The 1,146,534-nt window shown below is 49.2% G+C and overlaps 11 protein-coding genes and 5 long non-coding RNA genes across 42 annotated transcripts; 8 read left to right on the top strand and 8 right to left on the bottom strand.

Annotated features, from left to right (window-relative positions):
* Window positions 1-1,999: 1,999 nt before the first annotated feature.
* MRFAP1 (Morf4 family associated protein 1) lies at window positions 2,000-4,278 on the bottom strand. Of its 2 annotated transcripts, XM_008969525.4 has the most exons (3): window positions 4,023-4,278; window positions 3,473-3,903; window positions 2,000-3,001 (listed from the first exon to the last, which is right to left on the bottom strand). In XM_008969525.4, exon 2 carries the CDS (start codon window positions 3,866-3,868, stop codon window positions 3,485-3,487), a length of 384 nt encoding a protein of 127 aa, XP_008967773.1. In that variant the 5' UTR covers window positions 3,869-3,903; window positions 4,023-4,278; the 3' UTR covers window positions 2,000-3,001; window positions 3,473-3,484. The 2 variants fall into 2 exon arrangements, with proteins under 2 accessions (XP_008967773.1, XP_003816511.1); XM_003816463.5 differs by having other exon boundaries at window positions 3,473-4,256.
* LOC103785717 (uncharacterized) lies at window positions 4,078-26,079 on the top strand. Its single transcript, XR_004669461.3, has 3 exons — window positions 4,078-4,211; window positions 5,697-5,750; window positions 25,596-26,079. It is a non-coding gene; the product is annotated as an uncharacterized LOC103785717 (long non-coding RNA).
* On the bottom strand, window positions 20,529-68,113 carry MAN2B2 (mannosidase alpha class 2B member 2). 3 transcript variants are annotated; one of them, XR_008625056.2, is made up of 21 exons: window positions 67,680-68,113; window positions 66,304-66,450; window positions 64,520-64,625; window positions 55,875-56,047; window positions 53,892-54,007; window positions 52,126-52,206; window positions 49,695-49,872; window positions 48,318-48,516; window positions 45,670-45,860; window positions 44,618-44,774; window positions 42,218-42,351; window positions 37,662-37,936; window positions 33,722-33,913; window positions 32,970-33,222; window positions 32,030-32,140; window positions 31,742-31,934; window positions 28,679-28,816; window positions 25,539-25,651; window positions 23,894-24,001; window positions 22,987-23,104; window positions 21,718-21,740 (listed from the first exon to the last, which is right to left on the bottom strand). XR_008625056.2 is itself a non-coding variant. In XM_055111175.2 (20 exons), exons 1-20 carry the CDS (start codon window positions 67,899-67,901, stop codon window positions 21,643-21,645), a joined length of 3,195 nt encoding a protein of 1,064 aa, XP_054967150.1. In that variant the 5' UTR covers window positions 67,902-68,102; the 3' UTR covers window positions 20,529-21,642. The 3 variants fall into 3 exon arrangements, 2 of the variants coding, with proteins under 2 accessions (XP_054967150.1, XP_003816513.2); XM_055111175.2 differs by lacking the exon at window positions 23,894-24,001 and having other exon boundaries at window positions 20,529-21,740; window positions 67,680-68,102; XM_003816465.5 differs by lacking the exons at window positions 23,894-24,001; window positions 52,126-52,206 and having other exon boundaries at window positions 20,529-21,740; window positions 67,680-68,096.
* Window positions 68,114-69,683: 1,570 nt separating this feature from the next.
* LOC129397563 (uncharacterized) lies at window positions 69,684-80,228 on the bottom strand. Its single transcript, XR_008625057.2, has 2 exons — window positions 79,166-80,228; window positions 69,684-73,903 (listed from the first exon to the last, which is right to left on the bottom strand). It is a non-coding gene; the product is annotated as an uncharacterized LOC129397563 (long non-coding RNA).
* Window positions 78,793-321,884, top strand: PPP2R2C (protein phosphatase 2 regulatory subunit Bgamma). 6 transcript variants are annotated; one of them, XM_055111177.3, is made up of 11 exons: window positions 93,092-93,187; window positions 94,243-94,359; window positions 107,384-107,490; window positions 262,224-262,321; window positions 264,742-264,907; window positions 267,382-267,494; window positions 270,601-270,778; window positions 294,691-294,855; window positions 308,748-308,917; window positions 313,126-313,217; window positions 318,872-321,884. In XM_055111177.3, the coding sequence occupies exons 3-11, from the start codon at window positions 107,442-107,444 to the stop codon at window positions 319,161-319,163; spliced, it is 1,323 nt and encodes a 440-aa protein (XP_054967152.1). In that variant the 5' UTR covers window positions 93,092-93,187; window positions 94,243-94,359; window positions 107,384-107,441; the 3' UTR covers window positions 319,164-321,884. The 6 variants fall into 6 exon arrangements, with proteins under 6 accessions (XP_034807798.1, XP_034807799.1, XP_054967152.1 ...); XM_034951907.4 differs by lacking the exons at window positions 93,092-93,187; window positions 94,243-94,359; window positions 107,384-107,490 and adding exons at window positions 78,793-78,901; window positions 78,978-79,076; XM_034951908.4 differs by lacking the exons at window positions 93,092-93,187; window positions 94,243-94,359 and adding an exon at window positions 78,966-79,076.
* Window positions 321,885-339,102: 17,218 nt separating this feature from the next.
* Window positions 339,103-372,635, bottom strand: WFS1 (wolframin ER transmembrane glycoprotein). 7 transcript variants are annotated; one of them, XM_034951981.3, is made up of 9 exons: window positions 372,448-372,619; window positions 364,693-364,929; window positions 355,249-355,331; window positions 353,294-353,438; window positions 351,044-351,214; window positions 350,414-350,494; window positions 347,300-347,448; window positions 342,060-342,173; window positions 339,103-341,705 (listed from the first exon to the last, which is right to left on the bottom strand). In XM_034951981.3, the coding sequence occupies exons 2-9, from the start codon at window positions 364,922-364,924 to the stop codon at window positions 339,894-339,896; spliced, it is 2,787 nt and encodes a 928-aa protein (XP_034807872.1). In that variant the 5' UTR covers window positions 364,925-364,929; window positions 372,448-372,619; the 3' UTR covers window positions 339,103-339,893. The 7 variants fall into 7 exon arrangements, with proteins under 7 accessions (XP_034807872.1, XP_034807873.1, XP_003816515.2 ...); XM_034951982.3 differs by having other exon boundaries at window positions 364,693-364,925; XM_003816467.5 differs by lacking the exon at window positions 342,060-342,173 and having other exon boundaries at window positions 364,693-364,925; window positions 372,448-372,635.
* Window positions 372,636-379,004: 6,369 nt separating this feature from the next.
* LOC117978782 (uncharacterized) lies at window positions 379,005-394,530 on the bottom strand. The gene is made up of 5 exons (XR_008625055.2): window positions 394,457-394,530; window positions 387,235-387,368; window positions 384,099-385,806; window positions 381,064-381,169; window positions 379,005-379,952 (listed from the first exon to the last, which is right to left on the bottom strand). It is a non-coding gene; the product is annotated as an uncharacterized LOC117978782 (long non-coding RNA).
* Window positions 394,531-402,753: 8,223 nt separating this feature from the next.
* Window positions 402,754-426,064, bottom strand: LOC117978774 (uncharacterized). The gene is made up of 7 exons (XM_055112125.2): window positions 426,004-426,064; window positions 420,188-420,240; window positions 419,142-419,602; window positions 414,608-414,685; window positions 413,473-413,595; window positions 408,655-408,761; window positions 402,754-404,365 (listed from the first exon to the last, which is right to left on the bottom strand). The coding sequence occupies exons 1-7, from the start codon at window positions 426,062-426,064 to the stop codon at window positions 404,172-404,174; spliced, it is 1,077 nt and encodes a 358-aa protein (XP_054968100.1). The 3' UTR covers window positions 402,754-404,171.
* Window positions 426,065-440,926: 14,862 nt separating this feature from the next.
* Window positions 440,927-618,017, top strand: JAKMIP1 (janus kinase and microtubule interacting protein 1). Of its 4 annotated transcripts, XM_034951926.3 has the most exons (21): window positions 440,927-441,239; window positions 528,887-529,162; window positions 535,895-536,389; window positions 556,048-556,257; window positions 556,709-556,828; window positions 559,913-560,059; window positions 561,360-561,500; window positions 562,670-562,729; window positions 577,958-578,086; window positions 580,525-580,653; window positions 582,458-582,541; window positions 586,187-586,249; window positions 588,999-589,097; window positions 592,463-592,564; window positions 593,270-593,323; window positions 594,229-594,294; window positions 600,929-600,997; window positions 602,440-602,517; window positions 606,156-606,359; window positions 614,456-614,521; window positions 617,952-618,017. In XM_034951926.3, exons 2-21 carry the CDS (start codon window positions 529,034-529,036, stop codon window positions 618,000-618,002), a joined length of 2,496 nt encoding a protein of 831 aa, XP_034807817.1. In that variant the 5' UTR covers window positions 440,927-441,239; window positions 528,887-529,033; the 3' UTR covers window positions 618,003-618,017. The 4 variants fall into 4 exon arrangements, with proteins under 4 accessions (XP_034807817.1, XP_034807816.1, XP_034807815.1 ...); XM_034951924.3 differs by lacking the exons at window positions 440,927-441,239; window positions 592,463-592,564; window positions 593,270-593,323; ... (4 more) ...; window positions 614,456-614,521; window positions 617,952-618,017 and adding an exon at window positions 446,884-447,014 and having other exon boundaries at window positions 588,999-589,394; XM_034951925.2 differs by lacking the exons at window positions 535,895-536,389; window positions 592,463-592,564; window positions 593,270-593,323; ... (4 more) ...; window positions 614,456-614,521; window positions 617,952-618,017 and having other exon boundaries at window positions 440,930-441,239; window positions 588,999-589,394.
* LOC129397562 (uncharacterized) lies at window positions 570,901-577,932 on the top strand. The gene has a single exon (XM_055111174.2). The coding sequence runs from the start codon at window positions 572,794-572,796 to the stop codon at window positions 572,929-572,931; it is 138 nt and encodes a 45-aa protein (XP_054967149.2). The 5' UTR covers window positions 570,901-572,793; the 3' UTR covers window positions 572,932-577,932.
* Window positions 618,018-619,216: 1,199 nt separating the features above from the next.
* C3H4orf50 (chromosome 3 C4orf50 homolog) lies at window positions 619,217-747,378 on the top strand. The gene is made up of 14 exons (XM_034951923.3): window positions 619,217-621,521; window positions 625,680-626,081; window positions 632,257-632,395; window positions 635,711-636,250; window positions 650,588-650,717; window positions 652,111-652,238; window positions 654,216-656,693; window positions 664,693-664,857; window positions 669,074-669,130; window positions 671,184-671,366; window positions 677,551-677,599; window positions 679,867-679,988; window positions 685,379-688,310; window positions 739,584-747,378. The coding sequence occupies exons 2-13, from the start codon at window positions 625,795-625,797 to the stop codon at window positions 685,628-685,630; spliced, it is 4,530 nt and encodes a 1,509-aa protein (XP_034807814.2). The 5' UTR covers window positions 619,217-621,521; window positions 625,680-625,794; the 3' UTR covers window positions 685,631-688,310; window positions 739,584-747,378.
* A 4,502-nt stretch (window positions 747,379-751,880) lies between these two features.
* On the top strand, window positions 751,881-823,436 carry CRMP1 (collapsin response mediator protein 1). Of its 3 annotated transcripts, none has more exons than XM_034951978.3 (14): window positions 751,881-752,378; window positions 778,178-778,266; window positions 783,835-784,019; window positions 788,665-788,829; window positions 793,280-793,341; window positions 795,282-795,362; window positions 801,603-801,671; window positions 803,249-803,369; window positions 805,006-805,162; window positions 807,853-807,994; window positions 808,675-808,845; window positions 815,531-815,710; window positions 818,528-818,693; window positions 822,368-823,436. In XM_034951978.3, exons 1-14 carry the CDS (start codon window positions 751,998-752,000, stop codon window positions 822,457-822,459), a joined length of 2,061 nt encoding a protein of 686 aa, XP_034807869.1. In that variant the 5' UTR covers window positions 751,881-751,997; the 3' UTR covers window positions 822,460-823,436. The 3 variants fall into 3 exon arrangements, with proteins under 3 accessions (XP_034807869.1, XP_034807870.1, XP_034807871.1); XM_034951979.2 differs by lacking the exon at window positions 751,881-752,378 and adding an exon at window positions 756,368-756,759; XM_034951980.3 differs by lacking the exon at window positions 751,881-752,378 and adding an exon at window positions 757,105-757,598.
* On the top strand, window positions 754,708-756,331 carry LOC117978792 (uncharacterized). Its single transcript, XR_008625054.2, has 3 exons — window positions 754,708-754,798; window positions 755,142-755,362; window positions 755,616-756,331. It is a non-coding gene; the product is annotated as an uncharacterized LOC117978792 (long non-coding RNA).
* Window positions 815,165-938,660, bottom strand: EVC (EvC ciliary complex subunit 1). 4 transcript variants are annotated; one of them, XM_034951910.3, is made up of 24 exons: window positions 938,321-938,660; window positions 930,500-930,625; window positions 920,479-920,562; window positions 918,221-918,453; window positions 916,443-916,527; window positions 908,074-908,172; window positions 904,544-904,681; window positions 901,580-901,738; window positions 896,741-896,957; window positions 895,871-896,019; window positions 893,441-893,539; window positions 866,174-866,386; window positions 856,229-856,338; window positions 848,241-848,451; window positions 846,691-846,897; window positions 843,395-843,539; window positions 840,648-840,759; window positions 837,123-837,249; window positions 835,816-835,909; window positions 834,974-835,085; window positions 830,062-834,471; window positions 825,996-826,042; window positions 823,438-823,820; window positions 815,165-820,534 (listed from the first exon to the last, which is right to left on the bottom strand). In XM_034951910.3, the coding sequence occupies exons 1-21, from the start codon at window positions 938,492-938,494 to the stop codon at window positions 834,387-834,389; spliced, it is 2,979 nt and encodes a 992-aa protein (XP_034807801.2). In that variant the 5' UTR covers window positions 938,495-938,660; the 3' UTR covers window positions 815,165-820,534; window positions 823,438-823,820; window positions 825,996-826,042; window positions 830,062-834,386. The 4 variants fall into 4 exon arrangements, with proteins under 4 accessions (XP_034807801.2, XP_063459758.1, XP_034807802.2 ...); XM_063603688.1 differs by lacking the exon at window positions 823,438-823,820; XM_034951911.3 differs by having other exon boundaries at window positions 815,165-823,820; window positions 830,062-834,468.
* Window positions 938,661-940,858: 2,198 nt separating this feature from the next.
* EVC2 (EvC ciliary complex subunit 2) lies at window positions 940,859-1,088,123 on the top strand. 5 transcript variants are annotated; one of them, XM_014344566.4, is made up of 22 exons: window positions 940,859-941,043; window positions 952,085-952,139; window positions 955,228-955,394; window positions 958,069-958,137; window positions 960,057-960,243; window positions 963,910-964,019; window positions 968,606-968,659; window positions 984,252-984,386; window positions 986,637-986,776; window positions 1,009,004-1,009,328; window positions 1,017,790-1,018,029; window positions 1,021,087-1,021,262; window positions 1,023,958-1,024,117; window positions 1,026,888-1,027,342; window positions 1,031,194-1,031,398; window positions 1,034,336-1,034,458; window positions 1,065,199-1,065,426; window positions 1,073,591-1,073,805; window positions 1,075,267-1,075,354; window positions 1,081,432-1,081,628; window positions 1,085,187-1,085,288; window positions 1,087,431-1,088,123. In XM_014344566.4, exons 2-22 carry the CDS (start codon window positions 952,097-952,099, stop codon window positions 1,087,696-1,087,698), a joined length of 3,687 nt encoding a protein of 1,228 aa, XP_014200052.4. In that variant the 5' UTR covers window positions 940,859-941,043; window positions 952,085-952,096; the 3' UTR covers window positions 1,087,699-1,088,123. The 5 variants fall into 5 exon arrangements, with proteins under 5 accessions (XP_014200052.4, XP_063459757.1, XP_063459756.1 ...); XM_034951914.3 differs by lacking the exon at window positions 940,859-941,043 and adding an exon at window positions 941,181-941,586; XM_055111173.2 differs by lacking the exons at window positions 940,859-941,043; window positions 1,085,187-1,085,288 and adding an exon at window positions 941,179-941,586.
* A 34,585-nt stretch (window positions 1,088,124-1,122,708) lies between these two features.
* Window positions 1,122,709-1,124,543, bottom strand: LOC134730244 (uncharacterized). The gene is made up of 2 exons (XR_010111902.1): window positions 1,124,175-1,124,543; window positions 1,122,709-1,123,119 (listed from the first exon to the last, which is right to left on the bottom strand). It is a non-coding gene; the product is annotated as an uncharacterized LOC134730244 (long non-coding RNA).
* Window positions 1,124,544-1,146,534: the final 21,991 nt, after the last annotated feature.

The raw sequence follows: 1,146,534 nt of genomic DNA, 5'->3' as shown, positions 1-1,146,534 counted from the left end.
GGAATTCGTGGCTGCATTGCAGTTGTGACCAGAATCATAAAAAAGAGGAACTAAGGAGTTACTGGAAAGATTTTAGGACAATAGTTTTCAAACTCTGGCATAAGAATGAACACTATGCAGCCTTAAAAAAAAAAAGAATGCAGATTTAGATGTTAGATAGGAAAAGACTTCCAAGTAAACAACTGAAGGACATGAACAGATTATACAGTGTGCTACCATTAATGTAAAAAACAAAACAAAACAAAAGAAACAGGTGGACTGGGCGCAGTGGCTCATGCCTGTATTGCCAGCACTTTGGGAGGCCAAGGTGGGTGGATGGCTTGAGCTCAGGAATTTGAGACCAAAATGGCCAAGATGGCAAAAACCTGTCTCTACAAAAAATACAAAAATTAACCGCGGTGGTGTTCCAGTTACTCAGGAGGCTAAGGTGATCACTTGAGCCCAAGAGTTCAAGACCAGCCTGGACAAATAGCGAAACCCCACCTCCACACACACACACACACAAAAAAAACCCCAAAAAAACAAAAATTAGCCAGATATGGTGGTGTATTGCCTGGTCCCAGCTACCAGGGAGGCTGAGGTGGGAGGATCACCTGACACCAGGAAGTCAAGGCTGCAGTGAGTGGTCACAACACTGCATTCCAGCCTGTGAGACACAGAGACCCTGTCTCACCAAAAACAAAAAAAAGTGGAAGCCGTTCAAACACATTAGTATTTGTAAGGATGTATAAGAAACTTCTAGTTTCCTGGGAGGGGAACTGGGAAGCTGGGGAGAGATGAAGGATCACTTTCGTGTCATTTATAAATATTACTCATCGAAAACAATCGACTTCCCGATGCAATGTAGTATCCCAGAACAGAAAAAGGGCCTTAGTGGGGAAACTGGTGAAAGCAGAGAAAAGTCTAGTTGGTAGTGTTCTACCAATGTTACATTTCTTGTTTTGGCAAATGTACGAAATGTAGTTTTCGTGGTTGTTTCCCAGTTCATAATTCTGTCCTATACCTTTCTTCTCCCTCCTCTGTGTGTGGAACTCACACAGAAAACCTTGAACATCTTCCATTGTTTCCTGTGCCTAGCATGCCTCTCCTGCTCTTCCTGACCTCAGAAGCTGTGCTCCTCTTTCAAGGCCAAGCTCTGAAAGAGTTACTTGCTCTGGAAAGCTTTCCTAGACCTCCCCCTCAGTGTTCTCCTGGGACATGCTATCTTTATTAGTGCTAGGGACACATGGCTTTGTTTGATTTCTACCAACTAGGTTGCCCAGAAAGTGGACTCCAAGATGAAAACTAGATGCACGTTTTTTAGGGATTAACACTTGTGGAAGAGAAGGAATGCAAGGCTGGGACGGGGGAGGAGGTGGGCTGCGTGATGCAATCCTCACAAAAGCCTCAGCAGACCCCACAAGCTCAGAAGCCACCATGTCCCTCAAAATTGTCCCAAATTGGGGTAAGAGAAATAGCGACCTGAGATTTCCAGCCCATGACTCACTAGATGTAGGCTACCCAGGAAAAAGAGCATGACTTTGGCTAACGCAGCTTCCTCTGAAAAGGCACTGCCCAGAGGGCTAACCAGCTGAAGGGTGTTTGTCAGCAACACTTCTAGCAGCTGAGGGAGAAAGGCTTCAATCTGGAAGGAGGGTGGGGTATCACATCTCCTCTGTGTCATCCCTCACCCTGCAACTGTAATCGCTATATTCCCAGTGCAAGGCCTAGAAAACAATGTTCCAATTGGAAAGACTGAAGGTGCTTTGGCTCTCTGAAGGCAGAGGCCTGGACCACAGGATTACATGTGGTTTCTTCCCACACTAAGAACCAAGTGTGTTTCTTCCTCACCCGGTTCCCAACAGCAGACAGAGAGAAAGCTTCCCTTTGATTAGAGGCTAAGAGCCTCAGAAACCGTTAAGATGTTCACCCTCCATTTGACAGTGAGAACAATCTGGGATACAGCAGATTCCATTCTTAAAGGACTAACATTTCTCAATAACCTTTTAGGTCTTTCGTCTTTTCAAGCAAATGAATACTTTTATTAACATGGTAAGTTTTTTTTTGTTTTAACACGGTAGGGTTTTGACCTCAAATATTTGTTAGGTCTGCTACTCAAATGAACTTACAGCTGGACAACGTATGAACCTTGAAGATGCCTCTTCCAGTCCACTTTAGGGTCCAATGCAGACAGTTCCATACTCTCATCCCCGAGCCCCTCAAGGGCCTTTGCCAATCTTTCATTTTATACCAAGTCCTCTAAAACGCATCAGGGTATTACATCAACTTGTACAGAATATCAAGATCTTATCTTCTATTTTAGGTTCCATGTCAAATAAAGCTGAGTTAGGTTGTCCAAACAAACTCACCAGACAGGTTACATAAGATAGTGTACCACAACAAATTTAAATTTTGAACAAAATACATCTCTCCTCCTTTGGTCTCACACAGAAATTAAAGTCTCCAAATACAGACAATACTATCCATTCTCCAGCTCTTCTCCAGATTCACGAGTCCCAGCCAGGTCGGCCCATCCACACTCCCCGTTGAAGTCTGGTCCTTTCTTCAGTAGTTGCTGCATGGAGTCGTCTTCCAGAATTAATGCAGCTCCTTCAGCACCTCCAGGGCTGGAGAACTCCAACTGTGAGTCTCATGTGTCACACACAGACCCAAAGTTCCAGGGAGCTATCAGGTCACACAAGAAATAGCAAAGCACCTCAAAAATTTAGAAGTAACAACCAAAGCCCGGGAACAAATGTGACTGCTGCAAGAGCTTACAATCTAGGCCTTAATTCCTGTATGTGAGAGCATTTTCAAACAAAATTACTTCCCAAACAAAAACACGTTAACAATCGAAACTCATATTGAGGTCATCAACCACAGACCATAGCAGAAAACGTAGTGTTAAGTGAGACAGAGCATAGACAGAGGAAAAAAGAGAAAACAAAAGGCTCTCTGGTTTCGGCTTCTCCAGAATGTCAGCCAATCTCCACCAGTTGACCAGAATCCATTGGCTGTAAACCTAAAGCACAATGGGAAGAAATTCATCATCGAGAGGTTAATCCCAGGCACAACGACCCCCAAACCCTCACGAACGCCACTGTGCAGGACGCCACCTCTTCTGGCCACCACCTGACTCACTCCAGTCTCTAGCAACGTTGACTTGCCCAACGTCTTCCCCGAAAATCCTCTATTTCCACCCCCGCTGGCTGGACGGCCCGGGACCTTGTCCGTTTCTGTTTCCTTGGCGACTCTGAGATTTATGACCCTTCCACTGAACACGCATCACGCCCAAACCCGGCCACTCTGATTATCCCACGCCGCCACCGTCAAAAACCAAAACACGAAGACGGGGCCCAGATCCGCCCTGACCGCAGCACGCCTTTATTCTCCCGCCCCACCCCCGATTCCGGTGCATCTCGATGAAATCATCGCTCTCGAAGAGCGGCCAAGCTGGGGCCGCTCCTCGGCCTGGCGCGGGTGCCCGACTTACCGCCGACCGCGCTCACGACGACTCGCTCTTCTCTATCCGCCGGACCAGCTCCACCAGCATCTCTGCCATCTTCGCAATCTCCTTGGCCTTCTCCTCGGCCTTCTCGCACCTCTTGGCCGCCCGGCCCTCGGCCGCGTCGCCCGGGTTCTGGAGGTGGTTGAGGGCGCTCTCCTCCGAGGCCTCCACCTGCGTTTTGATCTGGATGAGCATATTGTCCATCTCCCACAGCTTGCTCCGGTTCCGCAGGTACGCCCGCCCGTGCTCGCGCGTCAGCGACGCGATGTCCTCGCGCATCTCGTTGATGACCGGGAGCAGAAACTGCTCGAAATCCTCCTCGGGCTCCAGCACCTCCACTTCCTCCGGTTCCGCCAGCTCGACGATGTCCAGGGGCCGCATCTCTTCCCACTGCCTCGGAACCGCAATAGCGATGTCTGTTGGAGAGAGAAAACCGACACTCGCTATGCTTAGCAATAGAGAGCTCGAATATTCCTGAAAACTTTTACCCTTTTTCAACTTTTCTTCTCAGAGAAGCCACGAACAAGCGACTTACGCGCAGAGTAACGGCGAACAAAATGGAGTCCCGGCCGTCAACCAGCGCTCTGCGCGTTGCGGCCCCTTTCACGACACAGCCGGGCCTCTTTACGGTCAGTGGGGCGAGCTGCGGGCGCGCGCACGTCTAGAAAGAGAGGCACCGGCGGCGGCGACGGGGCCGCACGGACGCGCACGCAGGCACGCGCAGGTACGGGACCGCACGCTCTCGCTCGTTCCTGCTTTCCCGTTACCTCTGTGCGTCACCCCTGTTTTACCCTGTGTTTGGTGGGTGGCCTCTTCTGGGTGTTTCCTTCCGATAGGGCTTCTTGAGCACGCGAGTTTACATTTTTTAAAAAGGCCTCCCACACTTCCGAGGCGCGGTGGCTCACGCCTGTAATCTCAGCACGTTGGGAGGCGAGGTGGGTGGATGGCTTGAGGTCAGGAATTCGAGACCAGCCTGGCCGACATGGCGAGACCCCGTCTCTACCAAAAATACAAAAATTAGCCGGGCGTCGTGTTGCACGCGTGTAATCCCAGTTGCTTGGGAGGCTGAGACAATCGTTTGAAAACGGGAGGCGGAGGTTGCAGTGAGCCCATATCGCGCCACTGCTCTCCAGCCTGTGCATTAGAGTGAGACTCCGTCGCAAAATAAAGAAATAAAATATAAATGAAAATTAAAAAGGGCCTTCCACACTAGAAGAGGAGGATCCTACGTGATAATGCAGCTACCCCAGGTGGACGCTTAAAGCCCCTTCCTTTCACGCAGGGGGACCTGAGTCCCCTCAGCCGTTTTATTTACTTTTTTTTTTTTTTTTTTGGAGACAGAGTCTCGCTGTATCGCCCAGGCTGGAGTGCAGTGGCACGATCTCGGCTCACTGCAAACTCCGCCTCCGGGGTTCACACCATTCTCCTGCCTCAGCCTCGCGAGTAGCTGGGACTACAGGCGCCTGCCACCGCACCCGGCTAATTTTTTGTATTTTTAGTAGAGACGGGGTTTCACCGTGTTAGCCAGGATGGTCTCGATCTCCTGACCTCGTGATCCATCCACCTCGGCCTCCCAAAGTGCTGGGATTACAGGCGTAAGCCACCGTGCCGGGCCTTATTTACTTATTATTATTTAAAAAGTTTTTTTTTATTGAGGCAGGGTCTCGCTCTGTCGCCCAGGCTGGAGTCCAGTGGTGGGATCATGGCACACTGCAGCCTTGATCTTCTGGCCTCAAGTGATCCTTCCACTTCGGGCCTCCCAAAGTGCAGAGATTACAGGCATGAGCCGCGCGCCTGGCCCTTTCTGCCTTTTTAAAGAGTAGTTTTCCTTCTGCCTTGGATGACAGTCAGAAGGGTCTGGGTGTCTTTTCACCAAACCGGCCTCCCCACACCCCAAGGTGGAGCCTGGCTGCTCCGTCCTGAGGCCCCAGCAGACCCATGTTCAGTGTGTGGTGCAAGGCGCTGTCCAGAGCCTCTGAGCCCTTCCACTGGATCCTAGGCTCTTTGGGGTCTTAGCTCTGTGGCCCTAATGCCCTAACGCCCTGGGCAGAGCTTGGCGCATATTGGTAAATTTGCCTTAACATCCACTCAAGACAGAATGAGGAGAGACACGTTAATTTCCTAGCTTGTTGTCCCATTCCCAAACATCAATAAACTTTTCAGAAATCCAGCTTACATAAATCCCATGGATTTGGCTTCCATTTTCCAGGTAAAGGGACACATCACAGTTTTGACTACAGCAGAATTAAGGATTCAGAGAAACGTAAGTATATGTTTTGTTTTGACTTTTCTCAGGTTCTTAATATTTTGGTTGCTCTTGTAAAAACCCAACTTTTGGGCTTACTTGTGTGAAAGGAAAATAAATCTTGGGACCCCATAATCACTAAACCAAAGGGGACAGTCAAGCTGGGAACTGCATCAGTCAAACCTGCCTCCCATTCTATTCCTAAAAAAGATAGCTACTAAGATTAAAAAGCTACCTACCTCCCTCACAAGGAAATTCCTTGTGGACAAATGACAGAACTCAGAGCCACCCGTCTGCTCACTGAGATAGATGCATCTCTGACTGCCTCCTTTGGAAAGGCCAATCAGAAACTCAAAAGAATGCAACTGTTTGTCTCTTATCTACCTATTAACTGAAAGCCCCTGCCCTGCTTCAAGTTGTCTGGCCTGTCTGGACCAAACCAATGTACATCTTACATATAGTGATTGATGTCCCATGTCTCCCTAAAATGTATAAAACCAAGCTGTACCCCAACCACCTTGGGCACATGTCATCAGGACCTCCTGAGGCCATGTCATGGGTGTGTGTCCTTAACCTTGGCAAAATAAACTTTCTTTTTTTTTTTCACATTTCTCTCATTTTTTTAATTATTATTATACTTTAAGTTTTAGGGTACATGTGCACAATGTGCTGGTTAGTTACATATGTATACATGTGCCATGCTGGTGTGCTACACCCATTAACTCGTCATTTAGCATTAGGTATATCTCCTAATGCTATGCCTCCCCCCTCCCCCCACCCCACAACAGTCCCCAGAGTGTGATGTTCCCCTTCCTGTGTCCATGTGTTCTCATTGTTCAATTCCCATCTATGAGTGAGAACATGCGGTGTTTGGTTTTTTGTCCTTGCGATAGTTTACTGAGAATGATGATTTCCAATTTCATCCATGTCCCTACAAAGGACATGAACTCATCATTTTTTATGGCTGCATAGTATTCCATGGTGTATATGTGCCACATTTTCTTAATCCAGTCTATCATTGTTGGACATTTGGGTTGGTTCCAAGTCTGCTATTGTGAATAGTGCCGCAATAAACATACGTGTGCATGTGTCTTTATAGCAGCATGATTTATAGTCCTTTGGGTATATACCCAGTAATGGGATGGCTGGGTCAAATGGTATTTCTAGTTCTAGATCCCTGAGGAATCGCCACACTGACTTTCACAATGGTTGAACTAGTTTACAGTCCCACCAACAGTGTAAAAGTGTTCCTATTTCTCCACATCCTCTCCAGCACCTGTTGTTTCCTGACTTTTTAATGATTGCCATTCTAACTGGTGTGAGATGGTATCTCATTGTGGTTTTGATTTGCATTTCTCTGATGGCCAGTGATGGTGAGCATTTTTTCATGTGTCTGTTGGCTGCATAAATGTCTTCTTTTGAGAAGTGTCTGTTCATATCCTCCTCCCAGTTTTTGATGGGGTTGTTTGTTTTTTTCTTGTAAATTTGTTTGAGTTCATTGTAGATTCTGGATATTAGCCCTTTGTCAGATGAGTAGGTTGCGAAAATTTTCTCCCATTTTGTAGGTTGCCTGTTCACTCTGATGGTAGTTTCTTTTGCTGTGCAGAAGCTCTTTAGTTTAATTAGATCCCATTTGTCAATTTTGCCTTCTGTTGCCATTGCTTTTGGTGTTTTAGGCATGAAGTCTTTGCCCATGCCTATGTCCTGAATGGTAATGCCTAGGTTTTCTTCTAGGGTTTTTATGGTTTTCGGTCTAACGTTTAAGTCTTTAATACATCTTGAATTAATTTTTGTGTAAGGTGTAAGGAAGGGATCCAGTTTCAGCTTTCTCCATATGGCTAGCCAGTTTTCCCAGCACCATTTATTAAATAGGGAATCCTTTCCCCATTGCTTATTTTTCTCAGGTTTGTCAAAGATCAGATAGTTGTAGATATGCGGCGTTATTTCTGAGGGCTCTGTTCTGTTCCATTGATCTATATCTCTGTTTTGGTACCAGTACCATGCTGTTTTGGTTACTGTAGCCTTGTAGTATAGTTTGAAGTCAGGTAGCATGATGCCTCCAGCTTTGTTCTTTTGGCTTAGGATTGACTTGGCGATGCGGGCTCTTTTTTGGTTCCATATGAACTTTAAAGTAGTTTTTTCCAATTCTGTGAAGAAAGTGATTGGTAGCTTGATGGGGATGGCATTGAATCTATAAATTACCTTGGGCAGTATGGCCATTTTCACGATATTGATTCTTCCTACCCATGAGCATGGAATGTTTTTCCATTTGTTTGTATCCTCTTTTATTTCATTGAGCAGTGGTTTGTAGTTCTCCTTGAAGAGGTCCTTCACGTCCCTTGTAAGTTGGATTCCTAAGTGTTTTATTCTCTTTGAAGCAATTGTGAATGGGAGTTCACTCATCATTTGGCTCTCTGTTTGTCTGTTGTTGGTGTATAAGAATGCTTGTGATTTGTGTACATTGATTTTGTATCCTGAGACTTTGCTGAAGTTTCTTATCAGCTTAAGGAGATTTTGGGCTGAGACGATGGGGTTTTCTAGATATACAATCATGTCATCTGCAAACAGGGACAATTTGACTTCCTCTTTTCCTAATTGAATACCCTTTATTTCCTTCTCCTGCCTAATTGCCCTGGCCAGAACTTCCAACACTATGTTGAATAGGAGTGGTGAGAGAGGGCATCCCTGTCTTGTGCCAGTTTTCAAAGGGAATGCTTCCAGTTTTTGCCCATTCAGTATGATATTGGCTGTGGGTTTGTCATAGATAGCTCTTATTATTTTGAGATACGTCCCATCAGTACCGAATTTATTGCGAGTTTTTAGCATGAAGGGTTGTTGAACTTTGTCAAAGGCCTTTTCTGCATCTATTGAGATAATCAAGTGGTTTTTGTCTTTGGTTCTGTTTATATGCTGGATTACATTTATTGATTTGCGTATAATAAACTTCCTTAATTGACTGATGCATGTCTTAGATATTTGGGGTTCACACTTGACATATCAGAGACAGGTAGCTCATACATTTTTTATATGAATAAAAATAAGTGACTCAAACAAAAATGAGATACTACTAAGCACCTATTAGAATAGTCAAAATCCAGAACACCTACAACACCAAATGCTGTTGAGGACTTGGATCAACAGGAACTTTTATTCCTTGCTCGTGAGAATGCAAAATTATACTGCCATTTTGGAAGACAGTTTGGTAGTTTCTTACAAAACTAAGCCATATTCTTACAATAGGATCCAGCAATCACATTCCTTGGTATTTATCCAAATGAGTTGGAAACTTAGGCTCGCACAGAAATCTGCAGGTGGACGTGTCTACCAGCTTTAACTGTAGTTGGCAAAACTTGGAAGCAATCTAGATGTCCTTCCATAGGTGAATGGATACAAAAACTGTGGTACATCCAGACAGTGGAATATTAATCAGCATTAAAAAGAAATGTGTCATCAAGCCATGAAAAGACATGGAGGAAACTAAAATGCATATTATTTAAGTGAAGTCAATCTGAAAAGACTCCATATTGTATAATTCCAACTGTATGACATTCTAGGAAAGGTAAAACTTTGGAGATGGTAAAAAGATCTGAGTGGATTGGGAGGGATGAATGGGGGGAGCCACAGGATTTTTAGGGCAGTGGTGAAACTACTCTGTATGATACCATAATGATAGACACATGTCGTTATCCATTCATCCAAACCCATGGAATGTACAGCACCAAGAGTGAGCACTTATGTAAACTAAGGACTTCAGGTGATTATGATGCATTAATGTGGATGCATCAGTTGCAACAAACTTACCGCTGTGCGGGAGATGTTGATGGGAAGGGGAGGGTATGCAGTTGGGGGGACAGATGTTGTATGGGAGGTCCCTATACTTTCTGCTGTGAACCCAAAACTGCTTTAAACTGCTATTTAAACGGGAGGAAATAAACCCATCAAAAAACCAAATGGCTCCCGAAAGGTGGATGAGTTCAAAAACAGCACCTCTTCCCTGGGATGAGGTTAGATTGGGCCCCACTCCTCCAGGTGTTCTTGTGCAGGGCAGAAATGCCAGGTGCACAACATGCACCCAGGGACTGATGAGCTAGCGTTTCTTTGTTTTCTCTTTTATTTATTTCTTTCGCATTTCTTTTTCTTTTTTTTTTTTGAAACAGAGTTTCACTCTGTCGCCCAGGTTGGAGTGTGGTGGTGCGATCTCGGCTTAGTGCAACCTCTGCCTCCTAGGTTGAAGCAGTTCTTCTGCTTCAGCCTCCTGTAGCTGGGATTACAGGCACCCACCACCACACCCAGCTAATTTTTGTATTTTTAGTAGAGATGGGGTTTTGCCATGTTGGCCTGGCTGGTCTTGAACTCCTGACCTCAAGCAATCCACCCGCCTTGGCCTCCCAGAGTGTTGGGATTACAGGAGTGAGCCACCATGCCCAGCCTCTTTCATTAATTTCTGTTCTTATCTTTATTATCTCCTTTCTACTTTCTTTGATTTATTCTGTGCTTTTTAAAAATTTTCTTAGGTGAAACTCAACTCATTAATGGTTTCTTTTTTTCTAACGTAGCATTTAAGATCTTTAAATTCCCATCAAGCATGACTTTACTTGCATCACACAGCTTTTGATATTGGCATTTTCATTATTTAGTTCTAAGTGTACTTTTATTCCAATTATGATTTCTTGATCCATAAATTATTAGAACTGTGCTTTGGCCAGGCGCAGTGGCTCATGCCCGTCATCTCAGCACTTTGGGAGGCCGAGGCAGGCAGATCACAGGAGTTTGAGGCCAGCTTGGCCAACATGGCGAAACTCTGTCTCTACTAAAAATACAAAAATTAGCCAGGCGTGGTGATGGGCACCTGTCATCCCAGCTACTTGGGAGGCTGAGGCAGGAGAATCGCTTGAACCCAGGAGGTGGAGGTTGCAATGAGCCGAGATCGTGCCACTGCGCTCCAGCCTGGGCAACAAGAGCGAAACTCTGTCTCAAACAAACAAAAAACCAAAAACCAGAAAAAAAACCCAAAACTGTGTTTTAAAAATTTCAACCACATTAGAGCTGTTTATGCTCTTCTATTACTGATGTCTAACTTAATTGTATTCTTCTTAGAGATGGAGTTCGGTTTGATAGTGATTCTCTGAAATTTGTAAAAATTTCGGCCTGGGCATTTGCAGCACACTCTGTGTGTGTGCTTGAGAAGAGTGAGCATTCTGTAAGGCTGGGACCAGGACTTTATGCACATCCTCCAACTCCCACCTCCCCCAATGTTGCAATAGCTTCCTGTTTTTGCCTCATTCATCTATAGTGCAATCTCGATGTAGATTCCATTTCTTTGGTGCATTGCAGAGTTTGTCTGGATTCATTTTTCTTTCTCTTGAGTGAATTATTTATAAATTTAGAGATTCTTTAGAAATTGTTGAAGTCAAAGATGCAATTTTGCAAACCAGTTTGACTGTGTGCAGCCCCAGGGCATCATTAGCTGTAGCCTGAGAACAAACACAGGTGCAAACAAAACCAGGGCGTTTCAGCTGATAAATGCTGCTGGTAAATGCTGCCGTGAGGCACAACTTGCTTTTCCCCAGGCTGGAAATTGGAGAACAGTTTGTCCTGGACCAAGTGATGAAAGGCAGGGCGACATGGGGGAAGAATTGGAACTCCCAGTCCTATGGCTCAGCTGTAAATTCTGCAGAGTAGAGCAGAGAAGGGATTGTTTTGTTCCCTCTTGGGAGGGGACGTGATGCTGAGGGCCCAGTGTGAGAGGCTTGGGGCACAGAGCGGCCTTTAATGATTCCCAGAGGCAGCACAGCCCCTGGACACCTGGGCGGCCTCCAGGGAAGGATTAGAGCTGCCTGCACACGTGTAGTCCTAGTGAGATGGCAGGAGGCGGGACTCTGGAGACAGGGCTCAGACATCAGACCAGTCTGAGGACTAGCTAAACAGGGGAGGAGGTAAAAGCACCTCTACAGAATACATGCCCACTGACAACACCCGGACATTACTGCCACCTTCCATGACAACAGCCTTATGACCCAGAAGTTACCACCCTATTTCTAGAAATTTCTGTATAATCTCCCCCCTTAATTTGCACATAATTAAAAGTGGGTATAGGCCGGGCATGGTGGCTCATACTTGTAATTCCAGCACTTTGGGAGGCCGAGGCGGGCGGATCACCTGAGGTCAGGAGTTTGAGACCAGCCTGGCCAGCATGGCGAAAACCCATCTCTACTAAAAATAACAAAAATTAGCTGGGTGTGGTGGCACGTGCCTGTAATTCCAGCTACTGGGGAGGCTGAGGCAGGAGAATAGCTTGAACCCAGGAGGTGGAGGTTGCACTGAGCTGAGATTGTGCCACTGCATTCCAGCCTGGGTGACAGAATGAAAGTCTGCCTGGAAAAAAAAAAAGCGGGTATAAATATGACTGTGGAACTGCCTCTGAGTTGCTACTCTGGGCACATTGGCTATGGGCAGCCCTGCTCTGCCAATGAGTGATACCTCTGCTGCTGCTGTACTCTGCTGCTTCAATAAAAGTTGCTAACACCACCGGCTTGCCCTGAAATTCTTTTCTGGGTAAAGCCAAGAACCCTCCTGGGCTCAGCCCCAATTTTGGGACTCACCTGTCCCTACTAGGGGCACCTGTTCAACATTGCTGGTCCTGGGAGCAGATGCAGAGGCTGAGCTGTGCCACCGCCTGAGATGGGGAGAAGCCTGGTGCTATGGACTGAATGTTTGTGTCCCCTGCAAGTTCTTATGTTGAAATCCTAACCACTAATGAGATAGCATTTAGAGATGAGGCCTTTGGGTGGTGATTAGGGTTAGATTTGGTCATGAGGGTGGGGTACCTATCACAGCATTAGTGCCTTGTAAGAAAAGATGCAAGAGGTCTTACTCTCTACTTTCTGCCATGTGAGGCTACGACAAGAAGACTGTTACTGGCCAGGTCCAGGTCTGTTCTGCCCATGTGCAGTAAATCAATCACTATGACATGGGTTCTGCAAAAGAAAAGATACTTATTCTCAAGGGCACCGGGTGAAGATGTGGGAAAACAGCTCTCAAATCCACTTCTCTGAAAATAAGGCTTAGGGATATTTATGGGTTAGAGAAGTGGGGTGGTTTAAGTCTTGGGGAAAGGTGATTGGCAGTGGGGAAAAATGAAGTAACAGATTCATTTTGCGCAAGTGTATTCAGGGTTCATGACATTTCATAGTACCTATGTACAGAAAATGGTGGTGTTAGCATGATCTGAGGGTGGAGTATTTGGCCCTCTGATGTCCAAAGGCCACCTCTCAGGCACTTGCGCAGGCGCAGTTGAAGAGTTGGTGGTCTCAGCTGGTTTGAACATGACAGGAGCTGGCCCAAGTTCCTGAAAAATAACTGAAGTAACCATTACCATGGTGACCTACAAATGTTATCTATAAAGTAGCCAGTGAAGGTCAGGTGCAGTGGCTCATGCCTGTAACCCCAGCACTTTGGGGGACCAAGGTGGGAGGTTTGCTTGAGCTCAGGAGTTTGAGGCTTCAGTGAGCTATGAACATACCACTGCACTCCAGCCTAGGCAACAGAGTAAGATCCTGTTTCTTAAAAAGTAAAATAAAAAAATACAGTAGTCAGTAAAGGTTTAAGTTTTAGCATTCAGTGATGCATACTTCAGCTACCGTGGCCTTCAGCTTCATGGAAAAAGGGAGAAAAAATAACGAAAAACAAGTGACCCAAAGCAAGCAGGGTAAGCAGATCTCGTCAAATTAACCACTTAGTTTAAAGATGGCCATTTGCAAACCAGGAAGACAGTCCTCACCAGCCTCCAGATCTGGTGGCATCTTACCTTTGGACTTTCTGGGCTCAAGAACTATGAGAAATAAATGTTTGTTGTCTAAGCCATCCAGTCTGGCATAATTTGTTATATCAGCCTGAAGAGCCTAATAGCTGGTGTCCGTCCCTAGGGAAGTCATAAGCAGACCGGCTTCCTCTCCTTTGCCCTTTGCTTGCTGTTGGCCCGAAGTGTGTAAACTGCCATGCTTCCTCCACTTTCTGTTTGCTGCTTCTCCAGAGACTTGAACAGCTTGACAAAACCAAAGCCTGAAGTTATAAATGGATGGGAAGAATGGGAATGTACACATGGTCCAAAGATTTTATCTTGCTATGGGAGAAAGAGGAAGGAGAGTGGGCAACAAAGCCATCTTTGTGGTGGTGAAGGATGATGATTATTTTATTTTGTTATTCCAGAAAGGAAATAGAGGCTTATTTGTAATTATTATGCCAAAAACAATCCAGAACAAAACTACTAGAAAAATTGAAAAGACTAGTAGAACTTTCAAAGTAATGAGGAGAAAAAAGAGAATAAAATGGGACTCTGGAAAATTGAAAAGAAAAGGGAAAATGAGGAGAGAAAACAATGAAGTAAAATGCACTATAAATAGAAAAGGGAACAAATATTTAATAAAATCCAATCATGGCTGGGCAGGGTGGCTCACGCCTGTAATCCTAGCACTTTGGGAGGCCGAGGCGGGCAGATCACGAGGTCAGGAGATCGAGACCATCCTGGCTAACATGGTGAAACCCCATCTCTACTAAAAATACCAAAAATTAGCCTGGTGTGGTGGCAGGTGCCTCTAGTCCCAGCTACTTGGGAGACTGAGGCAGGAGAATGGCATGAACCCTGGAGGTGGAGCTTGCCATGAGCCAAGATGGTGCCACTGCACTCCAGCCTGGACAACAGAGCGAGACTCCGTCTCAAAAAAAAAGAATAAAAAAACAAACAAACGAAAAAAACAAACAAAAAGAACCTAAAATCAAGGTATGTGCTATGTATAAGAAACACACCTATAATGAAGTGACAAGGAATGTATAAAAATTAAGGAATAAAGCACAATTTAAGGTTAAAATATGAAACAAGAGGAGCGTTGTGTAATGATAAATATGACTTACAAAGAAGTTATATATTTCAGTTATCTAGTGCTGTGTTCATGACACCCTAAATTTTTTTCTTGAGACAGGTCTAAGTCTGTTGCCCAGGCTGGAGTGGAATGGCATGATCATGGCTCACTGCAGCCTTGACCTCCCAGGCTCAAGTGATCCTCCCACCTCAGCATCCTGAGCATCTGGGACTACAGGTGTGCACCACCATGTCTGCCTAATTTTTTTTTTTTTTTTTTAAGAGACAAGGTCCCACCATGTTGCCCAGGCTAGTCTTGAACTCCCGGGCTCAAGTGATCCTCCCACATTAGCCTCCCAAAGTGTTGGGATTACAGGTGTGAGCCACCACACCTGGCCCAAATCTTATGGTACTTAGCACCATAACAATCATTTGTCACAATTCTGTGGGTTAGGAGTTTGGGCAGGGCTCAGCTGGTTGGTTCTTCTGCTTCATGTATAGTTTATCACCTAGAGTCACTCACTCTGCTGGGTTGAGCTGCTACCTGGAATGGTTGAAAAACCCAAAAAGGTCTCACTCACATGTCTGGGGTCTTAGCTGGGGTGTTGGAATGGTCAGAGGCATTCTCTTTCATTACCTTAGTGAGAAGGATTCTTATATTCCCTTTGGATGTAAGGAAAGCTGGGGAATGTGGACCCTGTCTGGGAAGCCACTTCTCAGCTAAAACTGTCATTTATATCATGGTGGGGAAGAATGGATGCCAGCAGAAAGCTAACTAGCCCTGCCACAACCAAAAACATCCTTGTATTGTTTAAGCCAGTTTGAGCTAAGTACAGTCTGGATTATATAAAAAGAGCTGTTAGATACAAGATGTGAATTTGGACTTGTTTTATCTTTTTCCATTTATATATTTCACATTTTTGCATTTTTCTTTTAAATTTTTTAAATATTTTTTGGTGACAATAGCATATATATAACATTGTTTATATTCTCATATATACATGTGCATTTACCATGTATATCATATATAAGAGAATTGAGTAGAAACATTTTATATATATATGCGTATACAATATAGTTTCATCTATGAATAATTTTAAAGAAACTCACTGTTAACAATCAACTAAGTCTGGAAATAAAACCATGCCACACCTAGAAATCCAGGTGTGTTCCTTCTTAACTCAGATCTCCCTCGCCCCACTGGAGGTAACCCCTCTTGTGACTTCTAGTTTCCCTTCCCTTCCCTTCCCTTCACTTCCCTTCCCTTCCCTTCCCTCCCCTCCCTTCCCCTCCCCTCCCTTCCCCTCCCTTCTCAGCCCCTCCCTGCTCCTTCCCTCCCTTTGCTTCTCTTCTTTCTTTCTTTCTTTTTTTTTTTGAAACAGGGTCTTTCTCTGTCACCCAGACTGGAGTGCAGTGGCATGATCTCAGCTCACTGCAGCCTCAACCTCCCAGGCTCAAGCTATCCTCCTGCCTCAACGTCCTGAGTAGCTGGGACTACAGACATGTGCCGCCACCACCTGTTGTTTATTTTATTTTTTTGTAGAGATGGGGTTTTGCCATGTTGCTTAGGCTGGTCTTGAACTCCTGGGCTCAAGTGATCTGCCACCTTAGCCTCCCAAAGTGCTAAAATTACAGGACAGAGTCACTGTACACAGCCTTGGCCAGTCATTTCTTCACTTTCTTTGTTGTTTTATCCACTAGGAATGCAATCATAAAGAATACGGTATAGTCTTTCCCACTTTTGAACTTTATGTAAATGGAATCATAGTTATTCATTTGTATATTGCTGCTTCTGCTCAATATAATCTATCTATCATCTATCTAACATCTATCTATCATCTATCTGTCTATCATCTATCTATCACCTCTGTCTCTCTGAGATTCACCTGTATTGATGCAGGTAAGGATAGTTCACTCATTTTGATTGCTCTATGGCAGTGAGTGTTAAAATTGAGTGTGCATCAGAAAAACCCAGGAAATTTGTTAAAACACATGTTCCAGGGCCCATCCCTACAGTTTCTGATTTATTTGATCTGGGATAAGGCCTGAGACTTTGTGTTTCTAACAACTCCTCAGGTGATGCTGGCACTACTGGTGTGGGGACCACACTTTGAGACCTGCTGCTCTGTAGTATTCTCTTGTATAAATAAACCAGCCTCTATCCAAGCACTGGTAAGGGGCCTATGAATGGTTTTAATTTACAGCTATCATGAACAATGCCACTGAACAGTCTTACGTATTCTTGTGCACACGAACATGATTCTTTTCTTTTTTTTTTTTTGAGATGGAGTCTCACTCTGTCACCCAAGCTGGAGTGCCATGGTGCATTCTCTCGGCTCACTGCAACCTCTGCCTCCCAGGTTCAAGCAATTCTCTTGCCTCAGTTTCCCGAGTAACTGGGGCTACAGGCATGCACCATTACACCCGACTAATTTTTTATTTTATTTTATTATTTATTTATTTTTTTTTTGAGACAGAGTCTTGCTCTTTCGCCCAGGCTGGAGTGCAGTGGCGCGATCTCGGCTTACTGCAAGTTCTGCCTCCCGGGTTCACACCATTCTCCTGCCTCAGCCTCCCGAGTAGCTGGGACTACAGGTGCCTGCCACCACACCCGGCTAATTTTGTGTATTTTTAGTAGAGACGGGGTTTCACCATGTTAGCCAGGATGGTCTCGATCTCCTGACCTCGTGATCTGCCCACCTTGGCCTCCCAAAGTGCTGGAATTACAGGCATGAGCCACGGCGCCTGGCCTTTTTTTTTTTTTTTTTTTTTTTAGTAGAGATGGGGTTTCACCATGTTGGCCCAGGCTGGTCTTAAACTCCTGACCTCCCTCAAGTGATCTGCCCACCTTGGCCTCCCAAAGTGCTAGGATTACAGGCGTGAGCCACCACACCTGGCCAAACATCATGTTCTAGCTTACATACCTAGAACAGAATTGCTGGGTCTAGAGCATGAGTATCTTTAACTTTAGAAGATAACATGGAACTATTTTCTTAAGTTTGCTCCTTCTGTTTACTCTCACATTAGAAGTCTGAGAGAGTTTCCATGATTGTCCACTAAAAAATTGCCCATATTTTTAATCTTTTAAATAGAAAACACGGCAGATGTGAAACAGTGTCTTATTGTGGTTTTCATTTGCACAGACCTGATTGCTAAGGAGGCTGACCATCTTTTCACGCCTGTATTGACCGCTGGGGTTTCAGCTGGGGGCTGTCTGTGTACGATGCGAGGGAGGGTCAAGTTTCTTTTTGTTCCAAGTGAGGGGGAGTTGTCACAGCACCTCTGCCATGCAACATTCTTCCTCACCATGAGGCACCCCATCTCGCTTTTTTTTTTTTTGAGACCGAGTTTCGCTCTTGTTGCCCAAGCTAGAGTGCAGTGGTGCGATCTTGGCTCATTGCAACTTCCGCCTCCTGGGTTCAAGCGATTCTCCTGCCTCAGCCTTCCTGAGTAGCTAGGATTACAGGCATGCACCACCACACCTGGCTAATTTTGTATTTTTGGTAGAGACGGGGTTTCTCCATGTTGGTCAGGCTAGTCCCGAACTCCCGACCTCAGATGATCCACCCGCTTCGACCTCCCAAAGTGCTGGGATTACAGGTGTGAGCCACCGCGCCCGGCCCCATCTCTCTTCTATCAGCCTCCGTGTGCGGAGTCCAGCTTCTGAGCTCTTTGTTTGCTCTGGTCTGAATGTTTTTGTCCGCCTAAATTCATATGCTGAACCCTAATCCCCCAGTTGATGGTATTAGGAGGTGGGGATGTTGGGAGGTGATTAGGTTATGGGGATTAGTGTAACTGAACTCGGGTTCAGGCCACTCACTCGCCGACATTCGAGAGACAAGTTTTGGTAAAAGGAAAGGTAGCTTTATTCGAGAAGCCAGCAGCTTAGGAGGTGGGGACGGGGGCAGTGAACTCTTGTGTTCAAAGATCACCTCTCCAAGTTGTGTCTCCAGATGCACGTTTTTAAGGGAAATCTGGGGAAGTGCGAATGATGATCAAAGCATTCTTGTGGAACAGCAGCTATGTGCGCAGTCTCAGGCAGGTAGTTACGATTGCTGTCTTGCGGGGATGTCATGTGACCTTTTGCAAGTGCAGCTATTTTTTCTTTTTTTCTTTTTTTTTTTTTTTTTGAGACAGGGTTTCGTTCTGTTGCCCAGGCTGGAGTGCAGTAGCATGATCACGGCTTATTGTAGCCTTGACCTCCCCAGGTTCAGGTGATCTTCCCACCTCACCCTCTACAGTAGCTGGGACTAAAGGCACGCACCATCATACCTGGCTAATTTTTAAATTTTTTTTAGAGATTGGGTTTTACCAAGTTGCCCAGGCTGGTCTCCAACTCCTGGGCTCAAATGATCTGTCCCCCTCAGCCTCCCAAAGTGCTGGCTGCACCAGGCCAGCCAGACTAGTCTTAGTTTTGTTTTTTTTTTTGGACAGTCTCACTCTGTTGCCCAGGCATGGCTCATTGCAGCCTTGACTTCACTGGCTCAGGGGATCCTTCCACCTCAGCCTCCTGAGTAGCTGGGACTACAGGCGAGTGCCACACCTACTTAAATTTTGTTACTATTTGTAGAGACGGGGTCTCCCTATTTTGCCCAGGCTGGTCTCAAACTTTTGGACTTACGTGATCCTCCTGCCTCGACCTCAGCCCAACTATTCTCATCTGGTGGGTGGAAACCTGCGGCTAGCCGCTTCCAGGATTGCTGGTCAGTGCACTTCTCTCTTGCTGAAGGTCCTCTTTCCCTGAGGCTGTTTTTAATGAATAGTGTGTAAGCGTAAGCTAAGCTGTAATTATACTCAAGCAAACAAAATTTTTCTTTAAGGTAGACTCAGTACTGTTATATTAGCACCCTCCTAGAAACCGAGCCCAGAGAGCTGCCTTGCCCCTTCTGCCATGTGAGGACGGAGCAAGACGGCACCATCTATAGACCAGGAAACAGCCCCTCCCCAGACACCGAATCTGCTGGCACCTTGGACTCCCAGCATCCAGAATTGGGACAAATAAATTCCTGTTGTTGATAAGCCACTCAGTGTATGGTATTCTTTTTTTTTGGAGACGGAGTCTCGCTCTGTCACCCAGGCTGGAGTGCAGTGGCACAATCTCGGTTCACTGCAAGCTCCGCCTCTGGGGTTCCGGCCATTCTTCTGCCTCAGCCTCCTGAGTAGCTGGGACTACAGGCCGCCCGCCACCACGCCCGGCTAATTTTTTGTATTTTTAGTAGAGACAGGGTTTCACTGTGGTCTCGATCTCCTGACCTCGTGATCCGCCCGCCTTGGCCTCCCAAAGTGTACGGTATTCTATGACAGCAGCCCAAACGGACGAAGATGTGCACTTGTGTGTGTGTGTTTTTTTTTTTTTTTTTTTTTTTTGAGACAGAGTTTTGCTCTTGTCGCCCAGGCTGGAGTGCAGTGGCACGATCTCGGCTCACCGCAATCTCCGCCTCCTGGGTTCAAGAGATTGTCCTGCCTCAGCCTCCCAGGTAGCTGGGATTACAGGTGCCCACCACCGTGCCCGGCTAATTTTGTATGTTTAGTAGAGACGGGGTTTCTCCATGTTGGTCAGGCTGGTCTCGAACTCCTGACCTTAGGTGATCAGCCCGCCTCGGCCTCCCAAAGTGCTGGGATTACAGTCGTTTGCCACCAAGCCCGGCTAATTTTTGTATTTTTTTAGAGAGGGGGTTTCACTATGTTGGCCAGCCTGGTCTCGAACTCCTGGCCTCTAGTGATCCACCCACCTCGGCCTCCCAAAGTGCTGGGATTACAGGCACGAACCACTGTACCTAGCCCCAGTGCACTTCAGAATCATCCTGTCAAGTTCCACAATAAACCTGTTGGGGTTTTTATTGGGATTGTCAGTGAGCAACGTAGTTTATTGGGAGTTTGGTGGTGGTTGTTTGTAAAAAAAAAAAAAAAACAACAACAAATAAAAACAGACCATAAAATTCATCTTCCAAAGTTGCTAATTCATTGGTTTCTAGTATATTCACAAAGTTGTGCAACCAGCATTCCACAATTTCATCATCTTTCAAAGAAACCCCGTCCCTGTTAGCTGTCATGCCTCTTCTCTCTTCCTCCAGTCCCTGGCAACCACCAATGTGCTTTGTCTCTTATACACAGATTTGCCTATTCTGGACATTTCACATAAACTCGTGATTGGCTTCTTTCACTTAGCGTAATATTTGTAGGATTCACTCAGGCTGTGGCATGTGTCAGAATTTCCTTCCTTTTTATGGCCAAATAATATTCCATTGTATGGACAGAACACACTTCATGTCTTAATTCATCTGTGGATGGACATTGGGGTTGTTGCTACCGTTTGACTTTTGAGTAATGCTGCTATGAACGCGGGAGCACAGGTGTTGTGTGGATGGATGTTTTCAATTCTCTTGGGCATAGACCTGGGAAGGTTATACTTTTATTGATATTAATAGTTCTGATATTGGACATCCCTGCTGTGTGGTTTCACCTCTCATGGACTCTGACGGCTGCTGTGCCTTCTCTGCTCGGCAGGCGGTGCCCTGAGGCACAGGTGGGCGTCTGGGGCTGGAACTCTGGCTAGGCGCTACAACTTCCTCTCCTGCCCTGTGGCAGAGCCAAGCCCCTTGCAGGGCTGTTGCCAGCATGGGATGAGTCTATGAAAACACGCGGCACGCAGTAGGTCCACAGTTACCACTGGCAGCCTGGCAAGCCTGGCAGGGCCCGGACGGCAGATGCGCTTCGGTGCTGCTGTGGGTCTTGTGCTCTGCCTTAGGCAGAACGTCCTGGGTTTGTGTTTTGTGAATGAATGACGCATGAGTGTGCCAAATATCCTTTACGTGACAGGAGAGGAGAGGGCTGGCTTGATTGAGTGTGGGGGGGAAGAACCTGGATCTTGTAATTTTTATTAAAAAAAAATGAGGGAAAAACCCCAAATATGACCATTTTCTGCCATTAGCCTGCAGATGAGCAGCTGACTCCCCAGTCCCGTCCCTCTGTGCTGCTTTTCCCTGTCCTGGGTCTGTTCTGTTGCATGGAGTTCCTGGGGGAAGCCCTGGGGCCGGGGCATCTGCCCAGGGCTCACTGCTGTTGAAAGTGAATGAAGAACGTCCGGATTTCCTTTGGGTGGACGGTGATGATGGGGCCTCCTGGTGGCCTCGAGGGAGAGGTGGTGTCACCTAGGGGAACAGAGGTGATCTGTCCAGTGTGGCCCGGGATGCCTCCTCCCAGCCTCCCTCTCACCCCCTGCACCTGTCTACAGTCTGCTGTGGCTCCCAGCCTCCCTCTCACCCCCCTGCACCTGTCTACAGTCTGCTGTGGCTCCCAGCCTCCCTCTCACTCCCTGCACCTGTCTACAGTCTGCTGTGGCTCCCAGCCTCCCTCTCACCCCCTGCACCTGTCTACAGTCTGCTGTGGCTCCCAGCCTCCCTCTCACTCCCCTGCACCTGTCTACAATCTGCTGTGGCTCCCAGCCTCCTCCTCACCACACTGCACCTGGCTACAGTCTGCTGTGGCTCCCACTGTGGCAATGGCCTATGGCACCCCCTTCTGCCAGGACTCCTGTGGGCCTCTTGCGTTTCTGCCCACCCCGAGGGCAATTCATAGGTTGGTCCTGGCCCTAGTGGCCTCAGTTCCTCATGGGTGTTGCCCTCAAAGCCCAAGAGCTTTCTGAGACCATCTGGTGAGTCTGCCCTTGCCTCACCAGGCTCCCCTGAAGGCATGCCCTGGGGTTGGGCTTCGATCTTGGGAGGGAGCCGTCCACTTATCTATCACTCATCCATCTTCCTTCCTTCTTTCCAACCAACATCATCTTCCCTCCCTCCCTCCCTCCGTCCCTTCCTTCTCCCCACCACCAACTGAGCGTGCACCATGCACCCGCCACCATGCTGTGTGTAGTGGACAACGAGCTGCACAGGACAGAAGAAACCCCTGGGGCCAGGAGAGTGGAGGAGGCACTTGGCCTGGTTGGTGACTCTGGGGAGGCATCCTGGGGAGCTTGAGCAGGTGCTGGCCAGAGTGAATGGGACCTGTGCATCCCAGGCAGAGGGCATGGTGCGGAGAGGGACTGGAGCCTGGAAGCTGCCTGTAGTGCAGGAGCTCACGGTGGCACATGTCGTATGAGGCAGGGACCGGCTGATGGGCTGAGGTCAGCAGGGCCAAGGTGGGCAGAAGCCCCTGGGCCCCTAGCTGTCACCCAGGGCACAGGCAGGGCGTGTGTGGAGCCCTGGCAGGCAGAGAGTAACCCAAAGCCTTTCTTAACCGACTGTGGTAGATTTGGGAGGGCTGCGGGTTCAGAGTAGGAAAGCAGCCTCGCAAGGTCGCACAGGCCGGGACAGGCAGATGGTTGGATGTGCACCGGGTCTGACCAGCTGCTGAGCCTGGCTGGGAGTCCTGGGTAGGGAGCTGAAGCGGGGGTCCCCAAACCTCTGTGGTGGCCAGGCCCCGTCCTCCAGCTCCAGCGGTGCAGCATGCTCAAATCCCAGGTCCCTGTGAGCGAGCGCTCCTCCACTGCCACCACGGACCCCAGCGCCTGCAGCACAGCCTGCAGGGAGAGGAGCAGAGGGAGAGTGAGCTGCACCAAGTTCCAGAGCTGAGCAGAGAACCAAGACAGCAGCAGGGCAGACACACCACGAACTCGGTGTCCTCAGGAGCCCAGGTCCTGCCCTGGTGCCTGACACAGCTCCCTCATCTGCTTCTCACAGCACATCTGCGAGGACAGGACTGGCCGTGTACTTTACAGATGAGGACACTGAAGTGGGAGGTGCATGCTTCACCAGGTGGCCGAGCCGGAGGAGCAGCCCGGGAGGTGTGGCATTTTGAGCTGCCCACCCCACCGCAGAGTTCTCCTCTCCCCACATTGCTCAGGTGGCCCCGTGCCCAGTCCAGGGAGGAAGCCAGCCACAGTTACCCCATCCCCCTTTCCCAGTAGGCCTTGTCCCAGCCTCCCTTACACCTAGGGGAGGCAGGAGGCCCTTAGGGGTCTGGAAAAGTCTGTGGAGCAGGAGGGGTGGGGGTGGTTCTTGGAGAAGCTTCTGTGTGCTGACGGAGGGAGAGAGCCACGCTAGGGCAAGGCCTTTCTGGCCACTACTGCCGAGCCCCACCCTGCCTTGAAATTTGCTCATGAGGGAGGCCTGTGCCATCTTGTGACCGCAAACAAGCAGACGGCAAAAGACAAAAGCCAGTCTGCCGGCGATGGCAGGAAGACGACAGTGATCGGGCCCACGGTGACAGCGCTTGGGGTCCATCGGACATGCCTGTTCGGTGAGAAAACACTCTGTCCTCTGTTCTAAGCACATCTGTTAGGTGTTTTGTGACTTGCAGCCAAACTCACTGCGTTCCTAACTCAATGGTCTTTCCACCCCACCACCGTCCACGTCGGGCAGGGAGTCATGGTGTCCATCCCAACCGTCTCCTTGTCTCAGGGCCTTGGTGCTTCCATCTGTGAAACGGGGGAGCATCAGATGACCAACTTCCAGGTCCCACGCCGGCCTCCTTGCTTCCCAGGGCAGGCTGGCCCTGTGCTGGGCACTGGTACCCGCCATGGCCTAGACCTGCTCTCAGGCAGGCCAGGGACCGTGAGGAAAGGATCCTCCGTGGCGAGGATCATGAAAGAGGAGGTGGGTGGCCCAGTAAGACATCATGGCGAAAAGGTACTGGGGCTTCTCTGGATTCCCCTGAAGACTCAGATGTCGAAGGAGGCCCAAGGCAGAAACACAGAGATTCACAGAAATTCTCCATGAGCAGGAAATGAAATAGAAAGAATGCAAACTGGGAAAGAAATGAGGCAGCTCAGGTCGTGCCTTCTGGGGAGGGAGCGTGGGCAGGCCAGGTGGCGGAAGCCTCGCCTGATAGTAGAGTTGAGAGGGCAACATCAGCCAAGAGGGGAACCTGGAAGGGGACGAGGCCTGGGGGCCCTGACACTGCACGAGGCCCCTTAGTGCCAGGGCCTCTCAGCAACCTTCTGGGCAAAGAACTCTCACCTCTCCCCATTTTACATGGGGGGAAACTGAGGCCCAGAGGCATGGGGTGCCGGAGATGCCCCCGTAGAGGGGCCTGGGTGTGGACCCTGGATTGTCTGACTCTAAGTCACCTTTCAAAGCAACTCTATGGGGAATCTGTTTTGTTTTTGGATTACACAGATGTTGTCTGTGTTTTAAAAGTTTTACCACAGAATAAATAAGAAAGAAAATACAGGCCACTCACGCCTGTAATCCCAGCACTTCAGGAGGCTAAGACAGGCAGATTGCTTGAGGCCAGACGTTCGAGACCAGCCTGAGCAACACAGCAAGACCCTGTCTCTACTAAAAATAAAAAAACTAGGCCAGGCTTGGTGGCTCACACCTGTAATCCCAGCACTTTGTGAGGCCGAGGCAGGTGGATCACCTGAGGTCAGGAGTTCGTGACCAGCCTGACCAACATGGAGAAACCCTGTCTCTACTAAAAGTACAAAAAAATTAGCCGGGTGTGGTGGCACATGCCTGTAATCCCAGCTACTCGGGAGGCTGAGGCAGGAGAATCGCTTGAACCTGGGAGATGGAGGTTGCAGCCAGCTGAGAGCGCACCATTGCACTCCAGCCTGGGGGACGAGAGCGAAACTCTGTCTCAAAAAAAAAAAAAAAAAATTAGCCAGCGTGGTGGTGCGCCCCTGTGATCCCGGTTACTTGGGAGGTTGAGGTGGGAGGATCACTTGAGCCAGGGAGGCAGAGGTTGCAGTGAGCTGAGATTGTGCCACTGCACCACAGACTGGGCAACAGAGTGAGATCCTGTCTCACATATACACAAAAAACCCTAAAAAACCAGGCCAGTTGTAATACCTGACAAACCCAGAAGACCATGAAGAAGGGCGGGGTGGGGCCCATACCAGCGTCCATTTGGGAGGACGCCCTCGTGCATCTCTTTGCTAAGGCAGTTTCTTGGGGCTTCATCTAGGGTTTGCTTCCCTGGCTTATGGCCTGGATGGGGGTGGGGAAGTTCACCTCCAGATTCACTGTCACTGGCTGAGACAGGACTGGGTCCTCGCCCACTTCATACAGGTGGTGGAGCCGCAGCAGGACACGGCAGAGGTCAGCCTGGGCTTCCCCTCGATGGCCTTTGGGGACAGAAGGAAGGTGGCAGTGAAGACCCTCATCAACCAACCCCAATGCCCCGGTCTATACCCGCTGCTTTACACACTCAGCTCCATTTCCTATCCGTAACCTCCTCGATATGGTTTGGCTGTGTCCCCAACCAAATCTCATCATGAATTGTAGCTCCCATAATGTCCACATGTTGTGGGAGGGACCTGGTGGGAGGTAATTGAATCATGGGGGTGGGTCTTTCCTGTGCTGTTCTTGTGATAGTGAATAAGTCTCACGAGACCTGATGATTTTGTAAAGGGCAGTTCCCCTGCACACGCTCTCTTGCCTGCCACCATGTAAGAACGTGACTTTGCTCCTCATTTGCCTTCTGCCATGATTGTGAGGCCTCCCTATCCAGGTGGAACTGTGAGTCCATTAAACCTTTTTTCTTCATAAACTACCCAGTCTTGGGTATGTCTTTATGAGCAGCATGAGAACAGACTAATAGACTCCCTGTGAGACAGCTGACATGGCCCCCACTCGACAAGGAAACCAAGGCTCAGAGAGGGGCAGTCACGTGCCCAAGGCATACAGCTGGTGCGCGGCAGAGGGAGGATTCCCACCCAGGTCTGGCCGACTGTAAGGCTGCCCACCATGACACCAGCTGCAATGTTTCCATCCTCGTCCACTGTTGTGGGCATATTGGGGCATGTCCTCAAATACTCCAGTCTCTCCTACCCTGCCCCCTTTGAAGTCAGGGTAAGCTGTGTGGCCTCTGTGGCCAATGCAAAGTGAGCTGAAGTGACGCAGTACTTCCCGGCAGAAGCTTTTTCTTGCCATGGTGAGTGAGGAAGCACGTGCTGCAATACAAACTCCATCAGCGGGGGGCGTGGTGGCCACAGCAAGAAAAACCTTCCTGCTAACCCCACTGGATGCACAGCATGGGGGAGAAATGAATATATACTGTTAAGACCGTGGGCATTCGGGGCTCTTTGTTACTGCAGCATACGCCAGCCGCCCTGACTGATATAATGCTGTCATTTGCCACGTGATGTATGTGATCTCCTGTCCCATCCCTGATCTTCCCAATCAGAAAGGCTCATTGCCATTGCTCCCGTTTTACAGATGGGAAGACCAAGGCTCAGAGGAAAGCACTGAGTTCAAGGTCCTGGAGAGAGGACCTGGTTAACACGGGTGCTTCCTAAACCCTGGCTGGTAGAACCTCAGCTCTGCAGCTATGCCTCAAAGCTGACTAAATCAATCTGTCTGGGATTAGAATTGAGGCATCAGTATTGAAAAAAAAAAATTTTGGCAGGGTGTGGTGGCTCACACCTGTAATCGCAGCACTTTGGGAGGCCAAGGAGGGCGGATTGCCTGCTGTCAGGAGTTTGAGACCAGCCTGGTCAGCACAGTGAAACCCTGTCTCTATTAAAAATACAAAAATTAGCTGGGCATGGTGGTGGGCACCTGTAATCCCAGCTACTCGGGAGGCTGAGGTAGGAGAATTGCTTGAACCTGGGTGGTGGAGGTTGCAGTGAGCCAAGATCACACCACTGCACTCCAGCCTGGGCAACAGATTGAGACTCTGTCTCAAAGAAAAAAAAATTTTTTTTAGAGACAGGGTCTTGCTCTGTTGCCCAGGCTGGAGTGCTGTAGCATGATTACAGCTCACTGCAGCCTTGAACTCCTGGCCTCAAGTGATCCTTTCACCTCAGCCTCCTGAGTAGCTGGGACCACAGGCAAGCATCACCACACCCGGCTAATTTTTAAATTTTTTTTTGTAGAGACAGAGTCTAGCTATGTTGCCCAGGCTGGTCTCGAACTCCTGGCCTGAAGTGATCCTGCTACCTCGGCCTCCCAAAGTGCTGGCATTACAGATGTGAGCCACCTTGCCTGGCCCATTTTTAAGAAGCTATCATGGGGCTATGGGGTAGCTGGTTTTCAGAATGGCACAGGGGAATGACTGCCCAAGATCACAAAAGCCAAGAGGTTTGTGAAAGTGCTTCCACATCTCCTGGTCTGGTGGTGAGGAGTTCCAGCTCCAAAGTCAGGGAAGGCCTCCTGTGTCCCGCACAGCAGGAATGGTGAGGGATCCCATTTCACAAGGCGGCTGCAGATGCCTGGGAAAGCAGGCTCAGGCACACGCCACCATGACCAGAGAACTTTTCTATTTTTATTTTTATAGACACAGGGTCTTCCTATGCTGCCCAGGCTGGTCTTGAACTCCTGGGCTCAAGCAATCCACCTGCCTTGGATTCCCTAAGTGCTGGGATTCCAGGTGTGAGCCACTGCGCCCCACCCTTTTCCTCGTATTCTTAATTCTGCAGGTGTGCCAGGCCTTGGGGACCTGAGGATGGCCGAGGCACAGTCTGACCCTGCCTTTCCTCTGCTCACGGTGTAGAGGGGGCAGAGGAGGTGCAGCTGGGGCTCTGGCAACAGGACAAGTCAGTTCCCAGCAGGTGTCACCTCCTCGGGGAGCCCCCCATCATGCTGTGCAGGGGGATTCCTCTTGTCCTTGTCATTACTGCCTGGGGACTTGATTGCTTCTGCTCTAGACCAAGCGCTCAGAAAGCCAGGACCTTGCCCACCTTGGTCACTGCTCATTCCCCGGAGCCTGGCACGAGACGTGCTGTTGAATGAGTGAGTGGAAACTCCCAAGAGTTAGGCTGCCTGAGCTTGGAGGATGAGTGGGAATTTGGGTGTTTGGGGGCTCCAGGAGGTTTCCCTGGAAGAAGTAGGACTGGCAGGCAACCCTGGGGGTCAGGGGGACTTTAACTAGTTCCTTAGTCTCAGCTGGGGGTGGCAGGCTGAGAGGGATCCATTCAGAATGGGCTGGGGTCACAGGGCTGGGGGCCAGGCCCACCTCGCCTCCAGCTTGCCAAGTGACTGATCACTGACTCTCCCTGGGCCTCACTCTCCCCATGTGCCAGATAAGAAACCACGTGACCTTGCAGAGCCATGATAGCTCTAAGGTGAGCCCCTGTCTGGTGGTGGGCCCGGTGGCCTGTTTGACTCAGGGAGGGAGGAGCAGGTCTGAGACCCCAGGGCACCTGCCTCACCTTTCCGGAGATTCTGAGAGTGCTCCGTGTGGTTGGAGCTGTAGCGCCAGCCAGGGATGCTCAGGATCTGCAGGTGAAGATTCGGGGGCAGCGTCACGGCCTCTTGCTGCTGGGGTCCTGGGAGCTTCGGCGCAGTCCCTGCAAGGCAGATGGACAGAGTGAGGAGAGGGTTTGGGGCTCAACTCCTCCTCCTGGCACTCAGAGCTCTGCACATTACATGCCCCTGCCCCTGCCAGCCACTTCCCATGCATCCTTGCGGGCAGCCTACACCGCACCAGCCCAAAGTGTGCTCCCAATGCCCCAGGCCTCCACTTCCCTGCCTTTGCTCAGACCATAGAGCTAAGAGCTGGGAGGACCCTGACTCTCCTCAGCCTAACCATCTCAAACTAGAGACGAGGAAAGAGCTCAGAGGGCACAAAGCTTATTCAAGATAACAAGGCAAGTCCATGCACAGCCCTCTTCTCTCTCTCTCCTTTCTTCCTTCCTTTTTTTCCTTCCTTCCTCCTCCCTCCCTCTTTTTTCCTTTCCTTCCTTCCTCCTCCCTCTTCCTTCTTTCCTTCCTTCCCCCCTCTCTTCTTTTCTTTTCCCTCCCCTCCCTTCCGTTCCCTTCCCTTCCCTTCCCCTCCCTCCCTCACTTCCTTCCTTCCTTCCCTCCTTCCTTCCTCCCTTCTTTCCTTCCTTCCATCCCTCTCTTCTTTTCTTTTCCCTCCCCTCCCCTCCCCTCCATTCCCTTCCCCTCCCTCCCTCCCTCTCTCCCTCCCTTCCTTCTAGATAGGGACTTGCTGTGTCACTCAGGCCAGAGTGCAGTGGTGCAATCACAGCTCACTGCAGTCTCAAACTCCTGAGCTCAAACTGTCCTCCCACCTCAGCCTCCCAAGTAGCTGGGACTATGGGCCACCACCCTGGCCAATTTTTAAAAATTTTTTTGTAGAGACAGGGTCTCACAGGCTAGTCTTAAACTCCTGGGCTTAAGTGATCCTCCCGCCTTGCCCTCCCAAAGTGCTGGGATTACAAGTGTGAGCCACCATGTCCGGCCAGAACCCTGTTTTCTACTCAAGATCTGGGATGCCAGTTCCACCCGTTTTGTCATCTACTGGTCTCTCTGCTCAAAAGGCACCTCAGCCCCTACTCCTTTCAGGTCTAGATGTTCAGCTGGAGCTACCATCTTCTTACAATACCCCAGGCCATGCTGATTGGTCCAGGCATGGGCCACCTGACCCCAGTAGGACTAATCAGAATCTTTCCCTAGGACTTTTGCACTTGGAACTGGAAAGTCCAAGTCTTAGGTCCTTTTGAGTGGGGAAGACAGAGCTGCTCTTTGAGAGCAGCCCCAGAGCTGTTCAGAGTCACATCCCAGGTGGGAGGTGAAGGAAAGTCTGCAGACGGAGAGAAGTGCAGGTGAGAGACGAACAAGGACAGCCTCACGAGGGCTCCAGGCCCTGAGGCCCAATTACACCCTGCCCTTCCCTTGGTTATGTGGGCCTCACCATACACTCTCCTTGGGGGCTCAGCTAGTTCAAATTGGGTTTCCATTACTTGCAACCAACAGAGACCAGAGTGAGGCCAGGTGGGATGGAGCTGACAACAGCCATGGGGCTTTCTCAGACACGGCCTCATCTCCCTTTGCAGGAAAAGCCCCAGCTACACAGAAGGAACCACTGACTGGTCTGGGAGCAGAACCTGACCCTGCTAGGCCAATCAGATTTCCTCTTCTGGGAATCTGAAGCATGGGAACCAGAGGTGGCTCAATGGCCGTCCTGGGAGACATGGCTGTGAGCCTCTGCTCCTGAGATGCCTAGAGCTGCCCTGCCTCATGCCTGTCTGGACCTTGTATCCAGCTCCTCCTTAGATTCCATGAGCTTCTCCAGGCTCTGCCCAAATAGCTGCCCCTTCAGGCTCCGTTACTTCCAAAGAACCTTAATTGACACCCCCCGGACCTGATCCCTGACCTCCTCCCAGCAGTGGTCTCACACTCCTCTATACCCACGAAACACCAGGCCCTCTATGGCATGGCTCCTTCTCCACCCTGAATCCTGGCTCTATACGAGCATGCCTCCCCTGTCCAACAGCCCAGGAAAACTCTCCTGGGTGCCGGCTGCTCTTCTGCATCTCCAGTGTATGGCACAGGCACACTGCAAGTGTTCAGTATATGCTTGTTACATGGGTGAGTGACAGCCTGCCTGCTGGCTACTGCCCTGGGTTCTGGCTCTAAAACCAAAGCAGGGAGAACCTTAAAAGCACATGCTAATCAAAACCTCCATAGGTGAGTAGAAAAAGAAAAGAGTTTAAGGATTAGTGAGAATGGCAGCAAATTGTATCTAGGTCTTGCAGCTCCAAAAGACCATCTTTAAATGTAATCATTGTTTAATGTTTCTCATGTTCTGCTACTTTATAGAGACACAGAACTACATGGTTGTTGATCTGATCTACAGAAGCCTCAGTGGAGGTACAGAATAAGTCCTTCAGGTTAGACTATAGATTAGAAAGACCCCCACCTGGTGACAGCACACCTAGATTCAGACCCAACTTGTCTTTTATTTTTACTTTTGAGACAGAGTCTCGCTTTGCCACCCAGGCTGGGGTGCAACGGTGCAATCTCAGCTCCCTGCAACCTCTGCCTCCCGGGTTCAAGCAATTCTCCTGCCTCAGTCTCCCTTGTAGCTGGCATTACAGGATTACAGGCATGCGCCACCATGCCCAGCTAACAAACCAGTCTTTTAAATGCTAAGCCTCCAGACCTAAAGTGACATGGTGACATAATATCATATTAAGAAAGGAAAAGATACATCAGAGAAGAAAATGGAGAAGATACAGGGAAGAGGCATATGGTGAAATGGGTGAGTCCCAGCTCTGTACCTACTAGTTGTATGACCTTAAGTGAGCCACTGTTTGCCCTCAGTTTGCCCATCTGTTAAATGAGGGGCTTGGGCTAGAGGTCCCTGAGGTTGCTTCCTGCCCAAAAGCTGCCCAGATTCATGAGGGCACAGGCCCCTCCCAAGGCCCGCCCTGGCCTGGCTGGTGCTGGGGCAGTGATGATGTTACTCTGAAAGGGTGCCCCTTTACCGGCGAGGTCTCCGAACAGCACCACAGGCCTGTGCTGCAGCGCCAGTGCGCTCCTCTGGCGCAGGGCAGTGGTGAGCGACCAGGATCCCAGCAGAAGCCAGAGCACTGGGTGGACGACTGAGGTGTCATTCAGCGTGAGGTTGTAGCCCAGGTCCCAGTCGAAGTTGTTCCACAGCCGCCGGTGGAGCATGACCTGCGGGAAGGCATTGTCCGAGAGGCCCGGCTTGCACCTGGGCATGCCTGTGGGGGGCCGCGAGGGGCTGCTGCAGGACAGACCATGCCTCCTACCTCCACCTGCCCATTCCCTTGGCTGGAGATGCCATGTGCCCGCTCCGACAGCAACACAAGCCTGCTTTTGCCATCCTCCATGAAGGCCGACTGAACCATGGGGTAGTAATTCTGCAGACAGAAACATCGCCAGGTGGGCGATTGGGGCAAAGGGCAAGGTAGGTCAGGCATCACCCTCTGGCCACCCCAGCTAGTGCTCCCCATAGGCACAGCAGCAGCATGGGGCTGGGACCTTGACTTTGGAGACCAACAGACGGGGGTTCAGACACCAGCTCTGTGGCTTCCTACCATACAGCCCAGCTGACATGGGTGCAGGCCCTGGCCAAGCCCTGGCCACGCATCATCTCATGGATCCTCAGAATGACCCTTTGATGAAGGAGCCATTTTACAGGAGAGGAAACCGAGGCACAAGCCAAGGCACATACTATTCTTGTCTGTGGTAGCACTAGAATTCAGACACCAGTCTGACTCACAGCCTGCACGCTCAAGCCCTGAATGGGCAGATACACAGGCTTTAAAAGAATTCTCTCTAGAGGCCGGGCACAGTGGCTCATGCTTGTAATCCCAGCACTTTGGGAGGCTGAGGCAGGTGGATCATCTGAGGTCAGGAGTTCAAGACCAGCCTGGCCATCATTGTGAAACCCCATCTCTACTAAAAATATAAAAATTAGCTGGGCATGGTGGCAGGTGGCTGTAATCCCAGCTACTCGGGAGGCTGAGGCAGGAGAATCGCTTGAACCTGGGAGGCAGAGGTTGCAGTGAGCCAAGATTGCTCCATTGCACCCCAGCCTGGGTGACAGAGTGAGACTCAATCTTAAAAAAAAGGAAAAAAACATTCTCACTGGAGGCCTCTACTGGCCTCTACTGCTGCAATTTGATGCTTAATGGGTCCAGGAAAGGCGCCATTGGGAGTGTGCCTTGTGGGCATTGCAGGGCATACCCGGGCGATGCTGTTGTTCACATAGGAAACATAGGGCCTCCGCTGCATCTGGTAGCCGTTGTTGTCTGAGTAGATGACCTGCTGGCTGTTTAGGTTGGTGCTGGTCCTCAGGACAGCCTCACGGTTCAGCTCCAGGGGGCCGGCTTGGTACTCCTGCTCTATCCGGTGGCAGAGCAGCTCCCCGTCATGGCCCTGCGGCACATGGGTGAGCCGGGAGCGGATTGCATACGTGTAATTCTGTGCTGTCATGTTCCTGGAGGAGAAGGGAGCATCAGTAAGTGAAGCTCCAGGAACCTTCTAGATGCTTCCTTTTTGCACCCCTTCCTTCATGTGGGCAGGGTGGCAGGGCAGGGTAGGCCGAAAGGCAGGGAGCCTTCTTGGGCCATGTGGACAATAGCACCACCCAGGACCCCGAGCGGCTGGGAGCAGCCTGGTTCCCCAACACCACAGGGCTGCCATGCCGGGCCTGCCTTACGTCTGCTCTGATCATGGAAGAACAGGTGCTCTGTGAGCCCCAGGGTCTGTGGGTCTCTCTCCCAGCTCTGAACTTAGCTCCCAACCAACGTGACACAGCACACGCAAACGCAGCCAGCATGCAGACACCAGAGCAATTCATTTCTTCATCAAACCACGTGTCAACCACGGCCCAGGAGCTGGGGTTCAGAGCAAAGACAGACCCTCATTCACTGAGCTGCCTGCATGCGTGCGCTGACTGTGTGCCGGGCTGTGGGGGTCACCCCGGGGGGAAGCACCTGTAGAAGTACTGCCGGATCTCAGTCACAAGCTGTCCCGCCACAATCTCCATTTCCACAGCTTCCCACGCAGGCACCGCGGCCTTGCCCGGTGTGAACAGGTAGTTATCGGAAATGGGGCCCTGTTTCACATCCCCGTTGACGTGGTACTCCAGGAATTCCTGGGTCACGCGCACCGTTCGGTTACTCTGTCTGCAGAGGCAGGAGAGAGAAGATGTCATTCTCATCCTGCACAAGGTCTTACAGACACCGGCTGGCAAGCCTCTCTCTCCAGATGCCATCTGAGTGGCCTGCGTAGCACTCACGAGGCCATGTGACTCAGCTCATCTAGAAGCCCTGAGACCCCACCCACAGCCAGTGTGGCCTTAGACTCCATCCTGTCCCAGAATGGGTCACAAACGAGGAGAGGGACAGAGCCTGCAGACAGGAACCATGAGCCATCAGCAGAGGGCACCCCCAAGAGGTGGAACTGGCTCACCCAGGCTGTGGTCTGAAAGCGAAACCAGTGCAGGAACGGGCTTTTGTCATGCTGACTCTGAGCTGTCCAGCAGGACACCCATGTGTACAGACCCCATGTCATGGGCCAGAGCCTTCACTGACTTCACCTGGTTAAATTCTCCCAACCCCCAAGGGCAGGGACTGTTAACCCATCCCACTCCCGAGGCATCCGAGGCTGGAAGTTGTGACATCATGTACCCAAGATCACACATCTTGGAAGTGTGCAAGCCAGAACTCAAATTCAGCCCCGACTTTAAATTCTGTGCTCCCTCCTTTCTATTAGGATGTTTGTGTTAGGACAGAGGATGGGAGAAGAGCAGGAGGGGGTCAAGTATTTTAATTGTAAAATGCAATCTTTGGCCTAACCAAGTGCACAAGTGATGTATTTGTATCTGAGTCTGGCCTGGCTGTGGGCGGACAATGAGGTGGATGGCCTCTGCACCCACTTCTCTGTGGGATTGTGGTGAGGGTAGGGAAGGAAAGGGAGGCAGGCTGTGGAGGGTTCTACTGAGTGCTGGTGGAGGAGGAGAAAGAAAAGAATTGAGGCCTCTGGCCCTGGACCCCTTCCCCACACCATCCTTTTAAAAAGCTCCCCCAGGGGCCATCAAAAGAGTAAAAAGACAAGCCACGGAATGGGAGGAGGGATTTGCAAATCATAAATCTGACAAGGGACTTGTAGCTAGAATATATAAAGAACTCTTACAACTCAATAATAAAAGACAAGCCAATTTAAAAATAGGTAAAGGATCTAAAGACACATCTCACCACAGAAGATATGCTAGTGACCAGTAAGTACATGAAGAGATGCTCAACACCATTAGTTAGCAGGGAAATGCAAATCAAAACCATCATGAGATGCCACTTCTCGCCCACGAGAATGGCTATAATTGAAAAGACAGAAAATAACAAGTGTGGGTGAGGATGTGAAGAAATCGGAACCCTCATCCGCTGCTGGGAGGAACAGAAAATGGTGCAGCCGCTTTGGAAAACGGTCTGGCAGTTCCTCAAAGAGTTAAACATAGAGTTAGCTTATGACTGAGTAATTCTACTCCTAGCTATGTACCCAGGAGAAACGAAAATGTATGTCCACACAAAAACTTGTACATGAATGTTCAGAGCAGCATTATTGATAGTGGCTAAAACGTGGAAACAACCCAAATGTCCATCAACTAAAGAATGGATAAACAAAATATGGTACATACATGCGATGGAATAGTATTCTGCCATGAAAAGGAACGAAGTACTGATACGTGCTACGATACTGATGAACCTTGAAAACATGCTAAGTGGGTTGTGGGTTGGGCATGGTGGCTCACGCCTGTAATCCCAGCACTTTGGGAAGCTGAGGCAGGCGGATCACTTGAGCTCAGGAGTTTGAGACCAGCCTGGGCAACCTGGTGAAACACCATCTCTACAAAACACAAAAATTAGCTGGGTGTGGTGGTATGCACATGTAATCCCAGCTACTCAAGAGGCTGAGGTGGGAGGATCACTTGAGCCCCCGAGGAGGTTGAGGCTGCAGTGAGCCATGATTGTGCCACTGCACTCCAGCCTAGACTACAGAGTGAGACTCTCTCAATCAATCAATCAATAAAAAGGGGGAAAAAAAATATGTGAAGTGAAAGAAGTGAGTTGCAAAAGGACCACATATTGTATGAACAGGTAAGTCCGTATAGACAGAAATAGACTAGGATTGCCAGGGCCCGTGGGGGAGGGGAAGATGGGGAGTGATTGCTCAACAGCATGAAGTTTCTTTCCGGAGTAATGAAAACGTTCTAAAATTGATTGCGGTGATGGCTGCACAACTCTGTGAATGCACCAGAAACCACTGAATTGCCCACTTTAAATGGGTGAATTGTGTGGTATGTGAAGTGCGTCTCCGTCAAGCTGTTACATAAGGAACAGAAGCGCTCCCTTCAACCCACCCTGGGGTTGGTGTCTGCACCCTTGGCTTCCCACCCCAGGCCTCTGCACAGGCCGTCTCCTTCCTATGGAACAACCTCCCCTATGCCCTTCGAGGCCTGGGGCCTGGCCCCAGGTGTCATCTCCAGATGGCCCCTACTCTGAATACCAACAGCTCCTCCTTTCTGCTCAGGTGACAGGCACTGGTTTTGCAAGGCTTACCCCGGTGGGGTTTTGGGAGCCTAATAAGAACTCCTTTGTCCTCACTGGAGTTCAAAACGAGAGACAGACAGGGCCACGAACGGGACAGGACAGCCTGAGCTCCAGTGCTGGAAATGCCGGGTGGGACCCTGGCTTAGGCATGTGGGGTCCGTGGGCTGCCGTAAGGGGCATGTACAGAGGGGGCGTGGGGCCTGAGTGAGGAAGGGACAGGGCACATTCTGCCTCTCCTGGCCTAACCTGGCAGGCTTGGACCATGCTGGGGTTTCTCCCATTTCTGCAGCTCCTCTGCCCAACTCCCCCCTTGCCAGCCACCCATGCTGGCTGCTGTCACCCCTGCACCTGCCCCGCTTTCCCTCAGGAGCCACTGGGGAAAGATGAGGACAGACCTGACTGGGGCCCCATTCCCAGAGAAGTCCTGGAGCTCTGTGGGCAGGGAGCTGCTGACAGTGACCTTGAGCTGAGCTCCCCTGATACCCACCTCAGTACAAATGCCCCTCTCCCTTCTTCTCTCCCTCCTCTTTTTCTGTCTCCCCTCTCCCCTTTTCTGTCCCCTCACTTTCTGCCATGTACCCCTCTCGGTTAGGAGGTCACATCAGGAGACAAGGTGAGTATTCTGGCAGAGGCAGCTGGGCCTGATGAAGACTGCACCGGACGTGGCCTAGGAAGGATAAACCAGCTACGAGGTCTTTCTTGGGAGGTCAACTGCCCACTCCGATGTCCACAAATAGCTGCTGAATGAATACATGAATGAATGAATGAATGAATGGGTGGTTGGGTGAGTGGATGGATGGATGAATGGGTAGGTACATGGGTGGGTAGGTAGATGTATGGATGGATGGGTAAGTGGGTGAGTGGATGGATGAGTGGGTGGATAATTGGGTGGATAGATGGATAACTGGGTGGGTAGATAAGTGGGTGGGTGAATAGATGGGTAAGTAGACAGGTGGGTGGGTGGGATTAGATGATTTTGAAAGTCCCGTCCTGCTTTAAAGACAGTAACACTATTTACTGAATAGAGATTTTATGTTTCTCTAAATTAAATAAAAAAGTGGTAATTTTTTTTACCCAGAGTGAGTCCCTCAATGCTCATTTTTTTCTATGGATCAATAGCCCTGGAATGAAAAAGTATAAGAAAGCCTTTCCTGCACTGGCCCAGGCTCACACTTCTAAAATTAAAGATCACAATAGCAGGAAGGGGTTTCACCACCATCTGTCCATCCCCCAAGCAAGTGAGCAAATGGAGAATCCAGGTAGGGGCCTGACATGCCCAGGCTCCAGGCATGCCTGTGCCTCAGAGACAGCAATGGCTGCACCTTACCTCTCCCAGATGCTGTGCATCAGGTTGGTATCCTGGTCGAGCAGCACAATGTAGCAGTCGTTTGCCACAGGCACCAAGTACCTGCCCACATGGCTGGTGCGTCTCCTCAGCCTGCGGCCAAATTGAAGGGTGCTGGCCACAGTGGCAGCCGGCTCCTGGGTGCCCTCTTGGGCCCCTGCAGTGGGTCTGATGCTGTAGTGCCGGTAACTGAGGCCTGGGATTGTGGTCAGAATAAGCAGGTCATACGCAGATGGGGTCTCTGTTGAGTTCTGGATCTGCAAGGCCAGCAGGATGAGACCTGTTAACTGTCAGCTCACACACTTTCTGGAATGGGGTGCTCACTACCTGCTGAGGCAGCAGTGTCTTTCCATCTCTCAGATCCTGCCGATTTCTCCTCCCTGCCCCCAGTTCTGGCTTTCTCCCCTTGGACCCCCACAAACCACATCAGTCCTGGGAGAACACTTCAGCGACCTGAAGATAGCTGGTTCTTGGGGTCCCCAAAGCTTCTCTTACTCCCAGCTCCTGAACTGGGAGCTCCTGAACACCCCCAGCTCCTTTAATCATCCATCATCAACCAAAGTGATGACTCCCAAAAGCAAACCCAAATCCACCGACCTCTTCTGGAACCTGAGATCCACGAATACAGCTTCTTGCTTGACACCTCCACGTGGATGTCCACAGCTGACCTCACCAGCTACCCCATCCCACCCACATCTGCTCCCTGCAGCATCCCCATCCAATGATGGCCCTTCCAGCACCTACCCTGCACCTTCTGCTCCCCGCTGTCCAGCTTTCTCCACCCCTACCCCCTAGTCATCCCATCCCTCAGTCACTCCCCTTCCCCATCCCCCAGGAATCCCCATCCCCCACCCTCCAGCCACTCCCACCCACCACCAAGGCCCCCCACCGCCTTCTTGAGGCCTTTCATCTCCCTTCCCTGTGGCCTCTGCCTGGTCACAGCTGCTGTGGCCCCTCCCTAGGTAACTGCCCAGCATCTGCACTGCTGTCCCCACATCCACTCCTGTGCCTACCAACCCATCCACTGCAGCAACCAAAGCAAGCTTTTCGAGACTCTTGTCTGCTGCAATCGGGGAAGGAAGCCTCCTCTGGGACCCAGCCTCCTCCCTGCGGTGACCTTGCTCTGTCCTCTGGCCCTTGGGGCTCCAGCATCACCAACCCTTCCTTCCTGACACTCCTGCCGTTTCCTGCCTCTGAGCCTGTGCCACACTGTGCCCTCCACCTGGACTACCTTCTCCTGGGAGGGGCCATCCCCCAATCTTCTCATCCCCACGTGGAGGGACTTTTCCAGGTTAACCCTCCTGGCCTCTGCTCACCTCCGAGGTGTCTGATTTGGGGAGGGAGGCTGGAGGAGGGCACTGTGCCCCCTCAGTTCCTGTGCCCCGGTGGGGAGGCCTTTTGGGGGCCCTATTAGCAAGCCCAATAATGGTGTACACGCCTCCCAACCCAGCCTTTATCCCAAATACAGCAGACACCTGTTCCCTGTCTGCCTGATCCCACATTGATGCGGCCTGGCCCACCTATTTAAAATGTGTCCCCAGCCCCTGCAACTTGCTGTAGTGACTGTCCCGCTCACGGTGGGCATCGCCTATCATAGTCCATATTTTTCTTATTTTACTTATCACCTGTCTCCCCTACTGGAATAGATGCCCCAGGCAGTGGGATTTTGTCTGTTTGGTTAGTACACCATCCCCAGCGCCTAGAACAGGGGCTGACAGACAGTAGGAGCTCCAGAAATGTATGCTGAGGGAATCTACTCCTAACGGATACTGCATCTGAGTGGGGAAGGGGTGTGTGTGGGGGTCTCCTCAGACCCATACCCTCCCCTCGCCTCTCCCTGTGCTGGACAAACTCCTCCTCGGTCTCAGTTCCGGCCGAGGGCCCCTCCCCTGGCTCCCGAGTCACCACTCCACACCGTCACCATCCACGTCTGTGTCCTGGGATGGGGCCTGGCCTCGCTCAGGTCCAGGGGCCCAGCACCCAGCCCAGGGCTGGGCCCAGGATGGGCGTTCGGGAGCTTTGCTGAGTGAATGAGTGATGTCAGCCCCTCCTCCACCTCCCCAAGAAGGGTCAGCTGGGTGGCGTGTCTGGCGCCCTCTGGAACCGGAGTTGGCCTGACCCATGTGGGGTGTCTGGGTGGTGTGGAGAAAAGCAGTCCAGCCCCATACCTAACATCGGCACCTCCATTAAAGCACCCCTTTAAGATTCCTGAAGGCTTTCCCACATGCCAGGGTGGAAATTCATATTAGATCACAAATATTCCCAAAGGCAGGGGAGTGACGGAAAGCTTCCCACATGTGAGGCCTTTCTAGGGATCAGCCCATACAAGGGGGCCCAGCGAACAGGAGGGTGAACAGGCCTGGTGTGGTGGCTCACGCCTGTAATTCCAGCTCTTTGGGAGGCCAAGGTGGGAGGATTGCTTGAGGCCAGGAGTCTGAGACCAGCCTGGGCAACATAGTAAGACCCTGCCTCTACCAAAAAACAAACAAAAAAATTAGCCATGTATGGTGGTGTGCACCTGTGGTCCCAGCTACTCAGGAGGCTGAGGTGGGAGAATCAACTTGAGCCTGGGAGGTTGAGGCTGCAGTGAGCTGTGATTGTGCCACTGCACTCCAGTCTGCATGACAGGGTGAGACTTTGTCTCAAAAAAAAAAAAAAAAAAAGGAAAACTGACACTAAAAATTGTTTTCAAAAGTGTAAGCAGGGCACAATGGTTGAAAGGCTAATGCCACCTCCTAACTCCCACTTGGCATGAGTGATGCCATGGACTGAATGTCTGTGTCCCCTCAAATGGCTGACGTCCGGATTCCAAGTCATCACTTAGGAGTGGGGCCTTGGGGAGGTGATTAGGTCAGGAGGGTGCGGCCCTCAAGAATGGGATTAGTGCCCTCGTAAAAAAGACCTCAGAGAGTTCCCTTGGCCTCTTGTGCCATGTGAGGACACACAGGAAGATGGCAAGCAGGAAGAGGCCCTCACCAGAACCCGGCCATGCTGGCACCTTGATCTTGGACTTCCTGCCTCCAGAACTGTGAGAAATAAATGTATGTCATTTAAGCCATGTAGCCTATGAGACTTTGTCATAGCAGCCCAAGCAGGCTGCGACAGATGAGGCCCTTATCTCCCATAGCGTGACCCCATTAGTGCTGGGCACAGTGCAAGGCCTGGGTGCAGGGGAAGGCTCAGCTCACAGCTGGTGGTGCTTGAATGTGGAGACTGCTCCACCTCTCCCTCACTGGGGGACGTTGACCAGTCCCTTAGTCTCAGCAGGCCTCCGAGTACACGAGGGGATGACAGGGATGATGACACAGATGGCCCTCGGCTTCTGGCCACATTGGATGCCCCAAGCCCAGTATCAGTCCCTGGGTGATGTCTTCCTACAAGGGCAGACTGTCTCACTTTCACTCGAACCACGGCTTTGATTGACCAAGGAAGGTTTGGAGGTTGGGAGTTTGCCACCTCGCAGCTGTGTGACCTCAGGGACTCTGTGTGGTACAGTAAACATAGATAGATTTGGTCTTTGTCTGCAGCTCTTGCCACAGAGCTCCTAAAACCATTGGAACTTCCTGAGTGATAGGAGTGTCTTCTAAAGTTCATAACAAGCCCCTTCCAACCTTATCTGAGCTTATGCTGTTGAGGTGCCTTCTGGCAAGGCCCATAGGTGGCTTCAGGATGGGGCTGCTCCCAAGGAAGCGAGCCCGGGTTAGAGGGCTGGGATGCTAGGCCCTCCCTGCTTCCACCTCACCAGTGCTCCCTGCAGCTGTCCCTGAGTTGTACCCTTTCTTTCTTTTTTTTTTTGAGATGGAGTCTCACTCTTATTGCCCAGGCTGGAGTGCAGTGGCGCAATCTCAGCTCACTGCAACCTCTGCCTTCCAGGTTAAAGCGATTCTCCCGCCTCTGCCTCCCAATTATTATACCAGTGCGTGCTACCACGCCTGGCTAATTTTTGTACTTTTAGTTAGAGACGAGGTTTCACCATGTTGGCCAGGATGGTCTCGAACTCCTGACCTCGGGTGATCCACCCACTTCAGCCTCCCAAAGTGTTTGGATTACAGGCGTGAGCCACCGCACCCAGCCAGTTGTACCCTTTCTAACAAAACTGTCATGGTAAGTATGGCACTTGCCTGAGTTCTGTGAGCTGTTCTAATGAATTATCAAACTTGTGTGTGTGTGTATCATGGGAACCCCAGAATTCAGTCAGCAGGACACAAGTGTGGTAGCCCAGGAACCCCATTTGTGGCTGGTGTCTGAAATTAGGGGTCTTGTGAGATTTTGGGCCCCTAACTCGTGGGGTCTGTGCTCACTCCAGGTACTTAGTTCAGGAATGAATTGATTTTAGGACACTCAGTTGGTGTCAGAAAAGTGGAGAATTGGGTGGTGGTGGGAAAAAACCCCACTTTGCTTCTCTGAGCCTCAGTTTCCTCTTCTGTAAAACAAAGGCGATAAGGCCTCCCTTGCAGGGTCAGAAGAGACAGTGTGCCTGGCCCAGAGCAGGTTCAGCAAGCAGCCAAGGCCCCTCCAGCAGGATTTTGTGTCCATACCTGCGAGGGTACTGGGTGGCCCGCCTCATCTGTGACGCGGACTCTAGGGAAACCAACAGTCAGGGTGACGATGGTGGTGACCATCCAGGCCAGCGGGTTGTAGACCGAGGCAAAATGTCCTGCAGGTCCTGCATCTGCACACACAGAAGAGGCGTTGCTTGTGCCATGTGACTCACCTTCTGGAATGGGGTGCTCACTGGCTGCACCTCAGTATGAGGGAAACTGAGGCAGGTGAGATGCAGCCCTCCAGAACTCCCAGGGGAGCCAGGAAGGGGGCAGGCCAACAGGTGTTTCCCACAGACACAGCGTGGGCTACATTCTGCAGTCTGGCTTCCAGGGCAGGGCAGGCGGAGGGGCTCGGAACATAAGGTGTCCGTGTCGCCCTGGAGAACTGAGGTTCTATTCGCTCCTCACACATCTCTGTCAGCCCATTTTACTGATGAGGAAACAGGTCCAGAGAAGTACAACCACTTGCCCAAGGTGACCCAGCTTCTAAGGCCTGGCTCCAAAGCTTTGAGTGCCGGGCACTGTGAGCCACCAGAGAATTCTCTGGAGCCCAGAGGGTCAAGTCCATTGCCTAGCCTGGCATTTTAGGTCCCTGTGATGAGGACCTGGCCTCTCTTTCTGTTGCATCCTACCAGCCCATGTGTGTGAGGTCTGGCCACACCTGAGAACTCCTGGATCCCTGAACCCAGCACATACTTCCAGCCTCCCTGCCTCTGCCTGGGCTGTTCCCTCTGCCGGGGACACTTTCCTGGTCTTCTCTACCTATTCACAGCTTGGGGAAGCCTCTCCTGTGTGTTCATTGGAATGACAGCTCCTCAAAAGTCCCCACCTGGCAGTGAAGCCAGACCCCAGCTGAGAGCTCCCGTTCTGCCACTGTCTTTTCCACCTGGCTGGTGTTCCTGAGGCCAGGGGGCCTTCCAGAGCCTGCAGGTTGGATGGGATTACACACAGACAGAGATGGGAGGGGAAGGGCATGTTAGATGCTAGGGCAGTGGGCAGGCCACAGCTGGGACACCAAGAAGTACAAGGCAGCCAGGTATGGTGGCTCTTGCCTGTGATCCCAGCACTTTTTTTTTTTTTTTTTTTTGAGACAGAGTCTCGCTTTCTCGCCCAGGCTGGAGTGCAGTGGTGCGATCTCGGCTCACTGCAAGCTCCGCCTCCCGGGTTCACACCATTCTCCTGCCTCAGCCCCTGAGTAGCTGGGACTACAGGCGCCCGCCACCACGCCCGGCTCATTTTTTTTGTATTTTTAGTAGAGACAGGTTTTCACCATGTTAGCCAGGATGGTCTCGATCTCCTGACCTCGTAATCCACCTGCCTCAGCCTCCCAAAGTGCTGGGATTACAGGTGTGAGCCACCATGCCTGGCCAGATACCAGCATTTTGACAGACCAAGGTGGGAGGACCACTTGAGCCCAGGAGTTAGAGACCATCCTGGCAACATGGTGAGACCCTGTCTCTCCAAAAAAAATAAAAATAAAACAATAAGCAAGGTGTGGTAGTGCATGCCTGTAGTCCCAGCTACTTGGGAGGCTGAGGCAGGAGGATCGCTCAAGCCCAGGAGTCTAAGGCAGCAGTGACCTATGACTGGCACCACTGCACTCCAGCCTAGGTGACACAGCAAGACCCTGTCTCAAAAAACAAAAAACAAGAAGGAAGTGCAAGATGACCAGGTGCAGGCTGTGGGTGGGACCTGGGGGCCTATGCACAGAAAAGTCTCATGCGGGCAGAGGGCCGCCAACCTGTCTTCATTTGTCCAGGATCTTCCCAGTTTGGAAACCCCTCAGTCCCAGGCACACTGGCATGTGATCAGTCACTCTACACGTGGGAAAACTCACAGTCAAAGAGGCTGGTCCCACGGCTGCCCTGCTGTGATGTCAGCCAACTGGAGTTCCGGAGGGAGTGCCAGGAGCCAGGAAGGGACCAGGCCCCTGAGGACACCGGCGTACTCTCTGCCAAGGCTGGGCAGCACCGTGTTCAGGTTCAATCCCTGCTCTGCTCCTTCCTACCTGAGTGGCCCTGAGTTAGCATATAACTTGAGTCCGTTTCCTCGGCTGTAAAATGAGGACAGTAACCATTCCTATTTTGTACAGATTTTGTGAGGCATTAAATTCAATACTGCATGAAGGGTATTTTGAGCTTAGTAAATGCTCAAAACATGTTAGCTGCTATTTCTGGCTCTTCTTGTAACATCACCAACCCTTCCTCATTGCACGGATGAGCAAACAGAGGCTGGGAGGACTGAAGCCACCTGTCCGAGCTCTCACCATGGGGAAGGGCGATATGGGTGATGTGGACTCAGAGTCTGAAGCTGGGGTCGTTGAGCCCCTCCCCTGACCTCCTCAGGCTCTCCCTTCATAAAGGGGCCACAGCCTCCCTGCAGGGCCCTGCTCACCGGAGCTGGCTGCCATGGGTGCCTGGGGCTGGAGCTCATCTAGGACGATGGAGGCCATCAGCTTGCGCACGCCCAGCATCCCCGAGGCCAGGTGCGTTGCGTACATGTCTCTCACCTTGGGGGACTCAGTCCCAGTGATGGCATCATGGTGCTGGACCTGCAGCAACCCCCAGAGGGGAGGAAGAACAGGATCAGGACCTGACTCTGCAAAGCACCTACAAGGCACCTACTAGGCGCTGGCTCTCATTCTGGCTTGCCAGGTGCCAGTGGAGAAGGGGGCAGTCCCCGCCATTTTACAGAAGGAGGAACTGAGGCCAAGAAAAGCTGAGGAGCTCGCCCAACTTTTCCTGCCCTTGTGGGAACTCATTGTCCCCCATCTCTGGACCCCCTGCTCTGATGGACCCTGAAGTCACCTCATTTCTCCCACAACATAATGACATGTTCTGCCAGCAGCTCCTTTTGGGGGAACTGTTACAGTGTCATGGCTGGTGTGACCCTTTTTTGGATAGGTGACTGAGGACAAGTTACAGGCTGTCTTGGGTCTGTTTTCCCATCAGTACAGTAGGGGATGGGTGGAGACGGAAACTCATGAACTGGCTATTCAGCAGCCACTGCACCAAGCAGGCTGTGCATACCAGCACATCCAATTGCCCCACCATCCTCCTGGGCAAGCTCGTTGTTCTCATTGTACAGGAGGGAATTAGGTCTTGGGTGGGTGTGGGAATCATGTGCCTGATGTCACACAGCTGAGCCGAGATATGGATGCAGGCAGGGCTGTCGGACACAAATGCCACTCCACCTTGTCCTTTATCCCTTTTGCTAAACTGCTACAAAGCTTAATGAGGCCACCAGCTGGATGGATCAGGCTGTGGTCTCAGCCTTGGCCTGGGTTCACCATGCACTGGCCTTGTAACCAAAGGGAACCTCAGTTTCCCCTCTGTAAAGTGGGGCCTCTAGTGCCCCAGGGCTGGAAGGATTGGCTAGGACAAGGGAGGGGAGGTGCGCAGCATGGGAGGTTCCAATCCTGCCGCTGTGGCTAAATGTGATGTTACCTCGGAGACGGCCCAGCGAAGCTGCTGGAGCTGCCGCAGGGCCCAGGTGGGGTCCAGATGCCCACGGGGGGCCGGCCACAGGTAGCGTGTGAACATGGACTCCCCGGCATACAACAAGGCGCTGGCTCGCCGGGCCAGCCCCTTCAGTGCGCTGCGGGACGTGTAGAAGCCCGTCCAGGCCTGGAATGGTTCTGGGAGACAAGGGAAGATGGTGAGCTTGAGACGGCATGACCCAGAAGTCTGCTAAGCTCCAGCCCTGGAAGAGCTGAGAAGCTGGGGCTGCAGAGGTAGCCTCTGCCAGGGTCACCCAAGGAGGCAGGCCGGGCAGGCAGCGAGCCCAGGGCTTACAGCTTCCAACTCAGGCCTCCTCCCATAGCCAGACTAGGAACTGCCCAGAAAACCCTGGATGGGCCTTGGGCAGGGTGGGAGAGACAGGCTGCACTGGGGCAGGTGGGGTGGGGTGCTGAAGGATCCTGATCGGAGGCAAGCCCAGGGTGCCTAGGAAACACAGAACAGCTGTGTGAGCAAAGGGCCTGGGAGACCCAGAGGGGAAGAGGAGGAGCCAGGTGGGCAGGACCCCACTGAGAAGGGCCTAGACTGCACAGAGGCCTTCATGTGTGACGTGGGCATGGGGAGGTCAGGACAGGCAGGCGTTTCAGCAGGGATTCTCTGGGCGTCCAGGGAGGATGGATGGTAGGAGGCAGCAAGGGCTCAGATATCCCAGGGAGCCAGTGTCCTGATGCAAGACAGAGAGGATGAGGATGCACAGGGCCCATGCAGGAGGCAGGAGGGTTGAACCCTCCCAGGGAGTGGCTGTCTGTCTCAGAAGGGAGCTTCCTATTGCTTCTGCTTTCCTGCTCCTCGGCGTCTGGGATGTGCCCAGATTTGCCTTGATTCCCTGTTCTTCCCCCACTGGTCCTGAACCAGACTGGGAGGGGTGGTCACATGGCCCAGGGGACAGGCCACAGCCTGTGGGTCAGATGGGGTCCTCCACAGCTTTGCAGCCATGTCGAGAGTGGGTGGTGAGGCCCGATTCCATTCAGTCTGGCAGGGGCTCCACATCCTCAGTGGTCATCACGATACCATGCCCGCCTGGATGCCATGCCCACCTGGACACCACGCCCACCCACACCAGCCTGGATACCACGCCCACCTGGACACCACACCCACCCACACCAGCCTGGACACCACGCCCACCTGGACACCACGCCCACCTGGATACCACGCCCACCTGGATACCACACCCACCTGGACACCACGCCCACCTGGACAGAGCCACACCCAACTTGACTCGGGTATATCCCTACCTGCTAGATGTGGCCACACCCACAGTCACTACCCCCCCACCTCACCATTAGCCATGCCCACGTTAACATACCTCCTCCTGCCTTGACTATAACCACACCCACATCCACGGACATCCCCCAACCCGTGTGTGTAGCCCCACCTGCCTCCAATGTGGTGTCAACAGCAGGAGCCGGGGACTATGCAGCCCCACTGGTCACCATGCAGACCCAGAGGCTGGGTCCCAGAGAGGCAGGACTAAGCCAGGTCATGGGTGAGTCCAGGCAGTGCCCAGGCCAGAACGAGCCCTGCAGCTGGAGTTCATCTGTGGCATCTCTTTGGAAGGGAAATGTTATGGTTTGAATGCCCCTCCAAAACCCATGTTAAAATTTAATTGCCATTGTGACTGTATTAAGAGGTGGGATGCTTAAGAGGAGATTAGGCCATGAAGGCTCTGCCCTCGTGAACAGATTAATGTCATTGTCATGGGACTGGGATTGTTAGAAAAGCAAGTTCAACCCCCTTGTCCGGCTGTTCTTTTGCACTCAGCCTTCAGCCATGGGTGATGCAGCAAGAAGGCCCTCTCTAGACACCAGCCCTCCACCTTGGACTTCCCGGCCTCTACAACTGTGAGCCAAAGAAACTTCGTTTCCTAATCAATGACCCATTCTGTGGTATACTGTTACAGCAGCACCCAGAGGGCTAGGACATCTGCTGAGCCCTGCCTCTGTGCTGGGCAGGAGGCTGAGAGCACTTCTTCTCATTGAATTTTCACAGCAACCCTATCTATGCACGAGGCACCACAAATGTCCCCCTTTGGAGACAGGGTGGTTTCATGACTTGCACACGGCCAGGGAGTAGAGGCTTACTCACAGCCAGCCCTCTTAGCTCTCAGGCTGTGCTGCTGGTGGCCAGCCCAGTTCTGGCCTGAGGACACAGGCATGATGCACAGAAGGTGCCCAGTAATGACTGTGCAGTGAAAGGAAGCCTGAGTCAGCCTCAGCATCAGGAAAGGGCTCGTAGAAGAGGTTTATGTGGAACTCATGCAGGAAGAGAAGGTGATGGAGGCCGCTCCCAGCAGGAGGCACCACCTGTGCAAAGGCCAGAGGCAGGAAACTGCATATGGTGGGCAATGGTGAGAGGCTGAACCCTGTGGGAATCAGGTGGTGCATGTGGCAGCCAGGATGTCCAGGTGTAGTGAGCAGAGGGGGTCAGTCTCTGCCCCTGCGCCCCACACAGAACCTGCCTGGAACCCCTCCAGGGCTTGGAGAGCAGTGCCGAGCAGACACTGAAGTGGGCAGAGGGTACATGGACTATACCCTCCCTGCCACCAAACTACCACCCCAGCCCCTGGAAGCCTGTACCTGTGGAATAGGGCAGGAAGTCGTGGTGGTCGCGGACACGCCAGGTGACATTGAGAGCGTGCAGGGCACGGAAGTAGTCGCCCAGCGTGGCGTACTGTACCGAGACACCAAGCTCGGCAGCATGGCTGTTGATGTGGTCCAGCAGCGGGTCCATGTTGGCAAACTGCACCGAGGCATTGAAGAACTGCTTGTCACATCCCTGCAGGGACATGGGAGCAACATCCTGTGCCGTGGGAGCAGGGCGCTCGCCCAGTGGGGGTGGGCTGATCACCGCCCTCCATCAGCTGCCCTCCCAGTCTCCAAGGCGGCCAACAGGGGCCCCAAACCAGCTCCCATAGCAGTGGCTTGATCTCAGCTCATGCAACCTCCGCCTCCCGGGTTCAGGTGATTCTCCTGCCTCAGCCTCCCTGAGGCTGCAGGCGCTACCACACCTGGCTAATTTTTATATTTTTAGTAGAGACAGGGTTTTACCATGTTGGCCAGGCTGGTCCCGAACTCCTGACCTCAGGTGATCTGCCTGCCTTGGCCTCCCAAAGTGCTGGGATTATAGGTGTGAGCCACAGAGCCCGGCCCTGGGCATCTCTTAAGGCCCATCAGTGTTACTACTTATCCAAATCATTATAATTAATGATTATTATTATAATTAATATAATGATTAGTAACAGCAATAATAACCATGACTGAGTTACTGACCTTAAGCTTGCCTTCACAAGGGCAGTCATGGATGAAGAAGGCAGGCTCTGGGGCCCACCTGACTGGGTCTGAACACAAATTCCACCCTTCCTAGCCACCCTAAGGAACTCTGTGGCCTCAGGAAAATTCCTTAACCTCTCTGGGCCTTGGTTTCCTCAACTGTGAAATGGATACCAGCCTGCTTCCTAGCCCCAGTGGTGCAAATTAGATGGCTGAGACAAATATATCCCACAGGGCAGTGCCCAGCACACAGCAGGTGCTCACTAAAGGTTAGCTGTGACGATGGCCACGACGTGCCGGGCACTGGCTTCCCGGGAACGCTTCACCTCTCACCAAGCCTATGAAGCCTGCTGCCACCGTCCCCATTTTACAGCGGAGGCAACTGAAGCTCAATGGACTCTAAGGCACGCAGTGCCCGAGCCGGGAGCCAGCCCGGCCCAGGCAGGGAAGAGAGCTGAGTGGGAGCTGGAGAGGCCAGCGTGGGTGAAGGTGCTTTTCCAGGTGGGGGAGGGGCTGGTAGAGTGGGAGAGGCCCAGGGGTCTGCAGGGAAGGAGGATGGAGCCACTGGGCTGAGCATGGCTGCCTAGCCGGGTCTGGATAGGGTGGCCCTGGGTGCAGGGGCCAGGGCTTGCACGGTGCTCCTTGGGCTGTGTTGAGGGCACAGCGCCTGGGACTCTGCCTTACCCAGGGCCAGAGGACGTGCGGTGTCCGGAACCAGGCGGCTCTCTGCTTCACGTTGGCCACCAGGGCCTCGGCATAGAGGTTGATGTTGGCTGGGGTGACGGGCTCACTCATGTTGGGGTATACCCCATCTGGGGGAGGCTTGGGGAAGACAGCCACACCATTCCAGTAAAATCCTGACCTGTGCGAGGACAGAAGGTTAGGGGAGAAGACACGAACTCTGTGGACAGCCAGGGCTCACACCCAAGTGCCACGTTCTCCCAGCCTTGGGACCTTGGCACATCATTTCACCCTGAGACTGAATTCTCCCACTCCATGACCGACGATGGGTCACAGATTCGTTTGCTCATTCACGCAGGCCAACTTCTCGCCCATCAGACCCCGGGTCTCAGGACCCCAAAGAGGCCGGGGCCTTGGTGAGGCAAGTGAGGCCCTGGCCTAGGGTACAAAATTTATGGGGGTGCCTCAATTCTTAGTAGTTGAGATAAATGATATTTTAATGCAGTAATTTAAAAAATGAAAATTAATGCAAAAAACCCATGAGGAACAAAATGTCAGAGTTTTAAATAAAGACAGGCTCAGTATTTAACATCTTTCTCTGTTTGCCTTAGGCTGGGGGTGTGGAGAACCCCCAGTTAAGTGCCTTCCTTGCTCACACTGTGCAGCCTCGGGGTAGCAGCCATGGAACCCTTGTCTGGAGCTCTCCAACCTGGGCAGCCCCTTCCAGCATTCCCACCTCTGTTTCTTTTACAGACAGGGTCTTGCTCTGTTGCTCAGGCTGGAGTGCAGTGATATGATCACGGCTCACTGCAGCCTCGAACTCCCGGGCTCAAGCCATCGCCTCAGCCTCCCCAGGAGCTGGGACTACCACCATGCTCGACTTGTTTTTGAATTTTATGTAGAGACGAGGTCTTGCTCTGTGGCCCAGGCTGGTCTCAAATTCCTGGGCTCAAGCAATCCTCCCACCTCGGCCTCCCAAAGCACTGGGATCACAGTCATCAGCCACCAGCACTGCCACCTCTAGCCTCACCAAGCTCCCTGGTAGAATGTGGAGCAGGTTGTTGTGAGGATTAAATGAAAGTCATTTATGGAAAGGAGCTAGAAACAGTGCTGGGCACAGAGGAGGGCTGACAAATGGCAGTGACCGCTAATTAATCCCGGCCAGCGTTCTTCACCCCCTCTGCCTTGCCTGTTGTCTTTCCTCTTCCAAGAGAGGCTAAGCACCTGGCCAGGGCAGAGTGCGGATTTGAACCCAGGGCCGTCTGACTGTACAGAGACCAAGGCTGGCTGCTGCCACCATGTGGAGGCTGCAGAGCTGGTGGCCTGAATCCAATGCTGGCTCCACCACGTCTGCCACCTGTGGGACCTGGGGTGGGCTGCTGTGCCTCAGTTTCTCCTTCTGTAAGATGGGGCACTCACAGCATCTCTGTCAGTGGGCTGCTGCGAGGGTCTGTGAGGTATCACAGGGAGAATGCTTGGAACAGGGCCTGGCTCATGGTGGGTGCTTGGAACAGCGAGCCAGGAATGTGAATGTGGGTTCACTGCCTATCCTCTCTGCTCCCGGGGGGTCCTGGTCCATGGCTCCACACTCCTGGTCCCCACTGAGTCTTCACCCAAAGCCTTCTGGGGAAGAAGGTGTACAGCGAGGCTAAAATCCCATGTGCTTCTTGACATCTGAGCCTTGAAGGCCCCCAGGGGCCTAGGAGTCCCCTGCTGTCACCTGATAGCCCCCACCAGCAGAAAAGTCCTCTTGTCTAGCTCTTCCACTATCAGTCAGACCAGCTGCACCCCACCTGGTCCTCCACCCAACAGTTTCCACCTCCCTGCCAGCTGGTGAAATTATTCAAATGAGCCACTCACGTCCTCTGCAGGAGTCGGAGGGCACCCGCCCCCTTGCTGCTACCCAGCTGCCCCTGCGTGTTCAGTCCGCTCCACAGTGCACTCCCACGGGGCCTTGGCGAGTGAGGTGTGAGCTGTGATTGTATGTGATAAACAGAAACTGCTATGGACGTCACCTGTGCTGGGTAGGGTGGTGTGTATTCAACCATCTACCATTTAGGGTGAGGACCCCTCCCTCACCACGGGGTGAACGGGAGGTGATTGGACAAGAGGCAGCTCCGCAAGACAAGGATGAGGAGCGATTTATTCCCAAGGGTCTCCAGGCCCCTTCCCTCTCCCACTCCTCCAGCCTTCTTTTTTTTTTTTGTTTTGAGATAGAGTCTGATTCTGTCACCCAGGCTGGAGTGCAGTCATGATCTTGGCTTACTGCAACCTCCATCTTGTGGGCTCAAGTGATTCTCCTGCCTCAGCCTCCCAGGTAGCTGAGATTACAGGCAATGCTGCCATGCCTGGCTAATTTTTGTATTTTCACTAGAGACAGAGTTTTACCAGGTTGGCCAGGCTGGTCTCAACCTCCTAACCTCAAGTGACCCACCTGCCTCGGCCTCCCAAAGTGCTGGGATTACAGGTGTGAGCCACTGCGCCTGGCCTCCTCCGGCCTTCTTCATTGTGATCCCTGATAGGGACAAGGATGAGGAGGGGAAAGGGTGGGTGGGGACGAAGCCTTGTGCCAAAGCCCCGACAACAAAGACAGGCCACGTCAGGAACGGGTGGGGAAACACCCATGTCCGGGGGCCTTCCCCCTGCATCCACAGCACCCCTATCCCTGCACCTGCAGCCTGGAACCCAGCTTGCTCTCCAGGCCCAGGCGGGATAGAGGCAGGGAGGTCACTGGGGTTGAGGGCAGGTGAGCTTGGAGGGTGTTAGAGAGACACTGGACAGTGCCCTGGAGGACCGTGGACGGGATGGGGTGCCGATGGATGGCTCCTGGAAGTCAGCACATTCAGCTTCCTCACCTGGCAGGTACGGACAGGCGAGGCGAGAGCAGAAGGGGACCTGTCATGGCCAGGAAGGAGGTTCTTGGGAACACTGATGTAAAGACCTCATCATTGATTGATTGATTGATTGACTGATTGAGACAGAGTCTTGCTCTGTGGCCCAGGCTGGAGTGCAAGTGGTGCAATATCGGCTTACTGCAACCTCTGCCTCCCGGGTTCAAGTGATTCTCCTGCCTCAGCCTCCCAAGTAGTTGGGATTACAGGGATGCGCCACAACACCCAGCTAATTTTTTTTTTCTTTTTTTGTATTTTCAATAGAGACGGGGTTTTGCCATGTTGGCCAGGCTGGTCTCAAATTCCTGACCTGAAGTGATCCACCTGCCTTGGCTTCCCAAAGCGCTGGGATTACAGGCATGAGCTACTGTGCCCGGCCTATTTTTTTTTTTTATTTTAAATAGAGACAGGGTCTCACTCTGTTGCCCAGGCTGGAGTGCAGTGGTACCATCATAGCTCACTGTAACCTCCAAGTCCTGGATTCAGGTGACCCTTCTGCCTCAACCTCCTGAGCATCTAGGACTGCATGCACCCAGCTAATTTTTAAGTTTTTGTAGAGATAGGTTCTCACTAGGAAGCCCAGGCTGATTTTGAACTCCTGGACTCAAGTGATTGTCCTGCCTCAGCCTCCCAAAGTGCTGGGATTACAGGCATGAGGCACCGCACCCAGCCAAGATCTCATCCTTTAAACAATCCTCTTTTGGGACAGGGACTCATAACAAGGAGCAATTCAGAGTCACACAGAACTGGAGTCAAATCCTGCCTCCCCTACTTACCAGCTGGGTGACCCTGATCTGGTCACTTACCCTCTCTGAACGTCAGTTTCCACATCTGTAAAATGGGGTTGATAACTCCACCCACTCTGCTGGGGAGGCTGAAGAATGGGACACCATGTGCTTAAGGAGCTCTTGTCAAAAACTGCAGAATAGGGCTGGGCGCGGCGGTTCATGCCTATAATCCTAGCACTTTGGGAGGCCAAGGCAGGTGGATCATCTCAGGTCAGGAGTTTGAGACCAGCCTAGATAACATGGTGAAACTCCCTCTCTACTAAAAAGACAAAAATTAGCTGGGTGTGGTGGTGGGTGCCTGTAATCCTAGCTACTCAGGAGGCTAAGGCAGAAGAATCGCTTGAACCCAGGAGGCGGAGGTTGCAGTGAGCCAAGATTGTGCTACTGCACTCCAGCCTGGGCAACAGAGCAGAAGCTCTTGTCTTAAAACCAATAAACAAAAACAAAACTGCAGAACAGCTGCAGGGGCTGGGAAGACCCTGCTGTCTGAGATCCCAAAGGCACTGCGGAAGGGCACGTACCTGTTGGAGAAAGGAATGTGGGAGGGGGTGCAGTAGCTGTACTGGTCCATGATGTGCGTGAAGATTTCCTGCTGCTCTGAGAGGGATGGGGACCCTCGCCACACAAACTGCAGACCCTGCAAACCGAGGAGAAGAGTGAGGCTGGAGGGGCCACATGGCTGCCCCAGCTCCACTTCCCTCAGCCCCATCTGGGTGTCTGCCGCCTGCCCTCACCTTGGCCCTCCCTCAGTGGTTCAAGGATGAGCTCTCCCCTGCCGTTTCCGTCTAAGACTGGTTGTGGGATTTGCCCTCCAGAAGGAGTGCTCATTCACCCCACCCACTCCTCAATGCAGGCTTTTCTCTGCCAAACCCTGTAGAATTAGCACCTTCTAACTCTGCTTGAATGCCCCCAGGTGCAGGAAGCTCATTACTTCTCACCAAGTGTGCAGTTTATTTTTTTATTTTTTATTTTTTATTTTTTACAGAGTCTCACTCTGTCACCCAGGAGTGCAGTGTCACGATCTCGGCTCACTGAAACCTTCACCTCCCTGGTTCAAGCGATTGTCCTGCCTCAGCCTCCTGAGTAGCTGGGATTTCAGCCACTTGCTACCACGCCCGGCTAATTTTTGTATTTTTAGTAGAGACGGGGTTTTGCCATGTTGGCCAGGCTGGTTTCGAACTCTTGACTTCATGTGATCCGCCCACCTCCCAAAGGGCTGGGATTACAGGCGTGAGCCACTGTGCCCACTGGAAATGGGGTCTTTACAGAAGTAATCAAGTTAAAATGAGGTCATTAGGGTGGGCCCTAATACAATAGGATGGGTGTCCTCAGAAAAAAGGAAAATTGAGACACAAACATGCACCCAGGGAAGATGATACGGGGGCACTGAAAGAAGCGGGGCATCCACAAGCCAAGGAGAGAGGCCTGGAGCAGCCCCTTCCTTCGCACCTTCAGAGGGAGCGTGGCCCTGCTGACACCTTGACCCTGGACTTCCAGCCTCCAGAACCATGGGACAATATGTTTCTATTGCTTGAGTCACCAGTCTGTGGTCCTTTGTTATGGCAGCCCTAGCAAATGATGACACCATCCCATAAGGTTGCTGTGAGGGTTAAAAGAAATGCAAGATGAAGCTGGGCACCAGTGGCTCCCGCCTGTAATACCAGCACTTTGGGAGGCTGAGGTGGGCAGATCGCTTGAGGACAGGAGTTCGAGACCAGCCTGGCCAACATGGTGAAACCCCGTCTCTACAAAAAACACACAAAAAATTTAGCTGGGCGTGGTGGCACTCACCTGTAATCCCAGCTACTTGAGAGGCTGAGGCACAAGAATCGCTTGAACCCGGGAGGCAGAGTTTACAGTGAGCCAAGATTGTGCTACTGCATTCCAGCCCGGGTGACAGAGCAAGACCCTGTCTCAAAAAAAAAAAAAACCCAAAAAACCCCAAAAAACCCAAAAAACAAAAAACAAAAGAAAAGAAAAAGAAATGAAGGATGAGTAGGGCCTGGTACCAGGCCTGGGACTCCCAAGGGCACAATCGAAGGCAGCGTCTACCATGGTTGTTGTTGCTACTTAAGTCTTGTAATAGTTGCCCTCACACCTGAAGAATCACAGCGTCTCTGGTAACTGTTCTCCCAGCTGAACACACCCTGCCATTACTCTAGTTGTCAACCCTGCTTACTGAGTGCCATTCTGCTCTAGTCCCTGTGGGGGGCCTACAGAAGGAGTCAGCCCCACCTCAGGCCCAGCTGATGGGGATAGGGGTCTGGAAGCGGGAGGCAGCCAAGCTGTGCCTGCAGCTCTGTGAGAAGCTGGGCGTACAGGGAGGGGGGCCCTCCTGGTGGAGGAGGCGACAAGAGCAAAGGTTAGGGGACAGCCCTGTGGTCTATGCAGCTGCCAAGAATTTCCGAACACTTCGGCATAGAGCAGCAGCTTTCTACCATGCTCTGATTCAAGGAAGGAAGGGAGGAGCGGTCGCTGGGCAGCAGACGCGGCACACCACTCACCCGGGCCTCCTGCATGGCTGCCTTCAGGTCGTAGTCGATCCGGGAGCCGAGGTGGGCATTGAAGCCCGCCAGCGCAAATAGGGTGGGGGTCGTGGCAGAGGCGCCAAACGGGTCAACGTGCCAGGAGAACTGTGGCCGGATCCCAAATGTTTCATAGAGAAACCCGTGTCCTTCTGCAAAGACAGCAACACCCAGCTGGTGCCTGGAGGGTGGGCCTGTGCCTCCCGGCCCCATCCTCACCCCAGGGGACCCTGCCCATCCAGTGGGTTGCAGTGCCAGCTACTGGGCCAGGCAGGGTCATGCAGAACTGCAGAGGTGAGGGTGTTAATTATTAACTTTTAATCGCGGTGAAGTACATATGACATACAATTTACCACCTTAATAATTTGTACGTGTATAGTTGAGTAGTGTTACTACATTCACACTGTTATACAACCACCACCACCATCCCTTTCCAGAACGTTCTCCTCTTCCCAAGTTGAAGCTCTTGGCCTCATTAAACACTAACTCCCCATGCCCCTCCCCCAGCCCCTAGCACCCGCATTCTACTCCCTGACTGCATGAATTTGATGCCTGTAGATATCAGCGGAATCACACAGCATCAGTCCTTCTGTGACTGGCGTATTTCACTCTGCGTGATGTCCTTAAGGTTCCTGCATGTTACAGCACGTGCAGGGGTGAGGATTTTTGTGTGAACTTGGATAAAGCACTGATTTTGATGATGCTATGGAGGTCTTGGACATCACCAACAATAAAAGGTTAAAGGTGAACTTCAAACCTAAGTGTGCGGTGGTTCAAAAGACGTCCAAGGCCAGCAATGTGGCTCACGTCTGTCATCCTGGCACTTTGGGAGGCTGAGGTGGGAGGATCGCTTGAGCCCAGGAGTTTGAGACCAGCCTGGGCAATATAGTGAGACCCCATCTCTATACATGCACACAAAATTTAAAAAATTAGCCAGGCGTGGTGGTGGCACATGCCTGTAGTCCCAGGTACTTGGGAGGTGGAGGTGGGAGGATCACTTGAGCTCAGGAGGTTGAGGCTGCAGTGAGCCATGATCCTGCCACTGCACTTCAGCCTGGGTGACAGAGTGAGACTCTGTCTCAAAAAAAAAAAAACAACAAAAAAACACAAGAAAAGATGTCCATAAATTATTGCTGCGTCTTCAACAGGTGAGGCTTAGGGCCTAGAGGGTGGCCAGATTCAGTGACTCACTTCTAACAAACACAGTGAAGCAGAAGTACCTGTGTACCCTTGAGGAGAGAAGGTGAAGGGCACACAGCTTCTACTGTGGCTGCTCTTGCCTGCTCTCCTGGGTCGCTGCTCTGGGGGCCAGCTGCTGTGCCGTGACCAGTCACATGGCGAGGAACTGAGGCTTCCTCTCACAGCCGAGGGAGCCAGCCTGGAGTAGACCCTCCAGCCCCAGTCCAGCCTTCAGATGACACTGCCCCACCTGACTCCCAGATGGCAACTTTTCAAGAGGTCCTGAGCCAGAACCCCCTGGCTAAGTCACTCCTGAGCTCTTCACCCACAGGAGCTGTAGATATGAAATGTTTGTTCTCAGAAGTTTGGGGGCAATTTGCTACACGGAAATAGATCATGAATACAAAGGACTCCATGCCAGCATCACCCAACCATTCATTTATTCATTTATTACTTAAGAGTCACCATAGTGAACCAGATATTGGGTTCAGTGCTGCAGGGAAAAAGAAAACCCCAGACTTGTATAAGGCATTGATTAACATTCCCCAAGTCCTTGCCCCAAATATAATCTTTCTAACACCTTGAGAGATGGGTGTTATAATCTGCACTTTAAGATTGGTGAACAGTGCCTCAGAGAACTCTCGTAACTGATCTAGAGTCAAACTGCCTTTCACTGATGAACTTGCAGTCCTGGGGACCCTGGCTGAGCCTCAGATGAGGCCTGGGATGCTGGGACCGAGCAGCAGTCAGACCTATGAGCAAGGCCAAGCAAGACAGGGCAGGGGATGACTGTGGGAGGTGAGGAGTGGGGCTGGCATCAGGTGCACAGCAGAGGTGAGAGGGGATCGGGGGAGCGTGGACTAGGAGTGTGGGTGGAGGCTGTGCATATGTAAGCAGAGAGGATGGAGAAGGAGCAGCCAGAGGGTGGGGGGAGCACAGGGGGAGTGCCAGCTGCAGGATGAAGGAGGGAGTGGGCAACAGCACCGCACTGAGAGGAGCCAGGAGCTCTGGAGGGTACGGCCTCGCACCAGACAGGGCAGCCGGTGGGGGCAGGCTGAAGGCTGCCAAGTCAGCACCCCTTTTTCACTCGCAGAACCTTCCCTCTGTTCAGGGTGCACCATGCCCAGCCTCAAGGGACGAATCACAGTTGATCTAAGCCAAATGTGGCACGCTTACTCCCTCCTGTCAGATATTGGTTCTCTCTGTCTGGCAGCTGGAGGGGCATTGTTAAGTAATGAACTGGGAGGCCATCAGGCTGAGCCGGCTCCAGGCCTCGAGTTCCTCCGTCAGCAAACCCAAATCTAACTTGGTGGAAACAGGAAAAGAGAACTTAAGCTTGACCCATCGGAAACTGCCAACCAACCTCTAACTAGGGACTGTTCACTGTAGGCAAATGTTTTCTTTGTCTTGCTTTCAGGAGCACCTTATAGACGTTTCCCTCTCATATTCCCTTAGTGGAGCCACGAACTGCTCACAGTCTAGTACTTCCTGATTCAGGAATCACTGTTTGTTCAAATAAATGCTAACATTTTAGTGTGTCTAAGTTTATCCAACAGAATAGACTATGGGTATAGAAAGCCCCCTCTCTTCCTTTTACTGCCTTGAATGTGGTGTCTGGTAACATGATGGCTGGAGCTATGGCAGCCATATCGTGACCACAAGGGTAAGGACATGAGAATCACAGATATCAAGGTACTGCAGAACCAGTCCCAAACTATCCCCATCTTGTTAAGTAAATGTTCTTAAGACTCAAGTCGCTTTGTTACAGGTAGTTAGACAAGCATGAGTGGGGCAGGGGAGGGCTCTTCCCCCACCCACTAGGAATGTTGGGTGATGGTTTGGCAATTTCACATTGCCTCTCTAAAAGTGAGAAATTGGCAGCCGGCACTAGGGAGAGGGCATTTCCTGATGGTCCACACCTGTTGCACTAACATGTTAATTGAATGCAGGTGCCAGGGAGACGTGACTTCCCGAGCAGGTGCATTAAGAGACAAAATGGCGGAGTTTGACCTTCCAGGGGCACTCCACTGGAAAAGGGAAGAAAGCGTCAGATGGGCATGCATGCAACTTCCTAAACACACTGCGTGTGCTCACCTCCCAAGGGTAAGGAGGGCACTGTGAGTGCGGGTAGCCCAGCCTAAGGGAAGAATCATGGGAAAGGGGACCAGCCTATAAAGTCCTAGGATCAAGGATCAATACAGCACTTGACCTTCACGTGCCCACTTGGGACTCTTTCAAGCATATTTTCCTTTCTTTCTCATTTTAAAGCCTTTTTAAAGAAACTTCCACTTCTGCTCTGAAACATGCCTCAATCTCTTTTTCTGCCTTATGCCCCTCAGTCGAATTCTTTCTTCCGAGGAGGCAAGAACTGGGGTTGCTGCAGACCCGTACGGATTAGCTGCTGGTAACTTGGATACCTTCCACCACTAACAGCTTTACTTAGGTTTTCTGGCCGTCCAGCAGAAAGCATTCCTGAGACTTCAGGGTGATTCATGACCAAAACTGTTAATTGGCGTCCGATATACATTCTGTCCTTCTTCCTTTTAGTAACAGAACCACACACTCCTTCTTGGTTTTAGCAGGGCAAATGGACTCCCAGCCAGAGACTACATTCCCCAGCCTCCTTTGCAACTGGTAGAGGTCACATGACACCACTCTGGCCAATGGACTGGGAGCAAAATAGACTCTATTCCCCAGCAGTCCCTGCAGTTGAGGGAGGCCATATGATTACGTTCTGGCCAATGGAAATCTGAGGAGTGATGTGGGCAGGTTCTAGGTCGCCTTTTACAAGGAAGCTGCCTGCCCTGGCTCCACCATTCCCTATCCCCTAGCTGCTGGAAGGACAACTGAGTGGGGTGAGCCAGTCTAGACTGCAACTCAGGCAGGCAACACTGTGGGGGATGGCTGAACATCAAGATGGAAGCAACGTGGATCCCTGCGTCACTCCATGGAGCAGAGCCACCCAATCACCAGAGTGGCCTGCACTGCAGACTTCCACAGGACAGAAACACACCTTCCTTCTTGTTGGAGTCACTTGGTCTGTGTTCAAGCTGCTGAACCAGTATCCTCACCAGTATAATGACCAGGCCACAAGCAAGCTCACTAGCACATGCAGGGCAGAGGCCAGGATGCAGGGGCTGAGGGTGAAGTAGTGGGAGGTGGTGGGGGGTGAGGGGGTGGTGGGAATAAATGCCATTACAGCCTGAGCTGGAGGGTCTTGCTTTACGATGTTGAGGTCAGGAGTTCAAGACCAGCCTGGGCAACACAGTGGACCCCATGTTAAAAAAAATTTGTTTTTGAAGAGAGACAATTTAAGTGTGTTTTTAATACTGCTGGGGGCCGGGCTTGGTGGCTCAGGTCTGTAATCCCAGCATTTTGGGAGGCCAAGGTGGGCGGATCACTTGAGGTCAGGAGTTCAAGACCAGCCTGGCCAACATGGTGAGATCCCTGTCTTTATTAAAAATATGAAAATTAGCTGGGCATGGTGGTGCACGCCTGTACTCCCAGCTCCTCCGGATGCTGAGGCATAAGAATTGCTTGAACCTGCGAGGTAGAGATTGCAGTGAGCCGAGATTGCGCCACTGCACTCCAGCCTGAGTGACAGAGTGAGGCTCTGTCTAACAACAACAACAACAGCAGCAACGGCAACAACAAAAACTAAATACTGCTGGAAGGAGTCAGAGAGACAAGAGAAGGTGGAAGAGAGTCTGTGACACAGGAGAGGGATCGCGGATTGAGTGGGAAGGGAGTGGGGTTGGGGGACAGGGCTGAGAGCTTGGGTTTGAATGGCCAGGACAGCAGTGGTCATCCAGGATGGCCCAAGGTGTCTCCTTGACTCTCACCTGGACCCTTTGCCTCTCAGCACCTCTGAGGCGGGAGCTGGGCTCTCTCCCCTCAGGATAGGGGTGAGGGGTTCTTTCCCTCTGGCACCTGCCACTCTGCTGGGCCTCCGCTAAACATCCCAGCTGGGAAGGTGTCCCCTCAGGGAGGGGCATGAAAGCTCTTACCCCCGGGGGCCGCTGCCCACACCCAGCCTTTCCCTGTCACTGCAGTGCTAGGAACAAATGCTTTTCCCCTCACTAGAAATGTCACATCTAAAATTAAGGTGGTGTTGGCGTGACTGCCGGGAGCAGGAGTTGGGGAGGTAAAGGCTGGAAAGGTGAGCTTACGGGCAGGCCCAGCGCCCCAGGCCCTGGCGGGCAGCCAGGAGTGGGTCTTGGTTGAGGAGATGCTTTGGCACCCCAGATACCCGAAGAAGAAGGTCAGAGGTCTAGAGGCTGCACCAGCCTGCTCCTGTCTTCCTTTGCTGTCCAGGGCCTGCCTCGAGGCAGGGGCTCCACCAAGGTGAGATGGAGGATAAAGGGCCCGGAAGCAGTGAGGGGTGATCCAGCCCCTCTTACCCCAACATATCTGAGAAAACCAGCCCAATGTGGACATAATTCACAGCCAGAATGCCTGGGACATCTGAGATGGGTGGTCGGAAAAGACCACCCAGAGAGTCTGATACACACACTCTTCCCCCGCCCTAGGGACTACAAGTTAAGGAAAGAGCCCAGGCCAGGCACACATGGGCTTGAGCGCCAGTTCTGTTACCTACTGCATATATATAAATCCCGCATCTCTCAGTACCTCAGTTTCCTCATCTGTCAAATGGGGCTGTGAACAGTACCACTTGCTGCCAGGCTGTTCTGAGGCAACTAAGAGATAGCAGATGGGAAAGGGCTTGGCTCAGCCACCAGTGAGAGGGGCTCAGCCACAAGTAACCTTCCTGACTCGGCCGGGCTAGGGTCGGATCTGGGTCCCATCACTTAGCTGGTGGTGGGCACATTTTGATAGCATTTGAGCCTCAAACTTCTCTACAAATAAGCATTTGTAAGATTACCCATCTACCAGATTGCCCTGAGGACTGAAAAAAAATACATGTACATCTTGTACCTAGAACAAGGTGGTTATCATGAAAGAAACCCACATGTCTGTACCCTGAGGGCCCCATGAGCTTGGACAGGTTTGGAAATGGAGCCTCACAACAGCTGCTCTCTCTTGTGTCTCTGGAGGCTCTTTCTGTCCCAGAGCGACACAGCCTCAGCTTCCCTGAGGCTTCCAGTTGCCAGGTCAGACCTGCAGGGTCAGCACTGGGGTATCAGCACTTAGGCACGGTGGGCTGAGGCCAGAGGCGAGGTACCCCAGTGGTGGGTACCCTCAGGGCAGGGCAGTTCAGCGCCCACCCCTTGCCCAGCCTTGCCCAGTGAGCAGTGGTCTGGGCCAGACCCTATGCTGGGTGCTGAGATGAGTCAGATGGGGGTCCCTGCCAGGGGCATCTTGAGGTTCAGCGGTTAAGTGGGGAGGTGACACAGAACTGCAGAGACTCAGAGATTTCCTGTGGGAGGGGCTTCTCAGCTGCATCTTGAGGAGGAGAGTGGAGAATGAGGGGGAGCACTGCGTGAAATGGCACAGGTGAGAAACGGCCCCAGAGCCTCCTCGCTGGCACGGGGCAGGGGGCAGGTGGGGGACATGCCTACAGTGTCACACATTCCCTGGCAGTGGGCTTGTGAATGGGTGTGGGGGAAGTCTGTTGGGATAGATCCCTTGCCCACACTTCACATGGGGGAGTAAAAGAGCAGGGGCTCTGGAGTCAGGGAGCCACAGCAGGCGGCTGAGGGCAAGGTGCTCACTCTGAGCCTCGCTGTCCTCCCCTGTTACCTCTGGGCCTGTGGGGATGCAGGGGGACAAGCAGGGGCTGAGCTCCTGGCCACAGGAGGAGCTCTGTCTGTAGGGCTGTGTCCATCACGCCTCCTTCTCACGGAAGGGCAAGTCTAGGGTTTGAGCAAAGTCCAGACGTAAGGCAGTAAGAAACTGAGACAGGGGAACACTCCAGATTACAGACGAGAAAAGGGAGAGTGCCAAAAACATCCTTTGACAACAATGCACTCTGCCTGGATGTTTTACAAATGGGGAAATCAGGGCCCATGCTGTAGTGGAGTGACTGTGGACTTGGAGCTTCAGTCCCTAGGCCTGGACTCAAGTCCTGGCCATCTACCCTGGAGAGAGTCACTGCATTTCTTTGGATCTCAGTTTCTACATCTGCAAAATGAAACTGGGCATCACCATGCCTCACCATCAGCCCGCCATTAGGATTGGCTGGGGTGTCACTGTGAAAGGCATTTGGTAAACGGTGAGTAGAGTGCTCCACGGCACTGTGGGTGCTGGTGCTGAGGACAGTGGACACGATGGTGAGGGAGATGGTCGTGGTGGTGGTGGTGATGATTGTGGAGGGGATGGTAGTAATGGATGTGGTGATGGTGGTGGCGACAGTGATGGGTGGTGATCATGGTGATAGTGTTTAGGGGGTGGTGGTGATGGTAGTGGTAGTAATGGTCATTGTAGTGGTGAAGATGATGATGGTAGTGGTGATGGTGGTGATGGTAGTGGTAGTAATCGTAGTGGTAGTGGTGGTCATAGCAGTGGTGAAGGGTGGTGGTGATGGTAGTTATGATGGTGGTGGTGATGGTAGTTATGATGGTGGTGGTGATGGTAGTGGTAGTGATGGTCATTGTGGTGGTGAAGGGTGGTGGTGATGGTGGTGAAGGGTGGTGGTGGTGGTGGTGATGGTGATGGTGGTGGTGATGGTGATGGTGGTGGTGGTGGTGGTGGTGGTGATGGTGATGGTGGTGGTGATGGTGGTGATGGTGGTGGTGATGGTGATGGTGGTGGTGATGGTGGTGGTGGTGATGGTGGTGAAGGGTGGTGGTGGTGATGGTGGTGGTGGTGATGGTGGTGGTGGTGGTGATGGTGGTGGTGATGGTGAAGGGTGGTGGTGGTGATGGTGATGGTGGTGGTGATGGTGATGGTGGTGGTGGTGGTGGTGGTGATGGTGGTGGTGGTGGTGGTGGTGATGGTGGTGGTGGTGATGGTGATGGTGGTGGTAGTGGTGATGGTAGTGGTAGTGATGGTCATCGTGGTGGTGGTGGTGGTGGTGGTGATGGTAGTAGTCATGGTCATTATGGTGCTGAAGGTGGTAATTGTGATGGAAGGCAGCAAACACTTACTTAGCATTTACTAGGGAACCCACATCCTACTAAAGTGCTTTATTTGAATTATCCCATTTAATACTCACAATAACCCTTTGAGGTAGGTATTACCATCAAACTCATTTTATCTATGATGAAACTGAAGTTACATTCCTTTCCAGGGTCACAGAGGAGGGAATTGGCAGAGCCAGTATATATTGAGACCATCTGACTCCAGCATCCATGCTCTTAACCCCTACATTCAACTTCCTTGGTGAGGCATGAATATGGCACTAGCAAATCACTGCTTTCACTGGTTAAGGTCCCCCACCCCACTAAGAGGGGCAGACAGAGCTCAGAACCTGGGGGTTCTGATACCACGTCCCAGCCCCACTGGAGGTCCTGAGGGACCCTGGGTGCAGGGTAGGGTGGCCAAACCTGTGAGCTGCAGGATCTGGTCATCAAGGTGCGTCACAGCCTCGTCATGCATGACCTGGCCTCCGATGACAAATTCCAGGCGTCCTTCCTCCAGGAGCTGGCGGACCTTGACATGGGCAGGCAGAGAGAAAAAAGCCAGTTACGGCTCCTGAGCATGGCTGGGTCTGTGGGGAACACACCTACAGCGCCACACACGCCCTGCATAAAACTCCTCACCCTTGCTTACTCTATAAAAGCAGGGCACTGTCTGTCCTGGTCCACACTGTGTTCCCACCACCTAGAAATCATGCAGCCCTCAGGTGGTATTTGAGATATATATTTGTATATATAAGATTTTCTTAAATCTTATTTTATTAACTAATTCTAAACTTTAGAAAAGTTTCAGGAATAGAACAAAGAGCTCCCATATCCTTTCCCAAGGTTCACTCATCACTACCATTTTTAACCTATTTGCTTAACATCCCTGTCTCTACACACATAACACCTTTGTTCCACCTTTGTTGCCCTAGACGCTACACACCTCAGTATGTGTACACACAGCTGTTTATAGGCTGTGCCTTTGGTTTGTTTCTTAAGGTGCACTATATGTAGATCATTCACTCAACAAATGTTAAGTGAGCACCTACTACACAACCAGCATTGTTCAGGCACTGGGGGTTCAGCAGTGAATGAAGCAGGCAACAATTCCTGCCTCCAGGGAGCCCTGCCACAAGTTTCCTGTCCAGGTCTTCACTGGGCCATGCAGGCCATGTTTCTCTTTGAGGGCTAGGAGACAGACCACTGGGTTTGGTGGGGTCCACCTGAAGAAGCATGGGACGCTCACAGGATATCCTGGAAAGGCCTGCCTCGAGTCAGGCATGCCTGGCTCAGAATCCCACCTGCCGCTTACAAGCTGTGTGACTGCAGGCCAGTGGCGTGCCCTCTCTGAACCTGGAATGTCTCTTTAACTTGAGGTAACAACCCCACTATCTGGCAGCATCAACTGGCCATTGGATGTCCGGCTCCTTCCCATGACTCTGGCGGGGACTGGTGGACGCCCTGCTCTCCCTTCTCCGCTTCACTCCCTTGAGCAAGTCACTTGGCGTCCCTGAACTTTATGTTCAGCAACTGTTCTGAAGGCAGGTGGATACCGGGGAGGAAACTAAGAACCCCCGAGTATCGTCCTGGGTGCTCACGCCAGGGCTTCATTCTTGGCATGACTTTTCTGCAATGGGGCGGTCACCCCCGTTTAATAGAAGTGGAATCTGTGGCTCGCAGGGGCTAGTCGTGTCCCCTGGTGCGGGAGCAGGATGGGACCCAGGCTGCCTCACTGTGCAGCGGGGACTCTGACTCTCCATGCTGTATGAAGCAACCTGCTGCCTACCCTCGAACCACAGGGACTATCGCACCCTCATCAAGGGTCACCAGACCCTGGGCCTGGGGGCCAGGCAGATAACACAAATGAGAGAAGAGGGTGAGGGCTTGGGGACACCTGGGATGCCTGGTGTCAGGGGGCACTGCTGACTTAGTGCCAGCTGGCACGGAAGTGCACAGCTGGGTTGCCAGAGCTGGCAGTTTTTCAAGAATAGACAGAAATTCAGGATTAAATTGAAAGCAATCTCTCCCAGGCATGGAACTCACCATCAACCTTGATCTAAACAAGGCTGTGAATAGCCCGGTGGGGTTTTGGCCCTGTGGTTTATGCCAGCCTGGCCCTGGCCCTGGCTAGAACTGCCCCATTGAGTTTTCCACCTGGGTCTTTGCCAGGACACTGGGCCAACTGTGTCACCTGGTGACCTCATTACCTGGTATTTCTGCTGGTCCGAGGCGACGCCATCCCACCACAGCCGGAAAAACTCCTGCTCCACAGCGATGAACCGGCGCTGCTGGCCGCGGGCCAGCTCTTCCACCACTGAGGTGTAGACATTGGCGGCGTACGCCCGCATGCTTTCCTGGGGAGGGGACAGCATCATGCCAGCCCCGGTCCAACAAGACCAAGTGTCCCTGGGGCCCCTGCCATTCGCCGGGTGCATCTGCATGGGGTTGGGGGCTCTGCCCTTCCTTCCCTGCTGCTCACCCCCCACACAGCTATTAGGCACTCGCTCCATACCAGGCTCTCCCCACTGGATGGGATCGTGCTCTCCTGGGGGAGAGGGACGGGGAAACAGACACCCTACATGGGCAGAGACACGTGCCCTCCCAGCCCAGGGGTCAGGGACAGCTTCTCAGAGGGGTGAGCAAGCTGGGCCTTGAGTGTGCAATTTGGGGGGCTGGGCCCTGAGTGTGCCATTGAGGGGCAGCACAGGAAAGTCTTAGGCCTCAGTCGGGGTGTGGTCCAGTGACCCCAAAGGGGCCTGCTGGGGCTGAAATGATGAAAGCTGGTGCTGAGAGGAAGAACTCCCCAGGCTGTCCCTGGCGTCTAGGCGTCTGCCTCCCCAAGGCTGGGAGCTCCAAGGACCACAGCTGTAGTGTGTTCCCATCCGAGTCCTGAGGGCCCTGCATATAGGGTGCCCACAGAGTGCTTACATGAATGGAAGGAGCACCGAGCAGGGAGTCAGGAGGCATGAGGGTTATTCCCGAGCGACCTTGGGCAAGGCAGCAACCCTCTCTGGGCCTCGGTTTTCTCCTCTGGAAACTGGCTGTAGTGGGCATGCTTCCCCTACCCTTTACAGATGGGGAAACTGAGGCTTAGGGACCAAAGCCCCTCGCCCAAGGTCCTGAGCAGAACCAGGAGGTGACCAAAGGTCCACCTTCACCCCTGTCCTGGGGGGCGGAGGACGCTGAGCTGGCCTCCAATATTCAGCCCCGCAGGGGACCAGCCCGGCCCCTTCCCAGCGGGCACCTGACATCCACCTGCTCTGAAGCCAGCCCCACCCTCTCCTGCTCCAGGCTTCCCTGGAAAATGGGTTACCGCTGTCAACCCCCAAGCCCCTCCCCAGCCGGGAATGCAGGGGTCCCTCCAATCTGCACCACCCTCCAGAAGGGGAAATGGGGGTTCAGAGGCAGGAAGTGACTGGCCCGAAGTTAGCGACGCAACCAGTCAATGGCAGCGTGGGGTCCTGAACCCACTGAGCCTCCTTCTGCGCCGGCATCGGGCCCCGGGACGCAAACCCACACTCAGATCCCGCGGGGAGAGGGAAGCTGCAGCCTCAGGGGCGCGCGGGGCGTGGTCGGCACCTACCTGCACAGTGTAGACCCAGCCCACGTCCATGTGGCTGTGGGGCACCACGAAAGCCCGGATGGGGCCGGCGGACTGGACCCCTGGCGGTCGCAGCAACAGGAGCGGTGCCAGCAGCGGCAGCCAGCATAGCTGCCCCATCCCTGCGGCCGGCCGGGAAGGTGCCAGGCCCACTTCCGGGTCCGCGAGGGGCGGGGCGGCCTCGCGGGCGGGGACGCGGCCCATTGGCTGCGGGCGGGGGCGGGGCCCATTGGTTGCCGGCTGGACGCCGACCCCGGGAAGCTCGGGAAGGGGGAGCTGGAGGCGCGGGGCCCGCAGCGGGGCAGGGCGCCTGCTCTTTGCGGTTTAGCTCTCCATCCCCGTCTCCAGCTTTCTGGCCTTCCCTCCCTGTCCATCCTTTCAGCCCCATCTCCCCCAAGCCTGCCAGATCTCCCCCAACCAGAGGAGACCCCTCCTCGCCCAAAGCCCACGCTCTGGTGGTTCCTCTCGGAGCATGTGCCTCTTCGCAATACCTGCATCCCGCCCTCTGGACTCGGCTCCGGGACTCTGAGGCTACCGTGCAAAATTCGGCTCAGCACTGACCCTGTGAGCTCTGCCACCAGGAACCTTCCCTGACAACCCTTTCCCTCCTCTCCCTGGCGTCGAAACCCCATCTGGGCGGCGCCATGGGGGGCTTGTTATGGGACTGTCTCCTTTTTTTTTTTGGACAGGATCTCACTCTGTCTCCCAGGCCGGAGTGCAGTGGCGCGATCAGGGCTCACTGCAGCCTTGACCTCCCGGGCCCAAGTGATCCTCCCACCTCAGCCTCCTGAGTAGCTGGGACCACAGGGGCACACTGCCACACCCAGCTAATTAAAAAAAAAAAATTTGTAGAGATGGGGGCCTCACTATGTTGCCCAGGCTGGTCCCAAACTCCTGAGCTCAAGCGATCCTCCTGCCTCCGCCTCTCAAAGTGCTGGGATTACAGGCATAAACCAGCATGCCTGGCTCAACTGTCTCCATTTCAAGGAGGAGAACTGGCTTTCAGAGACAGTAACTGACTTGTCCAAGATCACGCAGTTAGTGGAGGAGCCAAGAGAAGCTTTCTGGGTTACTGGATGGTGACCTGGGGCGACATAGGTAACCTCGCTGAGCCTCAGTGAAATGGGTCCGATAGAGGAGCTGTGAACAAAGTAAGGATGCACCCAGGCTGAGAGCGTGAGCACAGCCCCCCTTGCCTGCACTCAGGGGAGGTGCGGTCACATTGGTGCAGCCTGTTTGGGACTGTTGCCTGGAGTCAGCCCTGTCCACTACTCCCTGCCCAAGAAAGCAAGGGTCTGTGGCTTGGGGTTTACTGTCTGAGAACCACTTGGCTGTGCCCCTGCCTGGCATTTCCTAGCGGAACCAGAGCTGCAGCTCTGAGCAAAAGTGCTGGTCCTCTTGTCCATTATGTAACAAATGGAAACTGAGAACAGGTTCTCCAAGCAGGTCTCCCTCCTCCTTCTGTCCTGTCCACCCCCTAGGGACCCCTGCATCCCCATAGCCTCAGGTCAGATGCTCTGAGCCTGATGTGGACAGTACTCACTAACACATATCCCCATGACCAGCCAGGCTCACAGCTGGGCTCCACTCTCCAGCCTCTGCAACCAGGTGCGGCCACGTGGCTAAGTGCTAGTCAATGGGATGGGTGGGGGCGGGCACTGTGCTCCTCTTCCAGGCTGGCCCCTAACAACCTCCTGTGGGTGAGCCCTGCTCTCTTACTCACCCGCTGCTCCAGTGGAGGGCACTCCGAGGACCTCAGGGAGGTTAGAGCCACCAATGGAGGCTCTGAAGAACCACATGGAACCATGAGGAACCCAAAGAGCTGTGACAAGAGGGAGAAATAAGCTTTAATTGTGTTAAGCCACTGAGTTTATCAATAAGGCAGTGTCACAATCTTTGGCAGACTGTATCTGCCAAAGATGGGCTCCACAACATTACCCACCCCCCAAGCTCTTTGTAGAATTTGGTTGACGAGAAAAGCCACACTGTAAAATATCTCAGAACGTTTATTCTAAGCCAAATAGGAGTGGCCATGGCCTGTGACACAGCCTCAGGAGGTCCTGAGAACAGGTGTCCAAGGTGGTTGGGCTATAGCTTTATACATTTTATGGGGACAGAAGTTACAGGCAAAGACATGAATCAATATATGTAAAGTGTACATTGGTTTGGCCCAGAAAGGTGGGACATCTTGAAGTGGGTGGGTGGTGCTTCCAGGTCAGAGGAGGATTCAAAGATTTCCTGATTGGCAATTGGTTAAAAGAGTTAAGCTTTACCTGAAGAGTCAGAGTCGGCAGAAAGAAATGCTTGAGTTAAGACAATGGGGATGTGGAAGCTAAGGTTCTTGTTACGTAGATGAAGCCTCCAGTTAGCAGGCTTCAGAGAGAATAGATGTGCATGTCTCTGGGAACCTTAAAAGGTATCAGACTCTCTGGAAAAGAGCTAGTAAGTAAGGAGATTCTCTACAGAATGCAAGTTTCCCCCACAAGAGATGACTTTGCAAGGCCATTTCAAAATATATCAAAGAAAATTTATTTTGGGGTAAAATACTTTGATTTCCTTTAGGGCCTGCTGTCTGTTGTGTGTTGCTATACCGGAGTCATGTTAGAATCGGGTATCTGATTGCTACAAAAGTGTTCTGTCAGTCTTAGGAGGATCTCTATGTTAATGTTAATGCTGGTCAGCTGTGCCGAAACTTAAAGGGAGGAGGCTATAATGAGGCATGTGTGACCTCCCACTTCCCATCATGGCCTGAACTAGTTTTTTGGGTTTCTTTGGGGTCCCCTTGGCCAACAGGGGGTCCATTCTCTCAGCTGGGGCTTATAATTTTATTTTTGATTTACAATATGATCTTGACATTCTTCCTATTAGGAGATAGGGTCTATGTCTCCTCTCATTGAATCTTGTTTATTTATTGTTTTTTATTTTATTAATTTTTGTGTTTTTTAGAGCTAGAGTCTTGCTCTGTTGCCCAGGCCAGAGTGCAGTGGTGGACTCCTAACTTACTTCAGCCTCAAACTCCTAGGCTCAGGTGATCCCCCTGTTTCAGCCTCCTGAGTAGCTGAGACCACAGGTATGTGCCATCATGCCTGGCTAATGAAAACTTTTTTTTTTTTTTTTTTAGATGTAATATCCGGTTATGTTGCCCAGGCTGATCTTGAACTCCTGGGCTCAAGGCATCCTCCCACCACCATCTCAGAAAGTGCTGAAATTATAGGTGTATGCCACCATGCCCAACTAATTTTTCTTTTCTTTTTTGTAGACAAGATCTCTCTGTGTTGCCCAGGCTGATCTCAAACTCCTAGCCTCAAGGGATTCTCCGAAAGTGTTGGGATTACATGCATAAGCCACTGTGCCTGGCCCATGGGCGGGCTTGTGACACTCTTGTTACAAAGAGAATGTAGTGAAAGTGGTACTGTGTGACTTCCATGACATCCATGTTCACTGGAGCACTCATGCATGGAGGCCTGAGTTGCCCTGTCAGCAGTCCAACTACCCTGAGGCCACCATGCTGTGAGGAAGCCCAACCAGCCCACATGGGGCAGACCACACGGAGCAGCTCAAGATCACTATGCTGTTTCAGCTCTAGCCCCCCATATGACTACAACCACATGTGAGACCTCATGTCATTTTCTCTCCCGCCCACTGTATCACAGCTGTGTAGGGTTTCATTTGTACTTTCCTCAAGGCTCTTGCGTGAGCTCTTGCTGCAGCTAGTCTCAGGCTCGAAGGTGATACTCACAACCCCCTCCTGGATTATTCATTCAGATCCCTTTCACCCTCAACTAGACCCATGCTGGACTAGATAGCTTACCTGGTGGGTTGCCCCAGATCCTCACCAACGAGGATGAGTCCCTGGTGACCATTCCCTTCTTGAGCCATAGCTGCTGACTTGCCTGTTTGCTGACTACATCAGGTGAAAGAGTCCTCAGGGACACCCATGTGGGTGGCACACAGTCTTCTCTGCTTCCATTGTGTGACAGCAACCATACCTCCTCTGATGGTTCAGGTCAACTGCCCCTGCTCGATGGGTGACTCTTCCCCTGCCTAGTGGTGTCTTGACATGAGTAACCTGGCGTGACTGGCGTCGCTTGGTGGAAGCATTCCCCTTTGGAAACCAGAACCTCTGAACCTACAGAATCTGCCGTTGTGTGGACAGGAAGCACAAATTCTCCAAGTAGGTCACTGAGAGTGATGCTAAATTAGGCTATTCCTGCTTCCATTCTTTGGTTCTTAGGCCCAGGTATTTTACCCACTGGGGACATCGTGTATTGGTCATTGACTTGGGATGCACATACACCCTGGAGGATGGTGCCCTTGCTTCACAGGTGGCACCTCCAAGCTGGTGCTGTGGCTGAGCCTTCAACTGGCCACTCCATTCCCCCATCAGCCAGCAGCCTCTGGGTTGTACAGCACATAATAGGACCACTAGACACCAGGGGTGTGCCTGCGGTGGCACCTCTTTTGCTGTGAAGTGGAGCCCTTGGCCTGATGTGATGTTACACCCTCGCTTGAGGCTCTAATACTGGAGCAAGCTGGCCACCATGTCATGAGGACTCTCAAGCCATCTGTGGAGAGGCCCATCTACAGAGGAACAGAGGCCTCCCACCAACAGCTGGCACTGTCTTGCCAACCCGGGTGTGAGTGCCTTGGAAGCAGGCCCTCCAGCCCAGGCCCAGCCATTCCAGAGGACATCCTGACTGCAACCTCAGGGAGGCCCACGAGGCACAACACACAGCGAAGCCACCCTGGATTCTTCACCTGCAGACACCAGGATGATCATAAACGTCTATTGCTGCTTTCAGCCACATTTCTTGAAATATTTGGGTATTTTTCCCTAGTGTCTGGTTACCTGAGTCAATGAGCATCAGTCCTGTTGGGGAAGGAGTAGGGGATTCCCATAGGCCTTTGTTACGATGTTGCAGAGTCCTTCTTCCTGGAAACACGCTTTTCCTTTCAGTGGATGGGATCTGGACTTGAAAACGGGCTCAGGTCTGGACACTGGGCAAGGGATCAGGATTTCTCTTTGGGTGGCTACCCTCAACCTCCTAACCCCATCTGCCTTGATTTGTCCAGGGAGGATGGGCCAAGTCTCACCTGTGTCAGCCATCCATCTATCTTGCCTCTTTCTTTCTTTCTTTCCTTCCTTCTTTCTTTCTTTCTCTTTCTTTCTTTCTTTCTTTCTTTCCTCTCTTTCTCTCTTTCTTTCTTTCTTTCTTTCTTTCTTTCTTTCTTTCTTTCTTTCTTTCTTTCTTTCTTTCCTCTCTTTCTCTCTTTCTTCTTTCTTTTTTTTGGAGTTTTACTCTTGTTGCCCAGGCTGGAGTGCAATGGCATGATCATGGCTCACTGCGACCTCCACCTCCCGTGTTCAAGCAATTCTCCTGCCTCAGCGTCCCGAGTAGCTGGGATTACAGGAGCCAGCCACCACGGCCTGGCTAATTTTTTTTTTTTAAGTAGAGATGGGGTTTCACCATGTCGGCCAGGTTGGTCTTGAACTCCTGACCTCAGGTGATCTACCTGCCTCAGCCTTTCATAGTGCTGGGATTACAGGCATGAGCCACCACACCCGGCCAGGTGCCGTTTTCTATCAAGCATCTCCATGGCTCGCCGTGGACCTCACTGTGTTCCAGCCTTGGTGCTTGTTAAAGTGACTGCACTGACCTTGCTTCCAGTGGTTTGGTGCAGGCTCCTAGCCCCTTATTTCTGGATCCTCTTATTCCCAGCTCTCTCAGCAAACCTGGTTCTGTAATGGCACCTCCCACCACCCACCCTGGCCTATGGCGGACAGCCCCATCCCTGAGCTACCTGGTGAAGCCGGTGCTGGGTCAGTGGGACGTCCTCGGTGGTGTCTTGTGGAACGCTGTCACCCAGTGGGTTTTCTGCCTGCTCCGGTCCATGCCCACTTCTCTGTCTTTTGATCCCTTCTTCTGTCATCTGCCATCTTTCTCCAAGTTTCAAGAGCCACTTCAGCAGTGCGTTAGCACTGTCTCCTGCTGTTAAATCCGGCATGACTGGTGTGTTAGTCATCTCGGGCTGCCATAAGAAGAAACCACAGACTGAGCAGCTTAAACAGCAGACATTTATTTTCTCCTGGTTCTGGAGGCTGGAAGTCCAAGATCAAGGTACCAGCAGGATCGGTTTGTGGAGAGGGCTCGCTTCTTGGCTTGTAGATGGCTCTCTTCTCCTTGTGTCCTCATATAGCCTTTCTTCTGTGCATGTAAGGCAGGAGGAAGGGGGAGGGAAGGAAGAGGGAGGGAGGGAGAGAGAGAGAGAGAGAGAGTGAGATCTGGTGTCTTTTCCTTGTTTTCTAAGGATACCAGCCTTATCAGGTTAGGGTCTCACCCTGATGACCTCATTTCACCTTAATCACGTCCTTATAGGCCCTATCTCCAAATACAGTCACATTGGAGGTTAGAGCTTCCATCTATGAATTTTTTGGGGGAATACAACTGAGTCCATAACAACGGGAGAAGTCCCCCATTTCATGAGCTCCTCCTGCCCTTGATCCGGTCCCAAGAGCACTGTCCCACCCCCACTGCTCCGTGCTGGCTGGGTCCATAGCTCCTTTGGGGTGTAGTCTTGTCCTCCCTGGCTGGCCCAGCATGTCCCCAGGTGGGTGTGGTTGTGACTTAACCCCAGTGATGAATCTGGTGGGCGGCACAGGTTATAGGTGGATTCGGAGGGCAGGATGTTTGGTCTTCCACGTTGAAGGCTGCGGTATCATCTTTAGGCAAGGAGAGAGCCTGGTATCCTCTGAGGGAGGACTTGGGCAATTCTGCAGGCCCAGAGGGTCCAGGTAAATCTGGGGAACCACAGTTGGAGACTGTGCATTCACCCAGACATCCCATCGCGCTCTTCTTGGAGTCCCACTCCTTTGTGATCAGGTCTGGAAGCTTGGCATTGCAGACCTGACAAGGTTGGGGACCTGGCCTAGTCTGCAGCACCCCTCTTCATAACTCAGCCCTGGGCTGGTTCTTGCTTTTTTTTTTTTTTTTTTTTTGAGACAGAGTTTTTGCTCTTGTCTCCCAGCCTGGAGTGCAGTGGCGCGATCTCGGCTCACTGCAACCTCCACCTCCCGAGTTCAAGCAATCCTCCTGCCTCAGCCTCCTGAGTAGCTGGGATCACAGGCGCCTGCCACTACACCCAGCTAATTTTTGTATTTTTAGTAGAGATGGAGTTTCACCCTGTTGGCCAAGCTGGTCTTGAACTCCTAACCTCAGGTGATCTGCCTGCCTCGGTCTCCCAAAGTGCTGGAATTACAGGCGTGAACCATGACACCTGACAGGGATCACATTTCAACATGAGATTTGGAGGGGGCAAATATCCAAACTCCATCAGGAGGGTAGGGTAGGGGGTACAGTTTTAAACTGGGTACAATTTAAAGGGGTGCAGTTTTAAATAGCAAAAGCCACATTGAGAAAGTGACATCTGAGCAGGAGGTGCAGAAGAGGGCGGTGTGGATGTCTGGGGACCAACCTTACCAAACTTACTGGGCAGCAGTCACTGCAAGTGCAAAGGCCCTGAGGCAGCACCACACCTGGTAAGCTCAGGAGCCAGCAAGGAGATCCCTGTAGCTGGAATGGAGGGAACCAGGGGAAGAACAACAGGAGGGAAGGTTCTAGAGTGGGGGGCAGTGGGCAGATATGGGGCTTTGGAATTTACTCTGAAGGAGATGGGAGCCATTGCAGGATTTTGAGCAAAGAGTGAGGTGATCTGACTTATGTTGTAAGAGGATCCCTCTGACTGCTGTGTTGCTGGGTGGAGAACACACCAGCCCCGGCCGGGGCAGAAGTGGGGAGACCAAGTAGGAGGTGCGTGCAATAGTCCAGGTGAGACATGATGGTGGCTGGGACCTGGGAATAGCAGTGGGGGTGGTGACATATGGTCGGGCTTGAATGTGTTTTGCAGGAAGAGCTGATGGAAACTGCTGATGAATTTGATGTGCTGTTTGAGCCGTGGGGAGTCAGGGATGATGATGTGGTCTACGTAAAATGTGCACAGGCCCGTGTTGATACAAAGCGTTTATTTCATTTCCCCTTGGTCTCTTCTAATGGCTGGTCTGAGTTGGTTTCTTTTTCCTCCTCAACTGTTTTCTGAGCTGTACCAGCACTGAGAGAGTGTCCATCCTGGCCTTGGGGACACACCCTTTTGTGGCTGGGGTTGGGGGAGGGGATTCCTCATTGCAGTGAAGTTGGGGGAGTCTCCTGGGTTGGGGGAAGTGTCTGGGCAGCTTCTGTGACAATCTCAGATGAAAGTTCAGCTTCACTTCACGGGGGGTGGCATTTCACTGCAGGGACAGACTACAGCCTAGAAACATTTCTTTCTAAGAACAGGCTCTGGCGTGCCCAGCCCGAAGAGGCTATTTTAGGTTTTGGGTTCTGTTACTTTGGTTACTAGTAGCAAATTGTTGTCAGAAAAAAAGCTGATGCCAAATGTGTATCCCCCTGCCAACCCCCACTCTGAAGAGATGTTCTGCAAAATGCTTCTCATTTGAATCAAAGCTCTGTCATGAAAAACGCAGGGTCCAGAGGGGCCTATACAGCAACGTGGACTCTTTCAGATCATGCTAGTGTTCTCTGGCATTGATGCTCCTCGAAACGGCCATCGCTACCCTTGCGAAGTGTAGTGTGTGCCCTCGCCCTTCTTCACCAGACTTGTCCCAGGTGACTCACAAGGAGCAACAGCCTGACCTCTGCAGGTGTGAGAGTTTGCGATAGGGGCCCACCAGCGCCATCTCCCATTTAGTCTGGACCCTGTGACATCAGCACTCTTCGTCCTCCTGAGCAAGTGGGACAGTTCTGGGGGACTTCCTCTTGCTTTAATGGGCGAACTGCTTGGGACTACGTCCAGTGCCAAATGGTCTTCCCGATCAGCAGCATGGACCCTGGCATACTCCTACCCCCAAACCTTCTATGGCTACCCAGTGTCTCTCAGGAAGCCTCATCCTCAGCCTGCATTGCAAACAATTCAGGGTTTAGCCCCAACTTGCTTTTTTGGCCGTACCTCCCACATGCTTGTACCACATTCCTTCCAGCAACTGCAAACAGGCCCCATGGCTCCCCATCCTCACCCCCTTTCCTCCTCTGTGTGTCTCTTCTGCCTAGAATGAGCTCGCTTCCTTTGGCCACCACCCTTGCACGACTGGATCCTTCAAGTCCCTTCCTACCTCAAGCCCTTTGCACGTGCTGACCCTCCTGCCTGGAAGCACTGCCTCCACTCTGTGCAGTGGACTGCTATTCCTCCTTTGTGTCTCTTTGGAAGGCCAAAGAGAGCGTCTGTGAACCTCCCCTCTCTATAGCATTGATGGCTGTATAGAATTCAATAGTAACGTGTGCATTTGGTTAACATCTTCCTCACCCACTACACCATACGCTCCATGAGACTTTGTTTTGTTCACTACCAGATTTGGCACCTGGGAGAAAGGAGGGGCTGTCTACCTTCTGTTGAAAGAACAAATGAATGTATTATTACCTGCATGCCTGTCTCCCTTGCACACTCAAGGAAATGGGCCATGCCCTGGTGTGTGCAGAAAGCTCAGCTGAGGGGCTCATCCCACCTCCACAGCTCACCTGCAGTGTGAGCAAGTCACTTAACCCTGGGGCAGGGACGATGCATCGCATGGCTCCTGGCAGCCTGACCCAGAGCCTCCAGGTTCTAACCTTTAAAATGGGGATATTTATGCCTATTCATAGAATTGTTGTAAATATGAAACTAGGCCATGCCAAGTGACTGCCCGGGACCTGACCCAGGTCCACCCCACCTCAGGCTGTAAGGCTACCCGTGGGACATGTATTTATCAGGAAACCCCGCCATGCCCTGATGCTGTGCCAGGCGGACGGCTGGGAACTGAGAGAACAGGGGCTGATGCTGCTGCAGGATGACCTCGTGTTCGAAGACAGGCACTGCCCGGGGGAGAGGCTGCTTTGGGGCTTTTGGGGCTCCTGGGAGGACCCTGGAGGCCTTCCTGGAGGTGGAGGTGACGAAGTTGGACTTTCAAGGCCAAGAAGGAAGAGGGAGGGGTTCAGAGGCTTAGAAGGCAGATCCCTCCTGCTAGGTGAGGTGTAGAGGGGCTAGGGTGCAGCTCACGGGCCTAGAACTGGGCTAAGGTGGGGTGGGGTGGCCTGATCTTTGGCCTGGGGCCTGCAGCACTCTTTCCTTCCCTCTGCTCTCCTTCTTCTGCTCCCTGGAGAGCCTCTCCTTAGCCATCTCTGCTCCTCTCCCTTCCTGGGAGGGGAGGGGAGGAGAGGGGGGAGTGGGGGGATTAACGTGTGTCCCTGTGGCTGTCTGCTTCCACTTTGTGCACATTGGCATCACGGGGTTCTGTGCTCAGTTAGGGTGAGGCAGCTGGGACTCCAAGAGGGCCAGCGGCCCCTCGTGCCTTAGGATCACCGTGGGAGCACGCTCTCTCCTCCCTCCTTGGATGGGCTTCTCTAGCCCTGGCCCTTCCCGCGGGACGTCCAGCCTCCTCCTCTCGGCGTGGCTGATTGCTCTTCCTCCTTCGTCTGTTGCACGTGGAAGGTCGGAGGGCGTGGCTGTGAAGCTCCCGTTCCTCCTCATGGCATTGATTGCTGTCCCCTTCGCACCCGGTGGGGGGGGGCGGGGGTGGGCAGCGACCCCGGCTCCCAGCAGGGCGGGTCTGGGGAAGGGCAGGACGCAAAGGGGCTCAAACCAGAATCGCAATCTGGAGCTGAGCCCCGCCTTGGCCGCTTACTCCGCCTGAGTCCCTTTCCCTCTCCGTGCCTCAGTTTCTCCTCAGTAAAATGGGCATCGCCATCAGGCAGGCGGCCCTCGCGCGGTGACGGCTGGCAGAGGCGGCTGCCGCGGGACCGGTGGGTGGGGCAGAAAGGGACGCTTCGGTCCGTGGCGACAGCCCCAGCGCCCGCACCCACACCCCGCCCCGCGCCCGCACCCCGCGCCTCTTACCCGGTGCCCGGCCCCGCGCCCCGCGATCCGCGCCCTGCGATCCGCGCCTCGCGATCCTCGCCCCGCGCCCACCCTCGGCGCCCGCAGCCGCACCCCGCGCCCCGCACCCGCGCTCCGGGCGGAGCCTTCTGGGCGCGCCTCCCCGCCCGCCCGCCCGCCCGCGCAGGGAGCCGAGCCCGGAGGAGGCGGAGGAGGAGCGGCCGCCGCGCCCGGCCCCCCGCAGCCGCCCGGAGGACGCCCGTCGCGGTCGCAGCCTGCGGAGCCGCCCATGGCCCAGCAGCCGGGTTAGCCTCGCCGCGCGCCCCCGCCCCCCGCCCCCCGCCCAGGGCCCGCGCTCACGCGCCCTTGCTGTTTTGCCAGCTGACCGCGCCCCCGCCGCGCCCGCCGCGCCCGCAGCCGACCAGGGCTCCTGGTGCCTGTGCCAGCTCAATGGGGCCGCCGACCTCGAAGTTTCCGAAGGTAAGCGCGGGCTGCAGGGCGCCCGGCCCCGCCGCTCCGGAGCCGCCCCGCGCCCACCCCGCCTCACCCCCAGCCCCGCAGGACCTCACCCTGCCCGGGGACGCGGCCCTCGGGTGCGGGACTCCCGCGACTGGAGGAGAGGGCGCGTCTTCGCGGGCCAGAAGCGGGACTCAGAGAGCCCGGGCACCGACCCCAGGGCGGTCCTGGGGCAGGGCTGGCTCTGCTAGGGTCCGAAGTGCCGGGGTCCCTCCGGAGCCCGTGCTCTCGGGGTCTTGAGGGAACCCGACAGAACCGGCTTGGAACCCTGCCTCCAGCGCTTGCTCGCCGGGCGAGCCGGGGCAGATCGCTCCACCGGTGTCAGCCACAGCGTCTCGGCCGAGAACCGGCGCGCTCGAGGCCCCCATCGCTGCCCGGCTGAAGGTGCGGGCGCGGGGTCCGGCTCGGAGTCCGGGGTAAGACCCAATGCGGCGGAGTTCAGTCCCGGCCGCGGGTACCATCCAGCAGCGTCTACGCGCTCCTCCCGCTGCCCGCGCCGGTGGGTGCTGAGTCAGGCCCGGCTGCTGCTCTGGTTTGGAGAAGGCTTTTTTTTTTTTTTTTTTTTGCTGGCAGGGACAGTCCATGACAGTGGCGCGCCCAGAGCCCGAAGAGCGTTGGTGGGATGGACAGCTGCTCTCGCACCCTGGGAAGTGACCCGGGTTGGCTTTTATGCGGAGGGTCCCAGGGACAGGGACCACAAACTCTGTGGCCCGAGACGCTGCCCCGCCTGGATTGAATCCTAGCTTCACCCTGACCGGCCGGGTGGCCTTCAGCAAGTGGCTTACTCTCTCAGGGCCTCAGTTTCTCTTCTGTGAAATGGGGATGACGTTGCTCAGCGGGCAAGGTTGTGGCAGAGATAAAAGAAGAGGCCTATGGGGGGTACTGGTGAGGGCCCAGGAATCTGTTTTTGCTTTCTTCCCTCCTCCCTTCAGGGGCCCAGTGAGGTGGGTGATGGAAGGTACAGAGGGCTGGTGGACCCGGGCAGGGTGCTGGCCTCTGTCACTTTATATAACAAACACACTGTTCCAAGAGCTTTCAAATATCCACCCCCCCAACTCCGTTGAATCCTCCCCACATTATGCCCATTATAGGATAAGGAAACTGAGGTGCAGAGAAGTTAAGTAACTTGCCCGAGGCCACACAGCTGCCAGTGGCAGAGCTCCAGAGGCTGTGCTTCTCCAGGGCGAGTCCTCCTTGGCATGTGCTCACACTGTCACGGGAAGACATCACAGGGACACTGTCAGCAAAATGGAGGGGACGGGCTGTGGCAGGGAGTGGGGCCCGTTGCCCACAGGTGAGCTCCTCTGTCAGCTGTCAGTGCCCCACAATCTGCTGCAGCTGCCTCTTCAGTCTCATTGTCCCCCGCATTCTGACCACGCCCTGGTCGCCTGCTCATGCTCAGCTCCCTCCAGGCCCCTGAATGTGTCTGTTTCCTACCTCCCCGCTGTGGAGCGAGGGTTTCCGCCCACCTGGGATGCCTTCTCTGTCCCAGGTGTCCTCACCCCTGGGAATACCCTCACCTCTTGAGGGCAGGGACTATATCCGGTCATGTCTGCAGGACACTGACTGTGCTCAGCAAATCGCAGCTTCTCAGTGTGGAATTGTTGACTGTCGATTAGTGAGTGCGTGAGTGAGTGAATGCCACATGGCCTTTCTCTGCTTTTCAGAAAAGGGGTAGGCAGGCTCGATGTAGAACCTTCTCCAGCTCTCTTAGGACTCCCTAGAGCCTGCTTGCAGCTGGCAATGGGTCACGGAAGATCTTTGGGCTGGGAGTCAGTCCCTGGGTTCTAAACGTCAGTGTGTGTATCTGTCCATGTATGTATCTGTGGGTGTGTCTGTGTATCTGTGTGTGTATCCAAGTGTGTCTGTATATGTCTATGTAGCTCTATGTCTGTATAGGTGTGTCTGTGTGTGTGTTTGTGTCTCTCTCCGCGTGTGTAGCCATTAAGCTCTTTTTGGAATAAAAAAATTGCAAAATGAATGCATGATCACCAGCATCTTGGAAAAACATGAAACAATATGGAAATAGTTGGAGTAAAAGGTGCAAGTCCTCCCCTCCCCCTCCCCCCACCTCCTTCCGACCCAGGACCAGCTACATAATTTGTGGGGCTCAGTGCAAAATGAAAATGCAGGGCCCTGTGTTCAAAAAGTAGGGGAAAGTGTGGTTAAAAGTACTCACTTTCTCCTGCACTCTCTCTCCGCCTGTCATGGTGGTTTTATTTCCTGTGTAACATCATGTTCCTTTGGGCATGGGGATGCTTGCAGGGTGAGTGCAGACTCTTGCAAGACGCCTGTCTTCTGGCCAGGGACAGGGAAGTTGAGTGTCGAGTCAGGCATTTCCCCTTCCCACAGGTCCACAGGTCGATGCCCCAATCCATGGCAGACAGGTACCCCACAGGGCATTGCAGCCTTGGGGTTGAGACAGTTGGTACCTGATGTTCCTGCTGAACTGCCCACCGAACACACAGTGGCACTGCCAGCCCAGGGAAGGGCGATCACCGCCATGATCCACCCCAGGATGCACTGGGGTGCATACACTCCTAGACCCAGGCCCTTGCCAGGGGAGGAGGGCAGCAGTGACACTGAGACAAGGCACAAAGAGGAGGAAGGGTGGGGTCCAGGGTGCCAGAGGCCAGGGGAGCAGGCAGCTGAGAACCCAGGTTGGGGAGGTGGCAGGAGGCAGGAGCACACGCTCCATGCTCACAGCACAGGCTCTGCTGTTCCATCAGACATCGCTTAGGAAACACACATTCAAAGATCCAGCTGTCAGGAATTTTATGACTCCGCAGAGCCTTAAACCCCAAGCACGAGCCCCTTCCAAGCATGAGGCCTGTGTGGCTGCCTGGGCCACACACTTGTGAAGCGGGTGCAGCTCCAACCCCATGGCTGTGGATAGGCACAGAGCTCCAGTAACAGCAGCCAACACTGAGAGGTGCTTTGTAGGATCCAGGGATGCTTCCGGTGCTTCCTAGGTATGAGCTGCTTTCCTTCTGTCACAACCTGGTGAAATGGGTGCTCTTGTTGGCTCCGTTTTACTGAGGCACAGAGAGATTAAGTGATCTGCCTGAGGTCCCACAGCTGTTGGTGGTGGAGAGCCTTTCAGTCCTCCCCCAAGGCTTGTCCTTGGTCACTCTACCCCACCACCTCTCAGCAAGGGCCTGGAGCTCACTGCTGCTGTCAGAAAAAAAGCAAATCTTATTTTTTTCATTTGCCAGTATGGAAACGCCCCTGGCTTGGAGTTGCTTCCAGAAGAACATAGAAGTTCCAGCCCTTAGTCTGGTAGCCAAGAGCCTGGGTGGGCTGGGCCTGGGGGGCTGTGCACTGTCCTCTGCTTGCCCTCCTCCAGGAGGGTCTTGCATGGGTCTTGCATGGGGCTGCTCCCTGCCCTGGGGCACCCCTGCCCCTGCCTTGCCTGGCTAACGCCTGCATAGCCTTCAAGGGCCCCAGGATGCCTCTTCCTTGGTGGGCTTCCCCTGTGGTTCCCCCAACACCTTAAGGGACATGTCAATTTCGACATGGAATCCCCAGGGTTTGAGTTGCCCCTTGGGGTCACACACCACATGTTTGAGGAGAGAATGGATGAAATGGCCTGAAATCTGATTAGCACATGGAACACAGTTCAGGAAGGGAGCTGTCTTAGTCCATTGGGGCTGCCGTAACAAAACACCATATAGCCTGGGCAGCTTATGAACAACACAGGTTTATTTCTCACCGTTCTGGAGGCTGGAAGTCCAAGATCAAGGCGTGGCAGATTCAGTGCCTGGTGAGGGCCTGCGTTCTGGTTCACGGATGGTGCCTTCTTGCAGTACCCTCTCAGGGTGGAAGGGGCAAATGATCTCCCTTGAGTCTATTTTAGAAGGGCGCTAATTTCCTTCTAATTGTTTCCCCAGGGCCCAGCTTCTCATATCTCACATTGGGGGTTAGGATTTCAACATAGGAATTCAGGGGGACACAAGCATCCAGTCCACAGCAGGGGGGGATTTCGGAGGAAGTTATGCATGGGGCAAGAATTGGGTTAAGGTGTTGGGAGTGTAGTTGGCACAGTGATCACAGATGCTGCGTGTTGCAAATTTGCAGCCCTGGGTGAAGTTTAATCTCTTTGCCTCTGTTCTGTGTGTGTGTGTGTGTGTGCTGTGTATTTTTTCAGAACTGCAATTTATTGGGCACTTCTGTGAGCCTGGCACTGCACGGGCACTATGCACTATACCCTCTATCTCACTTATCCTCAAGTCAACTTGTGAGGGTGTGGACGTGCCCACTGCCCCCGGTTTTACAGAGGAGCACACTGAGGTGCCAGTGATGTGCTCCAGGCTGCTTAGCAGCGAGAGGTGGACCTGAACCTAGTTCTTCCTGCCTTGGCTGGACTGCGAGCTGCTCTCCCAGTGTTTAAATTTAGGTTCTGTTCTGTGATTCCTTCTCAGGAAACTGCTATTGTCAGGGCTGCCTGCTCATCAGAGCCCCTGTCTCAGCGCAGTGTTCCCCTGGCATTGCAGAGCCACAGAGCTGGGAGCCACTGTTGCTGTCTTTCCTGTGCACTCCTGGCTGGAGGCTGGTGTCCCATCAGAGCCGCAGGGCTGGGTGGTGAATTCCCAGGATGGGCACCTGTGAGGGTGCAAGGTCAGAAAAAAAGATGATGCTGGGCTTTAGGGGCTGTGATGGAGACTCACTGGGTGGGGCATCTTTAGATGGGAGGCCAGGCATGGAGACACTGTGGAAATCCTTTCCTGGGTCTGGAGTGGACCGGTTGCCCAGGTCTTCATTCCAAGCTTGGCCCGGTGCAGGGCTCCATGTTGAGTGGGGTGTGGCTTCATGGTGGGGACACCGTTGCACTCTTTGCTGGCACTCCTGGTGAGAGGATGGTGTCCATCAGAGCCTCTTCCATTGTGTAGTTCCTGGCTGCCAAAGAATCTTTCTGCGGCAAGAATCTGAAATCCAACCTAGTTTGACCCAAGCACAGAGTTGAGCAGGCTGAGTATTGGGAAGCTCAGGGGATGCCCTGATATTTTAGGAGGTTGAGCACAGGTGGCCTTCTTCTTGTTAGGAGGCAGCCAGAGGTGGCAGGTAAAGGCTCACACACCTGCAGGTCCCAGGAGGAGAGAAGAGGGCTCTTTGTAAGCCCTGAGAAAGGCTTCTCCTTGACCTTGCATGGGTGGCCTTCCCACTGCAGGTACAATTTCCCTGTCCCCACGGATGGCTCTCCCAAGCAAGGGGATGGGGCCCCTTAAGTGACAGCCCCACCAGCACCCCAGGTCACAGATGGCAGCTGAGAGTAGTGTTAATCTTCTTAGCTGGCACTTATGGAGAACTTGCTGCATGCTTGGCACAGGCAGGGCCTGTTAGGTGTATCAGGCGCTCACTCGGTGATGGGATGCAATCATCACAGCCACTTTGCAGGTGATGCTGTGACATGTGGTGAGGTTGGGAGAAGTCACTGCCCCAAGTCTCACCGCCAGGGGCTGTCCTGCTGGGCTCGGGCACCTTTAAGAGGATGGGTGCTGAGGCTGCTCAGAAGCACCTGGCCGCCTCCTTCCTCCTGCCTTCCTGTCCACAGGGGAGGAGGAGAGGTCTGGGGTGGGGCTGGGGAGGGTTTGCCTGGAGTCACACAGCAGGTGAGAGTAGAACCAGGGCCTGTGGGATGCACCTTACTCCAGGCCAGCGTCCATTGTGCCCGCCCATGTCATCTGGGTCTCCAGTGCCCAGGTGGGGAATATTCTGCAGTAGCTTACCCTCAGATCTGCCTCCTCTCCTTCTTCATCTCTACTACCCCAGGTCAAGCCATTGTCTCCTTTTCTGGACTACTTGAGGGCCTCCCAATCCAGACTCCCCTTTCAACTCCCTAAAATAACCATGCTGACCTCTGCTGTGCCCATCTCCACAGCGCTCACTACACAGCAGCCTTTTTCCTGACCTTGGTACATCCTGGGCTCTCTCCTGTCCCGGGCCCTTTGCCCCTGCTATTCCCTCCGTTCCTGGTGCTAACCCAGCACTCACTCTAACTCATCCTTCAGGTCGCAGCTTCCATGTCCTCTCTCCAGAGACCTTCCTTGCCTCCCAACTACATACGTCCCACCCAGGGAGTCTCCATCACAGTACTCCGGGTCCAACGTCATCAACTTTTCTTTTCTTTCTTTCTTTCTTTTTTTTTTTTTTGCTGACCTTGCACCCAGCATCTCCTGACTATAAGATCTGTAAGAACTCATGTGTGTTCTCGGAGCCTGGCTCATAGTTCCTGTTGTTGTAGATGCTGTTGTCCTAATGCATCAGGTGTGTGTGGATAACACCAATGAGTGGTTCAAATATTCTTCCCAGATTCTAATGTCAGTGCTGCAGGACCACAATAAAGTGAATTTAAAGTGACTATTTCTACTCTTTCTCAGGAAAGGAACCTATTAGCAAGTACAGTGTAGTTAAAAATGACCTCCTTGAAGGCTGGTACCTTGAATCCTCCTCGGTATCTTCTAAGGAGGCTTGTACCCCTTGTTCCTTTCCAGCCCCAGCTTCTCTCTGCCCTGGTCTGTGCCTGGAACCTGATCCTGTCAAATTTACCACCTGGATCTCTGCTGGGGAGTCTTTGGGTGGGTTTTGCTCACAGGAGGCATTGCCAGGAGCTGGGAGGGCAGGTGGAGAGAGAGGTAGGGTTGCTGCCTACTTCCCCCTTCCCTCCTTTGGAGGAGGGTGCAGTGGCTGCATCCTTCTGTGATAATAACCAACTCAGGGGCACCCCGAAAGATGCTTGCAGATTCTCCCAGGAGGCAAAACTTCAGGGGGAGAATCTGGTTGCTCATGTTGCTGGGGAGGAACCACAGCCTGGAGTAGGGATCTACACTAGTGCATGGGTTGGCAAGCTGGGCAGGGCTCTGGAAAGAACAAGGTTGCAGGATGATGACAAGGTGGCCTGGGGAAGAGGTGTGTGGATGGACCTCTCAAATGACTGCAGAGCATGAGGTATTTGTGCCCTGTAGTAGTCAGGGTTCTTCAGAGAAACAGGGCCAATAGGATCACTGCACGTGTGTGCACACACACACACACCGAATTGGCTCAGGCAGTTATGGAGCTGAGAAGTCCCCTGAGCTCCATCCGGAAGCTGGAGAACTAGTTGTTCTAGTTTGAAGGTTTGAGAACCAGGAAGGCTGATGTTGCGATGGTGTGAGTGCCAATCCCAGGGCAGAAGACTGATGTCCCAGCTCCAGCAGACAGGCAGAGAGAGTGAATTCTCTCTTCTCCTGCCTTTTTGTTCCATTCAGGCCCTGAACAAACTGGGGGAGGCCCATCCACAGTGGGGATTACTTAGTCTACTGATTCAAATGCTCATCTCTACTGGAAACACCCTCACAGACACACCTGGAAATGATGTTTAGCATGATATCTGGGCATCCCGTGGCCCCGTCAAGTTGACACATGGAATGAACCCCCACGTGCCCCATGCAGATGCTCCCCAGAGGCATCCTTCATGCAGGAGGCTCTCGGTCACAGGATAGACACGCTAGCCTGCCTGTGGGTGCTGGGCAGACTCTTTCCAGCCACTCCAGGGCTCGCTCTTGGGCTCACACACAAAATAGGGCAGAGATGGGGAAACACACAGGCAGAAAATATGGCCTTCAACTCTCCAGGGCTGAGCTGGCCACTGCCACAGCTGAGGTCCCAGTCTCCAACATCAGAGGACAACAGTGACTTTGGGTGTGGCAGCATTACCCGAGGAGACCAGCAAGCACCCGGGGGCAGGTTGGTTCCCTTGTTCTCAGGGGGGCGGATGCATAAGCCAGATACAGAATCGCCTTCCCACCCGCTTCTGTCAGCAGTGTCATTGTGGAATTCCTAATTCACAGTCACCGTCGCCCACAAGCATCACATCATTCAAAGGATTCCTGCGGTGGTGCAGAGCTGCGGCAAAGGGCCCTCGCCCGTGGGGTTCACTGTCATCACCCAGAAGCAGGGAGAAGGGCTTGCGGCTGCAGGCCTGGCTGCCACACCGGCCTCCAGACAGCACACAGCAGGTGGGGCCTTGTCTTGTATGCCTTAGATCAGCGGCTGACTGTTTTGTGACTGTCACCTGCACAGCCACATACACAGGTTTGAGGACCAGTGGATGGAGTTAGGAGGAGCCCTTCACTGGCTTATAATCACTAGGGTGTCAAATAATTTATCATCCAAAGTGGGGTACCTTAGAGAATGAAAGGGTGTGTTATGAATGATTGCACAGGGCAGCCCCAGACATGGCCACTGTGTTAGTGTGTTGGGGCTGTGTGGTGGTCTGAATGTTCCCATCTCTCCAGTAGTCCTGTGCTGAAATCTACCCACCAACAGAGTATTGAGGGTGGGGCTTTGGGAGGTGATTAGGTCAAGAGGTCAAGAGGGTGGAGCCCTTATAAAAGAGGCCGAGGCAGATATCTACCATGTGAGGACGCAGTGAGAAGGCGCCATCCTTGAAGCACAGAGCCCTTGTCAGACACCGAATCGAATCTGCTGGCATCTTGATCTTGGACTTCTCAGCCTCCAGAATTGTGAGCAATTTCTTTTTCTTTTCTTTTCTCTCCTCTTCTCTTCTCTTCTCTTCTCTTTTCTTTCTTTCTTTCTCTTTCTTTCCTTCCTTCCTTCCTTCCTTCCTTCCTTCCTTCCTTCCTTCCTTCCTTCCTTCCTTCCTTCCTTCCTTCCTTCCCTCCCTCCCTCCCTCCCTCCCTCCCTCCTTCCTTCCTTCCTTCCTTCCTTCCGTTCTTTCTTTTTCTTTTTTTTTTTTTTTGAGATGGAGTCTCACTCTGTCACCCAGGCTGGAGTGCAGTGGCATGATCTTGGCTCACTGCAATCTCTACTTCCTGGGTTCAAGCGATTCTCGTGCCTCAGCTTCCTCAGTAGCTGGGATTACAGGTGTGCACCACCAGGCCTGGCTGATTTTTGTATTTTTAGTAAAGACAGGGTTTCACCATGCTGGCCAGGCTGGTCTTGAACTCCTGACCTCAAGTACTCTGCCTGCCTTGGCCTCCCAAAGTGCTGGGATTGCAGGTGTGAGCCACTGTGCCCGGCCAATGAGCAATCAATTTCTGTTATTCATAAACTACTCAGTCTAAGGTATCTTGTTGTAGCCGTCTACAGACTGAGGCTGCCTTAACAAAGCACTACACACAGAGTGGCTTGAAGAAGGGAAATTGATTGTCTCATGGTTCTGGCAGCCAGCAGTCTGGGACGAAGATGATAGCTGGGTCAGTTTCTATGGAGGAATTAGAGGGGGAATCTGTCCTGTACCCCTCTCCCAGCTTATTGTGATTTGCTGTCCATCTTTGGCATTCTTTGGCTTGTAGATGGTGTCACCGTGGTGTCTGCCTTTCTCCCTGTGCCTGTCTGTCTCTGTGTCCAAATTTCCTCTTTGATGAGGGCACCCGTCATTTTGGATTGGGGGTCAACCCTACTCCAGCATGGCCTCATTTTAACTAATGACATCTGCAGTGACCCTATTTCCAAATAAGGTCACATGCTGAGGTACTGTGGGTTTGGACTTCAATGTGAATTTTTTGGGGGGAGAGCACACAGTTCAACCCATAGCAGTCACCCCCTGATAACCCCTTGAACTAATTTTGCTTCTAGTTCGTTAGGCGTGGTGTGTTTGGGGGTCCTGGTGCCCCAAGAAGGAAGGCTTCCATCAGGGAGCAGGGCCACAGTCTGTGAAAGTGGACACTGGGACCGAGGCCATCTGGACTCCTGCTGCTGCTGGGTGGCCTGGTAGAGAAGGGGGCACTGGGGTGAGGGGTGACTGCTCCTAGTTACCAAGGATAAATGAGGTCACTTCTTGGTGGTATCTGGGGCCCAGAGGATCCACGGGGATGCTTCTTAGCACTTACATCTGATAAAAAAGGTCTGCTGAGCATGGCAGCCCTGAACATAGAGATGGGAGCATGACAGTCCCAGATCATGGGTGAAAACTTGGGTCGTTCCCCCAGGTGAAGAACCAGGTGCTCTGGCACAGGCAAGGTGCCTATCGGTGGGTGGAGGAAGAAGGACTTGCTGCTGATTGGCCCTTTTTCCCCTGCCCTCATCTCTCCTGGCCACCTTGAATGAAGGCTACCTGTGGTGGACAGTGTGGTGCTGTAGGCTCAAGGCAGGCATCTGAAGTGGCGTCTCCCCCAATGATACTGTTGCTGGTGGGACCCCGTGCCTTACTGTGTTGGGCTGAGAGTTTCTTCCCGGAGAGGGGGACGAGGATGTTTGCTGAGTGGCCACAGTGGACTGCGCTGGATTTCTCCACTTGACCCGTAGATCTATTTTTCACCTCTCTGTCCAGTGTGGTGCCCTGGAGGCTGCATCACCTGTGGTCCCTGCCCTAAGGCTCCCGTGGAGTTTGGCCAGTGGGAGGCACCAGTCAGAGCTTGCAGGGCAGGAGGGAGAGGGGGAACACTCCCCGTTCTTCTCCCTGCGGTGGCGCTGCAATCCTAGGGTCGGCTGTGCTCTCCGTGGTCACAGCTTGTGCCAGTGGATCCTGTCTCATGGTCCCAGTTCTCTTCCCCTGCACCTTTCAGCCCAGGGAGTAACAGCCTCCTGTCCTTGCCCTTAGTCCCTATGTGCCCCAAATGCTTCCTTGGTCACTTCCTGTAGGTCACCTCTTTGTTTACTTCTCTTCTGTTGAACTATCTGGGGTGAATTCTGCCTCCGTTGAGACCCCAACATCTATGGAGGCCATTGGAACTGGGGCATGTGTGTGGCCATTCATCCTGAAACTGGCTCTTGCCTCTGCTACTCACATGACATCAGGCAATGGCCCCACCTTCCTGAGCCTTACTGTCAAATTAGGACAATAAAGTCCACTTTTGCAGGATGTTTGTGAGTGTAGTGGAAAGAATAATGCCCCCCAAAGATGTCCACATTCTAATCCCCAGACCTGTGAATTTGTTACCTTACATGGCAAAAGGAAGTTTGCAGATGAGATTAAGTTAAGGCTCTTGAGTTGGGGAGGTTGACCTGGATTATCTGGGTAGGCCCAATGTCATCACAGGGGTCCTTATAAGAGGGAGGTAGGAGGGTCACAATCAGAGAAGGAGATGGGATGACACAAGCAGAGGAGAGAAAGAGGAAGAGAGGGAGAAGAGAAGAGAGGGAGAAAGAAAGAGGAGAGAAAGAGGAAGAGAGGGAGAGAGATTTGAAGATGCTGAGCTGATGGTTTTGAAGATGGAGGGAGGGGTCATGAGCCAAGGAATGCGGGCACCTCCAGAAGCTGGAAGATCAAGGAAACGGATCCTCCCCTGGGGCCTCCAGCAGGAACCAGCCCTGCCCACACCTTGACGTTAGCCCAGTGAGGCTGATTTCAGACTTCTGACCTCCAGAACAGTTAGAGAATAAGCTTCCGTTTTTCTAAGCCACTATGGTTGTGGAAATGTGTTACAGCAGCCATAGGGAACTTACACAATGAGAACAAATGAAAAAATTGCAGGGAGACTGCCTGCATTTCAGAGCAGGTGCCATGGAAATGATTACCGCATTTGGGAACAGTGGGCTCAGGTCTCCCCTTGTGGGAAAAATGGATCTGTAGGCTCAGATGTGTAGCACACACAGCACCTGCTGTCTTTGCTGGTCCTTTGCTGCCACTTGTCTCATCTTCACTCACATCATCTTTTCCTTCCACTTCCAAAGTCTCTCCACTTTCTCTCCAGTTATCTGTGGCTGCCTAACAAATGATCCCATGATATGCCAGCTGAGAATGGCCATTTCATTGTGTTTCATGGTTTTAAGAGCCAGGAGCTGAGGAAGGGCTCAGCTGGGTGATTCTTCTGCTGCATGTTGCCTACACCGAGGTCGCTTGTTGGTGTTCAGCTGGAGGATGGACTGGGCTGGGTGGCCCACAGTGGCTTCCCTGTAATTTATAGTGCCTTGGTGGGGACAGCAGGGGCTGAGCTCAGCTGGGACTGTCACCTGAGCCCTGACATGTGGCTTGTCCAGCATGGCAGCCCAGGGTGGTGGGACTCCTTCCATGGTGCTCAAGTTTCCTGGTGCAATGTCCAGGGAACAAGATGGCGGTTGTGTGGCCTTTGATGCCCAGATTTTGATGTCCCAGAGCTTCATTTCTGCTAGGCTCTTGGTTGAGTGGGTCACAGGCCCACCAGACTCAAGAGGAGGAGGCATAGACCTCATCTCTTGATGGGGGGACTTGTGGCCATACCACAACACTTTACCTCTAGTTTTATTTTCTCCTTTTCCAGCTGGGAGTTTCAGTTACTTTTCTCCCACTGGACTCCTATTGGCTTTGTTCTCCATGCCACGTGTTTGTTCATTCATTCTACAAACATCACCTGAGCACCCACTGCAGGCTGTGGTCTGTGCTGGAAACCCAGAGAGCACATTAGGAGCATGTGACATACATGAGCACTCGTGACATGCCAGGGGCTTTCTAAGTGCCTTCTGAGGCCAAGTAGCCTCCAATACCCCTGGAAGGCAGGTACGTTTCTTATCCCCAGCTTACACATGTGGATACTGCAGCACAAAAGGGGAAGAGGCTCACCTGTGGCTGCTGAGCTAACCTGTGGGAGAGTGGGCTTTGAGCTCGGGCAACCTAACTGGAGAGGCTTGTGCATAACCACCAGGCTCCATGGCCCCGGAGGCGAGGAAGATATGGCAATTGACCTCCAGGAGGACTCTCTTGCTAGAGAGAGACCAAAACAAAAGTGTTGCTCTAGCTGGGCACTGTGGCTCATGCCTGTAATCCCAGTACTTTGGGATGCTGAGGTGGGAGGATCACTTGAGGTGAGTAATTCAAGATCAGCTTGGGCAACAGTGAGCCCTTATCTCTATAAAATATTAAAGAAAATTAGCTGGGCATGGTGGCATGCACCTGTAGTCCCAGCTACTTAGGAGGCTAAGGCAGAAGTATCCATTGAGCTCAGGAATTTGAGGCTGCAGTGAGCTGTGATAGTGCCAGATGTGGAGCTGTACTCCAGCCTGGGGAACAAACAAGCAAGACTCCATCTCTAAATAAAAAAGAATGTCCCCCTAAGATGCTCTGCGAAATATTGTAGACTGGTTGCCCTGGAGCCTCATGCAGGGAGTGAGGAGGGGCCAGGTCTGTCTGTGCTTCCCAGAGTAGAAGATATTAAGCTAGAAGAATGAGGGGAAAGCATTCCCGGCAGAGGAAACAGCACGTGTTTCGGGTTGGCGTTGTAGGAGTGCATGGCTTGTTAGTGAAGGGTGAAGTTCTGTGCAGCTGGGCGTAGCCTTCCCGGGAGGAAGCAGTGAGAGCTGAGGCTGCAGAGGGTAGTGGGGGTGTCTTGGCAAGGGTCTCATGTGCTGGCCTGAGGGCACTGTGGGGAGGGGGTGGACTTGGTAACTGGGCTGGGGGCTGATTGTGTCTGTGCTTTGGGATGTGCCGGCTGGTGGCTGTGAGGAGGGGAGCAGGAAGCTTGGAGGTGGAGAAGGTGGCTTGTCATCCATCTCATTCCACCAGTGGGGGACGGGGAGGCTCAGAGAGGCTGAGTGACTCACTCAAGGTCATGCAGGCAGTGAGCATGGAGGTGAGACTGGGGCCCAGGCCCGTGGGATGAGCCATTGGCTGTCCCCCTACCCCGCTGTGACCTCAGCTGCACCTCGTGCTGCGGTGACAAGGTGACAGGTTAAAAATAAAGCACTGTGGTGCTGCCAGACCTTTATTGGCACAGGGTGAGGGCTGGTTATGTCACTTTAAAGAAATACTTCTCTGCAAGCATCAGTTGAGCATGTTTCTCCCCAGATATTCACCTGGGAACTGAGTCTCGAGAAATAACGCTTGTTACAGCTGCTGTCCCATAAGGACTGTCAGGGCAGGCTCAATAGTGGCCACCACTGAATAAGTGCCTACTGTGTGCCAGGCCCTACGTGGGAAAGTAGCTCATACCTTAAAGCTCATCCGTGGGCTCCAGCTACTGCCCGTGCTGCAGGTGCCTCCCGTTATCCTCCCTAGGGATGAGGAGGGGTTATGTGAGGTCACACAGCCAGCAGGTGTCATCAGAGCCCACTGCTCTCAGGGCTGCAAACCTGTGGCCACTCTACAGGAGCAGGATGGAGCCGGTGTTATCAGTCTGGCTCTGCAGGTGGAGAAGTGGAGGGTCTTGCCCAGGAAGGCACAGGTGAGGGGCATTTCACTCCTGAGGGCCTCACCTTCTGTGATTCTGCCTGGGACTCCCTTCCCTGTATCTTTCTCATTATTCAGGTCCCAGCTGAAAAGTCACCTCCTCTGGAGGCCTCCCCTGACCACCCTCCATCTGGAGTTGTCTGTCACTGGATCCAGGTGCAAAGCTCTGGAATGAAATGAGCCTGGCGTGTTCTGTGGCAGCAAGGAGGCTGGTGTGGCCAAAGCAGAGAGTGGGAAGGGTGGGGGTGGAGGTGGAAAAACAACGTGGTCCAGTTTCCATTTTTACAGCGTCAGTCTGCCTGCTATATGGTGCATGGACTTTGTGGGGGGCAAAGTGAGAACCAGGGGATGACTTTGGAGGCTACTGCAGTGTAGGAGTGAGCAATGATGGTGGCTTAGACCAGTGGCTTAGCTCCAGAGGTCTGGACAGGATTAACCAATTTATTCAACAGATATTTACCAGACACCTTGCACATGGCAGGAACTGAGCCAATGGGGGATCTGTCAGTGAAGGGACAAACACATAAACATACAAGAGCATGTTGGGGTGATAGTACTGCTAAGAGGGAAGGCGGGGAGAGGGCTGCCAAGGGACGGGCACTGTTCATTTAGGGAGGTGGGCAGAAGGAGGTGCGAGGCTCAGATCCCCCTTCAAGAAAGACTTTGCTGTCCAGCCTCAGGGCAGGCAGTCGCTTGACTGCCTCTGAATTTTGGCATCTTCAGGATCTGCCTCTCCCACTGAACCAAGGCTGTTCTTTCTGGCAGCCCTCAGCCAATGACTGCCCCCTGGAGGGATTTCTAGGGCCTGCCCATTTCTGCACACCCCAGGACTCTGGCAGGCAGCCTTTGCCCTGGAGCTTGCTGTCGGTTGGCTGAGAGGGCCAGTCACACTTGCATGGCTGTCGGGAAGCTCTACCTGCCCACACTGGCTCTTCTACCTTTTACCTTTAACAAGTGTGACCTCCCAATAAACCTCTTCACTCCTAACTGACTCAGCATCCAAATACAGGGCTGTTTTCAGGAGTCGCTGTGCTGTCTTTGCATCCGCAGATGTCACGCACAAGGGTTCCAGGCGCTCTGCACCCTCATCAGCCCTTGTGTCTGTGCTTTGGGATGTGCCAGCTGGTGGCTGTGAGGACGGGAGCAGGAAGCTTGGAGGTGGAGAAGGTGGGTTGTCATCCATCTCATTCCACCAGTGGGGGACCGGGAGGCTCAGAGAGGCTGAGTGTTAGCCATCCTAACAGGTGTGGTTGTGCCCCATTATGACTTCTTCTTCTTCTTCTTTTTTTTTTTAAGACAGAGTCTCACTCTGTTGCCCCAGCTGGAGTGCAGTGGCATGATCTTGGCTCACTGCAGCCCCTGCCTCCCGGGTTCAAGCAGTTCTCCTGCCTCAGCCTCTGGAGTAGCTGGGATTACAGGTGCCTACCACCACGCCTGGTTAATTTTTGTATTTTTAATAGAGATGGGGTTTCACCACGTTAGCCAGGCTGGTCTCGAACTCCTGACCTCAAGTGATCTGCCTGCCTTGGCCTCCCAAAATGCTGGGATTACAGGTGTGAGCTACCGTGCCTGGCCCCATTATGATTTTAATTTGTAATTCCCCCATGGTTAAAAATGTTGAGCATCTTTTTATGTGCTTATTTGAGACTTTTAAAAGTCTCATGGTTTTAGGCTTCACATGTAGGTGTGTGATCTGTTTTGAACCAATTTTTCTCTGAGATGAGAGGCCTGTGTCCCGTTGCGTTTTTGCATATGGATGTTCGGTTGTTTCAGCACCACTAGCTGAAAGATCACCCTTTGCACCTGCCCCAGGCCCATTGCAGACGCTGGGTCATTTATCATGTAGGAGGTCCTGCCTTCTGGGTGTATCTATGGCTTCCCTGTGGTGTCCCTGGACACTTCTCTCCTGCCCCTCTATTTTCATAGTCAGAAATCCGCAGAGCTTTTATTAGATTGAGCCTCAGGCCTGTTTTTCTTGGCAGGAATGCTTGGTTATTGGTGAGGTGGGCTTCCCAGTGCATCCCGCCAGAAGGCACCCAGTGTCCAGTGTTCCCACGGGTACTGGAGCACAGGGTGACCAGTGAGGTCGGGGGCGAGAATCTGCTATTTCCTTGGATAGCTTCCTTATCATCCCTTCTTATGGTTTCACCGAGACACTCAGGAAAGTTAGATTAGGGACTCTACTAGATGATTCCAAGAAGCTATTGTTGCTTTGTTAGGTGTGATAATGGCATTTTGGTTATGTAAGGAAGTGCCCATATTTTTAGAGATGCATGCTGAAGTGTAAGGGCGTGATTTTACTTTAAAATCTCCAGTGGAGAAAAAATAGGCAAGAGCAAAAAAAGGGAGAGATGAAGCAAGTGTGGCAAAATCTTGATAATCGCCGAATCTGAGTGACTGCATGTTTTGAAGATGAGTAAATGTTTTCATAGGCCGAGGTCTGGCTTGCACAAGTTTCCCCCAAATGCTCCCCCAACCCCAGGTTATCAGGTGAATGTGAGCCGCTGGGAGCATTTAGAGGCTGTCTGCTACCTGTGCTTGGGGGCCATTAGCTGTTGCTCTTCTTCCCGTCTCTCTTTCCTCCCCTCTTTCCTTTTCTCCCCTCTTCCATCTTTTGTCCCCACCCTTTTCCAAAAATTCCGGGCTGACCCTCGGCAGAGCCCCCGCTTCACGGCCTGCCCTTTCTCATAAGGACCACCAGAGGGCGCCATGATTTAAGTCTGTCGCTGTTCTTGGTGCTGAAATTCTGAAAGCGGGTGGAGCACATGATGGGCCCGGGAGCTCCTGAGGGGCTTCAGCCCTGTTTTCTGTTCCTTTGAAAACAAACACACCTTTGGGTCTAAGAAATATACTGTTTTATATTCCCAATATGTGGTCCCCAACCTTTGCATCCCTGAGGTTGGAAAGAGAAGGGACAGCTGAGATGCTTAGTGAAGGGTGCAGGCCTGAGAAGGCTTTGTCAGAATCTACCACTCACCAGCTGTGTGGCCCTGGGCTAGTCACTGCACGTCCCTGAGCCTTGATTTTTCTCATCTGTTAAATGGGAATGATAACCACGGCTCCTTTCAGAAGTTATTGTGAGGATTAATGAGATGCTGCAGATTTTAGTAATCTCAAGATACTATTATTCCTATTGCTATGACCACTACGAATACTTTTTTTAAAGCACATGCTGTGTGTCAAGGGCCCCTCCAGTGCACCCCCTCCCAGGTGTGAAGTCAGGAGATGTGATGTCCAACTCAACCCTGCCTTGCCCATGATCACCGGTTTGACTCTGGCTGTACTGCAGCCACACTTGAAACCTTCTGCCTTCCTCTTATGGAAGATCCTGACCATAAACCTGACCTTGCAGAGTTCCCATGGATATGTCTCCAAAGCTCTGAATACAGTGGCCAGTGCACCATTGATGCTAAGTCAGTGACAGCTGCTATTATCATTCTCAGGGTCCTTCTTGTTTAGCCACGTGTTGATTCTGTGCTTTGTGGGTCCCAATAACTCCATCTCTTCATGCTTCCCTGGAAACTGCCCCACGCAACCCCCCCACCCCCCACCCAGGGAACTGTGGTGCTGGGGCATTGCCTTCCATAGCTTTCTACCTCTATTCCCACAACCCTTTGTAGATAAATCAACAGTAGATGTTGGTCAGCGAAATACTGATTTTGCTACAATATCTTGCTTGAATCCATGTGATGGCCCTAAGAGAGAAGCAAACGTTGCCTTACTGTGTTTACCTTACAGCTGAAGAAACTGAGGCCCTGAAGAATGAAACTGCCCACCCGAGGTGCCCCAGCTAACAAGAGTCAGGCAGGGAATTGGGGATTCTTAGAAGAAGAGGGTTGCTCAGAGATTCTATAGGAGAAACTGATGTCAGAGAGGTGCAGCCACTGGTTCAGAATGGCTGAGTGCATTCATGTCTGAGCTGGAATGGGAACCAGGCCCTCTGACCTTGGCCCAGAGCCTCTTCCTTGGTGTCTGGTTCTCTGCCTTGAGCCTCATGGGTATCATGGAAAAGAGACTTATGTAAAAGAAACATGCCTGGCTTTATTACACCTGAGACTTAAGACAGTAATATTTGGTGATTAGTCTTCTGGCATGCCTGGTCCCTCATGGCCTGCACCTTTTAGGCATTTGATTTTGTACTCACTTGTGACTCTAAAGCACCTTGTTAGTGGAGGTAAATTAACTTATTGATTTTGAGCTCCACTGCTACTGTGATAAATTATAACACGATTTCAGTCATTTTGTTGTTTACTTAGGCAGTTGTTGAAATACTGGTGCGTTGGTAGAACTTCTGAAATGAATTTTTAACAAATCCCTAAAAACTATGTGAGCTTTTCCAAAATGTCTGGAGGAGGCAATAGGCCTGACTTTTTGATTAATAACGTATCTCCTGGTGCTGGTATGGTGAGGGTGAACCCGGGAGAGCCCCAGGCTGTGGGGACCCCTTTGAGAACGGGCCTGGCATTAGGCAGCAGGCACTGGAAAAAGTCGTCATCCTTCCTGACACTGCATTTACACTCTTGGGGATGTATCCTGAGGAAATTATAAAAAAAAATTTAAGAAATATCCTTCTGCCTGAATTCACTGAAGAATTATTTGACAGTAGGAGCAACACAAAATAAACCTGGAATCAACCTCAATGTGCAGTGACAGGGACATTGTTTTCCAATTGTAGCATTGGTTTGCTTCTGGGAGTTTGTGCTAATTTGCTTCTTTGGGGCATCCACACTTGCAGAGCACAGGGAGAAGGGTGTTAGCTGGCCAGCAGTTTTTATTTCAAGAGGAAGACTCTTGCTTATGCTTCCTCCTTTTCTGCGCGAGCACAGGGGGACACTTTGTGCAAATAATCACATACAATTTAGGAATGCTTTTGGAGCCGGGTGTGCTGGCTTATTCTTGTAATCCCAGCACGTTGGGAGGCTGAGGCAGGAGGATCACTTGAGGCCAGGAGTTAGAGACCAGCCTGGGCAACATAGTGAGATCCCGTCTCTTAAACAAAAATTAGCTGGGCATGGTGGCCCACACCTCTAATCCCAGCTACTCAGGAGGCTGAGTTGGGAGGATCACTTGAGCCCAGGAGTTTGGGGCTGCGGTGAGCCGTGATCATGCCACTGCACTCCAACCTGGGCAACAGAGCAAGACCCTGTCTCTAAAAATAAAAATAATAATGATAATAAACCAGGAAAGCATTCATCTACAAGTAGGAGGAAAATTGACTAGAGGGACTTCTGGTAGCTAGAACTGAAAGAGATAGGGCTGCAAAAACATTTTCACCGTAAAAGGCAAGGGGTCTGCCATCCAGAGCTCATGGCTTGGCTGGGTGAGGCCAACAGGAACCAGGCTCCACTGTCTTTCTGCTCTGCCAAGCTCAGCCTTGGACCAGACCCTCTTTCTTTGAGTCTGGTTCTTGTCCTTCAGTAAACAAATGGGGCCAGGGCGAGGATGGTTGGGGTGGGGGACACTGGGCTTCTTTTTCCCCTCCTTGTGGGCAGTCTACTCTGGGGACTTGAGGGTCTTCCATGGAAGGCAGATCCTTGGGTGAGTGAAGGCTGCTGTGTTGACAGCTCAGCTTGGGGGCCGAAAGTCAGAGATGAGATTCCTCATGGGTGTTACGGAGAGCAGACCCACGTCAAAGAAACATGCTCGGCTTTACCACCCCCAGTACTGCTTGGGGCTGTATCTTAGGTGTGGGTTTCTTGCTCATGGTCATGAGGTGGCAACTGGATGTCCAGGCCTGGGATGTGAGTTCATAGGTAGCAGGACGGGCAGGGCAAGGGAGCCTGTTTCCTGGCACTCCGCGCTCACGCTTTATGTGACAAGCTGGGTGACCCCTAGCTGCTTCTCTGTCTCCATGTCAGCCGCTTGGTTAAGCATGGTTCTCAGGGGTCCCTTGGCCAGCTGTCCTGCTAGCAGCTGACATCAGGGGAGAGGCCAGCTAATTTTTGTATTTTTAGTAGAGACGGGGTTTGGCCAGGTTGGTCAGGCTGGTCTCGAACTCCTGACCTCATGATCTGCCCACCTTGGCCTCCCAAAGTGCTGGGATTACAGGCATGAACCACCATGCCTGGCCTGGTATTTGTTGTTGTTTTTTTAACCATTGCCATTTTTTTTTGGCGACCGTGTTCATTGGCTGCCCTGGTTGGCCCATAGGAGGCAGAGGCTGAGCTGGGTGGAATTCAGTGTGTGGGGTGTCGATTAGGACGTGCTCTTGGGGTCCATGCCTGATTGATGAGGGAAGGCAGCAGGATTGGGCAGAGGGAGAGCTGAGCCGAGTTGTAGTCCAGTGACAGCTGTGGCTGACTGTGAGGAGCTCAGGGGCTGCGGTGGTGCATCCATGCCGTCCTGCCTTGGGCCCAGATGGCTGCTTCTTCACGCTTGCCCAGTCACAGGAGGCGATCCACCCTGCAGGTGTCTCCTGACAGCACCCTGCCTGCTGCGGCAAAGATCCCTCCTTGCGGGGCGTCTGGGTGGCCCCTCTCTGAGTCCACTCTGTTGGCCAAACATGTTTCTGTTCTTTGAAATGCAGGCCTCCCTGCTTTTTTTCCTGTTGGGTTGTCTTCCAAAAATTGATTACGACAATTTTGTCCTTCTAATATATTCTGCACATGAATCCTGAGTTCAAATGGGTTGCAAATATCTAAGGTTGTGGCTTTTTCACTTAAACTTTACAGTGGAAGCACAAAGTCTGGTTTTCTATTTCTTCTCGTGTCAGTGTTAGTGAGCTGTATTTTTCTAGAAATTTATCTGTTTCTTCTAAGTTTTCACAATAATCTAGCATGATCTTTTTTTCTTTTTCTTTTTTTTGAGACAGAGTCTTGCTCTGTCACCCAAGGGGAGTTCAGTGGTGTGATCTTGGCTCACTGCAACCTTTGCCTCCCAGGTTCAAGCAATTCTCCCTGCCTCAGCCTCCCTAGTAGCTGGGATTACAGGTGCCTGCCACCATGCCACCATGCCTGGCTAATTTTTTGTGTTTTTAGTAGAGACAGGGTTTCATCATGTTGGCCAGGCTGGTCTCGAACTCCTGACTTCAGGTGATTCGCCCACTTTGGCCTCCCAAAGTGCTGGGATACAGGCGTGAGCCACCGCGCCCAACCATTCTCGCATTATCTTTTAAATCTCTGTAATGTGTTCTGTCCTGTCAAATTCATTCTTCCTTAGTTAATGTTGTTGGAGGTTTGTTGACTTTATTAATCTTTTTGAAGATGGTCATGAGGTTTGGGGGAGCATCCCCTAGGCATAGGACTGGCTTCTGCCTCCAGTGTGGCCTCTGTCTGCGGCGTGCCTTGTTTAGTGCAGATCTCCAGGGGTTATTGTTGGGCGACCAGGGACAGTCACAGTACCTCTCTGGGCTTCAGTTTGTTCACATGGTGGCTGGAAGTGAGCGCACTGCTCCCTAAGCTCTGTAGAATGTCACTGTCCCTTTTGGAGGGTACTGTGGTCTTTCATTGTGATCACGAGTGCATTTGACTTAGCTCCTGGATAAAGGACAGGAATTTGTCATGAATCCCTTAAAGTACTTGGCAGCTTAGCCCATGCTAGGTCTTCGAGAAATATTTGTTAGATGACGGAACCTATGCAGCGAGGGAATCAGTAGCTCAGTCAGCAATTTCCTGCCTTCTCAGGGATTCCACTTGGTTCCCCTCCTCCCTTTTATTAAAGTTAGAAAATGACTCACATGGCTGGGCACAGTGGCTCACGCCTGTAATCCCAGCCCTTTGGGAGGCCAAGGTGGGTGGATCACTTGAGGCTAGGAGTTTGAGACCAGCCTGGCCAACTCTACTAAAAATACAAAAATTAGCTGAGCGTGATGGCAGGTGTCTGTAATCCCAGCTACTCTGGAGGCTGAGGCAGGAGGATTGCTTGACCTGGGAGGCAGAGGTTGCAGTGAGCTGAGATCGCGCCACTGCACTCCAGCCTGGGTGACAGAGTGGGACTCTGTCTCACCAAACAAACAAACAAACGAAACAACTCATGGTCCCCTGTGAGGGTCTGGTCTGGTCAGGGCAGGGTTTTTGAGGATCTGACCACTCTGTCCACCTCCGCTCCAGCGCTCCTGTGTGACAGGGAACCTATGTGGTGGACAGCAGGCAGAGAGAAACAGATATTAATTAATTGATTAATTAATTAATTAATCTTGACCTGTATTCCAGTAACTCCCAAATGCTGCAACCCTCAGGTGGCAGCTATTTTGGAGAATGGAGGATAGGACAGTGCTGGTTGTCTTCCCAATATCCATTCATCCTGGATTTCTGGCTAACAGCCCTGACTTAAATCAGGGGGCTGTGTGCCCAGCTGAAACTCATATTCCCAGGTCTGTAATTCAGCAGAGGTGGTCATGGGACCCTGTTCTAACCAATGGGACATAAGCGGAGATCACTGGGTGGGGCTTTTGGGAAAGATCCTCCACAGAGAATGACTCAGCTGGCCCCTGCCCTTTCCCTTGTTTTCTCCTTGTCTGGAATGTGATGGCTGGAGCAATGGCAGCCATTTTGTAATCATGAAGTGACTTGAGGACACCATATGCTAAGTATGGAGAAGCAGATAGACAGAAGGGATCTGGAGCCTTAACCACAACACAGAGTTCTGCTCCAGTGCTGGATTGCTGGCCTCTGGCTTTATTTTATAAAAGAGAAAAACCCTACATTTCTTCCTAGCTTTCTAACACAGCTCCTAACTGATACAGGCTGGGAAGCCCATATGGAGATTTTTGCTTTCTTCCCATGTATCCCCATCAGTCTCTCCCTGATGCACAAGGAAAGACCATTCTGAGCACACCCATCTTCATGCAGAAACCACGTGTGTGGAGCCCTTATGCACTGTGGTGGGAATGTGAAATGGTGTAGCCACTTTGGAAAGTAGTTTGGCAGTTCCTCAAAAGGTTAAACGTAGATTTATCTCATGACCCAGCAGTTCTACTCCTAGGCATCTACCAAAGAGAACTGAAGACATCCATCCATACAAAAAGGTGCACATGAATGTTCATAGTGGCACTATTCATAGTAGCCAAAAATGAAAACAACCCAAATGTCCATCAACTGATGAATGGGTAAACAAAATATGGTCTATCCATACAGTGGAGTCTTATACAGCCCTAAAAAGGAAGGAAGCCCTGCCACACGCTACAACATCAATGAACCTGGAACACATCATGTTAAGATCATGTTAAATGAAAGAAGCCAGACACAAAAGACCACATAGTGTATGATTCCATTTATAGGAGATGTTCATAATCAGAAAATTCACAGAGACAAAAAGCAGATTAGTGGTTACCAGGGGCTAGGGGCTTGGGGAATGACCATTAATGAACATGTGGTTTCTTTTTGGGGTGATGAAATGTTTTAAAAGTAAATCATGGTGAGGACTGCACAGCTCTGTGAATATACTAAAACTACTGAATTGTACGCTTTATAAAGGTAAAGTGTATGGTGTATGGCTTATGCCTCAATAAAGTTGTGATTAAAGACTGCATATGCTTTAAAGTGAGAAGCTTGGTGTCATTGGAGCCAGGCGACAGAGCAGGGCAGGGCTAACCGCAGGGTCCCCACGCGCCTGGGGCAGGTGGCCACGTGGCCAGTTTCTGCCTTCTCTAGTGGAGTAGGGTGGTGTGGTGGTTAGGACCCAGACCCCTCTACCCACACAGCTGCATGGCCTTGGGGAGATCTAGTTTCTGTGCCTCAGGGGCCTCACTTGTCAAATGGGGAGACTCCTGTATCGCCCGCAAGGCTGTGGTGAGGCTGAGCGAGGGTAATCAGGAATGCCTAGTGCAGCTTCCACCTGCAGGGACACTCGGCAAACCCCAGATCTGATTCTTCCATTTCCCCACGCACTTGCCACCCTTGACCACTGCCTGGTCGGCAGGCACTTCTGTAGTCTGGGCTTGAGAAGAACTTTCAGAATGGTAGATTTTTTATTCTTTATTTTTTGAAGGGGAGAAGGAAAGCAGTGGCAGGAATCGTCCTCTGTGATGTTACAACATATTATAAAGCTCAGTCATTGAAATAGTCTGGAAGTTACGCTAGACTTGGGAGAGAGACCGGTGAAGCGTGACACAATACATGTGTGAGTGCCCTGTGGCCGCCAGAGCAAAGTCCACAGACTGGCTGGTTTAAGACAACAGAAACGTATTGTCCCCAGTTCTGGAGGCTAGAAGTCCAAGGTCACAGTGTGGGCAGGGCTGGTGCCCTCTGAGGGTTATGGGAGGAATCTGTCCCAGCCTCTTCTCCTGGCTTCTGGTGTTTTGCCCACAACCTGTGCCACTCCCTGGCTTGTGGAAGCCTCATCCCAACCTCCACCTCCATCCTCACACGGCACTCTCCCTATGTGTGTGTGTCTGTGTGTCCAAATTTCCGCCCTCTCTCTCTCTTTTTTTTTTGGAAGGACATCAGGCATATTGGATTAGGGACTCAGCTTAATGACGCCATCTCAATGCATTTCATCTGCAACTACCCTATTTCCAAATAAGATCACATCCTGAGGTTCTAGGGGTGAAGACTGCAGCATGCAGATTTTAGGGGGAAGCAATCTAGCCCTTCCTGGTGGAAAGTCAGAAGCAGGTTTGAGCTGTATAATAAATCACTCACTGTGTAACGGGCTCGATATTTGTGGAGCACCTGCTCTGAGCAGGTACTGGGAAACAGCAGTGATACACCGACAAGGTCCCCACCCATGAGTAGCTCAAGCAGCAGGGCCGGGAGGACATTTCATGACGGCGCGGGGGAGCGGCCAGCTCCACGCGTCTCCTGCCTTTATAACAAGAACAAGTTAGAGGGACAGACTGCATTGGTGGCCGGCTCTTTCGTGAACGTAGCACGTGGTGTGGGTGGTGCAACCGCTCCAAGCCTGAACCCCGAGCCCCTTTGGCCAAGGGAACATCTGCTGCCACGGTGGATGACTTGAGGTTTTATTGTATAATTTCATTTGCCGTGTTATTGGCGTTTGGAAGATGACATGACCTCATCTCATTTTCCTTTGCCTAGTGAAAATAGCAGGGGATTTTGTTCCCTTCCCACCATTGGGTGTGTTCAGCACCATCAACACAGATTGTTAAATCATCCTTGTGTGTTTCCGTTTTGCTCTGAAACGCTTGCGTCGCTGGGGGCGATGAACTTGGCTCAATGCACCTGTGTGTCGGTGGAACTTGGCAGATGGGCGGCGGGCACCTCTCCATGCCGATATCTGTACCCCGAGGAAGCATCCGTGGGGTGGGGTAAAGAGCCAGGAAGAGGGGAATCTGGGTTTGATTCCCAAATCTGACGCCCCAGCTGTGGGACCTGAGACAAGTCATTCAACTTGTAGGGGTGCCCGCCTCAGTGGGCCGTTGGGAAGATTAAATGGAATGATGAATGCAGAACTTTTTTTTTGGATTGTTTTTAATGTGGTAAAATATACATAACATAAAACTAATCATTTTAAGCATTTTCAGTGTCTAATTCAGTAGCATCCGGTACATTCCTATTGTCGTGCAACCATCTCCATGACCCATCGCCGGAGCTTTTTCTTTGTACCCATTAACACCAACTCTCCATAACCCCAGCCCTGGTAACCCCTATTCTGCTTCCTGTCTCTATGAATTTGACTCCTCCAGGACTTCATATAAGTGGAATCACACAGTATTTGTCCTTTTGCGACTGGTTTATTTTATTTAGCATAATATCTTTGGCCGGGTGTGGTGGCTCACACCTGTAATCCCAGCACTTTGGGAGGCCGAGGCAGGTGGATCACAAGGTCAGGAGACCGAGACCATCCTGGCTAACACAGTGAAACCCTGTCTCTTCTAAAAATACAAAAAATTAGCCAGGTGTGGTGGCAGGCACCTGTAGTTCCAGCTACTCGGGAGGCTGAGGCAGGAGAATGGTGTGAACCTGGGAAGCGGAGCTTACAGTGAGCCGAGATGGCACCAGTGCACTCCAGCCTGGGTGAAAGAGCAAGACTCCATCTCCAAAAAAAAAAAACAACTTCAAGTTCGTCTACATTGTAGCGTGTGTCAGAATTTTGTTCTTTTTTTCAGGCTGAATAATATTTATGGAAAGGGTTAATCTGTAAATTGCCATGCCACTAAAAACAAAGTTTTAGAAGGTGTGTAAAAATCAGTGTTTGAACCAAACAGAAGAGGTGAACTGAAAGGTACACTCTCCTTTCCCTTCAACCCCAGAGCCATTCCCCATGTAATCGCCTGTGCATCCTCCAGACATTTCTCTGCACTGATGAGCATTTATGTGTGTGTCCTTTGTTTTTAGACCTCCATGCTATGCACCTTGATTTTTTCCCCTTTGATGTCATTCTTCCTTTTTTTTTTTTGAGATGGAGTCTCGCTCTGTCGCCCAGACTGGAGTGCAGTGCAGCGATCTCGGCTCACTGTGACCTCCGCCTCCTGGGTTCAAGTGATTCTCTTGCCTCAGCCTCCCGAGTAGCTGGGACTACAGGTGCCCACCACCACGCCTGGCTAATTTTTGTATTTTCAGTAGAGACAGGGTTTCACCATGTTGGCCAGGCTGGTCTCGAACTCCTGACTTCAGGTGATCTGCCCACCTCAGCCTCCCAAAGTGCTGGGATTACAGGTGTGAGCCACCTCACCTGTATCTTTCCATATTGGCACACACACATAGAAATGCCTCATCCTGTTCAACAGTTGCTTAGCATCCACTGATAGATGGCCATGTCTTATTTCCCCAGGTCCATGCTGATGTCCATGTATGTCGTTTACCAATACTTGCCATTACAAACAACACTGGAAATGATTGTTCTTGACACAAGAGTGAGATCCATGTATGTCGTTTACCAATACTTGCCATTACAAACAACACTGGAAATGATTGTTCTTGACACAAGAGTGAGATTTACACCTGAATCCCTAGCAGACAAGGGGCCTGTGCATTGAGAAACCTCACATTGTCAAATTGTCCCCTGTGGAGCTGCCCCCTTCTCCACTGCACCCACCCTGCACAGGAGGGGCTTTCCCCACTGATAACACTCCTGCGGGGTATGGGCCACAGGGCCTTTTTTTGGTCACTGTCATATTTGCAAAGTGCTACATTTCTGGTTTAATTCACATTCTTTTAAAATGATGAGTGGACACACCTTTTTTCACTTGCCTTTCTTCTTATGTGGATTAAATAATTATTTCTTTTTCTTTCTTCATGTGTGTTTCTTTTTATGTGAATGACTGGTGAGTCTCCTTTTCTCACTTTTCTACAGAGCTTTTCATCTTTGTCTTCTTGTTGATTTGTAAGAGTTCTTTACATAGTGAGGAAAGTGCACTGTGCATGCTAGTTGTTGAAATCTGTTCAACTCAGGGTCATCTCTAAACGTCTTACCTTCTTTGAAGTTACCCATAAAACTATGTGTGCCCCTGAAACAGCGATGTTTCCTTCCATAATCCCGGGTTTATAGTTCCTATCCTTCACCTTGAGGCTGAGAGGCTCTCCTTCAGTGTCTGTTGATAATTTACCTAACCCTCATCGCTTCCTCAAGCTACACAGAGTGAGGTGGGGAAAAGATGATGGTCAGATGCTATGGAAGGAGCTGGAAAGAAGCTGTCAGGGGTGGGGGTGGTGTGGGACTAACACTGTGATAAAGGCAGCCAAGCAACCTCAAGGTAAGTATTAGTTCAGTGGACTGCAGCGTGGGGTGTTGTCCCTGCCACAGGGCATCAGGGAAGGCTTCCTGGAGGTGGTGACAGTTCAGCTGAGCCACAGTGGGACCTCAGTCGCCATGTGCTCTCATCCGCAGGCTCAGAAGTTGGCCAGGAAAAGCTGTCCCTGTGCCTGAGTGGGCTGTGGGCCTGTACGGGGTGGGGCAGGGCTTCCAGTTCCATGTTTTTAAGCGGGAGTGACCTGGAGTCCCTAGTGAGGGATTTCGTAGGCTGTGGGGAAATAGCTGCTGCGGGGTGAAGTTTGAAGACAAATGACAGACGGGAGATGGGGATGAGTAACCCCATTTGGGGCCAAAATAGCCCGAGGGGAAGGTGGTGTGTTGTCCCCATTTCACAGATTTGGAAGCTGAGGCTCAGGCGGCTCCTGCAGCCGGGAGGAGGGAGGCATTTCCAACCCCGGCCCAGGGCTGGCTGGAGCTGCGCCGGGCGGCAGCCAGGGTGGCCATGGGTGGCGGTGCTCGCGTTGCATGTGGTGTGTGGCGGCGTGCATGCACCAAGGCTCTTTGATTCCTCAACTTTAGTTTTTTTTTCTGATTATAGAAGTAAAATAGAAAGAAGACCTTTTTTGAAATGACCTGTGTTAGTCACCTCTCTCAGGATGCGTGAGGCGGACACGTTGAGGCCACCTCAGCTGATGGAAGTTTCCGGTAAGAAGCCCGTTCTCATAGCCGGGCAGCAGCGCCGGTGAGCTTGGGGACGTGGGCTGTGGGTCACAGGCGCCCGACACAGCGCCAGCCTGACAGCGGGAAGCCGACCCCACTGTGCTGGGATCCGGTCCCTCCCCTGCTTTGGCCCCTGGGCCCCCGACCCTGGCTCCTGCCGCCTGGGCCCTGGCCCCACCCCACCAGCCCCCATTGCCGCCCCTGTCTCCCAGGCCGATGGATGAGGCCCCCTTCATGCGCCACCTCCTTGTGGACTGTGGCAGGGTCACTTTGTCAGGCAGCTGGGGCAGGAGCCAGGAGCATTGTTTACTCACTGGGCCAACAGTGTTGAGTGCCCGCTGTGGCCAGCACTGGGCCGGCCCCTGGGGTCGCAGCAGTGGGCAAGCGGACAGTGACTCTTGAGGCTCACACTGAGCAGCAGACCCAGACAGACAGAGTCAGTCTGTTAACTAGATCCCGACTGGGGGCGAGTGCCGTGAGAAATCCACCAGGGCAGCCATGTGGAGACGGGGTTGTCACTGTGAAGTACAGGGTGCAGGAAGGCGCCCGAGGGAGTGTGCGGGCTGTGCGTGTTGGGGGGTGTGTGTTGGTGTGTATCTCTTTGGGGGTGTGTGTGTTGATATGTGTGTGTTCATGTATGTGTTGATGTGTGTGTTTAGGATGTGTGTGTTGTATGCATTGATGTGTTTGTATGGTGGGGTATGTATGTTGGGGTGTGTGTATTGATGTGTTTATTGATGTATGTGTGCTGTATGTGTTGGTGTGACTGTTGGAGTATGTGTGTTAGGGTGTGTGTGTTGGTGTGTGTTTGTTGATATGTGTATGTGTTAGTGTGTGTGTTGTATGTGTTGTGTGTGTGTTGGTGTGTGTATGTTGGTGTGTGTTAGTGTATGTATTGATGTGTGGTGTTGATGTGTGTTGATGTATGTTTATTGATGTGTGTATGTGTTGGGGTGTGTATGTGTTTGGGGTATGTGTGTTGGGATATGTGTGTGTCTTGCTATGTGGTGTGCTTATTGTGTGTGTATGTGTGTTGGTGTGTGTTTGTTGATATGTGTATGTGTTGGTGTGTGTTGTATGTGTTGGTGTGTGTGTTGATGTGTGTGTGTTGGTGTGTGTATGTTGGTGGGTGTGTTAGTGTATGTGTTGATGTGTATGTTGGTGTGTGTTTTAGTGTATGTGTTGATGTGTATGTTGGTGTGTGTGTGTTGATATGTGTGTTGGTGTGTGCTTGTTGATATGTGTGTGTTGGGGTGTGTGTATATTGGGGTGTGTGTGTGTTTGGGGTATGTGTGTTGGGGTGTGTGTGTGTTGCTGTGTGGTGTGCTCATTGATGTGTATGTGTTTGTGTTGGGATATGTGTATGTTTTGCTGTATGTTGATGTGTGCGTGTATTGGGGGCGTGTTCACACATACCTTTTCACCGAGCAGCCTGCTATGTAACGGCCACCCAGGTCGACGGGCCTGTAGGTAGATCCTCATTTATTGAGCCAATTTCCTGTGTTGGACATTAGAGTGTTTCCTGGTGTGCTCAGTTATAAATAACGTGCTGCCATCTTGGGTTTCTACCCTTACTTAAGGCACAAACAACATCTTCAGAGAGTCTTAAAGTCTGCAATCCTGCATTTGGACGGCAATGTCAACTGCAGACTTACGGTCCCCAGGCAGCCTTAAGCAGCTGTGCGTCTTAGGCATTAACGACATAAAACAGTATGTTTCTTTAGGCCCAGTGCCTGCCATGGGGTGCTGGGCCCTGGATGGCTGGTATCGGGGCTGTGGGTACCAGGCCCTGGCACCCCACAGTTGTTCTGCCTGTGCTGGGGCACCTTTTGTTTGGGGCAGGAGGACAGGTCTTTGTGAGGAATTACAGAAGGGACTGTCTTCTCTGCTGGAGAAAGAGCTTTGCTGTTTCATTTTACAGCCTCGTTTGAGGGAGGCTGGGAGGCTCTGCAGTTTAGAATCCTGTTCAGAGATTATGCTCATGGGCCTAAGAGGATTTGGCTGTGACCAACTTGTATGACATGGGCTGTTTGTTTTTACTCCTGCCATGTTCTCTTCTGGGTCTCGGGCATGTGTTCTTAGGATTACTTTCATTTACAGCCTGGGATGATTGTGAATTCTTCAATAGCATCCACCTTTTAGAAATAGGAAGCTTTCTAAAGTCACGTTTGCAAGCCCAGCCTTTCCGAATTCTGTGTCATTAACTCAAGACCAGAGCGGTCTCTCATCCCCCTGCTTACCCCTGCCTCTATGCACCATGCTGAGGGCACAGCGTGGGCTTCACCGTGCTGTGTAAACTGTGAAGTGCAGTACCCCCTGTGTTGAGCTCGCCTCCCACTCTGTGAATAGAGCAGACAATGCTGGGGACGCGTCTCCCAGCCTCCCTTGCAGCTAGGGCACAGATACCTGGCCCCCCGGTGCTGCTGCCTTGGGACTTGACTCAGAATGTTGGCTGGCAATGTGAGGAACAGGGACCGGGGGCCATGTGGGTGATGGTGGTGGCAGCGGAGGAGGCAGCTGCAGTGATCCAGATGGCGGCTGCTGGGTTAATTTGGGAAGAACAGGCGCCTTCAGACACTGCTTCATCTTCTAAGCCAGGGGCTGGACACTGTGATCCTTGGACATTTCGGTTCCTTGTTTTTAATGCTTCTGGGAAGTGTCTTTATTTTGCCTTTTAAAAACGCAGAGTGGAATGTGCATTTAAGGGAAGGCAAATCCCGCTTTTCTAGTGGAAATGAGCCTGCGCCTCCCCAGACAGCTAGATCTGGAGATGCTGCTGCCCATGAGTTCTGCCCCTTTGTTTCTGTGTTTGGAAGGCCTGGCTCAAAATGGGGATTGGTGGTGCCCCAGTCTGGTCTGGGATGGGCAGGAATTATTTCCCAGCAAGGTCAAGGCTGCTCAACACTGTGAGAACCCTGGCCTGGGCATCAGGAAACATGGCTTCCTCTCCAGCTCTGACTTTGCTGGGCAGCCCTGGACAAAGCCCTCACCCTCTCTGAGCCTTCACGGCCCCTTCTATGGACTGGGGATGATGATCATGACCAAGGCAGTCGTGAGGACCATAGATCGCACTTGCCATGGCCAGGCCATCTGTAAAGTGGAGTGTTCAGGTTAGAGAGGACAAGTTGGTGTTATTGGAGGGAACCTGTGGTGATGGGGGAGAGGGTGACCTGGTGACACAGCCCTTGATGGCTAAACCTTCCTGACAATGTCACAGGGCCAGCCTCCTGCCCTTTGCAAAGCACTGGATCCTCAAAGAATCATTTACACTCCAGAAAATGGAATCCATACTGGGTGGGTCCTATCACGTGCAGCCTTGGGGGATGAGAGCTGGGAAGACCCATGTGAATACATGCAGGACGGGGCATCCGGTGTCTGCCAGCTGCCACCTGCTCCGGACCTGGGCCACCGGCTCTGCTGCCTAAACCTCTTCACTTGCTCCATTTTAACCACAGCTCACTCATCAGCCTTCTTTGGAGAATGCTGGGGACTGAGTGGCAAGGTAGGGAGACTCCGGGCTTTACCTTAAGTGGACGTATGTTGGAACCGTAACTTCGCCCCCTAATAATGATAATAATAACAGCAACTGAGGAAGAGCTGGGGTTCACAGAGCACCTGCTCTGCTAACAGCCTGCAGGATCTTTCGGTGAAAGTTGTGAAACATGGACATTTAGGTGCTCCATAAGTGTTAGCCAAAAAAAAAAGGAAAACGGGAAAGAAACCCAGACATGATTCTGCTCATTCCCGCTTTGCTCCCTCAAGTCCCTTGGAGGGGCGTTATCTGGGCTACCAGGGACTGCTTGTTTCCTGGCGGTTGTAGCCGCCCTCTCCTGGACATGCTTCCTTTTGGTTTGGGCACACTTGGTGGTCTTCCTGCACCTCGGCCTTTTGCTCTGGACAGATGCCCTTTGCTGTCGCGGGTTGGCTCTGACGTCCTTTCCTCTGTGAGGGTGCACAGCACCCCTGGGCCCCTGCAGCCTGCCTCAGCCCCTCCTCACTGCCATCTGCACCCTCAGAACATGAGACTTGGTGGGTGCTTCCTCGAGGGACTGAGAGGCCTCGAAGGACACTGCCCCGGAGAGCGGTGCCGGCTGTCTCAGGGTGGGAAGCCTCCTTGGTGACACTGTGTGAATGGAACCCCACCCGCCCTTGCTGCCTTTGGTGCCACTAGGCACAGCTCCCGGCCCTAGGAGGGGTGATCTTTCTTGGGGATGCCAAGCTGGCTCTGTGGTCCCTGTCACTCAGAGCGGGCTCCTCCCCTCCACACACCCATTTTGAGACCCCAGAGCACAGTGATGCCGCAGCTGCACTTAACAAGCAGGAATGTGTCCCTCCTGTTGGTCAACATTTGGGGCCTCACTGTGACAGGTGCACAGCAGCCTGGTGGAGAACCACCCTATGCAACTGTAGAAAGGGCCAGATGGCAGGAGCCACCTTGCGTTTTGCCTTGAGGTTTAGTTGGGATGGCCATTTACAGTGGTCGCAGCCACTGTTCTGAGAGCTTTGCATGTTCAGTGGGTACAAATCTCATGGTTGCCTAGGAGGTAGGGGATGGGGCAGTGTCCATTTGGAAGAAGAGGAACCTGAGGCTGAGAGAAGTTGTTTCCCAAAAACACAGCCTGTTGTGGGGGGCCAGGGTCCCAGCCCAGCAGTCCGGCTCAGAGTCACACCCTGCTGTCATGTTGTTACCCGCACAGCGGGCAGGTTCAATTGCGTGGTGGGTGACAGTCCAGTGACCACAGCCACGGAGGGCTTAACAAGGGGATTGTAGGACTTGCAGCAAGTAAGGAGGACACCAGGGATGGTCCCCAAAGCAGCGCCTCCCGGGCAGAGGGGATCCCAGGGTTTCACGGGGCTGCTGGGCTGAGCCATCTCATGGGGGGTTAAGGTCAGTGCAGGCGCGGTGGCGGATCACGCTTCTACATACATCGCGTGCATGGAAAATGGCGGATAAGCTCCTCTCCTCCCTGGGTGGGGTTTTTAGGATGGGCTTGGACCTTTCCTGAAACAAGGAGAACTCAAGATGCAGTTACAAGTGGGTGCTTTTTCACGGTGTGTACCTCAAAACCCCAAACCTGGGACCCCGGCTTATGACGTCATATTCCATGGACGGTGCTAAGGGCAGAGCCTGGCCCAGAGTAAACCCTCGAGAATCGTTACTCTTGTTGCTTTCCTGGGGTTCCTGTAAAGCAGGCGTGGTGCCTTGTGGTTTGTGAATCTGTGTCCCTAAGACACACGCTGTGGTGAATGATTCTCTGGGACTCATCCAGCTGCTTCCCCCAGCGCTGAGTGTGGCCTCACAGTGGGAATAGTGGGCTCCGTCACTCGTGCGCTCTAGCCTCTCCTCCCATTCGCTGCTGTCCCCTCCCAGTCTCCTGGCCATTGTCATCCTGGGGGAATCCTTGTCATGGGAGGCCTTCCCAAGCAGAGAAGTGAGTGGTCCTCACCCACTGTTCTTCATTTCACATACATTTATTGAGCATCTGCTGTGTACCCAGCCCTGGGTCAGTGGCTGGGGCCACAGCAGTGGGCAAAGCAGACCTAGGGCTCACGGTCTAGTGGGCAGAGAGATGTGGGCCCTCTCAGCCTCGCCAATTTTCCCTCTGGGAGGACTGTGCCAGGGAAGAGGGATGGGGGATGGGGTAGGGGCTTTGGAGTCAGTGGAGCTGCATGTGAACCCCAACCCAGTGGCTTTCCAGCACTTCCACGGGGGCACAGGGCTGAGCTTCAAGAATCCTCAGTTTTCTCATCTGCAAACTGGAGGTGTTGGCACCCACCTCACTGGGTTGTCTGGAGGCTAATGGTTGATACGTTCCATGGGGCCCACGCAGCTTGGCTCATGGTGTGCACGCATTGACTATGAGCCCCCTGCTGGCTCCCAGCCTGGCCGCTTAGGTGGGCGGCTCAGGTGGTGCCTAGAGGAGAGGCCAGGGCTGCAGGGGAGAGGCCAGTCTGAGGCTCTTTGTCGTGGGTGAAATCCCTGGGTTAATCCCTGGCCCTGCCCAGAGCCTGAAGTGGGAGCTCCTGCGTCGCTTCCTTGACCGTGAGCCTTTGCTGGCTGACTAGTCCTCTGCTTCTGCTGCCGATGAGGCTGCCAGATGTTCAGGCCTATGGCCCAGCAGCCCCTCATCCTCCAGCTGCCCCCTTCCCTGTCCCTGTGAGGTCCCAGCCAAGCCATCTGCCTATGGAGACATGAATAGGCCAGCTCTGGGCTGCTCTGAACCTGGTGATGGCAAGAAATAAAGTAAGTTTCGTGCGCGTCCGTGTGAAGAGACCACCAAACAGGCTTTGTGTGAGCAACAAAGCTTTTAATCACCTGGTTGCAGGCCGGCTGAGTCTGAAAAGACAGTCAGCAAAGGGAGATAGGGGTGGGGCCGTTTTATAAGATTTGGGTAGGTAAAGGAAAATTACAGTCAAAGGCGGTTGTTCTCTGGCGGGCAGGAGTGGGGGTCACAAGGTGCTCAGTAGGGTAGCTTTTGAGCCAGGATGAGCCAGGAGAAGGAATTTCACAAGATAATGTCATCAGTTAAGGCAGGAACAGGCCATTTTCACTTCTTTTGTGGTGGAATGTCATCAGTTAAGGCAGGAACTGGCCATCTGGATGTGTATGTGCAGGTCACAGGGATATGATGACTTAGCTTGGGCTCAGAGGCCTGACAGTAAGGATGGGTGATACGTTGGGCTTTGGTGGCCAGATCTGTTCCTGAGTCTCCCTGGCTGTCAGAACACAGTGGCTCTCAGACGCCAGGGTCAGATCTGGTGACTGGGGCTCCAGGCAGTTTGGGTCGAGTGGAGGAACGCTCTCTGATGATTCATGAGACCTTGCCTAGGTCTGCAGGATCCTGAAGATTCTGAGGCAGGGCGCTCACCAGCTCAGGCAGCCACCCTTCAGCTGTCCCACCTTGCCTGGGCCTGAGCACAGGCCCTGGAAGCCCCTGTTCAGGACATGTTCACAGGCAGGCAGGAAGGGCCCTCCCGGCCCGAGCCAACACCCTTCACTCCAGCTCCCCGCACAAGCTGGCCTTCCGGAGAGCCAGGGCGGGCGTTGCAGGCCGGGAAGAGGAAGAGATGTTTGCCCGGGCAGGGGCCGAGGACTTCCCAGGCCGAGGGTACAGGGCAGGCAGCAGCCTGAAAACACCGGCCAGTTTCACAGCCCGTAACCAGGTGGTCACACAGGGCCCCGAACTCAGAAGGGCCCACTGGGGTGGATGCTCTGCACTCACCGTCCTGAGATTCTTCATCATCTTATCCTGGGCTTGGTGTTCTGTAAGTGGAGTTGCTGGGACCGTGGATCATGTCCTGGGGCTTGGAGTCTGGGCTCATGGGCTGTGCCTCCTTTGTCCCTTCCCCAGCTCCTGGGACAGGTTCTCAGCTGCCCGCTCTCCTCCTGCTGGGGCCCCAGGCCCTGCCTTCTGTCCAGGGTGGCAGCCAGGTCACTTCTCGGGTGGCCATTGCTCAGGGGTGGCCTGTCCTCCATGGGCTGAGGTGGTGGGGCCTGTGGGAAGGGGGCCAACGACTCTGTTCCTGGCTGGGGCCCCATATTTTGGTTTTGCACCGGGCCTGGAAAATTCTGGAGCCAGTCTTGCCTGAAGACAGGTGCATTCTGGAAATGGCCGGAGTTCCATGTGGCCAGGGCATAAGGAAGCTGGGGTGGTGCCTGGAGGTGGGGTGGGGTCGGGCGGGGTTACCCAGGCCTTGGCAAGTCCCTGGCAAGCTGTTGAGGAGTGGGGCTGTGTTCTCATGGTGTTGAGGAGTGGGGCTGTGTTCTCATGGTATTCTCATGGCACATGTTGGTTGGGGCACTTGGCAGGTCCATGCACCTTGGCCACAGAGGCTGCATGGCAGGGAGGTGACTCACCATCTGGGGCACCAGGAGAAAGAGAGAGGGGTGTTCTGTTCCGCCTGGCACTGCTCAGGGGTGCACAGCAGCTCTGTGGGTTTATCTCACACCAGACTTTTCTTAGAGCCAGAAATGGGCAGGGACTGGAGGCAGCTTGTCCGGTGCATTCCTTCTAGCGGGGTAAACCGAGGCCCTGAGAGGGGACAGATCCCCGCTCCCTGGCCAAGGTTGCTCAGCGAGTTGGTAGCAAATAGCTAATATTAAGCCAGTTTGTTTGGAATTCTAGGCAGAAATGGAAATATTTCAATGGCACAGATAAAAAAACTGAGGCTCAGGGTGGCTGAGGCTGCCTGGGATCAAGCGATTTATAATGGAGCTGAGACTCAAACCTGCAGCTCCCGACACCAGCCTGGGCTCCTTCTCCTCCGCATTGAAGCCGTGGCTGGCGTCTCCCACTCTTTGGGATCCTGGAGTAGGCTAGTGAGCAGCTGGGGAACTCGGGGCTGGAGTGCGAGGGTGGATGGGTGGGTGGCAGGGCTGTAACAAAGCCTACCGTGATGGCTGTCCCCCTCCTCAGGGAATCAGGCCTGATTGCACTTAATGAGGCTGGTGGGGAGGTGTTGAGTTTGCATTTTCTGCTCAGTGGGAGGTGGCCATGATGCATATTCATTTATGCAAAACCAGGGTTGGTTCTCTGCACCCTCTCACCCCTCTACCTCTTTCTTCCTCCAATCGGGTTGCTGGAGCCCAAAGACCAGCCCCCGGATTCTCTCCCTCCTTTGCCAGCTTTCAGCCCCAGTAACAGGCCAGGGAGATGGACGGACATTCTCGCTGTCCAGGGCCAGGCAGGCACTGTGCTCAGGGTGCCCTCAACATGGAGCGTTCACGACCACCCCCTCTTTTCTTTTCACCAATTTAACCATTTTAGAGTGCACAGTTCAGTAGCATTTAGTATATTCATGTTATACAACCATCACCACTATCTAGGCCCAGAACATTTTCATCACCCCAAAAAGAAACTGTTAAACTTGTCAGCTGAAGAATTGCCAGGACCACACACTGAGCGCCGAGAGCTTTCTTCCTCATGAAGGGCTGCAGCCTGCAGGCTGGCTAACCTCAGGCTGGGAAGCATAGCCTCTGGCAGGAGCCAGAAGCAGACATTTCCAGGAAGGGAATTTATGATGAACGGGTTAGCTAAGTATATGTATTCAACAGGCTATAGGAAGAGCTATGAATATTCACGGAGACGTGTGTGCATTTGTTATAAGCTAACATGTATGTTACATGCATCCTATGTTGACTTTGGGGTAGAGACTTAATATGTAAGTATTACAGTCAGGGCCCTACATGTCAGAAGGTGAAGCAGAGGACAGGAAGAGCCTCTGTGCAGCCTCTGTAGATGAGCCAGAACCATTTCAAGATCAGGACTCTTATCAAGAAGGAATGCTGGGCTGGGCAACGTGGCTCACGTGCTGTAATCCCAGCACTTTGGGAGGCTGAGGCGGGCAGATCATGAGGTCAGGCGGGCAGATCATGAGGTCAGGAGTTCGAGACCAGCCTGGCCAACATGGTGAAACGCTGTATCTACTAAAAATATAAAAATTAGCTGGGTGTGGTGACGAGTGCCTGTAGTCCCAGCTATTCGGGAGGCTGAGGCGGGAGAATCACTTGAACCCGGGAGGCAGAGGTTGCAGTGAGTGGAGATCGTGCCACTGTACTCCAGTCTGGGAGACAGAGCAAGACCTACCCTCCCCTACCCCCCCAAAAAGGACAGTCTGTGTTGAAACTGAAAAAGAAAGGGGCAGCACTGAGTGGTTGGTTGGAATCAGCAGTAGGGCAAGGCTTTCGAAAGGGCTGGTTTCTGCTTAACCCTTAAGAGGGAAAGCATAATGGCATTCAGCGAAGGAGGGGGTATAATGCAGTGTGTCTGACCTCCGGTCCCATTGTGGCCTGGAACTCAGGTTTTTTTTTAAGGTTTCTCTGGGGTCCGTTTGGCCAAGAGGGGGGTCCATTTAGTCATCTGGGGGTGGTTAGGATTTTATTTATTTATTTATTTACTTATTTTGAGATGGGGTCACACTCTGTCGCCCAGGCTGGAGTGCAGCGGCACAATCTTGCCTCACTGCAACCTGCGCCTCCTGGGTTCAAGAGATTCTCCTGCCGCAGCCTCCCGAGTAGCTGGGATTACAGGCACATGCCACCATGCCCGGCTAATTTTTTTATTTTTAGTAGAGATGGGGTTTCACCATGTTGGCCAGGCTGGCCTCGAACTCCTGACCTCAGATGATCCAACCATCTCGGCCTCCCAAAGTGCTGGGATTACAGGTGTGTGCCACCACGCCCAGCTTTTATTTTTATTGTTTATTTTGTTATTTATTTATTTGAAGAGAGTGTCTCACCCTGTCACCCAGGTTGGAGTGCAGTGGCACCTTCATAGCTCACTGCAGCCTCAACTTCCTGGGCTCAAGTGATCCTTCTGCCTCAGCCTCTCCAAGTAGCTAATTTTAAAATGCTACCATGTGTGGCTAATTTTAAAATGTTTTTGTAGAGATGGGGTCTTGCTATGTTGCCCAGGCTGCTCTCAAACTCTTGGGCTCAAGGGATCCTCCCACCTCAGCCTCCCAAAGTGCTGGGATTGCAGGTGTGAGCCACTGTGCCCGGCCTATTTTTATTTTTCAAACTAAATGAAATTTAGCCTGAAGATGCCTCTGTACATGAATCCTTTCTTAATGAACTGCAACCTAACTTAGTTTGTGATTAACGGAAGCCTGACTTAGGAGGGGCTCTTATAACAAATAGGTGAAGCTCAGCCCAACCACAGCAGCTGAGCATCTGTCAATCCAGTCCCAGGCGGCCAACCATTCAAATAAGGCAAAGGCTGAGCTGTAACCAGTCAAGCTGTCTTGACCCTCTCTTCCGTTTTGTGTCCATAAATGCTGCCTGATCACGGTGCAGACGTGGATTCCTAGACCCTGTTCTGGTTCTGAGAGCAGCTGATTCGTGAATCGTTTTTTGCTTAATTAAACCTTAATTTTAACTTGTCATACTCAGTAAGCAGTCACTCCCATTCCTCCTCCTTCTAGTCCCTGGCAACCTTGAGTCCACTTTCTGTTGCGGTGAATCTGCCTGTTCTGGACAGTGCATGGAAATGGAATCATGCAGTTCACTTACATTCAGCTTCTTTCATTTGGCCAAGTGTTTTCAAGGCTCATCCAGGATGTAGCTCGTATTAGAACTTCATTCCCTCTGACCGGGCACAGTGGCTCACGCCTGTAATTCCGGCACTTTGGGAGGCTGAGGCAGGCTGATCACTTGAGGTCAGGAGTTCGAGACCAGCCAGACCAACATGGTGAAACCCTGTCTCTACTAAAAAAAAAAAAAAAAAAATACAAAATTAGCCAGGCCTGGTGGCAGGCACCTGTAATCCCAGCTACTACGGAGGCTGAGGCAGGAGAATTGCTTCAACCTGGGAGGCGGAGGTTGCAGTGAACCGAGATCACGCCATTGCACTCCAGCCGGGGCAACAAGAGCGAAACTCTGTCTCAAAAAAACAAAAACAAAAACAAAAACAAAAACAAAACTTCATTCCTTCTCCGGGCTGAATATGTTCCACTGTATGAGTGGACCACATTTTGCTTATCCATTCGTCTGTGGATGGATGGATACTTAGGGTGTTTCCATTGTTTGGCCATTATGAATAAGGCTGCTGGGAACATTCGTGTTCCAGTGTTCATGTGGATGTGTGTTTTCAGTGTTCCGTGATAGATACCCAGGAGTGGAATTGGTAGGTCATAGGATAATTCCAGGTTTAATTTGTTGAGGCGGTACCAAGCTTTTTTTGTGGTGGCCCTGCCGCTTCACCTGCCCCCAGCAGTGTGTGCAGGTCCCGCGTCTCTCCCAACAGCCAACACTCGCTTTGCATTTGGATTCCAGACATCCTCGTGGGTGTGTGTTGTCTCATTGTGACTTTGATTTGGATTTCCCTAATGACTCATCACGTTGAGCAACCTTTCCTGTGCATGCTGACCATTCGGTGAAATGTCTGTATCCAAGGCCACTGCCCATTTTGAAATTGGGTTGTTTGTCTTTTTGTTGTTATCATCCATGAGGAAAACAAGGATCAGAGAGGGTGAGTAACTTGCCCCAGGCCACACAGCAAGGAGGAGGGAAGACGGCCTTAGAAACCCAGTGGGCCTGACTCTGAAGTCTTGTGTTCTTTCTTTCAAACACAAGGGAGCTGGTGGTTGGGACTAGGGAAGGCTTTTCTTTCCTCTGGAGCAGCTGCTTGGGATGCATCCTGGATTTCTTGCCCCTCCACAGCACTTGTCCCTCTGAGGGCACAGTCCTTGGACATGGTTCTCAACAGAACACTCCTGGGGACTGTGATCAGGAGGCCCTGGAACCGCACTTGGTTGGGGTTTGCCATAGGACGTATGACTTCTTGACCCAAGGCTTGAGTTCGGAGCCTCCCCGGTCCACCCCTGCCAGGCTGCTGTGCGTCTGCGGCCTGCCCCTCTCCCTGCCTCAGCTTCCTCATCTGTGTAATAGTGAGAGAGGAATGGGATCCCACAGTGCTTAGAAAGCCATTAGGAGTATCAGGGGATGGTCCCTATTGGTGTGTCTGTTTGTCTGTCTCCCTCCTGGGCGGAGTGCCTCCAAAGTGGGAGCTGTGTCTGGCTCAGCAGATATTAGCCAAGAACCAGGGGCCAAGGAGAAGGGCCCCAGGGCAGACCCCTGCTGAGACCTCACCATCCTGTGGTATCAGAAACTGGTGCAGCTGGTCCCTCCGTGCCCTGTGGCCACTTCTGGGTGCTCACGCAGCCGGCCCCTGGGCCCACATTTGAGCAGAACTCCGTGCTCAATGTGGTTCCTGTGGGGGAGTCCACCCATGCCCAGTGACTCCGGGGGCCCCAGCCCTGCCATCCCCGTGTGGGGAACATGGGGCTGGAGGGAACACAGGGTGGGAATTCTTGGAGCTCTGGAAGCAGGTGCTTGGGAAGCATGAGGGTCTTGGAATCTCAGGTCTGGATTCACTTGTGTCCCCAGCTGTGGGGTCTGGGGGGGCACATTGTGGACCTCACCAGCCTCAATTTCCCACCTCTACAGTGAGGATTGGTAATGCCCGGGAGTGCTCCCAGCACGGCTGGGGTTATGTTCATTTGAACAACTACTGAATGACATCAGCCTTCCTGGGTACTTACATTTTGGGGTCTCAGAAAAGGGTTAAAGGCAGCAACTTTCTGCCTCTGTTGGAGTCCCAGATACCCTCTTCCCGGGGTAGGGCAGACTCCAGGCCAAGGGACCAGGAAAGGCAGGGAGAAGGCAGGAGAGTGGGTGGGAGGGAGCTGTGAGTGGCCGGGAGAGTGCAGGCAGGAGCGGTGCATTTCACAGAGACGGGCCCATCGGGTGAGGTTTAGAAACAACACATCTCTGTTCCCAGAGCTCAGTGGCCCTCACTTGTCATGGCCCCCAGAGCCATTGGCTTAGGGGCCCCCTTGCCTCTTGGGGAGAACAGAACCCAGTAAGAGCAAAGTAGTCACCGCCGGAGGCAGGTTTAGTGGGTGGCTCTGGAGGCAGATGGCCTGGTGTGCCTCCCGGCTCTTCCATGAGCTGTGCCTCAGTTTCCTCATTTGTAATATGAGGGTAGCAATAATTCCTCCCTCATAGCTAGCTCTTGGACGGTAGTAGATGCTCACAAATGGGCTGTTCTGCAGATGCAGTGTGTGGCAAGGGAGAGTGGCCCCCTGGAAAGGAGACCGGTGGCCAGTCCAGGGGAAGTGGTACCAGCTCCTGTGTAAGCGACTCCTACGTATGAACTCACATCACCTCGAGGGAGGAGAGGAGGGCCCTGGAGGGGTGGGACGTGGGTTAGGGCTCCTGAGACGACCCCTAAGAAGTGCATACGCAGGGAGATGAAGCCACACTGAATGGGTGGGCTCCTCTCTGGAGCACTGGGAGGAAGCCACTGTGTGGGGTGTCCCTTGTTAGGGCCTTGAGGGGGCTCAATGAATGGCAGAAGCTTCTAACCCACCTGAATGATCACCCTACAATGAAGCCCCCGCTTTCTGGCTAGATCATGGGAGAGGGGAGCCCTGGTGAATGAGAAGATCCTGGAGGCAGTTGGTAAAGAGTGGGTGTCTAATTGATGGTAGCTCATGTGAGCAGTGGTTTACGACCAGCTGAACACAACATACCAGTGGCAGGATAAACCCCCAAAAGCCCTCACCAGCAGGTTTGCCTAGGGCACAGGGCTGGAACTGGGTGCTGCATTTGACCATTGGAGGCATCCTCTTCCTTCAGACAACATGCAGTGGTGGGCACCCGGCTTGGAGTCAGACAGACGCTGTGGCCACTGATGCTGTGTGGCCTCAGGCTGGTTACTTAGCCTTTTTGAACCTTACTTTCCAAGCCTTGTGCATTTGAGACTCAGCTAATTGAGGGAATTGAATTTGCTCCTCATCTGCATTCTGTCCTATCAGGATAAGGAGGTATGTAAGCCCCAGAGGTCATAGTGATAATTAATAAGAACAATGGACAAAGAATACAGAAATCAGTCTCCATTCGGCCACTTCCCAGCCCTGGGCACTTTGCCTCCTGCACTTCAGTTTCTCTGGGTGAAACATGGCTGATAACTCCAGCCTTGAGAGTTGCTGGGAAGAATCTGTGACCTGATGCAGGGAAGACTGCAGGCATACCTGGGCACGTGGTGGGCCTTGCATAAATGACAGCCACACCACAGCTCCCAGGCTCCAAGCTCAGTGCTCTCCTGTCCCTCTCAGCCCCTGAATGGCATCCTGTCTCCAAAGTGGAGGTGAGGAAGGCTGCTGTTGGGGAGTGAGGAGCTGCGAAGCTCATGCCATACACCCCTTGGACTTGAATCACACAGGGCTGCCAGTTTTTATTGGTTTTGGGCTGTGCTTTGTGCCCTGGGGATGGCCCTGTCATGCTCTGTTTCAGGCAGCCCCTCGCCTGTGTGTGACGTGGGTCATTTGTCACCCTGACAGTATTGACAGGGCTGCTGCTGGCCTGGGATGGAATCCACTCTGCTCAGGGCAGTGCCTGAGAGATCTTGTCCAGAAGGATGCGTGGACAGTGAGCTGCTCGGGGACAGAGTTGCCCTTTTTTTGGGTATAGACCATGCTACCCCCTGCGGTAATGTTGGCTGTTGACAGAGGACTGCTGTGAGCCCAGCCCGGGCCGGAGCCCCGCTTGCTGAGTGTCCACTCCATGCCTCCCTCCTCCTCTGCACATCTCCCACCCTGGGGCAGGCACCATTGTCATTCTTGAGGTTCTTAGGACCCCTCTCAACTCCCCAGCGTACCCCTTCATCCACTCACCCCCTGTAGCCAGAGCCATTGGTCTAACCTATGAATCTGATCCTGTCCCTCTCTGCCTGTTAAAGCGCCTTGGGGGCTCCCTGGGGAATAACACCCAGCCCGTCCTGTCACTCTTCTGTCCCCTCTGAGGGTATCATGCCCTCATTTCAAATAACCAGGCAGAATTGCAGGGGCAAAGCAGCTCACCCCAGGTGGTGAGATATATATGAGCAAGCCAGGACTTCCTGGTTACCTGACTGCAAGCCCGCACCCTCATCTCAGGCCACTCTGTCTCCTCCTTCCTTTTCTGCAGTTTTGTGTCTCTGTGGATCACTTTCAGGTCCTTCTTGCTCTCCCACACTGGTGTTTGAGGGACTTGGTTGCTGGCATACAGCATGCATATCAGTATTGCCTGGAAGAGGGCAGGATCTCCCACCCTCTCCCTGTTAGCTCCTCTGTTACCCAACTTGCTTATTTATTCATTCATTTAATGAATATCATTAAGTGCCTGTTTGTGAATAGGTGCGGACAGAATGGGGCTGAATGTACATGCCTCACCACTGAGTAGTGGAGGCACAGAATTATCAAATGGGCAAGGGAACAGCAGATGCAAAGGCCCTGTGGCAGGAGGCAGCATGGCCCAGAGGCCTGTGTGGCTGCAGAGGAGAGGGAGGCTGCATGACGGGAGCTGGGGCTGGGGAGCTAGGCATGGGCCTGTCCCGTGGGGCCTGGGTGGACTTTTAGGGTTTTAGCTTTCTCTGTGGCTCTCAAAAGCATGGGGCCTGGCTCTGTTCTCCCTCCTTATACCACAGGGACTATTTTGGCTTGCACTGTGATTTATCTCTTCCTACCACAGTTCCCTTCTTTCCTAGGTGCCGTGGGGGCTCTCATATGACTCTAGCACTAGGCATGCCCTGTAACCTAAGGCTCCTAGAAACTTGGTCTCCCAACACAGCTGGGGGCCCAAGACAGCTGGTATTCTAGGGGAGTCAGAAGGGTGGATGGTGGCAGAATGCTCCCCTCTCAGGAGTCTGCTCACTATCCTCTCCATTCTGTCTTCTGAAAGAGATGGTGGAGAATTGCTATAATTTCTTCCTTAAATATTTGTTAGAATTCACCAGTGAACCCATCTGGGCCTGGTACTTTCTGTTTGGGAAGGTTATTAAATTGTTGGTTCCATTTCTTTTTCTCTTTTCTTTTCTATTTTTTTTTTTTTTTTTTTTAAGACAGAGTCTTGCTCTGTTGCCCAGGCTGGAGTGCAATGGTGTGATCTTGTCTCACTGCAACCTCCACCTCTTGGGTTCAAACAATTCTCCTGCCTCAGCCTCTTGGGTAGTTGGGACTACAGGCGTGTGCCACTATGCCTGGGTAATTTTTGTATTTTTAGTAGAGATGGGGTTTCACCACATTGGCCAGGCTGGTCTCAAACTCCTGACCTCTGATGAGCCACTTGCCTTGGCCTCCCAAAGTGCTGGGATTACAGGCCTGAGCCACCACACCTGGGCCATTTCTTTAATAGATATAGGCCTATTTAGATAGTCTATTTCTTATTGTGTGAGTTTTGGCAGATTGTATCATTTAAGGAATTGGCATTTCATCTAGGTTATTAAATTTGTGGGCATAGAGTTGTTCACAGTGTTACTTGATTATCCTTTGAATGTCCATGGCATCTGTAGTGATGTATCCTCTTGCATTTCTAGTATTAACAGTTGTGTCCTTCTCCTTTTTCCTTGTTAGCCTGGCTAGAGGCTTATTAATTTTATCGATCTTTTCAAAGAACCAATTTTTGATTTCATTAATTTTCTCTGTTGATTTCTTGTTTTCAATTTTATTTATTTCTGCTCTAATTTTTATTATTTTCTTGTGTTTACTGTGGATTTAATTTGCTCTTCTTTTCCTAGTTTCCTGAAGTGGAAGCTTAGGTGCTTGATTTTAGATCTTTCTTCTTTTCTAATATGTACATTCAATGTTATAAATTTCCCTCTAAGCACAGCTTTTGCTGCCTCTCATAAATTTTGATAAGTTGTGTTTTCATTTTTAATTAGTTCAAAATACTTTTGAATTTCTCTTGAGACTTCTTTGAGTCATGTGTTATATAGAAGTGTGTTGTTTCAGTCCTCTCCATTCTGATACTGTCAGGTGGGGTTTTTGCTTCTTTTTCCGTTTTGCACGACAGACTCCCTTCTGCCTGGAGACAGATTTTCTGACCTCACCTGGGACTGTGCACAAGTCATTAGCTGAGCCTCAGTTTTATCATCTGTAGAGCAGGGGGCAAAGTACCAACTTCCCAGGTAATATGGACCTGGAGAGTTTGTAGGTAGGGGAGCTGGTATTGGAACCCCTGTCTACCTGGCTTCCAGACCCCAGTATTTCCCCTTCTTCCCACACTGGGCTCCAAGGTGGGCCTCCAGGCTCAGCATGATGGACTGTTGAAATGATAAATGAAAGGAAGAGGTGCATCAGGGGAGGGGATGCATTTCTGTAGGAAGACATCCCAAAGAGCCGCAGGGTAATTTCTTCTGTCTTTTTTTTCCTAGTTGTGCAGGCCGGGCCCTCTCACCTCTTAGAACCTCAGTTTCTTCATTTGCAAAATGGGGAAAATATGTATTAGAGATGGATAATAACAGCAGCACCTGACGTGTAGGGAGTACTTTGCACATGCCAATTTCCACTGTCACTGAGATCTTCATGTGGCTTCTGGGAAGTAGTCCCTCTTATCATTGCCACTTCACGGAGAAGAGAGTGAGGCTCAGATAGGCTAGGTAACATGCCTGGGCTCTCCCAGCTACTGAGTTGTCCAGCCAGGTTTTGGACCCAGATAGGCTGACTCCAGGGTGAGCTGTTGGGTTGAGATTCAGTTGTGTGCCCAGCATGGTGTCTTTCACACAGGGCAGGTGCCGGGCAAGGTGTGGTTCTGGGGAGTCAGCATCACAGGGGAAGATCAGTCCTGTCCCTCATTCAGAGACCCCTGTCTACCTTCTGCCAGGCGAGCAACCTGGTGGGCTTGCTGGGAAGGAGGCCACATATTGGCATCAGGGTCTCCCTCCCGCCTGGGGCTGGTGAAGGGGAAAGCCACTCACAGTTATTCCTGGGAGTGTGGGCGTGGGAGGAACCCACTGCAGCAGGGCTTTTTAAAGAAAACTCTGCCTTGTCTATAAATATCCTCCTGACGTGTCCCCAGTTCCTGAGCTTCTGGGACAGTGAGGCAGTGCCCTGCCTACGTGCCACTCGCCAAGACTGCTGAGTGATTTCGCAGTGGGAGGGAGCTTGGGGTCAGCTGGGGCGGGGTTTCATGAACCAGTGACATCTCCCACAGACACTCAAGGGGACTGCATTGCGCCAACTGTTTATATTGCCAGGTGAGGACTAAAAACAGGATCCCTTATGATCACTCTCTTGTCAGATATGAAATGTGTTAACGCCAAAGCATGTAGAAAAGTAAAGTGCAGGCTAGCAAATGGAATATTTTCTTTTAAATGAAAAACTCGCTGCAGGGTCCATGCTGTTCTAATTCCTCCAGAATTTTATAGAAGCCACGACAGGCAGCACACGCTCACAGGGCCTGAGAGGAGGAGTCATGGGCCCGGCAGTACTGCCCACACCTGGGGCAGGGTGGACAGATGGACGGATGGCCTGGTCCAGGAGCTGGGCATCCTATCAGGCCCTGTGGATGGGGAGTTAAAGGCTAGCCAGGCCCTCTCTGAGGTGCAGCTTGCTCAGCTGCACAGAGGAGTGGTGGTCCTCACCTTGCAAAGCAGCACTGCGGGTAAGACGAGGCAACGGGCAGGAATTTGCTGTGCACACAGTCCTTGTCGTCATCCTCTTGGCAGGCTGAAATGCCAAGAAACTCTCCCAGGATGGTCCTGGAGCCCCCAGGGCAGGGTTCTGGGGATGTGTGGAGGACGATGGGCAGCCGGGACCACACTGTGGTGGGTCCTAAGGACGCCTGCCAGAAAAACATCACGCATGTGGATAGGAGTTGAATTGCATCACTCCCCCCACCCACCACCAAATACTTGTTGAAGTCCTAATTCAGTTTCTCAGAATGCGACCATATTTGGAAATAAAGTATTTGCAGATGTAGTTAGTTGAGATCAGGTCATACTGGAGCAGGGTGGGTCCTTAACCCAACATGACTGATGTCCTTATAATAAGAGGAGAGGAGACACAATGACACACACAGGAGAACTCCTTGTGAGGACAGAGGCAGAGATTGGATGCTGCAGCTACAGGCCGAGGAGCACCAACCATTGCTGGCAATGCCGGAAGCTGGGAGAGGCGAGGAAGAATCCTCCCCTGGATCCCTGGTGGCTCTGCTGGACACCTCGATCTCGGACTTCCGGTTTCCAGGACAGCTTTACAGTACTTTATTATGGCAGTGCTAGCAAACAAATACAAGCACCTAACTTAGTGCTGGCATGCAGTTGGAGCTTGATAAATGCTTGCTGAATGAATGATATTTATTGAGTGCTTACTACATACCAGGCAATAGGCAAAGGGATTAGATGATAGTTTAAATTTCTCGTGTGTTTATATGCAAGGCATTCTTGTAAGCACGTTAGAAGTACTCACTCATTTAGTCTGCACGACAGCTCTTTGAGGTGAGTACTCCTGTGGTTCTCTTTTTGTGCGTGTGTGAAAACCAGGACACGAAGAGATGAGTCTGTTGCCCAGGGTCACATAAGCAGCTGAGTTGAGATCCAAACCCCATCAGTGTTAACTTCCAGGCTCTTGCTTGTTAGCCCTGCAATGCTGCCTCCCAGCCTTTGGCCTGGCACCGAGTAGGTGCTTGGGAAATGCTCACCATCCAGTACTTGTTGAATGCTCTTCCCAGCTGTGCCAAGAAGGTTCTGGTTCTATAAGAGTGTTCGGTTGTCAAACAAGAGAAGTATTTTGCTCTCTTCCCCAGCTTGCCAGAGCCTCCAGTTGACTGGTTAAGATTTAACCATTAAGAGCTGATTTGATTCTACCTTTAAAGTGACCAGCCGCCACCTGTATTAGCATCCTGTTGTGGGTGGAATTGTGTCCCCTCAAAAGATATGTTGGAGTCCTCACCCCTGATGCCTGTGAATGTGGCCTCATGTGGAAGTTGGGTCTTTGCAGATGTAATCAGGTGAAGATGAAGCAGGACCTACTAGATTAGGGTGGGCCCTGATCCAGTGACTGGCATCCTTAGAAGAGACACAGTCATACCAGGAGAAGGCCACATGGTGATAGAGACAGAGATTGTAGTGATGCAGCTACAAGCCAAGGAGTGCCCAGGCTTGCAGGCAACACCTGAAGCTGAGCTAGGCGTGGAGCAGACCCTCTTCTGGAGCCTTCAGAGAAGGCATGGCCCTGCTGACACTATGTTTTCAGGTTTCTAGACTCCAGAACTGGGAGAGAATATGATTCCGTTGTTTGGGGCCACCCAGGTTGTGATGTTTTCATGGCAGCCCTAGGAAATGAATATCCACCCCAGGCATTGCAGAGCTGACCTGTGCTTGTCCTGCACTAATTTCTATCCCACATTCTTTGGGCATATTCCAGAACCCGGTGTCTGAACCTCCCCAGCATAATAGTTCAGACCATTGGAACAATCTCTTTTTGAGTTCAGAGCCTGTGGGAGGTGAGTCCTACAAAAACCAAGGGCCCTGGGGCCAGCCACTGGGGGACAAATACTCAGCTCCACTCCTTATCAATGCTGAGACCTTGAGCCAGCCAGGTCACATCTTTGATCACCAATCACCTCTTCTATCAAAGTGGCCATAACAAAATTGCCTTGAGACCTGTGAGGGTTAAAGTGGGATAGATGTACAAATACCTGGGCAGTACCTCGTCTTACCTGGTCCTCAATAAATGCTACTTGAATTGAACCAAAGAGAATACCAACTCCTCCACTTGGTTCATTTAGTAAATGAAATGAAATTTCTGTTAATCTCATAGGTTCACAAAATTGAAAAGATTGGTTGCACAACATTGTCACCTGCTATTTAGATACATAGGAAAAGAATAGCTAAATTATACCAGGTTTTGTACCTTCTGAAAAAAAAAGTCAAAGGACGGTAAATTATTTTTTCCTTACATAAAATGAATTCGGTGCACATGAACATGGTTCTGCTTTTGTATTCTTCAGCTTCCTAAATATATGAGGCCCAATTATACACCCCATCTGTATTTGAACATTTTTAGCATGCCTCAGAATTAGTGTTGATTTAATTTATTTCCACCAGAGATTTGCAAAATATTTCCTTAAGTTATTCTGAACCGGAGGTGATTCATTCAAGGAGAGAGTGGGTGGTGTCTTCAGAGTGGGTGCTCCCCATTGGAGAAAACTGAGCCAAGTGGGGAGGAGATGGGGGCCTCTGGGGGCCCTTCCCTGGCCTGCCCACCACCCCTTCTGGGGTGTGGCCCAGTGCACGCCCTTTTCATGGGTCTGCACTGCTGATGGGGGAGCTCAGCTGAAGCTCCCTGGTTGGGCACAGATGCCCTTAATGAACTGGTCCAGGCTTGTTCACCCTCATACCTGACCTGTCCCTTTCATACTCACCCTACCTACTTGAGACTCCTCCAGCTCATCAGGGAGCTGCACAAATAGGGTCTGTGCATGGCAATTGCTGGCTTCTCAGGCTGGTTGGCATGGCCCCTCCCTCGCAGTGACTGGCAAGCCTCTTGTTTCCTGGGAAGCCTTTCTTTGGCTCACTCTTCACCCCCTGTTCCACCCCTGGGAGGACCCTCCTCTGGGGCTCCCCAGACACACACTGTCTCTCTGCCTCTGCCCAGAGACCATGGCTTCCTCTCCATGCACCAGCACCACTGCTCCTTGAAAGGAAAACAGCATCTCCGTGCCCACTCTTTGGACTGACTCCATCGTATTCCAGGGCCTATTTGTTAAACTGGATGGAAAACCAAAGCCTGTAGGGCTGTAATTTATTCATTAATATCTTAAGTTTTCAAGATTGAACATATTTACTGGGTAGATGCTTATTAAATGCTTGTGAATGAATGGATGAGTGAGTGAGTGAATGTATAAATTAGGTGTTGTCCTTTGGTAAATTTTCTAGCTTTATGATATAATCAAATTATCCTGGCTGCAGCAAGTCTTTAAAAAGCCCATATACTTAGAGCAAAATTAATTGTATTGTTAAATAAAATTCCCCAAGATGCAACAAACTGCAGTGAAGTATTTTTTTTTATCCTGATATGTGGACCAGCTAATGCTGTTAAATCAGCATTTTAAATGTGTGGTTTTATTGGGTCTGATTTCACTGGGTTTTATCATAAGATGAACCATTTGCTTTTGAACTGAATTGAACTGAAACCTACAGCTATTGGGCCCTTATCATAAAAGTGTCAAGTGCCACCTTGGACACTGTTATGTACATTATATCATTGTGCAGACCCTGGCCCAGGTGAGGTCTTATCCTCACTGCCACCATTGGCATCATTGTAATTATCAACACTCTCACCATCATCACCACCACCAGTATCACCACCACCGCCACCACCACCACCACCATCACCATCACCACCATCACCACCACCACCACCGCCACCACCACCACCATCACCACCACCACCACCACCATCACCACCATCACCACCATCACCATCACCACCACTACCACCATAATCACCACGACCACCACTACCACCACCATCACCACCACCCCCACCATCACCACCACTACCACCATAATCACCACCACCACCACCACCGCCACCATCACCACCACCCCCACCATCACCACCATCACCACCATCACCACCACCACCACCATCACCATCACCATCACCACCACTACCACCATCACTATCACCATCACCACCACCACCACCATCACTACCATCACCACCACCACCACCATCACCATCACCACCACTATGACCACCACCACCATCACCACCATCACCATCACCACCACCACCACCATCACCACCATCACCACCATCGCCATCACCACCACCATCACCACCATCACCATCACCATCACCACCACCATCACCACCATCACCATCACCACCACTATTACCACCACCACCATTACCATCGCCATCACCTCCACCGCCATCACCATCACTACCACCACCATCACCATCACCACCATCACCACCATCACCATCACCACCACCATCACCACCATCACCACCACTATTACCATCACCACCATCACCACCACCATTACCATCACCACCATCACCTCCACCGCCATCACCATCACTACCACCACCATCACCACCACCACCACCACCATCACCACCACCACCACCATCACCACCACCACCATCACCACCACCACCACCACCATCACCACCACCAACACCACCATCACCACCATCACCATCACCACCACTATTACCACAATCACCATCACCACCACCATCGCCATCACAACCATCACCTCCACCACCATCACCACCATCACCACCACCACCATCACCACCACCACCATCACCATCACCACCACCACCATCACCACCACCACCATCACCATCACCACCACCACCATCACCACCACCACCACCATCACCACCACCACCACCACCACCACCACCACCACCATCACCACCACCACCACCATCACCACCACCAACACCACCATCACCACCATCACCATCACCACCACTATTACCACCATCACCATCACCACCACCATCGCCATCACCACCATCACCTCCACCACCATCACCACCACCATCACCACCATCACCACCACCACCACCATCACCACCACCACCATCACCACCACCACCACCATCACCACCACCACCATCACCATCACCATCACCACCACCACTCCCATCACCACCACCACCACCACCACCACCGCCACCATCACCACCATCACCACCATCACCACCACCACCACCATCACTGCCATCACCACCAACACTGCCATCATCACCACCACCACCGTCACCGCCACCATCATCACTGTCACCACCACCATCACCACCATCATCATCACCACCATCACCGCCACCACCACCATTACCATCACTGTAGTTATCAATACTGTCACTATCATCACCACCATCAATACCATCACCACCGCCATCAGCATCAGCATCAGCATCACCAGCAGAACAACTAACATGTATTGAGCACTCACGCCATGCCAGGCATCGTTCTAAGCATTTTGCGTGTTTTTCTCATGTAACACTCACTAAACCGCATGCAATGGGCGATTATTATCTCCATTTTACAGATGAAGAAATTAAGAGAAGGACAAATTCAGGGACAGCTAGCGAGTGTTGGAGACAGAAATCAAATAAGGTTCCTCTTATTCATTCATTCAACAAACATTTTCTGGTTTTTTTTTTTTTTTTGAGACGGAGTCTCACTCTGCTGTGGAGGCTGGAGTGCAGTGGTGTGATCTTGGCTCACTGCAACCTTCGCCTCCCGGGTTCCAGCAATTCTCCTACCTCAGCCTCCTGAGTAGCTGGGAATACAGGTGCCTGCCACCACGCCTGGCTAATTTTTTGGATTTTTAGTGGGGACATTGTTTCACTGTGTTAGCCAGGATGGTCTCTATCTCCTGACCTCGGGGTCCGCCCACCTCAGCCTCCCAAAGTGCTGGGATTACAGGCGTGAGACACCGTGCCCGGCCTCCTCCTCCATATCAGGCACATTTCCAGGGGCTGGGCGTTGTTGGGCTGAGAAGACATTCTGGTGTGCGTGTGTGCGTGCGTGTGTATGTGCATGTGTGTGCCTGTGTGTGCATGCACATGCATGTGGGGCGGGACAGGGACACAGATAGTGAAGAATAAATGAACAGGAACAATTTCGCGTACATATAAGCACCATGAAGAAGTTAAAACAGGGTGATGGATAGAAGGTGATGATGGAGAAAGGCCATTTGAGGCTGGATGTCCAGGGAAGATCAGAGTAGGTGTCATTTGAACCGAGACCAGAGAACAAGGGTGAGATCTGGGGATGGAGTTTCAGGGAAAGGGATGGTAAGTGCCCAGCTGGTCAGCCTTGCTCCAGGGACAGAAAGAGGCTAGTGAATCTTCAGGGTCCTGAGCAGGGGTGGGGGTGGTGGGAGGTGGTGAAAGGGGGCCAGGCCATGCAGGTTGGAGTTTGGGCTTACTCCATGTAAGATGGGAGGGATTTGAAGCAGGTGGGTGGCATGATCCTGTGTAGGTTTTGTAAGGCCATTTGTTCTGCTGAGTGGAGAATGGATTGAGTGGGGCAGGAATGGAGATGGGGAGACCAGTCTGAAGTTGCAGGTGAGAGATGTGGCTGGCCTGACTAGGGTGGTGGCTGTGGAATGAGAGGAAGTTAGAAGCACCTGGGACACTTGTGGAAATGACATAGACAAGAATAACACATCAGTTACACGTGGAGGGTGCAGGAAAGGGAGGGCCCAGGACCCTGGTGACAGCCCCCACCAAGTGCACTTACTGCTCATGTGCATTGCGTGGAGTCGGCCTTGTGACAGCCCAGGAAGGTGGGTGCCATTGTGATCACCATGGAAACCTAAGGAGGGAACTAAGGCACGGAGAGTGAAAGCCACCCAGCTAGAAGGTATGGAGCGTGACTCACAGGCATTCCATGAGTGTTTGTTGAACGGATAAGTGAGTTCAGGGTGGCATAGCTCACAGCTTTGTGAATGGGCACAAGGGCAGGGTTGAGCTCTCTGAAAGGGTGGCTTCGTTGGACTAGAGGCAGACACAGCCACTTAAATGAGATTGTGGTAAGGGTAGATTAGTTTGGTTGGATTTCTGGGCAGATTTATTAAACACACCATTTCCCCTGGTGTAAAGGTTTACCTCCTCACTTATTTATTTATTTATTTTTTTGCCAGAGGCTCAATTGATTTTTTTCATTGCAGTTATTGATTTTTGAATAACATTTTGACTTTTTTTCCCCCTGAATATCTCTTGTGTTTTAGCTAATAAATCTTTGACATGTTGCACTGGCTCTGTGGGTGGAGGGTTATGGGAAGTGCTGAGATGCAGACTGAGATGAAGATACCACTTCTCAAGAAGGGCTGCCAGGCAAGGCTTTCAGATTTCCTCCTTTGTTTTCAAGCTGGAGTGTTTCAGCTTTGCTATTGTTCTTTCCCAACCATGGGAAAATCCAGCTTCATGTACAGTTTGCTGTCTGAGAAGTTCAAGCTGTTTTAAACACTGCGGTTCAAACAATGATCTGATTATCCTTAAGAATCAAATACTGTTAGCAGTGGCAAATCCGTGTGGGTCTGCAGCAACTCAGTGCTCACCTCCTAAGAGGAAAGGATTCGTCTGAGGGGCAAAAGGCAGAGTGAGAGACTGAGGCAAGTTTTAGAGCTGGAGTGAAAGTTTATTAAAAAGTTTTAGAGCAGGAAGAGGGCCAAGTGTGCTGTTTGACCTATGACTTGGGGTTTTATACGTTGGCATGCTTCTGGGATTTTGTGCCTCTCTTCCCTTGATTTGTTTTTTGGGGTGGGCTGTCCATATGCGCAGTGGCCTGCCAGCGCTTGGGAGGGGCTGCGTCTTAATGTGTTTACTGAAGTTGTGCGTGTGCTCATTGAGTCGTTTTTCCCTTACCAGTGGAGTTTTCCTAGAAGGTCATACTCCAGTTAAACTCCATCATTTTGCCTCTTAGTGTGCATGTTTGAGCCCACTCGCCCAACTCTTAGATCCTGTCAGGAAGCTGCTGGTCATCACCTTCAGGTGTTTCTTTTTTCTTTTTCTTTTTCTTTTTTTTGAGATGGAGTCTCACTCCGTCGCCAGGGCTGGAGTGCAGTGGCACGATCTCGGCTCACTGCAAGCTCTGTCTCCCGGGTTCAAGCAATTCTCTTGCCTCAGCCTCCCGAGTAGCTGGGATTACAGGCACCCCCCACTATGCCCAGCTAATTTTTTTTGGTATTTTTAGTAGAGACAGGGTTTCACCATGTTGGCCAGTCTGGTCTCAAACTCCTGACCTCGTGATTCGCCCACCTCGGCCTCCCAAAGTGCTGGGATTACAGGCGTGAGCCACCGCGCCTGGCCCCCAGCTTCAGATGTTTCTATTGGGAGACTGCCATTCCCTGATGCCAGCTGTAACCAATTATTATTTTAGAGAGACAGTTTAATAACCGCCTGACCATCACCTGATGGTCACCTGACATTCCTCATTTGGGGCAGGCTCTCCTGCCCTGCTCAGTTCTGTCTAACTACCTACTCTAACAATACTATGTAGTTGTTTATTTTTATTTTTAGAGACTGGGGTCTCACTATGTAGCCTAGGCTGGCCTGAAACTCCTGGGCTCCAGCGATCCTCCTGAGTACCTGAGACCACGGGCATGTGTCACTGTGCTCAGCATCAAATGCTACATCATTGTTTTTTGCTCTACAGCTCATCCTAAATTTGATTTGTCTTCTAAGGATTTTCAGAGCTGAAAGGTATTTCAGCAATCATGTTCAACCCTCCCATTTCATAGATGAGGAAATTAAATTCTAAGGAAGAAACATGATTTACCCAGAGGGTCAGAGCTGATCTTGAAGGAGACTGCTTTAGTGAAGACATGAGGAGTGGGCAATTGAATCTTATGTAGTGTATTAGTCAGCTATTGCTGTATAACAAACCACCCCAAAATTCAGTGGCTTAAAACAACCATTTATTTGCTCAAGAGTTTGTGATCTGGGCCAGGCTTAGCTAGTGGTTCTTCTGCTGGTCTCACCTGAGGCTACTTAGTGACTTTTAGCAGTCATCTGGAAGCTCACCTGGGCCTGGGTCATCCAAGGTGCCTCAGCTGGGCTGGTTAGAACAGCTGGAGGCTGGCTCGGCCTCTCTCTCCACACATAGAGAGTCTAGTAGGGTAGCCCACCTTCTTTACAGGGTAGCCCAGGGCTGCCAGAGGGCAAGAGTGGAAACTGCATGGACTGTTAAGTCACACAGTAACTTCCATCTCTTCCTATTGCTCAAGGCTTTCCTGCGACGTTGCTGCAGCATCAGTACATTTGCCCAAGGCCTTGATGTTCCCAATGTTGCATGTAGTCAGAGGCAGGAAGGTCTTCCGAGATCACCCAGGCCAAACCCTTTAGTTTATAGCTGGGGAAACTGAGGCTCAGGCCTCATCCTTGAGCACCTGTGCTTTTGTTCCCAGCTGCAGCTTGACATTCTGTTAGATGTCTACACCAGGCATTGCAAACTTAACATGACTGAGATGGAACTTTGGAATTTTCTCTTCAGCCCTCTTCCTCACTGGCATTCCCACTGTCCTGGCTGGTCTTTCCTATCTTAGTTCTGCAGGCCCGACACCTAGGAGTCATCCTTGATCCTCCTCCTAGGATGTCTGAGGCTGCATCATAAGAAGCCATGGAGCTTCCATCCGGTGATCTGGTGATCTGGGTCTTTTGAGTTTGCTCTTAAGATGCTCATCCTGGGGGAACCAGCAGTCATGGTGTGAGAATGGCAACCCACATGAGAGGCCATATGTTGACAGCCCCAAGTGAACTCCCAGCTGATGGCCAGCATCGACCACCAGACATGTGAAAGAGCCATCTTGGACATCCAGCCCAGTTGGGCCTTCAGATGAGTGCAGCCCCCACTGCTGTCTGCAACTTCATGAGGAATACCAAGAGGGAACAGCTCAGCTAAGCCCAGTCAGTCTGCCTAACCACTATAGCAGATGGTAATGAATTGTTTTAAGGGGCTGTTTGTTACACAACAGTAGGTAACTGGAACACCTACTCAGAATCTTTGCTTTCCTATCTCCTGTGTCCTGAAAGTTCTTTCCCTAGATATTTTCATGACTGAGCCCTTCTCATTGATTGCTCTTTGAAGTCACTTCTCAGAGAGGCCTCTTGTGACCTCAGAGTTGGTTTATTTTTGTGGCTGTGTCCTGTTTCCATGTGAATAAGATCTGTTGTGGAATGTTGGCATAGCTGTGTTCCACGTGATGTTTGTTTTCTGTCTAAATGCCAAAATCATAATACAGAGACCCACGTAAACTTACATGATTTAATAATTTTTAATTGAGGTAGCTATGTTCCGTAAAGTGTACAGATCTTACGTGTTCAATTTGATGAGTTTTGACAAACATGTAACCATTACACAAAATAGATATTGGAAGTTTTTATCACCTCAGAAAAAAATCCCTTGCTCCCCTTTCAATCAGTTGTCCATTATCTTCCCAGCACCACACCTGAAGAGCCAATTATTTCTGCTTGCTGAAGAGCCAACACATTATTTTAGAATGTCATGTGAGTAGGATCATGTGGTGTGTACTCTTGTGTTTGGCTTCTTTTGCCCAGCATGCCTATGAAATTCATCCACATTGTTGCAGTAAGCAGTATTTCATTCTTGGATTTTTATTTTTATTTTTTTAATTAAAAAAATGTTTTTGAGAGGGAGTCTCACTCTGTCACCCAGGCTGGATTGCAGTAGCATGATCTCAGCTCACTAAAACCTCCACCTCCTGGGTTCAAGCAATTCTCATGCCTCAGCCTCCTGAGTAGCTGGGATTACAAGCGTGTACCACCACGCCCAGCTACTTTTTGTATTTTTAGTAGAGACGAGGTTTCACCATGTTGGCCAGGCTGGTCTCGAACTCCTGACCTCAAGTGATCCACCCACCTTGGCCTCCCAAAGTGGTGGGATTACAGGCGTGAGCCACCACACCTGGCCTTATTCTTGGATTTATAAAAATTGCATTGAGCTTTTAAATCTCTATCTCTGCATTATGTTTTTAATGGTTGCTCTGGGATTATACTATACATCCTTAACTTTTCATTACTATGAAAAGTTTATTAATTTTCCACCACTTTACATAAAGCATAACAATAGGTACCTGTACTTCCTCCTTCATCCTATTGCTATGGCTATCAAATGGATTATATTGATATATACTATAAACCTCACAATACAATGTAATGATTTTTGCTTTAAATAATTATATGTATTGAATGGTCTTTTATGTTTACCCACATGTTTACCATTTCCAGTGTTCTTCATTGCTTCCTGAAAATCTGTGTTTCCGTTCTGAAGAACTTCCTTTGGCATTCTTTGTAGTGCAAGTGTGCTGGCGATGAATCCCTTTAGTTTTTTTTAATCTGAAAATGTCTTTACTTCATCTTCATAATTGAAGGATATTTTCACTGAATATAATATTCTGGATTGACAGGCTTTTTTTTTTTTCAAGCACTTTAAAGATGTCATCCCACTGCCTTCTGGCCTCCATAGTTTCTGATGAGAAGTCAGTAGTGGACCAAGTCATTGTTCTTTTGTTTGTAATGTGTCATTTTTCTCCGGCTTCTTTCCAGAGTTTTTCTTTATACTTGGTTTTTAGTAGTTTAACTATGACGTGCCTTTATGTGGTTTTCTTTGTGTTTTTTTCCCTGCTTGAGATTCGCTGAACTTCTTGGATCTGGAAATGTATGTGTTTCACAAAAATTGGGGTCATTTTCAGCCATTGTTATACTTTTGTGCCTCATTCTTTTGTCACCTTCTTTGACAACAGTCACACTCATGGGAGACTGTTTGGTGTTTGGCCCACAGGTTCCTGAGGCTGAGTTATTATTTTAACTTCCCTCCTCTGTTTTTCAGATAGAGTAAAAATTCTGTCGATCTCCCTTCACTTTCACTGACTCTTCTGGAATTTGTTATCTGCTCTTTAGTATATCCAGTGAATTTTTAAAATTTCAGGTAGTGTATTTTTCAGTTCTAGATTTTCCATTTAATTTATTATTTAGTAGTTTCTATTTCTTTGCGGAGACTACTTATTTTTAAATTCATTATGATTTTATTTTCCTTTACATTCTTGAGCATAGTACAAATAGCTGCTTTAAAATGATGGTCTGCCAATTCCAGCATTTGAGGTCCATCTCAGTTGATTTTTTTTTTCTTTTGGGTTTTATTTATTCTTACATCAATTAATTTTAATTTGTATCCTGAATTTTTGAGCAGTACGTTGTAGACACTCTGGGTTCTATTATGTTACTCCCAAGAGTATTGTTTTTTTCTTATAGGCAGTTAAGTTGGCTGTACTCAGACTGTAAAATGTCCCCCTTGCAGAAGGTAGCAGCTAAATCCTCCATTTAATTCTTTTAGCCTTTGGTGGACTGTTTGACATCTGTCCTGAGAAGACAGAGATCTGGGTTGACTTCATACATGGGACTTGGTGCTCCTCATCTTTCTTCCTCCTCATTCCCTGCCAGATTCCAGTAGCCAAGATTGCCTCACATGCTGTCAGCTACTTCTTAAGGCCACTAAGATGGGAGATTTCTATCACAGTTGTAGCTCTCTGAATGGTGCAGGAGGAGGACTGCTCTCAGGCCAACTGCCACAAAGCATGAAACATTTGGTGCTTTTCCCTTCTTACATGAGTTGGCCCCTCCAGTACCCACCTGCTTTTGATTGCCCTTAGGTGCCTTAGGTGGTTACTTTTCATATTTTGTCCAGAGTTCATGGTTGTTATTTGTGGGAGGGTTGGTCTGATAGGACCTACTTTGCATTTCTTAGCATTGCTAGAAGCAGAATTCTCAGTTTTTGGTTTTTTTTTTTTTTAATTGCCAAGTAGTATTCCACTGTTATGTCTATGCAGTGTACTTGTCCATTCTTTTGCTGATGGATGTTTAGGTTTGCTTACAGGTTTTTGTCTGTTAGGAATGAAGTTGCCATAAACATTATGCATAAGTCTGTATGGACATAAGTTTTTTTCTCTTGGGTCAGTGTCTGGGACTTCACACAAAACTGTCAAATTGGTTTTTTATGGGGTCTCCCATGAGCCTGTAAATAGGGGATACAAGGGCTACCGTTCACAGGGAATACAGTCATGAACAAAACACATACAGTAAATAGAAACAGGTCCCATTGGTGTCACCTATAGTATGCTAGCAGATGCTGAGTGCCAGGGAGAAAAAGAAGGCCAAGAAAAGTGATGGGAGGGGAGGCAGCTGGGCAATGGGCTTCTACTGAAAACTGGCTGGGCAGGGGAGGCTTTGCTAAGAAGGAATATCAAGGGACTCCAGGGTGGTGGCTGAGTGAATGTGTGCATATCTGAGCAACAACATTTTAGGCAGAGGGAACAGTGGCTGCAAAGGCCCTGAGGTGTGGCTGGAGTGGGGTGGGCTGAGGAAGGGAGGAGGTCATGAGGTCCGAGGAGTGCTGGGGCAGGCCATGGGTGGATGACCTGGGGTCCCTGGGCCACTGTGTGGAATCTGGGTTTGCTGCAGTGGACAGGAAGCTGTTAAAGTCTGCAGCAGTGGCATGGGTTGGAAGATTTGGACATTAGTTTAAGGAGAGTTGCTCTGGACAGGTGTTGAGAACAGACAGCAGTGAGGAAGGGCTGAGAAGTGGGAGCCAGTGAAGACGCTTCTGGAATGTGCAGCCCAGGGTGACAGCAGTATAGCAGAGGGGAGGGGTGCAGGTGGCAATAGCGGCCGGGTCTGGGATACTGTTTGAAGGCAGAGCCAGGGCATTAGATGTGGGTGTGAGAGAAAGAGGCATCCAGGACATCTCCAAGGTTTTTCGGCCCCAGTGACTGGAGGCCTGAATATTAGAATAGTGCAAATGTTGGGTATTGCTCGGATAAAATGAAAATAGACCCTCATTGGAAGGAGGGGGTCAGGAAGTATGCAAAGTCCCTCTATCCTATTACCCTGCCTGGTCTTTTCCAGGGTATCTGGAACTGATTGATTGATTGACTAAATTGTCTTTCTAGCCCCCTAGAAGAAATGCCAGGACCTAGCACAGGTTGGGTGTGGCATGTGTGGGAACTCAATAAATGTTATGGAATAAAAGGAAGGAAAAAGGAAGGAAGGAAGGAAGGAAGCAGGGAAGGAGGGAGGGAGAGAGGGAGAGAGGGAAAAAGGGAGGGACAGAGGGAGGGCAGGAAGAAGGGAAGGAGGGCAGGGGAGGGACTCACCCGAGGCTGAGGCCACACCACAGTCACCATCCTTCAGACACCCCGCCTGTGTTTGCTTGTTCAGTCCACACAGCTGCACCGTACAACACAGACCAGAGGGGAGGTTCGCTTGTTTCTTTTAAGGTGAAGTCCCAGATGATTTCCCCGGCATATGGAAAGGCCCTGTGGACTTCAAGTTAGGCTCAGTTGTGGCTTGGCTTGACGGTCCCCAGTGACCGAGAAGCACAGCTCCCGAAGGTGGGACTCATTTACCCCACCTTGAGGGGCTCTGATCACAGAAATGCTTATTCTTACATGGAAAAGAAACACATTGCATCCATTCGTCCTCATCCCCTAGAAACCCACTCCCTATCCTGCTCCAGATCGCATGGAACAGGCTGGTTCCTAGTGCTGTTTGGTGGCCCTTTAGACACCTGAGGACAGAGACATGCCCCTGGGCATCTTTTTTCCAGACCAAATCCTCTTCCATCTCCAATTCCTCATTTATTCGTTCAGCAAATGCTTTCTAAGCACCTGCTATGTGCTGGGCTTTCTGCTGAGCTCTGGGACCAAAAAGACAAAGATACTGGGTCTCTCTCCTTATGGGAGCTGCCATAGGCCATTGTTTGGACCAGGTGCCCCATCTGTCCTCTGGAGGCTGAGGTCCTTGTGGTTGAGAGAGCAGACTGAGGGCCAGCAGGGCCAGGTAGAAAGTGAGTATCTGGAAGGCCAGGCCACCCTAAGCCATGGCTTCTTCGTCTGTAAAATGGGCCAACACGCATGCCTTCCTCATGGGACAAGGACCTCCTTTCCCCCATTGCTTCCTTCTCTAGATGCCAGCCCAGTGTCAACCCACTGAATGAATGAATGAATGAATGAATGAAAGTGTTACAAGGATTAATGGTGCTAATGTGCATCAACCTCTAAGTGCCCATGAGATTCTCCTCCCTGGGGGATTTCAGAAGGGGCATGGTCCCCCAGCTGACCCATCCCAGTCAATCTTGAGAACTGGGCTGGGAAACTCGGAGGGTCTCCGTCAGCATTTTCTGGATTGAGAGGGGGTGTGATTTCAGCCCCCATTCCTGTATTCTTGGTATCTGCTCCATCCCTGATGCAGATGAGGCTTGTCTGTTCACAGGGTGCACCCTGTGCCAGCCCATCAGGTCCCACTATCAGAGTGGTTCCCAGGCCCGATGGGTGATTGCCTCATCTGTTTCCAGTGTCTGCCAATTACATTTTATGGCAGCAGCTGGGTTAGATGTGCAGCAATCGGAAAACAGCATCCTAGGCACGGAGCAAATGCAGAGTTTGGGCTTACATTTGTCACAAAACAGCATCCCAGATCACTGAATAATTTATAGTTAATTATTCCAACTTAAAAAAGCCTTGGATCACAATGATTCTCTCTTCCCCCAGAGTTGCGGGATCTGTTTGGGCAGCTTGCCTGGCTGTGTGGCAGCAGGCAGGCATTCTGCCGTCTTGCCCAGAGAGGCTTCCCGCTCCCTGCCTCTCCTGTGTGGATGTGTGCCGTGTGACGGCTTTGCAGCCCTGTGGTTAATGTGGCCACTCTTCCCGTGTCAGCTTTTATTACCATGAACACCCAGCTCCCTCAGGGCCCTGCAGGGTTTTAGATAATTCCTCAGATTAGAGCAATTTGTCCCCAGCTTCAGGGTGTTTGAACCGTTAATCCTGGGGCACCTACAGGGTATGTACCATGCAAGGCCCTTGGGCTATTTGTCATTTGGGGTCCAGGGCCCCGGATGCACCCCAGGACTTGGCTCAAATGAACCTCCCTCTTTCCTTCCTGGTCACACACAACCATGAAAGCAGGTTCTTTGGCAATGTCCTGGGTCCCTCCTGGGATGACTCTGGCCAAGGTGGGGGTCCCCTGTGACATGGGCCCCTTCCAAATGATGGTAGGTCCAAGGCCGACAGCTTGGAGTGGATGAGATCAAATAGGGTTAGGGTGACTCCTGTCTTCTCATCTTCACCCTTCTAGAATACCTTCTGCTGGCCGGGCGCAATGGCTCACGCCTGTAATCCCAGCACTTTAGGAGGCCAAGGCAGGCAGATCATCTGAGGTCAGGAGTTCGAGACCAGCCTGGCCAACGTGGTGAAACCCCATCTCTACTAAAAATACAAAGATCATCTGGGTATGGTGGTGTGCGCCTATAATCCCAGCTACTCGGAAGGCTGAGACAAGAGAATCGCTTGAACTCGGGAGGTGGAGGTTGCAGTGAGCCGAGATCACGCCATTGCACTCCAGCCTGGGCAACAAGAGTGAGACTCTGTCTCAAAAATAAATAAATAAATAAAATACCTTCTGCCACTGCAATCTTAATTCATTTCATGTTGATTAAGGACCTGGTGTTGTTAGGAACAAACATTTCTAGCCTGGGGACACAGTGGTGAAAAAAGCCAGAAGTTTCCTCCTCCTGAAGCTCACATCTAGTGGGAGCAGGCAGAAATACATGGATCAACAAATAATTCCTGTGTCTAATCACTGGTGGTGTAAGAACTTGGAAGAAGAAAGGGGAAGGAAGCCTGGAAGGAGGAAGGAGAGTGGCTTGGTGGGGAGGGGCATACCCTTGCATTGGGTGGTCAGTGGAGAAAGGGACCTTGGGCGCAGGCAGCTGAATGAAGGAAGGAGGGAGCCCAGCAGGTGTCTGGGGTAGGAGTTGTTGTTGTTGTTGTTTTTTAATGGTTCAATGGTCCATTCTGTTTATTCAGAACAGTAAGATAAATATACCTTAAATATTACAAATTTTTATATACAGAAATGACCACTCCGCAGCAAGTTTGAAAAGACAAAAAAAATCATCTCCTCCTGCTTTATAAAACCCTAGATGACCCATTAGGCAGAACTGAGCCCTTGATGCATTTTCGTCAGCACACTTTGGCCAACATTGGAGGGAAGGACAAGAATGTGGGAGGAAAACATCACGTTGAAAATCCCTTTCCAACGAGGGTGCCAAGCATCTGGTCTTGAAGGAAGTACCCTGCCTGGGCAGGTGTGAAGGCCCAGAGGTAGGACTGTGTGTGGCCTGTCGGAGGCACTGCGAGAGGACTCATGCAGCCGAAGGGAGAGAAGGATGGGGTGGCGTGAGGCTGAAGGGGGCAGGGTTGCGCTCCACAGTGCTCCAGATGTACTTCATGCCTATCTGATTCCCTCAATATTTCCTGAGCCAGACACCTGGGAGGACTGGAGATGGGTGAGTCAGTCCTTCCCCTGGGCTGCTCATAGTTGGGTTTTTTGTTTAGTCACTCAACACACCCAAGCACTGAATGGATGAAGGAGTCCCAGCTCCTGAGGTCCCCAGCCTAGTGGGGGCACCTGAAAGCAGGAGTAGCCGCCTGGTTTGCTTTTCCCCTCCCAATCTGCCTTGGGCACCACGTCCTGGCCACTTTTGCCTGCCAGACTGGCTGTGTGGTCCGCTTTGCCCTGAGCTGTCTAACTTGGGTATGTCTCCCAAGTTAGATGAAGTTCCAGAGGGAGAGGGAGAGGGACAGGGAGAGAGGAGAGAGAGGGGAGAGGGAGAAGAATATGATACTGTCTAGCTGCCTTTTCTGTCACCAAAAAGATCAGAGGTGTAGATTCAGGGACCCGCATTTCAATACCAGCCCCATCAAGAAACATGGCGATGTTCAAGGCTTGAGAAGAGTCCTTTTCCCCATTGATGACTGTTTGAGTCACTCATGTCCCCGTGCAGGCCCTAGCACAGCCCGGGAGCTCACTAGGCTCAGTGGGTGTGTTTGCCGTCTGGGTAAGTGAACTGTTGCTCCCCAACGTCACCATGCATAGACACCAGCTCCTCCACCTTGGAGCTCGCACTGCAGGGTGTCACCTCCCATGGTCCCCTTTCCAAACTGCTGACCCTCATTAGTATTCACGGCACACCCAATGAATTATCTCCACCCCATTGCTGTTTTTTTAATCCTTGATACTTTAAATTTCTATTTTTATGCATTTAAAATTATGAAATATTTGATACATACAACAGACTGTATCATCATTTGTGTAGGTTGTGGAGCATGGTAATAAATTGCAGCATCTGTGGATCCGTGCTTAGCATTGAGCCTACTATTCTCTGAGTTTCTCCCTGCCCATGAAAGTAACCACTGTCCTAATATTAATTCCACCATTGCCTGGTTTTAAGTTGCATCACAAAGATATAGGCTTAAACCATCTAGTGTTGAGCTGCGCAAAGATTTTGGATTTTTATATAATGGAACATGCTGTGTGTGTTCTTCAGGAACCTGGCTTCCTTCATTTCGTGTTCCGTGTCGATGTGTGTAGGGTGATGTGCTAATTTCTATGGCTGTGCCCTGTTCCCTTATTTGCACGATCGTGTCTCCCAAGATTTGGACTCTAAGAGTTTCACTAGGGTGTTTACTGGAGAGAAATTGCTGGGGTTTGGGTGTGCACGTCAGCTTTACTGTATGTACTGGCACCAAAGCCAACAGCGTATGGATGCTGTAAGTCCTCGCCAGCTCTCCACATTCGCAGGCTTTTAGATTTTGCCAATCTGGTGACTGCTAATGGTCTCTCATGTGATTTTAATTTCCATTTCCCTGCAGAGCCTTTCATATGTTTTGAGGCACTTCTCATGACCTCTTCTAGAAAACACTGTTCCCTGATTTGTGCAAACCCTCTTTTTGGGTCCTTTGACTTCTTGTTGCCATCTTGAAGGGCCTTGTGTACTTTCTCTGTTAATCATTGTTCATTTTAGCTGTGGCAAATGCATTCTCCCTGCATGTAGCTTGTCTTTTCGCTTTGTTTATGATGATTTTAATGTAGCAGAAGGCAATGCTCTGTTGATGGTTTGTACTTTGGGCTTGCTGAAGAAGTCTTATCCTAGCCCAGGGTTATAATAACAAGTTTTCTATAATGTCTTGCACAAGTTTTTCAGTTTTGCTTTTCATGGTTAAATCTTTAGTTTACTTAGTATTTATTTTTGTCTAGGGTTTGAGGTAGGGATTTTAATTTTTTTTCTTTTCCAAAAGGAAAACAATCTCCCAGCACCACCGAGTAAATGGTTTACCTGTTCCCACTGGTCTGGAATGTCCTCTCTGTACTCTGCCATTTCCTGATATGCACAGTGTGGATTCCATTTTGTTTTGTGGACCTGTTTGTCTGTCCTTGCACCAATATCACACGGCCTTAAGTATTGTGACAACCTCGCTATCTGGTAGGGCACGTTTTCCCCACTTCCCTGCCACCTCCATCTATTTCTCTTCTGAAAATAAGTAGCTGGCCACTCTTCCTCTTGCACCCATGATCACACCCTGCTGCTGGGTGTCCTGCTGGTGCTCATGGTGCTGTTTCCTCAGTTGGGGTGCCTCCTCCCTCTTTTCCCTGAATGACTGCTGCTCAGGTGTGGACTCAGATCAAGCATTGTCCCCTTAAAGGCCTATGGAACTTCTCCATCCCTCAGGAAGAGAGGGCAGTTGTTGTTTGGCACAGTCTATGGATCACGCTCTTATACCTGCCCTGCTATTTACTATGGCCCTCCCACCCCCGTCCATACGTATGGCATCATCACACTCCCTGTGTCCATCACAGACTTTATTTATTTATTTATTTATTTATTTATTTATTTATTTTGAGATGGAGTTTTGCTCTTGTTGCCCAGGCTGGAGTGCAGTGGTGCAATCTCAGCTCACTGCAACCTCCACCTTCCAGGCTCAAGTGATTCTCCTGCCTCAGCCTCCCAAGTAGCTGGGATTACAGGCATGCACCACCACACCTGGCTAATTTTTTGTATTTAGTAGAGATAGGGTTTCACCATGTTGGTCAGGGTGGTCTTGAACTCCTGACTTCAGGTGATCCACTCGCCTCAGCCTCTCAAAATGTTGGGATTACAGGCGTGAGCCACTGTGTCCAGCCTATCACAGACTTTAACGCACAGAAGGTGCCTAGGGAATATCCATGATTCCAAATGGACTTACACCTAGACTGGGCTCTTCTTCCCCTAACATGGCCCTTCCCTCCTCCCTTCATCACATGTTGATTGTAGGTGGGTGTTCACTGGAAATGCAAGGATGGGTGTCCAAGCAAAGCCTCTGTTGCGTCCATTTCACAGATCAGCTCTCAGTAAATCCCATCCTCAGAGGCCTGGGCTGGTGGGGTCCAGATGGGATGATTCTTTGGTCTGATTATTTTCACACTATGAATGTGTTTCTTTCAAAGTTAGGATTTTCTTTCCATAAATAGAGGGCTGAACTTTGTCCCCCCGCAAAATATGTCCAAGATCTAATTTGCAGTAACTGTGAATGTGACACATTTGGAAATAAGAGTCTTTGCAGAAGTAATTAAATAAGATCTCAAGACGAGATTGTCCTGGTTTTGCTCTCTGGTAACTGGTCCTAAATCCCATGACTGGTGTTCTCATAAGAGAAAAGAGAGGGGGGTTAGGGAGATACAGAGGAGGAGGCAGAGACTGGGGTGATGTGTTCACAAGCCAAGGGGCACCAAGGAGTGCCGCCATGGAGAGCCGGGAGGGGGCCCTGGGACAGAGTCTCCCTGAAGCTTCTGGAAGGCACTGGCCCTGCCAACATTTTGATTTTAGCCCTCTAAGATGCATCCAGAACTGTGAGAGGGCATGTTTCTGTTGTTTTAAGCCACAGACTTTGTGGTAATTTATAATGGCAGCCTGGGAACTCATACACCATGCAAAAGTTATCCAGCAGGAGAAACTCGGAAGGGCCAGCCCAAGAGCCTCCTCTCCCTCCCGGCAGCAGTTCTGTTTCAAAGCGCCTTGGCATCTTTGAGCTGATTTTCACCACATCCCCTGGAGGAAGGCTCAGTGACCTACTATCTCCATTTCCAGGTAGAGAAAGTATCCTCACCTCACTGTCACCCTCGTGCAATGTTGCTTTCTCTTGGAATCACTGCCAGAGCATGGGATGAACCCAGACCTGACCCCGTGCCTGTTCCCTCACCAGGAGGACATAGAGTGTGGGGGCGGGCAGGGACGTGGCTCATCCCAGGTGGGATCCGGCAGCTGTCACACTCATCCCCAGGTTGCGAGCCCCTCTGCATGCCAGGTACTGTGCCAGGCACTGGTGATCTGGGAGTGCCCGGGACACTGTTTTCCTGGGTGCTGGTCTGCATGGGCCCCAGGCCTGCCCCAGCTGCTGTGTTCTGGGGCCAACTGTCCTTCCAGCCTCCTCGATAGCCATATGGCATTCCCTGTGCCGACACTGGCTTGCTGTCACTTGGGTGGACCCAGGTGTGGCAGACATGCGAGTGGCAGAGTGGACCAGGCTGTGTGGCCCCGATACTCACCCCACACTGTGGCTCTCAGCCTGAGGACTTCATGCTGGCTGTGGAGGCCGCGTAGCCCCTTGGCAGGGCAGGCTGGATGGGTAGGAGAGGCAGGGCCCTCAGCTGTGGGATGGGGTGTTGGCAGGCTGTGCCCACCAGCTTGTGGGCCTCCCCAAGTTGCTCTTCCTCCAGCAACCTCGCTGCGTGGACAGCTTCCCCTGTCACAGGGACAGCAGAGTCCTCCCAACAGTATGTTCCTGGGCCAGGCCACCACCATCCTGGACTCAGGGCAGCCTCTGGACAGGGCAGCCAGGAGAGTTCTCTGAATAAAACCCTTTTACTCAGGTTTCTCCTTGCTTCCACCCTGGCAGCAGCAGCTGGGTGCAGTTGCATGAGCGTTGGCCCCAGGCTCTCCAGCCACACTCCAGGAAGGGCCAAGTATGGCTTCCTCCCTTCCCATGCATCCCTGACCTGTGTCCCGGGATGCCTGTCTGCCCTGCTCCCAGCTGATGCCTCCCTGTGCCCGGGGCTCCCACCTGGATGGCGTGCCGCGTGTGCTTGGTGCCCTGGGTGCTTGCTGGCCTCCACCTGGGCTGTGAGTGTCTGAGTTAGGGGCTGGGTTTGTGTCACTCCCTCTTGTATTCTGGGCATCTGGCACCCGTGTGGTCCAGGTGGCCCTCCGTCTTGGAGACCAGTGCTTCGATGTTACATTCAGCTCCTTGCCCCAGTAGGATGCAAGCTCTTGAGGGCAAGGCCTGGCGTGCGGGAGGTGCTGTGTTCCTGTCTGTTGAATAAGTGAATGAATGATTGAATGTGTTAGAGGGTCCAATGTGGGGAGAGTGAGGGAATCCCCTGGACACCCCGGGGAGGGCCTTCACACCCATATTAACCCACCCAGCGGACTAGGTTGACGGCGATTTGGCGACCTATGGTAAGGAACCAGGATCTCCTGCGTCCCCTGTGTTTCTAGATACTGCAGAGCTGGTATGGGCCCCCTGGCTGTAGGGCTGAGACGGAGGCATTCAGGCTAGACCAATGGGTCCTGCCCCAGCCGTGTCAGCAGAGCCTGCCTGATCCTGTCCCTGGGTGTTGGCCAGAGTGCCAAGAAAGCACAAAAGACTCAGGCGGAAAAATCACACAGACCCTAAGGTGGTTTAAAAAATGTGCAAACCCAGGTATGCTGCAGGCTCGAAGCTGGGTGTAGCCGAGGTGTGGGGCAAATGAGCATGTTTGGATTAAAAAAGGCCAACGCATCTAACAGCCAGGAAGGTTTGCTTTAACATTCCAGCATGTTCTGTTGATTTATGGCTGTTGCTAGGTAACAGAGTACACCGAGGCTGCGTGATTTTAAAGCTACGGCTCCCGACTAAAGAGTCGACAGAAAGAGAAAACCATTAATCGGGGTGGGGGCTGGGCGTGGATTTAAATGCAACCCAGAAGACAGGGAACTGTTGGGAGCAATGAGGGCGAAGCCAGGTCCACCCCTCCGTGTCTGCCGTCCTTCAAGGGTGTGTTCCGCTGCGGGTGTGGAGAGCTGGCTACAGACACGGGCTTCTCCTTCAGGAAGGCACTGGCATAAATTTATCTTTCATTTTGCACTAAATCGATCTAGTATGTGTCAGATTTCTAACACAGCACTGTTAGTGTACCAGATGTACGGAGTGTGTCATCTTGATGGGCAGGATGCATTGTGCCATTTTTATGTTGCACACAACTCCCACCTCTCCCCAGCACCATGCCTTTGCTAAGCTGTGCTGCTACCTCCTGTGTGGCCTGCTTGGGATAGGACAGTGAAAAAGACAGAAGCCCCCAGACTCTCCTCCGTGTCCACACGCCCCCCACCCCAGCTCCCTGAAGCTGACATTCTGATTGAGGGAGACAGACAATAGTCCTGATAAACAACAAATTTTAAAGCAAAGCCCAGAAAGGGGGACCAGGAGGGGTGTGTGTATGTGCGCGTGCGTGCGTGTGTGCTTGTGTGTGGGTGGGTGGATGGCAGGCGTGCTGGTTGCAATTGCAGGTAGGGGGAACCTGGTTGGCCTCATTAGGAAGGTGACATTTGAGTCAAGTCTTGTACAAAGTGAGGGGCCGAGGCTTGCAGGTATCTGAGGGAAGAATGGCCCAGGGGAGGAAACAGCAGATGCAAAGTCCCCGAGGCAGGGTATGCATGTTGAGCTGGAGGAACAGCTGGGAGGTTGGTGTGTTGGAATGGAGTGAGGAGGGAGACTGGGGAGGGGAAGCAGATCCTGTAGGGTCTCCAGGCCACTGGGAGGACATCATTGTCTTGGCAGGTCAGAATCCTAACCCTGAAGTTCAGTCCCATACCTGGGGCCCATGCCTTTGACAGGCCTCCCTCCTGCCAAAGGCTGGCTTGCTCCTTTTGGAGCGGTATGCACCTGTGTCATTGCTATGTGTTCTCCAAACCCCAGGTCCCCTCTCTGTGGTTTGCATTCCATGAAAGTAGTGCCTGAGCCTGGCATGTGGGTGCAGGCAGTTTATTTGGGATGAGATCCTAGGGCACATCATTCGAGTCCCTGCTGTAGGGATGGGGGCTCCAGTCTACTGAGAATTATACAGAGGGCTCCAGAACTGATCTCTAAAAAACAGCAGTAGTTCTCCAGGGATTATCAGTTCAGATGGGTGGAGGGTTGGCGTGGGGGCACTGACTTTCACTCACACTTGAGCATGCGCTCCAGGCCCAGTGGTGTGGGCAGAGGCCTTGGAGTGGAATGCAGAAAGACGCCAGAGCACTCGGGGGGAGGCTCTTATAGCATCCCCTACCCCATCAAGTCTTCAGCACCACGACCCTGGACAGGCCGAAGACCAGACCTCCCTGTCTGTGGGGTTGGCCATGGGTAGGCAGGGGCCCCGGCTGACCCTGTTGGAGTCCATCCTGGGTTTTTGGATTGCAGTGGGTGGTGATACCTTCTCTGGCTCTGGCCAAGGCACTGTGGGACATGTCCTTGGAGCTGCTACTGGCTGTGTCCACCCCATGAGAGAAACAGAGAGGAGAGGCAGAGAGGGTCCCATGGAGTTTAAGCCCCAGGGCCCACTGTCAGGGCCTGGAATTGTGTCCCCTTTTTTGCTAAGCTAATTTAGGCTGGCTTTTTGTCACTTGCAATCAGAGGATCCTGATTAAGCCTCCTTATTGTCCCTGGTGTTACCGGTCCCTGGAGGACAGTAGTTTACTCAGGCCCTGCAGCAGAGCCAGTGGATGGAGCCTGGCTGTATTAGTCTGTTCTTGCATTGCTATAAGGAACTACCTGAGACTGGGTAATTTATTAAGAAAATAGGTTTAATTGACTCACAATTCTGCAGGCTGTACAGGAAATATGGGTAGTAAGCTTCCCTCAGGAAGCTTATAATCGTGGCAGAAATCCAAGGGGAAGCAGGCACATATTCACATGGCCAGCAGGAGAGAGAGAGAGAGAAGGGGGAAGTGCCATATGCCTCTAAACAACCAGATCTCATGAGAACTCACTCAGCATCACCAGAACAGCAAGGGAGAAGTCTGCCCGCATGATCCAATCACTTCCCACCAGGCCCCTCCTCCACCACTGAGGATTGCAATTTGACATGAGACTTGGGTGGGGACATAGAGCCAACTTATATCACTGGCCCAGTTCCAGCCTGGCCCCCTCCAGAGACCTGCCCCATGATGGCCTGGCCTTGCCACCCTCCTGTTTGAGCCAATCATCACTTCTTTGGTTCTCAAGGCCTTGTGGGTTCTGATAGCCCCACTGGACTCAACCCTCTGGTTCCCCAAGGGAATACCTGGACTGGTTCCACCACCCTACATGGCCCCCTGGCTTGGCCCACCATGACATACCCCAGTAGCCTGCCCCATCTTCCATGCAGAAGCTCATTGGCCAGCCTGTGCCACCATCATGCAGGAGGCACAGAGATGTTGGGGAGGGGCAGGATGAGGGGCTGACCACCTGAGCCACTTACTGGCCTCCTTGATCATCCATTCATCCACAAATTCACCCAACAATACAAATTCCTGCCACACACCAGGCACTAGGGTACACAACACAGTGAGCAAAACAGGCAAAAATCCCTGTCCACAGAGATGACATTACAGTGGGGGAAATGGGATAAAACAGATCTGTGAGTGACAAAGAGCAGGGCCCTGGAGCATTGGGGCTGTGGCAGAGGGTTTATGTGGGGTGGTGCCCCACGTTCAGGAGAGGTCTGGGGCACAGCTCTGCAGCCAGGTCTCCTGGCGTCAGGTCTTATCCACTGCTCATGTGCGACCTGGCTGAGGTTGCTTAACCTCTTTAAGCCTCAGTTTTCCCATCTGTGAAAGGGAGACACTAAGAGTCCCTACCCACAGGGTGTGTGGAAGTGGAGTGAAATCCTGCGTGAGGAGTGTTTGCCCAGGGTGCGGCATGGGAGCGGGGCTGCAACCTCGGCTTCTCGCCATGGCTGATGTTCCTTTTCAGAGTATCTTGAGAGATGCAGAGCTTCCCTAACACTGTGCCCTGATGCGTCCGCTCTCCCTGGAGTGGTGAGACAGCATGGGTCTTCCTCCCCACCTCACTCTAGGGGATGTGGCTGATGTGGTTTGCAGTCATGTTTCCCCATTCCTCTGTCCCACCTGTCCCATCTGGTTCCCCTGTCCATCTGTTTCTCAGGACTGTGGCTTCCTGGAGCCCTCAAGGCACGATTGGGTGCTGTTCATTGGTTTCTGCTCCAGTATGTCCTGTAGTCCTGATATTTAATTAGTGAGCAATCATTTTTAAAATTAATGAATAGTTAATAACTGTGGTATGGACTTAATGATGACTCGAAGCACAGAAGTAATCAAGGAAGGCTCCATGAAGGAAGTGTCATGAGAGGATGGCTTGGAAATGCCAGTGGGAAAGAAGAATGCCATCTCCCTGCTGAAGGCTGGGTAGAGTTCATTCCCTGCAGTCCCTTTATAGATGGAGGACATAAGTCCCAGATGAGCGCTCCCAGGAACCTGCCCACAAAAGGCTTGGAGTCTTGTTTTCCTGACATGGCCAGGCCCAGGTGGGAGGTGGGGATGAGCATCAGGCCTTTGGGCACCTCTTGAAAGGGCTGAACCAGCTGGTGGGAGGGACGGATGCCTGGGGGCTGCACACATGGCTGGCAAGTGCTGTGAATTATTGATCACTAGAGAGCAATGTGCAGGCGGAGGTCATTTTCCTCCTGGGCCAAACTGCTCAATCATGCTTAATTGCCTGTTTTCTAAATTTCCCCAGGGCTGGCCTAGGGGAGGGATTAGCTCTATGCCCATTTATTTTTCTTGAATCCAGTGTATGGGGTAAAAAGTTACACCATCCATTTCTCTTTGGTATTAAGTTCGAAAATAGTGGATGCAATTAATTCAGGTGGTAACAGGTGGTTTCCTGTCCTACCTGGTGTGGCAAAGAGGTGCTTCTCTGTGAATCTCAATCCCCACAAGACTCGGCTCACTTGTTGAGTAGTGGACTGGCAGAATCTGAAAAAGTTAAGGGCAATAGAGACTCCCTGAGCACCCATGATGTGCCAGGCGCTAGGTATATCAGTGCCTTCAATTCTCACTGAGATAACCAAATAAAATAAATATGACACATTAAAGTGAGGAATTAGTTGAAGAAGTATTTTCAAAGAAAATTGTCAAAAGTTTGTTGCAAGGATGCTCCCACTCTTTACTGACAGGCAGGGTATGAAAGGGTTGAGGGGTGCATAATAAAAGGAGTTTTGTGGAGCATACTGCTTTGGAGAGGGCTATGCTGGGAATCCCATCTCTGCATGAGGAGGAATAGGAGGTACCTGCCACTTACCTGAAGCCCGATGTGGAGGGAGGGTTCAGGGCTTAAAATGGAGCTGCTAGGCTTCTGGCCAAAATGGAATAACAGGGACCAGACTTAGCTTCCCACCTTAAACAAGTAAAAAAAATGGCATGAAACAAATGAAACAGTGATTTCCAAGCAATTGGACATCAGACATGAAAGTGATCATTGAATGATGGGAAATAAACAAGGTGAGGCCAAGGACTGCTCCAGCTTACTGCCTTGAGAGATTCCTGGCCACGTTGCGGGGAGAGGTTGCCCACCGGAGTCTGCTGGAACCCCCGAGTTGAAAGAATGAGCTGAGTCTGGGGAGATCAAAGTGGCTGGATTTCACAGGGCAGACTAATGGAATGGAGAGAGCTGCAAAGAAAGACAGCTCTGGAGTTATGCAGAAGTCCAACTTGAGTGCTCAGTTGAGTAATGATCAGCACATGCATGCAAGGAAATTACACAGTCAGGGAAAGAACCCCCAAAAGGACCTGTGATGCCAGTACTTAGAGCACGCACACAGTCAGGAGTAGTGCCTGCTCTTACCAGCCAGACTGGAAAATCTTGTAATTCACAGGAAATTGGGTAGACAACTCAGGAAAGTCTTGCCTCAGTAGGAGGAAATTATTAGTCCTAGATTGATAATTTCTGCAAGCATGCTCAGCAAATCATCAAAGCAAAACTTTTGAAAGGGTGAAACTGTTTCATTTTTGTTTTTTTAGACAGGGTTTTTCTCTGTCACCCAGGCTAGAGTGCAGTGGTGTAATCATGGCTCACAGCAGCCTTGATCTCCCAAGTTCAAGGCATCCTCCTGCTTCAGCCTCCTGAGTAGCTGGGACTACATGCACATGCCACCATGCCTGGCCAATTTTTCCATTTTTTGTAGAGACAGGTTCTCACTATGGTGCCTAGGTTGGTCTTGAACTCCTGGGCTCAAGTAATCCTCCCACCTTAGCTTCCCAAAGTGGTAGAATTAGAGGCATGAGTCGCCATGCCTGGCCAGGATCAAACTGTTTATAAATGTGTTGACTACATCTCAGAACAAGGCTCAGGAATATTTATAGGAATACAAACAAATCCAGCACCCCAAAAGGCAAAAATCACAAAGTCTGGCATCCAGTAAAAAATTACTAGCTATGCAATGAAGCAGGAAAATGCAAATCATAATGAAGGAAAAGTCAATCAGTTAAGACTGATCCAGAATTGACACAGATGTTAAAATTAGCAGACAAGGTCATCAAAACACTTATTATAATCATGTTCTGTATGTTCTAAAAGCTAGAGGAAAGATTGGACATACAATCAACATGGAGGATATAGAAAAGATATAAACTACTACAGATGAAAATTACAATGTATAATATGAAAAACACACTGGATAGGATTAACAGCAGAGAGGACATTGCAGAACAAAAGATTAGCTAACTTGAAGACAGCAATAGAGACTATCCAAAAAGAAATATAGAGAGTAAAAAGATAAAAAAAGAACAAAAATTTTAAAAAGAAACAGAGACTTTCTCATTGAGTTGTGAGACAACTTTAAGAGGCGTAATATATGTATAACTGGGGTTTCTGAAAGAGAGGAGAGGAAGGGACAGAAAAATATCTGAAGAAATAATGGCTGGCAAATTTCCAAATTCGATGAACATGGTACACCCACAGATACAAGAATTTCATTGCCCCACAAGCACAATAAAAATGGGAAAAAACCACACTAAGCCACATTATAATTAAATTGCCCAAAATAATAAAGAGAAAATCTTAAAGTAGCCAGAGAAAGGCGTGGGGTGGGGAAAACATGTTATATACAAAGCAGCAAAGATACGGATTACAGCAGATTTCTCTAGAAAATAATGCAAGTGAGAATGCAGTGGAACAATATCCTCAAAGCATGAAATTAAAAAAAAGTAGTCAACCTAGAGTTCATACCCAGAAAATAATCTTTCAAGAATAAAAGCAAAATAGACTTCTGAGACATAACGGCTTAAAGAATTCATAACTAGCAGGCCTGTAGTACAAGAAATGTTAAAGGATGTGCTTCAAACAGAATGAAAGTGATACTAGATGGAAATATGGATCTATGCAAAGGATCAAAGAGCAGAGTAGTAATTACATAGGTCGGATATGATATTTTCTCTTATTATTTTAATCCCTTTAAAGTATAATTGGCTCTTGACACAAAATAATAACCATGTAGTGTGAGGTTTATAACATATATAAAAGTAAACTGTATAATAGCAAAAAGGCTGAGAGGGGAGAATAGAAGTATACTATTATAAGTAAGTATAAGTATCTTAATCTATATTTGACATGCTATAATATCACCTGAAGGTAGACTGTGATAAGTTAAAGATGTATACTGTAAACCTTAAAATAACTACTAAAACAATAAGAGTTATAACTAAGCCAGAAAGTAGATAGAATGGAATAATTGAACAATGCTTAATTAATCCCAAAGAAGACAGAAAAGGAGAAAGAAGGGAACAAAGGAAAATGGAATAAATGGAAAATGAATATCAAGATGAGAGATATAAACCTAATCATACCAATAATCATTTTGAGCAGCCATGGTCTAAATATCCCAATAAAAAGACATCAGATCAGATGAAAAGGCAAGACCCAAATATATGCTGCCTACATGCAACCCACTTGAAATATAAAGACAAGAGTTAAAAGTAAAACAATGAAAAAGATATATTGTGTTAACTAACACTAATCAAAGGAAAGCTGCAGTGGCTATATTAATCTCAAAGTAGATCTCACAGTAAAGAATATTACCAGGTTAAATAAAGTAATTTCATAATGATAAAGGGAACAATTAATTAAAAGTTATTGTTTATGCACCTAATCAGAGACATGAAGCAAAAATGATAGAACTGCAAGAAGCAATAGATGAATCTACAATTATAGTTGGAGGTTTCAATAACCTTCTCTTACTAATTGATGAAACATGTAAACAAAAAAAGTGTAAGAAAATAGAAGATATGAACAACACTATCAACAAACTGGACCTGGCTTATATCTGTAGAACATGCTACCCAACAACAGCAGAATAGATGTTCAAGTACACACCACCGAACATTCATCAAAATAGGCCATATTCTGGCCATGAAACAAGTCTCAATAAATGTAAAGGGACTCAAGTCACAAAAAGTGTGTTCTGTCCTAATAGAATTAAATTAGAAATCAGTAACAGAAAGAGCTCTGGAAAATCTCCAAATATTTGGAAACAATGAAACACATTTTATATAACCCATGTGTCCAAGAAAGGGAAATTAGAAAGTATTTTTACGTGAATGAAGATGAAAACACAGTGTATCAAAATCTATGAGATGTCACTAAAACAATACTTAGAGGGAAATTTACAGCACTAAACATGTATATTGGAATAGAAGAAAGTTCCTAATCAATGGCCTTGAGTTCCACCTTAAGAAACTAGGAAAAGGAGAGCAAATTAAACCCAAAGTAAGCAGAAGAGAGGAAATAGTAAGGACCAGAAGAGAAATTGGCTAAATATAAAATAAAAACAATAGAGAAAATAAATTAATCCAAAAGTTGGTTATTTATTGGTTAAAAAGTTATCTAAGATTTTTATGAGTAAAATCGATAAACCTCTTGCCAGGCTGACCAGGACACTAAGAGAGAAGATAAAATTGCCAGTATCAAGAATGAGAAGGTGACATTAGTATATATTCAGCAGTCATTAAAATAACAATAAGGGAAGATAATGAACAACTTTTTGCTAATAAATTCGACAACCTAGAGGGAATGGGTAAATTCCTGGAAAGACACAAATTACCAAAGCTTACTGAAGAAGAAATAGATATCCTGAGTAGTCCTATAACTATTGAGTAAATTGAATTTACAATTTAAAACCTTTCCACAAAGAAAACTCCAGGCCCAGATGATGTTACTGATGACTTTCAGTAAACATTTAAGGAGGAAATAATACTAATTCTACGTAAACTCTTCCAAAAATTTGAGAACACTTTCCAAATCATTCTGTGGGGCAGAGTTACCTTGATCTCAAAACCAGACAGACATTATGAAAAAAATCATGTCTTCATGTACATGAATTAAAAAATTATTAGTAAATTCAATCTAACAATACACAAAAAGGATAATACATCATAGCCAAGTGGGCTTATCCCAGGAATGCATGGTAGGTTTAACTTTCAAAAATTATCAATGTAATTTACCATATTAACAATCTATAAAAACCTATGCTATCATCTCAATAAACACAAAAAGGATTTGACAAAACCAACCTTTATTCTTGATAAAATTGATAAAATCTCTCAGGAAACTAGGAATAGAAGTGAAGTTCCTCTACTTGATAAAGAGCATCTATGAGAAAAACCTACAGGCTAAATGAAAGATTGAATGCTTTCTCCCTAAGATTGGGAGAAGGCAAAAATGTCTACTCTCAGCACACATTCTTCTCGACGTTATAGCTAGTGCAATAAAGCAAGAAAGAGAAAAAAAGATGTTCAGATTAGAAAAGAAGAAGTAAAACTGTCTTTATTCACAGATGACATGATTATTTATGTAGAAAATCCAAAGGTATCTACAAAAAAGCTACCAGAGTTAATAAATGAGTTTAACAAGTTTGCAAGGCACAAGCTCAATCAGAATAGAAGCTTAAAAACTACCAGTTATGATATGAGGTAGGAAGGAATACATCTGATAAAAGACATGAAAGACTTATGCACTGAAAATTATAAAACACTGATGATAGAAATTAAAGAAGACCTAAATGAGTGGAGAGATATACTATGGGAGTGGATTGGAAGACTCAATATTGTTAAGATGGCAGTTCTCCCCAAATTGATCTGAAATTCAACACAGTGTACACAATATCTGAACAGGTTTTTTTTTTTTAAGAAACTGAAAAACTCATTCTAAAATTCATATAGAAATACAAAGGACCTAGGATAGCCAAAACAACTTTGAAATAGAAGAATGAATTTGGAGGACTAACACGATCTGATTTCAAGATTTATTATAAAGCTTCAGTAATTTATACAAGTGATACTGGTGTCAAGATAGATTAACAGATCAAGGGAATGCAATACAGAGTCCAGAAATAGATGCATGCATATATGGCAGCTGACATAGCTGATTTTGAATAGAGACTCAAATGCACTTTAATGGAGAATATTTAGATAATGGGTGCTAAAACAATTGTATATGTGTAGAAAATGAACTTCAATCCATATTTTGTACCATATACAAATATTCAAAATGGATCATAGATCTCAATATAAACCCTAAATCTATAAAACTTCTAGAAGAGGAGGTGAAGAATTTTTTCTTAAAGGACCAGATAGTAAGTATTTTTGGCTTGTAGGCCATATGGACTCTGTTGTAATGATAGAACTCTGCTATGGTAGTATGAAAGAAGCCATAGAAAATACATGAATAGATATGGCTGTATTTTAGTAAAACTTTATATATAAAAATACGCAGCTGGTCTGCAAGCTGTAGTTTACCAATCCCTGTTGTTGAAGAAAACAGAGTAAAAACCTTTGTGACCTTCAGTTAGTCAAAAATATCTTAGATATGACACTGAAAGCAGGTTGCATAAAATTAAAAATTAATAAATTTGGCCTCATCAAAATTAAAAACATCTCCTTTTTGAAAGACACTTAAGAGAATGAAAAGACAAGCCCTAGACTGACAGAAATTCTCTGTAAAGCATGTGTCTGATAAATGGCTTGTATCTAGAATATATAAAGGATTCTCAAAACTCAATAGTAAGAAGGCAAACAACCCAATTAATAAGTGGACAAAATGTCTGAACAGACATTTCACCAAAAATGATATACAGATGGCAAATAAGCACATGAAAAGATGAGCAACATCATTAGTCACGGGGGTAATGCAAACTGAAACTACAATGAGATACTATTACATAACTGTTAGAATGGCTATCATTAAAAAGGCTGACTATACCAAATTTTGGTGAGGATATGGAGAAACTGGAACTCTTATATACTGCTGATGGGAACGTAAAATGATATAACCACTTTGGAAACTGTTTGGAGTATGATCTCTATAATAACACAAACTATTCTATAAAAACATAAAAAGTGGAAGTTCTTCAACTTATTTTGTGATGTTAGTACAAACTTGCTAGAAAATTGCAAGAAAAGAAAATTATTAATCAATATGACTTCTAAACATAGGTGCAAAACTCAAACTAAAAATATTAGCAAAACAAATATGGCTCTATCTATCATCTATCTATCAATCTATCAATCTATCTATCTATCTATCTATCTATCCATTTATCTATCAGTCATCTAATTACCATGTGAAGTTCACCCTAGGAATGTCAGGATAGTTAAAGACAAAAAATGTTAATTTACTTCTTTAATAGATTAAAGACTAAAGTCATATTATCTTATTAATAGATACTATGAAACAAAGCAAGCAGCCAAACAAAAAGCATCCACATTAGACAAATTTTAATACTTATTCTAAGGAAACGCTCTCAGAAAACTAGGAAAGGAATTTACTCAACCCGAGAAAGGGCATCTATCAAAACCTGATAGCAAACATCATTTTTCATGATGAAACTTTGAAATCATTGCTAGAACTAAGACAAAGAAACCTACCACCACTGCTGTTCGATACTGCCTTGCATTGGAACTAACTGGACTAGACAGCAAGTGGGTTAAGGACAGCAAGGAAAAGCCAAAATTGTGTTTAATTGCAGATGACATAATTGTCTACGTAGAAAATCCAAGAGAATCTGCTCTCAAACTATTAGAAGCATGTGACAGTTCAACAAAATTGCTGGACACAAGACAACATAGTGAAATCAATAGGCTTCCTACTGAACAACAGTACCAATTAGAACATATAAGAAGGGGCAAATCCTATTTACAGTAGCAGTAAAATCTATAAGACGCTTAAGAGAAAATCTAACAAAAGATGTACCAGCCCTTTTGGAGGTAGTATAGGAGAGTGGTTCAATGGTTCACAGCAGAGGATCCTAATCCAGATTGTCTGGCTTCAGGTCATGGCCCTACTGCTTCCTGGCTTGGGAAAATTACTTGATCACTTGGTGCCTCAGTTTCCTCATTTGTACAAGGGAGATAATAATAATATTCACCTCACAGGGAAGCTGGGAAGATTAATTGAGTTTAAAATATAAGGTGTTTAGAACAGTAGCTGGCACATATTAACTTCTATATAAATGGTTGTTATTGTTATGAAGAAAATTATAAAATTTAATTGAAGGACATGAAAGAAGAGCTGAATAAATACAGAGATAGACCATATCCATTGATGGGATGATTCAATATCAGAAAGATGTCTATTTTTTCCTGGTTAATTATAAGCTAATTGAAGTTTCAGTGAAAATCCCAACAGGATTTCCTTTTTACTTTTTTTTTTTTTTTTTTTTTTTTGAGACGGAGTCTCACTCTGTCACCCAGGCTGGAGTGCAGTGGTGCGATCTCGGCTCACTGCAGCCTCTGCCTCCCGGCTTCAAGCTATTCTTCTGCCTCAGCCTCCGGAGTAGCTGGGACTACAGGCACGTGCCACCATGCCTGGCTGATTTTTGTATTTTTAGTAGAGACGGGGTCTCATCATGTTGACCAGGCTTGTCTTGAACTCCTGACCTCAGGTGATCCACTTGCCTCAGCCTCCCAAAGTGTTGGGATTACAGGCGTGAGTTACCATGCCGGGCCCCAACAGGATTTTCAATGGGATCTGCAAAACTGAAAATTTGCATAGGAAAAACAAAAGTCCAAGAATAACCAAGACAATTTTGAAGAAAGGCAAAGACTGTGCCATTTGACCTACTTGATATTGACTTGTTATAAAGCTGTCTGTCTACGGCAGCGTAGTACTGCCACATGGGCCAGACAGAAAGACCAATGGAACAGAATAGAGAGTCCAGAAATAAAGGCACATGTATATGGGAACTTCATATAGAAAAGAAGTGGCATTTTAAATCAGTAGGAAAAGGATGGACTATTCAATGAATGATTTGGATATTATTTTCTTCATATGGAAAAATTATATAATTTGATCACTGCCTCACCCCAAACAGAAAAGCATACTGTAAATGAGGTAAATATACGTCCTAAAACAGAAAGGAAGGACATTCTGTTTACTACCTTTATAACTCAGCGGGTAGACAAGTATTGGTAAAACAGAACACAAAAGGCAAAATGCTTAAAAGATAAATATTGATACATTTCCTACATCAAAATGAATGACTTCTGTAGGACAAGAATACCATAAACAAAGTTAAGACAAAAACAGCAAATTAGAAGAGAATGTTTGCAACATAGAAACAGACAGAGGATAGGTTTGGAACACATATAAACAGCAGAGGATACAATTATATCAAAAGCTCTAGGAAGCCAATAAGGAGAAAGTCACACAATCCAATGGAGACATGGGCAATGGGAAAAGACAGGCGATTCATCGAAGAGGAAATTCAAATGGCCAAGTGGAAAGATTCCCAAGCACTAGGAATCAGGAAATGCAAAGTAAGCAATCATCACATACCCGTTCACCCATCAACTTCACATGAATTTAAGTCTATTCCAAGTGTCACTTGAGAATGTGAAACACTGCTGTAGGAGTGTAAATTGCTTCTCTATTTGGCAATGAGTAGGAAGTTAAATATGTATATATTCCAGTATGCATGACCCAGAAGGAATGTCACCAGTATGACTCAGTGGTCTCGCCCTCCACCTGTCCATCCTAGGAAACCTTTACACTGCAGGCTAAGTAAGTAACTAAGTAAAAGGATGTACCTGCAGTGTTGTTTGAAATCCAAAAAGGTTAGAAACAACCTAAATATTATGTGGGTGGGTGGACAGCAGGTAGAAGAAATAATACATTAATGGTATGCTCATAAATATCTAACAACCTGCTATCCAGGAAAAAAAGCCTTAATTTGGAGAATTTGCCAATTTCTGGGATGTAAATACTCTGCCATGGCTGATGTCTAGCTACCATCGTGACATCATCAAACACAGAGTTGGGAAAAGATATGCATGATCAGCTCTTGTGAGAAGGTTCTTGGGGCAAGCTCCGGCACCCCACTGATTGTTTTCTGCCAGCTTGCAAGATCAATGAAGAAACTAGGGTAGAGCTGAAAACATAATGCTTAGGAAAAAAAGCAGTTTGTAGTATGGTGTGATCAATATGATCAGGTTTATATAAATTTCTAAATTACATAAAATGGTACAATGCATGTATGTATGTTAAGGAATAGAACATAAATAGGAAGAAAGCACTACTTTGGGGATAGTGTTTGCCTCTGGAAAGAGAAAGGAAAGATGAGGACTAGGAAGGGATGTAAAGGAACTTCAGCCGTATCTCTGTGGTCTCATTTTTCAAATGAAAAGAACCGAAGCAAAGCTGGGCACTTTGGCTTGTGTGTGTAGTCCCAGCTACTTCAGTGGCTGAGGTGAGAGGATTGCTTGAGTCCAGGAATTAGAGACGGGCCTGGGCAACATAGTGAGACCCTGTGTCTAGAAAACATAAAATAAAAGTAAAAAAGAAAGCTGAAGCGAATATGTCAATGCTAATATTGATTCCTTTTGAATCAATATTCAAAAGGTAGGGGATTGTAATAATACATTTTAGTCCATTTAAAATATGTCACTAAAACAAATAAAATACAAAAAAATAAGGTCTGATCATGATTATGTAAAAACAAAACTCTACGTTGAAAAGGTCCTGGGATAACACACTCTAAAAGGTTTCTGGCAATTACTTTTGGACTCAGGACCATAACTTTTATATTTTCCTTTACTTCCAAATTTTCTGTCACAAGCAAGTGTTACTTGTGCAGGGGCAGAAATTCACTAACCTTGAGGGTGTTGGGCTGGATTATGGCTCTGGGCCCTTCCACACAGACTTTGTCTTCATTTGCTGGGTCTTGGCATATTTCAGAATTCCAAGACATTCTCCCTCCGTCCAGAGGCATGGCGACCTGGGTTGTGGGTGGGGTGGGTGGGCTTTCGTCTTATCATTTCACTGGAGGAAAGATCCATTGCGGCACTATTTGCCCAGCCTCTATGAGGTTGAAAGTGGTCGAACAAGCCAAGAGAGCCACCTGGAAGCTTGGTCCTGGGACCTGGGGGTCATGGAGGGGAATGCTGGCAGAGAAGCAGCTAGGTTAGGACAGCTAGCTGCTGTATTATACCAGCTGGTATATGGGCTGACTATACCAGCCCTGGAATCACAGACCTGGGTACATCTCTGGATTGCCACTTAGGAGCTGAGTAACTTGGGAGAAAGGTGCGGTTTGTTCATTTGTAAAGCGGGTCCTGTGGTTGGCTGTATTATAGTGCAACATATTAGCAGCCCCATCCTGGAGGGAGACTGTACCTGCACGCTCCGCTGAGGTCACGTGGCCATGTGACCCGCAGTGCCCTCCCTGCCCTTACTGAACTTGCATGTGGTGGTTTTGTGAATTGTTTGGGCCAGCGACGCTGTAGAGTGAGCTCACCGCCCCTGTCTCTCTCTGTTACCTCTGCACAAAGCCAGCCATGTGCAGCTCCATCAGCCGGGGTCCCGGGAAGAAGATAACAGGGGTCAGAGCTGTAGCCCACTCGAGATGCACACGCAGCAGGAGTGAGAAATAGCCTTGAAGCCGCTGCGTTTTGGAGGGTCATTCATGGCTGTGGTCTTCTAGTTCATTCCGGCTGAGGCAGAGCTGTCATGTGTTGAGGACAGAATGAAGTCACCTATGTGAAGTGCTCAGCCACCAGCTGGCAAAGGGGGAGGTAGCAGGCAGGTAGGTGAGGATGTGCTGCTGTCACCAACAACCCACAACTCTCAGTGACAAAACATATCACATGGGTGTTTCTCACTCACTCAGCACATCGAACAGGGGCCCTGTTATTTGTACTCAATTAAGGACTCGGGCTGATGGACAATCTATCTTGAGGAGTGCTATTCCAAGATCCTGAGTCAGGGAAAAAAAGAATTTGTCAAACCCTACAGAGGCCACTGAAGCTGCACTCAGAAGAGACGCTAGTCACTCACCTCACCTTGTACTCTGCAAAGCAAGTCTCATGACTACACCTAATATTAAAAGGGATGGGAAAGTGCGAATCTACCCCAGGCACAGAAGGAGGCGAGAAGCAGGATGTGTGTGGTCAGCACTAATGACCTCCCCTGTGGCCATTCAATAAATGCTAGCCGCTGCTAGAGTCACCATTAATCATGGCATTTAGGCTAATTCCAAATGGAGAAAAGGTGAGACGTAGGGATGGCATTGTCGGCGGGAGCATGAGTGTGTGCAGATGTAGAGTTTGGGAAGGGCAGCTGTCCAGGGAAGAAGCAACGGGGCACACAGGGAGCTGGCTGGAGACGCAGCTGGGGCCAGACTGTGAAGACCTTTGAGCTGAGATGTTGTCATATGGAGCTGGGAGCCTGGAAACATCTGAACCAGGAAGGGGAACACGGACCACATGAGGGAGGGGTGAGGCTCTGAATTCTGGCAGAGTGAGGAGGCTGGCTCGAGGAGGGGAAGGGCTGGAGAGCTCTGTGTGAGTGCATGTCGACAGGGCTGGAAGGAGGACAGGCTGTGGGGGGTGAAGGCGTGGGAGTCGGGATGACTCCAGTGCATCCTAAGTGCAGACAAAGAGGAGGTCCGTTTCCAGTTTTTTTTTTTTTTTTTTGAGACGGAGTCTCACTCTGTCGCCCAGGCTGGAGTGCAGTGCAGTGGTGCCATCTTGGCTCACTGCAAGCTCCGCCTCCCGGGTTCACACCCTTCTCCTGCCTCAGCCTCCTGAGTAGTTGGGACAACAGGCGCCCACCACCACGCCTGGCTAATTTTTTGTATTTTTAGTAGAGACGGGGTTTCACCGTGTTAGCCAGGATGGTCTCGATCTCCTGACCTTGTGATCCGCCCGCCTCAGCCTCCCAAAGTGCTGGGATTACAGGCATGAGGCACCGTGCCCAGCCTCCAGTTTTAAGAGAGGATGCTGGGTTTGGCGTTAGAGGTGATGAATGGCTAGAATCAAAATGACAATACCTCATTTAAGAAGGTTGTGGATCAACAGGGACAATCTTCTGTTACCTCTTTGGTAAACTGGTTGACGTGCATGACTAAAGCTAAACAAACAGACCCTATCACTCAGCAATTCCTAGAATTTTTTTTGAAGAGAATCTTGCTGTGTGGCCCAGGCTGGAGTGCAGTGTGGCACCATCCTGGCTCACTGCAACCCCTGTCTCCAAGGCTCAAGTGATCCTCAGCATCCCGAGTAGCTCGGACCACAAGCATGCACCACCATGCCTGGCTAATTTTTGCATTTTTTTAGTAGAGACGGGGTCTCCCATGTTGCCTCGGCTGGTCTTGAACTCCTGGGCTCAAGCAATCTGCCTGCCTCAGCCTCCCAGAGTGCTGGTGATATGAGCCGCTGCACCCAGCCAGTTCCCAGAATCGTGTACATGTGAATGCTGAGGCACAGAATTGTTGTTCATAATTAGCCTCCACACTGAACAAACAACCTATGTGCCCAACAACAGTGGGGTCAGCTGCAGTGTATTTCTACCATAGAATATTATACAACAATGAAAAATGAATAAATTACAGTTACATATATATAAATAACATGAGTGCCTCTCAGAAAAAAAACATTGTGCAAATGAAAGCAGTTATGAAAACATTCCTACCTTACAATTTACTAGTAAACTAGTAAAACTACAGTGTTAAAAGTCAAGATGGGGGTTATCTTTGGGGTGGTGTCTTAGTCAGTTTGGACTGCTAGAACAAAAATACTGTAGCCTGGACGGCATAAACCACAATCTATTTTTCACAGTAATGGAGGCTGGGAAGTCCAAGGTCAAAGTGCCGGCAGATCCTGTGTCTGATGAGGGCTTCCTGATTTGTGGATAGCCAACTTCTTGTTGTGTCCTCATATGACAGAGAGAGAGGGAGAGGGACAGAGAGGGGAAGCAAACTCTCTCACGTCTCTTCTTATAAGGCGGCTAATCCCATTATGAGGGCCCCACCCTTGGGACCTAATCACCTCTCAAAGACCCCACCTCCTAAAACTATCACATTAGGGGACAGGATTTCAATATATGAATTTTGGGAGTCAACAGCTGTTCAGTCCATGGAAGTGGAGAGAGAGGGGAGTGAGGGAGGCCTCGAGAGGTGGCTAGCGCCCTTTCCTGACTTGGTGGTTAGATGAGTGTTTACTTTGTGGTCGTTCTTCAAGCTGAACAGTTAACTTTTGTGCAGTCGGCTTGGGCTGCCATAATAAACAAGATAGGATAGGTGGCGTAAACAACAGAAATGTACTTCCTCCCAGTTCTGGAGGCTGGAAAGTCCAACATCAAGGTTCTGGCCAATCTGGTTCATGGTGAGGCCCCTTCCTGGTTTGCAGGCGGCCACTGTCTCGCCGTGTGCTCCCGTGAGCACCTGGGGAGAGAGTGGGCAAGCTCTTTGGTCTCTTCCTATAGGGGCACTAATCTCTCCATGAAGACCCCACCCTCATGGCCTTGTCTAACCCAAATCTCCCAAAGGCCCCACCTGCAAACATCATCACATTGGGGGTTAGGGCTTCAGCCTGTGCACTTGAGGGGACATGGTGCGGTGCACAGCGCACTTTCCATGCATGTTCTCTCTGTCAGTTACAACAAGTTGGGGGCACAGAAGCACAGGGAGACATAGCCTGGTGGGGCCGTCAGAAGGAGTGGAGCATGTAAACCTGCTGAGAAGTGGCAGCGAAAGGTGGTGCCACTGAAGTAAAGGGAGGCGCGTGGTCCACAGGGTGAGACTCACGAGAACTCAGCATAGAGAGAGGCCAGCATGCGTCCACTGGTTCCAGGAACAGGAAAGTCATTCTCATGCATGCCGTCTGACACAAGTTTCTTTTCTGGGGTGGGATGGATGGCAAGAAGCCAGGTTGGAGGGCACGGCAGTGAGTGAGGAGATGGCGAGTGTAGCTGTACCCTTTTGGCACTGTGGTTGTGAATGGCAGAAATGCAACGTGCTGGTGGCTGAAGGGACATGGAGTGAGGATAGCTTTTGAATGTGGAAGAGACCCAAGCAGGCTTACGCTGTGAGAAGCATCTGGAGAGATGCTGACAAATTTCACCTTATTGAGCTTTCCTCTACATTCACCTTTATAAAATGGCACCTCCTCCTCCCCGTTCCTTTCCATCTCCATCTCCATCCCCGCCTTCATCTCCATCTCCATCCCCATCTCCATCCCCGTTCATCTCCATCTCCATTCCCGCCTTCTCCTCTGCACCAGTCGTGGCCCACACAGTACATGCTCACTTTATGCTGTCCATCTCACCCCACTGGGAGGCCAGCTCCACGAGAGCAGAGCATTTCTCTATTCTGTCTTCCACACTACCCTAGTGCTGGGAACATGCCTGCACATAGTAGATGCTCAATAAACATTCCTCACGAATGAATGAAAGTACAGAGAGGAGTCTGTACAGAGAGGCTGGGGGTGGCAGGATCTGGAGCTCAGGCTCTGTCAGCAGGGGCAGGGCTGTGTGCAGATACAGATGAGGAAGTAGCAGATTGTGTGATTGAGTGGGGGTGGGGGGTGGGCAGGGGGCTGAGGGAGAGTCCTCAGTTGTGCTGGAGGGGGAGGGCTTCCAGGAAATGGAGGAGACAGTGTGGAGGAGCCCAGACACTGCTTGTGGTGGGGGTGGGGCAGGATGGGGTGGTGAGGGGTGAGGAGGGGATGGATGCAAGCCTTGGGGCCCAGTCAGGTTGGAAAGACCACCCACTGCAGGGTCCCCAGCATGGCTCAGAAGCTGATGAAAGGGATGATGTACTGTGTCAGGCCAGAGTGGGGCTGTTTTCATTGTAGTCCAGGACATCCCGGGAGATGAGGCTGATGCCAGCATAGGGTGGGTGTTTTGGCAGGATTGACAGATAGGGAGAGGGGACTTCTCCATGATCAGAGAGGGAGGCTGAGGAACATGCGGGAGGGTGGGCCTCAGCATGATAACAAGAGAGCTCCCAGGAGGCCTGACCCCTGCTGAGCAGGACTGGCCACCCCAACCCAGTGGGGCCACTCCTGCCATCACATCCACTTTACAGATGAGGTTGTGCCTGGGCCCCCTTGTGGTCAGGACTTGAACCCAGCCTGTCTTTCTCCCAGCATAGCCATTTTGCTGGCCCCAGCCAGAGAGGTGAGGGGGTGTGGACAGAGAGTGGGGGGCTGGCCTTAGGATGTGAGGTGGGGGGCATGTGAGCAGACAGGTGAGAGAGAGAGAGGAGAACATGCCAGGTGGGTGGGGGCCAATGTGGGTGTCGGTCACTTTCCTACGGGGTAGAAAGTGACAAAGAACAAGCACATCCTTCTGGCCCTTGCATTTACCTGGTCCTTGAATGGAGTCTGCACAGCTGGGAGATTTTGGCTTGTTCCACAGTGAAAAGGTAGAGGCTGGAACAGGGCAGGGCACTTGCCAAAGCAGGTGCTGGCAGGGCCCCAGGGCCTCTCCCCAGGCCAGCCCTTGCATGACACCCTGCAGAGTGCTGGTGGGGCTGCTGGGGGGGCTTTCATCTCCTCATAGGTCCATTCTGGGGATTTCAAAGGCACGGAAGCTGTAGCTTCAAAAACTCCCTCTCAATCTCCAAGAAATCTGAGATGGCATCACCTTCCCTCGTCTTTCCCACAGCCCCAGTCTCCCTGCCCCCAACACCTTTGGACTCTCCTACCTCCACTGCAGTTTGGGGAGCTGTCTGGAGTTCCCCCAAAACCAGTTGAAACAAGTGGAGGCCATTACAGACCAGCCCCCACCTGGAGCATGGTTCCACTAATGCCTTAGACCCCTGCAGCCCTGGTTACCCCACTGCACTTACCCCTCCCAGGCAAGCCACAGAGTCCCTCCCTTTCCAGGAAGGCTCTGTTGAGCTCCTAGGGAGGGCTGATGGTTCCTCACCCACACCTCTGAATCCCCACTGGGGCTTGTGCCCCGTGCAGGGGACTGTGATTCATTAGGCGGTGGGTCACGGTGGAGGAGGTGGCAGCTTGGCAAAACAGGAGGCAAATATTTTTTGAAGGCCCACTATGTGCCCGGCTGATTACCAGAGGGAGGTTCCTGTTTGGCAGAGCCCTGGGTTTGGAGGGGAGGGAGGGAAGGGAGGAGGGGGACGCATTTTCCAGCCTGGTTTTGGAGGTACCTAGCTCTGTATTTCTTTAACTTTCTCACTCGTCAGGAGAGGTGGGCATGAGGAGAGATCTCAGAGCCCTGCCTGGGGGAGGCCCAATCACCCCTCCAGCCATTTCATCCAGTTTTGCCTTGTCGGCTGCTGGACCCCCTCCACCAGCTTCTTCACATGTACTTAATGCTCCCAACGGGCCCCAGAACTTGAGCGACCCACCCTCTTCTACTAATGAAGGGAGACAGTGTCCTTCCCCTCCCCCGAGTCCCCATTCTCCAGGTGCGCCCTCTTCAACTGCGACCCCACTCCTTCCTTCCTAGTCCTTTCTGCCTTCTGCCTGCGAGGCTGCTCTCCTCCTGCCCCCTTCCCAGCACCCCCGCTCTTGGCCTTCTCTCCCATAACTGGAGCACCTGGGCACCCAAGGTACCCTCCCCCCAAGCTCAGCTGATCACCCTCTCCCCGCAAGCTGGCGGTCTCCTTCCTCCCTCCCCCGTGGCGCACCCAGCACCAAGGTGCCCACCGCGAGGGCCCGAGCACGGCGGTGCAGCCTCGGCTTGGGCGCCGGCTCCACCTGCAGGGCCGCGGGGGCGGAGAGCGGGCGGCGCGAGGGAGGGGCCTGCGACAGCGGCGGCGGCGGCGGCAGCCCCAGCCCGCGTAGCCCGGCTCGGCCCCGGCTTGGTCGGCGCAGCGCAGCGCCGCGCGCGTCCCCTCGCCGCCGTCGCCGCAGCCAGGCGCACCGGCACCAGGCCCCGCCGCCGGGCGCACGGACGCAGCGCGCACGGGCCGGCCGGGATGCGCGCCTGGGCCCCGGCCCGCCCGAACCCGCGGCCGCCGCCCGCCCACCGCGCGCTCGCTTGACCGCGGCGCCCGCCCCCGGCCGCCCCCGCCCGTCCCCCTGCCGCGATGCCCTCCCTTCGGGGCCCCGGCGGCCCGCGCCCCTGCTAGGCTGCGGCGGCATGGCCCGCGCGCCCGGCGCGACCTCTGCGGATTGCATCGGTGTGTGGCGGCGGGGCATGCCCAGAGCACCGGGCACGGCCTTCAATGGGCGAGGACACGGACACGCGGAAAATTAACCACAGCTTCCTGCGGGACCACAGCTATGTGACTGAAGGTAACGTACGTGTTGTCTGAGACCCCTCCGGCCGGCCGCGGCGTGGGGATGCCGTCGCACCGAATGCCCTCCGAAGGTTTGGACCGCGCGATGTGTGTCGTGTCCCCCCGCCCCACTCCACCCCACCCCATCCCACCCCACCCCACCCCATCCCATCCCACCCTGCCCGGGGCCCAGGAGGGAGGGAGCCCGAGGGTACCGGCCTCCGCTGCCCAGCGCCGGCACAGGGCAGCGCCCTCCTCCGCGCCGCCCTCCGGGAGGCAGCTTTCCTCTCCCAAGCCAGGTGGCATCCTGATTCGGCCCTGACCATAATTTTTTAAAAGGCCACGGCTGTGGCTAATCTGGTGAAGAAATCTCGGGGAAATTTAATGGTTTAAATCCTGGATTTGCCATTTCAGCCCTGCCCAAAGCCCGCAGAATTTTCTAGGCTGCCCTCTCCCTGGAGAAGAAGAGGGACCCAGGGGGGGAAAAAACATAATCCATTGCCAGATCCTCCTGGGAGGCCCGCCTGCCCGGGCCCCTCCCTGTCCTCCAGAGGCAGGGTCCCTGAGTGGGAGGGAGAAGGCGGCTGGTTTGGGGCTGGCCTTTTTATTCCTGGTGAGTTATATTGAGACAGGAGCAGCTGGGCTAACTGTCGGGATTTTCCAAAAAAGTGGGACATGCCATCCCAAACACGCCCTGTTTAAAATCCCCTAAGTTGGCCCTACAAGCCCAACCCCCACCCCCACCCTACCCCCGAGGCTGGTGGGTCAGGGCCCCTCTTTTACAGGCCTGGAACTTCCGGGGGCCCCCTGGTCTGCCTCGCTAGGGGAACAGTGGGGACAGCTTCCGTGCGCAGGCAGGGCCCGCGGAGTGACCCCGATGGAGGATGGGGACCGGGAGGTCTGGGCTCGGGGCCGCCTGTGCTGGAGCCCTGCCCGAGTGCGGGGACTGTCAGCCGCTAACCCACGGGCTGGCGGCCCGGCCGCAGAAGTGTGCGCGGATTCCCCGGGTGGGTGCCCCAGTGGGAGGGGCCCTGGGCACGGGTCCCGCGGGGCAGGTGCGCGTGGGTGCCTGTGTCAGGGAGACCGAGTGGGCCAGGCGGCGGAGACCGGGCTCCTGCGGCTGGGTCCGCCTCCTCGAAGCCTGGCTCTGCCGGAAATGAGGCCGAGCGGAGCCGGAGCCCCGCGGAGGCCGGGGGAGCGCAGCGCGAGCGCGGGCGCGGGCGGGCTCGGGGCGCCCTGGCCCGGGAGGCAGAGGCTGGGCGTGGGACCTGGGCGGAGGGAGGCTGCGGGGGCCGCGCCCGCTCCCGGCGGGAGAACCGCTGAGTCACGCACGCTTCGCCGCCGGGTGTGTGCGAGAGAGGGGCAGGGCTGCCCGGGCCTCCGGGCCGGTGGGGCCCTGACCCGGCCGCGGCTTTGGGAGGCCCGAGGAGCTGAGAGCGGCCCTTTGTCGCCTGCTTCGGCGAGGCTGAGTCGGGATCAGCGTGGGTCCGGGATGTGGTTTCTGCTCGCAGCCTGCAGCGACAGAGGGTTGGAGGAAGCCGCCGGGTTGCTGGCCCGTGCCTCGGTGGCCTGGCTCGGGCCGAGAGCGGATCTTGGCAGGTTGCCCCGCTGCTCCCAGGCTCGCTGTGGTCTGGCTTCCTGGAGCAAGCCTCTGTTTGCTCATCTCTACGTTGGGGATGACGGTGGGATGGGGCGCAGGGCTCGTTGTGGGACTAGGCGTAAAAAGCGCCATGGTGGACATTTTCAAACATTAATTCCCTCTGCACCCTGCCCGTCCCCTTTTCTTTCATAAATTCACCAGCCCTCAGCAGGGCACAGGAACGGGGACGGCACAGTTCTGGAGGTCAGAGCAGTGCTATCCAATCCTTCATCCAGACACGAGATATTTACCGAGCACCTGCTGCATGCCGGGCACTGTTTTATCCCTGGGGACTGGACAAAGACTCCCTGCCCTTGTGCGGCCTGAATTCTATCAGGGAGCTATGTGACCTTGAGGTCTGTCTTCTCACCAGGGCTCAGTCTCCCCATCTGTAAAATGGGAGTGAATCCTGCCTACAGGGTCTGGAGGTTTCTGTGAGGAGCAGGTGCAACGGTGTTGAAGGAGCCGTTCAGAGCTGTGCATTGCTAACGTGCAGCCAAAGGATGCTGAGCACCTGCTGTGTGCTGGGACCTCATACGAAGGCTCACCTACGCCTTATCCCCACCTTTAGATGAACAAACCAAGGCCTGGCCTTGTGCCTGGTCCAGACCGAGTGCCAGTGTGTGCAGGGCATAGGGCTCAGGTGCTGCGGATGCAGAGAGCAGGATTGGAACAAGAAACAATAATAATCATTACAATAGGTAGAATTCTGGCCTCCCTAATGAAAAACACACTTTCACACTGTTGCATCCTGACTATATTTCATGCTCAGAGCACAGGGAAGGTCACAGATTTGAATGTCAGAATGTCAGACTTGAATCATGTTAAAGTCCTGCCTCTGACTCCTGACTGCTGTGCAGCCTTGGACAAGTTACTACACCTTCCTGAGCTTCACTTTCCCTTTGTAAAGGGAGAAATAATAACGACCTTTCCTACAGGGTTGCTGGGATGATCAGTGATTTTGCTAATATCAAAAGTGCCCAGCACAGTGCTTGGGTTCTTGGAGGCATTGAACACATGGCATTGTTATTATTTATATGCCTTGCAACTGGAAGAGCCTGTGGGCAAACAGTGGATGCTAAAATTCAGTTTGCGAAAGAACCAGGTGCACAAACTCTTGTTCTACCTGTGGTTGAGTCTCCACTCCCCCACCACACCCCAGCTACTCTGATCTACCTCCTGTTCCTTGAGCAGGCCATTTTCTTTCTTGCTTCAGGGTGTTTGCAATGGCTGTTCCCTGGAATACCCACCTCCTGCCTTTCTCACCACTGACTCTTTCTCATCCTTTGGGCCCCATGTCCAATGTCATCTTTGCCCGTGGGAGCCCTGCTTGGGTTCCTGAGTCTCTTGTAAAATCTCAAACATCTTGGGAAGAGTTTAGGTTTTGTTAGTCATTCACATCTTGGTATGAATTCGTCAGAGCAGGTTGGATTTTTTTTTTTTTTTTTTTTGGTGGCAGGGCTGGGTGGCTTACTCTTGGCTGGGCTCAACTGCATTGAGGGTTATGGTGATGATTAGGTGTACCTGCAGGCCACCTGGGGGCACAGAGAACTTCGCATGAATGGGGTCAGGGTGTGGGGAGAGCAGTGCAGCTGATAGGGCCCTGGGCCCTGGACCCTGGAGGGTGCTAGGAAGTCTCCATCTAGTTAGACATTTCTCAAGAGCTGGATATGGTTCCAGGAAGGACTCTTCCTGGCTCTGTTCTTTCTCTTTTTGAGGCAGGCCCCAGTACTTAGCTTTAGAGTGAGTTGAATAAGCACTTCCAGACTAGACTGAACTTACAAAACCCATCCATCCTTCCTTTGCTTAGCACCATTTGCCAAGCACATCCTGCCCTGGGCAGCAGTGATGACCAAGACACAGGAGCTCAGCCAAGGGGAGGTGGTTGAGGCTGACCAGGTAGATCCTGGCAGTGACTGGGTCTTTCTGGGGAGCAACAGTCACTCTCATGTGCCTGACAGGTAAGGCACTTCCAGAGCACACTTTTCAGCTGAGGCCAGAGGCACAGCTTCCCCTTGTTTGAGCATCTCAGCCATCACACACTGTTGGGCACTCATGCTTTTTGTATCTGCATAAAGGATGTACCCATGTTTTCCTAACTCCCATCCCTGGATGTCCTGTGTGATTTCACAGTAGTCTGTTTATTCCCACAGAGTTGTCCTGATTTTATAGTTGAGGAAGTGAAGGGTGCTTGGGAATTGCTAAGGTCGTCATGGGGTCCTGAGGCTGTCTGAACGCAGCAGGCAGGCAGGTTTTCCTGCATGGAATTGTCTGCAGGTTTTGAACGGGTTGTGCCCTGGATACCATCTACTTTCTGCCCAGGAAACCACACTGAAGAGGGGATGCTGCTTGTGGGAGACTCAGCATTCAGTGAAACCTGCACCCTTATGGTGGACATTGCAGCTGATCTCCACAACAGTTAGTCTCTCTTCTTCCAAGGAGAACACATATGGTTCCTAGTAAGAGATCTCAGGCCATAGCTGGATCTGATCAGTGCAAGGATGATCTCATTCCCCTTGCAGTGACTGGTTCCAGAATGGATGTGGGAGTCAGTTCTGGAGGTTGAGTGGAAAGTAGGGAGAACCACAGGTAGTTGGTCCCTCTCTTGTGATGGGAACAGGGAAACCTTGTGGTGGCTGGCAGCCATCTGACACCATGAGGGGAGCAAGTCTTAGACCACCACCGTTGATGGCAGGGCAGAGAGTGAGTGAGATCCAGGACATTGAGGCCTGATGTCCAGGCCGCCTCTGAACTTCCAGTTACATGAGCTGTTACTTTTCCTTTTCGTTGTGCACTTTCAAGTCTCTGTTACTTGCAGCCCATAGCACCCCAACTCATATAGCCCTGACTGCTTATCAAGAAAACCAGGAGGCTGATCTGTAACCCACAGCTAAGACTCGAGATACATAAAACCCAGAGGGATTTTTGTTTGCTTTCTGTTTTGAGAACCCTCTTTCATTTCGCTCAAGTCAAGGTTGCCAATTTCAGGTTTTCCCTCCTCAGTCCTATTGAGGAGGTATTTTTGGTCAGATAAGAGAGCCTGAGATCTGGCATCGGGAGATCTGGGTTCCTGGTGGGGTCTGACCCTGGGTCTGTAATATTGGGCAGGTCACACGGTCTCTCTGAGCCTCAGTTTATTCTTAATAGATCAGTAAGTGATGATGTCTATTCTTTAGGGGCCAGAGTTAGACTAGCCCTCAGAACTGTCATCAGACTGGCTAGCCTAACTTCCACCCCAACCTATGGGGAAACTGAGGCTAAGAGGGGGGACATTAGTGGTGGCACAGAGGGAGATTAGGGAGAGTCAGCCTTTGACTTTTGAAAATCAAGATGTGGACTGTTCAGATTCTGTGTTCCTTTCGCTTCTGTTTGGAAACGCCACTTACATAAGCTTCCCTTGGGCTTCACAGCGAGTGTGGGCTCCATTTCAGTGCTGGGGTGCCCTCCATCAAATCACATCACTTTCTGAGCCTCAGTTTCCCTGCACTGCCTGGTGCCCTGGGTTGTCATGAGGCTGTAAGGAGCCAAGGGCATGTGGACTCTGAAGTTCTACACGTGTAAAAGGCGACTGCTGTCAATTTCCCCAAATTGTAGTGTAGGCTAGCTCCCACGCCCCTACTGTAAGCAATGGGCTCGTTTCTTTTTAATCAACCCGAACTTAAAGCTTGGCGCAGTCACAGAGCAGGGTTTTTCTCATTTTCTTTCTGGAAGATGAAAATCAAATTCTAATAAAATTTTTCCACTCCATCTCCTGACTGTTGTCATTTGCTACACTTTTTAGTGTTTATCCTTAAAGCTTGCAGAGCTAAGGGATGTTTGGTAAGAAGTGTTTAGGCCTTGAGACTGGAAGAGCCGCTGTATGAAGCGCTAGGCTCCATGGAGAGTGTGGTGGGGAGTAAGAGAAGGAGAGTGAACTCCTGTGAGTTCAGCAAGCAGAGGGACATACTCTCAGCAACTGGGGTATTTCCTTCCAGTCTTTTTTTAATGCCCATGTCTGTTTTTAATGAAAACTGTAATCTGTCTGTATCAACAATTTTGAAGGCTACTTTTCTAGTTTGGCATGAGATTATAGGAATTTTCCAGGGCTTTGCTCCAGGGCTGGCTTCATGGATATGCAACCTGTGTGGTCATCTAGGTCCCCACACTCAGAAGGACCTGTGCTTGGGTTCATGCTCTGCTGTTACTATCTTGAAATTTTTAAGAATTTCACTTTGGATCCTGTGTTTTGTAAGCGAAATCTGGTGGGACGGGGGAGCCTGGGAATGAGCAGAGGGGTATGTGCGGCAGGCGAGTCTGTGGTTACACACAGTGGCTCCCACAGCACGCTACCCTGTGTTCACTTGAGCGTCTGAGCCCCACGCACAGTGGACAGCTCATGCACCTTCTCAGTGCATCTGTAGTTTCACAGGCAGGGGCCATGCTTTCAACTGATGCTCCAAGGCATTGATGTTCTCATGCAGTGACTTCTAAGAAACATGAATGACGCAGGAACCCTATGGTGTCCTTTCTTAACGTGTGTTACGTGCCCATATTTGCCAATCGCTGACACTGAAAATGATTACACAGAAGGGAAGGGAAAAAGAGGGCACCTATAGTTCCTTTTCCTCCTAGTCCTTCCTTGTTTATTATTGAACCAAGGGTAGAGGGTGTTGGAAGAATGTACACATATCCAGAAATGAAATAAGAACAGTTAAGTTAGTTTGCTCTGGTAAGAACAAAATCCATATGCGAAATATAACTTGTGCATTTCGGTGAGTCTACATTCCAGTTACATGCTCTTATGTTTGCATTTAAAATTGGAGGTGCACACTAGAATGGTGAGTGATAAAATGCATGCTAAGAGTTTAAGCTTTTTTTTTTTTAAATTTGAATTGACATTAAATAGCAAATAACACCATGACAAAATATGGAAGGCATGAAAAGGCTTTGTATCTTAGCACCTTTAATGATGCTTTTCCTTTGCTTTTTGAAGAAGAGGCTCTGCATTTTCATTTTTCCCTGTGCCCCAGGAATTATAGGGTTGGCCCTGCTTTGCTGGAACTCTGGGTAGGGTGAACTCCTTGGCCCCGCCTTCTACCTCCTTGGCTTTCATGATTGGTGGAAATGGTGAGAGCCTGCCATCCATTGGGCAGCTCTTCCCTATGGGGAGGGGTTACAATATTAAATGTCCGTGCTCCTCTCTCACCCATTGGGTCCATGGGCCTCTGACTTCCAGGTTGCTCTACAGGGGAGAGGCCAACAGTTCTCTTGTTTTACAAGCTAGAAGTTAGACCTACCTCTCCCCACAGGACCAAGGGGTGGGGAGGTGAAGTAGGGGTCCATAGCTCTTTTTTTTCTACAGGTTTACCATTAATAAAGCAGATTTTTTTATTCCTGTCTTGCGGCCAGTCTTTTCTGTGTAATCCCAAGTCCCAGCAAGGAAGAGGGGTGACTGGTTACCTTGGCCCCACCCCCAAGTCACACAGTACACGTATTGACAACCATCATTTCATTGGCTGCATACTACTCCTGTGATACATGTGTCATCATTCAGTAGTTCAATTAATCATTTCCTTATGGCTGGATATTTAGTTCCCTCCCTTCCTTCCATCCCTCCCTTCCTCCCTTGCTTCCTTTTCTCTCTCTCTCTCTCTCCCCGCCCCTTTCTTATTTTCATAACTAACACTGCAGGAATGAACACCATTTGTGTGTGTGAAGACCCCCTACTCCCATCCTTACCCCTTAACCTTGGAATGATGCTCTTCAGAAGGAATTCCACACGTGCTATTTCATATAAAGATCACTAGCATTTTTAATATTGTTGACACACATTGGCAGATTATTCTCCAGAAAGTTTTTCTCTTTTACCACATGCTGATCAACATTAGGTAGTCTAATTTGTTTGACCTTTGCAAATATCAAAGATGAAAAATATTTGTTGTAATTCACGTCTGCATACCAATGAGGTTGAACATTTTTTCCTTTTGTTCAGCGGGTATTGGCTGATCCCTGTTATGTGCCCGGGTGACATTAGATTCTAGACATACAAAGTTGAAGAGCAAGGCTGTGTCTGCCTTGAAATGTGGACTCTCCTCTCCCAGTGTCTTGGGTGCCACTGAGGGACCTAGCTACTTCTCAGGAGAGAGTCTGGAGCTGCTGGAGGAGTCTGCACATCCCTCAGCACCCTGGGGAGACAGACATCTCACCATTAAGCCCTTGAGCAGAATGATCCAAGTGGACTTTAGGATGAAATAATTACAAAACAAACACAATAGCCATTATTATGATTCACCATTTATTGGCTATGTACTATAATGCTATATGCTGGACATGAGGCTGCGTGCATCTCACTGGAGATGCCCCAGACCTGATGTTGTGTATATTATTTCCCCATTTTACAGAGGAGAAAACTGAGGCTGAGGTGCTTGCTCAATGTTACATGGTTTGTAAGGGACAGAGCTGAGTTTTGAATGCAGCCTGCCAAACCCACACTCCTGACTGCTACATTAATTGGCTGGGACCCACAGGGCAGGGATAGGTGGCCTGTTCAGTTCTGATTATGCACCACACTTAGGAGGTTTTGGGATTTGAACTAGACTACCTGGCTTGGTGCTCTTGCTATCTGTGTTGCGATGAAAGGCAATCCAGAGGGGTCAGCAGGAGGAGAGACCCCCTTCACGGCACAGGTAGATGGCAGTGGCAGAGGCCACAGGTGGACACGTGGTCCAGGGACTGAAGGGCAGGTGGCATTTCCAGGTTGGGGGGGTGATGATGTGCTGGGACATGGCATTCTAGCGCATTCTGGGCAGGAGGAACGGTGTGTGCAAAGTGGCATAACACTTGTCCCCTGACAGTGTCCGGCTCGTCTGCTTGAGACCAGGAGGCAGTTAGTTAGTTGCCAGCCGACCCGGGAGCAGGACACACCTGGGGGCCCCTGTGCTGCCCAGGACAGGCACTGCCCTCCTTGCACAGTGGGGGCCATTGTCCTCCAGAACCCAGGGCTGAATGTCCCATTGAGGCAGAACAAAGGCTGCTCAGAGGTTCCCAGCTGGGGTGTGGGCTGCCCCTAGCAGGGATGGGATCTCCAACTGCAGGCCAAGGACCTCCTCCAGGCCGGCCTGGCCTCCTGCAGCCCCACCCCCACCCCTCCTCAGGACCAGGACTGTTGCTGCTGGAGGCTGGACCTGGGCTTGGGCTCCCAGGCCTGTGCTCTGGGTCTGGCACAGCTGCCGTGCCCTTGGCAGCTTCTTCATCCCCTGGGCAATTTCCCCATCTATGAAGCAGAGAGAGAGCGAGCTCCCAACCAGCAAGGCTTTCAGGCAGAATTGAATGAAACAGTGCACACTCTGTAGGTTAATCTCAATAAAAGGGAGCTCTTTCATGATCATGATTAGCTTCTGAATTTTTTTTACAATTTCAAAAAAGTTTTGATGCAAACTTTCAAATTTGTGCCATTTCTGGGCCAAAGTGTTTAAGAAGGGAGTGCACCTTCCCCACTCCCTCTTTCCCAGAGAAGGGAGAGATGCCACTCCCTGGAGCCCCTCATCACTCTGTGGAAGGGACTGCTGGCCAACTGTTACAAGAGGAGAAACTTCTTTGCATTTGTGAGAAAATAGTCTATTGAACTGCTTCCAATCTATCAAGATCTTGCTGTACTTCCTTCATTTACTCTCCCCTGCTTTTGGCTGAAGAATTGTTAGGCAAATCCAAGACTCCTGTCATTTCCCCGTTCCATCTGCAGGCATCTCTGAGTGTTGAGGGCATTTCTTGTAGCCCAGTGCTGTTATCCCACCTCACAAAACATATCCTGATTCTTTGTTACCTAAATTCTGGTCCATTTTATGAACGTCCCCAGTTGTCTCAGAAATGTCTCTTGTGGTTGGGTGGTTTGGCCCAGGATGCAAAGTCCTGCACCTGCGTTTGGCTGTTCTGTCTCTTGTCTTTTCTGACCTAGACTCAGCCTCCATCCCCTTTTCAGGCCACCAACTTGTTGAAGACATTTGTTATTATTTTATTTTATTTTTTTTTAAGACAGTTTCACTCTGTCGCCCAGGCTGGAGTGCAATGGCATGATCTTGGCTCACTGCAACCCCCGCCTCCCGGGTTCAAGTGATTCTCCTGCCTCAGCATCCTGAGCAGCTGGGACTACATACAGGTGCCCACCACCGACTAATTTTTGTATTTTTAGTAGAGACGGGGTTTCACCATGTTGGTCAGGCTGGTCTTGAACTCCTGACCTCAGGTAATCTGCCTTCATTATTATTTTAGAGATTACAGTGTCACTCCCACTGTCCCTAATTTGTGCCTGGATTCCATTTGCCCTGTGGGTCTGGAAGGCTGAGAGGTGGTTGCTGGGACCTGGGCATCGGCCTTGGGGCTGTCCCTCTCTCCTCTAGGACTCCTCTCCGCAGAGTGGTGCCCTCGCCACTCCCTGGCTGAGTGATCTTGGGCAAGTTGTCCAGCCAGGCCGTGCCTGGGTGACCACATCTGAGCTGGGGGTGAGCGTGGCTGCACCATCCTCTCTGGGATGTGGTGGGTGTTGAATGAGATGGTGCATGCCACGTGCTCCGTGGGCCTGGTGCCTGCGGGTCCCTGTCTTACCCCCATGATGGGGATGTGGCAGGAACTGGGGCAGCCACTGCCTGCCCACACAGTGCTCACTTTCTGTAGGGGACACACCCCTCAGCTGGTCACTACATACAGCAGGACCAGCACTTTCTGAGGGAAGAGGGATGTTCTCTTGGGAAGTCTGGATGCTGAAGACAGTTTGTTACTCTGATTAATACCAGTTACAAAGAATCCCCCACATTCCAGGGGCTTGATGCCATAGAAGTTTATCCCTTTGTAACATTTCATTGTGGATGATCCCGGTTGGCCCAGGAGTCTCTTCCACAGAGTGATGAGGGGCTCCAGACCCTTCTCATCTGTCAGCTCCCATGTCCTCTCCATTCTCCGGGGAAGAGGGTATGGGGAAGGTGCACTCCCTCCTTAAACACTTTGGCCCAGACATGGCACTTGTGACTTCCCTCACATTCCATTGGCCAGAGCTAGTCACATGGCCCCACCTTATGCAAGGGGCTCTAGGAAATGTAGTCCCTGGCTGGGCAGCCCAGTGGCTACTCTGCAGTGGGAAGAATCCTGCATCTTGGTGGATGACTTGCCATCTTTGCCACACGACCCCACAAAACAAACCTTTACATTCTCAGTCCAAAAAACCCTACTAAGAATCCTGTGCTGGAGACGCCCTCGCTCAACCCCTGACCCTCCCCTCTCCCTGCTTCAGTGTCCACACGTGCACGGTGCTGTGAGATGCAGAGTCCAGAGTCATGCGGTGGCTAGGAGGTCAGGGACGCCTTCCTGGGAGAGGCAATGTCTGAGCTGAGTCTGCAAAGCCAAATAGGTGGTGCCCAGGTGGATCAGGTAGGAGAGGGATTGCGGGCTTCAGCTGCAGCAGGGGTAAAGGCTGGTGTCTCGGGAGAGGGCATCCTGTGTAGAGAGGGGTCTGTGGGCCACTGAGATTTAGAGGATGTGTGTGGGGTGGAGTGGGGTGGGAGAGGAGCTGGAGTGGGATGGGAAGTGGGAGGCAGGACTGTTTGTGAAAGGCTTCAAATGCCGAGATAAGGAGTTTGGATTGTATCCTATTGACATTGTGGAACCAGATGGAGATGGGGCATTTCCCTTTGTTTGAAAGTATTTTGATTTCTATTGGCTGTCTTACTACAAAAAACATATGTAGTCATAGCAAAAAGTTCAGAAAATTTAGAAAGAGAAAAGGAGGAAAAGAAAATCCTACCACTGAAAATATTTTGGTATATATGTTTTTGCATATGTGTATACATACTATCTAGGTATATATATATTCCTACATTTTTTTATTCACTGAAAAATGGTTTTTGAGCATCTACTATGTGCGTATCCTATTTTGTAATCTTTAAAATTTTCCCTTAATGATATGGGAGCTTTCTAGCTTAGAAAATACACAGCCCATTTTCTTAGCTTGCTGGGCCTTCTATAACACAGTGCCACATACCGGGCGGTTGAAACAACAGAGACTTACCGCCTCACAGTGCTAGAGCTTGGGAGTCTAAGATCAAGGTGTTGGCAGGGTTGATTCCTTCTGAGGCCCCTCTCCTTGGCTTATAGATGAACATCTCCCTACTGTGTCTTCACATGGTCTTTCCTGTGTGTGTCTGTGTCCTTAGAGGGACACCAGGCATATTGAGTTAGGGCTCATCCATATGACTGCATTTTACCTTCGTCACCTTGTTAAAGGTCCTTTTTGTCAAACACAGTCACATTTTGAGGTTCTGGGGGTGAGGACTTCAACAAAGGAATCTTGGGGAGGGGGCACATTTCAGCCCGAAGCACCCATCATCATTGGTAATATCAGTCACATGCTTCTTCTATGTATTTTAAAGATTTCCATGCCGGTGGGTATGAGAAGTTATGGTTGGTTTAGGATCATGAGCAGTGTTGTGAGGGTCTCTTTGCACCTTTTTGCGTGCATATTTGGTTATTTCCCTAGGGTGTGGAATGGCTGCTTCTGAGAGTTTGGTCTTTCTGAAGTATCTTCATCTAATGTCAACTTTTCCTGATGACCAAACTTGGTACTAACAACTCCCTTTCCCCAGAGCATTGCTAGTGGTGGCTAGATCCAACATATTTAATATTTGCCAATATTATGGTAAAAATTGCTGTTTTTTTTTTTTGAGACAGAGGCTTGCTCTGTTGCTCAGGCTGGAGTGCAGTGTCGTGATCTTGGCTCACTGCAACCTCTGCCTCCCAGGCTCAAGCAATTCTTGTCTCTCAGTCTCCCAAGAAGCTGGCATTATAGGCTGTGTTCTTTTAAAGCATTTTTCGGTGAGATTGAACTTCCTTTATTATATTTATTGACCATGGCATATATTCAATTGTAAGTTTTTTTGTGCACCGTTCTTGGCCTGTTTCTCTACTGTAATTGTCATCTCTCTTGCAAACACTGACCCTTGGTTTGTTGTTTCTGGTAGCATTGATTTTATGTGGTTAGATGTCATGACTCTTGTCCTGCTGAGCATGGATCTCCCGTTCCACAATCATGAGAAGAACCAACAATATGGAGGAGGTGACACCGTGTAGCTTTGGAGGCTCAGTAAAAAATAGGTCGTGTGCTTCTGCCTTGGAGCCAGCCACCATATTGTGAGGAAGCCCAAGCAGTTTGTGGAGAGGCACATGCAGAGAGGAACCAAGGTCCTGGTTGAGCTGCCTGCCTAATATCCAGCACCACCTTGCCAGCAGGTGAGTGAGCCATCTTATAGGTAGAGCCTCCAGCCCTCAGGCAAGCCATCCATATGGAACAGAGATGAGCCATTCCCACAAAGACCTACCCAAACTGCAGATTCATGAACCAAATAAATGGTTTCTGCTTGAAGCCATTAAGTTTTGAAGTGCTTTGTTACACAGCAATGGGTAACTGGAAGAGTCATGGATTCCTGACATTGAATTCCTGGTCCTCCTCCTTCTCAGGCTACTTGTCTAGATGTTCTGTTCTCTCCATGATTCTGTGGATCCCTCAGAGCCTTCCGGTAACTTCCTTCTTTGCTTGTGTTAGCCTGGGTCAATCTCTGTTGCTTATAACTGACAGACATGGGAAACCAGCCCCAGCAATGAGAGGTGACCCAGCTCAGATCATGAGACAGGACAGGAACCCAGGCCTTTCTGAAACATAGCCCAGGGTCCCATCCCACAACGTGTCAGTAGACACCATGCCTGCTGGGTCATGCCTGCTTCCGCTGCACCCTGCACCCAGCTCAGCACCTGCTATCTTCCAAAGGCCATTGCTGATTGCTTGTACACACCTGTTAGTTCATGCACAGACAGCAAAGCACGTAGTTGTGCTGCCTCCTTGCCTTCCTGCTATGATCTGAATGTTTAAGTACCCCCTCCAAATTCACAGGTTGAAATCCAGACCCCCAATGTGAGGGTATTTAAAAGGTGGGGACTTTGGGAGTGATGAGGTTGTGAGGGTGGAGCCCTCATGGGTGGGATTAGTGCCCTTATAAAAGACCTTAGAGAGCTCCCTTGCCCTTCTGTCATGTGAGGACGCAGCGAGAAGGCACAGTTTGTGAGTCAGGAAGTTGGACCTCAGTGGACACCAAATCTGCTGTGCCTTGATCTTGGACTTCCAGCCTCCAGAATTGTGAGGAATAAATGCTTGTTGTTTATAAGCCACCCGGTCTATGATATTTTGTTATAGCAGCCTGAACAGACTAAGCCACTCCCAGTGATGAGCCTGCATGATGTTTTACACAAACAGATCACTGAAAGAAGGAATTGGCCAGCAAAGATGATGCTCAGCAGAGATGTGAAAGATGTTAATGCTGGAAGTGAAATTTAAATTGGAGGTAAATGGAGTCATAGAAGAAATCCATGATCTTGGGAAGCTGAAGCTACCCTTCAAGAAGCTCTTATGTGCAGCCAGAGGAGTTGAGTGAAGGTGAACACACTGATGTAAACCAGGAAAGGAGTTGTGCCGCAAAGCATGGAGTGTCTCAGAGGAAGCGAGGCTGGGAAAAACGTTAAAGGAACTCTTGAAGATATTTCACAGTGTTGAAAGCGCAAAGGATAAAATCCTGGAAGCTGATCTGGAGAAAGATAATTCTGCAAAGCATAGAAAGGGTGCTTTTTTGGTATCGTAAGGTATACGATAACAGTAGCGAGCACTGTGCAAACTCTCTCCATATGTCTTTTACAAAGAAATAAAGCACTTGACATCTCAATGTTTCTAATGCTTTAAATTACAGTGTACTAAATAAATATTAGTTGTACTATTTTAAAAAAAAACTTTCCCAGTTGGGCATTGTGGCTCACACCTGTAATCCAAGCACTTTGGGAGGCTGAGGTGGGAGGATCGCTTGAGCCCAGGAGTTCGAGACCAGCCTGGGCAATATAGTGAGACCCTGTCTCTTCAAAAAATAAAAAAAAATTAGCCAAGGATGGTGGCATGTGCCGGTAGTCCCAGCTACTCAGGAGGCTGAGGCTGGAGGATCACTTGAACCCAGGAGGTTGAGGCTGCAGTGAGCTATGATTGCACCACTGTACTCCAGCCTGGGTGTCAGAGCGAGACCCTGTCTCAAAAAGAAAAAAAAAATTCCCTATGCATTCCCTATGGACATTTGTAACTGTCCATAAAAGACTTTTTAATGTCTTGACAAAAAATTTTAAAGGCCACAGAACAATTGTAATTTCCTATTTGATTATTAGGATGGCTTTAAATGGTTTCAGCTTTCATGCTCTTTTTTTTTTTTTTTTGAGATGGAGTCTCGCTCTGTCGCCCAGGTGGGAGTACAGTGGTGTCATCTCAGCTCACTGCAACTTCTGTCTCCTGGTTCAAGCAATTCTCCTGCCTCAGCCTCCTGAGTAGCTGGGATTACAGGTGCCTGCCACCGCATCTGGCTAATTTTTGTATTTTTAGTAGAGACGGAATTTCACCATGTTGGCCAAGCTGATCTTGAACTCCTGACCTCAGGTGATCTGCCCGCCTTAGCCTCCCAAAGTGCTGGAATTATAGGCGCAAGCCACCGCACCTGGCTCATGCTCATTTTCATGGATCCACACCACCCGTACAGCAAGGACTGCCTGCACTCATTCCAAGTGGTCAGAGTGGTCACCGCATGGCCCCTCCACGTGGCCAGGCCACAGTGATGTTTCAAACCCTGGCTGGGGGATTGCATTCAATATCCCCTTATTAAAGGCGGCAGCTCAAGAATATTAAATCATGGGAATTCTTCACTGTGGAAGTGGGAAGGCAGCCCGTGGTTCACCGTGAGGGGCACCCAGAGCTCCCCCTCCACTGCGTTCAGTGTGCAGCCCTCCAGCCAGCCTGTCTGCTTCGGGAGCAATCCATCATGGAATGAACTGACCGAAGGATCGAGGGGCTGAATGATGTGGTTCCTACGCCGACTTTCAATGTGAAAGGTGATAAAAACAGCCCTGAATATTTTATAGCCCCAAGGAGAGGTAAGGCTCTTTATTGAAGCTGTGAAAATATAATCCATCATGATAATGTGTCCCATATCGTCAGACTCTGCGAGCTAAGTTGTGTGTATGTTAAGGTGCTCTTTTTTGAGAAGATCTTAATTTTATTTCTCTATTTTATTTCATTACAGAAACGTTTGAACATGTAGACAGTAGAATAAAGGGGGGGGAAAATAACATCCTTCATTTCACTACTCCAGAAACACTGCTCACATTTTGTTGCATTTCCTTCTAACTACCCCCTGCAGATTGTACTATATTTTGTGTCTTTTAAAATATTAAATGCACTGTCAACATTTTCCCGTATTATCCTGCACTCTGAGTTAACAATTTTTATTGGCTGCATAATACTTCACGATGTAGGTATTATTATTCATTCAATAACTATTTATGGATTCATTGATCCGGTTAGTGTTGATTGTCTATAACACGTGTGTGGGTGGGGTAGGGGGATTCAGGAAGAAGGAATAGGGCGCAGCTCCCCCTCCCCAGGATTTCTGGAACCAGGGAGACATAACAGATGGCTGTGATCCGGTGTGAGGGGCAGGGATGCAGTGGGCCCGGTTGCAGCCTGGGAGCAGGTGGTCAGAGATGCAAGGCTGTGGGCAGCAGTGGTTGGTGGTCCACAGCAGTAGGCAGCAGGGGGAGGGGGCGACATTCATGGCAGGAGGGACATTATGGGCACAGCACGGCGTGGTGTGTTCAGGGTTGGTGGAGCGTTCACTTACAGTCTTGCAGATCCTAGCAGGTGTGGTGGTGATCTGTCGAGGCAGGGGAGGGAGACGGAACTGAGAGTCATCAAAAGTCTCTGGGAGTTTGGAAAGGAGAGTAGGGGGCTCAGAGGGAGTGTGAGCACTTCCAGCAGAGGTGAGAAAGCCCCCAGTAAGTTGCCCAGGGTGGGCAGTGGAAGGGAAGTGGAGGTGAACGTTGTGGGGTGGAGAGGGTTTTCAGGCAGGCTGGGAGCTGCCCAGTGTGCTGGAGGAAGGCTGGGTCTCCTTGCATGGTGTTTGGTCAATGCAAGACCACAGGAGTGTGACTAGAAGGCTGAGGGTGCAGATGGTGGCAGGTGGAGGACGGAGAGAGCTTCTCCCACTGCTGAACAACGACTGCCCCAACTTTATGGGATGAGCATTCTTATGAATGCCCATTGTCCTGTATTCCAGATTATTCTTGTGTCTGTCCAGGTAGGGATGCAATTTCTTGATGTAAGGCTATAGGTGTTCTTAAGGGCTTGCATAAAGATGTGAATATGATGTTGTCTAGTAGAGTAAAAATCAAATTGGGCGAAACATTTTTGTTTGGGTGATTTTTAGAAGAGTAACTCCACGAATGCAACGCAGCTCTGGAGTCATCTGTAGATTACAGCAAGCCCATCAGTCTCTACGTCTCTTGCTTACAACAAAGGATTGATTTCAGCTCCAGCACTAGGTGACTTGTGCTGTGTTCATTATCTCTTGATAGGTGTCTGACAGGAGATGGGGCTTGGGCTGTGCCAGGGAGGAGCCGTGTGGTGCACCACCTATCTCTGCAGGCGTAACTATTTTGTCTTCATGGCAAAATAATAGCGATGATGGTGATGAGGAGGGAAGCTACCATTTCTTGACTGCTCCTGTGTCATGACATGTTGGTGATCACATTAGGGCTTTATGTCCACTCTGGGAGGTGGTGAGAATGACATCGCGTTTGCACATCAGGACGCTGAGCCTCAGAGAGGTTGAGTCCTAGGATGAAGGCCACACAGTGAGTGCCACAGGTACCGTTACCACCTAACAAATGACTCTGGAGCTCAGTGATGTGATGACAACCATTTTATTCTGTCTCTTGGATTCTGTGAGTCAGGAATTTGGGCAGAGCTTGGCTGGGCAAACCTTCTGCTCTAAATGGCCACCCATGAGTCTTCCAAGCTGGTGGGTGGACTGATCTGGAGGGACTGAGATGGTCTCACTCACACATTTTCTGCGGGGTGGGGAGAGTTGGAAGGCGGGGCTCCCCTCTCCAGCGTGCAGTCTCAGGGCAGTTGGACTCCTTCGATGGCAGCTGGCTTTCCCGAATCAAGTGTCCCCAGATAACCAGGTGGAAGCTGCTTGGCCCTTCCTGACCCCTTGGACATCTCAGTGTCAATTGTGTCACCTTCATTTAGTTCAAGCAAGTCACAGGCCAGCCCAGGTTGAAGGGCAGTTGGACTCAACCTTTGCATGTGGGAAGGGCCAGGTTACATGGTAGAAAAGCAGATGGGATAGGAGACCGTGCTCTGGCCCTCTCTGGGAAACACGGTGTGCCACAGATGCCCTGGGCAGAGCCAAGACCCCCCACTGGGCTCTGTCTGACCTTGGAGCCACTGCCCCGCTCCTGAGCAACACCCTCTTGTCCCCCTGAACAGTCACAGGAAGAACGGGTCCCTCTCTCCATGCCATTTTCCTGTTAAAAAATGCAAAAACATCCCATACTTTTGCTCATTTAAACACAGAGGAAAGGAGGTGAGTGAAAGCTTTCTTTAGGGGTAGATTAGATGTGAGGCAGACCGGTGGCCCTGGGTGTGCACCGGGTAGAAATTATTCTTACAAACAGGGCCGGGTGGGGGTGCAGCCTGCCACCGCCCCTCTGGCCATCTGCCTCCACAGGAGGCTTGCAGGTGCCCACATCAGCCAACGTGGCCCTCGGTGGGGCTGTGCTTGCCTTCTTGCCAGGGCCACTGCAGTAGGGAGGACTGCAGAGCAGAAACAGGTGAGCTGGGCTGAATGTTCTGCTTGGCTAATTCAGTGTGGCTTGACTCCAAGAAGGACACACCGACCTCCCCATCATCTTGTTTGTTCAGCCTTGCAGAAGCAGTTTTATGAGAAACCATTACAGCCCCGGTGGTCTGGGCCCAGACCCGGTGCACACCACGTGCCCGCACTGGTCGGGGGGGGACCATTCTCGGTGAATATGATGGATGCACAGGAAGCCGCCCTGCCATTCAGTGAGAGCTCACCGTGTGTCTGCCCCTGGGGTGGGGTGGGGTGGGCAGTTTCCAGCCTTTACCCATGGGATAGAGCTGCTGGAGGTCTCCCCGAGCTGAGGAGGCAGAGCTGCGGTGGCTGGGGCTGGGGGATGCCATGGATACTTCCTGCAAGTCCTGATGCTGCTCCTTCCTCTTTGGGGATCTGTCTCCCATACTGTCCCTGCTGCCTTTACATCTTCAGGGTGGAGAGGGACTCTGGCCACCCTGGGGCCAACCATCCTGTGTCACTGCTGGTGTTTGTGACCTGCGGTGGGCCCTCCCTCAACTCTGTATCTCCAGCTCTAAGCCAGAGACAAGAATATCCTCTGTGGGGGGGTCCCTTCAAGGGTGGATGGAGATGAGGCATTAGGTGTGTCTGATGCTGAGGAACGGCCCCGCACCTGCTCATCTTTATGATGAGCAGTGGGACTGCGGGCAGAGGGAGCCACACGCATCCATCCTGGCTCTCAGCATCCCAGGGAAAGATGTTCTTCTGTATCCTGATCAGCCTCGCCCTTTAACCAACCACAGGCTGCCTGCAGTGTGGCCATGGGGAGCTGGAGTCAGGCATGGTGGCAGCTCTTCTAGACAGTAGGCAGTAGGTAAGCCTGCTGATCACGGAGCCGAGATTCTCTGTGGGACAGAGCTGGTCCCCAGCATCCCTGTGGCCTTTGGGCCAAGAACTCAGTCGGCTACTTTTCTTCCAGGCTTGGGAACACTCAGGGTAGGCTGGGAGTCCCCTGGTCTCAGCCTGTGAGCCCCACATAAGCCTGTGGATAGCACCAGCTCAGCAGGTGACCCCCTCATCAAAACCCCAAACTGGGATGCTTCTCTGGCTACATAGGCATGGCCACATGGGGACAGTGGGAGGACATGTGATAATTTGGGGCAGCGGCTGAAAGCCTAGGGGTTAGGGCTGCTGTGTCCTTCTAAGGTGGTGCAGGGCACACAGCCCTCTGGGCCTCAGTTTCCTCTTCTGTGAAATGAGGACTCTATCTTGGGGCCGCAAATGCCAGTGTCTTCTCTGGAAGAAAGGGCAACTGCTGAGGGAAGCAGCACACAGGTGTGAGGGCCCAGGCCCCAGACGGGATCCCACAAAGACCTAGGACAGTGAGCCAAGAGCGGAGAGAGGGGACGAGGGTGGACTGGGGTGGGCCCCAGGAGCTGGGAAGTGAGGAAAATCCAGCTGTACCCTGAGGGTTATACTCCACTGCCAGTGTTCACAGGATCTGGAGCTGATGGGGACCTGCGGTGTCACCCTGAAGGGACAGATGGCCCCCAGGCTAGCAGGAGGTGGCAGCGTCCATTTGGCAGCAACATTTGACAAGCAGAAGGCAGCTGGTCCCTCCTGCTTTCTGTCCAGGCTCTTGGGGCTGGGACCCCACTCCCAGCCCTGTCCTCCCCAACCTCCCCACACTTACACAGGCCACTCTGGGGCAGAGGAGGGGTGCTGTGATTTGTGGGTTTGGGAGAAGTTGGAAGCATAATGTGTCAGGCCTGCAGCTCAGTCCACACTGCCTGTGCCAGGTGGAGCAGATGAGGGCATCCCTGGCTCTGGGGTGGTGTCACTGTTCACACTTTGTCCTATAGCCAGGCCCTTCTTGGGGGTGAGGGTTCCGTGGAGCCCTCCATCTGCCTGGCTCTGCCGATCCAACTCTTTTCTCTCTCTTGGGGGTTTCAAACTTAGACAGGAATAGGGGTGTCATTTATTGGGCCCCAGACAACCTGACCAGGCCCTCAGAGCACTGAGGCCGGGAGGAGGAGGGTGGAAGGAGATGGGAAGAGTTTCCTTTGTCCTCTCTCCCTGGCCATCCCCAAACCTCCACACAAACCTGGGGTGGCTGAGCATTCATTATGCTTTGTCTTCGTAAATAGGCAGCTATAAAAACCTATCAGCGTGCAGCACCTTCTCCATAAAACAGGCTGGATGGATTTATAACCCAGGTCCCCTCCCCGAGAGAAGCTGGCAAAGCAGACCCCAGCCCGCGCTGGCTGCCATCACCCTCCCTGCCCCCGTCCCACCTCATGCAAGAAACAGAAGGGGAAGCACATTGAGTTGTAATATGTTTTTGATGGAATTTGTCACAATAAGAAACTGGATTTTGTTGGGGCTCATGGGATGTTTAGGAAAGAGCCAGAGAGTGGTGCAAGCTGTGGGCCGTGCCGAGAAGCCTGGGCTACAGGAGGGCAGGGGCTGGAGTGTTGGCAGGGTCGCACAGTGGCTCATCTGGACAGTCCACAGCGGATCCAGCCCACACTGTGTCAGACACTTTGCTGGGACTGGGGGATGTGGCTGTGGGTACGATTGACAAGGTCTGTGTCCTGAGGAGCCCGCAGAGCAGATGAGATGGACATGTGGTCAGTGATGGTACCGTGTCGGGTGGAAGAGACAATAGGCTGAGCTGCCCAGAGCATCGCCTGACCAGCTTGGGTGGTGGCAGATCCAGGAGGGCTTCCTGGAAGAAGTGAATTTATTCAACACATGTTCACTAGAGCCAGTGATGTTTAGGCACTGAGAGTGTTGCCAGGGATACAGGAGAGAATGGGAGAGTCCCTGAGTCATTCCAGACTGTGGGGCTGAAGTGTCCGCCGATGGAGGTGTGGGAAGGGCACAGCGGCTTCCCACGTGAGCAAGGAGCTATGCAATGTGGCAGGTGGCAGGGCCAGGCGGAGGTGCCTCCACTTGTTTCCAGACCCCACCCCCTACCCAGGTATGGAATTGTTGTCTCCAGTTGGCAGAGAAGGAAACTGAAGTGGGGGTTTCACCTCTTAGGAATGGGTAGGCCAGGATTTTAACCCACGCCTGCAGACACCAAATCTATCCCTCGCTCAGGCCTGCACTGACCTCCGTGCACCTCTGGGGCTCCAGGCAGCTGCCTGGGTGGGTGCTGTGTCTGGGGTCTCTCCTGGCGTTCCTTAGGCCCCTCCCCTATCACCGTCCTTCATTATTCACTTGGATGCCTTGATGGTCGGGGCTGGAACCCCCCGAGCTGACCCACCATGCGGCTCATCTTCCTTCTCCTTCCAGTGCTTGGCGAACTTGAGAGTGAGGCTGAACCGTTGCTTGATTTTTCTGTGACCCAGATGAAGAACTGGGTAACCATTTGCTCAATAAAGTGAGAGACCCCATGTTCTGGTTAAAGTGGAGGCACTGAGGACCAGCGAGGGGAAGGCAGTACTTGTATTTGTCAGCCTGGAGGAGACACCAGATACCAGCCAGACCACCCCAGCCTGTATCTCGACCACCACCTGCAGTTGGTACTGAACCCCCCACTCCACCCCATAGATGAGACAGTTGAAGCCCAGAGAGGCCAGGCTTCTTGCCGAGGGCTGCACAGCCGGCAGGGATGCTGGAATTGGGATTTGGCCCCAGCCTTGTCTGACTCTAAAGCCAATGCTATTTCCACCATACCCAGTGTCTCCCAGAGCTAATTTTGCGGCTGGAACTCCAACCCGCAAAGCTATCTAGGACAGGCAACTCGATGAAAGAGAATTAGGAGGGAATCCTAGAAAAATGGGGCTCGGCAGCTCCCGGGGAAGCCTGGAGAGGAGGTGGCGCCGAAGCCTCTGCCAGCAGATTGGGGTGGGGCTGTTTTCAGTCCTCTCTGGCGAGGTGTTTTGAAGCCTCCTCTGGGAACCGTGTGCCTCTGTCCAGGACTGGCTGTCTCTCTGGAAATCATACCCTGGCAGCATTTGGCTTTGGGTGAAAGGAGAAGAGAAGATTCTGGCCATTCAGAGCAGGCCCTTGTGCGGGATGGAGCCCATTTTCCAGAACTCTTGGGACAGGGACCAGGGTGGCAGGCAGGGGCCCGTGGACTGCCTGGGGGACCTGGTGCTCGGGGACTTAGAGATTTGTTTTCCTGCTGAATATATTGCTTTCTCGTGCCTGCTTTGTGCAACCACGTGAGGATGTGGGGGTGAGGATGGCCGACAGGACACGGGAGTCCCTCCCGACAGGGGCCAGGCGGCGGCGGGGGTCCGCATGTCTCACGTCAGCACGGCTCTGTGTTTTCACTCCTCTCCAGCACATATTTAGTGGAAATGAACTCATTTTATTATTAAAAATTAAAGTCATGCATTCATAGGGTAAACAAGATTGAGAGCATGCGGAGGTGCACTGTGAAAGTGCAGTTCTCTCGGAACGGGCACTTAGAGACGCGCCTGTTCTCTGCAGCTGCCGCAGGGGTCTCATCTTGTTGGGACAGAACACGGTTGATGCATCCAATTGGCTGTTGATCAACATCAGGTTGTGTCTAGTTTCGTTTTTTTTCCCGTTTCGCACGGTGCTGCGAATTCACGGCTGTGCCAGTGTATCTGAGGGTAAATCCCACGAGTGGGCCTTGGAGAGTCAGAGGGTGGGGCCTTCTACGTGGACTTGGTGTGGTTGGGTGTGTGGTGCCTGCATGGGGCTATGTGTTTTTAGCCCTTCCTTCTGACAGGTTCTGGAGGCCTCCTCTGTGCCTGCCAGCCGTGCAGCCGCTGAGCTGAGCATCACCCAAGGCTTGCCTGAACCTGGCCTGGGTCCCAAAGGAACACCGCTCTGGGGCATGGAGGTTGGCTGGTTGAGAACTAAAGCCACATCAGCAGGGGCACTGCCCCCACCTGCTGGGGTCAGCCCCCGCCCGGAGTTCAGCAGGACCTCCGTGAGCCTTCATGCAGGTGGCTCATTGCAGCACGTCCCCTTGGGGTGGTGGCCATTGGCTTGTGGTTCCTTTGCTCATTGGGGGGAGGAGGACAGCCAGGCACAGGTGAAAGGGGCTTGGGGGTGACGATTCTAGTCCTTGGCCCGGGGAGTGTCCCTGGGCTTCTGTGGCCTCACCTCCCTGGGTAGTCAGGAGGGTTACGAGGGTGGGGCCTGGCCCTGGGGACTCCAGGGTGTGGCAGCGGTGGGAGAGAGGAAACAGCCCTGAGATGGAGGGAGAGAAGGGCGATCCAGATGGCGGTGGCCTCCTCACCCCTTGGCCAGTGATGCATGGTAGTGGTTTTGACGGGCTGACCTCGAGGGTCTGCCTGGGAGCCGCTTGGAACTCTCTGGAGGTGGGGCCGGCCCTGGTGGGGGCAGGAAGGTCCCAGAGCAGCTTGTTAAGTGGGCTGAGGACAAGTGTCGGGAGACCAGGGCCTGGATCCCGCTCCAGTACCCCTCTCCGTGTGACCTCCAAGGGATCCACCTGCCTTGGCCTCTCAAAGTGCTGGGATTACAGGTGTGAGCCACTGTGCCCAGGCTGTGCCCAGTGTACCCATCAGTAAAGCAGGGATCAAACAGTTATTAAATCCTGCAGCGGTGGTGAGAGCCACCTGAGGAAACGATGCAAAGAGCTTTGACGGAGTCTGGCACAGAGAACGCACCCAATAAATGACTGCCGTGACGATCTTTCTTCTCGCCCTCAGGTGGTCTCTGGAAGCTCCTTTGTGCGGGGTTTTCTCATTTGCCAGCTGTGCATCCCCCGGTCGTAGTGCGGCTCCCACGGGGGTGTGCGCAGGAGCCTCTGCTCCTCCTATGCTTCCTGAAAAAGGGCCCAGGGAATATTTCCATCAGGAATAACTGAGTGAATCCCAGAAACTTCCTATCACATTTAGGGTGATTAGGCAGATGCATACGATTCTCGCTGTGGGAAAGGAGCTGGCGACCTCGATGGGTTGTGGTTCCCGCAGGGATGTGCTTGCGCTGCTGTTACTCCAGCTGTAGCTGAGGCACAGGAGAAAATGGAGACCCCGAGAAGTTCAGAGGCTTGTGCAGGTCACGCTGTTCCTACGAGGTAGACCCTGACTTTGACCCCAGGCTGTGTCCCTGCCAAGCTTGGAGCCTCTTTCTCAAAAGGGCGACGGAAGGATGTTGTTACAGATGTGGTTGCCAGTTTCCTCCTTTTCATTAAATTACCAGGGAAATGGTCTCTTGCAACCCCCCTAAAGCAGCGGGAAGGAGGAGGACAAAGGTCAGGTCGCCATCTCTGCTGGCATGTGAGTGGGGTGGGGGTGGGGGTGGGGAGCTAGGAGACCCGGCGCTGGGCCCTTGAAATATCCACATTTCCACAACATTCTGGGTGTCAGTGAGCCCCTGCCTTCCTCCCTCACATTTATCCGGAGCTCTTCCTCCGCAGGGAAGAACAACAGCCCGAGATGGGGTTATTTCAAGGGGATTTCCATGGAAACGGGAGGGTGGGAGGTTCCTCCCAGCACTTGTATAATGGGAGTTGGCTGAGGTGGCAGCGTGTCCCCACGGAAGGGTGCGAGGGACCTTCTCTTCACTGCAGGCCTCCTCAGAGTGGGAGGCACTGACCCGAGAGTGGCTGGCTCCCCTTGCATGCTCCCACCCTCTCTATCCAGCTCAAGACCCCGGGGCTCCTTGGTGTGAGTGAGAGCCAGGCCAGCTCCCCAAGGACCCCCCAGGCCTGGTCCTTCCCATGGTCTCTTTTCTCTGGCAGGTCTTTGTCTTGGGCTGCCGCCAGCCACAGCTTCCTGGCAGGACCTCTTGGCAGGACCTCTGTGCTTTGAGCCGCTGTTGCTCTGCCAAGACCTTGCCCTACACCGCGGCCTGAATCAGCCCAGCACCCCTTCGCCTCTGTTGCAGTGCTCACATTTATCCCTCACTCCTCCGCCCAGCACTTTTTTTTTTTTTTTTACAAGCAGAAACTTTGCTTTATAAAAGAATTCTGCTGTGAGCTGCTGTATCCTCTCTGAGCCTCCCTTTTCTCATCTGCTGAATGGGAACAGCAGTGCCTGCCATGCCTGCTTGGTGAGGATTCCATCAAGCAGGGAGACAGTGGGCTGTCGGCGGGGAGTCTGAGCAGGTGTACCAGTATTTCCAGTCAGCTGATCGCTGATAGACACGTTCTTGGAGGCAGGGAACTCGGAGGCCTGCAGACGTGCCCCGGGATGACAAGATTCATCAGTTCCTACAAGCCCTGCCTGGGCCTTGTGCTTTTCAGTGTGTCCTGGGCTTTCCTGTGTGAAATCTTACCTGACTTTTATGCCACCTTGAGAAGAGTGATATTCATCTCCGTTGTACAGATGAGGAAACTGAGGCTCAGGGAGGCAACGTGATCTTTGCAAGGATCCATCTGTTCCCCCCGTGGCCTGGCTGCCCCTCCTGGCAGTGCAGGTGGAGTTAAAACCATACAGGAGTTAAAATGAGCCTCGATGGGGGTGGGAAGCTGCGACTGGAAAACGTCCGATGCTCTCCCAAGTCAAATTGTGCTTGGTGTCTGTGGGTATGTCCGTGTGGGGGAGGGAAGCTCAGCCCTTTTGAAAAGTGGGGGGTGGTTTGACGACGCTGCAGGGGCAGCTCCGAGTTCTAGAGTCTCAGAACGTGGTTCTAGGCATTTCTTGTGGATCAAGTGCTGTTCTGAGCACTTTAATATCCAGCGTGACCATAAGGATAAGTGCCACTGTTACTGGCTTTTTCACAGATGAGGAAACTGAGGCACAGAGGGATTAGGTAAAGTGACTGGAGTCACTCAGCCAGGATGTGAATCACAGCCCACACCCATGAGCACCAGGAAGCCTTGGCTTTCAGGGTCCTTGGAGGGTGTGCCGGGCAGTCGCCTCAGCTGGGAAACCTTGGGCTTGTCTCCAGGCCATGTGGCCATGTGAGACAGGAGTCCTCCTGCGTTAGGTTCTGCGACACTGTGGACAGAGGGCGGAGGACCCCAGCCCTCCCTTGGAACATCATGTTGGTGTGAGACATTTGGAGCCAGGCCTCCCTGCTTAGAAAGCACCTCTTGGGTCACTTGCATTAGTGAAGTTATACATTTGAAACTCCATTTATTTATTTATTTATTTAGAGACAGGGTCTCTCCTTGTCACCCAGACTAGAGTACCGTGGTGCCATCATAGCTCACTGCAGCCTCAAACTCCTAGACTCAAGTGATCCCCCTGCCGGGGCCTCCCAGAGTGCTGGCATTACAGGCGTGGGCCACAGCACCTGGCTGAAACTCCCTTTTCATGAAAAGAAACAGCTTCAACTTTGCAGTCTCATCTGTCTGTCTATGAGGCTGTGCCTTTGTGTGAGATGAGAGCAGTCACTGTCACTTGCTCTTTGAATATTTGATTAACAGGTAAACAGCCTGAAATCCATTTGACATCTTATCCTTTTGCAAACTTGGCTAAATTCTCTTAAATTGGTACCAGTTGGATTAATTAAATGCATGGTTGCTTATACATGTGTGTGGAAATGATTCTGGCAGGTCATGTCTTAGCTAGATAGTGAACATAAGCGTCTAGAATATTCTCAGCTGTTGCAGAGATTGCCAGGAATGACCTTGAAAAAGTTTGGGAGAGGGTTTTTTTTTTTGGTTTTTATTTTGCTTTTTTTGAGACAGGGTCTCACTCTGTCACCTAGGCTGGAGTGCAGTGATGTGATCTCAGCTCACTGTAACCTCTGCCTCCCAGGCTCAAGCGGTCCTCCTGCCTCAGCCTCCCGAGTAGCTGGGACTACAGGCATGCACCAACATACCCGGCTAATTTTTGTATTTTTTTTTTGGTAGAGATGGGGTCTCACCATGTTGCCCAGACTGATCTGGAACCCCTAGGCTGAAGGGATCCACCTGCCTTGGCCTCTCAAAGTGCTGGGATTATAGGCGTGAGCCACTGTGCCCAGGCTGGAGAGGTTTTTGGATGCACTGGGCCATGGATGTGAAGGTGAACACATGGAAACGATCCCTGCCACCTGCTTGTGTGTCCAGTGGACATGTCTCTGATTTATCCAGATTGTTACACTGTGTCAAAGTGAAAACTGCTGAGAGTAGAGCCATCTGCCTGGCCAGGCATCGCTTGGAAGCGTGAAGACGCTTTGCCTTTTTGTCTCATGATTCTCTCTCCATGTGCAGCTTCGTTGGCTTAAAAGAAATTAAGAAACTGGGCCCCCGCTTAGGACCTGCTGAAGTGCAGAGTTACTGTCTTTGAAGTGGTGGGGTAGGAAAAATAGGAAATAAGGGGTCTGATCATTTTGAGAAACCTCAGGGAGATTTACACCTGGGCTGTGCGAGGACCCCGGAGAGTGGCAGAGTGTATTTGGAATTTCCAGTAGTCCTCATTCCCCCCTTAATATCCAGAGGATCTGGGGCCTCAGTCTTCTTATCTGTTAAATGGGACAAGTAACGACTAGGCTTTGGGGTTGTCAGGAAGACTGAATAAGAAAATGGGTATGAAAACAGTGGTCACGGTGCCTGGCCCTCCATCCCTGTCTCCACCAGGCCTACCTGTCTGGCCCAGGCCTCCCTGATCTCCGCGGGAGCAGACCTCCTGTAATGGTGTCAAAGGACCCTTGTTCTATTTATCCATCTGATTTCCATTTTCGGGGCCACTGCCTCTAGCCATGTTAGGCACATGGTGAGTGTCTGTCCCATCAATCCTTGTCGATTCTGTGGTCCTGGGTGGGCCATAGTGTTTCTAACCTGTCCACTCTCTCCTAATCAGGCATTTGGACCTGTTCGGGTTCCCAAACTCTGTCACAGGCAGAGGGCTGCAGGAGGCTACTCACGGGCCAGGGTTGTTTGGACCTGGTTGGGTTTCCAAGCTCTCTCGCAGTCAGGGGGCTGCAGGAGGCTACACATGGGCCAGGGTTGGGCTGCTGGGCTGCTGCTGTGTTGGAGCCGCCTAGCACTTGCTTCGTCGCTGCACCTGAGAGGCTGTGTGGGCTGAGACAGCCAGAAAAGATGCACCGGGAGCCATCTGTTTGCAGCCCTTGGACCAGATGGTCTGCAAGGACTCCAGGGGGGGCGGTGGGGTGGGGAGGGAATACATTTGCCGAGCACCCAGCATCTTTCAGAGCCTCAGCACAGCCCTACAAGCTGGGCATTGCCATCATGTTTATACGGACCAGGAACACGAGGCTCAGAGTGACTGAGTCACTGGTGACAGTCACCCAGCCAGGAAGTGGCATAGGTGGGGCTTGAACCCAGGGCTTCCTGAGTCCCAGGCTAGTGTTCTTTGCCTCAGGCTGCTGAGGTTCCAGCTGAATGTTGCGGCAGAGTGACTTCTGAGAAGTACCACGGAAGGGGGTGACTCACGCCGGGGTGGTCTGGCTTCTCTGCCCAGTGCCTGAGGACACCCAGGTCCCTCTGCGGCCTTGGGGCTTTACCCAGCGTCTGCATGGCATCCCGCAGCACCCTGCCTCTGGAGCGCACCCTGTGTGTATCCTAAAGTACGCTTTGCCTAGAAAACCTTTCTAATGAAACTGGTGGAAGATGGAGAAGCCAAATTCAGTTTTCAGAGATGACACTAATCCTATTAAGGTTGATGGGGCCAGAGCGTGTGTGGAATTAGTCCTGCCAGGCGGCGGCCGGGCACCTGCCAGGAAGGCTGGAGGGGATCCTAACAAGAGTGGTGCCGAGGAGAGAGAGGGAAGGGGCCTCATCTCTCCCAGAGGTTTAAAAAAACTGAGGCCACTGTAGAGCTTGGTTCTCCCGGGTTCCTGGGGTGGAAAACAGGGCTTCCCACAGCAGACGGAAATGGGAGGTGGGCAGTGGTCACCGAGCAGGGAGGCTGTGAAGTAGTCATTTAGGTCGGGAAAGTCACGCAAGATCTCCAAGCTTCAGTCTCCTTAGCTGTGATGGGGGGAATGGGTGCCCCCCTCGGGCGACTTGTGGGACCCAGAACTCATCACGCAGAGTGTCCCACTGCTGTGCAGCCACTAGCTGCTCGGTGCTGGGGCTGTGGTATGAGCATGGACTCTGGAGTCAGAATTCCTGCCTTCAAAGCCCCACTCCTCACCTTGCTAGCTGTGTGGCCTGGGGTGAGTTGCATAACCTCTCCATGCCTCAGTTCCTTCATCTATGAAATGGGGAGACTGAAACTGTACCCCACACCCTAGGGGTGTTGGAACTTAAGTGAGTTAATTCATATAAAACACGGAGTGAGTGCCTGGTACGCAGGAAGTGCTCAGTTCCTCTTGGTGCCTGTGATTATTCCCATAATCATCACTGGTGTCACCTTGTCGCCTCTCCCAGCCCTTGGGGCCATGCTATTTGTGGTAGGAAATGGGGCCTGAAACCACCAAACTAAACTGGACTGAATGATCAGTCCACCGACCGCCACAGTCACGGCTTGGTGGCCCCACGGACTGAAGCACGTGGCCAAGGGCAGTTTTCCCTTCTCTGTGTGGGTTCCATTGGGTCCAAGTACGTTGTTCCTAAGCCCAGGCCTCTGGCCACTCACCCACCTCCTGCTGAGAGCAGGCAGAGCTGATGCCCCTCTCTGGGCAGAATCAGCCCACGGCTGGGAGGGGAGGCCAGGCCTGCTACTGGGGGTGCAGATAGTGGGGAGCTGCAGGCCAGCCACTGGAAACCTGGCCTGTGTGCTGAGACAGCACATTAGACACAGTCTGGTGGCCTTCCCATAGATCAGGCCACAGAGTCCTCATCCTGGGTCCACCCAAGGCACTGGCCATTTCCAGATCAAAGAGCAGGTGGATTCCAGAGTGAGACGGTCCTCTCTGCTGGTTGCCTTCCCCCACCCACGGACACCGTTTGGCTTTGATGGGGCTGTGTCCTAGGCTTGACCCAGGTGGTCAGGAGCCTTCCACTATGCAGTGGGATATGCTGCAGGAGTAGGGCGGAGAAGGAAGGGAATGGCCGGTGGTGAACAGCTGCCATGCCCCAGGCATTTAATTTTGACCGCAGTGCTGGGGGGCCATACCCAGTAATACAGATGAAGGACTGAGACTCAAGGGTCAGTGCTTGCCCAGAGACCCACAGTGAAGAGTGGGGCCATCGTGTTGCATGCGTGTGGCTGGGCCCCATCCCCTCCTTTCTACAGCACCACCCCTCTATTCCTTATCAAGTTCACCTTTAAGGCCCCTTTGCCCCTCACTGGGGCAGTCATGAGGGGAGCAGAGGCCTCGGATTTGGGCATGGATGAGGGTAGAGCCCTGGCTGTGTCCTGCAGGTGACACGTACAGAGCAGAAGGTGATGCTGGAACCATCCGCCAGGGAAGGGCTGTCCAGGAAGAGGTCACAGCCTGGACAGAGGCGAGGTGGAAAGAGAGTGCTTGTGTGTGGGGACTGGAGGCAGCTCAGGAGGGCAAGACTGTGACTTGCAGGCTGGGAACCGGGGAGGCTGCAGGTGATGGAGGCCCCATGGGGCTCATGGGGCGGGCTGAGGAGCATGGCTCCTCCCCTGCAGCTGGAGGGGCCAGGAAGGGCTTTACGCCATGGAGTGAGGGACCAGAGTTGGGTTTAGAAGGGTCGCTGTGGTGTCGGTGTGGAGGGGCTTGAAGGGAGGAGTTTGGAGGGAGGGGCTGTAGCAATGTTGAGATTCCCTAATCACTTTAGTGTTTTCATGCATAAGGGCCCCGAGGTGCTTTTTTCCAGAGCCTGCACTGAGGTTCCCTGTTGGCGGCTTCCCTCAGGCTGCTGGAACCCCCTTTTCCTGTGTACCTGCAGAGCTGGAGGTTACTGGAAACTCATGTCCTCTGCCAGAGTCAGCCCTCACCCAGTCACTGACAGGTGCAGTGGTATAAATACCCCAGCTCCCTCCCTCCTGATCAGGACACTTTGAGATGGGACCTACACTGTCCCCAGAGCTCCCATGGGACTGAGCTCAAGTTGCACTCCTTGAGATTTTTCCTGTTATCACACCCCACTTGGCCTCCTTCATGTCCTGGCCCCACTTCCCTACACCCTTCCTGGCTTTCCCAGCAACACTTCCTAATCACTTCCAGAAAAATGTTGGCCTCAGGGTCTGCTTCTGGAGAACCCAGCCTAGCAGAGGGCAGCAAAGGTGTTGAGGCACTAGGAGAAACATGGTGAGATACAGACTCAGGCAGCGTTCATCAGCTATGCCAGGAGGCTCTGAGACGTGCCAGTCAGGGAGGGAGGTGCTGAGGCCACAGCAAACTGGGGGCCAGAAGTAAGCACCACAGACAGCACCAAGGCTGCCAGGGTCCATCATCTTGGGTCTCCCAATTGGTTGGGTCCAGAGACCAGCCTGCTGGGGTTTACAGAGCCAGCACGTTACATCTATCTGTGTCCCCACTGCTGAAAGCCTCTGGTCAGTGCCATGGTGCTGAGGGAGCTTGGGCCTCCCTTAGGGGTTGCTAAGAGGCCCCCACACCTGCCCTGTGAGTTGTTGGCCCCAGGGGACTCTGAGTTTCCCTGTTTCTGGTTTTCCTGCTCATGGGATTGGGAGTCTGACCTGAGCTTGCTGAGACAGATAACTGATCATTCAGATACAAAACTCTAAAGGTTAGAACTCTTTTCTGATAACTTAAATAGAAAATGAATTCATGCAACATGTACTCATCTGTCCATCTGCGCACGCATCCAACATGTATGTATCTCAGTTGATTGTTGACTCCATGCCAGGCCTTGGGGATCTAGAGATGGCTTGGTCCCTATGGTCATACCCATGTGAAGGGAGATAGAGGTGGACAGAAAGACAACCATAATGTCATTTTGACAAATTCTGGGAAAAGATGGGCCACCCAGCCTGTGAGACCTGTATGTAGTGATGGAGGGATGGGGAACGGTGGAGGTGTCAGGGAAGCTCCCCAGGGGAGCTGTTCCCTGAGGTGGTTTTAAGAGCTTAGCAAGAGTTTTCTACGCAGTGAAGTGAAGACGTAGGGCAGGTGGAGTGGAGGGTTGGCACCTAAAGGTCCTGAAAAGGAACGGTGTTGCAAGAGGCAGCAAATTGCATGGGGTGGGCTAAGCTCCGGCTGGTTGAGTTTGGGTCAGAAGTGTGGACTTGGTTGGTAAGGACTCCTGAGAGTGTCATGTCCAGGCACTTGGACTTGATGCTGAAAATACAGCCATTCAACAGAGAAGTATGTATGTCTGAGTGTGACGTGGTTAGATCTTTAGTTTAGGAAGATCTCTCTGTTCATGGTGGGGAGAGTGGATGAGATGGGGGTGGATTGGAGGCAGAAGAGCAGAGGAGAAGAGCAGACTTTCTAGGAGACGGAGCGGGAGGGGCTGCTCCCAGGGCCTGGCTGTGAGTGGTACTGACCAGAGCCATCCATCAGCCCAGATCATGTCTCCCTGATTTAGAAGAAAATGAGAGGAAAGAGCCTTTTCATCTCTGCCTCTTCTGAGATGGAAATGAGCTATTTTGAATCACGCTAAAGTTAGATTTCTAGTTTTCCTTTTAATCCGTGTCTCATTTAGAGCATTAGAAACTGGAAAAGCATCCCCGTATGAATGTAGTGTCATAAATCAGTGCACGTCACAAACTGCAGAAGGAGTCATTTCTACAAGAGTGTGCAGCCTTGCATTTATAATAAATCTAATTCTTTATCTTTTTGGGCTTCAGACTAGAGTAATTAGTCATTTCTGCTGATACTGGCAAACCATTGCATGTGCAGTGTTAATGGAGAGCAAATGTATTTGAACTGCTTTTGCAATTGCTTGTGAGCATTGCTGTGTATCTCTTCTACCTGTTTCTAGAGGGGAAACATCCTATATATTTCATTCTTGCCTATTCTAGGAATAGGTGTGGTAATAGTATCAGGTAACACTTACTGGGTTTCTTCCACATCTCTGGCACTGTTCAGAGATTCAATAAGAAAGGATCCTTTGTCCAAATGGAAGCTGCCGTGTGTGTGTTGAGGTCCTTGGGTCAATCTGATCATGCTCTGTCTCCTGCTGTGTGCCCGCACTGTGTCAGGGACCACCTGGATACCACTCATGTATTATTCACCTAATAGGTTTCTTTAAATGTTGGCCCTCTACCATAAACGGAAAACCAGCAAATCAGGCCAAAAATAGAAGTAACCAAAGACAAGCGCAAGTGTTTCTGCTCTAATGAAATAGAGACATCCTGAGAAACTTCTCATTCTGCAAAATCCCAAACAAATGACATCAGAGCTGATGGACAGAATGGGGTTGGGACAGATGACTGGAAATCTATGCAATGTGTCACCAGACACCCATAAAACTATTAAGTTTTAGAAAAATCTGGCACAATGAAAGAAAAACATATTAATTCCTGATAAAGAAACATTCCAACCATTATACAATCTTATCTTGAAGGAAAAACTGAAGGTCATTTAATGGAAGGGGCTGAAAGGGAGGGAGCTGAATTATGGCTGGGACATGGCCTGGGTACAGAGGGAGACCCGTCCACCAAACTCTTCCAAACTGAGCTAAGAGGTAGGAGCGCAGGGAATGAGTCTATTCTCTTGGGCCACATTCCTTTGAGGCTTGATGTTCAACCATTAGTGTATTTTGCATTCAGTTGCTTCCTCTGGCTGGCACAAAACATTAACACACTGAGAAAGGCTGTGTTTGAACCAACCTAACTTTTACATTATACTGACATCGTTCCCCTATGTACAAATTGCATACGACCTACTTTGCAAAGGCAATGGTCATAGTAACTGTACGATGGTGAGTGGGGTTGTTAAATGCAGACCAGATACTGCTGTAATAGGGCTGTGACTCAGGACTATCATTCCAGTTGCCTGATATGAAAAAGGACATGAAGGAGAAGGTTTTATGAGAACTCTGGCAAAGACCCATGAAACCACTCTTCTTTGCCCTCCAGAAAACCTGGTAAAACTGAAAGTAAGCCAGCAGCCCCACGGGTTTGGGATTGATCAGAAGACTGAAGGAATAAAAACAAGCTAATATATTTCTATCCCCTCCCTTCTAAGGCCTGTAGTTAGTTCTATTATGATGAGACAGCAGCCGATGCACGTAAAAACAGAGGCCATGCATCTACACAGGGGTGTTGAGGATTGAATGAGATTAGGTCTGAAAGAACACACAGTGGAGACAGTGTTGTCATTGTGGGGACAAAGATTTCCTTTCACAATTTGAGTGACACTTGTCATTTCTATAGGCAGTTAAGAGACAATAACTGCATACTGTTGGCCGCTGTACCTTTCCTGTGCACTGAGTCCCTGAGCATATTCGTGAGTCTTTAAAAGTACATTCTAGTCAATGTAGAAAACAGTAAGGGACATGACTCTACCTAGATTAAGCTCAGTTTTGAAGCAGGGCCTAGAGGATTTAGAAGTGACAGAGTCCTGGATTAGGTGACATTTGATAAGAGCTCTGTCCCTAACTTCCTCTTAATTCTGGACAAGCCACTCCCCGCTCTGGCTGTAGTTCCCCCATCTTTAAAATGAAACAGTTGAATCAGACAACTACAAAAGGACTTGCCAGGCCTTCTGTCTCAGATCCTGTGTTGATGAAGGGATGTCTGAGGCCAGAGATGCAGTTTACTTCTGAGCAATTACAGTTGTATTTCTTGTGTTCAGCCTAGCCCTTTACTAAGCTTTGTTGAAGAAATGGAGCAAGATGCTTGTCCTTTGCTTCTGTGGTTTTTAAAACTTGGATGCCTAAAGAAACCAGGAAGGTCATATCAGTGAGCAAAGTACAAAATGTATAAGCAAGACACAGTGCACCATGACGCTGAGAGTGGCAAAGTAACAGTCCAACCATGCATCAGGGAGTGGTGGGGACTGTGGCGTGCTGGCAAGCATAGCCTTGTGGGATTCTGCATTGGACAGCTCTTACAATTTCTGGAGAGAAATCAGAAATTCAGGTCTACATGTTGAATCTTTTAATATTGAAATGTTCACTTGGCAATGTGTAAACATCATTTGGGTCAAAGCCCATCTGTGAACCAAGTTAGCCAAAGACAACTTGGGCATTTGGACCTCAGCTTTATAGTCTATATAAGGGTTGGTAAACTATGGCCCACATGCTAATCTGACCCACCTCCTGTTTTTGTGAATAAAGTTTAAATGAAGATGCAGTCACACCTATGTGTTTAGGTATTGCCTGTGGCTACTTTCACACTACAACAGCAGGGTTGAGTAGTTGTGATGGTAATTGAGACAGTGTGGCCCTGTATTTATTCTCTGGACCTTTATGGAAAAAGGTTGCTGACCCTTGGTTCATGTCAATGACTCATATGGAGCAGCAGGAAACATTCTGAATTTGGAGCTGAATGACCAGGGTTTGACGCCTGGCTCAGGGAACTCTAGTAACAGAGTAGAGAGTGTTTCTCTTTTCTCCTTTTGGAAATGATCCTGAAGCAACAAATGGAACAAATGGAAATGCAAATGCCATCTTTGATGAAACCATAGCTTCTGGAACCTCATATGTGGGGAAGTGCAGTAAAGGTCAAAAATGGGTGCAGGATGTCTCCAAAGGGAAATAAAATGCCCATGGCTGTAAAGCTCAGACAGAGCAAACAAAGCAGAATTTTCTACACCTTCTGTGGTGGGCTCAGATGGCAAGACCTATAGTTCCTCTCATGGAGCAATAAGAACAAGTGCCTTGGCTGGTGTCTTAGTCTGTTCATGCTGCTATAGCAGAATACCATAGATTGGGTGGCTTGTAAGCAGCATGCTTTTATCTCTCACAGTTCTGGAGGCTGGGAAGTCTGATACCCAGGTGTAACAGATTTGGTGTCTGCTGAGGACCTGTTTTCTTGTTCATAGATGGTGCCTTCTTGCTGTGTGCTCGCGTGGCAGAAGGGGCTAGGGAGCTCTCTGAGATCTCTTTTATAAGGGCACTAATTCCATTCATGAGCACTCCACCCTCTAAGACCTAATCAGTTCTGAAAGACATTACTTCCTAAGACCATCACATTGGGGGCTAAGATTTCTATATATGAATTTCGGGGGGACACACATTCAGACCATAACAACTGGTGTGGGAGCCTTCCCAGATCTAGTTTTGCACAAAGTGAAATCAGGGAAGTCTGGGGTGAACAAGGTCTCACATGGACAAGCTATATTTTCAAAAAGCAGTCTACTAGAGAGGCAAAGTGGAGAAAAGGGGCTGTGTTATGTGCCAGCCTGTGGCATCTGATCTTAACAAGAAAGAAGTAAAGGCCAAAAGAACTGACTTTCACTCACAAGCCTGTTTTCTAAGAACTAGATTACTCTTTTGGACACTCTGGTGCACGAATCTTGTATAAATAGATGGTTCAGGAAGAACTCATCACATTCAGAGATGAGTAATAATTAGTAAGGACCAGTGTAAGCTCTATCTCAAGATCCTCCAAAAATGAAGAAAGTAACAGATGAAAAATATGCACAAGAAAACATTTGCCATAAATCAGATGAAAATGTCAACTGTACATAATGTCTTGGACTAAGGAAAAAAATAATTGAGCAATCACACCTCTAAACAAGAGTATAAAGTTGAGATACAAGAACTCAGGAGAGGTGGTAACATGACAGAAGAGAGTGAAACCTGATATGATGAGCTCCACAAAGTAGATAGATTAACAAATAAACCCATCTAAAAAGTGAAGTATGCAATGGAATGATTATGACAGGGAACACAGAAAACACAGTAAGAGATATGGAAGATGAGATTGGGAAAAGCAAGATAAATTAATGTAAAGAGAGAGAGAGATAAATTAATGTAAAGAGAAAGAACATGATACAGAGGACAGATAAGGGGATCCAACATACACATAATTGGTGTCCCTGGAGATAAGAATGAAAATAATTAAATAAAAAAAATTTAAGGCACAATTCCAGAACTTTCTAAAAATAAGATTTGAATTTATGGACTGAAAGGAAATACAGTGAGCGGCTGAGAAAATATTGATATGGTGAGGTCAACAGAAAGACATATAACAGAGAAGGACTAATTTCCTCATAAATCAAGAACCCCCCAAAAAATTCAATAGAAGAATGGATAAAGGATGTGATGAGGAGATGGTTTACATAAAAGGAAATAGAAATGTCTTTTAAACACATAAAAACTCAACCTCACTCATAATAAGAAAACTCCAAGTTAAGATACTGTTTTTTATCTATCATATAGGCAAGGACTAAAATAGCTGATATTACCATGATGGTGCAGGTATAAGGGAAACAAGAACTCTCAGAAACATGGCTATGGATTTCACTTCTAATCCTTGTCTGATGGAAATACACAAGTAAGGGGCCAGGTGTGGTGGCTCATGCCTGTAATCCCAGCACTTTGGGAGGCCGAGATTGGCAAATCACTTGAGGTGAGGAGTTTGACACCAGACTGGCCAACATCACGAAACCCCATCTCTACTAAAACTACAAAAATTAGCCAGGCGTGGTGGTGCATGCCTGTAATTTTAGCTACTTGGGAGGCTGAGGCACGAGAATCGCTTGAACCCAGGAGGTGGAAGTTGCAGTGAGCCAAGATCACACCACTGCACTCTAGCCTGGGTGACAGTGTGAGACTCTGTCTCAAAAAAAAAAAAAAAAAGAAAGAAAAGAAAAGAAAAAAGAAATACGCAGGTGAGAAATGACATTGATCCACATTTGTCATAGCATTGTTGGTAATGGGAAAGAATGGAAATATCTGTAATGGCCATCACAGGGGACTGTTTACATAAATTATTCCAGAGTGTGATAGTGGATAGCAATGAAAAGAACGTGACAGCTCAGGGTGCGCTGATGTAGAATGATGTTTAAGATTCTTTAGGTGAGATGAGCAAGGTGCAAAATAGTGGATGATCCATGACATGCTTTATGATTAAAACATGGTATCTTATGACTGCTTGTGTGTAGACTCCTTCTGGTAGGCTGATGCACCTGAAACTGCTCATAGTGGTTGCCACTAGACAGGAGAGCTGAGTGAATGGGAGAAGGGCCTAAGGGAGACTTATTTTCACTGTTAGCTTTTTTGTGCCCTTTGCATTTTATACTCATTTCTTAACCAAAGTCTGCACAGCTTAGGTTATGACCATAAGCTCTAGAGTCAGCTGTTCGAGTTCGAACCCTGACTGGGCTGCCTACTCGCTGTGTGACCTTGGACAAGTTACTTCACCTCTGTGGGTCTCAGAGTTGTCAGATGGATGTAACAATGGTGCCTATTTCATAAGTTGTTGAGGATGAACTGAGTCAATTCAAGGGAAAGAATGAGGACAGAACCTGGCACAAAAAAATACAGTCAAATTAGCTATTATAATGACTGCATGTATAGTTGAACCCAGGGTCTGGATTTGGAACCCGTATGCTTATTGGCCCAATGGGGGGGATGACTTGGCCACAGAACAGCCACAGCTAGGCAGTAAAGGGCACAGGGAGGGGGCCTTAGCCTGGGGCTTCAGGGAAGCTGCCCAGGGGAAGTGATGCTGCTGGGTCTTACAGAATGATGGGAAAACTTGGCGGCACCATTTCAGGCGACGCTACTTAGATCTGCAAAACTGTTGATGTCTTACAATACCAAGTGTAGGGCGGGGCTGGAGAAATGGAAACTCATGCCACCACTGGAAATGGATATGAAAGCAAACCATTTGCAAAGTCATTTGCCAATATCCAGATATGTCCAAGCACCCCCTCTGTTTCCCTTCTAGGTAAATAGCAGGGAAGCCTTCAGCTGTGCACAGAGAGCCATTCAGCAACAGAGCGGACCCTCGAACAACACAGGGTTGGGGGAGCCAACCCCCTGCACAGTCAAAAACCCACATACAACTTTTGACTCCCCAAAAACTTAACTAATAGCCTCCTCTTGATTGGACTTCCAAAAACATGAACAGTTGATAAACATACATTTTGTATGTTATATGTATTATATACTGTATTCTAATAAAGTAAGCTAGAGGTAAGAAAACATCATTAAGAAAATCATAAGGAAGAGGAAATATATTTTCTGTTCATTAAGTGGAAGGGGATCACTATAATCTTTATCCTCGTTGTCTTCATGTTGAGTAGGCTGAGGAGAAGGAAGAGGACGGGTTGGTCTTGCAGTCTCAGGGGTAGCAGAGGCAAAAGAAAATCATGTATAAGTGACCCTCACACCTCAGCTCATGTTGTTTGAGGGTCAACTGTATTCTAAAATCCAAGAGGCTCTGAAAGCCTAAAGATTTTTTCCTAACTTATTTGGCAGTGAAACCCAACCTAAATTGATGTGAAACCATTTATAGCCCTTCTCTATCCCTGTAGTGTGAAGTTTCATATGTTATGTACAGAAATAGAAATGCGTATGCGTGCTGTCCCAGAAGCCCTTGGGGGTGACAGATGTCCTAGGTGACCTGTGCACCATATTACTGTACAGTCCAAATCCTCTATCCTGAAATACTGGGCCCAGCCTCTGGGATTTGGGAGATGACAGTGGAGCTGGTGTGTGTTCAGGGAATTCCAGGTTGTTGAAGGTGCTGGAGTAGAGGGGAGAGGGGGGAAACGAGGCAGCAGGCGCTGGGTCCCGACGGTCCTTGGACACCTACTGAGGATGTGAGTACAACACTTGTTTCATCCCTGGGGCTCAGAGATGTCTGCTGAATCAGTCGAGGGGCCTTCAGTCCACTGTGAACCCCAGAAGGCAGAGCTGTGGCCTCCTCCAACTTGTTTCTCAGAAAGGTCACTTGGGCAGCAGGTGAACATGGCTCAGGAGAGGCAAGGGAGGGTGGGGACAGGTAGGAAGCGGAAGCCACTTACTGGGCAAAGACCGTAGCCATGAGGATGGCGGAGGGACTGAGTAGCCAGAGAGGTGCTCATCAAAGCCTACTGCTGTCGTCTGAAGGTCTGGGTTCTCCCAAATTCGTATATTGAAATTAAGTCTTAAGGTGATGTGTTAGGTGGTGGGGCCTTTGGGATGTGGTCAGGTCATGAAGATGGAGCCCTCATATATGGGATCAGTGGCTTTATAAAGGGACCCCACAGTGAGAAGATGGCCATCTATGAACTATGAAGAGGCCCTCCCCAGACACTGAAGCTTCTACACCTCGATCTTGGACTTCCCAGCCTCTAGAACTGTGAGATGTAAATGGCTGTTGTTATAAGCCCCCCGAGTCTGTAGTATTCTGTGGGAGCAGCCCCAAATGACTAAGTCCACGGCCCATCCTCCACCCACTGAAGCCACACCACTGGGAAGGGTATCAGAGGCAGGGTTGGGGTCTTAGAGGTCCAGGGTCTCTTGTCCAGGCTCCCCAGAGGCAGGCCCCGAGGTGCGGACTAGAGTATAAGTGGTTTATCAAGGAAGTGTACCCAGGGGAGGTCCAGGTACAAGTAGGAGGGGCTCAAGCACAGAGGAGCCAGGGAAGGGGGGCTCTGGACCGAAACCATGTCCCCTCCACGGCTTTGGACTTAGCTCCTTGGGGACACAGACGTGGCTGGGGATGGGTCACAAAGTAACCAGGGTGACTGCCAGCCTGAACTCTGGGCTCTCCAGACTTCTGGGGACCGTAGTCTCAGCCTCAGCAGCTTTCTCCAAGGAGGGTCCTGGAAACGTGGGGCCTGCCCCTGATTTTGTCCTGGGAGCAGGGCCCCTCCATGGTGTTCTGGAGCCCCTCATACTAGCTTTTGAGGTTGATTGCTTAATTTTCAGTTTGGAGAGCCAGCAGACATCTTGTTGGTAGTTTGAAATTGGCCAGGGCAGGGGTATTTAACACCACGGAAGCTGGCAGGGGCTGCCTTCCAGAACCTCTCTCCCTCCAGGTGCAGGGAAACACGGACCTGCACACCCTGGTGGCTTTCACACCTTCCCCTCCTCAGGCGGCTGCTCCCCTTGCTCAGTTATACTGATCCTTGGGCTTGCAGCAGAACCATCTCTGTCATCCAGAATCTCCCCAGTAACCCCAACCCCAAAAGTGGGCTGCCGGAAGAGGCAGATGGCAGTGTCCCAGGGCTATGGAAGCCACTGATAAACATCTTCCAACAAACAGGATCAGGGATCTGCAAAGTTTTTTTTTTGTTTTTGTTTTTTGAGACAGAGTCTTGCTCTGTCACCCAGGCTGGAGTGCAGTGGTGCGATCTTGGCTCACTGCAACCTCCGCCTCCTGGGTTCAAGTGATTCTCCTGCCTCAGCCTCACAAGTAGCTGGGATTACAGGTGCCTACCACCACACCTGGCTAATTTTTGTGTTTTTAGTGGAGGCGGTGTTTCACCATGTTGGCCAGGCTGGTCTGGAACTCCTGACCGCATGTGATCCGCCCGCCTTGGCCCCCCAAAGTGCTAGGATTACAGGTGTGAGCCACCGTGCCCGGCTGGATCTGCAAAGCCGTTGAAAGGAGGAGTGGATAGGATTGCAAAGTTGGCCTGATTCTGCTAAATGAACATTTCAACATGTTTCCCCTCGTGCACCAAGGAGGCGTGCACTCTCCTCTGAGGGTCTGAGGCTTTCTTCACGGAGACTCTGTAAACCACTTCTCCCCAGCACTCTGGAGTTGGGGAGTCACGTAGGGAAGTCATTTCTCTCCTCTTGGACCTCTCGGTCCCCTTTGGCTTCTCGCTGATACCAGGCAGTCAGGTGGATCAGAGAAGACATGGACTCTGGAGCTGGATGTCTGGTGCAGGCAGTGTGGCTTCAGGCAACCTGCTTTGCCTCTCTGGGCCTCAGCTTCCTCCTGGAAAATCATGATGCTCATACCTAGGGTTTCCTGGGGGTCAGGCAGGACGGTGCAGGTGCAGGTATGAGCACCATCCCATCAAGGACATAGTCCTGGCTGCTTTCGGTGATCTTGGTGCTGGGGAAAATGGGGCTGATTCTCATGGAAGAGGAAATGGATTCATGTGCCCACTTCTTAAATGGAAATTCAAGGCCTTGATCGTGGCCCACTTATGAGGTGGGGACTAGTGAGGCTTCAGGTGGTGTCCTAAGATTAGAAAACTGGAGCATTCAGTTGGGAGTCAGACCTCTGCTGATGTGCTGTGTGACGTTGGGCAAGGTGTGTGACTTCTCTGGGCCTTGTGTTCGGTAGAAGCAGGTCATCTTCCAATAGACCTCCTTGCCAGACCCTCTCGGATGCTGTGGGCATCCAGCTGGCCCCCATGCCACACCTGCCTTCTCGGGGGCTGGCCTGCACTCTCACACCCTTTCTTTCTGGCAACGATGGGCGTTTGTTTCTCCCCTGCCAGCAAACTCCTTTGGACCAAGAATTGATGCCACGGTGTTAGCATACAATAAAGCTTCAAGGAGCTGGTGAAACACTCTGAGACGGTCATAAATTTGGCTTTTCATCCCTGTCGGAGCTTTCTTATTACAGACAACAAGAAGTGTCAGGGAGCAGCACGGTAGATGCTGCTTAACCCAGCAGCAGGCGAGACTGAGGGGGTCTCGTGCTGTTTGTCACCACCGCCTCTCTGAGATCATCCTCAACCCATACTGTTGACATTCACTGGGATACCTGGCTACCTGTTTTGGGTTTCCTTACAATTTTTTCATTTCTTTAATGGTTTTTATTTTTCAAAGTCTTAAAAAACACAGGTCAGTGAAGGTTTTGGTCTTCGTTACTGTCTTCCTACCAGGTATGAGGGCCTGAAAGTCACTGTTAATTGATTATTGATTATCTGATTAGAACCGTACATTTACTTTTTAAGGAAATGTGAAAAATAAGCCTAGAAATGAAATCAAAAGTGCGGTGTTGAAGTTAGAAATGGCAGTGTCACGGTCAGGAATTAAAGCTGCTTCTTCTCTGTCACATGGTATACCACAGGGGGTGGTAGCTACAGCCCATGGGCAAAACTTGGCCCAGTGCCTGTCTTTGTAAATAAAGTTTGATTGGAACAGAGTCATGCCCATGTATCTACACATTTTCTGTGGATGCCTTTCTGCTATAATGGCAGAGTTGCAGAGTTGCCAAAGAGGACATATGTCCCACGAAGCCTAAAATATTGGCTATCTGGCCCTTTGCAGAAAGAATTTGCTGACCCTTGGTATAGAGGAAAGTTTGTGACACAAGTTTAGATCACCTATAGCGAAAGACTGTGCAGGACCAGGAGTCAGGCAGACCTGGGTTTGAAACCCGCTCTGCCACTTCCTGGTTGTGACTTCAAGCTGCTTGCCTTTTCCTCTCAGGGTTCTGTTTCTGTCTCTGTCAAATGCAGCCAAATACTGCCCAGTTTGCACAGCTGTTTTTGGAGACAGAGACACTCAGCAAGGGGTCCAGCCCCTGGTGGGTGGTATCCCAATGTCACTGTTGGCATTTGCAGTGTCAGTGATGTCTGGCTTATTCATCAGGCCCTCTTGAGTTTGCCCCAAACGAGTCAACCCTCCAGGGCCGTGAAACTTCTGCTGCCTTGATACGATGTGATTTCCGAACCAGAAAAATGGAGGAGGCCCTGGCCCCTGATGCTTAAGTCACAGGTGACTCTGTGCAATTGGTTTCCTCCCTGTCTCCTGCCCCTCTAAAAAGAACCACCTGAGCTCCCGGACTGTGCTATATCCAGGCCTAAAGGCTGGTGGACCAGGACACAGTCACCGGCAATCAGCTTTCATCGACTTGGCTGGACCTTGGAAACTTAAGGCGTGCCCTGCCCTGGCTTCTTGCGGTGAGCAGGTCTTGTGGAGTTGCTCTAACCACTGTCCATCCAGGCCGGGGTTAGAGGATCCAAACACAGCCATGTTGATGGGAACCTGGAGGCAAATAGAGGGCATGAGACCCTCCTCTCCTGAAATCTTTCTGGCCTTATTGGATACCCACCAAACAGTCTTGATCTTAAAACTTTGTGCAAAGCAATAGGATGAACTTGTAGGACATGCATAAAGAGGAAGGTATGGATCGTGACATGCGGCTCTTAGGGATGCTCCTCCTACAGTGCTGAGTGACCCTCCTCAGAGGCACAGGTGTGGGCACAGCTTGTTCTTTCAAATCCTGGCACCCCAGCTGTTCTGCTATCTAGCTCATTCCCTCATTGGCAAAACAGGGATAACAGTGCCCACCTCCTTGGGCTGTTAGGGGATCAACTGAGATGCTAAGTCATCCAGGAGGGGGAGCCTCTTTCCCAGAGTCCTGCCTGTGCCTGGTGGCTGTGCAGACCTGATACCCGCAGCCATCCACCTCTACACCTCATGTGTGTTAGAGAACACCACTCTGATTTCAGCCTCTCAGACTGGGGGTTCAGTCACTGGCTGCTAAAAGCTTCCTAAAGCCAAGGCCTCTCCCTGCCTCCAGGGGCTCCGTGTCTGTTAGATGTGTAAACAGATCCATCACTGAGCATACTGATGAGTCCTGGCCTAGGGGGATGGCCACAAATGAGGTGTCTGGAAAGGGCTCACAGGGGAAGGAGCCACTGAGGAGGGCAAGAAGAAGGCTTGGCCAGGAAGATGGGGTAGGGCTCATTCCGGGCAGGTCCAGCCTATGTGAAGCCCAGAGACCCAGTGAGGGGCTTGCCCATCCTTTGGCCTTGCTGGAGCCAAGGGTGTGAAATGGGAGCTGAGAGTAGGATGTTAGTAGCAGTGGCTTCCTGGGAAGGGCCCCCACGTGGGAGCCTCTGGCCTGGTTGCAAATGGCAGGACCAAGGAGGTGGTTGTTGAGTTAGTTGGAAGGCACTGTCCTGCCAGGATTTCCCACGTCCTCGTTTGAGCACTGAGATGCTGAACGTTAAACTGTCCTTCATTCTCCAGCTCAGTTCTTTTATTCATCCAACAAACACAGAGTACCTACTGTGTACCAGATACTATTCTAGGCACTGGGCATACAGTGGGGCCCCCAGCTCGTCCTGGCCTCCCAGCCCAGTGGGTGTGGAGCAGTGAGCAGGAGGACCTCGAGTGTCACCCTTGCTCCCCTTGGTACACATTGGCACATGGCGTTGCCAGGTCAGATATTCTCTTCTTGGGGTTCACCAGCATCCCCCTTGGATGTGCCCTCCGTGGTATGTGGCAGCTTCCATCTCAGTCTCAGGCCGATGGAAGATATTTTCAAAATTAACTTAGCTTTTGGAATTGGCTCCTCCCCATTTTGGTGCTCAAGGACTCCCCAGTGGGACAGCTGCCTCCTTGAGCTCTGTGTGCAAAACTTGGGGAGCAAGACTTGCTTGAGCCAGTGTTTGGCCTGGCCCAAGCTGTTGGGCCTGCAGAGCCTCACCTGCCCCTGTGGCTCAGGGCTTGGTGTCTGAAGTGGATGGAGGCAGCTGAACTGGTTTCTCCAGGGCCCCATCCAGCCTGCGTTTCCCAGGCTGCTGTCCCAGCTCTGCTCCACCCAAGTCTACTCTGCCGTCCCCTGATACTGACACTGAGTGTGTTTCTGAACACTGCAGGGGGTGAGGAATAAGGTGGGCATATTGTAGCTTCAGGGGGTGATGCTTGTGTCTGAAATACAAGGACCACAATTGCCATGCAGGTGTAAATATCTCCAGTGATTACACATTTCCCTGCACCGACCGAGTGGCTGCACCCAGTCTGGGGCTCTGTCTCTCCTGGTCAGTCTGTTCTTCCTGAAGCCAGGAACACAGGAGGGCAAGTTTCTCTCCATCCCTAGTCCTACCCTGGAGCCAGCACACAGTAGGCTGCAGGAAGTGCTCGTGGAACAAACACAGGCAGCAATGGGAGAATCCCCACCACTGGGATTTTCAGCAGCTGATTGTAGAAGGGAGCTGGACTGCAAGGCCGTCTCCGACCGCCTCCCTCTCACTGCCCAACTGGCTAGGGTGATGAGTATGGACGAGGATGGAGGCAGGCTGTGGCTGCTGTCTCATCCAAGTAGCCTTTTCCTGACACCCCAAGGCTGGGCAGAGGGACTGAGTTGGTCCCAGGGCAGAGCCTGCTGGGAAGGAAGGCTGTTAGCCGCTGCCTTGCAGGTGCCATAGCAATGCCAGGCAGCCCACCTGCTCCTTGGATTAGATGGGGGATCAGAGCCGTGAGGGAAGCAGGCCTGTACCCAGGAACAGGCTCATCCCGCCCCTGCCCTGGCCCGGTACTGATGGACCTGGAGCCATAGAGTGCCTCTCCGCGCAACACACATGCACATGCATGCACACTCATACACCACACACACACCCCACACATACACACACAACACACCACACACACACCACACACACACCCCCCACACATACACACATAACACACACACACACACACACACACACACACACACAGCCAGGCATCGATTCTGGGCCCTGTTCTGTATGCACACCGATTTTCCTGAACAGACTCTCCCTGTCTTCTAGCGCCCGGGAGGATTCAGAAGTGTCCTGGCTGCCCTGTGGTGATGGGGATGGCAGGGACCTGCATTTTTGTGAGTTACTGCACGTGATGAAGGGGAAATTGCAACTGCCCAGGCAGCCTGTGCAAAAAGGCAGTGAGTTTCAAGTGTGGTCATAAACCAAAAGCCTCGGGTTCACACGTCATGGGGGAGGCTGAGGGGAACACGCAGCCTCTGAGCTGTGCTCTTGGGCTGATTCTGAGCTCGTGCTGGTGGGGACACCCCCAGACTTCCAGCAGCACTGGATGTCCCTGGATCCTCACATGACTCATGAGGAGGGGCTGGCATGTTCCTGAACTTCAGGTGTTGACTCTGCAGTGAGGTGATTTGGATCAGAGAGACTGTGCAGGTGCCCAGGACACACAGCAGGTGAGGTGCACAGCCAGGCTTGGCTAGCAGTTGGGCTCTTAATGATGCTCACACTGGACGTGTCAGAGTGCCTGCTCCTGGGCGTGCACAGCCTTGTGGGAGGGGCTGACAGGTGGACAGGGAATTATAGGGTGGGGGGACAGGGAGCTGTGCTGGCTGTTGTGGGGACACCACAGAGAAGGCCCCCTGACTCTCATGTTCCAGCATTGCCACTTCCTGTCATCCTCTCGGCAACCCTATATGAATGGGAATAGGAGTAAGTGCTCTGTAAAGACCCATCTGGCTGCCAGGCACGTGCTAAGCTCTTTGCCCACACCACTCAGGCATTCTTCATGATGGCCCTAAAAGTACAGACTCTTGTGTCCCCATTTTACAGAGTAGGAAAGTGAACTCTAAAGAGGCTGCCTGCTGTTCTGTGGCCACGTAGCTGGGCAGTGGCGGCATCGGGATTTGAACCCAGAAACTCTGGCTGTACGGTCTTAGCCTTGGCTCACTCTCACCTCCAAGAAATAGACTCTGAGCAGTGAGGTGACGTGTCCCAGGTCTCATGGGGGCTGAGGGATCTGGGAAGGGTGATTTGCCCCCACCCCTGCATCTCCCACACTGTCCCATCCCTGAACCCTTGCACACACGGCCCCTCTGCCTCCATGCCCTTCCCCTCACTTTGTCAAACCCCAGCAGCTGTTCAGCAGGCACACCACAGCCGCCTCTGGAGGAGGCATTGGCTGGTCTCCTGTGTCAATGTATCGACACTGCCTGTCGAGGTCTGGCTCTCCGGCCTCCCTGTGTATCCACAGGTCTCCCCAGCTCTGCAATCCCTTTAGGGCAGGCTCAGGTCAGTCATGCTATGGTCACCCCTCAGTGCCCCAACATGGCTCAGCAGTGTCCGGTGGCTTGAATGGAGGACCACAAAGTGTCCTCTCTCTGCAGAGGGGCCCCAGGTCATATCTGCTGACTTAGCACCGCCTATAAGATTTAAAGACCACTCTGTTTTCACCTGGAGGAACCGTCAGCTCACGCAGGATGGCAGGTGGTTTTCCAGGGCTCCACAGTGAGGTCTCCAGTTCATCTTTTGATGAGGGTGATGACGGGACAGTGGCCCTGAAAGCACGTGGCTCTAGAGTGCTTAGAAGCCTGGTGACCTGCTGCTGTGACTTGCTCTCCAGAGCTGGAGTTCCAGGGGCTGAGGTTCCCCTTCCCTGGGCAGCCCCTTCCTCCTAATCCGGCTTTCCCTGTGAGGAAGAGCCTCCTGGCCTTAAGCCACATCCTCAGCAGCTTCTGCCGTGGCCCTTCCTCCAGCCGGGGACCCTGGCAGAATGCATGGGCAGGAGGAGGTGCCTTGGCCCCAGGACAGCCAGGTGGGCAGTGAATGGACGAAATCAGTCTGTGCAGGAGGGAAACACTAACCCTAACCCTAACCCTAACCCTAACCCTAACACACTCTCAAAACATTTGATTCTAACTTAAAACACACAAGGGCACTCCTTTCCATGGCCCTACTACATGATCTGGCCTGACCTGCCTTTCTGGCCTCTGCTCATACCACTACCTCCCTGATCTTTCAGTTCCTCAAACACACCAAGCTGGTTCCTACCCTCTAGCTCCCTCCCACTGACTCCTCCTCACCCTGAGGTCCTCCTCAGCTTATCAAAAAAAGATTCCCCCATTTTCTCATTTCAACCCTTTGTTCATTTCCTCCAAAGTACTGTATTACAGTTAATGATTATTTTTTGGGTCTGTTTACCTGTTTGGGCTTCGCCTCCCCAGTGGTATGTAAGATCTTTAAGGGCAGGGTGCATGTGTGTTTCTTGCTTTCCAAAATATCCCTAGTGGGGGCCGGGTGTGGTGGCTAATGCCTATAATCCCAGCACTTTGGGAGGCTGAGGTGGGTGGATCACTTGAGGTCAGGGGTTCGAGACCAGCCTGGCCAATGTGGTGAAACCTCGTCTCTACTAAAAACACAAAAATTAGCTGGGCGTGGTGGTGTGCACCTGTAGTCCCAGCTACTAGGGAGGCTGAGGCAGGAGAATTGCTTGAATCCGGGAGGCAGAGGTTGTAGTGAGCCGAGATTGCACCACTGCACTCCAGCCTGGGTGACAGAGTGAGACTGTCTTGAAACAAACAAACAAAAAACTAAAACAAGAAAACCCCCAAAATATCTCCAGTGGGTAGCACAGAGCCTGACACACAGTAGGTCTGCATGAATATTTGTTGAAGGAATGAAACAGTGCCTGGATGAGTGTATTGCAGCCCCTTCCAGGTAGGGCACAGCCATCCGGTAGCCAGCGTGACAGATGTGAGTGCTGTGGCCCTGGGATGCGATGACAACCCCTTCTCACTGGGGTGTACCCTGGATTGGGGTGGTGCGTGTAGAGTATATGGCATGCTGCTGGCACTTAGCAGGTGCTCTGTCAAGGTTAGTTGTTGTTACTTAAAAACTCTAGTCAAGTAAGCATGACATATACTGAGGTCCTACTGTGTTACTGTTATGGGCTGAATTATGTCCCCTCCAAAACTCACATGTTGAAGTCCTAACCCCCAGCACCTCAGAATGTGACTGTGTTTTGAGACAGGGTTTTCACAGAGGTACCTAAGGTTAAACTGGATCATTAAGGTGGGTCCTGATCCAATATGACTGTGTCCTTATAAGAAGAGGAGATTAGGACAGAGACACACACAGAAGGACAACTGTGTGAAGACACAGGGAGAAGACAGCCATCTGCAAGCCAGGAGAGAGGCCTCAGAAGAAACCAACCTGCTGACACCTTGATCTTGGACTTCCAGCTCCAGAACTGTGAGGAAATAGATTTCTTTTGTTTAAGTGGCACAGTCTGGGGCACTTTGTTATGGTGGCACTAGAAATGAATACAGTTACCAAATTTAATTCTTCAAGCTCTCTCTAGCAGCAAAGTATTTCCCCCATATAAAAAAATGAGGACGCTGAGGCTCAGAGAGGTGAACTCATTTGCCGGAGTCACAGGGCTTGCTGGCGGGCGTTGGCACTGATAGTTGAACCCTGGTCCACTAGTGTGCCTCCAGAGATGGTGCAGGCCACGCCGTCTGCCTTGGTCTCACGCAAGTGGCGGCTAAGCCCAGAGGCACTTGTCTCCATTTCAGTGCCCTGCTATTGGCTGGTTAGAAAGTCAATATTTTATGGAGCCTCATCAACCTCCCAAGTCTTGGGTCTCAATTCCCCCTTTTGGTGTGAACCTCTGAAGACTGGTTGAGCATTTGTGAGAAACAAAGTTTTGACTACTCAAGACTCTAGTTAAAAAAAAAAAAAAATTGCACCAATATGCCATCCGGCTGCAGCATCTCAGGGGCATGATTCGGTTTTTGCAACAGGGAGTAGCTCTTCTTGAAACATTATGGGATTTCTTTCCTAAGTTGACTTCACTTACATTCTGCTTAGCACATGCAAAGCATTTGGTTATCGGGAGGCAGAGTAAGATGACAACCCTATTATTGAAGGTAAGCAGACCTGGCCTGTTCACAAAGCCCTTTTTACATCTTGTTTCATTCTGTTACCAACAGGGTAACTGTGAAGTGGGTGGGCAGGAACTGTGACTTCTTTTCAAGTCTCAGAAGATGTCAGCCCCCCAGGGAGGCTGGCCTCTGAGTGCCAGTGCAGGTGGCTCCCCCTCGGCAGTCCTATGCCACGTGCCCTCTCCTCGTCATTCTCAGTCCCCTCGCGTCTGGAGTCACCTCGCTGGTTTATCGTCTTGTGGTCCATCTGCCCGTGAGCATTCCAGCCAGGTCTGTGGGCTTCGTTTTCACGGCCGCCGTTTTGGCTGCCAGCAGAGTGCCTGGTGCAAAGCGGATGACACTCAGTATCTAGAGCTGCACTTCTGGGTAATCCACAAACACTTATCAAACACTTAGGTGTCACTTGGGGTGCTTGGAATTGCAAACATGAGGACAAACCCTCACTCCATTTGGGGCTTGCAGATTCAGCAAGAGTGGAAAAACCAGCTTTTTAAAATGGCAGCCTGGGAATCCCAGAAGTAGGAAGCACAAGCTTGTCTTTGGCAGGCCAGGCCAGCTGCTGACCCGCACGGCCTTCAGGGGCCAGCCAGTGCGACCACGATTGAATTCACAGCCATGACCCCTTTGTGGCATTGGCTCCTGGGTCCAGATGGGAGCATCTGATTGGCCCCCACTGGTCATGTACTAACCAGGAAGTGGTGTGTGATGGGCTGAGCCTAGGTCTCATACCTGCATGTGTTTTGGGGGAAACAGAGAGAAAGGTGTGGCCTCTCCACTTCTGTGGAGCACACCTAGAGAGGGGACACCCCAAATAGGAAGAAGGGTGCACACAAAGCACCGCTTCCTCCACGAAGCCCTCCTCAGGCACATCGAGGAGTACCAGCTGCCTAAGCTCTTGGCTGCTGCCCTTCTGAGGCCTGCCTGGTGGGTGGCGTAGGAGGAGGCTTGGTAAGCAGATGATGGGACATCATCTACCACATCCCATCAGTAACATCCAACAAGTATGTGTGCCAGCACAGACCTGGGCCCTGGCATGTCCCAGCCGTCATTCCATGTCAAGTACTTATCTGTGCCGTCATCGTCGAGGTCTGGTTTCCAACTCTATGTCTCCATTGTCTCATGTTTAACCAGTCCCCTTATTGGGCATCAGCTTTTCCATTTTTGCTCTGTGAGAGGTTGTTGAGTTAGTTGGAGGACCAAGCCCATAATTTCCTGGATGACAGTTCGTGTCCCGCAGATAGATCTTAACCGACAGTGGTTCCCTTTCCAGACCTAAGCAGGTGGGAGTCAGAGATGAGCATAGAGAAAGGGTGAAGGGGTGCCTCTGGGTTCCCAAGGCAGGGACATAGCTGGGGGAGCTGCCTCCGGACTCGCAAGGCAGGGGTGTGGCAGACACTTTGCAGAAAAAGTACATCTGTCCTTGGGGCGAGAGGCCGCACATGCAGCCCCAAGTCCCTGGACCTGTGAGATCCTGGCTGCCTGCTGTTGATAGAACGGGACAGGTGGGGGGATGCTTTTGATTCATGTACAGTGAATGATCTTATTCTCACCTTTATCACTGGTGGCACATTCTGATGGAAGGAGACATTGGCAGTGGGACTGGGCAAGAAAAAGGTCATTTGTCATGGCTGTGTGCCAGCCTCCTGTCGTTGCACAGCCTGTCCTTGGGAAGTCTTGCTCACCTGTCATGTGGAGTAGTTGTATGTGTGTGAGTGTGTGTGTGACAGAGAGAGACATACACATATGCACACACCCGCAGAAGTGTCTGTACCTCTGAGAATATAGTTCTCCAGAGGATGCAGAAAAATTGGGGATTGCAGACTGTCGTGCGTTTAAATGTGTCCTTCTCTCAAGAATAATGTCCACTTGGAGCCTCAGAATGTGACCTTATTTGGAAATAGGGTTCTTGTGTATGTCACTAGTTAAGTTGAGGTGGGCCTCAAGTCCAATGGCTGGTGTCCTTCTAAGGAGAGGACACACAGAGACACAGGGAGAGGAAGGCCGTCTGATGACAGAGGCAGAGATTGGGGTGATTTATCTACACACCAGAAGCCAGGAGGGAGTCAGGGAGCGGCTCCTCCCTCAGAGCTTCCAGAGGGAGCCAGGCCTGCCCACGCTGTGATGTCACGCTCCTGGCCTCCAGAACTAGGAGAGGATAAAGTTCGATTGTTTTCCAGCTGTCTGTGTGTAGTAATGTGTTACAGCAGCCACAGGACACTGATACCCAGACACATCCCAGGCCCTAACATCCCAGAAGAGGAGTCCCTGATACTCCTCTTTTGCAAAATGAGGTGTGGGCTCAGAGCAAGTTCGATTTTCTGTGAAGGGCCTGATAGTAGATATTTTAGACTTTGCAGGCCGTGTAAATCTCTGTTGCATATTTTTCTTTTCTTTTTTCTTTTCTTTTCTTTTCTTTCTTTTTTTTTAGACAGAGTCTCACTCTGTCGCCTAGGAGTGCAGTGGCAGTGGCACCATCTCAGCTCACTGCAACCACCGCCTCCCGGGTTCAAGCGATTCTCCTGCCTTAGCCTCCCGAGTAGCTGGGATTACAGGCACATGCCACCACGCTTGCCTAATTTTTGTGTGTGTGTGTTTTTAGTAGAGATGGGGTTTCACCATGTTGGCCAGGCTGGTCTCGAACTCCCTACCTCAGGTGATCCGCCTGCCTCAGCCTCCCAAAGTGCTAGGATCTGTTGCACATTTTTCTTTGTTTGTTTTGTTGTCATTTGTTTGTTGTTTGTTTCACAACCCTTTGAAAATGCAGAAAACATTCTTAGCTCTTGGGCTGGGTGTCACTGAGTTTGCCCTAGGGGAGCCCTCACTGCATGCGAAGCTGAGTGGGCACGGTTTCCTCCGCTGTCAACGGGAATATTGATGGTTTCCCTGAGTGAGGACCCAGGGGAAGCACTGGGCTGGTGCCCGCCTCCTGTCTCTGTGCCCAGGCCTACTGTCTGCTTCACACTTTACTCCCCAGAACCAGGCATGGCACTTAGTACAGGGCAGGCCGAGCTCGGGGGAGATTTGCTTGAAGAATGAGGAACGTTTCTGGAAGCCTCTCTGACCACCCAGCAGGCAGGGGCAGGTCTTCCTCTGAGACCCAAGTCCTCTATGCTTCCCTCCATCCTAGCAGTGACTTCCATGACACACCATTGTCCCTTTGGGAGCACAGGACTCTGGCTGAGTCATCTCTGAAGTGAGGTGAACCCAGCACAGGGACTGATGGCTTGGGAAGAGCAGCTCAGCCTATGTGGGGGGTGTTGAGGGTACCCAGGCCCAGGGGCGATTTGATCCCACCCTACCCTAGCGCAGCCAGAATGCTGGGGCCGAGGTTCACCCGGGAGATGCAGGAGTTTAGAGAAGAGGAGGATGATGTTTAAGCTTGCGAGCTGGTGATAGGAGTGTGGAGTTGGAGCTAGACCCAGACTTGAATTCTGGCTTTGCTGCGTGGCAGCAGCTGTGTGGCCCTTGATGAGTGTCTTAACCTTGCTGGGCTTTAGCTTCCTCTCCAGGAGGGCATAGCAAGTCCTGCCTGTTAGGGCCGTCCTGAGGATGGGGTGACCAGAGCATGAGCAGCCGGGCGCCCAGGGCACCTGGGCAACAGCCCTGTGGGTAGGTGGCTCTGAATGATTGAGCCCCACGTTTTAGTCAAGACCACTCTCCTTCCAGAGCAGTTCATGTCCACTTGCCCACATCCTTCCTGTCCCAGCACCGTCTGTAGGTTGCTGTGATCACCCCATTTTACAGATGAGGAAGCAGATGCCGAAAGAAGCAAGTGACTTCCCAAGGCGGCAAGGCAAGGTGAGGGGCAGAATGAGGACCCCAACCCAGTTCTCTCCACCCCCTCCTTCCCTTCCAGAGCCCCTGCCTGCTGGAGGCATTGTCCCAGCGGCAGAGGGTCAGGCCACATCTGCCAGAGCTAAGGGGAGTCTCCGTCATCTCAAATCATTGGGTCAAATGACAGAAATCTGCTGGGATGCTGCCATTTGAGGCTCGGCGACTTCTCTGAACCTTTCCTGATGGCTGCTCTGGGTGTCTGGAATGAGCTGTGGACGAGGGCCGTCCTCTGAGTGACCATGCCCCCCACGCAGCCGAGGTTCCCCTCTGCCTGGCTCAGTGCGGGTTCTGAGAAAGCCTGCCTGCCCTCACTGGAGGCACCTCTGACTGACTGCTGCAAGGATGTGGCCATGGACTGGGGTCCCCGGGGGCCCCCGAAAGCCTCAGCAGGAGAACATATCCAGAAGCCTGGGCAACACCCAGAGGGTCCTGGCATGGGTGTGCCAGGCAGACTGGGCATGGAAACATGCCCCGTGATGTCTTTGGGATCCTGGGAGCCTGAGGCTTGTTCTCAGTGTGTAGCGCAGGGGCTGGGTGCCACCCAAGGGGGGCAAACTGAGGTCACAGAGAGGGAGGCAGAACCCCCAGAAAAGGTGATTCTTCTCATTGGAAGATTCCCAAGGCCCAAGGCCTGGGTCAGCAGACAGTGGAACAGGGGTAATGGTCATGTCCTTAATTCATGTAACCCCGAGGTGGGTCCCTGTGAAAATCCCGTGGATGGGGCCTGGTGATGGCTACACTTATATTCGCAGAAGCAGCATTACCACCTGGACCCTTCCCTTTTCTCTTACTCCCTCCTCCTCGTGGGGTCTGCAAGGGTGTCTGGTAAATGGCATCCCACTCCCCGCCCAGGGGCTGGACCCGTGGAGCATAAGCCAAAAGGGGCGGCAAAGAGAGACACGGAACCTCACTGCCACTGCCCAGCTGCCGGTGCTGCAGGACCTGGCTTAGGTTCAGGGGCCCGGTGGGCTTCCCCAGTGCTGGACCCCAGCAGGCAGGCGTGGAGGGAGCAGGGGGGAGTGGAGCAGAGTACAGTGGCCCCTGGCTGTTCTCCCCCAGGAAGAGAGGAGAGGCGGGGCTGGACTCTTTCCCATCTCCCTCCCCAATACTCCGGAGTCAGTCAGTCTCCCCCCGACAGGGGGCGGGGAGAGAGGCCAGGAGCCTTCCCCTGGGGCACACACAGGGAGCCCAGCAGGCTTGGAAGAAGTGTCTCCCTCCTCCTCCAGCCCTGCCAGATGGTCCCAGCCCTCCTGCAGGATTCCCGAAGTGGAAGGATCTGGACTCAGAGCCCAGTGCTGCTGCTTGGCATCTGTGGTCCCGGGCTGGAGGGCGTGTTGGCAGCTCATGCCTGGCCAGCGCGTCGGGGTGGCTGCAGCAGAGGATGGGGGAGGGGAGCAGGGACAAGAGGAGCCTGCAGGCTGCTGGGTGCAGTCAGGGATTCTGCTTCACCCCAGGGGTCACAGCTGCTTTCTGTTGGGAAAGCTCCCACTGGAGGTATGGGGTAGGCAGTGCTGGAGACCCTGGTGGCAAGTGCTGAGCTGGGGCACAGGTGAGGATCAGGAGGAGCTGGGAGGGACATCCGCAGGTTGTGCTGATGGACTGCCTCTGAGTATTTTCACGGGATGGTGGAAAGAGGCTTTGAGTCAGACCTGGGTTCGAATCCTGGCTCGTACTCTTGGTAGCAGTGTGACTTTATGTGACCTTTCTGAACCTCAGTTTTCTCTGTTGTAAAATGGGGAAAACCACACGTCGTGGGGGCGGTTGTGTGCACCTAAGGAAGCCACCCCAGGGCTGGGCACACGGGTAGCCGGTTGTCATATCCTTGTTATGGAAGGTGAGGGAGGGAGGAGCGTTGAGCTGACTCCAGCTTTCTGGTTAGGCTGGTGGGCAGGGGTGGTAGAGGAGTAGGTTGTTTTTGGAAAATGGTGGACTTAGTCTTAGACATGTTGTGTTTAAATTGCTCATGAGAAATCCAAATAGAAAGACCCAGGGTGACAGCAGGGACTGCTAGGAACTTGGGATAAAAAATTGGTCCTGGGGTGCTGGTCACTGATCCTGTGGATAAAGGAGTTGGGGTGCTCTGTTTGGGTCCAGCTGGCAGAGTTGGACCAGTTGAGAGAAACTTCTAGGAGGAAGGTTTAGAAGAAGAATGCTTTCACCATCAGAGCTATCTTAATAGCTGTGTAATGTGGTAGTGAGCTCCCCATCGTAGGAGGTATGTGAGTCATGGCTGGAGGACTACTTGGAGGTCTGTTGTAGAAGGATTCAGACACCAGAGAGGGTTGGACTGGATGATCTTCAGTTCCCCTCCTGGGTGACCACAGCTCTTCAAAGCCCCTCACTGCTGCCTGCTTCTGCAGGATTCAGGGTTGAATGTCAGAAGTCTGCTGGAATGCTGTCGACTGAGGCACGGTGACTTGGCCAAGCCTTTCCTGGTGGCTGCTCTGGTATCTGGAATGAGCTATGGGTGAGGGCCGTCCTCTGAGTGACCGTGCCCTCCTCACAGCTGAGGTTCCCCTCGGCCTGGATCAGCGTGGGTTCTGAGAAAGCCTGCTTGCCCTGACTGGAGGCACCTGGAGGTGGTTTTCAAAGTGTCACTGTCACCGTGACCCAGACATGCTTGAGCCCCAGGCTGGGAAAGCTTTTTTTCTTTGCTTTAAAAAAGCAGAAACAGTGAAGCAAGCATAAATTTGCCTTTGAAATAAGAGGCTGAATGTCTGCCAAATGCAAATGGATTGAAACGGCCGGTGGTCTGACCTTGGGATGTTCCATTGGTAGTTTCAGAGGGGCTCTGAGCCCCCAGGCCGGCTGTAACAGTGGACATGCTGGCGCTGGCCAGTTTGATCCCTTTGAAAGCCCCCCGATATTCACCTCCAAGAGAGAAGGCCCTGGCAGGTCCTCGAGCATGCAGACGAGGCGCATGCACTGTGAGGCAGCGGCTCTGTGGGAGGACGGGGCCTTTTGTCCACTGTCCTGGCATTCCATGGCCCTGTGTCCCCAGATATCCGCACCTGTTCCTGACACCATCCCTTCCTGTCGTGTGAGCGAGATGCTCTTCTGTGGACCCTGGGTTCCTATGGTCACTGGGAGGGTGACCCTGAGTTCACAGAGAAAGGGGAGCAGGCTGTTCAGGAAAACTAAGCACATGTGGTGAGCATCCACAGGCGGCTAGGGATGGAAGGCTTTTCATCCGGGCTTTCAGATGAGGCCCCTGAAGCTCAGAGGGGTTAGGCAATTGGCCTGAGGTTGCACAGCCAGGAAGGAGTGATGGCGTAGTGATTCCCATTGGGCTCTCCCACCCCCTGTTCCTCCCTCCATCCAGCCCAGGGCCTTGTGGATACATTAGGAGCCCAACAAGAGTTCCCCTCCCTTCTCCCTTGCTTCTCTGAGCCTCGGTTTCCCCATCCATATACCAGGAGGAACCCCCTGCCCATCTCGTAGGGCTCTTTGACATGGTGAAATGAGATCCAGATACTGGCTGTCTGTGTCAACTGTAAAGTGCTGTCCTGAGTGACCAGTTGTTGTTGGTGCCTGTAGCCATCCTTGAGGCTAAAAGAGACTGCTGCTTGCCTGATGGTCCTCCCGCCAGCCTCCTGCTTTCTGCGCGACTTCCCTCGCCCCAGCAATGAACCCTGGAGCCACCTGCAAATGGGAAAGCTCTTTTGTTAGTTTCCACAGAATGCCCACCGTGCACATGATCAGAGAGTTTGCGAGCCTAGCTCAGGTCAGAGGAACTGGTTCTTTTCGTACATGTAGGAAGTAATGCAGGGTGCTGCCGAATAAATCCACTGCCTGCCTGGCCTCTGATGAACTTACCAGCTCACTCCAGTTCTAGCTCCAGCCAGTTCTAGCTCCAGCCAGGAGGAGGGAAAAGGCATACTAGGCCGTATTTTGTTTCTTTCAATGTTTATTTACCTGTACACACACACACACACACACACACTTGCACAGACACACACACACATACACAGGCAAAACTTATGTTACTGTCCCATTAATAATTCTCTAGATTTGGGCCACATAGATCTGGTTTTGGCCATTGACTGGCAACATGGCAGTAGCCAACTGCAGAGCCACCAGGGAGCAGCCTTATTCTGATTGAGTATAACGAAGACGCTGATGGGAAAGAGAGACATGGGTGAGCAGGGGCTGTGGGGCATCATGAGAGTTGGGAGGGTCCCCGTCGTGCAGCTGGCCAGCCCTGAGTGGGAGCCCCGGCACAGTCCTCTGCTAGCTGTGGCCTCTGGCCAGTCTCCACTTCTCAGAGTCTCAGTGACCCCAGCTGCCACCACCAGGATTGTTGGGGTGTCCAAGAATGAAAATAGGGGTCATCCCTGGCCCTCAGGGGATATGTGGGCTTTCCCCTCATCATGCATGGAACAGGTGCGTGCTGTGGTGCAGGCTGAGAGGCGGCAGGGTGTTCTCTCCCAGCAGGGTCAGGTCTTGCTCTGATAACTGCACCAGGACAAACATCCCCAGCCTCTGGGATGCACACCCACCAGCATCTGCCCAGCAGGTTTAATTACCGGCTGAGATGGGTTGTGTTGGGCTCACTAAGTGTGCTCCATAAGTGATGAAATTGGGCAAGCTCTCACCTCTGGAGGCTCTGACCCCAAGTAGCTTTGACCCTGAGTAGCTGAAGGAACAGGCAGTTCAGCCTCTGCTTATGGGCTGTGTGTGCACACATGCATGAGTGTGAGGGTGTGTCAGTGTGTATCGTGTGAATATGTGTGCAGGTAAGTGTCCATGCCTATGTGTAAGTACATGACAATGTGTGTGCGAGTACATGACTGTGTGTTTGTATGTACAACTGTGTGTGCACATGTATGTCCGAGCACATTGGCGTGTGTGTGAATGTGAGTGTGAGAGTGTGTGATTTCATGACTATACATGTTCACTCTGTTTATTCTCGGGGGAAATAGCAGGCAATCTGTAAGAAAACGACTGTGTAAGTTTCATGGGTGGAGGCTTATGATACTGTTAGAGTCTATCTTAGTCTGTTGGTGCTGCCATATCAAAGATACCATAGACAGGGTGGTTCATAAACAACAGAAACATTTCTAACAGTTCTAGAGCTGGGAAGTCCAAGATGAAGGTGGCAGCAGTTTCGGTGTCTGTTGAAGGCCCTGTGCCTGGTTCACAGGTGGCGACTTCCTGTTGTGTCCTCACATGGGGGAAGGGGCAAGGGAGCTTTTGTAGGCCCTTCTTCTAAGGGCACTAATCCCATTCATGGGGGCTCCACCCTCATGACCTCATGACCTCCCAAAGGCCCCACCTCCTAACACCATTATCTTGGGGTTAGGGTTTCAACATATGAATTTGAGGGGACACAGCCATTCCATCTGTGACCGTCCTCAATCAGCCTTCTCCCTGCAGGGCTGCAAATGAGGGTGCCGCCGGATTCATAAGAGAAGATACATTGTAACATCCACAGCACACAGGCACTAGGTTGGGAGCCTTTTCCAGCAGTCAGATCAGGGTTCAAACCCTAACTGTGCCCTTCAGGAGCTGTGTGACTTGGGCATTCCTTCATTTTTTATTCAAGCACACAGCTGGCATCTACATGCCTGCTGTGTGTCAGGGAGATAGAAATAGAGGGGTGAGCCCCTGTGATATTAGGCAGGCAGCTTTCCCTTCCAGGGTCTCATTTTTCTCACTGGTGAAATGAGGGCAGGGGCTCCTCCCCTGGGGTTACTTTAAGGGGTCAGTAAAGTGAACAGTTACAGTCTCTTGCACAGCCCCTGAACATTGTTTAGAAGTCAATACTCTGTTCCATCCCTTCAGCTTCCTCTTCCCTTGTTTTGACTGGCAAATAGTCATCACCTTCTGAAGTCATTAAGAGAAGGTCGTTTTAAACTATTATGATGCCATCAAAACTGACTTTTGATCCAAAATATCTTTTAAACAAGCTGACCATTCAGTGAGGATTTGCCAGGCTCCTGTGTGATCCATCCTTTTGGGGCCAGGGTCTTTGGGGCCCAGAGCTGGACATCATGGAACTAGCTCTGAGGAGCTCATGTTCAGGTGGGACACAGTCTCCTGGAATCACAGTTCTAAGCACTTTCCAACTATTAACTCATTTAATCGTTAATTACTACCATTTCCCAGATGATGCACCAGGGTTGTTAAGTAACCAAGGAATATGGCAGGGCCACTGGGGATAGTGGGCTGTTAGAAAAGTCAGGGTGGAGGCCGGGCGTGGTGGCTCATGCCTATAATCCCAGCACTTTGGGAGGCCGAGGTGGGCGGATCACGAGGTCAGGAGATTGAGACCATCCTGGCTAACACAGTGAAACCCCGTCTCTACTAAAAATACAAAAAATTAGCCAGGTGTGGTGGCGGGCACCTGTAGTCCCAGCTACTCAGGAGGCTGAGGCAGGAGAATGGCGTGAACCCAGGAGGCGGAGCTTACAGTGAGCTGACATTGCACCACTGCACTCCAGCCTGGGCCATAGAGCAAGACTCCCTCTCAAAAAAAAAAAAAAAGAAAAGAAAAGTCAGGGTGGAGTACAGACACAAATTAGAGAACTTAAGAGCCACCAACAAGAGTATGGGCAGTATAGGGAGAAATGGAATTAGCACGGAGCAGGGGCTTCCTAGGGAGGAATGGTGGGAGGAGACACCTCCTTCCTGCTGCTCCTGTTGTGTGCCAGCCTGGGCTGGGAGCGTCACGCCATCCAGCCCTGTGAGGCTGGCAGCAGGGTCCTCCTAGTGGGGCTGAAAGGTGCAATGGTGAGGAGGAGGGTTGCAGGGGCTGGAGTCCTGGCCCCACCACTTCCTGGCTGTGTGACTGTGGGCACGTTACTCACCCTCTCTGGCCCTCCATTTATTCATCATTAAAATGGGATTAGGGGCCAGGTACTGGTGGCTCACACCTGTAATCCAAGCACTTTGGGAGGCTGAGGTGGGTAGATCACTTGAGCTCAGGAGTTCAACACCAGCCTAGGCAACATGGCGAGACTCCATCTCTACAAAAAATGGAAAAATTAGCCAGGTGTGGTGGCATGCGCCTGTAGTCCCAGCTACTTGGTGGGGCTGAGGTGGGAGGATTGCTTGAACCTGGGAGGGTTGAGGCTGCAGTGAGCAGAGATCGCACCACCGCACTTCATCCTGGGTGACAGAGTGAGACTCTGTCTCAAAAATAAATAAATAAATAAATAAATAAATAAATAAATAAAACAGGGGGAATAGTAGTCCCTACTCCATAGGGCTGTTGTGAGGATCTAGTGAGATCAATGTTCATGAAGGACTTTGGCGCTGCACACATGTTTCTGAGAAAGGGTGACCTGACCAGGCTCACTGGGGTGGTAAGTGGCAGGGATAGGCTTCTTCACGTCTCCCCTGTGATATTAGGCAGGTGTACGCGGTTGCTTCACATCCAACCACACCCCCTCACACACCTGCAGACCAGCCAGCATGGCACACTGGACACATTTCTGCTGCACCTTTCCCCACACAGTACCTACCACCTGGCGTGCCTCTTTGCCCATCCCCATCTTTTTGATATTTTACCTTCCACCTAAATCCGAACTGAAATCCCAGACCTCACTAGCTGGTGGGTGCATGGGGTCTCTGCTCTGCCACTCCTGGGGCTGCTCCTAGTGCATGCCCCAGTTACTCACTCGTGGCCACCACCCCCAAGTCAGGGGTCGAGAGTCCCTTTTGTCCATGATGGGTGACGAGGACATACCCGGAACAGAGGGCTAATTAAATCACACGCTGAGGTTTGTAGAACATGGGACGCTTCATTAGGCTCTGTGTGAACAAGCGCGCCCAGCCTGCTCCCAGTACCCCAGCAGACTCGAGCCTGGTATAATCACAGCTCACATTCTGCTTCATCAGCTCGCTGAGGCTGTGGGGAGGGCTCACACCTTTGGGCTCTAAAGAGAGTGGGCCTGAGGTGTGGGATCCTGCTTCTGAGCAGGGTTGTCTGCCCCGAGCCAGCTTGTCCAGTGGTGTGGAGCTGGAGCCTCCTCTGCTTAAGTAAAGGCCTCTGAGGGACACATGTCATGCAGATGATGACACCAGACTGGCTCCTCACTTTAAACTCTACTTCCTGAGAGCAGAAGGCAGGGAAGGCCTCAGTTGGAGGTGAAAATGGAACTTTCATCCACCAGATGTTAGATAAAAGATAGGAAGGGTGTTCCAGGCAGAGGGGAAAGTCTGGGCAAAGGCTTGGAGGATAAAAGGGCACCGCATGTTTGGGGAGCGGGGCATGTTCCCTGGGGCCAGAGACCTGAGTTCTCCTCTTGGCTCTATCCCCAGCTCCATCCATGACTTGAGGTGAGTCCTGAACCCCGACCAACCTTAGTGTCTCCAGGGCTGGGATATGGGGGGGTGGCAGCCTCTGATCTGTGGTCACAGGGAGTCTCAGCTGTGGTGCTCCTGTGCTTCCCTCTTGCTACTCTCTGGCCAGTGACGATGGCACTTTACTCTCCTGCAGAGACCTGTCCCCAGTGCCTGCCTCCTCCAGTCCTCTTCCTCATGGGCTGGCTGCTCTGGGCACATCTCAGGGCAGCCCCAGAAGGTAGGCTGAGCTGTTATTTGGGGCGTGGGGTTCTCGGTTCCTCCGCTCCATGCTGGTGGGCCTGGTGCCTGGCACCACTGGCCTGTCTTCCAGGAAGCTCGCCGACACCATCCTAGATGGGCCTTGTTTTCTCTCTGGCCTGGGAGTCAGCTGCACTCTCGCAGGTCCTAGGCCAAGGTGACCTGCTTGTTTCATTCTTGTCTTTCTCCTTTGCTTTATGGTATATTTTTAAGCATAAGATATATTTATTTTTAAAATAAAAGTTCATTATAAAATGATGCCTTAATTACCTTCCTGCAATATAACAATTATTTGGTTGTATAGTTCCTGTTCTCCGTATTTTGTGTAATAAAATGGACCCAATGGGTGCTGCACAATGCTGGGTGCCACAGGGAACACACACTGCTGTTTTCTCCTGGATTTTAAAAATTTTAATTCCAGCATGGTCCTTTTATATGCGCTTTCACTCTAGCTGTTTGCCTACATCTCCACAGTTTTGATTGTCCAGGGTGGTGAATAAAATGCAACACTTGGCATCTTTTAATGTTTAAAAAAATCAACAAGTATTTTATTTAAAATAAAATGTGAATATCTGTAATCCTAAAAAAAAAAAAAAAAAGCCACAGGATCCTTGAGAGGCCCTCTGAGACAGTGACACCCCTGACCAACTCCAGCCCCCTGTCCACTCCCCAGGCTCCATTCTCTCTACCCACTGCCTCTGCATCCTCCGCCCTTGGAGTTTCTCAGGGTGCCCCGCAGATCACCTGTGGCCCAAGTGCTCAGGGACTTGTTTAAAATTCAGATTCCCAGGCCCCGCCCAGGCTTGCAGGCAGCCAGGGCCAAGGAATCCAAATACTAATCAAGCCCGCTGTAATTGCCCTGCATCTGAGGTCTGAAATCACTCACCTGCTCTGGATTATCTGTGCTCCAGGGTGGCCTCAGTTTACACCATCCTACCTCCCCATTGAATCCTTACTGCTCACGATGGCCCAGGTTCCCACCCATCCTGGGAGAGAAAGATGATTGGCTCAGTTCTCTGGGAGGCCTGGTGATTGGCTGCCTCTAGGAGGGTGTGGCTACCTCTTGATCCAGTCAGTGGAGGGCAGCATGGGGGTGTGATCATGCAGGGAAGAACCTGTACTGGGGGGAGTTAGGCGCCAGGGAAGGGGAGGAGGAGAAACCAGTTCTACTGTTAGTATCAGCTCATCTAACATTTGGCCCCTGGTGGGGGTTTTTGCATCCTTTTGGGGGTCTAGGTCTCTTCTGCCATTTTGTTGGCACTTTAATTTCTTGTTAACCAACCCAAGAGCACATACAACTTAATTTTTAAATTCCCAATAATTTCCAGCATCTTCTAAGTTAGTGCTGAGCGATAGAAATGTAACGGAAGCTGTATGTGTAGTTTTAAAACTCCTGATAGCCAGGTTATGCACGTAAAAAAGAAACAGGTGAAATTAATTGTAATAATTTGTATATCCAAAATAGTATAAACTGTAATCAATCTAAAGTAATTGAGACATTTTACATTCTGTTTTTCATATTAAATCTTTAAAATTCGGTGTGTATTTTATGCTTACCATACATCCCAGCTCAGACTAGCCACATTTCAAGGGTTCATTAGCCACCCATGGCTGGTGGTCCCTGTAGTGGATGGCGCAGCACTAAATGATGGCTTTACTTTGTATCCTTGGGGAAGTATGTATTTTTGAATCCATTTTCTCCACTTTTGAATAGTTTAAGAACTTCCCAGTCCATTTGTCTAAGGGTATTTGACTTCTAAATGTTGGGTTTCTTGGCCGGGCTCAGTGGCTCACACCTGTAATCCCAGCCTTTGGGAGGCCGAGGTACGCGGATCACTTGAGGTCAGGAGTTTGAGACCAGCCTGGCCAACATGGTGAAACCCCGTCTCTACTAAAAATACAAAAAAATAATTAGCCGGGTGTGGTGGTGGGTGCCTGTTGTCCCAGCTACTTGGGAAGCTGAAGCAGGAGAATCGCTTGAACCCGGCAGGCGAGGTTGCAGTGAGCTGAGATCGTGCCACCGCACTCCAGCCTGGGCAGCAGAGTGAGACTCCATCTGAAAAACAAACAAACAAAAAAACCAGTTGGGTTTCTAGCAATAAATACTCATAATATCTGCTGGAGTTTTGGAGGATTAGTCCATTCATCCTGACTTGTTGTGTCCTGTTTCTGCTGGGTCATTGTTGACTTCCCCCACTCGCCTCACACTTTTAAGGCCATGTAGCACACCATCAACATTCATCTCTGATTAAGGAGCTTGTTTCTTGTAGTGGCTGCCATAACATATTATCACACGTTTGGTTGTTTAAACAGCAGAAACTTACACTCTTTCTGTTCTACAGTCCAGAAGTCCAAAATCATGGTGTCCATAGGCCTACGTTCCCTCTGTAGCCTGCAGGGGTGGATCCTTCCTTCTCTAGAGGCTGCCAGCATCTCTTGGCTTTATGGCCACATTACTCTAAGTTCTGCTTGGGTTTTTACATCACCTCCTCCTCTTTCCCCCATGTCTTCTCCTCTGTGTGTCTCTTATAAAGCCACTTGCCACTGCATTTAGGGCTTACTCAGATAATTCAGAATGATCTTCTCATCTCAGAATCCTTAATTATGTCTTCAAAGACCCTTTTTCCAAATAAGGTCACATTCACAAGTTCCAGGGATTACAGTGTGGACATATCTTTTGTTTTTTATTTTATTTTATTTAATGTATTTATTTATTTTTGAGACAGAGTTTTGCCCTGTTTCCCTGGCTGGAGTGCAGTGGTGCGATCTCGGCTCACTGCAGCCTCCGCCTCCCAGGTTCAATGGATTCTCCTGCCTCAGCCTCCCGAGTAGCTGAGATTACAGGTGCGTGCCACTATACCCAGCTATTTTTTTGTGTGTGTGTGGCTTTTTCTTTAGTAGAGACAGGGTTTTCATCCAACAGATGTTAGATAAAATGTTGCCCAGGCTGGTCTCGAACTCCTGGGCTCAAGCGATCCACCCGCACTGGGCTCCCAAAGTGCTGGGATTACAGGCGTGAGCCCTGCACCCTGCCAAGAGTGTGTACGTATCTTTTGTGGGGCACCATTCAACCCATTGCAGTGAGTTGTCAGTGTTTTGACAGGAAGAAGCAGCAAAGAAGACAAATCAGCACTTTATTTTTCTAAGCTTTGAAATTCTTAAAATGATAGTGGGTTAAGAAAGACCAACTTCCCCATGGAAGGTGCTGGTCCACACTGGCTGGGGTTTAGATCCCTTTGGCTGGGGTTTAGATCCCTTTGGCTGGGGTTTTGATCCCTTTGGAGGGGAGTCAATTTGAAGAAGAAGCACATCAGACACATTCAAGAAGGCAAACCCAAGGACAGCAGAAAGGCAAGAATGTCTCAAATTGTTCAAAAATAAATACATTAGTTCTTGTAACGTGCTCCGAATAGGGTGAGGCTCAACACGAGCACTTAATGAATGCTCAGTTTAATTGTGGTAATTGTAATTCTCATTGGTATATATTTATGTCCCGATCCTATACCTCTGTTATTAATGAGACTGATAATAGGTAAGTGAAGGGAAAAAGAGACCCCCCTGCTGCCAGGAAACAAAACAAAGAATCGAGCCAAATGCCAAATCCATAAGTCACCAAAATGGGTTTTGATGACAAAACCTTTCTTTCTGGACTCCCCCTGCCCCTCCGTGAAGCCGTTCCCCATGGCCACGCTTGTCCGTGGCTGGCTTTATAGGTCCATCCTTCTTTTATACGATCATCAAGATGGCACTAATTTGGGTTTGCAAATGAGGTTTTCATGATATTGTCATGTCAGCATCTGGATTCAAGAGGGGCTGCTTCCCAGACCCTGACCCTCCCCTGTGGCCCAGGAGCAGGCCCAGCCCCTCCCTCCATCTAATCACTCCCCAGTAACCTGGGGGATTTGCTAATGGGCCCAGGAAGCCATAAAGAGTAATGAAAGTGCTGTGTGACTGCTCTGCATGGGGTTGCCCTTGGGGTCCCTTCCTCATAATTAAATTGGGAATCCTCCTTCTGCCTTTGAGCTGGAAGAGAGGGTTTTATCCTCCCTGTGGTCTGTTCATCCCTTCTTCCCCCCATTCATTTGTTCAGCACTTATTATCCAGTTATTTGTTTATCAAGCCACAGTTGAATGCCTGCTGAGAGCCGGTTTAGGGCACTGAGCTTCCTGTTCTCAACAGGCAGAGGTGGGAGCAGCCAGGCTGCTGTGGGAAGAGCAGAGTGGCTATGGAGCCGCCCTGAGCCAGCTCTGCTGTGCGGGAGTTCTGCGACCTGGGGAACCCGCTCGCTTGGCTTCCTCATCTGTAAAACGGGGAGACTAATATAATAGCAGCTACCTTCCAGGGGGGCTGTGAGAATTAAAGGGGATGATGGATATAAACTCCCACACACTGTCGGGCACAGGGCGGTAATAGCAGCCCTCAGTCTCATGTCCCACTTATTTTGTGCCCGACACACTTCTGAGCATCTTATGTCTATCCACTCATTTAATTTGCCCAGTAACTCTAGGAAGGAGGTCACGTCCATGGTTCTTATTTTGCTGATGAGGCAGTTGAGGTAGGCAGAGGTGCGGTGCCTTGCTCAAGATGGCACAGTGGAAGGACACGGGGCCGGGCGGACCTGACCGCAGTTGGCCCTCCCTTGCCTGCCTCTTAGCACACATGCAGCCCCCTCGCCTGCTCTGCCCGTTGTGTCTCAGCATCTCCACTGCCATTTGCGGGCGCCCTGAATCCACCTCGCTTTTCCATGCCTCCCTGCTTTTGTGCTTGGTGCAGACCCCTGCTTCCTCATGGGCACCTGCCTCCTTAGAACCCCCCTTGGAGTCTGTTAACTACAGATTCCTGGGCCCCACGCCAGGGTCCCTCTGCAACTCAGAATTTCCAGGGCCCATAATTTCCTACAGGCCCCTCGGGTGATTGCTTTCTCAGTAGGCAACTTAGGGCCGTCCCTCCAAACCTTTAGAGTGACAAGCGTGCTACCTGGGTGCTTCATAACTGATGTTGCAAATGTTCAACCAAGTGTAGGAAGTGAACACACTTTGTATCTGCAAAGTGCTGTGCATACAAGCGAGGTCAGGAGCAGCTGGCACCCGTCCCCAAGGGTTTCCATGCCTCTGGCAAGATAGGGTAGGAGTATCTGCAAGTAGCTGCCTTCTTGGCCATGGAAGAACAAGTTCAACAGGGCGCCTCTGTGTGCCTGCCCCTTGCTGTGTACAAGGACCTTGCACTTCAGGGACATCAAGGCACCTTCAGCCGGGCTTTGGGGAACTTGTGTATGGGAGGGGGGGACCTCTAAGGACCTTTCCTGCCCCAAAGAGCTCCCCAGAAGCCTGTTGCAGTGCCCAGCACCCCAGCCTCATGGTTAAGGTAGGCAGTCCCCAGGAGTCCCCTTCCTGGGACATCAACTCTCCTGGTGGGAACAAATGCTGAGCACCTCAGCATGAGATGGGTACAGTCAGGGACTCCACAGGCAGGTCATGTCACAGACAAGGTCACACAGCTAGGTGGTGGCAGGTTGGAGAGAGAGGGCAGTCCCCTGACTCCCATCCCAGTGCTCTTTTCTCCCATGACAGTGACGGGTGTAATGGCTCAGTGTATCCCTGTCAGGCAGGAGGGGGTTTGTTGTACTTTTTTTTTTTTTCTGAGGCGGAGTTTCACTCTGTCACCCAGGCTGGAGTGCAGTGGCGCAATCTCTGCACACTGCAACCTCCGCCTCCCGGGTTCAAGCGATTCTGCTGCCTCAGCCTTCTGAGTAGCTGGGATTACAGGCACCCACCACCACGCCCAGCTAACTTTTGTATTTTTAGTAGAGGCGGGGTTTCACCATGTTGGCCAGGCTGGTCTTGAACTCCTGACCTCAAATGGTCCCCCTGCCTTGTCCTCCCAGGTTGTATTTTTAATCCTCCACAACTAAATACTCATGTCAGTGGAAAGGTTCCAAGCTCTTTAAAGACAGCCTCAGCCAGCGTGCTCCCAGGGGAGGCCAGGGAAGGCTTTGGGAAGCCTCCGTGGGGTGGGGACCTCCTGCAGCCCCTGGCGCACAGCCTCACCCCGCTGTAAACAGAGCTGGGATTGAAGTGCGATTTCGGTTTCTTTTTCTTTTTTTCTAATCAAATAAAAACACCTAGGGGGCGGGAAGCGAGAAGGAAGAGGCCAGGGAGTAATTCTTGTTGCCAAACCAGTTTCTAAGGGGCTCCGCTCTGCTCCCAGCATTTCTGTCTCTGAGGCTCCGACCTCTGAGATGATCAATCCTCCCATTTCAGCCAGATGAGAATTGCTGTGGGCCCTGCCTTTTCTTGATATTTTGCATGAGAGCGACAGCCCGGCCAATGGCAGTAATCTCCCACCCACGTGGGGAGGCACCCACTGTCCTGCCGTGTGCATAATTGAAGTCTTCAGACTGCTCAGTGGTTCTAATTAGCCCAAAGTGGCCCCTTCTGGCCTCAGTGGAAATTACGGCCCTCCTGCCGCCTGGTCTTACTAGCTGGTCTTTGAAGGTGTGAGTGAGCCAAGAGACGTGCAGAGCCTAGCACTCCCTCTGCTGCATTGGTCTTTCTTGGCAGGTCTTCATGGCTTTGCAGAGGGCGGGCAGTTGAGGCCTCTGTCTGCCGTTGAGGTGCTGCCTCCCTCCTCTCTGCCACCACTCTCCACGGGACAGGTGCTCCAGCTGGGCACATGCATGCCCCTCTCACCTGAATGCCTCCCACTAGCAGTGTCTCTGCTCTTTCTGACCCCTCAGGTTATGCAGTGCCTCCTCCTCCAGGAAGTCATCCCTGATCCCCAGGCTGGGCCCTCAGAATCCCCATGTCTCCCTCCATCGCAGTCCTGGCCATGCCATGTGGTGCTTGTTTACATCCATGACTGCCCCATGAGACTGGGAGTCCCTAGGGGGCGGAAGCCGCTCCATGTCCCACCTACTCCTGGCCTAGCGCAGTCTCACAGGACATGTCTACGGAAATGGAGGGCGTGAGGGTGGGAGGAAGGAAGGCAGGCAAGAAGGAAAGAAGGAAGGAGAAGGAAAAAGGAGAAGAGAGAAAAGAGGGAGGGTGGGCAGGTAGCACCATGCCCATTTTGCAGGTGAGAACACTGAGGAGACATAACCGGGAAGTGGCAGGGCCAAGCACACCCTTGGCAGCTCATTATACTTTCCCTTCAGCCTAGCAAAGCTGCTGTTCGATTTGGGGAAATGGGGCCGCTTATATGAAGAGCCGCAGGCAAAGTGGAAAGTGCCGAGGGCTGGAAGTCAGATGGATGTGGGTGCACAGCCTACCTGTGTACCTGTGGGCACCACTTACCTGCTCTGTGACCCTGGGCAGGGCACCTTTGCCTTCGAAACTTGAAGATCACAGTCGTCCAGGTGGATTCGAAGCGATGAACAGCAACAGCACATGCTCTTCCCAAACAGTATTCTTCTTATCCTCACTGAAGCCCCAGAAGGTAGTTGATCCTTACCACATCATTATCCTCAATGCGCAGATGAGGATGCCAAAGCACAGAGAGGTTGAGCAACTGGCCCAGAGTCACACAGTGCGTGAGTGACAGAGCCAGGATTTGCGCCTGGGTTCTTGGCTCTGATATTAGTGCCATTGACTCCACTCTGTTGTGTGAGGTATGAAGGCATCCAGTACAGTGTCTGGCATCGGCAGGTAGCTTCCATGGCAGATACCCCCCCTCTCCCACCAGATTCTGCCCTTTGAGCGGCAGGAAGATAAATAGCGCTGTTCTCCAGTGTCACTTGTGACTTTCCTCTGTGAGTTCATTGTCAGGGTGCTCCTGAGCTGAGCTGTGGCCACCACTCATTCGTGTGGTCCCTGGAGACACTTGGATAAAATTGTGATGACAGAGGGCTCTCAGGCTCATGAGATCACACAGAGGAGGGTGGAGCTCAAAGGGCTATCTCAGACCAGGGTGCTCCAGAGGTTAGGTCTTGGTGCTGTGTTTGGCCCCCAGCTGCTCTTTCAGGCCTTGGTCTTGCCCTTGCCCTTGGTCTCTGGAAGGCTGAATAGCTGCATCTTGTTCATCTGGAAACTGTCTGGGATGAGTGACTCTAGCATCTCGGATGTTGCCATCATAGCCCATGTGCATAACAACTTACTGTGCAAGCATGTACAGTCATATTGAAAATAAATGTAGAAGTGAAGGAGGCAGTCCAAAGACGGTTCCTGACGATACTCGGAAACAGCTTCATTAGGTATTGGCCAGAGCTTCTATTTGTGGGTTGCTTTGGCGAAACTGCTTCCTTACCATTAACCATATCCAGGAGATGGAGGGGAAAGTCTTCACCTGGGTTGGTTTTTCTTAGAGGGGCAGGCAAGCTGAATAACGGGAGTACTAACATTTCCAAGAAGATTAATGATTAAAATGTTGAATACAATTTGAGACTTGTTTTCATGTTCATATTTTATAGTCCAGAAGTTCTTTCTATAATGTCCTCATAAATATTTTATTTGGCCTTAGGTTAAATGTCAGTTTCCATGTCCTGCCATGTGCCACTTGACTGACGTGTGTGGGAACGTCTCTACTTTGGACACACTGTCTATATGAATGGAGGCCCTTCTACCCCTTGAAATGTTCCTCAACTCCCAGCTCAGTTTCCCTTCCGCATCCCTTTGACTGCATGAGCGGAAGCGAGGCATTACAGAGAGGTTTGAGGAGCCAGCCAGCAAGCTAGCAACGGCTTCAGTTCATTTCTGAGGTGTTTGCATTCAGGGGTCCCATTGGCCAACCTTAACTTCTCCTTTGAGCTCTAGGCATCTTGTGATGAATGGCATAAGCCTTAGAACATGGGAGAGGCTTGGATGGGCCAGGAGCTCCAAACACTAAGGAATGTTGCTTACATCAATAGACGCCTTAGTTACTTAGGTCAATAGATTCCTTAGTTGCTTAGATCAATAGATGCCTTAGTAGATCAAACACCCAAATCACCCAATGTACTTTTAGGGCAATGGTCGCCAAACTTTGTGGTCTTAGGACCCCTTTTTACACTCTTAAAAATTACTGTGGCTCCCAAAGAGGTTTTGTGTATGTGGGCTATATCCTTCAATATTTGCCAACTTTTAAATTAAAACTCAGACAGTTAAAAAGATTTATATGAATTCATTGAAAAAAAAATAGAGTAAACCCATTACATGTTAACGTAAATAATTTTTTTTTTTTGGAAAATAACTGTGTTTTCTTTTAAAAAGTGAGAAGAGTGGCGTGTGTATCAATCTCTTTAATCTCTAGCTTAATAGATGATGGTTGGATTCTCACATCAGCTCCTGCATTCAGTCTGTTGTGATACATTGTTTGGTTGAGATATTGTCGAACATCTATCCTCAAACAGATATGTAGTTGGAAAAGGGAGAACCCCACAATCCCCTGAAAGCGTCTTGGGGTCCCCTGGAGGTACTTAGACCACAGTCTTAGAACTGCTGATTTAGGTGATGGGTGAAACTCAAGATGAAGACAAAAGAGAAAACATTTCAACCCCAAGAGACTTCAGTGCATTCACATGCATTGACTCAGGATCATTAAAGCTCTAACTGAACCCAACATGGAGACAGAGCAGGAAACGCAGCCATGGCTGGCTTGACTTCAGCCTCCCATCAAAGACCCCCATCTTTGGCTCAACTGCCCCCCAGTGGTTTCAATCAGCCACAGACTTCCCTTGTCCAGCTGGACTGGACATTCTGCATTTGACTGTCTGTCGGCTGCCCACTGATTTTCAGGCTGCTGAATTACCCATTAGCTCACCTGAACCCCTAATGCCACATCTAAACAGTCCTCACTCTGCCTTTCTCAGCATCCGAGAATGTCCTATAAAAGGCTTCTTCCATGGAGGTGGGCAGCCTTGGGCCTCTCCTAGGGTCAGCTCAGGCTGCCCACGCTGGCTATGGCTTCCTGCTGGCCCCTGGAAGCTGTGTGCACTGGGAGAGTGAGGTGAATGTTAATTTATTCAGCATGCAGTTAATGAATTCTACCCTGTGCCTGGCACGACTCATTTCTCATGCCAAAGCTAGTGTGGATCAGACCACCTTAGACAAATCTGGATGGATGAACTTGTGGATTGATCAATGATCTTAGTTGATGAAAAATGCACCAAATGACTGTTTCCTTTAATGCGATTGCTTGGGTGGTGGACTCGATTACGTTTAGGGGATTAAATTAGCAGCTTGCTGGGTTTCAGATGAGAGCAGGTGGCTGCTGGCACTTCCTCTCCCCTCTTTTCTTTCTTTCCCTTTTACTGCAAACGAAGACTTTTCAAAGCTTTACTAAGTACAACAAATGCCATCCCCTTAAAGTGTAGACTTCCATATTCTTAGAATTGGCAAGCTATGTATATGTTTGTGAAATCACCCCCATAGTTAGGATTTGGAGCATGGCCTTCACCCGCAAAACATTTCCTGTTCTCTGTATGGTCCATTCCTGTCTCTGCCCTGCACCCTGGGTAGCCAATGATTTGCCTTTGGTCACTGTAGGATAGTCTGCACTTTCAAGAATTTCATATGAATGGAGTCATAGATGCATGCATTTTTTGGTCTGGCTTCTTTCACTCAATGTGGGTATTTTGAGCTTCCCCCTGGTTGCTGTGTGTGTCAATGATTTGTTCCTTTTTCTTTGAGGAGAATTCCGTTCTGTGAATACGCCATGATTTATTTATTCCTTCCCCTGCTGATGAATATGTGAGTTTTTTCTAATTCTGAGCTACTGTGCAGAAAGCTGCTATGAACACGTACGTATGCACCTTTGTGAGTTTGTGAGCTTTCATGACTCTTGGTTACAAGGATGGTTGGTTCGCATGGTAGACACGTGCTTATTTTCACGCTTTAAGAAACTGCCTTGCTGTTTCCCACAGGGCTCTATCGTTTTTCATTCCCCCAGCAGTGTGTGAGGGGCTGTTTGCTCCACCTCTTCACCAACTCCGTATTATTAGTCTTTTTAATGTTCGCCACTCTGATGGGTGTACACTGGTATCTCGTTGTGATTTGCATTTGCATCTTGTGATGACTGATGATGTTAAGCCCCTTGCCATGTGCTTCCTGACCATTCTTGTATTTTGGTTTGGGAAGTGTCTGCCCAAATCTTTTGCCTATTTTAAATCAGGTTGCTTGTGTTTATATTATTGAGCTGTAAGAGGTCTTTATACATCCGGGCTACAAGAGGTTTACTAGATACATGTACTACGAATATTTTCTCTCATTCCATGCCTTGCCATTTACTTTTCATAACAGTTTCTTTCACATAGCAAAGGTTTAAGCTTTGATAAAGTTCAGTTTGTCCATTTTTTGTTGTTTTTCATGCTTTTTGTGTCTTGAGAAATCAAAGTTGCAAGGAGTTTCTTCTATAATGTCTCCTAGAAGGCTCATGGTTTTAGCTTTTATGTTTAGGTAGATGATGCATTTCAATGTCAGTTTGTCAGATGGTCTAAGAGTTGATATTCATTTTGCCCCTAGTCATTTATTGGAAAGACTGTGCTTTCCTCATGGAATCACCTGAGTGCCTTTGGTGACAATCTAAGTTCACCACAGACTTGTGGGTCTAGTTCTGGATTCTCTGTTTAGTTGTATTGATCCACATGTCTGTCCTTTTACCAGGACCACACTGTCTGTATCACTGTATCTTTATATCAGCCGGGGTAAATCCTCCAACTGTGTTCCTTTATTTATTTATTTATTGCAAAGTCATTTTGGCTATTCTAGGTCTTGTTCTAACAGGAACATATTTTCGCTTATTTAATCCTTAGGACCCTCTGAAGCAGGTGTGAATATTAAGCCCATTTTATGGATAAGGAAACTGAGGTTCGGAGAGGATGAGTAACTTTCCCAGGTAACTGAGGAGGAAGTGAGCCTTGCCCCTGGTAGGTCTGGCAGCTGCACTTGCCCTTAGCCTCTAGGCAGGCTGCACTGCCCTCTCTGTGGGTTCCAACCATTCCTGGTACACACCCCTAGCCAAGAACTTGTGAGGCTGAAATGAGTATATTGGTTTCCTTGTCTGTCTCCCTCTGAGCCGTTGACACCATGAAGGCAGAAACTGGACACTGACCTCCACGGCTCCCCACTGTGGACCTGGTACAGAGTGGACACTGGTGAATGTTGGGGGAATGGCTGAGGTCCCCACTAGCCCAGGATCTCAGTTGGGAGCTGCCATGCTGGTGAGGAAGTGGAGGCAGGACCCTATGGCCTGAGCTGGCGGCGTGGCCACAGAAGGCTGTGGCTGTCCTGGACTGCACGTGCACCACCAGGCATAGGGCCCAGCCTCACCTCCAGACTGGCCCACACGTGCTGATAAGACGGAGACTTCTTACGCTTCTGTGAGGGGAGGGGGGAGCAAAGGAGGGGGAGGAGGACCAGGGCCTGCTCTTCCCCCACAGGCTGGCACAGAGCAGGCTGGGCACGTGGGGTCCTCTGAAGCTGCGGGACCAGATGTCCCTCCCAGAGGGGCAGACTGGAGGGGAGGGGCTCTTGCATGAGGCCTCTTGTCCAACTTCTGTTTATCCTGTCCCAAAGAGGTCAGTGAGGGACCCCCAGGGCCGCCTCTGTTCCCTCACCCTGCACCTTGGCCGGGAGACCCCCGCAGCGCAGGGAGCATCCCTCCGGATGTTTCTTCCCAGGCGACAATATTCTGTTTATCAAGCCAGGCCCCGAGGCCGAGGCCTCCCCCTGGCCTGGGGTGATTTTTGGTTGGTGGTGAGAAGCAGCAGGGGTGCCTGGGGGCCTGGCTGTCATCGGAGCCAGCTCCCTGTCCTGGTCTCTGCTGTGCGGGATGGCATGGGTAGGGGCTTTGTGCAGGATGAGGGTCCTGCCGACTGGGACGTGGGCTTTGGAAGGGCCACGCTTCTCTTACAGGGGTGCCCGTGTGGCTGTATGAGGAGTCCAAGCTCTGAGGTTGAACACTGGGATTGAAGGATTCCTGCCAGTGTGCACTTAGGTGGCTCACTTGGCCCAGAGTGAGCCAGAGCTGGCTCGCATCAGTGCGCGGGAGTCAATAGTTACATTTTTAGGAATTTTTTGAGCCAGTTGTTAAACTGTGGGTAGCATGGAAATCAGCCCTGGCTTGAGTAGGCTCGCATCAGTGCGCGGGAGTCAATAGTTACATTTTTAGGAATTTTTTGAGCCAGTTGTTAAACTGTGGGTAGCATGGAAATCAGCCCTGGCTTGAGTATTCATGCCACGGACTTGGCAAATGCCGCAAATCAGGGCCTCTCTCTACCCTCTCCCAGCCCCAACCCGAAGACCTGATTGTTAACTGCACTGGCAAACCCCTAGCTCTGCCTCCTGGAGCCTCAGGTTCCTTATCTGGAAGGGGGGAGAATAATGTCCACCCCTTAAGGCATCATCAACACCCTTAAATGAGATCATGGGTATGAAATGCTTGTGAATAGTTTTGAGTGTGACACGCAAGTGTGAGGGGGTGCCCACGACCCTGGCCATTGCCATTGTCCTCCTCATGGCAGCAGCTGGACAATGTGCCCAGGCTGGGAGTTGGTGTCTCCAGGAAAAACTGGAGGAAAGGAGCCCGATAACCCACGGGCAGCAGCCGGGTTAGGGAGGGCTCCAGACCTGCCTATCTCCGTCAGCCCTGCTGAATGTGCCTCTGTTTGCTCATCTTTATAATGGGTGCACTGATCCCAGCTGAGAGGGGTGTGGTGGGCTTAGGGGTACAGGCCACAAGGTACAAGGCATGGCCTGACTGCAGCTCCGTCACTCTCATGGCTCAGGTGCATGGCTGTCCCACAGTGGAAGGACCAGGGGCTGGCCTGATCTGCACTTCATGGCATCAAGAGCACAGGCCCTGGAGTCCACCAGGCACAGAGAAGCAGCCTGCTCCTGGGTGGAGTACAAGTTCAACCCTCGGGAGTTGTGGTTTCCCCATGTGGAAGCTGGCAGCATGCCACGCACCTGCCAGGGCTGCCGCGAGGGTTCGCACACACTGTGTGTAATGCTCCTGTGTGAGTTCCCCGGTGACCCAGGTCCCACTGGGGTGGCCGGCGTGTAACCAGGACAGGAACATCTCCAAAGCTACTTCCTTGTTTGCTGCCTGGTGGCTCAAGCAGAACATCTGTGCCTGCAGGGGGCCCATAAGCCTTAATGCCCTGCAGAGAGGGGGCCTGGGGGAGGCTGGGACTCACACCAGCTGGGGAGCAAGGCCTGCAGCCGGGGGGCTACCAGGATGCTCCTTGCCAGTAAAGAGGGTCCTCAGGAGATCAGCCACAGCTCAATCAGGAGGGTCTGCCCATTTCACAGGGGAGGAAAGCGAGCCTCTGGAGGCTGAGCTGCCAGCAGTCACGGGGCCAGCGCACAGCCAGAGCTGACCACTCTGTACGACTGGCGGGTCCGCGCCCTTGGCATACCACAGCAGCTCCCACACCAACAGAGGCTGGACCTGCTGCTCAGCCCCTGCTGTGGGGGGTCCCGCCTCTGCCCACACCCTACCCCACACCTTCACAGGGGTGGACTGTCACCCTCTAGCAGACTGTCCTCCAGAGACTGAGACACGGAGCCTCTCCACAAGGAGGGAGGAAAGGGAGGTGGAAACCAGCCTTACCCTGGACACCGGGTGGTCCTTGCTGCATACCCAACCCTCATTGGTCAGACTGGTCTGGGAGGGCCTGGACATGCCCGCGGGGTCCATTTCTGAATTCCCGTTGCCTGGCATAAGCTCTGGCACTTAGTAGGTCCTCAGTTAATACTTGTCAGATAAATAAATGGCCTCCTTTGGGGAAATGAAGAATGTCCAGGCTGGCCACAGGGAAGGGGCAGTGTTAGGAGTGGAGAGCGAGAGGGTGAGCCAGGCAGATGGGGCCTTTATTCAAAGGGCAGTGGGGAGCCATGGAAGGTTTTAGGGAGGGCCATCGGATGAGGTTTTCATTTTAGAAAAGTCCTTCTGGCTGCTGGGTGGATGGGGTCAAGATGAAGACAGGAAACCCAGAGAGGAGGCAGCTGCAGGCTCGCAGGTGAGAGGTGACCATGGCCAGGCCAAGGCGGAGGCAGGGAGGTGGGCGGAGGGGGGCTGCTGGCTCTGCCAACTGTGACCCCAGCACCCAGCTCAGGGAATTATGGCCAGAGACAAAGCAGCTTAGAGCCTGACCCCTGCTCTGGAGCAGATAGGCCTGGGAAGGGGGCTGATGGACACGCTGATGTGATGGGACCTGAGAGGTGTTCTTGTCACCAGGCCAGTTTGGCCCCCATCGCCCGCCTGCCGGCTGGGGTCTAAAAAGCTGGCTGTAGCCCCAGCAGAGAGGATAGGGCCTGTGGGACCCCAGGTGCTGGGAGCACAGAAGCCAGCCAGACCATCTGGCCCGGCTGAGACTCAAGTGATCGGTCCGCATCAGTGTGTCAGGCCTCCATGCCCCCCATCCTGGGATGGGAACGGCACATCACAGTTTGCAGAGCCCTGCGGCAGGGGTGACTCTTATTGCCATTTTGCAAATGGGAAAACTGAGACTTAGAGTCTCTCTGACTCACATAAGCAGGACAGGAGACAGTCGAACCAGGTCCCCCAGCTGCAATTTACCACATCTCAAACCCTTTCCCTCTCTCTGTCATTGATTAATCTTTCCTTCAATGTCCACATAGTTCTGTGATTTGCTTTGGGTACATAGTAGCAATAATTATAGCAACAATTTCTAGCAGTTTCTTGGTGCCAGACACTTCTGTCTTTGTTGCCTCATTGAATCTTCACCATCAACCTTGAATATGAAACCCATTTTAGAGATTAGGAAACTGAGGCTCAGAGACTGTTTGTAACTTACTGAGAATCAGGCAGCCCCACTGAGGTGCTTTACCAGTCTCCCCTTTACCAGTGGTTCTCAAACCTTGGCACACCACAGGAGAACCTGTCAGAATGCAGATTCTAGGCCCCAGCAATTCTGGTCCTGTCCGTCTGGGCAGAGCCTTGGCAAGCTTCGTCTTTAGGAGAGAAGCCCAGGTGACTGGGGGTGGGGCTTTCCGGAGCCTGTGTTGCAAGAAGGAAGGCAGGGAGCATGTGATCTTCTCTCGGTCTCCCTCACCTTGCCCTGTCCCAAGGCCAGCTGCTGGCCTCAGGCTGCCTGGTTGCCTTTGAAGGTCCATGGGGATCCAATGGAGGGTTGGTCGTGCTGAAGCCAGGCTGGGTGTCATCCCGGCTCTGAGCACAGTCCAGCCTGGCTAGAGTCAAACCCAGCAGCTTGACCGGATCCTGCTGACCACAGACAAATCCACAACTACCCCGTCTACCCTCCCCCAGGCCCATCTGCCTCTGTGCCAGCCAGGCTGGCAGACACTCCATCGGGCGGGCCCCACCTGGCTTGGCCAGGGAGAAACTGGCAGCCACAGCCCCTGGCCTCCCCGATCCCTGTCTCTTGTGCACTGCCCATGGGAGGGGCAGTGGCCTTCCACGCTGGCTCTGGCTCTTGCAGTAGCAGAGCTGGGTGCAGACACGGGTTGGAGGCCGGGGCCATGGGGGCATTCGTAGGCTCATGAGTCCCTTCTCGCTCTCTTCTGGGGACTGGGTTTCTGCTGGAAGAGAAAGGGACCAGTCTTAAAAGACATCGTGATTAAAATGGAATTATTATTTCAGCCTGGAAAAGTAATGATGTACTGATCTGTTTCACAACATGGATGAACCTTGAAAACATTCTGCGAAGTGGAAGAAGCCAGGCAGACCCCAAAGGCCACGTGCTGTATGATTCTATTTATGCAAAATATCCAGAGTAGGCAAAATCCATAGAGACAGGAAGTAGATCAGTGATTTCCGGGGGCTGGGGAGAGGAGGGGATAGGGAATGGCTGCCGACGGATGTGGGGTTTCTTTTTGGGGCGGTGGGAATGTTCTGAGTTTCTTTTTGGGGCGGTGGGAATGTTCTGGCATTAGACTGTGGTGATGGTTCTAGAACTCTGTGAATCTGTTAAAATCCAATCAAGTGTACACTTAAAAGTGGTGAATTTCATGTTATGTATATTGTATCTCAACTTTAGAAATGCTAAAATAGGAACAACAAAATCATCATGATGCAACGCCTTTCCTCATAGACCTGGAGCGAGGCCCAAGAGAGAAGCCACATAAGGCAGATGAGGGGTGGGATGAAGGAGAGGTTCCTTTCATTCGCTGCCTGCCCAGTGAGGGTCTGCTTCCTCTGGCACTTACTTAACAAGCCCCAGAGTCACCCATGTGTGAGGCATGGGCTGGGCACAGAAGGGTCTACGCCCACCCCTGAAAGAGCTCGTCCATGCTAGAAAGACAGAAGGATGGGGTGGTCATTGAACCTAAGTCAGACCGTGGCTTCCCAGCTCATGCAGAATAAAATCCTCAGGCCTCTCCTGGCCTGCTGGGTGCAGGACCCCGGCCCGGCCCACCTCTCTGAGCTCATGTCCTGCCCCATCCCTCTCACACGCACACTGGCCTCCTTGCTGGCCTGCAACAGATCAAACTCACCCTGCCTCAGGGCCTTTGCTCGTGCTGGTCACCTGATATCTGTGAGGCTCCCTCTCTCGCATCCTTCAGGTCTCTGCTCAAATGCGTCTCCTCCAGGAAGTCTTCCCTGGCCTCCCCAGCTAAAACAGCCCCTCCCACCCCTCCCATCCCATTTACCATACTATAGTTTTCATCTTAGCCCTTATATCTCCCTCCAAGAGCTATTTATTGACATGAAAATTTGCTTATTGGCTGTCTCTCCCATTAGAGAGTGGGCTTTCTCTGGGGAGTGTGCACTGCTGAATTTCCAGTGTATGCAACAGTGCTGAGGAGAGGGTAGGTGCTCAGTTAATGCTTTTTAATTAAATTTTCTATTGTGGTAGAATATACATGACACAGAATTTACCATCTGAACCATTTTTAAATGTACAATTCAATGTCATTAAGTATATTCACGTTGCTGTGCACCTGTCACCACCATCCATTTCTGGGACTTTCTCATCATCCCAGACAGAGACTCTGTACCTGTTAAACAAGAACTCGCCATTCATTAATATTCTTTTGAATGACTAATTGAATGACTAAGTGTATTTCCTGTGTGTCGGTCACAAGCTAGGGGATGAGCCAGTAAACCTGGCACCTCGGAGGGTGTGTGTTCCTGTATCTGTCTCAGAGATGGACAGATCGACTCAGAGAGGTGTGAAGGGCTTTGCCCAAGGTCACACAGCTGGTCAGGGTGGGATTCAAACACAGGTCTTTCCCCCTTTCCACACAGTGGCAGTTCCGGGGGATCACTGATGCAAAGGGCATAGCCATGGCACCTCCAGGCCTCCAGCCCCACCCAGGGCTTCCCCTGCTGCCGCTCCCCCAAGGGTCACTGTGTCGGCCACATGTTCCTGGTGTCCTCGGCTCTGGCAGGCTGACCACCAGTCACAGGCACGTCTTGGGACCACACTTGGAGGTTTCAGCTTCCCGTTTCACCTGGTGCTCTTGGGGTGGAGGCCGGGATCATGGAATCCTTTTTCCATGGCCTTTAAGACAAATCAATACTGTGCCCAGTTTAAATGTTTATGTAACTCATCATCTGCCGGCTCTGCTGTTACGGTGTGCTTTTCTTTTTATAAACCAAGCTCAGGGGAGGTGATATTAAGTCCAGGACTTGCCTGGCGAGGCCCAGCGGGTGTGCAGAGGATTCAATGTGGCAATAAGGGCGAGTTCCCTGCACAGTGCCTGCCATGGCTCGTCCCAGCCTCCTCCCTCATCTGCTTGTGTCCTCTACACAGTAGGGAGGAGGGGGAGGTCCAGAGAGGGGAGGTGGCTTGCCCAGGGTCACAGCCACAATGAGGTGGAACAGGGACTGTTTCCAAGGTGTGTGTGGGGGTGGGACCCAGGCTCCTGCCAGAGGCCAGGGCGGCAGAGCCCTGACAGGCAGATCCTGGGTTCCTGGGTGTCCAGGTTACGTGGGTGGGCAGGTGGCAGCTGGCACCCACCCCATACAGACACTCCCTGACACCCCCGAAAAATACTCCCACCAGCCTCTTCACATTTTCCTCCAGCCAAGTGACCAAAGCACAGCTCAGGGCCCATTTGCCCTGGCCACACTGTCCCCACTCTCCCCACCCAAACTCTGACCACAGGCCTGGGAGCTGCCCCATCTCCACCAAGTTCAGGCTGCAGGAGGAAACGTCTCACCAGGCCCGCTGGAAGGCGGGGTGGTGATGAAATGTGGGGGTTCTTCAGCGAGAGTGGAATTCAGTAATAAGGTGATCATCACTGCCGGGCGGTGCCTGGACTCATGATGAGCCAGGACTAGGTGAGTGCAGAGGGCTGGTGAGCAGGCCTGGTCTGTGACCTCGGTGGGCCTGCGGCTCTCAGACCCCTCTCATAAAATCCCATCAGGGATATTCCGTTCCCTGGCCCGGAATGAGGTCTTCGTCTTTCTGATCGCCCTTGGAGAGCCCAACGGCCTTCCGTCACTCACTCAGTACTGACGTCCAGTCCCGGCAGCAGTCTGACTCTGCCCAGACTTGGCGCTTCCCCTCCCATGCGCCCGTCGCCCGGCGTGCTCCCTGCTGGAGGGTGACATGGGGAGGGGCCTGGCTGCAGCCCTTTTCAGGCAGCTCTTGTTGGCTGGGAAGGGAGCCTGGGGATGGGCCGTCTTCTACCTGCCGGTGGCTGTGCCCACTCTGGGTGTGCTTGGTGGGTGATTACAGCTGCTCACAGCTGTCAGGAGTCCTTCACAGGGCATTCTGGAAGTTTCCTGTAGAGCTGTCTCCTGCAGAGTCCTTACCTAGGGAGACCCCGCCATATGTCCTGTGGCCAGTAGCAACCTGTGGCTTTGCTTAATCCCCCAGGCACAGTGTGTGTACCCCCAGCCTCCCTCTGCTGTGTTCTCCACGCCCCTCTGGGCAGCCAGCACTCAGGACCTAAGGTGGTCCTAAGCAGCTCTTCCCTGTCCCCTGGAAGTACGTGGAGGTAAAAGCTGCATCCCTGGCAGAATCAGACCCCAAACTCCAGACCCTTTTGCTGTGAGTCTCAGGCTAGGGTCTCCCACCTGCAGGAATCATTTTGGGCCTTTTGAGGGTCTCTTTCACAGACGTGGGTGGGGCGTCTGCTCAGCACCTGCTTTCTCCTTCACCAACTCCACAGCCTCCCATCTCTGACCCCATAAACGCTGAGAGGAGAACCAGGCCTGGGGGGCAAGTTCAAGGACTCAGGAGGCAGACTGCTGGAATCCAATCTTTCCCCTGCCCTTACTAGCTGAGCGGCTGTTGGCAAGTTGTCTTCTCTGTGCTTCAGTTTCTTCATCTGTGCAATGGGGATGATAACAGCACACAACAACTTCTTGGAGTTGTTAAGAAGATTCAGTAATAGGTGTAAAATGCTAAAGCTGGGGCCTGGCTCCCAGGAAGTGCCCAGAAGGTGTACTGTGATAACCACAGGCGCCACGTCACCCCGCCGGACCTGGACTCTGTGAGGAGGGGGCTCCCCATCTCCTTATCCCAGTGTCAGCCCGCTGCTGGGTAAATTCGCTCGCCAAGCCCATACCAGGTGCTAATGGCTGCAGGAGCCTCTTCCTCTCCCTGACATTTCCCTTCGGCAGCAGGCGGACCCCTCCTTCCTCGCCCACCTCCATCCTTAGCAGCCCTGATACCTCTGACAATGCTAATTAAATGCAACAACCTCATCAGAAGGCTCGAGCTGGGCTTGCCTAAGGCCCCCTCTTTGCCCTGAGCCCTGATGGATCATTAATGGTGTCAGCAGCACTTATGGTGATGGACGAGGGGAGCAAGTCCCCCGACGTGCTGGGGAGGAAGTCCCTGACGAGCATCTTCATCTCCTGTCTGCAGGCCTCGGCCAGAGTTTCCAGGGAACGTCCTAGTCCACAGAATCGTTTGAATTTCACATTTACCCTGGGAGAACCATGGCCAGGCAGGGATGTCAATTCCCATTGTATCCATGAGGCAGTCAGGGCTCAGAGAGGGTGAGAGATTTGGGTGAGGGCACACAGCTGGTAAGTAGTGGGGCTGGGACTGGATTACCACGGCTTTGATGAAAGCTGCAGGGGGCATCTGTAAGATCCAAGGGCGATGTCTCCCCCAGGTGGCACATGGAGAAGAAAGCCAGCAAGTGCCACCGGCTTGGGGGTAGCCCAGTTCTCGGGGGCTGGAGCCTGCACACTCTCATCTCAGCTCTGTGTCAGTTTCCTAGGGAAGCTGTGACAAAGTGCTACAAACTGCGTGGCTTAAAACAACCGAAATTTGTTCTCTCACAGTTCTGGAGGCCAGAAGTCTGCAATCACGATGCTGGCAGGGCTGGGCTCCCTCTGACGGCTCCAGGGAGGACTCTGTTCCAGGCCTCCCCACCAGCTTCTAGTGGTGGCTGGCAATCCTTGGCATTTCCGGGCATTTCCAGGCATTGGGAGGCCCGGCTCGGCCCCCCAAAATGCTGGGATTACAGGTGTGAGCCACCATGCCCGTCCTGCCCTTCATTCTTGATGCCTCCCTTCAGCCTCTGCCTCTGTCTCCCCATGGCCTCCTCCCTGTATCTGTGTGTGCTGTGTCTTCATATGGACTTCTTATCAGGATACCAGTCCTTAGATCTAGGGCCCACCATAATCCAGTATGACCGCACCTTAACTTGATCATCTGCAAAGACTCTATTTCCAAATAAGTTCCCATTCATAGGTACCAGGGGTTAGGATTTTAACATCTTTTTGTGGGACGCAGTTCAACCCACGATACCATCTTTGCCCATCTCTGGCTCTGGCGTGCAGGGACCTGTTACTGGGCGGGTCACTAGGGATACCACCTCTCACCTCTCTGGGCACCCATTGGTAGGCCTGTGCTGTGCCCAGCACCAGGGGGCTGGCTGAGGCCTCCTTGTCCGGTGGCCCCTGTGTGCCTCTCCATTTGGGGGTTGCCCTAGAGCTGCCCAGGAAGGGAGGAGGCACCTCAGGGGGGAAGGACAGCATGAGTTTCCATGGGCTTCTTGTCACCCACACAGAGTGACTTGGAATACTGCACCCAGTGGCTGATCTGGGGCCCTGAGCTCGAGGCTGCAGCCAGTGGCAGCTCCAGGCCCTGCAGTGTGGGGACAGGGATGGCCAAAAAGAGCACATGGCAAAGGCCCTGCCACTTAGGGGACTTTGGGAAAGTTTGACCAAGTTTCCTTGTCTCTAAGTAGAGAATGATAATTGGTCGATGGGATTGTTCTGAGATGAAAGTGCTGGTCCTTGGGAAAGCTTCAGCTGAAATGTCTTCTTATTTTGCCCTTCACTCTTTTTTTTTTTTTTTTCACTGTTGTCGCCCAGGCTGGAGTGCAATGGTGCAATCTTGGCTCATTGCAACCTCCACCACCTCTCAGGTTCAAGCAATTCTCCTGCCTCAGCCTCCCAGGTAGCTGGGATTACAGGCGCCCACCACCATGCCCGGCTAATTTTTTTGTATTTTTAGTAGAGACAGGGTTTCATCATGTTGGCTAGGCTGGTCTCGATCTCCTGAGCTCAGGTGATCCACCTGGCTTGGACTCCCAAAGTGCTGGGATTACAGGTGTGAGCCACTGTGCCTGGCCTGCCCTTCATTCTTGACAAATATTTCGACTGAATTCAGAATTCTGGGTTTCCAGGTTTTAACATTTTCTTTCAGCACATTAAAAGAGTCTTCTGGGTGCCATTATTTATGCTGACAAGTCAGCAGTCTCTGAGTCCTGGTGTCTCTGAATGTAATATGTTGTTTTTATTCTAGCTGCTTTAACATTTTCTCATTATTTCAGTTTCCAGTAGTTTGCAGTTTGACCAGGATGTACCTGGGTGTAATTTTCCTTGTGCTTATCCTGCTTGGAGTTAGCTAAGCTTCTTAAATTTGTAAATTGATGTCTTTTACCAAATTGAGGAATTTTTCGGTCATTATTTTTTTATGTGTACTTTTTAGTATATCTTCTCTCTCCCCTCCCTCTACAACTCCAATCACATGTGTGTTGAACCTTTTGATATGCAACAGGTCTTTGAGGATTTTTCCTTTTTAAAAAAATTTTTTTTCTCTCTGTTCTTCAGACTGGGTAATTTCTATTGAAATCATCTTCAAGTTCACTAACTCTTCTATTTTCTCAGACTTTCTTTTAAGCAATTTCTGTTAAGGTGTGATTTTTTTCTGTCTCAGACATGGTATTTTTAAGTTGTAGAATTTTCATTTAGTTCTTTTTTAAATTGTTTATATTTCTCTGCTGAGATTTATTCTTTCATGAAGTATGAGCCAATTTTCTTTACGTCTTTTAACACAGTTATCATAGCAAGTTTAAAAATCTCTATTTGCTAATTGCAGCGGCCAGCACATTTCAGTTGAGTTTCCACTGACTGTCTTTTATATTAAGTATGGCTGGTTTTCCTATTTCTTTGTATATCTTCATATAATTTTGGATGATATCCTGGGTGTTGTGAATGATAGCATAAGAGCGACTCTAGATTTTTGTTACTTCTCCCCAAAGAGCATTTTTGTTTTGCTTTGTATTTGCAAGCAGTTAACTTGGCTGAAAGCAACTGTAAACCATCTGCAGTCGTGAGTGGTGGGCAGTGGCAGGAGCCTCTGTTCACTTCTTCTAGCCCTGGCTGGGTTGCAGCTGCTGGAAGTCTGTCCTGTGTGTGTGTGGTTTGGGGTCAGCCCAAGACATGGGCAGAGTTTATTTGCCCCCTATGGGGATCTGTCTTGGTGGCTCTCTTCATTCCAGGATTTACTCCCACATTTTTCCAGCTGCTGCGAGTGTCTCAGACTCTGTTTGCTGCTCTATCAAGCCAGTGAGACTCTGGCTTTCCGTCTGAGTTCTGGCAGCCCTATGACACAGGCTGGGACTTGTCCTCAGGCTGTGAAAGCCATGAGACCAGGAAAGCCAACGCCGGCTGTTCCTCCCAATTGCTGACCGCCTGCAGCATCTGCTGCGGCCTCACCCTCCGATGCCTTCAGAGTGTCATTTTGTTGTTGTTTTTTCAAGGGTTTATAGTCTATAGTTAACTGTGAGAGAGTTGCCGCACTAGGAGCTACTAGGCTATTACCGGAAGCATTTAGAGCAGGGCCTGGCGGACAGTAATCACTTAAGAAATGTGAGTTAATGTGGTCAACCACAGTGCGGCGCTGTTTCCTCTGGTCAAGGCTAGAGACAACGTGGACACAGCACCATGCAGGAAGTGTCAGTACCCTGTGAAGGGCACACAATGGCCTTAATTAAGACTGCACTTGTAGGCCGGGCGCGGTGGCTCACACCTGTAATCCCAGCACTTTGGGAGGTCGAGGTGGGCAGATCACTTGAGGTCAGGAGTTTACCAACCTGACCAACATGGTGAAACCCCATCTCTACTAAAAATACAAAAATTAGCCGGGTGTGGTGGCAGGTGCCTGTAATCCCAACTACTCGGGAGGCTGAGGCACGAGAATCACTTGAACCTAGGAGGTACAGGTTGCAGTGGGCCAAGATTGCGCCGCTGCACTCCATCCTGGGTGACAAAGTGAGACTCTGTCTCAAAAAAATAAATAAATAAAATAAAAGCCTGCAGTTGTAGGAGAGACCACTTAACTGGGGGAGGGGGAAAGGGGACTATCCAGGAAGGCTTCCTGGAGGAGGTGGTATTGGAGCTGGAAATGTCAGATAATCCAAGATGAGAAGATGGACTTTCTTCACAGAGGTGGCTGCCAAAACAACCGATTTTATGGCCTTACTGATGAGAATTTCTCGCATTCAAGAGAGGCAACTTTTCCTAAGGCAAATCCTGAAGACATTTACCTATAAAAATGAGTAGACGTTAAACATCCACTAGCTCCTTCATGGGCCAGAGGAAGCAGTGCTCAGGCAAGAGGGGATCTGAGGTCTGGTGGTGGTTCTGTAGATGTTTGCAGGGAGCGACTGGTGGGACTGGTAGGCGGGACCATCCACAGTGAGGTTGGGCGCCCAGATCCATCGCCACATTGCAGAGCTTGTGGCTGTCAATTCTGTGGCAGCCAGGAGCACAGGTGACCGGGAGCTTTAGTTTCTGTCCAGTACATTTTGGTGATTCATTATTCCTGGAGTCCTCGTCTTCTCTTCCTCCCTCCCAGACCCTCTCACCTCCTTGTCTCACTTGAACCTCTAATCCTGGGAAGGCTCCACCATAAGCACACTACAGATAATGAAACCAAGGCTCAGAGAAGTTGTGTGGCTTACCCAAGACCACACAGCTGAAGCACTGGAGCCAAGACTCCAACCAGCACTTCTGTCTGCAAAGAGCTCATGGCGTCATCTCTCATGGAGGGAGCCTCCATCTCCTCTGCTGGCAAATGGAAATCACAGTAGTGTCTCCTGCAGGGGCTGGCGTGAGGTTAAAGGAGGTAGCAGATAGGAAAATGACATATAAATTGTAAATTGCCCACAGACATTAGTGTGTGTTGCCTGGTAACCACCCAGCATTTGTGGACTGCATTTACTTGGGATAGCAATAGTTATATTGGCATTTTAATTTAATAGCATTGTTATGTTCCCATCATAAAAATAATATACACTGTGTGTATGCCCACCCTCATCAAATTATATACATTAAGTATGTGCAGTGTTTTATGTATTGATTGTACCTCAATACAGCTATTAAAAATGATGTAACTTCATTATAGAAAATCTAGAAAATATGGACAAGTTGAAAGAGGAGGAAATATTATTTTGTTCCAGCTACCCTAAAGCTCCCTCCGTTCACATTTTGGAGAATTCTCTTCCAGCTTTTTTCCCCACTGCCCAGTTTCTTTGCTTATTTCACATGGCTATAATCACTGATGTAGATCATTACAAGCATTTTATACCCAATTTTATATCCCGTTCCTTCACCCTCAGGGGGTTTTAATATGAAATAGCAAGAACCAGCGCCCCATCGGGGACCCTAGCACAGCTGGGCTGGGTGGTTCTGGCTTCTGCCCAGATGTGTCTGGGCGTCCCTGGGCCAGGGCAGGCTGCCCCACGGAGGGACAATGTCAGGACAGCTGGGACCTGACCCTGTTCTGACTCCATGCCCGGTGGGCGTTTCCGTGTTCCCACAGAGCTGCTTTTCTTATCTTGTCTTTTTAAGTTCAATGACATGTGCATCTGTCTTGATGGATGGATGCATACGTCCAGCCCGTCATCCCACTTCTAACCACCCTCTCTCATTCTTTTCTGTTGCCTCAAAGCTGGCATTGACTCATGGCTCAGAAGGCCAGGGCAGGCCAGGAGCTGTCCTAAAAGGCCCGGACTGGAAAAAGAAAAGGCATTTCTTGGATAGATATCTCTGGCCTGGCTACTGCCTACAGGCACCATTTGAAGCCGTGAATTAAGCCTGAGACTCCTGCCCTCGTGAAGTTTACGTTCTGGCCAGGAAGAGAGCCAACAGATGATAAAAGCCTTTACAGAAAGAAAAACATCAGATTAGGTTGGGGCAGGGATGGTCAGGGTGTCCTGTATGAGGGTGCTGGGGTGCAGACAGCAGTTTCAGCAAAGTGGTCCAAGCTGTGCTCACGGGAAGGCAGCAGTGGGGCAGAATTGGAAGAATAGGAAGGAGTTGTGCTGGTGCCCAGGGAAAGCCACTGCAGGCCGAGAGAGCAGGTCTTGGGACAGAAGGTGGCCAGGACTTTTGGGAAAGGGCAAGGAGCCTGGTGTTTGGAGGGGAATAAGCAGGTGGAGAGCAGTAGATGAGGCTGGGGAAGGGGAGGAGGTACCTTTTGCTGAGTTAAAAACACGAGACCCCGTGCATACAACAGTAAATGTTTTCATCATCTTGCATCTGCGATTCTGTGGTCTGGGCTTCGCTGGGCTTGCCGTGCTCTGTGGGTCAGTGGGGCCCTGCTGGAGGCTGGGCTTGGCCGGGGGTTGGGGGGGTTCTTCTGCACCCACTCTTCCTCCTCCCCCTCAGGGACCAGTGGGCCAGCCTGCGCGGGTCCTGCTCCTGGTACCGCCAGAGGCGTGGATGGCAACCCCCAGTACCTAAGCCCCTTTGCATCTCTGTTTGCGGCTTGTCGAATTGCCGTTCTGCAGGCCAAAGCAAAACACAGGGACAAGCCCAGAATCAAGGTGGGGGGCAGAGAACAGGTCACCTGGCCCACCATGGGAGGGGTGAAGGTTTGGCTCCAGATGCGGCCCACCTGGGCCTCGGCAGGTGGGGGCTGCTTTTAGAACACTCTGTGCTTTTCTCTGAGTACACAATGGGAGCCGCTGGAGGGTTTTGAGCAGGGGAGTGCCAGGATCAGTCCTGAGTGTTACCAGCCTCTCTGCTGCCAGTCTGTTGAGGCTACGTCATAGCCAGGGAGAAAGAGCTGTGGCAGTCATCCAGTGAGAGGTGGGAGAGTGGCTGGCATCCCGATATGCTGTGAAGGCTGAGCAGGCAGGATTGGATGTGGGGTGTGTGTGTGTGTGTGTGTGTGTGAGAGAGAGAGAGAGAGACAGAGAGAGAGAGAGAGAACGAGAAACTCCAAGGCTTGGGCCCGAGCAAGTGAACAATAGAGCTGTCATCACCTGAGACTGGGGAAGCTGCAGAGGATGAGGTTGAGGAGGGATCAGAATTCAGTTATGGTGACCAATGAAGGGTTTTGAATAGAGGGACACAGGGATGCACTGGCTCAGGAGTTTGGCCATCACGTTGGCCGCCAGAGGGAGAACAGAGGCTGGGACAGGGAACCCGGTGGAGCGTCCTCTCTGTGGCTACAGGGAGCAACGGTCAGATCTGTGGCTGGTTTGAAAGTAGATCCATTTTGCTAAAGGTGGTATCACAGATTTTGGAGCCTACAGAATCCAGGCCAGGAGAGCAAAGAACGACAGAGGTCCCATTCACAGCAGCAGGCCATCCCGGGCTCCTACTAGCTTTTGCTGCTTGGGCCTATGGGGATGGTATTCTAGAACTTTCCATCTTCCAAGACATACTGGAAATGTGGATTTTTGTAGGAAATCTTCTACTTTTCAAATATTAAGAATGACTTCAAATTAAAAGTAATAATCATTTTGGGGCTGCAGTAAAACTTGTTGGTGGAGCAGGCCTCAGGCTTCAGGTTGGTGAGCTGTCCTCCAGCGGGGGTTTCTCTTCCAGGCCAGGGCCTTGTCCTCCCCTGCTCTCCCCCACTCCCAGGGCTGGCCACCCAGAATGTGCAGGCCATTCATCTCTGTGACTCGTAGAACCTGAGAATGTTGGTGATGGAAGGGGTGTTCCCCTAGTTCCCACACGCAAAAAGTGAGGCCTGGAGATGGGGCTGTCTTTTTTCTCCAAACACTTGCCCATCCAGGAAGGCCAGCCCTGGGCATTGAAGACTCCAGATATGGGGGTGACTCCATAAGGAGAGGTTCCTGAGTGACCTGAAGAAACATGGTTGGGATGAAGTGCAGGGAGGGTCAGGGCAGGCAGGGCTGAGCTTCGCTTCTGCGAGCAGAGATTAGAGAGCGATCCCAGAGGCCTGCCTGGAGGTGGGGCCACAGAGCAGGAGTCTGAAGGAGAGGGGGTAATTCACCTCTGTCCTACTGTGTGGGAAGCCCTGAGTGGGCCCCTAGCAGAGGGTTGCCTTGCGCTTATCTATGGAGATATTGGGAAGGGCTTCCCTGACCCAGGTTGCTGGAGCATGGGGGCCTGGGTGGCAGGGCTGGGGGTGGGAGATTCAAGACAGGAGGATGAGGCCACATCCAGGTGGCTTCAGATACCACCGTGAGTCCCATAGAGTGTCCAGTTACTATAAAGTCTGCCAGCCACTGCGGTCGCCCCAGGCCTGTGCCAAGTCCCGAGATCTCTGCCCCGCAGCCAGTGCAGAGGGAAGAGGAGGGCAGGAGGGGACAGGTTGGTGGCCCCTCGCCGATGCTCCTGACCCCTCAGGCTCCCTGCTGCCTCCTGCCCAGGGCTGTGGGGCCTCAGGGAGCGGGGAGCTCGCCATTGCTGTGGCACTGTTGAGCACCCGGGAGAGGCGGGTTCTGACAGCCACCCCTTCCCGTCTTGCTGTTCCCCTCCCAGCTGACATCATCTCTACCGTTGAGTTCAACCACACGGGAGAGCTGCTGGCCACAGGTGACAAGGGCGGCCGGGTCGTCATCTTCCAGCGGGAACCAGAGGTGCGAAGCCCTGGGTCTGGTGGGAGGTGGGAGGGGTGGGGAGCAGAGTCAGGTGGGAGGCGGGCATGGTGGGAGGGGATAAGGATAAGGGGGATAAGGGGTGATGCGGTGAGAGGTGGTAGGGGACTATACTCCAACCCACAAGAGGGCTTTTAACTGACAGGAGGTGTGGGGTGTCTTGCCTGGATCACATCTCCCAGGGGCATGGATTCCAGGGGTGGGAATGAGATGCTTTGGAATGCCGAGGTGGGAGTGGCGGGTGGTGGTAGGGGGAGTGCACTGAGTGGGCTGGCAAAGCCAGGTTCTGAGCCCCCTGCCCTCAGCCGATGTTTGCGGAGAGCTGCCTGCATCCCATGCTCTGTCCTAGACCCTGGATGAATGGTCAGGATGCGGCACAGGCAGCTGCTGCCCCAGCTTGTGCCTTCAGTGAAACCTTCCTCTGCCTGGGTGACCTGCGTTGTCCTGGCCAGACTGGGGAGCGGGAGGACTCCACTCTTGCCCAGCTGTCACAGCCCTCACACTGAGCTAGGTGGTTTTTGCTCAGGCCTGGGCCCTTGTCCTCACCCCTGTCCTCACCCCCACCCCCGGGGGCTTGTTGTCCAGCAGAACTCTGGGTAAGACAGCAGTGGCCTGGACAACCTGCCCAGGACCACGTTTCTGGAACACTGAAAGAGCCTCGGGACAAAAGCCCATTTACTGAGAACACTTGCTAAGTATTCTGGAGTTGCTTCTCGTTTACTCTGCACTGCTCACCTCCGAGGGCCAGATCCACACCCCTGTGACAGATGCGGAAACTCAGAGAAGCCACCCAGCTAGTGAACAGCAGACCCGGCTGCCCGACGCCAGGACAGTGGCCAGCAACGTCACACACCACCCGGCCTCAGAGAGGGGCGTCTCCCCCAGCAAACATGGACTATGCCTGGAATTAAGATGCAGAAGACATCGAGGACACCAAGGAGGAGGGAGGAGGGGATGGAGCAGGAGAGGCAGGGGAGGGGAGGGGAGGAGGAGAAGAGAAGGTGGAGAAGGGGAGGTAGGAGGGAGGGGAGGAAGCGGGGGTGAAAAGAGGACCTGCGGAATCATCTTTCCCCCGATTCACTCCTGAGCATGGCCCACGAACTGAGGATCCTTGAGTCTGACTTTATCTTGGTGGCTCACATAACCCTCCTCACGGTGACCCTGTGGGTGTAGTGCAGTGCGGCTACTCCCCTCATTTTACAGAGGAGGAGCCCGGAGTGCAGAGGGTTAAAATAGTTGACAAGGGGCACATCCTAGCTGCAAATCAGTTCCTCAAACACAGCACTCGGCCAGCACCTGTGGGCTTCACCAGATGCACCAGGTGTCCCACCAGGCACTGCGAAGCTCAGCCTTCTTTTTGCCAAGCTGCAGAAAGAGATTGGATTGGTTGATGCAATTTTCTTCATTTTGAATTTTTCTCCTTTAGTGTTTTCTTCTTTCTAGTCCCACTGACCTTTGTCATAGCGAGTGCTCATGGGAAGTGAAGTGAATTAGAGGCAAAAATATTGGAGAACTTTTAAGCTTTTCAAAAGCAAGACAGGGATAGAAATATAGATACTTAAAAAAATTACCAGGAAATCTTGAAATTGTTCTGGGTTGAATGTCTCCGTTTCTCCCTGGTTAGGGTTTCGTGTTGTCGTATGAGTTAAACTCTCTCCTGGGAACGTGGTCCCTGGCGCACACAGTGGACTCACCACCTGACTATGCTGGGAGCTCCACGGTGAAGGGCCTTTATTAGAAGGAGCTCTGCTGCCTAAACCAGGCCAAGCACTGCTGAGGAAAGCCGGGGACAGATTCCAATCCAGGTCTGACATTGCCAGACATTCTGTCCCAGTGTTAAAGTCTGCTCCCAAATTCATTTATTCCTCAAGTCAGGCCTGAGTTGGACACGTGGAATCCAGGAGCAAGTCAGGGCCCAAGACACGAGGGTGGCCAGAGCCTCAGCCTTGGCGTCAGGCAGGCCTTGGCAGAGGGGTGCTCGCCGGAGAGTGACCTCACGGCTCTGGGAAATCACTTCCCCTCTGAGTCTCTGTTTGCTGGTCTGTGAAATGGGGAGAGTCGTGGTGCTCAAGCAGAGGAGGCCTGGAGGGTAGGATGCGATGGTGCGGGGAGGACTTAGTGGGGTGTCCAGCATGTAGCAGGCGCTGGGGAACATTCGCATTAGCAAGTTAGCCGGCTCGGGTGTGCGTGTTTCATGGGACCGCACAGGAGCGGGGCTTGTCCCTGGCACACTGCAAGTCATGGGCCGGTTAACCTGCAGAGAGTTTCATTTGACCCTCGAATTGGATCCCTGGCACGGCTCGGCACTTGGTCCCACGGCCGGCCCTCCTGGGTCCCCGGAGGTCCTAGCCGTCGCCCTGCAGGTCACGGTGCTCAGGCCCCTTCTCCGGGTTTCCCTGCAGAGTAAAAATGCGCCCCACAGCCAGGGCGAATACGACGTGTACAGCACTTTCCAGAGCCACGAGCCGGAGTTTGACTATCTCAAGAGCCTGGAGATAGAGGAGAAGATCAACAAGATCAAGTGGCTCCCACAGCAGAACGCCGCCCACTCACTCCTGTCCACCAACGGTGAGGTGCTGCCCGGCCTTGCTTGCATGGGCACAGGCGGTAGATGTTTCTACCAAATGCTGGTTTGTATTTCACTTATATTGTGAGCATTTTTCTATGTCTTCAGAACGCCTAGAAAATAATATCCTTTTTGAGCAGCATGTAAATCCCATGAGTGAGTATGCCAGACCCCCTCAGACGCTCCCTGTGGCTGGACACAGGGCTGCCCCCATTTTTGAGCAGCATGTAAATCCCATGAGTGAGTATGCCAGACCCTCTCAGAAGCTCCCCGTGGCCAGACACAGGGCTGCCCCCTGCTGTGAATAGAGCCATCCGAGCCATCTTTGTAGGTCTTTGCTTTGGGGTGAGGGAGTGTGATGGACAAGGATGCAGGTCGCAGACACAGAGGACACTTGACACAAAGTGAACCCCTCCTCCCCACGCCGAATCCAGACCCCTAGACTGGGGCTGTCACCGCGGCCTTGCGGGGCAGTGGGAGGAGCCTTGGTTTAGGACCCTGGCCGGCCTCTTAATCCTCTTGCCTCAGGGAGGAGCATGTACCCCTCAGGCACCGGAGGCTCTCGGCCTGACGCCTGCTTCCCAGGCTCCACTCTGAGGGAGTGGCTGGGGCTGTCCTGCTTGGCTCACCATGGGCCTGGGTCCCCCACGCACGCCCCCTGCCCATCCTCCTTCACCTGGGCCCCCTGCTGACCCAGGCAGCCTGGGGTCCGGTAGGACACACCTGAATTCTTTTTTTTCTTTTTTTGAGAGACAAGAGTCTTGCTCTGTCACCCAGGCTGGGGTAGAGTGGCGCGATCTCTGCTCACAGCAACCTCCGCCTCCCAGGTTCAAGCAATTTTTCTGCCTCAGCCTCCCGAGTAGCTGGAATTACAGGCGTCCACCACCATGCCCAGCTAATTTTTGTATTTTTTAGTAGAGACGGGGTGTCACTACATGTTGGCCAGGTGGATCTCGAACTCCTGACCTCGGGTGATCCGCCTGCCTCAGCCTCCCAAAGTGCTGGGATTACAGGCATGAGCCACTGTGCCCAGCCAGGACACACCTGGATTCTGTCCCTGCCCTGCCTCCCTTGGGCAGTGGCCTTGCTTTCCTGAGCCCCAGCAGGGTGGACACATCTCTCTTCTGGGGTCCGTGAAATGGTGCCCACTCAACCCCCTGAGAACAGTAACTGCTGCACAAGCACCAGCCAGGCTTCGAGGTGCTGTCCCCACGCCTTCCCCGAGGACGTCCACGCTCCTCAGCGGGGCCTCCAAGGCTCTCCCGAACATGGCTACGCTCAGCTCCTGCCAGCCCGCCTGTGCCTGAAGGCTATCCTCGCCCTGTACCTGGCCAACTCCCTCCTCATCCCATAAGCCTTGCTGGGTGCCCGCCTTTTCTGACCTCTCCACTGAGCCAGGCATCCCTCCTGTGACACCCTGGCTCCTCTTAACTCCGGTTCACCCCCTCTCTGGGCACCTGCTGTCCTGATGGTGTTCTCCCGCCATGCACCTCAAAGGCAGGATCTGTGTCCCCTAAGGGGCCCTGCCCAGCAAATCTGTCACCTGGGCCAGCAGAGCATGAGAGATCCTCCCGAAGGGCAGGCCCTGGGGGACAGGAGCCTCGTCCTGTCCCCATGCACCTGCTCCTTTTGAAAATATTTAAGAAGGACGTGTCAGCCACATGCGGTGGCTCATGCCTGTAATCTCAGCACTTTGGGAGGCTGAGATGGATGGATTACTTGAGCCCAGAAGTTTGAGACCAGCCTGGGCAACGTGGTGAGACTCTATCTCTACAAAAAAATAAAATATTAGCCAGGTGTGGTGGTGAGAGCCTGTAGTCCCAGCTACTCAGGAGGCTGAGATTGAAGGATCATCTGAGACTGGTAAAGTCAAGGCTGTAGTGAGCTGAGATGGTGCCACTGCACTCCAGCCTGGGTGATGTGAGTGAGACCCTGTCTCAAAAGAAAAAAAAAAAAGACATGTCACTTTCTTCCTGCCTCTCTGGAGAAAAGGTCATCTTTCAGCACTCCCTACACTCCGCTCCCCTCAAAGCTTCCCACCTGGGTTTGAATCCTGGCTTCACTCTTTCCTAATGGCAGGGCCTTGGGTACCTTTCAGATGCTCCACTGGCCCCAGTTCTCAGTTCTCTTCCCAGTTCCTTCTCATCAACATGGTGCTATTTGTTTTGACTCCTGTAGTAGTCAGGGTTCTCCAGAGAAAAAGAATCAGTAGGGTATGAGAGTGAGAAAGAGAAAGGGGGATTTATTTTAAGGAAGTGGCTCATGTGACTGCGGAGGCTGGCCGGTCCGAAATCTGCAGGGAGGCCGAAGGCTGGAGGCCTCGAGACAGAGCTGCAGTTCTGGTCCAAAGCCGTCTGTTGGCAGAACCCCCTCCTTCCCCAGGAGGTGCCTCATGATTTCACCTTCTAAAGTGGATCTTCTGTTCCATCCGGCTGCTTAATTATGTGACTCGCTTTATTTTGTTCTGTTTTTAAAGATAAAACTATCAAATTATGGAAGATTACCGAACGAGATAAAAGGCCCGAAGGATACAACCTGAAGGATGAAGAGGGGAAACTTAAGGACCTGTCCACGGTGACGTCACTGCAGGTGAGCTCTGGCGAGGGGGAAGCAGGCACACGCCTCTTTATTACACCTGAGAATTTTAGGGCTGGAAAAGCCTTTGAGATTTGAGCCAGAGTCAGGTGCAGACCCTGGTTGGGCTGCTGGCTGCTGGGCGGCCACAGGCGTCTTCCTGCCCCTTGCCTCAGTTTCCTCACCAGCAGCATACAGATGACCACGTTTCTTCTAGGCTTCTTGTGAGTATGCAGGGGTGGTGTATGGCTATAAAGTGCTTTTCACCTATAGCTGAGGGTGGAGAGCAAGGCAGATAATCCCTTGTTATAAGAAGGGGGAAACTGAGGCCCAGAGAGAGACAGCAACTCACCTAAAACTGCTCAGCTGAGTGAGTAGGCAGAGGCAGAAAGAGAATGGGTCAGCAGAGCTTTGTGGCTCCTGAGTCCTTTACTGAGGGCAGAAGGAAGCCTGGACCGTGTGAGGCCTTCAGCATCTACAAAGGCCTGAAACAGACATACCCTGAAACAGACACACACGTGCCCAGCATCCAGTGAGCCGCCATAAATATAAAGCAGTAGTCAGTGCTCTTCCTGAGAAGAAGAAATAAATGTTTAAATACATTGGCCTAAATGACTGGCAAATTGCACAAATAAATTCTGAGGAAGTGGGCAGCCGATTAGCTTCAATGTTGAGTAATGAGGGTGCTGGTGCCCCCTGCCCCACCCCCAGTCCCAAGAAAGTTTATGAGGGTTTCATCTAGAGGGAAGGATACAGCGATCACATCTTGATCACCCTGGTGTTTGGGGCAGAGCCAGTGGCCTTCATAAAAATCCTGTTTATGTCCCTCCCAGCGTTGGAGATTTTTCTCTGTAAGTCACACACATCCCAAGACACTTAACTGTCACTGAGAACCTGGGTGCCCTGGTCTGTCCTCATCCTGCCTCTCACCTTGTTTGCTTCCGATTTCACCCACGCCACGCCAACCCTGCACAGCATTCTACCCACCCTGCGCAGTTCACACTGGAGGCAGCTGTTTACTGAGGAGCTGCTCCAAGCTAGGCCCCGGGCTAGCCCTTGGGGCCCTAGAGGTGAGCAAGGTTCAACTCAGTACCTGTCCCCAAAGTGTCCCCAGCCCCCAAGGAAACAGACATGGAATCGCCATCACACTGGCACTCAGTGCGGTGACAGAGGAACACAGAGAGGCCATGGGCACCCCAGGAGGCCTTTCTCTACTTTATCAATTTGGTGAACTCCCATACATCCCATAAAACCCTACTGGCCTTCACCTCTGTAAAGCCTTTCTGCACAGGCCAGATGACAATTGTGATCTTTCCTGTGTCCCCTCTTGCCTTTTGAATCCGACACTGTCTGTCCTTAGTGTCTGTATCTTCCTTGCCCCTCATCTTGACTAGACTGTGGCTTCTGCGGAGGCAGCATGTTTTACTCATGAAACCCCCAAACCTTCAGGGAAGGTTTCCTTTCTCTCTTCTTCTCTTTACTAAAAAAACTGGCTTTGAGCTCTGGTTTGGTGGATGGCAGCAAATGGCTGGAGCACTGGATGAATTGGGTCCCAAGGCCGCCTGGAGAAAACAGAAAGCAATGTTGCCAGAAGGAAGCAGGAGGCGGACTGAGATGCCAAGACTTTGCTGGGACAGTGATGCTCTGCCCTTCTCCAGAGCAGCTGGACTCCCTCTCTCTCCTGAGAGTCCAGGGATCCCCAGGGTGGGCAGTGGCTGCACCCCGAAGGAAGGGAAGGTTAGCAGCATAGCTAAAATATCTGACACAGGAATACATGCAGGGAGGATGCCTTGGAGGAGTCTAGACACACTAACACCAACTCCCAGGCACACAACCTAGAAGCAAAGACACAGAGGCAACAACGCAAGAACCACCCAGAGCCAGGCTGTCACTCACACCAGTGCTGCGCGCACACACACACACACACATGCACATACACGTATACTCAGTCATGCATGCACACTCACATGCACACTCATATGCACACACTCATACATGAACTCTCAGCCATGCACACTCCCACACACACAGGCTGGGTGCCCTGGTGTGTGGGAAAATTTAACGTGGGCTGCAGAGCTGCCTTTGCTCCAAAGGAGTTCAGTGCTTGTCACTCCGACTGCAGCACCGAGGCTGTCACCTCCCATCTCAGCTGTTCCCTGAGAGCTCAGGGACACAGCCCATTCATTCATTCACTCACACATTCACTCATTCACTGGAGAGTCTCTCTGCTAGGCCTTGGACTGAGCACTAGAGAGATGGAGAGACAAGAGGTGACGCCTCGCTCCCGTAGCTGATCCCTAGTCCACTGGGAAAGCTGGTGGGACCAGTTGACAGCCTCAGGGTTGGTCAGGGCTGTGCAAGGGACCTTCAGGGCTGTGAAAGCTCAATGTCTGATGCCATGGCAAGGACTCCTCGCACCAACCGTCCGAGATGAAAGTTCGTATGAGTCAGGCTAACTCCACCGCTGTAACAAAACAACACCAGCAGTCCAGGGCCGAGCACGGAAATGCATTTCTCACTATGGGAAGGTTCGATGTGGATGTGCTGGTTGGGACACAGCTCTCCTGCAGGATCCTTCCATCCCCATCCCATGAGTCTCAGTCCCTAAGGCTTGGGTCCTCACCTTCCAGGTGGGGAAGGTGCTCCCGCTGCTTAGCTGCATCAGGGCCAGGTATCACTTTGCTCACATCCCATTGGTCAGAACTAGTCATGTGGCCATGTCTGGGCACAAAGGCTGCTGGGAAATGTAGTCCACATGTAGACAGCTGTTTCCCAGTGACAGCACTGCATTGCAGGAGGAGGTGAGGAGGCCTGGCAGACAATTGGCTGGCTCTGCCACAGTATCTTTTCGTTTCATTTTAGAGTTGAGGAAATTGGGGTATAGGAGGGTTCAGCCACTTATTCACAGACCCACAGCAGGTAAGCATCCATGCCTCTCTTGCAGGGCTGGTGGGTGGCGGGCATTTGCCATCTGTCACTGCCTATTTCAGACCACGGAGGATCAGGATGGACGCCCACCCCTGTGTTCCAGCCTCCGGTTGGGATCACGTGCTCACGGCATGCTATGTCCTGATGCCACCACCTGGCCTTCACCTCTTCCCTGCCTTCTCATCCTCTGCAGGTGCCAGTGCTGAAGCCCATGGATCTGATGGTGGAGGTGAGCCCTCGGAGGATCTTTGCCAATGGCCACACCTACCACATCAACTCCATCTCCGTCAACAGTGACTGCGAGACCTACATGTCGGCGGATGACCTGCGCATCAACCTCTGGCACCTGGCCATCACCGACAGGAGCTTCAGTATCCTTCACTGTGGCCTGACCAGTGCCTCCCATGGGCAGAGTAGCTTCCGGTGGGGTGGCGGGTTTGGTTTGATTGGCAACCAGCTGGTTTGGGGGTGGCTGCATTGTTTAACTTCTTCAGTGAGGCACCTCTGGCTCCTAGTATGCGTGTGAGGCCCAGATACAAAATCATATGTCACGTCTGTTTCTGAAAACCGCAAAGTCGTGGTTGCTGAGCATTGCACCCATCGCCTCCTCCATCATGGCCATGATCCCCTCATCCTAGGGCCTCACAAGGGGCCAGGAAGGAGACAGAGTTCAGGGTTCAGCTGCTCTGGACGAGGGACTGCTGGCCTTGCTCAGCGTCCACTGAAGGTGCCTCGGGGCCCTCCCCACTGGGACCCAAGGCAGGCTGTGTTACCATAGGAGGACCAGCACTGGGGCCCCGAGTGATAACCAGGGTGTCAGAAGCCCAGCTGGGTTGGGGTCCTGAGGGCCCCCTGCTTGGTGTTCTCCTGTGTCAGGGCAAGCTAGGGGAAGCAGCAGCATTGACGATTCCCACTGACTGCTGGGAAGAGAGCTGGTGATGACATGAGCACCAGCCTGCAGGCAGGGCGAGGCTTGGCCTGCCAGGGGGCTGGTGGGCGGGCAGGCAGGTTGCTGTGATGTCACTATTCTGCATACAACCAACGATAATAATAATTATAATAACACACAGTGAGACTCTGTGTGCCAGGCTCTGTGACTAACATCAACAAGCATTCATTTTAACTCATTTCATCTTCACAACAACCCTATGAGGTAGGTACTATTATAAGTCTCCTTTACAGATGAGGAAACTGAGTCACACAGCACTCAAGTTAACTTGCTCAAAGCTCACAGCCAGCAAGTGTCAAAGCTGGGCCTGAAACCCAGGCCCTCAAGCCCCAGACTCCCCGCTTCTAACCTCCATACCACACTGCCCTTTGTGGAGGATGCCACCCAGGTGTGTCTTGGAAGGGGTGGGAAGACCCTCCTGAGAGCCTCCATGCAACTGGATGGCCTCCCGACTCCAGGCAGCCTGGGCACCCAGCAGTGGTCAGGAGTGGGCTGTGTCCCTCGGAGCAGTAGAAGCCGGGATAGCTGTGGGGAGCAGGGGAGGCAGGGAGCATTCCAGGAAGGGTGAAAGAGAGTAACAAATGGCTTTTGTGGCCTGAGAGCCAGGCACAGCCAGAGACCCCTGGGCAGGGAGACCCTTGGAAAACAGCAGGAAGGGAACAGAACAAAGCATTGGATGTCCCCTGAGCCAGCCAGAGGGTGCGGGGCACATGCGTGGGCTTCGGAGGCAGAAAGTCTGTTTGGGTCTGACTGCCACCTTCAAGCTTTGTGACCCTGGGTGAGTACACTCACCTCCCTCTCTGAGCCTCCGTCTTTTCAATCATGCCTCCTCATAGACCTGTGGGGTGCCGTCAGTGAGCCCCTATGTGTGATGTGCCGAACCCTAAGTCAGCACTTGGTGGGTATCAGGAAGCATCAGCATCTCTCTCCCTTCTTTTGTCCCAAAGGCATGGAGTGCCCAGAGCTGGGAGGCTGGATTGGGCCAGCCAGGAAGGTTCCAGGAAGGATTGGGACCTGAGCTGCTTTGAAGGCTTGAAGTTCAGATTTCTCTGGACATAGAGGGCCGGGCTGGACATCTGTCTGACCCTCCATTGAAGCTGAAAGGACATCGGGCCCCACCAGTCCACAGTGCTCATAGCAGCAGTTGGTTAGACTCTTTCTGCTGCACGAGCATGTTTGATGTGGATAACTGTAAGAGAGCTGCGGGCCAGGTGGCTTCAGGGGCTGGAGCATCGTGGGTGATGGCTCTCTGGGCTGATTGCCTCTGCTGTCTTCTGTGTTTCAATCTCAGGTGCCAGTAGTTGGGGCCCCACCCTCCCAGAATAAAGTCCAGGAGAAACGAGACCAGTTCTCTCTGAACTGTCCCACTAGGACCGTAAATGGCATCTTGTGGGCTCTAATTGGGGGTGAATGCCTTGTTGTGATTGGCCAGGCCGGACTCCTGTACCTCTCCCTGGTGCTGGAGGGAGTCAGCTCCGCCCCCAACCCCTGGATGTGGGGGAGGGGCGGTCTCCTAGCAGGAGCTCCAGGTCTGCAAATGGGGAGGGTGCGGGGCTCACTGAGCGGCCTGGACCGTACCGTACAGTTTACAAATCAGCCTGCCGTTCGTTGTCTCACTTGGTGCTCAGAGACAGTGGTAATTTGATGATCACCCCATTTCACAGATGAGGAAACGGAGGCTGGGGGAGATGAGGGACTGGCCCAGAGTCCCCAGTTGGCAGGGGCAGAGCCAGAGCTCATGCTTGGGCCTCCATGCCTGGTCCAGGGCTTTTGCCCTGGCCTCGGCCTGCCCCCTGCAGCCCTGGGACAGTGGCAGCCACCCTTCTCGAGCCCCCGCCTCCTTCCTGCCGGACTTGGGTGGGGATGGTAATTGCTGCTCGGTTTTCCTGTCTGGGCTGCCGTGAGGATTCCGTGACACTATGGATGCCGAAGCCCTTTCTAAAGAACCATAAAGCCCTAGAGTATGGAAGGGATGCTGCTTCATTTCATTTATTCAAGCATTCATTCCCCACGCCTTTCTACTCCCAGGCCCACACTGAGCCCTGGGGACATGGGGGTGAATGGGAAAAACTCAACCCTTCCCTGGAGGGCTCAGGGGCTGCTGGGGGACACAGCCCCGCCATGGCAGTGGAAGTAAGGGAGTCATCCTTGCTGTAGCCCAGGGTCTGGACAAGCTGCTGTGGGGGCCGCCAAGGAGGCCAGAGAAGGAATTTGGGTAGGAAGCTCCCTGGGCTCGAGGAGGCTGCCTGAGGGCATGGGTGTGCAGGAGGCGGATGCATGAGGAGGCAGAACGTGCCGGAGCTGTGGCACTGCGGATGGTGCAGGCAGGGGGCTTTCTCCTGGGGTAGGGGCCCCGAATGCCAGTCATTCACAAAACCCCCCACAGCTGTGCCTGCCTCCACATGCCACGTGTGCTTCCCTTTACTTTTCCCATTTAAAAAAAAATTGTTTTCTTTAAGTCAAGTTGCTTTATTTTTGCCGAAGTAATTTTCTTTTGAAAGGGAATTGAATTTCACCATCATAAGTTAAAGTATCACATACCATAAATAGGAGGTAGCCTCAACCATAACGGCTGTGCACACAAAATGGTGGGAATAAAATACAGCCTCAGCCCTGTCTGTTGGAACTTTCTGTGATAATAGACTGCTCCGTCTGCACTCATGGGGCGGCAGCCACCAGCCCCATGTGCCTGCTGAGTGCCTAAAACGTGGCTTGGTGACTGAGGAGCGACATCGTTAATTTGATTTAGTTCCAGTTAATCATACTTCAAACAAAATAGCCACATGTGGCCAGTGGCTACTGAACAAGGACGCTGCAGCCTCTCTCCAGGTTGCCCTTAGACCCTGAAGCTGGTTCTCTCTGAAAAGATGGAGGTAAACATGTGCTTCAATGTTAAGGCGGAGAGTGCAAAACAGAGACATCCCCCTTCATTCATCAGAAGGGTTGAATCCTGTCTCCCTGTCTGCATCTATATTACATTACTGGAGGCTGTGCGGACTTCCCACCTGCCTGCTTCCAGGGAACGGGAAGCTATCAAGCTATTGATGTACTGTAAACAGGGGCGTGTCACTAGCCAGCTTTGGAGGTGTGTGTGTCATGGGTGTGTGTCGTGGGTGGACTGGATTCCAGCAGACAAGGCTGGCGGCTTGGGAACCAGCAAGGAGACCCGGGGAGAGAGAGTGAGAGGCAGGGCCAGAGCGTGGCCACGGGTGGGAGGCGGTGGGGGAATGAGATTGTAAGGATGGAGATGTCATAGATTTGGATTGTATCATAACCAATTTTGGATCGGGGTGGCCACAGGACATTCAAACAAGTTGGCTGTGAATAAGAAAAGGGGGTTGGTTCATCCCAGGACTGCAAAGTCCTCCCTGGCCGTTACCATGAGCCTTGCCTCCTGTCCCGTCCCGAACACACAGATTGCGCCCTGTCTGCATGTTGCAGAGCACACCATTTACCAGCAGGTATTTATTAAGCACCTACTGTGTGCCAGCCCTCTTGGGTGATGCTAGAAGTAGATAAAGATTCTACCTCCAGGAGTGGACACATGATAAACCATTGGTAAAATACCCGGCATTGGAGCAGGTGGTCCGTGGGTGCTACAGGGAGTCGGTGGCCCAGCCAGCACAGCTGTGTACATTTCTCTCCAGCCACGCCTGCTGCTGGCTGCAGGCCTCAGGTCGGTGGAGGGTAAGCCAGGGGTGTGGTTTTTGCCAAGTGAGGATGTAGACATGGAGCTGATGGTGTGTGCAAGAGAGTGAAAATAATGATTATTGACCAAAGAATCTGAGCCAGGTGAGGGACAGTGACAAGGGAGGAGTGTCAGCAGATCGAGGGCCCCTGTGGATCCTGGGAATATCCCTGGCCGCACACCTTGCCGTGTAACTCAGTGTCAGATCTCTGTGTAACTTCCCATTCTGTGAAAATGATTATTAATTCATCAAAATATAAAGCACCCTGGCCTTAGTGATAGAGGAGTGTGTGTCTATAGCATGAACAAGATTCTGAGCTGGGCTTGAGGCAGCCCTGATAGGGCAACTTAGGCATTTGGCAGGAGTTGAGTGGAGTCTCCAGGGGCACATGGTGGCCCTGGAAACCTCCCCGATTGGATCTATTCACTGGGGAACCTCAGTGCACCTGGTGCTCCCCATGGCCTGTTGCCGCTTGGCTCCCCATGGGGTGCTGCTGCAGTGACAAGACACAGATCCAGGGCTCACACCGCAGAGAGAAGCCTTACTTGGCAGAGAAAGTGTGAGGACTGTGGGCTGCAGGTGCCGCGATGGGGACTGATAGCAGCCGAGTAATGAGAGGAGGCGTTTCATTTCTGACATGGGAGGAGGCCAGAAAGGCAGCTGAGACCCCATGCGGAGCTGGGAATTGCTCTGAATGTTTGAGATACCTTCTAAGCAAGTCTCAGTGGGGTGGATTCTGGCTGTCAGAGGGTGACAGTTCTGATGAGTCCTGACAAGAAAAACCCAGGGTCAGGAGGCCTGTGTCCGTGCACAGCCAGGGGAAGGCCTGGGCTGGACTTGGGGTTTGCGTCCTTTTGACCCTTGCTCTCTGGGGTCCTCACTCGGCCCGATGACGCTGTTCAGTCCTCCGTGCCCACTGGAGGTTTTCCACCGTGTCGCATCTCCTAAGTCCAATCACTAACACTTCCCATCTCAGCAAAATTGACTTTTAGTAACCATATCAAGAGAAAGGAAAATGTTTCTTAGTAAAGGAGAAAAAGAGGGCATTGCTTTGACTATTGGACAATGAGAAAGGTGACTCAGAGGACATCTCTGCTGGAATGCCGTCATTGGCTCTCAGATGGAGGGAGGGAGCCTGGTGATACTGAGGCTCTGTGACCTCTCTCGGTGTAGTCACCAAGGCTCAAGCAAGAGGAGCCCTCCCAGCCTCCTCCCTCTCCCTCACCCTCAGAATGGAAAGAGGTGCCCAGCCCTCTCTACTCTCCCCCGACACTTGCCTGAATCCTGCCCTGTCCTACCCAGAGCCTTCTGCACAGCTGTGAAATTGGCTCATCGGAACCTCTGGTCTGACCATGTCAGCCCCCCTTAAAACTCTCACGGGTTCCCCTCTGGCTTCTGGAGAAAGCCTGAGCCCCTCCACAGTGCCCTGTGCCTTTGGTGACCAGCCCCTGCCCACCTCTCGGGTCACACTGGCTCACTCCTTCAGCTGCTGGGTCCCTGGCATGGGGCAGGGTGGGGTGGAGCACTGCCATCCTCCATCCCTTCTCCTGACCATGCCATCTGCCTCTTTGGCCTGGCTGACTCCTGTTTGCCCACTTGCAGCATCTCACAGCCCATTATCTGGGACAGCCTCTGACCTGTCCCTGCCACACCCCTCCCAGGCTGGTCAGAGCCCCTCTAAGCCTGCGGCTCCTTGGCTACCCCTGGTCACACTGAGTGTTTTGTTACTGTGACAGCCTCCTGCATTTTATGGTGGAAGCCCTGAGATTAGGAACCCAGAGTGAGGCCTCTCTGCATCCCCTACTCCACATAGGACCTGGCGATAGGAGGTACTTACGAACGGTTGTAGGTGGAGTGGGCTGGAAGTTCACCATTTCCATGTGGTCTTAGGATACAGACACCTCCTTTTTGATCTGGGCGCCTGGGGAATCAGAGACCCCAGACCCTAAAGTGCAGGAGAAGGAGCCCAGGCTTTAGGCTCTGGTGGGCCTGGGCTGAGACCCATTGCTCAGCCTGCTGGGCCATCAGCTTCCCTGAATGTAAAATGAGAAAATTCCCTTTTATAAGGATATTTGTAAGGAATAAAGAAATCTTTCACATAAAGAGCCTGGTGCCTAATTGGAGCCCAGCAAGAGGATGGTTTATTTTGTCTCTTAAACAACAGCCCTTCAAATATTTAAGGTTGGTTCTCATAAAATCCCTGCATCTCTGATGGTTAAAACTCCGTTTTCCACGGTGCAGTTTCAACATCTGTTTAAGCAACCTCTCGCGTCCTTTAATACCAACATTTTGAGACTGTTAACACAGCACTGGGTGATTTTTCTTGAGTCTGATGCGTCTTAAAGGTAACAAATTGCACAGGAGGTCTCAGCGGATGGACCTCTGCTTTATTTTTAGCACCCAGAGAATTTAAAAGATGGTTCGATTGATTTTTCTCTCCCTTAGTGATTTCTCATGGTGGGAACTGGCATCACACCAAGCCTCGGCCTGGAGAATTTCTAATTCCCATTTACAGAGCAGGTCCGTGCAGCCAGGTGGGCTGGAGGGGGGTGCAGCGATTCACTGCAGGAGGCTCAGAACCTTCATCAGCCCATGCCTGCCTGAAGACTCAGCTTGTCCTCTGTGCAGAGAACAAAGGAGGGAGCAGACACAGTCCCTCTGCATGCAGGCTCTGTGCTGGGCCAAGGCACCCTGAGCCCAGGCTCTACCCCTGCCTCTGGCACTGACCCTGATCAGTCACTCAGTCTTTCTGCACCCCCTTTATCCCATGGGAGTGTGTCTCCTTTACCAGGAGCTGTAAAGGTGGAATGGCCGATGAGTATGCGGCCTGATGCTGTGTAGACAAGCAACCCTCACCAGCCCATGACCCACTGTCGGGTACCTTACAGGCCGCCTCTTCTTCCTGCCCTTGGTGCTAATTTACAGAGAAGGAAACTGGGATGCCCTGCTCAAAAATGCTCTGTTCACAGCATGTCAGATATGTACCACTGATGGCTGGGAGTCTGGACCCCTGGGTTCTTACTCCAGCTCTGCCACTACCTGCCCACGGTTCTGTGCATTCATTGGTTGATTCAGCAGCATTGGCCGAGAGTCTTCTCTGTGTTGAGCATTGGACTTGGTGCTAGGGAAGCAGACAGGGTCTCTGCCAGGGCCTGCAAGTACAGTTGTATGGGTTGTCTGCTGCCCAAAAGAGGTGATGATCCAAGCCAAGCACCTTGGGAAGAAGGGACTTTTTTGTTTTTCAGTTCTGCAAAGAAGAGCTGTCTTTTCATAATTGGCACAAAGGCACTTTTTGAGTGAATGGGGATCCTGATGCTATCCAGGTGAACTTTCTAGGTGAGCAAGAAGATACTCTTCTTCTTGCTCAAGCCTCGATGAGTCCTGTGATCCCATAGTCCAAATGCACCCAGAGCCCACCTGCCTGTCTGCCCCCAGCATGTGTTTAGGCCACTGTCTCACTCTGATCATGATGGTGACCTGACTGGCCTCCCTTCTTAGGTCTAGGAGCCAGACTGCCAGGGCTCAGACCTTGGCCCCAAGACATAGGGACTCTGCGGCCTCGGTCAGCTCACTTGGGTTCTCTGTGCCTCAGCTCCTCACCTGTAAAGCGAGGAAAAGCCCCTGCTGACACCATATGGCTGCTTGAGGACTGGGTGCTACGATGACATCTGGGAAGCCTTTAGGGCAGTGCCTGGCAAATCACCGAGCTGCAGCATCATTGCTTCATTAGCTGTGTTTCCCCAGGTGTCTCCTTACAGTCTGTTCTCCTACAACGTGAGAAAAAAAAAACGACAAGATCATGTCACTCCCTGCTCAGAACCCTTCAGCAATTTCTCCCAACTGGAAGTAACTCCGCCCCTTTCTCTGGCCTCCAAGGCCCTGCAGGAGCTGGCCCTGGCCCCTCCCTGGCCCACTTCCTCCTCTCTCCCTTTGCTCCCTGGGCTCAGCATTCCCGGCCCCCTGCTCTTCACCATATTTCCAGCCATCTCCTGCAGCAGAGCCATTTTGCACTGGCTGTTCCCTCCGCCTGTGAAGTTTCTCCACCCTCATCCACTCAGTGGACACCTTCTTAAAGAGGCCTTCCTTGACCAGTCTGTCAGAACTAGTCCATCCCCTCCATGACTCCCTCGAGCCCCTTCCCTTGAGGCTTGGCCTCTACCTCGTTCCCTGTTCATTTCCCGCCTCTCCCTCCTGGACTGGCAGCTTCATGAGAGCAGGGACCTTGTTTGACCTACCTGGAATAATGCCTGGTCCAGAGTAGATGCTCAAATAATGGAACTAGCGTAATAAAGTGAGATGGGTGTTAGGATAAGGTGGGGAGGACCCCGGCCTGCTTAGAAAGTCCTTGACGGAAAGGCATTGACACTGAGGCTTCTGTCCTGGACCTGCCACGTGGTCCCCTGGCAGTTTGCTTCACCTTCCTGGACACCAGTTTCCCCTTCTCTTGGCTGGACTGGTGTCCTGAAACTGGCTTTCATTTAGACAGTTGGGCTATCCTTGCCGGGTCTCCCTTGATCTGGCTATGTGCGACCTTGTGTCTTGCCAGCTGCTAGCATGACACAAGGTCACACACAGCTTGTAACAGCCAGGTGTGCACATCTCTTCCCAAATCCATGTTCATGGGCATCTCTTTGGCAGCTTGAATTTGGCCATGGTGGTAGTATTTCTTTCTTTTTCTTTTCTTTTTTTTTTGAGATGGAGACTCGCTGTGTCGCCCAGGCTGGAGTGCAGTGGCGCAATCTCGGCTCACTGCAATCTCTGCCTCCCAGGTTCACGCCATTCTCCTGCCTCAGCCTCCTGAGTAGCTGGGGCTACAGGTGCCCGCCACCACGCCCGGCTAATTTTTTGTATTTTTTAGTAGAGACGGGGTTTCACCGTGTTAGCCAGGATGGTCTCGATCTCCTGACCTCGTGATCCACCTGCCTTGACCTCCCAAAGTGCTGGGTTTACAGGCGTTAGCCACCGCACCTGGCCTGGTGGTAGTATTTCTACAGATATCGACAAACACTACAAAATCAATGTCTCCCCTCCCCAGAAGAGAGGGTATTGTTCAAGTTACCAGCACACAACTGCTCTGGGGCCTTCACAAGGCCAGGCAGTTGGTCAGTCAGCCTCCACCATGACTGAGGGCTTCCTGCGTGCCATGGCGCTGTCCATGGTGCTGACCCCGTTATGAGCCATTGCGTCGAGGTCAGCATCTCCACCTCCCACCCCATTGTCACTACTTGCTGTGTCACACGGTGTTCTGAGCACGCTGCCGATGTTAACTGGTTGAATCCTCCCAACAACACTATGTGGTAGGCGTTATTAATATCCCCCTTTTACAGATGAGGAAACAAAGCCACAGTAAGTTTCAGTAATCTACCCAAAGTCAAACGGGGAAAGGGGGTGCAGGGGAAAGGGGGTGCCAGGGCTGGGATTCAGATTTAAGCTGTCTGGATGCAGAACCATGCACTTAACTGTCATGCTACACCGCCTCTCAGTCATGATGGTAACAACCCCAGTTGCAGCCTGCCTGGTGCTGGGGTGAACAAATGCAAGATGCCGCTGTTGCATTTCAGTCTCATGACCACTCGCCAGGTGGGGGCTGTCACTGTCCCAACTCAGCAGAAGTGGAGATGGGCACTGAGAGGTGGGCTCCCTTGCCCAAGGCCCCTCTGAGCCAAGTGTCCTTCTGATGGCCTGCCCAGCTTTGTTGAGACAGCCGTATTTCTTGGTTCTTGCTTTAGGTCCTGTGGAAAGACAGGCCCAATTGCAGGATAGATGGGAGGTTGTTTTGCGATGAGCATGGCTGTCAGTAGCTGTATGGCAGTCCTCACGTTTGCCCTGCAGGTGGCATGGTAGAGGTGTGCGACCCTGGCCTGCCTCCTGTCCCTTCTTGACAGACCTCCCTGACATTTCTAGAACTCGCTCCCTGTTAAAATCCTCTTGACCCCAGGCCTGAGCCCCAGACCCTTGGCCTGCTTCCCTCTTCAGGATGGGTCCTGCCACTCCCAGCCTTATGTCAGGACCCCTCCACCCTCATAGCTCATACTCCATCACCCTGGAGCCTCTCCCTCCCTCTTAGAACTCCTCTCCTTTTGGACAGAGCCTATGCTCCCTCTGAGTTCTGCTGGCGCCGCATCCTCTCCAGCCTGGCTCTCACCCTCTCTGCCTCCCTCCCTCATGTTCAGCCACCCAGCCTCTCACACCTCTGAGCCTTGCACTCCCCCTCTTCAACCCCCTCACCCCCTCCAACACACACACACCCCAAACACTTTCCCGCCCGCTAGCTCTGCCGGGATAACTCCTACTCACCATGGGCTTCGGAGGGCCCTTCCCTGACTCTGCACCATCTCAGGGCCTCGTTATAAATCTCTGACATGAGCACCTGTGTGTCTCTTAGGCCATCGATCGATCGTGGAGCTAAATCTGCTTCCCTGCCAGGCTGGGAGCCCCAGCAGTCAGGGCGGGGTCTGGTCTGCTCCTTCTCAGTGCTGTGGGGGTACAGCTGCCTGGGTGCACATGCCAGCTCTGTCCAACCTTGGATTCCCCCTCTCAGTTCTTGGAAACCAAGGCATGCCATTCACCACAGACCCTCCTAGTCCTCCCAGGGGGTGACAAGCACTGTACCTTTTGCGTCCTGCTTAGCTGTATGCTTTTTTCCCAGAGGGAGAGAAAGACTCTGATTGGGAGTTCTAATTTAAATAAATTCAATTTAACTGTAGCCATGTGCTGGGTCTTTTGATGTATGTCATCTGGTGAAATCCTCATTACAGCCCTGCAAAGCAGAAGTTATCAACCCATTCTACAGATAAGAAAAGCAGAGCACAGAAAGGCTGAGTTTTCAAGAGATCACACAGATGTTAGGCAGTGGGGCTGGACTTTCAAGCTCTGGGTTTTGTGATTCAGAAGTCAGGACTTTCTTCCTTTTTCATAGCTTGGTTGATTCCTTTCTAAGCACTTATGAATCACCTGAGGTGGGCCATGGCAGAGCTGTGAAGATGGACTCACCACACAGAGAGCGTGCAGGGCTCAGTGGCTTGTGCAGTGAGCGGTGAAATAGAACAGCACCTTTCCTACGGTTCCAGCAAGCTGCGTTCTGCTCCCTGAGAGGAATTGCATAATCATTAAGGTGTTCTGAGTGGAGAAGGAAAGGAGGCTGTTACAGGCTAGATTGTGTCTCCCCCATCCCCATTCATACGTTGAAACCCTAACTCCCAGAACCTCAGAATGAGACTATATTTGGAGACAGGGCCTTAAAGGGGTGATTAAGTTAAAATAAGGCTGGCAGGGTGGACCCTAATCCAATCTGACTGGTGTTCTTATAAGAAGAGGTGATTAGAATCCACAGAGAGATGTTAAGATGCAGGAATGAGAATGTGAGGACACAAGGAGAAGGCAGTCACCTTCAAGCCGAGGAGACGGGCCTCAGAAGGAGCCAGCCCTGCTAACACCGTGTTATTGGACTTCGGGCCTCCATAGCTATGAGAAACACATACTGTTTAAGCCACTCGGTCTGTAGCATTTTGCTATGGCAGCCAGGAATCCTCCTGTAGGATCTGACATGCCTTGGTCTGAGTGCTTGCAGCTCATGTTTGTAGTCAGGTCATCTTTTGGAGATTTGCTGAAAAAGCAGTTTTTCAAGATGAACTCCATGTGTGGGAGGCCTTCTAGGGCACCTCCGCATCCGGCGTCCCTGGTGAGCTCATGCGTGAGTCCTTTTGTGGCTCTTGGCAGGGCTGCCTCCATCCCTAACTCCGGTGGCTGCTTGGTTGCCATGGCGACAGCTTCCTCCATCCTGAGAGCAGGCTCCTGCCGAGACATCTGGATGAGCCTCGCTGTGCTCGGTGAAATCGGTGGAGCCCAAGGCTGCAGCCCTCTTTCTCATGGATCCCTGCTCTGCACCCAGCATCCCCCATGCTGAGGACACAAGCCAGTCCAGCCAGCCTGGCATCAGGGTCCTTGGGGTGCCCACCCCATGGGGAAAGCTGCAGATGGTGTGGAAATGCGTTTACTCCAGAACAGTGGGAGGAATGCTGACTGGAAGTTAGGGAGCCAGGATTTCAGTCCTTACTCTGCCAGGGCTCTGCATGTGGCCCTGGGCAAATCACTGCCCACCCTGGGCCTCCCTCTCCTCCTGGGTGGGATTGGCACATGGGCAGTTCCTGCCTGCAGGGGTGGACTATTTGCCTGGTCTGTGCTAGGCACGGCTCTCTGGGGTTATTACCATGTCTCAAAGTTCAATTACTTGCTGTGGTTTTTAGATTAGCTTGTCGTGGGATCTCCACTGGGGCCCATCACGAGGTGAACCAGTATTTGCACACTGCTTTTGGCGTTTGTGGAGTGCTTTGCATACTTGCTTCTCTCTTGAGCTCCTTGCCAGAACCAACCAGTGATGCTTCTTCATTTCACATACCTGGCTATATTTCCAGTCAGCAGAGATTTGCCCTGTAGAGGAGCGAGCAGCCCTTGGTTCCTGTGCCCACCTTACAGGAGAGGACGACCGGGGGGCAGACTGGTGCAGCTTGGCTGCCATGGCTCCTGGAGGTGCAGCCACCTCCTCCAGCCTCACGTGGGGCTGGAGTGGCTGAGCTCACGTGGCTGGGCTCCAGGAGAGCAGGCTGTGCCTCTGGTAGCAGGAGATGAAGGAGTTTCTTTTTTTTTTTTTTTTTACAGGTGAAATAAATTTTAATGATAAAATTATTTTAGTAATAAAAATCTTAATAATAAAATTTATTTAACTAAATATACCCGAAATATTGTCATTTCAACATTGGCACTAGCTACATTTCAAGTGCTTTTTTTGTTATTTAAGTTCTAGGGTACATGTGCAGAATGTGCAGGTTTGTTACATAGGTATACATGTGCCATGTTGGTGTGCTGCACCCATCAACTCGTCATTTACATTAGGTATTTCTCCTAATGCTATCCCTCCTCCATTCCCCCACTCCATGACAGGTCCTGGTGTGTGATGTTCCCCGCCCTGTGTCCGAGTGTTCTCATTGTTCACTTCCCACCTATGAGTGAGAACATGTGGAGTTTGATTTTCTGTCCTTGGAATAGTTTGCTCAGAATTACGGTTTCCAGCTTCATCCATGTCCCTACAAAGGACATGAACTCATCCTTTTTTATGGCTGCATAGTATTCAATGGTGTATATGTGCCACATTTTCTTAATCCAGTCTATCATCGATGGACATTTGGGTTGGTTCCAAGTCTTTGCTATTGTGAATAGTGCCGCAATAAACATACATGTGCATGTGTCTTTATAGTGGCATGATTTATAATCCTTTGGGTATATACCCAGTAATGGGAATGCTGGGTCAAATGGTATTTCTAGTTCTAGATCCTTGAGGAATCGCCACACTGTTTTCCACAATGGTTGAACTAGTTTATAGTCCCACCAACAGTGTAAAAGTGTTCCTATTTCTCCACATCCTGTCCAGCACCTGTTGTTTCCTGACTTTTTAATGATCGCCATTCTAGCTGGTTTGAGATGGTATCTCATTGTGGTTTTGATTTGCATTTCTCTGATGACCAGTGATGATAGCATCTTTTCATGTGTCTGTTGGCTGCATAAATGTCTTCTTTTGAAAAGTATTTCTTCATATCCTTTGCCCACTTTTTGATGGGGTTGTTTGATTTTTTAAAAATTTGTTTAAGTTCTTTGTAGATTCTGGATATTAGCCCTTTCTCAGATGGGTAGATTGCAAAAATTTTCTCCCATTCCGTAGGTTGCCTGTTCACTCTGATGGCAGGTTTTTTTGCTGTGCAGAAGCTCTTTAGTTTAATTAGATCCCATTTGTCTATTTTGACTTTTGTTGTCATTGCTTTGGTGTTTTAGTCATGAAGTCCTTGCCCATGCCTATGTCCTGAATGGTATTGTCTGGATTTTCTTCTACGGTTTTTATGGTTTTAGGTCTAACATTTAAGTCTTTACTCCATCTTGAATTAATTTTTGTATAAGGTGTAAGGAAGGGATCCAGTTTCAGCTGTCTACATATGGCTAGCTGGTTTTCCCAGCACCATTTATTAAATAGGGAATCCTTTCCCCATTTCTTGTTTTTGTCAGGTTTGTCAAAGATCAGATGGTTGTAGATGTGTGGTGTTATTTCTGAGGCCTCTGTTCTGTTCCATTGGTCTATATCTCTGTTTTGGTACCAGTACCATGCTGTTTTGGTTACTGTAGCCTTGTAGTATAGTTTGAAGTCAGGTAGCGTGATGCCTCCAGCTTTGTTCTTTTGCTTAGGATTGTCTTGGGAATGCGGGCTCTTTTTTGGTTCCATATGAACTTTAAAGTAGTTTTTTCCAGTTCTGTGAAGAAAGTCATTAGTAGCTTGATGGGGAGATGAAGGAGTTTCTATAAAAACCTCTGCATACCCAAGGACTATACAGGAGGCCTGTGTGGATCACACCTCCTGTGTCCTTGGAAGGGATGGCTGCAGACTTCACTCTTGGGTGGAAGAAATCCCGCTTTGCTGACTCCCCCAGGTGCAGGCTCTGAGCTCACTGGGGTGGTCTGAACAGCTGGGGACACCCAGCACCCCTACCCCCACCCACCAGGGTGAGGAGCTCCTTGTACTGTGGATGGGGGACCGGGATAGGCCCACCTGTCCCTCCAGGGCTGCACTTGCTCCATCTGACATTGAACCTGGGGCTGTGTGCAGTAAAGAAGGGAGGCTGTGTGACCCAAGCAAGACTGCATCGCCTCCTGTAGGCCTGGGGCTGTGGGCGGCAGGGCAAATCCACTGTGCATGGGGCTTTCTATGCACATAGCCATCCTTTGTTTAGGTAGCACCTCTGGCTGGTTTTCTGTTACAACAGCATAGTTGAGTCCTTGCAGTTTTAATAGAAATCCTACATCTGGCTAGGCCTGAAATATTGACTCTCTGACTCTTTGCAGAGAACACTTGCCAACACCTGTGAATGTTGGCACTGGAAGGAAAAGGGGGTTCATTTCAAGACATGAGGAGCTGAAGCCAGACAACTGCCAGGTCCCCGGGCCCCTCCACGGACCTGACAGCCCCTCCTTGCCCAGCACCTCGCTGTCCCTGTCTCATGCCCATGACTGCAGCTGTGACTTTCTCCTCCTGCTCCCTGAGCCTCAGATGACACAGAGTCCAGAGAGGCTGAGACTGGCCCGAGGTGCCACAGCAGATGAAAGGGAGATTTGAGGCTGGGACCCAGGGTCCCACCTGACAGCCCCTCCCTGCCCAGCACCTCACTGTCCCTGTCTCATGCCCATGACTGCAGCTGTGACTTTCTCCTCCTGCTCCCTGAGCCTCAGATGACACAGAGTCCAGAGAGGCTGAGAGACTAGCCCGAGGCTCCACAGCAGATGAAAGGTGGATTTGAGGCTGGAACCCGCGGTCCCTGGCAGCCAGGCAGAACAGGCCGCAGACCTTCTCAGCAGCTCACCTACAGAGCGCCCACTCTGAGCCTGGTCCTGTTCTCAGCGCTTCACGTGGACTACCTTACCCCATCCTCATCTGGGAGCTGCAGAGTGCAATTGCCCTTCTGAAGTTGGGGAAACCGAGGCACAGAGAGGTTCAGAAACTTGCCCAAAGACACATAGCTAGCAAGCGGCAGAGCTGGAGCCACCCCCAGATGGTCAGGGGGCAGGGATTGCACTCTGGAGCCACGGAGGGCGTATGGAAGACTCTGGAGCCCAACTGAGTCCCAGGCCTGGTCTGACCCTTCTCTCCTTGTCCCTGAGCAATTGGCTTCTCCTCGCCGAGCCTCTGTTTCCAATGTAGAAGGGGCACACCTCACTCACGGAAGGCAGAGGGGATTGGATGAGCCACAGATGCGAAGCTAGTCCCGCGCAGCCAGCCGGCCGCACGTGTTAGCTGCAGCAGGTACCAGGTGCTTAGCTGGGGTTTGGGGGATATAAACAGTAGAACAACTTTGCCTAGTCAGGTGAATGACACAAGCAGGTCAGCCAGTATTTGCAACCTAAAAAGATCTCGCTCATGGGCCTTGGAGCAGGTGCAGTGGAGACCAGAGGAAGCAGTGTAGGAACAAGATCGTCCTGATGGACTTCACTGGACCCGCAGCACGTGTGACGTGCTTCCCAGACCACAGTGCTCTTTTTGTTTTTTTTTCCAGGCAGAGGCTCACTCTGTCGCCCAGGCTGGAATACGTGGCACGATCTCTGCTCACTGCAACCTCTGCCTCCCAGGTTCAAGTGATTCTCCTGCCTCAGCCTCCTGAGTAGCTGGGATTACAGGCGCCCACCACCACGCCCAGCTAATTTTTTTTCTATTAGTAGAGACAGGATTTCATCATGTTGGCTAGGCTGGTCTCAAACTCCTGACCTCAAGTGATCCTCCTGCCTCAGCCTCCCAAAGTGCTGGGATTACAGGCGTGAACCACCATGCCCCGCCAGCACAGCACTCTTGCATTTGTACTGCAGCAGCAATACTTTCAACACGCTGCAGGGGGACGGCCCCTTTGAATGGCCTTTGTCAGTGACGATCAACTCCTAAAAAACCCCTCACACCCTGGGGCCTCCTTGACCATGCCTCTTATCTCAACTTTAAAGCTGCTTCCCCTTGAGATGGTTTGCAACCTCCTGCCCCCTGAGCCCTGATCAGAGGGGACCACAATGGGCTGATTCATTCATTCAGTCAGCAACTACTTACTAAACACCTACTGTGTGCCAGGCATTGAAGGTGCAGCAGCAATCCTGACAGGCAGGTCCCTGCCCTCACTGGGGACAGATAGCAACAAACAGGCCAATAATGTAATAAGCAGTGATTAATGCTTGCAAAAAGAGAAAGCAGAAAATCTATAATTAAACAAGGTAAAATAAATGTTTATTTTGAGGGGCAGAGGAGATTTACAGGAGGTTACTTTGTTAAGGAGCATTGAGGCAGGGATCTGAAGGGCATGAGTGTGAGGGCCCTGCAGTGGGAATGTGACCATCACGACCTGGGTGGATTGGACACCTGCTCTGTGCGCACAACCTGCAGCTTCTTCTAAGGGGCAATGGGGCCTGGCTGTGGGGGGCTGTGGGCGGAGGAACCCAAGCTGGATTCGCAATCATGCACCCGGGCTCAGGTATCAGCTCTGCTGCTCACTGACTGTGGAACCCTCTGAGCCTGTCTCTGGACCTAAGGAAAGCGAAGTGGAGCACCAGCTGCCTTCTGCACCCTGTTAGTGTGTGTTGGGGCGGGGGTGGGGGGCAAATGACTGTGAACAGAGTTTCTAAATTGGAAGAGGTGTTCCCAGGGAAAGGTTCAGAGTCGTCTCCTCATCTAATATTTGTCCACAGATCAGTCATGCAGCGAACATGTCCCAGGCACCAGCTCTGGGCAGGTCGTGTGTGAGGGGTGTGGGGGCACGGAGGTAAATCAGGAGGGGGAGCTGGCCCTGGAGCCGACTGCAGGGCGGGACAGATGGGCACATACACAGCACAATGGTCCTGAGGATGAGCAGACGGGTAAGGCCTTGCCTTGGTGTTCAGGCAGAGACTAGGAATGCTCCGGCAACTTCGAACTGCTGGATATGGCTGGCGGGTATAGAGGGAGAAGCGGCCAAGGTGAGACTGAGGAAGAGCAGGCAGGGGCAGCACGCTGGGCAAGTCCGACCTCCTCGGTGGGGTGGGAGAGGCCAACACGCAGGGTGGTGGGGAGTCCCGCAGCTGTTTGAGGAAGTTCACTCTAGCTGAGCTTGGGCACGGACCCCCATGGGGATAGAGATGCTGATGGCCTGGGCTGAGGGGCAGAGCGCAAGGGGTTCAGATGGAGGAACCCCAGGACCTGAAGGCTGGCTGGACAAGGGAAGGGCTTAGAATGAGGAAGAAGCCCCCTGATGCCTGGCTTGGTGCCCCAGGGCTGGGGATGAGGAAATGGGAGTTCTAGAGAAGGAGCGGTGTGGGGGCTGTTGGTGTGGGGGGCTGTCGGTGTGGGGGGCTGTCGGTGTGGGGGGGCTGTCGGTGTTGGGGGCTGTCGGTGTGGGGGGGCTGTTGGTGTGTGGGGCTGTCGGTGTTGGGGGCTGTCGGTATTGGGGGGCTGTTGGTGTGTGGGGCTGTCGGTGTGGGGGGTTGTCAGTGTGGGGGGGCTGTCGGTGTGGGGGGCTGTCACTGTGGGGGGGCTGTTGTGTGGGGCTGTCGGTGTGGGGGGCTGTCGGTGTGGGGGGGCTGTCAGTGTGGGGGGGCTGTCAGTGTGGGGGGCTGTCGGTGTGGGGGGGCTGTCGGTGTGGGGGGCTGTCGGTGTGGGGGGGCTGTCAGTGTGGGGGGGCTGTTGGTGTGGGGGGGCTGTCGGTGTGGGGGCTGTCACTGTGGGGGGGCTGTTGGTGTGTGGGGCTGTCAGTGTGGGGGGCTGTCGGTGTGGGGGGTTGTTGGTGTGGGGGGGCTGTCAGGTGTTGGGGGCTGTTGGGTGTTGGGGGCTGTTGGTGTGGGGGGGGCTGTCGGTGTGGGGGGACTGTCGGTGTTGGGGGGCTGTCGGTGGTTGCCCATAGCACTGGCATTGCGTCTGCTCTTATTTCCCAACTCCCAGGAAGCACCTTGGGTGGGTTAGTGTCCTGTGGCTGCTGTGGCAAATTGCCATAACCTTCATGGCTTCAAAATACAGATATATTCTCACCGTCCTGGGGGCCACAAGTTCTCAATCCAGGTGTTGGCAGGGCCGTGCTCTCTCTGAAGGTTCTAGGGGAGGAGGCTTCCTCGTCTCCTCCAGCTCCAGGGCTCCAGATGTTCCTGTAGCCATCGCTCCCATCTCTGCCTTTGTCTCCACATGGCCTTCTCCTCTGGTGTCTCCTCTTCTGTCTCTTAGAATGTCACTTGTCATTGCATTTAGGGCCCACCTGGGTAATCCAGGGTGATCTCATCTCAAGATCTTTAACTACATCTGCAAAGACCCTTTTCCCAAATGAGATCACACTCCACAGTCTCTGGGGATTAGGATGTTATGGACATATGCTATGCTAATGTATTTGTGGGGGCCATTATTCAACCCACTGCAGTGGAGAAAAATAGCCTGTGCTCAGTTGAGGCATATGGGATTGAAGAGCGATTTTACCTTCTCTCCTTTTCATCCTCTCTGCGTAACTTGCTCCTCTCTCTGGAATTCCTACCTGTGTCTGACAAACTTTTCTTGCAGGGAAAATGACTCTTAGCTGCTAGAGTGTGATTGGAAGGGAAACAAATCCCACCAGACAGTTGGAGTGGAATTAGATGGGAAAACAGAAGATGAATAATTCAAGCAGCTTTGCCAGGGGAAGGGGGACTCTTAAATGAGCCTAATTATGCTTGTTCCCAAGGGAGGCCAGTCCTGAAATGAACCTTGTGAAGCAGTTTTTCAAGCAGGATTTAGGCGGCTATCATGAAGCTGGGGTGGGGCCACCTGCGGTTAGTGCTGGAAAGGAAAGGGCCCAGGCCCTCATTTTGCAGATGGGGAAAGCAAGGCTTGCAGAATGGAAATGATGTTCCAGTAACAGCCAAGACCAGATGCCCAGCCGGGGGCCCTCAGCTTCCGACCTGGTGCTGGTCCTGCCTAAGTTAAAGCCACCGAGTGTGGTCACTGGGCCAAATGCTTCAAAGTCTACACACGGGGGGCCATGGTGTGGGTCAAAAAGGTGTGTTCACGGTAGCTGAGTTTGGGCATAATTCTCGTGCTCCGGAGGCTTCTCCCACAGCTACTTCCCTTGTCAGGAGTCCACCTTCAGGGCCCTGTGTTATGATGGATTGAGGGAGCACCAACAGGGACCACCCCACTTGGTAATTAATTCCTTTTGTAAAGGGCTGGGCTGCAGGCCCGGGTAGGTCCTATGGCCACCTGAGCCAAGGTCTTGGAGAGGCGGTCCCAGGGACCAGGTGAGCATGGACCCAGCCCGGTGCCCACACCGTGAAGGGTGCTGTGCTGCCCAGAGGTTCTGGGCACGGCTCTGGGCCCTGGAATTCAGAGGCTCGGGACTGCTTGCCTCCCCATGGAGATCTTACCGTGGGGACCCTGTTGTGGGGGCCTGCCGCATTGGCCATGACAGTGATTTTTCTCCTTCTGCAGGGTGATGTGGATGCAGGGCCTCTGTGTCTCACATGGTTGTTTCACAGCAGCCACCCTATCCGAAGACAGAGAGAAAGAGCAGGAGAGATTCCCCTGTGATGGCTCCCCCATGGTCCTGGGCTGTTGGTGGGACCCAGGTTTGGGGGACTTTATCTCCCCAAAGCCAGGCCCTCGATCCCTTTGCCTTTGGGGACTCTGTGTCCCCAGCCTATACATGGGGTGCTCGATTGAGTGTCCATGCCCATCAGCCGGCCCTGGGTTGCTGTGGCTCGGGTGTGTTTGCCACAGGGCTACAGACCTAATGGAGCCCTGCATACTTTTATTAATTAATTAATTTATTTATTTATTTTTGAGATGGAGTCTTGCTCTGTCACCCAGTCTGGAGTGCAGTGGCGCGATCTCAGCTCACTGCAACCTCTGCCTCCCCGGTCAAGCGCTTCTCCTGCCTCAGCCTCCCAAGTAGCTGGGATTTCAGGCATGTGCCACCACGCCTGGCTATTTATTTTTTATTTTTAGTAGAGATGGGGTTTTGGCATGTTGGTCAGGCTGGTCTCGAACTCCTGAGCTCAGGTGACCTGCTCGCCTCGACCTCCCAAAGTGCTGGGATTACAGGTGTGAGCTATGGTGCCTGGCCTCCTACATACTTTGAAAAGTTCTGAAACATCCCCAGGTGGGAAAGGAAAGAGCGTTTGGGTGGACACTGAACCTGTCAGGGGGTTTAGGTTTTGCAGTGGTAGCAAACAACCTGAAGGTCTCCAAGGCTTGAAACACCCACTTCACACCTCCCACTCATGCTGCAAGTGTGGCCGTCACAGGCTGGCTTCGGTGCGATCTCATTGCAGAGGGAACAGTGTCACAGCAGACCACGTGCTGGCTCTCAAAACTTCAGCCTGGAAGTGACATGCCTCACTTGTCTATTCATTGGCAGAAGCAACCAGCCGCTGGCCACTCTGGGTTCTGAAAGGCCGAAGGAGAGGTCTCCCCTGGGAGAGAACCTGGAATGTTCAGAGAACCCCCTGGGTGTCAGCATTTGACTTCATCCCACCGAGTCCTCCTGCACCCACTGCACCCCATGAGTTATAACCCCAGGAAATACAACGAGAATGAGTGTCCTGATGACACAAACAGAACTCCTGTGGGACCCACGTTCCTGGGTGCTTCTGTTGCCACCAAGCCTCCTGTGGCTTTTGTGTGTCTCAGGGTGTGCAGAGAGAATGTAGCCCCTGTCTGCCCTGCCTCTCTACTGCACATTATCCATGGGCCGTCGCACTAATGTGTGTGACATTTCATCAATGGCCGCACTTTTTCTCTGGATCCCACCTTACCGAAGTTCAGTAAGGACCTGAGAGCTGCTCCGAGCGGGCAGTGTGTCCTGGAAAGCCATGGGAGGCATTCGGCCTGGGAGGGCTGGGCTGCCAGGTGGACGCTGGAGAAATCAGCATGGCAGGAGGAGGGCTCTTTTCTTGCTTGGCCTTCAGTATCATTTTTCATTATTTAATTGCTGCTTCTTGTCATACTGGAAAACTGTAGTTTCCTGGGAAACCAGCCAGGCAGTGATGCTTTAACTCATTTTTCCCTCTCTTTCTATTTTTATGTGATTCTCAGTTTCTGGTTAATGATGTGCTTCCGGGAAGCAAGATTTGAGCACGAGCACAGAGACCCTCGTAGGTGCTTTCTGACTGCACAGATCAGCCATTTTTTCCCCTGGCATTTTATAAACCCTCGGGTTTAGAGAGGTCAGAAAATACTGCTTGCTTGCTTTTTTTTTGACAGAGTCTTGCCCTGTCACCAGGCTGGAATATAATGGCGCGATCTCGGCTAACTGCAACATCCACCTCCCAAGTTCACGTGATTCCCCTGCCTCAGCCTCCTGAGTAGCTGGGACTACAGGCATATGCCACTACTAATTTTTTTTAGTAGAGATGGGGTTTTGCAATGTTGGTCAGGCTTGTCTCCAACTAATTTTTTTTGTATTTTAGTAGAGACGGGGTTTTACCATGTTGGCCAGAATGGTCTCGATCTCCTGACCTCGTGATCCGCCCGCCTTGGCCTCCCAAAGTGCTAGGATTACAAATACTGCTTTCTTATTGAGAGAGGCAGCAGCTTGGGTGGAGGAAGAGGGAGGGCAGATGGATTTCAGAGTTTCAGTCAGTATTTTCCAGATAGAAAATAATAAAAATGGAAACTGACATTCATTGAGCTCTGCAACGCATCAGGCAGTGTGTGAAGGGCTTTGCCTCTGATGGTCTTCACAGTGAAGTGATAAGGTTATACTGCTGACTCATTTTACAGATGAGGAAGCTGAGGCATGGATAGCTGGGAACCCACTCAGGGTCACACAGCCAGGAGGTGACAGAGCTGGGATTCAAACCCCAGACCTTCCGACTCCAGGGCTCACATGCACCTGAAGAGTCAGAGGGAACAGACTGTGCAAAGCCCCATGCAGGGCCGGGGAGACCGGAGCCTGAGGTCATTGCTGTGAGAGGGGAGAGGGCCTTTCTGTCAGGGTGATGGGTGGGATCTGAAGCTGGAAAGCCGGAGAGAAGCTCGGGGGCGCCAGTCCTTGCATGCTCCAAGAGATTCTGATCTGCTGCTGGGCAGCAGGGAAGGGATAGGAAAAGAGCAGGTGCTGGGGCCGGGGAGGTTGTGAGGCTGAATCCAGCCTTACGACTCACACCTGGGCCACCCCGGACAAGTTGCTCATCTCTGTGCTCTAGTGTAACAGTCAGGGATACTGCCTTTGCAAGCAGCAAAGTTCTTGACTCTAAACAAAAAATGGACATTTATTGGCTCCCACATTTAGCAGTCTGGGGGGTATGGCTTCAGGTGCAGCTTGATCCAGGATTCCAATGGCATCACCAGATCTTTCTCTGCACTCTTTCCACTGTCTGCCCCACCCTCAAGCTCCAGGGTTTCTCCTTGTCCTGGCAGCAGATAGAAGCTCCTTCTTTCTACACCACCCAGCCCAGCAGGGGTGACCAAGCTGCATCCCAGCCTTTTCAGTATTCCAGGGCCTGGGGGCTGGAGAGCACAGATCAGAGCCGAAGTGGGGCCGACCCAGAAACCCAGAAGAACCTTTGCCCAAAGGAGAATCTCTATACTGTGGACAGAAGAAGGGGAGCGGGTGCCGGGGACAGGAAGGGGAGCTCCCAGATGCCCACACACTCAATTCCAGACACAATTTGAAAAGGGACCGGGAAGACTTGAAATCATTCACCAATAGCATCCACTGCCCAGCATGCAGTAGGCACAATATAAATGCTCTTTTTCTTCTGCTTGGCAACCAACAGGGGAAGGAAGGCAGAGGAGAGGGGCTCCACAGGTCAGTGCTATGTGTGGCTGGAACTGATGCACCCTCACTAGGGTGGGGTGCAGGTGGGGGGGGGCGCCGGTCAGGAGGGAAGTGGTGGGTCCAGCTTCATGGGAACAGGGGACAGACACCTAGAAGGGGTAGCCAGCAGGCAGGCAGTTCACCGTGCAGGTCTGCAGCTCAGGGGGACACTCGGCTGGGATGCATTTTGAGGGTCTCAGGAACAGAGAGGCAGCTCAGACGCGAGGGTGGACGGCTTTGCCTCGGGAGAGGTGTCAGAAACCTCCGGGAAGGCGGAGCATTGAGGGCGCCCTTCACTGCCCCTTCCTTGACCACACTGCCCCCAGACATCGTGGACATCAAGCCGGCCAACATGGAGGACCTTACGGAGGTGATCACAGCATCTGAGTTCCATCCGCACCACTGCAACCTCTTCGTCTACAGCAGCAGCAAGGGCTCCCTGCGGCTCTGCGACATGCGGGCAGCTGCCCTGTGTGACAAGCATTCCAAGCGTAAGTGCTGGTGCCTGGGGGTGGGGGGCTGTGCACTGGGCAGGCGGGCGGGTGGGATGTCCTGTCCTGGTGCAGCTGCTGCAGGGGTGGTGGGTGTGGGATGAGCATGTCCTGGACTGGCCAAGGTGGGTGGGCCCATTGCTGCTTCAGCGCTGGCTGGTCGGGGAGCCTGGTCTTGCCACCTGCTGCCCCCCAGAGTCCCTGCACAGCCAGGAACAGCCCAGTTTTTAGGGTTCAGGGCTCTAGGGCGAGGGTCAGGGCATCCAGAAGGTAAGGAGGCACCAAACTTAAATGTCACCTCCTGTAGGAAAGCTTCCCAGACTCCTACTTTAGATCTGGATCCTCCTCTGTGGCCCTGCAGCCCCCAAAGCTTCCCTCTTCCAGAACTAGCCACACCCAGCAAACTTGCTGTGGGCTGCCCATCTTCTCCGGCTCCTTGGAGCAGGGTCTGTAACATGTCCCCTCATTCTAGAACCCACCACAGGCCTGCTGTGGGGGTCCCACAGGGGTATGCGTGGAGGTCTGGGGCTGAACAAGTTCCAGGGGACATTTTGTGACACAGCAGCCCCCAGCATAACAGCTCACACTGAACACTCACTCTGAGCCCAGCCCTTACCAAGGGCTTTACCTGTGAACTCATCGAATCTTCACACAAGCCCCAGGAGGTGCTGTTCAGAAGAGGAAACAGAAGCTCCAGTTATTGGCCCAAGGTCACCCAAATTCAATCGTGGCAGAGCTGGGCTGCCTGGCACTGGGTTGTGGCCGTGGGCTGCACACTGCCACAGCCATCCCAGAGGCCCCTGAAGGCGAGGGATCAGGCCATGGCATCCTCCTTCCCAGACAGCCCTGCAGGGCTAGCAAGGGGCCAGTCAGGAGGCGGGGTGTCCCCCAGGCAGAGGGCAGGGACTTTGCTTGTCTGGTTCCCCTCACTGTCTGTCCCCAGCACCTACCACAGTGTCTGGAAATAAACACTTGTTGAATAAACCCCAGAGGAGCCTGACTGAAGCCTGGGTGCCGGCGGCAGAGGGCTGGTTGGGAGCGATGGGGCCACACTGTTCCCTTAGGGTGTCTGGTTTTGCTGGGCAGTCAGAGACAGGGTGCACACCAGCCCCAGGACTCAGGCTCAGGGCCCCCCAAAACCTCCAGCTTCTGCCTCCTTCCTTGGCCAAGTTCTGGCCCCCACATCCACCCCCTCATCTCCTCTGGGTTTGTCCACGCTCCGTGTGTCACGCTCAGCTATCCAGGCATTCAGTAGGTGCCTATTCCTGGCATGGGCGTGCAGCAGAGGCCCACCCTCGGGAGCTGGCGTCTGCGGGGGAGACAGACAGTGAACACACACCTGACGCATGTCAGGGCATGGTGAGCAATGGCACCAACACCCACAAAGTCAGGTACAGGGACAGAGGGGGTCAGGGAGGGCCTCCCTGAAGAGACCACAGTGGAACGGACACCCTGAGGGGGTGGGTGGTGCCGATCTCTGGGGAAGAATGTTCGAGAAGGAGGGCACTGCAGTGGCCGTGTCTCCACACATTGCCTGTAGGTCAAGGGAGGGACTGGGTTTTGTTCTGGCTGAGCTGACAATGAGAAGCTGTGGGTTGTCACGAGACTGGGACTTGAGGAGGAAGAGGAGACGCCGCAGAGGGTCCCCGGGGGAGCAGGCATCAGAGGTCCCTGCAGGGTCTGCAGGAAGAAATGGTGACCCCACTGAGGGGGGGTGTTGGGAGGTGGGGCAGGGCTCACCTGGCTGCCCCCTCTGGATGTTGCTTGGAGGTCGAGCTTTGCCTTGTGGGGTGCGACTGTGTGGTTGGTTTGAGCTGTGGGTGAAGGAGGGGCCGTGCCCTGGAACAACAGGGGGTGCCAGGGACCAGCAGGCAGGTTTCAGACCCGCGAGCCTGAGGCCCGTATTGGGTTCCAAGGAAATGGGTCGAGTAGGCAGCCAGATGTCCAGGCAGCAATGCCACCTGGAGATAAGTGTGGAGTTCGTGGCCGTGGACGGATGGGAGGCCGGAGACCAGCTGAGATTCCCGGGGTGCAGGGGGCCCGGGGCTGTGTCCTGTGCGCCACAACAAAGGACCACACACTTGGTGGCTGAAAACAGGGCATATGTATAGTCTCAGTCCGCAGTCCCGCAGCCAGCTCACTGGCCATAATGAAGGTGCCGCGGGCTGGTACCTTCGGGAGGCTCTGGGGAGCACCGGTTTCCCTGCCTCTTCTGGCTTCTAGAGGCGCTGCGTTCCCTGGCACGTGGCCCCTCCCCCATCCTCCCTGCCCACAGCGGCCAAGCCTCTCTCACGTCTCTGACCCTCCTGTCTGTCTTTCGCGTATAAAGACCCTTGTGATCACCTTGCCCCTGCCACCCCCAGTGATCCAGGATGACTTCCTCATCTCAAGGGTGGCTGAGTCGCATCCTTGATTTCATCTTTGGCCTTATTTTGACTTTGCCGTGTAGCATAACATAGTCACAGGTGCTAGGGATCAGGACACAGCCGTCGCTGGGGGCCGATCCACTGCCTACGACAGGGCACTGCCCCCCCACCTACGCCTCCCGCCCATTCACTCAGGCCGCATGTGCCTCCAGCTGTGCCTGTGTACAGCCAGGTCTGGGTCCGAATGGAATGGGAGAATATTGGGGAAGAGAGGGGGTTCTTCCTGCTCCTGGTCCGCTGCTGACCCCGTGTGAGCCCTGTGGGAAGGAGGATGGGGCTTCATTGGCACCCTGTTGTTTATAGGGGTGGAAATCCGGAAACATCCTCAATATCCCAATCTTAAATGCTAAGATTATTCAACTCTTCTGAAATGAGTGAGGCAGCTTTTTGTTTCTTTTTCTGGAACCGTTGGTGTAATATATCTGCTCCTTGAAGTATTAGGAAAACTTTTGTGCAAATCTATTCGGCGTCCTTTTGAGGGAGAGAAGGAAAATTTTAAGCAACCAGTTTAAAATGCCGAGAAAATGATGTCGACAGTGATGACATCCATGTACTAGAATATTGTTCGGTCATGTCAGCTATTGTTTTAGAAGATTTTTTAATGCCACAGGGAAGTGATTATGTTGAAAGATTTAGGGGATAACAAAATAAGGCTATGACCACCAAAAAAATGGAAACAGAGAAAACTCTGGAAAGAAATACACTGAGGTGTCCCTGAGTGGTGAGCTATAGGAAACTGATGGAATATTTTCTTTTTATTTTTCTGTGTATTTTTACCTTCATGATGGATTTGAACTTTGAATCAGAAAACATGTGTGTGCAGGAAGGGTGGAATTTAGAGAGAACAGAGATGGGCATAGGACAGTTTTGTGCACCCCTCAATGTTTGTGTGACATTTTTCAGTGGGCTAGAGGGGGCAGTCAGACCCCCTTTGGCTCCCGAAGCCTGTGCTATCCGGTTCCCCAGGGCAGAAGCAGCGGTCACATATACCTTGCACATTTCGTGAGTCCAAGCACAGACACATCCATTTCAGCCACGTAATTTCATATGCCTGATGATGTATGAGCCTTGTGTGAATCAGCCAATGAACTCAAGAGTGCGAGAAATATGAGTGTTTTCGATGACTCAATTCAATTTCATTCTTCACCCCCAGCTCCCAGGGCTGCAGTGAACGTTAACTTTTAGGGCCTCGGCAGATTCCACTCCTCTCCGGATTGCACTGAGGTTCCGGAAGGCTCTGGCAGGCCGAGGTGCGCAGAGAGGGACATGGTGTCTTCCAGGCCACTGAGGACTTTTGATTGTGCCTGGGCGACCTTGGGGCCAGGTCCTTGCTGACAAATCCCCAAGGGCCTGTTGGCTGTGCTCAGTGACTCACCTGGAAGGTTGGCAACATGCTGACCTCTGGGGGCTCTTGCCCGCACCAGTGATCCCAAGTCTGTAGCCAGGGTGGGGCTGCCTGTGATTTACTAAGGTTTTATGTATGCTTTTTGCACACACAGTCATAGGTGAAGTTGGTTTATAATTTTCTTTTCTTATACTCTCTTTGCCCAATTTTAAGATTATTCAACTCTCCTAAAATGAACTGGGCAGCTTTTTCTTTCTTTTTCTGGAGCAGTTGATGTAATATATGTGCTCCTTGAAATCTTAGGAAAACTTGTGTGCAAATCTATTTGGTGTCCTTTTGAAGGAGAGAAGAATTTTTTTCTTTTTTTTTAGACAGAATTTGGCTCCATCACCCTGACACGATCTTGGCTCACTGCAGCCTCCACCTCCTGGGTTCAAGGGATTCTCTCACCTCAGCCTCTGGAGTAGCTGGGATTACAGGTGTGTGCCACCATGGCTGGCTAATTTTTTTTGTATTTTTAGTAGAGACAGGGTTTTGCTATGTTGGCCAGGCTGGTCTCGAACTCCTGGCCTCCAGTGCTGGGATTATAGGCATGAGCCACCATACCAGGCCAAGAGAAGAAAAATTTTAAACAACCAGCTTAATTTCTTTTTTGATTATTGATTTATGCAAATTTTATTTAAAAATTTTCTAGAATATTTTTCATTATCAAACTCAATATCCTGTACGGAAACTTTCTCTTTCATGCCAGCAAAAAGATTGTGCAGCAGTTTTTAGCATGCTTTTACAGCTTCCAATTCTCCTCATTTAATTTGCCACACATTGGAGCGAGTGGCTGAAGTGTCTGTCCTTCTGCATGCCTTGTCCGGGCCGTGTTTTTGCTCTGTGGCTCTCATGGGAAATCAAGCACGCAGCCGATTTCCAATTAGCAGGTGGCGGCTGTTTTTAATCTGAACACAAATGGCTGTTATTTGAGCTAATTTTTTAAAAGAGATTTGGGGATTAGGATTAGTTCTTCACCTCCCACTTCCATCCATGTATCCAATTACTGCTCAAAACTCAGGGAGCGGCTGATAGTGACACCCCAGAGATGCGCTCACAGCATCATTTTCCTAACAGAATCAGACGGCGAATGAAGAGTGTCCTGGATGCAGGAAGGTGAGCATTTCTGCCATTGGACAGATGAGGAGACCGAGGGTCCGAGAAGCTCTGTGACTTCCCTGGACCCCTCCTCTATCAGGGCAGAGCTGGGGGCACACAGGCCACTCTGTTCCCTCTGCAGCTTCCCACCTTTCTCTGAAGCACTGGAAATCCGCGTCTTGTGTCTGCTTGGCAGGGTGACAGGGTAACCATGGAAACAACCATACATGAGTCCTCAAAATAGACAGTTACTTCTGCTTATGACAGCACAGAGCCTGCGGAAAGAAAGGGCCGTGCCCGGAACACTGGGATTTCTTAGAATTGGGGGTGATGATGGCTGAGACCCTGATTTCTTAGAATCGGGGCTGATGATGGCCAAGACCCTTCATAGGCCCCCAACGACGTGCCTGGCCCGGTGTTGGGTGAAATAATAACCGCAGCTCATTCTTTGCACACTTAGTGCAAACACATGCTGTTTTCAGTTTATATCTCATTAAATACTCAGCACCTATGATGGGTGTGTTATAGTATTCATCCTACAGATGAGGAAGTTGAATACACTTGACCCTGGAATGATGTGGGAGCTAGGGGTTCAGACAGTGCCTGAATGCAGTTGAAAGTACATGCTTAACTTTTGACTCCCCCAAAACTTCACTCCTAATAGTCAGCTGTTGGTGGGGAGACTGATGTCTACGTGGATTCTATGCATTTGTGACATACCTTTTTCTTTTCTCATATATATATGTATGTATATATATGTATATATGTGTGTGTGTGTGTGTGTGTGTGTATTGTGGCAGATCTCCAAAATGTTTTCAGTATATTTACTGGGAAAATCGCACATCAGGGGACCTGCAGGTTCAAGCCTGTGTTGTGTGAGGGTCAAGGGGCAACTGTATATGCACTTCTCATTGCTGCGGGAACAATTGCCATGAGCTTAGTGGCTCAAAACAACACAAAAGACTGTTGTACATTCTGGAACTCAGGGGCTAAAATGAAGGCGTCAGCTGGCCTGTGTTATCTCTGGAGGCTGCAGGGTGGGGCTGTTTTCTGATCTTTTCCAGCTACTAGAGGCTTCTAGAGGCTGCCTGCACTCCTCAGCTCATCATTCCAACCTCTGCTTCCATCATCCCATCTCTTTCTTCCATCTTTGACCTTCCTTCTTCCTCCTATACAGACCCTTGTGATGACATTGGGCCCATCCAGATTATCCGGGGTCACCTCCGTACCTCAAGGTCCTTCACTTAATGACATCTGCAAAGCCCCTTTTGCCATGTGAGATAACAGGTGCACAGATTCTAGGGTGGAGGATGTAGATAGACGCCTTTAGTGGTCATTGTTGTCACTACATTGAAGCACAGAGAGATTAAGACATTTGCCCAAGGTCACACAGCTAAGTAGAGCCAAGATAGAGCCTCAGAGAGTCTCATGCCTTCAGCCTGTACTCTTTTTCCCTTTCTCATCACAGAAGCCTTGAGAACTAAAACTCTTACAGGAATTGTGGGTGAGCTGGGTTTTTTTTTTTTTTTTGAAATGGAGTCTCATTCTGTTGCCCAGGCTGGAGTGCAATGGCATGATCTTGGCTCACTGCAACCTCCACCTCCCGGGTTCAAGCAATTCTCCTGCCTCAGCCTCCTCAGTAGATGGGATTGCAGGTGCCCGCCACCACGCCCGACTTTTTGTATTTTTAGTAGAGACAAGGTTTTGCCATGTTGGCCAGGCTGGTCTCAAACTCCTGACGTCAGGTGATCTGTCCACTTCGGCCTCCCAAAGTGCTAGGATTACAGGCATGAGCCACCGCCCCCCCCCACCTGAGTGGGTTCATTTAAAAGGGCTGTGTGGGCTCAACTCCCAGGGCTCACTCTAGTAATGGATCTGCTGCAGAAAGACCAGCCCCAGCCCAGACCCTGCAGCTCTCCAGGTGCAGGACCAGCGCAAAGCTCCCCAACAGTGGGAACAGCCCATGTGAAGGCCCTGTGGCTGGATACGGAGGCTGGAGAGAGGACGTGAGGTCAGGGAGGTGTGTGGCTGGAGGAGGCCTCACAGGCCAGAGCAAGAGCTTCGGGTTTCCTCTGAAAGGGACAGGAACCACAGGGTCGTCTGAGCAGGGAGTGGGTCAGCCTGGCCATGTGTTCACAGGATCCCTCTGGCTGCCCAGTGGAGAATAAGCTGAGGGGTGAGGTAGAAGTGAGGGCTGGCTGGGGGGCGGCTAGCGTGTTCACGCAGGTGAGAGACGCTGGTGCGCAGAGTGAGTGGCCCGTGCAGGTGGGGAAGGTGGTGGGCCCTGCCCCCCACGGCAGGTGGGGCCTGCTGGATTTGCTGCTGGATTGGATGGAGAGGGAGGGAGGGTCGGGGATGGCTTCAGGCTCTGTACAGAGACCAGGCTCCCATCTGTGTGGAGCTGTGTGGAGGGACCACAGGAAGGGGACTAGTAAATAAGTAGGTGCATTGGAGTGGGAAGGTTTCCATGAAGGGCATCAGGAGCCCTCTGATGCATTGCACCTCAGGGGTCAGGAGAGGTGTCCCTGGATGAGAAAGAGCCTGGGAATGGGGGCGGGGGTGCCCCACCCCACAGTATTGTCTGAGAGGAACCTGGCTGACGTCAGGACCCGTGTGGCTGGAACAGGTGGAGGGGCGGGCTCTTGTGTGCAAAGATGGGTTAAGGGGAGAGCGTGCCGGGCCTGGGGGCCACAGCTAGGCTTGAGTTTTTTGTTTGATGGGGCTCGATCACATGGTGCTGGGCAGGGAGTGACAACTGTCATCTCTTCATCAGTGAGCACTCATTGTGCCCACCTGTGCCATTGTAGGAACTCCCTGCCCCCTCCCCACTGTGTACAGCCTCAGGGATAGGGAAAGAGGCCGCACAGGAGGCCCCTCCCCAAACAGTGGCATCACCTGGAACCCAGGAGCAAGCCAGTGTCCAGGGGTGCTGGGGATCCATAACCCCCATCGTCCTTCTTCTGCTTCTCAGACCCTCCAAGCTCCTCCTGGAGCGCGGCCTGAGGTGAGGCCAGCTGGCCCAGGCCACTCCACCCTCGTGGATGGCCTTGTATCCCATCAGATCACAGGAGGGAGCCGTGGCCAGGGTAGCCCGGGGCGATCACTGCCCAGGACCCCATAGGCCCCTCCCCCTCCAGGCCACCTCCTCCCATGTTTCCCACCTCCACCCACCTGCAGGTCCCTCCCACCCTCATCTGTTTCTCTGGAGGCCTCACTGAACTGCACTTGTCCCTGAATGCATGGCTCAAGCCCATGCATTTCTACTGTGTGAACCCAGTCGGCCTCCACCCCAGCCCCAGAGGAGTGTCGTCCACACACTGACAACGATGGGGGTGGGGCACAGCAGGTGCCACCAAGAGGGCCACAGAGCAAGTGCCACGGGCACACAGGGGCCACCCCCAGGCTGGCTGAGGCTTCTCTGCCAGGCCCAGAAACTGCAGTGGAACCACATCAGGTTGGGGAAGAAAGATGTCAGTGAGGGGCTGGAGCAGAAACGGCAGGCAGCAGCACAAGCTTCTCTCTGCTCAGGGAGCAGGGCAGGGCCATGAGGCAGGGTCCGTGCTAGGCAGGGGCGCCAAGATGATCAGTGACTAATGACCAAGGCAGGACCCCTGGCCCGAGGGAGCTTACAGCCCCATGAGGGGACCCTGCCCCCCTGCCAGTGCCACAGAAGAAGGTACCCAGCGGCTTGGGGGCAGCAGAGGGTAAGCACAGGATTTCTTTAGAGAGCATGTGAACAATATGCACAGAAAGCAGGGTGTGAGCCTGGGGTTCTAGAGGATGTATAGGAGTTGGTAAGAAAGACCAGCTAAAAATGGGAAAGGGACCTTAGGGAGAGAAAATGATGTGAAAAATAACTCCAGGAATCCCTCCGTAGTTTTATTGAGCAGCTACTGCAAGCCCCACACTGGGCCAGCGCCTCCAGGCATGACCTCTGAGGATCCCATCGTGCTCCTTCTCCAGATGAGGGAAGCTGGGCTCAGAGAGGACCAGGCCCTTGCCTGAGGTCACACAGAGCACGATCCATTCTGCTCTCTGCCCAGCACATGGCGGGGCAGGGGCTACGGGAGGCAGGGGGAGATGCCTAGGGCTCAACATTGAGGAGACACCCACCCCCAGAGCCTTTGAGTGGATGCAGTGCCCTAGGGGCCCAGCAGGAAGGGGGCTGGAGTGTGCGGCAGAGGGGAACTTGCGAGTGTGAGGCAGCAGCAGCAGGCTGGTTGGGACCCATTGAGAAGGAGCTGGTCAGCTACAGGTAGGAGCCTAAACCTTGATCCTGTGGGCACTGGGGAGCCAAGGAGGGCTTCAAGCAGAAGGAGGTGCCGTTGGCTCTGTGTGAGGCTGGAAAGGAAGGTGGGCACCCACTCTCAGGCTTCACCTCCTGTTTCCTTTGATTCACAGGTCCGTCAGAGCCGCCCCACACCTTGGTTGGGCTCCCCAGGTCCCCTCCACCTTGGCCTGAGCCAGGGGTGGGGGTAGGGAAGGTTCTTTGTGGCCATAACACCGTGCAACACCCAGGGAGGAGGAGGATGTTGTTGTCAGGGAACCGGCTCGAGCCGTGGGAGCCCTAATTATGCAAAATCATTAAAAAGAAACAGGATGGAGATTTCGGCTGATTGAGAGCTCTCCAACTTTTAAATAATTAGGGCATGGGGGAGTGGGTGGAGATGGGACTGGGCCCATCACAAGTGATGGGGGCTTTGAGACATGTGTCTTTAAACCCATGGCAGGAATAATTACTGTGAAATGTCCTTAGCGATTTAGTCAATTAGAGGGGAGACCCCTTATCTCTTGTTAGCGCTCTGAAGGTGGTGCAGCGGGGTGTGTGTGTGTGTGTGTATGTATGTGTGTGTGTTCGCGTGCATACTCGGGGGCAGCGATTGATATGGAATAGTAGATTCCACTATCTTTTGGAAAAAAATCTATTGTATCAAAAATTTCATAGAAATGTCTAAAAAGAAAAAGAGGAACTTTTAGGAATGGTTTTTCAGGCTTATTAATATCCCTTCCAATCTATCGTTTGCATTCCTGTTCCTTGTGTCCTTAAAAACCCTCAGAAATGCCCGAGTACAGCCAGCAGTGGGGTGACAAGGGCCAGCGCCATTTGGCTTTCTGTTTCCACTATCGATTCAATTGTTCTCTCAGCCTTTGATCTTTGCGGTTTTTCCTGCTGGAGGCTGGTAGGATACTTGGCCACTCGTTCTGCCCTGTGACACCCAGCACCGGTGCACCCTGTGATTCTGGCTGAATCCACCTGCAAGTCCTGCTGGGAACCTAGACCAGCCCTCGAGGTCTGGGGGAGTCTGGTCTGAGAGACCCCTGAGCAGGCGAGGGGGTACTAAGGCCACTCCGGAAGTCAGCCTGCGAGAGGCCGCCCTGGCTCAGTTTTGGACTCACCTCCGCCTCACCTCCAAGTGTCAGAAAGCCTAGTTCAGGCCAGACAGGGTTCCCGCCACTCACCTGGGCAGGTGCTGGGGGCCACCAGGTCCCGCTGAGATTCTCTTCCTTGTTTCCATCCATTTAGCCACCGGGGGTCCCTCTTCTCTCAAGCCCTCTCCCTGCTTCTCCCAAATATGAGTCTCTACCCAATGCTAATGGAAAGGCAGCACAACATCACCCCTTTAGGGAATCAAGCGTTCAAAGTGATTTTCTTTACTGTAGGCATCAGAGAGAAAAGGGAACTGTGGTTGATCCTTTTTTGGCTTAACAAAGAAAAACTACAAGTATATATATATATATATATATATATATATATATATATATATATATATATATATACTCACATACAGAAACAAAGATGCCAATTTAATTATTGGGGCACAAAACATTATCGTGTGAGATGACCAATTAGAACTCAGAGGTTCAGAAGCTCAAGGTGACTCCCAGGGAGATTTTACTACCCCTACCCCACCCATCCTCCTCCACAGGCAGGGAGGGGTTGGAGGGCTCACAGGAGGGAGGGAGGGAAGGAGGGAGGGAGGGAAGGAGGGAGGGAGGGAGGGAGGAAGGGAAGGAGGGAGGGAGTGGGGAGGGATGGAAGCAGGGAGGGAGGGAGGGAAGGAGGGAGGGAGGGAGGGAGGGAAGTCAGTAGGGCTGCAGCACTCATTGTGCACTGGGCTCACTCCATACAGGATCTTTGCTGCCTGCGGCCCTGCCTGTACCCAGGGTGGTGCCAGGCCTGGCTGCAGCCCCCTCCTCCTGCCCCTTCCTGAAAAGCGCCCTTGGCTCCTGTTGTAGGGAGGAGCAAGGCCAGGGCTCAGGGAGGTGAAGGCGTTCAAGGCCACACGAGGGGCTTGGGGATTGAGACCCTGGCAGCCTGTTCTCTCCCAGCTCCCTCTGCGAGCGGCCTCACCCTTCCTTCCCATGGTGCTGGTTTTCTTTCTGGTCCTCCCTTCAATGTGCCCTTGTGGAAAGAGGAAAGCTCGGGCCACTGAGAAGGGTACCCCTGTGAGCGATGGAGGGAGATTGAGGTCAGGAGGCAGGCCTGGGGACTGGGGGCGTGTGGAGGGGTGGGTTGGGCTCCTGGAAAGGGAGGCGCCTACTGTCAGTTTTGAGTTTCGTTAAACACCTGCCAGCCTGATAGCATTCTAATTCCAAAATATGACACCACCTATTAGTGGATAAACTAGGCTCCCTCCCTCCTTCCTGGTCTTGACGCCAGGGCTGGAAGGAGCGACCACCTGCCCTCAGGATACCCGGTGCAGTGCCACGGCTTTGAGGGCAGAGGTGTGGGGTTGAAGGCTGCCACTGCTCACCAGAGGCCGTGGAGAGGCTAAGGACAGAGATATAGATCTCCTGAGCTTCAGGGGTCTGCTTCAGAGACAGGTGTTTGGAGGACTTGCTCTCAAGAGAGGTGGGGGGGACCTTCCTCCTGCTGCCTGCTCTGATTTCGGGGGATACCAGAGGCATGAACATAAACGTGGGAGCCTTTTCCTGCCCTGTAAGCAGCTTCCCTCCCCCTCCTCTCACCTCCCCTCACCTCCCTGCATGCAGTGGCCTGGGATCAGGGTGGTGACACCTGGGCTCTGCAGCCCTGGCCCACCGGGTGCTGGAACTTCCTTCCTCCATCGGGAGGGGACTCCAGCCTCCTGCCTTCCCCTCCCTACCTCCTTGACTCAGATTTCATCCTCCCTGTCTCTGAACCCTCAGTGGCTCCCATTTCCCTAATGGTGACTTCCTCACCCCTCTCCGTGGCCCATGAGATCCTGCGTGGGTGGCCCCTTGCATCCCTGTTCCCTCTGCTCACTCCTTTCTCTGCCTGCACAGCCCTTGGCGTGTCCCTGCCTCAGGGCCCTTGCGTGTGCCGTCCCTTCTGCCCAGCACACCCCTCTCCAGGCATCGCCACCAATCTCTCCCCAACTTCACTCAGACCTTGGTCAAACAGCACCTGCCACAGAGGCCCTGTTCACCTAAACTACCAGCCCCCAGCGCCTATCTGCCTGCTGGCTCTTCCTCCCCAGCACTTGCTGCTCCCTGGCGGTGGAGGGCGCCACTTAGTTTTATTGTCTGTACCTGCAAGGAGAATGTTGGCTGCACAGGAACAGTGGCTTTATGCTGGTCACTGCATCATCCCAGGGCCTGGCACAGAGTAGGTGCTGTTTGCATTGGTTGACTGAGTGAATAAATGAATGAATGAATGAATGAGTCCATCAGGGCATCCAGTGGGCCCTGCAGAGGGGAGCTGGACAGGAGTTGTATTTCTGGAGAGGCAGTGGCCAGGTACAGCGTCCACCATGGACAGGAGGGAGAATGGGGTGCTGCCATTTCCCATGAGGGGATAAGGGGCTGGGACAGACATGGGAGGCAGGACATGAGCCCTGGTGGCTGAGAGGGGCCAGCAGGGAGGGGCCTCTTGGGAGCCTCAGGGTGCTGTGATCAGCTCTGCTTCCCTATTTCTGGGGTAGAGACCAGAGCAGGCCAGCAGGCAAGGCTGCCACTCAGCCGGTTTCCATGGGGACAGCTGGACAGGTTGTCATATATTTAGGTCTTTCCAGATTGGCTGCTGAATGGCTGTCAACTCTACCACCCTGTTCTCTTCCCATCGTTCCCTGGGTCTCTCTGTGGCCCAGGTCCTAGGGAGTTAGTGCCTGGCCCAACGGGGGTCCTAGTCCCCACGCTACTTCAGCCCCAGGGCCACTGCCACCAGTGAGACAGATACCAGCAGAAATGAGCTTAGAGACCTTGTCCCACTTTGGGAACTTCTGCAGCTCAGGAAGGCCAGGTTATGGGGGCAGTGGGGAGGGGACGCTGTCTGGGGAGTCCTCATTGCCCACTCTGTCCCAGTCTATAATTGTCCAGCTGGGCAGCAAACCATTGCTTTTAGGGACCAGATAAGCAACTTTCTGTGCAGAGCAGGTGCTCCAAGAAAAAAGGAGATGGTCAGTGGGTGGCATACAGGAGACTGTACCAACTCTGTGGCAGTCAGATTTGATTTTGTTACAAACCCCATGGCAACGAAACAAAACCCACCTGTGAGTAGGGCTCAGCCATGCCTGCCCAGGACACCATGAACAGAGATAACTACAGGCCCAAGGTCCCAGGGCCAGTTAGTGCCAGAGCCACAAGCAGTGCCCAGTCTGGTAGAGGACATTGTCCAGCACATTTGAGAATGTCAGGACACCTTTGCAAGCTGGCATTCAGCATCACCAGTAGGGGGCAGTAGAGGGCAGCACATCAAGTATAGCTCTGGCTTCAAATCCCGACTCTACCACCTTCTTCCAGCACTGACTCCCCAGGCATGAGTTTTAGCCAGCTGCTCCTCCATTTTCTTGGCTATGAATGGGGATAGTAATGGCTATTTCTGCACAGCACAGAATCTTACCAGGCTTGTTCCCTGGTAAGTGTTTAGTTCTAGGTTTGAGGAATGAATGAATGACTGAATAAACAGAGCATGGGCCCAGGTGCAAAACAGAGCCATCCGTCGTGCCAACCCCATGGGCGGGAGCAGCCCAGTGACGGCCATTGCTTCTCTGTCTCCACAGTCTTTGAAGAGCCTGAGGACCCCAGTAACCGCTCATTCTTCTCGGAAATCATCTCCTCCGTGTCCGACGTGAAGTTCAGCCACAGCGGCCGCTACATGCTCACCCGGGACTACCTTACAGTCAAGGTCTGGGACCTGAACATGGAGGCAAGACCCATAGAGACCTACCAGGTGGGCACCACAGCAGGAGACCCCCAATCCTGGGTCTTTTTTCCCTATGCTGAGATCCCCATGGAGGGGGCCTTCCTAGCCAGGCGTAGCTTTCATATGCCCAGTATGTAGGTGAAGACACGGAGGCTGAAGAAATCCAGCAGCTCATCCCCACACGTAGCTTGGCAGAGGGCAGGAGTGCTCAGTCTTGCCTCACAGGGAGCTTTGGATGTCCCTGAGCAAGGCCTGCAGTCCAGGGCCCAGGGGCCTCAATTCCAGGGAGGAAAGAGATGTGGGAACAGAGATGAGCGTCAGGCTGGGCCCCAGTGGAGCATGTAGACGATGGCTTCCCTCCCCACTCCCTGGGAGCGTGCATCGGAGCTGTACCATTAAAGTAGGTTAAGCGTTGCCCTCCCAGGGTGCATCCGTAAGCAGTGCACGCAGAGGTGAACTGAGCACATGTTTCCTTTCCAGATCCTCAGCACAGGCCTATAAGCCTGGAGTCTAGGTGAAGCCTGGGCCCTTCTTGGACAGTATTATTTATTATCTTCCTATTATCATCCATTCAGATATGTTAGGGGGTAGACAACAAAACTCATGTGATGTTAAAATAAAATGTGGACTTGAAAGAAATGTGGGATGGCTTCAAAGCTGGTTCCAGTTAGGTGGGGAGATCAGGGAGGCTTCTTGGAGGAGGTGGCATTTGTGCTGGGCCTTGAAGGATGAGTAAGATCTGGCCGTGCAAACATGGGTGGGAAAACACCCCACCAGAAACCTCAGCCGGTTCCTCACCGTGTCACTCCTCACACACGGGGTGCCACGTGCTTGACATCTGTCACCTCCATTCTTTACTGTCCGGTGACAAGGAGCCATCATCCTATTTGGTGGAAAGGGAACTCGGGCACTGAGAGGTAGGGAGATGAGGGAGGTGTCTCTCGTCTGGGCGGTGACAGATTCAGAGCCCAGGCTCAGAGCCCGACGCTTTCCTTTCCTCTGTGCTAAGACCTAGTAGGGAAGCGTCCTGGGTGGCACAGGCCTCGCTGGGAACTGGTGCAGAGCTCAGAGGGTGGGCTGCTCTGATCTGACCTGGGCCCCAGAGGAACAGCTCACGCTCCTGGAAGCCACACACTCACAAGGACCGCTATGGGGACCGCCTGTTTGTCAGCCACGTGTGTTTACTTGAGTTCTTGCGACTGCCCCAGCTCCTCCCTCAGGCCCCCTCCTCACACTGCACACCCCAGGCAGGACTCAGCCCTCCTCTGTCCCTGTGGGAATGGCAGAGACCCCAGACTAGGAGAGGGACAGGATAAGCCCGGCTCAAGCCTGCAGGAGCAACTCTCTGGCTCCCTCTGGAGGCAGCTCAGGGAAATGAACATTTCCAACCCCCTCCGGCCCCTTGTCCGATCACTTACCTCCATCCCTGAGGTCAACGAAGGCCCATGAACCCCTGAAACTACGTGGAATGTGTTCTATGAGCATTTTCAGGGGGAGGGGGACACAGCTTTCTGAAATTCTCATGAAGGACCCCACGAAGGAGGGGAATGACTGTTCTGGAGCGTGAGGCCGTAAGCTGGGCACTTGGCATCTGGCCCAGCTGACCTATTGATGCTAAAATAATAGCAATAACTACATAAAAGCAGCACAACAACCAACATTTTTTGATGGCTTTTGATGTGCTAGAAATTGTGTGTAGCAGGACTGCATTTGGCTGGTGTGCAGTGCTTAACAAATCGGGGCTATTTTTCTCCCACAACAGGGAGTCTGGAGAGGGCAGTCCAGGAAGGTGAGGGGGCTCCATGACCCCGGCAGTGCCACAGTGGTTCCTTCTGTGATCCAGTCCACCATCATTTGGGCGTTGGTTTTCCACCTTCACATGTGGTACCTCATGGTGGCAAAGTGGCTGCCACACCTCCAAGCACTTTGCCTACATTCCAGGCAGGAAATAGGAAATGCACTAGATCTCACCCCTGGGGTCTGTTGAGTGTTTCACTGTGATTGTAAAATCTTCCCCAGAATGCTTCTCAGAAGACTTCTTACACCTCATTGTCTAGAATGGGTCCCTGGCAGCCACCATAGTGGCTGGGAAAATTAATGGTTTAACAGCCTCTGTGGTTGAAGAAGGCAAGGGTGAAGGGGCTGGGGATGGTTGTTGAAGGAGCCACACTGAGGTAAGTCCATAGTATACTTTGCCTCATCTAAGCCTCCCAGCTGTCCTGGGAGGTGGGGCCGGTATTCTCCCCATCCCATTTTATTGGAAGACAATTGAGTTAAATGGCAAATCTGTGACAGAGCCAGCAAGCAGCGGACCTTAGATTGACAGTCTTTCTCCAGAGCTCTTCCTCACCCTGCCACTAGAGGGCAGGAGATGCTTAGTGCACGGCAGAGAGAACAGCATGCGCATTTGGACGCGTGCATCACCAAGGCTGCTGGGACTGAGTAAGGAGGACACACAAAAATGCAGAGCCGGGGGTGGGACATGAACACTAAAACCTGCTGCCATTCATCCCCCTTGATTTTAGTTGTTACACATACTGAGCCAGTACCCTGTGCCCAACACAGTGCTAGACCCTGGACCCAGAGAGAAGGAAGAACCTCGGCCTCACCCTCGAGGGTCCCAGACAGACAGGAACACAGTGACCCTCAGCTTGGTGGGGCTGCAGCCCAGGGGCCCAAGGGGAAGGCAAGAGTCACCAGGAGGACACGGGGGCTGGGGAGGGATGAGCAGGGCCCCAGGCGGGAGTCAGGTAGCCTTGTCTAACCATCCTGTCTGCAGTGAATATCAGGCCCTTCCTCCCAATCCTGCTTCCCCTAGTGCCACTCTGTTTTCCTGTGTAGTCCTTACCACCATATTAGTCAGATGGCTCAGAGAAACAGAACCAACAGGATGGGGATAGAGACTGAGAAAGAAGGGAGATTTGAAGGAATTAGCTCACGTGGCATGTTCTAAATCTGCAGAGCAGGCCGGCAGGCTGGTGACCCAGGGGAGAGTGACTATGCGAGCCCACAAGCACCTGTTAGCGGAATCCCCCGGTCCTCAGGGAGGTCTGTCTTTGTTCTATCAGGGCCTTCGACTGATTGGACAAGGCCCCCCACATGATGGAGGGCAGCCTGCTTTACTCAGTATATCAGCTTAAATGTTAACCTCCCCTACAAAATGTCTTCACAGAAACACCAAGTATCTGGGTACCTTGGCCCAGCCAAGCTGACACACGAAATTGACGTTCACACCACCCTTCACATTTTCTGTGTTCGTTGGAGTTGTTAATTTCAACTCCTGGGAGTTGAAACCAGGCTCCATGGCACCCAGTTACCTTCCCTTCCCCACCCAGAGGGCAGAGCCCGTGCCCTGTTGTCCTGGCAGCTCCAGCCTCAGCAGAGGGCTGGCACTCATGCGGCCCTCCGGGTACAGGGCTTGTAGGACCAGCTGCAGTCAGGTGGATGCAGGTCCTGGGGTGTCACCCTCTCTCCTGTGGGGTACGGGAATCCTGGGGAAGGGTCCTGGTCAGCCTCTTAGAGGCCGTGTGACCCTGTGAGCCTCAGTGCCTCGTGCTGTGGATGGATGAGAAACCTCTGTGGGTTCCCTCTTCCCCTTTCTTGATGGCCGCCACCCTGTGTTCTCAGAGATCATTACCCTCAAAAGGCCTGCCCTGCACTTAATGCCAGAACCACTGTGAGGTTCGCCCTCTTATCACTTTAAGTTTGAAGAAACTGAGGCTCAGAGAGATGAAATCACTTGTCCAAGATCACACAGGTGGGAGGGCAGAGCCAGGATCTGGACCCCAGGTGGTCCTGGCCCCTGTGCTGTGAGCGTTCTGTTTGTCACAGTGGACTCTGCTCCCTGGTGCTACTCCCGTCTCTGGCCACAGCTCAGAGGTCAGCCGTGTGCCTGGTCGTGGGCCCCCCGATAAGATGAGCAGGGCTGTATTGGGCTGTGTCACGGTGGAGGTCATCCGTGTGCCTGGTCGTGGGCCCCCCGATAAGATGAGCAGGGCTGTATTGGGCTGTGTCACGGTGGAGGTCAGCCATGTGCCTGGTCATGGGCCTCCCGATGAGATGAGCAGGGCTGTGTCGGGCTGTGTCAGAGCATTCAGACCCTCGCTGAGATGAGCAGGTCTGCGCTGGGTCATGTCAGGGCATGCAGACCCTCGCTGCTCTTTGAGACCCTTCTTGTGGAGGGGCCAGGATGGTCGGGACGCCCCGTCCACTCACCTCATCCCTTATCCCCCCAGGTCCATGACTACCTTCGGAGCAAGCTCTGTTCCCTGTACGAGAACGACTGCATTTTCGACAAGTTTGAATGTGCCTGGAACGGGAGCGACAGGTAAGCCCTGACCTCAGCCTGCACCTCACCTCACCGTAGGGAGGGTTTCTCCCCTGCAGGGGTCTGGGCTGGGATTCCGGTGACCTGTAGCATGGGGCTACTCAGCCTCAATGGGTCCAGGTGTCTGGGTGAAGCCCACGCTTTCCAGAGCAGGTCCAACTCTCAGCGCTCAGATTCAAGGGGCAGGACATGAAATTCTTCATCCTCTGTCACTGAACCTCACAGCCACATTGGCGCCTGCCCTATGGGCAGTAGTGGGAACATGTTTAGTTAATTCAGGGTCCCCAGTGATGTGCTCCCCTCTCCCAGCTTGTCGGGGGCGAGGGGTGTAGCCCAGCACCCGGTCACCATCATCCATCCACACCTGTATGTCCTGAGACAGCCCTGCACCCCTGTGGCTTTGACCATTGGTCTACTCACCCCTCCTCCCATCACCATTACTGTCTCCCTCTCTTCCTGGTGACACCCCACTCAGGCCCGCTGAGGCTCAGGGGCACCTTGGAGCTCCTACACCCTCCAGAGCTTGTCACAATCCACAAGTCCAGCCGTCTCTCAACCCCACCTGCCTGGAAAGTGGCCCCCCAGTGCCAGAAGTGAGTTCCTTCCTGTGTCTCCCTAGCCTGGGCTCAGCCCAGGGCGGGCATGGACAAGGGGGCCGTGGCAGGGGCTCCTGACCTGACCTCTACCCATGGGTCCTTACCTCTTTGTCTCTTCTCTGGGATTCTTCCTCCATTCTGGAGGTGGGAAAATCCCTCTTCTGCCCTCCCAAATCACATCAGCTTTGTGCTCAGGGTCCTGCCAGGCGTAAGATTCTGAAATGGACAAGGCTACTCTCCATCTGTGAGTTTCGATCTCAGAAGCTGAGAGGTGGCCTCTCAGTGTCTCCTACAGCTGCTTCCTCAGGGACAGGATGCCTCCTAGTCCAGCCGCCCAGATTCAGAAGTGGGTCTCCAGATGATAGACAGTGTGGAGATAAAGATCACACTGGCTGCTAGATCAGAATACCACCTGTCAGGAGCCCATGTACTGTCACCTCCTCTCCGCAGTCCTGTCCAGTGTGGTGGGCAAGGAGGGTGGAGTGAGAGCCAGCAGCCCTGACTTGGGCGTCACCTGGTGGGGGGCTGTCCACCCTGTGGATGGCATCAGTCACATGACAGGTCTGGGCTCTCCCAGACCTCTGAGGGTGGCTGGCACTGTGGTGGTCATGTGAGAGCTGCCGCACTATGACTCTCTGTGGCTCTGGGCATAGGGCTGGGACCATCAGGGTTGGTGTGTGGGATAAGGGGAGGGCTGGACATGGCAGGGACAGGACCAGGAGGGAGCCCCCCGGAAGCAGGGCTGGATCCAGGTGGGGGTCCAAGTCATTGTGTCCAGGGAAGGAGATTTCTGAGAGAGTCGCCAACATCCTGGAGCTCCCCCAGCCCGCAGGGGTCTCTCAGCAGAGCCCGAGCTCAGGCAAGGGGCTGGCGTGGTGATCACAGGGGGCCACTAAAGGATGCTTAGAAAACCAGGATGGAGGCCCGAGCTGGGGCTGGGCGGGCACAGCTGGGTCAGCAGGACACAGGACCTTCTCTCTAGGCCCTGCCCCCAGATAGATCCCAGACACCCCCAGCAGACAGGGCTCCTCCCATGCTGCTGAGCTGCAGGCCCTGACACATTTGGGGTTCCCTGGTGCAGTGGGTCCCAAGAGGGTCTATCCAAATCGGACGAGAGGGACCTGCAGCTGTAACAAGCTGATTCCAGCTTTTATGTGCGTTTTGCGGGGTAGGCCCCCGCTGGCTGCGACCCACTGCCCGTCCTTCCTTCAAGCTGCCACCAGGGGGCACCCGCGGCCAGGTGATGCCTGCTCCCAGGACTGGAGAAGCCGCCAAGCATCCCCAGGCTGACAGTGGTGTCCAGGCCTGGGCTCTCCTGTCCTGCCTCCCACCCGCCACTTCCTGCGTGCACTTTACACACCAGCCACGCCCTGTCCTAGGGGTCCCCCACCCGCCTCACTGTCTCTCGCTGCACAGCCGGCTCTGCTCTGCCCGGCTGGAACCTCTGTCCTTGTTTGCCTCCTGCAATGGGTGGGGTGCCCTGGGGGGCTACTATGACTCAACCTGTTCTGAGCCCTTCACTGGGGACCTCAGGTGTGTCCAGTGGCTGTGGATGTTTCTAGAAGGCATAGAGGTGTGCCATCTCCCAGTTCACTTTGAGCACTGTTCTGAGAACAACATGCCCCATGGTCAGGGGTCCCAAGATAAACAGACCCTGGGTCCTGCCTTCCAGGGCCTCAGAGGCTCAGGAGAGAAGCAAGGATTCCCCCCAGGTTCCCACATTCTTGCAGACCAAAGCCAACTCGAATCCTCGCGGGCTCCCAGTTGCTGCCCTCGTATTCCTGGTGACCCTCTCTGACAGTTGGCCCGGCCCGCAGAGCGCCGCTGCTGCCGCGCGGTGGCTGCCCAATGGCCTCTGCCGTGGGGCTTCCTAGCACCGGCAGAACGCAGATGGGCAGTGCGCTATGGAGAGGCAGCAGCTCTCCTGCTGGACTCTCTCAGTTTCTGGTCCACATTCTACCCCTCGCCACCGTGTGCTTGAGGAAGCCCCTAAGTCAGCTCGGCTGGAAAGTGGTTCTAGGAAACTGGCCTTCGTGGCCGCTTTGGGGATGAGACCATGTGTGATGCCTTCAGCAAGATCCCAGTTCGTATGCGCAGGGGTGCCGCAGTGATCCTGCGTGGACTATCCTATTGGCAGGCCTGCCCTTCCCCGGGTTACCCACCCGGAGGAATCCCGCAGGCCCTCCCACAACAGGCTTCAACGCTCCCTCCTCCATGAAGTTCTCCTTGATCTGTCCTGCCTTGGGGGAGGGATTTGTGCCAGCCGAGCGTGCTCGGGTGCGGGAGTCAAACACACCTACACTTGCTCTGAGGAGTCCTGGGCAAGGCTCCCCCAGGGGCCCATGCTGTATCCCTAGGGCTGTTTTTTTCTCTCCGGCCGTTTTCTTCTCTCCATGCTTCCCCATCTCCGCTCCTCCCTGCTTCTTCTTACACACTGGCCTCATCCTCTCCCTCTTCAGAGATGACCCCCAAATCATTCCCCTTTCCATTATCCTCAGCCAGCCAACCCCTCCCAGGGACTGTGTAAAACTCTCATGGAAGGATCTGATTGGCTCTGTGTGGGTCGCTTGCCCACTTTTTGCACCAATCAGCATGGACAGGAATATCACATGCCCCAGTTGGCCAGGCCAGGGGGCGGGGAGAGCACTGTGATTGACCGCTCACAGGGATAGGGAGTGCAGTGGCGCGATCTCGGCTCGCTGCAACCTCCGCCTCCTGGAGTCAAACACTTCTCCTGCCTCAGCCTCCCAAGTAGCTGGGATTACAGGCGCCACGGGTGGCAGGGGCAGGAGCCTTTCTTTCCCCAAAGGAAAGAGGAGAGGAGCACTGGGGCTGAAAGCAGCCGGCATTGTGGTCCCACATGCAGATGAGGCTAGGAGAGGTGAAGCAGCTCACCTGCCCTTTTCCCTGTTAAGGGAACCTTCTGGAATTTAAGAAACCTGCCTGAATGTGAGGAATGGCTCTCATGGTGGTGCGGCCTGGTGCTCTAGGATGAGAGGGGCCCCGCCCTCTCCCCCAGAGCACGTGTCAGCTGAATTCCACACCCGAACAGGGGGAGGATCAGGAACTGTGTGGGTTGCAAATGACTTTAATTATGTCGCTCTCCTTCCACTAAATGGATCAGAAGAACCAGCATTGTGTGAAATCACCCAGGTTCATTCTGTGAACTATTCCCTGAAGAACAAAGGGGGCTGCCTCCCCACTGTGCTGGCGCGGGGAGGGTGTGGCCTCCCCCAGCCAGCCTGTGGCGCCTGGGCAGGGCCCTTCTGTGGGACTCGTTCACCCGGCCCCCCTCGCATGCTGCTTCCCTTGTCCCAGGCTCTGAGTCACATATAAAGCGGGTGCGGCTTTGGTCACATGGACGATTAGGTTCGAGGAGTACCTGGTAAATAGCAAGAGGCAAAGTGCCTCAAGCCCAGCACTGTGCGGGGTGTTCAGGCTATGTCCCCTGATTCACGCTCACCAGGGGCTGCGTTCCCTTGTTGATCCCAGTTTTTATAGAAAACTAAGAGAGTGCGCATGTCAGGGTAGGGCAGAGCTGGGATCCGGACCCAGGCGGACTGGCCAGAGCCCAAGCCCCTGACTGCAGTGCCTGAGCTCACATGTGAGCTTTTGTCCTCTGTGCATAACCCCTGGAGACCCAGGGATCCACCTGGTTCTGTCACAGAGCAGTGTCACCCTCAGGAAGCCCAGCTCAGCTTCCAAAAGGAAACGGGATTTCCTCCCTGAAGAGCCTTCAGCAGGACAACTTCTTTATGGTCGCTTTTCGTAACATCCTCTTCCTCCCCAGTTACCTTGCACCCCGCAGTTGCTCCAGGGCCCTGCAGAGGCCAAACCCCAAAACCCTCCCTCTGGGCGCAGGCCCACAGAACTGTGCTTTCTCTCCTGCCTCTTACTATGTGGATGAACTTACCCTTCCTCCCACCGGCAGGAACCCCTTCTCCTTAGGAGCAGGGAGAGCAGAGAAATGGTGTGGAATTCTCTTTAGCGGGACGGTGAGGGCAGTGAGCCCCTGCACGTCAGCACTGCTCGCCCCGACCCTCATGGCGATGCATGTTTGTTTATTCACCCGAGTCCTCGGGACAGGTGGGCCCCTGGAGGGAAGCAGGGCCTGGTGGTTTTCTGTCCCAGCTGCTTCCATGTCTACCTCCTGCTGTGGTTGCACAGTCTGTTTGGAAGGCCAGAGCTTTCTCTCCTGGACTAACAGAAATTACAGGAGGGTCTTTTCTTTTCTTTTCTTTTTTCGAGACGGAGTTTTGCTCTTATTGCCCAGGCTGGAGTGCAGTGGCGCGATCTTGGCTCACTACAACCTCGCCTCCTGGATTCAAGCAACTCTCCTGCCTCAGCCTCCTGAGTAGCTGGGATTACAGGTGCCCACCACCATGTCCAGCTAATTTTTGTATTTTTAGTAGAGGCAGGGTTTCATCATGTTGGCCAGGCTGGTCTCAAACTCCTGACCTCAGGTGATCTGCCCGCCTTGGCCTCCCAAAGTGCTGAGATTACAGGTGTGAGCCACCACGCCCGGCCAGGAGGGTATTTTCATGATGATTGGGGCAGAGCATAAAAAGGATCTTAGCTCCTGGCCCCAAAGTCTGCGTGTTGGTGGCAGCTGACATGTGAGGGGGTATAAGAGACCCCCAAGAGACAGGGGAATAGAGGCAGGTGTGGGTTCCCTTTCCAGGGAGTGATGGCTCTGTAGGCTCTGGGATTGCTTTTTCATGTGTTTGTTGTTTTGGGACAGAGTTTTACTCTGTCACCCAGGCTAGACTGCAGTGGTAAATCACAGCTCACTGCAGTCTCTGCCTCCCCAGGCTCAGGCGATCCTCCTGCCTCAACCTCCTGAATAGCTGGGACTACGGTCGTTTTTAATTTTTTTTTTGTAGAGGTGGAGTCTCGCTATGTTGTCCAGGCTGGTCTTGAACTCCTAGGCTGAAGCGATCCTCCCACTGGGGCCTCCCAAAGTCCTGGGATTATGGGCGTGAGCCCCCACACCTGGGCTTATTTCTCGAGAAGGGGCTTGTGCTCCTCCTCACCTGACGCCTCTCCTTCTCCCACCAGCGTCATCATGACCGGGGCCTACAACAACTTCTTCCGCATGTTCGATCGGAACACCAAGCGGGACGTGACCCTGGAGGCCTCGAGGGAAAGCAGCAAGCCCCGGGCTGTGCTCAAGCCACGGCGCGTGTGCGTGGGGGGCAAGCGCCGGCGTGATGACATCAGTGTGGACAGCTTGGACTTCACCAAGAAGATCCTGCACACGGCCTGGCACCCGGCTGAGAACATCATTGCCATCGCCGCCACCAACAACCTGTACATCTTCCAGGACAAGGTAAACTCTGACATGCACTAGGTATGTGCAGATCCCGGCCCCTGCCACCCAGCCTCATGCAAGTCATCCCCGACATGACCTTCATGACCGCAATGCAAGGAGGGGAAGAAAGTCACAGCACTGATGAGGACAGCTGCAGAGGTGGCAGTGTGTGGACACAGGAAGTTTGGGCCCCCTCCCTGCCCCAGCTTTCCTAGGCCAGAATTGTGTTTGGCAGTAATTGTCTGTTTAAAAAAATAAAAAGGAAAGGAAGCGTTCACCGCCACAAATCATAAAATGGACATGACTGTGGAGTCCTACAGTTCAGGGTTCTTTCATTCACGTCCCTTCCTGTCTCGGTCTGCGGTCTTTACCACATCAATAGGACTTTTTATGCGTCCGGGTTAATTTTTCACTCCAGTGCGTCCTGTTGCGGGGGCCGGAGCTGATGGGAGCTGCTTCTCCCCCATGCCTCACTGGTCCCAGATCAGGGCTCCAGGGACAGATGATGAGTCTCAAACGAGCCAGCCAGGGGTTCTTTTGGTTATAAATGGGGCAATTCGCCCTGTCTCAGAGCTCATGACCTCACCGTTGTTTTTTGGATGGTGAATTCATGCTGAGAATTTGCAGATGCAAGCTCCTCTCCTAGGTCTTCTGAATGTCTTGAAACATCCCAGGTCCCAGGTCTGGTGCGGTTTCCCGAGAGGAGCGGAGTGGGGTTTGTCTTCTGTGTGCCTGTGTCCTCATCTGATTCACCTGCCATTTGCTGAGCCTCTGCTGTGTGCCGGGCGTGGTGCTCAGCCCTAGAGGCAGTTGACTTACCCCCTGCAGCCCTCCCTGCCGCCTCACCCTTCAGCATTCACTGGGCACCTTCCCGGAGCGGACACTGACTCCCATGCACGATTTTTTGGAATCTTCCTCCTGACTGTGAGGTGGGTGTTCATTCATTTCCTCCATAAACACCAACTTCTCGAAGCGTGCCAGGCTCTGGGCTGGATGCTGGGGATAAGCGGGAACCCTTAGGATCCCCTCTGTCCACGAGAAGAAACTGAGGCTCTGAGCGGATGCACAGGTCACCCATGGCAGGTGCCGTGCAGTGGTGTCAGGAACCCGTCCGGGTCTTCACACAAGGTTCTCTCCAGTCCATCTCGTGGGTGGCCCATGTTCAAGTGACATTCAAATGGAAGGTTTAGAAAGGAATGCCTCTGTCTTGTGAAGTAGGACATGGCAGACTTGGCGACGACAAGGGTCCGGGAGAACTGAGACGCAGGATGGAAGACAGAGAAGACCCCCCCCCGGAGCTCCTCGCTCTGCTTGGTGGCTTCAGGAGTGCGGCCCTCCCCAGGACTCCACTTCATCCTGGGCTTGCACCCTCCTTGAGCCAATGCACTGAACTGCCTTGGAAAGGAAATTGCATGTTCTGACCATTTTAGGATACCTTTACTTCAAGGACCACACAGTCCCAGAGAACACATCCCTCGGGAACTCTGCCCCTCTGACAATGAGGGCCACAGAGAAGGTGGTGTTTCCATGGTAGATGCTCCTGTTCTGGTGATACCAAACCTGCCCACCCCTCTGAGTCGTCTTTGCTCATGGACTTGCAGCAGAACCACGGAGTTTGGCATTTTGATTCAGAAAGTGGGGAGCAGAGACCCAGCCAAATCCAAACTTTTTTTTGGTTTGGTTTTGTTTGGTTTTTTACAAGATATAACATAACCCAGGAAACAGACCCAGCTGAGGTTATTCTCAGTGGATTACAGTATACTTTTGTGTGTGTAAAAGCACAAAGTGCATGTGTACTCACTTCTGGCCATATAACATTTACACAGGGAAATGGATCATTGATTTTTTTTTAATAAACGTGAATGAAGAATGTTTGTTTATATATCACTATAAAATCCAGTTGACCTGGACAGTATTATATGTACATATCTATTCTAATTAAATTTAACAATCAAAGGATTGGATTACCTTTTCCCCCCCTTGTAAAGAGGTTTGAGAATGTGGTCAATTGTATAGATAGCGTGTTAAAGCCAAAACCCAGCTCTGAGGGCCTTACCCATTACTTGGATATTTGCTACGATCCATCTCCCTTTGTGAGTCAAATGTTAAGAGAAGAAACTTGTATTTGCAGCTAGAGGTTACTGTCACATCATAGATTTTACATTTACCATCTTCAAAGTACGAATCTTACATGTTCTTCAAAAGGAGGTCTTAATACAGTTCCTAGTTCCTTACTTCTGTTTTAAACTTTGGGTACCAAACCAAAAAGAAAAAAGAAAGGAAAAGATCTTCTTTGAAGAAAAGTATGTCTCTGGATCCCTGGAAAATAATGATGTCCAAAGCAAATTGTGAAGATAAAATGTGTGTTAAGAAAAGGTGTCGGGGGGAGGGACAAAACCAGAAACGGTGGAAGGACCAGTGTAATAGTCACAGACTTGCATCCTGGCTCTGCTTACATTTCCTGGTACTCTCGAATGTACGGGCGTTCACATAGTCATTGTGAAGTTGTTGGGGTTTTTTTGGTTTTGTTTTTAATTTAGCTCTTCTCTGAGGACGAAGCTGTTGGTGGTGGTGGTGGTGGGGGTGGTGGTGTGGGATACATGGTGGTCAAGTTGTCAGCCCTGATCAGTTTGGACTCTGTAACTCATAGGTGCATTCTTTTTTTCTTTGGTGTCTCACAAATTACCCAATTGTTGAATAAAACTATAAATATGTTAATACCAGCTTTTTCCAATAAAATAACAAATGTTACATCAAAAACGAGGTCCAGAATGCTGTTTGTTTTTAGTGAGTCCAACCTCATGGAGGTGGAGCCCATCAGGAGGCAATACAGTGGGTGGGGATGCCCATGGGCTTTGCACTGGGAAGCTGGGTTCACGTCAAGGGTTTGCTCCCTCTAGCTCCTAATGCAGCTCTTAACTTTCCCTAGCTCTGAATTCATCACTGAGGAAATGGAGCTAATAAGACTACCTATCTTGTAGGTTTGTGGTGGGAGAGGAAGGGCAAGATTAACTTGGATAGTGCAAAACACAGTGCTTGGCACATGACACTCCGTAATGATAGTTGTCTTGTTTTGTCTTGCAGCAGGTGTGCATAGCCCATCATGATCTCCACACACACTCACACTCTCCATGAGAATATGATACAGATGAGGAAACTGATTCAGAGAGGTTAAAGAATTAGCTCGCAATCACACAGGTAGCACATAACTCCTCATCCAGTGCTCCCCCACAGACGTGCCTGAGGGTCCCAGAGAATGGAAGCCTGGAGGGGAGAGAAACCACAGGGTACCTGGATTCTTCAGGAAGCTAGAGAGGCCCCGCCCCACCTGCCACAATGGCTGAGCTAAACAGGAGAGTGTGTGGGTAAGTGTCCCACGCACGCCTGGGTTTCCCTGCACCCTGCTTGGAGCCAGGCCCTGCCTCTGGCTTTCAAGAGGGAATTCTGGGCTTCAGGTTCAGCAGGAGGAAGGCAGGTGCTATTCTGCGGGTCTGCTGGCAGGGGCTTCATTGGCGCTCAGTTCCACAGCTCCAGGACAGAGCACAGGGAGGAGGTGGCCACTTCCTGGATGTGCGTCACTGGCCACTCACTAACCTCTCTGACTGTGTGTGTACATAGTGGGAGGGCATGCTGCTCCTCCTCAGTACTGTGGGGTGACTCGACTGAACCCCACAGTCCTGCTGTGCTGGAGGTCACCCGGCCCCTACAGGGAAGGGATGTCTCGTTGAGGCTGCATGCTATCCTTTCTGCAGAGCATGGGGGTTGCTATTGTTATACCCATTGTACACATGGAGAACAGGAGGCCTAGAGAGATGAGGTAATTTAACTGATACCCAAGTTAGTAGAATTAATAAGTGGAGGGGTCAGGATTCAAACCCCAGGGGTGGAAGTGGCAGGCATGTGCGGAGGCCCAGGGTGGTGATGGATCCTGCAGCCTCAGCCTCCCCAAACCCAACTTCAGCCAACATTGACCAATTGCCAGCTCTGGGATCTTGCAGATGTGATTAAGGTCATGGACCTGAAGATGGAATTTAGCCTGGATTATCCATGTGGGACCCATCTAATCACCCAAGTCCGTGAAAGTGTAGAACCGTTCCTGGTCATATTGGAGACAGCTGTAGCAACAGAAAAAGGCTCAGCAAGGCATGACATGAAGACTCGACCAGCGGTGCTGGATGTGAAGATGGAGGAGGGGGCCACCAGCCTAGGAACACAGGCAGCTTCTAGAAGCTGGAAAAGGCAAGGAAACAGATCCTCCTGGGACCCTCCGGAAGAAACCAGCCCTGCCCACACCTTGGTTTCAGCCCAGTGAGGCCTGTGTCAGACCTCTGACCTCCAGACTGGAAGATAATAAATATGCTCTTTTAAGCCTCTCAGTTTGCAGTCATTTGTCATGGCAGCGCCAGGGACCCCATATCCCTGGGCACCTTCGTCCTGGTGACAAAGCCACCCCTTTAGGTAGGGATTTTCCCTGCTCACAGGCAAGGGCCCTTGGGAGGTCCACAGCACGCAGGGAAGCAGCAAAGCAGGGCCTGTAGCCCTGGTGGCACCTCATTGCCTTTCTTGAGCAGGGCAAGGGTAGGGCTCTTTCCTGGGGAGCTTCTGGTGGTGGTTTATGGGGCTGCAGGGGACAGAGGGGCAGCCAGATGGTGGCAGAGGTAGTGAGCAGGGCTTCTAGAGGGCCAGGCGTGTGAGGGCTGGAGCCTGTGGAGTGGTGGGGAGCTGGCCCCTGGCCAGGGACAGCTTGGCCTGCTCCAGCGGGGTCTGCACACATGGATGGGCCCCCATTCCACACCAGGCCCTGCGCTCAGAGCTGTGGCAGGCAGAGATGGCCTTGAGAGGGCTGGGAGAAATGATGCTCAATGCTCTCCCTCCCTGGATCTCTCCGGAGCTCATCTCTCCCCAGCCCTGCGGGTCCTGACGTTCCTGACACCCACTGGGCTAGGTCCGGGGCTTGGCTTGGCGGGGGGTGGGGGGGAAGCCTGAGTGACCTGGCTTCCTCCCTGACCTGCCCTCCATGTCATTCCTAGTATTCACAGAGGACACACCAGGCTCTATACGGAGGGCTGTGTACACATCATCTCATCCATCCACACAGCCACCTGATCAAGAGGATTCTGTGATTTTTCCACGCATTTTATAAATAAGGAAACTGAAGCGTGAAGAGGTGGGTGAGTCCATCATGGCCACAAACTGTGAGTGTTGGGGCCAGGGTCTGACCCCAGGCAGCGTGTCCGCAGAGCCGCGAGGTCTTAATTACTAAACTGTATCCTGGACCTTCTGGCTACCTGGGGGGGCCTCAGGCCTCGGAAGGTGACATTCTGGTGTGTGTTTTCCCAGCCGCTGCTCACACCTTTCCCCGCCTGAAACCAACTGTGCACCCTTTGCTCCTGAAAAGCCTCCTGAGCTGAGCGCCTCGATTCCTCCTGGCCCCACAGCCCGGGCCCCCTGGCACTGGCACGGACACGGATGTGAGACCAGGGACCATCATTCACTCACCACCGTGTCCCTGGTGCCCTGCACAGTCCTTAGGGACTACTTACTGAGCGAGGTGTATGTGGGCTCAACACTGGGTCCCCTGCAGGAGCCCAGAGAACCCTGCTCAACACTGCGGATCAAACACCCTCGCTCCCACAGGCTCGAGAGTCAAAGAAGGGATCAAAACAAAGAGAACAGGAGCCGGACCGTGGCCTTGAAGATGGGAAGCAAGAAGGCATATGAGGGAGTGGAAACAGCTTAGAGACTGAGAGAGCAGAGCCCAAGCCCGCGGTGGGGGCAACCACAAGGCAACTGGTTTGCATCATAGAACCCCAGAAAGGCTCTGGGCCTGGAGGCACCAGGGACCTCTGAGGGTGGGGAGCAAATTGAGGTTTTCTGAATGTCTTCCTCAGCAAGCATCCCTCTCCCACCCCTGCAGAAGGTGGGAGGTTCATTCCCCAGGGATTGTGCCAGAGGCTGCGGGGACCGGGACCCCAGGAAGACCTGGCGGCAGGCAGCCAACTGAGAACAGGTCACACCCAACCCACCCACACCCCGGGGAAGGTTAAAGGCCCCCTCACTGGGAAACTGGCCAGCTGGAGAGAAAAGACCTAGGTTTGGACACTTGGAGGTCCCTCGAGATACTGCTCCATCGGCCAGACAGGTGGCTTACCCCTGTAATCCCAGCACTTTGGGAGACCAAGGCGGGCGGATTACCAGTGGTCAGGAGTTTGAGACCAGCCTGGCCAACACGGCGAAACCCTGTGGCTGCTAAAAACACAAAAATTATCCAGGCATGATGGCATGCACCTAGAATCGTAGCTACTCGGGAGTCTGAGAGGGAGGAGAATGGCTTGAACATGGGAGGTGGAAGTTGCAGTGAGCCAAGATTACGCCACTGCACTCCAGCCTGGGCGACAGTGAGACTCCATCTCAAAAAAAAAAAAAAAGGTACTGCTCCACCAAAGCATCCAACTGGGAAGCTGGCAGTTTGACACGCATCCCCAGTCTGCAACAGGCACACAGAGATTCCAGGCAGCTGCTGAGATAGAAGCAGACAGGCCAGAATGCCAGACACTGAAGGACAGCCCTCCTGTGGAAAAGACCAAGACGAAAACAAGCAAACAAGCAAAGAGGAAGGAAAAGAAGCTGCAACCTTTAGCTACAGTTCCAAGTGGAATACCGTTTTCAAAACTCGGATAATGGATATCTGCATAGAGATAAGAGAATATGGAAAACATAGCCAAGGAAACACGTGGAGACTCTAAGGAAACCATGGAAATTAGAAGCATGATTGCAAAAATAAAGATCTCTGCAAAGATTGGAAGATAGGGTTGAGGAAATTTCTCAGGAAGTAGAACAAAAAATATCAAAGGGAATCCCAAAGAAAATAGGTGAGAAAAAGAGATAACCTCGGCTGGGCGTGGTGGCTCACACCTGTTAATCCCAGCACTTTGGGAGGCCAAGGCAGGCTGATCACTTGAGGTCAGGAGTTTGAGACCAAGCTGGCCAACATGGTGAAACCCGTCTCTACTAAAAATACAAAAATTAGCCGGGCGTGGTGGCACGTGCCTGTAATCCCAGCTACTCGGGAGGCTGAGGCAGGAGAATAGCTTGAACCCGGAAGGCAGAGCTTGTAGTGAGCAGAGATCATGCCACTGCACTCCAGCCTGGGTGACAGAGTGAGACTCCATCTCAAAATAAATAAATAAATAAATAAACAAACAAACAAAGCTAACCTCCTCAAAGAGGCCTCAGCACACAGATATGAGGAGTTCAACAAAGAAAATGGAGGAAAGAAAATATTCAAAATTTTTCTGACCTGAAGAATCAAACTTTGCAGATGAAAAGAAACTACAGTGCCCGGCGCAATGGTGGAAAGCCTACCCACTTCCAGGGCCATCCCTTTGAGGATCAGAACTCAGGGAGACTGAGAACACTGTAAACGATAGCTTAGGAGAATCAGAATATGTCTTCAGGCTTCCCAGCAGCAATAAGGGAAGGGAGCGCTGCTTTCAAACTCTAAGAAGAAATTCTCGGACCTCGAATGCTGGCTCTGCCCCTTCAAACTATTGATTACACTTGAGAGGGAAATGAAGGCTTTTTACCCACGCAAGGTTTTGTACCAATTAGCTTTTGGTGTGTAATGAAACACCCCAGAATTTAGTGTCTTAAAAAAAAAAGAGTAAAAACATTGACGATTTCTTACAATTCGTATGTGGGCTGGGAGGCAGAGCTGAGGATGAATGTTTTAGAACGGCCTCACTCACAGGTTTGCTGGTTGGCTCAGGACAACACAGATGCCATCAGCAGGCATCTTTCTCACCCAGCAGGCTCTCCCAGGCCAGCCCTGTGATCGCCCCAGTTGTTACCAGAAAGCGGTCTCAATCCAGACTCAAGAGAGGGTTTTTGGTTCTTGCACAAGAAAGAATTCGGGACAAGTCCACAGAGTAAAGTGAAAGCAAGTTTATTAAGACAGTAAAGGCAAGAAGGAATTGCTACTCCATAGGCAGAGTACGGTGTTCCCAAGAGCAAGATGAGGAACGCATGTGCCTTAGGTACAGTGCTTGTTTATATATAAGACAACAAAGCCACAAAATCCTGGGGGAGGTGTGCTCTGCTACTAGGGCTGGTGACTAAGGATTGTTCATCTTTGTGCAACTACTGTCTTCTGCAAGAATCTTTAAAGCAAAACTTTTTTTTTTTGTTTTTTTTGTTTTTTTTAGACGGAGTCTTGCTCTGTCGCCCAGGCTGGAGTGCTGGAGTGCAATGGTGCAATCTCCACTCACTGCAACCTCCGCCTCCCAGGTTCAAGCACTTCTCCTGCCTCAGCCTCCCAAGTAGCTGGGATTACAGGTGCCAGCCACCACACCTTGCTAATTTTTTGTATTTTTAATAGAGATGCATTTCACCATGTTGGCTAGGCTGGTCTTGAACCCCTGACCTCAGGTGATCTGCCCACCTCAGCCTCCCAAAGTGCTGGGATTACAGGTGTGAGCCACCGCGCCCAGCCACCAAACTTATTTTTAAACTAAGAATGCTTTTGTTCTTAAGGTATTGGGACGTCAAGACATCTCCTGAGTCTGTTAAGTCCGGGGTCTGTTCGGTAAACATTGTTCACTTGTTCCCCATCTGTGAATCTCCTGTTGACTAAGAATGCCTAACCTCCTGGGAATGCAGCCCAGCAGGTCTCAGCCTCATTTTACCCAGCCCCTATTCAAGATGGAGTCACTCTGGTTCCAATGTCTCTGACACTGGAGCCCCCAATGTCAGTAAGATAAGCCCCAAGGCACACCTGCCTCTCAAGTCTCTGCTTGTGTCATATTTCCTGTCGTCTCATGGGCCAAAACAAGTCACAGGAGCAAGCCCAGGTCACCGTGAGGGGAGATGACCCAAAGGTATGGACGTATGTTGGGAAGTTTTCAAACTGGCTCCCATTCACATAAAGGCACTTTCTCAGGAAGTTGCTGGAGGGTGTGCGCCACTAACACGAAACCAGGAAAGAAGGAAACACATGAGGCAGGGACTCCTGGTTGTCCCTGACATCTGACCTTCCCTTCGTACATCGCACTGGAGTTGTTATCTGGACACAGGATTGTCCCCCAGAGCCAGGTGGGGCCAACAGCGAGGACATGGAAGTGATCTGCTCCAGGCACTACTGTAAGAGGGGAGAAGCCTGTCTTTCACCTGCCCTCCCATCCTAAAGGCTGGCCAGACTGTAGACACAGTGCTGAAAGTGTAACCACCCAGTGGGTTCACCTTGCCCACTGCCTGGACAGAGCCGATTTATCAAGACAGGGGAATTGCAATGGAGAAAGTAATTTATGCAGAGCTGGCTGTGAGGGAGGCTGGAGTTTCATTATTACTCAAATCAGTCTCCCCAAGCATTCGGGGATCAGAGTGTTAATTTCAATTATAACTTTATTAATTAATTAATTTGGAGACAGAGTCTCGCTCTGTCGCCCAGGCTGGATTGCAGTGGCACAATCTTGGCTCACTGCAACCTCCACCTCCTGGGTTCAGGCGATTCTCCTGCTTCAGCCTCCCGAGTAGCTGGGATTACAGGCACCCACAACCATGACCAGCTAACTTTTGTATTTTTAGTAGAGACTAATGGGTTTCACTGCATTGGCCAGGCTGGTCTTAAACTCCTGACCTCAAGTGATCTGCTCATCTTGGCCTCCCAAAGTGCTGGGATTACAGGCGTGAGTTATTGCGCCCGGCCGGGATCACAGTTTTTGAAGACAATTTGGTGGGTAGGGGCTTGGGAAGTGGAGAGTGCTGATTGGTCAGGTTGGAGATGGAATCATAGTGGGTTGGAGTGAGGTTTTCTTAATGTCTTCTCTTCCTAGGTGCAATGGTAGAACTGGTTGAGCCAGATTACTGGTCTGGGTGGTGTTGGCTAATCCATCGAGCACAGGGTCTGCAAAATATCTCAAGCACTGATCTTAGGTTTTACAATAATGATGTTATCCCCAGGAGCAATATGCGGAGGTTCAGACTCTTAGAGCCAGAGGCTGCATGACCTCTAAACTGTGATTTCTAATCTTGTAGCTAATTTGTTAGTGCTGCAAAGGCAGACTGGACCCTAGGCAAGAAGGGGGGTCTTTTTGGGAAAGGGCTGTTATCGATTTTGTTTCAGTCAAACCATGAACTGAACTCCTTCCCAAAGTTAGTTTGGCCTATGTCCAGGAATGAACAAGGACAGCTTAAAGGTTAGAAGGAAGATGGAGTCGGTTAGGTGTGACTTTTTTCACTGTCATAATTTCCTCAGTTATAATTTTGCAAAGGTGGTTTCAGGACCTGGAGCAACTAGTTTAGATCTCAAGATAGAAAATGTGGGTCAAAAGAGAGAGAGTGACAAGAGAGAAGAAACCTGCCTGGAGCCAGCACACTAGCCTAGGCCACCTACTCAGATGGTGACCTGAGAGAGAAATACAATTCTGTTTTGCATAAACTTCTGTAATGGGGGGTCTCTTTGTTATAGCAGCCTAGCCTGTTTCCCAGCTAATCCATCTGGGATGCCAGAAACAGGGATACCACGGAGGAGAGACACAAAAGGAACACCCGGGTGACAGTGAGGGAGTCCCCAGGGTGACAGCTGGGTGGTGGGCCTAGAGAGTGAACAGTCCAGATTGACACAGGAAGATGGAAAGTTCCAAACAACAAATCTACGGGGCTGGGGAAGCAGAAATTGAGAGCTTATCTGATAGTTCTAACACATTGAGAAAAATTTTCTATTTTTCACAAATGAATTAGTGATCAATGTGGAGAAAACTAGACAAACAAAAAACTAGATAATTATTAGGCACAGCATAAACAAAAAGTAATCATAAGCCGGCCGCAGTGGCTCACGCCTGTAATCCCAGCACTTTGGGAGGCCAAGGCGGGTGGATCACCTGAGGTCAGGAGTTTGTGACCAGACTGGCTAATATGATGAAACCCTGTCTCTGTGGTGGTGTGTGCCTGTAATCCCAGCTACTTGGAAGGCCAAGGTAGGAGAATCGCTTGAACCCGGGAGGCGGAGGTTGCAGTGAGCTGAGATCATGCTACTGCACTCCGCCTGGGTGACAGAGTGAGACTCAGTCTCCAAAAAAAAAAAAAAGAAAGAAACATAATCATAGTGCCTTCCGTGGCCCAGCAGTGAATCCTATTTACACAGCACAGAAATGATGGACACTGATTTAACAGGACCCAGTGAGATGGTGATACTGGGAAGGTGGCTTGTCCATCAAAGTCTCATTGAAGGAGTCCAGAGGGGCCATATGAGAGATGATTTTTCTTTCTTGGTGTCTACACATATTATCTCAAACTGGAAAATCAGAACTAGCATTTGAACATGTTATTCCAAAACATGAAGGTAATTAGCAGAAGAAACAGCTGAAAGGGGTGGAGGCCGTTCCTCTGAGGCATGGCAACTGGGGGTGAGAGCAAAGGGATAGGGGCTTTAAAAACCATGAGCATTTAATTTAATTTAAAGAGAAAGGAAGCAAAGATGTTGCCGGAAAGGGGTCCCAATCCAGACCCCAAGAGAGGGTTCTTGGATCTTGCGGAAGAAAGAATTCAGGGCAAGTCCATGGAGAAAAGTGAAAGCAAGTTTATTGGGAAAGTAAAGGAATAAAAGAATGGCTACTCCATGGACAGAGCAGCCCGAGGGCTGCTGGTTGCCCATTTTTATGGTTATTTCTGATGATATGCTAAACAAGGGGCGGATTATTCATGCCTCCCCTTTCTAGACCATATAGGGTAACTTCCTGACGTTGCCATGGCATTTGTAAACTGTCATGGTGGTGGTGGGAGTGTGGCAGCAAAGACGACCAGAGGTCACTCTCATGGCCATCTTGGTTTTGGTGGATTTTGGCCGGCTTCTTTACTGCAAACTGTTTTATCAGCAAGGTCTGTATGGCTTGTATTTTGTGCCAACCTCCTATCTCACCCTATAACTTAGATGCCTTAACTGTCTGGGAATGCAGCCCAGTAGGTTTCAGCCTCATTTTACCCACCTCCTATTCAAGATGGAGTTGCTCTGGTTCACATGCCTCGACAGCCCTCCCATATGACCCCTGATGGGTGGGGTGGAGAGTGTGAGAAGGACTGGCAGAACCTGAGCTTGGCTGGCAGGAGATGGCGATGCCTCCAAACCAAGGGGTTCCTGGGTGGAACATGCTCTGCTCTGTCTCCACTCTGGAGCAGGGTTTGCTGATGACAGTCCCTGCACTTCCTCAGGCCCCCGCTTACCTAGCTGCCCATTGGAAGGGAGCGTGTCTTGACCATGCCCAGCACAGGAGACTTGAGAACTGGAGAATGAATGGATGATGGACTAAATCCATAAATTCATGAATGATTGAATAAATGACTGAAGGAATGAATGGCTCCATGAATGAATGATTGTGTAAACGATGGTGTGATAGATACTTCATTTCTCAACAAATCATAGCCACCCTGAAAAGCAGATCTTTATAATCCTGATCTCACAGAGGAGCCAACTGAGGCTGGAAAAGTTAGGAGGTGTGCCCAAGGCCCATCCTATAGGATAGTGAAAAGTGTGACCACTGATTGACACCTACTGTGTGCTGGGCCTTGTGTCGCACACTTTGCACTCTATCGTATTCTACATAAACCCGTGAGGCAGGTCCTATTATTGCTCCTGTTCTAGAGGTAAGGAACTTGAGCTTCAGAGAGGTTAGGGAACCTGCCCAGGGCCACACAGTAAAGGCAGAGGCCAGGCTGGAACGCAGGTCTCTCAAACCTATGCGGTCATAGGTTCTGGAGCTGGGGTCTGGCCCCATTCTATCTTGACCCCAGTGCCTCTGTTCTTCGTCCACTGATACCTCGAGGCAAAGGGTGGTGAACTCCACGCAGCCTGCAGAATCGAGGGAAAGTTGTAAGGTTTCTATTGGGAACTATATTAGGGTTCTCCGGAGTGACAGAACTAATAGGATCTATGTGTCTATGAAAGGGGGTTTATCAGGCAGAATTGACTCACATGATCACAAAGCAAAGTTTCATGATAGGCTGTCTGCAAGCTAGGGAAGAAGGAAGCCAGTAGTGGCTCAGCCCGAGTCCAAAAGCCTCAAAAGTAGGGAAGCCAAGAGTGCAGCCTTCAATCTGTGGCAGAAAGCAGAGACTTCGGCAAACCACTGGTGTAAGTCCCAGAGTCCAAAGGCCGAAGAACCTGGAGTCTGATGTCCAAGGGCAGGAGGAGTGGAAGGAAGCATCCAGCATGTGAGGAAGATGAAGGTGGAAGACTCAGCAAGCCAGCTTCTCCCACCTTCTTCTGCCTGCTTAGTTGGAGGCGCGCTGGCAGCAGATTGGATGGTGCCCACCCACATGGAGGAGAGATCTTCCTCTCCAAGTCCACTGACTCAAATTTCAGTCTCCTCTGGCAACACCCCCACAGACACACCCAGAAACAATGCTTCACTAGCTTTCTAGGCATCTCTCAATCCAATCAAGTTGACACCTAACGGTAACCATCACAGTACCTATCGGGATTCATTCTTTATATGCTACAAAAAGTTCCTGCACAATAACTTCTGCTAGTTTTTGCTGAAAGAAATCCAAACAGCCTCGAAAAGGGGACAGCCTCCTTGACGTAAACTAAACACAAAGCCCTCCCTGGTTTGGAAATACCTGGAGAAACTTGCCCCTTGGGTCTGAGTAGCCGTAGAGCAAGCAAGGGCAGTGATGGTGAGAGGTGACAGCGTACTGGCAGCCCCGCTCGCTCTCGGCGCCTCCTCAGCCTCGGCGCCCCCTCTGGCCGCGCTTCAGGGGCCCTTCAGCCCGCCGCTGCACCGTGGGAGCCCCCTCTCTGGGCTGGCCGAGGCCGGAGCCGGATCCCTCAGCTTGTGGGGAGGTGTGGAGGGAGCGGCGCGGGCGGGAACGGGGCTGCGCGCTGCGCTTGCGGGCCAGCGAGAGTTCCGGGTGGGCGGGGGCTCGGCGGGCCTCGCTCTCGGAGCAGCCGGCCGGCGCCGCCCGCCACGGGCAGTGAGGGGCTTAGCACCCAGGCCAGCAGCTGTGGAGGGTGCGCCGGGTCCCCCAGCAGTGCCAGCACTGCGCTCGAATTCTCGCCGGGCCTCAGCTGCTTCCTCGTAGGGCAGGGCTGGGGATCTGCAGCCCACCATGCCCGAGCCTCCCCCTGGCCGTGGGCTCCTGCGCGGCCCAGCCTCCCCGACAAGCGCCGCCCCCTGCTCCGCGGCGCGCCGGGCCCCATCTACCGCCCAAGGGCTGAGGAGTGCGGGCTCACGGCGCGGGACTGGCGGGCAGCTCCACCTGCAGCCCGGGTGGGGGATCCACTAGGTGAAGCCAGCTGGGCTCCTGAGTCTAGTGGGGATTTGGAGAACCTTTGTGTCTAGCTAAGGGACTGTAAATACACCAATCAGCACTCTGTGTCTGGCTCAAGGTTTGTAAATGCACCAATCAGTGCTCTGTGTCTAGCTAATCTAGTGGAGACTTGGAGAACTTGTGTGTCTAGCTCAGGGATTGTAAAGGCACCAATCAGCACCCTGTCAAAACGGACCAATCAGCTCTCTGTAAAACAGACCAATCAGCTCTCTGCAAAATGGACCAATCAGCAAGATGTGGGTGGGGCCAGATAAGGGAATAAAAGCAGGCTGCTGGAGCCAGTAATGATGACACCCTTGGGTTGTCCTCCGTGGTGTGGAGGCTTTGTTCTTTTGCTCTTTGTGATAGATGTAATTGCTGCTCACTCTTCGGGTCTGTACTGCGTTTATGAGCTGTGACACTCGCCGCGAAGGTCTGCAGCTTCACTTCTGAGCCAGCGAGAGGAGGAACCCACCAGAAGGAAGAAAACGCGGAACACATCCGAACATCAGAAGGAACAAACTCCAGACACGCCGCCTTTAAGAACTGTAACAGTCACCGCGAGGGTCCGTGGTTTCATTCTTGAAGTAAGTGAGACCAAGAACCTGCCAATTTCAGACACAATGGAGAGCGCCAGTCCTGCTGCGGGGCCATACATGTATTTAATTTGCTCTCATCTTCCCCCTCTTCCGAGAGGAAGGTGCTTTCACCTGCACTGTTCCCATGAGGAAATGAGGCTTCGGGAATCTGATAAAGCTTCCGAACTCCCGTGGCCGGCAGGAACCAAGGTTTCGATGGCCGGACTTTTCAGCTCCCCAGGCGGAAAAGCAGGAGGCATGACAGATGAGGGTGAGAGTGCATGTCAGGTCAGGCTGAGAAGACGATAATGCCATATGGTTTTTTCCACTTAGCTTAGCTCCAGAATGACTTTGAACAGTGTTACAGCCCCATGGGCAGAAAATTGCACTTGCCTCAAGCTTCATTAAAGCAAATCGAGTCAGAAGGGATTGAAACACCTGGAAGAAATACAATGGATTCAAACAGGGAAAAGGTGTGGGTCCGTTCCTTTTCCTGGTAAATCCAGCAGCCTAGGAGACGTCACAAAAACATTCCAAGGCTCTTGGACTTTTAAAGAGGCTAAGGATGGGGCCTGCCAGGTACAGGATGGCCCATGCAGGTGGAGACGCAGCCACAGGATACCTGAGTTTCATTGCAGCCTCGTCACTTATCAGTGTTGGGACTGTATCAGTTATCCCGAATTTAACAGCCTAAAGCCATATTCGTCATCTTATACTCTGTAGGGGTAGGGAATCCAGGAGTGGATTCACCAGGAGGTTCTGGCTGGGTGTCTCCCCGGAGCCGCAGGCGAGTGTGGGCCGTGGCAGCCATCCCTGTTTCCAAGCGCACCGTGTGGTAGTTGGCTTGAGGCTCCAGGTCCTTGAGGTGCAGGCTTCCCCACGGGGCTGCTCGCGGCATGGCTTCCTCACCCAGAGTGATGGATCCGAGAGAGAGCAGCCGAATTGAAAGCCACAGCCTTTTGTAAGCAAACCTCAGAAGTGACATCTCGTCACATCTGCCATATTCTACTGGTCGCACAGACCTATCCCGCTACATGGAAGGAGCAGCAGGAAGGTGGTGGGGACTGCTGGGACCATCTTGGAGGCTGCCACAGACATCCAAGGTGAGTTACCGCCCTGCTCCGTGCCCAGGTACCCCTGGATAAAGTGGGGACAATAACATCACCCTCACGAGGTTTTCAAAAGCATGTCCACAAAGCAGCCACCAGTGTCAGGCAGGCGGTAGGTGTTCTGCAGGGAGTAGTCGGCTGCCACACCCAGCTCTGGGCCCCAGCTCCCTCTGATGGGGCTGGTGTCCTTGGGGCTCTTCCAGCTCCAGCAGAAATAGGGAGCGGGGTACCGGGTCACCTCACTGCCTGGCTTGCTGGGCCAGGCTCTAGGCTCTCAGCCCAGTTATACACTTCATCTCAGCCGGGGCTTCCCAAAACGCAGCACCCGAGTTCTTCCCATCTTTGGGGGTGGGATTCAGCACAGGACCCCACTGTCCTAAAGAGATAGGTTATTCTGTGACTAAAATAGGAAGAAAAGGGCTTTTCTGGCTAACGGCAGAAAAAAACACATCTAGTTAGAGGAAAGCTTGAAACAGTGAGTTTAGCTGATTTGATCACTTCTGGACGGAAAGAAAAGGGAACCCGAGTCTTTTCTGTTTTGTTTGCTTTGTTTTGTTCCCCAAGCTACTTTCCAAAGTCACTGTAGAAGTTCAGCACTTTAGGAACAACTTTAACAATGGTTTGCCAGCCTCCAAGGTGTGGTTTCCTAGCAACTGGGAAGCTTTTAGAGCTCCAAATAATTGATCAAGTTATGAGTGACTCAAGCAACAGCGAAGTCCTTTTTAGAAAAACAACAAAGCACCTTTATCTTTACCTGGGTGCTGTTAGAATTACGCGTGGGGCCCACGCAGATGACATCATGAGCCTCAGAGAGGGACAGACAAGCTGCAAAAGGCAGCAACATTCAGGGATAACAGGCAGGGAGCAGGAGCCCAAAGGTTTTCCAGGAGACACCTCAGAGAGGGGCTCAGGAGCCATGCAGAGGGGTGGGGGCATGGGAATCTGGGACGCTAGAGCCCCGTCAGTGGCCCAGTGTGACTCTGTCAGCTGTGTCTCTCTGGAGGCTGCAGGCGAGAACCATCTCCTCACCTTTTCCAGCGTGAGAGACACCCACATTCCTTGGCTCATGGCCCCTTCCCCCATCTTGAAGCTTGCAGGGTGGCATCTTCCAATCTCTCACCCTGACCCTCCAGCCTCCCTCTTACAAGGACACTTGAAATTACTTTGGGCCCTTCTGGATAGGAAAGTCCAGAATCATCTCCCCGGTATCAAGATCTTTAACTGAATCCCATCTGCAACATCCCTTCTCCCATGCAAGGGAACACAGAAACAGGATTTGGGGATTAGGACCTGGACATCTTTGGGGGCTGCGATTCTACCGCCCAGTCTTCACAATGGACATGTCTGTTTTGCAACAGCCGCTAGGATGAGAAAATGCATGGTATGTGTCCAGCATATAGTGGGTGCTCCATTAATGTGGTGAAGCTGGGCAGAGCATCATAGCGCTCACGGTAGATGACTGTAGCACTTCTCTACCTGCTATTGTGCTGTATTCACTGACTGGTACCTGGTCCATCTCCCCACAAACACCCCTCCCAGTGGGGCAGGGGCTGTCTGTTCATTCTGCATCCCCTGTGCCAGGAAGAGTGAAGCACACAGCAGGTGCTGAATATTTTGAGTGAATGTGTTTGTTTTCTTTGTCATGAAGAGGAAGGACCATTTATCGGATAGGGTCCTGGCTGTCAAAGTGTGCTTTCCCCGAGCTGCCGGATGAGATGTGTTGGGCCACGTGGCTGTTTGTTTAATAGCCCTGACACCCCATCCTGCTGATTGGGAGCTGGGGTGGTTACAGGATTCTGTCCTCAGGTGGCAGACTTGAGAGACAGGTCCTGGTTCATGGGCATCTGCAGAAATGTGCGTTTTTGTCACCTCACTTGGGAGTGTACTTGCATGATGTAGGATCAAAAAAAAAGGAAGAGAGTACTTGAATAATTGAACTTTGAATGACTGGTCTTTAACAGCATGTCCAAAGGAGGCAGAGAGGTCTTTCTGATGGCTTCACTACCCAAGAATGGACAGTGAAGGCCCCCTGAAAGAATGCCCCTGGGGAGCTGGGCTTCCAGAGGGCTTGGAAACTCTGGCGCCAAACCCTCTCTTGGCACTTGAGATGGCACCACCCAATTCGGTCTTTCCTGACTCATTCTCTCAAATGCTACTACCTCGTAGAAGCAAAGTGAGACCCTACCCCCGGTCCCTCCCTGGGTGTCCTACAGATCCATAGGGTGAAGGGCCAGACCAGAGCAGGTGGCCGGGACGGGGTGTTAAATAATGGCTGTTCCTGCAGACGGCAGGTTCTTTCCTGGGTGGGGTGGTCGGCAGGGCCCGGGGAGCCTCTCTGTAAAACCCAGAACAAATGTGGAGGCTGCAGTGAGCCGAGATAGCACTACACTCCAGCCTGGGTGACAAAGTGAGACCCTATTTCAAACAAACAAACAAAAACAGTGTTGCTAAGAAGTTTTGAAAACCACTAACTTAGCCCAGGCTTTCCGTTTTACAGATTGGGACACTGAAGCCTGGGGACAGGTGTTAAATGGTGCCGGGTGGCACAGGGGTTTGTGGCAGAATGAGTGGAACCCGGGACCATGCCCATTCTGGACTCTGCCCAAAAGACAGCACCACTTCTCCTCCAACCTGCGCCTCTGCTGGTTGGTTAGAAACTAATTGTGGATGCTGAGTGGCAGTGTGGTGGCCCAGGGGAAGGGGACAGGCAGAGCTCTGTCCTTCCTGCTCTGCTATGTGCCATGTGATAACGTGCTAATGTGCTATGGCCTCCACTCTGAACCTCGGTGTCGTCTTCTGTAGATGGGGGATGTTGGAGCATCTTCCTCATCCAGGTGTTGTGAGGGAGATGCTGTGTTGTCATCTTTGTACACTCGGAAAGCATCAGGCGACTTCCCTCCCCTGCAGTCAGTGGGGATCCTGGGGGCAGAGTCACAGGGCGAGGGCCTTCCATGGCTTCACAAATCCACAGAATGGGGAGAGGAAATGAGGCTGAACCCCAGCCTCATCTCATTGCCTGGGAAAGAAACCCAGGGGCGAGCATGTGGCTCGGAGTGATGACACCTCCTGAGCCTCTCATGTGGTTTCACGCAGAGGACAGCGTGGGGGTGCAGCTTCCACCACCCGTGGCTCGGAGTGATGACACCACCTGAGCCTCTGATGTGTGGTTTCATGCAGCCCCTCCAGGCAGGACAAACCAGGATGAGAGGACAGTGTCGGGGTGTAGCTGCCACCACCCAGTGTCGTCCAAGGAAAATGGAGCAACCACATCCTGCACGGCAACACCAGGTGGCCAAGCCAGAGCGTGGGACCACTTGCCGCTTCCCACCCACAGCAAAGAGGTGAGGCCTGGTGCCCAGCAGAGAGCAGCCCAGCCTACGGGGGACAGGAGCAGGTACAGGCCACGTCCTCAACCTCAGGGAAGACACCAAAGACCCAAGGGGCTGGGACAGACAGGCTGCCCAAGAGGGGTGAGGTTTGCTGAGGGGCCTGCAGCTGCTCGGGTGCCCCCAAATGACTAAGTTCTGATTATAATCCCATGGGGTCATCACTGCAGGTTAGGGAACACAGGAGGTGGTTTCACAACACACTCCTGCATGGGCAGCAGCCCCCACGCCATCAATCACCCTGTAGGCTCCACTTCATGGGTAACTGGAATTCAAAGATAATTATGACCGTGCACTTTCCGCTCAGTAAGATCTGAAGATGGCTGGGCTGACACTCCATGGTCACCTTCAGCACAGGTCTCTCTGCACAGGCAGCCCATGCCCAGGCCACCCCACAGTTACGGCAGATGCCCCGGGGGCCCCTCCAGCTGGAGATGAAGCCAGGGTCTGGCTTTGGCAGGAAGCCGTCAACTGTGAAACATCAACCTTGCTCTTTTATAACTCAAATTGCACTTGCATTTCATTCAACAGGAGTGCAGGCTCTGCTGATTCTCACGCACGTACAAGACAGACTTCTTTTCGGTAAAGAAAGGAAGGAAAGCGCTGCAGGTTCCACCAGAGGCTTTTATTTCAGCCACTCAGGACCCTGGCTTTCTGCTCCAAGGCACTGAACACAGTCAGGCTCTTCTAAACACTGGCAGGGACCTCCCCCACAGCCGCCCCCACAGGGTTCTCTGTTTCCCAAGTCCTGATGGATTCAGGCAACACCTTCACACATTCACCCACTACCTGCTGGACAGGAGGGTCATGAGGCAGCCTGTGGTGCCCAGCTCAGTGTGACACACTGCCAGTGTGCCGCCTCCCCCAGCCTCTGATGGGGGGCCAGGCCTTGACCACGTGACAGGCTCAAGCTGCCGTGCACATCCCCCACGAAAGGGGAAGAGCTGCTAAGGTTTAGCAGTGACCAAACAAATAAGAAATGCTACTGTGGAGGTTACACAGATGTTTAGCTTTTAAACAAATCCAACACAAAAGAAAGAGGCAACAGGGTGCTTGAAGGTAGGGGAGGAGAGGGAATCTCATCTGTAAAGTGCTTTTCCAGACACCGGAACCTCCTAGTCTAGCCTGGCACACCCACGTCACTCGGAAAGGTCGGGCTCAGGGTGGAGATGGCATGCAATTCCCAACACACTTGGTATTCAGAGTGGACAGAGCTACACAGCAGCCTCCCCTTTGTCGGGGTCCACGCAATCTACACATGGTCGCAAGGTCTCTGCAGCCACAGTCTGCACACGTGGGCACAGACGGCACTGGTGCATGCCTGTCGGGCTGGGGCCACACTGGGGAAGGGCCTCACGGCAACATGCACTGGAAGCTCCTCGTGGCGGACCATCCTCAGGCCGCCGACAGGAACGGGAAGAAAAAGAAGTCGAAGGCGAACTTCACGGCGCCATGCACGGTGCTGCGCCAGTCGTGCTCGATCTTCACGTGCCGCCTGGTGGGCGAGAGCTGGGCCATGCAGTTGAGGCAGCTGATGGCCTTGAGCTCGAAGACAGGCCATTTGCTGCCCAGGCGGCCCTCCAGGATGGTGCTGAACTCGATGAGGCTGCCCTGGCGCAGGCTGAGCAGCACGCTCTTGAACTCGCTGCTGGCCCGCAGCACGATGTCCTTGGTGACGTCATCCTCCTCGCGGCTGCGCGAGCCGTCGGCGCCGCTGCTGAAGGGCATGCCCACGGTGATCTCAAACTTGTAGCGGTCGAACTTCTTGATGTGGCAGGGGTGCTTGGCCAGCAGCTTAAGGCGACAGAGCTCCTCCTCGGCCGTGGAGGTGTTGCCAGGGCTGCAGGCAGGGTAGGCCTCGCCGTAGAGGCAGCGCATCCAGTCGCCGATGAAGAACGGGAGCATGTTGATGGCAGACTCGGCGCTGTTGTCGATGTCAGTCACGCGGACGTACTTGAAGCGGCCGGTCCACGTGACCCTGTGGCCCTCCAGGTGGCTGCAGAGGATCTGGGTGCGCGCCATGTTGGTCTCCTTCCAGGCGCGTGGCCCGCACAGCGCACCATACTGCTGCCAGGTCAGTGTGGAGTTGTAGACCTTCATGCCCTCTGAGCGGTACACATAGAACCAGCAGAACAGCACGATGGCCGTGAGCCACACCAGGATGAGCTTGACCATGGAGCTCCGCGTCAGGGACTTCACCATCCCCACCACAGAGAAGCTGGCCTTGGTCCACCAGCGCAACAGCAGGGGCACACTACAGACCGCCACGGTGACTGCGATCTTGGTGAGCTCCAGAGACGTGAACCACCGGGCGAACTGCAGCACGCCCACCAGGGCCAGGCCGGCCACCAGGATGGGGAGGGCAAAGAGGAAGAGGAAGTAGCCGATGGAGGCGCGGAGCAGCCCCAGGCCGGTGGACTCCAGCAGGATGACCACGGAGAGCTCACACCACATGAAGCACACCAGGTAGGGCACAAGGTAGCAGTAGGTGCCCTTGAAATTCCTCAGCTGTGCCATGCGGAAGAAGAGATAGAGCAGGTAGACATAGAGCAGGCAGGGAACGCTGACATTGAGGATGACCAGGTGGCCGACAGGCACGGTGATGAAGGTCTGGCCAAGGACCTTCAGGTAGGGCCAATTCAAGGGCATGGAGGGCAGCAGCGATAGCAGGCCAGCGGTGACCTCGGTGGCCAGGGCCCTGCGTGTGTAGGGCTCTGCATGGGTGCTCAGGCTCAGGTAGCTGGTTACGGTAAAGAAGCCGGCAATGACAGCCAGCTCCGAGCAGGGGATGCAGTCCTTGCTGGCGATGGGGAAGGAGAAGATGACGAAGAAGACAGAGAGCAGGAAATGGACATAGGGCTCCAGATGGTTCCAGCCGAAGTTGACCTCGGCCTGCTCCACATCCAGGTTGGGCTCGAAGCGCAGCAGCAGGTCGGTGAGGGTGCGGAAGTTCTCCCAGGCCTTGCTGTCCTGGAACACCTTGAGGGTGCAGATCACCATGGAGATGAAGGACAGGTAGAAGATGACCAGCGGGATGAAGAAGGCGAAGAAGTCGATGGTGAGGTTGCTGATGATGAAGAAGAAGATGAGTGCATTGATGTGGTGCGTGGGGATGATGGTGGACAGCCAGTGCCTGCCCGCCCTGGAGGCCATGTCAATCAGGTACTCCTTGATCTCCATGATGGCGTGCAGGGGGTACTTGACCACCTGGGGGAAAGATGGTACGTGGGAACCAGGCTGGGACAGGACCCCCACTGCTCCCATCTCACACCTCCCTCTGACCACCCTGCCTCTGGGCAAAAGGAACCTGCACCTTGCGTTTTCCCATCACCAGCCCCATCCTAGTGGTCCTCCCTCCCCCCTTCTCCAGATGGCCCTCCCCATGCTCACGGTCCCTGTGAGCCCTCCCCCTTCTGGGCCTGCAGCCCCCCTCTGCCCCGTGCCTGGCTCCCCACCTTCTACCAGCATGACTAGATGCATGCGTGCTTCTCTCCCTGCAAGACCTCCAGCACCTGGAAGGACCCACGGGCTCCCCACTTCCCTCCCCTCAGGGTCACCCACATGAAGAGATGACGGAGCCCTGAGATGCCTGTCTGGGAGCTGGTTTTGTGACCCAGCTCTGCACTGCAGCAAGGATGTCACCTCCCTGAGCCTCCATGAAGGGAAATGGCGATCCTTACGAGGAGGAGAAGCCGCAGGCAGTCCCGGGAGGGGTGGCAGAGCAAGAATTAAGAAAAGGGAGGTCAGTGCAGACACAGGCAGAGGGCCCAGCGCCACTCTCCCAGCAAAGACACCGTTCAGCTGCACGGGGCTGCTGGGTGAGCTGCCCTCCCTGTGGCAGGAGACCCTGAGAAGCAGCTGCCAGGCCACCTTCCGCCCCTATACACACGTGCGCGCGCGCACACACACGCATACATTCACATGCACGCAACCCACCCCTACACACACACACATTCAAACAACCCACACCTATACACTCACTCACACGCAAACAACCCACCCCTATACACATGCAACCCACCCCTACACACACATTCACATGCATGCAACCCACCCCTACACACACGCATACATTCACACAAACAACCCACCCCTATACACACGCAATCCACCCCTATACACACACACACGCAATCCACCCCTATACACACACACACGCAATCCACCCCTATACACATTCACATGCACGCAACCCACCCCTACACACACGCATACATTCACACAAACAACCCACCCCTATACACACACACACGCAATCCACCCCTATACACACACACACGCAAACCACCCCTATACACACACACACGCAAACCACCCCTATACACACACACACGCAATCCACCCCTATACACATTCACACACACGCAACCCACCCCTATACACATTCACACACACGCAACCCACCCCTACACACACATTCACACAACCCACCCCTACACACACATTCACACAACCCACCCCTACACACACATTCACACACGCAACCCACCCCCACACGTGCACACCCACCCCTACACGTGCACACCTACACATACACACCAGCACACCCCCGCCCCCCCCATAGTCAAGGCCAAAGGCTGCCTTCCCCCGACCTGTGGGTCCTGCTCCCCTGCTCTGCATGCAGTGCTAAGGTCAGAAAGAGCTCTTGGCCTTCACCACAGCCAAGAGGAGCAGAGGGCTGAGGGAGGCATGCTGGGAGCATCCTCAGGATGGGGTGAAGCAGCGCTGCCACCCAGGGCCAGCCCTCATGCCTTCCTGGTCTGTGCAGAACTCAGAGGCCCTGAGCCCTGCCACCAGAACACAGGGCAGCCAGGCAGAGGGACTGGAGGGGATGGGGGAGAAAGTGGCCATGGTGCCAGTGCTCACGCAGCATGGCGTGGCATACAAAGCAGGGTCTGTGCATCTTCAGAAGTGCCAGGGGCCTGGACCGACACCAGGAAGTGGACGCCTAGGGGGCGGCCCCACATGGGGGTAGGGAAGCCTGGCTGCATGTCCAGGGCCCACTGAGGGGCTACATGACACAGCCAGGCTGGAGCACCCCATCAGCTCAGGGCCTTGGGGATGCACCAGACCCCACAAATCCCCTGGGGCAGGTTCTCTCCACCCGGCCCACCAGAAGGCCAAGGAGGGATCCCAGGTGAATGGCAACTAGGTGACAACACCACAATGTGGCCCTCACCTGCCAACAGCCTGGCTGTCAGCTCTGGAGGACCAGGACACCTGGAAACAACCAGAAGACTGAGTCTTCCACAGATGAGAGGGACAGGCTCATGGAGGAAACGGAAGTGTTATGAGTGTGTGCATGCCTGCACAGACTGAGCCTTCCACAGATGAGAAGGACAGGCTCATGGAAGAAACGGAAGTGTTTGGGAGTGTGTGCGTGCACATCTACACACCCAGTCTTCTACAGATGAGAGGGGCAGGCTCATGGAGGAAACAGAAGTGTTCAGGAGTGTGTGCATGCACGTCTACACCTGGGGGAACAGCTCTGCTGCTTCATATATATTTGTGACAGACCACTTAATCTCTGTTTTATAACAAGCCAATAAACGATTAAAGCAGCTACCAGCTCCCCCAGCTCTCTCTGGGGTCAACAACCTTCTACATGAGCAGAGAGGCGCTCACACTGCCAGGAGATGGCCAGGGAAGACCAGGCACTACAGGGTTTGAGGGCATTTCCAACGCTTGCCAGAGAGCATTTATGAAAACCAACCTACTCCAGGGTTTGTTTGGGGCAAGCCCCTGTAGTATGACGCCAGGCCAGCTGGCTAAAATCAACAGCTACACATGAGTCAATATGTGCGTCAGCCGGCAGGCTGCTCCGTTAATCCCTGTATGGGGGCCTTGCTAACAGCAGGACAACTAAAGGTGGCCCGGCCTGCCACTGCTCACCACCAGTTTCACGCACGACCGCCACGGTAGCAAGGGGGTGGCCTTGGTAAAAATAAATCTGAAATCCTGTCTTACTCAAAGCCATGCACATTCTTTTGCCTAGAACACACACAACCACCTGGTTGAGAGGGCCTTTAAAAGACAAGGAATATTCTAGAACATTACGTCGGATGGCGTCTAGCCTCTGCTTGGACAGTGTGGAGGGGCTGGTCCCCCACCTGAACTCGATGACCAGGGAACGATCCCCTTTTTAAAGCCCCAATTTCTGCTCCCTGCAATGTACACCCAAGACCTTCCTCTGACATGGGATTAAAAAGTTCAGTCTCCTTTTCTGCAAAGAAGGTCCAAACAAATTCAACTCCTGAGATGGAAAAAGAACGAAATTTAAAAACTATGAGGAGTCTGCCTCTATGAATAGAACACTGCAGAGCTCTCTGGCTGGGCCTGTGGTGATCGGCCCTTCTGCTGCCACGAGAAACCAGGAAGCAGCGTCACCACACCGGTGGCCGAGCGGACCCGTGAAGAAGGCAGGCTGGGAAAGGGAGCCGAGACGAGATTCTGCTCAAACCTGTGGGCAAAAATGTTCCCGTGTCAGATCTTCCAATTATGTAATGTTAAAAATGTTTGTTAGGATTTTAAGATATTAAGTTTGTTTTCAGAGGATTTTATCTACAATGACAGCTTGCACCTCCAGGCTCCAGAAGAGAACTGTGTGGAGTCTGGAACATTCTTTGTGGGAGTAAGGGTGGCTCACAAAGAGGTGTCTGTCATTTTCACTTTGAGTGAAGACCTCTCCTTGTTCTACAAAAGGCTACTAAAAGGTGGGACAGCTCTCAGCCCTGGGAGACGCTTGTGACAATTCATTACCTCCCTCACAAGAGACTTCTAAGAAGACAAACTGCAAAGGAATCAAAGTGCTCTGACAGCATCCAAAACTGAAGGGAAACAGAGTCTTGTTTACTTCTTGTCAAAACAGCTTAAACCTCTCCCTTCTAAAAAGGACTTTCAGGCTGGATACAGTGTCTCACGCCTGAATCCCAGCAGTTTGGGAGGCCAAAGTGGGAGGCTCGCTTGACCCAGGAGTTTGAGACCAGCGTAGATAACAATAGTGAGACCCCCATCGCTACAAAATGTTTTCAAAAAAATCAGCTGGGTGTGGTGGCACATGCCTGTAGTCCAGCTATTTGGGAGGCTGAGGTGGGAGGATCACTTGAGTTTGGCACGTTGAGGCTGCAGTGAGCTGTGACCGTGCCATTGCACTCCAGCCTGGGCAACAGAACGAGACCCTGTCATTACTTTCAGATGCTACACAACACTGGACTCACCATCCATAACTAGGTGACATAATTTTCCGAACAGGACGCATATGCAAGGAGGCATTATTATAATAGTACTTACACCAGATGGCATAAACTGGGACACCTGGGCCATGGCCGCCTGGCCCAAGGGTCTTCTCCAAGTTAACCCTTTCACCTTTGACCCTCACTCTCATTTCGGGAGTGTCTTTGCCAAAACCATGCCAGCACCCCAGCTTCCTCATCTCCCATTAGTAAGGAGATGATGGCACCCAATCTGTGAATATGCTTGCCTAGGGCCAGCTCTGAGCAGACCATCAGTAAAAACCATGTGCTCCCTTGGTTCAAGTTCTTGGCCATCCTGGCCCATGTCTCGGAACCTCTGCAGACCGGTCGGTGTCATACCCTGGACATACAGCCTGTCCCAAGTCGGAGGAGCAGAGCCTTCCACCTGCCACCCTAAAGGACTCGCAGCTCTGGCACTCGGGGGGCTCCCACTCAGACCTGTCTGGCTCCGAGTCCCTGGAGCAGGGCTGCTGTGCCTGCTGCTCTTTGGGCTGAAGCTGCTCCTGCAGCACCTGGGTTCCTGCTCTTCCCCCCACCGGAGGGCGGGCCTACTCTGACCTTCTCCCTGGCTCAAGGACGGTGACCTTTCAGCCTGCTGCCTGCCTGACAGTTGGTGGCCCAACCATCTCCTGGTCCTGGCCCTGACTCACGCGCCCATCTGAATACAATGATGGCAGTTCCTCCAGGTTCTCAGTCAGTTCAGAAGACAGAACCCCAGGGTGCCTGCATGATACTGCCCGCAGCCTCTGTGACAATCATCTGCTGGGGCCCCTTGTGCTGGCCTCAGCTTGGGGATCCTGGGTCAAGCTTCTGGAAATCCTGGTGTTCTCTGCAGAGTGAGACAGGCACACATCTAATTCAACCATGCGAGCTGAACTGTGAGCAACTCTGTGAGAGGCCATAGGGCCACATGGCCAAGAAAACAAGCTGTCAGGCCAGGAGTAGGGCCTGCACTGCTGGGCTTCCCGCTCCCCACTTTCCTCCTGCCGCCAAAGCTGCTCATGTCCTCCAGGTGTGCCCAATGGCACCCTGCACAAGTGTCAGCCACCACGCTCCCACACTGGCCTCGCTCCCTGAGCTCTTGCAGATCCAGGGGCAGTAGGCGCCTCTGCACGTCCTCCCTGGCCTGACGGACACGGCACTTTGTTTTCGGGGAAGGCATCTTCAAGGCACTGGCCTCCACTCTGGACCATACACGGAGAAATCTAATAAGTGATGAAGTCTAGATGAAAGTCTGCGTCCAGCCCGCCCCACTGCCCCCTACACTGCACAGAAAGACCCAAGGGCCCCTTGCTTGCCATCCTAGCACTCCTGCCCAACACCGCCCCTGGTTTCTGAGCCTGACGGCGCAGAAAAGAAAGGCCTCTCTCCCGAGGACACATCCTTATGAGGATAGATGATGCCCCAAATGTACCAGCGGCACTCCTGTAAGACACTCTTTGTTAGGCGAGAACCTCCCCACCTGCAGCTTCCTGGAAGGTGCCCTGCCTGAGGTGCGCGAGTCCTTGGGAGGCAGGCTCCGGCCTGACCGGGGTCTTGGTCACTCACCTTCAGACGTAGTGGCAGGTCCTCAGGGCTCTTCCCCGCCAGCTCGTCGTCATCTTCGTCGTCCTGCAGGAACAGGCTGCTGGGGATGACGCCCTTGGCGTACTTCTTAGTGATCTCCACAAAGTCATCCAGCGCGATGTAGTTCTTGGCTGAAGCATGAGAGAAAACAGCATGGGCGCCCCACACTGCAGCTCCACTACCACCCTCACACAGAGCAATGGGCTGGGGACGGTGGCGTGGGGCCAAGCTAAGAAAGGAGCTGAGTGGGTTCAGGTGGAGGAAACCCTTCCCCGGGCGGCCTGAGGGTTGAGGACCAGGCTGGGTGAGGAGGAAGGGGGCAGGTTTGCCAAGTGCCAGCCTCCACTCCTGGCCCCCCGCCCCTGGGTGTGCTGTCCCCCACCCCAAGTGTCCCTCTCTGCCTAGCTCCTTATGCCTGGGGCCACTCACCCACACCTTTCACCCAGTTCACCTGCCAAGCCTTACAACATGCACCTCCAGTGCATGCTGACACCCTCCTCTTCAGCCAGCATGGGGCTTCTCACAGCATGGGTGACAAGCCGCCCTGTAGGGCAGCACCCTGCCAACCGCCCCATCGAACATGATCGCGCCCCCAACCCCTCCATTCAACGTGATCCACCCAGGGCCTACTGTGCACCTGCTAACCGCTCCATCCAACGTGATCTGCCACACACCTACTATGTGCCTGCTGACACCTCCATCCAACATGTGTCTGCCATGGGCCTACTACATGCCTGCTAACCCGTCCATTCAACACGCGTCCTGCCATGGGCCGACTTACCCCTCCATCCAACATCTTCCACCAAGAGCCTGCTACGTGCCCACTGATCCCTCCATCCAACGTGATCCGCGAGAGCTACGTGCCCACTGACCCCTCTATCCAACATGATCCCCTAGGAGGGAATGAGGCCCCTGAAGGACCCCAGTTGCCGTGGTGAGATGGTGACCAGGAGGGCCTCCATGGGAAGGATGGGAAAGAAAGGACCATGCTGGGGCAGGGCAGAGGGAGACAAGCCAGGGTGCTGCAGAAACCCTAGGGAGGAGGCAGGCTGCATCCAAGATGGCAGCCGTGATAGTGGGCGCTGACAGACCTCCTAATGGATCAGCTATGTGTGCAAGAGAAGAGGAGTCGGGGCAGCACCCAGGTGTAGCAGCAGCAAAGAGAGATGAGGCAGCCTTGGGGGGGCCCACACAGGTGGCAGGTAGCACAGGCCTCAGTAGCTCACTGTAGACTGAGCTGTGAGCTGACCACGGGACAGCCAGGTACAGGAGATGTGGAAGGAGCACGGGCTGGATGCAGCCTGAGTGGGCTGGGTGCTTGCGGGTTGAGGACGGCGTCTGACACACGAGAGTGGTCACCAATGCCACCCACACATCTCCCTAACAGAGCACAGTCCCTACGGGAAGACGCTGGTCCCCACAAGGAAGGCCCCTGTCCTCATAGGGACGAATACCTTGCAGGATGTCCTGTCCTGAGAGACAGGACATCAGTCTAGGGACCCCAAGAAGGAGCAGCCAGTGTGGCAGCAAGGGCCCCGGGCCTGGTGGGGGAGAGGGCTCTAAGGAGAAGAGCAGTCATCTCTGCCCATGCTGCTGACAGATCAAGTCAGACAAGGACAAGAAGTGACTGAGCAAGGGGGTCACTGATGGCCCAGACGAGCCGCTTTGGTGGAATAACGTGGCAGAGGCCTGAGAGCAAAGGACGGAGGACAAGAGAAGGGGATGACAGACACCCCTTTCTGGGGGTTCTGTTGGAAAAGCTGGCAGAGAAACAGATGATGCCTGACGGGAATGTTCTGATAGAGGGGAAACAATGGGGGTGCTGGGGCCGTGTCCCTGAGGGCCTGGCGGAGGGGACCACAGGCTGGCGGCGCTGACTCCTAACTCGCCCCCAGCAACAGCGACAGGGCCCAGCAGCAGGTGTGCCCGGCTCATCACAAACCCCTGTGGGACTGGGAAGTGAGGTTGGGGTCCAGACTCTGCCTGCAGTGCCCCCCAGGATGGAGACCCAGGCCGGGCTGCTCCTGCCTAGAGGCACCTCACTTCAGGACAGCAGGCACCATGCCACCTCGGTGGCAGGACATTGTCACAGCCTCTCTGGTCCTGGGGCTTCCTAGAGTCACAGATTTCTTCCCATTTCCATGTGAGGTGTTTCTTTGTCTCCCCCAAATGGAGCAGGAAAACAGCAGCGCAAGCACCCATGTCCGCCCACGCAGAGGCGAGGGCTCTGACCACACCCTCTGGACAGTGTCCTCACGGGCCCAGCGGGAAGGTGGGATCTGTGCTCCCACCTGTACTCTGCCCTACGTGCCACAGAGGCTTCTAGGATGGGTGAGGTCCTTCAGTCCCCTCGTCTGATCATCTCACTGTTCAGAAGGGGAGACTGACACCCAGAAAGAAAAATGAGACCTGCCCATGTCACAAGAAGAGTCTGTGGCAGACCTGGGTCTTGGCCCATCCCCCCCTTGATACTGAGCCCCCGAGCCTCCCGCCTGTCTATCTTCTCCAGGACAGGAGCTCCCAGTGCCTCAGACTGCAGAGTCTACCCCATGTGGATGGAAGACAGTGAGGCTGGCCAGCTGCATGTGGAGGATGTGACGTCTCTTCTCATTCTTTGACCACAAACATCCCAGAGGCACCCCCAGCTCAGTGTGCCCCAGAGACTCCATCCTGCCGCCTAGGCTCTGCCCACTCTGTTCCCTGCCTACCTACAAAGGGCCTACGCTGGGGCACAGCCCCTTCCACACCCTGCTGGGTCTCCTGGGCCTTTGCTCATGCTGTTCCCTCTGCCCGGAGCGCCCTCCCCTAATGCCCTCCTCATCCTTCCCCACTCAGGACTCCCCTGCCAGTCCCCACCCCCAGTATTTCCTTGTCCAAGAGGGACTGGCACATCATGGTTTCTGTCCTGGGTCTGCCTTCCCTCCAGTGTGTGCGCTCCAGGTGGGCAGGGTCTACTCCCAGCGTCCAGAACACTGACCCCCAAACGGACTGCCTGAGATCCTAGCAGGGCCAGGATGGGGTCGCACAGGAAGGAGAGGTCGCCCTGCAGGCGCAGGCCGGGAGGCATGGGTGAGATGGGGCAGGGGCTGCACTCACACTCACTGCTGACTAGGCGCTCCAGCATCCGCCTCTGCTTCTGCAGGGACTTGGGCACGGGGCCTGGCTGTGCCCCTCCATCTGCAGGGGACAGGGTGGATTAACAGTCAGACAGGTTGACTATCTCTTTGTGCCCTGCAGCCCACCAGAAACTGGCCCACTGTTCCTAGGATACGCCAGTTCCAGGGGCATCCTATGTTCTGGGGATCACAGGGCCCCCAGGGCAGGCAGTGCAGGGGCCACACCTCTGCACCTCCAGTAGCTGGGGTGGACTCAGCGCCATGTAGCGTGCTCCCACTTGGTGATGGACACAGTCCGTCCCGTTGGTAGACGTGGTCACAGAGCACTGGGCAGAATACCCTCTGGTTTGTTCAATGAGTGAGCACTTGAGCCAGGGCAGATGCTGTCAAAATGCCACCCACACACCTCACCACTAGGGCACGGTCTCTACAGGAAGGTTCTGGTCCCCTAGTCCCCACAAGGAAGGCCCCTGTCCTCACAGGGAAGGTCCTGGCTCCTGTGGGAAGACCCAGCCCCTGAGGGAAGGTCCCAGCCCCTATGGGAAGGTCCTGGCCCCTGTGGGAAGGCTGGCGCCCAGGGAAGCCTGGTGCCCAGGGTGAATCCTCGCACCGTGCTCGTTGACCTGGCCGACATTCTCCAGCAGCTCCGCCACGGCCACCTGCTTCTTCTTCTTGGGGTTGAGCTTCCAGTACATGACCAGGGCTGCCTTGCGCACGGCCCTCTCCAGGTCGGTCTCGGAGGAGAGCTGCCTCACCTCCCGTTCGTTCTCGGACGTGATGCCTGAGGGACAGGATGTGGTCAAAGGCCTTGTGTGCCCTGCCTAGGCTTTCAGTGCCGCTCTGACCGTGCCAACTCTGCCTGGAAGGCTTTCGAGCGAGACTCATACAAGGTGTCAGGACTTGGTTACCAGGGAAGGATGGATGGACACCTGACCCAAGAGGACATCACGCCATGCCCCTGCCACGCCCACTCTCCAGCTGGGAGGCCAGACTGGTCTCACACCAGACGCCCCCAAGTGCCCCCTACATGCTGGCGGGAAGAAGGCAGCCTTCTTCCTGTTCCTCCCCTCTCTCAGAGGTGCAGACACGGAGGCACAGGCCTGTGTTCTGGCTCACTCAAGGTCACACAGTCAGAAAGAGGCAGAGCTGTCTTGAACCCAGGGTGGACTCACTGCAGTCACCAGCCTGGGTGCACTGGCAGGGCCACCCCTGTGTCTACAGAGCTTTCCTCTGTCTCACACACGGCCCAGCCCTTTCTAAGGAAGGCTTGGACAGCGGGGAGAGGGAGAATAGGTTTTACCGCTGGTCAGCAGCTGCCTTCCTCCCTTTACCCCCACGGCCTGGGACACTGGCACAACCAAGCAGAGGGCAGGAGGACTGGCATGGAGGTCTGGATGTTTTTCTCCTTTTGAACATTTCCAAAATTTTCCACATGAGCATGTATTTCTTTTCAAATCAGAAAGCACAACTGCACATCAGAAGGTGTGTGCAGCTGGGGGAACACGGGGCCAACCGGCCTCCTCCCTTGCACGCTCTGCCCCAGCAGCCTCTGGGCTATCCCTGGCACCCAACAATGAGCCGTGTGGGCCGCCTGAGCCCCCTCCAGGTCATTCCAACTGCTCTGGAATCAGCAGGCTGGGTTGGTGAGAAATTCTAGCTAACAATGCCACTGTTAGTTTTTCAAAATCATCAGTTTAATTTTCAAAGAGAAGACTCTGTATAATAAATGTAACTATTAAAATATGATACAAGCTGGGCATGGTGGCTCACGCCTGTACTCTCATCACTTTGGGAGGCCAAGGTGGGTGGATCACCTGAGGTCAGGAGTTTGTGACCAGCCTGGCCAACCTGATGAAACTCTGTCTCTGCTAAAAATACAAAAATTAGCTAGGTGTAGTAATGCACGCCTGTAATCTCAGCTACTCAAAAGGCTGAGGCAGGAGAATTGCTTGAACCAGGGAGGTGGAGGTTACAGTGAGTTGAGATCGCACCCCTGCACTCTAGCCTGGGCGACAGAGTGAGACTCCATCTCAAAACAACAACAACAACAAAAACAGAAGGAAATACACCAAAATATGGGGAGTTGCTTCTGGGCTTCAAGGTTATGAGTAATTTGTATCTTTATGTTTTCTACATAGTCCAAGTTTTCTATGATAAGCATAAAATACTTTTACAATCTGAAAAAAAAGGTATCATTAGAAAAAACACCTTTGTGACACCCACTTTCCTCTTTCCCTGAGGCGTGGAACCTTCAGGAAGCACACTGCCCCACGGCACCAGGGACAGCCACTTCCCTTGCACAGGACAACGTCCTAACTCACCACCCCTGGCCTGAGCTGCATCCCTTTCCTCCCCTGCCTCTCTGTTTGAAAGAGATTATCTATGAAGGGTCAGCCTGCCTCCTCCCAAAGTGAACATGCCTGTCCAGGTCTGTGTGGGCCCAAAGCCCCTCAGCTGGTCTGCCCAGACTGGACGGACATCAGCTCAGGGGCATGGGCCACTCTGACTGCAGGCCACATCACAGTCTCCAGCTTTGCCTCAGGGAAGCTGCCTCTCAGCTGAACCCAGGATCGATGTCTCAGTTTGGATCAGAACCCAGCAGGGAAGCAGGATGTATAGTTACCACTTGGAGACACCAACACAAGCCAAAGAGAATGAAAATGGCTTGGTCTGTTAAATATCCCATGTTAAGTCCAGAAACAGTGTCTAAAATGACAAGGCCGCCAGCAAAACAGAAACTGAAATTTCCCAACAGCATCACCAGCATTAGGTTTGGTAAGATTTTAGTTGTTCAGTTAGCAAGCAGCATTACAAGCTGCTCAACCCTCCAGAGGCTGTTCTAAGCCTCACACAGACCCACCTCTTCTGTCCGCCAAGCACCGGCGAAGCAGCTTCACAGCCTCCCGACGGCCCTGCTTCGCGGCAAGGACCAGCCAGTCCACAGCGGTGCAGCTGTTGAGTTCTTCATCCGTGTCGCCGGCCAACTGCAGGTAGTGCTTCCCCACCTGCAAGCCAGACACCAGTCAGCCTCCAGATTCTCCGACCCTCTCCCACCCCATGCTCCCTGCCAGCCCACCTCCTTTCACCCACTTCCCTTTGTCACCCAGGCCAGGAAGGAAGGGGCGGAAATGGGGTCACACCAGGCATGTCCACTAGGCTAGGCCCTACTGAGCCTCCGGCCACTCGCTCCTCAAAACACGGTGAGGAAGGTGTGGCCACCCCATCCACACGGCGAGGGAGTCACGGGCTCCGACTGGTACTGGTACAGGTTCTCTTCCTTGAGTTGCTCCTGCCTGCCAAGGCTCACCATCAGTGCATGGAAATCAGAACCATGACTGAGTCCTTTACACCTCTCAAAACAGTCAGGGGACCACAGAAAGCCAGGGCTGGAGAAAGGCCAGCTAACCAAGGGTTAGCACTGGCCCACTGCCTGTTTTTGCAAATAAAGTTTTATTGAAATACAACCATAACCATTCATTTACATGTTGTCCATGCTGCTTTTATGTGCTCCACGGCAAAGCTGAGCAACACGGCAAAGACTGCGCAGAGTCCAGAATATTCACTATCTGGCCCTTTGCAAAAAGAATCCCTGCTGAAATGGTCCAGTCTTCTCATTCTACAGATGGAAAAAGTGAGGCCCAGGGCACAGAGAGCCCATAAAAGGGCTCACTATGCTCCCCCGGCCTCCAAATGCCTGGGCAAAAGGATGTGGGAGGAACTTTAAAGTACAATATGGCTGTGAGGTCAGGAAAGAAATTTTTTTTTTTTTTTTTGAGACAGAGTCTCGCTCTGTTGCTCAGGTGGGAGCACGGTGGTGCGATCTCAGCTCACTGCAACCTCCACTTCCTGCGTTCAAGAGATTTTCCTATCTCAGCCTCCCAAGTAGCTGGGATTACAGGCATGCACCACCATGTCTGGCTAATTTTTGTATTTGTAGTGGAGACACGGTTTCATCATGTTGGCCAGGCTGGTCACGGACTCCTGACCTCAGGTGATCCACCCGCCTCAGCCTCCCAAAGTGCTGGGATTACAGGCGTGAGCCACCGCTCCCAGCCAGAAATTCTTAATTTATGGTTTCGCGTGGAAGCTTTTCTCCTCTTTAGGGAGAAGAGGGGGCAGGAAACTGCTCAGGATAACTGTGGTCACTTGCTTGAGCCCTGTGCAAGGGGACAGAGTGAGGTGGTGAGAACTTGCCTCCACAGAGGACACAGGACCCCGGGCCACCTCCCGTCTCAGCGTTCTGCTGGCTTCTCCCCTCACCAGAATTCAAAATCACTCTATTTCTGTGTCTTGTCTACTTGGGTTTTTTTGGGTCTGCTTCTTCCACTAACCTGTCACACATGAAGAGAGGGCCACATCATGTCCCCAGCACTGGCACAAAGCCCAGCCATTGGCTGATGCCCAAGTGAATGGTCACCGCTCTGAGGGCCCCGTACACACAGCTAACAGCCAGGTGAAAGGCCAGTCAGGGAGACAAGAGTGGGCAGCATACACAGTGTATGTTGAGGGGTGGCACTGAGCAGGCAGCTGCAGGAAGTCAGGAGGTCATCCTGGAGGAGGTGATGCCCAAGATGAGGTGTGAGCTGGACAAAAGGGGGATGAGCGCTGCTCCCCAGAGGAGTGCCAGGAGGAAAACTGGCACAGTGAACATGGGCACCCTACCAACATGGGGCTCAAGTGGGGTAGGGTGCACCACGCTGGCTCCTGACCCCGATCTCAGGCACCGACACTTCTCTGTGGGCTGTGGAGCTCGTGGCCAGGCCTGTTGTGCTGGGGGCCGCGTCCCGAAGTCCCCGCCGGCACCGCAGTCCTCACCTCAGTCTGTGCCTTGGGGTCCCCGGCCTTGGCCCTCTCCAGGACTTCTTCAAAGGGGATTTCCATGTCTCCCTTTGTAGGCCCTTTAACACAGAAGAAACAAACACACATGTCACAAAGCCAGACTGTGTCACTTGTCAGGATGGAGGGGACAAGGCAGGAGGGTCTTCAGATCTGCTGCTGCTTGTCACTTTCAAATCCAGGCCAGGAGTACAGAGAGACACAGACAGGGAAGATGCCCAGAAAGCCACTGTTTGCCTTCCGATCACAAGCAGCGCCAGAGCAAAATGAGCAAACTCTACGCGGGTGGGGTGGTTCAACAGCAATTCAAAGCTCTCGGGGTGGGAGGCATGGGAAGGAGGGGAGCACAGAGCCAAGTCCCACCATCACACCCCTTGGCTTAGGCCTGCTCTAGCTGGGGCTCTAGAAAGATCCAAGGACTCAAGTTTGACAGCCCATGACCTAAATAATACAAAGAACCTGTACCCAAAGCCCAGAACCCCAACAAATCAAGTTCATGTTTTCCATGATTGTACCAACAAAAACCACATTTTTTGGATATTATAATCAGTGTATATACATCTTGATATTACCTCTTCCTTCTTAAGAGTGAATGCCTTAGTCTGTTCGAGCTGTTATAACAAAAATATTAATACCATAGACCAAGCTGGTGGCTTACAAACATCAGAAATGTATTTCTTTCGATGCTGGAGACCGGGAAGTCCAAGATCATAGTGTTGCAGACTCCGTGTCTACTGAGGGCCTGCTTTTTGTTTCAGGTCTTCTGGCTGTGTCCTCACAGGGTGGAAGGGGCAAGGGAGCTCTCTGAGGTTTCTTTTATAGGGGCACTAATTCCACCGTAAAGCCATCGCTCATGATTCATCACCTCCAAAGGCCCCACCTCCTAACACCATCGGACTGGGGGTGAAGATCTCAGCAAATGAATCTGGGAGAGACACAAACTTTCAGTCCACAGCAGTGGATTGTTCTCTGGCTTCCCACGATGCGCTGCAGTCAGCTCACCATTTTGGTGGCTCCTAGATCCATCAAGGAGACAGAGTCAGGTTACTGACCCTCCCCTCCTCTCCATCAGGTCTGTAGGTTGCTTCCAATAACCTCTTGTTTTCTACAGTGGTGCCATGAACCGTTTCTTTTCTTTTGGGAAGCCGTTTTCCTAGCACAGGTTCTCCAGTTGAATTATTACACCAAGGGTCAAAACATCAACTACAGTTCGTGCTGCATTCTACTTCCTAAGAAGTTACCTGAATTTACACAAGCATCATGCAGTCTTACCCATTTCACCCAAGGCTGGCTGACAACGGGACAGGCTGCATGGTTCCCAGTAACACCACACTGAGGACCAGCCTTTCTGGTCCAACTCACCCAGGGCTTTCCCAGAACCATACCGTGCCAGGCTCTGAACCGGCTCTGCAGCACCAAATGCTGCCTGGCCACTGCCTTCAGATGACCCAGGTGTACAGGAGACAGGACTCCAGTGGGAGACCATGGGATGTGGCCAGGTGCAAAGGCAGAGAGGAAGGGTCACACCCAGTTTGGAGAGGGCAGAGGCAGGCTGGGACAACTCAAAAGTCGCAGGTGGCAGGTGAGGCCCTCACAAGTAAGGCTGTGTGGGTGAGGCATGTGTTTGGAGAAGGGAAGAATCAGATGGATTCTTCATAAGCTCTCGTGGTCAGGCACATGCACTCCAGCCCTGTGGATGGACAACTCGCCAACACAAAGGCCCCTCTCCCTGGATTCCCCCCTCCCTGGATGCCCCCATCCCTGGACAGCCCTCTCCCTTGATGCTGCTTTCCCTGGACACCACCCTCCCTGGCAGCCCACCTCCCTGGATGTACCCCTCCCTAGAGGCTCCTCTCCCTGGACGCCCCTCTCCCTGGATGTCCCCGTCCCTGGAATACTCTTCCCTGAATGTCCCTCTCCCTGAATGCCCCTCTTCCTGGACGCCCCTCTCCCTGGACGTAACTCTCCCTGGACGTAACTCTCCCTGGACGCAACTCTTGCACAGAGTTTCGGGCTCAGCTTCCTTGCCGGGGTCCTCAAGGACGCTGCTCAGAGATGGCATCAGGTCCCGCAGGGCAGCCCTTTTGGACACCCACCCTCCCTAGAGCCCCCAGACCTTGGTGCTCCCTGAATCCATCGAGGACAGTTCTCCTTCCTTGCTGCCGTCACCCTGCCAGCCCCCCAGCGTGCTTTCTGGCTGCGGGCTCAGCAGCAGACTCACTATCCCTAGAGGAACTGCAGACACAGAGCCTGCAGGCACCAAGGCCATGGGCCCACAGAGCAGCATGAGCGATCACAATGACACAGACGCACGTGTGGATCCACGCTCCACAGTAAGGTGCTGTGCGACCTGGTGCAGGCCACATCACTGCTCCGAAGCAGCTTCAATCTGATCGTTAACATCAATCTGATAGGATGGTTTATGATGAAAAGAGATGCTTTGTAGCGAGTGGTCCAAAGTTGCTGTTCACAAGAGGAGGCTTTCTCTTCCCTCCCCCACTTCCCCAGGAGACCCCAGGGCTGTTGCTGTACTTCCCACCACAACGCCAGCACCTCTAGTGAATTCAAGTCTCCTTACTTGACTAAGTTCACAAGTCATATTCTTCTTCCCTTTTTTAAAAAAATCAAAACATGGAAGGTCCAAGTCTATATGGTGGTCTAAAAAGATTCTTCCAGTCCATAATTTATTTTTCACCGAAGTTATTCACAGCCTGACATTTCAAGACATCTCCCCAATATACAGAATCTCTCTCTCTTTTTTTATTATTTTTTTTTTGAGACAGAGTTTCGCTCTCATCGCCCAGGCTGGAATGCAATGACAAAATCTCGGCTTGCCACAACCCCTGCCTCTCGGGTTCAAGCGATTCTTCTGCCTCAGCCTCTTGAGTAGCTGGGAATACAGGCGGCCGCCACCATGCCCGGCTAAGTTTTTTTGTATTTTTAGTAGAGACAGGGTTTCACCATGTTGGCCAGGCTGGTCTCGAACCCCTGACCTCAGGTGATCCGCTGCCTCAGCCTCCCAAAGTGCTGGGATTACAGGTCTGAGCCACTGCGCCCAGCCCAGAATCTCTTTGAGATGGACACACACCCTCTTCATTATTCCAGCTTCCATATGGCAGTGGTGGGCTCGTCCTGCAGACCAGTTAGCTCAGTCCATGAAGCAGGAGCCTTCGTGGGCTCAAAGGCAAATCCCAGCATGCTCACCGCTCAGTGCCAGAAAGATCACCCCCAGCAGCCGGCTGCATCAGTGTGGGCCACCAAGAACCATCAAACACACGTGTTTTCTGTGTGCTCAACCTCCGTTCCTTGCTTTTTCTGATGACTGCACCTTGATGTCCCTTTTGGGGAACCCCGCCACTCTCAGTCCTCATGGTCTGGGTGGCACTGCCCCCTCCCCTGTGCTGCACAGAAGGCCCGCACCCCCACCTGGCCAATCAGAGTTGCCAGGTCATCTCCCTGACTACAGCACCTGGTTCAGGGATGGACGCAGCCCAGCGGGGTTTGTGCTAGAACTGCTGGGAAATGGGCTTTCACCTTCTGCTGATCTTGGCACGTGGATGCCAGCTTGAACTGTGGAAGGTCACCCTGTGGGCAGAGCCCCTGAGACACAGGCAGCACAGGAAAGCAGAGTGGAATGGGGGCGGGGGAGTACTTCCTGATGACATCATCTGAGCCCCTGGATCCAGCCGTGCCTGAAGCAAACTACTCTAGGCTCTACAGATCTATGGACTCATCAATCCCTTGCCCCTCTACTTTTTTGGCTTGTGTCAATTTATATTGAGATTTTGTCACTTACAACTAAAAGGGTCCTGAATCTAACTCAGTCTTTGAAAGTCTGCCTATCAATCACAAAATAGCAGTGTCATCAGAGTTGGCTACCATGGGCAGGTGTCCTTCCCTCTGTGAGGTTCCATGGAGAACACCCTTCATCTTTTTAATTATTTGTCATGCACGGGCCCTATGGATTTGAGAGATTCATGGATGCCACGCGGAATCAGTAAATGACCCTCACTTTCTCAGGCACTACCTAGGGCCTCCTCCAGGATGCGCCCCTTCCCGGCACAGCCCACTGCCATTTTTGCTGGAACCTGGGTCATCGTCCATCGTCTATCAGGCTCCGCCAGCCTTCGTGGATGCCATCTATGTCCGTGGGTCTCACCCGTCTCGCCACCAGCTTCCACTACGACGCCGGACAGTACACAGTGAGCAGACGGGGATTCCTGGAGGGAGCCACTGCAAACAGGGCCCGCAGCTGCCCTCTCTCCTTCTGAAATCCTAGCATAGTCCAGGACACAGCACCTGCCTGGCTGAGCAGCTGAACTGCCAAGCTCAACTCCCTGATTGAGCAGATATTCTGCAGAAATAGAAAAGGATGGAGAGAAGGCTTCTTCCCACACAATGAACATCAAACCCACCGAAGGGGCAGTGGCTGGGGCCTCCCTTCCCAAACAGCTGGCTCAAAACATGCACAAAATTTTCCCAAAGTGGGCTGGGAGCAGGGCAGCTGGCTTCCACTTTCATATTACTGATGCATCCAGACACACTTCCATAGTGTTTAAAAATTTTTGGATGTATGTCAAATGCTCTTAAGAGTGCGATCTTAGGCATGTGGTAAATAAATATGATGTAATCCTCCCGTCTCCAAGGGTGCTGCTGCCCTCTCCCTCCCTCCCTCACTGGTCCTGGGCAAGCCCTTGACCTCCATGATCTCTCTGCACCTCTCATGATGCCCACAACAAGAGGCTGTGCCAAAGGGAAAGGTAGAAAGAAAAGAGGATGTGCTGTGTGCTGTCATTCCCTGTGCCAGAGACAGGGCACAGGGTGGTGGCCTTGCACCACCGAAGCATCCCCCACATGGGGAAGCTGGGGTCACCCTGCACCACAGCATCCCATCAGCCTCTGTGACACTGACAGTGGTTCTCGTGAATGGACAGGCTGAATGGTCCTCAGCCCTCTCTTTCTATGCAGGCTGAACTCTGAGGCGGGAACAGGACAGACAGTGGCTGGAGGCCCTGGCAGGGAGGGCACCCTTCTAACAGGCCCTGCGTAGCCGAGGGCACCAAACTGAGAGGCAGGACCCCTGAGCTCACCATGGCCCGCCCTGGGCCAGGCGAGAACGAGCACGTCCACCCGTGAGGGTTGGGGCTGTGTAGGTGACTGTAGACATCACCCGCGGTGGGAGGGTTCCTGGAGGTGACGTCCGAGGCTTGGAGCGCAAGTAGGACAGGCACACTGCCAAGTTCCCAGAAGACTGAGTGCCACCAGATCCTGTGGCCAATCCTCACAGTGTGGTGTAGGGGGCTCAGCAGGAGCACATCAGCAATCAGATGGGCCAGGTCAGGATAAAGAACAGGCGTGACAGCTGCTTCCTAAATAATCAACGGTGGGTGCCCTGAGCAGCACCTCCTGCTGTGCCTGTCCCCAGGGCAGCAGAGGCTCAGCACACTCCCACATCTGCATCAGAGCCCCAGTCTCTCCTGGGCCCCCTTGTACCCTCTAAGACTAAGCTCGGACCCCGCCGGGAACCACCCCCAGGACCCTACCTCAGGCTGTGCCACCACCGTCCACCCGGCAGCCCCAGCCAGAAACCTGGAGGCCACCCTGGCTTTCTCCCTTCCATGTCTACCTGTCCCTCAGCCTTCTTGTGGCCTGGCTACTCCTCTCTCTGCTCCGCCTCCTGGCTGGCCTTTAATGTAAACAATCCATCTAACAGCTGAGCCCCACTCACCACAACGCCCTCTCCTTTCCCTGACCCTCAGGGCCCTGCTTGGCCTGGCTGACCTCTTGACACCACAGCCAATTCCTCATGGGTCTTGGGTGCCCCCTGCTGGGCTCCCTCTCTGCCCAGGGTGCCCTTAGTGTAGGAGCTGGGGTGCCTGCTTTCCCCACACCCGAAGGCCCTTCTTTGTCCCTCGCCCAGCAGCTCTGACTGGCAGTGCAGCCTCAGTCAGCATTGGTGGGTGCTTCCTGGTGGCGTGCACCTCCTCCCCAGGGCTCCTACTCCTGTCCGCATCTGTGTCCCTGTGGCTGCCAAAGCAATCCCCCTACCCCCAATGGCTGGGAGGCCTGGCAGATTCAGCAGTCGTGTGGGCTGGCCACCCACTGGGGTCAACAGAAAGGGCATATGACTGCCCCAGAGTCTCACAGTGAGCTGGGCCACCTCACAGTAGGGTGATTCCCTGGTCAAGGCGGTGGCAGCACTGCTGTAGAGACTTGTAGAGATGAGAGTGCTGCTACTCGGAGATGGAGTGGCGGGTACGACTTGGAAAGCTCCCGAATCTCACCTCCTTCCCTCCTTCACCAACCCCAGGCCATGTCCTACTGGTAGACCCGTGAATGACCGAGGCAGCAGGAGAGCTCAGGGCCGCATAGTGGGAAGGGGTGGGGCCTTGGCTGGTGCCCAGGAGGCCTGAGTGCCCGCCAGGGCCACATGCTTAGCACACACTTAGCACAGGCTAAGCACATGATAGCCACAGCACGCCCAGCCTGAAGCTGAGACGATGACACAGTCTGCTTTCCTTCCTCCCACCCGCACCAGGCCTGTCCCTCTGTGCATCTGAGCCCGCCCTTTAGCCCCAGGGCTACACAGAACAGGCCCAGAACAGGCTCTCTGCCAGGGCGTGGACTCGCACAGCAGTGTCATGGTGGCTGAGTGGGGCTGGGCGTCAACTCTACCTCTCTGTGCCTGCTGGGTCACCTAGGACCAGGTGTGACGAGCCCAGCTTTATTCTCTTGTTGAGCAGAACAACAGATCCCCCCAGGGCTGGAGACAACACTGAGGTGATCACAGGACTCACCACAGCTACCTGTGAAGAAACGGCCCCCGCCCATCAGCCCTGGGGCAGCCACGGACAGGCAGGTGCCGGCCCTGGCCCACTGGCACATCACTTGGGCTGCTGTCAAAAATCAGAACAGACAACACCTCTCAGCACATGGGCATCCACACTCCACACAGGACACAGTTTCCCCTCTCAGGGCTGCCATGAGGAGTCCCGCCCTGGCACAGGGACGCCCAAGAGCCTCACAACTCTCTGCGGTCTCCTTTCTAGCCTGAGTCACTGTTTTCTTTACCTGTCTGGGCCCAGGAGCCCCTGAGTTTCCAAGCCCCGACCCATCGGTAGTGGTTCCCCAGGTGGCAGGTGACTTGCCAAGGCCACAGAGCCAGGATGGAAAGGAAGTGTGGGGCTCCAGCCCAGTGACGTTTCTGAAGCAGCCCCTCCCCAGCCTTGCTGAATGAAGGGCTGAAAAGGGGGTCAGTTCCTCAGGGAGGCAACCAGAGAAGGGTGACCCCAAGGCTGCTCTTCTCCTGTTTCCCAAGTGTACAGGCCAAGGAGCAGCTCAGATGGGGCTCCGATGATGCCTCCTCCAGGCAGTCCACCTGATGCCCTGAAGAGTGACGAGGCCCTCCTGGGGGGCCCCTAGGGGACTGCAATGTGGGTTGTCCCCCACGCTACATGAGCCCCAGAATGTAGTTCCTTGTTCACTCCTGTCTCCCATATTGCTCAGGGCTCCTGGAGGGCAGGACTGAGCCTTCACTCCTGTCACCAGGGCCTGGCCAAGCATTGATCTAGGGATAGGCCAACCTGCTCTGTGCACTTCTCTGAGCCTGGGACATGGGGATCCCTGGGCGCAGATGACCTGAGGCCCATAGTGAGCACAGGCTCCACGGTATGTTTAAATCTCCCCTCCACCCTTCACCAACCACGGGACGCTGGGTCATCTACTTAAGCCCTCTATCCCTCGGTTTCCCATCTGAAAAACAGGGCAGCAGCAGAGCCTGCCTCCCAGGGCTGTTAAAGAGGCAAGTGGGCTAATGCCCTAAAAAGATGCCTGGCTCGGGGAAGTGTCAGTTAAATAGCTACCCTTGTTGTTACCTATTGGTATTTCAACTGATGCTCACATACCTATGTTGGCTGGACGGGGGAGCTAAATAACAGATTCTTGCAGCAGCTGCTACTGGCAGGGACCCTGGGCCCTGCCCTCCCTGCGGCCACTGGGCATGCAGGGCCAGGCCTGCTTTGGCCACATCAGTGACCAGTGACTGGGAGACGGGATGCCCACTGCCCCCAGCTGCAGGCCCAGTGTTGGGGGCTGGGCTGTCAGGCGGCGCCCAGGGCTGGCTCTTCACCACCCCCACACTGGAGACCGAAGCCAAACAAACCACAGCTGCTTCCTGACTCTTCTTATCTGAAACACACAGTCTTGGACTCTGTCCTCTGCGGGCTGTTCTCATTACCCAGATTGAAACCAAGCTTCCGAGCCCTGATATCTGTTCCCCTGAAGCCGTGAGGCTGGGCCCAAATCCCGGGGTCAGGCCCTCATCTGCCCAGAGGCCTCCAAAACAAAGCAGAGGAGCACAGTGATCTTTTAAGGAGATGCAAAGACAAACAGGGCCCAGGGCTGCGGTGAGTTTCCAAGGGCACGCCCAGCATAAGTGGTACATGGGAGCCTCAGCGCGCTGCGACCACAGCAGGGAGGCCCCACGGCCCTGCCAGTTGGGTGACTGGGACAAGAAGGAAACCTGGGCCACTCGAGCACCTCGTCTCTCACCTGCTGGGTCTCTTGGGCAAGTCACCTAGACTCAGTGTCTCAGTTTCCCCTCTCAGGACTGCCATGAGGAGTCCTGCAGGCACATGGAAAAGGCTGGTGTACACAGCAGTCACTCACCATGGGTCTGGGGCTTCTGCATGGGCAGGAGGGGCAGTGATGAGCTGGGACCGAGCCTCCCTGGCAGCGGCCTCTCTAGCAAAAGTGAAGGCTGACCGAGGCCTGAGTCAGCTGGAGAAGGTGCCCAGGGGCCGGACTCCCCTGGCTCACACCCACCACCCTCACATCACCACCCGGGAACCAACAAGCCTGTCAGCTCTGCCTGTGAACACCAAGGGCCTCAGCTCTGCTTTGAACATCCAGGGCCTCAGTCAGCTCTGCCTGTGAACACCCAGGGCCCCAGCATCCCACCTCAGGATGGAGGTGAAGGACGCCCGTCCCTCACAAGTCTCCCTCAGGGAGAGGGGAAACTCAGCACCAAGGGCTTCGCCCGCATGTGGCCTCACTCCCGAGAGTGTGGCTGTCACCTCTGGTCTGCCACCCTAGTTGGTTACAGAGGGCCCGTGAATTTACTCCACGTTTGGACGCTGTTGCAAACGGAAGCTGTGAAGTGCTGCAGAGGCCCTGGGAAGAGAAGGACTGCAGAGGAGTGGGGGCACCAGCACCACCTCGAGTGGGTGCCACAAAGGTGACAGGTGCAAGGCTCTGAGGAGGTGGGTAGCCCCAATGGATGGACGCCTGTGCACAGCATGGGAGCTGCACAATGCTGAACTGCAGAGGACCTGGCGGGGGGACCCTCCAGGGGTGGCTGAACCCCGTTCCCACCCAGCTATCCCTGAACATCCCCAGCCTGGGCTTCCCAGCCTGCTCCCTTACCGGTGCCGTCTGCTCGTTCCCGGCTCCTGGTATGCTGGGCCTGGGGTTCAGCGGGGGCCGCTGCGTCTCTAACACTAGGGCCAGGGCCAGCCTGGGGTCCGGGTGCTCGGGGCCTTTCGCTCCTCTCCTGCTCCAACGAGGCCGTGGCATTGAGTCGGGAACGCGCCTGGGGCTGCGGTGCTGGCGGGGGCTGTGGGCAGGAGGGGCCCAGCGGAGCAGTGTTGGAGTCCATCCTGCCTGGAAGAAAAGTCAAGGTCAGGCACATCCAGCACCGGCAGAGCCCGCTCTGGCACTTAAGTGTCTGCTGGAGACAGAAAAGCAGAGGGAGGCAGGTGGGAGCTGCCAGACACTCCATACAGGATCTCACTAACACTCAGTACCGTCCCCATGGGCCAGCACCGCTTCCAGGGAGGAAACCATGGGAGGACACTCACCCACGTGACTCTACAGATGGCACGGCACTTACAGTCTCAGACCTGCACATGCCGAGGCCTGGAGTCCCTTCCTCACTGGGCATGAGCCACACAACCCTGGCCTTCCCTCATCCAAGAAACGGGGATGATGATAGCAACACCCAGAGCCCACCCATGTGGAACCTGGCTGCAGGGGGCTGAATTGGGCCCCACATCATGTGCCCACCAATGTCTGTGAATGTGCCCTTATTTGGAAAAACAGGTCTTTGAAGATGTATTTAAGGATCTTGAAATGAGATCAGCCTGGAGTAGGGAAGCCCTGGCTCCAACAGCTGATGGCCTATAGGAAGAGGAGCGTAACAGAGCCATGCGGAGACGGGTGACAGTGGCCAAGGAGCAGGAGGACCACTGGCCACTGCCAGAAGCTGGACAGAGGCGACGAACTGAGCCTCCCTCAGAGCCTCCAGGAGGGACCCACCCTGCCCACACCTTGACTTCAGACTTCTGCCTCCAGAACCATCAGAGAACAAACCTCTGTTGTTTTAAGCCACCAAGTTTCCAGTAGTTTCTTACGGAAGCCCTAGAAAACTAATACGCTGGTACTGAGTAAAGTTAAGTAAATATGAGAGGGGAAGGGAGCTGGGGAGGGGAGAAGAGGGCAGGGGAGAGAAGAGAGGGAGCCAAATGGGTGGAGCTGGGATTTATACCCAGATCTGCCGCTCCACAGCCCCCACCCCAGGCCCAAGCCACAGCACCTAAGTCAGAGGACTGATGCCCCAGAAATCAACACACAGAGTAAAAAGCAAACTAAGGCAAACAGTGCGGTGGGGGCATCAGAAGAGACTAGAGTGCGCAGAGATCCCGTGACCCGTGTCACGCCGGAGCAAGGGCTTTATTTTATTCAACAGAGGCCCTCACATGCTGCTTAGCAACATGGAAAAACACCACCATCCCTGTAATGAAGGACAACCACCGGCCACAGACACAGAGCTGAAAGCGCTGCAGGATCCCGAGCCCCGGACCCGGATGGGCCCTGGATGAGCGGCGTTAGGGGTGGGATGCAAACCCCTGGCACTGCTGGACCTTGAACCTGCTGCTGTGTGAGGCTGTGGAAACTTTTCCTCAGATTCCCAAATGACCCTCCCAAGCTCAGGGCCACAGCCATCCTCTGAGGCACAGAGCAGGGAGAGGCTGGTAACAGAGAGTCTCGCTCCCAGCCCCAAGCTGCTGCAGCGCTGTGCTCCTGGCTCTGTGCCCAACAGCTGTGTGGTCCTGAGCAGCCCACATCCCGCTCTGCACCTCAGCCTCCTCATCTGAAAATGGGGACGGGGGCAACTGTGAGGACCAGTGAGACCAGACACCATGGGCAGCACGAGGGAGTCCCCTGGCCACCTCTGAACACCCAGCGCTTGGCATGGAGCAGCCAGGTCTGAGTAGGTGCCCAGAGGTCACTTTTGGGGGCAGCTGTGACTAGAAGAGTCAGGAGTGGCCCCAGGCTCCACACACAACAATTTCTGCTCCATTCCCAGCTGCGAATGGGTCCTAAAGATCAGATTGGTGCTGCTCAAGAACTCTGCAGATTTCAATCCACACGTTCCTCCCTTAGAGGGACTGAGCCCTTAGTTTAAAACATCCCCCAGGTGCAAACCATGCATGGTCAAGCACACCGCCCCCCTCAACCCCGTGCATCCCCCAGGTGCACAGGTGCAAACCATGCATGGTCAAGCACACCCCTCCCCACCCCCGCCAACCCCCGTGCATCCCCCAGGTGCAAACCATGCATGGTCAAGCACCCCCGGGTGCATCCCCCAGGTGCAAACCATGCATGGTCAAGCTTGGGAGCCTGCTCCATCCTGTTTCCAAGTTCCCAGCTCCCGGGAACTGGCACCTTCCACAAAAGCAGCCATTTAACTGCACGTGCAGACCTAAGTGTCCCCTTAGTCAGCTGTGGCAGAGAAATACAGGATCGCACGTAGAACCCACACGCTGTGGGCAAATAGAACCACGGTCCTGCAGGCCACCGGACCACCTGAGATGGTGAAAAGTCAGGTCTTCCAATGACACGTGGCCTTGTCTACCTTCTCTCCCATGGTTCCCACTGCCCCCAAGTCAGGTGTCACTTTCTCAGACAGAGAGAGAGGGCACCTTTACTGAGGGCTGACCTACGCCAGGGCACCTCTGCCATCAAGACCAACGGCTCTGTTCTCTGTACTTGTCTTTTCTCATGAGTTTCTCGTATGGCCCTGGAAGGTAGGTCCTATTGTCGTGAGTTCCTCGCATGGACCTGGAAGGTAGATCCTATTGTCATCCCAGAGTTATAGATGGGGAAATGTTTTATCCTTCAACCTCACCCCACTTCACAGACAGGAACCCAGGTGCAGGGAGGGGAGGGACCTGCTCAAGGTCAAACAGCTCCAGGTACCAGACCTGAAATTCAAATCCAGACCTGCCCAATTCTAATGCTTCTGCAAGCTCATTTCTGAAAAAGACGACTTTGAAATCCGACCGCCACTGCACCCTCTGTCCCGGGGCCCATTCACTGCAAAACACTGGCTACCCTTCAACATCAGCACACAAATGCTGACCTTCACACTTCTGTTTCTGCAGGGCCCTCTTCCCGGAATGCCTTCCTACCCCCCTCCCCCAGCCTAGACCCTAAGCACCCTTCAAGTCAAGAGCTCCAGCGATACCTCCTTTGTGGGAGCTTCCAAGCTATGTCTCTCCCGAGTCCCTGTCTTCCTCACCTACTCAGGTAAACACACAGCACTCAGGCGATCACCTCTCCATCAGAGCCCTCCCTCTGCTAGAGGTTACAGTTGGAAGCAACATGGCGTGGGGCGTCGGTTACCCTTACTAGTGGCCACATGACCTCACTGTGTCTGTTTCCCCATATGTAAAATGGGGATAGCACCTCCCACATAGGGGTGCTATGGGGATTACGTGTGTGGCAGAAGAGAAAGCAAACTATTGGGCATTAAAAAAAACTAAGCCGGCCAGGCGCGGTGGCTCACGCCTGTAATCCCAGCACTTTGGGAGGCCGAGGCGGGCGGATCACGAGGTCAGGAGATCAAGACCATCCTGGCTAACACAGTGAAACCCCGTCTCTATTAAAAATACAAAAAAAATTAGCCAGGTGTGGTGGTGGGCGCCGATAGTCCCAACTACTGGGGAGGCTGAGGCAGGAGAATGGTGTGAACCCAGGAGATGGAGCTTGCAGTGAGCCGAGATCGCGCCACTGCACTCTAGCCTGGGTGAGAAAGCGAGACTCCATCTCAAAAAGAAAAGAAAAGAAAAGAAAAGAAAAGAAAAGAAAAGAAAAGAAAAGAAAAACCCTAAGCCATTACTCCCAGGTGCTAAACAAAGGCATGTTCAGTTGGAAAACACTTCATAAAAGGAAATTCAGGAAAACAGATTCTAGCTGGCCTATGTACCATGTATGTCACACTGCAGTTAAAAAAAACTGCTTAAAGTAAAACCTCTGGTTAGTAAGAATGGATGAATACAGGAGGATTAATTTTCAGGTTCCCTGAGGGTTGGCCAAGTCTGGTTTGGATCAAAGGGCTTGTTATTTCAAAACAAGCACAACAATTCCTGGTCATGGTTGGTCACAGGGACAATGAAGATCAGAAAAGATCTCCCGGTGGAAGGAGCTGCTGTCTGGTCCTTCCCTCTCTGAGTCTTCCTGCATGTGATAGCCACTGTGAGCCCTGAGGGCAGGGCTGCAGCTTATCCACTCAGAAGACCTGCTGCCTTGCCAGGAATACGTTAAGCACTTAATGCATGTGGGCAGAAGCCTGAGGCAGCCTGGCCTAGGGCAGGAGCACCATCTAGGCAATAATGCTGTGGGACCTTAGCAAATCCCTCCCCCAGACCCCAGCATCCAGGCATCTCCAGCTGCATCCACTCTGCACCCTCAGATCCCCACCTGCACGGTGGGGCACTCAGCCCCAACTCCCTACTGGTGACCACAGCAATGGCTTAGAAGCCGTCACTGTGCAAGATCCACAAAACCAAAGTTGCTAGCATTCTTTCCTCATGAGCAATGAGGCATATTTTTATCCCGTCCAAACACAAACACCGGCACCAAGGAGTTCAGCTGAGAGGCCGCCACCTGGAGAGGGCTGCAGGCACCATGCATCCACTCAGACCCGCAGCAGAATGACCACACGTGGCCTTCTGCCCTAAGGGCTCTGGCCCTCACCCAGGCCACCCCCATTCTGTTCTCTCTGGGGGGGCAACCCCACCTCCCAAGCCAGTGCCTCAGAAACAGCCCCCGTGGGAAGCCAAGATGATGTTCACTCTCTCTGATCAGTGCCTCTGCCTCCAGGATGCCAGTCCAGGGGAGTCACTGGAGATGCCCTCGGGGCTCACACACAATGTCCATCATATGGCACTTTCAGCACTGTCCAGAAAGGGGCTGGCTATAAAGCCTACACCCCTCCATATGGTGCAACGCTGTACAGCTGGTAAACGTGACCTCGTACATGAACGTTTTGAGACAAGGAAAAGGTGGGCCTAACACTGTTAAGGCAGGATTTAAAGCAGCAGAAGATATTAGCCGGAGTCTGTTTAGGATGAAAACAAAATTTATCTGCCAAAAAACGGAAGAAAACGCCCCCTAAAAAAGATACTTGCTGTCTCTGGGGATAAAGCTTATGCGCGGTTTCATTTTATTCTTCTTTTAAACATATTTCCCTAGTTTTCTATAATGAATGTGTAATGTTTTTGAAATTAAAGCAAATGTTATTTTAAAACCCATCTGTGAGCAAGCCCTAAGGGAGCAGGCCCAGGAGGTCCTGGCCCTGGGATGTCTGCTCTGGCCTGGCCTGACCCAGCCCCCTGGCACAGGGCTGCTCCTCAAGACAAGGACACAAAGCCCTTGATGGATCCCAGGTACCTATTTTTGCTCAGAGTATTAAGGGACAAACCAAGGAACATTCCAGCTCTATCCAATGTGGCACATTCACAGGAACAGAGGGGTTTGAATTGGGACTGCCCCAAGCAGCATTCATGACGGCCATAGTGGCCAAGCCCCCACCACACACCTGGCACCTGCTCCAGGCCTGGCCTGGATGGGCAGCAGGTGTGGACTGAGGGTAGGTCCATCTTGTGCCAAGCACTGTGCTGGGCCCCCCTGCCCTAGAGAAGTCTTGTCCAGGGCCAGCATTGGAGCAGCTTCATCTAGATGGGAAGGGTTAACACCTAAACAGACACCCACAAAGACGGCACAGAAGGGGGCCCTCACTCCACTGTGGGAAGAGGCAGGCCAGTAATCCTGCAGGAGGCCTTGACTGAGCCTTCTGGACAAGCAGGCAGGAGCCAGGCAAGCTGGGAGGTGGCTGGGCATTCCAGCAGGGGTTGTGCCCAGAAGAGGAGGCAGCAGAGGGACAGTGAGCCAGCCTTGTGGCCAGGAACACGCAGGTGGCTGGGAGGTGACTGCTGGAGAGAGGACACAGGAGGGAGAGGCTGAGTGAGCAGCGAGGCTGGTCCCTGAGGGCCCGAAAGAATGCCGGCTCCTGGCTCAGGAGGCGGACCTGACCCGATAGCCCAGAGGGAAGTGGCAGCTGAATAACCAGCAGGGCTGTGTGCAGCCAGGCCCGGATCGGGACCAGGGAGGAGCCTGGGGGTCGTCCAGGGAGAAGCGAGGGTCCTGAACCAGGGCAGGCATCCGAGTGAGGCTCAGGAGCCAGGAGAGACCCAACTGGGAGTGAGGAATGAAGGGCACAGGGGGTGGTCTGGTTTGTGGCTGGGGCTGGCTGGCTGTGGTGGTACCACTTCCGGAAGTAGGGAAGTGGGAGGGGAGGGGAGCCGTGTAGGCATAAAGCTCCCGACCTATTATGATTCTTATTGCCACCGTCAAGGATGGGTGTTTCGGGTCTGTCCGGCAGTGCAGACATCTCTGGGGGTTGAGACTGAGCTGGGGTCCCCTCTGTGACCAGCCCCAGAAGCCTGTCCAGCCCTGGTCCGGGATGGGCAGGGGAGGCCTAAGTCAGAGACGCCCTCCATGCTCTTCCATCCTGGGAAAGAAGGTGAGATGGGGTCTCCCAGCCAACTTTTCCTGTGTCTGCGAAGGGAGGACAAACCAGCAGGCAGGGAAAAGAGGCTGAAATGTGGAGAAGCCTCCCTCCAAATCCCTGGTTGGATACAACGGAGACCCCATGGGAATCACAGACCCTTGGAGACAGAAGTAAACAGGTGGGGACAGTGGCAAAGGTGGCCTCTGGGCTTCCCGTGGGCTCCCTCTCCTGCTGCAGAGAACAGGCAGCCAGCACATGGGGTACCCAGGGCACAGCTCCTTGAGTGATGGATGCTGGCAGAAGAGAAAGCCCTTTACAAACTGCAAAGCCCTGGGCCAAATGCCAGGGGTCATTGTCCAAGGTGAGGAGAGGCGGGGCTGCTTCCGGAGAGATGGGGCAGAGGCCTCACACCAGGCTCTGCCCCATCAGCTTCGTGGTCCTGGGCTGGCACCAAACCCTGCTAAGCCTCAGCTTCCTGGGGTGTCAAATGGGGACTATAACTTGTCCGCCTCAGGCTACTGAGAGGGTTAAATCTGGGTGGTGGGGGGTTGCACAAATGCGACTTCCTTGGAATTCATAACATCAACTGCTAAGTGGGTGAGAGGCCAGGGCGCCATCACATCCAAAAGGGCTGGGCAGGATTCTCCAGAAAGTTTTCGTTGATCAAACAAAAAGCTAATGATCCAGAGAGTGGAGTTCATACGAGGCAGGGTCCAGGTGCTGCCACTGAAACCCCTCAACTCTCTACTGAGGGGCCCCGAGAGGGAGAGGAACTGCCACAGCGCTCCTAAGTGGGCTGTGGGGATTCAGAGTGATCCCTAAGCTGCCCCTCGGGCCGGGCGGGCCGGGTCCCCCTGGGGGACTGAACCCCCTTCCCCCAACAAAACCTCCCGGGGGCCCAGGCGCGTTCCAGTGGCCGGGCGGGCACCAAGGGCGGCCGTGGGTCCCGGGACCGCGGGGGAGGGGCATGACGGGGCAACTTGGGGGGGATGGCGCGGGGAGGGGGCCTGCCCGCCGGCCGCTCCGCCTCTCGGGCCTGCTGTCCCGCCCGCGGCGGGGCTCCAGGCGACAGCGCGCGGGGGACCGGGGCGCGCCCCCCGGGTGACCCGTTCGGGCCCGGAACAGGGGTCGCCTTGCGCGTTGCAGAGTGGGCGGGACCCCCGGCCCTCCAACTTCGGGGACCTTGTCGGGACTTTGGGGCCAGCCACCCATCAGCTCGGAAGGGGAAACTGAGGCCCGAGGCGGACAGTGCCTCAGGGCTCTTGCCCGCCTCCTGCGCGCTGCCCACAGCCACCGCGCCACTGCCCCAGCCCCGAAGTACTCACCGGCCCGTGAGTGGGCCGCACGCGGCGCTGCGACGCCCTGGGGCCTCTGGGCCGGCAGTAAAGTTGTTCGGGAGCAGCTGAACGCGGCGCAACCGGGAGACCTGCGGCCGCGGGGGAGCAAACTGCACTCGCTGCTGAAGAGCCGGCTAGCGCGGCCTTCTGCACGAGGGGGCGGGGCAGGGGCGGGGCCTTCGGCCTCCCTCCACTCCAGACGCGGCCCCCCGGATGCGGCGCCAGCTCGGCCTGCTGAGTGGTCGCTGCAGCCGCCAATCACTCCACACCTCCGCCAATCACGGTGCGCCTCGCCTAGCTGCGGCCCGGCACTCCCCCTGCGTGGTTGGGCCCGAGGGGCCAGAGGGCGGGTCCGGCTCGCCCACAGCGAAAGTTTCCGAGCGGACTCGGGCCCCGGCCCCGCCCCGCCCGCGGAATGTCCAGTTGCTTAGCGAGGCCGCTCGCCTTCTCCTGTAACAGGTGGTTTGGACCCGTGGAAAAGGCTCCGGCCACCTTTCATCCATCACTCCGGCCTCAGCGTCCCCAACTGCAGATTCATTATATTTGCTGTTGCAATATCAACACACGTCTTGAGCGCCTATTCCGGCGCTGCAAGAGAGTCTAAGGGCTCCCCTAATAACAGCAGCAGAGATGGAAAAATGGGGCCTGTTTGGAACGAGTGTCTGCAGCCAAGTATTGCTTTCAGTGCCCAGAATCAAATGCAGTGTAGCAAGCTTTTCACACGGTGACTGTGGGATTCCTTTAAACTGTGTGTGTTAGCCCAGGGAGTGAGCAAGGCTCAGGCAGTTTGGAGACTCTGGGAGTTTGGTTCCTGTCTGGGAGGCGTGGTTTGGAGATGAGGGCGAGGGTCTATCCTTGAGAGGCCCTGGGGAACGTGAGACCCTGCCTGCTCTGTCTCTGGTCCCCACAACCAACCTGAGATACAGCAGAAACTGCGGCTCGGAGTGACTGCCAGAGATAATGCTTACCAACATGTTGGGAGCAAATATTCCAGATGGCTTTGGAGATGAGTTCTGAACACACTACTTCGGAGGACTTTTGTCAAAGCGGCGTAGTTCACGTCAGTCACCTCATTTGATTCTCCAGCTGCCCCCACTGCCCACCCCCGATCCCCAATGTTCACGTGTGACCCTGTGAGGCTCACAGAGGAAGGAAGAACACCTGCCGTCAGCCTCGCCTGCTCTGTCCAGGTTGGCTTAGGGGCTTTCACAGCTTTCAAGGGCCCCCCTAGTGACCCAAGGAGGGAGGTGGCACTGAGCCCATTTTTTATTGATGTGAAAATTGAGGCTCAGACATAGTTATTTGCCCAAAGTCTTGAAGATGTCTTTCCACCTTATCACACACTAACTGTAGAAAATTTGGAGAATTACTAAAAGTAGAAAGGAGAAAAAAAATCACTCAAAGATGATCACTGTTCACATTGTGAGATTTATGCACATTTAAGAAAATAATAAATATTAATGTGAACACACAATCACAGAGAGGCTGAAGCACTTCCCAAACCCTTTGCAGGGGCTCATTAGGCAGAGAGAAGAGGACAGATTGAAAAGTTCCTCCTGTGGAGGTCTAAGGGAAGAGAGGAAGTGCAACAAAAAATCTACAAGATGGCTTAAGGAGCCTCTATCAGAACACAGCAACACTGAACATACTCCATGGAGCTAAGAGACTGAAAAAGCAACAGGCAAATTCAGAAAGAGAAGAGTGGAGGTGAGGACAAATGAGCAAACTGGAAGATAATGTGGAGTAAATGCTTCATGATGTAGAGGAAAAGCACATGAAAATCATCAGGACAAAAAGCAGAGACTGGAAAGACAGTTCCAGGAGGTGTATTGCACAAAGGACAGGTACTCCAGGAAGAGCTGGAGGGGAAACAGAGGTGAGCAAAGTGCCAGGAGAACGTGTCCCTGGAAATCCCAGATGCCAAGGATAAAGAGACGGTCTTGCAGAGTTCCAGAAAGAACAGGTCACATCTAAGGGGAGAAAAGTTGAAGTGGTTCCTAGGGGACTTTGGAGCAATGTCCAGGGACTCTGATGATAGGATCAAGGATCCTTACCATGGCTACTACAGGATTCATCTATCTGGACAAAAGAGAGAAAATATCCATTGTGGCAAGACAGAGAAAGGACCTCAGTGATGTCCCCTTTCAGAGGAAGATATTCAGAGTTCCCCCGTCACCGAGACAGTTCAATCACTGTAGAGATTTCAAGATAGAGCAAACGCTCAGAACAGGAAGTGGTGTTAAGCAATGACCCTTGCAAAATATACAGTATGGCTAATCCCCATGTGCCTGGGATTTTGTACTAGCAATGCCACATAAGGATTCTTAAAACATAAGCTACATGCTGCAAGAGAAAGTTGTATTAGCCTGGAACTAAAAAAAAAATAGAATCTTATCACAGAGAAGTCAGAATATTTTAAGATCACATTTGGTTGAGGGGAGAAGGAGGAAGTAAAAGGATCTGATTTGGTGAGTGGGGAAGGAAAGCCTTATTGGTGGTTGGGAGGGGTGCTTCATTACCATTTACTTTTAATACATTAGCAGGGAAAGATTGGTTTAATTATGACTCTCAGCTGGGGAAGGAAAGCCTTATTGGTGGTGGGGAGGGGGCTTCATTACCATTTACTTTTAATACATTATCAGGGAAAGATTGGTTGAATTATGACTCTCAGGAATGGGAAAGTAGCAACTCACGGGAAAGAAGCAGAGTAGAACTCCTGAATTACTAGGTAGAAGTTGGGGGAGGGGTGGAGGGAGAGTAAGGAAGCAAAATTAAGGGGGAAAGTAAATAATAGCAAGAACAATAAGCTTAATAATAGTAAACATAAGATGAGATAAAATAAATAAAGCCATGGCTACCCGCCTTCGTAACACGGTGAATGGGCTGAATTTCCCATCCAAAGTCTGTAAGATTGGGGCAAAAACTAAAGTCCAGTGAAGCACTATTTACAAGAAACACACCAAAAATATTGAGAAGTAGAAGATCACAGCAGACATTTGAAAAATGGCAAATTACTATTGATAAGGAAGAACGCATGATGGAAAGCATTCACGGGAAGAGTGGTATTATGTAAGGGTGCCAGGCACAATCCACAAAGATTTCATTGTCATGAATCTGAATGAGCCAGAAAATCTAGTAGCCACACACTTAAAGCAGTAACTGCTAGAAATACTAGAACTTATTAAAACACAACTCTGGTGGGAGAAAGAGCCAGCTGTTCAATGCTATCTTTTCTAGGACACCTGTCCTCATTCCCCCAAGAGCTGAGCTCTGCATGTTGCTGCTGAGTATTGAATGAATGAATGGATGGATGGATGGATGAGTCACCTATGCAAGGACTTCATATAAGCTCTTTCTTGCCCATAGGACAATGTCCAAACTCTTTAACCTGACATCCAAATATACCCCCCACAATTCAGTCCTTTGATGTCTGCCCATGATTTTCAGACTCTGCATTCAAGTTCTTGGCCCACTTCCTTCCCTACACCTATTTAAAACCTACTTCCATTTACTCAACAAACATTTAGTGACTTTTGGCCAGGTGTGGTGGCTCACGCCTGTAATCCTAGCCCTTTGGGAGGCCTGGAGGCGGGGGTGGATCACCTGAGGTCGGGAGTTCGAGACCAGCCTGACCAACATGGTGAAACCCCGTCTCTACTAAAAATACAAAATTAGCCGGGCTTGATGGCGCATGCCTGTAATCCCAGCTACTCGGGAAGCTGAGGTTGCGGTGAGCCAAGATCACACCATTGCACTCTAGCCTAGGCAACAAGAGCGAAACTCCATCACACACAAAAAACAACAACAAAAAAAAAAAACACGTGCGGCTGGTTGGGCGTGGTAGCTCACACCTGTCATCCCAGCACTTTGGGAGGCCAAGCCAGGGGGATTGCTTGAGCTCAGAAGTTCAAGACCAGCCTAGGCAACATGGCAAAAACCCATCTCCACAAAAAAATTTAAAAATCAGCCAGACGTGGTGGCACGTGCCCGTAGTCCCAGCTACTCAGGAAGCTGAAATGGGAGGATTGCTTGAACTGGGGAGTTTGAGGCTGCAGTGAGCCAAGATTGCACCACTGCACTCCAGCCTGGGCAGCAGAGTGAGACCCTGTCTCAAAAGAAGAGAAGAGAAGAGAAAAGAAAAGAAAAAGTAAAAGAGATAAGAAAAGAAAAAGTAAAAGAGATAAGAAAAGAACAGAACACGTTTGGGCATGTCGGCCACACATTGGACTTCTAGCACAGCAAAACCCTAGGACTAGCCTTGTCAGCATCCCTGGGAGCCAGGCCCAGGAATCTGCATTTTAACAGGTTCCTGGGGGGTTTGTGAGACATAGGAACATTTGAGACCCACGAGTATAAAGCAGGGTGGTTCATAGTGTGATGGGTCCACCAGACCAGCAACATCAGCATCCAGCATTCCTCAGTCACCTGGACGCCTGTTACGAATGCAGAATCCCGCGCCAACCATGGACCTCCTCAGTCAGAATTTGCATTTTAATAAGATGCCCTTGGGATTTGCATGCACATTAAGTTTGGAGCCAGTGGTGGCATATGCCTGTAGTCCCAGGTACTCGGGAGGCTTGGGCAGGAGGATTCCTTGAGCCCAGGAGTTCAAGACCACCCTGGATGACATAGTGAGACCCTGTTTCTAAATAAATAAATAAAGCAAGCTAGAGAAGCCATGCTGCAAGCTGGAGGTGCTTAGCTCAGGCTATGCACATAGAGCCACCTGGAGAGCTTGTCCTGCCCAGGCCAGCTGGACCAGAAGTCTGCATTCTATGGGGAGTCCTGGATAGGGGTGCAGCAGAGGAACCGCATGGGTGCCTTTGCAATTTAGCAAGGTCTGGAGCTCACTCAGGCCATGTGCCCCATCCACTGCCTCTTTCCTGAGGCCATCCCACCAGGCCTTGACCACGTCTAAGGTAGGAAGCTCTCTTTGCTGCTATACCCCGACGGATCTTCCTAACACAGTGTGACACACAGGGCAGCCTCCCTCACTGTCCGAGGGTCTGAGGGTATGGAAGCTTCCCAGGATCACACACCCTGCAGCTGCTGGGCCGTAGAGCCTCTGGGCTCCCACCCCCCTCCTTCCTCCTCTCCCACTTCCCTGCTCATATCCCACCCTGGGCCCACCACTCCTCCCTCCTTCCCAATTTTCCCTTTATAAACCTGAGTTCCCTGCCCACTCTACAGTCTCCTTGGAATCACAGCCCAAGTGGCTGGAGTTGTGGCTGGTGGGGGTGTCGTGGGGGGCTCGGTGCTGGTCACACGGCTCTGTGTCACCAGGGCTGGTGCCACGTCAGAGGCCCACGCCTGCCAGCACCTCCACACGCACCCCCGTGCACACACCCACCTGCCACACACACACACTGCATTGTCGCCGGGTAGTTCTGAGCCCTCCCATGGGTCTGAGTGGTGATGTGCTCATCTCTGAAGGCAGAGAGCGAACGCCACTTCACAGCCCACAGACGAGTCACCAAGTGCACTGGGAAGTTTCATTTGGGGAATTAAAAAAAAAAAAAAAAAGCCAGGATGCAAAAGCAAGTTTGAGGCAGAAGAAGGAAAATGCCCGTGTGGGGAGAGACGCTGTTCCCAGACCTGCCTGTGTCCCAGTCATGCCCCTATGTCACTGAGCAGTGCCAGCTGAGATCCCCCACCTCCCCCAGCCCTCACCTTCGAAATGGGCCCAGCCTGCCCTGGATACAGGGAGACCATGACAGCAGCCAGCATGGGGCCTGGGCACAGGTCTCAGGTCCCAGGGCTGTGTCACCAGGACTGGACACAGGACACGGCAGCAGCAGGGGCCTCATTTGCTAAGTACATCAATGTGCCCACACCGTGCAGCTGTCATTTCATGCTGAGTCTCTCTTACAAATGTCAGTCACTGGCAGGAAGGGGCAATCGTTCAACACCTGCTACCCGCTCCCTCACAGGTCTCGCTGGGTGCCCTGGTGTGAGGTGGAAGGGTCTAAGGCACACAGCCCCGTACCTGCCCTGGAGGGGCTTGTTAGGTCCGGAAGCTGGAAACCCCAGCCACTGTTATTCTGGGGAGGGGCTAACCAGAGGAGAAGTGATGACAGCCTGTGGATTCCTGGCAGGGGGAGAAATTGCAGCAGGTGATGGTGGTCAGGGACGGCTCCCTGGAGGAGGTGCTGGCTTTATTCTGCCCCCTACTCCCCCCAGGTTTTTTTTGAGATAGGGTCTCACTCTGTTGGAATGTAGTGGTGTGATCTTCCCAGGCTCAGGTGATCCTCCTACCTCAGCCTCCAAAGTAGCTGGGACTACAGGCACACACCACCACATCTAGCTACTTTTTGTATTTTCTGTAGAGAAGGGGTTTTGCCATGTTGCCCAAGCTGGTCTTGAACTCCTGAGCTCAAGTGATCCTCCCATCTCTCTGCCCCCCAAAAGTGCCAGGAGTACAGGTGTGAGCCCCCACACCCAGCCGCCCCCTACCCCTTTTTAACAGACCTTATTTCTAAGGGCAGTTTGGGATTCTCAGCAAAGCTCAGTGGAAAGTGCAGACAGTTCCCGTAGATCCCACACCTCCCCATGCAAAGCCTCCCCACACCTGTTCCAATGGATAACCTGCATTGACACATTGCTATCTCCTAGAGCGCAGCATTTACATCGGGGTCCACCCTGGGCATTGTGCATTCTGTGGGTTTGGAAAAATGTAGAATGACGTGGACCACCACTGCAGCATCATACAGAGCAGCGTCACTGTCCTAAGGCTCTTGACACTCCACTGCTTCATCCCTCCCTCCCGCTGCCTCCTGGCAACAACTGATCTTTTCCCAATATCCATGGTTGTGCCCTGTCCGGAATGTCACAGAGTTGGAACGGTGCAGTGCGTAGACTTTTCAGCTTGGCTCCCTTCACTCCGTGATATGCGGCTCAGTTTCCTCCGTGGCTTTCCATGGCTTGATAACTCATTTCTCTTTATTGCTGAGTAATATTCCATTGTCTGGATGGACCACAGCTTACGTATCCACTTATGTATCTACTCACCTCCCGAAGGACACTGTGATTGCTTCCAAGAGGCACTGACTTTAAATCAGGGAACTGAGCATGGGGAGGGGCTATGACACGCTTAGGCAATGTCATTAGACCTGGAGCAACTCATTGGACCTCCCTGGGCGTCAATTCAGTAAATCCTTTGCCCCAAAGCGTTATTGGGAAGACCTGGGAGCTAACCTGCGTGGACGTGGAACTGGTGGACATTGGCTTCCTCCATAACCACACCACAGACCATTACCATCCCTTCCTGAATACTGATTACACCTGGTGGCCCATTAAATCCACATGACAACCTGGGAGGTGGGATCGTCCTTAGGCTATAGACCAGGAACCAGAGGCTCTGAGAGGTTGAGTCCTGTACCCACGGCCACTCTGGGTCACCTCTTTGGTCTGACGGCCTCCAATCCCTGCTGCAATGCCACCCCACACTTACCCATGTCTGAAACCCAGCAAGCTCCCTTCTGCGTTTCAGGCGGCTGTAAAGAAGATAACACACAGGTCACAAAAGATGTTTTCTTAGACAAACGCCCCCGAGGTGTGGTTTGGGGTCGGGGGGCATTTGCAACATCTCCTCACTTCTTTTTTTTTTTTTCTTTCTTTCTTATTTATTTTTTTTTTTTGAGACAGAGTCTTGTTCTGTCACCCAGGCTGGAGTGCAGTGGCATGATCTCGGTTCACCACAACCTCAGCCTCCTGGGAACAAGCAATCCTCCCACTTCAGCATCCCAGCCACCCTGTAGCTGGGACTACAGGCACACTCCACCATTCCCAGCTAATTTTTTTTGTTTGTTTGTTATTTTTTGTAGAGATGAGGTCTTACATGTTGCCCAGGCTGGTCTTGAACTCCTGGGCTCAAGCAATCCAACTGCCTCAGCCACCCAAACTGCTGGGATTACAGGCAAGAGCCACCACGCCTGGCCTCCTCCCTCACTTCTTTCAGCCTTGAGTCCCTCCTGTGATCGTTTCAAAACCCAGAGCTAGGCCAGGCACGGTGGCTCACGCCTGTAATCCCAGCACTTTGGGAGGCTGAGGCAGGCGGATCATGAGGTCAAGAGATCGAGACTGTCCTGGCCAACATGGTGAAACCCCATCTTTACTAAAAATACAAAGATTAGCTTGGAATGGTGGCATGCACCTTTAGTCTCAGCTACTCAGGAGGCTGAGGCAAGAGAATCATTTGAGTCCAGGAGGTGGAGGTTGCAGTGAGCCAAGATCGCGCCAATGCACACCAGCCTGGTGACAGAGCAAGACTCCGTCTCCAAAAAAAAAAAAAACCAGAGCTGGTGGGAGAGGGAACTTCTTGTTCACTTTAGCAGGAAACAATAGAACAAAATTTTAGGCATCACGGCACTTAGGAAATGTCAAGAAGAGCCAAAAATTACCCAACTCAAAATCCTCCCCAAAACTTTCCGGACACCTGCTTGGCTTGGTAGCAGTGATCAGAATAGCACAGCTCCACGTTGCCATAGAGACGGGCAGAGAAAGTGGGGGGCGGGGTGGGGAGCACTTTTGATGTTTGTGGGAGCAATTTGAACAGTTTTAGCAAAGGAGATATTGTTTTTGACAATCTTTAGAAATATAAATTACCCAGAAGCTTGCCGTGATCACAGATCATTGTTTTCCTTAATTGTTCGATACAATGGAAGCTGCCAGACTCTGGTTGCAACTTGCTTTGTGAAATGCCAAAGAGCTTCTGGTAAGAGAAAGAGAAGAAACTTGGGTATAGGAATTCTCTTGGCACTTTCTCTAGGGCTGCTGTTCTGGTGGGATCCAAAATGCTACGTGAACTCGTTTCAAGTTTTTCCTGGGGAAAGTGTAGTCCTGGTGGCGATTCTTGATTCTACTTACCTTTGTCCTGCCCCAGTGCAGGGACTACAGGCTGGCACCTTGAGAGCTCATCTTCTCTTTCCCTGAGCAAAGAGGGACAGTCTGGCCTGACATCTGTGCAGAGACCCTGCTTGGAGAGACACTGGGGGCCCAAGACATGCTGAGCTTTGAGGGCAGCACGGGTAGGTATTTTCAGAATGAGGCTCAGGGTGGCAAGTGCGGAGCATGGACGGTGAGGTCCGGAGATGGACTGCGAGGGGCTGGGGAAAGGGTGACACTGGAGCTCAGTCTTAAAGAAGGAACAGCTATCAGGTGGGTTCTATCACTCCCCCTATTTTATGGTTCAGGAAACCATACTGCCTTGTCCGGGGTCAGGTGGTAGTTGATAGAGGCGAATTCATGCCCAGCCTGACCCACTCTTTTTTTTTTTTTTGAGACAGAGTCGCCCAGGCTGGAGTGCAGTGGTGCAATCTCGGCTTACTGCAAGTTCCGCCTCCCGGGGTCACGCCATTCTCCTGCCTCAGCCTCCCGAGTAGCTGGGACCACAGGCACCCGCCACCACACCTGGCTAATTTTTTTTTGTATTTTTAGTAAAGAAGGGGTTTCACCATGTTAGCCAGGATGGTCTTGATCTCCTGATCTTGTGATCCACCCGCCTCGGCCTCCCAAAGTGCTGGGATTACAGGTGTGAGCCACCGCGCCCAGCCTCTTTTTTTTTTTTTTTTTTGAGATGGAGTCTTGCTCTGTCTCCCAGGCTGGAGTGCAGCCACGTGATCCTTGGCTCACTGCAACCTCCACCTCCCGAGTTCAAGCAATTCTTATGCTTCAGCCTCCCAAGTAGCTGGTGCTGGCCACCACGATCAGCTAATTTTGTATTTTTAGTAGAGATGGAGTTTCACCATGTTGGCCAGGCTGGTCATGAACTCCTGACCTCAGGTGATCTGCCCGCCTCGGCCTCCCAAAGTGCTGGGATTACAAGCGTGAGCCACCGTGCCAGGCCCAGCCTGACCCACTCTTGATGGCTCAGAGCCTCCTGTGAGAATCAAATAGAATCGATCTTTTGCAGCTGAGGCTCAGAAAGGTTAAGACGCTTGTTCAAGGCCACAGAGCCAAGGACCAAATGTTGTCTTCTCCCTCCTGGCGGGGAGCTCTGTGCCTGCAGACACACCCTGACCTGGTACCAGCTTGTTATCAACCTGCCACATTTTAGACTGCGGCCTCTGAGGCCCCTCTGGGAGTTGAATGACGGGTGAACGTTTCACATCAGTGCACCTGGGCATGTGTCTCTATGTTGGCCTTGCTTTGGAACTTGCACAGCGGTTATCTTGTATGACCAGATGGAGTCAGACCTTCCTGAAGGTGAGATAAGATCTGTGTGCACATCTGCCTTCTCCCCACACCTCTGGGCCAGGGAAGGGCTATTGAACTGAATTGCAGAAGGGCTTTGCAAATTATAAAGTGCTTATAAGGCCAGGCTTGATGGCTCACACCTGTAGTCCCAGCACTTTGGGAGGCCAAGGAGGGCAGATCACTTGAGGTCAGGAGTTCGAGACCAGCCTGGCCAACATGGTGAAACCCCTCCCCCCACATCTCTACTAAAAATACAAAAATTAACCAGGCATGGTGATGCGCACCTGTAGTCCCAGCACTTTGGAAGGCCAAGGCGGGAGAATCACTTGAGGTCAGGAGTTCGAGACCAGCCTGGCCAACATGGTGAAACCCATCTCTACTAAAATTACAAAAATCAGCCGGGCATAGTGGCACACGCTTGTAGTCCCAGCTACTCGAGAGGCTGAGGCATGAGAATTGCTTGAACCTGGGAGGAGGAGACTGCAGTGAGCTTTTACCACTGCACTCCAGACTGGGTGAGAAAGCAAGACTCTGTCTCAAAAAATTAAAAAAAAAAAATAAAAAAGTGCTTATAAAACTTCTTGACTATAACGATTAAGATTGGTACCGCCTGAGGAACAATTGAGCTCTTTGTCAGAAAGCTGAGAGCATCATTATCAGGAATTTCTCACAAAATGAGAAAGTCGTGAGAAGTAACTGTGGGAAGCACCGACTCCAGCCTGGAGGAGAGATGGCTTGCAGGGGTGTGAGCCACCAGCTGGCCTTTGTGCTCGCTGCGCACCCTGGAGCACCCTTCCCCAGGCCTCCTATGGCTGTTCCAGGCCCCTGCTCCAGGTCATCTTAGAGGGGAATTCTCTGACAGCCCTGACTCCCCAAGGCTGTGATCTCTCTGCCATTTCTTTCGTCCACAGGCCTGGTCACGGTCCTGAGGTTGTTTGTATTATTACTTGTTGAAATGAATGAATGAATGAATGAATGCTTTCACATCCTCCACACAGCAGTCCAAATGACATCAATCCCATCATGTCACTCTCTTGCTTAAAACCCTCCAAAGACTTCCTGATGCACTTAGAAGAAAATGCCCACTCCTTCCTGTGGCCTCCGAGAGTGACCCTCCCCGCTGAGCTCAGGCCCCTCTCTGCCCCTCCCACCCACTCAGCCACACCGGCCTCCTTCCTGTCCCCTGAACACACCAAGCTCTTTCCCAGCCCAGAGCCTTCGCCCATGCTATTCTCTCTGCCCAGAGTCCCTGCTTCATGAAGGCGCCCACTCTCAGCCCTCCTTCCCCACCCTCACACAGCGTCCTCTCCTGCTGCCCTCCACCGCACCCTCCCACCCCTGCTCAATGCAGGCTCTCTTGGTCTCCCTTGTTTGTGTTTTGTTCGTGTCTTTGCCTGTGAATTGCGTCTTCCTCTTTCTCCGTTCCTGGCCTGCACATAACTCACCCGCTGGTTTCTGCCCCTCGCTGGTGGTGCCCTGGCTGCCGTAACAAAACACCACAATGAGTGACTTCAGCCAACAGAAATGCACTCTCCCAAACAGTCCTAGGGTCAGGAGTCTGCAAGCCAGCTGTGGGCGGGGTTGGCTCCTTCCTGGGTCCTTGCTTCTCTCCTGGCTTCGCTGGTTGCTGGCGGTCTTTGTGGCGGTATCGCTCCCATCGCGTCTCCGTTGTTCCACAGTTTTCCTTGTCTCTGTTTATATGGCATCAGCTTCTCTGTGTCTGTATCCAGTTTCCTCTTCTGTTTTTTTTTTTTTTTTTTCTGAGACAGAATCTCGCTCTGTCTCTCAGGCTGGAGTGCAGTGCCGCAATCTTGGCTCACTGCAACCTCCGCCTCCTGGGTTCAAGCAATTCTCCTGCCTCAGCCTCCTGAGTAGCTGGGATTACAGGCATCTGCCACCACGCCCGGCTAGTTTTTCTATTTTTAGTAGAGATGGGTTTTCGCCATGTTGGCCAGGCTGGTCTTGAACTCCCGACCTCAGCCTGCCTTAGCCTCTGAAAGTGCTGGGATTATAGGCGTGAGCTACTGTGCCCGCCTCCTCTTCTTAAAAGGGCACCAGTCCTCAGAGTAGGGCCCCTCCTAGCTGCTACAGGTGGTGAGACAGACATGAGCAGGGCAGGAGATGGCTTCCCCAACCCACTAGGAATGTCAGGGTATTGCCGCCGGTCACATAATGAACTCATCTTCCCTTGCTTACCTCTTCCAAGACCCTATTTCCAAATGAGGTCATATTCTGAGGTTCTAAGTGGGCATGGATTTAGGGGCCATTCAACTAGTACACCCACTGTCCCTAGCAACCAGTCCAGGGTATCTATTGATTGATCAATGAATGAATCAGATAATCACTGTGACCTGAGGAGGGTGAGAGGTGACTGGGAGGGCCCGCACTCCCACCTTTCCTTGTTTCTCGAACCACTGGGCTTCCTGGTCAGCCCCAGGTCAGCCTGGAGGGCAGAGGTCAGCAGCATCCCAGAAACGCAGGTCCCAGGGCAGCAGACTTACCAGAGGGTGACTCCAGGTCACTGGGCCTGCTGTGGCCTCATGTCTGGCAGGGGCTGGATGATCATCTTGCCAGCTTTGCAGAGCAGCTTCAGGTGCCGGATGGATGAACAGAACCTCAGAGCCTTTCTCGCTCCAAGGCTGTGTGATTTTTCAACATCACAACCCCAGCCAGGTACGGTGGCTCACACCTGTAATCCCAGTGCTTTGGGAAGCCAAGGTGGGAGGATTGCTTGAGCCCAAGAGTTTCAGACTAGCCTGAGCAACACAATGAGACCACGTCTGTATTAGTCCATTTTCGCACTGCTGTAAAGAATTGCCCAAGGCTGGGTAATTTATAAAGGAAAGAGGTTTAACTGACTCACAGTTCAGCATGGCTGGAGAGGCCTGCAATCACGGTGGAAGGTGAAGGGGAAGCACGGCACCTTCTTCACAAGGCAGCAGGAAGGAGAAGTGCCGAGCGAAGGGAGAAGAGCCCCCTATAGAACCATCAGATCTCAAAGAACTCACTCACCGTGACGAGAACAGCATGGGGGAAACAGTCCCCATGATCCAATCGCCGCCCTGGTCTCTTCCTTGACATGTGACAATTATGGAGTTTACAGTTCAAGATGAGATTTGGGTGGGGACACAAAGCCTAACCATATCACCGTCTCTACAAAAAATATAAATACATAAATAATTAATTAGCCAGCATGGTGGCCCGCACCTGTAGTCCCAGCTACTCTAGAGACTGAGGCTGGAGGATCACTGGAGCCCAGGAGTTCAAGGCTACAGTGAGCTTTGATTGCACCACTGCACTCCAGCCTGGGTGACAGCTCCCAGTGCCCTCACCCTGTGTGTGACTATGTGACTGCTTCTCACCAATGGGAAGCCTGGGAAATGATGAGTCCCGCTTCTGCGCTATGGGTTTAAAGAAGACTCTACCGTCTCTACACAGTCATCCTCCAACTGCCATCCAGGAGGGGGCTCTCTGAGGCCCTGGGGAGAGTGATACCACAGGCTGGATGCAGGTTGGATCCCTGAGTCACCATGTGGAGGAAGGTGGCCCACCAACCAGGAGTACCAGCTTGCACTGTTAGGGAACAAAAATGTACTTCTGTTTGCCAAGCTCCTGCAATCTGGGGTTGATTTGTTGCCGCAGCTAGCTTTGCCCCATCTGACACACAGACAAGCCTGCCTTCAATCCCGGTCTCACCCTCTGCTAGCCAGCTTGCCTTGGGCAAGTGCCTTTCCTCCTCCCAACCTTGGTTTCCCCATCTGTAACACAGTAGTAATATCTGCCTCCAAAGGCTGCTGTGAGGAGTACATACGGTAACTAATCCAGGCGCAGTGATCTGCACAAAAGCTGGCACCCAGTAAGCAGCCTTAACCAAAGTTAATTTCCCTCTCTGCAGAACCCACACCTTTCCCGGGCCACCGCACACCCTCTGTCACTCCTCCACTGGGGGCCAGACATGATTGCACACACTCACATAGGGCTTTTGTGGAGCTGACTAGGAATTATCTGAATAACTCAATGTCTAACAATAAACCAAGAGGCACTCACAGTTATTGAAAGGAGACCAGAATGACAAATGTATTCTTGGCCTCTCTCTAGGGCATGCTGAACCCCAAAATAAGCATTCTTCCAAGTCTCTGCACTGGTAATTCTCAAACATTAGTGTGCAAACGCATCTCTCGGAGATAGTGTTACATTGCAGATTCTATGTCAGTAGGGCTTAGGGGCTGCAATCTTGCTGCTGAAAGTGCCATCTGTGGACCAGTGGTGCCAGCATCACCAAGGATGAGCTAGAAATGCAATCTTGGGCCCTGCCCTGGACCTGCCCATGGGAATGTGCATGTTAACCCAACCCCCATCTGATTCCTGAGCACAGTCACACTTGAGTCCTGTGCTCTAAAGTGACAGAGTTCAGACTTTGAGAGTCTGAATGAGGCAAGGTAAGGATTTTCATAGCTCCGAGAGAGGTTTCTCCTGAGAGGGGACAGACATGGCGTTTGCACGGACTCACACGCTGTGGTATGAGACACATGATCACACTCACTCATTTCTCTCATAAATCTTCACTTCCTTAGAACCTACCCTCCCGTTAGACACTAGCTGTGCCTTCTTCAGCCTGACGGTCCTCTCCGGAAGGTGCGCGTCTTTCTCTCAGCCCAATTCAAAGAGGTGGGAGAGGCGGCCACAGCCTCTGTCGGCCTGCTGGGCACCTGGGGCTATAGAAGAGGGACCGAGGCTCAGCGAGATTAAGTGACCACATCCCACAGCTACTATGGCTGCTGCAGGATTTGAATTTAGGACGATCTCGCTGGGCCCTACTCCCAGAGAGACAAATTAACACAAAGCCCCAGGGAGACAAATTAACCCAAACCCCTGGAAGAACTTTAAAAGCAGAAGCTCAACCCCCCCACCCCAACACAGATTTTGGTCTGGGTGAGGCTGCCCAGGAGGCCCTGCTGGGTGGCTTGGGGGCCTGTGCAGAAGGCCAGGTGCACTGCTCCATGGTGGCAAAACCAGCCCAGCCCCCTGCTCTCTTGCAAGGGCTCAGCATCCAGTACCAGAGAAGGAGACGCTCACAAGTGAGAATTTCTGTAGGGGTCTACAAAGCAGGTGCTTTCAAAAACAGTGCTCAAAGAAAGTGGGAATTGAGAGGCAAACGAGGGTGTTTCTACCTGGGGTGCAGGAAGGAGCAGGCACGTGGCATTTGAGCTTAGCTTTCGTGAACATATAAGCGTTCTCCGAACACAGCTTGCAGGGAGGGGCTCAGGTGGATGGAATGGCATCTGCGGGGGTTCAGGTTTGCGGAAACGGGTCACCTCCCATGGTCTCCCCACTTTCTCCCTTGTCTGCCCTCCAGGCTCACCGGAGCAGCCGGTGATGTCTGGGCTCGTCAGTCCTTGGACAAAGCCCTCCAGGAGCTCTGTCTTCTCAATGTAAAAGCCAAAGTCCTTCCAATGCCCCCAAGGCCCTGCATGGCCTGGCGGTGTCACCCGTGGGCCCCATCTCCCACCTCCACCGTTTTTTTGCTCACTGGCCTCAAGCTGGCCTTGCTGGTCCTGGAACATGCGGAGCTGACTCCTGCCTCAGGTCCTTACACTTGCTGTTCCCTCTGCTTGGATGCTACACAGCCACGCCCAGAGTTGATGATCTCAACACATGTGCCACCTTCTCAGACACCCTCCCTGGCCACCCTAGGGGACACTACAGCCCTCTCATCCCATCCCCCTTCCTTCCTCCCTGCTGGGTGCCATAAGCTTAGCTGTTGATTTCTTCGCCTGCCTCCCATTAGAACATGAGTCCAAAGAGGGAGGGCTCTGTTTGCTCACCATTGCCCCCCAGTGCCTAGAGCACTGCCTGGCACCCGGCAGGGGCTCTATAAATAGAGATGGAAAGAGGGAGGTGGGCAGGCAGGCGTGGGCTTAGGTGGGCCCAGCAAGAGATGCCCTTGGGCAGGACAGCTTGGTGTGCATGGCCAAGGAGGGTGGGTCCCAAGCCAAAGGCATTGAACAACAGGCTGAGGAGTGTGGAGGCCACCTGCTGTATCACCCAGGCAATAGGGAGCCTCTAAAGGCTTTTTCTTTCCCCAAAGACGAAGTCTTGCTCTTGTCGCCCAGGCTGGAATGCAGTGGTGCGATCTCAGCTCACTGCAACCTCTGCCTCCCGGGTTCAAGCGATTTTCCTGCCTCCCGAGTAGCTGGGATTACAGGTGGGCACCACCACGCCTGGCTAATTTTTGTATTTTTAGTAGAGATGGGGTTTCACCATATTGGCCAGGCTGGTCTCGAACTCCTGGCCTTGTGATCCGCACGCCTCGGCCTCCCAAAGTGCTGGGATTACAGGCTTGAGCCACTGTGCCCGGCCCCTAGAGGCTTTAAGCAGGGGAGTGGCCTGGTCAGAGCCATGCTCTGGGATGATATGGCCTACCACTGTGGCCCAGCAGGCTTGAGGGTCCCAGTTAGTGCTCCTGGAGCCAAGCAGAGGACTGGATAGGACCCAGCGTGGGGAGGGAGCCCTCCCTGCTCTCGTTACCTTGGTAGAAACCCCGAGAACACTAGGTCCGTGGGCAGCCCCTGCAGGCCTGTCCTGCTCTGCTGGCCAAGGCTTGGAGCTCTGCCCAGGGCAGGAGGTGCCCATGAGAATGCCAGGGAGTGCGAGCTCCCCCAGAGACCCAGGCAACAAGCACCCACTCGACTCCAGGGCTCAGAGCCCTCGCTAGGATGCCGTCAGCATTTGGGCTGCCGCCTTTTGCACTCCAATACTTGAGTTCAAGTCCTGGCTCCATCACTGACTCCGGGCTACAGGGACCTGGGCTACAGCCATGTCCTCCTCTGAACCTTGGTTTCCCCATCTGTGAAATGGCTGGATTTGTGCCCTCAGCTCTGCCCTCTCTTACCTCGCACCTCCCTACCCATGCCCAGAGCCTCCTTGACACAGACAAATGTGCCATCGCCTCTGGAATGCTGGGCACCTTAACAGTCCAGGCCTGCCAGACACTCCAAATTCTAGGGCCTCCCAGGGCCTTAAATGACAGGAAGAGAAGGCCATCTTATCTCTGGAGACAGAAGCTTGGGGCTTGGTTCTATTTCCCTGGCAAATTCTGGGGCACAAACCAGAAAGCTGCAGCAGGAAAAGACCCATACTATGCAAGCCTAGGCTTTAAAACCGAGAGGGACCCCGGGAATCTCGCGCGCCAACTGCCTGCACTTTAAGGATAGAGGCACGCGGGCCAGGAGAGAAGTGACTTGCCCAAGGTCACCTGGTGGCAGTGAGCGCCGTGCAAGCCCCAAACCCCCCAGTCCTGGGTTCCCACATCCCTGCAGGCTGGCTCAACTGTAGGGCCTCCGCTGTGGAAATCAGTCCTCCGACCTCAGATCTGGAGGCCCATGGCCAATGCACATTTCCGATTAAACATGCCTTTGAGGCCGGACACGGAAGCTCGCACCTGTTATCCAAGCACTTTGGGAGGCTGATGTGGGAGGATCGCTTGAGCTCAGGAGTTCGAGACCAGCCTGAGCAATATAGTGAGACCATGTCTCTACAAAAATGAAAATAAAAAAATTAGCTGGGCATTGTGGTGCACACCTGTGGTTTCAGTTACTTGGGAAGCTGACGGGGAGGATTGCTTCAGCCCAGGAGGTTGAGGCTGCAGTGAGCTATGATCACGCCACTGCACCCCATCCTGAGTGACAGAGCGAGACTCTGCCTCAAAAAAACAAAAACAAAACCCCCCAAACAAACAAAAAACTCAACCCTCACCTTGGCCCTCCCAAAAAAAACCCATGCTTTTGAGGAGGTCAGCAGAAAGCTCTTGTCTTTGGGGGTGGGGATCGGGGGTGTAGAGGAAGATTTGACTCTTGGAGGTAACTCCCAGCCCTGTTTGTGACATTTTATTTTTCTCTTTCCAAGCTCCTAGTTGGCAAATCAAACAACTGATCACTTGGCTCTTGTGCCCTCTAGTGGTCACTCTTTGAATAGCAATAGTTAGGACTAAATTTAAACGGCAAAGTACTCAGGTAATCCCCAAGCCGTTTGTCTAGGGCCACGCTTCTTAGACACTCCCAGGCCTACAAATCATCTTGGAATATTATTAAAATGCTGATTCTTTCTCAATAGGTCTGGGGCGAGCTCGAGATTCGGCATTTGTAACCAGTTCCCAGGTGATGTCGATGCGGCTGGTGCTTAGAGCACACTTTTGCGTAGGGAAGAAATTCAGCACTTAAGAGTCACCTACATTCCCCTCTATGCAGGTGCCCACAGGAGGCGCTTCCCTGTGCCATCTCACTACCTGACGCCAAAGAAAAGGTGCAGAGGTGACTTCCCCAAGGATGCATAGTGGTGAGGCAGGGGTTTTCACTAAGGATCTTTTGATTCAAAGCCAGTACTCCCCACATGCACAGTAACATATCGGAAGACATTCTATGTTAGCAGATATCACAGACAGCATGGCACAGTCCACTCGGAGCTCAGAGCTTTCCACCTGCTGGGTCATCCCTTGCTGCATAATTTGAGAGGCCCAGTGCAAAATAAAAATTCAGGCCCCTTATTCAAAAAGCAGGAGGAAAGTGCAGTTACAGGGGTGAAATAGAAAGCTTTTCCCTTGAAAAATTTATTACTTATGCAATGTAATAGGGATAATAGTGATGCATGAGTAACAACATAAACTTACAAATTTGTCAAAATAATATTTTGGGTGTGATTATTTATACAATAAAACAAATAATACTTTATTTATGTGATAACTGGATTAGAAGCTTTCCCTGGCTCACTTTTCTGCAAATTCATTTATTAGGTTATCAAAGCTTACACTTTTAGCAACTTTGTTTTCAATCGATATAATTGAATGTGACATCAGTTGCTGTTGGCAAATACAAGCTCACAAATCATTTTAGGACACTTTCCATTTTAAGAAGGACCTTTCTGCTGATGCATTTTTTATTGGAGCTATTAAGAGTATCTTATAGGCTGTAATAACTTTGAGATACATTTTTTATAATTTTGAAATACAAATGTTGGTATATCTAGAGCTGATGATTCTTGCAGAACAATTTTTCTAAAAATATTTAACTCTTTATACAAATCATTTTTATGTGAATCTGAATTTAATTTTAAATGTAGACAGACAGTGGTATTTTAATGTTTCATGGCTGACCTTCCTGCAACCTGCGGGGGTTATACAGAAAACCAGCAGTGGCTTTAAGGATTGAATGCACTATAGTGTAATTGCCCATTTATGCCTTGTATCACTGTATCTTGAATTACAAGGGAAATTTAATTTTAAAATTATCTTCCCCATTAATAATTGTATCATCAAAGCTCAGTACGAAAATATTGTTCTTTTGGTCAAATGTGACCATCTTTATCTTTAATTTCTATTTCTAAGCTTTTGGATATTTGTTTATTATAACGTTGCAATAGTTTTTGAAACCAGAGATTCTAAACTTGTTGGAGAGTTCCCGTAACTCCCAATATACTTTATTACAGTGTCCCTGTGTACACTTCTGTTTTGTAATAACTTATAAAGTTTACTGCTTGAGCCCTGGCAGTTCCCATCCTGGCCTGAGAGTTCCATATTTATGCAGGGGCCGCAGGAGCCACAGGGGCTGGCTTTTGGGATGGAAGGGCTGGCTGGCCCCCCACTGTGGTCTAGGCACTTCCCAGCGTGAAGAGAGGAAATAGTTCACGGCTCACGACTTCAACTTGTCTGGCCATAAAAGTGGGTCGTCAAATTTAAAGGGGCTGTGATGAGGATTGTCTAAGATTTTAAAGCTGCATCCCATGCTTTATTAGGAAGTCCTGAAAGCAATTCAGTGGGCTGTGTGCAGTAGCTAAAACATATGAAATAGAAAAGAAAACAAAGGATCAGAGCGCACCTCTGAAGTGGAGTAAATATTGTTGGGCAAGGGCTTGGTCTTAGTTATATCTGTGTGCTGGGCCATATGTAAAATTCACTTCTTACCATGCCTCCTGTCCCAGCAGGGTGACTGAGACTGTGATGCCACAGCTCTGCTTGCTAGGGGGCACACTCGTGGCTCACCGATGAGTGCAGTCATCTCTCCTTCTGTTGCCAGGGAAGCCTCCCCACCCGGCTCATTCCTCTTTGTCCCAGGGCAGCCATGGTCCTGTTTTGTGCTCCGTTACCCCTAGTGATTTGGTTTCCTGGGGCACTTTAAATTTGCCTAGAGAAGAATGTCCTGCTGAGGCTTGGGACCCAAGCTCCAGGTGCAGGCCAGGCTGGCATCAACGACCCGACCCACTAGGAGGGGGCGCATGTGCACCAATGTCTGTGTCTGTCACTCCTCTCTGCCCCTCGACCTCACCCGCAATGCTGAAGGCCCAGGTTTGGCTGTTTCATCCCCAATGACCCAGAATGGTGGCCCTAGGTCCTGTAAGTGCGGGCTCATTGGGTGGAGATGTGTGGGCGCCTCAGCTGGGGGGCTTGCTTGCTGGCCAGACATGAAACCCAAGGCCCAACCTGAACCCCAAGGTGCACTGTGAATGGAATCACTTTAGCAATAAGGCTCAACCACAGGGATTACACGAGACAGTCAGCCCAGGCATGGCACATGCCAGGCAGTCCATCTGGGTTTTGTTATCACTGCATCTCCCAGCATTGATCCTGGGAGAGTGACTGTCAATAACAACATGAATAACTAGGTCTAGAGCCCCTGCAGGATACAAGCATCACACAGGGCACTTTAAAAAAATGCATCTGCTTTCATCCTTGCAGTAACCCCATCAGGTATTGATATCCCATTTTATACATCTGAAACCTGAGGCTGAGAGAGGGAGTGCCCTGCTCAGTGCCCCACCTGAGCTAAGGTGGAGATAAGATTGAGTGTGGGGACTGGGCGTGTCTGCTGACATTGAGACTGGAAGTATTAGATCCCCCAGCTATTCCAACTTGCTTGTGGCAGTGGGGAAAAAAGGCGAAGGGGTGGGCTTCAGGTCCTGCAGGCTTCTGGAGGTAGCACCAAGGCCAGAATTAACCCTGCCCACCATCTGCAGGTAAATCCTTCCTCTTGCTGCCCGAGACACGCACTGCACTTCCTGGACCATGGCACTGCTCCCTCCTCACTTGGAAACTGCCACTTTAGTGTTATTTTGTGGAAAAGCCCTGTCTCAGTTCCAGGTGCCTGGGGATAGCTACTACCAATTTGCTGTGTGTCTGGGAGGACCCCTTTCCCCCTCTGGGCATCTGTATTTCCTATGGTGACAGGAAGGGGCTGAGCTAAATGAGCTACATAGTCAGTGTTAGGGTTGCCAGATAAAACACAGGATGCCCAGTGTGATGGTTAATACTAAGTGTCAACTTGATTGAAGGATACAAAGTATTGATCCTGGGTGTGTCTGTGGGGGTGCTGCCAAAGGAGATTAACATTTGAGTCAGTGAACTGGGAAAGGCAGACCCACCCTTAATCTGGGTAGGCACCATCTGATCAGCTGCCAGTGAGGCTAGAAGATAAAGCAGGCAGAAACATGTGAAAGGAGAGACTGGCTTAGCCTCCCAGCCTCCATCTTTCTCCCACGCTGGATGCTTCCTGCCCTCAAACACCAGACTCCAAGTTCTTCAGTTTTGGGACTCGGACTGGCTCTCCTTGCTCCTCAGCTTGCATTTGGCCTATTGTGGGACCTTCTGATCATGTGAGTTAATACTTAATAAATTCTCCTTATATATAGATCTATCCTATTACTTCTGTCCCTCTAGAGAACCCAGACTAATACATCCAGTTAGATTTGAATTTCACATAAACAATGGATAACTTTTATATAAGTATATCCCAAATATTGCAAGGGATATACTTACGTTAGCAGTGGCAAATCCATATGGGTCTGCAGCAACCTCAATTCTTTGCATCCTCAGAAGAAATAATTCAACCTAGGGGCATAAGACAGAGTTTGAGACCGAGGCAAGTTTTAGAGCTAATGTGACAGTTTATTAAAAAGTTTTAGAGCAGGAAGGAAAGGATGTAAAGTACACTTGGAAGAGGGCCACGTGGGTGACTTGAGAGATCAAGTGTGCGGTTTCACCTTTGACCTTGGGTTTTATATGTTGGCATGCTTCTACGGGGTTGTGACCCTTCTCCCTGATTCTTCCTTTGGGGTGGGCTGTCTGTATTCACAGTGGCCTGCCAGTACTTGGGAGGGGCTGCATTGCGGTGTGTTTACCAGAGTTGTACGCATGCTCTCTTGAGGCATGCTTCCCTTACCAGTGGAGTTCTCCTAGAAGGTTACAGACCAGTTAAACTCCACCATTTTGCCTCTTAGCGTGAATGCTTGAGCCCACCTGCCCAACTCCTGCGATCTATTCGGAAAGCTGCTGATCACCAGCTTCCGGTGTTTCTACGGATTGGGAGACCACCTTTCCCTGGCACTGGCTGCATGGCGGGCGGCAGTGGCTCTCCTGCCCTGCTCCTGTCTGACTACCTACCTACTGTAAGACTTACACTGAAAGTTGTCTATCTGAAATTGAGATTTAGCTGTTGTTGTCTGTATTTTTATCTGCTTTATCTGTGAATCCTATTCATAGTCTAATTTGGAGAATCTGAGTGTTAATCACTCATCAAGGTTGGCCCAGCTGGCACCAGGGTCCGGGCTGTGGAAGAGCTCCCAGCCTAGAGGGGAAGCAGGGAGAATGCCGGATACCGTGGGGAGGGGGTAAAGTGGGAGGGCAGGGCCGGTAGGGAGGAGGTGGTAACTGCCCGGAGGGAGAGACTGGTCTGGAAAGAAAAGGGTGCCCTTCCTCCTGCAAATGAGGCTAACAGCCCTGCAGGCCCCGCGGTCAGAGCAGAGAACAGACACAGTCAGGATGGAAAAGAAGCCCTCGCCTTTGCTGACGGCGCCTCCAACAAGGTGTGGGGCTCCTCTCTTCCATCCGAAAACGGCTCGACCTGCCCCGCCGGGGGGCTGCGTGCAGGAAATGCTATCGTGTGTGCAGGGCGCGCGGCACAGAGCAGGCCTTCGAGGCGCTGGGAACTGTCATCCACCTGGCTGGGAGAAGGGCGCCGGGGCTCCTGGACTAGGCGGCCTTCGCGAAGCCAGAAGGAGCTGCTTTCCTCCCGCAGACGCCGCGTCCACGATGGCTTCTTGCTCTGGAGCCCACCCTGCTTTGGCTCTGGGCAGCCCCGTCTTCAGCGAAAACTACACCTCCCAGCAGGCTTTGCAGCGCCCGCCTGGCCCCTGGGATGCGCGAGGGGTGCCCTGGGGCTTTCTGGAAGCTCTAGTCCTGCCTGGAGAGCAGGGGCGATGCCCGAGTCGCGAGGCCCCGCAGGGCGATGGCTGCAGGCACTGCGGCCGCGCACCCGGGGGTCTGCACCGAGAGCAAGCGCCTCCCGACTGCGCAGTCCCTGCGCTTTCGTTGTGCTGCGAGGCCACCGTGGCCAGGGCTCTGCCCCAGACAGCTCCCGTCCTGGAAGCTCCTCCCGCCCTGCGCAGGAAGCCCCTCTGCCACTGCGGGGTGCGCGCCCTTGATCGGCTCCCAGGAGCGCTGGCGACCCCCACACCCGAGCACCCAGGGCACAGCCTCCCAGGGGCAGCACCGCACTCCCTGCCCAGGGGCTCTTCTGGCATTTCTGTGCGCAGGTTGCCACTGGTGCAGCAGGCCGGAAGTCCTCCTGGAAGCGGTCCTCCTGCAGACTGGAGGGAGCTGCTGCATAAACACCCTGGCTTCCTCGCCATCACGTGTTGACTCTCAGATGCACGCGCTGCGCTGGCTTCTGGCTTTCCCAGCTCCAGTGGCTAGGATAACCCCCTAACTCACAAAGCTGTCTTCCCTTCCCAGTTTCTCTTCCCTAACTCCCTAATAGCATATAATAAATTCCTCTTCAAAGGTTTTAGCCTGTAAATTGTTAAGTACAATGGGTTCTGAGATCCTCTCCAAATAACTAATGTATCAGTATGTTCAGCTCCCCTGTTCTTTGTTCTTCGTTTTAAAGTTTAACTTCCTCGTTTTTTTGGTCTCCTTGCCCCTAGTTTCAGTAAAGAAACCCCTCCTTGCCTCTATCACCAGCTCTGTCCCGAGTTACCCCTGGTCACCTGCTCTGACCTGAGTCATCCTGAGTCACCTGTTCTGTAACCATCTTTCCTGCCAAACTACTTACCCCGTCACTCCAGCTCGTACCCCTGCTCTCTTTGAAATGGCCAGTTGGAATTAGCTTAGACTGTGCAGTCCAACACTAGCCAATAGGGGAATGACACAGCAGGAGGGGCTACTTGAGTCAGGAATAAAAACCCCTTCCCCTCCCTTGTTCAGGTGTGCTTTTGCCATTGCTCCATCCACGAATCACACCCTTCTATAGAAGTAAAATTGCCTTGCTGAGAAAATTAAATTTATGTCCAAGTGCCATGAAAATTTATTTATAACATCCCCTACCTGGGATTACCTCCCAGATAACCCGCTTGCAGGCAAATGCTGATCTTGGGGTTGGTTTCTTGGGGACCGAAACTTGGACAAGTTGATTGCCTTACTCCATCTTCACCCCACCATTTAAGGCTGACAAGTAGCGATTATTGACCTAATGTTGTTGGTTGTCTCCTCAATGGAGAAAACCAACTGTGCCCCAAGTCACCGTGGTGGCCCACAGGAGGTAGCAATGGGCTCAAAATCAGGGCTCCAGAGGCCAAGACCGTAAGCGGTCTGGTCCCCATGGCTGCTTGGCGCCTGTGCACATGGTCAGAGTAGGTGTGTACATGTCCCTCTAAGGGATGTCAGGTGTGGAAAGATGGAGCCATGTTACCAAAATCTTCCCAAATAAGTGCTGCCCAGGTTATAGTCCACAGTAGGAACACTTACAGTGCAGATGCTCTGCTGAGCCCCAGACACAGACACAGACTGAGCTGGTTGCTCACACAGACTCACACATGCACACATACATGCACATGCATGCACACACATGCACACTCATGAACACACACACAGACACACACACACAAATTTATTTTCTCCTTGGTCAGCAAAGCTGTCTGACTGTCCACCTGCAAAGCCCTGAGACTTTGCATCCTTCCTTTGCTGCTATGGGAGCTACACTTGAGCACCTGGGAGGGGTCCTGGAGGCTGGTCCTGGGGCAGGACATGGCCTTATGCTGCAGAGTTGGGAAGGGAGAGGAAGAGTTACTGCCAGGACAAAGCTGGGGGAGCACCAATCTCACTTGATCTTAATTCATTCACTCTCCTCTTAAACCCTCCTGGAGACCTACTGGGCCTGGGAAAGAACTCGGAGGTTCACTTTGCCCTGGGACTGGGTCTTGAAGGCTGAAGCTCTGCTCCCCACCTTGGCACCCCCAGTACCCCTGCTGTACATGACTCAAGGTCACCCCGATGCCTTGACCACACCAGTTCCCCTGATTCACTACCCCTGTGCCACGCTTCTGAGACTCAGAGCCCTGTGAAGTCATAAAACATCTCTAATTTCTGGACTTCCAGCACCAAGCCCAGGGCTTGTCATACTGTAGGCGCTCAGAAGATGTCTTCTGGAAGGAATGAACTTAGTGAGTGGACTGGAGTGGGAACTGCAGGAAGTAGAGAGAGTGGCTGGAGCCAGGAAGGAGCTGAATCTGGCAAAACTGCTTTCTGGACATTACTTGATGCTAGATGCATTTGTAACTCTGCTTTCTGAAAGCCACGTTCCTTTCTCATCACACTGCCGAGGTACCAGCTCCAGCACTTCCATCACACCTTCCCTGTGAGGACACTCATATGAACGTGCCTGACGTTAGCCAGCCCCCCACTGCCCAACAGCCCACAGCATTCTGCAGCTGCTTCCCAAAGCAGCCAATGTCATGACTGCAGGAATTGCATCTGAGTGTCAAGGAAGAAAGAACGGGGGCTGGTGGGCTTATTAACACTAAAGAGTGTGCCTCCTACCTGCTCCCTGCATCCAGTAAGACCCAAGTCTGCCTATTCCTTCTTCCTTAGTAGCCCTCGAGCCTGACCACTTTTGTCCAATCCTACATGATGTATGTGTAAAATTTCACATGGAAATCACTCCAAGGCCAATGCTCTCACTCAAGGTTGGGGGAATGGGAGGGGCATGGAGGGGAAGGGTCTCTCCAAGCTTCTGCAGCAGCAGGACCCACCCACCCCTCTCATGCCAGGGGCCTGGGTCTGAGCTTCACTGTTTGAGAGCAGGAGTGCTCCAGCCTGTGTCCAGCTGTGGTGTGCCCTAGGAGTCACTGCACCATCGTGTGCTGGTGTAACCGTAGGCTGTCCCCACTGCAGTGTCCATCAGCGGGGACAGGGTGCTGGGGTTGGCTGCATCACACCATACACAGGTGACAACAAAGGGGACTACATGTAGATGGGAAAGAGTGCTAAGTCAGGCACAGAACAGCACACCAAGAACAATATGAACAGTGCCCTCCCATGGGTAAGAAATAGGAATCACGCTGCTGACAGGCGAGCTTCTCTGCTAGTGTTTGTATGGTGCTGACGGCTGGTCAGAAACGCACTAGTGAGGCCGCATCAGGTCTGTTTGGCAAATGTCCCCCGGACCATCCACCATCTAAGGTGCTGAAACCTGGCTCAGCACATGACCCCCAGGGACCCTGCTCCAAGGACAAAGCCTGCTTGCTGGTGGTGTCCTGAGAAGTGCCAGTTTTCAACTATTCAACTATCAACCCATTCATTCATAAATAGAAAAATGCCTGGAAGGAAAGATGCACATGAAAATGTTAACAGTGAAAACTTCCAGGGAGAGGAAGGGGAATGGCCGCAGTTTCTGACTGTCCAAAGGATTGCGTCTGAATATTTTAGGATGAAATGGCATTCATGAATTTTTCTTTAAAGAAAAGAGTGTATCCGGCTGGGCATGGTGGCTCACGCCTGTAATCTCAGCACTTTGGGAGGCCGAGGCAGGCGGATCACGAGGTCAGGAGACCGAGACCATCCTGGCTAACACAGTGAAACCCTGTCTCTACTAAAAATACAAAAAAAAATTAGCCGGGCTTGGTGGTGGGCGCCTGTAGTCCCAGCTACTCGGGAGGCTGAGGCAGGAAAATGGCGTGAACCCAGGAGGTAGAGCTTGCAGTGAGCAGAGACCACGCCACTGCACTCCAGCCTGGGCAACAGAGCGAGACTGCGTCAAAAAAAAAAAAAAAAAAGCGTGTATCCTCCGATCCTGCACAAGGATGCATCATCTACTTCTCTCCTCCCTCCCTTCCTCTGCGTTTCTAATCTCCTTCCCTTTGCACACACAGGTTTCCCTGCCTGCGTGCCGGTGTCCCCTTTGATGAAGGAGTTTGTAACTGTCCCCATGGGCCCCGCTGGAAGGCTCTGGCCTCTATCTGGCCCTTCGCTGAGCCACCCTGCTGCATAACTCATTGCCTCCCACCTGAGTGCCAACGGCACCTTGTCCATGGAGGCAGACTCCCCAGCCCCCTGCCCCTGTCCCCTGACAGGCTCCTTACCAGGGGCTCCTTCATCTCTGCATTCCTCCGCCCATTGCCCAGCTCAGGGCCTGGTACCCATGGGGCTGGGTTAGGGATGACCGGAGTCATTGTCTATCTCCCCATCCTCCAGCACACAGCATAGCTGGGATGCGCTGACACACAGGAATGTTTGTTGAGTGAAGAAAAGAGTGAAGCATGTACGAATAAGTCAATGGACAGACAGGAGTGTCCCAGGGCCTTGGCTGTATGGCCTAGTGAGGACCGGGAAGGAGCATGAGGCAGGGGAGAGGGGAGAAGGGAGAGTGGAGGGGGCAGCGAGCGCCCTCCACGGCCCGGCTCACCCGGTGTCCATCACTTGCGGGCTGAAGTGGGACAGCATCAGCACCATGCTGAGGGTCTCAAACTCCTCCAGGTCCCCCCCATAGGTCTTCAGCCCTGCCAGCTCCACCTCCAGCCTCTACTGCTGGTTCTGAAAGGAACATGAGAGGTGCATGCCCTGGCCTCTACTGGGAGAGAGACACTCAGATGTCATGAATGGACGGGCAACAAGTGAAAGAGTAAATAAGAAAGGGACTGAAGTACGTAAATACATATATAAGTAAATGAATAAGTAAATACATATGTCAGCAAATCAAAAGTAAATATGTAAATAATAAGTACATAAGTAAATAAATAGGTGAATAAACAAATAAGCAAGTAAATAAATATGTAAATAAATACACTCATGCCCTGCAGAGCACCTGAGATCTACAGACATTGCCAGGATCTCTCTTCCTCTCCAGGAAGTGGAATAATGGCCCCACCCACACTGTCTCCACTCGTTAAAATCCTATGACTTCTGGCTGGGTGCAGTGGCTCATGCCTGTAGTCCCAGCACTTTGGGAGGTCGAGATGGGCAGATCACTTGAGGCCAGGAGTTTGAGACCAGCCTGGCCAACATGGTGAAGCCCTGTCTCTACTAAAAGTAGAAAAAATTAGCTACTCAGGAGGCTGAGGCAGAAGAATCACTTGAACCTGGGAAGTGGAGGTTGCAGTGAGCTACGATTGCACCACTGTGCTCCAGCCTGAGCAACAGACTGAGAATTCAGCTCAAAAACTCCTATTACTTCACTCTGGGCCCTTTGCAGGAGCTCAAGAGCTCACCAGACCCTCAGAGAGGCATGCCTGCCTCATTTTATAGGCTGCGGAAGCGAGGTTCCAAGGGGCTCAGGGACCTGTCCAGAGGCCCCCCAGCCGGGGAGGAGGGCTGAGTTCCACAATTGTGTCCATCCAATTCTGGACCTGAGCCTTTCCCAGGTTCCTTTTGCGTGGCTTCACCAGGGCTGTGCAGGTGGAAATCAGGTCCCGCCCAGTCAAGAGCAGGGGCAATCCAGTGGTGAGGGCTCTGGAGGCTCTAGCCCACTGGAATACAAGCTGTCAGCCAGGCCTCTCCCACTGCGGCCTCTGACCTTTGGCATCCTAGGAGGGGGCGCCTGTCTTCAGGAGCTCCGCCAGGTGAGGCACCTTGCTTAGAGGGTCGTGGACGCAAACCCCAAGGACCCCTGTGGGCTGTTTTTCGGGGACCTCTGTCGGGTGGGCTATTGCGTGATGGCTTTGGATTACTGGAATGTTTTCTTTCTTTTAAAAAAGTTAACACCCACTGTTCTTCAGAATTCTTTAATAAGCTGCAGGGAAATGAATAAAGTTACTCTCAAAGGAAAAAGGATTTTGATGGAATTTGGGGTGCACAAAAGTCTGGGCTGAAGGGCCTTTGGGAGGGATGGGAGTGGGTCAGTTGCAACCCTGATCCAAGGTGACCCCAGGGCGCCAGGTGCCCTGCTAGGTACTGCTCTAGGTACTGCTCTAGGACAAGTCTCTGTGATCGCCATGACAACCCCATGGAGCAGGACCTACCTGCATCCCCGGATGACAGGCAGGCGGTGAGGAAAGCTGCCTGGGGCACATGGCTACGGAGGACACAGCCAGGATTCCAGCCCCCGATGGCCAGGCCAGGGCCTGGGCTCCTAACCACGACAGACTCCAACGCCACTCCAGGGTCCCAGCAAGGCTTGTGCTTTTTACATAATCATTGAACTTCCAGAAATCCCTCTAAGGAAGCCAACAAGAATGGGCACAAAGACACACACAGAGCAGAACGTTCAGCAGCCCGATTTCTAACGTAAGAACCAGGTGTCACCAAAACATACAGTCATAATGGCCAGGCACGGTGGCTCACGCCTGTAATCCTAGCACTTTGGGAGGCCGAGGAGGGCAGATCACTTGAGGTCAGAAGTTCAACACTAGCCTGGTTAATGTGGTGAAACCCCATCCCTACTAAAAATACAAAAATTAGCCGGAAATCACTTGAACTCAGGAGGCGGAGGTTGCAGTGAGCCGAGATCATGCCACGGTACTCCAGCCTGGGCGACAGAGTGAGACTCTGTTTCAAAACAAACAAACAAACAAACAAACAAACAACGACACAGTGAGGAACTGGGCAGCCAGTGCGGCTCACGCATATGATGAAATATTATGCAGCCAGGAGGGGCGATGCCTAAAAGAACGTCGAAGGAGATGTGAAAATGCTCATGCTCTTCTGCAAATGGGAGCTGCAGGATGGATTTTACCTTCATGTCCCTCTCCCTGTCTCTTTTTCTCTCCATCTTTCTATCTCTATCTCTATATAGAGATATAGTTAGATATATTTATTTAGATAAATATAAGATAAATATGCAGATATACAAATAACATGCAGATATATTTAGGTAGAGAGATAGAGAAATAGGCGGGTAGATTCAGATATTTATAGAAAATAAGACTAGAAACACTGCACTGAAATGCTAATGACGCTTCTGTACTGATAGTGTTTACATTTTCTTCATATACTTTTCTGAAATTTCAAAATTTTCTTCAATGAATATGTTTATTTTATTTTATTTATTTTGAGACAGAGTCTCGCTCTGTCACCCAGGTTGGAGTGCAGTGGTGCAACGTCAGCTCACTGCAACATCCGCCTCTTGGGTTCAAGCGATTCTCGTGCCTCAGCCTCCTGAGTAGCTGGGATTACAGGTGCCTGCCACCACACCCAGCTAATTTTTGTATTTTCATTAGAGACGGGGTTTCACCATGTTGGCCAGGCTGGTCTCGAACTCCTGGCCTCAAGTGATCTACCCGCCCTGGTCTCCCAAAGGGCTGCGATTACAGGCAGGAGCCACTGTGCCTAGCTTCAATGAATATGCTAATTTTATAAGCAGAATAAAACAATAATTTTATTTTATTTTATTTTTTTGAGATGAAGCCTTGCTCTGTCGCCCAGGCTTGAGTGCAGTGGTGCGATCTTGGCTCACTGCAACCTCCACCTCCCAGGTTCAAGTGATTCTCCTGCCTCAGCCTCCCAAGTAGTTGGGATTACAGGCATGTGCCACCACGCCCGGCTAATTTTTTTGTATGTTTAGTAGAGACAGGGTTTCGCCATTTTGGCCAGGCTGGTCTCGAACTGCTGACCTCAGGTGATCCGCCCACCTCGGCCTCCCAAAGTGCTGGGATTACAGGTGTGATCCATCTTGCCTGGCCCTTGAAATTCCTTTTAATAGAGTTTGTTTCTTCCTCTGATAATTTAAGTGGCATCTATCCATTGGGGAAAATGTGGCAGACACAGAAAGGACTGAAGAATTACATAACATCTTCTTTCATCTTGCCGGCCAGAGATTACCACCATTACCATTGATGTGGGTTTATGTATGTGTGTCATTTTACATAGTTGATGTTGTTGAGAAGTAGTGAAGAACAGAGTTCTTGGACCCAGACAGCCTGGATTTAAATCTCAGATTGACCACTCACTAGCTGTTCAACCTTGGACAAGTTACTTAACCTCTCTGTGCTGCATTTTATCTTTAGAAGGAGATGATATTATCACCTGCCTTGCAGTACTTTTATGAGAATTAAGACAGGTTATTTGTATGAAGTGCTTAGAACTGTGCCTCATTGAAAACTTTATTCTTCACCTGATTGTAAATTTTACTATTGTTATTCCTCTAGCGACTTTTCTGTTTTGTTCTGATTAATATTATAACCTCTATGTAGGTGATTCTGACTAGGATTACAAACCATAGGTCATCACAGATGCCAGGGAGTTGCTGAACTTGATTACCCATTTTTCAGCAATTTATAGATAAACTCTTGCAAGAAACACAGGTTGAGAGAAGCAGAACTCCTCTCTGGATGCGGACATCTGAGCGGAAGGGACTCGGGGCCCTCAGCTTCCTCCTCTGACTTGACCTCATTTGTCCCTCCTCTTCCTCCAGAGGCTCCAGGTGCTTTGAGTACGTGGCAGGATCTTTTTTAAATTCCCCTAAAAAGCAAAGAAATCCTGTCACAGAGGTCAGCCCACGAGCAGAGAATGAGCAGCACTTCCAGGCCTGGCCCTCTGTCCACATGTGGGCGAACCAGCCTCTGCCTCAGGGTCCCCTGTTTGGTGGACAGAGAGACAGACAAGCAGAGCACGCCAGGACCAGGCGGGGGCAGAGGCCAGCAGAGGAGGCCTCCTGGAGTAAGGGTCCTTGATCGAGATGGTGTTTTTTTATTTTGTTTTGTTTTTTGCCTAACAGCTTTATTGAGATCTAGTTCACATATCATGGTTGGGTGCAGTGGCTCATGCCTGTAATCTCAGCACTTTGGGTGGCCAAGGTGGATAGACTCCTTGAGTCCAGGAGTTCGAAACCATGCTGGGTAACGTGGCGTAAAACCCATCTCTACAAAATAATTAGCCAGGCATGGTGACCAACGCCAGCAGTCCCAGCTACTCAGGAGGCTGAGGTGGGAGGATCAGCTGAACCTGTGAGGTTGAGGCTGCAGTGAGTTGTGATTGTACCACTGGACTCCAGCCTGGACGACAGAGTGAGACCTTGACTCAATAAATAAATAAATAAATATAAAGAAAGAAATAAAAATAAAGTAAGTGTGTGATTCAGTGGTTTTTAGTAGGTTCACAGACATGCAACCATCACCCCAATTTTAGGACATTTTCATCCTTTATAAAGAAATTCGCAGCCTTTGGCTATCACTCCCTTATCCTCCCGAAACCCAGCCCTAGACAACCAGCAATCTCCTTTCTGCCTCTACAGATCTCCTGCTCTGGACATCTGGTGTGAATGGAATCACACCGTGTGTGGTCCTTTGTGTCTGGTTTCTTTCACTTACTATGTTTTCAAGTTTCCTCTGCATCGTGGCACATATCATACTTCACTCCTCTGTACGGCCCAAGGTTACGCTGTTGTAAGGATGGGCCACGTTTTGTTTATCCATTCAACCCTTGATGGGCATTTGGTTTGTTTCCACTTTTTGGCTATTACGAACTGTGCCGCGATGAGCGTTCATGTTCATATTTTTGGTTGATCATACGTTTGCAGTTCTTTGGGTGTACACATAGAAAGTGGTAAAGAACAGAGTCCTTGGAACCAGACAGCCTGGACTGAAACCTCAGATTGGCCACCGGAGCAGAATGGCTGGGTCACACGGCAACTCTATGTTTAACCTTTTGAGGAGCTGTCAGACCATTCTCCAATGCAGTGTGCCCTCTGTCACCACCAGAGCAGCAGGGCTTCAGTTTCTCTACATGCTTGCCAGCACCTGTTATTGTCTTTTTGGTGGGATTTTGAGGCATGAACAGGAGCAAGACTGGCACACAAAGGTGAAAAGCCACGGCAGGAGAAGGACAGCGTGCAGGGAGCCACACAGCAGGTGCCTATGGGGTTCCTTAGCAGCCTGCCGTTCCTAGAGAGGGGGTGGAGGCAGAAAGTCACTGATCCCTCCAGCCCCCAAACCCATCATCGTAACCATGGGCACCCAGAATGTGCCACACGGTTAGAGACCGTGACATGAGGAACATCGAATCCTACAGCTGCCCTTGAGGTCAGCACGATGATCCCATTTTCACCTAAGGAAACCAAGGCAAAGGGTGAAGAATTTGCCCAAGGTAAAAGAGGTAGTAGGTGACAGAGCGGGGATTCAGGCCCTTGATGGTGACACAGCACTGTCCACTAAGCTGTCCCTAAGGTGGAGATGCCTGCTGGACTCCCCACAGAAAGGAGACATCAAGACCTGAAACTTGGGGGCCTCCTGCAGAGGCAGAAAACTTGCCCTAGGCTGCTGGGCTGGGGATGCGGAGCCCCGGGAGTGACACCAATGGAAATGGGGTTGCTCTTTGGGGTGACAGAGATGTTCTAAAGTCCACCACAGTGATGGCTGCACATATCTGAAAATACACTAGAAACCACTGAACTGTATAGACTTTCAGCCAGTGAGCACTATGGCATGGGAATTACATCTCAACAGCCCTGCCGAAGAAAACGCTGGACCCCTGCTCCCATCTTCTCAGCACCCTCGTTTTGCAGACGAGGAAGCCGAGGCCTGGGCTGGATGTGGAAGAGCAGGGAAGGTTCTTCCGGGGTGGAGATAGCTGAGTCCTGGTCTCGCTCCTCAGATCCCAGGGCTACAAGAGCCATTTGAGACCTGAACCCCAAAGAATGCAAGGTTAACACCCCATCCCCAATCAGGGCCCCGCCTCAGAGACTGCAGCTGCCAAAAGCACTGATTTCCAGCAAGATCCACCAAGAAAAGTGGAAATGGGAAAGCTCTCAAGAGCCCGACTGCTACTGTAAAATTGTAGGTGATTTAGAGAGAAGATGAAACGAGGTTTGCCCATGTCTGTTTCCTTTTAAACGGTCACGCAGGCCCCCAGAGAATTACAGTGGTTCACGGCCACATGCATCTACAACTTGTCATGGTCCCCCAGCACACGGTTTTATAGATTTTGAAATACGCCTGAATTCTCTCTGGTGGGTAATTTACACAGAATAACTCTACGCATCCAAGCACACATGTTTTGCTCCAGAGCAGGTGATAAGGTGCATTTTCTGTCTTCAGTGCCATTATTCACCCTAAACAAGACATTACCAAGAACAGTTCATTTCCTTTCAAACACCAGACGTAGCATGAGTCTCCTGGATATTCCTTCAGCAAATATTCAGTATCTGCTATGGATCAGGGATGCGCCCGGAGGCCCACACAGCACCGCCCTCCAGACCCGTGTGTGCATGTGTGTGGTATGAGTGTGTTGTATGTAGTATGTGTTTGTATGTGTGTGGAGTGTTTGGAGTGTATGTGGGTGGTGTATGTGTGTATATGAGTGTGAAGTGTGGGGTATGTGTTGTGTTTGTAATGTGTATAATGTGTGTTATATGTAGTGCATGTGTATGTTGTGTGTGTGTAGAATGCATGTGTTTGTATGGTGTTGTGTGTAATGTGTGTTGTGGGACAGTAACAGGGGATGATCATTGCAAAGTGAAGGGTATGTGGGGAAGCCTTAGGAGCCCTGGGGAGGCCCAACTCCAAGCCTAGGTCAGGAAAGTCTTCCTGGAGGAGGTGACCTGTCTGCTGCACTGGGCCCTGCACGAGGCACTGTGTATTCTCAGGAGAGCCCTGCCAGGCAGGCAGTGTCATCCTTATTTTACAGATGAGGCCGGGTAAGCACACGGTAGCTGCGTAACTGGCCCTGCGTGACTCAGCAAGCAGGGTGCAGAGCAGGGGCCTCCGTGAGATCTATTTCTGTTTTAACAACCCTAAAAGATAGGTGGGAAGAGAAAACCCAATGTCACCCCTTAGTCCAGCACCTGCCATGGCTGTTTTCACGATCTTTCTCTCGATTTTACACAGATGCAATTGTGGTGGGGCTTCTCTGTGTCCAATGGGTCTCATTTCACTAGAATGCAAGACGTTTTAATGCCAGGATGTTCGTATTCACTCACACGCTTGGCCCTTGGTTTCGTCAGCACGGAGCTCTGCCCCGTCCTTCCTGTGTCCCTAGTACCTCGCTCTGTCCCTGGAAGGAATACATGCTCTAGGGTCATTTGTTGAACACATTCATTCATTCGTCCACTCATTGGATACTTATTGAGCACCTACTGGGAGTGCCAGGCATGGTTCTAGGCCCGGGGTTCACCACAGTGAACAAAACAGGCAGAACAATTGCTGAACTCGAGGGCCTTCTCTTCCAGTGGGAGACAGGCAATAACACCAGGAATGAGCAAGTGGAAGAGACTGCGAGGTGGCGATGCAATCATGGAAAGAAACGGGCAGGGGCTGGAGGTTTGCACCGGTGACCTGGGTGGCGTCCCTGGGCAGGAGACAGGTGAGCAAAGACCTGGTTGAAGGGTGGTCTCAAGAGCCCTGAGGCCACATGGGCACAGAACCTCATCATAATCATGGGCACCCAGAATGTGCCACAGGTCAGAGAATGCAGCATCCAGACCCGAGGTGGCCACAGGCCTGGGGATGCTCTGGGATACTTGAGGAGCTCGTAGAGATGGAATAAAGTGAGCGAGCGCTCCAGGAGAAGCTGACGTCCGTGTCCTGTGTGGCCCAGAGCAGGCGGGCCTGGCGATCTAAGAGGAAAACAGATATAGTGGAAGACCTACCCTGTCCTAAACACCCACCTGGTGGTAAGTGGGCTTGACTAGAGTCTGTCTTAAAATTGCATTTTAATAACAAGAGGTGTCACGTGGGCCGCCCGTTGGTGACCTCTGGCACAGGTGGAGTCAAGGCCAGCGTTTGCGGCTGAGCCGCCTGGCCCAGGCTGGTTACCTGAGAGGCGCTGCAGGTGCTGCCTTTGCAGCAGGTTCCTTCTTGTTGCGCAGGGAGCTGAAGAGCTGCCTGGAGGTCCTGCAGTAGAGGTCATTGAGTTCATCTCCCTGAGGACAGAAAGGGTTTCAGGTGAGCAGGGAGGAGGCTCAGGTGATCCAGCCTTCTCTGAACATAAAATCAGCTGAAAAAGACACACGGGCTTTGTGTGGACAGGGCTGGGTCCTGCAACTCCCTTTCCCCACTGTAAATTTCCTTGCTAGGTGTGACACCTTTCTGAGCACAGATGAGAATTTCAATTCATCTCAAGACCTCTGTCATCGGGTGAGAGAGAAAGTGCTAGGTCCTCAGTAGATAGAGGTGTGTTTTCAGAATTTGTCTCAGGAAAGGGCTCAGCCCTATTTGAGGGACACCAATCAGAGGGTCAGAGGTGCCTTCTTTGATTGCAAACATCATCTCGAGGGGTCTTCATGTTACCTGCTGGAGGAGGATCAATGCTGTTCAATTTAATCTGAGGTCTGAAAACCCCAATGAGCCAAGAGGAAACACCAGGTACCTCTGATGTCAATGTATAAGCACCTGGCTAGGTATGGAATGAAGATGAGGGAGAAACGAGGAAAAATGGAAACTTCATTTTTTAGCATGGCAGATTCTAGGTGATACTTTTAAAATGGATATTGACTACTAATTTATTTTTATACAGCAAACTCTTAAAATTACTATGTTTTAAATAAGGCAGTGATATATTTTATTTGTTTAAAGACAAGGCTGCCGTGTTGGAGTGACCTTTCCTTGTAACACACCAGGTTTTTGCATGATGACAATTTACAAACAATCCCTCAAATAAGGAGAAGGCCGCAGGGCCTCAGCATGAATGAAGAATTCAGCAAGACAAGCTGTTCTCTGCTAAGCTTAGACAAATGGCATTTTGGGAGAAAACCAGGAGCAGGAATGACAGCTGTTCTCAGGCACCCTCTGCTTAACTCTGGTACCAAGAGATCTGACATTCATGATGAGGACCAGAGGCCTTGCAGCTCCCCTGGAACCATCAGAGACGCCACCATGCGTGGGTATATCTGCTAGTTCTATGCCAGACCAGAGATTTTCCAGTTGATTATTTTTATCTACAGGCACTTGATTGAAAACAAACGTTATGTGGAAACCCAATAAGTACGATGGGCCAGAGTAGACCTACCTGTGGACCAATTCAGCCCTCTGTATGTTTTTATAAATAAAGTTTTATTGGCATGCAGACACGGTCCTTTGTGTACATATTGTCTATGGCTGCTTTCCTGCTACAAGCATAGAGTTGAATGACTGCGATGGAGGCCACGTGGCCCACAAAGCCTATCACAGTTGCTATCTATCCCTTTCCAGAAAAAGTTTGCTGACCCCTGCTTTGGAGGAAGCTAGGGTGGGGGCCATGCCCCAGCGCACAGGGAGGGGCACTAAGTGTGAACACTTGCCATGTACCAGGCGCTGAGTACCAACCTCTCTGTGGTTTAGCTCATTCATCCTCACTGAGCCCTGAGGAGAAGGGCCTGTGACAGCCCCATTTTTCAGATGAGGAAACTGAGGCAGTGAGTGTTCCAGCAATTTGTGCAAGGCCACAGAGCCACCGAGTGGTACAGCTGCCATTCCAACCCGGGCACTTGGACTCTGGAGCCCACACCCTGGTCACCAGGAAGGCAGCTCTCTCAGCCAGTCCCGGTGGGAGCATGGGACACACGTGGCTGGTCCTGGAGTCTCGTGGATGGCAGAGCCCCTGATGCACGCTTCCTCCGGTGCTCAGCCGGAGAGGCAGCAACGTGAAAGATAGGCAGGCCTTGCTGTGACGTCCTAGGGACGCGGGCCAGCCCCGACCATGGAGCGCGCAGGGCAGGAACATGCAGGGCGAACGGGGGTGGACCCAGGACCACTGGGAGAAGCCTACCTCTGCCCTGGGGCAGCCACTGGTGGGGCCAGAGACTGGTGCCTGGACCCCCACTGACAAGGACACTTCAATGCTGCCCTGCGGGCCTGTGCCCCTCAGAGAAGACTGGAATCCTGGCGGCCGGTGGCCGCCCTGTGGGTCTCAACGTAAAAGTGCTGCTGATGGGCTCTGCGATTGAGAATACTTTCAAAAAGGATGAAAAAGAAAAATGAGTGGAAAGTGTCCTCCATGGTGAAGGCATAGTGAGTAGACAATGGATAGGGTTCCCTCCTCTGCCTCAGGCTCTGGGGACAGAGCCAGGCCCCCCAGATGAGGATTTTGGTGTCAATGGCTTGTTTGGGTATTGATCTCAGGAAGCACCAGTAGGGCTGGAAGTGAGTCAGCTGGCTGGGCAGGGCCATTACAGGAATGGGGCTCAGTCCCATGGGAACTCTCTGGGGTATGGAACCCACCTGGGATTTGTCTCACCATGGCGGTGGTGGTGGAAAGCTGTCTGCGTGGGTTTACATAGATGCTCAGTTTGCTAGCTCTGCCCTGCACATCTGGCCCCATGGCCATCTGAGAAAAGCCCACAGCAGAGATGATGGGCTGTGGGAGGGTGCCGCGGCATGTAGGAGTGGTGAGTGCTACAGGAACCAACCTGCAGCATAGTCAGTGTGGGCCCTGGAGCAGCAGCAGCCATGGCCCATGGGCATGTCAGAAATGCAGACTCCCAGGCCCCACCCTGAACCTGCTGGAGCAGAACCTGCCTACCAGCAAGACCCTCGGTGACCGTGTGCATGCTGGAATTTGAGAAGTGCCAGGCCTGTCACTGTGATTCCTTTCCCTTTTCTAAACACTACAAAGTAACCACTGCCTCAGCACTCCCTGAATGTCCACTGACCCTCCCAGGTAGGAGGGAACAAGCTGCCTCTTATCTTTAATCTTTAACCGGTCCAGGATGGGCTGAAAAGGAAGAGACTGGATGTCCAACTGCTTTGGCTCTTCAATCAAGGCGACTGGTGTGAGCGCTGAAGGAGGTGGAGTAACACCAAGGGCTTTCCCAGTGTACTTTCTGCTGCGTAAACATCCCAGACCCCGGCTTGGGAGAGGTGAGCTCCAGTCCACTCCTGCATCCCACGCAGTGCCTTGTGGGCTGCACATCTCTGCAGGAAAGCTCGGTAGGCCTCAGAGCTCTGGAAGGCCTGCAGCTCGCAGACATAGCCCTACTTGTCCTCGTCCACCTGAGACACATACCTCTGGAGGAAGGAGCACAGAGATTCTGAGGCGCTCCAGATTTGGGGTTGGGATGGGGATGGAGGCTGGGCATCCTCTTGTCCAACCCCCTTGGGGCTCTTTAGGATGATCCCAAGAAGCTACCACTCAGCTTCTCCTTGCACACCTCCAGGGACAGGGACCTCACTACCTCCAAGCAAGTTCATTCCTTGTTTGAATGGCACTGTTTTCCTTCCCATCAACTGGCATCTGCCTTGCTGTGGCCACTACCATTCTCCAGGTTTGGTCTGATGACTGCAGAGAAGGGCAGCATTATCAGCTCCTGCCAGGGGAACCTTAGACTTCTCTTCAATGATCCCTCATGCAAACATCAGCACTTTTCCCTGCACAGGGTCCTGGGCTGGGCATTAGTGACAGATGAATCAGATCCAACCCCAGGCCTTGGGATGCTGAGTCGAGCCCCTCCCTCTCTCTTTGCCCCTGCCATCCGCTGGCAGGCAGTGAAGGCTCTGCACTGCTCTTGGCCACATGCTCAGGGGCCTGCTCTGACCTAGTGCCAGGAATTGTCCGGCACTGCCAGCAGCTGGAGCCACTGATCCAAAGACACCCTCCCCCTTGCTTTGCATGAATACAGCTGACATTTAATCTCCATCTGACTGGCTACTGGATAGTTCCTAGTTGGTTGGAAACGTGGGTAGGAAAGAGAGGGATGTTACTAACTGAGCCCCCCATTAGGATTTTGTCAATTGTAAACAAGAGTTTTCTATGATTAAAGCAAGATGAAATTGTAGAGGTTTAAAGAAGTTCACGTCAGGGTCTTTGTATTTGACTCAAGGAAATGACACTCTGGAGGCAGGGTGCTGTTCTGGAGAAAGTATGGGCTTTGAGGTCAGATATTCTTAGGGGTGTGGGAGGGCTTATTGTAGGAGGTGACACTGAGGCAGGCATGGCTTGAACAGAAAATGACACGTTTGTTCAGTGTGGCTGGAAGGTACAGCTGGGGGTGGCAGAAGTGATATTGGAAGGTAACAGTATTTCATGCGAAATGGGCTTTGACCTTATGCCATAATTTGGCATTCCTCCCCTGGCCCCCAGAACATGCTTCTGTAGGAGGTTAACAGGTGCTCTGTGAAAAAGAGGCTCCTTGGTAAATTAGTTTGAGAAACACCGCATGCCAGCGCTCACACGTAGAGACTATCATGCCCCTTTACATGCCTGGCTCTGTCTCTTCCTCCGTAGCCTCACTCCAGGACAGCAGGGGCCCCATCGGCCATGCTTGTGGCTGTATCCCCAGCACCTAGCATGGTGCCAGGCATAACAAGTGCTACATAAATATATTTTAGATGCACCAAAAATGTCCTGCTGAGGGAGAAATCTACGATCTTGATTTCCTCCAGAATTTCCTAGACTTATTTGACAGCCGGCCCATGATTCCTGGATGGGCCATTCTGCCTGACCCAGTTTAGGAGATGCTGCCAAAAGCAAGGGGACCCATTAATTGCTCTAAATGGGTGAGTGAGTGGCACCTCATGTCTGCACTCTAGAGGGTTCCCTCTGGCTCTGGTGTAAGAAATGGATTAGGAGGGAACGGCCCCTGGCGGTGGCTGCGGGCTGCCCAGGCCCCATCTCAGGGAGGGACTCGCTCTGTATTCACCACATAGAACAGGACTTACCCCTTTTTATCCTGAGACAGCTGGGCCCACTGAACAGCCAGCATCTTCATGATTTCTGTGAAAGGCAGATCGGGGTGTGTGGCCCTCAGCTGACTTCTCTGCTTGTTCAGGAATATCATGTACCTGTGCCACAGAAGGGACATACCTGGCTCTGAGAACCGGCGGAGAAGGGAGATGGCCAGGGGCAGCTCATTCCACTTTCCGGTTTTCACAACGAGTCACAGGTTTGCCCATCTTGTTCAGTCTAACCAGAGAACTGAAGGCTAAGAGGGGCACATCCTCCAGTGGCTTGTTAACCCAGAGTCTCGTAAAAGGCCTAGGAATGAGAAGAGGGGCTCCCCACAGGGCACGAGGTGTATGAAGGCTGGGTGGCTGTGTCTGGCAGGGGACACGTTCAAATAGCCATGCTGCATTATGTGGACAAACCACGTAACCCATCTGAGCCTCCGTTTCCCCCTCTGTATAATGAACATAATGCCACCTGCTCACAGGTGTGGCCTAATACTCCAGGTGCAGGCCCCTCCCCCTCCGGCTCAAGGACTTCTTTTGAAGGGGAGGGAAAAGGCTGTGGCCAAACCAGTTTCATCCATGTGAGCCACAGGAATACTGAAGGAAGCCCCTCAGTGTTAGAGCCGTGTGAACCCTGAGGATAAAGTGTACAAGCTTCTAGATGGGGCAAGGTGACCCTCAGAGCTCTGGTCAGCAGCTGGCATGGGATCTTTCTTCTATGGCGCAAGATTCATGGGAAAGGGACAAGGTCCCAGGTGCTGAGAAGGGTGGCTTGAGCCCCCTGAAGGTTAACCAGCTTACCCAAGGCCACAGAGCACCCAAGTCTTCAAGCCTGGGATGGAAAGCAGACCCACCAGGCCCACACCTACCCCTTTTCCTGTCTGGAACCCAAACCTGGTTCTTCTGTCCTCTCTCCTCCAGGACCAGGACCTCATTACAGCTTAAAGAACTAAGCAGCCCACCCCACACTCCCAGTGGTGTCAGGCCCCCTAGCTAACCAAGCACCCTAAAAGAACAGGTAAAGGCTGAGACGGGATCGTACCAACCCCGCCATGTGGCCCAGGCCACATGGTGAGCCCTGCAGATTACTTCAACGTTGGGTCAGAGTAATCTTCCTGCATCTTACCCTGTCGTAGGAACACGGAACAGCAAGGTCCCTCGGGGGGTTTCTCTTCTTGCCTTTCGGCCAGCCCCCTTTCCTTTTCTGAAACAGAAACACCACACGGGAAAACCTCAAGACCATCAATAACGACTGATCATATTCAGATCACAGCATACAATCATGCCACCACAGGGCCCTGGGCTTCCCACAGATGGCCTATGACCTCCCAGCAGTTCCATGGTAGGACTGACCCTCCCGCTGAAGTTGAGGGAACTGAAGTATGGAGAGATGCAGTGATTCCACCCAGCATCACCCAGCAGTGTGGGAGCCAGGAACTTCCCTCCCATCCAAGCTGCGTGATGGTCACTGGATACAATCAAGAAAGTCACCCAAAGTTTTAGTTACTAGGTCCATGGGGGATGGGATGAAGCCTTGGCACCAGGACCGGTGGTGCGGAGGGTTGACAGCTAAGATGGCAACTCTGCTGGGGTTCTCGTCTCAGCCCTGCAACTGACCTGCTGTGTGGTATTTGGCAAGTTATGCATAGCTCTTTGCCTCAGTTTCCCCATTTGTAAAATGAGGATCATAGTCCCTATCTCGTGGGTTTCAGTGAGGATTGGAAATGTTGATATTCATGCAGTTTTGAGAGCAGAGCCAGAAGCCCAGCAAGTGCTCAGTGAGTGCAGAGGCTGGAGTGACTGTGTACAGAACCCTCTCCCACAGACGCCAGCTCTCAGGACAGAAATCCAAGTTGTGGGCTCACCCTTCCATCCATTTCATTTCTGGGTTCATCAACGGTGACTGAGCTCCCACTATCAGGAGTCTATGCCAGGCTCAGAAGCTACAGGGCTGGATAAGGCACAGGCTCTGCCCTCAAGTGGCTCACAGTGCCATGGGGAGGCTGATTTTATAGAAATAATTGTAACAGTCCAGCACAGGGGAGTGGGGTTATAGGATGATAGCCTGAATGCCCCTGTCCTCACGGTTCAGTTTCAAATTTTCCTGAACCAAACACACATGACAAAAATGGTAGAGAATAATCAAGACGTGACCTTAAGAACCTCACCTTCCAGTTTTCCAATCTCCCTCACAAACATGCCCAAGTCAGCCTTTCCAAGGCCAGAAGATACAAAGCAAGTCAGTGGCCCAGCAGGCTGGCTGGGTGGCACTGCCACAGGCAAGCCAGTTGTGCTACAGACCAAAGGACAGAGGCGGTCAGGCCACACACAGGTTGGGGCAGCGGCTGGCACTGGGGACTTCAGGAGCACGAGGGCCAAGCTGAGGCCAGGCAGAGGCAAACAGCCTGGTAGCAACCATATGTGTTAACGAGATAATGAGGAAGCCAGGCGCCAGGCACACAGTAGGTGCTCAATGAATGACATTCTCACTGGCTCACTCCTATGCACAGGCTATGCTGATCCTTGGAGTTTGAGGACCATCCTTTCAGCACCCCGGAGAGCTCCCAGGGCCCTGGGTCGGCTCTAATTCAAATACACACATAACCCTGAATCTGAGTCTCGCCTTTTCTGATTGAAGCAAATATCATCAACGTATGTCACAAGAAGACACTCAGAAAGATGATGTGGTTTGATCACTGAGCAGCAGTGCCAAGCAGAAAGCCCAGAGCACACCCACAGCTCTTGTTAGAGCCGGTGCCTCCTGACAGAGGCCCCACAACTCTCTGGGGTCAGGGGAAGGTGGGCCAGGTATCCTCTTCCCTGGAGCACAGTGGCCATCTTCTACTCTTTTCTTGGTCAGCCTCCCTGCTCTGGCGCAGAGAAGGTTTTTTGTTGTTGTTGTTGTTAATTGGAGGGAATATTATATTTACTATAATTCTCTATATGCTAGTATTATAAGTAAAAAATCAAAATAAATGTGTTCATCATTTTGTGCCCATCTGAGGCTCTGTGCTTCAGCTCCATTAAAAAAAAAGAAAACCTTCTTGAGTGTTTTCTTAATTTGCCCAGAAACCATAGTTACTGAGACAAAGGGGAAGGCTGCAGGATGTTTTTCTCTGAAGCTTTTTGTTCTTGTTGAATTCCTCATGCAGGATTTACACCGAATTGCCTTGCCCTAAATAGAGTCACGTAGACAGCGCACTCATCATTAGTACAGGGTGTTACTACGTGGAGAACATTGCCCACACACAGTAATATGTCAGCTACAGAGGAAACAGAGGAAGAGAGCATGGCCCAGCAAGGGAAGGCTGAAAAACCTATTATTTTGAGACAGGGTCTCCCTCTGCCACCCAGGTTGGAGTGCAGTGGTGTGATCTTGGCTCACTGCAGCCTCAACCTCCCAGGTTCAAGTTTTAGAAAGGCCAGTAGCAGAGCTGCAAATTAATTGATTGGCAAGATTCCAAGGGGAAAAATCCATTCCAACAGGAGTTTTCACCAGCACAACCCTTTTATTAGGTTGGTGCAAAAGTATTCTCAGTTTTAGCCATTACTTTCAATGGCAATTTCAATTACTTTGAACACTGCAATTACTTTTGCACCAACGTAATACATTGAGATTGCAACAGATGGTGAATTTTGGATATTTAGTTTTTTTAAAAAGAATTTTGTTTTACGAAGAGAAGCTCCTTTGGGGGTCAGCAGGAGCAAAAGCAAACAGGGGCTTGAATGACAGCTCTGGGCTCACCCCCAGCTCTGACATGGTGTGACCCTGAGAGCTCCTTTACCCCAAAGCTGCTAACTGGGAAGCAACAAGGAGCAGTGGTGGGGTCGGGGAGCTAATGTTTGCAAAGGGCTTGGCACATGGCCGAACTCAGCACATGCCTTCCCTCTCTCTTTACCAGGAAGGGAAAAAACTCAAGTACAAACCGATCAACCAGATTCTGCAGCTTGCTGAGTGAGCCTCAAAGGGAAAAGCATTTTAGTTTATGCAGTGTATCATTTGGGAGCCAGACCCAAGCTCGGAAGATGATTACAGTTACTGTCAGGAAATGGCCCATGGCCTCTGCGGGTTTACAAACAACTGCCCTAGCAAAGTCTAGATCCTGGCTATTCCCAAGAAGTTTGCCAAGGGCACTCAGCACTCTCCCCATCTGAACAGTGGGAACGTTGATTACATTGTTCTAGACACCATGAGAAAAGTTAAACTGTTAAAGGCTGGGTTCTCACCTTTTGATACTGTAGTCCTGACTTTGAAATTCTAGTTCATTTATTTCTGAAGTAAACTAACCCTGTGCTGTGGACTGAATTGCATCCTCCACTCAGCCCCCACAAATTCAGATGTTTAAGCCCTAACCCCCAATATGGCTGTATCTGTAGATAGGGTCTTTAGAAGGTATTTAAGGATAAATGAGATCATGAGGGTGGAGCCCTAATCCAATAGGACTGTCACCTTCTAAGAAGAAAGCAGAGAAATCTTTCTCTCCACCATGTGAGGACATAGCGAGGCAGCCAGCAAGCCAGGGAGAGTTCGTTACCAGAACTGGACCCTGCTGGCACCTTGATCTAGGACTTCCAGCCTCTAGAACTGGGGGAAATTTCTGTTGTTTCAGCCACTCCGTCTATGGCATATTGTTATGGCAGCCCAAGGTGACGAACACAGTGCAAAAGAAGTACTTTATTATTATTATTATTGTTATTTTTGAGACAGGGTCTCACTCAGTCACCCAGGCTGGAGTGCAGTGGTGTGAACTTGGCTCACTGCAGCCTCAACCTTCCAGGTTCAAGCGATCCTCTCACCTCAGCCTCCCAAGTAGCTAGGACTACAGGCACACACCATGACGCCCAGTTAATTTTTATTTTTTGTAGATACGGTGGTCTCACTATGTTGCCCACGCTGTACTTTATTATTTTTGAACACGGGACTGTTAGACACCAATGGCCCTCCATTGCCTCATTTCTCATCTCAACTTGAACCAGGTTTGCAGACAGGATTCCAAGGGAAGAGTTTACAATGCTGAGCGACAGTGGAGGGTGGTGGTCAAAGTGTGGATTCTGGAGCAGACTGCCCGGATTGGAGTCCCAACCTCTCCATGTACTGGCTCTGAAATCTTGAGCACATCACCTACTCTCTCTGAGCCTCAGTGACCTCCTCTGTACAATAGGGTAACCAGCTCTTCTCTCACTAGCTGTGAGGATTAAACGACTAGGTAAGCGCTGGATAGGTGCTGGAGTGCAGGGAGCCCTCCGGTTGGCTGCTATTGTACGGATGGCAGCCCACTTACATTTGAATCCTGCTCCCCCGCTGCACACATTACCTTCTGAGAGTCATCAGACCTTTTGGAGTCCACCTCTGCCTGTAAAGTGGACTGGCTTCTTGTGATCTACATGAACTGCTGGGACATATTCATAAAGAAATGGTATCTTTTTTCACTCTTACCTCCTTCCTGCTGGCTAGAATGCAGACACGAGGGCTGGTGCTCAGCAGCCACTTTGGACCATGAGGCAGCATGCCAAGGATGGCAGAGCAGTCAGATGCAAGGTGTCTGGTCCCCTGCTAATGGAGATGCCTTCATACCAGCCCTGATCCTGTCTCACTTGCCCTTAGGACAGGAGTTGCCTGTGACCGCGCGTCCCCGTCCGCCCGGAGCAGCGGCCCTTACCCGCGCGCCGCGGGCCTGGACTTTGCAGAGGCAGGCTCCGGAGCCCGGGGCGTGGCTCCTTCAGCACCGGCGGCGCCGGGCGGAGATGGCGGGGCACGGGCCAGGCACCTGCACCGGGGAACGCGCCGGGAGGCGGCCAGGCCAGGGGGGCAGGCCCGAGCCACGTGCCAGCGCACCGGAACCGCTCGGGTGTTCTCAGCCGCGCTGCGCCGGGCGCCCAGATCCCATCCCAGGGACGCCCTCACTGGGGAGCAGGGCACGCGCGACAGAGGAAGTGGGGGACGCAAGTCCAGCCACCGAACCGCAGCCTCCCGCGGTTCCGCTGCATGTCGTTCGCCCGCCGGGGCAGCTGTCCGGCGCCCGCCGCTGCGCCCGGGTCGCGTGGGCGGGACCACCAGAGGGGCCGGGCCGCTCCGCGCGTTGCTGTGCTCCGGACTCCGGCCTTTCCGAGCAGCCCGAGGCTGGGCGGGGACAGTGGGCGGGGGAGAGGTGTGGGCGGGGCCGAGGCTCCGGGCAGCCCCGCCCCCGCCTGCCGCTCACCCAGCGGAGGCCTGCGCCCGCCCCGCAGTTACGTAAGTGCCCTCAGCTGGCTAGAGGGGGGGCCTCGCTCGCGAAGGGTCGTCTTCTACATTATTATATGACTTTTAACATTTTCGAATCACACAAGAATACATGACACATCACCAGTGTAGCGAAATTAGAAAATTCAGAGCAGCTGCTCTCCGGGAGTCCTCTTCAGAGTCAACCACCTGTTAACCCTTTGGTGCACCTCCTTTACATAAAAACATTCAAAGTATAATTTAAACGATAGTTTTAAACATTAGAAATGGCCACGAGCTCCATCCCTCCTTCCAATGGCAACGCTTCCATGTTTGCACATCCCCTTCCCACCCGCGACAGGTGAGCTGGTGACAATCACAGGGTTCGCCATATCTGTGGGTGGTAATTTTTGCGGTTGCCTAGAGACGGCACAGTCCCTGGATCCTAGCGGTCTGGGCTCATCAGCCACCTCTGCTGGGTGCCGGTGGGCTGGTGACTTCACCTACCTGGGGCTCAATCTCGTGGTCCGTACACTGGAGATAATAATAGTGCGTATTAGCTAAGAAGGTTGTGGGATTAATGATTTAATATTCCTAAAGTACATAGGAAGCACTCAACAAAAGAGTAAGCTATTATTACTGAGGTCTTCTTCATGTATCAAGAACAATGTGCACTAATTATCTAATAACATAATTTGGTCTTTGCATACTCCCCCAAAGCTCGCCACTCCATTCCCTTGTTTCCTTTTTTAATCAACCAATATCTTCAGCAAATAAGTCACTATAGCTCTGTATTCTTTAGTTCCTTGCTCTATAGAATGGAGATAGTATGAATAGCACCTGCCTCCCAGGGATGTCTGAGGATTAAACGAGATGCTGAGGGGTGAATGTACATAACTGGCTGAGCAGGACGCCTGACATGCGTTACCTGGACAATAAGAACACAAAAAAGCTGGGTGTGGTGGCTCACACCTGTAATCCTAACACTTTGGGAAGCTAAGGTGGGAAGAATCACTTGAGGTCAGGGGTTTGAGAACAGCATGGCTAGCATAGCAAGACCCCATCTTTTTTAAAAAAATTAGCTCAGAATGGTGGTGCATGCCTGTAGTACCAGCTTGGGAGGCTTAGGCAGAAGGATCACTTGAGTCCAGGAGTTTTGATGTTACAGTGAGCTATCTCGGCACCATTGCACTCCAGCCTGGTCAACAGAGCACGACTTTGTCTCTAAAACAAACAAAAATACACACATACAAACAACTGTTCTTATCACTGCATGTTGTCCAGTGCTTAAGGAGAAGCCAATCCGGGCTGGGATTCTAGAGCAGGCAAGAAGCCCAGAGGTCTAGGGCACTAGCCCACCCTTCCTTAGTGGCAGAAACTGAGTCTGGAAGACGGTAAGTGGCTTGTCCAAGTGAAATTCTGTCTACCTCCCCATGAAGCTTCTCAATTTAGTCCAATTAAGTGTAGCAAATACATGCTGAGACTGCCTCCTTAACAAAGTGAGTACAAAATAGTCTCTGAAACTAAATCCTTGAGAATAGTTAAAAAATTACAAAATGTAAGAACATTCAAGTGAGACTCGAGTGTTCCTACATCAGAGGATACAAAGAGCCACTGGAATCTAATCAGTAATTGGTGTTGATATAGGAATGGACAAATAGATGAGTCAAACAGAAGATGGAACTAGAATTAAATCTAGAACATGTGCTAGACTATTTTATGACAAATCTAATGGTTAAATTCAGTAAAAAAGAATAAATTAATAATAAATATTGCTGGTAATGGGCTAGCCATTGGAAAGGGGAAAATGGACTCTGGCATTATGCCAAATACAAAAGTAAATTTTAGACAGATTAAATACCTAAATGTAATACAGTAAACAATAAAAAATTTGCAAGAAGGCTTTGGGATCCCAATGGTATGCTCATCTGAAAATGTCAACTGAAACACCTTCACAGATTAAAATATGGAGATGGGAAACTATTTACAACAAACTCAAAATGCCCTGCTAAACTCACAGGAGAATCCAGAGAAATGCCCAAAGATTATGCCTCTTCACAAAAAACAGGAATAATCAGCCCAAACTAGAGTGGCTATGAAAATGGAAATCCAGGCCCCAATGGGTACAGGCACCTGCAACAGGAACTTCAAGCTGGAGGGATTCATACGGATATAGAGGACAGATGAACAAAGCCATCTCTGCTGCCTCTGGGTGGAAACACGTACACAAAGCTAGAGAGTCTTTCCTGAACTTTTGTAGCCAGAGGACTGCTCTGTCGTGTGACTGAGGTTCAAATTTATACTGCCCCTAATGTCAAGAAACATCACCCAGGCAACGAAATTAAAATATTATAGTTACAGATTGGTAGTGCCTCCTGGAGCCTAGAAGAAGCAAATGCCAGTGCTGTCTGGAGAAAAGCATCCTCAGTCTAGTCCCATCACCACATATCCTGCCTGAGCTCATAATAAAAATTACCCAACACACGGAGAAATGGCTCAATGCAAGCAAGAATCAGCTGAATAATAAACAATGTATTTAGGTCCTCAAGCATTTCTGATAGTAGACATCTAATTCAGAGAGCAAAAATAATCATGTATAAACATAAACTGTGTTAAGAAATTAAAAATGGAATTTAAAAGTTCAAAGAGCAAAAGTCAAACAAAATGACCCGGAAGAATTGAGAAAGAACCAACTAAAGCATCTTGTAGTAAGAAATATAGTGAATGTGCTAGGCATGGTGGCACATACCTATTGTCCCAGCTACTCAAGAGGCTGAGGCAGGAGGATCTGTTGAGTGCCGGGGTTTGAGACCAGCCTAGGCAACATAGTGAGACTCTGTCTTTAAAACAAACAAACAAAGAAACAAACAAACAAAGAAATTTAATGATTGAAATTGAAACCTCAATTGTTGTGTTATATAGCAGCTCAGATTGCCTGAAGACAGAATAAGCCAGAGGACAGATCTGAAGATATTACCGAGAATGCAATGCAAAGTGACAAGAAAAGAGAAATAAGAGAGGTTTGAAGACATGCATGATAAAATATGAAAGTCTAACACTTGCCTAATTGGAGTTCCAGAAGACTAAAATAGAGAAAGCTGAGGAGAGGCAATATTTGAAGAGATAGTGCCTAAGAATTTTTCACAACTGTTCAAAGATGACAAATTTCAAATCTAGGAAAAACAAAGTATATCAAGCAGTGTAAAGAAAAATAATCTACATATAATAATTTCAGATGAAATAAGAAGACATCAAGAGAAATCAAGAAGCAACAAAAACAGAAAAGATACTCTACAAAAAATAAAAGTGACCGTATTTCATCAATTCCAAGATATGTATTTTCCCACAATTTAACACGTTTGAAATTGGGACTAATCTTATCATTGATGGAGTCTTACAATTATAATTGGCAGTTTTTTATTTCTTACTGTTAATAAAATAATGATGGATTGCATATTCAGTGGTATCTTATGAACATTTATGAATGAAATGTGGTAAACTGGCCACAGAGTTGTCAACAGCAACAATAGAAAGCCAAAGACATAGAACTAATATATTCAAGATGCTGAGAGAAAATGAAGAGTTGAGATTTCTGTTCCTATCCATGAGGAAAATTGGACAAACTATAGGCAAAAAATTTTGTTTTCAGATCTTGGGCAACAAACAGAGCACAACAGTAATCTCTGAGAGAAGAAATGCAAATAAGGTGAACTCTATGATGACTTGGCACTTTCTCAACTGTAATGTAAGAAGAGGAACTGAAGCAGAGCATGGTGACTTTGCTGAGCTGAGGAGAGGTAGAAGGCAGAGAAAGCCAAGGAAGCTGGGATTTGAGAGGTAGAATATCAGACAAGAGGGAGCCATGCACATAAAGAGCTCTAAAGCGCTACATTCAGGTCCTCTTGAGTCTCTGAATGAATACTAAGCCAAACATATAACAGATGAAACTTTTTGCATTTAGGCAAAGACAAGCTACAAGGGAGCTGAAAATTGAATAACTACTGGATCTCTCACAAGGCTGGGAGACATGTGAGTTCTAATCAGTCAGAGTGGAAAGATCTTGCTGAATTCCCTTGGCATTCAGTAGAGAGCCCAGAATGGTCATGACTTAGGTAAAGGGCTGACCAAGTGCTCATGTAAAAGCAACCCTAGGATCAAACCTAACAAAAATTAAAACTAAACTGCAAAGGCATCAAACTGATCTGCAAGTAAATTAAATGTTGGACAGAAGAAAGCCAAACATTCTTTAAAGGAAGAAAACAAAACTAAACACTCAACGGCATAATGTTCCCAATGTCCAGCTTCCATTAAAGATTATTAGACAAATGAAACATGAAAATGTGAACTTTTTCAAATTATTCTTTGATGATAGTAGTTGGAAATTGGAGTTTAGTAACAATGAGATGTCTACAAAACTCCTCAAATATTAGGAAATTAAGTAAAACACCTTTAAATAATACATGGGTCAAGGAAGAAATCAAAAGAATGATTGAAAAAAGGGGAAATATAATAACATATTTAAGAGTGAATGATAATACGTATTGTGCATATAAAATTAGTGGTCTAATTTGTATGTTAAAAATGTAGATGTTAAAACTAAAAAACTGGACCAAAAACACAGATGCCGATTACCCTTCCCTCCACCCCTTGGCAACCACTATTCTACATTGTACCTATAAATTTGATTACTCTAGGAGCTTCATATCAATGGAATCATAAAATATTTGTCCTTCGTAACTGGCTTATCTCACTTAGCATAATATAATTCATGTCATAGCATGTGTTTTACACATGCTTCTGTGAGAAAAGAAATTGAGGTTAAAGCATTTATTGTTTGAGATGACAATTGAGATTTTGATTCCTTTAGGATTTGATTTATTTTACCATAAAATAATATGGTAAAATGTCTATTTTAGTCACTGAAAATATGGAAGTAAACTGTATAACTTTAAGACAGTAGAGGAAAAAGAAATAAGGAAAAAAGCTCAAGCAATCCAAAAGAAGAAGGAAAAGAGGGAGAAAAGGAAGTAAAGAAAAAGCAAGACAAATAAAAATACAAAATCAGATGGGTAGAAGGAACTCCAAAAATATCTGTAATTATAGTCTGTTTAGGTGAATACACTGGCTGGTTATCAGGTTGGCTAAAAATACAGAACCCAACTGTATGCTGTTTTCAAGAGATGTACCCAGAGCACGAGGAGGACACAGAAAGGTTGAAAGTCAAAGGATGGAAAAAGGCACGTGAAGTAAAAGATAGCTGCTGCAGCTCTGAATATTGAACAAAATCATTAGATTAAGATTAGATTAAGTAATAATTAGGATAAAGAGGTTTACTACGAAATAATAAATTCACCATGAAGAGATCCCAATTCTAGAACTTCATGCATCATGCTGTACATGAAACAAAAATACATAAAATGAAGATTGAGAGAACTAAAAGGATAAATTGACAAATTCACTCTTTAGTGGAGCATTTTAACATATCACTTAAATGTTTTTTATTGTGGTAAAATATACGTAACATAAAATCTGCCATTTTAACCATTTTTAAGTGGTTATAATTTCAGTGGTATTAAGTACATTCGCATTGTTGTGCAACCATCACCACTACCTATCTCCTTAACTTTTAAGTCATCCAAAACAGAAACTCTGTACCCATTAAACACTGACTCCCATTACCTCTCTCTCCACCCCTTGGCAACCAGCATGTTACATTGTATCTATGAATTTGACTACTCTAGGAACCTCATATCAATGGAATCATAAAATATTGGTTCTTTGTAACTGGCTTATGCCACTTAGCATAATGTAATCCATGTTATAATATGTGTCAAAATGTCTTCCTTTTTAAGGGTGAATAACATTCCATTGCAGGTACCTGCCACATCATATTACTCATTCATCTGTTGATGGACACCTGGGTTGCCTCCACCTTTCCGCTGTTGTGGCTAATGCTGCTATGAACATGAGTGTGCAAATATTTGTTCAAGTCCCTGCTTTCACTACTTTTAGGTATACCCAGAAGTGGAACTGCAGAATTGTATGTTAATTTTATGCTTTTTTTTTTTTTTTGCGAAATAGCCATGTTGCTTTCCACAGTGACTTAACTATTTTAGATCCCTATCAACGGCATATGAGGGTTCTAATTCCTCCATATGCTCACCAACACTTCCTATTTTTTGTTTTTTTTTTTTAAACAATAATAGTCATTGCATCAGTCTGTTTGGGCTGCTATAAAAAAGCACTATAGACTGGGTAATTTATAAGCCGTAGAAATTTATTGCTCACAGTTCTGGAGGCTGGAAAGTACAAGATTAACTCACCAGCAAATTCTGTGTCTGGTGAGGGTTTGTTCTTTGCTTCATAGATGGTGCCTTCTGGCATTGTCTTTACATGCCAGAATGAGCAAACCGACTCCTTTGGGCCTCTTATTAATCTCATTCATGAAAGTCCCACCTCAATACTTAATCACCTCCCACAGGGCCCCACCTCTTAATACTATCACATTGGGGATTCTGTTTCAACATATAAATTTTGGGAGGACACATTCAAATCATAGCAGCCATCCTAATGGGTGTGATGTTTCAACATACGTCTTTCATTGACAGGCCAAAGAGTAAAAAAGAAAAATTGGTAAAAATAGAAAAGATTTGAACAACACAATTAATATTCTTGATTTAATGAGCACATGCAGAATCCTCTGCCTCTCACATAAAGAACGCATAATTTTAAGAATGATACCATTTACAATAGTGAAATAAAATTTACTGAAAATAAATCTATTGGCATATGTGCAAGACCTTTGCACAGAAAATTATACTTCCATATAGAAAGATGTTTAAGAAGACCTAAATAAATAGGAGGATTCATAAATGGGGGAACTCAGTCTTATAAGATGTCGTGCCTCTCCAAATTGTTTGATGGGTTCAATACAATTCCAATCAAAATCCCAACAGGGTTCTTTGCAAAAGTTGCCAAGCTAGTTCCAAATTTTATATAAAAGAGAAAAGAACTAAGAATAGCTTAATTGCTCTGAAGAAGATGAACAAGTTGGGGGAACTTACTGTGACAGATATCAAGACTTGCTATAAAGCTAAAGGAATTATGCCAGTGTGATATTAGCATGGAAATAGACGAATGGAATAAAATAAGCAGGCCATGCATTCATGGAAGCTTAATATATGTCACAGGTTGAATTGAAAAAGGATGGAGTTCTAAATAAGTAATGCCAGGACAACTGGTTAGGCAACTGGTTGTTGCCATGAGAGAAAAAATAAATAGACTCTCTAGGTCCCATTGTACATAAAACACAATTCCAGAAGCATTTATTCTCAAAACAAGCAGTAAAACTTGAAAACATTTAAAAGGGAATATGGGAGAATATTTTATTGCCTCAAGAAAAGGAAGCATTTCTTTAACAAAACACAAAAAGCTCACATCACAAAGGAAAATATTGACTATATTATTATCATTATTATTTTAGAGACAAAGTCTCACTCTGTTGCCAAGGCTAGAGTGCAGTGGGGTGACCATAACTCATTGCAGCCTTGAACTCCTGGGCACAAGTGATCCTCCAGCCCCAGCCTCCCAGGTAGCTGGGACTACAGGCATGCACCACCATACCTGGCTACCTTTTTAATTTTTTTTTTTATAGAAATGGGGTCTCATTATGTTTCCCAGGCTGGTCTCAAACTCCTGTCCTCAACTGATCTGCCTGCCTCAGCCTTCCAAAGTGCTGGGATTACAGGTGTGAGCCACTGTGACTGGCCCTACTATATTAAAGTGAACATTTCTATACACCCAAAGGAAACTATAATAATATGAAATGACAAGCCCTTAAAAGAATATATGTGCAAGGGGCCAGGCACAGTGGCTCACGCCTGTAATCTCAGAACTTTGGGAGGCTGAGGCGGGTAGATCACCCGAGGTCAGGAGTTCGAGACCAGCCTGGCCAACATGGTGAAACCCTGTCTCCACTAAAAATACAAAAATTATCTGGGCGTGGTGGTGGGCACCTGTAATCCCAGCTACGCGGGAGGCTGAGGCAGAAGAATCACTTGAACCCAGGAGGCGGAGGTTGCAGTGAGCCGAGATCATGTCATTGCACTCCAGCCTGGGCAACGAGAGCAACACTCTGTCTCAAAAAAAAAAAAGAACAAATGCAAAACATGTGCCTACCTTACGGTCACCAGGTTGGCAAAAATTTAACATTCAGCCAATACTATACATTGGCAAATATGTGAAATAACTGGTTTCTTATAGATTGTTGGCTGATGCCTTTAATTGGGTGGATTGAACAACAAAAATTCACTTCTAACAGTTCTGGAGGGTGAAGTCCAAGATCAGAGTGTTAGCATGGTCAGGTTCTGGTGAGGGCCCTTGTTTTGGCTTGTAGATGGCCACCTTCTGGCTGTATCCTCCACATGATAAAGAGAGGGATCATCTCTCTCCTGTCTCTTCTTATAAGGGCACTAATCCCATTTGTGAGGACTCCATCCGCATGACCTAATTATCTCCCAAAGACTCCATCTCCAGATACCATCAGATTAAGGATTAGAGATTCCACATATGAAGTTTAGGGGGACACAAAAACTCAGTCCTTAGTAGTTGGATAATAAATTGCCATAAACATTTTAGAAAATGTAGTATCTTGTAAAGTTGAAGATGTTCATGCCCATGACTTAGCAATTCCATCTCTATAACATATACTCCAGAATAATGTTTCTCAATCAGGGGTGACTTTGCCCTCTGGAAGGCAATGGCTGGAGACGCTTTTTGTTGTCGCATTTTGAGGGAAGGATGCAATTGGCATCTCTTAAGTAGAGGCCAGGGATACTGCTATGCATTGTACAATGCACAGGACAGCCCCCCTTTATAAATTATCCTGCCCAAAGGTCGATAGTTTTGCAGTTGAATATCTCTGCTCCAGAAATATCTTATGCATGTGCATCAGAAGATAAGAATGGAGGGGGTCCATAGTGGCACGGTGTAAAATGAATAAAACTGATGTCCATTCCCAGTTCAGCCGCAGATATCAAAATTGATTTTAAAACTTGATATTAATTTAAAAGTAAAATGTGGAAGAAGATGTATATACCATGTATATGAAACTGGGAAAAGATAAACACATGCTTGAAGATAATGGTTACCAAATGGGGAGAGATGTGTGGGATATGGCTAATATGCTATGTGTTAAGTTGAATGGTGGGTCCATCTATGCTTGTTTATTATTTTCTCTTCTTTGAATATAGTAAAGACTTGAAGTCATGTCCCAGATAGCACAGATATCACAATTCAACAATTAGTGATTGGATCCTGTTCTCTGACCAGCCCCTACTCTCAAAAGGGATAATCAGAACTTCTCACTCTCTGGAGGGGCGGTGAATATAGATGTGACTATGATCATTCAAAGCTTTCTTGGGTCATTCCAGGACCACTTGCACGTGGTATAATTCCACTGTCTTTTGTGTGTGTGTGTGTGTGTGTGTGTTTGTGCGTGTGTGTACACGTGCCTTTCCTTAGAGGCAGTATATGGATGCAAATGAAATCCTCTTATTGTGCTTTAGAGAACATATATGTGTTATATATATGATATTTGACATTCTTACAACATTTCACACTAAAAACATTTTTAAAATAATAGAAAACTTCTTTACTTAAAGGTATTTTATAAGGTCATATTTGCCAGCCAAACCACTTTTAAATTTTTTTGTACTGCAAATAAGCACTGTATAATAACTGCCCGATGGAACTAAGTTTTCTTGTACTCTCAAGAAAATCTTGGAAGCTGCATAATGAGTCTATGTGTCCTGGAGACTTTCTACCAAGAATAAAACTCAGAAGCTATTTTTAAAAAGCGAGACACATATTTAACTATATAAAAAGTTTGTTGTTGTGTGGTAAAAGATGCCATGAAGTCAAAAGATGAATGCTGGATCTGGAAAAAGTGCTTGAACATTGGCGACAGGCAAAGGGGTAATTGTTATGCTGAGAGCTGTAACAGTGGACAAAACAAAATGTCCCTACTAAAAGTGGGCAAGGGATAGAGAATAGACAAACCTCAAAAGTGCAAATCAAATCTAAAAGAGCAAATCATATATATATATGTGTGTATATATATGCAATATATACATAATGTGTGTGTGTGTGTGTGTATATATAACCAGGTGCTCAAATCCACCAATGGACAGAGAAATGCAAATTAAAATAACAAGGACACATCACTTTGTACCCATCACAGTGACAACATTTACACATGCTGCAGCGTGGGTTGAGGTTGGCAATGCAGGAAATACATTGAAGCAGAAGGGTGTGTGTTAGAGTCTTGGGAAGGTAATCTGCCTATTTTTTTTTTTTTTTTGAGATGAAGTTTCGCTCTTGTTGCCCAGGCTGGAGTGTAATGGCGCGATCTTTGCTCACTGCAACCTCTGCCTCCCGGGTTCAAGCCATTCTCCTGCCTCAGTCTCTTAAGTAGCTGGGATTATAGGCACCCGCCACCACGCCTGGCTAATTTTTTTTTTTTTTTGTATTTTTAGTAGAGACTGGGTTTCACCATATTGGCCAGGCTGGTCTCGAACTCCTGACCTCAGGTGATCCACCCGCCTTGACCTCCCAAAGTGCTGGGATTACAGGCATGAGCCACCACACCTGGCCCCTATTTTTATTTTATGTTTTTCAAAAAGGAGGATTTTGAATGGTCCCAACACAAAGAAATGATAAACATCTGAGATGATGGCTATGCTAATTGCCATGATCTGATCACTGCACATTATATGTATCACAAAATCACTATATACCTCCTGAATATGGACAATTATTATTTGCTAATTTAAAAATGTAAATTAAAAAGGTTAGACCTTCTTGGCCAGGCACGGTGGCTCACACCTGTGATCCCAGCACTTTGGGAGGCCAAGGCGGGTGGGTCACTTGAGGTCAGGAGTTCAAGATCAGCCTGGCTAACATGGCGAAACCCCGTCTCTACTAAAAATAGAAAAGTTAGCCGGGGGTGGTGGTGTGTGCTGTAATCCCAGGTACTTAGGAGGCCGAGGCATGAGAATCGCCTGAACCTGTGAGGCGGAGGTTGCAGTGAGCTGAGATTGCACTCCAGCCTGGGTGACAGAGCAAGACTCTGTCTCAAACAAACAAAAAACAAACAAACAGACAGACAAAAGTTTAGACCTTCCAACCAGCCATTCCACTCCCGGGAATCCATCTCATAGAAATAAAAGTAGTCCTGCTATCTGAGGGTTTGTGGAAGAATATTTAGCGCCCATGGCTGTCGGCTGGTAATGACAAAGGGACATTAACCCATAGGAAAAGGCTCTGTGAACTGTGGGATGGCCTCAGCCTGTCAGTCTAGAGATTTCCCCAGATGCTAGCAGGAATTTGCACAAGGTGTTGATGAGTGTGAAAAGTGAGAAGCAGAAAATGTGATTATCATGAATTCGTTTTGTAAAACAATGACCCCCAACCCCCCATATGTATGTATGTATATATGAATGTAGTTATTTATTCTTACGGAGAAAAATATAAAAAATGTGAAATAAAACAAGCTAGGTTGTTAACATGAGCTATTTGGTGGGGGATATGATATGGGAGGGGGAGGAGGAAGTATCCATAATAAAAACATCATGCATAAAATAAGCGCATTCCTGGAAAATTACACACATGTATCTGCTCATGAGCAGAAGCACGAAGGGAGGGTCACCTGAGTGTTCGCGGGATTACCCTTGGCTAGCAAGATTCAAGGTGACCTTTGGTTTCTTCTTTATATCTGCCTGTACTGTTTGAATTCTTTACAATGGCATGTATTATTCATGGAAACAGAAAGAGCCCACAGAAAGCTGTTTTCATTGAAAGGTAGAAAAGAAAGAAGAATGCCCAGGCCTAGGGACCCTGTCGCTGGCCAGACTCTCCCTGTGCTGGTCTGTGATGGAGAACTTGGAGACTCAGCCTGCCTCACAGCCCTCACGGCTGATCCACACTGTTTTTTGTTTGTTTGTTTGTTTGTTTGTTTGTTTGTTTTGAGACAGAGTCTTGCTCTGTCACTCAGGCTGGAGTACAATGGCATGATCTCGGCTCACTGCAACCTCCACCTCCCGGGTTCAAGCAATTCTCCTGCCTCAGCTTCCCTAGTAGCTGGGACTATAGATGCGTGTGGCACCATGCCCAGCTGATTTTTTTTTTTTTTTTTTTTTTTTAGTAGAGATGGGCTTTTGCCATGTTGGCCAGGCTGGTCTCAAACTCCTGACTTCAGGTGATCCACCCGCCTCGGCCTCCCAAAATGTTGGGATTACAGGTGACAGTCACCTTGGCCAGACCCACCCTGTTCCTGGAGGAAAATCCCACAGGCCCCTGGTCCCATCTCCCTGCCCAAGGGAGGAGCCTTATGCCGTGCAAAAGCCTGGATCAGCTACCTTCATGTTCACCAAAAGATGGACAGTGCGCACCACTGTCTTAAAATTTTTGAGATAGTTATAGATTCACATGCAGTTGTAAGAAATAATTCAGAGAGATCCCATATCCATCCCCCTTTATTCAGACATCTCTGGTTTAACATGAACTTGTGTGTGCATGTTTAGTGCTATGTCTCTTATCACGTGTAGGTTTGTGTGCCCAGCACTGCAGTCAAGATACAGAACAGCTCTAAACAAAGAAGCCTCAGCTACCCTTTTATAGCCACAGCCATTTCTCTCTTCCCTTCCCCAAGTCCTGGCAACCATGGATCTGTTTTCTGTCTCTATAATTTTGCCATTTTGATAAAAGTTATATAAATGGAATCATACTGTCTTTTTCACTCGGCATAATTCTCATCCCTGTCTTTTTGGAATTGAAAGTGAACTGATGGAGAATATGAACTTGGTGTGGTTTTCCGATACTTTTTGTGTGAGTGAACATGGCCAAGTTACCTATGCTCCCTCTATCTCCTCTGGAACATGGAACTAGCACAGGGATGGAAGGAGGGAAGATTCTCTGCCATGAATGCTGGCAGTGTTCACCAACTGAGCACATTCGATGTGCCAAACTCTGTTTTAGGTGCGCCATGAGTGTCATCTCCTGAAACAGCCTAAGTAGCCTATGAAGTAGGTTCTGTTCCTTTCAGTGCTCAGATGAGGGAGCGGGGGCTCCAGGTGATGCAGGGAGCGAGCGGTGGAAGCAGGATTCCAGTCCCAGACTGCCTGGCAGGCGTGGGGTGTGGCACCATCTCTATTTGACAGAGAGAAGTCTGAGGCTCAGAGAGGTGAAGGAACTCGTCCTAGGGACACAGCTAACTTATGCTGAGCCAACGACAAAGCCTGGTACTCCCTGTTCCTCCCCTAGCACTGGCTTTTCTGGGTCCCTCTGCCTCAGGGGCTTGCCTGGAGCTTTCCCGGAAGCACAGAAGTGGGTCCCTGCTGCATAGGAGATGAAAGGAGGGGAGTAGATATTGCGAGCTGGGCTGACTGGTGTGAATCCTGGCTCTACCACTTTCCGGCTGGGTAAACTTTGGCAAGTTATTGAACCTTCTCATCCCTCAATTTCTTTTTTTCTTTCTTTTATTTGAGACAGTCTTGCTCTGTCCCCCAGGCTAGAGTGCAATGGCACGATCTCGGCTCACTGCAGCCTCTACCTCCCGGGTTCAAGCGATTCTCCCACCTCAGACTCCCGTGTAGCTGGGACTACAGGCGCGCGCCATCACCCCCGGCTAATTTTTGTATTTTTAGTAGAGACAGGGTTTCACCATGTTGGCCAGGCTGGTCTTGGACTCCTGACCTCAGGTGATCCACTTGCCTTGGCCTCCCAGAATGCTGGGATTACTGGCATGAGCCACCATGCCCGACCTACATCCCTCAATTTCTAAGGGTAGGGTGGGGATTAAAATAAGTTAATATATATGGAGCTCAGCCCAGTACCTGGCACACAGTATGTGCTCAGTCAACGTTATTGCTATTAACAATATGAGTTTTTATTTACCCCTGGAGCCAGGCTGTCTGGGCTCTAGCCCTGGCTCTACTGGTTGTGTGATCTTGAGCAAGCTCTCCAACTAGGGCTGTTGTGAGGACTAAGACTTGGAGGCCAGCCAGAGTGGCTCACGTCTGTAATCCCAACACTTTGGGAGACTGAGGTGGGCAGATCATTTGAGCCCAGGAGTTTGAGACCAGCTTGGGCAGCATGGCGAAACCCTGTCTCTACAAAAAATTAGCCAGGTGTAGCGGCGCACACCTGTAGTCCCAGCTACTTGGGAGGCTGAGGTGGGAGAATCACCTGAGCCCAGGAAGTTGAGGCTGCAGTGAGCTGTGATCCTGCCACTGCACTCCAGCCAGGGTGACAGAGACCCTGTCTCAAACAAACAAATAACAACACAAACGAAAAACCCACAATGAACTTGGAAGGTATTTAAATCAGTGCCTGCTGCAGCTCAAGCTTGGCCATGTTTGCTCTCAGTATCATTGCCATCCTCCCTCTTGCCCTGGAAGCACAGCCCACTGCCCAGAAGGCAGGACTTACAAGGGGGATCAGTTTCAACCACCCAGTGGAGGGGAGAGTAATGCCACTTAAAGAGCCCTGGCCTGTCCTTCTGGGACTGTGGCTCAAACTGCCCTGGCTCTGGCCCTTGACCTCCCTCATCTGGATCAGTTCAAAAGCCTCTAGTGTCCACCTTCCCATCAGCCTCCATGAAAAGGCTGCACCAGCTTCAGTGTGCAGTGCCCTGTTCAAAATTCACACATCAGCAGATGTTCCAGTGTGGCCTTCAGGGCTGCCCATGATCTGACTTTGCCAGACTCTCCAACCTTGTCTGCCCTCTCGGGGATGCAGGTGGGAAATTCATGGCATGGTCCTCGTGCTTCCAGCCCTTTGCATATGCTGGTCCCTCTGCATGGCTTCTGCTCTCATTGTCTGACCTCAGCTCAAGGGTTTTCTCCTCTAGGAAGCCTCTCTGGACTCCCTAAGCAGTCCTTACTCTGCAATTTTTTTTTTTTTTTTTGCCACGGTCTCACTCTGTTGCCCATATTGGAGTACAGTCGCATGATCCTAACTCACTGCAGCGTTGAACTCCTGGCCTGGCCTCAAGTGAATTTCCCACCTCAACCTCCTTCCAAATAGCTAAGAGTACAGGCACTTACCACCACATCTGGCTAATTAATTGTAATTTTTTTTTTTTTTTTGTAGAGACAAGGTCTTGCTATGCTGCTCAGGCTGGCTTGAACTCCTGGTTTGAAGGGATCCTTCTGCCTCAGCCTCCCAAAGCACTAGGATTATAGACATGAGATACTGCACCTGGCCCCTTCCTCTGCACTTTTATAGCCCAGGGCTACCCCATCAGAATGATCCATGTACTCTTCTGTCTCTCCCACTGGCCCATGAGCCCTTGGGGGCACAAACAGCTGTTTCCCTGCTGTGTTCCTGGTGCCTAGGCAGAGTGCCAGCACAGTAGATGTGCACCGGTCTTGGTGGGATCTTTCACGGGGCTGGTGAGGTCAGGCTGCTCTTCCACACGTGCTCACAGGCCTCCTTTAATCCTGCCACTCTCGCCCTGCCCCAAGAGCCCCCAGTGGCTCCCTTTCAAGTGGAAGGTCAAATCCTAACTCTGGGCCTTCATGCTGCTGTTCACTGGCCCTGGGACATTGTTTCTGTTCCTCTTCTTCTAGCTAGCTAATACTCAAGCTAACCTCCTCAAGGAAGACTCTCTGCCCCTCAGACCAAGCCAATCTCCATGTTACATGGTCTCCTACCAACTTCTCTTCCTCCTTTAGAATTATCACAGCTGTAGATAAATAACTGTATAATTCACAATAACTAAAGGTATGTCCACATCCTGGAAACTGTGATATGGGAACTCATTTGGAAAAAGAGTCTTTGCAGGTATGATTAAGTTAGGGAGCTTGAGAAGAGATTCTCCTGGGTTATCTGGGTGAGTCCTCCATCCAATGACATCCTTATAAAAGACACTCACACAAAGAGGAGGAAGCCATGTGAATACAGAGGCAGAGACTGGAGTGATGCGGCCGCAAGCCAAGGAACTCCTGGAGCCACCGGGAGCTGGAAGAGGCCAAGAAGGATCCTCTCCTAGAGCCTCTAGGGGAAGCACAGCCCTGCCAACACCCTGACTGTGGACTCTGGCCAGGCATAACTGTGAGAAAATAAATGTCTGTTGTTTCAGGCCTCCCAGTCTGTGATACTGTATTAGGGCAGCCCAGGAAACAAACCCAGAGTCACATATATTCACTCACTGAATCCCCACCCAAACCTATGCAGTTATTATGATTAAAAGATTAATCTTACAGATAAGGAAACTAAAGGTTCACTTACTTGCCTAAGGTCACCATGGGTACCTGACACAGTGGAATTTAATCCCAGCAGCCCAGCCCCGCAGTGGTGGTGGTGACCACACTCTACTCTGCAAGAGCAGCAGGAACTGAAGTTTCTTTCCAGCATCTTTGCAAGTGGCCATCCCATCACAGGTGTTGGGTGCTCACAGCTTCCCAGAGAGGAGCCCCTCTGATGAGAATGTTTGTCTTTATAGGGAGCTGAAACCTGCCTCCCTACCACTTCCAGGGCTCAGGGCACTTCCTCCCTACCACTTGTGCGCTCAGGGCACACGGGGCAGGGAGAGCAGTTTTGGCTTCGGAAGACTCGTGGCTTCCATGCTGCTTGCTGTGAGTGAGCCCCTGGGCCCCAACCTCTCGTCCCTAATAGGGAGATCTTGGTGGTACCTGACCCCCTGCCTCATGGGTCGTCCTGAGGGTTATGTAGTGACCACGTGGTGGCTGTGGGGGTGAATTCCTTGTGAAGCTAAGTACAGACCCTTCCAAGGCCTGGGAGAGCCGGAGCTCTGGGTTCATGTGGCCATGTGTTTGGAAATACTTTCCAAAAGCAAGATATTTTAGCTGTAACTGGCTAAGCTGGCTGCCAGGGTTTCCAAGACAGGGTTCCACAGACTGAAGAGCTTTAACAACAGAAACTTATTTTTCACAGTTCAGGAGGCTTCAAGTCTGAGACCAAGGTGTTGGTTTCCTCCAAGTCCCCTCTCCTTGGCTTGCAGATGGCCATCTTCTCACTGTGTCTCCACAGGGGCTTCCTTCTGTGTCTTAATCTCTTCTTATAAGGACACCAGGCATATTGCATTAGGTCCCACCCTAAAGACCTCATTTAAGCTCAGTGACCTCTTTAAAGGTCCTATCTCCAAATACAGTCACATTCTGAGCTCCTGGGGGTTAGGGCTTCAGCACTCAAGTTCTGGAGGACACAATCCAACCCATAATACCCTCTGTCTCTTTCCCTATGCCGCCCTCATCATGCTTCCTCCCACTTCGGAGCTGCTGCGGAGGCCAAGGGCATTTTGGGGATGTAGCTGAAGGGGGATTGAGTTGGGGATGCCTTGGTTCGGGTTTAGTGGGGTGTGTTTATGTAGGTCTGAGCCAGTCTGTGTGGGTCGAGTTGTTGCTCCCTGAACAGGCTAATGGCTCCCAGGAGTGCCCTCCTTGCCATGGCACTGGCAGTGTGTGCTATGGTGCCTGGCACCAGGAGTCTATGGGCAGAGGAAGAGACATAAGGGTTGAAAATGTCATTCTTCCAATAGAAGAGGTCTGGATTTGCAGACCCTCAGAGTCACAAGGCAACTGGGGGTGTCGCATAGCCCAGGACTGCTCAGCAGGAGTCTCATAGGGCGTTTAGTAAAATACTGATTCCTAGACCCTGCTACTCTGAGGCTTCAATTCAGTGGGATGTGGAGGAGCCTGGGCATCTGCATTTCTCCTATGCCTCTCCAGGTGATGGGCACCAGCACTGAGGTTTAGGAGGTGTTAGTCGAGTCATGTTCTGGTTTGCAATTGTTCAGTTGCTTTTCATCATGAAAATTAATAAAATCCCAGTAAGAAGCCTGGAAGAAATAGAATTCTTCCAAGTGTTAGCATTCATTTATGAAAGAATGATAGACCTTTCTCCAAATTTGAAAACAATCTCAAAAAACTACATGAGATTACCAATAATGAGTTATGAGGCTGACAAAGTTTTCCAACCAACATTAAAATTTGTTCCCATCATTATAGGAGTACTCTGAATTATCTATTTTCTCCATAGGAAAAATATTATAAAATCATTGGCTTCCAAAGAGGTAATCAAAAATGACGAAGAAGCAAAAAATGTAAAAAAAGAAGATATTATAAAGGTGGATGTCAAGTATCCAATTAATACAATTTTATATTAGTTTTATAATGTTTTCACAATGTTTTTGATATTTGTCAACTTAAAATATTTTAAAATTTGTTGTGATTTGTTATTATTCTAAATAAGTTTTCATTTTTGTACCAAGTCTTGTACTGGGGTTTTTAAATTCTTCTTCCTAAGGGGGACTGTAGAGGCTCCAGGTTTTACAAAACCTGGATCTACTAACCAATAGTTGTCTGTTCAAAAGTCATTCTTCTTCTTTTCCTCACTAATGGAACCCTGACTTTGTTTCAGGCAGCAATGTACCTTCAATTAAAAAAAAACATCCTTGGCCGGGCGTGGTGGCTCACACCTGTAATTCCAGCATTTTGGGAGGCCAAGGTGGGTGGATCACCTGAGGTCTGCAGTTTGAGACCAGCTTGGCCAACATGGCAAAACTCCGTCTCTACTAAAAATACAAAAATTAGCTGGGTGTGGTGGTGTGGGCCTGTAATCCCAGCTACTTGAGAGGCTGAGGCAGGAGAATCGCTTGAACCCGGGAGGCGGAGGTTGCAATGAGCCAAGATCACGCCATTGCACTCCAAACTGGGCAACAGAGCAAGACACCATCTTAAAAAATAATAATAATCATCCCAGCCTCCTCTGAAGCCAGGGCTGGCCATGAGACACCATCCCAGCCAATGAGATAAAACAGAGCTCTCTGGGGAGAGTTTTCAGGAAAGCGGTGAAGTGGAGCTGACCTAGTGTGGGTATGCCTTTTGTTCTTCCCCTTCTTGACTGGAATAGTGATGAGATGTCTGGGAAGAGGCAGCCAACTTGCCACGTAGAAGACATTTTGAAAAAGAAAATTACATCCTGAGGGTGAAGGAGTGAGAGAGGATAAAGTGAGGAACAGCTTGCCTTTGGATTTCTTGTTAAGAGAGAATAAAAATCTGTTTAAGCCGCTGTCTAGTTGTGATCCCGATTACTCACAGCCAGACATAACCCTTAACCTACACACATGTATCGAAGTACCACCAGCTGGGCTTTTTAAACAACAGAAATGCACTGTCTCACTTCAGTGAGACTGTAAGCTAGAAGTCTGAAATCAGGTGTCAGCTGGTCCACGCTCCCTATGAAGCCCTGGGGAAGGATCTGTCCCAGGCCGCTCTCATGGCTTCCGGGGGTTTGCTCCCATCTTTAGCATTTCCTTGGCTAGCTGATGCCTCGACCTGATCTCTACCTTCATGTTCACACGGCATGCTCCCGTTGCTTGTGTCTCTGTATCCAATTTCCCCCTTTTATAAGGATAGAAGGCAGACTGGATTAGGGATCCAACCTACTCCATTGTGACCTCATCTTAGCTAATTACATCTACAACGACCCTATTTCCAAGTAAGGTCATATTCTGAGGTCCTGGGAGTGAGCACTTCAACATACGAGTTTTTTTTTTTTTGAGGGGGTGGGTGGGGGGAACACAATTCATCCCATGATACCTGGGCATTGTCCCTGATTGTCCCTCCCTCCCTCCTGTCCACGTCCAAGCCATGAGCATGTCCTGCCAATTCTGCACCTAGATTGCTCTGATGCGCTGATAGTTCACTGTATCAGCGTGGAGGAGGCCCCCACACTGCCTCCTTGTCCCCACTCTTGACTACTTCAGCCCATGCCCCAAGGGCAGCCAGGGCATCTGCTAAAGATAGTCTCACATCTGCTCACAGATATCCTAGTTCCTCCTGACCCCCTGAACCTTAGAGGTCTGCACTTCCTCCTCTTCTGAAGTTAGGCATGGCCATGTGACCTGCTCTGGCCAATGAAACGTGAGCAGAAGTGACGAGAGTCCCTTCGGGGCGGAAGCCTTCAAAGCCAGCATAATTGTCACCTTTCATTCACATTGCTGCACCATGTGGGTGCTCGGCTGGCAGACAGCCCCAGCAGCTTGGGCTCCCAACCACTCTGATGAACAGAGCCCCATTGACCGAGGCAGGATGTATGATGTGAGCAAGACACACCAGGGAGATTTGGGTTTGGTTGTTACTGTGGCTAACATAGCTTATCCTGACTGATGCACTTTAAAAAATATCAGTCTGACAGTGGTCCATGGGACCACCTTCCAGGTGAGACAGTCTCCAAACTCTCGCCAGCCTGCAAGACCTTGCAAGTGCTGCCCCTCTGTGCCCCCGCCCCCCATCTTCCACACACTCCCTCTCACCATTCTGTGGCCCAGATACTTTTATCAGATTCTCAAACGTGTCCCGTTCACAGCAGTCAGGGTGTTCCCCCATGCTGCTCCCTTTGGTGGGTGCTCCTCCCTGCCTTCTCCTTGCTAGAAAGTAAGCTCTGGTGGGCAGCCGCTTCCTCTCTGCTGTTCACTGTGGTGTCCCCACATCTTAGTGACTACCTGGCACACAGCAAGTGCTCAATAAATATTTGTCTAATGACACTGAATGAATGAGTGTTTGCCCAGCTGAGTCCTGCCCCTCCCAAGTCTCAGCTCGACAGCACATCTTTCATTTGGCTATGACCTGCTGATGTGGCTTTGCTGGGGGCAGCCTGGGCTGGTGGGGGGGAGGCTCCCTAGGCTGGCATCCGCCCAGCTCTGCCGCTTGCTGGCTCTGCCGCCGTTAGCGTGCGCTTTAACCTCTGACCTTCAGACCTCTCATCCGTACAGAAGGGGACATGGATCTCCGGGGTCGCTGCGTCTTCCTGACCACTGACGGCCAGGACGGCCCCAGCCCCGCTTTACCTGCAAGCCCCACTCCAGGCTCGAGCCCCCGAGGGCAGGGATAGCTTCCCGGGTCCCGAGGCTTGACCAGAGCCTGAAAGCTCCTGCCGGGGGTTGCTCCGACTCAGCGAGGCGCCAAGGTGCCCGGCGCGGCTGGGGGCGCTCAGCGTCGGGACCCCAGCCCTGCCCCGGCCGCCCGCTGGCCCAGTGCGCACGCTCCGGCAGCTCAGCTCCCCCTCCCACGGCGGCAGGAGAGCTCCCGGCATCTGCCCGGGGCGGGGGCGGGGGCGGGGCGGGGCGGGCGCCGCGCCCTCCTGCCTGACTGGCAGGAAGACAGACCAATCGGAGGGGCTCCCCGGGGGGAGGGGCGGGGCCGTGCCTGAGCCGGGCGCCGGCGACCGAGGGAGCTGCAGCCACCCGCGTGCGGCACGCGCCGGCCGCCTGCCCCGATCGCGGCCACCAGTGCCGCGGCCTCTCGACTCCCGCCCCGCCGAGCCGCGCGCGCGACTGCCATCCTCCTCAATTGCTTTTTACGATTTTTTTTGTGCATGCATTCATTTTCTGTTCCGTTTTGTCCTTTTTAAGGCGGTGGCGGCGGCGACAGCGGCGTAAGCTCGCAGCGGGGAGGGGGCGGCCGGAGGATGCGGCGCGGGGCTGCGCTCGCTACGTCCGCTGCTGCTGCCCGGCTCGGGCCTGAGCGCCGAGCAGGTGGGTACAGGTGCGCCGGGGGGCGGGAGGCGAGCGCTGGTCAGAGGGAACCCGCGGACCCGGCGACCGAGGGGCGGACCCGGCGGCAAGGGACGCGGCGACCGGTGCCGCCCCGCCCCATCGTCCATCTCCCCCTCCTCCGGCCATCGCGCCCCCTCTGGGTCCCCCTTCCACTCTCGCATCCCACCTCAGTGGTCCCCCACCCTTCCATACCCATCCCCCACTCCTCTTCAGACCCCCTTGCAAAATCTCCCAGCCGCTGCGTCGCTTCCTCCAACTCCCCCTCCCGGTCCCGCCCCCAGCCCCCAGCTCTCCTTCACGCCACCCCTATTTCCACTCTTCTCCGGATTCCGCCCTCAGGCCAAGGAGCGGGAGGGGGACCCACCCGGTGCCTGCCGGAGTGGCGCGGGGGGTGTGGCCGGCCGGTCCCCTCCGTGTCTTCCGCAGGGTAGTCACAGTCCCCCAGATCCCCGCCCGGGTGGCAAAGAAGATGGAGCTGGGGGCCGCGCCCCGGCGGCGCGGGGCCCGAAGGCGAGGCCGCCCAGCCCGCACCCCACCCCACGCACGGCACACGCCGCCGCGGCCCCTGCCACGCACACCCTCGCGCTGCTCCGCCCACGTGGGCGCCGGGGAGGAGGCTCGAGAGATGGGAAGAAAGGCTGGCACCCACCCTCCTGCCGGGCCGGCGCGCCCTGGGCGCACTGGCCTCCGGAGATGGCGCGCAAGGATTGACTCTCGTGGTGCCAGACACCTTGCCGGGCGCCCTGCGTCGGGGCCAGCGGCCTCGCTGGCCTGCGTCAGTGCGCTGCGGCCTCGCCTCCCAGCCCCTCGGTCCTTCGCTCCATCCCCCCTGCTGTGGGCTCCTGAGCATCCGGCCTGGGCAGCCCAGATAGAGGCCGCTTACGAGGCTGGCGCTTCTTTTCGCCTTAGAAGCATCCCGCTCCCACACACCCCAGCTCGCCGGTCTCCTGAAGGCTGGGCCAGCCTCGGCTCTCCGCCAGCCTCTGCCCGGCTCTCTGAGCTCCAGCGATACTGTATCTAACCGCCAGCCCTCCTCCGCCGCCCGCCCCATCTGCGCACACTCGCAGGCACACTGTCCTTGGCCTTTGCCAGTGCTATGCTCTCTCCGCGAACGCCCTAACTTCAGCTGGCCAGCTCCTTGTAGTCAGGGAGATCCCCTTGCCCCTCCTGAGCTTTCCTGGAACGTGGCGCTGTCCCAGGATGCTGTTACCATCTGATGGCCTCTGCCTTCCAGAGCAGAAGAGGAGGTGGGGAGGAGGGCAGGGGCAGCCTCAGCCCCTCTCCCAGGGCTCCACCCACAGTGACTGTTGGGCATAGCAGGGCCATCCCCCCTAAGTCAGAGCAACCCGCTGGTGTGGAGGGCGAGGCCATGGGAGGAGCTGGCCCTTCCTGTAGCACCCTGGGCTGGTGGGTGGTGGCTCCACTAGCTGGGATGGGCAAGGAGGAGGGACACATTCGGGGATAGAGTGGGGGAATTAGAATCCTTTCCTAGCAGGGCATTTCCACCCTCCTGGAGACCTGCGGCTCTGCAGAGACTGATGTTGTAGCGCACAGTGGAGGCTTGTGGCTTGTTGCAAGATTTTTGTTGCTGTTGAGGTGTGTACCGGTCTGTAATGCTGAACATCTCTGCTCTGGAGTCTGGGGTAATTCTTATCTGTAGTCTTTTTGCAGTAAGCAGCTCCCAAAGGCTCACAGTGTGGACCCAATGCATGAGATGACTGGCGTTTTCCTCCTTCACAAACCACCCATGACTCCCACCGCCCCCATGACCTCACCAGTTCCTCACATCCTGGCTTCCCCAGCCCATCTCTCCCCTCTCCCTGCCACGATGTCTCAGCCACGCCTGCTGCCTCTGTGTTGCGTAGACATGTCTTCACACTTGGGTTTTTCCCCCACATGCTTTTTTTTTTTCCCCTGTCTAAAACAATGCTCCCCTCCCTTGAGTATGTGGAGAACGATTCATGATTAAGCCCAGCTCTTAGGTTCCATCAGTGTGATTTTCCCAGACTCTGCCGGAAAGATTGTGTGCTTCTCTCATTTGTGTTCTCAGAACTTTTTATACACATACAGTGTGATATTTGTTTGTGTAGTTTTTCCTTAAGCAGATCTTGCCCACTAGAGACTGGGGACACGGGACACAGTGAGGTGGCCTGAGAGATGGTCCCACTTTGGTGGGGGCTCTGTTTTCCTGGGGAGGTGACCACACAGACACTGCCCGTGCTGTCAGAGAGTCATGTGCAGGGAGAGAGGGGGACAGGCGGCCTGGCCAGGAAGGCTGCACGAGGAAGTGGCAGGACCGTGGCCCCACTCTCTTGGTGTGTAAGGGTGGATTGGGCTGTGGGACAAGTGGCAGAGGGAACAATTTCTAATGCGTAAGCCAGCAGCAATTGCCACTGCAGGCTATGGCTATCTGTTTAACTCCTCGAGGGTGGGACCTTGCGTCTCTTCAGGCTCTGAGCCAGACTGCCAGGGTTCCCATTCAGGCCCTGCCTCACTTAGCTGTGACTGGGCAAGCGCCTCCCTGCTGGGCTTTCTAACTAAACTGGGGCTTCCCTTGGGGAGTCTGAGGATGACTGCAGTGTGTCCCAGTTCTGCTGGGTCACTCCTCTCCCCATAGTGGCGATGGGATCAACCTGCAGGGCTTCTGAAGTTGGACTCGCCTGTACTTTATCCCTTATCATTGTGTGATCTTGAGTAAGAAGATTAACCTCTCTGAGCCTCCATTTCCTGTATAAAAGGGGGCAGTGGCATCTCTTTGGCTAGGTTGGTGTGGGGATCAGAGGTGTGGTCTCTGAGCAAAGGTAGCAGCTTTATGAGGGGTGATGATGGTGAAGAAGCTATGAGAATATTTATTCATTTAGCCTTGTCACAGAGCAAACTCCCACACCCACATTTGGGGTCCTTCTTTAGCTAACGATGAAACTAATGATCAGAGCAGTGGCCACCATTGTGGTGGGCTGAGAGGTATGAGGGACCAGGCTAGGTCAGTGGAACTGTGTTGAGGACCAGCTCCCACCCTACTGACAGTGTGACGTTGGGCAAGTCGCTTAGCCCCTGTACTCACTTCTTTTGTCTGGATAAGGGGAATGAGGGCCACATAAGGAAATATCAGCACTTAACCTCCCGCTTCTGCCTCGGCTTATCTCATCTTTGCTGCACGGCACCACACAGGGTGAGGTCTACGTGAACACCGCAGAGGGAGCCAAGTCTCAGGACACTGGGGGACTCAGAAGTGGGGCTCCCTGACTCCGGGCCTCAGATGTTGCCCCACGGAGCACACTGAGCCTTGTAATGGAAAATGACCTTCCAACATGGATGGCATGAGAATAAATCAGAAAGCCTTCTTGGTGCTTTTTTTTTTTTTTTTTTTTTTTTTTGACAGAGTTTCTTTCTTGTTGCCCAGGCTGGAGTGCAATGGCACAATTTTGGCTCACTGCAACATCTGCCTCCTGGGTTCAAGTGATTCTCCTGCCTCAGCCTCCCAAGTAGCTGGGATTACAGGCACCTGCCACCATGCCTGGCTAATTTTTTTGTATTTTTAGTAGAGACAGGGTTTCACCATGTTAACCAGGCTGGTCTCAAACTCCTGACCTCACCTCAGGTGATTTGCCCGCCTCGGCCTCCCAACATGCTGGGATTACAGGCGTGAGCCACCGCACCTGGCCCCTTCTTGGTGCTTTTAACAGAAGCACGTCACCGTCATGTCCGTAGTGGCCATTGGTGTTGCTGTAAGTGGAGGCTCAGACAGTGACCCCAGGGCTGGCCACTGGTGGGACCACAGCATCCTGACTCTAGCCCTGGATGCCTTCAGAAAGTGTTTTCTTTGCTCATTCTTTTCTGAGGCCAGGTGGACCCGTGCAGGGGGCTATGGATCAGCAGGGAGGGGCAGGGACAGGGAAGGAGCTCTGGGGGCCTCATGCTGTGAAGGGCTGGGTTAGGAACCCCTCCCGTAGGAGGTGGGACGCAGGAGCGCTTGCAGGGAGTGGCCACAGAGGTCACTATTAGATGCAAAAATAATCACGGTTTTTGCCATTACTTTTGCACCAACCTCATACTGGAAAGTAGAGGAGAAAGGGCCCGTGGTGAAAGCACCTAGAGGCAGCTCAGAGTGTGGGAGGGGCAGCTCCCCAGTGGGGCCGGGGGCGTCCCTCCTGCCTTTGATGTTAGTATTGGTTTTCAGAACTGCAACCTGAAGTCTTATGCCTTTCATAAGTCTGTAGAGGTGAATTGACAGAAAGGCTGTTTTTCTTCATTATAACAGTTAACATGTGTGAATGGCACTTAGCAAGTGCCAGGATCTATGCCAGGGGCTTTTGTAAATAAAGTTTTATTAGAACACAGCCACGCCCATTTGTGTATGTATGGTCTGTGGCTGCATTTGTGCCAGACTGGCAGAACTGAGCAGCTGGGGGAGACATCTGGGAAGCCAAAGACATTTACTCCCTGGCCTTTTCCAGGAGGAGTTTGCCTCCCGCTGGTCTGTGCTGTCCCTGGTCTGACTGAACCCATTGAGTCCCAGAGGGAGGCGCGCACCTGCATTTCTATTTTATAGATGCGCATAGAGGGGCTCTGAAGCTCGCCAGGGATTATAAAGCGAGTATGTTCCAGAGCAGGGATTTGAAGCCAAGAAGCCCATGTTCTTTTGTGGGGGCGGGGACAGGAGCAGGGAGATTTATATTTTTATTAGCTTCTAATTTAATTTTACCATGTTAAGAGAATGTGTGTGATATCTATTTTCAAAAATTTGTTGACAATTCCTTGATGGCCTAGCACCTGATCATTTTTTAAAATATTTTTTCATCATGGTTAATGTACTAAATATATTAAAATATTTAATCATGGTTAATATATTAACCATTTCTAAGCGTGCAATTCAGTGGCATGAAGTACATCCACACTGTTGAGCAACGAGCGCTACCGTCCACCTCTAGAACTCTCTATCATCCTCACCTGCAGCCCACATTCTTCACTGATGCCATGTGCTGTCTTGTGGGAGTCTTGTGGAATAAAACAAATGTTAGTGGCATCACAATTTAGCAGAGAAGGCTTTGACATCAGACTTATGTTTGAGCACCGGCTCTGCCATTTACCGGCTAATCTTGTCCCATTGTCTGCAGCCCCCTGAACCCTCTGCAACTCAGGTTCCTCATTTGGGAAATGGGGATCACCCCAGTCTGGTCCCTGCACATCTCTCGGTTGTGAGGATGAGACTAAAGAACAGAGGTGAAAGGCCTAGTCTAGCATCACGCCGTGGACAGCAGCTGCAGTGGCGGGTCCCTTTGTTGGGCACCACCGCCCACTTGTGTTAGGTCAGCCTGTTCCCCTCTGTGTGGTCTGAGGTGGCCCCTTTATCCTTTCCAGGGCCTGCAAGCATCCTCAGGACCCACTGCACATCCTAAAACTCCCAACTGGCCTGGGAGGACCTGGGTACAGGCTGCCTGCTCTCCTGTCTCCCACCGTGGCTTAGACTGGCTGAAGGGCCACTTTAAGGAATGAAAGGGGTTCTGTGTGCACCAGCCAGGGACTGCCAGCGGGTGCTCATTGTGGCAGAAATACCCTTATGCCTGCCAGGTCAGAGGGAGGCGCTGGCTCGGTGTGCTGGCCTCTGAGCTTCTCCCTTGGCTGCATTTTGAGTCAGGAGCCTGGACTGACCCCGGGTCCCTCCACAGCACTGGAGGGGGTGGGACACATCACTACAGGGTTTCCTTCCGTGAGGACTCTGAGGAGTTGACAGTGGAGGCAAGGAGTGAGCTGGTAAGTAGCTTTCCACTATCTTTTACCCTTGGAGCTTCTGTCTCCTGTCTTCTCTCACCCTATCCTGTTGCATCTGGTGGCTGGTCGCCCCTCTCTGCTTGTTCTGACATGGGACTGTATTGAATGAGATCATAACCTGTGTCTTCCACTGAAGCAATTCTTTTTCCCCTTCTTTTTCTTAAAAAAATTGAGGTGAAATTCATTTACTGTAAACCGTTTTCAATGATACAATTCGGTGGCATTTACTGCATTCACGATGTTGTGCAACTGTCACCTCAATCTAGCTGCAAAACATTTTCCTCACTCCGGAACAAACCCTGTGCCCATGGGCATCATTCCTCACCTCCCCTCTCCCAGCCCCGGCATCCATCCATCTGCCCTCTGTCTCCTTGGATTTGCCTGTTCTGGATATTTCATAGATGTAGAACCAGATCGTATGTGGCTGGCTTCTTCCACTTAGCCTGATATTTTCAAGGTTCACCCATGTTGTAGCAAGTGTCATTGCTTCCTTCTTCTTTATGGCTGAGTAGTATTCTATGGTGTGTATATAACACAATGGTCTATTCATCTGTGGATGGACATTGGGGTTGTTCTCACCTTTGTGGCTGGTGTTGGAAGCAGTGCTCAGGGTGTTAACATTTTCTTCCCAGGGCTTTGGCTGCCCAGGTCCTATTCTGCAGGCTCTTCCACCCTCTCCTCCCCTGCTCACTAATGCATCAATTCAGCCTCTCATGATCAGCACCGTGCTGGGGGCTCCCAGCCTTGACTTGTCCTTGAAACCTGCAGAATGGTTGTTGGCTCCTCATTTTCCAAGCAAGAGCGTGGGAGCACCCCGAGGCAGGAGGGACGATGCTGGGGCCAGCCGAGTGCCCCGGAGAGGCAGCTGGCACAGCGCAGGGAGCCCTGGCCGCCTTTCTTTCGGTTGCAGAAACATGCTGGATTCTTGCTGCTCAGAGCGCTTGTGTGAGCTGCTTGCTGCCTGGAATGTTCATCCCTACCCTGGCCCAGACTGGCTTCTTTTCATCCCTCATGTCTCTATTAGTCAGGGTTCTCTAGAGAGACAGAACTAATCGGATATATGTGTATATGAAAGGGAGTTTATTAAGGAGAATTGACTTACCGATCACAAGGTAAAGTCTCACGATGGGCTGTCTGCAAGTTGAGGAGCAAAGAAACCAGTGGCGGATCAGTCTGAATCCCAAAACCTCAAAAGTACAGAATCCAACAGCACAGCCTTCAGCCTGTGGCCAAAGGCCTGAGAGCCCCTGGCAAACCACTGGTGTAGGTCCAAGAGTCCAAAAGCTGAAGAACTTGCAGTCTGATGTCCGAGGGCAGGAAGCATCCAGCATGGGAGAAAGATGGGGCCAGAAGACTCAGCAAGTCTGCTCTTCCATCTTCTCCTGCCTGCTTTATTCTAGCCACGCTGGCAGCTGATTAGATGGTGCCCACCCACACTGAGGGTGGGTCTGCCTCTCCCAGTCCACTGACTCAATTGTTAATCTCTTTTGGGAACACCCTCACAGACACACCCAGGAACAATACTTTGCATCCTTCACCAATCAAGTTGACACTCGATATTAACCATCACAATGTCTCAGCCTTAATTTCTCCTCCTTGGGGAGGTCTTTGACTGTCTCAGATAGTGGCTGTGCCCCTGGTTCCCATCAGTACCCTGTTTGCTTTTGAGAATCATCATGATCTGAAATGATTTTATTCTCATTTCCCCTCCCCAGAAGCTAGAATCAAGCACTATGAGGGCAGGAACCCTGCCTGTGGGGTTTCTCCTCCTCTGTCAGCCTTGGGCATTGGCACAGAGCAGGTGTGCAATAAGTAATCACTGCTATTGACTTAATTTCCGAACTCCACCCTGCTAGCTCTGTGATCGAGTGCTCGTTCCTTCATCTTTCTGAGCTTCACTTCCTTCTTTTGTGAAATAAAGAGAATGTCCCTATCTCTTGGGGTTGGTTTTGGATGTAGACCAAAACCAAAACAGGCTCAGTGGCGTCTGCGTGCAGTGGGTGTTTGTCAGCTGGCGCTGCTGCTGGTGTTACTTGTGGAAGTCATGGTCATTGTGATTGTGAATGAGTTTCCTAATGCCAGGTGACTCATACACTTGTCCTGAGGCCACCAGGGGACCTCCTGGAGCTGAGCTGTCCCATTCTAGTAGCCACTCGCCGGTAGGGGCTATTGAGCACTGCAATGTGGCTCCTGTGGACTGAGATGGACTGTGAGTGAAAAATACACCCTGGCCAGGCGCGGTGGCTCACGCCTGTAATCCCAGCACTTTGGGAGGCTGAGGAGGGTGGATCACCTGAGGTCAGGAGTTCAAGACCAGCCTGGCCAACATGGTGAAACCCCATCTCTACTGAAAATACAAAAATTAGCTGGGCATGGTGGCACACGCCTGTAATCCCAACTACTCGGGAGGCTGAGGCAGGAGAATAGCTCAAACCCGGGAGTCGGAGGTTGTAATGAGCCAAGATTGGGCCATTGCACTCCAGCCTGGGTGACAAGAGCGAAACTCCATCTCAAAATAAATAAATAAATAAATAAATAAATAAATAAATAAATAAATAAATAAAATGCACTCCTGGGCTTGAAGACGTATGAAAAAAACGGAATGTAAAATATCTTAGTAATAATTTTCACATGAATTTTACTTCAAAATAATGCTATTTTGTATATATTGGGCTAAATGAAATGTATTATTAATTTCATCTTCTTTTTACCTTTTAAAATGTGGCTAGTGAAACTGTGAAATTACACGTGGCGTGCATGTTGTATTCCACTGGGCCTTGCTGCTGTAGCTGTAAGCTCCAGAGGGCAGCAGGGTCCAGGCTCAGGTCTATGGGGCTTACCCTCCAGCTCTGCCTTCTATGAGGTCTGTGACCTCAGGCAAGTTAATGAAATGGTTTTTGTGCTTCAGTTTCCTCCTCCGTAAACAAGAAGCTCAGCCTGATGACAAACAATGACAATGCACCTTTGAGGGCCACCTTGTGCACTGCGAGGATCTGGGGCCCCATGAGGACAAGGGGTGGCAAGGTCTTTGCCCACAGCAGCTTATGTTCTGGGGGAGGGGAGACCCATAGCCTCCACAGGTGAAATACAGAGGCTGACGCAGCCACTAAGGCCCGTGATGAGTTCTCTGAGGGCCTCAGGAGGTACATGCAGGGGACAGTCACACTGGCGGTGGGAGCTGTGTCTCTGGCTGTGAGCCCTCAGGAAGGCCTGGTGAGGAGCGCAGGGGTAGAGCTGTCTGGAGTCTGGAGCCTGACACACACTGGACTCTCACTCACTGGCATCCAAGCCCATGACTTTGGCGTGGCCCAAGAGTGTCGGGCCACTCTATTGCCTCTTGGCCACTCAGTGGCTCTAGCCTGTGTAAGTCTTTTGCAATATTAATTGCACCAGGATTGAAGAGTTTCCAACCTCACGTTCATTTTCTGCACTCCCTGCATCCCCCAGTGTGGGCAAAGCTGCTGTTTGTCCCCATCCTGGAACTGCCCCACACCAGCTCTGATTGCCGAGGGCAGTTGATTCTCAGGATGTGGTGCAGGCCGCCTGTGCTCTTGTTTGATGCAACCCCTCTGCTCTGGACCCCATCTCCACTGCTTTCTGTCAGACCCAGGAGGGGACTATGGGCTGAGTTCCCAACCCAGCCAGGAGCCCCGAGGGAGACATGTCACATCACCCTGGGAGCTCTGGTGTCCTGGGGTATCACCCCATCCCTGTCAGTGGGTGTGTGTGCTTGTTCCACGTGGAGAGATGCCTGGGGGCAACTTTGTCCTGAGGTTTGCAGGGGTCAGCTAACGCTGTCATCCTCATTTTCCTTGTGCACACCTGCCCTCAGGTGCCTGGCATTGTGCCGCCTGCTGGGGTTGGGGGTGGGAGGCGGGGTGTGCTCACAAATCAGCAGGAAGAGCCCCAGGTGATTATCGGGGACGGCAGCAGACCTTCCTCCCCAGGCCTCTCCTTGGACTGCCACCACCTCATTGCTGGGGAGTGAGTGACTTATCTGAGCTTGCACAGGTGGAAATGGCAGTGGCGGGTTCAGCCTACCTCTGGCTGCTCCTAAGGGTGCTGTTCACTTATGGAAAGAGTGTAGGATGAGCAAGTCTAGAGAGGAAAAGTGCAATATGGGGACTTTGTTAATACAATTGCATTTATTGGGGGTTTTTGTTGAATAAGTAGATTTTAGCTGCTCTTGCAACAAAACATGTGTAACTATGTTAGATAGAGATATGTTAATCTGCTTCACTATAGTAACCATCTTATGATCTATATGCAGCCTGTAACATCAAGTTGTAAATTTAGCCTGGCATTGCAGCCCCCCATGGCCTGCTCCCAATTCAGCTGCCATCATTTCCCCCATGAACCATAGCCTTCTCCTGAGAACTGCTCCTTGGGTGCCACTTCTCCATCCTTCTTGGGCCCCAGGAGTAGGGAGACACCTGCTGACTTCCTCTACAAAGGAGGATTGAGTGAATGAAGTCATTGGGGCTAGATTCAGACAGGCCCAGGGGCAGGGGAATGGACTAATGGGGCTTCCTTCTCTCCTCTGATTTTGCCAGTGTGGCATGGCCCACGCTGCCTCCCTCTCCTGCCACGCCTGCAGCAGAGCCTGTGTCTAGCTACACAGTCCCCCGGCTGCTCTCGACTGAGCCAAGCCTTTGCACATGCTGTTCCCTTTGATAGATCTGCCTGTTCGCCTCCCCCACCCCATCCACTTGTGCTTAAGATCCATCATGCGCCTTCCTTCAGAGAACTCCATCCCCAGGCTGGGCCAGGTAGGGCCAGGCATAACCCCAGGGCCCTCACTGCCCTACGCCACCCTCTGCCCTAGCCACTGTGTATTGCAGCTGCCAGTGACTTGTCTGACTCCTCCACTAGACAGAGGGCTCTATGAGGGTAGGAATGCTTTCTGATTCACACTGGGACTCCCAGAGCCTGGCCAGGGCAAGGTGCACAGTAGGTGGTTAATAGATTTTTGGCTTTTGGTCTCAGATTCCCATAATGTCAGTGTTGGGAGGGACCTTAGCAGGAGCACGGTATGTTCTCGCCATTGCTTGCATCAGGTCCACTCTGCGCTTAAAAAAACATCACTCTGTTCTCTGCAGAAGCCACCTCTAGTGACACTCAATTGTCTGAGCCTCAGATACTATAATGCTTGGGGTGGGAATACCCCTGACTGTTGTATCAGTCCAGAGATGAGATTTGCGAAGGTTCTGTAAAACTCAAAGTTTCCCTTTCCCTCTTCAGACTGGGATTTCGCTACCTTACGGTGCAGCCTGCTTTTAGTTTAAGGCAGCAGAAAAATGTTAGAATGCTGTTCTTCAGAAACAAACTGCATTCCTGTGGTCCCAGAAGGTCACATTTCTTATTCCATTAGCCTGGTTTTTCTCTTTCTCCCAAGCCATACCCTCCGAATGCACTTTGGAAGACAAACCTTCTTTCTGGATGTTGGCAGGACTGCTTTGTTGGACCAGGGCGCTGGGTGAGTGAGCTCATTATGCCCGGCAGTAATTGGATTTCTGCAGCAAGTCTTGGAGCCTTTCAGGCTCAGGGCTTGACGAGGTTCTTTTTGCAAACCAGATATCTTATTTTGAAAAAGGGCCTGGATGATCCCACATTGTGCCTAATCTATTTAAACCACTGGGCAGATGGGTGCTTTCCTGACATGATCTATCTCTCCCAGGAAGTACCATAGGCACCCAGGATGAACCAAGTCTGTGAGAGCCTGTGCATTGCAGAGCCCCGGATTTTTCTATAGGGACAAATGCAAGACACTTCAGACTGAAGACACAAACAAGTCTTATTGCTGGATAGGATATTAGAAATTGGGGTGCTCTAGCCAGAAGATGGGGGAGGGATGCAGGTGCCCCAAACCTCAGGTGCCCCAGATTAATAAGTTGCTAATTTGGAATTTCACGATTCATTTGCTCCTGGGTTGTAGCTTCCCTTCATCATTGTGAGTGAGCAGAGGGCTTTGGGGGTATGCTAAGAGGTCAAGTGGCAAGGAGGTTTGGGGTGTATTAAGTCACTCTTAGGTAGGGATGTGGGCTGAACATTTTGGGGTGGTGTCTTATCTGTTTATTGTTGGAAGTGGAGAAAGGACCTCTCCTTATCAGAACCTCCTGAGCAGGTGCCTGTGAGAACAATGCCACAGCACTTGAAAACGCCATCATTGCGGATTCTGTTCTGAATCCTGACCATCCCTCCCCACCTTAGTCTGAAGCACTGAGCTGTCTCCACACTTCCAGTCACCACATGTCACAAAGGGGATCTCGAAAATACAGTGGCCCCATTCTGCCTCCTTGTAAGAAGGTCAAGCTGTAGACTTCCAATCTTCCAACCCAGGAAGCTGGTAGTGGACATTTTTGTAGATGGTGTTCAGAGACTCTTGGATAAATAATTGATTGGCTCCCATTTACTGGAACCAAAAAGAAAAAAAAATGACAGATTTGAAAATTAGCCATTTAAGAAACTTAACATTGTCAGAAAGGTAATTCTGCTATCTACATTTAAAAGAAATATCTCTTTGAAGTCCTTGCTCCTGACTTGCATGGCAAACACGGTGTCTGATTCATTTAGTGCAAAAGAAGGCAGTAATGGAAGAATAATGGAGCAAAAATGACGTGAGGCATATTGAAAACAAAATAAAATGGAAGACATAAGTCCAACTATATCAATACTATTAAAGATGAATAGGTTAAATAAGCCAGTCAAAAGGTAGATGTTGTCAGGGATAAAATATATGATCCAAGTATATGCTATCTTGGTCCTTTCAGGCTGCTATAACAAAACACCTTAGACTGGATAGCTTATAAATAATGGAAATTTATTTCTCACAGTTCTAGAGGCTGGGAAGTCCAAGATCAAGGTACCGGCAGATTCAGTGTCTGGTGAGGGCCTGCCTCCCCATTGACAGCAGTCTTCTTGCTGTGTTTTCACATGGTGGAAGGGGTGAGCTAGCTCCCTAGGGTTTCTTTTACAAAGGCACTAATCTCATTTATGAGGGCTCGCCCTCGTGACCTAATCACTTGCCAAACGCCTCACCTCCTAATGCTATCATACTGGTGACTAGAAACATATGAATTCTGGGGGTACATAAACATTCAGATCATAGCATTATCTATAGGAGACACACTTTAGATTCAAGGATACAAACAGATTGAAAGTGAAAGGATGAGAAAAAATATATCATGTAAATAGCAACCATAAGAAAGCTAAGGGGCTGTACTGATATTAGACAAAATGAGTTTAAAACAAAAAAAGCTACTAGAGATAAAAAGCAACATTTTATAATGACAAGAAGTTCAATACATCAGAAATATATAACAATTATAAACATATTTGCACCTAACAACAGAGCACCAAAATATATGAAGCAAAAACTGACAGAAGTGGGCTGGGCATGGTGGCTCATGCCTGAAATCCTAGCATTTTGGGAGGCTGAGGTGGGCACATTGCTTGAGCCCAGGAGTTTGAGACCAGCCTGGATAACATGATGAAACTCTGTCTCTACAAAAAAAATACAAAATTAGCCAGGCATGGTGTTGTGTGTCTGTAGTCCCAGCTACTTAGGAGGCTGAGGTGAGAGGATCACCTGAGCCTGGGGAGGTTGAGGCTGCAGTGAGCCGTGATTGCACCACTGCACTCCAGCTTGGGTGACAGAGTGAGAGACTGTCTCAAACAAACAAACAAACAAACAAAAAACCTGACAGAAATGAAGGGAGAAATAGATAATTCAACAACAATAGTTGAATATGTCAACACCCACTTTCAATAACAGAACAACTCTACAGGAGGTCAACAAGGAAGCAGGGAACTTGAACAACACTGCACACCAATTAGACCTAGTGGAAACCTATAGAACACTAGACCAAGGACATCAGAATAAATATTCTTCTCTAGTGCCCATGAATCATTTTCCAGGATAGACCATATGCTAGGCCCTAATACAACCTCAATAAAATTAAAAGGAGAGAAAACAAGCAAACAAAAAAGCAAAGCACGTTCTGTGACTACAATGCAATGAAGTTAGAAGTCAGTAGCATCAAGCCATGCCTGGCCTGTAGCTGATGTTCAGTTCTTGCCAGCCAGACACCAGAGGCCCCCACTTTTCCCTTCCTGTCTCATCCTCCATCACTCCTGCTTGCCCCTTCACTTCCCTTTGCAAACTGACTACTTGACTACTTCCCTGACTCTAACCACCTCCTTTTCCAACTTCCATGCTTTTGCTCACCATCCCACTTTCCTGGAATGCCCATTCCTTGGACTTCCCCACCCTGCTGTGCCTCCTCAGTCTGCATCCTGCCCATCCGCCTGACCTGCCCCTGGCAAGCTCCAGGGAAGCCTCGTCGGCTGTTCCTCCATTCCCCTCACTTCAGCTGGGAGCTTTCCCTGCTTGGGAGTTGTGTAATTCTCACCACAACTTGTTCGTTCTCCTTCCTGTAGCCCCTAGCCAGACACTGTGTTGAGTGGCTGGCTGTGTCCACTTTCATCTCCATTACTGAATGGAGTGCCCCTCTTCTCCCTCTTATTGTCCAGCACAATTGGAAATGACCTCCACACTGAGGTAATTAAAAAAAATGTCCAGTCTGAACTAGTGTCATATTTAATTGTAGTCTATAAATATTTTCTCAATGTAGTTTTAATAGTTTAGATAGAAAACTTGGCTGTGGGCTGTTAAAGTTATTGTCTAGAACACCTGCCTTAATGAGCCTTAATCAGGAGGGTTTGTAGTGAACAGATCTGAGACGTGGTTCTCAAAATGAGGTCCCGGGCCAGCAACAGTCTCACCTGGGAGCAGCTCAGAACCACAGGTCCTCTGGCCCCACCCTGATCTCCTGGATCAGGGACTCTGCAGCTGGGGTCTGGCTTTTGTTTTTTTGAGACGGAGTCTCCCTCTGTTGCTCAGGCTGGAGTGCAGTGGCATGATCTCAGCTCACTGCAAGCTCCGCCTCCCAGGTTCACGCCATTCTCCTGCCTCAGCCTCCAGAGTAGCTGGGACTACAGGCGTCTGCCACCACGCCCGGCTAATTTTTTGTATTTTTTAGTAGAGACGGGGTTTCACTGTGTTAGCCAGGATGGTCTCGATCTCCTGACCTCATGATCCGCCCACCTCGGCCTCCCAAAGTGCTGGGATTACAGGCGTGAGCCACTGCGCCCAGCCCCTGGGGTCTGGCTTTTAATGAGCCCTCGGAGCAATTCCAATACACTCTCCAGTTTAAGAACCAGGGCAGACAGGGCTGGTTCCCACTTGTATTAGTCAGGGTTCTCGAGAGGGACAGAACTGATAGGATAGATGTATATATGAAAGGAAGTTTATTGGGATAATTGACTCACAAGATCACAAGGTGAAGCCCCACATTAGGCCATCTGCAAGCTGAGGAGAAAGGAAGCCAGTTCGAGTCCCAAAACCTCAAAAGTAAGGAAGCCGACAGTGCAGCCTTCAGTCAGTGGCCCAAGGCCTGAGAGCCCTGGCAAACCACTGGTGGAAGTCCAAGAGTCCAAACGCTGAAGAACTTGGAGTCCGATGTTCGAGGGGAGGAAGCATCCAGCACGGGAGAAAGATGGAGGCCAGAAGGCTCAGCAAGTCTGCTCTTTCCAAATTCTGCCTTCTTAATTCTAGCTGTGCTGGCAGCTGATGAGATGGTGCCCACCCACACCGAGGGCAGGTCTGCCTCTCCCAGTCCACTGACTGAAATGTGAATCTCCTTTGGCAAGATCCTCACAGACACACTCAGGAACAATACTTTGTATCCTTCGGTCCAATCAAGTTGACACTCAATATTAACCATCACTCCACTTATCCTGTAGTTGTGCATTCTCTCTGTTTGGCTGTTTCTAAAATAGTTGACAATTGGTTGCTTCCCTTCGATAGGCACAATCACCCCTGCTCTCTTGCTGAATCTACAGGTGAGCACAGGGGACCCTTGTTTCCTAGAGTGCAGACAGCAGCTCTTCCCGTCCATATAGCATACTTCCCACACTGGCGCTCAGGGTGGAGGGTGTGCTTGGCTTCTAGTATTTTCTTGAGGAAGAGGGAAGGCACCCTGGCTCTTATACTGCACTTGCCTTGCCCTCTCTCCCTCCTTGTGATGCTGAGTGTGGGCTGTATTGTCATTTCTAGGAAAGGAGGGAAGGCGGCAGAGTCTGAAAACCAGCAGTGGGCTGGAAGTAGGGAGGTGTGTGTTCAAGGCATGCCCCCTTCCTGGCTGTGGTGCCTGGGAGCGGTTCTTCCTTCCCTAGGGCATTTGTGGAGTGTCTGCTATGTGCTGGGCACCTGGTTTCTGCCTATTGAGAAGGGATGATACTCACAGAACAGTGTGATACACTCACCTCTCTTTGGGTTTGTTTTCCCATCTGCAAAATGAAGTCTTTTCAAAAATAAAATTTTTGCATAGCTAAACCACCCTGCTCCAGTATACAAAACAGAGAAGTGATGGTTTATTCTCACATTTATCTTATGACTTTAAACTGACAACATTTACTAGTTATAAGGTCAGTCAGTGAGGACAGTGAGGTTGCTCTGATGAATTCAACTTTCAAAACGAAAAGTATAGGGTGACAGTTGCAATCTGAACAGCTGTGGCATCTTGAGTATTAATGGACTTTGTTGTGGTTGTGAAAATATTCTGTTGTGACGATTTGCATACCGCATTTGTGATTCCGTTTTTGGGAGTGACTTGTCTTGCATTCTCAGAGTGCATTTCACTGGAGATGACAGGAGAGGCTGTCCCCCAAGCCCTGCACAAAGCTGAGTGTTCACCTGGCAGCCCAGGTCCCTGCAGGGGGGTCTACCAGGGTTAATATTGGGTTTGCAGCCCATTTGAGTTGGTATGATGTTTTCACAGTTTAAAATTATTACACCTAGAAAAAAGAAGTCAAGCATCTGTTGCTCCAGACCTGTGACTCCTGGCCCTCCCAAACATCTTCAAGGAGCACCAGGACTCCATGGAAAGTGGTTTGAAAACCAAGTCCCAGCACCCCGAGTACTGAAGTTTCTGTTCCATTTTACTTTCATTTTTAAATTTATTTATTTATTTATTGAGAAAGAGTCTTGCTCTGTCACCCAGGCTGGAGTGCAATGGCATGATCTTGGCTCACTGTAACCTCTGCCTCCCAGGTTCAAGCGACTCTCCTGCCTCAGCCTCCCAAGTAGTTGGGATAACAGGCACCCGCCACCAAGCCCGGCTAGTTTTTGTATTTTTAGTACAGACGGAGTTTCACCATGTTGGCCAGGCTGGTCTCAAACTCCTGACCTCAGGTGATGCACCTGCCTCAGCCTTCCAAAGTACTGGGATTACAGGCGTGAGCCACCGCACCTGGCCCTGTTCCATTTTAGACATCAGCCAGCACCCCTTCACAGGGCACCTGTATCTGTGTATCTAGATATCTGTGGTATTGTTATCTGCCTGTATCATGTTTAGCTCTTTGTTCTGTCTCAACCTTCAAGAGTCCTTGTATTACTAAGATGGGACCTGGGAACCTGGAGTCTCCAGGACCATCACTGGCTGAGCTGAGCTGAGCGGGAGGAAGGGCTGCCATGGGAGCTGGCACTGGCCTGACCTCCAAGTCTCTGTGAGCAGACCTTGAGGGACCTGTGCCTTCCTAGGCATCTCCAGGTCATATGTGCTCCCTTCTTCTTCAGGATGGCTGTGGAGTTATAGGAAGTGTTTGGGAAAAGGAGCAGTTGTATCTAGAAAGGGTGATATGTTTCTGAAACTCACACCGCGCTGTCACTCCAGCCAGCTCCCCGCTGGCCCAGGATAAAGCGCAGACTCCTTGTCATCACACATGTGGCCTTATCTCCTGATGCTCCTGCTGTTACCTACTGTCTTAGACTCTTTGGCTGCTGTAGCAGAAATACCATAGACAGAGGGGCTGAAACAACAGAAGCTTATTTCTCACCGTTCTGGAGGCTGGAAGTCTGAGATCATGGTGCCAGACAACTTGGTTCATGGTGAGGCCCCTCTTCCTGGTTTGCAGGCGGCTGCCTTCTTACTGTGCCCTCGCATGGTGGAGAGAGAAAGGAAATAAGCTCTCTTGTGTCCCCCTCCATTTTTTCTTTTCTTTTCTTTCTTTCTTTCTTTTTTTTTTCTTTCTGAGACAGGGTCTTACTCTGTTACCCAGGCTGGAGTGCAGTGGTGCAATCACTGCTCGTTGCAGCTTTGAGCTCCCTGGCTCAAGTGATCCTCCCACCTCAGCCTCCCAAGTAGCTGGGACTACAAATGTGCACCACCACACCTGACTAATTTTTTTATTTTTTGTAGAGACGAGGTCTCATTATGTTGCCCAAGCTGGTCTTGAACTGAGCTCAAGCAATCCACCTTCCCCGGCCTCCCAAAGAGCTGGGATTACAGGTGTGAGCCACCGAGCCTGGTTTCCTGTCCCTTCTTATAAGGTCACTAATCTCATCATGAGGGCTTCACCCTGATGACCTAATTACCCACCATAGGGTTTCAATGTATCAATTTGGGGGGACATAAACATTCACTCCATAACACTGTCCCTTACCTTATGGAATCATCTGCTTTCCCTGAACTTGCCCAGACCCCTCCTCCTCCTGTCTGCACAGGCTCATCTCCTTGGGCATCACCCATCCTCCCAAGGCCAGGGCGGGTCCCTCCCTGTACATCTGTCTGTCACAGCCATGGTCACAGTGTGTGACTGATGCCTTTCACAGTCTTCTTCCCCGCTGGCTAGAGCTCTGTGAGAGAAGGGGCTGTGTGAGATTCATGTTTGAGGTTCAGCACAGGGTCTGGCATGGAACAGGCACTAGGATGCTGTTGAATGAATGAATGAATGAATGGAGCTTGCGTTGCTGCTGCTCTCCCTCTCTGATGCCAATTGACTTTTCTTTGACCCATGCTCCTCCATCTGCATATCCTGATTTCACCCCTGCCATAGCCCACTTTGGATGTCCCTTCCTTCACCACGCTGGCACCCATAGGCCCTGGTCTCCCAGTTATCACCTGGGCTTGTTACAGTGTCTCCTTTGCTTGGCCAGGAGCTCCTCAAGGGATGGGGGAGCCACTGAGACATTGAGGGACTCTGCAAATGTCTGCACCTGAGAAGGACTTCCTTCTGTACTGAGCTGGTGGTAACCTGATAGTGACCTGGTAGTAACCTGGCAGTAAGCTCATCTTGGTTTATGTACTCCAGGCCTGTAATTAGTGTTACTCTTCGAGCCCCTGGTCTCTTCCTGTCTCAGCATGACCCTCCCCTCCACCCTTTCTGGAAATGCTTTCTTGAGAGGAAGCCTAAGAAATGTGAACTGCGTCCACCAGCACATCTCACAAAGCCTTGTGCACACAGGAGGTGTTTGGTAGGTGTCTGTCAAGGAGCGCCCTGTTCAGCATCTAGACATATCAAGCCCACACGGGGTGGTGAGTATAGAAAAGATGTAGAAACCACAAAAAGAAGTTGCCCTTTGCTTGGAAGTCACTGACTACCCCTTCTTGTTCTTGGTGGTGTGGTTACTTGCTAGTCTCTTGACTCATTTCAGCAGAGGTGAAACAGAAAAGACCTGATGGCTGGGGCCTTTTCTGGGACTTCTTAAGGGGCCTTTGCACGTTAATAAAGGGGAGATTCCAAAATGATGCAATGAGTTGGCCAAGAGCCAGCAAGTAGCAGTTGAAAAAGAAAAAGTTTTTATACTAAGCTTGGGACTTGAGCAGCTAGACTCCTCCCTGCTCAATGTGCCATGGCCCTCTGAGAACAAAGCATGTTGACAGAAAATTAAATGTCACTGAATTAGCTGCAACATCCACTTGCTACAACCTCCACCCCCACTTGCTAATTGAGTCATGTTGGTCAAAGTACTTCACCCCTTCCTGCTGGTCCATTAAAATGGGGGTACTAAGAATACCCTTGTCACAGGGCTGCAGAATACTAGGTAATTTGGACAGTTTGAAACAGTTCCTGCTACACAGTGAGAGCTGTATAAATGGTGACTGTTATTACTTGGTGCATGTTTGTTGAATTGTAGTAAATTATCTGATGGGAGAGGGGTGTCTGTGTTGTTATGGTGCTTAATTCTTCTTGTAGCACAGGTATCGGTCCCCATTGCCTATCCTCACCTCCAAGTTTCTCTCCTGTTCAGCACCTGATAAGATTTTATAGTGAAAATCTCAATAAGAAAGAAGACTTCACGTGCACAGAATGTTCTAAAGGAAGCTTCATTATGTTCTCTTGAATGTTGATAAACAACTCTCATTTCTATTTGATGAGAATATTTTGTGGGTTCTGAATGTTATGAGTAGCAATTTTATCAGAAATTATTTCTGTTTGTGGGTATGTTTGGTGGGGAATTGAAGTAGGTGGTTTTCTGATATTGGAAGCATTTCATGAACTGGGATATTTCAAAACTGCTGTTTTATGAAAGTGTTGGGACTAATTCAGTGGCACTTAATTTTCTGTCAATTTGCTTTGTTCTAAGAGGGTCATGGCTTGTTGTGCAGGAAGGAGCCTGCTGTTTATCCCTGAAAATGTTCTTGCATGTCTTCTAAGAGGATGTCAGGCATGCTGCTGGTCCTAGGGATAGAAAACAAAACAGACACAGTTCTTTGGGCAGCTGGGAACTGGTCTTAGATTCAGAGAGACCTGGGTTCAAGTCCTGACTCTGTCATTTACAAGCTATGGATTTTAAGAAAGTGACTTCACCTCTTCGAGCCTCAGTTTCCTTATCTGTCATATGGGGATAATATTGCTACCTGTTTTACAAGGAGGCTTTTAGGATGGATTGAGATGAGGTGTACCCAGCACACTACCTGGCATAGAATAGTCTCTTTTGAGTGGCAGCTCTTGGTTTAGCTGTTGCTTTTGGTCTGGGGGCAGGAGTGATACCCCAAGAGACCCATGCAGCCTGACTCAGGGCCACTTCCCTTCCCTTGTTCTCTGCCTGGTGCAATGAGCAGGGTCACCTTTTGCAGAGGAGGTAGGTTTGTGTCAGGGCAATGGGCTTGGTTTCCTGTGGGTTTGTGGCTTTGCAGGGTTGTGCCTTGGCGGTGCCTGTAGGGGGTGTCAGGAAGGTAGAGGAATGAGGTGGTGGTGGATGGGGCAGGGTCTCCCTGTGTGGGGCTCAGCCTTCCTGTCCTGTTCCATCCAGTCTGCCTCTTGGCTGTTGCATTTACTGAGTACTCACCTGAACAGGTGCTTTAGGTTCCTCTCTAAGCCTCTCAACCACCATGCAAGAAGGTAGGAGGAAACCAAGGCCCCACGAGGTTAAGCAGTCATTTAGGGGTTAGAGTTAGTGAATCTGGGGCTTTGAGATGAGAATCTCACCCTCTCTCCAGCGACATAAGGGCTGCCCAGGTGGTTTCAGCAAAGGTGGCATGGGAGACCTAGGTGTGCCTGTGGGTCCTTCTAAGACCATTTCATGAAAAAGAGCAACAAAGGTTTGAAAAGCACATTCTAGTCTTTCCCCAACCACTCTCTGGACATATAGCCCAGTTTTATTTTTTCCTGGGAATATGCTATACCAGCTTTGTAACCTGATCTTTTTGGATGTGGCAATCCATTCTGAAGACATTCCAGAGAAACAATTCATAAATGAATGACCGAGTGTGCTCTCCAAGCCAGGCACTGTGCCGGGGCAGGGAGACAGCTGGTGAACAATCCCATGTGAAGAGGGAGGGACCTTAATCAAGTACGAGGTGCTCTGAGGTTGGGAGATCGGGGAGGTTTGTGTGGGGATGAGGTCAGTGGAAGCCTCTCTGGGGACATGACCTACAGAATATGGTAGGGTATATTAGTCTGTCCTCACATTGCTAATAAAGACATACCTGTGACGGGAATTTATAAAGAAAAGAGGTTTAATTGACTCACAGTTTTGCATGGCTGGGGAAGCCTTAAAAAACTTACAATCATGGCATTAGGGGAAGCAAACACGTCCTTCTTCACCTGGCGGTATCAAGGAGATGCAGTTTCGCAATATCCCGGTTCATGAAATGCTTCCAATATCATCAGAAAACCACCTACTTCAATTCCCCACCAAACACACCCACAGACACAAATAATTTCTGATAAAATTGCTACTCGTAACATATTCAGAACCCACGTAAAATTCTGATCAAATAGAGCTTACTCACTATCATGAGAATAGTATGGGGTAAACTGCCCCCATGATTCAATTACCTCCCGAGAAGTCCCTCCCACCACACATGGGGATTATGGGAACTACAATTCAAGAGGAGATTTGGGTGGGGACACAGCCAAACCATATCCTAGGGTAACAAAGGAAAAGCTGCTTACCTGAAAGGTAGCCATGTCTCTCAATTCAAAAATGAGATACAAAACATTAAAGGGTCATTTTTTCATACCCATGGGTGACAAAGCTAATTATATCAAAGCCTTGGGCTTCTGTTTCCTTCTTTCCTATCCCTCCCCTCCAGGGAGGAGGGGCGGGGACAGGAAGCTTGAAGTGGGCGTGGCCAAGGAGGCGGGGTTAGGGGCTGGACAGGAAGTGCAAAGGGAGGAGTCATGTTTGACTTTAAAAGCCTGCAGCCGAAAGTGAAGCCGGATGCACTTGGAGGTGGAAGCGTGAGGTTGAGCGGTTAGGGTTAATCTCACCTCTCCTGTGCAAAATTAACTTTGAGTTGAGGCATCTTGGCTGGGGCTGGGGAAGAGGAGTTGTGGGCAGAGGGACAGCCTGCAGCGTGTGCAGAGGCTCAGAGACAGTGCAGAGGCAGGGGCCACCCAGGTCACTGTGAAGATGGTGGCTCTGATGTGGGTAGTGGCATTGGGGGTGGAGTGGAGGAGGTTGCACTGATGTTTGGGGGATGCAGCCATTATTAGTATGGCTATGATCTGCCTCAGTCTGTGGGAGGGGCTGCTCTGCTTCAGACCCTGCAGTGGGTGCCTTAATTTGTTTAATCCACACAACAGCCTCAGGACAGAGAAGTGAGGTGTGGTGATGCAGGTCACACAGCAGAAGGGCTGGATCTGGGATTTGACTCTAGGTCCAACTGACAGGGAAGCCCAGGCTCTTTCTCTTACACCCTTCCCAGGAGGCCCAAATTTTCAGAGGCAGAAGCCGTGGCAAATATGGAGGGCTTGTTGGAGTAGGTGATGATGTGGCTTATAAACCTTTACTAGGCTAAGTTTGAGGCCCAGAGTAATTCGAGCTCAGGACTGGGAGTAAAGGGGCTGGGTTCAAATCCTGTCTTTCTATGTACGTTTGGATTAGCCACACCCTCCCTGGACTCCACATCCCATCTGTGCAATGGGGAGGTCGGATCAGATGGCCTTTCTTAAAGTCCTCTCCAACTGTGGAGCTCACTTCTTCTCTCCATCAATATTTGCTAAGTGTTTTTTCCCTTTGGGAAGATTGACGTTTGTCTACCAACACCCTCCTACCCGAAGCTCCCTTTTGGTTTCAGGATGCCAGTGGGTGTCTAGGCATGGTCACATGGTCACTGCTCATGACAACAAGGTTTGTACCTTTCCCACCATTTAAAAAAAATTTTTTTTGAGACAGGGTCTTACTCTGTCACCCAGGCTGGAGTGCAGTGGCACAAATCATGGCTCACTGCAGCCTCAACCTCCCCGATGCAAGCGATCCTCCCACCTCAGCCTCCCCAGTAGCTGAGACTACAGGCACATGCCACCATGCCTGGCTAATTTTTGTATTTTTTGTAGAGGCAGGGTTTCGCCATGTTGCCCAGGCTGGTTTCTAACTTCTGGGCTCAAGTGATCCGCCTGCCTCGGCCCCCAAAAAGTGCTAGGATTACAGGTGTGAGCCATGGCGCCCAGCTTTTCCCACCACTTTGATATAGGCTCCAATTTCTTGCTGGCCACACAGGCTGGCAAATCCTGGGTCCTTTTGCATGTTCAGTGGAACCTTGGGTGAGTCATTCTACCACTGCAAGCCTCAGTTTCCCCATTTGTAAACATGGAGTTATCTCCCAGCCCTTAATTCCCTGACCCCATTGCCCCATTCTGAGTGTGTCCGGGTGATGTGGTACAGTGCTGCGTCCTGTTTCTGCAGAACAACAGTCCTGTGGTAGGAGTACTGAGGAGCTTGGTAAATAGATTAAAATGTACAATACAGCTGAACTTCGGAAATCCTTCCTTGGTCCCGTTCAGCTAGGCTGGAGGTCCTGTCTGGTTTTGCCTCCTAAAATGTTTGTATTCACGGTTCACCTCAGGGATCTTCATACCCCACCAGACCAGGACACAGCCTAAACACTGTCTCTGCCTTCAGGGGCCCCGTGGAACCTGCTGCCAGGCAGTCCTCCATGTTGACTCTGGAGCAGCTGGTCTGAAACGTATGAGGGGGTGATCTGTCCTTTTCCACCCAGGTGTAACCCTCTCCGTGGCTCCCCACTGTGCTCAAAGTCAAACTCAAGCCTGTTAGAGATTTGTAGTCCCTTCTTCTCACTAGATCTCTGACTACTCCAGGGGGGCATTACACCGTGTTCATCTCTGTATCTTTAATGCCTGGGAAGTATCTGGCACTTAGTAGGTTTTTCAGTAAACAATAATGATGCTGACTACCATTGTGTTTATAATGAGCAACGGACCTCATCTGCTGTAAAGATTCTCAATTTACAGCCCTGTGGACAGTGGTAGCACCGTTATCTCTGCTAGATGGAACCCCAGGAAACTGGTTCAGAGAGGACAAGGGCCTTGATGGGTCAAGATGATTGTTGAGTAAATTTACATTTAGCCATTTAATCTCTTTAAAGAGAGTTCCAAGGCATCTGCTACTTTAATTGGAAAAAAATGTCTGAGTTTTGAATCCTGTCTTTTCCAGGTGCCGAGAGAGCCACGGATTGGCAGGCATGCCCCAGGCACGGGCAGGGTGCTGGCGTTCTAAGGCGGCATCCGTCTGCCTGGGTGGAGCTGGGTAGGTGGGAAATCCTGCCTGGTGCCAGCCATGCTGGAGTGAGTCCTCAGCTGAAAGCAGGCTACCATTTTTATCTCCTGTGCAGAGAAGATCAGTGATGAGTCATGAGCGAGATGCTTGGGGACTCCTTATCCCTCAGTGTCTGCTGACTTCTCGTCAGTATTGCTGCTAGGAACTTTGAAAATTGTCTACAAAATTCATGAAAGTGTTGCAAAAAGAAAAAATGGCATTCACCTGTACTCCCAGCACTGAACTGCTGTGTTGCTGTTCTTTCAGGCTTTGTCCAGAGGCAGCGTGAATGTAGAGACCGTTGGTAGAGATGAAACATTTTACTTTTTATTGCGGAATGAAGGGACCCCATTTGGAGCTCACTTACTTGTGTCCCGGTTCTATCACATGGGAGCTCTGTGACTTTGGGGAGGTTCCTCAACCTTTCTGAGCCTTCAGGGCCTCAGCGGGCCCAGAGAGTGTCACTTGCCTGCGTGTCAGTGCTGTGTTGCTGCCCCCTGATGTTGGTCAGTTTGGCAGGTGAGGGGAGTTTGGGGGGACTTGTGGGAAGGGGAGGTGGGGGCTTAGATGAGGAAGGGCCTTGTCCAGGCTAAGGAGTTTGGTTTTTACCTGCAGGGCAGTGGGGAAACCAAGGATAGCCTGTGGATATGTTTTACTGTTTTTTGTTTCTCAGAAAAGCAGTGGCCATCACCAAGATCAAGAGACATGGGTCAGAACTCCACAGGGTTGAGGGTGGCCACAGTCCAGGGGCAGATGGGGCCGCATGGGTGGGCAGAGGGTGAGGAAGGGGCCAGGGTGCAAAACAGTTGGGACGACAGAAGGAACCAGTCCTTGACATGATGGGGTCACCTGGGAGCTGGGTGTCGTGGTGTAGTTTGGGGTGCTGAGGTATGAGCGGGGAGGGGGTGGGGCTTTACACTCCCAGGAGCCCTTTCAGGAGAGCCTGGGGTAATGGAGCGTGTTTTAGCTGCTCCAAGGGGTTTCGGGGAAGACTTAAGGCTCTAGAGATGGGGAAACTGAGGGCTGCAGCAGTGTTGCGACCTCTCCACAGGACCCAGCAGGTTGAGAGCTGCGAGCCCAGGCCTGTTCTTCTGCACCCTGGTTCGCTCTGGTGCATGTGGCCAGCTCCCAAGGACAAGAGGGAACCATCGGGCCTGAGGGCATGTGACCTCTGATTTCTTAAACACGGAGCTGAAGACCAGGTCTGGCATCAGCCAAGGATTCACGGTCCTTTCTCGCTGTGCCTGGACCCTCCCAGCAGCCCTCCCTTATCATATGTCACACCTGACTCTTGCCCTGGTGATGGCGATTATTCCTGATTGTCATTAAATTTTACTTTTCCACTTACTTTTGGAGTTTGTGGTTCACAATACCTCTGACAGAGACCTGGCTGCATCCTGTTTACAACTGCTCTTTCTTATTAATAAGTGTTCTGAAGCCTGGATCCAAGGCCTCACATCATCATTTTGCTATATAGGGTATTATTGCAACAATTGGTGATGTTCGAATAGGAAATGAATCAGTGATAAAATTTCTGATTTTGATCATTATGTTGTGATTTTATGTATGTATGTATGTACGTATGTATGTTTGTATTTTGAGATGGAGTCTTGCTCTGTGTTGCCACCTTGGCTCACTGCAACCTCCACCTTGCAGGTTCAAGCGATTCTCCTGTCTCAGCCTCCCAAGTAGCTGGGATCACAATTCCTGGCTAATTTTTTTTTTCATATTTTTAGTAGAGATGGGGTTTCACCACGTTCACCAGGCTGGTCTCAAACTCTTGGCCTCGAGCGATCTGCCCGCCTTGGCCTCCCGAAGTGCTGGGATTACAGGCGTGAGCCACCATGCCCAGCTGGTGTTATGATTTTATAAACGTCCTTTTCTTCAGAGATAAAAGTCACAACATTTAGGGTGAGATGTCATGGTGTCTGCAGCTTACTGTCAAATGGCCTACAAGGATAGAAATACACACATCTATCTTTATAGATAGAAAAATGGGATAAGAAAAAATTAAACAGTTGGTGAATCAAGATGAAGGTGTAAAGGGATTCATTGTTTGCTGTCTTTGGAACTTTTCTGTAGGTTTTGGAATTTTGTAATAAGACATTTTTAAAAAGGTGTTCCTAGTGGCCAGGCTGTATCCATCTGTCAGTCCTGTGGTCTTGGTCACCTGAGGCAGAGTGGAATGCTTGCTCCATAGTTCATATTTGGCATCCTCTTGGGGAGCAGTTTTGACATAAAGCCAGAGGCTTTTGATGAAGTTTGTTCCTCTCCCCATAGAGAAATGATTATATTTTTAGAATCTTTGCTTTCAGACCAATTTTCCTTCAAATTTTCATTTCTTTCCTTCCCTTACATTTTTATTAGAGTTTGATTGCCTTGTAAGATCACTGAAGTAGTGTTTGTAGTTGTAACTATTCAATTAGAGAAAAGACTAAGGACATTAACAGACCTTCTTTCTCTCCATCCCTCCAGATTCTACCCCCTGTATGGTAACCAGTGGGAGGTGAAATCTCCTGAACTTTTTCCTGTGCTTGCAGGAACCCACACAGATAGTTGTGAACATCTTGTAGGGCTTGGTTTCTTCTTTTCATTGTTTATCCTTTGTTAGTCAGGTTAGCCTCCTGCTAACCTTGAAGTTTCAGCTGGGGCATCACCTCCTCAAGGAAGCCCCCAGGCTCTCAGCTCCAACCTCACCCCAGTGCAATCATCTGATTACCAGATTCGCCCTTTGACTGATCTTGGGTAGTGTGAGAGCAGCAGCTGTTCCTGTTTCACCCTCTGCACTCGATCTGGGAGCCAAGAGATGCACAGTCAGTGTTTGTGGTATGATCCCGGGGGCAGGGTGGGGCATCTTGGGCAAGGATGCCACATGAGCTGAGCTTGCAGGTGAGATAAGTTTTCTCAATCAAACATCCCTTCCAGTTTCTGGGAACAGAGTCCTAGGGCCCTGAGCACCTGGGGACAGAAGGTCACTTTGGGGACCTTGGTCACTGCCACTAGGGGCTCCCATCCCCTGGCTGATTCAGTCCCTGCACAATGTCCTGTGTGGGTGGGGCAGATGAGATGGCCGTGAGCTACCTAAAGTTGGGGCCAGGGCCGCGTCCTCTCTCCTCCCCAGGGGTCAGAACAGGCTGGGGTTCTCGGGGGTAACTGGAATAAACCCAGGCCAGAGCTGGAGCAGCATGGGATTTAGACATGGGCTGGCCTGGGTCTCTTGTCTTTCCAGTATTCCCAGTCCTTCCTCATTACAGGCACTGTTTTCTGCAGCTGGGATTTATTAATGTTATCTGCAGATCGTCTGGTGAGTGCCAGGGGACCAGGTCACTGCCAGCTGAAGGAAGTTGAAAGCTGAACAGGATGTAAAGCTGAGGGCTGGCTTCTCGGCCAGTGCTCGGGCAGCATGGAGGAAAGCATCCTTTGCCCTGAGCAGCTTTCCTCCCAAGTCAGACCAGAGAAATCTGTGCTGGCCTGATCACAGAATCCTAGACATTAGAAGCGTTGGACCAGTGTTTCAGAAGGATTTACCTTAAGAGAAAAGAGTGGGACTGAGAATTCCTGCCGTGGCCTGGTGTGGGATGTGTCCAGGGAACAACAATCAGGTATCACGTGGGGAGCTTGTGGGAAGATGGGAGGAATTCTGCTTTCTGTTAGTTGTTGCTCATTAATAAAAAATATCAGTAATGCTTGGCTGTTAAATGTCTGCATGGCTTTGCAAGAATATACACATCACCAGGTTTGAAACAGGCATTGTCCCCCCTTAATGGAGGCATAAACTGGGTGGTGAAGTAATTTTTGTGCAGTCAGGGATTGTTAACACATTCAGCCAACGAACGAGCCTCGATTCCATGCCAGGCAGGGAGTTGGCATTTGAGATGAGAGAAGCACAGTCCTACCTGCACGGTACTCCTGGGTTCAGTAGCTTTTGAGGGTGAACCGCCAACCTTCAAGACATGTGAAGACTCTGTCTTCCCACACCTATCACTGTTGTGCACTCATGCTCTTGGCATTCCCTACTAGACACATACTTGCGGGGGATCGAGATGGTTTACATCACAGTGGGCTCTGGATCCTTCCCTCTGTTTCTCATTTACCTTTCCACTATGCTGATGTTCTTTGATGGCTGGACACACATTGGCAATACCTGCTGGTGGTGATAGTGATAATGGTGGTGGTGATGGTGATGGTGGTGAGAGTGGTGGTAGTGGTGATGATGGTGGTGGTTGGTGATAATGGTGATGGTGGTGATGGTGGTAAGGAGGGTGGTAGTGGAGGTGAGGAGGGTGGTGGGGCTGGTGGTGGTGATGGTGGAGATGTTGATGGTGTTGATGTTAATGGAGGTGGTGATGACATTGATGAGGACAGTGGTAGGTGTGATGGTGATGGTGGTATGGTGGTGGTAATGGTGATGGTGGTGAGGATGGTGATGGTGGTGATGATGGTGATGGTGGTGGTAATGGTGATGGAGATGGTGATGGTGATGATGGTGGTGCTGGTGATGGAGATGATGATGTGGTGGTGATGATGGTGGTAGTGAGAAGGGTAATGGGGGTGGTGGTGATGGTCAGCATGGTGATGGTGGTGGGGGTGGTGATGGTGGTGATTATGGTGATGGCAGTGGTGGTAAGGGTGGCAATGGTGGTGGTGTCAGTGATGGTGGGTTATGGTGATGGGGATGCTGGTGGTGGTGGTGATGGTAAGAAAGGTGGTGGCGGTGATGGTGATGGTGGTCGTGGAGGTGATGGAGGTGATTGTGATGGTGGTCATGGTGATGGGGATGGTGGTGGTGGTGTGGTGGTTCTGGGATGGTGGTGATAGTGATGGAAGTGTGGTGGTGGTGGTGAGGGTGGGATGGTGATGGGGATGTGGTGGCGATTGTGGTGGCAAGGGTGGTGATGGGGATGGGGATGGTGGTGGTGATGGTGTTGAGGGTGACAGTGGAGGTGAGAAGGGTGGTGCGATTGGTGGTGGTAATGGTAGAGGTGATGATGGTGTTGATGTTAATGGTGGTGGTGATGACACTGTTGAGGACAATGGTGGGTGTAATGGTGGCAATGGTGGTGGTGGTGATGGTGATGGAGGTGGTGGTGGTGATAATGGTGGTGATGGTGGTGGTGATAGTGAGAAGGGTGCTGGGGGTGGTTGTGAGGGTGGTAATGGTGGTGGTGGTGATGGTGATGGAGGTGGTGGTGACTATAGTGATGGTGGTGGTGGTGGTGGTAAGGGTGCTGAGGGTGGTTGTGATGGTAGTGGTGGTGATGATGGTGATGGTGATGGTGGTTATGGTGATAGTCGTGGTGGTGGCGGTGGTGATAGAGGTAGTGGTGGTGGTGATGGTGGTGATAGAGGTAGTGGTGGTGGTGATGGTGGTGGTGGTGGTGAGAAGGGTAGGGGGAGTGGTGGTGATGGTGGAGAGCATTATGATGGTGTTGACAATGATGGTGGTAGTGATGGTGATGGAGGTGGTGAGAAGGGTGGTGGTGGTGGTGATGGAAGTGGTGGTGGTGGTGATGGTGATGATGTTGGTAATGATGGGGATGTGGCGGTGGTGGTGGAGTGGTAATGATGGTGGTGAGAGTGGTGGTGGTGGTGGTGGTGATGGGAATGTGGTGGTGGTGAGGGTGGTGGTGGTCATAGTGGTGGTGGTGGTGGTAGTGGTGGTGGTGGTGAAAGTGGTGGTGGTGGTGGTAGTGGTGGTGGTGGTGATAGTGGTGGTGGTGATGAGAGTGATGGTAGTGGTAGTATCGGTGGTGGTAGAAAAACTTAAAGATTACAGAGTGCATTGTAGGCACTCTTGTGAGCACTTTACCTATATTAATCTGATGTCTACTCATAACAACATGGGGTTGTTGTACCTATGAGGTAGGTACCACCACTAGCCCCATGTTCCAGGTGGGGCATCAGAGGCACAAGGCCACATGGTTAGTACATACTAGAGTTGGGATTCAAACCCTGGTAGACTGGCTTCAGGGCCTGCACTAAGCTGGGGTTACCCTAGGTGTGATTCTTAGATCAGCAGTTTCGTCATCTGAAAATAATTCACACACACACACACACACACACACACACACACACACAATTTCCTAGGGCTGGTGTAACAAATTTCCACAATCTGGGTGGCATAAAACAAATGCATTCTCTCACAGTTCTAGAGGCCAGAAGTCTGAGATGAAGGTGTGGGCAGGGCCATGCTCTCTCTGAAAGCTCTAGTGGAGGATCCTTCTTCACCTCTCCCAACCCCTAGTGGTGGCGGCGGTCCTTGGAGCTCCTTGGTTTGTGGCTGTGTCACTCCAGGCTCTGCCTCCATCGTCATGTGGACTCCTCCTGCTGCGTCTGTCTGAGTGTCTTTTATAAGGACCCCAGCTGTACTGAATAAAGGGTCCACCCTAGTCCATCATGACCTCCTCCTAACTCATGACACCTGCAGGAACCCTACTTATAAATGTGGCCACAAGCTGAGATTGTGGGAAGGACATGCATGAGATTGGGGGAAGCACTATTCAACCCAATACATAAACATTTTTAAAACAATAGCGTTACTGAGATATAATTCATGTACTATAAAATCTGGCCTTTTAAAGTGTACAATTAAGCTATTCTTAATATATTCACAGTGTTATGCAACCATCATCACTATCTAATTCCAGAGCATTAAAATCTCCCCAGAAAGAAATCCAATGCCTATTAACAGTCCCCACCAGCAACTCTTCCTTTCACGTGACCCCTGACAACCACTACATCTACTTCTTGTCCCTATGATTTTTTTTTGTTTTTTTTTTTGAGACAGGCTCTCACTCTGTCACCTAGGCTGGAGTGCAGTGGTGTGATTACGGCTCACTACAACCTCAGCCTCCCAGGATCAAGTGATTCTCCCACATCAGCCTCCCAAGTAGCTGGGACCACAGGGGCATGCCACCAGGCCTGGCTAATTTTTGTGTTTTTTTTTTTTTTTTGTAGAGACATGGATTTGCCATCCTGTCCAGGCTGGTCTTGGACTCTTGGACTCAAAAAATCTGCCCGCCTCGCTCTCCCAAAGTGCTGGGATTACAGGTGTGAGCCACCGTGCCTGGCCATCCCTATGGATTTCCCTATTCTAGACATTTAATCTAAATGGAATATTCAATCTGTGGTATTTTGTGACTGGCTTTCTTCATTTAGTGGAATGTTTTCCAGGTTCATTCATGTCGTAGCAGGTGTTGAGACTTCATACCTTCTGATGGCCAAATGCTATTCTGCTCTGTGGAATATCATAGACCACATTTTGTTTATCCATCTGTAACTGATGGACATTCGGGTTGTGTTCACGTGTTGGGTGTTAGGAATCGTGCTGCCATGAATGTTTGTGTACATGTTTTTGTGTGCACATATGTTTTCCCATCTTTCAGTTACATATTTAGGAGTAGAACTGCGAGGTCACAGGGTGATTCTGCATTTCACATTTTGAGGAACCGCCAGACTGTTTTCCAAAGTCGCTGCATCATTTCATGACCCCACCAGCAATGCATAAAGGGTCCAGTTCCCCACATGCTCACCCACACTTGTCGTTGTGCGCTTTTTTGATTGCAGCCGTCCTGGGTGGTGTGCGGTGCCGTCTCGCTGCGGTTTTGATTGGTATTACCCTGAGGGCTGCTGACGTTGAGCATCTCTTCAGGTGCTCCTTGGCCATTTGTGTGTCTTCCCTGTTGAACGCCGGGTGATGTGGAGGATGGGCGGACTCCTCATTGTCTGCATGCTGTCAGCTCTGGGAGACAAAGTCTCACTGGTGCAGCGATCTGGCGCAGTCAGCCTGACTGGTCCTAGCCAGCTCTGATTTCTGGCATGCTCTAAACCGAAGCATTCAGTGCACTCAGATGTCTTTTAATTTTCAAGTTGAGATGCTCACAAGTGAAATTTAAGACAGCCATAGAGCCGTGGAAAAGCCACGTGCCCTTGGGCAGTTCACATCTGTAAACTAAGGATAGCAGTACATTCATGGTGGGGTGGAGGGAGCTGACACGTGTCACTCTAAGCTCAGTGCCCGGCCCATGGAAGTCTGTGGTTAGGGCTGGTGGTTGTCAGAAACGGCTATGTAGTTTTTTGGGCTCCTCGTTAAAAAATGGTTAAGAATTTCAAGATGGCATCAGAAGAGCACTAAGCATGGGCCCTTCAAAGCTCAGGGCCCTTTGCAGTGGCCCAGGTTGCACAGCTGTGACACCATCCCTGTCTGTGTCCTTAACCACTATTAGAGGCAGATTTGCCTTGTGGGAAGGTGGCTGTCCCAGGGTGGAGGAGGAGAAGTTGAGGGTAGGGTGGTGAGTGAGGAGGTGGCTAGAGCGGTCCAGGCCAGAGCAGAGGAGGCTCGAGGGAGACAAGGGCCACTGTCAGGGGGAGGAGGAGCCACATGAAAGATGAAGTCCCAGCTCTGATGGGACCTGGGGTTGCTTGGATGCAAGAGGGAGGGAGGGAGTGCTCCAAGTGGACTCACAGGCCCTGGGTCTGGATGAGTGGCCAGAACATCGTGCTCTTTGCCGAGGCAGGGCCCTGGAAGGAGGAGCAGGTCTAGGGGAAGACGATGGATTTCAAGAATTTTAATAATACCAGCAGCCCACCCTGAGTACCCCCTACGCACCAGGCACTGTTTGTTCCAAGTACTTGATGTGGGGTAGCACATACAGTATTTGAGAGACCCTAGGAGGTAGGGGTCATTATAACCCCTATTCTGAATGACGATCAGAGGCAGGTTTGCTTTGTGGAAGGGTGGCTGTCCCAGGGTGGAGGAGGGGAAGTTGGGGGTGAGGAGGTGAGTGGGGAGGTGGCTATATGGAATATCACAGAGGCACAGAGAGGGTAAGAAACTTGCCCAAGACCACACAGCTGGTGAGGTGAGCCTGGAGCCTGTGCTTTAGCCTTTAGGCCCCGTGGCCATTTGAGCGAAAGTGCGCAGCACCCCTGTAGCTGCCACAGACCTCACCTGTCGTTTTCCCATCTGTAGATGGTGCTGCTCGTTCTACCTTTGGCTATACCATGATAGAGAAGATTCACATAAAATGCCGCATATGCTGCCTGACATAGTAGATAATGAATGACACACCTGTTGTTCTCATTATTATTCAGAGTTATGCATGGAGACTTCAGCGCGGCTGCAGGAGGTCCTCCTACCCCTATGGCCTCAGGTAGAGAGCCCTGGCCGCCTGGGCCACCTGGGCCTGCACACATCCTGGCTCCTGTGTCCCTGGCCACAGTTATTGCTTGGGTGGGACAGGGAAGGGGCATCTTCACTTCAGGCAGCTTATTGACCTTCCTCCTCTGGCCATTGCCTTTCCAGGAAGTGGCCTGGGCCATTCCCCACCTGGGCCAGTCTTGCTTGGGGAGGGGAGCCCAGGGGGCCTTCAGGCAGGCTCCTGGCCGGGTTTATCTAAGGTGGCTGAGGCTTTCAGGAAGCTGGACATGATACTGGATTTAGAACCCAGGGTTCACATAGGTTGGCTTTTACATGTCGTATCTGTCATGGGCTGGAGACCCCCAGAAGCTAAGCCCACATGCTTCTTGGAACCTGTGAATATGCCTTATGTGGCAAAAGATGTGATCGAGAACTTTCGGAGGAGCTCATCCTGAGTTTTCTGAGTGGGACCAGGATCCTTCTAAGGGTGAGGCACAGGGAGACTGGACAGGCACCCAGGAGGCGACGTGAAAGTGGGGTGGAGGGCAGAGTGATGCGTCCGCGAGCCCAGAAATGCCGGCAGCCCTCAGGAGCTGGGAGAGGTGAGAGTGGACTCTGCTAGAGCCTTGGGCTGGAGTGAGGAGGTGCTGACCCTTTCATTTTGGCCCAGTGATAAGGAATTTTGACTTCTGGCCTCCAGAACTGCGAGAGAATACAAATCTGTTGTTTTAAGCCACCAAGTTTGTGGTACAGGCTGACCTTAGAGATATTGTAAGTTCTGTTCCAGACCACTCAATAAAGCAAATATTGCAATAAAGCGAGTCACATGAATTTTTTGATTTCCCAGTGCGTGTAAAAGTTATGTTTACACTCTGTTGTAGTCTCTTAAGTGTACAATAGCATTATGTCTAAAACAACAATGTACATACCTTAATTTAAAAATACTTTAGGGCTGGGCGCGATGACTCATGCCTGTAATCCCAGCACTTTGGGAGGCTGAAGTGGCAAGTCACTTGAGGTCAGGAGTTCAAGAGCTTGACCAACATAGTGAAACCCTGTCTCTACTAAAAATACAAAAATTAGCCAGGTGTGGTGGTGTGCACCTACTGCTTGGTAGCAGCTAGCTGGTAGTCCCAGCTACTTGGGAGGCTGAGGCAGAATTGCTTGAACCCGGGAGGTGGAGGCTGCAGTGAGCTGAGATTGTGCCACTGCACTCCAGCCTGGGCTACAGAGCCTCTGTCTCAAAACAAAACAAAATAAAACAAAACAACTTTAGCTATTTAGCTAAATAATGCTGATGATTATCTGAGCTTTCAACATAATCTTTTTGCTGGTGGAGGGTCTTGCCTTGATGTTAATGGCTGTTGACTGATCAGAGTGGTGGTTGCTGAAGGTTGGGGTGGCTGTGGCTATTTCTCAAAATAAGACAATGAAGTTTGTCCTGTCGATGGACTCTTTCACCAAAGATTGCTCTGTAGCACACAATACTTGGCAGCATTTTGCCCACAGTAGAACTTCTTTCAAAATTGGAGTCAATCCTCTCAGGCCTTGCCACTGCCTTACCAGCTAAGCTTAGATCATACTTTAAATCCTTTGCTGTCACTTTAACAGTGTTCACAGCATCTTTACCAGCAGTAGATTCTACTTCAAGAAAGCACTTCATGTACTCCGTAAGAAGCAACTCCTCATCGGTTCAAGTTTGATCATGAGATTGCAGCAGTTCACTCACATCTTCGGAATCCACTTCCCATTCTAATTCTCTTGCTTTTCTCACCACTTATGCGATTACTTCCACTGAAGTTCTGACCTCGAAGTCATCCATAGGGGTTAGAATCAACTTCTTCCAAACTCTTGTTAGTGTTAATATTTTGACCTCTTCTCATGAATCATGAATGTTCTTCATGCATCTAGAATGATGAATCCTTTCCAGAAGGTTTACAATGTACTTTGCTCAGATACATCAGAGGAATCACTATCTACAGCAGCCATAGGCTCACAAAATATATTTCTTAAATAATACTACTTAAACATCAAAATTATTTCTTGATCCATGGGCTGCAGAATGGATGGTGTGTTAGCAGGCATGAAAACAACATCAATCTCCTCTACATCTCCATCAGAGCTCTTGTCAATGAGCCATAACATTGTAAAAGTAATCTTTTTTTTCTGAGCAGTAGGTCTCAACAGTGGGTTTAAAATATTCAGTGAACCATGCTACAGACAGATGTGCTGTCATCCCAACTTTGCTGTTGCATTTTTAGAGCACAGGGCCCTAGGATCTCCTAATGGGAAATGAGCATTGGCTTCAACTTTGGCACATCATCAGCTCTATTAGCCCCTAGCAAGAGAGTCAGCCTGTCCTCTGAAGCTTTGAAGCTAGGCATCGACTTCTCCTTTTTAACTCAGAAAGTCCTAGATGGCATCTTCTTCCAATATAAGGTTGTTTCATCTGCATGGAAAATCTGTTGTTCAGTGTAGCCACCTTCATGAATGATGTTAGCTGGATCTTCTGGGTAACTTGCCGCAGCTTCTCCATCAGCACTTGATGCTTCACTTTGCACTTTTATGTTATGGAGATGGCTTCTTTCCTTAAACCTCCTGAGCCAACCTCTGCTAGTTTCAGACTTTTATTCTGCAGCTTCTCCACATATCTTAGCCTTCAGGAGAGTTAGGGCCTTGCTCTGAATTAGGCTTTGGCTTAAGGGAGTGTTGTGACTGGTTTGATCTTCTACCCTGACCACTCCAATTTTCTCCATATCAGCAATAGGGCTATTTCACTTTCTTATTATTTGTGTGTTCACCAGAGTAGCACTTTGAATTTCCTTCAAGAACTTTCCCTTTGCATTCACAACTTGGCTAACTGGTGCAAGAGGCCTAGCTTTCACCTTATCTCAGCTTTCCACCTGCCTTCCTCATGAAGCTTCATCGTGTCTAGCTTTTGATTTAAAGTGAGAGACATGCAACTCATACTTGAACACTTAGAGGCTATTGTAGGGTTATTAATTGGCCTAATTTCAGCATTGTTGTGTCTCAGGGAATGGGGAGGCATGAGGCCATGGGGAGTGATGGGAGAATGGCTGGTCAGTGGAGTGGTCAGCATATACCCAGGATTCATCCATTAACTTCTCTGTATTATATAGGCATGGTTCATGATGTCCCTAGTTACAATAGTAATATTAAAGATCACTGGTCACAGATCACCATGACGGAAAATGGAAATGTTTGAAATATTGCAAGAATTACCAAAATGTGGCACAGAGACACGAGGTGGGCTGTTGGAAAAATGACACGGATAGACTTGCTTATCACAGGGTTGCCACAACCCTTCAATTTGTGAAAAACGTAATATCTGCGAAGCACGATAAAGTTGAGTGCAATAAAACAAGGTATGTCTGTGACTTATCACAGCAGCCACAGGAAACTAACACAGCCTCCATCGTGGGAGCCTCAGGGTCTGAACTCTGCAGAACCCTGGGCTGGCAGCTCTCGTGGGTACAGCTGTTTTCTTCTGTTGAGAGTCATGTCAAACCCTGAAGCTGGATTTGATTAGCAGACAACAGAACCAGATGTTCCCAGCATCTTCCTGTGTCTGATGCTGTGGCCTCACATGGTCATGATGAGGCTTTGCCTGGAAGCCTTGCTGCTCGCAGGCTAGTGCAGATGTGCTTTCTTTGGTGATGGGAGGGAGTGGCAGTGAGTGGCTTTGGATTCAAGAGAGTCCTTGATGGTTAGGGACCCAGGCTTTGGAATGGGGAACACTTGGGTCCCACACCTGGCTCCTGGCTGGGTGACCTTGGGCAAGTCACTTAACCTTTCTGAGCCAGTTTCATTACCTGTAAAGTGGGAATGATGATAATGATAGTAATGCTGTGCCCTTAACAGGTTGTTGTGACAGTTAAGGAGCTAACAGATGGGCAGTGCCACACTGAGCTTGGCAGGTTGAATGAGATGGTGCCTTTGCCCTGTTGACATGACTGCCTTGTGCAAGTTAACCTGCTAATCAGAATACTAATACTGCATTCTCTTTTTGGAATGAAACATGTGTAACCTCATCTGGATTGTGTAGAAGGGACCAAGGGCCCTGGCTCCATCTGCCCCTGTCACTTGGCTCACGTGGCCTCTGGAGGTGACTTCCCCAGGACCCTCACCAGCAAAGACCAGGGTTGGGCTAAAATGGGTGCCGAGAGTTTCCCAGGCTCTGGCTGCCTTAGCTGCACAGATGCAAGCTCGGCTGCAGTGCAGTGTCCTGGTGAGTCTCTCCTCTGCTGGCCCTGTCACCACCTAGGTAGGCCTTCCAGCAGCTGAGAAGTCCCATTCCTCATAAGACCAGAGGTCTGCAGTAGCTCCCACTGCCCTCCAGTGGGACGAGGTCCAAGCTCACAGCCCCTTGGTGACCTTCCCTGAGGCCCTGCTGACCTCTTGGCCCCCTGTCTGGCCCATAATCTACCCCATCCCAGACATGGCTGAGCCTGAGCTCATGGCTGGCCTGTGCAATCCACCCCTTTCCTTCCTGCTCGGCTCCATCAAGGAGGCACCATGTACCCGTGGTATGAGGCAGACACCGTGGGGAACTTTGATCCCACCTATTCCTTGACCCCATGTTCAGTACATCACCAAGTCCTCCCAGGTGTCCCAGCAAGAAAGCTTTCAAACATAACTCGTTTTTCATCACCTCTGCACCATGAGCCCAGCCCAAACTTGCACCATTTATCTCTGGGACACAGTGACAACCTCCTGGGTTCTACCTCATCTAATCCGGCCCTCCAGTTCCTCCTCCACACAGCATCCAGCATCCAGAGTGGACCTTTTCAAACCCCAGGACCAATGAGGACACAGTCCTGCTGAGAGCACCCGGTGGCTCTGGTCACCGTCGGACAGCAAGGTGGACTTCCTGAGTCCAAGGATCTGAGACCCAGACCCTCTGTGGGTTCCTTGCCTTCCTTCTCCTTGCTTGTACACCAGCTCTCTCCATCTGGAATGTTCTATTTTTTTTTTTCCACTGAGTTTGCCTTCTTTCTTCTTTGGAGCTCAGCTCAGCATAACTTCTTGGTCAGAGTCTTTGGGGACCTCCCCGTTCAGGTGGGTGTGGCTCTCCCACCTTCCCATTGGGCCAGCTTCCTTTCCTTTAGCGCACCTGCCAGCTATGCGAAAGCCCACGGGGCAGCCAGATAGGTCAGACCACAAAAAGTGGGCTCAGTCTTGCAATGCGGAGGCTAGGGGAGGTGAGTGGAGGCCATAGAAGTCAGTGGAGGTCAGGGGAGATGAGTGGAGGTCAGGGAGGTGAGTGGAGGCCGTAGAAGTCAGTGGAGGTCAGAGGAGATGAGTGGAGGTCAGGGAGGTGAGTGGAGGTCAGGGGAAGTGAGTGGAGGTGAGTGGAGGTCAGGGGAAGTGAGTGGAGGTCAGGGAGATGAGTGGAGATCGGGGAGATGAGTGGAGATCGGGGAGATGAGTGGAGATCAGAGGAGGTGAGTGGAGCTCGGAGGAGGTGAGTGGAGATCAGGGGAGGTGAGTGGAGATCAGGGGAGGTGAGTGGAGATCAGGGGAGATGAGTGGAGATCAGAGGAGGTGAGTGGAGCTCGGAGGAGGTGAGTGGAGATCGGAGGAGGTGAGTGGAGATCAGAGGAGGTGAGTGGAGGTTGGGGAGGTGAGTGGAGGTCAGGGAGGTGAGTGGAGGTGAGGGAAGATGAATGGAGGTCAGGGAGGTGAGTGGAGGTCAGGGAGGTGAGTGGAGGTCGGGAGATAAGTGGAGATCTGGGAGGTGAGTGGAGATAGGGGAGGTTAGTGGAGGTCAGGGTAGGCGAGTGGAGGTCGGGGAGGTGAGTGGAGGTCAGTTGGTCAGGGGAGGTGAGTGGAGGTCAGTGGGTCAGTGGAGGTGAGTGGAGGTGCGGGAGCTGAAGCCCCCGCGCAGGAAAGCGAAGAGGCAGTGCAGACTTCAGACGACAGGTGGAGACCATCTGGAAGGACTGTAGAGGGGCAGGGAGGCGTGGAGGCTGGCCTGTTGGGGACACAGGAAGAGATGTTTTGTTTGAATGGGGATGAGCAAGCGTGTTGAGAGTCTGATGATGAGGGGTCCTGGAGGGAGGGATGCTTCAGGAGCCAGGATAAAGGAGGGTTTGGGAAAAGGTGGGAATGAGAAGGGGTCTAGGACCAGGGAGCAGGGCATGCAGCATGCGGGAGGGAAGCGAGGGCTCGAGGGTGATCCCGTCTGGCTTGCACTTCAGTTTTCTTCTGTGTCCTTAATAAAGACATCACATTTTCTTCTCTTTCCTGAACCTTCTGTGCAATTTATTCCTAGCTCCTTTTGATTTGGTTATAAATGGGATCGTCTTCCAGTTTTATCCACTAATTGGTTGTTGCTGGTATAGAGGAAAGAACATTATGCTTTTTGGCACTTTCCTTCACCCGCAATTTGGGAGGACTCTAAAAATCCCATCAGTTACATCTCAAACCTGACATTTTGACTTTCACCTGCTGGGTGCCATTGATGTTTTTCTCTCTGACCTAATTTCTTCTCTGTTTTCTTGGCCTGAACTTACCCTCTCCTGTTTCCTCAGTTCTTTTTTACTTTCCCCGTCCTCGTTAGGAGCATTCCACCTTCTCTTTCTAAGAATTCTCTTTTTTTCAAACAGCCTGATTCCCTTACTCCCAAAAGGAAATCACCTTCTTGCTTTAATCCTGATCATTAGGGTTGTGACGTCCGTGAGTGTCTGATGTGGGATTTTCTCCATGAAAAATGGGATCATATTGTTTGTGACCCACTTTCCCTACAGCAGGTATGATGAACATCTCTGAGGCCCCCATGGTTTGGATATACTATGATTTATTTAACCAGTCTCTTGCCAGGCCCATCTTGTGGATTATTTCCTTAGGATAGATTTTCAGAGTGAAGCTATTAGCGAAAGCAGTCCACATTGAATAGAAATTGCCCAGCGGCACCCTAGAAAACATGTGCCAGTTTGTACCCAAGAGTGAATGAGAATAGCACTTTCCCAGAACCTTGCCAACAGCAAATCTTTAACATTTTTGCCAATGTGATGAGTGAAAATTTGTATCCTGGTTCTTGTTTCTTTAGTTACCAGGCAGGCTGAACATCTTATCTGTGTATTGGCCATTTGCGTTTCTTCTTTTGAGAATTGTTTCTCCATTATTTACACTATTTTTTTTTCCACTTGCATGCTGCTTAAAGCAATTTTGACTTCTGAAACCTCTTAATCTATTAAGCATATTAACCTGGGATTTGTTATGTGTCACAGATTTTTTTCTTCCAACTTGTGGTTTGATGTTTTTGCTCTATGATGATGCTTTTGCTGTACAGAGATTTAAAATTTTTGCCTTTTGTAGATGCTTACACCTTTTCTCTCCTCCTCCAGAGTCTTTAAGTATTTTTTTTTTTAGCAGATTTGTGGTTTCTCTGTTTGTATTTAAATTTGTAATCCACATGAGAAAGTTGTTTTGCTGTGAGGCTGTAGGTGGCTATCCAGTTTTATTCATTCCTAAATAGCTAGTCTTTTGTCCAGTGTTAATCCAGTGTTTATTGGTCAGCTGTTATTTTTTCACCATTATGTGTGGTTTTTTATTAATTTTTTTTTTTTTGAGACAGGATCTTGTTCTGTCACCCAAGCTTGAGTGCAGTGGCACCATCATGGCTGAATGCAGCCTAGACCTCCAGGGCTCAAGCTATCTTCCTACCTCAGCCTCTTGAATAGCTGGGACTATAGGTGCATGCCACTATGCCCAGCTAATTTTTGTATTTTTTGTAGAGATGGAGTTTCACCATGTTGGTCAGGCTGGTCTCGAACTCCTGAGGTCAAGCGATCCTCCTGCTTCAAACTCCCAAAGAGATGGGATTACAGGTGTGAGTCACCACACCCGGCCCAGTATGTGTTTTAAATTCCTGTGTACATCCTTGGATCTGTTTTTGGGCTTTCTCTTCTGCCTCATTGATCAATCCAATTGCCCTATTTTTATCCAATAAATTTTCAAACCAAATTTTCTTTCCTAACCTAAAAAGATGGACTTCCTTTGTGGAAATGATGACTACTAGCTGGGGCTGGTGGGGGTGGGGGGTGGAGAAATGGCCCTATGGGATGGAGTTGACCACTCCCACAGGCCCTCTGGAATACCTCATCCTTTCTTTCCAGTGAATCATGTTCCACCTGTGACTTCAAACCCAAGCCCCAGCCCTTTATTTTACTCCAAAATTTGCTCTCCATCTCATCCAGCCAGGCCTGTGCTGTGGGTGGCCAGGTGAACATCGCAGGGGTCCTGCCTCTGAAAGCCTTCCTGGAGCCACGTTCACCTGTGGCCATCACTGAGATTCCTACATGGATACAGACTGGGAGGCAGACGCCACCCCATCCCACTACCATCCCTATGATGTTAGGTTCTGGGCTTTCAAGTGCTTCATAGTTGAGCTTGTAACCCCTGGTGAGAAGCATGTAGTATCCACAGGGCAAAGTTGGGATGTATGGAGCATGCACTGCATGACCTACAGCATGGTCTGCCCTCCACACCATGAGGCGATCCGTTCTCCCCATCCTTGCGTTCCAGGTCAGGAGAGGAGGTAGAGAGAGCAGGAGTAACTTGACCAGCGTCTCACACAGGGAGAGGGACGGCGCTGGCCAACAGCTTGAGCCCTACCTCATAGCACATAGCCCTGGAAATGTGGCCCAGATAACTCTTCTGAAGTTGTAGAAGCTGTGTTCTTTGGGAGAATGAAGTGATCCATAGAAAGAAAGCTGTTGCATCAGGAGTTAGTGCTGCTGATGCAAAGCAAGACACCCTTGGTTCTAACAGAGCCCAAGGAAAGGAAATAGACAACAATCTGTTAGCTGTGTTGGCATCTAATTTAAGTTTTTTCATCAGAATTCTCAACTCTACGGTCCCTCACTCACACCCTACTGGGTGTGCTGCTTCATGGCTGGTGTTTACGGAGAGGCAGATCTAACCTGCTCAGTGAATGTGAAACCACAGACAACTGGCACCAGTTTAAACAGGAGAAAGCAGGGGTTAGGTAGCATGGCCAGGGCTACGCTGGGGAAGATGGCTGAGCTGGGATTCTGGTGGGATTGTAGCTCGGAGATCCCGGTTCTGAGTTGTGATGGTCTGTGCCAGTGGCTCATGAAAAAGTTAGGAAAATGATGGATTCTTCGTCAAAAAAGGTGTTACGGAAAGTGTACGCTGAAGTTTGATTTGAAAATTTGAAGATTCTTATATCTATAATTTGTAGCTTCCTAAATATCACAAATTACCTGAATTACCATAGAAATTGCTGCTCTTCAGAGAGCTTTCAATTTAATCTCATTTGGTTCTTGGGACAACCCTGTGTTGTGCACCAGCTTCCCATCCCGTGCGCCTTTTTGCAGAGGGAGTAACCTGCCCAGGTGCGCTCGTCTTAGTCCATTTTGTGTTGCTATAACACAATATCACCACCTGGGTAGTTTATAAAGAAAATAAATGCGTTTCTTACAGTTCTGGAGGCTGGGAAGTCCATGGTGGAGGGACCTGCATCTGGCAAGGGCCTTCTTGCCACATCCCATGGCAGAAGGCAGCAGGGCAAGAGAGTTCCAGAGAGAGAGCTGAGAAGGGGGCTGAACTCAGCTTTTTATCAGGAATCCACTCCTGCAATAATGGCATTAATCCATTCATGAGGTTAGAGCCCTCATGACCCAATCACCCCTTAAAGGTCCCCCCTCTTTACACTGGTGCATTGGGGATGAACAGTGAACTTTGAGGGACACATTCAAACCACTAGCCATGGAACTTGTTGTAGAAAATTCAGGGCTGTGGCTGTTGCCCAATGGGGTGTGGGTCTACTGAACAATTGTAACGTGACCAACACCTATCATGGGCAGACCATGTCCATGTACCAGGTGTGGCCATGAGATTCCCAAGACCAGACATCTGGGGACAGTGGAGCTGGGATGTAACCAAGGTCTAGCCCAGAACTGACCTTTCTTGTACATCCTACAGCCTTCAATGAAGGAGATATTTTAGCTCCCACATCTCAGCGGATGCTGTCAGACATTTCCTGGGTGAAGACAGATGAAAGCCTTCCACATGCATCAGATCTTTGAGTTGCATCTCAGTAGCTAAGCCCTGGGTCACCAGGATGACTGGGGGCTGAAGCCAAGCGCTCAGAACAGATGGCTCTGGATTTATTTCTGCAAATTATAAGAAAGGAAATGCACAACAATCTGTTAGCTGTGTTGGCAGCTAATTTAAACTTTTAAATCAGAATTCTGGACTCTGTTAGGTACCGTATTTTATTAAATCTAAGCTGCTGTCAATTGGGACATGCGTCATTATTTTTGTACCACTAAAGAAATGGGAAAAAGTGCTATTCATTAAATGATGATGGGGCATTGAATGTGAGATGAATCTTGATTTCAGAAACGTTAACTTAGGATCAGTGTGATACAGTGGCATTCACTTGTTCCTGTGTTGGCGGGCCACTTCCGAGGGCTGGCTTTGCGCGTGGCTGGCTGGCTCTGTGCCGGGCGTGGTATGGTGAGAAGATGTTCCCGGTCTCTGCTCCCAAGAAACACACAGATGGGTCAGGTATTTAGAAATGCCAACAGATTATTTCAGAATAGTTTGTTGATGGATGGGTTTTCTGGATCACCAAATATTTCTTGAAGATCCATTATTGTGCTGGGCACTGTTCTCCGCACTGAGGAACACACCACGGACAGAAGTCACAGAGCTGACCCTTTCCGTGGCAGTAGATATTCATCCCCAGCAGCGGTTCTCACACATTACCGCACAGAAAAATGTATGTGCAAACTTAAGATTGCCAGGCCCCACCTCTAGAGAGTGCCATTCATGAGGTCTAGGGCGGGACCCAGGAAGGCTGCATGTTAGCAAGCACACTTGGGAATCAGGATACACAGGCCTTCAGAGCAAAATTTGAGATGATAAAGCTTCAACTTAAAGGACACTATAATATCCCGTTCTATAAATGTGCCATGGGACATGCAGTTGTTGGTGAATATTTAGCAAATATTTAGTTGGCTGCTTATTTTCCTTGTTGTAAACAGCACATCCGTGCATGTCCCTGCAGCTGAGTATGCGCGTAAATCCTCCGTGAGTTCTTTAGGGGAAATCAGGTAGCAGCGCTGGGCGTTTAGAAGTTTTCAGAGCCAGTTAGGAGTTTGCTGTCATTTTTCCAACCACCATAACCCACCCTGGAACCAAACTGTCTGGATTTGAGTCCCGCTTAGTAGCTGTGCACTTTTGGACAAGTGTTTTAGCCTTTCCATACTTTTTAAATCTCTAGAATACATATGTTTTAGGGTTCTCTTGAGGGTTAAATATAAAGTGCTTGGAGCAGAGCTGACGCAGGATAAGGGCTGGGTAAACATCCGCGGTGGTGGTGGTTGAGTGGTGGTTGCTGGTATTAAAAGGCGTTGAGCGCAGAGGAGGGAATGTTGTTTCCTCCTTAGGAGGAGCATTCGTCCTCCTCGTGGGCACACCAGGGTCACTGCGGAGGGAAGCTCCAGCCAGGCACTCATGTGTAGGCCTTTTGATAGCGGAGAGTCAACTGCATTGTCACAGATCCAATTTCAGCACACCCCAACACTGTCACCAGAAGTATCTTCCCAGCAGGCTGGGCTGGCCTCTCCCGACTGTCTTCCCACTGCTCGGGAATGAGCTTTAAATTCCTTTATCCACAGGACAAGGAAGGAAGCCTCTGAGGCTCAGGCTCCACCCCAGCTAAGACCCCCCACCCGACCCCGCACCTTTCCCTGCGTGCTCTGTGTTGGTTGGTGGAGTGAGAGGGTCTCAGGGGGCTTCCTGTGGGAGGCGATGGATGAATAGGCCTTCGAGGAATGAATAGGAGCTTCCCAAGTGGAGGGGGAAGGAAGGACTGTCCACTGGATACAAAGGCAGAACAGGATGTTTAGGGTGCTGTCTGTAGTTCATGATGGCTGGGGGTGGGGAGTTAGGAGTGGGCTGGGTAGTAAGTAAACTGAAAGAGGGGTTCAGCGGGCCGGATTGAAAAGAATTCCATTTGCCAGGGCTGCAGAGTTGGGCACAGTCCCTGCGTGCAGTGGGCTGTGCGTGTTGGGCTCTTGGAAGCCTTGCCAAGTTTCTTGGTGTCTGCCTTTTCGGTATTGCCTTTTTCAAGGCTGAAAGGCATCCTCTTCCTTTTATATCCCCCCTGCTTTTTTTTTTTTTTAAAGGACTATAGACATCTGACAAATTCCTTGTCCAATCACTCAGGGAACTAAAGGCTTCTGTTCGGTTTTTAGCTTGTTGTGAAATGGGGACTTGGAAGGGGACCACTCTCTTCACGCTCTTTGTGGTAAATCCTTTCTGGGCACGCAGATTTAACATCCTAGGGGGTTTTCCTTGCAATGGTTTTGATGTGAAAATGACCGAATTATTAAAGTAGTTCAATGGCCTAAAATAGGAGCAACTCTCCCCAGTGCAGCCTCTCTGCACGTCCAGTGATTTGCTTGTTTCTTCAGCCTCCGCCTGTGTCCAGCTCCGCTCTGTCTTCCCTTCTGCGAGGGTCAGTGTCTCCCTGAGTGCAGGGTTTATCAGCTCTGCAGGACACAAGCCTGTGCCTTCTCACCATGGGCTGCAGGACACAAGCCTGTGCCTTCTCACCATGGGCTGCAGGACACAAGCCTGTGCCTTCTCACCATGGGCTGCAGGACACAAGCCTGTGCCTTCTCACCACGGGCAGCAGGATGCAGTCAGCCAGGCATGGTCTGGGGGCTACAGAGATGGCCTTGAACTCTCACTCTGGATCAGCAGCCAGTATTTAGTAAACATCTGCCGCATACAAGGCCTGGGCAGACTCTGTGACAAGTAAGAGGCAGGATCCAGACTTTCCCAGCCAAAAGGGGCCTCAGGGAGCGGGTAGCTGGTTCCGCATTTCTCAGTGAGAGTGCTCACCAGTGTTGCGATGTGAGATTTTAGGTGACAGTAGCCAAACATAATTTATTTTAATAATACTTTAGTGTGCATTAGGGAAAATATAACTGTATCTTATAGTTATAAAATATAGCACCTGAAGCCTATGATTTGGGGGATATTTTTGCTTAGAATAAGGCTGAAGTAGTGTACAGGTTTTTCAAAAGTCGGTAGTGTTAAAGAAAAGTACTAAGCACATAAAGGTAAGGTGCCGAGGGGCACACGGGAACATGATGGCCTTCCTCAAACATTCTCTCTCCAGATTGTCAGGGCTGTCTGAGGCGCACCCTCTTAACAGTGCAAATTACACCTCCGGAAAGCTAATTTTAAGAAAAGCAGAACCATGCATTTTATGCAGAAGTCACAGCGGCGGCAACTGATGACTGAGGTTTGGGAAACACCATTGGCTCCAGTGCTCATTTTTCAAAACATGAAATTGAAGCCTAGAGAGGGCCAGGGTCACGAGGCTGTGGAGAGAAGGGGCTTCAAATCCCAGGGCTCCTGATGCTCAGCGTGGCTCCTCTTCTCACCCAGATCTGCCTGTGACCAAGGCCTGTGTGAAGGAGGCCAGGCTCGGGGAAGACCCCTGGAGCTGAGGCTGAGAGGCGGGGACGGTGGGGCCTCTGGGTAGGAATCAGGGTGCTGTCGAATGGTGAGCAGGTGTCGGCCTCTGGTGAGCTGGATGCCAGGAGAGTCTGGTGGAGCTTGATTTTGAAGCCTTGGCTGGCAAGTGTGAATCTGCCTGTGTAGTCTTCAGGCAGGTAGGGGAGGGGGATGTGCATGGGTGGGGCTGGTCGCAGAAAAACAGACTGAGCTCAGGTTAACAGGAAGGTGATGTGGGTCTCCTAGAATTGGGGCTAAGGGATGCCCACTTCTTTTTGTTTTTTTTGAGACGGAGTCTCACTCTTGTTGCCCAGGGTGAAGTGCAATGGCGTGATCTTGGCTCACTGCAACCTCCGCCTCCTGGGTTCAAGTGATTCTCCTGCCTCAGCCTCCTGAGTACCTGGCACTATAGGCGCCCACCACCATGCCCAGCTATATATATATATTTTTTTGTATTTTTAGTAGAGACAGAGTTTCGCCATGTTGGCCAGGCTGGTCTCGAACTCCTGACCTCAGGTGATCCAACCACCTCAGCCTCCCAAAGTGCTGGGATTACAGGCGTGAGGCACCACACTCGGCCAGGATGCCCACTTCTGTGAGAATATTGCAAAGATCTGCTGCAAGAGTGAAGTGTTGAGTATTGGGATCAAAGAACTAGTGTTTAAATATAGGGGTTAAAGGGTCACATAAATATTCCCCAGCATCAGGATCAGAGGTTGGGTTTTCTCTTAGAGACTGCCTGCCTTTTATTCATGCGGACACAAACTCTTCCAATGCCAGGCCTTATCTCTGATCATCGGATGCAGAGCAGCAGGCAGCTCCCCAGCCAGTTGGTGGTGGGGTTGGGTGAGGGCGGCTCTAGGAGCTGGGGCTACAGGCTTAGGTAATGCAGCCTCCACCAAAGAGGAAGAAAGGAAGGCTTGGATGAGTGAGTGAGGACTCTTGATCAGAGTCCCAGTGGGAGGTCATGGCCTCAAGTGGAAGAAATTTCACCTTTTTACTCCCATTTAGAGCAGCGTTTGCTGGTTAGTTAGTTTTATTCCTAGTTGATTTGACTTCCTCCCTCCCTGCTCTCTCTCACTCTCTCTCTGTCTCCTCTTTTCCCACCCTCCCTCTCTTCCTTCCTCTCTCCCTTCTTCCTTCCCCTGTCTCTTTCTTCTTCCCTCCCTTCCTTCCTCCTTCGCCCGCTTCCTTTCTCCCTTCCAACCCTGAGACCTTTATTAAGTGGTAACAGTGTATCAGGCATAGTGGCGAGCCCCGTAGTGGTTACCAAGTAAAAGTCATCATAACAACAGCAGCTAATGTTCAGGGAAGATCAATGTCATGTACCTGGCACTGTGCTCACTGCTTTTACTTATATTGTCTTGTTTAATTCTCATAACAACACTATGAGTTTGGTATGGTTATTGGATAATCTCATTTTACAGGTAAAGAAACAGATCTAGACAAGTGGAAGGACTCACTGGCCTAAGGTCTCACTCCATACCCTTAGCCACTTTGCCGTCCAGCTTCAATGGCTATTGAGATCCACCTTCAACTCTAAGTTTCAAAGAACTTGAACAGCAGACAGGAGAACAGGTGGTTCCAGCCAGGAGGACTGGAGGACTCCGAGCTTAAATGCGGCTGTGAAGGTCACAGTGCTGTGAGTGCAACTAGGTGGGGCATGGGAAGCTCTAGGAAGACTTAGGGGAGGTGACATTGAGGCTAGAGTTGGCCAGGTCTAGGGTGGTGAGAATGGTGGGTGAGCGAGCAGAGGGCCTTCTGGGCAGAGAGAACAGCTTGGGCAGAGGCATGGAGGCACCTCAGAGAGGGCGCTGAGCATTTGGGGATTTGGAGGCAGTATTTTGTGGTGCAGTGAGGAAGAACATGGGAGTCTGATCTCATCTTTCATCTTGGCTCTGTCATTGCTGGGCTTGAGATCTTGAGAAAGTTGCAGACACTTCTTAAGCCTTAGTTTTCCCATAGGGAAAGTGGGAATAATTATAGAAGTCACTTCATAGGGTTGTGGAGAGGATTAAATGAGGTCCTGTATGGAACATAGACATGGTGGCCATTGTTTTCATTTTTGGCATGTAGGGTGGTATGGCCGTGTCACAGTTGGGAGGGCAGCAGGAGACAAGCTCTGGAGCTTGAATGCCAGACCAGAGTACTTGGGCCACAGCCTGGAGACAGTGGGGGACTGGGGAAGGTATGGCGGGGGCGCTGCACAAGGTCACATAGAAGCCAAAGCTTGGGGAGAAAGAGCTGCCATCCCCAGCAGCCTTCACCAGGTGTTTTGCTTTTAGTGGATGACAGGGACCCACTGGTGGGGTTGTAAATGTGTGTCACCTGGGCACACTCAACGTTGACTGCTTCAGGTGTTGCACTGGGTGTCTTCTGGTGGCAGACATTATTACTGTCTTGCTCAAGTGGAGGAGCTTGAGGCTGGGATGCGGAAATTTCTTGCCCGTTTTCTTCTTCCCGCCATGGTCTAGGAAGCTGATTTTAGAGGCCTGCCTTTTAACGTGCTTTTAAAAGATTTTTCTTCCTACCTGTAGCATCAGGGCAGTTTTCTGGGGCCCAGATGGAGTCTGTTGGGTTTCGAAGAGGAAGCCAGAGAGACGCTGATGCAGGTGCTGCCGGCCCCGTGGTCTGTTCATGAAGGTCAGGAGTCGGTTGAGCGCCGTGGGAGCTGCCTCCGAGGCAGGGATTAAGAAGCGGGTGTCTATTCCTGGATGCGGAAACCACTCAGTTCAGCAAACAGGGCTGTGTACCTGCTGTGTCAGGCCCCGGACAGGGCCCTGGGGACGTAGAGGCGGATGAGCCGTGGACACTGTCCTTGAGAAGCCCGCTGCACAGTAAGGCTTTTAGTTAGAAGCTGACGCCAGGGGCCAGCCCCAGCCCCTGGTCTCCACAGTCTGCTTGCTTTCTCTGAGGTGTTTCTCCTTCTCTGTACTGGGAGGTTGGGTGGGAGGGAAGCTGGCACCTCCTTCAAAGAATTATGAAGATTACTGAGCTAATATACATAAGCCCAAAGCATGGGGCCTGTGCCAGCACTTTCTTCTCTCTCTCTCTCTCTCTCTCTCTCTCTCTGATGGAGGAGAACGTTCTGTGCTGTGGGGAAGTAGCCGAGGGGGGCACTACCTGTATCATTCACTTTCTTCCCCAGAGCTTGGCATATGGCAGGCGCTCCGCAAACTTGTAGGTGTGTTTGTTGGAAGAATGAGTGTGTAATTGACCTTGGAGGATGTGAGATTTAGGCAAGGGGAGATTTGGAATTGGCGGGTGACGTTCCTGGTAAGCAGGGGCAGTGGAAGGTGCAGAGCAGAGGCAGGAGGAGAAGCCCAGCTGGAGGGTGGGCCATGGGTGGGGAGAGCTGGGAGTTGGAAGGGAGAGGTCACTGGGGCAGCCTTCTAGGATCTTGACCATCAGCCTGATGCAGTTGCTGAGATGCTTTTGAGCCTGGGCGAGAAGCGTTTGGCCTCATCTTCCCCAGCCCGGTAGCAAAGGAGGGCTGCTCTGTGCTGGTGGGGGGTCAAGAGATGCAGGGCCCTGGCCAGATCAGGAGAAAAAAACCCTGCAGGGAGAAAGGGAACTTGATATACTTTGGACTTTATGAGCCGATATAAATATTGAATGTTAAATTAGGAACTTTTTGCCCTATTTCTTTAATCTTCAGAAGAGAGATGAAATGGACATCCTTTCCATCTTGACCACGTGTGTAGCAAACTGGGATTTCGAGTGCGAGTTGGTTTCAGGTCCCAAATTCAGTATTTCTTACTCGCTGGTCTCGGGCCACATCCCTAGATTTCACTGGGACTCCACTTTCTCACCTGGATCTGGTGAGGTTTCTCCTGCGACAGATGGCGAGGGTCAGCTGTGGGTGGCCTGGGTGGGCCTGGGCCAAGCAGTTCTTCCCCGCTTGTCTTTTCCTTCTGGGAGAAAGCCCTTAGCGTTGGCCTGTGGGGAGAGTAAACACTTATTGTGTCTTCTCTTCTGAAACTCTCACATTTTTTATTTGATTAGCATGATTTTACTTTTACTAAAATTACTCATTTTAATTTAATTGTATGTAGTTAAAAAGCTTACTTATTTTAAAAAGACCTGACAAAGCATTCAGCTCAGTCCTGCCCAGCTGTCCAGCTCCAGTGGCCCTTCTCTAAGGCTGTGGCCGAAGTCAGTGCAAACCCGGCCACTGTTTCCTGGGGGGTGTGTTCTTGCGGGTTACACGGCCTCTTGGAATTCAACTCCCGCCACCCCCCTGCAAACCTAAAGCATCCGTGGCACCACCTTGTCACCTGGGCCAGAAACTCAGATGTCTTTCTTGACTCCTCCCCCTCTCACCACACCCAGTCCCCATGCCCTGGCTAGAAAATACTCCTCCTTTTTTCTACATGCCTGTGCGTGGATGTCCATCTGTCCATTTATAAATAAAATGGGTGCTTCTTCTAGGCCAGGCCTGAGGATGCTGTGGTCATGCTGGCAGACGAGGTCCTGGCTGCCTGGGCCTTGCAGCCTCGGGTGTGATGGGTGTGCGGGTGGGAGTTGGAGGCACAGTGATAAACAAGTAACAATAAACAAGAACGCAAGGCTGCCGTTTACTGGGGCTCCTGCAGGCTCAGCCTGCAGCCTCCCTTCTTCCCCTGCTCCTGTTTCCCACAAGTGGAGGGCACCAGGAAATGCCGGTGAATGGAACTGGGTGAAAAAGTGAAAGAAATTGGCTCCTGCCACCTTGAAAAGGAGGACGCACCCGGCGCAGAGTCTGTGCCCACACAAAGCATTACGATTCCAAGTGGTGTCCTGTGTATCTCGAAGGACTGTGGGGAACAGTAATGAGTGTATGTGTTTCCTGGAGCCCTGAGGCTGAGGCTTGAAGTCCTCATTTGCTTAGGAAGAAAGAAATGCAAAATGGTGACTCTTCTGTGCTAGGAAAATGTTCTGGGCATGAGCCAGCCTTCAAGACTGTAGGTAAATTGCCTCCTGGGGCATCTCACCAGGAAATGCAGTTGCCCTGCTCTTGGTCTGAAACAGACGCACCACAGCCATCATATCAGTCCACTCCAGCTGCTATTCAACTTGGGGGTACACGAGAGTCCAGTTAGCAGGTATGTGTTGCCCAACCCAGGACATCTTCAGAAAGCTGCTTAGCAGTGGAGATCAGGCCTAATTTTCACTTCTGCACTCGCTATTCTCTGAGCACCTGCTTAGTACCTGTGGTTGGTCCCAGGAGCACAAAGATGACTAAGACACGGTCCTTGCTCCTAAGGAATGAAAATTCAGAGAATGTGAGCTCAAGGCTGATAGGGATTTCTGTCTGTTTTGTGTTCCCAGTGCTGAGAACAGCATCCTCCATACAGAGGGCAGGCTCAATGAATATTTGTTGAATGAATGAACAATTGGATGGGAACAAGTCTGATGCCAGCCCTGTGAGGCCAGGGTGGCCATGTCAGAGGGAAGCACAAGAGCTTGGGTGCCCTGCAGCAGGTGATGGGAGAGACTTGTGAGCTGAGGAGAGAGCGTGCGGACCCAGGCCTGGCCCTCTGGGCAGAGGGAGGTGCGGAGACAGAACCCACACCTAGGTGGCCTGAGAGTTGGTGTGGACCCGGTGGGGGAGAGTGAGTGTTCAGAGGCCATGGATGCAGATGGTTAGGGCTTCGTTTTCCTGGCCAGCAGGCTTGAGCTGGATCCTGAGCCTGGGGGACCGTTTGGAGCCATCTAGTCATAGGAGTGACACAATGGGAGGCTCTTGAGGACCACATGGAAGACATTTGGGCCAGCAGAGCCTGGGAGACAGACGAGGCTGTCAGTCAGAGCCCAGCCTGGCCTCAGCTATTAATTCACCAGGCCATTGCCCACACATTCTCCCATGTTTCCGTGACTGGCACAGATGTGTTCTGCATGCACAGCCGGTTACTATTTCCTTGTTACTTACTGATGTGTGCCTTTAAAATAAAAAACCAAACCAAACCAAACCAAACCAAAACAAAACAAAAAAACAAAAAACACAACTGAGTTAAGGCTTGGTGCGGTGGCTCACACCTCTAATCCCAGCACTTTGGGAGGCTGAGGCAGGTGGATCACTTGAGGTTAAGAGTTTGAGACCAGCCTGGCCAACATGGTGAAACCCTGTCTCTACTAAAAATACAGAAAAATTAGCCAGGCATAGTGGTTGGCTCCTGTAATCCCAGTTACTCGGGAGGCTGAGGCAGGAGAAATCACTTGAACCCAGGAGGCAGAGGTTGCAGTGAGCCGAGATCATGCCATTGCACTCCAGCCTGGGCAACAAGAGCAAAACTCCATCCCCCCAAAAACAAACAAAAACTGAATTAGGCTCATAAGTGATTGTATTTCAATAGCTGGTCTTTTAGAAATTCTCATCCTTTAATGAGGTAGAGAAGTTTCTCATGCCATCTCCTCATGTCACCTCAAGTGTACGGTAGGGAGAGGGAGGACTTTGGAGTTCAGACCCAAGTTCAAATCCTGTTCCACCACTGGAATCACCTTGGCTGCTTTAGAAAAATACCAACATCTGTGCCCCACCGCAGGCCAGACCACCTACCTCAGATCCTCTACATGTAACATAACATTGACCATCTTAACCACTTTTCAGTGTACAGTCCAGTAGTGTTAAGTACATTCACATTGTCATGCAACCATCACCACAGTCTATTATCAGGACTTCTTCAGCTGGGCACAGCGGCTCGTGCCTGTAGTCCCCACACTTTGGGAGGCTGAGGCGGGAGGATCACTTGAGCCTAGAGGTTCAAGATCAGCCTGGGCAACAGGGTGAAAACCTGTCTCTACAAAAAATAAAAAATTAGCTGGGAGTGTTGACACATGCCTGTAGTCCCAACTACTACTTGGGGGCTGAGGTGGGAGGATCATATGAGCCCAAGAGGTTAAGGCTGCAGTCAGCCATGATTGTGCCACTGCTCTCTAGCCTGGGCAACAGAGTGAGACCCTGTCTCAAAATAAATAACTTTTTCATTAAGCAAAACTGAAACTATGCTGTTAAACAACAATTCCTCATCCCCCCCCAACCTCCCCCCAGCCCCTAGCAGCTACCATTCGACTTTCTGTCTCTATGAGTTTGACTTCTCCGTTGTTTTTGTGACTGGCTTATTTCACTGAGTGTAATGTCCTCAAGGTTCGTGCATCTTATACCGTGTGTCAGGATTTCCTTCCTTTTTAAAGCTGAATATTCCACTGAATGTATAGACCACAGTTTATTTGTCTATTCTTCTATTGAGAGACACTTGCAATGTGCTATGGGCTGAAATGTGTCCCCCCAAAGTTCCTATGTCGAAGCCTTCATCCTCAGTACCTCAGAATGTGACAGTATTTGGAGATACGGCCTGTAAAGAGGTGGTTACATTAAACTGAGGTCATTAGGATGGTCCCTAATTCAATATGACTGGTGTGATTATGAGGAGATATTAGGACATGGACATACACAGAGGGATGACCATGTGAAGACACAGGAAGAAGTCAGGGTCTACAAGCCAAGGAGGATCTTATACTAAAACCAACCCTGCCAATACCATGACCTTAGATGCCCAGCCTCCAGAACTGCAAGGAAAAAAATTCTGATATTTAAGCCACTCAGTGTGTAGTGGTTTGTTGTAGCAGCCTAGCACACAAATATAGGTTGTTTCCACCTCTTGGCTATTGTGAATAATGCTGCAGTGAACATGGTGCACAAATATCTCTTCAAGACCCAGCTCTTATTCTTTTGAATATATACCCAGAAGTGGAATTCTGGGACCATATGGTAATTTTTTTTTTTAGGTATGGATATTTTTGAGAGCACCCCAGGCCAAGAACCACTGGGACTGTGAAGGCTGTGTGAGCTCAGTGCAGGGACAAGGCATGAATATTGGAGTCAAACTGTCTGGGTTCAAATTTTGGTGCCTCCACTAATCAGCTCTGTGACTTGGGCAGGTTACTTTACCTCTTCACCCCAGAGGTTCTGTATATGTCAGATGGGGAGAACTCCATTTCTTGTGAATATTGAAGGAGATGCTGCATGGAAAGGGCCTGGCTCAGTGCCTTGCATGGGGCTGGTGCCTGTGCATACTGGCTGTTTCTACGATTCATTATTAATGATCATGCTGATCCAGTGGTGGTGCAAAAAGGTACTTGCATCCTCTAGACTATATCTGGTTGTTTTCTTATTTCATTTTCACATTGTTCATTGCCAGCGTATAGGAATACAATTAATTTTTGTATACTAAGCTTGTATCCTGCCACATTGCTGAAATTGTTTATTAGTTCTAATAGTTTTTTTAGTAGATTCCTTAGCATTTTCTATATACAAGATCATGTCATTGGGAAATAGATAATTTTACTTATTCTTTTCTGATCTGGGTGCCTTTTATTTCTTTTTCTTGCCTAGTTGCCCTGACTAAAACCTCAAGTCCAATGTTGAATAGGATTGGCAAGAACAGACATCTTTGTCTTGTTCCAGATCTTAAGGGAAAGCGTAAATGTTTCACCATTGAGAGTGATGTTAGCTGTGGGGTTTTGGTAGATGCTCTTTATTGGGTTGTGAAAGTCCCTTCTGTTCATTCTTAGCTGACTGAGTGTTTTTACCATGAAAGGCTGGCGGATTTTGTAACATGTCTTTTTTGTACCTATTTACTGGTCATGTGGTTTTTATCCTTTATTCCATCTATATGGTATAATACATGGATTGATTTGGGGATATTAAACCAACTTTGCATTCCTGGGATATATCTCACTTGCTCATGGCATATAGTTCTTTTATATATTGCAGGATTTGGTTTTCTAGTATTGTGTTGTGAATTTTTGCATCTATATTTGTAGGGGATGTTAGTCTGTAGTTTTCATATGATATCTTTGTGTGGTTTCAGTGTCAGGGTAATATTGGCTTCACAGAATGAGTTGAGAAGTGTTCTTTGCACTTTTACTTTTTGAAAGAGTTGGATATTCATTCTTCTTCAAACATTTGATAGAATTCACCCCTGCAGCCATCTAGGCCTGTGCTTTTCTATGTATCTAGGTGTTAAGTATGTTTAGTATACTACCGTGTTCAACTTTTTGTTGTGGCATTACAGTTTTACCTGAATGGGAAGGGAATGGCCGACAAGGCCAGGGCTTTTAAAGGACCAATTTGCATCAGATTTGCACTTTTTTTTAACATACAGGATGTGGGGGCCAGAAGGGCCTATGGTTTGTCCAAAGCAGACCTCTGTGTCATGATGCAGCTCCTCCTTCCTGAGCCTCCTCCCCATGCCAGGCTCTAAGCTGGGCCCGAGTGAGCCTCTGTGCTTTGACCCCCTGGCATGCCTGTGAGGCAGATGCTGTGGTCCCTGCTCCAGCCCTGGAGACTGAGAAGGAAGGAAGGCACTCGCCCAGAGCCATCAGCCAATCAATGGAAGGGATGGGGCTTGCCTGGCCTGGGTCCTACAAGCCTTCTGTTATTCCCTGATGACCAGAAATTGTTCTTTTTTCTTCTCTATTTAAATACAAAACTGTTCTAGAGCAGCGTGTGTTAGAATCACTCAGAGGACTTGTTAAAACCCACACTGCTGAGTCCACCCCCAGGTTCTGTTCAGTAGGTTACTGTTGAGGCCAAAGAATTTTAACTCCTAACAAGCTCCCAGCTGATGCAGATGCTGCTGGTCTAAGGATCTCACTCAGAGAACTGCTGTTCTAGGGGAGGTGCCAAAATTAACTGAAAAGTTTAAAAATATTATCCAGGGGCTGGAGGCATAACTGAAAGAGGCCAGGCGGGACCCAGGCCGGATCCAGCAGGCCTGCCTCTTGTCCCATTGTGGAGTGTGAGGTGGCACATGCTGGCTCCAGAGGGGACCCATTGACTCTTACCAGCCTGGGTTCAGACATGGCGCCAGAGAGGAGTTGGTGGCAGCTGAGTTTCGAGGCCTTGCTGATGGCAAAGGAGGCTTCCCACACCCAGATCCCAGAATTGGCTGAGATTCAGACAGGAAGTCAGGAAGCCCCCAAGTCTGTTCATAAAGCTTTTAGAATGTATCCAAAGGAAAATAAAAACAAAAATTAAGATAGTGCTTTCTGCAAACTCTACCACGCACCAGGCACTGTGCAAGGTGCTGTGCGTGGGTTAACTTAGCTCGTACTCACAGGGGAGAGCTGTGCTGCTTTCTGCTTAATAGGTGGGTGGCAGAGGCTCAGAGAGGCTGAGAAACTTGCTCAAAGTCACACAGTGAGGCAGAGCCAGAGTCTGTGTTGAACTTCAGCCTTCCAGAGTCCACCAGGCTGCCCCCAGAAGGCATCGAGGCAGTTTTTCTTTTCATATTGATAGTAGAGTCAGAGATGAGAGGCCACAAACACACACACACAGAGTGCTGGACTGAGGGGCCCCAGGACTCCAGGCTGGGCTTTGTCATTGCCGGCCATGTCCCTTAAACCTTTCCATCCTCCGTTTCCTCACCTGTAAGCAATGAAGTTGTTGAAAATCCTGTGATGCCATTTGTACCCCTGGGAGGATCTGCCACATAACCAGCTCTGCCTTCATGAACTGATCTCTGCCTGCGGCCAGGCCCCGGGGCCAAAGCACCCCATCCATTGCCATCTCCTGGAAACCTCAGGGTGGCAGCTGGGAAGCAGAGCTGTGCCTGTCCAGAGGCCGCACATTTGATCCCAATGCCAGCTGCCTCTTAAGTCCGAGAGCAGAGACTCCAGCTATATTTTAAGGATTTAGGGTTGGAATTCTGATTATTGTGATATGGTAGCTTAAAAAAAGTGCCAATAATATTAAAGAAAAGCAAAATCCCTTAACTGTTACATATTGCTGAGTGTACGTAGGACTTCTCTCATGTGACAAGTTCATGTAAGACTTTGGCTGGAGGTGCAAAAACCAGTCATTGAAAAAACACTGGACTCGGGAAGGACAGAACACGAGAAACTGCCCTTTAAAGCACAGAGCTCCCGGGGGCTCCCTTTCCCCTGCCTGTGCGGGCATACATGGGTACAAGCCTCTTCGAAACTTTGCAGCGTTTGGCCAGTGAATTGGAAAGGGAATCTCTCCATGGAAAAAAATTCTAAATCTGTACAAAATCCTCAGAAATAACCAAAGTGTCCCTAAATCCAGGATGGAATGAGGTAGGAAGGCCTCCACCACTCTTCAGAGCGTCTTGGAAAATTCTTATTTCATGATATGAAGAGGAAAAGACAAGCTAGAAAATGACTGATAGACATGAGTTTAAGTAAAAACTGCCCCTGGAAAAGCAGCCCAGAAGGAAGTCAGTAGAGTGTTCACAGTGGGTGGGGGTGGGGGATGGAAGAGAAGTTTCTTTTTCTCTTCCTTTTCCTTTTCTGTGTTCTCCCAAGTTTCTTTATTGGAGTAAACTTGATTTTTAAAATGAGAGAGAGACGGTTAACGCCCTTAGGAAGCGTAAGCTCCTCTCCATGCCAGAGCCTGACAGCAGAAATGAGTGGTTTCCACATCAACTTCCGCTCCCACCGGGCTGCTCAGTGGCCAGGGAGGTTGCCGAAGGGTGGACAGTCAGCATCCTCGGCATCAGTGTCCTGGGGCCACTTTCCATTTGGTGCAGAAATAGCTGTTGCATTTCTCCACCTGGCTTCTGTGGACCAGGGCTGGGCCAGCTACCGGCAAGTTAAGATGGAGAATCATGTGGATTTGGCAGTGGAGGAGAAAGGGCATTCACAGGCCAGGCCCTGGGGCATAGGTGCTGTTGCCCATAAAATTATTTATGGGGGTCCTAAGGACTGTAGTCAATATTTGTTTTGTAAAGCAGCAACCCAGGAAGGGTTTCATCTACCACTTTGTTTTTTGTGTTTGTTTGTTTGTTTTTTGGTATTTATTTATTTATTTATTTTGAGACAGGGTTTCACTCTGTCGCCCAGGCTGGGGTGCAGTAGCAGGATCTCGGCTCACTGCAACTTCTGCCTGCCGGGTTCAAGCAATTCTCCTGCCTCAGCCTGTCAAGTAGCTGGGATTACAGATGCGCACCACCACCCCTGGCTAATTTTTGTATTTTTAATAGAGACGGGGTTTCGCCATGTTGGCCAGGCTGCTCTCGAATTCCTGGGCTCAAGTGATCTGCCTGCCTCAGCATCCCAAAGTGTTGGGATTACAGGCATGAGCCACTGCGCCCGGCCTCGTCTACCACTTTAAATGTTGGTAGCTGCTTCTCATTCTACGCGATACAATTAGGATGGTAGTGACTGACTGAGGCTTCTTCGCTGTGAATGCTGGGCAGGGGGCCCATGCTGGCTGCTGAGGTTACAGGTCCCAGATGCCTCGCCCACAGGGCTGGCTCTGCCGTCACCCAGCTCTGGGGTCTTAGGCAAGTGATTTTCCCTCTTTGGACCTCAGCTTCTGATTTTGTAAAGAGAGGGATCCCACCATTCTCCAGTGTCTACCATACACCAGGCACTGTGCTGAGGACAGATGAGCTCCAACTAGTGCCTGTGGCTGACCTGAGGTCAGTAATTTTCTTTATTACAATTGCCTACTTAATTGCATCTTTCTTATTGCCCAAAGGATGACACGAGACGAGAGAAATATTGTTCTACCAAGTTATCTGGGATGCTTTGTCATCCCTTTTCCAGGTAAAAGCATTACATTTTCATTGTGGAAAATGTCTTGGAGAAGACAGATCAAAAGGAGATAAAAAAAATCATGTATTTCTCCACCCCTCCAGGAGCAGTGGGGACAGAGGTCCTTACACTGTGAACCACTGTCACCTAGCGGGCCGACTTCCCTCTGACCCTGCAGAAAGACCCGAGCCACATTATTGGAAGGGGCCTTAAGCTGATCAGGGGGGACCAAGAATCACTGACCCCCAGTGTTGATGAAGCAGGCCCTGAGCACACACTCCTGGGGTGGGTCTGTGGTGGGCCTTTTGGGGGAACAGGGACAGTGCTCCTGCTGAGCCAGCCTTGCCACGTGGGGGGATTTATGGTCGGCCCATCATCAGGTGTGCATTATGATTTATGTGGGAAGATGTGTATCACACAAATGTTGGTGAAAGTCCCTCCCCACAGGAAAAAAAAAAAAAAAAAGAGGAAAAAAGAAAAATAGGGAGCAGCCCAAATGTCCGGGTGGAGAGCCACGTGAACATTGATTGTTTCTGCCACTGTCAGCCTTTCTCCCCTGTGTGTATGAAATTGGTCTCCAAAAAACTGGGACAATAGTTCATAGCTATTCTCAGTGCATCTCAATACATCTAATAAATATATTCGTTTCCTAGGGCCACTGTACCATGGAATACACAAGACAAATGGATGGTCTCTTAGTTCTGGAGGCTGGAAGTCTGAGATCCAGGCGTGGGCAGGGTTGACCCCATCTGAGGCTGTGAGGGGACTCTGCCCCAGGCCTCTCCCCTGGCTTCCTGTGCTTTGGTGGCAGTCCTTGGTATTCCTTGTCTCGTGGAATCCGCCCCGTGACCTCCTCCTTCGTCGTCACATGGCGTCCTCCTTTGTCTCTGTGTCTCTGTGCTCCCATTTCCTTATTTTATTTTATTTTATTTTATTTTATATTTTGAGATGGAGTCTCACTCTGTCACCCAGGCTGGAGCACAATGGCATGGTCTTGGCTCACTGCAACCTCCACCTCCTGGGTTCAGGCGATTCTCCTGCCTCAGCCTCCCAAGTAGCTGGGACTACAGGTGTGTGCCACCACACCTGGCTAATTTTTGTATTTTTAGTAGAGATGGGGTTTCACTATGTTGGCCAGGTTGGTCTCGAACTCCTGACTTCGTGATCCGCCTGCCTCAGCCTCCCAAAGTGCTGGGGTTACAGGCGTGAGCCACCACGCCCAGCCCCATTTCTTCTTTTTGTAGGAACACCCATCATATTGGTTAAGGCCCCTCCTGACTTCATCTCAATTACATGACCTCAGTAAAGACCCTGTTTCCCATAAGACCACCTCTGAGGGTACTGGGGGTTAGGACCTCAGCGTATGAATTTGGGAGTGACACAATTTAAACCCTTTCACATAAATCAAGAATACTTTTCAATGTCCTTGAAATGCTCTTCTGATGCTATGGTTCTCAAATGCTTTTTAACTGGGGCAGAACCCTTTTAAATAGTGAAAGTTTCTGGAGCCCATGGGAACCCTCCCAAAGCAGGTTAAAATTCAGGGGGAAAGTGGGGCTCAGGCATAAGAGGAGTCCAGAGGAGTGCAGGGCTGACCTGCTGGTGTGTGTGTGTGTGTTTCTAATGATGTCACATGCAAACAATAACAGCTTGACTAAGGCCATGGAGGATGAACAGACAGGGTGGGGTGGGGAGACATATTCCGGCCAGATGGAGGCTCGTGAGAGTTCAGTAAGCCCAGGAATCAAGGCAGTAAGCAGTAGTTGCTTAGCGCCCAACTGGCCTTGCTCTGTTGAAAGTGCTCTGTGCGCATTCGCTTTTGCCGGGGCAGGTACTATGATTTTCCTCATTTTACCAGGTTGGGGGAAACTGAAGCTCAGGGAGGACAAGGCACCTGCCCCAGGACAAACAGCTAACAAGTGGTAGAGTCAAGATTCGTACCCAGCATGAGACAGAGCTGGCCATTGAGAACACGCCACTGCACGGCCATTCCGTGGTTCTAGAACGTGAAGTTCTGCCAGTGGATGTAGGTGTGTGGAGGGTCTGTCTGTAGTTAACATCGTCAAAATATTTGGTTTTCTGCTTCTGTGTTTAAAATGGTTTTGTGTGTCCCTCTTTAATTTTAACTTGGGTTCTAGGCCAGGTGCAGTGGCTCACGCCTGTAATCCCAGCATTTTGGGAGGCTGAGGCAGGTGGATCACGTGAGGTCAGGAGTTTGAGACCAGCCTGGTCAATATGTCAAAACCCCGTCTCTACTAAAAATACAAAAATGAGCCAGGTGTGGTGTAATCCCAGCTACTTGGAAAGCTGAGGCAGGAGAATCGCTTGAACCCAGGAGGCAGAGGTTGCAGTGAGCCAATATTTCACCACTGCACTCCAGCCTGGGTGACAGAGTGAGACTCTGCCTCAAAAAAATAAAAATAAAAATAAATAAACATTAACTTAACTTGGGTTCTGGGGTACCCCAGCTTTCATCTGTGTTCAGTTGCAGATAACAGAAGCCACTCTGTCCAGCTACTTTAAGTAGAGGGACGGAGCACAGGGAAGTAGGTGCCAGTAGTGGAAGGTCAGGGAGCAGAGTCTTGTCTGGGCTTAGGCTTGACCCCCAGAGTGTCACCCCAGAGCTGGCCTCTCGGGAGCTGCCACCTCTGCCACCTCTGGGAGCTGGGGTATTGGGAGCCACTGTCCCAGAGCTGGTTACAGCCTCAGCTGCAAGCCAGGAAAGAGAAGGCCATGGTGGGACCCCCAACGCCAGAGCACACCTTGTCTGCCAGGCCCATGCCAGCAAGTGGGCACCTTGTCCCATCCCCACCTGGCTCTCACTTGTGTTCAGGTCAGGCCTGTGTGATTGAAGGACTGATGAATTGAATGAATGATGGAACCTAAGTGATGTGTAGAGCCCTAGCTCCAAGGGAGTCTCAGAGATATGGTTTGTGGCTCTTTAGCCTCCGCAGTTCAGGATAGCACATTTGGTCCCCTGTGGGGGTCATTGCCTCCAGGTGCGGAGAGAGTGTGGATTGGCTGAAAAAGAGCTTCTCTTGAGTGAGGCCATCTGGAACGTTCAACCAAATCACAGCTCCTGATTTCCCTGAGCAAAGGACTTGAAGGGGGTTCCTACTTAGCACGTCTGCTATCACCCAGGGTGTGAGAGGACTTTTCAGGAACTGTATCAGGTGTGACGTAATTAAGGTTCCCTGGGCCAGAGCCGTGAATTTCCTGAATCCCAGCGAAGGCACAGGAACAGCGCCGTCTAAAGCTGATCCATCTGTTAGGAAAATGCCAGCGCGTGCCGTCTTGCAGCCACTGTGGCTGCTGTGGCTCAGTGGGCCCTGGTGAGCCCGGCTGCTGGCACGGGGAAGCCAGGACCTGGGATAGCACATGTCCTGTCAGGTGGAGGAGGCAGAGCTGCATGTGGCTCGATTCCAAGCCCTATGGGGGAGGCTCTGCAAGGCAAGGGAGCATGCAGCACCTTACCATGAAAACGGGGAGGGGGGTGTTGAGGAGGAAGAGTGATTATTCCCTCGGTGGGGGCACATCGGAGGGGACACCGTGTGGGAGTTTGATTACTGGTGCAGAGGAGGACTGGAGGGAGTAGGCTGCAGAGTCCCAGGGGCCTGGTGGAATCCTGGCTCCCCATGCCACCTCCCTGAGCCTCAGTTTCCTCATCTGTACAATGGCATGGTCAGTGGAATCCCATGGGCTTGCCAAACTTCAACGCAACTGTGTCTAAATGCCTGTTATGTGATGGGTAGTGCCGCTTCTGGTAACTAGCTTTTTGCTTTCTGCCAGTGGTTCTCGAGGGCTTTCTGTGTAGTCAGGCCCCCACGATGTGGGTTGTGGTCAGCTGGCTGGACTGGATAGGGAGGAAGGTCTTGTTATTTATTTATTTTTCCTGGGCAGGCCATTTCTTGGAATTCCAGATTCTTTAGTGTGGCTCCTGACTGGGTGCTAATCACCATGAAAAATCAGAAAAGTAGGAAAGAAAAGGATAGCTGAGCAAGGTGCAGGTGACACGAGCCATCCTTGGTTGTGTGACCGTGGACAGGAACTTAGTCGCTCAGTGCCCAAATTGTCTCAGATACAAAATATGGGAAGCGAGGCCTCCCTCTTGGGACCTTGAGAGATTAAATAGATCACTCTGGGCTGATACCAAGTTCCTTCCAGCAGGTCCCTCAACGTCGTGGCTTTGCTTCCTTCATTCCTGCTCCCAGTGGGAGATATTATCACTAGGGTACTGATTTGTCAGAAGTACTTAAATATTCCCATGGTTTTTTGGGTTCAAGCAGACTGAAATATGGATTCACAGATGCCTGCATTTAGACGTCAAGCACTTTGGTACATGTTATTTATGTATGTATTTATTTACTTTGAGTCTCCCTCTGTTGCCCAGGCTGGAGTGCAGTGGTGTGATCTCGGCTCACTGCAACCTTCATTTCCTGGGTTCAAGTGATTCTCCTGCCTCAGCCTCCCCAGCAGCTGGGAATACAGGAACCCACCACCATGCCCGGCCAATTTTTGTATCTTTAGTAGAGATGGGGTTTCACCCTGTTCGCCAGGCTGATCTTGAACTCCTGACCTCAAGTGATCCACCCACTTTGGCCTCTCAAAGTGCTGGGATTACAGGTGTGAGCCACTGTGCCCAGCCTTGGTCCATGTTGAAGGGACACTTCATTCACTCCTTATTTTTGCTGTCCCCCCGCCTTTCCCCCCACCATTTCTTAAGTCCTGTGACACCAGCCTCTGCCAAGGTGTTAGGTGGCTATCTGAAACTGTTAGTAAGAAGTTCTGTGTGAGCCAGCATTGTTCTGGGCAGTGTGGTTTGGGGGAAGAACCAGTGGGATGGGCTTTAGAAGGCTTGGGTTCAAGTCCAGGCTGGCTGTGGCTCTCAGAGCCTCTGGTTTCTCATAGGTAACATGGGGCAAGAAGCAACTTCTCAGCGGGGGTGGTATGGTTGATGCAGTGGTATGCAGGGAACTAGATTATTTTAATCTGCAAAATGCTGTGTATGCGATGGCTTTTTTATCAAGGCTAGGCCAGGCTGGACCTGGGAAATCCCCATCCGTGGAGTGGGGTTGGGCAGCTCAAGGAGCATCTCTGTATCAGTCTTCAGGGGCTGCCATGATGGACTCCACAGACTGGGCGGCTCACACCACAGACATTTGCTCCCAATTCTGGAGACTGGAAGTCCGAGATCAAGCTGCCACCAGGGTTGGTTTCTTCCGAAGCCTCTCTCCTTGGCTTGTAGACGGCCGTCTTCTCCCCATGTCCTCTCATGGTCTTCCTTCTATGTGTCTGTGTCCTATTTTCCTCGTGTTGTTAGGACATCCATCATCTTGGATTAGGTCCCACCCTAATCCACAGCCCCATTTTACCTAACTTACCTCCATAAAGACCTTGTCTCCAAACATGAAGTCCTGAGGTGCTGGGGGTTGGGGATTCAACATAAGAATTTTGGAGGGACACAAGTCAGCCCATATACCATGGCTTGAGAATGGGAGAGGATGGGGAGGAGTGGCCCCCATGGAGACTGAGCAGCTCTGCCCCAACGATACCAGACCAGAGACACACGAGCCCTACACCTGCCATCTCTACATGTCCAGGGCCTGCCGGGGAGCCCAGACGCTGTCTTGTGTGTGGAGTCCCCAGCTAGGAGACACTTCTCTTGCCTCTGGGCATCCACAGTGGTTTATCTGCATCTACACTGCGTGTTTTGGGCTGTCTTTATTTATGCATGCGCCACCCTCCCATGCTGGGCTTGAGGCTCTGGTGGGGGAGAGAGGATGTGGCTCATCTCTGCCTCCCCAGGCCTGGTGCAGTATTTGCATGTGTGAAAGAGGGCATTGTGGCACCATCGTGTGGACAGATTGAGTCCATTTCACAGGCACTCAAGAGCTGCTTTGATTCTGGCAGACACCGAGCCAGGCTCTTGGGAGGTTGAGGCAACAGGCCTGGCTGTCATGGGCACCGAGTCTGGTGGCGGGGATGGGCAACACCAGCACAGCGTGATCAGAGCTGTGAGACAGGGAAGCTTGAGGAACTATTGGTATGCAGAGGAAGCCCTTGACCCAGCCTAGGGGTGGGAAGTGGTGCCAGCTAAAGCATCCCAGAGGAGGTGATGCCCAAGCTGAATTTTAAAGAAGATGAACAGGTGGAAAAGACGGGGAGGGGCATTTCAAGAAGAGAGCATCAGTCAGGTTTGATGAGGCAAGGCTGCAGTAACAAAGAAACCCCAAAAGGTCTGTATATTAGTCTGTTCTCACATTGCTATAAAGATACTACCTGAGACTGGGTCATTTATAAAGAAAAGCGGTTTAATGACTCACAGTTCCACATGGCTGGGGAGGCCTCAGGAAACTTACAATAATGGTGGAAGGGGAAGGGGCATGTCTTACATGGCGGCAGGCGAGAGACAGCGAGTATGTGAAGGAGGAACTGTCAAACACTTATAAAACCATCAGATCTTGTGAGAACTCATTCACTCTCATGAGAACAGCATGGGGGAACTGCCCCTGTGATCCAGTCACCTTCCTCCAGGCATCTCCCTCGACCTGGGGATCAGGGGGATTACAATTCAAGATGAGATTTGGGTGGGCACACAAAGCCTAACCATATCAGTCCATTCTAATTCACACATGCTCTAGTGCAGGCCCACTCCAGTGGGTGATTCAGGGATCCAGCCCCCTCCGTCTGGTCATCCAGCCATCTCAATGCATGGCTTCAAAGGTCCCTGCAGCCAAGAAGAGAGAGAAGAGTGATGTGAGCTTTTAAGAGCTTTAGCCCAGAAGTGACACAGGTCAGGTCTAGTCATATGACCCCTACCTCCTGCAAGGGAATCTGGGAAATGTCAGGAACTGTGTGGAGGATTTGCCAAGGACACCGTGGGGAACACACTTGCTGGGGTGCCAAGGCCAGGAGGACACATTGTTGTTGGGAAGCATGGTCCCAGGGCAAAATTAGCTTTGCAAGGAACTTGGTAAAACAATGATTCTCCCTCCATGCGCCCCCTGCCCACTACCCACTATCAGGCATTAACATCATGGCTAGAAACTAGACCCACAGAAGGAACAGAGTTGCAGAGGGGAGATGAATGAATCTGCTTGCGTCAGGCTGGGAAGGATTAATTTCTTTGAGAACTCTTGTTCATTTGCTTTTTAAGGAATTGAGTTTAACATGGGCTCTGTCCCTCTATTGCTCTCCTTTCCTCCCTCTGAAAGTATAAATAATACGGAGTACTTGTTCTAACCTTTTTCATATGGAAACAAAATGTTTATGGTTGTACGTCTTCTAAGGCTTTCAAAGAGCTTGTGCTCGAAGTCACCATCCCCATTATCAATGGAGGTACCTTGGCACTGAGCAGGAGCGGAGGTCTGCCTATAAAATATTCAGGAGCTTAGCTAACTTTAAAATTCTGGCTGGCATAGGCACTGTCTTTGTGATTTTCATTCAGATTTGTCATTATGAGGTTTTTTTGGTGTTCTGTTGGGCCATATTATTTCATTATGAGCTCCTTGAGTATCATTTTTATAATGACATTTTTATCTGATTGAATTTATTACAAAGATCTTTTTTTAATTAAAAAAAATAAGGCTTGCTTTTTTGGTTGTAGTTTAGAGATTGTGTCAACACCAAGAGATGAACAGTGGCTGGGAATTAATTGCTGCTTGCATTTCCCTTAATTGACTATGAATGTGTAGAAGTTGGCTGGCTTTGTGCATGCGAGTCTTGAAATGCAGTGCTTTCTTGTAGCACAGAAACAAATAACACAAGTTGTGCCTTGTTTTTTGATCCACCCCAACAGTCTCTTTTATTGGTGTATTTAGACCATTGACATTTAAAGTGATTATTGATAGAGGTGGATTAATATCTATAGTATTTGTTACTATTTTCTGTTTGTGACCCTTAATCTTTGTTTCTATTTCTGTCTTCTACTCCTTTTCTGCTTTCTTTTTTTTTTATTTTTGAGGCAGAGTCTGGCTCTGTCACACAGGCTGGAGTGCAGTGGTGAGATCTCAGCTCACTGCAACCTCCACATCCCAGATTCAAGCGATCCTCCTGCCTCAGCCTCCCAAGTAGCTGCGACTACCGGTGTGCACCACCACTCCTGGCTAATTTTTGTATTTTTAGTAGAGACGGGGTTTCACCATGTTGGCCAGGCTGGTCTTGAACTCCTGACCTCAAGTGATCTGCCCGCCTTGGCCTCCCAAAGTGCTAGGATTACAGGTGTGAGCCACCGTGCCCAGCTGCCTTCTGTGGTTTTAATAATGTTTCCATGCTCTGTCCTTCTGAACATATCAAGTGTACTTTTTAAAAAACTTTTTTTAGTAGTCACCCTAGAGTTTGCAATATACATTCACAACTAATCCAAGTCCACTTTCGAATAACAACACACTGCTTCCTGTGTAGTGGAAGCATCTCATAACTCATGAGTCCCGTTTTGTCTCTCCCATTCATTGCTCTTATCCATGAGCTGTACCCATCAATTACACTGTTGCTGTTATTATTTCAAACAAACTGTTCTAGTCAATCAATTAAGAATAAAAAATGATTTTATTTTATCTTCACATATTCCTTCTCTAAAGTTCTTCCTTTCTTTATGTGGGTCTGAGTTTCTGACCTTTGTCATTTTCCCTCAACTCTGAAGAGCTGCTTTTAATCTTCCTTTTTCCAAGGCAGGTGTCCATAGCAAATTCTTTCAATTTGTGTTTGTCTGGAGAAACACTTTCTCCTTCATTTTTGAAGGATAATTTCACAGGCTACAGAATTCTACACTGGTGAGTTTTTTCCTCTTCTCATCACTTTAAGTATTTCCCTCTCCTCTTTCTTGCTTGCATGGTTTCTGCGGGGAAGTCGGATGTATTAATAATTTTTTGTTTAGACAGAATCTCACTCTGTCGCCCATTTGGGCTCACTGTAACCCCTGTCCCCTGGGTTCAAGCCATTCTCATGCCTCAGCCTCCTGAGTAGCTGGAATTACAGGCACGCACCACCATGCCTGGCTAATTTTTGTAATTTTTGTAGAGATGGGGTTTTGCCATGTTGCCTAGGCTGATCTCGAACTCCTGGCCTCAAGTGATCCACCCACCTCAGCCTCCCAAAGCATTGGGATTACAGGCATGAGCCACCATGCCAGGCCCCAGTATCTTTTCTTTATCTCTACTTTTCTGCAGTTTCATATGATATGCTAAGTGTAGGGTTGTTTTTTTTTTTTTTTTTTTTTTGGCAGTTATCCTTCTTGCTATTTTCTGAGCTTCCTGGATCTGTGGTTTGGTGTCTGACATTAATTTTGTGAAATTCTCAGATACTATTGCTTCAAGTATTTCTTCAATTTCTTCCTCTCTTTCTCATCCTGTTATTCTTTTTTTTTTATATATGTGTTTATACCTTTTGTAGTTGTCTTATAGTCCTGGGATATTCTTTTTTTTTTTTTTTTTTGGAGACAAGGTCTTACTCTGTCATCCAGGCTGGAGTGCAGTGGTGCAATCATGGCTTACTGCAGCCTCAACCTCCTGAGCCCGGGTGATCCTCCCACTTCAGCTGAGGTGGGAGGTGTATATCCCCACGCATAACTAAGTTTTGTATTTTTTGTAGAGACAGCGTTTCACCATGTTGCCCACGCTGGTCTTGAACTCCTGGGCTCAAGCAATTTGCCTTCCTCAGCCTCCCAAAGTGCTGGGGTTATAGGTGTGAACCACCGCGCCTGACTGTCCTGGGATATTCGTTTTTTTTATTTATTTATTTTTAGTCCTTTTTTTCATTGCTTTCCAATTAGGAAATATTCTATTGACATATGTTGAAGCCTACTGATTCTTCCTTCAGCTGTGTTCGGTCTACTAATGAGCCCATGAAAGGCATTCTTCATTTCTGTTAAAGTGCTTTTTATTTCTAGCTTTTCCTTTTTATCCTTTTTTTAGAATTTTCATCTCTGCTTACATTGCCCATCTGGTTTTGCATGTTGTCTGCTTTTTCCATTAGAATCCTTGGCATATTAATCATAGTTCTCTTAAAGTTCCAGTCTGATCATTCCAGCTTCTCTACCATGTCTGCTTCCAATGTTTGGGCTCTCTTTTTTGCCTTTTAGTATGCCTTGGAATGTTTTTTGTTGAGAGCCAGACATGATGCATTTGGTAAAAGGGACCTAAACTGGTTCCTGTGGAGGTTTTTGCTGTGGTATGTTGTGATTCTGTGTATCTGCCTGTCTGCCTTTCCAAATGTTGGAGCAGTAGTTTGTCCTATGACCTCAGTTGTCTGATGGATCCAAGAAAAGTTCTTGATTTGCATTCTGTTTAACTTGCCTTATTTAGACGGGAGTCATGCTTCTAAGCTCCTTATGTGACAGACCAGAAACTAAAAGTTTGATTCAATTCTCATTGCGTCCCCCCTCCCTCCTTCTTCCCCTGCCTCCCTTCCTCTTATATAGAGTCCCCCACTTCACTGGGCAGGACTTTGCCAAAGTGGCCTGGGGCAGGTAAGTGCAGAGTATTGCCCTAACTGGAAGTTTCTCTGATCTTTTTGGGGTTGGCATGATGAGCTTGGACCTGGGCTCTGTGGGTCTCTGACCATGAGGCCAGAGGTGTTCCAGAGTCTTCCAAATTTAGAGAGGCCTCTTCTCCTGAACTTGGCTTCACTGGGACATATCAAGATGGACTTGTTAGGACCAGGAGAAGGAGGCTGTTGAGGGCAGGGTCGTCGTGGTCAGCTGTTATAGTGTCTTCTGCAGTCCTCCACAGCAGAGGTGAACGTGATGATTCTTTGACTGGGGGACAGTGACAGGTGATGGTGGCAATTGAGGCTGCCAGAAACAGGAAGGGTGTTTTGATCTCAGAATACTTTTCTAGGGGCAGGAGTTGTGCTCCATGGAGAAATCTCATCATAACCTCTTTGGTCATATTTACAATGCAGAGGGATGGTTTCCTCCTGATCTGTGTAGGGAAATATTGAGAACGGCAGCTGAGTGGGGGTCTGGACAAAGGAACTTTCAGCAGGAATGGCCATCAGCATCATGAGGGCAGGGCACGGTGGGTCCTGCTTGGTATCCTGGTCCCTGTACCAGCATGGCACCTGGCTTTCAGGAGACATGGCACAAACTTGTGCTGAACAGATAATGGGGTGATGTGTTTAACCAGTCGACTTCAGTGTGATCTCAAACCTTGTAGATTATAGAGATCAAACACTCATGGCTTTTTTATCCAAGAGCAAGGCCAAGGACCCTTGAAGGTCAGTACCTTACCATTTAGCCAAAGGCCACATTTAAATATCAACAGTTCCTGGCTGGCATGGGGTGGGGCCACGCCCAGCATCTGACCACACATGTGCCAGCTCTTGTCCGGTTGTACTTGATTCTGCAGAAGGGGGGACTATTTTTATCAAGGAATCAGGAAACCTGTGTCCCTTGATGGCTGGATGGCGTGTGTCCTCCTGCCTGAAGTCTGTAGATGTGAAGACACCTCACAGTGCGAGAGTGAAAGTGGGGTATGTGATGTCTTCATCATCCAGCAGGCATCCAAAGAGGGCTCCCGGGGTACTGACACCTGCTCAGGGCAAGGCACCTTGCCTGGTACTGGAGATTCAACTAAACCTGATGGTGTGGAAGGAGCTCTGAAGGTTGCAAGTGGACCCGACGCCCGGGTGAGATGGCCAGGGGCCGGGCAAGGCACCCCCTGGGTGTGGGGGTTCTGGGCAGTGGGCCGCCACAGGCAGGTTCCTGTTACTGCTGTTTTATCTCTCTGCAGGGGTGAGGTGTGGCTGATGCTTGCTATAGGTGGTGCCTGCTGGTGGCCCTGCGGGGGTGGCTAGGAGGAGGAGGGGCAGGGAGACCCTGAAGGCCTGTGAGGTCAGCCAGCTGCAGGTGGCAAGGCTGGGGGCACCAGAAGGACTCTAGAGAGGACTTGGCAGGTGGAGCATGGGACTTGGGCAGTGCACGTGGGGAGCGAGCCCCGGAGGGAATGGACGGAGGAGGCACGTGGCTCCCGTGTTTGCTCATCCGGGCTGGGGCTTTGTCAGGCAGACAATGGATCCATTCATTTTTTTTCCACTTGAAGAAGCACATTGAAGACCAGCTGGGTCTCCTGTTGTGGGGACAAATTTCCCAGGCCACGGGCTTGGACCTTGTGCCAATAAAGACTCCCCTTCCCTCCCTCCCCGCTCCTGGTCCCTTCTGAGCTCATTCACTGCTTGCAGCCCCTGGGCCCCAGCTACGGAAGCAGGTGGCCTTCTGTCCACCCATTTGGAGAACACACCTGTGGGGACACTTCCCTTGCCCTGACTCCATGGAAAGCCACCACTTGTGGGGCTCTGATAGTCCAGGAGCCTGGACGCAGTGAGAGATCCTCCTTTCACAGATGGGGAAACTGAGGCCCAGACAACTCAGAGAACTGACCCTAGACCCCGAGTGACCCACCTGGGAGGTAAATCCATGTCTGTCTGGCTCTAAAGCCCTTTTCTAACCACATGACTGTGGCCAGTTTCTGTCTCGGGCCCCAGCATCTTCACCCGCAGGTGGTGGTGGTGGTAATCCTGGCATCACAGCCTTTACAGGGCATCGTTGTAGGGGTCAAATGAGATTGTCCTGTGAAAGGCAGATGGGGTGCCTGATACATAGCAGGTGTTACCCAGAGATGGGGGTGGTGGGATGGGAACTTCCCGATCTCTAAAGGGCTCCTGTGTGCGGGAGGGGGAGTGGACGCATTTTGGGGGCTTCCGAGTGCCCGGAGGAGCTAAGGGCAGAGGTTAGACGGGCGTCGGTTTTTGTTTGCTTCTTTTTGGTTCGAAATGAGAAGGCTTTCTGAAGTGAGAGCTGCCAAGGGTGAGCCCGAGTGGGGCCTCCTGTCACTGGAAGGACTTTCGAGAGAGGCTGGGGGACCACGTGTCAGGGAAAGGGGATCAAGGAGGGAATCCCACAGGAGTGAAGGGGGGACGTGGCCTGTGGGGCCTTCCCAGGTGTGCACTGGCCTTGTGTTCCTTCGCCTTGTTTCTCTTCACACAGTGCGGGGCCACCTCCCAGCCTGCCAAGTCCTGTCACAGCTGTTGCCCTGTTTGGGCCTCACCAACGTGCCAGTGAGGTCCCACCAAGCCATTTGCCAGGGAGCCTGAGGCTGACAACTGATCCTCCCCTGCTGGGCCCAGCCTGTGCCCCTTCTTGCTCCCTCAGGCACAGGCTTCCCCTGGCACAGTCTCTCCCGTCTCCTCTGCTTCCCATCTTTCCTTCCAGAATGGCCGGTTTTCAGCAAACTCCACGGTGTGAGTTTTCCATGTGTGGGGTGTGCCATGCTTGTGGCTCTGAGCCTCAGTTTTCTCATCTCTAAATTGGGGGAACAGCCTATGCCCTGCCTGCCCCCGGGCTTGCTGTGGCTCAGATGGGTCAGGTGGGCAGGGTGGGCAGCACGTAGTGAGGTGGACGGGGCTCACTGGCCAGGCGACATGCCAGGCTCTGAAGCCCCCCAGCCCATTTTCCCCCAGAAGAAAGAGAATGACGTCCCTTGGCCGGGGATTGCTGGGGAGCCTGCCCTGCTCGGAGCCACCAACTCTGTGCGGCCGGGTGTGGTATGGGGGTGTGGTATGGGGTTGTGTCTTCTGTGTGTGTGTGTGGCATATGTGGTATGCGTTTCTGTGTGATGTGTGTGATGTCTATGTATGGTGTGGTGTGTGTGTTGTATGGGAGTATGTTTGTGTATGATGTGTATATTTGTGTGTGGTGTGTATCTGTGGTGTGTGTGTGTATGTGGCATATGTGGTATGGGTTTCTGTATGATGCATATGTAATGTCTGTGTGTGGTGCATGGGTTGTGTTTCTGTATGGTGTGTGTGCGTGCGCTTGTGAATGGTGTATGGGTGTGGGGGGGCGCATGTGTTGTGTGTTTCTGCTTGGTGTGTGTGTGTGCATGTGTTTCTGTATGGTATGGGCATGCTTGTGGGTGGTGTATGTATGGGTTTGTGTGGGGGGGGGCGTGTGTGTGTTTCTGCATGGTGTGTGTTTGTGTGTGTGTGTTTCTGCATGGTGTGTGTGTTTCTGCATGGTGTGTGTGCATGTGTTTCTGCATGGTGTGTGTTTGTGTGTGTGTTTCTGTATGGTGTGTGTGCATGTGTGTTTCTGTATGATGCGTGTTTGTGTGTTTCTACATGGTGTGTGTTTGTGCGTGTGTGTTTCTGCATGGTGTGTGTTTGTGTGTGTGTGTTTCTGTATGGTGTATGTTTGTGTGTGTGTTTCTGTATGATGTGTGTTTGTGTGAGTGTTTCTGCATGGTGTGTGTGCGTGTGTGTGTTTCTGCATGGTGTGTGTGTGTGTGTTTCTGCATGGTGTGTGTGTGTGTGTTTCTGCATGGTGTGTGTGTGTGCGCTTCTGCATGGTGTATGTTTGTGTGTGTGTTTATGGTGTGTGTGTGTTTCTGCATGGTGTGTGTGTTTGTGTGTGTGTGTGTTTCTCCATGGTGTGTGTTTGCGTGTGTGTGTTTCTGCATGGTGTGTGTTTGTGTATGTGTGTTTCTGCATGGTGTGTGTTTGTGTGTGTGTTTCTGTATGGTGTGTGTTTGCGTGTGTGTGTTTCTGCATGGTGTGTGTTTGTGTTTGTGTGTTTCTGCATGGTGTGTGTTTGTGTGTGTGTTTCTGTATGGTGTGTGTGTGTGTTTCTGCACAGTGTGTGTTTGTGTGTGTGTGTTTCTGCATGGTGTGTATGGTGTGTGTGTGTTTCTGTATGGTGTGTGTGTGTTTCTGCATGGTATGTATGGTGTGTGTGTGCATGGTGTGTATGGTGTGTGTGTGTGTTTCTACATGGTGTGTATGGTGTGTGTGTGTTTCTGCATGGTGTGTATGGTGTGTGTTTCTACTTGGTGTGTATGGTGTGTGTGTGTGTTTCTGCATGGTGTGTATGGTGTGTGTTTCTGTATGGTGTGTATGGTGTGTGTGTGTGTTTCTGCATGGTGTGTATGGTGTGTGTGTGTGTTTCTGTATGGTGTGTATGGTGTGTGTGTGTTTCTGCATGGTGTGTATGGTGTGCGTGTGTGTTTCTGTATGGTGTGTATGGTGTGTGTGTGTTTCTGCATGGTGTGTATGGTGTGTGTGTGTTTCTGCATGGTGTGTGTGTGTTTCTGTATGGTGTGTATGGTGTGTGTGTGTTTCTGTATGGTGTGTATGGTGTGTGTGTGTTTCTGCATGGTGTGTATGGTGTGTGTGTGTGTTTCTGTATGGTGTGTGTGTGTGTGTTTCTGCATGGTGTGTATGGTGTGTGTGTGTGTTTCTGTATGGTACATGCATGTTTGTGTCTGTAACATGCACAGAATCACCCTCTCCCGGATACATAACGGACTCTCAGGTGTCTGTTGGGTGCAGAATGAACAACCTGACCCAAAACAGGAAGTCCTGACAGTGTGGGTCACTGTAGCCATAGATGGAGCTGGGAGAGTGGCATTGGGTGGCCTGTGTCCCAGCTTGGTGGGACTGTGTGGCCCTGTCTGCGGGGAGGGGCTTGAGGGTCTTTGCCCTTGGGATGGGAGGGTCCTAGGTGAGGGGTCAGCCAGCCCGGGTGGGGGTGCTCCCGCTGCTGCAGTGCTGATGACATAATTGCCCAGGGAAGTGGAAGCTGAGGGCACCTCAGAGAGCTGGGGCTGGGGACTGTGGTGCCTATGTGGGGTGGCACACACACCATACACACCATGCAGAAACACACACATCCCCCTCCCTGACCTCCACATCACATGGGCTGGGTGTTGTCCTCCTAGCCCTATGGCCTTTGACCATAGCCTGGCTGACCACTGGTGGGGAAGAGGCAGGTTCTCCTCTCCTACTCCCTCTGTGACCTACAGCCCCTGACCTGTTAGACCTCAGTTTTCTCATCTGTAAAATGGGTCTGTCTCCTGTGGCAATCTCAACCCAGCTGGCCTCATAGTCCTGGAGATAGATGGTCACCCGATGGTGGCCTAAAGTCAGGCTTGGGCCTCAGGGACACCCGATCTTGCTTGCAGAGCAGAAGAGGTTTGCCCAAAAGAGGTGTGGCCCAAGCCAAGTACTGGGGACAGTTAGAAGGTGATCCCAGGTGGCCTGTGAGCTAGAGAAGGGCACATGCAGAGGCCTGCAGGGGACAGCAGGCATGGCCCAGGCTGGAGCAAGGAGCAGGGTGCAGTGCAGAGGCCTGGCTGCTGTAGCCATGGACACTTTTTCCCCGACAGGGCATCAGCAGGGAACGGTGGGGAGGGTCACTCCCCATGGCCCTAGAGCCTGGATGGATTGGCATATAGGCCTAGACCAGGGGAGGCCACTGTGTCACACGAATGCAGACAGGCAAGGGTGAGGGCTGGCTGGGGCGGTGGCAGTAGGGGACACCTCTGAGAACTGGTGATAGAGGACAGTTCTTGGCGGCTGGATGTTGAGGATTGGGGAAGCCTGAGGCCCATTCGCGGATTAAGCCGCCACACTTAAGCGTGGAATTGGGTCCACGTCACTAAGTGCTCCTGAATGTGCTGGTGCAGGTGGCTGCTCTGCCGTCATTTCTATGTTGATGAGACCCACCAGCTGTGACCTCCTGGCGTCAGTGATGGGACACAGGGCTTGGGAGCCCTGGCCACAGGTGGCCCTCTCTGGGATTAGCAATGGTCGCCAGCCCTCGTTCCACGTGGTGCCGTCCGCACGGCCCACCCCCGTTATGGATGGAGAGTCCTGCGTGGAGAGAACACAGCCGGGCCAGGGCCATGGCGGGGATGGTGGCAGAGCTGGGGCAAGTGACTAAGCCTCCTGCTCCTCATTCCGGGTCCTCTCTATGGCACGTCACCTCCAAGCCCAGAGTATGTGTCAACCAATGACTTGGTTGACATTATTGATACGCCTCATGGGAGTTTCATTTAAAACTCCCTCTAACTATTTTGCATCAGTATAAAAAGAGACAGCAAGCACCTTGTTAATTTCTTATAATTGGAAAATGAGGTCTCCTAAGAAAGTTAATTTCCTAGACTTCCCAGGCCTTTTCTTTTTTGTGTGTTTTAGGGACAGGGTGTCACTGCTCTGTCGCCCAGGCTGGAGTGCAGTGGCGCCACCATAACTCACTGCAGTTTTGAACTCCTAGGCTCACGTGCTCCTCCCACCTCAGTCTCCTGGGTAGCTAGGACTACAGGCTTGCACCACCACATCCAGCTAACTTTTACATTTCTTTGTAGAGACAGGGTCTTCCTCTGTTGCCCAAACTGGTCTTGAACTCCTGGGCTCAACCATCCTCCTGCCTTGGGCTCTCAGAGTGCTGGGATTACAGGCTTGAGCCACCATGCCCGGCCTGAGGCTTCTTCTTTTTAAGTATTAAAAGACTTTATTTTAATCTCCTCTCTCTCTTTTGGGGTGGTGGCATGGTGGAAAAATCTTTGCTTTCTAGAAAACCTTTGCTGCCTTTCATTTTCCTGCCTGTGTCTTCGCCTTTTGCACGATGCTGTCTTCCAGTTCCCTGTGTCCCTTAGGCCCCGGGGCTGGAAGAACAGACAGCTCAGCTGCTAGGATTACGTGAAAATCCTGAGAATCAAGCTGTGCCCCTGGGACGGGGGCTTTGCCTACTGTGTGGTGTGCACTGGCTCTGGGTGAGGGGTTTGGGCCCCCCAGAAGCCATGCCTCCTTTGCCAGTGGCAACAGCTCTGTTCCACGGGACTGTACAATCTCAAGATAGGTGTGCATTTTCGGGGGTATGTTGCAAACTAGTAGCATTGGCAGAAAATAGAAAAACTAACAGAGCCTTTTGCATTTCCTAAATTATTAGAATGTTAACAAGTGACATCTTTCGTTTAAAGGGTTTTGTAGTTTGCAATTAAGTCATTATAATTGTTAACTGTTACCGAGTCCTTATTACGGTCTGGTCCCTGTTCCGAATACCTTAAAAGTATGAAACCATTTCATGCCCAAAACAACCTTAGGAGGAAGGAATTATTACTAGCCTCATTTTCTGATCAAGAAATTGAGGCACAGAGAGGAGACAGAAGTCTCCTGTCTGAGGTCACACAGCTAGTAAGTGGCCGAGCTAAGAATCCACCCAGTCACTCTGGCTCCTGAGCCCGTGCTCTCGCCCTCCGCATCCCCCTCCCTGACCTCCATATCACATGGGCTGGGTGCTGTCCTCCTAGCTTTGCAGCTGACAAAACGACAGTTCAGAGATATGAACTGACGTCTCCCGCATCCTAGAGCCGGCACTTGCTTGTGTGGGACTTGAATTCAGGTCAGCAGCTGCTCCCTCTAACCTCTATTTATATCACATTATGTTATTTTTCTTCATAAGGCCTCTGCCATGCCTTGAATCTCAGCACCATCTTTTAAAGACAAGAATCTTTTGTGATTTCATGCTAAATATGCAATGCAGAGTCTTTGTAGTTCCTTTAGAAAATGTATCCAGGCAAAAATCAAATCCTAAAAGAAGGAAAAACCCAAGTACCCTAACCTCTTTCAAAGATGTCCACTCTCAATAGATTGTCAATATTTGTCTATGCTATTTTATTATTATTATTATTTGAGACAGGGTCTCACTCTGTCGCCCAGGCTGGAGTGCAGTGGTTCGATCTCGGCTCACTGCAACCTCTGCCTCCTAGGTTCAAGCGATTCTCCTGCCTCGGCCTTCTGAACAGTTGGGATTACAGGCTAATTTTTGTACTTTTAGTAGAGACGGGGTTTCACTATCTTGACCAGGCTGGTCTTGAACTTCTGACATCAAGAGATCCGCCCGCCTCGGCCTCCCAAAGTGCTAAGGTTACAGGCGTGAGCCACTGCATCCGGCCCTGTCTATGCTATTTTAAATGCCTACATTTAAATATAAGCCTGCCTACAAATGCACATATATACAGTGTATATTATATGCAGTATATATACACATTATATGTACATATACACTGTAGTATGCTGTATGTACGATTGTATAAGTTGCTTTTTCCATTTAATAGGTGGCAAACCTCAGAGCTGGCAGAGTGATGCCCACAGGTCAAATCTGGTCCACAGATGGCTTTTGTTTGGGCTGAAAAATATTTAAACAAATTTATGTGAATTCATTTCTAACGTATACAAATTGGAAAATTTCACATAAAAATCAATGTTAGCTTTCTCCGGAAAAATCAGATCTGGTTCCTCTGTTTAATGCTCTTGAACATGGCTGGAGCCGTGTTGCGATCACCGGAGTAGATGGCGTGTGCCGAGGGCTCACTCCAGTGACTTCCTGCACGTTTGCTTTGTGCTCCCTGCTAGGTCCGGGGGCAGGCTGCATGTCTGTGATGGCGTACACTTCTCCACTGCATACCCATCACGGGATTTAGTAGTGCAGTTTTGTAGTATAAGGAATTCCCTATGGCTGGACATTTAGGTTGCTTCCACCTTTTGCCCTCCTGATGCCTGGCACCGTTCTTCGGAAGGTGAGAGGGAAGTTGAAGGCAAGAGAGTATTGGCCTCCAAACAGTCACGTTGTTCCGGGCCTGAACACTGAGGACCATTTGACGCCCTTGCTCCTTACGCAGCCCACTGTTGATAGAGTCATAGGAAAAATCCTGGGTCAAGCTGTGGACATTGTTGGCAAATCTGGCAGCACATGCCAGTGAGAATGATGATGCTGATGAAGATGAAGCTGCTGCCATTTTTTTTTTTTTTTTTTTGAGGCAAGGTCTGGCTCTGTTGTCCAGGCTGGAGTTCAGTGGTGCAATCTTGGCTCACTGCAACCTCTGCCTCCCAGATTCAAGTGATTCTCCTGCCTCAGCCTCCCGAGTAGCTGAGATTATAGGTGCGCACCCCCATGCCTGGCTAATTTTTGTATTTTTAGTAGAGACTGGGTTTCACCATGTTGGCCGGGCTGGTCTTGAACTCCTGATCTCAGGTGATCCGCTTGCCTCGGCCTCCCAAAGTGCTGGGATTACAGGTGTGAGCACTGTGCCCGGCTTGCTGCCATTTTTTGAGCATTGCTTTGTGCCAGGAAGTGTGCCACGAAATGCCCAAACCTGAAGGCACTTAGCCTCCAGCAGCTCTGTGGAGTGGGGACTCTGACAGCCTCTGAGTCTCCACTTGGGCCATAAAGGACGCATGGAAGGAGCTGAAGCTGGCCTGGGGTGTGAGCTTCACTCTGGTATTTCAGTTCTGCTCAAAAGAGAACCCAGTACCATCTCTTTCATTATTTTGTTGATTGCATAAACAGCATGGCCACCATCACTGGATTTAAAACGAAAGTGAAAATCGCGGGATGTGAACTGATGAGAAGCACATTCCCCATCTCTCCAGGGGCTGCCCGGCAGGGCTCACATGCCACTGTTGTCCGTGGGCCTCCCTCCCTGTCTCTGCCTGGGCTGTTTCTGAGTGAGCTGATGTGCCTTTGCTCATTCGGCCATCAATATCTTTTGGGTCCTGAGGTTATTTCCAGTTTTCCACTGCCATCAACAATTCAAATGATGCTACTCGCAACATCTTTAGGCAGATTGCTCTTTCCTTTCGGGAATTGCTTCCTTAGAATAAATTTCCAGGAAGCATATTACTGCGCCTGGGGTAGGAATATGGCTGTAGCTTTTTAAGTCAGTACAATCAATTTGGATTTACATATTTAAACCAAAGTCATGTACTTACTCAGAGAGAGATTTTTTTCCTAAGGGCTCATTAAGTAATGAATGTTTGTTAAAAAAAAAAAAAAAAAGTGTGGCTAGATTCTTTAGGATAAACTGTTTTCTGTCCACAGAAAGGATTTGACTCTACCAACCTAGCCCATTCATATTTTCTCCACGGAGACCCCTGGGATTTCCATGTAATTTTTGGTGAAGTTTGCAGGAAGTGTTACAAAGACTTCTTGGTGATGGGCTGAAATTTCTGCTTATCAGATATCATTTGGACTTGAGTTGTCTTGAAGGAGCTACTTTTCTTTTTGTGCCTGTGTTACTTGAATCCTGCTATAAAACTATCAGGCCATGTGGGGCTGGAGGCAGGAGACCTGAGTTGGAAAGCCCATGGCTGCCACCGGGTCATCCAACAATCTTGGGCAACTCACTTCTGCTTTCTGAGGCTTACTTTTTTCATCTGCACCTTGGAGGCAAAGGTCCCTTCTAATCTCACCTTGCAGGTTGTGAATTGTGACTGTAGAGGGATGTGAGCAGCCCTGTTCAGCCGGGAGGCATTGTGGTTTCTTGTTGATATTACACACAGTGTGGAGAGGGGCAGGGCAAGGCTTATTCAGACTCCTGTTCTGAGGAGCTGGTTGCCTTTGGGCATTAAACAAAGTGCTGAGTGTGTCCCAGGAGTGGTTTTTTTTTTGTTGTTGTTTGTTTGTTTGTTTTTGAGACGGAGTTTCACTCTTGTTGCCCAGGCTGGAGTGCAATGGCGTGATCTCGGCTCACCTCACTGCAACCTCCGCCTCCCGGGTTCAAGCGATTCTCCTGGCTCAGCCTCCCAAGTAGCTGGGATTACAGCCATGCGCAACCACGCCCAGCTAATTTGTACATTTAGCCAAGAGGGGGGTTTCTTCATGTTGGGTCAGGCTAGTCTCGAACTCCCAACCTCAGGTGATCCACCTGCCTCGGCCTCCCAAAGTGCTGGGATTACAGGCGTGAGCCACCGCGCCCGGCCCCAGGAGTGGTTTTTTCCTGCATGCCTGGTATATTAATTTCCTGTGGCCTCTATAAAGCATGACCACAAACTGGGTGGTAAACAGAAATTTACTCTCGCAGTTCTAGAGGTCAGAAGTCCCAAATCACGGTGCTGGCAGGGTCGCATTCCCTTAAAAAAAGCTGTCAGTCCTTCCCCCCTCCAGCTTTGGGTGGCTGTCGGCTGTCCTGGCCTTCCCTGGTGTGGCCGCAGTGCTCCGGTCTCTTCCCTGACTTCGCTTGGGCTTCTCCTCTGTGTGTCTTCTCTGTGCATCTCCTAGAAGGACTCTTGTCAATGGATTTAGACTTCATCCTACTGCAGGATGATTTCATCTTGAGATCTTTAACTTTGTTACATCTTCAAAGACGCTTTTTCCTAATAAGGGTACATCTGCAGGTTCTGGGGAGCAGGATGTGATCGTATCTTTTTGGGGGCCACAATTCAGCCCGCCTCAGCCCTCTTCGGCCAGAAGCTGGCCCATGTTGGCCAACCAGAGCTCTGCCCTTGCCTCCTGTGGCCTCAGTCCAGGGTCCCAGTCCTTCTGCTTGCCTCTACAATGTTGTCACCACGAAGCTGTGCTTTAATGAAGAGAGGAAATTTTGCAGCAGGCCTGAGAAGGCCAGACAAGGCCCTGCACCCAGTGCATGGGCAGATATTGGTGGTGGGCATTGTGGAAGGCTGTGGGGTCAGGCCAAGAGCCTGGCATATAGGTCAAGGTTGGCGAATATCTACCTCCTGCAAACCAATCCTGTTGGCTCCAGAACTGAAATATCTCTGCAGCCCACCCATCTCTGACACCACATGCCCCTTGTCCCAGCCTCCATTTCATTTGTCTGTGTCTCAGCAGCCCAGGTGCCTTTTAAACAGCAGGATGATGGTCACAGAGCCTCTGCAATGCTTCCTGTGTGACAGGCAGGGACCCATTTCACCCTCACCACCACCAGTGGGATACAGCTATTTACCTGTTGCGGGAAGTCAGGGACCCCAAACGGAGGGACCGGCTGAAGCCATGGCAGAAGAACGTGGATTGTGAAGATTTTATGGACATTTGTTACTTCCCCAAATTAATACTTTTGTAATTTCTTATGCCTGTCTTTACTGCAATCTCTAAACATAAATTGTAAAGATTTCATGGACACTTATCACTTCCCCAATCAATACCCTTGTGATTTCCTATGCCTGTCTTTACTTTAATCTCTTAATCCTGTCAGCCGAGAAGGATGTGTATCGTCTCAGGACCCTGTAATAATTGCGTTAACTACACAAATTGTACAGCATGTGTGTTTGAGCAATATGAAATGTGGGCACCCTGAAAAAAGAACAGGATAACAGCAATTGTTCAGGGAATAAGAGAGATAACCTTAAACTCTGACCGCTGGTGAGCCGGGCAGAACAGAGCCGTATTTCTCTTCTTTCAAAAGCAAATGGGAGAAATATCGCTGAATTCCTTTTCTCAGCATGGAACGTCCCTGAGAAAGAGAATGCGCACCTAGGGGTAGGTCTCTGAACTGGCCCCCCGGGGCGTACCTGTCTCTTATGGTCGAGATTGCAGAGGTGAAATAAACTCCAGTCTCCCATAGCACTCCCAGGCTTATTAGGAAGAGGAAATTCCCGCCTAATAAACTTTGGTCAGACCGGTTGATCTCAAAACCCTGTCTCCTGATAAGATGTTATCAATGACAATGGTGCCAAAACTTCATTAGCAATTTTAATTTCACTTCGGTCCTTGTCCTGGCGTCCTGTGATCTCGCCCTGTCTCCACTTGCCTTGTGATATTCTATTACCCTGTTAAGTACCTGATGTCTGTCACCCACACCTATTCGTATACTCCCTCCCCTTTTTGAAACTCCCTAATAAAAACTTGTTGGTTTTTGTGGCTTGTGGGGCATCACGGATCCTACCAATGAGTGATGTCTCCCCCGGACGCCCAGCTTTAAAATTTCTCTCTTTTGTACTCTATTCTTTTATTTCTCAAGCCAGTCGACGCTTAGAAAAATAGAAAAGAACCTACGTGATTATCGGGGCAGGTCCCCCGATAATTACCATCTGCACTTCAGTGAAATGGAAATCCGAGTCACACCCTGCTAATGGCTTCCCAGCATGCTCAGAGCAGGGCTTGAACTCTGTCCAGGGCCAGCTTCACGGGCACACGAGCTGTGCTGTCCTGCAGGGCCTACACTCAGAGGGCCTGGCTCTTGGCTTAATGCTCTGCTGTTGCCGTCATGCAAGTCTTAATAATTTTGAACAAGGAGCCTCACGTTTTCATTTTGCACTGGGCTGCAAATATATAGCTGGTCTTGACTCTGTGCTTGGTGTAGAACCCCCACGTGGTCTGGCAGTTTACCCTCCCCACCGCCTGCCCGTGACAGGTGATATTTGATAGCTGTGTATCACAGTGCCCTGTAGACTTGTTCTTTCCAGCACCTACCACAAGCCATCATTGTTTTATGTATTCATTTCCATAGTGGTGTTCCTGACTAGATAGTTCTGTGATGGCTGGGACCTTGTCTGGTCCTCCTGCATGCCCGGTATATTAATTTCCTGTAGGCAGTTAAAGGGCACCGGCACTGCCAAGGCACAGACAAACGACATGGAGGCTGGGACAGGGGACATGTGATGTCAGAGATGGGTGGGCTGCAGAGATATTTCAGTTCTGGGGCCAACAGGACTGGTTTGCGGGAGATGAATATTTGCCAACCTTGGCCTATATGCCAGACAAGGTGCAGGGTCAGCAGGTCCAAGGTCCCCGTGCCTTCAGGAAGGAGCCTTCTCTGAGGACTCCGCCTCCTGTGTGTCCTGAGCAGTCATCCTCCAGCCTGCGGCGCTGAGCCAGTGCTGTGCTCCTTCCTCGACAGTGGGCTGTGCCATCTCCTGCTTGGTGGGCAGTGGGCTCAGAATGAAAATCCCCGGGCGCAGCAGACACCAAGCTAAGCTCAGGCAGGAGAGTTCCCTGCTGTTGCTCCTGCTGACGAGACCTTTGCGCAGCCCGCAGCCAGAGGGGCTGATGACAGTGATGCTGTGTGGTGCTGTGAGCGTCAGGACTATCAACAGTGTGTCCATGGCACAGAGGCTGGCTGCTGGGGCCCACCCTGAGCTCCGAGATTGACTTGGCCCAGAACTTTGGACATCTTCCCCTCCTGCACTCCATTCATCTCCACACTCACTGTGGCCCAGCCTGGCAGTGTCTGGCATGGGGTGTTGAGAGTACCAGGCTTGGCATCAGCCCATGGAGATTTATTCATCCTGGAATTGGATCGAGCTTGGACTTTGGGCTGGGCACGGGGTGGGGTGCACAAAGGTGGGAGCTAAGGTTCTGACCCAGAGGAGCTGACACTTGACACACAGGGCAGGGCAGCCCTTTCCCCCACCGGCAGCCCAAAGAGTTGACAGACCTGCAGCCGCCCCATCCTGCCTGCGAGGCCAGTGGGCCGCTGCTGTGGATGTGGTCCTTTTGCTTTCTCTTCAGCTTTTTAGTGGTGTCCTTCCTGGCTAATTGCAGATATTTTTCTTGCCTTTCTTAAAAAACAAAACAAAACAAAAAAACTGCACTGTTTCCTCTTAAAAGCAGTCATTGAAGGTGAAAATTGTACTTACCTAGAAGAGTGTAAAGAAGAGAATAGATATCACCTATAATTGCATCCCCCGGGTGGTCCCTGTCAGTATCCTGGGGGCGTGGCTGCCATGTCCTTTCCACCGTATCCCCAGGGTGCAGGGCTGGCACCTTGCAGGTGCTCAACACATATTTGTGACTGAGTGAAAATAATGAGCAAATATATATATAGCAGAAAATTGAAACTATAAATTGTATTTGTTTTTTATTTTTATGTATTTATTTATTTATTTTGAGATGGAGTCTCCCAGGCTGGGGTGCAATGGCACGATCTCGGCTCACTGCAACTTCCGCCTCCCAGGTTCAAGCAATTCTCCTGTCTCAGCCTCCTGAGTAACTGGAATTACAGGTGCACACCACCACGCCCTGCTAATTTTTTGTATTTTAAGTAGAGAGGCAGTTTCATCATGTTGGCCAGGCTGGTCTCAAACTCCTGATCTCAGGTAGTCTGCCCACCTCGGCCTCCCAAAGTGCTGGGATTACAGGTGTGAGCCACCACACCCAGCCTGTTTTTTTATTTCACCTTTTTCACTCTTTGTGGTACTGACCTTTTCCCCATGTGGACTTTTCTGTTGGGGCTTAGACATCATTTACTTAACCTATCCCTTCTGGCTGAGCCTTGTGTTGTTGGGATGAACATCCAAGTGTTTCTATCAGAGACTGTATCTCTGGTATTTCCTTAAAGCACATTCCTAGAAGTGGCCACAGAAAGGAATAAAAAGGAGCAAGCTTCCTTTTTTGGTGTTGTATTTTGTGTGTCTTCCTGCCCATCAGGGCATGGGGAGGTGCACTTCAGACTCGAAGGCTGATTTCTGAGAACTGCTGTGGTTATAAAAGCGGCAGGTCAGCGGAGGTGAGGAATGAATTATGTATCAAGCTCTAAGTCAGATCAAGGCAAATGGAGTTCATACTTATCTGAAGACAGAATGTACCTTTCTGGAATCGATCAGCGGTGATGTTGATTAGCCCAGAATAATCCTTCGTGGTGTGTTAAGAAACACCACTCTCTCCTGTTCAGGAGGAAAGCAGCTGACCTCCATCACTGCCTCCCAGATTTTGTAGCTTGGAGGGATGTCCCAGGGCCCCAGGGCTAGCAGGTCCTGCCTGACTTCAGTTCATGGCCACTGAGCATCTGCAACTTGCTGGATGCACTGGCGTTGGGGAGACCCCACCCCAGACCATCCCTGGGCACCCCTGTCCTGTACTTCCTGCATCTCCTGTCCACAGGCTGAGGTCACATGGACTCCAGGAGGCCAAATCCAATGTCCAGCTTCAGGTCCTCACCTTGACCTCTTTGGGGCTGCCCGCTGTTGGAGCCTTCCTTCTTCTAGACACACCATCTTCTGCAGCCTCCGTGGTGCTTTCTCTCCTTCTGTCCTGTTCATGGCCTTCCTTGCCAATTTTGTCTCATCTGCCCAACCTCCCAAGTTAGCATTCCTTGACACTGGAGTGTTCCCTCCTCGCTCTGCATTCATTCCCTACGTGATCTAATCCCAACGCCACGACTCACGGACTGTGTGGATTTAGGTAGCTGACTTCACCTCTCTGTGCTTTCATTTCCTCATCTCTAAAATGGGCCTAGTAAAATCCTCTCTCACCAGGTGTTCCAAAGATGATAGGACAGGATTCCCAGCTCCTGTCACAGGCCCTGGCACATGATGGGTGCCTCATGACTCTCCTGCTGTCACTCACTCACTCATTCATTCACGCACCTGGCGGATCCTGATGGAATGCATCCTTACGTGCTGCCCTCTGTTCTAGGCATGGAGGACACAGCAGGCGCAGAGCAGGCCCAGGCCCTGCTTACTGGGAACCCATCCTCGTGTAGGGGACATAGATGAGAACTAAGTCAATTACAGTTTGTCAGATGGAAAACGAGAAGGAGACGTGGTGAAGGGAAGGGAGAGCAGAGGCGGGCTTTCCGAGGCAGCTTGGGGCGGTGATTAGGCTCAGTCCTGGCTGACCCGCTTCCAGCTGTGGACCTTGATCAGGTTCATACTATTTCCTCTCTCAGTAGTTGAGTGACATCACCAGCAGTCAACCTCTGTGTGTCTCAGTTTCCTCATCTGTAACACTGGGTGATATCACCTACCTAGTAGGGAAGGAAACCACTAACCTCTGAAATCGAAAAGTCCATTTCTCTAAGTGTGGTCCTCACGCCCTGCTCCAGAATTGCTGGGATTGTGGATGGAAATGCAGATTCCCTGGACCACCATGCTCCTCATGCTTCCAGCTCTGGATGAGGCCCAGGGCCCTGCTTTTTGGAAGAAGCACCTTGGGAGACACAGGCTCACTGATGTTGGCAGACCATGGTCTGCAGGCTGCTGAGATGGGCTGGTCTCATCCTGATGGGAGCAGGATGGACTGAAGCTATTCCAGGTGTGGTCACCTGGGAGCCTCACCTGGGAGCATGTTAGAAATGCAAATCAGATTCTCTAGGGGTGGGCCCAGGACTCCACGCCTTAACAACCTCCAAGCGATTCTGCTGCAGCCCCCATCGGGAAGGCTCTAGGTCAGTCTGGGAGTGGCAGGTCATGCTCCAGATGAGGCAGGTGCCTGGCCCAGGGTGCCCGAGGCAGGGACACCAGCTCCCCACCCTTCTGTCTCTGCTAACTCAGTTTCCCTCCTTCCTTCAGGATCCCAAGTGATGGTGGTTTCCTCGGAGGGCGAGCTGAGTCCTGCGCGACTGGTTAGCACGGTGGAGCTGGTAGCCACGCCTGCTGGCTGGCGTGCGTGAACGGGTGTGGGCCGCAGGATCTCAGCACTCTGACCCAAGGGGAAGCATGTCGAAGAAAGGCCGGAGCAAGGGTGAGAAGCCCGAGATGGAGACGGACGCGGTGCAGATGGCCAACGAGGAGCTGCGGGCCAAGCTGACCAGCATTCAGATCGAGTTCCAGCAGGAAAAAAGCAAGGTGGGGGTTGGCGCCAGCTCAGCAGTGGCTGGGCTGCAAATGTCCCTTTGGGCAGTGTTGCCCCTGAGGCATGTGTGTGAAGAGCCTGTTCCAGGAGGGGGGCCGAGGGGGGGCGCTTCCCCTCTCTGCCCTGCTGTCTGTCCCTTTGCAGTACAGAGACTGCTGGGCAGGAGTCTGGGCCCTACCAGTGCTTGCTGTGACCTTCAAAAAGCCACTGAACACCTCATTCTTTGATTTCTCTTACCTGCAAGATGGGGGTTGTCAGAAGAAAAATGTTTGACAAATTCAGTTTAGCAGAGATTAACTGAGCAAAGAACGATTCGAGGATGGGGCAGTCCCCAGAACAGAACAGGTTCAGAGAAACCTGCATGTGGTCAGACAGCATTCATTATGGGGACAGAAAACAGAAGAGGTGCTGAGGCTACTTGATCAGTTACAGCTTGACCCTTGATCCATGGTTCACCTGCGATTTACTGATGCTCAGCTGCTGTGATTGGCTGAGCTTCGGCTATTTGTTTAAAAATGCTCCTAAGTCAAGCTTTCGGTTAGTTTGCCTGCTAAGTTAGGTTGCAGTTCATTGTATAGGAACTCATGCATGAAGGCATCCTCAGGCTGAGTTTAGTTTAATTCAGCAGGGTCATGGCGGTACCAGCTTTTCCTAAATTCCAAAAGGGAGTAGGGCATAGTGAGGTATGTCCCACTTCCCCGCTTCCCATCATGGCCTGAACTAGCTTTTCAGGTTAACTTTGGAAGACCCTTGGTGGAGAGGAGGGATCCGTTCAGATGGTCAGGAGGCTTCAAAGTTTATTTTTGGTTTATGCTGCCATGAGGTCTTGTAAGCCATATATGTGCTTTCTTAGAGGTGATGGGGCTGTGGTCTGGACTCAGGGCTCTGCTAGGTAAAGAGCTTGGAACAGAGCCTGGCTCTGCGATATGAGCTACTTTCCTCTCTCCTAAGGCAGATTTGAGCTTTGGAGCTGGTCAGGACAGTGCCTGGTTGGGTGCTGGCAGTCTAATTAAAGCACGGGCTGTCACAGAGGGGAGGAGCACAGGCTTTCTAGGCAGACCCGGCTTCAAACCTCAGCTTGTCCCCTAACTGGTCTCATGATCTTGGCCAGGTGACTAAAAGTCTCCGAAACCTCTGTCTTCTCATCTGACACCAGCTATTATGGTGTAATTATAGCTGTCCGGTTTAAGATGGTCATGAGGATCTGATTAATGGATGCAATAAAAAGCCCCATCAACATCTGGTGCCCAGGCACAGCTGCAGTCCTATTTGGTGGCCTGGTTCTGACTTGGGTGGGCTTGAGGGTAGAGCAAGCCCAGGGCTCTGTGAGCCCAGAGAGGAGCTGCCAGCCAGGCTGAGCACAGAAAGAGGATGGAGATGCAGGCTTGCTCCTGGGTGTCTCGAGCAGTTGAAGGTCTACCTGAAGCCCCGAAGGTGCCCTCTGGCTCCTGCTGTAGTACCTGGAGTGACGGGTGGAGGCTGCTTGGGGAATTGCAGCAGGCGTCCCTGTCTTGTTGAGCTGGGACTCAGGACGCCAATGGAGTGCTGGGCCAGATCCAGCTTCCAGGTGGGGACGGGGCTGGGGCTTGGGATCTGGCTGCAACCCCAGCTCAGGATGGCCGCACAGAGCAGAGGCTGAGTTCTGGACCAGGGGACTGGGCTTCTGGAACTTGGGGACAGATGCACCTGTCTCCATCCCTAGGTGTTCAAGATTCCAGGCCGAGTGCATCCAGCCTCTTTTAGACATGGATGCTGGTGATGCTGACCTGTACACCCTTTAGCCAGGTCAACAGGCCAGGTCACCTCCGGGGCTGGGGCTGGGGCTGACTGGCTGGGGGTGTAAGGGCTGGCAGCTTGTATCTGGACATAGCTACAGCAGCTGTGGTGACAGGGAAAGCTGCTCACTCACATCACACTGCCTGGGCTCAAATCCCCTCTCCACCACCACCCCTGCCTGAGGTCTTATAAGCTGTGTAACCCCCTGCCTCAGTTTTCCCATCTGTAGATGGGGACCTCTAAGGTGTCTGCCTCCTGGGTTGTTTGAGGAATGAATGAGACAGTCACACACAGGGCCTGGGTGCTGCCTGTCATACGCTCACATGACCATCAGGGTGACCTTTACATGCCTACTGTGCAGATCGCACCAGGTGCTTTAGAGGGTGTCATGACCCTGGCAGTGACCTGAGAGATCAGGTGTGGCTTCCCCTGTGTTACAGGTGAGCAAGCCAAGGGCTGGAGAGGGCGGGGACTTGCCCAGGTGTGTTAGCTTGCCAGGGCCGCAGTAACCAAGTCCCACAGATAGGGCGGCTTACGCAACAGACGTTTGCTGTCTCACAGTCCTGGAGGCTGGCAGCCACAGATCCAGGTGTCAGGATTGGCTCCTTCTGAAGCCTCTCTCCTTGGCTTGCAGACGGCCTCCTTCTCCCTGTGTCTTCACATGGCTTTCTCCTCTGTGTTTGTCCATGTCTGTATTTTCTCTTCTTACAAAGACACCAGGCAAATCGGATTAGGGCCCACCCTAATGATCTCATTAGGATCTATCTCCAAATGGAATCACATCCTGAGGTCATGGGGGTTAGGACTTCAACATATGATTTTCAGGGGGACACAGTTTAGCCCCACACACGAGGCCAGCACAGTAGGTGGTATTGCTGGGTTGAAAGCCAGGCCCATGCGGACCCCAGGCTGGGCCTCCCTGTTACCAGGCTGCCTCCCTGCCTCTGGGACGTGTGGCAATTTCCACTTGGATGCACGCTGGCTGCTTATTTTCTCAATCCAGCCATCCCTGTGGCCGCTTCAGGTTGACTTTACCCATCTGGCTGCTGGGAGAATTTCAATTCTCTGAGAATTCAGCAATGTGCTTATTGACTGGTACAAAAAACATAAATGCAAACTTTACAATTGCATTGAAGTGTTACTTTGATATGATCTCACAATCACTGTCAATGTCCCATTTACAGTGCTGGCATTTTAGCAAAGCATCCCTGTTGAACACTGTAGGATGAAGGAGGGTGGTAAACGTGTCTGTCTGTTCATCTGCAAACCCCTGGCACGCATGCTCCATGCCTGGGCTGAGTGAGAAGTGTTTGGAAGTAACTCAGAGACAGACCCTGTCCTCAAGTCAGATGGGTACAGAGCCTCACAGGAAACCAGCAATACAGCAGCCCTGGGCATATTCCATCAGAGGTTTTAGAAAATAGTGCAGGGACAAGCAGAACCCAAGGCTTCACAGGGGCAGTTTTGTGGGGGTTTTGTGGAGCACTTCCTTACTTTCTGGCATTATAAGATGCCCCAGGCTCCGCAGTGGCTCATGCCTGTAATCTTAGCACTTTGGGAGGCCAAGGCGGGCGGATAATGAGGTCAGGAGATCGAGACCATCCTGGCTAACACAGTGAAACTCTGTCTCTACTAAAAATATAAAAAAATTAGCCGGGCGCGGTGGCGGGTGCCTGTAGTCCCAGCTACTCCGGAAGCTGAGGCAGGAGAATGGCGTGAACCTGGAAGGCAGAGCCTGCAGTGAGCCAAGATCGTGCCACTGCACTCCAGCCTGGGGGACAGAGCGAGACTCCGACTCAAAAAAAAAAAAAAAAAAAGGTGCCCCAGGCTCATCTTGTATATTTCCTACCCCAGCGCTAGACCCAGCAGTTTCTCTAAGGGGTCCTGGTTCCTTTTATTGGAGAATGGCATTAGAAACAAAGATCCAGGCACCAGGCGTGCCCATCACTGCTGCGGTGTCATTGTTTCTAGGCCCTCTCAGCTGCCAGAACAAGGAATATATATGTGTATACTGACCTGCGTATGTACACATACCTGTAAATATTTCCATATATGACATCTATATCCATACAAAGTCAAACATGAGTTCTTACAGATGTCCCAAGACACATCCACTGCCACATGGCTCCCTTCAGCCTCCTCTTGCTTGTCTGTAACCTCTTACTCCAAGTGGGAAACCTGGCTTCCCCCTCTGCCATCCACTTTCTTTGTTCAACACTATACATGTATGATGGTTTCAGAGTAGTGAACTGGTACCCATGAGATTTAGAGGGCTTTGAGCATGGAAGATGTGGTGGGGAGGGCTGCTGCAGGTGGCTTTGGCAAGGGGGAAGTGGGGAAGTGGCCAGGCCTGGACATGGAGAGCCAGTGCTACCGGATTGGATGAGGATGAGGATGGAAAGGGGTGAATCTGACTCTCTCTGAGTGGGAGTGGCAAGTGAGGGTGGTGCTGGTGGTTCAGATAATTTCTCCACAGCAGCCCCCACACCCCCAGGGCATGCTCCCTCTCTTGGCCTTTGTGCCATGGCTGCATTTAGAGTCCAAATGCTGAGGAGCGGCTGGTGTGGGTGCCTCTACACTTGGGGTAGCTTGGAGGCACCTGGAGGTAAAGTGCTGGGCGGCTTTTTTTGGCCTGCTCAGCTGGATGGAGTGGTGGTGGGAGGGAGTGCTCTGTGCCCATCAGAGGTCACCCCAGCCTCACTCTGCTGCTTCTGTGGCATAGGTCATGTCACCTGGGCTTGGCTCTCGGCAGCTTTGGGCAGAGCTGGAGGGACCCAGCAGGGCCCTGTCCCCAGGCCCCTGCCTCTCTGTCACCATCCCTGCCCTACACCCCTGGATCACCAGCCTCAGCAGCACCTCTGCCCCTCCCAGGAAGCAGCCCCTAGACACCCCGGGCTGCCCTGCACAGGCCTCTGCCCACCCTTCCATGTTCCTCACCCCCTTTCTACCTGTGTCTCTCACACGAGGCTGCCCACCCCTGATGCAGAAAGTCAGAACCACGATAACAACAGGCTTCCATTCACCCACCCACAGTCACCTCATCTTCCTCCTCCCAACGGGCCTTTGAGGGGCAGCTGTTGACATCCCTGTTTCCTAGTAGAGGAAACTGGAGCTCTGGAAGGTTGTGTAGTCAGGGTTCTTCAAAGAAACAGAACCAATAGGTTGTGACACACACACACACACACACACCACAGAGTGAGAGGTTGTTTGTTAGTTTTAAGGAATCGGCTTATGCAGTTGTGGGGCTGGCAAATCTGAAATGTGTAGGGCAGACCAGCAGGCTGGAGATTCAGGCAAGGGTTGATCTTGCAGCTTCGAGTCCCAGTGCAGCCTGGAGGCAGAGTTCCTTCTGCCGCAGGGGACCTCGGTCTTCTCTTAAAGCCTTCGACTGATTGGATAATGCCCACCTGCATTGTGGAAGGCACTGTGCTTCACCCAGAGTCTACTGATGTAAATGTTAATCTCTTATAAAATGTACCTTCACAGCCACATCTGGACTGGTGTTTGACCAAATGACTGGGCATTGTGGCCCAGCCAAGTCGACCCACAACGTCAGCCACCATAGAGGCAGAGAAATTTGCCTGGGGAAACGCAGCTCATCAAAGCAGATTAGGATCTCATTGGATCTGACCCTGCTGGCCCCAGATGGCTGTCGGCATTAACCAGGGACTTGACTGTTGCCTCGCAGGAGGGAGAACAGTCAAAACCATTTTGTCCATAACCGGGACAATTCTGTTAAATACTTAAAGTTCTGGCTTCTTGCTGCTAAATCCACTAGGAAAAGATGCTGATTGCTGCCCCCAGGGTAAGGTGGACAGAGCATGGACTGGTCGCCTGGCTTCATTCCTATGATTGTGAGTATCTGGTGAAAGGAGATGTTGATCTTGTGTGTTTGCCTGGGTTGGTTTTATTTGCTTTTTTACCTGCAGTTATAAGTAAGGATTTATCAATACTCAGGTGCCATTGTAAAACTTCTCACCTAAAATTAATTTTAACATGTTACTATGCTATCAACAGTGTGGTCTGGGGAAAAACATTGCCATTTTCCCTGGAAGCAGCTTGTCCACCAGAGGCAATTCATTTCAGGTCTTCAGAGATGGGCAGAATTCAGGAAATAAGGGCTTGTCAAGCGTTCCTGTGGAATGTGTGTTGAGTGACATTTGAAACAAAAAGATTAAAGAAAGCATTTTGAAGTGTTTTAAGAACACACTCCCTTGGGACATTTTATAAGTAATGTTTTGAATTGTTTGCTGATAAAATGAATAGGCTCAAGGCGGGGTGGGTTGCCTGGTAGCACAGGGTCCTCATCCCTCACCCTGGGCAGCTCACCAGACTGTCTCTGATCTTTGGCTGCCTCCTGATAAAACAGAGGAGAGAGAGAGGAAGAGAGAGAGAGAGAGAGGAAGAAAGAGAGGGAGCACGCTACCTCCTTCCCAAGACCATGAGGGGTTCATGTGGCAATGTGGGTGATGCATTGGAGCCTCCAGCCCAGCTAGGGACCCCACTCAACAAGAATGGTGCCCCCTGCTCACTGCCCCCCAGGACTTAGAAGCCTGGTCTGTCTTTTCCAACTCCACAGTCCGCGCAAAGGGCCCTGGAAATATATTTCTGGTTTACAATCTTTTGGGTCTTGGTGATGATTTCTGCAGGGTGTGTTTTATGATTGAGCGGTTGTCTCAATCTACAACCTGGAAGAGATGTCAAAGGCTTGAATGCCTCTCCAGCATCCTCAGGGGGTTTCCACCCCCAGGGAAAATCTCAGGGAACTAGCAAGAGAGATTCTAAGTGGGGCTGGCAGGAGGGTCAGGCCTGCAGGGCACTGCCGAAGGGGGAATCCATGGGAACGTGGGCCCAGGTGGGTGTCTTGGGCGTGGGGAGGCTGTGGCCAGCTCCCCCAGCTGTGACCCTGACCCTGACCCTGACCGGCTCTCTCGCCGCTCTGGCTGCAGGTGGGCAAACTGCGCGAGCGGCTGCAGGAGGCGAAGCTGGAGCGCGAGCAGGAGCAGCGACGGCACACGGCCTACATTTCGGAGCTCAAGGCCAAGCTGCATGAGGAGAAGACCAAGGAGCTGCAGGCGCTGCGCGAGGGGCTCATCCGGCAGCACGAGCAGGAGGCGGCGCGCACCGCCAAGATCAAGGAGGGCGAGCTGCAGCGGCTGCAGGCCACGCTGAACGTGCTGCGCGACGGCGCGGCCGACAAGGTCAAGACGGCGCTGCTGACCGAGGCGCGCGAGGAGGCGCGCAGGGCCTTCGATGGAGAGCGCCTGCGGCTGCAGCAGGAGATCCTGGAGCTCAAGGCAGCGCGCAAGCAGGCAGAGGAGGCGCTCAGTAACTGCATGCAGGCTGACAAGACCAAGGCGGCCGACCTGCGTGCCGCCTACCAGGCGCACCAAGACGAGGTGCACCGCATCAAGCGCGAGTGCGAGCGCGACATCCGCAGGCTGGTACGTGCCGCCCCCTCCCCCGCCCGCGGGCACGCGGCCTTCCCTCCCTGCACGCATGGGGGAAATGCGGAGCTCCGAGGACCTGCTGTGCTCCAGGCATTGTTCAAAGCACTGGGGCCCCAGCAACCTCCCTGCCGTCTTAGGTGTGGTAAGGAGGCTGTGGGGCTGCAGGTAATCCGCTCAAAGAACAGTTCCCCATTTGTCAAAGGAGCTTAATGGAGACTAGCGAGGGTTGTTGCAAATGCCTCGTGATAGCATATCTAAGTGTCGGGCATTTATTGATTCATTTACTTCAACAACCATGAGCAGACTTCCCTCTCCAGGTAAGATGCCGCAGGTCAGGGCAGGCCGGCCAACTGGCTGCAACAGCAAGGGGAAAATATAAATTGCAAATAGTCCTGTTTTGAAAGATACTGGAGATCTGTGGAAGCTGTGGAGTGTGGATGAACTAAAATTCCAAAGGGAAGGGGAAAGAGCCCTGCCTAGGCGGCCTAATTGCCAGCTGCTTTCTTCCCTTGGGGCATTTGTGGATTCTGGGTGTGGGCTGAAGATTGGATGTCCTCAGAGAGATGAGTAGGACTTTCTGCCATCTCAGAGTGGGCATGAAAGAATGGAAACCAGAGGAGCCCCACCTAGGCCAGCTTGCTGCACAGGAGATCCTCCTGAGTCCTGGAGTGAAGGGGGAGGCTGGCGAGCCCAGCTGGAAAGGCAGAGTGACAGCTCCCATGCCCTCACTGGACGTAGGAGACAAAGGGAGGGGGCCCGCCACAAACACATGACCAGTCTGCCCCTCAGGGCGTTTGTCACACTCTGAAGCTGTGTGGGGCAGGAGGCTAAGAAGTAAAGTAAGCTGAGATTTTCAGACTGGATCAAACAGTAACAGTGATATTTACAAGAGAGACATCTTAATTATGAGGACATGGTGACATGGAGCATAAGAGGATGGGGAAAGATACACTGTGCAAGCACTTCCTAAAAGCAAAGCTGGTCTGGCTGTATTAATGTCAAAGGCTCTAAGGCAAGAAGTAATACTAAAGACACAAAAGGACAGTTCTTAATAATAAAGGGTCAATTCAGTGGGAATGCATTCAATAACAAAACCTCAAAATGTATAAAAGAAAAAAATTATCAACACTAAAAGGAGAAGCAGACAAATCCACAGTTATGGTTGGGGATGAACACACTTCTCTCAGCAAACAGTAGAACACACAGACAAAGAATGAATAAAGACATGATTTCACCAACACAATTAACCAACGTGAACTTACCTGACAGAGCCCTCTATTCCACAACTGCAGAATACTCTGGACATGACATACTTTTATCATTATAGACCACATTTCAAAATTTGTGGGTTGTAATTAGTCCTTAGAGCAAAACATATTTTAGACAAAAAGAAGAAATGCTGAAAATCAAGTATCTAAGCTTCTATCTCAAGAAGAAAGAAAAAGAACAGCAAATTAAACTCCAGAGAGTAGAAGGAAGGAAATTTTAAAGAGCAAGAAACAGTGAAATAAAATCAATAAAGAAAATCAACAAATTCAAGAGTTAATTAAAACTGATAAATTGACAAACATTTAGCAATATTGATAAAGCAAAACAGAGACAATAAATTACTAATATCAAAAATGTAAAGGGGGAAATACCACAGCTCCTACAGTCAATAAAACCACAGCAAACAGCATATACCAATAAACTTGAAACTTCGATAAAATGAACATATTCCTTGAATAAGCACAATGTACCGAAACTGACATGAAACAAATAGGAAATCTAAGTAGTCCTATAGCTCCTAAATAAATTAAATCTGTAATGAATAATTTTCCTGTGAAGAAAGGCCCAGACCTAGATGGCTTCACAAGTAAATTCTTTAAAGTGTTTAAGAAAGAAGTAAAACTAATTCTAGCCAAAGTCTTCCAGAAAATAGAGAATTAGGAACACATTTTAACTAACTTATGAAGCCAGTGTAACTCTGATTCCAAAAGCAATAACATTACAGGATAAGAAAACTTTTGGATTACCTTTTATGAACATAGATACAAGAGTACGAGCAAGATATTAACATATCAAATCCAGCAATACGTAGGAAGGCTAATAAGTCATAACCCAGCTGGGTTTATTCTGAAAATATAAAGATTGGCTTCATATTCTAAAATCACTGAATATAATTCAAAATAATAATATGATAAAAAAGAAAAAAAAATGTGGTCAGTCATCTTAATAGATGCAGAAAAATCTGTTGGTAAAATTCAACTTCATGATATAAACTCTCTGAAAACCAGGAATAGAATGGAATTTCTCTAATATGATAAATGGTTCTATCAAAAATCTTTTACAAGTAATATACAGAATGATGAAATATTGAACATTTCCCACCCAAGTTCAAGGTCTAAACAAGATGTTGACTATTACCACTTCTAGTCAACATTGCACTGGCTAGGATGTCAAATATAAAATAAAATAAAAGTTTCACTGGGAGGCCGAGGCGGGCAGATCACGAGGTTAGGAGATCGAGACCATCCTGGCTAACATAGTGAAACCCCATCTCTACTAAAAATACAAAAAATCAGCGGGGCGCAGTGGTGGGCGCCTGTAGTCCCAGCTACTCAGGAGGCTGAGGCAGGAGAATGGTGCGAACCTGGGAGGCGGAGCTTGCAGTGAGCTGAGATTGCGCCACTGCACTCCAGCCTGGGCGACAGAGTGAGACTCCCTCTCAAAAAAAAAAATAAATAAATAAATAAAAAGGTTTTAGAGAGGGAGAAAAAAGGGAAACTCATTATTTGCAGGTGCTATGGTTGTGATGTAGAAAACCCAAGAGACCTGTTTTAGTTCATTACTGTTGCTATAACAAAATAACACAGACTGGGTAACTTATATATAATAGAAATTTATTTCTTACCATTCTGGAGGCTGGGAAGTCCAAGATCCAGGCACTGGCAAGGGTCCAGTTTCTGCTTCTAAGACAGTGCCTTGAATGCCATGTCCTCACATGGCAGAAGGAGCGGAATGACAAAAGAGAGGCAGGCAGCTCATATTTCTCTTATAAGGTCACTAACTCCCTTCATAAAGACTTTGCCCTCATGACTTCATCACCTCTTAAAGACCCCACCTCCTAATACTATCACATTGATGATAAGTTTCAATGTATGAATTTTTGTGAGACACATTCAGAACATGGCAAGACCCTACAAACTGTTAGAATTAATAAGTGAGTTTATCAAAGTCTACATATACAGGTACATACACACAAATAAGTTGTTTCAATATATCAGCAGTGAACAATTAGAAAATGAAATCTTAAAAAATATCATTTACAGTAGAGCACCACAAAATTCAAATACCTAGGAATAAATCTAAGGAAAGTTGTGTAAGATGTCTCCCCTGAAAACTATAAAACATTGCTGAGAAAAACTTAAGGAGATCTAAATCCATGGAAAGGGATATCGTTTTCATCGATTAGAAGACTTAGTATAGATATCAGTTTTTCCATGATTGATCTACAGATTCAGTGCTATCCCTTACCAAAATCCCAGCAGACTCTTTCTTTTTTTTTTTTTTTTTTTTTTTAACTGAGTCTTGCTCTGTTGCTCAGGCTGGAGTGCAGTGGCGTGATCTCAACTCACTGCAACTTCTGCCTCCTGGGTTCAAGCAATTCTCCTGCCTCAGCCTCCCGAGTAGCTGGGATTACAGATGCCTGCCACCATGCCCGGCTAATTTTTTTTTTTTTTTTTTGTATTTTTAGTAGAGATGGGGTTTTGCCATGTTGGCCAGGCTGATCTCGAACTCCTGATCTCAAGTGATCCACCTGCCTTGGCCTCCCAAAGTGCTAGGATTACAGACGTGAGTCACCACGCCCAGCCACCAGCAGACTTTTTAAATGCAGACATCGGCAAGCAGATTCTAAATTTGATGTAAAAATTGAAAGGATGTGGAATCACAATCTTGAAGAAGAGAAAAATTGGAGGTTTCATACAACCTATAACAAAGTTTACTACAAAGCTACAGTAATCAAGACAGTAAGGCTGAAGGTTAGAGAGACACGTCAATGGAACAGAAGAGCCCAGAAGTACATCTTCACGTGTGTGGACAAAGATACCGTGGCAGTTCACTATAGAGAGGATGATCTTTCAATGGACAATATTGGACTGGTCAGCTATCTGTAAGAAAAAAAAAAACAGGAAATACGCACACACACACCACACACACACTCTATATAGAGTATGAAGTCTATATCATACTACCCACAAAGATTAATTCAAAGTGGTCCATAGGCCTACATGTAAAAAGTAAAACAATACAGCTACTAGTAGAAAACAGACTATTTTCATGATCTTGGGACATGGTAAATATTTCTTAAGCAGGACACAGTACACTATTTACATAAATATACTATTCAGAGAGGGTTGTACATTGGACATGAAATAATCATTGTTCATCAAAAGACACTAATAAAAGAGAGACAAGGCAAATTACAGATTGAGAGAAGACATGTTCAATACCTATAACCACAAAGAACTTTCGTGCAGATTATAAAAACTATAAAACAATATGAAAAATAACTCAAAAATGGGCAAAAGCTTGAAAGAATATTTCAAAAACAGGATAATTAAATGACTAACAAATATGCGAAAAGGTATTCTACCTCATTGATCATCAGGGAACCAGAGTAAAATTACAACTAGATATAAATTCTCATCCACTAGAAAGACTATTAAAAAAGAAACAGACAATAGTAAATGTTGACTAGCATGTGGAGGAATGGGTACCGTCATTCTGATAGGACTTTAAAATGGTATAGCCACCTTGATAAGTGGTTTTGTAGTTTCTTAAAAAGTCTAAAAAAAGGACACCTACGGACTCTGTAATTCTACTCCTAAGTATCTACCCAAGAGAAATGAAAACACATATCTATATAAAGATTTGTACATGAATGCTTATAGCATTGTAATAGTCAACGAATGGGAGAAGCCCAAATGTCCTCAGTTGGTGAATGGATAAATGTGGCATGTCTATATAACACAATGTGATTCAACAATGAGAAGGTATGAAATATTGATATATGCTTCAATATCTATAACATTTCTGAACCTCAGAAACATTATGCTAAATGATAGAAGCTAGACGCAAAAGACCTCATATTGTATGCTTGCATTTATATGAAATCTCCAGAATAGCCAAATCTATATGCTTCAATATCTATAACATTTCTGAACCTCAGAAACATTATGCTAAATGATAGAAGCTAGACACAAAAGACCTCATATCGTATGCTTGCATTTATATGAAATCTCCAGAATAGCCAAATCTATATATCCAAATCTATAGTGGCTGACGGGGACTAGTTGGAATGGAGATTAGCTGTAAATGAGCGTGAGGGACCTTACTGGGCGAGGAAGGTTCTGAAACAGATTATAATGATGGCTCCACAACTTGGAAGACTTACTAAAAATCGGTGAAGTGCATGATTTATAAATTAAACTCTAAAATGTTTAAAACAAGAAAAATTGGAAATTTAAATAGGATTGATAAAAGTTTAATGGTGGATCTTGTATTTGCATTTAAAAGGAGCATATTTATAAGAGGAAGAACAGCACACAATGAAACAACACTGCCCAGGCACCAGGATGGCTAAATTAAAAAGCTAACAGCGCTGAGAAATGGCAAGGACGTGGAGCAGCCGCGCCCCTCGGTAGCATCCCATACACTAAAGTGCCCTAAAACAAAACAGAGACATCTGTTAACTCAGAATTTCTCATCAAGCAAAAAATATTATTTTACAATAAGAGTGAAATAAAGACATTTTAGGTAAAAGGAAGCTAAGACTATTTGTCGCCAGAGGCTGTACCACCAAAAATGCTAAAGGAGGTTCTGCAGGTGAAGAGAAACAATGCCAGATAGGAATTTAGTTCTCTTGGAAGGGAATAAAGAACAGGAGAAGTGGGTAAAGGACAGTCAATGTCTGAGACGATCTCTTTTTCTCAATGTATTCAAAACACAAGTGACTGTTTAAAGCAAAAGAATCAGATTGTATTGTGGGGTTTATGACATATGCAGACGTAAAGTGCATAAAACAATCTAGAAAGGATGGGGTGGGGGTGGTTGGTGGTAAATGGATCTGTGCTCTCGCACAGTCCTTCAGTCTTGTCTGAGGGGGTGCGTGATGCTATGAATTCAAGGAGACTGTGACAAATCAAGGTTTAAAAAGGCAGCACAAGGAGGCACAGATAAAAAGCAAATAGGGGAAATAAAATGAGAGACTAAAGAAATCTGTTTGCACTAAAAGAGGGTAGCAAAGAAGGACCAAAGCAGGGAAAAAAAACAGACGAGACAAATGGAGAAGAGACAGCAGAACGGTGGAATTAAAGGAGTCATATCAGTAGTTACGTTAAATGTAAATGGACTAAACCAGTTAAAAGGCAGAAATTGTCAGAGTGGATACAAAAGTCACACTTTAAATATAAAGACCCACTTTCCCTGAAGGAAAAGGATAGAAAACATGCTCTGTGAGCAATAAATGTAGCAATAGGATGGATAAAGGTGTATTTAGTCAATGGGATATTACACAGCACTGGGAAAAAATGAATTTCCAAAACAGGCAAGAAAATGAATGAATTTCCCAGACGTGGTGTCAGAACCAAACCAAAGAAGATGAGCACAAAAGCTACATACTATATGATTTTACTCACATGAAGTTTAAGAAGAGTAAAAACTAATCTAAGGTGCTAGAGTAAGAGTGTGGATGACCTCCGGGTGTGGGGTTGATCAGGAAGCGGCAGGAGCCAGCCTTCTCGAGCATCAGGAATCAATCTTTCTTTCTTTCTTCTTTCTTTCTTTCTTTCTTTCTTTCTTTCTTTCTTTCTTTCTTTCTTTCTTTCTTTCTTTCTCTCTCTCTCTCTCTCTTCCTTCCTTCCTTTCCTTTCTTTTCTTTCTCTTTTCTTTCTTTCCTTCCCTCCCTCCCTTCCTCCCTCCCTCCCTTCCTTGTTCCTTCAGATGAAGTTTCACTCTTGTTGCTCAGGCTGAAGTGCAATGCTGTGATCTCCGCTTACTGCAACCTCCACCTCCTGGATTCAAGCAATTCTCCTGCCTCAGCCTCCCGGGTAGCTGGGATTACAGGCGCCTGCCACTACGCCTGGCTAACTCTTTTGTATTTTTAGTAGAGACAGGGCTTCGCCATGTTGGCCAGGCTGGTCTCGAACTCCTGACCTCAGGTGATCCACCTGTCTTGGCGTCCCGAAGTGCTGGGATTACAGGCGTGAGCCACCGCACGCGACGAGGAATGTTTCTTTTCTGACCTGGGTGGTAGTTGTGTAAAGTGTGTTCAGGCAGGCGTGGTTTTGGACAGCACCTTGTTAAACCAGACTCATGCGTATCAGAACCATGTTCTCGAACTCCAAACTCGACACTACACTTTTGTTATCTCTGATTCAAGTCACAGTCACCGCTTTTCTGTCCCACAATGTAAGTGAGCCATAAAGGGCATTGCATTTTAATTATTCTTTCCGGTTCCACGGAGAGAGCTTTCACTACCTCTGAAATATTCAAAGCCAGACAAAAACCTGACATCCTGGTCTTGAGTGATTTTGATCAAGGGAACCAGATTGCGTTTCTCCAAGCTGCCTAAGGAAGCATGGGCCTGGCTTTTCCCATGGAATGGTTGACTCACACCATTTGTCAAATGATGATGAGAACGAACGCTTCTTATTGCATTTTTTTGTTGCAAAATGGGGAAGTGATCTGTAAAGCTTCCCCCGTCCTTATGGAGTTTTCCAAAGGTGGTATAGAAATAGGTTGAGCATCCCTAAGCCAAAGTCCCAAATGCTCCAAAATCTGAAACTCTGTGAGTGCCAACATGAAGTCACAAGTGGAAAATTGCACACCCAACCTCCTGTGACAGATCGCAGTCAAAATGCAGGTGTACAACGCAGTGTATTTAGCATACCCAAGGGGAAAAAAGATCCCCCTAGCCCCCATCAGCTGTGATAGAGCTTCCATACACACCCAGACTTCCCATGCAAGCAAGCTCACATGTTACCATGAGCACATTATCTTCTCCACCGTATCAGTGGTATGTGTGAATTAGTGTAAGAAGTGATTACTTATTGGTAGCATATAAATTCAGAGTCAGAACGGGGCGAGATGGCTCATGACTGTAATCCCAATACTTCAGGAGGCTGAGGTGGGAGGATTGCTTGAGGCTGAGAGTTTGAGACCATCCTGGACAGTGAGGTCTTGCCTCTACAAAAAATTTAAAAATTAGCCGGACGTGGTGGCATACCCCTGTAGTCCCAGCTACTCAGGAGGCCCAGGTGGGAGGATTGCTTGAAGCCAGCAGATTGAGGCTACTGTGACCTACGATCATGCCCCTGCACTCCAGCCTGGGTGACAGAGAGAGAGTCTGTCTTGAATAAATAAATACATTCATTGTCAGGAATGATGGTGATGCCAAACAACCCCAGACTGTCAACTTGGGTGGCTGAGACAGTGAGAACTTTGCCTTCCGATGTTTCAATGTACACAGACTTTTGTTTCATGTACAAAATTATTAAAAATATTGTATAAAATAACCTTTCAGCTATATGTATAAGTGTATGTGAAACATAAATGGATTTCATGTTTAGACTTGGGTCCCATCCCCAAGATATCTCACTACGTATGTGCAAATATTCCAAAATCCAAACACCCTCAAATCGGTAACACTTCTGGTCCCAAACATTTCAGATAAGGGATACTCAACCCGTACTCCCATTTTACAGGGTAAAAGTTAAGTGGGAATTTTATACTCAGCCTCAGGCCATTGATCCTCTTTCAAAACTCAATTCTGAATGATACAGGATTAAAAGCAATGTCCAATGGGATCTGAAAATGAATTTGTTATAATGATAATGACAAATATTATTTTACCCCCAGTTTCCTCAACAGAGTATTTGATGCACAGATGGCATGCAGGCCTTTAGAAAAATGGAGAGTGAAGATGTAGCCTGGGAAACAGTCTTTAAACAATGTGGCAGAGGGTTAATATCCTCAGTGTATAAAAAGTTTGTCAAGTTTACAAGAGGAACAATGGGAATTTATAATTAGTCAACCATGGGAACACACAGTTCACAAAGAAAAGCAATGCCTATTAAATATAAAAATTAGTTTAACCTCACCCGTCATGAAATGCAAATCAAAACAGCAGGATGCTATCATTCCCAATCAAATTAGCCAGGATTTTTTTTTAAAGGTAGGGTATAATTTAAGTGTCAAAAGAGAAGACAGCAGGTGCCTTTGGCAGGTTGTTCTCAGCCCCAGGGCCTTTGCACAGGCACTCCTGTGTCCTTGGCCCGGAGCGCTCCACCCCCGATCTTTGCACCGTTGGTTCTTTCTCACTGAGTAGCTGCCACCTCAGTGTCCCTTGTTCAGGGAGGCCTGCCTGAGCATCGTCTAGGCCAGCCCCGAGTCACTCAGTTATATGCCACCTTTTCCCATCCTTGCCACAGCACTTCTCATCTGATATTTCTCTCTCTCTCTCTTTGATTATTTCTTGTGCGTTTTCCCCTACTAGGATCCAAGTTCTGTAAGGACAGGGACTGAGTCTGTCTTGTTCACTGTGAAAGCCCAGAGCCTGTGCAGTGTGGTGCATAGCAGACGCCCCCCGCCTCTGTGCAAACAACAGCTTTATGCACGCTCCTGCCCTTTAGTGTGCTAATTCCACTTCCAGGAGTCTACCGAAGGAAATGTGCAAAAGCCTGCACAAATGTTACGTACACATCAGATGGCGCCGTGTGTGTTCTGCCAGTGGTCTATTGCATCCGCGTTTGCTGCCTCGAGTTTCTGAGTCAGGACAATGACTCAGGCATTTATGACAAGCTATAGGGACTTGGGAAAGTGAACACAGAAGGTTAAAAAACAGGATGTATGGCTGCAAACAGGACTCTGTCTTGCAGAAGTAGAATGAGGGGAAGCAGGTGACAGGTTGGCAGGGGCTGCCTCTGGATCCTGACATCATGGGGGCTTTCTGTTTCCTTCTCTGTTCTTTGTTGTATGTTTAATTTTCCTTCCTTCCTTTCTTCTTTCTTTCCTTTCTTCCTCCCTTCCTTTCTTTCTCTCGCTGTCTCTCTCTTTCCCTTTCCTTTCTTCCCTCTCTCCCTCCCTCCCTCCCTTCCTTCCTTTCTTCCTTTCCTTCCCTTCTTCCTTCCTTTGCTCCTTTCTTTCATTTCCCTCTTTCTTTTCTTTCCCTTCCTCTCTCCCCCCTTCCTCCCTCCCCCACTCCCCTTCCTTCCACTTTCCTTCTTTCCTTCCTCCCTCCCTCCCTCCCTCCCTTCCCTCCCTCTTCCTTTTTATCTTTCTTCTATCTTTTTTCTTTTTTGACAGGGTCTTGCTCTGTCGCCCAGGCTGGAGTGCAGTGGTGCAATCACAGCTCACTGCAGCCTCTACCTTCCAGGCTCAAGCAATCCTCCCACCTCAGCCTCCTGAATAGCCAGGACCACCTATGCCCAGCTAATTTTTTGTATTTTTTGCAGAGACAAGGTTTCTCCATGTTGCCCAGGCTGGTCTTGAACTCCTGAGCTTAAGCAAATGTCCCTCCTCTGCCTCCCAAAGTGCTGGGATTATAGGCGTGAGCCACTGCATCTGGCTGTATTTTTCATTTTCTATAATGGATCTGCATTCCTTTCCTAATAAGAGTTAAAACTTTATTTTTGAAAGAGTGCCACTGTTGGGAACTAGTTTGACAAGGTAGGAGGAATCAAGGCACAGCTTAAGGCCTCGGGCCTCAGGATCTCAACTAGGAGAACAGGGGCCGATGGACCAGCCTAGGCTGGGTGCCCGCAGCTCCTGAGACCCCAGGGGCCCCGGAGGTTGGTAGGTTTGTTTACTCCCATGCCTGTCTGCCAAGCCCTCTCACTGGGGCCAGGCTGTTTTCTCAGCACGATTCCTCCTGTCAGTTGGGTAGGAGTGGCCCATTTCTGGCCTTCTCAGTGGCCCTTTCGCATCAAGCTTCAGGCAGCTCGGAGATAAAGGAGAGTGTTTTCTTTCTTTTTTTGCCAGAAAATTACGGAAGAGAGGCTATATATTTTCCGGGCACTCCATTTGGTGAGCACCTGCTATGAGCTAGACCCAGGGCTAGCACAGATTGTTTGAGATTTTATTTTATGCTTTTATAAAACCATAATGGTTGTTTTTAAAACTCATGAACTGACAGTGGCATGTGTTCGATGCATGTTCCCTATATAGATGCCTGCTGGGCCAGCCCCTTGGGGGAGTCATGGGGGGCCATGGCTAAAACCCTGCCTGGCCATCTGCAGGGAGCTCGCAGTCTACTGGGGTGACAGGTGACACCCGCTCCCATGTGATCTCTGCTTGGGAGGTGAAGGGCAGGACATCTGGGGACTGCCCAGCCCAGCCAGGGTGGCAGAAAAGAGGGAACATGCAGCCTCCTGGGCAGGTGGGACTCTGGAGCCCTGCACACAGGTTGACCAGACACATTGAGTGGTGGTGGGCAGAGGCACTGGGCCAGGACTTGTTCCCCACCGACTCCTACCACGTGCAAACCTGGCTCCTTCTTTGAGGAAAGTGACCTCTTCCCAAGTAAGCATCATTCCTTTCTGGAGACAGGATACTTTTCAGGGCACGGCAGCCACACCTCCCTGTACAGATGGACATCATTCATTGTAATACAGGAGGTGTCTGGTTCAGGACCCTGAACTTCAAGAGACTGCTGACCTTTATGAGGTGACTGTTTTGCATAAGAATTTGAGTGATTGTTTCTGAAGCTGTCTTTTTGGGACATCTCGTTGGGTTGGTTATCAGCCTTGGAAGCAGCACATGATCTGGACTCGCTGCCAATTGCTGCATGTTAATAGTAAACAATCAGTTTAATGGGAGGTGGACACTGTTTATAGTCATCCATGGCCATGAAATTTGCTGTCAGTCAGAATGGCCCAAGAACACATATAGCCCTGGGCAGGAGAGTTCCCCCTCAGTTGAATATTTATTTACTGAGTTATAGAGAAAAATAAGACACGATTCCAGGCAGCAAAGCGCTTACAGTTAACAGGAGTGTGAGCAGATTATTCTAGTGTGAGCAGGACGGTTTGGTAATAGGACCATGCAAGCCAAAGAGGCAGCAACAAAGAAGAGGATGTGATCACTTCTGTGGGTAGATGCAGGAGTCATTTCACAGAGGAAGTGAGGTCTGAGCTGGGTTTTGAAGGATGCATAGGAGTTTGTTAGGTGATCCTATGCAGAGGGAGAAACACTGGCAAAGGTTTGGAAGTAATGGGGCATGATGTGATCATTTTAACCATATCTCTAAAATAGCCATGATGATATGTGATACTTGGATTCCCAGTAAAATACAAAATGAAAATATAATGGAATCCTGTTGTCAAGTACTGGAGACTTTATTTTCTTACTTTTAATAGGAGTTCTAAAAGTGTGAACTATTTCTGGCAAAAGGTATAGATAAGATCACAAGCAAACACCTTGTTCCCACCACACAGTAGATGAAGCATCACAGGTAGAATCGAGGCCCCCGCACCTGAATCTGGGGGAATGATTTCCAGGAATGCGTTTCTGATTCTGTCTCCCATGCATGTGATGATGACCGATATAGTGGGTCTGCACGAACACTGAAAAGGTTTTCTATTCTCTGCCTTCCAATGACTTGGGGTCAAGGACCCTCTTAGAAGGGGCCATGCTTCCCTGCAGACCTCACTATGCTGTGCACTGAGAGCTTCAGTGATAGAATAACGATGAAGGGTATTTTGCTTATATTCTGTCTTTTCCTCCTATAGACTTTCATAGCTGGGCAGAACCAACAATGTTCTCTCAATGGCTTAAAACCCACCTCTGCCAAGCCCCGTGCATTCCCAGAGGAGCAGGAAGGGGGTGTGGCCATGGGGAGGGGAGCCTGGGGCTGCAGGTGGGTGGTGCTCCAGTTTCCTCTGGGCATTGGTACACAAGCCCATTGGCAGGAAATGGTTCTTCGCCCAGCGTCTCATTTTGTAGCACAGGAAGGAGATCTATGGAAAGTGAATGACTTCAGAGAGCTGAAGTGCCTGTACCCACACTGGTCCCCTCTCACTGACAGTACAGGGCTCCTCTGCATGCAGGCTGTGGGCTGGCCGGGATTCCACCACACCTGGAGTGTGCTCTTCAGGTGAGGACGGCTGGGAGGGAGGGGGCGGGACACCCAGTGAAAGGCACTGAGGGTGTTGCTGGGGTAGAAGGGAGTTCTCTCTTTTCTTTTTCTTACCTTTTAAATAGTCCTGATGATTTGAGGATATATTCATTTATTCCCCACCCTCAATGTTGGAAAGACTCTGAGATTCCAAAGGTTCTTAGAAACTAAGAACCTCCTGGGGAGGTAGTGAGTGTCCCAGCATGGGGAGAGTGTAAACTGGGGCTGGGGGCCCTCTGCGGGAGATGAGATGCTGGAAGAGATTTTGGGACTGGAGGCAGGTGACAAGGCACCCTTTTAAAGTCCTCATCCAGCTATAGCCTGGGTCCCACAGTTGGTGACAAACCACCAGTTCATGCCTTAACCCCATACTGTGCCAAGAATGGGAGAAGAGCTGTGTGTCAGTTTAAAATTTCTGATTTATAGACAGTGCAAGCACACCAATACTGAGTCCTCAGGAACAGTCTCCAGCCCCTTTTCTCTATCACGTATGTTCATGGGTTTGTGTTCAGGGGAGCTGTCATCACATGGTGGGAAGAGAAGCCTTTGGAGAGAGGCTGCCCTGAGTGATTCTGGGCTCCCCATTTGTTTGCCATGTGACCGTGGGACAGGTGGTTACTGTCTCCAAGCCTCTAGCACCTCACCTATAAAATGGGGGTATTCCCATATCTGCCGAGAGTTAGAATTAAACAAGCAAGTGAGCTAAAGCATGTAGCAGCTTATAGTTTCTGTAATAGGATACTTGTAAAATGTGTTCCTCTGTTATAGGAAAAATGTATATGTAAGAGAAGTAAAATGGGGGAAAAAAAAACCCTGTGTATTTGCACAAGAGACGGTTTGAGCTTAATTTAAAATGTGCCAGGGATCCAGTATCACAAAGGCTCCATTTCCATTTCAGTGCCAAACAAAAATCTCCCCCATTCAGGTATCTCATTGTGTGGATGGTTTTCACCCAAAATGGTCCACTTAGGAGAAGGAGTGAAAAAATCGAATGTTCATTTCTCCTATTCACCCACACCCTGTCTGATAAATGACATTCCTTAAGCAAACCTGTTGCCCATGGCAACACATTCAGAAGATGGGCTGCTGGTTTCATTTCTTTGTCAGCTGGATTGGATTAGAAATGCAAGAAGGCCTTTGGACTTTTATCTACACATTAGGATGCATCTTAGTAAAAGTCAAGAAGAAAAGGTGGTTATGGTCAACCTGGGGTGGCGATGCTCTAGTTTAAGGCAGTCATGGTCAACGTGGGGTTTTGACACTCTAAGGACGTCATGGTCAACATGGGACAGTGATGTTCTAGTTTAAGGTGGTTATGGTCAACATGAGGAGTGACACTCTAGTTTAAGGTGGTTATGGTCAACCTGGGGCGGCGATGCTCTAGTTTAAGGCAGTCACGGTCAACATGGGGTTTTGACATTCTAAGGCGGTCATGGTCAACGTGGGGCAGTGACGCTCTAGTTTAAGGTGGTTATGGTCAACATGAGGCAGTGACACTCTAGTTTAAGGTGATCATGGTCAACATGGGACAGTGATGTTCTAGTTTAAAGTGATCCTGGAGCCCATACTGCGTGGCCTGTGGCTTCTGAGAAACCCTGGTGTGGTGCTCTGTTAGTTTCCTGGGGGCAGCTGTAACAAATTACCACAAACTTGGAGGCTTACAACAGTGACATTTATTTTCTCTATGGTTCTGGAGTCCAGAAGTCCCAAATCAAGATATCAGCTGGGCCATGCTCCCTTGGAAAGCTCTAGGGTGAAAGTGTTTTCTGGCCTCTTGCAGCTTCTGGTGTGGCCGGCAGTCCTTGGCATTTCTTGACTTGCAGTCGCACCACTTCAGTCTCTGCCTGCACGTGGCCTTCTCCCCTGCATGTCTGCAGCTTGTCCTCTTCTTTTTCTTCTTTTTTTTTTGAAATGGACTCTCACTCTGTCACCCAGGCTGGAGTGCAGTGGCGTGACCTCGGCTCACTGCAACCTCTGCCTGCCAGGTTCAAGCAATTCTCCTGCCTCAGCCTCCCTAGTAGCTGGGATTACAGGCATGCACCACCTCACCTGGCTAATTTTTGTATTTTTAGGAGAGACAGAGTTTCTCCATGTTGGCCAGGTTGGTCTCAGACTCCTGACCCCAGGTGATTCGCCTGCCTCGGCCTCCCAAAGTGCTGGGATTACAGGTGTCCTCTTCTTTTAATGATGCCAGTCAGTGGGTTTAGGGTCCACCCTAACCTGGTATAACCTCATCTTAATTTGCATCTTCATTTCATCTGCAAAGGCCCTATTTCGAAATAAGGTCACATTCTGATTTTCGGGGTAGACGTGACATTTTGGGGGACATTATTCATCCCACTGCGGGTACCAAGAATGAGAATTGATGTTGAGGTAGTGGCCTCTGCTTCAGTCTTTGATTCCCCCAAACTTTGCAATAAAGTGGAGCTCACCAAATCAGTCATGGGTCAGTGGGCTTGTTTTCACTGAGATACATTTCCTGGTGGACTTGACTGCTGAGAAACAACCGGACTCTGTTCCTTTGGGGCAGAGGGGACAGGGAGGGCTTGGAGAGGACAATCTGCATTTGAGTCATGGTTCTGCTGCTAACTAGAGTGTTAGCACATTCCCCTTTCTGGGCCTCAAGTTTGTGTGTAACTTGGGGTAAATGATGTCCACTTTGAGGATCTTTTAAAGACTCAGACAGTGTCTCTTAAGTACAAATGAGTACCTAGCTCACGCTAGCATTAAGAGGGGAGTGATAGCCAACATCAAATTTGTCGTTCTTTCCTGAACTCTGTTGATTGTGATTCTTTTGGTCGCAAGTGACAGAAATTCCATCAAACCAGCTTAGGCCATAGGTGTCTGTTGGCTCCCCCAACTGAAGTCATGGAATTTGCTGTAGGTGCAGCTCCAGGTGCACTAACGATGTCATCCAGGATCCCAGGTTCTTGGGCTCTGCTCTGCCTCCTGCTGCGTCATTCCCAGGCTGTGGGCTCTCATGCTGTGCTGGGGGGATGCCACCACTGTGCCAGGTCCCACATTCTTACACCACACAGCCCAGAGTCCCTTTCTTAGCTCCTAAAGAAAAACAGGAGGATCCTGGTGCTGCCTACTTCTGGCCATTGGTTCTGATTGGGTTGTGCATCCATCCCTGAAGCAATTACTGATGGGACAGGGACATTTGGGTGGCATGAGCCAATTGGGGACTGCCCTGGGAACTTGCAGTGATGTTCGTTCCACCCCTTTCCTACTGCACATGCTGAGACTGGGCGTATGGGAGAAGGGGAAATGGATGCGGGAAGGAAGCTGAGGGATGTTCCATATGGTCAGGTGAGCAGTTCCAGGAAGCTTGGGATTTCATCAGCATCCCAAGGGCAGTGAGGTAGGATCACTAAGAGCTCAGCTTGTGATCCAGGAGTAAAGTCAGTGAACTGTGAGTGTGCCTGCCTCTTGCTACGTGAGCTTGGCCAGTGTCTTAACCTCTGGGGCCTCAGGACTCTCATGCTGGCTCCGGAATGTGTTCTGCATTGGCCCTCCATCCGTTTCTAGATGCCATCTCTGCTGTTTGAGAATATTTTCTAGGAAACTTTCTTGTGATGACTGGGGCAGAAGCCCTCTGTCTCACTTACTAGGACAAGGGGGAATTGGTGCTCTTCCAGGTGGAGAATTTGGGATCCTGGAGATGTCTTGCTCGCGACGGTGCTGCCTTTTGTGGGGAGCTAGTGGAAGGCAGTGGCGGGGGCTTCACTGCAAAGCTGATACTGAGGGGCAGACAAGAACCCTCCCTTACCCGTGATGGACAAACTGTTGGTTTGCAACACCCTCCACTGCCCCTACCGATTTCCTTTGCTTTGATGTTATTATTGTTTTTTTCCCCCTCATAGCACAAATCACTCTCAATCACTACAATGTCTGCTTATTTATTATGTTTATAGCCTGCTCCCCCCACTAGCAGAATAGAAGCCCCTAGGGCAGGGCGGCTGATCTCTTTTGCTCACTAATGTTTCTCAGCACCCACTGATAGCGCTCAGCTCAGCTTGTGTTGAGTTAATGAAAGCGTGCTTGAGTGAATTAAATGAATAAACTCCTTCTGCATAATGATTTTTGCTTTGGGGTTGGCATCTACATTGGCAGTGGTGTTTTCAGCATGTTTAAAGATTCCTCCTGTGGAAGGGACAGTGCTCCTACCCATTTGGAAATTGCAACACTCGGGATTTGGGATTTGGCCCCAGCAGGTAGATGCTGGTGGATCATCACCAGGGGGAGCAGTGGGCACATTCAGCAGCTGCTTAGGAGAAACTGCATGGAGCACCCATTGCAGGGGCCAGGATATCATCCTGGCAGATGGAAACAGCCTTTTGTCTTCCAAAGAAAGGTGCCTCAGAGAGCTCTTAAGTACAAATTAGTACCTAGCTCACAACTAGCACATAAGAGAGAGGTGATACCTCCGGCACGTTTTTTGTTCTTTCCTGAACTCTATGTCAATTGGGATTATTTTGGTTGCAAGTGATGGAAATTCCACATCAGAACTGTAGCACCGTGGTACGTGGCTGGAAAACCTCTCAGTCTGGAATCTAGGAGTAACATTTCCTTTCTTCTCTCATCTCTATGTTATTTTTTCAGTTTTTAGTGGTCTTCTTTTAAAATAAAATAGCCTCGTGTTACCTAGGGGCTAGAAGAGATTAACAGTGGCAGTGAACACTGATGGCAGGCTTGCGATATGCTAGGCACTGTACCAAATTCTTCTCATGGTTGCTCTAAAGCTCCTCAACAGTTAGACAGAGTTGGTTCTAAAGTCTTCCTATTGTCCACATTTTACAGAGACAGAAGTTGAGTCAGAGAGGTGGCCCAACCTGCCCATGGTCATATGGTCAGAGTTGCGGGGTGGGCGGGATTTTAGCCTGCTTCTCTCTGCTATCAGAAGAGGGCCCTTCACCTGAATTCTCTGCTGTGGCAGTCTGTGTCTGAAATCAAGGTTTATGATTTAGAAGTAAGAGCTTTGGATTGTAATCCACTGAAATGTAACTTGCTACGTGAGTGAGCTGAGCAGGAGGAGCCTTTGCATCTGTTTCCTTGCAGCTGCTGCAACAAATAATCTCAAACTTGATGGCTTAACATGACAGAAATGTGTTCCTATACAGTTCTGGAGGCCAGGAGATTGAAATCAAGGTGTCTGCATGCCCACACTTCCCCCTAAGGCTGTGGAAGAGGATCTTTCCCAGCCTCTTCCTGATGCTGGTGTTGCTGGCTGACCTTGAGTTCCTTGGCTTGAGGCTGTGTCCCTCCAGCCTCTGCCTCTGTCCTCACACGGCCTTCCCCTCTGTGTCTCCCTTCTCCTCTCATAAGGACACCAGTCATAAGGGCCCACCCTGCTCCAGGATGACCTCATCCTAACTAATTGCACCTGCAGTTACCCTCTTTCCAAATAAGGTCCCATTCTGAAGTTCCAGGAAGGCCATGGGTCTTGGGGGCCTGCTATTCAACCAGGACAGTGCCTTCACTGGAGCATCCAGAAAAAGCCAGAGTGGATGACCTGGGGCTGACCCTTCCTCTGCATACTTTTTTTGGTGTGGTTCCTCACTGTCACCCGGCCCACTGTGTTGAGCCTGTGTCCTTTCTGACACTCCCCCGTAGGAAGGCTGGACAAGACAGGGCTGGGGGTGAACTGAAGATTAAGTTCAGGTTTGTACGTGGAGAGGCTGTGGTCCCTCCGAGATCCAAGCAGAGGTGTCAGGCAGCCAGCTGGTTCTGTGATTGTGGAGCTCAGAGAGAAGCCAGGGCTGAGGCGTGTGTTTAAGATCTGCTGCATATGTGGGGTTGATACCGTCGGGGAGGACCTGGCTGCCTGGGAGAGGATATAGAGTGAGAAGAGGCCCGAGCCTTGGAAACTCCAGGCTTCAATGAGAGCCAGAGCAAGACAGTCTATAAAGAAGATAGAAACTGGGAAGTGGCCTTGGGGAGAGGGAGCAGGAGGTCGTGAGTCTGGGAGTGGGTGACGGAGTCAGGGCGGGAGGACAATGTTGTCCGGTGGGTTCGGTGGCCAGGAGAGCACTGGTGACCTTGGCAGGAGCTGTCTGGTGGTGAGGGTTGGGGAGCTGTGGCCAGGCAGGAGAGGGTCAATGACTGAGAGGGAGACACGGTCCTGGAGACGGAGAGAGAAGCCAGCTCTGCCAAGAAGCTGAGCTGCAGAGGCCTGGCTGGGGGCCGGCAGTGTTTTATTGTATCTCATTAAAGTGAGAGAGACAGGAGCATACACTGATGTCAGTATGCATGTCAGGTTGAATATGTATGTGCTTCAACCGTTAGCTCTGTCTCCTCTGTCTTGTGGGAGTGACGGGGAACAAGCCCTGGGCTGCGGGCTATGCTTGCTCTGAGTCTGGAGTTTACTGAATTCAGTTGACCCAGGCCCGAGACACTGCTTTGACCTTTCCCTGGGCCGAAGGCCCCAAATGGGGGAGAGATTTCCTTGGTCATGAGCCCCTAGGGCTGACTGCTTATTCTTTCTCCTTTTCAGATGGATGAGATCAAAGGGAAAGACCGTGTGATTCTGGCCTTGGAGAAGGAACTTGGCGTGCAGGCTGGGCAGACCCAGAAGCTGCTTCTGCAGAAAGAGGCTTTGGATGAGCAGCTGGTTCAGGTCAAGGAGGCCGAGCGGCACCACAGTAGTCCAAAGAGAGAGCTCCCGCCAGGGATCGGGGACATGGTGGAGCTCATGGGCGTCCAGGTGAGGGGCAGCAGCTTGTGCCAGCCTCAGGCTGGTCCTCCACCCCACCCATTTACATGGCATTCTTCTGGTCAGCCACAGAGGACACTGAGGTAGCATGTATTCACTCATTCATTCATTCACTCAGTATTGGAGGGGATGTTATAAGTTCTTTGTGCTGGACGCTGTGTGAGGTGCCGGTGCGTGGTGGCCTTTGTAAGAGATACGGGGTGGGAGGGGCCTGACCACAAGGTCCCCAGGGAGCCACGGAAGGGTTTGAAGTCTCAGTGGCCATCTAGATGGAGTCTTCCGCAGATGTGCAGTGGGCTTGGGTGTTCCCCACCTTGCTGTGTGGCATGTGGGCCCCTGAATAAGGATCTCACCCATTATGTCATGTGAATTTTCTAAGAAGGCTCCACACAACTTCTTCAAAGTACATTTACGTCCTGACTTTTTTTTTTTTTTTTTTTAGGATCAACATATGGACGAGCGAGATGTGAGGCGATTTCAACTAAAAATTGCTGAACTGAATTCAGTGATACGGAAGCTGGAAGACAGAAATACGCTGTTGGCAGATGAGAGGAATGAACTGGTAAGTAGCCCCGAGAGACAGGCGGTGCCTCATAGGGTGCAAGGAAGGGGCCCTGAGTCCCTGAAACATGCCCTGCACAGAAAGTTAATGCAGAAGCCTTCTGGTTCTCTGAACTTTGCTTCTTACTTCTTTTCGATTAAAAATCTAACACATGCTCATTGAAGAAATCTCTTACTGCCATTTGTTTTTGTAGGAACTTATCTTTAGCAAACAACTGGAGAAGTTCCATGAGAAGCGTGGAGAGGATGTTCATTGCAGTGTTGTTTATGTTAACAACCCAAACTGAAAAAAATCAACAATTAAAAAACCAAAAAACCCAGTTGTTCAATACTAAAGCATAGGGAAGAGTGATTATGGAATATTTATACAATGAATTCTAGACTGTCATTAAGATTGATGATGGAGACCCTATTTAATTGAAATGGAAACGTGTTCATAGTAAATTAAATGAAAAATGCATTTTACAGAACAATAATACATTGTCATCATCTTCAATATTAGAAATTATTATTATTATTTTTTTTTTTGAGACAAAGTTTCACTCTTGTCGCCCAGGCTGGAGTGCAATGGCACGATCTTGGCTCACCGTAACCTCCACCTCCTGGGTTCAAGCGATTCTCCTGCCTCAGCCTCCCGAGTAGCTGGGGTTACAGGCATGTGCCACCATGCCTGGCTAATTTTGTATGTTTAGTAGAGACAGGGTTTCTCCATGTTGGCCAGGCTGGTCTTGAACTCCTGACCTCAGGTGATCTGCCCCCCTCAGCCTCCCAAAGTGCTGGGATTACACACATGAGCCACCACGCCTGGCTAGAAGTTATTCTTTTAGGTGGTGTAATTATGGGTAATTTTAATTTGTGCTTATGTATTTACTTTTTTGCATAAAATTTTATATACTTGTAAACTAAAACTTATACATTAATTTTAAAAATAATGAACATGGACTTCTGGTTAAAAAAGAAATCTCCAGTAAAAATAGCAATTTCATGAATATGTTTACATTTCCTGGATAACAGCAAAACTAATTTTTATGTAATGGCAGTTGATACATCAACTTCTTGACAGATGCCTCATAATTTTTATGTTTATTCTAATTTTTATTATGAAGAGAAGTATATCCACAGAATATTTGAAAACAATGAGTGGTGAAAAGTGTCCGTAAGTATCACCTCTTCACAACTTTAATAGGATCAAAATAAATTTACTTCCTTCCAGTATTTTTAAAGGTTTTTTTTTTTGGCTTTAATCAGACTGTACATCTAATATTATGTCTCTACTCTTCATTTAAATATTTATAAGCTCATAAATACTCATGAGCTGCATAGTTTACTGAGTGGATTAGGAAAAAACACAGGCTTCTGGAAACATGTCAGATCAGACTGAAGTAGTTAAAAGTAGAAACTAATAAGTTTGCCAACGCTTCAATCTTTTTTTTTTTTTTTGAGGTGGAGTCTTGCTCTGTCACCCAGGTTTGAGTGCGGTGATGTGATCTCAGCTCACTGCAACCTCTGCCTCCCGGGTTCAAGTGATTCTCCTGCCTCAGCCTCCCAAGTAGCTAGGATTACAGGCACCCGCCAACACACCCGGCTAATTTTTGTATTTTTAGTAGAGATGGGGTTTCACCATGTTGGCCAGGCTGGTCTTGAACTCCTGACCTCAAGTGATCTGCCTGCCTCAGCTTCCCAAAGTGCTGGGATTACAGGCGTGAGCCACCGCGCCTGGCCTCAATCTTAAAATCATGAGGTAAATACTGCTAGTTTGGAGTGGTTCTTAAATGTTCTTAATGTTTAAATAAATGCCTTAAAACTCACCAAGAGACTTTGTTTTATTTTATGGATATGAATTGGGATTTTTTTCCCTGCTGTGTATTGTTCTGCAACTTGCTTTTACCACCTCATTGATCAGTTACATCACTCCCCATCAGTGCTTAGAGATCTGTCTTTGTCTTTTTACCAGCGGCTTGGTAGTCCATTGTGTGGATATACCATGGTCTGTTCAACTCTCTTCCCAGTGGTGGATCTTTAGGCTGTTGCCGCTTTCTGGATTTCTCTGAGGTGCCACATGCCTCTAATCTCAGCACTTTGGGAAGCCAACGTGGGAAGATTCCTTGAGCTCAGGAGTTCCAGCCCAGCTTGGGCAGCATGGCAAAACCCCATCTCTAAAAATACAAAAAAATTAGCTGGGTGCAGTGGTGCACACCTGTAGTTCCAGCTACTTGGGAGGCTGAGGTGGGAGATCGCTTGAGCCCAGGACGTCAAGGCTGCAGTGAGCTGAAATCACGCCACGGCACTCAAGCCTGGGTGACGAAGTGAGACCCTTTGTCAAAGTGACACATGTCATTTTACCTACCTTCTGTCTCAAAAAAAAAATGCCACGTAGAAGATACATATGGGTCTTTACTGACTTTACATAAAGGTTCAAGTCAGTAAAGAGACGTATGTATCTTCTACGTGGCATTTTTTTGGGGGGGCGGTAGGTTTCTAGAAGTAGAATGCATGGGTCACATGGTACATTTTATATTTCAACCTATACCATCAGAATATTTTATCTTAACATTTACAGCCTGGGGAGTAAACGCAGGGGTCTAGAGTCAGTCCCTTGTGTTTGATTCTTGGTGAACTCAAACCACCAATCTTTGCAAAAGTGCAAAGCATTCTTGGCACTTTCTTTGTGAAGTTGGGCCCATTGCCTCCTCTCTTTGGGCTCAGGTTCTTTGTCTATAAAATGCGGATGGGGAAGGTGGCCCCTTCACATGTGTTGGCTGTGCCTGTGGTTATCATGATATTGATAGATATTTAAGTTGTTTCTAATTCTTTCCATGAAAATAACACTGGGAGACTACCACTATGAATTCAATTCTCACCCTGTGCCTAGGAGACAGGAGCTGCCATGATTCTCATTTGATAGATGAGGAAACTGAGGCTGAGAACTTGCCCATTGTCATGCAACTAGCAAACAAATGTGTCATCCAGGACACTGGCCTCAGAAGGGGTCCTAACTGGGTTGAGTCTCTGCTCACCTCGGTGCTGTGACCTCGGCCGTCCGTCGTCAAGTTGTCTGAGCCTCTGTGTCTGTTTCCAACCACAGCTGAAACGCTCGCGAGAGACCGAGGTTCAGCTGAAGCCCCTGGTGGAGAAGAATAAGCGGATGAACAAGAAGAATGAGGATTTGTTGCAGAGTATCCAGAGGATGGAGGAGAAAATCAAGAACCTCACGCGAGAAAACGTGGAAATGGTGAGCTGTGGACCCCTTGGGCCCAGCCCTGACACTCCCTTCTCTGTCTGGGATTCTTCAGCCCTGAACCTCCCGATTCACATGTTCTGGGTCACACCTGCTGCCCACCTCCCCACGAAGCACCAGGCACAGTGTCAGTCACAGATGTCTCTCCTTTCTCTCCACCTGTCTCACATTCGCTATGCTGTGGGTGTTTGTGCCCAGAGGGAGTCAGACAGCTGTGTCCTTAAACACATCCCCCATTCTCTCTGAGCCTCTGTTTCTTCATGCATAAAATGGGAATGAAAATATCAACATTGGAGGATCATCAAGAGGATAAAATAACAGCATGTAAAGACCTCACAGGGAACGGGCCCAGAGGACACCCAGCAAGTGAAAGCCGTTACAATGATCGCTGGCCGTGCTCTGCAGAGGGGTTTCTCCTCCAGCTAGGATGCCTGGTGTTTGTGGTCAGGGCGGGTGTCTTGTATTTGACAGTTTACAGAATGATTTCAGGTTCATTGTTCAGAGTAGTATCAACCCCCACTTTACAGCTGGGAAGACGGAGGCTCTGTCACCACACATGCTCTGCTGTCTGCACTGTAGCAGATGCAGGTGTGTGTGTGTGTGTGTGTGCGTGTGTGTGTGTAATTGCTGTTGTGTGAAGTCCTCTCCTTCCCCTGCCTTCCCCTCCCAGGTTTCTAGGCTCATTTCAAATGTCGTCTTCCACCCCCAGGCCCTGCGCATCCCTTCCTGTCAGCAGTGTGCATGGTCAGCCCCACCTTGGGCTTGGCTTTGGTCTGCCCTGTCCCCTCTTCCAGCACAGGACAAGGTGGCCACGTATTAGTCCATTTTCACACTGCTGATAAAGGCATACCTGAGACTGGGTAATTTATAAAGAAAAAGAGGTTTAATGGACTCACAGTTTCACGTGGCTGGGGAGGCCTCACAGTCATGGCAGAAAGCTGAAGGCACATCTTACTTGGCAGCAGACAAGAGAGATTGAGAGCCAAGTAAAAGGGGAAACCCCTTATAAAAACATCAGAGACTTATTCACAACCACGAGAATAGTATGAGAGAAACCACCACCATGATTCAATGATCTCCCACCTGGCCCCTCCCACAACACATGGGAATTCTAGGAGCTGCAATTCAAGATGAGATTTGGGTGGGGACACAGCCAAACCATATCAGGCCATCATCTCTTTCATCCTCCCGTCCATCCTTCTGTCCCTGCACCCCTGAGCTCCACTCCAGCACTGTCCCTAACAAACATTGTTGGCGGGTAACCCTGTGGTGGTCTGTCTCCCTGTGGCTGCAGAAAGAAAAGCTGTCAGCGCAGGCGTCTCTGAAGCGGCACACCTCCCTGAATGACCTCAGCCTGACGAGGGATGAGCAGGAGATCGAGTTCCTGAGGCTGCAGGTGCTGGAGCAGCAGCACGTCATTGACGACCTCTCACTGGTACATCTAGCACAGCTGGCGCGGCTGCCCCTGGCAGGGGTGGCACCAGCTGACATGGGTGTCAGGAACGGGCGTTGGGGCTCAGGGTGATGCTGCTGAGCTGGGTCAGGGTCAGGCAGTGCTGACTTTGGGACTCACCAAGCTCACCCTGGTGTGCACATTCCTGCTTCATTCTGCCACTAAGCAGCCTTGGCTTAAATGAGATCACTGGTACTTGGGGACAGTTTCCATGGCTACCCTTTTCTCACATCTTCTCCCTAGCTTGCTGCGGTTGAGAAGCATCAGTTTTAAGGATGTCTTTTGGCCTTTAGAGACTGGGCATGATCTGTTCCAGAGAAGGCTTTTTGTTTGTTTGTTTGGTTGGTTGGTTGGTTTTTAGCTTAGCAGTTGCAGACTGTGAGTTTAGGCCCACAAACTTGAACCTTATAACCAGACCAGCACCTTACTAAGACTGCCTGTGTGAGTTTTGGACGTGTATATGGGGCGTGCATCTATCAAAGGGGGTTGAGTATGTCCTAAGCGGTGGAGAATTGCATCCAGAGAATTCCACAGCTCTCTGTGAAAGGAACTTCGGCAACAGGCAGAGAACACCTGCAGGGAGCTTTAGTTGGATCTTAGAAGTAGAACGTGTTCTGCTCACCGAAGTGGGTGTGTGATGGTTCCATGCACTGGTTTTCAAAGAATAGAAAAGCTAGTGATCAAAATTCTAGAAAAGGCTTTGATTATAATTTTCATGTTCATTTTGCCTGCCTCCATCTCCCTCTACCTCTTTAACTTCTCTCTTTCTTCCTTTCACCCATCCATCCATCCATCCACCCACCCATCTGTCCACCCATCCATCCATCCACTCACCCATTCTTTCATCCTTCCATCCACTTATCTATGCATACATCTATCCATCCATCCATCTTTGCTTCATTACACAAAAGACTCAACGCAGCTTAGGATGAAAAATATATTTCAGTGAAATAACAATAAAGTCAAAAGGTGGATAATAAACTCTCCCTGTAGCTCTCAGTTCAGAGAAGCAGCCATCACTTGGGCACTTAGAACTTGAACTAGCCATGCCTGGTGCGGATGGGCAGGCCCAGCTCCCTTTGAGAGCCAGTGGCTTTGGTTCGTGAGATGTGAGGCTGGCTGGAAATGCCAACCGTTGTGTTTCCTTCTAGGAGAGAGAACGGCTGTTGCGCTCCAAAAGGCATCGAGGGAAAAGTCTGAAACCGACCAAGGTGAGCCGGCGAGGGTGCACCTGCCCTGCCTTGCCGCTGTGTCACGGATCTGCAGGGCAGATGGGTCGTGGAGTGGGGAGGTTTTACAGAGGGGTCCTGAAGCAGACACACACATCTCTGCATGCCTGATGATGAAAAGCCTGTCATCACCGTCTCTCAAAGCAACATAAATATGGCCGTGTCATGTGACCCAGTTATTGTAATTTATTCATGGAAAACTTCCTGATGTATTCTCCACTTAGGCTTCAGGGTATATTCACCCAAAATTAAAAACATAAATACTTAAACCTTTTGAAGGATTTAAGGGACATTCAGAGTTGGTTTATATGAGAGCATATCCTGTTGTGAAAAAATCAGGAGCTTTGTGTTTTTCTGGAATCATGCAGAACTGTAGTCTTTTTTGGAAAATATAGGTCTTTTGCTATTTCCTAGTAACAGTGTCTGAAGGAGCTGGGCTTATAAAATTCAAATGCCCACAGGGACCAATCTGGAATGTAAAGAGCACACTGGAGCTGATACCAAAAAAAAAAAAAAAAAAAAAAAAAAGCATAGTTTGCCTTTAAACCTGTAAACCTATTTTTGGCTTCCACAAAGACACAGTTCTCCTCTCTATTTTTTTGTTTGTTTGTTTGTTTGTTTGTTTGTTTTTTTAGACAGAGTCTCACTCTGTTGTCCAGGCCAGAGTGCAATGACACCATCTCGGCTCACTGCAAACTCCACCACCCAGGTTTAAATGATTCTCCTGCCTCAGCCTCCCGAGTAGCTGGGACTACAGGCACATGCCACCACGCCGGGCTAAATTTTGTATTTTTAGTTGCGGCAGGGTTTCACCATTTTGGCTAGGCTGGTCTTCTCTCCTTTTTATTGAACACAAGTGCCCCGTTTGGTTTATCTTTTGATCGAGATGTGGTTATAGAGAAATATTTCTCATCTGTAAGGGAAACAGCTGTGCAAATGTGATAGTGAATGGCCAAAGACATGTGGTCTTGGTGTCAGGGTGACAACAGGGAATGGTGGGGACTGTGGCAAACTGGGCCCTGAATCCTGGTTGCTATAAGAAGGTGGACCGATGGCATCAGATAGTCCAGTTTTTCAAGAGAAATATAAATCCTTATGTGTTAGCTTCCTAGGGCTGCCTTAACAAAGTACCACAAAATCAGTGGCTTAGAGCCACAGAAAAAGGCCGGGCACAGTGGCTCATGCCTGTAATTTCAGCACTTTGAAAGGCCGGGGTGGGTGGATCACTTGAGCCCAGGAATTTGAGATCAGCCTGGGCAACACAGCAAGACCCTGTCTCTACAAAAAATTTAAAAAAATAGCTGGATGTGGTGGCACCTGAAGTCCCAGCTACTTTGGAGGCTGAAGCAGGAGGACTGCTTGAGCCCAGGAGGTCAAGGCTGTAGTGAGTCATGATTTTGCCACTGAGCTCCAGCCTCAGTGACAGAGCAAGACCCTGTCTCAAAAAAAAAAAAAAAAAAAAAAAAGGAAAGGAAACGTATTATCTTACAGTTCCAGAGGCCAGAATGCTGAAATTAAGATGTCGGTAGAGCCACGTTCCCTCCCTCTAAAACCTGTAGCAGACCCTTCCTTTCCTCTTCCTAGCTTAGAGTGGTTTCCCAGCAATCTTTGGTGTCCTTGGTTTGCAGCTTGAACTCCAATCTCTGCCTTCATTGTCAGTGACATTCTACCTGTGTGTCTCTGTGGCTTCACGTATAAAGCCACCACTCATGCTGGATTAGGAGTCCACCCTACTCCAACGTGACCTCATGATAATTTAACTACATCTGCGATGATCCTATTTCCAAATAAGTCACATTCTGAGGTACTGGGATTAGGACCTTAACCTGTCTTTTTGGGGGGATACAGTTTAATCCATAACACGTTACTTTATGTGAAATTGAAGGATTTAAATGCTGGATTTTAAATGTCTGTAATTTTAAATGTCCGAATACAGGTTGAACATCCCTAATCCAAAATCCAAAAATCCGAAATCCAAAATGCTCCAAAATCTGAAACTTTCTAAGCACCAACATGAGGCCAGGGAAATTTCACACCTGGCCTCATGTGACAGGTTGCAGTAAAAACACTGTCAAAACTTTGATTCATGCACAAAATTATTTAAAATATTATATACAATTCCCTTCAGGCTATGTATTATATATAAAGTGTATATGAAACAAATGAATTTCATGTTTAGACTTGGGTCCCATCCCCAAGATACCTTATTCTGTTTATGCAAATATTCCAAAATCTGAAAAAACATCCAAAATTCCTTCTGGTTCCAAGCATTTCAGATAAAGGACACTCAGCCTGTAAAATATATACCTGTGGGCCACATAAAATATATCTATGGGTGCAATTTGGCTCCCAGGCTGCCTCCTGGTGGCCTTTACTGCAGCGTTCAGGTAATGCCCTTAGAGTGGCCTGGCTCATTGATGATTTGCTAGGTCCTGGATTCTCAGATGAGTGGGTATTTATACAATCTCATTGAATTCTCACAGCCACCCCATGTAGTTGGTATTATTTTTTCAATTTTACAGCTACAGAAGACATATATATATGAAATATAGAAAAAACTCAGAGAAAAATTAAATTGACAAGGCTGAGTTTCAAACTCAAGTCTGAGACTACAAGGCCCAAGCTTTTCCCACCAAGCCAAGTCGAACACGGGGCAAATTTCTGCACATTGACATTAGAAACTCAGAAATAGGAAGTGGTTTGAGTAGAACTTGTCTATATTTATTTGTTTGTTTGTTTGTTTATTTTATTTTTTATTTATTTACTTATTTTTTTGAGATGGAGTTTTGTTCTTGTTGCCTGGGCTGGAGTGCAATGGCACAATCTCGGCTCATTGCAACCTCTGCCTCCCAGGTTCAAGCGATTCTCCTGCCTCAGCCTCCCAAGTAGCCGAGATTACAGGCCTGTGCCACCATGCCCGGCTAATTTTGTATTTTTAGTAGAGACGGGGTTTCTCCATGTTGGTCAGGCTGGTCTCAAACTCCTGACCTCAGGTGATCCACCCGCCTCAGCCTCCCAAAGTGCTGTGATGACAGGTGTGAGCCACTGCGCCTGGCCTATATTTAAATATATACTTCTATAGAAGACATAGAACCACATTATAGAATATCTGGGAAATAAAAAGTGATCTATCACCGCGGTGTCTCCCCGGCACATTGGTGTTGCTGTTTTAATTCATTTCCCCAGCTGGAACTGCGGTATACACATTTGCACCCTGGATTTTATTTAACATTAGACTGCAAGCCTTTATCCTGTGATAGCTGTCATTGTAAATGTAAATTTTTATGGCTACATAATCTGTTGAGGAGATGGACCATAAACGGGTTTACTGTTCTACTATTGTGGGGCACATTGCTTTCAGCTCCTCAGCCCTATGAATGATGCTGCAATAGCTGTGCTTCTGTTTACACAGACAGCTCTTTCTGGCCCAGCTCTATTTTATTCCCTGACTGTTGAACATGTCATTAAGTGACTGTACCATTATTTAGCTACCCTTTCCCCTACCTTTGGACTTGCTGTTTCTGTAAATGTCGCCACAGCAACCAGCTTTTGTCTGGAAAGCTGTGTCCATAATCAGAATAGTTTCCATGCATAGATTCCCAGAAGTTGAAATGTGGCTCAGAGGGTGAGAAGGCTTTGAGCAGAGACCATCGCGCCCACCCCACCCCACTGCCTCATGGAAGAGTTGCACCATTCTGCACAGCTGCTGGGAGTGTGCGTAACAGCCATTTTCACCATGGGACATATGTTTAAAAGGCACAAATCTAAAGACTGTGCAGTTTGTCCCATTAATGGGATGTGCTGTGGCGTTACACACCCCATAGAGCTTCCACGTGGGGTTTTGAAAAATCCATTGTTGAGCCAAGAATTTATTTTTAAAGTCTATATCAGAATGCCTGGAATTAAACAGAGGTTTCTTTTTCCCCCGTCCCCCATCTTCCTGACTTCTTTCTTTCTTTCTCTTTCTTTCTTTCCTTCTTTCTTTCTTTCTTTCTTTCTTTCTTTCTTTCTTTCTTTCTTTCTCTCTCTCTTTCCTTCCTTCCTTCCTTCCTTCTTCTTTCTTTCTTTTTTCTTTTTCTTTTTTGAGACAGACTTTTTGCTCTTGTTGCCCACACTGGAATGCAATGGCATGATCTTGGCTCGCTGCAATCTCCACCTCCCAGGTTCAAGTGACTCTCCTGCCTCAGCCTCCCAAGTAGCTGAGATTACAGGCATGTGCCACCACGCCTGGCTAATTTTGTATTTTTAGTAGAGACGGGGTTTCACCATGTTGGCCAGGCTGATCTCAAACTCCAGACCTCAAGTGATCCACCTGCCTCAGCCTCCCAAAGTGCTGGGATTACAGGCATGAGCAACTGCAACTGGCCATTCTTCCTGATTTCTGAATGTGTTTATGGGAGGAGAAATTCACAAAGGGTTAGAATTGAATCGTGATTTGCTACATTGCCTGTACAACAGGCAAGGACAGGGGCTGTGTCTGTCCTGCCCACTGTGGCCTGTTCATTGCCTGGCACAGAGTAGGTATTGACTAAATAGTCCCTAAATAGTTGTTGGCTAAATAAGCGAATTGCCTTTACTGGAAAAATGTACTTGTATGACACTGGATTGTTGCAGAAGAACGGTGATGTGTGGTCACTTTAATGAAGATAGTTCCGTGTCATTAGGAGGCCGAATTTGGGGATCTGTGTAGAAACTTTCCTGAGTGGGTTTAGGGTCTTTTCTATTCACTGTTTCCTGGGCCCACCAGCATTTTTTCTTTTTCTCAAGATTCAGTGTAGACTTCCGTGTGGACCAAGTTTTCTCCCATGTTCCTACTTAATCCTGGCATTGTGCAGGGCTGGATTGAATTGATACTTGGATCCATCGGGGCCCAAGCAGGTTTTGTAATCCAGGGTTGCCTTTTAGGCCTAAGAAGCTTCTCTTTCTTCTCTACCACAGGCCACAGGCATTCAGTACACTTGGCTTTCTGTATCTGTGGGTTTCACATCCGTGGATTCAACCAACCTCTGGTTGAAAACCTTCAGGAAAAAAAAATGGATGGTTGCATCTCTACTGAACATATACAGACTTTTTTACCTTTTCTTTTTGTTTTGAGATAGAGACTCACTCTGTTGACCAGGCTGGAGTGCAGTGGTATGCTCTTGGCTCACTGCAACCTCCACCTCCTGGACTTTTTTTTCCTTTTCATTATTCACTAAACAATACAGTCTAAAACTAGAGTCATGCATTCCTAAACAACAGGGACACATTCTGAGAAATGCGTCATTAGGCGACTTTGTCATGCCAACATCATGAAGTATACTTGCACAAACCCAGATGGTCTAGCCTCCTACACACCTAGGCTATTCAGTCTAGCCTGTGGCTTCTAGGCTGCAAGCCTGTGCCGCATGCTACTGTACTGAATACTGTAGGCAGTTGTAATCCAATGGTATTTGTGTATCTAAACATAGAAAATGTACAGTAAAAATACAGTATTATGATCTTATGGGACCGTTGTTGTATACTGTTGAGGATTGAGATGCTGTTATGCTGCACATAGCTGGGTTTACAGGGCATCTGCATTGCATTAGGTACGATATTATAAGTAATCTAGTTAAAGTGTACAAGAGGATGTGCGTAGGTTATATGCAAGCACTACACCAATTTGTATAAGGGGCTTGAGCAGCCATGGATTTTAGTATTCGTGGGAGGTTCTAGAACCAGTCCCCCATGGATACCGCAGGATGACTAGACTAGTTTCTTTTTCCCCTGAAATGCCCCCATCACTCTCTGTCCATCACACATGGAAGTGTTTTAACACTTTGCCAAAGGCTTTGCTTGACAGAGTACTGTGGTGAATGCATTGAAAGTTCCAGAACTTTCCAGAAATCTGACAGCCCCATCCCTGCTCCCCAGCTCCTGACTTTCTGTCAGAAAGACCCTAGCAAACCTCCCTGGACTCCCTGCAGGAGGGTGCCTCCAGTCCACTCCCACACCCCAGCTTGCAGAAGATGCAGTCAGGGCAGAGCCTTGCAGAAGATGCAGTCAGGGCAAAGCAGAGGGTGTCCACCTTTGTCTTCCCGGAGCGTTTGTGTCCCTGAGGGCCATGACTCTGTCTTACTGGGCCTGTCCAACAGTCCCCTTATGGGATCTCCTCCAGGGACAAGATTGGTGTCGATCGTCTCATTTCCCAGGGAGCCTGCTGGTTCAGCGTGGGCTCACGTTAGCCCCAAAGGAGAGGTTGGGGGAGAAGGATCCTGAGTGGTTCCTCGGACTGTGCCCTGGGGACTGGGGTAGGGGGCTTGCTCAGGACCTGGGCCTCTGGCCATGTGGCAGTAAATTGTGTTGCAGGCTGTTGGAACTTGCACAGAAGCTATATCATCACAGAGTTCTAAGCATATGCATAATGGCTAAAAATCAGTACAGTTTATGCACACACCTTGGTTGAAAGAAGGATCCATCATTTTGGATAAGGTTGGGAAATTGTAGCCCCAAGCAGTATGGGAGTCAGACCCTAGCTACTAGCTGGATGGGATTGGCCAAGTCATCTAAACTCTCAGAACCTCAGTTTGATTCTTAAAATGAACATTATATCCATGGGATCTAAGGAAGCTTCTGGTTCTTTGCTTGGTGCATAGCAGGTTATCAGGAAGTCAGAGTATCTCCTTCTTCCTTTACCTTATAGCTCAATAACTTTCCTTTGGAGGGCCTGTGAAATGCAGATTCCCAGGCCATGCCCACACCCTGCCTCCCCCACTAATTTATAATAGTGAGGTGGGATCTCAATGCCCTTTGCAGTAATCATCCTTTAAGGGAGGGCTGGGGACTGTGCTGGGAACCATCAAAGCACCATTGGAAGGAGAGGCCCTTTCTTGGGCCAGTGCTTCAGTGCTGTGTCCCCTCCTCCCCAAATGACTTTGGGTCTGCTGTTGCCAGGGGTTGGAGGATGCCTGAGGTCTGGCGGGCCATTTTTGTCAGTGGCTCTTGCATCCATTCTGATGGGACCTATCAAAACATGCAGGACCTATCTAAACTTTACTCCTAGCCCCACGCCCCTGAGGCCAAGCCTGCTGCCTGCTGGAGGGAAGGACACCCCTGAGGCCAAGCCTGCTGCCTGGTGGAGGGAAGGACACCCCTGAGGCCAAGCCTGCTGCCTGCTGGAGGGAAGGACAGACACTGGCAGCTGGTTGTACAGTACCTTTGCCTGCCTAGGAAGCTCAAGCACTTTTTTTTTTTTTGAAGACAGAGTTTCTCTCTGTCGCCCAGGTTGGAGTGTAGTGGCGCGATGGATCTCAGCTCACTGCAACCTCCGCCTCCCGGGTTCAACCAATTCTCGTGCCTCAGCCTCCTGAGTAGCTGGGAGTGTGCCACCAGGCCTGGCTAATTTTTTTTGTATTTTTAGTAGAGACAGGGTTTCACCATATTGGCCAGGCTGGTCTCGAACTCCTGACCTCAAGTGACCTGCCTGCCTCGGCCTCCCAAAGTCAAACATTTTTTCATCATGTGCATGCATTTTTCATTTGCAAGTTTTGCCAAAGCTACCCATTTTTTCCTTCATGGTTGTTTGCAGTCGATCTTATTCCTAGGCTGCCTTCCCCATGGATGTCACCAGTCTGTGAGCTCATGAGGGCTGGATGGTCCCCTGGGATCCAGCTACTCGAAGCTGCTGGCACAGTGCCCTGCACTCAGAGGGGCTAATAGTAGTGACTGCGTGAAACCAGTGGCTACTTCATGTCTGTTTACAGGGCTGGCCTCGGTTGGTGTGTAACTGTGGGCCCTTTGCTGGGAGGGGCGAGGGCTTGTTCCCTTCTGGCTCAGCAGTGTCCCTGTCACCTGGTCCCTCCTCCACAGCAGCCATCAGGACTCATTTCATGCAGCTCTGATCAAAGGTAAAGAGGGCATGGGCAGCAGGACTTTGTCCCAGCCTCGCCAGCTGAGTAGCTGATGTAAATCAAACAGTCTCTGAGGCAGCTCTCAATCAATTTAGAAGTTTATTTTACTAAGGTTAAGAATGTACCCTGGAGACAGATCTGAGCCTTTCTCCAAAGATGATTTTGAGGGGTTCAATATTTAAAGGGGAAAAGCGGGCTGGAGGGGAAAGAGGGGGTGTTTGGTCACATGACTGAATCCACAGGTTGTGAGAGAAAAGGAGCAGGTAGGGGAATAGTCCAAATTATGTAATTGTCTTGTGCTCAGTAAATCAACACTTTACATAAGATAAGGTGAACATGGAGCAGCTACCTGTAGAGATGCTTAACCTTTTATCTGCAGCTCTCTGCTTAGGAACAAAAGGAAAGGCAGCTTCTTGCATGACTCAGCTTTCAGCTTAAGTTTTTCTTTTTGGTGGAGTGAACTGGGGTTCAGAGTTTTTATTTTCCTTTCACAGCGGGCTCTGTGCCAGAAGCATGGGAGGCCCCTCTGAGCATTGCTCCATGTCCCACCTGCTGGGGGCCCTTTGGTAAAGGACTCGGGGATAGGACACTGGGGTGATTATGAAGAGACGGGGGCTGTGTCCTGGACCACACGCAGGCATCTCAGCAGACAAGCACACACACCATCTGTGCCGGTCCTGGAGGTACCGCCAGAGGAGCTGCAGCTGGTGTGGGTAGAGCAGAGCTCAGGAGCCTGACCTGGCCACAGAGGCCAGCTGGGTACCTTGTCCAGGGTAGCAAACACCAAGGGGACATCCAACTCCCATTTGCAGACTTGGGAAGGGACAGGTGCCATTACCTATGGTGGTTCTAGGTAATTTGTTCACACAGGGCAGGAAACCCCAGCGCCAGGAGTGAGCAGGGTGGTGAGTCCTGGTCTCAGGGAGAAGCTGCTGCAGAGGCTGGGTCTGTAGGTGCCTGGCCTCCTGCCTGGTTTCAGGAGGTGACTTCAGGCCCCGTGGGGAGGGGCTTGAGGCAAAGGTTCCAGATTGCAGCCCCGCCCCTCCAGGCCCCTCTGTCTCAAGTCTACACTGCCTGGGGTCAGGCCCAGCTGTCTTAGGTCTGCACTGCCTGGCCGGGTGGTGCCTCATTAGGAAACATGGCTTAAAGGGTAGTCGGCACTAAATTAAGTAGCACAATCCAGTCACTCAGTTCATCTGATGGAAACTTCCAAAGGAATAGAGCATCATGCATTGTTGAAGTTGAAACATACATGAACTTTGCTATGTACATTTCTTCTTTTATGAATTGTCCATTGCCCTTTAATATTGCTTTGGTATCTGTCAAAGTACAGACGTTTTACTTTTTTGTGGTAAAGTCTGTCCATTTTTTCTGCCGCATGAGAGTTTTTGCTTTTGATATTATGTCTGGTGACGCTTCTCCGAGAGATGGAAGACTCTCAGAGACATCCCTTCTGGGCAGGTGAATCTGAAGACTTTGATCTAGTTAAAAAAATCAGTTTTTCTATTAAATAATGGTTTGTTTTGGCCTATAAAAATGGTAAAACGCTGACAAAATGATGGTAGAGAAGCCAATGAATTTGGCAAGTCTAGGGTGCCTATGAGGTTGTCGGGGAAGAGCAGATAAATTTCCCAAACACATGAGGACAGAGGCAGCTCCTCGGTTTAGGTCCTGAGGGAGAATCTATCGTGGCGTTGCCATTGCTAGTGCTGCCCCGGGGGCCTTGCGATTGTCTGGGGACCCAGGGCCTGTGCCATGGTGTTGACAACAGGCTCTCGGCTCAGGGAGGACAGGATCTGGGAGGAAGGTCCCCAGAGAATAAACTGGTTCGGAAGCTGTCCTCCGTAACGAATGCACCCTAGCCCGCCCCTGGAAACCTCTCCCTTCAGCCCGCGGTTGGCATGGCCAGCATCTGGGCTCTGCCCTGGAGCTGGCTTCCCTTTTACTGAAGGTGCGTCTTCTGGCGCACTCCTGTTCTCGGGACCCTGCAGCAGACGGGTCCACAGGAAGCCGTGGAGATGCTAGGGCGGGTGTGTTAGAGGAAAGGGGAGTGCGTGGGGAGAGAATTGGTGCTTTTTCCTCGGACTGGAGGAAGCCCTGAAAATGGATGCCGACGAGGTGGCTTTTGCCTAAGCCCACGCACAGGGGCTGGTGTGTCTGCAGCATCACGCCACCATGGAATATGTCCTCTTTGTGCTGTACTTCTCTTTCTTCCTGTGTCTCTGCGCCCTGGTGTGCCTGTACTTCTCTGGCTGCCAGGAGATGACCTATAAGCATGAAGGTAGGCAGCTGGTTCAGGGTTTTGTGTTTTGAGGTTCTCTGGCAGTCCCTGGCTGTGGCCGACCGATGCTCCTGCCTGTGACAGGTGGCTCTGTTGAAAATGATAGGAAGGTAAGAAGACAGGTGGCTGAGAGAGACTGGATCCGGTTGGGGGGCTATTTGTTTTGGGGGTACCTCCTCTTTTTCCCTCTGCTTCATCTGACCCGCTAAAGAAGAGCACCTCTGTATATGCAAAGTGTAAATGGAGGAGACATGTTTACTCTTCATTCATTTTGCCAAAACTGAATCTTTTTTTTTTTTTTTTTTTTTTTTTTTTTGAGACAGGATCTTGCCCTGTCACCCAGGCTGGAGTGCAGTGGCACAATCACAGCTCACTGCAGCCCCAACCTCCCAGGCTCAAGTAATCTTTCCACCTCAGCCTCCCAAGTAGCTGGGACTACAGGCATCAGCCACCATACTCGGCTAACTTTTTAAATAACTTTTTGTAGAGATGGATTCTCACTATGTGGCCCAGGTTGATCTTGAACTCCTGGGCTCAAGCGATCTTTCTGCCTCAGCCTCCCAAAGTGCTGGGATTACAGGCATGAGCCACTGTGCCCGGCCAAAACTGAATCTTAATCTGAATCTGGATTCATCTGTAGAAACGAGTCAACAAGGAGAGGCTTTGGTTGCAAGGAACATGGAAGGCTAGAGGAATTACCTTTTTATTCAGTAGATGGGCTCAGAATGAGCAAATGGTGGACATTTTTGCTCCTAATGTATCTCTTGTGAGGAAAAACCTAGAGACTCTTAGAAGAGTGGAGACACAAAAAAATGAAGTTTCTTTCATGTTTGCCATTTTTTTTAAAGCCCACTATGTGCCAATCATGAGAGGAAACAATGTTTTCTGAGCGGTTCTCCCCTCATCCCTTGAGAAGCAGGTGGTGAATTATTTCCTGCATTTTTTGAAAATGCAGTGCAAAACCAGTTGCATTGCCTTCAAGGAAGACAGCCACTGTGTTTTTACTTTAAACATTAATATATCATTTCTATTTTTTTATTAATAAAGGCATAAATATATTGAGAAATCGAGTACATGTAGGCTTACTGCATAATATAATCACTCAACAAAACTTTTCTCTAAAGGAAACAAACTAACCCAGTGTTATAAAATGTTATAAACACTAACCCAGTGTTATGAAATGTTATAAAAAAATGTTAAGGCTGGGCGTGGTGGCTCACACCTGTGATCCCAGCCCTTTGGGAGGTCAAGGTAGACGGATCACTTGAGGTCAAGGGTTCGACACCAGCCTGGCTAACATGGTGAAACCTTGTCACTACTTAAGAAAAATATATATATACAAAAATTAGCCAGATGTGGTGGCACGCACCTGTAATCCCAGCTACTTGGGAGGCTGAAGCAGAAGAATCGCTTGAACTTGGGAGACGGAAGTTGTAGTAAGTTGAGATTGCACCACTGCTCTCCAGCCTGGGCGACAGAAGGAGATTCTGTCTCAAAAAAAAAAAAAAAAAAAAAAAAAGTTAAAAAAATTTTAAAAATACCCAGCATAAAAACCTGAGGGGTTGGGTCCCAGACAACTCATTGCTGCTATGGGAACTCTGTGTGTGCCGTGCCTGGCTGTGGATTCCTCTGCATTGCTGCAGGATTCAAATTGGACTGCCCTTTTGTGTTTGGTTTCTGCTCTAAGAGCTGCTTCCTCTTTCCCTCAAAGCAGCATAGTTCTGTGGAGTCTTGGTCTCTGGGGCCATATGATATGATACTGTCGGGGGCTCCACTGGGTCTGGAGTTAGGCTGTTTGCGAAGGTTGCTCTACGTTAAACACAGGCGGCAACATCGGTAGTTAATGCCCTGTATTAGGGCTTGGGAGTTGAGTCCTTAACTAGCAGTCCTGTAGGGTCTTCGGCAGCATTGGTAGTTAATGCCCTGTATTAGGGCTTGGGAGTTGAGTCCTTAACTAGCAGTCCTGTAGGGTCTTCGGCAGCATTGGTAGTTAATGCCCTGTATTAGGGTTTGAGAGTTGAGTCTTTAACTGGTAGTCCTGCAGAGCCTTCACAATGGATCGTCCTAGGTAATTGAGCATTGAGTCGTTGCCCCCAGGAGGGTCCCTGATGCTGACGTGGATGGTCACAGCCCAGCAGTGTGTTCTAAATGTTTGGAAAGTGTGTAACTTGATGATGCTTCCTGGGCTACAGCAACAAACAGACTCATCCCCAAAGGTCTTGCAATTAGCAGTGTTTACAAGAAATAAGGTCAGCTCAGTGGCTGCTCAGAAAAATGTGGGACGTGGAGCTCAGGGGGGTGACCTGTGTGTGCAGAAGAGCTTGAGTGAACCTGGAGCTCAGGGGGGTGACCTGTGTGTGCAGAAGAGCTTGAGTGAACCTGGAGCTCAGGGGGTGACCTGTGTGTGTGCAGAAGAGCTTGGGTGAACCTGGAGCTCAGGGGGGTGACCTGTGTGTGCAGAAGAGCTTGAGGGCTGCAGATGCATCACTCCCGTGGGTGCCATTGTCACCATGGGATGTCACTACCACTGCTCTCTAGAGCTCGTTGGAAGAGTCCATGATGCCTGAAGTCGGGTGGGGTTCTCATCCAGAGGGGAGATTTGAGTAGATGATTGTCTCCAGCCTCTGCAAGGAGAGAAATGACATTGAAGTCGATGGTGCCCATAGTCCTCACTTACCTGCCAGTGAGACTCATCTGGGGCATGTAACCACATGGTGCCCAACTGATGCCAGCTGTGTGAATGAATGGAAAGGGTGTCATGTGCAAAACAAAATCTGTTTGTGGATAGACAAACTAGTGTGGCTTTGAGTTCGTTAACACTGGGATACAGTCGAGAATAAAAGGGCCAACCCCCTGCCTTCATGGAGCTTCCATTTCAAGGGGTAGGGGGAAGACCGTCAGTAAACACAATAGCTTGCCAGATCTTACATCAGCGGGGAGATGTGCTATGGAAAGGAATAAAGAAGGAGGCCCCAGAGGCTGGGGTGGGGATGAAGCAGGAGGGACCTGGGCATGGTGGCCAGGAAGCCTTTTCTCATATGGTTGCATTTGTGCAGAGACCTAAGGGAATCTAGGGAAGGAGCCATGTGGATTCGCGGGAAGAGCGTCTCGGAGCGCAAAGGCCCCATGGCAGGTGTGTGTGGGGTGCAGGAGCCTGGAGCGGAGGAGGAGAGGAGAGGAGGAGAGGGAGGGATGATGCCAGGGCAGGATGGGAGGTAGATCCTGTAGGGCCTCGCAGACCACTTGTAGCCTGCCTGGGTGTTGGTGGTTTTAATAATTCCAGAGAGAGAGATATTGGTGGCTGGGACCAAGATGAAGGTCCCAATGGAGAGAGGGGGAGAGAGGGCTGGATTTTGAGTTGAAGGTGAAGCCAACAGGGTTTCTCCCAGGGAGGGCAGGCATGAGAGGTGGAGAAGACAGGGGAGGACTCCTGGGATTGGGGCCTGGGCAACTGAAGCATGAGCTGCTGCTGCTGGACTCAGGTTAGATTGCGGGAGGTGCGGTGTTGGGGGTAAGTCACTGCCCACTAGGATTCCACAATGCCATAAAGGATGCAGCTGACGTATGAGTCTGGAGTTCGGGGGAGAGTCATATTCCCCATGCAAATTAAAAAGCAAGGAGGAATGTGGGAGGCGGGATGCAGTGCGTGGAAAGACAGGTGCCAAATGCAAGAACGTTCTGGGTGACGTGTGGTGGTGGGTGCCTCCTTTGCAGCACCTTCAGAAACTGTGTAAGGTGACAAGGGTGTCCCTGCATCTTCTTCCTTGCCTTATGTCTGAATTATTTCCTAATCACATTATTAACTCTGGTGCCAGTCACATTTTTCTCACATTTACAGATATCTGGGTAAAACACTCAGGCTGGGAGGGGCCCTTAGTATGTCGGGAGTGCCTGGGTTTTCTCTGTGGGTTGGGGGAGCTCTGGGTGAAGTCATGTTTTGGATGAGCCAGCAGAGCCTCGGGCTGGGCTCTGGAATTCAGTTTTGATTCATTCTTCATGGTCTGAAAGGCATTCATTGATTGTAAAAACAAATAAAAATCCTTGTCGGGGGCTGTTTGGGAAAAAAAAAACCCAAAAAAGCTATGTTCCTAAAATAAGAGACATTGATCTGGTGATTGTGCGTCGAGGTCTGCAGCCCCTAGGGGATGCAAGCTTCTTGGGGCAGGGACCTGGCCTGGTTATGATCCTATTGTATTCCCCAGGCCTGCCCCATGTCTGGCCCATAGAAGGAGCTTTGCCAGTGTTTTCTGAGTGAATGAATCGATAGACAGATGAATGAAGCCCCATATCCTATGATATTTGGAGTGGGAGAAGTGCCAGCAGGGCAACTCAGAGGCCGGCACATAGAGCCTTACAATTTGCCTCTGGATCTGAGTGATGGTCGTGTGAAGGTCTATTACATGATTCCTTCTCATTCTGTGAATCTTCCCAGTTTTCTATAATAAAAAGTTAAGCAGAGATTGCCTCTAAGTGTGGGTCTGGCCAGGACTTGGGCCACACATTTGCCACACTAGTCAGAGTACTAGGACTATGGCTGGGCTCTCCACTCCTTCGAGCTGTTGCCCCCTCTGCTGTCCATATTCATCCAGTTCTTCTCCTTAGAACTGAGCATCTCCCTGGGCCCTGTCCCCCTTCTCCTTGGTACAGCCAGTGCGCTGCTCATGGAGCGTGACGGAGTGCTGGGCTGCTTTCTGGGCACAGGGCATGCATGGCCCCCTTTTGTGCTCACAGGTGAGGTGGCTTCTCAATCCATTTGCTAGAGAAGGAGGCTGGTGCTCCAGGGGCCAAGTGGTTTGCACAGGTCTACAGCTGGAGAGCCAGAGCCAGGACCAGGGCCAGACTAGCTCACTCAGGCTGTAAACCCTAGGGTCATCTGCCACCTGCTGCCACATTTTATCCCACCCAGTCAGTTACGAAGCCCACCAACCGCATCTTGTGATGCCCCAGTGGCCCAAATATCAATCATCACCCCCCTGCACTGGCATGCCCACGACCAGGGACTGGTAGACTCTGGCAATCCTCAGTCGTTGCTAACATCATACAAATTGCGTTTTACAGAAGCATGTTGTGGAGACATTTTTTGGATTTGATGAGGAGTCTGTGGACTCAGAAACGTTGTCCGAAACATCCTACAACACAGACAGGACAGACAGGACCCCAGCCACGCCCGAAGAAGACTTGGACGATGTAAGCAAACCTGCAGAGAGGGCGGGACCTCACCCCAGATGCTCTCGGGGCGGCACCTCCTGCTTTTGATAGTTGCAAGTTTCGCTCCCTTGCCTATAGTTCTGAACCCCAGATGACCGGTTCCTACCAGTGCATTATCAAAGCCAATGGTGTGAAGGGAAGGCGGCCCCCACAGCTGTGGGCTCCATGAATGGCAATGGGAGGGCAGCACGTGGGGACCCTTCCTTTCCCCAGCACTGATTTCCCCACCAAGGAAATCTGTGGCTGCCAAGTTCAAGCTGAGTCATTGAGGGATGTTGCCTTGGGTTTCCTCACCATTTGCAATTAAAACTGCTGCGTAATGGTCCCTCCCTGGTCCCCACGCATGTGTGCACACACGCACACACCACCGGGCAGAAACAGCATCATTGCTTTCTTGACTAAAATAAAGCATGTAATCCAAAAATATATAAAGAAGAAGGTGAAGAGCCCTGAAGTCCCATCACCCCAAGGTCACCACCTCACCCTGTCCTGACCACCTGTGCCCATCTGGGTGCATAGCCAGGTTCTTGAGCAAGGTGGATTCGCGACGGGGCAAAGACCAGCTTCGTTCTCACTCACCTTCCCCAGGTGAATTCTTTCAGGAGTGCTGATTACATCTCAGGCAGACCTTGTGGGCTTCCATGCCTTCCAGTGATGGGAATAATCACATTTGATTAATTTCCTAAACAGCAGACTTCATTCAGCGCAGACCTTCCCCTTGCTCCCCACCAGGGCCTGCGTCGGGCTTGGCTGCTGTTTCCCTACCTTGCTCTTCTGCCTCTTCCCATGCAGGCCCCTGGTGGCTTTTTCTGAGCCCAGGGAAGGGCAAGAGTGGGAAGGGGGTGCGGATATGCCAGGGCAGCTGGCTCTCAGGGCAGTGCCCTCCGGCAGGGGCAGGTGGATCGCGCTGCCTCGCAGGGGAGCACTTCTCCAGGTCTCCACAAGCTCCCCTTGCTGTGCTGTACCCCACAGCTTCCTGGTGAGGGACTGGGCACTGCAGCTCCTTGCGCCCCCACATCCTGAGACTCTGAATGGTCCGCCTCCCACACACCCCTGCTTGTTGTCCTTGTCCCCTCCTGGTGGCCTTTTCTGTGGAGTCCCATCTGGAATGACTTCTAGGCTGGTTTCCTCCCATGGGTCTATTTGCCATAGGAAAATATGGCACATGCTATAGGCGCTGGCACATTCAACCCCAAGGTGGCCCTCTCTTTGCTCTTCCATCTTGTGCCAAAACTCTAGGGGACACGTGTCACCTCTGCAGGTCATCCCCTGGACATCCTTTCTCACGCTGGGAGAGACACACCATCCTCCCCGTCAGCCCACCAGCCTCAGCCCAAGTGCCGGCTGGAGGGAGGGGCCAGGCCAGTGCTGGAGACACACAACAGTCCATCAGCCTGTCCTGCACAGGGGTCTGGACTAGGCTACTCAGCCTTTAGGGTCTTGTTCTCAGCCATGGGCCTTTTATGTTTAACTTAAAACAGGATGCGTGATTTTCAGTTTGCTTTTTCCCAGCCAGTGATATGTAATAGGCATCTTTCAGCACCAGAACATGGGATTGCCTCATCCTCTCTCATGGCCATGTGGGGCTTTCCCATGGATGAGCAGCACGCACTGATGAGGGATTTATGCTGTGTCGTTTTCCACACCTGTGAACCATGCATGGAGCTCCTTCGTATTTGTGTCTTTACACGCTTATGTGGCCATTTTTTTTTTTTTTTTGGAGACGGAGTCTAGCTCTGTCGCCCAGGCTGGAGTGCAGTGGCATGATCTCGGCTTACTGCAACCTCCACCTCCCAGGCTCAAGGAATTCTCCTGCCTCAGCCTCCCAAGTAGCTGGAATTACAGGTGCCCACCACCATAACCAGCTAATTTTTGTATTTTAGTAGAGATGGAGTTTTGCCATGTTGGCCAGGCTGGTCTCGAACTCCTGACCTCAGGTGATCTGCCTCAGCCTCCCAAAGTGCTGGGATTACAGGCGTGAGCCACCATGCCCGGCCATCTCTTTAGGATAAATTCCCAGAATGGGAGGTGCTGGGTGGGAGGGGACACCCTTTACGATGGAGACCTTTGCTTCTGGAGTTGGGGCTGGTTCCATGGTACCAGCCCTTTCTCTCCCACCTGCTCCCACATAACTCAAGTGATTCCTGTGGGTGGGAGCTCCTGGGAGGAGTGCTGATGGCTGAGGAGGTGCCTCCTCCTGGCAGCCCTTTCCTCCAATGCCCTAGTTGCTTCCTGGCAATGCGAGGTTCCTTAAGCACCTGTTGGCAGCACTGTGAGATGTGGCCGTTTGATGTCTAAGTTGACCCTGGCACTCAAAGCCACAGCAAGTGTTTATGTTTATTATTAAAATCAATCATAAATCATTTATTATTGTAATTATGCACTTGATTATTTGTTTTCTTCTCCATTATGGGAAGGCCACAGCCCGAGAGGAGGCTGACCTGCGCTTCTGCCAGCTGACCCGGGAGTACCAGGCCCTGCAACGCGCCTATGCCCTGCTCCAGGAGCAGGTGGGAGGCACGCTGGACGCTGAGCGGGAGGCCCGGGTGAGTGCAGCCAGCCTCAGGGCTCGAGGGAGGGGCCGAAGGCCAGGTCATGTAGGTCCTTTCCAGAAGCGTGACATACCCTGGCTTGGACACTCAGAGGGGATTCTGAGAGGTGGTGGGGAACCCATAGCAAGGTCTCTGCTGCGGTGACATTCTAGATCCCTCTCTGCATCCTCGGTGTGATGGCAGGTGCTCTGGAACATTGAGCTGTTAGAGGAAGCAACGCTACACATCACCTGTGCCGTCTGTTTGGAGGAGAGCACGTGTTCAGAATTTACGACTAAGTGATGAAATCACAGACTTGGCTGGCTTGCAGGCTTCAGGCTCCGCTCCCTCCAGGGCTGCCAGCCCCCCGCCCTCCAGGACATCCACCAGAACACTTGCGGGGACTCTCAGGGTGCTCCCCAGCCACCAAGGCACTCTGGGCCCTGTGACCACCTCAGTCCAGGCCACGCCATTCCTCAGGCTGGGCTGAGCTCTGCCTTCTGGAAACTTCCACCCACTGGCCCTTCTCCCATCTTCGGGAGTCACATAGACTGGGGCCTGCTCTCCCTTCCTCCTGGGAGTGCGGAGGACTCCCGGAGAGCACACACTGGTGGTTCCCTGCATCCCCTCCCCCATCTCACCCCCACACTGGCCCCCTGAAGCAGGAGGAATTAACCCGATCTTCCGAATGAGGAAACAGGCTCAGAACTGAGCAACTTGCCCCCAAATACCCAGATGATGCTGAACAGAGCTGGGAGTCGAGGCCAGGTTTCTCGGACTCAGGGCCTGTGCTCTTTCTCAGAGCCCTGTTTGGGAATTCCACAAATGGATGGATTTTGGTAGTCTTAAAGGCGATGGGCCAGAATGGGGCATTGCCTGGCAAATCTGATGGCAAAGGCAGAGAGGAGAGGCCACGCCCATGTAGAGTTTGTTCCAGGGGCAGCAGTGGCCCTGTAGCGGGGAGCCAGGAGTAAGGGGGAGTGAGGTCAGCAGGGAGGCAAGCTTCTTGTCCCACCATAAAAGGCCCAGTCTTTGTCATCTAGGTCAGAGGAGGGAAACTGTGAGGCTTTGTGTGGGCTGAATAATTTTTGTTTCGCTTTTTAAATTTCATCTACTTGCCAACATTTAAAAGTCAAGAGATTCTATAGAGAAATCCAGGTTCCTGACCTCTCTTGAAAGGTCAGAACATCTGGCAGCAACAGGCGTCCCATTTCTTGTGGCTGCTGCTGGGTGGCAGTGTCTCCCTGAGATGGGACATGTGCCTCTGGCTTGCCACAGTCCCCACCACTCCCTGTTACCCCACACCCAGTTGACTTCCCTTATTTATATGACTTTCTTGGTGCTTGAAGTATTTTGCTTTGCAGCCCCTGCTGCAGGTGATAAGGGGCCTGGGCCAGGGGCTATGCAATTGTGCAAGCATGTTGAAGTCTGATGACGGCTGAATGAGCTTCAGGTTCAGTAAGGATTGGACTTGGTCAGAGAGCTGGGCCTGGGCCCCCAGTGTGGCTGGCTTCTGGCTCACTCACCCCCTTCAAAAACAGGGTCCCTTCTCCAGGCTTCATTTTCCTTGCCTGTAAAACCAAGCAAGTTTTGGGTTGTAAAACCAAACAAGGCTGTTCTGTTCTTAATGATTTTTGTGTTTGAAGCTGAGCCATGCTTCTAGTAGGCCAAGGTTGAATACGTGCTCCTAAAAGTGAACCTGTTCCTAAGGTTTGCCTATAAGGACCCTAGGCATTGCTTGCATTGGGGCATGACGCTTTCCGCTTCCCTGTCACCCATTGGAGGTGACCTGCTCACTGCCTGGTCTTTTCCCTTCCAGACTCGGGAGCAGCTACAAGCTGATCTGCTGAGGTGTCAGGCCAAAATCGAAGATTTGGAGAAGTTACTGGTTGAGAAGGGACAGGTGAGCAGGAGTGATCTGTGCTCTGTGAATCTTTGCCTTTCTGTCCCCTTGGTGGTATCCCTGGGGCTCGCCCTTGTGCCAAGGGGGACGTTCTGTGGGGCTGGATCAGGAGCTCCAGAGACGCTAGAGGAAAAAACACTAGCAGAACCCAGGCACGAATGTGCTTCCTACTGTACCTGTGTGCCGAGTTAAAAAATCAAAACAAGGTATGGCATTCTAACTTGGCCTTTTCTTTGTTTGTTTGCCAAATGCACAAAAAAGAGGTAATTCCAAAAGCAAAGGTGTGATCAAAGCTGTTTTTGACTTGAACCTGAAGAAGAGCTGTCATTTTCTATCAAGATTTTAATTGTGAAAATGAACCAGCACCCATGACTAACCCTGGGTTATTGCAGAGGCCCCACCTCTGGCCTCTGATTGTGTCTTAGAACAGTCTGGTCCTGTGCTGCTCAGGTTAGAGTCAACTGCACCTACCCATCCACTGCATTTGATTAGGCAAGGCTGGTTGACAGTAAGACACAGCAGAAAAGCAATGCCTGGGCCTAGACCTGTCTCCTGGAGTTGGGGAGCCAGAGAGGGCTCTGGGTGGAAATCTGGCCTCTCGGGGTGGCATGCGAAGGTTCGTATGGGTCGGCCTCCTCTGTGTCAGAAGTGCTGCTGTGGTGACATAACCTGAACGTCTCCCTGGCTCCATGTGACAAGATGTATTCTGTTCACACTCCTGTTTCTCCCAAGGGCCTCTCAGGGATTCAGGGAGGGGGGCACCACCATCTTGGAACTGCCCCATCTCGAACTTTTCCTCTGCTTGGCTGTTTGCTGCCTCAGCAAAATTCATCAGTCACGTGGCCCCACTAACAGTGAGGGTGCCAAGGAGGGTGTGGGCAGACGGAGTGTCTGGTGACCCCCACCCCCGCCTGCAGAGAGGCATCTATGGGGGGCTGAGGAGGCCAGGCAAGGTCTACCACAGTTCCTAGGCCTGGTGGGATACAGTGGGAGGAGGCGGGTGTGAAGCAAGGGGTGTAAGAGGTTCCAGGCGGCTTAACAGAAGCAGCTCCAGAAGAGCACTGCAAAGCTGCAAAGCTGCAAAGCTGGCAGCTCAGAATGGCTGCCCCAGGGCTTGAGGTTGAGACTGAGGTTCCCATGGAGGCGGACGGCCAGCGACCAGCATGCATGCCTGGCACAGAGCAGGTCACCACAGCAGATTTTACCAATGGACTGCGTGGGGGAATGTGAGTGCCCAGCCCTCTGGAATGGCTTCTCTAAACCGTGGTCTGCATCCTCCATGTGGTGGGATCGTGATGCAGAGCTCACATGCTATAGCTGGCCACCTGGGTCAGAGGGCAGCTCTGCCACTTCCTTGTTGCATAACCTTGGGCAAGTTACATAATCTCTTTGTGCCTCAGTTTCCTCATCTTTAAAATGGGGCTAATAATAATACCTAACACATTAAGCAGGAGGACAGAGGAGAACCCAGGAGTAGCTGGGGCAGAAATCCAGGTGCGAGATGATAAGGCTTTTTTTTCCTGAGGCTGCTAGCCTCAGTTTCCCTCTTCCAGGCTGAGCCCACATATCTGTAACTTGCCTGATCACAGTCTATAACTAACTTAGAGTTGTAAGTAAATGCTTATTCCTTGGCACTGCAAGGAAAAATTAGCATTCAGACAAAAAGTTTTCTCAGCAAGGCAATTTTACTTTCTGCAGAAAGGGTGCTGCCTGTCAGCAGTCCTGCCACGAGAGCACATTGAACAAAGAAAAGCAGGGATATTTATTCCTTATGCATTGGGTCCTTACTGCTGTGTCCTGTCTCCATTGGCTGGAACTGGACCTCCCAGTCTAAGCTAGACCCAATTGACTAATAACTTAAAACTTTTCTAGATAGGTAAAGGTAATAGAGAACAAAGGAAAAGAGGAAGTTGCTTGCGAAAAGACTTAGAGAAGTAATAACATTTCCAAATAAGGAAGGGACATAAGCTGTGAGCTGGGACATGCTTGAGCAAGTTAAAGTACAAAGACATAGAATGTACTTATTCCCTTATATCTAACAGCTACATAGGAGGGGCTTAACAAAGAGTTATTAGTATAAAGGCAAGGAGGCTTGAAGGAAGTTAGTTTTTAAAAAGAAACTATTATTTTTAACACTTATGATTTATTCTTTCATAAGAAGGGAAACTTTGAAGAGGAACTTTTCTACTTTGCACACTTAGCCTCCCCCAGGGGGGTAGGTCCTCTCTGTGTGGCCTGCTCTGCCCTCCATGCCTGCTGGAGGATGGCACCTGTCTGAGGCAGAGCCTGTGGCCGTTCATCCAGCAAGCACTTCCCAGAACTCTCACCTATGCCAGGCCCAGTGCTGGTACCTGGGACGCCGAATCAGTTTGCTGTTGCTGAGTAACAAACCACCCCAACACTTAGTTATTTAGAACAGCAGGGATTCTATTTGCACGCAGTTCTGGATCAGCAGTTTGGGCTGGGCTCAGGCTGGGCACAGACTGCCAGCTCCCGGCCAGGTGCCTCCACCTCAGGGAGGCCCACCTGGCTTCTTTCCCCATGGTTTGGGGGCAAGCCCAAGGACCAAGGATGGTCCAAACCTCTGCTCAGGTCACCTCTGCTAACATCCCAGTAGCCAGAGCATGGCATGGCCCAGCCCAGCTTTGAGGTTGAAGAAATGGACCCCATCACCTGCTGGGAGGAGCTGCCAAGTCACATGGCAAAGGGGGTGCACACAGAGGTGGGAGGGAGTGTTGCAGCCATTTTTGGCCACAATATGCCACAGACAAAAGGTGGGTGGAGCACAGCCACTCCTCACAGGTGCTCGCAGCCTGGTGAGGCCCACACATGGATCAGCATGAGGATGGTGCAGGTGCCAGGTGCCAGGGAGACAGAAGCCTGGAGGCAACCAGGGCCTCTTCTGCGCATTCCATGTGCTTGGGACCAGACCCTAGGCCAGGCCTCTGCTTCTCAGCATCCTAGAACAACAAGACTCAGTGAGCCCGGCCCAGCCTGGTGCTTGGGAGGGGCCTCAGCCCAGCCCCAGCTCTGTGGCTGACCAGCAGAGAAGGGAGGAGGGAGTTGGAGAGGGCTTCCCATGCCTTTACTTATTCCTTCATCCATCCATTCCGGGATTCACAGAGTCCCCCTGTCCCCGTGTGACAGGCACTGTGCCAGGCTCAGGGTGCCACAGCGACAAGATGGACTTGGTGCCGTGTGCTCACAGGACTTATGCAAGAGGATACAACCAGGCAAAGAAACGTGGGAAGGGCGTCGCAGGCAGAGAGAGTGGAATGAACAAAAGCATGTCAGTGTGGCTCTGGCCAGTCTGCGGGGTATGAGGTCAGCCTTCCGCATGCGTGGAGGGTCTGCCAGTGTGGACCAGTCACCCTGGAGCCATGTTTCTGTTAATTAGACTGACAGAATGGAGTCATTGTGCTTTTGGGAACGTGAACGAAGTGGAGGAGGGATGCCCCACAAACCAGCCGTTTCTCTTTTTGGGATTTAAAAGTGGACAGGGACAATGAGGACACATCACAGCTGTCATTTTTTATGACCTTTCCATAGTCAGTTTCATAGAAAGTGACCTTTCTCACTAAAAGTTTGTTACTTGACCATCTGTTTGCTTCCATGAATGTGACCATATTTAGTGCTTTTCCTTAGGATTCCAAGTGGGTTGAAGAGAAGCAGCTGCTCATCAGAACAAACCAAGACTTGCTGGAAAAGGTGCGTGACCCCACCTCAGGGAAGCACAGAGCCGCAGGGCAGTTGGGACCCCGCGGGCCTGCTCAGACTACAGGGGTCGTGCCCAGCGCCATTTGGGCACTCCAGTGACCAGGGCCTTGGGTCCTGCACACCTCCCATGAGGAGAGATGTCTTCCTCACATGGAATCAAAGCCACGTCTGTGGTTCTATCCTCTGGGACCAGGTCTGCAGAGCTGGTTTAGATCATCCTCCTTGGGTACTCCACAGAAATGGAGAGGCCTGGCCTGTCTTCCCAGGCCACTCTGCAGAAATGGGGAGGGCTGGCCCCAACCTCTGGGGATACCCTGCAGAAATAGGGAGAGCTGCCCTGTCCTCTGGGGACACCTGCAGAAATGGGGAGGGCTGGCCTTGTCCTCTGGGGACACCTGCAGAAATGGGGAGAGCTGCCCCAACCTCTGGGACCCCTGCAGAAATGGGGAGGGCTGGCCTTGTCCTCTGGGGACACCTGCAGAAATGGGGAGAGCTGCCCCAACCTCTGGGACCCCTGCAGAAATGGGGAGGGCTGGCCATGTCCTCTGGGGACACCCTGCAGAAATGGGGAGGGCAGGTCCTGTCCTCTGGGGACACCCTGGAGAAATGGGGAGGACAGGTCCCAACCTCTGCAGACACCCTGCAGAGATGGGGAGAGCTTCCTTGTTCTCTAAGGATACCCTGCAGAAATGGGGAGGGCTGCCCCTACCTCTAGGGACACTCTTCAGAAATGGGGAGGGCAGCCCTGTCCTCTGGGGACACCCTGCAGAAATGAGGAGGGCTGCCCTGACGTCTGGGGATACCCTGCAGAGATGGGGAGGGCTGGTCTGTCCTCTGGGGACACACTGCAGAAATTGGGAGAGCTGCCCCGACCTCTGGGGACACTCTGCAGAAATGGGGAGGGCAGCCCTGTCCTCTGGGGACACTCAGCAGAAATAAGGAGGGCTGCCCCGACCTCTGGGGACACTCTGCAGAAATGGGGAGGGCTGCCCTGTCCTTTGGGGACACCCTGCAGAAATGGGGAGGGCAGCCCCGACCTCTGGGGACACCTGCAGAAATAGGGAGGGCTGCCGTGTCCTCTGGGGACACCTGCAGAAATGGGGAGGGCTGTCCCTGACCTCTGGGGACAACTGAAGAAATGGGGAGGGCTGGTCCTGACCTCTGGGGACACCTGCAGAAATGGGGAGGGCTGCCCCATCCTCTGGAGACACCTGCAGAAATGGGGAGGGCTGGCCTATTGTTGGGCTGGTCCATCTTCCTGACACTGGGCTCCAGGCCGCCTCTGCTGTGGCTTTGTGGTCCAGAGCCCTTCAACCACCGGTGTGGTGGGCGCCTGAGTCAGGTCCCTGGGCAGATCCTCAGGCCATCTCAGCCCAGTGCAGCTGACCCATAATGGGAACTGGGCCTCTGTTCTTCTCTTTCTGGTTGTGGAACTTTCCAGAGCTCTCGGAGAGTCTGCTTGGGGAGTACCTCTAATGCTTTGGAATTAAAATCGTAGCTTATTTTTTCCTTATTGGTGTACAATTCACTTTTTCTTTTTGTAAATCTGCTGTGTTGCACAACCATCACCGCAATGCAGTTTTGGAACATTATCAGCCTGATAAAGACCCCTCCTGCCCATGTGCAGTCCCCCCTCTGCCCTGCCTCCCGGCCCCTGGCAGCCTCCAGTCCACTGTCTCTGGATGTTGCAAGTAAGTGCAGCCAGACCCTAGGTTAGGCCTCAGCTTTTAAGCATCCTGGGGCACCAGGACTGGAGGAACCTGGCCTGGCCCTGGTGGGGGTCCTTGGCCCAGCCCCCAATCTGCTGCTAACCAGCATGTGGCCCCATTCCCTTCCCTGCATTTCTCAAGGGCATTTGGGACAAGGGCATTTGGGACCGCGAGCAACCCCAGGCCTCGGGAGAATTTTAGCATCTTTGGTGTCTTGTTCACTAAATCCTGGGAGCCGCAGAAAACCCTCACCCCCTCATCCCATTTCTAAAGGTCTCCCGGGGGTGGGATCACCTGGCAGAGGGCCCCCCTCTAGCCTTCTGTAATGGTGCTATGAGGCTTTACTCAAAGCCCTCATGTACATGCGTTATTTTAGTGACTTCTCGCTGCTGCCAGGCGATGGGTGCTGCTGTTTCCCTTCTTGGACAGAAGGTGAGGGCTGGAGTAGTGGGCTGAGTGATCCAGCGTCTCCCAGCTGGGTCTGGAATGCAGGCGGTGTCGCTTCCCACACTGATCTGCGCTCTCAGGGAACTCCTGCCTTTACGGCTTCTTCTGCAAGCTCCGTGGGGAAGCAGGAGGGGGCTTCCCTGCCGCAGCTGGCTGGGCCTCTGTCTGGGTGGGCTGAATCTGGTGGGGCTTGAGTTGGAAAGACCTGGACAGGCTTTGGGTGTGGCACTCTTGCTTCCCAGTGTTTGGCCTCAAGGAAGGGACTTGATAGCTCCATGCCTCAGTCTCCCCATCATTCATTTATTCAGCAAATATGTACGTAGCCCCTACTCCACTGGGCCAGGCTCGGAGGTGCAGGGGTGAACCTGGCCCAGCCTCTGTCTCCTTCATTTCCAGCCGCATCAGCAAAAAGGACCTGCAGCACCTACCTCATTCGTTTGCTTGCTGCAAACCCTGCCCTCTCCTGCCCCTTGCCTCCGTGGCCGGTCCTCTGTTTCCCTCCAGCCACTCAGTCAGGTGGCCTGTGACCAGGGGACCCCAGTGCTCCCACCCATCCTGTTAATCCGCAGGTATCTTTGCTCTAGATTTACAGACTGGAAATGGAAGAGAACCAGCTGAAGAATGAAATGCAAGACGCCAAGGATCAGAACGAGCTGTTAGAATTCAGAGTGCTAGAACTCGAAGTAAGAGACTCTATCTGTTGTAAACTCTCAAACGGAGCAGACATTCTCTTTGAACCCAAACTGAAATTCATGTAAAGCTCTCAGATGTTTTCAAGCATGTGTAAAGGGGACATGTTATAGTTTCTTTCTTTCTTTCTTTCTTTCTTTTTTTTTAAATCTGTATGTTCAGAATAATTTCACTGCCTTAATGTGTTCTGGAGAGCGTGCTCACCCAAGTCTATGGACATGTACCAGAGCTAATATATTTATTGCCTATGGCTTGTTTTGCACTTAATAAAATAATTTGTTTTTGCAATATTTTGCCTTTTTTATTTGTGTTTCATTTCCATAACTACTTCTTTCCTGCATGCGTAGTCACCGGGTACGCATTCTGCACACCCAGACGGAAGCACTGTTGCAATTAATAACACACCTTTTTAAGTGATCTTGCATGCAGTAAATCTCACCTTTTGAAATAGCAGAGTCTGACCTGAGCCAGCAATTGACTCTAGAATGTGTTTAATGCCAGTTTGGGCCCATTTTCTATTTGCCAAGGTAAACACAAGGTAAGTAAAGACAGGGTAGAAGGATGTATTTGCATAGGCGTTTAAGAAAACTAGTTACGTTGTTCAAACTCTTTTATCCAGTAAATACAGACCCAGGCATTGCAGCAATATTGGACTAAAGAAATTACTATTTGCAACTCAAACTGCACCTCAAAACTACTGGAGGGAGATCAGTTGCTGTTCACATGTAAAAATCCTGTTCCTTCAGGAACTGCCCCAATGCACCGAGTGAGATTCAGTGAAAGAATACTAATGGTCTTACTGCTTCCAGCTGAAATCTTACCTCGGGTGTGTTACTGTATTGCCTTGCTCTCATGGTACTTCATAATCCTTTTTTTTGTTTCTGTTGAAAAATCATTGGCATTTTAAACATCACTTAAGTTTGTGATGAGTTTCTCTAAGCACCTGTAGTGGCGCAGCTCTGCTGTCTCTCAGCTGAAACCTTTGCATGCGTGAAACCCTCAAAGTGAGCACCTTCACAGTGTCTGTGGCTTCCCCAATTTTGTTTTCTCCTCCCGGCTTGAGTTACAATTCTGTCTGCATTAGAACTGACCGTGTGTACCTTGTCGTGTGGGCAGGGACCTGTGGCCTGAGTATTTCTCACACCAAGAGTGACTCAGCTGTTGGCTCAGCATGACATGAGCATTTTATTTGTGCGACAGAATTGGAAGTTATGTGAGGTCATTGTTAATACTCCTGCCGCTGTTAGAGAACCTTTCACAAATCCTTATTATGAGTCTTTCTCATGAGAATTCTATAAGCACTACCCAGTTTACTAGAGTTTTCTTTAATGGTCTCCACCATCCTTCAGAACCACCAGAAACAAAATGGCTTTTTTTTTTTTTTTTTTTAGGACAGAGTCTCGCTCTGTCACCCAGGCTGGAGGACAGTGGCGTGGTGCACTCTTGGCTCACTGCAACCTCTGCCTCCTGAGTGTGAGTGATTCTCCGGCCTCAACCTCCCTAGTAGCTGGGATCACAGGCACACACTTCCTCACCCAGCTAATTTTTGTATTTTTAGTAGACACAGATTTCGCCATGTTGGCCAGGCTGGTCTCAAACTCCTGACCTCAAGGAATCCACCTGCCTCAGCCTCCCAAAGTGCTGGGATTACAGGCATAAGTTACCATGCCCGGCCTACAAAATGACTTTTGTTCATATAAAATCTGAGTTTTGGGGGCCACTTTTTCTATGGGGACGCCATTTAAGTAAATTTGCTGGTAGAAAGGCATCTGTGGAATGGAACCATCATGAAATTTGTTTTTTTGCTTGTTTTTTGTTTTTTATTTTTTTAAATTTTGGCTAATAAGGGAAATAAGGTTTTCTTACTAGACTGTTTCAAACCTAGGTTAGTCAGGTTAGGGCTTCATGGAAATTGATTGAATTAGTGCCCAGCCCTCCCTCTTTCCTTCAGTCTCACCCCAGAGCATCTTCTTAAGCCCTGCCGTCTAGATTCGTGCCTCTCTTGGCTACATCTCTTAGTAGAATTATTCAAGAAGCCCATTGGTTCTGTAGCTAGATTCTGCTAGAATGGCCCAAAGCGTGTTATTTTTTACCTTACCGTAACTTTGCTCAAACTAAAGCAGTTTGATTTAAAGGTGTAATTTGAAAAGGTCTTCTCTGCTGCCCCACCATGTCAAATCTGTCCATCGCTAAAGTGTTTAAAGTCCATTCTGTGCAGGAAACACATCTGAGACCTGAGTCCTGTTCTGCCACTGTGCTTTAGCCCTGTAAGTAATTAGGTTTTCCCGACCTTTTAAAAACTTGTCATTTATGTATGATTAATAAATACCTCTTCTGGGAAAAGGCTTGCTCTTCTTCCTCCCTTAGTAATTAATTGAGCTTTGCTGTAAGTCTAAGGCAGGGGTAGAATGATCACTTGTTGTGTTAGTGTGGTTCAGAAAACAATTGTGAATGGTATTGGCAGATTGTATTGGAAAGAACAGAAAGTCAGCCTTTGGGGCCGGGCGAGGTGGCTTACGCCTGTAATCCCAGCACTTTGGGAGGCCGAGGTGGGTGGATCACCCGAGGTCTCTGGAGTTCAAGACCAGCCTGGCCAACATGGTGAAACCCCGTCTCTACTAAAAAAGAAACAAAATCTAAATACAAAATTAGCCCGGTGTGGTGGCGCGTGCCTGTAATCCCAGCTACTTGGGAGGCTGAGGCAGGAGAATCACTTGAACCCGGGAGGTGGAGGTTGCAGTGAGCCAAGATTGTGCCATTGCACTCCATCCTGGGCGACAAGAACAGAACACCCTCTCAAAAAAAAAAAAAAAAGGAAAGAAAAAGAAAGAAAGTCAGCCTTTGGGGTCCTGGCCCTGCCGCTTGCTAGCGTGGGACCTCAGACACAGCCTCCCTGGGCCACCACCTTCTCTTTGTCTACAGAATGAAAGCAATGAGCCTGCCTCCTGGGGTTGTGTGAGGATTAGACGGGAGAGTGGTGTGCCTGGCACAGAGTAATAAACCATAGTTGGTGGCTTTTGCTATCTATTCAAATTTAGTGCAACTGTGTTTTTTAAATTTTGTAATTCTGTGATTTCCTGGGTTTTGATCTCACAATGGATAAAGCCATGGTACCCTGTTAACCATTTCTCCCTAGATGAATAGGGAAGAAGTAAACACATTTCCATGGAGAACTGCTGCATGGGAAGGCGTGAAAACGTCGTAGCTCACGGACGAGGCTGCTTCTAGTCCGAACTCGTGCTTTTTAGTAACATCTGTGCCCACTGGAATTCCTTGGTTTTTGCTGAGTAACGTGGGAAAATGGCAAGTGGTAAATAATCCGGTCACATTCTGTTTTTAAACCGAATCTTTTCCCCAGGAGAGAGAGAGGAGGTCGCCAGCATTTAACCTCCAAATCACCACCTTCCCCGAGAACCACAGCAGCGCTCTCCAGCTGTTCTGTCACCAGGAAGGAGTTAAGGTAGCGTGCCTGGGGGGTGCCTCTGCTGAATGCCAGCCAAGGGCTCGCTCAGTGCCCGGCTCAGCTGCAAAGGGGGAGTGCTGGGATAGAGTTGATTTTCATGAGATACCCCTTGTGTTGAAAGTCACAGTTTGTCCATTTATTAAAGGGTCACCAAATGTGACTCTATTTTGACCCATATGTTTAAAACAGCAGAGGCTTGGCGTATAGCCCTGAGTGTGAACCCCAGTTCCACCACTGCTCTGGCCTGTAAACTTTCAGAGCCTTAGCCTCTTCGCTATGAAATCCAAATGACAATACCCACACCGTGAAGCTGGGGTGATGACAAATCATGAACAGACTCCAAGTGCCTGGCCCTCTGCCTGGCATGCAGCAAGGTTCTGTAGATGGTGGCTGTGGTTGCTAGAAGGGCCCGGGGTTTACCGTGTCCTAGAGCCCTGCTCAGCCCCAGGGACAGCGTCCTGACTCACCCGATTCCATGGCCTTTCTAGAAAGCAGTGTTTGTGCTGGTGTAACACTCAGCAAATGAGCAGCAGTTATGCCTTCTCTCCCTCACTCCCCAGAGGAACGGCTGGGCGCAAAACTTGGCCAGAAAAGAAAAGAAAGAGCGCGGTGTCTTGTCCAGAGGAAAGGCCGTGGCCCTAGAAATTGGTATGGTTGGTCTCTGTAGCTCACACAAAAATGAACGTTGGAAATCTCTTCCAGGATGTGAATGTTTCTGAACTTATGAAGAAATTAGATATCCTTGGCGATAACGGGGTAACTATGAGCGATCGGTTTCTGCTTTCGTGTTCTTGTTTTGATCTGGGTGTATTCTGTGTGACTTTTGTTTTGTTTTGTTTTTAATTTCTCTCTGATGTAAGAGATCTAAGAAGTACAATGTAAGGCTTTTGTATGGCCATGTTCCTGTGTGGGTGGTGGGGTTGGCATTCGTCAGAAGTGGGGTTCCGAAGTTAGATTCCCCTGGCCTGTTGAGTGAGGAGGGGACGGGAAAGCCTCAGAACCCCTACCCAGAATGCAGGTGGAGTCACACGAGATTGCTGAAATCAGAAAGGGATCTTTTTGCCGTCCTGAAAGATGAGCTTGCATGTAGCCATGTTTCACAAAAGCTTAGTGCCACTCTGTGAAATGTCCCCAACCAGAGGGACAGGAGCTGTCTGCCTGAGGCGCTGGCCCCATTAGCGAGAGGGAGCTGACCCTCGGGTGCAGCTCGGAGAGAAGCTAGGAAAGTTGCTTGGTGTTGGCGGGGCATGGTGGCTCACGCCTGTAATCTCAGCACTTTGGAAGGCTGAGGCAGGCAGATCACCTGAGGTCAGGAGTTCGAGACCAGCCTGGCCAACATGGCGAAACCCTGTCTCTACTAAAAATACAAAAACTATCCAGGTGTGGTGGTGTGCATCCCAGCTGCTGTAATCCCAGCTACTCGGGAGGCTGAGGCAAGAGAATCACTTGAACCCAGGAGGCAGAGGTTACAGTGAGCCGAGATCACACCACTGCACTCAAACCCAGGTGACAGAGAGAGACTCCGTCTCAAAACAAACAAACATAATAAAACAAACAACAACAACAACAACAACAACAACAAAAAACTTGCTTGGTGCTGACTGTCTGCACGTGGATTTGGGATCCAGTGTCAAATGCCCTTGCCCATTTTTGTGTTTTAGAATTTGAGAAATGAAGAACAGGTTGCAATAATCCAAGCTGGAACTGTGCTTGCCCTGTGTGAAAAGGTAGAAGCCAGCGGCATTTCTGTGCTCACACCTTGTCCCAGCTTCCCAGCACCATACAAGAAACTGTACATTGGCGTCTTGCTTTGCGTGGGAGCATGCGTTCCAGTCCGTCTGCGTCTGCACGTGCACATGCATGCCTTTCCGTTCTCTTCATGACAGAAGTCCCACATGCTCACTGTAGAAAACCCAGAGATGCAGGAGGAAATCAAAACCCGGTGGAGGAAACAGTCTGTCACTTTTGTGTATTTCCTTCCAGTGGTTTCCCTGCGTCCATTGTTTTTAAACTTAGTTGAAATGATACTTGACATCCAGTTTTCCGTCAGGCTTTAGAAACATCCTCCATACCATTTAACATGGTTCATAAACGTGTTTAAATGGCTGTGCATCTCTCCATCACACAGTTATACTGTTAGTTACTTAAGCCCCTCTTAGCTGTTATATATTTCTTTCTACCATCATGCAGTGGTAAACTGCACATTTTTTACACATAAATTTCTATCTACGTCTTAAAATATGCCCATAAGATATATTTTAGAAGCAGAATGACTGGGCCAAATAGTAAGAATGTCTTGAAGGACTTTGGCATTGTCAAAACAGTGTCCAGAAAAGCGGCACCAGATACCCTCCTACCTGCAGCCTTACACGTTGTTGATTTATGCTTGACATGGCATGTTACCGCTGAAAAGAACTTTGCCCATTTGATGGTGAAAACCGTATCACGTCATTGTTTTAATTTTTATTTGAGTGCTAGTGATACTGAGTTTTTTATGTGTATTATCTATTTTCTTCTCCTTCCTTGTGAATTGTAATTGCGTTTATTTTGAGGGTTTTCCATTGGATTTGTTCACCCATCCATCCATTCATTCATTTGACAAATATGTATTCATTGTCATTGTCTTTCTTACTGACTTCTCTGAGTGCTTTACATATTAAAAATACTAACTTTTTGACCTGTTTGTTACAAAACACATTCCTGATTTGTTTGCCTTTTATATTGGTTTATGGTGTGTTAGAAATATACAACTGTTTGTGGCTAAAGACCTTTTCCTTTCAAAGCAAATGGGTTCAACTTTAAAACGCTATTTTTGCAGTGATGAGGTCTTAATGATCTTAGTTGGGATTCCTTCCAGAATTGCTGGAAGGGCATTTAAAATAGAAATAGTTTCCTTCCCAGGGCATCTGTTCAATCCCTCAATCAAGTAAAGGATACTAAATGTTGGTAACAAGACTTATGGCCAAACCTTGCCCAAGGTCACACTGGTAGGCAGTGAGAGGATTGGAACTCAGCTTTCTCCTGTTCCTATCATCACTAAACCTGGCTGAGCTTGTGTCTTCAGGTGAACCGCGGGACGGGGATGACTCACACCTGGCCGGCTGGTGGCTATCAGGTGCAGGTGCAGGCACGGGGCGGGGCGCATGGAGCACATTCAGCACCTTCCTTTCCAGCAGCAAAACCCTCCGTGGCTGTCTAGGCTCCTCCAACGGTGCTCTGTGTAGTCACACAAAGTGCTGATTAAACACTTATGACTCAGCTTATTCAACATCTACTGGAACATTTACTGAGAAAGAGCATCTTAGTGTCAAGTGCTGAGCACGGCCCTGGGAGATGTGGAGATGTCACATCCACCAGTGTCTGCTTTGATGTCGGGGAGGCCTCTCCTGGCTTGGGTCTTGGCCACACCACGTGCCAGCTGCAGGGGTTTCAGCCAGTTTCTCACCACGTCTCTCTCAGCCATGACACTGAGCATCCTGGTGGCTCACAGTGTCTGTCGGAATCCAGGAGGCTGCATATTTCAGTAGGATCAGGCATTGCCATCAGGTTCAATCAAGCACCTGGGGCCATGCTTGCTTCCTGGAGATGCTTGGTCAATGCCTGTGGACCGGGTGAGCAAGGATCAGGAACCTGCTGGTGACTCAGGGTGGCTGGTTCGTCCTGGGGCTAGGGCAGAGGGTGTTGGAGGGCCAGGGTGCCAGCTGGCAGGAGGCTTTCAGCCTCAGTGATAGCAGCCCTCTGCAGTGCGCTGAGTTCTCCCACCTGAGCCGTTCCTGATGTACCCCTCCCCAAGCCCGACCCACAGCAGGTGTTCCAGGCCTGCACCTTAGGTCCCCAGCGCTCCTCATCCTCTGGGCATCTGTGAGATTAGCAGCCCTCTAGGACAGCTGAGGAGGTGGAACCTGTCTGGGATCCGGCCACTGTCTGCCTTGACCCTCACCATGCTCTGCTCGCCTGGCAGCTGCCCACCTCCCCGCTTGCACCCTGCCCACCCCCACTGCCGCCCGCCTGCCCCTGACCACCAACCTCCCCAAGCTGGTCAGCCTGGTGCTGTGCCTTGTGCCCTACACGCTAGAGAGCTGTGCCAGTCGCCCTAGCCTGCCAGGCCCTCACAACCCCTACTGACGGTTATGGGGCCCCGATTCTGAGCCTGGCACAGAGGTGCCCAGCTCCGCGTCTTTGAGGAATAGACTTAAACCAGAGTTTTCTCAGGTTGGGTTCTAGGAGACACTGGCCCTGCCATTTGTCTGTGGATAAAGGTCCAGTAAGCTTGGGTGTTGCCGCTCGTCTCCTCCCAGCTTGGAGAGGATGTTGGTGTAAGAGCTCCTCAGGTCCAGAAGTGGACCTTCATGTGGGGTGGGAACTGCATCAGCAGGACCCCCTGAGAACCTGGCAGGACCACTAGGGGACTGACGGTCTGCTTTGCCTGGGACTGACAGCTTTCCTGGGACGTGAGAATTGCAGTGCTAAAACAGGGACAGTCGTGGGCCAACAGGGACAAGCTGGTCACCCTAGAGCCGACAGGCATTGCAGGGAAGTTTGCAGAGGGGGCGGGCACCTGCAATGTCACTGCCAGGGAAGGCTTGCTGACAGGCCCCAGTTAACCCCTGCTCCACTAAATACTCTTTATTTTAAAAATTGTCATTCCATACGGGTATCCGAATAAGTGGAAGTCAATGTCAATGTTCCCTTAGAGGCATTAATTTTTTTTTTTTTTTGAGACAGAGTCTCACTCTGTCACCCAGGCTGGAGTGCAGTGGCACGATCTCAGCTTACTGCAACCTCCACCTCCCAGGTTCAAGTGATTCTCGTGCTTCAGCCTCCTGCAGCTGGGATTATAGGCATATGCCACCACGTCCGGCTAATTTTTGTATTTTTAGTAGAGACGGGTTTCTCCATGTTGGTTAGGCTGGTCTCAAACTCCTGACCTCAAGTGATCTACCTGCCTTGGCCTCCCAAAGTGCTGGGATTACAGGTATGAGACACCTCACCCAGCCTCGAAGCCAGTTTCTTAGTGTGTAGGTGAAGTGCAACCTGAAGGAATGTCCTATGATGTGCCTGTGTTGATTTCGCTACAAACAGCATCTTGCCCTGGGCACGTGCTTTCCTCATCTCCGCCCACTGAGGCCCTGCCCAGTCATCAGGACACAGGCATCCGTCCTGGCGCCCATCAGCCCCACTCTGGTTAGCCACGTATAGGATCAGGCAAGGTCTCACTCACCTCGGCACATGGCACGTGCCCCACAGAGAAACTGAACCGTGAGACATTGGAGGGTTTATAAATCATAGCAGTCATATCTCTTCTCCCTCAAGTTCAAAGTGGATCGAGAAAAAGACACCGGCCTCAACCAGGTGGGAATGTCTTAAAGGCCGTGTTCTCACTAGTAACGATGGATAGGAGAATGAGGCATAGGTCTGAGCCATAGTCTGACTTTCTAATAGTTGGCCCTGAGTCGAAGCCTTGGGACCATCCCCAAAGGGAGAGGGGAGAGATGAGCCCCACCAGTTGCAGGGGATCCAGGCTCTGCACCTGAGGGGCCCTGGGAGGCGGGGCGCAGACAGCAGCCCCCACCCTGCAGCATGCTGCCCCCATGAGGCTGCTCAGTTCATCAGCACCTCCCTGTGAGTGGACTCACTTCTCCTCCCCAGCCTGAGACCCCCTCTCCTGGGGTTGGAGCAGAACCATGAACGCTGTTTCTCCCAGGAGTGACTGAGGCTCCACAGCTATCTGGCCAAACTCTTTGATATTAAATTTCTGATCTCACGTGGTCGGGGGTCCTCATGGCCAGCTTTCTCTGCTTTCATGTTCTCTCCCCGTTGCTGAAAAGGTCTTGTTAAATTTATTTTTTATATGCAATTTTTTAAACGACAGCAGCAACAAATCTCAACTCTGTGTTCTGCAGAAACCGTTCTGAGAGCAGCATGTTGTAATCATCCAAACCTGGATTTCCCATTTTAATTTTATTCATTTTATGACTGCTTGCATGAGGATATTAAAACTGAAATACCTGTAACTCCCCATCCAAAATATGCTTATCTGTTTCTAAGAAACCACACATCTTGTCTGAGCCTTGTTTGAGGAAGTGCTGGCCACCGCGGCTGGCACAGGGTGCTGGGTGCTGCCACCGTGGCTGGCACAGAGCCCGTACTGGGGGCCGAGCTCACTGTGACGTTAGGGAAGGAGTTCTGTGGCAGGAGCCGATCAGTTCTAGTCCCCTCTGTTTAGACAGCACACACCACACCAACCTGCACAGCCTTGATTCTCCTTCATTCAACAGAAGTTTATTAGGCACCGGCTTGTGTCAAGCCCTGTGCCAGGCAAGGAAGTCCAACAGGAGGCAAATGTGGTCCCCACCTTCAAGGGGGGCAGTGGGGTTAGGGGTGAAACAGACAACAGCGCTTGTCAGGTGAGTGCTACGACCCGGCATTCACAAGATGACTGACATGGGCACCATGGAGGTTAGCTGACCCCACGGACTCAAGCAGGGTAGGCTTCCTGGAGGAGGTGACAGCTAGCTCAGGGCCTGAAGACTGAGTGATGCTAGCTTGTTAAAGGCCTGGGGCTGAGGCTGGGGCCAGGAGAGGTAGGGACAGCACATGGAAAGGCTGGGCATGTTCGAGGAGCTATGTGTAGTTAGGATGACCAGGGCCTGGGATTTCAGTGGGGACAGGAGAGTGCTGACTGATGAGGCTGTGAGCATCACAGGGGCCACCCCACACTGGGGCCTTGCCAGTGTTGTCGGGGGTGCTGGGATGTCTTTGGAGGTCTCTGAGCAGAACAGGAATGTTCCATGAGCCCATGTGTGTTTTTTAGGGAACTTGCTGGCTGGGGGGCAGAAAGGAATTTGGGGTGTGTGGGGAGGATTCAGATATGAACCTGGGGGCTGAAAGGGGAATGGGGGGTTGGTGATGGGGAGGGAGTGCTGCGGGTGGGTTTGAGAACCAGAAGGAGGCAAAGCCAATATGTTGGAAGTGGACGGAAGGAAGGAGGGGGCACTCTTCCCCATCAGGGGTCCTGGCAGGCCCTGGAGATGCCTTGAGGCTTGGGAGTAGAGGGGTGCAGGAGGCAGCGGCACACAGGGCGTGGTAGGGCAGATCTGGGTATGAGACATTTCAGAGAGGGTAGGGAGGGTGGATCCCGGGGGAGGGCAGAGTAAGGTGGAGAAGGCCGAGGGCAGGGCTCCAGGACCTCACGAGTGCAGGGTGACCTGGCGAGGGTGACCAGCTGCCGCCAGAGGAGAGGGAAAGCAAGGAGTACAAGGAAGCTGGGGGAGCCTGGGGTCGGGAAAGGGGGTTTTCTGCAGCCAAGGCCTGGAGTCAGAAAAGGGGGTGCTCCACAGCCGGGATCTGGTGGCAGGAAAAGCACTCTACAGCGGGGCCTGGGGTCGGGAAAGAGGGCGCTCCGCAGCTGGGGCCTGGCAGTGGGAGGCCATCCGACAGCCTTAGCAATGAGGAGGTCAATGGTGTTGTCAAACCTGGACACACCTAGGTGCCCTGACCTCCCCGCAGCCCTCCCCCACAGGGCAGCCACCCTGTGCTGGCCTGGACTTCCTCCTGTTTTAGGGGCTCCTCGTAGAGGCACATCCACGTATGACACCTGCCTCCGTGCTCACCCCCAGCCCAGACCCCAGAGGGAACGTGGACAGAGCTCCCACTCCCTTACCTGCCGCTCAGGTGCACGCCCCGCCTGTTCACCCCGTACTCTCCGTGCCTGCGCCCTCATGTCCTGGCATGAACCCTGCTTTCATGCTCCTACACCCCCTACCCTGTGTGTGATTCCACCTCCTCTCATGGTGGCACCAGGCACTCTGGGCTGCTCCAACTCACGTTGCTGGAGGGATGAGGGCAGTGGCTTTGGCATCCTGCAGGCTGGGTTCCAAATCTCCATTCTGCACCCGTGTGACCTTGGACAAGTGACTTAACTCAGCCTCCATGTCTTTACCTGCAAAATAGGGGTGACGCTGCCTACTGCTTGGGGTGGTCGTAAGAGAGTCAGATGAGGTCTCCTGTGTGAAGCATCAGCACAGAGCAGGCACTCATTGACATCAGCTACACCACACCACTTCCTCTGCTGCACACACTCGCAGCCGCCCACACTCGGGTCCATCCAGGCTCTGAATCCAGCTTCCACACCACGTACATGTCACATTCACACCTAAGACCTCCTGCACATGCAGGCTGGACCATGCACACACAACCACGCCATCCACAGATCAGGCATGTGTGTGCCATGACCTGACCCATTCCTGAGCACACTCTGAGGAAGCCGATCTATGAAATTCACACACCTGTGAAATTCCACAGCCCCTTGGGTTCTGACGCTCACTTTGCTGCACCCGTCCTGTCCCTGCTGTTTTCTAGTGGCTGAAGCAAATAGAGGGGACCGAGGCCGCCCTGACCCAGAAGATGCTGGACCTGGAGAAGGAGAAGGTAAAAGATTTGACTGCCTGGGGGTGGGGGAGAGGGTTCAAAGAGCTCAGAGAGGTTGATTTGCAGGAAGTCTTTGCATGTGTTTTCCTAATGATTTGCATGCATTTCTCAATTTTGCTTTTGCCCCAGTGGTTGTTCTAAGTAATCGTCACCCATTTACTTACTCTTTCACTCGCTCAATTACTCATCGAATACATATTTTCAGAGCCTCTGCTGTGTCCCAGGTGCTATGCCAGGATTAGAGGCTTAGTAATGAATAAGTGGGGTCCCTGCCACCAGGAGCAAGCTCACAGACCTGCAGGGTCATGCGTTCATGAGCTCACGTGAATGCAGCATGAGGATGTTAGGAGAGACACAGCCCAGATATGGAAATGCTGGCGCAGTGACTCTAGGAACACATGGGCATGGCTCAAATCTTTGCTGGCCGTGAAAACTTGGGAAACTGGACTTTAGTTTTCTCATTGATGAATGGGAAATTCCAGTCTGTGCTTTGCTGGGTTGTGGGATGAGAAATGCTACATACATAACCAGGGTTGCACTGTGCTTGGCACCTTGGGTACCTGATAAGTGGTGGTGGTGGTTATTCACTGGGACTATGAATGTATGGGGAGCCTGGGGAGGACAGAGAAGGCTTCCCAGAAGACGTGGTTCTTGAGTAGTCAAAGGCCAATTCGAGTTCTCCAAGGAGAAATGGAAATGGGAGGAGAAGGAGGAAGGTGGAAGGACTAGTGTGGCCTAGGAGCAGGGTGTGGTGTGGCAAGAGCCCTGACTGATGCCAGAAGGCCTGGATTTCTACTCCCACCTCTGCCATCACTGAACTGTGGCATCTAAGGCAAGGCTCTGGTCCTCCCTGGCTCTCTCCTTCCTTGTCTATAAAACGAAGTGGCTACAGGAGATGAATTCTAACCCTGAAACCCTCAAATCAGTCATAAAAAGAGATTTGCACCCTGGAGAGATCATGCTTGCAGGGTCTTAGACAGTGACCCAGGTATGTGGGAGGCAGGGAGAAGTGTGCTCAGTGAGACCAATCGGGAGGTGGGTGATGCAATTCAGGCAGGAAGGAAGAGCCACATCTGGGAACCATGAAGACAGTCTTCAGGGGCCACTAGGATGTAGCAGGAGGAACCTAGAAGGACTCCTGTGACTTGCGCCTTGGTTTGAGGTGGGTCCCTTCTTTACAGTCAGGTACCCAAGAGGCAGGGAAGCAGGAGGAATGGGATAGTCTTCACCAAGGATCCAGGTGTGGCTGTCAAGGGTGCCCCAGGTCAGTGAGGTTCCTGCTGGGTGATTCACGTGGGGGCAAACGGGGAAGACCACCAAGTCCCTTCTCATCTGAGTGCCCCCAATTCGGTGAGACTGCCACTCTCTAGCAAACGGGCTCTGAAGCTGTCATGGATTCCTGTTCTGACGCTGGTCCCTGATGGCGCCTCCCTCTTTCTTAGGACCTGTTCAGCAGGCAGAAGGGCTACCTGGAAGAGGAGCTCGACTACCGGAAGCAAGCCCTTGACCAGGCTTACCTGGTAGGACCAGAAGTGGGTTTGACACTTTGGCTTCTTAGACTCCACATTAGAGGCTGCTTTTTCCTCTGGGGCTGAAACTGCATTTAGGGCGCTCCCCAGTGCCAAACAGGAGTGATAAAAATGCCATCTCCACCTTGTGACTGGAATGACCGTACAGACTGTCCCTTTTTCCAAATCAATCGTGATTTTCAAAAATATTCAAAGTTACTTTAATGGTTTTCTTAGACTTGCTTCTTAAATTCTAGTAATCATTTGAGATGAATGAGAAGAAACTATATTTCTTTTATGTTTGATTTTACTTAAATATTTAGACTTAAAGTCCCAAAGCAAGTTTTCCTATAAATAGGAAAAAGAGATGATCACAAAGGAATGCACAGGTAAAGCAATTAGATGAAGCCAGGTGATTTTCAGAACCGAAGGGACGAGGTATAAGGTCGGATGTAATACTGCATTTGGGTTGCAAAATTGAGTCTGGGCATCCTGGTGATTAAAGTACAGTGGGATGATGTTCAAACTCCTGTGTCCTCACACTCAAAGCTAAGTGCTCCTGGCACGAGAGAAATTCTCCTTGGGGGTGGAGGGGAGTTGAGTAAGATCATAGAAACTTGTCGCTGCAGGAGAGAGAATTTAGAGTTCAATGTCATTCCTTGTAGGAAGAAGCTAGCGTGGTACAGAGTCTTGAGCAAATCTCTGCCCAGATCATTTGTAGTTAAAATAATTTTACAAAAATGGGTTTGCACCTACAAAATGCAGAGCCAATCACTAAAAAAAAATGACTTTAAAACTCTACTTCCCATGACAGGCTCCAGGAAGACAGAGAGCAGGTAGCCTGGGCTTAGCTCAAATGGACAGGAGATTTAGACATGAAGGCCGGTGCAACTAGCTATGACCCTTGTCCCTTCCTGTCGAGGCTGTGAAGCTTGAATCCCTTGAGACTAGGAGCAGGAGATGTAGAAGATCAGAATGAACTAAACCTTATCAAGACACGGCATTTCCCTCTGGGCTATTGTTTCTGGTTACACGACGTTTCAGTAGTGTTGAGGGTAACTATTCGTGTTTTGGTCCAGGCTTGGTGCTTTTGAAAACACCTTGCAGGCTGGGCCATCCCCATCATGCATCCCTGTTCTTCCCTAGTGTTTCCCAAAAAACTCCAAGGAATGTGATTTTAGATGGAACTTAGGGTCCCGCAAAGCGTAGCGCAATAAAGTTGGAAAACTCTGAAGGACTTCTTGGGGTCTTAGCATGCTAAAGGGTGAGTTGAGGCTCCGAGAGGAAAGTAAGCAAGTGGTGTGCCAGGTTCAGTGAATCACTGGACGTTTTTTCAAGGGACATCTTGCAGAACTGGCATTTCCCAAAACACACTTCGGAACACCTTGGGGTCCACCCTTCCTTTGTCTAAGCACCAACTCAGGAAGGCCTGAGGGGCCCCTAAGAGTGCTGAATCTGCAGAAGAGGCCCCTGCATGCTGGTTCTGCCACCATATAGAAGCTACCTTCACACTTGGAGTGTTTGAAAGCCTGCCATGGGCACTGTGCTCCCAGTGGGATTTCAGTTGCATGGGTAGACAGGAGTTCTGACGCAGCCCCTGGATTCTCATGAACAGTCAGGAAGTGAAATGCTCTGAGAGGGTGACAGGGCCATGTGTCCATGCTGGGGCCAGGACAGCAGGTGCCAGATGCAAGCCTATGTCCCTTTGTCACTGAGCTGAGTGAGGTGGGGCAGGCCCACAACGGGATTTCCAGAATCGAGTGGTGCGTTTCTATCTGGAAACTGGCCACGCAGGGGTCTCCTGGGAGCTCGGCTGCTGAGTAGAGAAGGGGTGAGCCTGCAGGCACCAGCAAGCTCTGCTCCAAGTGGAGCCCACCTGGGGGCCCTGCAGCTCTGCCAGGGAACAGATTCCAGCCTTCTAGTTCCCCAAGGGCAACTGTTGGGGTGGGCAGAGCTGAAGGTGATCATGTTTGTTGGTTAAAATCAGTCTGGCCTGATGGGCCTGGATCCCAGCAGGGAGAAGCCAGAGGAGACTTGAAGAGCAAGTGGCCTGATGGTGACGGAGGGCTACTGGGTTAGCCTCTGCCTCAGTGATGGAGGGCTACTGGGTTAGCCTCTGCCTCGGTGATGGAGGGATACCGGTTAGCCTCTGCCTCAGTGATGGAGGGCTACTGGGTTAACCTCTGCCTCAGTGATGGAGGGATACTGGTTAGCCTCTTCCTCGGTGATGGAGGGATACCGGTTAGCCTCTGCCTCAGTGATGGAGGGCTACTGGGTTAACCTCTGCCTCAGTGATGGAGGGATACTGGTTAGCCTCTTCCTCGGTGATGGAGGGATACCGGTTAGCCTCTGCCTCAGTGATGGAGGGCTACTGGGTTAACCTCTGCCTCAGTGATGGAGGGATACCGGTTAGCCTCTGCCTTGGTGATGGAGGGCTACTGGGTTAGCTTCTGCCTCGGTGAAAGAGGGCTATTGGGTTAGCCTCTGCCTCAGTGACGGAGGGCTACTGGGTTAACCTCTGCCTCAGTGATGGAGGGCTACTGGGTTAACCTCTGCCTCGGTGATGGAGGGATACCGGTTAGCCTCTGCCTTGGTGATGGAGGGCTACTGGGTTAGCTTCTGCCTCGGTGAAAGAGGGCTATTGGGTTAGCCTCTGCCTCAGTGTTGGAGGGCTACTGGGTTAACCTCTGCCTCGGTGATGGAGGGCTACTGGTTAGCCTCTGCCTCGGTGATGGAGGGCTACTGGGTTATCCTCTGCCTCGGTGATGAAGGGCTACCGGGTTAACCTCTGCCTCAGTGATGAAGGGCTACCAGTTAGCCTCTGCCTCGGTGATGGAGGGCTAATGGTTAACCTCTGCCTCAGTACCATGTTTCTATTGAAACTCATGGTTTCTCTATACCACCTGTAGTTTCTTTGGGAGAGAAGTAGCTGCTCCTTAGTAAGGAATGTGGGTGGGGATTTAGGAAGGCAGAAAAGGAGGTAATTTTCTTTTGTCCTTAGACATTCCCATAAGATAGCTATATTTAAGTGTCTTGCTGTGAAAAGGAGTAACATCCTGTAATGATGACAGCTCAGCTTTCACAAGGATCCCCAGTTGGTCACTAATGTCTCATTCAGCTTTGCCAAAAAGGGTGGCTTGCTTTTGTTGGGGGTTAGGGGCAATTAAAACATTGCCACTATTTGCTTTGGGCTAGAGTTGCATTCTTAAGGCAGCTGAAAACCAAATGTGTGCAAATCCAGACATATTTTCCCATTGGCACCCATTAGAAAAGGGGAGATTTGTTTCCAGGGTGAGGAGAGCCAATTGGAAACCAAGGATGAAATAAAACCCAGGTGAATTGCACCTCTGTTTGAGTCATGCATCTTAAGGGAATGCTATGATTACTTTTTCTTCTTGCCTTTGTCCCCTCTTGTGCATAGTAGGGGCATCTGGCTTGAATAGAGTAAAAAATGACAAGTGTGCGGGCTGAGTTGCTCCCTCACAGCCTGCTCCCCCGGGCACTGCTGGCCCTGTGCTTGGCCCCTGCCAGTTGCCCCTCCCTGCCCGAAACCCCCCTCCCTGGCTCTGCCTCCACTGGCAGCAGCCTTCTGGTGGTTCCTGTCCACCTCCTTGTGACCTTCCTCTGTCTGTGTGATCTGGGGTCCTCAGAAAATCCAAGACCTGGAGGCCACACTGTACACAGCGCTGCAGCAGGAGCCGGGGCGGAGGGCCGGTGAGGCGCTGAGCGAGGGCCAGCGGGAGGACCTGCAGGCTGCTGTGGAAAAGGTGCGCAGGCAGATCCTCAGGCAGAGCCGCGAGTTCGACAGCCAGATCCTGCGGGAGCGCATGGAGCTGCTGCAGCAGGCCCAGCAGGTAGGCGGCAACAGCTGCTGTGCCCACAGCACCCCTGGCACCCTTGTTGTCCTGTGTGCACCTTGGCACCCTGATGGGCCTCTGAGTGCCCCAGGCTCATTCCAGGGAGAGTTGGTGGTAAAGCAAGTTTCCAAGAAGCAAGATTTCATAGATGCCCGTCATATCTCCCCGTGACGGGGCAAGACGTGGGGCACTTGGGCATTCTAAAGAGCAAATGCTGAAACATTCATCCAAACCAAAGTGCCTTCTCCCTCGGCCCTCCTTCTCCAGCATCTGCACGCTGTTTCCAGGTCAGATGCTGGTTACGGGGAGGCATCCGCTGAATGGTTTGCTTTTTTGCTACCTTTTGTGATGGCGGCTCATTGGAGCATTGGGCCTAGAATCTGTACCAGTTGTAGGTCTGAAAACCTCAATGTCTTCCAAGGTTCGATGTTGCTTGTGAGTTTCATGTGCTACTGAGCACATGGGGAGCTGAGGGCTTCATGACTCCTGATTGACGGGGAAGGGAAAGAAGCAGCAGCATCATGCAGAGCATTTGTCGGGCGCTCACCATGTGTCGGGCAGTGGCTCCCTGCATTGCAGATCCTTTATCTCACGGACCCTATGGGTAGGCACTATGACGTCCATTTTCCAGACGAGAGAACTGAGGCTCAGGGAGGTTAACTCATGTGTCTGAAGGTCACCCAGATAGTAAGGATCTAGATTACCAGTGGGGAGGGATGTCACAGAAGGAAAAAAGAAGGGGGATGCGGGCAGAGAGAGAGAGAAAGAGAGAGAGAGAGAAAGAGGTTGACTTACTTTAAGGAACTGCCTCACGCAACTGTAGATAAAGATCGGCAAGTTCACAATCTGGAGGGCAGGCCAGAGCCCCAGGGAAGAGTTGTTGTAGTTCAAGCCTGAAGGCCATCTGCTAGCAGCATGCCCCTCTCCTCGGGGAGCTCAGTCTTTTTCTCAAGGCCTTCAGGTGATTGAATGAACCACACACACACATTATGGAGGCTCATCTGCTTTACTCAAAGTCTACTGATTTAGATGTTTATCTCATCTAAAAAAGACCTCCACAGAAACATCTAGTTTGTTTGTTTGTTTTTTGAAATGGAGTCTCACTTTATCACCCAGGCTGGAGTGTAGTGGGACGATCTCAGCTCCCTGCAACCTCTGCCTCCCAGGTCAAGCAATTCTCTTGCCTCAGCCACCTGAGTAGCTGAGATTACAGGCACCCGCCACCACACCCAGCTAATTTTTGTATTCTTAGTAGAGACGGGGTTTCTCCATGTTGGCCAGGCTGGTCTCAAACTCCTGACCTCAAGTGATCCGCCCACCTAGGCCTCCCAAAGTGCTGTGATTATAAGAGTGAGCCACCGCGCCCATCAACATCTAGGATATTTGACCAAATATCTGGGTACCATGGCCTAGCCAAGTTAACATAAAATCAATCATCATCACCATCAAAGGGAAAGGGCATTCTGGGCAGCAGAGCAGCATGGTGTGGTTCAGCTTAGGCAGCAAAGAAGCTGAAAACACAGACACTGGGACCAGATGGCCAGGCTCTGAACTCTGGATCCCCCATTTAGTTGTGTGGCCTTGGACAAATTACTTAACCTCTCTGGGCCTCACTGTCTTCCTCATGGGGATGATGACAATGCCTGTCTCACTGGGGCATGGTAAGGTTTAGATAATTATTACTTGTAAATTGCTCTCAATAAGTGCAGACCACTATTGAGACCACTATTGCTGAGTGTAGACTGTGGGTGGAGGTAGCGGGAGCAGATGGGGAGTTAGGAGCCAGGTGCCGGCTTGTCTCTAAGGCCAAGCACTGTACCTTCTTTTCAGGACTTGCTCACTGAGTGTGCAGCAAATGAAGGAATTGATTTTGTGTTCAAGAGATCCAGCTCAAAGAACAGATTGACGTTTGTGTGTTCGAGCCAAAAAGAAAAAAATTGTTACCCCACTCAAGGATTCAAATCTCATGGAATGTGCTGCTTTTGATGGTCTAAGTCTGAAATGTATGACAGGTTAGAGAGGACAGCGTAAAGATACAGGGCAATGCCACATTCCACTGTGATTCCTGGAAAAGCCCCCATGCTGCACATGCTGAGAAATGAACCCAGGATCTGGGTGATTTTTTAAAAAGCCAAAAAGCAAGCCATGGCAGTGTCTGCCTGCTGGGCAGTGGAGGAGTAGCATCCCTTAAAGAAAAGATTCATTTAAAATGCAAGTGTTTTGTGGTGTTTCTGTAAGATCATACGGGACAAATCACTTCCTTTTACCAAACTGTGTAGTCGATTGCATGGAGAAGCTTGAACAGTAGTTTAACCAGGGTTGGTATTGCTTTTCCTTTATCTTTGGATCATTTTCAAATTAGTTGAGAATTCTGCTGAAAGTAATTAGTAGACACTCCTTTCTCCCACTGAATATTGAAACTTCCCTGACCTCAGTTTTATTAAAATACAGTGATAAGTACATATAAGCTGAAGTCAATATATTTATTCAACAATACATTGCTCTGAGGCTTTAAAGAGATAAGATATGCAAATCAATTCACCTGGTACATGGTAGGTGTTCAATGAAAGAGGATTCTCTTTGTGTCATAACGCATGGATGTCAATACCCAAGGTAGCATGCTGCCTCCTGGCCACTCAGTGTGGTTCATGGACCAGGGACATTGGCATGATGCTGAGCCCTGCTAGAAATGCAGGATCTCAGGCCCTGTCCCAGGCCTATGGAATCAGATTCCACATTTAGGGAGACCCCATGGTGATTTCTGTGCAACTTCAAGTTGTCAAACCTTAGTCTTATAGATGCATGGCTGTGAGTTCTAGGGGGATGTAAGGGTCTTGTTACCTTTTTGGTTTAGCAGGAAAATGAGTTCTTATTCCTTCCCTTCCCCCTCACCCTGTCTCCCTCCTCTAGCACACCAGGCAGCAGAATCCAGGGCAAAGGGTTCTACCTCCTCCCTGCTTTGAGTTCAGCTCTAGAACTGTCAGCAAGGCTTAACGTTTGCTGGCCTCAGCTTCTTCATCTGTACTATATGGGTAGTTCTGAGCGGCTGCACCTCCGGGCATTGCCTTGAGGCTCTGGTGTGGTTCTGCAGGTGAAAAAGCTTGGCCAAACTCTCCCAGTGTAACTGATGATGCCATGATGTGTGCTGACTCTCACTCCCCTTCCCCGCGGAGTGTTGCAGGTGTGTAGTAGCAACAGGAGCCCGAAGCCCCCAGCCAGTAGCCCAGAACCTTCATAAAAGAGGTGCAGACTTAGCAGTGCATCTGTTTTACTGGATGCTTCCTTTAACAGGTCTTCCTGGAAGTGGGTGGTCTAGGTATGATTCCTAGGCAGAGGGGAGACTTTCCAGCCAGCCCAGTGGCCACGTGGTGCTGGGGAAATGAGATGCTGCTGCTTCTGGCTTCCATTCAACAACTATGTGTAGGGCACCCACCCTATGCCAGGCACAGTTCTGGCTGTTGGGAGTGGAACAGTGGACAAAGTCCTGCTTCTGTGGAGAGAATGTTCTTAGATTCTGGGGAGGGGAAACAAGCAAGACTCGAATAAATACTGAGGATGTCAGAAACAGGCAGAGGCTGAAATGGTGCAAGGAGGTGAGCCGGGCAGCCACCTGGCAGACAGAACAGCAAGTACAAAGCCCCTGAGGTGGGAACAGTTGATTGTGGTTGAGGAAATGCTTTATGTTTTCTAACAGCTGCAATTTTCAAAAGTAGTACACTGTATATAGGATTTTAGAGAGAAACCACCACCCTGGAACAGTGGTTGTAATGAGCCTCATTAAAACACCTGTTTGAAAACAGGTGTTCGGCTACCTGATTAAGTCTTCAAACCAGCTTCAACAGAGGGAGAGATGAAGGCACAGAGACAAAACAGCTGGATGAAGGTCAGCTAGCCACAAAGTGACCCTTCCAGGCCAGGCCTATCCTGAGTCCACTGCCAGAGCCCTGGTCTCCGCACTGCATGATCCCCTGAGGGTTCACTATTGATGTTTTGTGATTCTTTGCTAGTTGCTATCATTTGATAGTCTCCAGAAATCTGGTATTTTCAAAAAAGTATTGCAAAACCTACATTTTTTTTCCCAAAGAGAAGGAATTCAAACCTGCATTACAGTGATTTTTTTCCCCTCCAGGAACATAAAAATTAACGTTTTAAAGTTTATATATGGAAAGCTATGATGCAGCATTAGGAGCCATAGGCTCTCGGGTCAGACAGGTTTTTATTCAAATCCTGCCCCTAGTTATGGTGTGACCTGAGGCAAGTTAGTTCACCTCTGTGAGCCTCAATTTTCTTGTCTGTAGAATGGGTACAATCAACACACACAACTTGAAGTGTTGTGGTCAATGGAGAATTTATCTAAAGTGCTCACAAAGTAAGCACTCAATGAATATCAGCTAACATTTGCTGCACTTGGCTTTTCTAACCCAACCTAATCATTATCATGTCTTCTCTCACCTTTATATTCATCATAATCCCTAACACTCATGTATTCAACACGGGCGACACTACATAACACAACCAGGTGCTCTGGCAACACTCACCCCACTTCTGATCTGGCCCAAGCACTGGCTACCCGCTTCAACCATGGACAGACACTCCCAGTCTCCCAGTTTGCTGTGGACATTACCATTGTATTTTGCCTGGAATCTGGCCCACAGGGTGCAGTGATGTCCCCTGCCCGGCCCCAGCTGAAATTGGCATTTTCCAGCCCTGTTAACTAAGAGGAGAAGAGGATGTGAAAACATCCATTAGTGAATGGCACCTTTCCCAGCAGAATGATTCTGCGCTTTTGTAAAAGGTTCTGCCTGCATGAAGGTTGGAGTGAAGCCACTGGTGTAAATTCACTTTGTCCTGACCCTCTCTGAGGGTTCAGTAGCACTGGTTTCACTTCCTAGCCACAGTTGGCCTGCAGAGACATCTGCTGGGACAATTCACGATGGCAATGCCCTCTCCATTGTCTCTTTCTCTGCCGAAGCCTTCCTAACACAGAGCACCACCACAGCACCCCCGCCTCCCCCTGAGACCCTCACTGGCTCCCTGGTGCCCAGAGTACAAAGTCTGGGTTGCTTAGTCTGACCTTCGAAGCCCTCTAGAGCCCCTTCCAACCGCCACAGCTGCATTGTCCACCTCTCTCAGAGTTGCCCCTGCTGGCCATCATGGAGCTGTGTTTTGCTTTGTTTTGTTTTGTTTTGTTTTGTTTTGTTTTGTTTTGTTTTGTGTTGTGTTGTTCTAACATTCGTGTACCAAGCACTGTTCTAGGTGCTGTGGCAATATTCCAGCCCAGGGAGGCAGACTGGGGCTGACCCACAGAAGGGGCTCAATGGACATTGGTTGAATGAAACTCACACGAGTCCTTTGAGGACAGGTCATTGATGCCATTTTTCACAGGGGAGCAGAGTGAGGCTCAGAGAAGGTAAGCAACTTGTCCAAGGTCACACAGCCAGGAAGCAACAGAGCTCAACTGTGAACCCAGGTCATCAGATGAGGAAACTCTTACCCACTGCTCTTTCTGGCCTCCCACACTCTGATGAGAGACTGTTTCCTAAGCGTGAATATCAAGAAAGATTAGAATGAGAACCAGGTTGTCAGGCTGATTTTTAAAGCCCAGAAGTTGTTCCTGGGGGATTCTCAGATGTTCTTTGGAAGCTGTAAAGCCAGACATTAGATTACAAAGCATTGTCCTGCAGATACCATTTCACCCTCGGTGTCATGGGGTCCCACACAGACATTACAGAAGAGGGGTCCAGGCACAGAGAGATCATGTCACTCACCCAGAGCCCAACAGCTGCTACATTTGGGGCCCAGAATTCAAGCCGGGTTCAGGCCGCACGCCCTGCTTACTCAGCAGCACTCGGCCGCCCTGCATGTGAGGGGGTTGCCAGGAAACTCCTGCCACTACCAGATTGAGGTCACACCGTTCCCTTCGGGTGGGAGAGAGTAGAAAATTACCAGTTTAAAAAAATAACGTATGGAGTGCTTAATGCCAAGCTCTGCTCTAAACACTTGGTACAAATTTGCTAGTTAAATCCTTAGATGTGGGCAGCACCCATCTATAGATAAGGACACCAAGCCTCAGGGAGGCAGAATAACTGCCCAAGGTCACAGATCTGAGAGAATCATCTTTTTTTCTGTCTCCTTCGTGGAATCCATTCTGTTTGGCTGCCCCGTGATCATCCTGAAATCAAAAGCTCATCATTTCCCTGCTTAGAACCCGTCACTGGCTCCCCATGGCAACCCCAAAGCTGTGAGCACCTCATCGGGACATGGGCCATTCCAGACCCTCTGAGCTCTGTCCCCGACCCCCCACCAAAGGCCCCTTGGCCTCCTGCACGTGCCGTTCCCTCCGCCTGGAATTCCTTTCCCCTCTTGTGCATCTGGTGAACTAACCCTGCTGGGTTCCACGTCTCCTCCAGCCCACGGCACGATACCTCACCCCTCCTCATGCCTCTTTATTTATTTATTGAGATGGAGTCTCTCTGTGTCACCCAGGCTGGAGTGCAATGGCGCGATCTCAGCTCACCGCAACTTCCACCTCCCAGGTTCAAGCAATTCTCCTGTCTCAGCCTCCCTACAGGAGCGCACCACCAAGCCCGGCTCATTTTTGTATTTTTAGTAGAGACATTTCACCATGTTGGTCAGGCTGGTCTTGAACTCCTGACCTCAGGTGATCCACCTGCCTCGGCCTCCAAAAGTGCTGGGATTACAGGCTTGAGCCACCGTGCCCAGCCCCTCTTGGTTTTCTTGATGGTGTTTGTATTCATCTGATGCCCCTTCTATTTATTTGTATGCTGCTATTGTCTGAACTGTAATTGAACTATAAGGGGAAGGACTTTGTCTTTCTCTCCAGGACTGGAACAGGCCCAGGCATATGGAGTCCTATTTACTGAGTGACTAAATGTGCCCACAGTGGTGGTTCTCAAAGCAGGGGCCCCGGACCGTCCGCGTCCTCATCACCTGGGAACTTGCTGGAGTGCAGCTTTCACTCAGGTCCCACCCCAGCTGGGCTGAGGCAGAAGCTCTGTGGGCGGGGCCTGGCAATCTGTATTTGAGTAGGCTCTCTGGGTGATGCTGACACAGGCTGGAGAATCACTGCCTTACGGAATGTGAGATGGCTTCTCTGGGCCTGAATAAAGGCCTATGGTGACCCCACGTTTAATTTTTGCTGGCTGAAATCGTCCACCCTTCCGCCTCCCAGCATTGTCTCATTGTATGAGGTCTCTATCCCGTTCAGGGCAGACAAGGGCCAGCAGCCTGCTGGGCAGAGTTGCCCCAGGGGTACCCACCTTGGTGGGGCCCTTGATGGGGCGGAAGCCCTGTGAGCACATGAAGATCTGGAAACGGGGGAGTTCACCAGATTCCCTCGGTGGAGACGCTGTGTGGGATGGGAAGGAATGATCGGTAAACCACCCAGGGAATTAATTCTGCAGGTGCGGCGCCAAGGAGGGTAACTAAGAGTCCGGGTTTGCCCAGGACTGAGGGGTTTCCTGGGGCTCACACCAGGAAAGTCCTGGGCAAACCGGGTCTGTCGGTCACCCTGGTACCACGTGCTGAGTGGGGTTCTAAGAGGGCAGGGCGGATGCTGGTGCAGTGGCTCCCACCAGCATTGACCTCCTCTGCCCTTCTCCCTCCCTTCCCCATCCCCCAGGCTGCAGTTAAATAAATCTTAGACAAGTACGTGACTTGGTGTCACATCCCACCCATGCCCTTTATTAGCTGCTCAGGGTGCCTACATGTTTTGGTCCAGTCTCGATGTTTTGTTTTTAAAAGATCCCCTCTTAAGAATGTGTACTGTGTAATTCTATTTCCACAAACTTCTAGAACAGGCACGATCCATTATTAGTGATAGAAGTCAGAACAGAATTCCTTTGCAGAGCTGGAATTGAGCCGGGGGACCAAGGCCTCCTGGGAGCTGGGATGCTCTCTGTCTTGCTTTGGGCGGTGGTGACACAGGCTTGTGCACGTATCAGAGCTCATCAGGCTGCCCACAGTGTTGGTATCCTTTACAGCTTCTGTGCTAGACCACAATAAAAAATAAAAACAGAGTTTTTAAACCTGGAAAACTTACTTTTTCTGACACATAACCTGGTGTATTTCAGAGAATCCGAGAGCTGGAGGCCAAACTGGAGTTTCAGAAGCGGCACCTGAAAGAACTGGAGGAAAAGGTAGGTGACTGCAGCTCAGACTGTCCCCAGGTTTCTTTCCATGAAATGTTAGCACGGAATCATTTTATTTCATAACGTCCAAAGCATAGACTCTGTCTCCAGCCCTCCTTTCTCTGCCCTTCTTCCCCTAAATCAGCATCTCATGGAAATCGCTAGTTCCTCAAAATTCCTTTCTGGTAAAGGCATTTCCTTCTCAATGGCTGTCAAAAATTCTTCAGGCCGGGGCCAACTCTGCATGTCTTTTTCACAAAAGACTTTCCCCTGAATCCCTCCCCTGCTGTCTCACTAGGAAAGAGGTGAAACACGTTAGCCCGAGGAGGTCAGTGGCATCCCCCTAACCACAGACACAGGTTCTCCTCCATGGACTCGTTCACTTTTTAAATACCTTCTATGCGCCCCAGACCAGTCGCATGTTCCTGGAAGACGCAGCCTCTCCCATCCCAGAAGACGTGAGGCTGGCCTCTCTCTGGGCTTTGGGTATGTTCCACCAGCCCATTTACCATGATGCCCATTTTATGAGTGAGGAAAGTGAGGCAGAGATAGATTAGGACACCTGTCCATGGTCCCACAGCTAGGAAGGGATGGCTGGGTTCTCCATGGACATCATAGCCATCCCATCCTGCCCCTCCATATGACATTGGTCCAGACAGACACATGAGTCTGGCTCAGGACACACGCAAAGCAGTTTTATCATGGTATTGCCCTTCATCTTCTTCCACCTGATGGCTGTGAGTCCTTGAGGACAGGGACCACGTGGTATTCTTCTCTTCGTTCAAGACAGTTCTTGCCACAGGATAGGGCATCATCAAATGTTTGTGGATGAGTACGCAAATGATTCTAGATGAGTACAGAAAAACAATAATTGCCTATTTAATGTCACAGAGGTAAGTTCAAGTGTGGCAACAAGATGGAGAGCTGCTGAACCCATCCAGGAGGTCCGTGGCCGGCATGCCTGTGCTCGAAGAGGGGGTCCCACCTGAATCTCAAAGGACACTGTGGGATCAGCCCTGGGAAGAGGAGGTAGAAGGGGCATCTCTGGGCTTCATGTGTCTGAGGCCGGTCTTGTGAGAGAGGAAGCTGACTCATTTCAGGGACAAACCAGGGCAGAAATCTCTGGAAGGCAGATTCCAGGGCTGTCCAAAAATGGGATGACAGCCTTTCCAGTCCTGTAGGGAATCAAACCATGTGCCCAGAGAGATGGGACAGCTCTTAAGATTCCACCTCCGTTTCAGATGCTTCCTCTCCCTTCTCTCATGACAGTCGGCTCCATGCAGATGAAATCACCTTCCCATCTCTGCTGGAGGTGTAGGGCCCTGCCGGGTCGCAAGTGGACCGAGGATGGGTGCGCAGGGGCGGGGGCAGCGCTTGTCTGCCAGTTCCCTTGTTGCCCTCATGGGAATCCCAGTTTTAGCTGATTCCTAGAGTCCCCGTCTGCCAGATGCCCACGCCTACCAGCCTCCCAAGGATATTCTGAGAACCCAAGGGGGTCTCAAGTATAATTGGATTTAAGAATTGCTTGAGGGATGAGCTGGTTTCGCAGATAGATGAGCCTGGGCTCTCCTCTGGCCTTGCCCAGGTGGGCCCAGACAGCCTGGGAAATTCACCCCTCTGCCCCACGGAATTCACCCCTCTGCCCCAGGCCTTGGTGTTCTCATGTGCTGCTAGGAATGGTGCTCTGTCTCTGAGGGTGGATGTAGGGATAAAATTAGCTTGAGGATATGAAAGTTTGCAGCCCAGGGCCCAGGCAAGGCGTGTGGACTGGCAGCACCGGTTCTTCCCACCTCCCAGGTAGCTCTACCACTTGTGTTGGTAAAATGAGTCACAGAGCCAGATATGATAAAAGAAAGGCTTAAAACATGCCCAAGGTCATCCTTGCTGATTAAAATGTTAAAAGTCAGGTGGAATGAGCGCACACTTAAAATAACACTCACTATATCCTCGGCAGTGAGAATACCTGGGAAATGTTGGAATCGTCTTTCTGGCTCTTTTTTTGACTCTTTTCTCAAAGCCAATGTTTGGGGACTGGTCTGTCTCCTTTTGCCACAGAAGGGAGTTGCGGAAGCTGGCATGCAGAGCAGGAGGAACTGGCCAGGATGGATTCCTGACGAGGCCTGTAGGGCTGGAAACCTTCCATGATGCCTCATGCCACCTTCATTTCCTTATAGGCATCGGGGCCTGTGACCGTGGAAATAGCTCCAGCCACCACTATCCCTGGCCCCTCGGTCCCTTCGTCATTGCCAGAAACTCTTTCCTGCCACACCCCCACTGGATGGTCTTAATGAATCCTTCCCTCTTCCCAGGCCTCAGTTTCCCCATGTGGAAGATGAAGGGCTGGGTGACTTTCAAGGCCCCTTCTAGCTCTGACTTCCAATGATCCTACACCTTGTTTAGAAGTTGATGGCTGTTAGTTTGGACTTTTCCAATAAATAATATAGGGAGATATTACCTTGTTTTGGGGGGGAAAAGAACTCAAGGATTATTTTCAAAAGCCCCAGTTGATGTTCAGATATGTTTCCCCTAATGACTTGCAACTGCTTTTGAACAAAGCAAGTCCTGAGCAGGGTAAGAAAAAAATTCTACTTTTAAGTCGGCGTGTTTCATTTTTCCTCCCGTTAAGACCGTTTTTCCCTGATATTTTTTTCTGTATAAGTAGACTAATCAAATAGCACAAAAGATTTTAAATAGTGACTCTCTTGGAAGAAAGAACCCTTGTAAAGATGGTGTAGGGCCGGGGTGTCCAATCCTTTGACTTCCCTGGGCCACATTGGAAGAAGAATTGTCTTGGGCCACACATAAATTACACTAACACTAACAATAGCTGGTGAGCTAAAAAAAAAAAAAATGCAAAGAAATTTCATAATGTTTTAAGAAAGTTTACATTTGTGTTGGGCCACATTCAAAGCTGCCGTGGGCCACATGGGGTCTGTGGGTAGAGGGTTGGGCAAGCGTGGTGTAGGCGGAAGGGCTCTACTTGTCTGCAAGTTGGACTGGGTGACCTTGAGTGGAATTTACCCTGATCTTTGGTGCACACATCACGCCCCCGTCTCTTGGTGGGAGCCGCTGACCATGACCATTGGCTGGGCCTTCCTCTATTTATACCGGCCTGCCCAAGTTCTGCATGAAGGCCACATCACAGCACCAAAAAGTCCTGTCCCGGTCCAGAGTGTCAATCTCCCCTGAACGAGTTAGCTGCATGTTTGGAGAGTGGGTCGGGATAACCCACCCTGAGTGTGGAAGACCCCAGGATGTGTTTCCCAGGGGAGATCACTTCCTAAAGCCTGTTTACTTCCCATTTCTCTTTCCGAACCCAACAACTCAGTGTCATAGTTCTTGTAAAATGCTGTCATTGAGTTCCATACTACATATCTTACATCTGTTTTCTTTTCTTTTTCTTCTCTTTTCCTCATTTTCTTTTGGTATTATTTTATAGTTTTTGTTCCTTTTTTTGTTTTTCTCACTAGCATTCATTCTGTGGCCTTGATGACTTCAGTGAGCCAAGAACTCGGGTTGGTATCCTTTCCTTTTCACAGATGAAAATGATTTTCTAAAACAGGAGGAGTCCTCCCAGTCCCTGACTGTCAAGTTCCTTGAGAGATGAGGCACCGTGGAAGGTGGCCTTGTGCTGGATGCTTTAACTCATGGGTCTGGGTCATGGGGGGAGACCCGCCCTGAGGAGGGGGATCAGGGACGCTCACTGTGAATAAGAAACTCCTCTGTGGAGTTTCATCCACAAAGGGGGACTGTGTTTTATTCCAAAGGTTCTCTCCAGTCTGGCTTCAGTCCCTGGTGCTCTCTGTTGCTGTGTGGACCAGTAAGTCCTCTGTAGGGTCCAGGGTCTTTGGCTTCCAGGGCCAAGGGCTACAGGAGCAGGAGGTTGCTGGACAGACGGCTCCTGAGCCTAGACTACCACTTACGTGCAAAGTGCCCAGGGAGCCTGTGTAAGAAGCCACTCAGCTCCCTCCCCTTCTCACCCCTGCCCTGTGCTGGGTTTTGACTCCTGTGCCATGCTCAGGGGCCTCTGGAACAAGGCCATGTCAGCGTCTGATCCTCCTCTGACCACTGCGCCCTGTGTGTCCCCAGGATCCGGCTCCCACCTTAGACACCTGGACACTTGCACATCCTCCCTGAGAGTGACCATTTCAGAGCTGGGGGCTGCCAGGACCCCTAGACTCTAGAGTTCTGTCTTTGAATCCAGCCCAGGCTGAGGGCCCCCTGGATTCCGGGGATGCCAGCAGCACCCACTAGCTACCTGGACCCCTTAGGCTGAGCTCCCAGGCCAGGGCCCTGCCTGATGTCCTCATAGGCATCCCTGAGGCTGACCCCAGTCCACAAGGGCTTTGGTCTGGTCCTTCTGTAGCCAAGTGTCTGGGACAGTGCTGGACACATGGTCGATATTCATTCAATGTTTATGGACTGAGTAAAGGAAGGATCTCAGGTCTTAGAGGACAGCTGACACTCAGTCCCATCTGAGCAGAGGTGGGGGTGGCCACAGGGGCGGGTGGGTGTTGGGGGATGGGGGATCTGATCCTGCTGCTGCTGCTTCTCCTGGATTGTGGGGGAAGGTCCCTCAGGGCTCAGCTGGGGTGTTTATGACAGCAGTGGGGGCAAGGGGCAGATAAAGCCAAGGGATCCTCCGGCCATTTTAACCCTTGGTTCTTGTGTCATTTCAAATTATGTTTTAATCTTACAGGATAGAAAAAGAATTTATGGAATAAACTGAGTCCCTACGGCAACCCCAACCCCACTCAAACCAAATTCAACAGCAAAACAAGCTACTCAAAGTCCAGAGACTGCAAACAGAATTTATGTATATTTGACAATAGCTTTAAGGGGGAGCCTTTGGACGCATGGCTGGGTCCTGGCCAGCCCAAGCCGTAAGGACTCTGCAGGGACGATGGGGATTTTGTCAAACTTGGAACCACATCCATGTCCCAGCTCTGGCACCTTGAAGGCCCAAGGGGGCAGAGACCTGAATGCCAGGAAACTAAGTGCAATTACCAGAAACCAAGGGATCGGCAGCCACCGCACTGTCTGGGGACAGGCCCGAGTCCTCGTCCCCACGCCAGATGCCTCCCCAGTCCGCAGTGTGCATGTCCAGCTGGACCCGGGTGGGTGCCGTCTCTGCCCTATGTACATAAATCTCCACGAACCATGCTGTGTTCGTCCTGGAGTTTGTCTGCCGGAGCGACTTGCAAGTGTCCTTGTAATGTGAACCCCAGTTCAAGTCCTGGTCAGCAAAACCTCTGAATCTGTGCACAGCTGGATGTAGCAGCTGGCAGCCAGAGAGAGAGGGCAGGACCCTGATGAGGGGCTGGAGCCTTGCCCATCATGGAGAAGCCGACCTCAGGGACCCCAGATTTCTGAAGGGAGGCCGAGGGCTCTGTCACTCTTGTGGGTGTGACACGGCAAAAGTCCCAGAGCATGACTGTCCCTGGGACCAGGTGGACTGAGGACTGATAGAGCAGACATGACCACCAACCAGGCCACACTTGGGCCTGCATTGCACCTTGATCGTAATTTGCAAGGGGCTGCCAAGGAAGAGATGCTGAAGCACCTGCAGGAACTAGGTTATTTCCATAGTGGTCCCGAGACCAGGTCCTGCTCTCACCACCGCGGGGAGGAAGTGAGATCTTCCTGCCTTGGGAGGCCACCCCTGGATGGAGCCAGGAGAGCTGTCAGGGTGTTGGAGGCCTCGCTGGAGAGTGGATGGAGTGGAGCAGCCACAGAGAGCTGGACGCCAGCTGGGGATGGTCAGCCCAGGAGGAAATTCCCCAAGTTCCTTTCTGATGATGTTCCTGTTGTTATTCTAGGCTGGGTGGGGTGGAGTCATCTCCAGAAGAAGCCACCTGCTCACAGGATGCCTCTCCCAAACTTCTGCGCGGGAAGACGTTTGGAATTAGAATAGATGAAGTGGAGTAGAAGACTGAATGTGACGAGGAGGCTGGCTGTGTCTGCATGGGAAGAGCCGGCTGAAGGCCAGGCCGGGCCATCCTCAGCTGGCTGCAGGTGGACGGGCTCAGGCCCTGCTCATCAGGTAGAAGGAACGGTTCTGTGGTCTCTGGTGAGGAGGACCTTTGGACAAAAGGGAAAGGACTGAAATGTAGGCAGTTGAGGGAACTCATGGGGTGAGGGCAACAGAGGAGCTAGAAGTTCTCAGAAGGCCACATCCATGGATGGAGAAGGACACGGTGCCCTGCACAGAAGGGGCCCTGCCAGCCGGGGAGGGCTGCTCACACCACATCCCAGGATCCATCTCTAAGAAGACATGCACCGGGATGGCCCAGTATTACCCATTCTCTTTTGAAATCAAAACCCCAAAGCACCCACTGGCTCAGCCTCTGTGACTTACCAACACCTGGTGATGAAATATGAACAAACTGATGTCGGTTGAAAACACAGGCATCTTAGCAGCCCAGGGGCGATGGGAGTGTGGGGTCGCACAGTGAGTGAAAACAAAGGCACGCTTACTCTTTCCAGCCGGGAAGCACAGGAGGCGTTGCTGTGCTAGCTTCTGCAGGCAGAAGTCTAGGGGCACCCATGGGTCTCTGGAATGTCGGTCCAGCACCCTTGCAGCTGCTGCAGGAGTGCGGTCCTCATACCTGCTTGTCCCCATCCTTCAGTGGGTGAAGGGCAGTGTCTGTGTCTGCTGGGCTCTCCCACTCAGATCATGTGACCAAAATGGCCTTGGCTTTGAAGTCAGACCCATTTGTCCCTGCCAGCCCGGCCTCTTCCTGCTGTATTGCACTGGCAATGTCCTTGCCGCTCTGAGGAATGGTAGTGATAGTTCCCATGCGTGGCCTTGGGAGAGGTCTGAGCTGGACGGTTAGACCCGCAGGCTCCCGCAGGCCACCGTGGCTGCTGGTGGGAGACATAGCATCTGCTGTTCTCTCCTTGGGAGCTGTCCTCGGAGGAGTCCATATGGCCGGCCCGGGCCCAGGACCCGTTCTCTTTTGCCCTCCGGGAGGCGGCGCAGGAGGAAGCATGAGGCTCACACTGGCAGGTACGGGGGTTTCCCTGCATAGAAATCCAAAGTCCCTGTTAGGAACCAGCATTTCTTGTCACAGTCCCAGCCGTGGCTTCCCGGCTCCCTGCTAGGCACAGTCCTGGTTGCAAGGACCCCAGTATGCAGGGAGCCTCAGAGCTGTGCTGCACCCCGGTGCACTCACCCCTCATCCACAGCCCTGTGCCCAGGTCAGGCGCATCTGCCACGGCTTTGGATGTTGTTGCCTAGTAACACATATGTGGTTTCCAGGGCAGCAGAGTTACAAAGTCTGGGGAACCCCAGGTCACTTCCTCAGGTAGAAAGGAGAAGTGTGGCTCCACCCTTTAGCGCAGCCCTGCCCACAGGTCAGCTGGGAGGTTTAGCAGACAGCCAGCCCTGAATGTTCCTGGCACAGAGATGTCCGTGGTACAAACATAGGTTTCCACTTCTCTCTCTTACACCTCAATCCTCTGTAGGCCAAAGGCAACCAGGGAGGAGCTGGGGCGTAGAAGTCGAGGGATCAGACAGCGTTCTGTCCCGCCACTCTGGCAGCCTCCTGGGGGCTGAGGAGTGGAGGCCGGGGCTGGGGCCAGGAGATCAGCTGTGCAGGGATAAGCCAGGCTGATTTGTCCAGGACAGCGGGGATTCCGGGAACAGAGGACTTCCTGTTTTAAAATGGAGGAGGCTCTGGGCAAACTGGGAGGGCGTTCCCCCATGGGTGCAAGGCTTTTCTCGCTGAACCCCACTTCCCTTCTGGGTCTCCAGCTGGTCGCAGGTGTTTTGGCTGAAGCACGCAGTGCCCGTGCCAAGCACCTTAGGTGAAATGGGCTTTGTGCTTCACACGGATGCCCTGAGAGTCAGCTCACGCTCAAGGGTGTGAGATCCTATGCAGCCTGCCCCCAGTTTGGTGCTGGGCCCTGAGGGGAGGGGAGGAATACAAACATGTGGGTGGGTGGACCCCTTCCCTGGTCAGGGGCAAGGCTTACCCTGGCTGGTTGCACCCCCCACTTCAGCTCCAGCTTCCCCATCCTTCCCAAGCAAATTCAACATCTGCCCCCATCCGCTGCTCCTCTATCTGCCAGGAGCATCCAGGACTGTGGCCCCTGCTTCTCCCTCACCTGCCATAACCCCTCTGTAACCAGTAGCAATCCTGCCTGATACTCCCAGGACAAACAATGGCCAGTTTGATATTTGGTTATGTTCTCACATTTAAACAGGGTTTGCCAGGGGTGTGCCAAATTGGGTGGGAAATAGCAAATGTGCCATTGGGGGGTCCTTTTCCCCCCAGCCCAGTTGTCTGGACTCTTGGGGCTTTCTGTAGGGCCCTTCTCTATGCCCCAGATTCCCGCTCTGAAGCAGGGTGGAGCCCAGGTCTTCACACGGCCAGACCTCCCTCCGTTCCTCCCAGCCTCCTCCCAGCTCTCAGGGGCTGTTGTTCCAGCAGAAACGGGGACTCTTGATTTCTTCCATGGCCTGTGTCCTCCCTGTCACCACCCTCAGTCTCAGGGAACCTCCCTAAGGATCCCAAGGGGGCAGAACCCCATCCTTACATCTGCACATCAATCTGTCCCCTTCTCCTGCCCAGGCCCTACCACTTCTGAGGGGCCTGCAGGCTCAGATCTCCACCCCAGGCTACCACAGATGTTGGTAAACCATGGGCAGGCCACGATTTTCTCTGTCTGACCTTCTTCTTCCCCCAAGAGCCTCCGTCACTTACCTAAAAAGCCTGAGAACACTTCCCCAGGAGAGGCCCTGCCTGCTTCCCCGTCCTTAGGCGAGAAGGAAGGACGTGCCCTCCCTCAGGGCTGCTCCCAAGGAAGGGCTGGAACAGCTCCTCCTCCTTGGTGGGCCTGGGGTAATTTTTCAGTCTGTTGCTGTTGCCTTCAGCTGTCACTCAGTCCTCCCGCTCTGCACTGGCTCCTCTTGGCTGATGTTCCTGGGAGCTCACGGTGCGGTGCAGGTACAGGACCAGCCACCACCCCCCACCACCGCCCCAGAGCTCAGTTAGTCATCACCACAGTGGGGAGCGGGGACTGCTGTCCGTTTCATTTTGCAAGGGGCCGAGTCATTTTCCTAGGATCATGCGGCAAGTAGGCGTGAAAACTGGACACAGCTGGACAGTGTTGCGTCTGCCCCCTGCCCAGCAGACAGCATGCTGTATTTAGTGTGTGCCAGGTGCTCTGCTGAGGGCTTTGCAGGAATCGACTCATTTATTCCTCAACAGCTCTTCACTTAGGCATGATTTTTACCCTCTTTTTTTTGAGAAGTTAAGTAATTTGTCCAAAATCACATCTGAGAAGCGATGGAGACAGGCCTGGAACTCAGGCAGCCTGGCCCCAGCGCCTGGGATCTGAGTGGCTCCACTGCACCCCCGTCCCCCGCCTCCAACTGCCCCAGGTCCACGGAAACCCCTTGTGGCCAACAAGACATTGGCCACTGTTGGGAAAATATGATTAAAGACAAAAGCTTCTCCCAGCACAGAAAACCTCATCACAAAGAAAATTTAAAAAAGGTTTACTATTGAATAAGCATTAAACCAAGATATGAGGTGCATTACAGGTAACCCACTGAGAGATTGCAAAGACAGAAAGAAGTTTCACCCTTTTATATAGCCAGGCAGGTACAATCCGTGCACACATCCTCTCTCATCCCTGCGGAAAAGGACTCGATAGCGTCATTGTTTTACATGGTTCATCCTAAACTCACCTGGCAACGAGGGCAACCCTCTGTGTTCATTAATTTGTTTTATACAAAGGGAAAAAAAGCTTCTCCTGCACCTGGGTTCCACCCTTCTGTCACTTACTGTGACAGGTTTTGCATCTTGGAGCCAGGCGCCTGCCCAATTAGGCTCCTTCCTCCCACTGAACACTAGGGGCGCTGTTTTCCTTCGAATTTACATCTCAAAGAGGCGGTGCCCAGGTCCTTCAGGGAAACATTCCTGAGTCGTAATGCTGGCAAAAGGCTTATTTCGCTGTAAAAAGGATTTACACATATTTCAAAGAGACAAAGAAAGAACTTACACATTTTCTAAAGTAGATGCTTTAAGAAAAGGGAGGGAGGACGTCTCTTATTTTTAACAGGGAGACGGAAGCCTCTCGTTTTCTATTTGTCTTGGTCCTGACGCCTCTTTGCACCAGGCCTGGCCTGTGGCGCTGCCTCCTCCTACAGGTCCAGCTGCCTCCATCTCGCTCCTGCAAACCCCAGAGTGCTCGATCCTCAAAATGACATTTGACCAGGCACCTCCCTTCTCCCAGGGGCCCACAGAAACGCCAGAGTCCTTGAGTGCCTGAGAGAAGATGGCACCCAGCCTCCTCTGTCCTCACTCCTCACTTCCTCCTTCTGTGTGTCCACGGGGCCAGCTCAGTCTGGTCCTCCTGTTCCCTTCACTTGTCCTGCCTGTCTGTGCGGGGCTGTGGCCTGAGGATGCTCCCCACCTGGGGGAGTCTCCTCCCCACCTCTCTCTGCTGTAATTCCTCATTCCTCCTACGATCTCTTCAGCCTCAGGCTCGCTCCCCCTCCTCAGGGTGCCCAAAGGATGCGTTTGCTCCTTTTTTGGGGTCTTGTTGCTCACCTATTACTGTATCTCCTGTGTCAGAACACACACACTCCAGTTTGGGAGTCAGATCCATATTTGAATCCTGATTCTGCTACTTCCCATCCCACCTGTGGGACCCGGATAAGCTCCTTCACCTTCCAGAGCCTCCGTCTGACCATCTGTATAATGGTCATGTTAACGCTCACCTCATAAGGTCACTGGGAGAATTGGACTAGGTAAGGCATGAGAGGCCCCTGCCCTGGGTGCAGACGGCACCCAGGGCAGCATAAATTTCCCATCCTCTTCCCCTAGCAAACTCTAGGTCCTTGAAAAATATGTGCTGTGCTCAAAGAGGAGGTGTGGAACCTTATTCATTATGTGGTAAAAAGATAAGCTTCACTGACTACTGGGAGTCTCTAACATCTGATGGCCTTACCTGGAGGTCTTATTTTTCCTCTGTGTGTTCATCACTAGGCATTTCATCTCAAGTGATTTTTCTGCAACTTTTTCTTGCTTTGCGTGAGTTCTGGCATGCTGACTTGTAAAACGAGAGGCTTTCATTCATATTGTATGATGCTTGTGCAGATGAAACCCAAGTCACCCACTCATGAATAATCCACCTGTTCTTGCCCTTCTCAAAGGATATTTTCCTGAACAATCTGAAGTCACAAACACCACCTTGAAATCTCTGGGAAGTCAATGTTGCAAACTCACTTAATTTTATTATTAAGTCTTGCCCCATGAAATATTTCTGAGATGGAGCCAACAGCCAAGGGACGGACTGAGAAGAGTTTCAGCTACGTCATCAGAGCCCCCAGCAGTGAGGGGTTCGACATAATGAACGTTGATGTGAAGATTGACACATCCTGGATATTCCAGGACATGGAAGATAGTGCTGAGGAGCGGGAATGTCTTCAGGAAGAAGCAGCTGGTCGCCCAGACATGGATATGGGTGCGCTCAGGAGGCAGCTGGAGTCCTCCGAGCAGAAGCCGTCAGCAGTGGAGGACAAGTACGTGACATCGGAGTCCGGGCTGAGAAGCAGGTAGTGATGCCATTTTGATCTCTCTGTGTGTATTTCACAAACCCAGGGGCCATCAGAGTGTGTCACCATGGTGTGTTGAATCACACCACACAGCTGGGGAAACTGGCTCACCAAAGGCACGTAACCTGCCCACGCAGTCACTTGCCTTCTGCTCCTCCCGCCCTCCTTCTTCTGCTCTGTACCTGCAGGTGAGGCTGCCCGGGCTCCTCTGCTCAAAGGCTTCCATTTAGGTGCAGCCAATGGGAGGCCTTGAAACGGAGGGAGGCAGGGAGAAGCCAGGTCTTCTCCCTCTCTTCTTCTCTGGGTGACGGTTCCATGAAAGGGCCCTATGTTCAAAGTGACACAGAAGTGCAGAAGGAACTGAGAAACCAAAGAAAGAGGCAGACAAATCCAGTTGGTCGGTTTGGGGTGATTTTTTTAGGGGAACTTGCAGACAGAAGCATGGTTTTAGGCAGCCGCCAGAGAAGTAGATGTCCACACAGCAAACCTTCCATCCCCAACCCAGGGCTTATATCCTGGGGAAAAAGCATGTGTGCTCTGGAAGGCTTGCATAGGTGGCTACAGGCATCACAGCCTATGGTTTCTGCAATGACAAGGGTTGTTTTGGAGGAAACTCACAATGAATAGGTGTTTCTACGTAAAGAGAACTATATCAACTTCACATCTTGGAGGCATTCGTGGACTCAGGGTTAGTCAAGAGTCACCTGCTGGATTAGCATTTAAAATAAAGTCACTCTTGTTCCCACAGTGACATCTCCCACTGTGGCTGTAACTCAGATGTGCTCTCGGCTTCCTCTGCGGTCCCAGCTCCCGCTGGGTGGCCTGGCTGCTCTGCCCTGCCCTAGTAACATCATCTCTTCCCTGTGTGGCTGTCCAGCCCCAGGGGCAGAAGTGGCTTCTGGCAGTTGCTAATCCAGGCTGCCTGTCTCTGTCTGGCCTTTGGACTCTGCTGTCATCTTTGAAATAAGTTCTCCGCATTCGTTTCTCTCTGTAGAACTTCCTGGTGTGGGCACTGTTTGCCTGATGGAGCTGACCTGGCCTCAAGGTGGGGCATTTGAATCCAGGTCTTTCTCTAAAGCCCATCTTCTTTCCTGACGATGTCTCGACACCCAGACTGGCAGAACGAGGTTGGGCCTTGTATATAGATCAGCGAAACCCAGCATGGAAGCACAATGCAGTGACAGCGGGGATTGATTCTGACACGTTACTCATATCCCAGCAGCCACGTGCCTTGGATTTTTGCGGGACTTCCCCATTTTCTTGTACTTGCCTTTGATTTAGTAAAGGCAGACCATTGAACGTGTATGTACATGTGATTTACTTTTCTTCCTTTTGGTAAAGTTTTATGCATGAAGAAATTCACAAATCAGAAAAATTCTTCTGTTACTCTATGTGATTGCCCATTCTTTCATTCATTCTGCAACGCACTTACCCTCCGAGAGTCATATACAAAGTTATGTTAGTTTGCCTGGGTTGCCATGACAAAGCACAGTAAGTCCTCACTGAACGTTGTCCATAGGCTCTTGGAAACTGTGACTAAGTGAAGCAACCTACAACAAAACCAATTTGTTTTTGTTTTTTATTTTGCTTTGTTTTGAGATGGAGTCTTACTCTGTCACCCAGGCTGGAGTAAAGTGACATAATCTTGGCTCACTGCAAACCCCACCTCCTGGGTTTAAGCGATTCTCCTGCCTCAGCCTCCCGAGTAGCTGGGACTATAGGCGCCCATCACCACGCCCAGCTAGTTTTTGTATTTTTAGTAGAGACAGGGTTTCACCATGTTGGCCATGCAGGTCTTGAATGTCTGACCTCAAGCGATCTGCCTGCCTTGGCCTCCCAAAGTGTTGGGATTATAGACGTGAGCCACCACACCTGGCCACAAAACTAATTTGACCATAGGCTAATTGATACAAATAAGAGTTAAGTTCCTACAGCATATTTCAGGTCACAAAAACATCACCAAACTTTGAGATAAAGACCCCAAACACTTCTAATGTTAAACATTGAAATAAATGTGAAAGGCTCAAACAAATTTAGATTTAAGAAAGACTCAAAAAAACACAAGTAAGATGATTATTTACCCAGTTGTTCCAGTTCAGGGTCACAGGTGGCTGAGGCCTCTCCCGGCAGCTCAGGGTGCAAGGCCTGAACAGGACACTCACACCCACGCGCACACTCACGCAGGCTGGGACTATGTCGACATGTCAAGGATGGTGACATGGGGATATGGACCCAGATTCGCTGGCTGGTCTCTAAGACCAATCACAAGTATCCTTGAGAGAGGGAGACAGAGAGGGTTGAGTCTAGGGATGGCAGTGTGGCCACCAATGTGGGATTGCATGCAGCTGGCTCCAAAGATGGAGGCAGGGCCAGGAGCCCAGGAATGCAGCTCTAGACCTGGAGAAGACCAGGAATTGGATTTCCCCTCCAGCCTCGGAGAGGGCTTGGCTCCACTGACAGCTCGACTAGCTCAGGAAGACTGATTCCGACTTCTGGCCGCCAAGCTTGTGGTGACGTGTTACAGCTGCAGGAGGAGACCAGGGTACCCCGAGAAAGCCCACACGGACATGGGGAGTATGGGCAAACTCCACATAGACAGTGGCCCTGGCTGGGAATCTTTTTTTTTTCTCATCAACATTATAATGAAATGGCATTATTTGCAGACCTGGGTGACTTAACAAAAACTTATTTTCTCACATTTCTGGATCCCAAAAGCCCAAGCTCAGGGGGTCGGCAGGATTGGTTTCTCCTGAGGCCTCACTCCTTGGCTTGTGGACTCCACCTTCTCCATGTGTCGTCCCATGGTCATCCCTCTGTGTGTGTCTGTGTCCTCATCTCCTCCTCTTACAAGGACCCCAGCCGGATTGGATCTGGGCCCATGCTCATGACTTTCTTTCAACTTAATTGCCTCTTTGAAAGGGCTTATCTCCAAATATAATCACATTCTAAGGAACTTGGGGGTTAGGCCTTCAACACAGGATGCAGGGATGTGTTGAGCCCATAACAGAAGTCCTGGGTGCTGAGAGGTGGGGAAGGCAGGGCCCTGGGCTGAGAGACTAGCAGCGTAGGCCCATACAGGGTTGTACATTCAAATCTTCTAGAAAGGTTGGTGGTGGAAACCAGAAGATCAATGGACCCCAGGAAGACAGGCAGGGAACCTCAATCAAAGGAGACCCCTCCATGGGGGAGGAAAAGACAGAGATTCCCAGGGGGACACCATGAGCCGTAGGGAGGAGGGGCCTCTGTGACTGGGCCTGTGGGGGAATGTGGGCTCGAGTCCTCTGCTCTCTTTAAAGATGGGGTATACCATCTTGCAGAAGAGGGGTCAGGGGAGGAGAAAAGGGAGCTGGCACAGGGCTGGGCCCTCCCATACTTGCCCCATCTTGGCTCCTTTGGACCCTGTGATGCATAGGGTGACATCATCTCCTTTGACAGATGAGTAAACTGAGGCTGAGGGATGAAATACTAAGTGATCCAGGGCTGCTAAAAGCTGAGGCCAGGGTCTGAAAGCACAATTCTGAGCACAGATTTCAGGTGAATGTCGCAATGTGTTTGGGTCTAGCTGGGGCAGGGGAAAGGCTGGAGAGTATGTCTTGGGTTCACTTTAATTAAAGAGTTGAAGCACAAAAGTATTTCTTCTCAAAATAATATAACAGCTTTGTTAGAAATGTGAGGAAGAAAATCCCACTCCCATCTTCATAACACTATCATTTTGCATATTTATTCCCCATCTAAATGCAGTAAAATTAATAACAGCTACGCACTTACCGAGTACTTGTTCAATACCAAGCTACTGTTCACAGGCTTGACAAGTATTAACATAATTAACCCTTAAAACAATACTAGGCCGGCACGGTGGCTCGCGCCTGTAATCCCAGCACTTTGGGAGGCCCAGGCGGGCTGATCACCTGAGGTCGGGAGTTCAAGACCAGCCTGACCAACATGGAGAAACCCTGTCTCTACTAAAAATACAAAATTAGCCAGGCGTGGTGGCACATGCCTGTAATCCCAGCTACTCGGGAGGCTGAGGCAGGAGAATCGCTTGAACCCCAGAAGCAGAGGTTGCGGTGAGCCGAGATCACGCCATTGCACTCTAGCCTGGGCAACAAACGCAAAACTCCATCTCAAAAAAAAAAAAAACTTAAAAACACAGTAAAAGTATCATCCACACTTGTCACTGGTTTAATCAGGGAACAGTGTTCCTTCACTGTCTATGTCATATTCGTTAGTGTATTAGCTTCCCGTGGTTGCTGTAACATGTCACCACAAGCTTGGTGGCCGGAAGTCAGAATCAGTCTTCCTGAGCTAGTTGAGCTGTTGGTGGAGCCAAGCCCTCTCCGAGGCTGGAGGGGAAATCCATTTCCTGGTCTTCTCCAGGTCTAGAGCTGCATTCCTGGGCTCCTGGCCCTGCCTCCATCTTTGGACCCAGCTGCATGCAATCGCGTGTTGGTGGCCACATGGCCGTCCCTAAGTTCAACCCTCTCTGTCTCCCTCAAGGACACTTGTGATTGGCCTTAGAGACCAGCAGGTGAATCCGGATCCATATCCCCATCTCACCATCCTTGACTTAATCCTAACTGCAGTCTCTCTTGCATTTTAAGGTAACATTCATAGGTTCCAGGGATTAGGGCCTGGATAAACTTGGGGCCAAAATTCACCCTGCCAAAGTGAAATTCGTCATTTTCTGCTCCGTTTAAGATTAGGAATCGTATCAGAATTAAATACTGTTCTCATATTTATTGTTACAGATTGGTCTCAAAACTAGAAAGAAAGGCTTTTGTTTTTCCTAGCAAATCTCCCCATATTGTATAACTCATCGGAAAGTGCTCAGCCTGACTCTGGCTAACTGGAGCTGCTCCTGTGGTCCAGTTTGGAAGGATCTTGGTTATGATCCTCACGAGAGAGCACACTCTGGTCTGCCACCCTTGAGACCTTTCCTCAGAGCATGATAACTGGAATAGGAGAGGGACTCTTGGCCTTATCATTAATAATAATGCATCATATAATTTAATCTTCATGAAAACCTACTGAACAAGGTTAATGACCTCTACTTTATAGATAAAGTTACTGAGGGTCATAGTGCTGAACTAGCCCTGTTAAGACCCCATGGCTGGTGAATGGCAGAGCCAGCAGGCAAAGCTAGTTCTTCACCCAGGGCAGCAGTATCTGTCCTGGATATGCAGGTGCCCAGCGTGGACTTGGGAAGGAGTGAGGATATGTAGAACTTAGGCATGGAGGCTGTGAATGCACCTTCACCTGTATCATGGTTTCTATTATACAGGCAAGACTGACACATTAAGGGGACTTGGAAACTAGGCACAATGGGAGACAGGCCAGTCTTTGCAGTGCCTCCTCTCCCCGTGGGTCTGGGAGCCTGGGCTTTCTTTTCGGACTTTCTCCCCCGACCCTGCGTGTGTCTACCTCCCACAGAGCTGCAATCAGGGTTCACATCCAGTCTGGGTTCTACGTCTATGCCTGCTTGTGACATAGCCCCAGTGTTTGCAAGACCATGCAAAGTCTTCCTGTGACTTAGCCATTCCTAACAGACAGTTAAGCCACTTCCAGCTTCTCATCTGGAAGACTAAGTAAAGCAGAGATTAATTTTTTTCAGTTGCAGAAATGTTTTTCTGAATTTCAATCATTTCCTTAGGTTTATAAGAATGTAGCTAAAACAGGAGACAGCAGAGCAGAGGCTGACAATGCTGAGTCCGGAAGTAAGACCGGCTAGATTCTATAATGCTGTGTGACTTTGAGCAAAGTCTGCCCCCTCTGATCCTATTTCCTCATGTGTGAAGTAAGGGTAGCAGAACCCACCTGCAGGCTGTTAATATGAGGATTCATTGAAACCACCAAGTTAAAGCTCTTAGCCTAAACGACTCAAGCGCAGGCACTCTGAGTTGGCATTACCTGAATCTGCAATTACTGGCTTCGGTGTGAGGACGTTGAAGATTTCTGATGCATGGTACCTAATTGTTCAAATAACGTCTTTGAAGTATTGTAGATAATCTTCAGAACTATATACATGAATTTTATGCAAAATGTAATTTTGTCAGAACATCACATTGGCCCAGTGACAAAAACAATAATAATAATAATTTGGCCCTGGTGTCTGCAAAAGCCCTAGGCCATGTTGACTGCACCCTGAGCAAGTGCCTCCCTGCTTTTCATGCTGCAGAATTCAGGAGCTGGAGCTGTCAGAAAGGAAACTCCTCCAGAAGGTGGACCAGCTGAGCACCCACGTGGCCCAGGAGAGAAGCGCCTGGCTCCAGGCCCAGGAGAAGCTGGCGGCGCTGCAGGGGGAGCTGGCCAGCCAGGTACCGTTTCCTTCTCCTTTCCAGGCCCTGTTTCCTGTCCAGCAGAGCCGTGGGAACTCAGCAGCAGCTGCAGTTGGGCAAAGACAGTACAGGGTGGGCCTGGGAGAGCCCAGTCAGGAGGGTTAGAGAGATCCTAAGTTCATGGTGCAGGGCGTGACTGCGGGGCCTGGGGCATGCAGGGATGTGGGGGTGAGGGCTGTGATCTGTGGGGGCTGCACACTCGCTGGAAGCTCTTGTGCCTGAGGACCTCAGCGCCAGGCCACAGCCTGAGGACAGGAGTTGGCTGATGCAGGGCTCCTGGGGTCTGGAGCTCTTATGCAGATGGGGAAGACTGATAAGAAACAAATAACTCTAAACCCAGATGTGGGGTGCTATGGGGGAGTGTGGGATCCCCCATGGCGTGTGTTCAAGGGGCTAGGGGAGTTGAGGAGAGCTACAGAGAGCTGAGGCCATGTGAGCTGGGCCTTGTTGGGAAGGGCATGTGAGGCGTGGCTGACAGCATGGGCCGTAGCACAGAGGTGTGGGAGAACACAGAGGATATCACCGTGCTGGGGACGTAGTGGGTGAGTCGGAAAGTTCCAGAGGGGCCAGGTGGCCAACTCCGCTGCATGGCCCAATTCTGAATACAATGGGGAACAAGCTTTAGGGGACTTAAGTAGGGAAGCCTCAGGGTCAGATGGTCATTTGGGGAATGCCATTCTCCCTGCATGGGAGAGAGAGATGATGGAGGCAGGGGGAGAAGTTCGAGAGTTCTCTGGAGAAGCAGTGGGCAGTTAAGGGTGGGGGGCTCTGGAGGCAGAGGCCTGAAGCCAAACCCTGGCTCTGCCACTCGCTAGCTGTGTGACCTTGGGCAAGTGACTTAACCTCTCTGGGCCTCAGTTTCCTCATCTGTGAAGTGGGAATGATGTAGTACCAATCCCCTCAGATTGTTGTGTGGGCTAAGTTGATACATGTAAAAGACTCCCAACAGTAGGTATTTAAATGACACTATCTGCTTTTATAATTATTAGCCATTACTAAAATTTTCCAGGGGAAGGATGATGGGGCTGGAGGGCAGGCCACTTTTAGAAAAGGCTGCAGAGGCAAAACCCACAAAACTTCAAGGTAGCCGCATGCGGCACCCAACTGTCCCTGGAGGCATCCTGTTCTAGTCTGCTGCTATTTAGAATGCAGCCAGGGATTTTCAAATTGCAGGTTGCAACCTATCTGTGGGATGTGAGATCGATTCAGGGGCTTACAACTAGCACTTAAAAATCAGATCAATATAGACTAAGAAATATACAAGCACATCGCACGTGCTAGAGGGAGTGCTGTTTTGAGAAACTTGTTTCAGCTGCACACAGGTGTGTGTATAATGGGCATGATGTTCATAGGTGTTTCTTATAGTGGGAAACTCAAAAAAGCTGGAAAAGCACTTGACATAGCTATTAGCTGAAATAGAAGTGGAAGTGGAAAGATAAGGATTCCAATTAAAGTGAAAATAGTCCTTGAGATGCCAGGGAGATATCCTAGTGGAATTTTTTTCCCCTTTATACTGAACTCCAGGTGCAGAAAATCGAGTTACTTCTCCCTGGCTCATAGTACCTCATCATTACCATCCTGAGGGGAGTTTTATCATAGGTAGAGCAGTGTTGAGTGGGACTCCTCCGCCACTGATGTGATGTCTCCGTGGAAAATATTGTCACAAATACTTTTCGCGCCATGCCCTATGTGAATGTAGGATTTCCGAGGTGAATTGGACCCAGCCCTGTAATGATGTTCACAGTGTGATGAGGGGCAAAAGATGAGGGTGACAGCAAGTGACATGCTGTTAGGGAGTGAAAGGTACTGCAGGGACCAGCAGTTTCTGCAGGGGAACACTAAGCCCTTTTCTACACGCGTCGTCTTATTAAATCTGTCTCATGTGCTGTGTATGCTCCCGGGAAAGACTCATCACAAAACCCCATTTCCAGATGGGCGGCAGATGTTCAAAGTGATAGGGAAATTGCTTAGGGTCTCTCAGTTGCCCCTTGGCCCAGCTGCCACCCAGCCCCCAACCCTCTAACCCTAAATCTCTCGCTGCAAACATCTGTATTTTGAAGCGAGTTTTGCAGGAGTGCTTGAGCGAGTTTTCCATGCCCTTTGCACCTGTATGTACCAAATGGCAGTTTTGCTTTGTTGCTGCCAATGTTTCCAGTAAGCATTTGCATATGAAGATGCCTCATTTCTGTAGTGACCTGCGGTCATTCTGAAAGCTGTCAAAGGCAGACCATCTAGGCTCTGAAATCCCTCCACTGGGCACCATGCAAAGATCATTGCAGAATACACGCCTTCAGGAAGACCAGGAGAATTGTCCTCCCGGGGAATCTGACCCTGACTTTTATCTGCCCCACGTTCCCCAAAACTATCAAACAAAGCTTGTCTGAGCTGTTCCCAGGTTTCCTCTTTCGCGTTTGCTCTTAGCTTGTTTGTTTTTGTTTTCCGGAAGCTCCCCGGCAGAAGAGCAGCGGCAGGTGACAGTAGTTGAAAGATTAATGTAGACATAGTTCTACCCCTTTGCTTGAATTAATTCTGAAAAGTAGGCAACGGCTCTAATTTTCGCAGTGGGTTGTGCACCCCAGTCCAGCTCACGGCGCGTGGGTGGGAGGAGGCAGATGTGTTCCCCGGCCAGGCAGGTGGGCAGATGAAAGAAGAAAAGGCCTGAGTCAGATACAAGGCGCTTGGCATCTTGGCCGCAGTGAATTTTAGCTGCGTGATATGCAAGTCACTCCTGAGTGTCTCTCAGGCTAGTAACGTACCTCCCTCCAGGTGGAGTATCCACAGTAATGACAGCTGCTGTGTGGCACTGGTATTGCGACTCACTTGCTGGGGCCAGCTGACCCTGGGTGGGCCAAGCATTGACCCTGTAGGTAGGAAATGGGGATCTCTGGGCAGTTCTGGGGTGGAAGTGGGGACACCTGGGAGGCTCTGGAGCAGCTGTGTGCACTCAGGTGCAGACGTATTCAGTATTGGGACATCTCCAGCGGCCCTCAGGGTGTGTACTCGCTCATGGCCATCCTGCCACCTGCACAGCTCCCTTCCAGGACTCAGGGAGCTGTTGAAGGTGCAGGGCCCAGACTAGGGTGGACGAAGTGAGGGAGACACTTGGCTCCGTGCAAAATTTAAGAGGATGCCAAAACAGTCAAAGAGATAATACTTTGATGCACTATTACAATGCACAAAATGCAAAAACGCACCATGCACAAAATACGGAAATGTTAAGTCGAGACAGGACCAATGTGAGCCATGGTGTGTCCTTTGGGCTTGCTGACACCCTCATCCACCGCCAACTTGTAGATCCGGGAGAAGGAGAGCGTGGCCAGGCGGCAGCAGTGGCGGCTGCGGCGGTTGCAGGAGCGGTTGCGGCGCAAGGACGAGGCACTGGGGCAGCAGGCGGCGGCCCTGGAGCGCTGCCGGCGGACCCAGCGGCGCCAGCTGGGCCTGGTGCGCGAGCAGGAGCGCGTCCTGCGGGAGCAGGTGCAGCGGCTGGAGCGCGACGTGCGGCGCCTCTGCCGCGCCGCGGGCCTCCTGCTGGCCCAGTGGGACACCACGGCCCCGGGCTCCCAGGGCGCCACCGAGGCGGCCGCGGAACTGCGCGCCCTGCAGGCGAGGGCAGAGCGCAGCGAGCGCGAGCGGGAAGAGGCGGCGCGCAGGCTGCAGGAGCACCGGGCCACCGAGCGCCAGCTCCGCGGGCAGCTGGAGGAGCTGCGCTGCTGCATCTATGGGCTGAAGCTGTCAGAGATTGGCCTGCAGGGCCAGGTGGAGGACCTCGCCCAGCAAAACCAGTGCCTGCGAGAGGAGCTGGGAGCCCAGGCCCCTATTGGTCACTGCAGCCTGGTAAGTGGCGGGAACTCAGGATAGGAATGATCTTTTGCCTTTCTCCTTCTCCTCCAGCCACTTGGTGAAGTCATTGGCCCATCCATTCCCCGGGCTCCTCTTCCTACACCCGTCCAACCCTGCCAGCCCTGTCCATCGTCCTTCACTGCATCTACTCACCTCCCCACCCACCCTCCCATCTAACCTCACATACTCATTCAGTGCACGCCCACCTCACTACCCATCCACCAACCGTGTCCACTCACCTGTCCATCCTCAGATGCACACAATTGCCCATCATCCATCCATCCATCCACCTATCCAACCACTCGCCCACCTACCCACCATCATTTTGCCATTCATCCTAACACCTGCTTGTCCACGCAGCCACTTATGAGCCCACTTACTAAACCACTTGTTTTCCCATTGTTGAAATCTGTTTGGGCTTTTATAAAAAATACCATAGATGGTGGCTTATAAACAACAGAAACTTATTTTTCACACTTTTGGAGGCTGGAGGTCCAAGATCAAGGCACCAGCAGATTTGGCGTTGGGGGAGGGCCTGCTTCCTGGTTCACAGATGGTGCCTTCTCACTAGGTCCTCACAGGGCAGGAGGGAGAGGGAGCCTTCTGGGGTACTAATTAGTAAGGGTACTAATACCATTCATGAAGCCTCCACCCTCAGGACCTAATTACCTCCCGAAGACTCCACCACCTGACACCCTCACATTGAGGATTAGGATTTCCACATAAATTTGGTGGTGGTGGGGAACACAGCCATTCAGACCCCAGCACTCGCCCACCCACTTGTCTAGCCACGCTCCATTATCTTCTCATTCACCACACCATGTGTTCATCTATCTACCCCTCTGGCCACTGGCCAGGCAGCCAACCAGCCACCTTGTATCCCTTATTGTCCACTCACTCTTGTCCATCCATCTGTCCAACATCCAATGAGTTCCTGCTGACAGCCAGGCCCTGCGCTAGACAAAATCTTCAACATGCTGTGCCATGGGACTCATATGTGCTTGTGAAGTCCAGTCCCTCTCCTCTGGAAGCAGTCATCTCTTCTCCCACTTTAGCTGTAGCACCAAAGGTGACAACAGTACCCTGGTGGCAATTCTGTGCTTGCATCTTCAGTTCTCCCTCTTTAGACTGTGAGCTCCTTGAGGTCAGGGTCCAGACATGATGGTCTTTGCAGCCTCAGTCCCCATAGCAGCACACAGGAGGGCCCCAGCACTGTGGAGTAGAGAGCACACAGGGTAGGGTCCCTTCCTGGTTTGCATATTTACTCGCTGTGTGACCTTGGGCAAGCTTCTTAAACTCTGGAGGGCAGGCTGGACATGTGTTGATTCATTTGATTGAGGGGAGGGTAAAAGCTTACATTTTATGTATTCCTACTGTGTGCTCGGCTCCATACTGGGTGTTTGCAAAGACGTTATTTCATGTAATGCTTATGAAGGCAGGTGATATTAGCATCTTCCTTTTGCATTTGAAGAAGCTGAGGCTCAGAGGACAGCATCTTTTAACTGTTGTCACACAGCTATTAAGGGACTGAACTGGAATGTGATCAAAATTTGACGAGAGTCCAAAGTTTATTGTTTCTACTGTAGCAGCCTGCCTTCTGCAATGGAAGCACTAACTCAGCTCCCACAAAAGATCTACAGCCTGCTTCCCCGCTGTGGCTCAATTTGCATTTAAGGAAAAATGAGTGAGCAACCTTAGCCCAAAGAGGAGTGCTCATTTTTTGGAAATAAAATTTATCTTTAAACTTGGATAATCCATTTAAAATTACCTGGAATCTTAAATGATCTGAATTTTCTCAGGATTGTAGTAATGTATTAATGGCTTCATCGGTGGTCTTAGTTGACCTTCTTACTGCTTTATCCTGCTATTCTCGCTGTTGTACATTTCCTGTTTGTTCTTCTTCCTTATGTTCATCAGATAAAAGGAAAACAAAGTGTATAACATTGGCAACTTGTTGTAATTTTGGAAAACAAGTGTGCCTAGATGGAAATTGTCATTTAAAATTCTCTCTGTAATTTTCTTAAACATAAGACTTTAGACTGTTGGCTTAAGTCCTTCTTCCCCCAATCTCTCCATTCATCCTATCTTCCTCTTGTAAAAGTCCCAGTGGCCCAGGGGAACTGCACCTCCCGTGGGGCTTGGCTTTCAAGGCTGCACTGCAGGCTGCTGTGTACAGTCGCACTTCTCAGAAATAGCTACCTGCTATTTCTTGAAGATGGTTATCTGGGAGATAGCACGAGTACCTATGTATTTAGGAAGTACTGCTCATGTCTTGGCCATTCTGTTTTCTCATGTAATCCTTAGGACAGCCTTGTGAGACAGGTGCTGTTTACCCACTGAACAGATAGAGAAGCTGAGACCCAGGGAGTTTAAGTGACATCATCACAGGCACCAGCTGTTAAGTATCGCGGCCAGCAAGAGGACATGGCCAGAGCAGAGCCGTGACTTCTGCCTGCTGCCCAGACCTCGAGATCCTGGGGTCAGAGTTTGTTATTGAGGAGCCTAGGGCAGCAGCAGTGGCTGTATTTAGTAGATTCTATGCCATAAGCTCCGTGGCTCCTTGTCAATGTGTGTCTGTGACCTTCTCAAGGTTTCATGCTTCCTCTTATAAAAGTCCCAGTAGCCCAGGGGAACTGCACCTCATGTGGGGCTCAGTTCTCAAGGCTGCACTCTAGGCTGGCCTGCACAGTCACACTTCTCTTGAAAGCTCCCTAAATTGCCCATCAAGTGTGGTCCCCAGCCACTTCTGCCTCAGTCTCTCATCAGCAGAGTAGCTGAGAAAGCAGGGTTGTAGCTCAGGAACCTGTGGAGTGTAGAATGCTGAGCCTTCAACATTGGAGTGGAGCAAGATGCTCATACTCAGAGTTGCAGGCGGGAATGCAAGTGGAGATGATGGAGGATTCCAGCACAGCTCTGCCTCCTACCAGCAGAGATGCTTTCAGGCAGGTTCCTAAATTCTCTGTGCCTCAGTTTCCCAAGTGTGAAATGGGACTAATACTGGGATGATGATAATACTAGTGCATCCTGGTGTGGTTGTGAGGATGAAATGAGAAAGTACAGGGAAAGCTCTTAGCTCAGTGCCCGGTATATTTTGAGTGATCAGTCGAATCTAGCTTCTGTCACTGTCAGCATTATCACCACCATCACCATCACCACCATCACCATCACATCATCACTATCACCATCATCACCATCACCATCAGCATCACCACCATCACCATCGCCATCATCACTATCATCACCATCACCATCATCACCATCACCATCATCACCATCACCATCATCACCATCATCACTATCATCACCATCATGTCATCACCATCACCATCATCACCACCATCACCATTATCACCATCACCACCATCATCAACATCACCATCACATCATCACCATAATCACCATCACCATCACAGTCACCATCACCATCACCACCATATCATCATCACCATCACCATCATCACCATTACCATCACATCATCACCACCATCACCATCATCACCAACATCACCATCACCATCACCACCATCACCACCATCACCATCATCACCATCACCATCATCACCATCACATCATCACCATCACCATCACATCATCACCACCGTCACCATCATCACCAACATCACCATCACCATCATCACCATCACCATCATCATCATCACCATCACATCATCACCATCATCACCATCATCACCAACATCACCATCACCACCATCACCACCATCACCATCATCACCATCACCATCATCACCATCACATCATCACCATCACCATCACATCATCACCACCATCACCATCATCACCAACATCACCATCACCACCATCACCATCATCACCATCACCATCATCACCATCATCATCATCACTATCACATCATCACCATCACCATCATCACCATCACCATCATCACCATCACCATCATCACCATCACATCATCACCATCACCATCATCACCATCACCATCATCACCATCACCATCATCACCATCACATCATCACCATCACCATCACATCATCACCACCATCACCATCATCACCAACATCACCATCACCACCATCACCATCATCACCATCACCATCATCACCATCATCATCATCACTATCACATCATCACCATCACCATCATCACCATCACCATCATCACCATCACCATCACCATCATCACCATCACATCATCACCATCACCATCATCACCATCACCATCATCACCATCACCATCATCACCATCACATCATCACCATCACATCATCACCATCACCATCATCACCATCACCATCATCACTCTCACATCATCACCATCACCATCATCACCATCACATCATCACCATCACCATCATCACCATCACCATCATCACCATCACCATCATCACCATCACATCATCACCATCACCATCATCACCATCACCATCATCACCATCACCATCATCACTCTCACATCATCACCATCACCATCATCACCATCACATCATCACCATCACCATCATCACCATCACCATCATCACTATCACCATCATCACCATCACCATCATCACCATCATCACTATCACATCATCACCATCACATCATCACCATCACCATCACCACCATCACCATCATCACCATCACATCATCACCATCACCATCATCACCATCATCACTATCATCACCGTCACATCATCACCATCACCACCATCATCAACATCACCATCACATCATCACCATAATCACCATCACCATCATCACCATCATCACCATCACCATCATCACCATCATCACTATCACATCATCACCATCACATCATCACCATCACCATCACCACCATCACCATCATCACCATCACCACCATCATCAGCATCACCATCACATCATCACCATCATCACCATCACCATCACCATCACCACCATCACCATCATCACCATCACCACCATCATCAGCATCACCATCACATCATCACCATCATCACCATCACCATCATCACCATCATCATTATCACCATCATCAGCATCACCACCATCACCATCATCACCATCATCACAATCACAGCATCACCATCACCATCATCACCATCACCAACATCACCACCATCACCACCATCACCATCATCATCATCACCACCATCATCAGCATCACCATCACATCATCACCATCATCACCATCACCATCATCACCATCATCACTATCACCATCATCACCATCACCACCATCACCATCATCACCATCATCACAATCACAGCATCACCATCACCATCATCACCATCACCATCATCACCACCATCACCATCATCACCATCACCACCATCATCAACATCACCATCACATCATCACCATAATCACCATCACCATCACAGTCACCATCACCATCACCACCACATCATCATCACCATCACCATCATCACCAACATCACCATCACCATCACCATTGCCACCCTCCTCCTCATCTCTTGCTGGGCTTGTGCTCATCTAGTAGGATGTTGGGTAAATCACCCTCACTACCTACATTGTAATTTTCTCTCTCTTGACTTTTTATTTATTTTTCCTGAGGGCTTATCCTGGACTGGAACAGTTTAGATGTGAGTGTAATTTGTCACCATTGAGCTGCCTGAATGGCTGGTGGGAGCTCAGGCCAACATGTCCCTAGGGTGGATAGGGCCTGTGGTCACCAGCTCCTGTGTCCCAGCAGCCTGTGGATGGGCTGGGGAGACTGAGAGAACTACAGTGGCCTTGTGCAAAGGGCCATCTGGGGACGGCTGTCTGGGCCGAGGAGCTGAGAGCCTTTACCTGGGTCTGCTGCAGGGAAGAGCAGGTGGGTGAAGCCCCCTGGCTGGCAGAAGACCTGGGATGTGAGAGGAGGTGAGGGGAAGGGGCTGGCTTTCATCTTGGGAGCTGCCCATCTGTTACTCACTTAATCCTCAAGCGACATGGCCAGGTAGGTGTCCTCCTGTCTGCTTCATAGAGGAGGCAGAAGGCTCAGAGATGCAGTGTCCTGTCCAGGGTCACACAACCAAGGAGTGAGGCCCCGATGTAATTCCCATTCCCTGCCTTTCCTTTCATATCCACCCAGCCTCCTGGGCTGGGAGTTTCCCAGAGGCAGCGGTGGGTGCTCATGCAGCTGAGAGCCGCCCTCCAAGGACATGAGGATGGCACCAGCAGTGACCCTGAGTCAGGCTGCCGGGGATCTGAGCCCACCTGGCGGGGGGAAGCTCTGGGGCAGGAGAGCATTGTCTGAGTGGGCAGGAGGGGCCCCAGCCAGCCACAGGCCTAGGGACAGAGTGACAGCAGCAGGCAAGGTGTTCCCAGCTGGTTTGGAGCTAGCTGCTGCAGGTAAGGGCCAGATCACCTGGGGTATTCCTGGGGCTGCAGGTTGGGCCTTGAGGAAACAGGCAAGGCACAGCATGTTATTTTCCTGGGGCTGCTGTAACAAAGTACCTCAAACCTGCTGACTTAAAATGGCAGACATTTATTCTCTCCTAGGTCTGGGAGCCAGAAGTCGGAAATCAAGGTGGCAGTGGGGCCATGCTTCCTCCTGAGGCACTAGGGGACAGTCTGCTCCTTGCCACACCCAGCTTCTGGTGGCTCCTGGCAATCTTTGGCTTGCAGACGCATCACTCTGATTTCTGCCTGCATTTTCTCTTGGCCTCTTTCCTCTGTGTGTCTGTTTCTGTGTCTCTTCTCTTCTTATATGGACACCAGATCTTTATTGGATTAGGACCCTGCCTAATCCAGTATGGCCTCACCTTAATTTGATCACATCTGCAAAAACACTATTTTCAACTAAGGCCACACTCTCAGGTACTATTTCTTTTGGGAAGGCACAATTCAACCCACTCCACAAAGTTACGTGGCAGATGACGGCTTATGGTCTCTTCTCCTCCTCCAGGTATTCCCTGACCCCAGGAGCCTCTTTTGTCCTCCCAGGGCCCTCACATGCATGGCTGTCAGTGCTGGGCTGAGCCTCCCAAGGGCAGGGCTGGGGCTGGGTGTGCTCTGCCTTCCCGGTGTTTGCTGAGTGCCGCAGGCACACTGACATGCTATACATTTATTTATTCATTCATTTACTTCAACCAAAACATGCATCTTGCAAGACAGGCACTGTCCTCTTTATTTTCTGCTGCATTCCCAGCACTAGCACAGTCCTTGGCACAGAAGAGGTGCTGGGTGAATATTTATTAAGTAAAAGGAGGAAGGAGGGAAGATAGCACTGACTCTCTGTTATCAGAGCCTGTGTGGGTTGAGGCCCCTTTTCAGCCCTATGAGGCGGCAAGCAGATGATCTGGCTTCTTCGCTCGTTTAGGACACTAGTTTCTTGGGACATGCCATCTCCCCTGTGGATTTCTACTGGATGAGAAATAGCGGCAATTGTCTCCCTGGTGGTGTCAGAGGGAAGAACCCAAGAGACCGTGATTGCAGGACCCCGCTGAACAAACGCTGGATAACATTCTCAGCATAAAATATCATGGAACACGAACTCCTGACCTAAAGTGACCAGCCTGTCCAACATGGTGAAACCCTGTCTCTACTAAAAATACAAAAATTATCTGGGCATGGTGGCATGCGCCTGTAATCCCAGCTACTCGGGAGGCTGAGGCAGGAGAATCGCTTGAACTCTGGGGGGCAGAGGTTGCAGTGAGCTGAGATCGCGCCATTGCACTCCAGCCTGGCAGAACGAGACTCTGTCTCAAAAAATAAAAGAAAAAAATGTCATTGGGTAATCACTGATTCTGCCTTCCAGCAGTCTAAAACCATGGCCCTTGAAAAACCAGGTTAGGAGAATTTCGACTAGCAAGAGGCTTGCTTTGGCTGTGTGTGTGTATCCATTTTATCATGGCTTTTGTGTTTCTGGTATCGCTTGCTCTAACTTCCGGTGGAGGTGGGCTCTCCTGCCACTTACCGATGGGTTGCCCTTGGAGGGGACTCAGCACCGCTTCCTAATAACATCCCTTTGGGGATATGGGTTTTAACAGATGAGTTTTGGGGGGACATGAAAATTCAGACGGTAATATGGTGGGACCAAGATTTGCCCTTTGGTGAGCTGATCCCATAGCTGTGTCGCACGCCCTGTTTCTTCAGTAAATACTGGTCAACAGGTCAACAGTCAGGATTTGATGGTACCCACTTGGTGCGTGTGCTTGGCTCCAGTCTGAGCTCAATACAGGGGCTGGGGAGTGAGACAAGACCCTGCCCCACAGGATGACAAAACAGATTGGGTGAAGGAGGTAGGGGCAGAGGAAAGGCAAGGAAATGAGCCCTGTGGAGTCCGTGGGTCACTGGGGGAGGACCCTGGTGTTGGAGTGGGGGCTGGACCCAGGCTGCAGCATGTGACAAGGCTGCCAGGCTCTGTCCATCTCTCAGAAGGAAGCTGATGGCCCACAAACAGCATCTTGAGGTCAAAAAGGGCTGCCTGGAAAGGAAGAATTCCTCCTGAGAGGGCCACTGGGAAATGTGAAGAGCTAGCCAGCCACCAGCTCTCAGGTTGAATGCAGCCTGGAATTTATAAATTAAAGTGTTAGAACCCATTGATAAGGAACTGCAAAGCCAGATGTGGCCCTTCATGTCTTGGTGGAAATTGCATGAGCCTCAGTGGCCACGGCTGTGGCTTCCAGGCCTCTGCACATCTGTGAAGTCGCAGAGTCTAGAGAGCATCGCATGCTGTGTGACTGCCCAGGGCTGCCAGTGCATCTTCAAAGGACTGGGAGTGACCCAGGAGGACCAAGAGCCACACGCAGGTCTTCAGCACCTTGCTCTGGACAAGGTGGTGACTGTCAAATGATCTCCCTCCATAAGCACCCCACCATGGCTGCCCACGGCCTCAGGATCAAGTTCAACCTCCTATCCACGGCATTCAAGGCCCCCGGTGTTCTGCTCCATCAAGCTCAGTCCTCCGTATGCCACTTCAGTCACACTGAGCTGCAGGTCCCTGAGTGTGCCAGGCTCTTCTGCCTTGTAAGCCTTCCCTGTGTCTGGAAGCTTCTAGTGCCCACCCCCACTCAGGCTGTTGGAAAGCCTTGCTACTTTCTCTTTATTTGTTGGGAATGTTGCTTTCTCTGGAAGACTTCCCTGATCTCACGTCAGCTCAGTGCCCCCAAGGTGACATGAGCCACCTCTGGTGGCCCTGATGTTCACTGTGCCCAGATGCCCACTCCCTCAGCTGTGTGCCCCTCATCATCAAAAACTGGTTCACTTTAGCTCTATTCCCAGTCCCTGGCCAGCAGCTGTGAAACGCTTGATGAGTGAGTGCCTTGAGGCATTGGTGAAGTTATTTGCTCCACGGCCCACAGGAAAAGGAAGCCTCTGGCTGAAGGGACTGCTTCACAGCGGCAATGCTGGGAAGTGAGGCATAGAAATGGGGAAATGGTGGGGAGGGTCTAGTCCCAGAGATGTGTACCACAGATAGAAAATCATCACGAAAGCTGACTTTCATCGACTTTTGGAGTGCTTACTGCCTGCCCAGCGTGGTAATGTGTTGCGTTCCCCACAACAAGCTTATGAGGTGGTAGAGTTATTGATTCTCATTTTGCAGAGGAGAACACTGAGGAAGGGAGGTAAAGTCACTTGCCCAAGGAAGTGGAAGCAGCAGTATCTGAAAGGAGGCACAGGCTTGGCCCCACCTGCAGTGACCCCTTGGCTATGTCTGATGTGTTCTGGGAGCCATGGTGTGAACTATGGCAAAGGCAGTCATTATAAAAGTGTGTTTCCTTTGCTTCATATTCACAAAGCACTTTCCTAAACAGGAACTCATGAACTGGGCAAGGTAGCCGGGGCAGTGCCCTATCCACACACCTGTAGTCTGGAGGATTCCCGTAACTTGCCTGGGGTCATATGCTTCCTCCTGAGGTCACATGTTTTAGAGCAAGTTACTTGGAACCTTGATCCCCAGAGGAACGGGCCACTGCAAGGACAAACCCTGATGTGGGGAGGAGTCTGGGGACAGGGTTTCTGCTCAGGGTAAAAGGAAGTAAGAACCATTCATAGTTGGCAAGACAAACGTGGTTTATCTGCAGATGGGTCTGAATGCTTTCCCATGAGTGTGCACTGGGCACCTGCCATGTCCCAGGCGCAGTGAGCCAGGCATGAACCTTGCCCTCCAAAAGCTTATAGAGGAGGCAGACACAGGTGCAAACCATGACACTACAATGATGCTACGGCAGAGGGCAGCACAGGGCTGTGCCTGGCCTGGAGGGTCCCAGAGATGCTCGTGCAGAGAGATGAAAAGCCAGGCTCTTAAAAAGTCCTTGTCCACTGTCATCCCAGAGCTGAGATCACGATCCCACGTCAGGGGCTTTAGGAGTGACTGGATGATCCCGCCAGCCTCTATGCCCTGGCAGTGTGCGTAGAGTGACCCCTGGTGGCAGCTACGTGAATCTCTTTGTTGCTGGGTGAATTGCAGGCAGCCTTGCTCACTGCTTGCTTTTGTGCAGAACAGGGTATTTATTACACATTTGTTTCTCTCTCCAGCAGCAAGCAAGAGCTTTTAAAAAAAAGCAGTGTCAATAATGTCGAAAAATAAAATAGGCAAAAGGGATGAACATGCAAATAATATAAAAGGAAGTACAAAATGGCCAGTGGTCTTAATAAAAAAATATGGACAGCTCCATTAGTTAAAAAATAACGCCACTGAGAAAAACCTCAGGATCCCATTTTCTTCTGTGCATCTGTCAGAGGTTAAAAGGGCCTGCAGCCGTGTGGTGTTTGAGCTATCAGGAGTATAAATGAACATATCCCTTTGGAAGGGCTGTCAAGCAGTAAGTATTAAATACCTTTAAAAAAGGTTTATGCCTGAGTCTCAGCCATTTGACTTCCACGAATATATCCAAAAAGTGATTGGAGGTGCAGAAGAGTCATGTACAGTCATGTTTATCTCAGCTCTGCTTATAGTTGGTAAAAATTCATAACAACCCAACTGTCCAATAAGAGGGAATTGATTTGATCTGGAACTATCTCCCTTTTTTCCTCTCCCTTATAGCAGAGAATATTAGTTAGCTATAAAAACCACACTGCAGAAGATCCTGTAGAGAAATGATCCTTCTATATCATTAAATGCAAAATTCACAAAGTAAAAATTTACATTTTGTATAAATAGAACTTTTGCAATGTCTATGCATAGGAAAATGTCTATGCATAGAAAAAAGCCCAGAAGGGCCTCTAACACGTTCATGTTTATGCCCGGATATCCTGATATTTCTCATTTTCTTCTTTTTGCTTATAATTGCACATGAAAGCTGAGTCCAGATTAAGTTACAGGCAAATGTTTTCTTGAGGGTTGAAATGTAGGATGGACTGATAGAGCAGGCAGGGAGGCAGAAAGTTCCAGATCAGGTTTAGAAACCTGAGCTCTGCTCCTGTGCTCCTGTCGACTTACTGTGTGACCTTGGACAAGTGACTCACCCTCTCTGAGTACTGCCTTCATCGGTTGTGACATGAAGGGGTAAACTAGACAATGGGCAATGTTTCAGTACAGCATTGTCTTCTAGGTTGTGTCCGCTGGATGTCACCTCCTCGAGGCAGGGATCTAGGTATGTTTATACATGGCCGTGTCACCAGCTCCAGAACAGGGCCTGCCACATAGTAGATGCTCAGCGAGCATTTTTTGAATTGCATTGAAGTCAGCCTGGGTATGATAACAATCCAAAAAATATACCACCAGTAACCATTTCTACCTTCTGCACTATGGAGTGGACTCCACGCTGCCTACCCAGCCTCTTCCTTTTTCTATTTATCTAGTCCTTCCTCTTCCTTCGACTTCTCTCTCTTCCTGCTTTCACTTTGAATTTCTGTCTCTTCCTTTCCCTATCCTATTCCCTCTCCTTTTCCTTTGTCATTCACCTTCTTTCACTTCCTTTCTTTGATGCCTTCTTTCTCTCTTTCATTTTCTCTTTTCCCTCTCACTCCAATGATGATTTTAAGCAGCTGACAAAGTGTGCAATTCTGGTTGAGTGGGAACCAAATGGAAAAGACAAGAGGCAGCTGAATGGGACCGTGAGAACGTGGGACAGCTGCAGCAGCCAGCAAGGCCCTCTGGGTGCAGGCCGGTGGCTGTCAGGACAGGATGTCGCTGCCCAGGCCCTCAGGGTTAATAGGTTTGGGTTGAGGCTCCTGCACTGGTTCTTGTTTAAAGCTTCTGGGTGACTCCATGATGTGGCCCATGCTGAGGCCCCTGGCCTATGAGAAGAAATGGACAAGACCCAAACCATCATACAGATCAACAGGAGGCCACCAACCCAGAGTGGGAGGAGATGAAGGCCAAAGAAGGCCTCATTAAGGATCGGCCTTTAAGCAGGTCCCAGAAAGGGAGGAGGTTGACCAGGCAGAGGGTGGGAAGAGAGGTCCAGACAGTGTGCAAAGGCTCTGAGGTGTGGGGAGAAGAGTTCCTTCCAGGAGCACAGACGTGGGTGGTGGTAGCGGGGTGGAGGTGGGGGCAGTGAGGCCGGTGGGGGTTTCTCTTTCTGTGTAACAGGAAGCGTCGAAGGGTGAGAAGCAGGGAGCAACCAGATCCAGTTTCCATTTTAGTGCCATCGCTGGGGGCTGAGCAGTGCGTGGAAGGGAGGGGCCTGGAGCAACAAGCAGAGAAGGCTTTGCCTGCAGCAGGCAAGCGATCCAGGCCCCTCCCAAGAAGGATGTGACAGCCAGGTGTCAGGAACAGCATATGGGAAGGTGCAGAGGCCGGGGAGAGCATGGACGCGCTGGGACAGGCAAGCAGGTTGCTGTGAGGGGAAGCTGGCGCAAAGCTGCAGAGGTGGGAACAAGGTGTCCAGGCAGCAATGACAGCCCATAGATGGGCACCAGCACCTAATTTCAGCATTGGTGCTGACCCTGTAGCCAGAGGGGAGCCAAGGGAAGCCTGGGTGATCAGCGGGTCTCCCTGGTAGCTGCAAGAAGAACCTGAAGGAGGTAGGAGGACCAGCCAGGAGTCCGATGCTGGGTCTGCTGAGAGAAGGTGAGGACCTGGGGAGCAAGTGAGAAGGGGACAGGGCACTTACCTGTTCACTTCTGTTTCCTCCTGGCCTAGAGCCACACCTGGCACACAGCAGGAGCCTAATAAATGTTTTCTGAATGAATGCACTCGTAAATCTAAAACATCTACTTTTCCCCAGGTTCTATCTGTCCACCCAATGATGAAACATTTATTAAGCACCTACTGTATACAGGCTAGGGTGAGGGTGCAGACAAAATGAAGCCAAGTTCTCTTCCTAAAGGAGCTCACAGTCCAGTGGAGTAGTAGGTATGTGAGGCAGCCAACAGCACCGGGCTGGAGCACTGCAGTGGAAGCAGCCATGGCTGTGGGAACCCAGAGGAGACCTGTGCCCAGCCCCTCGTGGGTGGTGGGTGACAGCTGAGTTTGTGTGTGTATGTGTGTTTTTTTTTTTTTCCAGTCCCAAGCCTCTCCCCTGTGGCAGGGAGGAAGGAGCTCCCTCTGAATTATCCTGACCTGCAGCAGGGCGGCAGCTGGGGAAGCTCCACACTGTGGAGAAGTCCAGGGGACAGGGCGCTGCCAAGGTACCGGGCAGTCGCATTTGGAGCTTATTGACAGTTGAAGGACAGGACGGTCCAAACCCCCTGGGCAGACACCCTCCTCCCTGGGTGGGACATGGAAAGAACCTCTGCACAGGAAGGGTACCTTCTTCCAGGGTGCCCTGGGCTGTGTTCAGGGTGACTCACTGCCCCCACCCAGGGAGGAGGCCCTGGACCTCTGCACAGGAAGGGTGGAGCTGGGAGCCTGTGGTGCCCTTTAGGGCAGCAGTCCACTTTTTTGGCACCAGGGACTGGTTTCATGGAAGACATTTTTTCCATGGGCAGGGGGTGAGGGGGATAGTTTCATGGTGAAACTGTTCCACCTCAGATCATCAGGCATTAGATTTTCATAAGGAGCACCCAACCTAGATCTCTCGCTTATGCAGTTCACAATAGGGTTCACGCTTCTATGAGAATCAAATGCCGTTGCTGACCTGACAGGAGGCGGAGCTCAGGCGGTAATGCCTGCTCGCCTGCTGCTCACCTCCTGCTGTACGGCCCAGGTCCTAACAGGCCACGGACTGTACCAGTCTGGTCCATGACCCTGCTTTAGGGGATCTGGGTGCTTCTTGGCTGGACAGACATACTCCTCTGAGGACTGAATGCTGCCCTCGTTGTCTGTGGACAGGAGTCTGAGTGCTAAGAGAGGGCAGTTTGGCCTGGTGAACCAAAAGCACAAGGCCGGGGCTGGGCTGCCAGGCTGTGAACTCTCTGCCCTCTGAGCCTCAGTTTCCCCACCTGTGGAAGGGACTCAAGCTCCCTTCTGGGGAGGGGCCCCTGGGGATGGGCTTGGAGTGCACACTTCAGCCAGGACACTGACGGCTCCTGACTTCCTCTGTCTTCCTCCAGGACGCTCTGGGCTGTGTTCAGGGTGACTCAGTGCCCCTGCCCAGGGAGGAGGCCCTGGACCCCTGCAGAAGCCAAGACTGGCGGAACTCCCTGCGGTCCGATGATGCACCCAGACAAAGGGCCCCAGCAGGTGCGTGGGTACCGCGGTGCGTGGAGGACGGGTCCCGGGCAGCACCCACTGAATGGCTAGCTCACTTCCTCCTTATCATGTCCCGATGATGCAGGGAGAGGGGGTGGTCCCCCCTCCCCACAGACAAGAATCGAGGCTCAGAGAGGTAGGGTCCCTCTCTCAGGGTCACACAGCTGCTGCAGGTGGGATCAGAGTATGCAACTCCCACCAGGGGCCTTTGGCTCGGGCTCAGCTGAACACAGGCTCACACCCTTGGCCCTCAGGAGGGTGCCAGCCAGGAGGCCTCACAGGCCAGCAGGTTGGCAGCAGGGACATGCTTTCACAGAAGTCCCTATGATGGCCAGGAGCCGTCCTGTCCCCCTACTTCCCAGGTGACACCTCCAGTGTGAGGCAGTGAGAATCGCACCTGGCAGGTCTGGAAGCTGCTGGGGCTTAGAAGCCTCTTGTCCCTGATGTGAACCAATATCTCTCTCTCGTTTATTTTATTTTTTATTTTTTTATTTTTTTTGAGGTGGAGTCTCACTCTGTCACCTAGGCTGGAGTATAGTTGTGTGATCTCGGCTCACTGCAATCTCAAGCTCCCGGGTTCAAGCTATTCTCCTGTCTCATCCTCCCAAGTAGCTGGGATTACAGGCTCCCACCACCATGCCCGGCTAACTTTTGTATTTTTAGTAGAGATGGGGTTTTGCCATGTTGGCCAGGCTGGTCGTGAACTCCTGGCCTTATGTGATCCGCCCACCTCAGCCTCCCAGAGTGCTGGGATTACAGGCATGAGCCACCGCACCCGGCTTGAGCCAATATCTCATAACAGCCTCAGCTGTGGCTTCCAGAGCCCCTGCACTCAGGGAGCCTGACAGCCATGGCGGCCAACTGGGCATCTGTGGTTTATTTCCAGCCCTCCAACCTCAAGGGCTGTTAGGGATGGTATTATCCTCCATATGTGTAGCACAGTGGTGCTGCTGACTGATGCAACCAGCGTTTTCCCTTTATCTCATTTCTGGGGAGCAGAGCTGCCGTGTCGACTCAGGTCAGATGTGTCCTCATGCCAGCTGTGCAGAGCTGGGGTGAGGCTCATACCCTGTTTGACAGTTGAGGATGCTGAGGCTTAGAAAGGTTTGGTGGATTTTGTCCCGTGCAGGAGTCTGTGGGCCGCAGAGGTGGCATGGAGCCCTGGGGTCTCTGCCCACCTGCTGTTGGCTGTTTCACGTCTCTGAGCCTCAGCTTCCTCCCCTGATCAAGGTGCTGGTGGTCATCAGGCTGCCCTTGGGAGGCTCACAGTCGGGGGTGGGGGGGTGCCATCTTACCCAAGCCCGGGGGACGTGGTCCCTAGAGGCGATCATGGCAGAGCCCCTGGGAGCATCTTTGTAACCCCCAGGGTCTTGTTGCTTTCCAGGCCAGTCCCCAGAGGGGCCCTGCACCTGGAGCTGCATCAGGCCTGGACGGGCCTCTTCTGTTTTGGTTCCAGGCCCGGAGACCACAAGCGAGCTCCCCAGAGACCTGGCCGGATCCAACCGTGAACAGGTGAGGCCAGAGGCTTTCTGCGTGTGTGTGCAGTGCCACTGGTTCCCCTCAGCCCTGCCTCATGCAGGCTATGTGGCCACACGCAGGATGTGGGAGGGGTAAAGAAGCTCCAGGTCTGGAAGAACATTCTGGAAGTAGTTGAGAGAGAGATTTGAGGAGAGGAAATGAAACATCCTGAGACCTGGATGGGGGGTGGGGAGGAAGGGGGTTAACTGGGTGCCAGGCCTGGGCTTCCACGGAACAGGCTTCATCTCGTTGACACCTCCTGACACCCACGAGGTGTTGCTGCCACCTCTGCTCTGGAGAGGAGATGAGACTCCAAGGGCTGCTGTGACTCCCCAAGATCCCCAGCTTGGAGGTGGACCCCGAGATCCAGGCTCGACGGCCCACACTGCCCCATGCTGGCCCTGAGGGTCAGGAGCCTGCGTCCCGACTCACCTCCCATGGCTCGCTCTGAGGCTGAGGCAGTCGTAACCTTTCTCCACTTCCATTTTCTCATCCCTGAGGAACAGAGCTGTGCTGGGACCCGCGAGCCTGGCTGTGGTTGTGTGGTTGTAAATAGAGAGGCCCTCCATCATCTCTTCATTCATTCACGTCCTGCTCACGATGCATCTCTTATTTTTGTTGTTGGACGTCACATCCCTATATGCCTCGCTCCTCACCACCCCCTTCCCTTGAAGCCCAGGGCAATGTCTTAGAACACGGAGGTGCCCCATTTGACAGGTGAGGTGGCTGAGGCTCCAGCAGGTTAAGGAACTTGCTCAAGGTCACACCCAGGATTGAAGCCAGGTCTCTAGGTCTGTACCTCTCTGGGGCAAGTGTTCTTTTCTCTGTGGGCAGCTGGGACAGTGCCTTGGTGTCTGGATGGAAGAACATTGCAGACAAAGGCAAAGACAACAGAGGATGAGGTGCTGCCCACTGGCAGCTCCAGGGAGCAGGGATGCGGTGGCCCCTCCAGGCTGGGGCAGCACTCCTGGCCTTCAAGCCCCCTCTGCCTGAGGGGGCTCTGCTGCTGGTTTGTCAACCTCCAAAGGTTCAGACCCCCTCTGTCCTTTGAGATGCTCCCTCTGTCCTTCTCTTCTGTGTCTTAGACCTGCTCAGCCTCTCCCAGCTATTCTAGGGGCTCCACTGAGAACTGCCTGCAGCCTGCCAGGTCTGGGAGGAGCCCCTGGGACTCACAGTGAGCCTAGCTCAAGGCAAATTTCATCCTCAGGCCTCCCTCAGCCCAGCTGGGGCCTCTGCTGTGAGCTGGGCTCCTCCTCTCTGGATAAACACGTCAAATAAGTGAAGATAAAAATACATTAAAAATATGGAGGAAACACCTCCTGTGTGCCCAGCACTGTTCTAGGCCCAGGAGTTGAACAAAGATGAAGTCCTGTCCTCAGGGAGTTGACCACCTGCACCAGCCCCATCCATGAGAGCCTTCTGCAGTGCTGCTCACAGTCTGCATCTGCGCTGCCCAAGACAGTAGCCACGAGCCACATGGGGCTATTGCCACCGTAGAACTGAATGTTAACCTTGATTTAATTACTTTACATTTTAGGAGCTCCATGTGGCCTATGACTAGTGGATTGGACAGGGCAGGGCTATAGGGGGAGTTAGATGATATAGACAGAAATATATAATATGGTGTGAGGGCATGGAGGGTGCTGTGGGAGAAGATGACATAGGGTGGATGGCCCGAGAGTGAGGGAGAGCGGTCAGGGAGGGCCTTTTCAAGGAAGTCACATTTGCATTGAGATGTGAATGGAGCCAGGGAGTGAGCCATGAGGGCATCTAGGGGAAGGACATTCTGGGCAGAGTGAAGAGCACGTGCAAAGGCCCTGGGGTGGTACCAGCTGTGTCCTGTGTGGGAAAGAGCTTATCCCCTGTGCAGCTGGTGAGGAAACACGGAGAACCCCAGGAGGTGAGTGGAGGTGGGGGTGCTAAATGGAGGAAGGGGCTGTTTCACACCTCATCTTCTCTCTCCATTCGTAGCTTACTCTGGCAGAGCCCAGCTTGGATGAACAGATTCTTCTCCTGGTCTGTGGCTGCCCACCAGAGGAGTGCTTGGACGAGTCACTCCTCCCCATGGACCTGGCCCGGATTTCAGAGAATCGAGCAGCTGACCCAGCTGCAGAAGCCTCTCTCCTGGTGCAGACGTCCGCACTCCCTCTCTGGGGGCCGGCTGGGGACTCCGCTTCTTGGCGACCACTGCTGCTCCAGAAGGTTCCCTCAGATGGACAACAAACCCAAGAAGAGTTGGCCACCAGGTCCCCGCCTCCTCCCAAAGCCACAGGACACCCAGGCTGGGATTGTCACCAGACAAGAGGCCGCGGTGCCTCCCTCTTCCACGAGGCCCCCTACATTTCAAATCACCCATTTCCGAAAAAACACCCCAAGGATCTGAAAGACACTTGGAACAATGGAGGAGGAAGCCTTGCAGGGAGAACTGAAGAGGGGGAGGCAAGGGGGACTTTGGGCAGGAAGGGGAAAAACCTTGGTGACAAGTACCAGCTAAGTCAGGAAAGCCATCAGAACCTGAGCTTGGAGAATGGGGCTGGAGCTGCAGAGGACGTGCAGGATCAGAATGGGGCTTCAGAGACTAAGGCCGCCACCTGCCGCCCTGGGTCCTGGCAGGAGTTTTTGATGCCTCTTCTACAGGGGGAGGCCTCAGTATCAAAGGAGGGTCCCGAATCCCTGAGCAGGAGGGAAAGGGTGGAAGGATACGTCTGGGGTCTCCGAGGAGGACTGTCATCAGAGAATGAGGAAGTGGCACCCCCAGCCACCTTCTCCAGGGCTCATGAGACCAAAGAGCCATGGCCAACAGACAGTCAGCTCCTCGCAGGGAAAGTCAGAGCCACGGGGAGGACAGCTAGGGGCAAGGAGGAAAACCAAGTGTGGCTTGGAAATGCTCTGCTTCTGCAAGGAGGAAGCCTGGAGGACAAAGGGCTAGAGGAAGAGGATGAGATGCCGCATCAAGAAGCATCCGGTCTGGGGTGCAGGGGTGCCCCCGAGGAGCCTGACTCCCAGGAGCATGAGAGCAAGGAAATGCTTTTCTCTGCAGGAGAGACAGGTTTGCCACTGTTTCCCAGATTTGCCTTATCAGTTGAAGGGGCCGAACCCACTGATCATGGTCATCCACAGGCTGTGAGCAAAGGACACGACAGGTGTGCACTCACAATCGATGAGCTTGCACAGGACGTGGAGGCTTGTTTCCAGCAGCTGTCCACCCTGCAGCCGGGCAGCAGGGGCTGGCAGTGCTCAGCCTCTGCATGTAGGGGAGAGAACTGGAGCTTTGCTCAGAAGTGGCACAGTGGCTGGGAGAGAGCTCACTCTCAGCAGGTTTGGGGAAATTGGGGTATTTGTTCTAATGAAGAAGCGAAGTCTAAAGAGAATGGTGAAGGTGATAAGCCGGGAAAGACCACGGCCCTGGGCACCAGCGAAGTTCCTGGTAACCCAGGGACACTGCCTGATTGGGATGAAGCCAGCCCAAACCCTCCACAGGGGCCTGCTGAGCCCTGGGGTGCCCTCGAGAGAGTGAGGAGCAGGTTTCATCAGCTCATTTCTGGATTGAAGAAACAGAGAAGCCAGATTTTACATGACAACACCAAACTTCACGGAGACCAAGAGAGGTTCCATGAAAGAGTGTGCGCCCTTGAAAGAGAGAGAGAGAGAGAGGTGACAAAAATATCCAGGCTCGAGCGGGATAACCACAGGCTGGTAGGGGACATCTCTCAGTTAAAGAAAGAACTGGACCAATATTTACAGGCAATCTCTGACCTTGAAGCCTGCAATGGGAAGAGTTACGGCAAAATTTTGGAGCTTGAAGAGGAAAATGAAAAACTGAAAGGGAATCTGGGCCAACTCCAGAAAGCCACGTCTGAGAGTGTCAGGAAATCCAAAGACACGATGGAGCAAGTCACCCTGGAAAACTGGAAGCTCCAGACGCTGATCGCGGAGCTTGGCGTCAGTTATAAAGAGCTGATAAAGGATATCGTGCTAGGAATAGAAGACATGATCCGGGCCTTAAGTGGGGAGAACGAGCACCTTCTACGCAGGGTCCATGTCCTGGAGAGGGAAGTCACCTTGCAGAGGAGCACGGATCAGGGGCGTTTGGTGAGGGGAAGGGAGCACCTCCAGGGAAAAGCCAAGATGCACGCTCTAGACAAAGAGGTGCAGGTGACTCCACTCACAGGACAGCTGCTTTCAAGAGCCTGTGGGCCACCCTTGGAGGAGGAAATGAGTCTGGCTGCAGGGCAGACAGGACCTTCCACAGGCACCGGGAATTCCAGACGCGGTGCTGATTCTCCCCCTCCATCGCTGGTCTGGAGAAACACTGGTGTAGCCAATGCCCTGCAAGGAAATGTCAGTGGAGCAGAAGTGAAAGAAGCACATTTGGAGAAAGAGGAGAAGAGGCCCAGGTGTTCTGTGGCTCAGGGGCAAGCTCTGAGCTCCCTGAGCAATGGCCCCACGGTAGGTTGGGTCTGCATATCTGCTTACTCATCACGCATGACTCTGTTCCGGGGGCCACCCCATTCACTTATGCAATTCACCAGAGTCCTGTGAGGGAGGTACAATCATCCTCCCCACTTACCAGATGAGAGGAGGTTGGTACAAAGAAAACAGAGAAATGCAGTCACTGCAGTCACATAGCCAGTGAGGGATGGAGCAGGGACTCACACCTGGGTGCTCTGATCCCGGGATCTCTGTTCCCACCTGCTATGGGAGATTCAAGCCTGCCCCTCTTCTTAGACTCCAGCAGGGCACCCACGGGGTGTTCACACTTTAAGATCAGCCCTTGCATTTTCCAACCCTGGGGTTTTTCAAGTGCCCCAAGTACTAATTCTGTACATTGGGTCTTGAAAGTTGCAATGAAAAGAACAATGGACTGTAGAGCATGATAAAACCGGGTTCCAACCCGGCTCTGTGCTTTCAGAGCTGTGACTTTGAAGGCCACATGCAGACTTCTTTGAGTCACTCTCCTCATCTGTGGACAGTTCTTGACTGTTGGGAGTCTTGGGATAAAACACTCATAATGTTCCTACGGTGGCCTTCACCATGTGTAGGATATTTAGTGTTGAGACCCTGGCATGCATTCTATTTTCTATCTCTATTTCTCTCTCCCATCTCGCTCCACCCTCTCTCCCTCCTTTCCTCTCTCTGTGTCTCCTTCTCCATCTTTCTGTCTCTTGCTCTCCCCCTCCTGCCTCCCTTTCCCTCTTTCTCTCTTTGTCTCTCTCTTCCTTCTTTCCTTTCTCTCTTTCCTCCCCACCCCCAACAATTTTATCAGTCATTTCAAAGAATCTGTTTTTAGTTTTATTGATTTTATTTATTGTTTGTATTTGATTTATTGGTTTCTTCTTAGACCTTTATTGTATTCTTTTTTTTTTTTTTTTTTTTTTTTTGTGAGACAGAGTCTCGCTCTGTCACCCAGGCTGGAGTGCAGTGGTGGGATCTCGGCTCACTGTAACCTCCACCTCCCAGGTTCAAGCAGTTCTCCTGCCTCAGCCTCCCAAGTAGCTGGGGCCACAGGCACATGCCGCCATGCCCGGCTAATTTTTTGTATTTTAGTAGAGACGGGGTTTCCCCATGTTGCCCAGGCTGGTCTCGAACTCCTGAGCTCAGGCGATCTGCCCACCTAGGCCTCCCAAAGTGCTAGGATTACAGGCATGCGCCACCGTACCAGGCCTTATTATATTCTACCTCCCACTTTCTTTTGATTTAATTTGCTGTTCTTTTTCTTGCTTCTTGTGTTGAAAACTTAGGTCATTGATTTTCAGCTGTTCTTCTTTTGCAATCTATGCAATTAAAGCTATAAATTTCTCTCTAAGCATCCCACACATTTTGAGATGAAGTCTGTTCAGTTCAAAATAGTTTCTAAGGATTAGAGGTAAGGAATATGTATTGCCTATCTACTATGTGCCAGGAAATTTATATACTATCATTTATTCCTCAAAATTGCCTCAAAATGACATTGTTAGGGCCAGGCACGGTGGCTCATGCCTGTAATCCCAGCACTTTGAGAGGCCAAGGAGGGCGGATCATGAGGTCAGGAGTTTGAGACCTGCCTGGCCAATATGGTGAAACCCCATCTCTACTAAAAATACAAAAATTAGCTGGGTGTGGTGGCATGCACCTGTAGTCCCAGCTGCTTGGGAGGCTGAGGCAGGAGAATTGCTTGAACCTGGGAGGCGGAGGTTGCAGTGAGCCGAGATTGTGCCACTGCACTCCAGCCTGGGCAACAGAGCAAGACTCTGTCTCAAAAAAAAAAAAATGACGTTGTTATAGCTAGCCCTGTTGTATTGATTTAGAAATTAAAGTCCAAAAGGATGAAATAAAAACAAGCAACAACAACAACAAAAAACCTAAAATAGCTTCTAATTTCTATTATGATTTCTTCTTTGACCCATGGGTTATTTAGAAATATGTTGCTTGATTTCTAAGCATCTCTGGAGTTTTTCAGTTATACATTTGTCCTTGATTTCTAGTTTTATTTCATTGCTGTCAGAAAGTATACAGCATATTATTTTAGTCTTCCAAAATTTGTTGAGACTTGTTTTATTGACCAGGTTATGGTCTATGGCCAACAGTATACCCCACATACCCTTGTAAAGAATGAACATTGTTTGATTGTTGTATATCAATTAGGCCAAGCTGGTTAATTGTCCTAACAAAATCTCTTCTATCTTTGCTGATATGTTGTCTATTTGTTTTGTCATTAACCAAGACATGTTTTAAAATCTTCCACTCTGAGTGTGCATTTGTGTATTTCTCTTTTTAGTTATGTTATTTAAAATCTATATATTATAATGTTCTTTAATTTTTATGTATTTATTTATTTTTGAGACGCTGTCTCACTCTGTCACCCAGGCTGGAGTCCAGTAGTATGATCTCAGCCCACTGCAACCTTTGCCTCCTGGGTTCAAGTGATTCTCCTGCCTCAACCTCCCAAGTAGCTGAGACTACTGGCACCCACCATCACGCCCAGCTAATTTTTGTATTTTTTAGTAGAAATGTGGTTTCACCATGTTGGCCAGGCTGGTCTCAAACTCCTGACCTCAGGTGATCCACTGGCCTCAGCCTCCCAAAGTGCTGGGATTATAGGTGTGAGCCACTGTGCCCAGCCAATTTATTTTATTTATTTACTATTTTTTCTATTTGTCTCATCTGTTCTGTTTTCTTTTATTCTTTCTTTCCTCCCTTTGTTTTTGGTATTAATTATATTTTGTTATTTATTTTTTTTCTCCATTAGCTTATGTTTTAGTATTATTCTTTTAGTGGTTAGCCTCGGCATTTCAAAAATGTATCTAGTAATTATTTAAATTTACTTTAAATTAGTTTTTTTACCATGTCCCAATTAATACAAAAATTTTTCAATAGTTTAACTTCATTTAATCTCTTTTTACTTTTTATTATTTATTTTTGTTATATATTACTCCTATGTAGAATAAATCTTATAAGCCACTGTTATTTTAAACAATCATATATTTTTCATTTACCCGTATCTTTACATGTTCTTATGCTGTTCTTTCTTTCTTACTCTTCTGTGGCTCTGATTTCCTTTTGCCCTAAGAACTGTGGGATTTTTTGTAGTGATAATTTTCTGGTGATTAATTTTCTCATATTTCTTTTTATGAAAATAATTTTTTAACCTTCATTAAATTTTTTTTCTTCCCATTGGATTCTGAATTTTAGGTAGCCAGGTATTTCACTCTTTTGGCTCTTTAAAGATCTCATTCCATTGTCTTCTGCCTCTCATAGTTTCTGTCCAGAAATCAGTCATAATTGTCATTGTTTTTCTCCCTCACTCCCCCTAAAATAAATGTGTTGTTTTATCTCTGACTGCTTTTATAATTTCCTATTTATCTTTGAGTTTTGGCAGCTTCACTATAATGTGCCTAGATATGGTTTTATTTGTTTTTGTCCTGCTTGTTTTAATTTTTTTGTTTGGTTTTTTTTTTTAGCTTCTTGAACTTGTGTATTTTTGTCTTTTCTGTCAGACTTAGAAAATTCTTGATCATTATTTCTTCAAATATTTCATTCTGTTCTATTTTTCTTTCCTCTCCTTCTAGAAATTCAGACTTTTTGGCTTTATTTCACATCTTTCAAAAATCCTGTATCAGTTTTAAAAAATGTGTGTTTCTGTTTGGATTTTCTATTGACCTCTCTTTTAGTTCACTAATCCTGTATTCTACCATGTCCCACCTTCTGTTAAATCTATTCAATGAGTTCTTAATTTCATTTATTGTATTTTGCAGTTCTAGAATATCAATTTTATTCTTTTAAAAAGAGATTCTGGTTCTCTGTTGAAATAGTCCATCTGTACATCCATTTTCTTTATTTTTCCTATGTTTTAAAAAATACATAGATCATAATTATTTTGAAGACCTTGAGGGGTTTTGTTTTGTTTTGTTTTTGCTGCTAACACCAATATTTGGATCATCTCTTTGCCTGCTCCTATTGACTATTTTGTTTATTGGTGAACAGTCACATTTTTCTGCTTCTTCATATCTAGGAATTTCAAAAACTTTTATGTTGGACATTGTGTATAATATTTTATGAAGATTCCTGATTATTGTCTTTCTCCAAAGAATGTTGAGTGAATTTTATTCTGGCAGATAGTTGCATGATCAGCAGATCATCTTATTCTTGTGTAGGCCTATTTAAGTTTTGCCCTCAGACCTAGTAGGGCTTGATATTACTCCTAAGGTGAGGCCCTTGCTCTTAGGGCATGGCCTGTCAGTGATATCAGCTGAGTTCCACAGCATTCACCAAGTGCTCTCCATTTTGGCTTTGCCAGAACTCTGCCATCTTCTCAGAAGTGTGTGACCTGTGACATCTCTTCACCAATTAACCTCCAAGCTGCTGTTCTTTGCAAGGCTTAGAGTCTTCTACTGTGTCACATAGCTTATGATTCAGCCAAGGACCCAAGGGGCATTTCTAGGACAGTGTTTGGACTTTCATTCTCTGCAGCTATCTCTTCCCTGTTACTTTGTCCCACAAACGCCAGCAGTCTTAGCATCCTTAAACTCCAAGCTCTATTTCTCCATCTAGCAGGACCAACACTTTCAGCTTGGGCTCTATTTTCGGGACCATTGTTTGGAAAATATTTCAGAGAGAAACCCAGGGAAAATGTGGAGCCTGCCTTGTTTTGCAGGCTTTTTCTTAAGGATTGTGGCCCTGTACTAGTCATCTTCCAATGCCTGCAAAGCATTACTTGTATATATTCTCCCAGATTCTATAGTTGTCCAATACCAGTGAGTAGGAGTGTGGAAATCTGAGGAGTTGAATGTTGAGCTGAGACTTCGAAGGTTAGAAAAGAGCAGCGAGGAAGAGCATTCCAGGTAGAGGGAAAAGCGAGCGGCCAGGCCTTGAGGCAGGACAGAGGCTGGCTCATTGGAAAAACAGAAACTAGTCAGCGTGGCTGGATTCCAATGGGCAAGGAAGGGTGTAGTGTGAGATGAGGTTGGAGAAGCTGTCACAAGGCAGGTTGCAGAAGGCTTGCAGGCCCTTGTTTGGATCTTTTCTAGATGTGGTAGGAAGCCATCAGAGGGTTTTGAGCAGAATGATGTGACCCAGTTCATACTGTGAAAAGATCTGTCTGCTCTAAGAACAATGGTTCAGGTGGATTGAAGGAGAACAGCTGAGAGGAGTTGGTGGCTGGATAGCCAAGAGGTGACACTGAGGTTGAGGAATTTGCAGTGAAAAGTGGAGCTGGAGTCCATGGGACTTGGTGATGGAGCAGAAGTCACCAACACCTGATGTATTACTCTTTGACCGAAAACCCTCTGTGGCTTCCTACTGCACTGGGCATGAGATCCAAATTTCCTGCAGTGAGCAGTGCTCTGGCCCCTGAGACTCTCGGGAGCTTCCACTGTTGCTGCTTATACCCCCAGCCTCCACACTCCATGCTGCCACCTCTGCCCTCATTCTTCACCTTCTTCATCCACCTCTCCCTGCACCCAGCTTTCTCCTCTAGGACTCCTGCTGGGGGGCCTCTCCTCCAGAAAGCTTTCCCCCACCCCCAGGCTGGTTCTGTGCAGAGACGAGTCAGAGCCGACTCATGTGTGTCTCCTCCCAGCTCATGTGTGTCTCCTCCCAATTCTGCCTTCAATGATACCATTTTGGTAGCTTGCAGTCAGTCATGGTGGGAATATTCACACCATGGAAACTGGCAAATGCTACAAATTGGTACTGTCCCCAACCCAGAATGTGGTTGTTGTACAGTTGCCACCCCCCAGCTGGATGATGTCTCTGTTCAGTGCCCCCTTCAGGTCATCACAGCCTCCTGGCTTCCCTTTATCAGGCTGTATTGAATGTTGAACTACCTGCCTGTCATTCTCCACGCCCGCCTGAGCTCCTGGAGGGCAGTGTCACCACCGCCCATCTCAGGCCAGCGTACATCCTGCACATGTGCTCATGATGTCTGCTAGACAGCAGGAGACTCTCTGGGCAGCTCACAGGGCCGCTGTGTGGGGTGATCCCATGGGACAGCAGGCTGCCCCCCCCGCCCCGCACAGCCATTCTCTTTAGAGGATACTTGGGTGCTCTCTGGGGACCCATGAGACAAAGCTCTGGTCCAAGTCACTGCCAGAGGAGGGAGGTAGAGGATGCAGTGTACTTCCCAGAAAGGCCAAGTTGTTTTGACGTCTTGAAGCTGAATTTTACGGGACCATTCAGAGCACCCATCTGTTCTTAACACGGCCCGGCCCGTGCATCTCAGGCCCATGTCATGTATATTTCTATTAATTAAAAAAATATCTTCTGCTATTGTATATTTTATTACGAGAGATGCCCCAGCAGCCCTGGAGTCACCTGAATTCTTCCTTCTCCTCCTCTTCTCTCTCGTCTCTTTTTCCCAAGCAGGGTAGCTTGGGTTCCCCCTCCTACCTACCCCTGCTAGGTCGGGATGAGTTTTGGGAGCCTTACAATTCCCAGGGAAGCTGCCTTACAGGAATAAGGGAACGCTGTCACAAGGGGGAACGGAGTTTGAGAAGCATTTGAGTTTCTGGGCTCCTAAGTCTTCACAAACGGAACTTTTAGCAGTGCTGTTTCTTCTAAGGCTGCCTCAGCAGCATGAACCAAGAGCTTAAAGATGCTCATGTCGGGCCGAGCATGGTGGCTCATGCCTGTAACCTCAGCACTTTGGGAGGCTGAGGCGGGTGGATCACCTGAGGTCAGGAGTTTGAGACTAGCCTGACCAACATGGAGAAACCCCGTCTCTACTAAAAGTACAAAATTAGCCGGGTGTGGTGGCACATATCTGCAATCCCAGCTACTTGGGAGGCTGAGGCAGGAGAATCGCTTGAACCTGGGAGGCGGAGGTTGCGGTGAGCCAAGATCATGCCATTGCACCCCAGCCTGGACAACAAAAGCGAAACTCCATCTCAAAAAAAAAAAAAAAAAAAGATACTCACTTTGTTCACCTGGAAATACCCCCTGATGATCTCAGGGAAAGCATCAGAGGTATGTCTAAGTATTTATGTACAAGGGCCTTTGTCACAGTTCCAATTATAACAGCAAGATGTTAGAATAATCCGAGTGTTCAGCACGGCCACAGGAGGCTGCTTATATACTAATAACAGCATTTTCAACATTATTTGGTAATATGGAAAAACGCCCAGAACACGGTGTTAAGGGAGAAAAGCAGAAAACAAAAGAAATATATCATATTTTAAATTTTATATAGAAAATCTGTGTTAGTATGTATGTTTATGTATGCTTGTGTATGTATGTATGTGAGTTATTTAAAAAAATAAGAATTTAGACTTCAAAACCATTTGGGGGCAGTAGCACCTCTCCCATTTTGCCACACTTCCCACAATGCAAAGCCAGCCTGTTCCCTCTCACTGTCCTTCCTCCCAGAAATTCCCTTTGGCATCTGAATGAAACCCGCTAATCTCATGTTAGATCCAAGAAGAGTGACAGGCAATTGTGTATTCATTTAAGAAAAGTGCCTGTGGGAGATATAGTATCTTCTGTTTCATATAAATATATTATGCTTTAGCATAATAGGCATCTCATAATTTGATTGGAACATTCAATTTCACTCATCACACTGTTTCAGTATAACGGTGACTGGCATCTATTACAGCAGATTCTGGAATGCCACCCCACTGCACATATTTTTGAAGCTAATATTGCAGGCTGTTATTCTGGGACTCTCCAGGCCCTCCCCAACACCCACCTCCGGAAACCAAGCAGAACCACCCACTCCTATACATGCACGTGTCGAGGGACTTAGCAGGAAATCTGCAGAAAATCTATGGATAATAAAGATTCTGCAGGATAATCAGATTGGGAGTGATTTCTGCTACCTTATCTTCTAAAACTTACTATAAGAGAAATATAAGCAGGAAAACAACAACAACAACAAAAAACTACGGAGTGGGGAAACGGTACAGTTTGTTGGCTAAGGCAAATTGCTTGGAAGATAACCTAAACATTTCATTCAAATCTGTGATTTCCGCAGCTCCGGGACTCAGAGGCCGAGGTTACTGAGGAGGATCCCAGGCTGCGTGCCCAGCAGCTCCATCACCGGGTGCTGACCCTGCAGTGCCAGCTCAGGGACCAGGGCGCTGCCCACCAGGCGTCTCTGGACGAGGCCACCCGCCTCCAGGAGAAGCTCCAGGCCAAGGTGTGGGAAGTGCTTTCTTTCCCCTCTTGTCAGCCAGGGCTCCCACACCCCGGGGCGTTTTGGGAGTGAACAAAGATTTGCTGAGGTCTCCCTGACCCAGCCAATTGGGAGCAGGTACTGGATTTTTAAAGTATAAGGCAGTACCAGGAAAAAACAAAACAAAACAAAAAAAACCACAGGCTCTATGATTGCTTCCCTGTTAAATTTAAAAAATGCACATATGTGGTTTCTTTAAAGAGTCAAGCAGGCTTACAGTGTCATATAAATAAAAGTCAAAGCCTTTCCTCTGTCAGAGGGAAGTGGTTGTGACTATGACACAGTGGTGCAGATGCAAACCTATACAGGTACCAGAATTGCACGGGACTTAACACGCAGACACACACGTGTAAAACTGGAGAGATCTGAAAAAGATCCATGAATTGTGGCCATTTCAATTCCTGGTTGTGACATGACACTATAGTTTTGCAAAATATTCCCACTGGGGGAAACCGGGCAAAATGTTCAAGGTGCACTCCAGCCCAGGTGACGGAGCAAGACCCTGTCTCTAAAAAACATGTACAAGAGGGCTCTCTGTATTATTTCTTACAACTGTCTGCAAATCTTAATCATCTAAAATATAAAAGCTTTCCTTCTCCTCAACCTTAACATTTTCTGACTTCCAATATTTTTTCAATTCTATCTACCCACTTTCTGAATGTGTGTGTATGTGTACATGTTTGAAATTATACTGTACAAAACTATGCTGCATCTTCATTTTCTCATTTAATTAAGAATCTTGTGGCATTTTCATATCAACACATGCAAAGTGAACTCATTCCTTTAAAATCGTGTGTATTATGTCATCATGAGGCCAAATCATAACTTATTTAATCAATTTTTCTGTTTGTGGAAATTGAAGTTGTTTCCATTTCTTTGCATTACAAACACAGCTCCAATGAACATTTTTCTCTCTCTCTTGGCATATACTTCTGCTGTATATCTAAATGGCAAATTTCTAGCAAAAGAAAGGATATATAAATCATTAACTGTGATAGCTAATGGCAAGTAACCCTCCAAAATGATAGCATCATTTATACTCCCACTAAGAAGAAACAAGTCTACTCATTTGCCCATAACTCGTTATCCTGAATGTTAGCAACTTTACAATTGTTGGACAAGTCAATGGATGAAAAATACAGCCTCAGCATTACGGTATAATTTCCAGCTCTTCTCCCATGTGTTCTTTGTAAGATCAAAGCATGTTATATGTAGAGTTTTATGTTCATTTGCCCATGTGGCTGCATAGTCCTCATACATATGATTATTTGACTGTGTAGTAATCTATGATTGTTTGTGTAGTAATCTATTGGGTGGATGAGGTTTCCTTAACTATTCCCCAGTTGTTGCATCTAGAGCTGTTTCTATGAACTTACACATAACTGTTTATATATAACAGTTCAGAGAACTGGGACTACTGGCTCCAAAGGTGGCAATATTGTTGATTCTTAGCTATATATCACAAATTGCTTTCCAAAGTAGTGGTATCCACTTCCATGCCACCAGCAATAAATGAGTGTGTCTCGTTCACCGTGTCTTCAACCAACACGAGAGCTAGTATTGCTTTTTTCTCTTATCTGTCACTGGCCTGTGGGGAGGGGGTGTGTGTGGAAACTTCAGTTACACATGAATTAGTCTTTAAGTATATTTGAAATTATTTTCATTCTTTTTTCTTTCTGCTCAGTTTCAATATTTCCTTTGAATCTCTCTTCCAGCTAAATAGTACTCTTTGGATGAATCTAATTTGCTCCTAAACTCACTTTAGTTCTTAATTTCAGTTAGTCTATTTTGCAGGTGGAGAATTTCCCTATGATTCTTTTTTTATAGTTCTCAGTTTTATGATGACATTTTTGTAATGTAATTCCTGAACATCTCAATCGCAGTTGCTTTAAAGAGGAAGAGTGTCTCTGATAACTTCATTTTATGTTCTCACCAGCAGTGTAGGAAGGTTCCAACTTCTCATCCTCACTAACGTTTCCTACTAGCTGTCTTTTCTATCATAGACATCCTAGTTAGTGGGAGATTGTCTCTCATTGGTTTTGAGCTGTATTTTCTGATGGCTAATAATGTGGAACATCTTTTCACGTGCTTGTGGGTCATTTGTATGTCGTATTTGAAGAAGAGTTTATTCAGATTCTTCCCATTTTTCTAATAGGGTTAATTGACTCTCTTTTTGTTGAGTTGTGAGTGTTCCTTTTATGTTCTAGATAGAAGTCCTTTATTAGATATATGATTTGCAAATATTTCCTCCAATTCTGTAGGTTATCTTTTTAATTTCTTCTTGTTCACTTTTTGATTGCAAATGCCCAATACTTATCTCACTGTGGCATATTTATGTTATTTCCTAAACTGAAGCAGAGAGAAGGTTTAATCCAAGGCTGCAAATATGATTGAGTGCCTTTTGAATATAAGACAGTCTGCTTAAGGCTGGAATTTTACTCTTTGAATACGTTAGGAATGCTGTGCCAAAACAGATATATGGAAATATGCATTGAAATCTTCTTTGTAAAACAAAGAAACAGAACTAAGATAAATTTCCATAAACAAGGAACTGGTTAAATCAATTTTGTTTTGACTTTGTAATTAAATAACATGCAAGATTTTAAAAGAATGAGGTCAGTTTCTATGTGTTAATATGAAAATACCATCAAAATTTTTGTATCACATACAAACTGATCTCATTCTTTTAAAATCTTGCATATTATTTAATTATGAAGCAAGATGCAAGACCTTTTGCACAGTATAATTTCATATACACACATTCTGATCCATATAGTTATGTTGGTCCGAAGAGTTTGGGGGTGAGGAAGAGGCTTGCGGCTTTTTATTTGATTTTTTTAACTGACTGCAAAGGGACTGAGAGAGTTAGAAGAACTCACACAACACCTGTTTTGTTGTATCTTATGGGTCCAGAATTCAGATAGGACTCGGCTAGGCTATTCCGCCCTCCAGGGGATCAGTGGGCATGACTCAGTGGCATCCGGCTGGATGCCAGTCTCGGCTGGGGGGTCCCCGGCGGCCTCACTCACATCCTGCCCCCTCTGCAGGGTGGCGGAAGGCAGCTCCCGCTGGTGCCTTCCCTTTTTTCTGTCATGTCTCACGGTCTCCCCAGCGGGCACCTGGAATTCTTAAATCCTGGCTCAGAAACAGAAGAGACCCAAAGTGGAAGCTGCCAGTCCTATTCAGTGCCGGGCCCACAAAGGCCTCAGGGCCACTTCCACTGCATTCTATGAGTCAAGGCATCTCAGGCCATCCCAGATCTGAGGGAAGGTGATAGGAACCCCCTCCACGGGGAGCAGTCTCAAAGAATCTGTGTCCAGCTTTCATCTGCGCCTAATAGTAACATTAGTTTATTGATCACTGACAGGTGCCAGGGCTTGTTCTAAGCACTTTACATGGATAGGTTCACTGAATCCTCACTACAGTTCTCACCAGTGGGTGGGCACTCCTATGAGCCCCCTTCACAGATGAGAAGACTGAGGCAGAGAGTGTCTTGCACAAGATCTCAGTTCCAGCGACTGGCTGAGCCGGGATTAGGACCCCTGCTGTCTGGCTCAGGAACTTGTATGTTTACCACAAGACCAGAAAACTGCCAGGCTGCCTGGAGACTCAGAAGAGGGCTTGGAGCTGGCCCCAGCCACTGCAGCTGGGCAGAGCTGATTCTTTTTTTTTTTTTTTTCCGAGACAGAGCCTCGCTCTGTCGCCCAGGCTGGAGCGCAGTGGCGCAATCTCGGCTCACTGCAAGCTCCGCCTCCTGGGTTTACGCCGTTCTCCTGCCTCAGCCTCCTGAGTAGCTGGGACTACAGGTGCCCACCACCACGCCTGGCTAATTTTTTTTTTGTATTTTTTTTTTTAGTAGAGATGGGGTTTCACCGTGTTAGCCAGGATGGTCTCGATCTCCTGACCTCGTGATCCGCCCACCTCGGCCTCCCAAAGTGCTGGGATTACAGGCGTGGGCCACTGCGCCTGGCCAAGCTGATTCTTGAGTATTCAGAACATCTGTCCTCCCCTGATCCTGCCAGGCAGGTGGTGGGAAAGGCCCCTGTTCCTGGCACTGAGTCCCCATGAGGGTAAAGAGGGCAGGCAACTGCCAGCTGTTCTGAGCCCAGCTTGCCTGGGGAAGCTCTGGACAGTGGTAAGTGACAGTGCAGTGTTGTCAAAAATGTCGCTTTTATTTCAGCTTGAAGAACTTCAGAAAAAGCAACATGAAGCAAAGTTGGCAGTGACTCCCCTGAAGGTAATATGTTCATAAAATCAACATGAAATGCCTCTTTCAAAACAAAAGAGAGTTTAGTATTTTTCCTGTTAGACATGTAATCCACCTCTATTGTATAAAAGTCTGGGTAGGGCCAGGCACGGTGGCTCACACCTGTAATCCCAGCACTTTGGGAGGCTGAAGCGGGTGGATTGCTTGAGCTCAGGAGTTTGAGACCGGCCTGGGCAACATGGCCAAATCCCATACAGGCGTGATGGCATGCGTCTATAGTCCCAGTTACTTGGGAGGGCTGAGTGGGGGAGGATTGCTTGAACCCAGGAGGTCAAGGCTGCAGTGAGCCGAGATCACGTCACTGCTCTCCAGCTTGGGCAACAGAGTGAGACCCTGACTCAAAACAAAACAAAACAAAACAAAACAAAACAAAACAAAACAAAAAAACCGCAAAGAAGAATGAAGGAGACAGAAAGCAGCAGCCCCTGCTTGCACATGGCATTTCCATGTCTTTTCCTCCAGTACGTTTCCCATGTGTTTGAGAGCCTACGATGCGTATACGTTTGCCTCCTGCTGTTCCCACTCGATGGGGTGACCTAGGAGGTGGGTCCCAGCCTTTGAGGCTGCACTTTTCATGCTGGGGTGAAGCGCGAGAGGCCTTGGTCCATAAAATCACCACCCCTGCGCTCTGTGCTCAAGCCCCTTCCTTTCTATTGCTCTCTCTTTTGTATCATTAATTGTGTGCAAACACTGTGATGTAGTTTTTTTTTTTTTTTTTTTTTTTTGAGATGGAGTGTCACTCTGTTGCCCAGGCTGGAGTACAATGGTACGATGTTGGCTCACTGCAACCTCTGCCTCCCAGGTTCAAGTGATTCTCCTGTCTCAGCCTCCCAAGTAGCTGGGAGTACAGGCGTGTGCCACCACACTTGGCTAATTTTTGTATTTTTAGTAGAGACAGGGTTTCACCATGTTGGCCAGGGTGGTCTCGAACTCCTGACCTCAGGTGATCCACCCCCTCTTGGCCTCCCAAAGTGCTGGGATTACAGGCATGAGCCACTGTACCCGGCCAATGTACAGGTTTTCTCAGAAAGGTTTTCTCCACGTATCTAGACATTTATGTTTAAGATCAATTCCCAGAAATGTCATTACTCACCCATGGGGTTTAATATATTCTTTGCTAGCAGGACACAGAATTTGGTCAAGGTAACACATTTCATCTTGAACATGGGCCTGGATCTGAGGAGAAGCTGGGGGCTCTGCTCTTTCTCTCTGGCCTCAGGGCAGAGTGGAGAGGGAGGTGCGCTGGGCTGGGCATCAGCAGAACCTGGTTATGCCCTGGACTCCCGCTGACCTGCAGAGTCATCCTCCCTCTGGGGCCTCAGTGTCGTCAGCTGTCAAATCAGAAACATGAGCCAGACAGTTCCTAAAGTTATTTCCCACCCCACATTTCCGTGTCTGTCTGAGCCTCGAGTTGGCGCCTGTAAAATAAAAATCGTCATAATTCCTGCCGCGCCCCTGCAGACGTGGTAGCTGGAAAGGTGCAGAGCGGACTGTGAGGCTCCGGCAGTGTGAGGCTTCCCTCCCCCCCGCTCTCATCACCATCATTTGCTGTGGAGCATTTCTTTAAATGGAGGCCATAATCCCTTATAAAGTGCTATCGAAATGTGAGATAAGGATAGAAACATGACACTCGGTAGGTGCCTGCCTGCGCCGTCTCCTTTTATCCTGGTGTCCATGACAAACCCCATTGTACAGATGGGCAAGTTGAGGTTCAGAGGGGAGCTTGCTCACAGAGCTGGTCCGTGGTGGGGCCCAAATCCACGCTCTTGACCCCTGCTGCCTTGAGCCTAGACCCCATGGAAAGGGCAATGCGGAGCCCCTGGGGGTGTGTGGCCGTCTGCTCTGAAAGCAGCCTGGCTTCTGGGGGCAGGGAGGCATCGCAGGGAGGAGGCTGCTCCGCTGAGCTGAGGCAGGGCTGGGGATGGTGAGTAGGGGCCTCAGCTGACCCTCCGGCCCCCAGCCCTCCAGCTCAGCCATGCAGCCCTGGTGGGAGCTCTGCATCCATGGCCTCCCTCCCTTTCAGGCCAAGATAGCTTCCCTCGTCCGGAAGTGCCGGGAGAGGAACTGCCTGATCACCCACCTGCTGCAGGAGCTGCACAGACATGGGCTGGGGAACCTCCTGCTCTCCGAGCTGGCGCAGAACATGCTCAACGACGTGGCACTGGCTGAGTACACGGCCGTCTTCCTGGCTCTGGGAGTCCCAGAGGTAGAGTCCCAGAGATGGCCCTGTCTGTGCTTCCTATGGGAGTGTGGGCGCCTGACTGGAGCAGCCCCTCCTTTCCTCCCTCCCTCCAACCGCGGACACTACCCAAGAAGACACCCCCTGGCTTTTCCTCTGTGCCCGTGCCCATGCCCTGGGTGGGCATGGGAAGATGCATCTGGCAATCCTTACCCTTTACGGTGCTCAGGAAATGGTGCAAGGCACAGATGTAAACAGTGATTGTAATTCAGTGTCATACAAGCTTCATTGGGAGTGTGTCACAAGATGGATCTTTTGTGCTGGGACCTGTGCACCGGCCACTTCCTCTAGCAGGCTGCTTCGGTCACCCCATGGCCTCCTGTCCATCCTTCAAGGTACAGGTGTGACCTTGCCCAGGCAGCCTGCTCTGAGCCCCGCAGACCAGAGAGTTAGCCACAGCTTCCCCTGTGCTCCATTGCACGTGGCCCCGCGTGACGGGGCATGAGCAGGGAGCTCTCCCGGCTGTTGCAGGAGTTTGTGGGCCCGTCTCCGATGGGCCCAGAGCCGCTCCATAGCCATCTTTGTCTTCCCAGTGCCTGGCTCTGAGAATCTGCCACAAACCTGGAAGAATGTTTGTTGAATGAATGAAATAATGAACCAAATGAATGAGAATCTCCTCTCCCAGTGGTCAACAAAAGAGGAAGCTGAGGCCAGAGAGGTTAGGAGATGTGCTCCGGGTCACACAGGGAGTGCACGCGGGGACAAGTGCCAGCTCTCCTGACTACAGTCAGCACCCACGGGTGCCCAGCCGTGCCTGCCCACACATATACATGCAGCCCCGTTCCTGGGGACAAGCCAGCAACGCCCCCGCCAGACTAGCTCCGCTCCTTATGTGCGCGGGTGAGACCAGCTCCCACGGTAAACACAGCCGGGGCTGTTTTCCACGGTCCCTCCAGGCTCTGCCTGTGGGGCTTGCTCTCAGCCCCTTGGCACCAGGTCTGAGTCTCCCTCTGCAGCTCTGCCCAGCCTGGTCTCTGCAAGGCCAACCTCCTCTGACCCTTCCTTTCCCTCACAGCCTTGAGAGGTCCCCTCTGGTCCAAATCATTGCACAGCAGAGATGGAGGCTTGGAGGCCAAGAGGCATGTTCAGGGCCATTTTTTGACTCGATTCATAGGCAGAACTTGAATCCAGAGCCCCAGACTCCCAGTCTGTTGCTCTTCTCTTTGCCCAAGGGGTACAAGACTCCTTCAGAACTAGAATAAGGGCGAGAAAAGAGAGCAGAATTTTGTCAAAGTGCCTGCATAGTCCTTGGGATCCACTAGGGGCCCGATATCTGGGGGTTAAGTGAGATAAAATTGAAAGCAGGCCGGGCGCGGTGGCTCATGCCTGTAATCCCAGCACTTTGGGAGGCCGGGGAGGACAGATCACAAGGTCAAGAGATCGAGACCATGCTGGCCAACATGGTGAAACCCCGTCTCTACTAAAAATACAAAAATTAGCTAGGCGTGGTGGCACGTGTCTGTAGTCCCAGCTACTCAGGAGGCTGAGGCAGGAGAATCTCTTGAACCCGGGAAGTGGAGGTTGCAGTGAGGTGAGATTGCACCACTGTACTCCAGCCTGGCGACAGAGCAAGACTGCGTCAAAAAAAAAAAAAAAAAAAAAAAAAATCGAAAGCAGAGTTCCAGGTTGTGAAAGTATCAAATTGCAAATGCAGCAGGTGTCACCCTGGAAGGCTGGCTGGCTGGCTGCTGTGGGGACATCATAGCAGCAGCCCACCTTCCAAGGGCTGCTTCTCACTCTCACAGGCCCTGGAGCTAGAATTGAAACGTTCACTGGGGTTGGATCAGCTGACTTACAATGACCAAACTTACAGAGAATGATGTATACACTGGACTATTAATTTTTAAATATCCTATGAGAAAGAGAACTATTACACAGGTTGAAGTATCTGATGAATGGATGAAAAATTGGCAGCGTATTCTCTCCCTATAGTTGAGTTATCTGGAAAATCAAATTTTTTCAGTCATTTCTTCATCTGTCACTTGAGAGCCCAGAACGAGAGCAGGGAAAGTTATTTTAATAATGTCATCGGACGGATTCATTCATTTCCTATAAGGTTGTGCTTCTGGGCCTGGACATGCTTCCGTGGACCAGGATGTCCCTGCCAGGCCTTTTGAAAGTGAAAAAAAAAAATTGTGATGTGTTTCAGAAATTCAGAGAGCTCCAGGCTGGCTGCAGTGTGGTCCCCAGGGGAGGAGTTGGGGGAGGCCGGGCTGATGGGAGGCCACAGGCACCTGTGCCCCGGCAGGGTGTCTGCATCTTGGTTCTTAGTGGAGAGCAGGGTGGGCATGGCGCTGGCCGCTCCTCCTACTGGTAGCCGGGCAGGAAGCAGGTCCAGTGCTGCTTGCTTGATGGGCAGTAACTCTCGATTCAGAGGACACAGATGGAATTCCCGATGGGGGCCTTTGGGCTCTGGCTAGGAGCCCAGGAGGACTGCCAGGATGGCTGGGGAGACTCTGATGGGCTGGAGGTGAGAAGTGCCAGAGCAGCAAGGGACAGGTCCTGGGAACTTCAGCCAGGCGGTGGAGGGCTGATGTACCTTCCAGGAACACCCCTGGAGGGCCCTGGGCTCCTGTTGCTCACAGTGTCCTGAGACGCTCCCATTCTCTGGCCCCTGCCTTTGGGTAGGGGGCATGGGTTGGCTAGGGTCCCAACTGGACAGGCTGCCTTCATTTATCCAGCCAAGTCATGGTGGCCAAGACTCATGCTGCCCTCCCCCTCGCACGCTCTCCATGGATCTGCTTACTCCACCCTCCCAGCATCCTGCTGCTAGGCTCCACGGGGGACCCTGAGCCTCAGCATGTCCCAGGGCTGTTGAGGGGGTGGGGGCTGGGGCCACTAAGCTCTACCCTTTCAGGAGGAGGTGGCGTGGCCTGGTGCCCATGCAAGCAGCAGTCGGTGACCACCTCCCCTCCCTGCACGTGACTGAGTCTTTGTATTTCCATTTTCTTTTCTTGTCCTGGTTTGGGTGCGTGGTGGAAATTGAGCCTCAGAGTCGGTTCGGCCCCAGTGCCCTTTCTGCAGGCATGTGGTGTTGGGCTGGGGGCCACGGGTCCCAGCACCGCTGTCTGTGCTGGCATCTGCTGTTGTGCCATCCGGGTCACTAGCGTCCATGGGTCACCCTTGTATCCGCCCTGGCTTCCCTCCTCCTACTCTGCTGATTCTGTCCAGCTCAGGTGCCTGTTTTGGGGATGGGGAAATCCCACGAGGTCAGCCTGGCATGGCAGATGTCACTTTTCCTTCTGCTGGGAACACGGGTCTTGCCGCCTCCCTGATGTTAGCTGGAGATGGTCCCTCAGGGAAGGCTGTTCTCGGATTCCTAAAACCTCTCTAGAGTTCTTAATTCCGCCTTGTCCCCTGGACGCCTTGAGTGAGCAGGGCTCAGGGCACCTTCTTGGGCCTGTTTTGCTTTCTCTCCTGTGCCCCCCTGACCCCTAGCCCCAGTGGGCCTTTTTTTTTTTTTTCCTGTGTTTTGCCTGGACCTAGGCTGTTGATATTCACAAGCGTGAAATGAGACACCTTTGCTGTTTGTATTCGGTTACATCGTCCCCTTTCCCCGTCCCTGAGACCTTGGAGGCAGAGGCCCGGGTACCAAAGGAGAGGAGAAGAGGGTTGCCGGCGCTCACCTGGGACACAGCACTGGCTAAGACGGCAGCTGGCTCTCCTGCCCACCCCTAGGTTCTGGCCTGGGGTCCACTCCACAGATGGAAGGTCCCGTCAGAGAACAGAGAACTCCTGAGCTTCCTGTGCTCCTAGCTGGGTAGTTTCCTGTCCTCTCCCTGGGAGATTCACCTGCGGATGATGACATCCTGATTCTAAATAATGACCCATGTCATGAACTTGGCACTTGCCCTTCACCTACCTAAGCCACCTGTTATCTTAGGCCAGGTGGGGGCTGCTGTACCCTATGGGGCTTTGTGAGGTTTGAATTAGACTAAAGACCCCATGTCAAATGCCTGGCACAGCACCTGTCACACACAGGCACCCAACAGCTTTTGGGGCACCTTCAAGCAAAACATCAGTTTTGCTCCCCTGGGAGCAGCCAGGGGCCTTGGGCATACTAGCAGGGGAGAGTCATCCAGTCGGGGCAAAGAGGTAGGTGACCTAGTAAGGAAGATGCTCATTTTACCTCCTCTCGCCCTGCTGTTTCCTCCTCCTGCCACCTCCTGCTTTCCTCTGGGTATTTGCCAATGAGATCTAGTTGCGGGCTTTTGGAAATGGAATCTGCTCTAAAAAAGGAGCGGTCATACTCAGATGATTGAAGAATTATCCCTCAAAGCCCTGAACTCCCCCAGTTCATTAAATCAGCAATCCCTAAGCCTGGGCCTCCAAGGATCCAGGCAATTATTTTCTCTTTAACTCCTGCCTTTTATGAAACTTAGAATATTCCCCTAAAAGTTTTCGTGGGGAGAGAGGCAGGGCTCGGGAGAGTGTAGCACAAGTCTTCATCTGTCCCCTACTCGGTGTCACTGGCATTTAGTGGACGTTCCTTCTCATCTCATTCTGGTGGATCCCTACAAAGAACATATTGGTACCGTATTTCTGTTCCGCAGATGGAGAGGGTGAGGCTCAGAGAATTCAACTGACTTGGCCAGGATCATGGAATCAGTGAGTGGCAGAGGCAGGACTCAACTTGAGAAAGACTGGCTCTGCAGCCACTCCAGGCCAATGTGGTAGTGGAGGAGCTGGAAGCAGACAAGGGTCCTTGCACCCCAACCACATACCGAATGCAGGGCCACCCAGAAGTCAGTTGAGTGCACTTGAGGCTACTCTGTCGGTGTATCCTCTACGAAGGTGAACAAAACCTCAGTCTCGTGTTGAAGGAGCCTCTATCTAATGAGGAGACACCTGACTCTAAACCCAGGGGCAATAAAGGGCATTCATTCAAAGCACTGGAAATAAGCAGAGAGGAGAGAGTGACGGATTGGAGGATATGCTTTCTGGAGTAGGAAGCACTCAGACCAGGCCTTGAAGGACAGAAAGCAGGATTTAACAGCTGGAAGGATAGAGTGAAGGTCTCAAGGCTGCGGGACCTGAGTGGACACAGGCACCGGGGTGGGAGAGTCCAGGGTGCTTGAAGACACAACGGTGTCGAAAGGGTGACAGCAAAGTGCTCTAAGAGCACCGTTCAGGAGCAGGCATTGTGCCTGGTACCAAAGCCTCCCAGGAGTGCTGGTGTGATCCGGTCACTACCAGAAGACGGCTGAGCCATAACCCATGCCGCAGAGTATTAAGCCCTCCACCAGTCAATCCAGGTTAGAGGGGACCCTCACAGACCCCAGGTGTCACTGCAGCACAGAAGGCGCTGTGTGAGAGGCAAGTGGCTGAACTCTGCCAGGTGGAGTCAGGGAAGACTTCACAGAGGAGGCAACATTTGAATTGGGCCTTGACATCTACGTAGAAGTTCACCAGAGACAGAGAGAGAGCAGAGCCCTTTCAGACATGGAGATGGCCTCCTATACCTGGAGGAAGAGCATGACCAGGATGTTGGAAGTGGAGACAGGAAAGAGTTATCACAGCAGCACTGCACACAGGCCCCTGCCCCATCAGAAACACCCAAGAGGAAGTGAGATCCAGGCTGCCAGTCTGGAAACAACTCTAACCTGCCTCGAAGATCCAGCAGTTGCTCTTGCTCAACCACTTGGGGGCCGTCGGCCAACCAGTTGAGTGATCATTGCCATCTCACTTCTCACCTGCCCCGTGCAATGCGGAACCAGGAGGACACTGGTCTGTGCGGTGGTGCAGGTGGTACAGTCAGATTCAAGCCCGACCTGAATTCCTGGGTGATTGAATCAGGGGCCCCAGGGGAGACATCAGAGCACTGAATGTCCTCATTAAAATGTTTTTTAATAGCAGTTTCTAAAGCACTTTTATTACTATCTCCATTTGGAGATTTAATTTGAGAAAAGGAAATGGAATCATTTTTTTGTGCCCATGTTTCCTAAGAGCAAAACCAATTCCTGTTTTCCTTTGAGCATCCTGGAGAGAAGAGGAGGGAGGTCTTCACGCACACAGGCAGGGTTGGTCCTACACAGAATGAAGTTTTTTTCGGGGAGGGGTGATGGCCCTGCTTGGTCCAATTGCAGTCCTCTGCGCAAGGCTGTCCCTCCAGTGCCATGCAGAATAACTGCCAAGATGTCTTTTCTTGCAGACAAGCCACCACCTGGACGTCAAGTCTGAGATGACGGCAGCTTTAAGAGGTCAGTGTGATTTTTGATCAGGAAAAGTCTGTGTGCTCAGAAAAAGTCCAGGCCGGCAGGACGCTGTGACAGGTGGGCCAGAGGGGAGATGCCCACTGTCGCATTCATGCTACTAAAAGGAACAGGACCCACCTCTCCCTCCCGCTTTCCTATGTGGCATTGCCTTCCTATTTCACAATGAGAGAACACACTGGAAAAATAGAAACGTTCAAATTCCTCAGTGCTAGAGTTTCACTCCTGGAAACTCATCCTAAGTAGATAATTCTGTATGTGGAAAGACTCTGCGGACAGGCATGTCCCTCCCAGTGCATCTATAATAGCCAAAAACTGGGAGGAACCCTCAGTATTGTTAATGAACCCATATAATCAGTGAAATACAACATGGTCATTAAAATGATTCTGAGAAACACCATGCAACAGCATGGGAATTACCATGTTCCACTAAGTTTGAAACTGTTAGGATATGGGCCAGGCGCAGTGGCTCACGCCTGTAATCCCAGCACTTTGGGGGGCCGAGGCAGGCAGATCACGAGGTCAAGAGATGGAGACCATCCTGGCCAACATGGTGAAACCCCATCTCTACTAAAAATACAAAAATTAGCTGGGCATGGTGGCGCATGCCTGTAGTCCCAGCTACTCGGGAGGCTGAGGCAGGAGAATGGCTGGAACCTGGGAGGCGGAGGTTGCAGTGAACCGAGATCACACCACTGTACTCCAGCCTAGTGAAAAAGCAAGACTCCAAAAAAAAAAAAACCTCTTAAGATATGGAATGTTTCATATAATTATAACTGTATAATTCGACGTGCACATCTGGATCTGATCTGCAACTTAGGATAGGACAGCACCTAAAACATTAGCCGTGGTTACTCAGAGAGTTGGTAACATGAGTGCTTTTTTTTTTAAATTCTGCTATTTTTATTATTTATTTATTTATTTTTGAGAGGGAGTCTCCCTCTGTCGCCCACACTGGAGTGCAATGGTGTGATCTTGGCTCACTGCAACCTCCGTCTCCTCAGTGCAAGCAACTCTCCTGCCTCAGCCTCCCGAGTAGCTGAGATTGCAGGCGCCCACTCTCATGCCCGGCTAATTTTTGTATTTTTGTAGAGACAGGGTTTCTCCATGTTGGCCAGTCTGGTCTTGATCTCCTGACCTCATGTGATCCACCTGCCTCGCCCTCCCAAAGTGCTGGGATTACAGGCATGAGCCACTGCACCCGGCCTATTTTTATTATTAAAAAGAAAATGAAGCCCCTACCTGACCAGACAGAATTTTCCTGGACCTTGTTTTACTCTTTTTTATTTCAATAGTTTTGGGGGAACAGGTGGTATTTGATTGGGCCTTGTGTAAGCGCAGCTTACTACCCTCAGCGTGGGGGCGGGATGGGGCTCCTAAGGATTTGTTTAGTGTTGTGTTTGGATCAGGTGCACGATAAAACGTGTAGAACGTCTGGATGGTGTTACCTTTAAGACCAAGCTGCTATTGAGATCTGTTCATCTAGTGGTTCTTATTACTAGATTCTCTTCTTGCCAGCTGTGTGGTCTTAGATGAGTTCATTAACCTCTCTGAGCCATACACTCTTTTAAGAGGAGGATAATACGACCTTCCTCTGGAGTGTCTGGCCCCTGGCACATAGCAGGATGTCAGTACATGAGCAGAGAAATGTGTTCTCAGTCTTTGACACCTCAGGATGGGCCTGTCCTTCTCTGCCTTGGCCTTCTGTCCCTACAGCCTGACTTGGTGCCTGTTCTCACAGTTGGAGAGGCACAGATCCTAGCTGGTCTGCTTCTGCCACTAATTTTCTCTCTGTGGCCCCAGGCAAGTCTCCTTCCCTCTCTTGCTCAGCTTCATCCCGTTTCAAAGAAGGAAACGCGCTAGATCGATTGAGTTATTTTTTTGTTGGACATTTCTGGAGGGCCGCCACATGCCAGATCCCACATAGGTGTTGCTGCACTTACAAAGCTAAGCCGGCTTGCAAAGGCAGTGGTCCCTGCATGGAATGAGCTTGCAGCCAGGTAGGGGAAGGTGAGGCAGGCAGGCAGGCAGTTTTCTGGGATGCCCCAAGATCATGACAGCACCATCAGAGGCGTATGGGTGAGGTCCTTGGAGAGCTCAAAGGCATCTGAGAGGACCTCTGCCCCGGGGCATGGAAACTGGGAATGATTTGGGAATGGCTAGAGAGTGAAGAAGTTTATGACAGGGCTCAGACACTTGTAGACTTTTCACCTAGGTTCCTGGGTGGAGGCTTGACTGAGAATTTTCCCTTCCAGCTCAGACATACCTCTTGAATCCTGAAATGGACAGTGTCCTCCAAAGCTCATTGTCTTCAGAGTCCTGGCCTGTTCCCGAGCCGGAGTGGCCAGCACAGACAGCCCAACTGGATTCTCTGAAGGTGAGAAGGCACCTGTCACCTCATTTCCTAAATGAACTTTGTTATTGAAAGTACAACACATTTACAGCTCAGCAAATTATCCAAGCGATATACACCCAGAAAGCCACCACCAGGTCAAGAAATAGAACATAACCGACTCCCGAACAGCCCCCTGGTTTCACCCTCAGTCTCCTTCTATGATCTAATTTTAATGTTTGTTTCTGGTCAAATCATGTGTCCTAGGTCTGGTGACTTTTTTTTTTTTTTTTTTTTTTTGAGACGGAGTCTTGCTCTGTTGCCCAGGCTGGAGTGCAATGGCGCGATCTCGGCTCACTGCAACCTCTGCCTCCTGGTTTCAAGCAATTCTCCTGCCTCAGCCTCCCAAGTATCTGGGATTACAGGCGCCCACCACCATGGCAGGCTAATTTTTGTATTTTTAGTAGAGATGGGGTTTCACTCTGTTGGCCAGGCTGGTCTCGAACTCCTGACCTCATGATCCACCCACCTCGACCTCCCAAAGTGCTGGGATTACAGGCATGAGCCACCACACCCAGCTGGTCTGGTGACTTTTAGTGGATGCTGGACATCATGTATGAAAACTTTGATGACACAATTTGAGGCCTGACAGTATCTCCATCCACAGAGGACTTCCTTTGTTCTGCTCAGGGCAGGTCATCTTCCTCACATCAAGGCTGAGTCGACAAGGAGTTCCAGTGCTCAGGAGGTCTGCTGCATTTCTGGTTCACACTCACTCCTAGGGCATAAAAGCCTGTCGAGTATTTGAGAGCCCTTTCCCCTGTCGGCCCCAAGAGGCTGCTCAGAGCTCTCCTTAGCTTTTCACCCTCTCAGCTGGCTCCTTCCTGCACAGACCCTGCCTTCACCTCGAGGGGAAATAGGTCCTCAATTGCCCTGCTCGCTTTTCTTGGCTTCTCTTCTGTTTTCAGTTTTGGCTCCACAAGTCCTCACAGCCTTCGTAGCTCTCAGATGGCTTCAGACAAATGTTCTGTTACGTTTCCCCCTAGCTTTTCTAGTTGCACATACTGCAGGTTTGGTCCTAAAGACCCTAATCAGTCATTGCCAGAGCAGCACTCCCCTCTGTCTTCTCAGAGAAAACTTACTTATGAGCTTTGGGGTCTGGCAGATCTGAGTTCAAGTCCCAGCCTTACCCCGTTTTAGTTCCCTGTGATGTTGGGCAAGTACTTCATCTGCCTGCACGTAACTGTCAGCTGTGAAATGCGGCTGCCTGCCTCCTACTGTTAGGAGGAGAAATCAGGCAGGCAGAGCTGAGTGTGTGCCTGGCACATCAGAGGTGCTCACAGTAAAAAAGAGAAAGCAGCCATTGCTCAGAAGGAAAACTGCTCTTACTCATTTTATTTCAGCTGATTGTAATTTTTCTCCCTTCTTTTATCCCCATGGCTTCTTTCCTGTCTCAATAATTACATTAATTTATTTTATCTAAAAGATAAAAGGGACAATAATATCTACCTCTCAGGCTTGTTGGGACAAGTCAATGAAATCATGCATATGAAGTATTTATTATAGTGCCTGGAATCAAAAATAGAGGAGGTATTAAAAGAAAGATAGCTATTGTTATTGACCTTAAACTTTTTTTTCTGATGGGTAAACTTCATTTTAAATGACTTCTTATCTAGTAATAAAAACAAAGCTTTGATCATTCCTAGGATAATTACCTCTGATTTTTTATTTTAATCTACCTTATCAGCAGCAGGTAGAAGATATTCTAGGCAGGCTGGGCGCAGTGGCTCACACCTGTAATCCCAGCACTTCGAGGGGCCGAGGGCAGATCACTTGAGGTCAGGAGTTTGAGACTAGCTGGCCAACATGGTGAAACCCCGTCTCTACTAAAAATATAAAAATTAGCTGGGTGTGGTGGTACATGCCTGTAGTCTCAGCTACTCGGGAGGTTGAGGCAGAATTGCTTGAACCTGGGAGGCGGAGGTTGTAGTGAGCCAAGATCGTGTCTCTGCACTCCAGCCAGGGCAACAGAGCGAGACTCCATCTCAAAAAAAAAAAAAGAAAGAAAAAAAAGAAGAAAATATTTTAGGCGAAGGGAGTACTTGTAAAAAGATGGGAGGATGAGTGTCCATGAGGCATTTGGAGGAATGGTAAGCAACATCGCTGGAGCATAAAGTATGAGGTGGTAGAGCGGAGACTAGAAGAGGATAATGACGACAGTGATAGCAAGAGCAGCGAAACAGAAAACACACCCAAACCTTACTGCGCCGGCATTGGTTCATCCAGTCCCACAAAGGGCCCACCAAATAGATATCAGCATCAGCTCCACTTTACCTGTGAGAAAAGATGAGGCACAGAGGGGGCAAAGGTCACCCAGCTCATAAGCGGCAGAGCTGGGCTTCCAAGCAGGGGCGCCTGGCTCCGGAGCTGGCCCTCTGATCGTTATGTGGCCAGATGGTGCGTGGCCTGGATGGGGGTGGGGTTGGGAAGAGAGGAGCAGTCCCTCTTCCCTCCCTCAAAGTTCCAATCTGGAGCTCAGTGTGAGAACAAACCCTCTAATGTCTGCTGTCAGTGACACTGGCCAGAAACCTGTAGCAAAGCTTTTGAGGAAATAGTTGGAGTAATATGTTGCATGAATGGATAAACCAAAAATGCATCTTAATACCCTTATGGTTCCAAGTTGGTCAGGTGTTCTTCAGCTTTCTTCAAAGTTATCACTAAAAACACAGAATGTCACTGGACTGGAAACCTTTCCTCTGTTGGAAATCATTTCAAGTCCATAGGGGACTTCAGTTTCTTTGCAGCAAGATGGCAGAATGTCAATTTAAATGTTTTTCCCATGTTTCGCACAGTACCTGGCCCATGGGAGGCCTTCAGAAGCACTTGTTGGGTGAATAGTTAGCCAGAGACAGGGGCCATCAGGCTGTTTCTCTGGAAGGTGCACGGCACCTGCTCCTGGTTCCCAGCACTGCATTTTCGCTGCAGTCTTGGTTCTGTCCAGTCATCATGAACATTTGGGAACAGAGCTCCTTGCCCTGGGCAAAAACAGACAGCAAGCCACGTATCTGGGCTGGTTTTGGGGAAGAGCTTCCCATGCTGAAAACAAACTTGTTAAATAATGACACCAGGGGATTAGCGACCTACAAGGAAAATGAGGTCATGGAGTTTTGAAGGGCAGTAACTAAATTTGTCACGTCACACAAATCTATTACTGTACAGTTGAGCTTAGCAAAAAAAAAAGGAGAAGAGAGCTTTAGAGTATACAGACATGTCCTGAAAAGGCTGACCAATCTTTAGTGAATGAGGAGATGTTTCGCCCTCTATATCATTAGCCTCATCCTATCACTCAGCCACTGAAGATCCAATACTACATCCCTGGGTTCAGCTGTCACTGTGGTGGGGAATCAGGCAGGCTTGAGAGCTGTATGGCCTGGGTTCAAATCTTGCAGCAGGCTCCAATTAGCTGTGAGGCCTTGGGCACAGCACTTCACCTCTCTGGGCTTCTGTTGCTTCATCTGTATGACGGGATGATAATAATAACACTTATCTCCTTGGATTTTGTAAAGATGCAATGAATCAATACGTGGAAAGTGCTTGGAACGACACATTGCAAGAGCTTAGTAAATGTTCACTGTTGTAGACTGAATCCTAGGAAATTGCCAATATCATACTACTCTTTCCCTCAGAAACAGTAATTTCATATGGCTTAAACTATCCTTATCATTATTATTATAGTTGTTGTTTTTGAGATGGAGTCTCCCTCTCTTGCCCAGGCTGGAGTGCAGAGGCACGATCTCGGCTCACTGCAACCTCTGCCTCCCAGGTTTGAGTGATTCTCCCGCCTCAGCCTTTTGAGTAGCTGAGATTACAGGTGTGCACCACCACACCCAGCTAATTTTTGTATTTTTAGTAGAGACACTCATTTCAAAACAAAAAGCTAAACTATGTTAAAATAAATCTATGCACTTTTACACTTCCTGGGGAGCCCTCAGTTCCTTGTCCTTGTCCTTGTTTGTCCTTCCATGAAGAGACAGCCACTTCCAGGAAGGGACAGAATTGGACAGGTAGCGGCTTTAGTACAAACAGGGTTTTACCATGTTGGCCAGGCTGATCTCGAACTCCTGACCTCAGGTGAGCCACCCACCTCAGCCTCCCAAAGTGCTGGGATTACAGGCATGAGCCAGGCCGACTATCATTATTATTATTATTATAAGATGGAGTCCAGACTCCTAATGCGCACATTAGTCAGCCCAGAATGACCTTGCGTTTTAAACACATAACAGAATCCTGCTCCTCCCCAAAAGCCGAGCTCAGACACTGCCTCCATGAGGCCTTCCCAGCTCCTCAGTGTGCAGTCAGCACTTCCGTCCTGGAGGCTTCATCAGCACCTGTGTGGGTCTCTCTTCGGGCTTGACCCCTGCAGCATAATATTGAGTTTATGTGTCTGCCTCTCCCACTGGATTGGAAGTGCTTTGAGGGCAGGGACAAGGTCAGGCTTGGCACATAGTGATCGCCGATTCCCTGCCTCTGCTGTCCAGCCTCTTTTTGAGCTGTCTTCCACCGGTGAGGCAAAAGGCCCTGCTCATTGCAAACCTGCGGCTGCTCTTGCCTCCTGGGACTGGTGGAGAAGTCGGCTCCATTCTGCTCATCTGTCTGGCAAGGCACGGACACACCTGCCACACCCTTTAGAGGAGGGAGAAGAGGCATTAGCAGGACTCACATGTTACCTGGTGAGGCAGTCCTGCCTGTCATTTGCGGGAAGGTGCCTGAGAGGTGTGAGATGTTGGTCGTGAAGGGATCACAGGTACAATAGTGACTGGAAAGGAGACGTAGAAAGAGTGGAGGTTTGAAATCAGATGGGCTTGGCTTTGAAGTCGAAGCCACTTTAGAGCTAATACATTTAGTGAAGGCATTTAGAATCTCTTAAACTGTCAAGTGGGTTTTCATCTATAAAGTGGGCCTGATGATAGCTTGTTGCAGGAACTAAGTGAAGGCAAGTAAGATGGCACATTTGGGGAAAGCCCTGAGATGTGCTGGGCATGAGGTTTGCAACCAGCAAGACATGACTTCCCCTTTCAAGGGAAGGTCACTTTCTCTTATCACCGGGAAGGAGAAAATTTATAGAGGATACCCACTCTACAGGAACGCCCGCTCATGACTGTATTGTCAGGCACCTGCCACATGACGTGGAGAGGGAGCCTCACGCTGCCCCAATCTCATTTTCTGACCCAGAACGCAGGGATGACAGCGTGTGTCTCATTGAACTGTCACCAAAGGAAGTGAGCCAATGTGTGAGGAGTATTTGGTGCCAGGCACAGAAAGTGCCCCAAAACTGTTAGCTATCACTGTCATCTCTTCCTTTGATTAAATGTGTGAATGGAGGGGCTTTTACAAACGTGGACGCAGAGACCATTTCATTGTCCTCTTGCCTGCAGCTCCCTCTGTCCTTGGTGTCCACGCTTGATCCTGGAACGTGCCTGGCAGCGGTGACTGTGGAACCAGGTCTCCCCGCACAACGTCTGCAAGAAAAAGGTGGAATGCCCTGTCCTGCCCTCCAAGTCGATAACGTCCCAGCACCCTCTGAGCTCCTGAGCCCAGCAAGGATCCTGGCTTTTCACCAAGAGCTTAGACAAAGCATTTGCAGCAATTCCCAGGTTCATAAATCACCGCTGGAGTTAGAAATGTAATAGGGCCACTCATTCTCCGGAGCCATTTCATAGACTCCATAAATATTTGAAGCAGAACCTTCAGAGAGTGCTTTAAGAAATTGGTAGCAATCAGAGCCCTCATTTAGTGGCAAGTGGTTTTGCCTTCGGCTTTGGGATTTTGTGTTCATTGTCAGAGCTTGAGAGAAATGCTGGCCTGTGCCTGGCAAATTCCGAGGAGTTTGGCTATGGCAATGTCAAGGCAGCATAGGAAATATTTACTGTACCAAAACCTATTGAATGATTGGTCCAGAGGTTCTCAACTGGGCGCAGTTTTAGCCCCCCAGGGAAAATCTGGCCATGTCTGGAGACATTTTTGGTTGTCACAGCTGGGACACTGCTACTGGCATCTGGTGGGTAGAGGCCAGGGATGCTATGAAATGTCCTACAATACCCAGGCCAGCCTCCTACAGCAAAGAATTACAGCCCGAGGGTCGCCAGTGCTGAGGTCGAGAGCCCAGGACAGATCTCATAGCTCCCAACAAGATCAGCCATGGAGAATTGTTTTGTTTTTTTTTTTTTTCTGCCCCCGGGGTCCTTCCCATGTTTTAAAAGATTTTTTGTCTACTAAGTGAAACGCCTAACTTAAGTCACCATATATTTTACATTTAAAAACATTAAAACTAACCAGAACTTTCTAATCAGTCCATCCACTCCAAAAACGTCTGTTGATATCCACTGGATGCCATGCAATGTGGCATGAAGGAGAAGAGACAAGTCAATGTTGATCCTGGCGCCGGGGACCTCACAGGACAATGGGAGAGATACTCCTGTGAGTAAATCAGCACGCACGCAAGTGTCACATGTGCCCTGAGCAACGGGATGAAGGCAAGGGTCCGTTCTACTTGGCTTGGGACAACTGGAAGTCAGCCACAAAGGAATGCCTGGGCAGTGTCCGGTGGGTGAGGTGGGAAGGGTGCTGCTGTACGAGGGAACGCATGTGCAAAGGCCCTGAGGCATAAAACTGAACTGTGGATGTGCCCCTGGAGGGGAAGTGGGCAAAGCATGCTCTTGTCAAGCCAGCTGCAAGCAGTCACTGCATCGTTCCCATCCAGCACCCCCTCCTTCCACCGAGAACAGAGACTCGTGCCCCGAATCAGGTGGGCGACCCAGGAGAAGAGCACTTCTATCCTGAGGGCAGCCCCCCAAAAAGAGAGTCCAGGGGGCTTGGACGACACACACCAGACCCTGACCCAGGCTCACCCACCAGAGATGTCACCTCTCTCTTTGGGAAGGGGCTGAGGAGGGGCTTAAGGGAAAGGCCAAAGCCGCTACCTGTCCAATTCTGTCCTCTCCTGGAAGTGACTGTCCCTTCATGGAAGGACAAACAAGGACAAGGACAAGGAACTGACGGCTCCCCAGGAAGTGTCAAAGTGCATAGATTTATTTTAACGTAGTTTAGCTTTTTGTTTTGAAATGAAAATTACACAGAGTTCCCGTAGACTCTTCCCCGGGCTTCCCTTGATGTTAACATCTCATGTGACTTATGTTGTACAATTATAGAAACTAGTGGGTTTTATTTTGAGGAAAATTGGGGAGCCATTGAGACGTAAGAAAGGCAGCCTCAGCACATTGAGTTCCACCCTTTAAATTCGTTTATGGGGTTTTCTGATGGGTTAGCACATTCATCCATGTATTCCTGGATTGATTTACCCACAGATCTGTCTATTTATTTATTTATTCAATATGCATTTAGTGACTGCTGTGCGAGTGTCTGGCTGGATGCTGCTGGGGAAGAAGTAAAGATGATGCTGTCCACCTAGGTTTTCAGGGACCCCCCTGGAGACCCTGTGGCCCCGTTACCACCCCTCAAGAATCCCCAGATTGGAAACCACTGCGGTGATCCCTTTGTTGGTTCGACCACCCCAGGGCTTCCCTATAATTTCCAAGCTGGAAGTGACCTGCAGCACTGGTTCGGTGATCCGCCTTCTGCCTCCCTCTGTATTTTGGGACAACGTCATTAGCTTTGAGCATCAGGAACATGACAGAGAGAGGACAGAAACCCGGTGCAGCCGAGGACAGCCAGCTGAGCCCTTGCTGAGCCAGCGAGATGCAGCGTGGTGCCACCACATCTGGTCTCCAGGAATCCCAGGAGCTCAGACGTCCGTCGTCTTGTGACTTCATGCCCCCCTGTGCCGCGCTCACGTGCTGGGCCTGGGCAGAAAGGCAACCCAGGAAATCCATTAAAGCAAGCCAAGACGACCTTTGCAGCGTAACCCAACGATTCCCTAATAAATCATGTTTCCAAGGCAGAGCCACTTATTCTCCCGGGCCATGAATTGCCGTCTGGGTCTAGCACTTTGGGTCGGCTCAAGCTTTGTGCCGTGGCTCCCTGGGGCACAGTACAGGATGGCGGACTCCCCTCGCCTGGTCTGTAGACCCCCGCATTTGGAAGGGCACATGGTGGCTCCTTGCCACCCATCAGATGCTCCAGGGGCAGGACCTGCTCTGGCAACCCAGCAGGTTCAGGCAGGAACTTGGCACACAGGAGCTGGTCTCAGGCTGCCCCACAGGCAGGGAATGACTACGAGTGACCCCGAGGCCTCTGGAGACCAGCCAGACGGTCCAGCCTGGCTCTGCAGCAGAAAACAATTTGTCACACGGACTGTCAGCAAACAACCATGGCGGACTTCCCTGGAGGCGGAGCCCTAAACCCTGCGAGGTAAATGCACCCCTCCGCGACTGCACAAAGGAGCCCCACCTCGGCTTTTAGGCAAATCAGAGGAGAGGGTTGGCTTGGCCTGAGGCCAAGCAGCAGAAGCTTTAGTGCAACCTCCCTCCCTGCTGCCTGGCTTGCTTTCCTGTGCTCCCGGGAGGGCTTCTGCTTGAGCTGCAAAGGAGTTCTGCTCAGCAGATGCTTCTCCGAGCACTTGTCAGGACAGGTGAAGGGCTGGGGTGTGGTCACAGGAGTCTCACTCCAGGTTCCTGTCCTCCAGAGTTTGCTCTGACTGACATGAACAGGGACAACACAAGGCCCAGGGGCCGTGGAGTGGGCGGCTGACCAATGAGCAGTCAGGGAGGGCTTCCTGGAGGAAGTGCCCTCTGAGTTGAGCCTTGGAGATGAGCAGGGATCAGCCTGGGTGAGGAGGCCTCCAAGCTAGGAGAAATCATGAGCAAAAGCCCAGGTAGGGTTGGGGTAGGAAATGGTGGTAGAGATACCTGGCTTTCTGTAATCCTGGAGTGGAAGGTTCCAGAAGGAAGACATTGCCTTTTTTGTGATCCTGCTGTGTGACCCTTTCTGATGTTCCCACAATGAGGAAATCACCTAACCACACACTTCTCACAACCTATCCCCATGGTTATATGCATGACTGTGTATCTGAGGGTAAATTGCTAAGAGGAAATCCTGGGTCAGAGGAGGTTAACATTTGTCATTTTGTTGGCCTTGGCCAAACTCCACTCCTTGCCCTCTTTGAAGTTGTAGCAGTTTTTGAATCTACTTGCAGAGCTTGGGGGTGCCTGGGGCCCCCAACCCTGCCAGCACCTGCCTGTGATGTGTGGATTCCATTTAGCATCACAGACAGGGCCCTGCACTGACAATGATGCTTCTGAGTGGGGGAGGTGGGAGTTAGCAAGCAGGCGTTTGCTTCCTGACTCCACCGGAGGGGCCAGCTGCGTTTCCATCTGCAGGTGCTCACAAGCAGGAGTGACCTCAGCTGGGAGGCTGGGATCTGGCTGCCGGGGATGACTGATAGAGCACTGGGCAGTTTGGAGGCTGGTGAGGCGCTGAGAAGTGGCCTTTGGGCTCAGCCAGGAAGGCTGATATGGTCCTGCGTTCCTATCCCCATCCACCACGCGGCAGCTGTGGGCCCTCTGCCCAGACCCCTTCAGGCTTGGCTTCCTCCTGGGAAAATGGAAATTACAGCCCTGTGACATCATCTTATCTCATGGAGCCTTGAAAGGTATCACGTGGCCAGTGCCCGGCGGTGGCATTCACAGCCCAGGTGTGTGACCACCCCTCGTCCTTTCCCCTGTAACGCTGGAGGCAGGTGACCCAGGAGCCAAGCACACACCCCCGCCTGGCTTTGGACCCCAGCTCTTCCCCTTACCCCACCTCTCCCCACCTCGGTGATTTCATCTGTAAAATGGAGTTGCCTGCCTCCAAGGGCGGTGGTGAGGTGTGAGTGAGTTAGCATCTGTGAAGCGCTCAAGGGGGGCCCTGCGACATGCTTAGAGCTACGGAAGTGCCACCACTGCTTTATCTCCATGCTTGTCATTTTTAAAAAACAGAATGAAAACAAATCACTTAAGGTGCAGGTGGGAAGGAGAGGTAGGGGCGGGCGCTCAGAGGGAGACACGCTCACAGCTGAAGAGCTCAGGAGGAAGACAGCAGGGGTCAGAGGGAAGCAAGGCTGCTGTTTCAGGCCTGTGCACAGGGCAGGTCAGCAGAGGTCTGCAGGGGTTGTAACGAGCCTGTCCAGAGGTTTCCTTCTCAGCTTTAATCCTGAACGTAACAGGAGCTCAATGCCTGCGGCTGCTGAATCTTCTCTCAGGTCTCTCCCAACCAGCATCTCTGGTCCTTTCCACTGGTCTGTCTTTTCTGGAACAGCCTTTCCCTTGGATTTGAGGGTTGTTTTGTCTGGGCCTTCTGGAGGTGGGCTGAGCTGGGCGTCTTCCATTCCCTAAATGTCCACATTTGTTTATCTGGAAGAATTTGCATCCCTGCTGCTTGGACCAGTATCTTTTACTTGATTTGACCCTTTTTAAAATGAACGAATCGAATACAGGCTGGCACGTCACACTCCAGAGCCCTCCCCTCTCCATGCGCTGCCTGCCGGGGAGGCCTAGGTGGGAGTGGAGGTCAGCTTTGCTGCCTGGAGCTGATCCCCCTCCCCCATCCGCCCAGTCCATCTTTTCTCCTCTCCTTTCCCTCCCAACACACACCAACTCCCTCATCTGCTACAGAATCTCAGCCCATTGCTCCCTGGGGCCCTCAAGCCATGGCTCTGTCTGAGTGGCCGAGAGTAATTTAGCATCGGGCAGCAGGTGCAGGGCTGAGGGCAGGGGTCGGGGGAGCTGGGCTCCCAGCTGCTGCTGCTTCCCCATGCCCAGCCCCGGGGCTGGGTTCCTGGTATTTGCTGGATGCCGGACCAGACCCCAGAACAATACCCCACCCCCAGCCTGACACACACAAGGGGAGGCTGCAGACAGGAGCCTAGAGTAGCCATTCCCCATTGTCACTGATAGTCCATCCATGGCACACACACTGACTGCTGTGGGCCTACTGTGTGCTGCTGCTGTCCTGGGAGCCAGGGAGGCAGAGCCAGCTCTTAGCCTGGCTGCTGAGTGGGGCTCACTGTCAGGCAGCAGGAGCCAAAGAGGCATCGACCCTGCTCTTCCAGAGCTACTGCATCTGGTTGTTCAGGTTGTGTCCTAAGCAAGGCACTTGGTCCAAGGGCAGAAGGGGCTGAAATCCAGCCGTACTCTTTCCTTGGGCTGTGCCTGTCTAGAGGAAACAGTGCCTTTTACAGAGGCTGCCTCAGCCGTCCTGGCCAAGCCCTGCCACCTATGTCCACCTGGAGCGGGCATCTTTCTGCAATTCTGTACAAAGGCACCGTGTGGCCCAGCACAGTGATTTTTGCTGACTCATACCTAGTGGTGCTGAGTCAGCAGCCTGTGGTGGGCAGGTCTTGGAGTCCCCGAGGGCCCCCAGCAGGGCCCTCCAGCTTGTACAATGCCAGAGGGGCTGGACCTGCCCCCATGCACCCTCCTGCCAGACTCAGGAGGCTGGCACTGTCCCAGGACCTGGCCTGCGAACAGTCCTGCCGTGGGATGATGGGACGGTGCTCTCTGCTCACTGGCAGGATTAACATACTGCTGTCACTGAGTCCTACCTTTTATCACCAAATAGTCCCAGCACCTGCATCCTGGATCCTCCTTTAGGAAGTTACTGTGACTCCACCCATGCCCAGCTTGAGGCCAGGTTAGTACTGGACAAGGACTCAAGGCAGTGGGGATGATTGTGGGGCTGCTGCTTCATAGCTGTGTGTCTCTAGGTGAGTCATTTAACCTCTCTGTGTAAGTCAACTGTAGCCGCAATATTACCGTGTAAGAAACCAGCCCAAACTCAGTGACTCCCAGCCATTCTTTTTCACTCTCTCGTCTGCAGCTTGGCTAGGGTTCGGCTGACTAGGCTGGGCTCAGCTGGGAGGCTTTGCTTCAGGCAGAGGGCTGGGATTCAGGCCCGCTCCCTGCCACAGTAAGTCACGTGAACATCAGTGGGGCGGGGACTCACACTCCTCTGCTATGGCAGGAGGAGGAAGAACTGACAGCATCCAGCCTCCTGCCTCTCACAGCAGACCTAGCACACCCCATGCAGGACAGGGGTCAAGACCAGAAGCAGCCACCTGAAAACAGTGCTCATCACAGAGGAGGCTCCCAGCAGCTTTTGGTTCCCTTCGGCTGTCCCTTGAATGTCTTCACAATGGCATCAAATATTTCTAGGCAAAACCAAAACTTACGATAGGGAATTCAAGTGGAGTCAGGGGTGGATGCACACAGCCGGTGCCAAAACGAGTCATTCTTGGAGGAGGGAGTGTCGGTGCCGGGAACTGTGCGTGTCCGTGGCCTTTCTGAGCACGCTCCTTCCTCTCCTGGAAACCTGGCTTTGTTTCTGGCTTCTCCCTGAGGATCTAAGTAGAGACATCCAGAAAAGAACGACGGAGTCCTCAAAGGAGCCAGCCAGTTTCTTTCTTTAGCGCTTGACCTTTTAGACAGTTTGGAATATCTCCTACCAAGTTCCCGTAAGGACGGGAAGTGGTGAGGGAAGGGGTGGATGGAGTAGATGGAGGTCCCCAGCCAAGGACCTTCCACCTGCAGCCAGGTGGGGAGCGGTGGTCCCTTGACTGTGCCGCCTGGGGCCAGAGACCAGCCCCGCTGCTTCTGAGGAGGGGCCAGCCAGTGCTCATGCGCTTCGCCCTGCTCCCTCGCCCTGGAGGTGGCTGCCTTCCCCACTGCCAGCCCTTCCAGGATTCTGGGGTGCAATTCGGCTGGCTTCTCATTGGCTTTCTGTGCAAATTCAGTAGAGCAAAGAAAGCTAAAAAGTGGCTTAACTTCTGTTCTCTCCTCCTCCTCTTCTTATCTATTGATCTATCTATTATCTATCTATCTGTCTATCATCTACCCATCTATCTTCAGATCCCCTCCATCAGTAGGTCTTGTCGCCTCCACCCGGGATCCAGCTGCCTCTTACGACTCCTGACCCTGGTTCGTTGGCAGCTCCATCCCTGGTGCCTAGAACAGTGCCTGGCTCCTCCCAGGGCTTAATACATGCTTGTTGAATGACTCCATGAACTAGTTGATTCATTTTGTTTTAATGGCACTTCCAAGCACATATTTTATTTTATCTCACTGTCTGTAGTGCAAGTTCTGTTAGATGAGAAAATATTATCATCCCTTTTATTTTTGCTTTGGGAGTAGAGGGGGTAGGAAGGCAATGGTTCAGGGAAGAGCAGAGGAGGAGAGGGATTGGAACCCAGCTCCCCCTGCACATTACACCACCACCTGCTGTTGAAGGAGGAGAGGGCCCGAGTTTTGCTGGGGTTGGGGAAGAGGTCTGGATTAGCAAGAAGGTAGGTTGGACAGAGAGCGAACGCGTTATAGGAAGGGATGGAGAAGAAACAGGAAGTGTGGAGGGCGGTAGAGCAGGGAGACTTCAGACTCTCTTCAGCTTTGAAATTTAATTTTTCTGTTGGAAGCACTGTTATTTATTTCATGCCGTCTGTCTTAGACCATTTATTATGGAATTTTATCTGTGCCATTGTTAACAGGGCCGTAAATTTCACCTCATAGATAAAGTGACTTCCTTTCTCAGCTTCACATTTGTATTTCTTTGCTCATGAAGGTTATTCTCTGAGTGTTGGTTTGCAGGGTAATCAACAATAACTTGAAATGAGACAGACTGGGATACCAGTATCAGATCTGTCATTAACTAGCTTTGGGATCTAAAGTGACATAACCTCTCTGAGCCTCAGTTTCTCATTCCAGAGCGTCTCTTGCTTCACAATCATGTGCCACCACCCCCCCTTCATTCCCTCAATGCAGGTGGCTTTACTATATTGTTATGAGAAAAGTCACTTGGTTTAGCTATTTCACACTAAGTTGTGAATGATTGATAGTCTCTCAACTTTGTACAGAAAACTACCTTTTGTAGTTTGTAAAGAGGACGCTCATGGCATAGAGAAACTTTCAAGTTGGCAGGTTTGGGAGCAGTGAGACAGAATGAGGGGACTCTCGACGGGACCCTAGTTCTGGTCCAGAAGACAGCCAGCCATCCAGCTAGGAGCTGAGGGTCCATGAAAACAAGTGCAAGAAAAGCACATGCTGCTTTGGGGATGAAATTGTGGCCATGAGCCCCTACTCTGTTCTGTGTGTGGGCTGAGCACCTTGTCTCACTCATGCTTATGCTGACCTGCAGGGACTCTTGTCACTGCCTTAATGCCGTAGGTAATTCATTCATTCATTCATCCACCCATCCATTCATTCATTCATTCATCCATTCATTCATTCATTCATTCCCATGATCAATGCTTACTGATCGTCTCCTGTGTGCAGTCATGCTTCCTGGTGTATGGGATTCAGCTATGAACAAGTCATCAGGAAGAGAAAGGCTACACACAGATTCATATATATTGTGTAATTTCAAGTCCCGATCGATGTTGTGAGGGAAGAAAAACGGGGTGGAGACAGTGGGTAGGAAACGAGGAGGGTGACCTTTTCTATTGGATGTTATCAGTCAAGATGTCCTGGAGGAAGTGCCATTTTGAGTGGAAAACTGGTTGAAGAAGGAAGGCAGGAGAGAGGTGAAGTAGCTTGCCCAGGAGAACTCAGCGAGTAAAAGAACAGATTCAACCCCATTTTTGAAAATATTTTGTTTTGAAAAATTTCGAACCTTGACAAAAGTACAGAGAATAATAAAAGGAACCTCACGTAGTCATCAGCAACGTCGACAATGACCAATTCAAGAACAATCTCGTTTTATTTCTACACCACCCCCTTCTCTCCACTCATATTATTTCGAAGTAAAGCTAGGTATCATATCATTTAATTCATCTTTTAAACAGTCGTGATACCACCATCACACCTCAAACAAATGACAACTCCTTCACTTCATCAAATATCCAATCAGTGTTCAAATGTCTAAGTGGCCTGTCAGTTTTATAGTTTAAAAAATATTTGCAGTTTGTTTGAATCAGAATGTTAATAAGGTCTTCACACTGTGATTGTCTTTCTTTGTAATAAAATATACAGAACATACAGGTTGGTGCAAAAATAATTGCAGTTTTTGCTATTTAAAAGTAGCACCAACCTATACAATTTTTTGCGCCAACTTTTGCACCAACCTATAAAATTTACATTTTATTTACATTTTAACCTTTTTTTTTTTTTTTTGAGACGGAGTTTCACTCTTGTTGCCCAGGCTGGAGTGCAATGGCGCGATCTTGGCTCACTGCAACTTCTGCCTCCCAGGTTCAAGTGATTCTCCTGCCTCAGCCTCTGGAGTAGCTGGGACTACAGGCACCCACCACCACGCCCGGCTAGTTGTTCTGTATTTTTAGTAGAGATGGGGTTTCACCATGTTGACCAGGCTAGTGTCAAACTCCTGACCTCAGATGATCCACCTGCCTTGGCTTCCCACAGTGCTGGGATTACAGGCGTGAGCCACTGGGCCCAGCCCATTTTAACCTTTAAGTACATTTATTTACATTCCCATTTTAACCTTTAAATACATTTATTTACACTGTTATTCAACCATCACCACCATCCACCCACAGAACCCTTCTCATCTTCCCAAACTGAAACTCTGTTCCCATTAAACAGTAACTCTTCATTCTCATCTCCCCCAGCTCCTGACAGCCACCAATCCACTTTCTGTCTCTATAAGTCCAGCTACTCTAGGGACCTGATCCGAACGGAATCACACAATGTTTGTCCTCTTGTGAGCAACTGGCTTGTTTCACTTAGGACAGTGTCTTTGAGGTTCATCCGTGTTGGAGCGTGGGCCGGCATTTCCTTCTTTTGAGGGTGAATAATCTTCCCTTGTCTGGAAGAAGCACATCTTGTTTGTTCACTTATCAATCTGTGAACCCTGGTGGTGTGTCTTTAAAGCCTTTTCATCTATAGCTTCTGCCTCCTTCTCTTTTTATTTTCTTGCAACATGCTGTTGAGGAAACCAGGTCACTGTGCTACAGTTTTTCATGGGCGCAGGGCGGGGGTCTTGCTGCTGTGTCCCTGCTGTGGTGTTTGCTGTGCTCTCCCCTCTGCTGTCTGTCCTTGAATTGGCCATTGGCTCCAGAGCTTTGATTTTATCCAGATTCAATGGTTTTATTTTCAAAACTCCTTTAAAGGTGGTGTTAAGTTCTTCCATCAGGGGCAAATGTCTGGCTGTCTCTCTTTCTCTATTTTTTTTTTTTTTTTTTTTTGAGATGGAGTCTCACTCTGTTGCCCAGGCTGAAGTGCAATGGTGCAATCTTGGCTCACTGCAACCTCTGCATCCCGAGTTCAAGTGATTCTCCTGCCTCAGCCTCCCGAGTAGCTGGGAATACAGGTGCCCACCACCACGCCTGGCTAATTTTTTTTTTTTTTTTTTTTTTTGGAGATGGTGTCTCACTTTGTCACCAGGCTGGAGTGCAGTGGCACAATCTCAGCTCACTGCAACCTCTGCCTCCCGGTTCAAGCAATTCCCCTGCTTCAGCCTCCTGAGTAGCTGGGACTACAGGCCCATGGCACCACACCTGGCTAATTTTTTGTATTTTATTAGAGACGGGATTTCACTATGTTGGCCAGGATTGTCTGGATCTGCTGACCTCGTGATCCGCCTGCCTCGGCCTCCCAAAGTGCTGGGATTACAGGCGTGAGCCACCACATCCGGCCTTTTGTATTTTTAGTAGAAGCGGGGTTTCACCATGTTGGTCAGGCTGGTTTCGATCTCCTGAGCTCAGGTGACCCACCCACCTCGGCCTCCCAAAGTGTGGATATTACAGGCGTAAGCCACCACGCCCAGCCCTGGCTATCTCTCTTTCTGTGATGTTAGCATCCCTAAATGCCCAATACCTAGATCATGAGCTCATTAGTTACGAATTCGAGGTGTCCTATAATACCATTCTTTCATCACTTACCTGCTGGAAGACTCCTAGCAGCACTTCCGGTTGCCCCCTCTTCAGTTCCTCAGTTAATTGAATTTTCGCACCTGCAAAGCTTATGTGCTGTATGAGCCTTGCTCTCTCAGTCTCCAGCATTCACTAACTGCCTGCTCTGTGCCTCTTGCTGGGGTCACAGAGAGAAGTGTCCCCAACCCCATGGGTTGTCACAGACCTGTGGGAGAGAAAAGCAGGTACATTGGTGGATTCATCCCAAATTGACCATGGAGGTAGAGGTACTGACAAGATCCTGTGGGCGCACATAGGGGACAGACCCTCCTGGAAGTGAGGAGTGCCTGGAAGAGGTGCCTGCATCTGGATGTGTCTGATCTCGTGCAGAGGCTGGCAGGGACCCTGGGGGCTGGGCTGGCAGCTCCCACTTTTAGACTTTCTAAGTTTAGTTTTTTGAAACTGAAAGCAGATAAAGCAGTCCTGATTTTATCAGGGGCTCCCAGGGGGACGATCCAGCCTGTATCCTGGGGTTTCCTTCCATCTCTGGGACTTGGAAGAGTGTTAGGCTACAGCCTGGATGAGGCCACATCCAGGGCTCCAGTGGGGGTGAAAAAGACCTCAGAGGCAGCAAAAGGAAGGGTTGTGAGTGTGGGAGGCCCTTGGGGCTGCAGTGCGGGAGCTGCCTCTGCCTCTCACCAGTCGGCGATTTGAAGGGGCTCCCTAGCCTCTCAGGGGTTGTTTTCCCATCCGTTGCTTGAGCTTGCATTCTGCACGTGGCTGCATGGACAGGTCGCCTGGTTGCCAGAATTATTTCTGGAGGCTGCATTCTTTTTCCCCAAGGTGCCCCAAGCATCACAATTATTGAGGTCTTTTCCTCCTATGGTAAACTTCCTTTCTCATCAGCCACCTCATCTAAGAGCATTTGCCTCTTCCAGGGCCAAGGGCATTGAGTTCTTCTTAACAAATCTGCAACCCTGCTGGGGGCTTGATATAAAACTCTCCAACTGCTCAAATTGGGGTCAGTAAGGAAGGGAGGCCATTCTTGGAGGTCACACAGCTCAGCTTCATTCTTGGAGGTCACACAGCTCAGCTTCCTCATCTCATGAATGGGGTCTCAGCAGGAAAGAGGTGACTGAGGGAGTCTATTTGTTCAAATAATAAAAAGAATAAAATAATACATTACTGTTCAGAATATTCCACCTTTCATCTTAAATAGGTTCCATGAGTGAGTCGGTGGGAATTCTGATGGGGTGCAGGCCAAGCCTGTGACCTTCCCTGGCTGTCATCTTTATTTAAATGGTGGTCTCTCCAAGGGCACTGGCCAAGAGCACCATGTGTGTTATCACCTCCCACGTTGTTATATGTAAATGTATCTTCTGTAGTGCCACAAAGAAATAGCACTTGAACATAAATTTAATTCTCTCAGCAAGGCAATCTTTACTTTCTGCAGAAAGGGTGCTCATCGCAGATGTAATAATGGCAAGAGCACATCCGAACAAAGGAGGGAAGCAATTTTTATTCCTTATGCAGTTTGTCCCTGCTACTGTGTCCTGTCTCCATTGGCTGGAGCCAGACCGCACAATCTAAACTAAAACCCGATTGGCTAACAGTTTAAAACTTTTCTAAATAGGTAAAGGCAATAGAAAGACAAAGGAAAAGAGGAAGTTGCTTATGAAAGGACTTAGGACAGTAATAACATTCCCAAATAAGGGAGGGGCATAGGCTGCAAGCTGGGACATACCTGTGAGCATGTCCAGCTTGGACGTCTTGGTTAAAGTACAAGGACATAGAATGTTCTACATGCCTGTGAGCATGTCTAGCATGAAGTTAGTCTTTAAAAGAAACTATTATTTCTAACACTTATGATTTATTCTTTAACGAGAAGGGAAACTTTGAAGAGGAACTTTTACTTTCTATACACATCTTTTATCATATTCAGCACAGGGGGTGCATTGAAGGTCTAGGGGTTTTGGGTTTGTGAAGAAGGCACTAAACCCTCCTGCCAGTCCTTTCCAGGCCCCCTCAAGCCCCAGCCTGGCTGCCGTCCTCCCACCCTGGGAGCTCCTTCTGCAGCTGACTGTGCACTCCTGGGAAGCAGAGGGTGTGTCCTGCTCAGGGGCAGGACAAGGGGTGAACAGGGTGGCAAGCGTGGGAAGCAGTGACCACCCTAGGGTCAGAGGGCAGGGAGAGGGCCCTGCGGCTCCTGGAGGCTGGGAGAGCTAGAGCCGGGGGCTGCCATAGAGGAGCCTGGCCTCTGCCAGACCTACTCCTGATGGGGTGGAGAGTAAGTTCTAGAGCCTTCTCTCCTCCCTTTCTCCAGCCTTCTCCTTGTGCCTCCCATTGGCTGAGCCCAGCTGGAAGTCAGAGGCCGAGGGAGCCAGGGACGTCATCCTTGGGGTCAGCCTCCTGGGGCCAGAGAATGGATGAAACTGGGGCCAAGAGGGCAGAACAACAGCCAGCAGGGCAGCCGAGTGTGAGAAAACACAGAGGGCAGATGCCCCGGCCCAGGGTCCAGCCCAGCCCAGGGCCCAGCCTGCCAGCTGGTCAAGAAAAATGCAGGTTTCCTTCAAATGATTAATAGAAGCAACTGAGATGGCAACAAGGAGGTTGATGGTTAGGAGGCAGGGGCCGTGGCAAGTCTGATCTGCACCTCCTTGGGCAGGCCTCACCCTTTGGGGCCTCTGTTTCCTCCTCTCCAAGGTGAAGGCCTTGGAAGAGATCCCACTGCCCCGACTCCACAGGGCCCTGCGACTCATTTTGCTTGTTAGATCCCATGTGGGTCTCCGATCTGCAGGTGCCAGGCTCACATTCACGAGCCGTGTTTGTCAATGAAATCGGAGGTTTCCCCTCTCCCGGGCGCTGGCACTCTGGCCGGGCTACTTAAATGCAGGATAAGACACAGAAGAAAATGAAGTGAGTCCCCTGAGATGTGGCCTCAGCCAGGGCCTGGGTTCTAGCAGCTGTGGGGTCCCCCGGGAATGTGGGTACCAATCTGAATCGTGAATAGCCCTGTGGGAAGATTGATTAAGATGTCATGCCGGTGCCAGGCAGTCAAATCCGGATGCTGCTTACTAAGGGAAACCCTCTCCTGCTGCTTCAGCTTATTTCATGCAGAGGGGACTGGGGGGCTCGGAGGACCTGGAGCTTCCTCCTCCCAGGAAGGGCCGCAAAACCCTCAGCCCAAGGCACCTCCCCATGCACGCTCCAGTGCTAGAGCCACTGGCCTGTGGAGAATCATTTTGGAAATCTGGGGACAGGCGTGGAGCCTTGGTGTGAATTCCAACCATGCCACTTACCAGCTACAAGACCTGGAGCAGGTGTCTTGGTGGCCCTGTGCCTCAGTTTCTTTCCGTGTGGAATAGACTTTGGTAAGGACTAAGTCAGTCAGGCAGCAGGCTGGCTCATCCATCTTTGCTGCTTGGAAGTGTTAGTCCTCTCCTCTCTGATCTCCCTTTCCCGGGGAAGTCTTCCCAGACCCCTCCGCCCCAGGCCTCTGAACTGCCAGCTTCCATTTCCCACCGTGCCGCTGAGCCCTGTCCCAGCTGCCCTCTTCTGTTTCCTTGTCCCTGCCTGTCTCCCAGCAGGCTGCCTGCTCCTTAAGGGCATGGGTGCATCTGGTTCATGTGGGTACCAAGCTAAATCTTTATCCTCCATCCCAGCACAGGCCAGGCGTGGGGGGTGCTGCTTCCTCCACTGGAGCTTCCAGAAGGTTCTCCGAGGTATGAACCAAGGTGTGGCTTGTGATCACCAGCTATAGTGAAGAGTGGGCCGTGTGACTCTGGGCCATGTTTTCTATCTGAGGGCTGCCCCCTCGCTCACTCCTTCTATTTGTTCCATCGATCATTTCATTCCACATAGTTTCACCTAGTGTCTCCAAGGTGCCAGGGAGAACTCCTGGGGGGCAGAGAATGAAGGAGAGAGAGAATGAGACAGAATCATGAGCCATATAAACAAGTCATTCCCCTGCAGAGGACTGAGGGGCAAGAAGGGGCCTCCAGCCTTCATGGAGGGGCTGAGGGAGGAATTCCCCAGGGAAAGCCAGGAGAAGCTGAGAGCCCAGCCTTTGAGAGAAGAAGGGAGCTTAGAGACTGTCCACTATGACTCTCCATTGGGAGGGGGGAACCAGGAGGCCAGGGAAGCTCGATGCCCAGAGCGCAGGTATTGTGACTTCCTCGCCAGGGTTTTGTGTGTCTATTTGTCTCTGTATGTCAGAGACATGTGGCAAGAGAGACAGGGTTCAGATGGGGGCTGCCAGAGGCTTCCCAAAGAGCCTGTTGTGGGACTGCCCAGCTGTAACATGACAGGTAAGCAAGGACTGCTTGAGGGAGACCTTTGGCCCCCAATGTCTGGCCATGCCCTGTCAGCATCCATCTTTGTATCTAGATAGCTGTAGGGGGTTTATCTTCACTCTCAAAAGGAACTTGTCGTTTAACGAAATAAGATGAAGTCCGATGAGTCTAATCTTACACAGGGCAGTGCTTGCTAATGGAATGTGATTTCTGGAGCTGATAAGGGAGTATTGTCAGGTTCTCAATTTCCTGTCCTTGTTCTGACTTCTACGTCTTGGGTGTGTTAGAGGCTTCATAGCCGAGACACTCAGAAGTACTTCCTGCCTCTCAGATAGGAATTCACAGTTTGTAAAGCATCTCTTGATGTGTGCTCTTATTTGAGTCTCACAGCTGTGAGGAGAGAGGAACAAGGAAGAGGATACCCATTTTGCAGATTAGGAAACTGAGGCACAGTGAGGTCTGGGAATCTTCCCAAGATCACACAGTTGGGGTGAAGGGGAGAGGCTGGTTTTCCTCTGATCCCCCAGCTCCCTGGAATTCGGACCTCCAGGCTGTCCCAGAGTTCACCCCTGGTGCTTGGACATCAGTGCAAAGGGGCATAGCCAGTAAAATCCAAAAATTAAATGTGGCTATTCCAAATGTGAACCCCTGGGAAAACTCAGGGGCTTAGCTTCAAAGTGAATGCAAAGAAACAGAACCGTGAAGATACTGTTCGGTTCTGTTGTGTTCAGAACAGTTTTAGAAAAGATGTGATCACTTTAAGAAGAAGCCTACTGTGGGTGCCTAACGGACACGTAGCATCACGGAAACAGCTGCCGCTTCTGTGAGGAAGGAGGCCAAATGTTTATTGAGCATCGATTCTGGCTCAGGCTAGAAGTTTTCCAAGATCCTGCCTGGAACACTAGGATAATCAAATATCCTTTCATATATGCCTAGTGCCTAACCAAGCCTGGCACAGCAGAGAGAAAGAAACATATTTTAAACAACATTTTTCTGCTTATAAAAATTAATATATACGTATTTGAGTGAATTTGGAAAATTAAAAAAATAAAGTGACAAAAACACATGGAATTCCACCAGTAAGAGATGTTCATTTTCAACATTTTGACATTTATCCTTACGCATCCAGGCTTTTTAAAAAACGAGATCATACTGTAAGTGATGATATTTAAAGCATTTCTCATTCAACATGCAGTATTGACATGCTATTTTATAGGGACAGGATAGCATGTTGGTTAAGATAATGGATTCTGGAATAGTCTCTCAAGCTGTGGGCAAGTTCTTAATCCCTTTGTGCCTCCATTTCTTCCTAAATAAAATGGGGATAAGAGCAGCACCTTTTTTATACTCTTGCAGGAGTAAACAAACTAAATATGTAAAGTGCTTAGAACAGGGCCTGGCATAGAGCAAGTTTTCACTAAATATTTGATGTTATTATTGTTTCAGTAAAATTATTTAAGCCTCCTTCACTCATCCCCACTACTTACTTTGTGCTGGGCATTTTCCAAGGTCTTTTCACACATGCTGTCACATTGAATTTCTAAATGATGCCAAGAAACTGATATTGCCTCCCATTTCACAGATGTTGAAACTGAAACTTGGAGGAGACAAGTCACTTGCCAAGTCATACAGGGATCAGCAAAGCCAGAATCAAACCCCTTTGGGTCCTGTATGACCCCCAAGCCCTTGGACTGTGCCCAGACCACCCTGCTCCTGATCTTAGCTCTAAGCAAACCAGATTGGCACTGTGGATGCTGCTATTGATTTGTCTGGCATTGATTGTTGCTGCTACCTGGGGTTGTGTATGCAGGAAAGGAGGCCTTTTCAGTCCATTTGTAACCCACCCCACACCTCTGATGATTTCAAATCAACTGCTACCTCTCCCTAAAGCTTCCTTAGGCAGCTGGGACTGAGATTCCTCCAGGAGCAACCCTTTCTCCAGTGCCTGGTAGATGCCTGGCATTCCACAAATGCATGCACAATTGAGCTGAAAGCCACTTTTAAAAAATAAACATTGATAATTGGAGACGCTTTTGGGACTGAAACCAAAACCCAAGAAAGACAAAGAAAGGAAATGGGGTATTTCATTTAGAGAAGACTTGGAACCTGCCGCCCCAAGGAGTACCTAGTGAAAGTGAGAGGAGGAGGAGTCCCATTGTAAATTGGAAAAAGCCTTGGCCTGGGGCCAGGCCAACCTTAGTTCCAATCCCTGTGTGACCTTGAGTGAGTTTATTCCCCTCAGCCTCCTCCGTACAACGGGGACAAGGCTGCAGTGAGGAAAATAGGAGAGAATGTGTTTGGACTGTTTAGCGTGTGCTGGGCCTGAGTTTAGACTCTTAAGAGCAGAAGCCGTGTCTTCTGTGTTGTAGAAATTGGTGCCCTTAATTTCTAGAAAAGTACTGGGCACACTGCAGGCACGAGGAAATGTAATTGGACAAAGGAATACTTAACAAATAGACGTTAGTTTCTCTCTACCTATCGTCTTACACAGGTACCAGGGAGTAGTTAGGAGGATGAGAGATGAGGGTGTGGGAAGTTGGGGGATGAGATGGTAGAATAAGAGAGAAGCAATGTAAGGAGTAGCAACGGGTGCAGGAACCAGAACCAGCATGCCAGAGTTCCGGTCTCAGCTCTGCTGTTGGCAAGCTCTGCAACTGTAGCCAAGTTGCCTCATCTCTTGGGGTCTCAATTTCCTTGTGAGCAAATAGGGACAATGATAGTACTTAACTCGCAGTGTTGTTGTCAGAATGACAAGAGCTTTAAACTTATAAAACACTCAGCATAGACTCTGGCACAAAGGAAGCACCCAATTAATGTAAATCATCATCATCATTATCAGAACATTTTATTAATTAGAAGAAAGAAGATAAATTAGATATGGTTGAGTAATAAACCACCCTAAAGCTCACTGGCTTAAAGTCACAACCATTTTATATATTCATGTATACACATTAGATGTAGATTGGCTCTGCAGGGTGGTTTTCAGCTGGTCTCACTTGGGTCATTCATCAGATAGTTCTACTGGGGCTGAGTAGTCTAGGAGGGCTTTGTGTCTGGCCATTGGTGCTAGCCATCAGTTGACTGGTTTTTCAGCTAGAATGCTCATCTCTGCTCCAAGTATCCTCTCAGCCTCCAGAAACTAGCTCAGGTTTCTGCATATGGTGGTCTAAAGGCATGGTTCCAAAAGAGAGAGCAGGAACTTCAAGGTCTCCTGAGGCCCAGGCTCAAATCTCCCACAGCGTCACTTCTGCATCTTTCTATTGGTCTAAGCATGTGGCAAGGCCAGTCCAGGGTGTGGAGAACCAGACTCCACCTCTAGCTGGGAGGGGCAGGGGAGTCACATTACAAATGAATGTGCACACAGAGGTGGGAGGGATTCTTGCAACCAGCTTTGCAAACAGTCCTTCACTGGCAGGAAATGACATTTTTGAGGCCCTGATTACTTACCAGGCACTTCAGCTTCCACAGATGTTATCCACATAGCAAAATGTTGAGGCGAGGACTTCACTGTCACCAGGAATACTATATTCAGGCCAACTCTGCCAAGCCATTAAGGCATCTGATATGGTGTGATTAAGGCTGCAAATCAGGGCCTGGGGGAAGGGCACCTGGGTTCTTTCTGTCAGTGAGAATTGCAGAATTCTAGGAAAACCATAATAGTATAATGAATTACAAATAAGAAGGAAGATTTCTATCAAGTGTGTCAACTGAAAGATGAGGTTCATACATTTGGAAAGGAGGGCTTTATTTCCCATAAAGGATTGCAGCCTGCAGGGTGGCCATTCTGGCAGGCTAGGGAGCATAACCTCTGGCCAGAAGCCAGAAACAGACACTTCCAGTGAGGGACAAAGAGAACAGAAATTTATGCTGAGTTGGGTGGCCAAATATACATATTTAATTAGCTATGGGAGGAGTCATGAATATTTATGAAAGGAGAAACATGCACATGTGCAACTGAGCTTCATGCTTTTCCATGGGACCCACGTTCAAAAATGGCAGCATTAGCATGATCCGAGGGTGTTTTCAGCCGTCTGACATCAAAAAGTGGGGCAGAGGATGCAAAAACCCTTTCTGCGTGTTGTCGGCAGACTGGCCAGAACCACTGCATGGTTGGTGGTCTCTTATCACTGCTGAAGCAGTGAGGACTAAAGGAGCCAAATCCTGGAGAGGGGAGATCTTCTGAGAGTCAGTGCTGCTCTCCTGCTGGGGTTTTCTACAGTCTGGGGACCGGGGACAGGGCTGAGGATCCAGGCCTGGTTCAGTGCAATGACCATTGATGGGGATGGAGAGACAAATTAGAGACTTGAGGGGCTTCAAAGGCCAGGGTGGGTTTCTCCTCCAGACGTTTGCCGCATTCCAAAGCTGTGCAGGGTGGGGAGTAGGAAATGGAATGGGAAAGCCTCTGAACAGCAGAGCAGAGTTTTCCATAGTCTAGATGTCCAGAAGAAAAGGATCAATGTCGAGGCTCTGCCGGAGCAGCCGTCAGTGAGCACACTGGGCTCTCACCTGGCTGCTGTTGATATTTGACCCAATGGTGCCCTCAAAGCCAAGGGGAAGTTTCAAACAGAGAAGGACTTCTTGTGGTTTAGGGAGACCATTTTGGATCCCTGTGGAGAAAAGATTGAAAGATATGGGAAACTAATGGAGAGGGGACAGTGACAGAGGATGTTGCCTGGTTGTGGATAATGGCTGATGGGCAGGTGGTGACTGGTGTATTCCATTTCTTTCTTTCTTTCTTTCTTTCTTTCTTTTTGAGACAGAGTTTCAGTCTTGTTGCCCACGCTGGAGTGCAATGGCGCGATCTCGGCTCACTGCAACCTCTGCCTCCCAGGTTCAAGCGATTCTCCTGCCTCAGCCTCTGGAGTAGCTGGGATTACATAGGTGCCCGCCAACACCCAGCTAATTTTTTCTATTTTTGGTAGAGATGGGGTTTCACCATGTTGGCCAGACTGGTCTTGAACTCCTGACCTCGGGTGATCCACCTGCCTTGGCCTCCCAAAGTGCTGGGATTACAGGCATGAGCCACTGAGCCCTGCCCCCATTTCTTTCATAAATCAAAAAAGCAGAGGAGCATGAGCAGGCAGAGGAAGGCAAGCTATTTGATGGAGACGCCATCTGTCACAGCAGCAAACTTGGGAGGATAAGGGGAAAGCAAAGGTGGAAAAGACACATCATTTGTCTTAAATGATAAAAAAAAGAAAAGAAAAAGAAAACTGACATCACATTATGAAAGGAGTTTGATAGATTTTGAAATGGGAGAGAAGAATTTGTCTTGATTAGTGTGATATTAAGTAGAATTGAAACTGAGGACAGGTTCAAATTTAATATAAAAAAGGTTATCTGAGACTTGGAGATTAATCAGCTCATCCATCTCATTTGAGGAAACTGAGGCCCAGGGAGAAAAAAATGGCCTGTTCAAGGGACCTAGTAAACTGATTACAAAACCACCCTAATATTGTTTCTTATTCAATGGTGGGAAGGCTTGTCTTTCCCCATCCTAAGGCCACCTCCTTAGATCAGAGGGCCCCTCCTGCTGTGACCCTTGGATTCTTGGGTTCTACTTAGGACATTGTAATAGTTAACTTGTTGGAGGAGGTTGTTGAAGAGAGAGCCCCTTGGTGACAAAGACTCTATGAGTCTCCTAATTCCTGTTATGGTCCCTTTGATCCATGAGTCATTTAGAAGGATACTTTCAAATTCTTAATATGTGGGATTTTCCTTATTTTGTTCTTATTATTTATGTTTTAATTCCATTGTAACCAGAGAATATGGTTCATATAATTTCCGTTTTTTTTACTTGTCAAGGCTTGCTCTATTTCCAAGATTATAAATGCATTTGGCAATGTTCCATGTATGTTTGAAAATATTACGTATTTGGCTATTATACTAATGTTTCAGACTTTATATATACGTCCATTACATGAAACTTGTTCATTGTGGTCTTCAAATTTTCTTTGATTCCTCATTGGTACATTTGTTTGCTTGATCTGTCAAGTTCTGAGGAAGATGTGTTTAAATACCCAACTATGGCGATTCTGTTTCTAATTTTCTTAGTTTTGCCTTATACATTTTGAGGCTATATTATTAATATTTAGTGCAGTCTAGTATTTTTCTATTATACTATGAATCTTTGTTTTACAATTAGGTAGTAACCTTTGTTATCTTTAATAATGCTTTGCGATTTTGAGTCTATTTTGTTTAATGTCAATATGGTTATTCTGAGTTTCTTGGGCTAGTATTTGCTTGGTACACCTTTTCCCATTATTTTACAGTCAATCCTTCTCTGTCTTTATATTTTTAGTATGTCTCTGTTAACAGCATATAGCTGTATTTTAAATTTTTTAAGCTTACAACAATCCTTGTCTTTTAAATGGAAAGTTTAGTCCATTATAATGATTATGATAACTGATATATGTATATCATAATATATACATTATAGCTGAGAAATATATGTATATTTATCCGTCATCTTATTGTGTGCTTACTGTTTACCCTGCCTTTGCTATGCTTCTGATTTTTCGCTTTTCTTGCTTTGTATAAAACTGATTAAGTTTTCTTTATTCTACTTTTCACCCTAGGTGTACATTATATTTCCATTATTTTAGTGGCTACCCTTTAACGTTTCAAAGTGCATTCTTGGCTTGGCATCTCTAACTTCCTCACGCACAGAGAATCCTAAGAAGGCTTTAATTTTCATACCTCCCCTTGCATCTTTTATGTTTCCCAGGAATATATTTTCACTCTATTTTTATACTTTTCACATGAGCCACTATTATTATTTTATATAGTTAATCCTTTTTTAGATTTACCAGTTTCTTTAGTTGCCATTCTTTCTTGTATTTTTTTTTTCTTTTGAGTTTAGTTTAGTTCTCCCTGGAGCACATTCCTTACTAGTATTCTTTTAGCAAGGCATTTAGCAGTAAAAACCTCTCAGTCTTTGCCTGAGAATGTCATTATTTTGTTTTTATGGTTAGGTGATCATTTAGCTTTATATAGAATTCTAGATTCTCTATTATTTCTTCTTGGTGATATGACAATGCTATTCCACTGTCTTCTGGCTTTCATGAAGACGCCTGTTATTGCTGTAACTGCCATGTACTTTTAGGTAATCAATTTCTCTCTCTCTGATTGCTTTTAGCATCTTCTATTTGTCTTTGTGATTCTGGAGTTCTGCTATAAGACATATATTCATTTTTATCTATCCTACTTGGGGTTCATGATTTCTGAATCTGAGAATTTGTATCTTTCAGCATTTCTGAAAAATTCTGTCATATATTTGAATATTACACCTTCAACCCCTTGTCTTTTCTTTTCTTCTGAAACTCATGTTAACAGTTTTAGACTGACTCAATTTTTTCCTTTGTGGCTCATAACCTCTATATCTAACTTATGTCTAACTCTGTCTGTCTTTCTTTTTTTTTTTTTTTTTTTTGAGATGGCGTCTCGCCATTGTTGCCCAGGCTGGAGTGCAGTGGTGCGATCTCGGCTCACTGCAGCCTTCACCTCCTGGGTTCAAGCAATTCTCCTGCATCAGCCTCCTGAGTAGCTGGGATTAGAGGCGCCCGCCACCACGACTGGCTGATTTTTGTATTTTCAGTAGAGACAGGGTTTCACCATGTTGGCCAGGCTGGTCTCCAACTCCTGACTTCAGGTGATCCACCCGCCTCGGCCTCCCAAAGTGCTGGGATTACAGGCATGAGCCACCGCACCCATCCTCTTTCTGTCTTTCTAAGCTATATTCTAGGTAATTTCATTAGATAAATCCTGAAGCTCATTTTTTTTTTTCCTGCAGCATGAAGACTCTGTAGCCAGACTGTTGGGGATTAAATCCAGGCCGTGTGATCTTTCTGTACTTTAGTTTCATCATCTTTAAAGTGGGAGTTCCAACTACTACCAAAGTGGGTTCCTTCCACCTACCTACCAAAATAACCTAAAATTATTTTAAGGTTAAATAAATCCATATAGATAAAGCTCTTAGAGTTGTACTGTCCCATCATAAGTGCTGTATCCAAGTTAGTTAGACATTACCTTAATTATGTTAAGAATCCACTTTATGGTCTCTATTCAATAGTTCTACTATTTGATGTTCTTGGGGGAACTTAACCTTCCTGACAAATACATCTTATGTCTTCATTCATAAAGGATTGTTTTCTTGGGCGTTTTGTAATGTTGGCCTCTGGGGCTTTTTTTTTTTTTTTTTTTTTTTTTTTTAAGACGGAGTCTCACTCTGTCGCCCAGCCTGGAGTGCAATGGCGCAATCTCGGCTCACTGCAACCTCCACCTCCCGGGTTCAAGTGATTCTCCTGCCTCAGCCTCCCGAGTAGCTGGGACTATAGGCGCCCGCCACCACACCCAGCTAATTTTTGTATTTTTAGTACAGACGGGGTTTCACTATGTTGGCCAGGCTGGCCTCGAACTCCTGACCTCGTTATCCGCCTGCCTTGACCTCCCAAAGTGCTGGGATTACAGTCATGAGCCACCACGCCCAGCCCTGGGGATTTATCTATAGGAATCCTGTGCGTTTCAGCATCAGCCCCAAATATATCACAGGCTCAAGGGAGTTCAACCCCAAATTCCCATGAGATATAGGGCTATGGTTACATCTTCTTAAGGATGGCTTTTTTCTCTTCGCCTAGAACTCAAGCCAGGACAAACTTCCTCTCTATCTTCTAATTCCCCCTGTTACTGGGGGGATAGCCCTCCAAGGACCTTGGCTCAGTTCCGGCTCCCTGACTCTGTCTGCGTCCATGTCGAACTGCATCCCCTGGTTTACAGAGGCCAGGGCAGCCTTCCAGGAGTGGCAGTGGCACCATTGCTCATGTGGGTTTTCCTTTACTGACCTGTGAGACCTGCTCCTCCTGTAGAAGAAAGAATAAGGCCATGTTAACTGCAGTAATTATGAACCTAGAGCTTCCTGTGTGCCAAGTGCTGTTCTAAGCAGTTTCCATATTTTAACTCATTTAGCCTTCATGACAACTGTATCTGCACACTATCAACCATGTTTTACAGCTGGAGAAACTGAAGCACAGAGCTGCTAAGTAACTTGCTTGGGGTCACCCAGCCAGAAGTGTAGGGAGCTGGGATTTGAACCTAGGCAGTTTAGGGTCACGTGTATGCACTTAAGCCTATACCAGGCTGCCTCTCAGGCTATAGGAAGACACTTTGCCTGGTTCCTGGCCCATGAAAGTGAGTACACAATAATAGCTGTTGGCATTTTTATGATAAATGCCATCATTATTGTTGTTGCTATTGTTACTTACAAGTAAACCCTCATTCTAGGCTCCAGGAGCTCATGGGCCAGGACAGCCAGACACACATGGAAGGGAGGCTTGTGCTCCAGCCTGGCTATGGCAAGTGTGCAGGGCCTGTAGCTGGCCTGGGGCAGGTGGTTTGGAGCTGAGGAAAAAGCATGGGTGAAGAACATGCCAGGAGTTAAGTGGGGCCGGGAGGAGGGTGTAGGGAGGAGTGGCAGGACACAGAGAAAAGGTAGACAGGGGCCAGACGGCAGAGGACTCTTGAGCCAGACCAGCGAGCCTGGAGCTTCTCCTGCAGGGATGACAAGCCACACAAAGTCCTTTTGTGGAGGAGTGGAGTTTGATTTATTTAAAACGCTAAACTCTGTGCTGAGTTTTCCAATATAAGGAAGCTTGCAGAGGAATCTGCAGGCAATGCTGTCTGAGCAGGAAGAGAATAACAACAGCGAGGACCTGGAAAGGACCAATGTGTGTGGGTGGTCGTGGAGTTTCAGAGCAGCCGTGACTCCTGTGTCGCCGCCAAACGCTGTCCACCTCGCCTTACCATGCAGCCGTCTACTCTCTACAGCCATCCAGTGAGCTGCTCACCCCTTCTTACAGATGAGGAGACCGAGGTGCAGGGAGGCGAAGTGAATTGCCAGGGGCTGTGTTGGAGTGGGAAGATGTCTAAGCCTGTGTCCTTAACCCTACACCACGCTGCTGCTCCAGTTTTAGAAGAAAAGAGTAGGGAGGTGATTCTCGCTCACAGACACCCTTCTCTCTCTTCCTGCTTCTGCTCTCCTCTCTGTCATCTCTTCCTTCCCTCTCCTCTTCCTGTCTCGTCCTCTCCTGACCTCCTCCTCCCACTCCTCTCCCCAACAGGCTTGTCACCAGGACCCCCACATTGGCTTTTATTCTATCTTGGAGGGGACTTCACCATCCCTGGCTCACTCCCATGCCTCCCAGGGGTGCGTCAGTGCAGGTCTTGGGAACAGTGTCCTTCAAGGGGGTCTGGGCCAGAGGGGACCTTGCTATGCCTAGCCCATTTCCCATGGGCACCCGAGCTCCGCAGGGAGGCACAATCGTAGTCAGAACAACTCCTGCTGAGTACGCCCCTTACCCCCAGCTCACTTAGTAGCAGACATTAGAGGGTCTGTGCTGGCCGAGTGCTGGTGTCAGGGACATGGGGATGAGCCACATAGCTCCAGCCCTCAGGGACTCCAGCCACGTGAGAAGGTAACTGGTGTGGAGTCTGGTGTGTACCAGTGTGTGCTGGGAAAGCCCAGAGTCAGGGTCAGGGGTCAGCCCCACAGCAGTTGGGGAATATGGGAGTAGGGACGGGAGGTGGAGGCAGGAGCTGCCATTCATAGAGGCTGGAGAAGTAGGAAAAGCCCCATCCCAAAGTTCTGTGAGTGGCAGACTCGGGACCTTGGATCTTTTCCCAGAATCAGTAGGGAGCCTTCCAGAGTTTCCAAGTGGGGTGGTAGTGAGCAAACATTGCGCTTGAGTTCCATGAAGCTAATATTCAAAAGCACTCTTGACAAAGTGTTTTCACATGCATCCCAGCGTCTGATCCTTCTTCCACCCTCTGTGAGAGATGAGGGCAGCTAAGATATAACATGGAAGAAAAGATCCAGAGGCAGAGAGGAGGCTTGTTAGGATTGCTTAGGATGCACAAGACAGCACCAGGCTCCCGTCCAGGGCTCTGGTGTCAGGGTCCTGATCCCTGGTGCTGGGAGCAACTCTTCTGAGGAGAAATTTGTTTACAAAAACTATAAGGCAGAGAGAAAATGATGGTCTTTAATATTAATGATAATATGGTTTCCGCCATTTATTGAGTGGCTGCTGTATGCCAGGAGCTGCACCACCATTATAAATGCACTATCTCATTTAAACCCTGTAACAATTTGTGAAGCTAACTAGTAATATTCTCTTCTGTGCAGAAGGAAACTGAAGTTCAAAAAAGATGCCTTCTATTTCTGCAGATCTGGGATTGAAATCCAGCTCTCTTGCTTTTTTAATACTGTAATGTGGGTGCAGTGACTCACACCTGTTATCTCAGCACTTTGGGAGGCTGAGATAAGAGAATTGCCTGAGCCCAAGAGTTCAAGACCAGCCTGAGCAAGGCAGGTGGACTCCATCTCTATAAAGAATAAAAAAATAAAAATTAGCTGGGCGTGGTTGCATGCGCCTGTAGTTGCAGCTACTCAGGAGGCTGAGGCGGGAGGATCAGTTGAGCCTGGGAGGTTGAGGCTGCAGTGAACTGTGATGGAGCCACGGCACTCCAGCCAGGCTCCAAAACAAACAAACACTGTAATGTTCCCACCACAGTCTGATGCCTTCCTTCTCCAGGTAGATGATCACCTGGTCACCTCAGGTTCAGGACCTGGGCACCTGGACAGCACCAGGCAAGCTGTCCGCTGCCTGCCTCCCTCTTTGATGGCTGGATTCTTTACGGAGCCCAGCCTCGCTACTCATGTGCGTGCTCCATAAATGGGCCAAGGAAAGAGTGTGCCAGAGTAGAAATGCGACACGCTTCTGCTCTCTGGGGCATTCAGCCAAGAACTGTGTGCATGGTTCACCTGCCTGTGAAGACAGCCGGCCAGTGGGTTTACACCTGGCAGGTTAGTGAGTTACACCTGCCTTCCTCAGCTGAGAGGGGGGCAAGAGGCCAAACATTGCATGGAAATTAGAGACAGTTGGCAGGGTTGGGGGGCGGGGGGGCATTGGGAAGAGCTTAGCATTTTGGGGTCAGGTGACAACTCTCCGTAAATACTGAGCTGGTGACATTGCCTGTCTTCTCCTCTGCCCTTCTGCGTGGCTTGCACAATTTGGCTCCCCTTTCCAGCCTCGGCTTCCCCTTCTCTGTGTGCTCTGCTGATTTTCTGGAATCAATGAATAGAAGGAGGAAGTGACATTGAATGAGACAGTGACACCCCGGGGTGGTGATTTCTGTGTCAAAGCCTAAAGGAGAGCCTGGATCCACGGGGAAGATGGGAGGGAGGGGTGTGCAAACCTTAGGCTCCTCAGAAGCCTTCCTGAAGGAGGCAGAGCTGAACGAGAGGGATCCCCCTGCAGAGAGGGTGGAGTGGGCCTCCCCGTCAGACATCATAAGGGCTGCTGATGGCTGGTGTGTGGAAGGACAGGAGGAAAACAGCCGCGCAGAGCCTGTGTTTGGAGCGTGGAAACATGGCAGTCTAGAAGGGCAGAGGGCAGGTTTCTAGTTCAGCTCAGCCTCGCCAGGGCTGCATGACCTTGGGGAAAATTGCTCTGTGTTTTTAGACTTCCTTTGTCTCTTCTGTGAAATGAGAATCCTGGTAAATCACTTTATCTTCGCACTGGAGAAATTGACAGTGAAAAGTTTTTGCAAACCATAAAACTCTGTTCAAATGCAAAGATGTGTTCTTCTACATGGGAAACCAACACCACTCCTAGATTCCCTAACTGATACTTGCTAGGTGTCCCTTGCACTGTGCATCAGTGTTTGGGGGCCGCCTCTTGGTTCTCTTTCCTTTGCCCTGAATACAAACCCCTGAGGTCATGGGAACACACCAGCCAAGTAGCCTGGACTTTGAGTCTGCAGGGACTCTTTGCAGGGGGTGTTTTCAGCTCAGCCCCAGTCTTGGGGAGTTCCTTTTCAACTGGGACTGACAGAGATGGATTCCAGTGACCTGCAGGATCTGGGACATGGCTCTTTCATCCTAGTCTCACTGGGACAGATTTAGGCTCTCCCACTTTCATGTGAGCTTTGCCAGCTGGACCTGAACTGTTTGCTCATTTATGCACAAGGCGTTTGTGTACTCCTGGCCAGGACTGTCCCTCCCTTCTTTCCTTCTTTATCCCTTTACCCCTTTGCCTCTCCGCTTCCCACCACTCTTCTTCCACTTATGTCTTTCAACATTTTGAGGAGTACCTGCCAGGCCCATGCTGGGCATCATGGACAGCAGAGGTGAATCTAAGCATGGTCCCTGCCTTCATGGTGCTCACGTGCTCCCAGGGGAGATGGACACTGGAGTTGAGTGCAACACTGTAAACTGTAACACATATGTTCACTCATGGAGGGGGATCCGGCTCTGGAGAGAGCCAGAGGGTGATGAGCAGACCCACCCAGGGCGGGCGGGGCCCCAGAGGCACTTGCTTCATGCCCGCTTTATGCAGAGCTGCTGCACACATGCCCACAGTGAGACACGGGAGGCACTGCTCAGACACATGGATTAAAGTTGTTAAAACTGTCTAGTGTTTCAAGATTCACAAAACCTGAACACTTTGATTCTTCTAGCAACTTTCTGAAGTGGTCAGCTGAACATAAGAAAGGGGTTCAAAAAAGTCTGGTGGTGGATTGAGCAAATACCAGAAGGTAGAGTCAGCCTGCGGGGATAGGAAGTCAAGCAAGGATGGGGGCTGGAAGTCAGGGTTAATCCCTATAGAGCTGTCCAAATAGCACCTGACACATAAAGACAGTCAGTAGGTAAAGTTACCTCTTATAATTGGTTGCTATTTTCCAAAGAAATGGAAGGTGCCCAGAGACCATCCAATCTAACATCCTCATTGAACAGAACAGGAATCTGAGGCCTAGAGAGACGTCAATGGGAAGGCAGCCACAGGACACTGAGTCCAGGCTCCCCGATTCTCAGTGCTGCACACCCACACTCCCCACCACACAGAGCAGCCTCTTTCATGAGCCCAGTGTTTTCTCTATCAACCCCTGGTTGTCATCATGCCTAGAAGGATCACCTGCATCCTGTTAGACACAGGCGCACAATTTAAAGGCCAAATACATTCACGAGGGTATAAACCTATCAAGTAAAAGCCACCTCTAACTTGGCATCTCTAGTAGAGCCCAATAAAATTTGCTTACTGCGGGGTAGCTAATATTTAAAGCTGGTTATTGTCACAACACAGCTTAATGGTCTAGCATCTTCGACACTTAATTGCCCTTTATTAGATCATTGCAGAATGAGATAATTGGACCAAGCACTTGAACTTCTGACTCTCTCCTATTTATATGGTGGTGCACACAGATGGGGAATTTCACAAGTGCCTTTTAGGGCTGGCGCTCACAGAGCGCTGGGCAGCCTGGAGTTTACTGCCACTGTATTTACTCAGGGCGTGCTTCATTCAGAAGAACTACATTTCCTGGAGTTTCTCACTTTTATTCTTTCTGCTTATAAGAAGTAAATTGTAAATTTCCTCTCCCCTTTCCTTCTGTCCTTTTGTTTCCAGCACAAGTCCCTGTTATTAAAACACAATTCACTTCCGAGTCAGTTCTCTTGGGTTTATAAAAGTGCATATTTCATATTGAGCGTAAAAGTCAAGGAAATTTAATGTTATTCCTAAAGAAGAATGTGCTCGCTTTTGCAAAACAAAATGTAAATTCTGGCTACCTTGGTTGTTGGGTTTGGGATAAAGGAATATTTACATAACTTCCCACCTTCAAACCGATGCAGATATGGGCTTGAAAAAAACGTCTGCTGACAGGCGCATCAGAGCCTGAAAAATATTCACACCTTTGAAAACTGACTAGTACTAGCCGCTCTGGGGGTTCTTGGTTGGTCACTGAGACACAGATGTAACCAATTGCAGGATTTATCGTGCTATGATTTATAATAGTGCGTTCTTAGAAGCAATCTGAATGTCCAACAGCCTGGAAATGGGTGAGGAAATGATATATTCACTCCATGAAATAGTGGCCTTTTCACATTTGTTCAGCACATTTTTATTGAATGCCTACTGTGGCTATCAGGGACAGTGTTAGGAGGTAGCTATGCAATGATGAGTGGGACAATGATGCAGTTGTTAGCAATCACTGCTACAAAGATGATGCTTTGGGGAAATCTTTTAATGCGAAGTCAAAACCCCCCAGAAATGTTATTATCTCAATTTTGTTGAAAGCACACAAAACACTGGGAAGGTTGACTTATTTTTTGTTTTTATCTCTTTCACCAAATATCTGTAAGGCACACCTAAAACATCTCTAGTAGGGAAAAACAAGAAAGTTTTTAAAAAAGCATTTGACATGTTCATTTGGAGGTTCCCCTGTTAGGAATTGTGTCTGTATGCCGGAAGTCACTGCATCTTCGGAAGTGACAGGAGAAGGTGCCGTCTGCAGTAGAATGCCTTCTGGCCCCAGGGAGATGTTTTATCACCGGGAAGCATGCAGGGTGTTCATGCCTTCTGCTCATCCCGGTGCTGGTCCTTCTTCCTCCAGAGCCTCATGGGAAATCACGACTTCTCCGTGCCCGTCGCTGTCAGCACACAGATCTGCCTGCTGGTTTCCATAAGCACTTGGTCAGAGCAAACAAAGGTCTTTCATCGTCTGCTCCACGAACTCCCTTGGTGACCTGGAACCCAGCTGCTGCTGTCCGAGGTAGCTTCGGGGTGTGTGTGTGTGTGTGTGTGTGTGTGTGTGTGTATGAGAGGGGAAGAGCAAGAGCTAGCCCATGAAAGGTTTTGTTTACAGTTTTTGCCTTTGACCTTATAAGATTACCTTGCAGTTTGTATTCCAGGATCCTGAGTATGGCAGACACTCAGTGAATAGAAAATGGATACTGTTTCCGAGTAATTTTGTGAAAGATTTTTATTTTTGCCTTAATGAGCTCTATCTGAATTAAATTTTCAGGTGTATTATGAACATTTACCCTTTATAAAGGACCATAAACATTATGTTCCTTAATATATTGCAAGTTCCACGCATTAATGTGAGCTCCGTATTTGCAGAGGCCTGCAGGAAGCTGTAACTGGTACCAGGTGAGTGAGGCAGGCCTCCTGTGCAGTGGAGCTTGTCAACTCAGGACACATCAGTGGCAGGGCACATGGGGGTTCTGGGACCCCAGGGGAGGGACCCAGGCAGATGTTGGGGAGGGGATTGGCAGTGCATTTGGGGAAGGTTTCCTGCAGGAGGCCGTGTCTGAGCTGAAGCATGAAGAATGGGTGTATTAGTCTGTTCTCACACTGCTGTTAAAGATACTACCTGAGACTGGGTAACTTATAAAGGAAAGAGGTTTAATTGACTCATAGTTCTTCATGGCTGGGGAGGCCTCAGGAAACTTACAATCATGGCAGAAGGAGAAGAGGAAGAAGGCACATCTTACATGGCTGTAGGAGAGAAAGAGAAAGACAGAGAGAGAGAGAGAGACAGAGGGAGAGCAGGGTAAACTCCCACTTTCAAACCATCAGATCTCATGAGAACTCTCTCACTATCACCAGAACAGCATGGGGGAACCTCCCCCATGATCTAATCACCTCCTACTAGGTCCCTCCCTCAACACATGGGATTTACAATTTGAGATGAGATTTGGGTGAGGACACAGAGCCAAGCCATATCACTGGATAGGAGTTGTCAAGCAGAGGGCAGAGACAGAAAGCAAGAGAGTGAGCTCCAGGCAGGGGAAACAAAGGGGCTTGGGGGAGAGGTTAGAAAGACTGGAGGGAGTTGAGTGTGGTTGGAGTGGGGAGTGGTCAGTGTCAGAGATGGGCTGGAAAAGGAGCAAGGCCTGGAGGCTTTGCACACATGACCCTCTGAGCTGTTGCCATAAGACCTGCTTCTGAGCCCTGATTCCGCAGTCTCTCTTCCATGGCCTGTCCTTTGGCCTCCAGGCACAGCTGGCTCCAGGGGAGACTGCACCCTCCAGTCATTCTCTGCCACCTCCATCTCCTGCTTTGTGGTCACCACCATCTGACAAGCATGCATCTGCTCCCTATCTTCCCCTTCCACAGTAGGCATCGTAAAAGCAGGAATTTTCATGCATTTCACCAGAACACTCCCTGTCTGTCTTCCCCTTCCACAGTAAGCACCGTAAGAGCAGGAACTTCTATATATTTCACCAGAAACATGGGCACACGGAAAGCAGTCATAAAATATGTATTGATCGGATGAATGGTCAGTGAATGAATGAATATGGATGAGCCGCAGAGCCACTTTGGTTCCCCCTCGGGCCAGAGTTCAGATTTCCTGTTTGTGTGGGAAACAGGTGGAAGGATGAGTGGTCATGCGGGCAGGGTGGGCCTGGGGGCTGCTTTTGAACTTACAGCCTGGTTTATTTCCACCACTTTATTGCGCTTGTCATTTGGCTTAGAAAATATGGTCTGTGGGCCCGGGGACACAGGTACTGTGCTGGGTCATCTGCCCTTTAAAAAAAAAAATGAGGAAAAATTCACATGACGTAAAATTCACCATTTGAGCCACGTTAAAGTGCACAATTCGTGGCTTTTAGTGCCTTCACAATGCTGTGCCACCATCACCACTAATTTCAGAACGTTTTCATTATCCTAAAAAGGAACACTGTCCCCTTTAGGCCCTTTAGGCAGTCCCTGTCTGTTCCCTCCACGCTCTGGGGTAACTGACATCCGGCGGTCCACTTTCTGTCCCTGTGGGTCTGTCTGCTCTGGGCCCTTCGTGGGAAGAGAATCATGCACCACGTGGCCTTCGTGTCTGTTTCCTTTCACCTAGCGTCCCATTTTCAAGGTCAGCCCCCGCCGTAGCAGGTGACAGCACGTCATTCCTTCTCGTGGCCGAATAATGTTCCCCTGGATGGATGGGCCATATTTAGGTTATCCATTCACCAGCTGATGAACATTTTCGTTGTCTCCATTTTTTGACTATTATGAGTGTTTAGGTCACCAGATTAATAGGGGCTCATTCTAAAAATCTAAACCTTATTGAAAGACACGTTGGGCGAAAGGAAAACTCCCTGGAGCCCCTCCTTCCAGCTATCGTGTCGTCCGCATGGATCTGTGCGTGGCTCCGCCTTCTGCATGGCAGACTCAGCTGCCGATCTCCACAGGAACCCCTCTCTGCCCACAGCCACAGCCTTCCCTGTGAGGCCTCGGGATTCTCTGCATTGCTGAGATCTTGCGCTGGGTCTGCATCTCCTCCCAGCCCTCTCCAGTCCTTAAGACCCCCTTCCCAACTTCCATCACCTGGTGAACTCCAGCTCATCCCCCGCTGCCAAGGGTGGGTCCCAGGCCTGGCTCAGTGCTTCCCCAACCCTGGTCCTCGCTCCCAAACCCTGGTGTAGGTGTTTATCTCGCCTACCAGACCGTGGGCCCCCCAAGGCCAGGGCCATGTCTGGGCATTTCTGTGACCACAGGGCGGTGCTCAGGCAGTGCTGGGTGGAAGCTCACATTGGTGGGAGAGGCAGGTTGCCATAGAAACCCAGTGTTATGCTTGGTGAAAGGACAGGATCTGCTCATGGGACACAGCCATCCTCCTCTCGGTGTTTCCCGGGGCCAGGCTGGCTGTTTCTGCCAGTCCTTGTCCACTGGTACCGTCCTCCCAACAGGGCGACCATCGGTCCTGAGGCCCTCTGGCCTTGCCTCAAGTTTATCTTTCTAGTTCTCATGCTGCGGAATGTACGGTCACCAGTTCCCACACAAGCTTCAGGGCTCCCCATGCCTCCCTGCCTGGAATGGTCCTTTGCAAAGAGAGTTGGGGATCCAGCGGCCTGGGGGTCCCCCAACAGCCCTCCCCACTAGAGCCCACCCCCCACCACACCTCCTTGCTGCTTCAGGGGTTGCGGGTCTCCCCTTGCCGAGCGCCATATCCCTTCCCTCTGCCCATCTCAGAAGGCCCTCCATCAGCTGGTCCCTTCTCTTCCCCACTCAGTGAAGTCTGTCTCCACTCCCTCTGCTGGCCTCTCCCTCCCAACCCAAGTGGCCCAGACCAACATCTTGGCAAACCCAAAGGCAGCTTCCTGGTCCTCTCCTACCTGGTACGTGGCCACCACTGAGAACCTCCTGCCCCACCCCCCAAACCTCTCCCACTCCCCTTCCTGGCCAGAGAATTCCCAGGCTTCCTCCTGAGCTGCACACCTGCCACCCAAGTGCTCCTTCCCAGGGTTCCACCCTTGCCCTGGCACCTGGCGGCCACTGGGACCTCCCTGCTAAGCTCCGGACCCTCTGACCTGCTGTTCTGTAATAATGCACCTTCCTGTTCCCACGTGGATGTTCCATGGGCAACTGAAAGAGCTACAGCTGGACTTGGCATCTTCCTCTATAAAGCCGCTTCATATTGTGCAAGTGGATACCCCTCTCCCCACATCCACGTGGAACTTGATCTCGGTTCCCAGCCCAGGAGTCCCTCCTCCTTCCTCCCCGAGAGAGGCGGCCAGCCACTCTGATGGCAGAAGACCTGGGCTGCTGCTCCAGGCCCGCCCTGGGTCCTCAGCACTGAGGGCCCTGTAGCCAGGGATTGACGGCTCACAGCGGCTCATGCTCGGGGCCAGGCCAAGAGGCTTCTCTACCCTTGCTCAGCCTCCAACAAACCGTCTGGCCTTTCCTGCTCTCTGCTCCTGCTGGCCCTGGGTGTGGGGCAGGCTGGGAATGTGCTGTGCCTGTCCCAGTTCTCCCTAAGATAGGCCTCCAGGGCTGGATGTGGGGAGGGTCCAGGAGCCCCCACTTTTGGCCTCAAACCTAAGCCATCAGCTCCTGCAGTTTAATCAGAAATCGACTATTTTGGTTTCCATTTGACTCTTGGCTCTTGTATTAGTCAGGGTTCTCTAAAGGGACAGAAATAATAGGATAGACGCATATATGAAGGGGAGTTTCTTAAGGAGTATTGACTTACATGATTAGAAGGTGAAGACCCACAATAGGCCATCTACAAACTGAGGAGCCAGGAAGCCAGTCTGAGTCCCAAAACCTCAAAAGCAGGGAAGCTGACAGTGCAGACTTCAATCTGTGGCCCAGGGCCCGAGAGCCCCTGGCAAACCACTGGTGTAGGTCCCAGAGTCCAAAAGCTGAAGAACTTGGAGCCTAATGTTCAAGAGCAGGAAGCATCCAGCATGGGAGAAAGATGGGGCCAGAAGACTCAGCAAGTCTGCTCTTCCATCTTCTCCTGCCTGCTTTATTCTAGCCACGCTGGCAGCTGATCAGATGGTGCCCACCCAGATGGAGGGTGGGTCTGCCTCTCCCAGCCCACTGACTCAAATGTTAATCTCCTTTGGCAACACCCTCACAGACACACCCAGGAACAATACTTTGCATCCTTCACCAATCAAGTTGACACTCAGTATTAACCATCACAACTCTCAATGTGTGTGGCCTAAATCTACAGGCTGGAGCCATTGGAAGGAAATTTGTGGGAGGGGCTGGGTTAGGAGTGACCACACAGCCCCCCACATTCCCTACTGATGGATCATGCCTGGCACCAGGCCAGCCTTCTCCCCTCCATCCCTACCCTTGATCCCTCGCCCAGCCCTGTGGGTTCTGCCTCCTTTCTATCATTCTCTCCATCTGCTTGCACCTGTGCTGGTGGGGTGGGGTCCAGGCAGGCACTAATGCACACCTGTCCCCAGCCGCTCCTGCCACAAAAGCCTCCTCCCTGAGTCTATCTAATCCGCATCCCCCTTCCCCTTGTTAGCAATGAACACAATTAGTAGCACATGTGGGCTCTGCACTTGGTCCAGAGTTCACACTCAGGGCTCATTGCCATCATTGTTTCTGTCCTTGTTCTTGTTGTTATTACTGGACTTGGAGTCAGAAACAGGTTCGAATCCCAACTCTACCACCCTTTAGCTGCGATCCTTGGGCCACATTTGTAACCTCCCTGAATATCAGTTTCTCATCTGTAAAACAGGGATTATAATCGCTCCCTTGCATTGTTGCTGAGATAATTAAGTTAATTACACGTGCAAAATGTCAGGTCCCTTTCCCTCCTGGAACAGGGAAAATCGCGTCTACTCCGGGAAAGTTCATTCTGTGTCCCTCCTTAGAGTTTCTTTGGGCTCCCAGGGAGAAAACGTATGAAAAGTGGATTGTGAATGCTGAAGTGCTGTCAAAATGTTTAGAATGATGATTACTAATGACAGTTTAGGGCAGCTGGGAGAGAAGCTGGGGTGAGGTGAAGGTCTAGGCTCCTGTCTTTCAAATGTCTCTCAGAGCCATGGGGCAGGGTTGGAAGGAGAGAGAGCTGATGAGGAGACCATGAGTTGTGTGTTTCTTGGAGCCAGGAGGCTGGAGTCCAGCAAAGTCCCTGGGTCCTTTCCCAACCTAGAGTCTGGCATCCATCTGCCCATTTTATGAGCATGCCACGAGGGCTGCTCCAGGCTGGGCACTGCCATGGATGCAGGAGCTGGAGGGGACAGGAGGACAACCCTTCTCCTGCCCTCATGGTGCTTACCATCTGCAGGTGAGATGGTTAGATAGGCAGTTTACAAGCAAGGCACGCTCCCTGAAGAACTCTTCTGCAGAGTCACCCACTGCATGCCACGCCTGCCCCTTCCCGTGGGTCCAATACCCCCAAGGACTCTGTCTTATTTCCCAGCATAGCCCCAACACCTGATGCAGGGCCCAGCACCTAGAAGGTGTTTGATAAGTAAGTGTCAAATTGGACCAAGTCAGTGAAAGCTGACTACTGCGCAGTAGAGGGCCAGGTATGAGTTACCCGACCCACAGGGTTATTTGTTTTTCATTGTGTCGGAAGCACGGAGTTAAGGTTTGCATCTTTTCAGGCAGTTGTTTTGAAAGACACACCTCCTGGGATTCTGAGGAGATGGGAGGGCCCATCCTCTGTCCCCATGCATCACTGTCACGTGCATCGCAGTGGGCCCTGGCCCACCACTCTGGGATTAGCTTTCCCTGCATGTGGTCCCTGTGCTCTGGGCTCTGACAGCCTCCACCCTGCAGGCTTGTCTTCCAGCTACTGGGATCTGAGCTGGGGCAGCCACCCTGGGATCTCTCAAGTGTGTATTTCCTCTGGGCTCTCATCACTTTCCTGCTTGACCAGAAACCAGCATACTGGGGGCAGAGCAGGGGGCTGCTGTTCCTAGTTATTAGGTTCCTTCGGGGGCTTTTTTCCAAATGGGATCAGAGAGACACTCTGCTGCTTTTTGTGCTTGATGCAGTAGCTGAGCCTTCTCTGCCTTCACAGGCAGCCTCTGGCCACACCCTTATCACAGCTTTCCCTGGCCCCATTTCCTCACCTCCCAGCACCGGCCGTCAGACTGCTCTTTCTTTAGAAAGGCAGCACTTTTTATATCACTCCTGTGTGCAAAAATACTTCTTATATCCACCCCCTCTTATCTGCAGGGTAAAATCCAAACTCTCTACCTTGGCATGGAAGCTTTCCACCCTCTCGAGTGTCCCCTCCTCCTCCTCTCTCCAGCTCTGCCTGCCAACTTACCCACCCGGTGGCTCCTCCCGAAACACAGTCAGCATCTCCCCACCCCTGAGCCTCCCTGGAAGCTTTCCCCACACCGAAGCCCTCCTGCTTTTTGATGCTGGCAGGGTCTGTCAGCTGGAAGACAACTCTAACTTTGCATTCTGTTACTTTATCTGCACTGTCTCACGGCATTCATCCCTTCCCCTATATGTGCACATAACATGTGCCACCGTCTACATATGCAGACACGCATGTGTGTATATATATCCTGGAGGCCATTTGTCCCAGGGCCTCAGGCTCCTCCCCCAGCCCACCGCCTGACTGGGAGGCAGCTCTTGGCTTCTTTCTGAGTTCCTGAACAGAATCCACTTGCACGGCAGGACTGAGCAATGCAATTTACTGAAGAGTCTGTCAGGGAGCCCCGGAGGATGACACATCATCAAGCCTATCACAGGCAACCGCACCTCCCCGCCGGACACCTGTCATCCCCTGGGATCCTCCCTCAGCGTGGAAGGGCCCAGCAATGGATGGGGAGCTGGAATTGCTCCTGGGACATTGCCTAGCTCTTCCTGGACCAGCTGCTTGCTCAGGTATCAAGGTCTCAGGTCACTCAGATAAGCAGGCCACATCCCAGAGAAATCCCAGCTGTGGTCAGAGTTCTTCAGCGTGAGGGTGACTGTCCACTGCTCCTGCCACTCCTGGAAGCACCGTACAACCCGAGGCTTCCCATGGGCTCAGCCATTCTGCCCTGACCAGTGAGACCAAAATCTAGTACCCCTCGGAGCTCACAGCACACCTTTGCAGTCAGCAGTTGTTGAGCACGGAGTTGTTTGCGTTTGCTCTACCATCATGGTACTTGTGCTTGGAAAACCAAATGCAATATTTGGCCAGGTGCTGTGGCTCACGCCTGTAATCCCAGCACTTTGGGAGGCCAAGATGGGTGGATCACCTGAGGTGAGGAGTTCAAGACCAGCCTGGCCAAATGGTGAAAGCCCATCTCTATTAAAAATACAAAAATTAGCAGGGCATGGTGGCACGCACTTGTAGTCCCAGCTACTTGGGAGGGTGAGGCAGGAGAATAGCTTGAACCCAGGAAATGAAGGTTGCACTGAGCTGAAATTGTGCCACTGCACTCCAGCCTGGGTGACAAAGTGAGACTCCATCTCAAAAAAAAAAAAAAGCAATATTTATTCTCTCCCTTCATCCTCCATGCTGAGACAATCATCACAACCAGCATGAAGTAGGTACCTGCCATGTTCCAGGCCCTGTTATAGGCACCAGGCGCACACCTCAACTCACTTCATCATCGCAACCAGCTCCAAAGTAGACGTGACTGTCATACCCTCCTCACAGATGTAAAAACAGATCTCACAGCTAGTGAGTGGCAGAGGTGGGATTTGAACCTGGCAGTCTCGTTTCAGAGCCTGAGCTCCCAATTGCTATGCAACCAACACTAATGCACATAGAGTTATCCCCGGTATCTGTGCAGCATTGTTTCCAGGACCTCCTAAGGAGACCCACATCTGAGGATGCTCAAGTCCTTGTTAGAAAATGGCACGGCATTTGCATATAACCTACACAGTGTGTGCTGTAAATCATCTCTATTACTTAAAATACTTATAATTACTATAATACCTAATACAATGTAAATGCTCTGTAAGTAGTTGTCATACTGTGTTGTTGAGGGAATAATGACAAGAAAAGTCTGTGCGTGTTGAACACAGACTAAGTTTTCTTTGAATTTTTTCAATCCCTGGTTGGTTGAATCCATGGATGTGGAACCCATGGATACGGAGGGCCACCTGTGCCCGAAGAAACCCCTATTTCAGAGTTGATTCTGGTGAAGCGTTTTCTCCCATGGGCTTTGTGGGAGCTCAGCAAGAGAGCATTTTCTTGTCTGCCATGGCAGGGGTTTCAGCTGGTGTGGTCCCTCCAGGGCCCAGTAGGCACCAATTCTTATTTGCAGCAGCCAGCCCTGCAAAGGCCTGACTACTCAGTGTCTCAGTGTGGCGTTTGCTGACCTGGGGTTAATGCCTTGGGGTCAGGTGGTTGCATTGGAAGGGAGATTCTGGAGACAGCAGCTGTCCTCTCCACCCATGCTTCTGCTGATAGCTGCTCAGGGAAACCTTCCTGGGAGATGTCCTCGACATGGCCTCCTGCACGGTCTCTGTGGGGCTGCTGAGGCATGAGGCAGGTGAGTCCCCTTTTGGAAAGGGTGTGCCCCCCACCCCCACCTGCCCCTGCCTCAGTCCACTGCCTACAGGGAGTGAGTGAAAGAAGATCTAATGTGTCACCTGGAAGGTGATACACACTCCACGCCAGTTCATCCAGACTTCTAGAACCTTCCTGAGCTGTGGTGGCCACGGAAATCGGGCATTGGGTCTGCCAACTCTCAAGCCTGGGGCTCCTCTGAACTGGAAACAGGCCCCTGAGTACATTCAGCTCCGGAAATGGCACAGCCAGGGGCCCTGAATGAGAGAGGAGTCCTGCGATCTGACATTGCCCCCACACCCCAGCATTCCCCGCTACCGCTCACTAGCAATGTCCCACCTGGGAAAGAGGGAGCCACGTCTGTCCCAACCAGGAGGCCATAGCAGCAAGTTCTCTTGAGAAGCACCGAGACTTGAGCAAGCCCTTTGACTCCTCTGGGTCTCAGTTTCCCCATCTGTGCAGAGGAATGCAGTCTGGACCAGTGATTCTTAGCCCTGGTTGCACGTTAGAACCACCTGGGAGGGGTGTGCTTTAAAAGATAGCATTGCTGGGGTCCCCCGCCAGGAGACTCTATTCATTTGGTCTGGAATGGTCCAGGGAGGGACACTTTTGGCAGCTCCCCAGTCATTCTGGCATGCCTCCAGGCTGAGAAGCAACAGCTGGCTGACCCCTGCAGTGGGGCCCATTTGCAAAGGATGTACTGTAGCTAAATGCAGAAGGGCTGAGAGAGGTCATCATTTTCCTTAGTGTGCCTTTGGGATGCTTGGATGCCGCAAAAAGTCGATTTACAAGCCCCAGCTAAGACGCGATTTGCTCTCTCATTTCCCTTAGAGCTTCCTTCTGAAAATCGCAAGGTGAGCCCAGACCAGGCACAGCCCTGAGCTCCACTCCTCTCTGGGCTGCAGCCACTGTGGCTGGACCCAGACCAGGAGCCCAGTTCATGACCAGTGAATGAGCCCACTTAAGCCACTTGCAAATCCTTAACTGTGGGAGGACATTGGGTTGTTTTTATTTCCAAAGGTGACGGTGTGGACCAATTAGGAATGTGGTTCTGAAGTGAAATTACCCAGGTTTGAATTCCAGCAGCACTGCTTTCTGTAACAGATGCAGAGCCTTGAGCGAGGCCCTCCCACTCTGTGACTCCACTTCCCCATCTGTGAAATGGGACGTGAGGTGTGAATTGTGCTACCTGGATTTGAACTGGCCGACGTTCTTTCTGCTGTGTGATAACTGAAGCTCACCATCCCTGCTGCGGTGGGAGGTGGTTGCACGATATGACCTGCCTCCTCTTTTGTTTCTTGTGGTTGAGTTTTGAGTTTGGGGGGCCTAGTGTTTCTGAGGGCTTCTTCCCGGAGCTTCCTGACAGCAGAAGTGACAGCACAGTTTCTTTATCGAATGTTGCCCTTTCGTTACCTGCTTCACCCTCGGGGCCCTAGAATCATTTTTCTTAGTCGTCGTTTGCGTCGGGCCAGTCCCCGGCTCTCTGATGAATGACCAGCCGCATCTCATTGCATTCTGTGCCAGTTGCACGCCACCTCTCGCCTGGGCCCCTGCTTGGCCTGGGATGATTTATGGAAGTCGAAGGCGGGATGACTTCTAATGACCTGTGCAAACCAGGACCGGGGTGGGCACAGCTGAAATGCTGGAGTGCTTGATAATTAAATGCCTTCTGGGGTTGGGTGTGTGCTTTCAAGGCTCAAGAAACAAACATGCTATAGCTTTCAGTAGAAATACAGAAATTGGCCGGGCATAGTGGCTCATGCCTGCACTTTGGGAGGCCAAGGTGAGCGGATCACGAGGTCAAGAGATCGAGACCATCCTGGCCAACATGGTGAAACCCTGTCTCTACTAAAAATACAAAAATTAGCTGGATGTGGTGGTGCGTGCCTGTAGTCCCAGCTACTCAGGAGGCTGAGGCAGGAGTATCGCTTGAACCCGGGAGGCAAAGGTTGCAGTGAGCCGAGATCGTGCCATTGCACTCTAGCCTAGTGACAGAGCGAGACTCCATCTCAAAAAAAAAAAAAAAAAAAGAAATACAGGAATTGAAACCTCCGACTTTCCTGCATCAATGGCTTCAGGTTGTTATTCTTTTTAAGAAGGATCATGTATATTTTTCAGTTATACTTTCCTGTATATTATGGTTCACAAACACATTTTATTTTAAAGATTTAAAATGTCTAGCTTTTGCAGCCCCAGGCTGGCTAAGCAGGGCTGTGTGAATGAGCCCACCTTCTCAGATTTTAGACAAGTTACTCAATGACTCTTGAGCCTCAGCTTCCTCATCTATAACAGTGGGATAAGGATACAGTAGTCATACAAATTGAGAATTACATCAAAAAATGTGGGGGCCTCTGGTAGCGTAGGCATGATGTACGTGATCTGGAAATCTTGGATCCACTTTCCTGTGGCCAAATCTTTACTTAGGTTTGGCTAATTTGGTGTCGAACCAGGGAAACTTCCAACTTCTAGGGAAAGCCAGCTCTGGATTTCCACCCTCTTCAGTCCACATAGTGATGTGTTTGGGGCCCGATGGCACTGTCCCCAGCCTGCCTCTGCTCTCAGCTGCAGTGCTTTGTTGCTGGCAAGCTCAGACTCTGCTTGTGCCCACCTCAAGCAGAGGCTCCTGTCCTCTAAGCAGAAGATCTGCGAGGCCTTCTGTGCTCTTCACAGAAGTGCTCTCGGGGCCGTGACCCTATTTCCTGCAGGAGTGACCTCAGTACCCATCTGGATATTGTCTTCTCTGCCCTCCCTGTCTCACCTCCCTGCTCCCTCACTCCTACTTCTGGGCTCTCCCCCCAAATAAACCACCTGCACCCCTGTCTGGGTCTCAGGCTCTGCTTTTGAGGGCGCCCAATCCAAGACAGGCAGCTTTTAGAAACTTGCCGAGTAATAGCTTTGCCTTTGGGTGAGTCACCCTGCCCTGAAGGCAACCTGGTTCTCCTCTGTGTCCTGGGGAAGAAGGGAGTGGGCTGCGATGTGAGGGAAAACAACCCAGTACCTGGGGTCTGAGCTCTGGGGGCAGGTCCTGGCTCCCAGCCTTCTTCTCTGTGGTGGACAGGGACCCAAGGCTGTCTGTTCGGCGTGGTTAAGCCCCACCCCTCTCCTAGTTGATTGGTCAACAGCCAGACAAAAAATCCAGGCAAGGCAATGGGAATTCTTCATTCTGAAACTATGATTCTCTGTTCATGGGCCCCCCAGAGTAACCAGGAGCTGTTGGTGCGTCTGTTCCCTGTCCAGTGAGGGAAGCCAGGACAGAATAAGAAAGAAGTCACAGCCCACAGGAACCAGGAAAATGGTAGGGCTTCTTGGCAATGCTTGGGTCCCTGGTTACTACTGTGTGGAGCCGAGCTCTGCCCCTGTGGTAGCTGCACACCCATCCCTTGTTACAGGACTAGCCTTGCCTTCCTGTGCCATTTTTGCTCAGGCAACTTCAGTTTGGTTCCTTTCACAAGCAGCCAAATTGTGCCTGCAGATACAAAACCTGGTCTATCTCAGTGAAATCTATGGTTCTAGGTACAGTGTACTTCCCAGCAGGTAAGTGTAGCCCAAAAGGAATATTCAGGAAAAAGAGGAGAGGGAAGTAACCTGGATTGAGCTTCTAGAATGTTCCAGGCACTGAACTTACCTCCTGTGATGGAAGAGTGAGTCAGGCAGGAGATGCTTAGCTGCAAGAAACAGGACACATCCTATTGAAACGAGCACGTGTTTATTACCCACTCATCAGGGAGACTGAAGTGCGTGGCATCAGGGCTGGTTTGGTAGCTTGGTGATGCCACCGACCACTCAGTTGCTTTCCATCCTTCAGAACCACTGTCTTCAGTTTGCTGGCCTTTCTTCCTGGTGGTCACTGCCTCATGTCACAAGGTGGCTGCTGTGGCTTCAGTCTTCACAACCGTGTCCCAAGAAGAAAGGAAAAGGCAAACCTCCAGCATACATTGGCCAGGGATGCCCACAAATGTGTCCCATGGTCATTCCTACCTGAGAGCCAAGGTCCCTCTTTCCAAGCTCTAGTCTAGGAGATGACAAAGGAGAAAGGAACTGGGAGTAGCTGTTGGTTGGCTAATGAACCATGTCTTTCCCTAGTAGCATGTGTGCACATAACGGTATCAAGAACAAACTGTGTCTGAGAATGGCAGGAACTGGATATGATCAAACCTTAAAGCGTATGGACAAAATGATGGGAAACGGTGATGTTGACAGGCAAGATGAAGGGGTTCCTGGCATGGCCCTAGGGACCACTGAGGCTCTTAAGGCAGGTGGACCCAGGAAGGGGGTATTTCAGAACTAGATTTACAGTCTAGAAAGATCCCTCTGGCTGTTCCCTGGAGGGTCGTTAGGAGGAGAGTTGAACTGGAAGCAGGGCAGAGACATTTGCAGTGCCTGTCCTGTATATTGAAGATAATATTTTTAGGTGTAGAATTTAGAGTAATTACTTTCTGAGCTACTTATTGGATTAAGGAAGTGACCACACAGACAATCAAGATTAAACTAAAACTCATTAGAAATACAGGAGAATTTATCCTAGTGGGGAAATAGACTATGAGATGGCACCTTCATCTGATTTTTGATTTGATGGAAATGGCTTTTATCTGCATTTCTGTGTGCATAAGCAAATCCCAGGCTACATTAAGTTACTGACTCAGCCTTGTAAAACAAGCTCAAGGTTATTATGTCCAAGTGAGATCAAGTACAAATAACTTTAATGCTATAGAATAGGACATTATACCCTCTAAGTATTTCTAACAAACGAAAAATGAGAAGCACCATCGCACACATTTCTTCAGATAGATCTGCTGGCTTTGTAAGAGAGGACATGGTAAACTTATATAGGTATTAAAAATTCAAACTGTGATAATTAATTTTAAGTGATGTATGCTTATTACAGAAAAACTAGAACACAGAGAAAAGCAGTTAAGAAAACATTAAAACCCATAAAAGGCTGGGCGCAGTGGCTCACACCTGTAATCCCAGCACTTTGGGAGGCTGAGGCAGGTGGACCACGAGGTCAGGAGATCGAGACCATCCTGGCCAACACGGTGAAACCCCATCTCTACTAAAAATAAAAAAAATTAGCTGGGCATGGTGGCAGGTGCCTATAGTCCTAGCTACTCAGGAGGCTGAGGCGGGAGAATGGCGTGAACCCGGGAGGCAGAGGTTGCAGTGAGCCGAGATTGCGCCACTGCACTCCAGCCTGGGCGACAGAGTGAGACTCCAAAAAAAAAAAAAAAACACCCATAAAAACTAAAACAAAATCTGTTAACCTCCTGGCTCATATTCTTTTTTATCCCTGTGGGTAAGTTTCCATACAATATTCATAATCATAGTCAATATACAATTTTATCTACTTTTTCATCTAGTCTTGTAGGCATTTTTTCATGCTATCATTGTCTTCATAAACTTTACTTCTCATGATTACATAGCATGAACCTTTCTCAACCCTTGTTATTGAACATTTGGGCTGCCGGGGTTTTTTTTTTGCTATAATAAGTAATGAGATGACTATCATTTTCTATAAATCTTTGTCTTCAGAGAAGACTATTTCTTGGAGATTGATTCTCAGAAATTGAATTATTGTCTCCAAGGGAATAAACATTTTTAAAGCTGTTGATACCTATTGTTGGTTCAGAAATTCAAACTTGTGCTAAAAGTTAAATTAAAAGCAGACAATGCAGCGAGAAAGCCCCGCTTTCTGTATTCTTTCCCTTGGCAGCCTGGAGGTTTGGGCCCAATGTCTGTGGACGATTTACTGCCTTATTTCTAAATAGGATCAATACACCCAGGAGCCCTAGTGTAATGAGATTCAAAGGGACCCTGACTCCTGAACGATTCCATCAATTGGACCAGAATGTTAAGGACAGCGAAAGTGAAAATGGCTCTAATGAATCTTGATATTGAAACAAAAGATTAGGGCATTTTGAGAAGACAGCATTTTATCTCATCTATATTTTCCATTCCCCATGTGATTAGGAAGCTCATGGAAATTGAACAGGTTCATCTGTTTCATAGTATATGCTATTTCTACACACCAGAGCTTTCTCTGACCCCCACTACCCTCACTCAAAATGTATTCCCAGAATAGTCATTGCCTGCCTGCCATTCCCCAGGCACTGTGCAGAGCACTAGAGACACGGCCTCCTCCTCATCAAGGAGCTATGGTCTGGAGTTTCCAGTAGTTTCCCAGGATCAGACGCCAGCTCTGCCATTGCTAAGGCCTCTGAGTATCTCCTTCTTTACACCAGCCCCATAAGGTAGGCGTTGTCATCCTCATTTTACAGATGGGAAAACTGAGGAAGAAAGAGGTTAAGTAACTTGCCCTAGGCCACACAGGTAGTCGGTTCCAAAGCTGGTTGTATTAATAAAATTTTATTTTCTATAGTTTGTGATGTTGCCATCTTGGGGCCTTGTTGGCCAGAGAGATACGGCCCCTGCCAGGGCTGGCTAATTTCTAGAGATGGAAATGACTCCCCTGTGAGCACGCCTTTCATATGCAAGCCAGACAATCTACAGCCTGGCAGGGTTTCCAGTCTCCTCCTTTATCTAACATACCAAGCCAACATTTCCCCTGCCACATGTCATCCCAGGCCCAGGTGTCAAACAACTAGAGAACATGCAAAAATATAACCCAGAGCATGCAACAATTTTAAAACTCTCCAGTACTGGGCATGCTCAGGCTTGCCTCCCCTGCCTCACCCATTTCTTCCTGCAGAACTCACAATAAAGGCTCTGGGCCAGGCTCTCTCTGCACTCCTCTGCCTCCTGCTTCCTTCTGTGGCCCTGCATGGTGTGGCATGCCCCTTCCTCTAGGGAACTGTGAGTAATAAACTCTTCTTTCAAACACAGTTGTCTCTATGTCTGTCACATTACCATACCCTATTAAAACAAAACACTGGGTGCATTTTAGAACACTGGTGCACTCTTTTACCATCATACCCCTTTTACAAGGACAGATACATTTCCTTGAAAGTAATTTGGTAGAAACACTGCTGAAAATGCTTTGTACACTCATCCCAGCTCATTTTCTTCATAAAGGCCTATCTGCTGCAGTTATAAAAATATTTTGCTCATTCCAATTCTTTCCTATTACATTTGCAAAATTGGTATCCTGCTCTCATTCATTCATGCATCCATCCATTCATTCTTACATGTATGTCTTCCCCAAATACACACACACACACACACACACACACAGAGTGGAGTGCTAGACTGGAGCTGGCTCTTCCTGCATGCCTTTTGAGAGCCAATTGCATGCATCTCTTACCAACATATCAGCAGCTTAAAATCAGCCATAGTAGTAGTGTTTACACCACAGAAATTTAAAAATGCCGAAAATCAGGTCTGGTATTTTTGTTTGTTTGTTTGTGTGGTTTTTTTGTTTGTTTTTTGTTTTTTTGTTTTGCGAGACAGAGTCTCGCTCTGTCACCCAAGCTGGAGTGCAGTGGTGCAATCTTGGCTCACTGCAACCTCCGCCTCCTGGGTTAAAGCGATTTTCCCGCCTCGGCCTCCCAAGTAGCTGGAACTACAGGCATGCACCACCATCCCCAGCTAATTTTTGTATTTTTAGTAGAGACGGGGTTTCACCATGTTGGCCAGGATGGTCTCGATCTCTTGACCTTGTGATCCGCCCGCCTGGGCCTCCCAAAGTATTGGGATTACAGGCGTGAGCCACCATGCCCAGTGTTTTGTTTGTTTGTTTTGTTTTTGTTTTTGTTTTTGTTTTGAGAGCCAGTTGTTAAACATTTGCTAGCTCACCACTGTGGTTCTCTATTTCTGTTCCCCACCAGGGCCTGAGAGCAGCAAGTTTCCTCTTCATCTTTTTATCTGGGGCAGGCAAAATGGATCCTGCCACCTTGAGTGGTAAAGCAGGCCAAGCTGGGCCTTTCTGCATGTTTTCTCATTCTGATGGACCTGTAGGCAGCCAGGGAACCAGGCTTACCTATCTGAAGAGAGGCCCCTCTCTGTAAAGGGATCCCTTGCTGGGGTTGTAAGTGACATGTGAAGCATTCCCTCCCTGGCTTCACACACATTCTAGCAAGTCTCATTGTAACTTCACTCATGAACGAATTCCCCAATAGTTGGAGTTGTCCATGAAACAGACTTCCCTGGCACAGCTGGTGGGCTCCCCATCAGAGGACACATCCATGTTTGGGCAACCATCCACCACAGATACTCGATGTAGGGGTTCTGGTTTTGAGAAGGGCCAGAAAACCCCACAAGTTCGAAAGGCATAGAAAGGGAAGAGGCCGGGCGCGGTGGCTCACGCCTGTAATCCCAGCACTTTGGGAGGCCGAGGCAGGTGGATCATGAGGTCAGGAGACCGAGACCATCCTGGCTAACATGGTGAAACCCTGTCTCTAGTAAAAAATACAAAAAACAATTAGCCAGGCATGGTGGCGGGCACCTGTAATCCCAGCTACTTGGGAGGCTGAGGCAGGAGAATGGCGTGAACCCGGGAGGCGGAGCTTGCAGTGAGCCGAGTTCACACCACTGCACTCCAGCCTGGGTGACAGAGACTCCGTCTCAAAAAAAAAAAAAAAAAAAGAAAGAAAGGGAAGAAACCCGCTGGCTCTGATGAAACATCTGTTAGACAAATAGGAACATGGTGCTACTTTCAAATTCAATAGAGAGGTATCCCCCCCACCCCACTGACAACAACAACAAAGAGAGCACCTGAGGGCAGGGACTTTATCTTATTTCCCCTCAAACACCAAAAAAGCTTCTTGCCCAGGGCTACACACATAGAAGATTCTTGAAGAATGCTGGCAGGGGGTGAGGTAGAGAGGTTATTGGTTGAGGAATTGGGGAGGCCACTCCAAGCTCAGCCATGATCGAGCGGGGTGATTATTGTGGGGTCATTTTCTCTTTGAAAATCTCCTTCCTCGACTGATTATACAAGGACACGCTCTAGATAATTCCTTAGGAATAACTAGTATGTTAATTAAAAACACCACAATTCACATTAATTCTGTTTATAGCATAATGTGGATCATAAACACAAACATTACTTAAAATATAAAAATTAGTGACCAGATGGAACAGATTGACGGGATTCTTAAATTTTGAAGCTTTTCAAAAGGCTTAAATTTTAGATTTAATTCCCTATGAGAAATGCTAACTATCCCCTGAGGAAATATATTGGAACCAGATTGCATTCCGTAAAAATCACATTAAGTTGAACTAGGTTAACCTGTCCTTGGTCAGTACCTGCTCTGTTCACATTTTCTCATGAACAGTTTCTCTTGGGGTTTTTTTAATGTATGTTTCTCTGTGTCTTGCTCAAGAGCATGGGTCCTGAAGTCTGACAGATCTTGTATAAAATCTCAGCTCCATTAATATTGCTAAAATTATCATACTACCCAAAGCAATCTACAGATTCAATGCAGTCCCTATCAAAATACCAATGCCATTCTTTACAGAGATAGAAAAAAAATTCTAGAATTCACATGGAACCACAAAAGACCTTAAATAGCTAACACAATCCTGAGGGGGAAAAAAACGCTGGGGGCTCCACACTCCCTGACTTCAAAATATACTACAAAACCATGGTAACCAAAACAGTATGTACTGGTACAAAAACAGACATATAGTTCAATGGAACAGAATAGAGAACACAGAGACAGATCCACATATCTACAGCCAACTGATTTTCAACAGAGGTGCCAAGAACATACATTGGGGAAAGAACAATCCCTTCAATAAATGGTGCTACGGAAACTGGATATTCACACGCAGAAGATTGAAACTAGACCCCTATCTCTCACCACTTATAAAAATCAACAATGGATTAAAGGCTTAAATGTAAGACAAAAACGATGAGACTACTGGAAGAAAACATGGGAGAAATGCTTCAGGACATTGGTCTGAGCAAAGATTTTATAGATAAGACTTTAAAAGTGTAAGCAACAAAAGCAAAAATATGCAACTGTGATTATATCAAACTAAAAAGTTCCTGCACAGCAAAGGAAACAATCAACAGAGTAAAGAGACAATCTATAGAATGAGAGAAAATATTTGCAAACTATACATCCAACAAGACATTACTATATAGAATATACAAGGAACACAAACAATTCAACAACAGAAAAACAAACAATCTGATTTTAAAATGGGCAAAATATCTGGTTGCAGTCAACAGCTAGATGATTTATTTCCCTCTGGACACCTAACCCTGCTTTTGGTGGTCAAGGCCAGTGTGCTCAGCCTGCAAGGAGGTCATGTGGTCCCTGCATGACGTAGAAGGGTTTGAATTTCAAGAGATGAACTCAAAGACATAGGCAAGGCTAGATATGACAGGATATTCTGTAAGTCTTGCTAAGTTAGGCTGCATCCTAAAAGCAGAGAAAGACATGTAGTAGTTTGAAACAATGGCAGGATGTCATCAGCTTCCTAGGAATTCTGGCTGCTGTGTAGAGTGGATTGTGTGGGGACAGCCTGAAGCAGGGAGCCTGGTTAGGAAACTCTCTGTGGTCCAGCTAAGAGGCAGTCATGGACTGGGCTGGGACAATGGCCATTCAGGGGAGTGAATGACAGAGCAGGTAACCCCCATTCTGTACTTTCCAGGCATTTTAAATCTTTGAAGTAGGTCAGGCTGGTTCTTCTTTGATTTACAGATCAGAGTGAGAGAAAGGGCAGTGACAAAATGGTCCCCAAGTATGACCTTCCCACATCCCCTGTGCATCCCCACTGAAGGCTGCATGACCTTGGGAGCTAGGTGAATGGTGTCAAGGGCAGTTGCGTATGTATTGGTCTCTCCTATCGGATGGTGTTCTCTCATTGAGGAGCTATTGTCTTCACAAAGGTCTGGAACTAAGTAGGTCATGGACTAGTGTCCCCATTTTTGCCCTCATTTTCTGATACCCCAGGGCTTTCCCCCTCCCCATCGCATGGTCGTCTCCCTGCTTGGAGTCTCTGCCATTGTCTGTATCACACATTTGCTTCCTCCACTGGACTCTGAAGGGAGGCTATAGCCTAGTCACTGCCAACTCCCCAGGACACATGAATGCCTGCTGTGGTTTTATAGAATCGTCACATCACAGAGCCCACTGGTTGAAGTCAGAGGTCCTCTCTGATATCCCCACACATGCAGTGCAGTGCAGTGAGCTTCCTGCATGTACCCTGTCATAATGTCTCAGTCAGCTTTCTCAAATGGATCCTTCATCTGACTCTCTTTAGTAACAGTGTACTAAAGAGAGTCTGTTACTTTGTAACCCAGCATTTCCTTCTGTTCTGGCATTATACTTACTTGCTTGTCTGTTTTACTCACTCAGATATAAGGCCCTTGAGGACACATGTGTCTGGGTTTTATTCATCTCAACATTCTCCATAGCCTTGAACACAGTGCCTGGCATATAGTAGGTACTTGAAAATGAGCAAATAAATGAGTGAATGAATAAACAAGTAAATGAATGAATGAATGAATGAATGAATCAGTGAATGGTCAGCTCTTGTTGTTAAAAAGTCCTTCTTTACCTTCAACTGAAATATGTCTCCTGTTAACCAGCTTTCTGAGCTGATTCTACTCATTGACTCCATGCAGAGCACTCTCCTCTGCCTCATGGCACCTTCTCATAGAGTGGAGCCTCAGGGGTCTGCTTTCTGTTCTTCGAACATGCCAACATGTTCCTGCCCAGCTTGACCCCACTTTAGGGCCTTTGTACTTCTCTCTTTTATGCCCAAGACCCCTGGCCCTATTGCTTTCCATGGCTGGATCTTCCTTGTCATTTGGGTCTCAACTCAAATGTCACCTTCTCAGAAAGACCTTTACTAACAACTCAATCTAGAGCACCTCTTCCCCCAGCCCCCATATGCCTCTTTATCTCTCTGGGCTGAATTCTGGATGATTTCCTCAGATCTGCCTTTCAATTTACTAAATCTGCCTTCATTTGTGTCTAGTCTACTGTTTAGCTCGCCTGTAGAGATCATCTATCAGTTATTCTATTTTTCATTTACAGAACATATATGCAAATATTGTGATCATTAATATTTTAAAGTCTTCTTTTAGAATTCCTATTACATGACCCTCCCCCCAACTGCCAAAAGTGATCTATCCTATTTATTGCATCTGATGATTGTCTCTCAGATGTTGGATATCTATAATTCCTGTGATTTTTTTTGATGAAACTGTATCAGAAATTAGCATCTTTTAGTGTCTCACATGGATTTTGGAAGTGACCCTGTGGTACTTGTTACTTCTTAAACGGTTGTTCCATTAACTTATTGGTGAATGCAGTATCTATGTTATCACGTATAATGTAGGGAAAGAATGTTGCCTTCTTGTGTTTGATATCACCCACCTGCTTCTAGTGACAGTTACTACAAGCTTAACTTGTTGCTTTGTCCTCGTAGTGGAGCATCACTGACTGCAGCAGTACCCAGATGCCAGGTGCTTATGAGCTTAACACATAAGAGTCCCCCCAGCTTAATGCATGAGCATAGCATGGAACTCATTGGAAACACAGATTTCCAAGATCTGCCTCATGAACACTGAATTCATAAATCTGAGATTGAGCCTAAGAATCAGAATTCTTGTAAAGTTCTCCAAGTGATTCTGATTTATATATAAGTTTGGATACCAATGGTCTTATAAGCTTCAAGGATTTAAATCTGGTTTATTTTTGTCTTGCTTATTCCTTCCTCAAAAAAGGATTTGAAGCTGTGTACCTACAGATAGATAAAAATACATTTTGAGAAGGAGACTAAAGACACCTACACGAACAATGCCCTGAGTAGGTTGGCTTCCTCACTAACACCCTTGGGATGGATGCGGCCACGAGCTGTGTGTGAGCCATCTCTGCCCAGTTCTGAGACCCTTAGCATTGCAGCAAAGCCTGGGTTGGTGAAGTCAGTCATGGGGCAACTGTGGAACTGCAAAGGGATGCTGTGCACAGACAGAGTTTTGATTTTCCTAGGGTCCCTCTCTGCACACTGTCACATTGTTCAGATATGTTTATTAATCTGGTGCATCCATGAAGGCTCTTCTTGGCAAACTGAGCTCTTTAGACCCACTCTCTCCGCTACTCACGCTGTGCTGAGCCCCTCCCAGCCTGTATTCTCCCATACTTCTTGGCTTCTGCCCAACCTGTTTCCTCTGCCCAGAAAACTCCTGTTTGTCTCCAAGACTGCTCGAATGTCACCGTCTCCAGACAGTCTTTCTTTCACCCTCCTTCATTTTCTTCCTTCCTTTCCCCTTGCAAAATCATTTTTGAGTCCTTACCATGTCTGGAGTCCCCGCCCCCCCACTTCTCTCCATGCCAACATCTGCCATGCTGCCAACCCTCACAGGTTCATCTCCTGCCACATCACGCTTTGCTTCTCTGTTTTCTTCACACCGGCTTCTCCTGCTCCCTCCCTCTCTCTCCAGGGCTTTTGCACTGGCTGCAGGCTCCTCCTCTGACACCCTGACACCAACTCTTGCTGTCCGCACCTCCACTGTTATCCCTCCTCCTTTGCAGCAGCACCTGGGACTTGCATTTGTTTGATGATTCCTATGTCACCCTCTGTAACGTGAGGAGGGCAAGCAGGGCATCCGTCCCTCTGCCCCCCGCCCCCCTGCCCCTGTGCTTAGCATAGAGATTACCACACAGCAGGTGTCCCATCACTTTTTGTTGGACGAACAAATGACGACATCCCAGAGCACCCCAGTTTGTCTTTCTTCTTCAGTTGTTCTCAACCTTCTTTTGGCCATTGGCCCCTTTGAGAGGCTCCTGAAAGCTAGAAACCCTCTCTACAGAATGTGCATGAATGCTTAGTAACATAAAATTTCCATATCACGTCAAGGGTCTGAAGCACCCCAAATAAAGAGAGCATTATCTAATAATTCCAAGCTAAGATTCTTTTCTGGAAAGCAAGCTGATAATTGTATGATAGGTACTCCATGATATAAGTCCACCACATATGGAGTTTAAAGTGGGTCTCCCAGTGACGTAAAGGTGTGTGCATGTGGATGGCTTCATGTAGAAGCCACACTGGTTGCTATGTTCCCTTTAAGAACCTGTTTCCCTGATTTTGTCATTGCAGGAAGGAAGACAGCACAGGGGCAAACATAGCAAGCTGGAAAATATTTACCTCCTTCTCAACTGACCGACAGAGCAGAGGTGGCCTATGATTTACAATGCTTTCCAGTGAGCCAAATTATAAGCCAAGCAACCATCTTCCTGTCTCAAGTCACTAATAGGGAATACTTCTACTCTGTATGATACCAACCTGGGGACCCAAGAGATGGCTGTTGACTGTAAGAAGCCCATATTTAATGCCATGTGAGTGACAGGAAGCCGGGTCTGGAGTCCCAAGGACCTTTCGGCTCTGCTGCTCCTACGCTGGGTCGCCGTGCACAAATAACTTACCTTCTTCCAACATCCTCTTCTTCGTCTGTTTGAGGGTCATATGCCTACTTGACAGTTTTGCTCTGACAACCAAATGAGCTAATGGCTGGAAAAGCACCTGAACACTGTAAGATTCTTTCCACGTGTCAGGATCCTTGTTGTGTTTGTAAAATGCAGTTCCTTCTACTTAGGTATTTCACTGATGGTTGTCTTGGAGTGCACTCTGCCATAAGGACTCATTGATTTACCATTCTGCATAGCTTCCATCCAAGATGGGTGATGAGGGGATGATAGGATGATGGTTTTAAAAAATCATTGTAGTAGTTATCTTGATATTATAGAGCTGCTGAAGAAGCTTGGGCTAGGATGGAGTTCCCAACCTGCACAAAAAGTTGTATGCATGTGAACTCTTTCCTAGGGAGAAGGAGCATGGATTTCATCAGATTTGCAAATAAGACTGGTAGACAAGCACCCTAGTAGCCAAGCACCCCTAGTCTCGGCAGAAAGGACTCTGTCCGGAAACCCGGAGACGGACTCTGCGTCCAACTTGCTGGCGACTTTAAGGCTGTCCTTTGGCCTCTATCTGCCCCAGCTCCTTATCTGTAAAATGGGTGTGGCACAGTCTTCCAGTGGCTGAGTTCCTACTGAGGGGCAGGCTCTGGCCAGACAGGAAGCTTCCACACCCAGCCTTCTTGCTTCCAGAGTAAGCGAAGAGCTCTTCTTCTCTCAACTTGTGTCCATGAGTTGCGCCCAACTGACCACAGCACCCCAAAGTGCCCAGGCATGCAGCCTCATTTCAGCTCCTTTTGCTCTGCAGTTAAAGAGCATCGTGGCCCAGTTGCTGTGCTTGGACCCAGGGAGTCTGCTTCCTCTGACACCATTTCCCTGTAACCGGGCTGTGAGGCCCGCCTACACTGGCAGCCAGAGGCCTGACAGGGACCTGTGAAATCTCAGCATCGCCCAGGAAGATGCAGTGAAAATCCAGCTGTTGAGCGGGGAAACGTCAGTGAGCCACATGTTTTCTTGCCCTGGCTGCTGTGAGACAGTGGGTGGTGACTGGAAGTCAGATCTGGTGGTTGGAGTTGGCCATGGGTGTCTCAGATCTCCGCAGAACCTGGGGCAGTGGTCAGTGCTGGGTGAGCAACAGGCAGGCCCCATATCACATTACAGACCTTAGAGAGTTTCCATTCCACAGCGGGTACTGGCAGCCCTTGGGCCAGATTTGGCCCACAAATGTATCATGTTTGGCTTACATTTAATTTTTTTATAATTGTGAATGAGCTCTGTGCCACTGAGCTGGATACTTAAAAATGGTTAAGAAGGTACGTTTCTCTAAAACTCTAAAACGTATCTTCTTAATCATTTTTAAGTATCCATTTCAGTGGCACAGAGTGCATTCACATTGTGGTGCAACCATCACCATCATCCATCTCCAGAACCTTTTCATCTTGCAAAATTAGAAACACCATATTCATGAAAGATTCACTCCTCATTTCCCTGTCCCACAGCTGCTGGCACCCACCCTTCTACTTTCTATCTCTATGAATTTGACCACTCTAGGACCTCATGTGAGTGGAATCATACGGTCTTTGTCCTTTCATGACTAGTTTATATCACTTAGCACAATGTTTTCAAGGTTCATGTGGCAGCATGTGTCAGAGTTTCCTTCCTTTTTAAGGCTGAATAATATTCCAATGTGTGGATGTACCACATTTTGTTTATCATTCACGCATTGAGGGACCTTTGGGTGGCTTCCACCTTTTTGGCTACTGTGAGTATTGCTCCTATGAACACAGGTGTACAAATGCCTATGTTGCATTTTTTAATATTGGAGTTAGCAAGTGACATTTAAAAACCAAGAGATTTCATATACAAATCTGGATTTCTGGCTTCTCTTGGAAAATCAGTATGTCTGACAGCATCGGGCTTCCATCTTCCTGGCCACAGACAGAGGTGAATGAAGCCAGCTCGCTCCCTCCCCCACTGAGAGGCACCCCACTCAGTGGACTGCAGGGCCCCCACTCCTTTCTCCTCCACTCACTGCAAAAGCTGCCTTGTTTCCACAGGCTATGGCTTGGTGACACCTCGTCTGCTCAGCACCCTCATGTTATGGGTGAAAATGCAGAGGCCCAGGGAGGAAGGGTGGCTGGGGCCCGAGGTCTCACAGGCCAGGAAGTGATACAACTGCTGAAATGCAGAAAGGGCCTGCAACTGGGCATTGCAAAGCCTTGATTCTACTTCCAGATCTGCCACCTGCTTGTCCCAGGTCCCTGGGACAACGCCCTTAAACTTTCTGAACCTAAATTTCCTCTTTGGAGGAAAATGGGAGAAATGGCACCTTCTATTGCAGCCTCGTGAAGTATTGTGAAGACAGAAGGAGATGCTGTGCATTGACCATTGAATGCAGCTGGGATGGGAAGGGATGTTACTAAAAGCACAGGCCATGTCAGGCAACCTAGCGTCTGGGGGTCTGTTTTCTCATTTGCAAGACAGGAAAAGGGGCCACACCTTTCCCCAGTGGGCCATTACAAGGATTAACTGAGGCAGGGAAAGAAAAGAAAAGCATCCGGCAGAGGGCTTGGCACCCAGCAGATGCTTCACAAATGCTACTTCTTAACAAGTAAGGTCACGTCCAAGGGTTCCAAATCCTCTTCCTGCAGTACACAACCCAGGAAGAGATGTAACATCATGGGAACAACCAGCTTCAGAGTCTATTGGCCTGATTTCAAAACCTAAGCTTGACGCATTAGCCACTGAGGGCACTGGGCAGGTGAGCCCATCTCTCTGATCTGCAAACTCTTCAATTGTTTAGTGGGGAAAATATCACTGTCCTTGACAGCACAGGGGAAAATGAGAAATGGAAGGTGCTTTGCACGTAGTAGACATTCAATAAAGTCTAATTCCTTTCCTTGCCTTCCCCAGCAGAGATCTGTTTTCTAGGTTAAAAAGATGGCATATTTTCCAAATATCTTCAAAAAAGGGAACAAGGAAAAGTGTGGTTTCCAGCTTCCCACTGAGGTTTGTCAGTCACAAGTTTTCATTCACTCATTCAAGGAATAAGCACTGATTGAGCACCACTAAGCGCCAGGCACCACAATAGGCCCTGGGGTTCTGGGAGAGAACGGAGTAGGCCAAATTGCTGCCCTGGTGGGTGGGCTTCCGCGTAAGTCTGCTCAGTCGCTCCATGAGTACTCATTAAGGGCCTCTTCTGAGCTGCCTTTCCAAGGGCCTTGGCTTTACCTGGAAGGCTCATCTGTTGCTGTCTGTGTGATTCCTGCATATCTGGACCTCACCCACTTCTCTGGCGGTACCAGAGAATATACCTGTCTTGGGCCCCAGACCTTTAGACAGCATGGTGATCCTGCCCGCCTGTGCTGTTTCGGTTATCCCCTCAGTCATTTCCAGGGTCCCTGGGCAAGGCCAATGGAGCACTCCTGGGGTGAACAGTCCATCCCACTGCACACAGGACACCCTGTGGGCCAGGTGTGGGCCCCGGAGAGCCTTGCCTCTTAGTTTACCTTTACTCTTTGAATGAAATGGGAATATGGATGGAAAGCCCTTTGTAAACTCTTAAGATCTACATGTATATACAGGATTGGTGTTATTTGACTTTCTTCTAGAGAGATGACAGAGACCACCCGATGTAGGAGAAACAGGTTAGGGTTTAAGACCAGAATAGCTAGGCTGCAATCTGGGTTCTGCAACTTGTTGGCTCCGAGACTAGGGAAAGTGGCCTCCCCTCCCCAGTTTACTTGCTGGGCAAATGGAGATAATAAGATACCCACCTCGGCACCTACTGTGCGCAATAATGGAAAAACTGGATGGGAAGGCATTTTGCAGAATTACATGTTGTGCGTATACTTTACTCGTGTCATTAATTTAATGCACATTTATTATACACCTACTGTGTGCCATTATGAACAAGGTGATCTGTCATATGACAATTTGGAAGAAAGTCCACAGGCTAAGGAAGAGAAGAAATACTTGTCAGATGGTTGTACTGCACATTCATAGATTATGATTAGCAACAGCCAGCTAGTTGGCATAGCAACGTTTCCCCATGAACTGCTAGGCACTGTTCTTAAAATAGGTATGTCGGAGGTGTGGCGGCAGTGGGGACACGCTGAGGTAGTGTGGTTTGATCGCTCTGCAGACCAACATGGGCTGTGTGCTCAGAGTGGCCCTGCCATTGCCCTTCCCAGGCAAGCTGGCAGGGCAGTGATTAAGGTGACAGATCCGGAAACATCCATTGTTGGAGCTGGAGACAGCCTCAGACTTCATCTAGTGTAAGCATCCTTCTCCTCCCCATTTTACAGGCAAGGAAACTGATTCCCAGATGAGGTTAACTGACATCTGCGGGCCAGTGACAAAGCCACTTGACTGCAAATGGGACTGAACGTGGTTCGGATGTCATTATGCAGTGTTCTCCAACCGTGCCATGGGGCAGGCTCTTCTGATTCAGAATTTTAGGCCTTGGTCTGATGCACTTAGTCTTCTACTGGGTTGCAATCTATATGGCATCATCTAGCAATAGATGTTAGTTTAAGGAATTCTTTCATTTTGTGTGGAATTCATGCCTGCATTTCACCCTGGGGAAGCCCTGAATCCCAGGGTATCTTGGAAACTCACCTACTTTTTGGCTAGACTTACATGATTGATCTTTAAATCCACCCTCCCATAGCCTTCCTTACCTAGTTTCTCGGTGTGAAATCAAGCACCAAAGCTGGTCAAAGGTTTTTGAATTGCTTTGGAATGAGATTATTATATGAGTTTAGTTACCCATCATTGGAGAGAACAGGGAACGCAAGTCCTTTTACAGCTGGGGTCCTTTCTATTTGTTTTACTCAGCAATTTATTGAGTAAACTTTTATAAACTTGAGAGGGGCTTTTCATCTTCAGGCTGGTGAACTTCTTTTAAGAGATTCACAGCTCCCCTTTGGTTCCAGGGTGAAATTCTAGGTCTGAAACGTGGAACCTTCTGAGAACTCAGCCAACTTCTGAGAATAGGGTGCGAGACATTTCTGACATATTTTAGACACAACCTGTTTTTCTCTGTTGAGACAGTGTCATGTGGTCGGAAGGGCTCTGGGCTGGGAGTCCAGGCAGGGTAAGAGGGGCTGCAGCCCTGCCACTTACCCCCTCCAGGTCATTTGAAGGATGTAAAGACCGCATTCTGTACTGATGAATTCTTCACCCTGGTTGCATGTTGGACTCACCTGCAGAGCTTTTTAAAACACTGATGCCCAAGCCTCTCTCCAGGCCACTGAAATCAAGTTGTATTGGGTGGGGCCCTGGGCAGAGATCTATTTGAAAAGCTCCCCAGTGATTCTAATGGGCAGCTGGGGGAGAACCATGGGAATACAGTCACATAGTCTCTTTCCACTCCCCCATTCCCTGTGCTATTTAAGTTCTAAAATGCTATTGTGGGTTTCTTCTGTGTTAGACTCATATTTATTTATGCTCCTAGCTAGGAAAGAAATGTGTCCTCAGAGTCTACAGGAGGAAACTTCTCATCTCTGGAGTATTTTTGACCATGAGTTGGCTTTGTAACTCTACCCTCAGAGGGCCTTTTAAACAGCTGGTGGTTCTTACAGAAATGAAATGCATGATGTGTTACTGCTTTGAGCTCCGCTGTGGCAGAGCCTGGAGCTGAGCTCTTGGTGACTGGTCACTGCACAATTCCATGAAAGTTCAGATAATATAATTGGGTGGTAAATGACACACTAAATGAATCTCTTGGGTGCAGTTGTTTGCATCCTAAACTCCAGAATATGCAGAAAGAGATATTCTGTGATAGATATATCTGCCAGTTGGGTAAGCAAACAAAAGTAGATTTGTCTTTGGCATGTGCACCAATGGCAAACTGCATTCCTACCTAGCTTTGAAATAAATTATTGGAAGTTCTCTGGTGCCTTAAGGTGGTGTAGAAGGAAAAGATCCCTGGGGTTTGTTAATGTGTTTAGTCCTCTTCTCTGTGTTATGGGAATTTCTAAAAACAGATAATTTGTACGTTGGACCTAAAACTGCTTTCAAGAACTCAGTAGACTTGGGATTGAAGGATTGGGTTTTCTCTTTCCCATGTGAACTTCCCTAAATCCTACTCTGGCTTCAGAAAGCACAGCTCCTATACAAGTCTGACTTCTGCATTTTTAGTGTAAATGTAATGTATTGAGTAATGGAAAGACTAATGGAAGAATTGATAGCTCAAAAATGAGTTTTTTCCAACACCATTTTTTTTTTTGTCTCTGAAAACACCAGCAGGCTGTGTCCAAGCATGGGCTGATGATCTTTATGTGATGATAGAACAAGGGAAGAGAGAGACAAATTAATGGGATTGTTAAAAATGGCTGAAAACTTGATATCAACTTTGAGTCAGTATTTTCTTTTTAAAGTAGTATAATACAATATTTGTAAATAGGACATTGAAAGTGATGGGGGAAATAAATGTCTATGCAGTGACGTTATAACCATTAATTCTTTAGTGGACAAGGACAAGGTCTGCACCTAACAGCAGTAGGAGAGTGAGTTTTGGGGCCAGACACGCGACGGCTCTGCCACCGACTAACTGTGCAAGCTTGGACAGGGTACCTACCTCTCTTAACCTCAAAGTCCTCCATGGAAACAGTGGGTAAGGTATGAAGATTAAAGAAATAGCACGTTTCTTAAAGCACTCAGCATGTCAGTGGATGTTGGGAGCCTTCCCTCACCCCTTTGAAAATGGGCTCTGCACAAACACATTTTGGTGGGAGGCTGGGGCCTATCCTACCAACCTGAGTTGGGGGAATAAGATGATCTCTTCCACAGTTCAGGTTTGCACAACCCGCTTTTGCAGGTAAGGCAGGGAAGAGGCATGAGTGTCATTGGCAGAGCGATAAGCGAGGCTGGCAAGTTCACTTTGGTAGAACCTCTGTGGACTCCTTAGTTCTTCCAGGTTGAATCCTGGGCAGAAATCACATGAAAGCTGTGAAGCACAGACATCAGTTTAGAAATTGTGTACTTTCCCGCTGAATCCCAAATGCACAATAACTGTACACCTTGCGGTTGCATGAATCTACAAGGTCTCCTATGCGCCCTCATTCATAAACTCAAGGCTGAGAATGTTGGCAGGCCAAGTCCTGCCCCTCCCCGGAGTGAGCTGCCTTGGTTCACATGGGAGTGGTCCAGCGACAGGACCCGACACCTCCCCTCCGGAAGCTCTTCAGCGGGACCTGCCTCGGGTCCTGGGGCAGCTATCCTCCGGGGCCTGCCTGCAGTGAAACCATCAGTCCGTGGAGATGTTCACTGGATTCCTGACCAGTTGTGGGTCGGGCTCAACCCTCCCTCTGGGTTTTCAGGATTTGTAATGATCGCTCCATTTGTGTAAAATAGGCCGGCATTTTCTCTTGTTACTGAGATGTATTTTTCTATGTGAGTTAAATGTATAATTTGTGTAATTTTGTACATTAAAATGTATGCTTTTTCACAATTAAAGGGTTTTTTTCCCTTTTGAACGTTTTATTTATTGATGGTTTGTTACAAAGTGTTGTCGACCCTGACGTAACAGAAAAAGGCAATGGAGCTAGGATTCCCTTGATTTTTGGTGGGGAATACATGCTTTTCTTGGTACTCAAATCCACTTTGCACAAATAATTAAATGATTTCCTTTATAATCATGTAGTGATTTCTGATTGCTGCTTTGACAGATGACCATGAACCCATTGCCTTAGAACAACTCACATTCATTATCTTGTAGTTCTGAAAGTCAGAGTTCCTGGGCTACAACCAGGATGTTGGCAGGGCTGCCTTCCTTCTGGAGGCTCCAGGGAGAAAGTGTTTCCTTGCCTTTTCTGGCTCCTAGAGTTGCCCACATTCTTTGGCTTGTGGCCCCTTCCTTCCTCTTCAAATCTCTCTCACTCTGACCTCTGCTTCTGTTCTCTGATCTCCCGTTCTCAGACTCCGACTTTCCTGCCTCTCTCTCACTTAAAAGGACTTGTGATGACACTGGCTCCACCAGGTGATCCAGGATCATCTCCACATCTTAAGATCCATAAGCAGAGCCACAGAGTCCCCTTTGCCATGTGGAGTAACATGGGCAGTACTTCTAGGGATTCAGGTGTGGGCATCTTTGAGCATCATTATTCTGCCCACCACAGTCCCATATGTACTAATTTGGAGGCCACAGAAAAAAGCAGACATTTAAAAATCAAATGAGCCTGGATTTGAACTGCATCTCTGTCACTTGCTGGCCATGTAACCGAACATGTTTACTTGTTTAACTTCTCTGAACATCTTTTCTTATATCTGAGATTAGGACAATAATCCATTACTATATACCTGATGATAAACTACAATCCCCTTTCCTTCATTTTTTGAAAACATTCTTTTTGCAATGAATGAATGATTTTTTTTTTTTTTTTTGGTTTGCCGAAACAAAATCCACATCGGACCTGAACTGGCCTCTTGTCCTCTCCCATCTGACATGTCCCTTTCTGTTCTCTGCCATCACCCAGGAAGAAGGTTTCATGTCTGACATGATGAGCTCAAGGTTTGTCCTTCACCAAATGTAGTGCTGTAATTCACTTATAAGAACTCCTTCCCAGGAGGACTGGAAGCAGTTGGAGGATGGGTTGGGGGATGGGGGAGGTCACAGCTGTCGTCAGGATGGGGGCAGTTTTCTCAGGCTTCCCCTGCTGCCTCTGTTGGTCCCTGGCAAATATTGCTCCTTTCTGTCTCCGTGCAAGCTGGAGGGTGCATTTCCAACTTTATACCCTGGGTTTTGTTTCCTTCCTCCCTTTCTCTGTTGAGCTTGGGTTACTGACCTTGAGATGAGATGGTGTGGAAAAAACTCAGGCAAACCTGAGTTGAAATCCCAGGTTAGTCACTTCCCGGTGGTTAACTTGAGCAATGGGCTTAAGGTTTGTCATCCTCAGCGCTCCAGCCTGCAGATGGAAGTGGCCTGGTTTGCCACGTGGGGCTGCCTGAGGGAGCCAGCAGTGTATAAGGCAGAGCATGATGCACGGAAATGAACTGTGTGTGCAAGGACCCTTATGCACAGTATGCAGTTTCAGGAGGGTCCGATCGCCTCCTCTGCATGGGGAGAAAAGAGTGAGAGGAAGTGATATAAAGTCAGTGACACGCAGTGGGCGCCACAAAGGTGTGTTAGATGAATGTCGAATGATTAGTTGCCCAAGACTGCATGCAAAACAGGATTCTAACTCAACCACCTAGACTCTTCTGCCTAAACTAGGTCCCTTTATCTCTTATCTCCCAGTGGGACCACCTCAGTCAGGCTCTTGGGGAGAGGAAAGGGTAGTTGTTTCGATGTGGACTCTGGCACCAGACTACTCTGTTTAAACCTCGAAGTCTTACTTGCCAGCTGTGACCCTGGACAGGTTATTTATGTCTCTGAACCTCAGTTTTCTCAACTGTAAAATGAGGCTAAAATGGCACTTTTAAGGTTGCTGCGAGGCATAAAAGAGTTACTATCTGTTAGGTGCTTACCATGGTCCGGGCACGTAGTAAACTTTCTATAAGCAGAAGCTATGAAGATCCTTTCCTGCTTCTGCATAAAGACAGCCCTTTCTCAGCTCCTTCCTTGCGTCACTCCCTCTAGTCTTGGCAACTGCCCAGCCCTTTCTCACAATGGAAAGGGTTTTCTTTAGAAGCAGTAAGATTTCCATCACCACCAACAAAGCCTGAGAGACTGTGTCCTCAAGATGTTGAGAGCAGATTCAAGCATGCAGTAGGAGGCCTGGCCTCCAAAGTTCCACCTAACTCAGACTTCTGAGTTTTCTGATATTTCTCTGGGTTATGTCACCCTGAACATTTGTGGGGTTTTAGAAGAAATTTCTATGTGGTTTTCGACATGAATTGTTCTTGCCTGGAATGGGCTGGGAATAGTATTTCACAGGACAGAGAAAAATTTTCATTGAAAAATCGAAAACACTTGCAAGATAGCCTGGAGGCTGTTGGGCCTCAAGAGGAGTGTCTGTGGCAAATCTGCACAGTGGACGCAGGGACACAAGGAGAGAGGAGCCAGGATGCAGCTGCGGTGGGTGGAAGGTAGATGGAGGCTGTGTGTGGAACTTTCTGTTCTCGCATTCAGCACTCTCTCCCCCATTAGAGTAAACACTTGTTGAAGACAGAGACTTAGAAATACTCATCTGTGTCCCCACACTAGCCTCTCTCTCAAGCACAGAAAAATAACTTGCTAAATGCCCACCGAGTGGATGAGCCCACGCTCTAGGCCTGGCTGAACCTCCTTGAGATTGAGGCCCTGAGGGAGCCATTTCACATCTCCCCTCCTGTTTCCTCTTTCAAGAGGAGGCAGGTAAAAATACCTACCTGCTGCACAGACCCCTTGTTGCAGGGTTGAAAGACAGTAGCTTCAGGGAGGTGTCAGCTGAGGCCACGGATCCGATGGCCCCAGGATCCTCAGTCCATGGGGCCCAAGAGTCATACAACAAGAACATGAATCCATCTGTCTGTCTGGTATTCTTGGAGCTTGGCCACGCTGCGGGAGCTCTGGCTTGCAGCTGGCAGGGCCCGGGGTTGAAGGGACAGCTCCCAGCATGGAAGGCTATGGGTGGGGGGACATTGCAAGAAGCACTGATGCTCCCCTCTGCAGTCCCCACCCAGTCCTGACTTTGCTTGTCTAGACTGGCTTGAGGAGGGGGTCGGCAGCTGGCGATTCTGCCTCTCCAGGAAGTGCAGCTGGGACTGTAGGGTCCCCAGGGACTTGCAGGATCCTCTGCCTGATAATCGTGGAGAAATAAGGGAAGGTGTCTATAGGAGGCAGGTGGTGCCTGGCCTTAGAGGAGAGTCCCAGCAGAGCGACCTCCACGACAGAGAAACCCCAGAACGCCCAGACTGCAAGCTCCAGGAGCAACAAAGGTGGACTGTGCCCTTCGAATGAGGGAATATCTGTCTGTCTGGTTGACTGCCAGCTGTGTGTGTGTGGTCATCTCTGTCTCTGTGTGTCTTTCTCTGGAGCGTTTTCATTTAAGCTTTTGACTTCCTTTATTCCTGGTGTGGACTTGTGTGTGGGCATCCTGTTGCCAGTTTATGATGCACATGTGTGGAATCGCCCTGAGCTTGCCTTTGATATTGGTGTGTTGTGTGGTGTCACCGGAGTGCACGTGTATGTGTGTGTCACTGATTCTCATGCAAGAATGTGCTTCTCTTATGTGTCTGTCGGAGTGTGCCTCTAGCATGTCCCTCTTGGCTGCTGCACCACCTTTCCTGGCCCTTACTTACCACTTCTTGGCCCACCATATGGGTGCTTTTGTATCCAATTCCCCTCCTTAGCAGGTCAGCTCCTGGAGGGCAGGCACTTGGTCTATTTTGTCCATGGCTCTGTTCCCAGCTCCTACAACAGTGCTAGGCACTAGTGGGCGCTCAGCAAAACAATACTGACGGAATGAACGGTGTGTCCAACGCATGTGCCTCTCCAGTTGTGCAATTAATCTTGGTGTGATACTGTGTGTGAGTGGGGTTGTGAGACAATGAGGATTTCTGTTGTGTGTTTGTAATGAACTCGGAATGTGCACAAGCATATATGTGTATGTGTGTGCAACATTGAGTATGGTGTGCATGATCGAGCCCCTATGTATCTCTGGAGAGCATGTGTGATTGACTCTCGTGTGTGTGCCAGCATGTCTGTGCATCTCTCATGTGTTTGGCGTAATTGTCTGGTGTGCAGGTATGAACCCGCGTGTGCCTCCAGAGCGTGTGGGCGCGCGAGTGTACGCACACGGCTCCTGCCCCGCGCTCTCTTCGCGCCCTGCGCTCCGCCTGGGGGCGGAGAGTGGGGGGTGCGGCGAGGGCACTGCGGTGCTGCGGCCCGCCCTCCGCGCTGCGGCTCGGGCGCGTCACCGTCCCTCCCCGCCCCAGCCGCGATCCCCGCCTCCTGGTCCTTTGTAGCTGGCCGCGCCGCTAGCCCGCAGCCGCCCAGAGGCCCCGCCCCGGCCCCGCCCCGGCGCGCGCCACGCCCCGCCTCTCCCCTCCCCGGGCCGCAGTCGCGCCCGGGCCGCCGCAGGCCCGCACCGAGGCGCGGAGCGCGGCGCACGGCGGTGCCCAGGGCCGCGGGCGGGCAGGCGGGAGCGCGGTGGGTGGCCGGCCTTGGACGGGTATGGCGGACCGGCGGCGCGCGTGGAACACCGAGGACGACCTGCCCGTGTACCTGGCGCGGCCGGGCAGCGCGGCGCAGACCCCGCGCCAGAAGTACGGCGGCATGTTCGCCGCGGTGGAGGGCGCCTACGAGAACAAGACCATCGACTTCGACGCCTACAGTGTGGGCCGCCGCGGCTCGGCGCGCACGCCGCGCTGCGCTGGCCGGCCCGACGCGGTCGGCCTGCCAGGGCCGGGAGGCAGCGAGGACACGGCCAGCGACGTGAGCGAGCCCTCGGGCTCCGCGGTCAGCTCTCCCGGAGAGCGCGACGAGCGGCCGCCGACGCTGCGCATCCGCTGCCCCGCGCCCCGCGACCTGCCCCTCGGCCGGGACAATGGCCAGGTACCCTCGGGGTGCGCGCGGGCCAGACGAGGGGGGCGGGCCCCGGGAGGACCCAGGGCATGGGGCGCCCGAGGGCCATGCCCGGGCCCCGGTGTTGGGGCAGCGGCCGCCAGGCTGGGGAGAGCCACGGCGCGGCCCCTCCCCCACCTCATCATGCAAGAGGTTCCCAGAGCTGGGGCGACTCGGTCGGGGCTGGCCGGCGTGGTCCGTGAGACTCGGAAGGGATCGCCCGGGTCCAGTCCCGGCTCCAGTCCCGGCTCCTCTTCTACAGAAAGGGAGAGAGGTTCTGAGAGGGGAAGTTGGCTAAAGCTACCGCATGGACGCTTAAACGCGAAGGAACCTCGGGATGAATCTAACCCAGGCCCCTCATTCTGTTTTGTGAAAAGAACTGGAGCTCCGTTCCGTGTTGGTCCATTCAGCCATCCACTCAGTCGGTAGTAATTATAGAGCACCTACTGTGTGCCGGGCCCCGGGAGAGGTTCCGCGAGTCGCCTGCGGCCACACAGCTTAAAGCTGGAAGGAGCTTTTTTTCCGAGCGCTCCCCTCATGCTTGCTGGGGGGAAGGATTTGGTTAAGGATTTAGTTCGTCGGGCAGTTGGAGCCGTAAACCCCTACCCTCAAGCGCCAGTAGATTCAAGGGGCACTCCTGAGCTCCACAGCACACACCGATGTGCCTGCTTCACAGAGCAAGGTGGAGGTAGAGCTGGGATTTGAACTGGGGTCTCTAGCCTCCCAGACCTGAGCATGGGGCCGGGAGGATCAGGGAGAGGGAACGCTAGGGCTTGGGCCCTGCGGGTATTCTCTCTTGAGCTGGGGGTCACCAGGGAACTGGGGGAAGAAGGGCGGATGGACGGCGTAGCCTTTGGATGGACCGACGAGAGCCAGGGTCAGGTGCCAGAAAAACGGAAGTTGGAGCATCCGAGGGCTGGGGAGCTTTCGAATTGGTCCAGACCTGGATGCCGGAGAACTGCTAGGTGCCAGGCCCAGGGTAGGCGCTAGGTCCCTGGCTCAGCAACCTGGCCCCACCCTCCAGAAGTTCCCAGGCTAGGGTGAGCGACGGATTCATTGTGAGAATTAAATCAGTTAATGCCGGTCGGTAGTGAGCATTCAATAAATGTTTGTTGTTAACTTTTATTACAATCATTATCATTTTAATTAAACCTTCCCCTCTTAAATGCTATGAGTGACCCAAAGTGAGCCAGGAGGGAAGCAGAGCTTGATCGGGGCAGATATCTGGGAGGGCTTCCTGGAGGAATAGGAGCAGGGAACTGGTAAACACGGTGGTGGGCCTCTTCGGGCCCCTTCCCTTCGCGGGCGGGCTTTCTGTTGCTCCAGAGCTCTCCGTGGTCCTGAAGCCGGAGCCTCGCGAGGGAGAGGTCCAACAGCAAGGGGGTGTGTGTGTGTGTGTGTGTGTGTGTGTGTGTGTGTGTGTGTATGTGTGTGTGGTGGTGGGGTGATCAGAAAGGGAGATGGTGCGAGAGTCCAGCTTCCTCTTCCCCCACCCCTTCTTTATCTCCCCCTGTCCACTACCTTCCCTGGTGGTCCGACCTCTCTTGGGATCCAAACTCCCTAGCCCGATGGGGAGGCTTCTGGGCCGCGGGCCGAGAAGCGGGACCAGCACCAGGGAATCCGGGTTTCCAGCCAAGGCGCTTTGCTCTCTTGAGCCTCAGCTTCTCCATCTGTCAGATGGGGGTGGCCGTCTTCTTCCGGCCTTCCTCAAAGCGTGGTGGAGTACTAGGGAGGCGAGGGCGCTTTGTGCACGGCCCGTAGCTGTCCCAAGGAGAGTTCCTCTGGAACTGCGGTCAATGTCACCAACGCCAGCATCTCCCCCAGGGCGCAGCCTGGGCCAGCCCCGCAGCTGCGCCCTGACCCTTGGGGACGCTGGTCGCTTCACCTCTCCCGTTCCTCTCCCCTACTCCTTCCTCTTCTCCCTGTGGTCCCCTCTGCCTTTCTCCATGGCTTCTCAGGCACCGGACAAAAGGCAGCGCCTCTGGCGCTCCCGGGGCTCCGAAAGCACTCGAGCTTCGCAACTGTGGAACTCAGGGGCTCGCGATCTCCACGGAGGGAGGGTTTTACTTTCTGCGGGCAGAGCGGCCTTGAGGCTTGGGTTACAGTGGGCTCGGGTTCCGGGGCGGGCCTCACCGCTCCAGGGCTTTGCAACGGGTGCCCCGGCCCTTCCCCCCCGCCCACCAGGCTTCTCCCTGGGCTGCAGGAGGGGTTTCTGCGGCGCAGGCGCAAGGATTGCTGCTGCCGGAGGCTGAGCGGCTGCGGCGCTTTGTACCGGCGAAATCTGCTTGGGAGCAGCGATCTGTTTGGCCAGTGGCAGGCGGATGCTCCTCCCCCTGACACGCACGTGGTCTTGTCCCTTGCTCTAGGGGCTTTCTGCTCAGATCTCCAGACTGACCCCAGGGAACGCCCTGGTACGTGGAACCTAGGACTTAACAACTCCAAGGAAGGGAGTGTAGGAGTTGGGGAGGGACAGTGTCCCCATCTGCAATTTCCGGTCATTGACAGGGATTTTAGGCCCCGCTGAGAGCCAGGGATGCATGAATGCGTGGAGGGAAATGAGTTGTAAACAGAGTGTAGGGGAACCTGGCATCTCCATGCTGCTTTGCTGCAGCTAATATGTTTTGCACCCGGGGTACATCATTTTACCTCTGTAAGCCTCAAGTTCCTGTCTGTAAAATGGGAAAATTATGCCTAGTGTTCCTGGGATACTGAGCTGGCTTCTCTGTGAAGCTAAAACCTCACCTCTATTTTAAGGCCCAGGTGTCTCTGGCCTCCTGCCCTGGATTAGGGGACTGGCCCCTGGGGTGGTGAAGGTCAGGGCCCCAGCCCCCAACCACGGTGCTGGGGGAGCTGTACCAAGCCTAGGCCACCCTCGCTCTGGATGGCAACTTGAAAGCAGAAAAGATGAGTCGTTTCATAGGACCTGTGGGGTTGGATTTCGCATGCAGAAAATGAACAACGAAGTGGTGGATAAGGTTGGTGTTTTATTCTGCCTGGGAACTTGGGGCACCTGTCCAGTGAGGTGGGGGCTTGCCGGGGCTCCCCCTTTTCCTCCATCTTCTTTCATCTTTTCCCCTCTGCTGTTACGGACCTTGTCAAGCTGTGACCTGGCTTCCTGCCCACCTCCCTCTGGAGCAACATCTGGATCATGGACTCCAGGGCTGGTGTCCACACTGCTGGGAGGCAGGAGCACCCTAGTCCTCCTCCTGACCCCCAGCTTGTCCCCAGGGCTGTGGAGACCTTGGTGCCAGTGGCCCAGCCCTCCAAACACCTGCTGTCTTGGAGGCAATTCTGTGGGGTGACCTGGTGGCCCCAGTGTCAGGCTGCTGTGTGATGACGGAGCTGCTGTTGGAGTAGAACAGGTCAGCATTAATTAAGGCCGTACCCTTCTGTCCCTGCTGTTCCCTCTGCCAGTTAGGGGGCTCCACCTTAGAGGCCCCCAGGGAGGGCTGGTTCAATGCTAGGATGGAGAGGGTGGCAGGGAGAGGCTTCGTGGTGGGGAAGGCATTGGAGATGGGTCTAGGGGAGTGGGCAGGCTTTTGTCTGGGGTAGACTATTCAGGGAGAGGGTACAGTGTGAATAAAGGCTTGGGGTCCGAGGTGGAAAAAGTGCTTGGTGCATTCAGGGAGAGGCACTCGGGAAGGATAAACGGAGGCTATGGAAGGAGAGGCAAGAGGGGAGCGGTCCTTGGGCGCGATCCTGGAGGGACAAGAACGTTCCCAGCAGCTTGGGCCGATCCTTGGCCCCCGTCCCACACTCCCTCCCCCCACACCCCCGCAGATGTTCCGGGGAGGCCTCCAGACGCGCGGCCACACACCTGTGGCGCCGCGCGCGGGCCCTGACCGCGCCGTCTTTTTCTTTTAAAGGAGCCCTGAAAACCATACTCTCTGGATCGCGAGAGCGAGGCCAGGGCCCGCCAAGGGCGTGTGCGCAGGGCGGGGGTCGGCGGGGCTGGGCGGGTGGGGGGCGGGGGGCGGAGTGGGAGATCGGAAGGGAAGCGCTTCCTGGTTCGAGCCGAGAGGGGCGAATCCGGCTTCGCTCCGCGCCGCCGGGAGGAGCTGTCTGCAGCCCCCTCCTCCCGCCCTCGCCTCTCCCTCCTCCTTCTCCCGCCCTCCTCGCCGATCCGGGCGGTGCTGGCAGCCGGAGCGGCGGCGGGCGGGCCGAGCAGCCGGGGCAGCCGCGCGTGGGCATCCACGGGCGCCGAGCCTCCGTCCCTGTCTCTATCCCTCCCGGGCCTTTGTCAGCGCGCCCGCTGGGAGCGGGGCCGAGAGCGCCGGACCGAGTCAGACAGCCCCGCAGGTCAGCGGCCGGGCCGAGGGCGCCAGAGGGGGCCATGTCGTACCAGGGCAAGAAGAGCATCCCGCACATCACGGTAAGCGGCCCCTGCCCCCGCCGCCCCGCGCTGGCCTTTGTGGGCTGGGAGTGGGCGCCCGGCAGGGTCCAGATCCACGGGGCGCCGGCAGGGGCGCCCCCCGAGGCCTCCTGCGTCGCCGCGGGTGGGGCGGGGCCGGTCTGGGGATTTCAGCCCCCTCCCCCAGCCTCTGGGGACAATGGGGGTGGGGGAGCCCCGCATGGCGGGGCGGGGCTGGAGCCGGGAGTCCCTCTCCCCGCGGGCTTGCCGCCCCCTCCCCCCACGGGATGTGCCAGAGGATGGCGTGGACAGGGAGGATGCGGAGCCGAACAAAAGAGGGAGGGGCAGGGGTCCGAACCCCCTCCCCGCAGGCCTCGTGCGGGGGTGGGAGGGTGAGCTGAGCCTCCTTGGCTCGGCCCCCGCACCGTCCGGCCCATGCACCCCACAGCCCGGTACCTCCCCCGCCAGAGGAGGGAAAAAGATCAACCAGCGCTCCCCACTCCCCGCCTTTACTGATGGAGTGGAAGTCCGGACCTAGGGACAGCGCCATGATGGAAGCTCGGTCCACCCCTCCTCGCAGCTAAAAATAACCTAATGGGGCGACGCTGGCGGCTGCGGCCCGGGAAGGGTTAATGCTCCCGACGCTGGGCCGCGAGAGGGTGGGGACGGTGGTGGAGGCAGAACAGCCGGGCTGCGTCCCTGGGTGTGGCCGGAAACAAAGGAACCCCCGTCTTTACGCTTTGTCTCGGGGTGGGGAGCTGAGGGCGCAGCGGTCAGGAGCTGGCCCTCCGCCCCAGTTCCTGCCTGGCATCAGCGTGGAGCCTGACTGTTCCTGAGGGATGCGGACCACTGGAGCCCATGTATGCAGGAGCAGCCCGGGGCCGGGAGGCGGGATTCTGGGCGTGGTGGAATCCTCCAGGGTGACTCCAGAGGTTTGACTACTGGAGACCCAGCCTGCTCATTTATGCAAAATTCAGGCTCCTGGACAGTCGCAGGGCACCTGCCAGAGGGCAGCCTTAGGTAGGCGGAGGGATTGACACTTGCACTTACCTGCCAGTGGCCTGTCCCGTGTATTGCAGGCCTGTTTCTTTAAATGGTGGCAGCAAGGCTTTGCGGGTGGCATTACCCACGTAAAGCTCCCTGAGGCTAGAGCATGGGCTGAGGGCTTCCACCACACGAAGGTCAGGAGGGAACCCAGGCCCCCTGCCTCCCCTGCACCGTCCTGCATCCGCCCCAGCTCTGGGCTGAGTCTTGAGTTAGAAAATTCCTCCTGGGCCCAGCCTCAGCTCTTGTCAGCAGGCCTCTGCCAAGCCCCCATCCAGAGGGTGGGCACCACCTCTTCTCCGTCTCTCAGCTCTGCCCTCTGAGACGTAGAGGTGTAAGCGGCCCATTCATAAACACTAGTTGGTCAAGAATTACTAGAAGACATATGGTTGCTTCCTCCTGGGCAATGTGAGAAGAAGGCAGGTGATATTTGAGCAAGTCCCTGCCTTGGGACCCTCTAACCCTGCCTCCCAAGGGAACTGAGGCAGGTGATGGGGTCGGGGTGATGCAGTGACTCAGGAGTCAGGAGTTCTGGGTTTGAGGCTGCGTGCCCACAGAAGGTCTCTGCTGCTCTCAGGTCCCCAGTCTCCAAGGTGGAAACTTAATAGGATGGCCTGCAAGGCAGGTCTGTGGGATGCTGCCTCCGAAAGTGTGCAGTCCCAGTCTGCTAAGCTGAAGTGGTCACCAGGCCTACTGGCTGTTGCCCTCTGGAGTGGAGATGCCTCGGCTTTTCCAGCCGATGGAGCTGGGTGTCTGATGCCTCTCTGAACCTCAGTGCTCTGCTGTACGATGTAGGCCCCTTCACAGGACTCCTGAACATCCTAGGTGACCCTCCAAAGCATTTAGTGTGCTAGGTGCATGATAAGGGCTTCAGATCTGCTGACAGGTCTTGCTGCTTTAGTTCTTCATGTGAAACAATTAGTCACCTTGTGTGTAAAGAGAGATCAAATGGGTGGTTCCAGCAGCCTCTAAAGGTGGTTTCAATGAACATGGGAAGGAGAGAGGCTGCAAGTTATGCTTAGTTCCTGGGAAAGAGGGCCTTGATGAGGATCATTTGTGTTCATTTGGCCCACATCAGCCAGAAGGGTTTGTGGTTTTAAACACATCAAAACCTTCAACAAATCAGAGAGGATCCACTTGTATGGGGCTTCACTGTATAGGACCTTTCATCTTCCTGAGTACCTTTTGCTAATAACACACATACACGTGTTGTGACAGGAACCATATCCCTGCCTTAAATGCCATGTAACAAATGGGTCAGCACTGTGGCTTTTCAAATGGCTGCACCTTAACCTGTTCCATAGTAGTCATTTGACAAGTTAATGCAAACCCATTGGCTGTTAGTGGGTTTGCATTAACTTGTCAAATGACTGCCATACCAAGCACAGTGCTGGGTGCCAGGAAGAGTGGGAAGGAGATGAATGGGTTTGCCCTGGCCCTTCTAGAGCTTAGCCAAGGCTGACATTTCAGCCTGAAGTGTTAGTGAAGTGTTAAGGGTATCATACGGCGGGGCGGAGGAAACCCCAGCAGGGACACTCAGCCTGGTCCTAGGGGAGACAGAGGGTGCAGGAGGAGAGCAGGGTTCTTTGTGGAGCCCATGGGGCCCCAGAGGCAAAGGAGTTGGCATGCTGGAGAAACTGAAGGAAAGACGGCCTCGGGAGAGCCCACCCTCTGCTTCCCAGGGCAACCGCTGCACAGTTAGATCAAATCATGAAGGCAGTTGAGATGTTTCTGACAGCCATGGTGTGTGGCCTGTGGAGAGACCTGGGGGCTTGGAAAGGATCAAGTGTGGTTCATGGGAAAAAGTGCTGGTGTAGCAGGCATAGCTGTCGGCTTCATCCCCAGGTCCCCACCTGCTTGTTGCTGGGTCATCCTGTGCCCCTCTGAGCCTCAGCTGTCTCATCTGCACAGTGGGGATAAGGGTGTAGCTTTGCCAATGAGTTCAGAGCCTGGAGAGGTGGGAGCTAGAGTGGGGGAGGTGAAGGGGCATCACAGGCAGGGGCGCAGCATGGGCAAAGGCAAGGAGGCTGATCGTTCTGCTCATGTTGACGATGATGGTGGTGTCTTCCTCTTTTTTCCATCTTGGCCTTTTTCTGAGATAATATAGTAGCCGGTTAGAGACGGAAGAGCAAAAAAGCAGAAACACTTAGCTCCTGCCCCCAAGGACTGTGTGAAATATTTATAAAGCTCTCTTACATGTGTGTCTTTTTTTTTTTTTTTTAATGAATGGCACACTTGGGGATTAACTTAGCTGAAGCGGCTTCTTGTGCCCACTGCAGTGAGTAGAGCATCCTGGGTGTGGCTCTGAGCAAACAAAGGCACATGGCTTCCTAGCCCTGCAGAAGCTGTTGGCTCTGAATAGAGCTACCGAAGTGGGGAGGCCTGCTCAGTTGTGAGAGGAGTAAAGAGTGTCCACCATGATGATGACGGGGTATTATTAAAAATGAAGCTTCATGAGTACCGATCACATGTGTTTTTGCTCTAGTCCAAGCATTCGGCACAATTGCCATTATCTCTCACCTAGTTCTATGCACGGAACTGTGAGAAAGGCAGCCTAGGTAGATCACCCCTCTTTCCCAAAGAGTAAACTGAGGCTCAGAGAGATTCAGAGGCTTGTAAAGGTTCTTCATTGGCCAGTGGAGGAAGGAGAGCTTACATTCAAGCAGGGAGGATAGGTGGGCTGGTCTGCATGCTAGGAAAACCACTGCCCGTGTGTGTGTGTGTGCGCATAGTTGTGTGTGTGAGTGCCAGTGTGTATGTAAATGTAAGTGTATGTCTGTGGTGTGTAAATGTGTTTGTGTGTGGGTGTGGGGGTGTGTGTGTGTGTTTGATTAAACAGTGAAGATGATCAGGAAAGAAAGATCAAGTAAAAATCACATCAGGCTTGATTTGTTGCTCTGATTTGCAAGTATGCAAAAAATGTGTGAGGCCTATTATGCTTTTTCCCAAGGGTGACATTCAACCTATCTATGGATATCCAGTTGATTCCCTGCCTTTTTACACAAAGGATTTGAGATGTCCACAGTGATTTGTCATGCATATGGTGAAATCAGATGGAAGTCGAATAGCAGGACTGAGGATCAAGGAAGGACAGAACAAATGTGCCAGTGATTAGGACACTGGAGTGGTCATGATTAGTCATCCACTACTGACTCTGAGCATCTGTCCTCTAGGGCAGAGAAGCAAACACCCTCCATGATGTCAAGGTCATGATCAGAGAGGAAGAAGTGGACCATTTTTAGGGAAAACATTATTTTGTTTAAATCAAATTCTTAAAAATGTCTCAGAGGGGACATAAAAGTGAAAGTGACATAACTATACCACCTTAACCGTGAATGCCCATTTCTTCTAATAAACATGGCCAAGACTGAATACATGGAGCACACACAATACAACATACATGAGTGTGCATGGCACATAGTAAATATCTAACAGGTCATAGCTCTGTTCTGAAAACTCAGGCTGTGTCTTTGAGGAAATGAAAATTCAGAATGGTAGCTAACCAGCAGGTGTGGTGGGCAAGCATGTGTGTGTGTGTGTGTGTGTCCCTGACCTTAATTATCTTGCCATCTAAGTGAAAAAGTGCATGCACATAAAACAACTTAAGAAAGACTAAAGGGTGCCTGTAATCCCAGTACTTTGGGAGGCCAAGGTGGGCAGATCACTTAAGGTCAAGAGTTTGAGACCAGCCTGGCCAACATGGTGAAACCCTGTCTCTACTAAAAATACAAAAATTAGCCACGCATGGTGGCGGGCACCTGTAATTCTAGCTATTCGGGAGGCTGAGGCAGGAGAAATTGCTTGAACCTGGGAGGCAGAGGTTGCAGTGAGCTGAGATCATGCCACTGCACTTCAGCCTGGGCGACAGAATGAGACTCTCTCAAAAAAAAAAAGAAGAAAGAAAGAGAAAGATAGAAAGACAGGAAGGAAGGGAGGGAGGGAGGAAGGAAGGAAGGAAGGAAGGAAGGAAGGAAGGAAGGAAGGAAGGAAGGAAGGAAAGCAGGCAGGCTGCGGAACAGGGCACAGGTGTCAGAGGAATTCAGAGAAGAGATGACTCAGCCCTGGCAGAAGCAACAAGAGATGGCTTCTTGGGGTTTGGAGGATGACATCAGCCAGGTGTTGAGGGACTTGATTGGTTGAGGGAAGGGAAGGGCATGCAAGGTGGGTGGAATATTTCACACAGGTGAATCAGAGGATGCAGAAGTGGAAATACATGTGAATGGATGGGGCTATGGGGGGATTCTATAAAGCTTTGGAAATCAGGCAGAATGCACGCAAGGGGATGGAAATAACACGTGGGTTCTAAGTGTGTCTTAGATATGAATGGGTTATTTGATGTTGAGCAAGTCACTTTCTCTCCCTGGGCCTCGGATTCCTTTTCTAGACAGGGAGAGTTGGATTAGATAATTCAGTTCCAAGTTCTAGGCCACTCTGATCTTCTTCTTTGGTTAATAGGAAGGCGCTGGAAGTTCTTGAGGTAAGAGGCTGTTATTATGAAAGCAGCTTGTAGGAATGTGGATTCTGAACTCAGACTATCTGGCTTTGAATCCTGGCTGTTTTACTTACTAGCTATGTAATTGGACAAGTCACTTATTCTTTCTATGTGTCAATTTTATCTGTACAGATTTATGTTTGGAAATCAGAATGATATTTCCTAAGATTTTTTCCCCATAGAATTAAATGACTTAATATGTGTAAGATGCTTAAAATAGTGCCTGCACATATTAAATGCAATGTGGATTAGCTCTTATTATTATTACCGTGGGATGGTGCATTAGCTTTGCTCCATAGCACACAACCCCAAGGTCTCAACAATATACACTTATTTTTTGCTCATGCTACATGAGGGCTGTGGGTTGGCTGTAACTTTGCGCCTGTTTACTGGTGGGTAGTGAGTCTGCTCTGTGCATCCCCTCACTTTGAGACCCAGGCTGAAGGGGAAGAAAAGCACAAGAGATTGGCAGCAACCTGAAATATCTTTAAGAACTTCTACTCAAATATAGCATATTTCACATCTGCTGATAGTGTACTGGCCAAAGCAAGTTGTATGATCAAGCTCTAAATTGGTGGGAGAGAAGCACAAAGTCAGTCTGTCTAGAGGAGATGTGAGGATTGAATGTGAAAGTTCTGACACGTAAAAGATGCTAATACACACCCGTGGAAGCTGATGATGAGGTGGTCAGGAAGCACAGGGATTGGGTTTGGAAGAAAAATCCCACCATTGGTTCTTAGGTTGAGTTGGATTTGGTAGCAAGCTCGAAATTGAGGTGTCTCAATGGACAATAAGGAATAGATTGGAATGAGGGTGAGAGGCAAAGGACAGAGATAGATATTAGGGGCCCATGTACAAAAGGTATTGGTAGAAGACAGAAAAATGCAAGCTATTTCAACAACCAGTGGTTCTCAGCCTGTGTGCTGTGAGCACAGTGGTGTACTCAAAAAAATTCTCTGCAGATGTGTGGCTAAATTTTGATCAGCGTTTAAAATTTATGTTTGCTACAACCAAGTCTACAAATTATTGTAGCATCTCTCAGGTGGAGCCCTGAGTATTCACAAGCAGAGAGATGTTGAATAGAGTCTAATTTGCTGTAAGTAAAAGTCAGCTCTTGCCATGGAAGAGGAACACCGGAGGACTTTGCCCTGAGAGCATATAAAAGAACGTGGTCAGGGCAGTGGACAGCACCATGGTGCTGAACAGTAACCAAGTGCAATCAGAGCTATGATAGACCTGTAAGACAGCTACAGTCACACTGCAGTGGGAGGGCATGGTGATGGTTGCAGACTTACCTGGTGTAATTTTAGGTGTTTAATCCTTCAAGAATGCTGCAAAATTTTATATGATTTGAAAGTATGTCCTGAGTACAGTAAGGTTGAGAACCATTGCCCTAGAGAGCTGTAATGACCAAATCATAGCTTTGCTCTGAGAAGAAACAACTCTGAATTGGTGTTGGTAGTTTGGGAAGTGGAGTGGGATCTTGGATGCTTCATAGAGAAGTTGTCTAGAAAACAAGAGCAAGCAGCTAAAAGGAAGAAAGCAATGTTTGTGGATATATGAGGTTGTAGTTCCCCACTCCTTCCTTGGGCCTGTGTCCCAGGCATCCAGAGCATTCGCCTTGACCTGGCACACCATGTGTGGCCCTCTGCCTTTGTATCAGCTGTGTCCATTCTCTATAAAGGATTCCTCCTCCTGGGCTGGGAGTGGTGAGCACTTCAATTTCAGTAACTTTGGCTTGTTGCTCATGTCCATCTGCTCCGCTTGACCATGGACACTTGGAAGACTGGGAAATTGTCTGATTCTCCTCAGGAGCCCCTCAGGAACACTGGGGATTCACAGCGGGGATGCCACACTGTGAGTGAGTGAATGGGACCAAGATTGTGGACTTCCTTGCTGAATGAGGTTTCAGCCACAGCTGCATTTAGTCTTCCTTAACAAGGCACTATCTGTGGATTTAACATGAAGGTAGTTACTATGCAGAATGAGATGAAGGTGGCATGAGGAGTTTTGGAGCTCAAAGTGAAAAGAAGGTGTGGGGGCCCCTGAAGTGGTGCTTTGACAATGGGGAGAGGGCAGATCTGGTTTAGTAATGGGCTTCGCTGCATTTCACGTGGAATGGGAAGCTTTTGCAAAAGGTACTTTTTACATACAAGTGGGATCGTCACATTGCACATCTTGTGCTCTGCCCAGGGCCTTAAGTAAATAATGACCTGGTGTTGGAACTTGGAGTCAATTCCATGGGAAGACTCATTGGATCTGATGTAGAATTACATACAGCAAAAAGGTGGCTATTTGAGGAAATTTTGAACCTGCCCCCAAATTATGTTGCCATGTATTTTTAAATCATACCATATCCATAGACCCTTAGGGCTTAAGGTCTAATAAAATCTCAGCAAATGTTTGATTTCTATAACCTCAACGTTGAATGGAACTTTTAAATTATGTAAAATTTTATGTTGTACAATTAAGGAGGAAGGAAAAAGTGTCTGTCTACTGCTTCTCCCCTGCCCCCACCATTCTCCCCTCAGTGCAGAAATTCCCAGTATGTTCTCTGCATACCTCCAATGACAGGGAGATCACCACTTTACATGGCAACCTGCTTTACTCTTGTACAGCTCTGTTGTTGGAAGGCTCTTCTTTATGTAGAGTGGGATTCTGCCTCGTGCCTTACTTTTGTTCTCAAGAGTCTTCCCAAGTTTCTTCTTCCACACTGCTATTCCTAGAGGCACTGGAAGATGTTTCTCCATTACTTAGGACCTTCTCTTTTCCAAAACCACTCCAATTCTTTATTCCTCCTCTATCATGATTTCCGCATACGGTGTTAGGTTTTCCTTTACTTTCTTTCATTTTCCTTTCCTTTCGTCTAATTTTCTTTTGCTATATTTTATTTCTGAACATGCAGAATAAAAAGGAATCCAAATAAAACTTTAATTACTGGGAACCTCTTAAACGAGTTTAAAGCCTTCCTAAGGCCATCAACTCCTCTGAGAAGCTGATAAAAGCAATTGAAGCTTTTTCCTGCATCCTCAAATGCATGAACATTTGGCATAGAATGTTAAACTTCATAGGACAGTGTTCAGTGTATTGGGTGCTTTTACATATTATTTCAAGTAATCTTGTGAGGTAGGTATTTTGATGGGTTCCATTTATAGATGAGGAAACTGAAGCCAACAGAGATTAAGTATCTTGCCAAAGATCACCCCGCTAAGAAGCTATGTGGGAATAAGCTGCCATCTCTGGTGCCAAGGATTTCAGTCTCATGGGGGAAATAAGATATATTACAACGAGCTGGAAAATGAGTGTCATGAACAAATGCTGACCAGAGATGCAAGCCTCATGTTGTGGGAACTCCAAGGAGTGACCTTGTGATCCTGGACTCAAGACACTGCATGTGACTAAGGAGTTGGAAAGCAATGAGCAGAGCAGATGTGGCCAGAGATCCATGCTGCAGGGAGGCCATAGAGGAAGGCACAGGTTGTGAAGGTGCAGTTAGGGAGGCAGAGCATGGTGTGCGTAGATAGATGTGGTGGGGCGCGGCCGAGAGAGGGCCGGGCTCAGGCCAGGAAGAGCCTAGGAGGTGAGCTTTGTCCTACAGATGAGGACAAGCTGGTGAAGGATTTTGAGGAGAAGCGAGGCATGGTTGGATTTGCATTTCAGAAAGGTCACTCTGCCTGTCATATGGAGTGGACAAGTTATGTGGCAGGGAGATGGGGTGAGGGCTTATCTGGGGCAGGTGCATTGGGAGGTGAAAGTCAGCAGGTAGGTATTAGAACAGTTCCAGAGTAGATGCAACAAGATCTAAAAAAGAGTTAGGTTTGAGGTGGGACAGATGAGAGATAAGCTGAAAATGGAACTGAGCATTTTAATGAGATGTTACCCCACGTTGCAAGGATTAAAAAAAAAATAAGGCACTGTGCGAAGTGCTATCCGTGGGTTAATTCATTTCACATTCAAAATTTTCCTCTGCATTTGATGAGAAACAGAAGCACAGAGAGGTGAACTCACCCATGTGACAGAGTTTGGAGGTGTGGGGCCACATTAGAGCCTAGGTAGTCTGCTCTCTGCACCCATGTCGTTAGGTGCAGTCTGGCCTCTGCATTCATATCCAAACATCGCCTCTTTGTTAAATGAGCATGTAATAAGAGAGTAAATATAAGCACCTGGCTCCCAGGAGGCATTGGCAATGTTTATTAGATGACAGGTCTCTGCATGTAATGTATTTCCCCTAGAAAGCCTTTTGCAGTTTTCAGAGGCCTTTAATCTGCCTTAACCACTTTTGACCACATTCACGATAATCGTGTCAAGAGGGCAGGTGAGGTGCAAGGCCTGGGGTATGTACTTGATAAACACTGAGCAGATAAGTGTAGTCTATCACTGCCTGTCCCTATTTTACAGAGTGGGGAACTGAGGCTCAGATGTATCAACTAGGTACACTGAAGAGAACACTGTACTAGTCTCACCACCGAGAGGCAGTGGGGTGGTCTCTGTATAGGTGCCAGGTGGAATTCGGTTCAAATCCTAGCTGCTGTACCATCTCTTGGCTGTGTGACCTTGAGCAAATTACTTCTGAGTTTCCTCACTTGTCATACTTATTCCCACTTTTAAGGTGATTTAAGAATTAAAAATGAAAACCCATGTAATGCAGAACTGATCCTTAATATGAGTTCAAGGAATGTGCACTTCTTAAGGCAAAGGAGTTCTGTTCAGATTTCTTTCTATAAAGCAAGAAGCACAGACCAGAACACAGAGAAATGGGTCAAGTTACCGATCACACATGCAGCTAGCATCGTCTTTCCCTATGCAGTGTGCAGGCCCTGCCCACTCTTAGGGTTGTGACAGAGGTGTGCTGTTTTAAAATCAGATATTCAGTCCATCAGGGAGTGCTCCCTGAAAGTCTGCTGGTACAGTGGGACCTGAAATTGTGCACTTATAACTGCAGTTGTCATGGAAACAGGCATAATCTCGGGGAAAAAAAAGTCCTGCAGTCCATGGGGACTACCTGTATCTCCCACTCATCAAAGGGGGAAAGCCGCCCTGTCCCCTACCCGTGAGAGGGGGAACGAATGTGTGTTAATTAGATTCAGGCTCATACCGGTTGCCACTTCGTGGGTTGCATTCCTGGATAGTGTGGCAAAGGGCCACTGGCTGACAGGCTGTCGTCCCTGGAGGCAAAATCAAAGGCAAATGGATGGTTTCTGTGAATAAATATGAGTGTGCAGCTGGATGGGATGGCAGCACTTGCCGTTGCAAGGAGGCCAGAGTGGGGAACTTGCTCAAGGGGAAGGCTCTGGTTATTCAAGGTAGGGACCAAGTCATGGAAGTTTGACGTATTTGAGCTATAAAACCTCTTATGCAGCAACCCCTGTGGCTTCCAGCACAGAACCTTTACTATGTATTAATTTGCTTTGATGTGATGATGCTGCCTAACAAACACCCCCCCTAGACTCTGTGCCTTACAGCAACCAATATTTATTTATGGCAATGGGTTTGTGGGTGGTAGATGCTTAGCAGGGCTCAACTCAATTTGTCTTCAGTCTTCTGTTGGGGTCAGGTGTGCTCCTCAAATCCTCTCATTCTGGGGCTGCCACTCCTTGGGTCCTGTGGTTTTCATGGCAGGAGGTGGACTGTCAGGGAAAGCTGAACCCATCTGCCCCTTAAAGCTTGTGCTCAGACTGGTGCACTCCCAGCCAAAGCAGGTCACATGGGCAGCACACCCACAGTCAGTGGGGCAGGCGGCTGCACTGCACCCACTTTGGGGCATGGTGAGGACTTGCCACAGAGGGTCTGTGTTGAAATTATCTGGGGATGTTTGTTAATAATATAAATTCCTGGCTTGTAATCTAGATCTGGTGAATGAATATCTTGATAAAAGCCCCGATGGGAATTTTTAGCAGGCACTTCCAGGGCATTCTGAGGACCAGCTGGGCCATGCTGTCGTGCTGTCAGTTTTCAGAAGGGGGGTGGCGGGGGCATATGCCTACCGATCATCTTGAAGTTTTGAATTGCGAATATCAGCCTCAACATCATGAGTATGTGGCCTTTAAAGGACTAAAAACTTTCAAAACCCACCTTGACATTTCCTTTGTTCTAAAAGAAAGCAGTTCCCCCTGCATTCAATGCTTGGATAAGCACATTTCTACAAAATGGGCTCCCTTGATCTTTTTGAGGCTCATTTCCCTGCTTGCTCTTTGGAAAGAAAGGGTTTCTTCATCTTTCCAGAAGAGACTGGTCAGTTAGTTACCCTGAGCTTTCCTGCCCTTCCCACTGAGGAATCAGGTAACCTCATCTGAATTTGCGTGGCCTCTGAGACCCTATGTTGACACCCACCTGTTCGTGATTGCAATGACTGCTCTAGTGGGGGCCATGGGAGTTGCTTGCCCTCACCCCAACTTCCTGGGGTGGGAGAATTAAAGTATTGGAAGTAGTGTAAGGTCTTCATCTACCAACACTGAAATGTACTTGCCAACTATGTCCACTCGGAAACATAAGTCATGATTATTTTGACTCTGCAAGGCCAAAAGAAGAAGTTTTGAAACAAAACTTTTTTTTTTTTTTTTTTTTTTTTTGAGATGGAGTCTCACTCTGTCACCCAGGCTAGAGTGCAGTGACGTGATCTCGGCTCACTGCAAGCTTTGCCTCCCGGGCTCATGCCATTTTCCTGCCTCAGCCTCCCAAGTAGCTGGGACTACAGGCGCCTGCCACCATGCCTGGCTAATTTTTTGTATTTTTTAGTAGAGACGGGGTTTCACTGTGTTAGCCAGGATGGTCTTGATCTCCTGACCTCATGATCCACCCGCTTCGGCCTCCCAAAGTGCTGGGATTACAGGTGTGAGCCACCGCACCTGGCTGAAACAAGACTTTTTTAAGAAGCTGAGAAAGAAAAGCAGTAAGAAACTATAAGGTTGGATGTGGTAGGGGGCTGAGGGGTCTTCAGCATCAGGGTTTGGAGAAAACTCACGGTCTCTGTGTCCAGTGTCAATTCAGTACCGCGGACAGCACCAATCCCCACCTGTTCCTCACCTACCCACAGTACCTGGAACTTTCAGAAGACCGTGTCTCTGTATCTAATGTTTATTTGGCTGGAATGTTTCCCTTCTCCTCTCCCAATTTTTCTAGATTTCTGAACTCCTATTTATATTTTGGAACTCAGCTCAAATTTCCCCTCCTTGATGACATAGTCACGGTCTTTTCTCTGTCACTGTAATAACAGCTTTGGTTCTCTGCTATTTTTCAGATAGCCAAGGTTGCTAAACCAGTGATTTTTGGATAGAGGTTGATTGGATAAGAATAGCATCCCATCTCTTTTTTTTTTTCTAAAATCTAGACCTTAATAGATTTTGTATGCCTTCTGACATCTACCTTCATGGTGGAGATGACAGATTTATTCCCACCATGCAGGAGGGAGAACAGAACCCGGGGAGGTTTAATGCCTCACTCAGGAATAGACAGTGATGCAGAACATTCACTGTCATCCAGAACCTCCCCTCTGAGCTGAGGCTGACTGTGGTTGCTGCTGTTTGTTTTTTTGTTCTGTGGATAAAAATGCCTGAAGCTTTAAAGGCTAGTTTTTGTAAGCAGAGCTCAACCTAATGCTTAATGTTTGTGAAAAAGAACAAAAGCGTCCTGCCAATGTCAGCTGTCTCCTCCCAGTGGGGGCTGGATGGGAGATAACAGTAGGTTTGGAGAAGAATCCCTTTCTCTTGCCTGGCTGCTCCTCTGACTCATGAGACATTTGGCAGTAGAGACAGGAATGCAGCCCAGCAGGGTTTTGGTAGAGTCTTTGGGAGGACGCCTTCCTGCAGCATCTGTAGTGTGCAGGCTTTGCACTTGCCAGGCTTCTCTCCCAGCTAGTGGGGTTAGGTTTTCAGGAATTTGAAAAGCAGAAAAGAGAGATTTATTATGTGTCCATGTATTCTTTTCTCCCTTTGTTTCTCTCTTCTCTCCTTTCTTTCCTCCTCCTTCCATCTTTCCTTTCCTCTTTATCCTTCTTTTATCTCTTCTTCCTTTTCTCTCCTTTGCACTCCCTCTCTCTTTTCAAACGTTCTCTTTCTTCTTTCTCTGTCTTTCCTTGCCTCTTGTCTGTTGCCTCCCTCTTCCCCTCCTGCCCAGCAAACATCTGCTAAATACTGTGTAAGGGTCCTGGCTGGTTCCTGAGGATATAGAGATGAAATACGCAGAACTCCCCTGGCCATGAAGGGGTGTCCAGCTCAGTGAGAGATGGGCACATGAACTGTGACCATTGGGGGAAGGTTGTGCATTGGGAGACAGCTGTGCATTATCCTGGCGGTTAGATCATGGGTGTGGACCCCAAAGTCTCCGTAGGGGAAGCCAGTGACTCCAGATCCACTTCATTTTGAATTCCTAACAGAGAATTTTGTAGTTTGCTTTTTCTCCTCACATTTTATTATCTAGCACTTTTGTTCGTGCTTAAAACTTCCTGGAAGATATTTGAGTAGCTGTAGTATCTGAATTATACTTCATTACTGGTGTGGTTATACCATTGTAATTAATTCTGGATCACATCTTTGTGTATCATTTTGTGACCCTGTTTTGGATATTTTCTAGAGGACAAATTCCCAGCACTAAATTTATGGGTCAAAGGACATGAACATTGTTAAGGCCTTTGATACCTGTTGCAAACTTGGCTGCTACACATTCTTACTGAGGAATCTCAGCTTTGAGGAGAAGATAAAGACGATTCCTTCCCCTTCTTCCATTTCCACCCAGCGCTCATGTGATGTCTTAGCTTGGAAATGTTTCTATCTTACGGTTCCTCCCTGATGAAAACCCCTCCATGACCTTCACCACGGAGCCCACACTCCCCTTTACACACGGCACTGGGGTCCCTGAGATCTGGCTTCTGCAATCCTTTCCAGATTCCCCACTTTGAGGTCACCCTTCAGCCAAAGAAGACCACTTACAGATCCCCAGGCATGCCAGGCTGCTTCTGACCTCTGTGTCTTTCCCCATGGAATATGGTCTGGATCTCTGTCCCCACCCAAATCTCAAGTTGAATTGTAGTGCCCAGTATTGGAGGTGGGGTCTGGAGGGAGGTGATTGAATCACTGGGGCGGATTTCCCCCTTTGGTGCTGTTCTTGTGATAGTGAATGAGTCCTGAGGAGATCTGGTTATTTAAAAGTCTGGTACCTCCCCACTCTCTCTCTTCTTCCTGTGAGGTGCTCACCCCCCACCCCCCACTTTGCCTTCAGCCATGATTGTAAGTTTCCTGAGGCCTCCCCAGAAGCCAAGCAGATGCCAGCATCATGCTTCCTGTACAGCCTGCAGAATCATGAGCCAATTAAACCTCTTTTCTTTTCTTTACAAATTACCCAGTCTCAGGCATTTCTTTATGGCATTGTGAGGATGGACTAATACACCGTGTGCTTCCCTCTCTCAGGATCCCTTTTCGCCTTTGCTGTGTGGCTAATACCTACTCATCCTCTAAGCTTAGAGGGAATGCTTTTCCCCTTAGCAGGGTTGATGTGGAGGCTGCCTCCATGCTCTGTGGCCCTCTGCATTTCCCACACTGGCGGCAAAGGCCAGCTGTTGACTTAGTCTCCCTCACTGGCCTGAGCACCCCTTGAGGGCAAAAGCTACATTTAAGCTGCTTACACCCATCCTTAAACAATGATTTATAGAGTGGAGTTCTAGCCACAGAAAATGGCAGAGAATGAACAATGAGCTCTTCACCTGCCAGGCCTGGGCTGAGTAAGCACTTCAAATACATGCCTAGGACGCAGAGCCAATTATCCCCATCTCATAGACAAGGAAACTGAGGCTCGGTAAGTCACATGGATAATAAGTGAAGTCAGGATCCAAGCCCACCTCTGTCTGAGTGTGGACGTTTTGCTTTTAAGCGGCGCTGACACAAGAACATGATTTGCTTTAAAGGTCATTGCTGTCGCTGTGGAACGAACTGTATCTCTGACATGCCCTAGCTAATCAATTCAGCTGTTAGACTTTGGCTGAGTTTTTCAAGAGATGCTTTATTTCTTCAAGGTTTATACATAATAATTTTTTTTGAGATGGAGTCTCGCTCTGTTGCCCAGGCTGGACTGCAGCGGTGCGATCTCAGCTCACTGCAGCCTCCGCCTCCTGGGTTCAAGTGATTCTCCTGCCTCAGCCTCCTGAGTAGCTGGGATTACAGGTGCCTGCCACCACGCCCAACTAATTTTTGCATTTTTAGTAGAGACATGGTTTCACCATGTTGGCCAGGCTGGTCTCAAACTCCTAACCTCAGGTGATCCGCCAACCTCGGCCTCCCAAAGTGCTGGGATTACAGGCGTGAGCCACCGCACCTGGCCTAGGTTATACATAATGATGTTTGTGCAGAGCGTACCATTGTTCACATCTGCTGTTTTCCCCTCACAGTAATCCCGTGAGAGGCAACAGACAGCACCGGTATTATTTTTTTTCATAAATGTGTGAATTTGGTGTTATTAATTTTAAAAACATATATTATGTAACATTTACTTTTTTTAGTATACAGTTCTGTGCACTCATATTTCCTGCATGAGAAAGGCAGCCTTAGAAGGCAAGGCCCATTGATCTTATTACTTGGGTGGGGGAGGGTTCTAAGTTCTATCTTCTTATGAGGTGTCATGGATTCTAGAGTTTGGGAATGTTTAAACATGGGACAGAAGCGTGGCTTGGTGGCTGGAATGCTGGACAGGCCATTAGGAACCCTTGGCTCTAGCCTGCACCCTTACTGGTTGTATGAACGTGGAGGTCACACCTGTCCGTGGACCTCATTTCCCTGCGAGGTGGGATCAGACCTAACATTCCACACGGACCATTCTGTGCAAATGGTCACAAAGCACGTCACTTCAAAGCCCGTTTCCTACGGTCTCTTCTGTGGGAAAGTATCCCTTCAGATTTTCCACACCACAGAGGGACCTGAGTTTGGAAAAGATATCAACTCAATTCTCCTCTTGAGTATTCGTATCAAATATCAGCAGAGGCAAGGATCTGAAAAGTTCTGTCATAAAGACATCATTGCTTCTGCTTAACCCAGAGATTTCTTTTTTTTTCTTTTTTTTGGTGGGCGGGGAGTGGGGAATCTCACTCTGTTGCCCAGGCTGGAGTGCAGTGGTGCGATCTCGGCTCACTGCAACCTCCGCCTCCCTTGTTCATGCCATTCTCCTGCCTCAGCCTCCTGAGTAGCTGGGACCACAGGCGTGCGCCACCACGCCCGGCTAATTTTTTGTATTTTTAGTACAGACGGGGTTTCACCATGTTAGCCAGGATGGTCTCGATCTCCTGACCTCGTGATCCGCCCACCTCAGCCTCCCAAAGTGCTGGGATTACAGGCATGAGCCACCGCACCCAGCCTTAACCTAGAGATTTCTAAACTCATGGCACCGGGTAACCCCTGTCTGGGCCTGTACCTACTAAAATCTCTCTGAGCTTGAGTTCTGAAGCACATGGCTTTGAAAATGCCTGTTTAAGAGGCAAAGGAACTACTAATTTTAAGAAAGAACATGAAGAGGTTGAATCAGTGCTTGGCTTCCTGTGGGCTTATTTTTTCGGAAGTAGACCAGCACCTGAGAGACACTAAGGGCTTGGAGCCTGGGTGCCCCTGCTTGCAGTGTCTGTTGGTAGTTGGGGAGGGAGTGGATTTGAACATGAGCTCCACCATCTGATTCTAGGAAAAGCATAGCAGGTTGGGCCAATCTTCTGGCACACGGTGCATTAAAATACCACCTTTCAGGCTGAGCCCGAAAAGCCCCCTATTAAACGTGACAAGGCAGATGGGTGCCTGGGGGCGGCCGTGTTCCGGAAGCCATGCACCAGCTGCTGGTGACTTATGTTTCCTGTTCTGGAGCCGGGGAAACATGCACGCCAGCTTGTGGGTGCTTCCTGGACGTGCAGAGCCTGGGCCTCTTTTTCCCATTGGTCCTGGATTGCCGTCAGGAGGCTTGGTGAGTTTCCTCCCTGGGGATGCACACATCTTTTTTAGGGGTACAGATAGGTTGTGGGGCCTAGGAGCAACTTACCTTGAAACATCTTCCTCCAGAGACCCTCCTGCTGAAGAACAGGATGTGCCTCTTCACACTGCTCTTCCTCGGCTCACAGCTGTGATGCCTTTCTCTCCATCTTCACCCATTCATCTGTCAAGAATCAGTTCAGTCACCCAGCCAGCCAGCCAGGCTGTGTCCAAGATGCCGGAGAGGCAGCAGTGAAGAAAACGGACAAAGTCCGTTGCCTCCGTGGAGCTCACGGTCTAGTAAAGACAAGTGCTGTGCAAACTCCAGGCAGTGCCGTCCCCACCAACGCCTGTGTCATGAGTCCCCTGGGGAGTTGTGTCCTGCACTGCCAGTGGGGTAACACACCAAAGCTGTGATTCCAGTGTGGCAAGTTACATTTTAGACAGACCTAGAAATACATAGCCTGCCAGATGTGCCGTTAAGTACTGTGAATACAAACGGGTAAGGGATGTAGGGCCAGCTGGCGGGGTGGTGGTGTGTGTTGTCCCAAACAGGGGAAGTCGAGCGGAGGGCACTCAGATAAGTAACATCAAGCAGGGCCCAAAGAAAGTAGGAGCAGGAAGACTGCCAGGATCCTGGGACTCCAGATTAACTGGGGTCTCGCTGACCTTGGCTTTCACTCTGAGGGAAGTATGATTCTGATGCAAGAAGCTTTGAGCAGCCGACTGCATGATGTGTTTCTGATGCCTTAGTTTGGGTTAAACTCTTCTTCTCTGGGCTTGCAGGGCCATTGTGGCTGATGCCGTAAGACCATGGGACCTGGTCCAGGGGACCACTAAAGTGCCTTCTGTGCACTTCCTCAGATGGCCTTGGCAAGATCAAGCTCTAGTTGCCCACAGTGCTAGCCAGGTCAATATGCACTCTTTATTGGATTCACTTATTGAACAGGATACCCTCCCTCCAGACCCTGGAACCACCTCCCAGATGCACCACCTGCCTCCAGGTTCTTGAGTTGGGCTCTGCTGTCAGAGCACCACCTACTGTGGGTTGTTCTTGTCAGTTTACTTCTTTTCTTTTTCTTTTTTTTTTTTGACGGAGTCTTGCTCCGTTGCCCAGGCTGGAGTGCAGTGGCGCAATCTCGGCTCACTGCAAGCTCTGCGTCCCGGGTTCATGCCATTCTCCTGCCTCAGCCTCCTGAGGAGCTGGGACTACAGGTGCCTGCCGCCACACCTGGCTACTTTTTTTTGTATTTTTAGTAGAGATGGCGTTTCACCATGTTAGCCAGGATGGTCTCAATCTCCTGACCTCGTGATCCACCTGCCTTGGCCTCCCGAAGTGCTGGGATTACAGGTGTGAGCCACCACACCTGGCCCAGTTTACTTTTTTCTCTCCCACCCAAGGGATGGGCTTCAGGGCAGACACTGTGTCTTCTTCATCACCACATCTCCAGCCTGGAGAGAGTACAAATGGTAAATAAGCACATGGAAAAAAATTACAAGCCTTCAAGAAGTGGAAAATTGCCAAGGCACGGTGGCTCACACCTGTAATCCCGGTGCTTTGGGAAACCGAGGAGGGAGGATTGCTTGAGGCCAGGGGCTCAAGACCAGTCTGGGCAACACACTGAGACCCCATCTCTACAAAAAAAATTTAAATTAGCCAGGTGTGGTGGCACATTGCCTATAGTCTCAAATATTCGGGAGTCTGAGGCTGGAGGATCACTTAAGCTCAGGAATTTGAGGATGCAGTGAGCTATGATCATGCCACTTCACTCCAGCCTGGGTGATAGAGTAAGACTGTGTCTCGAAAAAAAGAAAAAAGAAAAGGAACACAAATTAACAAACATTAATAATAAACAAGAGTGCTTAGTGTTTTCATGCAAAGAATGGGGCATTCCTTTTGGAAAGCAGTTTGGTCATCTTTATCAAGGGCTGTAAATAAGGTTTATGTTGTTTGACCCAGTTGTTAAGCTTCTGAGAACTTTGCCTAACAAATCATTCAAACTAAGGAAGGAGTTTTGTGCACAAAAAAGTTCATTGCAGCAAAATACGTATCACTGTACAAAACAGAAAATCACTTCAGTAACCAACAATGGGGGAAATATTAAACAATTTATTATGTATCCCTAAGATGGAGTATTTTGTGATTATTTAAAAAATATAGTCATGAAGTGGGGCCAGGCGCGGTGGCTCACGCCTGTAATCCCAGCACTTTGGGAGGCCAAGGCAGGCAGATCATGAGGTTGGGAGATTGAGACCATCCTGGCTAACAAGGTGAAACCCCGTCTCTACTAAAAATACCAAAAATTAGCCGAGTGTGGTGGCAGGTGCCTGTAGTTCCAGCTACTCAGGAGGCTGAGGCAGGAGAATGGTGAGAACCCAGGAGGTGGAGGTTGCAGTAAGCTGAAATCGTGCCACTGCACTCCAGCCTGGGTGACAGAGTGAGACTCCGTCTCAAAAAAAAAATTATGTATATATATATAGTCATGAAGAATGTGCAGCAAGTTGGGATGTGCTTATGGTAAAATGCAGAAAGGACAGAACTGTGTTCTTTTTGGTTCCCATAATGTTCTGGTTTCTGACTTGCATATCATTTCCTCTGCCCGGAACACTCCATATGGTGAAGCTTTGTTTATGTTTATGCATAAACATGTTTGTGGCTGAGTTCCATTCTGGAATGGTATTGACAAATAGAAGAGGGTTGAAAGCCTAGTCTGTGCCCTTAGGATAGGCTGAGGGATTGAAAACATCCCTTGGAGAACATCATCTGAATACATGAATGTTTACGTAGACATACTCATACAATCCTGTGTGTGTGTGTGTGTGTGTGTGTGTGTGTGTTTATCTATCCACCTTCCTCTAATGACACATCCATTTATCTATCTATAGTCATACAGAGTGTAGATATAGGAAGTATAAATAGACTCTTTTTTAGACTTATTTTCTGGGTCTGCGCTTTCTCTGCCCAATGCCCCAGATAAGGTTGGCAGCCCCTTTGGTTGGCTTCCATGGCAGGTCCCCACTTTTCTCCTCCTCCTCAACCCCACATACCCCATGACTTGATAAACATCTGTCTCTCCATCTGTCAACCCCCTGAAAGCAGATTCCAGCTCTGTGCCTGGTCCCCTCTGGAGCTGAGAGCATCAGTCGGTAGCTGATCGGTGCTTGGATGAGTGAGTGGATGTGTGCACTGTGGGGGAAGAAAACAGGAAAAAGAGTGGGGAGACATCAGAATGTCAACTGGGAGTTGTACTGGAAAAATGGGGTTTTCTTTTTTTAGTCTCTTCACTATCTTTTTAAATGTCTCTAAGTTGATCATTATCATATTTAATAATACCTTGATAACTCCCTGTTCTACAAATGACCCAATTTCTTCAACAAACGAATGACATTGGAAAGGGAGGAGGGGCCAGTGCAGATGCTGACAGAGGCTGCCGAGATCATGAGGCAGGTGTAATGTGGGGCCTGGTATGGCTCTTGATTCAAACCTTCCAACTACAAAAAGATGTCTATGAGACCATCAAGGCACATTGAAAAGGGCCTGATTATTGACTGATAAGCAAGGTATTAAGTTAATTGAGTTCGTTGGGATAATGGATCCTGGTTTTGTTTCTTTAAAAAGTCCTTACCCTTTTCCTGTTTAGAAAAAAAAGTGCAGCTTGCTGCCCACACTCATTTCTCGGGGCAAAAGTGAGAGAGATCTAGTGAAGTATTTATAGGTGGAAAGATACAGTGCTTGGGCTTTGTTTTAAAACACCTCAGCAAAAACAAAACAAAGTGAGAGGGGAGAAAGGTGAAAGGAGAATAGGAAGTATTGGATAGAGAAGTATTGAAGCTGGTGATGGATCTGGGGTGGGGGAAGTTAAATGCCTTTACTTTTGAAAATATTTGATAATTCTTATATTAAAAATTAAAAAGAAAAAACTTTATCCTGGCTTTTCACCAAGGATCCTTAATACTTTGCCTTGCTTTGCAGAGTGACCGACTCCTCATCAAAGGTGGACGGATCATCAACGATGACCAATCCCTTTATGCTGACGTCTACCTGGAGGATGGACTTATCAAGTGGGTTGATCAAAACGGACCTTTTAAGAAACCTGTGTCGCCAGGCTGCCTGGCCTTAGATGGAACAGAAGGCTGGCATTCTGCCCTAGAATGACGGGGCCGTGTACCTGTGTTTCAGGGGTAGAGACCTCACAGAGGTTGGGGGAGGTGCACACTGCGGGTGGAGAAGGGGCTGGCATTTCTCGGGTGCCCCCCTGGGCTAGGCTCCCTGCCACACGGCTGAGGCAGCTCCTCTCTTGCAGTGCTCACACAAAGGCTGCAAAATGCAGACACGTTTCCTGTTTTGTGGTTTTGGAGGCGGCAGGCCAATGAGTCTGGGTACCTGGCCCCATATGACGGGGTGAGTTAGGGTCAAGGCCCGGATTCCACCCTAAGACAACTGAATTCACAGCTCTTTCTTCCATCTACCCACAGTTTCTGGAATTGGGTTGAGGAGAGCAGGGAGGAAGGAGGAATGTGTGGCTTCCAAGCCCAGCCTTGGCACTTAAAGAAAAGAGAGACATTGGGGCTGGAGTTTCCTTCACTTTCTTCTCATTGGCTCCCTCTTCAGCCCTGCTTATGACAACCCAGGTGTCTTAGCCAGCGCTGGCTGCCGGATTTGAATGCCACAGGCTGGGTGGCTTAAACAGCAGAAGTTTATTTCTCATAGTTCTGGAGGCTGGAAGTCCCGGATCAAGCTGCCGTCAGGGTTGGTTCTTCCTGAGGCCTTCCTGAACTTCTTCCTGAGGTTCTTCCTTGGCTTGCAGACACCACCTTCTGGCTTGCAGACACCACCTTCTGGCTGTCCTCACAGGGCCCTTTCTGTGTGTGTGTGCACACTCCTGGGGTCTCTTCTTCTAAGGTCACCAGTTTTGTTGGATTCCAGCCCCACTCCTGTGGCCTCATTCAACCTTAACAACCTTAATCACCTCCTTAAAGGCCCTGTCGCTAAAGGTAGTTCCATGGGGGGGGGGGCTGGGGCTTCAACATGAATTTTGGGAGATACAATTCAGTCCATAACGCCAGGCAGGGGTCTGTAGGCGGCGGCCTTTTTTTTTTTTTTTTTGAGACGGAGTCTCACTCTATCACCAGACTGGAGTGCAGTGGCACAATCTCGGCTCACTGCAACCTCCACTTCCCGGGTTCAATCGACTCCCCTGCCTCAGCCTCCCGAGTAGCTAGGACTACAGGCATGCACCACCATGCCCCGCTACTTTTTTGTATTTTAGTAGAGACGGGGTTTCACCGTGTTGGCCAGGATGGTCTCGATCTCCTGACCTCGTGATCCGCTCGCCTCGGCCTCCCAAAGTGCTGGGATTACAGGTGTGAGCCATCGCGCCTGGCTGGCCTTAACATTTTACTGGCGGGTGAGGATCAGTGCAGTTCTCTTTCTGTGAGTTGTAACCTGGATTTGCTGGGTGTTCAGCCTCTTCCCTTGAAATCTGGAAGAGAAGAGAAGGACACTGTTTAAGGATCCAGCCTGAGTGGCTGGCACAAGAAGGAAAGGCAGAGGGGAATTGAAGCAAGGGGAAGGCAGAAAGGGATTGATACTGTTAACAGGATCATCCTGGGGCCCATGTGGGCTTTGGAGACGATGATGGAGGAGGAGGAGGAGGCTGGGGGAAAGGGGCTGTGGAGTATTGGGGGCATTGAAAGGGACCACATATGCAAATCACCCAGTGAAGAGGGATACCCAGAACAGTTGAGCCCTCCCTGCCTCCCCCCAGCCCACCCCCTAATTCTAGTCCCAGACTTTGACCATTTCAAATCCAGCTCGGGCCTCCCCTCCTCTGGCTTCATTCCTTGCTTGCTCTTCCAGCCATAATGAAAACTTGGGACTCACGGGACTTGCCAGGCTGCTGTCACCTCAGAGCCTTGCACCCATCAGTCCCCTGCCTGGAACACCTTTTCCCCTGTCCCTCTGCCTTCCCCTCATCTCTTGTTTGTCCTTGTGGGCCCTGCTCATGCGACTCCTCCTCCAGGAAGCCTTCCTTGACCCCAAGACGGTGTGGGGTGCATCCCTCTGTCCCCACAGCACGTGAGCTGCTGTTTGTTGCAGCCATTGTCACACTGCATCGCTCCTTGACCAGGGCCTTGCCTCGTGGCCCCCCGCCCTGGGGCCCAGCACCTGTAGGTCCTGGAGCACCGATTCAGGGAAAGCGTAAACAAATGAATGCTGGCCATCAGGTGGTGAGGATGCTCCTGTCAGCCTCAGGGCACCTGGATCCCGAATGGTCAGGAAGGCAGATTGGGGGTGGGGAAGGGTGTCAGGATGTGTCAAAAAATGAAGTTTTCTAACTCAACCATGGCTTAGATAGAGAGAAAGCAACTCTGAGGGAACACCCCTTTGTGTGGGGGCTCTGGGCTTCTGAAGCCTGAAAGGTAAAATGACCCTGAGAATGATCTCGTGGGCTCCCCCATCCCACACACCACCTGCTGCTAGAAGTTTGATCTGACCACACCCACCCCCATCCTTCCTGGGCCAGGCCCCCTTATAGAGCTCTGCAATCCCGGAGTATACAGATGGAGCAAGTGGCCATGGGTTGAGCTGCATTCATTAAGTGCCTGCTGTATGTATCAACATCGAGAGTCCTAGGACTCCGGCTAACCAGGCTGTTGAGGAAAAATGCAGTTTCCCTAAATTCATTATCTGTCAGCCCCTCTTGGTTGTAATCCCCTTTTACTTGAACCCGTTGCTGAGAAGCTGTCTGCGTGTTGGCAGTCCTACTCCGGACTTGTGAAGCTGAGTGAGTGACAGTGACTGAGGCCTCACAGGACCCTTTGGTGTTTATTCTGAACGTGCATCCTGCAGGCTGAGAAGGGTAGGTGTGGAAGAGCCGGGGACCACCTGTGCTCTCCCCAGGGACCACCTGGGGTACAGAGGCACAATTATTTTCCTTCACTTGAATGAAACCCCAAGAATCCTTTAATTCTGTGGCCATTTGCCAAGTTTTCTTAAGAGCCGTTCAGCTGTTGTGATTCATTGAATTATGATTCATCGAGGTTTCCATTTAACTCACTCAGCCTTGGTGAATCTAGTGCCGGTGGTTGAGAGTTTCTTCTGCACCATGAGGTGATGGTTTTGGGGGAGGGGTGTCTGTCTCATTCACTGAGCTGAGCTTCCTCTCTCCTCCTTCCCTTTCCAGCACATTGCTATTGAGCGCCATTCACTGAGTCCCTCTGATTCACTGGGGGTCCCGTTTAGTGTAATCCCTGTTCAGGGAGAATCTGACTCCTATATAAGGGAAGCAGGGCAGCAGTAAAACCTGCTGGTCAGATCTCTGATATTAGGCCTGGGGAGACCTGGGCTTGAATCCGGGCCCATCACTGACTTGCTGTGTGACCTTGGATGAGTCACTACACCTCTCTGAGTTGTGTTGTCCTCTTTTACAAAATGAGAATACCTCCTACCTTGCAGGGTTGCTGGTGGGAGACCAGAGAGAGTTTGTTAAGATGCTATGATTGTGCCTGGTAAGAAAGAGCCTCTGCCTGCAGAGATGGCATTCACTGTTGAACATCAAGCATCTTAGGACTCTGGCCAACCAGGCTGTTCAGGAAATGTCCTGTTTCTTTAAAAAAAAAAAAAAAAAGGAAAAAAAGAAAAAAGTTCAGGCATGTTTGTTCACACAATTTGGGAAGCCAAGGCAGGAGGACCCCTTGAGCTCAGGAGTTCAAGATTAGCCTGGGCAACATAGGGAGATCCCATCTCTACAAAAAATTTAAAAACAAAATTACCTGGGCATGGTGGTGCAAGCCTGTGTAGTTCCAGCTACTTGAGAGGCTGAGGCGGGAGGATCGCTTGAGCCCAGCAAGTTGAGGCTGCAGTGAGCCATGACCTGTACCACTGTACTCCAGCCTGGCTGACAGAGACCCTATCTCCAAAATAAATAAAAGAACCTCTCATTAGAGTACTTGTTGGCCCCCACTGAATGGTGACTCGGTCACAGGCTTGAATCAGACTGAGCTGTGATTCCGCTGACACTCACGTGTAGGTCCGTGCCCATGTGTAGACACACCACGTGCATGTCTACAGCCAGCGGCCCTTCTGCCTGGACCGTGCCCAGGCCTTTGCCTGAGGTGGCATTTGGGGTGCCACCCTGTCCTCTGTTGGAGCTGGTTGTGAGCCTTCAATGAGAGAAGCCGTGATGCGCTTAGAAGACGCTGTTCTGCAGTTGCTGTTCCTTTTAAGTTAAGGGTCGAGTGTCTTCCCAACCCCTTTCCCTTTGGCTCTTGGCAAGCCCACATGTTTGGAGAGGATGGCAGAAGGACTGGGGAAGAAAGGATTTCCCTAAGTCAAGCTGGACATTCTGGGGTTATTATAAGTAGTGGTGGTGGACATTCTGGGGGTAAGGGATTGGTTATAAGCAGCGGCGGTGGACATTCTGGAGGTAAGGGATTGGTTAGTATAAACAGTGGCAGTGGACATTGAGGGGGTAAGGGATTGGTTAGTATAAACAGTGGCGGTGGACATTCTGGAGGTAAGGGATTGGTTATTATAAACAGTGGCGGTGGACGTCCTGGGGGTAAGGGATCGGTTAGTATAAGCAGCGGCGGTGGAGATTCTGGGGGTAAGGGATCGGTTAGTATAAGCAGCGGTGGCGGTGATCCTGGTGGAGGTGGACATGTGTGGTAACATTTTCTGGGTGTCCACCTTGTCCCTGGCACTATGCGGTCCTAGGCTTATTTCCTGGGTTAAGAGGACAGTGTGTGGCACCCACTTCTTTGGGGGAGCCCCAGCTGGGACCTGCTTGCTGGCCCAGCTTCTCACAGGAGCCCAGGAGGGCAGAGGCTGCTGTCTTGGCTGCCTGGCTGTGGATTCTGTCTAGAGCTGCACTTTTGGTCACTGAAGCAGCATCTTCCTGTGTCTTTATTACTAGGGTTTTTTGTGACATAGAAAATTAATATGCTGCCCAATCTCAAGCGTTCACAACAATTGGATTTTTTTTAAAATAAAAATCACCCACAGTCAGATCTCATGGTCTGAGCCAGACCTTAACCTTGGATGCTGCAGGGTTCCTTTCCTGGTTCTGGCTGAGCCTCTTCCCCCAGCGCCTTGAGGGACCTCCTGACTCTGGTGCCAGCAAATGAAAACCAGAAGCCACCGTCATCAATAAGTCACCCATGGAGATCCCCGGGGGCTTCGTTTCTCATTTCGTAGGCTCTTTTCCCTCCTTCCCCATTTGGAATTTACCCTCCTTCTGGAGGAAGTTTTCAGGCACCTGTTACATCAGAATAGACCTGATGGTCAGCACGTGCATCATGCTGGGCTCACTTCTGTTGGATTGAGCTCTGCCACCCCCTCCACCTGGAAGCCTTCTTAGATAATGAGACTGGATGAAAGGGCCCCTCCTCGTGCCCCCTGGTCGTCTCTGCTATACTGGGCTCTAACAGTCTGCCCACCTGTCTTACCTCCTATTAGACTATGAGCCCCTTGAGGGCATGTGCCCTGCCTGAGTTATCTCTGTCTCCCCAGGGCCTTGTGAAGGGCCTGGCTCAGAAATGTTTATTTCATGGAACTGAAGCTGCTGGTTGACTGCCCATTCTACTTTTCCTTTAAGAACCAAGGCTGTCTCTGTTGTTTGCCTCCAGACAAATAGGAGAGAACTTAATCGTTCCTGGTGGAGTGAAGACCATTGAAGCCAACGGGCGGATGGTTATTCCCGGAGGTATTGATGTCAACACGTACCTGCAGAAGCCCTCCCAGGGGATGACTGCGGCTGATGACTTCTTCCAAGGGACCAGGGCGGCACTGGTGGGCGGGACCACGATGATCAGTGAGTGACACTGTCCCCTGCCTTAGGGACTTAGACTGTGAGGTCTCCTCCCCATCACCAGCATCACAAGTGCTCAGTGTGTTCGAGGCTCTCTGCCCAGGGTGCCGTTGGATTTCATTCTCCCCCCAGCCCTATGACACAGGTCACTGTTTCACAGAGCATACCGTGTGTGCCACTGGGGCCACACAAGATGGCTTAATAAACAATACGGTTTTATAGGAACCAATATTTAAAAATTATTTTTAAAATATTGAAATAAAACAACATCTCATTGATATAATCGCTTAGCATGAGACTGAAGTCACATTTAGATTTTTAGAAACAAAATTTGTTTAAAGAAAAGCATTAAGTAAAGAAGACATGGATTATAGGGAGATAAAGCAAAAAAAAAAAATCCTTCAACATGATGTGAAGATGGCTATGGTTTCAGAACCAGTGACATAGGTATTATTGTGACAGATGGGAGAATAGAGGCTCAGAGAGGTGAAGCAACTTGCCCGAGGAGACACAGCTGGGAAGTGGTTGTATTAGTATTGCTGCAGTAATACTGTGATAAGACCACATAACAAACAGCCCCCAAATCTCAAGCAACACTTGTTTTTCTCATTTGAGGGTGTGCAGGAGTGGGAGTGGGGCTGGAGTGGCTGTGCTCAGCTTTGGGTTGGACTCAGGCACCATGGGTCTCCCATTCTGGACCCAGTGATTCCCCAGCCACTCTGTTCTCCTGGTGGATGGCAGAATGCAGGGGGTTCTGGCCGAAACTTGCCTTTCTTCTCACTGCCTCATCTCCTCACTTCCATGCTGCAACTTCCACCCACATTCCATTGGCCAAGGTCAGTCATGTGGCCGAGCCCAAAGTTGACAGGAGCACACTGTGCCCCAGAGAGCCCTGGTGAGGTTGGGGAGGGAAGGAAACACTGTGGGCAGTGAGACCACTCCCCAGCAGTGCTCGGTCTGGGAAACTGGACTCCTCCTCCATTGCCCTGTGCAGCCCGATGGCTGTTTCTTGTGTTGATTTTGAAGAGCCGCTTTTGCTTGGATTCATTTTAATAAGCAATTTTAATTAAATAGGCCACAGTTTATTGTAAATGTTCTTTCAACTGTTAGGCTCTTCAGTTTCAGGCGGCCTGTCTGTAAGCTGGCCCCAACCCTGCCCATCTCTCCCGCTCCTTCACAAAGGAGTCCCTTTGGAAGCGTGGTCTGTGGGCTGAAGCCCACCGCCATGGGCAGAGTTTGCCAAGTCCCTGAGCCAGGAGGGTGGGGCTCGACTTTTGAGGCAAGCACTGTCCTGATCCCTCTTCCAAAGGGCAGCCCGTGGATCTGCTGGATGGGAAATGGGAGGATCTATACTTGGACTTGGATCCCAGTGACCAGGGTTTGAACCTGAGCACTCAGCAGGCAACCGCATGACTGTGGCCAGCACTCAGCCTCTCTGAGCCTCAGCTTCCTCATCTATAATGCGGGCCTTATGGTGGGAAGTGCCTAGGGTGGTTTGGAGACGTACATGAGATTCCTTCATGTAGTGCATGGGACATGAGAGTTCTGAGAGATGGGCATGGAAGTTCTGGGTTCAGGAGGACTGCACAGGGCAGGGGAAGGAGCACTGGATGAGGAGCCAGGGTTCCTGGGATGTCCCCTGCTTTTCTCCATTACCAGCTGTGAGACCCTGGGGAGCCCTGCCCTGGAAGCCTTATCCTCCTCACCTGTGAAGGGCAGTTTCCAAAGTGTGTTTCATGGAACAAGAGCCTATGAAAGCACACAAGGACAACAGTCCAGGGCTCTGAAAGGGTCCCCGCCCTTCCCCATCTTCATTCAACAGATGTTAAGTAAGAGTTGTCCGCACCAGGCACTGTACCAGGTGAACAAAAGCAGGAATGATGCTCGTTGTCAAGGGGACTGCCATCTCTTGGGGAGTCACTAATCGTCCACATGTATGACTAGAAACTGTGACTCCTGCTACAAAAGAAGGGTGCACAGTGCTTTGAACTGAGGGGCAGAGTCTCAGGGAAGTGTTCTCTGAAGAAGTGACATTCGTACAGGGATCTGAAGGATGAATTGGAATTAACCGGGAGAAGAGGGCAGAGAAAAGCAGAGCCCCAGGAGGAGGGAATAGCATGTGCAAAGGCCCTGAGGTGAGAACACACCTCCCATTCCAGAGACTGCAGGGAGGCCCACGGTGCAGGGGTGTCGAGATTGAGGGATGACATCCTGTGAGGCAAGGCTGGAAGGAGAGGACAACCCTGGGCCTCGATGGCCTGATGAGGCTGTGGCTCTTTCTCATATGGGTGATGGGCAATGTTGAGGTATTTTAAGCAGGGAGAGATGTGAACTGTTCTGCGTTTTGGAGAGACTGGTAATAGAGTGGCCTGGATGGGATGTGTCTGGACCAGTTGGGAGGCGATTGCGTAATTCAGCTGAGAGATGAGGGTGGCGTGGCCATGGAGTGGGCAGAATTGGACAGTTCCAGGGATATGGAGGAGGCCAGTCAACAGCCTTCGGTGCTGGGTCACACACGGGGGCATGTGAGGGAAAGGAAGTGCCACGGGTGACCTGGGCCTCTGGCTGTGGAACCGTTGGTTGGTGATGTCCACCACAGCTGGGGTCGGGGTGGGGAGAGTATTGCATGAGGTTTTGGACATTCTGATTTGGGGGAGCTTTTGAGTCATCTCGGTGGAGAAGCCAAGAACACAACCGGGTTCAGAGTTCTGTAGCTCAGAGCAAGTGGTGTGTTTCAATGAGCTGGCACAAAGAAAAGGGATCCAATTAGTAAGCACAGTGAACAGTAGGGGATGGAGTCCTCAGGATGATTGAGAAACGGCAGCCAAAGAAGTAGGACAAAGGAACGAAAAAGCCAGAAGGTGGCGTTGCCATGGAAGCTGGAGAGAAGCGAGTTTAAGGAAGGAGGGAGGGACTCTCTGTGCCCTGAGAGGCCAAGAGACTGAGGACTGCATGCTCCCCATTAGACCTAGAGATGTGAGGGTCATATTAGCAAAGCCTGATGCTTTAAGTGGATGGAGGTGTGAGTGGGAGGAGGAGAGGTGAGACTTCTCTTTTTGACATCTGCCTGTGAAGGGTGGGGGTGCAAAGAAACAGGGCAGTAAGCCTCAAGGGATGTTTAAAAGACTGACTGCAAGCTCCCCTTTCTCATCTACTTTACATTTAAGATTTTATTTGAAAAAAGGATGATGAAGTGAACTTGTTGGGTCTCGGAGGCCCTTTTCATCTTGGCATTCTATGCCAAAGGAGGTAGCTTGGAGCAGTGGATAAGAGTTCAGACTGTCTGACAGGTCTTGGATAACCTTCCTTCTTCTGCTTACTAGTTGTACGCTCTTGGACAATTGCTTTACCCTCTTTGAGCCTCAAGTTTTTCATCTGCAAAATGGGTATATTAATTTTCACTTTACAGGACAGTTGTGAGGATTGAATGAACAAACTTATGTCAAGCTTTTGTGGCATTATCTGACAAATAGTAAGCATTCCATAAATAGTTATGATGGTGATGATGATGACAATGGTGGTGATGATGGTGGTAATGAAGACTGAAGATGATGGTGATGATGTCATTGCTAATGGTTATGGTTAATGATAGTGAGTGATGGCAATATGACGATGATGGTGGGAGTGATTATGAAAAGGATGGTGATGATGGTGATGATAATGGTGATGATAATGGTGGTGATGGCGATGGGGTGATAATAGGGATGATGATGATGGTGACAGGATGGTGGTGATGAAGATGGTGATGGTGATGATGATGATGGGGTGATAATGATAGTGATGATGATGATGGTGATGGTGATGATGGTGGTGCTGGTGATGGGGTGGTGATGATGGTGGTGGAGTGACAATGATAGTGGTGATGATAGTGGATGGTGGTGGTGATGGTGATGATGGTGATGATGATTGTGGTGGTGGTGATGATGTTAGTGATGATGGTGGTGGTGGTGATGATGGTGGTGGGGTGATAATGATAGTGGTGATAATAGTGGATGGTGGTGATGATAGTGGATGGTGGTGATGATAGTGGATGGTGGTGATGATAGTGGATGGTGGTGATAATAGTGGATGGTGGTGATGATAGTGGATTGTGGTGGTGGTGATGATGGTGATGATGGTGGTGATGGTGGTGGTGGTGATAATGTTAGTAATGATGATGGTGGTGGTGGTGGTGGTGATGGTGATGATGGTAATGATGATAGTGATGGTGGTGGACGTGATGATAGTGATGAGCGATAATGATGGTGATGATGGTGGTAGTGGTGATAATGGTAATGATGATGGTGATGGTAATGATGGTCATGGTGATGGGTTGATATGATGATGATAGTGGCGGTCATGGTGATGATGGTGATGGGGTGATAATGATGGTGATGATGGTGGTGGTAGTGGTGATAATGGTGATGATGATGATGGTGATGGTAATGATGGTCATGGTGATGGGTTGATAATGATGGTGATGATGATTGTGGTGGTGATAATGATGGTGGCTGTCATAGTGATAATGGTGATGGTGTGATAATTATGGTGATGATGATGATGATGGTGGTGATGGTAATGATGGTGATGATGGTGGTAGTGGTAATGATGTGGCTACCATTGGAACACTTGAGTCTGAAGCAACATGATGCATATTTCTCTGTCCCAGTTGACCATGTTGTTCCTGAACCTGGGTCCAGCCTACTGACCTCTTTCGAGAAGTGGCACGAAGCAGCTGACACCAAATCCTGCTGTGATTACTCCCTCCACGTGGACATCACAAGCTGGTACGATGGCGTTCGGGAGGAGCTGGAGGTGCTGGTGCAGGACAAAGGTCAGTTAAAGCCTCGGAATGGGGTTTTGGGGAATCCCTTGTTCTTTGGTAGATCCAAAGATTATGTGGAGTGAAAAATCCCCCTGTCTGCATCTGTTCTGAGCCTGATTATGAGCTGCACTCTGCCACGTGACAGGGAGGAAACAGGCCAGTCCCTTTACAGAGTCCATCCTTTTCTCCTTGAAAACCTCTGTGGGTGTCCTTGTTCTCAGAAGCAGATCCAGTCTCTGCAGCCTGCTGTGCCAGGCCCTTGCTGATCTAACTTCACTTTTCTTTCCCATCACCCGGATCACTAGCCTGGCTGCCATCCCTGAAACTGGCTATGCTGTGAGGCCCTTGCTCATGTGGATCCCCTGCCAGGAATGAATGCCCTTTCTCCTCTGCCTGCCCAGTGCTACCACCTTCAAGACCCAACTCAACCATTCCCTTCTCCCATTGCTTCATTCCTTGAATAGCCAATGCCGGTTACTTAGGCCTCCTTTGGGGCACTTTTTCCATTGTTCCTGGATTATGGGACATGGTTTGTCTGTCTGGCTCTTCTGCCAAACCCTGAGCTCTGTGAGGGAGGGGACCATGTCTATATGTCCCTGCTTCCCACCTTGGCTCCCCTCTGTTTGGGTTCATATCAGCACAGTGTAGACCTTTATGGTGTGTGTTACATCGAATGGGGGGGAACTGATCAGAAGACACAAAGGAAGCAAAGAACAGCAGAATGGAAAGAGACAGGGCATGAGTGATCTGTCCAGAAAGGGGCAGTCGGGGAGCCCTCTGAGGAGGCAGCCTCAAATGGTGGTGCTTCAAGGAGAGCGAGGGTGTGTTTCCAATTTTTAAAATAGCTGTGCTATGTTTTCTCGTAATAACAGTATCATCCCCAATATTTAAAGAAAGTCAGAAAATGGAAGGAAAAAAATTGTTTTCCTCTGGTTCTACCCCCAATCACAATTTACTCTAAATGTGAAGGATTATTGCTTTCCATTCCCTGTGTATTTGGATGATTTTTCCCCTATGTGGTTGTGCAATAGCTGTTATGTGGAACCCTTCTTTTTTCACTTAACATTTTATGAGTCAAATTACTTTTCATCAATAACTTTTTAATGGCTCGTAATGTACAATATAATGGTTAATTTGCTTAGCTATTTTCTTTTTATTGGGCATTTATGCTTTCTATTCGTTTTATTATAAATCCTGTTACGGTGAACATCTTTGTATATAAACATTTGTTTGCATTTCTAATTTTTCTTTAGATTTCCAGAAGTGGAATTAGAAGGTCAAAGGTTTTAACATTTTTCAAGATTATGACACTTATTGCCAAATTGGTTTCCTGAAAGATGCATCCCCTTGTACCCCTGCAAATCCTATGCCAGAATCTCTAGTCCCTGCACCTTTGCACCATTGGGCGTCATTGCTTCTGTGAAATCCTTGCTGATTCAATGGGTGAAAGACACCACCATTGTGGTTTTCATGGCAGTTCTTTACTGATTACATTCAACATTTTGCATGCATTTTTCCTTATGTGAATAGCTGATTGTATTATTTGCCCACTCTTCAATTTGCATTTTCATATGTCTGTTTAAGCTCTTTCTATCAAGAAGGCATTATTGGCCATGGTGGCTCATGCCTGTAATCCTAGCACTTCGGGAGGCTGAGGAGGGAGGATTGCTTGAGGCCTGGAGTTTGAGACCAGCCTGGGCAACATAGTGAGACCACGACTCTATTTAAAAAACAACAACAACAACAACAACATAGCCAGGAGTGGTGGTGCACGCCTCCCAGCTACTTGGGAGGCTGAGCAGGAGCATTGCTTGAGTTTGGGAGGTTGAGGCTGGAGTGAGCACTGCACTCCAGCCTGGCTCATAGGGTGAGACCTTATCTTTTAAAAGAAAAAGGCATTATCCTTGTATTGCAGTTGCTGCGTGATTCACCGCAACTACATAACAGAGTCATAATCCAAGGAAATTGACAGTCTTGTATCTTACTTTCCTTACCTAATGTTAAGTTCTGAGCAATTTTCCCCAGGTTGCTGCCGTAAGCAAATGGTCGTTTAGGACGCCCCTCACTGAGATGGGAGGGTCTCTGGAGTGGCAGTGGAGTTTGTAGGGAAAGACACTGGGCTCCGTGAGGCCTAGTGGGTCTGTGCTGCCTGCAGGCATCCAGGGAGCCCTGTGCTGTGCGCATCTGGGCTGGGTCACCAGCAGGCGAATGGCGATGGTGCTCAGGTCCTGGCAGCAACCTTTCAACTTTGTATGCTTCTATGAAATCAACTTTTTAGATTCCACATATAAGTGAGATGCTGCAGTGTTTGCCTTTCTGTGCCTGACTTATTTCCCTTAACATAGGGTTCCACAGCTTCAACTTTGTTGCTGCAAATGACAGGATGTCCTTCTTTACTAAGGCATCCATTGTGTATGTTTACCACATTTATAAAATCCATTCATTCATTGATGGACACAGGTTGCTTCCTAATCTTGGCTGTTATAAACAACGCCTCAATGAACACGGGAGTGGGGGTATCCCCTGGGTATTCTGATTTCAATTCCTTTGGATTTTCAGCCGGTAGTGGGACTGCTGAAGCATATGGTAATTCAGTTCTTAGTTTTGTGAGGAGCCTCCGTACTGTTCCCCATAGAGGTGGCTGTGCTAATTTACATTCCCACAAACGGTGCTCAGGAATTGCCTTTTCTCCACATCCTCATCAACACTTGCTATGTCTTAGATGCAGCTCTTTCTTTCTTTCTTTTCTTTCTTTCCTTCTGATGGAGTCTTACTCTGTCACCCAGGCTGGAGTGCAATGGCGAGATCTCAGCTCACTGCCTCCCAGGTTAAAGTGATTCTTCCCCCTCAGCCTCCCGAGTAGCTTGGATTACAGGCACCTGCCACCACACCCGGCTAATTTTTGTATTTTTAGTAGAGATGGGGTTTCACCATATTGGCCAGGCTGGTCCTGAACTCTTGACCTCAGGTGATCCACCTGCCTTGGCTTCCCAAATTGCTGGGATTACAGGAGTGAGCCACTGCTCCCAGCTGTGTTTTTATTTTCTAATCAGCTTAAATGCTCTCAGCAATTCCACATTATCCCCAGAATAAATTGCAAGCTGTCTGCCTGGCTCATCAGGATGCGCCTGCTCCTCCAGACTGGCTTGTTCCAGTTCCTGGGGCCCAGAGCCCCAGCCCCCTGCACCTCCGTTTCCCATCTGCTCGAGGCTGCCTCTGCCTCTTGGGGCTGTGTGAGTGAGCACTGGCCCCTTCAGGAACAGTCTCCCTGCCTTTTCCTAGCGATTCTCCTGTTCATGCTGAGCTGTACTCCCCTGGGAAGCCTTCCCTGAAGCCCCCTGACAGATGCAACCCCCCCATGCATCCCCCACGTAGGGATCATCAGACTAAGTTGTCTTTGCCCATTGACTTGCTGATACTCCCACACCCCAGCCCAGATGGCGAGCCCCCTACGGGCAGGGACTTGTCGTCTTACTCACAGTTGCATGGCTGGGGCCTGCACAGAAAGTTGCATCAAATATCAGTGGACCAGCTGATTGATTTCGTGAGAGATGCCTTTAGTAACTTCTGTATCCCAAGCGCTTAGCACATGCCCAGCATAGAGCAGGCTCTCAGTAAGTGTTTATAACATGAAGAAATAAGTTAGGAAAGGAAAAGAGGAGAGAAGCAGGGAGGGAGGGAAGAAAGGGAGGAGGAACACGCCTGGTTTCCTTGGTCCTGAAGCATTTTAGTGCGTCCTTCTCTAAGTCAGAAGGGCTTGCCCAGAAATCTTGCTATTTGTCATGAGTGTACTGTGCAGTCCAGTGCAGGGCATTTCCAGGATGGGAAACCAACACGTTTGGTGTAATGTCCTCTTTGCAGAAATGGGGAAAGTGAAACCCAGAGAGGTGCAGTAACGTCTCCAGTGTCACACAGCAACTGAGGCCTGAACTCAGCTCTCCCTGACGGAGCAGCTGTCACTGTTGATGTCTTTATGGGAATTGCAAACACAATTTTTTAAAGAAATGGGATAAAAAAGCACATGCTTTAGGACACTTTCTAGAAGCTGCATGACTAATGTCTTTTCATCTTCCGTATTGCAGATGCTTATCACACCCTTCCTTATCCTTATCACACCCCTCCCTCTCAGCCTGGGGAGTTTTCCTCTTCCTCCTCCTCCCCCCTTTCTCCTCCTCTTCCTCCTCCTCCTCTTTCTCCTTCTCCTCTCCCTCCTCTTCCTCCTCCTTCTCCTCCCTTTCTCCTCCATCACCTTCAGATTCTGCTTAGGTGTGACCTTCCCTGGAAGCGTCCTTTGACCTTCGCCCACATCCTCAGGCTGGATAGGTGCCCCACTGGGGATCCCAATGGCACTCATCTCTCCTGGCGACTACCACTCTGCTCTGTGGTCATTGATTTATTGGAAAGACATGCTTCTGTTTTTTCTTAAACATATTTTTCTATCCTTTCTATCTTGAAACAGGCGTCAATTCCTTCCAAGTCTACATGGCCTATAAGGATGTCTACCAAATGTCCGACAGCCAGGTAGGTCCCTCACACTCACTCTCTCCTGTCTTGTCTGGGCAGGACTGGGCCAGCTTTGCCAGTCCAGGCAGCACAGGGCAAGGGAGATTGTGAGAAGCCGTGGGATTCGAGTCCTGGTTCTGGCACGGAATGGCTGTGTGATACAGTGTCAGTCATTGCCCCAGCTGGGCTTCTGTTCTTTTCTGACTATGTGAGTGGCATGCAGAAGGGGGTCCCTGGTTTGGTGGCTCCAAAATCTGGCTTATCCTCACCATCATCTGGAGAGCTCACTCGAAATACAGATTCTTAGTGCATGTTCCAGATGTTGGGTGTTGGACTCAGAAAGCTGTGTGTTTGATTCTGGTATTCAGGCAAGGATGGGGACCATTTATGAGCTCTGACACAGGAAGAGAGACTGCCTGGCCTTCCCTCACAGCAACTGCAACATGCTAGGCAAGTCATCTCCTCACATTTGTAAGATGGAACATTTCTGGCCCGGCCAACAGCAAGCAATTATTACGTACATGCACCAAGTCAAGGGATATGGAGCCGCAAGTTGTTCTTCAGGAGTAGTGGTTACGACTTACAGGACACCTGGCCTTCTTATACTACTGGGTCTCCTAGTTTTGTTTCATTGTCAGTTTCCTTTGCTCTGCTTGTTAGTGTGGTGGAGAAAATCAGGGAGGCTACAGCCAAGCCAGGCTGCAAGCCCTGGCCATACCAGCTGCTGGCTCTGGAGCCAGGGGCAGCTTTCCCAACTTCTCTGTGCTTTAGGCTCATGATAGCCCTACCTTATAGAGGCAGTTGAATGATTTCATAAGGAGAGTAAAGTGCTAGGATGGTGCCTAGCAGAGAATGGTGCCATACAGGCGTCAGTTAGCAGGGTAATTGGTTATTACCATGAAGATAGATGGGCAACGGGAGAAGCACTTTATGTCCTTCCTTTCAGATAAACACTTGGGGTTACAGAAAATAACTTATCCCAAGATGTCCTGGAGGCCTTTGATACAGTCAACAAAAGACATTCAAAGAGCTGAAAATTGGTTCAGTTACATAGAAAACATAGCATGTGATGTGCTGGCAAAATTGTGATTTTCACCTGTTTCATTCTAACTACTGGAGCCCTGGGCATGGATGGAATCGAGCAGCCTCTGCATGCAGGTTCTCAAAAGTGCTTCATGCCTCCACATGCCTTCCCTATTTGCTGAAATAGGGATGTCTGTCGGAAAGCAGACATCCGAGGGGATGTTGTCTTGCATGCGTGGAGAACAAAATTGAGATTCAAGTGTCCCTGGAGAGGGAGCTTCGTGGCTTTGGCCCTTACCAGGGGCAATGCCCAAATGCAGATTCTCCTCAGGTAGGAAGAGAACACTGGGCAGTGGGGAGGGCCTGTTCTGTCTAATTGAGAGGATGCTTGGCATGCTATATATTATCTGAGTATTGGAGTTACTAGAGAGCTGGTTTCCCCCACCCCACCATTGTCTATAAAATGGCATGGGTTCACATTTTTGTAAGGATGCACACATATTCTGTGGCATGTAGGTGGCTATGGTACAGGCTTAGCAGATTTAGTTAGATAATTTCTGTAAAACTAACAGTGACTTCTCAGGACCAGTTGCTGCCATTAACACCTACAGGTGTTTCAAAAAAGCCAACCCAAAAAGACAGCAAAAGGCATAGATAGGCACTGAGATTGAGTCTGTCTTCATGCCCTGGGGTGACTTGGACCAGTTGTGCCCCATCCTCAGCTTCCTGCTTTTGGGTCTGCAAGATGTCAGGGTCAAGGAATGATCCTTCCAAGTCTGACTTGTGTAGCAGCGTATTCCATCCACATGAATGTGTTTGCAGAGGCTGGCAGGTGAATGACCGAATGGGTGTGAGCGGAACGGTCTTCATGAATGCACCCACTGTGATTTTTTTTTTTTTTAATCTCACACCAACCCCTGTTTATCTCTCCATAGCTCTATGAAGCCTTTACCTTCCTTAAGGGCCTGGGAGCTGTGATCTTGGTCCATGCAGAAAATGGAGATTTGATAGCTCAGGTGAGTGGCAAGAATTTCCACTCCTTCTACCTCAGTCTGATTCTCCTTGTTGCAAAAGGTTTGATAAAAGAGCATTGGTTAGTGAGGAGGCTGTACAATGAAAGGTCAAGCCAGGAACTGGGTGTCATATCAGACACATCAGATATGAATGAAAATGCTTTGCAAACCTAGGTCATACCAGTGGCAATGCACATGGAAGCTGGTGTTCCTCATTGTCTTCAGGAATTGGGAGTGGGCATCATGGAAAAGCCCAGGCTTGGAGGAGGTGTTCCATGCCAGTCTCCTCCATCTCCTAGCCATGTGACCTTGGGCAAGGAACTTTTTCCCATGAATACTCTCATTTTTCTTCCAGAAACACCCACCTGGCAGCGTTATTGTGTGGATCAAATGATATTATGTGCCATGGCTTGAATGTGTCCTTCAAAAGTTCATATGTTGAAAACTTAATGCACAAGCTAGTATGTTGATGGTTTTTGGAGGTGAGGCCTTAGGGAGGTAATTTGGATTAGATGAGATCATCAGGGTGGGGGCCTCATGATGGGATTAGTGGCTTTATAAGGAGAAGAAGAGAGGCCTGAGCTGGCATGCACCTGCTGTCTCATGTGATGCCCACCGCCATGCTATGATGCAGCAAGAAGGCCCTCACCAGATGCTGGCACCTTGTTATTAGATTTCCCAGCCTCCAGAACCATGGGAAATACACTTATTGTCTGTAAAATTACCAAGTCTGTGGTATTCTGTTATAGCATCAGAAAACAGAGTAAGACATCATGTACGTGAGGTTCAGAATCTGACACATAATGGACTGCAGCCATGCAAAAGTTTTGGATAAAACGAGACATGAACATATTTTGATAATTCTAGCTGTGGGGTGGAGAATTTGTTGGGAAAAGAATGAAAGCTGGGAGTTGTGGCTCACGCCTGTAATCCCAGCACTTTGAGAGGCCGAGGTGGGATGATCACTTGAGGCCAAGAATGTGAGACCAGCCTGGCCAACATGGCAAAACCCCATCTCTACTAAAAAATACAAAAATTAGCTGGGTGTGGTGGAGCACACCTGTAATCCCAGCTATTACAGGTGGGAATACAGCTATTACAGGTGAGAATACAGCCATTATCAGGTGTGAGGCTGAGGCAGAGAATTGCTTGAACCTGGAAGGTGGAGCTTGCAGTGAGCTGAGATCACGCCACTGCACTCCAGCCTGGGCAACAGAGTGAGACTCTGTCTCAAAAAAAAAAAAAAATGAAGTCAGGGTGACTAGCTAGGTTCTATTTCAGCAAGTCTCATAAGAAATGAAGAGAGGAGATAGGAGATGGAAGAGGTGAGCATGACAGGAGGGAAACACAATCTACAGGACCCATGGACGGATTGGGTGGAGGAAGAAGAGAAATAAGGCAGGCAGGCTCCTGGGTCTCTGGTGCAGAGGCATGGATTGGTCATAATGTTGTAAATCAAGCCAGGCTTATAGGGGAAGGTTTGGATGCAGCCAGTAAAGGTAGTTAATGCCAGACATGATGCGAAGGACTTCACATATTGATACTCACAACTACTCCGTGAGGTAGATATAATTATTCCCATTTTATAGATAGGGAAACTGAAGCTCAGATATGAATAAGTTGCTCACTGTTGCTCATGGGGCAGTAGAGTTAGGATGTTAACCAGTTCCCTCTAGTTCCAGAGCGCAGTGGAAGAGCAACGTGATGGTTCAGTGCTGGAGATCTAAAGCTTCACCATTAAGGTTCTTCATTGACTTCACTTCTTCTTATCTGAGTCCTTGTAGTTTTCCTGCACAATTGAAATTCTTTCAAATTCAATGTAAAAAACCAGCAGTGCCTTAGTTCCATCATGCAAGAGTATTCTGTTCATTGCTAACAGGTCACTGCATCCAGCCCACACTCAAAAAGAAGGGATTATACAAGGGCAGGAATGTCAGGAAGTGAGAATTATTAGGGGCACATCTGAGACTTCTTCCCAATCTGTCTTCTGGCCCCCATGATTGATGTTCCTCTCCCATGCAAATTACAATCACCCCCTCCCATGGTTCTCCAAAATCTCCTAACAGCATTAGTTCACAGTCTGGAATCTCATCATCCAAACCAGGTCCGGGTGTGGATGAGGCTCCTTGGCTGTATTTCCCATAATCTGTAGGTCTATGAAGCTGAAGAAGGAAGATATCTCCCTGACCCTCCTGACATACAACATGCAGTGGTGGACCTGACATTCCTATTCAAAAAGGGAAAAATAGAAGGCACCAAGGAGTTATTGGTTCATGGCGGTTCTGAAATCTGGCTGGGAAATGTTGGCAGTTCCTTGACTGGGTTTCAAAGCCTGAGAATAAGTCTCCATAGCTCTTGGCTCTACCTTCTGAGCTCCTGCTTCCATCCTCTGAGTCATCCATCCTTTTTCGTGAAAGGTAGTACATGTCTGCAGCTGAGTGGTTTTCTCAGCCTGCTTCTTGCTCAGTAGAATTTCAGGGATCAGCCAGTCACGGTGGCTCATGCCTGTAATCCCAGCAATTTGGGAGGCCGAGACGGGCAGATCACCTGAGGTCAGAAGTTTGAGACCAGCCTGGCCAACTTGGCGAAACCCTGCCTCTACTAAAAATACAAAAAAAAAAAAAAAACAAAAAAATTAGCCGGGCATGGTGGCGGGTGCCTGTAATCCCAGCTACTTGGGAGGTTGAGGCAGGAGAATTGCCTGAATGTGGGAGGTGGAGGTTGCAGTGAGATGAGATCACGCCACTACACTCCAGCCTGGGTGACAGTGAGACCCTGTCTAAAAAAAAAAAAAAATTTGGGGATCCAACTGCTTCTTTTCATATCACATGCCTGTGTTCAGTCTCAGCTTCCAGTATTTTGCTAAGGCAACTCTCCTAAAAATCTGTGGACCCCCTGTGAATCTCGCTGGGGTTCACACCATAAGACAAAAGGCACCCACTTCTTCCAGATAATCCCTCCGCTACCCTGATGAGAGAGCTGAGAGACACAACTGCAAGCTTCCTAGAGGCCCTGTAGTTTGACTGAGATGGTCCACAGGCACAGCCTTCATCTCTTTGAAATGTCTCTTAAAAAAATTATTTTTTTAAATTTTTTTGAGACTTAGTCTCATTCTGTCACCCACGCTGGAGTACGGTGGTGCAATCTTGGCTCATTGCAGCCCCCGTCTCCTGGGTTCCAGTGATTCTTATGCCTCAGCCTCCTGAGTAGCTGGGAGTATAGGCATGCGCCACCACGCCTAGCTAATTTTTGTATTTTTAGTAGTGATGGGTTTTCACGATGTTGGCCAGGCTGGTCTTGAACTTTTGACCTCAAGTGATCTGCCTGCCTCAGCCTCCCACAGTGCTGGGATTACAGGTGTGAGCCACCATGCCCAGCCTAAAAGGTCCCTATTTAAAAGATCTCTTTATTGTGGCTGATAATACTGGGAGGCACCACCCCTCATCTTTCTGAGTTCTTAACAAGGGGCTGTAGAGTCACATCCTTGGTTTCATCGCAAGACTGTTTATGGCTGCTTCTTGCCTCCTGTGAGGACTCACTGGCAATGTCCTCAGAGGCCCTATTTCTTCTAAGAGTCCATTCAAGGCTATTTAAATTGCTGTTTGGGAATTCATTTGCTGCCTGGTTCCAGAGCCTCTTCCACACATTTAGATATCTTTTATGGTAACACCCTACTTCTGGTAACAAAACCTGTACTAGTCATCCATGATTGCATAACAAATTACTTCAGAACATAGCATCTTAAAGCAAATTATCTCATGGTCCTATGGGTCTGGACTCCAGGTGCAGCTCAGCTATTTCTGGCTGAGGGTCTCACAGGCCATAGTGAGTGGCAGGTTGGGGGCGGTGAGCATCTCAAGGCTCAACTGGTGCAGGATTTGCATCCAGCCTCTCGTAGGTGGTGTATTTCTGGATATAGCTCCTTGCTAGCTGTCAGGCTAATGTGATGGTCTGTTCTTTGCTGGCTGCTGGCCAGAGTCCTCCCTCAGTTCCTTGCACATGGGCAGCCCCAGCGAGGCGGCTTCCTTCAGAGCAGATTAACCAAAAAGCAATAGGTGAGCAGGTCGGAAGCCAGAGTCTCTGTAACCTGACCTCGGGAGTGACAGCCCAACCCTTTTGTCTTGTTCTGCTCATCAGAAGCAAGGTGCTGGGTCCAGCCCACACTCCGGGGGGGGGGGGGGGGGACCCTGCAGGGGCTTGAAAAGCAGGAGGCGGGATAACTGGGAGTCATCTTAGAAGTTGCTGCCACACAAATCTTAGCTGATTTTAAACTTTCTAAAAATGGAAGCATACAGCATGCACTGTCTTATGTCCGGCTCCATTTGCTCAATCCGAGGCGTGTGAGATCCATCTTTGGCCAGGCATAGCACTAGCTTTTTCTATTTCATCGGTGTGTAGAATTCCACCGCACGAATCTGCACAATGTATTCTCCAGTTGTTGGATATTTGGATAGTTTCACATTTGGAACCGTGATGCGTGAGGCTTCTGTGCTTGTTCTTGCTCCACTCTTGTTCAGCCTTTTATTAAACATAGGTTCGCATCTTTAGCTGGTATATACCTAAGAGAGGAATGGCTGGGTCCTAGGATGTGTGTAGATTCAGCTTTAGTGGTTACTGCTACACAGTTTTCCAGCGTGCACGCACCCCTGCACCAGTGTGAGAGAGGTCCAGCCTGCAGCCCCCAGCTCCTGAGTGGCACATAAGGGGCTTGGCTCTCCTCACTGCCAGCAGAGATTTAGCTGTTCCAGCTCCAGCACATCCGTCACCTTTTGGACATCTGCTTTCCAGCTTTCAACATTTTGTTCCTATGGTCTTCTCTGTAGTTTCTTGGTTCCCGTGTGTCTCTTTCTGTTGTGACTTCTGTGTGTTTTGGAAGGCAGTGAAACAAATGCATGTGTGTAGTCCATTATTTTCGACTAGAAATCCTACTCTCGTCTTTGTTTTTCTTCATCATGTCATCTTTCATCCTCCCTTCTTCCCCTCTTCTCCCTCCCTCCTGCCTTTCTTCCCTTCCTCCCCTTCTCTCCATTCCCCTTCCCTCCCCTGCCCTCCCCCTCCTTACTTCCTCTTTCCTTCCAGAATAGTAACTGACATGTAAACAATTTCACAGAGGGATTTCTCGGTATTCTAAAATCTTTTTGTAAACATTTTCTAAAAATGCTTTGTAAACAGCGTCTTCAGTAGCTGAAATTATTCCATTGTTTACTTCAATCTACCCAGCTGTTAGACTTTGAAATGGTTTCCCATTTATATTCTTGTAATAACCTCGAGCTTAATAACCATAGACGCACAGTTGAGATCGTGATTTCTTTTCATGGTTGATGAGGCCCAGGGTTCATGACGGGGTGATGTCTAAGAACAATGACACAGACACTGAGGAAGTTAAAATGAGCAGCAGTACAGCTGGCATCTGGGCAATGTCAAATTTTTTTTTATTTTTTATTTTAGAAATTAAAGTGTTCCTGGGACAAAGAAACTTTGGACCAGATGGATTTGAATCTAGGCCATCAGCCCAGGGAACCATTTCAAGGTTATATGATAAGTTTGAGGTAGTGGTTTCCCGCCATAAAGACAGATGCCAGGAAGAGGCAGCTGAAGTAGGTATGAGAGCCGGCTGCCAATTAATGAGCGTGTGCTCGCTCAGCTCCAGGTTTTGTGCTGAGCATGTTTCGTATGCTTGCTCATCTGATCAGCGTAGTAACTCTGCAGTACAAGCACCGTTATCCCCAGTGTACAGAAGAGGAGACTGAGACTCAGAGAGCTTGATCAACCTGCCCAAAGTCACAGAGACGGCTGTTCTGGATCTGGACTCCCAGTTTCGGGATCTTTGATTTCAACATCAAAGACTAGAGTAGGATTCCTAGTTGAAGATATCCATGTTGTACCCAAACACCACGTTTCTTCCCAGAGGAGAGGCCTGCAGGGAGACTCCGAGATTGAGAGGGTGGTGGGTGGCCTTGGAAGCTCGTGTCTTATAACCCTGCTTCCTCTCATTGATCCCGGGAGATTCAATATAAAGCAGGTGCAGATGGAGCCATGCAGGGCTACAAAGGGGAAGGTGGATGGGTGTGTAGTGGAGGGGACACAGTTCACTGCCCCCAGCCCGCACACTGTTAACCTAGTGCAAGCCACTCGCCTCTTTGGGACCCAGCTGCCCCCTCTGTCTAACCAGGGGGTTGGAGGAGTCACTTCTCCCAGCTCTGTCATCCTCTAATCGTTAACTCACTTGTTCTTGTCTTGTAGGAACAAAAGCGGATCCTGGAGATGGGCATCACGGGTCCCGAGGGCCATGCCCTGAGCAGACCTGAAGAGGTAAGGACTCCTCAACTTGGGCATGACTCTGACACTCACCACTGAGCACTCACCTTGATGCTGTTCCAGCTGCAATAGCCCAGCCAGGACCCAGCCCCTTCCCGTGTCCTCTCCCAGACCATCCCAAACCATCTTGTCTTCCCCGGGAACCCTGGGGACTGCTGGCTGGAGAAGACAGGAAGAGGTGCTGCCTCTCCCAGGGTCCTGGAACTTCACACCAAGGCCCTGTGGGTGCTTCAGTGTCCCAAGTGGATACGGATTCTCATGGAGGACTTTGCATAGTGGATAATAGGAAAGTGGAGCCACATGCCCAAGCCCAGCACCAGGAGACAATTCCCACTGCCTGCCCTGTTCCCAAGCCTTGAAAAAGGATGACTTCCCCTGGACTGGCTGTGTGTGTATGTATGTGTTTGTGTGTGTGTGTATGTTAGTGTGTGTGAGAGTGTGAGTGTGGGTGCATGTGCATGCACCTGCAGGGAGTGTGGAAGGAGGAAGGCAAGCTGATTGGGCATGGAATAGAGTGGGCACCCTGGCAGCCATCCTTTGAGTTGAGGACACTTTCTTTTTACTTTCTTTCTTTCTTTTTTTTTTTTTTGAGATGGAGTCTCTCTCTGTTGCCCAGGCTACAGTGCAGTGGTATGATCTCGGTTCGCTGCAGCCTCCGCTTCCTGGGTTCAAGTGACTCTCCTGCCTCAGCCTCCCAAGTAGCTAGGAGCACTAGGCACAGGCCTGTGCCACCACGCCTGGCTAATTTGTGTTTTTTGTTTGTTTGTTTTTGAGACAGAGTCTCGCTCTGTCGCCCAGGCTGGAGTGAAGTGGCGCCATCTTGACTCACTGTAAGCTCCGCCTCCCGGGTTCACACCATTCTCCTGCCTCAGCCTCCCAAGTAGCTGGGACTACAGGCACCTGCCACCACACCTGGCTAATTTTTTGTATTTTCAGTAGAGACAGGGTTTCACCGTGTTAGCCAGGATGGTCTCGATCTCCTGACCTCGTGAATAGAGACTGGGTTTCACCATGTTGGCCAGTCTGGTCTCAAACTTCCGACCTCAAGTGATCCATCCGTCTTGGCCTCCCAAAGTGCTAGGATTACAGGTGTGAGCCACCGTGCCTGGCCAAGTTGAGGACATTTTCTGATGTCCTCATCAGGTCATTACCGAGTCTTCTGGGCCCATGCCCTGGGCCTGGTGTCTGCTGGACACAGGGGACACAGACATGAGTGGACAGGTTCCGTGTCCTGAGGGGCTTGAGATCCCACCCAGTGCTCTTCATGAGCTCCACAGCCCAGGGATGGCCACGAGCTGTGTGTTCCCGGCCCATGGTGAGGTCAGGACAGAACTGGGAGGCAGTGCTGTAAACTTGTATAGCGCTTGGATGTTGCTGCCGTATCCCAGCGTGAGACCAATGCTCCACCCTGGAGAGCAGGGGGCACTGTCAAGCGCTGTTGGACTCAGTATGTCCTTCTCATTCAATGGAGCAGATTTCCCTTCTGATCACATTTAATTAAGGAAAATGGAGATGGGTGGTAGCTGTGCCTCCAGCCTTCCCTCCTGTGACACTGTGTGTGCCGTGTTCAGCTGGAGGCCGAGGCGGTGTTCCGGGCCATCACCATTGCGGGCCGGATCAACTGCCCTGTGTACATCACCAAGGTCATGAGCAAGAGTGCAGCCGACATCATCGCTCTGGCCAGGAAGAAAGGTATGCAGCCGGCCCTGGGCCTTCTGGGGGCAGCTGGGGCCTGGAAGGGGGTGTCCTGCAGGTTCAAGTTCACTCCCTCCCGAACTCAGACAGGCAGCCGGAGGAGGGAGGGGTGGAGCGGGGATGCTCCTGACACAAGGATGGTGGTTGGAATTCTTTGGTCCCAATGACCTTAGGACATTCACCTCGATAAGCTCCGCTCCATTTAAAGAGAATTTTAATAATATATTATGTTTAATCTAATGGATCCAAATATTAATTCAGCATGTCATCAATGTAAAAATCATTAATATTTTGCATGATGTTTTCTGTACTCTCTTCAAAACTCATTGTGTATCTTACATGTACACAACTCAGTTCAGACTAACCACAGCCTCAGGTTATTGGTGGCCACATGCGGCTCAGGACTGCCTTATTGGACAGAGCAGCTGTGGACCCCAAATATGTTGTTTTAGTGTTTTTAAGGGCAAGCTGACAAGTAGAGGCTAGAACAGCACAGCTTGCCTGAAACTAGCTCCATTTTGAAGATAAGGAAATCGGGGCTCAGAGAGGTTACAGAAATCTGGAAGCGGTGCCAGCCGGGAGCGGGTAAGCAGGCAGGTTCTGGAGCTACAGGAAGCCATAAGGTAGCCACTAGCCACACGTGGCTATTTAAATTTAAATTAAGTAATGTTAAGTAAAATGAACAAGTTAGTTTCTCAATGGCACCAGCCACACCAGCTTAACAGCCACATGTGGCCGGTGGTTGCTGGTTGGGCAGCTGTGATGCAGGGCACCCCCCTCGCTGCAGAGAGCGCTGCTTGATGGGCTGCCCTAGAGCCGGGCAGAGCTTGCAGCTGCCTCTCCTACTGGGCAGCAGGTGGCCTCAGGCGAGGGCAGCAGGGTCTCGGGCCACATCTCTTGCCCTTGGTCTCTAATGCAAAGATCTTTCCTGGGGAGCCCGAGCCTCTGCCTGCAGGCTTTTCTGGAAGAAGCCCGCCAGGCCGACTCCTTGAAAGACAAGCAGGAACTTCTGGGAAGTTAGTGCTCGGGAAGCCGCCCTCCGGCACTGGGCTGACAGAAACACATGCAACTCCCTTTCCCCTGGGGTGGGACGACCCTGAGGCGTGTTCCCGAGCAGGACTGAGTGCCAGGGCCCTCAGCTGTGCCTCGATGAGAAATCTCCCTTTATTGGCTGCTTTCCCTGCCTTATGTCACTTCCTCAATCCCCAGCCAGTGTTTCCTGGAATCACCTCCCAAATAAGACTCTTGAACTAGATTCCTAAGATCTGCTTCTGGCAGAACCCTAACTGAGAGAGTAAATCGTGTCTCTGTGGCTTGGCTTACAAATCTATAAAAGGACATAATAATGTCCAAATCCTAAAAGCAACAGCCGTATCCACAAGGTTGCTGGGTGAGTCAGCTGCCGTACGCCCCATGGAGCGCGTGGCGGGGTGCCGACAATGTGGTGGAGCTGGGCCCAGACACCCAAGGTCCCTGCGGTGCAGGCGGTGATGCCTGCAACAACGGTGGCCAGTGTTCTGGCCTTCAGCCAGCCCCGTTCTCCCTCCACAGTCTTCCAATTTTGTGCCTTTGACATCTGCCTCAAGAGAGTATTTGCTTTTAACCAGGCTTGTTTATGTTTGCCCCTCCTAAGGGCCCCTAGTTTTTGGAGAGCCCATTGCCGCCAGCCTGGGGACCGATGGCACCCATTACTGGAGCAAGAACTGGGCCAAGGCTGCGGCGTTCGTGACTTCCCCTCCCCTGAGCCCGGACCCTACCACGCCCGACTACTTGACCTCCCTACTGGCCTGGTGAGACCTGTGAGAATGTGGGGCTGGGGGAGGCAGCTGGGGCCTTTGGAGGTAGAGAGTTAATGGTGGGAATCCGCAGGCTGGTTTGGACTCACGATTGTAGAGGAGGCTCCGCCCCGTGCTCTGAAAGGACAGCGCTCGTATGGCTTACAACAGGCCTTCAGGGACCTGAAGATCTGTGGCAGCCAGTGACTGTTCCATTCACATCAATTGACCACCTCCTGTTGAGCCAACCTACTGTTAAGCACCTGCTCTGTGGCAGGCACCATGGTGTATCGGGAAGCACTCAGGATTAGGGATGGAGACAAGCCTGTGTCACCCTGGACCTGGCACGTCACCCGTAACATCTCTCTGTCTCCCTCGTTTTACTCAAAGTGGAAGCAGACAGTACCTGTGGCAGAGCTGCCTATGGGACAGTGCAGGAAAAGGACCTGGAACCCAGGGCTCCAGAAGTGGCCGCTGCTGCCTGCAGCACACCTGCTGTGGTGCACGCACACTGTGGAGCCCAGCACCTCAGCCCCTTCCCTTCTGTTAGCCACCATGAGGGAAGAGCACTTAGCAATAGCAAGGCCACACAGCGAGGCTAAGTGTCCAGGCCGCTCTGGAAGCAGAGACGCACGCTCAGAACCCACCGGGAGGCTTGCAGAAGGCTTTCTGGAGGAGGGGGCATCAAGACTAAAGCTTGGGGATGAGTAGGAGTTTGCCCAATAGGTGAGGATAAGATGGGGCTTCTTGGCAGAAGGAACCTTGGAGGAGGGGGCAGTGGTGTGCACCCACGTGGAAATCACCATCCCCCTGATGATACAGAAACCCTTGACTAGCATAGCCAAGAGCTTACTCAACATCTGCAGTCCAATGTCTGGTGGGCAGCTCACGTTTACAAAGAACTGCAGATCTTCCCCCATAAAGCTGCTACTCCCACAGTCTTGCCCATCTAAGAAAATGTCAGGAACACGGACCAGAGGCCCTAGAGTCTGACAACGCCTCACCTGTCTGCTGTGGCCATCCTGGCTCAGGCCACCATCATCCCTGGCTTCCTACCAAGCCTTTCTATTTCCACAGGGTCCCACCCCACCCTACCCATCACAGTCTGCTGTCAGACATTTAGAACCTAGATTAGATCAAGCACCCCTCTGCTTGGAACCAGTAAGTCCTCTGCCAGTGAAACCCAAGTCCCCGCAACATCCAACAAGGCAGAACTCAATCCGGTGTACACGCCCTGACCAACCTCCCTCCCTGGGCCTCCTCTGCCCTTGGCTCCCTCGGTCCAGTCCCAGCTTCATGCTGACCCTGAACCCCAGGCAGGACCCTGCCTCGGGGCCTTTACACTCATGGGAACCCCTGGCTAGTTCCCTCTTTCTTAGACACCACATGGTTTGCTCTGTGACTTCCTTCAGATCTTTGCTAGAAGGCTCCTCAGTGACATAATTTTCTGATTATCCTCCTGGAAACGGCATCTCCAGCCTGTCCCCAGCACGCCTCATCCCCACCTGCTTTGGTTGAATCCCTGACACTCACTCTGACAGCGCCCATGTGCCCCATTCGCCTCTGCTTATTGCCAGACTCCCCCATCCCTCAGTATAGCTGACACATGCAGAAGCTCTCTCTTTCTGATCTTAGATGCCTTAAATTGTACCGGGCACATAGGAAGCATGCAACACAATTTTGTTAGATAAATGAGTGAAGAAAACTTCTAAATATACTCTTCTGCATCTAGGCAATTGCTAACATTTCCTGGGCCTCTGGATTGGAGGACAGCCTCACCGTCCTCACCTTGCATTTAGAACCACTAATAATGGTCCATTCATATTTTATTTTATTTTATTTATTTTATTTTATTTATTTTATATTTTATTTTATTTTATTTATTTTATTTTATTTTATTTTATATTTTATTTTATATTTTATTTTATTTATCTTATTATTTTATTTATTTAATTTTATTTTAATTTTATTTTATTTTTTGAGACTGCGTTTTGCTCTTGTCGCCCAGGCTGGAGTGCAATGGTGCAATCTCGGTTCACTGCAACCTCCACCTCCCGGGTTCAAGCAATTCTCCTGCCTTAGCCTCCTGAGTAGCTGGGATTACAAGCGCCCACCACCACGCCTGGCTAATTTTTTTTTTTTTTTTTTTTTAGTAGAGACAAGGTTTTGCCATGTTGGTCAGGCTGGTCCCGAACTCCTGACTTCAGGTGATCCACAGCCTCCCAAAGTGCTGGGATTACAGGCGTGAGCCACCACACTCAGCCTGGTCCATTCATTTTATTGTCTTAGGTGTTCAGCTCAGGGCACCTGATATATCAAAGAGTATTTGTTTTTAAAACACCAGGGGACAAAAGGGTAAATCCCAGTGAACTTGTGCCACTTTGCTGTAACCAATGAATAGTGTTTGTTCTGCAAGCACAGCACAAACACTCTGGCCAGCCCTTAAGCCAACTGCCTTATGTCAAGAAGACAAATGTCAGCACACATTACTCACTTTGTAATGTGCAAAGCATGAGGCCAGTGACATAAATGGGGCATCCCTGACTTGTGACACGTGCAGGCACACGCTGGAGAGTCTCTCTTACCCACTGGCTTCCTTATCTATTCATTCATTCACTGGCTGTGCTGCATGTACCTGTCTGAAGTCAGGGTTTGCCTTCAAAATGAACTAGGGTCTGAACTCTACCTTGTTTTGTCCTTGCCAGTGGGGACTTGCAGGTCACAGGCAGCGGCCACTGTCCCTACAGCACTGCCCAGAAGGCGGTGGGCAAGGACAACTTCACCCTGATCCCCGAGGGTGTCAACGGGATAGAGGAGCGGATGACCGTCGTCTGGGACAAGGCGGTGGTAAGGCTGGATCTCTTCTCAGGAGCATTCTAGAAACACCCTACCTGCCCTGTGAAAGCCGATGCATTATGTACGCTGGGTTCTTAAAAGTTCCCTTCTTACATGGAGGCGGAAGCAGATATACTAGGAGGGCGCAGGAGGGAACGCATAACTTGAGAGAAAGTAGCTCAAGTCCGGGAGAGGCCTCTGCATTTGTGGATGTCACCCTTGTCCTTTACATCTTAAGATTGAAAAATGTTTTGTTTTGTTTCTCAACCACATCTTAGTTCCTGTGGAAATGGCTCTGTAACGCTGTGTGTGTGCACGTGCACACGTGTTAGGAGTTGGGATGTTGAGTGGGTAGAGAGAGAATTCCTGTTGCAGAGGAAGAGCTGGGTCTCACTCTGATCACTGACCTGAAACCAAAGGTTTTTAATCTTCTGTTAAACTGGGGCCTGGTGACATGGACAAGATGTCATAGTGGCTCCTGCATCAACATACCTCTGTGCGGTTAATTAAATGTCCTCTCTGATGAGGCTGGGCCTTTTGGGGTTCTTGATGATGGCACGTTTTTAGCTGGGAGAGGAGAGAATTCCAAGCCTTGCAAGGCCTGCAGCTGGCAGGCTTCCATTTGTGCCCAGCCGCCCCTCCTCCTGGCCCCATTATGAGATGCTCTTCTCATCTGTGGGTCTTGCCTGTAGGCTACTGGCAAAATGGATGAGAACCAGTTTGTCGCTGTCACCAGCACCAATGCAGCCAAGATCTTTAACCTGTACCCAAGGAAAGGGCGGATTGCCGTGGGCTCGGACGCCGACGTGGTCATCTGGGACCCCGACAAGGTGAAGACCATAACAGCCAAAAGTCACAAGTCGGTAAGTCCTGGCCTATTTGTGCTGCTGAGATAAGTGATTCTTCGTTGTAATCATTTTTAAAGACTGGTTAAAAATGATTTATGAATTTTCCAACTAGGATGTGATCTGATATCTAGCCTGATTCAGTCATTCCCATTTCTCCTCCAGTTGGAGAGATTGGGAGGAGGGATCTGAGCAGGCTCAACTAAGCTGCTTCTCCTCTCTCTCTCTCTCTTCCTCTCCTCTCTCTCTGTCTCTCTGCTCCTGCCTGTGGATGCGTGTGTTCCCAGCCATCTGACACTGCTTATAATGTGTAAGCTTCAGGGCTCAGCGAGGGAAAGTATTAGATCTAAGGTTCTCAATTTAATTATCAAGCTGGAGAGGATTTGATTTGGTATGTCGGAAACCTCCCACTCGGTTTTGCGGCTGGCTGCTAATAGACAGGAAAGGGTTGGCCCTAAAGTGCACACTTTTTCACATTCCATGCCCATAGTTATGGGCCTTCTCTGCTTTGTATCTTATATGCCTTTGATTTCTCCACTCATCCAGCAACCTACCAAAGATGCGTGCACAGAGAGGGTGCATGCAGAGATGGCAGAAGACAACTGTGCCTCCCTGAAGGGCTTGCTTTAACACCCTCCTGCATGGCCAAGAGTGGCCTTGGGTCTGGATTAACAACTACACGCACAGACCCAAGAGGCCACAGTGGTCCCTGGCTCACTGGAGTCTGTGCAAGCACACAGGCCAGAAGTAATGCATGTGCACACCGTGATGGAGCTGCAGTGGGTGTTCCCATAGCCCCATGGGCTATGGGCTCACATACTGCAGAAGGAGTATGGGCTCACATACTGGAGAAGGAGAGCACAGCTGTGGGGACAGGACATGAGGCACAAGGAAGTTTCATAAGAAAGCCACAGGAAACACTTGTAGCAGCTCACGGCCATGGCCCTGGAGTATCCATTGGCTGCCAGAGACATGGCCTGCAGAAGCAGAGGTCTCAGTAGCTGCTCACTGACCTTGTCCGGCTCACCAGTCCAGGTCATTCTTACAATACACAATGCTCCCTGGTATCACTACTTGCTTCCCACAGCCCCCATCTCCAGGGAACGGGGTGCCTGAGATCATCTTCCCATGGAGAAAGGTTTATGCCACGCACATGTACAGTCCAGCAGGGCATGCAATTCTATTATTTATTATTATGAATTATTTCACGTGTGTACACACTGCTTGGGGTCTGTGCACATAGGAGAGGCAATGGGAGAACGTCTGAGAGGGTCTTGCCAGTGAGAGGGTGTCTTGGTCCATTTTGTGCTACTGTAATAGATACCACAGACTGGGTAATTTATGAGAAAATAAATTTATGTGGCTCACGGTTCTGGAGGCTGGGAATTTCAGTATTAAAATGCCGGCATCTGGCAAAGGCCTTCTTGCTGAGTTATCCCATGGCAGAGGGCAGAAGGATAGGACAAGTGTGAAAGAAATATCAAGAGGACGCTGAATTTGCTTTTATAACAAGCCCAGTCTCACAATAACTAACTCATTCCTGTGATAATAGCATTAACCATTAATGAGGGCAGAGCCTTCATGAGCTAATCAGCTCTTAATGGTCTCACATCTTAATACCATTGCAATGGCAAGTCAATGTCCAGTTGAATTTTGAGGGGATATTCCAACCATAGCAGAGGGTGTGCACTCCTACCGCCATCTGGCTGCGGGAGCTGCCCCTTGCTTCACAAGGTGATCCTTATCTAGAAAGGAACGTGAATGTCTGTGTCAGCCAAAGGTCAGTGGACAAGGACCCAGAAGGAAGTAGACTGAGCTGGGATTGTCTTACTATTCCTTTTGTTGTTGTTGTTGTTGTTGAGATGGAGCCTTGCTCTGTCGCCCAGGCTGGAGTGCAGTGGCACAATCTCGGCTCACTGCAAGCTCCGCCTCCCGGGTTCACGCCATTCTCCTGCCTCAGCCTCCCGTGTAGCTGGGACTACAGGCGCCCACCACCACGCCCATCTAATTTCGTTTTGTATTTTTAGTAGAGACGGGTTTCACCATGTTAGCCAGGATGGTCTCGATCTCCTGACCTCGTGATCCGCCCACCTGGGCCTCCCAAAGTGCTGGGATTACAGGTGTGAGCCACCGCACCCAGCCTGTCTATTTCAGTGTGGGATCAGGGGCCACACCAGATTCCATGCTCAGGAGTAGGCACTCTGATTATCATCACAATCCAGCCAAATACTGTTTTGTAGTTACTTCGTGCTTAGCCTTCTCCATGCATCATCTCATTTAATCCTCACGATCTTCTAAGTTAGGTATATTGTTATTGATAAATGAGAAAATGGAGAGAGAGAGGACACATGTGTAAGTTTCCTCTGGACGCTGTTATAAAGTGCCACAGGTTGGATGGTTTAAACAAAAGAAATTTCGTCTCTTAAAGTTCTGGAGGGTAGAAGTTGAAACCAAGGTGTTGGCCAGGCCATGCTCTCTCTGAAGGCTCTGGGGGCAGACCCCTTCCAGGCCACTCTTCTAGCGTCTGACGTCCCCAGCAGTACTTGCTTCCATGGTGGGTAAGGCATCCCTTACATCATCTGCCTCTGTCATTGCGTGGCCCTCTCTGCTGTGTCTTCTCCTTTTATGGATGCCAGTCATTGGATTTTGGGCCTACCACACCCCAATGTGACCTCATCTTACCTCATTATACCTGCAAAATCTCTGTTTCCAAATAAGGTCACATTCTGAGGTAATGGGGGTTAGGATTTCAACATGTCTTTTTTGGGAGCACGATTCAACCCATAACAATATGTAATATACCCAAGGTTACCCATCTGGGAGGTAACTGTCTTCAGGGTAAACTTGGGGAAGCATCCCCTCTCTGTGTGAGGCAAGATTTGAATTCTTTTCATAGCAGCAAGAGGACAGTTGAGGATTCCGTGAGGTGGTTTGACCAAAGGATTTTGTCTGTTTCATTTTCTCTGTCTAAAGCAATGCCATCCACATAATTGCAATTTTTTCAGAACATGGATTGAGAAATGCTTAGAGGTTCGTTTTGTTTTTATATGTTTTAAAAAAATATTACTTTTAACAATGAAAAGAGATCATTTCTTATATATTGACCAGTGATTAGATTTTAAATCTACTTTTCTGTAAAACACAACTTTTATTCTTTCCTATCTTTGTGGAAAGCATTCACATCAAAGTGCCACATCATGGGTATGGATATATGTTTGTATATCATAGACTATCTGGATTTTTAAAATTTTCTTATCGAGATATAATTCATATACCATAAATGTTGCCATTTTGAAGTGTACAATTCAGTGGCTTTTAGTATATTGAGAAGGTTGTACAATCATCACTAATTCCAGAATGTTTTCATCACCTCCAGAAAAGAAACCCTGTACCCATGAACAGTCAGTCCCTCTCTCTCTCCCCCATTCCCTAGCAACCACTAATCTGCTTTCTGTTTCTATGGATTTGCCTATTCTGGACATTTCATATAAATGGAATCATCCAATATGTGGCCTTTTATGTCTGGCTTCTTCTACTTAGCATCATATTTTTGAGGATCATCCGTGCTATATCATGGATGGGTACCATGTTCCTTTGATGGCTGAATAATATCCCCTTGTAGGGATGGACCACGTTTAGTTTATGCACACATGAGCTGACTGGCTGCTTTTTAAAGGGTATAAAAGAAACCAGTCCTCCCTGGAGGGGACCAGGGAACTGGGGCTCATGGATGGCAAGAGGTTTTTTCATCATGGTGTTTTGTGTTGTTTAAATTTTTACATTGTTTGTATGTTACCTTTAAGAAATGAAGGAATTGATGTTTACAATTCAGTGTTCTTGTGAAATGCAGGGTGTGGCATTTGTGATATGACCAGGGCCTCCTCACACCTCTGCAGCTTGAGATTCTCACCAAAGCACAGCACGTTCCTCACCCAGGAGTAGGGACAGCAGCCCAGGTCCCCAAGGGCTGGCCAGTTTCAGCTGGGAGATGGCTGACTGGTTCCTTGCACCGCCCCTCCGCATTCACAATCCATGTGTCCCTCGGCACAGTTATGAATCACTCCATAGTGGAGCCACTTTAGGGTGAGGGAGAATTAGGTTAGCAAATGCTAACACTGGAAACGCACTGTCTGCCTGGGTCCTGCGAGGCTGGCACAGTGTTAACAGCTGTGTGTAGGAGACGTGATTGCCTGGAACCCCCAAGAATGCACCTAAAAATCATCAAACACCATCAGATTACAAACCAATATAAAGAATTGATAGTTTTTCTATGGAAGAATCAAAAATCACTTTGGAAAGTAGAATGGAAATCAAAATCCTGTAATAGCAATAAAAACTAAAGACTTGGCCTGGCGTGGTGGTTCATGCCTGTAAACCCAGCACTTTGGGAGGCTCAGGTAGGGGGACTTGAGGCTGGGAGTTTGAAACCAAACTGGGTGACATAGTGAGACCCTGCCTCTACAAAAAAATAAAAAAATTAACTAGGCATGGTGGTGCATGCCTGTAGTCCTAGCTACTTGGGAGGCTGAGGCAGGAGGCTTGCTTGAGCCCAGGACTTGGAGGCTATAGTGAGCCATGATCGTGCCACTGCACTGCAGACTGAGACCCTGTCTCAAAACAAACAAACAAACAAAAAATAAAAAACTAAAGACTTACATAAATTCAGGGACTTTTACACTGAGAAGATCCAATATAGTGAACATATCAATTCTTTCTAATCTAATCTATAAATTTGATGTGATCCCATCAGAAAATTTAATTGTTTAGCTAGGAAAGCAGAGTTCCCAGATGAGAAATGTGAGAGTAGCTGAAATAGTTCTGAAAAAAGGGAAGACTGGGCCCGGGGGTATCAGTCATCCCAGTTATTAAAACATGTCATAAAGCTGCAATAAACCAAACAGTTTGGCAGGGGTACAAGAAAAGAGAGCCAAGGAATAGACTGACTGCATATGAGAATTTGGTTTACAATAAAGGAGACAATTAGAATTAGGAAACAATAGTTACTCATCCAATTGTGTTAGAACACCTGGCCCAAGAGGCTTAACCTCTGCCCTATTATTTACTATCAAACAAATCAAACCATGGATCGAAGATTAAGATAAAATAAAGCTATGAAAGGATTAGAATAAAACACACATTTTTTGAAAGAATGATAATTTTGAAGGGGAAAGGATCTTGCTAAGCAAGACACAAAACTTAGAAATGGTAAAGAATGGTCTGTTTGACCATTGACTACACAAAAATTATACAAAATAATCTTTGTGGCAAAAACAATTACTTCATATGAGTTCCAGAGACAGAGGACCAGGGAGGGAGGAAATATTTGCAACACACATAACAAAGGATAAATTCTTTAACATTGAGTGTGTACTTTTAGAAATCAGTAAGAAGAATGCCAAGACCCTGAGAAATAGAATAATGTGCAAAACACAGTGGCACAGTAAGAAATAAATATAGAAATGGCATGTGTTGATTTAAAAAGAGACCCAGTCTCAGTCACAAATGCAAATAACCACCTAGAGATAGTATTTTTCACCTGTGCCAGCAACTGAGCTCAGGAGTTTAATATACATAGATACTGTGTGCCAAAGGCTGTCAGGTAAGCTCACAGAGTTTTGTTGGGAATGGAAACTAGTGTTGTCTTTTTCGGAGGGCAAATCTGTCAAAGATGAAAATCCATTTAGTCTTTGGCCCCAAACTCCACATCTAGAAACATGTTCACGTGTGCAGATTGTGGATGCAAAGTCTGTTTCAGCAGTTTTTAGCAAAGGCATGGCAATGACCCAACTGTTTATCCTTGGGAACTGGGCATATAAATGGTAGTACATCCTCCTGATGAAATGTAGCAGTGTAAAAGTATTTTGTATGTGTGCTGATATGGAACAATTGCTGAGGTAAAGAAGAATTAAGCTGAGAAATGTCTGTGTAGAGATGTGTATATGTCAGACAATTATTCATGCCCCGGACATACCTAGAGATACAGAAGAAACTCTTCAGGGCATATGTCTCAGACTCAAGTAGAAGACAGACTTACCTTTCTATCAAATATCTTTTTTACCATTTGATTTTTTGGTACTACCCTCAGCCTCCTGAGTAGTTGGGGGTACAGGCATGAGCCACAGTGCCCGGCCAAATGTGTGTTTTAAAGGAAATGTTATTTTGTCTTTCAAATTAGCAGAGAAAGAAAAAAATGGCATTACCCAATGCTGGAGGGGGTAAGTGCCGATATCGTGTCAATTGGTCTGAACCCTTGGGAAAATAATTTGGCCATATGGCACATGTGCTTTAAAACAGCTCATATTCTTTCACCCAGTAATTTGATTTTAGAAACCTATCCTAGAGAAAAAAAATTTTATTTAAAGAGACATTTTAAGTAAAATAAAGAACATTTTACTTATTTTTATGTCCAGTATAGTCAAAGCAGCCACATTGCATAACCCCAGGGGGACCCCCTTCCTCCCAGAACAATATTGATTTGATTATAGAAAGCCACCAGCAGCCTACATGCGCAACGGTGAGTTGTTGGTTATATACACTGTGGACCATACAGTGGAATATTACACAGTCAATAAAAGGTATTTTTAGAGAGAAAAAAAAACATTGGAACACACTTATGATATAATGTTAGGCAAAATCGCTGTTATGAACAGCTCGTTTGGAGCAGAGCAAATCCTGGGAAGTAACGCTGAGGCTGTTGGTGCAGGCAGTGGAGTACAACATCTTCGAGGGTATGGAGTGCCACGGCTCCCCACTAGTGGTCATCAGCCAGGGCAAGATCGTCTTTGAAGACGGAAACATCAACGTCAACAAGGGCATGGGCCGCTTCATTCCGCGGAAGGCATTCCCGGAGCACCTGTACCAGCGCGTCAAAATCAGGAATAAGGTGAGTGTGTCTGCAGGGGAGCGGGCCCACCCGTGGGACCAGAGCCGACAGCGTCTCTTGGGGAATCGAGATCTGACGTGTGCAGAGTTAATAATGTCATCGCCCTGGGAACCTCCGTTTCCTTATCTGTTAAATGGGTTGAGACGCTGGCCTGGGCTCCTGTCTGAGGACAGGAGTGAGCATCAAATGAGGACATGCAAGTTCCAGGGCTTTGCAAACTGTAGAGGGGTGTGCACCTGTGAGGGTGGGTGGATCATGGGAGGGACGCTTACCAAGCTGCTCTGGGCGCTGTCCTGCGTCATCTTAAGTAATCCTGCCCACCCACTGGAGGTGCTGTGATCCTCCTTTTGCAGCCCAGAGCCATGAAGGGCTTAGCCAGAGTCACGGCCCAGAAACCCTCGGGTCTGGCCCTGTGGAGCAAGGTGTTACCCCTGGCATCTTGCAGGCAGGGCTCCCTTCAGATCCGCCCTTTCTTCCTTTCCTTCCTCCCTTGACGTTTCTGCCCTGTCGTTCCTTACTTTCCTTGAACAACCTTAGCACTGACCTCAGGACATCTGTCAAAGGGAAGGAGCAGGCTCTATTCCTAACTTTAGAGCAACTCAGAGGAGGGAACTTTCTCACAGCTGAGAGAGACTCCCGCCCGTGGCCAACATCTTCCCCAGCCAGGCCCTCCCATCCCCATGGCAGCTGCTTTCCCCATGAGACAGCTGATGTTTGCCAGAAAGGCCAGCTTCGTGTGTGTGTGCACGCGCACGTGTGTGTCTGTGTGTCATGTGTGCATGTGTACATGCATGCACGTGTGTATGTGTGCATATGGGGATGTGTGTGCGTGTGTTGGAGTGTGTGTGTGTGCGCGTGTGTGTATGCGAGCATGTGGTGAGCTGTGTGTGTGGGCATGTGTGTACCTGTGTGGTCCTGTTCTTTGTATGCTTCCTAAGTGGCCAATTGAGATGGAAAAGTCCAGAGACCTTCCTGCATTCCCAGGCTCCAGCCCGGACTGGGAGGCTCTGCATCTGGTTTTGGTCCCTCCCCAGCTTCCATAAGGTGTAGCACCAGGTCAAAGACACCAAGTCGCACAGATGCTTTGCACTGGATGGGGAAACAAGTCAGATCCGAGACAAGGCCAGGCACAGGCAGCAGGCCATGTAAGGACAGGGGACTCATGGAAATCCCTGGCTGGGACACCCACTGAAGAGGCAGAAACACCCCTTGGCTGGCTTCATTTCCTTCTTGGTCTGAAGCTGAGGCCTGCGGTTAACAGTCAGTTTCCGTGAGGGCAGATATCTGACCCCAAATGCCAAGACAGCAATTTGCAGGAGCAATAGGATCGGGGGGTCCCATTGCACAGGGATTCCTTCATGCCTGCAGGAGCTAGACCAGGTGAAGGAGAGACCTGCATCAGAGCCTGCCTCTGGCCACCTGAGCTTCAGGGAGTGATGAACGGCCTCACCCAGGAAGCAATGCCACAGCCACAGAGAATGGACAGGATACAGTGAGGCCCAGGGAGTCGGGGAGCAGGGCTCCAGGGACAGAGGGGAGGGCCGTCGACATGATATGCAGGTGCTGGGTCTTTAAACTTGGTGCTAAAATCAAGGCTTCCTCCTATGGACAGACAGGAGCCCAGAGCTGGGGGTCAGGGTGCTATCACCTGCAGAGACGAAGGGAGCCGGGCCTGGGGTCAGGGCACTGTCACCTGCTATGGAGGATGAAGCCCCGTGTTGGGTTAGGGCACTGCCACTGACTCATGCTGGGACCCTGTACAGGTCCCTGAACACATGCTGTTCTCCAGTGCCTGGAGCAGGTGCCCTCCCAACCTTGGCCATCCCTGAGGTCACCTGGGCTGCTGTCAGCAGTTCCCAGCAGGCTGACAGCCTCCTGCCTGGAAGCCCTGCTGCTTTCAGGGTCTCTGCCCCCACAACCCTTTCCCAATGGGGCTGGGGCTGTGGCTCCATTGCCCTCCTTCCCCATCCTCCTGCAGGCTGGTGTGGAGGTGTCCTCCCCACAGCATCCCCAGCCCTGCCCCCCATAGACCTGGCCCACTCCTTGTTCCTCTGTACTGAGTTTTCTCCCTCCCTGTCTCAGCTCCCCACTCCTTCCCCCTTTCTGGAACCATCTCCCAACAAACTATCTGCCCCCTGAATCTTTGCCTCGCTGTTGACTTCTACAAGAACATACATGAAGATGGGCCCGTTGCTGCTGCCTGTCTGGGACTCAGGGGTCCTTTCCGGGGGTGGGTAGGTGGTAGTGTCAGGGAAAGTGACTTCTTCTTGCAAGGGATTTGGGGTCCTCCTGCATGAAGCTTTGTGTGTATGTGTATGAGTATGCGTGTGTGTAAGTGTATATACGGGTGTGTATACCTGTATCAGTGTGTGTGTGGGCATGTATGCATGTGTATACATATGTGAGAGTATGCCTTTGTGAAGATCTGTATGTGTTTTAAGTGTGTGTGCGTGTTCACGCGTGTATGCTACTGTGTAGGCATGTTTTGTTACTGCATGTGCATGCATGTGTGCATGACTGCATGCACATATGTGTGCATGACTGCATGTATGTGAGTGCGTGTGCGTGGTGTGTGCGTCTGTATGTGTATGCATGTGGGTATGTAGATGTGTGTGTATGCATGCTTGTGTGTATGAATGCCTGTGTGCGGGTGCATGTGTGTGAAGTGCATCTGTCGTGTGTGCGTGTTGTGTGTGTGTGCATGCACATTTGAAGTGACCTCAGGTTTCTCTCTCGCCCGCAGGGCTCTGCTTTATCTGCCCAGAAGGGCACACATGCACAGTGTCGATCAATCACACTCTCCCTTCCTCTGTTTAGGTTTTTGGATTGCAAGGGGTTTCCAGGGGCATGTATGACGGTCCTGTGTACGAGGTACCAGCTACACCCAAATATGCAACTCCCGCTCCTTCAGCCAAATCTTCGCCTTCTAAACACCAGCCCCCACCCATCAGAAACCTCCACCAGTCCAACTTCAGCTTATCAGGTAGGAACGAGTGGTGGCCCAGGCTCCCCACAATTGCAGCAGTTCAGGCCGAGTCCTTCCTGCTGCTTCTGAGGAAATGGACACGTGGCCTTGGACACTAGATGAAGAAGCAGGGAAGGGAGTGTGCCCCACCCGAGCCTGTTCTCACTGGTGGGGCAGAGTGGGCTGGCATGGTCACCAAGCAGAGGGGGGGGTCCATGTTAGGGGCTGGGTTTACAAAGAGAGGTACCAAAATTGTCCCAGTGCTCATCCTTACACACATATGGGGACACTTTCACACTCTTCCTCATGAAAGTAAACATGGAGTGGTGGGGATGAATAAGAGATGGGAGTAGCTGCCATTTGCAGGGCATGTGCTCTGCGCACGTCTTTAGCCTGTTCACCCACTGCAGTGTACTCAGCACTTTCATAACCCACGATTTTATTTTATCCTCACTACTCCATAAAGTAACATTATACCCTATTTATTTAAAGAGGAAACGGAAGCCCCAAGAAATCCAGTGTCAAAATACCAGGACTTGGTGCTCAACAAATGTGTGGGAACAAAATTAGATGACCTGATCCCTCCTGACTTTCTTAAGGTCTCAGGGCAGCGTATCTGTGATTTCGTGAGATGGCCACATGAGAGCAGGCACGCACACGTTGAGAAAGTTGAACTGGAATTTTGTCCTGCAAACTCTTTGAGGCGTTGCATGGGTTGCACACTGTGCTGGGTACTAAGAATATGGTGATTTTTTTTCTTAGAAGGCCGGATAGTAAATACTTTAGGCTTTGTAAGCTAAGAGGCAACATCTAGGATGTTATATTCAATAGCCATTTGAAAATGTACAAACTATTCTCAGGTCATGGATCGTACAGAAACAGGCGGTGGGCTGGATTTGGTCAATGGACCCATTTGCTAATTCCTGGTCAGGAAAGGCGATATGCTTAGCAAAAGAGAGAGTGGAAGGGGCAAAGAGAGAGAGAGAGAGAGGATGACGTGTCAATTTAGATTGTGTGGTGGCAGAACCTCTTATCCATTCAGGAAGCGTATGATTCAGTGATTATGCCGAGGAGGCATGAATCAAGGAGGCCTCCCCATTCATCTCACTCTCCATAAGACTTCCATGGAAGAGCTTCCAGTGTTTCATATTTTTGCACAGAATGGACCCTAAATAGAATGCTAATAGTCATGTGATGCTCAATCAGCAAACCAGGGATTGGCTTCAATCCTGGGAAAAAGCTGTCTGGGTGCAACAAGACACAAGCTCTCAAGGAGTTTGCAAACTGGACCACTGTTCTGGAGTTATGCTATTAAACACTGCACAATTGCAATTACACATGGACAGAAAATCCTCCTCCCCGTTGTTCTTAGAACAAGAATAACAATGAAGTTAAAAGCCACCTGGAAGGCCCCCTCCCCACCCTTGTTCTCTCAGTTTCACTCTTAGTCCTCCTGAGGCCCACAGCACCACTGCTGTCAGCCAGCCTCTTGGCAGGTTGATAGGTGACTTCATTTGGTACCAACAACATAGATGCTTTCCAACATCATAACAACCTCACAGATGCCCTTTTTAATATCTGCATATGTTACATTATAGAGCTGTACCATGAGTTAGTGTCTGTTTTCGTCCATTTACATTGCTATAAAGGATTACCTGAGGCTGGGTAATTAAAGAGGTTTACTTGGCTCACGGCTCTGCAGGCTGTACAAGAAGCACGGTGCCAGCGTCTGCTTCTGGTGAGGGCCTCAGGCTACTTCCAGCATGGCAGAAGGCGAAGGAGAGCTAGCGTGTGCAGAGATCACATGGCAACAGAGGAAGAAGGCAGAGGTGCTCTTTAACAACCAGTTCTTCCGAGAACTAATAGAGCAAGAATTTACTCATTACTGTGAGGCTGACACCAAGCCATTCATGAGTGGTCTGTCCTTCATGACCCAAACCCCTCCCATTAGGCCCCACCTCCAACTTTGGGATCAAATTTCAACATGAAGTTTTGGGGGACCAAAGTCCAAACCATATTAGTGTCCTTTTTTCCAGCAGGTATTTTCAAAGTACAGACATGCAACCAGCAAGGTACAGATGGTTATAAGGAAAAAGTTACTAAGTGCTAGGCCTGATTCCAGGCCTTTAGGGGAGACTTGTATTGCAAGAAGACATATTGTCTACCAGTGAAACAATGGGAGAAAAGAAAAGTCACTACTCTGAACCAAATTCTTAGTGGCTTACATAGACAAATCATATAATGTTGGAGTTGGAAGGGGCTCATCTAGTCTACTGTTCTTATTGTGCAGAAAAGGAAATGAGGCCAAGGGAGTGGGGTGGTGTCTTACTCCAAATTGCCCAAATTCAAGGCATGATTAGCACTGAAACTTGAGTCTCCTTCCTGTTGCAGGTGACAACTATCTGGGGCCAGTGTTCTGCAGCTAGTAAAAAAAATTCACCAAGACAGTTGTAGGTAAAGAAAGTCAGATGTATTAGAAAAAGTATGAAAGGGTACAGTGGGTAGGTCAGCAAGAAAGGAGCTGACTGCAAGGAAACAAAGGCTTGCTGGAGATTTTATAGGATGGTGCTTGTGCTGTGTGCCGAAGAGGGCTTTGTGCAGTACTGATAATGCTGTGGTTGCAGTGAGCTAACTTACTTCTTACGTTTTTCTATTAGCTGAGGGTCTGGTGATAAGTTGAGTACAGGAAGACTGTGAGTTATTTGTGCAGGAAGGCTGTGTTGTAGACCATGAAGAAAGGCAGACTTACAGCTTATTTGCTTTCTCTTTTTGCTTTTCCTCAGTTCCGCCAGCTCAACTTCCCCTCCCTGATAAGGACTCTATACTTCCCACCTTTCAGCATTATCCACCCTTCATGATTTACTCATTTAATAAATATTTGTTGAGCTCCAGGCACTGGGTTTGCTGCTAGAATTTTACATCTTTATGCAAGAGAATACGTAAAATTAGAATGGATGGTTGGTTTTGAAAGATTAAAATTAAGAACCTCTGCACACCACACCCCCCTTCAGATCCACCTATTGCCAATGAGGGAAGTAAATCCAGCTTGCGGAGTTCACATGCACGTGCACACACATATGCACATGCATATACAAATGTGTACACACACAATAAGTAAAATACTTTTGGAGTGTGGGACACTGTGCCTAAGATCATGGGCTTTGAAAACCAACCAGTTTGGGCTTCAATCCTGGCTTCCCCACCCAACACCTGTGTCCTGCAAGACACGTGGCCTGAACCTCAAATTGCTCACCCGTAAGTTGGGAGTACAAACACCCCCTTCATAGTATGATTGTGTGCCCTAAATGCAGTAACATGTTAAAGCACCAAATGTGTGCCTGCACACAGTAGGCACTCAGTAAGTGTTTGATCACCTGTCTCAGGAATGTCGGATTTTACTGGGGATTTTGACAAGACCACCACAAGGTGGTCAGGGCTGAAGGAGGGAGAGCCCAGGGACTGAGGGGCACAGAAGAGGGAGCAGTGGACTCTGTGGAGGCCAGGGAGGCTTCCCATGGCTGGTCCTGGACTGAGCCCTGAATGAAGGTGGGTCCAGTGGAGAACACCTGAAGATGGGGCGGGGTTACGACTTCTGCTAAGGTGGAGTGCATGGCAGAGTACATGGCCTCCAGGAGCAGCGTGGAACTGATGTTAACAGATCCCATCCAGCAGCGATTGGCGCTCTCTTTCAGGTGCCCAGATAGATGACAACAATCCCAGGCGCACCGGCCACCGCATCGTGGCGCCCCCTGGTGGCCGCTCCAACATCACCAGCCTCGGTTGAACGCGGATGCGCGGAGGAGCTAGCCTGAAGGATTCTGGGAATCATGTCCATCCCTTTTCCTGTCAGTGTTTTTGAAACCCACAGTTTTAGTTGGTGCTGATGGAGGGAGGGGGAAGTCGAAGGATGCTCTTTCCCTTTTCTGTTTAGGAAGAAGTGGTACTAGTGTGGTGTGTTTGCTTGGAAATTCCTTGCCCCACAGTTGTGTTCATGCTGAATCCACCTCGGAGCATGGTGTTTTCATTCCCCCTTCCTAGTGAACCACAGGTTTTAGCATTGTCTTGTTCTGTCCCTTCCACTTCTAACTCCACTGGCTCCATGATTCTCTGAGTGGTGGTTCCTTTGCACCCTGTAGATGTTCTAGGATAGTTGATGCATGTTACTAAATTACGTATGCAAGTCTGTGAGTGCGTCTGAGGGGACATCGCCAAGGACTGACTGAGACACGATGCCGAGACCTCAAGCCCTGAGGGGCAGTCCCAAAACCCTTACAGTGAAGATGTTTACTCATTGCCCCCACCTCTGGTCCACACTAGAAAGAAGCTCGCCCCACCTCCACCTGTGAGATCCGTGAATTCTCGGAATGGCAGGGGAAGCCTTGCACTAGGTTGCAGAGAAGCATCCTCCACATCCTGTGTCAGAAACCCTGGTCTCCGTGGCACTTGTAACTCACCGTGCTGTCTTCTGGTCTGTGTGTGTTCTTCAAGCCAGCTCTAGGCTTCAGGCCGAGCCAGGTTCACACTCAGAAAGAGGTCTCCCCATCCCCATTCGGGGCTGACGATGGGGGGGTGATGGCTGCCCCTGCGTGGCCTGAGTCCTGGTCCCTCTGAGGCAGTTGACGGGGCAGTCAGATTTTTAAAGTTTTGTACAAAGTTTTCCTTTGTAATCACTCCCATTTTTACTTAACAACCAACTTGTTGTGGCTCTTATTTCTGAATTCAAAGCTTGTGAAAAAATAAAGAAAATGAACTGCCCACTGACCTGACTAGGGCACTTTCATTTCAGTGGTGGTATCTGGATTGGGTACGAATGCTTGGCAGTCCCCCCGCGTGATAACGAATGGTGGTGGCTGCTTCCTGAGGACTCACTCTTGGTAGAGACTGGTGGATGTGGGGGTGGGAGGAGAGATTCAGTTCATGACTTCTGAAGGCTGAGTTCCTGAGACCCAAGGAGGCGAAGAGAGGGAAGACGGCTGATGATGGGCGGGCTTCCACAAAATAGGCTCAAATCTTGCATTGATTCCCTCCTGTTTGGCCTTTCCTGGCTCTCTTTCTTCTTGTATTGTATGGATCAGCCTCAGACTGGAAGCTCCAATCTCCTAAACTTCACATTTCTTCCTTCCATTTCCATGAGCTAGAGATACACTAAAGGAGGGATAAAAACATCAGGCAAAGTTGCTTGCTTCCATTAGCTGTTAGTAATAGTGATGACCATGATGGTGGTGACAGTAATGATGGTGGTGATGGTGATGATGGTGAGAGTGGTGATGATGATGGTGGTGTTGGTGATAGTGATGAAGTTGCTGGTAATGACAACAAATACATGGGCTAATATCGGTATAGCACTTGCTATATGCCAGGTGCTCTATGAGGTAGGGATTATTATCCCCGTTGTACAGATGAGGAAACTGACTCAGAGTGAGATCAATAACTTGTTTAGGATCACACACTTAGGAAGTGATGGAACCAGGATTTGAATCCAGGACCCAGGCACTTTGGGCCCTAGTCCAAAGCTCCTTGCTCCTAATTACTGAGCTCCAAGGGCATTTGAGGCAGATGGCTTTGGATGCTCTGGTCCCACATCAACGCAGTGCTTTTCATGTGTCCTTCTCCTCCCCCACTCCTCAGCTTCGTGTGGATACCTTCGTTAAGGTTTAAAGAAGTGTTGGCTCAGGGTCAGTTATAGACTTCCTTGAAACAAGGTTAACTAACTACTGAGAAAGACCAAGAATGGATGGTAAGGATTTTTGGATGGAAAGACCAAGAACGGATGGTAAGGATTTTTGGATGGAAAGACCAAGAACGGATGGTAAGGATTTTTGATGTTCGGCTTTGGCCCATTTGGACTATTAAAGGGAAACTTCCAGAAAAGTAAAGTTGGCAGGATGAAGTTATCCAGCCTGTTCTCTGGGCCTGGCCTCCTCAGTCCTGTCAGGGTGGAAGTGGAAGCAGAAGCAGCCCTAGCACCTTCTCTAAGACAGACTCCGATGGGGTGCTTGCCTGACTCCCAGGTCATGGGAGCCACTGTCCAACCAGCATAATCTAGAGCCCATGTCGAACTTTGGGTTCCCCAGCGCCTCCAAGAGGCACAGTTACAGGGGACAGGAGACCTGGTAGCTCAGATAATCCTTAGTTCTTGGAGACTGAGCTGCAACACTCCTTTTAAGGCATGTGACTTCCTTTTACCTCTTGAGATTTTGGGAGGAAGGAGAGAGTTTCTCAGAAAGTTTTAGGGGAAGGCTATTCTCATTCATTCATCTGCAACCCAATTCTCCCAGCCATGTGACATAACATACTCACAGGCTCAGGGATTAGGATGTGGTCATCTTGTTGGCAGGGACCAGGAGCGTTATTCTGCCTACCACAGTAGTCTTCTGGGTTTTTTCTAGAAGTTTTATCTTTCACATTTAGGTCTACGAGCCATCTCTCAATAATCTTTATGTACAATATAAGGTAGGACTGAAGGTTCTACATTTCCCATATGATCTCCCATTGACCCAACACCATTTATTGCAAAGACTATTCTTTCCCCCATTAAGATGCAGTGGGGCCTTTGTTGTAAGTCAGGTGATTGACCCTTCTGATTCAGTGGTCCAGAAGTGTGCTGCCAAATCAATGTTGAACAATGGGTGAAGGTGGGTGGGGTAGAAAGCCCTTGTTTGTAGTGTGTGCTAGTTCTGTGGACCCCACTTCTGTTACCAATTTTCTGTCTTAGTCCATTTTGCATCACTGTAACTGAATACCTGAGATGGGGTAATTTATAAAGAAAAGGAATTCATTTCTTACAGACTTTGAGACTGAGAAGTCCAAGGTTGGGGTGGTGCTGGTGCATCTGGTGAGAGTCTTCTTGCTGGTGGGGACTCTGCAGAGTCCTAAGGCAGTGCAGGGCATCACATGGTGAGGGGGCTGAGTGTACTGGCTCAGGTCTCGCTTCCTCTGCTTATAAAGCTGCTGGTCCCACTCCCATGATAACCCATTAATCCACTGACTCATTGATACATTAATCTATGAATGAATTAATCCATTCATGAAGGGAGAGCCCTCATGACCCAATCACCTCTAACAGGCCCCACCTTTCAGTACTGCCACATTGGGTATTAAGTTTCAACATAAGTCTCTTGCCATGGCCAATTTCAACCTATCAACATTAAGTAAATGAGTTTGGAACCCAGACCACTTAACTGTTGGCTCTGATGTCCCAGGAAGGGGTGGTTCTGGCCCCTCTGCATTTGTTGGTGTATTAGTCTGTTCTCACTCTGCTGATAAACATATACCCAAGACTGGGTAATTTATAAAGAAAAAGAGGTTTAATGGACTCACAGTTCCACGTGGCTGGAGAGGCCTCACAATCATGGCAGAAGGCACGTCTTCATGATGGCAGGCAAGAGAGAGAATGAGAACCAAGTGAAAATGGTTTCCCCTTATAAACCATCAGACCTCTTGAGACTTATTCACTACCACAAGAACAGTATGGGGGGAAACTGCCCCTATGATTCAATTATCTCCCACCAGGTCCCTCCCACATCACGGAATTATGGGAGCTACAATTCAAGATGAGATTTGGGTGGGGACACAGCCAAACCACATCAGTTGGTTTGTCTATCTTTGCCTCCAGATTGCATATTGACTCTTAAAAAGTGAGACAGAACGGGCAAGGTCTTTGCACATACTTTTCCTTCATCTATGTAAAGCCAAACCATTTTCAGATGTCACCAGTAGGGTCTACCATGTTCTAGCCCCCAGGGTTCGTCTGGCCACCTTCATCATAGACAGTGGACAAGAGAAGGTGCTACCCTTATCCTGGGGCCAAATCTCTATAGACTCAACAGAGCTACTCTTCTGACGTAAGTGCGTAACCCTCCTCTGTGTTACTCTTTCCAAGGCAGAGTGTGGCCGTGATGCCCATTGACAATGTCATTTGCCTAAAGGTTCATTCCAATCAAGTCCATTTATGAAGTGAAAGACCATGAAAAGAAGTTTCCTAAGCAAAAGGGGCTCTTAGCAAGTTGAAGTTTCTATTCTTCTCTTAGTGCAGACCTGCAGAGATTTTAGAGGAAAAGACACAAGGGCCCTGGTGCACCTGGCTTCAGAGTAAAGCCTCTCACTGGTAGTCTGTTCCCAAGAGGAGGAAAGCTGTGGCATGGCTGTGCGTCCAGGGTCCATCTGGGAATTTTCTGGGAGATCTATCAAACCACTCAGGCAGCCTGGCTATCCATTATGCCTGGATGTGGACTTCAAAGTCTTTCCCTATCAGACGGGAGCCAAACACCACGTGGGTAGCTTGGGGTCCCAGCTTGCAATGGACAAGAGCCCCGACACGGTGCAGGAAGCCTCTATAGCCACTGCCCTCCCCCATCCAGGCTATTGTATTTGGAAGGAAGAATGTCGACCAGGACCTCCATGACTCCAGTTTCATAGCAAAAAAGAACACTCCGTATCCCAACGTTCACCTGTAGCCATGTGGGCAAATGCCTGGTGCAGGGGATTTCTCCTGGGCCAGGCCGCCCTGTGACCTTTAGGCTGGGGCCTCAGCCTCACTGATTCCTTCTCCCAACCTGCCCTGCCTTTGCCCAGAGCATGAGGGAGGCAGCTAAGTGGTTTCCAGAGAAAGGAGAACATGCACAGGAGCCAGTTCTCTAGGGTTGCCTGGGCCCAGAGTTCTCAGGAGGTCAAAGGGTCACTAAGCCTGAGACGGCAAGTGCCTTGGTCCACGTCCTCTGAGATGCAGGCACTGAGCCAGGATTAGATGTGGGCAAGATGTGTGCTGGGGGACATATCTGTGAGGCAAAATGAGCAGAGAGCCAGAGGAGGCAGAGCCCACAGATTTGCGATGCAGCTGACAGCCCCATGATGGAGGGAGAGAGGGAGGGGAGAGAGGGGAGAAGGGAAGGGAGGGAGGGAAGGGAGAGAGGGAAAGGAGGGAGGGAGAAAAGAAGGACAGAGGGGGTAAGGAAAGAAGGGAGGGAGGGGAGGAAGGGAGTGAAGAGAGGGTAGAAAGGAGGGAGGGAGGCAAGACTCTGGTGCTGCACAGTTCTACGTCTCAGCAGGTAGAGCAAGAAGTCCTGGGGCCCAGGCTGTCCTCCGGAGGAGCCCTGTCATGCGGGCTCAGGAGGCCTCCACATCCCTGCCTCTTGCAGGCACTGGGAGCACCCTGCAGGAAGTGTGGCCTGCACGCTCACGCAGGGAAGGATTTCTGAGCACGGCAGGAAATCCCGAGGATGTTGGTCGTTTTTGCTCCTTGCCGTTGGGGACCCAAGAGGTACATGCTCATGGCCACCACAGCCAGAACAAGGCGGATGAAGAGCTGACCTCAGACTAAGTCCAGCGGCTGGACTGCAGGCTATGTCGGTGGGCAGGAGGTGCATCAGGAAGTGGACCAAGTCCATCAGCGGGAGCCCAGTAGGGAAAAAATAGATCCCCAGGCCTCCCGTCCAATCTGCTGACTCAGAATCTCTGGGATGGGGCTAAGAATGTTGTTTTTAATGAGCCCCTGGGTAATGCTGACACACAGCCAAATCCATAAGCCATGGGGGGAAAATAGTATTCCTGGCCTCCCTCCCTCCCTCCTTCCTTTCCAATCCGTACACCACAGGAGGAAAGTATATACTCAGCGTTCCTCCCTCCCTTCCTTCCAATCCAAATGCCACGGGAGGAAAGGAATATTCCCAGGCCTCCCTCCCTTCCTTCCACCAGGTGACCATGAATGCCTGTTATATGCCAGGTGGCATGTGGCCGGTCAATGGTGTACATTCCAGGGGGGACATCAGGTGTCAATCAAATGATTACTCAAAGCACCGAACTGCACACTCTGTTAAGAGCTATAGAGGAAACATTTAGGGGAGAATAATCCCATCTCCCACTCCTCTGGTTTCCATAGAGGGAGGGGCTTCCACTCTCTGGGGGACAGCACAGGGGCTTCCCTGGCCCCTCTCCCTCTCTCTTTTATTCTTCTCTGGGGAGGAGGAGAAATACCTGATTGGCCAGTCTGGGAAGGATCACTCCCAAGACAGTGCCTGCCTCTGGATCGATTCGTTCCCCCTATAAATCATGCTTTACCCTCTAAACGGCCACATTTCCCCCATTTTCCGTCTCCCTATGAGGGTGTGGAAGCACCTGGACCTCACTGGTTTGTGGGGTCATCACTCTCCTGCAATTCCCCATGCCATGCACCTTACGTTGGAATGCTTTTCTTTTTCCTATTGGTCTGCCTTTGGTCAGTTGTTTCTCAAGGAGCCTTTGCAGGGTGGAGGAAAAGCTTGCCCTCTGTGCCCCACAGCTGATTCACTGTAAAGCTCATGGAGCTCACACTTCCGACACCTGTGCACAGACCCCACCGAGGCCCGGGAGTGGGCTTAGCCACGGGTTCAGTGACACATTCCTTACAGCTTACAATGCCACAGTCAGATCTTTTAGCTGCAATCCTTAAGACCACTGTTCCCTTTCCTGCTGATGCCACTGCATATCAGGTGACACTAGGGAGGCCTGGGACATTTGGAGGATCTGGGTAAGGGCCAGTTGAGTTGGGTTTAGTGGGATTGTTTATGTGGGTCTCACTGTACACCTCTGTGTATAGTGATGAACTTGGACAAGAAATAAAGGAAGGTTATTTATACGCTCCCCCATCGAACCCACCCCAGTCCCAGCTACAAAGAACACAGGACCTAGAATCTAAAGGGGGCCCTGATGTTGTTCAGGGTTGGGGGCAGAGGGGGATCTCTGGAGATGTGAGTCCTGACTCCATGTGAGGAGTGGCTAGGAGCCACTGGGCAGAGGGCTGGGGAGGGGGCAGGGGTCTTCCAGAAAGAATGCACATCATGAGCAAAGGCCCAGTGGGGGGCAGGGGTGTGGCCCATGTGAGGCCATGAGAGGAGACAGGGGCCAGGTGCAGAGTGAAGGGGAAGGGCATCTGCTAGGCCGCAGGGGTGGGCTCAGCCTAGACCTCTCTGAGCCTCATGGTCCATGGTAAAGATCTGGCTTTTTCTCCTAAGAGCCAGGGAACGCCGCCCATAAGGCCAGGCAGATTTGTGTTGGAGAACATGTGATAGGCAGATGGCAGGGGCAGGAGAGGCTTCTGTGGCAGCAGCAAGATCAGCACCGCCCTGGCCAGGGCCTCAGAAGGAATGCTGTGCAGAACGTGACCCCTGGTTGGCCAGGAGGGTCCTGGGAGAGGGCACTCACCCTGGGAGAGTACAAAAAACCGTGCTGGCTTCATCCTGGGGTCTCAAGTACAGGTCAGAGGGTGCTATTTTCACCAAAGAATTAAATCATGAGTTCATCATAATACATCATCTCTCATGGTCCCCTTCCAAATCCACATCCATCCATCACCATAACAGCCCACAGCCCATAATAAGCGGGGATGGTAACCAAAATGGAGGCAGGGTACCTGCGAGGCGTCCTGGGGCCGCACTGCTGATCCTCTTCTCTCTCCTCTGGCCCTCAGTGTTGCCTTCATGTGGCTCAGCCCTTCCGTCCTTCAAGCCTTCATCAGCTTCAGGGCGGCCCCGAGTCTGTGCCCAGGTACACTGGCTAAAATGCAGTGTCTTCCAAATAGCCATATCTCATTTTAATCAGGGAGCAATTCCAGCATGGAAGTCCCCATCATGCTCTTGCTGGCAGGTACAGGTGCCAGTTTGTGACGGATGAAAGCACCGACAGCCCACGCGTCTTCATCATGGAGGCCTGTGCCCCAGACTGTGCCCAGCACAACAGCTGGGCGGCAAGGGTGGGCCAGGGTCGAGCAAATGACACGTTCCCTCTGGCTAAGGAAGACACCCCAGAAGCAAAATGCTCCATGCAACAGCCAGGCAGTCACACTACAAGCTCGGTGGCGGGGAGGCAGCGGGGAGCCTTCTCAGAGGAGAAGGGTCCCGTGATCATTCCACAGATGCTTTCAGAGCTCTGGGCTCAGGGTAACCGACCAATTATGGTGCTGCCAGAGGGCCTGCATTTACTATACACACGTCACAAAATCAGGCTTCCCCGGGAGGAGCCATCGGGCTCTGTGCAGAGGGCCCACGTGACAATATAAAAGTGATTTCTGGCTGGGCGTGGTGGCTAACGGCTAATCTCAGCACTTTGGGGAGGCCGAGGCGGGTGGATCATGAGGTCAGGAGTTCGAGAGCAGCCTGGCCAGTATGGTGAAACCCCGTCTCTACTAAAATAAAATACAAAAAACATTTAGCCGGGCGTGGTTGCACACGTCTGTGGTCCCAGCTACTGGGGAGGCTGAGGCAGGAAAATCGCTTGAACCCGGGAGGTGGAGATTGCCATGAGCCGAGATCACGCCACTGCACTCCAGCCTGGGTGAAAGAGCAAGACTCTGTCTCAAAAAAAAAAAAAAAAAAAAAAAGAGAAGTGATTTCTATGCAAAGCAGGTTTTAAGAATATTGCACCAAGGAAGCCACAGCTTTGCACAACTCCATGGAATAACGAAGTTTTTTAGTGAACCACAAGAGGGAGCTGTTGGTTAACTTTGGAGAGCCCACTGGCTGATGGGTGAGGAACTGAAGGAAGCGCGCTGATGATTAAGTTTTGGCCACTGGGAAGGAGTCACTTGTTTCTAAGAGAGTCTATTTCAGGTTTTAAGAAATGAAAAGTCACAAATGGCCCTGAAAATTCCTGAGATAGGGGCTCCCAGAGCCAGAGGGCTCACTAGGTTCTGGGGATTTGTGGACGTATCCAGGGCTATGTCCTGGATTAGACCAGGGCAGGCACCCTTTGACTCAGCGCAGTGGGTGATAACCCCATGGACACGGGGCAGTGTCTGGAGACATCCTTGGTTGCCACGAATGGTGGGAGTGCTGGCATCTGGTGGGCAGAGGCCAGGGACACTGGAACATCCTGTGATGCTCTGGGCAGCTCCTTCCCCTGAAGAATGATCTCGCCCGGTATGTTCACAGTGCTGAGGGTGACAGTCCCTAACCTCCATCAAAGGAGCAATTTTCCCTCCAGGTGGGAACGGCCTCTCCTGGCTGTGGTGAGAGGGGCTGGTCTGGAAGTTTCTCTCCAGGTGGGAAAGGCCTCTCCTGGCTGTGGTGTGAAGGGCTGGTCTGGAAGCTTCTCTCCAGGCAGGAACAGCCTCTCCTGGCTCTGGTGTGTGGGGCTGGTCTGAAAGTTTCTCTCCAGGCAGAAAAGGTCTCTCCTGGCTATGGTGTGAGGAGCTGGTCTGAAGCTTCTGTCCAGGGGGGGAAAGGCCTCTCCTGGCTGTGGTGTGAGGGGCTGGTCTGGAAGCTTCTCTCCCGGTGGGAAAGGCCTCTCCTGGCTGTAGTGAGAGGGCTGGTCTGAAGCTTCTCTCCAGGTGGGAAAGGCCTCTCCTGGCTGTGGTGTGTGAGGGGCTTGTCTGGAAGTTTCTCTCCAGGCGGGAAAGGCCTCTCCTGGCTGTGGTGTGTGAGGGGCTGGTCTGGAAGTTTCTCTCCAGGCAGGAAAGTCCTCTCCTGGCTGTAGTGAGAGGGCTGGTCTGGAAGTTTCTCTCCAGGCAGGAAAGGCCTCTCCTGGCTGTAGTGAGAGGGCTGGTCTGGAAGTTTCTCTCCAGGCGGGAAAGGCTTCTCCTATCTGTGGTAAGAGGGGCTGGTCTGGAAGTTTCTCTCCAGGTGAGAAAGGCCCCTCTTGGCTGTGGTATGAGGGGCTGGTCTGGAAGTTTCTCTCCAGGTGGGAAAGGCCTCTCCTGGCTGTGGTGTGAGGAGCTGGTCTGGAAGTTTCTCTCCAGGTGGGAAAGGCCCCTCCTGGCTGTGGTGTGAAGGGCTGGTCTGGAAGTTTCTCTCCAGGTGGGAAAGGCCTCTCCTGGCTATGGTGTGAGGAGCTGGTCTGAAGCTTCTCTCCAGGCGGGAAAGGCCTCTCCTGGCTGTGGTGTGAGGGGCTGGTCTGGAAGTTTCTCTCCAGGCGGGAAAGGCCTGTCTTGGCTGTGGTGAGAGGGGCTGGTCTGGAAGTTTCTCTCCAGGTGGGAAAGGCCTCTCCTGGCTGTGGTGTGTGAGGGGCTTGTCTGGAAGTTTCCAGGCGGGAAAGGCCTCTCCTGGCTGTAGTGAGAGGGCTGGTCTGTTAGTTTCTCTCCAGGCCAGAAAGGCTTCTCTTGGCTGTGGTGTGAGGGGCTGGTCTGGAAGTTTCTCTACTGGTGGGAAAGGCCTCTCCTGGCTGTGGTGAGAGGGGATGGTCTGGAAATTTCTCTCCAGGTGAGAAAGGCCCCTCTTGGCTGTGGTATGAGGGGCTGGTCTGGAAGTTTCTCTCCAGGTGGCAAAGGCCTCTCCTGGCAGTGGTGTGCGGGGCTGGTCTGGAAGTTTCTCTCCAGGTGGGAAAGGCCCCTCCTGGCTGTGGTGTGAAGGGCTGGTCTGGAAGTTTCTCTCCAGGTGGAAAGGCCTCTCCTGGCTGTGGTGTGAGGAGCTGGTCTGAAGCTTCTCTCCAGGCGGGAAAGGCCTCTCCTGGCTGTGGTGTGAGGGGCTGGTCTGGAAGCTTCTCTCCAGGTGGGAAAGGCCTCTCCTGGCTGTGGTGAGAGGGGCTGGTCTGGAAGTTTCTCTCCAGATGGGAAAGGCCTCTCCTGGCTGTGGTGTGTGAGGGACTTGTCTGGAAGTTTCCAGGCGGGAAAGGCCTCTCCTGGCTGTAGTGAGAGGGCTGGTCTGTTAGTTTCTCTCCAGGCCGGAAAGGCTTCTCTTGGCTGTGGTGTGAGGGGCTGGTCTGGAAGTTTCTCTACCGGTGGGAAAGGCCTCTCCTGGCTGTGGTGAGAGGGGATGGTCTGGAAATTTCTCTCCAGGTGAGAAAGGCCCCTCTTGGCTGTGGTATGAGGGGCTGGTCTGGAAGTTTCTCTCCGGGTGGCAAAGGCCTCTCCTGGCAGTGGTGTGCGGGGCTGGTCTGGAAGTTTCTCTCCAGGTGGGAAAGGCCCCTCTTGGCTGTGGTATGAGGGGCTGGTCTGGAAGTTTCTCTCCAGGTGGGAAAGGCCCCTCCTGGCTGTGGTGTGAGGGGCTGGTCTGGAAGTTTCTCTCCAGGTTGGAATGGCCTCTCCTAGCTGTGGTGTGTGGGGCTGGTCTGGAAGCTTCTCTCCAGGTGGGAACAGCCCCTCCTGGCTGTGGTGTGTGAAGGGCTGGTCTGGAAGCTTCTCTCCAGATGGGAAAGGCCTCTTCTGGGTGTGGTGAGAGGGCTGGTCTGCAAGTTTCTGGATGCTCTCAGCATCTATCAGGGAGAGCAGGTGCCCCCATGACATCTCTCTGCAGGGGCAGGGTGTCTACTGTCCGGAAGAAGCCCCTCCCCAGGTGAAGTGAGGGTTGGGCCACACCCTCTTCCTCATATTCTAAGTGTCCTCAGAGAATACATTTCTGCAGGTGTCATTATGTATCTGTGTGTCCTCAGCCCCAGATGGGCCCGGACAGGCCTTTGGGCCAGGGATTCCAGAGTCTGCATCAGGGGTCCTTGGCCTGAGGCTCGGACCCCTCAAGATGTCCCTCCTGGGGGAGAAAGATCCATGAGGCATCGAGCCAGGGCTCCAAGCCAAATGAAATGCAAACTCACAGAGACGTGTTTCCAAGACGGGAATGCCTAATTTTCTCAGGACATACTCATTTATGCTTTTAGGGCACATTTCTATTCTTTCTCTGTCCCTCTCAGAAGAGCCTAGAGATGCCGCTGTCCTCTCCGTCCTCGCTGCCTCTCAGCACTGCAGGAGGGAAGGCGGAATTCACACCCAGACCCAGGGCTTCAGGTCCTGTCCCACTGACTGGTCTTAAACTACAAGTTGCTTCTTCTCTTTAGCATCTTCTTTGAGTTCCCACTGTCCCCAGCTTCACTTTCTTGCTGACTCAGCCTTTTGCTGCTTAAAACAGGGAAGAAAGGCAGCCAGTTAGAACGCTGACTCCATGCCCATCCTGATGCCATAACTTACCCAATCGGATTAAATGAAAATGCAGCCAAAGGTGATCAAAACAATTTTCACTTTGACATGGGTTGTTAAGAAACCAATAAAACCCGTTTCCCTCCTTGGGTAGGAGGTCATCCAAGTGCCATGACCACAGCCATCCCTGGTCAAAGAAGGGACTGCCCAACACTTCAGGCTGGATGCCAATGGGGTGTGGAGGTAGGTCAAGGCTCATCTGGCCAAATGAGACACAAACAGGAAGGGTAACAGCCATGTGGCACCCCTGGTATCATCATGGCTTACTGCCCACAAATTACGTTCATATCTGTCATTTCTTGAACCTTCACATTTAATGCCTCTGAGGGGACTGATGATTTTCCTGCCCAGACTTTTGGCACACAGCAGCTGAGTGCATTTACCAAACCCAGCCACAGGCAACAGGCCCGGGGCCCAGTCATACCTGAGTGAGCCTGAGGTCTGGTCCCCGGAGGCAAGGTCCTCATCATTGGGCACCCCCAGGTCCCCTCTTTCCCGGGGCAGGGGCTTCTTCCTTTTAGTCCTTAGGGGCTTCTCTGTAGAGGACAGATGAACCCAGGCATGGCTCTGTGACTTTAGACAAGTGACAACTTCTTGCAGCCTCACGCCAACCCAGCCTGACATTTTTGAGCATGTTGTGTGGGCCAAGTGTATGCTTGGTATCTTATGCTATTGCAGCCACTCAACTAATGAGGAAACTGAGGACTGGGAAGGTGACGTACTCTCCCAAGCCTGCACAAGCCAGGAAGTGGCAGAGCTGTGGCTTGAGCTCCAGTCTGCTAGGCTCCCACTGGGTTTCCACTCTTCCCAGCTGACTGGAAGACTTAATGAAGCAGCAAGCAACTGAAAACCCAGCACCAGTGTGACAGCTTTCGTTTTAGTAGATCTCTGTGTTCTCACACCACCTTCTGAGTCACTCTCTCATTACCAAGTTAAAAAATCCTGTGATGTCACTGAAGTTGTCGCTGGCAAGGGTGGGAGGAGGGCTTATAATCCCCACTTTACAGATGGAAAAATGGAGTCAGTTAGGAGACACAGCCAGTGAACACCAGACCCAGGAACTGGAATTATCAAATGCTAGAGAGCAAGTGGGGCTGCAGGGTGGCCTAGCCAAGCCTGCTCATTTACAGACAAGGTCACAAAAGCCCAGAGAGCCTAGGCACAATGCCTAAGGTCACACAGCTAGTTAGTGGCCAGTGTGGAACTAGAATCCGTATCTCTCAGCCCAGAGTGCTTCCCGCTGCAACTCAAGCATCTGTGACTCACCCAGCAGCCCACGCTTAGCAGGGAACAGTTTGCTTTCAGCAAGGGGCACTCGGGCCAAGGCTGCCAGCTCGGAGATGAAGTTCTGTTCAGCTTCCTGAAATGCAAGCAGAGAGGAGCATTCAGCTGGGCCTCCCTCTGACTTCTCTAAATCCCTCTCCACGTGAGTGAATTCTGACACTCGAGGCTGGCCACTGAAGACCACGTCCCCCGTGTGGAGGAGAATTTTCCAAGATACATCCCAGAGAGGAGAGGAGCAGGAGGACACACTGGCATCTACCAGCTCCTGCTGCATAACTGTGGGTCCTCACTCACACTGGCCGTCGGTCTTCAGTTGACAGAGTACATTGAGGTCAGAGGGCCTCAGTGACCTGCCCGGAGCAGGTGCAGCAGAATAGGATGGGACTCACTTCTGCCTGACTCCACAGGCTGGGCTCTAAACTTCCAACACTGTGGTGTAAACAAACACACCAGAATTCCATGATGCATTAACTGTGTGACCCTGGATAGCAGCGTAACCTGTGCATGCCTGTTTGTCCATCTGTAATGGGGACAGTAGCAGTAACCTCTTTTGTTGGAAAGTGTGTGCAAAGCTCTCAGCTCATGACTATCTATCATAGACCCTCAATAAGTACCTATCGGCCACCACTGCTGTATTCTTATCACTGTCACTCTGCGACTGCCATCGCCAGTGGAGAACACTCTGAAAGGGCCAACACTCTGCTAAATGCTTCCATTCTGGAAGATTTGATTTTTTTAAAGGCAGCCACTTTGCTTAGCCACACTTTATACTCTCACCTTACATCTCACTGTATAACCTCACACAAATGGGATTTTCTGTGATGAAATATGCGCTTTATATCATGAGAGCTGAGCTTCCTGTTTGCTGTAAATGAAGTGTAAACTTTAGCTACCGCCAACACTGCCTGAGTGACACAGAGGTCACCATTACACCGGAAGCCTCCTGGTGGCCATGCACACACAGGGGAACGCTCAATTCTCTGTCAGCTCCATAGATGAGGCCTGACCAGCTGCTCAGGGCCTGGCCCTGCTTAGCGTGCTGCAGCTGCTGGAGGGATCCACACAGGCCACACCTGCCCTCCAGGGGCTCAGGGTCCTAAGGCGAGGCCGACACACCCTCAGCAGGTGAGACTCAGCGGGTCAACGATGCCACAGGCAGGGAAGTGCAGGGACCAAGGGGTCCCCTCACAACAGTCCCCATGGCTGACCTGCGGTCACAGGCTGGCTTCAGCTATTTCTGCTCCTCTTTAAACCACTGCTTTTGGAAGGTCCAGTTCCGTAACTTGTACCTGTAGCTGGGTCTCCAGCTGGGCTTCCAGAAGGTCCATGACTCCTGCCTGCTGCTGCTGGGCGTGCAGACGCATCTGCTGGTGCACTGGGAACTGGGCCAGGAACCTCTTCTGCTGGGACAGCATCCTGGGGGGAGGAAGGCAGGCAGGCTGGCAGGTAGGCAGGAAGGGAGGGAGGAAGGGAGGAAGGAAGGAAGGATGGGAGAGAGGGAGGGAGGGAGGGAGGGAGAAGGAAGGCAGGGAGGCTGCTGATCCCTGGGAGCCCCAAGAGGGGCCTGGCCATCGGGGGCACCATTCACAGCAGCCCCAGCTCCAGTCCCCACAGGCAGGCTGCCTGTCCATCAAAGTGGACGCCCTTTACAACACGGGAGTTTACAGAGTCCTGCCCACACACTTTGCATGTGATCTTCGGAGGAGCTTCATGACACCAGCAGGACAGAGTAGAAAAGCCGGGGGGAAGAAGCCCAGAGAGGTGGGGGCCTCCCTCAGGACACACGTCTGTGAAGTGGCTGAGCAGAAGGTGGCATCTTCTCATGAGAAAACAATCTTTTCCCCAGGGAGGAGCATTCTCCTGAAAGGACCAGAGGCCCACCGGCTACCCATCCCTGAGTTTAAATCTCAGAACTGCCCCGGCCCCTCCCTCGTAAAATGAGAAGCTTCTTGGGATGCAGCCTCTGGGAAATCCCGAATACGGCAGGCAGCCCTGTTACTCTCAGAGAGGGGGACAGAGCTGGAGCAGAGGCCGGGTACCTGAGCCCCAGGGCCCACCTCCCCCTCTGGAGGCCCTCCGTTCCCAAGCAATCAGGAACATCCAAATCCAGCCACCCTGTTTCCATTATTGCTCCCTGCCTGCCTCCTTCCCATCTTTTAGGGCAGATTTTCTGAAAGGGGTCGAATTTCTAGACCTGAAGTCAGGGCCACCTTTAGCATGGATAGGCAGCTGTGCGTGTGGAGTGCTCCGAGGTGTGAAAATGCCACCCTGCTCCTACCTCACACTCTTCTGTCCGCCAGTAACACCTTTCCTCTCTGTTTTTGCCCAGCAAATTCCTGTGCACCCTACAAGACGCTGTCATCCATCCCTCCACCTCTCACTCCCTTCCTCCCTCCCTCCATCCATCCACTCATTCCTTCATTAAAGTATCTCTGGCCTGCCAGGTGCTGTGCTGGGTTCTGAGACAAAGGTGTGAACAGAGACCCACAGTCCCCGTCCTCAAGGAGCTCTAGTTTGAGTGGCAGGAAGGAGGGTGGACAGTAAACACATCACTCATGTGGCACAGCTGAGGCCAGCACTCCAGACTCCAGCCTCTCTCACACCTTAAAGGAGGCCGGGTTCCACTAGAAACCGTGCCTATGGACATGAATAGACATTCTTAAAAAAAAGACACACAAATGGCCAAGAAGCATGTGAAAAAACGCTGAGCATCACCCATCATCAGAGGAATGCAAATTAAAGCCACAAGGAGATATCATCTTACCCCAGTTAGAATGGCTATCACTAAAAAGACAAACTATAACACTTGGTGAGGATGTGGAGAAAAGGGAACACTTATGCACCATTGGTGGGAATGTATATTAGTGCAGCCTGTATGGAAAACAGCATGATTTCTCAAAGAACTAAAAATAGAATGACCATTTGATCCAGCAATCCCACTACTGGGTATCTACCCAAAGGAAAATAAATCAGTATATCAGAAAGATACCTGCTCTCGTGTGTTTATTGCATTATTCACAATAGCAAAGATATGGAATCAACCTAAGTGTCCATCAATGGAGGATTGGATAAGGAAAATGTGGTCCATATACACAATGGAATACTACTCAGCCATAAAAAAGAATGAAATCATGTCTTTTGCAGCAACGTGGATGGAACTGGAGGCCATTTTCTTAAGTGAAACAACTCAGAAACAGAAATATCTCATATTTTCAGTTATGAGTGGGAGCTCAATAATGTGTGCACATGGACACAGCGAGTAGAATGACGGGCCGGGCGCAGTGGCTCACACCTGTAATCCCAGCACTGAGACGCCAAGGCGGGTGAATCACCTGAGGTCAGGAGTTTGAGACCAGCCTGGCCAACATGGTAAAACTCCATCTCTACTAAAAATACAAAAAAATTAGCTGGGCATGGTGGTGCACGCCTGTAATCCCAGCTACTCGGGAGACTGAGGCAAGAGAATCGCTTGAACCCGGGAGGCGGAGGTTGCAGTGAGCTGAGATTGCACCACTGCATTCCAGCCTGGGCAACAGAGCAAGATTCTGTCTCAAAAAAAAAAAAAGAGAGTGGAAGGATGGACAACAGAGACACAGAAGGGCGGCGGGACGATGGGAGGGGAGTTGATGATGAGAAATTAATGGGTAAAACGTACACTATTTGGGTGATGGTTACAATAAAGGCTCAGACTTCACCACTATTCAATATAGCTATGTCACAAAATTGTACTGTCACTCCTTCAAAAAAAAAAAAAAGAAAAGAAAAGAAGCTGCCTCTCTGAATTCAGGGAGGTGTGACAGGGAGGGAAGGGCGTCAACAGCCATATATAAGCTGTGAGTCACAGATGGGCTCATGCATCCCCTTTCCCAACGCTGGGCTTCCTTTTCCTCTTCCATAAAGCAGGTTGGCCCAGGTGGCTGCTGAGGCTCCTTCTCTTGGATCACCTGGGTCAAAGTGAAGCCCTTGGACCACATCTATCAGAATCCCTTGGTGGGGAGAGGTGCAGCTAAAATTCAGATTCTTGGGCTCTCCTCACACTTTCTGAGCCTGAGTCTCCAGGTGTGGGCCCAGAACCTGCAAGTTTCGCAGGAAAGCCGAGTGATGCTTCTGCGCCCCACATCTGAGGACTTGCCAGACTGTAGTTTGCTGGGAGCCTGGAAAGTCAGGGCAAGTTCGGTCTGTGCAAACCCTGCAGCAGGGCATTTCCTGACACCTGTTACTGAGCAGCTTCCTAAGAACAGCCCGGTCGGCGGGCCCCTTCGCTCAGGCCTTGTGAGGCCCAGAGAAGCCAGGAGAGCCAAGCCTGCCTTCTGACCTCCAGCACTGTGGGACAGGCAGTCTACATGGCTTGGGCTGTTACATTTGCACTCATTGTGATGGTCACAGTTACAGGAAGCAGCCACCTCTTCCTCACTTCCCTGCCCTCTAACTGTGCTTCTGCGGGTCACACCTCCCAGGTAAACAACCTGCCCCAAATCCTCGTCAAGGTCTGCTTCTGAGAATGCCCAAAGTATGAGAGGGTAGGCGCCGTGTCTAAACATGGCTTAGACCTGTGTCCGGGCTGTGAATGCCACTTAAACCTGGGAATGAAGCAGCCACATCTTGACCTGCTCACTCATTTGTGCCAGGTGCCACTCCAGGTGCTGCATGGAGGGCAGAGACCCGGACAGAGGCAGCGGGTGAGGAAGGCCGATGGCCCCCAAGTCCACGGGCAATGCACGTGACGGCACCTGCTGACGGCACCACAGAGAGATACGCCATGTGAAGGGGTAGAGAACAGCCCTACGTGGGACCTCAGTTTGTTAGGACCTCACCTCTGGTGGACCGCCTGGGAGGTCTCAGGAGCGCCACCTGCCGTCCTGCTGCCCGAAGAAGGGTTGCTGAGTTCTTGCTTTTTCCGCAGTTTGTAATTTTCCATCCTCTCACCTAGACCATTTAACACAGGACAATCAAGGGGTCTGTTTGGAGGATCGACTGTGCCAGGTCTGGGGCAGGTGCTGGGGTGCAGGGTGAGTGGGACACACCAGCTCTCAAAGAGTGTATCCTTCCGCCAGCACAGGGACAGGGCATTGTGTGCACAAACAACACAGCTTCCATCATGGACCAGGCACTGCAGAGCGAAACTATGATGCGCCCTGTCCACCTGCTCCACCTCTAGCTTTCTTGTATCAGGAGAAACGGGGGCCGACTAAGAAAAAGGCAACACTGAGAAGGCACCACAAAGAGCTTAAAAGCCACACTGTAAAGGAAAAGTGATTGGCCAGGCAGAGTGAGGGCACAGTGCTGAAGTGGGTGCTCTCCAAGGAGCTAGGAAGTCTGGGCTCTGAAGTTATGCCCCATTTCTTGGAGCTCCTTCTTGTTTGCAGATTAAGCTGCTCAGAAAACTCTTGGCTTTTAAAAACTTTAAAAGTAAAGTGAGGCCGGGAGAGGTGGCTCACGCTTGTAATCCCAGCACTTTGGGAGGCCGAGATGGGTGGATCACCTGAAGTCAGGAGTTCGAGACCAGCCTGGCCAACATGGTGAAACCCTGTCTCTACTAAAAGTACAAAAATGAGCCAGGCGCAGTGACATGTGTCTGTAATCCCAGCTACTTGGGAGGCTGAGGGAGAATTGCTGGAACACAGGAAGCAGAGGTTGCAGTGAGCCGAAATCATGCCACTGCACTCCAGTCTGGGCGACTGAGTGAGACTCAGTCTCAAAAAAAAAAAAGAAGGTGATGAGGCTGCCTGAGACAGGCATGGTTTAGACCTGTCACCCCAGTATAATTATTAATAGTGCCCCTGGTTTGGACAGCTAACTATAGGATTACCTCTTCAAGGTACCTCTCAGCTGAAAACCCACTCAAGGATCAGTGGCCACGGCAGGAGGCCCATCACACTTAATTAGCTGGGAGAGCTTGCTGGCACTTACAGGGAGACTGAACCTGGATAGCCTCTGGGGACATAGTGTGTATGACTCTTAAATAAAACAGATTACTAAATAAGGAAAAAGGAGTTGATGTGGCTTAAGCTATATTGTTTCAATGTGTTTACTGCGAAATCCCTGCATGAGAGCTGGGGTATCAGGAAGCAGGAAATAAGAGCTGAGAGGATGGATGGGGGCTGGGGTGGGGCAGTCTCCAACCCTAGTCCCACAGATGGGGAAACCAAGGCCTACCAAGGGAAAGAGACATGCCCCAGTTCTGGAATGTTCTGCAGTAGCAAGCAATCATGTCTGTCTCCTGCTAAATGAGCCCAACTCTTCCTTTGGAAAACCTGGCCGATCTCTGGGCGTGTGTCCAGATTTTATTTGAATCTAGGCCTCAAGTTCTTCAAGAGAAGGGGAAGACAGAGGTGGCCTCTGGGCTCAGCTGAGAGGAGAAACACTCAGGGAAGACTCTCTGGGATCGATTCCAATTCCAGTCCTTGGACATGCCAGGCAAAGCCCATCGGAGAAGTAGAATCCCACCTGCTCAGAAGTTCTGGATTCAGGGGAGGGTGTTATAAGAAGTGGCATTTAAGAAATTGGCTTCCAACCATCCTTATCTGTATGTTACTGGAACTGAGGATACTGTCCTTTCTATCACCCCAGGGTGGCCTTTTACAAGAGCCCATGCGGGAAAATTCTTGGGGTCTCAAACACCCCCTGGGCCACTGGGCTCATGGTCACTGTGGTGGCTTTAACTAAGTAGGTGTCCATCTCTTTGACCACCAGGAAGCTCACAGACGAAATCATTGAACGTCTAATTAGGATCTGCAGGCAGATATCCTAGATCAGGGATCCCCAATCCCTGGGCCACAGACTAGTTACTGGTCCCTGGCCTGTTAGAAACCCAGCCACACAGCAAGACGCGAGCGGCAGATGAGTGAGCGAAGCTTCATCTGTATTTACAGCCGCTCCCCATCGCTCACATTACCGCCCGATCTCCACCTCCTGTCACATCAGCAGTGGCATCAGAGTCTCATAGGAGCGTGAAACCCTATTTCAAACTGCACATACGAGGGATCTAGGTTGTGCATTCCTTATCTAATGCCTGATGATGTGCCACTCTCCCATAACCCCCAGATGTGATTGTCTAGCTGCAGGTAAACAAGCTCAGGGCTCCCACTGATTCTACATTATGGTGAGTTGTATAATTATTTCACTGTATATTCCAATGTAATAATAATAGAAATGAAATGCTCAATAGATATAATGCACTTGAATCGTCTGAAACCATTTCCCTCTCACCCTGGTCTGTGGAAAAATAGTCTTCCACGAAACCAGTCCCTGGTGCTGAAAAGGCTGGGGACTGCTGCCCTAGATAAGCCCTGGCCCTGACTCCATCTCAGTATCCTATCCTTGTCCTGAGTGACCGACTTAAAACACTCCCACTGCACTGGATGTGTCCTTATGCATATGTTTCTTTAAGTGCCTTTTGAAAAAGGCTTTTTGAGACAAAGCACGGGATAAATACATTAAAACACTGAAATAATTATATTCCCAAAAATAAAATTCACAACATCTGACACCCTATTCTGCCCCAAACTAAAAGCACACATTGCCAGTCTCTTCTGGGGCTTCCCTGAGGGGGGTCCCGTACCCTGCAGGGTCTTCAGGTGCTGCAGTTTTCTCTCCTCGTGGTCCTCCATGATCCTTCCGATTTGCTGGTAATACGCCTGCACCAGGCGGCTGACACCAGCACTGGTCACGTAGACGCTCTCCACTGCCGCCTCCATCAGTGTCCTCTGAGGGGAGAAAGGAAGGACAGGGACAGCAGAGAAGTCACACGTGGGAGCCACCCACGGCCCATCCAGTCCCTGCCTCCCCATGCCCTGGTTCAGATCTTCCACCTACTCACCAACCTGGATTGGTCAGGAAGCAGGCAGAGAGTGCATGGCTGGTTTAAACTAGTCATGGGAATCCTATCTTCTTAGGTCAGGGATGTCTAGAGCCAATGAAATGCGATGTTAGGGAAAGTCGGCTAAGAGGCCTTCCCCGCACCTTTTTTTTTTTTTTTTTTTTTGAGATGGAGACTCACTCTGTTGCCTAGGCTGGAGCACAATCTCGGCTCACTGCAACCTCCATCTCCCAGGTTCAAGTGATTTTCCTGCCTCAGTCTCCCAAGTATCTGGGATTATAGGCAAGCACCACCAGGCCTGGCTAATTTTTTGTATTTTTAGGAGAGATGGGGTTTTGCCATGTTGGCCAGGCTGGTCTCAAACTCCTGACCTCAGGTGATCTGCCCACCTCGGCCTCCCAAAGTACTTGGAGTACAGGCATGAGCCACCACGCCCGGCCGAGGCCTTCCGTTTCTAAACATTAAGGTGGAGGACCAGCAGGTGAAAGACTGCTGTTCCCTCCTCCGGCCTGGAATGCAGGCCTGACATCTGGAGTGACAGTGGCCATTTTAAGACTATGAAGCAACAAATTAACAGCAAGAATGCAGGGTCAGAAAGAAAGACCCTCGTCCTCGGTCACATCACAAAGCCACTGTGGCAGCCTGGGTCACGCACCTCCCCATTTCTTGTGTTATGGGGTAACTTCTATTTCTTTGAGCCATGTTACTTGCAGCTACATGCATTTCTACGATACATCTTCAGACCAAAGTAGAAAAGACAGGAGACCCTGAGACATCCCATCATTGGGCATGTGTTGGTTGTGCACTGACAAAGTTATCATTCTTTTCCTCATAAGAGGATGGGCAAAAGCCAGAAAAGCTCATCCCCATTTCCGCAAATATTTATTGGATGGTGCTAGGCTTTGGGTAAGAAAAAATACCCACTTACTCTCACCACAGCATCTGAGAAAGGTACCTGAGCACACAGGTGTGGAGCAGAGGCTGCGGAGGTGACTAGACAGTACAGCCCGGGGTGGCAGTGCAGGTCTGAGCTGCTCTTCTAACTCCCGAGCCCCTGCTCATCCCTTACTGCCAATGGTTCTTTCCTTCTCCTCTGCCCTATCTGCAAAGGGGGCTCCCACTCCACCCCTCCAAGGACCTGGGCTCCAGCCTTGCACTTCCTATCAGGAGCTCCCATCCTCTCTCCCCGAAGGTCAGCAAGCCCACCCACATCTTCACATCCTGTGTGCACCTGCCTTACTGCCACAGTAAAGTGGCGGACACCCCACTCTGCACCCACCTCTCCTCCCTTCACCAGGCCTTCCATCCTTGGCCACCCTTCTCTCCTCCTCCTCAGTTTTTTTCTGGCCAGTCTCCCCGTACCCATCGGCACACACATTTGCGCTAGTGTTCCAGGAAAGCCCCTGAATACAGGCTGAATAAATGACCATTCTTCTAGAAACTAAACTCAATGCTTTTTTGTTTTTTGTTTGTTTGTTTGTTTGTTTTTTAGACAGAGTCTAGCTATGTCACCCAGGCTGGAGTGCAGTGGTGTGATCTTGGCTCACTGCAACCTCCGCCTCCCAGGTTCAAGTGAGTCTCCTGCCTCAGCCTCCCAAGTAGCTGGGATTACAGGTGCACACCACCATACCTAGCTAATTTTTGTATTTTTAGTAGAGACGGGGTTTCACTGTGTTGGCCAGGCTGGTCTCGAACTCCTGACCTCATGATCTGCCAGCCTTGGCCTCCCAAAGTGCTGGGATTACAGGCGTGAGCCACCGCGCTCGGCCTGACTTTACTTTTACTTTTTTGTAATTGTGAAGTTCTGGTGGTACTCATTTTCCAATCTTGACTCAAAATCCCTCTGGAAAGCTGAGGACAAAATACGACACCCTTATATCTTATTCCATTTTCATGCAGCGAGCATTTACTATTAGGTAACATGTGGACAATTCTAGGGACAGGGTGACATTCCCAATATCACCAGCCAGGCACGGCCCTAATTGTTTGGATAATCTGAGGCAGATGTGAGATATTTAGAATAAGACAGGGTGTTGCAGAAATGTGGGTCCAGCCTCTTTGCTGCACAGACACGCAAAGTGACTCGTTTTACTGAGATGAAAGGAACCCCTTGGAGGGCTCCTGGAAGGGCTCCTGCACTTCCCGATGCCAGGGCTGCCTGCTGGGCACAGAGCTGTAACCTGCTGCTGTCTCCCAGCCGCAGACACCCTGCCTACAGTGGCCTGCAGCGAGCGAGGTGCTGTAAGGGGTGCCCTACGTCTCCTTACAGCTTGTAAGGGAGGCACCAGGCAGGCGCAGCGTGTATGCTGGTCATTCTCCTGCAGCCCCAGCGCTGCCACTCACTAGGTTGGAGGCTGGAAATGTATCATTTGCCCAGTCGTAGGCCTCTTTTTCCCAACGGGAAGAAAAGTGATCCTGACCATGCAAGGATTGTGGGGAAAATCCAACAAGACGAGGTAGGAAGAAGCACTTAGTTAGACTTAAGTGCAACGCCAATGTGACTTCTCACTGTTATCATTTTTCTCACTATTATTTATGATTATTGTCAGTATAAGGAGTTAAACCACTGTCTACTCAAGCTGAACTGATTTTTAGCGGCATTGCTCAGCTGTCAGGATGAACTCTGGAAAGCTCCAATGTCTCAGCAGAGGCGGCCAGGGGCAGGGAAAGCACACGTCTCTCTGAGAGAGGGATTTGGGTTCGGATCCCAGTTCTGCCACTGACCAGCTGTGTGGCTCTGGGTGACACCACGTCTCACTCAGTGCTGCTGGAAAGACAGAGCCAGTGCTCAGGATGATGCGGCGGCGCAGGGCCTAACAGCAGGAGGAGAACCGGTGATCTGCTGCGACTGCTCCTCCCCATTCTGCGAGGGAGAAGATCCCACCTTACAGATGAGAAAATCAAGTCATGGAGAAGTCAGGCAAAGTCTACTAGGCCACAAGCTCCATGAACGGTGTGGCAAGGAGCAGACCCAGGCATGGACCCTACCCTGAACATTCTTGCCCTCGGTGTCCCCAGGGACAGAGGTCAGTGCATACCTTGAAGTCATCCCTGTCCTTGGCCCGGCTCTTGGTGGCTGCATTCCGTGCGTGCACCAGCAGCGCCTGCCCAATGGCGCACTCCACGTGCTGCTGCAGAAGCTGCCCCACCTCCTGGGCCTCGGCCAGGAGCCGCTGCTGGAGCTGCAGCCGTGTCTGCTGTGCTTCCTCCTCCAACCGGCTGGCCTCCTCCAGCACACGCGCCTCCTGGGAGGGAAAGGACTGGGAGCAGGGGCCAAGTGCTCCTCTCACAGAGAAGCTCTGGCCAGGACTGGGATGTGGGGCTGGTCCTATCCAGGGCCCAGGGGTTGGAAAAGGGATGGAGAAAGGGCAGAAAGAGGTGGCCTCTGGGCTTGCAAAAATCAATGGATGAGGTTAGGTGTCTGTGTCCCCAGAAAAAGGGCATTTATTGAGCATCAACTGCGTGCCCAGTACCATCTATGGCCCCTCACAAGATGGGGGGCCTTGCTCTTCCTTCTAGAACATCATGAGACCTGAACACTAGCACTGAGGAGGACACGAAGGCTCAGAGAAGTTAAGTAACTTTCTAAAGTCACACAGCAGAGCCAGGTTTTGAAGTCAGATGTGAGTCTCTTGGGATATCACAGGAGCTGAGGCAGGGCACACGGGGCCCTGAGGACTGCCTTTATTTGTAGAAATAAGAGAGAAAGAAGTGAGCGGGGCTGAAGCGAGGTCCGTGAGTCCTGCCTGCTCCTCAGAGCTCTCCTGGATAGAGCTAAAGAGACTGTGGGCTTGTGCCTCATTCGTGGGTCAAAGAGCAGCAGCTGCTCCCAGAGCTTGGTGGCTACATGCAGGAGGCCTGGAGCCAGCCTACCTGGGTGTAACTCCCAGCTCTACAACTTACTAATTCTTTCGGTCTGTTATTACACTTCAAAGAGACCACAGAGGCCTTCTCTACCACACCCCCAATGACAACTGCACCTGTCCCCCTCTGATTCCGTATGGTTTTTCCAGTATATATTTCTCATTATATCAGTGATACTAAAAACTTTTGGTACATGGGTGGCCCCTACGGGGGCTCCATTGTCTCCACTTGTTATGGTTAAATTGTGTCCTCTCAAAATCAATATGTTGAAGCCCTGACCCCAAGTACCTCAAAATGGGAGGTCAGTAAGTGGATAGTGCCTTTGAGGAGGTGATTAAGGTCAAGTGAGGTCATTAACGTGGGCCGTGATCCAATATGCCTGGTGTCCTTATAAGAAGAGATGGGACACCCACAGAGGAAGGACCTGGAGGACACAGGTTGAAGACAGTCATCTACAAGCCAGGCAGTGCGGTCTCAGAATCAAAGCGGCCTGCCCACACCCTGATCTCGGAATTCTGGCCTCCAGGATGGTGAGCAGGGAAATGTGTGCAGTGTAAGCTGCCCGGTCTGTGGGACCTTGCTCTGGCAGCCCCGGCGAATGAATACCGCACCCTGCAGCACCAAGGGTGATAGGATTCGGGTTCTGGCAAACCTGCTGGAAGCTGGGGCCTGCTGCAGGGGCACCGCCTGTCTGGAATGGGTGGGGCCACCATGCTGGTCTTACCAGGGCCCTGAGCAGCTGCCACTGATGCTCGTCCAGGCACTGGGAGGACCCCTGCTCCAGTGCACGCTGTTCCCGCAGCTCCTGCAGGAGGTGCTTCTTCCCCGACAGCCGCATCTGCGTCAGGGTGGCCAGGGCGTTGCCGCGGAGTGCCAGCCTCCGGAGGGCCGAGCGCAACAGCAGGTCATGCCCCTGCAGGACACACCGCGTGGACCTTTGAGGAAAGCAGGTGAGGGGTGGGGTCAATGCTCTTGGCTTCACGAAGCCAGTGACAAGCTCCCCAAACAGCCACAGCCCACAAGAAGCCCCTCCAAAAGGAAGCAGGTTGGAATCACCGCCCTCTGCTGCCATCCTCTTAGGCACGGGTGCTCCCTGGGCACCACACCGCCATCTGCTTGTCTATTAATCTTTTTAACCTCATCACATCCTGCCTGGCTGTCCAATGCATGTGTACAGCAGCCTATGGCATGTATGCAGCCACCAGAATTAATGGCATGACTCTAAATCAGCACATCCAAAGCTGAAATCTTGAGCTGTTTTTGAGTTCCTATTTCAGTGATTCATGTAAAAAAACTCAGCCTGCCAGAGAGGTTCAACATTTGGTTGTGTAACTTGAGGTGTCTGCTGAGAGGCTGAGAGGTGAACAGAGGTCTGACAGTCAGGTGCCAAGAAGAGGCTGGCAAACGCTCCAGGCTTTTTGGTGGGTGCCTTCATCCTGGGAATAAAAGTCATTCCCCACTAAGACCTAATTCAGAATCAGCTAAATTCCAACATGGGTGGAGTAAATCTTCCACCATCCGAAATTCCTTCTAGAAGTAACATAAATCCTCTCTGGAAGAAGATCATATCATTTGAGGTCTTAAATTATCTACAATTTCTCATGCTTAGTGGTCATCACCCAATAAAAATACCCAGATGAGAATTTAAAAATAAAGAGAAAAACAGACAACAGAAACATGCCCACGAGATATCAGAAAACAGAATCGTCAGACACAACCTTTACACTAAATTATGATTAATATCTTCCAGAAATTAAATGATAAGACGAAGAATTTCAGCAGATAACTGGAAACTATACAAGGAATCAAATGGACATCCTAGAACTGAGAACACAATAACTGACATGAACAACTCAGAAGATGGGTTTAGCACCTGATAAAATATGGCCGAAGAGAGAGTGGCTGGAACATACCTCAAAGGAAAATATCCATGCTGAACCACAGAGAAGAAAAGAATCAAAAATACAGAGTAGCACGTAAGACACATATGGGATAAAGTGGAAAAGCCTCATAAATCCTGTCACTGGAGCCCCAGAAAGAGAGGAGGGAGAGAACAGGCAGGGGAAGATCTACAGGGAAAACATCTGAAGAGAGGAGGGAGAGAACAGGCAGGGGAAGATCTACAGGGAAAACATCTGAAGAGAGGAGGGAGAGAACAGGCAGGGGAAGATCTACAGGGAAAACATCTGAAGAGAGGAGGGAGAGAACAGGCAGGGGAAGATCTACAGGGAAAACATCTGAAGAGAGGAGGGAGAGAACAGGCAGGGGAAGATCTACAGGGAAAACATCTGAAGAGAGGAGGGAGAGAACAGGCAGGGGAAGATCTACAGGGAAAACATCTGAAGAGAGGAGGGAGAGAACAGGCAGGCGAAGATCTACAGGGAAAACATCTGAAGAGAGGAGGGAGAGAACAGGCAGGGGAAGATCTACAGGGAAAACATCTGAAGAGAGGAGGGAGAGAACAGGCAGGGGAAGATCTACAGGGAAAACATCTGAAGAGAGGAGGGAGAGAACAGGCAGGCGAAGATCTACAGGGAAAACATCTGAAGAGAGGAGGGAGAGAACAGGCAGGGGAAGATCTACAGGGAAAACATCTGAAGAGAGGAGGGAGAGAACAGGCAGGGGAAGATCTACAGGGAAAACATCTGAAGAGAGGAGGGAGAGAACAGGCAGGGGAAGATCTACAGGGAAAACATCTGAAGAGAGGAGGGAGAGAACAGGCAGGCGAAGATCTACAGGGAAAACATCTGAAGAGAGGAGGGAGAGAACAGGCAGGCGAAGATCTACAGGGAAAACATCTGAAGAGAGGAGGGAGAGAACAGGCAGGGGAAGATCTACAGGGAAAACATCTGAAGAGAGGAGGGAGAGAACAGGCAGGGGAAGATCTACAGGGAAAACATCTGAAGAGAGGAGGGAGAGAACAGGCAGGGGAAGATCTACAGGGAAAACATCTGAAGAGAGGAGGGAGAGAACAGGCAGGGGAAGATCTACAGGGAAAACATCTGAAGAGAGGAGGGAGAGAACAGGCAGGGGAAGATCTACAGGGAAAACATCTGAAGAGAGGAGGGAGAGAACAGGCAGGCGAAGATCTACAGGGAAAACATCTGAAGAGAGGAGGGAGAGAACAGGCAGGCGAAGATCTACAGGGAAAACATCTGAAGAGAGGAGGGAGAGAACAGGCAGGGGAAGATCTACAGGGAAAACATCTGAAGAGAGGAGGGAGAGAACAGGCAGGGGAAGATCTACAGGGAAAACATCTGAAGAGAGGAGGGAGAGAACAGGCAGGCGAAGATCTACAGGGAAAACATCTGAAGAGAGGAGGGAGAGAACAGGCAGGCGAAGATCTACAGGGAAAACATCTGAAGAGAGGAGGGAGAGAACAGGCAGGGGAAGATCTACAGGGAAAACATCTGAAGAGAGGAGGGAGAGAACAGGCAGGCGAAGATCTACAGGGAAAACATCTGAAGAGAGGAGGGAGAGAACAGGCAGGGGAAGATCTACAGGGAAAACATCTGAAGAGAGGAGGGAGAGAACAGGCAGGGGAAGATCTACAGGGAAAACATCTGAAGAGAGGAGGGAGAGAACAGGCAGGGGAAGATCTACAGGGAAAACATCTGAAGAGAGGAGGGAGAGAACAGGCAGGCGAAGATCTACAGGGAAAACATCTGAAGAGAGGAGGGAGAGAACAGGCAGGCGAAGATCTACAGGGAAAACATCTGAAGAGAGGAGGGAGAGAACAGGCAGGGGAAGATCTACAGGGAAAACATCTGAAGAGAGGAGGGAGAGAACAGGCAGGGGAAGATCTACAGGGAAAACATCTGAAGAGAGGAGGGAGAGAACAGGCAGGCGAAGATCTACAGGGAAAACATCTGAAGAGAGGAGGGAGAGAACAGGCAGGCGAAGATCTACAGGGAAAACATCTGAAGAGAGGAGGGAGAGAACAGGCAGGGGAAGATCTACAGGGAAAACATCTGAAGAGAGGAGGGAGAGAACAGGCAGGGGAAGATCTACAGGGAAAACATCTGAAGAGAGGAGGGAGAGAACAGGCAGGCGAAGATCTACAGGGAAAACATCTGAAGAGAGGAGGGAGAGAACAGGCAGGGGAAGATCTACAGGGAAAACATCTGAAGAGAGGAGGGAGAGAACAGGCAGGCGAAGATCTACAGGGAAAACATCTGAAGAGAGGAGGGAGAGAACAGGCAGGGGAAGATCTACAGGGAAAACATCTGAAGAGAGGAGGGAGAGAACAGGCAGGCGAAGATCTACAGGGAAAACATCTGAAGAGAGGAGGGAGAGAACAGGCAGGGGAAGATCTACAGGGAAAACATCTGAAGAGAGGAGGGAGAGAACAGGCAGGCGAAGATCTACAGGGAAAACATCTGAAGAGAGGAGGGAGAGAACAGGCAGGCGAAGATCTACAGGGAAAACATCTGAAGAGAGGAGGGAGAGAACAGGCAGGGGAAGATCTACAGGGAAAACATCTGAAGAGAGGAGGGAGAGAACAGGCAGGGGAAGATCTACAGGGAAAACATCTGAAGAGAGGAGGGAGAGAACAGGCAGGCGAAGATCTACAGGGAAAACATCTGAAGAGAGGAGGGAGAGAACAGGCAGGCGAAGATCTACAGGGAAAACATCTGAAGAGAGGAGGGAGAGAACAGGCAGGGGAAGATCTACAGGGAAAACATCTGAAGAGAGGAGGGAGAGAACAGGCAGGGGAAGATCTACAGGGAAAACATCTGAAGAGAGGAGGGAGAGAACAGGCAGGCGAAGATCTACAGGGAAAACATCTGAAGAGAGGAGGGAGAGAACAGGCAGGCGAAGATCTACAGGGAAAACATCTGAAGAGAGGAGGGAGAGAACAGGCAGGGGAAGATCTACAGGGAAAACATCTGAAGAGAGGAGGGAGAGAACAGGCAGGGGAAGATCTACAGGGAAAACATCTGAAGAGAGGAGGGAGAGAACAGGCAGGGGAAGATCTACAGGGAAAACATCTGAAGAGAGGAGGGAGAGAACAGGCAGGCGAAGATCTACAGGGAAAACATCTGAAGAGAGGAGGGAGAGAACAGGCAGGCGAAGATCTACAGGGAAAACATCTGAAGAGAGGAGGGAGAGAACAGGCAGGGGAAGATCTACAGGGAAAACATCTGAAGAGAGGAGGGAGAGAACAGGCAGGCGAAGATCTACAGGGAAAACATCTGAAGAGAGGAGGGAGAGAACAGGCAGGGGAAGATCTACAGGGAAAACATCTGAAGAGAGGAGGGAGAGAACAGGCAGGCGAAGATCTACAGGGAAAACATCTGAAGAGAGGAGGGAGAGAACAGGCAGGGGAAGATCTACAGGGAAAACATCTGAAGAGAGGAGGGAGAGAACAGGCAGGCGAAGATCTACAGGGAAAACATCTGAAGAGAGGAGGGAGAGAACAGGCAGGGGAAGATCTACAGGGAAAACATCTGAAGAGAGGAGGGAGAGAACAGGCAGGGGAAGATCTACAGGGAAAACATCTGAAGAGAGGAGGGAGAGAACAGGCAGGGGAAGATCTACAGGGAAAACATCTGAAGAGAGGAGGGAGAGAACAGGCAGGGGAAGATCTACAGGGAAAACATCTGAAGAGAGGAGGGAGAGAACAGGCAGGGGAAGATCTACAGGGAAAACATCTGAAGAGAGGAGGGAGAGAACAGGCAGGGGAAGATCTACAGGGAAAACATCTGAAGAGAGGAGGGAGAGAACAGGCAGGGGAAGATCTACAGGGAAAACATCTGAAGAGAGGAGGGAGAGAACAGGCAGGCGAAGATCTACAGGGAAAACATCTGAAGAGAGGAGGGAGAGAACAGGCAGGGGAAGATCTACAGGGAAAACATCTGAAGAGAGGAGGGAGAGAACAGGCAGGGGAAGATCTACAGGGAAAACATCTGAAGAGAGGAGGGAGAGAACAGGCAGGCGAAGATCTACAGGGAAAACATCTGAAGAGAGGAGGGAGAGAACAGGCAGGCGAAGATCTACAGGGAAAACATCTGAAGAGAGGAGGGAGAGAACAGGCAGGGGAAGATCTACAGGGAAAACATCTGAAGAGAGGAGGGAGAGAACAGGCAGGGGAAGATCTACAGGGAAAACATCTGAAGAGAGGAGGGAGAGAACAGGCAGGGGAAGATCTACAGGGAAAACATCTGAAGAGAGGAGGGAGAGAACAGGCAGGGGAAGATCTACAGGGAAAACATCTGAAGAGAGGAGGGAGAGAACAGGCAGGGGAAGATCTACAGGGAAAACATCTGAAGAGAGGAGGGAGAGAACAGGCAGGGGAAGATCTACAGGGAAAACATCTGAAGAGAGGAGGGAGAGAACAGGCAGGCGAAGATCTACAGGGAAAACATCTGAAGAGAGGAGGGAGAGAACAGGCAGGGGAAGATCTACAGGGAAAACATCTGAAGAGAGGAGGGAGAGAACAGGCAGGGGAAGATCTACAGGGAAAACATCTGAAGAGAGGAGGGAGAGAAGAGGCAGGCGAAGATCTACGGGGAAAACATCTGAAGAGAGGAGGGAGAGAACAGGCAGGGGAAGATCTACAGGGAAAACATCTGAAGAGAGGAGGGAGAGAACAGGCAGGGGAAGATCTACAGGGAAAACATCTGAGAATTTTCATAAACTGATATGAAAACCCAAATATATATCAGCATGAGGATTTACATTAAACATAAATGGACTAAACATTAATGCAATTAAAAGACACAGGTTTTCAGGCTAGACAAATTCCCCAATCACTCTCTGTTGTCCTCAGTATGGCTCACCAGGTGTCCCTGGTCTGAGCCTACTTATGTTTCCATCCCTCTTCTTTGTTTGTTTGTTTATTTGTTTTTGAGATGGAGTCTCACTCTGTAGCCCAGGCTGGAGTGCAATGGTGCGATCTCAGCTCACTGCAACCTCCGCCTCTGGGGCTCCAGCAATTCTCGTGCCTCAGTCTCCCAAGTAGCTGGGATTACAGGCACCCGCCACCACGCCCAGCTAATTTTTTGTGTTTTAGTAGAGACAGGGTTTCACCATGCTGCCTAGGTTGGTCTTGAACTCCTGAGCTCAGGCGATCTGCCCACCTCAGCCTCCCAAAGTGCTGGGATTACAGAAGTGAGCCACCACACCCAGCCTCCATCCTGTTCTGATGTTTCCCTTGTATTATCCAATTCCATAGCTAGACACCTGCTTCTTGATGGTATGCACAATTTGTTTTCTGCAAAGGGCTGGGCAACTAAAAAATAGTTATATTGATACCTGAAAGAAAATAAATTGAAAATAAATTCTACCAAAAAGACACATGTACTTATATGTTCATTGCAGCGCTATTCATGATAGCAAAGACACGGAATCAACCTAGGTGTTCATCAACGGTGGACTGGATAAAGAAATGGTATATATACACCATGGAATACTATGCAGTCATAAAAAATAATGAAATCATGTTATTTGCAGTAACATGGATGCAGCTGGAAGCCATTATCCTAAGGAAACTAATGTAGACACAGAAAACCAAATACTGCATGTTCTCACTTACAGGTGGGAGCTAAACATTGGGCACCTATAGATATAAGAATGGGAACAAAAGACCCTGGGGACTACAAGAGGGGGCCAAGTGTTAAAAAACTACCTATGGGGTGCTGCGTCCACTACCTGGGTGATGGGAGCTGTACCCCAATCCTCAGCATCACGCAATATACCTTTGTAACAAACCTGCACATGTGCCCTCTGAATCTAAAATAAAAGTTGAAAAATAAAACTAAAAAATAGCTATATCAAACATTTTTTTCTCGACTGGGCATGGTGACTCACGCCTGTAATCCTAGCACTTTGGAAGGCTGAGGTGGGTGGATCATTTGAAGTTAGGAGTTTGAGACCAGCCTGGCCAACATGGTGAAACCCCATCTCTACAAAAAATACAAAACTTAGCCAGGCATGATGGTGGGCACCTGTAATCCCAGCTACTCGGGAGGCTGAAGCTGGAGAATCACTTGAACCCGGGAGGCAGAGGGAAGTTGCAGTGAGCCAAGATTGCACCACTGGACACTAGCCTGGACGACAGAGCGAGAGTCTGTCTCGAGAAAAAAGAAAAAAATATATATATATTAAAAATATATATATAAATAAATATATATAAAATATATAAATATATATAAAAAATATAAAATATATATATAAATTATATATATATAAAATATATATTTTTTTCTCATATGAAAGAAGGAAAAAAATACTTTCCAGCAAATTGGAAAGACCATATTGCACGAATTGTTATAGCAAAAATTTGAAAAATGAATATAAAAACTGATAACAAATTGGGGAGTGGCTGCAATTGGGCACAAGAAATCTTTTACAATTGCGTTGTAGCAATTTTTGGGGTGATAGAAATGTTCTAAATTTGGATTGTGGTGATGGGGTAGAACTCTGTAAAATTTACTAACAATCATTGAATTGTACTCGTAAAATAAATATATGTAAACTATACATGAAAAAAGCTGTTTAAAAAAGTTCCTATGACAGACAACTCTATCAAATAGATATCATTAGCCCATTTTATAGATGAGGAAATCGAGGCTAAGAAACGTTAAGTCATTTACATTCAAAGGAAGCCGAGGGGCAGTCAGCGTGCCCACTGTACAGATGAGGACACTGAGGCTGGATGGAGCATCATGCAGGACACAAAGCCCTGGGCCTTCAGGGAGCTGTACTCACTCTTCAGTGAGGCCGCCCAGTCGGCCCAAGACGCCGCGAATGGTGCCCTCGTGGTCCTCCCGCAGGTGTGTCTGCAGCACATTGGACAGCGCACACTCCTCCATCCACACCTGAACTCAGGACAGAGGGACAGAGCAGGTATGTGGTTACTCGCTTCAACAATCCTGCTTGCTAGGATTGTGCATTTTGTTTATTGTTTGTGTGCGTTTCTTTTTTAAATCCCTTTCTGCCCCGATTTCATTAACATTTTCTCTTGTATTTTCTTCTAAAACCTTAAAATCTTTCCTATTTGCATTTAGGAAAAATGCAAATACGAAAATTTTAAATATTCTAAATTGAAGTATCTAAAATTTATTTTCTGTGGAGTAAGGAAGGGATCAAATTTTCTCTGGATAAATGGATAACTAATTGTCCCAACAGTGTTTATTAAATAATTTATTTTTTTTCTGGCTTTCCTCTAATGCCACTTTGTCTTGTATAATTAACATATACACACACATCTTGTCCCAGCTTCTGTATTTTGTTCTATTGGTGTGTTTATTTCTGCACCAATACCATGCTTACTAACGTAGCAATTAAACATCAATGCAGCGAGGGTAGGTCCTGCCTTATCCTCTTGTTCAAAGCTGCCTGAGCTATTCTTGGTTGCTTTTCCTTTCATATGACTTTTAGGATCAGCTGGTCAAGTTTAGGGGAAAAAAGACTCTTTGGAATTTTCTCATAATTGGGTTGATTTTACAGATCAATTTGGAGAGAATCGCCATCTTTGGAAAACTGAGTTTTCCACCCCAAAACATGCCATTTCTCTCATTTTTCTTCATGCCTTCAATGACATTCTATAAACGTCTCCCTTAAGCTCTTATACACATTGGTCAACTTATTTTTAGGTACCTTGTGGCTTTATATTCTGAAGATGATCTTTCTTTGTCACTGGGTGTTGCTGGTATGGAGGAAATCTACTGGTTTGGGATATTGATTTCGTATGTGGTGACATTTCAGAGCAATCTTCATAGTTGTGACAGTTTGTAGATCCTTTTGGCTTTTCTATAGAGACATTCATATTATCCATAAATATGGTGCATAAAATTCGATGTAGGAGCGTCTGCTCATCCTAATTGACTGTGTTGTTCAGAACAGATCTTTTCACGGCCTGACTTACGGTCTGATCAGTCTGTTATTTTCTGTGAGATGGGGTATTAAAATCTTCCATCATGGTTTCAATTTGTTCGTCTTTCAAGTCTGTCCAATTTTGCTTCATGTGTTTTGTGGCTAAATTGTTGTATGTTCCTCTTACACTATGCAATGATTCTCTTTATCCCTAAAAAAAGTTTTCTGCCTAAAGTATAATTCGTCAGATCTTAGTATCATGCACTTTCTTTTGGTGGATATTTGCCTAGGATATTGTTTTCCTTCCCTTGACTTTCTAACTTTTGATGATCTAGCTGTGTCTCCTGTAATGCCACATAGCTAGATTAGGAAATGTGTTTTTTAGCAATCTGAATGGATCTGCTAGTATTTATTGTGACTAATGGGATGCTTGGACTTATTTCCCACCATCTAATCTTGTGTTTTCTAGATATTATGAAATGTGCATTCTTCCCAACTTGTTTTTCTTTTATTGGACTCATCATTTTTTAGGTGTCTAACCTGCATTTTGGAATACTTTTTTCTCTACCTTGGAAGTCACATATTCTGCTTAGTTATTTTACTCTGTCAATGCACTGCAAAGGCCATCAGAGCTCCCCTAAGGCTGAACAGATTGGGTTATCACTTGATGCAGCAAGGGAGAATGTGTAGAGGGGTTAGAAAGGCCCAGGTGTGGGCTGGGGAGGGCTTAATGAAGCCAGGCTTGGCTCAGCCAGGACGGGGTGTCTGGGAATTTCAGGGGTGGGGAGTTGGACAGTGTTCACGTTTGGTCTGTGTCCAGGTATGGTGGCAGGGTGGTCTCATTTTTGGCTCCATCTTTCATGTAACAGAGGGGCCTCATCATGTGGATGCTTGGTGGTTGGTTGTTCAATAGGAGAACACCCAGGCCCAGCTGTGAGTAACAAGCTGGCTCCTGGATGGGAGGGGCTATTCTTTTCTCTCCCAGGTGATTACTCTTCAGTTTTTAACTTGTATATTTAATTTGTAAATATAAAGTTAATACTTCTGCCCTCCTCCAGACTAGAAGGAGAAATAAGATTCCAGTGTTCTCTCTGCCTTCCTGGATACTGCTCTTCATTATTTTGGTTCTGCGCTGTTTTCTAAACTCTTCTTCTAACGCGCTCATTTCTAAACTCTTCAGTTCATTGTTTGAATCATCAATGTTCCTTTGCCCAATATTATTTCTTATTTCCCTCTCACTACCTCTGTTCTCACTTACTGTTTTAAAAATTGTCCATTTTATTTCTACAGAATTAGATACCTTCTACTCCTATAGGATTTTGTCATCCTATTCTCCATGTCTCTTCTTCTATATTTTCCATCTCTTTAGATCTCTGAGCTGTGTTCCAGGACCACCTTCTCACATTTATCTTCTAGTTCGCACATTGTTTCTTTAGCCACAATTTAATCTGCTATTCTATTAACGAATCCAATTAGATTTCTGTTTTCATTACTATAATTTTCTTTTTTTCTTTTTGAGATGGAGTCTTGCTCTGTTGCCCAGGCTAAGGGATCCCCTGTGAGATCTCGGCTCACTGCAAGCTTCACCTCCCGGGTTCAAGCAATTCTCCTGCCTCAGCCTCTGGAGTAGCTGGGATTACAGGCACCCGCCACCACGCCCAGTTAATGTTTTGTATTTTTAGTAGAGACAGGGTTTCACCATGTTGGACAGGCTGGTCTTGAACTCCTGACCTCAAGTGATCCATCTGCCTCGGCCTCCCAAAGTGCTGAGATTACAGGCATGAGCTACCACTCACAGCCTCATTACTATAATTTTCATTCATAAAGTATATTTTTTCAGTGTCTTGTTTTGTTTCACAGTGTCTTGTTTTTAGGGCTATTAATCTCCTCTGTTTTTAAAAGAACACACATTACAAAGCCCATTCTAATGAGGTCCAAGGTCACACAGCTAATAAACAGTGGGGCAGGAACTGAAATCTGCATCTTTCTGTCTCCAAAGCTCAAATATTTTCTAAATCCACCATGCTCCTCCCTGACGATCTCACATCACCAGATGCACCTAAGTCAGCAAGACCATGCTACAACCAAGGACTCCATCCTTAAGGTGAGAGTCAGTCCCTTTTCCATGGCTTTGTAAAAGGCTGTACCTCTGGCATCCTGGAGATGGCGCACGCTGCATTTGGAATGCAGATTAAACACAGAGGCCTGGACAGAAGCACTTGCAGCCTAGACTTCAGTTCTGGTGGATGCTGTGATTCATAACACTTGCATTTAACTCTCACAAAACTACACTGTGCTATCTGGAACATTTCATTAAATCCCATCTCTGACTCCTCTTGTAAGGAGTTTACAATAATCTGTCGGAGTGCTAGGGAAACCAGAATATTCTAGAAAATTCTGCACAGTCATCGTTGTCTTTTTTTTTTTTTTTTTTGAGATGGAGTCTCACTCTGTCACCCAGGCTGGAGTGAGGTGCTACGATCTCAGCTCGCTGCAACCTCCGCTTCCCGAGTTCAAGCGATTCTCCCGCCTCAGTCTCCCAAGTAGCTGGAATTACTGGTGCATGCCACCACGCCCAACTCATTTTTGTATTTTTAGTAGAGATGGGGTTTCGCTATGTTGGCCAGGCTGGTCTCAAACTCTTGATCTCAGGTGATCTACCTGCCTCGGCCTCCCAAGGTGCTGGGATTACAGGCGTGATCCACCATGCTTGGCCAGTCTTGATTCTTTGAAAGGTGAGTCTGCATTGCCACTAAAGTATATAGGGGTCTTTGCTGCGTGTTTTGAGAATGCAGCTTAAACTAGCAACAGGATTCGATGATGATCGATAAGGTCAAGATCTCTGGACCAGATGGTGCCTGCAGCTGTTACACAAACCTCTTCAGCATTATCAAATGCAGGCTTGTAAATGCTTACATTCAGAAGAGGTGCTTCCTCGGGCTAGAGTGCTGGTCATTGCTACCAGGTCATTTTGTGGCCTCAAGTAAGTTTTACTCTTTGTTTCAAACTCTCATGTATTATGGGGAGAAAGGGAAAGAGCTACTGATCGATGCCTAGCATGTGCTGAAAGTTTGTTAGTGTCCTCCTAGAAACAGGGAGGGTTTTTAGGTGGGGTGGACTCTACAATCAACTCCCGAGGCAAACAATGGAGTGCTGGGGGTGAGGGGGGCATTGCAGTTTTAAACAGCATGGTCAGAGTAGGCCCTGCTGTGAAGGTGACATGGAGCAAAGACCAGGAGCAAGACAGAGTAAGGCAGGAACGTGCCCAGAAAGCCAGAGGAGTGCAAGGAACCACTGGGGCTGGGGGCAGCATGCAGTTGCGGTCAGAGGGCAGCCAGGGCCTGACATGGTGGGCTTTGCAGAGTGTGGCGAGGACTCTGACTTTCATGCTGTGTGAAATGAGAAGCCATTGGGGGTTCTGCAGAGAAGCAACAAGATGTGACTTAGTGTTCCCTATCAAATCTATTGTGCTGACGACTGTAAGATGCCCAATTATTTCCAGTATCACTAACAGAGAAAAGTCACTGCCAATTAAAGTGTATCTTGATTTCAGGGATGTTAAAATATTTTTAAATATGTATCCTAAAAATTAGTGGCATACAGGATGTCTTAAAACAGGGATGTCCAATCTTTTGACTTCCCTGGGCCACACTGGAAGAACTGACTTGGGCCACACACAGAATGCGCTAACACGAATGACAGCTCATGAGCTAAAACAAACGTGAAAAAATCTCATGATGTTTTAAGAAAGTTCATGAATTTGTGTTGGGCTGCATGCAGCCTGTGGGTTGGACAAGCATGTCTTAAACGTATCACTCTGGCTGGGGGTTGAGAATGGAGGTAAAGCAGTTGGTCAGCTGTTGCAGTAACCCAGACAAGAGTGGTTTTGACCAGGGTGCTAAGAGGGGAGGTGCTGAATAGTGGTTACATTCAGGATTAGACGGAAGGCAAAATCAATGGGATTTCTTGTCAACCGATGTAGGGTGTGAAAGAAAGAGGAGTCAAGGATGACCCCAAGGTTTTTGCCCTAATTTAGTAGAAAAATGGAGGAAGGCTGTGGGTAAGGCAGGTTGGCAGGAAGAGCAACAGCTGTTTTTCACACGCCCATTTCTCATGTCTATCAATCATCTAAATGGAGACTTCATGTAGATCTGAGTTCAGGAATGATCCTGAGCTGAGCATATAAATTTGGAAGCTGTTGGCTCTCAGTCCAACGACCCTTGAGGAACTGAAACCTGACAAGATCCATGTGAGTGAGCACAGAAGTGACTCTTCTCCAGTCAAGCCTTCAGATGAGACTCCAGCCACAGCCCAGGGATTGGATGTGGCCTTGTGAGAGGCCCTGAACAAAGGGCCCAGTTAAACTGTGCCTGGACCCCTGACCCACAGAAATTGTGAGACAATAAGTGCATGTTGTTTTAAGCTTCTAGTTTGGGGGTTACTTGTTATGCAGCATTAGAAAACTAATACAGGTGGTGTGTGACTGGATGGGATCACTGAGACAGTGCATGTAGATAAAGAAGAGGACTGGAGACTGCACCCCAGGGCTCTCCAGTGTTCAGAAATTAAGGAGCTGGGAAGGGGCCAGCAAAGGAGACTGAGAAGGAGAAAGAAGTGAGCTGGGAGAAGCAAGAGAGTCAAGCGGGTGTTTCAAGGAGGAGGAAAGAGACCAACTTGGCCAAACACCACCACTGTGTCCAGTAAGAGGAGGCCTGAAAGCTCGGCACAGAGGAGAGCAGACTTGGTGATGAAATGATGAAAACCACCTGGAGTGGGGTGCAGAGCGAGAGGGAGAGGAGAGTGAGGTGGGGAGCCAGGATTCAAACTCAGACAGACTGCCTCTAGCACTGGTGTTCTTTATTGTTATGCTAAGGAGTGCACCAACTGCCACATTCCCTGCCCCACTCCTACTCACTGGTGTGTTAGTTTCCTGTGGCTGCTATAACACTTTGTTACAAATTTGTTGGCTTAAAACACCACTTATTACCTTACACTTCTGGAGATCGGAAGCCTGAAATGAGGGTTGGCAGGTCTGCACTCCTCCCCGAGGGTCTGGGGCAGAATCCATTTTCTTGCCTTTTCCAGTTCCTAGAGGGCACTTGCATTCCCGGGCTCACGGCCCCTTCCTCCGTCTTGAAGTCCAGCAATGGCTGCAGAGTCTTCCTCACTCCTCACTCTGGCACTGCTACTCCTTTTTCACTTATAAGGACCCTTGTGATAACATGGGGCCAAGCCAGATCATCGGGAGAATATCCCCATCTCACGATCCTTTGCTTAATCACATTTGCAAAGTCCTTTTTGCCTTGTAACCAGGCATATTCACCGGTTTTAGGGATTAGGATGTGGGCCTCTCTGGGGGGCCATTATAGCTGCCTACCGCAAGGGGACTGAGAGCAGAAATCTGCATTAGAGCAGATTAAATTTTGAGAAACACCATTCTACAACCTGTTCTAACGGGGTAATTCACAAATTCCATAATTTTTAACAACTTCCCTGAGCAATGGGATATGAAACGACCCACTGTCTTTTTGGATAGAAAACAATGTGGGAAAGGCAATTTGTAGTCGATGTGTTTTTGATTTTCCATAAATAGCTTCGCTGGTGCTTTTCTTCTCATGACTAATATTCATCTGAATGACAGAGAGCTCATTTCTCTTTTTTTCATCAATGAGGAAATATGGCAGGTGGATCTCTAACTATCGTGTGTTAATTTTTTTTTTTTTTTTTTTCTTGAGACGGAGTCTCGCTCTGTCACCCAGGCTGGAGTTCTGTGGCGTGATCTCGGCTCACTGCAAGCTCTGCCTCCTGGGTTCACGCCATTCTCCTGCCTCAGCCTCCCGAGTAGCTGGGACTACAGGCACCTGTCATCACACTTGGCTAATTTTTGTATTTTTAGTAGAGACGGGGTTTCACCAAGTTAGCCAGGATGGTCTCGATCTCCTGACCTCATGATCCGCCCGTCTTGGCCTCCCAAAGTGCTGGGATTATAGGCGTGAGCCACCGCGCCCGGCTATCATATGTTAATTTAAGGCAGTTAAGTAATCAGTAAATTAACTATGACATAGACACCTTGAGAAAACAGTCTTGGGTCATACTTATGTAATCAGCTGATGAGGTCATTAACTCTCCCGCTTGCTTCCTGCATGCAAAACTCAACCAGAAACCTTCCCCACATGCCAAGAAAAATTCACAATCGTATGCTCACAAAGTAAACAAATAAAACATTCAAAACAGAGCTGTGCATAGTCTATTTGCCTAAAATAACTTAAGACTCCTAACCAGAGGGTTTTAGATGAATCACAGGTGTTTTGTCAGAAATGAAATTCTGGATTCCTTCACTATCAATACCGTTAAATGATTCAACAGATATTGTACAAAAGGTCTTAACTTGCATTATCTCAGTGCAATCATTTGGATATTGTGACCCTTAGTTTTCACATAGAAGGTGTAGTTCTGAGGCATTTTTAGCAAGTTGTGTAAAATCATAGAGTTGCAAGAGGTCAACTCACTGGCTAAAGTCACACAGCCCATTAATGTGTCTGCTCTGGCTCAAACCCATATCTTAGGCTTCTGAGGTTAGGGGCCTGGCTGCAAAACCACAATGGTCTCTAAAAGGCCCCTACACTCATTTAGTGGGCCCACTTCAGAGGCCCATTAGGCTCACCTGGTTTCTGAGACACTGAGGCCCAGGTCCTCCTCCCTCCCCAAAGACTGTAAATGAATTGGTCTGCGGCCTAGGATTTGGAATGAATTGGATGAATTCAGCTTCATTTAGATCCCTTCGAAGAATACAGGGCAAAGGCAACACTGTAATCATTTCCAAAGCTGCATTATTGTTGCTGGAAATGCAACAAGTTTTCCTGAGCATTTACCATATTGCAGCCACTGGGCTTTGAATAGGTGGTGTCAAGATGAAAATCAGGGTTGCCGTCCTCAAGGAACTCACAGCCAAATGCAGGAGACAGACAAGTCACCTACGACAGGGCAACCGGATGCCACTGACAGAGGACTGAATGAACTAGAAGGAGGTCTAAGAATTCATTCGGGCAGGCAGCTAGGCCCTGTGCCTGTCCCCACAGCTGTGAGTGGTCATGTGTTTGCACAATGCTCTCCTCTATCTACTTTGTACTTTCTATTGCCCCAAGGAATTGTTTTAGGAAACCTCTTTCAGATGGATGCATCAGTCACACTGGTCTTTTGTAACTAATCGCAAACCCAACTTAAAGAAACAGGGCTTGTTTCTGACAATAAGCATGTAGGGGCAGGCGGTTCAGGGCTGCGGTAATGGCTTAACAGCACTGCCAGGGGCTCAGGGCTGTCTAAGACTGCTCCACCATCTGGAGCCCACCAGGCTCACGCAGGCTGCCTCTAGGGCAGAGAAAGGCTGATGCACCTCCAGGCCTCCCATGCATTCTAAGAAGGAAGAATGGGACACTGAAGAAGGGGGCTGCTCCAAGCAAAACTGGCGTTGGTATCAGGAAACAGAAGCCCTTTGCTTTGTTTCAAAGGCCAGAGCAGTGTCACTCAGCCATGGCTAGTTGCAAGGGATATGGATATTGAGGATGTTAGTTTCACAGCCTCTAGAGGGCCGAAGACAGGGGAGAAAGGACTGGTGGGTGGTCTTGGTGGATGCTGAATTTGGAAATGCCTTCTTTAATTTAACAGTTTTTAATTTTTTAAAGACAAAATCAATGTGGGCTGCGCACAGTGGCTCATGCCTGTAATCCCAGCACTTCGGGAGGCTAAGGCGGGCAGATCACTTGAGTTCAGGAGTTTCAGATCAGCTTGGCCACCATGGTGAAACCCCTTCTCTACTAAAAATACAAAAATTAGCCAGGCGTGGTGGCACGTGCCTGTAATCCCAGCTACTTGGGAGGCCGAGGCAGGAGAATCGCTTGAACCTGGGAGGCGGAGGTTGCAGTGAGCCAAGATCGCACCATTGCACTCCAGCCTGGACAAGATTCCATATCCAAAAAAAAAAAACAAAAAAAAACAATGTGTATTGTATTAGTTTCCTATTGCTGCTGTTCCACATTGCTACAAGCTGTAGCTGAAAACAACACAAATCTGCTATCTTACAATTTTGAGGCCACAAGGCTGAAATGGGTCTTAATGGGTTAAAATCAAGGTGTCAGCAGGGCTGTGCTCTTTTCTAGAGGCTATAGAGGAGAATGTGCTCCTTGACCTTTCCAGCTTGTAGAACCAGCCAGAGTTCCTAGACTCACAGCCACACCATTCCAACCTCTGCTTAGAACACCAGCCCTCCTTCTCTGACTCCCACCCTTCTGCCTGTCTCCTGTAAGAACCCTTGCAATTACGCTGGGCTCACCAGGATAACCCACAAGCATCCCTACCTCAAAGTCCTTCACTCAACCGCACCTGCCTTTTGCCCTGTAAGGGAACACAGCATAGATATCTTTGAGGGGTCACGATTCTGTCTCAGCATAAATCCATGGTCTTAATAATCAGACTCTCACTGAAAAACAGGAGTCCTGTGTGTGCCGCTTCCCCCACCCCCACTGAGCCCACTCCCTGTGAACCCCTTTCCTTCCTGCCATTTGGTTGGCTACTTATTTCTCTCGTTCTAAAGAACAAGCTTTGCTGCTCTTCTTGATCGATCAACTTAAGGTATGATCTCTGACTTCCTGTTGAGGGAGATAAGGGCTCTGCTCTCTCATCCCACCCCTGTGGTGGGCCATTGTGAAAGGGAGGGAACAGTCATCTCTGTAGAGCACCTACAATAGGCACTAGTGGGTGTTCAGGACGTGAGATCTCTCACGCTTCTTCGTGTGTTTCTACAATGCAGACCCCAGCCCCTGGGTTCCCAAATGCCCGCACCTGCTGCTCTTGCTCTAGCAGCTCCTGGAAGACTTTCCACTGCTGCCTCCGGAAGCGATCTGACTTCCCCAGCTGCCAGGCAGCGTTCTCCTGGACTTCCTGCCTCAAGTAGTCACACTCTTCCGGGGGGAGGCCAGTCATGCCAGGGAGCGTCTGAAGGAACAGGGCATCCACGAACTTCTGGAAAGTGTCCACGGTGCTGAAGTACAGCTCCTGAAGCCGAGAACCACAGATGGGGTTACAGGTCACGGCAGGACCCTGTGTGGGGCCTGAGCTGCTCTCTGCCTCTCCTCCACAAGCCTCCCGCAAGACACAAGGAGATCCACAGACAGGAACTCTCAAGTCACACGTATGCAAGCATGCATAGACACACATACAAGTAACTCCCCCACATGCACACACACTTGTACACACAGACACATGCACATATACTCATACACATATGCATGCAGACACAGGCACATATACACACATGCACACACACAGGAACACATGCAGACTTTCGTTCACATCTGACCCATGCACACACTCCTACATACATCCATGCATAGACAAGTGCACACATACACGCATGAATCACACAGACTCATACATACTTGCACACATAGACACACTCCTACACACACACACGCACACATGCACAGCCTTGGGATGCACCCGTCACCTTAGAGCCCTCTCAACCCCACTCAGCCAAGCTTCACACCTGCTCTCCTCGCCAACCTTCACACCTGCTCTCCTCCCGCAGTGAGCTCTCTAACTCTGGCATCTCCTCAAAACCATCATTAGGGCCTCCCCTGGGTCACCATCTAGATTATTTTCACAATCCCCACTGGTCTCTTTGTCTTCCCTTCCACCCTCCATGCTTAAGTGAGTTATTTTCATAAACTTCAAGTCTTATCATGAATCCTCCTCAAATAACGTGGAAGACCTCTGTTCCCCTCACACTCAAGATCACCCAGCAGGGCTTCCAGGCAGCTCAGAGATGGCCCCAGCTGTCCTGCCTCTTGTCTTATCATTCTGTTGCCTTCATCCCCGCTACCCCACCCCAATATCTTTCTAAAAACCATGAAAAACAAACCCACACCATAATAATAATATTAAACACCTGTGAATCCACCGCTCACATCTTTTTTTTTTTTTTTTTTTTTTTCATTTAAAACATGGAAGCGGGAGGCTGAGGCAGGAGAATGGCGTGAACCTGGGAGGCAGAGCTTGCAGTGAGCCGAGATTGCGCCACTGCACTCCAGCCTGGGCGACAGAGAGAGACTCCGTCTCAAAAAAAAAAAAAAAAAAAAAAAAAAGGAACCTTACAGATAGCTGGGCATAGTGGCTCACACTTGTAATCCCAGCACTTTGGGAGGCTGAGGTGGGTAGATCACCTGAGGTTGGGAGTTGGAGACCAGCCTGGCCAACACGGTGAAACCCTGTCTCTACTAAAAAATATAAAAATTAGCCGGGCGTGGTGGTGCACGTCTGTAATCCCAGCTACTTGGGAGGCTGAGGCAGGAGAATCACTTGAAGCTGGTCCAGGTTGCAGTGAGCTGAGATTGTGTCACTGCACTCCAACTTGGGTGACAGAGAGAGACTCCATCTCAAAAAATATAAAAACAAACAAAAACAAAAAACATGGAACTTTACAGGTCAAGTTGGAATGCTTTATGGCTCCCTGAAATCCTTTTCCCTCCCTCTCAGCCTCAGACAGCCATCCCCATGAATGCAGTGACCCTCTCTCCAGTTTACAGGTCTCTACTTTCCCTGCATATCATGTTCATAAAGGTGGCTTTTGGTATTTGTGTTCATTCACCCATAAATGGCATCTCATTGCATGTTTCATTATGCAGATGCTTTTTGTTTTGTTTTGAGACAGGATCTCCCTCTGTCGCCCAGGCTGGAGTTCAGGGGCGTGATCACACCCTCGACTTCCTGGACTCAGGTGACCCTCTCGCCTCAGCCTCCCAAATAGCTGAGACTATAGAGTGTATGCCACTATGCCTGGCTAATTTTTTATATTTTTTTGTGGAGACGAGGTTTTGCTGTGTTGCTCAGGCTGCTCTCGAACTCCTGAGCTCAAATGATCTGCCTGCCTTGACCTCCCAAAGTGCTGGGATTACAGGTGTGGGCCACCGCGCCCAGCCCAGAAGCTTTAACACTCCTTTTGCCCCATCTCCAATCACTTTTACACCCAGAATGGACTCCTCGCCCTGAAAAATCCCTCCAAAATAATCCCTTCTCTGGAGCCTCCCCTGGGCCACTAACACGGGCATTTCTGACCCCGAGCTCCCACCAGCTGTTTGGTTAGCCTACCAGGGTATCTAAGCCACAGTTTATCTGTCATTCCCCTAGACCACAGCTCCCTGAGATAGCGGCTTTGTCGCACTAGGGTCTGCACCCACATCTCATATCCTCCCCAACCAAGCACGTGCTGGCAGTCCCTGAATACGCCATGCCCCAACACAACTAGAGCACCCACGCTCCCCTCTGCCCAGGAACTCTCCTCACATGTTCCAAAAATCAATTCGAGGTCTCCTTTTCTGGCAAGGCACTCTGAACACAGGGTCTCATTAGGTGCAATGTGGCTTAGCTGAACATCTGCTTTCCTTCCTGGAGTCTGGAATCTTGGTACATGACAGGAAGGAGATGTGCCCGTATGACTGATCCCAACAGAATCCCTGGACTCTAAGCTCAAGATAGCTTCCCTGGTAGACAACATTTCACACATGCTGCCACAACTCATGTGAATTAAGTGCATCCTGTGTGACTCCATGGGGAGAAGATTCTGGAAACTTGTGCCTGGTTTCCTCTGGATTTTACGCCTTGTAGCTTTTCCCTTTGCTGATTTTGCTTTGAATCCTTTCACTGCAGTAACTCTTAGCCATGGGTACAACTATAGGCTGAGTCCATGAGCTGTCTTAGTGAACCACTGAACCTGGTCATCTTACAGACCCCAGAAGAGGTGCCCCTCCTTTGCTGCTGCCCTTCCAGCACTCACCAACCTTTGCAGGTACTGGTTGTATGACTGTCCTTCTCATGGACAAGACCACAGAGTTTCTTCTTACCACCTTTGCATTTGCAGGGCCTGGCAGAGTCCCCAGAAAATGACAGGTGATAATAAATGTAATTGTTAAGAATTACTAATTTGAGTCAAGAACACTGTTTTTGCATAATATCACTCAACCTATATAACAGTTCAATCAAGGCATTCTATTATAATTATTATCATTTTACAAATGAGGAAACTGAGGCACAGAGAAGATGAGCAACTGGAACACAGTTTACAGATGGAAGGTCCTGGCCATTGGACTCTTGGACTCATACCCTTAGCCAGTGTGCTACATGGATAATTGTTTTTTTAAAAGGAAAATAAACATATTCTCACACATACACTTAGTATGGTGAATATACCTAGCTCATACTTGCTGTGCTCAATGAATATAAGTTAAATTTCATTCAAATCATGGTGGATAAGCTTTTTGATGTGCTGCTGGATTCGGTTTGCTTCATGCCTGGGATGCAAGGCTGGTTAAATATACGCAAATCAATAAATGTAATCCAGCATATAAACAGAACCAAAGACAAAAACCACATGATTATCTCAATAGATGCAGAAAAGACCTTTGACAAAATTCAACAACACTTCATGCTAAAAACTCTTAATCAATTAGGTATTGATGGGACGTATCTCAAAATAATAAGAGCTATCTATGACAAACCCACAGCCAATATCATACTGAATGGGCAAAAACTGGAAGCATTCCCTTTGAAAACTGGCACAAGACAGGGATGCCCTCTCTCACCACTCCTATTCAACATAGTGTTGGAAGTTCTGGCCAGGGCAATTAGGCAGGAGAAGGAAATAAAGGGTATTCAATTAGGAAAAGAGGAAGTCAAATTGTCCCTGTTTGCAGATGACATGCTTGTATATCTAGAAAACCCCATTGTCTCAGCCCAAAATCTCCTTAAGCTGATAAGCAACTTCAGCAAAGTCTCAGGATACAAAATCAATGTACAAAAATCACAAGCATTCTTATACACCAACAACAGACAAACAGAGCCAAATCATGAGTGAACTCCCATTCACAATTGCTTCAAAGAGAATAAAATACCTAGGAATCCAACTTACAAGGGATGTGAAGGACCTCTTCAAGGAGAACTACAAACCACTGCTCAGTGAAATAAAAGAGGATACAAACAAATGGAAGAACATTCCATGCTCATGGGTATGAAGAATCAATATCGTGAAAATGGCCATACTGCCCAAGGTAATTTATAGATTCAATGCCATTCCCATCAAGCTACCAATGACTTTCTTCACAGAATTGGAAAAAACTACTTTAAAGTTCATATGGAACCAAAAAAGAGCCCGCATCGCCAAGTCAATCCTAAGCCAAAAGAACAAAGCTGGAGGCATCACGCTACCTGACTTCAAACTATATTACAAGGCTACAGTAACCAAAACAGCATGGTACTGGTACCAAAACAGAGATATAGATCAATGGAACAGAACAGAGCCCTCAGAAATAATGCCGCATATCTACAACTATCTGATCTTTGACAAACCTGAGAAAAACAAGCAATGGGGAAAGGATTCCCTACTTAATAAATGGTGCTGGGAAAACTGGCTAGCCATATGGAGAAAGCTGAAACTGGATCCCTTCCTTACACCTTATACAAAAATCAATTCAAGATGGATTAAAGACTTAAATGTTAGACCTAAAACCACAAAAACCCTAGAAGAAAACCTAGGCATTACCATTCAGGACATAGGCATGGGCAAGGACTTCATGTCTAAAACACTAAAAGCAATGGCAACAAAAGCCAAAATTGACAAATGGGATCTCATTAAACTAAAGAGCTTCTGCACAGCAAAAGAAACTACCATCAGAGTGAACAGGCAACCTACAAAATGGGAGAACATTTTCCCAACCTACTCATCTGACAAAGGGCTAATATCCAGAATCTACAATGAACTCAAACACATTTACAAGAAAAAAACAAACAACCCCATCAAAAAGTGGGCGAAGGACATGAACAGACATTTCTCAAAAGAAGACATTTATGCAGCCAAAAAACACATGAAAAAATGCTCACCATCAATGGCCATCAGAGAAATGCAAATCAAAACCACAATGAGTTATCATCTCACACCAGTTAGAATGGCAATCATTAAAAAGTCAGGAAACAACAGGTGCTGGAGAGGATGTGGAGAAATAGGAACACTTTTACACTGTTGGTGGGACTGTAAACTAGTTCAACCATTGTGGAAGTCAGTGTGGCGATTCCTCAGGGATCTAGAACTAGAAATACCATTTGACCCAGCCATACCATTACTGGGTATATACCCAAAGGACTATAAATCATGCTGCTATAAAGACACATGCACACGTATGTTTATTGCGGCACTATTCACAATAGCAAAGACTTGGAACCAACCCAAATGTCCAACAATGATAGACTGGATTAAGAAAATGTGGCACATATATACCATGGAATACTATGCAGCCATAAAATATGATGAGTTCATGTCCTTTGTAGGGACATGGATGAAGCTGGAAACCATCATTCTCAGCAAACTATCGCAAGAACAAAAAACCAAACACCGCATATTCTCACTCATAGGTGGGAATTGAACAATGAGAACACATGGACACAGGAAGGGGAACATCACACTCTGGGGACTGTTGTGGGGTAGGGGGAGGGGGGAGGGATAGCACTGGGAGATATACCTAATGCTCGATGACGAGTTAGTGGGTGCAGCGCACCAGCATGTCACATGTATCCATACGTAACTAACCTGCACATTGTGCACATGTACCCTAAAACTTAAAGTATAATAACAACAACAACAAAAAATTTCATTCAAATCAATGTTAATTCAACCTAATGAATGCCACACTCTTAAGTTCATGGCCAACCCTGACTTTGGTCAGAATAAAGTGACCATGACAAGGGCATATGGAACCCACATTCTTTTAAAAGATTTAGAGATTATATTTCTGATATGGCTAACCAGATAACTTGGACCAATCTTTTCACTAGGGGTGAATGAAAAAGGTAAGTGGAGAAAATAATTATTAAATCTTCATAAAAGTTGCAAAGATCTAAGAAGACTGTGATGAGTACATGGGCCAAGGTCTAAGACGACACATCTGGAGGGGCATGCCCAGTCTTTGGGCTGCTTTTACCTAGGGAGTGTTGGTTGATTCAGAGGGGACGGCTGAACAGCTGAGCAGGTCCTTTGACAGCCTGACGCTGTCAGAGGACCGAAGTTCAAGTTCATTGTTCATTACGGGTGGGGGCCTGGTAAACCATTCCACACTTACGGTTGGTACCCAAAAAGCCACACTGGAGAAATATTAGTAAAATGGAAGGGAACCAGTCCAGACTCGTTATACAAACTGTAACCTGGAGTCAAGTTATTTAGATTGCCCAGGATATTTTAAGCCCTGACTTTGAATTAAGGTGACCCTGGATCACTAGAGGTGCTGATATCTGACAAAAGCAAAAGAAAATCCTCTTTGGAGAAGGACAGTATCACTGTATACCTGAAAATATTTCTACAAATAAGTGTGCAAATTTGAAATATAGTACACAAAATATAAACAGACACATGAGGAGATAAGGTAACATGATCAAAGACCTACACAAACAATGGGCATCAGAAACAAACCCACAGGTACTTCAGAGAGTAATTACAAGTCAGCATGTAATTACAAGACATGGTCTTTAAAATATCAATGCTTACTATGCTTATGAAGTTAAAAGCCACTCTTAAACCTTTAAGCAAGGAGCTGGAAATTATAAAAAGTAACACTACTTAGTTTAAAAAGAGCCAACTAGCAGTTCTAGAATTGAAAAATATTGTCCAATATTAAGAACTCAGTGTACAGGTTTAATAGCAGTTTAGGTGCAGCTGAAGAGAGAATTAGCCCACTGGAAAATAGATCAGAAGAAACTAGCAGAACAAAGCAAGGAGAGACTCAAGGATGGAAAATATGGAGGAAAAGATAATGACAGAAAACATACAATGGGAAGGTCCAACATGTTAAATTGGAGTCTCTGAAGGATCGGAGGGCAAGTCTGGGTAGAAGCAGTATTTGAAGAGATAATGAAATTTGCCAAACTGATGGAAGAAATTTACAGATGAGGAAACTGAGGCTTCCTCTTTACATGTAAAAGAGAAGTTAAATAAGTTGCACAAGTTTACACACAGCTCTGACAGTTGGGTTCCAGTGCCCATGACCTTGATGCTACTCAGGTAAATATTTTTTAAAGAATGAATGAGTGAATGAATGAATAAATGAAGGGCCAGCACCTAGTAAACACAGGGTCACTTTTTTGCTACATGAATAGCAGATAAAATAGTCTTTAAGAAAAAGAAAACAAAACATGACTAGACACAAAGGGGTCAGTTCCTAATGCTAAAAGGTTTAATTCACTGGAAAAATGAAAAAGTTATAAATTTGTATGTAGTTAATAACATTACAAAATCAATGAAATTTGCCAAATTAACAGAATAAAGGAGAAAAATATTACACTGATTACCTCAGTAGAGGAAGATAAAAGCATTTTACAAAATTTAATTTCTATGCATGAGAAACACACTTAGCAAATTAGGAATGGAAAGAAACTTCCTTAACTTGATTAAAAAAAACAACAGCTATATTACATATTATACCTAATGGTAGAAACCACTAAGCAATATTAAGAAAAACTAAATTAAATACGACCTAAATAATTGTAGCAATATACCATGTTTCTTGATTGGAAGACTTGATATTGTAAACACATTAATTCTCCTCAAATTGACCTATAAATTCCAAATCTTAATCAACAACTATATGAGATATAAATTGAAGCTACACATACTCTTTAATCCAATACTTCCACTCTTTGGTATATCCAAGAATATGTACACACAGCTTCTACAAGAAAGTTCACGTCAGCCAGTGTGTAATAGGCTAACACAAGACTCCAAAGCCCATCACTAGTAGGATGGGTAAATGTATGGCAGTGTATTTATACAACAGAACACTCCACAGCAATGAGGAAGAATGAACTACTGCCACATACAACCACAAGGATGGATCTCTCAAATATCAAGTTGAGTGAAAGGCCAATGGGACAAAGCACATGCTGCATGATTCCATTTATATAAAGTTCAAAAACTGCCAAAGCTGCACAACAATGTCCAGGATGTGCTCTGAGATTTACAACTGTAAATCAAACTAGGGATCTGATTTCTGTATCAGCTGGATGACGGCTCCTGGGAGCAGGGAGGCTGTTAGGATGCGGAGGAGGCATTGGGGGTGTTCTGGGGTCCCAGCTACATTCTCTTTCTTGCTCTATATGGTTTCATAAATGTTTTACAATAATCATTTGTTAATTTGTAAGATTATGCTTTATTTATTCATATGTCTTATATTTCACAATAAAAACACTTTCAGTGAGTGGGGATGATGGACATTATTTTCCAGCCTCTGAGAATCCCAATTTTCTGCCAGGAGACAGATTTTTAAGTTGACTGTCATTCTTGGACTCTCCTATTCTACAGCAGTGGTTGGGACACACCTTTTTCTTTATTGTTCACAATGGTCAAATCACAAAAATATGCGGGATTTGTAAATTAGAGAAGGGTTAGCTTTGTAAAAACAACAGGGTCCATTAGCTTAGGCTCCTTCTAATAAGAAATGTGCTGGATCCTGTCTGCTCCTTGGAAAGACTCAAGTCTGCGTTCTTTGTCACATGGTCTGACAGGCCATAAAACACATCACTTCCCACTAATGCTGGCATATGTCGCTTGGGAGATACTGATTTATTCTGTGCCTGAAATAGAACCAGAATTAATTTGCATTATTGCTTTCCCAGTGTGTGTAAAGGGGTCAGGACACAGTGGAACTCTGGTGGGGAATAGAGGCTGGCCCTGAGCCTCATCCCCCAAGCTTAGGAGGCTATCCCCTTCCCCTCAAACAGAAGCACACACAGCCCAGGCAAATACAAACTGCTCACTTTGTACTTGCTCCTTCACTCAGGTGTCTCCTCTGCAGCCGCATTCAAACCACCACCTGCCCTCCCCAGGTTTCTCACAGAGCAGGGACTTGGGGCAAGGAAGATACCCATAGTCTAGAGCTTTACAAAGCTTCCTTAACCTACTCAAGGCTCAGTCTTCTTATCTGTCAAAGGGGGCTGACAATACCTGCTTTGAGGGCTGATTATGAGGATTAGAAAGGATTTATGGGGATTGGCTGGCTCACAGCACACAGCAAGCACTTAATAAATGCTAGCTAGTATCATTAGATAAAAGTTGGAGAAGTTATTGTGTGGTTCTCAAGAAGTGTTATCCACTGCTATTATCATTCTAGGAACAAAGCATTTGGGGGAAAAGAGGTGAGAATAATTCCCTCTGAGCAGAGGCAGTTTTTGTTTCAGTTGTTTGCAAGGCAAGCAGGAGGAGGGGAGAGATGGGAGGGAGGGAAGGAAGGAGAGGTACAAAGCCAGAAATGGGCAGGTGGCCCAGTAGGACTGAAGTATAGAGTGTTGCGGAGGCACAGGACTAGTGAGGGGGCCAACACCATACGAAGGACCCAAATACACACTGCCAAGTGGAGATCTGGCAAACTGGACCATGGTGGGGTTCAAGCAAGGCAAGGATGTGGCCAGGGCTGAAGATGCACTAATGAAGGTTCAGAGTCCACGGAATGGATCTTTCTGGGATTCCCTGGACATGGTCTGGCCCCTGGGAGACTTTTGTTCCTCATCACAGGACCCAAGAATGTTCCCCAGGGACCCCAGCCTGATTGTTCTGAAGATGCACATTTAATGACTTCAGAGTAAAGTGTGCTCAAGTTCCCCTGACAAGTGGGTCCTGGAGAGCACAGGTGAGCTTGGGTCTCTTAAAAATGGGAAGTGGGTTGAACAAGGGGCAAGAGCTCTGGCAGGCACCTGCAGTACTGGGCCATCCACCAGAAGCATGACCATGGGCCAACTCCCTTAAAAAAGGAAGGGAGGATACCTGCATACAAACCTGCAGGGACTATGGGGGATCCCACAAAACACCCCGGCAGCTCAGCGCACCGCCTCCCAGTCTCTCTCCCGGCACCCACATCCCTTGCCACATAACTTTGCTGGGACTTCTCAAGGTGAGTGGAGAGCACTTCCCTGCCTCTGCTACACTGAGTTCAGGCATGTAACTTGCTTTGGGCGACAGAATGAGGTGGAAGTGAGGTGTGCTGCTTTGGAGGCTAGACCTCAGCTATTGCTATGAGAAGAACATGCCCAGGCTAGTCCACAGGTCTTAGGGAGAAGATGGGAGAGACATGGAGCAAGGCTGAGTCAAGTTAATCAAGCCCAGCCTAGATCAGCTAACTGCTGGCCAAGCTGCAGACCATGAGAGCAAATCACTGTTGTTTTCAGCCCCTAGGTTTTCAGGTGTCTTGTGACACAGCATGACTGTGATCATAGTTACCTGGACAGCAGGAGATGGAGGGGGTCCTAGAAGTGAAAGCTCTGGGATAAATATGTGTGTCATCCTCACAGCAAGCATACGTTCATTTTGCAAATGTCTCCTGGCACCTACCGCAGGCAAGGCCCTGTGCCAGGGACACTGCGGTGACCGAGGCAGGTGTGGACCCAGACCCGAGGGAGTTCACAGCCCAACAGGGGACATTGCACACATGCTCCCCCCAGGCTGTGGCACATGTGATGACCAGAAGGATGGAAGTCCTAAGTTAGACAGGTCTGGGGAGAGGTCAGAGGAGGGCTCCCCTAAAGAAGTGACATTTCAGCTGAGACTCAAAGAGCAAGAATGAGCTGGCTAGGCAAAGCCCAGGGAAGGGAGGAAGACAGTTTCAGGCACTGGGGTGGGAGGGACAAGTGCACCCTTGGGGGAACTGAGAGATATCTGAGGTCAGCTGGAAGTCAGGGAGCAAGGGACAGAACTTTAGGAAGGGTGATGAGTGGGCCAGGTTGTGTGGACCTCATAGGCCAGGCTGGACAGGTGGATCCTGTGGGCCAGCTTGGGTGGAAGCGTCATAGGTCAGGCCAGGAAGACCTTGTGGGTCAGGCTGGGGGCATCTTGTGGACAGGCTGGATGGGCCCCGTGGACCCAGCTAGGTGGTCATGATGGACCAGATTAAGGATGTTGGACTTCTTCTTGAGAACAACAGGAGGCATTCTGGGGTGTTAAGTGGCTCTTTCATATGGTTAAGAACTTAAAAGGAAGGTAGCCAAGAATTCCTGGATCAGAGAGGTTAAGTGATATGGACTAGGCCACACAGCAGGTATGCAGCTGAAATGGGCCCATAACCTGGTCTGTCTGCTTCTTGAATGACTCTTCTCCCCGCTGTACCTCTTTGCAGGGAGGTAAGATGGTTGTGAAAATTACCAAAAGGAAAGAGGGGTAGCATGTGATACAAGGGCACTGTGAGTTGTATTTCTGCAAAGAAAACACAACACATTTACCCCAGTAGTTTTACTAAATTAAAATAAAAAGCCACAGCCAGGCACGGTGGCTCACGCCTGTAATCCCAGCCCTGTGGGAGGCCGAGGCGGGCGGATCGCGAAGTCAGGAGATTGAGACCATCCTGGCTAACACGGTGAAACCGTCTCTACTAAAAATACAAAAAATTAGCCGGGCGTGGTAGCGGCGCCTGTAGTCCCAGCTACTCGGGAGGCTGAGACAGGAGAATGGCGTGAACCCGGAAGACGGAGCTTGCAGTGAGCCGAGATCATGTCACTGCACTCCAGCCTGGGCGACAGAGTGAGACTCCATCTCAAAATAATAATAATAATAAAATAAAATAAAATAAAAAGCCACATTCCCTTAGCTGGTTACTGTAAAGGGAGATATGAATCACCCAGCCTATTTTTCTCAGTACCTGCATCCTTGGTCATGGTGTATAACCCTTTAAGCCTAATAAAGGACCATGGAAACTGCCTTGCACTCTGCAGCGCCCATGGACACCTGCTTCCCGGCGACGGGGAGGTCTGTGGTGCCCAGGCTTCTATCATTTTCTCTCAAGATCTGCTTCCAATAGGTTACTGCCCAGAAAGTCAGGGTTTTCATGGCCTTCAATAAACAAATTTATTTCTCTCTTTGGAAATCTACTGTTTTTCTCCGTGGTACACAGAATGTCTCCCTAAAGATGTCCACGTCCCAATCCCTGGAACCTTTGAGCACGGAACTTTACATGGTAAAGAGACTTCGCAGGTGGGATTGAGTTAAGGATCCTGAGATGGAAAGATGATCCTGGATGACACTGTTGGCTCCAATGTCATCACAGGGTTCTTATAAGTGAATGAGGGAGGCAGGAGGGTCACAGTCAGAGAAGATGTAATGGTGGAAGCAGAGGCAGGAGTAGCTGGCCCTGAAGATGGAAGAAAGGGCCCTGAGCCAAGGAATGTGGGTGGCCTCTAGAAACTGGAAAAGTCAAGAAAACTGTTTCTCCCCTGGAGCCTCCAGGAGGAGTCAGCCCTGCTGACACCTTCATTTTAACCCAGAGAGATCCACATCAGACTTCTGACCTCCAGAAATGTAACATAACTTTGTGTTGCTTTAAGCCACTGAGTTTGTGGTCATTAGTTATAGTGGCTATAGAAAACTAATACCTAATATGACATCTTCAGAATGACAACTGTTTAGCTGATACATTGATGTATTTTCTTTTCTTTTTTTTTTTTTTTGAAATGAAGTCTCGCTCTGTCACCCAGGCTGGAGTGCAATGGTGCGATCTCGTCTCACTGCAACCTCTGCCTCCCGGGTTCAACAATTCTCCTGCCTCAGCCTCCCAAGTAGCTGGGATTACAGGCACACCCCACCACACCTGGCTAATTTTTGTATTTTTAGTAGAGATGGGGTTTTGCCATGTTGGCCGGGCTGGTCTTGAGCTCTGGACTTCAGGTGTATCTGCCCACCTCGGCCTCCCAAAGTGCTGGGATTACAGGTGTTAGGCAACACTCCCAGCCAATTCATTAATACATTAACTGATTGACTGATTTGTGTATTCATCAATATTGACTGATTGTCTAGAGTGGGTTATCCCCTGGACACAACCCCAGGGGTGGAGAAATGAACAAGCCTCAGCCCTTCCATCAAGGAGGGCACATTCCTTCTCCCTTCTTGTGTTCTCCGAATCACTACTTCCCACTAGAATGTTACGAGTCTTGGGCCTGACTCCTAGGCCCCAGCTGAGTGACCTTGAACAGAGACTTTAGACTTCCAGTGCCATGCAGCACTTAATCTTGACCAAAGAGGGGTCTGGCCTGTCCTTGGCCCCTGGTATGTCACCTCTCAGCCCCTGGAACGTTTGGTCTGACTGGAGTGTCTTTGCTGACCTGGCGGCCTTGATAGTCTATGCTAACACTGTGATTTACGGCAGGGAGGCCTTAGGGCATGTGGTCTTAGCTTGACCTCTGAAGGGCTGGAGGCTCAGGGCAGCTGTGGGGGCAGCGGGTCAGCCATGCCAATGTAGCTGAGCCCAATAAAAACTCTGGACACTGAAGCCTGGGCAAGCTTCCCTGCTTGGTGACAATCTGTGTGCCTTGTCACATATTGTGGCCAGGGGGAGTTAGTGCTGCCCCCAACTCCACCAGGAGAGGACACCCAGAAGCTCTGTGCAGGGAGCCCTCCTTGAGCCCTATGCCTCTCCCTTGGCTGACTTTAGTCTGTAGCCTTCCATCATCATCAGCCTGGCCCTGAGCACAGCAGCTGTCAGGGAGTGCTGGGAGTCCTTCTGGTGAGTTAAAGAGCCTGAGGGGGATCTTCAGGACCGCCAAACTTGCATCTGACATCAGAAGAAGTGAAGGTGGTTTGGGAACTACTCTCAGACACTTCATAAGCACCTGTTATCATGCCTGTGTTCTTCAAGGACAGAGTCCAGTGTTTTATCTTTTTCTCAGTCCTAACTTCCTGGGACAGCCTGAAGCTGAGAAGTCCCCGCATGACAGGGCTGTGATTTTACCACCTTCTCCCAGAGCCTTTCAAGAGAAACAGCTATGGGGGGACAGTCAGACACACATCCAAATGAACAGGTGGGTTGTGTGGCCCCTGGAATGGGATGACAGCAAACTCCACCCAGAGCCCCGTTGTTATCAGGATGACACTGGCTTTGGTGCAGCAACCTGTTCGTGAGGTGCCGAGCCACAGAGCTCATGCGATCGCACAGCATCCATCCCAACTGAACTGAAAATGGACTGTTTAGAGGCCGAGGGACAGTGGGGATTCAGAAAAATGCACTTTTCTCTGCAGCCCTGAGAACCATTAGGTTATGATATGGTTTAGCTGTGTCCCCACCTAAATCTCATCTTGAATTGTAGCTCCCATAATCCCCATGTCATGGGACTGACCCAGTGGGAGGTAAATGAGTCACTGGGGTGGGTCTTTCCCATGCTGTTCTTGTGACAGTGGGTAAGTCTCATGAGATCTGATGGTTTTATAAAGAGGAGTTCCCCTGCACATGCTCTCTCTTGCCTGCTGCCATGTAAGATGTCACTTTGCTCCTCATTTGCCTTCCGCCATAACTGTGAGGCCTCCCCAGCCACATGGAACTGTGAGTCTGTTAAACCTGTTTCCTTTATAAATTACTCAGTCTCGGGTATATCTTTATTACAAGTGTGAAAACAAATTAATATAGGTGACCATCAAATGTATCTCACAGCCACTGTGCCTGCAATATCATGATCAGTGTCATGCCCAAAGAAGGGGTAAAATGATGCCTCTGTGTGCCTGGGCACAGCCAGCCAGCCAGCAAGGCAGGGTACCTTGAGAGCCTGTTCTGTGCACACACACCTTTCTATATGGTGAATGATGATGAATGAGAATATTTCTTTTTTTTTTTTTTTGAGACAGAGTTTTGCTGTCAGCAGACTAGAGTACAGTGGTGTGATCTCGCCTCACTGCAACCTCCACCTCCTGGGTTCAAGCGATTCTCATGCCTCAGCCTCCCGAGTAGCTGGGATAACAGGCACCCACCACCACACCTGGCTAATTTTTGTATTTTTAGTAGAGATGAGGTTTCACCCTGTTGGCCAGGCTGGTCTTGAACTCTTGACCTCAAGTGATCCGCTTGCCTCAGCCTCCCAAAGTGCTGGGTCACAGGTGTGAGCCACTGTGCCCAGCGGAGAGTACATTTTGAGTATCAGTGTGTGCCCAACACTCTTCTATATGCTTTACCCACGTGAGATTATTTAAACCTCTTGATACTCATATGAAGGCCTATTAGGTCTACTTTAACATAGAGGAGGTGGGATATTGATCGTCCAAACAGACACAAAGCTCCAGGCTTTCTCCCTGCCCCGTCAGTCAGCACCATCTCTTTCAGGGGCCACAGCAGTCTCCTACCAGGGCTCCCTGCTTCTGCCTCTGCCCCTACAGTCTGTTTTCCTCACGGAAACCACACTGGTCCTTGTAAAACATAAAGCAAGTCACTTCCCTACTCAAAACACGCTGGTGATTTCCTGTCTCACTCAGAAGTAAATGAAACTATCTTGGAAAGGTCTGCAACGTCTTCCAAGATGAGGCGATCTAGACTCATCCCCTCCTCTTCTGCTCCTTTCTCCCTACCTTCCTCCCCAGCTTCCCCACTGCCCTTACACTGGCCTCACTGCTGCTGCTGCTGCAACGCCAAGCATGCACATGCTGCACAAAGCTGTGCTTAACAATACTTAATGAATGAATGAATGAATGAATGAATGAACAAACTCTCCCAAGGTGCCTGGTTAGCAGACTGAGGAAGAAAAGTAAAATTCTAAGCTGCCGGTGGCGGGAGCAGCCAAGATGGCCAAATAGGAACAGCTCCGGTCTACAGCTCCCAGCGTGAGCGACGCAGAAGACAGGTGATTTCTGCATTTCCATCTGAGGTACCGGGTTCATCTCACTAGGGAGTGCCAGACAGTGGGCACAGGTCAGTGGGTGCAGCGCACCGTGCGCGAGCCGAAGCAGGGCGAGGCATTGCCTCACTCTGGAAGCACAAGGGGTCAGGCAATTCCCTTTCCTAGTCAAAGAAAGGGGTGACAGAGGGCACCTGGAAAATCGGGTAACTCCCACCCGCATACTGCTCTTTTCTGACGGGCTTAAAAAACGGCGCACCACGAGATTATACCCCGCACCTGGCTCGGAGGGTCCTACGCCCACGGAGTCTCGCTGATTGCTAGCACAGCAGTCTGAGATCAAACTGCAAGGCGGCAGCGAGGCTGGGGGAGGGGCGCCCGCCATTGCCCAGGCTTGATTAGGTAAACAAAGCAGCCAGGAAGCTCGAACTGGGTGGAGCCCACCACAGCTCAAGGAGGCCTGCCTGCCTCTGTAGGCTCCACCTCTGGGGGCAGGGCACAGACAAACAAAAAGACAGCAGTAACCTCTGCAGACTTAAATGTCCCTGTCTGACAGCTTTGAAGAGAGCAGTGGTTCTCCCAGCACGCAGCTGGAGATCTGAGAACGGGCAGACTGCCTCCTCAAGTGGGTCCCTGACCCCTGACCCCCGAGCAGCCTAACTGGGAGGCACCCCCCAGCAGGGGCACACTGACACCTCACACGGCAGGGTATTCCAACAGACCTGCAGCTGAGGGTCCTGTCTGTTAGAAGGAAAACTAACAAAAAGAAAGGACATCCACACCAAAAACCCATCTGTACATCACCATCATCAAAGACCAAAAGTAGATAAAACCACAAAGATGGGGAAAAAACAGAGCAGAAAAACTGGAAACTCTAAAAAGTAGAGCGCCTCTCCTCCTCCAAAGGAACAGAGCTCCTCACCAGCAACAGAACAAAGCTGGATGGAGAATGACTTTGACAAGCTGAGAGAAGAAGGCTTCAGACGATCAAATTACTCTGAGCTACAGGAGGAAATTCAAACCAAAGGCAAAGAAGTTGAAAACTTTGAAAAAAGTTTAGAAGAATGTATAACTAGAATAACCAATACAGAGAAGTGCTTAAAGGAGCTGATGGAGCTGAAAACCAAGGCTCGAGAACTACGTGAAGAATGCAGAAGCCTCAGGAGCCAATGCGATCAACTGGAAGAAAGGGTACCAGCAATGGAAGATGAAATGAATGAAATGAAGCGAGAAGGGAAGTTTAGAGAAAAAAGAATAAAAAGAAACGAGCAAAGCCTCCAAGAAATATGGGACTATGTGAAAAGACCAAATCTACGTCTGATTGGTGTACCTGAAAGTGATGGGGAGAATGGAACCAAGTTGGAAAACACTCTGCAGGATATTATCCAGGAGAACTTCCCCAATCTAGCAAGGCAGGCCAACATTCAGATTCAGGAAATACAGAGAACGCCACAAAGATACTCCTCGAGAAGAGCAACTCCAAGACACATAATTGTCAGATTCACCAAAGTTGAAATGAAGGAAAAAATGTGAAGGGCAGCCAGAGAGAAAGGTCGGGTTACCCACAAAGGGAAGCCCATCAGACTAACAGCTGATCGCTCGGCAGAAACCCTACAAGCCACAAGAGAGTGGGGGCCAATATCCAACATTCTTAAAGAAAAGAATTTTCAACCCAGAATTTCATATCCAGCCAAACTAAGCTTCATAAGTGAAGGAGAAATAAAATACTTTACAGACAAGCAAATGCTGAGAGATTTTGTCACCACCAGCCCTGCCCTAAAAGAGCTGCTGAAGGAAGCGCTAAACATGGAAAGGAACAACTGGTACCCGCCGCTGCAAAATCATGCCAAAATGTAAAGACCACCGAGACTAGGAAGAAACTGCATCAACTAATGAGCAAAATAACCAGCTAACATCATCATGACAGGATCAAATTCACACATAACAATATTAACTTTAAATGTAAATGGACTAAATGCTCCAATTAAAAGACACAGACTGGCAAATTGGATGAAGAGTCAAGACCCATCAGTGTGCTGTATTCAGGAAACCCATCTCACGTGCAGAGACACACATAGGCTCAAAATAAAAGGATGGAGGAAGATCTACCAAGCAAATGGAAAACAAAAAGAGGCAGGGGTTGCAATCCTAGTCTCTGATAAAACAGACTTTAAACCAACAAATATCAAAAGAGACAAAGAAAGCCATTACATAATGGTAAAGGGATCAATTCAACAAGAAGAGCTAACTATCCTAAATATATATGCACCCAATACAGGAGCACCCAGATTCATAAAGCAAGTCCTGAGTAACCTACAAAGAGACATAGGCTCCCACACATTAATAATGGGAGACTTTAACACCCCACTGTCAACATTAGACAGATCAACGAGACAGAAAGTCAACAAGGATACCCAGGAATTGAACTCAGCTCTGCACCAAGCGGACCTAATAGACATCTACAGAACTCTCCACCCCAAATCAACAGAATATACATTTTTTTCAGCACCACACCACACCTATTCCAAAATTGACCACATACTTGGAAGTAAAGCTCTCCTCAGCAAATGTAAAAGAACAGAAATTATAACAAACTATCTCTCAGACCACAGTGCAATCAAACTAGAACTCAGGATTAAGAATCTCACTCAAAACCGTTCAACTACATGGAAACTGAACAACCTGCTCCTGAATGACTACTTGGTACATAACGAAATGAAGGCAGAAATAAAGATGTTCTTTGAAACCAACGAGAAGAAAGACACAACATACCAGAATCTCTGGGACGCATTCAAAGCAGTGTGTAGAGGGAAATTTATAGCACTAAATGCCCACAAGAGAAAGCAGGAAAGATCCAAAATTGACACCCTAATATCACAATTAAAAGAACTAGAAAAGCAAGAGCAAACACATTCAAAAGCTAGCAGGAGGCAACAAATAACTAAAATCAAAGCAGAACTGAAGGAAAGAGAGACACAAAAAACCCTTCAAAAAATTAATGAATCCAGGAGCTGGTTTTTTGAAAGGATCAACAAAATTGATAGACGGCTAGCAAGACTAATAAAGAAAAAAAGAGAGAGAATCAAATAGACACAATAAAAAATGATAAAGGGGATATCACCACCGATCCCACAGAAATACAAACTACCATCAGAGAATACTACAAACACCTCTAAGCAAATAAACTAGAAAATCTAGAAGAAATGGATAAATTCCTCAACACATACACTCTCCCAAGACTAAGCCAGGAAGAAGTTGAATCTCTGAATACACCAATAACAGGAGCTGAAATTGTAGCAATAATCAATAGCTTACCAACCAAAAAGAGTCCAGGACCAGATGGATTCACAGCTGAATTCTACCAGAGGTACAAGGAGGAACTGGTACCATTCCTTCTGAAACTATTCCAATCAATAGAAAAAGAGGGAATCCTCCCTAACTCATTTTATGAGGCCAGCATCATCCTGATACCAAAGCCAGGCAGAGACACAACCAAAAAAGAGAATTTGAGACCAATATCCTTGATGAACATTGATGCAAAAATCCTCAATAAAATACTGGCAAACCGAATCCAGCAGCACATCAAAAGCTTATCCACCATGATCAAGTGGGCTTCATCCCTGGGATGCAAGGCTGGTTCAATATACGCAAATCAATAAATGTAATCCAGCATATAAACAGAACCAAAGACAAAAGCCACATGATTATCTCAATAGATGCAGAAAAGGCGTTTGACAAAATTCAACAACACTTCATGCTAAAAACTCTCAATAAATTAGGTATTGATGGGACATATCTCAAAATAATAAGAGCTATCTATGACAAACCCACATCCAATATCATACTGAATGGGCAAAAACTGGAAGTATTCCCTTTGAAAACTGGCAAAAGACAGGGATGCCCTCTCTCACCACTCCTATTCAACATAGTGTTGGAAGTTCTGGCCAGGGCAATTAGGCAGGAGAAGGAAATAAAGGGTATTCAATTTGGAAAAGAGGAAGTCAAATTGTCCCTGTTTGCAGACGACATGATTGTATATCTAGAAAACCCCATTGTCTCAGCCCCAAATCTCCTTAAGCTGATAAGCAACTTCAGCAAAGTCTCAGGATACAAAATCAATGTACAAAAATCACAAGCATTCTTATACACCAACAACAGACAGAGAGCCAAATCATGAGTGAACTCCCATTCACAATTGCTTCAAAGAGAATAAAATATCTAGGAATCTAACTTACAAGGGATGTGAAGGACCTCTTCAAGGAGAACTACAAACCACTGCTCAGTGAAATACAAGAGGATACAAACAAATGGAAGAACATTCCATGCTCATGGGTAGGAAGAATCAATATCGTGAAAATGGCCATCCTGCCCAAGGTAATTTACAGATTCAATGCCATTCCCATCAAGCTACCAATGACTTTCTTCACAGAATTGGAAAAAACTACTTTAAAGTTCATATGGAACCAAAAAAGAGCCTGCATTGCCAAGTCAATCCTGAGCCAAAAGAACAAAGCTGGAGGCATCACGCTACCTGACTTCAAACTATACTACAAGGCTACAGTAACCAAAACAGCATGGTACTGGTACCAAAACAGAGATATAGATCAATGGAACAGAACAGAGCCCTCAGAAATAACACTGCATATCTACAACTATCTGATCTTTGACAAATCTGAGAAAAACAAGCAATGGGGAAAGGATTCCCTACTTAATAAGTGGTGCTGGGAAAATTGGCTAGCCATATGTAGAAAGCTGAAACTGGATCCCTTCCTTACACCTTATACAAAAATCAATTCAAGATGGATTAAAGACTTAAACGTTAGACCTAAAACCATAAAAACCCTAGAAGAAAACCTAGGCATTACCATTCAGGACATAGGCACGGGCAAGGACTTCATGTCTAAAACACCAAAAGCAATGGCAACAAAAGCCAAAATTGACAAATGGGATCTAATTAAACTAAAGAGCTTCTGCACAGCAAAAGAAACTACCATCAGAGTGAACAGGCAACCTACAAAATGGGAGAACATTTCCCCAACCTACTCATCTGACAAAGGGCTAATATCCAGAATCTACAATGAACTCAAACACATTTACAAGAAAAAAACAAACAACCCCATCAAAAGGTGGGCGAAGGACATGAACAGACACTTCTCAAAAGAAGACATTGATGCAGCCAAAAAACACATGAAAAAATGCTCACCATCAATGGCCATCAGAGAAATGCAAATGAAAACCACAATGAGATACCATCTCACACCAGTTAGAATGGCAATCATTAAAAAGTCAGGAAACAACAGGTGCTGGAGAGGATGTGGAGAAATAGGAACACTTTTACACTGTTGATGGGACTGTAAACTAGTTCAACCATTGTGGAAGTCAGTGTGGCGATTCCTCAGGGATCTAGAACTAGAAATACCATTTGACCCAGCCATCCCATTACTGGGTATATACCCAAAGGACTATAAATCATGCTGCTATAAAGACACATGCACACGTATGTTTATTGCGGCACTATTCACAATAGCAAAGACTTGGAACCAACCCAAATGTCCAACAATGATAGACTGGATTAAGAAAATGTGGCACATATATACCATGGAATACTATGCAGCCATAAAAAATGATAAGTTCATGTCCTTTGTAGGGACATGGATGAAATTGGAAATCATCATTCTCAGTAAACTATCCCAAGAACAAAAAACCAAACACCGCATATTCTCACTCATAGGTGGGAATTGAACAATGAGAACACATGGACACAGGAAGGGGAATATCACACTCTGCGGACTGATGTGGGGTAGGGGGAGGGGGGAGGGATAGCATTGGGAGATATACCTAATGCTAGATGACGAGTTAGTGGGTGCAGCGCACCAGCATGGCACATGTATACATATGTAACTAACCTGCACATTGTGCACATGAACCCTAAAATTTAAAGTATAATAATAAAAAAAAATAAAAAAATTCTCAGCTGCCAACTGACTAACAGTTGGGGCTTCTTGGCCAATGAGACCCCAGAGAAACCTTGGAAGCTGAATTCCCGGTGCCGTAAAGGACGGGATGAGAGGTGGAACACAACTCATTGTACCCCTTCCCTCGCTAGCCAACCACCATAAGCCTTTCTTCCCTAAGGACTAAGCAGAAACCAGCCCTTTCAAAAGACTCCATGCTGATCATGTTGACGGCTGGCTTATCTTCCCAGGTACAGAACAAAGACAAGATGAGACGCCTGCTTCCTCTGTTCTCTTTTTCTTCAAAGGTTCACCTGATCTTATGTAAACTGTAGATTTACTAGGCACTAACTAAAGTCTTTCAAGTGTGTAACTGTTCCTCTCATTGCTGCCCCACCCCCCCAACCACCCCCCGCCCCCCGCCTTTTTAAAGGAAAATGTATAAATATTAAACCTCCTGAGAACCTCTTTGGAAAAAACAGCCAAGTCTGTGACTTGCGTTTTTCCAGGTGCACCCTCAAGCTGGCTCAATAAACCTTGATTGATTGTGACACCTGCTTCAGTCATTCATTTTGGTGGTTGAGATTCACACCCAGTACCCTGGTCCCAGATCTGGGCTCATCCCCACTGGGCTCAACATCTCCTGAGATCATGCTCCCTGTGGAGCAGGCGGGGAGGCATTCACTGAACACCTACCATGTGCCAGGTCTGGGCCGTGGACCTGCTCTCCTCGGCGCACCCAGCCTTTAAAGTAAATGGGCTCCCAGTCTCCATTGCACAGAGAAGGAAACTAGAGCTCAGAGCAGTCCAGGCTCTGGCCCAAGGATGCCCAGCCAGGAGGGCGCAGCCAGCTCTCCAATCGGCAATGGAGGATTTTAGCCTGCTCCTATGGAGTATCAGGAAAAGCAGTTTCCAGTAACCAAAGGCAACGATTTCCAAATTGAGGAAATGTAAAATATGCCAGGCGACCTGGAACCTAAAAGCTTGTGATGAAATGGCAAAGTAAATCTAAGGAAATCCCTCCAGACTAATTATGGGAGACATGCTGACACAGGTCTTGGGCCAGGCCTGGAGCGGTGGCTCATGCCTATAATCCCAGCACTTTGGGAGGCCAAGGCGGGCGGATCACCTGAGGTCAGGAGTTCGAGACCAGCCTGACCAACGTGGTGAAACCCTGCCTCTACTAAAAATACAAAATTAGCTGGGCGTGGTGGCACATGCCTGTAATCCCAGCGACTCGGGAGGCTGAGGCAGAAGAATCTCTGGAACCCGGGAGGCGGAGGTTGCAGTGAGCCGAGATCGCACCATTGCACTCCAGCCTGGGCAACTAGAGCTAAACTCTGTCCGAAAACAAAAAACAAAAAACAAAGACCCACATAGATGTGGAGAATTTCACACCCATCTCCACCGTGTCCCTCGACACCTTCTTATGCAGTACATTTCATATACCTCCTCCTAGGAGAGAGACTCCAGCAGGTATCACCCCTCGTCACACCTGTCACCCTCTCCTGATGTTACATTAAAAGGCTGTCTTCAGTTTCTTCACTGAAGCTCTCACAGGCCCAGCAACTAGGCCCACACAGGGAAAAACCAAATGCATAACTTCTTAAGGATGTCATGGTGGCATCATTGACAACCCTTTATTGAAACTGATGTACTTACCAGCACCCGCTGGGGCTGGCCAGGCACTTTCGTATTGTGAAAGGAAAATATATTGGGCCCCCGAAATCACTAAGCAAAAAGGAAAACTCAAGCTGAAAACTGCTCAGGGCAAACCTGCCTCCCATCTGTTCAAAGTTATCTCTCTGCTCATTGAGATAAATGCAGATCTGATTGCCTCCTTTGGAAAGGATAATCAAAAATTCAAAAGAATGCAACTGTTTATCTCTTGCCTACCTGTGATTTGGAAGCCCCCTCCCCGCTTGGAGTCTTCCTGTCTTTGCTTCAAGTTGTCCCACCTTTCCTGACCGAACCAATGTACTTCTTACATATACCGATTGATGTCTCATATCTCCCTAAAATGTATAAAACCACGCTGTGTCCGGACCCCCTTGGGCGCGTGTTGTCAGGACACGCCCTCCTGAGGCTGTGTCCCAGGCGCACATCCTCAATCTTGGCAAAATAAACTTTCTAAATGAACTGAGACCCTTCTCAGATGTTCTGGGTTTACATTTATATACTGCTTGGCTTACCCTTTGCAGCAATCATTGATAGGGTTTTACTCAGGCTGTCAGCCTGGTTGTGTAATTGTGAGCAAGTGATCTAACCTGTACCTCAGTTTCCTTAATCTTGATGACATTCTGATGCACAGCAAGGTTTGAGAACTGCTTTAGAGAGGATGGGTGAGAATCCAATAAGCCACCATAGGGGGTGAGGAGGAGAATGCTGCTGAAACCACCCCCCGCCCCCATAGCCTCTGGGCCACCTGGGCTCACCTCCGGCAGGGGAAATAAGTGGCCCGGCTGGGAATTTGAACCCCAGATGTCTGGCTCCAGAGCCTGGGCTTCACCATTATGCTCCACAGCCCACATGTAAGGCAGGATAGGTAGTCAAGGAAGTGACCGTGTCCTTGGGATGCGGTGACCAAACCATCAACACAGTAAGCCTCAGCATTTACACTGTAGTCCGGCTCTTTCAAGCACAGTTATCTGCAGTAGGCAACGTCTCCTGCAGTAGGCAACGTCTCCTGCAGTCGGCAGGTGCACTTTGATTTTATCTGTCCTCAGACTGACCCTCTGCGCATTATAATAGTAAAAAACACACCTTTGGACGGAGACTTAAGATGCTAATGAGACATGTGATGTATGAACAAGTGTGTACAGCTACTGTGCCTGGGCACTCAGAGGACCCCCCCCACCGCCCTCCGCAACATGCTTACTAATAATGCTTCTTTCCACCCCCTTATGAAGAATCACGTAAGACTCCCCAGAAAGGGAGTTTCCCCGGTAAGTCAAGGCTGTCTCATCTGCTCTGAATCATCTCCCAGGGCATCCTGTCTATTCTGCACCTAACTTTCAGAACATTCTTTCTCCTTTGCAATAAATTGCTCTGTGCTGCATCCCCTTTACTGTGGTCTCTTGTTTACATTCTTTTAAACTAAAAAGACAAGAAGCGAGGTTTCACAACAGCCGTCAACACTGAGCAGCATGGTTGGGGTGAGCACATCAGCACTAACATTAGAAAGCCTTTATTTTAAATCTCACCTTCCCCGCTTGCTAGCTGTGTAAAACCTGGGCAAGATACATGGGCCAGCACAGAGAGGTTATGTAACCAGCCAAGGTCACACAGCATGTTAGCACTCAGAGGAAGATTAGAACTTGGTTTCCCCATGCCCAGCCAGGGATGTGAGTCTTGACTCCTCTGGGGACAAAGTTGTTCCTTTCCTGTCTGTGGGCCCCAGGGCTTTGACAAATTGAGCCCCATCCTACCCATTTCTGGAGAAAACACTTCTTCACTCCTCATCTGGGAAGGAAGGAAAATGCAGTGTCTTCCTCATGAATCTCATGAGAATTAAATAATCAAATACTCAAGAGGCACTTAAGATAGGAGCTAGCCCTGAACAAAAATTGCCTTCCGTTTAGTTTCCTGTGGCCACCATGACAAAGTGCCACAAACTGGGTGCATTAAAACAACGAAGTTTATTCTCTCACGGTTCTGGAGGGCATTAGTATGAAACCAATGTGTTGGCAGAGCCTCGCCCCCTCCAAAGGCTCTGGGAGGGGCCCTTCCTGGGCTCTTCTGGCTTTTGGTGGCTGCAGGTGTTCCTTGGCTTGTGGCTGCATCACTCCAGTCCCTCCCTCTGTCTTCAAACAGCCTCCTTCCCTGTGTCTCTATGTCTTCTCATGGCTTTCTTATAAGGACACCAGCCATTAGAATTAGGGCCCACCCGAATCCAGTAGGACCTAACCAACTGTGCAATCTAACCAATTACATCTGCAAAGCCCTTATTTCCAAGTGTGGCCACATTCCGAGGTTCCAGATGGACATGACGTTTTGAAGGACACTGTTTGGACTAAATTGTGTCTCCCTCCAAAATTCTTAGGTTGAAGCTCTAACCTCCACTATCCCATGTGACTGTATTTGGAGACAGGGTCTTTAAGGAGGTAATTAGGGTTAGATGAGGTCATCAGGGTGGAGCCCTAATCCCATAGAACTGGTGTCCTTATAAGAAAAGGGAGAGACCAGAGCCCTGTCTTTCATTCTCTCCCCTGCCCTCCAGTCTTCTAAGCACAGAGAAATAACTGTGAGGAGGCAACGGGAAGGCAGCTGTCTGCAAGCCCGGAAGAGAGGCCTCACCAGAAGTCAATCCTGTTGGCACCGTGATCTCGGGCTTCAGCCTCCAGAATCTTGAGAGAATGCTTTTCTGTTGTTTAACCCACCAGTCAGTGGTATTCACCACGGCAGCCCTAGCAGGTTAACAGAGACATGACTGACCCCAGTGCAGCTCCCATCCGGGTGAGGAGTTGCACTTCCCACCACTGCATGAGCTTCTCCCTGATGGGGATGCCCGCTGACTCCTTGTCCACTTGGGCCTGGTCTCATCCAATGCTTGGCTCAGCAATGCCTCCTACAGGCTGCTGTCCTTGACGTCACCTTCACCCAGGAGCCCCTTGCCTCTCCTCTGCACTCAGAAGCAGGGAAGCTGTCACCGGAGACAACGTGCCCTGGGGTGTTCCGAGTGCCAGCTGCTGTCTCGGGTCCCCACACACAGTCCTCCTGGCACACCATGAAGAAGAATTATGACTGTCCCCATTTCACAGATGGGGAAACTGAGGGCTAGAGGCCAAGTGATGCTCCTGTGGTCACGCAGTGAGGAAGCGGGGAGCCAGGACACAGACCCAGGCCCTCTCCTCCTCCCAGTGCTGCCCAACACCCACTTGTTGATTCCTTCATAGTCAGGTGTCCACACTCCTGTCTTTCCAACAACTGAGGATGCTGCCTGAGGCAGGGGCTCTGTCTGGCTCAGCATGGCATCCTGTGACTCCTGCCCCTAAAGAGGGCTCAGGTGCCCTCTCCTGCTCTCTCAAAGTCACCCGGCAGGGCAAGCATGGCCAGCTTCACCTCCCCACCCCAGACCTGCACACGGTTGCACAGGGGAAAGAGGTGGTGTGGCATGTGATCTCTGACGTCCCCATTTCAGCCCAGAACCCCTTCTTCATCACCACTTTACACTGATGACACCCAGAAACCCTGGGCCTATTTCTCACCTGGGGAGAACGGATTTCCAAAGAGCTTTGCTGACAGGGATGTGTGGAGATAAGAAACCTCAGCACCCCAAAAATGGACGGTGCGCCTCAGAGAGGACCAAGGCCAACCGCCTCGGTGGGCAAGGAGGATCGCATGGAGGGGACACGGCCTGCGTGGATCACCGGCCAATGAGTGCGGGGTTGGACCTGAACCACCTCTGGGGTCCCCAGCCAGGAGGATGTGAGGTTCTCGCACACACACAGACCCTGGGGCTTCTCTGCTGGTCCCCACAGAGGCCATGTACCTGGCAGAGTGCAACCACAGCCTCGGTGGCTCTGACATTCTCCTCTTCCTCCAGGTCACACTGCATCAGCCTCTGCCTCTCCAGGACCTCATGAAAAGCCTGTGAGGAAAACAAGAGCTGAGTCTGGTAGAAACATGCAGGGGTTTTTTTTTTTTCCAGAAGGTTCTCCAACCATCCCCTGCATCTCAGGTTAGAAAGAAGGATGTTGGCACCTGTATTACACACAAGGAAACTGAGGCATGGGGCTGTCACATGGCTTTCACAGCTGATGCCAGCGTCAGCAAATCCGATTTCCAGGAAACACCACAAACCACCACGCTTTTGTTAAACCCAGGATGAGGAGGGGCCACTGGACCACTTCTGTCACTCCTCTGTCCTGGCCGCAGCCACCCAGACATCACTTTCTGACCACCCAGGCCATGGAAGACCCACTGATGGGAACCCAGCAGGGGTGACACAGACTGGCGATTGGAGGTCAGTGCAGTCAGCAACCAGCCAGGCCCCACTCTGACCAAGGGGTGGAGGCCCTTCCCTGAGGACCCCAGCAGAGCAGCAGGAGACTGGGCTACCCCGGGCATCAGCAGGGGGAGACCCAGCCAGCCCTAAACAGAGCATCAGAGAGGGGCGAGGCGGGGCAGAAGGACAGAGGAACAGACCCTTCTCAGGGAAGGGTTGCAGGAGAAAATTCCCAGTGGGGGAGATGTTTCAATGGAGTCTCTAAGGACAAGGAAGGACTCCTTGGAGGGAAGATGGGGAGCCAGGCTCAGCGAGCAGCAGCAGAGACCAGGAGGTAAACCCCCTAAGATCTTTGGTGATGCTACGGGCAGGAGGTGAGATGAGAGAGAAGGGCGGGACTGGAAAAAGGTGGGTGCTGAGTGTGTACTGGGAGCCTGGTGTTGTTCGTTCATTCTCCCACCCATTCCATCCTCCTTCCTTCATTTGCTCGTTTCCCATTTGTCCATGTCCTGGTTCATTCATGCACGCATGCGCTCATTCACCCTTCCCTGCCTGCGTCCCACGTGTCCTGAACGCCAGCGCTGAGGCGTTCCGAGGACTGTACCGAGGCCCTGGGACACCGAGGTCACCCAGGCACTGTCTCCACACTCTGGACTCACACTGGGCTTTGTGACATCAAGGACAGGGGCCCAGAAATATCCAAATAACGAGGAGCTGAATAGCCTTATCTTCCTCTTATTTCAAATGGGTCTCAAAGATAGAAAAACCTACCCTACCCCTTTGTGGCAAATGCAGAAGCTCCAAGTATGGGCCTGGAAGACGCTCCCTGGGTGAGGGAGGCAGCTGGACCAGGGACCTAGAGGCCTGTCCTCTGTTCTCGGGGGACCCCTCCATTGGCTTCTCACTGCAGTGGTGCCACCACCACCAGGTTGGCCCCCAGGGAGAGCCCCTGGGCCTGTATTCTGGGCTGAGCCTGGACCCAGACATGATGCCACCCACCCCTTGGCAGAACTGAGATATGCTGTACCAAGTGTTGACGGAGGGCAGGCGGACCCAGGCAAACAGTGAGGCTGGGGCTGCCCCTTCCTTGGTCTCACTGAATCCTAACAATGCTGTGATATAGGTGCCATTATGCCCATTTCACAGATGTGGAAGCTGAGGGCCAGAGGGTAAGCAACATGCCCAAGGTCACCCAGCTATTTAGTGGCAGAGTCAGCACCCAAACCCAAGTGTGGCTGGCCTCAGCGCCCAATGCTTAAGCAGCCTGCAAGACGGTTACGGACAAGCTGGTCCTCTCCCAGCCCCACTGCCCATTACTAGTGAAAGCAAGCAGAGCGAAACCAGAGCTCGGTGGTCCCTCTGAGAACTGGCAAGTCCAGGTCCTTAGAGCCTGCAATGGGGCCAGCTGACTCCTTTTCCTTGGAGGGTGACATCTTGCTTTTTGTCCTCCTTCAGGTCTTCTTGTCCCCTTCTCAGGCAAGACCAAGGGTACCTCTGACCTTGGCCACCTCCTGGCCCTGACCACTCAACCCCACATGCAAGGCTGGGAACTCCCTTCCTTCTCCTGGACTTGCAGCCGACCCACAAGGGCCCTGTCCCTGGGTGTGTGAGCCTGCCTTACTCTCCGGGACATGCTTGTCCCCTCTGGGCCACACATTGCTCCCTTCACGCCATTGCCACCATCTGTGTGCTCCTGCCATGCGTCTGCACTCTGCCAAGCTCTCTACGGATCCTACCCCCTCCTCTTCTCAGCAGCCCAGTGAGGGCAGCACAACTCTTATCACCAGCTTACAGTCCACTAGGACCCTAGGGATGTAGGGGCTAAGGGACTGAGATTCGGTCACTCGGCTGACACATGGGAAGTGGGGAGATAACCTCATGCCTGATGAATACCTCCGGCGTCCCGTGCTCAGTCACGGGAACAGAGCTACAACTGGCTCACCCACATGTGCAGAGGCTGGGGATGTGAGTCACCTTGAGAAACTTTTCCGGGTCAGCAGTCGGCTGGGCCTCAGCCAGGAAGCTTCTCTGTTCCTCCTCTTGGGCCAGCGTGAGTTTTGCCGTTCCCTCCACCTGGTGAGCCAGAGACGCCTTGACCAGGTCTTTGCCTCGCTGGACAAACTCTGGGATTGAAAAAAGCCACAGCACAGGAGGTGACTCTGTGAGCCAGACTTTCAGTGGGGACCCTCATGCTTTCTCCTGTCTGGAGGTTGGGGAAGCTGGTGTCGGCTGCAGAGATGGTGCCTGTCCTACCGGTGACAGACCTGGGTTTCTTTCTGTAGGTCCCACTAGCAGTGTGACCTCAGCTAAGCCCAGATGCCTCCTACGTCTTGAGCCTTGCCCCACCCCCACCCCAGGGTCAGCCTTGGGGCAGGAGCATGTGTGGGACACACGCGCGGCTCCCCTTCCTGCCCCACACGCTGGACCATGGCCCATCCTCACCCACTCTGCCGCTGAGCAGGGCCACATGACTCCAGCATGACCATGAGCTGCCGCTGGGTGGTAAATTTCTAGTGTGAGACCCTTCACCCTCCTCTGTCCCTCTGCAGTTCCTGGTGGCTTTGCTGCAGGACATGGGGACTCAATCAGCCTGAATCCCTGGTGAGTGAGTGCAGCAGGTGACCCCTGCCCTGGGCAGTGGCCCTCATGGACTCTGCTGTACAGAGAAGGGAAGAGAGCCCCAGAGAGCAGCCCAGTGACCCAGTCCCTAGGGCAGAAGCAGAAAGGCAGCCTGTGCCCGGCATCATGGGCACACTGCCCCAGGCTGCCAGCCCTCTCACTGCACAGCCCCAGGGACCCAGAAGGCCAGTGTTGTGGACCGCGGCACCCATGCCCACAGCTCACCCCGGCTGAAGCGCTCTGCCTCCTGCCAGAAGGCCTTGTGCTGCTGCGTGAGCAGCTCCTCCTTCTGCCGCCCGGACAGCTTCCCCTCACCAGCCAGCAGCTCCAGGCCGTGGGAGATGGCAGCCAGCCGGCACCTGGTCTCCTCCTGGACTTGCAGCTTCAGAAACTCAATCACTTTTGCCATGTGTGCCCGCCCCATCGTCCTCTCCAGGGCGTCCTGCAAAAAGAAACACACAGGACCATAGCTGGGGTGTCCTGGGAACCACCAGGGCATGTTAATTAACAGCTGAGAAGAAGCCACCAGGGTCATTAACTAATGGCACTGCCTGGGAGAGCGCAGCCCAGAGGAATGAACTCCCCTTCTCCTTCATGAGCGAGATCTGGGTCTGCCCCCGAGGTGGGGATTAAGTGTCTCTCCTAGCGTGCGGGGAGGCTGACGCAGCTTAGCATGTAGGCACTTAGTCACCAGTAGCGCTCCCCAGAGGACCACCCTCCTAGGAGGGAATCCAGATTTACAAACGGTCAAGGAGGAAAAGCCACCTGGCTTATAGTCATCTCCCCCGGCCAATCTGGCCCTGTGGCCCCCACAGGGCTGCGGAGGAAATGCAAAGTGCCAGCAGTTCCTGGCTTTTCTTAGAGCCCCAGAGAGCCTGACTGCTAAGGACGGCCGAGATTTTCAGGGGAACGATTGACTTCCAACACGACTCCCCGCAGTCAGATTCTACAGAAGGCCCTCCCCAGCCCCACCTCATCATTTCAGGGACTCTCAGAAAAGAGGGGGAAATGTCAACCAGAGGCAGCCAAGGGCCCTGCACACCTGAGAGCAGCTGCTTGTGGAATGAGAGTAAGGGGGAAAGGAGGAGCGGGCGGGGGGCCTTGGCATCTCCCTCGGCACAGACTCTGCACCCCCCACTCCCAGCCACGCCCAGCTCAGGCCTAGGCACCTCTGTGCTGGGCCGAGGCCACAGGCCAGTCCTGCTCCCCAGCCTCCCATCTCTGCCCCATGCTCTAACCCCACCTCACAGACCAGCGGACCTTTCAGAGATGCTGATGGTTCTGTCAGCCATGGCCCCAAACCCTCCTGTTGCTGCCCTGAGATCAAGTCCAGCACCCCAGGCATGGTGCAGGAAGCTCTGTGGGGCCCTGTCCTGCACACCTGCCTGCTCCCGGCTGCCCAGCCTCTGCACATGCGGGGCCTTCCTCCTGGAACACCCTCACTGCCTCCTCTCACTCCCCTGCCCAGCCAGGTCCTTCTTGTCCTCATGGGTTCTGTGGCCCTTCCCTGCTTGTCCCCACCCTCACTGGTCCCCTACTCTGTTCTCCACTGCCCCAGGGCTCCTGTCTTCGAGGAGGTGATTGTGAGGGGCAGTCCCAGCCTGGACTGAGAGCCCTTGAAGACAGGGGCCAGGCCTGAGTCGCCCATGTCCCCTTGACCAGTCATGGCCACACTGTGCGCTGAGCTGCACTGGCCTCTGTTCCCACAATACAAGACTAGGGCAAGAACATCCCCCAGCGATGGACAAGGACGGCGAGGCTCATTCCAGCAGCCCGTGAACCCTAGAGGGTGCAAGAGGATAAGCGGAGGTGCCAGGTGGGCCGCGGGAAGGGTGGCTCTGGCCACCTCTAAAGAGCATGTTGAGAACCCAACACAGGCTGGCTGGAGTCGGCAGTGGTGGTGCAATCGATGTGCTTATATTGGAGGGAGGATGGGAGTGGAGAGAGTTGCGTGAGAAGAGGGACGTGGAATGGGGGAAGGGGGCCCTGATGTGCTCTGAGTGTGGCTGAGTCAACAGTGCCAGGCTCAGACTTGGCTCCCAGGACCTGAGCACAAGCTCCTCACCTGACCCTTGCCACACAGATTTGACATGAGGATTAAGTAAGTCAAAATACGTCAAGCATTGAGAACAACGGCCAGGGAACAGTGAGCCTCCCTGAGTGTCAGCTGTTTTCACCATTATCTACAGCCAGTCCCATCTGTCTTGGCAGCTGTTTTTTTTCCTGTGAGTCTCAAGAAACTGAATCTGATGACCGTCAGGGTCGCTTTGAAGGGCTCTTCCAGTTTTAATATTTACAGATGCACATTCCAGCTCCAAATGCCCAGGCCAGAAAGATGGGAGGCCGCTCTGGGAATTCCAACTCTTCTGTGTTCTCAGATACGGAAGCCATCTTTTTTCCCTTTGGTGCCCGGTATGCAGGCATAGTGAATCCATCCCTCTTCTATACAAACATAGACTGTGTAGCCCTGTCCATCCATCATTACAGTAATTTTTTGTTGTCTATTTCTCCTGCTGACATGTGGCCTGCAGGACTCTAATGACTAACAAGTACTGAATGCTTCCTATGTGCCGGGCTCTGCTCTAAAAACTTTACATACTGCCAAGTCTTTAACACCCTCAACTACCCTGTGAAAGAGCAGGTGCTATCATAGCCCCCATTTCACAGAAAATGAAACCAAATCACAGAGAGCTTAAATTATCTGCCCAAGATCACACAGCTAACGAGTGGCAAGACTGCAGTGGGAGCTCCAGTTTCTTCCCTGAGCCTGCATTCCTAACCTCTGCAATATGGTTTCCATGAACAGCATGTGGTACACAGTAGGTGCTCATTAAACATTGGCTGAAGGACAGTCATGCTGTTAAACTGGATGATCCCTTTCCTTCTTCCTATTTGGAAGTTATTGGCTGATACTCTGGCCAGAGTCAGCTAAGGATGTATTTTCTTTTTTCTGCATCAATATCCTGCTGATAGCAAAAGAAAAAAATATAGGAAGAATAGTCTTTCACCTTTGCAGAGCATTAATGAGTCAGCAGCCTTATCAAACTGAAATCCAATTCAAAGGGGCTTGGGCAGCAAACCAGGAAGCTTCAGGCCCAGGCTCAGCGATGTCATTAGAGAGGACGGGGATCTTAGGTGGATCACTGAGTGGGCTCCTTATCTGTGTGCTGTGAATAAAATATATTCCATGCCTATCTTTCGGCAGTGTTGACAGAAAAAAAAGGCCATGTGTGTATATACTGAGAAAAAGCACATGAAGTTCTCAAACAACTGTGTGGATGTAGGGGTCTTGTTAAAGTGTAGATCCTGCTTGGGAGGGGTGGAGGACAGGATTCTGCACTCTAACCAGCTCCCAGTGTTGCCGATGCTGTGGTCTGTGGATCACACCTGGAGGAGCAGAGCGGACTGGGAGAGGCATGTGGTGTGCAAGAGGAGGCAAAGATCCGTTGAGGCTTGGCTTTCCCACGGGTCTGAGGAGCTGAGTCTGTGCTGAGGGCAGGGCGGCCACTGCAGGGTTCTGAGCCGAGCTGCCACACGGGCTGGTGCACAGGACAGGGAAATGGGTGCAGGGCAGCATCAGAGGGCTCGTTCCCTGGCCCTAGTACACACTGGCGCACACAGGATGAGCCCAATGTGTACCAAGAGGAACCCAATGGTGACTGGGGTGTTAGGAGTCACTCAGCATCTAGCCAGGCCCTGTCTGTGGCAACTCTTAGCACTATTATTTTATAAATAGGGGAACAGACGCTCAGAGAGGTTAAGTAATGTGTTCAAGATCACACAGCTCCAAACAACAGAGCCCAGAGTCAAAGCTGGATTCGCAGATTTCTCTCCCATGGGTGTCCAACCCTTTGAATGTGAGGACTTTTTTGCTTATCTGTGGTTGGTAGGCTTCACAAAAATAAGCAGGGACCTTTTTTTTTTTTTTTTTTTTTTCCGCTCATCAGCTATCGTTAGTGTTAATGTATTTTATGTGTGGCCTAAGACAATTCTTCTTCTTCCAATGTGGCCCAGGGAAGCCAAAAGGTTGGACACCCATGCACCAGGGGTTTGTATCCCTGGCCTCCCGTCAGAGTAGTTCAGGGAGTTTTAAAACCCACAATGCCAGGGCCTCCACTCCAGACCAATCATATTAGAACCTCAGAGTGGAGGCCAGGAAAAGGCATTGGTAAAGAACTCTGCAGGCAAAACAGGGCAATCAGGAAAGTAAATCAATGCTCTGTCTACACCAGTGGGCGTCAACCCCAGCGCCCACCATTGTCATTGGGGAGCTCTAAAAACCCCAATGCCCAGTCAGGTTACACCCCAATCTGATTAAGTCAGAAACTCTGGGATGGAGACCCATCTGGGGCCCAAGAATCAGTACTTTTTAAAGCTCCCAGATAATTTCAATGTGTAATTTCAGGTTTAGGACCAGTGTTCTATGCTGCAGTAATACTGAGCTGGCCAGAGCCTTCGCTCATTGGATAGACGGATGGATGGATGGATGGATGGGTGGATGGATGGATGGATGAGTAAATGGATGGATGGGTGGATGGATGGGTGGATGGGTGGGTGGATGGGTGGGTGGATGGATGGGTGGGTGGGTGGATGGATGGATGGATGGAGGGATGGATGGATGGATAAATGGGTGGGAGGGCAGATGGATGGATGTGTGGGTGGATGGATGGGTGGATGGATGGATGGATGGGTAGATGGATGGTTGGATGGATAAATGGGTGGGAGGGCAGATGGATGGATGGGTGGGTGGATGGATGGGTGGATGGATGGGTAGATGGATGGATGGATGGATAAATGGGTGGGAGGGCAGATGGATGGATGGGTAGATGGATGGACACGTGGATGGATGGATGGATGGAAGGGTCAATGGGTGGATGGATGGGTGGATGGATGGATAAATAAATAAATGGATGAATGAATTTACTGTTGTTTTTGGTTTTTTTCCCGAGGCTCTATATAACCAGCTACAACATGAATCTGTTAGATTTAAGGATGTCAAGCCTCAGGATTCCAAATCTCTAGTCTGAATATCTTTATGTTCCCTCCCGCCCCCTCCAGCATTACCAGAGCCTGCAGCTCCTGAGAATCGCACAATAGCCCTTCGGCTGCAATCATTCTTTCTGTCAGAGTCATCATGAGCTGTCGGGCTTTGGAGCTGGAACACTTAAACTGGTCCACAAGAAAGTGCTGGATGTTTGCCATCTGTTTCCAGAAAGCTTCCATCTGTGAAATGAGCACAAGCAGCAAGAAGTGAAGGGAAAAACTTACTTAAGAAAGCCAAACGGTGCGTGCTCGGGAATTACAATTCACTCCTTATCACAAACAAAGATTCTAAACAATTCTACAGTTTCAGTGAGTTTCTCTTGGCAACAATCACATTCTACAGTGAAGTTCTTTCTGGTTCCATTGTCTGGTTCCAGTGTCAGTCAGTTTTGCAATGGTGTTTCAGCAGACACGAGAGCACTGCTGCTAAGGAAAGAAAGCAGTAGCTTGTCCAGCCTACAGACTCTTGCACACGTCATTACAGCTACCTAGGGGCAGATGAAATGTGACAATGTGCTCATGGAAGCTTTCGCAATTTTAAATGGGATTAAATACTTCCTGGAAGTAAAAGCATAAACAGATGTTTAAATATTAGTTATTGTCCTAAAAGTACAAAAGCTTAATATGGCAGAGAGGATGCTGACCATGAAAACATTTTGCTTTAAAATCTTCCCTCCCCCTCATTTTATCAGGAGCAGAGCTGGGAATTTCCAAGTGGCTTAGAATGCAGGAGGTTTAATTGAGTCATCACAGCCAGTCAGAGCTCTAAGGACAATGACACTAGGAATCGGAACAACTTTCCCTCATGGCCCACAGGCTGTTCGCCAGGCTCGGTGCTTCACACATTTGATATCATGATAAAGTATGTATCTAGAGGTGTAGGAACAGGCTCGGGGGAGTTAGGTCACTTGTCAGAGGTCATGGACCCAGTGAAAGCCAGGATTTGGTTCAGGTCCATTTAACTCCACGGCTGAGGTTGCCTCCATCTTGGCTCAGCCTCTGAGAGGCTGAAATGGACACTTCTGGCTGGACTGGGCATGGGAGGGGGCAGGGGTCAGTGTCACCAGAAACCCATGCTGATTTTGTTGCTGTGACTCAAGATCATGAAACTCTGTCAGCCTCAACTGCGGTGTCAGTCTGGCTCTGCCAGGAGGAAGCCTGCACCCAGATGAACACCCCTCATCAATGCGGCTTCCCATCTCAGGGCCCCATTGCCTCCCAGTAAACCCCATACATGCTGCTCCTCCTCTCATCCCCGCCAGGAGGGACCTCAAACCTGCCTGACACCCTCACGCTCTCACCCTGCTCTTCCCCTTGGAGCCATCAGATGACCTGCCTTCCACCTGCCACGTGACTGCAGACTGCCACCCGCCAACTCTGCACAGCCCGCTCTGCTTACAAACTCCTGATTCTCTTGGCGTCCATGATATGATTTTCTCCTGCTTCTGCAAAGCTCATCCAATTCCTCCTCTGCTTTCTTGTCCCAATTCTTCTCATCCCCTCCTCCTTAAATATGGGCAGGATCCAGGATTTGGCACCAAAGCTCTTTTCTCTTCCCATTTTACACACCATTTCTAGGCCAGAGGTCACCATTTTTGGAGGTCACCAATACTTTGGAGAATCTTATGAAAATTCTGAACCCTGTCCCTGAGAAAGGCAGACATGGACAAGATACTGCACACAGCATTGGGGGTTCTGTGGACCACCGGAATCCAGGCTGGCCCTCTTCCTTAGCATCCTGGCCCACAATTCTAAGAACATTCTGGCCCTCCAAGTCCTCTAACCTGGGCTGTCATGGAGACCCTCCATCTCTAAGCCTCTCCTCTCAATATTGGACCTATTCAGAGGACAGGAGCATTGGCTCCCTCCCTCCCATGAGCGTCTTGCTCTGGGGCGCTTATTTCAGCAGCACTGACCCTGGACCCCCTCCTCCTCCCCACCTGCCGCCCCATGGTAGACCACCACAGCTTCTCTCACACGTTTCCTCACCTCTCCATCCTACTGCAGTTGCCTTAATAAAGTTCCTGCTGGATTAGCCCAGTAGCTCTTCACCACCCTCCACTCAGTGCCTGGGCAGCCCTTGTAAAGCAGAAGCTGAACTCAGCCACCCCCTGCTTCAAAGCTTCAGTGACTCCCACCTCGCTGGCAAAAGACACTCCCACCTCGCTGGCATAAGACACAAGCCCTCTGGCCAGATCCCTCTGGCTTTACCTTACCTCGACTTGCTCTCAGCCCTCTTTAGCTCCCATCTCTGCCCCACCACTGGCCAGCACCCACACTTCTCCCGGCCAGCCTCTCCATGGTCCCTTCTTCTACGGAGGCTTTCCTAAGCCTGGGGTAAAATGAACTCTTCCCTCCACTGTGCCTGCCTCGGGCCTTCTCCGGTGCTTCCTTCTATCACAAGATGTGTCACTCTGTGAAGCCCTCATCTGCTCACCTGTTTGTCTCTCCTGGCCTCTCTCAGGCAGGGCCATGTCTAAATGATTTTTGAGTCCCCAGTGCCCAGCACAATCCCTGGTGAAGAGCAAGTGCCAAGGACATGTTTGTTTAATACATAATATATGAACAGGGGGTGGTGGAACCCAAACGAAAAGAAAAAAGATGTTTCAGAGAAGCCATTCTGTCTGGAATTTAAAACTTGCTTTCACGAGTGATGCCTAGCAGCTTTCTTCTACTCTATTCCAAAGGGCAGTGATGACATCAAGGGTTATAGCAACCTTTGCTTTGAATGATAAAAAGACCAATCTGAAATTTAAATGAGGATAATTCATGATATAAAAAATAAACCTCCCTTTGTGAATCTTTGCTGCTTAATTACTTCTTCCCTATCACTTAGCATCAGAAACTGGATCCTGCCTCTAGGGCAGAATGCGATAGGGGAATTCAAGTATTAGGCACACTTCTAACTATCATCTCTCTAATTTAGCCAATTTAACTGTTTTAGGAACCAAAATTTGTGTACAGGAAAGAAAGTCCGGCACGCACATTATCGATTAGCTGTTCAGAGTATTCTCTCTCCTTCTTTTCCACATCAGCCAGGGTGATGTACTCAGAGTCACCAGCCCCCGACATTTCTGTGTTTGACAGTTTGACCTGAAGTCCGTTTTCTAGTTCCTCCAAATCCTGAAGAAGAAGAAAAAAAAGAAAGCAAATAAAGAAAAAGTTTAGCGTGTCTTAAATTCTAGAAAAATAAATGCTTTTATTTTTCACATTTCACAAAATATTTTTAAACAATAGTTAAATGCTCTGGGGGTTGTTGTACATGAGGTTTGACCCATTTTCTCATTAAACATAGAGCCTCAAGAATAATGGATTATTTTCCTGTATATCCTCCCTCAAAAAAAAAAAAAAAAAAAAAAAACTAGACCATACTTTAAAAATCAATAAAATAGTATCTTTCAATCATTATGAAGTCCTGGAAAATATCATGACATCCAGTGGGTTGGGAAGGAATGTTTCTTTGCTCCTCTTCTGGTTTTCCTGGGAAAGAACAACACCCCAGGGCAGGAAGTGGTGTGTATTTGATTGGTTGGTTTAAAGGCCAGAAACTTGCCCAGCCTCTTCCTGTTTGTGATGGGCCAATCAGGGGAGGCCATTGCTCTGGTGTGATATCAGCCTAGAGTGAGCTGGGTAGCCAAGGCCCTGTTTCTGTGTGGGGAAGCCTGAGGTGGCCCAGCATTGCCCGTGACTAGCTAGGCAATTGAGTGAATTCTGGGATTCAGTATTAGGAAGCCATGATAGCTGTGCATGTAAGCCATGTCGTCCAAGCTGGCCTCTAATCAGTAACAAAGCTACATTTCTATATCTGTCCTCCTGACTCTCTCAAATGATTCTGAACTCAGGAAGGAAAAGGTGAGTCCTAAGTATAGACTCACAAACCCCAAGATAGTGTGTGGGAGGCAGTTCTATTTTCTCTATATTCATTGTCACATAGCCAACAGTGTGGCATGGGTCAAGGTTCACTAGGAAAAATAACATTGATATAAACTACTATTGAAGACCCAAGCTGAGGCCATATGTGATTTCTAATCCTCACGGCATCTCTGCAAAAGAGAAATCATGACCCATTTCCAGGTGAGAAAGCTGGTTTATGGAAGGTAAGATAGTTTGTCCAAAGACGCCCAGGCAGGAAGGGGCAGTGCCAGGCTTGTCCTTACTCTTCCAAATTCTGGGCACTCCTTGTCCTCTTCTGAAAGTTTTAAAGTCATTCCAAGTGTTAAATGAAATTATGCATTTAAATCACTTGGCTAGCCTATCTCAACAAATAGTAGCCACTATTATAATTAACATGCTTGCTTAAGTTCAGACAGCCTTGTTTAAGTGGTAGAGATGGAATTTGATCTGAGGTCTGCAGACTTCAAGGCTCTTACTCTTTCTATTATAACAGACAGTATTGTTTCATTATTACTAATACCATTATAAATGTCATCGTCATCATTATCATTTTTGCCATTGGAAAGTCATTTGAACTCATGGAGTCTCAGTTTCCTCAGCTGTAAAACAAAAATAACAATGGCCACTCACAGGGCTGTCATAACTATTAAATGAAATAATGTATGTCAAGCACGATGTGCACTGCCTGAGGACCATGACCATGGTGGTGATACTGAGGATGACAGTGAAGACGATGATGTCCTTCCTCCTTCCTGGGATGCAGTGAGTCATCCTTCCTCATGGAATCCAGTGGAGTAAAGAAGAAATATTCCTTCCCAAACCCCCAGATCTCACGGTGGTGGGAACAAGGACGATGACGATGACAATGAGGACTCTAATGAAGGTGAAGGTAGAGGTAGCAGTAAAGATGATAAAGGTGGTGATGGTGGTGCTGATGAAGATGGTGATGATGGTGGTGCTGATGAAGACTATCACAACAATGATGCAATGACGATGGCAGTAATGAAAATGATGACAATAACAATGATGATGATAATGAAAATGATGGCAGGGGATGATGAATAAGAGGCTGGTGATAGTAGTAACGAGAATAATGATGACAATGATGGTGAGGATAAGGTGAGGTAGGAGACTGGCAGGACTTGTTTTCTGATCACAACCCTGCTGATCAAAATGGGATCTGGTCCAGACAGGATAAAGTGAAGAAACCAGCAGGAACCAGTGGATGGTGAAGAAAGTGATCCCTTGCTGCCCTCATTGCTCATTAGCATAAGACACTCCCACCAGCACAACCACAGATTACAAATGCCATGTCAACAACCCAAAAGTTACCACCCTTTTCCATGGCAACAACCCAGAAGTTACTGTCCCCTTTTTAGAAAGTTCTAAATAACCTGTCCCTCAATTTGCAATGAACTGCCCTTTCATTTGCATGTAATTGAAAGTGGGTTTACATGAGTATAAATACAGTTGCCAAGCATCCATATGTTACCAACTCTGGGCACACTGCCTACGGGTTAGCCCTGCTCCGCAAGGAGTAGCACCATTCACTAAAACACTACTGTCTAACACCACTGGCTCTCCCTTGAATTCCTTCCTAGGTGAAGCCAAGTACCCTCCCAGGCTAAACCCTATTCTGGAGCTTGCCTGCCCTGCAACATTGGTAGTGGTGATGGCAATAAGGATGGTGATGATGATTATGGTGGTAATGAAGATGATGATGGCAGTGATGGTAGTAATGAGAATGCCAATAATTACAACAATGATAAAAATGATGCTCATGATGATGGTAATGAGGACATGAGGATGGTGATGGTGTTGGTGATGACAGCGGTCATGAGGATGATGATGGTGGTAAAGACAAAGAATGATGATGTCAGTGGTGACAATAGCAAAGATGATGGTGTTTATGGTGATGACAACAATGACATGATGAAGAAGAGAACTGTGATAGTAATAGTGGTGGTGATGGTGATACAAAATAAAAGTGGTGGTGATAATGAAGATGATGATGATTTTGGTGGTGGTTGTGATAATGAGGATGACACAGCCATCACATATTCACAGCCAACTATGACATTGCTAGGTGTATCATACACATCTCTCTTATCCTTTCTGCACTCTCGCAGAACTGGAATTATCTCACTACACAAAAAGGAAACTACGATTCTGAGAGCTTGTAAAAGATAAAGCCAGGATACCAACCTCAACCAGTCTGACTCCAAGCCCTGACTCTTTGCTGCGCATGAGACAAAATAAACTTTCCATAAAAGACTGAGACTAGAATACAAAGTAGTATACATAGCTATAACCAATAAACAAATTATGTCTTTAAAAATATCCCAAATGTGTGCAGAAAAAAACATTAACAGTGACCGTCTTTGAGTAGTAGATATGACCAATATTATTCTCTTTGCTATAAATAGTATTCCAAATTTTGATAATACACTTTTTAAATATTTGTATACATACTTTTATATTTCACTATACTGTGTTGAAAAGTATATATTGTAATAAGCTATTTTATACATGAAAGAAAAAAATTTTTGCATCATAAGTTGTATATATTATAATAAACTATTTTTAAGTTACCTTGAAACATAGGTTGAAGACTTACTTACATTTTCTTGTTTTGAAAGGATCTTCTGGTATAATTCATCATCTGACTTCTTTTTAGGAAGAAGGTCAAGGAGGCACATTTTAAAAATCTGAATAAACATCTATTGCCAAGAAAGGAAAGATAACAAAAGAAAAGTTTAATCAATGGTATTTTTGTCTTTTGCTTTCTGTTGTCTCTTCTCCCTCCCTCCCCCACTGCCTCTCTCCTTCTTTTCTTCTCTTTCACCCTCTCTTCACGTATATTTTTTGCTGAAGGAAAGGAACTCAGATTATAAATCATGACAATGGCCCATAATGCATTACATTTTCATGAAGCTTCCTTAAAAAGCTTCCTTTCTTCCTCATGCATGTATTCAACAAATATTAAGTGCTTACTCTGTGCAAGGCCCTCCACATCCCCCATTTCCATGTGTGAAGAAAATATAAAAAGCAAAGGAGGGTTTGCTTCTTTGAAGAAAGAATCAGCGGGATAGTTGTATGGAACTGGAAATGAAAAGTTATCCATGTCAGTCTCCTGTTTCAACGGATGGAGATGTCCTTTAAACTAGGAAGAACCCTCCCATAAGTGGGGATACCCAGGAAGTACAGAGGGGGCTGTATCTGCAATTTGTTGATCTATTCACCCTTGTAAGACATCTGGATTATTTCCAGTTTGGGGCTATTACGAACAATGCTGCTGTGAACATTTGTGTGAACGTAAGTCCTCATTTCTCTGAGATAAATGCCCACAAATGCAATTGCTGGGTCTTCTGGTAACTGCAAGTTAAGTTTGATAAGAAATTGCCAAAACGTTTTCCAGTATGGCCATAGGTACCATTTTATATTTCCATCAGCAATGTATGAGTGATCCAGTTTCTCCACATCTTTGCCAGAATTTGGTGGTGTCACTATTTTTTATTTTAGCCATTTTGACAAGTGTGTGGTGATATCTTATTGTGAGTTCAACTTGGATTTTCATGCTGGCTTAATGACATTGAACACCTTTTTACGTGTTTACTTACCATCTATATATCCTTTTTGGTGAAATATCTGTTCATGTCCTTCCCATTTTCTAACTGGATTGCTTCCTGTCTTCAGCTGAGTTTGGAAATTTCCTTATCTGGTCCAGGTACTAGTCCTTTGGTGGACATCTGTTTTGCAAACGTTTTCTCTCACTCTGTAGCTTGTCTTCTCATCTTCTTAAAGAGGTCTTTTGCAAAGCAAAAGTTTTTAATTTTGATGAATTCCAGTTAATTTTTCCTTTTGTGTGTCATGCTTTTGGTGTCAAGTCTAAAAACTCTTTGCCTAGGTCTAAATCCTGGAGAATTTCTCTTATATTTTTTCTTTTTCTTTCTTTTTTCTCTTTTTTTTTTTTTTTGAGATGGAGTATCACTCTGTCGCCCAGGCTGGAGTGCAGTGGTGCAATCTTGGCTCACTGCAACCTTCACCTCCCGGGTTCAAGCGATTCTCCCGCCTCAGCCTCCCAAGTAGGTGGGATTACAAGCATGTGCCACCACACCCGGCTAATTTTTGTATTTTTAGTAGAGACGAGGTTTCACCATGTTGGCCAGGCTGGTCTTGAACTCCTGACCTCAAGTGATCCACCCACCTCGGCCTCCCAAAGTGCTGGGATTATAGGCGTGAGCCAACCATGCCTGGCAATATTTTTTCTAAAAGATTTACAGTTTATTGTTTACATTTAAGTATGTGATCCCTTTTGAATTAATTTTTGTATAAGGTGTGAAGTTTAGGTTGAGGTTCTTTTGTCGTTGTTATTGTTTATGGATGTCCAATTGCTCCAGTACCATTTATTGAAAAGCTTATCATTCCTCCACTGAAGTGCTTTTGCCTCTTTGTCAAAGGTCATTTAGATATAATAAGGCATTTTCTTTTTCTTTGGTGAACCGGTAAGGCTTTTTTTTTTTTGAGACGGGGTTTCTCTGTGTTGCCCAGGCTGGTCTCGAACTCCTGAACTCATGCAACCTGCCTGCCTCCACCTCCCAAAGTGCTGGGATTATAGGCATGAGCCACTGCATCCCGCCTGGTAAGGCATTTTTAAATGCAGGGGTTAGCAGACTTTTTCAGTAAAGGGTGACACAGCAAATTTTTTTTGGCTTTGCAGGCCATATGATCTCTTTTGCAACTACTCAGTTCTGCGGTTGTGGCATATGCCACACAGGCATACAGGCAACATGGAAAAGAAGGACATGGCCAGATTTGGCTCAAGGGCTACAGTTTTTGATCCTTCTTTTAATGGATTAAGGCTTGTTAATCATTCTTCTGGGCCAGCCTAATGTATGTATTATATATACTATCACTTGATCTCCATGGCATGTGGGGAAGTTGGTACCATCTTCCGCATTTTACAGATGAGAAAACGCCCGGCAACTTGCAGGGGCCACTTGCCTCCTGCCACACAGCCACATGCAACAGAGCTGAGATTTGAACCCAGAATTCTGCCCACCAACCTTCATTATATTTGCCAATGACAATGAGCTCTAAGGAGAAAGTGGTGTCCTGGCTTTCTACTCACTGAAGACTGATATGGTATAAGATATAATAACATTATTTTTGCAAGATGTTAGTTTCGAGCCTACTTTTTTCCTGACCCCAAATAAATCAGTAATGTTTACAGCCCTCATCCTCTCCCTTTCCATAGTGCCAACTTTGGGATAGTTATAGATTCAAATGAAGGTACAAAAATAATACAAGCGTACCATGGAGGTATTGTAGGGTTGATTTCAGGCCACCTCAGTAAGGTGAATATCACAATAAAGCAAGTCACACACATTTTTTGGTTTTCTAGTGCATCTAAAAGCTATGTTTACACTATACTGTAGTCTAAGTGTACAATAGCAGTATGTCTAAAAAAGTACATATCTTAATTTTAAAAATAACTTCTTCCTAAAAAATGCTAATGATCATCTGAGCCTAAGATGATTATTAAAAAAAAGTTGTTGGGCTGGGCGCGGTGGCTCACACCCGTAATCCCAGCACTTCGGGAGGCGGAGGCAGGCGGATCACGAGGTCAAGAGATTGAGACCCATCCTGGCCAACATGGTGAAACCCCGTCTCTACTAAAAATGCAAAAACTGTCTGGGCGAGGTGGTGCGCGCCTGTGGTCCCAGCTGCTCGGGAGGCTGAGGCGGGAGAATCACTTGAATCTGGGAGGCAGAGTTTGCAGTGAGTTGAGATCTCCGTCTCAAAAAAAAAAAAAGTTGTAATCTTTTAGCTGGTGGAGGGTCTTGTCTCAATGTTGATGGCTACTGACTTATGAGGGTAGTGGTTGCTGAAGGTTAGGGTGGCTGTGGCAGTTTCTTAAAATAAGACCACTCTGAAATGGGCCACATCAGCTGACTCTTCCTTTCACAAAAGATTTCTCTGCAGCGTGCCATGCTATTCGATAGCAATTTGCCCACAGTAGAACTTTAAAACTTGGAGTCAATCCTCTCAAACCCTGCAGCTGCTTTATCAAATAAGTTTACATAGTATTCTAAATCCTTTTTGTCATTTCAACAATGTTCACAGCATCTTCACCAGAAGCAGATTCCTTCTCTAGAAACCACTTTCATTGCTCATCCCTCAGAAGCAGCTCCTCATCCAGTCATGTTTCATCATGAGATTGCAGCAGCTCAGTCCCATCTTCAGGCTCCACTTCTAATCCTAGTTTTCTTGCTATTTCCACATTTCCAATGACTTCCTCCACTGAAGTTTTGAATCCCCTCAAAGTTATTCATGAGGATTGAAATCAACCTCTTCCAAACTCTTGTTAATGTTGATATTTTGACCTCCTCCTATGAATCATGAATATTCTCAATGGCATCTAGAATGGTGAATCCTTTCCAGAAGGTTTTCAATTTACATTGTTCAAATCCTTCAGAGGAATCACTACGTATGGCAGTTACAGCCTTAGGAAATGTATTTCTTAAATAATAAGACTTGAAAGTTGAAATTACTCTTTGATCAATAGGCTCAGAATGAATGTTGTGTTAGCAGGCATGAAAATGACACTAACTTCCTCGTACGTCTTCATCAGAGCTCTTGGGTGACCAGGGGTTTTGAAAATGACCAGTAACATTTTGAAAAGAAGTTTATTTTCTGGGCAGTAGGTGTCAATAGTGGGCTTAAACCATGCTATAAACAGCTGTGTTGTGATCCAGGCTTTGTTGTTCCATTTATAGAGCACAGGCAGAGTAGATTTAGCATCACCCTTAAGGGCCCTAGGACTTTCGGAGTGGTGCATGAGCACTGGCTTCAACTTAAAGTCATCTCCTGCATTAGCTCCTAGCGAGAGAGTCAGCCTGTTCTTTGAAGCTTTGAAGCCAGGTATTGACTTCTCCTCTTTAGCTATGAAGTCTTAGATGGCATCTTCTTCCATGACCATATTGTGCTATTTCATCTGCATTGAAATTCTGTTGTTTAGTGCAGCCACCTTGCTCAATGGTCTTAGCTAGATCTTCTGGGTAACTTGCTGAAGCTTCTCCATCAGCACTTGCTGCTGCTTCACCTTGCACTTTTGTTTGTTCTGGAGACAGCTTCTTTCTTTAAACCTCATGCTCTGCTAGCTTCAAATTTTTCTTCTGCAGCTTCCTCACCTCTCTCAGCAATCACAGAATTGAAGAGAGTTAGAGTATTGCTCTGGATTAGGCTTTGGCTTAAGGGGATGTTGTGTCTGGTTTGATCTTCTATGCAGACCACTCAGACTTTCTCCATATCAGCAATAAGGCTATTTAGCTTTCTGATCATTCGTGTGTTCACTGGAGTAGCACTTTTAATTTCCTTCAAGAACTTTTTCTTTGCATTCACAACTTGGCTGTGTGGTATAAGAAGCCCAGCTTTCAGCCTATCTCAGCTTTAGACCTGCCTTCCTCACTATGCTTCATAATTTCTAGCTTTTGACTTAAAAGTAAGAGACACGCGACTCTCTTTCACTCAAACACCTAAAGGCCATTGCAGCGTTACTAACTGGCCTAATTTCAATATTACTGTGTCTCAGGGAATAGGGAGGCCCAAGGAGAGGGAATGGCCAGTTGGTGGAGCAGTCAGAACACACACAACATTTATTAATTAAGTTCGTTGTCTCATACTGGCGCAGTATGTGGTGTCCCCAAACAATTACAATCATAACGTCAAAGGTCACTGATCACAGATCACCATAACACAATAATCGTGAAAAAGTTTGAAATATTGCAAGAATTACCAAAATGTCACACAAAGACATGAAGTGAGCATGTGCTGTTGGAATAATGGAGCCAACAGACTTGCTGGATGAAGAGTTGCCAAAACCCTTCAATTTGTAAAAAAAAAAAAAAAAAAAAAAAAAATGCAGCATCTCTGAAGCACAATTAAGTGAAATGCAATAACGCCAGGTGTGCCTGCACAAAGTGCTGTGTGCTCCTCCCCCAGGGGTGGTTCTGATGTCACCATGGTGCAGTATCAAAACTGGGAAATTGCCATTGGTTGAATACTGTTGTCTACAGACCTTCATCAGTTTTCACCCATCTTTATGCACATTTACGTGTGTGCATGTGTGTGTGCGTGTGTGTAGTTCTATGCAATTTTACCCCATGTATAGATTCACGTAAGTGCAGCCACAATCAAAGTAATATTCCAGCACCATGAGAACCCCCTAGTGCTGGTGCTCCCCTTTATTTAATCTTCCCCCATGCCCCCAATCTGTTCTCATCCTGGCTACTCTGTTTATAGAGGTTACACTCCAGCTTCTCCTGCCTCTTGGACAAGCCCAGAGCCAGTTTCTTCCTCCTCAGGGCCAGCCAGGGAGCTCCAAGCTTCTGGGATGCATGAGGGTCTCATGTGGTCTGAATAACTTCTGAACCCCAGCTCATCTCTACCAGGGAAACAGAGTATTTAGGTCTCCAGGCAGCACAGCTCCCAGCGGCTCACGAGGTTCTTACAGTCCCAGCACACGACGATAGAGTTATGCTCTCCAGAGCAGGAAGGACCCTGCTGGGAAGCAGCTCTCTCAGGGCGGTGCCAATCACACGTGCAACACATTTCTCCTTAGCACCTTTGACATGCAGGGTGCAGGGCCACACCTGGGCATGCAGGAGCCTTTCACTCACACAGATCTTGTACAGGTCTGATTCTGCCATCACCAGCTGTGTGACTTTGGGCAAGTGACTTAACCTCTCTGAACCTCAGGTTCCTCGTTAGTGAAGTGGCATGTAAAGCTTCAAAGAAGTAAAAGATTTAAAGCACTGAGCCTACCAGAGTGTACGTGCAGAATAATCACTGCTGTGACCATGCCAGCCACACAGCTGTGATATGGAGCCCAGAGTTTTACCCACAGAACCCTCTCAAAGCAGGGCAGCTTGACTTCCCAGTAACTCCATATAGCAATAGCTGAAAGGATATTTTATTTAAGCCTTTCCTAAAGTGGCCCAGAGAGGTGAAGCAACTTACCCAAAGTCACACAGCTCCTAATTGTCAAAGGGTGGACTAGGGTCCAGGACTGTTCCTTAATCCAGTGCTCCTGGAACTTCCCTGGGTTTCCACCCACGAGACTCCCCACAGGGAAGCCTGACCATCTCCCCAGCTCTGCATTCCCTCAGGTGCCCCCTTCACACTCGCATGATGCTTTGTTACAGGCCTTTGCCATGCTGCCTGCCACCGTTTATTTTGTGACATCTGTTTACTGCCCTCCCCACTGCCCCAGAGAGTGGGCTCCACAAAGGCAGAGGCTGCCCCTGGTGTCTGACACCGTGCCTGGCAGTGTGCAGAGGCCACACCCCCGTGCTGGATGGTGAGTGATGCTGAACGCTCCCTCCAGGACTGCAAGCTGCTCCCTGTGGACACTCGCTGGCTGTGGGGCGAGGCCAGCCAGGACTACTCTGCTTGCCAACTGGACAGGCTCTGAGCCCAGAAACAACTGGTCCTCCCAGGAAGCATGGAGCCTTGGAGAAAACAGCCAGGGCCAGGTGTAGCTCACTGAGGAAGGCTGGACACAGGCTGCCTGGTGGCCCCCATCCAGGGACCTCCATGGGGCTGGGGATAGAGGGGGTGAAGGGCCATGCTCTAGTTCTTGAATTCTAGCATATTTATGGTTTCAAACATTGGCACCCGTTTACGAGGCCAGTCAGTCCTGCTCACACAGAGCCCAAGCTTCTTCCAGGCACATCCCCAGTGTGCTATTCTTGTTTTTTGTTTTCTGAGACAGGATCTCGCTGTGTTGCCCAGGTCGGAGTGCAGTGGTGTGATCACAGTTCACTGCAGCCTCCATCTCCTGGACTCAAGTGTTCCTCTCACCTCAGCCTCCTGAGTACCTAGGACTATAGGCACGCACCACTGCACCAGGCTAAGTGTTTTTTTGTTTGTTTGTTTTTGTTTTTGGTAGAGATAGGGTTTTGCCATGTTGCCCAGGCTGGTCTCAAATTCCTGGGCTTAAGCAATCCTCCCACCTCAGCCTCCCAAACCCTGATATTATACTCGTGAGCCACCATGCCTGGCCTCCAATGTGATGTTCTTCCTCTTCTCCAGTTTGTAAGAGTGCCCTGTAGACATATCTGTGTGTCTGTCCACCTCTGTTTCTAGCTCTCCTCTTTCTCTCATCTGCCTTCTCTCTGTAGGGTCTCATTCCTCATTCAGTAATTCAGAGAATGTGCCTTATGGAGAAATAACGCTTTTTTTTAACCCCCGTGATCTTGATGCCTGAATAAACCCACCGAGGTTCTGTGGCTAAAGTGGGACTCGTCTCTCCAGCTTCCCATAGCTCAGGTCCGTGGCTGATTCAATCAGAGGCCAGGTGCATCTGGCAGAGACTAATGTTGTTTTCCCACATCCACAGTTCTGAGTTCTTGTTCATTCAGTCAAGAGAACACATGGCCCCATAAAAAGGTACTGAACTTCTCATCTCAGTGCCACTCCTGCAGCTTTATAACTTTGGGTAAGTCCTCTGCCCTGTGCCTCAGTTTTCTCACCTGCAGAGTGGACATGATAATGATACCCGCCCCTCTGGGTTGTGCTGAGGTTTAAGTGTAATACTCCTGGGACCTGGTACATAGCAAGACTCAAGAAAATTCATGCTTATAAATATTCTTATCATTATTATCATTCCTTTAAACATACTGTTCTCTTTTAAATATCTTTTATCTCTATCTCCAGCAGGAGGTGTAACCCGGGAGGAGGCACTCATCTTTCTGCTGAGGCCCCTACAGCTCTGGTTAAAGTCAAGGCCATGCCCCACCAACAGGCATGAAGTGCTTTTCCATTTTGTGGCTGGATGCCTGACAGCGCCGCTTTCCCCCACCTCACAGCGGCTCTGTTTCCACTGATGTATGCCTCTCAAGGGTCTCTGGGACTCACTGCACACAGAGTCCTTGTCTCCCAGCCCCTGTCCCCATGAAAAGGAGGGAATGCGAACATCTCCACCTACCATATGCTTTTCCTGCCTCAGTGCCGTGTCCAAATGCAGCAGGTCTTTTAAGTGAAGGCTGTAGATACACAGGTCAACGTCTACACTGCAAAATAAAATGAGAATCGGAAAAGACTTTCAGGGTATCGGAAATGAAGAGTAAGAATATTGGCACGTCCCTAATCAGTACAAGCCACAGCACACCCTGCCTCAAACTCTCATTCTGCAGCATGCTGAGGTCCTTATGCTCACTCCAGGTTTATAAGAAGGGATCAAATGAGCTGTTTGAAACCCACTAATGGCCATAAGAGAAGAGTTGGTGTCAGAGACATAGGTGCCTGGGACTTCTAAGAGAAAACCAATGGAGAGAGGGAAGGGAGAGAAATAAAAATGACATTTCCTCCTTTGAGTATTTTCTCAAAAAAAATTTATTTACTTATCTTTTTAGAAATAGGGTTTTGCTCTGTCTCCCAGGCTGGAGTGCAGTGGTACAATCACGGCTTACTGCAGCCTCCACCTCCTGGGCTCAAGCAATCCTCCCACCTCAGCCTCCCGTGTAGCTCGGACTACAGGCATGCACCACCATACCCGGTTGATTTTGGATTTTATTTTAGAGATGGGGTCTCACTATGTTGCCTAGGCTGGTCTTAAACTCCTGAGCTCAAGCAATCCACCCACCTTGGCCTCTCAAATGTTGGGATTACAAGCATGAGCCATGGTGCCCAACCTCAAGCATTTTCATGTCTATCATCACGTGTCACCTTTCCTCGGTGCCTTAGCAGAGACATTCTCATGCCCATTTTACAGATGCAGAAACTGACTCAGGGAAGAGAGAATCAGAGAAATCAAGTGACCATCATAGGGTCAACGGGGGCAGATACATGGCAGAGTGTAAAAGTCTTTGACCTTTTTTCCCTCATAGGCAAATGCATTTTAAATGATGACTCTCCCACCCAAACCGTTTCAAATCCTCTAAGTCCCAAATGCTGAAAGAAAGCCATTCTAAGCCAGGGCTGGCCAGTCCAAGAAGGCCCCTCTTCAATGAAGTCCCTTCTGCCTGGGCCACTTTCAGGCTCAAGGTGCTGAGCCCAGTGTTTTTGCAGCAGCCCTGAGCAGAGGCTGTGCCCTGGATCATCCCACCTCTTGGACTCAACGGAATTTTGGAGCAGAGAGAGGCCTGAGGCCTGGTGTGTGAACCCGCCAGACTGAGTTTCTTAAGCCCCTACCACGTGCGGAGCCCTGCTCTGGGTTGGGTCAAATCCGGCTCCGTCACTCACGGCTGTGTGACCAGCAAGTCACGCAGCCTCTCTGTGTTTCCCTTTATTCTTTGTGAACTGGAGGAAATGACAGTACCAACTTCATAGGGGTGTTAAACGGAATTCATTCACTCATTGATTAATATTTACTGATTGCTGAACTTGTCCCAGGATCCCCCTCACTGGGCAAAATCCTCATGAGATCATCAATCCCTGTAAAGTGCTTAGCACTCTGCCTGGTACTCAGAAGTACCCACTTAATCAACTTCGCCAGTGGCTGGGAGCACGCCAGTGATTAAATGAGGCCTCCTTGTCATCTCTCCCCGGGGCTCAGGCCTGACTCCATAATCCCAGTGTTGGGCAATACAGCACAGGAAGTGACAAAGGCATCTGGGGCTCCGATGGTGACGCTGGGTCGCTGTGTGTCCCTGGCAGAGTCACTGAACCTCTCTGGGCCTCTGTTTCCTCCTCTGACAATGATGTGACTCCCGGCCCACTCCAAGAGGACTGGAAGCCTCATCCTCCATTGCCCGCTCTCCTTACCTCTCGCAGGCCAGCACCTCAGGGAAGGCGTTCACCCGGAGGAAGGTGCGGCTGAGAAACCTGTCATCGCTGGTGGCCGAGTGGACGCTGGATGAGGAGCTGCAGTCGTCCTTCTCACCCTGGCTCAGGCTCCCCAGGCTGCTGGAAGGAGAGGCCTCTACCGGCTGGTGCGGCAAAACAGCCTGCTTTAAGTTTTCATGCAGAGACGGGTTGGAGGAGCCATCGGCCAGAGGCTGGGGTGGCAGTAGGAGTCACACTCAGTCCATGTGATGCCTCTAGGATTTGATCTAGTATTCATAATTCTACCAGTGATTCACGCTAGCCGCTCACAGGAAGGTCTGCCTGGAGGAGACTGGCCAGGGTGCCAGCAGACACCACAGAGTTTCCGTCCCAGGTTCTGCCACATCGACAGCCCAGAGGCCCGAATCACAGTTCACTTGTCCTCACAAGGCCAGCCCCTCTGCACCAGGTTCCTTCCCCTAAACTGCCAACCTGGATCTGTGCCCCGGACACCCAGCGCACCCTCCTCCCAGCTGCCAACTCTGACCTACCTCCTCCATAGCCATCGCTTGCCCTGACACAGTTCTCTCCTTGCTGCTGACCCCCTGGCCTGCTCCCTCCACGAATCCTGCCAACCACCTGTCCTTCGCCTGCACAGAGCAGGAGTCACCCTCCTGCCCTCTGCCCACCGACAGGCTCCACGCTCCTAATCAAGAAGCTGGAACACCATACACACCAGGCCCACAGGAGGTCACAGCCTGGGGCCTGGCATGGCTAGAGGGCCCAGCAAATGTCAGCCTCCACCTCTGGCTGCCCGAGCCACAGTGAAGCGGCTCTGGCTTAGACGCTCCTGGTGACTTCATAATTCTGGCCTTTCCAGACTTTGGTCCCCCTACCTGAAACACCCCCCATTTGTTGTTTGCTGGGCAGAAGCGTCCCTTCCTCCAGGCGTGGATCCTGGATCCCATACTGGCTCCACAGGTCCCTGGGCATCTGCCTCTTGCCTATTTCATCATGCACTGTCCTGCATTCTCGGTGTATTCCAATCCACTCAGGCAGTGAGGGCCTCCAGGGTGGGGCTGACACTCTGCTGACTATGGCGTGATCCCCAGGGCCCACGCAGGGCCTACCCAGAGGATGGAGAAACGCCCTTCATCCACCCACCCGTCCCACCCTTCAACCACGTGAAGCACGTGGTTCCCAATGTGGGTTCCAGGGAACAGTTCCTTGAGCCAGTTACTGCTCACCACAAAGTTTCCATGGAAAAATTAGTTCGGTAAAGCTTGTGTTAAACAAGGTGAAATATTCCTTTGGTGCAGGAATTCTCAGAACCTCCAATAGGCTTTGGCTGTCTTCAAAAGCAAATAATAATTGAAAAGATCGTAACATGCTGTGAGTGCTCAGATGTTGTGCACTGTTCTGAGCCCTCATGTATGTTATCCTGTGTAACACCCAAAACAACTGGGCGAGGCAGGAGCACCATCATCCCCATTTCACAGATAAACAGACTGAGGCAGGAGAAGTCAGGAAACGCCACACAGTGAATGGCTGAGATGGGGTTAGGACTGAGATGCTGTGACTCCAGAGCTCGTCATCCTGAATACCAAGAAAGCAAGCCACATTCTCCCAAACTTATTTCACTAGGAAACTTTTTTGCACAAAGCACCTCCCAGGCTGAGGGCTCCTGGAAGCGCCATGGAAGGTGAAACCATAGCCAGGTGTTGGGGTCTGACTCTGGCTCTGCCACTTCCTGTCACGTGACCTCAGGTCACTCGCCTCTCTGGGCCTCAGTTTCCTTACGTGTAAAGTGGAGACATTATTTACCTGATAGCCATAACACCAAGTTGAAATGCATGATGCATGACAAATACTTAACACAACACTGGCCCTGTCCACATAAGTGTTCAGTAAGTGCCAGCTGCTGGCATTATTAGTCCAGGGCTCTGTGAATGAGGATTAGCGCTCAGACCTGAGTCGGTATCAGTGTTTGTATTAGTGTTAAAAAGGCAGAGAGGGAGCTGTCCTACTGTGCTGTTACCTCGTGTCCCTGGGGATACAAGGAACCATGGAACTTCCGTACCGTGGTTACCATGGGCATGTCCTGTTCCTGAGCCTCAAAACTATCCCTACTAAAATGACTTGCCATAAAACCCTCAAACAGGACCAAACATCACACAGTTAATCCCCCCACTTTCCTCCCAATCTCTGGCACATGACGGAAGTAACTGGCTTTCTATGATGGAGCTCAGGACTCTCACCCGGAACTTCTGATTGATGGGGTAGATGACTTTGGCCTTCAGGGCGAATGCTGTGATATTGCTGTCGGAAGGCGGCTCACATTCCTGGGAGGGAAAGACACAAACGGCATGGGAAACTTTCTGTAACATGAAGGATAAGTTGTCAAGTTTTTCCAAAATGCCACATCCCATTTGTAATAGCAGCCTCAGAAAGGGACCATGATAGGCACATTTAGATTCATATTAGCTCTTCCTTGCCAGAAGGAAAATGGATGGATGGGTGGACAAACAGATGGATGGATAGATGGATGGATGGGTGAATGAATGGGTGGGTGGGCAGATGGATAGACGGGTGGATGGATGGATAGGTAGACAGATGAATAGATGGGTGGTTGGATGGAAGGATGGACAGACAGATGGGTGAATGAAAAGGTGGAGAGATAGATGGGTGGATGAAAAAATAGATGGGGATATGGACAGATGGATGAACAGACAAATGCTATCATAAGAGAATGGCACAATGTTCATTTAATTACAATCTTCAGCTTTGGAAGAAATAAGGACTTGAATAACTTAAGACTAATTAACAAGAGAGTCTCCTAAGGAATTAGAAAAAGCAAACACACAGAATAATTTTAGCATTGCCAGGTGTATAAGCACATGCAGCCATATTCACACACAAGAGTTGGGATTAGACCCTTAAACAAAAGGAAGTGGTTGGGCAAGTCTTCTAACTTCTCTGAACCTCAGTCTTCCCAGATAGTAAACCAGCAGAGTATCTGCCCTCGAAGACCACATTCATGAAGCACCCTGCTGAGTCACTAGAAAAGAGAAGAAACTTTAGGAAATAAAGGGTATTAAATTAGGAAAAGAGGAAGTCAAATTGTCCCTGTTTGCAGATGACATGACTGTATATCTAGAAAACCCCATTGTCTCAGCCCAAAATCTCCTTAAGCTGATAAGCAACTTCAGCAAAGTCTCAGGATACAAAATCAACGTACAAAAATCACAAGCATTCTTATACACCAACAACAGACAAACAGAGAGCCAAATCGTGAGTGAACTCCCATTCACAATTGCTTCAAAGAGAATAAAATACCTAGGAATCCAACTTACAAGGGATATGAAGGACCTCTTCAAGGAGAACTACAAACCACTGCTCAAGGAAATATAAGAGGATACAAACAAATGGAAGAACATTTCATGCTCATGGGTAGGAAGAATCAGTATCGTGAAAATGGCCATACTGCCCAAGGTAATTTATAGATTCAATGCCATCCCCAACAAGCTACCAATAACTTTCTTCACAGAATTGGAAAAAACCACTTTAAAGTTCATATGGAACCAAAAAAGAGCCCGCATCGCCAAGTCAATCCGAAGCCAAAAGAACAAAGCTGGAGGCATCACACTACCTGACTTCAAACTATACTACAAGGCTACAGTAACCAAAACAGCATGGTACTGGTACCAAAACAGAGATATAGATCAATGGAACAGAACAGAGCCCTCAGAAATAATGCCGCATATCTACAACTATCTGATCTTTGACAAACCTGACAAAAACAAGCAATGGGGAAAGGATTCCCTATTTAATAAATGGTGCTGGGAAAACTGGCTAGCCATATGGAGAAAGCTGAAACTGGATCCCTTCCTTACACCTTATACAAAAATCAATTCAAGAAGGATTAAAGACTTAAACGTTAGACCTAAAACCATAAAAACCCTAGAAGAAAACTAGGCATTACCATTCAGGACATAGGCATGGGCAAAGACTTCATGTCTAAAACACCAAAAGCAATGGCAACAAAAGCCAAAATTGACAAATGGGATCTAATTAAACTAAAGAGCTTCTGCACAGCAAAAGAAACTACCATCAGAGTGAACAGGCAACCTACAAAATGGGAGAACATTTTCCCAACCTACTCATCTGACAAAGGGCTAATATCCAGAATCTACAATGAACTCAAACACATTTACAAGAAAAAAACAAACAACCCCATCAAAAAGTGGGCGAAGGACATGAACAGACACTTCTCAAAAGAAGACATTTATGCAGCCAAAAAACACATGAAAAAATGCTCATCATCACTGGCCATCAGAGAAATGCAAATCAAAACCACAATGAGATACCATCTCACACCAGTTAGAATGGCAATCATTAAAAAGTCAGGAAACAACAGGTGCTGGAGAGGATGTGGAGAAATAGGAACACTTTTACACTGTTGGTGGGACTGTAAACTAGTTCAACCATTGTGGAAGTCAGTGTGGCGATTCCTCAGGGATCTAGAACTGGAAATACCATTTGACCCAGCCATCCCATTACTGGGTATATACCCAAAAGACTATAAATCATGCTGCTATAAAGACACATGCACACGTATGTTTATTGCGGCACTATTCACAATAGCAAAGACTTGGAACCAACCCAAATGTCCAACAATGATAGACTGGATTAAGAAAATGTGTCACATATACACCATGGAATACTATGCAGCCATAAAAATGATGAGTTCATGTCCTTTGTAGGGACATGGATGAAATTGGAAATCATCATTCTCAGTAAACTATTGCAAGAACAAAAAACCAAACACCGCATATTCTCACTCATAGGTGGGAATTGAACAATGAGAACACATGGACACAGGAAGGGGAATATCACACTCTGGGGACTGTTGTGGGGTGGGGGGAGGGGGGAGGGATAACATCGGGAGATATACCTAATGCTAGATGACGAGTTAGTGGGTGAAGCGCACCAGCATGGCACATGTATACATATGTAACTAACCTGCACAATGTGCACATGTACCCTAAAACTTAAAGTATAATAAAAAAAAAAAAAGAAAAGAGAAGAAACTCATCAGTGGGCTGCTTTGCATAGTGGCACAACACACCACTGTCAAATCCTGCTCAGGAATCACCTCCCCTGACTCATTAATAAGAAGCTGGATGGACTTATCCATGGCCTGCCCTATAACCCCACATCCTCTGCATCTCTCTCCTCTTGGGTCATCCTCACCCCAGCCCTGCACTTTGTAAAGTCAGTGCTGAATCAATGCTTTGGAAACAACCGGATAGTGAATGAAGATAAGCAGACAGGCAAGCCCAAAGCCTGGCGCTGCAGACCATGAGAAATCTCTACTGGGCAATTCTGAACACACTGATGGAAGAAAACTGCATCTGTGTCAATCCAGGTGCTTCTCAACCATGTCTTGAAGAGTGAGCTCCATCACCAATGACCGATTTCCAATCACAAAGTTCACCTTGGAATAAGACACCCTATTGTGGGAAACACAGGATTGATCACTTGCTCCTAATTTGAGGTGCTGACACAGCCTCCACTGAGCCAGCACTGTGGCCTAGATACGTCTGCAGGAAGAGCTGCACCGTGATGCCCTGTGAGCAACACGGGAGGGACGCTCCACACCAGGGGCTCCTGTTCTTGTCGTTTCTCTGTACCTTACAACTCACAAAAAGACTTGGGTGACAAGAATGGGGAAGACCCCTCATTATTCCTTATATAAAATTAACTCAAGATGGATTAAAGACTTAAATGTAAAACCCAAAACTATAAAAACCCTAGAAGAAAATCTAGGCAATACCATTCAGGACACAGGCACAGGCAAAGATTTCACGACAAAAATGCCAAAAACAACCGCAACAAAAGCAAAAACTGACAAATGCGATCTAATTAAAGAGCTTCTGCACAGCAAAAGAAACTATCATCAGAGTGCAAGACAATCTACAGAAGGGGAGAACATTTTTACAATCTACCCATCTGACAAGGGTCTAACATCCAGAATCTACGAGGAACTTAAACAAATTTACAAGAATAAAACAACCCCATTAAAAAGTGGGCAAAGGACATGAACAGACATTTCTCAAAAGAAAACATTCACGTGGCCACCAAACATATGAAAAAAAGCTCAGCATCACTGATCATTAGAGAGATGCAAATCAAAACCACAATGAGATACCATCTCATGCCAGTCAGAATGGTGATTATTAAAAAGTCAAGAAACAACAGATGCTGGTGAGGCTGTGGAGAAAAAGGAAAACTTTTACACTGTTGGTGGGAATGTAAATTAGTTCAACCATTGTGGAAGACAGTGTGGCGATTCCTCAAAGAGCTAGAAGCAGAAATGCCATTTGACCCAGCAATCCTTTTACTGGGTATCTACCCAAAGGAATAGAAATCATTCTATTATAAAGATACATGCATGTGTATGTTCATTGCACTATTCACAATAGCAAAGACATGGAATCAACCCAAAAGCCCATCCATGATAGAGTGGATAAAGAAAATGTGGTACATATACACTACGGAATGCTATGCAGCCATAAAAAGGAACAAGATCGTGTCCTTTGCAAGGGCATAGATGGAGCTGGAAGCCATTATCCTCAGCAAACTAACACAGGAACAGAAAACGAAACACCGCATGTTCTCACTTATAAGTAGAAGCTAGACAATGAGAACACATAGACACATTGGGTTGGGGGAACAACACACACTGGGGCCTGTCAGGGGCGAGGGGAGGGAGAGGATCAGGGAGAATAGCTAGTGCATGCTGGGCTTAACACCTAGGTGACGGGTTGATCTGTGTAGCAAACCACCATGGCACACGTTTACCTATGTTACAAAGATGCACATCCTGCATATGTACCCCAGAACTTAAAAGTTGAAGAAAAGGTTTCAAGAAGTAAAAAAAAAAAATAACAGGGAAAACCACCAACGTACGCTACCTCCCCAAGCTTCCAAGGACCCTGCCACAGAGGTCACTGTCTCCACTTCCAGACAGAGAAAATGAGTCACAGAGAGGTGAAGTCACGTGCCCAAGGCCACACAGCTAATCATCGCTAGAACCGGGATCTGAACTCAGCTTTGCTGGCCCCAGGTCCGCCCTCTTTAGCCCATGCCATGCTGGCTCTGTCAACATGATGTGAATAACAGCAAGAGTAAGTGCCATGAAGTTTAAAGGGAAGTGGGGGTTCGTGGAGAAGGTCCCTGAGCTTGGCTTCACCGTGTTCAGAAACCTATTATCAGATACTGAGGCACCGCGCACTCCCACATCCCAAGTCCCCACGTCCAACCGACCACCAATCCCATTAACTTAACCTCCTACATCTCTCTCGAATCCATGGCCCTGGCCTATGCCTCCAGCGTATTTACCCTGAAGGGCTGCAATCACTTCCTAACCAGCTCCTCATCCATGTATTGAGGGTCTACCGTCTCCAGCCACCTTATGCATGTTTGCCCATTTAATTATCACACATCTGTCAGCTTGGGGAGGTGGGGACTATTATTATCATGCCCACCTTATGGGCTGCGAACTGAGGATCAGAGGTTAACACCTTCCAATTCATTCTCCCTGTGGGAATCTAATGATCTTTTGAACATGAATTTCCATCGATGTGCCTCTTAAAATCCTTCCTGGCCTCCCTCTGACCTGAGGGTACAGAGCCTGGCCTGCTCTCAATCCCCTGCATTCTGGCCCACTTTCTGCTTGGAGTTTTGTCAGTGAACAAGGAATGGCAGGAAGATGGAAAAGGCTGAACTCAGGACTCATTTGCAGAGTCCACTGCAAAATGAAAATGGGGATTCTTATTTAATAATGATCAAGAATTTCAAGATAGTGACAGCAGAGTCCACCAGCCAAGAGTGGGCCTATCTGAGCGTGGTCCCTGTGACCTCACAGGTCACACCCAGGACACCAGCCCTGGCTGACTGTCCAGGGGAGACACATTTGCTCAAGGGAAAGATACAAAAGCAAAAGGGCCCTGTGCATTTGTAAACTTCCTACAAACAGGGGAGAAAAGAAACGACAAAGAAAAGGGTGACCATGAGAGAAAAGCAAAATCCCTGCTTCCCAGGAGTTGACCTTCAAGGGGGGAATACAAAACAAAAACCTAATTATGAAAAGGAAAGGGCCAGGCGCGGTGGCTCACACCTGTAATCCCAGCACTTTGGGAGGCCAAGGCGGGCAGATCACGAGGTCAGGAGTTTGAGACCAGCCTGACCAACATGGTGGAAACCCGCCTCTACTAAAAAATACACAAATTAGCTGGGTGTGGTGGCACATGCCTGTAATCCCAGCTACTCAGGAGGCTGAGGCAGGAGAATCACCTGAATCCAGGAGGCAGAGGTTGCAGGGAGCCGAGATCGCACCACTGCACTCCAGACTGGACAACACAGTGAGACTTCATCTCAAAAAAAAAAAAAAAGGAGGAAAGGATGTTGGTGCGGGGTCCACCCAAGACCTGTAGGCGCAGCACCTGGGGATGGAGAAGCCGGGAAATGGGCATCAGAAACACATCCCAGCTGGCAAGAAGGCTCCACCTGATCTGTCTACCTGCAGACTGCAACCCCTGCAGGGCCAGCCCAAGGACGGTCATGGTCTTTGCCAGGGGATGAAGGATGCAGGAGCATGTGACACCTGAAATCAGGGAAGGAGCGGGCTCTGCTACCTGAACAGGAGCCACTGCCTTTAGTTTTTTAAAGCTCTCCTCATTAAGGTCAGGTGTCCTCCAAATTCTGAGAGTCTCCCCAGCTGAAGCAATACAATTATTTAGAAAATTGGTTGCAGCGAAATCTACAAGGTAAAACTTCCTCAGCTGGAGCAATGCAATTATTCAGAAAATTGGTTAAAGTATAATTGCAGGAAATGAAAAACCATTTCCATCACCAATATAAAGGGGTTCTTTTCAGAGAATGCATAAATGCATCCTTAAAGGTTCTACCCACTCTCCCTCCCTCCAAAGCAAAGGAGTGGGATGGAGAGACGGAGGCTGTGGAATAGCATGCCTCAGAGCCTTCTGGAATTTTCTGTTTGTTTTCGGCTGAGATGAGTTGTTCATTAAACAGAGGTCATCCAAGGCGTGGCAGGAACCACAAGGCCCTGGTTTTCTGTGCACTAGAGGACAAGAAAGTTATAGCTCGACCCACTGGGCCAAAGCAGCCCTGACCACATATTTTGACAAGCTCAGTCTGCAGAAAGCAAAAGCATTCTGACAAGCCAGTCACTGGAACAAGGAGATCTTTCACTTAACCCTTGGCAATTATTAGCTTGATAATGGGCATCTGCTAGGTGTAGCTGAATAGTGAACAAGACATTACTAGGCAGAAAAAAATAACCTTACAGTGGGGTAGAAATATTTAGGCCCCCCTGCAAACACTGATTGAGCACTTATTCTGTGGCAGGAACGTTCACACGCATTAACTCAGCCCTGGGTGACTCGGGAATGGCAGGGGGAGCACCATCACTGCTGTCATTATAAATGAGAAACTTGAGGCTCAGACAGGTTATGCTTCCTGCCCAACATCACACAGCAAACATGTGGCAGAGCTGGGACTGGGTTCCAGGATTCTAGGTCCCAAAGCCAGATGTGTTTTCATCACATTCAAGGGTACCCTATGTGTGAGCAGCATTGTTTAACAGCTTTATTGAGATTTAATTCACACACCCTGCAGTTCACTCATGTATACTATTTCATAGTTCTCCCTATCTTCAGATATGTGCAGCCATCACTATATTCAACTTTATTTATTTATTTTGAGACAGAGTCTTGCTCTGTCACTTAAGCTGGAGTGCAGTGGCACAATCTCAGCTCATGGCAACCTCCGCCACCTGGGTTCAAGCAATTCTCCTGCCTCAGCCTCCTAAGTAGCTGGGACTACAGGCATGCACCACCACACCCAGCTGATTTTTGTATTTTTACTAGAGATGGGGTTTCACCATGTTGGCCAGGCTGGTCTCAAACTCCTGACCGTAAGTGTCTGCCGGCCTCAGCCTCCCAAAATGCTGGGATTACAGGCATGAGCCACCATGCCCAGCCTATAGTCAACTTTAGAACATTTTCATGGCATCAAAGAGAAACCCTGTCCTCTTTCACTGTCACCCCATCCCTCCCTTTCCTCTGCCGCAGCCCCTGGAAACCACTAATCTACTTTCTGTCTGTATAAATCTTCCTATTCTAGACATTTCACAGGAATGGAATCCTATAACATGTGGTCTTTTGTGAGTGGCTTCTTTCATTTAGCATGTTTTCTAGGTTCATTCAGGTTGTAGCATCCATCGGCCCTTCATTTTATTTTATGGCCAAATAACCTTCCAATGTCTGCCTATATCACATTTTATTTTTCCAGTTTTTCTATTTGGGTTGTTTCCACATTTTGGCTATTGTGAATAGTGTTGCTTTGAACATTTGTGTACAAGTTTTTGGGTGGACATGTTTTCACATCTGTCAGCAGATTCTAGTAGTGTGAGAGGGTGGGAGGGGGCACAGCAGTAGAGACAGAGGAGGGGAAGAGAGACACAGAGACAGGGAGATGCCATGCACCTGCAGCTCACATACTGTCACAAAGATGCACACAGAAAGACCCACACAGACACATGAGAGAGTGATGGACTGGGACATACACAGACACACATGGAGAGGCAAGCACACAGTGTCAGAGACAGCACAAGGCACGTTCAAATAGGGGCTCAATCAGTGTTTGCAGGGAGACCTAAGTCTTTTTACCCTGCTGTAAAGTTAACTCATATTTTCCTGCCTAGTAATGTCTTACCTGTTCACTATTCAGCTACACCTAGCAGATGCCCATTATCAAGCTAATAATTACCAAGGGTAAAGTTAAAGATCTGCTTGTTCCAGACTCATCTCCTGCAAGCCATGTCCCGGGATAGCAGCAGAGGCTTCCCCATCTCTCCCCCCGTCCACGTTGGCCAAGGGCAGGGCAATGCCTCCCTCTACAGGGATCCCACCAGCCAGGGAGGGAGATGCAGGGCTGGCGCAAAAGCTGATTGTTCAGAGTAACTAGAAGCTGAGCCCTACTGACTTCGGACCTTTGGGGAAATCCGTTTTTAAATCCCGAGCCCACTTTCTTCTGTGGTAAGCTAAGGCTGCGGAACAGGATGGAACAGGTTGGAAAGGAGCAGAGGCTAGAAGTCGGGTGTGGGGACGCAGCACTCCGGAGCAGGGGCCTGGAAAACCCAAGGACAAATATCAGCTTGGCTACTCCCCCAGCTGCGGGACTCAGGAAAGCAGCCTACCTCTGAGCCTTGGCTTCCTCATCTGGAAAATGGGAATATAAATCAGATCAGCCTCACGTGGCTGCTGAGAGAAGGGCACGAGATCATTCACGTGAGTGTTGGCATCACTCACAGGTGAGAGGTGTAAAACTGCCTGGCATGAGTGATGCTAAAAAATAATGCTAGCTCCATCTCTTCCCCTTATTCCAGAAGATGAAGCCTGCAGTACTTTCTAGGGGACAAGGAGGTGACTAGAAATGTCACATCCTCTCCACCCACGGGGCTCACCCAGAAAGCTATGTTCTGTGGATAGAGTAAGGGTTCCAGGAAGGCAGGAACAAAGAGAATTTTTTTAACATCTCTTCCAGAGGCCCAGCACCCCCACCCCTAGAGATTTAATTAAAGGAATTAAAATGAAATGAAAATAAACAGACTTATGCACCAACATTCATAGTAGGCTTACTCATCACAGTCAAATTCTGAAAACAGCCCGGTCCGCCAATGAAATACACACAAATGGTGAGCAATCAACAAAGTGTGGCACATCCACACAGTTGACTGCCACTGAGCAATAAAAATGGGCGAATTATTGATACACACAACGAAAGGGAAACATCTTAAGGCATTCTGTGGAGGGAACACAGGCACAGAACAGCACAATTCTATTTGCATAAGGTTCTAGAACTGCAGAACCAATCAATGGAAATCCCATGCATGGGCACCTCTGGAAGTGTGTGGGGGCGGGAAGTGACCAGAAAGGGGCACTAGAGGACTTGCTGGGTGATGAAAACATTCTCAGGGGGGTATTTGTTCTAAGGGGTATGCAATTGTCAAAACTCATCAAACTGTAAAACCTAAAGTCTGCGCATCTGACTGTATGTAAATTATGCCTCAGAAAAGCAGCCCATTGGGAAACTATATCTGTCAGAGGCTTGTCTACATGACACCCGGCTTCCAGGGGGAATACCCCACCTCCCACATGTGCCTCCACAAACAAACACCAACACCAAGCTTACATCAACAGCTTCCTTGTCCTTCGACATCTGCACTTCTCTCTTCCTCCTCCTCGATGGGGAGCCAGTTTCCGAGGGGGTCTGTGCATTAGACTCCAAATTCTTGAGCAGATTTTGAGTGTCGTCTTTCTAAAACCCGAAGGTCAGGAGTTGGGGGTGGATAGAAACACAACATTGAGGTCAGTCGGCCTGGTCCCCACCGTGACTTTTGCCAGTCAACTCCCCCAGTCCAGCAGCCACTTCTGCTCGCCTCTGTGCTTCTCAAGCTTGGTCTTCTGTGTGTGATGCCTCCCACCCCACGTGGGGTCCGCTACACGTCCTTCAAGACTGCACAGGCCACCTTCCTGAGAGGTTCCCCTAAGGCCTCCAGAATGCCCCATTTCAGTGCACCCTCAGGACTTGAGGCAAGAGGCAGAGCAAAGCTCGTTCCATTTTTCTTCTAGGTTGGGGACCCCATTGGACTGGGAGCTCTTTGGATTTAACAACTAAGCATGGGAAATGGCACATGCATATAATTTTCCTGTTGATCTTGATCATTCTATTGAATGGTTTTTAAGACAACATGTTAGGTGACCTTAAGTTATAGAATAGTTTCTATTCTGAACTACAATGAATGCTCATTATTTATGGATTCTGTATTTGCCAATTCCTGTACTTGCTAATATTTATTTAGAACCCCCAAACCAATGCTCATGGCGCTTTTACAGTTATTCACAAATACACGCAGAGCATGAACAATCTGAGTTGCCCAGCATGCACGTGCTCAGTTGAGATGGAACAAAGTAGCACTCTGCCTTCCTGTCTCTGCTCTCATGCTGTAAACAAACCTTCTTTTCATACTCTAGTAGCACAGTTTTTGCATTTCTGTGCTTTTTCTCGGTGACCTTACTGTTTAAAATAACCACCAAACACAGTGCAGAAGTGCTGTCTAGTCTCCCGAAACACAAGAAAACTATGACATGCCCTCTGGAGAAATGGGTGTGTTACAGAAGCTTCATTCAGGTGTGAGTTACAGTGCTGATGTCTGTGAGTCCAATGTTAATAAATTAAAAATATCTATTAAATAAGATATCTTTAAACAGAACCATACATAAAACTATGCTATGTATTGACTGGTTAATGGAAATGTTGTGACCAGAGGCTTGTAGGAACCTAACCCTGTTTTCCCCCCAGGAACAACGGTTCAGTGTTCGCTAATGCTGTGTTCTCAGTGAGTTTACAGAACATAACTACCATGAATAAGGAGAGTAGACTATATTTAAAACTCTGTTATCCTAGACACTTCTCAACTTCCCCTTTAATCACTACCTGCTCATGAATATAATCTTTGAACTAAAGAAACATCACCAGTTTGTCACTGAGTTAATCAGCTACTATTATCGAGCATCTGCTTTGTGTCAAGCCTTGTTCTAGGTACTGGGAATAGAGTAACGAACAAAATACACAGCCTCTGCTTTTGTGGCATTGACATTGCAGTGAGAGAAGAAAGAGGCAAACAAATGAAAAAATACATAGCAATTCAGGGACAATCATGTCCTAGAGTAACAGTGGAGGGTGGGGGAATGAAGGATGATGGCAGACAAAGTCTCTTGGAGAAAGCGGCATTTGAGAAGGAACTTAAAAGAAGTGAGGCCATGAGCCATTGAGATATCTCAGGGAGGAGCATTCTAGAGACAGAATAGCAAGTGCAAAGGCCTTGGAGGCAGGCCCATGCTGGGCATAGAGAGAAACCTGTGTAGATGCAGCAGTCTGTCGTGGGTCTTGGGGTAGATGATGAGGCCAGAGATTTGGGGGGTTGTTTACTAACCATAGCAGGCCAGTACAAGGGTCCTGCAAAGAAGAACCCAGTCAGATAGTCCCACAGTAAAGACATCGAGGAAAAAATATATATATCCCACAGAGGGAGCATCACTTGAAAATGTCTAGAGGGTCACCAGCCATTTGAGGACAGACTCTAATATGAAAGATAAAATCCAAAACAAATAAAAGGAAAAAGCAAGCAGGGAACGCACTACACAGGGAAAAAAAACTTTAAACAAATAAACAACTAAAATATTATCAGAGAGATCACAGAAGGTATTCCATTCATAAAATAAGAACAGGATAGAACATTCTCAGAACAAAAAAATGACTCTTCAAAATTGAAAATATGAAAAACTCAATACAAGTATAAAGTTGAGAAACATCTCTCCAAAGATAATGTAAAAAAGACAAAGAGAATCGAAGTGAGAGATAAAGACTAAGATTGGAAGCCCAATTCAACCTAAAAAAGTGATAGGAGTTCTTGGAAGAAGAAAACATATAAAAGGAAAAGAATCATCAAAGAAATCAAGAAAATGATTCTCGATCAAAAGGACGTTCCAAATGCCTGGCACCGTGGATGACAAATGACTTTCACCAAGACCATCGTGGTGCAATTTCATTTACTAGGAGCAAAGGTAAAGGTTCTTTAAGATTCAACAGAGGAACAAAAGGAAAAGAGGTTTCGTGTAAGGTATCAAGGATCAGAATAGAATCAGTTTTCTCAACAGCAACCATGGAAATTATGAGATGAAGCAGAGTCCCCCCTTTTTAAGGGCCTGCAAATCCCTTGCCCTAAGCCTGGAAATAAAGGAAAATCCTGACTTTCTTCAAGGGAAATTATCAGCAACTTGATAAGCAAGAAGGTAATAGTCGCCTAAAACAATAGCCAAGGAAGTTAGAGTCAGGAGATGTTTGGTTTCCCTGCAGAAACTAAAGATAACATCTTAACATATGTCCCTGAGTTGTTTTTCAGAAACCTGGACCCCCATCCAATGGATCCACTCTGAGGATCCATGGCTGAGGTCCTCAGCTGCCCCTTATCTGAGATCTGAACTCTGAGCACCATTCTTTGTTCTAAAGCTCTTCCTGGGGAGCCCAGAGGAAGTCATGACCAGGAGCCTGAGCTAAGATTCTTTTCTGCCGAACCTACATTTTAAAACAAAGCTTCTCTTCCTTGACAAAATTGCAAATCAGAAAATCTTTGAATCTACCTCTGACCTGCAAGCCTCCACTTCAAGATGTCTGGCCCTTTTAGGCCAAAACCAGTTGTAACCTTCATGTATTGATTTACAATTTTGCCTGTAACTTCTGCTTTCCTGAAATTTACCTCTACCTTTAAAAACCTCACCTGGAAGCCATCAGGGAGGTCAGGATTTGAGCATGAGCTGCCTAGTCCTCCTGGCTTGGTGCCCTGTGAATAAACACCTTCCTTTTTACCACTATAAAACCTCAGTGTCGCTATCTGGTCTTACTGTGCCAGGTGAGTGGAACCCAGTTTGGTTCTACAACAGCTAGAAGACAACGGAGGCCGGGTACAGTGGCTTACGCCTGTAATCCCAGCACTCCGGGAGGCTGAGGCAGGTGGATCACGAGCTCAGGAGTTCGAGACCGGACTAGCCAACATGGTGAAACCCCATCTCTACTAAGAATACAAAAATTAGCCTGGGCATGGTGGCGCATGCCTGTAGTCCCAGCTACTGGGGAGGCTGAGGCAGAAGAATTGCTTGAACCCAGGAAGTGGAGGTTGCAGTGAGCCGAGATTGCACTACTGCACTCCAGCCTGGGTGACAGAGCGAGACTCTATCTTCAAAAAAAAAAAAAAAAAAAAAAAAAGGACAATGGAAAAATGCCTTCGAAATTCTGGAGGAAAATTATTCCCAATCTAATTATTCTTACCAAATTAAGTATAAAGATAGAAGAATATATTTTCAGACATAGAAGTTCTCAAAAGAGTTGCATCCATCCCTTTTTGAAAAAGCTACTGAAGGATGTGCATGCAATGAAATTAGCTAACAAAAGGGGAGTGCCAGGGAATCCCTGAAACAGGATTCAACCCAGAAGAGACGTGAGAAACTCCCAGCATGGTGAGTAGCTGTTTCTCAAACTTTAAGAACATGTAAATCACCAGGAGGGCTTATTAAACACAGCCTGCTGGACTCATCCCTAGAGATTCTCCTTCAGTGAGTCTGGGGTAGAGCCCAAGAATTTGCATTTCTATCAAGCTCCCCAAGATATTGATGCTGCTGATCTGGTCCACACTTTAGAGAGCTGTCTAGAGAATAACCAGCTCAAACTAGAGCTTGTCAGAATGTTTCTGGGAGAGATATTTTTCTCAAGAAGATAAAATGGATCAAATATCTAATGCATTCAAATGTCTTGAACACAAAGGCACATATGTGGGGGAGAGTTAAATGAATGATAAGTACACAGAATCTAAGCAAATGAAAAAACCGAGGCCAGATGTGGTGGCTCACACCTGTGATCTTGGCACTTTGGGAGGTGAAAGCAGGAAGATTGCTTGAGCCCAGGAATTTGAGACCAGCCTGGGCAACATGGCAAAACTCTGACTCTATGGAAAATAGAAAAAAAAAAAAAAAATTAGCCAGGCATGGTGGTGCAAGCCTGTAGTCCCAGCTACTTGGGAGGCTGAGGCGGGAGGATCACCTGAGCCCAAGAGGTCAAAGCTACTGTGAACTGTGATCATGCCACTGAACTCCAGCCCGGGCAATCAAGTGAGACCCTATCTCAAACAAAACAAAAAACAAACAAAAAACAAAAAAAGAGAATAGCTATTAATTTCAGGAAAAACAAAATGTTGTGCAAGAAAAGAAGGTATTCATAACCATAATTGATCCTTAACTTGCAGTAGATAATGTTTGTAGAATTGTAATAATGGAAACCCTGAATACAAATTTAACCAAATTCCCCTATAACCTCCGTATTGGGAGTGTGGTGGTGGTGTTGGGAAGAGTGGACATTTTATGGAGGAAGGGAGGCAAAAGAGCTAAGTCCTCTTCCTTTCCACAGTGGAGGGTCAACGGCTATTGCACGCAGCCAAAAAAAAAAAAAAAATGCAAGCAGCAGCAATATAGGTACATTATTTAGAAATGGGAAGTAAATTCCCAAAATAATCAGCTGAAAGAGTTAACAAGGCCACTGTTGAGAAGTAGAAAATGGGTGGGGCTATTGCTCCTTTTGAATTAATACTTTAAATTATGTGCATGAACAACTTTGATGTAAATAAAACAGGTTTAATGATGAAATAAGTTAAAATAACAAAATAAAACAAAAACAGCAAAACGAAAGCAGTGCAAGATAAAATTGTGACTTGGAACAGAGGAGGAGAACAAAGAGTGCCCAGAAAGCAGGGAAGTACCTGATCTAGCGTGGAAGGTTAAGGCTTCCCTAGTTAAGAAGGTGATCTCTCTGGGTCCTGAGGGCTGAGCAGGATAGAGTCTGAGAAAGGACCGCGCAGGAGGAGAGAACAGATGTGCAGAAGTGCAGAGGTGTACGGGGAACAGCGAGGTGTCTTGAGTGGCTGGAGAGCAGGATGAGGCAAGTGGCTGGGCACCTGTGCATCAGGGTAGGTGCTCAGGGGAAGGTAAGCCACTGTATGCACTATGCTATAAAACTGGGCATTATCTTTATTTATTTATTTATTTTTTAGATGGAGTTTCATTCTTGTTGCCCAGGCTGGAGTGCAATGGCATGATCTCGACTCACTGCAACCTCCACCTCCTGGGTTCAAGCGATTCTCTTGCCTTAGCCTCCCCAGTAGCTGGGATTACAGGCATGCACCACCACGCCTGGCTAATTTTGTATTTTTAGTAGAGATAGGGTTTCTCTATGTTGGTCAGGCTGGTCTCTAATTTTTTTTTTTTTTTTTTTTTTTTTTGAGACGGAGCCTTGCTCTATCACCCAGGCTGGAGTGCAACGGTGCGATCTCGGCTCACTGCAACCTCCGCCTCCCAGGTTCCAGCAATTCTCCTGCCTCAGCCTCCTGAGTAGCTGGGATTACAGGCTCCTGCCGCCACGCCAGCTAATTTTTGTATTTTTAGTAGAGGCAGGGTTTCACCGTATTGGCCAGGCTGGTCTCGAACTCCTGACCTCAGTTGATCAGCTCGCCTTGGCCTCCCAAAGTGCTGGGATTACAGGCATGAGCCACAGTGCCCAGCCTGGGCATTATCTTTTGCAGGCAGCCAGGAGTCACTGGAGGTCTTTAATCAGGAGAATCATATTGTCTGACATACATTTTATAAATAAAAACTACAGGGAGGAGACAGGAAGAAAAGAATCTCATTAGAAAGAAGGTTGTTGCAAGGATCACATCAAACTGTAACAAAATCCTATTAGTCCTACTTTGAGCCACAGACCCCTCCATGGCTGCCACCCTGGTCTGAGCCACCATCACCCTCAACTGACTAGCTGTGCAAATCCAGATGGCTTGGTTAATCCCGGTAAGCCTCAGCTGACTCAGCTAGCAAATGGGATACTAACCACCACCTCACCAGGTAGCAGATACTTAAGGCTCTAGCTTTGGGGTTCAAACCAACTAGGGTTGAAATTCAGCCCCACTGTTTACTCATCGTGGCACCCTGGACAAATAACCTTGCAGAGCATCCACTGCCTCACTGTAAATTGGGGATAATGGCAGTTCCTCCACCTCATGGGCTGGAGGATAAAGAACCAGATGTCTATAAACACTGCACAGGACACCCAGCCAAGTCTCTGTGTGTTACTTCCCTTTCTCCATGCAACAAGCCAGCATCTCTTAGTGTCTCTTAATCACCAGCAGGATCTGACAACCCCCAACTCACCTACGAGCATCTTGCATTATCTCAGTTTCAGCCCTCATCAGCTCTTTGCGGTGTAATGCTCCCCAGGAGTCACCAAATTCCCCTATATTCTGAAAGAGCCTGTGCCTACATGGAAACCGCACAAGATCTGTCTCATCTTCCCACGGGCCAGAAATGGGGGCAGCAAGACCACGCCATCTTGTTTCTGATCGCGCAGACTTTACCCTCCTCCCACCCCAAAGAGGCAGAAGTTGCAAGGACCTAAAATAGTGGCCATACCACTATTGATGGAATGCCTGCCATATGCCAGGTGTTGCCATGCACAGCCAATTCCATGAGGGCCACTTGCATAGGAAGCATCCACTGGTCTCCTTCAGGCAGCCACCCCGACCCTCATCCATGCAGAACACAGTGGCTCTGGGGTTAGACACGTCTGTCACTTTAGTAAGTTACTTAACCTCTCTGTGCCTCAGTTTCCTCATCTGCAAAGCAGAGACAAACTGTTGTGGAGATTCATTGAGATCATTTAGGGAGAGGGTCTAGTTCAGTGCCTGGTACACAGCACTTAATAAACGCTAGCATTGCCAGTGTCCCATCGCAGACTCCCCATGCGGTGTCATAACCGATAGTTTACTTGCAAACTTGCAATTCGTCCTTCTCCTTGAGGTTGTGAACCTCAAGCAGGCAAGGCAGGGTCTCTACTGCTCATGAATGTGGTCCCTAGGCCAGTGACTGGCTGTAGAAGGTGCCCGAAAACTTTTACTGTGGGATGAATGAAAAAATGAATGCCAATGTGGCAGGTGGGACTCAGGCCAGGCGACGTAACCCACACCGCAAGGATGGAAGAGGCAGAAGCAGGAATAGGCATTCAGGCGTGGGAGCCCCAGCCGTCCTTCTGTCCACCATGGCGAGCAGGGCCAGCATCCTGTCCAAACCCTTGGCGCTGCAGATGAGGAGACCGAGGCGTGGCGCAGTTGGGCTGCTGTCTAGGATCACCCAACGGAGTGGGATGTAACAGGCACCGCAGAGGACCCCAGGCCAATGCCCTTTAGTCACGCCGACACCTCCCTCCTGGAGCAGAAGGGGAACCCGACGCCTAAGCGGTTGCGCGCGAAGTTCCCAACCAGGCTCAAGGAGTCGCAGAGCCGGGGCTCCGGGCCCGCAGGACCCAGAAGCCACGCGCCCCGCGCTCCCCGCCCCGCCGCTGTCTGCTCGGCCGACCCACCTGGTGTCGCGTGCGCTGGCGGCCCGCGCGGCAGCCAAGCCAGAGGCCGAGGCCCAGGCCGAGCGCGGCGCCCAGCAGCACGGCGGGGGCCAGCAGCGCGGGCGCCGGCCGCAGCGCGTCCCGCCCCAGCAGCAGCCGCGCGTCGCTCTTGCAGGCCGCCCCGCCGCGGGCCATCCGGGGCGCTCAGGCTGCCGCCCCGCCGCATCCCGCCGCCTGCTGCACCGTCCCCGCCAGGGCGGCGACGCGGGACTTTGAGCCCGGGCGGGCCAGGGGCGCCGCCCGCTCCGCACTTTCTGGCCTGTGCAGTCTCCCGACTCCTGCTTCTCTCCCCTTCCCTGCTTCGCCGAGCCGGAGGGAGGAGCCTGGATCACCGCTCAAAACTTTCAGACACCCCCGCCCCAGCCCTGCCCCTGCACTGAGCATGCCCAGAGACAGACGCGCCTCCCAGCCCCGGACCCTTCCGGAGGGGGGCCCGGTTTCCACCCCTTTAACTTTATTGAGGCTTAGAAGGCTCCTTTAACTTTATTGAGGCTTAGAATATGCTACGCATTTAGCTTAATGATCTCATTAACTTTCTCAATAACTCTCTGCGGTGGGTGCTCCGCCCATCCTCCTGATGAAGAAGCTGGGATCAATGCAATTCCAACCCCCTGCCCTTGCCCCTAACCTCTACCCATCAACCTTCCCGGGAACACACCGCCCTCCACGCCTCTGAACTTGCTCACGCGAAGACTCCTGTTTTAATCTTATTTTGTCTCAGGGAAGGTCGAGACAATGGGTGGAGACACCGTTACATTCAGTCTCCACTAGGAGGATGGGTAGAGGGACCCTTACACCCAGACCCCACTGAGACGATGGGTAGAGAGACCCTTACACCTAGTCCCCACTAGGACCAAGGGTAGAGAGACCCTTACACCCACTCCCCACTGAGACAATGGATAAAGAGACCCTTACACCCGCTCCCCACTAGGACCAGGACACTGCACCATCCTTCATTTACTCAGCACTTGGAGAGAATCTGTTGTGTGTGTGTTGCAGGCTGGGGGATAGGCCAGCCACAAACCAGGCAGTGTCCAGGCTAGTGAGTATCTCACAGTTGTTTAGAGGGGTAAAAAATTAGAGGAGTTCATCACTGTGTTTTCTTTAAACAAACATTTATGGGGTAGCTACTAGATGTTTGCTTTTGTCCTGGGTGCCTGGGTAAAGCACACATGCATGTGCATGACTGCACACTTGCACGCAGGGGCGCAGACACACACACACACACCTACCCTGTGGAGCTTAATTCCCTGTGTGGGCCGGGCTAGGGGACACCATGGGGATCTGCTTCAGCAGAGGAGGGCTTTGTCCTTTCAGCCTGGATGTCCAGCTTGTTTCTAGTTTGTTTCATCATTTCCTCATGGCAAGATGGGAACTGTTATCCAAATTCTTCACCTTTTTTTAATAAATGAAGAAACTGACAGCTGGAGAGGAGAGGTGACTCATTTGCAATTAAGGAGTGGGGCAGAATTCTTGTCTCATTTACACCTGTGTCTGGCTTCAGGGCAAACTCTCTGCTATGTGGAGCTTCTTATGTATTACCTTAGAAGCATCTCCAAGGTTCCTGGGGACATGTATGGGGGCAATAACTTGACGCTCTTGTTTTACATTTCCATGAATGCTTAGGCTTTAGTTTTTAAAATGTGGTGTTTGGGCCAGGTGTGGTTGCTCACGCCTGTAATCCCAGCACTTTGGGAGGCTGAAGTGGAGGATTGTCTGAGCCCAGGAGTTTAAGACCAGTCTTGGCAACATAGTGAGACCCTGACTCCGTAAAAAATACTAATAAGATTTTTTAAATGTAGGGTTATTTGCTTTTTACTTTATCATAAAGTTGTTGACTATTAAATTAACCTTTAAATTACTGACTGTCAAACAACACCAACGGTCCAGCAACATGCTTGGCATTTAGCCTGTGGCCTTGTCTCATGCCTGACAGCTGCCACGTACCCCCTGGTGTGGGGAACTTGGCTTATAAATTCTCAGCCTCTCAAACCCCATGGCGTTGTCCATGTTAGGTCAGGAAAGGCCTGTCCTTGGATGGTCTGGGTTATGGGGAGAGAGGCTCCCAGGGGCCAGGCTTGCTGGCCTGAGACTTTAGACAGCCTAACAGCCTGCCCCGCAGGAAGGCTGGCGGGAGTGGAGCCCTCTCCCGTCAACAGGTGTCAGCTGTCACCCAGGACCTAGGCAGGGATGAGGAAGCACACAAAAGGCTCCACCAGTCCCCCTTTTTGTGTCTTTCTCCTCCTCCTCCTGCGTCCCTTGGCAAAGCAAATCCCTGTCCCCTCGGAGAGTTCGGGGAGAGCTTGCTTAGGGCTGCGACTTCAGACGCCAGCTCCCCTCTTTCTAGGTCCCCAGAGAGGTGGCCCAGCGGCTGGCCTGTTTCCCACTGGGAATGCGAGGAGCACCCGGGCCGGCCCAGGGCTGACCCACAGCAGGCTCGGGCAGTGGGTGCTCAGCTGGTCTGCATTGAACGCAACCGGAAGTGAGGGTCCTTTTCCTTCTCTGCGGCCACCCCCTCCTCCCCGAGCTTTCCTGAACCTTCTGGCTGCTCCAGGACTCCCGGCCCCGCGCTCCAAATGCTTCTCCGTTTTCTAAGCGGGGATGGGGAAACTCCGGATTCACATCCGTGTGTCAGGAAACCGTTCCCAGGGGAAGTGCGTCTGAGCTGAGGCTTACAGACCCAGGTAGGCGGTAGCGGAGGGGCCCTTGGGGTCCTGGTAACCTCCGGGAGCAGGAGAGTGACCCGCTCTGATTTGGTTTGGGCGCAAGCAAACCCAGGCCTGGCCGCCGGGCGCCCGGGCCGCGCCAACTCGCTCTCCCCCTCCCACGCCCGTCCGGCACCTCCTGGCCCGCCAAGCCCCAGATGCGGGTGTTTGTTCCAGAAAACTTTCGGCGGCGGCTCGCACTGAGCATGCTCGGCGGCGGGGCGGGCCTGGGGTCCGGAAGCTCCAGCGACTCGGTGGCACCCGCCGCTTTGAGGTAGCGGGTCCCGACAGGCGATGGACCCCTCGGGCTCCCGGGGGCGCCCCACGTGGGTGCTGGCCGGGGGCCTCCTGGCAGTGGCCCTGGCGCTGGGGGGCCGAGGCTGTCTCGGCGCCAGCTCACGTCCCCGCTGGCGCCCCCTCGGCGCGCAGCCACCCCGGGATCCCCAGGTGGCTCCTAGGTCTGGGCCCGGCCTGAGGACCCCTCCGGGGCGGAGCGGGGCGGGGCCCGAGAGCAGCACGCAGGTAAGGAGGGCACCACCCCAGGCTCCGGTCTGACTGTAGTGGTTTGACTTTGTCTACACCGGCGGTGGCAGGGAGGACCCTTAGTATTTCGCAAAGAATGAGGAAGGGAGGGCAGGATCTGAATAGGGTGCTTCGCGGCCCTTAGGTGTATCCCGCTCATGGCCAGAAAGCTTCGAGGGAAACTGGAGACCTTCCTCGGGGTGTGGCAGCTGCCGGCTTGGACTTCACCAGCGACCCGAGTTCGAATCCTGCTCTCCATTTTACGAGCTTCGACCTAGGGCAGGTCACTCCTGTGCCCCAGTTTCCTGATCGTTGAAACGGGGCCGTCCCGGCGTCCATCCCAGAGGGTGGAAGTGGATTAGATGAGCTCACATAAGCAGAGCCCCTTGCAGAGGCCAGCACTGGGAAATTGCAGCGGTTTTTAAAAGTGGGGACTCTTGGCTGGACTCTTAGGTGACTGAACTCTCCTGGCTGATGGATTTAGCCACTTCCTACTTCACCCTGGCCCTCCCTCTGTGGTCCTAAACTCGAAAGGCATGGATCCCTGGCTGTAGCCCTAGACTTGACCTCCCCCGACAAAGCTGGTCACCAGTCCTAGTGCCTTTTCCTCCAAATCAGCTCGGATGTCTGCCCCTCCTCCCTCCCCACTGCCACTCCCTGGCTTCAGGTCCCACCACTTCACTTCCAGCCCTTGGTGATGGTTTCCCCACGTCTCCCATCCATTTTCCCCCAGACCTCTGGGGTGGTCTGTCCTGGTAGACATCCTGCCACTCCTGTCCCATGCTGGCACTCTTCTCTCCACCTTATTGCCCCTGACAGCACACCCAGGCTCCTATTCCCAGGACTGCCCTGGTCAATGGTCTGGCCCATTGATGCTGCCCTGAGGTCCTCCCACCTCTCTCCTAGGGTGGTGGGTCGTGTCCTGCTGTGTTCTCTACCCCAGGACACTTGCGACACTGGCAGAGGTTTAGTCTCTTAAAAGAGACCCTGCTCCCTTTCTGTCTTTAGGTTTTCACTGGAAAAACGCCATGTCAGTGTCCTGAGCTTTCAAAAGTCCAATGACAGAACATGTTCCCTGGGTCCTTTCACTTGCATGTGCCCTGTGAGATGGGAGTATCTGGCCCGTTTTGCAGGTGACAAAACCAAGGCTCAGGGAGCCGCGTCCCCAGGCCTGTCCTGTGCTCTCTCCCTGGCCCCCAAGTTCAGAGTCTGCGTGCCTGGCCTCACCTGCTTTGCACAAGCTCTTCCTTCTGGGAAGCCAGTGTCAGAAGATCCTGGTGCACGTTGGGCTCTGTCAGCCACAGTGGTGTTGAGGGTGGTCCCTGCCAGAAGGGAGGGACAGTGCCTACTGGGAAGGGCCTGAAGCCATCTAGGACCGTGGTGGGTCTAGAGTACCTCATCCTCAAGGGCCGCCCCTGCCTTTGCAGGAATCTGGGAATGAGCACCTGTGTTCAGGTGCCCTTCGCATCTTGAGCACGTCCCCTGGGCCCTGGCCCTGCCCACGCCCATCCCAGCTGTCGATGGGACCAGCCTTCTTCCGTCTCTCTGGGCCTGTCTTGGATAGCCCTTCTGCACACTGTACAGGAAAGAGCTCTGGCCATGTGTGTCCCTGACTTGGCCACTGCCTCTTGTGGGGCCTGGGGCAAGTCACAGCCCTCAGGGTCTCTGCTTCCTCTTCTGAGCAATGGTGTAAGGGCTGTTCCCAGAGCACAGTTCCCGAAGGCACAGGTTAGTTCTTCCTATTGTAATTATTTGATGCCTTCATGTAATTACTTGGTGCCATCTATCTATCCATCCATTCATTCAATATCTATCTATCTATCTATCTATCTGTCTATCTATCTTTATTGCACCTTTGCTAAGTCCCATGCTGTGTGCAGGGGGCTGGGAGACCAATGCCTAATTGCACACAGTGATTGCTGTGAGGAGGAGGATGGGGAGCCGTGAGAGAGGGTGGAGGAAGGAGGTCATTTAGTCTGGAAGGTCAGTCGAGACTTGAAGGATGGGCAGGTTTAGCCAGGGAAGGAGTCAGGAGAGAACATCCCAAGTGGAGGAATCGTCATGGGTGTGGCCCGCATGTAGGAGGAGCTTGGCATATTCCAAGTCTCTGGCCCCCTGATGCTGGGACATCTCTCGGTGAGAACATTTACCACATTGTTTGGGCTGCTTGTCTGTTTCCTTTGCTGGACTGTGAGTTCCTGTGGGCAGGGATTTTACCTTTTTTAATTTCATCATTTGATGCCCACTGGGAATGCATTTTATTCCCCAGTGGTTTTTAAGGTGGGGCCCAGGGAATCCCTGGGGTCACTGAACCATTATAGGGGTCCACGGAGTCAGAGCTATTTTCACAGTAATACTGAGGTATTACTTACTTTTTCTACTCATTTTCTCACAATTGTGCAATGGGGTTTTCCAAGGTGACAGGAAGTGTGATGTTGCAGCAGATTTAATGTACAAGCAGATTTGAGGATCCAGCTCCTTCTATTAACTCAGACATAGATGAGGTTTGCAAAAATGTAAAAAAATGCCATTCTTCTCACTTTTTTTATTTTAGAAAATAAAACAGTTTTAGTTTATTTAGTTTTCAAAAAAAATGCTATTTATGTTAATATGCAATGGCATTGTTATTCCTATTTAAAATGAACTACTAGACACTTTAAAATATTCTCACCTTTAATTTAAAGAGAGTAAATGTTGATAAATATAATCAGCACAAACAAAAGTTTTTTGGAGTCTTCAATAATTGGAAAATGTGTAAAGGAGTCCCAAGACCAACATGTCTGAGAAATCAGTGCTCAGTAGCAAGCCTATCTGATGTCCCAAGAATTAGAGATGAAAGAAACCACCCAGCCCCTTTGAAAGATAAGTGTCTATTTCAGAATGGGATCCTTTCATCATTTTCACCATTTCATTATGCTAATAGTATCATTTCGTTATTTTACTTGAAGTACCACACAACAGTAATTTAGGTTGGTTGTGATGCCAAGTTCAGTGGATTGGGTGTGTCCCAAATTTGTAGAAAAGAACAACAAAAAATCAGCCAGATATGATGTAACATTATCTGTTACACTGTGTAATTACTATAGCTTCAAAATTGCAGCCTTGGAATTCTGAGTTAAGGGAACTATTAGTCAAATAAGCTCATGCCTGTAATCCCAACACTTTGGGAGGCTAAGTCAGGAGGATCGCTTGAGGTCAGGAGTTCAAAAGCAGCCTGGGAAACATAGTGAGACCCCCATCTCTACAAAACATATATATTTATATATATATATAGCTGGGTGTGATAGCACATGCCTGTATTACCAGGTTTTCAGGAGGCTGAGGCAGGAAGATGGCTTGAAACCAGAAGTTCGAGGATGCAGTGAGCTATGATCTCACCACTGCACTCCAACCTGGATGGCAGAACAAGACCCTCTCTCAAACAACAACAACAAAACAAAACTTCCTGAGAGCTTGGTCAGGAAAGATGGAGATCATGAGTGTATCTGTGCTTCACTTGATCTTTAATGGCCAGAGCACCCCAGGACTCAGTGCTGGGTTCTCTTCTTCCCTCTGTCAATACTCACCCTTGGTGATCTATCCCCTGGCAGCTCCCGAATTTCCATCTCCAGCCAAGACCTTCTCTGAGCTCCACCATGGATCTGCATGCCTACCTGACATGGCCCGTGGAGGCTCACAGGCACTCCACAACTCATGCACCAAGGCAGAACCTAAATCCTTCCCCTTGCCTCCTTTCCTGCCAGTGGTTCCTTTGTCTTTTTCTTGCTGGGCCCGGAGGCCTTGGCATCCTCCTTGCCTCCTCCCTCTCTCCAAGCCCCACATTTAGTCAGCATATCGCATGGGTTTTATTTTCAAAACACACCCACAATCAACACAGTTTTCACTCTCTTTACAAACACCATCTTCATCTGAATTGCCACCTTCTCTCTGGGATTATTGTGGAGCCGCCTGACTGACCTCCTTGCATCTCCCCTTGAGTACTTCTCTGTTCTCAACAGAGCAGCCAGAGTGTCCCATTTAAAATGGCTAGTATGCCACTCATCACGGAGTAGCTCACGGTGGCTTCCCATTGTCCCCAGAGCAGAAACCACTCACTCACCCTGCTCAGGCACCCTGGCCTCCTTGTGTTCCTTGAACACCCTGGGTGTGTTCCCACCTCAGGGCCCTTGCACGGGTCTTTCCTCTGCCTGAACTAAAGCTCCTCCCCCTGATACCCTGACAGCCACTCTGTCACCCTGGTAAAGCCTTTCAACATAACCCCATTTAAAATGGCAACCCCCATTACTCTCTGTCCCTCTTTCCTTCTTTATTTTGCTCCACTGTTCTTATCACCTTCTAATATACTATATATGGTATGTTACTGTTTTGTTTGTATAATATATATAGTATACTATGATTTTGCTTGTAATTTTCCTAAATAGTGTTCTGAGAGTAGAACTTTTGATGTCTTGTTTGGCAACGTATCCTCATTTTCAAAATAGCACATAGTAGGTGATCAAAAGTATTTGTTGAATGAATGAATGCAAGTGAAGTAACTGAGGTTGGCAGGAAGTGGTGAGGTAGTGGCTGAGGGATTGGAACCTGGGCTGAGAGTCTAGAAATGTGAGTTCTGACCTCAGCTCTACTGTTTACTAGCTGTGGACACTTGAGCATTTCATGTGTCAACTTATAAATATTTATTGGGTACTCTTGATGCTTCTGTGCAGCTCCTGGGGATATAGCACTCAACGTGCCTGAGTCTCTATTCTCCTGAAGTTGGTGCTCAGTCCAGCTTTGAGATTCACATTCCTCATCTACAAAGTGGCGATTTTATAGTTAACTTCTTGGCATTATCGGAGATGATGATGATGGTGATGATAAGAACAGTAACAAGAGCGGTGGTAATAATAGTTACAATGATATGCAGTAAGTCCTCACGGAACATCAATAGGTTCTTGGATACTTTGACTTTAAGCAAAAAGAAGCACTGCATGCTATAGGAACTTAGCTCTTGTCTGTATTAACTAGCCTATGGTAAAATTGGTTTTGCTATACAGTATGCCATTTGGCTTAAAGTCACAGTTTCCATGAACCTATTGATGATGTTAAGTAAGGACTTACTGAATGGCAATACATAGTAATATGTAGTAATAATGGCAATAATAACAATTGTATATTTGCTGTGTATTTAGTCTGTTGGGCACTATGCTAAGCTTTACATTTATTTTCTGGTTTAATCTTTCAAAATTCCTTATGAAGAAGGTATAACATTCCCATTTTACAGATGAGGAAACTGAGGCCACAGTGATTCCAGGTAAGGCGAAGACGTCCACCCAGACTTGTCTAACCCAAAGCACTTGCTGTCAGTGTCTAGGTTCTACAAGAAAGTGCTTCATAAACCTGAACACAAGATTTCTGTGTGAATTTATCATCCCTTTCTTCTTGCAAACAGAGAAGAGGCAATTACAACCATTTCCCAGATGGTCTAAAAGGGCACTGTCCGCTACAGTAGCCATGTATGACTAAACTTAAACATTTCATATGCTCAAATGGCCCCATCTGGCTAGTGGCTACCATATTGGACAGCTCAGATTCTAGACCATTTTCATCAATGCAGACCATTCTACTGGAAGTTGATCAGAAGGGGAGGAGGCAGTGGAGGGTTAGCAGAGACCAGGCCTCTGGGCCATTCTTTCACAATGGCTATTGAGGGCCTTCTAGGTGCCAGGCTCTGTCCTAAATGCTTGAAATATAACAGGACAAGGCAGACCAAGACCTGCCCCTGCTCTTGAGGAACCTGCATTCTTGGAGCAGGAAAAAGGCAGGAATCATGTTACTATGTGGTGTGTCCACTGGTGGTTGGGGCTGTAGAGATGTACACAGTGGGCAGAGTGGTCTGAGAGATGAGGGGCACTCATGATATGGACAGGATGGGCAGGGAAGGTGCTGTAAGGAGGTGACAGCTGAGCGGATCCCTGAATGGAGTGGGGGACGGGCAAGGCCTTGTTTCTGGCCAGGACTCCGACAGTTGTTCCGAGTAAGATGGGATGCTGTGGATGGGCTTTCAGCAAGAAAGTGACCCACTCTCATGTTTCCTTTCCAGTCACCCCCGTGGCAGGGGTAAGAATAGATGGCAGGCGGATGTATGAGCAGGAAAGTGGCAAGCAGGCAGGCGGGAGGCCAGGGGGCCATGGAGGGGAGCTGGACTGGGGAGGTAATGGTGGGCTACTGAGAGGTTGCTGGATTGTGGATGTTTTTTCAAGGTAGAGCCAGTGGGGTTTACTGGGATTGGTTCTGGGTTGAGAGAGAGAAAGAGAAGAATCAAGGACAAATCCAAGGATTTTGGCCTGAGCCAGTAGGAGAAAGGAGATGCCACTGGTTAATGTGCAGCAGCCTCAGGTTGGAAATCACTGCTGTTGAGTTCGACATGTCTCTTAGGCATTCAAGTCTGGATTTGAGGGGAAAAGTATGAACTAGAGATTTACATGGGGGAATAGTCAGTGTATAAATGACCTTTAACCTCTGAGGGCCTGGATGAGCTCACCTCAGGAGGAACTCTCGACTGGAAAGAGTGCCCTGGAGCAACCCCAGGGCTTTTGACTAGGAGAGGAAAAGATCCAACAGAGGAGGCCGGACAACATGTGGCCTCTGTAAAAGGGAACCGGGAATGTGACCCGAAGGTCAAGGGTGGAGAGCATTTCAGGAAGGGAGAAAGGGGCTCACCATGGTCGGCAGAATAATGGCTCCCAAAGATGCCCACGTCTAGACCCCTGGAACCTGTGGATATGTTAGGTTTCATGGCCATGGGAATTGACGTTATACAAGGAATTCAGGTTGCTGATCAACTGATGTTAAAATAAGGAATATATGCAGGATGATCTGATGGTTCCAGTGTAATAATCAGGGTCCTTAAAAGTGGAAGAAGCAGGCAGAGGAGAGATCAGAAGGAGATGTTTGAAGAAGGCCAGAGAGATGCAACGTGAGAAGGACTCAGCTACTGCTGCCTTTGACAATGGAGGAAGGTGCCATGAACTTAAGGAATGCAGCAGTCTCTGAAAGCTGGAAAAGGAGAGGAAATGGGTTTTCCCCTGGAGCCTCCAGAAGAGAGCACAGCCCTGCCAATGCTTTGACTTTAGTCCATTGAGACCTGTGTCAGACTTCTGACCTCTAGAACTATCAGAGAATAAATGTGTATTAAGCCACTGCATTTGCAGTAATGTGTGCAGCAGCCACGGGAAGCTGCAATAAGCACATATCGAATGCTGCTGGTAAGTGTGTGCGATGAGGAGGACTGGTCATTAAGTGGAACGTTGGAGTGGCTGTGGTGGCCTCGATAGGAGCTGTGTCAGCTTGGAGAGAGGGATGACAGGGAGGGGCAGGCTGGCCATTGGAAGGTGCTGTCGGCTGCACCTGGCATGGTGCCTATGGGAGCGGTTGCCCAGAGTGGCCGGAGTCCCCAGAGAGGTACCTCCCCAGGCTGGGACTTTGGTGAGGACAAGAATCAGAGATGCCCAGAAACCAGCGAGACTGCCCTGGGAGGCCTGGCCCAGGGTTCTCATGGAGGTCAGCCTGGGTCCTTTGCTCCCTGGGAACCTGCCCCTTCCTCCTGAGTGGCAATGTCCACTGGTAAGGAGAGCTTTGTCCCTGGGTGAGGTCAGGGGTCAGGTCTGCTTTGCCTGACATGTGATCCCTAGCACAGTGCCTAACAAGCAGCAGGTGCTGCTTGAAAGAATGGATAGAAAGTTCCAGGGGACAGAGGTTGTACAAACGTACATTTGTGTGGAGTTCGGTGCACCATCCAATGGATGCTTTGCCATCCATTGGCAAATGTTCATATCAGAGACCACATGGATGTATTTGTTAAGTAATAGACTGTAATTTTTAGAAGAGTTTTAGATTTACAGAAAAATCAAGCACATAGCGCAGAAAGTTCACATATACCTCCTCCGCCCACACACATACATAGTGTCCCCTATTATTATTTCTTTATTTTTATTTTTATTTTTTTTTGAGATGGAGTCTCGCTCTGTCACCCATACCTGAGTGCAGTGGCGCAATCTCCACTCACTGCAACCTCTGCCTCCCGGGTTCAAGTGATTCTCCTGCTTCAGCCTCCCAAGTAGCTGGGATTCAGGCACCCACCACCATGCCCAGCTAATTTGTGTATTTTTAGTAGAGGCAGGGTTTACCATGTGGGCCAGACTGGTCTCGAACTCCTGACCTCAAGTGATCAGCCTGCCTCGGCCTCCCAAAGTGCTGGGATTACAGGCGTGAGCCACTATACCCAGCCTATTATTTATTATTAATATTTATTATTCGTTATTAATATTTATTATTTATTTTTTTCAGAGAGGGTCTCACTTCGTCTTCCGGGCTGGAGTGCAGTGGCATGATCATAGCTCACTGCAGCCTCGACCTCCTGGGCTCCAAGTAATTCCTTCTGCCTCAGCCTCCCAAGTAGCTGGGAGTATAGGCATGTGCTGCTACACCTGGCTGATTTTCTCTTTTTTTTTTGTTTTTTGGAGAGATGGAGTCTCCCTATGTTGTCCTTTCCAAGGCTGCATAATATTCCATTTTATGGATGGACCGCATTTAGCTTATCTATTAATCCATTGATGGACATTTGGCTTGCTTCCACTTTTGGCTATTGTGAATAATGCTGCTGTGAACACAGAAGTGCAAATACCTCTTCAAGACCTGGCTTTCAGTTATTCTGCATATATGCCCAGAAGTGGAATTCTGAATCATGCTGCTTTATTCTTTTTAATAGCTGCCTGGTACTCCATAGAATGTTTGTACCATAATTTACTGTTTTAAATAGAATTCTTTACGCTGCCCATAACATAACTTAAGCTCCATGTGAACAAACTGAAGCCAGATGTTTGGCTCCATCAATGGGGAATGCTGGGGTGGGTTTGGTAGAAGGCTGTCTGGATCGAGCTGCACCCATTTTCCCTCTTCCCACACCTCTTGCCTGTCTCTGCCACTGTCTCTGCAATTTCCATCATTTCCTCCATGTCCTTCCAGGAGTCTCCATCTCTGTGGGTGGGCCTCCTCCACGCCTTTTGGGGGAAAATCAGCCTCCAGCCCAGCTGGGGTTACATCACCCCAGCAGAACTGCCCCAGCCAGGGTCCTGGAGGCCTGTAAGGACTGGGCCTGAAACACACAGACAGTGGCCACAACAGTTGTCCCATCGATCCTGTCCCACCTTATGCTTTCCGTGGTGTCTGGCCTGCGTGAGAGCCATGTGAACAGTAGCCACATGGACTAGTCATTGGAACTGGACCCAAAGCCAGGCCTGAGCATCCCGCTCAGCTCACATACACATCCTTTCTTCTTCCATTCCACAGAAACCAGCCGTTGCGTGCAGGGTGAGCACATGTGCTGGGCCAGGCTGCTTGCGTGCCAGGCTCTGGAGTGAGTTATCTCATTACTGTAGACTGAGGGTAGTGCTGTAAAATGAGTATAATGCTTCATGCGTTTCTATAGGGACTACTTGAACAGTTCACTCAGTGCACATAGCGTAAGCACTGGCACATGGAGAAGGTTCCATCCGGGAGAGCTTTTACTATTATTCAGTAGAGAGGTCTGAGTCTTTCTAGAGCCCAGTGATTCATAAAGGTAAATTGGAAGGGTTTGGCCAGGCTCAGTTTAGACAAATTTTCATCACCAATGAGGCTGAGCAGACTCGGAGGAGGCTTTGAGGTCACTTTTCAGAAGAGGGATCTGAGGCTCAGAGAGGCTGAGAGACTTAGCCAAGGACACACAGTGAATAAATGGTTCCAGCTAGAGTCCAGTTCTCTCCACTCCTCATCTAGTGTCTTATCTACCACCCTGGAAACTTGCAGGATCTTGGGAATTTGCAGGCTGTTGGCTTACCCAGGGTCCACAGAGTTGATGGAGGGCAGGGCTGAGGTTTGAACCCAGGTCTGTCTGATGATAAGACATTTCAATCACATGGTGCGGCCTCCCTTGACAGCTCCCAGAAATGCATTCATGAGGGCGCTGATTCTCTCCCTGGGAAAGAGAAGGGAATTCTTTACTCAGAAGCTGCCGGGAATGGCTGACTTAGAAAAGTTTACTTCACACTTCTGGATGAAGGTGCAGGTCCTTGGCCGGACGCGGTGGCTCACACCTGTAATCCTAGTGCTTTGGGAGGCTGAGGCAGGTGGATCACGAGGTCAGGAGATGGAGACCATCCTGGCTAATATGGTGAAACCCTGTCTCTACTAAAAATAGAAAAAAAAATTAGCTGGGCGTGGTGGTGGGTGCCTGTAGTCCCAGCTACTCGGGAGGCTGAGGCAGGAGAATGGCGTGAACCTAGGAGGTGGAGCTTGTAGTAAGTCGAGATTGTTGCGCCACTGCACTGCAGCCTGGGTGACAGAGCAAGACTGTCTCAAAAAAAAAAAAAAAAAAAAAGTGCATGTCCTCTCCATGTGAGTCATTTACAAAGATTATTTATTACCACTTCTCAGAAGTATGTGTTCCATTAATGACTTTGTGTCTTGAATTTTTTAGGACTTGCCCTGTATGATTTGGCCCAAAGTGGAATGCTGTCACTTTAAGACTGCAGGTGAGTTTTTCTTCTGGTTGATGTTCCCCTGTTTTGAGCATGAAAAACCAGAAGCCTGAAGCCCTCCTTCCTCCAGCTCCCTCACTCTCTGCTGATCCTTCCAGCACCTCTCTACTTTGGGCAAGTAGATCATTTCCTGACCTTACAGAACTAGGGCAGTGTGCCTCCACCTCAAAGCTGGCCGAAGCGTTGGTGCACAGTGGAACCTGGGGTGAGGTAGGCCCTTTTTGATATCCCCTGAAGGCATTTGGTGAATGAAACAGAACGTGTGAATTAACTGGGTATATCAGTTTCCTGTGGCTTCCCTAACAAATGTTCACAAACAGTGGCTTCGACCACACACATTTATTCTCTTACAGTACTGGAAAGCAGAAGTCCAACATCAGTTTCACTGGGCAAAGTCAAGGTATCTGTCTGCTCCCTCTGGAGGTTCCAGAAGCGAACCCATTTCCTCTCCTTTTCCAGCATCTATGGCCGCATTGCCTGTGTTCCTTAGGGATGGATTAGGGATACTGCCCTCCTCCATTTTGGAAGCTGGCAGCATGGCATCGTGCCTCAGTAGTTACTTGGCCTTCTTCTCTTCTGTCTGTCAAATCTCTGTCTCCCTCTTATAAGGACATCTGTGATGACATTTAGGGCCCACCAGGATAATCCAGGCAATCTCCCCATCTCGAGGCCCTTAATGGAATCACATTTGCAAAGTGTCTGAGACCCTAAGATAACATTCACAGCTTCATGGGGTTAGGACCTGGCTGTCTTTGCGGACCTTTATTCAGCTTGCCACACTCAGTGGTTGAAATTCAGCTGACACTCATTTCATCAAGAGGAATTGATTGGCATCTGTAACTGAAACGCACAGGCCCTGGCACTGCTGGACCCAGGAGCACAAGGTTCTCAATGCTCCTACGGCTCTGCCTTTCTCCTTCCCTCTCAGCCGCCCTGCTTTCCTCTGGTGAGCATCTTTCGCAGGCAGTTACATCCTTTCCCCATGGTGGGAAAAATGCCGTAGGCAGTCCCCGGCTCCTGAGCCTCATGGCTGGCACCTGCAGGGCAGACTTCCCAGCGGCTGTGACAGTTCCAGTGCAGGCCCCTGGGCTCAGTGAGGGTCCCTGGCCTGTCCCTGAACCTATCCCTGGGGCCACTGGGTGGGGTTGTCTGGGTTCTGTGCCTAACTCTGGTGTCCTGGAGAATGGAATGGGCTGGGATTCGGGTGGGCCCCACTTGGCTCTGTAGACTGAGCGGGAATCTTGCTGAATAGAGGAGGGGTCCTCTCTGAAGGGAGGGATCACCTTGGAGTCTTCATTAAAGCTGAGGACCAGGAGAGCCAGAGAGGCATAAACGGGTGGACCAGAGATGGAGCGCTTAAGGGTAAGGTGTGGCCTTAAGACTTTATGTCCTGGTTGCTTGCTGCACAAGCATTTGTGCCCTGGCCCAAGGTGCTGTGCTGGGGTCCGGAGATGGATGTCCGGTCTCACTTGCACCCATATGCTCTACTCAGACATTCCCGATGCTCTGAATCAGCCACTCACCTGGTGGAGCACCCACTTGTTTCCATGGTGAGGGCCATCAGTTCCCCGATGCTTGATGCAATTGGAGCCCTTATCCCATCCCAACCTGAGAAACTGAATCACCCCCAAATACAACCCAAGGAAGGAAAAAAATACTGCAATTCAATCCAGGACCCAGCTCCACATCTTTTTTTAATCAGATTTTAGTTTTTTTCCTGCATATATTTTGAAATTCTATAGAAAGTTTCAAAAGCACTTGTAGTCTTTACCATCAATATGCTGGGTAAGAAAGACTGAAAAGTACACCTTATTTTCAGTCAAATTAGTTTGTATTTGAATAAAAGACAAACATTGAAGAAGGCACAATGCCACCATCCAGGTCATTTCAAAACTAAAATTGCTGACTTGAAGCATTGGATACATCTAAGCATTTTCATGTGCAGTGTGGCATTTGATTGGCTGCTCAGACAACAGCCCTGTCTGATTGGTATCTTAACCACACACCCAGGTGAGGGGAACTGAGGCCCAGAGAACTCAGCTGACCTGTGCAAGGTCCCGCAGTTGATCAGCACCTGGGCCGCATCCACTGAAGAGGGACCCTGACAGCCCAGCCCGGACCTTTTAAGTGACATTCCTGTGCTTTGCACACAATGCTCATGAACTTTCCAAATGTATTGACACAGAAAAATCTAAGGGAGTCATTTCTTTCTTCTTTATTTTTCTTTTTTTTTTTTGAGATGGAGTCTTGCTCTGTCGCCCAGACTGGAGTGCAGTGGCATGATCTCGGCTCACTGCAACCTCCGCCTCCCAGGTTCAAGCGATTCCCCTGCCTCACCCTCCCGAATAGCTGGGACTACAGGCGCACACCACCACGCCAGGCTAATTTTTTGTATTTTAGTAGAGACGAGGTTTCACCATGTTGGCCAGGATACTCTCGATCTCTTGACTTTGTGATCTGCCCGCCTCAGCCTCCCAAAGTGCTAGGATTACAGGTGTCAGCTGCGGTGCCTGGCCTAGGAGTCATTTCCTATTGGAGGGCTCAGCAGGCGTTTGTGTCTGGCCATGCACACATCCTCTTTAGGATGGTGATTGGTGGTGTTCACTGAGGGCTTACTCTGCAGTAGGCGGGTGCCCAGAAGGACCTAGTGAGGTGAGACCTATGCTGTTTGCCTTAGAATTAAGCAAACCGAGGTATAGAGAGGTTAGAGGTTATGCCCAAGGACTCACAGCTGGAGGGGCAGAGCCAGGACTCGAGCCCAGGGCTGTCTGATGTCATGTGTGTAAGAATCACCCCAGGCATCATTCTTGCCCAGCAGTTCTGATTCCTAGGTGGGGCTGCACAACCCGGGTAAGGAGACGAGGCTTTGAAAAATGCTCTTCTTAAGTTCTGTAGCATCCCAGTGAGCATGTCTCATTTTCCTGGCAAAGAGATGACATCATTCATTCATTCATTAACTTACTTACCCAACAAACGTCTTCCAAGTACCTTCCATGTACCCTGTTGTCTGTCTCTAGAGGTTAAGTTCTGTGTCTTACTGTCTTTCCGCATTATATAAAATGGGTGCGTTGCTGTTTTGCAGTGGAAGCACCACTTGGAATGAAATTGGACAAGAAAATGGAAGTCTTTATCCCACTCTCAACTTCTGCAGCCTCTAGTGGGCCATGGGCTCATTCCTTATTTGCTTTTATACCCTCCTGGCCTAAGAAGAACTTATTTAAAAGAGAGTCTCCTATAACATACCGCCTGGTAAGTATTAAGTTCAATACTTTAACACAAATACCAGAAGTTGGAAATAAACCAATTATGGGCTGTATATAAAATGGCATGGGCTTTTGTTGCTTAAAAAAACCCTATTCCTCCTCTTTCACTAAATATAGTTATCACTGGGTAGCAAATCCATTTATTTTTCCAAGGTGCTATTTCTGCTACACAACATACAGTATTTAGATGGAGAGGAGGTTTGACTCAGCATTAGGCTGCCTCATCTGGTGTTTCTGAAGCAGGGATTGGATTGTGCTTTAACCAGACCGAGTGACTCCCAGCTATTAAAGATGACTGTGCCCATAATAGCAGTGAGCATTTCACAGGCATTTACTATGGGTCGGGCACTGGGTTTAGCACTTTCTATGTATAATCTCACTTGAGCCTCATTATGAGTTTCTTAAACAGTAATATTTTTATTCTCATTTTACAGACGGGAAATTGAGGATTAGAGAGATTAAGAAACTAGTTCCATGTCCCACAGGTAGAAGTGGCAGAGCTCCGTGCTCTTGCTGTTGTTTTCTATTCTGTTTTTTGTAACGTGGGTTCAGTGACTTAACGTAGTATGAGAACTGTTGAGCTTGGCCAATGAGCTACGATGGCCAAGAGCCCTTTTTTGGGCTCCCTGCTAAGTAGTGATGTTAATTTCCTGGGACTGCTGTCACAAATGACCACAAACAGCATGGCTGAAAACAACAGGAATGTATTTTCTCACTGCTGGGGAGGTTAGAAGTCTGGAAGCCCGGTGCTGGTGGGGCCACGCTCCCTCTGCAGGCTCTAGGGGAGCATCCTCCTCCCTCTTCCAGCTTCTGGTGGCTCCAGGCCATCCTTGGCTGTGGCTGGATCGCTTGACTCTCTCCCTCCATCTGCTCTTGGCCTCCTCTGTGTCTGTGTCTTCTCTGTGTGCCACTTATAAGGACACTTGTCATTGGATGTCGGGCCCACCTGGATAGTCCAGGATGATCTCTTGAGATCCTTAGTTTAATTACATCTTCAGAGACCTCTTTTCCAAATAAGGACACATACACAGGTTCTGGGGATCAGAACACAGACATATCCTTTGGGGTTCATCTCTGAACCCACTACAGTACTCATTGTTCTTTCCAGTCCTCTCCAGTTACAGGTAACTCGTCACCTCACAGGGCAGCACCCTCCATACTCAGTCGTCCCTTCTGCATTTATTTGCTCCACAAGCTGTATTTATCAGTTATTGTTTGCAAGATGCTATATGAAGGTCAGAAGAGAAAGCCAGGTCCCTGCTTGAGGGCTTTGGCAAATTCTCTTAGGGTCCCAGCACGTTAAAAAGGCATTAGGGTGGGTGTAGTGGATGGAAGCTCAACTGAATCAGAGGCCTGGGTCAGGCTGATGCTGTTGCATATTGTCCGCGTGTTCTTTGGAAAATGGCATTTTTGTTAATTTTCTACACAATGAGAGGGTTACACTGTGGAGAGGGAATGCATGTTGTGGAAAGATCACAGGATTTGGAGTCACACAGGCCTGGGGAGAGTCTCGAGCTTCCTGCCTGAGTGATCTTTGGCAAGAGTATTAACCTTTCTGAGCCTTAGTTTCCTCATCTATAAAATGGGAGTAATAGAACTCATGTATGTAAAGTGATGGCTGCCATGCCTGGCCCTCAGCCAATGACAGACATTTTATGGTTATTAGGCCCAGTGTGGTGGCTCACGTTTATAATCCCAGCACCTTGGGAGGCCAAGGCAGGAGGATCACTTGAGGCCAGGAGTCCAAGGCCAGCCTGGGAAACATAGCAAGACCCCATCTCTACAAAAATAAACAAAATAAATAAAAAATATACAAAACATGATTATGAATATCACTGAGAGCTGCCAGAGTCCATGACTCAGAATACAGCTTGTTCCACTGCAGGTGACAGGTGCGCAAGGCAGAGAGTGGGAAAGATGTGGTCATCACAGCAAGGAGAGCCAAGGAGGGCTTCCTTGATGCAGTAAGAGTCCAGTCCCATTTAAAGGAGGTGTGTGGATACTGCAGGGCCCTGGGGCAGGGAGCATGGCAAAAGCAGAAATGAACAGATATTTGTTATTAGTCAAACGGAAAGGAAACCTGCGGTTTCAAGGGCAGCAGGAGGCTTGTGTTTGATGGATGAGCCCTGGCTTTCCTTTGGAACCTTTTCATAGGGGCCATTCATTGCAGGGCTGGAGGAGGCCAAGCCTTGGTGGGGGGATTCCTTATGTTGATGAGGCATCAAGCTCACAGAGAGGCTGCCCCCAGCCCCCAGACACACTGCCCTTTGTTCCAGCGCACCGTGGTGCACAGGTGTACTGTCAGCCCACACCTGGTAAGCACACAGTACATGTTAAATGATATCTTCACTGCTTTGCCCACATACCCCTTGCTGGTATGTCAGTCTTGGTTGGCTGAGCCCTGTGACAACAGGTGTCCCACACATGCACCCAGACCAGGAATACACTGTGGTGTAAGCTCAAGTCCACATTCTTCTTTCCATAAGTTTTAATTTCCAATCCTTTAATGCTCTTTTACAAATAAGACTTCAAGATTACTTAAGGATTAGTAGCAGTAATCTTTCTACCCTCTGTAAAAATTTCATCATCTTGTACTTTTATTAAATATATATAGCATGAAATATTTCTCATTTTCTAATAACTTTTACATTTTATTGTAGTATGGGGACATTTCAAGAGAAGTTCAAGGGACTTCTGAAAATGGAGTAATTTTTCAGAAATGTGCACTGGTAAGTTTCCACTGGTGGTGTATATTTGAAGAGAAAATAATTGGATTTTGCCCAGATCATTTTATTAGAGTCATGTATTTAAGAACTGATAAATCATGGGCTTACCTACACAAGTCTAGACACATGAGCAATGAACAAATAGCAAGGTCTGTGATATCTCATATGGCAACACTAGGACTGAGATTATTTTTGTTACAATTAAATAATTGTCAGTAAAAATCCACAGATATCATTTAGAATGGGAAAAAAGTATGATATATTTTGTTTCAGATTATAATCATTAATAGGGTACCTGACAGTTTTCAAAGTTGTTTAATGTTTTTTAGGTCTTTAACCTTCCTAATCCTACAAGATGGTTACAATCCCACATATTATCCTTGTGTCAGGGGTCTCCAGCACCTGTCTTAGGGTCAGTGATTTGCTAGAAGTACTTACAGAACTCAGAAAAGCCATTCTTCTCAGTTACAGTTCATTACAGAGAAAGGGTATAGATTAAAGCCAGGAAAGGAAAAAGGTGAATGTCGCAGAGCCCAGGAGAGACCAGGCATGAGCTTCCGGCTGTCTCTCCCAGTGGATGAGTTGTGTGGACAGAGCTTAGTTCTCCCAGCAATGATGTTTGACAATCTGGATGGAATATTGTCAACCAGGGAAGCTCACTGGAGCCTTTGGGTCCAGGGTTTTTCCCAGGCTCAGTCACATAGGCATGGAGCACCCATGAGACTGACCTCAGTTATTCGTTTTCCAGCCCCTCCAGAGGTCATTTCAGTACAGCAGGGTCCAAGGCACCCATCACAACTCATTGGCATCAGCTATCTGGTGAGGTCAAAGGACCCAGGCATATTTAAAAAAAAAACAAAAAAACCCACACTGTAATCAGGCAAGGATATTCTGCAGGCTTTAGAGGTTATCTTTCAGGAGCTGCTCAAGGGCCAGTCCTTTCTCCTGAATGTGGAGGGCTTGGACAGCCCAGGCCTGCTGAGTTAAGCCTTTCCTGTGCCACCCTCATTTTATCACAGGCCCTCAACTACATTGTTTGCCTTCCTGGATGCAATCAGTGTCAGTAGTTTCTTGTATATCCTTCTAGTGACTTTTTCTGCCATATGCATGCAGTTATAAGTGTGTGCACATGCATGTATACATACATGTACCTTCTTTCTCCCCCACTTTTTTTCACACAGGTGGCAGTATATTACACACACAGTTCTGAAGCTTGCTTTTATCACTTCTTATATTCCAGAGCTCGCTCATCTCAGCACACACATTGCTTCCTTCTCTTTTTTCTGGCTCCTGCATGTATTTCAGCAGAGCTGGAGAGAAGCTGGTGCAGTAGGGCTGGGAGACAAGATTAGAGAGGAAGGCAGGGCAAGAGTGCAGAGCCCAGGTGATGAGCCTGTTGCATGGGCCACTGGATGGCTTCCGGCAGTAGAGCCACTGAGACACATGCTGGGCAGAGCCTGAATGTGGGAGATGATCCAAGAGGCAGATGAGCTGCTCAGGTCCTTCCTGGAGATCACATGACCATCAGAGACCCTGGGCTGAGGCTGAATCTTCAAAATAACTAAGTACCAAGGAGCCATTGTTTGCTTGGTAGCACTGGTTATCACAATCTCCCCAACCTGACTGGTTCTGCACTTGGAGATTTTTTCTTGTAAGATTCTCTGCAAGGATGATTTCACTGCATTTCAGCATCTCAGTTTCTTTGAAACTGTCTCCAAGCAACAGCTTGGCAAGTGTGGGTCAAAACCCTCTTGGGGGTCTTTGAAATCATACGGAGACTGATAAATTCCCAGACCCTCTGCGAGACCGTGCTACCCTCCTTCTTCCTGGATGCCTAATGTACACAGGCTGGGCCCCTGCCCCATTTTAGGAAGCTGGACTTGTCAGCAAATCTGCCCTCATGCCTTCTCCTTCTGCCCTAGGTGTCCGAGTCGAGCGAAGCACAGACAGCCCGCATATGGCTGCTTGTTAACAACACCAAGACAACCTCGTCAGCCAACCTCTCGGAGCTGCTCTTGCTGGACAGCATTGCTGGTCTCACCATTTGGGACTCCATCGGAAACAGGACCTCAGAAGGATTCCAGGCTTTTAGCAAGAAGTTTCTGCAAGGTAACAGTAAAGCGTTCTGAAGTCAGGGATGACAAATGAGAATATGTACAGATACTTCCAGGTGAATGTGTTCTGGGTCAGGCATGTTCTTAAAGCCTTACACGTGTTCACTCTCTTAATCCTCACAGTGGATCTTACTATCAGGGTATCAAAAAAAGAGAAAAGAGACCACATTCAATATCTGTAACCAAAAAGCTGAATTTCTCATTTATCTTAGAGAGATGTTGGATTTGGGGAAAGAGTTGTGGGAAATTTTAAAAAATATATAGTCCATTTTTATTATGAAAAATTTCAAACATACACAAAGATAGAGTTGACAGTGGACCCCAGTATACCTGTCACTCAGATCACCAAAATTAACCATCACTCAGGAAGATGAAGAGTTTGTTTTGGGTTGTGCTGGACAGAGTGGGAGTGGGTTGACATCCGTCTCAGTAGCATGTTCTTGAGCTGTCCAGGCGTGTTCAGGTGTTCAAGCATGTTCACTGGGGTAACTCCAGGGCTGCTTGGTTGGCTTTAGACTCTGCCACCCTCACTGGTTGGCTTTCAGAGGTTCGTTTCCTGAGGTGGGCTGTTGTTGGTCAATTAAGCAGGTTTAAAACCAATTCTGGGATTCAGTTGGTACCATGGCTTCAGAACTTAGTTTCCCTAGGAGGGCAAAGACATCTTTTATTCTTAGTAGGACCTCATTTACAGATGAAGAGACTGGGACTAAAGTGGTTGAGAAGCTTGCCCGAGGTCTTAGGGCTGGCTGCTGTCAAGGCTGAGTCAAGCTCAGGCAGTGTGGCTCCCTGTGCACCCTGGTAACCTTTAAACCGTCATGTTTCTCACACGCCTGGAACTCTTACCGACTCCATGCCTCCGTACTCACGGCACACATTGCTCATCAGTCATGCTGTTCCTTCCCTCTGAGCCTAGATAAGGCCTCAGAATCCTTCTTAACACGTTATTATTGACAGAAGCTACTAGTGGAGCTTGCCCACAAGTAGTGACCTTTTTGCTGGCTCTGATTTAAATGATGTCATAAAAGTTGTTATGAGATGTCCCAGCTAAGTGACTTTCAGTGCTTTCCTGCCTTCAATGATATAAAGATGAATCCGCTATTCTTAACTCGTGTTCAAAGCATGGAGCATGGAGCCACGAGCAGAGCATAGATGCAGCCTCAGATGGACCTGGGTGACTCCCAGCCTTGTGACTGAGAAGCTGCATGGCTTCTGCAAAGCTATTGAAGTGCTCTGGTTGTGCGAATATCAGTCCATTGTGGAGTCGTAGAGATAGAATCAAGGAGACAATGTCACCCAGACACTCTGCCTGGTAAAGGGAAGGTGTCCAACACCCTCTCCAGCCTGTGGTCCTGCACATCTCTCATCGCATTTCCACGCAGACCTGTCATGGTCCATGCTCCTGCCAGACCCAGCTTCCTACCCTTCTCCTATCTCCTAGCATCTACTCTTGCTCTTGTGTGGGTCAGGAAAGCACCTCTCCCCAACTCTGAATATACAAATCATCTCTATTCTTTGGGACCTGGCCCTGGTGTCACCTTTTCTAGAAAGCCCTACCCAATCCCTTGCCCCAAAGTCACCCCTCTGCCTCCAAACTTCCACAGAGATTACCTGCCCCTTCCTGCTTCCCTGCTTGGAGCCTAGGGCCATTCTAGGCACTTTCCACACGTGAATTCATGGACTTCTGCTCTAGCACGTGCACACTGTGTGTCTCTGAACCTTGGCTCTCCATCTCTCCTCTGGGCATGCTAGTAACACCCACCTAGGAAGGCCCTGTGAGGGTAAGGGAGTTAAAGCAGTATGACGCAGCCCGGCTGTGGAAAGTGCTCCTGGGCTCCTGGTGATAGGAGGTATTTTGTTGGTGGTTTTTTCTTTTTTGAGATGGAGTTTCATGCTTGTCGCCCAGCCTAGAGTGCAGTGGCACAATCTCGGCTCACTGCAACCTCCGCCTGCCGAATTTAAGTGATTCTCCTGCCTCAGCCTCCCAAGTAGCTGGGTCTACAGGCGTGTGCCACCATGCCCAGCTAATTTTTGTATTTTTAGTAGAGACAGGATTTCACCATATTGCCCAGGCTGGTCACGAACTCCTGACCTCAGGTGATCCACCTGCCTTGGCCTCCCAAAGTGCTAGGATTACAGGCGTGAGCCACCATGCCCAGCCACTGTTGGTGTTATTTTTATTCTTATTGCTCCATTCTTGTTATTTATGCCCATGCTTAGCTCTACCTACTGGGCTCTACATTCCCTGAGGGCAGTGTCCAAATCATATTTATCTGTGAACTCTCCGCTACGCCAAGGAATGTGACATTGATTTTCACCTTGGGGCACAGGTGACTTTTTTTTTTTCCCCCCAAAGCATAAGTAGATAACTATAAAATCAAATGACCAGTCAGGTCCCAGTTCATTGACATTCTGACCTCATCATTATTATTTGGTGCTTTTCTTTTATTAGAGCCAGTGTTGTTTGGGGAAAAGATGATGGGACCCAGAGGGTCAGGTGGCTCCCTGTCCATCAGCGGGGTGATCCTAAGCCAGTCACTGTCTCTCAGTTTCAATTTCTTCTTCTGTATGTTGCAGAAGATCATGTGTTCTCCATCCATCTCGGGGCAGTGTGTGGAGATCAGCTGGGTTAATGCAGGTGCAGCACGTGGAGAGTGATGAAATCACTGTATGGGGAAGGTCTGACTATGACTTCTTTCCCCGTCATTGTCATTGTCACTGCCATTATCTTTATCACTTTATGTTCATTATCTTAGCTCTAGGATATATACAAATAAAATGAGATGAGCATGGTCCACACCTAAAGTCCCAGCTACTCAGGAGGCTGAGGCAGGAGGATCACTGGAGCCTGGGAGTTCGAGACTAGTCTGGGCAACATAGAGAGAGCCTGTCTCAGAAATAAATAAATAAAAATTTTTAAATAAAAATGAAAATGTTGAGGATTTTTAAAACAAAAATGCCAGTGATTCCTTAGGCTAAGTGAGCATTCCTCCTCTTTTCTTTACTCTATATATATGTATGTGTGTGTGTGTGTGTGTATATATATATATGTTATATATATGTGTGTGTATATGTGTTATATATGTGTGTATATATGTATCTATATTTTTGAGGTCTGCATACATTGAGAAATGAGGCATATTGTGGCGTTTTAGGGCTATAAGTAAACTCTGTTAGGGAGAAAGGCAGATTGGAGGACAAGCTTAGGTGAGAACAGTGACTGGCAGAGTTAGACGGGCTCCGTCACCCACCTGGCCGCATCAGGCGAAGGCCTCCAGTCCTGGTACAGCCTCTCCCGAGCAGGATGGGCTGAGCACAGCCCACCCAAACTTACCTATGGGATGAGGTGGGCTGCCCAGTGAGAAAGGGCTAGGAGAGCCAGCCCTGTTGCGGGTGGTGCACCCCCACTCGTGAATGGAAACGTCAGGAGTGGGAGTCCAGGAGTCCACCCAGCTCACTCTCCCCAGCTTACCACTCAGAGAATTCCCTCCCCGCACCCAGCTGTGTGCAATACAAAGGGCTTCCTTGCTGCAGGCATCACTGCCATGGTGGCCTCCCTTGGAACCACTGAAGCCAGGGACCAGGATGTGTCTGGGGTGTGGTGGGGCGCAGCCGGGGGCGTGGCCAAGCCCTCCCTGAGTCACACGTGCTTTTCTCTGCGCAGTGGGAGATGCCTTTGCTGTCAGCTACGCAGCCACGCTCCAGGCTGGAGACCTCAGGAACGGGGAGAGCCTCAAGCTTCCTGCCCAGCTCACCTTTCAGAGCTCGTCACGGGTATTACCTTTGTTACTTTAATCTCTGTCTTGCCACTGCTAAGAGAGGTTGTTTTGGAAACAGGGACACTTCAGACAGAAGACCTGTTAGTTCCTTCCTTCCTTCAGTGATGCCACCTAGCAGATAAGGGCACAGGCCCTGGAGTCTCACACACCTTGCCATGAACTGGGCTCCCTTAGTAATGCCCATGTGACTTTGCCTAAGTTACTTAACCCCTCTGGGCCTCACACGAGGTTATCATAAGGATAGGTAATCAATACATGTGAATTCTCTTCCCTGTGTCCTGCACACTGTAAGCAACTAACCAGTAGTTACCATTACTATTAATTTTGCAGGACTACCATAACAAAGTACCACAGACTAGACTTAAAAACAACAGAAATGTATTGTCCAGGAGGCTGGAAGCCAGAGATCAGGGTGTCTGCAGGGCTGATTGCTTCTGAGACCTGTTCTTGGCTTTTGGAGGCTGCCTTCTCCCTGTGTCTTCCTAAGGCCTTCCCTGGCTGCATGTCTGTCCTAGCCTCTTCTATAAGGACACCAGGCATACAAGACCATGACCCAGCCTAGCAACCTCACTTTACCTTACTACCTCTGTAAAGACCCTGTCTCCAAATGCAGTCACCATCCTAGGGCACTGGACTTCAGACTTTAACATATAAATTTTGGGAAACAGAGTCTGGCCCATAACACCATTACTGTGAGTCTCCCCATCTCTCACTGCCCCTGTGGTGGGTTCACTTACGCAGTGAACGCTGGCTGGCTGCCTGTCCTGGCAGGTGCTGCACGCCCCGGGTACAGACTGGAGGAGATGTGGTCCCCGACTTCAAGGAGATCATGATGCTCTGCTTCCTTTTGTCATTTTATTGTGTCTTCAGCCTCTGGCGAAAGTCTTCCCTATTCACGGACACGGAAGATGCGGCTCATAGCATGACTGTGACTGCCCCAGGTCACATAACAGAATCAGATTGTACCCTGCAGCCTCCTCCTGAGGCCTCCTTCCACCCTGAGGCTGCGAGGCCAGTGTGGTGGTTCTGCTGCAATGAGGGGAAAACAAAACAAAACAAAACAAAAAACCTTAGATAAATTTAGATAACATGAAAGAGGCTAAATACAAGATACAAGAAATTGACATAAAACTATTGGGAAGGACAATTCTCTCAGGAAATAATTCAGTATAAGGTTACAAAAATAGAGAACAAAGGCAGATTTTTGAAAACATGGATAAAATGGTCCAGAAGAAATCATAACAATTTCAGAAGGCAGGAAACCAAGTAAATTAGCAAGATAAGGTAAGATAATGATAAGGAAAAGACAAGGTAAGCATCAGAAAGCAAATCAGAAACTCTGAATGAAATGAAATGGAAGCTTCCATGTCCTCAGGCAGGAGCCTCAGGAGCTGAAGCCCCGGGCAGCTGTGTGTGTTCCCGGGCAGCTGTGTGTGTTCCCGGGCAGCTGTGTGTGTTCCCGGGCAGCTGTGTGTGTTCCTGGGCAGCTGTGTGTGTTCCTGGGCAGCTGTGTGTGTTTCCGGGCAGCTGTGCGTATTCCCGGGCAGCTATGTGTGTTCCCGGGCAGCTGTGTGTGTGTTCCCGGGCAGCTGTGTGTGTTCCCGGGCAGCTGTGTGTGTTCCCGGGCAGCTGTGTGTGTTCCCGGGCAGCTGTGTGTATGTTCCCGGGCAGCTGTGTGTGTTCCTGGGCAGCTGTGTGTGTTCCCGGGCAGCTGTGCGTATTCCTGGGCAGCTATGTGTGTGTGTTCCTGGGCAGCTATGTGTGTGTGTTCCTGGGCAGCTGTGCGTATTCCCGGGCAGCTATGTGTGTGTGTGTTCCTGGGCAGCTGTGAGTGTGTTCCCGGGCAGCTGTGTGTGTTCCTGGGCAGCTGTGTGTGTTTCCGGGCAGCTGTGCGTATTCCCGGGCAGCTATGTGTGTGTGTTCCCGGGCAGCTGTGTGTGTTCCCAGGCAGCTGTGTGTATGTTCCCGGGCAGCTGTGTGTGTTCCTGGGCAGCTGTGTGTGTTCCCGGGCAGCTGTGCGTATTCCCGGGCAGCTATGTGTGTGTGTTCCTGGGCAGCTGTGTGTGTTCCTGGCCAGCTGTGTGTGTTCCTGGCCAGCTGTGTGTGTTCCTGGGCTGGGCTGGCTTGAGCAGGGGGAGGTTTGTGGTTCCGCAGAGCCTGGCTCCCTGCATGCTCCGGGAGGACCTTCCTCGTGGCTTCCCCTGCCCCACCCTGAAATAGTCCTGCCCGTTACTTTGTTTGGTTCCTGTCTGTGATGTTGACTCTACGCCTTAGGAACCCCCACCCCCCCGCACTCCCTCACTAGAATGTCAGCTCCATGAAACCAGGGACCTAGTGTGTCCTATTCACAGCTGTGTCTCCAGTGCCAAAAAGAGAACCCTGCATGTAATAGGTGCTCAGTAACATTGTGTTGAATCCCACTTAGTCCATGTTTTCTGGCTTCATGCTAGGAACTAAAACACGTAACTGCATGCATGTACTGGAGTGAGGATTTATGTTTCACAAAGAGTTGAAGACAAGCTTTGATAGCACGCTTTAGGCTCTTATCTGCGTATCTGTGGGAACACAGCAGAATGTACTAGAATGTGGGCTCTGAACTTAGCCTCAGGCTCCAGCTCAGGAGACCCTGAGACTCCAAGGCACCGTACGTATTCCAAAGCAGAGGTAACTCAAGAACAGAAAAGGCCAAGTGAATGAATGCCTCAGAGGTGTCTCTTCTTTAGAGTCATATTCTAAAACTGTTCCATTTCCCTCCTATGAAAAGAGGACTTACGGTATTTTGATTTTCTCTGAAGCCTCCATGAGGTTGCCTGCTGGCCCACAGTGGATTTGGGAAGTCCCACTGCTTCCTAGCACTGCTGCCATAACATCTGTGGGGCATGGATCGGGGATTTGCTACCTTGGGAGGAGCATAGCTCAGGTTACAGAAAAATGCCTTAGTCGTGTCTGTAATGAGAATTACATGGGTTGCTGAGCTCACTGGGCTGCAAGCTCTAAGTCCCAAGGTCTGGTTCTTTTTTTTTTTTTTTTTGAGACAGAGTTTCACTCTTGTCGCCCAGGCTGGAGTGTAATGGCGCAGTCTGGGCTACTGCAACCTCCGCCTCCCGGGTTCAAGCGATTCTCCTCTCTCAGCCTCCTGAGTAGCTGGAATTACAGGCACCCACCACCACGCCTGGCTAATTTTTGTATTTTTAATAGAGACAGGGTTTCACCATGTTGGCCAGGCTGGTCTCGAGCTCCTGACGTCAGGTGATCCACCCGCCTCGGCCTCCCAAAGTGCTGAGATTACAGGTGTGAGCCACAGTGCCCAGCCAGTCTGGTTCCATATAATGATACTACTGCTACTACTATTGCTATTGCTTTTTAAAAATTTTATTATTATTATTATTATTATTATTATTTTTGAGACAGCATTTCACTCTTGTCACCCAGGCTGGAGTGCAATGGCATGATCTCAGCTCACTGCAACCTCTTCCTCCTGGGTTCAAGCCATTCTCCTGCCTCAGCCTCCTGAGTAGCTGGAATTACAGGTGCCCGCCACCACACCCAGCTAATTTTTGATTTTTAGTAGAGATGGGGTTTCACTACATTGGCCAGGCTGGTCTTGAACTCCTGACCTCAGGTGATCCACTTGCCTTGGCCTTCCAAAGTGCTGGGATTACAGGCGTGAGCCACCGCCCCCGGCCTGCTATTGCTACTACTGCTGCTGCTGCTGCTAATGTTACTGCTACTACCTACAGCCACCAATAGCAGTAATATTTTATAGCACTCCCTAGTGCCAGGCACTCTTCAGGGTTCTATATTACCTAAGTTAATCTTCATAGCAATTCTGTGAGTTGAATATGATTACCATTTCACAGATGAGAAAACAGAGGCACAGAGAGGCTAATACCTTGCCCAAGGTCCAACTGCTGGTGAGCAGTGGGGCCCTGTATGAACTTAGACAGCCTGGCCCTAACCACCACCCTATAGACAGCCTGTCAGTGGCAAGCTATTCTGCCTTTACCCCCAGGAAGAAGTATGTTCTCACGGTGGGTCTTGTCGGTCACCATGCGGTTAGACAGGTGGATACCATGACACACTTTACTTTTCTGTTTCCTGTATCTTCTCAGCAGAGGAATATTAGAGAGCATTAGGAATAGACCCACAGCGGGTTGGGGCTTGGAGAATCAAGTGCGTTTGAGTGAGAGAAGAACACGTGCAGTGCAGTCAGAGCCCAGGATTCCGTCTACCTTTGTGAAGGAGGCAGACGCTGGGAGAGTGGAGGTGACCTGCCTTGGTCACAGGCTTGGAGTCAGTGCCCAACCCCAAGCGTTTCTCCACAAGGGCATGCTGCCATGACTTTCTCTGGATGTTAGCGAAGCTGGTGTTTGGATTTCACACGGCCTCCAGTAGAGAGGGAGGGATCCTATCCCCAAAGCCCCTTCCTCCCGATGGTGAGACCTTCATAAGCTCTGACCTGTGCAGCAGTTAGGGCTGATTGTAGCTCCAGGCTTGGAGGGTTGGAAATCGCACCAAATGTTATCCCATGTGTCAGACCCCAAACTGTTGCTGAAAGTGTTTTCTTTTTTCCTTTTCTAGAACAGAACACAGCTGAAAGCGCTTTTTTCCATAACAGCAGAAGAAAACATAACGGTAAGAGACATGACATGCCCTGAGCACCCTCAGGACACACCTGTGCTGTGTGGGTCCTGCCTGTCCTTGGAGCCATGGGGAGCGGCCAGCTGCTGGCCTTGGTCCCCCAGTTATGCGTTGAGACTGGGACTCTGTGCAGTCTCTCGGGTCCCCTGTGTGCCCTGAGGCTATCTGACTGGTTTCCCTGGATGACCCTCCACCTGGACAAGGCAGGTAGGCCGCGGGCTGGACAGGCTGAGGCTCCACTGCCCGTCTGTGCTACTGTCCAGTCACGCTCCTACCTATCCCCAGTGTTTGCCGCTAGGTCAAGCTGCTGGTGACATTGTGTTTTCCCAGATCTTCCCAAAGCCTGAAGTCTGTGGGGCGGGTCTCTCTGCTTCTGCTGTTCACCATAATACTTCTCCATTTCTGTTCTTCACTTTAATCATTTGCAGCTCACATGTTCACTCATTCATGTATTCACCAAGTGTTAATTCGCCAGGTAACAACACTTCACGTTTCTTAAAACTGGGTGCCAAGCATTCTAAGCAATTTACATATGTGGAATTATGTCGTCTTTACCACAGTCTTGTGAGACAGATTCTATTTTAAAATCTCTGCCATTTCAGATGGGGAAACCGAGGCACATTAAAGTCAAGTGATTTGCCCAAGATCCCATGGCTAGAATGTCAGGGTCCCCAACACCCACCCCCGGGTTCGGTGATTCTCTAGGGTGACTCACGGGACTTACATATACAGTCACGCGCCACATAATGACGTTTTGGTGAACAGTGGACTGCATATTTGAAGGTGGTCCCGCAGGATTACAATGCAGCTGAAAAATTCCTGTCACCTAGTGATAATGTGGTTGTGTAATATCCATCGTAGCACGGTGCGTTTACTCACCTGTTTGGTGATTCTGGTGTGAAACCCACTGTGCTGCCGATCATAACAAGTCTAGCACATACAATTATGTACAAAACATAATACTTGATAATGATACTAAAAGACTATGTTACTGGTTTACGTATTTACTATACATACTTTTTATTGTTATTTTAGAGTGTATCCCTTCCACTGATCAAATCCAAAATAAGCTTACCTATAAATCAGCCTCAGGCAGGTCCGTCAGGAGGGATTCTAGAATAAGGCATTGTTATCCTAGGAGATGACAGGTCCATGCCTGTTATTGCCTCTGAAGACCTTCTAGTGGGACAAAGTGTCGGGGTGGAAGGCAGTGATATTGATGATCCTGTTGCTGTGCTGGACTAGGCTAATGTGTGTCTTAGTTTTTAACAAAAAGTTTAAGAACTGTTTTAAAAAAATACCTTAAAAATATAGAAAGCTTACAGAGTAAGGATATAAAGAAAGGAACTATTTTTGTATAGCTGTACAGTGTGTTTGTGTTTTAAGCTGTGTTATTACCAAAGAGTGAAAATGTTAAAAAAAAAATAACAAAGGTGATAAAGTCACAGGGAGGGGAACATCACACACTGGGACCTGTCGGGTGATGGGGGGCAAGGGCAATTACATGTGGGGCTTAAAACCTAGATGACAGGTTGATAGGTGCAGCAAACCACCATGACACATGTATACCTACGTAACAAACCTGCACGTTCTGCATATGTATCCCAGAACTTAAAGTAAAATAAAATAAAATAAAAAATAAAAAATTACAGTAAGCCAAGATTAACTTATTACTGAAGAAACCTGCGCAGCATATATTTTTAAAATAAATTTAGTGGCCAGGCACGGTGGCTCATGCCTGTAATCTCAGTACTTTGGGAGGCTGAGGTGGGCTGATCACTTGAGGCCAGGAGTTGGAGATCAGCCTGGCCAACATGGCTAAAGCGGTCTGTACTAAAAATACAAAAAAAATTAGCTGAGCATGGTGGTGCGTGTCTGTGATTCCAGCTACTCGGGAGACTGAGACATGAGAATTGCTTGAACCTGGGAGGCGGAGGTTGCAGTGAGCCGAGATCATGCCACTGCACTCCAGCCTGGTTAACAGAGTGAGACTCTGTCTCAACATAAATAAATAAATGTAGTGTAGCCTAAGGGTACAGTGTTTCTAAAGTCTATAGTCGTGTACAGTCATACCCTAGGCCTTCACATTCACTCACCACTCACTCACTGACTGGCCCAGGGCAACTTCCAGACCTGCAAGCTCGAGTTATGATAAATTTCCTATACGAGTGTATTTTTTTTTTGTCTTTTGTACATATTTTTCTTTTCTTTCTTTCTTTTTTTCTTAGAGTCTTGCTTTGTCGCCCAGGCTGGAGTGCAGTAGTACGTTCTCAGCTCACTGCAACCTCTGCCTCCCAGATTCAAGTGATTCTCCTGCCTCAGCCTCCCAAGTAGCTGGGATTACAGGCACCCACCACCACAGTCAGCTAGTTTTTATATTTTTAGTAGAGACGGGGTTTTACCACATTGGCCAGACTGGTCTTGAACTCCTGACCTCAAGTGATCCGGCCACCTCGGCCTCCCAAAGTGCTGGGATTACAGGCTTTGGTACCTTTTCCATACTTGGATCTGTTTATATATACAAATACTTAGTACGTGTTACAGTTACCTACAGTATTCAGTACAGTAACATGCTGTACAGGTTTGTAGCCAGGAGGAATAGACTATACCGTAGAGCTTAGGTGTGTAGTAGGCTAGATCATCTAGATTGGTGTAAGTCACTCTGTGATGTTTGCACAATTAGGAATTTGCCTAACAATGCGTTTCTAGGAACATCTCTTCCTTGTTAGGTGATGCATGCCTATAGTTGTACCCACTGCTATGACTTACTACAGTGAAAAGATACAAAGCAAAATCAGCCCAGGGAAAAGTTGCATGAGGAGAAGTTTGGAGAAAATCACTTGCAAGTTTTAAGAGTCCTCTCCCAGCAGTCACAGAGGGGATGCTTCATCCCCCCAGCATGAGTTGTGCTAACACATGTGAAGTATTGTCTACCAGGGAGGCTCCTTAGAGACTCAGTGCCAGAATTTTCACTGGGGGCTGGCCACGTAGGCACTCTCTGCCTGGCATATACCAAGATTCCAGACTCCCAGAAGGAAAGCAGGTGCTCAGCATAAGCCACATTGTTTGCACAGACAGTTTGAAAACAGAGAGCCACTCTTACCAGAAAATAGTGGAAACCCTCCCAAAATCCATGTTCCCAGACATCAGCTGAGGCCCAGCCCTACAGGAAGGGCTTTCAGAGGATGCCAGTCTCTGGCTGGAGATGTTAACTCTTTTCTGCATGGCTAGTAAGTGGCAAGACCAGGATTTGAACCCAAGCAGTTTGGCTCCAGAGCCCTGCTGTCAGGCACTGGGCCACACCGCCTCCCAGAGAGCCAGAGTCCTGCACAGAAGAGACGAAGAGAAAGTACAAGGCTGGCGTTAGGTGAGTGTTCAGTTTAGTGGGGCTGTCGGGTGCACTGGTAACGAGTCTTCTGGTGGTCTGTGAGCTCCTGGCGGGTGAGGCCATGTCGGATTTGCCTATGTCCCCCACTGTGTGGTACATTGTAGGTGGCACTCAACAGGTAAATATCCCGTGATTGAGCTTATTGTCGTCAATGACGATGATTGCTGCTCAGGAGAAGGAGGTGGCTGGTTGCTGTATGAGTGTAATAAAAGGCAGAGAATGCTCATGTAAGGGTATTTCTGAGCTTTTCCCCGCTGCCGCAGGCTCACTTGTGGATGGAATTGAGCCATGCCGAGGTCTTCCAGGCTTCCCGTCACCTGCATGTTGCCTTCAGGAGAAAGAGGAATAGTTGCCCCCTGGGATGCAGACCTGTGGATGCAAGTCCTGGCCGTGGAGCTGGGGCTGGATTTCAGCCACACCAGCCCCCAGGACAGGCGCCCCCAGGCTGTGGACCACATTCAGGGAGCTCCCTGTTGAGTGGGAAGAGGAGGTGTATGCACAGGGTGGCCCTATGGTGTTGTGTGGGCCCAGCTGACTCTTGGACCATAAGGCCTGGCTTTGAATCCCTGTCCCTCCACTGATTGCATGTGACCTTGGGCACGTCACTTACCTCTCAGGGCCTCAGTTTCCCCAACTGTGAAATGAGAGTAATAACAATGTTCACTTCATAGGATGGTTGTTGAGGTAAATGGATCAAGGGATGTAAAGTACTCAGCACAGTGCCTCGCACTGTGAGGGCTCCATAAATGTCAGCTGTTGTCGTCAGCAGTATTATTACTATTATTTACACATGAGAACAGCACAGCTGTGCCAAGTGTTCTGTGATGCTGACAATGAATGTTTTGCATCAGGGCCTCATGCCCCAATGCCCACGGGGGCTACACAGGTGCTATAAGTGTACGTCAGGCTCAGTGCGAGATGCTAGGAAGTAATGGAGCGTGCGGCAGCGTGGACACTCGGGTTGCCTGTCACCCACCATCCCCACCCTCACACTGAGGCAGTACATGAAAAAAAAAAGACCGAAGAATGCACAGCACTCACTGAATTTGTGAGTTTGTGACCTGAAATATAGATTGCTTGTACCATGGACACTGACAGCAGAGAGAGAGAGAACTCCATGGGCTGGGTGGACTGGCAGGCTTCCTGGAGGAGGAATAATTCAATTGGGTCTTGAAGGTAAGATTTAATTAAAGTTGGGGAAGGGGCAGCTGAACATCTGACTTCTAGGTTAAGCCAGTGTTGACTGCTTGTCAGGCATGAAACAAACACTACTCTTGTATGTGACACATACATAAGGGTGAGGCAAGGCCGTGGCAGTCATAGCATGTGTTCCAGCAGGGCTGATGGCGGGGGGGACCTGCAGAGATAGTGGGATTACACCAGACAGGTGTGATGGCGATGAATAGGATGAGCTTGCCAGGAGGGTGGCAGTACCCCTGATATTTGTATCAGGCAGTTTAAAAATACAAGGTAAAGATGTGAGGCTTCCATTGTGTAAATAGAGATTCTGCCACATTTGGGAGCTACCCCATTGTCTCCTTAATTTCCTGTTACTTTCCTGAGGGTGAAACTGACACATGTCAGCCAAGGAAAATGAGGCCCCAAGAAATTGTTTCTCATTTTTTCTCAAGAAGTCATCTTCCCCTTTCTGTCTCCTGGATGAGAGTACTGTCTTTTTGAGAGAAGATAAGAATCACACATTGAGTGCAGGTCTCAGATGGCACTAGATATCCCCTTCTGTGTTCATCACATGTGCCCATGAAAGGGCCGGGTACTGTGCAGGGCACCAGGAGAACAGATCACAGTGTTCTGCTGCCAGGATCTCAGGTCTAATCAGAGAGAGACATTTAAACCAATTGTTATGGTACCCCAATTCATTCAGAGTGCAATTCCAATACTAATTTTGTTGTTGTTCTTGAGACAGAGTTTTGCTCTTGTTGCCCAGGCTGAAGTGCAATGACGCGATATCGGCTCCCAGCAACCTCTGCCTCCTGGGTTCAAGCAATTCTCCTGCCTCGGCCTCCTGAGTAGCTGGGATTACAGGCACCCACGACCAGGCCCAGCTAATTTTGTATTATTAGTAGAGATGGAGTTTCACCATGTTGGTCAGGCTGGTCTTGAACTCCGGACCTCAGGTGATCTACCCACCTCAGCCTCCCAAAGTGCTGGGATTACAGGCATGAGCCACCACACCCAGCCTCCAATACTAATTTTAATGGGACTTTAGAGGGGATGTGAAAAAAAATCATAGTTTCATCTGAAAATATAAATTATGAACCCAGATGGGAAGGTTTTGAAAATGAAGAGTAATGTGGGAGGGTTTACCCTAGCAGATATTAAAAATATTACAAAGCTACATTAATGCAGCATTTGACTGCTACAAGAAACATCAGACCAATGGAACAAAAGATAAAATCTGCACACACATCTATCAGTATGTTTTAAACCAACGGGAGGAGGATGTATCATACATGAATTTGGTAACAACTGACTGGGTCTTTTGAAATAAAGACGAAGATGAATTTCCTAATTAGATTAAAACCTAAGTAAATATAACAATTAGTAAAAAGTAAATATGGGCTACTAGGATGTGATCTGGAGAAAACTGGATTTAGGTACACATAGTTGCAAACTTTATATTTAAAAACAGCACTCAAATAAGTGAGAAACTTGGGGAAATATTTGTAATATACATAAGAGACAAAAGATTAATGTTTTTAATATATAAAGAGCATCTTAATATTAATTTATAAGAGATGGAATGCCACAATAGATAGCTATCTACGATGTGAGAATTTCCCAAAGACGAGGCTTAGGAGGTGCCCTTGAAGCAGAGTGGCGGCCCGTGTCACTCTGTAGGCAAAATCATGTGGCTGTGAGTTGCATTTGTATGCCTGGGGGCTTGTACACAATTGCATGTTATCATTTTTGCCTTCTCCGTGGACATTCGAAGCCCACTAACCATTGCCCTAATCTGCATTTCTTGTTTTGATTACTGCCCCAGCATCCTATCCTTTCTGCCTCTAGTTTTACTCCCTACCCAGCCCATTGTCCACGCTGGAGTGGTCTTCCCTAAAATGCAAACCTGCCTGCTTTCTATTCTTGAGGGGCCCCCATTCAGGATCCGTCAGGAAAGCTGACCCCTACTAACCATCTCCCAGGGCCACTGGGTGCTTTTGTTTTCCATTACGCTTTGGTTTTGCACATCCTGTTCTTACCTGTTCTTTGGGCAACTTATAAACCTCCTGCTGGACCATGAGCAGCATCTGCACTCTGTGATGCCCTAGCCCTCCCCTGGCCAGCTAGTTGTGCCCTTGGCTGGGGTCCTATGCATTGGATCATTTATTAAAGCCTGGCACTGTGTGAAGTTGAGATTATTCCTCTGGATGGCACTTAATACATTTTTGTTGACATCAGAATAGAATTGTTGAACTGGAAGAGACCTTGAAGATTATCTAGTCGCACTTTCTCATTTTAGAGTAAAAACCTTTGGTCCAGGGAGGCTCTGGGAACTGGCCAGGTTCAGAACTCAACATCATTGCAGTCAGAATCATGCTGTGTGATGTGTTCTCTACTCCAGATGCTATTCGCTAGATTGGTAAATTAGCAAAGCTGCGTTGGTAAGTGTGATTGTCTCTGCCTGTGATTACCTTCCAGATCTCACTCTTGCCCGAATTGTCAGCTGGGAGGCCAAGGGTCTCTTTGCCCTCAGGGCTGCCCCTCAAGGACTCTGTGACAAGGGCCAGCAAGCCACTCACCCCTCTGTTTCTTGGGTCTCAAGCTCAAAGTAAAAGATTTCAAGTAAATGATTCCTAGACTGTTCCGGAGGAAACATTCCTCTCATCTCCCATGTTCATCAAGCATTTTCTGTGTTTCGAAGGGTTGGGATTTAATATAAGGCCACTGTGGGCATTTTGAAGAAATGTCCTCTTCTTACCACCACCCTCCACGTACAGAAAAGTTGGAAGAATAAAATAGCTTCATGCCGTAATCCCACCAGCAGGGAGAACCATTGCTAACATGTTCACATCTCGCCATCCACAAGACTGTGAATATATTTAGTACATAATTGAAGTCAAACTCTGTAAACAATTCTTCATCATGCTTTTGTAACTTGGTGTTGGATTCTGAGCATTTAAAGCATTCGTTTTGAAAGGCCTGTTTATCCAGCATCGCTCTTCATAAATGCAGTGACAGAATGCATCAAAGGCATCTGCTCCTGCTAATATGTGATTAAAGGGTGGTAATCGTGGATGATTCTTTTCCAGAGACAAGAAGGAAATTGAGGAGGACTCTGGGGGATGGGAAGCCGGGATAACCATCTCTTTTTCTTTATTCTTAGACAATGAGGTTTAAGGTAAAGATGCTCTTTGGAATCTGTACTTAACAGTGATTCTCAGTGGAACTTGGCTGCAGCATGTTTAAGGGAATCTCAGAAGTATGATTTATGTGGGGCTGATTCTGGTGCTCTCAGCCACTTCTGGTTCTGAACTCATCACTGCAGCGGTGGGTCCCACCAGCATCCTGCCCCCCGAGCTGGATTCAGGGACATTGTTGGCTCCTCCTGTGTCTGGCCTCTTACATATACATTCCATCACAACACTCTGTTGACTCTGTCTCCTGATCTGTGCCCTTCCCACCAGCCAACAACAGTAGTAGCAATAGCGGCTCAGATTTACTGACTTCTGTGTACCATAACCCTAAACATTAGGCACTGTTTCTGTGTGTGTGGTAAAGTATACACAACCTAACATTTACTGTTATTGACAGTTACTACAGTCAATAGGTGTTGTGCAGCCATCACCACTGTCTGCTTACAGAACATTTTCCCCACTCCGAAAGGAAACTTGGTACCCATTGGTGACTTCCCATTTCCTTCTGCCCCAGCCCCTGGCAAACCACTCATCTGCTTCTGTCTCTGGATTTGCCGACCCTGTACATTTCAGATAAGTGGAATCACACAGTATGTGTCCTTTTGTGTCTGGCGTCTTTCACTTAGCATCAAGTTTTCAGTGTTCCTCCGTGTTGTAGCATGCACCAGAACTTCATTCCTTTTTATGGCTGAATAATATTCCATTATATGGATATACACATGTTCTTTATTCATCAGGACCTTTGGCTTATTGTAAACAGTGCTGCTGTGAGCATTCGAGTACAGATTTTTGTTCAAATACCTGTTTTAAATTATTTGGGGTATATGCTTGGGGGTGAAATCGCTCGGTTGTATGGTAATTCTATTTTTAACCTATTGCCTCTCAGAGCTGGGGAGACCCAGCCTCCCACAGTGTGGAAAGGGGTGGATCTAAGAGTTGAACCCCCATCAAAAGCCAAAGTCCATGGTTCTTGCTGGCGTGTCCCGTTGCCTCCTGCAGCCTCTTTTCATGCCCCCTATTTCTCCCTTGGCATCCAGATTTACCTTCCACCAGGCTGAAGTCATACAGCAGCCAGAGTTGTCTTTCTAAAATACTGATCTAACCATGTTTCTTCATGGCTTAAAGCCTCTTAGTTGTTCCCCTGATTCCCTTAGGATGACACAGCAAATCCCTAACCTGCTCTCGAAGGCTCTGTCAGGCTGGGGCTGCTTCTCTTGCCGGCTTCAGGCCTTGTTCAGGCCAGTCCTTCTCCAGGCTCGCCCTCCCCCTGGTCCAGCTCGTTCTCCTCTGCCCACTGGATCACCTCTTGGAAAGCCTTATCCTGTCCTTTGAGCTAGGAGAGGAGCTCCCCTCCCTCCCCCAGTCCTCCAGGCTCCCCAGCTTCAGCCCAGGCACACTGTGGCATCAGCATCTGCCTGCCTGTTTATTCCTCTGTGGGACTGTGAGCTCCTTGAGTAGGGCCTGGCTCTGGTTCCTCCTCGTTCTTCCAGCACCCAGTACAGGGCTCCAGTGACTCAGTGAATTAACATCAGGAAAGTGTAGTGTCGCATCCAAACACGGGGTCAAACCTGGCAGCCCACTTGATGTATCCACTTAAATAGAGAGTTTCAGGCAAACAAAATTATAGCAAACCTTGGTTTCTGCACATGTGAAATGGATGTAAGAATTCTGCACTTAAAATGTTGTTTGAGGCCAGGCGCAGCGGCTGACGTCTGTAATCCCAACACTTTGGGAGGCCGAGGTGGGCAGATCACGAGGTCGGGAGTTTAAGACGAGCCTGGCCAACATGGTGAAACCCTGTCTCTACAAAAAGTACAAAAATTAGCTGGGCATGGTGGCAGGCGCCTGTAATCCCAGCTACTTGGGAGGCTGAGGCAGGAGAATTGCTTGAACCCAGGAGGTGGAGGTTGCAGTGAGCCGAGATTGTGCCATTGCACTCCAGCCTGGGCAACAAGAGCAAGACTCTATCTCAAAAATAAATAAATAAATAAAGTATTGTTTGAAATATTAAAAAGGGAATAAAGCCTGGTTTGTGGACAAAATTAAAGTTTGAAGGGATTAGGAAGGCTTTTGGCCAGAGACTCAGGAGTTCCAAAATCCTGCCCTGCTGCTACTCCCTCACCCCCAAAAGGTGAGCTGCATACTCAGAGTGGGAATGAAAGTGTTAACAGGGGCACAAACCCCTGATGGCTCGATGCAGGGCTCCTGATAAAGGGCCAGCCTAGGAGAGGCAGGTGGGGTATGAAGGCCACTAGCCCCAACTGCTGGATGTGAGTCTTGGGTCTACTACTTACTCTTTCTGTGACCTTGGGCCATTTTAAAAACTTTTTTCTACAATGACATTATAATTTATAAAGTGGGGGTTAAAATAGTTCCCATCACAGAGTATTATTGTGGAGATTAAATGGATTAATACATGTAAAGCACTTGGATCCATCCCTGGTGCTTAGGATCTGCATAATACATGTTCTGTGAAATGACAGTGGTGATGGTGATGCTGCCGCTGATGGTGTCATGATGGTGTTGATGGTGGTGGGCATGAAGATGATGGTGATGGTGATATTGATGTTTATAGTGATTGTGATGGTCATGGTGAAGATGATGGCGATGGGGATATTGATGATGTTGATAATGATGGTGGTGATGGGGATATTGATGATGTTGATAGTGATGGTGGCTATGGTAATGGTGGTGGTGGTCATGGTGGTGATGGTGATAATGAATTTGATGGCGATGCTGCTGATCATGGCGTTGATGGTGATGGTGAAGATGATGGTGATGGAGATATTGATGATGTTGATAATGATGGTGGTGATGGCCATGGTGAAGGTGATTGGCATATTGATAATGTTGACAATGATGGTAGTGATGGTGATGGTGATATTGATGATGTTGATAGTGATGGTGGTGATGGCCAATGTGAAGATGATGGTGATGGGGATATTGATGATGTTGATAATGGTGGTGGCGATGGTGATGGTGGTGATGGTGATGGTGGGGATGGTGTTGATGAATTTGATGGTGATCCTGCTGATAGTGATCGTAATGGTGTTGATGGTGATGGTAAAGATGAAAATGATGGAGATATTGATGATGGAGATATTGATGATGTTGATAATGATGGTGGCGATGGTGGTGGTGATGGTTATGGTGGTGATGGTGATGATGAATTTGATGGTGATGCTGCTGCTGATGGTGATCATGATGGTGTTAATGAAGATGTTGATCATGATGGTGATGGTAAAGATAGTTATGATGGGGATATTGATGATGTTGATAATCATGGTGGTAATATTAATGTTGGTGATGATGATAGTGATGGTAGTGATTATATGGAGCCTCCTTCTTCTCATAAAATTACATATTGAGATTTTACTCTTCTTTGGTCATTCTTCACTGAGGAAGAAGATTGAAGAGTAGAGGCATTGTAGGCAGGGCAGGACCTAGCATAATTTAACAACACAGGTAAATGAAGAAAATGAGGGTCATGAGTGGGTTTGCCCCATGGAGGTAGGCTCTACCTAGGTTTGCTTGTCACTTGGTGTCAGAAAGCAGGAATTGTAAGAGAAGGGGGTGAAAGGTGATGGGATCTGCAGAACTGGCCCTGGTTTTTCCCTCTTCCTAGGTCCAGGCTTCCATTCCCACAACTGTGTTGCTACTTTAAGCATTGATCTAGACCCTGCTCCACTAAACTGCCCACAGTACCTCTACTCTTCAGTTTCTCTTGGCAATGCCCTTGTGGCCAAAGGAAAGTAAGATCTCAAGATGTGGATTTAGAAGGTGGAAGTGGAAAGAGGAAGAGATTTGAGGTAGCCAGACTCACCTGTCCACTTCCACTTCATGAAGCAGGAGGGAGGGAGGCAGGGAGACAGAAGGGGAGAAGGAACATACGAGAGAGTTCTTTTCCTGGCTTTTACGGTAGAGTGATGCTGCCCATATGTAATGTCAGTCATACAACTAACTTCTACCATGGTGTGGGAGATTAGGACTAAAAACATTTTAGAAAAACATACAGCCCCCTGGACAGTAAGTAGTGTCCAGCTCTAGTGGGACAAACATAGACATTGGAGTCCAGCAGAGCTAATTCTGTTTTAGCTGTGGACTTCAATTAATTTTTTAATCTCTTTGCATCTCCATTTGTCTGTCAGTAGAACAGGGATGATACGTGTTCCACAGGATTACAGAAGATTGAATGAAATAAAGTATATGAAGCATTGTGTTAGTGTCCTCAGGCTGCCATAACAAATCTCCACAAGCTTGGTACCTTAAAACAACAATTTAATTTTCTCACAGTTCTGCAGGCTGGAAGTCTGAAATTAAGGTGTAGGCAGGCAGGGCCACGCTGTTTATAAAGACCCTGGAGAAGCATCTTCCTTTGCCTCTTCTTAGCTTCTGGTGGCTCAGAAATCCTTAGCATTCCTTGAAATCCTTGGCTTATAGCTGCATCACTCAGTATCTGCCTCCATCTTCACATGGCCATCTTTTCTGCATGTGTCTACAAATCTCCCTCTCCTCATGAAGACACGACCATTGGATTTAGGACTCACTGTGACCCAGTATGACCTCATCTTAACTTGACTACATCTGCAAAGACAATTTCTAAATAAAGTCACATTCATAGGTATTGGGGGTTAGGACTTCAACATGTCTTTTTGGAGGGCACAACTCAACTCAACTCACTACATTTACCTAGCCCCAGAGATTGGCGTTTTGTTGGTGATCAAAATTGTTAATCCCCTTTACCTCTCATTCCCTCTTCTTGAAGATGAAAAAACAAGTTGTTGCCTTCTTTGAAGATAAAGGGGATTAACAATCTTGAAAACAGATTGCTGATCTTTAGCTACTGTGTTCTTTTACAGACAGATTTTTTTTAGTTTCCTTTCCATCAATATTTTGACATAACCTCCATGCAATGCTATTTATGTTTATTCAGCTTATCAATTTTTTTCTTGTCTAGTAGGTACACACTCAGGGCTCAGGGAGCAGAGGGACATGTCCAGAACAAATGGAGTACTTGGATTTCATTTTAGTGTTAATCAAAATTCAAGATTTAGGATCAAGAGGATGTTAGAGCAAGAAAACAGAATTGGTTCTCTGACAGTCTCTGATAACAGCCTTTGTGGACAGAGGCTGATATATCAAAGATGAGTTATAAGTGGCATCACACTTTGATTCAGGTTTCAATAAGCATTTGAACTGAAGCTCCTGTTTTTGACCTAACTTAGCTTTGACAGTCTAGAAGGTCAGGGTGGCCTCAGTGGTCTGTCAGAAAAAATGTGGCCTTGACTACAATCTGCATTGTGGCTGCAAGAATGGGGAATAAGCTAGTTGTCTTCTAGCTCCTAAATAATACATTCGGTATCCCATGGTCTGAAGCCATTTCGAATTAAACTAATTGTCACAGGTTGGCTTTTCTGGAGACAGATGCTGATGCAGAGTTTGGGGTATAATATGCTTTCCATTGTGCAGAGAAGAGTTAGCATATCAAACCGAAGGCTGCTATCCTTAGAAAAGCTTGCTTACAAGATTGATCCTGGGCTGGTGTCTGGAAACTTGGATTTCAGGATTCCCATCTTCTTAAAACTGCTAAGAGTGGCTCTCTGTGCCTGAACTGTTTTTTACATGTAGTATAGTTTATGCTGATTATCTGCTGTTTTTCTTGGAGTATGAAATTTTGGTACATGCCAGGCACAGGGTGCCTATGTGATCAGCCTCGAATAAAAACCCTGGACACTGAGTCCCTAATGAGCTTCCCTAGTAGAATACATTTCACATGAGTTGTCACAACCCCTCTCTGGGGGAATTAAGCACGTCTTTTGTGACTCCGCTGGAGTCTGGAAGCATGTGCCTGGTTTTCCTTGGGCTTTACTCCATTCTTCCCTTTTCTGACTTTGCTTTGTATCTTTTTGCTGTAATAAACCATACCTGTGAGTGGGATTGTATGCAGGTGGCCTTGGGGACCCTTGGTACAATCAGTGACCCCCTATGAAAGGAAAAAGAAAGGAGCAGGATTGAAAACAGGAAGAAGTTGAGTTGTGATTTGGGTTGACAAACCCTCAGCAGTCTGGGTGATTTTCATCTATCAAATTTGCCTTACTTTTTTTATAATCATCATCATAATAGTAATAATAATTATTATTATCTCATTACACAAATAATACATACTCATTGTAGAAATATTAGAAAACAAGCATAAAGAAGGCAACCTCATCAAGAAATTACATTCAAATAAAATTCTGGAGGATTTTCTTTATAATTTACACATGCGTATGTATATACGCACATTATTTTTAGTGAAATGGAGATTATACTGTGTGTATTTCTTTGCAAAGTTACATTACTGTATAAGACTTTTTATATATTATTAGAAATGTATTCAAATATCTTCTTTTAAATGTTAAGATATTCAGAACTATAGGGAAAAGGGGGAAATCTTAAAAAGCACCCAGAAAAGAAAAACAGATTCTTCTAAAAGGTCATCAGGCACACTTCTGTCAGAAGACAGTAGAATGGCACCATCAACATTTTGAGGGAAAGTTATTTTAGCCATGAATTATGTAGCCAGCCATACTATCAAACTGAGAACTAAGTGACAGCATTGCCAGATGTGAGAAAAGAGCATCTTCTCTAAACAAACTTACTTGAGAATAAATAGATACTTAGGATACTTCATCAAAATAAAAAAGAATTATCCAAGAAAAAGGAAGAAATGAGATCCAAGAAACAGTTTTTCTTCAATGAGTAATGCTGTGACAATATAGAAGGCAGTGGAGAAAAAGAAAAAGCTCTCTATGATACCAGAAAACCTAGAAAGTAGCCAGGTCTGATTAAATCAGAAAGTCAGAGAACGCTGGGAATGATGACTTTAAGAAAAAGTAAATTTGACTCTCTGTAACAGATAGTATTATTAAGAACATGGGTGTATGCTAGGAAGAAAAAAGATAGGCCATGAAAAACTTCAGGAAAAACAAAAAGTCACACAAGGAAGTGCTAATTCACACTGAAGCAAACTAAAAATGTAGCCTGATTTGGAATAATTGATAAAGTGTGAGAAAAGGGACTGAATTAGGAACACACTCCTTTGAGGAGCAGATATTTAGTGTCACAGGATTGAATCCAATTACTCTACTGTGCAGTGAGCAAATTTTGCCTAATCATAATAATATTGTCTTTTAAAATTTGTAGTTGCTGGGATTAACCTATAAACAATAATCAGGATTGAATTCTGGTTGCAGAACAAAATATATATTCTGTAAACCTAAAAAATGCTGGAAGGCAGAAGCAGGGAAGGAGGGGTGGGGGTAAATGTGGCCCACTAATCTCACCAGTCAGAAGACAAGAGATTTTCTCTAAATATAATACCGTAAAAATTGGGGTTTAATTATTTAATCTAAAGTTATAGAGGGTAGCGGGAAGGTGAGGGTGCCATGGGTTCTTCCTCTGGCCTCTCCAAAATTCTACCTGTGATTCTCAGAAAATGTCACGGATCCCTAATGCTTCCTTCGGATTATCATGTTTTTGATTTGGGAACCTAACATTCTTGAGTGTTTGTGATGTGCTAGGCTTGCGGCTGGATGGTGCTATTGTGTGCAAATCACCATGCCTCAGGTCTTTGACAGGCTTGTCATGCACTGAGGAAATTCAGGCTCAGAGAGGACCAGCGAGGGCCTCCAGGCAGCCAGCTGGTAGCTGGCAGAGCGGGACTCATATGCATGTGAGTCCCCTGGCTCCCTGCTTGGTCTGCTCTGACACTCGATCATCTGTGTGGCCTAGGAGACATGCGGTCTGACCACGCATGAATCCTGCTCTTCTCTTGTCTCCACAGGTTCTGCCACACCATGGCCTCCACGCAGCAGGGTTCTTCATTGCCTTCCTCCTCTCCCTTGTGCTGACCTGGGCTGCCCTCTTCCTCATGGTTCGCTATCAGTGTCTGAAGGGAAACATGCTCACCAGACATCGGGTGAGTCTTCCCTGAGGGTGGTTTGGAAGGTGGTGAATGTGAGGTTGAAGTTCATCCCCCAGTTCTGTGGGTCTCAGCCCTGGATCCCCATCAGCATTGCTGAGGGAGCTGTGCACAAAAACCCATGCCCAGGGCCCACCTCCAAAACTGATGTTTGTCCTGGGATGCATCCCCATCATTCTTTTTTTTTCTTAAGAGCCAGGGTCTTGCTGTGCTGCCCAGGCTGAGTCCAGTGGCGATTCATAGGCACAATCACAGAACACTACAACTTGGAACTCCTGGGCTTAAACAATCCTCCTGCTTCAGCCTTCCAGGTAGCTGGGACTGCAGCTACACACCAACATGCCTGGTTTAGTCATTTTTAAAACTTCTAACCAGCAACCAGGTGGGAGAACCACTGCAGCCATTACCCCATACAAAGCCCATCACCCACACGCAGCCTGTCACCCACATGCATCCCATTACCCCAGGGCATCCCATCACCCACATGCATCCCGTCACCCACACGCATCCCGTCACCCCACATGCATCCCGTCACCCACACGCACCCCATCACCCACACACACCCCATCACCCACACGCAGCCCGTCACCCACACGCACCCCATCACCCACACGTACCCCATCACCCACACGCAGCCCATTACCTGAGACTAGAATTCCCATTCAAGTAGCTTATGTGGGAAGTGATCCCAGGACAAAAGGGGAGGGGGTGGGAAGTGAGGCAGAAAGGGAAGGTGTCTGGTAAAGGGTGTGTTTCATCAGGGACCTGGGCCCTGATGGGCTTAGTCCTGCCCAGGGGCTCTGGAGGCTGGAAATTCCACCCCAGCCTGGGTGAGGAGCCTGTTGTTCATTTTGTCCCTGCTTCTTGGAGGAGAGGATTGTCGTTTCAAAATGAGGTCAGCCCACAGTCTCCTTGGCGGGCAAAAGTGAGAAGAAAAACGTCCCATCTAATCAGACCTTGTACTGATTCTCCCAAAGCTGTTATCAATCAGAAGAACTAAACGCACCCTGCTGCTTTGATGTTGGAGCAGGATTCATTTTCCAGAGATTAAGGCAGATCATGAGAACTGCACAGAGGAAAGCAAGAGTATGAATTTGATTGAAGGCCTGAAGACCCTTGCAGTACTTTTTTCCTGGCATCACAGAATGAACTCTTCTCACATTTTTCTTTATTTTTTTGCCAGCATAGTGGTGGTCAGTGGTCTGCACTAAAACAGAAGGCAGCCTTCAGAGTTGGATTGGGGTCAAAAATCAACCAGGCTCTTTTGAGCTGTGTGACCTTCAATAACGTTATTTCACTTCTGTGAGCCTCAGTTTTCCTATTTGTAAAGTGGGGGCACCAGCACTGCGTTGTTGTAACAGCTTCATGATAACACAAAGAAAGCACTGAAAATAATATCTGGCACAGGGACAAGAATTGTTAAAGGTTAGCTATAGCTATGCATTTTTGCAGAGTTAATGATATTGGAGACAAAACAGATATCTCTTATCCAATCAGAGGGTTGGGCTTATTTATCTCTAATGTCACTTCCAGCTCACAATCCTATATTCTTTCTTTCTTTCTTTATTTTTTTGAGACAGAGTCTCACTCTGTCGCCCAGGCTGGAGTGCAGTGGCGCAATCTCGGCTCACTGCAGCTTCCGTCTCCTGGGTTCAAGTGGTTCTCCTGCCTTAGCTTCCTGAGTAGCTGGGATTACAGGTGCCTGCCACCACGCCTGGCTAATTTTTGTATTTTTAGTAGAGACAGGGTTTCACCGTGTTGGCCAGGCTGGTGTCAAACTCCTAACCTCAAGTGATCCATCCACCTCAGCCTCCCAAAGTGCTGGGATTACAGGCGTGAGCCACCACGCCCCGCTCAATCCTATATTCCGATTAGAAACTAGCCAGATCTCTGATGTCAAGGTCCATCATACCTGTTGTGAGGTTTCCTCTACCTGATAATGATAAAGATGATGATAGTGAAATAGTTTATAGGTCTTACAGGTTGAAAAGTTCTTTCTGTCCATTGTTCCACTTTACCCACACAACATCCTCATGCAGGGCTAGTAGAATTACGATCCCATTTCTTTGCAGAGAAAACGGAGGCTCAGGGACATTCGCAAAAGCTTGTCTGGGTTTACTGTGGTCACAGTGGTGGGGCTGATTGGGTGCTCAGACTGCAGACCCCTGGCCTTCCCTCCTGGCTTTCTCAGCACATGGAATTCACGAGAAGGCCCAATCAATTATTATTTCTGCAATTCTCCTGAAGGTTTGGCAGTATGAGAGCAAGCTGGAACCCTTGCCGTTCACCTCAGCTGATGGCGTGAATGAGGACCTTTCCCTTAACGACCAAATGATAGACATTCTGTCTTCCGAGGACCCTGGGAGCATGCTTCAAGCCTTAGAAGAGTAAGAATTCTAAATCCCATTATACTTACACACATGTGATGAATGTTTTAACGCCAGTGACATAAGGCCAAACACTGAGTATATTTCATTCATTCAGTTAATCATTCGTCACTCTGTAGTCATAATTCAACAACTGCTATGCACTGAATGTTTGGCATCTGGGAAAAGAGGTGTAGAAGACATACTTCCTGCTCTGAGGAAGTCTGATCTAGTAGGAAAGACTGAAACATAAACAGAAGTGACCACAGAATTGGGTGACCACCATGCTAATGGGAAGGTCAGGGCTGGCAGAGCACAGAAGAGGAAGTAATTACTTCTGAGAAAGTCACAGAAATGCTTCCTGGAGGAGGTGGCATTGAACTAATTATTTCAATAATTGTTGAATAATTATTGAATAATAATAATTATTTTAATTATATTTAATATATTATATTTATATTTAATAAATATAATATAATTAATATATTAGATTTATTTTAATATAATTAATATAAATATATTTAAATATAAAAAATATTAATATTATATATTATATTTATATTATTATGTTTAATATATTAATACTAATTATTATTGAATAATTATTGAATAATTAGTTTATTCAATAAACTATTGAACTAATAAAAATTTTTAATTTATTTTTAACTTTTAAGTTTAGGGCTATGCGTGTAGGTTTGTTATATAGGTAAACTCGTGTTACAGGAGGTTTGTTGTACAGATTATTTCATCATCCAGGTATTAAGTCTAGTACTCATTAGTTAAGAGGGAGAGAATCTGAATTGATTCTGAAAGCTTTTGAAGAAGCTTTCCAAGTTGATTAAGCGTGGAAACGATTTTCAGACAGAGGAAAGAAAGGGCAGATGTAAGGACATGAAAGGAGCAAGGTGCGTTTGGTGAGATGTCAGTAGCCAAGTGTGGCTGATGTGCAGATTGGGGTATTGAGTATAGAAAATAAAGAAGAGGCAGCAGGGGAGAGAGGCCAGACCAGGTGATGTGAGTGTGTACTGAACTGAATGCAGTTCTTCTTATGTAGTTAATGAATATTAACATCATACTCCCTATGTGCAATAGCAGATAGTGCCAGACATTGTTTAAGAACTTTACAGAACTAACTCATATAATCCTGTTAACCAGCCCATGAAGTAGGTATTGCTCTCTGTAACATCTTATGGATGAGAACTTGAGAGAGGTTAAGTAACTTGCCCAAGGGCATATACTAGTAAATGATAGGATCAGGTTTTAAACTCAGGTCATCTGCTCCATGGTCCAGGCTCTTAATCATTGCCCAAGATTTCTCCTGGATGGACACATGGGTCACAGTCTAATAGGTAACCTTAACTAGATGAGGTTCATCAACATGGCCTTGTCGTTCCTTCTTTCCTTTCATCAGATATTTAAGATGACTTCTTTATGTTTTCTTTAATTTTCCGTTTTTTTGATCAAAAATCTCAATCTTATTTTTTTATTTACTCTCAAACAAAATTATTTTGAAGTCTCTGACTGAAGACGTTATTATCTGTACCCTCGTTCTGTGTCTGTTATCTAGAGTACCACTCAGTTTTTGATCATATTTTCTTGTCTCATATCTCTGTGTATTTTTGATTATGTGATAGACATTGTATAGGAAATTGAGAAGACAATCTGAGGACGAGGGTGATGTTATCTTCTTCTAAGTGGCTAGCAACATAATTATGGATTATATTAATCCAGTCAGAGATTGAGATCATTCAAAGCTGGGCTTCATTTCTCCCAGATCAAATTCTTATTTGGTTATATCTGATGCTTTTTATTTTAACATTCTTTGCTTTCTTGGTAGACTGCTGATGATTAATAATGGGGCCAAATGTGAACCCTTCAAATTGGATTCCATTTACAGAAAGTTTTTTTATTCTAGATTAAAGATGTGTGGCTTTCTGCCCACTCACTACCCACTGGAGGGTAATTTGTGTGAATTTGGAATCATCGAGATGACAATAAACTGTAATGCCTTATGTTTTCAGATAAAATACCTTATGTTTATGTCACATTTAGAAATGTGCACCCCCCTTATTTAATTTGGTGCTCATGTCACGCCCCTTATTTAATTTGGTACCGCTTTTTGGTATGGCATCTTATTTTCAGTGTTTGATAGTTGAAGCAGCTGAGGCTCAGCTAGGCTGAGAGGTTTACCCACAGTGATACATCTGGTGAGTGAAGAATGGGACTTGAGCTTCCTCACAATTTAGGCTCAGGCACATTTATATTTTACAGACATTCTCTGAGCCTAGTTTTCTCATCTCTCAAATGGGGAACCCATAACCTAGAGCCTTTTGATACTGTCATGTGTAATGATGTGAAAGAGACTTGTGATGGGGATGCATCCTTATGGTGATAGCTGCCTGTGAGCCCTGGTCAGATTAGCAGACCCTAAAGAGAAGTGGTCAGGGCGATTAGCCCTTCCTTGAGTCTTTCTCAAGAGAATTGAAAGTGTACTGAAAATGGGAGACCTGGGAAGCAAAACTGAGCGCTTCCTGATCCTGTCTCCCTGGGTCCAGGAAATGGTGTCCTGTGACACAAAGAGGTAGATCCTAGGTAGAACCAGAAACAGCTCTGCCTCATCCTTTTCAGGAGCAACTACTTACTGGCCTGAGAGAAGAGCTCTGCTAGGTCTGACTCATGCCACTTTGTGAGCTCAATGACTGTTCTCAGAAGAAAGGGACTCTCCTCTTTTTTGAATGGGTGCTGCTTCCTCACGGAGTGCCTGGTGAAGAGCCAGGCCTGGAGCCTCGTAAGTGCAGGGCTGACCTTGCACCAAGAGGGGAGTCAGGGCTTGTTAATCCATTTCTGGGTGCCAGAGTTGTATGGCTTGGTTAATTAAGCCTTGTGCAGCCATCCAGATGCCATTCTTCATTTTCACTTAATTCCCTAATCAGAATGGCAAGGATTACAAATTAAAATTTGCCACCTTGTCTGAAGTAGTAGGAAGAAATGGACGAGCAATGGGAGACGAAGTTATTGGCAGAGGTTCATAAATGTCACTTATTATATTAAGTGATGTGAGCAGCTAATTATCAAATGATTTCAGAGCTAAAAGTCTGTTTTCTTACAAAACATGAAAATGAAAAGTAGAGTGAAATGTTTTGGATCATGCAATCAGCACCTGGATATTTAATTTGCAAGTATGTGGTACTCTATAACCTTCCGACTAAAGTAATTAGTACTTTAAAAGAGGAAAGTATTAATCCTCCTGTTTTTGTTTTTTATTCAAAAAGTGATGGGGCGTAAGAAGCTGAGTCTTTCTTTATCCCTACATTATATGAAATTATAAGCAGCTGCTGCAGTTTGCCAGTCCTGATGCTTGAGTACAATAGGAATGTTGAAGTTTATAATGATTTTGTTCTTGCACCTCTGGAATTATATATTCATTTCTCTTGGGAGCTTGTCTTATTTTGCCTGAAGAGTGTTTAGCATTGATTATCAAGCATGCACGGAGAGTGTTCAGCTTGTGAGCTAAATTCATTCCTCTCTTCCTCTCCCCCAGCTTCCCATCCTCCCTCCCGTCCCAACGTTCAATATTTATTGAACTCCAATTCAGTTTCAGGCATTGCGGTTGGACACTAGTTTTAAGAACCCAGTCTTTTTTTTTTTTTTTCAATTATAGCATTGCCAATTACTTTTAATCTTTCCATCTTGCTCTGTGGTCCTGCTTAGATGCTCCCAGAAAGAAAATGTCACTCAGAATGGCAGGAGCTTAGTATGTGTGGAAATCTGTGATACACTCCCCGCTAAAAATAGCATTTTTCTCTGGCAAATCAGTTATCCCATTTGTAATTCTAACATGAAGCTTAGCTGGGATTCGAAATATGCCATTAGGTGACTTGATTGCCCCCTCATGTCAAGCCCCATGAGAGCTGTAACTTTGCTCTATCCTGCCGAGTTATTTTTGACAAAGAGCATTTCCGAGGTGTGCGTGGTGGTTTATCTTTTACATTGCTTATTCATAGGCTGTCTCTTACAGAGGGGATTTGAGGAAGGAATATTTCCTTTGATTTTTATCAGGCTCCTTGACTGTGGTTATAATGGAGGTGGACTCAGTCTCAGCACATGCTGGGACCAGGAGGAGGGAGGAACTGGGCAGGACTGGCTGGTCCTGGAAGCTTCTAGGGGCATGGAGTGCTGAGCATGTTTTAGCTCCAGCCTTACTCTGGGCCTGACCACTGCCACACACTTCTCGCCTGCGATCTTATTTAATTCTCACAACTCTCTCGTTTTAGACCAGGAAGCTGGGGTTCAGAAAGGTTTATTGGTTTTTCCCTAAGGTCACACAGGTAGTAATGGATTTGGCTTAGGCCTGAGTGTTTTCAATCTTTTCTTCTATTGACCGAACAGCTTTTTAAAAAGACTGAGCTTAGATTTTTTTCAGAGTCAAAGAACATAAGACAAAAAAAGAAGTTCAGATCTATGTCTGTTTCGTCTATTATTAGAATGAGCTTAGGACTCTTTCTGGATGCTACCAACATTGCCTCTAAACTGTCTCGAAATTGTGTTTGTACAAAGTAAGTGTTCCATGAGTATTTGTCGAATTGAGGTTTTTGAATATGTGTGTTTAGTAGTTTTTTATGTGCCAACCATATGGTATATTTTTACAACTACTACTCTTTTTATTCTTTGTAAACACTTTAGAGAAATGATTTTGTTCCTCATCTCTAAAAACTTGAAGCCCAGGGAAGTTAAACAACTCATCCAAGGTTCTTTGTTTGCTTGTTCTTTGATTCGGTTGCCGGTTCATGCATGCAGTACTTTTTAAAAAGTAATTAATGGATTGATGAATCCAACAGATTCTTGCTGAGGGCTCCTTCTGTATCATGCACTGTGGTAGATCCAAGACTCTTGTTTGCTGGACACTAGCAAGTAAGAGTCTTGGTTTTTGTCCTTATAGAGCGTACACAAGCAAACACAACCCTGTGCACTGGTAACTCTTTGATTCTACACTATGGTCAGAGCTATGAAGGGGCAAGGGGCTCTGTTAAAGAATCTTGGAGAGGATGCTTCTAATGGAGGCTTGTTAAGCTGAGAGCTGGCGATGAGCGTTTTGGAGTGGGCAGCAAGCACAGGAGGTGGGAAGGGATGTGGACATTTGAGGACCCAAAAGAGGACCAGGCCAGGGTGGGAGGTGTAGAGGGCACAGAGATTGAAGAGTCATCAGAGCCAGTGAGGGGCCTTCCCTAAAGCAGCACTGCCTCCATTCTTTATCCTGAAATTCTAATTTTCTTCACAACACTCAAGGCTGCCGGAAACTACCTTTTTTTTTTCTTTTTCAAATTAATGTTGTTGTATTTCATCTTATCCACCTGAGCAGTAAGTTCTGTGAGTGCAGGGACCTTCTGTCTTGCTTGCTGATTCATCCCCAGTGCCTCCAACAGTGCCTGGCACAGTAGGTGCCTCTACACAATGGTGTTCTTGGTGGAAAGTTCCCTGCAGAGAAAATTTGAGGCTATAACGTACATGATAGCAAAGATTAGGATGAGGTGCAGCATTACTCAAACCAGAAGACAACACAACATGTTTCCAGATGTGATGTGGCTCTTCAGGCTACCCAGCTTCCTCCAAGGATGTCCTGTGGCTGGGACACTCTTGCAGGGAGATTCTGTTTGATGGAAGGACTGGAGAGGAGTTGGGCCATCATCTGTCATGTTAGGAAGGACGGCAGAGTCTGTGTAGATGCAGCAGATATGTGGCTTTTGGGGGGAACATGGGATGAACCTGTCAGATGCTTCTCAATGAAGTTCAAGGTGAGGACAGCAGGGGAGGAAAAGGTGGGAATGTAAAAAGTGTGAAGCAGTCCTGACCACGGGGAAGTGGCTTACTAGAGAAACCCAGACTTGCTGAGCAGCATGGAGTGCCCGTGTGAGGCTGGTGGGCCTGCCTGCCTAGACGAGGTGCCTTCCCCTGCAGTGGTCTCAGTGGTCTGGATGGAGGCATGGAGGCCACTGGCGGGCAGGGCATGGAGGCCACTGGCGGGCAGGGCATAGAGCCCAGTGGTTAAAACCCAGGCCTGACTGCTAGAGTTGAGTCCCAGTTCTGCCACTTACCGTGTTGGTGCCTCCACTTGCCTTACCTATACAATGGGATGCAGTGCTGACCTCATCCTGGTACCGGGACCAGAGCTGGCCTGGAGAGCTTTTCCAGGTGAGAGGGAGAGGGATAGGGACTTAGCTGTATTCGTATCCTGTGGCTGTTGTAACAAATTACTGTAACTTTGGTGGTTTCATGCAACAGAAACTCACCGTGTCACTGTTCTGGAGGCCAGAGTCCCAAATCAGTTTCTCTGGGCTGAAATCAAGGTATCAGCAGGGCCATGCTCCCTTCAAAGGCTCTGGGAGGGTTGTTCCTGTCTCTTCCAGCTTCTGGGGCTTCCAAGGCTGCAGCACTTCTTGGCTTGTGGCCAACTTACTTCCGTCTCTGCCTGCACGTGACCTCCCCTTCTTCTGTGTGTGTGAGATCTCCCTCTGCGCTCTCTTAGGAGGCCACTTGGGACTGGGTTTAGGGCTCACTGGATAATCCAGCATGGTCTCCTCGTGTCAAGATCCTTCACTTAATTATATCTGCAAAGGCCCTTTTCCCTTCGAAGGTCACATTTCCAGGTTCCAGGAATTAGGGCTGGAAATCTTTGGGTGGAAGTGATCGCAGCATCTCAAGAGGATGAGGAAGGAAGTGGAGACTTGAGGGACCTCGAGAAGAAGTGAAAGGAGGGGGTCAGTGAGTTAGAGGACTCGATGGGGTGTGTCAGAGAATGGTTTATGGAATGTTCCTGAGGAGCTGAGGGGTCTTCTTAGACACTGGCGTGCTGGGAACGGTTACCTCTCCATCAGCAATGGTTGGTCCAGGGCTCAAACCCAGGTCTTCTGACTCCAAGGCCAGGACATCCTCTGGTGCTTCCTGGCTGTTTGTGGACCATTTGGTGGAGATTCTTAGGTCATGCAGGAGGAGACTCACAAAGAGGGAAGAGCCTAAGGTCTGAGTGGAAGCAGCTCTTTTCTGAGACTACAGTGCAGCTCGCCTACCTCCCCCACTTCCCTCAGGAATAGGGATAGACGTGGTTCCTTGCACATGGCAGATGCTCATGAAATAGTTCTGGAATTGAACCATCTCACTTCATGACCTGTTGTGAGATATTCCACTGGAGATCCTTGTGGGGTGGTGGTCAGTTTTACGAGGCCCATAAATAATGCCCCTCTCTTTCCCTTCCAAGTTCTAAGCTATTTTGAAACTGTCCTTCCTCCCTCCCTCCCTGTCTTCTGCCCTCCCTCCCTTCCTTCCTTCTCTTCCTTCCATTTTTTTTTTACATGTGGATTAAGTATTTGGTCCATGCCAGGGGCTGTGTGTGCGTGCTCTGCCTCTGAGGCTCTCAGCACAGTCTGTGATGTGCGAGTTGTGTCTGTTTCCCATATCAAACCCTGTCCCTTGGGTGTTGCAGGCCTGGCGGTACCAGGTGAACCTCAACCAGCATGTCTGGGCTGGGTCTAAAGGGCCATTAAGACTTGTCAGAATGTGCGTGGGGCATTTCCAGCAGAGGGAACGTGTGCCAGAGGAGAGACTGCAGGAGGCTGGACACACGGATGGTGGGGGGGAAGAGGCCTTAGTCTCTGAAAGAGGGTCCTCATGGACCCTTGAATCCCTCCTCACTCCAGCCCCATGATACAGATAACCTGTGTCTAGGCCCCTCTACCTTTCTGGAAGGATCAGTATCAGAGTTCACGTGGAGCACCAGATGGCTGGCAGGAGCAAAGGTCAGCTAAGGTGGACAGCAGCCCTGTCCTCAAACCTGATCCTTGCTTCTGGATTTCCTGAGAGGTGGCAGGTACCTGCGCAGCACCCGACATGACGGGGTTCTTATGGGGTTTGTAAAGGGGTCACTGGAGAGCAGAGCAGAAGGAATGCCTGCTGGGTTCCCACGGCAACTCTTGCTGTCATCTTCCAGCAAGGTGAGGATTTCTTGAGGAGTTCTGTCTGACAAACACCTTCTGTTCTCTTGGCAAGTGTTGACTGTGCTCTCCTTCAGCGCTAGGCACGATGTAGGCTGGGTGCCGGGGAGGAAGCCAAGAAAAGCAGGGAGCCTCTCAATACCCACTGTCTGCAGGAAGAGAGGACTCGTGCCGAGAAGCATGGTGCAGGGTACAGCGCAAGGTGAAACCAGCATTGCAGTGGCAGCTTCCACCTGACCTGTGACACTCAACATGTTTCTCACTCTGTTCCCAACTGCTCGTTCTGCTTAGTTATGGCCATAGGGGCCCGACTCAACAACAGAGTGGTCTCCTTCAGTGGCCTGGAAGTGTGTCCTTACACCCCTGGACGTGGATTAACCATGCATGGATTAACCATGCACACCCAGGCCAAGCCTATGTTCCATAGGATTCTCCTCACTCCAGGCACAGTGTGGAATTCAGAAAACATCAGCAAAACTCCAGCCACCCCCACAGTGATGCCCCTGGGCTGCTGGCCTGCACTGCCATTGCCCACCAAGGATTGGAGGAAACCCTTGGAAACGCAAGGAAAGGGCAGGTGAGCAGACTCGCCTTAGGGAATGGAGAAGCTGACTGCTAGGTTGAAACCTCAAGGATGTAAATGCAAGGGAGAGGCGTCTCCAGTGAGAGGTCCCCTCTGGCACTGTGGATTCCAGAACCCAGAGAAATTCATGTGTGACCTCCTGCTTCTCTAAAAGAGGAGCTTCTGAGAGACCCCTCAAAAACTGCCATCTCTGCCGCGAGGCCTTTCCTGGACTCCAGGGCTGACTCCAGGCCTCACTCCAGGCCTCCTCTTCTCCCTATAGGATATATAGGCTGTTTTCAACCTCTTTTTTTTTTTTTGAGACGGAGTCTCACTCTGTCACTCAGCCTGGAGTGCAGTGGCACAATCTCGGCTCACTGCAACCTCCGCCTCCTAGGTTCAAGTGATTCTCCTGCCTCAGCCTTCTGAGTAGCTGGGATTACAGGCGCCCGCCACCACGCCCAGCTAATTTTTGTATTTTTAGTAGAGACGGGCTTTCACCATGTTAGCCAGGCTGGTGTCGAACTCCTTACCTCAGGTGATCCGCCTGCCTCAGCCTCCCAAAGTGCTGGGATTACAGGCATGAACCACCATGCCCGGCCTGTTTTCAGCCTCTCGTTTCAAGTTCCCATTGCAGCTCCAGATTCTTGGCATCTCAGCGCTGAAGAGAGGGTGGGCCTCGTTTGTAACATGCACGCATTAAGGAGTCCAGCTCTACTTTTTGTTTACGTAATAGATTATTTTTTAGAACAGTTTTAGATTTATAGAAACATTGAGAGAAGAATACAGAGAGTTCCCATACCTCCCAGACCCAGTTTCCCTTAGTACTCATGTCTTGTATTAGCATGCTACATTTGTTACAGTGAATGATCCAATATTGATACATTATTATTAGCTAAAGTTCACAGTCTGTTCAGATTTCCCTAGTTTTTACCAAATGCCCCTTTTCTGTCCAGAGGAAAAGACTTTTTACCGTGGCCTTACCTTTCTTAGGGGAAAGAGTATTGTCCCAGCTCATGAGTTAAGAGCTAACCTGAAGATAAAGCAGTTTACACCTTCCCAGGAAAACAGAATCTTAGAATCTGGATACTGCAAAGGATCTTAGTAGTCATCTGGCCCAAATTCTTGGCCAGAGCAGGACTAGTCTCTGGTATGCCTAATAGATGGCCAACCCATTTCTACTTGGATGTTGTCATGGATGGAGAGGGACTGCAGTCCCTTCAGGGTTGCTGTCATGGGTGGAATTGTGTCCCTCACAAAGCTATGTTGAAGTCATAACTCCTTGGACAGTGAGTGTAACCTTATTTGGAAGTATAATCTTTGCAGTTGTAACCTCACTAAGGTGAGGCTATTAGGGTGGGCCTTGATCCAACGTGACTGGTATATTCATAAGAAGAGGGAAATCTGGACGTAGACACAGGAGGGACCCCATGTGAAGAGAGGCACACACTGAAATGATGCAGCTGCAAGCTAAGGAACACCAAGGGTTGCTGGCAACACTGAGCTGGCATGGAACGGATCCTCCCTCACAGCCTGCAGGAGGAACCATCCCTGCCAATGCCTTGAGTTTGGACTGTTGGCCTCCAGAACTGTGAGGGAATAAATGTTTGTTGTTCTAAGCCATCCAGCTGATGGTACTTGGCTACATAGGAAAGTACCCTAGGAAACAAATACATCTCCCTAAGCCACACCTTCTGAACCAGGACCTGAGAGCAGGCCTGGGGAGCTGCATTTCATATCTTCAAATCATTCTGGTCATTCTGATGCTTAATAGTTTGAGAACTTCTGCAGGACAGCAGAGTACCCCAATGATGCATCCTCTAGTTGGTTCTGAGGTGAGTCGCAGGAATCCTCATCTAAGGCTGCAGACCCTCCCTGCCATCTCCCTCACCCTGGGGTTTTTATCCACCAGCAGCTCCAAGCCCTTGCCGGCTGGAGGATGCTCCTGAGGACCTTAACTTCCCGGCACAGCTGCCTACCGTTTGCGTGAGCTGACACCTTCGTCTCGGCCTTCTGGTCTCTGAGCTGTGAAGTGACATTTCTGTTGGTTGAAGCCACCCACTTTGTGTTACTTTGTTACAGCAGCCACAGGAAACACATGCAGTTCTCCATCTCAGTGCTGGGCAGCTGACAGTCCCCGGAGGGTGCGTCTGTCCTTAACCGGAATTCCATTTATACAGTGTCACATGTGGTAAACATGGTGTTTACTACAAACAACCGGCTGAATTGCATTGCCATCCTGACGCAGCCTCTCCTTACCTCCACACTGGTCCCTGCTTGGGACTTCCCTCTCCCTCCTGGAGCTCTCCACCTCTTACCACCTCATCACCAGCACCTGAGTCCCAGCCATTGCTATTTCTTTCTTGGCCTCTGCCACCAACTTCACGTCCATCCCTAACCGTCCAGTCCATTCACACACCAGCCAGAGGCACCTTTTCAGTGAACTCGGTTGGGTCACATGTGCTGAAAAGCCTTCGCCAGCTTCCCCCTGTTCCCTGGTAAAACTCAAATCCCCACCATGGCCTGCAAGGCTCCGTGTCAGATGCCTAAGGCTGTTTAGCCTGGATTGGTGATATTTTGTGATCGCCTGATTATAATCATCAGATATATGCAAGGTTGTCATGGATAAGACAGTGCAACCTGGGACAATGATGGAAATTTTAGGGAGACAAATGTCAGCTAATTATGAAGAAGGCCTTTCTACTTCTCTAAGCTCCGCTATAAGGGGAGTTAGCTTGGAGGGGCAGCTAGCTCCCCATTGTGGTGGGTGCACAAAGCAGAGGTTGGGGAATGCCTGGCAGAGAAGATGTTCAGAAAGCCCAGGTGTTGGTTGGAAAGGTGACTTACTTAGCTGACATCCAAGGTTTATTCCATTTCTAAAGCTACCTTTACATTTTCCATGCTACAGTTCTTTCCTGATTGTCATCTAACCTTCAGGTAGAGCACACTTTGCCTTTCCAAATAAGAGTTTCAAATGTTATTTCTCCATCTACCTACCTATCAGTCATTCATTCATCCACTAATCCATCCATCCATCTACCCACCCACCCATTCACTTTTCTTCCACCTACCCATGCACCCATACGCCTACTCATTCCCCCATCCATCATCCATTTACTCATCTGTCCTTCCACCCATCCATCCATCCACCCATCTTTTTCACCCACCCATTCTTTCATTCATCTATTCATCCATCCCATCTACTCATCCACCTATCTGCCCATCTATCAATTTGCCCATTCACCCATCTGTCCACCTATCATCCATCCATCTGCATATCCATCCACCCACTCATCTATCTATCATCCATACTTCATCTACCCATCCAATCTTCCAGCCAGCCAGCCATCTATCGACCCATCTATTCGCCTACCCGTGCATTCCTCCATTCATACATCCATCACCCATCCATCCATTCATCCATCTATCCCTCTGTCTATTGTCTATCCATTCATCCATTCTTCCATCTAGCCATTCACCCATCTGCCCATCTGTCCATTCACCCATGCAGCCATCCACCCATCCATCCACGTGTTTATCATGTTTCCCCTGCATCTTCTTTTCTGTGCCATAAAAAATGATATCAAGAAAGACATGACAGACAGAACAACAGCAACAACAATGAGAAGTCACATTTTCCAGCATCTGTTCTGTGCCAGAGACTGGGCTAAGTGCTTCGTGTGTGCCGTTTTGAGACAGTAGGACAGATGGTACAGCAAGGACTCTGGAGAAACATGTCATGGGTTCAAATCCCAGTTCCGTCATTTAATAGTTATATGACTTTGAAAAAGGTATTTTAATTTTTCTATGCCTCAGTTTCTTTACCTGTAAGAGAGATGTTAATCACCTACCTTATAAGATTTTTTTGTGATGATTAAATGGCTCTCTCTCTCTCTCTCTCTCTCTCTCTCTATATATATATGGCGATTAAAACAAAGCCTGATCATAAGAGGCACTATTACTAATCCTCTCAGTGACTTTCGTTTGATGTAGGTGATAATATTCTCACATAGAGGGAAACTAGGCTCAGAGATACGAATAACCCACCTGAGTTCATGCGGTTCCTGAGGGGTAAAGCTGAAATTAGAAGCTAAGTTAATGTGACTTCCAAGCCCATGCTTCCAAACATAATGAAATATCACCCAGGAAAAGTTGATTAGGATATGTGTGAAAGAGAGTTAGGAGGGAAGCGCAGGAAGGACAGGGAGGATTTGAGGCAGAGAGAGGTAGTCCTACTTCCCCTTTTTGCCTCTTCCAGGGCTGACCCTTCTGTCTTAGTCTGGCCAGTGGGTGGAGTAGGGAGTGGGCAGTGATATGGAAATCCCAGGAAGGAAGAGTTAGTGGCATCTGTCTGCATCTTTGCCCCCTTTAAGGAGTAGCTCGAGGCCTGGAGAGGGAAGGCCCAATCCCACTTCTAAACATAGAAATCTTTAAGAGCAAAATTGTCAGCGAGGAAAGATGCAAACTGCTGACCTCTTGTACCTTGCAGTCTAGGTTTTACCCAACTAGAAATTCAATGGTTTGTCATAAGTCTTATTGGTGTTTTGCTCATGTAGGTGACTATTTTTACTCTCATTTAACCTCTCATTACAATTTGGACAGCAAATATACTCAGGAGGTATTTTTCTCCCCAAATTTCCATTGTCTATGCCTGCAAATGGATAGTTTATAAACAAGATTGATGGTCCCAGAGAGGAATCTTGCAGTATTGTCTGTCCATTGGAATTAGCTTCTGATGAGGAAAATTTCAGTTTCACTCATATTGAATTGGTTTTGGGGGTCTATTGTGCTTACACCTGCTACCTTGAAGATGCCAGATTTATACTGTAAAAAATGGCCGTGGTGATTTCATTTTCCTTCTGAATTAATTATCCACCATGTTGATTAATGAGTCCTCCTTCACTTTCTGGACAACATTTGCTGCATGTGTGTCATATTCTATCCTAATTTTGTTCTGACACCTTGCTTGCCATTTGATGAGAACTTGATTAATTTTTATGTGAAATAAGAAGAAAGAAAGAAGAATTAATGTCATCTTCTCTCTTTTTTTTATCATTAGTAGCTAATCAAAATATTAATCAGTTTTTGGATAATTTAAGCGGTACTGTTTCCCTTGAAAGATGTTATCATTGGCAAGTTTTAATAGCTTACGTTTAGTAAGTGCTTCCTGTGTGCTGGACGTGGTTCTAAACTCCAGTCACTTCCAAGAGGAATATCACTTGTACAGTTTGCATATGTAGCAAAACTGGCCAGAAAATATGTTCATCTTTGAAGCACAGTGACAAGATGACATTTTTGTGACCTCAAAAAACACATGTTCCTGGGAAGGCGGTGGGTGAATCCTGCTAACTTTGCCGAGCTGTCGAGGTAGTAAAGATGCCCCAGACTCAGAGCCCAGCATGTGTAACCCAAAATTTCTCTGTCTGCCTCATGGGATCGTTAGGGACTTTCAAGGGAATCAAAAATACGTGTATTTCATTGTTGTCTGAATAATTGAAAATGGCAAAATGCCATAGAGGGCAATGAAAATTTAAGTCTTCACCAGTGGACCTGATCCTGTATGGAAATGAAGAATTCTTAGTATTTGTTTTCCTCTCTTGCAGCCCTTTGGGAAATTAAAGGATGAGAGTCGGCTTCATTAGTGGCATGGTATTTTAATCGACTTAGAGGGACATTTTCTTGTCTTTGTGGCTTTGGAACACCCTGACAGTTTTTATCATCATCTCTTCTGACAAATTATCTATAGTGATTAACATTAAAACTGTTACAATAAAGAGTGCCTCTGGGACTGTCTTCCCAGGCAACTGGGAAGGTGAGCTGTGGGCACTGACTCTATTCTGCAGCCAATCTTCTGTGAGAGGGAAGAACCAAGAATGAGGAAACTATTATTATTTAGAACCAACAAAATGCCAGACTGTGCTGTGTGCCTTCTGTTTCTTCTCTTCTTTAACTCTGAACAACAACCTATGAGGGTGGTCCTCATTGTGCTGGTGTGGAAACTAAATTCTTTATCCAGGCCCCTTAGCTAGCAGGTGCTTTCACAGCAAACCACTGGTAAAGCACCTGGTACAGCACCTGCCATTTTCCCAACACAAGCAGCCACAACATTTGCTCATGTAACTTAATGAATTAATGAATGATGGATGGAGTGGTCAAGTAAGGTGTGTTAGTTTCCTATTCAGCTGTAACAAATTACCACAATATGAATCTTAGAGTTCTGGAGGTCAAACTCCGATACAGGTCTGACCAGGTAAAAATCAAGATGTCAGCTCTAGATAGATCAGTGGGGTGGCTATCATTTACAATAATCTGTTGCACATTTCAGAATAGCTAGAAGGGAAGAATTCTAATGTTTCTAGCATAAAGAAAAGACAAATATTTAAGGTGATGGCTGTCCCAATTAACCTGATTAAATCTTTGCACATTAAATGAATGTATTAAATTATCACATGGGCCCAGAAAATGTATACATCTATTACTTGTCAATTAAAAAAAAAGACGTCAGCTCTAGGGGACGTTCCCTTCCTGGCCTTTTCCGGCTTCTTGAGGCTGCCTACATTCACTGACTTGGGACCCCTTCTTCTATCTCCAAAGCTGATGTCATCACTCCTATGTCGGCTTCCTTCGCCACAGGGCGTTCTCCAACTCTGACCCCTCTTCTGCCTGTTTTCCTATTTTAAAAGGCCTTGTTCTTGATCTCAGTCTTAAGGTCAGCTGATGAGTAGCCTTAATTCCCCTTTGCCATGAAACCTAACGTGTTTGCCGTTCTGGGGATTAGGCTGTGAATGTCTTTGCGGGGGCACTGTCCTCCCTGCCACATAAGGCTTCGTTTAAGGTGTGAAATCCATTCTGTCTGTCTCAGAGTAGGGAAGGGATTTTGTTTTCTGAGCTTGTACAACATTGATTGTTTAGTTCATTTGACATTTAGCCATACACACACTGCCTTGAGGCAGCTCTTGTGTTTCTTTCTTGCTTTGTAACCTGCAAAGCGCTCGTTGCATAGACACATGTTCAATAAGCACTTTTTGAGAAAATGGAAGAAGCAAATGAATGAGCTGTTGTTTAAAACTAGGCTAAGTTGTGTCTTAAGGGGACGGAAGCTATTTTAATCTAAGATGGTAAAATTCGAGCATCAAAAAGAATAAAGACCACAGTTGATCAAAACCTACCAAATATATAAAAATCTTCCATTTCATAGTGACACTTTGCAGAGGCAGGGGGGCTTCCTAGGTTCAGCTAAACATTTGGACTCACGGGACTCTTACAGGGCACACGTGGCCTCATCTACTCAGAAGGCTTGAGGGGCTGCAACACCGCTTGCTGTGAGGACAGCATTATTCCCCTGTGGGTATCCTCGCCACAGGTCACACAACAGCCTACACCACTGTTTGGGGGGGCATTTTCCTCCCAGGTGACACAGGTCAGGTGCAGGGAGATGGAATCCATATCAGGCAGTTGCAGGAGTCTTTCTGGCTTAAAATATTCCTACCCCACAGGTGGCAATATCTCTTGTAACAACTCACAGACATAGCTTCCAAGGTTCCCGCAAGGTATATGCCCAGTTCCAAGAGTCATTTTCCTCAGGGAGGTACAAAGTATGGCATCCCTGTTAGGTATTTAATTTACTTACCAGTCTTCCCATCCATTTGTAATTTACCAGTCTGGCATTATTTTTACCATAAGCCATGTTGCCTGGTAACCTATTTGATGTTCATCCTCTTAGTAGGTTTCTGAGTAAGAGTTAACTAAAGCTCAGATTCTCAGGAAGCTGAGAAAAGTTTTGTAAACCTTTGCCCTCATGCTAAAACATAATGAAACAAGCTGATAAACAAACAAACCCAAACTCATTATTCACCATTGAAGGTTACTATGACACCAACCCTTTAATTAGAAAATTGATAAAATACAAGAGAAATAATTATACGTCTCTATGAACTTTATGTCAGAGTAACAGAATTGTTGATGAAAGTTCTTTTTTGAAGAATTTCAGCTTAAAAAATGCAGAAGAAATGATAGAATTAGACAATGTGCATTTTGAAACCCCTAATGAAATCATGGATCTAGATAACAGTTGATGGTTTAGTTCATTTGATCCACCTCCCTCGGTCTCCCAAGGAAAAAAAAGCCATTAAAAAGTGGACAAGGGACATGAATAGACACTTTTCATAAGAAAACATACATGTAGCCAACAAACATATGAAAAAAAGCTCAATATCACTGATCATTAGGGAAATGCAAATCAAAACCACAATGAGATACCACCTCACACAAGTCAGAATGGCTATTACTAAAAAATCAAAAAATAGACCTGGCACGGTGGCTTATGCCTGTAATCCCAGCACCTTGGGAGACCGAGGGAGGTGGATCACTTGAGGTCAGGAGTTCGAGACCAGCCTGACCAACATGATGAAACCCAGTCTCTACTAAAAATACAAAATTAGCTAGACGTGGTGGCGCACGCCTGTAATCCCAGCTACTCAGGAGGCTGAGGCTCAGGAGAATCACTTGATCCCAGGAGGTGGAGGTTGCAGTGAGCCAAGATCACGCCATTGCACTCCAGCCTGGGCAACAAGAGCGAGACTCTGTCTGAAAAAATAAAAAAATAAACAGGTGTTGGTGAGGTTGTGGAGCAAAAAGAATGCTTATACACTGTTGATGGGACTGTAAACTAGTTTAATCATTGTGGAAAACAGTGTGGCAACTTCTCAAAGACCTAAAAACAGAACTACCATTCAACCCAGCAATCCCATTACTGAGTATATACCCAAAGGACTATAAATCATTCTGTCGTAAAGACACATACACATGTATATTTATTGCAGCACTATTCACAATAGCAAAGACATGGAATCCACCTAAATGCTCATCAGTGGTAGACTGGATAAAGCAAATGTGGTACATATACACCATGGAATACTATGCAGCCGTTAAAAAAGAGTGAGATCACGTCTTTTACAGGAACTTGGATGGAGCTGAAGGCTATTATCCTTAGCAAACTAACTCAGTAAGAGAAAACCAAACACCGCGTATTCTCACTTATAAGTGGGAGCTAAATGATGAGAACACATGTACACATGGAGGGGAACAACAGACATTAGGGCCTATCAGAGGGTGGAGAGTGGGAGGAAGGAGAGGATCAGGAAGAATAACTAATGGGTATTAGGCTTAATACCTGCATGACAAAATAATATGTACAACAAACCCCCATGACACAAGTTTACCTGTATAAAAAACCTACACATATACCCCTGAACTTAAAAGTTAAGAAAAAAAAAAAAAAGAGGGGGATGTTAAAATCATTAGATGCACGGTTGATGGAAAATATAATGCAGGGATCATGTTGGCACCACTTGAACCTATGGATTCACGCTAGCCTTACCTTATAGTATGGACGTAAAGGAAGCACACAGTATGAATATAGTACCATTATGGGGGAATCCTCAAAAACTAAAAATAGAACCAACATGCGATCCAGCCATTCCACTACTGGGTAGATGTCCAAAAGAAAGGAAATCAATATATCGAAGAGATATCTGCATTCTCATGTTTATCACAGCACTATTTACAATAGCCAAAATGTGAAATCAACCTAAGTGCCCATCAACAGATGAATAAAAAAATATGGTATAAATACACAATGGAATGTTTTTCAACCATAAAAAAGAACAAATTCCTATTATTTGAAGCAACATGGATGGACCTAGTGGTCATTATGTCAGGTGAAATAAGCCAGTCACAGAAAGACAAATATCACATGTTCTCACTCATATGTGAGAGCTAAAAAAGTGGACCTTGTGAAGATACAGAATAGAATAGTGGTTACTGGAGCCCAGGTATGGGAAGGGGTAGGTTTAGACGAAGGAAAACAAGAATATAAATAAAAGATATTTATTACCACTGAACTGCACACTTAAAGAAAAGATGGTGGCTAGACGCGGTGGCTCACACCTGTAATCCCAGCACTTTGAGAGGCCGAGGCGGGCAGATCACGAGGTCAAGAGATTGAGACCATCCTGACCCACATGGTGAAACCCCGTCTCTACTAAAAATGCAAAAATTAGTTGGGCATGGTGGTGGGTGCCTGTAGTCCCAGCTACTCGGGAGGCTGAGGCAGGAGAATCACTTGAACCTGGGAGGCGGAGGTTGCAGTGAGCCGAGATCACACCACTGCACTCTAGCCTGGCAACAGAGTGAAACTCCGTCTAAAAGAATAAATAAATAAAATAAAAGATGGTAAATTATATATGTATATTTTGTCTCAATTTTTAAAGGTCACTCAAAAAAAGAAGGAAAACAAATTGAATGAAGATCTTAGATCTGTTAGTTTACAGGAAATACAGAGGATAGAGAGAGGTACGGTGACACCCATGGAAGTCACTGGCCAAATCCAGAACATGGGACATTCTGCAGGATGGTGGCCTGACTTCCCTAACACATCAATGCTGTAGAAGGAAAGGTGGAAGGCCAGAATGTTCTAGAATAAAGGAAACTTAACTGGCATTATGGGATTTTGTTTGGTTCTTGAATTAAATGTTCAATTGTAAAAAGACATTTTGAGACACTTGAGGTAGTCTGAATAATGACAGGTAACTAGACATTTCTAATTATTGGGATTGTTTTAATTTTTTTTTTTATTTTGAGACAGTCTCGCCCTATTGCCCAGGCTGGAGTGCCGTGGTGCAATCTTGGCTCACTGCAACCTCCGCCTCAGCCACCCGAGTAGCTGGGGTTACAGGCGCCTGCCACCACACCTGGCTAATTTTTGTAGTTTTAGTGGAGATGGCATTTCACCATGTTGGCCAGGCTGGTCTCGAACTCCTGGCCTCAAGTGATCCACCCACCTTGGCCTCCCAAAGTGCTGGGATTACAGGTGTGAGCCACTGCACCCAGCCTGTTTTAAATATTTTATATATAATAATGACAGTGTAGGTAGTCACACTCTACCTCTGCCCTCTCAGGGGCCCCAGCTGGGCCCAAGAATTAAATTGACATGAGATAGATTAACAGGAAAACAACATGCAAATTTAATATAAGTTTGACATGACACTGGAGCCCACGTAAGGAAATGAAGACCCAAAGATGCGGTTAGAGGTGAATGGTAATATGCTGAGTTGAACAAAGAACAGCACGTTGTGAAAAAAACAATTACATGGTGAGGCTAAAGAAGGATAAGAATTATTTTAACCAGGTCTGTTTTTATAGAATTATCTTGGTCTCAACTTTTCATGCTTGATGATAAGAATGTTGCTTTCCTTCCAATACAGGGATGGCATCCTTCACGTGGGAATTTCATCCCTCTGCTTTTAAGAAACAGGTTGAAGCTCAGAGTGATCTGATACTTGCTAGTTTGTCTTTTGAGGTGTCTTTAACTGAAAATAGTCAGTATACCAGAACACCACATTTTGGGGTAGTATATTTTACCACCCTTTAGCAACAAGGTTAAGTAAAGTAGATATGCATGTACATATTCATGTAGACAAGTTAACTCGTTAGATAGACATACACACATCTGTCTGTCTGTTGATCGGTCTGTCTGCGTATAACTCCTTGACAGTTAAAGATGCTCAGTGAGGTGTTCATGGGTAAAATGACAGATCTGATATTTGCTTTAAATTGCTCAAACATTAAAGGCAATAGAGAAAACAAGATTGGTCAATATTGACAAGTTTTGAACCTGGTTAATGTGGAAGTCATATACTTAAGCCCTTGCAAATTTTATAATAGTTTTCTTAAAACCCTTGCATTTTTACAATCGTACACCAAATCAAATTATCAAAGATGTTTGACATGGTGGAGGGTGGGGCTAAATGTGAGGATCCTGAGGTATGGCTGGGGGTCTCTTCTGGAAAGCAGTTTGTCTGGATGTGCCAGGAGACTTATGGATGTCGCTGACATCTGACCCAGCAGTTCCTCTCGTGGGAATCTGTACTGAGGAAATTATTGTGAGTATCTAGAGCTCTGTAAAAAGTCATTTACTTCAGGATTGTTTTAGATTTTGTAATTTGCAAGTAATCCAAATGTGCAACAATAGAAGAATAGTCATTGAATGGTGGTCTATCACATGATAAAATATTTTGCAACCCTTATAAAGAAGCATTTAGTTGTTAAATACCACTGGAAGATACCTATAACCATGTTAATTGGGGAAAAAAAAAGGATAAAATTGTACTTGCATGCATCTGTGTAAATAGTGGACATTTATGAAAAAATATGCATAGAAAAAAGGCTGGAAGAAAATATGACAAAATGTCTTCATTAATTCTAATTGAATGATGACCTTCTACTATAAAGACGTGCAGCACTATTTACAATAGCAAGGACTTGGAACCAACCCAAATGCCCATCGATGATAGACTGGATAAAGAAAATGTGGCATAGGTACACTATGGAATACTATGCAGCCATAAAAAATAATGAGTTCATATGCTTTGGAGGGACATGGATGAAGCTGGAAACTCTTATCCTCAGCAAACTAACACAGGAACAGAAAACCAAACACTGCATGTTCTCACTCATAAGTGGGAGGTGAACAATGAGAACACATGGACACAGGGAGGGGAACATCACACACCAGGGCCTGACGGGGGGTAAGAGGCAAGGGGAGGAAGAGCATTAAGACAAATAGTTAATGCCCGAGGAGCTTAAAACCTAGATATCGGGTTGATAGGTGCAGCAACCACCATGGCACATGTAAACCTGTGTAACAAACCTGCACGTTCAGCACATGTATCCCAGAACTTAAGGTAAAATAAAAAATAATAATAATAGAATAACTAAATGCCTTCATTAGTTCTGATTGAATGATGGATTCACAGTGAATGAATTCTTTTTCTATTTGTCTTTGTTTTCAGATGTATTTTTACCATAACATAAATTAATTTTTTTCTATGTAGCTTTCCTTAGCTTTATAGAGGTATGATTAACATATCATAAAATTCACACATTTTAAGAGTACAGTCCGATGTGTTACTGGAAGTATATACAGTTTTACAACTACCGCCAGTCAGGTTTCAGAACACTGAGACTCTGCGAACTACCTCGTATTTTCAAGTAGACTTTATTTTTAGAGCAGTTTTGGATTTACAAAAAAATTGAGAAGATAATACAGATAATTCCCATGTATCCTGAACCCAGGTTCCCCTATTATTAACATTTTCTGTTAGTATGTTACATTTGTTAAAATTAACAAATCAATGTTGATACAGTGTGATTATGTATCAGTTGTTATCAAAGTCCATGCTTTATTCAGATTTTCATAGTTTTTAATCTAATGTCCTTTTTTTTTGCTCTGGGATTCTGTCCAGGATATGACATTACATGTACTAGTCATGTCCATAAATTAATTTTTAATGGGAAGAAAAGTAAAATAAACTTTATTTTTAAATCCTCCAAATATATTAGCTATCCATTTTTCCCTTGGTTTCCTTGTTGTTGCTGACTTGTTACTTGTTGACAAAAACATGTCTTATATTGATTATATTCTTTTTTGTACATCACACGGTACCTTACAAATTTACTAAGTAAGAGTCAGCTAATGGCCTTCAATGACTGGATGAAGCAGAAGTGAGCGGGGAAAGGAAGAAAAGCAAGACGAAGAAAGCCCTTGCCTACACATAAATGAAAACCTCAGAGCTTTGAAAGACCTTTGGTTTCTGTTGCAATTTCATGTAATGGAATTCTTTTGATTTTTGTGTTTCCTAGGTTGGAGATTGCAACCCTGAATCGGGCAGATGCAGATCTGGAGGCTTGTCGAACACAAATCAGCAAGGATATCATTGCCCTTCTGCTGAAAAGTCTCACCAGCAGTGGCCACCTCTCACCCCAAGTAGAGAGAAAAATGAGTGCTGTTTTCAAAAAGCAGTTTCTGTTGCTGGAAAGTGAAATACAAGAGGAGTATGATCGGAAGATGGTGGCACTGACAGCTGAATGTGACCTGGAAACAAGAAAGAAGATGGAAAACCAGTACCAGAGAGAGATGATGGCAATGGAGGAAGCAGAAGAGTTGCTGAAACGTGCTAGTGAGAGGGTAAGACAGGTCTGAAAGGAAGGCGTTCACTTCCCTTTCTCTCTGGGATTTGTCATTTATCCATCTACCCACTCATCTGTCCATTTGCCTCCTCCATCCATCTACCCATCATCCATCCAACCATCCACTCATTCATCTATTCATCCTTCCATTCATTCATCCAGCCATTCCCACCGTCCATCCATCATCATCTATCCATCCACCCATCTACCCATTCACCCACTCATCCATCCACCCACTCATCCAATCATCTGTGCACCTATCCATTCATCCACCCACTCATTCACCCATCTGTCCATCTACACATCCATCTGTCTGTTCATCCACCTACTCATTTATCCACCCTCCCATCCATGCCACCCATCACCCATCCACCCATTTACCCATCCACTCATTCCCCATCTAGCCATCTACCCATCCACTCATCCATTTACCCATTCACCCATGCTTCCCTCCATCTACCCATCCACCCATCTGCCCATTATCACTCATCCACCCATCCATCTATCCAGAATTCATTTAGCAAAAATGTGTTGATTACTTACTGTCTCTCAGGCACTGGGCTAGGCAATGAAGGTATAGGGAACAATGAGACATGGTTCTTCCATTCAAGAAGTTCATAATCTTATAAAAACATCAGTACACATAAAAAATGAGACATTATTCAGTCATGTTATAATAGAGGTATGTTCACAATGCTGTAGAATTCATGGGTAGAGAAGAAAGGCTTCATTCATAGCAGAGCACGTCTGTAGAGGGCATGGTTCACAGAAAGTTGTGATGTCAAAGTCCACGTGTCCCCCTCTGGACTACATAGCCTGTTAGGTTACAGTTCTCTCCAGCAGAGGCTCTAGAGTCAGAAAAACCTGGACTCACAGTCTAGTACATTCCATCTCTGCTCCTGAAGGCCTTAATTAGGCACTGCAAGTCTAATGGCAAGCCACCTCTCAGGGTGGGTGGGAGAAGCAATGTAGGAAAAGCAGCTGCCTGGCGCCCATGGGCTGCAGAAGGCTGTCAGCTCACAGTGCTCAGTTGGAGTTCTCATAGGTCAGCCTTGTCAGGGCTGGCCTAGATTGCTCAGAAATCAGCTCTTGTTTTTCCAAAAGTTGTGTCAGTTGCTGCCTTGAAAGAACTAGAGTTTTTCCTGAATATACCAAATCAAACCTGATTTCTGTTTTCCTATGTGAAAGAAATGGCTTATTCATTTCATGTGACCTGAGTCTGCATATCCTGTTCTGAACATCTACTCCCCTAGGGAGGGCTTCCAACTACTTAAGAACAAGCTTCTGAACTCAGCTTCCCTTCCGCAGACTGTGGCCATCTATGGATGCCCCTGGGAGCAAATAAGCAGCTCTCCTGTTAACAACTCGTGACTCACAGATGGTCATCTGTGGTCAGACATGGGATGAGCAGTAAAGACAAGGGGCGAGGTCCTCACTGTCCTGCCTGCACCTGCTCCCTTGCTCCTGGGGCCTCCCTTGCCTTCAGAACCATCTCATTTTAGGTTCTCCCGTCCTAGTTTCCTGTGGCTGCCATAATAAATCACCACAAATTTAGTGGCTTAAAACAACAGAAATTTTTTCTGTTATGTAATAGTTCTGGAGGCCAGACGTCCAAAATCTAGTTGTCAGTAGGATCCTTCCATGTTTGGTTCAGCTTCTGGTGGCTCCGGGTGTTCCTGGGGTTGTAACTGCGTCACTTAAATCTTTGCTCTGTCTTCCTGTGGCCTTTTCCCTGGTAACCCTCTCATCTCCTGTCTCTTATAAGGACATTTGTCATTGAATTTAGGTCCCACCTAAATAATCCAGGATGATCTCATAAGATCTTAAATTAATTTCATGTGGAAAGACCCTTATTCTAAATAAGGTCCTGAGGTTAGGATCTAGGCATACCTTTTTTGGGGGGTGGGAGTGTCACCATTCAGTCCACTGCAGCCTCCCTCGCCGACACTGCCCTGTAATGCCCAGTCTATGACTGCTGCTCAACATCCCACATCCTTGAGCCGAGCCCTTAGGAAGAATGTATTGAATGCACTGTTCGGTGATTCAGCCCCTAAATGATCCCATTATCTCTCTTTTGATTCTTTCCTAAATCTGTTACAATTTTTTGTTTGTTTGTTTTTTGAGATAGAGTCTCACTCTGTCACCCAGATCGCAGTGCAGTGGTGCAGTCTTGGCTCACTGCAACCTCCACCTCCTCGGCTCAAGTGATTCTCTTGCCTCAGCCTCCCGAGTAGCTGGGATTACAGGCGCTTGCCACCACGCCCAGCTAATTGTGATATTTTTAGTAGAGACAGGGTTTTGCCATGTTGGCCACACTGATCTCGAACTCCTGACCTCAGGTGATCCGCCCACCTTGGCCTCCCAAAGTGCTGGGATTACAGGCATGAGCCACCACGCATGGCCAATTTTTTTTTACCTTTAAACATAATACATGCTCAATAAGGGAGGCTTGGACAATACCTTAAGGCAGTGGTCAGCAAACAAGGACCCATGAGCCCAATCTTACCCAGCTTGTTTTTATGTGGCCTGCAAGTTGAGAATGTTTTTTTACATTTTTAAAGAGTTTTAAAAATCAAATACACAAACAGAATACATAACAGAGACCTCAGGTGACAAACTCTAAAATATGGCCCCTTACAGAAAGGCTGTCTGATTTCAGAACCAAAGCTGAAAAAGAAAAAGCCCTGAAAAAAAAAAAAAAAAAAGGGAAGCCCATCCCACAACTCAGTGGCAGAGGATCATTCATTCGGCCCATTGTTGAGTTTCTATTGTATACCTAACCCTGGAGATACAGGGATGGCTCAGGCAGCCTTCACACCTGCCCTCAGGTACCAGCATACATTTTAGCCTTTTGCTTTATCCATTTATTTTTATAAAGTAAGGATTATGCAGTCTGTATAGTTGTATATATGTCTTGTTTTCACTTTACATCACAGTGTACACATTTGCTGATTTTATTAAATACTCTTAAAAAATACGATGTGTAACAATAACAGCTCATCCTTCCTTAGCATGCATGGTGTGTCTGGCATTGTTCCAAGCACATCCCATTGACTCTCTTTAGCGTTCACAACAACTCAGTGAGGTAGGGACTGAGAGGATCTCACTTTGACAGGTGAGGAAACTGAGCTGGGGAAGGTTCACCTGCCCGAGGACAGTCAGCCTCATGTCCAGCAGCATGCCCCCAACCACTGCGCACACTGCCCCCTCCTGCAGTGGAGGTTACGTCCCCCTGCTGTGCGCCCCATGTGAACCCGTCCTGTGGGCACCTAGAATGTTTCTAGTGCCTTTGCTATCAAAAGACTGCCTGGGGCAATGCTTTTTTTATGTGGAGAGCGTGAGGATAGGATGCTGGGTCGGTGCCCTACTCCCATCTGTCACGCAGTCCCTCTCCTCCTCAGGGCTTCCTGACCCTGCTCTCTCCAGGGCTTTTCTGCAACCTCTCTCCCACCCACACCACCTTGCAAGCCAGTGTGTATTGGGCAGGCACCATCACTCCGGATGTCCTAGGTCACTCTGTTCAAAGACAAGCAGCCGCCTTATTTGAACCAATCTGTTTCCAGAAATAGTATCTGAGCTGCAGAATTTAATAGAACTAGTTTCCTTCCAGTCCATGTAAGTGATTCCATCTCACAAAACCACAGACTGCTTTATAATTATCCATCATGTGTTATAGTCATCTTTAAATAAAATACATAAAAATATTTTGGATGTATTATTCCACCAAGAATTAGTTTTAAAAAAGAAAAGCAAAAGGAGCAGTATCAGCTTTCCTGAGTAAAGTTTAGTACAGTACAGTCATCCCTCCCTTGATACCCAGGAAGCATTGGTTCCAGGACCCTCCCCACCATCCCACCCCCATGGATACCAAAATCCACAAATTCTCAAGTCTCTCTTATAAAATGGTGTCGTGTTTGCACATAACCTACACAAATTCTCCTGTATACTTTAAATCACCTCTGTTACTTGTAATACCTAATATAATATAAATGTTATATAGTTATAAATAGTTTATATAAATGCATAAAAAATCGTTTAGGGAATGTTGTTTAGGGAATAACAACAAGAAAAAAATAGTCTGTATGTGTTCAATACACACAGAAATTTTTGACCTGTAGGTGGTTGTATTTATGGATGCAGAACCCACAGATACAGAGAGCTGACTGTAATTAGTGTAGAGCTGAAATTTGTTCATACTATAATGTTTAAATGTGTATATAATGCCTTATAGTTCTCAAAGCATTTCTCCATTGAGAAACCCTGGGGAGAGTATTGGGGGATATAGGCACAGAAGGCAGGTTGCTGGGGTTTATTTCCTCGCTCTTTTCCTCCAGTAGGCACGTTACCCAGTCACCCTGGGTCTCCTTTCCCCATCCTTAAGACAGGGATAATCATGATGCCTGAGGTCTTAGAGGGCTGTTGTGAGAATAAGTAAGTTAATTCTCGTATAGTACTTCAGCCATTGCTCGGCGCTGAGTCAACCTTGGACAAGGGTTTACTATGATTCATAACTGAATGTAATTTTTAAAGATGCCTGTGGTGTAGAACACAGAATGTGAACTCTTTCTACTTGAAGGTGGGCAAACCGAAGCCCGGAGGGGAAGTGACTGGCAATCCAGCTTCCTGCATCCAGTTCAGAGCTGGGTCCTTCCTCTGGGGTTCGTCTTCTATACCCAGGCTCTCCCCGCTGCTTTTCTGCCACTGAAAGAAGAGGCCCAGCAGATGTCTTGCCCTGGGCTGCCTGAGGCTTTCTAACCCCTGTGTGAGTCTTTGTCCTCAGCACAAGAATTCTGACATTTTCACCGTTTCTGATGGATTTGTTTTTATAAAACATTTTTACAATTTGCTTGTCTTTCTGAGTATGGGGAGTATGACAGCACAGTCGTCACTTTCGAGCGGGATTTCACCTTGTGATGCTGTAGAGTCAACATGCACAGCAGCTGCTCCAGCCAGCCTGATGCAGGCCTGTGCTTCTCACACTGGAACTTCTGTATCCTCCCTTAAGGTTTATGCCCCCTACTCCCTCCATGGGACACTCCCTCCAGGGGACACTTGCTTTTCTAGGTGTTGGAAGCCATAGGATGCATGTGCCTTATTTCCCTGAAGTCTTTTTTATTGAGAAGTTCAATAGCGGGTTGGGGGTGAGTAATCATTACTTTCACATTCCTTTATAATGCACATTTGTGGCCAGGTGTGGTAATCCCAACACTTTGGGATGCCGAGACAGGTGGATCACCTGAGGTCAGGTGTTTGAGACCAGCCTGGCCAACATGGTGAAATCCCGCCTCTACTAAAAATACAAAAATTAGCTGGGCATGGTGGTGGACACCTGTAATCCCAGCCGCTTGGGAGGCTGAGCCAGGAGAATCACTTGAACCCAGAGGGCGGAGTTTGCAGTGAACCAAGATAGCAGCACTTCACTCCAGCCTGGGCGAAAGAGTGAGACTCTGTCTCAAAAAAAAAAAAAAAAAAAAAAAGCACATTTGTTGACAATATTTAAAATATAAACTTTTATTTAAGAAAACCCAGATTTCCAGCTAAAGGATGGGAAGACTGAGCTGTGTTGAGTCCGTATTCCTGCAGAGCCCTTTGGTGGACGGGGTGGAGGCTGCCCCTACAGGCAGGGCGTGCTCTTTGCACTTTGCCCCATTCCCCAGTACTTCCTAGTGCCTGTCACACCAGGCAGCCTCACTCATTTGCAAACATGACCTCCCCTGTTTGGCAGGCCCAGGGGTGTGCCTCCCCTGCTTTAGGGCTTAGTTTTCTCATCTCTGCCATAGGAGGTTGAACTAGGTCATCTGCAAGGCTCTGAACTCCCTTTTGAAGTGGGCATGGGAGTCCTGTCCACATGTATTTTAGAGAGTGTTTCACTATGGCACAAATACATCATTGCCTCATACTTTATTCTTTGGCAGAGATATGATTCTAAAAAAGGCCCCAAAATTTTATTTTAGGATTTGTGTGTGTGTCTGCTTTTTATCTTGCCTGTGAGAAGCTAAATGGAAATTACCGCGTATTTCATTTCTATTAATTAAAATAAATTGAAGTTTGGGACTTGTCAAATTCTATACTGTCAAAAAAAGAAGGTCGCTTTGATGGATGAACCGACATAACTGGGCACCAGCTAGTCATTCGTAGCGGAATGCCCCTGCGGTGCCCAGACTCAGGGTCCTGACACCCTCCTGGTTGTTGGTGAATTGCATCCTTTGATTTAGATCAAGTCAGCTGTGAATACCGTTTCTCTGTAATAGAGTGACTCATTATGTCGAATCTAATCCTTTGTTATAAAATCAGCTTTTTAAAAAGACTGAATTGTTATTTGGTGGGCAAGGCAAGCTATTAGTATGGGCAAGGGTCCTGACAGAGTTGCCAAGAGGATGCACATAAAAGCCTTTGACTTGTAGCCTCATGGCCCCTGCTGTCATCCACTAGGCTTTGCTGTGAGCACCTGCAAGGCAGGGGATGCCACGTGTTGGCCCTTGGACCTCTTTGGAAGGCTCTAAATAATGCTTGTCTTTCTGGCCCAGATTCTGAACAAATCAAACAATAAGTAAAAGGGACTGGAGAGACAGAGAAAGCTAGAGATCAGCATGTCACCTTTGAGAGCTTCTGTGAGTTATTGGAAGTGGAGGTGAGCAGGTCTGTGACTTGGGAAATTGGGGAGCAAATGATGGTATTTACTGAAACCAGAGAATTCTGGTGGGTGATAGAGCATTCCAACCTTGTTTAGCCTGAAGGAGCTCTGGCCCTTGCCCTGTGCACCGGAGCCCCTTCTGCCTTCCCCGGGCTTCTTCTCAGCCCAGCCATGGCATGATGCCACACCTGCCTGCTTCCCAAGGCCAGGCCTCTATTGGCCATTTGGGATGGCTGTACCCACGCATCCTGCACGCGTAAGCCTTTCCCTGCCTTCGCTTCACCAACAAGCTCCACTGTCACTGCCTTGAGTGGTTTCAGAGCTTGGAGCCTGAACACTTGCTTTCAACACGCTTCCTCCCCTAGCTGAGCATGGGTGAGAATTTGGCAAAGCTCTTACCTTCTCTAAGCTTGTGTTTCTTCTCTTATAAAACGGAGGGTGTCAGTTTTTTATTCCTGCCTAACCAACCACACACATTAGTGACATTGTCTCAGTGTCCATGGTCAGGAGTCTGGGCACAGCTTCACTGTGACCTATGCTCAGGATGTTGCAGGCTGGCAATCAGGGTCTTGGCTGAGCTGCATTCTCCTCTGGAGCTTGGGGTCCTGGTCCAAGCTCATTCAAGCTGTTTGCAGAATTCACTTCTTTGTGGGTACAAGACTGAGGCCCTCAGCTCCTAGAAGTTTCCCTTCTGCGGAGACAGTTTACAGCATGGCTGTTTGGTTCTTCAAAGCCCGCAGGAGAGGGTCTCTCTCTTTAGGAAGGCTCCAGTGCTTCTTTTAAGGAGTCAGGCCCACCCAGGAGAGTCTTCCTTTTGATTAATTCAAAGTCAACTGATTAGTGACCTTAATTACATCATCAAGACACCCTCAGCTTTGCCATATGATGTAAACCAATCACATGAGTGACTTAATCAGATTCATTCCCATGCTCAAGGGGAGGAAATTTATGTGGCGTGTATACTGGGGCCTGGGGATCAGGGGCCATTCCAGAATCCCGCCTACCCATGTGGAGTGAAGAACAGCTCCCTCTGAGATAATATCTCAGCTCCTTACTGAGATAATTGCGGGGAGGCCGTATGCAAATGGATCAGGAGCTCAGTAGAGGTGAGCTTCCTTTCATTCCTCACGCAAGACCTCATACTATGCAGGCATCCAAGCAGCCATTTCTTAACACCTCTTTTGCTTCTCTTTACCCAAAGGATCTCCACTTGGGCCTGATTGCTGGTATTTTTCTCTTCAGCGAAGTTGAGAATGAAAGAGAGGGGAAATAATCTTCTGAGCCTGACAGCATGACCCACTGATAGTGAAGGGATTTCCATTTTTTGCAGTCTATTTTCTAGCAGTTTGATTTGCAGATTTCCACCCCTGTAAATATTCTGCTTTGAGATTATTCTAGAAAACATTTAGATAACAGGGGAGGACAGGTTGGAACAGCATATTCCAGGGCTTAGTAACCTCATTATTGTCAGCTTGGGACTGTGTGTGTGTCTATGTGTGTGCCTTGTTTTTGCTGTGTGTGTATATGCTGTGTGCGCACATGTACTTGTGCCTTGTGTGTGTGCATGTTCTGTGTGTGCCCATGTGTGCATGTGCATATTGCATGTGTGTACATTGCCTTACACATTGTGTATGTGCCTGTGCACACATGTGCATGCACACACTGCATGTGCATGTGTGTATATATTGTAATGCATATGTGCATGCATCTGTGTGTTCATGTACACATTGTGTGTGCACATGTGCCTGTACACATTGCATTGCATGCACATGTAGGTGCATGTTTAGTGTGTCAGTTTCTCACGCTCTCCCTTTCCTCTCTCCAGTCTGCTGTAGAGTGCAGCAACCTTCTGCGGACCCTCCATGGCCTGGAACAGGAGCACTTGAGGAAGTCTCTCGCTTTGCAACAAGAAGAAGACTTTGCCAATGCTCACAGACAGCTGGCTGTTTTCCAGAGAAATGAACTGCACAGTATCTTTTTTACCCAGATAAAAAGTGCTATTTTCAAAGGGGAATTGAAACCAGAGGCAGCTAAAACGCTGCTGCAAAATTATTCTAAAATACAGGTAATAAATCAGCCTCGCTGTGATGGAAAAGTAATTTTTCTGAATTGTTTCAGTAAATGTCTCCTCTCTCAGAGTTCAGTCCTGCCTCTCCTTTGTACTGTGCACTAGTGAGCTTTCTCTTCTATCTCTTGGTGTGTGAGTTTCCAGTAAGCAGGGAAAATGGTGGCTTGGAGTACAGGCCTTGAACTCGGGCTGACCTGGATTGGAATTTCAATTCCCCCACCAGTCTACTGCGTGAACTTGAGCAAGTTACCTCACTTCTTTGAGCCTTAGTTTCCTCACCTATAAGATGAGTGTGATAGAATGCCCACACTCACGACGGTGTGATGAAAATTTGATGAGCTGACTCATGGAAAGTTAGTGCTTGGCATAACATATGTTTAATGTATATAGCAGTGGAAAGTAAATATAGGCCAGGCTTGGTGGCTCCCAGCACTTTAGGAGGCCAAGATGGGAGGATTGCTTGAGCCCAGGAGGTTGAGGCTACAGTGAGCCATGATAGCACCACTGCGCTCCAGCCTGGGTGACAAAGCCAGACCCTGTCTCAAATAATATATATATATATGCATGTATGTGTGCATGTATTGATGTATATGTAGGGTTTAGTATCTGTGCCTGGATATCCTTGGATGGATTTGTGTATTTTTGCATGTCAGCTTGAGTGTGAATGTTGTTAGTCCAACAAAAGAATTTCTTAGGCGGTAGTGAAAACAGTCTATCTGAAACTGTCAGCATCACTGTGGAAATTCTTAGGAGGCCTGTGTGAGGGATTTTACATGCACAAGTGCATGCATACACAGGCACACAGAGTGACATCACTGCTTTACAAGAATGCGCTTTGTTGTTTGGCTCCAGCGCTGTCCCTGGTGCTGATAGCTTGCTCTAGCTGATGGTAAGGGTAATTGTGAGCAAACTCTTATTTTACTTTATGGAATTTTCTATTCCAACTGTCAATAAGATGTTTGAGAAATGCAAATGTCATTCTTTAGACAGGCTGCCTCTTCCAGGTTATGAGCCAACCTCTGTTTCTAAAGCAGCAAGGGTACCTTTGGATGGTGCTGGAGGCCTTGGAGCAGCATCTGGCAGAGTCAGGTCCATAGGGGTTGATTTGTTCCTCAGTGCAGTAATGTGTTCACAGTCATGAGTGCATCACTGTGGTTCTTGAGCAGTGCTTTTTCTGATGTAGTGGACACTGCTATTTCATTTTTATCTTTATAAATGAAAATCATTCCAGGAAGTTGGCTTGCTGGTTAATTTTCCCACCTTGAAATTCCCTACTTGTGCTAGAAGGACAGATTCCACCCATAGCAGAATGAGCCACATCCACCTAGGGTGAATCAGGGCTTATGACCAGCCTCTGTTACTCCATTGCTAAGACAGTGGCGAAAGATGAAGTCCAGAGGAGGTGCGGGCACAGGCGGCCTTCCCTGCGTCTGTGAGCAGGTCCTCAGCATTCACCCAACCACTGACAAGACAAAGGCTGGCCCTGCCCATCCTCTGGGGACCTGCAGCTAGCACCAGGCTGAGCGCATGAGGGCTGAGACATCAGGGCCATCCCAGGAGGAGACCAAGTAATCGTCACAAGCCTCCCACTCCCAGAAGGCACCCAGGACAGAAAGAGAACGAGCTCCCCCCTCCATTTAATCTAGGTTTTTCCCACTAAATCCTCAGTGAGCATACATAAAGCACAAATTCTGTCATATTCATAGCTTGGTATTCAGACAACATGGCGTTACTTAGATATTCACAGATTCGTTGTCATTTTACTCTCATGATGAGCAGTGGCTGACTGTCAATGCCAGAGCACTCAAGTTAAAAAGAATGCATGCTATTGTGAATGATATTATGCCGGAAAGTAACTCCACAGGTGATAACAGTACTGCCATACAAGCTTTTTTGACCAGAGCTATGAGAGTATTTAAGGATACCAATTCTGAATTTCCTTACAGCATGGGCTCCCATCAATCAACATGCATGGATCCCACTAGGTGGAGAACAGGAACATTGCTGCAACCTTCCTGTTACACGGATTCTGGTGCCAGTGGCCCTTAGGGAGATGCTAGTGTGTGTGAAGTCACACCTGACTAGCCATGCAGCTTTTCACTGACTGGATGATGCTAATTCCCAAGTGTTGAGATGTGGAGATGTTACAGCTCTTATGTGGGAAGGGGAACGTCCATGCTGTCCTATGTTCCCTGTTGAACAAAGCGTTGACACTTTTGGTTATCCATTGTATGGGTGATATTTCCACAGATAGAAAAAGGACAACGAAGCCAGTCCATAGAGTAGTTCTACTGATGTTCCTGGTCTAATTACTATGCCTCTGGTTAAAGTGGGATTTTTGGAAGCAGGCTATTATGATGTTAGAGCACAGGTCCTGAAATTAGACTGCTGAGTTCAAATCCCTGCTCAGCCATTTGTCTGATGTGGACTCAGTTTCCTCATCTGTGAAATGGGAATAATAGTACTGTCTCCCTAGGTTAAGTTAGATGAGACATGAAACACTCTTGGCCCAGTGTTAGGTCCAGAGAACACACCTCACATTAGCTAGGTTATTACTCTCCTGTGTTTGGTTAGGTTTTGTTCATTTTATAGGCTGAGGAAAAACCTTCTTGCGTTCTTTGTGCCCATCCTGGTTTTGTCTCCTCTGTGGTGGTGGGAGCTCCTTGGGGTTGGGCTGATGGCTGACTTCTCCCAGAACTTCAGCACCGCATCCTGGTGTTCAGCACTTGTAGGAACTCCACAGGTGGAAAGGGAGTGTGCATGGATGAAGGATAAATGGCTGAATTAGTGAAATTTATGTTCCGCAGGGCAGTAAAGTTGTTCTGATAACTCTTTACCATCTGGGTCTAGAATGCACTTTTCAAAGCCCTCATTTCTTATTTGTATGTAATTCTCTCATAAGCCTTTGTTACAGGCAGGGAGGTTAAAGGTGTTAATTCTCATGTTTCTTTTCTTGTGTATTTTCTTAGGAAAAATAATATTTTAAATGTCTAGAAAGATCATGCTCTAAATTTTAATTAGGCATATTTTCTTGATTTTTTTTTTAATTGACAGGAGAATGTAGAAGAGTTAATGGACTTTTTCCAGGCTAGTAAGAGGTATCATCTAAGTAAAAGATTTGGCCACAGGGAATATCTGGTCCAGAACCTCCAGTCATCAGAGACCCGTGTGCAGGGCCTTCTGAGCACCGCTGCAGCCCAGCTGACTCACCTCATTCAGAAGCACGAGAGGTACCACTCAACACTGTCCCAACAGTGCAAACTGTCTTAGTCTGTTTTCTGCTGCTATGACAGAATACCACAGACTGGGTAATTTATAAATAGAAGAGATATATTTGGTTCACAGTTCTAGAGGCTGGGAAGTTCAAGATCGAGTGAGGGCCTTCTTACTTCATCATAACATGGTGGAAGGGCATCATGTGGGAAGAAGTGCATGTGTGAGACAGAGAGAAAAAGGGAGTCAAACCCGTGATAACTAACACAGAAACGGCATTAATCCATTCATGAGGGTGGATCCCTCATGACCTAATCATCTCGTAAAGGTCCCGTCTCTTAATACTGTCACAATGGCAATTAAATTTCAAGTTTTGGAGGTGACATTCACACCACGGCACAAATGAACTGCCTGACACAAACCTTCCTCACTGGAGACCCACTACTGTTTATTCAGCGTATGTGCTGACTGCTCCTCACTTATTATTTCTAAAGAAGAATTATCTTGCAAAAATCCTTTGTGTTACAGAATTTTAAAAGCATATGCAATAGTCTAGACATAGACTGTTGCATATAGTTGCAATAGTCTGTATAATGAGCCCTACTCATGGCCAATTTTGATGTAGCTACACATCTCCACCCCAGATTATTTTCAAGCAGAATTCCAACAACATATTCTGGAGAAATCAGTGATGAGGCTCACATGGACCATATGATGGAAGAGCCCACTTCTCTTTAAGATCTAGCACACTGCCGGCTCTCGCATTCACCTTTGACACTAAGTATAAATACAGAGATGCTTGTCTCGGATTCCAAATGGTTTTTCTGAGCAGCACCTGGGATCCTGTGGTCAAGTGTATGGTGGTGTCACAGAGTTCTAAGTGCCATCCTTTGCCTCTCTCCAGCATTCCTTCTCAGCTATTCTTTGAGGTGACTTAATTGTAAAGAACAAAATTTATTCTTTTAGGTTACAAAAAGCTCTGAAATGAATAGGGACATGACTATAAAGCGGCTTTCTTATGACAATCTGTTGTTTTACTGTGGTTCCGCTACTAGGTAACCTTGTTGGGACTTTGACCCTCTCCTGCTCTGTTTAATGAGGATTCTGTAAGGTGCAAATTATGCAAACACTCCCCACCTAAATATGCTAATGAATTTATCACTGCAATTTACTTTGCATTCCTGATTTTAATTTGCACTCAAGTGAAAGAAACAGTTCTTTGCCTTGAATTGAAGGGCCCACCAGCTGGTTGTGAGCAGTCACCAGGGAAAGATGCTTCATCTCTTCTTTTCAAATTCTATTTTAAAAGACATAATTATATTTCTAAAACATGTATCTACTACTGATTCCTTCACCTGTTCATTCCTTCAAGGAACCTCCCTTGAGAGTCTTCCCTGGGCCAAGCTGGGGACTCAGCCCAGGGATGCAGGCAGTCTAGGAATGATAGTGGTAATGCTGGTAGCAGAGTGTACTCGTCAGGGTACTCCAGGGAAACAGAAACAACAGGATATGTAAACATATAGACAGCATCGTTTGCTGTTTCCAGCTTGCAATACAAATAGCTTCCTGTATAAATAGGAACTAGCTCAAGCGATTATGGAGGTTGAGAAATCCCATTGTCTGCTGCCTGCAAGCTGGAGACCCAGGAAAGCCAATGGTATAATTCAGTCCAAATCTGAAGGCCTGAGAACCCTAGGGAGCTAATGGTGTAAGTCCCAGTCCAAGGGCAGGAAGAGACGAGATGAGAGGCCCCACTGTAAGCTGTAAGGCAGAAAAAAAGGGACACATTCCTCTTTCCTCTGCCTCTGTGTTCTATTCAGGACCTCAGCATATTGGATGATGCCCGCTCATGCTGGGGAGGGCCATCTGCTTTACTGAGTCCACTGATTCAAATGCTGATCTCCACTGGAAACACCCTCACAGGCACACCCAAAAAGAATGTTTCGGCCGGGCGCGGTGGCTCACGCCTGTAATCCCAGCACTTTGGGAGGCCGAGGCGGGTGGATCACGAGGTCAGGAGTTCAAGACCAGCCTGGCCAAGATGGTGAAACCCCGTCTCTACTAAACCTGGCCAAGATGGCGAAACCCCGTCTCTACTAAAAATACAAAAAAAAATTAGCTGGGCGTGGTGGCACGCGCCTGTAATCCCAACTACTCCGGAGGCTGAGGCAGAGAATTGCTTAAAGCTGGAGGGGTGGAGGTTGCAGTGAGCCAAGATGGTGCCACTGCACTCCAGCCTGGGCAACAGACCCAGACTCCATCTCAAAAAAAAAAAAAAAAAAAAAAAAACAACAAGAACGTTTCATCTGGGCCAGTCAAGTTGGTCCATAACACTAACCATCACACAGAGTATTCCCTGCCTTTGCCTCTTTGACTTTGTTTGTGCTGTTCTTGACACCAGGATGTTTAATCCACCATCTCACCTTGGAAACTTCTGTCTGCACCAGAGTGGTCCTCCTGAATGTTACTTTCTCCCAGAGCTCTTGCCAACTTCCTCCCTAATGATGTCTCTCTTGTGCTGAGCTTTCTCTGCCCTTACTCTGCTAGTACTTTAGTAATATCTTAGCTGCCCATTCTTGTAATTCTTCTGGAGGGTAAAGATTTTCTGATTCAAACCAAAGTAATATGGAGATGAATGTTCAGGCACAATAGCAGTTAAGCTACAGGTGAGTTTGGAGACCACATTCCTAACTTTACATCCTTTCCGTCTAGAGCAGGGTACCTGGATGAAGACCAAATGGAAGTGCTATTGGAGCGGGCTCAGACAGAAGTCTTTTCAATCAAGCAGAAGTTGGACAATGACTTAAAGCAGGAAAAGAAAAAGCTCCACCAAAAATTAATAACTAAGAGAAGACGAGAGTTGCTACAAAAGGTATATAAGGCATGATGCTATTTATTCTTTGCATAGGCACTTTCTGATACCCATCAAGTGCCAGGTACTGTGCCAGACATTGCCATTGGTGAACTAGGATCAGAAGGGCAGCTGGGCAGGCACCATGATGTGCCATCTACTGTTGATTGGTAGCGACTTTTTGGAATGCTGTGTTCAGCAGGATGCTACAATTCTTATCCAGCCCAAGCACAGCAGAGGGTCACAATAGACTAGTAATGTCTGCATGGTCAAGGGAATTAGGAGTGCTGGTTTGAGTGACTAATGATGATGGTAGGTGCTAACATTTATTGGCTGCTTACTTAGCACTGTGCTAAGCGTGTTATATAAGATATCTTGTTTAATCTGTATATTAACCCTATGAGGGAGGTACCACTGGGTTTGTGTGTGTGTGTGTGTGTGTGTGTGTGTGTGTGTGTGTGTGTGTGTATGGTCAAGGTCAAATATCTAGTAAGTGGCATGCATGGCATGTATTTGGGGACTCTAAGAATATGATAAGGCTGGAGTGCGCAGAGGGACGAGGGTAGGGCCTGAAAGGGAATGCAGCAGCAAGTCAATGGGGGCATGGTGTGCCGGGCTAAGGGGTTACCTTCCATCCAAGGATAGTGGGGAATGTTGAAGGGTCTTCAGGAGGTGAGAGGGACATCAGATCTGTGATTTAGGAAGCTGAGGTGAGCACCATGTCAGATGGAGTTGAGGAACCTGGGAATACAAACCCCATGGGAGGCTCTGGTACTTGGCCAGGTGCGAGCGGATGCAGGCCTAAACTGACACAGAGCCCTGAGTACAGGGGATAAGGACAGATTCAGGGAATGTATGGGACATGCAGGGTGACACCCAAGTAGTTGGTTGACACCATTTGCAGGGAGGGGATGAAGAATAACTTTCAAATTTGATCAATAGAAACTCTGCTCTTTATTACCAAGTTTGGGACCCAACAGAAAGCCATGATTCTGACCTTGATCACTGATGCATACCCCATCTTTGCCATCTTTGAGCATCACACCATTCATCTCTGAGCCACTGGTTAAGGGATTGAAACAGTGGGGCCCAGGGCTCTATTTCCTTACTGTCTTGCCTGATCCAAGGTAAGTGTCTAGAAAGAAGGATAGACTCCACATCCTATAGGAGATTCTGGCAGTCTTCTGTGAATGTTATTTCTTGCAGCTACTTTTGATAAACATTACAAGTGGCCCAGAATTAGGATGTAGCTCCATGAAGGCAAAAACTTACGTTGCATCCCCACTGTTGACAACACTGCCTGACACCTGGTAGGTGCTCAATACATATTTGTAGAATGAATGAATTGATACTCTCTGGTTACCAGGACCCATGAACATGGGTTATGGTAGGCTAGTAATGTCTGCCTGGGCAAGGGAATAGGAGTGCTGGTTTGAGTGACTAATGATAATGGTTGGTGCTAATATTTATCGAGTTGTTAATTTGGAAGAGCATCTTATGTTCTCTCCAAATAGAACCGAGACTATCTGTGGACCCACTGTTATAAAGAACACCATAATGGACATCTTTATGCATCTCAATTTTTTTCCCACCACGGGGCCTTTGCACCAACTGTTTTTTCTCCCAGGAAGGTTCTTTCCCCATTTCTTAACCTGATTCAGATGAGACCTCCTTCCTTAGGTCTCACTTAGATCTTCTTCCTTAAAAGCTTTGCTGACCTCCTCATTTAAGTTGTCTCTCAATGATCTTAGCTTTTTGGTTCCCCCTTTATAATATTACAACTTGCAGATCCTGTGTGCCTAGCACATAGTAATAACACTAACAGATGTTTATTGGCGTAAACTACTCTATGTCAGGCACTTTTCTAAGAGCTGTATGTGTATTAAGTAACTCACATAATCTTCACAACTCTTCTGAAAGGGAGGTCCTATTATTATCCCCATTTTACAGATAGGGAAATGGAGGCACAGAGAGGGTAAAATACCTGCTTTGGGTCACTCAGCTTGTGAATGGAGGAGCCAGGAGTGGAACCCAGGCGGTCTGTCTCCTGGGCTTTACCTACTCGACAAATACATGTTCAATGAATGGTGAACACATAGGGATTCTACCGTATTTTTTTTAAACAGTAACTTTCTAGACCTGGCACAGTGGTTCACAGCTGTAATACCAGCAGTTTAGGAGGCCGAGGTGGGTAGATCACTTGAGGTCAGGAGTTCAAGAGGAGCTCAGCCAACATGGTGAAACCCCAACTCTACAAAAAATACAAAAATTATCTGGGTGTGGTGGTACACACCTGTAATCCCAGCTACTGGGGAGGCAGAGGCAGCAGAATCACTTGAACCTGGGAGGTGGAGGTTGCAATGAGCCAAGATAGTGCCACTGCACTCCAGCCTGGGCGATAGAAGGAGACCCTGTCTCAAAAAAATAAATAAATAAATAAATAAATAAATAAATAAAATAAATTAGTTTTTTAAAAAATTAGCCTGGCATCATGGCGCACGTGCCCATAATTGCAGCTACTTGGGTGTCTGAGGCACAAGAATCGCTTGAACCCAGGAGGTGGAGATTGCAGTGAGCCGAGATCGCACCATTGCACTCCAGCCTGGGCAACAGAGCAAGATTCAATCTCAAAAAACAAACAAGCGAACAAAAAACCAGAATAACTTCCAAATGTGAGATTGTTGGGGAAAAGGCTATAAACATTCTGTGCCTCCTGCAACAAAGTGTTTCAGCCAAAGGACTGTACCCGCCAAGCCCCACCCCCACTTAATTTTCTTTTCTGAAACTCCAGCACAGGGAGCAGCGCAGGGAGCAGGTGTCCGTCAGCGAGGCCTTCCGAGCGGTTGAGGATGCCGGCCAGTACCTGCACCAGAGGAGGAGCCTGATGGAGGAGCACGGCGCCGCCCTGGAGGAGCTGCAGGAGCGTCTGGACCAGGCCGCCCTGGACGATCTCAGGACCCTGACCCTTTCGCTGTTTGAGAAGGCCACCGACGAGCTGCGGCGCCTGCAGAACTCAGCCATGACCCAGGAGCTGCTCAAGCGCGGGGTGCCCTGGCTCTTCCTGCAGCAGATCCTGGAGGAGCACGGCAAGGAGATGGCTGCACGGGCCGAGCAGCTGGAGGGGGAGGAGAGGGACAGGGACCAGGAGGGTGTCCAGAGCGTGAGGCAGAGACTGAAGGATGGTGCTCCTGAGGCCGTGACAGAGGAGCAGGCAGAGCTGAGACGCTGGGAGCACCTGATCTTCATGTGAGTGCCTTTGCGGGTCGTAATCACCCCTCCCCATCCCATTGATGCCAGGGAGATTCCTGCCCTGTGGTTGTGGGGATGGCCAAGCATGAGACACCTGGCCCCAGACAGACGAGATTACCAGCGTTAATTAGTCATATAAACTCACGCCCCCGGGGGAGGACCTCGAATGTCACGCAGGACCCTACAAGGATTGAGCAGAGTGCAGAACCAGGGCCATAGGGTTTGTAGTAACAAGAGGATGGGTGGCCCCTGGCTTCCAGGGGAAAATGTGATTGCCTTGTCTGAATAATTCCCTGAGGTTAATAACTGCAGGTAGCTCCTCAGGGATAAATGGGAATGTGCTGGTTCCCCTAATAAGAAATGTCCCCTGGGGAGGGGCATGATCCACGGGAGCAGAGGGGGAAGGGGAGCTTGCGGTTAGGCCATTCCAGGCCCTGCTAGTTTCACCAGGCATCAAGGCCGCTCATGATCTTGACCTTCGTGTTAGTTCTTCCACCACACTGCATCATCTTTTCACCTGGCCCTTTCATCCCTGGTCCATTTCTCGGGCTATGTATCTTTATTATTAATTCAAGAGCCATGTAATGACTTCCACTTCTGAGTAGGATGCAGTGGACCACACCTAACACTCCTGCTGCAGTAACTAGAAAATAATGGATACGTTCATTTTTAATATTTATTTTTTGTAGAGACGGGGTCTCACCTTGTTGCCCAGGCTGCTCTCAAACTCCTGGGCTTAGGCAATCCTCCCGCCTCAGCCTCCCAAGATAAATTTCACAAGTAATTTTTTAAAGACATGGGAGAGTGGTGGAAACAATGAAGACAAGTCGGAGTCATATTCCAGAGGGGCCAGTGCCCACAGTTCTTTACTTGCCTGAAACATTTGCCAGCTCTTTGTGCCTGCTGGGATTTGGCCTAGCCCAGGAAGGGAGCCTTTTGTGCTGTAATAGAGACCAACAGAGCTTTTGGTGGTTGTTTGGGGCTGGCAACAGATTGGAAACTGGAGGGGCCTCTAACCTAGCCAATGTAGAATGAGACATGGGCAATGTAGACCAAAAGACCCAGGACCAGCGCTTATGTTTGTGCAACTTGTTTAACCTCTCTGGGCCTCAGCTTTCCCACTTGTAAAATGAAGACCACAAAAACTAAATCAAATCATTTAGGTGCTTTTGGCAGTACATGGCACTATCAAGTAGTTTAAATGTGAAGACAATGTTTATGTAAGAGCCTGGGCTCATCTTGGATGCTTTAATGGACATAGGATCTGTCTGCAATTTCCCTCCTCCCTTGTAGAAGTTATCTCGTAGAATCTTGCTGGCCTCCATGATTTAATGTCCTTTCCTTTCCTACACAGTTTTCATCTCCAGGGTCCGACCTTGCTACCAGGAAAATAGGTCCCCAGGTGTTTGCAAAGATTGATACTATCTTGGTTTGCGTTAAGTGACCTTTGGCCCTTTCCCATCTCTCTCTTTTGTGATTCTGGCCTCATTTATTTTTTAATCCTTGTTAGCTTTTGCTTTCTTGACAAGGAAAACAAGATTCTGTCTTCTCTTAGTCCATAAAAATCAGATCCTTAAATGTCATTTCTTATTCCCATGATTTGCCCTCAACAGTATTTATTCAGCTTAGCCTGCATTCCAGAAAATTCTCTTCTCATGTTCAAACTGGCTTTGGACTCTTCGTAGCAAGTGAATTAACTTTGGCATTCCTATTACCAGCTGGTCATTTTCTTCAACTTCGTTTGGATTCGTTTTGCAGGGAGTGTTACTAAAGCCACTGCTGATTTAGCCATTTAATGGGAAAAAGAGAACTCTCACTTGGCTATCAGAGAAGTGTATGATTTTTCCAAGGGTTAAAGAGGATCAACTCACAGTGTATGCAATGTGAGTCTGCTCATATACTTTGCTTATTTAAGATTCTAAAAGGTTGCAGCCTTTATTTCCGAGGCATTATGCAAAAATGGCTTTGCACAATAGATTTGAAACACATTTTTAGAAGCTTTCCAATTTCAACCAAGATAGGGTTACTGTAAAACTGGTTGGCTAAAGTAGGAATTAATGAGGAATATCTTTGCAAGAGAAAGTGTGTCTTTGAGCCTTCTTTCGGAAGTTCCTGTCTTGATTTCAAACTCCTTCAGGGCAAAGATCTCGCCTCCTGTATTTCTGTATTCTCTTGGCACTTACGTAACAGAGGATTAAGACAAGAGTGCTCAGGGCTGATGTGGTTTGAAAGTGGCAGGAATAATGACTGAGAGTCATCTCAGAGTTGCTTTCACTTTGGATTCGGCGTAATCAGCAAACAGCGGGGCAAAGGCTTTGCACAAGGGAAGGTGCAAGGGGGCTGCTGCAGTTTCCAAAGGTTGCTTTAAAAATCGTTGGGCCCCATGAAGTGAGGAACCCAAGACGGGTGTCACATGACATGGGGTCAGGCCTCAGACTGTTGTCAGCAGAGGGCCCCCGTGGTCTCTGAAGGTCTCATTCTCTTTCCACGAAAGACCTTTCTAGCAGAGCCACAGCCCCACATTCCCACATTGAGATTTGGGTATGGTCAACCTGACTCTGGCCAACCACGTTGGGTGTTCTGCTGATAATTCTGAATTTTAAAGCATCGGTCAATGCTGGCTGCATTGACAGAACATTACCAGAACATTCAAACACATCTACAGCTAATCTTTGTTCAATGAGTAATTCTGTCCAGACTTTCTGAGCAGATTTCCTCTTACATCTTGTGGGCCAGAACCAGCCCCCTTGAGGGTGAGAAAGCAATTGTATGGCCATTCTCTCCATTAGAGTGGGCTGTGGGCCTTGCTGGAAAGGAAGAGGGACTGTTCATCCATTTCCTTGTCTGTAATTTGGTGTAAGGAACAGCAATGATGTATGTCATTGCATTTGTTTTTTAACACTACCATAACAAAGTACCACAAACTGGTGGCTTAAAACAACAGAAATATATTCTCCCACTGTTCTGAAGGCAGGAAGTCCAAGATCAAGGCATTAGCAGAACCGTGCTCCCTCTGAAGGCACCAGGGGAGAATCTGTTCCATACCTTTTCTTAGCTGCTGGTGTTGCTGGCAATCCTTGGCATTCATTGGCTTGTAGACGTCTCACCCCAATCTCTGCCTCCATGTCAGATGGCCTCTCTGTGTGTTTGTCTCTTTTCTTATAAGGACACCAGTTATATTGCATTAAGGGCCCACTGTGCTCCAATATGGCCTCATCTTAGCTCACTTCTTAATTACATTTGTAAATACCCTATTTCCAAATAAACCAACATTCACAGGTCCCAGGTTAGGACTTGAATATATCTTTTTGGGAGCCACAATTCAACCCATAACACTAAGTCACTCAGCATGGTTCCCAGCATGGAATCGATTTTCACTGAATGACAGCTGTCAGTCATTACCCTTTGGAACCAGTCATAAGGGACTCTCATTTCCCTGACCTCCCTGAGCTGAGTTTTGTGTGTCTCTCCTCTGTCCATTGGTCCTACATAGAGAATGCTGCTGGCCCGGCTCCACAGACAGTGCTTTGTTTACACGTCTGTTTCTGAAGTGAGACCAGGTTAATTGCAAGGTCGTGGGCACTGGAAGGCCTGTTGCCTCCTCAAAGACACCCTCACAGCCTGGCCTCATTCAGCTCTCATTCTTAGCTGCAATACAATGTCCTATGCAGCACGACATGCATTAGGTGCTCAAGGAATGCCTGTGGCAGGAATGCATGATTAAGGAGCCAGTGCTTTTTCTGCAGACATGGATATGAGGAATGAGCTTTGCATCTCTGGCTTCTTCACCCCAGCCCAGCCCCCAGGCTTTCTCTGCGTTAAGAGTGTGTCTCTGTTCTTCCTCCCAGGAAGCTCTGCTCCTCAGTCTTCTCCCTGTCTGAAGAGGAGCTGCTCAGGATGAGGCAGGAGGTCCATGGCTGCTTTGCTCAGATGGACAGGAGCTTGGCCCTCCCCAAGATCCGGTCCCGAGTTCTGCTGCAGCAATTTCAGACTGCGTGGCGAGAAGCAGAGTTCGTGAAGCTGGACCAGGCCGTGGCTGCCCTTGAGCTGCAGGTAGGATGGACCTGTCAGTGGCCGATTACAGAAGCAGGGCCGTCTCCCAGCTGCTGGCCCTACAGGGTCTGGCCTCTTCCCCGCCCTGAGCCCATCTCACCTCATGCTCCCCTATCCTCTCCTCTCTGGCTGCATTGGTGTCCACCTATTCCAGGAATCTCCAGGGCTGTCCCAACTTTAAAGTCTATAGTGGACACTGCTGGTGCTGTGCCCTGATCCTGTTGCCTGGGCTGTTGCACTATCCACCAGCAGCTGTGTCAGCCTCGCCCAGCCACAATCTCCTGAGGGAAGCTGCCTGGCCTGAGATATTACTCTGTCTCTCCTGCCCCCTCCTCCAGCCACAGCTAATGACTGACTCTGGGTACAAAAGGCCTTTCTATATGGCATAGAGGAGGGATGCTCAACTCAACTCAGGTGGGTCAGGGAAAGAGGGGCTCTTGCACAGGGTCTTAAAGGATGATGACTGGCAGCTGCCTTTTAATGAGCAGCTATTATGTGCCTGAGGGCAGACAACTCTTTGATACAGTTTTTGCTCCAAAGCCCCCAGGGACCAGTTTAGGCTCAACTTTACCTGAGACCACAGCCTTGCTTGGCTCTTCCCTTTCCTGTCCTGTTCCCTTCTTCCCCAACAGGTTGATCCTAAAGAGACCTCCTTCAGGAAACCACCTGCACCTAATCCCTGCCTCAGGCTCCGCTTCTGGGGCTCCCAACATAAGATAAGGCCTTTGAACTTCTGTTTTCTCTGCCACATATATGCTTTGCAGGCCATTGAGGTCTCAGCTCAAATGCCACCTCCACTAAGAAGCCTTCCCTGAGTACCTGTCTAAAATTACCCTCTCCCTAGGCATTCTTTATCACATGCTGGGTTTCATGATTTTCTTTATCATTATCTGAAATGTGCTGGTTCCTTGACTTCCCCTTTGTCTGGGCTTCCACCAAAAATAAGCTCCCCGGCCCATTCACCACTCAAGGGTGCTAAGTGCATAGTAGGTGCACAGTAAATTTTGTTGGCTTAAACATCCCACCAGCCAAGCACCAGATGTGTGCAAAACATCGGGGCTTCTCTTAAAGTAATAATAGTTGAGACTGAAAACATATTAAAATCACTGAAGCTTACATGATCTCACCTGAAGTTCACAGCAGTGCTAAGAGGTAATATGGTGTCCCATTTTACAGATGAGAAAACAGCCCAGCAGAGGAAAAGTGAGTGGCCCTATAGGAGGTAGAGAACTGGGCTGGGAGCTGGTGTTTCTTGACTTTAAACTCACTTCTTTTCCTTTAGAGAAAGAAAAAAACTCAGACATATCCTTTCTGAATGTAAACCAGTGGATGCAGAAACAACTTGGAATCTTTGACATTCTTTTAATTTTTTTTTTTTAAGTACTGTTGTTTTTTTCCCTACTTCTGTTCTTACAAGGATGTGGGAGATACAGAATAAGAGTAAGGAGTAAATTATCAAAAATTTTAAATATTTTTGAACAATGGGGGAAAATAATTTTCACTTCACCGAAGCGAGGGGAGGGAGTCCATAAGCCGCTGGTTCCCCTGCCTTGAAGCTGGTGAGTCCCGGCAGGAATGAAGTTTCTGCCTTCAGAGTCACCCAAGGTGCTTGGTTTTCAGATGGAAATGGCTGTGGCCACTGCCTCAGAGGAGGCAGATGTCATCTTCCTTGTCACGAAGGTGCTCGCTCCACATTGTCCAGAGGGAAGGCTGGGCCAGCACGGTCAGGCTTCTGCACGGATGGAGCCGCAGCTCCCTTCGCTTGCTCAGTCCCGAGATAGCGGCAGAGAAGGTGGTGGGAGAGCCTGCTCTCAGTTTCCTAAGCACCAAGGCCTGGGGATAAAATTGTTGTTTTAATCTTCATGTTTTCATCTGTAAAATGGGTGTAATGAGGGTATACGGGGCCAGGTGGAGCAATGTTAGTGGATGCTTAGTGCATTCCCCATCACTTGGCCGTTCTCACCCACCGTTGTGTCACCACCAGGGAACCCCTGCATTTCTTCACCACATACTTCTCTTTGATCTAGGCCCACAAAACAGGTAGTGTCTACTGTTTGACCTCATCTGCTGGTGGCCCCCAGGGCTCCCAGACCATTCACGGACATGAGTTTCAAAGGCACTTGCAAACTCTAAAGAGAATGGCAAGTCAGATTCACCACCCTCTTCCTTCAGCCCTTTCTGTGGCCCTCTGAGCTGGGATCCAAGTTCCAACATGACCTCAAGGCTCCCTGTGGCCTGGGCCCTGACCAGACCTGTGCTGGGAAAGTTCTCAGGGGAGAGGGAAGGTGGGGAGGGGAATCCTGACTTGTAGGATTTGCCCATTTCCATGGTGTAAATCCTCCCAAGGCCAGTTTCAGGCTACCAGCTTGACATCACTGCCTGGGAGTTGGGCAGAGATGTGCCTGATGGGCTCCCTGCCTGGCCTTCTCTAGGGCTATCCCCTCCCAGCCCCAGCCTATACCCCAGGCTTCCAGGTGCTGTCCGCCAACGTGGCTCTGCTCCTAGTGTCCTTATTTAGTTTCCATGTTTTCAGACTGTTTTCTCCGCTGTCATGGAAGCATTGCAAGAACAGAACAGGGACCTCATTCATCGCGTCCCCTTCTCAGAGAGGCTGACAGGTCTGAGGTCCCGTGGCTAGTTAGGAGGTGGACACGGCTTGGGTGTGCTCTCTGACTGCAGAGCTGAGGTTCTACCCAGCAGGCTCCCTCTGCTCCCTTTGGTGGGAGGAGCCCACCAGATTGTGTGAAGATCAAAGGCTCTGAAACTGAGCTCCTTCCAGAAGAACATACCTCTCTCCTCCCCTCTCTGGCCTAAGGCAGAGTTTTGCAGTTCTGGGAGCTGCAGAAACTTCTCTTGACCTGCAAAGCCCTGGGGGGGAGCTGCATGGACTTGCTGGTGATTGCCTTCTTACCCGTGTCTTCCCCAACCCCTCTCCAGCAACAGTCCAAGGTGAGAAAGTCACGGTCCAAGAGTAAAAGCAAGGGAGAGCTTCTGAAGAAGTGCATCGAAGACAAAATTCACCTCTGTGAGGAACAGGCCTCTGAAGACCTGGTGGAAAAGGTCAGTACATCTGCTTCACCCAGCTGTTTCTCTCTGCACATGGTGGGGCTGGTCTGATAGCTGACACATTTGCAGGCACGCGAGCCCTTGGGGCTGTGCCATCCATCTCCACCCAACCGCTCACTCACTCAGGTGCTAAGGTAAGAAAGAGTTGGAAGACCCTCCTCCTGGGCCTTTCCCCTGTGCATTCTGTTTGGAACCCTCTCCCTCCACTTCTCAGTCTTGGGATCTCACCGGATCCTTCAGGCTTCACCTCGGGTGCTGCCTCCACTGGCTGAGTCACTTGCTGTATTTGTGCCTGGCTCTATCCTGGGACGTGTGCATCTGCCATTTCACCTCCATCACATTCTTTTTCTCTCTCATACTCTCCTCCATGTTCCCACAAACTCACCAGGCTCTCCCTTCAGCCCCATTTTTGTTTGTTTGTTTGTTTTTTGTTTTTTTGAAATGGAGTCTTACTCTGTCACCCAGGCTGGAGTGCAGTGGTGTGATCTCGGCTCACTGCAACCTCCGCCTCCTGGGTTCTAGTGATTCTTCTGCCTCAGCCTTTCGAGTAGCTGGGATTACAGGCACCCACCATCACACCCGGCTAATTTTTGTATTTTTAGTAGACATGTGGTTTCACCATGTTGGCCAGATTGGTCTCAAACTCCTGACTTCAGGTGATCCGCCCACCTCAGCTTCCCAAAGTGCTGGGATTACAGGCGTGAGGCACTATGCCTGGCCCAGCCCCATTTCATACGTGATGTTCTAGCACACACCACACAGTCTCCTAGGATGCTTTAATCTGTATTCTTCTGTCTTTGTGGAATTACTTTTCCACCTCTATTTACCTGGATAAATAACTTGTGTCCTTGCTGTCCTGAGGTGTTCCCTCAGCTCTTGGATGTCTCCCCTTCCAAGAAGCCTTACCCGAACACCCTAGATTTTCCCACTCATTCCACCCCACTTCCAACTCTTCCTTACCATAGCACCTATCACATGCTTAAGTTGTTCCACAAGTATTTTGGGGAGGCAACAGTGTCCCAGGCACTGTGTCAGTTAACTCTGGGGTTGCAGCAGTGACTGAGGCAGCCCTGGTCCCTGCTCTCCAGTAGAGGAGAGCCCGTTCTAGTTGGGGGATATGGATCATAAACACTTAAAATGTAGACTGTCATCAGTGCTATTAAGGAAAGAAATTAGATAATGTGACCTTACAGGTGAAGTAGGCTGGCAGCAGGGTGGACTGTAGGTAGGAGAGGAGGCAGGGTCTCCTCTGCAAAGGTGCTGCTTAAGAGTAGACACTGTGTGACCGCAGACTGAGTGTCTGTCTGCCTTCCCCAGCACCCTGCAAAGGGTGGATTCCCAACAGGAGTATGTTCAGTGAATGAATGTATGAAGCCATGCTTTAGAGCTGCTGTTTTTGTTCTTACCTTCCACCTGTCTCCTTTTTCTAGATTTTTTGCTTGTTTTTATTTTAGTGCCGGTGTATTTCTCAGAACACGAATGCACGATCTGGCCCAGAGCCATAGAAACTGCTCTGGGCTCAGTGTCTCCCATCAGGTGTGTCCAGGTTGTTGATGTCTTAAGGGATCCAGGAAGTGGCAACCCTATTCTCACCCAGGTTCTATATGAAATTGAACAGTAAGACAAAGATTAGGCAGATAGAGGCAAAATGTCATCTTACCTATTGTTAAAGGCTAATTCAAGAGATATACATCAATGTGAGAGCCAGTGGGCTTGCTAAACTACCTGAGTATTAAACAAACTCCATCAAGCAATCACAGTATCACTAGGGGGTTCCTTGTGGGGGGCAGCCTACCCCTAGGGAAGCAGAGCAGAAGTTGGGGTCCCAAAGAGAAGCGAGAGAGGTAAGCCAAGCTGTCCCAGTTTATTCCCAGTTTACAGCAAGAAGAGGAGAGAGCTGGAGAGAGGTCGGGTGTTGTGCACTTTGAGCTCCTGGCACAGGGAGGAAGTAGCCATGCTCGGGGGTAGAGGGAGCATTTCCCTGAGTACCGGCTGCTTTGTGATCCTCTGTAAGAGGTGAAACCCGCCAGAGTGAAGGTGACTGTTGTCGGAGAAGAGCTGCTTGTGAAGGGAAAGCTGGAGTTTGGTTTGGCAGAGGGGATGGGTATCCTGGACTGTACTGGAGGCCACAGTAGAGAGGGAACCCAGAGGGTTGAAGCCCTGTGACAAGGCTGCTTTACTGGAGTGCTGGGTCATGGCCAGTGGTTGGGGGAGCAGCCCTGTGGAGGAACCTGCTCAAAGGCCAGGCTGAGAAAGCTAAGGGCCATCTCACCAGCACCCTTGGAGCAGAGTCACAGGATGAATGTCTGAGCGAGAAGGTGATGCAGAGGTGGTAACCCATGGGGACATCAGGTGCAGACCGCACCGCTCCCACCCAGTGGCTCAAGGCTGGACCTCAACACCCTCCATAACCCCTCCCTGGCCCCTACCTCGTCTCCTCCTGCTCTGTCTCATAATTATTTCTTTTTTTTTTGGAGACAGAGTCTCGCTCTGTCGCCCAGGCTGGAGTGCAGTGGCACAATCCTGGCTCACTGCAAGCTCTGCCTCCTGGGTTCACGCCATTCTCCTGCCTCAGCCTCCCAAGTAGCTGAGACTACAGGCGCCCGCTACTACTCCCGGCTAATTTTTTGTATTTTTAGTAGAGACAGGGTTTCACCGCATTAGCCAGGATGGTCTGGATCTCCTGACCTCGTGATCCGCCCGCCTCGGCCTCCCAAAGTGCTGGGATTATAGGCGTGAGCCACCGCGCCCGGCCTCTCATAATTATTTCTAATCCATCTCCTCTGTTTCCAGCCTTGCCTAGCACCATTTTTGCATAGATACATGCAGCAGGCTCCCTACTGTTTCCTGTTTGTTCCCCCTTCCTTCCAATTAATTCTCCTTGCAGCAGGGAGCATCGTCTTCCTAAAGCCCAGCTCCAATCCCTTACGGATCCTGAACCAGCAGACCCATCTCCTTTTTGGCCAAAACTAGTCATTTTAATGGAAGGAACTAAGCACATTCCTTCCTGTAGTTTTTTCTTTTTCTTTGTTTAAAACCATGTCATCCTGAAATAATTGGAAGAATCAGAACCCAGTTTTCAAGAGTTTATCCAAGAGAAAACCTGGGAATTGCCGTCTCGGAAATACAGACCGCAGAGAAATGGGGTCAGCACGCTAAAGCTAAAAGTTAAGGTCTTGCTTGTATAAGAATAAAATAAAGAGATTTAACAGGATTACAACATTTTCTACACAAGGCTAGTTTATAAGTTACAACAGTTTAATTAGTTACGGTTTGTTTTCTTTTCTGTATGGCTCGTTTTCGTTTCCTTTCCAATTTAAAAGAGTATATTTAACATTCCGTCTTGGCAAATGTGATAGCCAGGAAGTCTGTGTGTGAGAGAAGAGGGAAGTTAATCTGTAAGGAAGATCAACAGTGCAGAGGGAAGGGGTCTTTTCTGGCGCCCTCTAGTCATTTACAGCATTTTACAAAATAATGTAGTCTGGGAAGAAGGCTAATCTGTAATCAGAGAAACAGAAGGTCAGCCGCTTAGGTTACAGCTGACTGTCACATGACTCAGGCCCTATAACCATATTCCTTTAAGGCACCCCATAATTTAAAGTTTCTGTAACTTAAGTTTCAGATTACTTATCTTCACAACTATTTACATTTTCTCTTGGTGGCAAGTACGGAATATTGTTTTCTTTGCCTTTTAGTTTTTTTCTCTTTGTTTTTGCCCTGTTCAGGATTTTTGTTTTATTTAGACATTTTCAGTGCTTTATATCTCACATTACCACTTTTCTTTCTTAGTTTCTTTCAATTATTCTTTAGTTTTTAATTCCAGTACTCAGCATTATTACTGAAAATACCTTAACCTCATTCATTTTGTTTGTCACCCATGGTCCTTTAGAAGTTTATTACTCTCCCAGGCCTCTGCTTTCATCATAGTGTATAAAAGAGGGCTCTGTGTATAATTAAATAGGCTTAGTACACTGTACTAATATGACACAGTGATACTAAAGGAAAAACTGTTTCTAGTCTCTATCAAATTCCTGTCAGATACCAGTCTTACAGCTGATGCTCTTCATGAGCGTGAATCTCCATACTCATCACATTGCTGCAAGAATGGCATCTTGAAGTCCATTCTAAGCTCAGAAAGGTTAGTGCCCAGCCCAGGGTCCACCACCAGGCATGTGATGGGACCTGGTCTGCCTCAGCCCTCTGTGCAGCGCCTCCTAGTTCACACTGGCATCCTGGTCCCATGTAACATACTAGTTATCACTTCTTCCATAACATGAACAAGGGATCCAAGGCAGATGGGGAAGAGACATCTGAGGATCTCCATGCTGCAGAGGGTACACACAATGACAGCCTGCCTTAGGAATCCTTGTGTACTGGGCCACCTTATCCAGTTGACACATGAGGGACAGCATCACCGGGGGCTGTGTGACTTGTTCAGGACCATCCAACTAATGGGTTGTGACCCTTGCAACTCAAAGCCACGTCCATTTGGATAGGAAACCTGGGTCTTTCCAGCTCACCCATCCTAGTCTACTTGCCACACATTCATAGACACTTAAGGAAGTTCCACAAGAGGCATTTGGCAAAAAAAAAAAAAAAAAAAAAAGAAAAAGAAAAGAAAAGGAAAAAGGAGCAAGACATAAGACAATGACCAAGAAGAACACGGTGCAAGAGTAAAGACCAGCTGAACCAGGCAGGTGAGTCCGGCAGGTGAGCCCGGGAGGTGAGCAGAGGCCTTCAAGGGACTGGGAGATGAAGGGAGCTGGAGGTCTGTGATGCCCTGAGCCTGTCTTGGCACCCTCCCCTGCCCTGAGCTCATGTCTATGGTTTACATTTGGGGCAGACCTTTGTCCTACCTCCCAGCCCACATGGACAAGCTAGACCCTTCACTTGGTCCTGGGCTGAAGACACAGCCATCTGCTCCAGCACTGGAGGAAGGACTGGCCAGTTGTTGCTCTCCAAGGTGTTTCCAAGGGTGATTTAGATTTCGTTTTTGTCGTATGCACTGATTGAAGAACTTACCTCCCTTCCTAAAATGTGATGGCATTTTAATAAGAATGGTGCCTACTTCCTTTGTTTGCGTTTTAGTGCCAGGCACCTTGCTAGACACTGTATGTGTATGTATGTGTATGTATTAATATATGCATACGATAGAGGTATATGTATGTGTGTGTGTGTGTGTACATATGAGCCATCCACATGTGAGTTCTACATATGAGTACCTGTATGTACGTCCATAGTCCATATATATGCTAGTGAGGTGTACTGAGAGCTAAGTGCTTTCCATCTATCCACTCTAATCCTCACACAGCCTGTAACAGAAGTGCCACTGTCATTGCTCTATGAGAGATAAGGGCTTTGAGGTACAGGGAGGTGAAGTGACTCCAGGGTCACGACTGGTCTTCAGACTCTGCATTCTTGCTGCTATACTGACCTGTGCCTTGTTCATTACATGCTTTACCCTTCCCAACTTCCACCACAAGTAAGAACCATCAACATCCCTGTTTTATGGATGTGGAAACTGAGTCTCAGAGATGTTAGTGACTTCGCCCAGGTTCCTTTATGTAGCCAGGCAGTGGCAGACCCAGCACGGGAAGCAGAAGCTCTCTGTTCTGTGTCACTGTCACACCACCTCCTGACCACATGCCCTGATCAGAACCGTCAAAGAATGTTTTCACCAAACAATGGCGGTTATTTCCCATGGTTTCACAATGCAGGGTGAGCGTGCCTTGGCTCCTGCATCTGTGAAATGTGGCTTGTGACAGTGATAGCCCACTAGTTACAGGGCTTTTGTGAGGTGCCTTTTAACTTTGGAGTGGGCTGTAGTGCTCGTCTTCTTTCCCACTAATGGAGCAGCTCCACATGCTACGTGATCCAGGCCTCACAAAGAAAGGCAGACACGAGGCATTTGTCATCTGTGACCTTTTCGTGACAGTCCATCTTCACAGTCGGCCATTTCACTGTGGCAGGTGCCAAGAGAATAGACACTCTTGAGTTGACAGCTTTAATGTTCCTCCTGAATTTGATCGATTACATCTCTTAGCACTTGCATGGCCGTTGTTCAGATGTTTTATTTGCAGGATAATTGCAGAGGGAGAAATGACAGCTCTCGTTCTGTGAATGCCCACAACTAAGAGTTGCTTGATCATGATATTAATCATGGTTTTCCAGAGAAACAGAACCCATAGCAGATAGATACATAGATGGGGAGTAAGAGGGTAGATAGATAGGAGGAGATTTTTTCAGATTTATTCAGGGAATTGGAACATGCAATTATAGAGGCTGAGAAGGCCCACTGTCTGCCATCTGGAGGCTACAGAACCCGCAAACCTGGTGGTATAATTCAGTCTCAAGGCCTCAGAACTAGGGGAGCTGCTGGTGTAAGTCTGAGAGACCCAAGGCCAGAGAACCAGGAGCACTTTAGATGTCCAAGGGCAAGGAGAAGACGGATATCCCAGCTCCGGAAGAGAAAGAGAATTCACCCTTTTCCCAACTTTCTGTTCTATTCAGGCCCTGGGGATTCGATGACAGCCACCAACATTGGGGAGGGTAGTCTCTACTATCTGCTGATTCAGATACTAATCTCTTCCAGGCTGGCACCGTGGCTCATGCCTGTAATCCCAGCACTTTGGGATGCCGAGGCGGGTGAATCACTTGAAGTCAAATTCAAGATCAGCTGGCCAACATGTTAAAACCCAGTCTCTACTAAAAATACAAAAAAATTAGCTGGGTGTGGTGGTGCACACTTGTAATCCCAGCTACTTGGGAGACTGAGACAGGAGAATTGCTTGAAGCTGGGAGGCAGAGGTTGCAATGAGCCAAGATTGCGCCATTGCACTCCAGCCTGGACGACTGACCGAGACTCTGTCTCAATAAAATAAAATAATAAAATAGCAAGATGCTAATCTCTTTCAGAAACATCCTCACAGACACACCCGAAAATAATGTTTTACCAGCCACCTGGGCACCTCTTAGCCCAGTTCAGTGACACATAAAATTAACCATCACAATCAGGTCTTGAGAGTGGGAGGTCCCTTGGAGTTCATGAAGCTGGAAAGATGGAGCTGCATCTTGCTGACACTGCCCAAGAGGCCCACTGTGGAGCCCAAGTCTGGCAGGCCATGTGGTGTCCCCAGAGGGACTTTGAATTCACCGTTGGGCTGCAGAGTATGCTGGGACTGGGAGCACCTGCTGGGTGACCCCTTCCTTTACTGAAATCTTCTGCAGATATCCATGCCAACCCTCAGTCCCAAATTGATATGGCCCTTGTCTGGACTCTTCCATCCAACAGAAGGGGAAAGAGAGGCCAGGAGGCATTGGGAAAATTGTCCTCAGCCACACCAGCATCGAGTGGTGGAGTTGGTATGTCTGCCTCCATAGCCCAGGACTGTGGCTGGGACTGCAGGGAGCTGTTAGGATGAGAAGGCCTTCACCTCCCAAGATGACTCTTTGTGTTCTTCCCACTGCCTCCCCTGTGTCCTCCCCTTTGTCTCATTTTCTGTCTTCTCCTTGCCCTTCTCTGTTCTCCCCCATCCCTGTTCCTTCTGCTTCCTTCTTTAGGGAATGTTTTGTATGGTGATTCCTCTGTGCTACGCAGTTTTAAGTTTCTGCTTTTGAGATGTTCACAGTTTCAGGTAAGCAGCCAGTTCTTCCATCAAGCATTTAGAAGTTTGCATCCTGCTTTCAGATAGAAAATCCACCTGACTACTCTGTAACTCTACCTCGAATGAGTGGCTGTGCAACTAATTCAGAAAGACTTGTATGACTGATTCTTGGCGGAAAGGAGAGACCGACAAATATGAGCCTCTGTGCCACTTTTTCTGTACAACTGGTGGATTAAGGGAGGAAGGTGTCAGCTCTGGTCACAGGTAGCTATCCCGTGGGGCCAAAGTGACCAGATGAGAAATGGGAAAGTCAGCTACAGATGTCTGGTCCTTCTGATGGACTGATTACAAATGCACAGACACAGAATTTTCAGCCTGGAAGGCATTGGAGGGCATATAGACTTTAGAATAAGTTAATCAAGTTTCTGAATAAATTTCTATTATGATTGCATTAAACTTACAGATTTATTTAGTAGTTGCCTATCCTATCCAAAAATGTAGAATATTTCTTATTTGGAGCTTCTTTTAGGAGCTCTAGTGAAATTTTACAATTGTTTTCATGAGTAGGGAGATCGTACATCTCAATTTGCTTGAGACGGTCCCAGTTTCCTTATCATCCTCATGTCCCTTCCCATGAGCCCTCCCTTTCTCTCTCAGCTTAGGAGAGAAATCATATGGTGACCTTATACATAAGGTCTTATGTATTCTTTATGGTGATTCCCAGACACAGTATAGGTTTGGCTGTAATTGTGAATGATTTGATTATATGTTTTAGATTATTCAATGCTGGCATAAAACATATAACTAATTTTTATAAGCCTTTCCGGACTCCTGTATGCTATCCTGGGAGCCAGACTGCTGGCTCCAGAGTCTGAGCTCTGCCATGTTCTAGCTGTGTGACCTTGAGCAAGTTATTTAACCTTTCTCCACCTTAACGTACTCATCATTCAAGTGTGGATAATAGAAGCGCCTACCTCCTAGGATTTATCTGTTGATTCCATTAATGTTTTATGTAGTCATAATGTCAACAAATGATTACAACTTTGTAGCCTGCCAATTCTTACACCTCGTTTCTTTTTCTAATTGCTGTTTCAAAGTCCTTATCTGCTTGTTCCACCATCTCTCTCATTTCTATTAATTGGGTTTTCTCTGGTTTATGGATCTTATATTCCTGCTTTTTTGCATGCTTGGTAATTTTTGATTGGATGCTGGGCATTGTAAATTTCATGTGTTGGGTACTGGATTTCATTGTGTTCTCTTTAATAGGGTTAGAGCTCTGACAAGTAGTTGAATTACCTGGAATCAGTTTTATCCTTTGAAGACTTGCTTTTAAGCGCTGTTGGCTTGGGTTAACAGCTGCGTTTAATCAAGACTAATTTACTCCCACTACCAAGGTGATGCCCTTCTGTGGATTCCGCCAGAAGTGTTATTGATTTATTATTGATTTCTAATTTCATTGCATCTTAGAGATCACAGTATGTATGAAGATTCTTTGGAATGTATTGAGGCTTACCTTGTGGCTTTACAGTAGGTCTGCTTTAAAAGATTTGTTCTCAAAAAGGCTGGGTGTTTTCCGCTGAGTATGAAAAAGGGAGTATTAGGAGGTGGGTGGGAGCCGGGTCATGAGGTCTGTCTGCAAGGCTGCACTTAGCAGCTCAGATGTTTTGAAGTAAAATCAACAAGATTTAGGCATTTTGTAGAGAATATTTGGTGGGGAGTACCAGTGAGGAGGTCTCTGTTGGTCCGTCCTCCTCTCCTAACCTCTGCTGTGGTTGGCTTAGGGGGTTTGGGCCTCATCTTAGTTTGACCTAGTCCTTTCTTTCTGCGTGTCAGCCTGTGCTGAAAGTTACAGCAGTCCCGTCAGGAAGGGGATTGGCTTCTGTGAACCTACAGGTCCCTGTGGCACAGGAAGGTCTCATGCCACAGTAAGGATACGGTTGACCTGAGGGGGGGATGTCAAAGTTGCTGTAAGTGATGCTCAGTTGGGTCAGTCCCGCCACCCTCCCCAGTGCAGTGTCCACTCGGTGCAGGGACATTCTGGCCACCTGCCCTGGCCTCAAGCCAGTCTCCTCAGCTTGGGGCAAGTTTGTCAGATCTGTTGGACTGTAAGGCTGTCACTCAAAATGCCTCCTGGCCAAGCCCTTCTTTGCTGAGTTCCTCGGCAGGACAGAGAATGTGCCTTCTTTCTCTTGCTTCAACATCTGAGCGAGTCCACAAAGCAGATTGGAGACACAGCACAAATTATGTGGTTCATGTTTTACTTACCAATGATTGGAAATAGATCTGTCTGTCCACATCTATCTATCTATCTTATCTATCCATCCATCCATCCATCCATCCATCTATCTATCTGTCATCTGTCTATCTGACCCTTGAACGACATGGGGGTTGGGGTGCTGACCCCTCACACATCACAGGTGGAGCCCAGCAGGCTCACCACGTTAAACAAACAAAAATCAAGATTTCAGAGGCTACTGTGTCTATGATTTGTAGAGCAGAGTTCCCAAAGACAAGGTAGCTCCAACAGAAAGAGACAGAGCACACTCCAGAGATCTGCGGGGCATCCTCAAGTCTTCGGCTAAGTCCTGCGCGTGATGTGCATGAGTAGAACTTGCGTGTAACATCTGACTCCCCCCAAATATGCCATTATACTAATAGCCTACTGTTGACAGAAGCCTTACAAATAACATAAACAGTTGAGTAATACATATTTTGTATGTTATTAAATATGTGTAAGAAAGTAAGCTAGGGAAAAGAAAATGTTTTTAAGAAAATCATGAGGAAGAGAAAATATATTTACTGTTCATTAAGTGGAAGTGGATCATCATAAAGGTCTTCATCCGCATCATCTTCACGTTGAATAGACTGAGGAGGAGGAGGAGTAAGAGGAAGGATTGGTCTTGCTGTCTCGGGGGTGGCAGAGGTGGAAGAGTTGAAGGAGGTGGAAGGGGAGGCAGGAAACGCAGGCACACTCAGTGTAACTTAAAATATTTTAATTGATACAATATTGGTACATATTTATGGGATGCATGGTAATATTTTGTTACATACATAGGATGTATAATGGTCAAGTCAGGGTATTTAGGATATCTATCACCCCATGTATTTATCATTTCTATGTGTTGGGAACATTTAAGTCCTCCCTTCTTGTTATTTTGAAATAGAAAATACTTTGTTATTAACTATAGTCACCCTAATCTGCTGTTGAACACTATGTCTTATTTCTTCTATCTAACTGTATGTTTGTCCTCATTAACCAGCCTCTTTCGTCTCCCCCACACCCTTGCCCACCTGTGGTAAATATCCTTCCACCCTCTGCCTCCATGTGATCAGCCTCTTTCCTCTCCCCCACAACCTTCCCCACCTGTGGAAACTATCCTTCCACCCTCTACCTCCATGAGATCCGTTCTTTTTGCTCACGTATATGAGTATGAACATGTGATGTTTGTCTTTCTGTGGCTGCCTTATTTCACTTAACACTGAAGTAACTTTAATTGAAAGCAAATCCACGTGTGAGTGGAAACAGGCAATTCAAACCCGTGTTATTCAAGAGTCAACTGCTTATCTACTTATCTATTATCTATTTCTGCTTTTTGCTTTATCCGAAACTTGAAGATTTTTGATATCAATATATGAGAGTTCCCTTGTTACTTTTCACAGCGGCATAGCATTTCACTGTATATGTGAGCCTTAAGTGATTTCGTCCGCCCTCAACTCCTGGATATTTAGGTTGTTTTCAACCCCTTGATATTTTAAACAATCCTAGACCCTCTGCATATATCCTACACCCCTCTGTAGTGAAGCAGGCAGAGCAACTATTGCTATCTCCATTTCACAGATGAGAATACTGAGGCTCAGAAAGAGTGAGAGGCTTATCCAAGGTCACAAAGCTGGTACATGGTGGAACAGAGCATAAAGCACAGGCCTCTCCATGTCCATCCCTGCATTCGACTACCAGATCCATTTGATGGATCCAGAAATGAAAGGACATTTCAGTTCCCCTTTGGTGTGATTCTTGTGCTATTTTTGAACTGCGTATACACAGATTTCTCAGAAATAATCTTTAGGAACACGTAAATATAAATGAAAATGACATAACCATATTTCCTCTTCACCCGTTATTTCTGGTCTTATTATAATGATCTTGCTCTCTGTCTGCATGGCACATCTACCATGTATCTCTTCACCCATCCACTATTCATTCACTGTTTCCAGGTTTCATGATGTGTCGTGCATGCACCGTGCACTAGAAATGCCTTCATTCAGAAGTGGAACTCCTGATTGCCAGCGACGGTGCATCCTATTCTGTTTCTGCAGCTGCCTCGGCAATTACGCACGGGTAGTTGGTTCTTGTCAGGAATGGCCCTTCACACTCTCTGACTTCAGAAGGGACTAGAGTTTAAGCATCAGAATAATGTGCTGCTTTTCAGTGACCTGACAAGAGAGAACCCTGATAGTCCTTAAAGAGCTCAGAAAAGAAGGCATGTTGAAAGGGAATCCATTTAGGAAGGGAAGAGAAAAATCCATCCATCCATAAAGATTGGGAAAGTCTGCGGACAGTTATCCTCACATCTCCCCTTGCCCCGTCTTATCCCTTGAGGCAGCCTCTGTCAAATTCATCTCCCTGAAGCACCATTTTGAGAGACATTCCATAGCTTCCCACTGACCCCAATAAAATTCAGATTCCTGAGCTTGGCATTCAAGGCCTCATGGTCAGACTTCATCTTACCTTTCTAATCTATCCAGTTTGGACCTTTCACATGCCAAAAGGTTACCCTGGCTATCTTTGGATGGTTTTAATTTAGTGACTTTTCTCCCACTTTTCTAGATTGTCTATTTTTAACTTTTACTTTTCATTTTTATCAAACATACGCATGCCTTCTTTTAAAGAGTCAAATAATTCTACAAGGCTTGTGCTGAAAGAAGAGTAGCTTCCCCCAGCCATGCACACACACACACATTTTCAGCTCCCCAGAGTTAACAGCTTCTAACTGTTTAGCTTGGTCTTTTGGTGCTTACTTCCATAACTCTAAATAGCATGCTTGCTTTGCTACTTCTTGATTTCTGTAATTTGGGATTATCTATTTCCTTTTCCTATCTCCTTTATAAAAGATGAGGATTTACTCTATTTTACTCTCTTCACTCAACCTGTACCACATATCAGCCCTTTCATTATCCCCCACCATAGTTAGGTCAGTATTTATGGCTTCTATGATTATAAGCATGTAAATGTTACCCACAGTTGAATCTTGTAGGAAACTAGAATCCTTTTTCTTTACTGTATAACTTTTTGTTTTTCCCGGAGTTAATATTGTCCTTTAGTTTCCTCAGGAAACTATTTTACTCTCTTTCTTCTCTAAACCTGGACCACATATCAGCTCTTTCCTCATCTCCCACCATAGTTAGATCAGTATTTATGGTTTCTATGATTATAAGCACTTAATTATTATTCACAGTATTATTCACAGTTGAATCTTGTAGAAAACTGGGATCCTTTTTCTCTACTTTATAACTTTTTGGTTTTCCTGGAGTTAATATTGTTCTTTAGTTTCCTTTTTGGTTACTTTTCTATGTATTTATCATCAATGTAATCCACTTCTTTTTACCTTTTTTTTTTTTTTAAGAGGCAAGGTCTTGCTCTGTAGCTCAGGGTTGAGTGCAGTGGCACAGTCATAGCTCACTGTAACCTTGAACTCTGGGGTGGTACAAGTGATTCTTCTGTGTCAGCCTCCAGGGTAGCTGGGATTACAGGCATGCACCACCCTACTAATTTTTAAAATTTTTTATAGGGACAGGTTTCTCACTACATTGTCCAGGCTGGTCTTGAACTCCTGGCCTCAAGCAATCCTTCTGCCTTGCCCTCCCAAAGTGCAGGGATTATAGGCATGAGCCACCATGCCCAGCTTTATTAATCCTCTTCTTGATGGTAGACCAAATACACTATCAGGACCATCACACATGTCACATCTTCTGTTAATCCCATCTTTCAGGGTACATCTCTCTCTCTGCCTCTGATGTGCTCCAGTTGGAAACTGACCTCTGTGCCTCATGCACAGCTGCCATCTTGGGGTCACACTGTGAATTCCCTTCACTCCTCTCTTTCCTGGTTTTATCGTTGTTTTTAGTGAAACACATCTTTTATTAGTTTCCTGGGAAAGGGCACAAAGGAAACTGAATATTTTGGAATTTTTCAGATTTTTCTAAGACTGAAAATGTTTCTATTCTGCCCTCATACTCGACTGATAGTTTGACCAATCTAGAAGTCTGGGAAATTTTCCTGAATTTTATTAATGATTACATCTCCTATTCTCTAATTTGTCTTCCTAGAACTCTCGGGATTCCAGTGTTGACCTCTCGTCCATTGTTTCTTTTTTTCTTTCCTTTTTTTTTTTTTTTTTTTTTTACTATTTGTCTTTTTGCTTCACTTGCTGGGAGATAGCCTAAGTTTTATCTTATAAGCCTTTAATTGAGTTTTTCATTTATGTTTTCAATTTCTAATTCTTCAAGAGCATCTTCCTCCACCATCCCAATGCTGTCTTCCTAAAGAAAAAACATTCTCTTATTGTTTTGAGGCTGCTATGACTTGTTATATCTTTCTAAGAATATTAAAGACTTTTTTTTTTTAATTCCTGCATGTTCACTCTTACCTCCATGTTCATTAGAGGCTTTCCCAGGTATGTGGTCATCTTCGATGGTCTGATGATATTTAAGAGTGAGATAATAAGGAACTGCCTTAAGGCTCTGAGCCTACAGCCAGGGCTCGTAGACTGTGGTCTTCACTCTGGTGGCTGGGCTGGGCACTCTGTAGGGGAATCCCCAGTGTGAGTATCTTTAGATTTTTCATCAAGGCTAGTTGAATCCCCCAAAAAAGACCACTCCAAATCTTTTGTCTAGATGGTAAAGGCATGGCTGCCCAACATTTGGGAAGCCAAATGCAGGAAGAGAGCTGGGGTTTTAGTAGTCAGTATGTCAACTTTCACTAGGACCCTGTGTTTTCAGATGTGCCTGAGTTTCCTTCCCTAAATTCAGAGACTTTTCCTGAGACTAAATCTCCAGTCATCTGCTGGGTGTAGGGAAGAGAGTGGCCTGCTGAGCAAAGGATGGGTGGGGGGAATTCTGGGAGCCTGTTTCCTAATGAGATGTTTATCCTTTTCTTCTGTTTTAGCTCCATCTTTTACCTCCCACTTCTAGATGTGTCTGATGACTACATTTTCTGTGACTTGGGAAGGTAGATCTGCAGTTTAAATTATGTTGCTTCTTGCTTACTCCATGGCTTACTTAGGATTCAGTTTTTTGGGATCTATATAGTTCTTTCCCAATCAGTCATCCAGTTTCTAACTTTCAAAATTGTATCACTGTTGTTTCCTCTCTCATTTCCCCCAGATTTACCCACTGCCTTAAAGAAAGCACTGGCTGCATCTTAAAAATTCACTGTTCTTCACTAGGCATCTCCACTGTAAAGATTTTTTTATATTGTGCATGTACTTTATCATTAGAAATGAAGAAACCTCTTTAAAATAGGGGGAAACACTCAATATGGCAAACCATTATTTTTATCTGTTTTGTGCAACTTGAAAGAAATCCTATTTAATAATGATGTGAAATAGGATTTAATCCTATTTAATAATGATGTCAAATAGTGAAAATAATAAAGTGGTAATGATGATGACAGCTACTGTTCAGTAGGTACTCAGTAGGCACCAGGTACTATTTCCTTTTCACTGGAAAAACTGAGACTCAGACAGGTTAAGCAACTTGCCTTGGTCACACAGCTAGTTAAGTAGTAAGTTTGTATGTAAGAGATAATAGATCAACCTTAAAATACAACAAAGCAAAACTATGCCAAGTGATGTGAAGGGATGCCCCTCATTTCTTTGGGGAATTTGCACTTTGATAATGTAGATGATAGGGGTGGTAGAAGTATATTTCTAGGCATATAAATTAATTTGTCTATGTCTAAAATTTAAGCACTAATGAAGCTTATTTAGCAAAATAGTATTTCATTTGACACATATTAACCCAATGGACCATCAGTGAATCCACTTTCCTCCTGATACAATATGCCACAGGGAGTTTTAAACATTTCTCATCCTTTTACCTGCCCTGGGTATGTTGAACCCATTCAGCAGAACATGGATTAGACTAACCTGATTTTTAAGAGGACCAGCCGCTAGAATGGGAATCTTCTTTTATTTTATTTTATTATGCTTTAAGTTTTAGGGTACATGTGCACAATGTGCAGGTTAGTTACATATGTATACATGTGCCATACTGGTGTGCTGCACCCAACTCGTCATTTAGCATTAGGTATATCTCCTAAAGCTATCCCTCCCCCCTCCACCCACCCCACATCAGTCCCCAGAGTGTGATGTTCCCCTTCCTGTGTCCATGTGTTGTCATTGTTCAATTCCCACCTGTGAGTGAGAATATACGGTCTTTGGTTTTTTGTTCTTGCGATAGTTTGCTGAGAATGATGATTTCCAATTTCATCCATGTCCCTACAAAGGACATGAACTCATCATTTTTTATGGCTGCATAGTATTCCATGGTGTATATGTGACACATTTTCTTAATCCAGTCTATCATTGTTGGACATTTGGGTTGGTTCCAAGTCTTTGCTATTGTGAATAGTGCCGCAATAAACATACGTGTGCATGTGTCTTTATAGCAGCATGATTTATAGTCCTTTGGGTATATACCCAGTAATGGGATGGCTGGGTCAAATGGTATTTCTAGTTCTAGATCCCTGAGGAATCGCCACAGTGACTTCCACAATGGATGGTTGAACTAGTTTACAGTCCCACCAACAGTGTAAAAGTGTTCCTATTTCTCCACATCCTCTCCAGCACCTGTTGTTTCCTGACTTTTTAATGATTGCCGTTCTGACTGGTGTGAGATGGTATCTCATTGTGGTTTTGATTTGCATTTCTTTGATGGCCAGTGATGGTGAGCATTTTTTCATGTGTTTTTTGGCTGCATAAATGTCTTCTTTTGAGAAATGTCTGTTCATGTCCTTCGCCCACTTTTTGATGGGGTTGTTTGTTTTTTTCTTGTAAATGTCTTTGAGTTCATTGTAGATTCTGGATATTAGCCCTTTGTCAGATGAGTAGGTTGCGAAAATTTTCTCCCATTTTGTAGGTTGCCTGTTCACTCTGGTGGTAGTTTCTTTTGCTGTGCAGAAGCTCTTTAGTTTAATGAGATCCCATTTGTCAATTCTGGCTTTTGTTGCCATTGCTTTTGGTGTTTTAGACATGAAATCCTTGCCCATGCCTATGTCCTGAATGGTAATGCCTAGGTTTTCTTCTAGGGTTTTTATGGTTTTAGGTCTAATGTTTAAGTCTTTAATCCATCTTGAATTGATTTTTGTATAAGGTGTAAGGAAGGGATCCAGTTTCAGCTTTCTCCATATGGCTAGCCAGTTTTCCCAGTACCATTTATTAAATAGGGAATCCTTTCCCCATTGCTTGTTTTTCTCAGGTTTGTCAAAGATCAGATAGTTGTAGATATGCGGCGTTATTTCTGAGGGCTCTGTTCTGTTCCATTGATCTATATCTCTGTTTTGGTACCAGTACCATGCTGTTTTGGTTACTGTAGCCATGTAGTATAGTTTGAAGTCAGGTAGCGTGATGCCTCCAGCTTTGTTCTTTTGGCTTAGGATTGACTCGGCCATGCGGGCTGTTTCTTGGTTCCATATGAACTTTAAAGTAGTTTTTTCCAATTCTGAGAAGAAAGTCATTGGTAGCTTGATGGGGATGGCATTGAATCTATAAATTACCTTGGGCAGTATGGCCATTTTCACGATATTGATTCTTCCTACCCATGAGCATGGAATGTTCTCCCATTTGTTTGTATCCTCTTTTATTTCCTTGAGCAGTGGTTTGTAGTTCTCCTTGAAGAGGTCCTTCACATCCCTTGTAAGTTGGATTCCTAAGTATTTTATTCTCTTTGAAGCAATTGTGAATGGGAGTTCACTCATCATTTGGCTCTCTGTTTGTCTGTTGTTGGTGTATAAGAATGCTTGTGATTTTTGTACATTGATTTTGTATCCTGAGACTTTGCTGAAGTTGCTTATCAACTTAAGGAGATTTTGGGCTGAGACAATGGGGTTTTCTAGATATACAAACATGTCATCTGCAAACAGGGACAATTTGACTTCCTCTTTTCCTAATTGAATACCCTTTATTTCTTTCTCCTGCCTAATTGCCGGGGCCAGAACTTCCAACACTATGTTGAATAGGAGTGGTGAGGGAGGGCATCCCTGTCTTGTGCCAGTTTTCAAAGGGAATGCTTCCAGTTTTTGCCCATTCAGTGTGATGTTGGCTGTGGGTTTGTCATAGATAGCTCTTATTATTTTGAGATACGTCCCATCAATACTGAATTTATTGAGAGTTTTTAGCGTGAAGGGTTGTTGAATTTTATCAAAGGCCTTTTCTGCATCTATTGAGATAATCATGTGGTTTTTGTCTTTGGTTCTGTTTATATGCTGGATTACATTTATTGATTTGTGTATATTGAACCAGCCTTCCATCCCAGGGATGAAGCTCACTTGATCATGGTGGATAAGCTTTTTGATGTGCTGCTGGATTTGTTTTGCCAGTATTTTATTGAGGATTTTTGCATCAATGTTCATCAAGGATATTGGTCTAAAGTTCTCTTTTTTGGTTGTGTCTCTGCCCAGCTTTGGTATCAGGATGATGCTGGCCTCATAAAATGAGTTAGGGAGGATTCCCTCTTTTTGTATTGATTGGAATAGTTTCAGAAGGAATGGTACTAGTTCCTCCTTGTACCTCTGGTAGAATTCGGCTGTGAATCCATCTGGTCCTGGACTCTTTTTTGTTGGTAAGCTATTGATTATTGCCACAATTTCAAAGCCTGTTATTAGTCTATTCAGAGATTCAACTTCTTCCTGGTTTAGTCTTGGGAGGGTGTATGTGTCGAGGAATTTATCCATTTCTTCTAGATTCTCTAGTTTATTTGCATAGAGGTGTTTGTAGTATTCTCTGATGGTAGTTTGTATTTCTATGGGATCGGCGGTGATATCCCCTTTATCATTTTTTATTGCATCTATTTGATTCTTCTCTCTTTTCTTCTTTATTAGTCTTGCTAGCGGTCTATCAATTTTGTTGATCCTTTCAAAAAACCAGCTCCTGGATTCATTAATTTTTTGAAGGGTTTTTTGTGTCTCTATTTCCTTCAGTTCTGCTCTGATTTTAGTTATTTCTTGCCTTCTGCTTGCTTTTGAATGTGTTTGCTCTTACTTCTCTAGTTCTTTTAATTGTGATGTTAGGGTGTCAATTTTGGATCTTTCCTGCTTTCTCTTGTGGGCGTTTAGTGCTATAAATTTCCCTCTACACACTGCTTTGAATGTGTCCCAGAGATTCTGGTATGTTGTTTCTTTGTTCTCCTTGGTTTCAAAGAACATCTTTATTTCTGCCTTCATTTTGTTATGTACCCAGTAGTCATCCAGGAGCAGGTTGTTCAGTTTCCATGTAGTTGAGCGGTTTTGAGTGAGTTTCTTAATCCTTAGTTCTAGTCTGATTGCACTGTGGTCTGAGTGACAGTTTATTATAATATCTGATCTTTTATATTTGCTGAGGAGAGCTTTACTTCCAAGTATGTGGTCAATTTTGGAACAGGTGTGGTGTGGTGCTGAGAAAAATGTATATTCTGTTGATTTGGGGTGGAGAGTTCTGTAGATGTCTGTTAGGTCCGCTTGGTGCAGAGCTGAGTTCAATTCCTGGGTATCCTTGTTAACTTTCTGTCTTGTTGATCTGTCTAATGTAGACAGTGGGGTGTTAAAGTGTCACATTATTATTGTGTGGGAGTCTAACTCTCTTTGTAGGTCACTCAGGACTTGCTTTATGAATCTGGGTGCTCTTGTATTGGGTGCATATATATTTAGGATAGTTAGCTCTTCTTGTTGAATTGATCCCTTTACTATTATGTAATGGCCTTATTTGTCTCTTTTGATCTTTGTTGGTTTAAATTCTGTTTTATCAGAGACTAGGATTGCAACCCCTGCCTTTTTTTGTTTTCCCTTTGCTTGGTAGATCTTTCTGCATCCTTTTATTTTGAGCCTATGTGTGTCTCTGCATGTGAGATGGGTTTCCTGAATACAGCACACTGATGTGTCTTGACTCTTTATCCAATTTGCCAGTCTGTGTCTTTTAATTGGAGCATTTAGTCCATTTACATTTAAAGTTAATATTGTTATGTGTGAATTTGATCCTGCCATTATGATGTTAGCTGGTTATTTTGCTCGTTAGTTGATGCAGTTTCTTCCTAGCTTCGATGGTCTTTACAATTTGGCATGATTTTGCAGTGGCTGGTACCGGTTGTTCCTTTCCATGTTTAGTGCTTGCTTCAGGAGCTCTTTTAGGGCAGGCCTGGTGGTGACACAATCTCTCAGCATTTGCTTGTCTGTAAAGTATTTTATTTCTCCTTCACTTACGAAGCTTAGTTTGGCTGGATATGAAATTCTGGGTTGAAAATTCTTTTCTTTAAGAATGTTGAATATTGGCCCCCACTCTCTTCTGGCTTGTAGAGTTTCTGCCAAGAGATCAGCTATTAGTCTGATGGGCTTCCCTTTGTGGTTAACCCGACCTTTCTCTCTGGCTGCCCTTCACATTTTTTCCTTCATTTCAACTTTGGTGAATCTGACAATTATGTGTCTTGGAGTTGCTCTTCTCGAGGAGTGTCTTTGTGGCATTCTCTGTATTTCCTGAATCTGAATGTTGGCCTGCCTTGCTAGATTGGGGAAGTTCTCCTGGATAACATCCTGCAGAGTGTTTTCCAACTTGGTTCCATTCTCCCCATCACTTTCAGGTACACCAATCAGACGTAGATTTGGTCTTTTCACATAGTCCCATATTTCTTGGAGGCTTCGTTTGTTTGTTTTTATTCTTTTTTCTCTAAACTTCCCTTCTTGCTTCATTTCACTCATTTCGTCTTCCATCACTGATAGCCTTTCTTCCATTTGATCCCATCGGCTCCTGAGGCTTCTGCATTCTTCATGTAGTTCTCTAGCCTTGGCTTTCAGCTCCATCAGCTCCTTTAAGCACTTGTCTGTATTGGTTATTCTAGTTATACATTCATCTAAATTTTTTTCAAAGTTTTCAACTTCTTTGCCTTTGGTTGGAATTTCCTCCTGTAGCTCGGAGTAGTTTGATCGTCTGAAGCCTTCTTCTCTCAACTTGTCAAAGTCATCCTCCCTCCAGCTTTGTTCCGTTGCTGGTGAGGAGCTGCGTTCCTTTGGAGGAGGAGAGGCGCTTTGCTTTTTTGAGTGTCCAGTTTTTCTGCTCTGTTTTTTCCCCATCTTTGTGGTTTTATCTACTTTTGGTCTTTGATGATGGTGATGTACGGATGGGTTTTTGGTGTGGATGTCCTTTCTGTTTGTTAGTTTTCCTCCTAACAGACAGGACCCTCAGCTGCAGGTCTGTTGGAGTTTGCTAGAGGTCCACTCCAGATGCTGTTTGCCTGGGTACCAGCAGCGGTGGCTGCAGAACAGCGGATTTTCATGGACCACAAATGCTGCTGTCTGATCGTTCCTCTGGAAGTTTTGTCTCAGAGGAGTACCCTGACGTGTGAGGTATCAGTTTGCCCCTACTTGGGGGTGCCTCCCAGGTAGGCTGCTCGGGGGTCAGGGGTCAGGGACCCACTTGAGGAGGCAGTCTGTCCATTCTCAGATCTCCAGCTGCGTGCTGGGAGAACCACTGCTCTCTTCAAAGCTGTCAGACAGGGACATATAAGCCTGCAGAAGTTACTGCTGTCTTTTTGTTTGTCTGTGCCTTGCCCCAGAGGTGGAGCCTGCAGAGGCAGGCAGGCCTCCTTGAGCTGTGGTGGGCTCCACCCAGTTTCAGCTTCTGGGCTGCTTTGTTTACCTAAGCAAGCCTGGGCAATGGCGGGTGCCCCTCCCCCAGCCTCGCTGCCACCTTGCAGTTCGATGTCAAACTGCTGTGGTAGCAATCAGCGAGACTCCGTGGGCGTAGGACCCTCCAAGCCAGGTGCGGGATATAATCTCCTGGTGAGCCGTTTTTTAAGCCCGTCGGAAAAGCGCAATGTTAGGCTGGGAGTGACCTGATTTTCCAGGTGCCATCTGTCACCCCTTTCTTTGACTAGGAAAGGGAACTCCCTGACCCCTTGCGCTTCCCGAGTGAGGCAATGCCTCGCCCTGCTTTGGCTCGCGCACGGTGCACTGCACCCACTGACCTGCGCCCACTGTCTGGCACTCCCTAGTGAGATGAACCCGGTACCTCAGATGGAAATGCAGAAATCACCCATCTTCTGCGTCGCTCACCCTGGGAGCTGTAGACCGGAGCTGTTCCTATTCGGCCATCTTGGCTCCACCCCCTAGAATGGGAATCTTTAAATGCGCATTTATATTTCAGCAGCGTTTCTTTAGCCTTATTCTCCCAATGTTTGGATGCGAGTTTCTTGATAATGTTACCAGCAGCAAATCTGTACGAATCTGTGGCAAGTTTAATTCTCGCCTCCTAAGAAGAAAGAATTTAACCAAGGAGCATAAGACAGAAAGAAACTGAGGCAAGTTTTCAAACAGGAGTAAATGTTTATTGAAAAGCTTTAGAGCAGGAAGAAAAGGAAGTAACTCACACTTCAACGAAGGGCAGGCAGGTGACTTGAGAGACCAACTGCATAGCTTAACTTTTGACTTGAGGTTTTATACATTGGCATACTTCTGGAGGGTTGCATCCTGTATTAGTCCATTCTCACACTACTATAAGGACATACCCGAGACGGGGTGACTTATAATGGAAAGAGGTTTAATTGATTCACGGTTCCGCAGGGCTGGGGAGACCTCAAGAAACTTACAATCATGGCAGAAGTGGGAAGCAAACATATCCTTCTTCATATGGCAGCAGCAAGGAGAAGTGTAGAGCAAAGAGGGAGAAATATCCCTTATAAAACCATCAGATCTCATGAGAACTCACTCACTCTCAGGAGAACAGCATGGAGGTAATCACCCCCATGATTCAGTTACCTCCTGTGACACGTGGGGATTATGAGAACTACAGTTCAAGATGAGATTTGGGTGGGGACACAGCCAAACCATATCACATCCCTTCTCCCGTGTTTCTTCCCATGGGGTGGGCTGTTCACATGCACAGTGACCTGCCAGCACTTGGGAGGAGCCACATATGCAGTGTTTTTACAGAAGTTGTGCACATGCTCACTTGAGACGTTCTTCCTTAGCAGTAGAATGTTCCTAGAAGATGATATACTAGTTATACTCTGCCATTTTGCCTCTTAATGCACATGTGTGAGCCCACTTGCCCAGCTCCTGAGTTCTTATCGGGAAGCTGCTGATCACCAATTTCAGGTTTTTACTATCTGTTGGGAGACTGCTTTTCCCTGGCACCAGCTGCAACCAATTATTATTTTAAAGAGGCAATTAACAACCACTTGACCATCACCTGATGGCCACCTGACATTCCTGGTATTTGGCGGGGCTCTCTCTTGCCCTGCTCATGTCTGACTAGTTACCTACTGTAACAATAAGACCTCTCTCAATGCCTCTTTTGCCACTGGAGGTTGTTGCTAGTGGCACCGCTAGATTCTCCATCGCTTGGCCCACTTTTCTCCAAGGAGGGCATTTGTGATTAAAGAAGGAATAGGACAGGTTCAGCTCAGCCCCCTCCTCTCTGGGAGCCAGCATTCCTGTAGGAAGCCCCTTTTATCTGTTTTTTAAGTGATGAATTTGGTAAGGAGGCCTGCTCTTGGGGGTTGTGAATTTGTTTGGATACAGATGTGAGCCACATTCTCCAATCTAGTTTTCATCAATATGAAAGCTGACATTAGGCACCTAGCTAGCTCACCCTTGCATCTAGCTGTATTTGTTTCCAAACCTGGGCAAGGAGAGGTGTGATTTGTTAAACTCTTTAGAATCCCAATAACTCTCTGCTGGTTGACACAGGTAGACTTTATTATATGTTTAAAGGACATTATAATGCATAGAAAAAACTTTTCCTTTGAAATCCACATGTTGTCAGGGAAAAGTAGTAAGAAGTTGTTTGAACTTCTCGTTTAAAGAGTATTTAGCAGCATATCATTTTGCAAATGAATTTGTATCATTCTCAGTGGCTTGAATATTTAATGAAGCCTGTCATTAGTACCTCATAGAAATGCAAATCTGTGTTGTTTCCCAGGATTTCTTCTAGACAAAGGATTAAAACCCTCTCTAGAGACACATTCTCATGGTGCTGGAACTAACAAACTAAGCTTTCCAAAGAAGAAAAAAGAATTTTGGAGAAGCTTTTTTTTTTCTTTTTAATTTCACTGTCCATGTTGTTCATATAGTATGTACGAAAGGCTTTAAACTTCACCCACATTTATGCATGCATTTACATAAATAAATCTTCAGCTTTCCCTTACGGCCGCCTCATTCTGCCCTCTGCTCTGCACCTCTGCAGGGGTCTGGGTCTTATGGGACACTTGGACCACCACCCACCCACCCAAGAGGGGAAGATGGAGACCACACAAGGATAACATGAAAACCCTAGTGCATGGCAGGCATGTAATAAGGAAGACTTCTGTCAGCTGAAGCATGATGATGTTCATAAATTTGGGAAGGAGACCTTTATTTCTCATAATGGGTTGTAGCCTGCAGAGTGGCCCTTCTGACGGGCTAGGAAGCATAGCCTCTGGTTAGAAGCTGAAAACAGGCACTTAGAGAAAGGGGCAAAGGAAACAGGAATTTATGCTAAATAGGGTGGCTTAATATGTATATATAATAAGCTATAGGAGGAGTCATGAATATTTATGAAAGGAGAAACATGCACAAGTGTCATTGAGCTTCATGCCCCTTCATGGGTCCTGTGTCTCCACCCAATCTCGTCTTGAATTGTAGTTTACATAATCCCCATGTGTGTCATTGGTAGGACCTAGTGAGAGGTAACTTAATCATGGGGGCAGTTACCCTCATGCTGTTCTCGTGATAGTGAGTGAGTTCTCATGAGATCTGGTGGTTTTGTAAGGGGCTTTTCCCCCTTTTGCTTGGCACTTCTTGCTGCTGCCATGTGAAGAAGGATGTGTTTGCTTCCCCTTCTGCCATGACTATAAGTTTCCTGACGGCTGGGGAGGCAATTAAATCTCTTTTCTTTATAAATTACTCACTCTTAGGCAGTTCTTTATAGCAGCATAAATATGGACTAATACAGGTCCCATGTACAAAAAAATGGTGGTGCTAGCATGATCTAAGGGTGGTGTTGTCTACCTTCTGACATCAAAATGTGAAGAAGAGGACACTAAAACCCTCACTGAGCATCCTCCATAGACTGTCCAGAACCACTGTGTGGTCAGTGTGTGTTATCTGGAAGGAATGCTGGTTGGTTGCTTTGTCAAAACAGCAAAAAGGAGGGGCAGTGTCAGGCAGTTGGTTGATATCGTGGTGGAGTCTTTTGGAAGAGCTGGTTTCTGTTTAGCGCTTAGGGAAGAAAACCTAATGATGGTTAGTGAGGGAGGGGGTGTAGCAAGGTGTGTCTAACCTCCCATCCCATTATGGCTGGGAACTCAACTTCCAAGGTTTTTCTGGGGTCTCCTTGGCCAACAGGAGGCCCATTCAGTCAGTTAGGGGGCTTAGAATTTTATTTTTATTGATCACCTCTTACCCAATTCTTGCCATGCCTTGCCCATCACTCAACTTTTTCCTGTTCAGGGACATCCAGCTCTCTTGCCCTTCTCACTGTCTGAGGGGAAGCTCTGCCTTCTTGTCCCTGACAATTCAGGGCCTCTGCAGTATGGGTTCTTCTCTCCCACGCCTTTATGGCTTCGTCTCCCACATTCCCTCTTAGCTTTTATCTAATTCAGCCTCACAAGTCTCTGTAGGGCCCCCTGCCTCAGTGCCTCTGGTCATGCTGTTCCTCTTCCTGAATGCCTGGATCCTTCAGTATCTGCTTCAAATGCCAATATTGTCATGACTTTCCCTGACCCCTCCACCTTCTCTTTTCTCTAAACCACGTAGCACCATATACAGACCTCCCTTATGGAACCCACCATATTCCACCTTAGGTAATAAGAGTATTAACACCAGCACCACCAACAAGGAGGACAACGGCAACATTTGTTAAACACTCCAATCTGTCAGGCACTGTTCTGAGCACTTAACAGTATTAGATTATTAATAATCCGAATAACCCTATGAGGGACTTCTGCTTGTGACCAAGACAGAATAAAAAGTATCAGGATTACTCCTTACCTAAAACAAAACAAACAAAATCTATGGAACAGTGATTTTCAGGACACTGGACAGCAGACAAAACTGATCCCTAAGAAATAAAAAATAAAGGAATTCACCCCGTCATTGTCCCAGCTTACTGCCCTAAAAGGGTTTCCAGGCTGAGGCACAGCAAGAAGGAACCCAGCAGGTCTACTATGGTAGACCCTTTGAGTAAAAGAGACAAAGCTAAGAATTTGGGGAAGCCAAGTCAGGTAGATTTCACAGGACAGAATCCCAGAAAAGAAAGAGCTGCACAGAGAAAACTCCAGAGGTGTCTACTGGGTCCTCTTGAGTATTCTGCTGAGACCTGCGCAGCACTTCCATGGAAGAAAATTGCTCAAAGCTAGGGGAAAGACCACCCAAAATATTTAGAAGAGTACTCAGCATTTACACCAGGTTGGGGATAGTGACAGTTCCTTCCAGCCAAACTAGAAAGCCTCAATTCAGAGGACATCAAATATAGCACTCAAAAAGGTCTTGCCTCGGCAATGGAAATAATGAGCCCTATGCTAGTCCCATGTAAAAGAGCTTAAAAACATAACCCAAAAGATTAGCCTGTTTCCAAGTAGCTTAACTGCATCTCAGAACAAAGCTGAATAATTATAGAAACACAAAAATATCCAGGACCCAACAAGGTAGAATTTACAACGTCTGTAGTTCAGTTAAAAAGTACCAGGCATGAGACAAACAGGAAAATATAACTCCTCATGAGGAGAAAAATCAATCAATTGAAACCAATCCAGAACTGACACAGATGTTAGAATTGACAGAGAATGGCATTTATGCCTAGTGTTTCATTATTGGAATGCTAAGCTTGTGGGAGTTATTTATATTGTACTGCTCAAGGGCATCACCAAGTTCTGATTTTTCACACACAAAAAATGGCAACCTCCAGCATAAATGGGGTAAAACAGTCATTATAATTGTGTTTAATATGTTCAAAAAAGGTTAAGTATAGATATGGAAGATGTAAAAAGATATATCTATATGTCTATATTTACATCTATACCACACATATTTTTGTTCTCTAGAAGTTTGATTTGAATATACACACATACACACACACGTGTGTGAGAATTAACAGCAGATTAGACATTGCAGAAAAAAATTAGCTTGAAGATATAGCAATAGAAACTATCTAAAATGAAAACAGAGAAAAGTGAACAGAGTACCAGTGAGCCATGAGACAACTTCAGGCGGCCTAATGTGTGGGTAATTGGAATTCCTGGAGAAGAGGAGAGAGAAAAAGAAGGATGAAAACATATTGGAAGAATTAACGGCTAAAATTTTGCCTAATTTGATGACAACTATAAACTCACAGATTTAAGAAGCTCAGTGAATCCCAAGCATAAGAAACTTGAGGAAAATTTTACCAAGGTGCATCATAATCACATTGCTCCAAACCATTGATAAAGAGAAAATCTTAAAAGCAGCTAAAGGAAGAAGATACATTATGTACCCTACAAAGCAAAGAGCAGGTTGACAGCCGATTTCTCATTTCAAATAATGCAAGTGAGAAGACCATGGAGCAGTGTCTTCAAAACAACGAGGAAAACTGCCACCTAAAATTCTTTATTCAGAAAATATATCTTTCAAGAATGAAGGTGAAATAAATTTTTTTAGACTTACAATGCTGAAAGTTTTCCTTACTAGGAGATGCATACTGCAAGAAATGTTATAGGAAATCAGGCAGAAGGATTTTCATAACAGATAGAAATCTAGAACTGAGGGAGGAGACCACCCCTCATATTGTCTTATGCCCAATTTCTGCCTCCAAAGAAAGAAGAAGTAAAAACTAAAAGGCAGAAATGAAATCCACAAGCAGACAGCCCGGCGCCACACCCTGGGCCTGGTAGTTGAAGATTGACCCCTGATCTAATTGGTTATTTGCATAAAAAAGGCACTGTGAAGATCCCTGTCCTGTTCAGTTCCTTTCTAATTACCGGTGTGTGCAGCCCCCAGTCACATACCCCTTGCTTGCTCAATCAATCACGACCCTCTCACACGGACCCCCTTAGAGTTGTGAGCCCTTAAAAGGGACAGGAATTGCTCACTCGGGGAGCTCAGCTCTTGAGACAGGAGTCTTGTCTATGCTCCTGGCCAAATAAACCCCTTCCTTCTTTAACTCGGTGTCTGAGGGGTTTTGTCTGCGGCTCTTCCCGCTACAGAACCACACAAAAAAATGAGTAATGGGAACGGTAACTACATGGGTACTTATGTTAGATTCTCTTTTAATTTTAAAAATCTTCCAAAAATTGACTGATTGTCCATCCAGTGGAATACGATGCAGCCATAAAAAGGAAATGAAGTTTTGATACAACAAGTAGATGAACTTTGAAAACATTATGAGAAGTAAAAGAAGCCAGACACAAAAGGTTGTTCTTCTGTAGTTCCATTTGTATGAAATATCCAGAATAAGGAAAATCATAGAAACAGAAGATTGGTAGTTGCCAAGGACTTGGGGGTGGGAGGACTGGGGAATAATTGCTTAAGAGGTGTGGGGTTTGCTTTTGCTTTAGGGGTGGTGAAAATGTTCTCAGACTAAATAGAGGTGGGGGCTACTCAATCCTAAATGTCACTTAATTGTTGACTTTAAAGTAGTGAATTTTATGTTATGTGCATTTCACTTCAATAGAAGAAAATTTTAAAGATTGATTGACTTATTTCAATGAAAATAGTAACAAAGGAGTGTGACGTTTTTAACATATGTACAATTAAATGTGTGACAGAAAAAGCACAAAGACCAGGAAGCAAGAAATGGGAGTAAATTAGCATAATGTGTGTAAGCCAAAAGTATCTGAGACAGATCTCAATCAATTTAGAAAATTTATTTTGCCAAGGTTAAGGACACACCCATGACACAGCCTGAGGAGGTCTTGATGACATGTGCCCAAGGTGGTTGGGGCACAGCTTGATTTTATACATTTTAGGGAGGCATGAGACACCAATCAATACATGTAAGATGTACATTGGTTTGGTCCAGAAAAGTGGGACAACTTGAAGTGGGGGCTTCCAGATCATAGTTAGATTAAAAGATTTTCTGATTGGCAATTGGTTGAAAGAGTTAATGTCAATAGAAAGGAACATCTGGGTTACACTAAGGGGGTTGTGGAGACCAAGGTTTTATCATGCAGATGAAGCCTCCAGGTAGCAGGCTTCAGAGAGAATAGATTGTAAATGTTTCTTATGAGACTTAAAGAGTCTGTTCTATCTGAAATTCCAAAAGGAAGGAGGGTATAAGGAGGCATGTTCAGCTCCCCCTTCCCTTCATGGCCTGAACTGGTTTTTCAGGTTGACTTTGGAATCCCCTTGCTGAGAGGAGTGGTCCATTCAGATGGTTGAGGGGGGGCTTAGAATTTTATTTTTGGTTCTTGTACTCCATGTGAAGTGATATAATATCAGTTGAAGGTACCCTGGGATAAGTCAAAGATGTGTTCTATAAACCCTAAAGCAGCCACTAAAATAACAAAACAGAGCTATAGCTAATAAAGCAACAAAGGGAGGGAAGGGGGAAGCATAAGAGATCCTCAACCCAGAAGAAGATGGTAAAAGGTAAATCTCAAAATAAGTATTTTCAGTCAAAACAGCTAGACAGGTCAGGCATGGTGGTTCACGCCTGTAATCCCAGCACTTTGGGAGGCTGAGGTGGGTAGATCACTTGAGGCCAGGAGTTCGAGACCAGCCTGGGCAACATGGTGAAACCCCATCTCTACTAAAATTACAAAAATTAGCTGGGTGTGGTGGTGCATGCCTGTAATCCCAGCTACTCAGAAGGCTGAGGCAGGAAAATCACTTGAACCCAGGAGGTGGAGGTTGCAGTGAGCCAAGATTGCACCACTGCACTCCAGCTTGGGTGACAGAGCGAGACTGTGTCTAAAAATAAAATAAAATAAAACAGCTAGATAAAAAAATATGTACTGTATGATTCCACTTATAAAAAAAAAACTCTAGAAAATGCAGACTCGTCAATTGTAACTGAAAGCACATCAGTGGTTGCTAAGTGGGGGGCAGGAGGTGGGATTACCAAGAACATGGATGTGTTCCCTACCCTGGTTGTGGCGATGGTTTCATAGGGGTAGAAACATGTCAAAGTTTATCACATTGTGTACTGTAAATATGTGCAGGTTATTGTAAAGAAGTTATACCTTTATTAAGCTGTTTTGTTAAAAAACAAACTAAACTCTGTGTGTTGGATGGAATTATTTTCTCCACTTTATAGATGAAGAAGTGTAGGCATGCAGAGCTTAATGATTTGCCTGAGGTCAAGTAAACCCTGGGCACCTGGTTTGAAGCCTGCATGGAACAAAACAAACAGAGAAGTGAGACCGCTTCAGTAGGAACTATAGACCCAAAAGACAAATAGTAGAATTTCAGGAAGGGAGGATGGGAGGACATTTCAATCATTGCAAAGAGCACGAACCACAGACACAAAGCGCATGGTGTGTAGAGCACAGCGCGCAGTTGGGAAGGGAAGTCCCAGTTGTGCATGTGCGAGTGTGGTAGGGGCAGAAGAACAGACCAGACCTGTCCAGGGGAACCTTGGCTGGGATTGGGGTGGGGAGCTCCTTGGATCCCATGCTAAGGAGTTGAACTTCCATCCTCTAGGACATGGAGAGACTTAAAAGTGTTTTCAGAAGGAGAGCAATGGGCTCAGGTGACTCTTGAGGATGATACGTATGGAATGAAGGATGGCTGGGCTCCCCAAGCCCCCGGCGTCTTCATAAGCAGGGACAGCCTTGTCTCATGTTGCTCCCTGCAGGTTCCCAGTGCGTCTCCATTGTAAACTTTTGGTGGTCCTCAGAATCCCAGGTCTGTGAACTCTGAAAGGCTGTTTGTTCTCCTCCACCCTCCTCTACTCACTGCTTTCTGGGTTTGGGTCCATCCCTGTCCCCTCCCAGGTTCGAGGTGAATTGCTGCGGGAGAGAGTGCAGCGGATGGAGGCACAGGAGGGAGGCTTTGCACAGTCACTTGTTGCTCTGCAGTTCCAGAAGGCATCCCGGGTGACCGAGACTCTGTCGGCCTACACCGCCCTCCTCAGCATCCAGGACTTGCTCCTGGAAGAGCTGAGTGCATCTGAGATGCTGACGAAGTCGGCCTGCACACAGATCCTGGAGTCGCACAGCCGGGTGAGTGCAGGCACTGGGAAGGAGAGGGGGACAGAGCTGGTTCTTTCTGGTACCTACCTCTGCATCTTCCTCTATGAAACAGGCTGCAACCCCCGTCCTGTCTGTGTTGTGGGGTTGTGGTGAGGATTAAACGAAGTGACTTTTTGGAGAGTACTTTGCACTCTCTCAACCAAAGATGGCTCTATTCATTGCTCTGAGAAGCAACCCTTTTGGATTTTAACATCTCTGAAACTTGGCAAGTGCCATGGTTTCGTTGGCAGTATTGTTTCTTTCATTGTGCTAGGGAGGACAACAGTGTATCTTCCTATTAGCAGCATCCTAAATGCAACAGTGTGTTGGGTTATTTATTATTTTAAAAATTCTAATTATTAGCATTATCGCAACATGCTACATTCTTTCCAAAATGTGAGAGGTATATCCGTAAAACAAAAGCTATGGTAATAACTGTTTTGGTGACTAATTTTAGGTCTTTTATGTGTAGATTTTAGAATTTCATTTATTATCTATTATTATCATAATTACTTATAATAAGGAAAAAACCCCTCACATTTATTGAAACCCTAGTATGGGGAGGGAAGCGCTACTAAGTTGTGAATAGACATGCTCTCACTTCAGTGTTAATAATTCTTTACTTAGTTATTAAGGCAGGAGAATCGCTTGAACCCAGGAGGTGGAGGCTGCAGGGAGCTGAGATCATGCCACTACACTCCAGCCTGGGTGAGACAGAGCAAGACTCCGTCTCAAAAAAAAAAAAAAAACTGTGTTTCTTCTGAAGTACAGCATAAACAAAATAAAAAACAAAACTACCATAGAATTGATAAAGTGAAGAGATTTTTTTTTTGAAAAAAGTCTAATAAAATATACAAACCCTTGGCAAGAGCAACCATTAAAAAATATAAAAGACAACAATATTAAGAGTATAAAAAGCAAGATGACTATAGATGCAGTAGAGTTTTTTAAAATAAGAGAATGTTATGAACAACTTTATACAGATGAATTCAAAAACTGAAATGAATTCAAAAACTAGAAAAATGCAAATCACCAAAATTGGCTCAAGTAGAAAAAAAAAGTCTGATAACCCTCTTGCCATGAAAGAAATTGATTCAGTACTTTAAAATCTTCCAAACCACACAAAAGACACCCAACTCCAGTAGTTTTGTAGATGAGCATTGCCAAAGTTTAAGGTATTTTGCCAGTCTCATATATGAATTATTCCTTGTATTAGAAAAATAGGGAATATTCCTCAACTCATTTTATCATGCCAGATAACTTTAACACCAAAACCAGACATGAACAGTACCAGAAAGAACAATTATACTTCAATCTTGCATGTGAACATAGATGTACCATTTGAAAACAGAATAGCAGAATACAGCCATCTATAAAAAATTAATACATTATGGACAGGTTGGGTTTATTCTAGAAATATAAGGTTGGTTTAACATTAAAACATCCATTTACAAAATTCACCTGGTTAACAAATTAAAGGGGAGTGACTCGTGATCATTTTAGTATATAGAGAATATGTCTTTATATTAGTTTGTTCTTGCATTGCTATAAGAAATACCCTGAGACTGGGTAATTTATAAAGGAAAGAGGTTTAATTGGCTTATGGTTCCACAGGCTATACAGGAAGCCTGATGCATCTGCCCAGCTTCTGGGGAGGACTCAGGAAACTTACAATCATGGTAGAAGGTGAAGGGGAAGCAGGCATGTCTTACATAGCCAGAGCAGGAGGAAGAGAAGTAGGGGGAGGTGCCACACACTTTTAAACAACCAGATCTCATAATAACTCCATCAAGAGGACAGCACCGAAGGGATTGTGCTAAACAATTCATGAAGGACCCCCGTGATCCAGTCACCTCCCACCAAGCTCCACCTGCAACACTGGGGATTACAATTCGACATGAGATGTAGTCCCACCCAAATACCATGTTCTTCTCACATTTCAAAATATAATCATGCCTTCCCAACAGTCCCCTAGAGTCTTAACTCATTCCAGCATTAACTCAAAAGTCCAAAGTCCAAAGTCTCATCTGAGACAATTATAAGTCCATTCCACCTATGAGCCTATAAATTAAAAAACAAGTTAGTTACTTCCAGTGATGCAATGGAGTTACAGGCATTGGGTAAATATTCCTGTTCCAAAAAGGAGAAATTGGCCAAAAGAAAGGGGCTATAGGCCCCAGGCAAGTCTGAAATGCAGGATGGTAGTCATCAAATCTTAAAGCTCCAAAACAATCTCCTTTGACTCCATGTCTCATATTCAGAACATGCTGGTCCAAGGGATGGGCTCCCAAAGCCTTGGGCAGCTCAGCCCCTGTGACTTTGGAGGATTTAGCCCCAACAGATGCTCTCAAGGGCTGGTGTTGAGTGCCTGCAATATTTCTAGGCACAGGATACAAGCTGTCAGTGGATCTATCATTCCAGAATCTAGAGGATAGCAGCCCCCTTATCACAGCTCCACTAGGCAGTGTCTCAATGGGGACTCTGTGTGGGGGCTCCAACACCACATTTCCCCTCCACACTGCCCTAGCAGAGGTTCTCCATGAGGGCTCTGCCCCTGCAGAAGGCTTCTGCCTGGACATTGTGACTTTTCCATATATCCTCTGAAATCTAGGCGGAGGCTCCCAAGACCCAACTCTTTCATTCTGTGCACCTGCAGGCTTAACACCACATGGAAGCTGCCAAGGCTTACAGTTTGCATCTTCTGAGCAGTGGTCCAAGCTACACCTGGGGTCCTTTGAGCTGAGGCTGGATGCAGGGAGCAGGGTCCCAAGGCTGCACAGGGCAGTGGGGCACTGGGCCTGGCCCAGGAAACCATTCTTCCCTCCTAGGCCTCTGGGACTGTGATTAAAGGGCTGCCTTGAAGTTCTCTGAAAAGCCTTCTGTTTCCCATTCACTTGGCTATGGTGGGCTGCAAATTTTCCACACTTTTACACTCTGCTTCCCTTTTAAATATAAGGTCCAGTTTCAGGTCATTTCTTTGCTCACACCTATGAACATAGGTTGTTAGAAGCAGCCAGGTTACATCTTGAATGCTTTGCTGCTTAGATATTTCTTCCAGCAGATACCCTAAATCATCACTCTCAAATTAAAAATTCCACAGATCTCTGGAGTAGGGGCACAATGCCACCAGTCTGTTTGCTAAAGCATGGCAAAAGTGACCTTTACTCCAGTTCCCAATGAGTTCCTCATCTCCATCTGAGACCTCCTCAGCCTAGAATTCATTGTCCATATCACAATCAGCATTTTGGTCACAACAATGTAACAAGTCTCTAGGAAGTTCCAAACTTTCCCTCATCTTTCTGTCTTCTTCTGAGCCCTCCACACTCTTCCAGTCTCCTTTGGTTACCCAATTCCAAGGCTGCTTTCACATTTTCAAGTATTGTTGTAGAAATGTCCACTCCTCAGTACCAATTTTCTGTATTAGTCTGTTCTCACATTGCTATAAAGAAATACCTGAGACTAGGTAATTTGTAAGGAAAGGAGGTTTAATTGGCTCATGATTCTGCAGGCTGTACAGGAAGCATCATGCATCTGCTCAGCTTCTGTGGAAACCTCAGGAAACTTACAATTATGGCAGAAGGCAGAGGGAAAAGAGGCACATCTTACTTGGCTGGAGCAAAAGGAAGAGAGAATGGAGGAGGTGCTACACAGTTTTAAACAACCAGATCTCACTATAACTCACTCACTATCATAAGAACAGCACCAAAGGGATGGCGCTAAACCATTCATGAAGGATCCACCCCAATGATCCAATCACCTTCCAGCAGGCCTCACGTCCAACACTGGGGATTACAATTCAACATGAGATTTAAGCGGGGACACAAATCCAAACCATATCAGTCTTTAATTGAATTTAACACCCATTCAAGATAAAACTCTGTAGCAAATTAATAATAGGAGGAAACCTCCACAGAGTACTTAGCCAAAGCCCACAGCAAGTGTTACACTCGAGGTGATTAGCGTGGAGGCGGATCACTGCCCTAATAGAGCCTGCAGAGGGAAGACCAGGTCCAAGGTCATTTAGTGAGTTAGGGGCAGAGTGAGACACCAGGAACATTTAGCCTCCAGTGCATGATTCATCTGCTCATCCTAAGTGCCCAAGAAACACCCTCAGTACAGCCCTAAAACACATAGTTGTGCTTTTTACTTGAGACCACACTGATTTCTATTAGTATAATAATTGGAGAGTACAACACTTACATTTTCGATTTTATCCTAAAACTCTTTTGAGTAACTCCTACCTCTAGTTTGTTTAGAACAGAGAGTTAATGTGTCCTGAGTGGGGAACAGCTGATAAATCAGATGATGCCGTATTCTTAAATGAGTGTTACGGCAATGCATATGATACACTCTTATTTGAGTTTGCATTTGAAATGAAGACAAGCCTGTTGTTTTGTTCCAGATATTAGACTTGCATTCTGCAATTTGCTCATTCTGTGTAAACCACTTTCCTATTGGGAATGGGCTTTTAGGCTGTTAAACATTCAGGAGAATTAAAAAAGCATGAAATAGAATGCTTTGGAAGAAATTACTCCTAAGAAAACTGTATCAAGTGCACCTCATCTGATGAAAGATTTAGACTCATTTTGCAAAATTGGAACATATGCAAGGCTCAGTTGGATCAGAAGGCCAAGTGACAGTGATAGGCAAATTTAAATGGGTTGGACTTACTCCTAACAGATAATGTGACCCCAAACAAATGGTACCCACTGTTTTTGCATTTCAGTTTAAATTGCTGTGTGTTTACTTTCCCAAGCCTCACTTGGCATCTTCCTCTTCTTCTTTGTTTATTGTTTTGAGACAGAGTCACTGTCACCCAGGCTGGTGTGCAGTGGTGTGATCTTAGCTCACTGCAACCTCCACCTCCTGGGTTCAATTGATTGTCCTCCCCCAGCCTCCCGAGTAGCTGGGACTATGGGCATGCACTATCGTGCCCAGCTAATTTTGTATTTTTAGTAGAGACAAGGCTTCACCATGTTGGCCAGGCTGGTCTCGAACTCCTGACCTCAAGTGATCCTCCCACCTTGGCCTGCCAAGGTGCTGGGGTTACAGGCGTGAGCTACCACGCCCAGCCTCGGCATCTTCTGATCTTCCCTCTGCCTTTCTCCCTATGGACCACTGGCCACCATCTGTTGATTCTGCCTGAGCTTTCTGCTTTCCACCTTTCGCTGCCCAGCTTCACTAGTCTGATGTATCTAGACCGGAACAACAGAAATAACCTTGATATTAACCAGCATCAGTGGAGCTCTCATTATGTCCAAAGCATGTCCATCCCATGACATTTTCATACCTATTCTACAGATGAAAGAGCTGAGGCTTAGGAAGGTTAAACCATTTCACCAAGGTCCCACAGCTGAAAAGCAGACTTTAAACCTGCCTCCAAAGCCCATGTTCCTGTCCTAATCTCAATTTCTGCCTACCTCCCTTTCTCCCTACTCTAGTTACCCCCCTGCACGGTGGCCAAGGGGATGTTTCTGAAAAATAAAAGTGATGATTCACAGCCCCATCCCCAGCTCTACATTTAAAAATCCCACCTTTCACCACTCCCTCTCTCAGATCCTCCATTTTAGCCCCTGGACCTTCTTGCTGCCCCCTGAGCATTGGAGACACATTCCGGCATGGGTCCCTTTGAAGGATCTCTGCCTAGAATGCTTCTGCTCTACCTCCTTGCAAACTCCTATATATATTCTAAGACAAACCCAAATGTTACTTCCTCTGTGAAGCCATCCATGATTCCCTCTGGCAGAGGTGGTCTCTTCCAGCTCCCGTAACCCTCCGTCCCGAAGCAGATGATGGCATTTCCCATCTCTGCAACTGTTGACATGAGTCTCTCCCTCACTAGACAGTGAGTTTTCATGTCTCATTCACCCCTGAATCCCCCAATCTATTATCTCTCTCTCTCTCCCCGTTTCTGTGTGTGTCTTTCTTCCCCTCCTTCCCTTTTCTCTCCCTCCATCCACACTTCCATCCATCCATCATCAACATCTATGTATTCATTCATTCAGCAGGTATCTGTGGAGTGATTACTAGGGGCATTAGAGCTGAGTGATAGGACCCAGAGTCAGAGACACCTGAAATCACCCCTGACTCTGCCTCTTGACCAGCTCTGTGATTTCAGGAGATTTCGTTATACTCTCTTGCCTCAGTTACCTTATACATAAAATTAGATGATGAAAAATTCCTATCTTGTGTTATTTTGTGAAGATTAAACAAACTAATTCATGTAACTTTTATAATCTGCTGATACAATCTGGCACCATATTGGCATTCAGTAAATGCCAGCTGCTGTCATCCCCATCATCATCATCATTGTTGTTATTGTTCCTGTTTCTTCTTTGATGAGCTATGCACTGTGCTGACTGCTGGGGAGAAAGGAGAACATGTCAACGATGCTCCTGAGTCCCTGACCTCAGCATTTAAAATCTGGCGAGGAAATCAGCTATTAGGGAAGACAATTCCAGAACCAAGTTTTGGATTCAAGTTGTTCCAGGTGGCAGGCAGGTGTAAGGGTGCAGGGGTTTGGGGACACCATCAGCAGATTATAAACCGTGGGACACATTTCCACCTTATATTCCATTCCTAACCAGGGCTCTCCTGGTGCTTGAAAAGCTCTGTGTGTTCCACCGTTCCTCTGATGACACAGACAGGCTCAGGTGTGACCCTCCCTTCTCGAGGTGGGCTGGGGCTGGCATCTGGGTAGACGTGGGGTCTCTGTCTCCAGCTCCTGGCCATGCTGACAGCATGACAGCATACACTGCTGGAACTCCACTGGGCTGTGTTTCCTTGTGGGATGCTGCAGCGAGAGGGATGGTCATAGTCCCACATCTCAGCATGCTAGGAGCCCTGCTCAGGTGTTCTCGAAGGCCCAGCACCCAAATGCTTGGGTGGGATAGAAGGTTCTCCATGCGATGGCGTCCATGCTATAGAGAGATGTAGTCTATCTCTGGCGGATTTTCTTCTGTCATGGTTCTTGAATAGTGTTTCAGAGTCTTTAGGGGGCTTTGAGACCCTTTTGAGTGTTTGATGCAAGCTTTGGCCTCTCTGCAGAAAATTAGACCATTTTGTACCTATTTAGGAGGATCAAGGACCACCCTCCCACGGTGAAGTCCAACCAAGGCCTCTTAGGATTTAACACCCTGTCCACCTTCCAGTCCTAATTATAGTACTGACCAGTCTGGTAAATACTGGGTTAAATGCGCCTGCATTCTCCAAGGCCTGGGGCCCTCCTGCCTCCGCCCACAACCCACCGAAGCAGGCTGTGGACAGTTTCTTGTGTGAGATTATCTAATCCTGGTGGCCTAAGAATGCAGATTACTTCTGTTTGGCCAAGGAGAGACAATGTAGCCTAGTGGTTAAGACTGCAATTTCAGAGCCAGCTAGCCTGGCTTGAAATTCAGGATCTGCCATTCAATAGTTACATCATCTGACAAATTAATTTAACTCTGTCTGCCTCAGTTTCTTTACCTATAAAGCAAGAGAATTAAGAGTATGTATTCTGAAGGATTGTTGTAAGTGTTCAGTGAGACTCACGTATGAAAAGTACACAGAGCAGTGCTCGGCACCCTGATGGTACTGGTGGTGTTAGCCATAGTTGCTGTGTTCCAGCCTGGCTTTCGTCCATGCTGGGTGCATGCAGATACCCCACCATATGCAATGACAGGTGCCAGCCACCAGGCACTTTGCAGGCAGGGAGAAGGAGACACAGCCCTGCCCTCAAAGAGCTCACACTGTAGCAGAAAGGCACAGGACAGTGATTTCAGGTGACAGGAAACGGAGTGCATGCAAGGGGTAGTGAGTGGGCACATGAGGAGAGGGCATCTGCGTCTCCCAAGGAACTCAGGGATCCTTTCGCTGAGGAGCCCTTCACCAAGGAGTTTCTTCTTAAGCAGAGGGGTGAAAGAAGACTGGGGATTGGTCAGGCAGACAGAGAAAGGCACTGCAGGTGGAGGGAACGGCCTATGTGGAGGCATGGAGGTGACACAGGGGTGAGAGATCGTGGTGCACTCACATTGCACCCTGTGGCACAGCTGGATGGGGAACCTAACAAGACAGAGTCATGCCAGACTTGTAGCAAGACACCCAGGAGGTCAGATTTTGTCCTCCACCCCACCCGCCTTGTGCAGTGGTGCTTACCCTCTGCCCCTTCCTTGTGTAGGAGCTCCAGGAGTTGGAGAGGAAGCTGGAGGACCAGCTGGTGCAGCAGGAGGCGGCCCAGCAGCAGCAAGCCCTGGCGAGCTGGCAGCAGTGGGTGGCCGATGGGCCCGGGATTCTGAACGAACCTGGGGAGGTGGATTCTGAAAGGCAGGTCTCTACTGTCCTGCAGCAAGCCCTGAGCAAGAGCCAGACATTACTGGAGCAACATCAGCAGTGGTACGCTGTGTGCCCCATAGCACTCAAAGATATTAGTCCCCAGCAGTCCTGGAGAACCTGGCATCTCCAACTCAGCCCACCCGTACCCACCTGGGCTCTCACCCTCTTGCCTAAGGTGTCATCCCATTGCTCCAACACGAGCTGCTGGCTTTGTAGCATACTCTTTCTTCCCTGATGCCCTTCTTTTTTAAATTTAATATCATTGAAGTTTTACCAAACGTAATATTTTTAAACTTTTTATTTTGAAATATAGACTCACAAGAAGTTGCAAAGATAGTAGGCAGAGTGCCATGTACCCTTCCCCCAGCTTTCCTTCTTGGAAACATCTGACATAATCATGGTATGTGAATTGACATTGTCACAAGACAGTGAACTAGACTACAGGCCTTATTGCGATTTCACCATAAGCATAGTATTTTATATCCTGCTTTTGTAAAATTATAAAACAGACAGACCCCCAGTCTTTTTGTTGTTGTTGTTCTTTGCGTTGTTTTTCAATTCACATTAGGCACTTAGCCTTGGCTGTGGCATTAAGAATCCTTGGAAAAACACAATTTTTAACAGCTTCATACTTTTCCACTGTGAATAAAAAATGGACATGGAAAGGATTGGAGGCAAAGTCTATACACAGTGTGGTTAATTTTTGCAAACACACGCACACGCTAATTGGAAGGAAATAGACCAAATTTCAGTGGATGTGATTTCTGGGCAGTGAAATTACAGATGATTTTCATTCATCCTATCACGCTGTTCTGTGTAAATGCATCAAAGTGCAGTTCTGTCCCATCGAAATAATTGAGGGGGCCCCATCTGCGCGGTTGGAGGGAAATGCTCAAAGGCATTGGCTTGATTTAGCCTGGGATTTTAGGGCATATAGTATTCATATGCTCCTGGAGGAGATGGCTTGTGATCAAACTTTTGATTTGAGTTGCACTTGCAGAAGGTTTGGGGTGTATTAGCCGGGAAGAGCACGAGGCAGATCCACAAAGCCGACTTGCATTAGCTAAGGCATGTGTTAAGCAGACCCCCTCGTGTGGGCGTCAGGAGGCCTCATGTGAAAAGGTGTCATCCTTTGGTTCTGGGTCTGCATCAATCCAAGGGCACACGGTGGGTGTAGACCCCAGATCTTGGTCTTCTTGGTCGTCACCATGAGGACTGACGCCGAGTTTTCAAAGCAGCATCACAGAGATCACCCTGTAAAGCCATAGGAAAGTCTCCTTATAGCTCCCATGAAACTTTTCACTTCGAGGAGCCTCCTTCTGAGGAAACCCTCCTTGACATGTTATGTGCAAAGTAGTCTAGGCAAGAAAAGGCAGTCTTTCTGGCCATCTCTTTCTATGGACATATTTTTAAAATCATGTGGCTTAGATGTGTGCTTCTTTGTTATTTAAATAACTAGATGATCTCATAGTATCACTTTATAACAAAACCGAACTTACGTATATTTTATTTTCACTCCAGTTTGAGAGAGGAACAACAGAACAGTGTCGTGCTAGAAGACTTGTTGGAAAACATGGAGGCAGACACCTTTGCAACCCTGTGCAGCCAGGTGAGAAGGTACTGGCAGGGTCTGAGGCCGCCCCTTGCCAGCACATCACTTCATCTTTTTCTCAGAATCCACATTTCCTCACCTCCAGGATGGTGATGAAAAGCCAGCCTTGGAACCTGCAGAGCAGATGTGTGCGAAGCTCTAGCATGGGCCCAGCACACAGAGGATGCTCAATCAGTGCTAATGGCAGCAACCGCAACTGTAATCACATGTGCCCCAGTTGATGTCTTTTCTGTGATTTGGCAGGCACCCAAATATTATCCTTCTTCTCGATCTTTAACTAAGTTTAATATACAAAAAGTAGGTTCTACCGGGAAGAAAGTGGGTAAGAGAAAACTGGGCCAGAGCCATCAATCAGTGATACTGCACCCCACACTACACCTCTCTGAGTGGAGATCAGCCAACCTTTCTCATCCTTGGCCAGAGTTGCAGACTCACCTCCCTTCCTGATACAGAGCCCTGAGGCTGTGCACGGAGCCTTATGCAGTCATGTACCTGACTGTCTGCTACCGATCGGGTTTTATACGCATCCTGCGATGGGCTTCCTGTGCTTCTGGTGTCTGTAAGTAGCAGGAAATACAACTTCAGACAGTGGTGAATGCCAGCCACATGACTCCGGAGAGGTGCTTGCTGATGCAGTGACATCAGGGTCATGTTCTGCGATTCTTTCCGCAGTTCCTTCTCACAGTTCCAGCTGCAATAACTTTCAGAGCAAGGAGGGAAGAGGTCAAAGAACTGCCACCATGCCTGTTCTTTCTCATCAAGGAAGCAAATGCCCCCAAGTCCCTGCAGCAGGTTTCCCTCGCAACCTGAGAGCTGACCCGTGGGCCCTGCTAGCTGCAGGGGAGGTGCGAGTCACTTTGCCCCCCAGCCTCTAAGAAGGGAGTCAGCAGGAAGGAGGGGTTAGGGCGCTTTTAGGCGTCCAGCTGGCTGCATCCACAGGCACACCGAGCTTCCTGAATGAATTCGTTTCCTATCACTGCTGTCACAAATGACCACAAACAGCAGCTTATCACAGCTACAAACTTACCTTAAAGTTCTGTAGGTCAGAAATCCAACATGGGTTTCTCCAGGCAAAAATCGAGGTGTTGGCAGATTTGCCTGCCTTTCGGAAGCTTTAGGGGGAGAATCTGCTTCCTGCTCACTTAAGTAATTGGCAGGTTCAGCCCATTGTGGTTGTAGGACTGAGGTCCTTGTTTCTTTGCTGGCTGCCAGCCAGGGGATATTCCTGGCTTCCAGTGGCACCTACATTCCTTGGCTCATGGCCTCCTTTCTTCATCTTCAAAGCCAGCAAAATTGCATCTCTCTGGCCCTTCTTCCATCCTCGTCACATCTCTCTCTGACCTCACACAGCAGGAAAGGTCTCTACTCTTAAGGACCCACACGGTAATTATATTGGAACCACCTGGATAATCTGAGATAACCACTTTCCCACCCTATCTCCAGGCCCCTGACCTGACTCCCACTTGCAAAGTACCCTTCGCCTTGTAAGGTGACATCTTCGCAGGTCCCAGGATGGGACCATGGACATTTTGGGGAGGGGTCATTATTCTGTTGACTGTACCAAACAAGGTGCCAGTGTTAGCACTGGAATGACAGTGTCCAAACGGGGCAGGGGAGGAGCTGGTGCTTCCTGAACACCTGCCATGCCTGTTATTCATTTAATCCTTGCAGAAAGATGGGAAACAGGCAGTATTATCCTGTTTTATGAATAAAGGGACTGAGGCAAAGAGAGGTGGTGAGGGCATGAGGGCCTGCCACTGCTCGTGGGGGGCTTGGGATTCAGCCCAGCTTGGTGATGCACGTACTCTGCTCTTCCTGACCGGCTGTAAAGGGTCTGAAGCAGATGACCACCCCGGCCTGTGTCTCTGCGTAACTGAGCCATCTCCCACTCTCAACTTTCATTCCCCCACCTTTTTCTTTGTTACTTTGAGACTTCACAGAAAGCCAGTGTCACCAGCAGAATTTCACCCAGGTTCATTTCTAGATTGTGGGCCCTTTTAAATTGTGAACTCTTTATGCATCTCAGTCTGTTTCTGCTACTACACAAAATTCCTAGACTGGATAATTTATAAAGAATAGAAATTCTTTATCAATTTTCTCATAATTCTGGAGGCTGGGAAGTCCGAAATCAAGGTACCTGCAGATGCAGTGTCTGGTGAGAACTGCTCTCTGCTTCCAAGATGGTGCATTGTTGCTGCATCCTTTGGAGGACAGGAAAGCCGGGTCTTTATGTGGCAGAGGGGATGGGAAGGCAAAAGGGGCTAAGCTAGTTCCCTGGAGCCCTCTTATAAGACACTAATCCCATTCTTGAAGGCAGAGCCCTTATGACCTCATCACCTTCAGAAGGCCCCCCTTCCTAACAGTGGCATTTGTGGTTAAGTTTCAACATGAGTTTTGGAAGAGACACAAATGTTCAAACAATAGCACTCTGCTGAAGAATTGGCTCTATGCAGAATAAATACTGCCAGACCAGAAGCTCTGGGCAGCAGGGACCAGGTAGGATTGTTGTTTTTCTCTGTCCCCAACTTGGTGCTTTGTATAGTCTGCCCAATAATATCTACTCAGCTGAATTTCTTTCTTCCCAACTCCTGTGTATTAATAAGAGTCCTCCAGAGAAACAGAACTGATAGGATGCATCTCTGTAGAGAAAGAGATTTATTGAAGGAATTGGTTGCCGTGATTGTGGAGGCCGATGAGTCCAAATTCTGCAGGGTTGGCCTGCAGGCTGGAGACTCAGGAAGGAGTTGCAGTTCGAATCCCAAGGCCATCTGCTGGAAGGATTATCTTCTGCTCAGGACTGGTCAGCCTTCTTGTTCTCTCCAGGCCTTCAGCTGATGGCTGAGGCCAGCCACATTATGGCAGGCCATCGACTTCCCTCAGAGTCCACCAATTTACATGTTAATCTCATCCCAAAACACCCCCACAGAAACAACAAGAGGAATGCTTAACTGAACATCTGGGCACAGTGGCCCAGCCAAATGGACACATAAAATGAACCAGCACATCCAGTCTGGAGGAAGCCCCATATTTTGCCGTTTTCTTTTTGTACTAGAGAAAAGAATCATCAGGGAAGCTCAGTCCTCCATTTCTCTCTTTGTCCTTACTCCTCTTGCTGCTCCTTCATCCTGTGGAGAGGAGCAGGGAGGAAGTGGGGAGAGAGGCTGTACACTGGCCACTCTGGGCCTCTCTGTCACTCTCCTTTGCCTAGAGAGCTGTGTCCCTGTGTTGCTTTATGTTCCATTTCTTTAATTTTTTTTTTATATTTTAATTGGGGACAGGTGGTTTTTGGTTACATGGATAAGTTCTTCATTGGTGATTTCTGAGATTTTGGTGCACCCACCACCTGAGCAGTGTACATTGTATCAATGTATATTTTTTTTTTTTTTTTTTTTTTGAGATGGAGTCTCACTCTGTCACCCAGGCTGGAGTGCAGTGGCGCGATCTCGGCTCACTGCAACCTCCACCTCCCTGGTTCAAGCGATTCCCCTGCCTCGGCCTCCTGAGTAGCTGGGATTACAGGCACACGCCACCACGCCCGGCTAATTGTTTTGTATTTTTAGTAGAGACGGGGTTTCACCACGTTGGCCAGACTGGTCTCAAACTCCTGACCTCAGGCAGTCCACCCGCCTCAGCCTCCCAAAGTGCTGGGATTACAGGTGTGAGCCACCACGCCCAGCCCAATGTGGAGTCTTTTATCCTTCAGCCCCCCTCATTCTTCCCCCTGAGTCCCCAAAGTCCATTTTATCATTCTTATGCCTTTGCATCCTCATAGCTTAGTTCCTCCTCATAAGTGAGAACATACAGTATATGGTTTTCCATTCCTGAGTTTCTTCACTTAGAATAACGGCCTCCAGCTCCATCCAAGTTGCTGCAAAGGCCATTATTTCATTCCATATTATGGCTGAGTAGTATTCTATGGTGTATATATACCACATTTTCTTTATTCACTTGTTGGTTGATGGGCACTTTGGTTGGTTCCATATTTTTGCAGTTGTGAATCGTGCTGCTATAAACATGCATGTCCATGTGTCTTTTTCATATAATAACTTATTTTCCTTGGGTATATACCCAGCAGTGGGATTGCTGGATCGAATGGTAGTTCTAGTTTTAGTTCTTTAAGGAACCTCCATACTGTTTTCCGTAGTGGTTGAACTAGTTTACATTCCTGCCAGCAGTGTAAAAGTGTTCCCTTTTCACACTCTGTGGTCCATTTCTGTCTGTAGATGTGGCATCAGATTCAAAGCTCTTGACCCATGTGAATGCTTTTTGTGTCACCAATTTTAGTAAGACTTGACCTGGTGAATTGACTTGTCTGGAGGATTACTGATCAGGGACCACTGGAGCTGGAAGGGCTGTGACAATGAGCTGGCCTGTCCCCATATTGACTGGTGGGATCCCAGCTGTAAAGGTTTAGACCCTGCTTCAGGAAGAGGTGAATCTGCAGGGTGTTTATGAAGTCACTGTTTATCCAACAAATGTCTGTTGGTCACTCTCTCTGTTCCAGGAATGGGGTTAAGTGTTGGGGACAGAGAAGCGTGTGTCACTGACTTCATCCTAAGAGCCTAGTTCCAGAGGCACACTAGAAATGGGACAGTTACAGTAGAGTTGGCTAAAACCAATGTGAGATCAGAGGAGGGATGCCTGACCCAGAAGATGGGGTCAGGGAAGACTCATGTAGAGTCCAAAAGAATGCGCTGGAGAGAGACAGAGAGTATCTCAGGAGAAATATACTCTAGGCTGAAGGAAGCTCGTGGGTAAGGGCTCAGTGGCCTGGGCGAGCAGGACGGTCAGGGAAGAACAAGTATTTCAGTGTGACAGTGGAGGGAGGCCATGGATGGGGAGCGTCAGGATGTGGAAGGAGCTTTGGTATTTGGAACAGCACCTTTCCTCGTGCCTTCACTGAAAGCACTTACCAAGGTCATAGTGAGCCCATGTTTCCAAGGGGTCGAGTCCCTGTCTTTGTGTCTCCTGACCTCTCTGTGGTCTCTGAACCCCCAGCCCACCCTTCTGAACATGTTCTCTCCTTGGCTTCCGGCACCTGGACTTGTTCCCTCCCACCCCTGGCTGCCCCTGCACAGGCCCCTTGCTGGACACTGCTCCTTCTCATGGCCTTTGGGCACCCAATAGCTCTGTCCTTGGGCCTCTTTTCCTCTCCAGCTGTCCAAAGTGCTGGGATTACAGATGTGAGCCCCCATGCCTGGCCAAAACTTTTAATTTTGAAGTTATTTTAGATTCACAAGAAGTTACAAAGCTAGTATAGAGTTTCAGAGAGTTTCACTCAATTTTCCCCAATGGTTCCTGTCAGACAGCATCAGAACCAGGAAGTTGACATCGATATAAAATGTACGTATAGTTCTCTGTCATTTTATCCTGTGCACATTCATGTAACCAGCAGCACCACCATCAAGACACAGAGCTGTCAACCACCACAAAGGCCAGCCTGGGCTGCCCCTTTAAGGCCACACCCACCTCCCCTGCCCCACACCTGGCATCCACTGCCGCTCTCCAGTTCCAAGTCTCATCACGCCCAGGTGGTTACATGCATGGAATCACGCAGCATGTGACCTTTGGAGACTGGCTGTTTCCACTCGGCATAATCCCCCTGGGATCCTTCCAGTTCTTTCTTCTGACTGCAGAGTGGTATCCTGTGGCATGGGTATAGCACAGTGTCTTCAACTGTCCACTGGTTTAGGGACACTTCTGTTGTTTCCAGAGCCTGTACTGCTCGCCTGGTGCCTAATGGCCTCACAGAATGTGAGGAGGAGGAGAAAGTCATTCATTTTGAATCGCCCTGCTGCAGGGCTTTTGCTGTGGGGATTTGGGTACTGCCCCAGTGACTTGAGAGCAGTTGGACAGGATGGACGGAGGCTTTAGAAGCGTCCTGGGGAGCCAAGGTTGCTGACCAAATAGGTTTTTTTTGACAGCTCTGAAAGTTCGGGAACATGTTTTCCAGACTAAGCTACTGAAATATTTATCACTCCAGGACAGAATGTCCTCAGAATGTGATAAATTAAAAATGATGGTTTAAGTTGAGAGGCGGCGAGGGTCTGAGCTCCCTCCGTTGTTTCCTGTAGGAGCTGAGACTGGCATCGTACCTGGCGAGGATGGCCATGGTGCCCGGGGCCACGCTTCGCCGGCTCCTGAGTGTGGTACTGCCCACAGCCTCACAGCCTCAGCTGCTGGCCCTGCTGGATTCGGCCACCGAGGGACATGCGGACCACGCAGCTGAGAGCGATGGCGGAGCGGAGCAGGCCGACGTGGGCAGGCGGAGGTGAGTGCCGTGGAGGGGCTGCCTCCCGGGGCACGTCCCTGTCCAGAAGGGTCCCCATGAGTCCTCGAGGTCATGGGAGGCCCATGTATTTTGTCCATACTTTTTAATTTTGTTACCAATTTATCTTTTAAATAGAATCTTAAGAAAATAAGTTTACCCAGAGCCATAAATATTTCATGCATGCCCATTAAAGAAAATGTAAAAAAAAAAATGCATAAAGAGAGGAAGAAGAAAAAGAAATATCCATGGTTTTACCGCCTAGAAAAATGACTGCTAGCATCCTGTTACATTTCTTCCTCCAGAATGTGTTTCTCTGCTGGGTTTTATGAGTGTGTGTCTGCAAGTGTGGGAGCATGTGTTTGTGTGTTGGTATGCAAATGTGTGAGTGTGTTGTGCATGTAAATATGTGTATTTGTGTGTCGAGTGTGGAGTGAGCACGCTGTGGATACAGCCTTGCTGCATTCTGCATTTCAGAATCTTACAGCAGAAGCGATTTTGCTCCTTACCTTTTAACGCTCATGCAAACATCCCCCTATGTAATTCTTATCCCATTACTTAGATTCTATTTCCTGCTAGTGTTATTCATTTAAATTTTATTCTTTCAATGTTATTGACACGTGGCACAGGTGGATATTATTTTTACTGGCTCCTCATGCTAAGGGGTGTAGCATAGAGCATGTAACTGTCATCCTGTCACTTGACATTCAGTTTGGGCCCATTTTTTTTTTAATTGTGGGTAACTCTGCATAGACAGTCTCCTTTAGGATGGGGCCCCAGGTGTGGATTTGGTCAGTAAAGGCTCTTTATGGGGAAAGGCAGGAAGGGGTGTGGAGTAAGGCGGGTTTGGGGGGCAGCCAGCAGTGCCCCTTGAGGATGGAGTAGGTGGGGAATGAGGCTGCAAGGAAAGCCATGGCCAGGATGAAAACGTTGCACCAGGCTGCAGAGCTCACAGCCTCAGCAAGGATGCAGAGGAGGCCAGGAGGGCATCTGGGAGCCCAAGAGCCTGCTGAACCATCATGACTGTGTAGATAGCATTTGTCCTGAGAAAAGGGGTGATGTTTTCCTTATCAGAGATACTTTTTATCAGAGTATCTGACCCCAAAATCCAAGAAGCACTTCTGAGGGTGAATAGAGTCTGACCAGGGTGAGGGGGAGGGTGGGGAAGAGGGAACAGCTGCGGGTGTGGGCAGGAGGCCACAGTGTTGAAGAGCCTTCCTAGTGGCCTTGGGGCCCAGCATAGTCAGGAAGTGGGGTGTGGACCGCAGTCAGAGGGCTGGGTGTGGGCATGGTCAGAGGGCTGGGTGTTGGCATGGTCAGAGGGCTGGGTGTGGACGTGCGTGGTCAGAGGGCTGGGTGTGAAAATGGTCAGATGGCTGGGTGTAGGCTGGTCAGAGGGCTGGCTGTGGGTGTGGACAGAGTGCTAAGTGTAGTCTGGTCAGAGGGCTGGGTATGGGCGTGGCCAGAGGTCTGGATGTGGGCGTGGTCAGAGGTCTGGATGTGGACTGGGGTCAGAGGGCTTGTTGTGGGCTGAGGTGAGGGGACTGGATGTGGGTGAGGTCAAAGGGCTGGGTGTAGTCTGCTCAGAGGGCTAGGTGTGGAAACGGTTAGGGGGCTGGGTGGGGGCCGAGGTCAGAGGGCTGGGTGTGGAAATGGTCAGAGGCCTGGTTGTGGGCTGAGGTCAGAGGGCTGGGTTTGGCCATGGTCAGGGGGCTGAGGTCAGAGGGCTGAGTGTAGGCTGGTCAGAGGGCTGGCTGGGTGTTAGCGGGTCAGAGGTCTGGTTGTTGGCGTGGTCAAGAGGGCTGGGTGTGGGCTGGTCAGAGGAACAAGAGGGAGCCAGAAGGAGGCCACCTCTGCCAAACGGAATGTCCAGTGACAGGATGACAGTTACATGCTCCATGCTACGCTCCTCCATGGCATATTAGGAGCCAATCGTATTACTATTATTAATAATATTAAAAATAAAACCAGGTTTCACAGCCTGGTTTTCCCAGTGTGCTGCCTGCCTGCCTGCACGGACATGCAGGTGGCAAATATTCAAGGTGACTCTGGAGTAGGAACATGTGTGGCTGCAGGGAGGCCACTTCCGCCTGCCTACCACCCCTGTGGACCTTGTTTTTGGTGCTTCCCCTTCAGCCAGCTTAGTTTGGGAGGCCAGTGGGGAGAGATGGACAGGCCAAGCTGGGACGAGGCAAGAGGGCTTGAGGTCAATGTCACCATGGGCATGAGCATGGCCTTTCTTTGCCCAGCCTCATGGCCAGGCAGCCTGGATGACTCTGGAGTCCCAGGCCACTAACCCAATCTCTGAGGGCAGGGCATACACTATTCTTGTGTCCCCAGCAGCTAGCATCCGGCCATTACATCAGTTATGAGTCTTGGGTTTCAAGCAATGGGAACTGAATAATTAATCCAAGCAAGAATGGGGTGTATTGAGGGCCATGTCAAAATCCAGGAAAGAGCCAGTGTTCAGGCCTCAGGAAGGGCAGGGCCAGGGAAGCACTCGGGGCGTCCTCTCGGGTGCTGCCTTCAGAGGACCGCCCTTCTCTGCTCCAGGAGTTAGACTCCTGGGAGAGAGCTTGCCTGGCCCAGTGTGGAAGAGGCTCCATCTCCACCACCAGCTGGGCAGGTGTGAGCCACCAAGGCAGGGGAATGAGTCTAGCACATCCTTTATTGGCTTGACTTGACACCTCCCACTGTCCCGGGCAACACTCTCCAACGCCCTCTTTTTCAGTCTAGGACCACGCACCTTCATGGCTTTAGGGCTCCCTGCCTAGCCCACCTTCCAGGCTTCGCCTGTGCTTTCCCAACTTCTGTATTTGTATATGCATAAAGCAGTTGTGTTGCTCCCACTGTGTCCTCTGTCTTAGGTACTAGGGCTACGTGGAGGGTAAGAGACAAAGCCCTGCTTGCGTAGAGCATTCATCCCAGTGGGGGAGGCAGCCAGTATGTAAGTCAGTGCACAGATCCCATTCCTTCGTGAGTGCCCCAAGGGCTCCCTTTGCTCAAATGTCTCCCCCAACCCCAGTCAGCCTTCTTCTGTCTGTGATCCCGTAGACTTGGCACCTTGAGGGCAGAGGTTGCATCTTGATGAGGCTGCAGAAGGCGTTTGATGGATGTGCAGTGAATGAGTGAAAGAATAAATGGTGAACACTCTGGGGATGGGGGTTCCTAGTGGCAACCAAAGGTGGCATTGAGAGATGGGTAGGATTACTCATCACTTAAAAGATTCTATTCTTTTTTTTTTTTTTGAGATGGAGTCTCACTCTGTCGCCCAGGCTGGAGTACAATGGCATGATCTCAGCTCACTGCAACCTCCGCCTCCTGGGTTCAAGCGATTCTTTCTGCCTCAGCCTCCGGAGTAGCTGGGATTACAGGTGCACACTACCACGCCCTGCTAATTTTTGTATTTTTTAGTAGAGACTGGGTTTCACCATGTTGGCCAGGCTGGTCTTGAACTCCTGACCTCAGGTGATCTGCCCGCCTCTGCCTTCCAAAGTGCTGGGATTACAGTGGGATTACAGGCATATTTTTGAAACTATAAGACTCCCTTCTTGCCTGCAGGAAACACCAGAGCTGGTGGCAAGCCTTAGATGGCAAACTGCGAGGAGATCTGATAAGCAGAGGCTTAGAAAAGATGCTGTGGGCCCGCAAGAGGAAGCAGAGGTAATGATGGGCACCTGCTCATGTGGCTGGGGAGGGGGTGAGCTAAGCTGCCTGTGGGCCAGGCTGGGGAGGCAGGAGGTGACAAGGAAAGGAGGTTGCTGCAAACAGACAAAGATTTGTGACCCTGAAGACCACAAATCTTTATTCAGTGGGCTGAGTTTAGAAGCTGAAGATGAGCTTGTGGCTAGCAGTGAGAGAATGTTCTCAACATTTATTAACATTTACATTCTGTATTTATTTTAGCTAATGGCTATTTTTAATGGAATGTAATTAGAAGAATTCCTTATAGCTACTGTTCACAAAGCCCTTTCATGTCTTGCTGCATTGAGCCTTCCAGAAAGTGGGGATGATAAAATGGAAGCTCAGGGAGGTCAGAAGAGGCCCCAGGCCAACAGCTGGTAAACAGTGGTCATGAGATTTGGGGCTGCCTCACTGTCCCCTTTATTTTCTTAAACTTCCAGGCTTGCGCTCTTTACCTTCACCCCAATGCCTTTTTCCTTGGCTGTGGCTATCACACACCTACAGAGCAGAGGGAAGTGAGGGGCAGAGTGGTCTTAAATTGCTGCAAACCATTTTCCAATGTCTTCTGTGATTCCAGCTAGAGAAGATGTGGAAACAAAAAGCAACATCAGGTAGATTCATAAGGGGTTAAACAGTGATATCAGTGTGTAGTCCAGAAACAGTGGCTGTTCAACGGACATGTCTACCTCAGTCCTGCCCCTTCCACAGTTTCTCAGAGCTCAGTTGAAGGTGCTGAGACCGAGCTTCATAGATTATTCATGATAAAGCGCTTGGAACCATTAGTAGCCTGGTTATCACAATATAGTCTCAGATAAGTTAGATCAGGATATTGGCCAAGAGAAGTACATGCAATCCTAGAAAAAGAAAATTAAATTCATTCTATAGAACTCTAAAATATTCCATTAGGAACATTCCTAGGCTGCACTAATAGAAGTGGAGTGGATACAGATCAAGAGACATGATGGTCCCACTGTCCTGGCTCACTCTGCGGGCCTTTGCTCTGCCTAGAGGCACCATGGTGGAGACACAGAGCTGGGTTTGAATCCTTGTGCAGACTTAGTAGCTCCAAGGGCAGTAATTAGTGGTGATGGCAATGGAGTGGAATCTACCACATGCCTTCTGGGAGGGTCAGCAAGCCTGCCATTGACATGCAGCAGGTGCATCCCCAGTGACATGGCCTTGTCCTGCCCTGCTTGGGCAGAGAGAGAGCGCTGTGGCTTTCAGGATGTATAGGGCTCTTGGTGGTGGTCACGATCATTATCAAGAGCAGCCTGGGAGTCAGGGGTTGGACTGCCCATGGCCAGGATTCCAGCAGCTTTTTTATGGGACATTCTCAAAGTGTGCCACACTCTTCTATGGCAAACACATTTTGCCTGACTTCTAACTGTTGCCTTGTAACCAGGTTTCATTAGCCTGCTTTTAGAGTGAGGCTCATAGGTGTACTCATAAATGTTTAACAATTGGCTGGTGGGGAGGGGGGCAGTGGTTTCTGATTTGTAGCATTTGCCAATTTCCATGGTGTAAATATTCCCACCATGGCTGATCTGATGTCACACTAACAACATGATGACAGTGGGCTCGCAAAACTCCTGAAAATGGGCCGGGTTTGGTGGCTTATGCCTGTAATCCCAGCACTTTGAGAGGCCGATGTGAGTGGATGATGAAGTCAAGAGACCAAGACCATCCTGGCCAACATGGTGAAACCCCGTCTCTATTAAAAGAAATTAGCTGGGCATGGTCGCACGCGCCTGTCGTCCCAGTTACTCAGGAGGCTAAGGCAGGAGAATCACGTGAACCTAGGAGGCGGAGGTTGCAGTGAGCCGAGGTTGTGCCATTGCACTGCATCTGGGCAACAAGAGCGAAACTCCATCTCAAACAAAACAAAAAACTCCTGAAGATGGAATGGTCATGAACCAGGAATAGTTGACTACAGCGCACCACTGTTACAGGCTTCAGCTAATTTTACAGCAATCGGTGACCAAGGGGGAAAATAACATTTTGTTAAAATGGCACTGGGTTGGGGAATTCAGGACCCAAGGAGGGATTCTCTTGGAGAACTCAGAACACTCCAGAGGGTTCATTGCCAAAAATACTGAATTTGATCTTTTGCTATTTCTTTAGCATATTAAAGAAGACATGTCTCCCTCTCAGAGAGAGGATGATATTCTCTGGAAAAGGAAGTTGGCCACACCTGTCACTGGAGCCCATTGGCGAACTGGCCCCTGTACCCATTGTAGGGGCAGAAACCATTGATCTATTAAACACAGGAGAGAAGCTCTTTATATTCAGAAATCCAAAGGAGCCAGAGATCTCACTGCACGTTCCTCCCAGGAAAAAGAAGAACTTTTTGAATGCCAAAAAGGCCATGAGGGCCTTGGGCATGGACTAGCCCAAGGGAAAGACCTGCGGGAGCATCTGAAGAGAGAAGGGATGATTTTCTCCTGCCCGCCGGTGTTTGTGTGTTTATAATGCACAACTCGCAAATATAAATTGCACATGCAGAAGGCACAGACCCCCTAGCGCATGCCAACTTGCAGGGACTCAGTTTAATCTTGTCTCATGAATTTCCAGATGGCCCACTCTCTTCCATATCACAAGGACATAAACACTCCTTCTTTCAGCCCCACCTCCCCAGGGCCCTGGAGGAGACCCCCACCCTGCAATCCACACCCCATCCTCTGCTGCATAAGCTATGGGCTGTGTGGTGACAGCCAGATTCTCCACTCTTATGTTTTGTATTTGTTACATATTCTATTTTTATAAAGGGAATTTAAAAAAATAAATGTGTTTTGCACAAAGCTGTTTATTACAAAACCCGTGTTTGCTTTATGTAGGAAGCATTTATTTGAAATTACGTCTTACGTTTTGTTCCCTGTGTGGTGTTCAGTAGAGAGATTCGCCCTCTATCACTCCAGTTGCCAAAACATGTGTCAGCCCCTGGGGTCTACCGTCACCAGTTCAAATCAGGGTTATCTTCCCATTTTACAAATGAGGAAATTCAATGGCATAGAAAACTGAAGTGATTTTTACAAGATCGTAAAGCTCATAAATGGCAAAATCAGGATTCACACTTCATGGCCCACAAACCTTATCCTTTCTCCTGGCCTTGATCCATGGACACATAACAGCCCTCACACAGTTACCTATAAACAGACTCCATACAAGTGCTTGTGTTTTACCAAGAGCTTGTGTAAATGCTGACCCTTCCCATCCACACAGCAGTGCCTGAGGCCAGTGATGTCTCAGTGGGGCTGGGCCACATCATGGTGTCAGCCAGGCAAATAATACAATTACAATGGGTATTCTCTGACAGTAGGGGATGATTAGGATGAGAGTCCTCTCACCAGCAAGGGGAAAAAGGGATGACTGATAAAAATCAAACATCTGTCACATGAGAGTTGCTGCTAGACCCTTCCAACAACTTTAACCTACTTTTTAATGCTCACTAGTACCCCAGCAAGGTGACTGCCAAGGAAGCTGAGACTCGGAGTTTAAATAATTTACCTATGATGAAACCACCTATATGGGAGGAATCCTCAATTTGAACCTGAGTCTTCTAACTAAAATGCTTATCTGCCATGGATGTCCCGTTTCCATTGGCAACCAGAAGACCAAGTCTTATTTGCAGTTTCCCATCAGCATGCATGCAGCACCCCAACAAGGACCTTCGCTGGGGTTGCACTTCTCCCAGGGGACAGCAGCTGTGCACCGTTTTCAGCTGCCACTTGACTGCATGACTGCATTGGCGGAAAGGTGCAGGTAAGCAGTTTGAATGCAGGAGAGAAGAGATGATGGCGCCAGTTTTCCCATCCATCAGAAGGTCCAGTGGGCCTCGAGTGAGAACAGAGAAAGTGGAGTGATTTTTACACACAGGACAGCAGAGTGGAGCATGCATGGTCTTGGGAATAAGCAGACTGGAGTTCAAATCCTGCTCCACTACTTAAGGGCCATAAGTTCTTGGGCAAGTAGATATAATTGAATCTGTAAAGTCCACCACATCTATGTTCTTCTCTACCTTTTTAAGGTAATTGTCTGCATTTCTGATAATTTCCTGCTTCTACAGGGGCTCTGATAGAATTATGCATAGTTGAAAGTAGATTGCATGCAAAAATTTCAAAAAATGGCTTAAAATTATAGGCTGAAGCCTGATTGAAGAGGCTGTTAGCAACAGCAGGAGGTGCCCAAGCTGCTCAAAATCTAGCATTTGAACCTAATAATAACTCCTTACGTTAATAGACAGAGAAAGACTAACTGCTGATTTACCTTTTGTAAACTCACTGCACAAAAAAATGCCAAGATGTGTTGGGGAAAGCCTGTGTTCCTGGAATCAGATAGACCAGGTTTAAATTGTGGCTCTACAACTTTTTAGCTGTCATTTTACCACTCTAAACTTCAGTCTCTTTATCTGTAAAACAAAGATCCTAATGTCGTACTTTACAGTAGGGACGTTGTAAAGAGTGAAGATACTAGATATTATGTCTGTAATGTCTGATGAAATGTTGGTGTGCAATAAGGTAGCTTATTTATTTTATTATATTTTAACATCTTTACAAAAATCCATCTGATATGGTTTGGCTCTGTGTCCCCACCCAAATCTTGCCTTGAATTGTAATCCTTATAATCCCCACGTGTCAAGGGCAGGACCAGGTGGTGGTAATTGGATCATGGGGGCGGTTTCCCCTGTACTGTTCTCGTGAGTGAGTCTCACGAGATCTGATGTTTTATAAGTGTCTGGCATTTCCCCTGCTGGCACTCCTTCTCCTTCCCACTGCCCTGTGAAGAAGGTGCTGTTCTTCCGCTTCGCCTTCTGCCATGATCGTAAGCTTCCTGAGGCCTTCCCAGTCATGTGGAACTGTGAGTCAATTTAACCTCTTTTCTTTATAAATTACCCAGTCTCATATATTTCCTTACAGCAATGTGAGAATGAAGTGTTCTTTCATTCCTTTTGCCATTCTAGGTGAAGGCTGTTTTCTTAAAGGGCTGTATCTTCACACAGAAGCCTACTCATGAGAGAGAAGCTCCAAGGAACTTGGATTGAGAGGACTCAAGCTCAAGTTTGGGGTTTGTTACTTACAAGCAGGGGCTCGGCTCCCTGTGTATTCTGTCTTTAAGGAGTTCGATCTAGTTGCGTTGACTAACACAAAAATAAATAATTGGTAAATGCAAGGTGTAAGACGCACATATGAAAATCCTGCCGTGGGAATTTGGGAGTGAGGTCAAACCTGGCAGGGGTCAGTTGGGGACAGCTTTGTGCTTACGACTCCCCCAGATTTCCACACTGCAGTCTTTGTAAGGAAGTCACTATGAGCAGCACACATTTAAGGAATGGGGACATAAGTCTACCTCCTTGAGGGCGAAGTGTCTACATAGATTATTTGGAATTCTGCATGGGATATGATCTCTTTTCCATTTATTTTTCCAATTACTTATTTCTATCGGTATAGACTCATGGATATTTATTTTATACTTTGAGTTATAATCCAATAATAATTTGTTGCTCTAATTGTTCCAGCTTTCAACATTGGGAGCTCTTTCTGTTGTCTCCCATATCCCTTTAACATAACCCCGTCAGTGCAGATGTTTATGTTTTTCCGAGTACTTCCTTATTTTCTGGCACTAGAAGGTGGTCTAAAAGGTGAGCATTATAAAAGATGAGCACTAGAAAAGATTTGCATCGTTTATATTCCCTGTCCCAGTCCTAGAATCAGACATTTCTCCAAGGACTCTGATTCCTTTTGTTGGAGAATGGTATTAGAAACTAAACTCTGAGCCCTAGTTGTGCTTATTGCTACTGGAGTATTGTTACTTCTAGGCCTCTAAGCTGACAGAGCAAGAAAATATACATGTACATACTAACCTGTTTATATACACATGTCTGTTAATATTTTCAATGTAATAATCTGTGTCTATATTATGCTAAATATGAATTTACTGATGTCTCCAACATGAATCCATTGCCACATGGATCATTCTGGCTTTCTCCCCTTTTCTTTTTTATTTTTTTGAGACATGGTCTTATTCTGTCACCCAGGCTGGAGTGCAGTGTACAATCACAGTTTACTGCAGCCTTGACTTTCCAAGTTAAGTGATCCTCATACCTCAACCTCCCAAGTAGCTGGGACTACAGGTGCATGCCACTGCACCCAGCTAGTTTTTGTTTGTTTGTTTGTTTGTTTGTTTGTTTGTTTGTTTGTTTTTGCAGGGATGGGTTCCCACTATGTTGTCCAGGCTGGTCTCAAACTCCAAGACTCAAATGATCCTCCCGCCTTGGCCTTGCAAAGTGCTTGGATTACAGGTGTAAGCCACCACCCCTGGCCTTCTCCTCTCCATTCCAACAGTGAAAAACTTGGCTCCCCTCATTTCCCAGCCATTTACTTATGTGGTCAGTTCCAGTACATATGTGGAGCATTATCAGGGTTTTGATAACCTGGACCCATGTGGGAAACAACTTTCTCAGTAGAGTAGAGTACTTACGTGCAGTTTCTTTTGCATTTAAAGACTTCACTCATTTCCAGAGTTACTTAGGTCAGCATCTTTTTCTTCCAACCTCTTCAGTAAAGTTGTTTCTTACATTTGAAATGCAGTTAGATTATTTTGACACATTCTGCATTGCTTCCTGGAATTCTCTGGATTTCTTAAATGATGTTTTTAATCTGCATATGATAAAGTCAATTTTGCATTGACATGGCATTATGTATTTGTTAAAATGATTGTATAAAATGATACAAATTTGTATAAAATGATACACAATCATTTTAATAAGCACATAGTGCCATGTATCCACAATTACACTATCATACAACGTAGTTTTACTACCCTAAACAACTTCCTGTGTTCCACACATTCAATCTTTTACCTCCTCCACCTGGACCCCTGGCAATCACTGATCATTTTACTATCTCTATAGTTTTGCCTTTTCTAGAATGTCCTTATAATTGGAATTTGTCAAAGGTCAGTTAACTATATTTGCGTGGGTCTATTTCTGGGCTCTCTATTCTGTTCCAATGATCTATGTGCCTGTTCCTTCACCAATACCACACTATCTTGATTACTGTAGCTATATAGTAAGTCTTGAAATTAGTATGAGTTCTCCAACTTTGTTTTTCTTTAGTACTGTGTTGACTCTGTAGATATTTTGGCATTCCATATAAACTTCAAGATCAGTTTGTCAATATCTGCAAAATAACTTGCTAGAATTTTGATTGATATTCTATAGACCTATAGATTCTATAGGTCGGGTTGGGAAGAATTGACATCTCCACAATATTGAATCTTCCAAATCATGAATAGGAAATATTACTCATCCATTTTTCTAGATCTTTTGATTTCCTTCATCAGAGTTTTATAGCTTTCTGCATACAGATCCTGTACATATTTTTAGATTTAAACCTAATTATATTATTTTGGTGGTATTTTAAATGGTATTTTTAACATTTCAAATTCCAGTCATTTATTTCTGTTATATAGGAAAGCAATCAATTTTTGAATATTAACCTTGTATCCTGCAACCTTACTATCCTCACCAATTAGTTTTGGGGGTTTTTTGTTTGTTTGTTTTTGGTCAGTTCTGAGATGTTCTTTATAGACAATTATGTCATCTGAGAACAAAGACAGTTTTATTTATTCCTTTCCAATTTGTATACATTTTATTTCCTTTTCTTGTCTTATTACACTAGCTAGGATTCCCATATGATATTGAATAGAAGTAGTAAGAGGACATCTTTGCCTTATTCTTGATCTGAAGAGGAAGCATCCAGTTTCTCATTATTTAAGTATGAGATTAGCTATAGGTTTTTTATGTATTTTTTATCAAGTTGAAGTGCCTCTCTATAGTGTGCCGAGAGATTTTATCATATGTGTATATTGAATTCCATCAAATACATTTCTGTATCAATTGATAGGATTTTTTCTTTAGCCTGTTGATGTGATGTATTCCATTAAATGATTTCAGAATGTTGAACCAGCCTTGCATACCTGGGATAAATCCCACTTGGTCATGGTGTATCATTCTTTTAATAAATTATTAGATTTAATTTGTAAATATATTTTTCAGGATTTGTTCATCTATGTTCATGTGAGATATAGGTCTCTAGTTTTCCTTTCTTGTATTTTCTTTATCTGTTTTTTATATTACAGTTATACTGGCCCTGTGAGTTAGGAAGTATTCTTTCTGCGTTTATTTTCTAGAAGAGATTATGGAAAATTGGTATTATTTCTTCCTTAAACGTTTACTAAAATTCACCAGTAAAATGATCTGAGTCTGGGGCTTTCTTTTCTTGGAAGGGTACCAATTATAGATTAAGTTTATTTAATAGATATGGTTTATTTAGGTTATCTCCTTCACGTTGTGTGAATTTTTGTAGTTTGTGTCTTTCAAGGGATTCATTCATTTCACCTAAGTTACCAAAATTATGGGCATAGAGTTGTTCACAGCATTCTTTTATGATGCTTTTACTGTCGATGGGATCAGTAGTGAGACTGCTCTTTCATTTCTGATATTGGTAATTTTCATGTTTTCTTTTTTTTCTTGGTTAGTCTGGTTAGCTGTTTGTCAATTAGATTGATGTTTTCAGAGAACCAACTTCTGGTTTCATAAAATGTTTTCTATTGTTTTCATTTTTGCTGATTTTTGCTCTATTTTTTATTATCATTTTTTTCTGATTGCTTTGGCCTTAAGTTACTCATTTTTCTTTAGTATCCTAAGGTGGAAGTTTAGATTATTAATTTTAGGTCTTTATTCCTTTTTTAATATATGCATTTAATAGTATACATTTCCCTTTAGGCACTACTTTAACTGCATTATACAAATTGGGATAAGTTGTGTTTTCATTTTCATGTGGTTCAGAATATTTTTACCATTCTCTTGAGACTTCAGTGTCCCATGTGTTGTTTAGAAATGTGTTATTTAATCTGAATATATTATGCTATATTCTGTTTATTTCCCTTTATTGATTTCTAGTTTAATTCTATGGTGATCTGAGAGCATATTTTCTATAATTGCTATTATTTTAAGTTTGTCTTTTTTTTTTTTTTTTTTTGAGACGGAGTCTCACACTGTCACCCGGGGTTGGAGTGCAATGGCACGATCTTGGCTCACTGCAACCTCTGGCTCCTGGGTTCAAGCAATTCTCCTGTCTCAGCCTCCCAAGCAGCTGGTATTACAGATGCCTGCCACCATGCCCGGCTAATTTTTTGTATTTTTAGTAGAGATGGGATTTCACTATGTTGGCCAGGCTGGTCTTGAACTCCTGACCTCGTGATCCGCCTGCCTCAGCCTCCCAAAGTGCTGGGATTACAGGAATGAGCCACCACACCCGGCTATTAAGTTTGTCGTTATGTGGCCTATCTTGGTGAATGTTTCAACCAAAGTTGAGAAGATTTTATATTCTGTACTTGTAGAAGAGATTATTCTGTAACTGTTAGATCAAGTTGATTGAGAGTGCTATTCAGGCCAACTATGTTCTTACCGATTTCTTGCCTGCTTGATCTATGAATTACTGAAGGAGGGCTGTTGGAGTTTCCAACTATAGTAGTGGATTTGTTTATATTGAATTTGCATATATTATAAAAAATATTGTGTATATTTTTCCTTGCAGTTCTATCATATTATGCTTATATATGGTGATGAATTGATCCCTTTACCATATGTATTCCCTTCTTTTTCCTTGTTAAATTTCCTTGTTCTGAAGTCTGGTTTGTCTCAAAGCAATACAGCTATCCCAGCTCTCTTTTAGTTAGTGTTAGCAAGGTATATCTTTCTCCATTCACTTACTTTTAACTTGTCTTTTAACTTTTAACTTGTCTCCGTTTTTATAATTAGAGTGGGTTTCCAGTAGACAACATATATTTGGATCCTTTTAAAAAATCCATCTGACAATCTCTAATAGATGTTTTTAGTCCATTCACATTTTAGGTGCTTATTAGTATAGTTGGATTAATATCAGCCATGTTTGCAAGTGTTTTCCATTCACTGCTGAATTGCTTGTTTCCCTCCCTTCCCTTTTTCTCCTTTCTCTGGTTTTGATTAATCATTTTCTCTTACTCTATTTTATCTCCTCTCTTAACATATCAATTATACTTAAAATGACTTTGGTGGCTTTACTTATTTCCCTTTTATCCCCTTTTATATATTGACCTTCTACTATGGAGATGATGACCCAACTCTCCTTCTTACACACATGCATGTGCACAGACACACACACACACACACACACACCCTTCCTCTCTGTAGTTATCTAATGCAATTAAAGCACAATTTTAAGTAAATATTTGGCATTTACAACATTAATAACTAATAATTTTTATATTTAGCTGAGCCATATAGTGCATTTGAATTAAATACATTTCCTTCTTTGTGTAACTTTTTGTTTTTATTAGAGTTAATAGTTGGCTTGTATAAAAAGGACTCATCTTTTGGAGATGCACACAAATATTTATGGATGAAATTATATGTTATCTGGGATTGGCTTCAAAATACTCTGGAAGGGCTTCTGGCTATGATAGACTTAATGTATTCCCAGTCTTCTCTGTCTCCAGGCTGTGACCTTCACAAGTGTTTCTTAGCTTCTCCTCACTTCCCTCAAGTGAGACAGGAAAGACTGAGGGGGCTGGAGCCAGGAAAATGTCTTCCCTCTGGTGGTGTGCTGGGGAAGGGGATAAGGTCATGCAGATGCTTCAGACTTATACAATGCTTGCTTTTCTACTCTTTCTCCCAGAGCCACTAGGGCATCTTTCTTATCTCTCTATCATGATCATCTGGTGAGGTTACTGTAGGTAAAACCAAACAAAGTGTGAGGGACCCCCTAAGACTATAGGCCCTTAGTTTCTTCCTGAACTTCTAACATTTCTTACAGGGCAAGTTATGTGAGTCTACTTTCAGCCCTCAGCAGTTCTTCAAAATGACCATGAAGGTTTCTTACTGGTTATGGTTCCAGCAGCTTCTAATTCCCAATAAGCAAGTCACAGCTGCGACGCTATAGGTGAGCTTGTCTTTCCAGATTTGGAGGTAGTGGTTGGCTTTGTGATCCCAGTTCTCGGATGGGTCCAAGAAAAGACACTGATTTTCAGTTTTCTCAACTTTTTCCTTGTCCTATGAGTGAGAGCACCAACTTCCCAGCTCTTTACATGTTGGGACTGAAACTGGAAGTGGTGTGATTCCTTTTTCTGTCTTCCGTTTCTCTCATTGTCATGTTCCCGTTTTTTCCTCCAGTTTTGGTATATGGCAATGCATATGTGTTGTTGCAATGCCCTCACTTGTGAATTCTTTCATTTCTGTCATTTCCGGGTCAGTTACTGTTGATGAACTTTTGTTATGCATATGGGTCATCTTTTCCTGCTTCTTTGCATGCCTGGGGATTTTTTATTGCATGCATACATTGCAGTTTTACATTATTGGGTGCTGGATTTTGTTAGATACTTGTTAATAGTTTTGGATTTTGTTCTGGCATGCTGTGAGGTCAGTTGGGATCAGTTGAATTGTGTAAGGCTTTATTTTTTCTTTTAACAGCTTGAGATATAATTTACATATTCTAGAGTTCACGCATTTAAAGTGAACAGTTTAACTTTAGTATATTGACAGAGTTGTGCAATCATAACTATAATCTAATTTTTGAAAAATTTTATTACTCCTCCAAAAATCTTGTATCTGCTTATAGTCACTCCCCCAAAACTTCATGTTCCTGCCTACCTCCACCCCAGCCCTAGAGACTTTCTGTCTCTACAGATTTGTTGAGACTTGGTTTTTATCCCTTGTCATGGTTAAGTCCAGAGTTAATGTATTCCCACTATTAAGGCAGTGCTATGGTTTGGGTCCATGTGCACCAAATCTCATGTTGAATTGTAATCCTCAATGTTGGAGGTGGGGCCTGGTGGGAAGTGATTGGATCATGGGGGCATATTTCTCATAAATGGTTTAGCACCATCCCCTTTGGTACTGTCCTCACAATAGTGAGTGAGTGCTCGCAAGATCTGTTTGTTTAAAACCACCCACCCCCCACCAACTCCACTTGCTCCTGCTCCTGGCATGTGAGACATGCCTGCTTCCCCTTCTCCTTCTGCCATGATTTGGTTTCCTGAGGCCTCCACAGAAGCTGAGCAGATGCCAGCATCATGCATCCTGTATAGCCTGTGGAACCATGAGCTAATTAAGCCTCTTTCCTTTATAAATTACCCAGTCTCGGGTATTTCTTTATAGCAATGTGAGAAAGGACCAATACCGGCAATATCCATCACAGGACTCTGGCTGATCTATCGCGCACCAGAGGGAAGATGAAATATTCCTGTCTGTTTGTGAACTTTGGGAATTGCTTGGAACTACTGTATCATGCTTCTTTTCCTGCTCTGATAGTTTCCTCTCTGTATGCACAGATCATCACTCAAAGACTTATGGAAGCCCTTCTGTTGCTATCTAGTGTTCTTTCTCTCTCTACCTCGGCTTCCTCTTCAGTATTCTGTCTCATAAATTCTAGTTGTCTCAGTTCATTGTCTGTCTCCTCAACTCATCTAGACCTGCGGACTCTGTTTGGGTTTCCCCTGCTTGATCTGCAGCCTTAAAATTGCCTCCAGGCACTAATCAAAGGCAACTGTGGTTGTGCTTCATTTATTCATGGTCCTGTGCCATCTGTTACCTGTCTGAGAATAGCTGTTCCCTATAACTTGGCCAGCTCTCTAGTTGTTTAAGTTGGGAGTGTAGATTCAGCCTCTGTGACTCTATCATAGCCAGGAGCCCTTCCAGGGTATTTTGAAGTCAATCCCAGATACCTTATAATTTCATCCATAAATATTTGTGTACATCTACAAAAGATAAGCCCTTTTTATACAAGCCAGTTATTAACTCTAAGAAATAGAAAAAGGTACACCAGGAAGGAAATTTAATTCAAATGCACTATATGGCTCAGCTTTAAATAAAAATGTATTCGTTATTAGTTATAATGTTGTAAATGCCAAATATTTACTTAAATTGTGCTTGAATTGCATTAGATATCTGGAGAGAGAGGAAGAATGTATATGTGTGTATATACATAGAAGAAGGAGAGTTTAGTCCTCATCTCCATAGTAGAAGGTCGGTATGTAAAATGGATAACAAAACACTGAGAAGTTACAAATGTTCCTTTAGAAATATAAAAGTTAAAATCATAAGAAATAGCTAAACAAATGAAAGTATTTGTTTCTGGAAAAAGGAATGAGGAGTGTATTACCCTATTTTCACGCCGCTGATAAAGACATAGCCGAGACTGGGTAATTTATACAGGAAAAAGGTTTCATGGACTTACAGTTCCACATGACTGGGGAGGCCTCACAATCATGGCAGAGGGAAAGAGGAGCAAGTCACATCTTACATGGATGGTGGCAGGCAAAGAGAAAGAGCATGTGCAGGGAAACTCCTGTTTTAAAAACCATCAGATCTTGTGAGACTTATTCACTATCACAAGAACAGCACGGGAAAGACCGGCCCCCATGATTCAATTACCTCCCACCGTGTCCCTCCCACAACACACGGGAATTCAAGATAAAATTTGGGTGGGGACATAGTCAAACCATAATCATTCCCCTGGCCCCTCCCTGATCTCATGTCCTCACATTTCAAAATCAATCATGCCTTCCCAACAGTCCCCCAAAGTCTTACCTCATTTCAGCATTAACTCAAAAGTCCACAGTCCCAAGTCTCATCTAAGGCAAGGCAAGTCCCTTCCACCTATAAGCCTGTAAAATTAAAAGCAAGTTAGTTACTTCCTAGATACAATGGAGGTACAGGCATTGGGTAAATACAGCCATTCCAAATGGGAGAAATTGACCAAAAGAGAGGGGCTACAGGCCCCATGCAAGCCCAAAATCCAGCAGGGCAGTCAAATCTTACAGCTCCAAAATGATGTCCTTTGATTCCATGTCTCACATCCAGGTCATGCTGTTGTAAGAGGTGAGTTCCCCTAGTCTTGGGCAACTCTACCCCTGTGTCTTTGAAGGGCACAGCCCCCCCTCCTGGCTGCTTTCATGGGCTGGCATTGAGTGTCTGCAGCTTTTCCGGGTGCATGATGCAAGCTGTCAGTGGATCTACCATTCTGGGGTCTGGAGTACAGTGGCCCTCTTCTCACAGCTCCACTAGGTGATGCCCCAGTAGGGACTCTGTGTGGGTGCTCCAACCCCACATTTTCCTTTCACACTACCCTGGCAGAGGTTCTCCATGAGGGCCCCACCCCTGCAGCACACCTCTGCCTGGCCATCCAGGCATTTCCATACAATTTCTGAAATCTAGGCAGAGGTACCCAAACCACAGTTTTTGACTTCTGTGCACTCACAGGCTCAACACCACGTGGCTTCCAAGGCTTGGGGCTTGCACCCTCTGAAGCCACAGCCTGAGCTCTATGTTGGCCCCTTTCAGCCATGGCTGGAGCAGCTGGGATGCAGGGCACCAAGTCCCTAGGCTGCACACAGCATGGGGACCATGGGCCAGGCCCACAAAACCACTTTTTCTTCCTAAGCCTCCAGGCCTGTGATGGGAGAGGCTGCTGTGAAGACTTCTGACCTGCCCTGGAGACATTTTCCCCATTGTCTTGGGGATTAACATTGGGCTCCTCATTACTTATGCAAATTTCTGCAGCTGGCTTGAATTTCTCCACAGAAGATAGGATTTTCTTTTCTATTGCATTGTCAGGCTGCAAATTTTCCAAACTTTTATGCTCTGCTTCCCCTTTAAAACTGAATGCCTTTAACAGCACGCAAGTCACCTGTTGAATGCTTTGCTGCTAGAAATTTCTTCCGCCGGATACCCTAAATCATCTCTTTAAGTTCAGAGTTCCACAAATCTCTAGGATAGGGGCAAAATGCCACCAGTCTCTTTGCTAAAACATAACAAGAGTCACCTTTGCTCTGGTTCCCAACAGGTTCCTCATCTCCATCTGAGACCACCTCAGCCTGGATTTCATTGTCCATATCATTATCAGTATCTTGGTCAAAGCCATTCAACAAGTCTCTATGGAGTTCCAAACTTTCCTACATTTTCCTGTCTTCTTCTGAGCCCTCCAAACTGTTCCAACATGTCTGATACCCAGTTCCAAAGTTGCTTCCACATTTTTGGGTATCTTTTCAGCAGCACCCCACTCCCAGTACCAATTTACTATATTAGTTCATTTTCACACTGCTCATAAAGACACATCCGAGACTGGGCAATTTATACAGGAAAAATGCTGAATAGACTTACAGTTCCACATGGCTGGGGAGGCTTCACAATCATGGCAGAAAGCAAGGAGGAGCAAGTCACATATTACATGGATGACAGCAGGCAAAATGAGTTTGTGCAGGCAAACTCCCGTTTTTAAAACCATCAGATTTCATAAGACTTATTCACTATCACAAGAACAGCACAGGAAAGACCAGCCCCCATGATTCAATTACCTCCCACAACATGTGGGAATTCAAGATTAGATTTGGGGGGATACAGCAAAACCATATAAAGGGAAGGAAGAGTGAGCAGGGCCTGTTGTCTTATGCCATAAAATTCATTCAGTTATTTACTTCTAAACTTTGGATATACATTACTTTTATTAAAAACCTCAAAGTCCTTGGTATTTGGAATCAGAATTCTGGGTTCATTCTCGGTTCTGTCACTTCTGTGAGAGGGTTTGACCTCTCACAGCTTCATTTTTCTTATTTGTAAAATGGAGACTGTATCACTGGCTAAGTAAGCGGATCGTGAAGATCAGAAAGCCTAAATGTCCAATGCTGAGCACATCAGCTGGAAAATGGGTAAATGCTTTAAATCACTATGAAGAAAATCTGTGTGGCAGAATGGGAGATGCACATGTGGGCATTGTCAGGGGACAGCCCCTATGTTAGGCTCTGCTTAGCCCCTCAGACTACCTGTGAGACCCTGGACAAGTTCTTCAACCTCTTTACTACTCATTGTATTCCCCTGTCAAAGGAGGATATGAAACAGTCCTCATCTTACAATTAATGCAAGGAGTAAAATAGAAAGCAAACTCCCGTACCCGGGTACCCAGTACAGGTTAAGTGCCTAATCAATGATGGCTAGTTGTGTTGTATTATTGATGAAATTATATTGACATTATAACAATATATCATAATATAAAAATTGTAGGCTAGTTTTATTGTTGCTATTCAGTTTCAAAATTATGTTAATGAATATTTGATGACCTGAGAAAGCTTTAGTAAATAATGGTAATAAAAAAAGAAGTAGTATTAAATGATAGTACCCAGCCTTCAATCACTGTCTATTCAGGGAGGGAGGGAGGGAGGGACGGAAGAAAGAAGGAAGGAAGGAAGGAAAGGAAGGAAGGAAGGAAGGGCTCTTGTTTTAGTAAGTGAGTACATATAAATAAAAACAACAAGGAAAGTAGAGCAAATGTTAGCACTGCTTGTCCCTGGAGGGTCATCTACAGGTGATTTTCTTTTATTTTTCCTTTGTGCCTTCTGTAGCTTCCAAATTTGTGTAAATGAATCTCTATTGCCTTTGTCATCAGATAAGAGCACAAAAAATGATATCTGAAATCACAAGTTTGGAATAGAGAAAATAATTTTTCATATTTTACCTTGTAATCATATTTCTGGCTTAGGAGTATCTAAAATCCATTTCACATAACAATAATCAACCACAAAATGATTCTTCTTAGCAATTATTATACTTTTCTATGATTGGGTAAATTTTCTGCAGACACTCTCTGCATCAGATAAACATTGAGTTCCACTGCATGTAAACAGTAGTGATTTAAATAAAATATGTGTTTAATTTCCTCACATGTGACACACAACTTAGAAGTAGGCAAGGTGGGCTGGAGAAGAGCTCCACAATGTCATTAATGCCATCTTTCTGCTTGGTCATCCTAGATGCATGGCTTCCACCCTCAAGGTTGTCTCATGGTTTCAAGGTGGCTGCTGCAGCTCCCATCATTTCTTCCTCATTCCAGGTGAAGGGAAGTTTTGAGGGATCTTTGGGGTATCACTTTTCTGGCTGGAAATCTCTGTGGCTGGTGGCACCTTTGCCCAAGTTTTGCTTGGGCCTGCTGGGTTCATTTTTCCCACTTGTCCTGGCAGGCTGTGCTTGGCTCACACTACCAGCCTAGATCCCATGCCTGCCAAAGGCAGCCAGGCATGGAGTGGTGAGGGGTGTGTGAGTGAACCAGCGAGGGGTCCAGCCACTGTGCACAGTCAGGCACACCAGCTGCTGCAATGGGGTGGGCAGCTCCAGGTGCCGGCGTGGGCACCGACTCTCTGCGAGGCTGTGGCTAGACCAGGTGTACCACAGGTAGCTTCCATGGCTGCCACTGGGGAATGCGGTGGCACACGGAAGCTTGGAGAATCCAGGAACCACTGGGCCCCAAAGAGGAAGTCACAGCCTTGGCTCAGGGAGCTCCCAGGTCTGGGCTTACTGAAGGGCTGCAGCTCTTCTCTTCTCTTCACCCACAACATGGCGAGCAAGGGGTATGTTTCAGCCCTGTTTGTGTTATAGCTCTTTCAGCCTGCCTTCCGCAGGTCCCAAGTTCTTATCCTGCGTCCAAGAAGAATGAAGCACGCAGACAAGTGGAGGGTAAGCAAGGTGAAGAGGAGCTTTATTGAGTGACACAGTAGCTCAGAGGAGGCCCAGGAGTGGGTAGCTCCTCTCTGCAGCTGGTCATCCTGATGTCTGCTCAGCTTTGGCGGAACCTGGGGCTTGTATGGGCTTCAGAGGGGAGGAACTGTATGCCAGTTGGTCCATGGATGGCCATGAATGGCCTGGAAAAGGCACCACAAGTTCCCACTCTGGTCCGTGGGACCGGCAGCTGGACCCCCAGCCTACAGATCCTCCCTCCCTGAAGGAGGGCCTGAAGGTGGTGCCTCACTGGGGATCTGCCCCCTTCCACCCAGGAACCTCTCTGCCTCCTGCTGCCATTCACGGCGCCCAGGCTGTAGGTGCCAAGAGGCACCTGCAGGCCAGCCATAAGCTGCCTTCAGCACCCCTTTGGCTTCCCTCCTATGCTTATCGGTGTCCAAAGTCCAGAGGGGGCTGAGGCAGTGGGGGGCTGGCATGTCAGCACCGCCCAAAGTGTGTGCACACCTGGCCAAGCTGTGACTTGGCCCTGACTTTGCTCTGAGATCAGAGCAGGCACCAACAGCAGGGAGAAGCCAGGCAGTGGGAGCAGGCACTTCTGAGCCTGCAAGGGCATGGGGGCCTTCCTGGACCGCCAAGAGTGCAGAGATTCCTGAGTCTGCAGCTGTGGTTTGGGAGGCTGTAGCTGTGGCCACAGGGGTGGGGCTCCTGCCTGCTCCATGGAGTAGAAGGCCTGGTTCCACAGTCACAACTTGGGCAGCTGTGGCTGCACCAGGGAAGCTCCTGCCCCACCAATCTGGAAGGTGCAGGGCTCCCACTTGTCCCTGGCTCCCACCAGCTCCATGGAGTATGCCTCCTTGCTGCAGCCAGCATGATGGCAGCAGCCACTCTAGACAGGCTGCTGCTGCCATCAGATGGAGAAAGCAATAGAGCAAAGTGTAATGCTGTGTCAGTTCCCTTTTTTTTTTTTCAATTTTATTATTATTATACTTTAAGTTTTAGAACATGTGCACAACATGCAGGTTTGTTACATATGTATACATGTGCCATGTTGGTGTGCTGCACCCACTAACTCGTCATTTAGCATTAGGTATATCTCCTAATGCTATCCCTGCCCCCTCCCCCCACCCCACAACGGTCCCTGGTGTGTGATATTCCCCTTCCTGTGTCCACGTGTTCTCATTGTTCAATTCCCACCTATGAGTGAGAACATGCGGTGTTTGGTTTTTTGTCCTTGCGATAGTTTGCTGAGAATGATGGTTTCCAGTTTCATCCATGTCCCTACAAAGGACATGAACTCATCATTTTTTTATGGCTGCATAGTATTCCATGGTGTATATGTGCCACGTTTTCTTAATCCAGTCTATCATTGTTGGACATTTAGGTTGGTTCCAAGTCTTTGCTATTGTGAACAGTGCCGCAATAAACATACGTATGCATGTGCCTTTATAGCAGCATGATTTATAGTCCTTTGGGTATATACCTGGTAATGGGATGGCTGGGTCAAATGGTATGTCTAGTTCTAGATCCCCAAGGAATTGCCACACTGACTTCCACAATGGTTGAACTAGTTTACAGTCCCACCAACAGTGTAAACGTGTTCCTATTTCTCCACATCCTCTCCAGCACCTGTTGTTTCCTGACTTTTTAATGATTGCCATTCTAACTGGTGTGAGATGGTATCTCATTGTGGTTTTGATTTGCATTTCTCTGATGGCCAGTGATGGTGAGCATTTTTTCATGTGTTTTTTGGCTGCATAAATGTCTTCTTTTCCCTTTTAAGAGCTTTTCCAGAATCCCCACTTAGTGACATCTTCTTGCAAATCATTTCCCAATTCTCCTCTCTTCCTCATCCCTGCAGCACCTTACCTCCTGTTGGACTAGAAAATGGATTTTTATTTGTAATGTTTTTTTTCCCAATTTTGTTATTCGTGGTATAATCTTTATACTAAATCTTTATACAGAACTGAGTCCCATGACCACCCCAGCTTGCAAGGGATGATAAGAAAGGTCATTTTAAATTGGGACTCTCTAGTATGATAGAAAGGGAGAAAGGGTTTGGGTAGGTAACTCGTCTCTGCCAAATTCCCATGTGGCCAGTAGGGAACCAGAGATGGTCCAGCCTCTTCTCTTGCAGGGAGAGGAAGCTCCTGTCTTCTGCACAGATTCCTGCTTCCTCCTGATAACTCTGTGTTTTGAGTAATGAATAATAATATCAGAAGCAAACATTACCTGTTAGTGTTCTCATTTTTATATCTGAGGAAACTGGGCTCAGATGAGTAATTCCCTTAGAGTCACCAGCTTAGTAAATTCCAGAGTCAGGCTTCTAACTCATCTGTCTGACTCGGAAGCCTGTGTTCTTTCTAATACACCATCCTGACTTCCCTGGCCTGAAAGTGGAATCATTATCTATTTATTCTTTCAACCATTTCTGTGTGTCATTTATTTATGGGCATCTAGTAGATATTCAGTAAATGTTTGTTCAATGGATGAATGAATGAATGAGCGAATGTCTCCTGGAGAGGAGCTCACTATCTACATGGGGACACAGATCCCATACAGGGCCATCTATAGGTATTGTGAAGCATTGTGGAAGGAAGCCCCCTTTCTGGGAGTGCCTCAGGTAAACTACACGAAGAATAGAACGTTGCACTTGAGCCTGGAGGGCCGAGCAGGCTGTGTCAGTGAAGGGTGTTGGAAGCAGAAGGAACAGCATGTGCTCAGGCTTGAGATGCAGTGCCAGTGCTGTAGGGATTTTACTGTGGCTGGAGAGACAGGAGTGAGGAGGCTCTGAAGCTAAGGGAGCCAGGGTGGGCAGGGCTGGTCCTGGGGGCTGCAGGGCTGGACCTGTATGTTTTTGGGAGGAACAGGTTGAGAAACCGAGTTTTGATCTGTGGGTCCCAATCCTGAGCATCCAACGGTGGTCACTCACTCCATGTTTTCCCCACAGTATTGGTAACTCCTCACCCCCTCTCTTTTCTGTTTAGTTCTCTGTGATTCTATTTTTGGAGTTTACAAAGTGAACATCCAATGTGATATGCGGAGAACTCTGGTGATTTGTCCTGAAGCTGTTTCATTTTTTTTGAATTATGGGAGTCTACTCTTCACTCTTGGGGACCTGGGAGGATTGAACAGCCAAGGGCTTCCCACAGAGTCACTCTCGGCTCTCTGACTCCTGCACTGATTGTGTTGCACTTGTTTTGAAGGCTAATGAGTACGGGAGGTACCCAAACTTTCCACAGAATTGCACCTCTTATGTGCGTGCATGTGTGTGTGGGGTAGCATGAGACGGATAATCAAATTATTTCCAGAGAAAATAAATTTGAATCTCAGAGGGCTCTGTGAAAGCAGGGACTGATAAATTCCTTCTGCTGTTGATCCACTATTTGACAACTTGCAGATAAAGGTAGTGAAAAGAGAATTTTCTCTCTTTTTTTTTTTTCCATAACAACTTCATCTCCATTTCTAGCCAACATTCATTTTGCAAAAAGCCTTAGGTTGTGGCCAGGTAAGCCCTGTCAAATTCAGTGATTTCCTAGTTAATTTTAGTTTAAACTCGGGTGACCGCAGGGTGTCTCCCTCCCTCTTCTCTCATAGATTTCAGTTTTCATGTGGCAAGTGGGTGTCTGGTGCCCAGTTCCACCGCGTGAGCACCTGGAGGTGCACAATTTGCCAACCTGATGTTCTGAGGTCGATCTCCTCTCCACTGGTCACGAGGGTGCCCACACTGTCACCTGTGCTTGGGTCTCCTCATGATCGCCCTGGAGCACTCGGGCTTAGCTGAGACCTGAGGCCTGAGGCCTGCACCCCTTTCTGGGCACAAGAAATGTGCTATGCAGGGGTGGTGGATGCTGTGAGAGTGTCCTGCCCAGATGCCCCTCGCAGCCCTGGTGCCAACCCCACAGGGGCAGGAACTGCAATTAATAAGCAGGTACCATTTCCCTCTCCAGTTCCCCTGACCTCTTACCTACCTGGGGTTTCTATAATATTCCCTATTATCCCCCACCCTTATGGTTCTTCCTGGAGGGATTTGGTGTGGAACTCCTTCTGGAACACACTCCCATCAGCCTCTTTCCCGATTCTCCTCTCTTCCTCGTCCCCCTGGCACCTTACCTCCTGTTGGGCTAGGAAACTGGTTTTTATTTGTAATGTATTTTTGCCAATTTTGTTATTTGTGGTATACTCTGTATACTAAGAACCTCTCCCCACCAACTCCTAGGTGTGTGAAACACTTTGAACCCTGCAGGCTAGCCTCTTGCCGTTGAACGCTTTGGGCTTCAAAATTGTGTCTTCTATGGATTTCAAGAGCTTATTTTGGAAGTCAGTGGCTGAGAATTTAACCCTGATCTTCACTGTGTCATTAAGAAGGGAAGAGTGTGTTTATGGAGTGCTCCTGCCGGCTTGGGGTGGATGGTGATGGTACAGTGTGGGTAGGGATGGGAGAGACTTTGGTTAGACCAGGATTGTATCCTGTTCCAGGTCAGGGAACCAAGAGAGCTTCTGGCAGTACCTGGTAGGGACTCCAGAGATTGGGTTAATTGAGTGGATGTCTGAAAAATGAGAACTTACCTGCAAGTTTGTCCCAAACATAGATGAGTTACCTTGGACTGAGCACTGCAATCGTTGGAGCCTCTGTTTGCGTAATAATAAGTCAGAAAAATACAGAATTCTGCTCTGCCCGCATCACTTAACAGTGTGGGTGGAGAGAAGTGTGGGAGGACTTGTTTACATTGCAGGTCAGAGAAAATCATTGGTTACCGATGCTGCTGAGCCTTTCAGTGGCCCTGGAAAACCAAAGAAGGGCCTGGGAGAGCTGCTGTTGTTCCTATGAGCCCAGCTGTGGGCACACTGCGCTGACACCATGCCATGGCCCTCATGACGAGGATGGCTTGGAGGAGCCAATCCTGACAACTGACCCTGTTGCCAGGGACTGTGAGTAGCACTTCATGTGTAATAACCGTGAATGCCTCACAATAGCTTTGCAAGGTCGGGTCTACTATTAACATCCCCATTTTATAGATGGGGAAACTGAGGCACGATCATCAAATACTGGGCACAGACTCTCCAGCGTGTAGGTGATGGAGCCAGGCTTAGAACCTGGGCAGTCTACTCCATGAACCTGCATCCTCCTCAGATGACAAGGGTCAGTTGTGGCCCCAGAGGGATGGGCCTCTTGGCCCTTTTAGGAGGTCCCCATCAAAGCTGTGGGCATTGGCAAATGAGGATTATTTTTTGAGACAGGGTCTCACTCCGTTGCCCAGGCTGGAGTGCAGTGGCACCATCTCCACTCACTACAGCCTCAAACTCCCAGGCTCAAGTGGTCCTCCCACCTCTGCTTCCTGAGTAGCTGGGACCACAGACATGCACCACTATGCCTGGGTAATTTCTTAAAAATTATTTCTAGAGGTGGGGTTTCACCACGTTTCCCAGGCTGGTCTCAAACTCTTGGGCTCAAGTGATCCTCCCACCTCAGCTTCCCAAAGTGCTGGGGTTACAGGTGTGAGTCACCACACCCTACCTGCAAACAGGAAATCAGGGTGCCGGCATGGTCAGATACTGGTGAGGGCTCTCTTCCATGTTGCAGATGACCACCTTCTCATTTTATCTTCATATGGCAGGAAGGGCTAGCTGGCTCTCTGGCTTCTTCTTATAAGGCCCTATCCTTATGGGATGAGGGCCAAACCTCATGATCTAACCACCTACCAAAATTGCCACCTGACACCATCACATTGAAATTAGGGTTTCAACATATGAATTGAATTTGGGGAGGGGGGCACACACATTCAGTCTATTGCTCGGGACATAAACTCAGTGAGGGCAGGGACTGTGTCCTGTTCTCCACTATGTCTTATTACGTAGCACAGGCCCGCCATGTAACTGCTTAATACATGTTGGTTGAATGAACGGGTGAATTCCTAATCATCTATTTTTACAGAAAAGGAAAACAAGGCTCAGAGATGATAACTGACCTGCCCAGAGTCGCCAAGCTGGCGAGAGGCACTGCGAGGCCTGGGATGCCGAGTTTACATTGGCAAACACACCCATACACATCAAAAACCTTGCTTCAAGCCATGGTAGGAAGGTGGAGAGGCTGAGACACAAGGATGTGAAGTCCTTCCTGCATATTCCAAACATGTACGGAGGGAAAGGAAGCCACGTGCTTTCAAAGAAGCTTGGTTTCAACCTTTCTGAATCATCTTATTCCAGCACTCGCTCTCTTCAAGTCTCTGCTCAAACATCGTCTTTCACTGAGACCTGCCTGACCCCGCTCTTTGAAATAACAACTCCCTCCGAGCTTCCCTCTCACTCAGTTCGTCACCACTGGACGCACTCCCTATTGATCTGATGGGTGTTTATTGTCTGCAGCCTGGCGCTGGACTGTCAGCTCCATGGGAACAAAGACTTTGTGGGGCTTGTTCTCAGCTGTATCCCCAGTGCCTAGAACAGTGCCTGGCACCTCCTAGGCAGTCAATAAATAGTTGTGGAATGAATGCAAATGAGTGAATCCATGAAATTGCTTCTTTTTTTTGCATACCCTGATTCCTCCCTTAAAAAGTTGTATTCTTACCGAGCAATGTTATCACTATAGTCAACTAACGCTCTGCTGTCTGAAAAGGTCAGAGGCAGCTGGAAAAGCTAAAATTAAAATTTAAAAATTCATTAGCATGGATGAGTGTGCAATGATGGGGAATGCTTAGACCCTGGTTGGGGGAGGGAGTCTAAAACCTAAAGGGCTTCTCTGAAAAGAAGCTCTGCCTCCCCACAAGCTTGCCAGCAGTAGATGGTGTCCACGTTTTAGAATTCTGGCAATCTGATGGGTGAGACATTGTATATTAAGGCAGTTAAAAAAACTGTATTGAGGTATAATTCATATATAATAAATTGCACATAGTTAAGATATACACTTTGGTGTGCTTTGAAATATGGATATGACTGTGAAACCATCACCACAATCAAGACAATGAACATCTCCATCCTCCCCCAAAATTTCCTTGTGGCCCTTGGTAAATTCCTCCCTCTAGGGCACCCCCTTGCCCACACCCAGGTAACAGCTTACCTGCTCTATCACTGTAGATTCGTTTGCATTTTAAAGCATTTTATATAAATGGAACCAAACAGCATATACTCTGACTTCTTTCACTGAACATAATTATTTTGAGTTTTGTCCACATGTCACATGTATCAATGGTTCATTATTTTAATTGCAGAGCAGTATGGATGTACCATAAATTGTTTACACATTCACCTGTTGATGGAAATCTGGGTCGGTCTAGGTTGCAGCCATTACAAATAAACCTGCTGCAAACGTTTGTGTATGTATTTGTGTGAACATAAACTTTCATTGCTCTTGGATATATAGCTGGTGGAATGGCTAGAACATATGACAGGTGTATACTAAGCATTGTAAGAATCTGTCAAACAGCTTTCCACAGTGTTTGTACCATGTTACAGTCCACTAGCTATGGAGGGGAGTTCTGGTTCCTCCACATTCTCACACACCTTGAGTGTGGTCAGTCTTGTAAATTTTACTTATGCTAATAGTCAAGCAGCGATTTCTCATTGCAGTTTTAATTTGGATTCATGTGTTTGTCTGCCAACCATTTGTCTTCTTTGGTGGAGTGTCTGGTTAGATCTTTTGGGTTGTTTATTATATTTGAGTTTTGAGAGTTCATTGTATGTTCTAGATACAATGTCTTTGTCAAGTATATGGATTGGGAATATTTTCTCCAATTCTGCAGTTTTTTTTTCATTCTTTCAACGGTATCTTTTGAAGAGCAGAAGTTATTAATTTTGATAAAGTCCAATTTGTCAACTTTTATGGATTTTGCTTTGGTGTCTATCTAAGAAATATTTGCTCAACTCAAGGTCACACTTTAAAGTGTGTGTGTGTGTTTTTGTAGTATATGGTGCAAGCTATGAATCAAAGTTCCTTTCTCTTTTTTTGCACATGCAATTGTACAACATCATTTTTCGAAAAGACTATTTTTTCCACGGAATTGAATTCTGCCTTTGTTGAAAATCAGTCATATACATATGAGTGAGTGTATTTGTATATCTCTCTTCTGTTTAATTGATCTATTTGTTTATTTTGACACCAATAGCACCATTTCCTGATTACTGTAGCTTTATGATAAGTCTTAAATCAGGTTGTGTTAGATATATATATTTTTTTCTTTTGCAAAGTAACTTGTTTTGGCTATCATAGGTCCATTGCATTTCCATGCAAATTTTAGAATTACTTCTCAATTCTGACCAAAATATCCTGCTGTGATTTTGATTCAGATTGTGTCGAATCTATAGATCAGTTTAGGGAGAATTTACATCTTAACAAATATTGTGTCTTCCAATCCACAAATACAGTATAGCTCTTCATTTACTTAAATGTTTAAAATTTTCCTTCAGCAGTGTTTTATAGGTTTCAGTGTACTTTTGTCAGATTCATCCATAAATATTAAGTATTGGAATACTACTAGTAATCACACTGCCTTTTAAAATTCCAGTTTCTGTTTTTTATTACTAAAGCATAGAAATCCAATTGATTTTTGTTGGTTTAGTTGAATCTTTCAAGCTTTCTAGGCTTACTGATTAGCTTTAGTGGCTTTTTTGTGGATTCTATCAGGTTTTCTATTTAGACAACCATGGTGTTGTTGAATAAAGACAGTTTTAAATTTTCCTTTCCAATCTGAATGCTTTTTATTTCTTTTTCTTGCCTTACTTTACTGGCTAGAACTTCCAGGACAATGTTTAATGAGTTGGTGAGAGCGGATATAACCCACTAGTTTCGATTCGGTTGTTCACCATTGAGTATGATGTTAGCTGTGGGTTTTTCGTGGATAACCTTTACTGTATGGAAGTTTCCCTTTATTCCTACTCTGTTAATGATTTTAATTAGAAATGGACATTGGATTTTGTCAAATGCTTTTTCCCTATTGAGATGGCCATGTATTTTAGTTTTTCATCATTTTATAGAGTAAATTACATTGATTGATTTTTTAAAAAATATTAAATCAACTTTGCCTTCTTGGGATAAACTCAACTTGGTCATGATATACTATTCTTTTTTGCAATCTATTGTTAGTTTCTATTTGCTAAAATTTTGTTAAGAACTTTTGCGTCTAAGTTCACGAGGAATATTGATCTTTGGTTTTCTCTTCTTGTAATGTCTTTGTCTGGTTTTGGAATCAGGCTATCGCTGGCCTCATAAAATGAGTTGGAAAGTATATTCTCACTTCACTTTTATGGAAGAGTATGAGAAGAATTGGTATTATTTCTTCCTTAAATATTTGTTCAAATTACCCCCTTGAATTTTGGTGCCTGGCATTTTCTTTATTGGAAGATTTTAAACTAAAAGTTAAATTTCTTTGAGTATACAGTATCTGTTTCTTCTTGAATAACAGTTGGTAATGTGTGTGCTTTAAGGAATTTATTCATTTCATCTAAGTGGTTGAATTTACTGGCATAAAGCTGTTCATAATATTTTACTATTCTTTCAATTTCTGTGGAATCTATAGTGATGCCAGTTTCTTCATTCCTGATACTGATAATCCACGTCCTCCTCCCTCCCTCCCTGCTTCCCTTCCTTCTTTTCTTTCCTTTTGTTTTTTTTCTATTTCTTTCCAGATCAGTTTGGCTAGAGGTTTATCAATTTTACTGATCTTTTCCAAGAATCAGCTTATAGCTTCATTGATTTTCTCTATTGTTTTTCTGTTTTGTATTTCACTGATATCTGCTCTTATCTTTGTTATTTCCTTTATTTGGCTTACTTTAGGTTTAAGATGCTCTCCTTTTTGTATTTTCTTGAAGGGGGATCTGAAGTCATAGACTTGAGACTTCTTTTCTAAATATAGGACTTAGTGCCATAAATTTCTCTCTAGTAAATGTGTTAGTGACACCCACAAATTTCAATAATGTCAGTTCCGGACTGAGTTCAATTGATTTATTTTCTTCGTTATTTTGCACCACATTTCCTGCTTCTTTACTTGCCCGGTACTCCTTGATTGAATGCCACTCATTTTAACTTGTTGGGGGTTGAGTATTTTTGTATTCTTCTAACTATTGTTGGGCTTTGTTCTGGTATACAGTTAAGAATTTGGAAATACTTTGATCCTTTTGAGTTTAGCTTTTATAATTTATTAAGATGTTTAGTCTATGGCTAATGATTTCCCACTATTGAGACAAGATCGTTCTGAGTCCTCTACCAAATGACCCCTGACTTCCAAAGTCTTCAAGTCTGGCTGGTGGGAAACAGCACTATTTCCCGGCTGGTGTGAGCACTGAATATTATTTCCTGGAATCCTTTTGGGTGATTCTCTCCCTGGCCTCAAGGAATTTTCTCAATGCATGTACTGATGTCACTCTACTGAATAGTTGAGGATAGCCTCCTGCAGATTCCAGTGTTCTGGCTCTCCATAGCTCTCCTCTCTCCAAAACTCTGCCCTGCAATCTGTTGAACTCCCCTGGGCTCTGCCTGGGTTCCCTTCCCTGCAGCGTTGCCTGGAAAGTCTCCCAAGGCAGAAAGCGGGGCAACTCTAGGCTCACCTCATCTCTCTCCTGACTTCCAGGGTCACTATCCTTTCTTGTCTAATGTCCAACACCTTGAAAACTATTGTTTTGCACCTTTTGTCCATTTAAAAATATTTTCCAAGTGGGAAGATAAATCTGGTCCTTATTACTATGTGTTTGTTGACAATCTTAGTCTACTTTTAATTTACCTTTCTCAGATGACAAGGATATCATCTTCTCATACAATTAAGATGTTTTGTCTTTTTCTATGAATTGTCTATTCACTTCTTCGCTTATTTTTCTCCAGGGTTTTTCTTTCTCCTGAGGCTTTGGGAAATGCTACAGAGATTTATATGTTAGGGATAATAACTATTTTTTTTTTGAGACAGAGTCTTGCTCTGTTGCCCAGGCTGGAGTGCAGTGGCGTGATCTGTGCTCACTGCAAGCTCCACCTCCTGGGTTCATGCCATTCTCCTGCCTCAGCCTCCCGAGTAGCTGGGACTACAGGTGCCCGCCACCATGCCCGGCTAATTTTTTGTATTTTTAGTAGAAACGGGGTTTCACCATGTTAGCCAAGACGGTCTCGATCTCCTGACCTCGTGATCTGCCCGCCTTGGCCTCCCAAAGTGCTAGGATTAGAGGTGTGAGCCACCGCGCCCAGCCATAACTCTTTTTTAATGTATTGTGATTTAAATTAAAAATATTTCTCCAGTGTAATGTTTGTCATTTTAATTTTTATGTTTCTTGTCATGCAAATGTTTTTAAATTTTTATGTAAAAATATTTTCCCTTATTGCTTCTAAATTATTAAATGTATTTCTTATAAAACAAGAGACATAAATAAGCACATTGGGTGGAAACCAAGGAATACAAATAAGCTCTTTAAATATCTCTTGGGTGAGGGGCACTAGGTTCTGGTATAGTAAGTAGAGTGTCATTACCCACATTTTTTAGAGAATAGTATCTTATAAATATATTTGCATTGAATATTTGCATGGGTCTGTGTTTAAAATCGGTGCTAAAGTTGGATATGGTGAACCTTGCATGTTGTATTCAATTGTTCTTTCTTTTAAAGTGCTGGTTGTAGTGAAAGGGTCCATGGGAAAAAATTCCAAGCACAGGAACCTAAGCAGACGGGCCTGTAGGTAGAGATAGGCAGAGGCTAAACAGGGAAGTATGACAAGGGAAAGGACGCGCTGTCACTTACTGAGCACCTGCTATGTGCCAGGCACTGTGTAGGAGACAGGTGTAGAAGACAAAGGCTGCAGTGGGTATGGGCATCTTTGGGGCTACCTTGTTTTTGGTATATCTGGCCTATATTTGGAAAATATCCCTCCTTATGATTTCTGCTCTGGACTGAATGACTGTGTCCCTCTCCCCCAAAATTTATATGTTAAAGCCCCAGCCCCTAATGCGATGGTATTTTGAGGTGGGGCTTTGGGAGGTGATTAGGTTTAGATGAGGTCATGAGGGTGGGGCCCCATGGTGGGATTAGTGCCCTTAAAGAAAGAGGAAGAACAGGAGATTCTCTCTTTCTCTCTCTCTCTCTCTCTTTCTAAGCATGCACACACCAAGGACCATGCTGTGCCCTGATCTTGGCCTTTCAGTCTCCAGAACTGTGTGAAATAACCGTCTGTTGTTTCAGCCACCCAGTCTATAATAATTTGTTATAGCAGTCCGAGCCAACTGAGACCATACGTGCCTCCCTAAAGCAGAAGCCTGTAACTTACTTTCTCAGTTTCCCTCGAGATTCAGGACAGGTAAGCGAGTTGGGCCTCACGAATCAGACGAACTCACATAAAACCTTGATTTGGAAGAGAAAAATGCTTGGATGAGGCAAGCACATTGACAAATCCACTTTCTGGTGTGGATTACGGCAGAGGTTACTTTCAGAGAGGGCAGCAGGGCTGACGTTCGGGGGTCCAGCCTCCCAGTTGGCACTGGGAGCTGAGATGTCTGTGCTCACTGGAGATAGCAATGGGCGGTCCTCACTGCAGGTGACCAGCCAGGGGATTTGAACATTCATCCTGGATATGGTATTCTTTGAGGAGTCTGGGGGTGGGGGGTCTTTAATGTCTTTAAACTGGTATTGAGGGAACCTCTGCCTACTGCCCATCACTTAAGGCTCGTCAGCAAGGTGACATATTTGAAACTTGCAGCTTCTTCACAGCTGACAAAAAGAAAAGGGAGATAATTTTTTTTTAAATTCTCCTGTTTTCCCTAGAAAATAGAGATGAGAGAAAACCCTTGTGTTATGGCCATTAACCATTTCCTTTGTTCATTCAAATAGGAATCTAGCTTTTTTTTTTTTTCCTACCAGATGCTATGCTAAGTGCCAGACCACTGTGAACTGCAGAGGAAAAACCAGGGTATCAGAACTCTTCCACCGGTGGGGATAGTAGAGGCCACAAAGCCTCCATCACTCAACGCAACTGCATCTAAAGAATAATTTTCTGCAGACCACATGGAGGTGAGATGTTTGAGGTTTCTGAACAGGAAGCCCAAACATGTTAATCTGATACATTAGCAGAGGCTTATTATTTTCCCCTAACAAGGTCACAGGAAATTTGTTAGCACTGCATCACAATCCTCTGGAAGAAAAATCCTCAGAGGTCACATTAACCCTTTAGTTCCCGCTGCTGTGAGGAAAGTTCTGTTGGGCAATGCTTTAACTTTTGATGGTCACTGAAACATCCCAGTCTCTCACCTTTATATGATGCCTCTGTTTTCATCTATCTATCCATCCATCCATCTATCCACCCATCCATCCACTCACTCACTGAACCAATAGTTGCTGGAGCATCTGCTGTGGGCACTGCTGCAGAATCGGGGATGTGGCAGTGAACAGGACCCACAAATTCCCACCCTTCAATGAGTTAACATTCTCATGTCATTCTCTCACAGCTTCATACAGCAACTCTCTAAAATCAGTGTCATTTTTCATATGAAAAATTGAGGTGCCAGTCATGCAGCCTGTAAGCCCTTTCCCAGTCTTTTCTCCACAGAGCAGCCAGGCTGATCTTTTTTAAAAATGTAAATCACTCCCTGCTTAAAATCTTCTAGTGCCTCCTCATCGCTCTTAAGAATAAAATACAAATTCCTTACCAGCGCCTATGAGACCGTGAAGGATATGCCTCTTGGCTCCCTCTGTGACCTCATCTCCCCCTTGCTCATTGCAATTCTGCCATGTTTGTCTTCTCTTTGCTCTCCCAGGACTCTGAGCAGGGTCCTGCCTCAGGACCTTTGCACCATCTATTTCTGAACACTCTGCTCTCTGTGTATTTCCTTGGCTGATTTCTACCATTCGGGTTTCAGCTCAAATATCACCTCCTCCAGTAGGCCTTTTGGGACTTGTCCACCCCTCTTTCCCCCATGCCCTGTTTTCTTTCTCACATGGCTGTGGGAGTCAGCTTTCTTAGCAGCAATATGGACTCCAGCAAACGAACTCTGGCAGATACATGGGTAGTGCAGGGGAACAAGCTCTTATCCACAGCTAGATGCCCTGGCGGCTCTTCGGCCCCTTACTGGCTGCAGGGCGTGAGACAAGCATCTTAATCTCTCCAGTCCTTGGAACATGGAAACCAGACCATGTCTTTCCTCTGCTCAAATCCTTTTAAGGGCTTCCCATCCCAGGCAGAGAAAAAGCCACGTTCCTTTCTATGCCCTGAAAAGCCATCCAACTGGACCCATTCCTTGCCCGACCTCTTCTCCCACTCCACCCCCAACTGGCTCTGCTCCAGCCACTTCTGCCCTTGCTGTTCCTTGAGCAGCCAGGAATGTGGCTGCCTCCAGGCCTTTGCACTTGCTGCTTTCTGTCTTTGGAATGCTCTTCCTCCAACACCCACGTGGCTTTTAAGCTTTCATTCAAGCATTACCATCTCAGTGAGACCTTCACTAGTTGCCCTATTAAAAATCGCAACCCCACCTCCTCCCCAACGCATGTCCCTTTCCCCTCATTGATTTCTCCCCTTAGCACTCAACAGCTTGTCACATACTGTCATTTGCTTATTTGCTGGTTTATTGTCTGTCTCCCTCCACCACAATGACGGCTCCATGAGAAATGATTTCTGTTTTGTCAGTGATACGTTCTAGCATCTAGGATGCAGGCACATGGTGGGCAGATCTGCTGAATGAATGAGTGAACAAGGTTCGGTTCCTTTATTCCTCTTCTTTGCAGTGGATAGTCAGAGTCCCTTCCTGATATCAGGGTACTGAGTATGGAGTGAGACTCAGGCATTAGAGTCCAGCACACTGCCTGCCAGTGCTGGCCATCTCTGCTCCCATCCCTGCTCAGCTCGCATGCTTGGCTTCCCACCCAAGACAAGCAGCCCAGGAAACAGATTCGATCAATGCTCTTCACCTTGAGCATCTTGAGGGCTGTGCTTGACGAAGTCTTAAAGCCAATAAATATCAGCAGCTAAGCTCTCTCTGCTAGATGGTCAGTGCAGAGGCAGCAGTGGCCACACTTAGGCAGCCGCTGGGGAGAGGACAAGGACAGTCAGCTTTAGAAGGAAGGACACAACTGACCCCTGCTTGCTGGCAGATGGGGCGGGCTGAAGAGCTGTTGAAAACAGAGGCTCCCAGTTCCATGTGTAAGAACATGCAGGCTCAGTCATACTGCAAGGGCCTGAGTCTTGGGTCTGTTATATCTGTGTGATACTGGGTGTGCTGGTTAATTTTATGAGTCAACTTGGCTGGGCCATAGTGCCCAGAGATATGGTCAGCATGATTCTGGATGCTTCTGTGAGGGTGTTTTTGGATGAGATTAACATCTAAGTTGGTGGACTTGAGTAGAGCAGGTTTCCCTCCATAATGTGGGTGGGCCTTATCCAATCAGTTGAAAGCCTGAACAGCAGAAAAAACTGACTTCCCCTGAGCAAGTGGGATTTTGCCCACAGATGGCCTTTAGGCTGGAGCTGCAGCCTCAGCTCTCCTCTGGGTCTCTAGCCTTCCTGCTTGCCCTGCAAATTTTGGACTTCTTAGCCTCCTTAAAGTAAATCTCTATCAATATACCAGTGGCCCTCTGTATCCATGGTTCCGGATCTGTGGATTCAACCAACTGCAGATCAAAAATTTAGTTAAACCCATGAAAGTTGTGTACAGACTTTTTCCTTGTCATGATTCCCCAGACAATACATGTAACAACTACTTACGTAGCATTTACATTGTATTATGTATTATAGGTAAACTCGAGATGACTTAAAGCAGTGGTCCTCAACCTTTTTGGCACCAGGGACCAGTTGCATGGAAGACAATTTTTCCATGAACTGGCAGAAGGGTGGTTTCAGGATGATTCAAACCATTATATTTATTGTGCACTTTATTTCTATTATTATTACATTGTAATTTATAATGAAATAATTTTACATCTCACCATAATGTAGATCAGTGGGAGCTCCAAGCTTGTCTTCCTGCAACTAGATGGTCCCATTTGGAGGTGATGGGAGACAGTGACAGATCATCAGGCATTGGATTTTCAAAAGGAGCACGCAACCTAGATCCCTCGCATGTGCAGTTCACAGTAGGGTTTGTGCTCCTAAGATAATCTAATGCCGCCACTGATCTGACAGCAGGCAGAGCTCACACAGTAATGCGAGCAAGCAATGGGGAGCGGCTGTCAATACAGATGAAGCTTCGCTCACTCACACACCACTTACCTCACTCACCTCCTGTTGTATGGCCCAGTTCCTAACAGGCCATAGGCCAGATGGGTTTGTGGCCTAGGGGTTGGAGACCCCTGACTTAAAGTACATAGGAGGATGTGCTGTAGGTTACATGCAAATACCACACCATTTTATTATATCTGCGAGGGGTCCTGGAACCAATCTCCTGAAACCAAGGGAGGACCATATATACACATTCTATTGGTTCTGTTTCCCTGGAGCGCCCTGGGTAATAGAAGGGAAGTCTTTTCATGCCTTAGTGAACCTGGGACTCAGTTCGCTTGTCACTGGTGCAGCCTCCAGAGCCAGCTGATGTAGGCCACCACTCCCTCAATGGCTCCTGGCCTTGGGCACATAACTGAACCCCTGAATGCTCCAGGCTCCTCTGCAAAGTTGGGAGGGTAATAACAGTAATAACCACCCTCAGAGTGTTATTGTGAGAATTAAATGCATTCGTGCCCATGAGTGCTGAAGGCTAGAGATGCACTGGTCTTTACTATCAGGACATGAGGACTGAGAAAATCCATGAAACTGCTCAGCATGGTAAGTTGCTTGCTAGGTGAGTGTGGCTCACACCAGGTTCTCAGCACCTGTTAGATGATACTATTAACACAATATTTATTTGTAAATTACTGAAACCTTATTCACCAGGTAAGTATGAATTGAACCCAGACCTACAAAAAGCTTAAAATACTTGAGAAACAATAATTTACCTTATGAGGTAATCAGCTGTCTGGTAACCTCAATCAGCTAAAATTAGCTGGCAAATTCAGGAATTGAAAAATCCTAGAGATTTGTCAGAGGGTACAAACTTGCAGTCATGTAGGATGAATAAGTCTAATGTAATGCACAGCAGGAGGACTATGGTTCATAATATTGTATTGTATGCTGAACATTTGGTAAGAGACTGGATTTTATGTGTTCTTACCACACACACACACACACACACACACACACACACACACACACACACACACACAGTAACTATGTGAGGAGATTGATATGTTTGTTTGACTGTAGTTGTCATTTCACCATGTGTATCAGAACATCATGCTGTATACCTTAAATAGATACAATAATAAACAAACAACTATCCTAGAGAGATGAGGGGTAAGCATTATACAAAGCCACACACTCAATTTCGTGGAAAGGTTCATGGGATCCTCCTTGGGCCCTATGGCCCCTTGAGCCTGCAGGCACAATGTCTGTTGTAAAGGAAGCATTGAACAATGGCCTACCTTGAAACCCCTTGGGATTTTACGCTCAATTTTGGAAGCCTGGCATCCTTCCGAGTGCCCCTACAGGTAAGGACTTATGCTTTTATTGAATTGCATGTAATGACAAGAAGTTAATGTCAACTGATGGACCTTAGAAACTAAAGAAATGGCTGGACATGGTGACTCACACCTGTAATCCCAACACTTTGGGAGGCCAAGGGCGGATCACCTGAGGTCGGGAGTTCGAGACCAGCCTGGCCAACATGGCGAAATCCCGTCTCTACTAAAAGTTAAAAAATTAGCCAGGCGTGGTGGTGGGCACCTGTAATCCCAGCTACTCAGGAGGCTGAGGCAGGAGAATCGCTTGCACCGGGAGGTGAAGGTTGCAGTGAGCCGAGATTGCACCACTGCACTTCAGCCTGGGTGACAATAGTGAGACTCTGTCAAAAAAAAAAAAAAAAACCTAAATAACTTAATCAGTTCTTCCCATTTCTGTATCATCAAGGGCATTCATGCATCATATATAAGTTCTGGAACACAAATTTCCAATTAATATTTTTTATTCAAAAACATAGGATGGCATAAAAACTCAGCCACATGGGAACATTCCTAAGTATTAAGCTTCCAATGTATTTCACTTTACAAGCATTTATTGAGCACCTACTATGTGTCTAGAACCACAATAAGTGAGAGGATGTTTTAAGATATGTTCTTAGTCTGAAGGAGCTCACAGTATAGCCAGGTTCACATATTTCACAATATTTATTGGCATGTGAGTAAATAACAAACTGCTATGAAACTTCATAGTTGGGTGAGACCACTGTGGGTTGTAGAAATAAGGAAAGGATTCTTCGGTGGGGGGGTAAAAAGCGAATTGAATTATATCATGAAGACTTTGTTGTTGTCTTGGAGGTAAATATAGCACCTATTTCTTCATCTCCTAATTTTGAACCAATTAAGACACAGGAGCGAGACAGATGAGGATGAAAATATCACACTAAAAGGCTGAATTGACCCATGTACCTGAGGTGGGTAGCCATATGGGATTCCTCCTACTTTACCCCCTGAATGAGGTAGACTCATTCTCCCAGTCACATGTACCATTGACCAGCATAGATTTCTGAAACGGATGGCTGAGAGGAGTGTGCCCCATTCAGCGAGGAGGCAGAGGCTACAGATGGCTCTCAAAATCTCTCCCGGAGAGTGGAATGGAAATTCTCGGCCTCCGTGGAAACATGAGGGGTAAGCTATATATATATCCTTGTACGACTAGTAAGTTATGCCTACATTAAATTTGGTTTGGAAGTGTGTAACAAAAGTGTGAGTCTGGATGGGTATATTAACACCAACATCATCAACAACAACATCAACATTAATAACGTCAACAACATTATCACATCAACAATAGCAGCACAGCAGTAGTGCCAACAGCAGCAACAACGACAATAGAATAACATCTCAGCAACAAGAATAAAAATAGCAACAATAGCACTGTCAACCACATCAGCAAGAACATTAACAGTAACAATGCCAACAGCATCATCACAACATCCGCAATAGCAGCATCAACAGCATCATCACAACACCCACAGTAATGTCAACAGTATCATCACAACACCCACAGTAACGATGCCAACAGCATCATCACAACATCTACAGAAACAGTGTCTACAGCATCATCACTACTTCCATAGTAACATCAACAGCGACATAACAGTATCAAGAAACAACATCAGCAGCATCATCACAACACCTGTAGTAATAGTGTCAATAGCCTCATCGTGACACGACACCCACAGTAATAGTGTCAACAGCACATCACTATACCCATAGTAACATCATCACAACATCCACAGCAACTGTGTTAACAGCATCACGCCAACATCTACAGTAAATGTGTTAACAGCGTCATCACAACATCCATAGTAAGTGTCAACACCACCATCACGACATCCACAGTAAAGCTTCAACAGCATCATCACAACATCCACAGCAACAACATCATCACAGCATCCACAGTGACACTGTCAACAGCATCATTGCAACATCCACAGTGACAATGTCAACAGCATAATCACAGCAACAGTAGCAGCACATCGGCAGCAACAACTGCCACAAAATGGCAACAACAGCGGTATCAACAATAATAAGAACAGTAGTGAAAACATTGTCATCAACAACAGCAAAAACATCAGCAACCACATAATCCGCAGAAACAGCAGCAGAAATAGCAAGAGCAGTAGCAGCAGCAGCAGTAACAATAACAAAAACAGCAGCAACACCATCAACAGCAATAACAATGCTAGGTAGCATTTACAGAGTGCTTGTCTGACACCAGTCTCCAGGCTAAGTGCTGAACATGCATGATCTCATTTAACCCTCACAGGATTTATCTTAAACACTGGAATAGAGAGAGACTGTAGATAAAATTATGCCCATGAGATAGGTGTAATCCAGTAAAAAAGGACTCAGTTGTTGAGCTGGGTAGGTCTGGGTTCTAATCCAGATTCTTTTATTATCTAAGCAACCTCAGGCAAACTCTTTAACCTTCCTGCATTTCAATTTGTCATCTCCAAGTGGGGAAAAAAATCTGCACCCTGGATTTTTTGTGAGGACTCAGTGAGGTCGTGGGGTGAGGTACTGGCACGTTCCCATGGGGTTACCTGGGTGGGAAGGCATCTTGTCAAATCAAACTCAAGAGGAACCACTGGGAGGATGAGGTTGTGGCTCTGCCCACCCTCTCTCTTCTCCAGTATTCTTTGTCTTTTCATCATGTTGGTTTCTCCCAGCTGGGAGCTGTCAGAAACGCTCAGAAGGGGGGGAAAAGGCAGCCTTTCATCCCCTAAGCTTGTCATCCTCAGCTTTTTGCCGATGCTCAGTTCTTTTTTCCTAGGGAAGATAAAAAAGAAAACACATGAAAACCCCACAAACATAAACACAGCAGATACAATCCTACTTCTTCAAGGCAGAGTCTCAGGAGACTGCCTTCTAAGGGGAAGACAAAAGGAGTTGGACCTTTGTCCCTCTGGGAGCAGGCTCTGTGCGTTTGTTCTTAGGAGACTTGGCACAAAGGCGAAGGTTGGCTCTCCCCCTCCCAATAAATGTGGACACACTTTCCGTAGGCCCTGTGTCTGAAGGCAGCACAGTGCGTTTGAGAAGCTGGGATGCTGGAAACAGCACACTTAGAATAAGCACCAAAGAGGATGGCTGAAGCAACTCCCCCACCTTGCCTGACAGAATTCATCTATGAATATAGGTACTCCTCCTTCTGTGCCAAGCATCCAATCAACGAAATGATAGTTATTCTTCCGCATTAGCTTCACGAAGTCAAAGCCTGCTTTGTTTGGTTCACCACTGTATTCACCATTACTATTGTCCCCAGTAGGTCATATTCTCCTAGAAGCAGAGCCTGAGCCAAGGATTCAATGCAAGGGATTTGTTGAGGCAGTGCTCCCAAGATGTACCAGTGAGGGAGTTGGGGGTGGGGGACAAATAGGGGAGGAGAGGAGACTCAACAAGTGTATCATCTTGGGTGACACCCCAGCCTCATCTTGGTCTTGAGTGGTGTGCGGAAGCAGAGATGATATCTCAAGAGTTTGTCCTCTCCAAGGCACAGGTGCTGGGCTTTTGTATTCCCACAATGGTCAGTCACTGGCTGTGGCTTAGAGGGGGTGGGAAGGGCTGAGAATGAGTTGCCAAGTTGTTCCAGCTCTCCAGGGAAGGCCCCAGTGCTCAGGGGAAACTTAGCAGCAGGGCATACAGGGGCTGGGCTGGATGCACAGGGCTGGTAAAAGGCTTCAGAGGGGGTCTGAGCTGGGCACCATCAGGGTCTACTGTTTTTCTTTAATCCAAGAATTGAGAGAGAGAAAGCAGTAAAAAAAAAAAAAAAATAGGATTGCATTGATTCTTTTCATGTAGACTCCATGATCTGGACAGAAAGTTACCTTCATTGATGCATTGCAGTTGAGTGAGCACCGGAGACAGTCACACTGGGGTTTGGGTCAAAGGTCCAGCTGGCAGCAAAGCATTCTGGCTCTGTTTTATCTGCAGTGTCTGCAGTTCCTGTATGTGGAGGGAAGAAGGCTGGTGTTCCCAGGTCTCCTTTTATATAATTATAAAATGAGCTTTTATAATTATAAAAGCAATGCGTGAAAATAAACAAAATCAACATTCCTGAAGGGGCTAAAATATGCTATTTTGGTAGGTTGACTATTTCAGTTAAAGGCACTTGAAAAACAGCAGGTGCAAAGAGATCAGTCTGAACTTCATTTTCTTAAAAGCAGAAGATGAAATTCCCATGTGAAAGATGTCCTCCCTACACTAGAGAAAAAGCAAGGTTCTTATCATCAAGGACAAGAAAGTTGAAGTGGAACGAATTTTGTACAAACAAGCCTTGTTCAACTAACACTTGTCATGCTGGCTACTTCTCTATCCAGTTAACCACCCTAGCCCAAGACCCTTTGCCTGATCACATGTTTACAGTTTATAATTCTTTGTCAAATCTGGTAAAGAATTAACTGACTCTGACAGCTTCTTTGTGTCTTTATTTCTTTATGAGGCTCCTATGCTATGTAAAACTTGTGTTGTGCTTTGCTCCTGTTAATCTATGTTATGTCAATGTAATTCTTGGACCCTCCTGGGACCCTAAAAGGGTGAAGTAGTATTCTTCTGTCCCAACAGTTTCTGTCCTAAAAGGCTGAGCACCTTCCGACTCACTCTGGAGCCTGCAGATGGGATCCTGAGGGGCCTAATAAACGATGGAACAAAGTAGGAATTCTTACCAAGGTCAGCTCTCCTGGATTTCCGTCCATAGTGTCCAATTGAAAGAAGAAGGTAAAAATTTTTGCTTGTTCCTTCCTTCCCAAATTCAACTGACAGGAAAAAAAAATTGTAAAAAATTGGTTCTTTGAATTGTGAGTCTTGTGAATTTGCTTCTGGGTGTCCATTGGTAATTGATCCACAGCCTCCCAGGAAGTCCTTGTTTTTCTTATCTCTGTCTTTTGTGTGGGTTGTCATAAGGAAGAAAATTATAATTAATTAGATTTGAGGTAGGAGGCTGGCAGGGCTTGTTTTCTGGTCATGACCTCGCTGATCTGGTTTGAAAGGATATAGTTGAAACAGAATGCAGTGAAGAAGCCAGCCAAAATAAGCAGATGGCCATGAAAGTGACCTGTAGTTGCCCTCACTACTCATTAGCATAAAGACATTCCCATGGGTGCCGTGACAGTTTACACATGCCATGGCAATGGGCCATAGCAATGGCCTGGAAGTTACCATATATGGTTCTGGACGCTCTCTGCCCCTTTTCCAGAATGTTCTGAATAATCCACCTCTTAATTAGCATATAATTAAAAGTGGGTATAAATACAGCTGCCAACAGCTTATACATTGCTGACTCTGGGCACACTGCTTATGGGTTAGCCCTGCTCTGCAAGGAGCAGCACTGGCTCCATAAACACTGCTTTCTGTCACCACTGGCTCACCCTTGAGTTCATTCCTGGGTGAAGCCAACAACCCTCTCAGGTTGGTCCCCAATTTTGAGGCTCACCTGTCCTGCATCAGACTCTCCTTCATCTTCTTTGAAGTCATAAGAGCTTGGCTTTGTAATCAGTGAAAATGTGCTCTTTGGTTTCTATCAGCCTGGGGCTCAAGCTGTTGGGCTTGTGCCCAGCAGTTAGCCGGCTCTCCAGGATTCTGAAACAAGAAGTGTCTCTTTGTATGAACTGCACCAGCTCTCAGGACAGTTTGTCATAATTGTCTCAGCCTTTGTTGCCCTGTTAACAATGAGGGTCTTTACTTTCTTAGGTATCCTTGGAGGAAACTTTGGATCTGGGGTGGGGATGGGACTTTTGTACCCTCTTTATGGATGCCTCTTTTGTCCATGATTAAACCATAAAAAGATGATCAGTTTTGAGTCAAAACTGAAGTAGGTATACCTTTGAAAATTTGGACTTTTGTATCTAAAAGTATTTTTTTTAAGAGAACTCTCATCCTAAGTAACTGTCCTATTGGTACCTATGTGAAGATTTGGCTTAAAAGAAAAAAAAACTTATATAAATTGTTATCTCAGAAAAAGAGAAACTAACCTAAGTGTTTTTCAAGTTCACGTGGTTTTAGATAATCTTTGGTAAATAAAAACCTACTTAAAGTTTGCTGATTTAATTAAACCAGCAATATTATTATACTTTAAGTTTTAGGGTACATGTGCACAATGTGCAGATTTGTTACATATGTATACATGTGCCATGTTGGTGTACTGCACCCATTTAGCACATTTCGCACCCATAATGTACGTCATTTAGCATGAACTCATCATTTTTTATGGCTGCATAGTATTCCATGGTGTGGATGTGCCATATTTTCTTAATCCAGTCTATCGTTGTTGGACATTTGGGTTGGTTCCAAGTCTTTGCTATTGTGAATAGTGCCGCAATAAACATACGTGTGCATGTGTCTTTATAGCAGCAAGATTTATATTCCTTTGGGTATATACCCAGTAATGCGATGGCTGGGTCAAATGGTATTTCTAGTTCTAGAACCCTGAGGAATCGCCACACTGACTTCCACAATGGTTGAACTAGTTTACAGTCCCACCAACAGTGTAAAAGTGTTCCTATTTCTCCACATCCTCTCCAGCACCTGTTGTTTCCTGACTTTTTAATGATTGCCATTCTAACTGGTGTGAGATGGTATCTCATTGTGGTTTTGATTTGCATTTCTCTGATGGCTAGTGATGAGGAGCATTTTTTCATGTCTCTTTTGGCTGCATAAATGTCTTCTTTTGAGAAGTGTCTGTTCATATCCTTCGCCCAGTTTTTGATGAGGTTGTTTTTTTCTTGTAAATTTGTTTGAGTTCATTGTAGATTCTGGATATTAGCCCTTTGTCAGATGAGTAGGTTGCAAAAATTTTCTCCCATTTTGTAGGTTGCCTGTTCACTCTGATGGTAGTTTCTTTTGCTGTGCAGAAGCTCTTTAGTTTAATGAGATCCCATTTGTCAATTTTGGCTTTTGTTACCATTGCTTTTGCTGTTTTAGACATGAAATCCTTGCCCATGCCTATGTCCTGAATGGTATTGCCTAGGTTTTCTTCTAGGGTTTTCATGGTTTTAGGTCTAACATTTAAGTCTTTAATCCATCTTGAATTAATTTTTGTATAAGGTGTAAGGAAGGGATCCAGTTTCAGCTTTCTCCATATGGCTAGCCAGTTTTCCCAGCACCATTTATTAAATAGGGAATCCTCTCCCCATTGCTTGTTTTTCTCAGGTTTGTCAAAGATCAGATAGTTGTAGATATGTGGCGTTATTTCTGAGGGCTTTGTTCTGTTCCATTGATCTATATCTCTGTTTTGGTACCAGTACCATGCTGTTTTGGTTTCTGTAGCCTTGTAGTATGGTTTGAAGTCAGGTAGCGTGATGCCTGCGGCTTTGTTCTTTTGGCTTAGGATTCACTTGGTGATGCGGGCTCTTTTTTGATTCCATATGAACTTTAAAGTAGTTTTTTCCAGTTCTGTGAAGAAAGTCATTGGTAGCTTGATGGGGATGGCATTGAATCTATAAATTACCTTGGGCAGTATGGCCATTTTCATGATATTGATTCTTCCTACCCATGAGCATGGAATGTTCTTCCATTTGTTTGTATCTTCTTTTATTTCCTTGAGCAGTGGTTTGTAGTTCTCCTTGAAGAGGTCCTTCACATCCCTTGTAAGTTGGATTCCTATGTATTTTATTCTCTTTGAAGCAATTGTGAATGGGAGTTCACTCATGATTTGGCTCTCTGTTTGTCTGTTATTGGTGTATAGGAATGCTTGTGATTTTTGTACATTGATTTTGTATCCTGAGACTTTGCTGAAGTTGCTTATCAGCTTAAGTAGATTTTGGGCTGAGACAATGGGGTTTTCTAGATATACAATCACGTCATCTGCAAACAGGGACAATTTGACTTCCTCTTTTCCAAACTGAATACACTTTATTTCCTTCTCCTGCCCAATTGCCCTGGCCAGAACTTCCAACACTATGTTGAATAGGAGTGGTGAGAGAGGGCATCCCTGTCTTGTGCCAATTTTCAAAGGGAATGCTTCCAGTTTTTGCCCATTCAGCATGATATTGGCTGTGGGTTTGTCATAGATAGCTCTTACTATTTTGAGATACATCCCATCAATACCGAATTTATGGAGAGTTTTTAGCATGAAGGTTGTTGAATTTTGTCAAAGGCCTTTTCTGCATGTATTGAGATAATCATGTGGTTTCTGTCTTTGGTTTTGTTTATATGCTGGATTACATTTATTGATTTGTGTATGTTGAACCAGCCTTGCATCCCAGGGATGAAGCTCACTTGATCATGGTGGATAAGCTTTTTGATGTGCTGCTGGATTCGGTTTGCCAGTATTTTATTGAGGATTTTTGCATCAATGTTCATCAAGGATATTGGTCTAAAATTCTCTTTTTTGGTTGTGTCTGTGCCCGGCTTTGGTATCAGGATGATGCTGGCCTCATAAAATGAGTTGGGGAGGATTCCCTCTTTTTCTATTGATTGGAATCGTTTCAGAAGGAATGGTACCAGCTCCTTCTTGTACCTGTGATAGAATTCGGCTGTGAATCCATCTGGTCCTGAACTCTTTTTGGTTGGTAAGCTATTGAATATTGCCACAATTTCAGAGCCTGTTATTGGTCTATTCAGAGATTCAACTTCCTCCTGGTTTAGTGTTGGGAGGGTGTATGTGTCGAGGAATTTATCCATTTCTTCTAGATTTTCTAGTTTATTTGCATAGAGGTGTTTGTAGTATTCTCTGATGGTAGTTTGTATTTCTGTGGGATCGGTGGTGATATCCCCTTTATCATTTTTTATTGGGTCTATTTGATTCTTCTCTCTTTTTTTCTTTATTAGTCTTGCTAGCGGTCTATCAATTTTGTTGATCTTCTCAAAAAACCAGCTTCTGGATTCATTAATTTTTTGAAGGGTTTTTTATGTCTCTATTTCCTTCAGGTCTGCTCTGATTTTAGTTATTTCTTGCCTTCTACTAGCTGTTGAATGTGTATGCTCTTGCTTTTCTAGTTCTTTTAATTGTGATGTTAGGGTGTCAATTTTGGATCTTTCCTGCTTTCGCTTGTGGGCATTTAGTGCTATAAATTTCCCTCTACACACTGCTTTGAATGCGTCCCAGAGATTCTGGTATGTTGTATCTTTGTTCTCCTTGGTTTCAAAGAACATCTTTATTTCTGCCTTCATTTCGTTATGTACCCAGTAGTCATTCAGGAGCAGGTTGTTCAGTTTCCTTGTAGTTGAGCGGTTTTGAGAGAGTTTCTTAATCCTGAGTTCTAGTTTGATTGTACTGTGGTCTGAGAGACAGTTTGTTATAATTTCTGTTCTTTTACATTTGCTGAGGAGAGCTTTACTTCCAACTATGTGGTCAATTTTGGAATAGGTGTGGTGTGGTGCTGAAAAAAAATGTATATTCTGTTGATTTGGGGTGGAGAGTTCTGTAGATATCTATTAGGTCTGCTTGGTGCAGAGCTGAGTTCAATTCCTGGGTATCCTTGTTAACTTTCTGTCTCATTGATCTGTCTAATGTTGACAGTGGAGTGTTAAAGTCTCCCATTATTATTGTGTGGGAGTCTAAGTCTCTTTGTAGTTCACTCAGGACTTGCTTTATGAATCTGGGTGCTCTTGTATTGGGTGCATATATATTTAGGATAGTTAGCTCTTCTTGTTGAATTGATCCCTTTACCATTATGTAATGGCCTTGTCTCTTTTGATCTTTGTTGGTTTAAATTCTGTTTTATCAGAGACTAGGATTGCAACCCCTACCTTTTTTTGTTTTCCATTTGCTTTATTTTGAGCCTACGTGTGTCTCTGCATGTGAGATTGGTTTCCTGAATACAGCACACTGATGTGTCTTGACTCTTTATCCAATTTGCCAGTCTGTGTCTTTTAATTGGAGCATTTAGTCCATTTACATTTAAAGTTAATATTGTTATGTGTGAATTTGTTTCTGTCATTATGATGTTAGCTGGTTATTTTGCTCATTAGTTAATGCAGTTTCTTCCTAGTCTCGATGGTCTTTATATTTTGGCATGATTTTGCAGCGGCTGGTACCGGTTGTTCCTTTCCATGTTTAGTGCTTCGTTCAGGAGCTCTTTTAGGGCAGGCCTGGTGGTGACAAAATCTCTCAGCATTTGCTTGTCTGTAAAGTATTTTATTTCTCTTTCACTTATGAATCTTAGTTTGGCTGGATATGAAATTCTGGGTTGAAAATTATTTTCTTTAAGAATGTTGGATATTGGCCCCCACTCTCTTCTGACTTGTAGAGTTTCTGCCGAGCGATCAGCTGTTAGTCTGATGGGCTTCCCTTTGTGGGTAACCCGACCTTTCTCTCTGGCTGCCCTTAACATTTTTTCCTTCATTTCAACTTTGGTGAATCTGACAATTATGTGTCTTGGAGCTGCTTTTCTCGAGGAGTATCTTTGTGGTGTTCTCTGTATTTCCTGAATCTGAATGTTGGCCTGCCGTGCTAGACTGGGGAGGTTCTCCTGGATAATATCCTGCAGAGTGTTTTCCAACTTGGTTCAATTTTCCCTGTCACTTTCAGGTACACCAATCAGAGATAGATTTGGTTTTTTCACATAGTCCTATATTTCCTGGAGACTTTGTCCCTTTCTTTTTATTCTTTTTTCTCTAAACTTCCCTTCTCGCTTCATTTCATTCATTTCATCTTCCATCACTGATACGCTTTCTTCCAGTTGATCGCATCAGCTCCTGAGGCTTCTGCATTCTTTACGTAGTTCTTGAGCCTTGGCTTTCAGCTCCATCAGGTCCTTTAAGGACTTCTCTGCATTGGTTATTCTAGTTATCCATTCGTCTAATTTTTTTTCAAAGTTTTTAACTTCTTTGCCATTGGTTTGAATTTCCTCCTGTAGCTCGGAGTAGTTTGATCGTCTGAAGCCTTCTTCTCTCAACTCGTCCAAGCCATTCTCCATCCAGCTTTGTTCCGTTGCTGGTGAGGAACTGCGTTCCTTTGGAGGAGAGGCGCTCTGCTTTTTAAAGTTTCCAGTTTTTCTGCTCTATTTTTTCCCCATCTTTGTGGTTTTATCTACTTTTGGTCTTTGATGATGGTGATGTACAGATGGGTTTTTGGTGTGGATGTCCTTTCTGTTTGTTAGTTTTCTTTCTAACAGACAGGACCCTCAGCTGCAGGTCTGTTGGAGTTTGCTGGAGGTCCACTCCAGACCCTGTTTGCCTGGGTATCAGCAGCGGTGGCTGTAGAACTGTGGATTTTCGTGAACCGCAAATTCTGCTGCCTGATCGTTCCTCTGGAAGTTTTGTCTCAGAGGTGTACCCGGCCGTGTGAGGTGTTCAGTCTGCCCCTACTGGGGGGTGCCTCCCAGTTAGGCTGCTCGGGGGACAGGGACCCACCTGAGGAGGCAGTCTGCCCGTTTTCAGATCTCCAGCTGTGTGCTGGGAGAACCACTGCTCTCTTCAAAGCTGTCAGACAGGGACATTTAAGTCTGCAGAGGTTACTGCTGTCTTTTGTTTGTCTGTGCCCTGCCCCCAGAGGTGGAGCCTACAGAGGCAGGCAGGCCTCCTTGAGCTGTGGTGGGCTCCACCCAGTTTGAGCTTCTGGGCTGCTTTGTTTACCTAAGCAAGCCTGGGCAATGGCAGGCGCCCCTCCCCCAGGCTCGCTGCCACCTTGCAGTTTGATCTCAGACTGCTGTGCTAGCAATCAGCGAGACTCCGTGGGCATAGGACCCTCCGAGCCAGGTGTGGGATATAATCTCCTGGTGCACCATTTTTTAAGCCTGTTGGAAAAGCGCAGTATGCAGGTGGGAGTGACCCGATTTTTCAGGTGCCGTCTGTCACCCCTTTCTTTGACTAGGAACGGGAACTCCCTGACCCCTTGCGCTTCCCGAGTTAGGCAATGCCTCGCCCTGCTTCGGGTCGCGCATGGTGCAGTGCACCCACTGTCCTGCACCCACTGTCTGGCACTCCCTAGTGAGATGAACCCTGTACCTCAGATGGAAATGCAGAAATCACCCGTCTTCTGCGTCGCTGATGCTGGAAGCTGTAGACTGGAGCTGTTCCTATTCAGCCATCTTGGCTCCCTCCCATATTGTCTTTATTGTCTTTGATTACTTAAGTAAACTAAGTTTTCTCAATATGAACAAAGCTAAAGTTTTTTTTTTTTTTTAAATAATGATGTAACTTTCTGTATTTGCCTCTGAAATCTTTTGTCACTTTGGTATTTCACGATCTATGATCGTGTTTTAATTAATTATTTTAACTTTTTGACATTTTTGATAAACTTTCCAAAACCAAATTCTAAATAAAATCTATTTGACCTTGAGCAAACTTTAGAATTTTGGAAATGGGTATCTGGAGGATTACAAAAGAGTTGTTTTCTTTCCTTACACTAAGGAAGATAGTAAACGAATTACGCTTATTTGATATATTAAAGTATATGGAAACATAGTCAAAATGATATTTAACCTTCATGTTATATTTATATGAACGTATATCATTAATATAAGTGTTCTAAAAATTATATAAAATTCCTGGAAATGTGATATGTTCTAATACATTACCAGCAATGATTCTAGTTAGCATGTTAAAATGTTGTATGTCATAGGAATAACCAAATTCCTTGTCAATTTAATCATCATTTTAGTGAACTCTTATCAGATCCTTAACCATGGCCATTTTGAGTCTTTTGTTATTCACAGACAGCTATTGTTTATTTTGATTCTTCCTGAAGGCATTTACAATCAGCTACTGGCTAAAGTTGCTACTGTTTCAAACAGAGTTATAGAAAAAGCCCCTGACAAGTACTCTAAAACACAGTTTTCTAGTAACTTTAAGACCGTATAGCCAGACGGGGTAAGAATTTCCAGAACTCCAATGAAGAAACCGATGGGTTCTTGAAAGTACTATCACAAAATCCAGCAGAATAAGAGTTAATTACATGGGACTAAACAAACTGATGAAGATAACTTTTTATGACTTTTGTCTAAAACACGGATGATTCTTTAACATCATGCTTTACAGATTTAACAAAAGTTTTCTTTTTTTCTCTTAACAATGTATAGCTTATAGCAAGTTAGTAAGGCATACCTTAGTAAACATAAAAGAGCCATTTATCTTTTTTTCCTACCAGATCCTTCCCAAATTTAGAAACTGTCAGTGAGTATTCTTATTTTCATGGCAATGTGGTTGCCTACATGAGTTCAGTAAGAATCTGTTCTCATTATAACAGGACATAATTGGAAACATAGGTTATATTATTAAGGCTTTGACTGGAATATCACATTTCCAGATATGACTAGATAACTTTAAGGAACTAAGGTTGACTTTATGGAGCCAATGCTTATAAAGCTTTCTTGGAAAAGCTGGCCTGGTACCTGGCTTTAAAAGGCTCTTGGCTTTATAGCTGAGTAAGGAATGTCACTTTCTGACAGGCCCCAAGCCCTCAGGATATTTTGGGAACCTCAAGAAAAGAGGAATTCACCAAATCTACAGGTATCACAGATAAAGTCTAATGCTAAGTCCTGGACTTGGCTTCCTGTCCTTTAGATGCTTTTAAATGTACAATCTGAGATTCCAGCAAAGTAGACTTTTTAAAAAGCCTAAATGATCCATCACTATTCTTGCTGCACTTATGTAAATAATCAGGCCAAGTTTAATAAGAATACATTATTTGACTAACAAATCAGCTTTATGTTGATTACCTTTGGTAAAAATGTGGTGACTCTGTTGCAGGACTTCTCCTTAGTTCAGCTAAAGACAGGGGATCTTATCACATGGCCGTGAAAATTTAAGTTTGCAGACAAATTGAAGGGTGAGCAGGGCAGGGTTTTATTGGGTGAAAAGAAAAAAAAGGGGGAAACAGGGACTCTCTGTAAGGCCAGAGTTTCTCTCATGTACGACCAGAGTTTCTCTTGTGTACTTCCCACCTCGCAGCTTGAATCCCAGGTCCCAAACAGGAAGAGGAGGGGCCAGGCTCCTCCCCGCTGCAAAGGGCATGAACTTCTGTGGCTCCACCCCAGTGCACATTCCCAGTGCACAGGCCAGTTGGAATTTTTCCAGGGACCCCCCTCCCACCTGGGTGTCTCAATTTTAGAGAGAAAAAATTATATTTCAGGAGAAAACTATACAGTATCCATTATTAGATGGATACATTAGTCCTACTCATTGTTTTTGAGGTTTTTATTTATCTCTAATAGTGACTAGATTCTAAATTCTTCATTTCCTCCAGTATCTGGCTATTAGTATCCAAACTACTATTTCCAATTTTCTCCCACCCTTCTGACTTGGAATCACTAAAAGTTAAAACTATCCTTTTCTGGAATTCCTGTAAGCTGAAACTGGACACTTTGATACAGACTTCAGAGAAGTCACTGTAACAGCTCATACATGAACAACCATTTCAACATGCAAACAGCAAACCAGGGAAACCTGCCAGATTGTCACTGCCTGTCCCACTCCAGTTGGAGATTCTTTGAACCCAACATCTAGACATCTCAACCACTGCCCTCTTGACTCCAAAACTTAAAAGCAGAAGATGAGATTCCCATGTGAAAAATGTCCTCCCTACACTAGAGAAGAGGCAAAATTCTTATCATGAAGGACAAGATAGGTGAAGCTGAAGGAATTCTTTTTTTTTTTTTTTTTTTTTTTTTGAGAAGGAGTCTCGTGTCTCGCTCTGTCACCCAGGCTGGAGTGCAGTGGTGTGATCTCTGCTCACTGCAAGCTCCACCTCCTGGGTTCACACCATTCTCCTGCGTCAGCCTCCCGAGTAGCTGGGACTGCAGGCGCCCGCCACCACGCCTTGCTAATTTTTTGTATTTTGTTTAGTAGAGACGGGGTTTCACCATGTTAGCCAGGATGGTCTCGATCTCCTGACCTCGTGATCCGCCTGTCTTGGCCTCCCAAAGTGCTGGGATTACAGGCGTGAGCCACCGCACTCGGCCGAGGCTGAAGGAATTCTGTACAAACAAGCTTTGTTAAACTAACCCTTGCCATCCTGGCTACTTTACCCAATTAACCACCCTAGCCCAGGATGCTTTGCTTTATCACATGTTCACAGTTTGCTATTCTTTGTTCAATCTTGTAACTGACTGTAACTGCTTCTGTGGGTCTCTGTTTCTTTATGAAGTTTCCCAGGCCATACAAAACTTGTGTTAGCCTATCTTCTGTCAGTTTAATTGTGGAACTCAGCCAGGCCCTTAAGAGGATGGAGGGGAGTTTTTCCCACAGCAGTTCTGAATGGGATGAAGTGAAAAATAAAATCTCCCCATTGCCACTACACCACCTCCAGATGAGTCTTGCAGCAGAAATACCGTTTAACTGTTTCTGCTTTTATTTTTTTCTGATTGTTTATCATCCAGTTTTATATATTCATATCTGTGTGCTTTGATAATTATATATACATACTTTTTTGATATTATTTACTTATTCTTTACATTGAAAAGGAACTTGCTCTGTAATCTACATTCCCTTCCCTCCTACATTTTTTTTAGTTTTCTTCATTTGGTTTCTAATTGAAACTAGAGGTAGACTGACTGTAAATAGAAAGTAGTTTCAGCTTCAGGACCTTTAATTTCTCAGGCTCCTTCCAATGTTCTGGACCTAGTTTCAAATTTGCAGTATGTACTCATGTTCTTTAAAGAGAAACTCCAAGTTATATAGGCTCCAGCCATTCAAAATCTAGATCTGCCCCCATTAACTTTATAAAGTCAGTATAACAACACTAACAAGATATAATCATCATAATATAATGGGGATGATAATAAACTCTATTTCTTATTTCATCACGTTGAAAGCGTGCCTGTGGACTCCCATTGTGAAAAATGAGTTGGTTAGTACATTGCCAATTCTTTCTCTTTACTCCATATCCCCACTCCTGACTTCCATCAGCTACCTTACAAGCACATCCTCTTTACTGAATACAAGGAAAGCATCTGTGCTTTGTCCATGGTTTGATTCTAAAATTTTTAAGCCATTAAAAACTTTTGCAATGTTATGTTTATATGAATATAATTTTTTACAGATATGGTTTGGCTGTGTCCCCACCCAAATCTCAGCTTGAATTGTAGCTCCCATAATCCCCACATGTTGTGGGAGGAACGCGATTGGAGGCAATTAAATCATGGGGGCGGGTTTTCCCATGCTGTTCTCATGACAGTGAGTTAGTTCTCACGAGAACTGATGGTTTTATGAAGGGCAATTCCCCTGCACACGCTCCCTTGTCTGCCATAATGTAAGACATGCCTTTGCTCCTCCTTTACCTTCTGCCATGATTGTGAGGCCTCTCCAGCCATGTGGATCTGTGAGTTCATGAAACCTCTTTTTCTTAATAAATTATCTAGTCTCAGGAATTTCTTCATAGCAGTATAGAAATGGACTGATATAGTAAGTTGGTGCCAGTAGAGTGGGGGCACTGCTATTAAGATACCCAAAAATGTGGAAGTAACTTAGGAACTGTGTAACAGGCAGATGCTAGAACAGTTTGGAGGGCTCAGATGAAGACAGGAAGATGTGGGGAAGTTTGGAGCTTCCTAGTGACTTGTTGAATGGTTTTGACCAAAAAGTCCAGGCTGAGGTGGTCTCAGATGGAGATGAGAAACTTGTTGGGAACTGGAGTAGAGGTCACTCTTGCTATGCAAAGAGACTGGTGGCATTTTGCCCCTGCCCTAGAGACCTGTGGAACTTAGAATTTGAGAGAGATGATTTAGGATATCTGGAGGAAGACATTTCTAAGCAGCAAAGTATTCAGGAGGAAGCAAAGCATAAAACTTTGAAATATTTGCAGCCTGAAGATGCAGAAGAAAAGAAAAACCCATTTTCTGGGGAGAAATTCAAGCCCACTGCAGAAATTTGCATAAGTAATGTGGAGCCCAATGTTAATCAGCAAGACAATGGGAAAAATATCTCCAGGGCATGTCAGAGACCTTCATGCCTCCCATCACAGACCCAGAGGACTAGGAGGGAAAAATGGTTTCCTGGGCCAGGCCTAGGGCATTGCTGCTTTGTGCAGTCTCAGGACTTGGTGCCCTGCATCCCAGCCAAGGCTAAAAGGAGGCAACATATAGCTCAGGCCATTGCTTCAGAGGATGCAAACCCCAAGGCTTGGTGGCTTCCACATGGTGCTGAGCCTTTGCATGCACAGAAGTTAGGAATTTAGGTTTGGGAACCTCCACCTAGATTTCAGAGGATGTATGGAAACACCTGGATGTCCAGAGAGAGGTGTGCTGCAGGGGCAGGGTCCTCATGGAGAACCTCTGCTAGGGCAGTTGCAGAAGGGAAATGGTGGGTGGGAGCCCCCCCACAGTCCCCACTGGGCCACTGCCTTGGGAGCTGTGAGAAGAGGGCCACTGTCCTCCAGACCCCAGAATGGTAGATTCACCAACAGCTTGCACCTTGCACCTGGAAAAGCCATAGACACTTAACGCCAGCCTGTGAAAGCAGCCAGGAGGAGAGCTGTACCCTGCAAAGCCACAGGACCAGAGCTGCCCAAGACCGTGGGAACCCACCTCTTGCATCAGTGTGACCTGGATGTGTGACATGGAGTCAAAGTAGATCATTTGGAGCTTTAAGATTTGACTGTCCCACTGAATTTTGGACTTGCATGAGGCCTGCAGGCCCTTCATTTTGGCCAATTTCTCCCATTTGGAATGGGTGTATTTAATCAGTGCCTGTACCCCCATTGTATCTAGGAAGTAACTAACTTCCTTTTGACCGTAGAGGCTCATAGGCAGAAGGGACTTGACTCATCTTAGATGAGAGTTTGGACTGTGGACTTTTGAGTTAATGCTGAAACAAGTCAAGATTTTTGGGGACTGTTGGGAAGGCATGATTGGTTTTGAAATGTGAAGACATGAGATTTGGGAAGGGCCAGAAGTGGAATGATATGGTTTGACTGTGTCCCCACCCAAATCTCATCTTGAATTTTAGCTCCTATAATCCCCATGTGTTGTGGGAAGGATCTGGTGGGAGGTAATTGAATCATGGGGGCGGGCCTTTCCCATGGTGTTCTCATGATAGTGAATAAGTCTCATGAGATCAGATGGTTTTGTAAAGGGCAGTTCTGCACATGCTTTCTTGCTTGCCACCATGTAAGATGTGCCTTTGCTCCTCATTCCCCTTTCACCATGATTGTGAGACCTCCCCAGCCATATGGAACTGTGAGTCCATTAAACCTCTTTTCTTTATAAATTGCCCAGTCTCTGATATTTCTTCATAGCAGTATGGAAATGACTAATACATGTACTGAGCCAAGTAGTTTGGTTAGACCCAAGGAGATGAAGCCACTGGTGAGAGTAGCAGAGTAGGAAAGTGGCTTAGGCCTAGGTTTGAGATCTGGTGTTTTCCTTCACTAGCTGTGTGAAGGAAAGTCATTCCTCATCTCCGTGCCTCAGTTTCCTTTTCTATAAAATAGAAATCCTGACTTCATGTGTCTCATTGGGTTGTGAAAATTTTATGTGTATGTGCATGCAAAGTGCTTAGTACACTGCTTAGCATATAGTGAACACTCAATACACCTCACTGTTATTATTAATATTATTGATCTTCTGTGTCTCAATTTCCCAATCAGATTTTTCTCATAGTCCCTTTTTTATTTCAACTTTTATTTTAGATACAGGGAGCATATGTGCTAATCTGTTACATAGGAATATTGTATGATCCTGGGGTTTGGAGCATGGATCCCTTCACTCTGGTAGTGAGCATTGTACCCAAGAGGTAGTTTTTTCTTTAACTCATCCACTCCTCCACCCTGTAGTGGTCCACAGTGTCTGTTTTCCCCATATTTATGTCCATGTGTGCTCAATGCTTAGCTACTACATATAAGTGAGAACATGCAGTATTTGGTTTTCTGTTCTTGCATTAATTTGTTTAGGATTAGGGCCTCCAGCTCCATCCATGTTGCTACAAAGAACATGATTTCATTCTTTTTTATGTCTACATGGTGTGGTATTCCACGGTGTATATGTAGCACCTTTTCTTTTTTCTTTCTTTTTTTTAGAGACAGAGTTTTTCTCTGTGTCATAGTTTGGAGTGCAGTGACACAATCTTGGCTCACTGCAACATCCACCTCCCAGATTCAAGCCATTCTTGCGCCCCAGCGTCCGGCGTAGCTGGGATTACAGGTGTGAGCCACCATGCCCAGCTAATTTTTGTATTTTTAGTAGATATGAGGTTTCTTCATGTTGGCCAGGCTGGTCTCAAACTCCTGACCTCAAGTGATCCACCTGCCTCATCCTCCCGAAGTGCTGAGATTACAGGCACAAGCCACCGTGCCCAGCCTGTACCACATTTTCTTTATCCAGTCTACCATTGATGAGCATCTGGGTTGATTCCATGTCCTTGCTATTGTGAATAGCACAACAGTGAATATATGAGTGCAAGTATCTTTTTGGTAGAATGATTTGTTTTCTTTTGGGTATACACCCAGTAATGGGATTGCTGGGTTGAATGTAGCTCTGTTTTCAGTTTGTTTGTCTGTTGCTTGTTTGTTTTGAGAAATCTCCAGACTGCTTCCCACAGTGGATGTACTAATTTACATTCCCACCAACAGTGAATAAGCATTCCCTTTCTGCTGCAGCCTCACCAGCAACTGTTGTTGCCTGGCCTTTTAATACTAGCCATTCTGACTGGTGTGAGATGGTATCTCATTGAGGTTTTGATTTGCATTTCTCTGATGATTCGTGATGCTGAGCATTTTTTCATATGTTTTCTGGCTGTATGTCGTCTTTTAAGAAGTGTCCTTCATGTTCTTTGCCCATTTTTTGGTTATTGATTTAATTTCCCTATGAACTCTGAATATCAGGCTTTTGTTGGATGTATAGTCTGTGAATATTTTCTCCCATTCTGTAGGTTGTCTGTTTGCTATGTTGACAGTTTATCTTACTGTGCAGAAGCTCTTTAGTTTAATTAGGTGCCACTTGTCTATTTTTGTTTTCACTGCAATTGCTTTTGGGGACTTAGCCAAAACTTATTTGCCAAGACCGGTGTCGAGAAGATATTTTCTAGGTCATCTTCCAGGATTTTTACAGTTTGAGGTTTTACATTTAAATCTTTAATGTCTTTTGAGTTAATTTTTTTATATAGTAAAAGGTAGGGGGTTTTAATCTTCTGCATATGGGTTGACAGTTATCCCAGCACCATTTATTGAATAGGGAGTCCTTTTGTCATTGCTTCTTTTTGTCAGCATTCTTGAAGATGAGATGGTTGTACTTGTGCAGTTTTATTTCTGAGTTTGCCATTTTGCTCCAATGGCCTATGTGTCTGTTTTTGTACCAGTACCAAGCTGTTTTGGTTACTGTGGCTTTATAGCATAGTTTGATGTCAAATAGTGTAATGCCTCCAGCTTTGTTATTTTTGCTTAGGATTGCTTTTGGCTCTTCGGGCTCTTTTTTGGTTCCATATAAATTTTAGAATAGTTTTTTTCCTAATTCTGTGAATAATGATGTTGGTAGTTTGATAGGAATAGCATTGAATCTATAAATTGCTTTTGGCAGTATGGCCATATTTATACTGAGTCTTCCAACTCATGCACATGGAATGTTTTTCCATTTATTTGTGTGGTCTCTGATTTCTTTCAGAAGTGTTTTGTAGTTCTCCTTGAAGAGATCTTTTACCTCCTTTGTTAGCTGTATTTCTAGGTATTTCATTTTCTTTGTGGGTATTATAAGTGAGGCCATGTTCTTGATTTGGCACTCAGCCTGGACATTGTTGCTGTATAGAAATGCTACTGATTTTTTACATTGATTTTGTATGCTGAAACTTTACTAAATTGACTTATCAATTCTAGGAGCTTTCTGGCAGAGTATTCAGGATTTTCTAGGTATAGAATCATGTCATCAGCAAAGGGAGATAACTTTGCTATTTGGATGCCTTTTGTTTCTTTCTCTTGCCTGATTGCTGTGGCTAGGACTTCCAGTACTGTGCTGAACAGGAGTAGTGAGAGTGGGCATCCTTGTCTTGTTCCATTTCTCAAAGGGAATGGTTTGAGCTTTTGCCCTTTTGGTATGATGTTGGCTGTGGCTTTGTCATAGATGGCCCCTTATTATTTTGAGGTATATTCCTTCAATCCCCAGGATATTGAGAGTTTGTATCATGAAGGGATGTTGGATTTTATCAGAAGCTTTTTCTCTGTTTATTGAGATGATTGAAGTTCTGTGGGATTTCTCCTACTTATTCCTTCAGCTCTTTTATTGAATTTTCTATCTTGACAGTAATTGAAAAAACTTTTACTGATGCATAATAGATGTATATAGTCTTTGGGTACAAGTGATAATTTAATACAGCCATATAATTTGTGTGGTCTCTGTTTTCTCCATATACTCAGGATAGCCATCACCTTTCAAAAATTCCTTTATATTCTTTCATTCTTTTTCAGAGTAGTTTGTTCTGTTGTTTTATAGCTGCAATGTCTTCTCATATCTTTTTGAGGAGATGAATTCAATCTTTTAAAGTTCTCTTCTCTTCCCCAAATCTACTATGTCCTTTGTGGAGAGCTTCTCTGTGTGTATCTTGCCTGCTCCCTTTCTTTTGTGCTACTGGTTCCCCCCAGTGCCTGGGTGATCTTGGCCTGTGCTTTCAATTGATCAATAAAGGACCAAGCTGATGAACACAGGTGGCCCCATGGGTTCTGCCATGCTTGTGTGGCTGTGTATGGTCTCTCAGCTTCCCCAACAAGGGGAAGGTTGACTGAGTTTTCCACCTGGGGATGGGGCTCTCAGCCAGCAGGCTTGATGTCAGTCTGTACAGACCAGGACAGACAGAAGGGGTGATGCTTCTCCTTGCACATGTGAGCTCCACCAATACCTACAATTAGAAAGTTTGCCCTTCTCAGGAGTATCTTTCTGTTTCTTTAGAAAGCAGAATTCCAAGGTCAGTCTTAGAAAAAAATGATGCTACTGCTTGGGTGAGGGTAGAGGGAATGGTGTCAGGGGGGCTGATGCCAGGCAGCTCTGCAGACATTTTTCAAAAACTTTTTATTTTAAAATAATTTTAGTTTTATCAAACAGCTCCAGAGATTGCACAAAAGAGTTCTTATATACCCTTCACTCACCTCCCCCTAATTCCAGCATCTTACATAACCATGGCACATTTGTCAAAACTAAGAAATTATCATTGAGACATTACTGTGAACTAAATTATAGACTCATATGGATTTCACCAGTTTTTCTACTAATGCACTTTCTCTGTGGCATGATCCAATGCAGGGCACCTCATCACATTTAACTGTCAGGTATCCTTCGTTTCTTGTCATCTGTGTAATTTCTTGTTTTGTTGTCTTATCTCTCATGATTTTGATACTTTTGGTGAGTGATGGTCAGGTATTTTGTAAAATGTTCTTCAATTGAGGTTTATCTGATGTGTTTTCATTAAGAGGCTGAAGTTGTGGATGTTTTGGAAGTGTATGACAGAACGGAAGTGCCCTTCCCATCATATCTTTTCAGGGGATAGATGATATCAACGTGACTTTTTCTGTCAGTGATATCTTTGATCACTTGGTTAGGTGGGGTCTGCTGGGTTTCTCCACTGTAACATTACTTGCTTTCCTTTTCCATGCTTTGTTTGTTAGAAGTGAGTCTCTGAGTCCAGCCCATAGGGTTCCAGGATGACTACCATGCTTTTCCCTGTACACATGCCCCTGGCAACTCCTGATTGGTAGATGGATTGTTTCCTCAACCAAGTTGGGTAATGAGTGCATTTTCTGAGACTTTGGACATGGAAGACACAGTAGACAGTCTTTCTCTCTCTCTAGGTAACTAATTTTTAGGATTAGAGACCCACTGAGGGCACTTTTTCGATTCATCATCTACAGAAAGCTACTCTGTGGTATGAGAGAATGGGTCTGAGTTTCCTCCTTTGTTAAAAGGGGATAACAATATTGACCTTGCAGAAATCTGAGGATCAAATGAGATGATCCAGGCCGAGCACGTGGCCCAGGGCCCAGCATGTTGTTGGTTCTCAATAAATACCAGTTTCCCTTTGTCCAAGCTCTTCATGTGTCCTCCACCTCTGATGTGCTGAAGCCTGGCAAGTTATAGTCACCATAGAGCATAAACGACTATGAGCTAATTGTGTTCACAGAAGGGGATTTTATGTGATGAAACAATAAGAAAACACAAAGTTATAATTTCTGTGCCTTTTGTCTCTCTTTGGTAAATCAAAATTAGAAAGGTCTATGTGGGGACCCTTGCTAACAGAACTGTAATGATTTCTCTCAAATCCAATGAAGTCTCAGTTTCCCTCTGTTAAGAGCTATGTGTTTAGCCAACATGTCTTCTCCTCTTTCCTTACAGAACTTCAATGTTGGCCATGTGCATCTCCATTTCCACATCACACAGGGGAAGGGGAGCCCATCTCCTGGTTAAGAGAGTGGATTATAATTGGCATAAACCAATCATAGCAATCCCAATCCCCATGCCTATGATTGGTTCAGGACGGGCATGTGACCCAAATTTGACCAGTGAGTTATGAGGGAAAGTCTGGGGCACTCTGGGACAAACTTCTCTTCTTTGAGAGAAATCCATAGGAGGGCAGAGCCCCTTCTATGTCCCCTGAGTGCTCTTGTGTCTGGATAGTATGTGCATGTCTGTGGCACCACCTAAAACCACGGGGGCTGCCAGCTTGAAGACAATGCCAGCACATTAAGGACATCACCACAGTGAGATGGACCAACCTGGGCTCTCATGATGTTGATCTAAACCCCATTCTGTGCCATGGATTTTCCCTCCCCTGGACTCGTTGTTTTGTTGTTGTTGTTTGTTTGTTTAGAGATCAGGTCTTGCTCTGTTGCCAAGCCTGGAGTGCAGTGGCGTGATCATAGCTCACTGCAGCCTCAATCTCCTATGCTCAAGTGATCTTCCTGCCTCGGCCTCCCAAGCACCTGAAACTACAGATGCATGCTGCTGTGTCCAGCTAATTTTTAAATTTTTTATATAGAGATGGGGTCTTAATTTGTTGCCCAGGGTGGTCTTGAACTCCTGGCCTCAAGGGATCCTCTTGCCTAGGCCTCCCAACATGCTGAGGTTACAAGGGTTGAGCCACTGTGCCTGGCTGGACTCCTTATTAAGTGGGATAACACTTATCCTCCTGTAAGGCAGTCGGAGTTGGGTTTTCCATTGCTTGTAGCAGAAAGCAAATAGATATAGTACACCTTTAGAAAAATCCTCTTGCAAACAAGCAATCTTTTCAGAAGACCACCGCAGAGACTCTTACTAGGATCTCCTTTCAACAAGGCTGATGTTTTTATCTGAGAGGTAAAGTGTGGGAATCAGGGGCTGAAGGGGAAGAAGAGGCAGGGTATGGGTGTTGGGCAGAAGGAAAGCCAACTCCCTAAGAAGAGAAGTAGATGGGAGAAAAGAGCTCAACCCAAAGCTTCGAAAGCTTTTATTGCTCTTGCAAGAGAGATGAAGGAGGGGAGAGGATACGTCTCACAGAGTGTATATTGCATGTCAGGCAATAGGAGCTCTAAATACATGATTTTATTTAATCTGCATGCTGGTTTTCTAACATATTATTACTGGGACTCAGAAATCTCAAATTACTGGTCCAAGGTAACACAGCCAGGTCAGTCTGACTCTAAAGTCCTGCTTCTTTTCTTTATCACCCGAATCCAACCTTCAAGTTCTCTAGAAATGTCTCAAATCCATCTATTTGAGAGCCACTATGATGTAGTGGTAGGTCACTGTGATGTGCTCTATATCACTGATCCATCTACATCTTCAGGGTTCCCCCCGAGCCACCCCGCCATGGCCTCTCTCCTGGATTGCTGTATCATCCATCCAACTGGTATCCTCCCAGTTTCTACCCTTGTCACTACCCCTACCCCTTTGTCTTTTGTCTACACAGTAGCCACTCCCCTCCCTAAACAGTTCAAAGGCATCTCATCACACAAATCCAAACTCTTCCCCGGGGTTCCCTAGGACTTCCATAATCTGGTCATGCTTGGCTGAGCGGCCGCCTCTGTACCACTTTTCACTCAACTCACTAAGTTCCAGCACCTTGGCCTCCTTACTGTTCTTGGAAGAACTGAGGGTAACTCTGAACTCAGGGCCCTTTGTCTGTTGGTCTTCTTTGCCTGGAATGCATTCTCCATCATCTCTTTTCCAACTTGCCGGTCTTGACAAAGGAGGTGTTCATTGAGCACACCAAGGTAGCTCCCCTGTCTGGGTTGCCCTGTTATTGTGCGGGCAGGTGGGCCAGTGTCAAGACCTTAGTAACATCCAGAGCCCTCCAAGATGGAGGCTTGGAGGGCTCTGGGGCTAATACTTCAGAGGTATAGACATAAAATGTCATATAGAAGAGCATATCCACTAATATATTCTTGTCATGACCACAAAGAGTGAGTGGGGAAATTCTATGGAAGAAGATGTCTAGAAGGCAAGTGAATACATTCTGGGTTTATTTGATTTTGTTTTCTGTGATAGAGTAGGACTCTCTGACAGCTTAGTAATACAAAGAAAAAGGGAATCTCTGCACATTTTCCTCTGCCAGGCATGTCTGCACCCTTACTCATTTCTCCCACAATGAAAGAGAAATGTCCCTTCTGACAGGTCTGAACCTGAGCCATTGATGGGGCCAGTATTACTAATGGATTGGGCTGCTGTGCTTGGCACCCTTGAGTCTGCTGGTGCCAAGGTGAAATTTTGGGAAGATTCCAGGGCCTTGTTAAGGTTTTGATACTGTGCTTCTTGCTTTGACTTGACCTTCTAGCAGGGTTATATATTGGGGCTTCAATATTGATATAGTCTTTTTGATTCCTATTTTGTGGTTTCCTTAACTCTCTTGGGAACATGCTGTGGTGGTGGGGAACAGAAGAGAGCTTTGAGAAAGATGGAGAAAGCTGATTGATCAGGTAGGACTCAGATTTCTCTTGGTCTTAGCCAAAACTCTGTTAGAGAACTTCCCAACCACACTCTTAATTGTCAAGAATTGATTACAAATATGATGTGTGTCTTAGTCTGTTTAGGCTGCTATAACAAAATATCATAAACTGAGTAGTTTACAAACAGCAGAAATTTGCTTCTCACAGTACTGGGGACTGGGAAGTCCAGGATTATGGCTGATTTGGTGTCTTGGCAGGATCCACTTTTTGGTACATTTTCCCTGCGTCCTCACATGGTAGAAGGAGCCAGAAAGCTCTCTGACACCTCTTAGGGCACTATTCTGTTTATGAGGGCTCCACCCTCATAGCCCAATCACCTCCCGAAGACCCTACTTCTCAATATCATCACCCTGGAGGTTGACATGTCAACATATGATATTTAGAAGGACACAAACATTCAGACTAAAGCAATGTGT

This window comes from Pan paniscus, chromosome 3, assembly GCF_029289425.2.
Source record: "Pan paniscus chromosome 3, NHGRI_mPanPan1-v2.0_pri, whole genome shotgun sequence".
NCBI lineage: Eukaryota > Metazoa > Chordata > Mammalia > Primates > Hominidae > Pan > Pan paniscus.
The sequence above is the reverse complement of the archived record's forward strand: the minus strand, read 5'-3'. Positions and strand labels throughout refer to the sequence as shown.

Coding starts and splice junctions, on each gene's coding strand:
- EVC (XM_034951910.3), bottom strand. CDS start 938,494: ATGGCCCGCGGCGGGGCGGCCTGCAAGAGCGACGCGCGGCTGCTGCTG. Junction 920,563..930,499: donor AGGACAAGGAAGCTGTTGAT/GTAAGCTTGGTG, acceptor TTTCCCTCCCAG/GAATGTGAGCCGCCTTCCGA. Junction 916,528..918,220: donor GAGGTGCTGGCCTGCGAGAG/GTAAGGAGAGCG, acceptor TTTATTTTGCAG/TGTAGACGTTGACCTGTGTA.
- EVC2 (XM_034951914.3), top strand. CDS start 941,359: ATGGACCCCTCGGGCTCCCGGGGGCGCCCCACGTGGGTGCTGGCCGGG. Junction 986,777..1,009,003: donor ATGCTTCAAGCCTTAGAAGA/GTAAGAATTCTA, acceptor TGTGTTTCCTAG/GTTGGAGATTGCAACCCTGA. Junction 1,075,355..1,081,431: donor TTGCAACCCTGTGCAGCCAG/GTGAGAAGGTAC, acceptor TGTTTCCTGTAG/GAGCTGAGACTGGCATCGTA.
- LOC129397562 (XM_055111174.2), top strand. CDS start 572,794: ATGGAATATGTCCTCTTTGTGCTGTACTTCTCTTTCTTCCTGTGTCTC.
- PPP2R2C (XM_034951907.4), top strand. Junction 262,322..264,741: donor TCTTCCAGCGGGAACCAGAG/GTGCGAAGCCCT, acceptor GTTTCCCTGCAG/AGTAAAAATGCGCCCCACAG. Junction 267,495..270,600: donor CCACGGTGACGTCACTGCAG/GTGAGCTCTGGC, acceptor CATCCTCTGCAG/GTGCCAGTGCTGAAGCCCAT.
- LOC117978774 (XM_055112125.2), bottom strand. CDS start 426,064: ATGCCAGAAGGCACCATCTATGAAGCAAAGAACAAACCCTCACCAGAC. Junction 419,603..420,187: donor ACCACGAGATTGAGCCCCAG/GTAGGTGAAGTC, acceptor GTCCCCGCCCAG/CCTCGGGCTGCTCGGAAAGG. Junction 414,686..419,141: donor TCCAGGCCCGCGGCGCGCGG/GTAAGGGCCGCT, acceptor TTTCTGTTTCAG/AAAAGGAAAGGGGGCTGGCC.
- JAKMIP1 (XM_034951926.3), top strand. CDS start 529,034: ATGTCGAAGAAAGGCCGGAGCAAGGGTGAGAAGCCCGAGATGGAGACG. Junction 562,730..577,957: donor AAAGTCTGAAACCGACCAAG/GTGAGCCGGCGA, acceptor TGCGTTTTACAG/AAGCATGTTGTGGAGACATT. Junction 594,295..600,928: donor TGCTTGCCCTGTGTGAAAAG/GTAGAAGCCAGC, acceptor GCTGTTTTCTAG/TGGCTGAAGCAAATAGAGGG.
- CRMP1 (XM_034951978.3), top strand. CDS start 751,998: ATGGCGGACCGGCGGCGCGCGTGGAACACCGAGGACGACCTGCCCGTG. Junction 793,342..795,281: donor ACCAAATGTCCGACAGCCAG/GTAGGTCCCTCA, acceptor ATCTCTCCATAG/CTCTATGAAGCCTTTACCTT. Junction 795,363..801,602: donor ATGGAGATTTGATAGCTCAG/GTGAGTGGCAAG, acceptor CTTGTCTTGTAG/GAACAAAAGCGGATCCTGGA.
- C3H4orf50 (XM_034951923.3), top strand. CDS start 625,795: ATGGAGCCAACAGCCAAGGGACGGACTGAGAAGAGTTTCAGCTACGTC. Junction 650,718..652,110: donor CAGACAAAGGGCCCCAGCAG/GTGCGTGGGTAC, acceptor GTTGCTTTCCAG/GCCAGTCCCCAGAGGGGCCC. Junction 679,989..685,378: donor CCCAACTGGATTCTCTGAAG/GTGAGAAGGCAC, acceptor TCTTGCCTGCAG/CTCCCTCTGTCCTTGGTGTC.
- MRFAP1 (XM_008969525.4), bottom strand. CDS start 3,868: ATGCGGCCCCTGGACATCGTCGAGCTGGCGGAACCGGAGGAAGTGGAG.
- MAN2B2 (XM_055111175.2), bottom strand. CDS start 67,901: ATGGGCCGCGTCCCCGCCCGCGAGGCCGCCCCGCCCCTCGCGGACCCG. Junction 56,048..64,519: donor CCAGATCCTGCAGCTCACAG/GTTTGGCCACCC, acceptor CTGTCTTTGCAG/AAGGACACGGGTTTCTCTAT. Junction 28,817..31,741: donor GCTGTTCGGAGACCTCGCCG/GTAAAGGGGCAC, acceptor TCTGCCTTGCAG/GGACTGCGCCGAAGCTCCCA.
- WFS1 (XM_034951981.3), bottom strand. CDS start 364,924: ATGGACTCCAACACTGCTCCGCTGGGCCCCTCCTGCCCACAGCCCCCG. Junction 342,174..347,299: donor ACCTGCCACTACGTCTGAAG/GTGAGTGACCAA, acceptor CCTCCTCGTAAG/GATCGCCATTTCCCTTCATG. Junction 341,706..342,059: donor GGGCTCCGTCATCTCTTCAT/GTGGGTGACCCT, acceptor TCTTTCCCCCAG/GTGGTCAAGTACCCCCTGCA.